The following is a 1,107,491-nucleotide window of genomic DNA, read 5'->3' as shown; positions in this document are numbered from 1 at the left end:
TTGGTCACATCTCTAGAGATGCTCTCCTGTGTTCCTGTTAAAGACTTGCTTGGCTGACAATCCTTCTGGCTCCAGATCCTGCTTGGTGTTCTACTACGCTCATCTCTGACTCCCTGATTCATGGTTTCTGACAGTATGCGAAGGCCATGAATTCAGAAGATGCATTCAATACACTTGTTGGTAATATTTTTTCCAGATTGGATAAACAGGATCACCGCATTGGATCAGTTTGCCATGGCATTACAAACGCTCTTGAGTCGCACGGCTTACCTGGAATCTCCCACTGTGGCTGCTCTGGTACAACCTGTGTTGCAGGCCGTACCTGCTGCTGCACCAGTCTCTGTGCAGGCACCCGCCTTGAGCATTACCTCTGTAGCACTAACCCCCGAAGGAGCTGCTGGTTATTTTTGGGCTTACCGTTACCCTCCGTTCTCCTTGTTGCACGTCTAGGGGATGTCCGGTGGTAGATGGCCCAGTAGCTTGAGACTGACAATAGATCCACTTGAATGGATTTTATTTGCTAACTGATACAATTGAACAGTCTTTCAACTTGGGATCAGAGGGTTGGAAAAGGAAGTTTAGGTACTCTTAATGTCAAAGTCCAGAAACGTTAATGAAAATGCTTACTTTGACTGCATCCAGAGAATAGCCATTCTCAGCCGGATGATCACTCAAGTTGGACAGTCCCTCTCTCACTAGGCCTAACAGCCAACAAGGTGCTTACTCTGGAACAAAGTCTTTGTCACAGACGTTGTTGCAGAACATGTAGGGAAACTAAACTTGAAACACTTGTAGGATACCTGGATCTTTCAGCTTGCTTGGCGATATCCACAAGACCGGATTCTCTCGGTTACTTCAGCCCTTCCAGGCTCTTGTTAAGAAAACCAATCCGAACATGGTGTTCTTCTAAAGAGTCCTCCCCTGGAATGCTTGAAGTACACTGGGTCTCTCCCAAACCGGAGACGGCACCCAACCACCTCAGAATCCTCCTTCAGTTTCCTTGCCTCGGGCTAGCCAGCCCCGAGGCATTAAAGTCGGGTGGATCTGCACCCCAGGCCATAGCCTTCCTGGGGGCTGGCCAGGAGGACCAGGACCATGTAATCAGCAAATCATACTGGACCGGAACCCCGAACCACGTGACATCCGCATCTTAAATATCCTCTCCCAGAGGGCACAGTGAGAGGGCCACTCCCACTGACCCGGCTCCAAAAGAGAGTAACTTAAGCACCTAACCAGACCATAGTTCCACGCCTGCCACCAGAGACAGTGCCCCCTGTGGCCAGGCTGAACATCTCACAGTCCAGTCAGACTGATGCAGAGGTCCAATTTAGACAAATCTACCCAAACCAAACTGCAGTTTAGGCAAAGTTTAACTTTGAAAAACGCATTGCGCGTGCTCTTCAGGAGCCACTGCTAAACCTCTATAAGAGGTATGTCTATTTTGCTCCGCTTCCCCAGCGATTTGGGGGTGATCCAGTCCAATGCAGAGGGTTGCTCAACCAGGTTGAGATATACTTTGAGATGCTGCCCCTGGCGTTTCCCATGGACAGAAGCAAAGTAAGTTTCATGATATCTTTTCTTTCTGAGAGAGCCTTGGCCTGGGCAAACCCTCTATGGGAGATGCAAAAACCTGTTGTCTTGAGTTACCCTGAGTTTGTGGCTTCCTTTAAAAGGGTATTTGACATTCCCATATGCTCCCCTTCTGCTGTCAAGCGCCTCATGTCCATCAAAAAGAGTACGAGAACTGTTGCCGATTACACCATTGAATTACGCACTCTGGCAGCAGAGGTTGCTTGGAACAATGAGGCCCTTGTGGCTGCTTTTTATCATGGTCTCTCGGATACCATCAAAGATGAGATAGCAGCCCGAGATATACCCACTGAGCTGGAGAAGTTGATAACGTTTGCCATCTTCATTGACTCCAGACTCAGAGAAAGACTCTCTTTTAAGGAGTGCTTGCAGGAGCCTCCTGTATACTTGTCTCCGTGCTTTGCTGTCCCACCCATGCCTCCTGGTACCGAGTCGGTCAATAAAAATGAACCCATGAACTTGGGCTTCACGCGTCTCTCTGTGGCTGAGAGAACCCTGTTAGCAGGGGGGAGAGATTGTGCTTTTATTGTGGCCAGGCAGGTCACTTTTTAAAGTCTTGTCCTACCCGTCCAGGGAATGCCCGAACCTTGAGGTCCTGTCACGGACAGACCTTAGGTGGTGTTGTTTCGTCCCCTGTTATCCAGAAGGATAAGCCCCTGAATTTGGCTGTGTAAATAAGGGGAGATCAATGCACAAACCAACAGGAGAAAGATCAACAGGCAGCTGCCAACATCAGGGTGTTCTCACGCCAAATAACAAACTGATAATAATGGTTATGAATGTGGCGCTTACCAATTGGTAAGCACCACATTCATACCCATTATTATCACCCTGATTTTGGTTACCCTTTCTTGGGCTGAGTCGTCCATCGAGATACGGGCTCTAATAGACTCTGGGGCTGGAGACCTGTTCATGGATCCTGTATCGAAGAACTCAATTCCGCTGCAGCTGCATGACACTCTGCTTGCCATTGAGGCCCTTGATGGGAGACCTCTACAGCCTGCCCATGTGACCCATGAGATTGTTCCGTTGTCCATGGCTGTAAGGGCTCTTCGCCATGAGATAATCCAATTTGAAGTTATTTCCTCACCTAAGTTTCCGCTGGCTATTGGCTATCCTTGGCTACAGAGGCACAACCCCTCTTTTGATTGGCTCTGTGCTGAGATTCTCTCCTGGTCACCACAATGCAGTAAGACATGTTTCCACAAGGTAGCCAAGGTCCTGTGCACTTCTTCCCTCTCCTCCTTGCCGGTGGAGTACTGCGATTTTAGCGATGTCTTTGACAAAGTTCAAGCTGGTAGTTTGCCTCCACACCGGTCCTATGATTGCGCGGTTTACCCTTTGTCAGTCTTGGACGATAAGGCCATGGAGGAGTATGTTGCAGATGCACTTTCTCGAGGTTTCATCCACAAATCCTCATCTCCTGCTGGTGTTGTTTTCTTTTTTGTGAAGAAGAGTGGTGAACTGAGACCTTGTATTGAATATAGGGGTCTCAATTGTTTCACGATTAACAATGCCTATCCGATTCTGTTGATTCCGTTGATTATGGAGTTATTTGACTGCCTCAAGAGAGCAACGGTTTTCACAAAGCTTGATTTGAGAAGGGCATACAATCTCATGAGGATTAAGGAGGGCGACGAGTGGAAACCTTATTATGGAATTTATTAACGATGTTCTCAGAGATTTGTTGCAGTTATGCGTGGTGGTTTATCTCGACGATATCCTCATATTTTCCAAGTCCCTGGAGAGCCACCACAGAGATATCTGTCGTGTGCTTCAGAAACTAAGAGAGAACAATCTCTATTGTAAATTGGAGAAGTGTGAATTCCATCGTGATCAGGTTATATACCTGGATTATGTCATTTCCACTGCTGGTTTTTCGATAGACACAGAGAAACTTTCAGCAGTCCTACAGTGGCCTCGACCTATGGGTTTACGTCCTATGCAGCATTTTCTTGGCTTTGCCAACTATTATCGGAAGTTTATTTGCAACTTCTTGTCTTTGGTCAGGCCCCTGACTGACATGACCAGAAAGAACGGTAACCCAGAGTGTTGATCCCCGGAGTCCATTAAGGCCTTTGAGAGTCTCAAGGCTGCCTTTGTTTATGCTCCTGTGTTGGCACATCCTGATCCTACGTTAACTTTTATCCTTGAGATTGATGCTTCTGAAACTGGAGTTGGCGCCCTTCTGTCTCAAGATCCTACCTCTGAGAGCGCTATGCTATGAAAAGCAAGCAAAAATCTTCCTGTGACCATACTGGGGCTGTTTCAAGTGGGGCGGCTGTGGAAGCAGCTGAAGTTTTGGCAAAGGAACAAGCTAAGAAGTGAAGGTACAGCACATTAAAACTTCCCCTGGAGAGCTCATGTTTAGCTGAGTGTGCTGAGGCTGACACTAAAGCATCCAAAGGAACTGTTGGAGGTGCTGATGTTTTTCTTGGGAGACAGCGGAGGAAACTGAGGTATAGGAAACAGATTGATAGGTTGCATTGATAGGTGGCACTGGTGGGCACTGTGGGCACTGGCAGGTGGCAATAACAGGTGGCACTGGCAGGGGCTACTGATTGGCACAGATGAGGTGCCTGTGTTCCTTCCTCTTCGGGACCAATGTCCCTTTAACATAAGCCGGCGACCGGATTTTTTTTCTCCTCATGCTGTCAGTGTGAGGAGGAAAAAAAATGATTACTTAGCTTTTGTTTACATCATGTGATCAGCTGTAATTGGCTGACAGCTGATCACATGGTAAGGGGCCGGGACCGGCCCCTTACTTGGATCGGTAATCACCCGAGTCTCAGTGACTCGGTGATCACAGCGTGCTCCCCAGGGAGCATGCACAGGGGAGGACATCCTATGACAGCCCCCCGGAAATTGAGGTCCACGCTGTAGCCGTCATCTGGCTATGGCCTGGACTTCAAGTGGTTAACCACTTCAGCTCCGGACCAATAAACACCTTAAGGACCAGAGGTCTTTTTGCAATTTCGCACTGCGCTGCTTTAACTGGTAATTGCGCGGTCATGCAATATTGCACCCAAACGAAATTTGCGTCCTTTTCTTCCCACAAATAGAGCTTTCTTTTGATGGTATTTGATTGCCTCTGCGATTTTTTTTTTTTGCGATATAAATGGAAAAAGAGCGAAAATTTTGAAAAAAAAAGATATTTTCTTCTTTTTGTTATAAGAAAAATCGAATAAACTAAATTTTAGTCATACATTGAGGGCAAAATTTATTCAGCCACATGTCTTTAGTAAAAAAAATGTCAATAAGCGTATATTTTTTGGTTTGCGCAAAAGTTATAGCGTCTACAAACTAGAGTACATTTTCTGGAATTTACACAGCTTTTAATTTATGACTGCCGATCTCATTTCTTGAGGTGCTAAAATGGCAGGGCAGTACAAATCCCCCCCAAATGACCCCATTTTGGAAAGTAGACACCCCAAGGAAATTGCTGATGGGTATGTTGAGCCCATTGAATATTTATTTTTTTTGTCCTAAGGGATTGAATAATGACAAAAAAAAAAAAAAAAATTTTTTTTACAAAAAGTTGTCACTAAATGATATATTGCTCACACATGCCATGGTTATATGTGGAATTGCACCCCAAAATATATTCCGCTACTTCTCCCGAGTATGGCGATACCACGTGTGTGGGACTTTTTGGGAGTCTAGTCGCGCACGGCACCCCGAAAACCAATCACCACCTTCAGGATTTCTAAGGGTGCAAATTTTTGATTTAACTCCTCACTACCTATCACAGTTTCGAAGGCCATAAAATGCCAAAATAGCACAAAACCCCCCAAAATGACCCCATTTTGGAAAGTAGACACCCCAAGCTATTTACTGAGAGGCATGTTGAGTCCATGGAATATTTTATATTTTGCCACAAGTTGCGGGAATATTACAAACTTTTTTTTTTTTGCACCAAGTTGTCACTAAATGATATATTGCTCACACATGCTATGGGCATATGTGAAATGACACCCCAAAATACATTCTGCTGCTTCTCCCGAGTACGGGGATACCACATGTGTGGGACTTTTTGGGAGTCTAGTCGCGCACGGCACCCCGAAAACCAATCACCACCTTCAGGATTTCTAAGGGTGCAAATTTTTGATTTAACTCCTCACTACCTATCACAGTTTCGAAGGCCATAAAATGCCAAAATAGCACAAAACCCCCCCAAATGACCCCATTTTGGAAAGTAGACACCCGAAGCTATTTACTGAGAGGCATGTTGAGTCCATGGAATATTTTATATTTTGCCAAAAGTTGCGGGAATATTACAAACTTTTTTTTTTTTTGCACAAAGTTGTCACTAAATGATATATTGCTCACACATGCTATGGGCAGAAGTCAAATTACACCCCAAAATAAATTCTGCTGCTTCTCCCGAGTACGGGGATACCACATGTGGGGGACTTTTTGGGAGCCTAGCCACGTACGGGACCCCGAAAACCAAGCACTGCCTTCCGGATTTGAATATAAAATGCTATAAAAAACAAACTAACCAGAGTCACCCGTAACACTTATACGGTGATCAGTGGTGAAAGGGTTAACTAGGGGCAATCAGGGGGTTCAAATTTTTATTAGGTAGTATATGGGGGTCCCTGGCGCTATATAAAAACCTGACGGGGAACCTAAATAACTAACTGGCTAACCAGCGTCACCAGTGACACTTATACTGTGATCGCTGGTGAAAGGGGGTGAAAGGGTTAACTAGCAGCAATCAGGGGGTTAAATTTATTGGGTAGTATATCGGGGTACCTAGCGCTATAAAAACCTGGCGGTGAACCTAAAAAAATAACTAGCTACCTAGCGACACTAGCGACACTGATGCAGCGTTCAGAAAAATTATCGCTTAGTGACACTGGCAAAAGGGGGTGAAAGGGTTAACTAGCGGAAATCAGGGGGTTAAAACCATTATTGGGTAGTATATCGGGGTACCTAGCGATATAAAAACCTGGCGGTGAACCTAAAAAAATAACTAGCTACCTAGCGACACATGCAGCGATCAGAAAAATGATCGCTTAGTGACACTGGCAAAAGGGGGTGAAAGGGTTAACTAGCGGCAATCAGGGGGTTAAAAACATTATTGGGTAGTATATCGGGGTACCTAGCGCTATAAAAACCTGGCGGTGAACCTAAAAAAATAACTAGCTACCTAGCGACTGTAGCGACACTAATGCAGCGATCAGAAAAACGATCGCTTAGTGACACTGGCAAAAGGGGGTGAAAGGGTTAACTAGCGGCAATCAGGGGGTTAAAAACATTATTGGGTAGTATATCGGGGTACCTAGCGATATAAAAACCTGGCGGTGAACCTAAAAAAATAACTAGCTACCTAGCGACACTAGCGACACATGCAGCGATCAGAAAAATGATCGCTTAGTGACACTGGCAAAAGGGGGTGAAAGGGTTAACTCTAGGGGCAATCAGGGGGTTAAATCTTTATTGGGGGGTGATAGGGGGCTACCCTGGACCTAACACTAACTGTCCTGACAGTTTTTACTGTCACAACTGACACTGAATGCATTGATCAGTAAAGAAATGATCAATGCAATCAGTGACACTGTGACTGGGGGGGGAGGGGGGGCGGGGGGGGGATCGGGGGGCGATCGGGGGGGGATCGGGGGGGGTTTGTGTGCCTGTGTGTACCTACATGTCAGTGTAGTGTTGGTGCACACTTACTTTTACTCTTCTCCTCGTAGTCCGGTCAAAAACCGCCCCGAGGAGAATGACATCACTTCCTCCTTCCTGTGTAAACAATACACAGGGGAGGAAGCTTCTCATTGGCCAGGAGCGATCCAGAGGGGGTGGCCGAAAACCAACGGCCATCCCCTCATCACGGAGCGCTCCTGGACCGAATCGGACCGCCGTAAACAGCGGGAGGGGGTCCGATCGGACCCCCCACCCGCTGGAAGGCAATCACGTAGATGTACGTGATTGTGCCTGCCTGTGCCATTGTGCTGACGTACAATGGCAATACGGCGGTCCTCAAGTGGTTAAACAAGATGGATGAACTCAGGCTGCGGTTTATTACACACAAATTAAATAGCTGTGTGACTGTACTCACAGAGATCTGGCTGGATGGTTCTATACCTGATGAGGCCATTGAGCTGGCAGGGTGCTCTGTCTATTGAGTGGATAGGACTGCGGACTCTGGAAAGACTAAAAGAGGTGGTCTGTGTGTATATGTTAACAATAAATGGAGTACAACTATCAATATTGTTGGGACACACTGTTCACCTGATTTGGAATATCTTATGCTAAAATATAGACCTTTTTTTTATACCAAGAGAATTTACTAATGTTATAATTGTGGCTGTGTACATACCTCCACAGGTTAATTCTAAACAGGCTCTGGAGAAATTATACAATGTTATTAACACTCAGCTGAATGCACATCCAGAGGGGGTTGGGATTGTGGCTGGCTATTTCAACCATGTGGAGCTAGAAATGATTCTTCCTAAATTTTATAAGAATGTGTACGTTCTAACAAGGAAGAACAATATTTTAGATATATAGGTACAGTGGTGTGAAAAAGTGTTTGCCCCCTTCCTCATTTCCTGTTCCTTAAGTGTTTCGGAACATCAAACCAATTTAAACAATAGTCAAGGACAACACAAGTAAACACAAAATGCAATTTGTAAATGAAGGTGTTTATTATTAAAGGTGAAAAAAAATCCAAACCATCATGGCCCTGTGTGAAAAAGTGATTGCCCCCCTTGTTAAAACATACTATAACTGTGGTTGTCCACACCTGAGTTCAATTTCTCTAGCCACACCCAGGCCTGATTATTGCCACACCTGTTCACAATCAAGGCATCACTTAAATAGGAGCTGCTTGACACAGTAAGGTCCACCAGAAGATCCTTAAAAGCTACACTTCATTCCGAGACCCAAAGAAATTCAGGAACAATTGAGAAAGAAAGTAATTGAGATCTATCAGTCTGGAAAGGGTTATAAAGCCATTTCCAAAGCTTTGGGAATCCAGCGAACCACAGTGAGAGCCATTATCCACAAATGGCGAAGACATGGAACAGTGGTGAACCTTCCCAGGAGTGGCCGGCCGCCCAAAATTACCCCAAGAGCGCAGCGACGACTCATCCAAGAGGTCACAAAAGACCCCACAACAACGTCCAAGAAACTGCAGGCCTCACTTGCCTCAGTTAAGGTCAGCGTTCATGCCTCCACCATCAGGAAAAGACTGGGCAAAAATGGCCTGCATGGCAGAGTTCCAAGGAGAAAACCACTGCTGAGCAAAAAGAACATCAAAGCTCGTCTCAATTTCTCCACAACACATCTTGATGATCCCCAAGACTTTTGGGACAACATTCTGTGGACCGATGAGACAAAAGTGGAACTCTTTGGAAGGTGTGTGTCCAAGTATATCTGGCGTAGAAGGAACACTGCATTTCATAAAAAGAACATTATACCAACAGTAAAATATGGTGGTGGTAGTGTGATGGTCTGGGGCTGTTTTGCTGCTTCAGGACCTGGAAGACTTGCCGTGATAAAAGGAACTATGAATTCTGCTGTCTACCAAGAGATCCTGAAGGAGAATGTCCGACCATCTGTTCGTGTACTCAAGCTGAAACGAACTTGGGTTCTGCAGCAGGACAATGATCCTAAACACACCAGCAAGTCCACCACCGAATGGCTGAAGAAAAACAAAATGAAGACTTTGGAGTGGCCTAGCCAAAGTCCTGACCTGAACCCTATTGAGATGTTGTGGTATGACCTTAAAAAGGCCGTTCATGCTCGAAAACCCTCTAATGTAACTGAATTAGGACAATTCTGCAAAGATGAGTGGGACAAAATTCCTCCAGGACGCTGTAAAAGCCTCATTGCACGTTATCGCAAATGCTTGGTTGCAGTTGTTGCTGCTAAGGGTGGCCCAACCAGTTATTAGGTTTAGGGGGCAATCACTTTTTCACACAGGGCCATGATGGTTTGGATTTTTTTTCACCTTTAATAATAAACACCTTCATTTACAAATTGCATTTTGTGTTTACTTGTGTTGTCCTTGATTATTGTTTAAATTGATTTGATGTTCCGAAACACTTAAGTGTGACAAACATGCAAAGGAACAGGAAATGAGGAAGGGGGCAAACACTTTTTCACACCACTGTATATACAAATGTTTCCAGTGCATATAAAGCTACTTTGGTCTATCAGGTCAAACCTTTTTAATGATGATCCCATGTTATAAACCTCTTGTTTGCAGAACAAAACCTGATATTAAAACTATACAGGTTTGGAGCGAGGAGTCAAATTCACTCCTGCAAGAGTGCTGTGAATCAACTGATTGGAATATATTTGCACAGGATGCAAATTTAGAGGAATATGCTTCATCTGTTGTAGCTTATATTCGCTTTTGTATGGAGATGTTCCTAGTTGCAAAAACTATTAAGGTATTCCCAAACCAAAAGCCTTGGTTGGATGGTAAAGTAAGGGCTCAGCTTGAGCAAGGGATGTGGCCTTTAGATCGGGCAACCCTATGGCTTATAGGAAAGCTCGGAATGAATTAAAGAAAGGCATTAAGGAGGCTAAGCGTAGATATAAACGGCACATGGAATCTTATTTTGAAAATAAAAATTCTTGCAGCATGTGGAAGGGGATTAAAACAATGGTAGATTTTAAATCTAGGAATATACAGGTTTGTAAAGTGTTCCCTGAAAACTTAAACCAATTGTTTGCTTGCTTTGAGGGTCAAAATATGAGACGTGAAGCCCTTAGTAAAGAACTAGTGGAGGATGACCATTTACTGGTATTAAAAATACATGAGGTCAGGTCAAATTTGAGGAAGATTGACATCAGAAAGGCAGCAGGACCAGACGGGTGTCAGGCCGTATACTGAGGGGATGTGCAGACTAGTTAGCAGGTGTTTTTACTGATATGTTTAATTTGTCATTGAAGCAGGCTGTAGCACCTTCTTGTTTTAAATCTACTACTATTGTCCCAATACATAAAAAATCAGCGGGATCATGCTTAAATGATTATCGCCCAGTTGCCCTAACTCCTATCAGCATGAAATGTTTTGAGAGGCTTGTATTATCACATCTTAAGGCAAGCATTGCTGTTGATCTGGATAAGTATCAGTTTGCCTATTGTGCAAATAGATGCACAGATGATGCAATTGCTATTGCATTGCATGCTGCCTTGACACATCTTGAGCACTCAAACACATATGTTAGGATGTTATTAATTGATTTTAGCTCTGCATTTAACACAGTAGTCCCTGACAAATTAGTGAAAAAATTAAAAGCTGTGCGCCTATGTCCATGGATTATGGATTTTCTAACAAACAGGCCACAAATGGTGAGAATAGGAGATCAGGTGTCTAACACTATTATTTTGAATAGAGAAAATTATTTAATACTCAATATGGCAAAAACTAAAGAAATAATAGTGGATTACAGGAGATCAAGAAAGATCAATCATTGCCCGGTTTATGTAGGTGGTGAGGAGGTGGAAAGGGTGGATGCTATTAAATTTTTGGGAGTGCATAATTACAAGGGAGTTGTCATGGTCTCAAAATACTTTTCTTTTTTTTTTGTGTGAAAAAAGCGCAGCAGAGACTGTTTGTTTTTCCTTTTGGAGACTGAAGCAGGCTGGATTGCCCTTAAGGCTTCTGGTCAATTTCTATCATTGTACCATTGAGAGTATTCTTCTCCAATGCGCTGTAGTGTGGTATGCCAGCTGCAGGGCTGAAGATAAGAAGTGCCTGTCTCGTGTCGTGAAAACAGCACAGCGGATCATAGGAACAGAGCTACCGAATTTGGACACAGCATATGCCAGCCGATTAAAAAAATGGGCAAAAGCTATTAGTATTGATCCAACCCAGCCAGGTTACAGTGTGCTTGTACCATTGCCATCTGGGAAAAGATATAGGACACTTAAAACGCACACTAATCGCTTAAAGCATAGTTTTTTCCCTAGGGCCGTATTGTTCATAATCTCATCAGGTATAGTGTTTTAGGAATATTATGTGGAATTATAATATTCTTTTATTTATTTATTTTGATATATTTAAATAGATATGTGGGCATGTGCTGGGAGTATGTATGTGTGGTTTTGTTGAGAAGTGTTTTATTGCTGATGTAAAGAGTACCCAGAAAAAAATGTGATGTATGTATACGATATATGACAATAAAGTATATTTATCTTTGTAGCTTCTTTTCCAAGAAATTGTCACCTGCGGAGTACAATTACAAGCTTTGTGACAGAGAGATGTTAGGGATCATTTTAGCCCTGAAAGAATGGAGGCATCACCTCAAAAGTACCACTGTGCCGGTTCTCATTCTTACTGACCATAAGAATCTCACATTCTTTTCTGAGGCTAAACACCTCTCTTCTAGAAGGGTGCGATGGGCTCTTTTCTTGTCTAGTTTCAGTTACATTGTCTCATTCTTACCCGGTACTAAGAATGTAAGGGCTGGCACTTTGTCATGACAATTTTCCTCCACTTTCAAGATGGAGTCAGTTCCAGTTCCTGTGATTCCTCCTGATCGTATTCTGGCTACGGTTCACATCAGTCTCACTTCTCCTTTGGGCGACAAAGTTCTTGCTGCTCAGGTTCATGCTCCTCCTGAGAAACCTTGTGACTGCTGCTTTGTCAAAGAGAGTCTGCGTACTGCCGTGCTCCAGACTTACCATTCTCCCAAGGCTGCTGGCCACCCTGGGAAGAAATAACATTTGGGTAATTTGCCAACAATTATGGTGCCCTAGTCTACGTGCCTGTTCCGTGTGTGTTCAGAGTAAGACTCCATGACACTTTCCAGTGGGCTTCCTATAACCAATACCCAATGGAGAGAGGCCCTGGACCCATCTGTCTATGGATTTCATTGTGGAGTTACCCAACTCCCATGGCAACACAGTTATCCTTATGGTGGGTGACCGGTTCTCAAAAATGTCTCATTATATTCCACTTAAGAAGTTTCCCCTTCTAAGGAATTGGCTTCCATTTTTGCTCGGGAAATCTTTTGCTTACATGGGCTACCCAAGGTGATTGTCTTGGACAGGGGTAGTCACTTTATGTCCCAGTTCTGGCAAGCCTTTTGTGCCCAGTTGAGAATTCAGCTTGCTTTCTCCTCTGTGTATCACCCGCAGTCTAATGGGGCCCCAGAACGAGACAATCAGTCCTTGGAGCAATTCCTACGTTGCTATATTTCTGACCATCATAACAACTAGTCAGACCTCTTACCGTGGACGGAGTTCGCTCCCAATAGTGCCTTGAATTCTGCTTCCATATTTTCTCTGTTTAAGGCGAACTATGGTTTCCAACCTTCCATGTTGTCTGACTTATTTGTTCCGCAGAGTATTCCTGCATTAGAGGAGCATCTCCATAGTCTTCGTTCCACTTGGGCACAAGTCTAGGAGGCTTTGCGACATGCTAATGATAGGTACAGATTCCATGCTGACCGCAGACGCCTGCCTGCACCTTCCTACCAGGTTGGGGACAGGGTCTGGCTGTCACCTCGCAACTTCCGACTTTGTGTTCCCTCTCTGAATTTAGCACCTCGGTTTATTGGGCCTTTCCGTATTCTTCGCAGGATTACCCCAGTGGCTTACACATGAGACCTTCCTTCTGATATGTGTATTTCAAATGTATTTCATGTCTCCTTATTAAAACCTTTGCTCTGCAACTGCCTTACCACCTTGGGGCCTCGTCCTCACCCTGTACAGGTTGAGAACCATGAGGAGTATGAAATACAGTCCATAGTTTCCATGGGTGCATACAGTACATGGTGCATTGGAAAGGGTATGGTCCGGAGGAAAACTCTTTGGTCTCATCCTCAGATGTAGATGTACATGCCCCTGTCTTCGTCCGTGATTTCCATAGATGTTTTCCCCTCAAGCCTGGTGGTCCTCCGGGGGGGAGGGGTCATTGAGGAGGGGGTACTGTCAGGGCTGGGCTCAGCACTTCCTTCTCTGAGCTGGCCACTCAGCTGTCGGCTAATTGCCAGCTCCTATCTCTCCACAGTGACTCACCTGTTGATGATATCCTGCTCATCAGTCCTGCCTACTTAAGCCGTCCAGTCCAGATGATCTCTGCCTTTGCCTTGGTCACATCTCTAGATATGCTCTCCTGTTAAAGACTTGGGGCAGCAGTCACGGATCGATTTGTGAGGTGTATTAGTCTAGCAGTAGAATTCTTAATAGACGGGGGGGGGGCTGGGCTGCGCCATTAAGGAGAGAGTTGCAGTAGTCAAGGTGGGAAATAATCAAGGAGTGAATAAGTTGCTTTGTGGTGTCATTAGTCTGGAAGGAGCGAAATCTGGAGATGTTGTGGAGGTTAAGGCAGCAGGATTTAGCCAGTGGTTGCATGTGTGGAGTGACCAATGGTTGTGCTGTTGATCTTAATGGTAAAGTCATGGGGGGGAGGGGGGGAGGGAAGGAGGAAATATAACAAGCTTAGTTTTAGAAAGACTGAGTTTGAGAAAGTGGTGTGACATCCATACTGATTTGTCATTGAGTAAGTTTGAGATCCGTGAGGAGATCGAGGGGGTGAGTTGAGGAGTGGAGAGATAGATCTGGGTGTTATCGGTGTAGAGGTGGTATTGGAAGCCATGGGAGGTTATCAACTGGCCCAGGGAAGAGGTATAGAGTGAGATTAGGAGGGGCCCAAGGACAGACTTGTGATATTGCGGCAGACAGTCGGACAATAACAGACACTTTTGACAGTTTCTGGGAACCAGTGACACTAATACAGTGATCAGTGCTAAAAAATATGGACTGTTGCTGTACTATTGACACTGGCTGGGAAGGGATTAACATCAGGGGCGATCAAAGAGTTAACTGTGTGCCTAGCCAGTGTTTGTGTACTGTGGGGGAGGTGCTTTTACTAGGGGAAGGCCTGCCTTGCACGTCCACAGGTACCATGCCTTCCTTCCAGACAGAACAGCGATCTGCCTTGTTTACATAGGCAGACCGCCATTCTGCCTCTGTACATCAAGTCTACGGTACCTGCCAATTGATCCCCGCTGTGTATAATCATAGTGGAAGCGGGTGGCCAGCGGCGTAGTTGCTCGCCCACAACCAGGAAGTGTCAGACGACGTAATACAATAGGTACACAATCAGACGAAGCAGTACCACCTTGCTGCCGTATAAGCAAGTTATATGGGCGGCAAGTGGTTAAGTTGGCCATAGACGGGTCAGTGTTTTTTGTTCAACCAGCGGGTTGAATGAAAAAACTGACCCGATTCCCCTATCCACACATTTTATGTGGATGTGGGAATCACTCCCACTGAGCTATTGCGTTCTGACGGTGGGAAACTTCCAAGCCCTGCTTGTTGAGCGCCATTTATCTGACATGTTGGTTGTACAGACGTTGATCGGTAAATTGACTTCTGTATAACCAGGGTGCCCATACATGGAGATAAATTCATCCGGTCCCTGCTGAACTGGTGGAATTTTGATTCTCGTATGGCTAGCTTTAGCGATGAATAGATCTTAAAGGGGTTGTAGACCCTCGTGTTTTTTTACCTTAAAAAACTTGTAAAAACGTCTGACACTGACCAGCTTTTACTCACCTGAGCCCATTGTTTCCCCCGCCAGAGACACGCTCTACCTCTCTGGTCGGGGTTCTTGGCTCTTGATTGAATAGATTGATAGCAGCACAGCCATTGGCTACCACTGTCAACAGGGCCACTGATAAGCCAGTACAACTGGCCCTGTAGTACCGGGCCTGGCCAGCAGGGGGGGGGGGGGGGCGGCAATATACTGTAAAATGGGAATGAAAGAATGCAAAGTAAAAAAGTGTTTCCCTCCCCTTTTCCAGCCCGCTCACATTTCACTCTAAACAGTGCTGGAGTGGGGCTGAATGTGAGAGCGAGGAGGGAGACATACGAGGTATGACAACAGCAATACTAGTTCTGCAAGGACACATTGCTGTGGCTGAATGGAAACAGGATAGTTGGGACCACAGTAACATGAAGCTAGTCTGCTGCAGTGTCTTCCAGATATCTGTGCCAGTGAACAGGACTATCAGCCTCCCCTTCCTCTTGTCTTGCTGGTTACTTTTTTTTCTTTTATCTGCCTAACCTGAACTGCACATTGTCTGATCACACTGATATGATCTCTGGAAGACTCTGCAGCAGCTGTTAACCATTTCAGTTTATAATCAGCTATTTAGCCAGAGCTCTGTGTGTGCTGCACAGATTTTTTTTTTTTTTTTTGAGGATTTACTGCTGGTTTAGGCTAGAAGCTTCACAGCCCCATTAACTGGCTACTGCCCCCCACTAATCCTGAGCAGTTCACTGTTTGTAAGAAAATTTGTATTTTGGAAATTGTATGTGAAGCTGTCTTCTGTCACTTGGTTGTACTTTCTAAGGAAAATCACTGACTTGATTTTGCAGAGCTGGTTTAAATAGAGTGGATCAACCCTGTGATACTATATACTTGTACACTGGGTTCAGCCATAAACACAGTCTCTGACCATCTCCCGAATCAATCATGTCTGCAATCCCTAACCGTCTCCTGTACTATGTCTGCAGTCTCTGATCATCTCCTGTACTAGGTCTGCAGTCTCTGACCATCTCCTGTACTATGTCTGCAGTCTCTGACCATCTCCTGTACTATGTCTGCAGTCTCTGACCATCTCCTGTACTATGTCTGCAGTCTCTGACCATCTCCTGTATTATGTCTGCAGCCTCTGACCATCTCCTGTACTATGTCTGCAGCCTCTGACCATCTCCTGTACTATGTCTGCAGCCTCTGACCATCTCCTGTACTATGTCTGCAGTCTCTGACCTATCTTTTGTGCCATGTCTGCAGTCTCTGACTTATCTCCGGTGCCATGTCTGCAGTCTCTGACCTATCTCCTGTGCCATGTCTGCAGTCTCTGACCTATCTCCTGTGCCATGTCTGCAGTCTCTGACCTATCTCCTCTGCCATGTCTGCAGTCTCTGACCTATCTCCTCTGCCATGTCTGCAGTCTCTGACCTATCTCCTCTGCCATGTCAGCAGTCTCTGATCTATCTCCTGTGCCATGTCTGCAGTCACTGACCTATCTCCTGTGCCATGTCTGCAGTCTCTGACCTATCTCCTGTGCCATGTCTGCAGTCTCTGACCTATCTCCTGTGCCATGTCTGCAGTCTCTGACCATCTCCTGTGCTATGTCTGCAGTCTATGATCATCTCCTGTACTATGTCTGCAGTCTCTGACCATCTCCAATGGTATGGCTGCAGTCTGACCATCTCCTGTATCATATCTGCAGTCTCTGATCATCTCCTGCTGTACTATGTCTGCAGTCTCTGACCATCTGGGGCAGGTCCTGGGTGGGGCTGAAGGAGGGGCCAGGGGCGGGACCAGGGTGGGGCTGAAGGAGGCCCTGTCAGATCGGCTGTACGGGGCCCCGTGATTTCTATCAGTGGCCCTGGCTGTCAATCAAATCCAATGACGTGGGCGCTAGAGGGTGGGGCCAAGTCCGGCATTCTGTGTCTATAGATGGAAATGCTGGACTGGGTATCGTGCCCGCAAGGTAACCCCTAAGGAGAGTGCTTCTCCTAAGGGGTTTACCGATGCGAGGAGGAGCCGCGAGCACCGTTGGGGGACCCCAGAAGAGGAGGAACAGGGCCCCACTGTGCAAACCGAACTGCACAGTTGAGGTAAGTATGATATGTTTGTTATTTAAAGAAACAAAACTAAAAAAAATGAGGGTTTACATCCCCTTTAACCACTTAATGACTGCCCACCACAGATATATGCAGATCTATGCTCTGTGCTAGATCGCGTACCCAGTACGTGATCTGAAAATTTAGGGTCTGGGGCGAACGCGTGCGCCACTGGCTACCCGCTCCATGATTATACTTTTGGGCAAACCAATCAATATACGCTTATTGAATTTTTTTTACCAAAAATAAGTAGCAGAATACATACTGGTCTAAATTAATAAAGTAACTTGATTTTTAAAAAAAAAAATTATTGGGAATGTATTATAGCAGAAAGTAAAAAAAAAAAAAATGTTATTACAAAATTGTCAGTCTTTTTTTTTGTTTATAGCGCAGAAAATAAAAACCACAAAGGTGATCAAAAGAAAGCTCTATTTGTGGAAAAAAAGGATAAGAATTTTATTTGGGCAACATATCGCACGACCGCACAATTGTCAGTTAAAGTAACGCAGCGCCGTATCGCAAAAAATGACCTGGTCATGAAAGGGGGTAAACCGTCTGGAGGTCAAGTAGAGTGGTTAATGAAAACCTCGGCATATACATTCTTATATACTACAGACATTGCTGAACTTGTTTATAATTTATTTTGGCCGTTTTATATGGCATTAACCACTAGGCGTTCGCGCTATAGCCAAAAGACGGCTGCAGCACGGACGCCAATTGCTGGGAGGGCATCCCTGGACGTCCTCCTGTTTACTTCCGCGTTGCGGGCTCCCGGAAGCTCCCGGGGAAGTTCTGTGTTGGCTGTGTCCAGGGGACACAGCCAGTTACAGATTGTTGTAAACGGCCAATTACAGCGGGAATTTACAGCGCGATTGGCTTGCCCAATGAGAGATGATCTCATATGTAAACTTATGAGATCATCTCACATCGCCAGCTTTCCCTCCTCACACAGACAGCATGTGAGGAGAGAGAGATTAGCGGCTTCAGCGACCGTAAGTAGTTAAAAAAAATAAAAATAAAAGGTCCCACAATGTCACTGCAATCTGTCCCCAGTGTGCCACCTGTCAGTGCCATCTGTCCCCAGTGCCACCTGTCAGTGCCATCTGTCCCCAGTGCCACCTGTCCCCAGTGCCAGCTGTCAGTGCCATTTGCCCCAGTGCCACCTGTCAGTGCTATCTGTCCCCAGTGCCACGTATAAGTGCCATCTGTCATCAGTGCCACGTATAATGCCATCTGTCATCAGTGCCACATCAGTGGCACGTGTCATCAGTGCCACATAGTGCCACATAGTGCCATCTGTCATCAGTGCCATATCAGTGTCACGTGTCATCAGTGCCACATATTAGTGCCATCTACCATCAGTGCCACGTATCAGTGCCATCTGTCATCAGTGCCACCTGTCAGTGTCACGTGCCATCTGTTATCAGTGTCCCATGTCCTCAATACCACATATCAGTGCCACCTGTCATCAGCGTCGCGTGTCAGTGCCACGTATTAGTGCCATCTGTCATCAGTGCCACGTATTAGTGCCATCTGTCATCAGTGCCACGTATTAGTGCCATCTATCAGTGCCACGTGTCATCAGTGCCACGTATAAGTGCATCTGTCACCAGTGCCACATATTAGTGCCATCTGTCATCAGTGTCACGTGTCATCAGTGCCACGTATTAGTGGCATATGTCATCAGTGCCACATCAGTGTCATGTGTCATCAGTGCCATCTGTCATCAGTGCCACGTCAGTGTCACTGTCCTGGTGCTCCAGGGCCTTCAAAAGTGTAATAGTTAGTCAAGAAGTTAGATGTGTAATTTATGCTCCTAAAACATGTGGTGGCGCTCCCTGCATGTTGGGCCTCTCTGAGTGGCTAGGCTGTGGAAAAGTCCCACACATGTGGTATCATAATACTCAGGAGGAGTAGCAGAATTTATTTTGGGGCATCATCTGTGGTATACACATGCCAAGTGAGAGAAATAACCTATTACAATGACAATTTTGTGAAAAAAAAAAAAAATCTTAATTTTGCAAAGAATTGTGGGAAAAAATGACAACACCAAAAAGCCCACTATGCCTCTTACTGAATACCTTGGAATGTCTACTTTCAAAAAAGGGGTCATTTGGGGGGTATTTGTACTTTCCTGGCTTGTTAGGGTGGCAAGAAATGAGATAGGCCACCAGTACATCAGATGTGATCAATTTTGTATGATTTGCACCACAGCTTGTAGACTCTCTAACTTTCACAAAGACCAAATAATATCCACTAATTTGGGTTATTTTTACCAAAGATATGTAGCAGTAATTGTGGACAAAATTTATGAAGACAAATTAATAATTTGCTAATTTTTTTTTAGAGAAACAAAGAAAAATGTGTTTTTTTTCAAAATTTTTGGTCTTTTTTCATTTATAGCGCAAAAAATAAAAACCCAGAGATGATCAAATACCACCAAAAGAAAGCTCTATTTGTGGGGAAAAAAAAGGACAAAAAATTAATTTGGGTACAGTGTTACCTGACTGAGTAATTGTCATTCTAACTGTGACAGCACTGAAAACTGAAAATTGGTCTGGTCACGAGGGGGGTTTAAGTGCCCAGTTGTCAAGTGGTTACATTGCTTCCATAATATGTTTGCAAGTATGGGTGGTACTTCCTTCTTACGTGTAGTCTATATGACACCTGTGTTCAGGGCTCTTTGTTTACCTGCATGAATGGGTCACAGTATTTCTATGGAAACCATTTAGAACACATGCAAGAGATACTACATCATGTTCAGTATGTGCTGAGTTAATCCCAGGAACATATAATTTATCTGCTATTATCTCTGTCCCCTGACAAACAAGACATTAACATTGCTGATGCGGGTTCAGGTGTTTCTGTTGCTGGAAGGGAAAGAAACAAACAAGTAGTGACAAGTACATCTATCAGCATAAATGGTCCTGGCATAATAAAATGTCACACAAAGAAATATGCTACTGAAAAAAAGAAAAAAAAACAAAAAATTTTAAACATACGGTATTTTGCCACACTTAATCTAGAAATAGATTTACAATGGTGGTCATTTAAAAAAAAAAAGAAAAAAAAGAAAAAGAGACTTCCTAAAGATATTTATCCAAATCCACAGTTGTAAGAGTAAACATAAATGTGCATCTAACTACAGATACTGAGACTAGACATGCTATAGTAGATGGTCAGCAGGCATGCCACAGCAGATGGTTAGGAACTATGAACATGCTACAGGCACATAGCTCCCAACTGTCCCTGATTTTGAGGGACTGTCCCCGATTTGGAGCAATGTCTCCCTGTCCCTCATTCCTCCTCATTTGTCCCTCATTTTGGTCTGATCTATATAGTTGTATATAAAAATGTACTTTTTATCTATAAAAAAGTGTTTTCCAGCTCTAAACCTTTCATCTGATTTCTAAATTGCTGCATTTGTAAATTTCAAAACCAATATAAAGGAATAGTAGTGGTAAAAAAAAAGCATTTGTGGTTTTAACCAATCTTGTTTTTTTGTACAATTCTCCTTTAAGTGGGCGGGGCAAGGGGTGTGTACTTTTTGCTGGCGTTCTCATTCAGATCTCAAAAAGTTGGGAGGTATGCAGGCATAGTTGCAAACTGGGAACATACAGGATATGTTACATGGAGAGATGGCTTCAGGTTCCCTGCCACCATGGGTTCACGCACTATCCATCAAGAAAAGCCCAGCGCTGTATGAGTTAACAATGAAGTAAGCAGAGGGCTGCCATGACTGTGTTAACAGTGCAGTCATTGGTTTTTGTTAGCTAGGGTAGGATTGGCCAAGGAGGCAGCGGAGAGAGGTTCAGACATAATGTAGGGGGCGGACCCGGCCCCCCTCGGCAGTAGAGCGCCAAGGAAAGTTCCCGCCCACCCTCCCTAAATTCATGGTTTACAGATGTGTTTTTGTTTGTTTTTTCTTTTCTTGCAGGACAAGAACAGTTGGATGTCGTGGCAGTGGCTTGTGTTGGTCTTTACGGGTGAAGGAAGATATTTCGGAATGAAGAGTTCAGGATCTGTTGGTGGTGTGGGTCCTGAGGGTGGTATCTCAGTTAATGGAGTTTATCTGGAAATTTGTTATGGGGGCACAACGGTAAGTGGGTGTCTCTGAGCCAGCCTGACGGCTTGAGGCCTAATAACACACTTCAGAGGGACCACAGTGTCGTATTTTGGATACAGATGAGTTGTTATTGGTGGACCTGCAAAGACCAACACTAGGAGGAGCTGATGTTTTTGTTCATAACAGATGTTTGTTAATGTTTATGTTAATTTAAATATATATTTATATCTATATATTGGTTTAATAAATTAAGGCTGATGCGGCCTATTTTACTCCAGAAGTTGTTTGGTTTTTATTAATAAGATGGGTAAGATTGGAGTATAAGGTTGGTAGCATGAAATGCACAAATGTTATACAATAGTCATGTTTTACATTTTCAGTCCAGGCTAATTAATGTGGACGTTTGCCAGACCAAATACTTTGTAACCATAATGTACTGCCTGGCCTTTGAATTCATTGGCTAAGAAGAGCCAATATTGAATTGTGGATTGCAGTGTGTTAAGACTGCCAAAGCACCACAATAGACCAAAAGTCAGCATGTACTAAGTTTGGTGAATGTAGGGCACCACCACATTGCACAGTAGTGCATTACCACATATTGCAGTGTGGTTCAATTCAGTTGTGTTGGGAAGGTGTGTTGGGGTGCCATTTGCAATGAATGGCACTGCAGTGAACCAACACACATAATGTGCATTACAGCAAAGCCTTAGTGTGAACGGGTCCTCCCTGACCACCAATGTCTGAAAGCGGGCTGTGAAGTTAATCCACTGACTCCCACTGAAGCAGATGCCGGGAGGTGGGGGATAATTCCTTTCACTGACCATCTAGGCCTTTGCGCTTTTTCCTCCCACTGTCAGCTGGCACCATGATAGTTTTGCCTCCTACTGTCCAGGTAGCAGTAGGTCTGACCTGACTCCTGACCTTACTACTGATTTCTGCACTGTATAAACTGTGATTTATTTTATGTAGTCCTGACTGCTGCTCTGTGTAATCTGTGCTGTCCATTGTGCTGACTGTGATGTTTATTGTCTCAACAGCTGCTGGTTGCTATGAAGTCCCAAACTATTTTAATGAAATTCTTCTTTGACTGCTGTCAGACCACCCCGCGTACATTTACTGTGGCAGGGCGAGCCGGCTTTGCAAAATCCAGTACCTGTATGTGATTTCGTGCACACAGTTTAGTGGGCGCGCCAATCAGTGGGTCTGGCGACTGTGATGGCCGCCACGACCTGCTGATCGTTCACAGGAGAGACGAATCAGCCATCTGCCTGTGTAAACAAGGCAAACGGCAGATCTGTCAGGAAGGGAAAGAGAGATCTTGCGATTCAGCTAAGCTGAATTATGGATCTCTCTTTTCCTTCAGTGCGACTCTGCCCCAGCATCTCCCTAGGAAACATTTAACCCTTTGATCACCCCTAGTGTTAACTCCTTTCCTGCCAGTGCCATTTATACAGTAATCAGTGCATTTTTATAGTGCTGATCACTGTATTGGTGTCACTGATCCCTAAAAAGTGTCCCTCTGTGTCAGATTTGTGCGCCGCAATGTTGCAGTCCCGCTAAAGATCTCAGATCGCCACCATCACCAGTAAAAAAATAAAAATAAAAATAAAAGTCCTAAGCCCTAAATCTATGCCATAGCATGTAGATGCTATAACTTTTGCACAACCCAATTGGGATTTTTTTAACCAAAAATATGCAGAAGAATACACATTGGCCTAAATTGATAAAGAAATGTTTTTTTTTTACAATTTTTTTTTGGATATGTATTATACCAGAAAGTAAAAAATATTGTTTTTTATTTTCAAAATTGGCAGTCTTTTTTTGTTTATAGCACAAAATTAAAAAGCGCAGAGGCGATCAAATACCACAAAAAGAAAGTTCAATTTGTGGGATTTTATTTGGGTACAGCGTCGCACGACCGACGATAGGTTAAAGCGACACAGTGCCGTATTGCGAAAAATGGCCTGGTCAGGAAGTGGGTAGAACCTTCCAGAGCTGTCTTCTTCTGTCTTGTGTGTGAAGAGATAGTGTTTTATAAAAAATGATCCCTATTCCGAGGGATATGTACTATATGTCTGTAAGATTTTAATTTGTCCCACTATACCTATGGAGTATTTTGTGAATACAAGGAATGTGGCATATATGTTGTCTATATGCTGTTTGCCTGCCGAGCGCCCCACAATGCACTGCACAGTGCATTCTAGGGCCCTAACTGAATAAAGCAATGAACCTAACCGCTGGTCAGGTGCAAGGCTTTGCCCGTTTGGGGCACAGCGCACAGTCAGAGCCATGACTGGTCATGATGACTTTGCCTAACCATGGCTCAGTGCTCATAGTCCCACCCCACACTATAAAAGGTTCCTTCCCACCGGAAATCTTTTGCAGCATGTTGTTGGAGTGGAGATAGGTAGAGCAGGGCTCTGTTTGCTACTAGCAAATTAGTGTGTTATTGTCACTCTGAGTGTAGTGTGTCAGTATAGGGTTAGTGTAGTCTGAGTATAGTGTAGTGTGTCAGTGTAGTGTGAGTACAGTGCGTGGATAGTGTAGTATCAGACTAGTGTGAGTGTAGTGTTAGTGTAGTGCAGTGCTTAACACAGTATTACATAACATTTAGTGCTGTATACAGTGTTGTATACCCCCTTTTGTTTGGGTTGATGTGTTTTTTTGTTTTTTTTTTGTCCCATGCCTGTCCCCTTTTTTAAATTGTCAACCGCAGTTTTTCTGAATGTGACGCTGTTGTTCCCTCTTTTTTATTTTTTATAATTTTGACATTTCTGTCAGCGGCAGTCCTTAATTCAAAGTGCACCAAACACCACTTTTCATTGAATAAAGTGCATCCAATTACACATTTCCCAGTATCTATGAAATTTAGGTAATACACCCCACCTCCCATCATGTCTGGGAGGCCACTTGCTTCTTGATGATGCACAGGCATTACCATAGCTGCCAACATTGTAAAAAAATGTATAGGGGCACTTTTTATTCTGTAGAGTCTTATTATATGTAGGGGGTGGGGCATTCGTTTTTAGGCATGACGTAGTGGTGGGGAATGTGGCGTGCAATGTGAAAAATGGGTGGGGTTTAAACTAAATATTGGGCTTGCCTTAATGGGGGTGTGGCTCCAAAGGGGTGTGGCTAGAGTCTGAGATGAGCGAGGCATGGAGGGAGAGAGAGCGAGGGTTGTCGGAAAATCCGATCGTGATGACGTCCATTCGTTATGACGGGACTACATTCAGGCTAGTAGCCAATAGCTTTGGTCTTGTAATTTGATCTGAGCATGCGTGGCACTTTGTCCAATCGGAATTCTCTAAAAACGATCGGACAAAGTCCAATCGGATTTTGTTATCGGAAAGTTTGAGATCCTGCTGAGATCCTGACGAAAAAAGTCAGATAGAGCCCACACACGATTGGATTTTCCGACAATATAATCCGATCTGACCTTTTCCAACGGAATTTCCGACCGTGTGTACAGGGCATTAGAAAAAGAAATAGGGTGGGAAGGAGAGAAAAGGAAGGAAAGAAAGAGGGATGGAGAGACAGCAGGCCCAGATCCTACACCAAAATAGCAATATGTGTATTCCAGAAAGTTTAACATACTTCAAACACCTGGTGTTAGTGCTTCAATCATCACGACACCATGGTTGGTATGGTGTCAGGATGATTGAAGCGCATTATTTCTATTATTACATTGTAATATTAAGACCCCTTTCACACCAGGGCGTTTTGCAGGCGCTATAGCGTTAGAAATAGCGCCTGCAATCCGCCCTAAAGAAGCTGCACCATTGCGGTGCGGTGCGCTGGCAGGACTTCAGGAAAAAGTCCTGCCAGCAGCTTCTTTGGAGCGGTGAAGGAGCGGTGAAGGAGCGGTGTGTTTACCGCTCCTCCACCACTGCTCCCCATTGAAATAAATGGGGCAGCGCTGTAATAGCACCGGCAAAACGCCGCTATTGTGGCGTATTGCCGGCGGTTTTAACCCTTTCTCGGCGGCTAGTGGGGGGTAAAAGTGCCCCGCTAGTGGCCGAAATGTGCCGCTAAAAATAGCGGCGTTTTACCGCCCACGCTATGGGCGGTGTGGTGTGAAAGGGGTCTAAATGAAATACTGTGTTTCCCCCAAAATAAGCCAGGGTCTTATATTAATTTTTTGCAACCAAAAACACTGTAGGACTTATTTTCAGGGTAGGGCTTGCTATCTTCTCTCCCCCTCTCCCTCCCTGAATCCCCAGTGTGAACAGAGTAAAAGTGAGTGTAAAATGCTGGAATCCTCTATATTACAGGATTGTGTAATGTGGAGGGTGTGTGTTTCTGTAATATAATTATGAATGTACCTTCTTATAGCACCGCTTGGTGCTTCCATGGCCTGCCTGAGCTGTCTTCCACCACTCCCTCCAAGCACTTCAGAGGGGGGGCGAGATTCCCCACTGACACCCAGGAGACTAGTAGAGCAGGGGAGTTGAGCGCCTGCAGAGGGAGGGGGGGCCAAGATCCCCCACTGACAGCCAGGAGAAGAGATCAGCTGAGCGCCACTGAACCAATGGTATGTGATACCATTGTATTGCAGAGGCACACACCTTTTGAATTGTGTACTACTGTAGCACAGTGAATTCTACCTTTTTTCCAACCGCTTTCAACTAGGGCTTATTTTCAGGGTAGGGCTTATATTGCAGCTCTTCCCAAAAATCTAGGTAGGTCTTATTATCGGGGTAGGTCTTATTTTTGGGGAAACACGGTAGTTCAACTCACCATAATGCAGAATCAGTGGAAGCCCTGAGCGTGTCATTTGCCACGTCATTTGCCACGTCATCTGTCACTAGATGCCATCAGGTGTCCCCAGCAGAGTCCCTCCTTACACCAGGTGTCCCCAGAAGAGTTCATCCTTACATCAGGTGTCCCCAGCAGAGTTCCTTCTTACAACAGGTGTCCCCAGTAGGGTCCATCCTTACATCCGGTGCCCCCAGCAGAGTCCTTCCTTACATCTGGTGCCCCCAGCAGAGTCCTTCCTTACATCCGGTGCCCCCAGCAGAGTCCTTCCTTACATCCGGTGCCCCCAGCAGAGTCCATTCTTACATCAGGTGCCCCCAGCAGAGTCCTTCCTTACATCAGGTGCCCCCAGCAGAGTTCCTCCATACATCAGGTGGCCCCCATCAGAATCCCTCCTTACATCAGGTGCCCCCAGCATGGTCCCTCCGTACATCAGGTGCCCCCAGAAGAGTCCCTCCTTACATGGTGTCCCCAGTAGACTTCCTCCTTACATCAGTTTCCCATAGCAGAGTCCTTCCTTACATCACTGGTGACCCCAGTAGAGTCCCTCCTTAAATCACAGGTGCCCCCAGTAGAGTCCAGGCAGTACCTGGGCCCCCATACCCTTTTTATGGCCAATAACTTGCATATAAGCCTTCAAAATGGTCACTTTTGATTTTTCAAGTTCATGTCCTATAGACTTTAGTAGGGTTTACGGTTCCGGTCTGAAATTTTGCGATGTTCGAGAGTTCTGGCACGAACCGAACAGCTCACTTTTTTCCTTCCATGAGATGTCCCTCTCAAGTTCTAAAGTTGGGAGGTATGCAACTACTCTCTTAAAAATATTAGCACCATGTTTGCTTTCTCTGCTTCGTAGCCACTTGAGATTGGCAACCAGCCATCCCAGAGCAGGAGGTCATGGGCCACATCAGAGGGCCCCCGGGCCATTGGTTGGGCCCCCCTAATGTAAGTGTTATACTTATTTTGATAAAGTGTTTTTTTATTTGATACTGACCTCAGTGCCCCGCTTTTTGTTTTCTTCTACATTGAGGTGATGCTACCCAGATCTTCTGCGGAAGCTGTAGAGGTTCCATTCTCTGTCCCTTCTCCTGTTCAGCCATCCACCCTGTTGATGTTCTACAGATACAGATGAACGTTTCAATGGACCAAGGGACTTTGCACTTCTCCTAGGAGCGCTGTATGTGCTGTGGACTTGTACACTCTTTGGATTAATGTCAAAATACCCCTACACAATTTAAAATCAGCGCTTTGACTAGAGTCGAGTAGAGTAGAGTCCAGAACCCTCTATTTCTTCTTTTTCAGCCATTCTTTGGTGAATTTGCTACTGTGTTTCAGATCATTATCATGAAGTAAGGCTAAATATTTAAATAAGTGAAGAAAAGTCGATTTATTTTTTTCGCAAACTGTCTAAGTAGCTTAGTAGGGGGGGCCTGAGAGTGACCTAATTCCTCCACTTATTCTCATTCTAAAAATATACTGTCATCTACCTATCATTACCACTTTTGCAGAACAGCTCTAAAAAAACATACTAAAAATAAGTAAGGTTACAGTTAAATGTAACTCAATGTTGGAGTAGTGTTTGAATGGATCTGGGCTGTCTTACCATATTAAAATAATTTTTTTATTTACTGTGGTAGCGTAAGGCCGCGTACACACGCGGGGACTGTTCGCCCAACTTTGTCCGCTGAACAGTGTTTCGGCGGACAGTCCGCTCGTGTGTGGGCTTTCAGCGGACAGTTTCAGCGAACAGTCCGCTGAACAAGGTTTTTCGGAATTTCCGAAAAACTGTCCGCTGAAACTTTGTTTCAGCGAACAGACCCCTCGTGTGTAGGCTTGTTCGTCAAACTAAGTTCCGCGCATGCTCAGAAAGGATTTACACGCCGAAAGTTATAATGCAGTGTATAGGACGTCGTATTTTTCGTCCCGTCGTACGTGCCGTTCACGTCATCGCGCACGGTTTCAGCAAACTGTTAGTTCGTCGTGTGTGGCCATGTCCGTCCATGCTAATTTTGAGCGGACTGTTTGCTGAAACTGTTTGACGGACAAAGTTGGGCGAACAGTCCCCGCGTGTGTACGCGGCCTAAAAGTTATTTATTAGATACTTATGGTGGAAATCATATGAACTGTTTTAGATACATAGATTTTGCATCTGTCTGTATGCAATACATGCACACAAATTGTGCCGTTCACACAGAAAACTGCACTGTTCCTGAGCAATGGAAATATAAAAACATTGGGATTGATTTACTAAAGACTAAAATGAGGTAAAGGTCTGCTGACTTCCATCATCTAATCATGTGCCAGCAAAATGCTATATTTTTTTTTTATGCATATGACTGGGTATTCTTTGCAAACATCACCACATCCACTAAGGTCTGGGCAAAATCCCTTGCAAAGTGCAACTACCCTTGCAAAGTGAACAGCCTATTTGTATATAGTAAATCAGGCACACTGTAGATAAGATGAGGGAGAACACACAGTCAAGAACGGTCAAATATATGTTCAGTCACAGATACACCTTTGCACAAAGTTCACACACATGCACACACTTTTTAAAAATAAAATAATAAAACTTCCCCAGTTCTGGTAGATCATAAGCTTAATAATAGCATGCAATGCCAAGCTGCAGTTTTTAAAATCCTTTCATATATTAAGAGAGATATGAATTCTAGAGAGAAATATAATTTTGTCCCTGTACAAATCATTAGTAAGACCTCATCTAGAATATGCAGTTCAGTTTTGGGCACCAGTTCTCAAAGGCTGGATTCACACCTATGCATTTTTAGTGCTTTTTGCATTTTGCGGATTTACACAACAGAACGTGTTCCATAGGAAATCATGTGAAATGGACTGTAGAGTAAATTGGCAAAATGCTAAAAGCACTAATACTGCATAGGTGTGAATCCAGCCAAAAAGGATATCGGGAACTGAAAAAAGTGCCGAAAATGGCAATAAAACTGATAAGAGGCATGGAGGAGCTCAGCTATGAGGAAAGATTAGAGGAACTGAATATATTACCTCTTGAGAAGAGGAGATTAAGGCTGGATTCACATTTATGCATTTTTAGTGCTTTTTGCATTTTGCAGATTTGCACTACAGAACGTGTTCCATAGGAAACCATGTGAAATGGACTGTAGTGCAAATCTGCAAAATGCAAAAAGCACTAAAACTGCATAGATGTGAATCAGGCCTAAGGGGGATATGATCAACATGTACAAATACATAAGGGGCCCATATAGTGAACTTGGTGGTGAGTTTTTCAGTTTAAGGTCACCACAGAGGATGTCTGGAGGAAAACAAATTTCCAGACTCCAAATACGGAAAGGCTTCTTCACAGTAAGAGCTGTGAAAATGTGGAATAGACTCCGTCAAGAGCTAACTCTGGCCAGCACAGTAGATTGTTTTAAAGAAAGGCCTGGATTCTTTCCTAGATACACATAATATAGCTGGATACTAATATTTATGGGTAAATTTGATTGAGGGAACACAGAGGGAACATCGAGGGAACAAAAAAGACAAAAGTCCATCCAGATCAGCCAATAGAAGGGGAAAAAAAAGAAAAAAAAAAAAAAAAAATATATATATATATATATATATATATATATATATATATATATATATATATATATATATATATACAATCCTATAATCAAAGTTGATGCAGAGGAAAGCCATGCTTGGATCATGCTTTGCTGTTTTTTTTTTTTGCCTTCCTCTGGATCAACTTTGATTATAGGATTGTCTATATATATATATATATATATATATATATATATATATATATATATATATTTTTTTTTTTTTTTTTTTTCCCTTCTATTGGCTGATCTGGATGGACTTTTGTCTTTTTTTCAACCAAACTAACTGTGTAACTATGTACTTTCATGCAAAAAATGTAACCTTAAAATGATCAGTCTGATTAAAGAAAAATAATATTACTTTGTATCATAAAAAGGTTATAATTAAAAATACGTTTGCATTTAATACCAACTTTTTCAAGACTAGAGATAAATACTGAGAAGCAGATATAAAACATTATTTCTATTGTGGAATATACAGTATATATTCTAGGAGCTGTAGAGGAAACTACAAGTCTCAGCATCAAGTACAGCAAGCTGGATCATATATCTTTAAGCTGCAGGTTAACTGATTGCCTAAGATTTCCTTTTAATTTCTTGTGCATGAACCACCTCCACTCATGACAGCAGTAGAGTTCCCTAGGGATACTAGCAGGTCTATTTAATATTATTACAGGTAAGGTAGCAGATTCACTAGTTGCTGACAGCAAAGCTTCCCTTACCTGACTGACAAATGCACCATGTTATGTGTGATTCAGCATCTGCCAACCTCCCCTGGATTATCCTACGCCTTCACAGGTCAATAACTGAAAACAAGCCTCTATTACTAGGCTAGCTACTGGACCTAATTTGATCATCTCTGACATTGGCTCTATTTGTGCTTGTCATCACCACAACCAACAAAATGTTCATTCTAAAGGACAGCAAGATGTTCTGTTTACTTTTCGCCTTGACCATCTGCCTACAGGACCAATTTGTAGACCATGTGCAGGCTCAGGAGTGCAGATTGATAGGGAAGTTTGATCTACATGGATTTGTAGAATCTACAAACCATGAGCTGATCATTGGAGGACTGTTTCCTTTTCACCAAAGGACCATACTGACCAATGACACCGATATGGAGGAACCCAAGTCTCCAAAGTGTGAGGGGTGAGTCTATTTTTTTCTGATCTCGATGAAAGAAGAAATAAGAAAGTTATAGCTATAATCTTTTTTAAGCGATTAATAAGTAGCACAAATTTAACTCGATTAGTATTGCATTTTGGTATTGTATATGCCTTTACAGTATTGTATTTGGGGGTATACATCTTTAGCGTGAAAATTACATTATCTTCAATCACTGTAGAATTAGAATATCATAAGTGAAATATCTTAGCCAGGTTTGGTATCTCTTGTGTACCAGTAGGCTTATTTTGTAAGGCTGTGTAGAGAACAGAGAGCACATACTGTATAATCATGTGTTTTGTGGTTTAATCAGTTTGGCCTGCTGAATTGCTATGGATAAGTGAACTTCTTACTTCATCATTGCTCCTTGCTCCACCTTGGATGAGTAGTTTTCAACTATCTCTACATCATACTTTTGGGTTTTTATGATTTCCCTTTTAACGAGAAACCATATTTTTACTTTTTAGCACATCAGATCTTTTGTACCAATAATATACAATGTATCATGCTATATACTGTTTGCTACTGTCACATAAAAAGCATAGATAAGCAGTTATAAGAGTAATGCCACTACTCCATTAATGCCAATGACTGTGTAACTCTACTATCAAACCCAATATCAAAGCGGGGCGATACACTATGTCACTATAATAATTTCTTGGTTACTATAGCATTTGGCTCATACCTTTTAGATAAAAATAATAGGTTTGTTGTCCAGGCATTACATAAGAAAGTAATATCGTGTAGGGTTTCTCATTGTGGAAGGCACGGTTCTTTGAAGAACTGATCCTGTGCCTACTTCAAATAACTGAATATTTGCAGAGAAGATCTTGTTTTTTAAAGCACCCCAATCCAATCCTTGAAGTAAGCACATGCTTACTTCTTTTCCCTAATCTCCGTTTTATTAAATCTAGATTTTTCTATAGGGTCCTATTATGTATATGTAATTGACTGTCATGTTGTTTTATAATTAAAATGATTGACTAGACCTGTTTTACATACCTATATCTACAGTATACTCTGAAACTTGACCAACTGTATCTTAAAAGGAAATTTCCAAAGTTTCAAACAAGAATTACTGAGCCGACAGGGTCTACTGTGATTAGTCTTTGCTGAGGCATTGCAAAGAGCAGGTTCTTGAAGTCAACTGGTAAAAGTGACTGAAAATGAGGCTTTGAGAAGCTGAGATTAATGTACTTGTCACAACTGCATTGCCAAAATGTATAGCTTAGTTGTAGGACGCTGAGTCGTTTGTTGAGAAAGATATTGAGCCTGATCCACAAAATGAAATGAACAAGAACAAAGATAACTCATAGTTGTACTACACCTGCATTGAAGGTCACATGAGAATGTATGTGCACATTGCAAATGTGATCCCTGAATAAGTCCTACACTGATACTCAATGTTTATGGTAAAGGTCACAATTTGAATTGTAGTGTGTGTTGAACATACAAATAATGATTCTTTTGTGTTTTCTATTCTTGGAAGCTGCAAAAACATTTGTTGCAATGTGCTACTGCCCATCACAGTTTTTTTTGCATTGTTTATTAAAGGAAGCCCTATTATTCCCATTTAGCAAATGTGGATAATATAATAGGTATTTTAATCTTTATGTGTGCACCTTACTGGAATTTAAAGATCATCAAGTTACAATAACTTTAGGGTAAATGTCATCATATTATTTTATTTCATCTACATTGACATACAGAGTTTCGGCAGCTGTGATATTCAGTTGAGATTTAGGCCTGCTAGCTGCAATTTATAATTAAGGTGTGCAACCCTCAATTACAGTGAGATGAGCTACTTCCCTCATCCTTGTTTATAAGAATCCCTCTGTATCATCTTAGCCTAACAGCTGTGCTTGAACTGTACAACATTCATATTAATCTTTTAATAAAACAATCAAATTGTAACATATACCTTCATTTTTTACTTAGACTACATGCTGATGGCACATTTGCCCATACATTGTAAAAATACTGCAGTTGATTTACTTAAATAGGAAAGTGCAAAATCTGGTGCAGCTCTGCATAGAAACCGATCAGCTTCCAGGTTTTCTTGTCAAAGCTTAATTGAACAAGCTGAAGTTAGCACCTGATTAATTACCATGCACGGCTGGAGCAGATTTTGTTCTCCAGTTTTAGTAAATCAACCCCTAATGCCGCATACACACGACCGGACTTTCCGGCAGACTAGGTCTGACAGGATCAGTCCGTCAGACAATACAATCGTGTGTGGGCTAGTCTGACTGTTTTTTGGGGAAAAACTCAGACGAACCTAAAAATAAAACATTTTTCAAATCCTTCCGACAGGCTCGAGTCCAGTTGAAAAATCCGTCTGAAGGAGTGTGCTAGTCCGCCGGACCAAATACGACGATAGGGCAGCTATTGGCTACTGCCTTTCGAACTTCCTTGTTTAGTCCCATTTACATCATCACGTTCAAAATGGAAAAAAGTCGGACCTCCGCTGAAAGTCCGTCGGACCTAGTCTGTCGAAAAGTCATGTGTACGCGGCATAAGTGTATTTCAGTTGCTCATAGTCAAGAATGGGTGAAGGAGGCTTTACACAGCTATTTGCGAAACTTAGTGCATGAGATCAAAGGTAATGCACTAACTGCACTTAAAGTGCATTTGGTACATTATGTGTGGGTGGCGTCCACCATTTTACGCAAATAGCTGCATGCAGCCGCTTTCATTCATTCATGCCTATGGGCAACTGTACGTAGCTGTTCGATACCTGGGACAAGAGAAATACGCTGTGTCTATATTGTGCATGGGCAAATGTTCTCATGTGCATGTAGCCATACTCTGTAGAAGTTGTAAAACTGTATATTTACAGTCAGTATATTTAATTAGAATGCATTAGTGTTGGATTTTTGCAATGGTTTTGTTCTCCGGGTTAAAACACGCTCCAGGTTATAGACTAAGTTACAATGTAGACAAAGCAACAGTGATAATGGAATTAAAGCTCAACTATGGGCAAAAAAAACTTTGCACTTTTTATACACATTGTTAGAATACACCAAATGACCTTGGAAGCCCAGATATTACCTTGTAAAAATAGCAATCCCATCATCACCATGCTAACATAGCCTGTGCAGAGAGCAGATCTGTGCTAAGGATCCATAGCTCCCAACTGTCCCTGATTTGGAGAGACTGTCCCTGATTTGGAACAATGTCCCTCTGTCCCTCTTTCCTCCTCATTTGTCCCTCAGTTTGGTCTGATCTATATAATTGTATATGTAGAACTAAGCCCCGAAGGAGCTGCTGGTTATTTTTGGGCTTACCATTACCTTCCGCTTCTCCTTGTTGCACATCTAGGGGATGTCCTGTGGTAGGTGACCCAGTAACTTGAGACTGACAATAGATCCAATTGATTGGATTTTTTTGCAAACTTCAACCATTGAACAGTCTTTTAACTTGGGATCAGAGGGTTGAGAAGAAATTCAGGTACTCTCAATGTCAAAGTCTATAAACGTTAAGGAACTTGCTTACTTTGACTGCGTCCAGAGAATAGCCATTCGCAGCTGGATGAACACTCAGGTTGGACAGTCCCTCTCTCACAAGGCCTAGCAGCCAACAAGGTGCTTACTCAGGAACAAAGTCTTTATCACCGACTTTGTTGCAGAACTCATAGGAAACTAAGCTGTAGAACACTTGTAGGATACCTGGATCTTTCAGCCTACTTGGTGATATCCACAAGACCGGATTCTCTTGGTTACTTCAGCCCTTCCAGGCTCTTGTTAAGAAAACCAAACTCACACGTGGTGTTCTTCTAAAAGGTCCTCCCCTGGAATGCTCGAAGTCTAATAGGTCTCTCCCGGACCGGAGACAGCACCCATCCACCTCCGAATTCTCCTCTAGTTTCCATGCCTTGGGCTAGCCTGCCCCGAGGCATCAAAGGCGGGTGGAACCGCACCCCAGGCCATAGCCTTCCTGGCGGCTGGTCAGCAGGACCAGGACCAAGTAATCTAATCAGCACTTCATACTGGACCGGAACGTCCGTATCTTAAATACCCTCTCCCAGAGGGCACAGCGAGAGGGCCACTCCCACGGACCTGGCTACGAAAGAGAGTAACTTAAGCGCCTGACCAGACCATAGTTCCACGCCTGCCACCAGAGAAAGTGCCCCCTGTGGCCAGGCTGAACATCTCACAGTCCAGTCAGACTGACACAGAAGTCAAATAGACCCAAACCAAACTGTATTTTGGGTAAAGTTTTAACTTTGAAAAACATAGCACGTGCTCTTCAGGATCCCGGCGCTACATTTATAAAATGCACTTTTTATCTTTCGAAAAGTGTTTCCCAGTACTAAACCTTTCATCCAATTTCTAAAATATAATATATAATTAATAATAATAATATTATAATAATAATATAATGTATAATTCTCATTTAAGGGGGCATGGCAGGGGGTGTTTCCTATGCATTCATACTTTTGCTTATAGGTGTTCCTTGTTCCCATCTCAGAAAGTTGGGAGGTATGAGGATCTATCAGGCCCATCCACTACAGAATGTCTGCAGAAAAGTATAGAGGAAGGAGCATATAAAACCAGTCATCCTGCACTTTGGCAAAGGTCCATGCTGGAATACTGCACAAATCTGGATATGTCCTGCTGTGGGATTGGCAAGTTTGGCTGGGGAAGCAGAGGCAAGAGAGGTAGACTTGGATTGGATGCTTAGGCAGCCACAAAGTGACCTCTTGCACTGGACCCGACAAGGATGGGGGAGGAAATTCAAAGCTGGGGGGAATAGCTGGGAATTCTTGGGAGAGAGCCAGGAGGGCTGCTGCTGCTACATAGAGCTGATGGAAAAGGACTGAGCAGTGTGATGAGATGTAGAGTTGGGAATGTGCAAAACAGAGAGCTTCAGAGAGAGACTTGCAGGCTGTTGGTCTGCAGGGGAATGCTGTGTGAGTTGCAGGGAGCTGTACAGTAAAATGGCCAGATTAGATCCTGGGGCACCCTACTGATCATGCCCACTTTTATTGGGGTGAATCAGGGATGGAGCAGGGGTGAGGATAATAGTGGCATGCAAATTGCCCCATACCAAATGTTGCATGTGGCCAAATTATGCTAACAGCGGGAGGGCTTAAAGGGGTATGGTTTCATAACACATGAATCTACTTTACTCTGGGTTCAAGAGTGCAGGCCCAGGTGTTCACTGCAGTTCACCATCACAAGCAAGGACAAGACAGAAAATAATCCATGTTCTTGCCTAACCGCAATAAAGTCTGTACAAGCCGATGGAGGAATTACTGGTAAGACCACGTAATATCAGCATGTGACTTCATCAATAATCTTGGACACTGCCGGGAGCAGACATACCCATTCTGGATTACTTGAAGCTTTCCAGGCTGGGGATGTTATTAGCAAGGTAGACTGGAATTCGGGGACACATTCTTTTACTCAAGGGTAAAGGAACATTTGTTTTCCCCCTAGATCATGAACTGTCCCAGAAACCAGGGATGTCTGGTTACCCTACTATACAGGAACCATGTTGTGCTGCTGCTGTACTGTGTAGGGAGAGTAAGCACTACATGCTATTGCTGTGCTGAGGATCAAGCTGCTGCTGGAGCTGTGCAGAGCCAAGTTCTGTTTCTTCCAGGGACTAAGCTGTGCCAAGCGGCTGTACTGAGTGTTATTGAGCAGGGACCAGAGAGACAGCAGCCTTATATCCCCACCTGCATGAAAGAGACTGAGCTACTAGTTGAATCAGTGGTGCTGGTCAGGAACTGTTGCTGTGTGATCAGTACATGAACCATACTGCTTTGAGCGTAGAGCTGTGGATGACAGAGAACTGTGTGGTGCTACTGAGCTGTGGGACCCCGAGCAAGAAACTGACTGCCAAGAGCTACAATGGCAGAAAAATATAGGGCAGAGCAACAAAACAATGGCATTCAGAGCTCTTGAAAGGAAAAAAATCCTTTAATTCAACAATCCTGGCTTGAAATGGGAGTGCTGTGAAAGTGGTGTGATCTCTCTCCTGGCATTTAAGGGACCACTTGAGACCAAGGAGTGTAACTGTAGTGAAAGGCCTATTGGCCTGAATTTACTGCACTTTGTTTTGCTTTGATCTAGGACCTCATTGCCAGAACACTGTTTGTAGCCCCAATGGCTAGTGGCTTAGGAAGGACTCTTTATATCTAGATAGGCCATATGGTTGACTTGTAATACCTGTCTACAATTTTTCTAATCCTTATTTGTTACAGAATGTAAAAAAACAGTTTTCATAGTTTGTTATAAAATTTAGCAAACAGGTAATTTTTCTTCTTCATTGATATGCGCTGATGAGGCTGCACTGATGGGCTGCACTGATGGGCACTGATAGGCTGCACTGATAAGACTGCACTGATGGGCCCTTATGGGTGGCATTCATGGGTGGCACAGATGGATACTAATGAGCAGCACTGATAGGTAGCACTGATAGATGGCACTGATGGGCACTGGTAGGTAACACTGATGGGCAACACAGGTGATGAGGCACTGATGGGTGGCATTGATAGGTGACACTGTGGGCACTGATAGGTGGCACCAGTGGCTGGCACTGTTGTGCACTGATAGGTGGCACTGTCAGGTGGCACAGGTGGGCACAGATGAGGAGAAAAAATTGCTGATTAACGTCTCTGTTTACGTTACATGATCAGCTGTCATTGGCTTACAGCTGATCACGTGGTAAGAGGTCGGGATTGACTCCTTACTCTGATCTGTGATCAGCCAAGACTCATTGACTCGCTGATCACAGATCGTGTCACGCGTGCCCTGCAGGGGGTGCGCAGGCCACTTGAGCACGGGAGGATGTCATATGAAGGCCTCCCAGCAAAGTAGGACGGGAAGTGGTTAAATACTTCAACACGACTGTTACACCACCTGCCTGTAAACAAATTGCTTTCTATAGTCTCAATAACAATGCTTAAAAGAAGTTTCTCTGTGCCAGTAGTGGATCATCTAGTGATGATTCACCCAATCACCCGTGATACGCCACCACCTTCCAAAATTTACACTCACCAAATCACGGTATAATAAGAGCATGATCAATACATGGATCTTTCAAATCTCTGTATGGGTTATTCTGAAGATACCCCAGCTGATACAGCGATATTCCTCCTCTCATGTACTCATGCAAAATAAATGCCCATCATTGCGAAATATTCCAAAAATGTATTAGACTTTAAAACATAAAATATGTATGCACTCACATTTAGGGGTGCCATTAGGCCGGCACTAAGTCTATCCAACAATCCAGCACTTAGTCTACATTTGCCGCTCCGTACTAGGAAGCCGGTGTGCGGTTCAAGCTCGATTGTGGCGCAAGTCAGGGGCAGGATGTGATGTCAGCTTTGCGCCACAAGCCTCAACGAGTTTTGCATATAATATGCATAACCAGGAAGCGTTATATCAGATCAAGCTCTCTGAAAACTGTACCAGAAATGCAGCCTTACCATTAGCTATATCCTTCTGGCCACATCATTTCCACTCCTGATGCCTTCTGTTAGGACCCATTAGATGCCTATTGCAGTGAAGAAGCTATATTTACTGGAAAATAAATTAATAAAACAGACTTCACGCAAAAGGTTTAAGAAAGAGCCTAAGCACCCTGTCAGCAGAATGGACACACTATCCTATTACATTGTGTCTTCCAGCATTCTGAGAAATCCAATACTGCCTTTGGTCAGGGCCTACCATCAAGATTGATATCTTCCTGTTTCAATTTATACAGGAGTGATCCTAGCCTTTTTGCTGCCTGAGGTTAACATTGTTAGCTCCAGAAAAACAGCTTAATTTCATTATCATTTACTTTTACGCTGCATTCACACCTGAGCATTTTCAGGTCATAAAACGCTCTTAAAACACCAGAAAAAACGTCTGAAAAACACCCAACAAGCAAAATCCCATTCATTTCAATGGCACCTGTTCAGTGTTTTATCACCTGACGCAAAATGCCTGAAAAATGCCTTAAGCTCAAAAAACACAAACTTCTTTGGGCCAGATTACAGGGCTTTTTCTGCTCTTACATTGGTGTTCTGTACAAAAACGCTGCAAAATCGTGGTAAAAACTTGTGACTTTGAAACATTCAGGTGTGAATGCAGCTTTAATCATATGACTCAATGAGGAATCCTAAGACTTTTGCCCCAGATGGCACCTTATTCAGTCACATGGGGGGGGGGGGGGTGGACGCCCGAACATGCTGTGCAGAATGCCTACCTGCAGCCCCCTTCATTAGTAAAAACCAGGGCTTTTTTTCAGCAGGAACGTGGGGGAACACAGTTCTGGCCTCCAGCACTGATTGTATTCTATGGCAAAGTGTGCTGGAGAGTAAGGACGAGCTCAGGCGTGTTCGCATACACCACGTGTAGAGCCCGCCAGGAAGTCGGTGCATGGCTGCGCTAATCACAGGCAGTGAGACATTGCCCAATCTCTGCAGCCACTCATCGGGGCAATGTCTCACTGCCTGTGATTAGTGCAGTGCTGCGCCGACTTCCTGGCGGGCTCTGCACATGGAGCATGCGAACACACCTGAGCTCATCCTTACTGGGGTGGTATTTTGTTGCGGGGGTATCCATTATTGCTGGGGGGAAGTATGTCGTTGTGTGTGTGTGTGGGGGGGGGGGGGATCTACTGTTGCTGTGGTGGGGTCTGTTGCTGCTTGGGTGGGGTCTATCAAATTCCAAATAAAGCAGATTAAACAGCCAAGTGCTTGTGCTATGTAATCTGCCCCTCTCTAAACTTTAAAAAAAACCTGGTTGATCCTGCCACTTCCTGTATCCACCCTCTGCTCTGATCACTATAATCAGGGCTGCTGATCCCTGACCACTGTGGTTAGCGTATGTCCCTTCTTCATCCACAGCACTGTTTTGCTCTCTTCTCTCCTCCTCACCCCCTCTTTCCCTGCCTGTCAGCTCCATGTTCTGTGTCTCTATCTCCGCCCCAACCGGGCCGCTATTAGTAAAAATAAAAAAATATAAATGGACACTGCCAGCCCCTTTATTATAGTCAGGCATACCCTACTGTATTAGTCTTTTATAAAAACCAGGGCATGTAAATGCTCTTTTTGCTTTGATCATTTGGAAATCTAAAATGTATCACTTGTTAAGGGCCATGCAATACAAGGAAATCTCTCAGACGTTTGTTCATATCCATCCATATACCTGCATCCCATTGCAGTGAAACATTAAGTTCCACATTGGACTCTGAATCTGGGATTGCCCAATAAAGACACATCTGGTTCTTTTATGAGCTTCTACCACCACATCATTTGCTAACATTAAATTTGTCTTTAGCAGCAATTCTATGACATCTCTTGTGTTTTTTTCAGATAAATGAAAAAAACTGAGTGTGGTGCTGAACTAGTATATTGAGGTTTCATTGGACCAGTAGGAGAAATACTTGCTGACATCATGAGCTAGTGTGTTCACACGTGTCTGTGCATCAGGTACACACTGTGTGCTAGGTGATTTGCTTTGTTCGGCTGGCGTTAATTTCAGAATTGCTTTTTTTTCTGTGTAGGGATCAGCTGTTCTCTACTGTCTGTAATTGTAAATGCTTGGCTGCTGGTATATATTATGTATTCACTTCCTGTTTCTGGGTTGTTGATTTGAAAACCCCAGAAATAGGAAGTAGAGAGAGAGAGAATGTCTGAGACCACATGTCTTGCTTATGAAAAAGCTGCTGCTGAATTCAGGCCAGATGGGATGAATAGGCAAGTGCTCATCCAATTTCTAAATGGCTGCTTTTGTAATCTTTTAAAAGGCAGTACAGTATAAAGGAATAGTAGTGGTAAAAAAAACACTTTTGGGTTTAACTCATTTTTTGTTGTTGCATTCTCCTTTAAGGGGATGTGGTGGGGGTGTTCTATGCCTACATATTTTGCTAATAGGTATTCCTCGTTCCCATCTAAAAAAGTTTGGAGTTATCACAGAAGTACATCTGTCTCCTTGTTGTTATCTTATATGCACAGTGCAAGATAGCTAGATAGCTAGGTCTGTGTATGTGTGTAGTGGTCACCTTTAAGTATGTTAGTAGGTGAACCTGTTCATTGGAATATAATTTTTACACAGCTATTGTTATTTTAGTTAACCCTGTCCCTTCTGGTCTGAGATTCTATAGCTAGTTTTAGTTTAGGGCTCAATAACCAGCATAGGCTAGGGCCAGGTGAGGCATCCTGAAGCCTAATTCTGATAGTTAGCGGGTTGGTTGCATGACAGATTAGAAAATACTAAGCCCACGTACACACGGTCGGAGATTTTGGCAACCAAATCCGTCGGATTTTGTCTGTCAGATTTAGTCTGACGGATTGTGTCCGAAACTGTTGCATACACACGGTCGGACTAAGTTGTCGAAAAATCCGATCTTTCAAAACGTGATGACGTAATTTCGTTACGATGGGACTACATTCAGACTAGTAGCCAATAGCTTTGATGTAGGAATTTGATCTGAGCATGCGTGGCACTTGGTTCGATCAAAATTCTCTACACATGATCGGATTACGTCCGACCGGCCCAGTTGGTCGGGAAATATTTCTAACATGTTGGAAAATTGGGACGGAATCAGTCCGATGCATACCACACACAGTCAGATTATCTGACGACACGGTCCGATAAGACGCATTCCGATGGATTCTCCGACCGTGTGTACGCGGCATAAGAACTAAGAAACAGGATAGAAAGGTAACTCTAAGGTCCAGTGCCACCCCATAGTTTCTGCTAGTGAGCAGCTGTGTTCTGGGCTGGTTGGACAATGGTTGGAGGATCTCCCCATCACCGCTGATCTTGAATTCTTGTCTCTGACACAAAGAAGGATGCCATGTTATGATCATCCTCAGGGGTTCCTGCTACTGAACTTTGCTGCAACATTCATTTGGAGGAATCTTTATTAATAACTATATATACATTGGATGCACAAACTATTCTTAATCTTTTCTTATATAAAGCTTGTATTATTTCCATACCGGTGCTCATCTACAGTATATACTTATGGTTAATGTTACTTTCAGTAGCTCTTCTGCTCCCAATTATTTGATTAGATTACTGGTTGATTTTCCAGGAAGAGAATCCTCTCTGTTCACAAAGGCCCTGTCCTGGGTAAAGGCACTATCAACTTTATTATCAAACACTCTCTTCCACTTAGCAAAGGTTCTGGCTCTCTTATCTACCTACAGATGTACTGCAATATCCTGTTTGGGGAGGGCCATTTCTTATAAGCCCCTTTAAAAGGGCTGCATCTGTTTCTTTATATTATGCTGCTGGGAGATGCTTCCTTTCATCAGATGTTCTTCTGAGACTATGAAAACTTCTCAACCTATACGTTGATGTAAAGAAATGAATCAACACTTGCCTAATGTATAGCTAATAGAAAAGTAAAAAAGGAGATACATAAAAAAGAAATTACCTCTGAGCATCTTGTAGAAGTTAGACTGGTAGTCTGTGCCTGGTTGGTACAGAAAGAGGGTCAATTTTCAGCACACAAGAATCACTTTAAATAGGATTTTGGGCTACATACGTACTGGCCTGGCCATACATTATATTGTACTATATAGGCAACTAAATCCTCCAAACATCAAATGGTTTTAATAAATATTTAACTGTGAACTAGATGTGAGAAGGCATAAATACAAAGGCAATATCAAATACATGTAGCGGTACCCTCATAGGGGCTGCTGAGTGGTCCGTCTGACACCCTGCCCAGCAAGGCACACAATTTCAAGCATCCAGAGACATGAAACAGTCCTTGCACTTGTTTTTTTGTATTTCATTAAGGGCAATTTAACTAGGATAGGGATAGGAAATCTACGAGATACCCAGATAATTGACAGTCCATGTTGGGACCAACTATATACATTCACAGTATATACAATCTCTTCTCTCTCTCTCCAGTACTTCACTTGCTTGCAGACTATCTCTCCTCAACAGCTCAAGCACATCACTTGCTTGCACTTCCCGAGCTAGCTAGTACTGATTGGTAGGCCTGACACTGGCTCAACCAGGCCTAAAGCAGATGCCCTTTGCAGGCAGGGACCATGGGCCCCTATAGTGTAGCAAAAATATAGAAAGTCCCAGTGCTAGCTGTCCTTGTGGCTACTGCTCCCAGTACCACCTCTTCAGGCACTGCAGCTGCCCCTTTCCACTGCCCATGCCACCACAATTCTCCAGACTGGCTCTGCACCCATCATAGACTGCTCCATCTCCCAGTCTTCCCGACTGTGTGAACACTCACAAGCCCTCTTGGCTGCCTCTGTGGAACTCCTGGAGACTTGCCCAGCAGTGTTCTCCCACTGTCCTCTCTTGCTCCTCCTGTGCCTCCTGGTCAGGACACCTCTGTTGGTTGTAAGAGGGTCCCCTCCACACCCGAGCCCAGGCCCAAGGTCACCCCCTGTCAGAAACCATGAATCAGACTGAGACAGAAGTACAGTTAAATCACACTTGTTTAATAATAATAAAAAAAGGTACACAGAGTAAACATAGTCAAAACATAACCAGAGTTCAGGAACCGGAACAGATAGTCAGACAAGCCAAAACATCAGGGAGCCAGAGATGAGCGTAGTAGAACAGCAAGTAGGATCTGGAGCAAGAAGGAACATCAGCCAAGCAAGTCTTTAACAGGAACACTGAAGAGCGTCTTTAGAGATGTGACCAGGGCGAAGGCAGAGATCATCTGGACTGGAAAGCTTAAGTAGGCAGGACTGACAGCAGGATATCATAAACAGGTGAGTCACTGTGGAGAGATAGGAGCTGGCAGTTAGCTGACAGCTGAGTGGCCAGCTTTGAGAAGGAAGTGCTAAGCCCAGCCCTGACAGTACCCCCTCCTCAATGACCCCTCCCCCTCGGAGGACCACCAGGCTTGAGGGAAATATGTCTATGGAAATCACGGAGGAGGACAGGGGCATGTACGTCCGAGGACAAGACCCAAGAGCATTCCTCCAGACCATACCCCTTCCAATGCACCAGGTACTGTATGTGCTAAAGGAACCTATGGGAGTCAACAATGGACTGTACTTCATACGCCTCATGATTCTCAACCTGTACAGGGTGAGGACGAGGCACCGAGGTGGTAAAGCTGTTCCAGGCCAAAGGTTTTAATAAGGAGACATGAAATACATTTGAGATATGCATATTAGAAGGAAGGTCTAATGTGTAAGCCACTGGGTTAATCCTGCAAAGAATATGGAAAGGCCCAATAAACTGAGGTGTGAACTTCAGAGAGGGAACACGAAGTCGGCGATTGTGAGATGACAGCCAGGCCATGCTGACCAGGCAGGCGTCTGTGGTCAGCATGGAGTCTGTACCTATCATTAGCATGTCGCAAAGCCTCCTGGACTTGTGCCCAAGTGGAACGAAGACCACTGAGATGCTCCTCTAATGCAGGAATACTCCGGGAACAAATGAGTTAGGCTACATGGAAGGTCACTGGAAAAGAACACACTGCCACGAAGGGCTTGGAGAGTGCTGCTCACCCCACACGAATGAAAAAATGGAACAAGTTCCCCCACAATCAGGGTTTTTAGGCAGCAAAAAACAATAATAAATGCATATCAGGATAATATGAAAAATATTTTAATATTTATTACCATGAAAAAATAGCAACATGGCACAGAGGTAAAAACATGAGCTCCACCTGAACAGTTAAAAAAGGACTCCTGTGTAAAGAGTACAATAATAACAATGGATGTGCACAAACAGACACAGCTATAAATGACACTGTATAATATAACAACAGTAGAAGTATAGTACTAACGCGTTTCAACCCACTCAGGGGGTCTTCTTCAGAGAAATGGTCTGTTATAAAACAAAGATGCAATGAATAAATACATCGAATGTTAATTATACTGGGAATACCTTATATTTTTTAGTATAATTTACCCAATAATGCACGTCCAAGGAAATAAAATAAATTAAAGTGCTTTTAGTGGAGTTCCCCCACAAGGTGGTGCCTCAATTTCCTTCACATATCAAGAATGTTACCAAATCCAAAGATGTCACCAAATGCCAGGGGGGAAAGGTCAAAGGTCCAAAGGCGTGGCTCACGAGAGGTCACACAAATACCTCACCACCCATGGATATAGGGAGTGGGTGCGGACGTAGGCAGCCGGACAATATGGTGAGTCGCACCTATGATAGAATCCCAATATATAAATAAAGTTAAGAACATATATTTTTAATGTATGAATACAGGGTGTATATATGGCATGAAACTATTGTCATACCTATAATCTATATATATATAGAGGATAACCACACCTAGATGTTTAGGTATATATATAAGATAATTTGAGAAGGAAGAAAAGGAGAAGAGAAAACAGCGCTCACAGACTCAGTTTCTGATAAAAAAAAGGGGGGGGGGGAAAGCCCCAAAACTGTGCACTTAAAAAGAAAAAAGAAAAGGAAAAAAGTAAAAAAACGAAAAACCAATTGAAAAATAATAAATAAATAAAAACATGAATCAATAAAAGAAAACAACAAAAATAAAAACAGCAAAGAATAAGTGAAAGAAAGAAACACTAAGTGGAAAAAGTGCCAGTGAGGAGGCGACTAATGTGTGTGTGAAACAACAAAGCTGTATGTATACTAAGGTGAATGAATGTGAAAAATATGTAAAGTGATGTGAGAAATGAATAGTGACAAAGTACCTAAAGAGAACCAGGTGTGTGTGGGTGAATGTGATACTGACTTATGCGTGAAAAATTACATAAGAGGGAGAAAGGTGCTGGAGAGGTGAAAAAATAAATAAATGAATAAAACAAGAAACAACAGAAACCAAAGTGGACATGCTAACCTGATTAGGTGAACAAACTCCATAGTAAGGCCGCGTACACACGCGGGGACTGTTTGCTCAACTTTGTCCGTCAAACAGTTTCAGCGGACAGTCCGCTCAAAATTAGCATGGACGGACTTGCCCACACATGACGAACGAACAGTCCGCTGAAACCGTGCGCGATGACGTGAACGGCACGTACGACGGGACTAGAAAACGACGTCCTATACACTGCAATGCAACCTTCAGCGTGTAAATTCTTTCTGAGCATGCGCGAGACTTAGTTTGACGAACAAGCCTACACACGGGCGGACTGTCCGCTCAAACCAAGTTTCAGCGGACAGTTTTTCGGAATTTCCGAAAAACCTTGTTCGTCAGACTGTCCGCTGAAACTGTCCGCTGAAAGCCCACACACGAGCGGACTGTCCGCCGAAACACTGTTCAGCGGACAAAGTTGAGCGAACAGTCCCCGCGTGTGTACGCGGCCTCAGAATCAAGGCTATTACCTGAATTAATAAGATTGGTAAAAAAGTTCCCAAATGGGGAAGGGGGGACTGTGACCAGAAACCTAGCCCAGGAAAGGTGACAGACGCAGTCGCTGACTCGAATTGTATGGAGTCACCCAATCTATAATTTGATAAATAAATCAAAATATTATTCTACAGGAATTTCAAAATGTTACTTAAATATAGTAAATAGATAAATGCAGGTCAAGAAGGAAAATAGCCAAGCATACCGTCCGAGAGATAGAGGTTCCTGAGTCCTTTCTCATGTGATAGTAGACAATGTGTGTTCACTTCCTATAGGGAGGGATACTTATATTGAACCCTGGGATTCCTCACAGGTGTAGACCACCTGTCTAATGGCCGGTACTTGCCTAACTCCACATGGCCGCCTAATCAGGCTGGCCGCGTGTGGCCACCCCGGCGTTCCGGAAGGCCGCGAACGGCCCCGAAATGACGTCACTTCCGTCGCAACTGCGTGACGTCAGTACGTCGCGTGCGTCCGCTAAAGTGCGGGAGCGCGTGAGGTACACGTCCGGAAGTGTCCAAGGATGCCGCCGGCAAGGGAATAAGTGTCCCTCATGACTGGATGGGACCAGCCCACCCATAAGACAAAGGGAGACATACGGAGGGGCTCGTGTAAGTAACCAAAGCCCCTCCTACCCTTGCCGGGGAGTCACGACAGAGCACCTACCTCCCCCAAAGCAACTGGCGGCTGGACCATGATAGTGGGAAGTGGCATTCACCCAAGGAGGAAAGAACATGTGGTGCCAGTGCTGAGGTACACCGCGTCAGCCCAAACCCCCACCGCGCCTCAAAGGGTTGAATAGGGCGGGGGGTGTGGGAATGAAAGGGATAGGAAGAGAAAAAAAAGGACAAAAAAGGGGGGAGAGGGCATGGGGGGGGGACAGAAACGGTAAATCAAAGCATAACACCACATTAACGCACATTTGTTTCACCGGTCATATTGTATAATTTCAAATTGATTCACATATATATCATGCATTTACTGGCATGCAAATGCATGCATTACTTAGAGCACGACCACAATGAATATGCAACCACAATGAGTATATAACAGCAAAATAAATAATGTTTCTAGAAAGTTAACCATATAAGGTGCAATCTTTGAGAATTGGCCATATAGGGTACAATATTTAGGACCCAAATGTAATAACAATGGCTGAGATGTTTCTAACAATTTAAAGAGACATAGCCGGGAAGTATCACTAAGGAATTACTTGAGAAGTGAGAGGGAAGAAGGAACCAAATGGGAAAGGGCTCAACAGGTGGTCTCTACTGTGTCCTTCCAGAGGTAAACCCCTTTAAAAAAGGAGCAAAAGAAGACCGACTCGTTGAGTCCTGGAAAAGAGGTGGCATTCAATTTATGTATCCACCTCTGTTCGTGTTGGAGTAGAGTCTTATTCCAATCACCCCCCCGAGCTGGTATATGTATTCGATCTAGGGCAGTGAATGTAATCTTGGGCATTCTATAGTTGTGTACTGTTACAGCATGTCGTCCTATTGGCAAATAATGATTGCCAATTTCCATGCTGTAAACATGTTTGGACATTCGACGATGGAATTCTTGTTTGGTTTTACCAACATAGTATGCCCCACATTCACACTCCATGAGATATACCACACCCCGTGTTTGGCAATTTACAAAATGGATAGGTCGAAAAGTAGCACCGTTCGGTAAGCGAAAAATCTTATCACGTCTGATGTATTTTCAGCAAGAGCAGTGATTGCAAGGAAAAGAGCCGACAACCGAGCAGTGTTTAGATCTTTTAGTTTCATTTTTATATTCGCTCTGCACCAACCTATCATATGACAAAGAGATTTTATAAGAAATGAGACGGCATGCAGGGACAAGGCATCCAATTTTATGATCATCCTTTAAAATGGGCCAGTATTTCTGAATAATATTGCGAATAATATTATGTTGTTTAGAGAAACGCATAGTGATCCTGGGTGGATCCAGAGTAGGGTCGCCATGTGCCTTTTTGGAAAACAGGAGATCCCTGCGAGGCATTACCACCACTTTGTTATAAGCCCTGCGCAGGCATGAACGGCTATAACCTCGTGCAAGGAATCTAGTCTGTAACTTGTAAGCCTCTTCTTTGAAAAGACTATCATTTGAACAATTCCTACGGAGACGCAGGTATTGTCCATAAGGTATGGACCACTTTAAGGGAATGGGGTGGAAACTATCCGCGTGCAGTACCGTGTTGCCCGCGGTGCTTTTACGGTACAACGAAGTTTTAATTGTTCAGGTGGAGCTCATGTTTTTACCTCTGTGCCATGTTGCTATTTTTTCATGGTAATAAATATTAAAATATTTTTCATATTATCCTGATATGCATTTATTATTGTTTTTTGCTGCCTAAAAACCCCGATTGTGGGGGAACTTGTTCCATTTTTTGGCTACATGGTAGGTTGGAAACCATAGTTCCCCAAAACAGGGACAATCGGGAAGCAGAATTCAAGGCATACGATAAGAGGTCTGACCAGTTGTTATGATGGGCAGAAATATAACATCGTAGGAATTGTTCCAAGGACTGATTGGCTTGTTCTGCAGCCCCATTAGACTGCGGGTGATACGCAGAGGAGAAAGCAAGTTGGATTCCCAACTGTGCACAAAAGGCTCGCCAGAGTCAGGACACAAACTGACTAGTTCCTTAGAAGTGGGCAACTTCTTAAGTGGAATACAATGGGACCTTTTCAAGAACCGGTCAACCACCATAAGGATAACTGTGTTGCCCTGGGAGTTGGGTAGTTGTGAATGTGGGGGCCAGTCTGTGGATGTCGGGGGCCAGTCTGTGAATGTGGGGGCCAGTCTGTGAATGTGGGGGCCAGTGGTATGTCGGGGGCCAGTCTGTGGATGTGGGGGCCAGTCTGTGAATGTGGGGGCCAGTCTGTGGATGTCGGGGGCCAGTCTGTGGATGTCGGGGGCCAGTCTGTGAATGTGGGGGCCAGTCTGTGGATGTCGGGGGCCAGTCTGTGAATGTGGGGGCCAGTCTGTGAATGTGGGTGCCAGTCTGTGGATGTCGGGGGCCAATCTGTGGATTTGGGGGCCAGTCTGTGGATGTCGGGGGCCAGTATGTGAATGTGGGGGCCAGTCTGTGGATGTCGGGGGCCAGTCTGTGGATGTCTGGGGCCAGTCTGTGAATGTGGGGGCCAGTCTGCGGATGTCGGGGGCCAGTCTGTGAATGTAAGGGCCGGTCTGTGGATGTCGGGGGCCAGTCTGTGAATGTGGGGGCCAGTCTGTGGATGTCGGGGGCCAGTCTGTGGATGAGGGGGCTAGTCTGTGGATGTGGGGGCTAGTCTGTGGATGTCGGGGCCAGTGGTATGTCAGGGGCCAGTGGTATGTCGGGGGCCAGTCTGTGGATGTGGGGGGCCAGTCTGTGGATGTGGGGGGCCAGTCTGTGGATGTCGGGGGTCAGTTGTATGTCGGGGCCAGTCTGTGGATGTTGGGGGCCAGTTCTATGTCGGGGGCCAGTCTGGAGATGTGGGGGCCGGTCTGTGGAGTATGTGGGGGCAGGTCTGTGCAGGATGTGGGGGGGGCGGTCTGTGGATGGGGGGGCGGTCTGTGGATGTCAGAGGGGCACCAGATGTAAGTAGGGGCTCCGCTGATGGACACAGATGTGAGGAAGGTACCTCTGATGGGGCACCTGATGTAAGGACAGACTCCACTTGGGACACCTGATGGCATCTGGTGGCAGGCAACGTGGCTAGTGACGCGCTCATGGCTCCCACTGATTCTGCATTATGGTGAGTTGAATGATTTCATTTTATATTACAATGTAATAATAGAAATAATGCGCTTCAATCATCCTGACACCATAAGAATCATGGCGCTGGGATGATTGAAGCACCAACACCAGGTATTTGGAGTATCTTTATCTGCTGATTGTCAAACTCTGGAAAACACATATTGCTATTGTGGTGTAGGATCGGGGGGCTGCTGTCCATCCTTTCCCTCCCCCCTCCTTTCCCTCTCTCCATCCCCCTCCTTTCTCTCTCCATCCCGCATTCATCTCAGACTCTAACCACACCCCTTTGAGCCACGCCATTTTTACCTTTTCCTATGCCACACCTATGAATGCAATCCCCACCCCCTAATTATACCACGACTCCGCCTACTGCCAAAAAAGTGTCCCGATTTTTTTTTTTACAATGTTGGCAACTATGCAAATGTGAGCAGGCGACTGCAAATTTTGAGGGCTGCAGTAATTATCAGTCAAACTACCACAACACTGAAAGCGGAAAAATGGTCGGGTAATAAAGAGAATGTAACATGCTGATATAGAGCTGGTTGTAAAAAACAATAAGTACTCAAAATAAAGGAAAATCTGGTATATCAACACAAGTCAAGAATATTCTGTTTTGTATGTTCACATGAGAGGGGAAAAAAGGACTTAAGCTTCATACACACTATCAGATTTTCTGCTGATTTTTGTCTTCAGATTTAACAAAACCATGTAGTGCATTTGCCTGCCTGATTGCTTACACATGGAAACTCCTAAGGTTTGACCTCATATTGTATGGTTTTGGTAAATCTAAAGGAAAAAAATCAGCAGAAAATCTGATAGTGTGCATGGGGCTTTACACTATCTGGTAGGGTAGTATGGCAAACAAGTTTTGGCTTTAAACAACTGATACATGTAAAGCTATTCGTAGACATGCGTCAATACCCTGTGTATATGCAACATTTATTCAGCCTCAATACCTTGCCTTCAATGCCTGCCACAAATATTACAATTGCACCACACATTGCTGTTTACACGAAAGTGGTAGTGTTGTGTTGTGTTAAGTTGGGATGGGCTGAATGGACCCTTGTTCAGTTCGCACCAGAACTTTTGGACACTGTGAAAGATCGGACCCAAATAATGAACCCCATTAAAGTCAATGGGACCCGAACGTCAAAAATCAAAAGTGCCCATTTTGAAGGCTTATATGTAAGTAATTGGGCATACAATGGTTATAGAGGTCCAGGTCCTGCCCTGGGGGACATGTATCAATTAAAAAAAGTTTGTTAAAAAACATAAATTTTTAAATTAGCAGTGTTTTTTTTTATTTTTATAGTGAAAGCATACAAATAAAAAAATCCTTCCAATATAGTGCATTGGGGGTCCCCTTAGTCTACCTGTAAAGTGGCAGATCTGTATCATGTCTAGAATCTGCTGCAGAAATAATTGCATTTATAAAGCCAAAAACTTTTTCCCTGCAAGCTGCCTTTTTTTTTGCTCAGCAACAGCTGGGGAGCCAGTGTGTATGATAAGGCCACAATGTACAGTGCCTTGCAAAAGTATTCACCCCCTTGGCTTTTTTTACCTATTTTGTTGTATTACAGCCTTTAGTTCAGTGTTTTTTAATCTGAATTATATGTGATAGATCAGAACACAATAGTCTATGTTGGTGAAGTAAAATTAGAACAATCTATACATAAAACTATTTTTCAGAAATTAAAAACTGATAATTGCCATGTGCGTGTGTATTCACCACCTTTTTAATGCGGCACATAAAAAGCTCTGGTGCAACCAATTACCTTCAGAAGTCACATAATTAGTGAAATGATGTCCACCTGTGTGCAATCTAAGTGTCACATGATCTGTCGTTACATATACACACTGTTTTGAAAGGCCCCAGAGGCTGCAACACCTAAGCAAGAGGCCCCACTAACCAAACACCACCATGAAGACCAATGAACTCTCCAAAAAAGGAAGGGACAATGTTGTTGAGAAGTTCAAGTTAGGGTTAGGTTTTAAAAAAATATCCAAATCTTTGATGATTCCTAGGAGCACCATCAAATCTATCATAACCAAATGGAAAGAACATGGCACAACAGCAAACCTGCCAAGAGACGGTCACACACCAAAACTCACAGACCAGGCAAGGGGGGCAATAATCAGAGAGGCAGCACAGAGACCTAATGTAACCCTGGAGGAGCTGCAGAGTTCCACATCAGAGACTGGAGTATCTGTACATAGGACGGAAATAAGCCGTATGATCCACAAAGTTGGGCTTTATGGCAGAGTGGCCAGAAGAAAGCCATTACTTTCAGCAAAAAACAAAATGGCACATTTTTAGTTTGCAAAAAGGCATGTGGGAGACTCCCAAAATGTATGGAGGATGGTGCTGTGGTCTGATGAGACTAAAATGTACTTTTTGCCCGTTAAAGAAAACGCTATGTCTGGCGCATAATCAACACATCACATCACCCAAAGAACACCATCCCCACAGTGAAACATGGTGGTAACAGCATCATGCTGTGGGGATGTTTTTCAGCAGTCGGGATTGGGAAACTGGTCAGAGTTGAGGGAAAGATGGATGGTGCTAAATACAGGGATATTCTTGAGCAAAACCTGTACCACTCTGCGTGATTTAAGGCTAGGATGAACGTTCACCTTCCAGCAGGACAATGACCCCAAACACACTGCCAAAGCAACACTTGAGTGGTTTAAGGGGAAACATGTAAATGTGTTGGAATGGCCTAATCAAAGCCCAGACCTCAATCCAATAGAAAATCTGTGGTCAAACTTAAAGATTGCTGTTCAGAAGCACACACCATCCAACTTGAAGCAGCTGGAGCGGTTTTGCAAGGAAGAATGGGCAAAAATCCCAGTGGTAAGATGTGGCAATCTCATAGAGACTTATTCAAAGCGACTTGGAGCTGTGATAGCTACAAAAGGTGGCTCTACAAAGTATTGACTTCAGGGGGGTGAATAGTTATGCACATTGACATTTTCTGTTATTTTGTCCTATTTGTTGTTTGCTTCACAATAAAAAAAACAACATATTCAAAGTTGTGGGCATGTTCTGTAAATTTAAATGATGCAAATCCTCAAACAATCCATGTTAATTCCAGGTTGTGAGGAAACAAAACACGAAAAATGCCAAGGGAGGTGAATACTTTTGCAAGGCACTGTAGTGCACTGGGAACAAGATTAGAAATTTTTTGGATAGATTCTGGTGTTACTTTGACTTTGGATAGAAGTGACGGGTGCCTAAAAATTGGTCTTTGGGTGTCGTGGCACCTTCCCACTGTAACCCTATAAAGTTACTTTTGATGAAAGCAAGAATTGGCCTTGCTGTAAAAAAAATGCAATGATATGCACTTGTCAAACAGGTGCTGAAAAATTGGTCTTTGGGTGTTAATGAATGAATGACTAATTTGTATAGCGCACAATGCGAACTGAATCGCCTCAAGGCGCTGTGAAGAACTTTGTTGTCCAGCTTCTAGAAGAGGAAGGTCTTGAGTTTTTACCTGAAGACCTGGTGGTTTTCTTCCAAGCGGATGTTGGTCGGTAGAGCGTTCCATAGTCGTGGTCCTTGGACAGCGAATCTCCGTTCCCCCTTTGATTTGTACAGAGATTTGAGAACGAGGAGGAGGTTTTGGTTAGATGATCAAAGACTGCGGTTGGGAGTGTAGTGTTTTATTTTCTTGAGTAGGTATTGAGGAGCGTCTCAATGCATGTTAATGGTGCCCATAAAACCTATACCAAAACATTCTTCCAGATTAAATAATTGAACACCCGCAAAGCTAGGAAGTCCTGCAGAGATTCCACATCCCAAAAAGACTTAATAAGTGACATCGGCATCAGGGGCTTCATAGCTGGTAATCCAGGACTGATTAATTTTTATAAAAGTCAAACGGTCCATGGAGTCTGTGGACAGACACGTTCTATGATCAGTAGCAAAACCTCCTGCAGCACCGAATGCCCGTTATGAAAGCACACTGGATGCAGGGCAGCCCAACAACTCATAGCCTACTGGCCAAGTTCTGTCCAGTGATCTAGTCTCATGACCCAGTAAGTCAGTGGATTGTCAGCTGGAAAGCTCTCCATCTCTGTTTTGGCCCCGAGGTAATCATCCACCATGTGATGCAGATGCTGCCAATGGAATGTGGAAGCTGACAGCCCTGGGTGGCGAGGACTAAAAAAAAAATCCAAAATGCCTCACTTAGGTGGATGCCTTCTCCAAAGCTCCTTTCTTGCCCAACAGAAGACGCAAAACGATGTTTTCCACAACACTGTAACCTACTGGAGTCAGGAGAAACATTCAATAGAATTCTCTTTAATGTGTCCTCAAGAGATTTTATCTTCTGCACTCTCTGAGGGGACGGGATGAGTCTGAGACCTTCTCCTTATAATGGTGGTCACGAAGGGTTGCTAACTAGTAATCGTCCTTCTCCTTTATGCGTATTCTTGGGTCCTTCTGCAGGCTTTGAAGCATGAGGTTGCCCATGTGCCTCAAACTTGTCGATGGTTGAGAGGCAGACTCCTCAGGGTCACTCAGAACTTCCTCCTCCCAGCCACGTACTACCCCAAAGGGTCCTGGGGTTAGAAAGCCATCGCTTATAGATTGACGCATGTCTTCCTCTTATTCGAAGCCTATGAAAGTGCCAGAATCCTTCTCCTCCTCCCCTCTCTCCTCCTGCGTGTTCTGTGACATAAGAATAATGGTGTCTGGATAAAGTGGGCCTTGAGAGGAAATTAAGTCCTCCTTTTCCTTCTGCTGCTCTGCCTCCAGTGCCCTGTCCATAATGCCATGCAGAGTCTGCTCCAGCAGGAACACAACAGGGATTGTGTCACGGATGCATGCACTGTCACTGCTCACCATTGTTGTGGCCTCCTCAAATGGTACAGTGCACATATCCTTAATGATCAGCCATTGATGTGGGGAAAAAAGCAGAGGCAACCTGAACCTGTTGTCATGTTATACTGGCACGGGTACTGGTTGACGTCCCTCTGTTGCATGCATAGCCACTGCAGCATTCTCAAATTTGAGTCACACCTGGTGGGCATGTCACAAATCAGGCGGTTTACTGTCTAAGGGCGGACAGGTTGTTTGAGCCATTATCGGACACCACCATTCCTGGCTCCAGCTGGCTTGGTCTGAACCACCTCTGGGCCTGTCCCTGCAGAGCTGCAAGAATCTCTGCTTCAATGTGGTTCCGGTCCCCTAAGCAGACCAGCTTAAGCACTGCATGGAACCTTTTAGCCTGACTCTGGGAATAGCCCTTTGAACGCTTAGGGGGTACTTGATGTTCATAGGACAATTCTACAGAGGAGAGCATGGAGGTGGCGGAGGAGGAGGGGGTAGAGCTCACAGGTCTGGCATCATCACCACCAGCTGTATGGAGATGTGGGGGCACAACAAGCTGCAGCACCAAGCTCTTTCCTGCATCCTTTTGAGTTGCAAGCAGCGTTACCCAGTGTGCTATGAATAAAATATATCGTTCCTGCCCATGCTTGCTGGACCACGTGTCAGCAGTAAGGTGGATTTTACGACTGACTGTCTTGCCCAGCAATGCCAGAACATTCCCTTCCACGTTATGATGGAGAGATGGAACCGCCTTACGTGAAAAGTAGTAGCGACTGGGAACCTGCCATCGTGGTACAGCACATTGTGTGAATTCATGGCTTTAACAAGCTTGCATTCAGATACTGGGCATGTGGGTGGCAGGGACTGTATTTTTTTCTCCACTGCAGCAGATGGGGTAGAGAAATTTGCCAGCTAAAATCTACAGCTGGTGGTGTGCTGCTGCCAGATGTGCTGCCAGGACCTGGGACACCCTGTGCTATACCATCATCCCTGTCAGTGGAGGCTGCTGAGAGGTAATGACTTGATATTGCAGGGGCAGGCTGAAGTAGGCAAGGAGGAGGGACAGATTTGTGCCCTTTTTGGTGGCTTTTAGATGCTCTTGCCAACGGCTGAGTGGCCCTTGTTAAGCATGTGTTTTTATCACCTTTGATGTGCCTGAGACACAGTTTGCAGATAGCAACAGTGCGATCTGCTGCAGATGTGCTGAAAAAGGCCCAGGCAACTGAGCTTTGGGGAGTAGACCAGGAGATAATAGCTGCAGAATGTGATGGAGGGTGGCTACTCTCTACTCTTTCTTGATGTCGCCCTCCTTGGGGTCATGCAGCCTCACCTTTAGTTTCCTCCTCTGCTCTATCTGGCACCCAAGTTGCATCAGTGACCTCATCATCCTCATCATCATCATCATCTCCACCATCTTCATCATTACCACTGGAGACAACTTGGCAATACACTATGGCTTTGGGAACATGTCTATCAGTGTTCCTCCTTCTCTCTAAAAATGTATATCTTGTAGTGAAGTAGCGCTAATATATCACGTCACCAAAAAAAACAACAAAAAAAAAAACAAAAAAAAAAAAACAAGGAATTTCTCAGATGCTCATGGCAAATATAAACTCATATAAAAGTGTTCAAAGTCCTAAAAGGTGTATCCCATAATATATATCTGAGCAATAATGCAATGAAATCCAGTAAAGTGTATCACATAATACTAAACTAAAAGTAAATTGTTTCCCAGGCGTAATCAGCATCCAAATAAATCAGATGACTCAGAGAGGTGATCAGTTCCAAAGTGAAAAATATAAATCAGAGTAGATAACCGAAGAGATGAGGGGGATAAGGACAGGTGAAAGAGTCCAAATTAAAGATGTAAGATGGTAAACATGTCTTTCTGCAATCCTCTCCCAGTAGTGCTAACCTCTCACCTTATAGATAGACCCCAACGGGTCTAATGGGGCAACAGTGAACGGTCAGCCTGTTGTTGAAGCTTTCCTCACAGTTTTCAAGGGATCACTGCAACTTTTGTCCAGTCTCCACAGTCTTTTCCTAGAAGAACGTTTTCTCTCAATCCTACAGGTGGGGCAACAGTAAACGACCAGCCTGTTGTTGAAGCTTTCCTCACAAGGTCCAAGGGATCTCTGTAACTTTTTCTCTGTTCTCCACAGTCCTTTCCTAGAAAAAAGTTTCTCCCAATCCGCAAGATAGAAAATAAAAAAGAAGACTCTCCATGGTGTAGTAGGTTTAAAGGTTCAAAAGTAATTTTGTTAAAAAAAAAATCTAAAAACTTCTTTACAACAAAAATGGCAACAGCAGGCCAGGCAGCAAAAAAACGTGTCAAACAAATGAAAAGACTTCCGGTCACGGCCGTAACCGGAAGTGACGTCACCAAGCTCCTCCCAACTAGTTGCGTCACAACACATGTGACTTCATCAAGGGTCCCTCTCTCTAGGCTCATGTTCCTGTCATCCTCAACCTCAGAACCAACATCTGAATCCAGTAATGGCTGGGCATCATCAGGGTGCAAGGGGCTGATGCTGTGGTTAAATGACTCAGCTGACTCCTCAATGGCTGATGGGGCTATGGCAGGAATAGATGTGGACAAAGAGGCAGGTTTATCTACTCTGGCAACTGCAAGGGATTGCACACTTGTCTCTGTTTGCGTGACAGAGGATTAGGAGGATGAGGAAGGTTTAGTAAGCCAGTCCACCACCTCCTCTGCATGCTGTGGCTGGATAGCACAGGCAAACTCCCTAAGCAGAGGAAATTAGGAAATGTCTGCCTCTCCTTGTTGTCCTCCCAGACATTATTGGGAGGGGATGGTGCTTATAAGCTAATGGAGGTGGCTGGCAAGTGTTGATGTCTCATGAAAGCGACATGCTGCTTAACACTAGGGATGGGCAAACAGTTCGGCCCGAGCATAAGTTCAGGCCAAACTTTCATTGTTCAATCATTCGGCGAACAGCCAAATGGGTCCTTCGACCATTTGTTCGGCCCCTCGAACCGACCACAATGCATTGCGGCTCTGACTAGTGCATTGCAAGCCCCGATTGGCTGAAGCAGTGAAAGCTTCAGCCAATCAGGGCACAGAGCACTGTCAGAGTCATGATTTGACACTGTCATCATGCGATTGTCATTTAAAGTGTGACAGCGCTGAAAGCTGAAAATTGGCCTGGGCAGGAAGGGGTTGAAAGTGCCCAGTAGGCAAGTGGTTAACTACTTGCCCACTGGGCCAATTCTGACTTTTCTCTCATACATGTAAAAAATTGCATATTTTGCTCTAAAATTACCCCTTAACGTGGTATTTGCGCAACTGTTTTTCAAATCCAAATTTTAAAAAAAAGTACACTTTGTGAATTTTAGTGTACACAAAAACAATATAATACCCAAGTTTCTGGTAAAATATAAAATATTATATTGTGCCGAGTAAATAAATACCAAACATGTCATGCATTAAAATTGCGCACGCCAAACGACGGTACATTGAATTATCCATAGGACATGCTTTAAAAGCCTGTACAGGTTATCAGTTTAGAGTTACACAGAAGATCTAGAGCTAGAATTATTTCTCTTGCTTTGATGTCTGTGGTGATAACTCAAATATGTGCTACGATCACAGTTTACATATAAGTGCGGGACTGATGTGCGCGTTCACATTTTGCACGTGAGCACGGAAGATCGGGGGCATTTAATTATTTTTATTTTATTATGTATTTTATTTAAATGTACTTTTTTAACACTACTTTTATTTATTTACAAATTTTTATCAACTTCTTATGCTATTACAAGGGAAGAAGTGCATCCCTTGTGAAAGCAAGGGCCATGACAGGTCCTCTTTTTGGAAAGATCAGGGATCTGTCAGCCTCCATATCTCTCCTCTTGCCTCCAAAGCATCTTATCAAACCGAACCACAAAAACAGACGAACCTAATGCCTTTAACCTTGATATCACATTATGCACATGTGTATTCTCCAAAGCATTCAGGTCATTGTGGGAATTTGGGCTCACACTGCAAGTCATCCACTGTTATCAATCTGTACTCAATCTAAACATGAAATAGTAGACTAAACTCCTGCAAACACCTATAGTGTGCACGGACACATATGCTAACATGGAGGGGAGTTTACAGGCAGAGAAAAAAAAAGCTCAAATGCTGGAAGAAGCAGCTTATTTGAGCTGCAGTGTGCATGAGGTGCTAGGAGTCACTGATTTTAAATTATTAGATAACCCTTATGCTGCGTACACACGACCAGACTTTCTGGCAGACTAGGTCTGACGGAATCAGTCCGCTGGACAATCCGATCATGTGTGGGCTAATCCGATTATTTTTCGTTATTAAAATCCGATGGACCTAGAACATGTTTCAAATCTGTCCGACGGACTCAATACCTATCAGGAAAACCGTTTGTCTGTATGCTGGTCCGACGGACTAAATATGACGCAAGGGAAACTATTGGCTATTGGCTATTGAACTTCCTTTTTTAGTCCCATCTTACGTCATCACATTCAAAACAAACAGACTTTCAAACGGACTTAGTCCGTTCGTCTGTGGCCAAGTCCGTTCATTCAGAAAGTCAGTTGGAACTCCGTCGAAAGTCCATCGAGAAGACCGTCGGACCTAGTCTGCGGGAAAGTCTGGTCATGTGTACGTTGCATTAATGTCGCAAATTGTTTGCTAGAATCAAAAAAGGAAAAAACACATTTTTTTCTATTTACTAAGGTCAAATAAGTTAAAAAATATGATGCAATGTTAATTCAATAGCAAATGAGTGTCTACCTAAATCTGTGCAGGTATAAATATGTTAATATCCTACCAAAAATATAGAAAAACATCTACAATAAAGTATAATCCATAAAACATCTATAAGGTCATGATTAAACACCCAAAATGCAAATGAAGATCTTCCTGCCACCATTGTGCTGATAAAGTGGAAATCAAAATCACCCAGTGATTAATCCCATATGAGAGGAGCTCACTCTCAGAATCAACCCCCAAGATTAAATTGATTGTAAGGGTTCGTTTAAAAAAAAGAAAATAACAAACATATTATACTTACCCCCACTGTGCAGCTCATTTTGCACAGAGTGGCCCCGAACCTGCTCTTCTGGGGTCCCTCGGCGGCTCTCACGGCTCCTCCCCACATAAGATAACCACCTAGGAGAAGTGCTCTCCCAGGGAGTTACCTTGCAGGTGTGCTCCCGAGTCCTGAAATTCGGCGTCCATAGAGGCCGAATGCAGAATGGCGCCTGCGCCATTGGATTTGATTGACAGCAGCTGGAGCCAATGGCTGCTCTGCTATCAATCTATCCAATCAAGAGTCAAGAACCCTGGGCAAAGAGACAACGGGTCCCCGTGGGTCAAGTTCTAGAGCTCAGGTAAGTAAAACGGGGTGCCAGTCACTGCCAGGTATTTTTTCACCTTAATGCATAGGATGCATTAAGGTGAAAAAACACACAGGTTTACAACCCCTTTAATTAAAGGTCTGAAAGTGCTTTTTTAGAATCCATTCCAGACATTCTGTCCTCATATGTGAATCCTGAACACAGTACCATACATCAAAATGAAAATCCTATATGCATAGAAAAAGAGGCTAACAATAGTGAACTGCTACTTAAAAGTTTTTTATTAAAAAAATAAGAGGTTACACACACATAGGAAGAAAAAGTGTTGGCATGTCAAAACTCCAAATGAAAATAACCCATCACTCCAGGTGTAACTGATACGCCAACTGAAACACACACCTGAGTGCTAGCCCAGACTCGCCTCTGTGGTAAATTGTCAAAATAAGAAACGGCTGCACCTCATGTGGGCTCCAAGAAAAGTTTATTATAAAATATCCAAAATGACACCAGAGGACACAGGCAATGGTCAAGGTAGACGCGTTTCACACAACAGAAATGTGCTTAATCATCACCAATGTCAAAATTCCCACAAAACACAATGGATTCACGCTCAGGTGGCACAAACCAGGCACTCCCATAGTGCAAACATGTCCAAGCGTGACGACAACCCTACATGTACTGTATGAGTTTCATCTGAATGAATTCCCTGAGGAAGCACTTTCTGACTTTCCATTATACTTGGGGGTTAATTGATTTAACATTGTTATTGATTTAACATTACATGTATATAATTTATGAGGTGACTTCCAGTTTATTACTTTTTATTAGATTTTGTATATTTATTACTTGGGCACAGCACAATAATTTTGTGTTTATTTGTCTAAAACCTCATACAGTTTGCTAAATTCAATTAGCTGATAACTTGTATGTTGCTATAGGTCAGGGATCTGCAATTAGCGGACCTCCAGCTGTTGCAAAACTACAAGTCCCATCAAACCTCTGCCTTTGGGTTTATGCTTTTGGCTGTCAGAGTCTTGCTATGTCTCATGGGATTTGTAGTTCTGCAACAGCTGGAGGTCCGCTAATTGCATATCCCTGCTATAGGTGTTACATATGACCTCTGCTCTTTGTAATTCTGTACTGATTACACCTGAAGTGAACTTTTTTCTTTTCTTTGGCAGCTTCAACTTCCGGGCTCTGCGATGGACTCGAGCCATGATGTTTGCGATCAATGAAATTAATAAGCGCAAGGACATCCTACCAAAAATAACCCTGGGGTACCAGATATTTGACACATGTTTTACTATATCCAAATCAGTGGAAGCAACTTTAACATTCCTAACTGGGCAGAATGAAACCCATCCAAACTTTAGGTGCAGTGCCGGAGCTCCCTTGGCTGCTGTGATTGGAGCAGGAGGGTCTGCGTTATCCATTGCTACAGCCAGAATACTGGGGTTGTACTATTTCCCACAGGTAACATGGTTATTGTCTTTATGATCTAATGCTGGTAGCTATGCAGATATGTGTTTGCCTGTAAAATTCTAATACAGAAGTGATCATTTTTAGCTGACACTTTTTTTTGCCTCCGTAAAGCACCGAGAGACAAAAACAGGACACTTGAAGTCTGGAGTTAGTTTTTCTTTCAGAAGTAGACTGGTTGAGGCTGAGCAGCTGATGGAAAATCTGCTTGGTCACAAAAACCTGCTACCTGCTAAAATTACCAAATAGGACTAACGCTAGGTTCACACCTGTGCATTTGCTGCAGCTCACATTTGCACAGGTACAGCAGCCTATTTAATTGAAAAGGCTGCTGTACCTTTGGGAAACACAAGATAAAGGTTCCTGCAATTTTCTAAATGCAACTGCAGGGAATCCACATGCCTGTTTTGCACCTGTGATTTCCTGCACTCGAAAACATGCTGTGTTTTCAGATGCATGGGGGTGCCATTAAGAATGAATGGTAGACCCACGCGTAAAGCATTTTGGCCACGGGTGATTGAGGGTGTGGGAATAGGTGCGATTTACATGCTGTCCCGCACCCACAATCCCCACAACAGTGTGAACAGGGCTCAAGACCTGCGGGAACTTTTTCCACAACAGGAACTCAGTTCCCATTAGCAGCCGTGTCCTGCAAGACTTTGAAGTATGTGAGCTGTGTGGCAGGTGCTACACCAGCAGCTGCCGACACAGCTCGCAATAGTAAGTGCCGCACACCTGACCATTCAGGCATTGCCAGTAGGGGGCCCCATGACATTTTCCCTTCGATCTACCTGTCAATCACAGCTAGCTGAGGGATAGATCAGGTCTCTGCTGCTAAGAGATTGTATTTAGTCAGACCTCTCATGATGCGCTCCTCCCCGCTCATCACATATACACTCTATATACAAAATAACATTCCCCAATAAAGATCAGAACATGATGTTCATATTTGCATGGAAGCACAATTGAATGAATGCTGATTATTCAGAGAATTACCATATTTATGTTTATTGAGGGTTTTTGTTTTTTTTATGTACTAACAGTTAAGCTTCATACACACAATAGGAAAATTGGATGAAAAATACCACTTTTGAAGCGTTCGTGAATTTATTTTTGGTGGGGGAGTGGATCTTGGGTGGAAGTTCCCACACTTTTTCCCCAGGACTTGACCCCTGAGTGTGAACCTAGCCTAAGCAAGTGTAATCCATGGCTGTGTGGGCCCCCAGATTAATATTATTATTGTTTTTATACAGTATTTATAAAGTGCCAAGAAATAGATTTTTAACTCCTACAATTCTCTGACTCAGAGCAGCTGCTACAACACAGCTATTATACACTGCTCAAAAAAATTAAAGCGTAATTCCACTTTTGTTGAGAAAAAAAGATACCCCTCTTGGCAGGGGCGGATCCAGGGAGGGGCAATGGGGCAATTGCCCCCTTGAGAAATTAGTGATGGGCCAGTGGGTAAGCAGGCAGGCCAGTCAGTGGATGAGTGACTGGGCGGGCAAGTGTGCAGGCAGATTAACGAGCGAGCGGCCGATCAGCGGGGGTCAGCAGCTGAGTGAGCACCTGAGCGGCCAGGTCAGCGGGTGAGTGAGGGGGGGTCGGCAGGTGAGCGGGCGGGCAGGGCAGTCATTGGGTGACTGAGTGGGCAGGCTGGTCGGCAAGTGAGCGGAGGTGCTGGCCAGTCAGCAAGCCTGAGGGCGGGGAGCAGAGAGATGACATCATCTCTCACAGCCCACCCTGCATCACTGCAGTTCTGCCCTCACAGTGCAACAGAGAGATTACATCATCTCTCTGCTGCCTGTATTCACTCTGGCAAGTGACAATCTACACCTTAGCAGGCCAATGACAATCAGCAACGTGTGGCAGGTGACATGGCAAGTGACAATCAGCAACATGTGGCAGGTGACGTGGCAAGTGACAATCAGCAACATCTGGCAGGTGATGTGGCAAATGACAATCTGCAGCATGTGGCAGGTAACATGGCAAGTGACAATCAGCAAACTGTGGAAGGTGAAGTGGCAAGTTACAATCCGCAACATTTGGCAGGTGATGTAGCAAGTGACAATCAGCAATGTGTGACAGGTGACGTGCCATTTGACAATCCGCAACATGTTGCAGGTGACGTGGCAAGTGACAATTATCAATGTGTGGCAGGTGACGTGGCAAGTTACAATCCACAACGTGTGGCAGGTGACATAGCAAGTGACAATCAGCAACATGTAAAATAAATGATGCAGCAGGAAGTTAATTTTGCTGAAATTTCAAAATGGTACTCAGTAGTTTGTATGGCCCTCACATGCTTGTTTGCATGCCTGACAATGTTCCTAATGAGACGACGGATGGTGTCCTGGGGTATATCTTCTATATCTGGACCAGGGCATCACCAAGCTCCTGAAAAGACTGAGGTGCAACTTGGCGGCATTGGATGGACCAAAACAAAATGTCCCAGAGGTGTTCTATTGGATTTAGGTCAGGCGAGTGTGGGGACTATTCAATGGTATAAATTCCTTCATCCTCCAGGAACTGGCTGCATACTCTCGCCACATGAGGCCAGGCATTCTCGTGCACCAGGAGGAACCCATGATCCACTGCATCAGCATAGGGTCTGACAATGGGTCCAAGGATTTCATCCCATTAAATAATGTCAGTCAGGGTGCCATTGTCTAGTCTGTAGAGGTCTGTGCGTCCCTCCATGGATATGCCTCCCTAGACCCAGGGCCGGTGTTACCACTAGGCAAACAAGCAGCCGCCTAGGACACACTGCTGTCTAGGGCGCCCGGCCACTGGTGTTTCTCTCTTCTCTCTGCAGCAAGCAAATTAGTCTCAGCATCAGCAAGCAGCCGCCGCTCTGTTCACACATAGTGTCAGAGGCACAGCAGCGGCGGAGGACTGTGTCTGTGTCCTGACTGCTGAATGAATGGAAGAAAGTAAACGTGATGGGCACTGGTAGGCTTCATTTGATGGGCACTGGTAGGCTGCATTTGATGGGCGCTGGTGAGGCTGCATTGATGGGCACTGGTGAGGCTGCATTGATGGGCGCTGGTGAGGCTGCATTTGATGGGCACTTCATTAAAAAGGTGGGGTATACATGGGCAGGGCAAAGGGGGTGAAGCCAAGGGTTCAGCAAAATTAGGTTTTGCCTAGGGTGTAAAAAATCCTTGCACCAGCCCTGCCTAGACCCACCAGCAAACTGGTCATGCTGAATGATGGTACAGGCAGCATAATGTTCTACACAGCTTCTCCAGACCATCTGTCACATATGGTCAGGGTGAACTTGCTCTCATCTATGAAAAACACATGGTGCCAGTGACAGACCTGCCAATTCTGGTGTTCAATGGAAAAATGCCAATCGAAGCTCCATGGTGCTGGGAAGTGAGCACAGGGCCCACTAGAAGTCTGTTTCTGATTGTTTGGTCAGAGTCATTCACACCAGTGGCCTGCTGGAGGTCATTTTGTAGAGCTCTGGTAGTGCTTATCCTGCACAAAGGAGCAGATACCAGTCCTGCTGATGGGTTAACCTTCTACAGCCATGTCTAGCTCTCCTAACTGCCTGTCTCCTGAAATCTCCTCCATGCTCTTGAGACTGTGCTGGGAGACAGAGAAAACCTTCTGGCAATGGCACGTATTGATGTGCCATCCTGGAGGAGTTGGACTGCCTGTGCAACCTCTATAGGGTCCAGGTATCACCTCATGCTACCAGTACTGACATTGACCCTAGCCAAATGCAAAACTAGAAAAGACAGAAAAGGCTAGTAGGGGAAAAAAAATTCAGTGGCCTCCACCTGTAAAATCATTACTGTTTTGGAGGTCATCTCATTGTTGCCCATCTAGTCGACCTGTTGTTCATTTCATTAACACCAAAGCAGCTGAAGCTGATTAACAAACCCTTCTGCTACTTAACTGACTGGATCAATATCCTAGGAGTTTAATTTACTTGATGCTATACTCATTAAAAAGTGCTCCTTTATATTTTTTGAGCAGCGTATTATTATTACCACTATAAAGGATTTATATAACACCAACAGTTTGCACAGCACTTTACAGAACAAAGGATAACACTACAGTTACAATACAATTTGATAAGAAAGGATTAGGAGGGCCAGAGGCGGCTCTAGGCTTTGTGAGGCCTTAGGCAAAACTTAAACATGAGACCCCCCCTCATGCCCATAATAGGACAAATAATTCAAGCACTAAAAATTAACTGTATAAGGAGGGTACAGAGGGAGGGTAAGTGGATACAGTACAGGGGGCAGGAGGGTACAGTACAGGGGAGGGTAAGTGGACACAGTACAGGGGGCAGGAGGGAACAGTACAGGGGGAGGGTAAGTGGACAAAGTACAGGGGGCAGGAGGGTACAGTACAGGGGGAGGGTAAGTGGACACAGTACAGGCGGTAGGAGGGTACAGTACAGGGGGAGGGTAAGTGGACACAGTACAGGGGGCAGGAGGGAACAGTACAGGGGGGAGGGTAAGTGGACAAAGTACAGGGGGCAGGAGGGTACAGTACAGGAGGGAAGGGCAAGTGGACACCCTACAGGGGGCAGGAGGGTACAGTACAGGGGGAGGGTAAGTGTACACAGTACAGGGGGCAGGAGGGTACAGTACAGGGGGAGGGTAAGTGTACACAGTACAGGGGGCAGGAGGGTACAGTACAGGGGGAGGGTAAGTGTACACAGTACAGGGGGCAGGAGTGACAGTACAGGGGGAGGGTAAGTGTGCACAGTACAGGGGGCAGGAGAGTACAGTACAAGGGGAGGGTAAGGGGGCACAGTACAGGGGGCAGGAGAGTATGGTATAGGGACAGTAATGTATAATACAGAGCTGCTCTCACAGATCCTAGCTATTCTGACAAGCTGTCACTGGGGAAAGAAAGAAAAGAACATCCATCATAAAAGTGTGTACCACAGTAAAATGTTATATAGTGTGATAGAGATATCAAGAATAAGTAATATATGTACATTCCGAAGTGCTGGTACAATAAATAATAAGCATAAAACATACATGTCACACAAAAAAATCCAACAAAACTGTGCTGTGATAAACGTGTACAGACCCACTGCAAACTATTTGCTCGGACTTCAGTGTACCATCACCAAAACAAAGCATATACCATTTGCTTACCAAAAAAATTTGACTCCTTAAACTTATTAGGTCACATGCACTTGTCATCAGCTGGATATTTACAACCACTTCACTCAAAAAACAGCACTGCAGGCATAGTATCTTGGTCCGGTACCAACCACAGGGAACCCCCGTAAATGCAAAGAATAAAGCAACACCAGGACAAGTAAACAATTTGTTGCTTTATCCCAGAAAATTTGCTGTAAGTACATTACTTTAATAAAGCAGATAATAAACGTCCTGATAATGCATACAATATGTTATTATTCTTTGCATACACGGGGTTGCTGTGGTTGGTACCTAACCAGGCAGAGTGGTGAAAGGACGCTCCTGGGAGAAAGTTATTATAACTGCCTTGTCACTTTTTGAGTGAAGTGGCTGTAAATATCCCGCAGATGACAAGTGCATGTAACTTAAAAAATTTAAGGAATCACATTTTTTGGTAAGCAAATGGTATGTGCTTTGTTTTGGTGATGGCACACCGAAGTCTGTACAAACAGCTTGCAGTGGATATGCACAAGATTGTGACAGAACAATTGGAGTATGTGTGTGCGTCTGTATATATATAATTCTTGACATCTATCACATTGCACTTTAGGCACTTTCACATGAAGGATCCAATCGGGTCCACCTGTAATTTTTTCAGGCAGACCTGATCGGACCCTCCATTCTCTTCTATGGAGCGGTGGATGTAAATGGACTTTTGCCACTTACACCCACCTACCTTCAATCCGACCCAACAAAAACAAACTGAAGGGGGATCCATTACCCTCTGTCTGGGCTGATCAGGATGAATGTCAGTTGGGTATAAACAGACAGTCTGACTGCACATAGAGCAGTATGGGCTGTGTCTGTGTCCGCTTGGCATAAGTGGAGCAAATACAGACCTGTTAACCTCTTGCTCTGCTCGGAGGGTAGTCAGCAGACAGACTCCCTGCTGAGCAAAGCAGAGTCTGTCCCACGTGAAAGGGGCCTCATTGATGTCTTGTTTTGTCCCATCACCTTTGCTCTGTCTGCCCCCATGTATTCTCTAACTGTCATCATCTCTCTTATTCCCTTGCTCTATCCTTATATCCCCTTCTCTGCCCAATCTATCCCTCCTCTATCTCTAGATGGTCCCTATTATGTACATGCAGCAGGCTGTGTAATCAGTACAGTCCGACATGATACAGCACCTTACCTCTACCCTCCTCTTAGGATCCATGCCATTCCTCCTACTGTGTCTGCTGGCCCCTCCCCCGGTCTCACTCGGCCCCTCCCCCCTCCTCTCACTTACTTCCAGTTCACCAACCAGTTTGCTGGAATGGAGGCAGTTCTGGTACCGCCCACGTGGGAGGAGATTCTCTTGGATAGAAGCAGCAACTGATCGATGTGCTGAAATGAAAGGCCATCATCTGCCTTTCATGTGGGAGGAGGAGGGGCCGCGGAAGCTCATGAAAGTTAGTGTGGAAGCTGAAGCTTGCAGTGCCCGGCGCTGCATGTTACCGGTCTGATGTCTGCTTTGCTGAGCAGGGCGGTGCGGGCATAAGCACTTGAAGGACCATCAGCTTCAGTGCCCCCCCTCTCCTGCCCCCCTAAGGTGGCCTTATACTAACGCCAGCGGCCAGCCCTGCTGAGTGTCTCTCTCTGTGATCCGGAGCTGTCAGCCTCAGAGGTGGCTCTCTAATTAGACAGATCAGGCAGCCGCGAGGCCCCTCCCAGTGCGGGGCCTAAGGCGACCGCCTAATATGCCTAATTAGAGAGCCGCCTCTGAGGAGGGCCCTGCTCGTTAGAGCTTCCAATCTAAGATATTTCCATATTTGTATTGCTCACTGTGTTGGAGTTTATTGATGACAGGGCATTCAACATGTATGACTAAAGGGTCAGCTAAATTATAAACAGAGAGGCTCTACCTGTTATTTAGCCTTGATTCACCCTAATGCGGCTTTGAAGTCGCAATACTTCAGCACGATTATAAATCCGCCCGATGAGTGGGATTTTGGATCTCACTGGTGTGAACCAGGGTTTAGGGGATTAAAATTACTTAAAGCCTTAAGCCTAGTACACATGGGCCAAATGTCAGGCGGAATTCAGCCTGTGTGTACTGGAGTTGGTCTGACAGAATGCGGCCATTCATCCGGCTTCTATCGAAGGGATATGACCTGAGAGCGCTGACTGGAGTGTTCTAGTGCGGGGGTTGTTCCCTGTCAGAACACAATAGAACAGCAGGGGATATTGCTGTACTAACATTGGATAGTTAGTATAGTGGCTCCTCCTGAACTGTCCATTTTTTTCCGTTCAGCCCTGCTGGGTTGAACGAAGAACTACTAGTGTGTACGAGGCTTAAAGTGGTTGTGAAGGTAGAAGGTTTTTTATTTTAATGCATTCTTTACATTAAGATTAAAAAAAACTTCTGTGTGCAGCAGCCTCCCTTAGCCCCCCTAATATTTACCTGAGATCCCTCTCGATTCAGCGATGTTGCATGGGAGCCACGAATCCTGGGGACTCTCCCTCTTGATTGGCTGAGACAGGGCAGTGCCATTGGCTTCCGTTGCTGTCAATCAAAGTGTCAGGGAACTCACCATACGTATACCCGTCCCCGTATAGCAGCAGTTCCCGTTCGTTCCAGGCGCCATGCGCGGTGTCTCCGTCAGAGGCGTACGAATTCCAGGACGAACGGACGTATGCTAAACTGAACACGTGGATGTACGCCAATCCGAACACGCGAAAACACCCGCGCAAACTGAACGGATGTACGTCTTCACGCACGGACGGCCACTTCCACCAATCCTGGCTCACTTCCCTCTATATAAACAGGGTCCTGGCCTGACACCAGTGCTGGATCGTCTTCAGCTGTTCCTGCAAGACCTGATCGTTGCTCCTGTGACCTTGCTTCTGAGACCTTGCTCCTGTGACCTTGCTCCTGTGATCTTGCTCCTGTGATCCTTGTTCCTGTGACCCGTTCCTGATACCCACTCTTGGATTCCCCGTGTTGCTATCTCCTGGACTACCTCTGACCCCGGCTTGAACTTTCGACTTTGGCTTGTCTCCTGATTCTGTACCTCGTTTGCTTGCACGTTACCAGACCCCTTGCTTGTTCCTGATTACGCACCTGTCTCTTGTTATTGTACCGCATTGCCTGCCAGTTGCCGATCCTGCCTGTTCCAGACACGTAGTGCTTCCTGCACCCCTGCTGACCTTCCGGTGCCTACCTACGTAACCAGTCTACACCTCTTCTACCGTGAGGACCCAGCATCTCCAAGGCCTTCTACTTCCATCTGCAGGCACCTGCACCCTTTCGTGTCCTCACGCTCCCTGTTCCCATCTTCAGGGGCGTGGTGACCGGAACCGTGCGAGAGGCCACCCTCAGCAGTCTGACTCCGCTGTAAGGTACGTGACAGTACGATCCAGCCACACATGGAGTCAGACAGGGGGGCCTCACCTCTGGAAACTTTGTGCCAACAGATCTCTGCCCTTACCCAAGCAGTTCAAGGCCTGCAAGACGGTTACCATCAACTCGAGCAGAGGGTGGAGTCATTAACTCCAAACACTACCGCCTCCCAAGGGGCTACAGCATCTCGGTCCGCCGGTCCGGCAACTCCAGCATCCATGCCTGCAATAGTGGTGCCATCCCCGGAGCCTCGAGTTCCTACCCCAGAGCGGTTTTCCGGAGATCGCAGCAAATTCCGTGCTTTTCGTAATGCATGTCAATTATACTTCCTGCTACAGCCTCGCACCTTCTCCTTGGAAAGTACAAAAGTTGGGTTCATCGTCTCCTTGCTTCTGGGGGAACCTCAGACCTGGGCCCATCGCCTCTTGGAACAGGCCAGCTCTCTACTTGACACTACGGACTCTTTTCTGAATGAGATGGCTAAATTATACGACGATCCTCAGCATACCACCACTGCTGAGGCCAGTCTCCATGCTCTGCGACAGGGTCGCAGACCTGTAGAGGATTACGTGACGGACTTTAGGCGGTGGAGTTCTGACACTCAATGGAACGACGCCGCCCTACGTTACCAATTCCGCATTGGACTGTCCGAACCATTAAAGGACGAATTAGCCCGCATCGAAGTCCCCAGTTCTTTGGAAGACCTCATACAGGTGTCAATCCAAATTGACCGCCGTCTTAGGGAACGGAGAGCCGAAAGAGTTTGTCAGTTTCGCCCCACTTGGATGTTACCCAAGGTTCCTAATTATCCTCCTACCTCCACACCTGCTCCCATCTCCGAAGCTCCAGAGCCAATGCAACTAGGATTACTTCGCTCACCATTGTCTTCTGAGGAGAAGCTATGCCGACGCCAGAACAACCTTTGCCTCTACTGTGGGGAAGCTGGTCACTATGCGAATACATGTCCAAATAAAATTCATAAGTTCAAAGACTCACCTCTTGTATCCAATGCATTACCTCTGACGAAATCAATTCATATAGCTGTTCCCTTTTCCTTACAGCTTCCAGGAGGAACACTCCAGGTCCAAGCTATAATTGATTCGGGCGCCTGTAGTTGCTTCATTGACCATACTCTCGTTCTACAACACAACATTCCATTGGCACTCAAGCAACGCCAAATTTCTATACGGTTAGCAGATGGATCCAACATCAGATCAGGTCCCATTACCCATGAGACTCAACCACTGCTCGCCAACATTCTATCCGGTCACCAAGAATTAATCTGCTTGGATGTCATTTCTTCACCACTCTTCCCAATCAATTTGGGAATGCCATGGTTACAAGCCCATAATCCCCAAATAAACTGGATAACCGGTGAGGTAGTGTTTTGATCCACTTATTGCCTCCAAAATTGTGTCAGGACCTCAAACCACCTGGTTCCGGTCATTGCCTGTTCGGGTCCTACATCTGAGCTCCAGGGGTTGGTCCCAACCACATACCACAAATTTCTGGACGTGTTTGACAAAAGAAAGGCGGACACGCTACCTCCTCATCGGGTCTACGATTGCCCAATCGAGTTATTGCCTGGAGCCGAAATTCCATTCGGGAGGATATTCCCTCTATCGGAACCTGAACTCCTGGTCCTCAAAGAATACATCGATGAGAACCTCAAGAAAGGATTTATCCGACATTCATCTTCTCCAGCCGGTGCTGGAATATTTTTAGTTGAAAAAAAGGACCATTCGCTCCGCCCATGTGTGGATTACAGGGATTTAAATAAAGTGACAATTAAAAATCGCTACCCCCTTCCATTAATTCCAGAATTATTCCAGAGACTTCGATCAGCCAAAATATTTACAAAGCTGGATTTACGAGGGGCCTATAACCTAATCAGAATCCGTAAGGGGGACGAATGGAAAACGGCTTTTCGGACACGTTTTGGCCACTTTGAGTATCTGGTCATGTCATTTGGACTCTGCAACGCCCCAGCCACTTTTCAACATTTTGTTAATGACATTTTCAGGGACTTTTTGGATTTATTTGTAATTGTTTATTTGGATGATATTTTGGTATTTTCAGACTCTCTAGAAACCCATCGTGACCATGTGAAACAAGTTCTCCTGAGATTAAGGCAACATGGGCTCTACGCCAAGGCCGAGAAGTGCGAATTCGAACGGCAGACCATTCACTTCCTGGGTCTGGTAATATCAACAGAGGGAATAGAGATGGATCCTCAAAAGGTTTCAGCCATTTTATCCTGGCCACCTCCCACTGATAAAAAAGGGGTACAGCGCTTCATTGGATTCTCTAATTTTTACAGGAAGTTTATCAAAAACTTTTCCAGTGTTATAGCCCCCATCACGCAACTCACCAGCAAACAAAACCGTTTTCGATGGTCCACCGAGGCCCAAGCTGCGTTCGATAAACTAAAAGGATTATTCACATCGGCCCCAATACTCAAACACCCTGATCCTGCTCTACCTTACACTCTGGAAGTGGACGCCTCAGAGAGCGCTGTAGGCGCCATTCTGTCCCAACGCCAAGGGCCTAAATCATTAATGCATCCTGTAGCGTTCTTTTCCAAAAAACTAAATACATCAGAAAGGAACTACGATGTGGGAGATCGGGAACTTCTAGCAATCAAACTGGCTTTAGAAGAATGGCGGTACCTTCTTGAGGGGGCAACACATCCAGTATTGATTTTTACAGATCATAAAAATTTGGAATATCTCAGAACAGCTAAGCGTCTCAGGCCCCGGCAGGCAAGATGGGCTCTCTTCTTCTCCCGTTTTAATTTTCACATAACCTACAGACCAGGATCCAAGAACAGTAAACCCGACGCATTATCCCGCATGTTCTCTGAAACTGAAGCCTCATCCCCTCCAGACACTATTTTACAAGCTGGAAACTTCCTATTAACACAAACCAGTTTTCTATCACAGGTTCGGCAGTCGTCTCGAGGTGCATCAGTCCCTCCAGATATGAACCTTCAAGAAAAAGACGGTCTTTTCTGGCGAGGAAGCAAATTATTCATCCCTCAAAACCTTCGCACCTCCGTTCTACAGGTTTGTCATGACTATCCCCTGGCGGGTCACTTCGGGGGTCACAAAACGACAAATTTAGTTCAAAGGCATTTCTGGTGGCCAAACCTCGCGAAAGACTGCAGGAACTATGTTAGCTCTTGTTCAACCTGCCTCCGGAATAAAAACAGCAAAAATAAAGCCTGGGGATTATTGAGGCCATTACCTATCCCTGAAAAACCATGGGATAAGATCGCAATGGACTTTATTGTTGAGCTTCCCCCCTCTGAAGGATTTTCCTCTATTTTCGTGGTGGTGGATCGCTTTTCCAAAATGGCACACTTTATTCCCATGAAGGGAACTCCATCTGCAACCGAGACAGCCAGAGTATTCATTAGAGAAATTGTCAGACTCCATGGAATTCCCGGTGATATTGTCTCTGATCGTGGAGTCCAATTCACGTCAAAATTTTGGAAATCATTGTGTGAAACTCTGGGTATCAAGTTAAATTTCTCTTCAGCTTACCATCCCCAAACAAACGGGCAGACCGAACGCACTAATCAAACCTTGGAACAATATTTACGTTGTTTCACTTCTTTCTCTCAGGAGGATTGGGCTTCGTTACTACCCTTAGCAGAATTTGCATTTAATAACTCTACTCATTCTGCCACAAACCAGTCACCATTTTATTCTAACTATGGTTTCCATCCCTCCTTCTTGCCAACATCCTTACCGGATTCTCCTGTACCAGCTGTCCAGGATAGGCTGAATTTCTTTGCTATCAACAATCAGGTACTTAAAGAAACCCTTTCTAAGGCTCAGGAGGACGATAAAAAATGTTTTGACAAGAAGAGAAGGGGAGAATTGGATTTAAAAATCGGTGATCGTGTATGGCTGTCAACCGCAAACCTGAAACTGGCGTGTCCCTCTAAAAAATTGGGACCCAGATATTTGGGGCCTTTTCCAGTTAAGAAGAAAATTAATTCGGTAGCCTATGAACTTGAACTTCCCGGCTCATTTAAAATCCATCCTGTATTTCACACTTCTCTACTTAAACCTGATGTACCCAATTCCTTTCCAGCCTGGGAGTTATGCTCTCCAGAAGCTATATTGATAGATGGGGAGGAGGAGTTTGAGATCGAAGCCATTCTGGATTACAGGAAGCGCCAAGGACAAAACCAATACTTGATTAAGTGGAAAGGCTTTGGCCCCGAAGAAAATTCCTGGGAACCCGAAGCGAATCTTCATGCCCAGAGGCTTATACGGGCTTTTCATCGCTCTCAAAGGTCGGTTCAAAGGGGCACCCGGAGGCTGCCCTTAAGGGGGGGGCACTGTCAGGGAACTCACCATACGTATGCCCGTCCCCGTATAGCAGCAGTTCCCGTTCGTTCCAGGCGCCATGCGCGGTGTCTCCGTCAGAGGCATACGAATTCCAGGACGAACGGACGTATGCTAAACCGAACACGTGGATGTACGCCAATCCGAACACGCGAAAACACCCGCACAAACTGAACGGATGTACGTCTTCACGCACGGACGGCCACTTCCACCAATCCTGGCTCACTTCCCTCTATATAAACAGGGTCCTGGCCTGACACCAGTGCTGGATCGTCTTCAGCTGTTCCTGCAAGACCTGATCATTGCTCCTGTGACCTTGCTTCTGAGACCTTGCTCCTGTGACCTTGCTCCTGTGATCTTGCTCCTGTGATCCTTGTTCCTGTGACCCGTTCCTGATACCCACTCTTGGATTCCCCGTGTTGCTATCTCCTGGACTACCTCTGACCCCGGCTTGAACTTTCGACTTTGGCTTGTCTCCTGATTCTGTACCTCGTTTGCTTGCACGTTACCAGACCCCTTGCTTGTTCCTGATTACGCACCTGTCTCTTGTTATTGTACCGCATTGCCTGCCAGTTGCCGATCCTGCCTGTTCCAGACACGTAGTGCTTCCTGCACCCCTGCTGACCTTCCGGTGCCTACCTACGTAACCAGTCTACACCTCTTCTACCGTGAGGACCCAGCATCTCCAAGGCCTTCTACTTCCATCTGCAGGCACCTGCACCCTTTCGTGTCCTCACGCTCCCTGTTCCCATCTTCAGGGGCGTGGTGACCGGAACCATGCGAGAGGCCACCCTCAGCAGTCTGACTCCGCTGTAAGGTACGTGACACAAAGTCTGTGAGCCAATAAGGAGAGGGGAGGGGGGCCGCATCTATTTGTCTGAATGGACACACAGAGCAGTGGATTGGCTCGGGTGCCCCCAAAGTAAGCTGCTTGCTGTAAGAGCACTTGGCAGGAGGGAGAGCCCAGGAGCACCGGCAGGGGACCCGAGAGAAGGAGGAGGATATGGGCTGCTCTTTGAAAAACCACCATACAGAGCAGGTAAGTATAACAAGTTTATTATTTTCATAGAAAAAAACAAAACAAAAAACAAGACTTTAGTATAACTTTAAGTTTATCTAAAATAAAAAGATAAAAAAACAGCACAAGGGTCATTACTTACCTTCAGTGAGATGTGTCTCTTGTGCTGCTGTGTCCCCATTTTGCCAAAACCTTCCTCCTCCAATCATCCCCCATTCATAGAATCTGTAGTAATGTCTTCTATGATTGGTGGAGTGGGGCAGAAATGGCAGGCCTAGTCTGTAGATACAGGATAGAGAGTGATTCGATTTTACTGTATTAAAATAACTGGTTCTACAGACAGTTATTTACAGATATAGCAGAGATTTAAACACACGTAGCAAAAAAAACTGAAAACACACATAAGTACAGCTGTATAATTATAACGTTTGCTCCAATGAAAAACAACCATATAGAAAGGTAGTGTAAATCAAGGGCCAATGGCATGTACGGAATCAATACACAGACTACCCAACCTGTAAAAACGAATTTAAAGCCTGCTTTTAACTGTTAAATCAGCTCATAATAAAAGTTGTAAGAAGGAACAGTTATCATTGATCCAGTGTTGAAAGAATACAAAATGAAAATGTTCAATACAAGATAATATCCACAGCCTTTCTCCAGGCTAGGGAACCCTTGGGCAATACTAAAAAACAAATAGAAAGTGCATTGTCATTGTGTATGTAGCACTGCCCCCGTAGGAGTTGTTGAAGTTAGGGTTCTCCACTGCTGCACAGCCAGTCACACAGAATTTCCTTCACTCAATGCAGAAAACAGTCCTTGGCTTGTTTTTTGTTGTTTTATCTGGGGTGATAACTTGGATGGGGTAGAGGAATATGGGATGCCCAACTTTAAAAACATCCAAAACACAGCACAAAGTAAAAACCTCCTCCCTATTTTCAAATATCCTTTTCTTCCTTCCTTCTGCACAAACATAGTTCACTATATGTAGCAACTGCTGATCATTCCTGGTGAAACTAACTGTCAATTTGTTAATTCAGAAACAGACAATTGCAGACTAGGAACTTTCCATCCCTTTTGTGGATAGTTTAGCACATCCCTTCCTTGTAGACACTAAGCCCAATTCTACTGTGGTGGGATTCTTCCAAGCCAGCCTCCCAAGCTCCAGACCCCCCCCCCCACCCAGTAAGGGGTCCCTCAAGGGCCACCGACATCATCCCTCTGCACTTCTTCTCCATCTTCCACCCAACCTTTCCTACTCATATTGGCCCATGTCTATTTATAGGTTTTCTCAGTCCCCTGCCAGGCCCACTCCTAGGGATTGGCTGAAGGCCCATAAATATTCATGGCATGACTCCTAGCCTGCACCCACTAGTTACAGAACATTCTCCAATGTTCTAGAAACAGGGGGAGGCAGCAGAGAGCTGCCAAGCTATATCATCCAGCCCTGGCCTCTAGTAACCCTGACCTAGATTTAATGACTAACCCAGAGCCAGCTATGTTTTTCCTACTCTCACCACTAGTAGCACACACTAGAGGGTGCTATGAGTAAAATCCTTAATAAACTTTAAGTAAATAGTGTAGTTACAAAAGTGCTTGGCAAAAGTGAGTGTAACATTAAATCTGTTCACGCTGAGGCTTGCTCAAACCACTGGACACTGGACACAGTTGAACCTGTACAATAGCATGTAATTGGTGCCTCAAATGTGCATAGAGGCTTACGTGTTTGAAGGGCGCACCCTATTCTTCAGAGCTACCTGAATTGCACTAAGGGTGCACTTGCAAATGCACCCTGCTTCTGATTATAATTGAGAAGCCCAGCGGGGATTCCCAGCGATTAGCTGTGAGAGGCTGCCCCATTGAAAACAATGGGAGGCTGCTGGCTCCCTCAACTAATCATGCCCACTCACATACAGTATCTCACAAATGTGAGTACACCCCTCACGTTTTATGTAAATATGTTATTATACCTTTCAACAACATTGAAGAAATTACACTTTGTTACAATGTAAAGTAATGAATGTAGAGCTTGTATAAAGTAAATTTGTTGTCCCCTCAAAATAACTCAACACACAGCCATTAATGTCTAAACTGCTGGCAACAAAAGTGAGTACACCCCTAAGTGAAAATGTCCAAATTGGGCCCAAAGTGTCAATATTTTGTGTGGCCACCATTATTTTCCAGCACTGCCTTAGCCCTCTTGGGCATGGAGTTCACCAGAGCTTCACAGGTTGCCACTGGAGTCCTCTTCCACTCCTCTATGATGACATCACAGAGCTGGTGGATGTTAGAGACCTTGCACTCCTCCACCTTCCATTTGAGGATGCCCCACAGATGCTTAATAGGGTTTAGGTCTGTAGACATGCTTGACCAGTCCATCACCTTTACCCTCAGCTTCTTTAGCATGGCAGTGGTAGTCTTGGAGGTGTGTTTGGGGTCGTTATCATGTTGGAATACTGCCCTACGGCCCAGTCTCTGAAGGGAGGGGATCATGCTCTGCTTCTGTATGTCACAGTACATGTTGGCATTCATAGTTCCCTCAATAAACTGTAGCTCCCCAGTGCCAGCAGCACTCATGCAGCCCCAGATCCTGACACTCCCACCACCATGCTTGACTGTAGGCAAGATACACTTGTCTTTGTACTCCTCACCTGGTTGCCAGAACACAAGCTTGACACCATCTGAACCAAATACGTTTATTTGGTCTCATCAGACCACAGGACATGGTTCCAGTAATCCATGTCCTTAGTCTGCTTGTCTTCATCAAACTGTTTGTGAGCTTTCTTGTGCATCGTCTTTAGTAGAAGCTTCCTTCTGGGATGACAGCCATGCAGGCCAATTTGATGCAGTGTGCGGCGTATGGTCTGAGCACTGACAGGCTGACCCCCCACCCCTTCAACCTCTGCAGCAATGCCAGCAGCACTCATACGTCTATTTCCCAAAGACAACCTCTGGATATGAAGCTGAGCACATGCACTCAACTTCTTTGGTCGACCATGGCAAGGCCTGTTCTGAGTGAAACCTGTGCTGTTAAACCGCTGTATGGTCTTGGCCACCGTGCTGCAGCTCAGTTTCAGGGTCTTGGAAATCTTCTTATAGCCTAGGCCATCTTTATGTAGAGCAACAATTCTTTTTTTCAGATCCCCAGAGAGTTCTTTGCCATGGGGTGCCATGTTGAACTTCAATGGACCAGTATGAGTGAGTGAGAGCGATAAACCAAATTTAACACCTGCTCCCCATTGACACCTGAGACCTTGTAACACTAACGAGTCACATGGCACCAAGGAGGGAAAATGGCTAATTGGGAAAATTTGGATATTTTCCCTTAGAAGTATACTCACTTTTGTTGCCAGGGGTTTAGACATTAACCACTTAAGGAACAGAAAATTTTCCCCCTTAATGACCAGGCCATTTTTTGCGATATGGGACTGCATGGCTTTAACTGACAATTGCGCTGTCGTGCAACGATGCACCCAAACAAAAAATGTTTTCCCCCTCAATTAGAGCTTTCTTTTTTGTGGTATTTGATGACTTCTGCAGATTTTATTTTTTGCTCTATAAACAAAAATAACAGCAACACTTTTGAAAAAAGCCCAATATTTTTTACTTTTTAGTATTATAAATATCAATTTAAAATAAAACAGTATTCAGCGGAGATAAATAAAACACAAATAGAAACACCAGAATTGCAAGCTGACACTTAAGGTAAATTCAAAAATAATCCCTCATATGAACAGTAAAAATAAGATAGTGCAGTGCAATAAAATTAAACTAATAGTCCATAATTATAGTAGTACTGATATTCAATAAAAATCAGCCAAGAATGTTAATTCAAGCACATGGATGAATCAAAATACAGCTTCCCCAAGTGAATCTGGCAGACAGAACAACGTAGTGGTGATTGAGGTCCCTCCACCACAGATATTCAAGCCTCTCACCTCATACATTCGACCTGAAACAGGTCACAGAGACTTATACCCACTTCTGGGGTGATGATCGTAGATCGCTACAGCTGTTGAACTTTCACAATGTGCAATCATAAAAGAGAGGAAGAGGACAATCTAGTGCTCTCTGTATAACCTAGTTTATTTTCAAATTGAAATAATTACAAATATACTCACAATGATTGCACTCATAAACGAGTGCTCGTTAAAACAGCGTGTAAGGTTGTTTTAAACCTAAAAGATAGCTGCGTGTGACGTCAGACATGACTCCTCCCCCATACGCGGTACGTCCTGTAGCCGGGGACTTCTTCAGCGTGGGGTTGGACCGTCACCAGTCACCTGTGGGACCATTGACATTTATACAGCGATCAGAGCTAAAAATAGCCACTGATTACTGTATAAATGTCACTGGCAGGGAAGCGGTTAACACTAGGGGGCAATTAAGGGGTTAAGTGTGTCCTAGGGACATGTTTCTATCTGTGGGGGCAGTGTACTAATGGGAGTAGAGAAAGATTGCTGTTCCTGATCACTTGGAACAACAGATCTCTTTCTACTTCCCTGTCAGAATGGGCATCTGTCTGCTTACATACACAGATCCCCAATCTGGCTCTCTGAGGAGCGATCGTGGGTTGCTGGCAGTCATTGCGGCCGCCGGCCATGCGTATCGGCTCCTATACCCCTTGAAGCGCCCACCATACAGCTATGGCGATTCGCGCAGGGGAGCCAACCTGCCATCATATAACGATGGCGGCTGGTCGGCAAGAAGTTAATGGTTTTGTGTTATGTTATTTTGAGGGGACAACAAATGTACACTATTATACAAGCTGTACACTCACTACTTTACATTGTAGCATAGTATCATTTTTTCTGTGTTGTCACATGAAAAGGTATTATAATATATTTACAAAAATGTGAAGGGTATACTCACTTTTGTGAGATACTGTATAATCATTCATGCAGCCATCACATGGGAGTTTTTGACCCTGGACACACACTGCCTGGGTCCAGGGCTGATCCCTCGAATGTGATCATTGTTTGAGAGATTACATGCTAGTGGGTGAGATTAGCTGCGAGAGCCTACAATTTCTCATTGTTTTTAATGGAACTGCCTTTCACAGCTAATTGCGGGAACCCTCGCAGGTACTCGCATATAATTGGAGACAGGGTGCATGCACCCGAAGTCTGCCTTTTAGGGATGGACTTTTTAAAGGCAAACTTTTTCCAATGCAATTAGCTCTGCAGAAGAGGGTTCACCCTTGAAACGTGTTGAGCTGCACTAGTAAATATTTTGGAAATGGATTCATGTGTTGCTGGCTTGCTTATTACACTAAAGAGAAGGTATGCACAGCCTCGCTCTAGGAAAGGTTTTAGAGGTTAAATTGACAATTTCCTTTTCTTTTAATCATTGTTTCAAAATATCAAATATAAAATGGCAGTTTTACTTTTTCCTTTGTTTTTTGCCATTACTGTTGTTTTGAGCCCTCTTTTTTGTCCTGTGCATGCTCCCTATTCTCCACTGATGCTGTTCGCTGCTACTAGAGCAAGCAGTGCCGTTATTTCTGGTCACATGCTCCGCTACTACAATTCCCATTGAACTGAATATGTCTGCAAGTAGATGTGTAGTCCCATCTTGTGAGCAGAAAAGGGTCGCTATGTTCACATACACAAGGCGGGCATGGAGAACAAATATAACCACCCTAGAACAGGTAGTCTGAAACAGCAGAAAAAAAGCTTACATTTAAAAGATAGAGATGAAACAAAGGAAAAGAGAGAGGTACATTTTACCTATATTTAGACATATTGCATTCATTTAAAAAAAAATGTTTAGTGTCAGCAAAGTTGTTTGTACAAAATGTCATTGCCATTGGCTCTCAGCTGTCTTTACCCATTTAGTAAGGAGTGCTATAAAACCATTGGTGCACTACAAGCATTCATACACACATGCATGTCTGCATCCAGCTCCCATGTGTACTAAGCATGCTTAGGGCAGCATAATACAAAACTAAAAATTCTCATTTTTTTTTACAGGTGGGATACGCTTCCTCCTGCTCTGTGCTCAGTGATAAATTTCAATTTCCATCCTTTCTGCGCACTATACCCAGTGATTTAGCCCAGTCCAAAGGCTTTGCTGATCTAGTAACATATTTTGGATGGACATGGGTGGGTACAATAGCAGCAGATGATGACTATGGCAAATATGGAATCAAAGTTTTCAAAGAAGAGGTAGAAAAAAATGGTGTGTGTATTGCTTTTTCTGAAACACTTCCACGGATCTACAGCAAAGAAACAATAGATGTTATTGTTAAAACAATACGTCTATCATCAGCCAATGTCATCGTCATCTTTTCTTCCGATATTGATCTTAGTCCATTAATGGAAGCCCTAGCAGAAACTAATATCACTGGAAAAACATATATCGCAAGTGAGGCCTGGACTACATCAGCTCTGATAGCTAAGCCACAGTATTTATCTTTCCTTGGAGGAACAATTGGCTTTGCAATTCGTAAAGCACATATACCAGGTTTTGAAGATTTCCTCTTGGACATACATCCAGAGCATGGCCCCGGCACTGATGACCTAGTCTATGAGTTCTGGGAAGAGGCCTTTAACTGTACTTGGCCCACCCAGAGAGCAGCCTTTTATACCAACATCACTATAGAAGCAATTGTTGCAGGTCGAAAAAGAAATATTTCTCCACAGCTCTGCACTGGAAAAGAGAAACTTTCTGATCTTAATAACACATACAAGGATGTGTCAGAGCTTCGGATCACATACAGTGTCTATAAAGCTGTGTACACCATTGCTAATGCTCTCCATGATTTAGATGTATGTGTTAAAGGGTCAGGGCCCTTTCCTGGTAATGAATGTGCAAATTTGCTTAATTTTGAGCCTTGGCAGGTAAGAGTTCAGTAGATTTGATTTTTTTGGGGAATGAAGTCAGAGCAGTGTAACATTTTTCTTCTAGCCATTTTTGAAGACATCAGTTGGCTGTCACGGCGGTCACATGATCAGAAAATTCCCGATTGCAAGGAGCGATCAGGAGGTACTGTGCCAGGAGCGCACATGGCACATGCTTTAGGCACAGCTCTATTGGTGCTATTGCACACAACTATGCAGCCACTTGGCGCCAAGGCCTGGCTGCCAAGAGGCCGCATATCTGCATGCGCTAGACGCCAACAGATTAATATATGCTTTAACTATGCTCTGATATTATAATTTATGAATATTTAAGGCCAGCCAGCAGAATTACTCATTATTGTTTTATCTCTTTAAAAAGTAACTAGATATCTAAAGTTCGACACATCTGCACAGATTCATCAGCCATAATATTTCACTTAAATAGAAGTCATATTGCAGATTAATAAAGCTGTGCTTGGAAAAAAAAAATGCAGTAATCAATAATAACTAATTTAAACCCTCTTTTCAGTAAATCTAAATTTAATAGGTTGCCTGGGGTTACTGCACTTGTACAGTACTTAAGCTTTGCTCTACTAATAACGTTGCTAGCACATGGCTGTATTTTGCAGCTTGTGAGCCAGAGAAGCCCCCCTGTGTAGTTCCCCAGTTATCTTCATTACAATATTCTCTCCACCTTCCCTATTCTTCCCCCCTTCCCGCTACCTACCTGTGGACCAGTGATCATTATGGGTTGGTTCAGTGTTGGTCATGTGATGACTAAGATAATCACTGTAAAAGATACAGTGGCCCTTTTTGGGGAAGCCATCATCTCAGTTCGATGTAGAATTTTCTTCAGAAATTTAGGGATTCTGCATGGGTGTTTCTTGAGGGAAAAGCTTTGAGTTGGGATGTGTACAGAGTTTGTTTGCAGACTCCAGCCAACTGCCATTTTGAAAAAGGTTGCATTTTCAGTGAGGGTACAGGGCTTTTCTCAGAATAGGGTGATTTTGGTCATACTTGGAGGTCCTAAAGGAAAAAAAATGTTCAGCTTAAGACCAGAGCCTAGATGGCATCCTAGAAATTAAGGGGCAGAGTGACAGTGAAAAAAGTGAAAAGGTAGAGTACCAATGCACTATCTAGAAAGTGCTTGACAATCAATAAACTAAACTATACCGTATAAAAAATGTGGAAAAATTGTGATATAAAGTGCTTGGTATAAAGTGGAAAGCAGCTAGACTTCTATAGTGTTACCGGCATCAATAAATCTGTGTATAAATAATGAAGTAGCGCTAACAACTAAAACTAAACAACTAAAAAAAGAAATTAAAAAAAGTGCAAATGTGCTTTGAAATACACTGATTCCTCCTAAAATTGTGTCTTGGCACAAACAATTATTAACAAACAATTATAGCGATAAATAAAATGTTCAAGATACTAATAAATCTGATCCTGTGAATAAAGTGCAATAAAGTGTATAAAGTGCATCACATCTTCTTATTGTTATTCAATTAATTTGATTAAAAATAACCATATTTCAATATTTAAAGTGCATCAATAATCAATCTAAAAAAATTTCCCATCAAAAAGTGCATCAAAAAATAGTTTGATAATTCAAGGAAATGTTCAGTCTCCTAATTCTATGTAAGCAAGCAGAGATGAAGGGGACAGGGACTGATAAGGGAGTCCAATCTAGAATACTACTATGAATATATTCAGAATCCTCTTCCAGTTGTACCAGCCTCTCACCTTCAAGGAAGACACCCACGGGTCAAATGGTGCGTCAATGGACAACAGTGCGATCACTTTCTCCTCCTTGATGGCTCCGGGGCAAGGGATCCAGAATCCAAATTATCACTCCAATCTACCTTTAGTCTTGGCGACCCTTTGTCCTGAAAATGAAGCCCTTCTGCAGCACGCTGTCACTCCATGCTGCAGAAGGGCTTCATTTTCAGGATAAAGGGTCGCCGAGTTTGTTTAGTTTAGTTGTTTAGTTTTAATTGTGAGCGCTACTTCATTATTTATTCACAGTAAAAAAGTGAAAGATGATGATAGATGATTTTATATTGCTAAAAATGTTTAAAGAGGAGAAAGATGCTGGCAACTGGAATCTATTTTACTTCCTTTGTGTGAGGTTTACCATAGTGCTTTAATTGGGTGTTGTACATATTGTCCTTAACCTTACTGAATAAGCCTGCATACATGACTAGCAGTTTCTGAGGCATGCTTGGTACATACTACACAATTCCAACACTGTATAAAAGGATCCCCAGTGTGAATTTAAATATTTTTACCTTAAGATTTACACCAGAAAAGTTGGTTTAACTGAGGGAAAAACAACTATTTTCATTTTTTCCTCTCCATAGGGCGTACTTTCATTTTTTCTGCTTTTTTTACAGCTTATGTACTATTTGAAGAACACCAAATTTACAGTCTTTACAAATGAATCCCTCAAGTTTGATGAATCAGGAGATGTCGATGGCTATTACGATATTTTAAATTGGCAGTGGCGCGATAATAATACTCTGTCATTTGTTAAAATAGGACATTATAAATTCGCAGCTTCTGGAGGATCTAATGAACTCAGAATAGATAACAGCTCAATATTTTGGAATACACCAAATGGCCAGGTAGGTGTTATCAATATTAAAAATAATATATTGCAAAAGAAACATATTTTAGTCTGCTTTTTCTATATATAGTACATCATCACTAAAAGTTCATCGAAACTGCTAATATTTTAGTCATATTTTCATATAGCATAAAAAGGAAATCGCCCTCCAAAATGTTCAACTTGCATTGTTGAAAGCCTTTTTTTTTTAGAAAGCTGAATAGCTCAAACTGCTATTTACACATGCAACTTAATGTGTTAGAGGAGTGACTCAAACCCCCTACTTTCCACCACTTTCCACCATCTCTGTTCAGGTAACCAAAGAGTCCAATTAAAGGTATAACGTGACTCTTTAATGAAAGATAACTCAGTCAGACATGCTGAATAATATGTAAAAAATCTATATACAGAACTCACTTTTAAATACCCACCATATGACACATGCAGTATATATAAAAAATAATTGTATTACATTTTTGTAAGATTAAAATACATATAAGCAAATCTCAGCAAAGTGCGCCAAAGTGAGATAAGGGCCCGCTGTTAATTAATAGTAATAAACCACTCTGTAATACTATAAATAGGAGTCTGCACCCAAATTAAAGAAGAATGTTAATAACTAAAAATTACACCATTTCTTCTGAATTGCATTCATTTTCATCCTTCTGGTAATTTTTATTGTTGCTCTGATGGTAGAATTTATATTGCTGATGGTATAATAGCCTCAAACTAAACGTGAAAAGTCAGGGGAGTTGTGTGTTTATCAGCTAATTTACTATAATAATAATATTATTAATAATAATAATAATAATAATAAACTTTATTTTATATAGCTCCTTTAAAGGTAGCTTCTCAAAGCGCTATGCAAAGACAAGAGAAACAAAAACACAAGAAATACACAGGATAAAACAAAAGAAAATAGGGACAATTACGTGAAAAATTGTCTAAAGAGAAAAGTTTTTAGATTTGATTTGAGTTTAAAGAAGATGATTCTCTGATGCTCTTTGGAAGTAAATTCCAGAGTTTTAGGGCATAGCAGGAGAAGGTTATGTCTCACATTTAGTGTAGGTGAGTAGGGGGGACACACAGAAGACCAGAATTTGAGGAGCAAAGGTTACGATGGGGGGGGTGTACATTGATAAAAGTTCAGACAGATAATGGGGTGCCAAGCCATGAAGAGCCTTATAGGTGAGCAAGAGGATCTTAAAGTCTATGCAAAGGTTTATGGGAAGCCAGTGAAAGGACTCCGGGATAAGGGTAATACGGTCACTTGTACCAGACCTAGTCAGGATTCTGGGTGCCAAATTTTGTACATATTTTAGTTGATTAATAGTGGATTAAGGTAAACCAGCGAGTACAGCATTGCAGTAGTCAAGTTGGGAGAACACAATGTTTCTCAAGTGGAAAAAAAGTGTTCTGGCAACATTTTGTACATGTGGATCAAATGTTAAACTAGCATCAAATATCACCCCTAGATTTTTCAATTTAGACTGAAGCCAAGTACAGTGCCTAGTAGATAGACTATCAGGACTGGCCTTACATAATTGATGGGGGGTGCCAATAAGCATGACTTCAGTCTTGTTACAGTTTAATTGAAGGAATTTGTGTCTCATCCAAGTTTTTATATCACAAATACAGTTAGATAGGAGAGAAGTAGACAAAGTAGAATCCAGTTTAGTGTGGATGAATATCTGGGTGTCCTCAGCATTGAAGTGATAATTGAGCCCATGTAATCTAAGCAATAGGCCAAGTGGAAACATGTAAATACTAAAAAGTAAGGGACCCAAGATTGAGCCCTGAGGAACATCTAAATTGAATTGACCAACTTCAGACTGGAATCCCCCAAGAGAAACAAAGTGACAGTGATCAGTAAGATATGATTTAAACCATTTAGAGCTCATTCTGAGACTCCAAATTTTTTTTCAAGATGAGAGAGTAAAAGATTGCGGTCTACAGTATCAAAGGCAGAACTAAGATCCAGTAGAGAAAGAACAGTTAGTGAGCCAGAAACTAACAGAAGGCCGTTAGTGACTTTGACCAAGTGATTTCTGTGATGTGCAGTTGCCAAAAACCAGCCTGGAGGGGTCTGGCAGTGATGTCAGGTAATTTCTTCCGGGTTACCATAGCCGTGAGCCGATCAAAGCTGATCTTGGCTTTGTTCTGCTCTCCAACCAGCCGGCGGACGTGCCGGCTGGTCGGTATAACCACGGAGGCAGACAAGAAAATGACATTTCAAGTTTTTAATGGGTCAAAGGTGTCAAGGGAAGATGAAAGCGCATAATTAAGGACATATGTTTTGTCAACAAGGGTTGACAGAGAAGGAGATGCAGGATAAGGAGGAAGTAATGGAATTTTCAAATTTGGGCTGAATAATAGAAGCCCAATTGTGATCATTTACAGATGGAGACAGGTGTTAGAAACAGCTAATTCCAGATTGAAAACAATAGCTAGGTGATCAGCCAGTCCTAAATCAAGGGAAGAGGAGTCAGGGACAAAAGAGCCATTAGCAATGATAAGGTCCACGGTGTGTCCTTTAATATGCTTGGGGGTGTAAACAAATTAAGTTAGGTAAAAGCGTCCCAGCGCAGCCAGAAAATCTTTAGCTAAACTGGAAGAATTAGATATAGTGTGTATATTAAAATCCCCAAGGATAAGCATTCTCTTAAAACTAAGGCACAAAAATAAAAGAAAATCAGCAAACCCATCTAAGAAAGCTCTACAAAACTTGGGTGGTCGATAAACAGTACCAATAACAGATGAGTGGGGAACACAGACCTCGAATAGGGCATTCAAAAGAAGAGAAAGACATTACATTAACAGGGGATAAACTGTGGAGCAAGCTGTAAATAACAATTATACCTCCACCTTTGCCAGAGAGACGTGGGAGGTCATGTAATCCGCACCTGGAAGGGTGAGTTGGTTGAAAATGAAGCTATTATCGTGTTTGTGCCAGGACTCAGTTAAGCACAGAAGGTCCAACTTATCATCTGCAATAAAGTCCAATATAAATAAAGCTTTGTTTTTAGTGGAGCAAGTGTTCAGGAGCTGATCTGGCCTTTCTTGGAGGATCCATGGGAATCAGAGTCGAGTCAGGGCATGTCAGTGAAAGTAGGCTTTTGAGGTTGGCGCCAGTGCAAGATGGTCTTGCAACCTTTTGCTGACAAGCAGGGATCAAGTTAGCACAGGTACTTGAAGGGCGGAGACGTCATCCTGTGACATGATGCATGTATCTCTTTAGTCATAAAATTGCCTTTATCCAAGAAATAGTTTTGTTTTAGCTGTAGGAGTTGCAGTGCAGTGTAAGTGAGCAGCATGACTGAGAGATCCAGGTACAATAGAGGAAAAAATGTCCAGTTATTCACAGTGCAGTGCAAGAAAAGAGTTCTAGTGCAAGTTAAGGAAAAAGGTCCAGTAATCCAGGAAAGATTCACAGGTGAGTCAGCAGCATGCTGGGGCAAACTGTGAAACAGTCACTTATAGAAAAACAATGCCAGAGAACCAATAAATCAGAGAACTCATTCCTAGTAGTCAGAGTTTCAGAGTTTGAAGTCAGAATTTAAGAAAAAGTGAAAAAATTTGAACTAAAATAAAAAAATTGTAAGATTGTAACTGGTGTGAGGATCGGCAGCCAAATATTCCAGCATTCCCTCCCCAACCAGGGGGAGAGCTAGCAGAGCTTCTTCCATCTGAGAAGTCAAAGGCAAAGTCTTTACTACCCTCTCAGGGACCATTGCACTCTTGCTAAAAATGCAAACAGGAAAATCAGCACAAGGGACAGAACTTACAGGTAGTATGATTTGTCTTTTATGTTGATTCTTCTTATTTTAGGAGAAAACTTGCCCCCCCACCAAAAACAGCTGGTGTGTTGTAGGTTAATGGTTAATGCAGCAAAAGGGCTGTCAGAAGCCTGTCATCAAGAGAGCTTGACTATGTCTGCCCTTTCCTGCCCGATCTGCCATTCATTCTTTGAATGATACAGCTTCTGAAAATTACACAAAATCTCTGAATGGAGGGGGCAGAGCTGTCAATCATCCACCCATCCCCATTCTGAGATCCTATGTCATTTATGAGAGCTGTAGTATAGAAAGAAAAAGATTTCTTCTAAAACAAGAAGAAACAATACAAGGAGCACATCAGGCTAACTGTAATTTTTGGCCTATGTTCAGATTTTGTTGTTTGCATTTTTAGCTACAATTAGAAGAAAATACAGATGAATGATACATATACAACAAACATCAGTGATGTTAATTATGCACATTTCTCTAGTCTCCCCAGTCTGTTTGTAGCATCAGCTGTATCCCGGGATCAAGGAAAGGCATTAGACAAGGAGAGCCGGTGTGCTGCTTTGACTGCATTCCATGTGCGGATGGAGAAATTACTAATGAAACAGGTAACAAAGTTTTTCCATTATTATGATAAAAATTCGAGGGATGCAATCAGGTTTGCTATTCCGAAAAATGTATCCCAGTCCTTTTTGTTTGGAAATTAGCATTTCAAACAATGATTTTTAAAGCCCAACTCTGGGCAGATTTAAAATGATCACTTGCACTGGGGCTGTGCCTGCACTACAGAGGTTAATTGCTCATTTTGTCCAGGGGAAAGGAGAAACAGTTTTACATACCTGATCCCGGCTCTCCCGGCAAGCAGAATTCTTCCACGATCCAACGGTGGACTGTCCTTCCACATCCTTATGTCTTAATGACACCTGGACCCTAGACTGGTGGATTGTGGGAATATGGATACCGTGGGAGCAGGTTTAGTTAAGAGGAAGAGTGGAAGAATGAGTGTAAATCTTTTTCTGGTTCTCCTAGACAAAAACTAGCAATTAACACTTGAAGTGTGGGTACTGCCCCACTGTATAGTATAGGTATAGAATAGGTAAGTGTTACTATTTCTGTTTTGACCCTTCCACTAAAACGGTTTGTCTGTGTCCATGACAGAGATGTCATTAAAAACTTGACAGAGGCTCCAAACGTTCCTTACTTTAATCAAAAGAGAATAAAACTTTTTTGTCTGGAGTTGGGTTTTAAAGAGCATATACATATCCAGTAATTTTAGCTGGAACTGTTTACCAAGTTTGAGCTGGCATATTTACCATTTATTGTACCCATAGATATTAGATGTGGATCAGTGCACAAAGGCGCTTAACCTGTATTCTCAGGGAACTAAAAGACTGGACTGGTTTAAAAGCTTTGCCCCAGTACTACTCTTTTCTAGGGCACCAAGTCTGTCTGTTCCTCCTCCCTTGTCCATTGCTCCTCCTCTATTTTTCCCTTGTTCAATACCCTAAACATGAGAGCTTGTAAAATAGTATGATCCTGTGTAGGATTGAAACTGGTCCAGATGACATATAGCTTGTGCATGGACGTTCTACTGCAACAAACAGCTAAGAACATGCATGTTAGCTGCATACTTTAACTTAAAAAACACCAAGATTTGGGGTCCTATTCCATCTAGAGTTTAAAATGTAGGTTCCCCTTTCACAAAAACTAAAAGATGAACTAACACACATCACATTTTCCACCTTCTGGTCCCTACTGCATTTACCTCCTTGAATAATTAGTTTCCACTGTCCTAGCGCAGTGGTCTGGGGATTTGAAAGCAATGGTCTTTTTCTCTTCTTTCCTTAGGGATGTTGGGATGGATCAGAACAATTCTGATTGGCCAGTGACAAACCTGAATTGTTCTGATCTGTCCTAGCATCTCTAAGAAAAAAAGAGGAAGAAGACTGAGGCTTATAAATCTCCAGACTACTGCACTGGCTGCATGGGCACTGAAAGTTGTAGCTGTTAGTCCACCTTTTCATTTTTTGTGAAAAGGTAAAATTACACTTTAAGCTCTGATGAAGGGGGTGCTACTGAGTCCCCAAAATGCACTGGATAGACACTATATTGCCAAAGTATTGGAACGCCTGTCTTTACAAGCACATGAAATTTAATGGCATCCCAGTCTTAGACTGCAGGGTTCAATATTGAGCTGGCCCACCCTTTGCAGCTATAACAGCTTCAAATCTTCTGGGAAGGCTGTCCACAAGGTTTAGGAGTGTGTCTATGGGAATGTTTGACTATTCTTCCAGAAGCGCATTTGTGAGGTTGGCCTGGCTCGAGGTCTCCACTCGAATTCATCCCAAAGGTGTTTTATCGAGTTAAGGTCAGGGCTCTGTGCAAGCCAGTCAACTTCCTCCACTCCAAACTCGCTCATCCACACTATATTGCCAACAGTATTTGGCTACCCCTCTAAATCATTTAGGTGGAGGGGGATTATTGTGTGGGGTTGTTTTTTCGGGATTGGTCTTGGCCCCTTAGTTCCAGTGAAGGTAACGGATAAGGCATCAGCATACCAAGACATTTTGAACAATTTCATGCTCCCAACTTTGTGGGAACAATTTGGGGCTAGCCCCTTCCTTTTCCATAATGACAGCGCAGCAGTGCATAAAGCCAGGCCCATAAAGATATGGGTGAGCAAATTTGGGGTGGAGGAACTTGACCGGCCTGCACAGAGTCCAGACCTCAACCCAATAGAACACCTTTGGGATGAATTAGAATGGAGACTGCGGCCATGCCTTCTCAGCCAACATCAGTGCCTGACCTCACAAATGCGCTTCTGGATTTTTTCTTTACAAAGATGTTGTCATTTTCTCCAGCCAATCTTGTGATTTACCTGCCTTTGCCACACTGCGCCTCCAGGATGATCACACTACTATTAACTTATCCAGGTTTAATACTTTCCGAATTACTTCTCTGCTAACTGGACAATGTTGATTTTGCTTACTGGTAGTAGACTGGAGGCAGATATTGTATACGAGGCAGTGTTGCTAAATTGAGGAACATGTGTGTTACTTCTTCTGTCTTTGTAATGTGGCAGACGTGTGTAAATAACAAGATTAACTTGATAGAATTACACATTATTTGGCAAATAAAACATTGGTAACAAATATACATTGTGTATTGAATGCTGTGTATTTAACTGTGTGCCTGGAGTTCTACTTTAAGAATGACCATAGACATTAGAGCACTGGTTCTCAACCTTTCTAGTGCCATAATCCCTTGATAAAATTCCCCAAGTTGCGGGGATGCCTAACAGTAAAATATTTTTTGTAGCGCGGGTTGTGAGCCCCATGGCAAAACAAGTAATTTTTTTTGCCCCAACCCACAGATATTTAGCGCTCCCTGAGTCCCTTCCACTCATACACTATTAAAACCCCTTATGATACATTTTAGGATGTACCACTCCCTTCTTTTTCTTCTCCTTTCTTTCCCTTTTATCTCTCTCTCTATGCTAATTTCTTGTTTTTTTCCCCCCATTCCTCTCTCTAGCCGTCTTTCTTTCTTATTCTTATATCTTATTTTTTCTCTCCCTTTTTCTTTGTTCCTCCCCCTCTTTTTCTCTCCCTTTGTTCCCCCCTCTCTATTTTTATTCCTTCTCTTACTCCTTAGTGGGGGGAATGGGATGTGCAGCAGTGCTGGGGGGAGTTCTGATCAGCCAACTTAGGTACTCTTGATCAAGGTCTTCTGCTGATCTGAGTACTGTAGTGGGGACCTTTAATGGCAACTATAATCACAAGTTGTGTTACTCACTGTGTCCCCAACTTTGTGGTATATCGTAGCAGTGACATCTATGCCAAAATCAGTTGATAGGGTCTCCTCCAGCCCCTCCCACTTCACATTCCTCGCCAGTCAGCTGACCTCTAGTCTCTGCCCCCCAGCCATGCCATGAACTGAATGGGTGGCTGCAAAGAGGCAGAGGGGGCTCCGGGAACAGCCCAGTGGGGCGGCCACAGGCTCCATGGACTGCCCTGCTGAGCGGCCGTGGGCTCCAGGGACAGCCCTGATGGGCGGCCCCGAAAAGGCTGGGAGAGCGGTACAGGCTTCGGGACCCCTGGCAAATCGTCCTTCAACCCCTAGGTTGAGAACCACTGCATTAGAGGGTGGTGGGACATTCAGGCAATAATAATGGGCAAAATTATCCAAGATGGAGGGTTGCTATTTGACAGTCCCTAGATGGTCAGCTCTCAGTGTGAGGTATTGCAAATATATAGAGATGAGTATTAACACCCAATTTGATATAACAATTGTGAAAATAGAGAAATGGAAGCAACCTTTATAACATTTGACCTTTCAAAGGAGGATATTTCTAAAGAGCTTTCCAAAAGGTTTATCCATTAGTCTCTTATGTAGGGCAAAGTCAAAGGTTCGCTTAACCGCCTTTCTCCCCAGACCCAGCTTCACATACTTTCCCTCTTCTCAATGCTCCACTTCTCTGTTCAGCTGCCAAAATTGAAGAGATATCCAGTACTTCACGTTATGGGGAACATGTGTCTTACTTCCCATATTACAACACTGGGTCTTGGCCATTCAAAGGGCAGATATGGAGTCCTAAGACCTGTGTAAGCTTCAGTCATGAAATGCATGGCTTCCTCTCTTTGCAGTCATCCAAATGGAAGGTATGTAAAGTTTTTCTTTGTGCTCACACAACCACATAGCACAGGCTTGTGTGTCTGTCTGTGAAGGGCCAACAAGGCTACAGTAATCCAAGTGCTATGACAGGATCCCATTGGCTTCCATGAGTTGGGAGAGTGTTCCCACCCAGCATCTGCACAGGCGCACACTCTCGCCAGAGATTTGTGTTCAAGTAACTGCATAAAAAAACTATAAAAAAGGTATTCACTGTGTGATTTGCTAGAAAAAGTGCATATTGAATATAAAAACAATGGGGATGCAATATTTAAAAATGCATTCATGTTTAGCCTTCACTTCTACTTTATGTAAATCTGTTGGTTTGTCCTCCACAGGGAAAGCAACAGGTTCACTTCAAAACTGAACTCCAGTCAAACAACTAAATACATATATTGAAACTGTTTTACCTGCCAGTTGGTTTTGTATTTCTGCCCATCTAGTCCTGTCCCCTCCCCAGCCTGTGACTGGACAATAAAAGCAGAATCAGCATGCTGATGTGCTCATCTCTTTGTGATTTTGCTCTCTCCTCCTATCAGCATGTTCAGCTGACTGGCTCCTTGTGCTGCTTCTTCCACTCTCATTCTGAGCATGGGCACATAGGAGATTGCAAAAGACAGACTCTAAGTCAAATCCAACTATAGTTAGCTATTCTAACTTAGAGAACTCTTACTAATACATATTACTGAGTACTTATACTTTTATCATATAAAAATAGAAATATTACCTAGCTCAACTGATTAAAATAGCTACATCAAATGCTTTCAGTAATTCAATTTTCATTACTGTTTTTTCATAGATGCAAGAGAATGCATAGCATGTCTTCCAGACTTCTGGTCTAACACACCAAAGAATGAGTGTGTTTTGAAGGAAGTGGAGTTCCTGAACACAGATGAAGCTTTGGGGATCACACTGATATTCTTGGCTGTGTTTGGTGCTTCCTTGGTTATTGCTTTTACTATTATCTATACAATATATAGGGATACGGCATTAGTCAAGGCTAATGACCGCACTTTGAGTTTTCTAATTCAATTCTCACTGGTATGTACGTTTATGACATCTATCCTTTTTGTAGGCAAACCAGTGGCATGGTCATGTATGGCCCGACAAACTACTCTGGCTATTGGATTTTCATTATGCCTCTCAAGTATACTTGGAAAGACTATTGTTCTGATGTTAGCCAAGCGAGCTGCTAAAGCTAAGAAGGGCAAAAAAGGCGGTAAGGGCGAAAAGGGCGATAAGGGTGATAAGGTTGACAAAGGTGATAAGGGTGATAAGGGTGATAAGATTGATAAGAGCTTTCAGATAGTCATGAAACCACTGTATCAAAGAATAGTTGCAGTAACTGGTTTAATTATCGAAGTTGGGATATGTACGGCTTATTTGATCCTGAAGCCACCTTGGGTTTATAAAAATATGGAATCCCAAAACATTAAGATAATCCTTGAGTGTAACGAAGGTTCCATTGAATTCCTGTGCTCTATGTTTGGGTTTGATGTTTTTCTTGCTATCCTTTGCTTTATAACTTCCTTTGTAGCTCGAAAACTTCCAGACAATTTTAACGAAGCTAAATTTATCACATTTGGAATGCTAGTGTTCTTTATTGTTTGGATCTCTTTTGTTCCAGCTTACCTTAGCACACGAGGGAAATTCAAAGTAGCTGTTGAAATCTTTGCCATTTTAGCATCTAGTTTTGGTTTGCTTGGTTGTATTTATGTCCCCAAAGGGTATATAATTCTCATTAAACCAGAAAGAAACACAGAAGAAATTGTTGGTGGTAAAGGCCCTACCAATGATAAGAGTGCACCAGCAACTTCAGCTTCCATTACTAGCGAGATCAACAGTACAACAGTATCCACAGTTGTGCTTGATGATTAAATTGATGATTAAAGGCATGTGCACGTGTATTTGATACGGTTACCTAAATGGTACCAGGCATACATAATAACAATGAAAACAGTGGTAACATACAGTAATCCACAGAGACCATGTATCAGGGACGTGAAGGTATAGTGTTTTTTACACATTTTCTTTTTTTGCTTATTATGGCCAGGGCTAAAAAATGTTTTAAATAATGTTTTCCTTATTGGTCACATAAACATGAATATTAAGTTATAATTACGTAGTCTGTCCAGCCAGAACCTGGAACTCTGGCCTCTTTTCACAACATAAAGGGCCGTACACATGGGTCAAATATCAGGCGGCATCAGTAGGCAACAGCCTGCTGGGTTGAACGAAAAAAAAAATTATAGTGTGTACCATGATTACCTTTCAGCTGTGCTGATAATAGCCCCTTGTTTACAGAACTCAAATGAGTTGTCAGAGTAGAAATTCCTCTTTACCTCCATAATCAGAAGGATAAGTCTGAGATTTCAGTCAGACAAACAGAATTGCAAAGCACGTATGCCCTGCTGTATGTAAATTTAACAAAAACAAAAATATAATTGATCCAAAACCATTATAGTTTACCTTTAGGCTGTTAAATGTTGCTGAAGTAATGAGAGCTGATTTCTTATTGGCTGTCGTGACTTACTGAAAATTATTTCCTTGCCATTTTATTACACATATTTCTATCCATTGAAGATACAGAAGTAATGAAATTTAAGAGTTTTTGTAACATAAGAACAACTTTTTTTTCTGAAATATTTACTTATATTCAGGTCTGATTTTGGAAATAAAAATGAAAGCATAAAAAATATATTTTACAAAAAAATAAGGGGAAATTAAATTTTAAATAAAAAGTAGTAGCAGTGCACACCTAGCACTAATCTTTTTTAAATGTCACTGTGTGCGTTATTGAGATCAGTAAGGTATAAGCATGAGCAAGCAAATACAGTATATGGAATCTTCCCTTTTATTGGATTGCTTTTTAATACAATTTATTGGATTCTTTTTTCTTTTTTTTGGGATTTTGTTTTCTTTTTAATACAATTTTATTGGATTCCTTTTTAATACAATTTAAAAGAAGGCATGTTCTACATGTGGTTGTGCTATTATTGAAGTATAGAAATGTTTTGAGGCTTCGTTTTCGATTTGTTCCCCTTCAGAATCAAGCAGGGAGGTGTTTGATAAAGTATAATTGTAGTGTAAGTGTATTTATCCCATTTAGAAGCAACCTGCACTATATTGCTGACATCTCTTTCTAAAAATGCTGCAATGCTGACACTTTGGCTTCAATAATTTGAGGCACTGGCTTGGAAAAAGTATACAGATCAGAAGTTTTGACTTTTTAATCCATATGGTTGTTTCAGGTCAATAAGTGTAAAAGTACTGAAGACAAGCAGGCAACTGGTTTTCTTAGGAATTCATCAGTGACAGCACTGCATTTCTCAGAACAGGTTAAATGCACATTTATTTTTCATTCTTAGCCCTTGTACACACGGTCGGAGATTCTGACTGTGTGGGGTCTGCATTGAACTATTTCCGTCGGAATATCCGATGGACCAAGTTTTCCAACTTGCCGGTAAAATTTTCCGACAAAATGCTCCTATCAGACATACTCCGATCATGTGTAGCCTGCTCCAACGGACAAAGTGCCACGCATGCTCAGATCAAATTCCTAGACCAAAGCTATTGGCTACTAGCCTGAACGTAGTCCCGTCTAACGAAATAACGTCATCACGTTATGTACAATCGGATTTTCCGACAACTTAGTCCGACGGATTTGGTAGTCAGAATCTATAACCGTGTGTACAAGGGCTTAGGATTTGTATCAGATTAGATCCAAATAAATTTTTGATGTAATTAACTATAACATCCAATACTTTATTTTTGTGGATAGTCAGCAATTTGGTTAGGTAACAAAAATAAGTATACGTCTTTTTATATTTTAGGCTTTAGTTAGAAAGAAAGAAGAATTGAAATCAAATGATTTTCAACATTTTAGAACCAGTGTTGATGACGCACTGGGGGAGATTTACTAAAACTGTAGTACGCAGAATCTGGTCCAACTGTGCAGGGTAGCCAACCAGCTTTTAACTTCCGTTGTTCAATTAAGCTTTGACAATAAAACCTGGAAGCTGATTGGTTTCTATGCACAGCTGCATCAGATTTTTTACTCCCTAGTTTTAGTAAATCAACCCTACTGCCATTTGTATCATTCGTCAAATTTCTTTCTCAGAGATAAAACTATGTATATGAATGTTCATTATATGAAAATAACACTATAAGACCCCTCTCACACTTGGGTGGTGGGTCCGTTAGCGGTAAAGGTAAAAGTAAATCTAGCGTGGATTTTACATAGTTTTAGCTGCGCTTTTTGGCCACTAGCGGGGTGCTTTTAACCCCCGCTAGCAGCCAAAGAAATGGTTAAAAGTGCCCACGTTCTGGTGCTTCCAAAATGCTTTTCAGGCACTTCGGAAGTGCTGCCCATTCATTTCAATGAGCAGGGGCAATATAGGAGCATTGTATACAGCGCTCCCCCCTCCCCCAAGACGCTGCTTGCAGGACTTTTTTTTCCCGCCCCACATGCGCACCGCCTCAGTGTCAAAGCACTGGGGCTTTCACACTGGGGAGGCATGAGAGGCATTTTTCAGGCACTTTGCAGGCGCTATTTTTAGTGATAAAATGCCTGAAAAGCGCCACAGTGTGAAAGGGTTCTAATATATGTTATGACACATATCAATCAGTGATCAGTTGAAGTTGATTTGGGACAAATTCTGTATATGTACAGATTCTACTGATCATTATACAGCAATATCTATGAAGGTTGGGTGTGTGTTGTACATTTTTATAATGGAAAAAATGACTCCAAGACACCATGCCCTCAATAGTCTACCAAAAATCTGTTGCGCTAAAGTGAACATGACCCAGTTTAAAACATTTCTAAGGTAACAAATGTTTTGAAGTGCTGTGTTGCTTTGAATCACCTTGGACAGAAATCTAGAACCTATGTACAGGTTTGACCTATAATCCAAGGTGCATCGAAAAACAACACAGGGATCACTTTGAAGACAAAAGATACCACAAAATAGCCACTGTTAAAGTGTAAGTCCATGCAAAATCTAAAACCCCTGCATCTAAAGACACCAGGTATCTAACACTAACCTCTCTATCCCTGTAAAGAAAATATGAATATACATTGGAAGCCGATCTGACCCATTCCGACCCAATCTTCAGCACCGAAAGCTCTGCAGAGGACACGAACGACAATGGCTGTGAAATGAATGGGAAGTGACGTCACCCATAGAAGTACTATGGGGCTTCCATTGTCCTTTGTCTCCTCGGCACCTGCCAGAGAAGCCACGGCTGACAGCTCAGCGTGGGATCCGGTCGGAGTGGGTCAGATCAACTTCCAAGAAGGTATGTATACTCTATTTTTTTTACAGGGTTAGATAGGTTAGTGTTAGATCCCTGGTGTCTATAGATGCAGGGATTTTCGATCTTGCATGGACTTCCACTATAAGGTTTGTTTTAACCAGTTACAGCTGAACTCCAAGGAAAGTAAAAATCCTCCCTTACAGTTGGACTAAATAGTAAATGCTTGCTTAGGTCTAGGAAGCTGCAAAAAGCAGTTAGACCAGTGCCTGCAGCCTCTTCCTCCCATGCTTTGGCCTTTTCAGTTCCTCTGACGTTATCACATCCGGTGCAGAGCTCATAACCTTGCACTGGATGTAAATAAGCCAAGGGACTGTGAACTGCCAGAGCATAGGGGAGTAGAGGAGAGGAGTGCTAGCTGCCAGGAGGTCAGAAGATTGGGCAAGTAAACTATTAAACACTTGCCGAAGAGACCACAAAAATTATCACAGAGCTTTGTAGTAAATCAATACTTTATTCAAAAATATCAAAAATGTGAAAAAAGCCACACAATAACTCATTAGCGTTTGATTCTAGTCTTCTTTAATGTTATTGCATTTAAATTTGAAATACAGCCAAAGCTTGTTTGGCTTTACTTCTTCTATGGTTCACAAGAGTGCAGTTTGCTCCTGTGACCCATTTTCAGCAGACAGCTAGCTGAAGCCTGCTGTCGACTGACATCACAAAGTCCAGGCTCAGGCAAGATTGCGACAATGAAGTTGGGATCCACCAACATGCCTGGACCGACACCCAGCTCAGTCTCTCAGTGAGCCGCTGAGGGACTGAGCCGGCAACTCCCGCCCCTTCCACAGCCCAGCACTCCAGTAAGCACTGGAGGGGTAGAACAAAGCTGTACGAACTGAGCGAACGTTGGTGTTCCATTGCTCGGTTCTCAGTGTTAGAGGTGCCTGGGGACAGATGCTGCATCCACCTAGGTAAGTATGATTTTAAAAAAACAAACAAAACCTACTTCTATTTTAATATAAACCAGGGTTTTCTTTTGGGGGTGGCAAACAACCACCCCCGGCGGCCGGCAGCACCTAAACCCCCCAGCCCCCCCGCTCACCCCACCTTGCATTGAAATCCATGCTCCCAGCATCCTGAAAGGGGGTGGACGTATGGTTAGGGGGCGGCCATTGATAGGATGGGTGGTGCCCGTGATCCCTTAATGGATGAGCCGCCCTTGATCTAAACATAGAACTTCCCATACCAACAACAGCACAGATACTGCCAGTATGGCCACGTTTGCTCCTTATAAATTCCTCTTATCTTAAGTAGGCCCCATACAAGGATCATTCAGGTTGGACACTACCACCTTTGGACCACAATGTTTAATCTGCTTATTTCAAGAAACTGTATACTGTAAAGATGTCTAAAATTTTAGGTTTTGCGAGACAGAATTCAGCAGCTCTGTTAGGACTTACAAAAATTTTATTGCTGATTAAGATTCTTAAATAGGACTGGTTGGATATTAATATAATATGTAATTATATTTATTTTTTTAATTAAAGGATATTTAGGATCACATTGATTGTATAATGCAGGCTTACAATCCAGGCTTAATTAGTAGCATATTTTTGAACCCTTGTCTTGGTAGCTGTAAAAACGCCATATCCTAGCAGTGGTCACAGAAAGCCCTCCTTCATTATATATGTGTAGGCTGTATAAGGTGCAGCCTAAAATCCCAGTTCTTATTAAGCCCTAGTGGCCATTGAGTGATAACCACTCCTAAGCTTGGCCATGGTATGTCACAGTTCTGAATGAGGATGAATCAAGAAAACTCTCAGTAATGCATGATGCACAGGATGCATGTTCGGGTACAAGATGTAATCTGGTTCTTCCATCACACATAATGTTATAATTGTTTCTCATTACACTATTGTATATTATTTTAACAAATTATGTTTTTGGATGGGTTTTGAGTTGAATAAAGTCTCTATAAACAATAATTTTGTCTGTGTTTATGATGAAATGGATAAAATAAAGTTTCCAAATTTGTCAAATAATTTCTGTTTCCTTGAGTTGTTTGCAGGAATACAGTATAAACTATAGGGATTAAATGTCGCTAGTACAGTACAAGTTAACGTTTCCAGATTTTCAAAATTAAATCCTTACTTAACACCTAATTTAAACTGTGTCCTCATTTGTAGCCATACACAAGAAAAGGAATGAAGAGTGTCGCCACATTGTGGTAACAAAATCATACTTGGGGGGCACACCCTAAAATGCGTTTACATTCAAGATGGTGCTGCTATAAGACCAACAAACAGTACAAAATAGATTACAGAGCACACATACAAAAATGAAATTTAAAGTGGTTGTAAACCCTTTACAACCACATTTTACTAAAGACAAGTCTATAATTAGGCTTACCTTTAGCTACACTGGATATCTCCTAAACCTACACTGTTTAGGAGATATCCCCTGTATTTGCATGTGCCGACGTTATCGGCACATGCGCACTGAAGCAATGGCAGTATGTGTCATTGCTTCAGTTAGACTGTGCTGTTACTGGCGGCTCCTGCGCACATGCATGGGAGGGGAGTGCTGTGAACGGGCATCGCAGCAGGGGCTTCGATCTCAGGTAAGTAATTCATAATGAGCTAGTATGCTATGCATACTAACTCGTTACGCTTTTGTCTTGCAGATTTTTTATTCTAGGGCTTACAACCACTTTAAAGCCTGCAAGGCTATTTAAAAACACCTGAACATATTCAAAAAATATGGGGATTTGGTCAGACTATATGATCATACAGTGTTAAACCCACTTACTGCGTCAAAATACCCCATTATCAGTGAAAAAAAGACTGTCATTCAAGTCTTTATTAATATTCAAACCAAACTCGCCGATCCATCGATCTGCCCATGCTTTATTTTGCTGACAAATTACTTTGAAAAACACTCCCTAGCATTTCTGGTTGTGGCCATCTTAAGTAAGGGCAAAAGATTAATGTAGCATTTACTTCCTGAAATCCATCTGCTCTTAGTTCAGGCATATAGGCAGGAGAGTGTGCTTAACTGAGAAAACCCCTCCTCCCCTACAGAGGACTACTGGGATGTATGACATCATTTTCCTAGGCAAGAAACCAGAAAGTAAATGAAGAAATTTAAAAATATGGTTTACTACAAGTAAATATAATATACCTTCTTATATATTTACTAATGCTAGCAGCATAAGGATTAAAAATAGTCAATGTTTTTTTTTTGATTGAGAAAGTGAAGTTCCACTTTAATGTAGCTCGATTGCAGAATAATGCAAGAATTCTTTGATCCTGAGAACAAGACCTTACCTTAGCCCTTTCTATATTTCTTATAAAGTGTCAGAGACTCCCTGGTATACAGACAGAGACAGATAAACCAGTAAAACACAGGAAGGAGTTTACCAGCTAACCTCATTAGCACACCTTCACCCATCAACTAAGTTTTCACAACATCCCTGGCATTTATCCATGCGTGCATTTGCCTGACATCCCCAGTATTCCTTCAGATGGGCTCAGACTGCATGCTAAACTCCCAGGGGCTGCATGCAGCCCACAGGACACCCCTGGTGTAGTGCAAGGGCCTGCCTGATTGGATACAGAGTGATTGGTTATATGGTGTGTCCTCCTGTTATTCAGTTTTGGTAAATCTAAGGGAGACGGCACAAAGTTTGTACAATCAGATTGTATAGTGTATGGCCACATTTATGCCCCTAAACTTTCCTAGTTGTGCTTTCAGTGTCATTAATTACTAGCGGCACATGAAACCCAGAAGCAAGCATACATTTTGCCACATGAAAAAGCAGGTGACAAACACAGTAGAAAACGTGCAACTCGCAGCATGCCAAAATGTCTCATGAGCTACTTTGCCTTGTGTAGTGCAGCTCATTGGAATCAATGGGCTGCCCTATGTGTGTCACCGGAAAAGGAGCCAAAAAACATGCTCTCCCACTACTCTAGGTGTAAATGGGGCCTGAAAGTGAAATTTGTGTGTATACACAAGAACAATAAGGCTCCATTCACATCTGTGCATTTCCAGATGCATGGCAAACTGCACAGAAAATGTACGCTTCGCCATGAGTTTCAGAAATGCTGCAAATGTGCATCATGCTTGTGTTGTCATGTTAAAGGCACCCCAAGTGTGGCAAACGCACCAAAAACTGTGGTAACACATTAAGATAAAAAGCCTTCTGTGTACAGCAGCCCCACTTACCTGATGTCCCTCTCTGTCCAGTGATGTCCATGAGTGTTTCGGCCATCCAAAATTCTCCATCCTGATTGGCTGAGCAATTGGCTGCCCCTGCTGTCAATCACAGTCAGCTAGCCAATCAGAAGAGAGAGGGGGCTGGGCTAGGTTATGGCTCCATGTCTGAATGGACACAGGGAGCTGTGACTCAGCTCGGGTGTCCCCATAGGAAGCTGCTTGCTGTGGGGGCATTCAATAGGAGGGGCTAGGATCACAGAAGAGGGACCTGAGAAGAGGAGGATATTGGCTGCTCTGTGCAAATCTACTGCAACAGAGCAGGTAAGAATAACATGTTTGTTATTTTTATAGGGAAAAAAACAAGACTTTACAATTACTTTAATGCTTGCACAGTGTGATCTGCAATGGCTACTATACAATGCCAGCTCCCAGGTATGAATTTGGGGAGGACTATTTCCCAGGGACAGACCTCTCACAACAGAGACTGTCCCAGAGAAACGAGGACATATGGTAACCTTATTGATGTATTGCTACCATATATGCAATCCAAAGAATTTGTCAATCTAAATTTAAAGTGGTATTGAACCCAAAACCAAAAATCTGTTTTCACCTGGTGATGTGGCCAGTAAAATAGCTACTGTATTACTGTGCCCCACTCTGGATGAAAGCATTTAGAATATTGATGCTCTTTCAATAGTCCCTGTCTGTTTTCCAAAGACTTGGCAGATGATCAGGGCAGACACGTGCTTATCGCAGTTCTGTTAGAGGACTAGTTTATTCCAATTTCGGGCTGTAGTATATACAGGGCCAGTGAATATGTAACCAATAGTGACACTATGGTAACACAAGCAACATATGGACCAACAAAAATATGTTTTGTTTGTGAAACACTGATTCACATTGCAAGAGAGCAGTACAAAGCAGTGGAATCTCAATGTTTAATCTATGGCTACCATATTTTCTCGAACAATGGTATGGAGTTTGATTTCGTTGGAATTATTTTGGATATCATAACAAAGGTAATGCAGTTCTGTGTTGACTCTAGCAAGTGGGTTGGAGATTTCTGCATGGTTGCAATATTTTTTTTGACAGCCATGGCCTTGGCCAAGTGTTGGGTTAATTAAAGGCAGATATTTCCTACTATATATATATACTGGTAGGCATTTATCTGCTAGTAGAAGGACCACTGGGATTTTAGGAAAATTACATTGAAAGATTCTGGATAGTAATTTAATCATCTGGGTCTAAAGATTGATAGAACTGATGAATAATCACCTGAATGATCATACAGTTAGGGGTTGATTTACTATAGGAAAATAGGCTTTTCACTTTGCAAGGGAACTTTCCGCAAAGCTTATTGAATGTGGTGAATTTAATCTGTGAAAAGAATACCCAATGACGTGCAATAAATAAAATAGTGCGGTATATTTAAAACTCCACTATTATTATTCAAATCTTTAATACATTGTAGTCACATTTTCTTGTGCTCATAAAAGTGCCAATGTGACCCTCCACAGTGCTCATTCCCCCATATGCCAACATACCTTACCCAGCAACCCCTATAACACAGGGTTGGGTGATTTCACTTTCACAAAGCTGCTCCACTTCCACTTGTTTCACTGGCATACAAATCCTCAAATCCTCTTAAGTAAATTGCAGGAAAGGCATAGGATGAAGGAGGAGACTACTAGTGCAGAAAATCAAACTAAAATCACATTTATTATATTGAAAATGCTCACATTGACAGGCTATGGGGTCGCTTTACTAAAGGCAAATACACTGCAAGATCAGTTTCTCCAGAGCTTAGTAAATGTGCAAGCAAACATGCTGTTTTTTTTTAAATTTTCCTTGCATGAGATTGGGTACTCTTTGCAAAGGGAATCGTTACTTCATTTACCAAGTCCTGGAGCAACTGCGCTCGCAGAGTGCAACTACACTTTGCAAAGTGCACAGCCTATTTCCCTTTAGTAAATCAACCCCTATAAATAATTTCCAGTAACCAAGATGGCATCGCAGACACTTCTGGTTCCTACTGAAGTCACTTTCTAACATGTTTTGTCTAAATTACTTTCTCAAAGGATCAAACTAATTGAAATTCCTCCTCAGTTTTTGGGAAGTAGGACTGAGAGTAAACTCCATATAAGAGCTTTCCGGGCACATAGTTAAAATCAATAGGATTGTTAGAGAGAGCCCTAAACCCCATCAGCACAGATCCCCATTCCATGCCCCTTCTCAGTACAAACCACCCCCCCCCCCCTCAGTAAAGACCCCACACAGCACATACCCCCTCCCAGACCCTTTTCAGTACATCCCCCTACAGTCTAGACCCCCACCATCTTCAGCAGTATAAACCCCCCTACAGTGCAGATCCCCTTCCTCCCCACCTTTTACAGACAACCTATCCAGTACAGATCCTCCTTCCTTGCCATGAGTACAACCCTTCCCCTTCCTTTTAGTACAGACTCCCACCCTCCCTAATGGTACAGAACTCACCTCCTGTACATACCGCAGCCCCACCAGTACAGACCTCTTCCCTTCCCACCAGCAGCAGGAAGTCCTTCCCTCTGCTGTGCATTGTGTTACTGGAGCTGAGGAGGAGCTTCCCTTACTTTCCCTGTGAGTGAGCAGGGGACTTCTGTTGAATTTCTCAGTCTCTTTTATTATTTGCTTTAGGTAATAAACTGATCCTTAAGCAGAGCGTTTCTCTCCCTTAGAAAGGATTCAAGCTCAGATAAAACAAATTGTGGTCCTTTTTATTGCATTTACATCACCGTGCATCTTTTAAACACATTCTTTGCAATGTGTTGAGCCATAAAAACAAAATATTTATACCGTGCTGTCTCTTTAAGTTGTTAGATAGCAGCCAGCACAGCAAAGGATCAATTGCAACATGAAAAAATGATAAATAAGTGCAGCGCTGATATACTGTCTTAGAATAAACCAAGACTGAATATTTGTGCAAGGTGTAAACTATATGTGAACCCCTTATATGGTAAAAAAAAAACTCGGAATGAAATAAATGTGTTTGCATACAAATTAAATGTACACAGTATATAAGGCTAATTGGTGAGAACAAATCTTAAAGGGACATGGCACTCAATGTAATACTAAAGCCGCGTACACACGGGCGGACTGTCTGGCCAACTAAGTCCGTCAGACAATCCGACGGACAGTCCGTCCTACTTTTGAATGAACGGACTTGACCACACACGATGAACAGACAGTCTGTTGAAAGCTTGCGCGATGACGTTACAGCACGTACGACGGGACTAGAAATAGGACGTCCAATACTCAGCAATGCAACCTTCCGCCGTGTAAATCCTTTCTGAGCATGCGCCATACTTAGTCCGTCCAACTAGCCTACTCACGAGCGGACTGTCCGCTGAAACCAAAGTTGGACGGACAATATTACGGAAATTCCGAAAGACTTAGTCCGCCAGACTGTCCGCTGAAAAAGTCCGCTGAAGCCCACACACGAGCGGACTGTCCGCTGAAATGTGTTTCAGCGGACTAAGTTGGACAGACAGTCCGCCCGTGTGTACGCGGCTTTAGAGTGACATATCTCTAATCTATACATGGTCAAGTGAATAAAATAAAATAAATGAACAATGCGGTTCAAGCCTCATTTTGAAATTAATGACTTTGGACAGCAACGGAAATGATGTCACCTCGTGTACTAGAGTCATCGTACGCCACTTGAGGTTATGTCTGACCAAGCCTCACAATCTGCCGGAAAGGGAAATCAAGCCTCATTTTCGAAAAACTAGCTTGACGGAAGCAGTAAATAAACCTCCCCTATACATGCTCAGAGTCTGCAATGGGCCATAATAGCACCGCCCACCCCATAGCTCTAGATTGGACATAGGACCCAATAAGAAACCATGACTGCAAACACAGAGTCGGCAACAACATAATGTGCAAAACGAAATACTGTGTAAAAATCAATAATAATCGAACTATAAATGAGTTTTTCGCTATAATTTGATATACACTGCAGAGCTGACCTTCAATCAGGGGTCAACATTATACAGTGAGAATATAGATAAATTGAACAGTATTATAATGAAATATAAATTAATACAACTGTTGTGTTATATGGAATTTGTGAGAGCATAGTACATAGAAACAACAAACATAAATAATACTCCCAGAATTCCAAAAAAAATCTGAAAAAAAATTCAAAAAATTCAAAACACCTTCCATTAAGCTTGTTTTTCGAAAATGAGGATTGATTTCCCTTTCCAGCACTTGATTGTGAGGCTTGGCCAGACAAAACCTCGGGCAGTGTACGATGACTTTAGTGCACGTAGTGATGTAATTTCCACTGCTGTAGCTGCAGGCATCATTCAGATATCCCCACTCAAAGTCCAGGATCTCATATGAGGTACCTTGGGCAGGAAGTAGTTAAGAAACAGCTTTACTAACATTATTAAGAAGAGGCGAGAAGCGGGACTTTATAACTTTATATGAAGCACACGGGAGCAGATAAATGAGTTGGATATATAGAAAAATAAATGTATTGTATTTTTGCACATTATTTTATATTAATAATCTTTACATTCCATTCAAAATTAATATTACATAATGATTGACAGTCCAAAAAAAATTCATATATTCACAAACACATGGGGTAGTTGATACATATATACATACATACACACATTGCAGTTAATACTTTAGTGGAGGCTGCCCTGTCTGTAGAATCCATCCATCCAAAACCTTTTTTCACATTGGACTTTTAATATTGTAGTGGCTTTATGCCCTATTACCAATGGACTCCATTCCGTGGTTTCTTTTCTTATGTTTATTGTCTTATTGACAGTTGCGCCTTTAATTGTATACAGTTAATACTTTTGCAGCCTGTTGACCTAATTATATTTCTATTAATAGAGATAAAAAAAAAGATGGCATATAATAGAAAAATGTATATAAAAAATAAAATTAATATAATCATATATTAAATCACAAAGAAGTCTTATCAGCCCATAATTAGTCCTGGATACGGTAGTTGTTAGCCCAATGCGTTTCGTGGCCTTATAGTCACTCATCAGGAGCAGAACCGTAGTAATTATCTATAAATAAAAAAGACAATCATGTCTAAATGGTCTAGCAAAATCAGAAAAATTAAAAGGCACTCAAAAAGTTGTAAACATATTGTAATATATATAGGGTAGGAAAACCCCCTTTTTTGCATAAAACTTACAGACTCATCTGCATATTGGTGGTGTGGTATTGAGGATCGCAAACCACCAGAAGACATAATTTCCTGGAGCTGAGGCAGCATGCAGGGAGACAACAACCAACACAAACAACATCCAAAGGGGGTCAAAGTGTATGAAGTGACCCTGGTGTATGCTCAAAATGGTGACCCCAAAAAGGGACCTGTCAGCGAAGGTTTCACCTGCTGGTGGCACTATCAGATCTATGGGCCGTAGTACTGGTGTCCACCAGTGGGTGTCTCCAGGCAGTTTGGAGCTGACATCATCTCATGCAATCAGGTATCACCTGATACTGATTGCAGGAGGTGTATATATACCCGGCAGATGCTGCACACATTTGCCTTGATATTGTTCCTTGAACCCTGACCTGTGTTCGCTAGCCTGTCATCCTGTATCCTGATCCTGTATCCTGTTCTTCTGAGACCCTGTATCCGTTCCTGGACCCCTGCCCTGCAGCCTGATCCCTTCTGCCTGTTCCCCCTGTCACCTGTTACCCTCTCCCTGTCCTGTTTTGTTCCCAGCCCTATCTGCTTTATCTCCCATGTATGACCCTGGCTTGTTTACGATTACGATTGCATCTCACTCCTGTATATACTTTTGGTTTAGGCAGTTATTTATTGTGTGTCACTGCGGTTATTGTCTGGTTAGTCACTGTTTGTCATATTGAAGGTGCGTTTACTTTTGTTTATTTACTTTTCTATTATATTATTTTCACTTTACACGTGTTTGGTTCACTCTGCTGCAGTCCACACAGTTCTGGTTGCACCAGTCCATGACAGGACCTCTGTGAAAAAAATGTATAACAGGAAAAATGTGTAAAAATATGAGCAGTGTAAATGAAGTGTATGGGCCTCACCCCTAGCTGGGTCACACACACAGGACAAGTAATTTTCTTTCTCACCCTAGTACGCTATGCACTATTGGATCATCGCTCCCATTAATTCAGTAACAGGTATCAATTTACCCCTACCATTCACCTTTAGTTTAGTCTTTCCTCACTTTTTGCTCTTTGTAGCCTTTCACCTTTTTTTGGTGATAACATTTTCTGACTCTTTCATTATTCTTTATTTCCTTCCTTGCTTCTTTTCCTTTCTTTCATGTTTTCTCTTTATTTATTTTAGTCATCTCTTTCTCTTTTCTTTCTTTCTTTCCTTTTTCTGCAGTTAACATTTCACTCTTGAGCCCCGCACACACGATTGGATTTTCTGATGGGAAATGTTGGATGTCAGGCTGTTGGCGGAAAATCCGAACATGTGTATGCTCCATTGGACAATTGTTGAACTTTCTGCCAGCAAATGTTGGCTACCATGTCTTCGGATTTTCCAATCGTGTGTATACAAGTCCATCAGACAAAAGTCCAAAATAAATCTTGGTCTTGTAAATTAGCGTTTGTAATGGAGAATTAACATTCGTGACGTGGCAAATTATGAAATCTCCAAATGCAGTACACAATTCTCTTCTTCTTTAATGAGATAATAATGAAGCTGCTTTGCTGGTGATGCTGATGGAGTTATTGCAAATTAATTTTCAAAGGCTTTTTTTTTGTAGTGATATCAAGAATAATATTATTATGTTTTTTTTTTTATTATTTGTGCAAGTTACCACAACACCATTATCCCATAGCTTTTAAGAACAAAGACACAACTATGTTAGTGTTCTTTGTTAATTTTAATGTGCCTGCCTACTCCCAAACTGTCATTTGAAGTAAAACACATAGCCAAGTATTATTCTCCACAATTTTTTTATTGTGCATTAAAAAAAAAAATTAGACATGCTATCCGCCAATAGAACTTAACCAAAAAGTACATTCTATGCATCCAAAAATATAGAAAATATACCAAATCAAATCATTATTCAACCAAAAAAATAATGTCAAAGCAATAACTCCAAGGCCAATAATAAATAATACGTTATCTCCTCCAATTCCGCAACATGTCTGGTTGACGAACGGCCATTAAGAAATGAACTAAAAAGCACGAAATGAAAAGTGATAAATGAAAAACACGAAAAGAAAAGCGCGAATCAACACTCACCAAACTTCTACTAACATGAAATTAGCAGAAGGAGCCGTTTAGTATGTCACTACGTTTGTAATTGTTGGCCAATATTTGTGTGACTGTGTGTATGCAAAACAAGTTTGAGCCAACACCCTTTGGACAAAATTTTTGTTGGCAGAAAGTCTGATGGTGTTATAGACTTTTTTTCTCAGAGGTCCCTTTTTGGGATCGATCACCATTTTAAGTATACACCAGGGTCACTTCATATACTTTTACCGCTTTGGATGTTGTTTGTGTTGGTTGTTGTCACCCTGCACGCAGCCTCAGCTCCCGGAAATTTTGTCTTCGGGTGGTTTGCGATCCTCAATACCACACCACCAATACGCAGATGAGTCTGTAAGTTTTATGCAACAAAGGGGGTTTTCTTACCCTATATATATTACAATATTTTTACCCATTTTCATTTTTCTGATTTTGCTAGATCATTTAGACATGACTGTCTTTTTTATTTATAGATAATTACTATGGTTCTGCTCCTGATGAGTGGCTATAAGGCTGCGAAAAGCATTGAACTAACAACTACCATATCCAGTACTAATTATGGGGCAATAAAACTTCTTTATGATTAAATTTTTGCAATATTTGTTTTATGGATGTTTTTCTATTATATTCCATCTTTTTTTTATCTCTATTAATAGAAATCTAATTAGGTCAACAGGCTGCAAAGGTATTAACTGCAATGTGTGTATTTATGTATATATCTATCAACTACCCCATGTGCTTGTGAATATATGAAGCTTTATTGGACTGCCAATCATTATGTAATATTAATTTCGAAAGGAATGTAAAGATTATTAATATAAAATAATGTGCAAATCTTTATTATCAGATGACTTCTAGCAAGGGTGATAATTTCGTTAGTGATCCTGTTTTCATTTAATGGTTCTAAGAAGTTACTGAAGAGGTTAAAGATATGAGCATATCATAATGCATACATTATATAGCCAGTTTGTCAGAAGTAGGATCAGATGTTAATTCATAATCGTTGTCCCTGCAGAGATTCATTCATGAAAAACAGCCCCTAGGTATGATTGCCCAAGAGAGCTACACGTGAACCTCTGGTATTGGATGATTGAATATATGCAGTATATATTTTTTCCATTAAATGACAAGTAGGGTGTGAAATGGGAGCACTGGGAAAGTACAATCTACATGGCAGCTTGCAATTGGCCAGCTAATTGCTGTTCATTTAAAGTTTAAATCACCTGAGGAGGAAGCAAACAAGCAAATTATATACATTAAAATGCTCCGTTATGTTCAACTATATATATATATATATATATATATATATATATATATATATATATATATATATATATATATAAAATAGATATTTACGTATTATTTACGCAGACACAAAAAGGCCATTTGCAATATTTTTCTTGCCAATACCAAGTAATCTTGTGGAGCACTTAAGGGACATACATGATTATATTGGAGTGCACTCTTCTAATAAGGACAGAATCATGATAAGGTTTTTAATTAAAGTAGATATACTGTATAACCTTTATAGATATTTTTTAAATGTACATGTTACCCCTCTGGAATGCCATTGGTTCTTCATTCATCCAGCTGGAACCCATGCCAACATATTTCCCATCTGGTCAGCCATGGTCTTCTTATATATGTCACTGCCATCTGTTATCCAAAATATGGAACTTCATGAAATAGTGTTGTAGTCATGCCTGGGATGCTACCAGATGCTAAGCTTGCATTCTGCTCAAAAAAACGTGTCTTGCTTCTGTTTGGTCTCAATCTGTAATTCTTATTCTGCTATCCTGGTTATGATTTTGGCATGTCCTCTGCTTCCAGGTATATGCTAATTGATTTCCCCTCCTATAGTAGTTGAACACACTATGTCTGCTGCCAGTCTTTATATTTCTAATTTCTCAGCCTGAATGGTGCCTTACCTAATTTCTATCTGATACCCTATTGCACTGTGTACTACATTACTGTTTACATCTGCACCGTGTATTGCGCAGCGATTCCAAGCATCATGGATGATAGAAATTAAGCAGCACCCCGTATGCAGACCTAATATAGACCGCATCACCACAGGAGGGTATTGTATGCTTGACTACCATGTTCTAAATCACCTGTGACGCTGCGCATCACAGAGGGGACCGCTGTTTATAGACGCTTAAGATCTCCATGCGTCTATAGCATACACCGGTACATATAGCTATTATTGAGGATACACCTATTGCTAAAGCACACTAGGAAGTGTTTGTATCCATTAAGTGTTCATAACCCTCAACTACCAGGTGCATTACGGTCTGGTCCCAACCTTATTCCCTTGGCCACTACAGGAGTGTCATCCCCACCACCTTTACACAGGGCTTTTTTTAGTGTAACCATTTTGTTTTTCAGCCAAATCTTTTTCATCATCAGCAGACATTGACACTACTGGGGTTCCCCTTTATCTTAGTCAGTTTACTCTTGAGGCTCAGTGATCTTTTCCTCCCCTTCCCTTCCTCTTTCCCTTCTTCCCTTTCTTTCCCATTCATTTCATGGGCTTGAGCCTTCCAGGGACCCCTATATGGATGTCCATGCCTTATTATTCACATTACTTGTGTTCCATCTCATACGACATTGCTGTGGCATGCTCATCCATATATAGATCCTTGGCGTCCGGACTGTTTTATATTTGTATTTTATTGTTGTGTGTTTTGTCCATGTCCTGTGCTATTTGTAGTCACACCCAGAGATGACCTGATGCTGGCATCCTGGGTTGTTTGGCAAGTTTTCAGTATCCCCATTATGATCTCTCATTGAGGAGTGCCTCATTGAGGAGTTTTATAGTGATTTCTATTTATTAATAAATTACTCATTATTTTCTACTTTCTTATACATAGTATGCTGTGTCGCTCATTTGGTCCTTCAGTTCATTTCAGTCTTGATTAGGACAACTTTGTTTTTTGGTATATGCTGTATTGCACTGTGCTCGTTCATGATGATTCATTACTCCATTCTTTTACCTGTTAGAACATTAAAGTGATTGTAAACGATCACCTCATAAAAACAACCCATTTAGTTTAAAATAGAAATGAAAGGCAAAACATTTGTGTATAGATATGACAAATAAAAAACATTATAAATACCTTTTTTCTCCTTTTTAATGATCACATTCCCTCTGTTCTCAGCTGCATAAGAGCTGGGGGAGGAGAAGCAGCAGCACAGTGACATTCCCAGGGAAAGGCTGTGTGTATGCGGGAAAGGAGTGTCAGGATAAGTCTGATTGATGAAGGAGAGCAGGCTGTGTTCCCAGTATAGCTAGAGAACTGACCATGGTGTGTTCTCTTGCTTAGTGTGGTCAGTTTTAATAGGAGAGCAGACAGACTGGCGGGACCACCAGGGATTTCACACAAAGGAAGCAATACAAAGAGAACAGGATACATTTAATACAAGTGCATAGGACAGCAGGCACATATCAGGAATATTAAATATTGGGATAGCAAACACTTAAACTGCTGACGGTACAAAAAAAAAAAAAACAGTGAGCTGGGTTGTGGAAGCTTCCTGCAGTAAAACCCAAATTTAATTGCAGGTATCCATGGTGATGACTGGGCACCCCCTGCTCTCCAGGCACTTGTGAACCCAAAGGTACCCCTTGTGACCCAAAGAACCAATTAAAGTCTGCAACGACAACCACATTTGCTAATTATGAGGCTGATGTACTAACGCCCTGTGTTGCAGAGCTTTGATTTTGTGTCAATGGCATCAGTATAACATTCTTTGACAGATACGTTTACCTCCTTCTGACCTCCATTTGAGGTGCTTCAGCAGGTTTTGCACTCCTATAGTCTTGTCTAGGAAAACAAACCTTATCTGAAGTAAACAAAAGCCTGTTGACACAAGCCCTAAAGCCACTGAGAAACTTCACAAAAGAAAAACTGTATTCACTTTAATTATCCAATCATGTGAAAAGCAAATTTCTGTTTATTTCTTTTGCACATCATAGTTAAAGTGAATAATACATTTTCAGTGAATAGTCTCAACTATTTTAATAAATCAGTCTCTTTACATGCAGGGCATGCTTTCTGCTTAACAAGACCTCAAAAAGTAATTTATGTTGCTGTATTTATCAGATACAGTAAGTTAAAGAGGAAGTAAACCCTGGTGGATTTTACTTCTCTTTTATTTCCTTGGAAAGTGTCTAGGACATTAGAAAGGTGCCCTGGTAAGATAACACTGATCCTTTATAGCAGGGGTCTCCAAACTTTCTAAATAAAGGGTCAGTTTACTGTCCTTTAGACTTGAGGGGGGCCAGACTTTGGGCATTGGGACTACAAAATGTCCAGATGTCAGTGAGAATAAACAACGCCCCATTGTTGTGTCAATGGAAGGAATTATGCCCTATTGTTGGTGTTATTGGGCCCCATTGTTGGTGTCATTGGGAGGAATTATGCTCTTTTATTGTTTTCATTGTGGTGGTTGGGGGGAGGAATTATTACCCATTGTTGGTATTAGTGGATGAAAATAATGCCCCAAGGGCCAGATAGAGGCAAGCAAAGGGCAACATCTGGCCCTTGGGCCACAGTTTGGAGACCACTTCTTTAGTGGCTCCTTCTAATCCAGGGGTTGGAAACCTACAGCTCGGCAACCCATGGCCTGCGGGCCGCACCAAGCCCATCACTGCTAAATGTCCGGTCCTTCAGTGCACGTGATGAATTCACGTCCACCCAGCCCGTGGACATTATAAGTAAGAGCAGAGCAAGGCGCAGAAAGCTGAATGAGAACACAGAAGAGACACACAGCGGCACTGATAAGACAGTGTGAGCTTCCTGGGTTATTTTACAGGCGATTGGTTGCTAGATTGTCCTAGCAACCAATCATTAGCTTGTTAATATGAAAAATTAACCCCGGATGCTCCCGTCTTATCAGTTCTGCTCTGTGTGTCTCTCCCATGTTCTCATTCAGTTTCCTGCTCCCTGCTCCACTCAGCTCTGTCTCCCTCTCTGCATGGGGCAAGGTAGGAAAGGGCTGTGTAATATGCAGGGGGTGTGTGTAGGGGGGCTGTGTAATATGCGAGGGGTCTGTGTAAAATGCAGGGGGGGGGGGCTGTCTAATATGCAGGGGGGGCTGGGTAGGGGGGATGTGTGATGTAATGTAAAGGAGTCCAGATGTACAGAGGCTGTGTAATGTAACGGGAACTAGAGGTGCGGGGCTGTGTAATGTAAAGGGAACTAGAGGTGCGGGGCTGTGTAATTCACATACATTGAATCTGGCCCTTAAGTGGAAAAAGGTTGCTGACCTCTGTTCTAATCCTTTGTGTTCCCATTAAGAAATGTTTCACTCACTTTTTCTTCTAGTTCTGGATGAGCACCAGGACATGAAGTGAGGGGAAATCTTGCCAGTGGAGAAACAGAAAGCAACTAAACTTGAGAGAAGGTCCAGTTTCCTAAATCATATAATATTCAACCAATTATTTTGGCTGAATTGAAGTCCCAACTCCACTCAAAACGTGTTTTATTCCAAAAGAGTTTTTATACATATTGAAAGCTGCCTGAAAAAAGTGGGTTTAATCATGAAGACTCAATGTCTCAATTATTAACCCCTTGCATTGGAAATGGTGGGTGACAGGCAGGATATCACTCTGTGTACTTATGCCATTGGAATATATTGCTTTTAACTTTCTGTGATGCCACCAATGTGTGTCCCATTTATTCATGTGACAGTTTCTTGTAGAGTAAGGACACACTCTTGGGTGGACACCCACTAACAGCTGGAAAAACAAGGAGCAGAGAGCGTTCTTGGAGCAGGGTGGATCATTGCTGGTATTGCTGATGATGTGGGTTAGTTACTCCTCCTGCCAAATTGTGTATTTAATATTCAGTGCTCTTGTTAAGGCCAGCTGAGAGTACTTGAAATTACCGAATTTCGGGCCAGCATCTGCTGACCTCCTGTCCTTTGTCCTGCTGACCCTTGTCCTCTGCTCTGCTGGTCCCCAGTCCTCTGCCCTTCTGACCCCCTGTCCTGCTATTCACTGGTTCGCTGCCCGCTCCTTAACAACCATGTTGTTTACTGAAGTGGAAAATAAAAAACAGCTGGGCCCCAGCCCCTAGCAGCTCTTAGCAGTGTTTAGGAGTCTATAGGTGCATTCAGCGTCTTTTTTCTGCCGGAAAACTGCCCATAAAGGCACAAACCAGAAGGATTTTTTTCTGTCCCTAAACGCTGAGCTTGAATGCCTCTACTAAACTACAAAATGTACATGGACACATAGAATAACATTAGTTTCTGCTGAAGGCATAAAAACTTCGCTAGAAACAGAGTTCCTAGGGCTCCGTGTACACAAGCTTTTGGGGTTTTTTTTTTTGCCAAAGCTCCTTAACTCAACTCCATATAAGCCTATGTGTCAAAGAGAAGGTTCAACCTTCCTCAATCTCCCTCTCCTTCCCAAAGGGGAAGGTTCAACCTTTCCTCGATCTCCCTCTCCTGAACGTGGAGGAATCATGTTCAGGATAGGCACAAAATTCCCAAAATTGCAGCTAATAGGAAGCTCAAAGAATGGTTGTTGAGCATTTTTGAGCTCTCATTTTTTTCTACTCGGAAACTCCCCCCAATTTAAGCCAATGTGCCCATGCACACTGTGGCTTGTTCAGGAGTTTACAGGCATATTCTCTTACAGGCAGAAACAATCCCCCACTTGTGTTTTTGAGAGGAGCTTTCGAGCAGAAAAGACGCCTAAGTGCCCCAAAACGTGCAAAGGAGCATGAAACAGCATGAAAAAGCTCAAAGAAGCTCTAAAACACAAAAAAAAAAATAGTAAACATGAGCTGAGGGAGGGTTTGTGGAAAAAAAACACTTATGCCACGTACACACGACCGGACTTTTTGACAGCAAAGATCAGACGGAACGAGTCCGTTGGACAATTCGATCGTGTGTGGGCTGCATCGGACCTTTGCTTGCCAAAAATCCGGCGGACTTTAGAAATAGAACATGTTTTAAATTTTTCCACCGTAACTCCGCCGGACCGAGAAATCCGTTGGTGTGTATGCTAGTCCGATGGACAAAAACCGACGCTAGGGCAGCAATTGGCTACTGGCTATGAACTTCCTTATTCTAGTCCGGTTGTACGTCTTCACGTTCGAATCCATCGGACTTTGGTGTGATTGTGTGTGGCCAAGTCTGTTCATTCGGAAAGTCTGTCAGAACTCCGCCGAAAGTCCGTCGGAAAGACCGTCGGACCTAGTCCCTCGAAAAGTCTGGTCGTGTGTACGCGGAATTATGCTCAAAAAAGCTCAAAGAAGCTCAATAAAAATGTGCAAAAGAGCCCAAAATAGTACAAGCTTTGTCAAGCTGAAATAAGAGCTCAAATGTCTGTAAAAGCAGCTTTTTTTGAGCTACATTGTGCATGAGCTTGTTTGCCATGATTTTGCCGCTTTTTGCGTTTTCCTGCGGCCGTGGTCCAGGTAGTTCAAGTGTACATGAAGCCTAAGGCAGAGATACACAAATTATTCAAGAGCCTTTACCTGCTTTCTTTGAACTAATAGCTTGAAAATCAAAATGACTAACTGCAGAGGAAAAGCGTATCTACAGTACCTGCAGAGTGTGCTATACACAATTAAAATGTCTAAAAGATCATGGGAAGAAAAAAAACACGAGTAATACATCAGTTTTATGTTGCCATCTTTTGGTCACAATCAGTACTTCACCAGCTAATCTATTTTAGAGTAATGTTAGGCCCCACACACACTATTAGATTTTCTGCACATTTTTGTCTTCAGATTTACCAAAACCATGTAGTGCAAGGGCCTGCCTGATTGCATACAAATTGAAACTAAGGTTTGACTTCATATTATGTGGTTTTGGTAAATCCGAAGACAAACATCTGCAGAAAATCTGATGTGTATGTATTCTTCTATGCCAGCAACAGCATGTATTTCATCTTGTGTATTCATTTGCTTGTCTGAAGTATCGCTTCTAAAGTGTAAATTAGCATTTCAACCAGCTATTTAATTATAGGAATAATACAATAAAACAAAATCTATACCCAAAAATATTAAGTATAGAAATAAAGTACCCACAGGTGCAAAAACAAGTTGCATTGGATATATAGTTTTACATTTGGAAAGATCACTAATGAGCTCTCAATAGCACAAGACGACACAGGAAACTTTTATTCCATTTTATCCTGAAGGAATGTTTGTTTCCATCTAAAGACAACTTTTATATAAGTGAATTTAGAGAATAACATCATTTATAACTCTTTCTATCCACATTGAATTATTTCTGTTTATGGAATAACATGTTTTCTTTTATTGTGTCCAGTTGGAACTATTGTTTGGATGTTCAAACAATGTTAATTCCTAACTTAACTGTATTCACTGTTGAATTTCAGTATGTTTCAATTATATTTATCTTAAATAACACATATAGAAATAAACTTAAAAAGAATAAAACACAAAGGCTTTGTTTTTACATAGATTCATAAAAAAGGTCCAACCATATTTTACTGTAACATTCCTTGCATTTGCCTTTCCCCATATGGTGTGTCACATGGTAAAGTGGGACTAAACCGTATCTGAGCACCACGAACTGAAAATACTATTTAATACATTTTTTAAAGGGTACATTTAGTACAATTTTAATATTTAAAGCAAACTCACCTATCCACCCATGTCTCTGTGCTTAGCTGCGATTGGGAGATTTTGATTAGGCACTGTGCACGCTCTCAGCACAGCTCATATGCCACAGATATGCCACAGCAATTCCCACAGGGAGTTGCATGCAGCCGGCGCCAACAGAATACATAACAGTGATTGATTCATCAACACCAAATGTTTGGCAAAAATTGTATTTTTATAATAGCTTACGTGTAAAATGCTTTTCTTGGAAATACATCACGGGACTGTTCTTGGCTAACACTCACCAATTGAGACTCTGGCGCCCCCTTGGAGTCAAGCACATCGGGCAATCCAAATCCTGGCTTTTCCTGCTCCAAACAGATAGAATACTGTTTTGTAGTAGCCTTGAATGGAATTGGGCATAGAAAACTGCCTCGAATGATGCTACCATATTCCCTAACAACATCATGCAAAGGCAAACGGAAGGACTCTACCTTGTCCTGACCGTGTGAACCAGTTCTCTTATAGCACAAACGTTTGCCTTAGTTAAAACACTCTCTTGTGGGCTGTGTCTATAACTAGACCCAAGTACTCCAGCCTTTTTACTGTCCATAAGGATGATTTTCTAGGTTTAGAATCCAACCTAAATGCTCCAGATATTTGACCGTGCTTTCCACATTCTAATCTAGCCCTGCTATGGACTGATCTATCAGCAGCAGGTCATCTAGCTATACCACTACTGTTGCCCTGGGCTCTTAATCTCGCCTAAAACGGAGCCAGGACCTTTGTAAATACCTGAGGTGCGGTGGCCAACCCGAAGGGCAAGGCCACAAACTGAAAATGTCACTGTTCTACTGTGAATTGCAAAAATTTCTGATGAGCGAGGAATATTGGAACATGGAGATATGCATCCTTGATGGCTAGGAGTTCTCCTCTCCGAAGAGTGGACACCACTGAGCGAATTGATTCCATGCGAAATTAGCGAATGTTTAGGAACTGGTTCAGACCCTTGAGATCTAAAATGGGTCTGACATGTCCATTTGGTTTTGGCATTGAGAAGACGTTTGAATACAACCCCAACCCCTTTTCTCTTAAGGGAGTCTCTTTGTTCACCCCTTGAGACAGAAGCCGGTCTAGTGCCTGGAATAAAGACCTTCTTTTCATTAGGTCCTTGAGAACGCTCGATCTTAGGAAGCGAGGCGGTGGAAACTCCTGAAACTCTAGTTTGTATCCCAGAGACACTGTGGAGGTGACCCATCTGTCCTGGATTTCCTCCTGTCAGGCTCCTTAAAACTGTTGAATCCTTCCTCCCACTTGATTGAGCAGGGGCACCCCTTCATAAGGAGGCTTTGGGACTCCGCTTTGCAGATTTCTGCCCCCAGGGCTTCGTCTAGCCCTGCGTTTGGTTCTGAGGCCTTCCTCTTGGAGTTGACGGTGGAGGCCGTCGTAATTGCCTGGAGGCTGTTGTCCCCAGGGACAGAGAAGCAGAACGTTTGAAAGAGGGATGCCTACTCTTTCTTTTCACTGGAAGAAGAGTACTTTTTCCACCCAAGATTTTCTGGATGTATTTATCCAAGTCATTCCCAAACAATCATTCCCCATGAAAGGGAAAACCAGTCAGCAGCTTCTTACAAGGCAATTCTGCTGACCAATGCTTAACCTCCCTGCCGGTATTCCCAAATCTTGCTCGGGGTGGAATTTCAGAACCAAAAGCAGTAACCCCGAGCCAGACTCGGGATCGCATCACACGATCCAGGAAGAGCTTACTTACCTTGTCCCCTGGCTCGTCCTCCGCTCGATTCATCATGGAGCCGGGCTCCATCCCCTGGGAGCGTTGCGAGGCACAGGGACGGGGAACGGCGCCAAATTCAAAAAGTGAAACACACACAATACATACAGTACACAGTAATCTTACAGATTACATTGCTGTATGAAATTATTTCACAGCCCCTTTGTCCCTAGTGGTTTGTCCAGTGCCTTGCATGTAGTTTTATATTATAAATACTGTTCTTTCTGCCTGGAATCTGGAGATTGTCCATAGCAACTAAAACTGTCTCTTTACATCAAAAGTGGTTTTAGACCAGCTAGAAAACAGCGATAATAAATTAGAATCACTTGCAGAATTGAGAGATAGTGATTTGTGGGGAGATCCATCATCAAACACTGAAAGTAACGACAGGGACAATTCTGCAACTGAGCAAATTTCAGTGTTTTTGATTTGATTACATTATTGAATAAGGTTTATTATTATTATATTATTATTTGGTATAATTATTTATAGTTATTTATTATATTATAATTCATGATTTCATTTTCAAACTTTATCATACCCGGGATGTCTGCTAGACTCTGGTTTGGACAGATTTAAGTTATGTTAAGTTAAGTTACTAATGATGAAATAAAAAGTTGATTGTTTCTTGCTTTGTTTGACTTTTGCAGACTCAAAATACATATTTTATAAGAGCAAACAATTCACACCCCTTCAAATCTGTATTAAATCTAGTTGCATACAAAAGTATTTGGTTGTGCAAGTCCTTGAGTAGAAAGTGTAATGGGGGAGGGAGAAGAAAAGCCACAAAACAACCCTACTCCAAAGCTGAAATGCAGGAATTAGGATTGAGCAGACATTTGGATGTTCGGGTTCAACGGGTTCAGCCGAACTTCGCAAAAAAGTTCGAGTTCAGGACCCGAACTTGACCCCGAACCCAAACCCAATTGAAGTCAATGGGGACCCGAACTTTTGAGGACTAAAATGGCTCTAAAAAAGTAGGGCTAGAGGGCTGCAAATGGCAGCAAAATGTTGTTAAGAGCATGGCAAGTGAATAGGGAAATAACTTAAAATAACATAAAATACATAAAAATTTAAAATAATATTCTGGAAGACCCCTTCTCAGAAGAAGAGGTACAGGAAGTCATTAAGAACCTCAAATCAGGTTCTGCTCCAGGCCCCGATGGTCTCCCTAACCCCTATTACAAGACATTTACCACCACCCTGACTCCACATTTGACACAATTTTTTAACGCAAAGACACAGAGAACCCCACTTGATCCTCACCTAAACACAGCCTACATTGCAGTAATACCGAAACCGGATAAAAACCCGGAAGAAGTCAGTAATTATAGACCCATCTCCCTCATCAATAGAGACTTAAAAATCATCTAGCTTCCTTCATTAACCGGTATGTTCCTAAGGATCAAGTGGGGTTCATCCCAGGCAGACAGGGCCCTGATCAGATCAGAAGAGCCATAGACATAGTCTCCATCCTCCAGACAAACTGGCCAGGAGGTCCAAAACAATCAGGCATGCTTTTATCACTGGACCTTCAAAAGGCCTTCGATTCGGTCTCCTGGCCATACATCTTTACAATTCTAGGAACGTTGGGGCTTTGGTGACAAGTTTATGGGCCTGATCTGAGCTCTTTATTCAAATCCTAAAGCCTGTATTAGGCTTCAAGGCCACGACTCCAAACCAATACATATAGCCAAAGGCACCAGATAGCTTTTTTCTTTATCTCCACTAATCTTTGCAATAGCAATTGAGACACTTGCCATCTCCATTCGCCGGGACCCCAACATACAAGACGTTCAATGTGTCTCTCAGGTTCACAAATGTGGCCTGTTTGCAGATGACAAACACTGATGCCTGGTCACGGATTCCTATCTTAGGGAAAAAGACACATGGTCATTTCCGTCCCTCTCCTTACTTTCACACCTAGGGGTCGTGGTTAAGTTCCCCCTCTCGGCACAGCTAGCTCCCATTAGGGGTGTCCAGGGAGGAGGTACACCTCCGACCATTAAAAGGAATACCAACCCTTCACTCTAACACTACCATGTCTGTCTACAATTATTTTACATTTTATATCTCTGACATGTTACACTCAATTCATCTTGTTGCGCTGCCTGTAACCTTTCTGTTTTGACTGAATCGATATTCTGAATGTCACTTTCAGATGTATTATTCTTGTTGTGATACAAAATAAAATACTTTGAAATGAAAAAAAATAAAAATAATAATCTTGACCTAGGAGGACGAGGTCCATATGGAGTAGGAGGTTGAGATGGATGTGGCGGTGTAGGTGAAGCGGCGTTGGAGGAGGACGAGGTAGCCAACACTGGTTTTTGTTTTTAATTTTTTTTAATTAGGGTACACCCCAAAAGAGTGAGAAAGAAAAAAAAATACAACAATGGCTGGGTAAGATGTCTATTCTGCACAAGGTACGGACAAGTCCTGTGGGATCCATGCCTGGTTAATTTTAATGAACGTGAGCTTGTCCACATTTGCTCTGGACAGGCGGCTGCTCTTGTCTGTGATAACGCCCCCTGCTTGCTAAATACATGCTCAGATAATACACTGGCTGCAGGGCCGGCCAGCACCTACAAGGCGTAAAGGGCAAGCTCAGGGCATGTGCCCAATTTGGAGGCCCAGAAGTTGAAGGGGGCAGACCCATCATTCAGTAAGTGTAGGTGTGTGCACACATACTGTTCCACCATGTTGGTGAAATGCTGCCCCCTGCTAACACATTCCATATCAGCTGATGGTGCTGGTGTTTTTAGAATAGCAGAATAGAGAAACAGTAGCTAAACGGTGTATCTCACATGTACAGATATGAGGTAACTGCTATTCAAAAAAAATATTTTTGCCCTAAATTATTTTTTGGGGAATAGCAGAATAAAACAACAGTATCTAAAGTGTGTATCTCACACATACAAATATGCAGGAAACACTGCAACATATCTGTTTTTGCCCTAAATGGGTGTTTTTTAGAATAGCAGAATAGAGCAACAGTATCTAAACGGTGTATCTCACATGTACAGATATGCAGAAAACGCACCAAAAAAATAATCATTTTGCCCTAAATTATTTTTTTTGGAATAGCAGAATAGAAGAACAGTATCTAAAGTGTGTATCTCACATGTACAGATATGCAAGAAACACTGCAAAATATCAGTTTTTTCCCTAAATGGGTGTTTTTAGAATAGCAGAATAGAGCAACAGTATCTAAACGGTGTATCTCACACGTGATATGCAGAAAACGCACCAAAAAACATTTTTTTGTCCTAATTTTTTTTTTTAAATAGTAGAATAGAAGAACAATATCTAAAGTGTGTATCTCACACATACAGATATGCAGGAAACACTGCAAAATATCAGTTTTTGCCCTAAATGGGTGTTTTTAGAATGGCAGAATAGAGCAACAGTATCTAAACGGTGTATCTCACACATACAGATATGAAGAAAATGCTATTAAAAAAAATAATTTTGCCCTAAATTAGTTTTTTTGGAATAGCAGAATAGAAGAACAGTATCTAAAGTGTGTATCTCACACGTACAGATATGCAAGAAACACTGCAAAATATCTGTTTTTGCCCTAAATGGGTGCTTTTAGAATAGCAGACTAGAGCAACAGTAGCTAAATGGTTTAGCTCACACATAGAGATATGCAGGAAACGCACCAAAAAAAAGAATTTTGCCCTAAATTATTATTTTTTGGAATAGCAGAATAGAACAACAGTATCTAAAGTGTGTATCTCACACGTACAGATATGAAGAAAATGCTATACAAAAAAATGTTTTGCCCTAAATTATTATTTTTTTAATAGCAGAATAGAAGAACAGTATCTAAAGTGTGTATCTCACAAGTGCAGATATGCAGGAAACACTGCAAAATATTTGTTTTTGCCCTAAATGGATGTTTTTAGAATAGTAAAATAGAGCAACAGTAGCTAAACGGTGTATCTCACATGTACAGATATGAAGTAAATGATATTCAAAAAATAATTTTTGCCCTAAATTATTATTTTTGGAATAGCAGAATAGAAGAACAGTATCTAAAGTGTGTATCTCACACATACAGATATGCAGGAAACACTGCAAAATATCTGTTTTTGCCCTAAATGGGTTTTTTAGAATAGCAGAATAGCGCAGCAGTATCTAAACGGTGTATATCACATGTACAGATATAAGGTAAATGGTATTAAAAAAATAATTTTTGCCCTAAATTATTATTTTTGGAATAGCAGAATAGAAGAACAGTACCTAAAGTGTGTATCTCACACGTACAGATATGCAAGTAACACTGCAAAATATCTGTTTTTGCCCTAAATGGGTGTTTTTAGAATAGCAGAATAGCGCAGCAGTATCTAAACGGTGTATATCACACGTAAAGATATGCAGAAAACACACCAAAAAAATTATTTTGCCCTAAATTATTTTTTTGGGGAATAGCAGAATAGAAGAACAGTATCTAAAGTGTGTATCTCACATGTACAAATATGCAGGAAGCACTGCAAAATATCTGTTTTTGCCCTAAATGGGTGTTTTTAGAATAGCAGAATAGAGCAACAGTATCTAAACAGTGTATCTCACAAGTACAGATATGAAGAAAATGCTATTCCCCAAAAAAAAATTTCCCTAAATTATTCTTTTTTTTTGAATAGCAAAGTACAAGAACAGTATCTCACACGTACAGATATGCAGGAAACACTGTAAAAACTTTTTTTGCCCTAAATGTTTTTTTTAGAATAGCAGAATAGAGCAACAGTATTTAAAAGGTTTATCTCACAGTAAAATATGCAGTGCTGGTGCACTGAGCTTGCATAAAATGCCTGCCGACGCCAACCTAACTAACAGACGGATAAAAGTTATATTTTCTCTGGCACTGTGCTCAGAGCAGTGTAAAAAGATTGTGCACTGCACCCACACAACTAAATCAAGGTAGATCGCTGAGTAATTTGATTTCTTAAGCAGGACTCCTATCTAATTATCTCCCTCAAAACAGCAGCAGCAACCTTTCCCTACACTATCTATCTTTTCTCTGGCACTGGGCTCAGGGCAGTGTAAAAAGATTGTGCACTGCACCCACACAAGAAAATCAAGGTAGATTGCTGAGTAATTTGATTTCTGAAGCAGGACTCCTATCTAATTCTCTCCCTCAAAGCAGCAGCAGCAACCTTTCTATACACATCTAAAGCAGAGTGACATGCTGTGCTGTGTGCCTCTAGCTTATATAGAGGCTGGGTCACATGCTGCACTGGCCAATCACAGCCATGCCATTAGTAGGCATGGCTGGGATGGCTTCTAAGGGCACACAAGTTAAATGAATGTTAATTGGCTGCCCTGCACCTGTTAAAAAAGCGTCATTACATTACCGAACACCGAACCCGAACATACAGTAAATTGTTCGGGTTCGGGCCTGGGAACCAAAAAACCTTTACAGTTCGGGTTTGCTCAACTAGCAGGGATCTACTAATTATTTTGTGGACTTGGTAAGCCATGAAATATGTCAACTAAATGTGAATTCTCTATAAGCACCAAATTAAGCAAAAAATACTCCAAAAAATGTTGTTTAAAAAAAATTGGTGTGGGGTTCTGCTTAAGATCCATACCAGGCCCTTTGGGGCTGGCATGGATTTTTAGGTAAACTCCATGCACAATTGAAAAAAAAATTGGCATGGGGTCCACCCAAAATCCATACCAGGCACTTTGGGTCTGGTATGGATTTTAAGGGTAACTCCATGCCAAATGAAAAAAAAAATTGGCATAGGGTCCCCCCAAAATCCATACCAATCCCTTATCCAAGCAAGCAGCTTGGCAGGCCAGGAAAGGAGGGAGTAGCGAGGCCCCTCCAAAGCATCTTGTCTTCTTGTCCCCATGTTGATGGGGACAAGGGCCTCTTCCTGACAACCCTGGCAGGTGGTTGTTAGGATCTGCATGTGGGGGGCTTATCAGAATCTGGAAGCCCCCTTTAACAAGGGGGCCCCCAGATCCTGTCCCCCCTATGTGAATAGGTATCGGGTATATTGTACCTCTACCCATTCACCAAAAAAAGCAGTGAATTTTTTTTTTTAAATAGCCGGTTTTTGACAAGTCCTTTATTGTAAAATAGCTCAGAGCCATCTTCTTCCCGAGCCGTCTCTCTCTCTGCCATCTTCTCCTGCCATTGTCCTCTCCATCAGCCCTCTCTCCTGCCGCTGTCTACTCCTGCTGCTGTCTTCTCCATCCACCGCCTTCTCCCCAAGCCGTCTCTGCTGCCGCCGTCGTCTTCTCTCGCTGCTGTGTTCTCCTCCGGTTACTCACTAATAAAAAAAAGCTGCTCTTCTTCTGTGGCTGTCTTCCTCCACTGGTAGACGTCATCAGATGTGGGGGACCCCAAAGCACCCTCCCCATCTTATGGGCTTGTGGCCTGATGTGGTTCTGGGGAGGAGCTTGCTCCTCTCCCACCCTGATCCTGACCTCCAGGCTGCATGCTCAGATAAGGGTCTGGTATGGATTTTGGGGGGACCCCATGCCAATTTTTTTTTTACATTGTGGTGTGGAGTTCCCCTTAAAATCTGTACCAGACCCAGAGGGCCATTTTGTTTTTAAATGTTGGTGTGTGGGGGGTCCCCGACCAAATCCATACTACTTTTGTTTCTTTTACATTCATGCTGATGACAATTATCGATTGTTAAGGACACAGCAGTCGGCTTTCCGGCCCCTTGCTTAGCAACCAGCTATATACTGTATAAAATAAAAACCGCAAAGCTTACATCTTAATGAGCAGCATATGCTGATAATAGGCAAAGGCCACATGAGCATGGTTGGAACCAAAATATTAAAGCCTCAAATGTAAAACATTTTTGTATAGAATGAAAATAATCAAACATTAGTGATTGTATTTTCTATGTATGATTGTGCTCAGCTCTGTAGTGTAGTGGTATGCCCTGCTACCTTCATGGGTTTGAATCCCACTGATGGTATCACCTCCTGAAAACATGCATTGTACTCAGCAGCATAATTAGCCAATGCACATCAGTTAGGTTTATTAAATTATAATTATTAATTATTTAATTTTAACTATTCAAATGCATGCAATGGTGTGTAATTATTCAATAATATTATGGTGTGGAACTCCAAAATTCTGGCTATTCAAAATAACGTAGGGTTCCCCCCCAGGTACATACCAGGCTCTTCGGGTCTGGTATGGACTTTAAGGGGAACCCCACGACAAAATAAAAAGAAAATGTATGTGCCCCCCCCCCAAATCCATACAAGACCCTTATCTGAGCATGCAGCCTGGAGGTCAGGAAAGGAGGGGAACGAGCGAGCCCCCCCCTCCTGAACCATACCAGGTCGCATGCCCTCAACATGGGGAGGGTGCTTTGGGGTCTCGCAACCCTGGCCATGGGTTGTTGGGGTCTGTGGGCGGGGGGCTTAACAGAATCTGGAAAAGGGACCCCCAGATCCTGGCCCATTCACCAAAAAAGTAGTGTATTACAATGTACCCCATACTCATTCACATAGGGGAGCCGGGATCTGGGGGTCCCCTTGTTAAAGGGGCTTCCAGATTCGGATAAGCCCCTGGCCATAGACCCCGACAACCAATGGACAGAGTTGTTGGAAAAAGGCTCTTGTATGACCCCATACCCATTCACATAGGGGGGCGGGGTCTGGGTGCCTCCTTGTTAAAGGGGGCTACCAGATTCTGATAAGCCCCTGATAACCACCAGGCATGGGTTGTCGGGAAGAGGCTCTTGTGCCCATCGCACCCTAAACTCCAGACCCCAAAGCACCCTCCCTATGTTGGGGGCATGTGGCCTGGTATGGTTCGGGGGGGGGGGGGGCGGGCGCTTGCTCGTCCCCTCCCAGCCTGTACTCCAGGCTGCATACTCGGATAAGGGTATGGATTTTGGGGGGTCCCTATATCAATTTTTTTAACTTTTGGCGTGGGGTTCCCCTTAAAGTCTATAACAAACCCGAAGGGTCTGGTATTGACTAGGGGGACCCCACACCATTTTTTTTATTGATTTTTATCTATAATGCTGGGAGCCAGCAATACATTACAGCCGTGAGCAGTTTTAAATTGCATTTTTCCTTTAGAAATGTCATTTTGCTGCAGCATTGTTATACACATCAGCCAGATGCGGCACTTTACAGGCAGACTAAGGGGACACCCCTGCACGATATTTAAAGGGATTTTTCATTTTTATTGTTTCACTTTAAGCATTATTAAAATCACTGCTCCTGAAAAAACAGTCATTTTAAAAATATTTTTTTCCATTGATACATGTCCCATGGGGCAGTACCTGGGTCCCCATACACTTTTTTTGGTGAATAACATTCATACAAGCCTTCAGTGAGAACTTTGGATTTTGCAGTTTCGAGCCCCATCGACTTCAACTATTCCTGCATATGTGATTTGACAGGCATGTTCGCTGGCAATAGTGCAATTTCCATTTGCATGTCCGTCCAGTTTCTGAGAGTTGAAGTGCTAATTGGCTTTAATTGGGTGCTATTTTCATTGGCGCTATAGTAAATTACCCCCATACAGTACTGTTTTTTGTAATCAAAAATAGTTCACTGCAATGCTGCCGTATGGAAACATTGATCTTTCCAAATGTTGTAAAAATTCTTCTTCCTGATTTTTTTCATAAACATGACAACCTTTTAGACAATTTTAGAACAGAATGTTTAGTCCTGGTTCTGTACTCTCATTACACATGCACCATCTGTTATTTAATTCCTTTCGTCTCTGAGATATTTGCATGATTTAACTTGTTTTCCTTTCCTTATATAACACCATGCTAAATACATTTCTGGTTTGCCCACTACTCCACTTTATGACTACAATAGCAAATTGTCATCTGCTAGACAATTAACATTAAAAACATTCTCCAATAAGATAGGATTTTAATAGCACACTTGCATATAACATCTGAGCTGATCTGCACCGTTTATTTGTTTCCTAAGAGAGACACATGAATGTTGCTTCCCATTTTGAAAATGCTAGTTGCCTTGCTATTGTTTTAATCCTCTGGGTTTAATAATATTTAAGCTAGAAAGGGGGGTTTTGGGACATTAAATGAGACGTATGAAATACGCCTCCATCCCTATATCTGTAAAAATAAAAAGGAGGGCTGGGACACTAAATGAGGCATGTGGGGCATAGCTAGCAAATAAGACAATTGTTGAAAAAAGGGACTGTATTTATTCACATAAAACCATGCATATCATAACATAGCATAAAAATACATACATGAAATGAAAAACCATAACAATAGCAGGTTTACAAACCATAAATGCATATAAATAATAAATAATAACATGGCGTGTTACATTTTAAATGTGGGAGACAATTCCCCTTTATTACTAAATAGCTTAAAAAGTTAAATAGTGGAACATGTACTGAACAATATAAGGGCAAGTAAAGCAGTCTAATAGACATAGTGCATCTCTAAAAAAAGGGCCAATGCATTTCTGTGGATAACTTCCACTTCATCAGGAGCGGATGCATCACTCATCTACAAGAATAAAACATAATTGTGTCAATGCAATCCATGAGGTAGTGGTTGTAGACTCCAAATGTCTAAATATGAACAGATGGTACATATCAGTGAATCTGCAGGAGTATTGGATTAATGGAGATTGCGAGAACCCATAACCAAGTGTGCTGGACAAGCATGAGTAATGAAAGTAAGGGACTTAAGCCCCATGCACACTGTCAGATTTTCTGATTTGCTGATTTTTTCCTTCAGATTTACCCATATAATATGAGGTCAAACCTTAGGAGTTTCAATTTGCAATGAGACCAGGCCCTTGCACTACATGGTTTTGGTAAATCTGAAGGAAAAAATCAGCAGAAAATCTGATAGTGTGTATGGGGCTTAACTATACACAAAGAGTGACCAAATAGAAGAAGCGGAAAGACAGATGATCGGGGAGACCATTCTCCATTATTACTACATAGCTTAAAAAGTTAAATAGTGGAACATGTACTGAACAAGGGCAAGTAAAGTGGTCTAATAGACATAGTGCAGCTCTATAAGGCCCAACGCATTCCTGTGGATAACTTCCACTTCATCAGGGGCGGATGCGTCACTCATCTACAGGAATAAAACATAATTGTGTCAGTGCAATCCATGAATACGACCCCTTATTATTTTGCGGCACCACTTCTGGTTTCCCAGCTCACTGCTGTGTTCTCTGGGTAGTAGAGGTCGGTACCGGGGAAGGTGGGAGGTGGTCAGGCTGAGGCTCGGTGCGGTGCTGTTCTGTTGATGCTCTGCCCCCTTGCCATACCCCAAGGGGTCTGGGCTCTGGGTGGTGACAATCGGGGGGCTGGGCTGGTGGCGGATTGGGTGGAGAAGATACCGAGACCCCCCAGCCAGAGCCCCATGTGACTGGGGAGGTGTCTGGCTGGCTGGCCAGGGAATGAGCGAGGCGGCCTCTGCTGCTCAAATGGTGTGAGAGGATCTGCTGTGAGGCTGCACTGAGGAGGATCGGCAGGGATGGCATGGTCCTGAAGGTAAGAAATATCCACAAATACATTTGATGGACACAGTGACAGCATTTGATGGCACAGTGGTGGCATTTAATGGACACAGTGGCGGCCTTTGATGGGCACAGTGGCTGCATTTGATGGCACAGTGGTTGCATTTGATGGCACAGTGACTGCATTTAATGGGCACAGTGGCTGAAATTGATGGGCACAGTGACAGTATTTGATGGGCACAGTGGCTGCATTTGATGGGCACAGTGGCTGCATTTGATGGGCACAGTGGCAGCATTTGATGGGCACAGTGGCTGCATTTGATGGCACAGTGGCTGCAATTAGGGCACAGTGGCTGCAATTGATGGGCACAGTGGCTGCATTTGATGGCACAGTGGCTGCATTTGATGGGCACAGTGGCGGCATTTGATGGGCACAGCGGCGGCATTTCATGGGCACAGCAGCTGCATTTGATGGCACAGTGGCTGCAACTGATTTCACACTGGCTACATTTGATGGCACACTGGCTGCATTTGATGGCACAGTGGCTGCAATTGATGGCACAGTGGCTGCAATTGATGGCACAGTGGCTGCAAGTAGCCTCCCTGGTGGTATTCCCAAGTCTGGCTCGGGGTTAGATTTCATTACCATAAGCTGTATTCCCGAGCTTGGGATCCCATCGCAGGATCCATGTAGGGGGGAACTTACCTTGTCCCCTGGTTCCAGCGATGTCTCCCTGCTGTGATCAGCGAGCCGCCATGTCTTGCTCGATCTGTGCCGACAGTGCCGAGCTCCGTTCCCTGCGAGCGCTGCGACGCACGGGGATTGAGTTTGGCGCCAAAAAAGTAAAAAACACAGTATAGATACAGTATAATGTAATCTTACAGATTACAGTACTGTATCAAATAATTACACATACCCTTTGTCCCATTCAGTTTATATTATAAATACTGTTCTTTATGCCAGGAAACTGGAGATTGTCCATAGCAACCAAAAAATGTCAGTTTACATCAAAAGTGGTTATAGACCAGCTAGAAAACAGTGATAATAAATTAGAATCACTTGCAGAATTGAGCGATAGTAATTTGTGGGGAAATTTAACTGAAGGTAGTGACAGCAACAATTCTGCAACGCAGCATATTTCAGTGTTTTTGATTTGATTACATTATTGAATTGATAAATTTTTATTATTATTATATTATTTGTTATAATTATTTATAGTTATTTATTATAATATATATATATATATATATATATATATATATATATATATATATATATATATATTATATTATATTATATTATATTATATTATAATTTATGATTTCATATTTCAAATTTTATCATACCCGGAATGTCTATTAGACTCTTGTTTGGACAGATTTAAGTGAATTATTTCTAAGAATTACAGGCCTACAATATAAAACTCTAAATTTCCATGCAAAATAATGGTACCACTTTCAGCACCTAATATCTGAAATAATCATACCGCTGGGGAGGTTAAGGGCACAGTGGCTGTAATTGATGGGCATAGTGGCTGCATTTGATGGCACAGTGGCTACAATTGATGGACACTGTGAGGCTGCAATTGATGTTTTTTTTCAGTTTCCGAATTTTTCAGTTTGTTTGCGTCCCCCCAAAAATTTTGAGCACCAGCCGCCACTGCTGCAGACAACCAAGTAGACCTGTTTAACAGTATGCCTTAAGAGCAGGGGTTTAGTCTGCACACATTTGCAAATGTATGCATAAGCCACAGAGCCTCGTCAAGGCACCTTGGTATCTGTGGTACCTAACACTAACTTATAAGTGTCCCCACAGTGGAGGCACATGCATTCTGATTGATAGGTGAGGGCAGGTGGGAGCCACCCCTTCTTAGAGGTACAGAGGCACACTGAACACCCAGCATATAGCACAATGGCAAAGGTGTCAGTGCATTGCCTGACCATAAAACACAACAGTGACACAAAAAGGGTACGCCACTTTCCCCCCGTCTATAGCTGGCTATCATGGTAAGAAACATTGGAAGGCTAACAACAGTTATAAACAAGGCCAAGGACAAATCCAAGGAAAAAAACAAGCTTAACTTAGCGACCAGTTCGCAAACAACCAAGCCAGCTATAGACGGGGGCAAGTGGCGTGCCCTTTTTGCTTCACTCACCTTTATTGCTGTCATTATGGTTGTTTCTATGGTACAGCACATATTCATCTGATCATTCTGTCTTTCCTCTTCTTCTATATGGTCACTCATAGTCCCTTTCCTTACTCACACCATTTGAAATCTTGTTAATGGTCCCTAAACTGCAGTATAGCTGTATCATCACCCTACTCTTGAGGAAGCAAAATATGAGAAACATGTTAAGTGAGGCCATATGCTATTTGCACCAAGTGATCTGTAACTAAGTTATGTTGATTCCAGACATACCAATCCAGAGATATGATTTAACCACCATGATGCTTTTGACACACTGGCCATTAGTATAGTCTCTTTATGGGTGTTTTGTCTTTATGCACTACTAAAAAGATAATGGTTTTAATGTCTCTGCTGATCTCCATCATACAATCAAATCCTTGCCCCTGATTGAGTATTCTTTACAAAGTAAAGCTTGACCACATTTACTAAGAGGAAAATGAGTTTAGCTGCACTTGTAGAGTGAAAGTGCACGTGCAAAGTACACTGTCTATTTGCCTTTAATAAATCTACCCAGTGTCTCTTTAAATTTAATCTCATGGACAGTTTGGGGTTGATTTACTAAAGGCAAATGGTGCACTTTGCAAGTGCATTTGCACTCTGCAAGGGAATTTGCACCAGAGCTTAGTAAATGAGGTGAAGCTTTACTTTGCAAAGAAGACTCAATCACATTCACATGCAAGCAAAATAAAATAACAGCATTTTTGCCTGCACCTGATTGGAAGTCATCAGAGTTGCCCCTCCTTTACTAAGCTATGGAGCAAATTCCCTTGCAGACTGCAACATTATTTGCAAACTGCACAGTCTATTGGTCTTTAGTAAATCAACCCCATTGGGTTTAGCTATATCTACAGTCCTTTGCTCAACAATCCTTGGCTGCAGATTCCTGCTTTATTAACCTCCCTGGCGGTAATCCCAAGTCTGGCTCGGGTTAGGATTTTACTATCATAAGTGGTAACCCCCGAGCCAGACTCGGGATCGCATCGCTGGATACAGGGAGAGGTTACTTACCTTGTCCCCTGGATCCAGCGATGTCCTCCGCGCTGTGTGATCGAGCTGTCCTCTGCTCGATTCACACAGTGCCCGAATGCCGCGGATCTCCGTTCCCTGCGACGTTACAGCGCACGGGAGCGGAGATCGGCGCCAAATTCAAAAAAGTTAAAATACACAAAACACACACAGTACTGTAATCTTACAGATTACAGTACTGTATAAAAAAATTACACCCCCTTTGTCCCTAGTGGTCTGTCCAGTGCCCTGCATATGCACTTTTATATTATAAATACTGTGTTTTCTGCCTGGAATTTGGAGATTGTCCATAGCAACCAAAATGTGTCCCTTTATGTCAAAAGTGATTTTAGACCAACTAGAAAACAGCGATAATAAATTAGAATCACTTGCAGAATTGAGCGATTTGTGGGGAAATTCGTCATCAAACACTAAATCTAATGACAGCGACAATTCTGCAAATGAGCAAATTTCAGTGTTTTTGGATTTGATTACATTATTGAATAATTTTTATTATTATTTATTATATTATAAACTTTATCATACCCGGGATGTCTGCTAGACTCTGGTTTGAACAGATTTAAGAGAGTTATTCCTAAAAATTACAGGACTACAGTATAAAACGTCAAATTTCCATACAAAATAATAGTACCGTTTTCAGCACCTAAAACCAGAATGAATCATACCGCCAGGGAGGTTAAGGGCATTTTGATCTGGCAAAGGGCAGGACAAGGTTCCTCCCTATGGAGGAGGTTAGTGATAAGATGCATACAACCATCATTGAAAAGACTGGAGGAGGGAATGTTCAAAAAACATATCATTGTTTTATAGATCAATAAATAGAACAAAGCAACATGGCCATCCCTATACATTCAGGGTGTCTATTAGGGATGAGCCGAACACCCCCGTTCGGTTCGCACCAAAACCTGCGAACAGACCTAAACTTCGTGTGAACTTTAGAACCCTATTAAAGTCTATGGGACTCGAACGTTCACAATCTAAAGTGTTAATTTTAAAGGGTAATATGCAGGTTACTGTCCTAAAAAGTGTTTGGGGACCCGGGTCCTGCCCCAGGGGACATGGATCAAAGCAAAAAAAAGTTTTAAAAACGGCCGTTTTTTCAGGAGCAGTGATTTTAATAATGATTAAAGTGAAACAATAAAAGTGTAATATTCCTTTAAATTTCGTAGCTGGGGGGTATCTATAGTATGCCTGTGAAGGGGCGCATGTTTCTGCTGCTTAGAACTGTCCCTGCACAAAGTGTCATTTGTGCAGGAAAAAAAGTCTTTTAAAATCACTTGCGGCTATTGTCGGGTCCCGTAATACAGAGAACACTCAATGAGTGTTCTCTGCATTAGCCGACAATTCATTCATTCATTGATAAAAAAAAAAAAAAGCGTGGGGGTTCCCCTAAATTCAATTACCAGGCCCTTCAGGTCTGACATGGATATTAAGGGGAACCCCGTGTCAAATTAAAAAAAAAATTGACGTGGGGGTCCCCCTAAATATCCATAACCAGACCCTTCAGGTCTGATATGGATATTAAGGGGAACCCCGCATCAAATTAAAAAAAAATTGACGTGGGGTCCCCCTAAAAATCCATATCAGACCCTTTATCCGAGCACGCAACCTGGCAGGCCGCAGGAAAAGAGGGGGGGACGAGAGAGCGGCCCCCCCTCCCTCCTGAACCGTACCAGGCCACATACCCTCAACATTGGGAGGATGCTTTGGGGGTCTGTGACCCCTCAAAGCACCTTGTCCCCATGTTGATGAAGACAAGGGCCTCATCCTCACAACCCTGGCCGTTGGTTGTGAGGGTCTGCGGGCAGGGGGCTTATCAGAATCTGGAAGCCCCCTTTAACAAGGGGACCCCCAGATCCCGGCCCCCCCCTGTTTGAAATGGTAAGGGGGTACAAAAGTACCCCTACCATTTCACAAAGAAAGTGTCAAAATGGTTAAATAAGACAAACACACTTTTGAAAAATTCCTTTATTAAAAATAAAAAAAAAAATAAAAAAATTCCAGCGGTGCTAATCCACTCTTGCTATCCAGCGACGGATCTCCGGGGTCCAGCGATGGATGATCATATCCAGCGACGGGGGATCTCTCAGTCCAGCGCTGTCCATTGAGTGTTCTCTGTATTACGGGACCCGACAATAGCCGCAAGTGATTTTAAAAGACTTTTTTTGTGTCAAAGTGTCATTTGTGCAGGGACAGTTCTAAGCAGCAGAAACATGCGCCCCTTCACAGGCATACTATAGATACCCCCCAGCTACGAAATTTAAAGGAATATTACACTTTTATCGTTTCACTTTAATCATTATTAAAATCACTGCTCCTGAAAAAACGGCCGTTTTTAAAACTTTTTTTTGCATTGATCCATGTCCCCTGGGGCAGGACCCGGGTCCCCAAACACTTTTTAGGACAGTAACCTGCATATTACCCTTTAAAATTAGCACTTTAGATTTCTCCCATAGACTTGTATAGGATGCTTTTCGAATTTGCTGCGAACAGCCCAAATTGTTCACTGTTCACTGAACAGGCGAACAGGCAATGTTCGAGTAGAACATGAGTTCGACTCGAACTCGAAGCTCATCCCTAGTGTCTATATAAAGAGCCTTCTTCAGTGATTATCATTAGCAGCAAGGCATCTTCTACATGGTTCATACAGTGACATATTTCTTCTATACTAACCACAAGCTTTTCATGTATATTGGATAGGAGGGTAGAATATCAAACACCTGAACGACCACAACATACAGGGATATACAATGCAATACTGGGGGATATGCAATGTAATACAATGTAATCGCACACATAGGTTAGACTTGATGGACTTGTGTCTTTTTTCAGCCTCACCTACTGTGTAACATTACTCTCAGTTTTCATATGCACAATACGCTCTACAAGGAATCAATAACATTTTCAAAACCTAAGCCAGAATACATCATTCAAAAAAAATGTGCAATTCCATAAACAATCTGTTGTTTATTCCTATTGATTTTGGACTGCATTGCAAAGTTTCGTATATGCATTAGCAATAGCTAAGGGTTGGCTTCAGATTTGCAGGAACTAAAACTACCAATTTAAAATGATCTGTTGAGCTTATTCTTTAAAGGAGAAGTACAGCCAAAGCTTGTTTGGATGTACGTCTCCTGAGTATCACAGGAGTACAGTTCATTCTGTACTCCTGTGACTCAGTTTCAGCTGACAACGGGCTGAAGTCCGCTGTCGGCTGATGTTACAGAGCTGGACCAGTCTCAGGCAAGATTTCGACAATGAGTTTGGGATCTGCGCACCTGCCTGGACCTGCACCTGGCTCAGCCTCTCAGTGAGCTGCTGAGAGCCTGAGCCAGCTGCTCCCGCTCCCGCCCCCTCCACAGCCCAGCGCTCCAGTGAGGGAGGAGGGACAGAGCAGAGAGATGCTGACTGACAGTCACCAGCTCTCTGCCTAGGGAGCCCTGAGAACTGAGCGATCAGTGGTGTTTGATCGCTTGGTTCTCAGTGTTAGAGCCGGCAGGGGTCAGATGCAGCATCGGACTGAAACTGCATCCACCTCGGTACGTGTGATGCTGAAGTGCGATGCTGACGTGCTTGATGCAGTAACCATTATCAACCAATCCAATTTCATCTTATTGAAGTCAGACCACTGATAGAAGAATTGTGATTATGGTTTTCGAATACCCTGGACTTACTGAGCAGCCATTGCTGTAAATTTTGTCATTTCTCTTGATTGCCATTGATAAAATTTCTTATGTAACTACTACAGATTTTTAAGATATACTTTACAGCGCATCCATAAAATATTCAAATCCCCTTCACCTTTTTCAGTTTTGTTATGTTGTAGCCTAATCTACACTTAGTACCCTATAATAACAAAGTGAAAACAGAAAAGTGAAAAAAAAAATAAAAAAATGTAAGCACTGCCCCAATGCTTAATACGTGTGATTATATCACCCAAAATGAATAATACACGTTGTACATTTAAATTGCAAAATGTAATGCTAAATTAATGTGATTCCACCATATACTGTATGATGTTTAAAACTGATATTGCACACATTCTATATAACACCAATGTGTACGCAATAGCGTCCTTTGTGGATCTACTTCTTCCACTTTGCTGCTATTTCAACAGTTTGCGATCAATCATATGTGCTGTGCTTCGTACCTTCACAGTGATGTTGTGCCTTCACAGATATTATGTGGAAACACAGTTCACACATGCACAGTGCCCCTCAACCTCACTGTAAAAGCACAAAGCAAAAAAAATCTGCTACCCTTCGCATTTATGAACCTTTAGCAACACTTTTGCACTTTATGTTATATATTTTGCACAATATACATGATACAGTTGTGTTTGTTATTGTTGCACATTCCTATACAGAGTCGGTATACTCCCTGGGTATAAAGGAAGAGTCGGTGTCACTTCAAAATAAGAAAACACTTAAAACAATACAACATTACAATACAACAATACAATACTGTAGCTGCAGCCCCGTCGCAGTATTTATACTGCGGTGGATCGGCAAATGATTAAATTGTTCACTTTTACAGAAAATCTGTAAGGTGAAACTCCACTGAACACCCTTCCTATCCCCTCCCCCCTGGTTCCACTAACCTGGAGTCCAGCGATCCTCCACACTGACAGCTTGTATTGCCGCTGTACCGGTCCGGGGATTTGAAATCACTGCGGCTTTCTCACCTTCGCCTGTGGTGACAGTACAGGCTACGCAGGTTCTGATTGGTCAATTAGAATGCTCCTAATGCCCCGTACACGCGGTTGGATTTTCCGACGGAAAATGTTCGATGGGAGACTTTTGTCGGAAATTCCGACCATGTGTAGGCTCCATCAGACTCAAAAATGTCCTTTATAGAGATGGTGGACATCTTGGCTAGGGCCGACTATGACGGGAAGCATGGGCCTTACCAAACCCAAATGTGAGAAAGCCCAAGATCATGACTAAAGTTGTGAAGAGTCTGCACAGGAATTTGGGGTACGATGATCCAAGGATCAACTGAGGAAACGACTGTCAGACCTCAAATTGAGGGAGCAGGATCAGTACAGAACGATCAGGAAACCGCTTCTAAAAAGTAAGTACTTGTCATGTGTTCCTATTATTATTATTACTTGCATGCTGCTCCATGTACTTTTCTTTACTGTTGTACAATTTAAAATGGCAACTTTCATGTTCATGGGCACAGTAATCGGTCGTAGGAAACATTGTTCGTTGGCCCGCTTATAAGATGTTTTTGGCAGATGCAGGTTAACTACATTTGTTCAGGCCTATTTGTATTAAAATAAGTTTGTTGTCTAGATTGGTTTGTAAATAGAATGAAATGCAAACTTGATTAAGTGTAAGGAAAGGAGCCACATTTTGAAGATGCACACAGTGTGTCAACATGTGCTATCTGCCATTATGGGATATCAATGTACGCGTTTTGTGGGTGCAACCACTTCCTCACAACTCAATGAGATGAGAAGAAGGGGTTGCACCTCCAAAACACGTCCATTGATTGCCCATGATGAGAGCTAGCACATGTTGACATTAGGCATGGGATCAGGAGGGAAATCCCCAGTTTGAATCCCAATTTGTGTGCATCTTCAAAATTTTGCTTTTACAGGGGTGACATCACCCCATCTGATTAAGGCAATATCAACACAGTTTGGACATACTAATGTCTGATATTGCCTTCAATTTATCAAAGTTGAACTTTGTAAGTTCCTGAGTTGTGTAATTTATGCTTTAAAACATGCCTGTTTAACCAAAAATATCTTTACAATGTGAAAAAAAAGTTATACACCAAAGATGTTGGTTTGTTCAAAAACCTTTTTTCTAATGCACATGTGAACGTGCTTTGCGTAAAATGTTTTCTACTCAACAACGTGTGGCTTCTTCTTTCAATGCTCAATAGCAATTTTTGTAGTAAGTTGGTTTTTACAGTGGCAATATTGGCAATAGTGGCAAAAATATTTACGAAAGGCAAATCAACTTTGCACTACAAGTGCAGTTTCAGTGCAGTGCACTTGGAGTGCAAAGTGGAATATCCTTCAGTAAATAACACCCACAGTGCTTTATAATTTGCCACAATCACGTCATTTTCATGATTCCACAAAATTCATTCATGGTGCTGAAAATTATGAATATTTTTCTCAGTAATGCATTGCATATATTAAGAACAAAAACAAGGTATTAGCTGAAGAAGACATTGCCACCACATGTATCAAATAAATTACATTTGCACTATTGAAGAAAAGGGCCAAAAAGAAAGGCCCATTGGAGAACCTAGGAGACAGCTAAAAGAAACCCAGGCAGTAGATCAAAGGAAATCTTCTTTCAGTTTAAGTTAAAAAATTGTTGATAAAATGTTTCTTAAACATTTTCTGGAATATCAATGGCCCCCCTACCTTCAAAGTACTCGACATACTTCTGTCTTACTATGCGGGCACTTTGGGGGGGCAAGCCAGGATGGCCAGCTTCAAGTGCCATCAGGATTTCTTTTTGAAGTCCGACCTCAGACCCAGCTGAGGCCACATAGTTCATTGAATTTCTCCTTAAAAAGTTGTGTAGAATGCAGCATGCCAGGATTATATGGTTAAGTTTATATTCCGCCATGTTGATTGGCATAAGAAATAGGCGGAACCAGCTGGCCATTATCCCAAAAGCGTTCTACACCACTCTTCTGGCTCTGACTAGAAGGTAGTTATAAACCCTCTGGTCTGGGGTGAGGGTCCTCATGGCTTCAAAACGGTTGGCTGGTCAGAACAAACTAACAGAAAGCACTGAAAACAGAAAGGCCAGATCTGAAAATCAGAAACAACAACAGAAAAGAATGCACTGAGAATCAAATATGTAATATAAAAACAAACCCACAAGCACAAACTGAAGAGCAGTAACGATTGGAAAAGTAAGAGGCTGAAAAGCACGAATCTTCTGTCACCAAACTTCTACTAACACAAGATTAGCATAAAGAGTCCAAAGGGTCGCACACTTGGTATTGAACTGCCCTTTTCTAGTGCCGTTGTACGTCACGCGTTCTTGACATTCGCAAATTCCGAACAACTTTGTGTGACCATGTGTATTCAAGACAAGTTTGAGCCAACATCCGTCGAGGTACGTTTTGGAGATTAAGCTTCAGGGATTTCTAAGCCTCAGACTGGTGAGGCGGCAACCTGATGTGTCACGGCAGATGATCGCCATGCTACAGGTCAGCGGGATTGTGGGGGGGGGGGTGAGGAGGGCGTCCTGTGTAAGTTCACCTTACAGTTTTTTCTGTAATGGGGACCTTACCCTTTAATTATCAATGGTGTTTGTAATATTCAGCATGAGGGGGTTCATGTATTTACACTGATCACTAATTAATGACTAGCGTCAGTTAATTAACTCCTTTGTGCTGCATTAGTGGCAGTGGTGTCAGTGTTATGCTGCAGCATGAAGGGGTTAATAAAAACTGATACTGGTGCCACTAATGCAGCACAAAGGGGTTAATTAACTGACTCTGGTCATTAATGCATTAGTAGCCAGTGGCAATACATGAACCCCCTCATGCTACATATTACAAATACCATTGGAAAATTATTAATCTCACCACTCCCACCACCAAAGTTAGCTGATTCATTGATAGATGCCAATTTGCTTACTTTTTTTTACTTACTGCCTGGTTGGTTCCTCCTCTCGCACTCTGCCTGGAAGCTCTCTATGATCCTCTCTCCTCCTGCCTCCCGGCTGGTGATGTCACACCTCACCGGGATTTGGAAGTGCGTATTAAGAAAGCTTTCAGAAACAGAAGCATTAATAGTTAATTTTTTATCAATTAACAAAACAGGCAAAAAAAGTAAATGAACATAAGAGAAATCCAAATCAAATCAATATTTGTTATGATGCCACTTTGCCTTCAAAACAATATCAATTCTTCTAGGTACACTTGCACACTAGTTTTTGAAGGAAATTGGCAAGTTGGTTGTTCCAAACATCCTGGAAAACTAACCACAGATCTTCTGTGAATGTAGGCTGCCTCAAATCCTTCTCTCATCATATAATTTGATGATGTTGAGAACAGGGCTCTTTGGGGGCCAAATCATTGCTTCCAGGACTCCTCGTTCTTCTTTAAACTGAAGATAGTTTTTAATGGCATTGGCTGTATATTTGGGGTCGTTGTCTGACTGTAGAATACATTTGGGGCCAATCAAACGTCTCCCTGATGGTATGGCATTATGGATCAGTATCTGCCTGTATTTCTCAGCATTGAGGACACCATTGATCCTGACCAAATCTCCAACTTCATTTGCAGAAATGAAGCCTTAAGTTTGCAAGGAACCTCCATCATGCTTCACTGTTGCCAGCAGACGCATATTATTGTACTGCTCTCCAGTCCTTCAGTAACAAGCTGCCTCCTGTTACAGCCAAATATTTAACAATTCGACTCATCAGTCCAGAGCACCTGCTGACATTTTTCTGCCCCCCAGTTCCTATGTTTTTGTGCATTCTGGCCAGACTTCTCCAAGCAGTAGATGGGTGTACCTGGGTCCCACTGGTTTTTGCCAGCTCTTTGCTGATGGCACTGCTGGACATCCTCCATTGTTGAAGAGAAGTAAGCATGGTGTGTCTTTCATCTGCAGCATTAAGTTTCTTTGGCTGTCCTCAACATTGCCCATTTCTTTGTGCTTCTTCAAAAAAGCTTGAATAACACATCTTAAAACCCCAGTCTGTTTTGAAATCTTTGCCTAGGAGACACCTTGCGGATTCAGTCCAAATACCTTGTGTGCTCAGTCTTGCCATGGTGTAAGGACCCGTGACATGATACTGTCTTCCACAACTTCACCCTAGTAGCAGAGTTTGGCTGTTCCTCACCCAGTTTTAGGCTTCCTTTACAGCTGTTTCTGTTTCCGTTAATGACAATCTCAGGGCTGTCCTTAATATTGATTGGGCCCTGGGCAAATCTTTTCCTAGGGCCCCCCTCCCTCCATGCATTTTCACTCTCCACCTTCTCTGAGACATACAATAAATAGCAGCTAGACTTAAAATCAGTTTACTGTATCAGATCAGGCAGCAATTGAGATTAGTTGCCAGAGGTTACAGCATATCATTACTGCTTACTGACTGGTTGCTAGAGGTTACAGCACTCCTTAAGGCTCACTGATTAGTTGCTAGAGGTTACAGCACATGATTTCTGCTTGTTGATTGGCTGCTAGAGATTACTGTACATCATCTCCTCACTGCAGGGGGGCATGATATGCATATGAATGATGCCTTATTTACATATCAATGCCATTGGCCTCAGCTAATTACATATGCATGTCACTGCTATTTACATATGAATGCCGGTTGTTTACATGTAAACACAGGTCTGCAGGTGAGTCATCTGTACACAACAATAGGTCAGAGCTGGGCAACAGCTATCAGGACACAGTACAGGACTAAAACCTCAAGGGACAAGGGAATGTAAACTGGGATAGTTGGCAAGTATAAGGCAGCTGCTTTGGGCCCCACAACAATGACAGGGCCCAGGGCAGCTCTCCCTTTTGCCCTGCCTTAAAGACGGCCCTGGACAATCTACATATGAAATTGATGATCATTAGCACCTGCTTGGTATAATTGGTTAATCATGCAACTGACTGTAATCCTACAAAATTCCTGACTTTGTACAAGTGTGCAAAGTGTGCCAGTGTAAGAACTGATGCTGAGTTGCTGACTTGAAGCCAAAATATACCAAAATATTGATTTGATTTAGATTTTTCTGTTGGCTCACTTTGCATTTTGTAAATTGCTAAAAATAAAAAATTATAATAAATATTTTTTAAAACATTCTTACTTTACAGCATTTCTTCACACCTGCCTAAAACATTTGCACAGTACTATATAATAATGACCCGGAACTGTATTTCCAATACATCAATTGAAATAGAAGACAGCAGGTTGATAAGCATGGTACATGAAATCCTGACTTTGGGGTTGATTTACTTAAAGCAAATAGACTGTGGCCTTTGCAAATTTCAGTTGCTCCAAAGTTTAGTAAATTAGGTAAGGCTTTACTTGGCAAAGAATACCCATTCACGTGCAAGGAAATAAAAAATAAAACAGCATTTTTGCTTGCACATAATTGAATGATGGAAGTCAGCAGAGCTTTTGTTCATTTAATAACTTCTGGAACAACTGCTATTGCAGAGTGCAACTGCACTTTGCAAAGTGCACAGTCAGGGGTGGACTGACAACTCATGGGGCCCCCGGGCAATAGGAGATTATGGGGCCCCCGGGAAATAGTAGAATATTATGGGGCCCCCCGGCAATAGATTACAGGGCCACACAGTATACACACATACAGTATACACACACAGACACACAATTTACACACACCGTATACACACACAGAATACACAAACACACACTGAAAGATACTGGAGAGGTGGGGCAGCTATAATCTTGGGATTTTTTTGAAAAAAACACAGATTTTTACATACTGTCCCTGGTTTTATTGAGGCTGGCAACCCTGATGGGGCCCCTTGGTGGCATGGGGCCCTCGGGCAGTGCCCGAGTGCTCGAATGGTCAGTCCGCCCCTGTGCACAGTCTATTTGAATTTAGTAAATCAACCCCATTGCATTTTTTTGAATATTCATATGAAGATGAAAACCCCCCCATATATCAGACATTCTTTCCCTAGAAGGTAACCTGCCAAAAGTATAGAGAATTGTGAATTCCAACTGTATATTAGAGATGTCAACTGTGTCCCAGAAGGCATGACATCCAGTGTACTCTATCTTTAAGACCAGTATTATATCACATCATCATGAAACTGAGAGTGCTAGGGAAACATTGATTATACTGAAGGGGTGAAGCTCCATTCCTTTGTAAGCAATGCAAACTTGCATATCTCTCTAAAAAGACAAAGGACTATGCATAAAGCACACAATACAGCAACTCACATTTTTTTTTCCAAAAAAAAAAAAATTGCTGACTAATGATAGGAAAAATCTTTAATTGACCTAATATGATGTTATACATTTTTTTGTTAAGTTTATACAAAACTGATGTGTGCAATTTCATTGAACCCATTGTGTGCCTTTTAATTCACAACCTGGTTCAAGCTAGCCAACAGGATATTGTTTCCAGTGTCTGTGCGTTTTTTATCTTAATCCATGCACAAAACAGAACATAACAGGCACAATATAGCGTGGGATTAAACATCTGGGTTTTCATCCTTCCTGACAGACTTTTTTTTTTTAAAGATAAATCTCCCAGGCTTGCATGGGATTGAAGTCAAGCTTGTAAATCTGCTCTGAGAAGCCTATTCGTGTTGCAGAAAGATCCCGCACACAAAGAATGGGTGAAGACCTTGGCTAGTGCACAGGTGGGAATGGGCTAGTCTTCAGTGAAATAAAGACAGTTTAGGTCAAAACACTACGATATGGAAGCTGGATCATGAATCTTTTAGCAGATCTTGGTTTTCTAGGAAGAAAACTATCTGTCCAGCTTGTACATTTTTCATAGGCCTGCTGATGTTACTTGGTTGGGATCATAAAAAATGATCATCACTCTTGTACAGTATTGTAGACTGCTTGCAAGAGGGACTGCACAAATGGAATATATATATATATATATATATATATATATATATATATATATATATATATATATATATATATATATATATAAATATATAGCTATATTCCCACACTGGGAGTTAGATATCCAGGAGTGGGAAACTGCTAGAACCAGGATCAGTCACACAGCCAGGGCTTGTGTAAACAGTAAACCTATAGTAACTGAATTATTTATGGTAGACAAGACCTTATGTCTTACTTGAAAACAGTACTAAATCAAGATGCCTGGTGAGATCTTAGCCTGTTCTGTAATTATCCTGTGTAAAATGAGAACTACAGAGATATTTCCTGTATCTTCTGATCTTTTAATAATCTTTTCATTTCAGTTAATTTAAGGGTTTTGACAGCATAAGTAAAAACTAAAAGCAGAACTCCGGAAAAGCAAATATTGTCGAAATATCGGAGTCATCTGTGTTCTTACAGTAACCATTTCCTGCCTGTATGACATCATATGATGTCCTCAGGTGCAGGCATCATCCTTGTATCAACATTTTAAGCTGGCGATTCCCTCTTCAGCAGAAATGATTTGAGTGGCTGGACAGCCACTCAATCACTTCTGTGGGTGGCAGAATGGGGACCCACCACTGCCTTTTCCAAGCTCTGCTGTCCAATCACTCTGCTGTTGGTGATGGTGGCACTAAACGGGGTAAAAGGAACTGATATTGTTCTTCCCAACCGGGAAGTGCATTTTCAGAGCTTTGTGGCCCACTTTTATTTAAAAATAAAACAAAGTTCCTTACAGCAGGATTTTCCACGTAGGGGTTTCCACCATGACTGTAAACATAAAAATAAATGATGCTCATCCTCCTGGCTTACTCCTGCAGTGCCAATGCTTAAGCCTCAGACTCAGATCTCTAGTACGATTCCACAGCCCTTTTGCACAGTCCTTCTCTGTTCATGTGCCTCTCCCCCAGCTTTCTGGGCACTCTCAGTCCTCTAGACTCTCTCAGCTATCTTTACTCTCTGTTATGCCCTGTAAACACGATCCGAAACATGCTAGTCGTATATCCAACCTGAAGAGTTTACTAAAGTTACTAAAGTTCTCTTACGACAGAATAAAAAATCGGAAGTGATGTCATGTGTTGTTGTGTATTTGTATTGTATTTTCAGAGGACAACTGTGCCGATTAAACAAAATCTGGTATTGTATGAGAAAATTTTTGATGTTTGTCCAATCGGATAATATCGGATGAAGTGTCATGATCACATTGAAAGAGGTATTTTTGTCCAATTTTTGGATCGTGTGTATGGTCCATTAGTCTTTTAGACACAGAACCTCCTGATTCCAGCATGGAGTACAGTCTCCTGGGTAAAGCACACAGGGCTGGTGGTGATTATAAGGGTGATTATAAGGGCTGTGCTCACTTGCTCACATACCCTACTGGACTCCAGCAAGACCTAGACAGCAGATTAAAAGCTCCATCTCATACATGATTCTTTGAATCCTTTAGATTCTGGATCCAAATCCTGGAATTACAAAATCTGGAGAAAACTGAAAAGCCAGTCTTCTAAAGGTCAAAATCGATGTTTGGGAGCCCCGTACTGTGCATTCGTATGAACCCTGTGTCACTTTTGCCTACTTTTACACAATGGCAAGGCCTTGCACTTTGTGTGTGTATATATATGTACTGTATATACTGTGTGTTTGTATATATATATATATATATATATATATATATATATATATATATATATAGATACAGTATCTCACAAAAGTGAGTACACCCCTCACATTTTTGTAAATATTTTATTATATCTTTGCATGTGACAATGCTAATGAAATAACACTTTGCTACAATGTAAAGTAGTGAGTGTAAAGCTTGTATAACAATGTAAATTTGCTGTCCCCTCAAAATAACTCAACACACAGCTATTAATGTCTAAACCGCTGGCAACAAAAGTGAGTATACCCCTAAGTGAAAATTTCCAAATTGGGCACAAAGTCCCAAAGCGTCATTATTTTGTGTGGCCATCAGTCCACCACTGCCTTAACCCTCTTGGGCATGGAGTTCACCAGAGGTCCACAGGTTGCCACTGGAGTCCTTTTCCACTCCTCCATGACAACATCACAGAGCTGGTGGATATTAGAGACCTTGCGCTCCTCCACCTTCCATTTGAGGATGCCCCACAGATGCTCAATAGGGTTTAGGTCTGAAGACATGCTTGTCCAGTCCATCACCTTTACCCTCAGCTTCTTTAGCAAGGGAGGTGTGTTTTGGTTTATTATCATTTTGTAATACTACCCTGTGGCCCAATCGCCAAAGGGAGGGGATCATGCTCTGCTTCAGTATGTCAAAGTACATTTTGGCATTCATGGTTCCCTCAATGAACGGTAGCCCCAGTGCAGGCAGCACTCATGCAGGCCCAGACCATGACACTCCCACCACCATGCTTGACTGTAGGCAAGACACACTTGTCTTTGTACTCCTCATCTGGTTGCCGTCACCCATACTTGACACCATTTGAACCAAAAAAGTTTATCTTGGTCTCATCAGACCACAGGACATGGTTCCAGTAATCCATGTCCTTAGTCTGCTTTTCTTCAGCAAAATGTTTGTGGGCTTTCTTGTTGCATCTTTAAAAGAGGCTTCCTTCTGGAACACCAGCCACGCAGACCAATTTGATGCAGCGTGTGGCGTAGGGTCTGAGCACTGACAGGCTGACCCCCCCACCCCTTCAACCTCTGAAGCAATGCTGGCAGCACTCAAACATCTATTTGCCAAAGACAACCTCTGGATATGACACTGACCATGTGCACTCATCTTCTTTGGTCAACCATGGCAAGGCCTGTTCTGAGTGGAACCTGTCCTGTTAAACCCCTGCATGGTCTTGGCCATTGTGCTGCAGCTCCGTTTCAGGATCTTGGCAAACTTCTTATAACCTAGGCCAGTGATGGCGAACCTTGGCACTCCAGGTGTTTTGGAACTACATTTCCCATGATGCTCATGCACTCTGCAGTGTTGTTGAGCATCATGGGAAATGTAGTTCCAAAACATCTGGGGTGCCAAGGTTCGCCATCACTGGCCTAGGCCATCTTTATGTAGAGCAACAACTCTTTTTTTCAGATCCTCAGAGAGTTTTTTTTACCATGAGGTGCCATGTTGAATTTCCAGTGACCAGTATGAGAGAGTGAGAGCGATGACACCAAATTGAACACACCTGCTCCCCATTCACACCTGAGACCTTGTAACGCTAACGAGTCACATGACACCGATGAGGGAAAATGGCTAATTTTGCCCATTTTGGACATTTTCACTTAGGGGTGAACTCACTTTTGTTGCCAGCGGTTTATACATTAATGGCTGTGTGTTGAGTTATTTTGAAGGGACAGCAAATTTACAGCTTGTTGTGCAAGCTGTACACTCACTAATTTACATTGTAGCAAAGTGAAATTTATTCAGTGTGACATGAAAAGATAGAATAAAATATTTACAAAAATGTGAGGGGTGTATTCACTTTTGTGAGATACTGTGTGTGTGTGTGTGTGTATATATATATATATATATATATATATATATATATATATATATATATATATATATATATATATACACACAGTGTACATATATATATATATATATATATATATATATATATATATGTATATATATTGGCGTTGACCAAACCAGTGTTGTTTTATGTATTTGACTGTGTTCAATTTCAATAACGTTCATTTTATGAAGAGTCCACAATACAGAGGATGTAGCTACGGATCAGGCTTTTTTTTTATATCACTGTTGATTTAAGTCTGGTTAATCCCACTCTAGCGTACACTCATGATTACAAACTAAAGACAGCTCTTCCTCTATCACAATAAAAAGCAAAGGCACAATAGTCACAGCACAGCAGTGCTATAACAATCCCCAGATTAAAGGGTCTTAGATGCCAGTGTTATTATTTTTATTTTTTTTAAGCTTTGTAAAACTCTCCTCCACACAAGGAACAAAAGCATTATATGAATGACAGCCTATTCTGCAGCTTCCTTCTGATTTGTGCAGGTTACCTGTCCCTGGTACAGTGCACGTGCGAGAAATTTAAGTTGGAAGAAACCTCCAGTTTTTCATTTCTCATTAACCCCTACGCTGCTGAAGGGGCCTGCAGCGCATCTGCTTTGCAATGCGTTGCTGGCCCCTTCAGGACTGAAGGGGTTAAACTGAATCTAGAAGGATCTTGTTACCTTTGCATGGCCAGCGTAAGACTGTAAGGGAGGACCAAGCAGCGAGAAAAAAAAATATATCCACACTATCTCTGATGACAGTGACATAGTGTAAGGCTAGTAATAGTGCACAATGCTGGCAGCACGTACTGGGACAGTGGGGGGAAAGATTGTGGATGAAAGCACCAAATTGAGGAAGTACTCTGTGGTCTCTTTGGGAAACAAGGCTCCAAAAAGTGTGGCAGAGAATGGGAAAGGCAAACGCCACAGCGCCGCGGGGCAAGTCCAACCAAGAAGTGGCAAGACCTCTCTCCTGTATGAGCTGGAGATGAACTGGTACCTAAGAGTATGTGACTTGTCCTATGAAAACACTGTTGCCTGCAGAACTGGGATGCTCTACAGGTAAGCAGATGACTCTGCTGTAAAGCAGGTTTCAACTTTTCAAAGTTATGAATGAGACTTACCTTCAGTAAAAATGTTTAACAAGTACTTACTGAGCTGTACCATTAACTAGCCTGCTGGGTTTTACAGGATGCGTATGTTGAATATGAATAACATTTAATTATATGTAGAAATATTATTTATTGTTCACGATAAATGGCAATGATGATAAACAGCTAGTTAATGTTGTTTTTTTTTGTGTTTATTGGTAATATGGGTAAAACTGTACTTATTGGATTAAGGTGCTTTTGTAAAGATGCATTAGTGTTGGCACAGTTGTCTTATGCAGTAGTGTACTTTAAAGTTTTGTGTCAAATAAAATATTTATTTTAATGCATTGTTGAATTTAGTGTATAATAGAGTGTTGGATAAGACAGATGACATTTCTAGTGATACTTCTGGTTATTTTTTAGTTTTGCAAGTTAGCATAAAGCGTATCTGAAAGGAGACAACTATACATGCTGCCATTGCTAATCTATCTAACAGAAAAAAAAAAAAACAGTTGCCTGACTTTCATGCTGATGCTTTGCCTTCAGTACTGTTGGTGTCATTGTCCTGCAACAAGAATAAAGCTGAGGACATCTGACTTTTTGCTGATTTTTATTTCAGGCATGCTTGTTTTGAGTCTATGACTTAGAATTGTTGAGGCCAGGCACATCCAGGGAACTAACATTTTTCAAAATAGTTCAGTAATAGCAGCCCCCAATTTTTTCTCAGCACAGGTGTACTTAAAGTGACTTTGTCATGAGAGAAGGATAGGGGCTGCCATTGGTGGGTTACTTTTGAAAATGTGCGTTGTCTGGATGTGTCTGGCTCCAATACATTAGGTCAAAGATTTGAAATTAGGGTCCGAAGTGTCGGAAAAGTGTCAGAATTCCTTATCTCTATATTTGTTTCAGGTCAGAGAATTAGAAAACATTGAAACCAAAGCATCAGCTTGAAAACCCCAGGAAGTAACGTTCTCAAAGGAGAGATCAGCAATAGCAGCCCCATACTTTTCTCATGACAGAGTTGCTTTAAAAGTAAATGTGTTACATGTGAAGAATGATCAGTGTGTTGTAAAACAGACTAAAGTAATTTTATATTTTACACCGTGCTGCCAGTAATCAGCAGTTTTTGTGTAGCAGAAAGGTACAAAGTGATGGCATTGTGCTGGGCTTGGGCATCACTGAAAATTGTTCGAAATTGCCAATGTCAAAATGAATTTCGTGTTATATTGTAGCATTCTTCGAGATACGGACTGACCCAGATGTTTTGTTGATCTAATTAGTGAACTGCTGTTAGTCCAAGTATTCTTTTCATAGGCCCCCATATGTAAATTAACATTAGACAATATGGAGTCATACTCACCATTTCTTCCAGTTGTATTTAATGGTTAGAGATTAGTGATCCTCTGTATCTCACGTTAATTGAGGTTGGAGGTCTAATTTTTGGATTTATTGTATTTGCCCAGTATCAGTATTTGTATCTAGTTTCTTTAAAGATTATTTAAGGCTTTGGGGTTCATTAACATATCAGTTCTACCCCTAAATACATGCAAAACAGATGTACTGTTTCACTATACCCAATGATAAAGTTCAGATATTGGTGGGCACTTGGTGGGAGAGCACACAATTTCCTGCATGCAGCTCATTAGAGGTGATTCACATAAAGTGCTATTTTGGGTGCCCTACCAGGAGAAAGAGAGTTTACCACTGCATTTAAACTGCCCTTTGGAGAATTTGGCCTGTGGTTTTCAGCAAAGATGTGCCCAGACAGAAATAGGCAGTAGAATAACGTCCTTACAGGATGTCTCCAACTTTCAAGCAGACCTCAATGCACTGTTTAATTGGACAAATTAAATGTAAAGGTATGCACTAGGCTAAAAACATGAGAGGTTTATACTCAAGTGAGAGGCATCATTTGCCTCAGTATAAATCATTAGTAAGAACTCCTCTGGAAAATGCAGCTCAGTTTTGGGCCACCAGTTCATAAAAAGAATATCGGCAAACTGGAGAAAGTGCAGAAAAGGCCAACCATAATGATAAGAGAAATGGAGGAGCTCAGCTCTGAGGAAAGATTAGAGGAACTGGATTTATTCTCTCTTGAGAAGAGGAGATTAAGAGGGGAAATCATAACCATGATTAAATACATAAGTGGTCTATACAGTAAACTTGGTGTAGAGTTATTCACTTTGAGGTCATCACAAAAAAAAGGGGGCACGCTTTACGTCTAAATGAAAAGAGATTTAGCCTTCAAATAAGCATAGGCTTTCTCGCAGTAAGGGCTGTGAAAATGTGGAATAGGTACCCTCAGGAGCTGGTTCTGTCCAGCTCAGTAGATTTAAATAAAGCCAGGATTCTTTCCTAAATGCACAAAATACAACTAATACTTGAATTTCTAGGTATTGGCACTGATTTGGGGAATATCTACTTGCCTCCCTGGGAAACAGTAAGGATTTTTTTTTCCCCATGGGAGCGACTTGAATCATGTTTTATTGGGTTTTGAAAATGGAGGTTTTCTATTTGTTTGTGAATGTGTTTTTTGCTAATGGTTGAACTAGATGGACCTGTGTCTTTTTTTCAAGCAGGCTTTGACCTCCTTCACACCAGAACATAATGCAGAGTTTGTAATCTACTGTGGTTGTCAGTATAATCCTAGTGACACCCCAAACGCAGATTGCAAACACAGTGAGTATGCGTGCACCGGATTTCATGGTAGCATAAAACCATGTGATCTAGTGCAGTGTGTTTTTAAAAAGTAGTCTATGCACTACTTTTAGTGTGATTCAGTGCTATTTCAGACCATTTAAATGAAACGCAGACCACGTTCCTGTGCGTTTTTTGGTGTGAACGTGAATATTTATACAGTGTGACTCTTTATGTCTTGAATATGTTATATAAATATCCCACATAAGAGATGCGGCTTGGGTTATTGTGTTTATACATTTCATAATTGATGATTTTGTTTTAATGTTATTAAGGGCAGTTTTTTTCTTCTCCTATGGTAGCATAATACCATGTGATCTAGTGCAGTGTTTTTAAAAAGTAGTACATGCACTACTTTTGGTGCGATCCAGTGCCATTTCAGACCATTTAAATAAAACACAGACAGTGTTCCTGTGCGTTTCAGGTGTGAACCGGCCCTAAATATGTAACTTTATAGCTTGTTAGGTGTGCAAAACGCTCATGATGCAAGACCATGGAATATGGAGTGTTTGTCAAGTAAGAAGTGACAGTACACACTGGGGGTTATTTAGGAAAGGCAAATCCACTTGGCACTGCAAGTGCACTTGAAAGTGCAGTCGCTCTAAATCTAAGGGGTAGATCTGAAATGAGGGGAAGCTCTTCTGATTTTATCATCCAATCATGTGCAAGCTAAAATGCTGTTTTTTTTATTTTCCTTGCATGTCCCCCTCGGATCTACAGTGACTTTACTTCCAAGTGCCCTTGCAGTGCAAACTGGGTTTTCCTTTAGGCTTCGTTCACACAGGGGGCGACGCGAGGCGACACGACTTGCCGTGCCGCGACCTGACAAGTCGCCCCCGTTCTGTACTACGGAACCGTTCTAAGAGGAGCGACTCGAGTCGCTCCGACTTAGAAAAAAGGTTCCTGTACTACTTTTGGGCGACCTCGGGCAACTTGCATTGACTTCTATACAGAAGTCATTTGCAGGTCGCGGCAGGTCGCGGCGCGGCAAGTCGTGTCGCCTCGCATCGCCCCCCTGTGTGAACCGAGCCTTAGTAAATAACCCCCATTGTGTTTACATTTATTTTAGTTTTGAAATCCAGATTATTTATAGAAAGAACATTCTTGCCTTCTGCCTGCATCAGAATGAGATCTAGTAAGCGTATTTAATAAGACAATGCAAAGGGCAATTCTGAAGTATAACTGCAACAAATTCATCACGTTTCACTCCAGAGGACAGAGTTTACTGCAGGATGAATTCTGCATCTGCCTGGATGTCGACAGATTTTTATAGCATAAACGTGCACTAAGCACACAGTCAACATCAAATCCAATTAAATGCAGCTCAGAGAGTCGCTGTTTAGTCAGTGCAGTACAGCACATGGCAGAATATCACACTTGCCTTGTGTATGTATTGCAATTTATCCTTTGATATGCAGAACAAAGAAGTAACTCTGCTCCTGCTTGTGTCTCTGCATTTCCTTGATTTTATTAATTTTTGGCATAAACACAAATACAAACGTTCAAAAGCTTTTTAATGTACCAAACTAAAATGAAAAGAAAATGAAAAGAAAAGGGCAAAATGTAGTCCTCTCAATATATTATTGCCATATGGCAGGGTGCCTTTGGCCAATCATGGTTCAGGGGGACTAAGTCCACATCCTACACTATATAAGGCTGCTTATAGAGCCCCCCTGTGTAGTGTTGTTGGCGTGACTTACATTTACGGTGATCGGGCACTGTTTGGAGTTCATGCATGCACACTTTTGACGTAAAGGGACACTTTTTAGTTTCTAAGGACAATCTTAAAGTGGAGCTCCACCCGATTTTAAGACATTAGACCAATACAATCAACTCTATCTCCTAATGTAAAAACTGAAGTTTTTTTTTTTGTCTCTGTAACTTACTTGTCATTGTAATCCTCTGTATTTCCTGATGCTCCTGTGTGCGGATAGAGGCATGGCTAGTGCGGCTATTTCGTAATTTCCTGATAGCCGCACTGTCTCCTGGGAGCTTGTGTCATTGTTCCCAGGAGTCAGTGAGGCAGCCTGGTGTGAGTTATCGCAGGATTTCAGCTACGTTGCCATCACAACAGGGCGGGACTTCCGATGGCGCCGCCTGTTGCAATGGCAACCTGAGCTGTTGATGGCGCTACAAATTCAACTTACTGCGCATGCGCGAGATCGGGGATAAAATGCGCAGTGCATGCTGGTCGATCAGCAGCACTGTATCCCAGAAGAGGATGCTTGTGGGCTTCACATGCCCACAGGCAAGATGAGAACGGCCAAAAAGAAGATTTAAAAGTTATTTTTTAAACAGAAAACTGACATCTTAACGACATAAAAACTGAAGTGAGTTTTAATTCCAAATAACGTAATCTGTGTCATTGTAGCATAAAAAAAAAAAAAACTATTTAGGCAGTGGAACCCCGCTTTAAGTTTCCAGGCAGAAACAACAGCATATATAATATAAAAATGCTTGCAGGGTATAGGACAAAGCACTAGGGACAAAAGGAATGTGACATTATTTCATACAGTAATGCAATCTGTAAGATTACATTATACTGTATGTGTTATGAATTTTCAATTTTTGGAACTTGCCACCGGGCTCCGCCCCCGTGCAATCCTCAGTGTGGCTCGGGGTTACCGCTAATGGTACTGAAATTCAACCCCAAGCCACACTCGGGAAAACCACCAGGGTGGTTAAACAGAACTGTGGGAAAGAGGATTTAGGGCAAGGACACCCTTTAGTACTTGCAATGTTAATTAGTAGACTCTAAGAATTGGTTAACCTGAGGATTCAAATATAACCACTAACAGCGCTGATACCACATCTCCATATACAACAAACAATTTGTCTATGTTAAGCATGCAGTACTTTTTAAAAAAACCAGCAAGTCTTTTATCAAAATTGGTGTCCAAACACCAAGTATTAAAGAACCAGCAAGACTTTTGTCAGGAATTAATGTCCATACACCAAGAGATCACACTCTATTCCTCATCAATGAGTGCAGTCCTTCATATTCATATTCATACAATCTTCTCAGATATCTGGGTGTGTATGGGTATGGTCCTACACCTTCACCATGTGCTGTTCCACCTCCGTGAATATGTATATAGATGGCTGCTTACCAGATTCCAATCACTTTAGAGCTAAATTCGCTCCCAACATAGCGAATCTTTTCATGAGCCAATGGGAGGACAACTGGATATACCCCAATAGACGTAAGGAATTGACCTTTTACAGTCGATACATTGATGATGTTTTCCTCATTTGGGAGGGTACGGAGGCATCCCTAAAAAGTTTTATGGAACATCTAAACAGTAATAAGAGTAACATCAAACTTGAATATAATTGGAATACAACCCAAATACAGTACTTGGATGTAGAAGTCATTAGGGAAGGGAATAGTCTCCGCACCAAAGCATACTTTAAAGACACAGACAGAAATAGCTATATACCAGTGCGCAGTGGTCACCACCCAAGGTGGTTGTCCAATATCCTGAAAGGTCAGTTCACCAGAATTAGACGCAACTGCTGAAGTATCCCAATTTTCACCGTCCACGGTTGGTGAGAATACTGTTTTGGTACTTGCTTCAGCTACTCACAGTGGTCCCTGGTAGCAAGGTAGATGGTCCCTTAGTGGCGACAGCTTCCCCTCTACCTCTGACCATGACAGGTTCTCTGGCCAGCAGAACTGTCACTTTATCACTGGTTGGACTGTAACACTCTGACAGCCTAGTAGCCAGATGTCCCTGCCTGGGCTAGCAGAGCCTGAGGTCTGTATATGTATATATATATATATATATATATATATATATATATATATATATATATATATATATATACTGTATATCGCTATATCCCTATCTATCTATCTATCTATCTATCTATCTATCTATCTATCTATCTATCTATCTATCTATCTATCTATCTATCTATCTATCTATCTATCTAGCGTTTCATAGTGAAGCACAATGCTGATATGTTTAGTATGGTTTTATGATAGGAAATCCATTCAATCCATTCAAGCATAAAAATACATTTTTGTGGACGTTTGAGTCTCAATCGTTTTTTTCTTCAATTAGTTTTTTTTAGCTAATAGAAAGCTAGTTATTTAGGAGAAAAAAGTGTGATACACATGTTTTTTCAGGCCCTTCTATCAAAATCTACATTGAAATCTTTTTTATGATGTGGCTTTTGTGTAATTGCACTCCAGACTGCTCGAAATCTCCTTCCCAGGCAGCAGGTTGAATAGTAACACACCCCTGCACAGTACAACTACACCCCTCTAATCAGCAAATCTGACAAGGTAGTATGATATAATGCTGACTGAAGAGAAGATGCTGTGACTAGGTAAAGGGTGTATCAGTCCACTGTTCCCATACAGATTGCTGTGATCTTATTATCCTCGTGGCAGAGATGGGGATTGTGAAGTGAAATAGAAGATAAAAAAGTACAAAAGATGACGATGGACCTTTACTACTGCACTCTGCAATCCACATACAGTAAAGCATTTTTCTGGCATTAGGTCCCTTTAAAACTACCTTTGCCTAATTGAGACAACCATTTGCATCTGTAAGAGCCGGTTCACACTGCGGGCGATGCGAGGCGACACGACTCGCCTCGCCGCGCTCTCGCAAGTCGCCCCCGTTCTGTACAATGGAACTGTTCTGAGAGGAGCGACTCGAGTCGCTCCGACTCAGAAAAAAGGTTCCTGTACTACTTCTGGGCGACCTGGGGGCGACTTGCATTGACTTCTATACAGAAGTCATCTGCAAGTTGCCGCTGAGGTCGCGGCAGGTCGCGGCGAGGCAAGTCGGTGTCGCCTCGCATCGCCTGCAGTGTGAACCGGCCCTAACAGAACCGATAAGTGTGACAAATGTAAGTAGTTCTTACTACTTGCCAGTTTAAGAACCTGTTTTTATGGCTGTGACAGATTCTTAAAGTTGTTCCTCTCCTATCTTCTGGAAATCACTTCCCCAATCTGACCGGTTATCTCCCACTTTGTCCACTTTTAGACAATCCCTGAAAACTCATCTCTTCAGGGAGGACCATCCTGCCTTCAGCTAACAACTGAATCTTTTACTTCCCTCACAGTTTCTACTTTTTGTTTCACCTATTAGATTGTAAGCTTGCAGGAGCAGTGCCCTCCTAACCCTCTTTTATTGAATTGTATTGTTGCTGTATTGTCTCCCTTTAGATTGTAAAGTGCTGTGCAAACTGTTGTCGCTATATAAATCCTGTATTATAATAATATAGGCTGAAGCTTTTTTATCTTTTATAAAAAACCTTCTGTGTGCAGCGACCCAAGCCCCCCGGTCCCCCCAATGATTACCTGAGCCCCCTCCGATCCAGCTATGTTTCACGATAGCCATGGCTGTCCCGGGAATCTTCCTCCACATTGGTAGAGACAACAGCAGGAGCCCATTGGCTCCAATTGCTGTCAATCACAGCCAGTGAGCCAATGAGTGGAGAGCGGGGGGGGGGGGATGAGGTCGAGCCACGGATCTGTGTGTCTTATGGATGCATAGAGCAGGGGTTCAGGAGCAAACACGCAGCAGTGTCGCCAGGGCAAGCAGCTTTCTCTGGGGGCACTGCTCCAGGGGGAGGAGCGCAGGCAGGGGACCCGGAAAGAAGAGGATCAGAGCTGCTCGGTGGAAAACCACTGCACAGAGCAGGTAAGTATAACATGTTTGTAATTTAAAAAAACAAATGAGAAGGCCGGCCTGAGTTTGTAAGAGGAGTCAGGGGGTATTTAAACCCACCCTCCTCCTCCTTACTCCTGTCGGCCTGGTGTTTGTAGTATGATGTCGTCATTTCTGGTCATGGCTCCACGAGGTCCCGGCTACCTTCGGCTGGTTCCACAGTCTGCAGGGTGAGGGGTCTTGTTCCTCACATATTGCTGCAGGCAGGGGGAAAAGGGGGGGCTGGTGTTTCCTGACAAGGGTGCTGCAGGTGCATCAGTACGGTTTTTCATTATATTCCCTGCAGGCACCACTTGGTCATGTACGTTTTCACGCACAGTCTGCATATTGTCAATTGTTTTTTTTGTTTTTGTTTTTACCTTGTAACATGTCATTGCTCTGCAGGTTTAATATATACATCTGTTAATTTTTTTCATTTTAGGATGTTGGTTAAAGTTTAAGTTTTGCCAAAATCTGTCCTTCCGTTTCAGTAAGTGTCAGGTGTTTGGACACCCGGCGTCTGGGGTGCGAGTTTTACTCCTGGGAGCACTCAGGTTTCCCTTGGTGTCGGATGCACGAGGGGGGTTAGTTTGGGTGGGACAAGGTTTTGCCCGTACAGGTATTATCATTTCTCAGGCCAAGGGATGTTGGGAGGGTTGTCACACCACTGCGGGATCACCCACCACATCTGTGGGTGTCATACGGTTTGAGATGTTTCGTTTTTAATTGTCTTGTGCAGTGGCAAGTCTCCTCAGCCGTTTTAGTCACATCATGTCACAATCATGCATCATATGGTTAACTCTCATTCATTACCTGACCCGCTTTCAGGTCTCGTAGGTAGGGTTACGTAGTATCATCTGCTCTGCTTCAGATGCTCAGTTTGTTTCAAATGTCTGTCATGTTTTCAGTCCTGTTCGTAAATTTTATTTTACGGTGGGCATCGGGTGCCAGATGCAAGCCTTGTTCAGTTAAGGTTTAAGAGTTTCTCAAAGGTAAGTCAGGTTGCTGGTGTTTCATTCTCTTTATTTCTCGTTTCCTCACATTATTGGGTGATTCACCACTGCACCACTTTTACCTATCTCTGTTTAGGTATTAGCGGGTTGAGAGGTTCGTTTTTAATTGGCTTGGACAGTGGCAAGTCTCCTTACCCATTTTTCAATTCTTCTCACGTTAGGGTTGTTTTGTCTTTCGTCAGGTTTTGATATGCTTTAGTCAGGAGGAACCTGTCACATTTTCAGGTTCGAGAGGCCTGAGTGTTCGTTTTTTTGTTCTCAGGTTTTCTCTGCCTCCTTTAAGTTGGGTGGTGTATGCTTTCTTGGGTCACGTTCAGGTGGGTCCCTTAGGCTTGGGAGGTGGCTGGAGGGGGGGTCGCGCATTGGGTGGGGGGGGGGGGGCGGTCGGTGCTAGTTGGTTTTTGTTATCATGCTTACGTTCTGTTTTGATCATTTAGGGCATATCTCAGGCTGCGGACATCGATGACTTTGCCTCCATTTCCCCTTCCCCAGCCAGGGGTTAGGATCAGGGCAGCTCACCTTCTATGAGGACCTGGACTATCCCAAGATTAATGGCAGAATTGTGTCTCAGGGGTATCTCATTCTCTGCGTCAGCCCGCAAGGCAGAACTTTTCAGACTGTTGTTTCCCACCTCTTCAGGTTTCGGTGTGGAGAAGGCCACCCTGTGTACAGTTACTACATCCCTTTCGCAGATCCAGGCTACCCTAAGCTCTCTGGCGGGTTATTTTCAAGAGTTACGGGCCAGGGTGGAGGTTCTGGAAACCAATCCTAGTCCGCCCCAGTGGATCTGGTAGCTTCTGGGGTTGCAGCAGGGTCTGAGGTCCCCATGGTGTCAAGGCCTTTACAGTTGGCTCCAGGTACTATCTCTGGTGTCCCTTTGGTCACCCCGGCCCATTTCATCCCAGGGAATCTCAGGGAGGATATTTTGGAGGGCAAGGATGTTAACCTGGCATCTTTGTTGATTGCTGCCCATGATGTGGCTGACAACAAGTCCTATGCTTGTGGCGATGTGTCAGTAATCATCAAGTCCAGGGACCACAGGCTGAACCGCAAGCTCTCTATCCCTGAGTTTGTGCTGGCTTTCAGCATGTTCAGGGATATTGTATGCTCGGTGAGTCCCCAGAGGATGGAGGAGCTGGACCATTACCTATATGCGGTGGTAGAGTTGGGTCATAAATTCGGAGGCATGGCATTCTATGATTATCACCGATCATTCTCTGTCTAAGCCGCGGCCATGCTTTCTCAACATCAAGTGGTCACAGTCTGAAGTAGTGTGGACACTGAACGTTTTTACTGTCATTTCGCCAGATTGAGGTCACCAGTCTGCGCCACATGCCAGTCATCATCACACACTGCATACTGGTGCCCCAACACTGAGTTCCCCGTTCTCCCGGGCACTTCCAGGGGTTTCCCCAGTTCTCTGCCAGCTTCGGCTAGGGCTGCCACTGTTGATAAGTTGGGTTGGCCTGTCCAGTACCTGGGGAAGTCGCAGATTTGCGACAATTTTAACTACGGTGTTTGTAATTATAGTTAGTGCCGTCTGCTGCACATTTGCTCTGGCTGTTTTAGGGCCCATCCGAAATCAGCTTGCTCACTCAGGCAGGGCAAGAACAGCTGACTGAGCCGCATAAATGTAGTTCTTTTGCAAGATTGTTTGGTCTCACACCCTCCGTGCTTTTCTGGTGGATGGGTTCACAAGGGGCTTCCACACAGGTTTTGTTACATTGCCTACTGGTACGTTTGAGAGTCCCAATCTCAGGTCCTCTTTGGTAGTGTTGGGGGCGGTGGACATATTACTCCAGTCTAAGCTGGACAAAGGGTTCATTATTGGTCCTATTTCTGTATCTCCATTCCAGATTTGGAGGGTCAATCCTCTGGGGTTGGTCAAGGGAAAGTTTTCTAATAAATTAAGCTTAATTTATGATTTGTCTGCCCCTCATTGCTCCGCGGTACCTAGTTTGAATTCCTTAATCCCATCTGAGGAATTTTCTTTAAAGTATGCATCAGTGGATCAGGCTATCCAGCGGATTATCAGGGTTGGGAAGGGTGCTTGGCTGTCTAAAGCAGACATAGCTGATGCATTCAAACTCCTTCCGATCATGCCGTCACTCTGGCAGTGGCATGGGGTGAAGTGGAGAGGGCTGTACTATTTTGCCACCAAGCTCACCTTTGGTTCCAAAAGCAGCCCTTGGCTGTTTGATGCGTTTGCACAAGCACTCAAGTGGATTCTCGTTCATGTGGAGGGTTGTCACGAGGTCATCCACTACCTTTATGACTTCCTCCTCATTGAGAGTCCCAGGCAAGCCCCTGTAGATTTGCAGTAGTTTTTGCCAGTTTTTACGGCTCTCAATGTCCCACTTGCAGTCAAGAAGTTAGAAGGCCCGGCGACAGCACCTACCTTTTTAGGGATCATTTTGGATACCAAGGCCATGCCGGCCGGCCTCCTGGCCGACAAGCTCAACAGGATAAGAGAGTGTATCCATACCTTTCGATCTCGCAGGCTTGTTCCAGGGTGGATTTGTTATCTTTGTTGGGCATGTTGAACTTTGCGATGAGAATTTTTCCACAGGGTAGGTCTTTTATATCCAGGTTGTTAGCTTTATTGCCTCCAGCCCCGGACACAGACTCTCGAGTCAAGCTGGATACTGCTGCACTAGCTGACTTGCGCATGTGGGTCGAAATTCCTCCGGCATTGGAATGGGATTATCATGTTCATTCTGGCAGAGTCCATATCCTCTCCTCAGGTGGGGTCGGATGCGGCGGCCATGGTAGGTTATGCTGCCATTTTTGGCACCCACTGGTTGGCTGGGCCATGGCCGGAGGAAATCTTGGCCATCCCATGCTTCACGGATTCTTCTGCATTGTTTGAGATCTTCCCCATAGTGTCAGCAACTGAGGTGTGGGGTAGGTCATGGTCAGGCCAGAGAGTGTTTTTCTCTACTGACAATTTGGCGGCCGTGGAGATTATCAACAAAGGTAGATCCAGGTCATCATGTCCTTCATGCGCAGGTTAATTTGGTTGTCCCAATAGTTTCATTTTCATATTTATTGTAAATTCATCAGTGGAGTGGAGAATGTTGCTGCACTATCACGGCTCAATTTCCCGTTATTTTTCCAACAGGTCCCAGATGCAGACGCTTATGCCATGCCATCCCCCCAGCCATCACTTCTGATGATGGACTAAATTCCCATTTGCTTGATGCAGCAGCTTTAATCAACAAATCATTATCAACCAACACTAGGAAGGCTTACGCCCCGGCCTGGAATACCTTCCAGGTTTTCCAGTCTCGGTACCCGTCTTTTGATGGGTATGATGTTCATTATCTGCTGGCTTTTTTGGCGTTTTTCAACTCGCAACTGAAGTTATCACACGGCACTATCAAGACATATCTTGCAGGGGTTCATCACCATCTGTCCCTTCAGGATCCGAATAGACCTTCCATCTTCCCTGCCCATGCTGTTAAGGCCATTCTGATGGGCATCCTGAGGAGTTGTCCTCCTTCTTCTGTCAGTAGACTTCCGGTCACGGGGCCCATCTTCCGGGTTATGTCAAAGTTGCTGGACAGGCTGCCTTTCAGGCTGCCTTTCAGGAGGCTCCTCAATTTTTTTGGATTCCTCAGGCCAGGCAGATTAGCCCCTACTGGCTTGGGTTCACGGGTGCTCACGGTCAGTCAGTTGGTTAGATATCCGGACCATTTCTGACTGCATCTGACTGCATGTAAGACGCAGCAGTTTGGTGCTGGTATGGATGTCTCAAGCTAACCTAGGGACAGCCCCTTATTACCCTTCCCTCACTCTCCCCTCACGATGGCACAGTTCACCAGGCATTGCCGGATGTTATGGTCCAACCTATGTTTGAACCCGACAGGACTTTCTGGTCACTCATTTAGAATAGGGGCGGCTTCTGCAGCTTCTCACCAGGGAATCCCGACTCATGTTATAAAAAAATTGGGGAGATGGAACTCTGCATGTTTTGCTAGATATATCCCGGATCCTCATGTTGAGATGGCTCGGGCTTTCAGACTTTTGACTGACTGATGTCATGTTATGTTCAATAAATTTGTTACTGAGTTACCCTATTGTCTTAATTTTTCCCCCTTTAGATATACTGACCACATGACCTTTGGCACACCCCAGGTCTTTTCCATGCATTCCTTCATCATGTACTCACTCGATCTCTCATTGAGACTTCGAGTACAAATGAGAAGGCAGGCTACAGGCTGGCCTGAGATTGTAGAAGGAGTCGGGGGGTATTTAAACCCACCCCCCTCCTCCTTACTCCTGTCAGCCTGGTATTTGTATCCCACCCTGCCGACCCCTTTTTCTCTTACCTTTTCCTTCCCATTTCATATTTGGGTATGCCCCCTTTAGGTATACTGACCACATGACCTTTGGCACACCCCAGGTATTTTCCACGTGTTCCTTCATCACGTACTCACTCGATCTCTCGTTGAGACTCAGAGTACAAAAACAAAGCTTTAATATCACTTTAAAGAATTAATGCCAGTTTGCAGATTAGTATGCCAACTCTGAACTGATGTATAGAAGGATATGGTTTCTAGGATGCCAGAGGTTGCTGGCTTCCCACCATTCAATAACTAATCCCTGTCCCCATTCTGCTGCTGGCCAGGAGATCCCGCTTTTGAAAGAGGATAGTAAACAAAGGAGTGGGGATGCTGAAGGACATACATTTTTAAATGTGGCAATGCCCATAACTGGGCAATGATTAACCACGAGAGGTGAACCTGATGGGGATCTCAAAGACTCCACCCAATTCCACGCCTGCCAACTGCCATGTGCTATCAATCACAGGCAAGGCAAACCTGATGGGGAATGTCTCTCTGTTCCCCATTATGCCTCACCCCACTACAAAACTTCTTAGCCATGCACTTATCTGGGGGGAGCTTAGTATTACTGAGCTGCACTGAGGATGGAGTGTCCGGTATGCGCACTTCTGCCACAGTGCTGCCACCTTCTAAGGCAAATTCATGCTCTAACAGGTACATGAATCTGTCGCAATTAATTTTTTGCCAGATGTGTGAGGGAATTCTAAAGAGTGTCTACCGCAGATTATGACATTAAATAGGACTCCTTATGCCACGTACACACGACCAGACTTTTAGACGGACTAGGTCCGACGGTCTTCTCGATGGACTTTCGGCGGAGGTCCGACAGGCTTTCAGAACGAACGGATTTGGTGACACATGACCAGACTAAGTCCGTTCGAAAGTCCATTTGTTTTGAACATGATGACTTAAACGGGACTAAACAAGGAAGTTCAATATCCAGTAGCCAATAGCTGCCCTTGCGTCGTATTTGGTTCATCGGGCTAGCACATAGACGAACGGTCTTCCTGATTTTTAGTCCATCGGACTTGAGTCCATCAGATAGATTTGAAACATGTTTTATTTCTAGGTCCGTCTGACTTTTGGGGAAAAAAAGTCCACTGGAGCCCACACACGATCGAATTGTCAGACGGATTGCGGTTCGCCGGACCAAGTCTGACGGAAAGTCCGATCGTGTGTATGCGGCATTATTGTTCCATTGCTGTGTATTTCTAACCCATTTTAAATAAAGGCATAACTGAATACTTCATGCGCATGCATTTTTGCATGCCTATTTTCTGAACATTTCTGCACATTTTCACACTACGTGCATAGAGCAGCTCATTGAAATGCTCCAAAGAAGTTCATGTACCTTTTTTGGGCTTTGAAGTTCACCCGTTTTTTAACTGTGTATTTTGACTTTTTGTGCGACTGCTTGCTGCGTTAGGGTTCCATTACCCAATGAATGGTAACGCTAGTGCAATGTATGGAGCTCTTAGATGTGAATGCAGCCTAATGCAGTGCATAATAACATTTGAAGTGTAAAAACATTAACGAGCTTACAGTAATGCACAGCACTGAGCTGGGCAGATGTAACGAGATCCTGAGACCTTTAAGCCCCCGTACACACGGTCGGAGACTCCGGGAACCAAATCCGTCGGATTAATTCCGACGGATTAATTCCGGAAGAGGTCCGGAAGTGATGTTGCATACACACGGTCGGACTCAGTTGTCGGAAAATCCGATTGTACATAACGTGATGGCGTTATTTCGTTACGACGGGACTACGTTCAGGCTAGTAGCCAATAGCTTTGGTCTAGGAATTTGATCTGAGCATGCATGGCACTTTGTCCATCGGAGTAGGCTACACATGATCAGAGTATGTCCGATCGGAGCATTTTGTCGGAAAATTTTACCGGCAAGTTGGAAAAGTTGGTCCGTCGGATATTCAGGCGGAAACAGTCCGATGCAGACCACAGTCGGAATATCCGACAAAATGGTCCGATAGAAAACATTCCGTCGGAAACTCCGACCGAGTGTACAAGGGCTAACACATCTAATGCAATTCAGGAAGATATCTGCGCTTGGACAAAAAAAATCGATAAATATACAAGCAGCCAGCACCAATAAGTTGATTACAAACCATAATATACAAAATATAAAAAGAGGAGTTTAGTGCTGGAAAGCATGTAAATGAATTCATAAAAGTTCAAATATATCATCTATATTTATAGCATAGAATCCCCACACCAGCTTCCGTGAGATAGATGCGCATGCACACTCAACACCACCGTGAAGAGCCAAGCCTGCTTACCAAAGACGGTAGACCCTCAGGTTATAGAAAGGTCTAAATAGGCATTGTTGTAGATAATAACCAGATCAACCTTCAGGCTTCAGCCGATTCCCAGACAACGTCCATCAATACAAGCCTCCTTTTTATGGGAGAATCATAAGCCAATTTCAAAAAGATCAGCACTTCCAGCGATAACAAAACCCCCAGTCTTTACTTCAGGGAAATAAAAGTGCCAGTGCAATATGTCGTATAATAATAAAAACGCTCTTTAATAATAAGAATTAAATGCACATGTAGTACAGATAAAAATAGCACAGCAAACCAAAATCTAAGATGGCAGCGGCATATGGTGTGCTTATGTCATGCGTTCCAAGACCCAGCTTACGTGTTTCGTCATATTCTGCCATCATCAGATGATGTTAGACCTCTCTATAACCTGAGGGTCTACTGTCTTTGGTAAGCAGGTTTGCCACGTCTTCACCATGGTGTTGAGTGTGAATGAAGAATGTAGAGAAAGAAGTGCCACCTGAGTGTAGTATTAGAGACAGATTTTAATGGCACAGATAAAATCTGTAGAGGCCAAAAGAAGGAGCAGTAGCTCCGAGCGCGTAGCCTGCCTATCCAACCCATCTCACTCTGTAGACTCCTCCCCCAGAAGTGTTCCCAGAAGTGATCCCGTGACCCCTGACCTCAGCCCCAGCTTCTTCCTGATGGCCACAGGATCCTGCTCCAGGCTGAGCAGCAACAACGACTGCAGCTTCCCATCTCTGCATAGAAAAACAGACCCAGATCTGAGGCTTCCCTGTGGACCACTGACACACAGATGAGCCTTTGTATTTCCTGTTTCCTGTAAGTGTGATTTTATCTGTGCCATTAAAAGCTGTCTCTAATACTACACTCAGGTGGCGCTTCCTTCTCTACCTTCTTCTTGCCTAAACACAGAGCCAGCTCTCTGAGGACAGCAGCCGCAATTGATCTGCCACGATTAACCCTTGAACTATTTATGAACTTATTGCTTATTTAGCAAAACATTTCAGCCAGTGTGTGCACTTATATACTTGCGCTTACAGTTACTACCACCTTGTTTTTGTTGAGTGTGCATGCACATCTATCTCACAGAAGCTGGTGCCAGGATCCTACGCTACAAATATAGATGATATATTTGGACTTTTATGAATTTATTTACATATCTAATGCCCCCTCAGTTTGTGTGATGTATTTACTATGAAACCACAACTAGGCTTTACTGGGTAACATTTTTACTCTCTCTCTATTACACTGTTTTACACAAGTATTTGCTTAGTTTGGCTAATAGTACCGTGAAGAGGAATTCTCTAGCGAAATATCAAACAAGATATTTCCCAAAAATTAAAACTGAAATTAAGGATTGTGTATATGTGTCCATCGGACTTTACAAACATTCATGCTCAGAACCAATGCAAAAGATCAGACAATAATATAGAAGTTGACCAAAGGTGGCGGACTTTGTACAAACCTTCCCGTGGATTTCTGTACAAAGGGCATTGCCCGTGAACTTGTTAAGCATACACACGATCAGACTTTTTCAGCCAACATTCACCAAATCACATGTTTTTTCTGCTCTTTACCACCACCTTTGGTCAACTTCTGTATTGTTGTCTAATCTTTTTCATTGGTTCTGAGCATGCTTGTTTGTAAAATCCGATGGCTTTCTGTACACACGATCAGACTTTGCTCCATCGCACTTATGTTGTCGAAAAGTTTGTCTGTTCGCACAGCCAACATTTGTCCGATGAAAACCGAAAAAGTTTGTCCGATGGAGCGTACACACAGTCCGATGTTGCCTTAAAACAGCTAATTTGCATGCTTGTAGTCAAAAAGTCAGATCGTGTGTACGGGCCTTTAGGGTGGCAATGCTCACTCACCATATTGCGGATCTGTGGAAGAGCATTGTCCCTCATAGAAAATTGCTACATAATACCTCCCCTTCTTCTCAATGGCATAGCATAAAAGGGAAGTGTTCCGATTACCCTGCTTAGGAGACAGTATTATCAGTTCACTACACAAGGTTAAGCGATCACAAGATTTCTGAAAGGATCAATAGATTTTTATATTTATCGGCGTATAACACGCACCGGCGTATAACATGCTCCCCAAGTTTAGAAGGGAAATTTAGGGAAAAAACCTTACATTTAAATGCCCATCAATGCAGCCTTATCAGTGTCCACCTGAAGCCTCGTCAGTGTCATTTGCAGCCTTGTCATGCAGCCTGTCCATCATTGCAGCCTTGTCATGCAGCCTGTCCATCATTGCAGCCTTGTCATGCAGCCTGTCCGTCATTGCAGCCTTGTCATGCAGCCTGTCCATCATTGCAGCCTTGTCATTCAGCCTGTCCATCATGCAGCCTGTCCATCATTGCAGCCTTGTCATGCAGCCTGTCCGTCATTGCAGCCTTGTCATGCAGCCTGTCCATCATTGCAGCCTTGTCATGCAGCCTGTCCGTCATGCAACCTGTCCATCATTGCAGCCTTGTGCATCGTTGTCAGCTTTTATTTTTAAAAATGGCGCCGCCGAGATGTCCTGTGTATCTCGGCGGCGCCCGGTAGTTCTCGGCTGCCTTCGGATGTACTGGGCGGCTTTCGCCCATCTTCAGCCGTACTGGGTGGCTTTCAGCCGCTCTCGGCCCTTCTCGACGGTTTTCAACCGCCGAGAAGGGCCGAAGGCAGCTTAAGGCCGCCCAGAGCCCAAAAAATCGCACAGAAATCGCGGAGGATCGGCGTATAACACGCACCTGCGATTTTTCCCTGATTTTAAGGGGAAAAAAGTGCGTGTTATACGCCGATAAATACTGTATTTATTTTTGTAGGTACCTGACTGTTATAACAAAATGATTTCAATGGTATTTTTACCAGACCAATGGATGCAGGTAAGAGAAGTTCATTGGTAGGGTTGACATACACTTTAAATTGTTACTGGATCTCCAATTATTAATTGCTAAATATATTTTTATGCTTGCAGAACAAATGATTAATCTATTTATTTGCTTTAGCACTATGTATGAAGAATGGCAATCATGACAGACGTCTTTGTCAGTTTACAAACAAGTTTTTAATGGATTCATTCTCTGTACAAATAATAGAACAGCTGTGTATACTGCTCACCTGGAAAACAGCCTTTAGCATCTATTTAGGGAAATATTTTCCTGACACTCCTGATTGTTCAGGAAAATCAGAACAGCCATCGATAGGAGCAATATATCACTGGATAATGTCATGGAAATCTAACCATAACCAAAGCACCGTAGTCACTATGCAAAGCATGCAAATAGATGTACTACAGGAGGTATAATTGGCACCACCACATACCTTTTCTGTGTAGCCACATAATATATATAAAGTTTTATAACAGACATTTTTTGTTACTTATACTTTAATCTACACACAATAAATATAAAATTCTGCACAATAGATATTTCTTTTGCAGCCTCTTTTTGTGATCTGCAGAGGTGCCTGAACTTTAGGTTTGAGGGACAGTTCACATCGCAAAAACGCACTCCAGATCCGTCCCGGATGCGTTTCTGCATGCACATTTTAATGCGTTTTTGGTGCGTTCTAGTGCATTTTTGATGCATTTCTGAATGCATTCCAGATGCTTCTTTTTTCATGTTTTTTTTTTTTCACTGTACTGGGGTCTGGTGTGTTTTTGATGCATTGCAGTGCATTTCAGTGTTTTTATTATGCATAATACTGCTCTCCAGTACAGTCCAGTGCAGTAAAAATGCAACATATTTTACTTTTTTTCTGGAACGTCCTGGAACTGACCGCACTGGTGTGAACTCTGCCATTGGTAACCATTGAACTTCTTTCCATGCATTTATGATGCAGACAAAAAATGCACTGGACTGCATGTGGAATGAACTGGCCCTAAAAACAGTTTCTTGTAGATGTTCAAATATTTGTAAACACTGAGCATACCTAGTTGTTTCCCCAAAATACTGACAGGGTGGTCCCGCAGGCTTGTTTGCTATAGGTGCTAACAGAATAAGATAGCTAATTGTGTAGCATACTGTACATTGAATTTTGTGTTATGTCTTGATTTATAACAACATTTTGTTTGTGTAAATCTTCTAAATATGTAACCAGGGAAACCAGAAACCAGTTTTGCAGTTTGCAAAGCCAGCAAAATAATGCATGGATTCACCATAGTAACTATAATGCACTGCCTAGCCTTTGAACTTAGGCAGCTGGAAGATCCAATAATGGGACCTTTGGATAAGCCAGCTCCCTAACTATGAAAGGGTGGGTTTCAATCAGACATATTGACAATGTTCTATATCTTCGATAGGGAAAGTATAGGGAGTGTTGTTGATAGAGTGCACAGAGAGGGATTAGTGTAGAACTTGTAGGTGCTGAAAATTCTCTTAATGTGGATCGAAATCTTTACTGAATGTCTTGTAGGCAGCAAAATGTTGTGTATCTTGGAGAATTTGCGGGTTGAAGGAAGAAAAGGTTTTTACAATTTTTCATCCTGTTACATCTAATTCTGCTGATGTGCTGCAGACACTTTACATCCTGTAGCTGTGTGCATGTACTACAGTGATAGCAGGCTGCATTCAATTTTCACTGGGCACTAGGCTAATGGGCACTAGGCTAATTGTTGCTGGCTGCAATTTTTTTTTCACAGGCATTTTACAGAGGAAACCCCCCACCTCCTAATGTCAAATTGCAATTTAAAAATAAGACTGTTCCGCAATGCCACCAAATCATGTATCTATCTTACCTGGAAAAGCATCCAGCCACCATCCATTGGACTTTGGCTTAAAAAGGTAGAGGAATTGAACCTTCTTGAGGATCTGATGCTCTCTTTATAACATAAATGAGAAGTGTACTCGAAAAACTTGGACTGTGTGGAACATATTTATATTTTCTGAGGAGGGCAAGGCCCTCTTTGATGTAAGCTGCACTGGATCTTAGAGGAACATTACACCTTCCCCTGGGTCATACCAACATTATTTTCTCTCACCCTTCATACCATACCTCCCACAAAACACTATCAACCCCCTCCTTTTTTTTTTTCTTTCTCCCTCCCTCTTCGCCCCTTTTCTTTCTCTGCTTTTCTACTCTATTTTCTTTCTCTCTCTCTCTTTATATATAACATTTTGTTGGTTCCCTCCTTAGTCATAGGTCTACATAGAAAAACAAACAAACACAAGAGGTTGCCTCCATCTAGGTGTGGCGATTTAATTAAAAAGGCATAAAAAAATGAATGAAATACACTCACTAGATAAAAGTAGATCAAGGCTTGTCATAGACCCATATAGACCTTCATAGGCTCACCGTGAGGCTGCAGAACTCAGCAGGCATGTGGCTTGTTGAAGCAGAGTTCTTTAAGGAAGTGCAGTTGTCAGTCTTCAGGCTGGAACATAATTTTGCCAGAAGTCAAAAAATGGCTGCGGCTCCAAAACCGCACCTCTCCTTGACAAGCCTTGATCTACTTTTATCTAGTGAGTGCATTTTAATAGTTTTTTATGCCTTTTTTATTAAATCACTACTCCTAGCGCCCTCTTGTGTTTTTTTTTAATATGTGCATTAGGATCTCAATACCTAATTTGAGAGGAGCTGCATCTATCTACCTGGTGTTCCCTACCACTTTCTTGGCCCTTTTATGTGTCCCGTTCAATGACGGTTGGGTTCCAGTCAGCGCAATAGCTTTTTCTTTTTTCCATAGGTCTGCATATATCCAATCTTTTTCATAATATCCCCATCCTTGGGCTTGTGACACAAGGTATGACACCATTATTTGACCACCTGCTTTATTTATTGACTATTCATTGCTTCTTCAAGTTATTGAATTCTATGTATGTTATGCCTATCACATACTGGAAGATGTACTTTGTACCCATCCTTTTTTGTTAAATAAAAAATAAGGCTGTTAAAGAAAAAGAAAAAAAGTGTGTAGCAGAGGCAGAGGTGTGGGCTCGCTCCCAAGCTGGGTTATGTCTGTCCATTGACACACAAAGCACGGCTTGACTTTGCCTCCTGTGCTCTTCTCCCAGAATTTGATTGGCAGCAGCAGGAGCCAATGGATTCTGCTGCTGCCTCTCTGTTCTACAAAAGCAGGGAAAGAAAAGAGAGCCCCTATAGACAGGCACCACACTGGATCAAGTGAGGACTTGATTAAGCAAGGGCGGGCAAGATTCGATAGTACACTAATTTTTATTGCAACATAAAACCTTGTTTTTCTCTTTCTATTCCTACCTATTCAAGTGCCTCTGTACTGTCCTGTACTAGCCAGTTTCTTCAAGACACACACCTGGAGTGAAAATATTGAATATTTGGGGAATAATCCGGGATATGAGGATGGGAGGAGGTTCATGGAATGAAAGGTTGTGGCTTTGAAGGCTTTTGTTCAATCTGCTTTGATATTTTATTAAAACTTTAAGACAATCCAGTGAGGTACTGCAAAAAAAGCCCACAAACTCTACCAGTGATGGTGAACCTTGGCACCGCAGATGTTTTGGAACTACATTTCCCATGATGCTCATGCACTCTGCAGTGTAGTTGGGCATCATGGGAAATGTAGTTCCAAAACATCTGGGGTGCCAAGGTTTGCCGTCACTGAACTATACTATTAAACTGTTTTGACACTGCTCAATTTGTATAAAGTTAAAGAGGTTATAAAGTCTTTTTTTCTTCCTAAAATAACCAACATGTTATATTTACTTCTGTGCAATTCCATTGAAAGTGGGCCCATGCCTTCTCTTCTGGGGTGCCCCTGCCAGTGCCCTCAGTTCCTCCTCTTCTTTATCTGCCACTATGCTATGGAGGCAAAGGTGTGCTATGTCCATCCATCGACACACACAGCAAAGTTTAGCCCCGCTTCCAGCTGTCTGCTCACAGGATTCGATTGACAGCAGCAGGAGCCAATGGCTCCTGCTTCCGTCTCTCTGTCATGTGAATGCAGGGAGAGAGCAGAGAGCTGTTATAAACAGGCACAGCACTGGATCGTGTGAGGACTTGATTGACTTCAGTACAACAAGCCTATCTGATTTTTTTTAAAGCAATCACTGTTATTGGCTATAGCGGCCAGCAGTGATTATTGTGTTTTGCTGGCTGGGAAGGCTCCCTGCCAGCAGAACACAATAGCGTTTCAGGAAGCATTCCCCTATTATCACTGACTGTGTTGATGGGGGGAATTAAGCAATTTTCTTTCCTTCCACATATGGTGGAAGGCTCTATGGCAGTGATGGTGAACCTTGGCACTCCAGATGTTTTGGAACTACATTTCTCATGATGGTCATACACTCTGCATTGTAGTTGAGCATCATGGGAAATGTAGTTCCAAAACATCTGGGGTGCCAAGGTTCACCATCACTGCTCTGTGGGCTGCTTAACCTCCCTGGCGGTATGATTATTTCAGATTTAGGTGCTAAAAGTGGTACAATTATTTTGCATGAAAATTTGGCATTTTATATTGTAGTCCTGTAATTCTTAGCAATAACTCTCTTAAATCTGTCCAAACCAGAGTCTAGCAGACATCCCGGGTATGATAAAGTTTGAAAAATGAAATCATAAATTATAATATAATAAATAATTATAAATAATTGTACCAAATAATAATATAACAATAATAAAATTATTCAATAATGTAATAAAATCACAAAACACTGAAATTTGCTCAGTTGCAGAATTGTCACTGTCATTACTTTTCAGTATTTGATGACGGATCTCCCCACAAATCGCTATCGCTCAATTCTGCAAGTGATTACAATTTATTATAAAAAACCCTAATGATCACTGCTTGTAGATATCTCCTTACTTGCTTAGTATTGTTGTAATCCTTTTTGTTCTTTAGAATGAAGTCACTGAGCATGGCCAGATCTCCCCTGATTTACAGCATACTCTCTATGTCTTATCTATCTGTTATCAGGACTTCCTACGGCACAACACTAAACTCCCAGGAGACTTCTGACTCATTCAGAGCTTCCTCCTACACACCATGTGACCATGTGACATGACATACAATGTAAACCTGGCCATTACTGCAGTCTTATCAGCTGAAGCTGATAAGACCAACAAAGGGAAACATTAGACATCGGCACAAGTAAATATTATGAAATAAAACAAGTCAGCTATGAACAGGGAAGCAGGGTTGCCATAGAAACGTTGGATTGAGAAGGAGGCTTGGTTAACAGTACAGGAAGTGCTCAATGTAAGGGCGGAAATACACTCCACTGTGGACTCAGAAAACAATACTTAAGATGGCACTGCCTAACCCCTGGAAACAATTTTTTTAAAGTTTCTTTAAACAGTAAGTAATATGCGATTTGGGCTGGATTACAGTGAATATAGTCTGATAATTACTTATTATAATGGACTAAATGAAGAGAAGCATCAGAGTGGGAGAGTTTACTTCCTCTTTAAGCTCATGATTTTGTGGATTTCAGGGCTGCTGAAGCTCATGATTTTGTGGATTTCAGGCATGATTCAACTAATCCCTCCTTCTTTGCTACAAACCCAGGCCGATTTACTCATCCCTAGTGGTAACAAGAAAAGGTGCTGATCACACATGGTCTATTCATAATATCCAGGGAAATGCAATGTGTATAGGGCATCTTGAGAGAAATGAATAAACCAACCAATGCGGCTAACATATGAAAGAGAGATGACAATATTTATAACATCTATAAGAGCATTCACACTCTCTCCATAAAGTTTGTATCACTTTCTCAGGTTTGCTTAGTCCTTTCCAAGCATTGTGATGTGTTGGCGCTCTTTGATGTGAGAGACATAAATTTGTCATCATCAGTGCAGAATTCTGTTCAGCTGTTGGCTAACCTTTATCTTGCGAACACTATTGTTACTCAGTCATGGCTAAACATGTCCAATTGTTATTGTAAATGGTAGCATTAAAGAATCATATTCACTGTACATGTTTCATGGTATTACATGGTAGCAGAGGCATAGCATATCTTAAATTTAAGTTACAATTGTATAGTGTCAACTTTATTTCTTTTAAGTTTTGAAATTGATGGTTTATATCTTTTTTACTAGCTATACATTATTTGTTTTACAAATAAACACCCCATCTCTCAATATATATAGGGCAACCTATGGGGAAAGAAGGCATAGCCAAGGGTCTTTAGGCACAGACAATTTTCATTTCCGCCTGACTAGCATTTCTGCACAAGTATCAGTACAGTTTAACACAGTACAGTTTAACTAAGGTGGAAACAAATAAGCCTCTGCACACAATGTTCTCCTTTTCATACATACTGCAGGCGAACCTGTATTTCTCTATCCAGCTCACTCCTTCCAATTTGCTTTCTACATACCGTATATATATATATATATATATATATATATATATATATATATACGGTATGTAGCACTATCCCCATAGGAGCTGCTGATATATGTTGTATCCTGCACCCTGCCTATCAACCCCAAGAACAGTCTCGACCCCTATGGCACACCTGTATGGCAATATTAGTGTAAGTGGTAAAGAGAAACACAGTAATGATACACTACACAGTATATTTACCGTAACCTTGGAACCTGTCACTTCACCAGCTGTAATAAAAGATGGAGTCTCACACAAGTTGTCAATTAACCACTTAAGAATTTTACTGATAAAACACTTAGCACAATAAACACTGTGGTAACTTAGGTATAAGGAATGGCAATAAATAACAGTCAAGGTGTACATGGAACTCAAAATGCAATGACCACCATAGGGACGTATATGCAGACAGGCGCACAGTAAGACAGACACTCAATATCCTCAAACAATTATATTAAGCGCCTTCCCACTGACCTCAGAGCATACACACCAAATTTGCAATAACTGTTAAGAAAATGCAGTAATACAACACAATAAGTATATATTGTACTCAAGCGCTCCTACCCTAGGTTGTAATGCAATGTCCCAATATGCAGAGTGAACTATAGTACTTTATATAAGATGATAGAAGTCCATTGTCTTCTTGATCTTCAGCTAGCTCATGTATTAGACTGCAGTATTTGTAAATTCAAACAGGGGAAACAAGTAGACAGCAGATTGTGGAACAAGTACCACCCTGATGACTGTGTACTGGCAAGCAGAAGAGCACTTATAATACTTTCTCCTTATCAGTGGATGTGATGCAGCATCAACTTATAGCACAGAGAAGACCATCCTGAAGTGAGATTCTACTGTGGGACTACAAGTCTCAATGGCAGTCTATAGCTGATACACTTAGTCAATAGTACACTATATTGATCAGGGCAAGTTCCCACTCACCACAACAGGCCCAGATGCTTGAAAGGCTCCTTTCCTGATATCTCTGTCCATTCCAAGCTGGCGCTGTCACACCGCACCGCTCCTTCTGATGGCTGATGACTGTAATGCAAGAAACCTTTAGAAACCTTGGCTCTGTGACCTGGGGTCACCGAGAGGGTAGATAGCGGAAGTCCTACCCCACCACTGGTCAATTTGGGGATCCTACGACCTATGGTTCTGGAGCTACGGGGCTCCTTGTGCAACCTGTCAGAAGCAGAGGCATTTTGGCAGAGGCATTCCTTCATAAAAACATGGATGTCCTATTTGGGTAGGCCATTGAAGGCCTACCCAAAGTGAATGGCAGGAGTTCACATCCAGAAAATGCCAAAAGTGGATTGCCTGAGGGCATTGAAATAAGGGTGCTGTGGGCTGAAAGGAAGCAGAAAAAAGATGATAAATTGCCAGGAAGAAAATGTTATTCCCCACTAGGCGGGCCCCATGCCTAATAAAAGAATGCTTATTTCAAGTAAGCATTTTTTATTAGGCATGGGGCCCACCTAGGGGGAATAACAATCTAGACTGACCCCTTTTCCCATGGAATTGAGACTAATTTTCTTCCTGGGGATTTATCATACCTTTTTCTGCTTCCTTTCAGCCCTTTCAGTAGAATTTGGCCTCAAACTTCCCCTAACATGTTAAATCTACTACTTCTAATATACTATGGGGGTTATTTACAAAAGGTAAATCCACTTTGTACTGCAAGTGCACTTGGAAGTGCAGTCGCTCGAAATCTAAGGGGTAGATCTGAAATGAGTGGAAGCTCTGCTGATTTTATCATCCAATCATGTGCAAGCTAAAATGCTGTTTTTTATTTTACTCGCATGTCCCCCTCAGATCTACAGCGACTTTACTTCCTAGTGCACTTGCAGTGCAAAGTGGATTTGCCTTTAGTAAATAACCCCCTATGTCTCACACTTAAAACCCTACATAACAATTGTTCACAAATTAGTGTAATAAGAATGTTAAGTTTTATGTATGCTTGTAAAAAAAGGTACATTTGGGAGTTGGCTGGTCTTCTACAATATTGGGATATTGGAATTTGCTAGTGCCATCATTAATTACAGCTTAACCTGCCTGGAGGTATTCCCGAGTCTGGCTTGGGGTGGAATTTCAGTACCACGAGCGGTAACCCCGAGTCAGAATCGGGATCGCATTGCAGGATACAGGGAGACTTACTTACCTTGGCGCCTGGATCCAGCGATGTCCTCCAAGTTGTGTGTGCGAGCCGTCCACCACTCGATTCACACAGTGCCCGAGTGCCGCCGAGCTACGTTCCCTGCAACGTTACGACACACGGGAGTGGAGATCGGCGCCAAATTCAAAAAAGTAAAAACACACAATACACATACAGTACTGTAATCTTACAGATTACAGTACTGTATAAAAGAAAATACACATCCCCTTTGTCCCTAGTGGTCTGTCCAGTGCCCTGCATGCACTTTTATATTATAAATACTGTTTTTTTCTGCCTGGAGTTTGGAGATTGTCCATAGCAACCAAAAAGTGTCCCTTTATGTCAAAACAGTGATAATAAATTAGAATCACTTGCAGAATTGATCAATTTGTGGGGAGATCCATCATCAAACACTAAATCTAATGACAACGACAATTCTACAAATGAGAAAATTTCAGTGTTTTTGGATTTGATTACATTATTGAATAATTTTTATTATTATTTGTTATCATTATTTATAGTTATTTATTATATTATAAACTTTATCATACCCGGGATGTCTACTAGACTCTGGTTTGAACAGATTTAAGAAAGTTATTCCTAAGAATTGCAGGCCTACAATATAAAACGCCAAATTTCCATGCAAAATAATTGTACCGCTTTCAGGACCTAAAATCAGAAATAATCATACCGCCAGGGAGGTTAAAGCAGTATTAAACCTGAAGCCAAAAATATATTATATTGCAGATTACCGTATTTGCCGGCATATAAGACGACCTTTTACACCCGAATTACACAGCCAAAAACCGGGGGTCGTCTTATACGCCGGGTGCAGAGGCTGCAAGGCATGTGTACCTGCTCCGTTAATGGGGTAGAGGCCACCAGAGTGAAGTATAAACAGTCCGGTTTTCGGGACCGGGTGATAAGGCCACCGGGTGCGCTGTATCCATACACTGTGCGCCGCTGAGCCAATCCTGGCGGGCGATGCACTGTTTTGCTGATGCAGAGCCTGTTAAGCCTGCTCAGATTGGCAGGGGGTTTCTCCAATCCGAGCAGGCATGAGTCGGAGCGGCGAGGGCTGATGATGTCACAGCCTCTGCCAATCCGAGCAGGCTTTGCATCCATCCAAGAGATAGTAAAATGCATTGCCTGCCGCGATTGGCTCAGTATTCACACTGTATTCGGATATACAAAATAATACCGGTATACTGTATGGTATACTTCTTCCTGTGATTTAAAAGCCCTATCAGTAACCTAACCTTTTACCAGTGAGGAAGTGACAACTTGGCAAGCTTGCAGTAACCATCATAATACTGTACCTACTAACAAAGCATCATATACAGTATACGATACTGTACCTACTAACAAAGCATCAAATATACCATACTGCACCTACTAACAAAGCAACAAAGCATCATATATACCGTACCGTACCTACTAACAAGGCAACAAAGCATCATATATACTGTACCATACTGTACCTACTAACAAAGCAACAAGCATCATATATACCGTACCGTACTGTACCTAAAACCAACAAAGCATCATATATACCGTACCATACTGTACCTACTAACAAAGCAACAAAGCATCATATATACCATACCCTACTTACCTACTAACAAAGCATTATATACCGTACTGTACCTAGCAACAAAGCATCATATACTGTGTCTTCCTGGCGCTACTGTTACGGTATATTACAAAGCATTACCATATATACTGTGAGTACCTGGCTCTACTGTACATATCGTAACAAAGCATCATATACGGTACTTTGTGTACTGGTAGCCAATATCCTGTACTGCACATCCAGCTCCAGATCTCCCCTTCATATAAAATACTGGTATGATTTATGGTGCTTTGGAGGAGAGGAGTCATTGTTGCTACCTACCGGTACGTTACCAATTGTGGGATCTCTGGGACTTGCAGTTCACCAGTTTCCATTTTGATTACATAAAAGTGATAGCGTAATACCTGACAGATTACAATACCTGACAGATTTTAGATTTCCTGTAGTGGGAAATGGCTGATAGACAGGGCCCCAGCATGGCTCCAGCAAGGAAAAGGAAACATGAAGCCAGTTTCAAGCTCAAAGTTGTAAACTTTGCCAAGGAAAATAATAACTGCGCTGCTGCAAGACAATATGGAGTAACGGAAAAGATGGTCCGAGACTGGAAAGCAAAGGAAGATGCATTAAAGAGTATGCCAAGGGCTAAGTGTGCATTAAGAAGAGGCACCCCACATTGGCCAGAACTCGAGAAGCATGTAGCAGCCATGGTGCATGAGCATCATCACAATGGTTTTGTAGTGACACGAAGCAGCATACGGATCTTTGCACTTCAGTGGGCCAAATCTAACCCAGATCACAGCAAAGGATTTAAGGCCACTATATCCTGGTGTTCTAGGTTCTTGGAAAGGCATGATTTGGTACTGAGGCAAAAGACCAAAATTGCACAAAAATTACCTGCAGATCTCGATGGCAAAGTAAGCAATTTCCATCGATATGTAATAGAGCAGCGCAAGAAACATGGCTATGCGTTAAGTCAGATTGGAAATATAGATGAAACTCCTATGAATTTCAATATGGTTGGAAAAAAAACGTCAATTCAAAAGGTGCCAAAACTGTGTTAATTAAAACAACAGGACATGAGAAGTCCAGTTTTACTGTGGTACTAGCATGTACAGCTGATGGTGCCAAACTAAGACCCATGATTATTTTCAAAAGAAAAACAATGCCGAAAATAAAGTTCCCCGTTGGAGTATTTGTACATGTAAATGAAATAGGCTGGATGGATGAAGAAGGGGTAAAGCTATGGCTTGAAAATGTATGGAGTAGACGACCAGGTGGACTTCGTCGAGAACGTAGCCTACTGGTGTGGGATATGTTCAGGGCTCATTTAACTTCCAGCACAAAGGAAAGGCTGAAAAGAATAAACACAGATGCAGCGGTTATTCCTGGAGGATTGACATCGTTGGTACAGCCACTGGATGTGTGCCTAAACAAGCCATTTAAAGATCGAATTCGAGAACAGTGGAATGAGTGGATGGTTAGCGGCGAAATGTCATTCACAAAAGGAGGAAACATGCGTGCTCCACAGTTGGATGTTTTGTGCACCTTTGTCATAAAAGCCTGGAATGATATTGATGCAGAAAAAGTCATCAAGTCTTTTAAGAAGTGTGGCATATCAAATTCATTGGATGATATGGAGGACGATGACTTGTGGCAAGATGAAGAGGAAGCCGAAGCTGAAGCCACACCATCTGATGTGGAATTGGATCCATATGATGATTGTCTTACGAATGTACCACAAGATGTCATTGATGAACTTATGATGTCAGAGGATGAACATGAAGAGGATTTTGAAGGATTTTAAGTACCAGAAAGTCAACCATTTTCATTAAAATTACCGAGTTTAAATCAAATCTGATGTTAAGTCTGATGTTTTTTTTTTGATGTTTCTGATGGTTCATTAAAATGACCGTGTTTAAATCAAATCTGATGTTAAGTCTGAATTTTTTTTTTATGGTGTTGCCTCGGAAGGGGGTAGTCTTATACGGCGAGTATAGCCCAAAACCTAAGTTTTCACTGGAAAAATAGGGAGTCGTCTTATACGCCCAGTCGTCTTATACACCGGCAAATACGGTACAATCATTGGATGTGGTGGCTGCATCAGTTTTCCTTTCTTTCTTTGTTCCCTCTGTTTTCAGCTGGCTATCTGCCCAATAACACACCTTCTGTGTATTGGTTAGGATGTTGCTCATGCTCTGTGGGGGGTGATATGAAGGGTTCAGCGTCTGCTGCGGAAGTGTCGGCGGGGGGGGATGGAGCTCTTCCCAGCTCCTATAGTCACTGAAGGAAAGGAAGAAAGGGTCCCTTATGCTGCAGCACATCCACAGAGTTGTGTAAAGGTGATAAGAGAGACAACCTCAGCCTGGGATCCAGCCAGCCCACACCCCAGTGTATTTTGCTCCGCCCCCTGGAGCTTAGTCATAGGAAACACCTTCCATATTGGTGAGACACAAGGGGGAATGAGCATAGGGGGCACAACAGACAGTCGGGGGGGGGGGGGGGGTAGTGTTGAATGTATAAACAGATTTAGAACCACTCATAAATTTAAGCAAAACTCCAGGAATAAATTAAATCTGATCATTGAAAGCACCCTGCCAGTGTAAAGTGGTTTATCCCATCCATGTAAACTGATGCATTCTACTGCACAGCTTGTGAAAAACAACAGACTTGCTGGCTGGATTACCAGATAAAATAGAAGAAAGGAAACTAGTGCAGCCATCACATGTAAGCTTTAATATAATAAATGTTAGCCTGCGGGAGTGCCGAAGCTCGTGACCCATGGCCACGCGTGAGCACGAGAGGCAGGACAGGGACATGTGTATGTAAACACACAAATCCTTGTTCTGTGAGGAGAAGAGATGCAGATCGTGAGTTCCTAATAGCTAGGAACCACGATCTGTCATCTCCTATAGTCAATCCCCTCCCCCCACAGTTAGAACACACATTAGAGAACACAGTTAACCCCTTATTCGCCCCCTAGTGTTAACCCATTCCCTGCCAGTGACATTTATACAGTAATCGGTGCATTTTTATAGCACTGATTGCTGTATAATTGGGAATAGTCCCAAAAATGTCTCAAAAGTGTCCGATGTGTCCGCCATAATGTCACAGTCTCGATAAAATTCATAGCTCGCCGCCATTACTAGTAAAAAAAATAATAATAATAAAAATGCCATAAATCTATCTTCTATAACTTTTGCGCAAACCAATCAATATATGCTTATTGCGATTTTTATTACCAAACATATGTAGAAGAGTACATATCGGCCTAAACTGAGAAAAAAAAATTCTTTTTTTTTTAAATCAGGGATATTTATTATTGCAAAAAGTACAAAATATTGTGCTTTTTACAAATTGTCGCTTTTTTTTGTTTATAGCGCAAAAAATAAAAAACACAGAGATGATCAAATACCCCCAAAAGAAAGCTCTATTTGTGGGAAAAAAGGACGTAAATTGTGTTTGTGTACAGCGTCGCACAACGGCCTGGTCTTTGAGCAGCCAAATCTTCTGGGGCTGAAGTGGTTAATACTGATTTAAGCCGTTATTTAGGTTTTAGCAAATAAGACTTTTTAATCGTGTATGTGCTTGGTGCACTTGTGATCTGGGCAAGTCAGGTTGTATTTTGGGTCACCTAGAGAGCAAAAATAAGAACTGGCATCTAACCTTTCAGAAAATCTCCTGGATAAGCATATGCCAATTCATTTCTTTGTGTAGATAAAGACGTTTTTCCCATGAATTTGCCACACCAACCTGCTGCATTAGGTATAGAGCATTCGTGTTGGGCACAATACCATGGCTGGTTACATCTCACAGCACAGAAGATGGGCAGATGTCAAAGCAACAGTGCATCGTATTGCTAACCTTGGTCACTGTGGTTTTTTGTTGATTACACTGCCTACTGTATAGCTTGCTCATTATCGGTGCAAAGCCGAGAACAATGATAAAATGATGGGGCATTATCAGTCTTGTACGGAAGGACTTGGTTTGTCCACCCCCTTTGAAATACAGTAAACTGCCTGTCTTAAAATAAAGTTGTCACGACTACCTTCAAAAGAAAGAAATCAAGAGAGACTAATAGAAGTCCTGCTTCTACATGCTAATCTGTGATGTATATTAATCATCTGCTTCCTGGGGATTTAGTAAAGCCCAGCATTTTGCTTTTAGCGTACTCCGAGAACAGCAATCCCCATCAGTAAGTGGGACATGTAAAATATTCTCCAAAAGCTTTTCTTGATTGATTCTGACCTTTGCAAAGAGAACTTTCAGCAACTTGAATGTGCAGATGCAAATACAAAATTTGAGGACTAAGCCTCTTTTTTTTTTATTCTTATTCTCTTGGTCATTCTCTTAGCAATCTACATTCACAAATCCACCAGTGCACCAGTTCTAATACAGCACACATACCATCCATCCCTATAATAACTGGGCTGAAATACTTGCTTCTTATATTACAGGATTTCATTAGGACTACAATGCCAAGTTATAACAACATGTGGATCTTAATGAGAGGCACATGGATGATTAGAAACTATTTGTGTCTGACCCAAGGTAGCATTTCATCTGGAATGCATCTAATCCATATTTTAGGACCAGCATGATAATAAAAATTTCACTAGACAGCAATAATAATAGTAGTAGTAGTAGCAGTAGAAGTCATAACAATAGTGTTAAAATGTAATAAAAACATAAATATCAAAACAGTTGGACAGTTTATAACATTGCAAAAGTATACCTATTTTAGATATACCGCAAAGTAACGTAGCGCTATACCCCTGCAGGACCCGCTGGTGAATGTTGGTTATCTCCCGCCCTGCACAGCAAGGCACATGAATTTCTCAATCACTCCTGAGACAAGAAGCAGTCCTGCAGCTTTGTTTTTGTTTTTTTATTGAGGGGAGTTGAATTTGGATGGGGAATGGTTGTTATAGGATGCCCATTTGATCAGTAGAAACTCTTCTGGGACACAAACTATATACACCTTCTATATACAGACTCCTCTTCTTCTACCTCCAGCACAGACTTTCTTGAAGAACTACATCTCCCAGGACCAGCTAGCACTGATTGTTTGTTCCAACAAAATCTCCTTTAGATGAATGCCCTTTGCAGGCAGGGACCGCGGGCCCATTTGGTAGCGCAGCAAAAATAGAGGTCTTTGGTGCTAGCTGTCCTCTCCTGTGGCTACTTCTCCCAGTACCACCTCTTCAGGCACTGACAGCCCACCTGGCTGCAGCTCCACCTTTCATTAGCCCTCCTAGCTACTTCTCCACAGCCCTCCCAGACGGACTCTGCATCCATCCCAGACTGCATGCACCCAGTCCCTTCAACCATGCCTCTCAGTTCCCTGACTGTAACACTCACCAGCCCCCCCCCCCCCCCGGCCTTTTTCCTCCCTGGAGATTAGCCCGGCAGTGTCCTTCTGCTGTCCTCTCCTTGCTTCCTTGCCTCCTGGTCAGGATTCCGCTGTGTGTCATGAAGAGGGCCCCTTCCACACCTGAGCCCAGACCTGAGTTCACTTCGCCCCAGACTAGGGAGCTACTCTTAAAGGCCCCGACAGCCAAACACTCCATCTCCATCTTCCAACCGAACTCCACACTGCCCCTGCTGGGCTGACTCTGAGTATTTGAGGGTGCCTGCCCCCTGTCAACCCTCTGTTGGGGATTGGTCAGGACCCTCATAACACTCCAGCTAGCTCCTCCTAGACCCCCCCCCCCCAACTGCTTTTAAAATCTTCTCCAAGTTTCCAGATAGCAGTGGTAGTCAACAGAGAAGCTGATGATGAGTCAACCACCCAACCCAGATTAACACAGGCTTGGCTGCCTGAAAATTTACCTACACTAACACAAACACATCCTACTTTAGCACTCTAGCAACGCTAGGAGGTGCTACAGTAATATATTTACATGTTGCTAATGTGAATTAGACATTATGCAGTTTGTTTGACTGTAGGCTTTTGTGTGTAACACATTTACCTGCTTTGTCTAAAGGTGGCTTTTTGGTCAGTTTATTTTGTGGGAAATGCATGTAGACTGAATGACTCCAGTGCTTATGCTGTGAAATTTGAGGATGAAATGCTTCTTAGTGCCTGACGCTACAGAGGTCAGATAGGGCTTACTTTGAAGCTCATTTGCTTGTTAAAAATATGCAAAACTTTAAATAATATAGGTATGATTTGCAAAATAAATGGTTGTAGACATGCCACAGTTTTCCTTTGAATAGAAGGTTGACTGAGTCAAGTAAATTAACCACTTTCTCTGACATTATTATACCATAGGAGAGTGCTACACAAGGACTTCGTGTGCAAACTTTGCACAATGTGAGTGTTTTTGCATGAAATTACCAAAAAGGAAAACAGTAACTTTTGGATATCAAGTGATAAGATACACAATTGCTACTGTAACATTCTTACAATTTTCTCATATAAACTCTTCTTCTATTTGTCAAAATATATATTGTAGATAACTTTTGTTTAGAAGGATGAGGCATTAGGAAGAAATCACAGCTAAATTTGGTCTGTACCAGGGAGGGGCTGGTATGAGGTCAGTTTAGGAAAATGTTTTGAGAATTATGTCACTGGATAGACTTTTGTAGCCAAATGCCTTTCTTTCAGAGCTCCATTTATCTATTTAAACCTAAGTCCAACCAAAATGCTTACTTGTGGATGGAGAAGAGATCGGTTAGAACCCCTACCGGGATTTGTATTGTTGTCTGCGTCCATGCTGGTGAAATTTCTCCATGATTCCTGTCTCTTTTTTGGATCGAGAATTTCTAAACAGACATGTAAACAGCAATAAAAACTCTCATTATTATTTTAACCTCCCTGGCGGTATGATTAGTTCTGGTTTTAGGTGCTGAAAGCGGTACAATTATTTTGCATGGAAATTTGGCGTTTTATATTGTAGTCCTGTTATTCTTAGGAATAACTCTCTTAAATCTGTTCAAACCAGTTCAAACCAGAGTCTAGCAGACATCCCGGGTATGATAAAGTTTATAATATAATAAATAATAATAAAAATTATTCAATAATGTAATCAAATCCAAAAACACTGAAATTTGCTCATTTGCAGAATTGTCGCTGTCATTAGATTTAGTGTTTGATGACGAATTTCCCCACAAATCGCTATCGCTCAATTTTGCAAGTGATTATAATTTATTATCGCTGTTTTCTAGTTGGTCTAAAATCACTTTTGACATAAAGGGACACTTTTTTGTTGCTATGGACAATCTCCAAATTCCAGGCAGAAAAAAAAAACAGTATTTATAATATAAAAGTGCATGCAGGGCACTGCACAGACCACTAGGGACAAAGGGGGTGTGTAATTTTTTTTATACAGTACTGTAATCTGTAAGATTACAGTACTGTGTGTGTTTTTACTTTTTTGAATTTGGCGCCGATCTCCGCTCCCGTGCGCCGTAACGTCGCAGGGAGCGGAGCTCGGCGGCATTCGGGCACTGTGTGAATCGAGCGGAGGACAGCTCGATCACACTGCGCTAAGTATATCGCTGAATCCAGGGGACAAGGTAAGTAACTTCTCCCTGTGTCCTCCCTGTATCCAGCGATGCGATCCCGAGTCTGGCTCGGGGTTACCGCTTATGTTGCTAAAATCAGAACCCGAGCCAGACTCGGGATTACCGCTAGGGAGGTTAAGCATGTTCCATTAGATAACTTAGCTTTATGTACATTTTGAAGGGATGAAAGAGATTCTAAGCCATTGAATGATGAGACATGATGGGGCATGATAATGGATTTTGTTATTTTGAAACATTTGAAAGTAATTTTTTTATTACTGATAAACATACTTGGGTTTATTTACTAAGGACGTTAGAGTGAAAAATCTGGTGCAGTGCGTGGTAGCCAATCAGCTTCTAACTTCAGCTTGTTCAGCTAAGCTTTGAAAAAAAAAAAACCTGGAAGCTGATTGGTTTCTATGCAGAGCTGCACCAGATTTTGCACTCTGCAGTTTTAGTAAATCAAACCACTGTCTTCATCTTCACTGTTTTGGATGCACACAATCTTCATGATCTCTGTATTTTTATTTTTGTGATCTTAAATAAAACAGTTAATAAAAAATATCCTCTTTAGTAGAGTGGGGTAGGATTAGAACTTCTATCATGTGTTTAAAGTGGTTGTAAAGGTTCAGCTTTTTTCTCTTTAAAAAATAAATATTTTATACTTACCTGCTCTACGCAATAGTTTCTTGCAGAGTGGCCTGAACCTCCTCTTCTCCTTGATCTTAGCTCCTCCTCTTCTGAGAATGACGCCATAGCAAGCACTTGCTATGGTGCAGACATGCAGGCTTGCGCAAATAATGAAATTAACTCTACCCAGTGGAGAAAATTCAATGAACAGCCAGTTCACCTAAAAATATAACGGTGTAACGGTGTAAGATATGACCTGACACATAAAACAAAAAATACCCTGGGACAGACCCCAGGACAAAAAAGAGGTTTATCCCTCCCCAAGTTGCTTAAACCAGCTAACAATTAAACAGAAAAAAAACCTCAGGGGCGTTAATGTACAAATGGGTTTTTATTAATGAAAAAATGGTATACTTTTATTACAAAAATCCCAAAAATCTATACCACAACTTTTAGCCCAATGTTAAAAATAAGACAACGCTGTCGCTCATAAGACAGGCTGTGTGTGTTCATTGAAACACACTGTGGCTCGGCCCTGCTCCCCGCTCCATGCTTGCATAGTTTAATTGACAGCAGTAGGAGCCAATGGCTCCCACTGCTACTTCCCTGCCATGCTGTTCTCTGGCACATTTCTGGATCGAAAGAGGAGCCAGGTAAGTATTGCGGGAGGGGACTGGGTGGAGCTGATAGGATTTTCACCTTAATGCATAGAATGCATTACGATTAAAAACCTTATGAATTTAGAACCACTTTAACCTCCTTCTGCCCACTGTATAGGGAAATGACACCTGTGGGGTGGTTCTATTGTTCTGGGACGACATCATATGACTTCGTCCCTCTCGCTACGCTTGCGATCAGCGGCACACTATGCTCCTGGGACACGCTTCACCCCCCGATCTTGGTAATGAGCCGATGATGCGGCTATTTACCCATGTGATCATCTGTGTCCAATCACAGCTGATCCTATATAAATAAGGAAATGCCGGTTATCGGCTTTCCTCATGCTGGCAGCTTGTAAGATGAGGAGAGCTGTGGAATTTCCTCACTGGGGAGACCTGCACAGATCATCAGTGCCCTGAAGATTAGTGCAGCCACAACAGTGCCCATCAGTGATGCCAGTCAGTGACCATCAGTGAAGCCAATCAGTGCTGCCTTTCAGTGCCCATCAGTACTTGCTCATTAGTGCCCATCAGTGCTGCCAATCTGCGCCCATCAGTGCTGCCTGTCTGTGTCTCCTATCAGTGCCATAAGTGCTGCCTATCAGTGCCCAACAGCGCTGCCTATCAGTGCTGCATATCAGTGCTGCCTATCAGTGTTTATCAGTGCTGCATATCAGTGCCACCTATCAGTGCCCACTAGTGCTGCATATTAGTGCCCCCTTATCATTGCCACCTCATCAGTGCCCATTAGTACCACCTCATCAGTGCCCATCAGTGCAGCCTATCAGTGCCCATCAATGCAGCCTCATTAGCACACACCAGTGAAGGAGAAAAATACATATTTAAAACAAAAAAAATGTCCTAAATTTTTGGTCTTTTTTCATTTTTTTGGTAAAAAGTAAAAAAACTGTGGTGATTGAATACCAGATGAAAGCTGTAAATTGGCCTGGGCAGGAAGGGGGTAAAAGTACCCAGTATTTAAGCAGGTAATGTTCTGTTTACACTGGGGACATTTCCCCTAATTTCCTCTTTCAATTAAACACTTTTTTTGGGTGTGACAACTGACAAGGTGTCACTTGGGCAAACAGTGACATTTCCCCAATGGGGAGTTAAAATAGTTCGTAAAAATATGGAATAAGTTAGAAAAAAGCCTAATAGGGGCTCTAAATATTCCATATTTCATCCAAAACAAAGTTTTGCCTGCAGATCAGCTTTATTTACAATTCCATTGCATACTTATTGGATTTACATTTTGGTTAGTGATTAACAACTCAAGCATGTGCCATGTCAGATGGTAATGTTTTCATTTTAATAGAAAAAAAAAAAAACAGTGGTTCCATCCATAGCAGCACAGAAAGAGCACAGTGTTTTTATCTGGAAAAATGTATAATTTTCCCAGAAACGTGATTTGCTATATGGCCACGTTAGTTTGTAAACCAAAAGTTTTCATATGTCTGTGTTATGTAGGCATAGCTGTTCAAATTCATTTAAATGATCAAAAGCATCCCGCTAGACCTGGATCAATGGCAGAACATCTATCAGCAAAGACTAATGACAAGCTTTCCGGTACAGCTCGTGGTTTTAAACAGGCTTTGCTGCCCTGGATTTCCAGGCTGTATATATAAATCAAAATATAAGCATCTGCTAACGTATTATGCACTGCTGATAAGAGTGTTTCAATTGGAAAATGATTAAAGTGACAGCTGAATTAGCAAGTTAAATTCCTTGCCCAGTGAAACAAACTGCCCTGTCTGCTGTTAAACTAATCTGCTGGCAAGTAAATATTTTACATAACATGTTAGAAAGTTGGATTGTATCATAAATAAAAAAAAGAAACATTCCAAATTCAACGTTCTATGTATCAGGATATATAATAAAATAATAAATAATAATAATAATAATAATAATAATAAAATAATAAAAATATATGCAGACATCTGTAGAATTGGTCTAGAAAGGAGTGCTTTATAATTAAAAATAAATTAAATTAAACTAATAGAGAGATATGGGGGTTTATTTACTAAAGGAAAATCCACTTTGCACTGCAAGTGCACTTGGAAGTGCAGTCGCTGTAGATCCAAGGGAGACATGGAAGGAAAATAAAAAACAGCATTTTAGCTTGTACATGATTGGATGATAAAATCAGCAGAGCTTCCCCTCACTTCAGATCTACCCCTTAGATTTAGAGTGACTGCACTTTCAAGTGCACTTACAGTGCAAAGTAGATTTTCCTTTAGTAAATAAACCCCATGGTGTATATGATCTCTCGCTTTATCTGTAATGATACATATAACCGCTGTTGCACTTGTGGCCACTATGTCGAGCTGTATTTAAACATCATGGTGCCCTGGGCACTCTCTTTTTGCAAAAATGAAAAGAGTTGCCCTACAAAAAAGAAAAATATAAATTAATAGTGTTTCCGTTTTAGCAAAAGAAGTCAGCCGACCCACATCCCTAAATTATGATAAATCACTAAAAATTGGTTTCCTCTGGTTGGGACTTTAAAGGGGACGCTGCTTCTGTAAAGTCAGGCAATATTATACTCCAAAAAGTCTTAAAATGCCACAAAAAATGCTTAAAATGCCATAATGTGGCGAATCTCTATGCAATGTGCAGGGTTAGTGTTTTGTTTAAATTTTGAATGCAGCACTAGCAAATTATTTAATCATTGCTGTTATCATTTCTTACTTTCAAAATTTTTTTATTAATGCAAGGTACATACAGCTCAGAGAAGTTTACAATTCGTCTTGCACAACGTTAAGAGAAAATAATAAAAGATAGTACCTAAATTTGCATCAAATTGTAACAGTGGTGACATAAAAGTCATGTAAAATAAAGTATAGCTTCTTGAGAACAAGTATTCTCATGGTCCGACCTTTACAGTGTGTAATAAACGTGAACATCTCAAACAAAGGCCAGGATGCTAAAAATCAAAAGGAAAGCAGAATATCTAATTTCGTGTTTACAAACAAATACAACACATACAAATCATAACTGGTTATACCCAGGAACACCACTAGGGTGAACCTTTATCACAGTTGGGTACTTCCTTAAGACAGAAATCAAAGTGCAAGGCGAAAAGAGTAGATGAAGAAAGGGGGAAATGAGAGAAAGAAGGAAAATAGAAGGGAAGAGGTGAGAGAAGAAAAGTGGAAGAGGGGGAGAGAGATGGCAGAATGGGATCATAGAGGAAATGAAAAAAGAGGGATCAGAAGAGTGGGTAAGATGGCCGGCCGGTTCCTAAACAGCTACCAAGGACCAGGAAAAGGTTGTCATTCAGGGGGGGCTGGGATTTATGGTGCTAATAACCGATGGTCAAAATGTGGGGGTAAGTAGTGATCGACCCACGGTTGCCATATCTTGGTATGTCTGGGGACAGTATCTTTAACAGTGGCTTCAATTTTACTGTGTATCATTGCTTGTGTAACTCTATTCTTAACTTCAGCCAAACGAAGAGTAGATGTCTTCCATGCTTTAGCTATTGTTTGTTTAGCAGCGGTGGTGACCTGCAGAGCAAGGCGTATCTGGGCCCTAGTGAAAGAATCTGGGTAAAAATTGAGAAGGGCTAGTGCTGGGTCAGGATCTAATGAACTGGTGAACAGAGTGGATAGAACCAAAAATATTTCAGTCCAGAAGCACTGTGCAACTGGACAGGTCCACCAAATATGCAAGTGCGTGCCTCTCTCGCTACAGCCACAGAAACAGTTTGGAGAATATGAAGGTAAAAACTTTGCAATTCTATCTGGTACTAGGTACCAACGCATGAGAACCTTGTAGCTCGCCTCTAGAGCCACAATGTTCGATGATGATAGTTTAGTGTGTAGCCATACATCAGACCAGTCGTTTTCCTCCAGATTTAAGTTCAGGTCCCTGGACCAAGACTGCGCATATGTCGGGAGTGTTGATGGCTGGGAGGTAAAGTGTGAGTATAACTGTGATATTTGTCCCGGGGCATGTGGATCCGTATTGCATAATTTTTCAAATAACGTATATGTGTTCGTATCCCTAGTCAAGCCAATAGTCTGTTGTACAAAGTGCGATATTTGGAGATAGCGAAAATATTCATTATTTGGCAATTGTGATTGAGCTTGCAGGGAAGGAAACGATTTGACCGTATCCCTGGCCACTAGGTCACATATACGCGTTAGGTTTGCACATTCCCAAGCTTGGAATGAGGAAGGGGAGGTGTAGGCTGGATAGAACTTAGGGTGACCGATATAGGACAACAAAGGGGAGTGCGGGGAGATCAAATGAAACGGTTTACGAAGTTTATCCCAGAGTTTGACAAAGGTAGTGGTTATGGGGTTGGATATTGGGCCTCGGGAAGCAGGGGGGAGCCAGAGAAGATTAGTTAGGGATATAGGGTGAAGATCTACTGCTTCAAGGCTCACCCAGATGGGGATTTCCACTTTAGCATGATAAAGCGTGGCTTGAGCAAGTTGGGCCGCGTGGTAATAATGTTGGAAATTGGGTATGCCCAGCCCACCGGCCCTATGATGGCGAAGCAAAGTGGGTCTAGATATTCGTGGCTTCACTGGGCCCCATATGTAATTAAATACCCGGCCTTGGATTATGCGATGAAAATAAGGGGGAACCGAGATGGGAAGGACTCTGTATAAATAAAGAAGTTTAGGGAGTAGGGACATTTTGACCGCGGCAATACGTCCCATCCAGGATATGGAGAGGGGCCGCCACTCCTGGAGTAAGGAGGAGAGATGCCTCAACATTGGGAGGTAATTTGCTCGGAAGAGGTCCGCAGGATCTTCGGTTAGTTTAATACCCAGATATGGGATAGCCGAATCAGACCATTGAAATGGGAAATTAGTCTTAAGAAGCGCCAAGGTGTCATCTGACAGTGACACATTAAGGGCTTTGGATTTTTTCTGATTGACTTCTAAGCCAGAGATTTTAGAGAATTTATCAAGGAGATTTATTAAATTAGGGATGGATGTGTGTGGAGAGGTGACAAACAATAGTGCGTCATCAGCGAATAAGCATAGTTTATGAGTGACAGAAGCAACCTCCAGTCCCCTAATATCTGGGTGTGCTCTAATCAAAGCAGCTAGGGGTTCTATTGCTAAAGCAAAGAGTTGTGGCGACAGGGGGCATCCCTGCCGAGTCCCTCTTCGTATAGGAAAACTTTGGGAGTTAAACCCAGCGTATGTCACCAAAGCTTGCGGGTCAGCATACAAAGACGTGATCCACTGTAGGAAGTGGGGGCCAAAACCCCAACGTTTCAGAATGAAGTGGAGATAGGACCACGAGACTGTATCAAACGCTTTTCTGATGTCTAAGGATAGGAGGTGCATGGGGATGGAGCGCGTTCTTGCTAGGTGTTGTAACAGGACTACTCGGCGAATGTTATCACTAGCTTGCCTACGGGGGATAAAACCTACTTGGTCTTTGTGGACCAGATTTCCTATAATCAGATTGAGACGCAATGCTAAGATTTTAGATAGAATTTTTATGTCTACATTTAGCAGGGAAATTGGTCGATAATTGGACCATTGGGTGTCATCTGAGTTGGGTTTAGGGATCATAACTATCTTGGCCAATAGAGAGTCTCTACCAAGGGGTTGTTATTTCAACAGGGCATTAAACGAATTTGCCAATAGGGGAGCCAGGATATCTGAGAATTTCTTATAATAACTGCCAGGTAAACCGTCCGGGCCTGGACGTTTGTGTGGCTTGAGCAATTTTATAGCTTCCAGTACTTCATCTGTAGTGATTAAAGCATCAATAGAGTTTCTCGCTGTGTGGGATAGTTCAGGTAAAGTCAGGTTCTGAAGTAGGGATTCGGCATGCTGAGGAGAGAACTGAGTTTTATCTGAGTAAAGGTCAGCCAACTTCTCACGAAATTCGGCTAGAACTTTGATGGGGTTGCTTGTGTGGGAGTTCTTAGCAGTTTTAAGTCTAATCGGCTTACGGATTTTATCTGGTTGTCTGAGACGTAGGGCCATAAAGGTATCCGGTTTATTAGCTTTGGTGTATATCGTGTGACTAGACTTACGAAGAACCTTGTCCGCTGATTCAGCTAACAAAAGATCCAATTCCAATTTAGTTTTTTCAAGGATAAGCTTATGGGACTCTGTCGGTGAACTTTGGAACTGGAGGAAATGTGAGTGATATTCTTCTTCTAATTTTTGCTGTCTGATCTGTCGGTCTTTCTTAATATGTGTGGCTAGGGATATGCAGCTGCCTCGAATTACTGGTTTATGAGCTTCCCAGAGTAGTACCGGGGAAATATCTGGGTTAGAATTATGTTGCAGGTAGTCAGTGAGAGCAAAACGAATATCAAAGCAGTAGCTGTTATCATTTCAATGTTATGATTATGTTTTTTTACACTTATGTTTTTTCCATTATAGACGTATTATCGTCTTGATGCAACCATTTACCCCTGAAGAAGAGAACTATTACGATTTGAAACGCGTTGAGTTATCTCTCTTGTTACAGTTGTTTTCAATTGAGTCTTGGTTACATGCATTGTAATTCTTACCTCTGTATCTGCCCTTCTGCACCCTACATTTTCATGTCTTGCACAATGGTGAAGTCCCAACCAACCAATTTTTAGTGTTTTACATAAAAGAAAAAGGAGAGGTTGATGGATGCCTCAGTTATATAGTCTTGCGTATCCTCCTACATTATACCCTACATTTTTTTTTTTGCTGAATTTGCTCAGAAGTGGCCAGACAAAAAATAAAAAATTAAAATAAAGAATTATTAAACACGTGACTAAATTAAAAAGAAAATGAATGCACAACTTACAATTTTGCATATACAACCATTCTGCCCTAGTCACCAACATATGAGACCCTAGATGACAGAGAAAGAGAGAGATAGAGAAAAAAATAGTGTATGACATTCTTAGCTATCAACAAGTTGACTCTCCAGAGACAGGAAGCTATTTGCAAATTTTAAGAATGCCCGTAAGCCTGTAAGCCTTTCTTCCCCCTTAAGCCTCACTCCACTGGTTTGGATGCTCAGAAGATAAATGTAAGATTCTGCATCATTCAAAAAGTACAGCAAACTGTATGTAGCTTAAACTTCCAAGAAAGATATGTGGGATTTATTTTTTTGCTTTACTAGAGCAGCATTTTTTTGTGGCTTTTCTTACCTATCTAAACATAAATTACCCTGAGGCTTCCTTACAGGAAATCTCAACTTCCATAAAAAAATAAATAAATATATATATTATTATAGCATATAAAAGCATTTTTGTAATTTCCTGTTATTCAAAATGTCTCCATTTTAATCTGCAGTCATTGTAATTTTAGAAAACTGCCAAAAAATTCTGTGTTAAAGGGCAACCTAGAGGTGTTCTGTACATCATCATTGATGTACAGATTGCCTCCTGAAATGTAATTTCCTGCTTCAGTAGTTGGTGCACAGATTTTCTTAGTGACTAATTAAAGACACCCCCTGCAAAAGGAATTTCATATTTGTGATGTGCTCTCTAAGGCTTGTCCACTAACGGGATGCAGACGCTGCAGCTTTTCTCTTTAGAACACTGATGTTTGCTCAGATGTTTATAATGAATACAGACTCCCCTATGCAGGAATCAATATGGAAAGGAGAACTTTTTTTTCATCAGAACAGAAAAGGTAGGAATCTGCAACGAAATTTGATAAAATCTTTGTTTAGCCAGGCTCTTGGCTAGTGAGAGGGAGCGATTTAAGACACTGTGCTGATATGGCTTAATGAGTTTTATCACTGCAGATTTTAAAGTGGAAGTAAAGCCATCGATTTAAACAGTTAAAAAAAAAAGGCATGCCGGGAATGCTAACTGCACACTGGCTGTGCTCTCAGCCAAACTGTCAAACCATCCAATGGCTGGTGGCATAACGAACCACATGTGCAGCACCATAGCAGTTGAAGATTAAACAAAGGAAAAGATGGCAGCTTCCTTGGCTGAAAACGATAGGGGAGTTTACTTCCACTTTAAAGGGACTGTACTCACATGCATCACCTTAAAGCAGTAGTAAACCATGTAAAAAAAAAAAATAATTGATCCCCCTGCAAGCCCATGTTATAATGTGAATAAATGAATGAAATCATTTGTATAGCGCACAACGCGAACTGAATCGCCTCAAGGCATACTAGCACATTATGACAGAGTTACCTAAAAAAAAACCCCCAGTAGCGTGCTGTCACTGCTGACAGAGATTCCATCTTCACTCGTTCTTCCTTTAAGGTTCACGGGCTCTGGCCGTTTGAGTGGCCAAGTGCATTGAATCATGTTTGAGAGCGCAGTGCGTATGCACCGGTGACAACACAGGCTGCTACACATGTAAATATCTCCTAAACGGTGCAGGTTTAGGTGATATTTACTGTATTTTCAGGTATGCCTTATTATAAGTTACTTGTATACACAGGATAAAATGTGGGCCCCACCGCCAGCTGGCTAAAGGTTTAGAGCTAGGAACTTCCTACCAACTAGCTGCTTAACAGGGACTTAACCCTTAATCACCCATTGGCAGAGGTACCTCTTAAGGCAGGGGAAGGCAACCTTAGAGGGGTGGAGATCTACCTGAACAATACAGGAGAAGTCAAAGATCACCGGGCACAGTGTCACCTCCTCACGCCTGATTTAAACCCCTAATTGTTGTACTACCGTGTCACAAATGCATGCATTGCACAGCAATCATGGGTTTAAATCAGGTGGTGAGAAGGAAATATATTGCCTTCTCACCACCCATAAACAAGCACTCGGATTGCTTTTCAGAGGAGCAGTACTTGTGAATGAGCCCTTAGTTGCATTCAGTAGCAGCACCCTTAGGGCTCATTCTCACGAAAAATTGGGGGTGGTAAAACAGGATATAACAGAAGTCTATGGCTAAATGCAGCAAACCTGCAGTAAAGCTGCTGGTACACTGCACCTGCGGTGTGGATAAACCATAGCACATCAGTGTGAAAGATGCCCTGTATTATTATGCCCAGTGTATTGCTTCACACCGACCTGAAGATCTCTTCTTTCCTGCTGCACCAGTCTGGAGACCGCTAGCCGGGATAAGAGGTGGAGTGCAGTTGGTAACACTCTACATGGGACAGGAGCCAGCACTACAGAGGAGGCATCGACTCTTGCTCGCTACTACAGCTCCAACTTTACAATTAGTCCCTCTGCATTGCACTCTGTTTGATGCTCTGGAATAGCGGGTCAGACTGCGATCTACCATTTACCTGTCTGCAATCTGCTAGTAGATCTCGATCTACAGGTTGCTGACCTCCGTCTTAAGGGAAATACATAAATATACAGGTCCTTCTCAAAAAATTAGCATATTGTGATAAAGTTCATTATTTTCTGTAATGTACTGATAAACATTAGACTTTCATATATTTTAGATTCATTACACACAACTGAAGTAGTTCAAGCCTTTTCTTGTTTTAATATTGATGATTTTGGCATACAGCTCCTGAAAACCCAAAAATCCAATCTAAAACAATTAGCATATTTCATCCGACCAATAAAAGAAAAGTGTTTTTAATACAAAAAAAGTCAACCTTCAAATAATTATGTTCAGTTATGCACTCAATACTTGGTCGGGAATCCTTTTGCAGAAATGACTGCTTCAATGTGGCGTGGCATGGAGGCAACCAGCCTGTGGCACTGCTGAGGTGTTATGGAGGCCCAGGATGCTTCGATAGCGGCCTTAAGCTCATCCAGAGTGTTGGGTCTTGCGTCTCTCAACTTTCTCTTCCCAATATCCCACAGATTCTCTATGGGGTTCAGGTCAGGAGAGTTGGCAGGCCAATTGAGCACAGTAATACCATGGTCAGTAAACCATTTACCAGTGGTTTTGGCACTGTGAGCAGGTGCCAGGTCGTGCTGAAAAATGAAATCTTCATCTCCATAAAGCTTTTCAGCAGATGGAAGCATGAAGTGCTCCAAAATCTCCTGATAGCTAGCTGCATTGACCCTGCCCTTGATAAAACACAGAGGACCAACACCAGCAGCTGACATGGCACCCCAGACCATCACTGACTGTGGGTACTTGACACTGGACCTCAGGCATTTTGGCATTTCCCTCTCCCCAGTCTTCCTCCAGACTCTGGCACCTTGATTTCCGAATGACATGCAAAATTTGCTTTCATCCGAAAAAAGTACTTTGGACCACTGAGCAACAGTCCAGTGCTGCTTCTCTGTAGCCCAGGTGAGGCGCTTCTGCCGCTGTTTCTGGTTCAAAAGTGGCTTGACCTGGGGAATGCGGCACCTGTAGCCCATTTCCTGCACACGCCTGTTCACGGTGGCTCTGGATGTTTCTACTCCAGACTCAGTCCACTGCTTCCGCAGGTCCTCCAAGGTCTGGAATCGGTCCTTCTCCACAATCTTCTTCAGGGTCCGGTCACCTCTTCTCGTTGTGCAGCGTTTTCTGCCACACTTTTTCCTTCCCACAGACTTCCCACTGAGGTGCCTTGATACAGCACTCTGGGAACAGCCTATTCGTTCAGAAATTTCTTTCTGTGTCTTACCCTCTTGCATGAGGGTGTCAATGATGGCCTTCTGGACAGCAGTCAGGTCGGCAGTCTTACCCATGATTGCGGTTTTGAGTAATGAACCAGGCTGGGAGTTTTTAAAAGCCTCAGGAATCTTTTGCAGGTGTTTAGAGTTAATTAGTTGATTCAGATGATTAGGTTAATAGCTTGTTTAGAGAACCTTTTCATGATATGCTAATTTTTTGAGATAGGAATTTTGGGTTTTCATGAGCTGTATGCCAAAATCATCAATATTAAAACAAGAAAAGGCTTGAACTACTTCAGTTGTGTGTAATGAATCTAAAATATATGAAAGTCTAATGTTTATCAGTACATTACAGAAAATAATGAACTTTATCACAATATGCTAATTTTTTGAGAAGGACCTGTACAGTCATTCAGTTAGAGTGCACTGTAAAGTGGTTATGGTTGCAGAAGAGTTACTGTGGGTTAGTTATTTTTGTTAATACTGTTTGCTACAGTGTCAGTGCTGACAGTGTTTTTTTCTTTTTAGAAGCTTTTTATTTTAGTTTATTGCTGGGTTAACTTTGCTTATTTGGTACAGTGTCTTATTTTAACCTGCTATAATCTAGTGATTGCATTGTTAAGCTTACCTTTATTTCCAGTGGACCAGTCTGGTGTTTATTCTCTGATGCTATAGTTTAGTCTTATGCAGGGTGTTCATATTTTTGCTCCTAAAAGCTATTGTGATCATTTTCATTCAAGCAGGTGTGTCAGGTGAGTTGAGGCCAAAGAACAGGGAGCCCAACATACCAAGTAGCTCCTGCGGGGGGGAGCGTTACATTTGCAATGTACATGGATCACTCTGAGATAACTGTTTTAGTTAAAGTGATACTAATGATTCCTTTTTTTTTTAAAAATAACAATCATGTCATACTTACCTCCACCGTGCAGCTCATTTTTCACAGAGTGGCCACGAACCTGCTCTTCTGGAGTCCTCCTCATGTTAGATAACCCCCTGGGAGAAGGGGGGGTTTACCTTGTGGGGCACGCTCCTGAGTCCAGTATTTGACGTCCATGGACGCCGAATGCAGGACTCAGCCCCCCCCCCCCCATGTCATTGTATTTGATTGACAGCAGTGGGAGCCAATGGCTGTGCTGCTAACAATCTATCCAATCAACAGCCGAGAACCCCCTAACCGAGAGACGGCGCTTCCCCGTCGGTCAAGTTCGAGGGTTCAGGTAAGTAAAACAGGGGGGGTGCTGGGGGCCGGTCACTGACAGGTGTTTTTTCACCTTACTGCATAGGATGCAGTAAGGTGAAAAAACACTTACCGTTTATGAAGCAGCATTATTCTTATCTTTGACTATTTAGTGCACTACAATAAATAGAAGCCATGGTAGGGAAACACAGCTGTTCTGGGTCATGGATTCTCCAAGTAATAAAGGAGAAGGTCCCAGATCATGCACCTTCAAAAAGAGGCTAATACTTAAGCCTGCTCCCTCCCCTATACCAATTATCCTGTAAAAGATGTGTATACTCACCTAATCTAAGGCCGGGTTCACACATATGCAAATTGGATGTGGGCTTCCCCACATCAAATTCGCATGACAGGTGGGCGTGACTGGTTTTCCATTTAGCCAGTTCACACAGCTCCGGGTCTGCCATGGTCCGCATTTAAAAATGGTCCTGTGCATCTTTTGTTCCAATTCAGGTGTGAATTCAGGCAAAAATGTGGACCTGATTCGCACCTGAATTGGTGAACAGGGACGCATCGGACCCCATGCTGTGAACCGCACCGCGGCATTTGTGAACCCAATCCTAGGGTGCTCTGGCGCAGTCACATGATCTTTCCCCGGCTTCCGGCTTCACGGGAGATGAGAGAGCAGTGACAACAGCTGCAATGCCTTGGCGGTGATGGCATCCATTGTCCACTGTCCTTCCTCTCCCCTGAAGCTGCTGTTCATCTGACTGAAGTGCCCTTACATTAGGTGGGTATACGCATCTTTCGTTTACAGTAGGGATATGCAATTTGCGGACCTGCAGCTGTTCCAGAACTACAAGTCCCATGAGGCATAGCAAGACTCTGACAGCCACAAGCATGACATCCAGAGGCAGAGGCATGATGGGACTTGTAGTTTTGCAACAGCTGGAGGTCCGCTAATTGCACATCCCTGGTTTACAGAATAGTTAGTATCGGGGTTAGAATGGGCATGGAAGAAGGTTTAACCACTTGCCGACCGCCGCACGACGATGTACGTCGACAGAATGGCACGGGCAGGCATATTGGCGTACATGTACGTCCCTGCCTTCCCGCGGGTCGGGGGCCCGATCGGGCCCCCGCCCGGTGCCCGCGGCGGTCGGTATTCGTTCGGGACCGATCCCGGACGAGGGGATGGCCATTCATTCATGGCCACCCCCTCGCGATCGCTCCCGACGAATGAAAATGCTCCGTGACATCACTTCCTCTCCTGTAATGTAAACACAGGAGAGGAAGTGATGTAATCTCTCCTCCGTGTCGGTATTTTTCGTTCCGACACCGAGGAGAGAGGATCGGTGAGTTGCACCAACACGACACTACACAGTAGAACATGCCAGGCACACTCACACCCCCCCGATCACCCCCCCAATTACCCCTGCCCCCCAGTCACAGTGACACCAATGTCATTTTTTTTTTTTTTGCATTGGTGTCATTTGTGACTGTAATAACTGTTAGGGCAGTTAGCCCCCTTTAGTTCTAATGTACCCCCCTAACCCCCCCAATAAAGGTTTAACCCCGTGATCACCCCCCGTCGCCAGTGTCACTAAGGCTGGGTTCACATTGCAGCGGTTTATGAGAACGAATGTGATTCGCACCGCACTGCAGTGCAAATCACATCCGATCTCTGTGCGATTCGAGTTCAGCCATTCGCCGCACCCGCCGCACCCGCCGCACCCGCCGCAAATTCGCACGGGACCCTTTTTTTGGTCCGCAGCAGAATCGGATCGCATGGGTGTTCACACCATGCGATCCGAGTTTGCAGATCGCACTGCGATATGCGAACTGATCTGGGGGTGTCATTAACATTTCACTGACACTCCCAGCAGTTCGCATAGGGCAGTGTGAACTGCCGCCGGGAGGCATGCGATGCGGGAACCCGCCGCGGATTTGTGGCGTTCCCGCATCGCTCCAGTGTGAACCCAGCCTAATAAGCGATCGTTTTTCTGATCGCTGTATTAGTGTCACAGGTGACGCTAGTTAGGCAGGTAGGTATTTAGGTTCGCCGTAGCTTTTTATAGCGCCAGGGACCCCCATATACTACCGCATAAAGCCCCCTGATTGCCCCCTAGTTAACCCTTTCACCAGTGATCACCATATAACTGTTACAGGTGACGCTGGTTGGTTAGTTATTTTTTTATAGTTTCAGGGCACCCGCCATTTATTACCTAATAAAGGTTTAACCCCCTGATCACCCAGCGGGTGTCATTGGTGACTGTAATAACTGTTAGGGCAGTTAGGGTTAGCCCCCTTTAGTTCTAAGGTACCCCCCTAACCCCCCCAATAAAGGTTTAACCCCGTGATCACCCCCCGTCGCCAGTGTCACTAAGGCTGGGTTCACATTGCAGCGGTTTATGAGAACGGATGTGATTCGCACCGCACTGCAGTGCAAATCACATCCGATCTCTGTGCGATTCGAGTTCAGCCATACAGATAGTATGGCTGAATTCGTGTCGCACCCGCCGCAAACTCGCACGGGACCCTTTTTTTGGTCCGCAGCAGAATCGGATCGCATGGGTGTTCACACCATGCGATCCGAGTTTGCAGATCGCACTGCGATATGCGAACTGATCTGGGGGTGTCATTAACATTTCACTGACACTCCCAGCAGTTCGCATTGGGCAGTGTGAACTGCCGCCGGGAGGCATGCGATGCGGGAACCCGCCGCGCATTCGTGGCGTTCCCACATCGCTCCAGTGTGAACCCAGCCTAATAAGCGATCATTTTTCTGATCGCTGTATTAGTGTCACAGGTGACGCTAGTTAGGCAGGTAGGTATTTAGGTTCGCCACAGCTTTTTATAGCGCCAGGGACCCCCATATACTACCGCATAAAGCCCCCTGATTGCCCCCTAGTTAACCCTTTCACCAGTGATCACCATATAACTGTTACAGGTGACGCTGGTTGGTTAGTTATTTTTTTATAGTTTCAGGGCACCCGCCATTTATTACCTAGTCTCACTAGTGTACCCCTAAATTTAGGGGTGTCTACTTTCCAAAATGGGGTCATTTGGGGGGGGTTTGTGCCATCTTGGCATTTTATGGCCTTCAAAACTGTAACGCCCTTAGAAAGCCTGAAGGCGGTGCTTGGTTTTCGGGGCCCCGTACGCGGCTAGGCTCCCAAAAAGTCCCACATATGTGGTATCCCCGTACTCAGGAGAAGCAGCAGAATTTATTTTGGGGTGTCATTTCACATATGCCCATGGCATGCGTGAGCAATATATCATTTAGTGACAACTTTGTGAAAAAAAAAAAAAAAAAAAAAGTTTGTAATTTTCCCGCAACTTGTGGCAAAATATAAAATATTCCATGGACTCAACATGCCTCTCAGCACATAGCTTGGGGTGTCTACTTTCTAAAATGGGGTCATTTGTGGGGGTTTTGTGCCATCTTGGCATTTTATGGCCTTCAAAACTGTAATAGGTAGTGAGGAGTGAAGTCAAATATTTACGCCCTTAGAAAACCTGAAGGCGGTTCTTGGTTTTCGGGGCCCCGTACGCGGCTAGGCTCCCAAAAAATCCCACACATGTGGTATCCCCGTACTCAGGAGAAGCAGCAGAATTTATTTTGGGGTGTCATTTCCCATATGCCCATAGCATGTGTGAGCAATATATCATTTAGTGACAACTTTGTGAAAAAAAAATAAAAAAAAATTAAAGTTTGTAATATTTCCGCAACTTGTGGCAAAATATAAAATATTCCATGGACTCAACATGCCTCTCAGCAAATAGCTTGGGGTGTCTACTTTCTAAAATGGGGTCATTTGTGGGGGTTTTGTGCCATCTTGGCATTTTATGGCCTTCAAAACTGTAATAGGTAGTGAGAAGTGAAATCAAAAATTTACGCCCTTAGAAAGCCTGAAGGCGGTGCTTGGTTTTCGGGGCCCCGTACGCGGCTAGGCTCCCAAAAAGTCCCACATATGTGGTATCCCCGTACTCAGGAGAAGCAGCAGAATTTATTTTGGGGTGTCATTTCACATATGCCCATGGCATGCGTGAGCAATATATCATTTAGTGACAACTTTGTGTAAAAAAAAAAAAATATATATTTTTTTGTCATTATTCAGTCGCTTGAGGCAAAAAAATAAAATATTCAATGGGCTCAACATGCCACTTATCAATTTCCTTAGGGGGTCTACTTTCCAAAATGGGGTCATTTGGGGGGGTTTTGTACTTCCCTGCCATTTTAGCACCTCAAGAAATGAGATAGGCAGTCGTAAACTAAAAGCTGCGTAAATTCCAGAAAACGTACCTTAGTTTGTAGATGTGACAACTTTTGCGCAAACCAATAAATATACAATTATTGACTTTTTTTTTACCAAAGACATGTGGCTGAATACATTTTGGCCTAAATGTATGACTAAAATTGAGTTTATTGGATTTTTCTAATAACAAAAAGTAGAAAATATCATTTTTTTTCGAAATTTGCGGTCTTTTTACGTTTATATCGCAAAAAATAAAAATCGCAGAGGCAATCAAATACCATCAAAAGAAAGCTCTATTTGTGGGAAGAAAAGGACGCAAATTTTGTTTGGGTACAACATTGCATGACCGCGCAATTACCAGTTAAAGCAGCGCAGTGCCAAATTGTAAAAAGACCTCTGGTCATTTACCAGCAAAATGGTCCGGTCTGAAAGTGGTTAAGCTAAGATTGTATTAGCCCAAACTTCTTCTTTAAATTAATATCAAAAAATCTTGAAAAAAGTCTTGTAAAAGTCATGCAAAAAGTTGTACATTATGACAAATATACCTCCGCTTTTGCTACCTTTGCTGAAATGACTCTCCTGCCGGCTTCTTTCTTTGGCATAAAGGTGGCCAGCGATGATGCAACTCCTATACATGTGCAATGATTCTGTCACTTGGCTCCGCTACTTAGCATCTGGCAGATGTTGGTAGTGTATAGTGTATAGCACATGTGATTTAGGCAGTGTTAGGATACAAATTGTTAGCAAAATAGGAAAAGAATATTTTGGCAGAAGAGACATAAAAAGTTTCTTCTACTAAAAAAGTGATCATGCTTGCATATTATTTTTCAGATTACATGTCTGTTTTAATAAGAGAAATGTGTAAAGTGCAGTAGCCTATAGTAACCAATGAAAGGTATTTCCTGCCCAACTCTATCTCAAGACCATCTTATATTCATTAACTTTCCATCTGTAAAGTAAGTAACCTTTTGTGAAATAAAATACTACTAGGCAAGGATAGCGTGTTTTTCCATCTGCCCTTGTTAGAGTTATCTGCCCTTTTACCAGTCTGTTTGAGTCAGAGCCTTAAATAGACACCATGAGAACAAGTATTTGGACTGGATCCTGCAAAAATATTTTTGCTTTACCTAAATATAAGGACATGGGAAAAGCAGTATGTCCCAAGGGCATCGACTTTATCCCCATTGTCAAATCTAGACTAAGGATAATCTGAACATAGAAAATAAATTCTTGCTGGCAGGGGTCCACGACATGATGGCTTAAAAAAAAAATGTATCAGTGACAACCATTTCCACTGGGAGCGAAAGGTAGCAGCAAATTCCCATGATGTTTATTATATCCATTTTGCTTCCCTACATTTAGATCTGTTAAGGGATAACAAAGCACAAATCTTCCATGAGAGCTTGGAGACACATGGAGTTTTATTAAACAGAAGCAACTGTGCGCTGCCTCTGCCCAAGGAATATGCATCTTTACAAGCCAAGCTATACAGATATTCCGAACCCTAAACTTGGGGGGCAGAAGACTAGTGATTCTGCTGCCAGGATTAAAAAGACAAATTCTGCCCCCAAAACTTGTCTGCCGCTTCGTTGTTGGGCTATGACACTTAACTCAAGCATGGAGCAGAAATGCCTAGAGAGATTTGTGTATGTTCATGGGCTGTCCCTGAAGGATACAGTTAAGGCTGAAACAGGAATGATCTACAGGTAGACTTTATGAACTATTTTATATAGTAGTTTGTTGTGGCAAGATTATGCACATGGCTGCCAGTTAACATCCAAAGTCATATACTATAAATTGTTTGTATATCCAAATAGAAATACTAATATTTTAACGGGGCTTCAAAATCCAATCCGAGTTAACATGGTCATAAAGTGAATTTTTAATCCAATGGGAAAGGTGTCATAACAGTTACATATATTACTTGCTTTAAAAATGTAATTTATATTAATAGAATTATTTAATTAATACCACAAACCTTTGCAGAAATCCAAAGAATCGCTCACGATTTTTAGTTTCTTGTTTTCAGCTTGGTGAGAGAATGGTAGTTGCTGATTGGCTGCTGTACAATGCAATTCAATGATTTAAAAAATGCCTTTTTACTTATAATGTAGCGCTAAGAGCGGCGACAATCTATAAACTTCTGTATTGTAGAACACCTAACAAAAACTCTGATTGTGGCAAGATGATTCTAAATAGTTGCTATGGGTTATTGCTGTTCAAATTGTACAGGGCAATATGGAAATATATTGCTTTGAGTAACTTTACATGCACATTTTTGAAAACTATTAGTGTTTATGCGCAAAGATTTTTTTTTTATGTTTGTATACTCATACATGGATACTGTCAAAAGAGATCTAGGTCTGGGTACAGCAGGAATTGGGAAGACTAACACGATTTGGTGTCTGAGTTTTTGGAGGGCAGTACAGGTACTTGTTAAAAAACAAAGCGTGTTCACAATGGGGATGGAGAGTGCAAAATCTGGTGCAGCTGTGCACAGAAATCAATCAGCTTCCAGGTTTTTTTAATCAAAGCTTAACTGAACAAGCTGAAGTTAGAAGCTGATTGGCTACCATGCACAGGTGCACCAGATTTTGCACTTTCCAGTTTTACTAAGGCCCCTTTCACACTGGGGCGGGAGTGACGTTGGCGGTAAAATGGCACAATTTTTAGCGCCGCTTTACCGTCATTTTAGCAGAGGTATTCAGCCGCTAGCGACCAAAGAAGGGTTAAAACCAACGCAAAGTGCTGCTCTTTCACTGCTCCAAAGATGCTGCTAGCGGGACTTGTTTTTTACCGCCCTGCTAGTGCACCACTCCAGTGTGAAAGCCCTGGAGCAGTGGCTGTTTCAGGTCGGTTTTCAGGCACTATTTTTAGCGCAATAGCGCCTGCAAAACGACCCAGTGTCATTGGTATGCATATTATTGAGGGACAGGTACAACAGTGTCTGGATGGGATTGGAGAGATGTTGGCTACTGATGTACCTACCAGGTATAGCAAATGTAAGGGCAATTCATAAAAGAAAATACTTGTTAGGAAAAGGAATAAACCAGATTTTTTTGGAAAGCATGTAATACACCATGGTATTGTTCTCTAACTATAAATACTTTTAATTACCGTTAATGTGGATGTAAACTCGATTCATGAAATCTGACCTGGGCACATCTATCTGTAGTGTTTATTTATCTCTCTTCAAAGCAGTCCTGTGTCTTTCTGCTGCTTTGTTCCTCTGTTATCAGCATTATAACTTCTGACAAGTTCTCCGACATGGGACATTAAAGCAGCTGTAAATTTGTGTTGCTATAAATAATTAGCAGAGAGCTGGTCTATTCACAGCACAGCTCTGCATGTTTCTTTCTTCCCCTGTCTATGTGGAGGGGGGTGTGTGACTTTCCTCCAATCAGCTGTGACACAGTCCATGTCAAGACTCCCCTCCCACTGATGACAGAGGAAGTAAAAATTCTAACACAATCTTCATTTTCTAAAGAATATATAAAGCTGATGACAGCAGATATACATGTGAAACGTATGCAGGAAAATGTGGGTTTATTACCTCTTTAAACCTTGGTGATGCCTCCTTGCACTGTGGCCTATCATGGTATCTACAGCCATGAACACCTATAGCATTATTGAATAAAACTGCACTCTACGTTCCATGTTTCATCCAGCAGGACTTGTGTTGCAGCAGCAACCAACTTTACAAAATTTCAGCAAACTGCAGGCTTTCTTGTGCATCATCTTTAGAAAAGGCTTACTTCTGGGATGACAGCCATGCAGACCAATGTGATGCAGTGTGTGGCGTATGGTCTGAGCACTGACAGTCTAACCCCCCACCCCTTCAACCTCTGTAGCAATGCTGGAAGCACTCATACGTCTATTTCCCATAGACAATGTCTGGATATGACGCTGAGCATGTGCACTCAACTTCTTTGATCGACCATGACGAGGCCTGTTCTGAGTGGAACCTGTCCTGTTAAAGCGCTGTATGGTCACTCAGTTTCAGGGTCTTGGCAATCTTCTTATAACCCAGGCCATCTTTATGTAATGCAACAATTCTTTTTTTCAGATCCTCAGAGAGTTCTTTGCCATGAGGTCCCATATTGAACTTCCAGTAACCAGTATGAGAGAGTGAGAGCAATAACACCAAATTTAATACATACCACCAGCTGGATACTGGTTCAAGTCACAATGAAGATATTTGCCAGCACACCATGGAACGACATAAATAGCGTCAAAATGCATAACTTATTGCATGATCACAACACAAGGAGAGGGCTATCTTCACATTAACACCAAATTTAACACACCTGCTCCAAATTCACACCTGAAACCTTGTAACACTAATGAGTCACATGACACCGGGGAGGGAAAATGGTTAATTGGGCCCAATCTGGACTTTTTTACTTAAGCACTAACCACTTCCATACCGGGCCTATTCTGGCACTCCTCTCCTACATGTAAAAATCATATTTTTTTTGCTAGAAAATTACTCAGAACCCCAAAACATTATATATTTTTTTATCAGACACCCTAGAGTATAAAATGGCTGTTGTTGCAACTTTTTATGTCAGACAGTATTTGCGCAACAATTTTTCAAACGCTTTTTTTGGAAAAAAAAACAAAACAGTTTTATGAATTAAAAAATAAACAAACAGTAAAGTTAGCCCAATTTTTATAATGTGAAAGATGATGTTACGCCGAGTAAATAGATACCCAACATGTTACACTTTAAAATTGTGCACACTTGTGAAATGGCACCAAACTTTGGTACTCTCCATAGGCGACACTTTACATTTTTTTTACAGGTTTACAGCTACAGAGGCGGTCTAGTGCTAGAATTGTTGTTCTCATTCTAACACACACAGCGATACCTCATGTGTGATTTGAATGGCATTTACATGCGGCCACGACTTACGTGTGCTTGAGCATACGGGGTCGGGGGTACTTTACATTTTAATTTTTTTAATTGTTTATTTTACATAATATTTTTATTTTTACACTTTCTCTCTAAATTAGTTTTTTTTTTTTATCACTTTTATTCCCATTACAAGGAATGTGAACATCCCTTGTAATAGGAATGGTGCGTGACAGGTCATCTTTATGGAGAGATGTGGGGTTTATAAGACCTCCAGGCTTGAAAGATTGAGATTAAAAAAATGACCAATCTCTTTCTTTCCAACCAAGAGTAGTGCTTTGTTTACTTTCGCCGGCCGGACATGACATCATAACGTCGTGTCCGGGCCTCTGACAGTCATAGAGATGACTGGGGAACATTTGGTCATTGAAAATCTCTATGATAATTGTATGGCAGTGGCGGATTCCTTCTCCGGGTCGCGGATCGCACGGGCGAGTCTGGTGCCCTTTCCCGATGCCTGTAAGAATGATCAAGCGCTATGATTGTTCTTACGGTGCACAGAATCGTCGGCTCTAAGAGATGATATCTGAATGATGCCTGAGCTGCAGATATCATTCAGATAGCCCCTCTGAAATTCAAAGACAATATATGAGGTCCTTGGGCTGGAAGTGGTTAACAAAAATGTGAGGGGTGTACTCACTGTGAACTACTGTATCAATTTTACCCAATCCTTTAAAAAATATCAGAACTGTCCAGGAGTATCTTATATTTTTGGTTATCTGTGAAACACAGTAGTGGGCTTTTGACTGTATTTTTTATTTAAATGTATAGTTATTGTTTGAGAGAGTTAAAGTCTCCAGTTTGGGAAGAGGGAAATGGAATGTAATTGAATACCATTGCCATATGCAAATAGCACAAGTCTTTTTGCATCTTTTTACCAATGCCTCATCAAAAAATAATGCATAGGGAAAGCAGTCTGCATGACTTCACAGTTACATTGTCTGAATAAAGGTTTAACATCTTAGTACACCACCTGTGTTTTTGTCTGTGTTTTTTTCATTAAAAAATTAATTTGGACGTACCTTTCTTTTCCTGTTGACTCTTGAATCAATGTGTCTGTATATGCTTCAATACCTAATAAACTTCATTATTAAAAAAAAAAGAATGATAATAACTCTAGATATATGCTTGTAGGAGGTGTGGATGCTATGCTAGGCCCCTGAAACAGGGTAATTTGCCTGGCACAGAGGGTACCTTTGCTCGTGCCAAGCAACGCGTACACTTTAACAAATAACTGGACTTCATACACGTGATTAGCCATTTTCCCTCCCCGGTGTCATGTGACTCATTTGTGTTACAAGGTCTCAGGTGTGAATGGAGCAGGTGTGCTAAATTTGGTGTTAGTGCTCTCACGCTCTCATAGTGGTCAGTGGAAGTTCAACATGGCACCTCATGACAAAGAACTCTCTGAGGATCTGAAAAAAATAATTGTTGCTCTACATAAAGATGGCCTAGGCCAGTGATGGCGAACCTTGGCACCCCAGATGTTTTGGAACTACATTTCCCATGATGCTCATGCACTCTGCAGTATAGTGGAGCATCATGGGAAATGTAGTTCCAAAACATCTGGGGTGCCAAGGTTCGCCATCACTGGCCTAGGCTATAAGGAGATTGCCAAGACCCTGAAACTGCAGCACAGTAGCCAAGACCATACAGCAGTTTACCAGGACAGGTACCACTCAGAATAGGCCTTGCCATGGTCGACTAAAGAAGTTGAGTGCACGTGCTCAGCATCATATCCAGAGGTTGTCTTTGGGAAATAGACGTATGAGTGCTGCCAGCATTTCTGCAGAGGTTGAAGTGGTGGGGGGTCAGCCTGTCAGTGCTCAGACCATACGCCACACACTACATCAAATTGGTCTGCATGGCTGTCATCCCAGAAGGAAGCCTCTTCTAAAGATGATGCCCAAGAAAGCCCACAAACAGTTTGCTGAATACAAGCAGACTAAAGACATGGATTACTGGAACCATGTCCTGTGGTATGATGAGACTAAGATAAACTTATTTGGTTCAGATGTTGTTAAGCATGTGTGGCGGCAACCAGGTGAGGAGTACAAAGACAAGTGTGTCTTGCCTACAGTCAAGCATGGTGGTGGGAGTGTCATGGTCTGGGGTTGCATGAGTGCTGCCAGCACTGGGGAGCTACAGTTTATTGATGGAACCATGAATGCCAACATATATTGTGACATACTGAAGCAGAGCATGATGCTCTTCCTTCGGAGACTGGGCCTCAGGGCAGTATTCCAACATGATAACGACCCCAAACACACCTTCAAGACAACCACTGCCTTGCTAAAGAACCTGCAGGTAAAGGGGATGGACTGGCCAAGCACGTCTCCAGATAAGGAGTGGAAGAGCACTCCAGCGGCAACCTATGAAGCTCTGGTGAACTCCATGCCCAAGAGGGTTAAGGCAGTGCTGGAAAATAATGGTGGCCACACAAAATATTGACACTTTGGTCCCAATTTGGACATTTTCACTTAGAGGTGTACTCACTTTTGTTGCCAGCGGTTTAGACATTAATGGCTGTGTGTTGAGTTATTTTGAGGGGACAGCAAATTTACACTGTTATACAAGCTGTACCTCACTAATTTACATTTTAGCAAAGTGTCATTTCGTCAGTGTTGTAACATGAAAAGATATAATAAAATATTTACAAAAAATGTGAGGGGTGTACTCACTTTTGTGAGATACTGTATATCTGTAGTCTTTACTTACAGTGTGGAAAATAATTATTTGATCTCCTGCAGATTTTTTAAGTTTGCCCACTTACAAAGAAATGGAGGGTCTATAACGTTCATAATAGGTGTATTTTAAATGATAGAGACAAAATATCCACCAAAAATCCTGAAAAAACACAATACATATGTTATAAATTGAGTTGCAGTTCAGTGAGTAAAATAATTATTTGATCCCCAAGCAAAATATGACTGTGTACTTGGTAGAGAAACCCTTGTTGGCAAGCACAGAGGTAGGACGTTTCCTGTAATTGATTACCAGGTTTGCACACATCTCAGGATTTTCTTCTTTACAGATTTTCTAAAATCCTTAAGGTTTCTTGGCTGTCGCTTGGCAACTTGAAGTTTCAGCTCCCTCCATAAATTTTCTATAGGATAAAGGTCTGGAGAATGGCTAGGCCACTCCATGACCTTAATGTGCTTCTTCATGAGCCACTCCTTTTTTCCTTGGCGGTATGTTTTGGGTCATTGTCATGCTGAACGACACATCCACGGCCCATCTTCAGTGTTCTGGCTGCGGGAAGAAAGTTCTCATCCAATGCGGCAAATTCGGTCTGTACCTTAAAGTGGAACTTAAGTCAAAAAATTAAGTCCTGCTAGATCACTTCAGGCTGGCCCATTTTGCAAGTATAGCTTCATAAAACATTCAAAATAAGTGTCTATACTGTTTAAAATCCAGTAATACAGTGTTTCACCCTACTCTGCACATGCTCAGTTGCTCTCCCATTTTAGGCACTTTTAGGCACTGCAGAATTAAACCATCTTATCCTTTAGGCCTCTTGCACGTGATACTCCTGTTTGAGCAGATATTTTTTCAGCCATTTTTATGGTATGCCCTTGCGCATATTTTCATGTATATGCGCTCACGCAATTTTGTGCGCATGCACACAAACGTATTCTTGCATTCGCAAAAAGTTCATGGACAAATGTGCATTTGTATGCATGTGGCGTAAATTACTGAACAAAAATGCTGATTTTTCCATCTTTTATTTCTGAAGAATATATTGTTTACGTGTCTGTGTGCATAGGCACATAGGCACATTATATAACCAAACTGTTTAAACTGCAACTGCCATGGTGATGCACATGTGAGCAGTTATGACATCAGCCATTTGATGGTTTGACAGTTTGGTTGAGGACACAAACAAATGTGACAGTTAGCAGTTCCGGCATTCCAGGAATGTAAGATTTTTTTTAAGCCGTTAAATGGATGGGTTTAGTTCCACTTTATGATTTACTGCTGTTTGGGGGCTCTGGGCTTCAGCAAAATGACAGCCTCCAGCAAGAAGCAAGTTGTTATGAGTAAAGTTCCACTTTAACCACTTGCTGACCAGCGCACGACGATGTACGTCGACAGAATGGCACGGGCAGGCAAATGGGCGTACATGTACGTCCCTTTAAATTTGCCGCCCTGCCATCGGGAGCGCGCCGCCGGCGGCGCGCTCCCGCGCTGGTCGGGACCCCCGTGAGTCCGGTCCCGGGACTTGCAGACTCGATCGCCGCAGGCATCCCCGCAATCGTCTCACGGAGCGCCCGAATGGAGAAGTGCCGTTGTAAACAACATTTCTCCATTCTGCCTAGCAACTAGTGACGCTGATCTCTGCTCCATGTGATTGGAGCAGAGATCAGTGTTCACTAAATGAAAGCCCAACCCCCCCACAGTTAGTAACACACCCCTAGGAACACTTAACCCCTACACTGCCACCCACTGGTTAACCCCTTCACTGCCAGTGTCATTTACACAGGAATCACTGCATTTATATAGCAGTGATTACTGTATAAATGACAATGGTCCCAAAAATGTGTCAAAAATGTCCGATGGGTCCCCCACAATGTCGCAGTCACAATAAAAATCGCTGATAACCGCCATTACTAGTAAAAAAAAATAATAAAAAATTATTAATAAAAATGCTATAAAACTATCCCTATTTTCTAAACGCTATAACTTTTGCGCAAACCAATCAATAATCGCTTATTGCGATTTTTTTTACCAAAAATATGTAGAAGAATACGTATCGGCCTAAACTGAGGGAAAAAAATGTTTTTTTATATATTTTTGGGGGATATTTATTATAACAAAAAGTAAAAAATAATGCGTTTTTTTCAAAATTGTCGCTCTATTTTTGTTTATAGCGCAAAAAATAAAAACCGCAGGGGTGATCAAATACCACCAAAAGAAAGCTCTATTTGTGGGAAAAAAAGGACGTCAATTTTGTTTGGGAGCCACGTCGCACGACCGTGCAATTGTCAGTTAAAGCGACGCAGTGCCGAATCGCAAAAAGTGGTCTGGTCTTTGACCAGCAAATTGGTCCGGTCTGAAAGTGGTTAAGCAGATAAACAGCCCCAAAGCATAATGTTTCCACCTCTGTGCTTGACTGTATGGATGGTTTTCTTAGGGTCTTAGTCAGCATTTTTCTTCCTCCAAACACGGCGTCCCCCTCCTCAATAAGGCACATGTACAGTCCTTCCAATGAACATCTAAATGATTCAGAGAAGGATTTGGAGAAAGTGCTGTGGTCAGATGAGACGAAAATTGAGCTATTTGGCATTAACTCGACTCACCTCCTATAGAAAATTTATGGAGGGAGCTGAAACTTCAAGTTGCCAAGTGACAGCCAAGAAACATGAGGATTTAGAGAAGCTCTGTAAAGAAGAGTGCACCAAAATCCCTCCTGAGATGTGTGCAAACCTGGTCACCAACTACAAGAAACGTCTTACTTCTGTGCTTGCCAACAAGGTTTTCTCCAAGTACTAAGTCATGTTTTGCTTGGGGATCAAATACTTATTTTACTCACTGAACTGCAACTCAATTTATAACATGTGTTTTTTCTGGATTTTTGGTTGATAGTCTATCTCTATCATTTAAAATACACCTATGATAAAAATGATAGACCCTTTATTTCTTTGTAAGTGGGCAAACTTACAAAATCTGCAGGGTATGAAATAATTATTTTCCTCACTGTATCTCTTGCCAAAGCTCTAAGTGTTGTTTCTCTCCTCTCCTCTGCTTCATTCCTCTGTTTCAGCATGAGTCACTTCTGAGAAGTTTTTCTGATACATGAGATAAAATTTGTGTCGGGAGGGAGGGGGAGGGAGAGCTCAGCACGCAGCATGTCTGTTCACAACACAGTTCTGCTGTTTGGAGGGGGGCGTGCTCCTTTCCTCCACTCAGCTCTCACACACTGTAACTGCAGCCTCTCTGCCCCCTCCTCTGTGCTCCTGACAGATGAAGAAGAATTTAACATGATTATGCACTTTTGAAGGGGTGCAGGGAAGAGAGGGCTGCAGGTAAACAAGTAAAACTTATGTAGGAAGATTTCTTTCATCTCTGTGTATCATCTGAGGCTGTTCACTTGACTGGGTATATGTGTATTATTTGCTCCTGATTCCAGCACATTGTACATTACTTAATCCTGACCCCTACACTCTCTTGACCCATAGCGGCATAGGCTTAGGTTTTATTTAACCATACCTTTTTAAGCCATGCCCACAGCAATTTAACCACATCCTCAAATTGCACATGCCGCATCATTGCCCTTCTCATAGCACCCAAGTTATTTTGGGGTTTATTTACTAAAAGCAAATAGTTTATTTTGTGTAGGAAATTGCGCCTTGCAAAGATATTTTCCCCAGAGCTTAGTGAATGAGTTGAAGCTCTGTTAACCTCCATCATCTATTCACATGCAAGCAAAAATGCTCTTTTGTTTTTTACTTTCTGTGCAATTTCTCTTGCAATGTGAACAGCCAGCTTTTAGTAAATAAGCCCCTTTGTCTAAAAACCTTCAATGTCTGCCTCTTAATCCAAATGTTTGTGATCTATTGTTTCAGGACGTTTTAAAAATAGAAGCATGAATTTGTGGGTGTCACTACGAATGAGGTTGACTTTTTTTGTGGCTGTGGTTTAAAAGTGGGTGTGGTTAGTAAGTGTCCCCAGATTACAGTTTGAAAATCTGGTAATCTTAGTCAAGACCTTAAACTATCCAACCTACAGTTTCTCTAGTAATAGAGATTCATACTTAAATTGCTGAATGCATGGCTAATGTTCACATTTGCTGCTTTTGAAGCAATGAAACCCATGTCATCAGATTTTACATGTGAAGATATAACATTGCTGAGTTTAGGGCTCATTTACACCAGAATGTGGTGTGGGAAACCTGTGTTCTGTGTGCGTTTCCTGCACTGTCCTAAAAATTCACTGGGTGTGCGATCTGCTGTGGGTGTCATTGTATTCCTAGCGACACCCCAAATGCAGATTGCAAACGCAATGCATTTGCCTGCACTGGATTGCATGGTACCTCAGTACCATGCGATTTGGTTGCAGTGCATTTTTAAAAGTAGGTCATGCACTCATTTTTGTACGATCCAGTTTGATTGCAGCCCATTGAAGTGAATAGGCTGAAAATTGCACTGCACTCAATTGCATGGTAACACGCTCCATGTTCCTGTGTGATTTTAGTGCGAATCAACCCTTGAAGCGGAACCAAATTCTCCTATCCTTTAAAGCCAAGGAAGCTTCCATCTTAGCCTCTGTTTGATTTGCAGTTACCATGGTGTTGCATATATGATCCGCTATGACATCAGCCATTGGATGATTTGAGAGTTTGGTAACAACATAGGAAAAATGTGAAAATTATCATTTATGGCAACCCCTGATTTTAACTGGAAACTGTTAAATTTATGAATTTAGTTCTACTTTAAGCATCGGAATTTTGGCAAATTTTACACAGGTGTTTAAAAAAATATAAAAATGTAATAGTCCTGTCTGTGATGTAAAGTGTATAGCAGTGGAGGCTGGTGTTTTTTTTTTTTGGGGGGGGGAGGGGTGGCAAACAACCCACGCCCTCCCCGGTAGGACGGTAGATCGGTCGGCAGCAACCCCCCGGGAGGACAGCCAGGACATCTTCCTTCCTCCTTTTGTGGATCATGGCGGCTTCCGCCATGCATGTCTCGTCTCCTCCTCCTAGGATCCATGCTAGGAGGATTGTCTGTCCTTTCAGCCAATCGGGAAATGGGTATCAGATGGAGAAGAGGCAATTCAGTGTTAGAATAATTAAACTTCATTCACTATTCTAACACACCTGGGTAGGCTCTGAGCGCAATGTTTTGCGTCCAGAGCACACTCTATTTTGAAGCCTATTAGAGCCTCTGGCTCTAATCAGGTACTTAAAAAAATCCTGCCACTGATCCGTGGCATTGCGATCTATGCAACCAATGTTTGTTTTCATCTATGTAATGTAAGGCCTCATTCACAGGAGGCAGACTCCTTTCAGCGGAATCCACCAGCTCAGCAGGAGATCTCTCTGTTGATCTCCGCTGAACTGGTGGATGACAGGGAGGAGCCTGTCAGAGTGAGGCTGATTCCTTTGGAGGGATCAGATGAAAACGGACAGCTTGTCCATTCTCATCAGATCTTATCCGATCCGCCCAGATGGATGGCAAACGTATCACCATATGTCTGAATTTAGCGGATTGGATGGCAGATGGGTGTCATCGGACACATCACCTCTGACATCCATCTCCCATAGGAGTCAATGGGTGGCCCGCTCAGATCTGCCTGAATAATGGACAGGTGGCTCTGAGCAGGCTTGCCATGTGAAGGGGCCTAAGTATTTGATTGAGAGGATGCATTGCGAGTCGAGCATCTGAGATCTCTAGTGTCTTGGCAATCCAGTGAGGCTATTGAAGCAAGCCCTTCTTCCTACAGCCTGAGCTCTTCTTGTAGTGATTGGAGTGTGAGTCGATTTACATGCCTGTTACCATCTTCCTTCTGGTAAGGAGATTTGTTAGTCACTGTAGTGTGGAGTGCTGTCTGTACACAATGAAGCTGGTGATGAGATTCATGCTTTCTTTTACCCAAGGACTGTGTTTTAACATGTATTTTAGCACCGCATGTGGACTTTTGATGCTGTAGTTCATGCACCCAGCATCCTGAAAGGGGCCGGATGCATGAATAGGGGGTGGCAGCGGCGATTGAAAGGAGAGGCGGTGCCTGTGCATCCTTAACGGACAGGCCGCCCCTGGTGTATAGTATAGTGTGATGTCATTATTGAGAATTAAGGCATTTACAAGAAACTGATAATCTAGGATTATCCTTAGGCCACAAATGAGCTGCCAATAATGTGAACAGGTTTCACATACTTTAATTCCCATCATATTTCATGCATTTTTTAGCTTTTTGCAAATCATGCAACATTCATGTACAATAAAATTGTCCTTTCCCAGAGTTTACTCTCACTTATGCATTGAGACAAGTCATGGATTCTGCGTTTTTTCATATGTAGTCCTGTGTGGTCTTATTCAAGATAAAGAGACCCTATCAGCCTCTAAAGAAAATTGTAATGCAAGTTTCCTGCAATAGAAAGCTCATACAATGGATACAAAAAGTCTACACACCCCTGTTAGAATGTCAAAACGACAAAGATAAATCATTTCAGAACTTTTTCCACCTTTAATGTGACCTATAATCTGTACAACTCATTTGACAAACCTTTGAAATCCTTTTGGGGGAAAGTAAAAATAAAAAAAAATTAAATAATGTGGTTGCATTAGCGTGCACACCCTCTTATAACTGGGGATGTAGCTGTGTTCAGAATTAAGCAATCACATTCAAACTTATGTTAAATAGGAGTCCTTACACACCCGACATTATTTAAAGTGCCTCTGATTAAGCCCAAATAAAGTTCAGCTGTTCTAGTAGGTATTTCCTGACATTTTCTTAGTTGCACCCTACAGCAAAAGCCATGGTCTGCAGAGAGCTTCCAAAGCATCAGAGGAATCTCATTGTTAAAAGGTATCAGTCAGGAGAAGGGTACAAAATAATTCCCAAGGCATTAGATATATCATGGAACACAGTGAAGACAGTCCTCATCAAGTGGAGAAAATATGGCACAACAGTGACATTACCAAGAACTGGACGTCCCTCCAAAATTGATGAAAATTTGGGAAGAAAACTGGTCAGGGAGGCTGCCAAGAGACCTACAGCAACATCAAAGGAGCTGCAGGAATATCTGGCAATTACTGGCTTTGTGTTACATGTGACAACAATCTCCCGTATTCTTCATATGTCTGGGCTATGGGGTAGAGTGGCAAGACGGAAGCCTTTTCTTACAAAGAAAAACATCCAAGCTAAACACACCTGAAGTTTCCCAAAAGTATGTGGGAAAATGTGTTATGGTCTGATGAAACCAAGGTTGAACTTTTTGGGCATAATTCCAAAAGATATGTTTGGTGCAAAAACAACAATGCACATCACCAAAAGAGCACCATACCCACCATGAAACATGGTGGTGGCAGCATCATTTTTTGGGGCTGTTTTTTTTTCTGCTGGAACAGGGGCCTTAATCAAGGTAGAGGGTATTATGAAAAAGTCCAAATACCAGTCAATATTGAGACAAAACTTTCAGGCCTCTGCTAGAAAGCTGAACATGAAGAGGAACTTCATCTTTCAGCATGACAACGAGTCAAAACATACAGCCAAGTCAACAAAGGAATGGCTTCACCAGAAGATTAAAGCTTTGGAATGGCCCATCCAGAGCACAGTCCTGAATCCGATTGAAAATCTGTGGGGTGATCTGAAGAGGGCTGTGCACAGGAGATGCCCTCACAATCTGACAGATTTGGAGTGTGTTTGTAAAGAAGAGTGGGCAAATATTGCCAAGTCAAGATGTGCCATGCTGATAGACTCGTACCAAAAAAGACTGAGTGCTGTAATAGAATCAAAAGGTACTTCAACTAAGTATTAGTTTAAGGGTATGCACACTTATGCAACCATATTTTTTTATTTTTACTTCCCTCTACCTAAAGGATTTCAGTATGTTGTTCAACCGAGTTGTACAGCTTATAGGTCACATTAAAGGTGGAAAAAGTTCTGATTTATTTTATCTTTGTCTCATTTGTTTACAGCACCGAAACCTGACACATTTTAACAGAGGTGTTTAGACTTTTTATATCCACTGTATACTCACCTCTCCAGTGGCCTGGGTCCACTGATCTCCATTCCAAAACTTACATTTCTGTAAAACTCTTTAGCATTTGATCCTGTTGGGAGAGTTGGATGCCTGTTTCTTCCAGAGGGGGCTGGAGGATGGAACCTACATATTTTAAGTAATTTACAGGATTACTTTAAGTGGACTTGAACACGCATTGAAACTCATGACTCATTGAAAGCCATGTTTGTGATTGTGTGATTGATACCTAAAAAGAAATGTCATTAATACAGTTTATTCAGTGCAGATTGCAAGTGATCACCTCAATACAGTCACGTTTTTAACAAGATAAATCAAGAATACTTATGCACTACCAATGAGATTCCAATCCTTAAATATAATACAGCTACTGCATACACCCCAGTGTTGCTTTACCACCAAACTATCAAAAAAAAATCTGTGTTGCGCGGCTGTGTATGAGAAACCTCTAAAACCGTAACTGTGTATATATAAAATAAAGTTACTGCATGCATGTATAAAAAATATATACTGGAGAAAAACCGTGTGCCTACAATCTGAGAAACAATATTAATAATCGTGCTGATGCAATCCACAACTCCCTGCTGGGATGTGGCACTCACAACTCAGTGCTGTCAGTATGTCAATATTGCACTAATCAGTGAAATAGTCCTAGTGCTAAATTCAAGTAGGGATTGATTTACTAAAGTTGGAGAGTGCAAAATCTGGTGCAGCTGTACAGCCAATCAGCTTCTAACTTCAGCTTTTTCAATTAAGCTTTGACAATAAAACCTGGAAGGTGATTGGTTTCTACGCAGAGCTGCACCAGATTTTGCACTCCAGTTTTAGTAAATCAAACCCATAGTGACATATCTGCATATAAATAATTAAATGTGAAAAACAAATCCTACGCAAATAAATTATGTCCACACTTTAGCAAGTAGTCTATGCAGCTATATTTGTGTTGTTGCAGTTCGCCACTCCCTACTGGGAAGTGACAACCATAGGGAATGGCGAACTACAGTAGCAGTCTCGTTTTTGCCCAACTTAAGGCTCCATTCACACCTGGGCGAATTGTAAAATTATTTGAAGTTTCACCAAAAGAGCTTTAATACTCGACAACAGGATTGTCATTATATTATACCCAATCATACAGTACATGTTCACACCTGAATGTAATATTGCATGAATATTGAAGCTTGCTGCTAAAAAAACTACACTTCTTTTTAGGACTGAGTCGCGTGTTTTGGCCCCAATATACTTCATTGGGACTGCATAAAAAAATCCCTGCCTAGAAACTAGCTTTTCATTGGCTAAAAATAATTAAACATGCTCAAATAATTACTAAACCCACAACAGTAAAATAATTCTGTGTAGGCAGTAAAGCATGCTTATTATACTCACTGTGGAAGGGGGTTAATCGTCTACATTGTGTCAAAAAGTCTGTTTGATTCTGTTTTCTCTTAACCTTCCCTTCTACTACTATCCCCAATCTATCTGCAGATAGACCAGAGCCTTGGGAGGCAAGCTGCACATGCTCAGTTTGGTGTGTATTGCTAGAGAGTTTTTTTTTCCTGGAAGAGTGCATGTGATCAGCTCAGGGCCAATCAGCACTGTCCAGACAGAGGGTCAGGGTTCCTGCAGCCTCATAGGACACTCAGGGGAGCTCCTCCTACAAGCTTTAACCAGATACTGGTATAAGTCACAAGACTGCTATATACTGCTGATGAAAAAAGATATTTAGCAGATATTTAGCATATTTAGCATATTTATTAAAATAACTGCATTTCCATGTTCTGTGTACTGTGGGAGACCAGATACAGTGAATGCAGAATCCTGGGTTTAGTAACACTTTAATTACATGCCCAAAAATGCCTGTACAAATGCTCAAAAAAATCTGAAAAATTACCAAAGATGCTCAGTTCAAATGTGAATGGGACCTTAGCGTGAGCTCTTATCAGTTGTATTACAATCACTTTTCAAGACCTCTTATTAATACTGTAAATAACTATTTGCACTAACAAACACAGCAATCATAAATCTCTTACTACAACTATTTTATACAGATGATAAAATCTGATTGTTATGTAAAACTGGACAAAACTGCCCTTTTTGCTAACTTATTCAAAAGTTTAATTTAGAATGGTTAATATAAGATTGTTCCTTGACGTTCCCAAGAGTCTTGTTTTTTCCTGAGTGAGTTTTTCTCACCCTTTGATGAATGCACACTGTAGTTTGGGTTTCTAATCTGTAGTATACAACAGGGATGTGGTATTGTGTTCAGCGGCATCACTATGGATGCCGCATTCTGATGTAACTAAATTCTGCCTATTGCTATTGTTAGCATGACATGAGTTTACTTGTATACCTGAATAAATCATTACAACAAACATGTAATCCTTGCCCATTGTGGAGCAGCAGTGCATCATGGGACTCCTGGCAGCCTGCTGATTAACCTCTAAGCCTAGTTGAAGCCTTTATTGCTCCAGCTTTGTTTTATTGTGGAATCTTTCCTGCCTATAATTGGCTAGTAAACAGCTGTAACTAATATGAATCCCATTTTTCATTTCTCACTGACAGTACGGGCTACAAATACACCTTATGAATAGTATGCGGAAAATATATCATAAATTGGCACTGTGTCATATGGAAGCTATGCCCATGATATACTAATTATATTGTAGCACTCTGATGTTTAGACAGGGTTGGTATCAAATTTGGTTGCCAGACGATAGTTGCCTTGGCCAATTGTTAGGAGATCAATTGACTCTTCTCGAAATTTGGACTTGTTGCACCCTTTTCTCTTGTCACTATGCTAGTGACATTAGATAAGACAGGGGCTTTGCAAGCTCAGACATGAATGGATGGGGTGTCTCAGCCAATGGGCAGGGATTTTATTTGGCCCCTTGGCCTGCTGGGAGAGCCTATTTATTTGGGCTGCCTGATGGCCTTTCCAGGAGTGGGAGAGCAGTGTAGGGTTGGGACTACTTGCTTGTAGTCCAACCAGGAGTAGCGGTTCAGCCAGATGGGGGACCAGCTGTGGTCGGAGGTAGAAGGGGAAGCTGTCGCCACTTAGGGGCCATCCACCCTGTTACTGGAGACCACTGTGAGTAAGCTAAAGCCAGTACCAGAGCAGTCTTCTCACCAGCTGGGGATAGTGAAGAAGTGGGAAAACTTTAGCGAATGCCAAGCCAAGGACCCAGCGGGACAGCAGAGGTGACGCTTGTGGAGCATCAGTGGGTGCCAAGCCAGGGACCTAGAGGGTCAGTAGGGGTTACGCTTGAAGAGTATCTGTGAGTGGCAAGCCAGGGACCCAGTTGGGAAGGGGGAGTGACGCTTGAGGAAGATACTGAGTGCTAAAATGACAGAGCTCAGGGGATCCAGTGGCTATTGGATCCGAAGTCTAGTGAAAGACTTGCGGCTTCACTGCCCGTTTCTTACTGCACATGCGCGAGTAACGCAGCGCTTTGTGAATGGGGCACGCTGTGTTCTGGGGCACACACAGTTCCCACAACGCTTTTTTAACTGTTTACTTGCTGTCTTAGTAAATATTTGCTAATACCAGGACTCTGTTCTATCTGTTATTGTAAAAATGTTGCAATAGGTTTTATTATTATGCTCATGATATACTCTAAAACAAATAAACTTTCCAGTGCTATCAGCCTAAACTCCTAGACAACCTCCTTCCCTGATCTTCATATACACTGCAAACACAATGCATCTCCATTAGGGAACATTTCTCATGTAGGAAAAGCTCCCAGGTGACATTGTCATCTAAATGCACTTCAGGAACAAGTCAAACAAGGTAGAGGTTGAGCTTAATTAAACCTTTCTAGGCTGTTCTAATGATGTTTGCCACAAGAAGATCTATAGCGCAGTCCACAGGTGACACGGCAACATTGATTTAATAACAAACTATGCACATCCTAACTGAGTGATAATTATACAAGCAGTATACAATCAATAAATATAATTTACAAGAGTAAAAAAAATCATCAAACTCTCTGGAGAGAAATGTTTCTTTAGAAGCTTTCTTATATTAAATTATATTATGTTACATATTCCATTTTAAATAGTATTACATTTATTTACAGTACCTTAAGTAGGTATGTAAAAAATATTTTACATTGCTTTTGGTTAAATTAGAAATAGAGAGACGGAGTGTTTTTTAGGGTAATAATTATAAGTATTCTCAGGCTAAATGGGTTAAAGCAGGTGGAGAGTTGATGATGAATGATGATGATGATGATGAATCTGCCTGAAATATATATTATATATCATTTTTTTTCTCAGAAAATAGGTGCAGGAACTCAACCATGACCCCCCCCCCCCAAAAAAAACCTGCCGCCCACACACACCCCCAAACAGCATCAAATAATGGGTGTGGTCATATTTCACTAACAGTGGGAGGGTCCTAAAGGGACATTAAATACCAGGAGTGCATTATGTACAGAGTGCAGAGTTCAGGGGTGCACTACACACAGATTGCAGCATTCTGCCTTCTTTCACAGCTGTTTACCTCTGCATCCCCCATCCACATCTCACTTTCACCCCTCTTCCCAGCCTGCTCTAGGACCTCTCCGCACACTGTAAATGGCTCCGCCTCTCTCACTTGCAGGGAGATCATCCAATAGGGTGTCAGCATCTGCACTGCACCCCAGGCAGCCAAATCTCCCTTGTCCCCACTCAGCACTCAGTGGGAGCCACTCAGGAGACCAGATTTGTGGAAGCTGCTGAGAGACAAGCTGTCACTTGTAAAGACAACCCTTCCCTTCTTCACTCTGCTACTGATGGACTTTATGACAAAATCGCACCCCTGTCCTGCCCAGACCTAACCACTTCCATCTACAACAACACGCTGTCATCCTCCTTAGGTGTACTTGCTCCTCTTTCTACACGCAGAACCAAGCCCCATCTGCCACAACCCTGGCAAACAGACAACACCAGAAGTCTCAAGAGACACAGCTGTGCTCTTGAGTGAGCATGGCTTAAATCTGAGTCCCTGCAAAACTTTACCCTCTACAAACCTGCCCTTCTCAAATACAACTCCTGCCTCCACACTGCTAAACAAACCTATTACAACACTCTCATCAAAACCCTCTCATCCAAACCTCGTCAACTCTTTTCTATCCTTAATTCCTTACTTCACCTCCCACTGCCCCCACCCACCAATTTGCTTACCGCGCAACAGATTGCCAACAATTTCGATAGAAAAATTGACACAATTCGCAAAGGAGAATTCCAGCATTTAACTACCTCTCCTACCCAACACAACAGGTCCAACACCACAAACAATACTCTCCTCTTTTTGCCCAGTTACCACAGAAGTTGATAAACTCCTCTCCATGGCCCACCTCACTACCTGTTCCCTGGACCCTGTCCCCTCACAATCACTGCGACCACCTTCCCACTCTATGCTCAACTCCCTAACCCACATCTTCAACCTCTCCTCCAGCACTTTTCCTTCCCAACTCAAACATTCACTGGTTACCCCCATACTCAAAAAACCCTCACTAGAACCTACCTGTTTGAATAACTTAAGACCCATCTCCCTGCTCCCGTTTGCCTCTAAACTCATCGAATGCCTTGTCCATGACCAAATGAGTTGCTACCTCATGGACAACAACCTTCTTGACTCCCTACAGTCTGGTTTCCGCGCATAACATTCTACTGAAACTGCCCTACTAAAACTCACCAATGACCTACTAACTGCTAAAACCAACGGCCACTACTCCATACTCATACTTTTAGACCTCTCTGCTGCCTTTGACACAGTTGACCACCTGCTCCTCCTCAGAAAACTATAGTCCCTTGGCATCCGTGATTCTGCTTTATCCTGGTTCTCCTCTTACCTATCTCAATGCACTTTCAGTGCCACTTACAACTCCATCTCCTCCGCTTCCCTTCCTCTTTCTGTTGGGGTACCCCAAAGTTCTGTCCTTGGGCCCCTCCTATTCTCGCTCTATACCTCTTCCCTGGGCCAGTTGATAACCTTCCATGGTTTCCAATGCCATTTCTATGCCAACGACCCCCAGATCTATCTCTCCACTACACAACTCACCCCCTAGATCTCCTCACGAATCTCAAACTTACTGAATGACATATCAGTATGGATGTCATACCACTTCCTCAAACTCAATCTTTCTAAAACTGAGCTTGTTATATTTCCTCCTTCACAACCCCCCCCCCCCCGTATCAACAACACAACCATTGGTCCCTCCACACATGCCAGGGCCCTGGGTGCAATCCTTGACTCTGACCTCTCCTTCAGCCCCGATATCCAATCAATGGCTAAATTCTGCCGCCTTCACCTCCACAATATCTCCAGAATTCGACCCTTCCTGACTAATGACACCACAAAGCAACTCTTTCACTCCTTGATTATTTCCCGCCTTGACTACTGCAACTCTCTCCTTAATGGCCTACCCTTAAGCAAGCTATCCCCCCTTCAGTCTATTATGAATGCTGCTGCTAGACCAGTGTTTATCAACTCCAGTCCTCAAGGCGCCCCAACAGGTCATGTTTTCAGGATTTTCCTCAGATGAAATGGCTGTGGTAATTACTAAGACAGTGAAACTGATCAAATCACCTGTGCAAATCAATGGAAATCCTGAAAACATGACCTGTTGGGGTGCTATGAGGACTGGAGTTGAGAAACACTGTGCTAGACTAATACACCTCACTAATCGATCCGTGACTGCTGCCCCTCTCTGCCAATCCCTTCACTGGCTTCCCCTACCCCACCGTGTAAAATTCAAAATGCTAACCATAACATACAAAGCCATCCACAACATCGCAGCCATCTACATCACCAACATCATCTGTAGATATCACCCAAATCGTCCTCTCCGCTCCTCCCAGGAATTCCTTCTCTCAAGCTCCCTTGTTACCTCCTCCCATGCTCGCCTTCGGACTTCTCCAGAGCCTCTCCCATCCTCTGGAACTCCCTGCCCCAGTCTGTCCGATCAGCCCCTACCCTGTCCACCTTTAGGAGATCCCTGAAAATGAATTTATTCAGGGAAGCTTATCCCACACCCACCTAACTGTCCCCGAGCCACCCCCATCAAATCATTCTCTGTAGCTATTACCTTTTGTACCACCACCCCCTCCCTTTAGAATGTATGCTGTATGAGCAGGGCCCTCCTGTACCTTTTGTATTGAACTGTACTGTAATTGTGTGGTTTCCCCCGTCCCCACCCCATACATTGTAAAGCGCTGCGTAAGCTGTTAGCACTATATAAATCGTGTATAATAATAATAATAATAAAGACAGATGTCGGACTTCTGTGTTTACAAGTGATAGTGCTGAGCAGTAAGCAAAGGGCCTGAGCCAGAGGTGGTGGAACTGAGTTCCACCAAGTACCATCTGAAAAAAAGCCCTGTATATAATATATATATATTATTATAACTTTTGATCAAGTTACACAAAGGACTAAAAAAATCAAGAACTGAACAGGCACCAGATGAGCTGCATCAGTTCTGGTTTAAACATCTAACTAGCTTGCTTGGAAACAACATTAAGACCAATGATAACATCACATGCCATTAAAATACATCTAGAAATGAACCGTATGTGTATATGTATCAGAGAGGAAAATATACTGTCTCAATACTATATGGAGGAAGAATGATGTGATAATCTCAAAGACATGTAAATGAACCAGATGCGCATGTTGCTTAGATTGATTGCAGGAAAACCTGACTGTAATAAATAAAACCTGACTATAATCAATTGTTCCTGAAGAAGGCAATGCGACTGTTGAGAACAGAACTAGTAGAGGTTTAAGTTAAAATCCAGAGGCATCTTCCAGGGCAGTCAGTGAGCAGTATGTAGGGTGGTCAGTAAGCAGTATGTAGTGGCAGTCTAGGGCAGTATGTAGAGGCAAAGCAGTCAGTGGGCAGTACATAGTGGTAGGGCAGTAAACAGTATGTGTTAATTAGGGGTGGGGCATTCATTTAAATGGGGTTTGGTTTTGCAAGAGGCAAATCATTACCTTATTGTCATAATTTAAATAATCATATATTAAAGAGCTGTAGTTATGTGGCTAAAGAAATACAAAAGTAAACAGCTATTGAGTGTAATGTATATAGCAGCAGGGCAGTCAGTTAGCAGTATGTAATGACAGGGCAGTCAGTGATCAGTATGTAGTGGTAGTGAAGTTATTGAGCAATATGTAGTGGCAGGGTGGTCAGTGAGCAGTATGTAGTGGCAGAGCTATCTATGTGCAGCATGTAGTGTCAGGGTGGTCAGCGAGCAGTATGTAATGACTGGGCAGTTGATGAGCAGTATGTAATGACAGGGCAGTCAGAGAGCAATATATAGTGGCAGGGTGGTCAGTGAATAGCATGTAGTGGTAGGGCTGTGAGCAGTGTTAGTAGCAGGAAAATCCGTGACCTGTATGTAGTGACAGGGCAGTCAGTAAGTAGTATGTAGTGGCAGGGCAGTCAGTGAGCAGTATATAGTAGAGCTGCACGATTAATTATTAAAGATATCGTGATTAAACCCCCCTCATGCATTTCCTTGATTCAGTGCGGAGCAATTCTCTGCTCAAGGCAACAGCTGTCAAAAAAAGGCAGCCTGCCAAGTTTATCACAACATCCTCAGGCGAGATAAAGAGAAACATTGTAATGCTTAGTTCTTTTAGATCAAAGGAATGAACTTGTGTCTGTAAATGAGGGCAGTTTAACCACTTAAAGACTAAACCTTTTTCTGACACTTGTTGCTTACAAGTTAAAACCAGTATTTTCTGCTAGAAATGTACTTAGAACCCCCAAATATTAGAGAGAGAGAGAGAGAGAGAGAGAGAGAGAAATTTTTTTGTTTAGCAGGGACCCTAGAGAATAAAATGGTGGCTGTTGCAATATGTTATGTCACACTGTTTTGCTCAGCAGTCTTTGCATTTGCTCAGCAGTCTTTCAAACACAATATTTTTGGAAAAAGTACACTTTAATGAATTAAAAATAAACAGTAAAGTGCTGTAGTATGTTGACTACATCACTACATAAAGTCAGCCCAATTTTTTTGTATAATGTGAAAAATTATGTTACACCATAAGAATCGTGATCTTTATTCTAAGCAAAAAAATTGTGATTCTCATTTTAGCCAGAATCGTGCAGCTCTAGTATATAGTGTCAGGGCAGTCAGTGAGCAGTATGAAGTGTTAAGCTAGGGCAGAATAGTGTCAAGGTCCTCAGTCACTTACCACAGTGCTGAGGAGATGGAAGACTTTCCAGGCTGCCTGATTCTTGTCCCTCCTCTTTGCTCATGTTCAGCTGAGGAATTACCCAGAATGAAGCAGCCACTGTGTGAAGAGTGCAGGAGGCAGCTACACCCCTGGCCCCACGACCAACTCTGGTTACTTGGGGAGATTTTCAAGCTAGCTAAGAGGATCTCCCCCTGCTCTCATGCTGACTGGATCAAGGCCTCAGGATATTTAGCTTCAATGACAGGGACACTTCACTGCAGCAGTCCCTGTGGCTGGGATCCCACGACAAAGCAGTCATGGGACAGCTGTCTAAAAAGCATCACTATCCCAGTAAATAGCTATGCTTCTATTATCAGTAATTGTAAGGAAAGTAACACCAAAAGTGTCCACCCTATAAAAAAATCAAAAAATATTTTCCTTCTTATTGTTGTTCCCCCCCCCCCCTTTTGTATGTTTGCATGACCCCCCCCTTTCCCCCTTTTCTCTCCTCCAGGGAGCCCACTAGTCTGGAGCAGCCTTTTTCAACCAGGGTGCCCAGGATTTTTCTGGGGTGCCTTGGCAAAATGCCTAAAAATGTATCAAAAATTGTATACAATACCCCGGGCTAGGGACAATACCCTTATAATGTTCACCTTCATGGAACATTCCCAGAAGTGCCACATTCCAGCATGCCGGCTTTCGGTTGATGCTGAAAAGGTATTTGACGGGGTTTACTGGTCCTTCTTACAAAAAATGCTTCAACAGATTGGCATGGGCCCTAAATTCCTGTCTAAAATAATGGCTTTATATATGTGCCCCTCAGCGAGGATCCGCTCCAACGGCCTCCTTTCAGATCCTATTTGGATCCGCAATGGCACAGGGCAGGGGTGTCCTCTCGTCAATGCTTTACAGTAGGCCACCACCAGTAGAAACTCTCCCTATATGCAGATGACCTCCTGTTATATATCACCAACCCCCTTATCTCTATTCCATCTCTGATTCGAATGGTTGAGGAATTTGGAACAATGAGTCATTTTAAGGTGAACTATGACAAGATGGAGGCATTGAATATCTCTCTATCCCGATTGTCTGATTGTCTGTATCTCGCTTCCAACGAAATTTTGCTTTAAATGGCAACCTATAGCTATCAAATATCTTGGTATTAAAATGTCATCTGTCTTGCTCAATATGGCAGACCTTAATTATACACCCCTTCTTTAAATGTCTTATGTACATGTCATAAGCCGCACATTTCATGGTTGGGTCACATGAATACCATTAAGATGGCAATTTTACCAAAATTACTATATACCTTTCAGGCCATTCCTACTCCTCCACCTCCGGGTTTTTTTATACCTCTAAATAAGGCTATTCGTACCTTCCTATTCTGACATAAAAAGCCCAGAATTTTGCAAACTATCCTTTCCTTACCTAAGTGTAGGGGCAGTGTCCACTTACTTTTATGTTCTCATGCTACTTCTTTACTCGGAGTGGTTGACTGGTGTCATGGCCATTCCACCAAATTGTGAACTTGGCTAGAGAATGATCTTCTACCCAACAACTCCTCCCCAGTTGGGATGACCCTGGGTATTTAAGGACAATCCAAGTTGGGGATTGGTCAAGACTCCTAAGAATACCCCAGACAGCTCCTCCTCTCTTTCCAGAACCTTCTGGAAAAAAGAGGGAGGTCTTGGTGATGCTGCCTGTGAGTCGCCAGCTGCTACCGTGAGCCACTCCCAGCCCAGAATGAAACTAAACAAACAGGCCTAACTGCCAGCCAGGCCTGCCTAAATTTACCTGTCCACAAAAATCCTACCTCTAGCACCTACCTACCTAGAGGGTGCCACAGGTGTAAATATCAAACAAACATGTGGGGTTTGGGTTACGTAAATGCAAGGCCTTTTTCACATGGGATGTAGTACAGCACATGCCCATGCAAGGATTGTGTTTACATGCACAAGCATGAGCAGTTGTTCCATACAGCCCTACATCCCTAATGCAGGCAGTGCCATTGATGTCAATTGGAGCTCAGTGGCTGCATGGACACAGCCACTGCTCCCAATTCGACATATATGTGGGTGTGAGTATGTGGCCCCAAATAGCCACACACTCTGTCCCAAGTTAACAAGAAATAACACCATTAGCAGAGGGAATGGAATATTAAACATAGGAATGTATTGTACATGCATGGAGTGTGGCAATATAAAAACACAGATTTTATCAGATTAAAACTCAGGTTTTTATTGCTGTCGGTTTCCCTACTAGGGAGATTCTTCCTCTCTTCTTGTTTTGGTGACTACTGTTTCTGGTACAGAAAGTGATAAGGGCAGAAACAGAAGATGAAGGGGATCATTTTTCAATGATGATACCTCTTTTGGTGGTAACTAAGAGGGCCAATCCCCTTGTTTTGGAGAGATTTTATCTTACTTCCGGCTGTTCTTTGGAACAGAAAGCAAAAGGAAAACTATGTCTTGGCTTTACAAACACTATAGGGGGGCTAATTTGGAGGATAGATATTGATATCATGTACCCTAAAAAAATCAAGCTTGCGTAAGTGAATGCATGAACAATTAATATATTTAGAGAATGGAAAAGATTTAAGACTTAATGGTATGTCACAGCAGATCTCATTAATATTTACATATTAGATAAATATATACTTTATTTGAAAATATCAATTTTTAATAGTAACTGATTTAGAAATGAAAATTATTATTATTAATAATAATTAATATTATTATTTAGTGTTTCTCAGTCATACAGTATTTACATTTTTAAGAACTGCTGTTAATTTTTTAAAGCTGTCAGCAGAGGGAGCTCTAAATTTACATATTACCAGTGTTTGTATTGCCTTACATGAACTTGTGCTGTAATACTGAAAGTTTAATTTATCCTTGTTTTAACTCTTTCTCGCTTCAAAAGTAATTGTCACTGTGTAAAAATAATAATATCTGTGAAAATATTGGAATTGTTTGTATTACAATACTGTGCCTACAATAATAAGCAATGCGATGAAGTATGTCATATTTTTCTTACAGCAATAAACATGTACATTTTGGAGTTGGTGCATGCTGCTGTTTGTCTTTAGTTGGCTTCCTCTTTTTATTTTTTCTTATTAAATAAAATAAATATCAGAATATTTTAATAAAAAAGCTAGCCCCACACTTGGGAATGGGTTGGCACTGTGGCTTTGTCTGCCCTAGTCTACTATGGGCTCACTTTTATGGTTAATGTAATATCCTACTTCCAATTGTCCCTGATTTGGAATTTCTGTTACTATATTGGAACCAAATCCACCTGTCTTTTCTTACTCCTAACATGTCCCTCTTCTTGGTCTGATTTATAGACCTCAACAGAAAAATATACTATAGGGGTATATTCATGAACAATTTTCAGAGCTATTCCTCTTTCAAAACTGCATGTAAATTCATTCTGTGTGAATTTGGACAAAATTGAATGTAAAATTTAATTGTTAGCACAACCATGCCTTTTTAGATGTCCCTCTTTGTCATCCCAGAAAGTCAGGCTGTATGGTAATATACTCATTACTTTCTTAGCAATGTTGTATAGCAAATTAAAAGTAAAGGTAGACTGTAGATGTATTGTACACATATTGCAAAAGATGTTAGTCTCACATATGTTGGGCAAATACTTGTATCCTTTCCTGTCCTATGCTACATTTGGGCAATTTTGAAAAACGTAATTTGTAGTCTTGTCACACCAGAACAATTAAAAAAAATATTAACTGATTCCTTGACATTAGCCGCTACCAGTGGCGGAAGTATAGGGGTCGCTGAGGTCGCCATGGCGACCGTGCCCCATGCTGCAAGAGGAGCGGCAAGGGCGACTGAGATTGAGCTCCCCGATCCTCAGCCAAACTGTAATCGGCACTGTGCAGGGAGCTCGTCACACTGATTACACCTAAAGAGAAAGCACAGTGTGTGCTGTGCTCTTTATCTCCCCCTACAGTGCAGTATCCGGGAAGGAAGAGGTAACGTAAAGGACTGCCAATTTTTAAAAGGCTTTCTGTATGTATGTGTGTTTATATGTGTGTGTGTACGTATGTGTGCATGTGTATGTATGTATGTATTTATGTGTGTGTGAGCATGTGCATGTATGTATGTGTGTGTGCATGTGTTTATATGTGTGTGCATGTGTGTATTTATATATATATATATATATATATATATATATATATATATATATATATATATATATATATATATATATATATATGTGTGTGTGTGTGTATTTATATATGTGTGTGTTTGCATGTATGTTTGCACATTTTATGTATGCGCGTTTAATCCTGACCCCCTATATGTGTACAATCAGAACTGATTTTTTTTCTTGCTTGTTCATAATACCAGCAAAAAAATGCTGTTCCTCTGAAAAAGCAATTCATGCTCAGATTGCTTTTCAGAGGCATTTGAAAACTGGTAAAGAGGCAGTATGTTGGCTCCTGACTGCCTATTTTAACCCCTTAAATGCATCATCGCTATACTGCAACTGCATGCAGTGCAGCCCCATTCACCTAGGGGTGTACTTCAAGGATGCCCTGACTGCAAAAAGATTGAGGAACACTGGCATAGAGGAACCGCCGCGATCTCTCAATTTTCCTCCCACAGCCGCTGAATGCCTGCAGGAGGGAGAGGAGGAGAAGCGGGGGGGGGGGGGGGGGGGGGGGGGGTGGAGAAATTGGTTCCTTTATATACAGCCACCCATTTGCAACTGGGCCCTGTTGTTCCGCCACTGGGCTCGGAGGAAAGGGCCCTGTCCAGGGGGTCCTTCATGGTTTCTTGCATGGGGCCCTGAAGGTTTTAGTTACAGCACTGGCTGCCACACTTTGTATATTGACTTCAAATCTCCATTTTCCCTTTGGCTCGGTTCACTCAGGGGGCGACACGGGGGCGACACGACTTGCCGCGCTGCGACCTGACAAGTCGCCCCCGTTCTGTACTACGGAACCGACTCGAGTCGCTCCGACTTAGAAAAAAGGTTCCTGTACTACTTTTGGGCGACCTCGGGCGACTTGCATTGACTTCTATACAGAAGTCGTTTGCAAGTCGCCGCTGAGGTCGCGGCAGGTCGCGGCGCGGCAAGTCGTGTCGCCCCCTGTGTGAACCGAGCCTTACACATTATCCTTGTGTTTTTTTTTTTTATTAAACAAAAGTAAACATGTGGGTGTTATAATAACATAATATTTCATTTTCATATAAGAGAACAAAACTTACAGCAGTACAATGCAGCAGTACTAGTAGACAATGCAGCTCCTATTAAAGGTAATAACATTATCACTAGAAGAAGACAAGAGGGTATTACATCATACCCTCAGTTTAACCCAATGTGTCTTCTCACAATCAACAAACATAAAATGTATCCTTACAGACTCTCAAAGTTTAGCAAGGCACGCAAAATAGGGATAAATCAACGTATGAGCAATTAATCAAATGCAGTTGATCTATCGTTTATATTGAACCTCCCACACCTTCTCAAATTTGACTGGTACACCTCTATTTGTATAAGTAGCCTTATGCAAGGGTATTGCTTTATTTACTAAAGCCTCCCATACAGCAGGGGCCACCATTTTTTCCACGATAAAATAATTACCTTTCCTGCATAATAAAACAATTAATTAAGGAGCGTGTGGATTACCTTAGTGGGTGCTAACTGATCCATCAGGCCCAACAAACACACTTCAACTGAGGAAATAATGTTAGTCCTTGTGACCGATCTGACACAGCCCGCAACCTCTGCCCAGAACTTTTGAATGGCTGGGCAATGCCAAAAGATATGCATGAAGTCCGCCCCAGGGATGGCACATTTCCAGAAATTGGAGGATTGTCTGGGAAAAATGCTCGCCAGTTTAGCAGGGGTATAGCAAATTCTATGGAGAGTTTATATTGTATGAGGGGATCACGTGTTGATACTAATCTGGAAAAGGTGTGCCCCCATATGTCATCCCAGTCATTTGCATCCAATTGCGAGAAGTCAGATAACCATACATTACAACAAGAGAGCAAAACCTTTGGGCTATCTATGAATAACTGTTGCTAAATAGTGGATAAGGCTTTATTGAGGTCCCCGTTACCTAAGTAGGGGTTTTAGGTCACTAACCTTTATTCATAAAGCAGAAGTGCCGAATTGAGCACCAAATGTGTGTCTGAGCTGGAGATATCGAAATAGATGAGAGTTAGGAAGCTTATAGTGATATTTTAGTGCATCAAAGGAGAGAAGTGCTCCACTCCCAACCACCAAGCCCACCATCTTCTTAATCGTGTACCTTGTCCACGTGATAGGGTTGGGGTAGGAATAAAAATACAATAACTGGTGGTTTTTCCATAATGGCATATAAGGGGACACTACTTCTTATATGAGTGTTTTAAATGAAATACATACATAAAAAATTGAATTATTGTGATTATATGCATATTGCTTTAAACATAAGTGGTACATGTTAAAGGACATTTTTGAGAAGAAAGACAGAAATCTGTAAAGTAAGGGAAGGGAGGTAAATGATATGTAAATGATACCTCAGACTTTAGAGGGTGGTCAAACCTAGGCTATAAATGTTACAAAAGCTGCAAAGTGCTCTATATACTTACTAGGTTGGGTCTACTCACCTAGTAAGGTTATGTCACTGCAGAAGGTCAGGGGGAAGAGGTAATTAGAGCAGGCTGATGCTGGTAAAGCCACTTATCTAAATGGAGAACAGTAGCAATTTGGTAAAGTTTTACCATTTGCCCATTCAGTGTAACTCTGAAAAGAGGTCAGCAGGTGTTCACCTTCAGTCATAGACGTGAGAATACCAAGAATCTTTTTCCAATTAGTGGTTTAACTAACAAAAAAGGCAGACTGGTTAATATCTGAGTTGTGGGGTCAACAACACTCACATGGGGACTTATAGCTAAAGATTCTGCCATAAGAAACAGGTAGAACTATAGGAAAAACTTTTTTTTCCCTCATTTTGGATCGCGTAAGGGAGGGTTATAACCCCGGTCAGATTTTTTTATCAGCATCTGGGTCCCATTTCAGAGTTTTCCCTTCACTTCCTGTCCCATAGCCAAACAGGAAGTAAGATAAAATTCCCTGCTAATTAAGGGGATTTCTTGGGGACCCACAAGTTACCAGAAATAGTGTTCCCATTGGAAGATTTTCCCTCTATTACCTTTCTGGGGACAACCCAAAATTTGGGATTTTCTTTTACTTTCACTTTCAATGATAACGGTACACAGGGCAAATGGAGAGGGGGAATCTCCCTAACGGGAGCATAGACAGCAATAAAAACCTGACAGGTGTTCTAATCCATATCCACTATATCCAAAACAAAAAAAAAAAAAAAAAAGTTTTGCCTTTAGTTTGCCTTTAGTTATACTTTAAGCAACATTTGGTGGCAGCTTGCATATGAGCAGCATATATATTAAAACAATAAACAGATTTTCTCCTCTCCAAAGCAATATAGAAATAACATTTGTACTGGAGGCTCCAGATCCTTTTAACATAATGACAGCGATCAGTAAACATCCAGTACGTGGGTAGCAAAATAGAAAACTTTAAATGCTGCAACACTTTGAAGAATACAGATTTCAGATAAAAGGGGAAGGGAAGATATTTTACACACATGATTTGTAAGGACTTATGGGTTTGATGTGGAAATAAGAATATACTTAAGATTCCCAGAATGGTAATCAACTGTGGAATTGTAGTTCTTTCATGTTGGTATCTCTAGTCAGAAGTGGAAATTGAATTAGAATCATACAAAGTTAGAAAATATTCTTTAGCTGGGGATCTTAGCAATAATATATAGACCATTTGTTTAGAAGTCCAGTTACAGTATGCCAGGTTATCAGTGGTCTAAATGTTAGCCATACTAGTGATACAGTGTATATCTGTTGTATACAGTATACTGTGTAGTTTTGACTGACTCTAGGACCCTGTGCAAACAAGCTATATATTTCCATTAAAACTGACACATAATCACTACAGCTGTCAACAGCTGAGCTATAAATCTATGACTGTAGCAAATGTTCTACACATCTAATATAGCCCAGCATTTGGCCTATAAAACTAACATTCCTATTGGTAGTTAATACTCAGTACTAGGGGTCTTTGTGTCATATATAATGTCACGCAGGACCTCCAACATCCACGTATTATACACTTTCATTATAACTTCTGGCTATGATATCTCTGGGATATACTGTCGCTAGGGCTGACACTGCTCAGCCTACCTACACTACATCTGAGCACATCAAAACCAAAAATGCTATTTAATTCATTTTTAATATTCAAAGCACAATTCCCCCATCTATGTCCCCATGTTTTATTTTGCTGAAAAATCACTTTGAAAAACAACCCCTTGCATTTCTGTCTGTGGCCATGTTGAGTAAGGGTGAATGATTCATGTAGCATTTACTTCCTGAAACCTATCTGCCCTTAGCTCAGGCAGGAGGCTGTGCTTAGCTGAGAAAATCCCTCCTCCCCTCCTGGGATGTATGACATAATTAATTTGCCTAGGCCTGTAAACCAGGAAGTGTTGTCATATATATGAGTGATGACTAATAATTATTATTGTAAAACAAATCTCCGCAGTAGCGAGGTTATTTACCGGAGAGATTCAAATTTATTAGATTCCCAAAAGAGAACAGGGGTACAGACAAGCCAGATGACAGGGTACTTCATGACCGGGTATGTTCATGCAATGATCAGACACCTTCAGAGAATCCAATTTCCCTGTCATAACTCAAAATAACCTTTCCTAATATATACATTCTCCCCATTCACTTAAATGTCAGTTTTAGTAGCCCTTTTGATCTTCTGGGCAACAGGTAATGCCTCTTGGGCCTTGGACGGCTGCAGTCATAAATTCTAATAAAAGTTGTCCAAGTATTTCATTACTGTCTAAAGCTAAATTGCATTCTTTTACTATAGGTTATTGTAGTGCACTTGAGACAGAAACAACTGAGTACTGCAAAGTCATCTTCATTTGTAGTCCATTTTTTGTATCCACTAATAGAGATGGGCCTAACACCTGCCTGTTCTTTTCCCAACAGAACTCCCGGACAGGGGAAATGGGCCCCAAACCACAAACTTAATTGAAGTCTGTGGGAGCCAAACATGAGAAATGAAAAGTCCCCATTTTAAAGGCTTATATGCAAGTAATTGGCCATAAAAAGGGTATAGGGGTCCAGGTACTGCCCTGGGGAACATGTATCGATGCAAAAAATGTTTTTAAAAACAATCATTTTGAAAGGAGCAGTGATTTTAATGATTCTTAAATTGAAACAATAAAAATGAAAAATTCCTTTAAATATAGTGCCTGAGAGCTTCCCTTAGTATGCCTGTAAAGTGGTGTATCTGTAGCATGTAAAGAAGCTGCAGCAAAAAAAAAAGTCCAATCCCATTTAAATTGACTCGCGGTTGCAATTGCCCGCACACGACTATTTAAAAAAATTAAAATGAAGAAAAAAAGAGGGATTGGGGTTCTTTGAAGTCCATATGAGGTCCTTCAGGTCTGGTATGAATTTTAAGGGGAACTCCACGCCAATTTTTTTAACATTAATGGCGTGGCCCTCCCCCGAAATCCATACTGGATCCTTATCCGAGTATGCAGTCTGGCAGGCCAGATAAGGGGAAGGACGAGCGAGCACCCCCCCCCCGAACCACACCAGGCCACATAGCTTCAACATGGGAGGGGTTGATGCTGTGGGGCGGGGGACTCTGCCCCCCACCCCAAAGCACCTTGCCCCCATGTTGATGGGGACAAAGGTCTCTTCCCAACAACCTTGGGCTCTGGTTGTGGGAGTCTCCGGGCCGGGGCTTTTTTGAAATCTGGAAGGCCCCTTTAACAAGGGGGCCCCCAGATCCCGCCCCCCCATGTGAATGAGTATGGGGTACTCATTCACCTAAATTCTTTAGTTGACAAAAGCAGATGGTCTTCTCTCCGTTAGAAGATTGATCCAGAGTGTGTTTTTTCAGTAAGTTGTTTGGCATAATCTAATTTCTCTTGTTATTCTGGTCTAATTTATATTAATTCTGTCAAATAGGCATCATATAGATCTTGTTTGTTTGCCTTTTCATATGTGTTATTTCATATTTACCTAATTATAAAAAATAAAATGTTTATTTCAATTTAGTACTTCATATATCAATGTAACATAAAATTATTGTATTATAATATTCAAAAGGCGGTATTGTGTACATTTCCTTTAACATTATTGGTCGTCTTATGTGTAAAGTGGAGGAAAGGAAACATAAAAGTACAATCTTTACCTGTAACCTGCTTTTGAAAAATGTATGTGTGTGTTTATATCCTCTCTTCAACATTCATTTGGGCATGACAATAGTCTTTAACCACTTGCCAACTGTCCTATAGCAGTTTTACTGCTTCCGAGGCGGTCGCTGTGGGTAGGATCATGTATATAAACGTGATCCTGCACTTCTAGGAAATCGGCAGGGATCGTGGACTTGATGTCCACCAGCACCTGCCAATTATCCTGAAGAGAGACAGAATGGCAGTCTGCTTATGTAAATAAGGCAGATTGCCGTTCTCACAGGAGGGAAGGCATGGAGCCTGTGTCCCAGACATGGATCCATGTCTTCCCCTAGTAAAAGAATCTCCCACACTGTAATAAAACACAGTCTAGGCACACAGTTAACCCTTTGATTGACCCTGATGTTAACCCCTTCCCAGCCAGTGTCATTAGTACAGTGACTGTGCATATTTTTAGCACTGATCACTGTATTAGTGTCACTGGTCCCTAAGAAAATGTCAAAAGCGTCAGTTAGTGTCTAATTTTCCACCTCAATATCACAGTCCCATTATAAGTCACTGATCAGTGGAAGGGAAGAGAAAAACACCGCTCAGGTGAGTGGATCCAGGTAAATGGAATGGAGGGCTTCTCCCAAGGGTGCAAGCCACAGCTAGCCCACCATACAGGATACAAGGAAAAAGCAATGGCTGCACACCAAGTTAGCAAAGGAAGTCCTTTAATCTTGTTCCATAAAAGCAAACGTTACACACCACAGGACAGTAGCATCAATGTGCATCAAGGTAGACGTGTTTCACACAGTTGCATGTGCTTATTCATGCCGATTGCCGCCATTATTAGTAAAAAATAAAGAAATATAAATTCCATAAATATATCCCATCATTTGTAGACGTTATACCTTTTGCTCAAACCAATTAACATATGCTTAGAATACATATTGGCCTAAATTGATGAAAAATTTTGATTTTTAAATGTTTTTATTGGATGTGTTTTATAGCAGAAAGTAAATATATATATATATATATATTTTTTTTCAAAATTGTCAGTCTTTTTTTGTTTAAAGCGCAAAAAATAAAATCGCAGAGGTGATCAAATACTACCAAAAGAAAGCTCTATTTGTGGGAAAAAAAGGACATAATTGCTCATTTCCGTTTTGAATAGCCTCACCCATTTCTGGATGGAGAAATGATGACAATTTCACACCTTCAAGACTGCAGAGTGATAAGGTCTTGTAAATATACCATTTATTTTCTTGTGAAAAAAAAAATATACCATTTATATGTAGCACTGACCCCCAAAGGAGCTTCTGAATTTGTTTGGGCCTGTACTCTGCTAATGAACCCCCACTGACTAGGCTCAGTCCCCAAGACACAGCTGTGGTGCGATATTGGTGTAGAGCTAACGGTGAAAGAAAACCTCAAAATACACAATATAATAACAGTATACCTTGTTATTACCTGAATGTCCTGCGTCTCCACCTGCTGTTGAAAACAAGGAACAACACTCCACACCAGTTCACTTAGCCAAAAATAACGTATTTTTACTCTAATAGTGAAGAAGTAATACAATCACAGAAACTACAATGCCTCACCAACGTAGTGCAACAATGCAGTGATTAACCACAATAATAAGTGTAAATAAACTTGTAGTTGTATATACGTTGAAGGTGTGTCCTAAAAGGGAACCAATGCCCAGAGTACATAGGCTTGACTCTGGACAACTCTCCCAGTTCCAAGCACACTCCAAGGGCTTAAGTGATATAAAAATTGACAATTGCAGTGTATATATATACCACTAGGGAGCTCCCCCTACTTTAGTCAAAATACCAGGCCTTGTAATGCAGAATATAGTCCTCAATCTTCTTTCTTCTGCTAGCTTTGATGTTTGCAACAATTTGTAATCCAAAAATGAGAGGGCAAATATAACTGTAAATGAGTGTTGTACTTGTTCCTGTAGTGGAAACACCTGAGGTTGCTAGATGATAACACAGGATTAAGGACACTGTGCAAAATAGGCTTGAGGCCTTTTTAACTTCAGTCTTTAGCAAAACCTTCTCTAAAGGACTACAGGTCCCAGCAGTGCTGTGTTGACTGCCTAAGTGTGTACAAGTGTGTAATAAACAATGGGCAACAGCCCTCTCACCCACTGGATACTGAAAAGTGTGACAGCTTTGCTCCGGTGTACTATGTCTTGCTTCTGGTTGGCCGGCTCCGTCGCACAGCTCCGCAAGTTGAACTGGATCCTCAACCGATCCGGTCACTGTGTATTGCTTCTGCACTCAGAGGGATGGCAACGTCTGTAAATGTTCCGCAGTGGCTGTAGGCCTCGCTCTCCGGAGACCTCCTCAGCAGTCCTCACAGGTAGGGAATGCTTTCCGAAGAGAGCTAAGATGGCCGCACGGGGTCCTTTTAAAGCTTACCCAGCATCCATTTCAGTACAGGGTGATCATGGGTAGGTCACCTAGTATTCTGGGTAGATAGGTCAAATATCAAAAAGTAAACACATTTCTCCCTGTTATATTTCCAACATTACAAAAAGGAAAATCATCCAAGTATATTTCTTGTTTTGGTCACTAGATGGCGCCAAATACTAAGGAATAATATTGTCCATAGGTTTACATGTTAGAGCATTAGAAGACAAAAATATGGGCGCTACATATAATATGCTCACATAGGCATGGTTATGTAAACATCGTAAACACTGCATATTTCCACTCTAATTGGAAAGGGAGAATTGTATTCCTAGGGCCTTATTTAAACAAATAAGCCTACAAAAAGGTATACATTTCTCACATGTTCAAGCGAATGCAGGAGAGGCTCCATTCACCCCCACTGTGAACCAAGCTGCAATACACACATACAGGTCTTTGAGAGGTACACATCAAGGTATGCTCCTCTGTACAGGTTCGACCTGCTGCCTAATGTATATGAATGGATACTTATTTCATCCATCCTAGCTATTGTTATTGAATTCAGACGTAGTATTATTGCTCTTCCTGGTTAATTAATATGTATAGTTTTGGACTAGAACAAGTTAATTTGTTTTATTCAGCTCTTGAAAGAATTTATTCTCAGAGTCTGTGATTTTCTTATAAAAAACTATTGAATTTTGCCTAATAGATACCTTGCTGCCTATGCAGAAAAAGTCTTGATCTATGGCCCTATCCATGTGTATTATTGGCACTAGAGCACCATTAATTGTCTGGGCCCTTTGTTTTCCACATGTCGGAGTTAATGCCAATACTCTGCTAACACATTAATCTCGTCTCTTATCAGTTAAGCACTTCCCCTGTGAAAGGGAATTAAGCACAATATATGGGTTGGATAAAGTCACCTAAAAAGATAAAAGCTACTTGTAAATTCCTGTGATAAATTGGATCAGTGGTTTGTCATCTCACTGTTTTACAAGAGTCATTAGGAGAGTTTCTTTATGTGAGTATATACATTAAACCCTACATATCAGTACTGGTTCTCAATGAGATTACCATATTATTCTTTTTCTTTAGACATGCTGCCTCTATCTTCATCCTTTTGTACAATAACATCTACTAGCCGCTGCTGATTGGTTCAGTAGATTGCGCAGGAATAATAGGATTTTTGACTTGCCAAAAAATCCTTTTCTTGGAGTACATTAATTGGTACATAGGGTTATGCTGCTGCCTTTAGGAGATTGGACACTGGCATAAGAAAGCTGTAAGGATAGCTTAGTATAACCCCTTCCACTCACATCGTGCGGTTTTGTAGCTATGCAATAGTAGAAGTAGATTAAAAGAACAGAGTGGATGGACCCCAGGCCCTTAATGTGCTTCAAAAAATAGGATTCTACAGAAAAGCCAGTTAAACACTGATTAAATTTGAAGTCCAATCTCTATTAAGCACTAGAAAGGATTCTAGTGGAGGACAAGGCCACCAACTCAGAAATTTGCCCCGCCAAAGTGATGGCAACAAGAAAGGCAACCTTGTGAGTGAGAGAGTAATAGTGGACAGGGGAATGTACTCTGGTTTCTGGAGAACTGACAGAACTAGGCTCAGATCCCACAGAGCTTCTCTGCTCCCAATTACCTTGATTAGATTACTGGTTCATTTGCCAGAAAGGGAATCCCCTTTGTTTGCAGAGGCCCTGTCCTGGGTGGAGGCACTACCAACTTTATTATCAAACCCACTCTTTCATTTAGGTTCTCTTTTTTACTTACAGGTTTTGCACCATATCCTCTTTGGAGGGGTCATTTGTCATAACCTCCCCAAAAGAGCAAGTGCAAAAAATGTCTGTTGATCTTGTCAGAAATCTGGAGCAGTCCTGTGTCCTGTGCACACTTCACGTGTTATCTCAAAGAGTTTTATTAGCTCCCCAAGTTCTTTGAACTACAGCAATTGTATCTAAATTGTGGGCCGTGGACTGCAGGCCACATGCAGCCCTTTACTACCCTTTTTTGCCCCTTGGAGCACTATTCTTCCCACTGATATCATGGATGGGGCATAATACCTCCTATATATGGTAAGTGTACAGCGCTTTAAATCCCAAAAGGACAATCCAGGAACAAAAGTTTAATAGTAGTTCAATCTGTGATAGACAAGGAATAGGGAGACCCATCACCAGCACGCAACAATACCGCCGCTTACCCAATGTGGTGGACCCTCTTCGCAAAGGTCACATCAGCTTATGTAAAGTAAACTCAGGTAAGAAGGAAGCCCATCAATCTTCATACACTTATGCCGCGTACACACAACCGGACTTTCTGACAGAAAAGGTCAGACGGAATCATTTCATCGGTTATTCCGATCGTGTGTGGGCTTCAGCTGACTTTAAAAAAAAAAAATTCTGATGAACCTAGAAATAGAACATGTTTTAAATCTTTCCGACAGAATGAATGCCTATCGGGAAAACCATTGTATGCTATTGTATGCTATTCTGATGGAAAGATGACCGCCGTGTCCCGGCATGCAGTAACATCAAGTTGCCGACTCCTCCTTTTGGGTGCTGGAGACGGATCTCCCTATTCCCTGTCTATCGCAGATTGAACTTCTATTGAACTTTTGTTCCTGGATTGTCCTTTTGGGATTTAAAGTGCTTCACACTTACCATATATATATCTTGTTATTGACTTCCATCAATATTCTGCTGGCTGCTGATATCTTATTGAACCAACTGATACTAAAGAGCTATAGGACAACAAATTCATATAATTTTTTTATAATACCTGCTATATACACCAACAGTGGGGCATTATTCTACCCAGTGATGCGGCCCCTAGGACGTGCGTGAGGCACGCAAGCTGGAGGACGCCATATGACGTCCATCCAGGATAACGGAACTCCTCCGTATTATTATAATAGGCCAGAAAGGAGATGGTTTAAGAGTTAGAACATTGGAAAATGTGCAAGAAAGATATATTGCATATGCTTTTTTTTCTACGTTGCCTGACTGTTGCACCACTTACGCTAGGCTGCACGGGGCAATGCGGTCTCAAAGCATAGAAAAGGCAATTTTCCTTGCATCCCATGAGTTTAGTTAATTCTCCATTGCACTGAAAATAGTAGGAGATGCACTAATTTTTTTCAGTGCAGCATGTTGCTACGCAGTACACTGCATCACAACCTGCATCACAGCACACACCAGCGGCCCCCTAAAGTAATCTTGAGGGGATGGGAATGACATGGGAAAGCAAAGTGTTGTTCTTTTAACAAGATGGTAGTCACTAATGTAGAGATACAGTCATAATGTTGTTCCTGTGAAAAAGGTCAGCTGCAGGGAGCCTATATTGGTGACTATTCCTTGACCTTCTCTACTCAGGGCCGCTGATAAGGCAGTACAGCCTGCCTTCCTGTACCAGGCCTGGGTCCCATCAGTTCAAACAGAGGGCCCAGCAGAGCCAGCAGTACTGTTTTATTGCAGACACCAATCTTCTTCTGCCTCCCCCTACTGTGCTGCCAGCTTCTCCTTCTCCCCCTCCCTCCGGCTGCACTGCAGGGAGATTGGTTTTAGCACATGCGCTCCTTTTATCACACTCCCCTGTGTGCCTCTTGGAGGAAAAGGCCAGTAAATATGTAATTTACTGGCCCCTTCTTTTCCTGAATGAACATAGTAAGCCATTAGTGCTAATCATTCCTGTGTCCTCGCCGAATTCATCGCCGAAGCATAGTAAACCGTGTTTACTATGCTTCCGTTTGTGAATGAGCAAGAAGTCTCACAGTGCTTCCTATTTATTCATCTCTGTAGCTGATGCTAGCAGAGAAAGGGATGGATAAATCAATGTCCTCAGTCAGTTTTCAGCCAGGGAAAGGCAGCCCTGTCCGGTAGGCTATATGGGGCCCCATGATATCTAACAGGTTCCCTGTCTCTACTCCACTTTTTGTGTATATTTTTCACCATACAGGTCTTCTATTATAATAGCACAGTCTTTTATTATCATAGAAACCTAACACAAGACACGTTAAAAATAGAATGACAGTATCTACATTAAAAGTTTGCAAACACATAGTATGCAATACTTTGCTGAAGCACTGAGTCAGTGCACTAGGCCAGATTTAAACCTAGTGCTTTATTAAGGCCAGAGATGGGCTGCAGAATAGCCACACATCAACACTGAATATCTGCTAGCATATGGCACTGGTATGTTTCTAAACATGCTTGCTAGACCTAGGAAAAAGGTTGAAATAGGACAAGGTAGAGAGTCATCCACATCCATTCTCTGGGATTTAAGCAATCATCAGTCGATTGTTACTAGGATTTTAACCTTCCGGTTTCCATACATGATATAAAGTGTATGTAACATGTAAATCCATGTTCAGATTGTTGCATTTGAAAATGGGACTGGCCCAGTGTTTTGACTACATTTGCAGTGATGGTATCTACATTCATGTGAATTGAAGTGTGCAAGAGGTAATATGTCACCTTATTATGAAAGCCTTGCCACCTGCTGTCCCAAAAGAATAGATCTCTAGCTTCTATTGATTTATGCACTTCCCTGATGTAGACTTCGATGAATTATGCCAAGATTTTAAGTACCTTTTTATTCCTAGCCTGCAGAACTCTGAATTTCTTTTGTCATGAACCCAGCTTTGCAGATTTCATTTCTATTAGAGCCAAAGCTCTGTTAATCAAAACCTAGGCTCTGGATTCATGCAGGTTACATCAATACATGTTGATCTTTGTAGTGTTGATACATGATTCACATATTTTATTCCATGTTAAGCAGATTTGGATTTAAGATGAAAATATTAAGATAAAACAAGGATTAAAAAGTGATTTCCTGTGCATAGCAAGCTCATGCAATTATTTGATTAGTAAAAAAAGGTTTTCAAGATTCAGGTAATGTGATTTTATTTCTTCATAGTGCAGCTACATTCATTTTTAGCAGGAACATTAAAGGTTAACCACCTCAATACCGGGCACTTAAACACCTTCCTGCCCAGACCAATTTTGAGCTTTCAGGGCTGTCGCACTTTGAGTGACAATTGCGCGGTCATGCTACGCTGTACCCAAAAGAAATTTTTATCATTTTTTCCCACAAATAGAGCTTTCTTTTGGTGGTATTTGATCACCTCTGCGGTTTTTATTTTTTGCTAAACAAATAAAAATACTGAAAATTTTGAAAAAAATATGTTTTTTTTTTGTTTCAGTTTCAAAACTTTGTAAATAGGTATGTTTTCTTCTTCACTGATGCGCACTGATGGGGCTGCACTGACGAGCACTGATAAGGCGGTACTGATGGGCACTGATGAGGTGGCACCAATGAAGTGGCACTGATGAGGTGGCACTGATAGATGGCACTGATGGGCAACACGGATGGACACTGATAGGTGGCACAAATTGGCACTGATAGCTGGCATGGATTGGCATCGATAGGCGGCATGGATGGGCATGGATAGGCGGCACAGATGGGCATGGATAGGTGGCACAGATGGGCATGGATTGGCACTGATAGGCGGCATGGATGGGCACTGATAGGTGGCACGGATGGGCACTGATAGGTGGCACGGATGGGCACTAATAGGCAGCATTGTATTGTATTGTTTTGTACTGATGGATGCCAATCAGTGCCAAACAATAATGCATGCCAATCAGTGATGCCCATTGTGGGCACTGATTGGCATCCATTGTGGGCACTGACTGGCTTTCCTGGTGGTCTAGGGTGGCATACCCGGTGCTGGGCATCCCTGGTGATCTGGTGGCGTCCCTGGTAGTCCAGTGTGGGCATCCTTGGGGGGTCTGTGCTGATCGATTATCAGCATCAGAGGAGTAGCCGTTTGGCTCTCCTCTACTCGCATCTGACAGACGCGAGTGAGGAAAAGCCGATCAACGGCTCTTCCTATTTACACTGTGATCAGCCATGATTGAACACGGCTGATCACATGGTAAAGAGTCTCCGTCTGAGACTCTTTACCGAGATCGTAGTTTCGGGGTGTCAGACTGACACCCCGCAACAACGATCGCTGCGATGCGCGCCCCCGGGGGCACGCAGCGGCTCAAAATCCTGAGGACATCATATGACGCCCAGTCAGGATTTTGAAACCACTTTGCAGTCATCATTTGCCTATAGGGCAGGCGGCAAGTGGTTAAAGCAGAACTTCACCCAAAAGGGTAAGTTCCACTCTAAACACCCCCCTCCCTCCTCTTGAAGTTTTTGCCACTTTGCTTTTTTTGGGGGGAGCAGGTACCTGGTTTTGACAGGTACCCACACCCAGTTCTGCTTGGATCACTGCAATGAATCGAGCTGAAGTTTGACTCCTCTCCTTCCCCCACAGCCTTCTATGACACTTCACAGATTCCAGAAAGCTGCGGGACCATTCACAAGGCGCAGCAAGGCTTGAACATGTCAAAGTGTGGGAAGCCGGGTTTGAAGCTGCAAGCAGTCACAGTTGGCTTCCCAAAGTACGCCAGCACCTGAACCCAAAAGTGGCTGAAGAACCGGCTTGGGTGAAGACAGCGCTACGTCCCTGGACAATTAAGGGTCCTAATTTAAAATGTCGGCAGTTATGGTATTTGTAGCTGCTGGCTTTTGATTTTTTTTTAAAGAACTGCTAAAGAACTGCTATAAGGAATGATTCTCAAAACATAGCTTCAGCTTCCTTTTGTATTTTTCATTGGACTTTCACAGCAGCGTTTGGGCTATAAAATATTTTGCTTAAACACCTTCTGCACTATACATAGAAGTTCAGCATAGTGCTAATTCTAATTAAACAGTAAAAGTTAAAGTGGCTGTAAACCCACTCTCATTCTTTCTAAACTACTGCAATATTGGTTATCTAGAAGGATATACATGCCTCCTGCATGTATACTTATCTGTCAAATGTCTCCCCTCTGTCTGTTATGAGACCCGAAAAACTGCAGATTTTGTGGCTGGGTCTGTTTTCCAGGGCTCAGAGGGTGGAGTCGTGATGTCAGTAGACTCCCCGCCCACCTCTACACTCCCCTTATCAACATGCATTTTCTCCTGTGTATTTCTTACACTGAACTTCTGCTATGATTACTAACATCCAGTGAAAACCCATAAAAGTCCCCACATGACTCCAGCATGCCCAATCATGCTGAGGTGTGAAACAGCCAATCCTTGCAGAGCAGCAGAAGAAAGGAATGGGAGGGAATTAAAAAATAATGCAAGTCTCCTAGGCTAATGCATCAGATTTCTAAATCACCTGTTGCTCACAGCAAGGGGGAGGATTTGAAAACCTTTTTCTATGTCAAGATTTTTTTTCACTGAACAATAAAAGAGGATTACTCAGAGATGCAATAACTCTTTGTGGCAAGACTGGGCTCAAATGATAGGAAATTGTATACTCTATATTATGACATTAAAGACGAAGTAAAGGCAGTTGAAAAAATAAAACAAAAAAAGGAACTTGCAAGGCAAAGGCATAATGAGCTAGTATGCATAGCATACTAGCTCATTATGAATAACTTACCTGAGAACGAAGCCCCCGAAGCGATCCTCCGTCTTCATGTCCGCAGCTGCCATGGATCCCGGAGTGACTTCCGGAGCAGCGATGATGTCACTCCCACGCATGCACACGGGAGCCGACACTTGCGGCATATCGCCGCGATCTGCGGCCTGCCCAGTGCTCCTGCACGCCGCTGTCTACGGCGCATGCGCCGTAGACAGCAGTGGCTGTCTTTTTGTAAATATCTCCTAAACCGTATAGGTTTAGGAGATATTTATTGGACCTACAGGTAAGCCTTAATTTAGTTTGTGGTGTTCAAAAGTTTTAGTGCGAACCGAACAGGGTTTGCTGCACACTTTCAAGTGTATACCCTGAATAAACATGCACCACCTCCTTCTCTGCTATCCTTCTCAGTAATCCCCTATACTACCCCACTCTGCTCTCTTCCTCACATCTCTTTGTCATTGAATATGACTATGGATTCTACTTCACTCTAATCTGGCGCTCAGTTTATGACGTTTTTAATACTTACGGATGTACTTTAGGCAGCCTACAGACATGAGATGGAGGTTCTAAGATCCAGACAATTTTACCTTTGAATGTGTAAAGATCTAATGTTTATAATGGCTGACACATACCCACAGGCTGACAGTTCTTAGGGGGAACATCAATCAGACAAGTAATAAAACACATCCAGTTTACAAACATTGCCCCCTGAGATAAGGGATATTGGCAGTTTTATATTTACACTGCCCCCTCATGTATTGACAAAAACACATGAGGTGGAACTTGTAGTCTTGGCCATAATTTTGGGTTTTATTTGGACCACCTATTCTACATTTTAACATAGCACAGATGGTAAAATGGAACTGATAATGACAATTTGAGCTACAGATTTTTGGTTTAATAAAGGATTATCAACCCTTTCTTAGGAGCAGTAGTGTATTTTGGTTTTATGCTGCCCTAGGCAAGACTAAAATCTGCCCCCCATCTAATATTGTCCCACCCCCTCCTTCTCAAGTGGCTATTCAGGGCACCTGGTGTCTGTGCGGGGCCTCTGGTGGCTGTGTGGGGCTTCTCGTGGTTGTACGGGGTCCCTGGTGGTTTTGTTGGGTCCCTGGTGGCTGTGCAGGGTCCCTGTTGGTTGTGCTGGGTCCCTGGTGACTGAGCGGGGCCCCTGATGGCTGAGCGGGGTTGCTGGTGGTTGTGCAGGGTCCCTGGTGGCTGAGCTGGGTTTGGGTTGGAGAAGTAAGTACATAGGTGTGTGGAGGGGGTTGGTGGGGCACACCACACCCACAGGTAGGTGACACACTCTGCATGGGGCAGGCACAGATGACAGTTAACTGTTCAAGTGAGGGGAGGTGTAGTGGAGAGCCCAGTCTGAGGAGGAGGGTGACAATGATGTTGGGTGTCTGTGCACAGGGTGTTGGCTTTGTCCACAGATCACTTGCCTCTCTCCTAGGACATGGTGTCTCCACTGACAAACATACGAGCAGCAGAAACAGGAGAATGGAGGGAGGACAGAGCACGCACTCTTCACTCAGTGTCCCTGATTAGAGCCACTCTCTCTTCTGTGATAATTCTCCTTCACATCCATCCATACCTTTCTTTCCCCATGGCCATTATCCTCTGCTTCCATCATACTTACTCCATCCCACTGTGACAGTTCTCCTTCACCTCCATCCATACCTTTCTTTCCCTGTGGCCATTAACTTCTGCTTCCATCATACTTACTCCATTCCTCTGTGATAATTCTCCTTCACCTCCATCCATACCTTTTTTTCCCTGTGACCATTATCCTCTGCTTCCATCATACTTACGCTATCCCACTGTGATAGTTCTCCTTCACCTCCATCCATACCTTTCTTTCCCTGTGGCCATTAACCTCTGCTTCCATCATACTTACTTCATCCCTCTGTGATAATTCTTCTTCTCTTCCATCTGCTTTCCCCTCTGGTCCTTATCTCTGCTTCCATCCTTGCTTGCTCTCCTTCCCTTTGTGATCATTCGGCATCTCTATTCTGGACAGTTTGATTAAACAATAAGAACATTTACAAATCATTACATTAAACATGAAAAAAATCGACTGACAATAAATCAGATCTCCTGTATCTTAGTTTGTAGCTATTCTAGTTGAGAAACTGGATGGCGGTTGGCCCACATACACATGCTCTTGACACTGAACAACCATTCTTAAGGCAATATTAATTGGTCTATCTATAGAGAAGGAAGGAATGCTTCTGAACATGACCCATTATTGGAGAAAACAAAGGTACTTAGCCAGGACAATTCTTTCTTTGCCCAATAGCACTTAGCCAATAGATACTGGGAGATGTTATCAAGGGTAGACTGGAGATTGTTGTAGACTGTACCCCGCACATTCAGATGAATATTCTCCTATGTCTGTGCGTACATTTTATTAAAATCGGTATTTATTGAAAGAGATAAGGTACAATTGCTGATCCAAGTCATATCATTTGACAAGAATAGTCTGTGGGTACATTTTAAGTGTCAAGGTTACAATCTTACAAGTTTGTTGCATATTTCAGTGTAACCACTTCCCGTTCACGCTACATTGTCGAAAGCTACAGTGTAGGCTTATATTGCCTTGAGGGTGTCCATGGATATCCTCCCGTGATCGCGCTGCATGGGTGTGGGCAGCACACTCTGTGACTGCTTAGGACACAGATTATCACCGATTGGGGTAAAGGGACAATAATGCCCCATACACACGATGAGATTATCGGACGAATGAACGTCCGTTTTTTATTGCATGCTAATCTCAGATCGAATCTGATGAGTTTACTAAAGTCACGAAAATTCCCGCACGACATAAAAAAAATTCGTACGTGATGTCATGTGTTGTAATGCATTTGTATTGCATTTTCGAACGATAGCTGTACTGATTACACGAAAATCGTACGATCTAGCATCGTACGAAAAAAAATTTCCGTGCACGTCCGATAGAATAATATCGGATGTACTGTTCGAATCGGCTCTCGAAAGCTCTGTACTAACGATCCGATTATCGTACGATCGCATCGAAAGGGGTATTTTCCGTACGATTTTCGTATCGTGTGTACGGGGCATAACAGCAACCCTTTACCATGTTATCAGCTGTGTCCAATTACAGCTGATCTTGATGTAAACATAAGCCAGTTATCGGCATTCCTTTCCTCACACTGACAACATATGGTGAGGGGAGATGATAACTGGTTTGTGTGAAAGGGACATCTACACTGATAATCACAATGTCCTGATTATCAGTGTAGCCCCATCAGTGCCCACCAGTGCTGCCAATCAGTGCCCACCAGTGCTGCCAATCAGTGACCATCAGTGCCTTCTTATCAGTGTCACCTATCATTGCTGCCTCTCAATGCCGCCTACCAGTGCCCATCAGTGTTGCCTATCAGTGCCACCTATCAGTGCAGCCTCATCCGTGCCTCTTCATCAGTGCCGCCTCCTCAGTGCACATCAATGCAGCCTATCACTGTAGCCTCGTCAGCGCACATCAGTGAAGGAGAAAAGTTACCTGTTTGCAAAATTTTTAAACAAACTCAAATTTTCATTTTTTTTATTAGTTTGTTAAACAAAAAACAGTGGTGAATCAATTAATAAATACCATCAAAAGAAAGCTCTATTTGTGTGAAAAAATGATAAAGTTCATATACAGTGTAGCATGACCGTGCAAATGTTATTCAAAGTTTGACAGCACTGAAAGTTGAAAATTGTCCTGGGCAGGAAGGGGGGAAAGTGCCCAGTAGGCAAGTGGTTAAGAAGAACCCATAACGTTTTGACAGTTTTCTTTCTGTATGTTTGCCATTTGCTAATACGATAAGACAATTCAAATATTATTTTGAACAAGGACATCATTTCCAATGTATAAATATTATACAACACAGTATTATCTTAAATAAAAATTACCTTTGCCACTTTCATTTAAGCTGTAATATGTTTTTTAACACAATGGAAGACTGTAAATATACTTTGACACCAAATGCAGAGGTTTTGCAATGCTTGCTTGTTTGATAATGTCCAAAGAGCTTGTGTTAGATTTTTAGCTCTACAATACCCTCAAGCACATTTCTCATTCTGGGAAATCTGCTGACTGCATCATAGCTGCACTAGAAGAAAAATAGAATTACTCTTCTAAGTAAGTCTTGTACAGCTAGATTTACAAATCCTCTATACATATTTTAGGCAAGTAGTTAATCTTTAAAAAGGAGTATAAACTTAAAGTGCCCTTTAGGGTTATATTAACCAGGGAGTCAAATTGGGCAAGTGCTTAGAAGATAATAAATTATTATGCTGGGTTCAGATTAGAAGGTGTTTGTGTGAACCATGATAAACCATGATAAATGTATTGATTGCTGTATCTATAACTCCAACTACTAAATATAATAGACAATTGGGAGCTAAGTAAAATAGAGTATGCATTTGGAGTTTCCAGTTTCCTGATTTAAAGTCCAACTCCAGGCTCAATGCACTAATTACACTGAAGTCAATCCATTGACTTCAGTACAGCCAACCTGTCTGTTTTTTTCATGTGATCACTGCCGGCGGCTATAGCTGCTGACAGTGATCATTGTATTCTGATGGCTGGGAAACTTCACACTGTCAGAATACAATAGCACAGCAGGAGGAATTCCCCTTAATGTGTTGATTGGGCAAAATCTAGAAATTTTCTTTCCTTTAACCTGCAGTTGAAGGAAAGAAAATTGTATAACGTATGGCTTGCTTAAGATTTGTTTCTAATACACATTATATAATCACTACTCAGTTTAGATGATCATGATCAGATTACCAAACAATAGTATGATTAGGCCTCAGGCTGACCACCCGCTAACAAAGAATCAGTTATCAGGATTGGATTATTCCCCAAGATGAGATAGGTGTCATAAATGCCTGCTCAGCTCACAAACATGCAAGCTTAAAGTTGTTGTAAACCCTCCCCCACAACTTTGTCCCATGTAAATCAGCATAAAAAACCCTAATGAACACTGCTTGTAGATATCTCCTTACTTGCTTGGTATTGTTGTAATGCTTTTTGTTCTTTAGAATGAAGTCACTGAGCATGCCCAGATCTCTCCTAATTTATGGCACACTCTCTATGTCTTATCTATCTGTTATCAGGACTTCCTACGGCACAACACTTAACTCCCAGGAGACTTCAGACTCATTCAAAGCTTCCTCCTACACACCATGTGACCATGTGACATGACATACAATGTAAACCTGGCCATTACTGCAGTCTTATCAGCTGAAGCTGATAAGACCAACAAAGGGAAACATTAGACATTGGCACAAGTAAATACTATGAAATAAAACAAGTCAGCTATAAACAGGGAAGCAGGGTTGCCATAGAAACGTTGGATTGAGAAGAAGGCTTGGTTAACAGTACAGGAAGTGCTCAATGTAAGGGCGGAAATACACTCCACTGTGGACTCAGAAAACAATACTTAAGATGCCGCTGCCTAACCCCTGGAAACAAGATTTTTAAAGTTTCTTTAAACAGTAAGTAATATGCGATTTGGGCTGGATTACAGTGGCTGTAGTCTGATAATTACTTATTATAATGGACTAAATGAAGAAAAGCATCAGAGTGGGAGAGTTTACTTCCTCTTTAAAGAGAAGCTTCAGGCTCCTTTAGAAAAAAATAAAAGTGAGCAGCTACAAATACTGTAGCTGTTGACTTTTAATGTTAGGGCACTTACCTGTCCAGGCATACAGCGGTATCCTCACCCGAGCCGATTATTCAATGGGCTCTCAGATGCTGGCACCACCGTCTTGACTAAGGGAAACCAGCAGTGAAGCCTCGCGGCTTCACTGCTGGTTTCCTATTGTGCATGTGCTTTGTGAATGGGCCACAGTCTTCTGGGACCTGGAAGGAGAGGGGCCAAACTGAACTGAGCTGGAACTGGGAGTTCGTTCCTGCCAAAACCAGGTACCTGCTCCCCTCCACCACCCAAAAGGTGCCAAATGTGGCAGCGGAGGGGAGGGAGGAGGCAGACAAATGAAGCTTTTCCTTTTGGGTGGAGCTCCGTTTTAACTGATGGAAGGTGTACCAGCTGTAATGCAAACTTGCCCGCACAGTCAATTAAGTGTGGCAAGAATTAGTTTCATAATAGGAAGTATGAAGCTTGAATGGACACATTTTGTTCTACTAACCAAAGATGACAGTCCTGTAGTTATAAATGCACACCTAGATATGAGTGTTCAGAAAATCTTACCTTTGAAAGACAGTTTTCTTTTAATCATTGTGGCATATTTAATGATCCTTTTTACCTGAACTGAGAAAATCTATTCTGGTTGAACTGCATGAGTTAAACAGAGGGGTTTTGCAATGGTTAGATTTATTGGAAAACAGTCATCTGATAATTATGGGTACATTAACCACTTGCTTACTGGGCACTTAAAACCCCCTCCTGCCCAGACCAATTTTCAGCTTTCAGCGCTGACACACTCTGAATGACAATTACATACAACAATACAACACTGTACCCAAATGAAATTTTTATATATTTTTTTCACACAAATAGAGCTTTCTTTTGGTGGTATTTAATCACAGCTGGCATTTTTATTTTTTGCTAAACAAACAAAAAAAAAGATGAAAAATTTTGAAAAAAAAATCACGTTTCATAGTTTGTTATAAAATTTAGCATTTTTGGTCATTTTTCTCCCTCATTGATATGCGCTGATAAGGCGGCACTGCTGGGCACTGATAGGCTGCACTGGTGGGCACTGATAGGCTGCACTGATGGGCACTGATTGGCACAGTTAAGGCGACACTGATAGGCACAGATAAGGCAGCACTGATGGGGACAGATAAGGCGGTACTGACGGTCACAGATAAGGCGGCACTGATGGCCACTGATAAGAGGACCCTGATGCACTGATAGGGAAGGGCATTGATAGGTGGCACTGATAGGTGGCTCTGATGGGCACTGGTAGGTGGCACTGATGTGCAGCACTGTTGATGAGGCACTGATTGTGGGCAATGATAGATGGTACTGTGGGCACTGATAGGCGGCACTGTTGTCTACTGCTAGGTGGCACTGGCAGGTGGCACAGGTGGGCACTGGGGAGCTGACGGAAGCTCTCCATGAGCGGGACTGATGTTACTCTCACAGCCACACATTGTCAGCGCGAGGGGAAAAAAAAAGATTATCGGCTCTGTTTACATCACATGATCAGCTGTCATTGGCTGACAGCTGATCACGTGGTAAGGGGTCGGGATCGACCCCTTACTCCGATCTGTGATCCAGCGAGTCTCATCGACTCACTGATCACAGAGCGTGCCATGCGCACCCTGCAGGAGGCACGCAGGCGCTCTATTGACGTCCTCCCGGCAAAACAGGTCCGCGCTGTAGTGGTCATTTGGCTATAGCGCGCAATCTGAAGAAGTTAACAAATGTTCAACATCATTAACTGTGATGAAAGGCTCAGTCTTGCCTCAAAAGTAACCAAATTATAAAATAAATATATGATCAAAATCAGATAATATATGAGCGAAACTCATTTCATTCACCATACCTTTGTCTTAGGAAGTAAAACTAAAGTCACTTTCAGGGTACAATTTAATACCAGTATCTACTCAATAGTGTTTTCACCGCACATGATTGTTCTGCAGTGCTTCTCAATCCACCCAAACAGAATTTATGTGATTGAGCAGTCAGATTATTCATAAATATGTAGGGTAAGTTAACTTGTAATAGCTGATATTAATGTATTTTTCCCTAGTCCATTAGTAATACATGTATAGTTGCTCTTCATATCACTCTGGGCACTTATTGCCTTCCTGCAACTCAAGCAGTTATTTTACTTACTGATAATGTAGTGATACCCCAGAAGTAGCTGCTGGTTAAGATGGGTCCTCTGTTTTCTGCGGCATACTCACAGGGGCCTCAGCCCTTCTGACACACCAGGTTAACAGAGAAAAAGAACAAATAAATTCCTTACATTTAGTACTAAGACTTTGAGTGAGGCACCAAGGCTATGGATAAAATTAAACTTTTATATTATTATTTCAAAATGTCTGTTATGTAGGTGCAGTATAATGTGGCAGGCAGTAAACGGCCTCAATTTGCAAAGAATGATGTATTAAAACAGCAGGTCAACAGCACAAATAGGCCTGGCGGGGAGGCTCACTCATTCAGTGACACTTACAATTATGCAGTAGATTGACAGCGAACAGAAGACTAAAGCCACGTACACACGTGGCGGACTGTCTGGCCAACTTAGTCCGTCAGACAATCCGACGGACAGTCCGTCATATTTTCGAATGAACGGACTTGCCCACACACGGCACTTTTTGAGCGGACTAATACGGCGGACTAAGTCCGCCATACTATCCGCCCTACTTTTGAAATGAACGGACTCGCCCACACACGCGGAGGAAAGTCCGCTCATTTCGAGCACGTCTCCAGGTAGGCGGGGCCCGCGAAGGAGACGTTGCTGACCCCGCCGCCTGGTATGGACTTAAAGGGGAACCCCAACGCCGAAAAAAATCGGCGTGGGGGTCCCCCCCAAGTCCACAACAGACCCTTGTCCGAGCACGCTACCCGGCCGGCCAGGAAAGGGGGCGAGCGAGCGCCCCCCCCTCCTGAGCCGTACCAGCCCGCATGCCCTCAACATGGGGGGGTGCCTTGGGGAAGGGGGGGCCGCGCGGCCCCCCACCCCAAAGCACCTGGTCCCCATGTTGATGAGGACAAGGGCCTCTTCCCGACAACCCTGGCCGTTGGTTGTCGGGGTCTGCGGGCGGGGGGCTTATCGGAATCCGGGAGCCCCCTTTAATAAGGGGGCCCCCGGAAACCGGCCCCCCACCCTATGTGAATGAGTATGGGGTACAATGTACCCCTACCCATTCACCTGTGAAAAAAAGTACAAAAAAAACACAACACAGGGTTAAAATATTTTATTGCACAGCTCCGGGGGTCTTCCGTCTTCGGGGGTCTTCTCGCCGGACTCCTCCGCTATCTTCTTGTAGCTCTTTTGCTAGCGGAGGAGTCCGGCTTTCTTCCGACTTCGGGGGTCTTGTCCCCCTCTTCGGTTCTTCTGCCGGGCCACCGCGCCTTCTTATAGCTTTTACAGGCAGTGGCCCGGTCTTCTGTCGCCGCCGTCGCCGCCGCTTTCCGTTCTTCTTCTTCTTCTTCTTCTTCTTCTCCAGGAGATGTTGCCTCGACGATCTCTCCGGCCGGAATGCCAGGGACGCGCTCCGCTGCCACTTATATAGGGACAATGGGGCGGTGTCACATGGCTTTATGTCACATGGGTTGGTCACATGGTGACCCCGCCCCCTTACGATGTCATAGTCCCCATGTGACATCAACCCATGTGACCAACCCATGTGACATAAAGCCATGTGACACTGCCCCATTGTCCCTATATAAGTGGCAGCAGAGCGCGTCCCTGGCATTCCGGCCGGAGAGATCGTCGAGGCAACATCTCCTGGAGAAGAAGAAGAAGAAGAAGAAGAAGAACGGAAGGCGGCGGCGACGGCGGCGACAGAAGACCGGGCCACCGCCTGTAAAAGAGCTATAAGAAGGCGCGGTGGCCCGGCAGAAGAACCGAAGAGGGGGACAAGACCCCCGAAGTCGGGAGAAGAGGCCGGCGGCGAGGAAGAAAGCCGGACTCCTCCGCTAGCAAAAGAGCTACAAGAAGATAGCGGAGGAGTCCGGCGAGAAGACCCCCGAAGACGGAAGACCCCCGGAGCTGTGCAATAAAATATTTTAACCCTGTGTTGTGTTTTTTTTTTGTACTTTTTTTCACAGGTGAATGTGTAGGGGTACATTGTACCCCATACTCATTCACATAGGGTGGGGGGCCGGTATCCGGGGGCCCCCTTATTAAAGGGGGCTCCCGGATTCCGATAAGCCCCCCGCCCGCAGACCCCGACAACCAACGGCCAGGGTTGTCGGGAAGAGGCCCTTGTCCTCATCAACATGGGGACCAGGTGCTTTGGGGTGGGGGGCCGCGCGGCCCCCCCTTCCCCAAGGCACCCCCCCATGTTGAGGGCATGCGGCCTGGTACGGCTCAGGAGGGGGGGCGCTCGCTCGCCCCCCTTTCCTGGCCGGCCGGGTAGCGTGCTCGGACAAGGGTCTGTTGTGGACTTGGGGGGGACCCCCGTGCCGATTTTTTTCGGCGTTGGGGTTCCCCTTTAAGTCCATACCAGGCGGCGGGGCCAGCGACGTCTCCGTCGCGGGCCACGCCTACCTGGATACCCGCTCGAAATGAGCAGACTTTTCTCCGGGCGGGAGTACGGCGGACTGGCACACACACGGGCGGATTGTCCGCCGAAATGCGAGTCCAGCGGACAGTATTTCCAACATTCCGAAATACTTAGTCCGCCAGACTGCACGCTGAAAAAGTCCGCTGAAGCCCACACACGAGCGGACTGTCCGCTGAAATGTGTTTCGGCGGACTAAGTAGGCCAGACAGTCCGCCCGTGTGTACGCGGGTTAAGAAATGCCAACAGCATCTGCTTTGAAAAGCTGGTCCATCTCAAAAGGGGAGCTTCCAAAAAAAGTTGGTATCAGTGGTATTAGCACAAAGTGCACCAACGCCAGGCGCCAGGGTCTTTAATAGACTTTGCTTGACCTAAGATGGCTACCAGGGTCACATAGGTCATGTGCATCCAATTGGATCACTGCACGGGTGACCAAGGAAATCATAGAGAAACCCATCTTCTCTAAACTTTTCTCTTAACCTGCTGTGGCCTACACCTCCCCCTTTTCAGATGCCGTCCTCTACATCAAACAGGACAAGAACAATACAGCAATAACACAATACAGTCATAACAGAAAAACTTCAAACAAACTGTAATCAGAATACTTTGCAGGGAGTTGTCCGCGTTTAGACTGCAATAGACGGTGGACCCCACCATCTTCTGTGGGGTCAACATCATAGTCCTTATCTCTCCCATGGGACTTTGAAGCCTCAGACTGCTTGGGTACAATAGTATCAGCAATAACCCCTTCACCTGAGCTGGGAGCTAAATCTTTGGAAAAGCAAGTCAGCAGGGCCCTCAGCCTCTTGTGGCAGGTCTTCTGGACAGTCCACAAGCACTGTGATTGGGCTTTCTTCTTCAAGATCTGTAGGGGCCTGAGGCTCTAGTACGAGAGGAGTTAGGTACCATTCAAAAGGGACTTTTACTGTACTGGTGCAACATCCATAGAGTCATGTTCTTCTCTATCTCCAGCAGGCTTGGTAGGACAATTGCCAATCAGCATGCAGGGTCTCAGCAGATTGTGGTGGAGTCATCTTTTGGGGCCCTCTGAGCCCACATCTTACACTGGGGTTGAAGGAAAAGGCTGCTTCTCCACCCAATGGGAGGTGTGCTTCCATTTACATTCCAGCTTGCTGCCTCTTTCGCCTTTAATGTTCTTCACCAACACCCAGTCCAGATGTTAGATATGGTCCTCAAATGATTTGGAGAAAAGGATGATATCATAAGGGTAGACTAACACAGTCTCAAAATGTAAATCTCCCAAACGCCTTTCCATCAAACACTGAAATGTACTGAGGGCATTGCTCAGTCTGAAGGGCATATTATTAAATTCGAATAGCCCTAGGATTGTGATAAAGGCAGTCTTTACTTGGCTTTGTTCCCTTACTGGGACTTGCCAGTAACCACTCACCAGCTTGAGCATAAAGAAAAACATAGCTTGGCCAAGCAACATGAGCGACTTTTCCACCCGGGGGGTAGGCATCCTGGTGGGTGCAGGTGTTTAGCTTGCAATAGTTCATACAGAACCGCAGGCTCCCATTCTTTTTCCGTACCAAGATAACAGGTACATCTCTTGGACTGTGGCTCTCCCAAACTACCCCACTCTGTAGCATGTTAGGATCAAGTCCTTGACCTCCTGGCACAGGACTGGGGGAACATGACGGTACTGTTCCTGGAGGGGTGTAGCGTCCCCCGTATGAATTGGGTGGTCTATTGCCTCTGTGTGGCCATAGTCCTCAGAGCTGGTTGCAAAGACAAGTATCTGACTAGTAACTTCTCCAGTAGCTGGTGAAGAAGTTGCTGCTGTGGTAGAGGATAGTCTCGGAAAGAAATAGCCAACTGCTCCAGCAGCAATTTGTATTATATTTAGGGAGGTCATGCGTGCCTGTAATGGGGCACAGATGGCTTCCACTCCTGGCTCTGACTTGGAGATGCAATGACCAGGCACCACATAGAGGTCTGTGATTGTGGTGTGGTTAGGGAGTGGGATCAGGGAGGTCCCCAGATTGATAAACTGGACTAGCACCTTCCCTTTGTGGACTTTGAATGAGGTTCAGGTGACCAGTCACTCCCTCGATACCCCTAGGTCTTTGCAAGGTTCCACCATTACCGTGGGCCCTTGCAGTCAGAGCAGACTACCTCTTAGAGAGGTGCCAGGAGTAACTTTGGCTTGGGGGAACTACAAACAACCTGTCTTTCGCCTGGCTGCCCGCTGCTAGGCCTCAAAGGCTCCAATTACATTAAGCCAGACAGCTTGCAGACCACACCAGCCTGAATGCTCGAACTTAACTAGAGCGTTACTTAACGCTCTAGTGAATGAACAAGGAACCTCTTGTTGAATGACTAGAGTGTTAATTACTGGACTTGGTGTGACCATGGCCTCTGGTCTGATGGGACCTTGTGTTGATGGTCCTGGGGTCGTCCCTGAGTCCCGGGAGCCCTAGTTTAATGGCAGCCTATGGAGAAACTCGAAATCAGTTTCTCTGATTGGACAAAGTTGAGAAGATGGGCGGCAATGGCACAATCTCTTGCTTATCCAGTCAGAGAATGTGACCTTTCATTTCATTCATTAAAAACATACAAGGTATTCTGTGAGAGGCAGTAGTACCAAGCACATGACCCCCTGTCGTCAATGTGCAGAAGGGAAGCCGCTCGGCACAGACCCAGAAGATCATGGCTATCACTGTAGTAGTCAAAGAAAATACATTTTCTGCACACCATTGCCAATCCAACAGATTTATTGAACCTGAGGTTTTGAAGAAGTACAATGTCAGTGTGATACACGTCACCTTCCTCCTCATCTGTGTCACTGTCCTGGTGGCAGTTCATTACATGTTCAATAAATCTGTTGGATTGGCAATGGCGCAGCCAATTCCATGCTTAAGGATGCGAGCCGTGGCTAGTGCCCAGTCCATATAGCCTTTTGAATTACAATACTCACCTTGAGCAGCAGCTTGTTTTTTGTTTCCTATCACTGCAGTAATGCATAACTGGTCCCTCAGTTATGGTAATATGTGTACTTACAAGCTGGACCAATGTAAATATGCAAAAAGGATCATACCTAGAGTTCGCCTTTATGAGAAATCTGTTGCTAAAAAGCCTGCCTGCAGTTTATTTTAAAATGTCAAAGATAGGTTCCCAGTTAAAAAGTTAGGAGCATTTTAAACAATCTTTCATTCAGAGACATGAGACATGCATCCATTGAACCAGTGACAGCACTTGGGTTGTTTATAATTATTATCAAGATTTATGCAACCAAAAACTGCAATTTTAAAATCCATTGCTTGGCCACAGTCACGTATGACACATTGCTTACAGTATTCCCCACCCCATTAACAATATAGAGGCAAGAAATGATAGTGTAACCTTTAGAAATCTCTAACAATTGCTTGATATTTCACTAAAAGCTATAATTTCCTCCTCCTCGCTCATTCTGTGTAGGAGGAGAATCTAAACTGAGTAATATTAGAAGTTTTAATTACATTTTAGAGGCAAAAGTTCTACACGTCTTGTCACTTATTTAATACGTTAAACTTTGAAGACTTTTGCCTCAAAGAACATTTTGAAAGTCTCTTTATTTCCTTTGACAATCCCTCTTGTGACTGACTATAATTAAGGGCTGACTTGCTCCCCAAGAATTGATGGAAACAGGAGGCGTATCTAGAGCCTATAGAGGCTTCTAAAGAAAACAGTATTGGTTGTTACAAAGATGAAATTAAGCAATTAGCCCAAAAAAATAAAAAATCAAGAATTGCTGTAAAACAGTAAATCCTGGGGTGAAGCTGTAGATCTGTGTACTGATCTAACATTGGCTCTAGGAAAGCATGCATGTATGTCTTTTTTGGTGATTCTATCAATCATATGCTACTAGAAATAGCTATTTTGATACCCACATCTACAACAAAATCGTCACCTGCATGACAAGGATGCAAAGCAAATTCAGGATGACCACCATCTACTTGCCTTGCTGTCTTTGTTCCTACTGGTAAGAGACAGGACCAAAAAAATCTGTGTGAGTGTCAATGGCAGAGAAAGACATACAAAGAAATAAAAACCAGGAACAGGTGTTCTAACCTCTCCCTGCTATTTTAAATACATGTATTTTTGGTTCTGAATATCCTGTCATTGGGACAGGAATTTAGGGGTACCCAAAGGGGACACAGACAGAAATACAACTATGCCAGAAGTTCTAACCCATCTATCTTTGCAAAAAATAAAAAACTTGGCTGGACATGGGGTTTTTCCACATTACCCTTTGTCTAATACGTGTGATCTTTTTGTACAGTAAAGAAATCAATGTCATATATCAAAAGGGAGTAATGACCAACTGCTGCATCAGGACAAAAGGGCTACCAGTTTTCCTGTTCAACCTGCAGTGCTTAATCTGTGATTAAGTAGTTATATATTTATATATAATTATTATTTATTTTCAAATGAAATTGTCAAAAATAGTAAACTTTCTCTTCTTTAAAAAGACAAGCCAAAGGGAAAAAGACTGGTATCCACATGTCTGAAGACCCATGGTTCTGGCACAATACAATGAATATTAGCCTGCTATGAAATTCTTCATGAGTTAATTCTTTATAGGGAAGGGGTTAAAATGGGAGGTGTTACAGAGGGATTGTTCAGAAAAAAATATAGGAGCAAAACTCATCCTGGTGTGTATCCTGGTGAATACACAGAGCATTCTGGTTATAAATGGGATAAACAAAGTGTGCCACAGCCATTTGTGGCAAAACCAAAATGTGACTGTGGTTAACCAGCTGTATATATTTCATCTACAATTTCATCTATAATTTGGCTGGTATATAGGGGCTTTAACAAATCTCTGAGGGCTTCACAGAACAGCTGTATTTATACTGAGATTAAATTACACACAGGTGGACTCTATTTACTAATTAGATGACTTCTGAAGGCAGTTGGCTCCACGAGAGTTAGGGGTGTCAGAGTAAATGGGGGTTGAATATAAATGCATGCCACGCTTGTCAGATATTTATTTGTAAAAAAAAAAAATTGAAAATTGTTATCATTTTCCTTCCACTTCACAATTATATGCCACTTTGTGTTGGTCTATCACATAAAATCCCAATAATTATACATTTACATTTTTGGTTGTAACATGACAAAATGTGGAAAATGTCAAGGGGCATGAATACTTTTTCAAGGCACTGTATATATATATATATATATATATATATATATATATATATATATATATATATATATATATATAAAACAAAGTAGTAGGTGAGATGCACACACGGTCAGTGAAACAGATGTGTCAGCAATCGAGTCTGTCCCAAAGACTCAATATAAAAAAACAGAAGAGGGATTGCTGCACAAACAAAAGCAAATTTATTGATAAAATTTACATCACATCAGGTATAATTCAGGTATTTAGGTGACATTTCGGGCTAAGCATGATATCGCCCTTCCTCATGACCACATACCTGCAATAAAAATTGTAACCAACTTCACATATAAAGGCTTATAGCTCACGTCTATCATTAATCAATTAATTACATTCAGCTAAAATCAATCTCCACAAACCACCCCTTGTATCTCTCATACATCATTTTTATATCTATGGGTATATCTGAACAATAGCTAAAAAACGGGACAAAAGGACGCCTTCCCTTGATGAGAGTATGCGGAATCATGTAGTTCATCCAAAAGAATACAAAGAAAACATAATCAACGAATCATCAAAATTAATCTGTATATTCACATGCCATGAAAAAACTAAACAACAAACAAAGAAATCTCATAATGTGGGATCGTATCGGCCAATATCTGGCAGATCGGTCAACACATATAGAGACTTATACCATCCTATAATCATAAAAATAAATAAAGATCAAAATCTGTATTTAACCCTTTAGGATATAAAGAGTCTAAGCGATTTATCCAGTAAACTTCTCTTTTTCTCAATTCCAATTCTCTATTCCCCCCACGTCTATTAGTTAGAATACCATCGATTACCATATATCTCAATTGAGAAACCGAATGGTTCATTTCTAAAAAATGTCTAGAGAAAGGTAATTTATAATTTTTATCCCTAACAGAATATTTATGTCTGGCTATTCTGTCTTTGACTTTCTGTGTAGTTTCACCTATGTAGATCAAACCACACAGACATTTAAAGATGTATATGACATATGTAGATTGACATGTGAAATTATCTTTTATAGGGATATTGTAACCTTGAGTCGGATGATTAAAGGACTTCCCCTTAATCATGCTAGAACATTGAATACATGACAAGCGAGGAAATGAACCATAATTAGGAGGTCCCAAAAAAGTAACCCGTGAAGTGGGTGCCCTATACTGGTCAGATCTTACCAATCGATTGTATATGGTCCTACCTTTACGGTATGAAGGTAAAGGGGAGAAACGAAACTCAGGGACAGAAGGATAATTTTTGGACCAGTGTTTTTTAATAATATTATTAACTTTATTAGAGAAGGGATGAAAACTAAGAGATGAAGGGGAGCCTAGGACAGGATTTTTTTTCTTTTTTTGTTTCTAAATTAGTACGTTCAAAATGTACTGTATTACTAGGATTACCCCGCTGTCATAGTCTCGCCTCCATCTCACTCAGTCTGTCCTCCTTAAAGCTAGATTTATCAGTGATCCTAGCAACTCTTTTTAACTGACTTCTTGGAATGGATTTAAATACACCTGGAGGGTGAAAACTAGAATAGTGTAGTAATTGATTGCAGTCTGTGGGTTTGCGATAAATATCGCTAACAATCCTCCCTTCCTGAACAGATAATAAAGTGTCCAGAAAAGGAACATTTTCACTTGCAACCGACATGTTAAATTTCAAACCAGGAACCGTTGAGATATTCATTGAATAACCATAGCGATTCACTGTCGCCCACCCATATGCCAAAGGCATCATCAATAAATCTAAAATATGCCAGACAATTATCTTCAAACAGTTTAAAATGATAAACAAATGCATTTTCCAGCATATCCATAACTGCATTGGCATATGGGGGGGGGGGGGGGGCGACATTAGAACCCATCGCCGTTCCTGTCAATTGTAAATAGTATGTATCCTTGAACAGACAAAAATTCTCTTCCAATACAAGCCGCAATAGTTTTAAAATAAATTCTATTTGAGCAGAACTGTAAAGTCTTGATTGTTTTAGAAGGCATTTGCTTGCTTCAATTCCTAGCTCATGTGGAATAGCTGTGTACAAATTGGCTACATCCCAGGTGACTAATACAGCCCCTGGGTGTATATTAAACTTCTCTACCTTTTCTAAAAAATCCATAGTATCACAAATATAAGAGCGGGTATTGGAGACCAGAGGAGATAAACACTTGTCTACATATTTAGCTAATGGTGTGGTAATAGAGTTTATACTAGAGACGATGGGACGTCCAGGAGGATTTTTCAAATCCTTATGGATTTTAGGCAGTACATAAAATATGGGAATCATAGGAAATTCTAAAACGAGAAATGTCTGCGTATTTTTATCTATGATACCTGTCTGTACTGCATGTTTTACTACCTTTTTTATTTTATTATAAATCTGTAAAGTTGGATTACTGTCCAATCGTCTATAAGTTCTAACATCATTAAGTTGTCTAAAAATCTCCTTTTCATACTGAGAAGTATCCATTACCACTATTGATCTGCCTTTGTCGGCCGGTTTTATTACAATCTTCTTCCTATTTGAAAGCATAGACAATGCATCAATCTCCTCTCGAATTTTGAGTATATCAAAATTACAAGGCACCATACTTATTTCAAAAATCCTCTCGATTGAGTTTGGATTGTATATGGTCTCTCTTAGTGTGATCATTCAAAAACAATTTGATATCAGACTCTACCCTATTGATGAACAGTTCTGCGGCCGCACATGAAGTAGGAGGTACAAATGTACTTTGATTTTTTAAACCTAAATTGCAAATAGAAATGGCTGAAGAACCGCTACTGTTCATCATAGGGCAAGACTAATAATAAGCTTTTAACCGTATATTCCTGTAAAAGCGATACAAATCCTGTTTTAATCTAAATGAATCAATCCTTTCCTTAGGGCAGAAATTCAGGCCCTTATTTAAGACCCAAGTCTCAGCAACATTTAAAGCAAAAGAGGAAATATTATGTACCATATTTACATTCAAGTCCTCTGTCCGTTCTGGGTCCTGGTAGCAATTTATATCGGTAGCAATTATATATATCCCTCCGAGGGGTTGGTGGCATTATTTGTGATTAGATGCAATATACCAAAAATTATTAAACATGACTATAGGGATGGAATTATTTATACAGCGATCCATGTTAAAATATTAAAGATATAGAAAATATTAAGGTGCTTCCTAAAAAAATTTGTACCCATTTTAATTATTGCTATCTTACTCTTGAGAATGTGTAGATTATGAAATACATATTTCTTATCACAATGATTACAGGGAAAACATATTCTCAGTAATTGTATCCTAATCATGATTACATTTCTTTGAAAATGATGCTGTCTGAAGGCCTTGTAAATATAGAACAGTTTTATTTAACTTTCACAAATTCAAATGTCTGAAACCATTTCAATGTACCTAGGATTATTCCTTTTTCGGGGAGTAACAAGTTGGGGTTTCTTAGGTGGGGTTTTTTTTTCACAATCTTTTCAAAAGTGGCCCAAAATTATCAACTGTTTTGTTTTATAAAATATTGAAAACGTTAAATTAATTTCTCCTTTATACAAATGTATGTGTGCGCCAAAGCATCATACTGTGAAACATCCATGTTGTGGCACCATCCCAAAAATTGTATAGAATAACAGGGGAAGGAGGGTGTGTAACCCGACACAACAAAGGGAGGGGACAACAGCGACTCTCCTCTCTCCCACCATTTAAAGACTTTAAATGTGCCAAGACAATGGGGAGACAAAAAAGCGAAAAAAAAAAAAAAACTTAATAAAAAACGTATTTTATTATTCCTTAAAAGCATCAGAACATCATTAAACATCAGCAGGATAAACTGATAACATCAAATTGGTAGCATTAGTGAAACACCAAGCACTGTACAAGTAAGCATATCGAACCAAAACCTTAAATTTTTCCTATAATTCTAAGCCACTCCAGGAGGAACAATAGGACTTCTTGTCATTAAAGTGACCGTTTTTGTGTTTATTATGTTGATTAAAAGTCAGCAGCTACAAAAAAGTGTAACTTCTGACTTTTAATAAACAAACACTCATGTGTCCCAAGATTCAGTGATGTGGTCACCGAATACCGTCACTTCTCTCCCTCTCCTCTCCCCGACCTCGCATATGAACTGTGTGACAGCTTGCGGCTCCACAGCTGGGGTCTGCCAGTCTTCTGGAACCTGTGACGTGTCCCAGAAGAGTGCAGGGAAAGAGGGAGAGAGAAAAACTTCCAATCGGATTGCCTAGGCAATCCGAGCTGACGTGGGAGCGGGTGCCTGTCAAAACTAGGTACCCACTCCACACAAAAAAATTGCATGCCAAATGTGGCAGGGGTGGGGTGGAGGAGTGCTTATAGCAGAACTTCCCCTTTTCGGTGGAGCTCCGCTTTAAAACGAGTACACAAGAATGTTGATTTTAGACACCTGAGTGCACAGAAGGTATCATCTTCATAATAGTAAACTTGTGAGCTCCGAAGACCTTGTAAACATGAGTTTTATTTTCACATGTTCAAATGGCTGAAACCATTTCAGTGTACCCAGGATTATTCCCTTTTCAGGGTGTGACAAGTTGGGGTTTCTTAGCTCAATAGTAGGGTCAAAACAGTGAATTTACTCCATGCCAGAAGTATTTTCAGGGCTTTCCTGTCCACTTTTACTTAAAGAAACATCAAAAGTCCATACAGGTATATCTTCCCTCATGGGGGATTCTTACCATCAATATGAACAAACATAACATTCATCCTCCTGGTTTTCTTGTGGCAGCTTTACCTAACTATCGCTTGATCCTCCTAAAACTTAGTACCTTTTGGTCCTCCTGACCATCAAACACATCCCAGTGTTCATGCACAAACACTACCTTAGCACTACCTTAGCTCGGTATCTTCCTTGCAGCTTCCCAGCTCCTCTATCCCTCATGGACTCTCTCAGACTCAGGCCTCTGGCTTGGGGCACCTCTGACCACAGGTGATACATTGTCTCTTAGCTTCTTTGCCTGTCCTGTCCTGGATAGTCTCTTGTCCCCCTTACATACCCTGACCCCCTTTGGAGGGTGGGACCCTGAGCTCTAACTCTCATATGAAGCCAGCACACACCTGTGCCATTAGTGCGCTTGCTACTTACAAAACCTGGCGTAAACCCCGATATTAAACAGTGGCACGGGCTCGTCCTGCCACAAGGGTTATTTACGTAGTTAAACTCAACTAGTTGTTTTGGGATATTCATACTCTGCAGTATATCCTTGTTTTGACAAACAATTCCTCAATATACTTTTATCTCTACAACTGGGAAACATTCATGTGACACTGAATCTTGGTATATTTGAAATCTCCTAGTTCTATTCACAAACCCTGTTTTATAGTTCAAAATGAGAGCAATCATATATGTTATCATTTTTTAATTCAGAGAGGCTCTGACACAGCAGACAGTCTCTCCCTGTCCCAAGACAGGTCTTTAGTGGCCACCCTCCTAAGTCCTTAAAAGAGTTTGTGGCTGAGCAGGCCCTCTCAGAGATTCTGATAAGCAGACAGGACCTTCAGCAATACAGCAAGGAAGGCAGACAGCTCTCCCTGGCTGGGAAATATTCCTCCTAGACAAGAACACTGGGCTTTGGACTTCAGGCTATTTATAAACTCTCCAGCCACCATCTGGACACACCTCTCCGGGGATTCACTGGGGTTGCATACATATTTAGGTTGCCCATCTAGCCCTTCCACCCTCTATGTTATGAAAGCTCCAGAAAACAGGGGGAGGGAGCCAGACTAGCAGTCTTCAGAGCTCAGAGCAGTTTAAAGCAATCACACAACAAACAACTCTACTGGTAACAGGAAAGCAAAACTAAATTTGCTTAACCCAAAAATCTAGCAGCCTAGCAGGAGGGTGCTACAAAGGCTGGTAAAAGCAGTAAAGAATGCTCTGGGGGTTTATTTGAAGAAACTCTGCACCACATTTTATTTTATGAATTTATACAATCCACTCAGAACAACAGTCACTAAATTCTCTTAGTAACAAGAGATGAATGCACTGACAGAAGATGAGTTGCCTAGCAATCCATCACACCCACAATAGTTTCCTCTTTCTTAAACCAACAGGCTCAATGAACTCCTAGTGAGTCACATGCGAGTAAAACAAAAATTAATGAATAGTGATGATTGAATCAAGATTAAATCTCAATAAAATTATTAATTTGCTTGAATATTTGCAAGCAGAACCAAGTAATCTTTGGAAAATTTAGCATCTTAGGTATAAAAACCCTTGTACAGTATCTCACAAAAGTACCCCACTCACATTTCTGTAAATATTTTATTCTATCTTTTCATGTGACAACACTGAAGAAATGACACTTTGCTACAATGTAAAGTAGTGAGTGTACAGCTTGTATAACAGTGTAAATTTTCTGTACCCTCAAAATAACTCAACACACAGGCATTAATGTCTAAACCGCTGGCAACAAAAGTGAGTACACCCCTAAGTGAAAATGTCCAAACTGGGCCCAATTAGCCATTTTTCCTCCTCGGCATCATGTGACTCGTTCGTGTCACAAGGTCTCAGGTGTGAATAGGGAGCAGGTGTGTTAAATTTGGTGTTATCGCTCTCACTCTCGCATACTGGAAGTTCAACATGGCACCTCATGACAAAGAACTCTCTGAGGATCTGAAAAAAAGAATTGTTGCTCTACATAAAGAAGATTGCCAAGACCCTGAAACGGAGCTGCAGCATGGTGGCCAAGACCATACAGCAGTTTAACATGACATGTTCTACTCAGAACAGGCCTCGCCATGGTTGACCATAGAAGTTGAGTGCACTTGCTCAGTGTCATATCCAGAGGTTGTCTTTGGGAAATAGACGTATGCGTGCTGCCAGCATTGCTGCAGAGATTGAAGGGGTGGGGGTCAGACCGTCAGTGCTCAGACCATATGCTGTACACTGCATCAAATTGGTCTGCATGGCTCTCATCCCAGAAGGAAGCCTCTTCTGAAGATGATGCACAATAAAGTCTGCAAACAGTTTGCTGAAGACAAGCAAACTAAGGACATGGATTACTGGAACCATGTTCTGTGGTCTGATGAGACCAAGATAAACGAGATATGGCTCAGATGGTGTCAAGCGTGTGCTGTGGCAATCAGGTGAGGAGTACAAAGAGAAGTGTGCCTTGCCTACAGTAAAGCATGGTGGTGGGAGTTTCATGGCCTGGGGCTGCATGAGTGCTGCTGGAACTGGGGAGCTACAGTTCATTGAGGGAACCATGAATGCCAACATGTACTGTGACATAATGAAGCAGAGCCTGGGCCGCAGGGCAGTATTCCAACATAACAACTCCAAACACACCTCCAAGACAACCACTGCCTTGCTAAAGAAGCTGAGGGTAAAGGTGATGGACTGGACAAAGCATGTATCCAGACATAAACCTTATTGAGCCTCAGTGGGGCATTCTCAAACAAAAGGTGGAAGAGTGCAGGGTCTCTAACATCCACCAGCTCTGTGATGTCGCCATAGAGTGGAATAGGACTCCAGTGGCAACCTGTGAAGCTCTGGTGAACTCCATGCCCAAGAGTGTTAAGGTAGTGCTGGGAAATAATGGTGGCCACACAAAATATTGACACTTTGGGCCCAATTTGTAAATTTTCACTTAGAGGTGTACTTACTCACTTTTGTTACCAGTGGTTTAGACGTTAATGGCTGTGTGTTGAGTTATTTTGAGGGGAAAGAAAATGTACACTTTTATACAAGCTGTACACTCATGCATATATTCAAGTGAATGAAAATGTGCAATGTGCTGATTTTGCCTTGCTTGTACATCAATTTGTTAATCGCATATCCTTATTTCAGTGCATCTGTCAGTAATTGGACTTGAAGACACATGCAGTACAAGTATTCTTTGATCAAACGTATATCATGACTACAGTGTATACCAGAGAAAACTTAACTCAAATCCATATAAGCCTATTAAAATTGACCTAAGGGTATTGCCTTGGGCTGCAGTCATCATTTTCTATTGCTTTAGTTTGTCTTGGCTAGAAAGCTGCTGATATTTTCAGATTAGAACAACAATCTGTGTCACTTTTTCACATACACATTTTTTTTTTTCTGAAGGGTAAAACCTGTGTACTTATAAATATACCTGTTTAGCATGGACTCAAGAAAACCCAATGGTTGTTGCTAAGAAACCAACGCTGTGTAGAAATAGATAGGAGGATATTTGTATAGTATATAATTTTGAAGCTTGGTAATTTACCTTGCTCTTTTCAGTGTACTAAGCATTATTTAGAAAAAGTATGACAAATAAAGTAATATCTATGGGGGTATAAAATAATGCTCCCCAATATAACTTTAGGCGGACTTGGAAGAATGGTCATTGCCCTTGTTTCGTAGGCTTATCAAATTGTAATTCCCACAACAGCCTTTGATTCAGAGCTTTCTCTTTATATTCTAATGTGTATTCTCTCCTGCCACAGCCACTGAGCTTATCATAGGCAGCAGGAGAGAGTACATACTGCATATGTGTGCCTCAAAAGAACAGGATAACCAGCCTCCTATGGTACTAGAGGGTGCTGGTCCCAACGACTGCTCCATCCTTGCAATAACTTGGGACGGAGCCATGGAGCTAGTTTCAGAGGTATTTAAGAAGCTTCTTCTAATTTCTAATACAAACTTAAAGAGGAAGTAAACTCTCCCACTCTGATGCTTCTCTTCATTCAGTCCATTATAATAAGTAATTATCAGACTATAGCCACTGTAATCCAGCCCAAATCACATATAACTTACTGTTTAAAGAAACTTGTTTCCAGGGGTTAGGCAGCACCATCTTAAGTATTGTTTTCTGAGTCCACAGTGGAGTGGTTTTTCACCCTTACATTAAGCACTTCCTGTACTGTTAACCAAGCCTCCTTCTCAATCCAACGTTTCTATGGCAACCCTGCTTCCCTGTTCATAGCTGACTTGTTTTATTTCCTAGTATTTACTTGTGCCCATGTCTAATGTTTCCCTTTGTCAGTCTTATCAGCTTCAGCTGATAAGACTGCAGTAATGGCCAGGTTTACATTGCATGTCATGTCACATGGTCACATGGTGTGTAGGAGGAAGCTCTGAATGAGTCTGAAGTCTCCTGGAAGTTTAGTGTTTTGCCGTAGGAAGTCCTGATAACAGATAGATAAGACATAGAGTGTGTGCCGTAAATCAGGGGAGATCTGGGCATTATCAGTGACTTCATTCTAAAGAACAAAAAGGATTACAACAATACTAAGCAAGTAAGGAGATATCTACAAGCAGTGTTCATTAGGGTTTTTTATGCTGATTTACATGGGACAAAGTTGTGGGGGAGGGTTTACAACCACTTTAACTGTTTAACCACTTGACCTCCAGAAGATGTACCCCCCTTCTTGACCATGCCACTTTTTGCGATACGGCACTGTGTTACTTTAACTGAGAATTGCGCGACACTGCAACACTGTACCAAATAACATTTATGTCATTTTTTTACCACAAATAGAGCTTTCATTTGGGGGTATTTGGTCACCTCTTCATTTCTTTCATTTTTTGCGCTATAAAAGACCAACAATTTTGGGGAAAAAAAACAATAGTTTTTACTTTCTTCTATAAACATATCCAATTAAAAAAAATTTAATTGCTTTATAAATTTAGGCAAATATGGATTCTGCTGCATGTTTTTGTTAAAAAAAATCCCAATAAGCATATATTGATTGGTTTTACACAAACATGTTTACAAACTACTGGATATATTTATGGAATTTCTTTTTTCATACTAGTAATGGCGGCAATCAGTGACTTATAGCAAGACTGTTCACTGTGTTTTATTAATGATTAGCAAGTGGTGGAGGTCATCAAGTCCCCAGGACTTGTAGATGAGCTTCTTCTGTGAATTATCACAGCAGAAGCGACTCACCGGTGGCGCAAGTACAGAATCACACATACATATATATATATATATATATATATATATATATATATATATATATATACACACAGGGGCATAACTATAGGGGGTGCAGCAGTTGCGACCGCAACCGGGCCCTGTGATGCAGGGGGCCCATGCAGCTCCCTCTACATATGGCCGGCAGCAGCATAGGCAGCTAGGGGTACCAGTGCACCATGCACACGGGTGGCTGGAGGTGGAGGGTGACTAGCAGAGCTCCGAGCTCGACTATCGCACTGGCTGCTCTTTAGTTGTGCATTCCCCGCATGACCTGTGTCCTCGGCCGGCTCCTCAGAGTACCCCTCTCCTGCTCCATGCATTGCCGCTCAGTCCGATGTCTGTTCTCCCCAGCCAGAGTCCCGCCCCCCCTGAGTCCGGCCCACACTGCACTGCATACTTCTCCCGGGTAAACAAACTTTAAGCACACAGATGCAGTGCAGCCCTTTGAGAGCCGGCTCCCGGAGGACACTGCAGGCTTGTCTGCCAGCCCCCCTCCTCCCCCGTCATACACAGATGATGAAGGGTCTTTCTGGGAGATATGCTGATCACCCGTCCAGAACACTGGATGGGGCCCAGGCCAACATGGATTAGTGCGTGGCCTACAGCTTGGTCATGGTGAGTGAGAGGACCCCATTAGTGATGGACGAACTTCCGACGGGACGTTTCGCGAACGCGAAACGCGAACGGGCACAAACGTTCGCGAAAACGACCGTTCGCCGCGGGCTCCATTGACTTCAATGGGAGGCGAATTTCGCAAACCTTTAGGTCGAATTTGCGGCCACGGGGTAATTATTAGGGGGTAGCACGTAGTCCCACCACCTGGACAATAGCATAATACATGTATGAGGTGAATTTGGGATCGATAACTACAAGCATTTTTTTTTTATTTGGGAAATTGTTCTGACAATTCAGGACTATGGAGCTAATGAAGGCAATGGAGGAGAGGGAAGGTCAGGGACCAGGGTAGGCAAACAAGAGGGTGCAGGAGATACAGAGCACTGACAGCAGCACCGTAATACAGAGCACTGACATCAGCACCGTGACATACAGCGCTGACAGCAGCTCCGTGACATACAGCGCTGACAGCAGCTCCGTGACATACAGCGCTGACAGCAGCTCCGTGACATACAGCGCTGACAGCAGCTCCGTGACATACAGCGCTGACAGCAGCTCCGTGACATACAGCGCTGACAGCAGCACCGTGACATACAGCGCTGACAGCAGCTCCGTGACATACAGCGCTGACAGCAGCTCCGTGACATACAGCGCTGACAGCAGCTCCGTGACATACAGCACTGACAGCAGCTCCGTGACATACAGCGCTGACAGCAGCTCCGTGACATACAGCGCTGACAGCAGCACCGTGACATACAGCGCTGACAGCAGCTCCGTGACATACAGCGCTGACAGCAGCTCCGTGACATACAGCGCTGACAGCAGCTCCGTGACATACAGCACTGACAGCAGCTCCGTGACATACAGCGCTGACAGCAGCTCCGTGACATACAGCGCTGACAGCAGCACCGTGACATACAGCGCTGACAGCAGCTCCGTGACATACAGCGCTGACAGCAGCTCCGTGACATACAGCACTGACAGCAGCTCCGTGACATACAGCGCTGACAGCAGCTCCGTGACATACAGCGCTGACAGCAGCACCGTAAGCAGCCCCAGGAGGAAGTCAGCACAGCACAGGGATGGTGTGATCCCCTCATAATAAGAACCCCCAGGAGGAAGTCAGCACAGCACAGGGATGGTGGGAGCCCCTCATAATAAGAACCCCCAGGAGGAAGTCAGCACAGCACAGGGATGGTGGGAGCCCCTCATAATAAGAACACCCAGGAGGAAGTCAGCACAGCACAGGGATGGTGGGAACCCCTCATAATAAGCAGCCCCAGTAGAAATATGACACCGCTCAACCTCTTCAAAGAGGAGGGTAGGGGCATATAGTACGGTGTGCTTTTTTGGGTCAGGGAAGTGAGCCAAATGAATTAAGAAGGTCTGTGTGCTTGATTCCAAAAATTGTTTATAGACATATACATGGTCTACTGATCACATGTGTTGAATTCCTCCGAGATCCATGCCTCATTCATTTTTAGAAATGTGAGGTAGTTAACACTGTCGTGAGCTAGGCGAGTACGCTTATCGGTCACAATCCCCCCTGCTGCGCTGAACGTCCTTTCGGACAGGACACTGGATGAGGGGCAAGCCAACAGTTCGATTGCAAATTGGGCAAGCTCTGGCCAGAGGTCAAGCCTGCCCACCCAGTAGTCTAGGGGTTCATCACTCCTCAGAGCGTCCACATCGGCCGTTAACCCAATGTAGTCGGACACCTGACGGTCTAGGCGTTCCCTGATGCTGGATCCGGATGACACCTGTCGATGGGTCGGCTGAAAGAATGACCTCATATCCGAAGTCACCAACACATCTTCAAACCGGCCTCTTCTTGCAGGCGCTGTTGGATTGGTACCCGCAAATCCTTCTCTGGGAGTGGGAATTGCTCCTCTGCCAGCGCACGCAAAAGCAGAATGCAGCATTTCTCGAAGCAAGGCCTGGAAGTGCTGCATTCTGACAGCCCTCTGCGACGGCGGTAACATTTCCGCCATTTTGTGTTTGTACCGGGGATCTAAGTACGTTGCCACCCAGTACTGGTCCTTGACCCTCATGCTTTTTATACGGGGGTCCCTATTAAAACACTGGAGCATGAAGGCCCCCATTTGCACTCAAGCGGAAGGTATGTGGTGGTGGTGGTGTTGTTGGTGGTAGTGTCTTTGGGGGTGCACATAGCAGAGAGTGAAGAAGAGGGTGCAGATCGAGAGGATGAGGAGGGTGCAGAAGAATAAGGCTGAGTGAGCCACTCAACCAAGTCTGGTGCGTCCTTTAAAGTAATTGAACGCACCTTCTGCAACTTCCCACTTTGGCTCAAGGCTGTTGCTCCTGCCCTACCCCTACCACCCCTGCGGAAGGGCCTGCCTCTTCCTCTGCCTGTCATTTTTTAAATCACCCTGTGACAAAACTCTTAGTCCCTATACCGCTGAAGGACTGCTGCAGTATAGGGCAGCGGTCAGCAGTAGTGCACGTCAACCCTATGTATTGTGGACCGATAGCGGTCCTTACAGAACAGCAGACTGTACTGCACTCAGGCCTATGTACCGTAGCACCCTATACCAAGTTACCAGTCCTTATAAGAACTTTTGTGGACCAAGCAGGTTGTGTGTTAGTGATTAGCAGACTGTACGTCAGTCCCTATACCAATGAAGGACTGCTGCAGTATAGGGCAGCGGTCAGCAGTAGTGCACGTCAACCCTATGTATTGTGGACCGATAGCGGTCCTTACAGAACAGCAGACTGTACTGCACTCAGGCCTATGTACCGTAGCACCCTATACCAAGTTACCAGTCCTTATAAAAACTTTTGTGGACCAAGCAGGTTGTGTGTTAGTGATTAGCAGACTGTACGTCAGTCCCTATACCAATGAAGGACTGCTGCAGTATAGGGCAGCGGTCAGCAGTAGTGCACGGCAACCCTATGTATTGTGGACCGATAGCGGTCCTTACAGAACAGCAGACTGTAACGCACTCAGGCCTATGTACCGTAGCACCCTATACCAAGTTACCAGTCCTTATAAGAACTTTTGTGGACCAAGCAGGTTGTGTGTTAGTGATTAGCAGACTGTACGTCAGTCCCTATACCAATGAAGGACTGCTGCAATATAGGGCAGCGGTCAGCAGTAGTGCACGGCAACCCTATGTATTGTGGACCGATAGCGGTCCTTACAGAACAGCAGACTGTACTGCACTCAGGCCTATGTACCGTAGCACCCTATACCAAGTTACCAGTCCTTATAAGAACTTTTGTGGACCAAGCAGGTTGTGTGTTAGTGTTTAGCAGACTGTGCGTCAGTCCCTATACCGCTGAAGGACTGCTGCAGTATAGGGCAGCGGTCAGCAGTAGTGCACGGCAACCCTATGTATTGTGGACCGATAGCGGTCCTTACAGAACAGCAGACTGTAACGCACTCAGGCCTATGTACCGTAGCACCCTATACCAAGTTACCAGTCCTTATAAGAACTTTTGTGGACCAAGCAGGTTGTGTGTTAGTGATTAGCAGACTGTACGTCAGTCCCTATACCAATGAAGGACTGCTGCAGTATAGGGCAGCGGTCAGCAGTAGTGCACGGCAACCCTATGTATTGTGGACCGATAGCGGTCCTTACAGAACAGCAGACTGTAACGCACTCAGGCCTATGTACCGTAGCACCCTATACCAAGTTACCAGTCCTTATAAGAACTTTTGTGGACCAAGCAGGTTGTGTGTTAGTGATTAGCAGACTGTACGTCAGTCCCTATACCAATGAAGGACTGCTGCAGTATAGGGCAGCGGTCAGCAGTAGTGCACGGCAACCCTATGTATTGTGGACCGATAGCGGTCCTTACAGAACAGCAGACTGTAACGCACTCAGGCCTATGTACCGTAGCACCCTATACCAAGTTACCAGTCCTTATAAGAACTTTTGTGGACCAAGCAGGTTGTGTGTTAGTGTTTAGCAGACTGTGCGTCAGTCCCTATACCGCTGAAGGACTGCTGCAGTATAGGGCAGCGGTCAGCAGTAGTGCACGGCAACCCTATGTATTGTGGACCGATAGCGGTCCTTACAGAACAGCAGACTGTACTGCACTCAGGCCTATGTACCGTAGCACCCTATACCAAGTTACCAGTCCTTATAAGAACTTTTGTGGACCAAGCAGGTTGTGTGTTAGTGTTTAGCAGACTGTGCGTCAGTCCCTATACCGCTGAAGGACTGCTGCAGTATAGGGCAGCGGTCAGCAGTAGTGCACGGCAACCCTATGTATTGTGGACCGATAGCGGTCCTTACAGAACAGCAGACTGTAACGCACTCAGGCCTATGTACCGTAGCACCCTATACCAAGTTACCAGTCCTTATAAGAACTTTTGTGGACCAAGCAGGTTGTGTGTTAGTGATTAGCAGACTGTACGTCAGTCCCTATACCAATGAAGGACTGCTGCAGTATAGGGCAGCGGTCAGCAGTAGTGCACGGCAACCCTATGTATTGTGGACCGATAGCGGTCCTTACAGAACAGCAGACTGTAACGCACTCAGGCCTATGTACCGTAGCACCCTATACCAAGTTACCAGTCCTTATAAGAACTTTTGTGGACCAAGCAGGTTGTGTGTTAGTGTTTAGCAGACTGTGCGTCAGTCCCTATACCGCTGAAGGACTGCTGCAGTATAGGGCAGCGGTCAGCAGTAGTGCACGGCAACCCTATGTATTGTGGACCGATAGCGGTCCTTACAGAACAGCAGACTGTAACGCACTCAGGCCTATGTACCGTAGCACCCTATACCAAGTTACCAGTCCTTATAAGAACTTTTGTGGACCAAGCAGGTTGTGTGTTAGTGATTAGCAGACTGTACGTCAGTCCCTATACCAATGAAGGACTGCTGCAGTATAGGGCAGCGGTCAGCAGTAGTGCACGGCAACCCTATGTATTGTGGACCGATAGCGGTCCTTACAGAACAGCAGACTGTAACGCACTCAGGCCTATGTACCGTAGCACCCTATACCAAGTTACCAGTCCTTATAAGAACTTTTGTGGACCAAGCAGGTTGTGTGTTAGTGATTAGCAGACTGTACGTCAGTCCCTATACCAATGAAGGACTGCTGCAGTATAGGGCAGCGGTCAGCAGTAGTGCACGGCAACCCTATGTATTGTGGACCGATAGCGGTCCTTACAGAACAGCAGACTGTAACGCACTCAGGCCTATGTACCGTAGCACCCTATACCAAGTTACCAGTCCTTATAAGAACTTTTGTGGACCAAGCAGGTTGTGTGTTAGTGATTAGCAGACTGTACGTCAGTCCCTATACCAATGAAGGACTGCTGCAGTATAGGGCAGCGGTCAGCAGTAGTGCACGGCAACCCTATGTATTGTGGACCGATAGCGGTCCTTACAGAACAGCAGACTGTAACGCACTCAGGCCTATGTACCGTAGCACCCTATACCAAGTTACCAGTCCTTATAAGAACTTTTGTGGACCAAGCAGGTTGTGTGTTAGTGATTAGCAGACTGTACGTCAGTCCCTATACCAATGAAGGACTGCTGCAGTATAGGGCAGCGGTCAGCAGTAGTGCACGGCAACCCTATGTATTGTGGACCGATAGCGGTCCTTACAGAACAGCAGACTGTAACGCACTCAGGCCTATGTACCGTAGCACCCTATACCAAGTTACCAGTCCTTATAAGAACTTTTGTGGACCAAGCAGGTTGTGTATTAGTGTTTAGCAGACTGTGCGTCAGTCCCTATACCGCTGAAGGACTGCTGCAGTATAGGGCAGCGGTCAGCAGTAGTGCACGTCAACCCTATGTATTGTGGACCGATAGCGGTCCTTACAGAACAGCAGACTGTAACGCACTCAGGCCTATGTACCGTAGCACCCTATACCAAGTTACCAGTCCTTATAAGAACTTTTGTGGACCAAGCAGGTTGTGTATTAGTGTTTAGCAGACTGTGCGTCAGTCCCTATACCGCTGAAGGACTGCTGCAGTATAGGGCAGCGGTCAGCAGTAGTGCACGGCAACCCTATCTATTGTGGACCGATAGCGGTCCTTACAGAACAGCAGACTGTACCGCACCCAAGCCTATGTACCGTAGCACCCTAGACAGACCAAGTTACCAGTCCTTATAAGAACTTTTGTGGAACAAGTGAGTTGTGAATGATTAGCAGACTGCAGCAGAAGGGCAGCAGTCAAGTATAATATTCTTTCTATATTTGGAAGAAAGAATATTATACGTGTACAAGCCTATTACCGTACCACTGATACCAGTCCTGAAAAGAACCTTTGTGGAACTAATAGTAACAGCAAGTCTTTAAAATTATCCTCACTGCCTGACACACTGCTTCCTGCCTGTCCCTATACAAATTGGCAAAAAAGAGTAGGCTGGAACGATTAGCTGGAACAGCTCTTTTGTGGACCTGATAGTAACAGCTAATGATGATGATGATGATGATGATGAAGAAAGACTAATCTGGCTGAGCTGTCCCTAAAATAGCAGCATACAGCGCTCTGTCCCTTTATCTAAACTGACAAAAGAAACTCAGGCTGCTGACCTAACACCTATACCAGTCCTGAAAAGAACTTTTGTGTACCAAATAGCTAGCGTTTTCTCTGTCCCTACTCCACACAGGATCCTTTCCCTACAGTGACAGAAGAAAGAATGTAAAATGGCCACCGGATCGGGTGTATTTATAGGTTAGGGGGAATGTCCAAGTGTCCATGAGCTGTCATGTCTCAATTGGTTGTCCTGTAACACATGATAAACGTGTCACGAAAGGTTAAAGTTCTTGTATACATTAAACACGTAAGTCCGCCGGGGCGAACGACGGAAAAAGGCGTTCGAACCCGCGGACGGCGAAAGTCGGAAATTCGCCGCGAAACGACCGCCGGGCGAACCGTTCGGCCATCACTAGACCCCATCCCCCACACACCATTACATACCCCCTCTATCTCCCCCTGGGGACAGGGACCCCTTCTCACATGGGGACAGGGACCCCCACCTCCCCTGGGGACAGGGACCCCTTCTCACCTGGGGGCAGTAACTTCATCTGCCCTGGAGAAAAGGACCTCGTCTCTTCTGGGGACAGGGACCCCATCCTGCCTAGGGACAGTCCCAATGGGCCACCTAAAAATAAAAAAATAAAAAAAAACTACTGATACCAGTGGTGGAACTACAGGGCTCACAATGGTCATACCTGTGACCACACCCTGGAGTTCCACCGCCGGACTCGGAGGGAAGGGCCCTGGCTGAGGTTCAGGGGGGCCCTTCATGGTTTCTTGCATCGGGGCCCTGAAGGTTCTAGTTACGCCACTGTATACACACACACACACACACGATTCTGTATACAGCTGCTGCCCTGTAGCAGTAAAAGTGCCATAGTGCAGCCAGCAAGTGGTTACAGAAAGGGAGACCTAACTGGTAAGAAGGTTTAGCACACTATGCTGCTATACCTATATGGGATAACATATTGTGCTTTTCTTTTTTTTGAAAAACTGAACTCACACTTTAAAGAGATGCCATAATTTGGGCCTTCTATATCTGCCTGGACTTCCGCTTTAACCTGAGAACCAACTGACCAGGATAAAACACATAATGTTTATGTAAAATACCCCTATCATATAGTCAGTAGGGAATGTGATATCCTAAAGAGAAGGTAACAGCATTGTAGTCCAGTTATAATTATAATGCAGCAGGTTTGAAGTGAAGATTTCCTTTAACCACTAGAGATCCGCGCTATAGCCGAATGACGGCTACAGCGCGGACCTGCTTTGCCGGGACTACGTCTATTGACGTCATCTCGTGCACGAGCGGCCTGCGTGCCCCTGAGTGGCGCGCGCGGCGTGCTCTGTTATCGGCGAGTCTATGAGATCCTGATTACGGATCCAAGCAAGGAGTCGATCCCGACCCTTACCACGTGATCAGCTGTCATTGGCTATCATGTGACAAAACAGAGCCGGCAATCGGCTATTTTTCCTCCTCGCGCTGACAGCGCGAGGAGAGAAAAAAGAAGCAGATCACTGGCACCGACTGATGTCCCGATCACGGCCAACTTATCAGTGCCCACCTGCCCCCTGCCAGTTATTAATAAAAGTGCCACCCAGCAGTGCCACCCATCAGTGCCCATAGTGCCATACATCAGTGCCCACAGTGCCATACATCAGTACCCACAGTGCCACCTATCAGTGCCCACAGTGCCACCTATCAGTGCCCACAATCTGCCTCAACAACAGTGCTGCACCTCAGTGCCACATATCCGTGCCCATCAGCGTCATCTACCAGTGCCCATCAGTGCCCATCAGTGCCGCCCATCAGTGCCCAGCAGTGCCACCTATCAGAGCCACCTATCAGTGCCACCTATCAGTGCCCATCAGTCCCATCTATCAGTGGTACCTATCAGTGCCCCTTAGTGCCACCCATCCGTGCCACCCATCCGTGCCACCCATCAGTGCCACCCATCAGTGCCATCTTATCTGTGCCCATCTTTGCCCATCAGTGCCGCCTTATCTGTGCCCATCAGTACTGCCTTATCTGTGCCTATCGTTGCCACCTTATCTGTGCCTATTGGTGTCGCCTTAACTGTGCCTATCAGTGCCCACCAGTGCCGCCTCATCAGCGCATTTCAATGAAGGAGAAAAATGACCTGTTTGCAAAATTTTATATCAAACTATTAAAGCGGGAGTCCGCCGTTTTTGCCAATTGTGGCGCTGGAGGGGGGGAGGGTTCCAATGAGCGGAAGCTCCACTTTAGGGTGGAGCTCCGCTTTAAGCATGATTTTTTTTATTTTTTTTATTTTGCATCTTTTTTTGTTTGTTTAGCAAAAAATAAAACTCCCAGCTGTAATTAAATGCCACCAAAAGAAAGCTCTATTTGTGGGAAAAAAATTATAATAATTTCATTTGGGTACAGTGTTGTATGGCCGTGCAATTGTCATTCAAAGTGCATCAGCGCTGAAGGCTGAAAATTGGTCTGGGCAGGAGGGGGGTTTAAGTGCCCAGTAAGCAAGTGGTTAAGCAATAAAACAAAGTAAATTAAACACATTTGGAATTAGGCCACCCATAAATTAGTTCAACCGGTGGCAATCCTTCCCACTGAGCTATTGTATTCTGACAGCGGGTGGAATTCCTTGCTGTCGGAATACACTGATCAGCACTATAGCCTGCAGCGCTGATCGTTTTGACAGGACGGTTGTACAAAAGTTAATTGGTAGATTGACTTATGCACAACTTCCTTGCTCATAAATTTATAGAAATTCAGCCAGTCCCTGACCCAGAATTTCAATCCATGTATGGCTGGATTTATTATTTCATTATTTAACTTGTCTACCTGGGCAGTTTTAACACATGTTGAAATCTGAATATTTGCTGGAAATTAACCTAAACCCCCAAACAATTATATTTTTTTCTAAAAGCAGAGGCCCTGAAAAATAAAAGCAAGGTAGTTTGTTTTATGTTGAGTAATATTTGTGCGGGTTATTAAACTCATATTATTAGGAGAAAATACAGCAAAGATCCCTAGGATATGTAGTCCAGGCACATAATCATGCAAAGCAATTATCGGATGGAAGAACTACTCATCCCACAATCCCTTTCGCTTGGCACACAATTATGATGTCACCTTATACACTGATCACTAGAGGGACAGGCGATGCTTTAAAACACTGGATGGCACAGTACTTTTCGATTGTAGTCCATATTGCTACACAAATAATCTGTCTTTGTAAATTTAGGCCAAAATGTAGTCTGCTACATTTCTTTGGTAAAAATAACCCAAATCAGTGTATATTATTTAGTCTGTGTGAAGAGTCTACAAACTATGGTATATTAGATAGTAAGCTGTATTGAGCAGGGCTCTCTAATGCCTACTGTATTAAATTGTATTGTAATTGTAATGTTGACCTTCATGTTGTAAAGCGCTGTGTAAACTGTTGGCGCTATATAAATCCTGTATAATAATAATAACATATTTCAAAATTGAGCAATCCTAATGTACTGACTACTTATCTCATTTAAAAAGGAAATTGTACTATTTCTATGCCACATCCCTAAACTTGGATGCATCAAAACTATATTTCTAGTATAAATGCGGGACTTTTGAGGCACAGCATCATGACAAAATATAGCATTTGTGAAAAAGCAATTGAACCTCAACTGCGCAAACTCCGCGCCATGTGAATGAAAAAAATATAAAAATATATTAAAGACCAATATAACAAAGAAAAAAACGTAAAAAAGGGCTGCACCCTATACAAGTGAAGTGAAAGAGAAAACACCTTACTGAATAGTGACAATAATTTTAGGGGCGCTCTGAAAATGTAAATAATTTAAAACATATCAATACTCAACATCTGTAATAGAAAATTACATCAATAGTACATCTTCCAATCGTGACCTCATCACCATCAAAAAAATGATACTGTATAAATAACATCAAGACTAATTTAACATTCAAAAAAAGTCCCAATAAAAGTGTTTGCAAATTCGCTAATGAGAATACTCAGATGACCCAAGTGCAAATAAAAGAAATATAGACTGTGGTATAACAGCAGATCCAAAGGGCTTGCGACTCCCTCCACCGAAAAAGCAGCACCACACCACTCGTGAAGATAACAAGTCCAAACTGCTTATCAGATTTGTTTGACCACTTTAATTAAAAAGTAAGTCAAACAACGCCTGTGCAGGTAAATGTCTGCTCAAATAGATGCTGGTGGAAATAACACAGGATCGAACGTCTCCCTTCACAGACTCAGGCGGTGTATATATGAAAAGAGCACAGAAACATCCATAGCGTAATACTGATTTTAATAAAAAATATATAAAAAACTGACAGCCAAATGGCTCCTTACATCATCGTGTGCCTGACCTGGCACTGGGGCTGCTCGCCTTGAGACCACTCTCCGATCGATCGGTGTATCCCTTCCGCAATAGCGGGTATGGCGTGCGTTCCAAGCGGTCAGACCGACAACCAGAAAGCCGGAAGTGGCGTCAGCAACGTGACCAAGGTACCGCTCCGACGTACGTTTCGTTTTTAACGTCTTCAGGAAGCGTACCTGGTCACTCAAAATCTAAGCTTATATCGAATCTTAACACTGATTCAGCCAATAGAGGGGGCAGGTGATGCGCAGCCTCAGTGCCGCTCAGACGGCAAAAAACAAGGAAATACACTCACTGGAAATTCTTTAAATAATACAGAAAATTAACAAATGTATTCTTACAAATTAATATAAAATATAAAATTCATAAAAGAATACAAATAAATAAATAAAAAACAGAACAACAGAGTTCCAGCAACCAACATTTGATGACGATGGAATTCCAATAGATATCAATTTCTAAATAAAACATCATACATAAATGAGCTAGAAATACTCAAGAAAATAATGAATAAAAAACCTCTCATTCAATTAATTGCATTGACCAACCATTGAATTCTATAAATACTATATACCCCATACCTCTTAGTAAAAAAAACAAGTGGTCAGAAAGAAGACAAAAAAGGGGGAAAATTTAACAGTATCCCATCCCTAACGACCATCAGGCAAAAAAACTGAAAAAAAAAAAATATATATATAGACCTCCATAAAGGAGCTATATATAAAAGATATATATATATATATATATCAAGAAGGAAAAAACTGGATAGTTCACCAGCAACTACTCCAGATCAATCCCTCTCGACAAACACATAAAAAACCTTCTTTCAAAATAAAACAATATATAAAGAGGAGAAAGAGCATAAGGAGCTATGCATATATAAAGCACAAATAATTCCTCTTTTCACAAGAGGAAGGGTGGAGGGGGAGACAAACCTCCATCCATAAACCTCAAGAGAAAAAAGAGAGAGATAGGGAAGAAATCTATACCATCTCCATTCCATTAGTCATTGGACAGAAAACAGTTTAGATCAAGTTAAATATTCATTCCCAATGGTTGTAACGTTTGTAATTTGTAAATCCATTTTGTTTCGTTCTTTGAAATTTCTCTTCTCATATGTGTCCCTCTCCAGTGTCTCGTGACTTTGTCAATACCATAAAACCTACACAATAGAGGATCACTATTATGGCATTTCTTAAAATGTCTCGACACACTATGGTTAGGGAAACCTTTCTTTATATTTGCCAAATGTTCATTAATTATCATTTTTAATTGTCTAGTTGTACGGCCTACATATTGCAAGGAACACGGACATTCCAATACATATGTCACATGGTCTGAATTACAGGTAATGAGAGGTTTAATCTTGAATTCATCCCCTGTCACACATGACACAAAATTGGATACTTTTTTCGGTGTCCCAGGTCCCATAGTGACTCTGCAAGCACGGCATCTGGTACAGAAGTGAAAACCAGATCCAGCCAAAAAAGTTGCCAGATTCCTCGGGGATCTGGCACGTTCCGAGCTATCTGATTTCTCAGGCCTGGAGCCCTCCTATAAATAAATCTGGGTTTAGATGGAATTGTAGATGCAAGATCTTTATCTTTCAATAGGATGGGCCAATGTTTTCTAAAAATGGTTTCTAATTGTCTGAATTGTCTATTAAACCCTGTTACAAAGGCTAATTCACCCTTAAACGTGGATTTGGGCTTGGGAACTAATAAAGATTGCCTTTCTATCTTGACCACTTTATTTAGATCTCTGTTTAGGGTCTCATAACTATACCCTTTTTCTAAAAATCTCTCTGTCAAGATTCCTGCCTGTGTATAGAAATCATCTTCGTTCGCACAATTTCGCTTGAGTCTCATATATTGTCCCTTAGGGATCGCTCCAATCCACTGAGGGTGATGGCAACTGTGAGTAGGCACATAGCCATTCCTGTCAGTGGCCTTAAAGAAAGTTTTTGTTTGGAACCCCCCATCTTTTTTGGTGATGGTGAGATCCAAATAATTTACCTCTTCCATACTTAATTCTGCTGTAAATTTTAAACCATATTTATTCCTATTCATTGTTCCCAAGAATGAAGCAAAGCTGATTTCATTGCCTTGCCAAAACAGAGTTACATGATCGATGTATCTTTTATAGAACACCAAAGACTCACTCCTGTTAAGGAAAATATTCTCAGATTCCCATTTATTAAGTACAATGTTTGCTACACTCGGGGCATAGCGTTCCCCCATGGCTACTCCCCTTATCTGGTTATAGAAATCATTATTTGCCCAGAAAAAGTTATTATTCATAGCTAACTTTAGCCCTTTTAATAAAAAAATAATTTGCACTTTTTTTTTTATTTCAACTCTTTGTTTAATCTAAGTGCATCCAGTGCATCATTATGTTGTATATTTGTGTACATGGATTCAATATCCACTGTAATCATGATATCCTCTGCAGCAATCAATCCTTGTAGAGAGATAATCAAATCTAGCATTTATTGATTACAATTAGACAAAATTTGTCCATACAACTACAAACTTATATTAAAAAACAATAATAAAACAATCAATCTCAAATACTGCAGTAATTGCACATATCAGTCTTTAAGCTCAACGCGTTTCTTGGACATGGTCCTCTTCATCAGGTGCTATCAATACAGACTTTTAATTTGTGCCATCTAGATGAGATAACAAACTTTTAGTAATTATATACAAAATACATACAGCAGAATTTCACATTCCCCAGAGATTGCAAAGATACGGGCCTGGACATAGTGCTCATAAACCTGCCCACATATTTTCGGGGGCCCCCCAGCAGGCCCTCTCCCCTTTCCTCTCCTCCTCCAACCTCCACCTTCCAAGTAGGTTTGTTTATTTAATTCTCTTTTAACTGTTTTTCATATATTACAAAGGTTACCTTGTGGTTTAATGTCATGACTCTATTTGGATCAAGAACAAATGGAAAGCTGTTTGCTTTTATCCTAGGATAGAGGAAGTTTATTAAAGACTAATGTCAAACTATATCCTAATTCCAATAGTGTTAAGACAAAAATATGTATGAATAAATAGAATTAATTAATGATCATAACCTGGCAGCTTTTTAAGAGGTAATATAGTCTTATATAAAGATTGTTGATAGTTATTATTTAAATTTTTTATTTTTATTATTTAGAATAAAGCCATACCATGGCATATGTAGTATATACTCATATCCTATGCTGCAAATAAAACCATTATATGGCTATAACGTATACCATTTACCTTCTATATTGCAGCTTGTAGTGCGTAATAAGGCATTTACATCTCCATTGTTAGTGTAATGTAGGACATCCGTAGGGCGGATTGATAAACCCTCTTTGTAAGTTTAATCGGGTTCCTCAATTGAACTGTATAAAGTAATAGTAATGATGGTAATAATGGTAATATTAATATTATTTTATATTCATTTATAATTTAATCCATTTAAACAAGAAATACTATTGATTATTTAATCAGAATACATTTCCTGTACTGGATTCAAGACCTACCGCAAAACAGAGGAAAGATAGTGTCAATTACAGATCTTTAAATTCAGCACACTTCAAAGACAGCAAAATCCAATTGAAGTAGTATTCTGCCCCATTCAAGCACAAACTGTCAGTCTGCAAATAAATAGAAGGATATACTAGCCATAAAAATACTTAAATAGCCTTCCTTGTTAAAAGAAGGAAAAGAAGGTTATCTATGAATTTATATAAAGAGGTAAACCTCTCATGAGAATGTTTTGTACCTGCAAAAGTTTGATCCTGCCAGGAACCAATCAGCCAGCCTGTTTTCAGGCTGTGAGAGAGGAAGAGAAGGGTCCTGGGACTCCCCAGACATTATATGCGGCCATGATTACTACCAAATGATCCCAGCTGTGATCCCACCCAGGGGCGTAACTAGAAATCACAGGGCCCCATAGCAAAATGTTGTATGGTCCCCCCCCCACAAAAAATGGCGGGGCTTAAATTAAATAGTGGGCGTGGTTTAAAATGCGTGGCTCAAAGGGAGTGTGGTTCGAGTCTGAGATGAATGAGGAAGGAAGGAAGGAAGCAAAGAAAAGGGATGGAGGGACAACAGGCCCAGATCCTACACCACAATAGCAATATACGTATTCCAGAAAGTTTAACAATCAACAGATAAAGATACTCCAAACAGCTGGTGTTAGCGCTTCAATAATCCTCACCTGTACCCAATGTGGCCTGCCTGTTCCCAATGCAGCGTGGCCTGCCCGTGCCCAATACTGCCTCACCTGTGCCCACTTGTGCCCAATGCAGCGTGTCCAGTGCCCAATACAGCCTCACCTGTGCTCAATGCAGTGTGGCTTGTGCCCAATGCAGCATCACCTGTGCCCATTGTAACGTGACCTGTGCCCAATGCAGCCTCACCTGTGCCCAATGTGATCTCACCTGTGCCCAATGCAGCATGGCCTGCCCGTGCCCAATACAGCCTCACCTGTGCCCACCTGTGCCCAATGCATCGTGATCCATGCCCAATACAGCCTCACCTGTGCCCATTGCAGCCTCACCTGTGCCCAATGCAGTCTCACTTGTGCCCACCTGTGCCCAATGCAGCCTCACCTGTGCCCAATGCAGCGTGACCGGTGCACAATGCAGCCTCACCTGTGCAGAGGAAGAGGCAAGCCAGTGGCGGAACTACCGGGGAGGATGAGGAATGCATACTGGAGCCCTCAAATGGCTGCTGGCAAGCGTGGGACTGCCTCAGAGTGGGGGGCTCTGGCTCTACATCCAACTTCTGGCAGGTCTCTTCCGGAGCTTTCCACTGTGATTTCCACTCACCGATACCTGGCCTGGATCCCTCCTGAATGAATTTACTCAGGACGTGCTGACCAGCTGTCCTTTCTGACTCCTGTTCCCAGACACCTCTCCATAACCGTGTAAGGAGAGGCTCCCTACCAGCCCCGAGCACCCTGCCTGAGGTACACCCCCCCCCAAGAAAGGGGGTTCCCTCAGACACAACAGTCTAACACTCCATCATCCAGTTTATCCAGCCGACAACTCCTCCCACAGCAGGTTGACCATGGGTATATGAAGGAGTCCTAGTTGGGGATTGGTTGGAGCTCCCACATGCACCTCATGGCACTCCAGCTCTCTGCCATGCTCCTTTTCCAGAACCTTCTCCCTGGAAATAGAGGAGGCACCCAAGAACTGAGGCACATATCAGTCACCTGCTGCTATACTAAACCCCTCCCCTGCCCCCAGATCAAAACAAACAGACCTAGCTCACAGCATAGGCCTTCTTAAATTTACCTGTGCTGGCAGCTTACACAAAACCTACACCTAGCACGTGCCTACCTAAGGTTGAGGGTGCTACACTATAATATTAATAAAGGAATTACTAAACCGTAGCCTAGCACAGGGTTTATCAACTAGGTTTTCTCCAGAGGTTGCTATGGGTTCCTTGATTAATTTCTGTCTCAGATAAGTTCCCACTGACACCATTGATCTTTTTAGCTATCTGTAAGGTGGGAATTCTTCCCAATGACCACAAGTGTAAGGAGCATTCTTACCACTGACCATCATACTAATATATGTCACAAATACTACACACATGAAATACCGCCACCTAGTGTGTCAACACTGCGCCAGCACCCAACCTCCCCCCCAGCTGCCACTTAAATAAATATCAATCAAATAATTGGAAGGTGAATATAACCTCACACCTACACCGTGTTCAATCACTATCACCTTGTGGCGCTAAAGTGGGTAAGATCACTCTCTCCGTAGTACCTACAAAACTATATAATGGAGGTGTACAGAGTAGGCTATCCCACCCTTATTAACTACACCTCAAAATAGAGGGTGTAAGAAAAAAATCAACAAATCAGGTGTATAAATGCAGTATCGAGTGACCTGATTCATTCGATCAATCTAAGTGCAAAAAATGAACAAATAATTACATATCCTTTTAAAATATGTGCATATCCCTCAGAAAAGCAATATATTGAAAAAGAAAAAAATATTATAAATGTGTGCGCCACAAGGTGATAGTGATTGAACACGGTGTAGGTGTGAGGTTATATTCACCTTCCAATTATTTGAATCATACTAATATATCATGAGTTGTAGATATAGTCCTTTTTTAGCAGGGGTTCTCTGAAACTGAAAAGTTATTTGAGGGGTTCCTTTGTTGAAAAGGCTGAGAAAGGCTGGCTTAGCATAAGCACTTTTGAGAGTAAACATTCTCTACTCATTTAGTAAATCAGCCCCATTGCATTTGGCAGAGGTTTATACCTTTACTTGGATAGAATAAAAGTGAGATTTTTCATTATAGGGTTGAATCTACCAACTGTCCCTTTTCAACCAATCAACCTAGCGATTTTTTTTCTTTCCCTCATTTTCATTCTAAGTGAAAAATTAGAGCGGAGCTCCACCCTAAAGTGGAGCTTCCGCTCATTGGAACCCTCCCCCCCCTCCGGCGCCACAATTGGCACCTTTCAGGGGGGAGGGGGGGTGCAGGTACCTGTACAGTACAGGTATCTGCACCCACTTCCGGCATAGATATCTGCAGAAGCTACGCCCCTTTCCACAGGTCTCCCGCTGTCTGCTGGGAAACACACGGATCACAGAGACAGCGGGGACCATCCCTATTGCGCAGCACGACTCGCGCATGCGCAGTAGGGAACTGGGAAATGAAGCCGCAAGGCTCCACTTCTTGATTCCCATACACAAGATGGCGGCGGCAGCACCCAAGAGGCGATCGAGGGATCGGCTTCGGGTGCCGACATCGCGGGCACGCTGGGCGGGTAAGTGTCATTATTTTAAAAGTCAGCAGCTGCAGTATTTGTAGCTGCTGGCTTTTAAAAAAAAAAAAAACGGCGGACTCCCGCTTTAAGTTATCGCTTAAAAACGCAAAAACTAATACTGCTACCTTTATAGCTGTAAAAAAAAAAAATCAGAAATATGTAGTGAAGATAATTCCTACATGCAAAAATGCACTATACATTACATGTTCTTTAGACATAACATTTTTTTCAAACATTGGTTTCTTTGCCAATTCAAAAAATTACCATATAGCACGAATTAAAAGATCAGCATTTGTAAAGGTCTAAATGATCTGGTAATTTTCCTTTATGTAACCAATGACTAATGTTAGAATTTAACAACTAGAGAAATGCTGAATGAATGTGCAGTCACAATGCAGCCTCACCTGTGCAGAGGAAGAGGCGAGCCAGTGGCGGAACTACCGGGGAGGATGAGGAATGCATACTGGAGCCCTCAAATGGCTGCTGGCAAGCGTGGGACTGCCTCAGAGTGGGGTGGGGGGCGAGCACCGCCCGCACGGTCCCCCAGCCAGGGGAAGCGAGGAGAAGAAGAGGCAAGCTGTCTGTACGAGCAGAGAGCTGTAATAGCTTTCATTTGAATGTCCTGTGTTCCCGGGGCTCACCGCCACATAGCCCCACCTCTTGGCCCGGAGCCTTTGATGACGTCACATGTCCCGCATTGGACCAGTGTTCTGTCTATCAAAGGCACCGGGCCAAGAGGTGGGGCTATGTGACGGTGAGCCCTGGGAACACAGGACATTCAAATGAAAGCTATTACAGCTCTCTGCTCGTACAGACAGTTTGCCTCTTCCTCTCCTCACTTCCACTGTCTGGGGGACCGTGCGGGCGGTGCTCGCCCCCCCCCCCCCCCACAGTATGCATTCCTCATCCTTCCCACGGGCCCCTCTCAGCTGCAGCGTGTGTCGCTATGGCGGTAGTTCCGCCACTGATCCCACCATAGTTCCTAAAGCAAAATGGCCGTGGGAGCTTCTGCCGTAAACGGCGCCTGCGTGCCGCATGACATATCCCGCGAGAGGAGAGACTTGGGTCTGCCTCCCCCACACAACCATAGCGCAGTGTAATGAGATATCCCAGGCATGACCTAGGGTTGTCACATTTTCTTCATTACAAACCCAAACACTTTAGCGGCACAGGGCACATTTTTTTCGTAGTATACACTATAGGATTATAAAATACCTGATAAACCTTTGGGTGCCCCAAGGATAGTGATAATGCAGCACGCTGTGGAAAACATTGGATGTGGCCAAACTGCTCTTGCTGACATCATCGCACCCTCCCCCCCCAGTGCCCTATTGATGCCAAAATTGCCCCCAGACAGCAGCCCGCAGCTCCCGGATGGTAACAGATTTTTGTGTGACTCAGTTACTTGGGGAGCCACAGCCCAGTCTAAATAATGTGTCCGGGTTTCAGAGATACTGAAATCTGGACATATTATTCCAAACCCGGACTGTCCGGGTGAATCTCGGACAGGTGGCAACCCTATCGTGAACATGCATAGGAAGGAAGGAAGTGGGGTGCATTGAATAAATGCACACATCTCCATTCTCAGACACACCACGCTAGAAGAGGGCAGATGCCCATATCCAGAGCTCAAGTGTACAAAGTCAATCCTGGGGGGAAAAAAAACACCACACATGCGATTTAATAGAACATTTAAAGTTAAATACAGCCTTTTGATTGCTGAATAATGTTACGATTTAATAGTTAAGGTGAACCCACACCATCCCATTCATTACTCATTGTTTACTATTGTGATGCTGCAATTGGGCCACATCTATCACTTGATGTGATCATTGGTGACCAATCCCAGATTACACACAGTTGTAAACAATGATGTCATAAATAGATTCCATTCATGACTATTGTTTACTTTTTGACATGTGATTGCACAGCGATCACGTGTTATCTGGGCCACTCACATCGGCCCGATATCAAGCATCGCAATTCGCTGTGTTTAGTGGACACAGCAGCTGCTGATCGAGTCACTGCACACCCCAGTGGAGGCTTTTCTTTTTCATTATTTTTATTCTCTTTATTACAATTTATTAACTTTAAAAAAAAAAAAAATATCAAAATTTATTTCATCCTCGACTAAGTAATATTTGATGTGCTTTTCCATTTTTACATGCTTTCTCTTCAAAATGTGTTTGTTATACTAATTTTAGAAATTTGTAGTATAGGAAATTTGTAGTATATCAACTAAATTGGGAGTGTATTGTTCTTTATGTATTAGCAGACTTGCATTGAGAGAAGAAGTTATAAAGAATAGCTACTGGGTTAGCACCGCTAAGCAGGAAACAGACCTGCTTGTGTAGTTGCCAAATATGGCTTCCCCTTTACATATGTAATTACAAATTATGTGTAAAAACCGTCCCTTTAAACATGAACACATTTATATTCATATTAAACCATTAAAAACTATATTAAAATATTAAAAAACTGCAGCAAAGGCTATACATTCCCTTTAAGGGTAGGTGAAGAAGACCTAATGAACAATAGCTAGCTATCACACAATAAAACAGTTGTAATATTTTCTAGTGAAATTCAAAGCTAGATCTAACTAATCTTAAAACTGCCTCATCCCCCCTTCAAACTCTTACACTAACTACCCTGTAGAAGGAAGATGCTTGTACTTACCTATTCTCATGGTGCTTCAGTTCGATTACATGATCTCCCCAATGTCTGGCTTTAGAGAAGAGAGAGTGCCGACAATGGCTAGAATGCCTGAGTGGTGACATCACCTACAGGCTTACTATGGGGCATCCATTATGGGCTGTGCCTCCTCTCCACTGAAGCTGACCGCTGAGAGCTGATCATGTGGCTGGACAAGAGCACCTTGAGAATAGGTAAGTATTAGAGCTGCACAATTAATCGTTAAAAAAAAATTGTAAACTCGATTCAATCCCCCTGACGATCTCTATTGCAGAGTTTGCCGATTTTTTCATATAAGAAGTGGAGAGACTTATCTGCTCACTCAGCTGTCAAAAGAAAACATCCAGGCAGTCTGCCAAGTTTTCAACATGCAACATTGTAACTAACCCTTCCTTCTTAGATCAAAGGGATAAAATTCTGTGTGTAAAGAAAAAATCCAGGCAGTCTGCCAAGTTTTTAACAACGTGTAAATGTAGAAAGTTTAACCACTTGAAATCTAAATCTTTTTCTGACACTTGTTTCTTAAGTTAAATTCAATATTTTTTGCTAGAAAATTACTTGGAACCCCAAACATTATATATATTTTAGCAGAAACCATAGGGAATGAAATGCCAATTGCTGCAATATTTTATGTCACACTGTATTTGCCCAGCGGTCTTTCAAACGCAATTTTTGAGGAAAAAATACACTTCAATGAATAAAAAAAAAAAAAAACAGTAAAGTTAGCCCAATTTTTTGGGTTTTAAGGTGAAAGATGATGTTATACCGCGAGAATCATGAAAGAATCGTGATCTATCTTCTAAGCAAAAAAATTGTGATTCTCATTTTAGCCAGAACTGTGCAGCTCTACTAAGTATAAGCATCTTCCTTCTACAGTGTAGTTAGAATAGGAGTTAGCAGGGGGGTGGGAGCAGCTTTAAGCTCTGCTAGTTGTAGCCTGGACTTCCACACTTCCACATCAGTTATATTCTGTGTAATTCTATAAGAAACGATCTCACAGAGAAAAAAACATATACTCTATAAAAATTAGGTGATTTACAGTATCTCACAAAAGTTTTTGTAAATATTTTATTATATCTTTTCATGTGACAACACTAAATAAATGACACTTTGCTACAATGTAAAGTAGTGAGTGTACAGCTTGTATAACACTGTAAATTTGCTGTCCTCCCAAAATAACTCAACACTAGGGAAGAGCTGAACACCCCCCCCCCCCTTTTTCTGTCGCACCAGAACATGTGAACAGGCAAAAAATTTGTGCGAACATGTGAACACCGTTAAATTTATGGGACACGAAAATGAAAAATCAAAAGTGCTAATTTAAAGTGCTTATATGCAAGTTATTGACATAAATATATATGGGGACCCGGGTACTGCCCCAGGGGACATGTATCAATGCAAAAAAGTTTAAAAAAAAAAGTTTTTTTCAGGAGCAGGGATTTTAATAATGTGAAACAATAAAAATATTCCTTTAAATATCGTGCCTGTTCCCTTAGTCTGCCTGTAAAGTAGCATATCTTTCCAATGTTTATTACAGTACCGCAGCAAAATTACATTTCTAAAGGAAAAAGTGTCACTTATGCCGCGTACACACGTAGCGGTCTATCCGACGGACTTAGTCTGGCGGATTTCCCGCCAGACTGTCCGTCCGACTTTCCGAACGGGCTACTTGCCCACACACGGCATTTTTTCAGCGGACTAATACTGCATACTAAGTCCGCCGTACTATCCGCCCTACTTTTGAAATGAACAGACTCGCCCACACACGCGGAGGAAAGTCTGCTCATTTCGAGCGGGTCTCCAGGTAGGCGGGGCCCATGAAGGAGACTTCGCTGGCCCCGCCACCTGGTATAGACTTAAAGGGGAACCCCAACGCCGAAAAAATCGCAAACTGCGGGCTCATTCCTACTCAACACACCACCATTAATGTCTAAACCGCTGGCAACAAACGTGAGTACATCTCTAAGTGAAAATGTCCAAACTGGGCCCAAAGTGTCAATATATTGCGTGGCCACCATTATTTTCCAGCACTGCCTTAACCATATTGGCATGGAGTTCACCAGAGCTTCACAGGTTGCTACTAGAGTCCTCTTCCACTCCTTCATGATGAGATCACGGAGCTGGTGGATGTTAAATACCTTGCGTTTGAGGATGCCCCACAGATGTTCAATAGGGTTTTGGTCTGGAGACATGTTTGGCCAGTCCATCACCTTTACCCTCAGCTTCTTTAGCAAGGCTTTGGTCGTCTTGGCGGTGTGTTTGGGGCCATTATCATGTTGGAATACTGCCCTGTGGCCCAGTCTCCAAAGGGAGGGAATCATGCTCTGCTTCAGTATGTCATGGTACATTTTGGCATTCATGGTTCCCTCAATGAACTGTAGCTCCCCAGTGGGGGCAGCATTCATGCAGCCCCAGACCATGACACTCCCACCACCATGCTTTTGACAGTAGGCAAGACACACTTGTCTTTGCACTCCTCACCTGGTTGCTGCCACACATGCTTGACACCATCTGAACCAAATAAGTTTATCTTGGTCTCATCAGACCACAGGACATGATTCCAGTAATCCAAGTCCTTAGTCTGCTTGTCTTTAGAAAACTGTTTGCGGGCTTCTTGTGCATCATCTTTAGAAGAGGCTTCCTCCTGGGATGACAGCCATGCAGACCACTTTGATGCAGTGTGTGGCGCATTGGTCTAAGCACTGACAGGCTGACCCCCCACCCCTTCAACCTCTGCAGCAATGCTGGCAGAACTCATAAGTCTATTTCCCAAATTAATTAGTGGCTGTGTGTTGAGTTATTTTGAGGAGACAGCACATTTACACTGTTATACAAGCTGTACACTCACTACTTTACATTGTAGCAAAGTGTCATTTCTTCAGTGTTGTCACATAAAAAGATATAATAAAATATTTACAAAAATGTGAGATGCTGTATATGGTTTTTTATATATATATATATATATATATATATATATATATATATATATATATACAGTATTTATATATATATATATACTTTATTTCTAATTGACAACATGGTACACTATTATTTTTGTTAGTAAAGAAAATACAGTCTGGTCTTCCATAACCTGATACTTTCTGAAACAATATGAGTGACATTTCTACTAAGTTCATAGAATACTGGAACTTATTCTTAAAGCATATGAATAGATAGAAGCCAATTGGTGCATAACATGTAAGTGCAAACATTTTACATTTAATATCTTCCTAGGGATTTATGTACTTGGGGGGGGGGGGGGGGGGGGGGGGCAGGCAAGCTTACATGTATCCTGTAGGCACTTAGAGAACTAATCTACAAGGAATGGTCACATCTTTAAAATTCTAATTCCTTCACCATGCTTCATAGACAATGAATAAAAGCATTTTATTCATGCTATATGGGCCTTTGTCAAAGAGCATTTCATAGACGGAGAAAACTGTTACATTTAGACCATTTTCCCATGTTTTTTATATGCTGTAAGGAACAACAATTAGCTATACCCTGCTTCGCTTGCAGACAAATGTCATTTGAATGTGTATTCCATGTACCATTAAAATTAATGTCAGATATGATTAATCATGGTTACAAGTATTTTGAAAGAAATTTAATGTGCCGTTAGGTAAAATAAAAATGTAACATGAAGCATACAGTGGAAAAAAAAAAAAAAAGAAAATAGACTTTTGTATGACAGGTACGTTAAAAAGTCATTAAATTTCAGCAATGTTATATATTCTGAACAGACTCCCATTAGTTCTCTAATTATAACACACTTAATTAGTTTATCTATTTAATGGTTGTGTCATACCTAAAGAGATAGTGTCTACAAAGAAGTTTCACGAAAACATGAAGAATAAAATGACTCCTGGACCGAGCTGTATGCGTTTAGTTTTTCAAACATTAGAGATTTTCTTCTTGACGTTTGTTTTTATTATGTTTTATAGTTTAAATTAGAGCTGTAAATATAAGAATAAATTGAAGCTAAAAATGTTTACTTGCTGTCTCGGCTTTATTATGCATTATGCTTGTAAATGTGTATAGAATATTTATTTTTAACAGAGATTGTATTAATTATGGTGTTGTGTATTCAGTAGAATTTGCTGATTTTTTTGCTATTATAAAGTATATAAAAACATGCCAATTATGCTGAAAGCGAAGTAGAGTGAAATATGATCTAACTTTCTAACAGGAGAATTGGTTGCCTACAAATATTCCATTGGCTGTTTTTTCACTTGCAAATTTGAATTTGGTGTTGTAACTGCTGTTGTTGAGGGAAGTAATAAATATGTGGCCAGTAGTGAGGTTAGGATGGTCTAGGATAGCAGGACCACTGGAGATGGCACCAAGTAAAATAAACAAATCTGTTTTTTATGATTACTATCCCTTTAACATTTATATTTAGTAAGCAAGCCACATTGAAAGTTCTCTGATACATCCAACACTGGAGGTCTAAGGTGGTAGTAGACTGCTAAGCAAGCGCCATTTGTGAGTGGGTGACTTGGGTTCTATTTGAGACCAGACAGGCTGTTACGTACTTGGTGAAGGAGCCTAATTTGATGAGAAAGGCCTCTCATACACTTCTAGACCAGGGACCCTGACAGAGTGGACAAGTGGCAAAAAGAGCACAGAGTGGAACGGGTGCCTGTTGATCTTGCTATCAGTAAAGCCAAGCAGGGTGTTCAGGCTGGAGCAGAATGAAGCCAACAGTGGACCATAGCAAAATGGACTGGCTGGGCAACAGAAGGTATGTAGCAGGCTAGAACAGACAGTACTGGCTGGCAGCAGACAGGTGGTGAGCAGGCACTGGCTGGTAGGCAAGTGATGAGCAGGTGCTGGCTGGTAGCAGGTAGGTGCTTGGAGCAAATTAATAGGCAACGTGTGAAGGAACAGCCAAGTTAGACTTGCAGAGACTGGTAATCGGTTCAGATACAAGTGTAGCACCCTCTACTTTTAGGTAGGTGCTAAGTGGTGTTTTTTTGACAATATAGGAGTTAGAGATAGGTAAATTTAGCCAGGGTCCTACGCTTTACTAGGCCTGGTTGTTTATTTGGGGATGGGAGTGTTAGAGTAGAGGGGGGTGTGGCCGTCTACACTTGGGCTCAGGGATGCCTCCTCTGTTTGACAGTGGATTCTGCTGGAAAGAGAAGATGGGCTGAGACCTGAGTTGCAGCAAACCCATTTGAGAGAATTGACCAATGGTTAATTTCTATGGTCAATGGGAGGTCTCTCATAAAAAGGGGGGTCACATGCTCCGGAAAAAAGCCCAGTGGGAGTTGGAGTTGGAAGTTCAGAAATCCCAGAGCCGGATAGCCAGAGGTGAGTCCAGGGAGGCCGAAGTCTGGCCCCTGGAGGAGAAGTCAGCATGTGGCACTGGAGGAAGACCAGGTGTCCCATGCGGGGATGTACCGGACAGTATGAAGGAGGAAGTAGGACTAAGCGGAAGGGGGAAACTGGGAATCGACTTTCTGTGAGTAGAACATGGATTGTTGATTGGGAGAGAGCAACGGGAGTGCAACCCAGTAGAACTACTCAGTAACTTCTAACTGTGTATCCAAGGACCACAATATCAAGTACTTTCCAGGATTGAGGGAAGTTTGACGACACAAGTCAAGGAAATAGGCAGTGTGGCCTGTGACTTTGGGGTTAACATCCACAGCATTATTCAGAATGGTGCTTGTCTGTCCATATTGGAAGTGCAACATAAGAGAGAATTGGAACCAGGAAAGGATCGCTTTAAGGGACTTAACTAACAAAAGCTACTGCTACAGATTAGTACCCTTTTTTTTCCTAAAACTGGGGTCAGATGGGGCATCTCATATACCCTATTGAACAGCCCACTGATTTATACCCAGAATAAAGCATTATAAAATCCAGAGTTCTGACTGTTTGGTGTCATGTGGGGGATCGGAAACACTGACTAGGAGACACTGAGCGGTGTGTCTTACCTCACCAGTGACATCGGTCCTATCATGGCTACAGGATGGCACTCTCCTCCTCTTAACTCGCTGAGCTTGGTTACCGTTCCATGTTGTCAGACACTTCCCTATCCTGGGCTGTTCTCACCCCGTTCCCCTCTCCATTCAGGAAATGGCTCACAGCTTCTTCCCAGCCAATGAGAACATAGGGGTGTGGACTGTGGAAGGCAAAGTGGATGCCCAGTACTGGAGCATGGCTGTGGGGCCCTAAGGTAGATTGGAGCTGAACTTTGTTGATGATATAATAATATAACAGGGAGGCTGCAGGGGCCACCTGGAGCTGGGGGGGGGTTGCGATTGTGACCCCTGCAACCCCTTAAGCTACGCCCATAGCTCACAATATATATAGGGCCGGCACTCGTTTTCCTGTTTGCAATTTTATTTATGTGATGGTAAACAGAAACACTTAGTTAAAGTTGTGGTCTTGCCCTATTTTTCACTTGAAAAAATTTGAGGGTGTTTGCCAAGATCTGAATTAGGACAAATATATAATAGTCATCAGCAGATCCTGGAAAAAAAAGCTAACAAAAAAGATGAAGCAAAGTTAGTTGTAAGTCATAATTTTGTTACAAGGAGTGCTAAGCAGAGATCACTGAACCTTATGTAAAACAAATTATGCATCCTCACTGACTTTTTAGAAAAGAAATAATGGATCATGAATACTTCATGTTGAATTTTTGGCACTTGTGATGTTAGTCAACAATATCATTTTGAAGACTCCAAGCAGTGTTGTATCACAATTACTTACACAGTGTCTGCAGGTGCAGACCAACTTCCAGCGGGAAACTCTTCTTGTGTGGCACAGGTGCACAGTGAATAAAAGGATATTAAGACATCTGGAGCATCTCATCCTAACTTAATTCTGCTGCTTACAGCTTGTTGGTTTTTTAAGTGTTATGAAAGCTAAGAATTTAAACTATTCAATATGCTTCACTGATGTGAGAAACAGGCATCAACGACAACTTAAAGCTAAATTACACTTTGATTTTGTGACCACTTGATTATCATGTTATATGCTCTGTACACACGGTCGGAGTTTCCAACGGAAAATGTGTGATCAGATCTTGTTGTCGGAAATTCCGATCGTGTGTGGGTTCCATCTGACTTTTTCTGTCTGAATTTCTGACATACAAAGTTTGAGAGCAGGATATAAACTTTTCCGACAACAAAATCCGATCGTTTAAATTCCGATCGTGTGTAGACAATTATGACGTACAAAGTCCCACGCATGCTCAGAATAAATTACGAGAGGAAAGCTATTGGCTACTGCCCTCTTTATAGTCCTGTCATATGCATTTTACGTCACCGCGTTCTGAAGGATTGGATTTTCCAACAACTTTGTGCAACCGTGTGTATGCAAGACAAGTTCGGGCCAAAATCCGTCGGAAAAAATACGAATTTTTTGTTTTTTGTCATCGGAATGTCCGACCGTGTGTACAGGGCAACACAGGGATTGTGTCTTTACATTATTGTGTTAGATTTTTGTTGATAGTTGATTGTTATCCATCACCTTTTGTTCTCTCTTTGCCTCTATCCCTCTTGATTGTAAGCTTGTAACCTTGTAAAGCCAGGGTTCTCTCTGACAATGTTTTTAGCTGTGTTTTTATTTCTTATAAACTGAATGTACTTGTCTTTGGAACATTTTCTAAATTGTAATAACTGCCCTTGTTATTTATATTACTGTACTTTGTACAACACCAGGGGAAATGATGGTACTGTATAAATCAATAAAAGTAACTGCTGCGCTGTGGAAGCAACAAATATATGAAAAATATCAATAATTATGAGGATACGCAGTTGGCCTGTATAAGCTTACATAGGAAAATGATCTCCTGCAATTTAGGCAGCTATGCAACCAAATTACAGCTGTGAATGATCATTCTCTTTACATAGCAATCAAACTTCAGGGCGCTATGTCTGACATCAATCAGTTTGTTTCTGTAAATACTACATCCTCTGTAACTATCTGATCTTATTTTCTCCTTACCAATCAAATCTGTATTACAAGTTTTTATCCTCAGTAAAATGTATCCATCTATTAGACACAAACATTTTGCCTCTAAACTCACCCTGGAGGCTCAGTCCACCTGTAAAATGAGACCAATCTTTACTCTGGCTTTAAAGAGGAAGTAAAGGGAAAAAAAAAAACACACCCTGCAAGGCAAAGGCATAATGAGCTAGTATGCATAGCATACTAGCTCATTATGAATAACTTACCTGAGAACGAAGCCCCCGAAGTGGTCCTCCGTCTTCCTCTTCGCCGCTGCCATGAATCTTCCGGGTCTCGTGGCCCTGGCGCTGTGATTCGCCGAAGCCGCGATTACGTCACTCCGGCGCATGCGCATGGGAGCCCACACTCGTGGCATATCGCCGTGATCTGCGGCCTGCCCAGTGCGCCTGCGTGCCACTGTCTACAGTGCATGCGCTGTAGAGAGCAGTGGCTGTCTTCGGGTAAATATCTCCTAAACCGTTCTGTTCTTAAAATAGAACTTTTTGGCCGGAATGAGCAAAGGTACGTTTGGAGAAGAAAGGGCACAGAATTTAATGAAAAGAACCTCTGTCCAACTGTTAAGCATGGGGGTGGATCAATCATGCTTTGGGGTTATATTGCAGCCAGTGGCATAGGGAACATTTCACGAGTAGAAGGAAAAATGGATTCAATAAAATTTCAGCAAATTTTGGATGGTAACTTGATGCCATCTGTGAAAAAGCTGAAGTTAAAGAGAGGATGGCTTCTACAAATGGATAATGATCTTAAACACACCTCAAAATCCACGGGGGATTACATCAAGAGATGTAAACTGAAGGTTTTGCCATGGCCTTCACAATCTCTTGACCTGAACATTATTGAAAATCTATGGATAGACCTTAAAAGAGCAGTGCGTGACAGACAGCCCAGACATCTCAAAGAACTGGAACACTTTTGTAAGGAAGAATGGGCAAAGATACCTCAAACAAGAATTGAAAGACTCTTGGCTGGCTACATAAAGCGTTTACAAGCTGTGATACTTGCCAAAGGGGGCAGTACAAGATATTAACTTTGCAGGGTGCCCAAACTTTTGCAAATGCCATTTTTTTGTTTTCTGTAATTTTGAAAGTGTAAATTATGGAAATAAAATCTACCTTTTTTTGACATATTATAAGAATGTCTAATCTGTAATTTGATGCCATTTGGAGATTTTTCCATCTTTCCTTGGCTTGGTTATGCACATTAATACACATTTTTACCTGGGGTGCCCAAACTTTCAATCCCCACTTTATCTTTCATTTTTGAGATCCGTGCTAGGACATCACGTGTGTCCTTCACATAGGATTTAAGGCTTGTAGCATAGAGTCGAGGTATCTGCCTGTTTTTTCCAGTGGCCCTTTGACTGCCGACACGATGGGTCTCCCTGGTGGATTCTCCAGGGACTTGTGTACCTTAGGGATGATGTAAAATGTTGGTATATTAAACTCATTAACACTAAGGTACTCAAACTCACGTTTGCTAAGGAGACCTTCCTTCCTCGCAAACTTGAGTTTCATATTTAGGTCCATCACTAGTTTTGGAAAGGGGTCTGTTGCTAATTTTCTATACGTTCTTTCGTCACCCAGAAGTCGATTGACTTCTCTTTCATATTTTGTCTCATCCATCAGGATGACATTCCCGCCCTTGTCACTTCTTTTAATGACAAGTTGTTTTCGCTTCAGTCAATTCCTTGATGGCACGTCCTTCCTCTGACAACAGGTTATCATGGCCTCTTGTTGCCCAGTCTCTAGTACTCTATTTAGGTCCAACTGTACTTTCTGAATGTACCATCCAGCAAGGAAGTGTATGTTTTCCAGGCCCCAGACTCAGGCCTACTCTTTACTGTATCCTCCCAAGGCAGTAGGCCTGAGCGGCAGAGTCACCCAACACAGCCTCCACCCCAGGCTACAGCTCAAAAAACGAAGACCTTCCTGGAATATCACTCCAAATATTTATATCTCCCCCAGTATGCACCACTAGAAAAAAACATCCTGGTGGTTGGCCTGAGAGACATGAATATCCATAACTCATTGGTGTGATATGATGTGTTGGGTTTGCGCCAGACATAGCATTTTCTTTGATGGCCAAAAAGTTTAATTTTAGTCTCATCAGGCCAGCGCACCTTCCTCCATACATTTTGGGAGTCTCCCACATGTCTTTTCACAAACTCAAAACATGCCATTTTGTTTTTTGCTAAAAGTAATGGCTTTCTTCGGGCCACTCTGCCATAAAGCCCAACTCTATGGAGCGTACGGCTTATTGTCGTCCTATGTACAGATACTCCAGTCTCTGCTGTGGAACTCTGCAGCTCCTCCGGGTTACCTCAGGTCCAGTGGCGGCTGGTGAAGTTTTTGGATGGCGGGGCGCCAGACCCCGCCCACCATGACCCCGCCCACCATTTTGGCCCCTCCCACTTCTCATAAAACACGCCCCTTATGTAATCGGAAAAAAAAATTGACGTGGGTTCCCCCTCCGAGAGCATACCAGGCCCTTAGGTCTGGTATGGATTCCAAGGGGAACCCCCTACGCCGAAAAAACGGCGTGGGGGTCCCCCCCAGATCCACACCAGACCCTTATCCGAGCACGCTACCCGGCCGGCCAGGAAAGGGGGTGGGGACGAGCGGGCGGCCCCCCCCTCCTGAGCCGCACCAGGCCGCGTGCCCTCAACATGGGGGGGTGCCTTGGGGGAGGGGGGGCGTGCGGCCCCCCACCCCAAAGCACCTTGTCCCCATGTTGATGAGGACAAGGGCCTCTTCCCGACAACCCTGGCCGTTGGTTGTCGGGGTCTGCGGGCGGGGGGCTTATCGGAATCCGGGAGCCCCCTTTAATAAGGGGGCCCCGGATACCGGCCCCCCACCCTATGTGAATGAGTATGGGGTACAATGTACCCCTACCCATTCACCTGTGAATAAAAGTACAAAAAAAAACACAACACAGGGTTAAAATATTTTATTGCACAGCTCCGGGGGTCTTCCGTCTTCGGGGGTCTTCTCGCCGGACCCCTCCGCTATCTTCTTGTAGCTCTTTTGCTAGCGGAGGAGTCCGGCTTTCTTCCTCGCCGCCGGCCTCTTCTCCCGACTTCGGGGGTCTTGTCCCCCTCTTCGGTTCTTCTGCCGGGCCACCGCGCCTTCTTATAGCTCTTTTAGAGGCGGTGGCCCGGTCTTCTGCTGCCGCCGCCGCCACCGCCGCCGCCCGTTCTTCTTCTTCTTCTTCTTCTCCTTCTTCTCCAAGAGATGTTGCCTCGACGATCTCCCTGGCCGGAATGCCAGGGACGCGCTGCGCTGCCACTTTTATAGAAGAACAATGGGGCGGTGTCACATGGGTTGATGTCACATGGGTTGGTCACATGGGTTGATGTCACATGGCGACTGTGACATCAACCCATGTGACCAACCCATGTGACATCAACCCATGTGACACCGCCCCATTGTCCCTATATAAGTAGCAGCGCAGCGCGTCCCTGGCATTCCGGCCAGGGAGATCGTTGAGGCAACATCTTTTTACACCAAATTTTTTTTTTACACCTAGGGAGAGGGGGGGGCGGCGCCCGGGCGCCCCCTATGGGCGGGCCGCCACTGCTCAGGTCTCTGTGCTGCCTCTCTGATTAATTCCCTCCTTGCCCGGTCCATGAGTTTTGGTGTGCGGCCGTCTCTTGGCAGGTTTGCTTTTGTGCCACGTTCTTTCTATTTGGTTATGATAGATTTGATGGTGCTCCTAGGGATCATCAAATATTTGAATATTTTTTTATAACCTAACCCTGACTTGTAATTCTTAACAACATTGTCCCTTACTTGTTTGCAGAGTTCCTCGGTCTTCATGGCAGTGTTTGGTTAGTGGTGAATCTTGTTTAGGTGCTGCAGCCTCTGGGGCCTTTCAAAAAGGTATGTATATGTAATAACAGATCATGTGACAATTAGATTGCACACAGGTGGACATCATTTCACCAATTATGTGACTTTTGAAGGTAATTGGTTGCACCGGAGCTTTTTATGGGCTTCATAACAAAGGGGGGAATACATACACACATGGCAATCCTTATTCTTTTTATTTCTGAAAAATAGTTTTATGTATATATTTTTCTAATTTTACTTCACCAACTTAGTGTTCTGATCATCACATATAATTCAGATTAAAACATTTGAACTAAAGGCTGTAATGTAACAAAATAGGTAAAAAGTCAAGGGGGTGAATACTTTTGCAAGGCACTGTAGGTTAGTGTGTGTCAGGTAGGTCAGTGTGTGTCAGGTAGATCAGTGTGGGTCAGTCAGTGTTATGGTCAGTGTGCGTCAAGTAGGTCAATGTGGGTCAGTTAGTGTAATGGTCAGTGTGCGTCAGGTAGGTCAGTGTAATGGTCGGGTAGGTCAGTGTGGGTCAGTGGGTGTCAGGTAGGTCAGTGTGGGTCAGTGTAATGGTCAGGTAGGTCATTGTGTCAGTGTGTGTCAGGTAGATCAGTGTGTGTCAGTCAGTGTTATGGTCAGTGTGCGTCAGGTAGGTCAGTGTAATGGTCGGGTAGGTCAGTGTGGGTCAGTGTGTGTCAGGTAGATCAGTGTGGGTCAGTCAGTGTTATGGTCAGTGTGCGTCAAGTAGGTCAGTGTGGGTCAGTTAGTTTAATGGTCAGTGTGCGTCAGGTAGGTCAGTGTAATGGTCGGGTAGGTCAGTGTGGGTCAGTGGGTGCCAGGTAGGTCAGTGTGGGTCAGTGTAATGGTCAGGTAGGTCATTGTGTCAGTGTGTGTCAGGTAGATCAGTGTGTGTCAGTTAGTGTAATGGTCAGTGTGCGTCAGGTAGGTCAGTGTAATGGTCGGGTAGGTCAGTGTGGGTCAGTGTGGGTAAGGTAGGTCAGTGTGGGTCAGTGTAATGATCAATGTGTGTCAGTGAAATGATCAGTGTAGATCAGTGGGGGTCAGGTAGGTCAGTGTAATGGTCAGTGTGCATCAGGTACATCTGTGGGGGTCAGGTAGGTCAGTGTAATGGTCAGTGTGTGTCAGGTAGGTCAGGGTGGGTCATGTAGGTCAGTGTAATGGTCAGGTAGGTCAGTTTTTAGTGGTCAGCATTGATGGGCACTGGTAAGCCAGGCTGCAACCAGCAGGTGAGCTTTACCACTTCCCCCCCTTGTCAGGCTCGGACTTCGGGCTGAAGCCCCTGGTCTTTTTCCCACATAGCACCTAGCAAGGCCCCTGTCTGAACTGATGTTTAGAAACCCAGCAGCAAAATGTCCTCCACCTTCACAACAGATGTGATTGGATGAGCTTGGATTTTCAGTGGCCAACTTTTTATTAGTGGTTGGAGTGTATTACCTATAAAGTAAATCCTTACGTTTAATCAACCAAAGGGCACAAAACATTGAATGTTTTATCACTCCTACCTGCCAACAGAGATATTTATTTCGTATATCTGCTAGTCACAACTGAATTGAAAACCAAGCTTAGTCAGTGAATTCTGTGCTGAGTGTAGAGGTGATCACAACACCAGGGTCTCCCTGGGGGAATCACACCAAAAATTAATTAGAGTGTCTCTTAAAGTGTATCTAAACCTAAAACAAAAAATTAAATATAGTGCAGCCTTTTTGTCTAATGCCGCATACACACGTAGCCGACTATCCGACGGACTTAGACTGGCGGACTTCCCGCCAGACTGTCCGTCGGACTTTCCGAACGGGCTACTTGCCCACACACTTTTTCAGCGGACTAATACGGCGTACTAAGTCCGCCGTACTATCCGCCCTACTTTTGAAATGAACGGACTCGCCCACACATGCAGAGGAAAGTCCGCTCATTTTGAGCGCGTCTCCAGGTAGGCGGGGCCCGCGAAGGAGACGCCGCTGGCCCCGCCACCTGGTTTGGACTTAAAGGGGAACCCCAACGCCGAAAAAAATCGGCATGGGGGAGCCCCCCAAGTCCACAACAGACCCTTGTCCGAGCACGCTACCGGGCCGGCCAGGAAAGGAGGGGCGAGCGAGCGCCCCCCCCCTCCTGAGCCGTACCAGGCCGCGTGCCCTCAACATGGGGGGGTGCCTTGGGGAAGGGGAGGCCGCGCGGCCCCCCCACCCCAAAGCACCTTGTCCCCATGTTGATGAGGACAAGGACCTCTTCCCGACAACCCTGGCCGTTGGTTGTCGGGGTCTGCGGGCGAGGGGCTTATCGGAATCCGGGAGCCCCCTTTAATAAGGGGGCCCCCGGATACCGGCCCCCCACCCTATGTGAATGAGTATGGGGTACAATGTACCCCTACCCATTCACCTGTAAAATAAAGTACAAAAAAAAAACACAACACACAAGATAAAATAATTTATTGCACAGCTCCGGGGGTCTTCCGTCTTCGGGGGTCTTCTTGCCGGACTCCTCCGCTATCTTCTTGTAGCTCTTTTGCTAGCGGAGGAGCCCGGCATTCTTCTTCGTCGCCGCGGCCTCTTCTTCCGACTTGTCCCCCTCTTCGGTTCTTCTGCCGGGCCACCGCGCCTTCTTATAGCTCTTTTACACGCGGTGGCCCAGTCTTCTGTCGCCGCCGCCTTCGCCACCGCCGCCTTCCGTTCTTCTTCTTCTCCTCCTTCTTCTCCTGGAGATGTTGACTCGAAGCTCTCTCCAGCCGCAATGCCAGGGACGCGCCGCGCAGTGACTTATATAGGGACAAGGGGCGGGGTCATCGGTTGATGTCACATGGGTTGATGTCACATGGCGACAGTCCCAGCATCCTCCGGGACTGTGACATTGTAAGGGGGCGGGGTCACCATGTGACATCAACCCATGTGACATCAACCGATGACCCAGCCCCTTGTCCCTATATAAGTCACTGCGCAGCGCGTCCCTGGCATTGCGGACGGAGAGAGCTTCGAGTCAACATCTCCAGGAGAAGAAGAACGGAAGGCGGCGGCGGCGGCGACAGAAGACCGGGCGACCGCCTGTAAAAGAGCTATAAGAAGGCGCGGTGGCCCGGCACAAGAACCGAAGAGGGGGACAAGACCCCCGAAGTCGGAAGAAGAGGCCGCGGCGACGAAGAAGATTGTCGGGCTCCTCCGCTAGCAAAAGAGCTACAAGAAGATAGCGGAGGAGTCCGGTGAGAAGACCCCCGAAGACGGAAGACCCCTGGAGCTGTGCAATAAATTATTTTATCTTGTGTGTTTTTTTTTTTTTTGTACATTATTTTACAGGTGAATGGGTAGGGGTACATTGTACCCCATACTCATTCACATAGGGTGGGGGGCCGGTATCCGGGGGCCCCCTTATTAGAGGGGGCTCCCGGATTCCGATAAGCCCCTCGCCCGCAGACCCCGACAACCAACAGCCAGGGTTGTCAGGAAGAGGCCCTTGTCCTCATCAACATGGGGACAAGGTGCTCGCCCCTCCTTTCCTGGCCGGCCCGGTAGCGTGCTCGGTCTGTTGTGGACTTGGGGGGGACCCCCACGCCGATTTTTTTCGGCGTTGGGCTTCCCCTTTAAGTCCATACCAGGTGGTGGGGCCAGCGACGTCTCCTTCGTGGGCCCCGCCTACCAGGAGACCCGCTCGAAATGAGCGGACTTTTCTCCGGGCGGGAAAAGTCCGTTCATCTCAAAAGTACGGCGGACTGGCACACATACGGCCGGATTGTCCGCTGAAATGCGAGTCCGGCGGGAAGATTGGAGTGCAAAACTACTTTCTAAGTCGTACTTTCGGGTCAAAAAAGTAGGCTACACACGGTGGGATTGTCTGGCGGACTTCAGTTTGCCGGACTTTTCCACCCGCTTGTTTGATCGTGTGTACGCGGCATTAGGTGTATTTGTTTTCTTTTTTCAGGCTTATTTTGCTTTATTTTCATCCGGTAATCCTGTAAAGAACACACTCACCATCCTTGGTTGGCTACATCATTCCTCCACCGTAGGCTGCTCTCCTGATATTGACTATTAGGGATGAGCTTCGTGTTCGAGTCTAACCCATGTTCAACTTGAACATCAGCTGTTTGCCCGCTTGGTGAATTCCGAACGTTATGGGCCGTTCGCGCCAAATTCGAGTGGTGCTCGCGGCCCATAATTCACGGCAGCATCGCAGTGCATTGCTGGCTGATGATTGGCCAAGCATGCACTATGGCCCGCATGCTTGGCCAATCAAAGCGCCATCTGTAAAGTGAGCTGTAATTGGCCAAAGCCAGGATGGCCTCTTCCTGTGCTTTGTCCTCGGAACCAGCAGTGCTCCATACGCATTCAAGGGGCTACGCAAGTACACAGGAAAAAAGATGCCATGCCGTGCTTGCGCTGGTGTGCTTGGGGGACAGGAGCCACACTGGAGCAGATATTCTGTCATCTCTGCAGGGGCAGGCTGAGAGGTGGTTGATGCCACGCCAGCTTAAGCCAGGAATGGAGGTTTGCGACAATGGCACCAACCTCTTCTCCACCTTCCAACAGGGACAACTGACCCATGCCCTGTGTGGCTCACGTCCTTAACTTGGTGGTGCAGCAGTTCTTGGGCAGGTACCTGAGCTTACAGGAAGTCCTGTGGCAGGCCAGGAAAGTCTGTGTGCATTTCTGCTGGTCATATAATGCCAGTGCTCGGCTGGCTGACCTCCAAAAGGAATTGAACCTGCCCAAGAACCGCCTAATCTGTGACATGCCCACCAGGTGGAATGTGCGCCTGTCCACCGGCTCGGTTGATTGACTGACCTTCATAAAAATGAATCAGTCTTGGATCACCACCAACTACCAAGCACCTGAAGCTGATGTAACCGAATAATTTTTTTTTAAATGTCAGATCCCCTCAAGACTGCCTATGCTGATGCTGAGTGACTATTCTCTTCCTCCTCAATGATCCTGCTGATAGCTTGCAAGAACATTTTTGGTTCTAGGCGCCGCCACCAGTGGCTAAGGCCCAATTTTTCAGCCCCTTTTTAACAGGGGCGTGTAATTACAATTTTTGAAGCAATAATTTGCAGCAGGGCTCATTCCTGCGCTCCAACTAGAGTATCTGTGAGGGGTTGCAGTGTCGTGGCACCAGAACCAGTGGCTAAGGCACAATTTTTTAGCCCCTGTTTAACAGCGGCGTGTAATTACAATTTTTGATGCAATACTTTGCAGCAGGGCTCATTCCTGCATTCCATCTACAGTATCTGTGAGGGGTTGTAGTGTCGTGGCACCAGCACCAGTGGCTAAGGCCCAATTTTTCAGCCCCTGTTTAACAGGGAAGTGTAATTACAATTTTTGATCCAATACTTTGCAGCAGGGCTCATTCCTACACTCCAACTAGAGTATCTGTGAGGGGTTGCGGCGGCCCAATTTTTCTGCACCTGTTCAACGGGTGCATGTAATTACAATTCTTGATATAATATTTCACAGCAGGGCCCGTTCCCACGCCCACCAAGAGTAACTGTGAGGACTTACATTGTTATGGCACCAGCACCACCACCACCAAAGGCCCAATTTTTATACCACTGTTCAACAATGGCATGTAATTACAATTCTTGATATAATAGTTCACAGCAGGGCATTCCAGCGCCCACCAAGAGTCACTTTGAGGGCTTACAGTGTTGTGACAACACCATAGGCCCAAATTTAGGCAGAGCATATAGGGCAGGCATATAGGGCAGGCCCCTACTTTCAAACATCCAACTTACAAATGTCTTCTACTTGCAAACGGAAGGTGACAACAGGAAGTGAGATGAAATCTACACCTAGGAAGTGAAATTCTCTCCTGTAAGTGTTGATATGGCAAAAACATGTTTTCCTCTCCACTGATGCTTTTTCCCAATCCTTGTTTTACTAAAAACCCCAAAGTTTCAAAAAACATTGGTCATTGGGACAGAAAGTGAGGTGAAATCTTCTGAAGAGGTGCCCAGATGGGAAAAACAATGTTACAGGGGTGATAACCCTTCCCTATGTTTTCCAAAATGCTTAAAAATAAAGCTACACTTTAAAAATGTACCAGTTCAAAATTACAAACAGATTCTACTTAACAACAGACCTACACAGTCCCTGTCTTGTTTGCACCGCCTGTATACTGCTGTTCTGAGTATATAGGGCCTGGGGGCCCCACGCCTTTCCTTTTTTAAATTTGGGTACGGAGTTCCCCTTAATATCCGTACAAGACCCAAAGGGGCTGGTAATGGGCAGGGGGGGCTACCCATGCCATTTTTCTCAATGATTTTCATCCATATTGCCGGGACCAGACATTACATTAAAACCGCAAGCAGTTTTAAATGACTTTTTTTTTGTTAGAAATGTCATTTTGTGCAGGGACCGTTCTAAAGACAGGAAACACGTGCCACTTCACAGGCATACTATAGACACCCCCCAGGCACGATATTTAAAAGAATATTTAACTTTTTTTTTCTTTTGAAGCGTCATTAAAATCAGTGCTCCCGAAAAAATGGCAATTTATAAAACTTTTTTTTGCATTGACCCATGACCCATGTTCCCTGGGGCAAACCCTTTTTAGGACAATAACTTGCATATTAGCCTTTAAAACTAGCACTTTTTATTTTGAACGTTCGAGTCCCATAGACTTTAATATGGTTCTAAAGTTTGCACAAACCGGGGGGGGGGGGGGGGGGGTGTGTTCGGCTCATCCTTATTGACTATATACATATTCATGTTTCTTAATCTCCATTAGATGCCACATGTACATTAGATGCACATTTGTTTGTTTGTTTTTTGAATTAATGAAGTGTCCTCGCCACACTGAAGAATGCTTTCTTTTGTAATCTACCAAAGCATTCTTCCGTGCAGCGCACAAGAAGTGACGAGGACACTGCATTTCTGGCAATATGAACAGGTATTTTATGTATTCCTTGAATTTTTTCTTAGCTTGAAAAACAAAAAAACAAAAAACAAAAGAAAAACAAATGTGGTCACATAATTTAAGGACTGTAAGCTGAAATATATTGCATTTTTATTCATTGGTTTAGTTATCCTTTAATTAGCATCCAGTTCTTCCAGGATCAATAGCAATATTACTCTATAACAAACAAAATAGAACTCAGAGGTTGCTTTATTTTTCCATCACATTTGCTAATTCTAACCAGTTCATCAAATTGATGATGAGAACCTTTCTTCAACAATTTTCTTTATCCAACCCCCACATTTTCCATAAAAAGAAAACACCGCAGGCATACACTTGAGTCTAATTACCCAAAAACCTGGTATCTGTTGACAGCTTTCCTTCCTCTCTGAAATTTCTTTCCACTGTGTTTTAATAATATTTCTTGTACACTATGGAGCATTTGTCTGAAATGGTATTCCACTTGACGTTAAAAATATAGATCATCCACTTACCTCCAAGGTATGTTTCTGTGAGATAATATTTTTGTTTGTTGCAGCACATCAGCATAAAGGGTATGTATTATCAGGAGGAAATAGTGGTTTTCATTGAACTATATAGAGCTTGGTGAATGCAGAATTAAAGTTGAACTCTAATGCCGCGTACACACGATCGGAATTTTGGTCGGAAAAAGCTCTGATGGTTTTCCCACCAGAATTCTTGCATACACACGGTCAAACTAAATTCCAACCGTCAAGAACACGGTGATGTGCAACACGTACAATGGGACTAGAAAAAGGAAGTTCAATACCCAGTAGTGAATAGCTTCCATCTCCTAGTTGAATCTGAGCATGCGTGAGTTTTTGCGTGTCGGAATTGCGTACACATGATTGGAATTTCCAATACAAAGTTTTTCCATCAGAAAAATTGAGAACATGCTCTCAAATTTTTGCTGGCGAGAATTCGGCCAGATAAATTCCGTTGGAGCATACATACGGTCGCATTTTCCGATGAAAAGCTCTCATCAGTCTTTTTCTGGCCGAAATTCCGATCGTGTGTACGCGGCATAAGAAAACAGCTAAATACATAGGTGAATTACTTGTAGTTCTGTGTAGCTACTCTTAAGATCCATGCACCAAAGCCATGCCGAACAGCTAAATTGGTGGCCTCGCTTTTCTTCACCAACTTTAATGTTAAACTCCACGAAAGAGCTGAATACACAAGTACATACATGTCAGAGCGATTTTACCTGCCTCCCACCAAAAGATTTGTAAATACAGTATATAAACATAATAATTTCTGAGATTTATGCAGCTCTGTCCAGCATCACAGCCAACTTGGAGACCAGCGCAGTTAAAGGGTTTGTTCACCCTTGTAAAATAAAAATGCCTATGCATTTAACGGGCACCTGTAAACAAAAACAAACTATGCTGCTATGAACAATTTCGAATGATATACCTGCCATTGCTATAACCAGCCTGAAAACTCTCATAGCTGGCATTCCTCAACCTTAACCTTTTGCTAGGACAATAATATAATGTTTCATCCAATGCTCCAGCTGATGATGCTTGCCTCCACATAACAAGAGCTCTCTCTCTTTCAAATTTCCATCTCCATGCATGTCTCTCTCCCATCCGTCACAGTTGCTCTGAGCTGAGTGTTGTGTAGGTGTGATAGAAAGCACGCTACATGGTGTTTGGATCCAGTAGAGAGCTTGTGGTGGTGGAGCTGAGCATCTACAACTGGAGTTTTGGCTGAATCATCATAACACTGTCCTAGCATCAGGGTAGGATGGGGAAAGCCTAAAGCCACCTATGATAATTTTTTCAGAGAGACATCTGGAGTGGTGAAAATAGCTTACAACAATAGCAGATACTTTATTTAGCATTATTCATAGCAGCACAGAGTTCTTTTTATCTACTGGTTCCCCTAAATGCATAGGCATTTTTTGCATAGGTAAACTAACCCTTTAGGTCAGGGGTAAGCAACCTTTCAGAGGTTGAGATCTACCTGGGCAACATGTAGGAAATCAAAGATCCCCAGTGGAAGGGGGGTTGGGTGGGGCATTCTCCCATTGTAGAGTCCTCTGCAATCCCCCTCCACTGTAGTGCCCTCTGCACTACCTCCCTACACACACACACACACACACACACACACACACACATTAGTGTCTTCTGCCCCCCTCTGTAGTGTCCCCCACAGCAGTGTCCTCTGCAACCCCCCTCACACAGTAGTGTCCTCTCCTCTGCCCACCCTGCATACCACTATCCTCTGTTTCTATCCCCCCAGTAGTGTTCTCTGCCCCTCTATAATTGTTTCCCCTGTTGTTCCCTACACACAGCTGTAGGTAGCTCTCTCCTACCTTACAGCTCTGTACATCACAGAGGAGTTGAGAGGCAGCACGGTGCTGAATGGAGGCCGGGAACGGAGCTGCTTTAGTTAACTTTTTATGTTAACAAGCTGATGATTGGTTTCTAGGACAGCCTAGCAACCAATCATCTGCTAGTTAACTTGCAAAGGTAACTAAAGCAGCTCCAGACCCCACCCTCCATCCAGCATGGCTTTGCCTCTCCCTCCTCTCTGCTACTGAAGGGAGAATAACGCTGGCAGAAACAGGGGGAAGCATGGGCAGACAGCCCTGATTGGGATCTACCAGCTTCCCGCGATTGACAGGTAGCTCACGATCGACGGTTGCCGAACTAGGCTTTAGGTAATGCAACTAAAGCAAGGTATACACATTCAGCAGAAACTGGCTAAATTTTAGACCAGCTTTTGTTGAACGGTCCTGCTGGAAAACCAGAATTTGATTAGCGCATGCAGCCAATGGCTGTAGCGTTGATCTGTGTATTCTGAGTCCCTGCTGCCAGAATACAGTAGCACAGTGGGCGAGAGTTTGGATGCTTGTGTGGATGCAGGAATTTATCAGTTACTTTTCATCCATCTGCTAGTTAAATGAAGAAAAACAAAAAAACAACTCATTGTGTATACCTAGTTTGTGTCTCCTTCCTGCCCTCCACCGACCGGGGACTAGGGTGAGGTTTGAAATTCTCTGCAATGTGGTAGGACTTTTGTCTTGTGTTATGGACCTTTCTTCTTCCAGTCCAGTAGTGGAGAAGTTATGGGAAGCTCATATAAACATAAATTCAAGTGCTTATGCTAGCTGTAATAAAAATACAATGGGGTCATTTATTATTCCCTCACACAGAAAGGCAATGCTAGGCAGGAGCACAGAGACAGATTTAAGACATTTATAACGAAAATTTTGCATGTAAAGGGTAATTAATATCACACCAAATCTGTATTAAATCACATGAACAAATATTGTGTATATAACATTAATTGTCATTGAAATATCAAGTGCTTATAGAATATAAAAAGTCCCAGTGCTGTAGCAATATTTATACGCTTAATGCAAAACAAAAAACATTGCGAGTATCCATAAATCTTCACACAATAAGGATATAGAAATAACTAAGTTCCAGTGCTGTTAACCAAAGTTTCTTGCTAGATATTGTGACCCAGGGGTCAAGTCCTGGAGAAAAAAGTGTGGGAACTCCCACCCAAGATCCACTCCCCCACCAAAAAAAAAAAAAAATGATACGCTCATATGCACAAACGCTTCAAAAGTGGTATTTTTCATCCAATTTTCGTATTGCGTGTATGAAGCTTAACTATTAGTACATAAAAAAAAAACAATCCTCAATAAACATAAATACGGTAATTCTCTGAATAATCAGCATTCATTCAATTGTGCTTCCATGCAAATGTGAACATCATGCTCTGAACCTTATTGGGGAATGTTATTTTGTATATAGAGTGTTTATGTGGTGAGTTTACACTTTTCATTGAACAGAGTTTGGATAACACAGGGCTAAACGGAAAGGTCATAAATTAACTGCACATTATCTGGACAGAATGCTTGGGGAGATAGTGATGTGTTCCTGCTTAGGAGATGTATGTTAGCTAAGGGGGGGGGGGGGGGTGGCTGCAAACTCTGCAGGGCTCCAACACACTGTCGCTGCTATTCCAACCCTTCACATATTTCCACATAAACTTCCCTCCTGGCATTAAACTTTGCCAGGTATTGTGCTCAGCTTACCACCCCAAGCTGATGTTCCTCCCTCAGCTCACCTCTCTCCCTGCATGTCCTGTGAGCAGAATAGCTGTGCTCCTCCTCTGGGTTCTCTCATCTTATGGCACTAAAGATAGAGGAGGGGGGATTCAGCGGGACACACAGAGCAAGTATGCAGGAGACTGGGGGGGGGGGAGATGAGGAGACAGAAAATCAGGAGGGGCCGGCGGGGAGAAGCAGGGACCTTATCTACCCATCAGCTAGCTGTGATTGACAGGTGGATCGAAGAGGAAGCTGTCATGGGGCCCCTTACTGGCAATGCCTGAATGGTCCGTCCACCCCTGGTGTGCGGCACTTACTATTGCGAGCTGTGTCGGCGGCTGCTGGAGTAGCACCTGCCACACAGCTCGCATACTTCAAAGTCTTACAGGACGCGGCTGCTAACGGGAACTGAGTTCCTGTTGTGGAAAAAGTACAGGAACTCCGTTCCCATGTGTTCCCGCAGGACTTGAGCCCTATTGTGACCGCAACCTGCAAAAGTGCAAATCCTTGAAACAAAACCCAGTGCTGTAAAACTCTTCCACTTTTTTGTCACCATTGTGGTTGTGCCCTCACTTTGAGGATAAGACCAATAAATTAATATACGTCTCACATCACTTTTCAGTGTCCCCGAATACTGTGTCTTCAATTCTTATTGTAACACATTCTGGCACTAAAATACTCAGAATCAAGAAGTGCAGTAAAATATATAACCACTCCTTTAATCAATATGAAATGCAATGTATTCACTGGCACAAAGTAAATCCCCATCAGCTGACAGCTCTCTGATCCCGCTCATTACTCCGAAATGCAGTGCTGATGTCACCCTGGCTATCCCTCATGGGTTACACCACTGATCACATGGCTTCATCAGAGGATTGTGTAACACGTGAGGGATAGCTGGGGTGACATCAGCGCCGCATTCGGGAGTTACTAAAAATGAGGGGTTAACTCAGGCATGTTCAAATCATAGTCTGAACTCACCTCAGCCATCCCTCTAGGAAGCTGTCACTGTCCAAGGCCAATAAGTGGCCGAGGTATTCCTCGTAGCCGCATGTATACATGCCCCTTGAATACAGCTGCAGAGTGAGGAATGCCTTGGCAGTGTATGATTGGCCCGGTACAGATGACAGCTATTTGGCGGATTGCTCAGGTAGGTTCAGACCAGGATCTGAACACACCTGAGCACATCGATACTAAAAATAATTTATATTAACCAAGTCCCCCATCCCCCCAAAAAAAGGCACTGGGAGTTTTATGAAAATTCTCAGCTGCAGAATAGTCTGTATGAACAGAAAAATGCCAAACAGATTTAGCAAGTGGCTTAAATTTAGATTCTGTTTCCTTTCACAAGGGTGACATTATTAATGTATTGTTTAAGCTACACGCTGTTCTCTTGCCATTTCCTCATCAGCAAGATGTAAGTTTTATCATAGTGTTGGGAAATGTATTCATTCGGATGCTTGAGCAAGCACACAAAAACTATTTGTTCCTGCATTTTGTCCCATAGGAGAAGCAGATGAGTTTGGATTCTAAATGATTACTGTGCTATGGTTAGCAAAATAGCCCTATTGACATTCTTCTGTGTCAGACATATGGCTAGTGCTAAAAATATGTTTTGTATTCCCACATTGAAAGTGACTGCATTAACAGAAAAAGTTCTGCAAGTTCAACCACATTCTTTACATGTTAAGAGTATTCAGCTGAAATCTTTTTTTCCCCCCCAAAATTTTTTTGCTACTTCGGTACTAGTAAAGGGCAATTGAGACTTTAAAGTTTGATATAATCCAAAGGAAAAGATGCACAACGACGATGTCTTCACATGCAAAACTTTAATCAGCTGACAAGCTTCAGCACATGGTCTTCTCCTAAGCCCTGGTATACACAGTCGGACATTCCAACAACAAAATCCGACTGATTTTTTCCGATGGATTTTGTCCGAAACTAGTGTTGCATACACATGGTCGGACAAAGTTGTCGGAAAATCCGATCGTTCGGAGCGTGATGACATTTGTACGTTACAACGGAACAATGTTCAGGCTAGTAGCCAATAGCTTTGGTCTCATAATTTGATCTGAACATGCGTGGCACTTTGTCCAATTGGAATTCTCTACAAACGATCGGACAAAGTCCTATCGGATCATGTTGTTGGAAAATTTTATATCCAGCTCTCAAACTTTGTTGGTCGGTTGGTCGGACATTCCGACGGAAAAAGTCAGATGGAGCCCACACACGGTTGGATTATCCGACAACACGGTCCGATCGGACATTTTCCGTCGGAATTTCCGACCGTGTGTACAAGGGCAAAGACCACTCTTCTAGTATGTTTCACCCGATAGGCCTCATCATAGAAGATCTGTTAAAACTTTTCAGATTAATGTTATACCTGTGAAGATATCCTCTGTGTGCAGTTTTTCCTTTGGATTATACCAAGCTATATGTGGAGGAGTGATGGACTCCAAGCCAACACCTGACTCCAACATATGAGGAGAGAGCTTGGAGGTTAGCAGTGGTGCATTTTCTTTGACTTTAAAGACTGAGTAAGTGACTTCAGACAATTTTTAAAATTTTGAGAGATTATGATCTCTGTGAGCTTTTTTATAAGGTGCTTGTGTTGGAGACAGTCACAGTAATATGAAGTGTTGGGAACTTCCTCTAACAGGAAGACAACAACAATAACATTTTTCATTAGGAGAGTTGGGAAAGGGTTAGAACTTGCAGAAGTTTTTTGTTGTCTGTAGCTGTATTGGAGATTTACCTATACTTCCTGTCTCCTTTACAGCATTCTCATCTGGACAGGAATGAGGCCTAATCTCCCTAACTGGGTCACAAACAGCAATAAAACCTTAAATAGGTTCAAACCCTTCTGTGAAAAGAGAAGAACATGTTTTAGCTGACTGTTAAAATATATTAAACATGTAAATAATTGATGCAGCACCCTGATGTCTAGGCAGAGTTGCTTCAAAATGACGCTAGATGGCCAGGTATCTGGTGATATTAGATAAGACAAGGGCATGGCAAGGACAGATTAGGAATGGATAGGGTATCTCAGCCAATGGGAAGGGATTTTCTTCGGTCCCTTGACCTGCTGGGAGAGCCTATTTACTTGGGTGAGGTCAGGTGATTGGGGTTTTGTGCCACCAGGACGGCTGTTTGGGTGGACATGTGTTGTGCCGTCCGGGCTTTTTTGACTGGAGTTTGGGCCTATCCCTAGCACATCTGGCTGCTAGGCTGTCTGAGGGCCTATCCAGAAGCAGGAGAGTAGCATAGGGTTGGGATTACGGCTTGCAGTTCAACTAGAAGTGACAGTTCTGCCAGCCGGAGAACCTGTTGTGGTCGGAGATTGAGGGGAAGCTATCGGCACTAAGGGACCAACCACCTTGTTACCAGGGACCACAGTGAGTAGCGGAAGCAAGTGCCAGAGCAGTATTCTCACCAACCGGGGACAGTGAAGAATTGGGAAACTTCAGCAGGTGCCAAGCCATGGACCCAGCCAGTGGGGTGATGCTTGAGGAGTATCTGGAGTGCCAAGCCAGGGACCCAGCAGGGAAGCGGGGTGGAGCTTGAGGAAGAGACTAAATTAAGAAGATTAGAAGAGCTCATAGGATGCAGTGGCAGTGAATCAGCAAGTCTAGTGAGAGAGACTGGGAGCTCAGTGGGCTGAGAGTCTATAAGAAGTGACTGAATAAAAGTAAAGGAGTTTGTTACAATTTGTGTTAGGAACTGTTCTAAGACTGTTGCCAAAGGAGACAGCGCACCTAAACATGCAGATGTGGTGTCTTGCTGGATGCCTTTCCCTACATTGGCTGTCTACCTGTAGAAGTCTCTGAGTCTGCTAATTGACAATGCAACTACCTAAGGGTGTCCTGGTCCTAAACCATCTCTCCCACTGTTCTGTTTAAGAGAAAATAAATCTCTTTGCATTCAAGAAGTGTCTGGTGCCTATAAATCTACCTTACATTACACCCACTATACCTTGCAACCCACTCTATATAGAAGGATGCAAGCTGTCCCTTGCTCTGGAGGTTCTCATTAGACTAAAGGGGACTTGGGATCTTGCTACATTAAATTACTCACATTGTAGCATTTTTCTAATACCATTGGCTTCACAATTACCTGACACCTCTGACAGCTGCCCACTATGTTCTTACACCCAATGCCTTTACATATAATTATTTCAATACAGTTAATACCTGTTTTTAAAGTGGAAGTAAACCCATGGATTTAAACAGTTAAAAAAAAAAGGCATGCCGGGAATGCTAACTGCACATTGGCTGTGCCCTCAGCCAAACTATCAAACCATCCAATAACTGGTGTCATAATGAATCACATGTGCAGCACCATAGCAGTTGAAGATTAAACAGAGGCAAAGATGGCAGCTTCCTTGGCTGAAAACGATAGGGGAGTTTACTTCCACTTTAAATATGTTAAATCTTTCTTTTGTAAACAATTGGATTAGGAGGCTGCAAAATGTAACACATTTTGTGCTCAGCTTCATCAGGAAGACTGAAGATATATGCTGCAGGCCAAACCTGTAAAAGGAGCACTTGACACAACTACTAAGCCAAGTCCTCTTTACATCCACCGGGAGAGGAGCTGCAGGAGGAGAACAATAGGAGAGTCAAACAACAGCCACTGGGACTTATATCTGTTATTAACTACTATGTCTAAAGTTGCATACAGTATATTGGGATTGATCCTGCAGCTTTATAGAAAAATTAGTAAGGGATTCCTACCCTAACACACTCCAAATCACTATATTGTCTCTGCTACCCAGCTCTTATAAACAGATAAAAAAAAGGCTTAATCAGACATTTTCTTATGGCAGCTAGGTCAGTGATAGCAAGGCACTGGCACAGGACTGATCCTCCCTTCCTAGCTGAGTGGGCATGCGAGCTGGAAAATATCAGTAATATGGAATGAATGATCGCATGGGACGAACATACCCTCCCCATCTCTATCGAAAAACTAAAAAAGAAGTTTGAACTATACATACACTTAGAAAGATAAAAGGTTGAAAAAATTATACTGTTACTGCATATTGTTACATGCTAGGAAATTATTATTGCAGACTTGTAAAGTTACTGAGAGGTCCACTTTAACTATCCAGAGTCTACCAAAAAAAAAAAAAAATAATTGTTAGTCTTGGGCGGGCTGACCCTTTTGATGTTATTCCTAACAGGCTGAATTTGTTTAGAAATCACATATCTGCAATATTCTTGTTTTACAAAAAGCTCATATGCATCACATTGCAAAATACCTCTAATTATCCCTTCTTTGTAACAGCTTGGGGGAAGCATCCCACGTTAAAGATATACCAGGTACCAGACAGATGATAAAATGCTATGTAATTACACTCCGCAGAAAGTACCTTCCCATTTTACAAATCTATGCCTGAAAACAAAATCTTTGAAACTTGGGCATTCACTAAACAATTATTTTTAGTTAGAAAAAAAAGAAATCTTGCACTATGGTTACCATGGAAATGTTTTTAAAGTAAACATAATGGTTTTGCTTAGCAGCAATTTGTTGCTAGCCATCTATAGACATGTGAAAATGGCTTTTTGTTTGCATTTTGCTATCAAGATGAAGGCAAATTACATCTTTTTTTATTGGTTCTATTTTTCAGTTAATGATGTCTATCTATCTATCTATCTATCTATCTATCTATCTATCTATCTATCTATCTATCTATCTATCTATCTATCATTCCTTGATATTGATTTTATTTAACTCTAATGCTGACACCTGTTCAGCTCCATTCACTTTGTGTTGAGCAGAGCTAAAAGCAAAGTAACATGAAAAAGAGGGAGTTGGAAACTTGGTGGACAGCTGAAGTTAAGCCTAAAAGCAGCTGGATGATAAAACAGTGGCAATAAAGATAAGACAATGGCAATGACTATGGCACCACATGGAAGTTTCTGAAGAGTCTAAAATCCAGAGCCACATGGAACTAGCTGTGTGGTCCAATCCCAGATTTTTCCCACTGGTGATGGTGGTGATGGTGGTGATGGTGGTGATGGGGGTGGTTACAGGTAGAGGACGCAGAAACAGATCAGGAACCTGGTAAGAGTAGGTGAGAGATTCATTGCAGACAAGAATGCAGCCCCTTCGCTCCCTCCTTTCTGGCTGTGATTGACAGCAACGGGAGCCCATGGATAATAAACCTTCAGCCTTTAGAACCACTTTAATGCCCCATACACACTATTCGATTTTCTGCAGATTTTTGTCTTCAGATTTACCAAAACCATATAGCGCAAGGGCCTGCCTGATTGCATACAAAGTGAAACTCCTGCAAATACACTCAGAACTGCGTGAGATCATTTTATGCACTGCGCAAACGGCATTTGCGCCCGTTACATTTAGTTACAGTTTGTAAGGTTGAATAAAGAAACCAGTCCATCCAGTTCAACCTGAGTGAGTGTCTACAATTGTCCCTATCCCTGTACATTGCACACTCACATCAGTCCCTACCCTCAAGGAGCCCACAATCCAAGGTCCCCATTCATATACTAGGGCCAATTTGGGACAGAAGCCAATTAACCTTCCTGCATGTCTTTGGAGTGTGGGAGGAAACCCACGCAGGCACAGGGAGAACATGCAAACTCCAGGCAGGTAGTGTCGTGGTTGGGATTCAAACCAGCGACCCTTTTTACTGCTAGGTGAGAGTGCTAACCACTACACCACTGTGCTGCCCATTAAAGTGCTCTGGTTCACTGTGCCGGCAAAATCTACACAGTTTTTTACATAATTTACATAAGTTGAACAGGCGCACCTCTCAACCTGACTTTTTTTCTTTGCGCTGGTTCACTTCTATGGTTTTTTTTTAAGGCTATTTGCACACAGGTCATGTTAGCATTAAGAAAATAAAAAAATGAAGAAAAAAAATGCTTGGGGGTCCCCCTCAACATCCACACCAGATCCTTCAGGTCTGGCATGGATATTAAGGGGAACCCCACGCCCCCAAAAAAATGGCATGGGGTTCCCCCTCAAAATCCATACCAGACCCTTATCCGAGCACGCAATCTGGCGCCCCCCCAAAGCACCTTGTCCCCATGTTGATGAGGACAAGGGCCTCATCCCCACAACCATGGCCGGTGGTTGTGGGGGTCTGTATGTGGGGGGCTTATTGGAATCTGGAAGCCACCTTTAACAAGGGGACACCCAGATCCCGGCCTCCCCTCCTGTGTGAAATGGTAAGGGGGTACAAAAGTACCCCTACCATTTCACCAAATTAGTGACAAAAGTGTTAAAAATTACAGGAGACGGTCTTTGACAAGTCCTTTATTAAAGTCTTCCTCCATCTTCTTCTTACTCCGATCCGCTTCTTCTTGCTCCAGTTTTCTCGTCCGGCATCTTGCTCCACGGCGTCTCTTCTTCGTTCTCGGACCGCTCCGCGCAATAGGAGGCTCCCGCTGTGTGACGCTTCTCTTCTTCTGACAGTTCTTATATAACGTAGAGCGGGGCCATGGGCCAGGGTTGTGGGGATGAGGCCCTTGTCCTCATCAACATGGGGACAAGGTGCTTTGGGGGGGCTGCTACCCCAAAGCACTGTCCCAATGTTGAGGGCATGTGGCCTGGTACAGTTCAGGAGGGGGGCGCTCTCTTGTCCCCCCCTCTTTTCCTACGGCCTGCCAGGTTGCGTGCTCAGATAAGGGTCTGGTATGGATTTTGAGGGGGACCCCCATGCCATTTTTTCTTGGCGCGGGGTTCCCCTTAAAATCCATGCCAGACCTGAAGGGTCTGGTATGGATTTTGAGGAGGACCCCCACGCCATTTTTTTTTTTTTTTTTGGCGTGGGGTTCCCCTTAATATCCATACCAAAACTGAAAGGCCTGGTATGCTCTTGGAGGGGAACCCATGCCGTTTTTTTTTTTAAATTAAAGTTGCCTGGCCTGGGGCAACTTAAAGTCGTGTTGTAAGTCGCCGCAAGTCACGCTGTGATTCACACTCAAGTCATGTTCAAGTTGTCTGCCAAAGTGGCACTGGAAGTCGTGTTGCCCCTGTGTGAATGCAGTGTTAATGATACGGTGCTCGCTACTATGAATTGAGCTGGCATATTATGTATTGCGCTTATGTGTGCGCCGGTTCATACGCTCACTTGAAAATTTACCTGGCGCACAAATGGAGGTATGAACCGGCGCAGTGCATTCATCTTAGTAAATCAGCCCCAAAGTGTCAAATAATAAAAATAAATTTGTGGAGCTGACTCAAATATGTGTATACACTTAAATATTACTATTAGACATGTGCTAAAGCTAAAAATAACTCCTTAAGGCCGGGTTCACACTGCTGCGGGGGGAGATCCGGATGTGATTCGCACCGCACTGCAGTGCAAATCACATCTGATCTCCGTAGCGATGCGAGTTCAGCCATACAGATAGTATGGCTGAATTCGCATCGCTCCCGCAGCAAACTCGCACGGGACCCTTTTTTTGGTCCGCAGCAGAATCGGATCGCATGGGTGTTCACACCATGCGATCCGATTCCTGTGCGAGTCTGCAGATCGCACTGCGATATGCGGACGGATCTGGGGGTGTCATTAACATTTCATTGACACTCCCAGCCGTTCGCATAGGGCAGTGTGAACTGCCGGCGGGAGTCATGCGATGCGGGAAAACGCTGCGCATCCGCGGCGTTCCCGCATCGCTGTGGTGTGAACCCAGCCTAAGTGTAAACAATTTTCAGCATAATATGCGATAATAATCATACATTTAAAACATTGAATAAAGTGCAAACAGATCCTCCAAAAGTGCAATAGAAGTCCAAAAAAAGGCAAGTAAAAACTCCAAAGTGACAGTTCATATAGGAGAAAAAAGTGCATGTGCAAAGCAACTGAACAAAATCCACTTCATTTAATTGTTATCACCATCCACGGTGCGCCACTCATTTGCCTCAGCCTCTCACCTCACACAAGGGCCCCCATGGGTCAAATCAAGCCTTTGTATGGGTAAACAATGGATCCTCAGCAATCGATCGACTCCCAAAGATATCATCAGCGCTACTGGTACCAGGGTATATTCCAGGCTCATCAGATTTAATAAGTCACGCAACAAAGAGAAGGGGCTCCATAGTGTAATAGTTCAATTCTGTTTATTAAAAAAAGTAGTAACTTATGTCGCATACACATGACCGGACTTTTCATCAGCAAAGGTCCGACAGAATGAATCCGTCGGACAATTCGATCCTGTGTGGGCTCCATCGGACCTTTGCTTTCCAAAAATCTGACGGACTTTAGAAATAGAACATGTTTCTAATTTTTCAGCAGGAACACCGCCGGACCCAGTTCCTATCGAGAAATCAGTTTGTGTGTATGCTAGTCTGACGAACAAAAACCGACGCTAGGTCAGCTATTAGCTACTGGCTATGAACTTCCTTATTATAATCTGGTCATACGTCATCCATCAGACTTTGGTGTGATTGTGTGTGTCCACAGTCCGTTCATTCGGAAAGTCCAACGGAACTCCGCTGAAAGTCCGTCGGGAAGACCGCCTCCCTACAAATATCCAAGCATATCTGCTGTCTTCAACTTTCTAGACTGTTTAGAAAGTGCACATCGTGTTACAATTTTCTCTTCCTGTTACACCACTGGGTGTGGATTCTTGGCATGCACTTTGTGACAGCTGATTGGAGGAAAGGCACACATAGACAGAGGAAGGAAGGAATGTGCAGCGCTATGCTGTGAATAGACTAGCTCTCTGCTAATCTATTCTATGCACCATCCCCAACACAAATTTCAGACTGGGTTTTATCTCGGTCGTCGGAGAGCTTGTCAGAAGTTGTCATGCTGATAACAGAAGAACCGAGCAGCAGAAAAACACAATACCTAGGGCTTTGGAGAGAGATACGTAAACACTACAGATATACAGTATGTGTCCGGGTCATATTTGATGACTGGAGTTTACATCCACTTTAAAGCTTATGTTTAACCACTTGCCTACTAGGCACAGACACCCCCTTCCTGCCCAAACCATTTTTCAGCTTTCAGCGCTGTCGCATTTTGAATGACAATTGTGCGGTCATGCTACACTGTACCCAAACAAATGTTTTATCATTTTCTTCACACAAATAGAGCTTTCGTTTGGTGGTATTTTATCACGGCTGGATTTATTTTATTTTTTACAAAAAAAAGACCAAAAATTTTGGAAAAAATATTTTTTAACTTTTTTTGTCAGTAGATTCTGTAACTAAGTAATTTTTCGTCTTCGTAGTTAAGAAATGGTGTTGCGCTCCGACTAAATAAATCTAATTAAACTAACATGTACTCAAGTGATAACCAAAACAGAAATAGAATAAAGTGTGAAACTGTATGTTTAAATAAGCTCAGACAATGTGCATAAATACTAAAGTGCAATACACCAGGTCAAATTGTGCGCTTGACCAAGAAAACTTGATATGAGAAATCTTCTATAGATAACAGTGAGATAATATTAAGTATACTCAAATATATAGATAATATGACACAAAAAAAAAAAAAAAAAACTGAGTGTCGTTATAAAAGTGCAATACAAATCAAAAATTACACAAAATGCTAATAGCCCATGTGTAGTGTGTCACGTATATGAACACAAATACTAATAGTCCATAAGCAGTGAGATATGTGTTTGAGCAAAGGTTCCAAAAACGAAAATGAGGTGAACTATAGTTATATAAAAAGCATATCCATTTAGTGGTAAAATGCGTCCATTTGGTGATCAACAAAGCAGTATCCTGCGTGCTTCAAAACAGGGGGTAAATTCCACCAGTGCTCCTATGCGTATAATATCCTCACACTAGATGCAGTAATTACCTTACCTTACTGCTGTAAGGTAAACAGCATTTCCAAAGTAACGCTTGTTGTCCAATAATGTAGGTTCAGTAGGTGATGTGATCCTGGACTCTCATTCACCATGGGCACGTTATAGCATGCAGAGAAAGCAAGGGGAACACTCCAATTTTTCGTCTTCGCTGATGTGCGCTGATGAGGCGGCACCGATGGGCACTGATAGGCTGAACTGATGGGCATTGATGGGGTGGCACTTATGAGCACTGATGAGGCGGCACTTATGGGCACTGATAGGTGGCACTGATATGTGGCACTGATGAGCACTGATAGGCGGCATTTATGGGCAATGTTAGGTAGCACTGATGGGCGAGTGTTTTTCTTGTCTTTGAAAGGTCAGGCATAGTCAGCACTTGTGACAGGTCCAGCATCTTGTATTAACCCCCACACCCCTGGAAAATATAGCTGTGTGGGTATTTGCAGGGAGTGTGGAATGGGCAAGGGAATGAAGATTTCACTGAATACACCAGTCACCAGCACAAGAGACACTCCTCCTTCAATGGAAGCACAGACCCTTGCTTATTAAAAAAACAAAAAACAAAAACACCTCTAAGCTTTTTGCAGTATCTTTTTGGTACTTATTATTTTCTTAATAATTAATAATAATGAATAATAATAATTGAATGTAAAGAAATTATATCTAATAAACAGCACAATAGGTAAACCCTCTTAGAAGAATATTCTGAATAGATTGTATTAGCTTCAAATAATTCCACTGTTTTAGACATTTTTCTTAGCTGACTGTATTGAAAGCTTTTAAATCAATACCAATGTGCTTTCTGCCCCCCAAATCATTGTGCTGTCCATATCGGTAGAGCTATTGCTACTGTACTGCATTATATCTAAAAAAAAAAAAAAAAAAATAACTGTAACATCGAGTTCTTAATATGATCTTAGAAAAATAGACACATTTTCTACATTGGTTTAAAATTTCTGACAACTGCCTATTACTATTTAATCAACTTCTGCACAAGATTACAGATAATCAGGGCATGCAGAACCTTTGATTTGTGTAGGACTCTTTAACTACTTGGCCTCCAGAAGATTTACCCCCCCTTCATGACCAGGCCACTTTTTGCGCTACGGCACTGTGTTACTTTAGCTGACAAATGCGTGGTCATGCAACGCTGTACCCCAAAAAAATGTAATGTATGTAATTTTTTTTCCCCCAGAAATAGAACTTTCTTTTGGTGGTATTTGATCAGCTCTATGTTTTGTATTATTTGTGCTTTAAACAAAAATAGAACAACAATTTTGAAAACAAAACAATATGTTTTACTTTCTGCTATAAAACACATCCAATAAAAAAATACTGAAAAAAAATCGAATTTCTTCATAAATTTATACCAATATGTATTCTGCTACATGTTTTTGGTAAAAAAAAATGCCAATAAGCATATTGGTCCACGCGAACGTTACAGCATCTACAAAGGATGGGATATATAAGGGAATTTTTAGTTATTTATTTACTAGTAATGGTGGTGATCGGTGACTTATAGTGGGATTGATATTATGGTGGATAATTGGACACTAACTGACACTTTTGCCACTATTTGGGAACCAGTGACACTAATGCAGTGATCAGTCCTAAAAATATGCACTGTCGCTGTACTAATGACACTGGCCGGAAAGGGTTTAAACATCTAGGGTGAAATGTGTGCCTAGCCAGCATTTTGGTGTACACTGTGTGCTGTTTTTACTAGGGGAAGAAATGGATTCTAGTCCCTGCTTTGCAGATCGCCGTTCTGTGTTCTTTACTGATGGTCGGTGGGTGCCGGAGGACATCAAGTACCCAGCACCCGCAGATCGGCTTCTGCTGTGAATATGCACAGCAGAAGTGGCGTGCAGAGTGGCATGTGCGCGCCCTCTACAGGCGGTAATGCCACATCATATATATAACCATTATCCGGCGCACAGCTGCCGCCATGTAGCAGTAAATCTGCTGTAGGGCAGTCAGCAAGTAGTTAAACACTTACCACCCACCATATAGCAATATGACATTGGCCAATTGGCTATGTTATCCTGACCGGACGTCATATGACGTGATCAGGACAACAAGCTGGTGAGCGCCGGGGGCGAAGCACGGCGATCAGAGGTGTTGTGTGTCACTCTGACACACCACATCTCCAATCATGGTAAGGAGCTTCTTACAACCTGATCAGCTCATCGCATGAACCAGGAAGTGCCGGTAAACAGGTTTTCTCGGTTCTTGCTGACGGGGAGAGCTGATCGACAGCTCTCCCTGTCAGAGGGGGGTCTGCGCTGATAATCAGCACATTGATTATCAGTGCAGCCCCCATCAGAGGTGCCCATCAGCTGCCAATGACTGCCAATCAGCTGCCAGCTTTTGTCCCATAAAGAACGCCTGTCAGTTCCCATCAAAGTGCCAATCAGTGCACATAAATGTGCCAATCAGTGCCCCATCAGTAATGCCTGTCAATGCCCTTCAGATGCCACTTAGTAATGCCTGTCAATAGCTCCTCATCAGTGCTGCCTATCCAGTGCCCTCTATCAGTGCCCACAAGTGCCACCTATCAGTGACTATCAGTGCCACCTATTAGTGCCCATCAGTGCCATATAGCACTCAGAAATGTTTGTCTTTTTTAGTTTGATTAGCAAAAAATAAAAACCCCAGTGGTGCGCAAATATCACCAAAACTAAGCTCTATTTGTGGGAAGAAAATGATAAAAAAAAATGTTGTGTACAGTGTTGCATGATTGCGCAATTGTCATTGAAAGTGCGACAACGCTGAAAGCTGAAAATTGTCCTGAGCAGGAAGGGGGAAAGTGCCCATTATTAAAGTGGTTAAAGCGGGAGTCCGCCGGGAGTTCCGCCGTTTTTTTTTTAAAAAGCCAGCAGCTACAAATACTGCAGCTGCTGACTTTTAAAATAAGGACACTTACCCGCCCAGCGCGCCCGTGATGTCGGCACCCGAAGCCGATCTCTCGATCGTCTCTCGGGTGCTGCCGCCGCCATCTTGGGTATGGGAATCAGGAAGTGGAGCCTTTCGGCTTCATTTCCCGGTTCCCTACGCTGCGCAATAAGGATGGACCCGCTGCCTCTGGGATCTGTGTGTTTCCCAGCAGGCAGCGGGGGACTTTCGGAAAGGGGCGTAATCTACGCCCCTTTCCGCAGAGCTCTATCCAGGAAGTGGGTGCAGATACCTGTACTGTACAGGTACCTGCACCCCCCTCCCCCTGAAAGGTGCCAATTGTGGCGCCGGAGGGGGGGAGGATTCCAATGAGCGGAAGGTCCACTTTAGGGTGGACCTCCGCTTTAAAGAACTCCCTCAAACATTCACAAGAGTGATCCAATAAGTTGAATACTCTGTAAAGCCAACATCAGATTTACAATAAGGGGTACAAGATAGGATAAGAGGGATAGGTCACATCATTGTCAGGTCAGTCCAAACTGTAAAACTTCACCTTTTCCCAAACATTCTTGGTGTTTCCACACAGAAATAGGTGTAACTAACTGGACATGTCTGCTCATGACAATTTTTATGTTTTTTTTTTTGGGGGGGGGGGGCTTTTATGTTCTTTAATGGGCCTGCCAGTATCATAACCATCAGAGGTTTTATCAGTTCACAGCTAAACTATCAATTCATCAAAGTACTACATAGTATGATGCTATCATGTCTTCTGCAATATTGTTATTGCATTGTACATGGTGATATTGTGCTTGACAAGCCCAACATCAAGGTTTCATCTTGACTCCCTCAAGAATTGCTACAGGCTCTGTCTGTTGAAATTAGTTTTAGGACGTGATTTACTTGTTCACGCTTGAATCCTAGCACAATTGTATTACCTATATGACAGATCTTGTGTTTCTATCCCTTGCTGTAACCCTGTATTGTGTACTTGTCTGTTAAAAAAAAATCAATAAAACACTTGTAAAATAAATTAGAGACTAAACAGGATATTACCAGCAACTTCACTTTAGAGGCTGAGTGCCTTTTCATGACAAATCCCTTAATCCAGCCTTTTCTGCTATCCCCATTTTATTCGGGAGCAGTACAGATTTCAGATGGAGCTCACTAAAGCTTCTCATTTCCAAGTGTTTGCTTACTTGGGCTCTCCAGCTCAGTACAGCATTGTAGCCTTCATCATTTTCACCTTCATTTGCAGCTTGGTGCATAAACCCAGGATGACCTTTATTCTCTAAACCTTGGCATATTTGCAACTATTTCAGCGTACACTGAAGGTCTACATTGATAAAGTCAATGGGGGTTGGGGCTAAGATTATGGGATTTAAGATGGACGTGCACTTAGCACTTAATACGAACTGGAGATGGAAGTAGATTCAAGTGTGTAAATGAAATACACATATTTTATCTAAGAGTCACAGCTTGCTTCCCAGGCCAGTAAAGCCGCAGGTGCACACATTTGTAGATCAGAAAAAAAAATAAGATATCTTCTCACGTGTTAACATGATCTGTTACATGACCAAGTGAACTGGAGACATATTCACATGTTTAAATACTTGATTTAACAGTGAGTTTTACCAATGAAACTAGCTGTGTATAGCTAGCATTGAAGGAAATCTGTGCCCAGACTCTAAATATTAACTTCTTCAGCCCCAGAAGAATTTACCCCCTTCCTGTCCAGAGCTCTTTTTGCAATACGGCACTGCGTCGTTTTAACTGATAATTGCGCGGTCGTGCGACGTTGCACCCAAACAAAATTTATGTCCTTTTTTTTCCCACAAATAGAGCTTTCTTTTGGTAGTATTTGATCACTCTGCAGTTTTAATTTTTTGCGCTATAAATAAAAAAAGAGCGACAATTTTGTAAAAAAAACAATATTTTTTACTTTTTGCTATAATAATAAATATCCCCATAAAATACAAAAAAAAAACTAATTTCTTTCTCAGTTTAGGCCGATATGTATTCTTCTACATATTTTTGGTAAAAAAAAAAAATCACAATAAGCGTATATTGATTGGTTTGCACAAAAGTTATATCGTCTACAAAATAGGGGATAGATTTATGGCATTTTTATTATTATAATTTTTTTTATTAGTAATGGTGGCGATCATTGAGGCAGACACTTTTTTGGGACCAGTGACATTTATACAGCGATCAGTGCTATCAAATGATTACTGTGTAAATGACACTGGCCAGGAACGGAGTAAACACTAGGGGGTGATAAAGGGGTTAAGTGTGTCCTAGGGAGTGATTCTGACTGTAAGGGGGATGGGCTCACTACAACATGACAGAGATCACTGCTCCCAATGACTGGGAGCAGTAGATCCCTGTCATGTTGCTAGGCATAGCAGGGAAATGCCTTGTTTACAGGCATCTCTCTGTTCTCCTGCTCCGTGTCATGATCGTGGGGCCCCGGCAGACATCGAGTCTGTGGGAGCCACGGCGCGCTCACGGAGTGCCAGCGAAACGTGCCCACAATGCCGTGTCTTACAGGTGCGGCCATTTGCGCAGGTGTGTCATTCTGCCAACGTACATCGTCGTGTGCTGGTTAACAAGTGGTTAAAGTATGTAAATATTTTTGACCAAACAGTAAAAATACTTTAAAACAAATCCTCATTTACCTCTGTAGCTATAGACATTGTGGAGAAATTCATCTTCAAAGTTCATAACAGGGTCACTATAATCTAAGCTAGTTTTACCTATTTTCAGCATCTTGGCAGCATGCCAGCACTTTATTGTTAATACGCAGCAGGTGTTTCTAAGCTGTTAAAGGGGTTGTAAAGACAGAAGGTTTTTTATTTTAATTGATTCTATGCATTAAGATAAAAAGCATTTTATGTGCAGCAGCACCCCCTAATACTTACCTGAGGTTCCTCTAGCGCCAGCAATGTTGTAGGAATGTCTCGGCCGTCCTGGACTCCCCTCCTCATTGGCTGAGACAGCAGCGCCAATGGCTCCCGCTGCTGTCAATCAAAGTCAGCCAGCCAATGAGAAGAGAAAGGGGGAGGGGGTGGGGCCGACGTCATCTGCACATGCGCACTGAAGCAAACTGAATCCAGGGTAGCTACAAGTAAGCCTTATTATAGGCTTACCTGTAGCAAAAAGTGTGTTGTAAAGGTTTACAACCACTTTAAAGCAGAACTAAATTGTACCTGAGCACCACAAACTGAACATGGTATTTTATTCATGTTTAATATTCACAGCAAACTCACCCATCCATATCTCCATGCTTTATTTTGTTGAAAAATCACTTTGAAAAACACCCTTGTAGCATTACTAGCCACAGCCATCATGAGTACGGGTAGATGATTCATGTAGCATTTACTTCCTGGAATCCATCTGCCTTTAGCTCTGGTATGCAGGCAGGGGTGTGTTTAGTTGAAAAAAAGCCCCTCTTCCCTTCCTTTAGATGAAAGAAATAAAATGCCCATGAAGATCCCAGGGATGTATGAGATCATTTTGGCCTAGTGTCAGAAACCATGAAATCAGACCGAGACAGAAGTACAGTTAAATCACACTTGTTTAATAATAAAAGTAAATAGAACAAACATAGTCAAAACATAGCCAGAGTTCAGGAACCAGAACGGATAGTCAGACAAGCCAAATGTCAGGGAGCCGGAGATGAGCATAGTAAAACAGCAAGCAGTATCTGGAGCCAGAAGGGATGTCAGCCAAGCAAGTCTTTTAATAGGAATGCAGGAGAGTGTCTCTGTGATGTTGACTAAGGTGAAGGCAGAGATCCTCTGGGCTGGACGACTTAAGTAGGCAGGACTGATGAGCAGGATATCATCAACAGCTGAGTAGCTGTGGAGAGATAGGAGCTGGCAATTAGCCGACAGCTGAGCGGCCAGCTCAGAGAAGAAAGGGCTGAGCCCAGTCCTGACACCTAGACCAGAAACCAGGAAACAACTGAAGAATGTTAAAAACAAGTTTAAAACAAGTAGATATAATATACTGTACCTTCCTAGGTATTTACAAAGGCTAGCAGCAGTAAAATTTACAAAATTGTAAATGTTGATTAGGAAAGTACAGCTTTGCTTTAATGCATTTAATGTGTTACTAAACCCACAGTAGTAAAATCAGTCTGTATATGCAGTAAAGCATGCTTGTTATACTGTAGAACCTAAGGGGTTAATCTTCCACATTGTGTAAAAAAAAGGCTGTTTGATCCTCTCTTCTCTAAATCTCCCAACTGTCCCCAATCCATCTCCTTATAGTAAAGAGCCTTTGGAGTCACTCTGCACATGCTCAGTTTGTATGTATATGGTGTGTATTGCTAGAGAGTTTTTTTTGTTTGTTTTTTAATGGGGGGGGTGCATGTGATCAACACAGGGCCAATCAGCACTGTTCAGACAGAGGGTCAGGGGTGCTGCAGCCCCATAGGACAGTCAGAGAATAATGAAAACTCCTCCTACAAGTTTTAACTTTCACTGATAGAAGTCACAAGACTGCCATATACTGTTGATGAGCAAAGGTATTTAGAAGTTTATATTTACTAAAGGAATTGCATTTCTATGTTCTGTGTGCTGTGTGAGACCAGATATAGTGAATGCAGGGTCCTGGGTTTTGTACAACTTTAAGCTTTTGTGAACAATTGTATCTTACAGATTGTACAATTTGATTATATCGTCAATTTGATTGTGTTTTCATGACAGGGTTACCTAGGACTCCTTAACATTAAACTTTATTATTATTATTCATTATTATTATTCAGGATTTATATAGCGCCAGCAATTTACGCAGCGCTTTACAATATAAAAAGGAGACAATGCAGTTACAATACAATAACATACACGAGGATTAAGAGGGCCCTGCTCAGAAGAGCTTACAATCTAATAGGGTGGGGCAGGTTGTACAAAAGGTTATAACTGTCGGGAATGAGTTGATGGAAGTGGTAGGAGATTAGTTGGAGACGTGATAGGCTTCCCTGAATAGATGAGTTTTCAGGGATCGCCTGAAGGTAGCAAGAGTAGGGGATAGCCGGACCAGTGGAGGTAGCGAGTTCCAGAGGATTGGAGAGGCTCTGGAGAAATCCTAAGATTAAGCCATATGAACATTTGTCACATTTGTCACTTTTTTTTTATGTTTTTGCTTATTTGTGTAAAATAATTATTCATTTGTGAAATATTTCCTGTAACCAAATTTAATTAAGTTAATTGAAATCAAATTTCAATTAACTAAAGCTAAAAACTCTTCTGTTTTTGAGCAAAGATCATTTGAAATGATCAAATCTATACTCAAAAGACTTCCTGAACAACATATTTGCTTTTTCTCATTACAAAACAATTATAAGCAACTTTGAGAATAAGTTATATTTACAGATTGTCAATGTTTAATCCTTTTAAACATTCTCCTGTTTTTCTGTTAGACCAGAGCAGAATGCTCACACGCGCGCTTAGATGTCCATGAACATCCTGCTCCATCTATAGTATTTGCTTTATATATACTGTGGATAACTGAAAGAGCTGCATGCAGATCTAAACGATGGCACAATTTATGTGCACCCACATTATTCTACTGACTAAAACTGAACTTTTCTGGCAGCTCTATAGGAGATTGATAGACTCTGACAGCCACCATAGAGACAGATAGAGCTTGACAGGCTCATTTCATTGTTTGCTGAAAAAAGACAGAGCGGAACATTCTTAGCGTTTATTAGTAACGTCAAGAGGCAAAGAAGAATAAGATAAGAAGCAAGTGCTGAAACTTTTATTCAGCTAAATTTTCTGGTTGTTCTGCAAAAAGTTGCTGGGGAAAAAACATTTTGATAAAGAAGATGTTCAGAGGTAGTGCAAAGTCCCTCCTCTGGTGCATTTATTGATCACAGTATGTGGATTTTCTGTCTCTTCCTGCCAAAGGGTATGATTCCTCATACTGCAGCAGAAGGAGTCTGAGTTTTTCTTTTTAAACCTCTCTAATATTACATTTATAAAAATGCATTCAGTAAACGGAGTGTGATTCCTGCATAATGGTTACAATACATTGGCACATCTGTGGACCTTAATGAAGACCTCTTGCCCCTAGAACCCTTGAAAGCTATGATGAGTTACTGGGAGATTCAAGCTGTTAGCATCTAACCCAAACTGTGACTGATCTGTTGATCCTTATATAGCCATGTAATAATATGTCAAGGCATCATTCATCCGTTAATGGTTTAACAATATCCCATGGGGTCTATTTATCAATGCTTTTACAAAAAATTCACACAACTTTCACTCTGTATTCACACATTTTTCTAATTAGATTGTAGGTGAAACTTTTGAATCTTGAGTAACAGCGGTATGAATCTAAGGCCAGTCAAAGACAGTTTGAAGCTTGGCCGGTTCAGCGGGAACTGGGTGTAGGCAGGCTGAATGTACAAGGTTGATAGATCGATCAACGTGGGTACAACCAGCCTACCGGATTCACTTGTGATTATCACTAGGGGCTACTATAGCCACTAGCAATAATTTGTTTCTTCTCCCAGTGGGGGTGGCTTCCTCTGCCCGCCCCCACCCTCCCGCCAGGAGCAGACAATTGCTCAGGAGGAGGGTTCCCCCTTTCAGGACTGTCTGTGTTGATGGGGAAATCGTACACATTTCTTTCCTGCAACCTATGGTCTGTCTTAGGTGAAAACATTGATAAATAAACCCCATAGTTTTCAAAGACCTTCAAATGTTTTTGACAACATTAGACAATGTCACTATTTCTCCTGCTACACCAATGCACACACTTTGGTGTGGACAGTAGCCCTTAACATGTTTTAAAGGCAACTTTCTTTGTAAACATTTTCTTTATTAGGTCAAGTTTAAAAAAAAATAATAATTAAAAAGTCAAAACATTTTTTTTCTTTTTTTAATATCACATATGCATATTCAGCCCGCAGGTGAAGCTGTAGCCTTCTTTTCACATGCTCATTAGATTCTTGTTACTGTGTCATTGAAAAAAAGCTTGTTTACAGAGAACAATAGCTGTAGTTGAAATTTAAACATATAGATGAATGACTCAGAGGAGTGACTCCCCAAATTAGAGGACTCTATGTATGAATGTAATTATGCGGGTATATATACAGTATAAATCTATATATCCAGCCCAGAGATGATTTCTGCCTCATAACACAGCCCTGTCTTTCAAGGCAGGAGACTTAATTTTTTTCTCTGATGCACTCTAAGGCCTCTTTCACACGGGACGGATCCATGATGATCCGCCCCATGGACATCTGCTTGCTCCGTCAATCCTCGCTGAGCAGGAAGATGACAGGTCTGTCTCTGCACACTGTGCAGGGACAGACCTGTCAGAGGGCCGCTTTCCCCTATGGGAGATCGGATGACGACGGACAGCAGAGTCCGTCGTCACCCGATCCGATACACAGAAAGATGGAAAAGTAGGTTTTTCCTCCATCACACTTTTTTGGATTGGAGCGGGTCGGATGTCAGTGGACATGCCGCTGACATCTGACGCTCCATAGAGGTCTATGGAGCATCTGTTCAGGTCTGCCTAAAAAACTGACAGGCGGACCTGAATGGATCGTTCATGTGAAAGAGGCCTAACACTTACAGATTTTTTCTAGGGTTCATGAAACCCAGCATGAAATCCAAAACAAAACCAACCTTGTTAAAGTGCCATTAGCAAGGCAAGGGATTAAAAAAAAAAAAAAAGACAAGGACACTGGCAAGGGGGACATGTACAATGAAAAAAAATATAGCGGAAAAAAGGGAGGGGATACTTCTTTACTGTGGCTTTGAGGTTGACATGGGTGTCTATACATACAACAATACATTTCCAGTCCAATCACCATAGGAATCATCCTATCCACTAACCGCTTGCCTGGTACATGGTTTTACATGGTATTGGCTTACAGGGAAAAGATAACACAATTATCAAGTTTATTTATAGTAGTAAACTATAACATCAATTAAAGGCAGTAAATGCACACCCACTTTGTATTTTACTGTTAAAATATGCATGGTTCATTTCAGAGTTAGAGAATGGTACAAGTTTACTTTAAGCCATGTGAACTATAAACAAAACTATCCACAGAAGCGACTTGATCGAATTGGTCTTCATTTGTCTATGGCAAACCATCCCACCTACTTCACTTAATTGAGGGATGTAGGTTCAAAAATGGTCCATGATCTGCTAACATCAAAGGTAAACAATCAAGGATGGAGCCGCTCAACTTCAAAAAGACCAAAGAACATTTATTGGTATTATCTGATACAAGAAACGTCCTGTATTTCCTTGTATTGGACGATACCATTAAAGATACTTTGAACTTTTTAAAGTTGAGCAACTCCATTCATTTTGTCTGCCTTTTATATTTTTCTGTTGACACATAGGTCAAAGACTGAAGCACTATTGTCTGGTTGTGAACCTAGCTTCAGGTCCCTACTCCGGCTTGCACAGCCCAGTCGGATGGATTTCATCCAGTGTGCTGACCAGATAAAGAGTCCATCTAAACTGCTTACACTATCAGGTTGTTAACCACAAACTGCACACCAAACAATCCTGTGCATCATATGGTGGTAGCAACCTAAGTCTATCTCCATCCAAGCAACACTGCTGATGCAATTCGTCCTGCCCAAGGGGCTTCGTCAGGGAGGACTATTTTCTGGCTGGTTAGATTCTTTTTTACATGTATTGCCAGTTTTAGGACCATCATTGCAATAAAAATAAAAATGTTCATTGCAATGTAAGTTGTTCTATTTGTTTTCTGCAGATGCAATGTTCTCTAACGTTAGACCATGTTAACAGCTCTGATAATACAGGATAGCAAAGTATTTGACCCCAGTCAATCCACCAAACTTACATTAGATGACATTGATATTCAGATATATTAGCTAACCACCCTAGATGACTGGAACCACACTTACATCCACTGAATTTTGAATGCGTGGTATACATTATATTATGAAGGATGTCTGACAGCAGCTCTAGACTAGTGTTTTTGGAAAGGGGGGAGGAGTGTGTCGGTAAAGAGTGATGCTGGTAACCAGCCGAGTCCCTGCTGTCACAGATATGACTGCAGTAACTCCTGTTTCTCTCCCAGTGATCCTGATTACTCTGGATCATCCTTGTTAAGCATCATAGAGAACTTATCAAGGATGTTCCAAAGATAAAATAAGAGATTGTAGACTCTATAACTTTCACATAGACTAAATAATATACATTATTTATATTATCATTTTCATGAAATGTAGCAGAACACCTTTTGGTCTAAATTCATGAAGAAAGGATATTTACTTGCAATTTTTTTTAACAGAAACCAAGAAAAAAATAAAAATTAAATACCACCAAAAGAAAGCTCTGTCTCAAAAAAAATGATAAGAATTTCATTTGGGTGCAGTGTTACATGACTGAACTCAAAAATGGCCTGGACAGGAAGGGGGTGAAAGTGTCCGGTATTGAGGAAATATGGACTGCACTTTCTACTCTTCTGCAGAAAATGCACATGACCATTTTTTAATATAGCGCACTCATGCCCCGTACACACGAGCGGATTTTCTGTCGGAAAAATCATAGATTTTTTTTCCGACAGAATTCCGCTCGAGCTTGGCTTGCATACACACGGTCACACAAAAGTTCGCTGCACTTTCGACCATCAAGAACGCGGTGACGTACAACGCTATGATGAGCCAAGAAAATCAAGTTCAATGCTTGCGAGCATGCATCAAATTGTTTCTGAGCATGCGTAGGAATTTTGCGTGTCGGAATTTGTACAGACAATTGGAATTTCTGATCGGAACTTTTTCTGACCGAATACTTGAGAACCTGCTCTCAATCTTTTGCTGGCCAAAATTCCACCAGCAAAAGTGCGATGGAGCATACACACGATCACATTTTCCAATCAAAAGCTGTCATCGGACTTTTGCTGGCAAAATTTCTGCTCGTGTGTACGGGGCATCAAACTCATGGTATGTGCATTGCAGTGCACTTTAGCATGGCTGTGTTGCCCAATACTCCCACTGTTCATTAGGATTAAGGATGAGCCGAACACCCCCCGGTTCGGTTTGCATCAGAACCTGCGAACAGACCTAAACTTTGTGTGAACTTTAGAACCCTATTAAAGTCTATCTATGGGACTCGAATCCTGCCCCAGGGACCCATGTATCAATGCAAAAAAAGTTTTAAAAACATCAGTTTTTTCGGGAGCAGTGATTTTAATAATGATAAAGGTGAAACAATAAAAGTGTAATATTCCTTTAAATTTCGCATCTGGGGGGTGTGTATAGTATGCCTGTGAAGAATGTTTAGAACTGTCCCTGCACAAATTTCTGCAGGAAAAAAGTCATTTAAAATTACTCGCGGCTATAATGAATTGTCGGCTCCCATAATACAGAGAACACTCATTGAAAGTCATTGATAATTTCTTTTTTTTTTAAAGCGTGGGGTTCCCCCAAATTCAATTACCAAGCCCTTCAGGTCTGGTATGAATATTAAGGGGAACCCCGCGTCAAAAAAAAAATGATGTGGAGTTCCCCCTAAATAAAAAAAAAAATGATGTGGAGTTCCCCCTAAATATTCATACCAGACCCTTCCGGTCTGGTATGGATATTAAGGGGAACCCCGTGTCAATTTTTAAAAAAAAATGTACGTGGGGTTCCCCCTAAAAATCCATACCAGACCCTTTATCCGAGCACGCAACCTGGCAGGCCACAGGAAAAGAGGGGGGCCAGAGAGCGCCCCCCCTCCTGAACCGCACCCAGGCCACATGCCCTCAACATTGGGAGGATGCTTTGGGTTCCCCCCCAAAACACCATGTCCCCATGTTGATGAGGACAAGGGCCTCATCCCCACAACCCTGGCCAGTGGTTGTAGGGGTCTGCAGGCAGGGGGCTTATCAGAATCTGGAAGCCCCCTTTAACAAGGGGACCCCCAGATCCCGGCCCCCCTGTTTTAAATGGTAAGGGGGTACAAAAGTACCCCTACCATTTCACAAATAAAGTGTAAAAAATAGTTAAATGAAAAAAACACACTTTTGAAAAAGTCCTTTATTAAAAAATATAAAAAAATATTCCCCCCCTCCTCATATAAGAAACATCAGGCTGCCGGGATCCCGCAGTGTCTCCGCCAGTGGAGACAGAGGAAGGATGGATGGACTGCGCTGCGCTGGACTGAGAGATCACCCGTCGCTGGATCAGATCAGCCATCGCTGGACCCCGGAGAGATGATCATCCGTTGCTGGATAGCAAAAGTGGATTACCACCGCTGGAATCTTCTTTTTTATTTTTTTAATTTTAATAAAGGACTTTTTCAAAAGTGTGTTTGTCTTATTTAACTATTTTTTACACTTTCTTTGTGAAATGGTAGGGGTAATTTTGTACCCCCTTACCATTTCAAACAGGGGGAGCCGGGATCTGGGGGTCCCCTTGTTAAAGGGGGCTTCCAGATTCTGATAAGCCCCCCGCCCGCAGACCCCCACAACCACCGGCCAGGGTTGTGGGGATGAGGCCCTTGTCCTCATCAACATGGGGACATGGTGCTTTCGGGGGGACCCCAAAGCATCCTCCCAATGTTGAGGGCATGTGGCCTGGTACGGTTCAGGAGGGGGGTGCTCTCTCGTCCTCCCCTCTTTTCCTGCGGCCTGCCAGGTTGCGTGCTCGGATAAAGGGTCTGGTATGGATTTTTAGGGGGAACCCCACGTACATTTTTTTTTATTTGACGCGGGGTTCCCCTTAATATCCATACCAGACCTGAAGGGCCTGGTAATTGAATTTGGGGAAAGACCACGCTTTTTTTTTTTTTTTTTTTTATCAATGACTTTCAATGAGTGTTCTCTGTATTACGGGAGCCGACAATTCATTATAGCCGCGAGTGATTTTAAATTATTCCCTGCAGAAATGACACTTTGTGCAGGGACAGTTCTAAGCATGGGAAACATGCGCCCCTTCACAGGCATACTATACACACCCCCAGGTACGAAATTTAAAGGAATATTACACTTTTATTGTTTCACTTTAATCATTATTAAAATCACTGCTCCCGAAAAAACGGCCGTTTTTAAAACTTTTTTTTGCATTGATACATGTCCCCTGGCGCATGACCCAGGTCACCAAACACTTCTTTGGACAGTAACTTGCATATTAGCCTTTAAAAATTGGAACTTTAGATTTCTCCCATAGACTTGTACAGGGTCTTCTGCGGCTTTTTGAATTTGCCGCGAACACCGCAAATTGTTCACTGTTTGCTGAATAGGCGAACAGTCAATGTTCGAGTCGAACATGAGTTCGACTCGAACTTGAAGCTCATCCCTAATTAGGATGCTATTCTTAATGAATAGCACTGCAACATAAAATACTAAATGGGTTCTTAAAATTGCTTACAGACCTTTGGTCACCGGCTGTATATTCCTGATCCAGCATTACACTTTTATTCTTATGAACTAATGAACAAACATGCATTAAATGAGCTTCTATATTTACTCTTATGGAGTGAGGAGAGGGGAAATTCTGTTAGAGCCAGCTGATCAATTGGTTATCCAAGTAGGATTTTGTGAGACATTGGAGGAAGCCTACATAAATAAGGGAACATTAGCCTGATTTATCCTTTTATGGCCAGATTATACAAACATCTACATACAGTATGGCTTCATATAGATAGGTATGGAGGGGATATGGAGGTTTGAACTCCCGCCAGAACGACTATGATGCTGAAACTATTGCTAACGCTGGTTGCACAATGACTGTCAGGCTGACAGTTGTTGCACACCCGAAGTTCTGCTGCTGCCGCCTGTTAAAACTCAAGGACAGACATTGACAGTTTATAGCAAGGAAAGCTCCTCCTAGCTCCTTCTCAGTTCTGGTCACATGAGGAACTTAATTAAGCTTGATCGGAACTGCCTTGTTTGGTTAATGAAGTCATGAAGAGGTGAGAGCACTGGAGGAAGGGAGAAGATTTGAACTGGGGAGATTTGTACTTAGGAGGGGATTTTGGCTTAGGGAGGGAGGTCATTTTTTTTTTGTACTTTGTCTACTGACATGTGGATTACACTCTCCTGACGCCTACACCCTGTGCATTAACATACACTGGCCCCAACTCTGTGCAATATATCCTGACCCCTGCAGTTTGTGTGTTACATTCACCTCACCCCTGTGCTCTGTGTCTTTTGCATTCCTGATCCCTGCACTCTGGGTCGTTACATACTCCTGGCCTTTGCACTGCATTAAGCTGTGTATTTACTCCTGACCTCTACACTTTTTATATTGTAATGCCGAGTACACACAACCGTTTTTTCCATCATAATAAACACTAACTTTTTTCCGATGGAGTTCCGACGGAGTACCGCTGAAACTGACTTGCCTGCCAACAACGATCACACTAAAGTCCGATTGTTTAGAATGTGGTGACGTACAACACGTTCGATGGGACTAGAAAAGGGAAGTTCAATAGCCAGTAGCCAATAGCTGCCCTTGCGTTGTTTTTGGTCCGACGGAACAGCATACAGATGAACGGTTTTCCCAATAGAAATTGATTCCGTCAGAAAGATTTAAAACATGTTCTATTTCTAGGTCTGTCAGAATTTTCGAAAAAAAAGGTCCGCTGAAGCCCACACATGATCGGAATATCCGATGAAATTATTCTGTCTTACTTTTTCTGCCGGAAAGTCTGACTGTGTGTACACAGCATTAGTATATAGCAGCGACATATGTCTTCAGAATCCAAGAAGATTTTTCATTGTTAAAAAACATAGTGGATCCCAATGCTAATGCATTTCCACTTAGAACGGCCCTCATCATAGCTATGATTAAGACACATTCTGGGTAGAAACACGTTAGCATTGGGATCCAGTTTGTTTTTAGCTGTGACAAATAAAGCTCTTGTTGGATTCTGAAGATGTGTGCCACTGTTATATACTAACTTACTGTGGATAGCCAGCAGGAGCTGTCAGCGAGCACTATGTCTGTAGTCTTTTGAGGACGCTGGAGGCCTGAGCAGCGGTGTGAGTTTATTTGTTTTTTTTACTTTTCATATTGTACAATAGTTTCTGATTGCTAAGTAGTCATTGACTATGTCTATAAAGCTTTTCTACAAGGTAAGCTGTAGGCAGAAAATATGTAATGGACAAGTTTAATTTTACCAATAATTGTACTGAGGTTTATGCATGTCTTTTTGACTCTTACTTGGCACAGTAATTGAAGCATATTTTTTGGGTACAAGGACTATGACATATTTTCCATCTACACAGTAAGTAGGCTCAGGTTTTATGCCTCTCCCACTGTGCAATTTTTCACATACCCACAATCCGCCATGGCCCACTGTGTGCTCCATTTAATTATTCACTTCGGAATGCCCAGAACTGAAATTTCCCATAGGGGAAAATATTTATATATATATATATATATATGGCCCTGTATGCTTGCCGACACCTTCAGGCCAATGTAAAAATAGCACATTTATTGTAGAGATTTTTAATAACTACAAAATCACTCTCTATAACATTTGTGAAGCACTAGGGAAAGATCTGTATTGCTGCAATTCCAACTGTTTGTAGTTCATCATTCAGCCATTGACTTTTTGCAGTGCTTAGAGATGGCTACAAAATTTCCAGGCTTAGTAGCTGTTCATGTCATCCAATGTTACTGGTGATGAATTTGACACAGCGGCAATTTCTAGATGCATAAATACATACTGTATCTATTCATTTTAGCAACTTTGATGCTTGTAGTAAACCTCAAGAGAAAATAACTCCTACAATTTTCTATCAAAGAGCAGCTGGTATAACATTTTGGCCATACACATGCAAAATTACCAGTAATATCAGGGCAATCGTCCCCCAATGTCTCTGATACTTTTAAATGGTTTAAATTGAAAACATTAGTGGTAGCTTGTCTTAATCTGTTTGGTAATTTATCAGCAGACGTCAGTGGTTAAATCTGTCTTGTGTATTGCCAACATTAGAATCAGAAGATATGTTCAATACACGTTAAGTTGGCATTTTGTCCATGTAGTTAGCAGAAACCTGATTAGGATATAACCTTACCCTTTCACAAGCCAAGATCCACCTCAGACAAATATAACGGTAAACTTCAACCAAGTGGGACTACAAAACAAATCAACAACTGTTTTACTATGGTCTAATTTCTAACACCACTGGGAGCACTATTATTTCCTAAAGTAATGAATAGGTTTTTTCTCTTTCTTTAAATGTCAGATCATTATTACTGGATACAGAAAAATAATGAGGAGTAATTCACTGCAGAGCTCTAACTAGGCCCTGAAGATTTAACCTTTTACATTTCAACAGCTGTAGGTTCAACAAGTTCACATGTGAACTGATGACTTTCTAGGAGGCTACTCTTGAAACAAGTCCAGGTTAAATTGATTCTAACATCTTCCAGCTTAACTGAGCTGCAGTGAGAATAAACTAACAGTTTTAAAGAAACACTAAGCTCTTGTACACACAGTCAGAAATTCCAACAGAAAATGTCCGATCAGACAGTGTTGTCGGATAATCCAACCGTGTGTGGGCTCCATCAGACATTTTCCCTCGGACTGTCCGACCAACACAGTTTGAGAGCTGGATATAAAATTTTCCGCCAACATGATCCGATCTGACTTTTTCCGATCGTTTGTAGAGAATTCCGATCTGACAAACTGTCACGCATGCTCAGATCAAATTACGAGACCAAAGCTATTGGCTACTAGCCTGAATGTAGTCCCGTCGTAACGAATGAACGTCATCACATTCCGAACGATCGTATTTTCCGACAACTTTGTCCGACCGTGTGTATGCAACACAAGTTTCGAACAAAATCCCTCTGAAAAAATCAGGCGGATTTTGTTGTCAGAATGTCCGACCATGTGTACAAGGGCTAACACATGCTATTGACAATAAAAATAAGTATGTACTGGAGATGGAACTGTTAAATTTTAGCTCTACACCCAGATTAGCCTCTTCGTCAGTAATTTTAAAAGGGCCCCTATAGTATCTTATATAGCGCTTACTCCCAAAGGGACCACTGATAATGACACAGATTTCCCTTACATGTTCAGAAGCTGCCAGACACCAGATTCAAGCACTCTGACAAACACAGGCTCAGTTTAAAGAATTTATTTTTGTATTGCAGTGCCTCAAATAGGAGACAAGGATAAGTGCGTACGATATTTCAAAACTCAAAACAGATATAGGAGGACAGATTATTGAGCAAATCTTCCCCCAAAGCACATATACACCTGGAGTCCTAAGCCAAAGTCCAAGGACTGTTGTCGTCCACCCAGCTTCCTTGCAACACTCTTCAGTGAGAGAAAAGGTATTCACCAGCTCAACTTCTACAAGTGATGCCCTCTAGTAAATATCTTTCAGTCCAAGCTCTTCCAGGCCCTCAAACAAGCAAATCCAGTGGCCTAACAACAACTCTTCAGTACACTGACTGCCTCTCAGGGACAGCAGCCCCAAGAGAATCCATTTCTGAACAAGCTCGGCTAAAAATTATCTTCTCCCCAGCCACCTTCTGATGCCCCCTTCCAGGGATTGGCTGAGGTCAGATAAATATTCATAAGGAGCAATCAACCACCAAGCTTAGGGAAACCTGGCCAGACTTATGAAATAGATTGCTACTCCGCTAAGTACAGCGGAGCCAAAAATGTAATTTAGCTAGAGTAAGGCAGGGTTTTACACTTGTATTATACATGTTCGTTTTTTGGTAATGCAGTACGCCAACTTTATTTTTTGATCCGTGGTCAGAGAGTGAGTAACTCTGTTGAGATTCCCTATGTTTATGAATGACAATGTGGAAAATCCTCAGAGATTCCTGTGCTGTCTTTCATAATTATGTAAATTACCCAATAGAAAATATTGCATTTATAAATGAGAGCATGGGGATTCCCTGTACTATAATGTGTAACCATACTTTAATAGTTTGCTTAAATTGTGATCATGGTCATTTTTTTTTTTTTACTTTTATTAGTTCAATTTGCAGTGGGACCGGTTTTATGTTTATTTATACAAAATGATGTTCTGTTTGCCTGGCTTATTAGAAAAGATTTGCAAAATATTTGTTATCTACAAATCTGCCTGAACCTGAATGAATTTTGCTGTGAATCAATAATGCAATGATCTCCAACCAATGTCTTTGCATCAGAGGCGTATCTGTGACTTTGCAACCCTCAACAGAAGTACAGAAAAAAGACCAACCCTTCAGTGCTCGTAAATGCGGTAACCCATAGCAACCAATCAGTATTTATCAAACATTGGTCTAACCTTAGGAAATTAAATTATAATTGATTAAACCTCTAAGGACAAAAACTTTCTAATGAACAACTCTTTGTTAAATAAGGTTTACAATTACCATAATACATAGTAAAATACTAATAGCTAAAGTAGTTATCACAAAGCCAATTTAGTCATTGTCATGATGGACATCTTTTCATAATATATGGCTAGGGACACTTTGGACTTGGAAACCTTAAAGTGGTTGTAAACCTCAGTCATGAAATATTACACATATATCTGTAGTGTTTAGTTATCTCTCACCAAAGCTCTAAGTGTCGTTTCTCTCTGGTGCTTCCTTCCTATGTTATCAGCATGAGTCACTTCTGAGAAGTTTTCCTGACACATCAGATACATTTGTGTCAGGTGTCAGGACTAAGGATGAGCCAAACACCCCCCTGTTCGGTTCGCACCAGAACCTGCGAACAGACCTGAACTTCGTGTGAACTTTAGAACCCTATTAAAGTCTATGGGACTCGAACGTTCAAAATCTAAAGTACTAATTTTAAAGGCTAATATGCAAGTTACTGTCCTAAAAAGTGTTTGGGGACCCGGGTCCTGCCCCAGGGGACATGGATCAATGCAAAAAAAGTTTTAAAAACTGCAGTTTTTTCAGGAGCAGTGATTTTAATAATGATTAAAGTGAAACAATAAAAGTGTAATATTCCTTTAAATTTCATACCCGGGGGTGTCTATAGTATGCCTGTGAGGGGGCGCATGTTTCCCGTGCTTAGAACTGTCCCTGCACAAAGTGTCATTTCTGCAGGAAAAAAAGTCTTTTAAAATCACTTGCGGCTATATGAATTGTCGACTCCCATAATACAGCCTTAATGCTGTAATACTGCCGTTTTTAAAACTTTTTTTTGCATTGATCCATGTCCCCTGGGGCAGGACCCAGGTCTCCAAATACTTTTTAGGACAGTAACTTGCATATTAGCCTTTAAAATTAGCACTTTAGATTTCTTCCATAGACTTGTACAGGGTTGTTCCGGCTTTTCGAATTTGCTGCGAACAGCCCAAATTGTTCACTGTTCGATGAATATGTAAACAGGCAATGTTCGAGTCGAACATGAGTTTGACTCAAACTCGAAGCTCATCCCTAGTCAGGACAGGAGAGAGAGGGGGAAGGGAAAGCTCAGCAGACTGCTTGTCTATTCACAACACAGTTCTTCTGCTGTGTGTAGGGGTGTGTTCCTTTAGTCCAATCAGCTCTCACACACTGTAACTGCAACCTCTCTGCCCCCTCCTCTGTGAGACTAACAGATGGAGAAAGATTTTAACACAAAACTGCCCTTTTGAAGGGGTGTAGGGAAGAGAGGGCTGCAGATAAGCAATTAAAACTTATGTAGGAAGATTTGTTTTATCTCTGTGTGTCATCTGAGGCTGTTCACTTCACTGGGTATATGAGAGGGGTTACAACCATTTTAACCACCTCTTATCATGTCTAGCGGTCTCCAGACTGGTGCAGCAGGAAAGAAGAGATCTTAAGGTCAGTGTGAAGCAATACACTGGGCAGAATAATATAGGGCTTCTTTCACACTGAACCGCAACATCAGGGTTTTACTCACCTCCCAACTTTACATGTGAACAAGCCCTAAGGGTGCCACTGCTGAATGCAACTAAGGCCCCTTTCACATGGGGCTGTCCGCATTGAGCCCGTTGATCCCTGCTGAGCCAGCGGATGACAAGTCTGCCTCTGCATTCTGTACAGGGACGGACCTGTCAGAGACCCGCTCTCCCCTATGGGGGATCGGATGATTACGGATCGTCTGTCCATTTCATCCGATCCACCAGACAGATGAAAAATAGGGTTTGCATCCATCTGGTTTTAGCGGAGAGGATTGGATCAGGGCTGATTGGATGTCAGCGGACATGTCTCCGCTGATATCCGACGCTCCATAGAGGTAGATGGAGCTCCCATTCAGATCCGCCTGAAAAACTGACAAGCAGATCTGAACGGTCCGCAGGTTTGAAAGGGGCCTAAAGGCACTGCTGCTCCTCTATAAAAAGTGATTTGAGTGTACTTGACAGGTGCGGAGGAGGTGATATGTTGCCTCCTCACCACCTGCTTTAAACCCATGATTGCTGTGCAATGCACGAGATTGCTACACAGTAGTACACCAATTAGACATTTAAATCAGGTGTGAGGAGGTGACACTGTACCCGGTGATCTTTGACTTCTCCCATATTCAGGTGGATCTCCACCTCTTTAAGGTTGCCTACCCCCTGATCTACAGTATGTACTATGTATTGGGTTATATGTTAACGCTGTATAAATATGAGAAATAAAAATATATATTTAAGGCCTGCAATGGAATGGAAAGGCCATACTTTAGCCTTTGCCTACTCCTTAAAATACCATGTGTAACTTTATCCTAATACTACCACTGTACATGTATTCCTATTTTTATTCAGATCCTTAAAAGAAAGTGTCAGAACCCCATGCCATAGTAATAATTATAGGTTAATATGAACATTTATCAATAAGGCACAAGAACTAGTCTTGTTCAGGGTTCCTGTTTTTCACACCGTGACATACTGCATAAATTACCGCCTTGTAGATAAAGGCACTTTTCAATTAGAACAAATTGCTTTGACCTCTTTGAAATCCCATCTGAGACATTCTGAATATTTAGAAAATTTGCTCTACACAGGAAACATATCTGACATTCTATTTTTCTTGAAAGGTAATTTATGTCAAGTGTATGATTAACATGAAAAATATCCATGCTAACTTTTGTTTAAAAGTTAAAGTAGACAAAGTCAAAAATTCCAGACTTCACAAACACACACACACAATAGAATTTTCCTTTAAGGTATTTGTATATGAAAGGTTGTCCTATCTCAGCCCCTCTTTCCTGTGCTCGAGCTGGACTTTGATTGTCAATGGAAAAACTCTCTGAACGGTCGGGTAATCAAGACACCATACACAGGGTGTGGATGATCAAGAATACAAAAATGTATTCCGGCTTCACAGAATAATATGCAATAAACAAAAAAGGGGTCGTATAGGGTGAAGGACCCATGCACAACCAATCATATTCAAGCATTATGTTAATAAAATATACAATTAATATTAACCTAAAAGATATTCATATTAATTCTGCCTAGAGACAGACTCAACGTCACAATGTTTGACCTTATCACCTTGGCTTGAGACCAATATTCTCAACACACAATATATGTTCTTAACATCCAGCAACTAACCGCAGATGCATCCTGCTTCACACTTCGCCTTAGCACTTCTAGTAATTTTAGTACAAGCTTAGCATAAGATGAAAACATTTTCTAAAACATCTTCTAAAACAGACCTAAGGAGTAACTCTACCTTTCCTTACAATATCTAAAGAGTAACTCTACATTTCCTTACAGTATAGGCAGTACCCAAATTCACCCACAAACTTTCTTCTCACTTTCTGGATCTTGTCTCAGCATACATTTTCCTTTTTACTTGATTCAATAGTGAGCTGTTATTACTCCCTCTGATGTCATTAACAGGCCTGTAAGGGTCCTGCAGGGGCAGGTACTGGGATGTAATTTCCTATGGACATAGACACGTCAACCAGAACAACATCTCCCAAAAGCCTGTTCCCTACTTGCAGGTTTTTAGAAGTCAAGGCAACAGCATTGCTTTGCTGGACAGAATTGAATGTACAGTAAGTTAGGAGCACACTTAATGTCTGGCATATCAACAGGTATTTTTCTAGTAAGTATTTCAGAGATTTACTGAATATATCTTTTTTAGTTTGCACTGACACTTGAAAACCTATTTTTTAAGCCCCTTTTCAACCAAAACAATTATTTTTACTATAGGTAAAAATGGGTTGAAGTTTAATCAAGGTTAAAAATGCTTTAGTGATGCACAGATCATTCCTCGGAGTATGCAGAATACATTCAAATCCAAAGCATGTTTTGGACCAAAGATCCTTCATCTAATCAGTTGACAAAAGACTGAAATATATTGTGGAAGTAGGACATTTTCCCTTTATCTCAAGTTTGCTTCATGCTTCTGCGTTTTTTTTACCTTTAACCACTTCAATACCAGGCACTTACCCCCCCCTCCCCCTTCCTGCCCAAGCCAATTTTCAGCTTTCTGCGCTGTCGCTGTTTGAATGGCAATTGCACAGTCATGCTACACTGTACCCAACCAGAATTTTTATCATTTTGTTCCCACAAATAGAGCTTTCTTTTGGTGGTATTTGATCACCTCTGCGGTTTTTATTTTTTTCTAAACAAATAAAAAAAGACTGAAAACTTTGAAAAAAACAAAAGTTTTGCTTTTGTTTTTGTTAATAAATTTTGTAAATAAGTATGTTTTCTCCTTCACTGATGGGACTGATAAGGCGGCACCGATGAGGTGGCACCAATGAGCAGGCACTGATGGACACCAACTATGGGCACTGATGGGCACTGGTAGGCGTCACTGATGGGTGGCACTGATATGCAACACTGATGGGCATTGATAGGCGGCACTGATGTGCACTCATGGGTGGCACTGGTGGGTACTGATGGGCACTGATAGGTGACACTGATGGGCACTGAAAGGCTGCAATGATGGGCACTTATGGGTGGTACTGATAGGCGGCACTGCTGGGCACTGATGGGTACTGAAAGGCTGCAATGATGGGCACTGATGGGCACTGATACGCGGCACTGATATGTGGCACTGATAGGCATCCCTGGGGGCACTGGCAGTGGTAGGCATTGTGAGTGGGCACTGATTGGCAGCTGTCTGGACACTGATTGGCAGCTGCCTTGGCACAGATTTGCATTTCCCTGGTGGTCTAGGGGGGCATAACTGGTGGTCCAGTGTGGATGGCTATCCTTGTGGTCCTGGGTGGCATGATGGCCCCCAGATCCTGACCCCCCTATGTAAATGAGCAGAGGTACCCCTATCCATTCATCAAAAAAGTGTTGAAAAGTAATGAAAACACAGAGACCATTTTAGACAATTCCTTTTTTTTTAAATAAGAAAAAAACAGTGCCCCCCCCCCCCCCATGTAAATCCATCATCAATTGTGCCACCCTGAAAAAGAAAAAAGCTCCCGTCATCCATGAAGGCTCTGCCGTATTACAGTTCTTACATAGGTAAGGGGCAGGGCCACCTGGCAACATCACCTTGTGATGTCTTGGACCAGTACATGCTGTTTCTTATTATGGTGTTTTTTTTCATTGTTTTTAAGTGTCTGAATTTTTTTTTTTTACGGGGAACCTGCTGACATCTGATCATGACTCATCCGTTGCTAAGGTCACAGTGGCTGGCTTCCTGTCCTGCTCCTTAGCAACCAGCTCAATGTGGTAAATTACTGCATTAAATAATGCGGTAATTACTGCTAAACTGAAATATTGCATTCAGTATTTAACGCAAAATTCTTAGTGAATTGAACTTTCACAACTGATTTATCGTATGTGTTATTTTACCTTAGTGAATTGACTCCTATGTCATTAAAACATAGTGTGCATAATGCAGAGGTCAGGAGTGCATAAAGCACAGTGCGCAGGATCAGAAGTGCATATCCCACAGATTGCAGAGGTCAGCAGTAGGTGATACACAGAGTGCAGGGGTCCGGAGCAGTTAATACACAAGAAGTGCAGAAGTAAGGTTTTTATGACACACAAAGTGACAGGGGTCATGGTGTATACTGTACATAAGGCAGCCACCATATGTAACATACAACACAGAGTACAGCAGCCAGGAATATGTAACATACAGATCATACAGAGTATGGTGATCAGGAGTATGTAACATACACTGTCAATTACATATTCCTGACTGCTGAACTTTGAGGTTTCACAGGTGGTGTGGAGTTGGGAACAAATGCTGGCTGGTCACTGCCTTGGGACATGGGGGCACCCAGCAAGAGGTGTGGGGAACGTGCCCTGAGTGATACTAGCATTACCTATGACTGGATTTTCTATACATTTTTAGAACCTTGTGGCTCATTCTGTCTGCAATGACAATAGCTGAACAAAACTAAACTTGTATATGGGACTAAACCTTCCAAATATTGTGTTGTGTTTACTGCTTTTGTTGTAGTGCAGATCTAGAGTTGCAATGTATATTGTGCTCATTTACATAGTGCTCACATATTCCAAATATCTATCTTATAGTTTACACATGTCTCTGCCTGTTATTTAACAATATAATCTAGGGAAGACATATAAGATGTAGATTGCAGAGGATCCCAGTACAATGAAACAAATTGTTCCACATACAGACCTAAGCTAATTATTGTTATTTTTAATATTGTTAATAATATTTAATTGCAGTTGTTCTGATATAGTGCTTCTACAACTTTATATTAGTGTTTATTGTAATTTGCGCATTCTAATGAAAGGTAACAGCGGTAGGAAAAGATCACATAGAAAATAACTGCCGCAGTGTAGAATCGGTAGCTTGGCATAAACTGCAGGAAAAAAAGGAAAATAAAAAGATTATTAAAATTTGAATTGCAGTCCAGTCTTGACAAAATTTCTATAAATATAAATAAAACTCACTGATGGTTATAGCTCAGCTAGAAGTACATTACTTGCAATACATGCACAGAGGAAGGTGGATGGTGCTGACATTACTAATCTATTTATCAGCATGGGAACAACAATATCAATATTCACATTTCAGACTTCAAACTCCAAATAAAAGAGAAGCACAGCCTGGTGTATCTTCACAAGTATAAATGCCACATACAGTACCTCACAAAAGTGAGTACACTCATCCCATTTTTGTAAATATTTTATTATATCTTTTCATGTGACAACACTGAAGAAATAACACTTTGCTACAAGGTAAAGTAGTGAGTGTACAGCTTGTATAACAGTGTCAATTTGTTGTCGCCTCAAAATAACTCAACACACAGCCATTAATGTCTAAACTGCTGGCAACAAAAATGAGTACACCTCTAAGTGAAAATGTCCAAATTGGGCCCAAAGTGTCAATATTTTGTGTGGCCACCACTATTTGCCTTTAGCCCTCTTGAGCATGGAGTTCACCCGAGCTTCACAGGTTGCCACTGGAGTCCTCTTCCACTCCTCCATAAAGATATCACAGAGCTGGTGGATGTTAGAGACCTTGCACTCCTCCACCTTATGTTTGAGGATGCCCCACAGATGCTCAATAGGGTTTAGGTCTGTCCACATGCTTGGCCTGTCCATCACCTTTACCCTGAGCTTCTTTAGCAAAGCAGTGGTCGTCTTGGAGGTGTGTTTGGGGTTATGTTGGAATACTGCCCTGCTGTCCAGTCTCCAAAGGCAGGGGATCATTCTCTGCTTCAGTATGTCACAATACATGTTGACATTCATGTTTCCCTCAATGAACTGTAGCTCCCCAGTTCCGGCAGCACTCATGCAGCCCCAGATCATGATACTCCCACCACCATGCTTGACTGTAGGCAAGACTCACTTGTCTTTGTACTCCTCACCTGGTTGCCGCCCGTCACACACGCTTAACACCATCTGAAACAAATAAGTTTATCTTGGTCTCAGCAGACCACAGGACATGGTTCCAGTAATCCATGTCCTTAGTCTGCTTATCTTATTCTTCCAACACTGGGCTCTGCTGCGGGATTCAACCCAGATTTGTGGGACACCGGGATTTACTTTAAATCTCGGGATTATCCCAGCAAATTGGGGGTGGTTGGGAGGTATGTGTGCAATGGCAGACTGCAGTGGCGGAACTACCAGGGTTACAGAGGTCACACTTGTGACCGGGTCCTGGAGTTCCAACACTGTGGGGGGCCCAAAAGACCCAACTGTAGCACTACAGCAGGGTTGCTGGTTGCAATTGTAAGCAGAGAGTGTTTACACTCTCTCGTACATTTCCCAGACCCAGCACTGACACCCCCCCCCCTCTGCAAGGGGAGAAGAGAGAGAAAAAGCTTGACTTACTCCTCCTCCTCCTGCCCCTCTCCTTTTATGTGTGCCTTCAGCCCCGCCCACACTCCAATTCCCAACAGCACTGTGCTAAAAATGGGGATGAGTGGAAAGCCCAGTAGCCAGCAACTACTGTACATGGTGGAGGAAATATGTAGCATGGAGACTGCCTGAGCCTCCTTCCTAAGATGAGTGAGCTCACCTTCCATGGGGACTAAAGTGTCCCCCCTCCCTTCCTAAGATGTAAGGGGATGTAAGGGGTAATCAGTGGGGGCTTTGATGAGCAGAGCCCCCCTTACATAAGAGTTCCCCTTTACACTAGAGTCTACAGCTTTTCCCCTTACATCAGAGCCCCCCTTGGGGGGGGGCTCTGGGAACCCTGATTTAAGGGGGTGCTCTTATGTAAGGGGGAACACTGTGGGCTCTGGTGTAAAGGGGAACTCTAGTTTAAAGAGGGGCTTTGGGAACCCTGAATAAGGGGGAACAATGGAAAATATGATGTAAGTGGAGGCTTTGGTTACCAGAGACCCCCATATATCAGAGTTACCCATTACACCAGAGTCTGCAGTGTTACCCCTTATATCAGAGTCCCCTCCTTACATCAGAGTTCGCAGTGTTCCTTCTTAAATCAGAGTCTCTAGAGTTCTCCCTTACATCAGAGTCTGCAGGGTTCCCCCTTACAGTGTAAGGGAACTCTGCGAGTTCAGATGTAAAGGGAAACTCTACAAGTTCAGATCTAAAGGGAAACTGTACAAGTTCATATGTAAAGGGGAACTCTGCAAATTAAGATTAGGCTGAACGCTGCGGATTTAACAGTAAAGGGGAACTCTGCAGATTTACAGTAGATGTAATGGGGAACGCTGTGGATTTAGATGTAAAGAGGAACTCTGCGGATTTAGACGTAAGGGGAACTCTGCAGATTCAGATGTAAGGGAAACTCTGCGGATTCAAATGTAAAGGGAACTCGGCAGATTCGGGTGTAAAGGGGAGGATTCAGGTGTAAAGGGGAAACTCTGTGGACTCTGATGTAAAGGGGACTCATGTGAATAAATCTATATGATTAGAAATGTTTTTTTTAATCACAAAATATATGTATAGTGTATACTTTTACTACAAAAAAAATAAAAAAATTATCGTGAGGCCAAAAAGAACATTTTTAGTTGTCAAACAGTTCAACATGTTTTTCAAAGTACTATATTGGGTCTCTATGTCTTTAAAGTTGACCTGTCATTTTCAACAATATGCTGAATGGTTAGAGACTAGAAACGATTCTGGCCAGATGTTTCAATTACTATATTTTTGTTCAAGAGGACCTAAGCTTTAAAAGCCGTGCCAAAAAATGATTACTCATCGGTCTTGCTTATAGGCTCTTTTTCTCATTACTGGCTTACTATGCCTTTATTTCTGTACTGTGTCTTTGTGTAGAGGTGGCCATCTTGGTAAAGACATTACTTGGCTTCCTCTCCAGCAAGGACAACAGTAAGCAACACAGAAGTGATATCATTTAATCTTACTCCAAATCTCATGAGACTAGCAGTCAGAGGCACAGTGTCTGAGAATAACTCTGCACTTACTGTATATAACTAAATGGCTGTAGGCGCAGGATTGCCTGGGCACACTCACATCCCTGGAAGTGCACTAGGTGCTTAAGCACAAATAACATTCCTAAATGTTCATGTTTTACGTTCCATTTTTTTTTAAGCCCTAATTTTTGTGCTTTTAAAGCAGAACTTCAATCTAAAGGGGAAAAAACATTTTATGCCCTCTCCTCCCCTTCTACTTTTGCCACTTTTTTTGGGGGGGCGGGTGTGCCTGGTTTTGACGGGTACCCACTTTCATTTCCACTTGGATCACCGCAACCTACTGGTGTGGCTGCAGGGGCATTCACAAAGCGCAGCGGGGATCACACAAGCACAGTGGAAAGCTGGCTGTGAAGCTGCAAATTCGACTTTCCACACTAGACATCCCAGCATCGGGGAGCCAAAGACTGGTAAAGAACTGGCCTGGGTGAGGAAGGCATTGGATGTCTGGACAGGTGAGTGTCCTTTTATTAAAAGTCAGCAGCTTACTTTTAATTTTTCTTATACTGAAGCTCCACTTTTAACCTAACCACCTGTAGATGCTAAAATAAATACTTCAGAGGTGGTTTGAGGAATGCCTTCAAATAAAAGGTGTAAGTCACTTGGGAGCTACATAACTCCCCCCCCCCCCCCCCCCTCCTCCAATGGCATTTCCTAGACCCCCTTATGATGATAGCTGATGTTGGAATATATTTTTCTAAGATATACGCTAGATTGTCAAAAGTATTGGGACACTTGCCTTTGCACACATATGAACTTTAATGGCACCCTAGTCTTAGTCTGTAGGCTTCAGTATTAAGTTTGCCCACCCTTTGCAGCTTTAACAGCTTCAACTTTTGTGGGAAGGCTGTTCACAAGGTTTAGGAGTGTGCCCATGGGAATGTTTGACCACTCTTACAGAAGCACATTTGTGAGGTCAGACATCGATGAGGACAAGAAGGCCTGACTCTTAGTCTCCATTCTAATTCATCCCAAAGGTGTTCTATCAGGTTAAGGCCTGTACTCTGTGTCAGCATACCAAGGCCTGGACTCTGTGCAGGCCAGTCAAGTTCCTTCACCCCAAACATGCTCATCCATGTCTTTATGGACCTTCCTTTGTGCACTGGTGTGCAGTCATGTTGGAACAGGAAGGGGCCATCCCCAAACTGTTCCTACAAAGTTGAGAGCATGAAATTGTCTGAAATGTCTTGGTATGCTGACACCTTAAGGATTTCCTTCAGTGGAACTAAGGGACCAAGCCTAACCCTTGAAAAATAACCCCACACCATAATTTCCCCTCCACCAAATAATTTGCACCAGTGCACAAAGCAAGGTTCATAAAGAGATGAATGAGTGAGTTTGGGATGGAGGAACTTGACTGGCTTGCACAATCCTGACCATATTGACAATATAGTGTATCTCAAAAATAATTGACCCACAAATGTCTTAATGTGTTTACCTCAGGGTTTTTTCTTTCCACAGTTAGTTTCAAGTTAATATAACAATGAAAATTCTCCCATTTCACACTTGGGCGACCTGTCAGGTGACTTAGCCGCCTGACAAGTCGCGCTCCATTCAGTGCAATGGAACCATCCTAATTGAAGCGACTCAAGTCTCTCCGACTTAGAAAACATTCCTGTACAGTACTACTTGGAGTGGCTTACATTGACTTCTATTTCAGAAGTCATTTGCAACCCACACTGAAGTCTTGCTGGCTTCAGAGTCGGACAACTTTAAAGCCACCCCAGTGTGAACCGAGCCATTGCAACTGTTGTGGAAAAATGTTTGGAGAAGAACATTATTTATTTAAATACATTGTATCTCTTTTTCTTGCTGATACTTACCGGTATTCTCATGCCTGTGAATCAAATGTCAAAAATGTCAAAAATATTACTGTATGTAAGATGTATGCCTCTTGTACATCATGTGCTTACTTACACATTTTTACTTTATATATACTGCAATGTACTGTCATTTCTACATTGTCTTCAAACAAAAAAATGAATATGGATAAAAAAATAAATGTGTCACTTTTGCTGCAGCAATAAAATATAGTGCCCCTACATAGTTTTAAATGTCTACTGTATCTCTTTCATGTATGAATTTTGACAGTTCCCTGCAGTATCAAAGGCTGAACTGTCTCCTCCTGGATTATTCTTATTGGCTCATAATGGCCTTACTGGTCAAAAGGATAGTACATGAGAAGGTTGGCTAACTTTCCACACTGAACAAGAAATCCCCCCAACCCTCGGGATTCATATCTCTTGGAGTATTTGACATGACCTCTGAATTCTATTTCTGAGGCCAGTCAACATTAGCAAAAGTGACAAGCTTATTTAATTTAAAGATCATGTGCAGAAATTTTTGCAAGAAAACCCCCCAGCCCCCTCCCTAGCCCAAAATACATTAGCTTGAACCATGCCCACAAAGGTGGTTCTTACTTGCTACAACTTCCCTGTTGTCTATATCCTGGCTATTAAAAATCTGGTGTTCCCTGCACTTGTGTGCACTAACATTCCATAGACTTGAATGTGAGGGTGCTCCTACAATATAGGTATTTCCCATTTAGATACTGAACTTGACTTTTAATATATACATGTCAAGCTAAAAATGTAGTATCTTCTATTGCTGATCCCTAATCTATCCTTCAATACTTAAAGTGGAAGTAAACCCATTGATTTAAACAGTTAAAAAAAAAAGGCATGCCGGGAATGCTAACTGCACATTGGCTGTGCTCTCAGCCAAACTATCAAACCATCCAATGGCTGGTGTCATGTGCAGCACCATAGCAGTTGAAGATTAAACAGAGGCAAAGATGGCAGCTTCCTTGGCTGAAAACGATAGGGGAGTTACTTACACTTTAACCACTTAAGGACCAGGCCTCTTTTTCAGACTTGGTGTTACATGTTTAAAACTGTTTTTTTTGCTAGAAAATTACTTAGAACCCCCAAACATTTTATATTGTTTTTTTTCTAATACCCTAGAGAATAAAATGGCGGTCATTGAAATACTTTTTTTCACACCGTATTTGCGCAGCGGTCTTACAAGCGCACTTTTTTTGGAAAAAATTCACTTTTTTGAATAAAAAAATAAGACAACAGTAAAATTAGCCCAATTTTTTTTTATATTGTGAAAGATAATGGTACGCCGAGTAAATTGATACCCAACATGTCACGCTTCAAAATTGCGCCCGCTCGTGGAATGGCGTCAAACTTTTAGCCTCAAAAATCTCCATAAGCGACATTTAAAAAATTCTACAGGTTGCATTTTTTGCGTTACAGAGGAGGTCTAGGGCTAGAATTATTACATTATTACATTATTACAGAATTATTACATGTGTAGTTTGACCACCGTTTTCATATGCGGGCGCTACTCACGTATGTGCTCGCTTCTGTGCGCAAGCTCGTCGTGACGGGGTGTTTTTAAAAAAAAAAAATTTCTTATTTATTTTAATTGATTTTATTTATTTTTACACTGTTTTAAAAAAAAAAATGGATCACTTTTATTCCTATTACAAGGAATGTAAACATCCCTTGTAATAGAAAAAAGCATGACAGGTCCTCTTAAATATGAGATCTGGGGTCAAAAAGTCCTCAGATCTCATATTTGGGCTAAAATGCAAAAAAAAAAGAAAATCTGACATTTAAAAAAAATATACCTTTAAGAGGTATGGGCGGAAGTGACGTTTTGACGTCGCTTCCGCCCTCCTATGGTATAGAGACGAGTGGGGGCCATCTTAGCCTCACTTGTCGCTATGCCCAGCAGATGAAAGGACCCGATCGCCTCCGCCGCTACCGACGGCTCCGGTAAGCGGCGGAAGGTGCGGGAGGGCAGCGGGAGGGGGGTGGCACCTCTCCCGCCGCCGATACCGGTGATCTCGCGACGAATCCGCTGCGGAGACCACCGTTATCGTACAGCCGACCGCCTCCTGAAGAGATGGATATCTCGGTTGTGGCAGCAGCTGCTGCCATTACCGAGATATCCCTCTTCAAAAATAGGACGTACATCGTTGTGCGGTGGTTGGCAAGTGGTTAACACATGAATATTTTAACCACTTACAGACCGGACCATTTTGCTGGTCAAAGACCAGACCACTTTTTGCGATTCGGCACTGCGTCGCTTTAACTGACAATTGCGCGGTCGTGCGATGTGGCTCCCAAACAAAATTGACGTCCTTTTTTTCCCACAAATAGAGCTTTCTTTTGGTGGTATTTGACTACCCCTGCGTTTTTTATTTTTTGCGCTATAAACAAAAATAGAGCGACAATTTTGAAAAAAACACATTATTTTTTACTTTTTGTTATAATAAATATCCCCCAAAAATATATAAAAAAACATTTTTTTCCCTCAGTTTAGGCCGATACGTATTCTTCTACATATTTTTGGTAAAAAAAATCGCAATAAGTGATTATTGATTGGTTTGCGCAAAAGTTATAGCGTTTACAAAATAGGGATAGTTTTATAGCATTTTTATTAATAATTTTTTATTATTTTTTTTTTTTACTAGTAATAGCAGCAATCAGCGATTTTTATTGTGACTGCGACATTGTGGGGGACCCATCGGACATTTTTGACACATTTTTGGGACCATTGTCATTTATACAGTAATCACTGCTATATAAATGCAGTGATTCCTGTGTAAATGACACTGGCAGTAAAGGGGTTAACCAGTGGGTGGCAGTGTAGGGGTTAAGTGTTCCTAGGGGTGTGTTACTAACTGTGGGGGGTTGGGCTTTCATTTAGTGAACACTGATCTCTGCTTCAATCACATGGAGCAGAGATCAGCGTCACTAGTTGCTAGGCAGAATGGAGAAATGCTGTTTACACAGCATTTCCTCCATTCAGCCGTCCCGTGAGACGATCGTGATCGAGTCCGCGGGTCCCACGACCGGACTCACGGGGGTCCCGACCAGCGTGGGAGTTCTCCGCCGGCGGCGCGCTCCCGATGGCAGGGCGGCATTGAATATTGGACGTACCTGTACGCCAATATGCCTGCCTGTGCCATTCTGTCGACGTACATCGTCGTGCGCTGGTCGGGAACTGGTTAATTTAAATAAAAGTAATCTACAACAACAACCACTTTTAGGTCCTATAGGTTTTCTACTGACGACAAACTAGTTCTGGTTCACCATACCTAATGGCACGTACACATGAACTGAAAATCGGATGAAAAATAACGCTTTCGACGCAATCGTAAGATAATCAGATCATTGGTAAAGAGCTTTCAAGAGCCGATCACGACAATTCATCTGAAATTATTCAATTGGACAAGCACGAAAATTTTGTTTAGTCATTATAGTTGTCGTCCGAAAAAACAATACAAGTACATTACAACACATGACATCACTTCTGATTTTTTTTTTTCTGTCATACGAGAATTTTTGTGACTTTAGTAACCTATTCAATTTCTACTTGCCACTATTAAGCGAAAAAAGTTGTACGATCTGTTGTACGATATTCGCATTGTGTGCACGGGTCATTACAGACAAGATTTTGACCTTGAAAGTCTGGGGACCTTATACGTTAATCAAATTGGGACTGTCTGTGCTGCCCAAAAGCAGCCATTTGGATTCGGACAGTGACTCCTGTACTGTAGTTTTCAGATGCAGACTGAAATCTGATTGGATATTATGTAGGAATACAAAATTGATAAATAATATTACCATGTGCTGTGAAATGCTGACCTATCTCCGATAAGAATAACCATACATCAAAACTCTCTGAAAGAAAAGGTTGCCCACAGCATACAATTTCGATTCCTTTCATCTGATAACTTGTACTGGAAAAATGACAGCTAGAATTAGATCACTTGCTATGGGCAATAAAAGCCACTTCTTTTGAGAAACTTTTGATGCACAAAGCAAAATTATCCAGCCCCACTAAATTTCTCAGCAGGTAGGTGTCTCAGAGAATGTAATATGTATGTTTATTTTATTTATTTTACCTAATCGGTTTAATCTTGTCACAGCAAATCCATTAAAGCAAGTTCCCACTTTAAGCAGTTATTGAATAATGCAATCGTATCGACCATTAAATGAAGGTTGTATTATTTGCAGTAGTATAGGATTTGTCAATTTAATATCAGCACACCAAAGATTGATGTCAGTTATAAACAAGCACCCTATCCTTCTTTTCTCAGAGTATTCTATGCTGTAATTCAAGATCAAATTATGTATTTTAGGACTGTGTTTTAAACTAAAGTTATGACATAGGAAGGTCAAGTTAAGCAATAATCAGCTCTTCCTAACTCAGCGTTGCTATTAGATTGTTGCAATACCCCAAAAACTAATTTTCCTATGCAATTAGCATATGGCCTACTAGCATAAAATGATCAAGGCTAAGAGCTGCTAACAGCAACTGTTATCTTATTTCAGTACCTTGGAGAGCTTGTGTTCCATTTACCAGGGATAAGCATTAGCGGATTAACATCTTCACTGCTAGAGCAAGAGTATACTTTGGCAATGATCTTATGTCCCCCATGGCATTTAAGGATTTAAGTAGAACCCTTCAAAGCATTGGCACACTACCAGCTTCCCCAAAGCATGTTCTACGTTAACAATTGCATTCTCAAATTCATTGACTAAGTGAATTGTTGGCTGCTGTGTCTGTATACTCAAGCATTTATATGTAGAGAGCAATTTTCAATTTGTTTCATAATTTAAGATACGCTTAGCTGCATTGTAAAAATGGATCGTAAAAGCTTTCCTGCCCATGCATTATATTGAGAAGTAACCATCTGGGAACTTAAATGTCAGTCTAATAAATTCACCACACTTTACTTGGAGGTCCAATCGTGTTTATCTACTTTTGGTCTGACAAAACATAGCCTATTCACCCTAATTTCTTAAGAAAATTCTAAAAGAAAAGGCCTGTTGTGCTTTCTCTACCCTGTGGCTCTGTATCTAACAGACTTAACCACTTGACCAAGGTCATACAAGGTACACACTGCCGGACTTCAGCTAGGCCCAAAAGGCATATCTAGATGTCCTACAGTAGACAAGGACTACCAACAGTGCCTTCTTGCTTAAATGATCACTGTAACAGCAAGCAACCATGACAATTGACAGATACATTGTAACTATTTGATTACATTAATTTATTTTAAAAATTTCATTTATTTGCTGCAAAAGTCATTTTAGAATTTAATATTTTCTAACGCTTTTAAAATAATTCTATTGTAATTTTCTTGCAATATGGCAATCTAAATCTTTTGTTTGTGTACCCCGAGTAAATTTATTTTCTGCTTCAGGTTTGTACTTTACGTTGTTTTCCCCATACACAAAGTGTGTGTAAAATAGCTAATAACTGTGAAAAAAAGCGCCCAAAGCAAAAAAAAATTAAAATCACATATTAATATAAAGCATGGTATCAGATGGCATAGGTTCACATGCTAGAGTGTACATATTTTAGCAAAATTGATATGTTAGTGAATTTGTCATATGTGCACTAAATCTGCACATTTGGCAAAAACATACTAAATGCTGTGAAAAAAAATCTGGTTGTTCGACCCTCTCCACATATGACTATGGGCAAGTGTCAGCACATATACATTGGTAATTGGGGCCATTATTGTTAAAAAGAAACCAGACTATTAATTTACATATTCTGAATAAGCAGTAAAATCATTTTAACACCACTTCGCATCCAGGCCAATTCTGACACTTCGCTCCTAGATGTAAAAATCATATTTTTTTGCTATAAAATTACATAGAACCCCCAAACATTATATATGTTTTTTTTTTAGCAGACACGCTGGAAAATACAATGGCGGTCATTGAAATTTTTTATCTTGCACAGTATTTGTGCAGTAATTTTTCAATAACGTTTAAAAAAAAAAAAACAGTTTCATGCTTTAAAAAAATAAAAAAAACAGTAAAGTTAGACCAATCTTTTTGCATAATGTGAAAGATGATTTTACGCTGAGTAAATAGATACCTAGTATGTCACACTTCAAAATTGTACATGCTTATGGAATGGGTCCAAACTTTGGTACTTAAAAATCCCCATAAGCGACGTTTTAAATTTTTTTACTGGTTACATGTTTTGAGATACAGAGGAGGTCTAGGGTTAGAATTATTGCTCTTGCTCTAACGGGGACAGGGCACTTTAAAAAAACTTTTTTTATTGTTAATTTTACTTAATAGTTTTTATTTTGACACTTTAAAAAAAATTGATTACTGTTATTCCTATTACAAGGAATATAAACATCCCTTGTAATAGGAATATGACATGACGGGACCTCTTTACAGTGAGATATGGGATCAATAAGACCCCATATCTCACCTCTAGGCTGGGAAGCCTAAAATAAAAACAAAAACAAACTATCCTGGCTTCCCAGCCGAAGCAGCGCCGTTTATTTGAATGCAGAGTCCGGGCGTGACGTCATAACATCGCGCCCGACCTCCGATGATCATAGAGACTCCGGCGACCATCTGGTCCACCGGATATCTCTATGGTGGACATCTGGGGCCGGTGAATCCTGTCTCTGACTCACCGATCACTGTGGTGAGTCGGAAGAAGCACCAAACGGCAGCGGGGGGGGGGGACATCCCTTTTCGCCACCCGTAAGAACGATCAAGTGGTGGAACAGCCACTATGATCATTCTTATGGTGTAGGGAATCACCGGCTGAAAATGCCAATATCTGAATGATGTCTGTAGCCTCTGGGTTGGCTGCTCAGCTGTCAGCTAATTGCCAGCTCTCATCTCTCTCCACAGTTACCCAGCTGTTCCTGATCATGCTCATCTGACCTGCCTACTTAAAGCTGTCCAGCTCACTTCATCTCTGCCTTCGCCTTGGTCACATCACAAGAAACCATCTCCTGTGTTCCTGTTTAAAAACTGGCTTGTTGACATCCCTTCTGGCTCCTTATCCTGCTTGCTGTTCCTCTACTTAAATCCCTGACTTCTAAACTGGCTGATTATCCGATTTGGTTACTGAACTCTGGCCTGGCTGACTACTCGATCTGGTTACTGGACTCTGGCTATGCTTTGACTATGCTTACTCTATTAACCTTTTTTTTTTTTATTAATAAACAAGTGTGATTTAATTGTACTTCTGTCTTGGTCTGATTCATGGTTTCTGACACAGGCATCATTCAGATATACCACTCTAAAGTCAAGGCTGCCTTATGACGGCCTGTCGACGGCAAGTAGTTAAACCAAATCCCTCAATCACCTCTGTAGCTATAGGCATTGTGAGAAATTAATCTTCAAAGTTCCCAATAGAGGTGCCAAAATCATATATTATTTCCCCCCTTTACTTTTTAAGAAGACACAAAGCAGGTGTTCCTAAGCTTTTAGGCCCCATTCACACCTGAGCCTTTTGGAGCTTGAAGCAGAAATCTATAACGTTCTCACCAAACAGAATCCTTTGTAGTTAAGAGGAGGGCATTCCCATATGAGCACTCAGATGCTTTTAGTTCAACACCTGATGTTTCAAAAAGCTACACAAGCTACTTCAAAGGTAAATTTAGGCAATATTGGCCATATAGACTTAAGTGAGAATGCATGTAAACACTCAAATTAAGTTTTTTTTTCAAGCATTTGTCTGGCATTTTTTAGCCTGTAAGGAAGATGCCTCCCTTAAACAAAAATTTCTGAAGCTTGAATATGCATGTAAAGCACTCGAAATACACATTTAGAATAATAATAGCTGATAATTGCTCTGCTGAGAGCCTAGAAACTGGCTAAAACCAGACTTAAAGACTCTGTTGTGATCTTGGAGGATCTTTGAAGATGAATTATTTCACAGTGCAAGCAGTTACATAGGTCAAAAATTGCTTTGAAGTGATATTATTTTTTTTTGTTTATAAATAATGAACATGTCATACTTACCTGCTCTGTGCAGTGGATTTGCACAGAGCAACACAGATTTGCCTTTTCTCGGGTCCCTCAACAGTGCTCCTGGCCCCTCCCTCCTGCTGAGTGCCCCCACAGCAAGCAGCTTGCTATGGGAGCCCCTGAGTCGAGCCGCTGCTCTGTGTGTCCATTCAGACATGGAGCCATGGCTCAGCCCCACCCCCTCTCTCTTCTCCTCAGCTCATTGACTTTGATTGATGGCAGCAGAAGACAATAGCGCACGCTGCTGTCTCAGAAAATGAGGAGGGAGAGTCCCAGACAGCCGAGGCTCTTGTGCAACATTGTTGGATCGAGATTGGGGCTAAGGCAATAAGTATTAGGGGGTGCTGCTGCACACACAAGGCTTTTTATCTTAATTCATAGAATGCATAGAATGCATTAAGATAAAAAAAAACCTGCCTTTAGAACCACTTTAAGCTCTTTTATTGCTTACAACAAAACTGGTCCAAAAAGATCCATACACCCACTCTTCAAATACCACCACTGCGCCAAAAGTAACCTACATGTGCAACAACTGCTACTTTAACCACTAGCCTACAACCCGCCCTCATTTGACGGCTGCAGAATGGCTCCCCTGTGCAAACTGAAGTAGCTGTACTGCGCTGCCCCCTAAGGGGTATAGGAGGTCGCGCCCCTGAGGAGCCGATGCGTGTGCCCAGCGGCCAAGATGTCTGTGGGGCACCCGCGATCGCTTGTGATAGACCAGGAACGGGGATCTGTGTATGTAAACACACAAATCCATGTCCTGCCAGGGGAGAAAAGACAGATTGTGTGTTCCTAGTATAGGAACACTGATCGGTCTCCTCCCCTAGTCAGTCCCATCCCCTCCATAGTTAGAACACACACTTAGGGAACACATTAAACCCCTTGATCGCCCCCTAGTGTTAACCCCTTCCCTGCCAGCGACATTTACACAGGGAAACCCATGAGTAAGTTGTTATGACGAAATGTCTGGCTGTACGGCAACCAGTTTTTCACGCTTGACGATATACCGGAAGTGACACTCAGGGAATCACAATCTCTCACTGGTGAGATTCAGTTCACCTATGCTGTGTCCGCTGAGACCACATTACACTAGTACTTGCTGCTGCAAGTGGATGCCTCTAGGCTTCATTGATTTGAGCTTATATGAGTGCAATGTTTGAAGCTGTTTTAATAGAATAAGCTTTTTACAACAATACTGCACTATTGGAGCACTTTGTTTCATTATATATGGAGAGTCCATGAAATCGGGTGTCACGTCTGGATATCGGTGGATATCTAACCCTGTAAGGGTTGATGCTGTTTTGCCAAGCTTGAGAGTGCAAGGCATCGCCATTTGGTGAATTTTTAACCAAAGGGGAGTGGAAACACAGAGTGCACGTGGTGTCGTGAAAGTTTTGAAGATCTCAGATCAGGATATATTCAGCTTTCCTTGTTTGAGACAATTCAGTCTCATTTATGGACTATTTCTGCACAAATGTTATTATTAGTTGTTTATTAATGTTAGTGTTGATCCCTATCACCTGTCACTGGGTTTATTTATTTATACTGTTTAGCGCTACTATTTACTTTAGTTTACACTGTAAATGCTTATTTATATCTCTTTTATTGCTTGTTTTGTTGCTTGTTAAAAATGTGTAGATATTTTAATGTCAAAAGTTTGAACACAGGAGCACTTTTTTTAAAGTGGCTGCTTCTAATAACCACAAACATGTCTACTTTTTACCTTTACAAGCTACAAATGTTGAGAAAAGACAACATACAAGAAAACACTGAAAAGATAAAATATAGAATGGATTTTTTTTTTGGACAGCCTCATTAATCTACACTAAACCAAAGTATATTTCTGCTGTTTAGGCACAAAACCTTTTAAGATCACAACTGGCATATGAATAAATAACACTTATTTTTATGCTCTACTTTCCTGTTATCTAAACAGTCATCTATGCTTGGTAATAATAATCAAATGGTAGTGTTAAAGTAGAACTCCAGGTAGCCTTTGAAAATTGGAGTTTTTTCAAATTTAAGTATCTGCCTTTTAAAGTTTTAAAGGTTTACAAATGAGAATGGGTTGTAGGTTCTTCTCTAAAGTCTGTGATTTTTAGAGCAATTTGTAGCAGTTTATTGAAAGAGAGACATGGTGGAGAGTTTGATCACTAAACAAATGAAACATGTACAGATTTCCACAATATTACTGCTCTTTACAGACAATATGCTAATCGTTCTCAATGGTCCAAGTCAGCACACTAACTTCAGTGATTAGATCCACCCAAAGAATCAGAGAATTCCTGCACTGCATACTTGCTCTGGTTTACAAACTATACGCAGTATTGGAGTAATATGACAAAGGAGAACGTGCATGTTCAGAAAGAATTAATCAATAGCAGCCTATGAATTCTCTTAGCCCTTGTACACACGGTCGGAGATTCCGACGGAATGTGTCCGATCGGACCGTTTTGTCGGATATTCCGACTGTGTGTGGTCTTCATCGGACTGTTTCTGTCGGAGTATCCGACGGAAAGTTTTCCAACTTGTTGGTAAAATTTTCCAACAAAATGCTCCGATCGGACATACTCCGATCATGTGCAGAGAATTCCGATCGGACAAAGTGCCACGCATCCTCAGATCAAATTTCTACACCAAAGCTATTGGCTACTTGCCTGAACGTAGTCCCGTCGTAACGAAATAACGTTATCACGTCGGATTTTCCAACAACTTTGTCCGACCGTGTGTATGCAACAGTTTCGGACAAAATCCATCGGACAAAATCCGACAGACAAAATCCGACGGATTTGGTTGTCGGAATCTCCGACCGTGTGTACAAGGGCTTAGTGCAGGTCTCCTTTATATTGGACATAGTCCTTCAAACTCTTGATTTGAAATTCCCAGGTATTGGCTCAGACTTAGGCCTGGTTAACACCTGCATGGTTTTACGTGCATTTTGCAGCGCATAAAATTCATGTGTCACAAAAACACATTGAGTTTGTTCTGGAACACTTATTGTGTATCCATCACTCTACATATACGGCGGCAAGGCGGCTCTGCTACGCAGGATCACGTACCTAGTACGTGATCCTGCTCTTCCTGGTCTGGGGCACTGTGATTATACACAGCAGAAGCTGATCTGCGGGGACCCAGTTCTCGATGTCCACTGGCACTGGCCAATCATTAGGCAGAGAGCCAGAAGACAAGGCAGACCACCATTCTGTCAGTAGGGACGGCATTGATCCTGTGTTCCTGCAAAGCAGGAACAGGGATCAATGCCTTCCCCTAGTAAAAGCACCTCCCACACAGTACACAAGCATAGGCTAGATACGCAGTTAACCCTTTGATCGTTAACCTCTTCCCAGCCATTAGTCATTAATACAGTGACAGTGCATATTTTTTTAGCACTGATCACTATATTAGTGTCACTGGTCCCCAAAAAGTGTCAAAAGTGTCAGCTAGGTGTCTGATTTATTTGGCACAATATCGCAGTATAATATATAAGTCGCTGACCACTGCCATTACTAGTAAAAATAAATAAATAAAAATTCCATAAACATATCCCATAGTTGTAGATGCTATACCTTTTGTGCAAACCAATCAATATACGCTAATTGGGATTTTTCTTTACCAAAAATATGTAGCAGAATACATATTGGCCTAAATTGATGAAGAACATTTGATTTTTTACATTTTTTTTATTGCATATGTTTTATAGCAGAAAGTAAAAAATATAGTTTTTTTTCCAAAAGTGTCGCTCCTTTTTTTGTTTATAGTACAACAAATAATCAAACCAGAGATGATGAAATGCCACCAAAAGAAAGCTCGATTTGTGGGGGGAAAAGGACATACATTTTTTTTTGGGTGCAGCATCGCATGACATCGCAATTGTCAGTTAAAATGACGCAGTGCAGTATCCCAAAAAATGGCCTCATCATGGGGGGGGGGGGGGGGGGTAAATCTTCCGGAGGGTAAGTAGTTAAACTTGGTCATGTACTGTATAATATCTTTGTACTGACACCTAGTGGTAATCTAATATAATTACAATCTGCAATGTAATGTCTGTAAAATGGTACAGTCCAGTTATCTGTGATCTAGATCAGTGGTCAACAACCCTGTGCTCAGGGCCCACCAACAGGCCAGGCTTGAAAGATAACTGAAATACATCACAGGTGATATAATTTGCTGCTCAGTGATTGCAGTATTCTAGTCTGCATCTCCCCAAGGTAATACATAAAACCTGGTCTGTTAGTGGGCCCTGAGGACAGGGTTGATGACCACTGATCTAGATTAGTTTAGTCCTGGGCTAGACCCCTCCCTTCTTCTCCATGTTCTTCAGTTATTCCTTTGTGGTGGACAGGGTTGTCCATTTACACTTATGTAGGGCCGCTGAACATCCATGTATTACATTTTACATGTAAAACTATGTTGGATTAAATTGTTGTGTCTTATTGGAGAGTTAACCTGTCTGTGGAGGAGTACTGATCCAACAGATGATCACACTGGCCGCATAGAACAAGGTTTATGAGACATATGCCATTGTATAAGGTGGTGCTTTGAAACATTTTTATGATCAACCAACAATTATCTATGAAGAGCAGAGATTAATAAGGTCATTCACATCTGTGCAGTTAAAAATGAGGCATGTCTATATTTTACATGCATTTATCTGCGTTTTCTGGCCCCTTAAAGTCTTTGGAAGCACATAAAAATCAATGCATTTTTTTTTTCAATTCCCTTTTTATGCATTTTTAACTTGTTGTGGGTGAGCACCTGGCAGCTTTTCCTACCATGGTTACAAGCACTTCCCCTGGATACCTTCCATGTGCTCAGCCACAATTCTGGAAAGATGGCTGAAGCTAAGTCTCTCGACAGTGAGGCACAAATCAGGATGAACACTGCAACATTTGCCGCAGACATAGAAAACCAGGAAGCACATTCCCTCACGATGTTGCTACAGAAAAAACATCCTCATTGGCAAAAACAAAAATGCATGAACATGCATGTAAAACACATGCAAACACACTTCAACACATGCTAACGAACATAAACCAAATGCAAGGAAAAATGCTTGATAGCAAAAACTGATAATTGAGAACTGGGGTTCAGGCTTAGAATGGGTAATGGGGCTGTATGCAGAACTTATACTCAAATAAACATAACATTAAATGAATAAAAAACCAACAATTTTTATAATGGATTTGAAATTGCTGTGGCCCTTTATTATTACTGTCACATGACCCAGATCTTTCCCAAGCTGTCTGCAGGGAAACAGTGGGAGGAGGAGCTTCTAGCCCTCTGCGTCTGGTCAAAGGTTCAAAATAAAAAATCAGGCTTTGGAATACACTGTACAACTAAATAAATAGGATAAATAAATATTTTTAAATTGTCATTCAAATATATATTTGAAATCAATTGTGGTGTAGGCGAATTTCTGCCAGTGACCAGCTGTGTCACGCCCCTCCAGCCAGTGTCTTAGAATAACAACCTCCATCAATCTACATGTAATATCCCACCCACATTGTGTTTAGCTGGTTAGTGGGTATGGAGGAGGAGGGTGAGAGTGAGCTGTCATTCATTTCTGTGTATACGCCCACATGTTTGATTCTATAGTCACAGGGGCTGCTCAGATGTGATAGGGAGGAAATGATGGACAGAAGGTGACAGAAGGTGGAGACATAGAACAGCATAATCAACCAGGTTTTTGCAGAATATAGCAAATGGATATTATCATGACTGGGTGAGTATGAACAGCATGTAATACACCATTTATTGATAGTTTTTAGTAACATAGTGGGTTTTACTTCCTCTTTATTTCCCTGCAAAGGTAAAGCATCGCATGTATGTAGTGTAATGGTTAAAAACTACAATCTAGTTCAAGGTTATATGCTGCTGTTCCTAGTTACAAAGTGTGAATGTGCATGCACGCTGGAAGCAAACACACTGTTCAGCTTGGTTACTTCCACACATCTGGTTTATTGCAGGGTGGTGCTAATGTTTTATACAGAGAGAATAATAGATTATACATCATTGCTATGTCAGTCTAATAGGTACATCTCATTGGCTGAAATATAGAAAGAATGCAGAAACTTTATGCTGAGGCTTGGTTGTTGCTGGCTCCCTCTTCACTTCCTCATTCTTCCAATGAGGGGGAGTGGGAGTTCAACGCCATCTTCAGTTCCAGAAGCAGCGCTAATCTGTATACTATATAATAAGTAAGGAGTTGCATAGAAACATGTATACACATAAGAAAATAGGCATTTTCTGCTTATTATTATCTACATTACATTCTTTCACAAAAGTAGCCCATTATGTGCCACTTACCTGAAACCGAAGCCCGCGATGTCTCCGTTGCCCTCGCTAGCAGGGAGCATCCATCTTCGTCCCTCTTCCTTCCAGGGGCCGCGAACTCCAGCTCTGTGACTGGCCGGTGTCATGTGATGTCACTCCCGTGCATGTGCGCGGGAGCCGCCAGTCACGGCATGACCCCTATTAGAAACAGCACAATGTGCCCTTTCTATAGTGCGCATGCGCCGTTGACATCAGTGCTCGGCTTTTTAGTAAATACCTCCTAAACATTGGAGGTTTAGGAGATGTTTCAAGCACCTACAGGTGAGCTTTAATATAGGCTTACCTGTAGGTAAAAGTGGTTGTACAAGGTGTAGAACCACTTTAAGGACAAGGGCAAGACACAAGAACGAAAAAGGAATAAAAAGTAAGGAAATGTAAGGGGGACACAAGCACTCCTTAGGAGAAGGACGGTGTGCCAGCCTCCAACAGCAGTTATTACACCAGATTGCAGAGAACAACCAAGGGAATGTCCATAATACCTGGAAAGGAAGGATATGGTTGGCTTTTACCCCCCCCCCCCCTCTTCAGCAGGACATACCCACCCTTGATTTGCTCCCCCCACTTTACTGCATGAAATGTATGTGATAGCACTGTTAATCACCAGCAATGTCACATGTGGAGAGTCCATAACACTGTGTAAGCTATAACTTGAACAATGCATGGCTTAAATAAGGAGGCTTCTACTGCTCTCAGCAGCCTAATGGACTAGCAGAGGAGTAAAAGAAAGGTGTGTATGTGTTGCTGGGGAGGAGGGTGCAGCGAACCTATGCATGGGCAAAAAAAAATAAAAAATTTACTTTATGATCAATTAACAATTATCTTATGTTCATTTTGCTGATATGGTTTAATGCACTTACACATTTATTTTTATTTTTAAACATATGGCCACATTCACATGGCCATAAAAAAACACATTGCACATTACAAAACCAATTTACTTACTGATCATTACATAGGAACTTTTGTTCCTTGTCTTAATGATCAGTAAATTTTTTATGGCTGTGTTATAGCCATGTGAATGAGGCTTAAAGTAGCATATATATCAATATATATGGCCTTTGTAAATATATACCCAGGGAGCACACAATTCTAATGATTCATAGCTCCATCATTTAGAAAGGAATTAATCAGATCCCTTGGCCCTAGCTGCAGTATCTAGGATACAGAGAGTGCACAGAGGTATAATTCTAGAGTAGAAAGGTTGCACAGTAGAGGGTTACCGGTGGCTACAGTACTAACATTGAGAACATCTCAAAAATTCACTCTACCAGTGTTTTTTCACAGTGTGGAAGTTGTCATTCACTTAAGAGAGTGGATGTTCAGAATTTGCCTCGGATAGTAAACTAGAAAAGAGATCAATTGGAACTCCTATCAGTTAATTTAGAGAGCCCATCCACTAACTCCTTGTCCCTTTACTGTGGACCTCTGATATTTCTTCATTATGGTTAGGACATCACAAAGGCATAGAATACTTTGCCATAAAACCCTGTATTCGCTTCTTATATTATACATAAGACCCTCATAGCAGGGGCGTAACTATAGGGGGTGCAGCAGTTGCGACCGCAACCGGGCCCTGTGATGCAGGGGGCCCATGCAGCCCCCTCTACATATGGCCGGCAGCAGCATAGGCAGCTGGGGGTACCAGTGCACCATGCACACGGGTGGCTGGAGGTGGAGGGTGACTAGCAGAGCTCCATGCTCGACTATCGCACTGGCTGCTCTTTAGTTGTGCATTCCCCGCATGACCTGTGTCCTCGGCCGGCTCCTCAGAGTACCCCTCTCCTGCTCCATGCATTGCCGCTCAGTCCGATGTCTGTTCTCCCCAGCCAGAGTCCCGCCCCCCCCCCCCCCGAGTCCGGCCCACACTGCACTACATACTTCTCCTGGGTAAACAAACTTTAAGCACACAGATGCAGTGCAGCCCTATGAGAGCTCCCCGGAGGACACTACAGGCTTGTCTGGAGTTCCACCGCCGGACTCGGAGGGAAGGGCCCTGGTTGGGGTTCAGGGGGGCCCTTCATGGTTTCTTGCATCGGGGCCCTGAAGGTTCTAGTTACGCCACTGCCTCATAGGGTGCCCTTCATACCCATTTCTATAAGAAGATCAGCGATGGCAGCCCCCTTAGTCCCCAATGGAAGGTTTACCTTAAAAGAGAGGTTTTTTTTTTCCAGAATCATACTTACCTAGGTGGATGCTGCTCTGTCTCCCACTGCCTCTGCACTGAGAACCAATCGATCAAACACCGCTGATGGCTAAGTTCTCACAGCTCAGGGCCCCCCTTCCCCAAAACACCCACCCCCCTATGTTGAGGGCATGCGGCCTGGTAGGGGTCAGGCTCGCTCCTCCCCACCCCCTTTACTGACCTGCCAGGCTGTGTGCTTGGATAAGGCTCTGGTATGGATTTTGGGGGGGCCCAAATGCTGTTTTCTCAGTGTGGGGATTCCCCTGAAAATCCATACCAGACCGAAGGGCCTGGTATGCTCTTGGAGGGGGAACCCATGCTGTTTTTTTTTTTAATTTGGCGTGGAGTTTCCCTTCAAGATCCTCAGAGCACAAGTTGCATGCTAAAGTCGGGTCAGTTAAGATGGCGATCCGACTTTCACTGATAATGAATGGGCTGAAGTAGGATCAAAGTCGGACCAAAGTAGTGCAGGGAGCATTTTCAAAGTCGTACCAACTTGAGTTGGACCAGCTAAGATGGCTCCCATAGGGAAACATTGACTTTCACATGTCATGTGACATGAGTGCCAAATGTCGGAGCGTTTGTCTTACCAGTGTAAACACGGCCTCAGGCTGAAAACAGAACAACTGATCTGCGTATCTGTTGTAAGTCAGAGACTCACAAAGTATTGAAGACACTGGATCAGAATGAACACCAGATACCTAGCATTTTCAGAAGCAGAGCTTAATAATAGTAACCTTATTTTCTAAGGACACGTCTCCTTAGATTTAGCCTGGGGACTGTGTTTCCTGGGGATATTAGCAGACCAATGATTTTCCTTGCTGCATAATCAGCTATGGTCTGGAGCTGCTTTATAGCCTGATCCTGGCAGCATGTGCTTTATATGCTGTATACAGCATACATTATGTTGTCTGGGGATTACATTTCAACATAGAGCCTATGAACCTGAAATAACACGTGCTCCCGAGTACCAAAAAAAAATACAGAATGTTAAATGAACAAATGTCATGTAAATAATACAAGAGGTATTTGCATATTTCCCCATCTGTAGCAGTCAGCTTTCTAATTAGCAGTGGATGTAGCTGCTTCTTAAAGGGATGAACACTTTAATTTCTGATCAATTCAGTTACCTTCAATCAGACATATGTGTCCCTATGGAGGTCCCCAAAGTTGATTGTTCTAAATGATATATACTATACACAAATGTATTGACTTTATCAATTCCCTCATGTCTGTATTACCACAGTACCATGGTTAGAGCAATAATCGTGTGGCGGTGGCCATACACACTTTGATTTCATTATCCAATCAATGTCAAATTTGATCAAAATAATTAAATTGCCCTTCCGAGCGATTTAGACTCCAATGGAATTGATCATCCAGGGTGAAAAATTATCATTGAACAGCAGCACTAAGATGCTTTAGTCATGAATTGGAATTTATTTTGATCAATCAGATTATGAGATTGCATTGTGAAAACAGAGATATGTTGAACAGTTGGGATGTATATCAAACATTTTTTCACTAACCCAATTAGAATTCTAGTAATAGTCATCTTTTTTTCCTTGGACAGGTAACCTGAGCGGTTGCTGAACAATTAAGGATCTTGTATACCCAGATTATAAATCTGCAGATCTTTTCTATATGTGGGCTGCCTTGTGACTGCATGCTTACCAAGCAGTTGACATTCCCTCTATTCCCTTCTTAAAGGATAAGTTCACTTTTGGGCACAAGTTACATGTTCCACCTGTTTTTTAGGATGGTACATGTAACATATTTCCAATGCTGCTGCCACAGGCCATTCCCCCCTCTCCCTGTGACAGCAGTATGGGGAGAATTTCCCTGTATTAGCTGTCAGTTTTTTAAATCGGCGCAGCTATGCAGGGCTCCGCCAACAGGGCTGCGTCATTCATCCACAAAGCTCTGTGTGTGAACAAACTTCAAGCCCCAACATCCTTTGCTGTTGTCAGCTTGTAGTTCTCAATGAAGGTAATTGATTCTTCCTGTCAGTGTATCTGCATTCCCATATGGGATGTACAGGCACACAGATACACTGACAGATCTGCAGGAGACCTGCATGGCACCATCGATCTGCTGATCGCCGGTCCAACGCTTTACAGGCTCAAAAGGGAAAAAAAGCCAATTTTTTTACCTGCAAAAAAATGTGCATTTATTTATTTTTTCAAAGTGCACTTCTCCTTTAAAGCATTAATAAACCCAAAAGCAAACATTTATTATATTGCAGCTTAACAATTCTTAGTTGAGATGGCTGCATTCGTTTTTTTTTTTTTTTAAGGCTTTATTTCCTTTATTTTCACCTGGTGATCCTGCCAGTAACTCGGTTGTTTTTAAACAGAAAAAGCTGTTTTGCAGATGTAGCTGTTAGAGAGTTAAGACAAACCATTTACCGCTGACAGGGGAGCTTATAATGATCTATTTTTATTTATTTGCGTAAAACTTTTACACCCCCCCCCAGTAACTGCCTAAAAAGTGTTAGCTGGCTGGAGCTTTGCTTCAAGTTGTTAGTGTATTTAAATCTGCTAGCGCACACTCCTCTCCCCCTAGAATGACAATGCTGATGTCCAAAGGCATCTCTGTTGCTCCTATTTAGAATGTAGGCACTCTAACGCTGGGATCACACTTATCCGAATTGGATGCGAGTTTCATGACAGGAGACTGTGACTGGCTCTCAATGGAGCCGGTTCACACAGTTCTGGGGCGGCCGCAGTCTGCACTGGAAAAGGATCCTGTGTGTCTTTTGCTCTGTTTCAGGTCCAAATTCAAAATTTTAGATCTGATTCACCCCTGAAACAAAAAACAGGGCACACCAGACCCCTTGCTGCGAGCCGCGGCCCCAGTTAATGTGAACCCAGCCTAATACAGGAGGTGTGTTAAGATGGCTATAGATGGATCAGATCTCGGCCGGTTCAGCAGGCCATCGATGGACTTGGGTACAACCAGCCTGTCGGATTTTTCACATGCAATTACTGCCAGCAGCTTTAGCCGCTAGCAGCAATCATTGTGTTTTGTCGGCAGACAGAACACAATAGTGCTGTGGGAGGGGTTCCTCCATTAACACTAACTGTGTTGACGCAGGTATAAAGTGATTGCCTTTCCTTTCACCAGTGGTAGAAGGAAAGAAAATGAAATCATTTATGGCTTGCCTTACAGACACCAGGTGAAAACAGAGGGGAAAAAAGCCCACAAAATAGAAAACAAATGCAGCCACCACATCTAATGATAGGTAAACTACAATATATTATATTTTTGAAGAGAAGAATGGGTGCTGCTCACCAATCCAGTGCATTAGTATGTAGATCAACCATTATTAGCCTAGGGTTCCTCCAGGAGTTGCCAGGGGTTCCTTGAGCTGTACCTAACTTACTTCCTACCTGATGGGCGGGGTGGGGGGTGCATTCTTCCCAATTACTACCACCAATGTAAGGTTCACTTTCCCAATGGCCCTTGACTAATTTTACCAGGGGTTTCCCAAGACCTGCAAATTATTTCAATGCTTCTTCTTAGCCAAAAAGGTTGAGAAAGGCTGCTGTACATGAATGTGGCCTCAGCCAGTGTCGCTCCAGTCACGTCCCCTACAATTACCTTTAGATTTCATTTTTGATTTTGGGTTTGTTACAATTTTAAAAGATAAGTTCACCTTTTGTAACATGTTACAACCATATTCAGGGTGTAGCATGTTATGAATGGACCAGCCCCTGCCCCCCCTGATCCCTGCTGTGACAGCTATTGGGGTTCTTCCCTCTATCCCCCCCCCATCACAATTAAAAAAAATGTGTCTGAGCTGGGCTTCGCCTGGCCGGCCACATCAGTGATCAGCAGGGCTCTGTGCATGGAAAACTACAAGGTCTGGTATCCTTTGCAGCTGTCAGCTTGTAGTTTTTACTGAACTACCACTGCGCTGTGAAGCGCTGCCACCATGGTAGTTCATCATGCTTCCTGCCAGATTGTATCTGCTTACCCGTACGGGATGTACAGACACACAGATGCATGGACAGATCTGCTAGAGACCCAGAAAGGCACTAGATCTGCTGATCGCTGCTGCAATGCTATACAGGCCCCTGCAAAAGAAGTGCATTTATTCTTTTTTTCCAAAAGTGAACTTAGGCGTTCCGATCTGCCTGTCAGTTTTTTCAGGCAGACCTGAACGGTCGCTCCATACATCTCTATGGAGCGATGGATGTCAGCGGTGACATGTCCGCTGACATCCGATCCACCCCGATCCGCTAAATCCAGAGGGATGGAAACCCAATTTTCCATAGTTTTGGATGAAAACGGACAGGCAGTCCTTTTTCATCCGGTCCCCCCATAGAGGAGAGCGACGATCTGACAGGTCCGTCCTTGCACAGTGTGCTGAGACGGACTTGTCATCCGCCAGGTCAGTGGGGAACAACGGAGCGAACCCTACTGATCAAGCAGATGTCTGCATACGGATCCGCACATGTAAAAGGGGCCCTTTAAATAAAAAATCTATGATGAAATATGAAAAAAAAAAAGAGATGGAAACGTTCATTTCCAATCGTATCGTCCAACTACCCATTGAAATCAATTTCCCTGTTTGTGGCAAATCGATGGACTGGGTTGTCGACTTTGGATTATTATTATTATCATTAACGATTTATATAGCGCCAACAGTTTATGCATCGCTTTACAATGTATGGGGGGGGGGGGGGGCAACACAATTACAGTACTATACAAAAGTCCACCATTCCTTTTAGGAGGGACTGATCGGAAGAGAAATCGATCATTTATCAAAGTGTGGACAATTATCTGCATTTCAATGGGAGACTCGTCCAATAAATGTTCTCCAAGTGAGGGCTAATGATTGGAATTAGGAGTGTGTAGGAGTTGTTGCTGCAGTGCTGCATGGAGGATGATGTAGAGATGTGAAATGTAGCAGCACTAGGTCCTGGCTGAAGGTGTAGAAGGTGCGGTGCCCGTGTGTGTGGTGCCCCTCTGTGTAATTAGCTTGCCCGCTGGCAAGTCCTGACTCATAATCCGGTGCATAGATGTGTGGGGTTTTTTTTTGGCATCATGCAATGGGATGTGCTGAGATTGTGCAGTGTCACATCATCGGATTGTAAAGGAAAGAGCCGACACAGTTGCTCGGTGTGTGACAATGGGCAGATGATCCTCTGCTTCTTATCACCTCGTCCTGATGGCTTCTGCTTGTTAACCCCATGGCTGCCGGTGGCTGCATTGTTTGTGACACCCACTTGTTCAGTATGAGTCACTGAAGCAATAATGTGACATGGGGGCATGTGCTAACTTGTGGGGCTGGAGCAATGAAGTTGATCTGTAGGTCCCTTTAATAAGCAGGCTTGCTGCAGATGGTGTGTGCTCGGATCTCCAGCGTGCTGTGTGTGGTTAAAGAAGCCCTCTCCTCCCCATGTGATCGCTGTCACAGCAGCTGCAAGCTGGAACGCTCCGCTCTCTCTGTACGCTCGGCTGTCACACTTGTCAACTAGAAGATCTCCTGTCATCAGCGATCCTGCCCATAGCACAATTACCGGAGGCATCACTTTGCTGGACCGTCTGCGATGACTGCACTCATCACAAGGACCATCTCCTCTCCTGTTTGTGGAATCAGGACTGCCTGCCCTGACTGAAGGAACTTATTTTGGAGGTTGATAAAACCTAAAAGCTCGGACTTCTCACCATCTCCTGTGACAACAGGGCTCCTGAGACATCTCCTAGGACATCAGGGCTCCTGGGGCAACAGGGCTCCTGAGACATCTCCTGGGGCATCAGGGCTCCTGGGGCAACAGGGCTCCTGAGACATCTCCTGGGACATCAGGGCTCCTGGGGCAACAGGGCTCCTGAGACATCTCCTGGGACATCAGAGCTCCTGGGGCAACAGGGCTCCTGAGACATCTCCTGGGATATCAGGGCTCCTGGGGCAACAGGGCTCCTGAGACATCTCCTGGGACATCAGGGCTCCTGGGACATCAGGGCTCTTGGCCAACCTCCTCTGAACTCTAACCCTAGTCCCTGGTACTCATTGATCTTCCCACAAAAGCCTGGGCAGCCTCCAGCACAAGAAGATCTTTTTTTTTTGTTGCTCCATGAGCCTCTGAGTGTTCCACCACTGAGCTAAGGAGCCAGTGTTCCACCACTGAGCTAAGGAGCCCAGAAGAAGGCATGCAAGTGTCCATAGCCTGCACTGAACACAACTTGAAGGGCCGGAATGGAGATGACAGGCACAGCAAGCAGAACTCTAGTGGCCCTAATGTGGTCAATGCGGCCAGGGCCAGGTTCCGTACTGTGGCCATTATTGCAAGAAGCCTGGGGACCTTCACCCCTCAGCATCACATCTCTCTGAAGGAATCCACAGCAAAGCAGACTGGCATGAAATATAGGTAAGAACTGTATGTGTATTTCATGTAGATGGGACCATTACCTAAGTATATAAGATGTGTACTCCTATAATTGTATGCATGTTATTAGAAATATGTACAGGTACATCTTACAGGAGTACATACTAGTATGTTATGCCTGTTTATAGAATTTGTGAAAGCACGCTGCTAATATTCCTAGTCTTACTAAACCTACTGGAAGTTCAGCCTTTCTCTACCTTTATACTTATTTTAATAGTTTTCAGGGAACAATGAATTCCTTGGGGGTCAGTGGGAAGAATGCCCTTACATTGGTGGTTAGTGGGAAAAATGTCTCTTACATTGGTGGTTAGTGGGAAGAATGCCCCTTACATTGGTGGTTAGTGGGAAAAATGTCTCTTACATTGGTGGTTAGTGGGAAGAATGCCCCTTACATTGGTGGTTAGTGGGAAAAATGTCTCTTACATTGGTGGTTAGTGGGAAGAATGCCCCTTACATTGGTGGTTAGTGGGAAAAATGTCTCTTACATTGGTGGGTAGTGGGAAGAATGCCCCTTACATTGGTGGTTAGTGGGAAAAATGTCTCTTACATTGGTGGTTAGTGGGAAGAATGCCCCTTACATTGGTGGTTAGTGGGCAAAATGTCTCTTACATTGGTGGTTAGTGGGAAAAATGCCTCTTCCATTGGTGGTCAATTGGAAGAATGCCCCCTACATTGGTGGTTCATGGAAGGAATGCCCTTTACATTGGTGGTCAGTAGGAAAACGGCCTCTTGCATTGGTGATCAGTGGGAAGAATGTCCCTTACATTGATGGAGAGTGAGAAGAATGCTCTGTACATTGGTGGTCACTGGGAAGAATGTCCCATACATTGGTGGACAGTGGAAAGATTGTTCTGTACATTGGTGGTCAGTGGGGAGAATGCCTCTTACATTGGTGGACAGTGGGAAGAATGCTCTGTACATTGGTGGACAGTGGGAAGAATGCTCTGTACATTGGTGGTCAGTGGGAAGAATGTCTCTTACATTAGTAGACAGTGGGAAGAATGCTCTGTACATTGGTGGTCACTGGGAAGAATGTCCCTTACATTGGCGGACAGTGAAGAATGCTCCGTACATTTGTTAGTGGGAAGGATGTCCTTTACATTAGTGGTTAGTGGGAAAAATGCATCTTACATTTGTGATCAGTGGGAAGAATGTCCCTTACATTATTGGGCAGTGAGAAGAATGATCTGTATGTTGGTGGTCACTTGGTAGAATGCCCCTTAAATTGGTGGACAGTGGGAAGAATACTCCGTAGATTGGTGGTCAGTGGAAAGAATGCCCCTTACATTGGTGGTCAGTGCGGAGAATTCACTTTAAATTGGTGATCAGTGGGAACAGTGCCTCTTACATTGGTGGTCAGTGGGAAGAATGTCCCTTACATTGGTGACCAGTGGGAAGATGGTCCCTTACATTGGTGGTTAGTGGGAAGAATGTCCCTTACGTTGGTGATCACTGGGAAGATGGTCCCTTACATTGGTGGGTAATGGGAAGAATGTCCCTTACGTTGGTGGTCAGAGGGAAGAATGCCCCTTAGAACAACCCTTGAAATAGTTTTCAGGTCTCAGGTAACTCAGACTAAAATTAATTCCTTAGGGGTCAGTGGGAAGAATGCCCCTTACATTGGTGGTCAGTGGGAGGAATGTCCCTTACATTGGTGGACAGTGGAAAGAATTCTCCATATATTGGTGGTCAGTGGGAAGAATGCCCCTTACATTGGTGGTCACTGGGAAGAATGCCCCTTAAATTAATGGACACTGTGAAATAATGCTCCGTACATTGGTGGTCAGTGGAAAGAATGCACCTTACATTGGTGGTCAGTGGAAATAATGCACCTTACATTGGTGGTTAGTGGGAATAATGCCTCTTACATTGGTGATCAGTGGAATGTCCCTTATATTGCTGATCACTGGGAAGATGGTCCCTTACATTGGTGGTTAATGGGAAGAATGTCCCTTACGTTGGTGGTCAGAGGACAGAATGCCCCTTAGAACAACCCTTGAAATAGTTTTCCGGTCTCAGGTAACTCAGGCTAAAATGAATTCCTTTTGGGTCAGTGGGAAGAATGCCCCTTACATTGGTGGACAGTGGAAAGAATGCTCCATATATTGGTGGTCACTGGAAAGAATGTCCCTTACATTGGTGGTTGCTGGGAAGAATGCCCTTTACATTGGTGGTCACTGGGAAGAATGCCCTTTACATTGGTGGTCAGTGGGAAGAATTACATTAGTGGTCAGTGGGAGGAATGCCTCTTACACTGGGGGTCAGTGAGAAGAATGCTTTTTACGTTGGTGGTCAGTGGGAAGAATGTCCCTTGGATTGGTGAGTGGTCAGTGGGAAGAATGCCCCTTACATTGGCTATCAATGGGAAGAATGCCTCTTATATTGGTGGTCAATAGCAAGAATGCGGGACGTGTCAAGGCAGATGCCGATTATCCAGAAACATGACAGGAGTTGTGAAAGTTTGTGAAACCATCCCTAATTACATTACCCAACTCCAAGGTGCCAGGGAGTCTATGACATGCGTTAATTGTTCCAGTTACATGGTTGAAGGTATAGATTGGCTTTGAATAAGTAAAACAAAAGCCTGGATCCACATCCATGGTAATTTAGTTCAATTTGGAGCTTATCACTACTTTGTCTTTTATATGAGTATATAAAATCACTGAATAAACCAGCAAAGTGCTCACAAAGCAGATAGGTGTGTATCAGAAAGCTGGCATACAATTATCCACTTGATAGCAATTGTACTTGATATTATTATATCCTTTCATTATTGTTGTTTTATATTATATAGTATTGTATGTATATGAATAGTTAGCAGGGATCCAAAACTTTTAATATTATCCATTATTAAAAGTTTAGAGCTCCTCTAGCTCCAGCTATTCCTCTGACTCTCATTTACATGGATAGAAAACAATTCTTACATTTTTCTATTAGGGGAAACTGTCTCCGGGGTTGCAGGTGGTTCATAGCAACTAGATAAGTGCTATGTTTCTTGGAGGGGGCTGGATTGTCAGGCGTGAATAAATATAATGATGAAGATAAAGACTCCGATGTGAGTTTTATTGCAGCTTGGTGGAGTTAGAGATTCCAATACGTCTACAAATGACCGCATGCTGTTTGTAAATGTATTCCTCACTGTGCCTCTATTCAGACTAGATTGTTGAGCTCCTGAAAAGCTCAGGATTTGTTTGAAAGAAAATGTTCAGGAGGACGTGGAGCCGAAGGACCATGAAGATGATGGATAATAATTGAAAGAAGAAAAATGAAGTTACAGGGTTGGAAATAAATCAGAGCGTATAGTTAATGATTACTGGAAGGTGAATCCCATAAATAAGTTTTCTACTTGCATACCTACTGTACTAGGCAACGTTAATCATTTATCATGCACGGCTCAGTGGAGCAGAAAGTGATCGAGCATTAATGTTGGTGATCTGCAGGAAAGTGAGTAATATACTGTAACTGCTACAGTGCACACTCATTGCTTCCTCACTTATGGAGGAGAATAGCGATTGTACAATTCTGAGCACACAGGGATGAATATTCATAGGCTCTCATGATTGCTACATAATTCACACACCCCCATAATTGCTACAAGCCAATAAACCAATGGTGATTATTATATGTTACACATAATGTGACAACCAGTTATGCAATGAAACAGGAGGGGGATGAGACATCCATTTAAAGCACAAAAAATTGTACATATGGAGGGACACAGGCATGCACCTGCATCCTGTAATGACGTTGGGAGTATTAGGATTATTTGGGGAATTTAAACACAGGACTGATGTGGGCTAGTGTTTGTGAGCTGATCTCAGTTTCTCCCTTCTTAGTAATAAATCACTGTACTGAAGGTACACACACATTTGTGTAGTATACAGTAGTCCATTTGTAACATCTAATGCCCCGTACACACGATCATATTTTCCAACAACAAATGTTGGATGTGAGCTTCTTGAAGGAAAGTCTGACCGCATGTACGCTCCATTGAACATTTGTTGTCGGACTTTCCACCAACAAATGTTGGATAGCAGGTTCTAAAATTTTCCACCAACAAATGTTTGTTGTCAGACATTCCGATCATGTGTATACAAGTCTGTCGGACAAAAGTGCTCGGAATCAAGTATGAGCCGGAAACGCTCGGTATTGTAAAACTAGCGTTCGTAATGGAGATATCACGTTAGCTGGAACTACGTTCGTAATTGTTGGCCAACATTTGTGTGACCGTGTGTATGCAAGACAAGTTGGAGCCAACATCCTTCGAACAAAAATCCACGGTTTTGTTGTCGGAAAGTTCGATCGTGTGTACGAGGCATAAGACCTGCATGCGGTAGAAAAGAGAAAGGAAACAATCGCTTCCACTGACAACTGTGTCGGTAAAACTTTGGCATTGGGTGTAATTGTTCAGGCACATTGACTATCTGGCTTCTGAAAAAAATGTAGCCAAAACCAAAATCTTTAAGTGGTCAGACTTTGGTTAGGAAAACAAATGTGAACTTGTATGCAGTTTTCTAGACCTTTCAATTCTCCTCTTAGGCTCCATGCACACTGGGCTTAAAAAAAACCCTGTTCTCTTGGAAGTTAAAAAAAAGCTCATATGGAAAAATTTTTGTACAAAGTTTAGACAAGTTTAGGTGAGTTTTACATTTTTTCTGACAGTAAGTTCCAAATAGAAACACGAACCAGAAGGGTTTTTTGTTTCCCCTGCTTCTAAACGTTGAGCTCAAAATATGCCTAATGTACATGGGCACATAGGATAACACTGAGCTGCTTCTACAGGCAGAACACAAAACTGCTGTAGAAGCAGCGTTTTTTAAGCCAGTGTGCATGGAGCCTAAAGCCACATATACACGTTAGGACTTTCCGATGGGAAATGTTCAATGACAGGCTGTTGGGGGAAAATCCAACTGTGTGTATGCTCCATCGGACAATTGTTGTCGGACTTTCCACAGACAAATGTTGTCTAGCAGGTTTTAAAATTTTCTGCGGACAAATTTGTGTTGTCGGATTCTCTGAGCCTGTGTACATCAGTCCGTCGGACAAAAGTCCAAAGTACAAACACGCATGTTCGGAAGCAAGGACAAGCTAGATGCGGTCAGTCTTGTAAACTAGCGTTTGTAATGGAGAATTAACATTCCTGACGTGGCAAATTATGAACTCTCCAAATGCAGCGCACATTCTCTTCTTCTTTAATGGGATATTAATAAAGATGCTTTGCTGGTGATACTGATGGAGTTATTTCAAACTAATTTTCAAAGTTTTTTTTTTCTAGTGATATCAAGAATAATATTATTATTATTATTTTTATTTTTATTTGGGCAAGTTACCACAACACCATTATCCCGTAGATTTTAAGATCAAACATACAACTATGTTGGTCTCCCTTGTTAATTTTACATTGTATTTTTTGTAACTGCCTACTCTCAAAATGTCATTTGAATTGAAACACATAGCCAAGTATTATTCTATAGATTTTCTTTATTGTGCATTAACCTTGTACATCTAGGGGAAACCCTAACCAAAACCCTAACCCCTAACCCCTACAATTTCGGCCATGACTATATATATATATATATATATATATATATATATATATATATATACTGTATGCAGAAATATATATAGTATAGCTAGCATTTGGTATTGCTGTTTGAGAAATATACCACAAACACAGCAGACATTCGTTTTTGAAATTTAGAGTACGCTGGGTGAAATTGTAGATGTAATAAGAATACAGTTAATTTTTTTTAGCAAAGTGTTTTAAGACTTTGGCTCTGGAGGACACTAATTGCAAAGCCAGAAAATTTGTAGCGAGTTATGATGATCTAATTAAAAATACTGCATCATACTGGATTTTTTCATCTTTGTTTCCCTGTGTTTTACAAAAGAAAAACTTTAAACGCATGCATCTACTGTATGTGTCAGCTGAACTGTCAGTCGAACTTTCATATTCTCATTGCCTGCCAGTTCACTATAAGATCACTTAGCTGACAGCCTTCTCGTTGTTTGAAGCTACTGCAGTTCACTGCAAAAAAGCAATCCCCAGTTCTGCCCCTAAGTAGTTTATTTTTGCTTTGCTAGTGAACATGATAGGATCATGTTTTCTTATCAATTTCATATTTATATTCAGTATTTTTCCAAGCCTGTTTCTTTTATAAATATGCATTGCTGAAATGTTATTTACAAAATGTTTTATGCATGCAGCATGTTTCCGTAGAATGGGTATACTCTTACTTCATAAGAGGAGAACTCAGTAAAAGTGACTTCTGAAGTCAGTTAAATTGTGAGTCTTTGACAGCTTGAGCTCTAAGTACACGCAATGCTCAGGTGAATGAAGACACAGTAGATGGATACTGGGAAGAATAAGGGCTGAGATTAGGAATTAAAGAAGAAAGAGATTGGGGGACAAGACCTAAAGGGTTGGCAACTTCAGCTTAGGGTAACAAAAGGGTAACAAAATTTGTTTAAAAGCTTCCTTTTCCTTTAGCTGGCCACACAAATTACATTATTTCTAGAGTTGAAAATTCGGAACACAAACATACAGAGCTATTAAATTTAAACATAATTATTACATATAATTATAGTGACAAAATCTATGTGCATGGACCACAAATAGCTATAGATGACAAACAAATTAGTGCATGAATAAATGAGAAACGTTCAGAAATGAACTGAATACATATATGTGTGAAAAAGTGGAATACACCAAAAACAATATGGTTAGATGTTATTCGTAGGAAAAAAAATGTCTTTATACAAGTTTCAGCAGAAATAGTTCAGGTCCATCCATAAATCTCAGATAGAAAAGCATGTCACCCTGTGCAACAGTGGGGGGCCACGAGTGTATCATGCATACCAAGATGGCCACGACTGTATCATGCATGCGTAGTACAACATACATGCTAGCTCCACCCTATGCATTTCATAATATATGACGTCATTAGGGGCTATAGCTATTTGTGATTCATGCACATAAATTTAGTCACTTTATGTGTAATATTTATGCTTAAAGCGGTAGTAAACCCGCACATTTTTATTTTTTTTTAAACCTGCAAAGCAAAAGGCATAATGAGCTAGTATGCACCGCATACTAGCTCATTATGAAATACTTACCTTAGAACGAGGCCCCGACATCTGGCCCGATCCACGCCGAGGGAGCTGACATGCTCCCTCTGCGTTTCTTCCGGGTATCGCGGCTCCGGCGCTGTGAGTGGCCGGAGCCGCGATATCGTCACTCCCGCGCATGCGCGCGGGAGATTTCAGTCCTGCCGGATTTTGACGGCGAGAAACCCCTTGTGCGCATGCGCCGCTGCAGTCAGCGGCGCATACCGAGGGGAATATCTCCTAAACCGTACAGGTTTAGGAGATTTTTTTTTACCTACAGGTAAGCCTTATTATAGGCTTTCCTGTAGGTAAAAGTTAAAAATGTGGGTATACAACCCCTTTAAAGTTAGTAGTGCTGCACGTTTATGTTCCCTATACGCTTATACTTTGTACCTAATTATTGTATTGCTGCTTCATTTATTCATCTACTACTCCTTCTCTGTGTAAATTCATTCTCTTTACATTATAGAGCTTAGAATTGGATAGAAATTGTAACCTGTGCATTTGTATGAATCAGCAATTGGATACAATAGAAATTTTTTTAATCCGATTGTAGAGTTGGTCAGGAATCAGTTTTTAATTCAATTTGTCTTGTATTGTAATTGTTATGCCGCGTACGCACGATCAGAATTTTGGTCGGAAAAAGTTCTGATGGTTTTCCTGACGGAATTCCGACAGGATTTCGCTCAAGCTGTCTTGCATACACACGGTCACACCAAATTCTGACTGTCAAGAACACGGTGACGTATGAGGGGACTATAAAAAGAAAAAGGAAGTTCAATACCCAGTAGCCAATAGATCCCATCTCGTAGTTGAATCTGAGCATGCGTGAGTTTTTGCGCGTCGGAATTGCATACACACGGACGCATTTTTGGATAGGAACTTTTTCCGACCGAAAAATTTAGAACATGCTCTCAATCTTTTGCTGGCCGAAATTCCGCCAGCAAAAGTCCGATGGAGCATACACATGATCGCATTTTCCGACTAAAAGCTCTCATCTGTCTTTTGCTGGCCGAAATTCCAATCATGTGTACGGGGCATTAGGCTACATATAGGTGGGCAGATGTCTCGAAAAGAATAGCAGGTGGCAAACATGCCTGCACTTTGTACTGCCAGGACAGGTCACTGTTTCCTGAATGGCTTACCTTACAGAGAGATGCACATTCGGCTCAGTGCTTTACTCCATCTTCTCTTTAAAGAGACCCTGTCACCAGCTTATAAAATGCAGTTAAAATCACAGACAAATGGAGGCATGGCTAGCCAGCGGAGCGGATGGTCGCATGCTAGAGCGGCTCCGCTTCATCCCAGGCTTCAGCGGTAAAAAACACCGACTGTAACCCTCGTTTCCACCCTCAAGCTGCCGGATTACCTGCGGGCAACCCCTGAGATGCCATCCCGGAAAAGAAAAGAATCCACCAGACCGGGCAAGATGTTAAACTTTTTCGGCCACCAGCGTCCGCCCTCCATCCAAGATGGCGCCGGCGGCAGTGTCGGCCGCGCACGAGATCCGCAGGGCCAGCGGGAGAGATCAGAGAGACAAGTCCGCGGGGTGAGTACCCCGTCATTACAGCCCTCACCCTGCCCATCACCACCCTCAGCATCGTCGAGCCTTGCGAAAAGCAGGCTGAAAACGGCGGCTGCAGCAGCTGACATGGGGGAGGTGAGTGATCTTAACTCCTCACTAGATGACACCAGGGAACTACAGGACTCCATTACTGAATTCCCAACGCTGAATCAACCTGTATTGGACACTACACTCAAGGACATGTTAGTGTCCCTCCCCTCCACGTTACATGCGGACATTATATCAATGACACAGCAATTTAAAACCGAGGTGACCGCAGTAGCCAGCAGGGTTTCACACATAGAAGTGAAAATGGGGGAGTTTGCTAATACATTCAACGACTTAGTAGACGCCCATAATGACAGAGACGATGAGATCGCAAATATTAAGGCAAAACTGGCGGACCTCAAAGACAGGTCGAGACGTAATAACGTAAAAATCCGTGGGATCCCTAAAACGATTAAACCGCAGGAGTTGAGAGACTATTTTATTAACATAATGCGGGTGGCACTCCCAGATACACCGGTGGAGGACTTGGTGGTGGACCATATCCACAGACTGCCGAGGCCTAAAAACATCCCGCCCCACTTGCCCAGAGATACTATAGTCCGGGTGCATTTCTACCACGTAAAGGAGCGATTTGTGATGGCGACTAGGCAGCGGGAGAATTTGCCTACTGATCTTAAGGACCTGTCATTCTTTGCAGACCTCTCGGCCTACACTATGCAGCAACGCAGACAGTTGGCTACCATCACCAAACCGTTGAACAACCACCGTATCCCCTATAGATGGCTGCACCCAGCTAAACTACTGATAACCCAAGATGGGGAGTCGCACCTGGTGACAAATGTTGAGGACGGCATTCGCCTCCTGGAAGCTTGGCAGTTTCTTCATCCGCTACACGCAGCTTAAGGAAAGACAGGGCCACCCCTGCCCACACGCCCTTAGTAGCTGAAACAGGGTGAATCTACTTCACATAAATGTGATTTAACCGCCTGCATGCTTGGAAAGAAGGCTTACAGAAATTAGTTCAAGTTCTTGTTTTTCAATTTTCAGAATTGACCGCTTCTACCCCCCGAGAGTTATCGGTTTTACACCAGCACAGATTCCGTTGGGAATCACAATTTTTTTTATCTTTGTTCTTTCTATTCAGTTCATTTTTGTTTGACTTTCACTATTTGACTTTCCCCGCACCTATCTTCCCCCTGCCCCCCTATTACAGATACCAGTACAGCCATTTTTGGAAAGAGAGGTTGGCTCATCAGGAAGTGCCTGATCCAGACCGAAGCACCTACCGTATCGCAACAAGTGGAGCGTCTCCTTTCAGGTCTTGAAAGGTCAGGTACTAATACAGTGTAGCGCATCATGGCTTTTACTATTTCATCGTTAAATGTTAAGGGCCTCAACAGCCCCCAGAAATGCCAGTTAGCCTGGAGAGAAGCGGTTAAGCTGCGCTGCAACATTATTTGCTTCCAAGAGACACACTTTATGACGAGCAAACACCCTTCCTTCTCAAATCGCAAATTCCCACATGTGTTTCTTGCATCTGGCCCCAAGAAAAAAGCAGGTGTAGCAATTGCTATTAAGGACTCTATTTCCTTCTCCCATGTAGACACTTACCTGGACCCATCTGGTAGGTTCATAATCCTTCTTTGTGAGATTGCCCAACAGAAATATACCCTTGTAAATGTGTACCTGCCGAACGTTCACCAAATCAGATTTATGCGGAAAATTTGGAAGAAAGTTTCTGAGATGAGACAGGGCCATATTCTTATTTGCGGTGACTTTAATGCTGTCCCCAATGGAGAAATGGATGTATCTAACTACCATTGGAGGAAGTCTAACAGACCCACTCTTACAAACTTTCTTTCCACCTCTGGCCTCCATGATGCCTGGCGTTGTCAGCACGCCTCTGAAAGGGACTTTACTTTTTTTCCAACGTCCACCATACTTACTCGCGTATAGATTTCTTTTTGGTAGACAAATTTCTGCTACAAAAAATTGTAAGATCTGACATACATATTATTACTTGGTCGGATCATGCTCCGGTGTCCCTGGGGGTGGGGGGTCGCGGTGCCAAAACGAGAGCAAACAGGTGGAGGAATGATGTCTCTGTCATTTCCCAGCCTGCTAATCTAAAATATTTAAGGGACAAACTGACTGAATTCTTCGAGATTAATGCTCCCTCGGTATCGGACCCCTTCACCCTCTGGAACACCCACAAGGTCTACATGAGAGGCCTATTGATCCAATTAGGAGTGAAAGTTAAACGGCAGCTAGGGTAAATTCAAACTTTAGAAACGTCCAATAAACAGCTGTCCACGCAAAAGACAAGAGATGCTTTGTTTTCTGCGCGGCAAGAGCTACGGGCATTCCTGGTCTCTCAACAGGAGAACCATTTTCGTATCCTGAAAGCTAATAACTATCGATATAGTAATAAAGCAGGGAAGCTACTGGCAAGCCAACTTAAAGAACAATTTATTCATCAGAAAATTGGCAGTGTGATCAACCCCAAAACTAAACAAACGGTATACAACCCAAAAGAAATCGCTGATGCTTTCAGTGATTACTACGAGGCCTTATATAATCCCAGCGATGATCCTGACACTCACCAACCCTCAGAACTAATAATTACAGAGTTTTTGAGGGCAATTGACCTACCCAGAGTCTCCCAGAGCGAATTAGAACAGTTAAACTCCCCTTTCACAGTCCCCGAAATTCAATCAGTTGTTAAGAGCATGCCCCATAATAAGGCGCCAGGTCCAGACGGTTACTCGTCAGAATATTATCAGCTGTTTAAAGCTGAACTATCCCCTTATCTAAAGCAGATTTTTGATGCCACGATGTCCACTGCCGCCTTTCCTAGAGATATGCTGACGGCTTTGATCATTACTATACCCAAACCGGGTAAAGATACCTCTCTTCCTCAGAGTTATAGACCGATATCTTTATTGAATATCGATGTTAAAGTGTATGCAAAATTGGTGGCTAATAGGCTTGCAGGGCTTTTGCCAATACATAAGATCTCACTCTTCGCGGATGATGTCATTTTTATATTGTCTAATCCCTACCAATCCATGACGGCAGCGCAGGAGGTGTTATCAAAATTTTGTAAAGTGGCCTTCTACAAGATTAATTCAAATAAATCGTGCGTTTTGGGGATAGGAATTGATAATCATCTAAAAGCAAAAATACAAAAGGATTTCCCATATCCCTGGTCCTCAGATTCTATTCAGTATCTGGCAACCCAAATAACTCCGTCCACAACAAAGTTGTTTCAAGCGAATTTTCCCCCAATGTTAGATGCTCTCCAAGGTGAAATACTTAAACTCCAGAAGCATTATATTTCCTGGCATGGTCGCCCGGCAGCCTACAAAATGCTACTACTCCCTAAACTAACGTACCTTTTCAGGGCATTACTGATAGCTATTCCCCCCTCTTTTTTTTAAATCCTTCAAAGGCAAATGCTAAACTTTATTTGGGCAGGGAAAACAGCGAGATTCCCATCTGGCATGCAAAGTAAAGGTAAACAAGTGGGGGGTATAGGGATTCCAGTTCTTCAAGATTATGCAACAGCAGCAGTGTTGGATCAGCTACGAGGCTGGATCTCCCCACTAGAACCCAAGCCCTGGTGTCAACTAGAGCAGACGTGGGTGCACCCTAGATCATTAAGTTCTCTTTTAATAGCCTTTAGCGTTGAACAATTCAATGTCGGCATAGATCATCCCACGATACAGGCCTCTTTACAAGCGCGGAGCAGGCTCTTGTTATCATCCCATCATGGTGAACGATTAACAGCAGTTTCCATTCCCTTAAACTCACTCCAGTGGTTGATCCCTAATATCTCTTTGAATGTGTGCCAATGCAAGGGGATCGAACTAGTCCAAGAGCTCACAGAAGGGGATCGTGTCCTGTCCTTCGAGGAAAGTCGAAATAAGTTTAACATCCCCCCATCTGAATTCTTAACATACTCTCAGATTGTGTCCTGGTACCGCCAATTGAGGGCCTCCAATTCATTAATCCCCTCTAGGGCATGGGAGTGTTTGACTTCGTCCAACCCTAAACCTAAAGGGATCTCTATATTGTACAATCTTTTAGATGCAAAATCCTTCTTCTTTAGATTTAGTCACTTGGTGAGATGGGAAACTGACCTTGGGAAACAGTTTACGGATAAACAGTGGCTGTTAGCGATTAAGGATAATATCCGCTTTTCGAGATGCTCGAACTACGGGGAACTAGCGATCAAAATTATAGCTAGATGGCACTTCACCCCCTATATAATAGCAACATTTTCAGAGGATAAATCCAACCTGTGTTGGAGAGGATGCGGCCAAGTGGGTACGCTAGTCCATATGTGGTGGTCGTGTCCACATCTGCGGAGCTTCTGGAATGAAGTATTCAAACTGATAGCGAGAATCACAGGTGTCCCCCCAAAAAAGCATTGCTGAGCATAGGTATGTCTGTCTACCCCTTACCATTGAGAGCCACAGCTATGAACATTATACTTGCAGCGAGGTCTTTGATAGTGCAGAGTTGGAAATCAAGGGATATTTCCACGATACGAGAACTGATCATGAAGGTCAACATCATCTCAGAATACGAAAAAATTCTGGCTTATAGAGACGGTACAGGTGCAAGGTACAGGGCTAACTGGTCTGCCTGGAACTGTTGGTTCTGGGACAAAGGGTAATCCCCACAAGTACTGGTCGTAGCACTCATAGCTTTACAGAGGTCGCCTCCTCTTTTGTTACTTCCCGACCCCATTCTCCTCCCCCCCTTCCTTTTTTCCTTCTTTTTTATGTTTAAGAAGTGTTGACTTATTACGTTACTCGAGTCACGGTGCTATAAGTGCGTGCTTGACTAGATGGACCTTTATGCTGCCGCACAACTTAGGGTGCTCTAGTTGATAAGGTCCCCACTAAGTGTCGATGTTCTTATGTATTTATGTCACCAGGGTAAACTATGCAAATAATGGTGGTGATTTCCTTGTTTTCAGTTTAGCAACCTTTGTATACCATTGCAACTTTAAGTTTTTGTATCCTGGTGCTTGTTATGTTCATGTACTATTCCTCTTTTCAATAAAAATGTATCTGTGTAAAATCACAGAAAAATAAAGTAATTTAAATGCTTACTTGCAAAGTTTTCCTTTCCATGAATGGTTATTTAGGCACTTTTATTACCTTTGTTTTAAATATTGTTTATTTTGTTTTCCACATTTACAAAAAAACAGTAAAAAATATTCCTTATACATACTATTAGAAATCACTTTGTTTAACATTCATGTTATTTCAGTATTTTCAACATTCACATAAAAGCAGACAGTAAAAAATAGTACACATTGGGTGCCCGACCGGATTGAATATCCCGAAGAAGGGAAGAAAAAAAAAAAAAAAAAAACCCCTCCTCCTCTCCTCGTGTGTTCAAAATTATCCTTTTGTGATTTTATCTTGCCCTTATTGTTACCCCTCCCACGTGACGCTTTTTCTTAATTCCAATTTGTGATTTGTGTAAGGTGGGGATTCCTCTCCTTCCATCCTTCCAAAAAAAAAAAAAAACCCCTAAAGGACCCTAAAACAAGGGGTCCCCCCATCTCCTCCCCCCACAAAAATAAATAAATAAATAAATAAATGAATAAGTAAAAAAATATTTTTTTTTCTTTTTTTTCCTTCCCCTTTTCTTTCCCTTTCTTTCCCCCTTTTCTTCTCCTTCTTTCCCTTCTTTCCTCCCCTCTTTCTTCTTCCTTCCTTTATAAAAAAAAATAAAAATTTATAAGGGGTTATGAAGTATATGCATCCAACCTCCCTCCCCTAGACGCCCACTCCATCCCCCATAATTCCAAGATATATTGAGGATTTTCTAAATTCCATCCAGTTCCTCCAAGTCGCCTGGAATCTCATTTCGGCTCCCCTTTGAAGGTATATTAATTCTTCCATAATCCTCATTCTGTCTATTTCCCTAAACCAATCTCTTATCCCTGGTGTTTCCTTTACTTTCCAGTATCTTGGGATCAGTACTTTCGCTGCGTTCAGCAAAAATGGAGTTAATGCTCTTCTATATTTTTCCCTGGGGCCCTCGGTCGCGTGAAACAGACATTTCCAGGGATCCAGTTCTATTTCCTTCCCATCGATCTCTTTAATTAAGCCCACCACTTTTTCCCAATATAACTGGATTGCACTGCATTGCCACCATATATGGGCGTGAGTTCCCTCCCTCCCACATTCTCTCCAGCAAAGGGGTGATAAGTCTTGGTTAATCTTATGCATTTTCGATGGAACATAATACCATCTAACCAATAATTTATAATTCATTTCTTGGATCTTTGTATCTATTGAAGTGGAGTGGGTATAGTCTATAACTTTCCCTTTCAGTTTTTCTGGGATTGATTGATTCAATTCCCCTTCCCATCTCCCAAAAGCAGGCATCGCCTCATCCTCCATTAAAGATATTAAGGTCCTATATATTTTAGAGATCCCCTGTCTGCCCGCTCCTCCTCGGTCAATCAATTTCTCCCAAGGATTTAAATTGTCACCAGAGCGGAGAAGTTTTGGAAGGGACTCAACAAAATGTTGGAGTTGTCTGTATCTCCATCCATCCCATGGTGTTCTACCGTATTTCTCTCGTATCTCCACTAATGAGCATAAGCTATTTACTTTTATCACATCCCTTAATCTTAATATGTCCCTATGAGTCCACTTCAGGAACATTTTATTTTCTTTCCCCGGGGGAAAATAGTTATTTCCTGACAGGGGCATTAAAGGGCTATTATTATTTTGTCCTTCTGTACCTTTAAGTACCCCATCCCATGTTCTTAATGTTTCCATTGTAATCTGGGATATTCCTCTAGGGAGACCCCTAAACTTCATTGGAATCCAAATGATCTGACTCAGGGCAACATTACTCATATTATCTTCCAGTGGTACCCACTTTTTATATGAGGCATTGTAAACCCAATCCAGAATCCTCCTCATTACCGCTGCTGAATGGTATTTTTGAAAATCTGGGAGAGATACCCCTCCCTTATCCTTAGGTCTATTCATTATCTTATAAGAGACACGACTTCCTCTTTTGTTCCATATAAATTTCTGAATCAGGGATTTAATAATTTTAAAGTAGGCCCCTGGGATATTTATCGGGAGGCTCTGAAAGATATATAGAGCCTTTGGAAGAATCATCATTTTAATTACGCTTATCCTGCCAAACCATGACAGTCTATGTGCAGGGTATCCTTTAAGATCTTGTTTAATTTTATTTAAAAGAGGGAGATAGTTATCTTGATATAAATCTGTAACTGATGTCGATAAGTATACTCCTAAGTATTTCAGGCCCCTCTCTTTCCACACAAAGGGGAAAAGAGCTCTAAGTTCTCTTCTCTCCTTTGGGGAAGTATAGACATTTAATATCTCAGTTTTCTCTCTATTGATCTTAAAGTTCGAGACATTCCCGTATTCCTCCAGCTCCTGCAGAATCCTAGGAAGGGACTGTTTGGGGTTCGTTATATAGAGCATAATATCATCTGCAAATGCAGATATCTTATGCTCATTCTCTGAGACCTTTATTCCCTCAATGCCATGGCTCGCTCTTATAGATGCCAAAAGAGGTTCTAGAGAGAATACAAAAAGTAAGGGAGATAGTGGACATCCCTGACGTGTACCATTATAAAGCCCAAAAGAGTTTGATAGGGTCCCATTCACCTGAATCTGAGCTGTAGGGTTAGAGTATAAAGCCTCTATCCACCTCAGCATTCTTGGGCCTAAACCAAATTTATATAATGTCTGCAACATATATTCCCATTCTAACCTATCAAAGGCCTTTTCCGCATCGACCGATAGAAAAAGGGAAGACTGCTTCCTCTTCTTAACTTCCTGCATTAAGAGGGTTGTCCTCAGTATATTATCCCTCGCCTCCCTTCCAGGTACAAAACCTGCCTGATCTCCTTCTATACAATCTGGCATATGCTGTTTCAGCCTCTCGGCTAAAATCCTTGCATAAATTTTTACATCCTCATTAATCAGAGAAATAGGTCTAAAGCTAGAGCATAATGTTGGATCTTTCCCTTCCTTTGCTAATATAGTTATAAAGGCCCCCAGAGCTTCCTTCCGTATCTCCCTTCCTTCCCCAATTGAATTCATATACTGATGGAAATAAGGTATCAATGGTCCCAGAAACTTTTTAAAGTATAATGACGTGTATCCATCGGGCCCTGGGCTCTTCCCATTCTTACTATCTTTAATTGCTCTCTCTATTTCCTCCTTAGAGATATCCCTATCGAGCATATCAGCATCCTCCTCTGCTATCCTCGGTAGATCTACCTTTCGGAGATATTGTTCAATTTTTTCCCTTCTCTTTTGTTTATCCTTGGGGTCCTGGTTGCCATTTACTTTATACAATAGTTGGTAATATTCTGAGAAGATGTTACTGATGTCTCTTGTTGCATATTTCATTACTCCCTTCTTATCTTTAATTTTTGCTATATAATTAAAATTTCTTCTAGGTTTAATTACCCCTGCCATTACCTTTGAACTGCCTAGAAAATTAGGCTACATCAGGAAGTGCTGGCCCCTGCCTCCTTGTTTGCCATAACCCTCTCCTCTTCTGGGACTGTCTAATTACTCTTTGTGCTGACCAAGCTCCCTGCATAACTTTTTTTGTAGCAGCCAAGAGAGAAATACTATATATTTTAGCAAAGTACAACAACCTGAACACACCCCCAGTTACAAACACCAAAAAAGTATCAGTTAAACCCAAACTGTGCTTCTTTTCAACAATTCTTTCCTCTATACTGGGTTAAAAAAATAAACACAATAAATGCAATATTAGAGATGTTGGGTAAAAGCTTAGTGTAGCATTACACTTTTGCCAACTCCGGGCTGGAAGAAAAAGAAAAAAAAACCCTTATAGTGTCCCCTGTACGGCAAGGGTTTGAATGCTCATTATGTTCTGGAGGGAGATTAAGAAGGCGGCATTACTTACTTTATCCCTGCTCCAGTTGGCTCTGGGTTTCTCCTCTTTTTCCCTCTGGGGCTCTAAACTCTGAGCGGTCCTTCAGCGTCATCACATACAATGAAAGGTTATTAATTCTGCATTTTGGAGGAAGAAAACGTGCAACTGTGGTTGAAGCACATTAGAGCAGATGCTTAAGAGGATCCCTGCTGGAGCAAGGATTAAGGTATATATTAGAGATTATTCCTCTACTTCTAAGGAAAAAAAGATGAAGGTGGAGGTAAGAGAGACACATGGATTTTTGAGTTGAAAATATCTTTATTATTTTATAATATAAGAAAAAATACAGGAAACAAGAATCAAGAATCATGGCCACTGCTAAATACAGGTCATATGTATAGTGCGCAATCATAGTGAGCAAATTATACTATTAAAGATGACCAAAGAAAGGGTATATATATAGAAAAAAATGACTGATAAGGACAAATGATGCACATGTGGAATAACAGGTGTAAAAAAACAGTGTGGCCTAAATTGCCTGAATCTATAGTAATAAGAATATGGACATGGCCTAGTAAATTATGATGGAGAGCAAAAGGGGTAAAAAGGGGAGAAAAGACCAAAGGTGGTTGAGAAGAGAAACAGAGATAAAGACAGAGAGAAGAAAGACAAGGAGGAGGCGAGTCTTTGGGACCAAAAAGGCAACAGGTAAAATGATAATAAAGATAGGGAGATAAAAGTGCTATAGGCCAAAGGGATGTACTGAGGTCAATCATCGTGGGAAGTATCATAGGGTTACTGAGCTGTCCTATGTGAGGACTATGAAGATACAGTCACTGAACTACCAGTAGTTGATATTATCTCCTTAAAGCAGTTGTATACCCCACTTTTTGAATTTTACCTACAGGTAAGTCTATATTAAGACTTACCTATAGATAAAATGAATATGTCCTAAACTAATATAGTTTAGGGCAGTGGTCATCAACCCTGTCCTCAGGGCCCACTAACAGGCAAGGTTTTATGTAATACCTTGGGGAGATGCAGACTAGAATACTGCAACCACAGAGCAGCAAATTATATCACCTGTGATGTATTTCAGTTATCTTGCAAACCTGGCCTGTTAGTGGGCCCTGAGGACAGGGTTGATGACCAATGGTTTAGGGGATATTCACCTTGCATGCAGCCGCTGATGTCAGCAGTGCATACGCTCTGAAGGTCCAGCATATCATGCTAGAACTTCAAAGCTTCTTGCCGGAATCAAGGGCTCCCGCGCACATGCGCGAGAATGACGTTATCACAACTCCAGCCACTTACAGTGCTGGAGCCGCTGGAAGAAATGCCGGAGGAACATGTCAGTCCCGTCACCGGTGACCGGGTGCCGCTGCGGGAGCTTCGTTCTAAGGTACGTGTTTCATAATGTGCTCGTATGTGACGCAGCACATTATGCCATTGTCTTGCAGGTTTTTTTTTTTTTTCGGTTTTTTTTCCAGCAGTTTACTACCGGTTTAAGAACATCAGATGAGGAGGACTGGATCCAGATATACCACAATACTTTATATTTTTCAAAGGCATCATTATCCAGCACTAACATTTCTTCCATGCACATGCTATCGTTTACAGTGGCGAGATAGGGATTTAAATCCAAAAGAAGGACAGTCCCTTCAACTGAGAGAAAGCTGGGGGATATGAGTTACATACTAAAGGAGTACATTTTTCCACTTAGGTCAGCGAAACTATAAAAAGAAGTATAAAAAGAGTGGATATTTGATGAGAACTTTAATTATCAAAAAGAAGAAAACCTACGTTTTGCTAATCAACTGCATTATATAAACATAAATATGCTTAATATTTTTTGTCTGTTTTAAAAGAGTATCTCAACATTGGTTATCTCTTCTATGAGTGATCAGGAAAGAGGCACGAATGGATAAACATTTGAACTGTATGTTAAATATACTATAAATCTAGGTAATGCTAACCATATTACATGCTAATAAACATCCTATAGTCTGAGTAAATAAAGCAAACTGACTTATGTATAGGTACAATGCAAAACCTAAATAAAAATGAATGTGGAATAGAGATTCATGAATAAGTACCGTACTTTCATTGAAAACAGGTCCATCTGGTGCAAGGCTCATCTGAATTGTGATGTAACCCCTTCCCGTGTAAATACAGATGGCAAATCTTGTAGCTCGGCTTGATTAATCAGAAAAAAAAAAATAATCCTCTTCATTGTTATTCAGTGATATCATGTACAGTATATCTGTGTGTCTGAAGCTTTCATGAAAAACTGACTACAGACATTAAAGTACAACAGTGTAATATTAGTGAGATTCTCCAGCAGCAAATAAAGTGCAATTGCCATTTAAATTGGTGGTATAAGGAATTTTGCAAAATATTTCTAAAATATGCTGCATGCAGACTTTTGATATCAGTGTTGTAAATGACAAAGAAATTCACAAAGAATACCTGTAGAAATTTGTTTCATACAGTATATCTCATCCTGAAAGGTTGAACCCGAGAATAGTTTAATTATATGATAATGATGATAATTATTATTATTAATATTATTATATTTTCATCCGTGGAGCCTTATGTTGATAAGCAGAAACAATTCTGTAGAAAGCAGATACCTTTTTATAGCAAACTATATATACTTAAACAAGGTGTTCTAGGTATAATTGCTCTGCTTTTTATGTCATACATGATGTTCTGGTCTTTTCTTTATTGTGATTTTACAAATATATTTGAAGTTAGTGCTTTTCTGGAACAGTCTGAAAGTATGAGTTTACTAAATGAGTAGATTGACTATTTAATAAGGTCACATCTGTGTTCACTTTAAGTACCCAGTCATGTACAAAAGAAAAAAACAATCTAGATTTTTGCAAACACATGATTTGATTAAAGTGAACATAAGCTTTACCTTATTCGTATATAGTATAAGGTAAGGGGACATTCACATTGCAAAGTTAACATGCCCAGTCTCTTCCTTTAATAAATGATTCCTTATAAATATCTCATGTAGAGGTAGAGACTTGCTCAACATAAAGTAACTTTGCTCCAGCCTGCTGTCATTCTGAGATCAGTTCTGTATACAATACATTAACTGCTTCACTACCTCTGTACATCTTTAAACGGCATGGTGGTCAACAGTTATTGACCTTCTATAAACAGCACTGGATAAAGCACCATCAGATATGAGCGGCTACTGTACTCACTAATATATGTGAACCGAGCTGTCCTCGGGTGACTCTGTTCACATACACTGTATATAGAGCTGATCCAAGCGGCTCTGTACCTTAAGATAGCTGTGGTCATGGAGAGACCAGTCACGTCCATTTTGTATCACATGTATGACAACCTTGCTTCTTTCTCTGCCTCCATGGTAATTATAGTGGGAGATTTCAATGCCATCTTAGATAGGGATTTGGACACTTCTAATCCCACCAGGTTGCCGGATGCATATTTCTCACATTGGGCCTCTGCCCTATAGCTAACGGAGATTTTGAGGTGGAGAAACCTGCATGCCACATAATTCTTGCACCTCTAAGCGGCTCTACGCTCGGGCTCCAGGATAGACTTCAATTTCTGTTCGCCAACTACCTTACCTCTTATTGCTGCGGGCTGTTGGAGATTAGCCACACGTTGCCTTAACAATGAAAAGGTTGAAGAGAACATGCAAGGGAAAATTGCTCAATATTGGGAATTTAATGAGTGCAGGATAGCTCCACTGGTTACCTGGGATGCCTTTAAGGCTACTATTCGTGGTGACTATGTCCCTGCCATTAAGTCTGTCAGGTGGAGTATGGCTCGGAACTAGCAGATCTGGAATCTAAAGTGAGTGAGGCGAGCCCAAAGCGGTATTTGCCTCTGATCCTTCTTCCTGCATGTTACTGGCGCAACTACTACTGAAACTAACATATTGAAAGCAAGATTAAAAAAAAGTAGTTTAGTGTTAAAAAATACAGTAGACAGTTTCTGACAAGTCTTTTATTAAAAATCTTCTTCTTCTCCGTTTCTTCCTCCATCTTCTCCCGCATCTTCATCCTCCGGTCTTTTCCTCCTGCTTCTTCTTCCTCTCTTCTTCTGTGCAGTGTTCTTCTTCCTCTGCCGTAGACCCAAGGGCATGGTATTGGCCTGGGGGGGACCCCACGCTGTTTCTTTTACAATTTTTTTTTTACATGGAGCGTGAAGTCAGCTGACAGCTGATGACTCATCGGTTGTTAAGGACGCAGAGGCTGGCTTCCCGGCCCCCTCCTTAGCAAACAGCTATATACAGTGTAAACATTTTTTTTTAAAACAATTGTGGCAAAATTGCGGTAAAAACGCAGTACTTGCCTTTTGGATGCAGGTCCATTGAATGATATTACATGCAAACAGGGGCGTACCTAGAGCATTCGGCACCCGGGGCAACTCCTATATCTGGCACCCCCCCACACTTTAAAATGTAAAAACACTGCACTGTGTCCCCTGCATACCTCTGCATCCCCCAATATCTCTTTGTCACTACTTTGTACCCCCTCTCCACAACTGGACTCCTTTACATTGCACAGCCCCCCGCAGCTCTGGATCCCTTTACATTACACACCTCTGGACCCCTTTACATTACAAAACCGGTGAACCTCTAGACCCCTTTACATTACACAACCCCCTGTACCTCTAGACCTCTTTACATTGCATAACCCCCTGAACCTCAGGGCCCCTTTACTTTACACAGCATCCTGCACCTCTAGACCCCTTTACATTACACAACACCCTGCACCTCAGGACACCTTTACATTACAAAACAGTCTGCACCTCTGGACCCCTTTACATTACATAGCACCCTGCACCTCAGGACACCTTTACATTACAAAACAGTCTGCACCTCTGGACCCCTTTACATTACATAGCACCCTGCACCTCAGGACACCTTTACATTACAAAACAGTCTGCACCTCTGGACCCCTTTACATTACATAGCACCCTGCACCTCAGGATACCTTTACATTACAAAACCCTCTGCACCTTTGGACCCCTTTCAATTACACAGCATCCTGCACCTCTGGACCCATTTACATTACACAACCCCCTGAACCTCAGGGCCCCTTTACATTACATAGCACCCTGCACCTCAGGACACCTTTACATTACAAACCCTCTGCACCTCTGGACCCCTTTACATTACACAACCCCCTGCACCTCTGGACCCCTTTACATCACACAACCCCCTGCACCTGTGGACCCCTTTACATTACACAGCCCCCTCTGGACCCTTTTACATTACACAGCACTGTGCACCTCAGGACACCTTTACATTACAAAACCCTATGCACCTTTGGACCCCTTTACATTACACAGCACCCTGCACCTCTGGACCCATTTACATTACACAACCCCCTGAACCTCAGGGCCCCTTTACATTACACAGCACCCTGCACCTCGAGACCCCTTTACATTACACAACACCCTGCACCTCAGGACACCTTTACATTACAAAACCCTCTGCACCTCCTGGACCCCTTTACATTACACAGCACCCTGCACCTCTGGACCCATTTACATTACACAACCCCCTGAACCTCAGGGCCCCTTTACATTGCACAGCACCTTGCACCTCTAGACCCCTTTACATTACACAACACCCTGCACCTCAGGACACCTTTACATTACAAAACCCTCTGCACCTCTGGACCCCTTTGCATTACACAACCCCCTGCACCTGTGGACCCCTTTACATTACACAGCCCCCTGCACCTCTGGACCCCTTTACATTGCACAGCACTGTGCACCTCAGGACACCTTTACATTACAAAACCCTATGCACCTTTGGACCCCTTTACATTACACAGCACCCTGCACCTCTGGACCCATTTACATTACACAACCCCCTGAACCTCAGGGCCCCTTTACATTACACAGCACCCTGCACCTCTAGACCCCTTTACATTACATAGCACCCTGCACCTCAGGACACCTTTACATTACAAAACCCTCTTCACCTCTGGACCCCTTTACATTACACAACCCCCTGAACCTCAGGGCCCCTTTACATTACACAGCACCCTGCACCTCTAGACCCCTTTACATTACACAACACCCTGCACCTCAGGACACCTTTACATTACAAAACCCTCTGCACCTCCTGGACCCCTTTACATTACACAGCACCCTGCACCTCTGGACCCATTTACATTACACAACCCCCTGAACCTCAGGGCCCCTTTACATTGCACAGCACCTTGCACCTCTAGACCCCTTTACATTACACAACACCCTGCACCTCAGGACACCTTTACATTACAAAACCCTCTGCACCTCTGGACCCCTTTGCATTACCCAACCCCCTGCACCTGTGGACCCCTTTACATTACACAGCCCCCTGCACCTCTGGACCCCTTTACATTGCACAGCACTGTGCACCTCAGGACACCTTTACATTACAAAACCCTATGCACCTTTGGACCCCTTTACATTACACAGCACCCTGCACCTCTGGACCCATTTACATTACACAACCCCCTGAACCTCAGGGCCCCTTTACATTACACAGCACCCTGCACTTCTAGACCTCTTTACATTACACAGCACCCTGCACCTCTAGACCCCTTTACATTACACAGCACTGTGCACCTCAGGACACCTTTACATTACAAAACCCTCTGCACCTCCTGGACCCCTTTACATTACACAGCACCCTGCACCTCTGGAACCATTTACATTACACAACCCCCTGAACCTCAGGGCCCCTTTACATTACATAGCACCCTGCACCTCAGGACACCTTTACATTACAAAACCCTCTGCACCTCCTGGACCCCTTTACATTACACAGCACCCTGCACCTCAGGACCCCTTTACATTACACACCCCCCCTGCACCTCAGGACCCCTTTACATTACATAGCACCCTGCACCTCAGGACCCCTTTACATTACACAACCCCCTGCACTTCAGGACCCCTTTACATTACACAACCCCCTGCACTTCAGGACCCCTTTACATTACACAACCACCTGCACTTCAGGACCCCTTTACATTACACAACCACCTGCACTTCAGGACCCCTTTACATTACACAACCCCCTGCACTTCAGGACCCCTTTACATTACACAACCTTCTGCACTTCAGGACCCCTTTACATTACACAACCCCCTGCACTTCAGGACCCCTTTACATTACACAGCACCCTGAAGCCTTTGGGTTCACACTGGTGTCTTGGAGTTTGTCGCAGTGTTGGGGTATATGCAGTTTTTCTGCATATAATCCTCATTTTTAGCTGCAGTCCCACAGACGTCTATTAGCTTGTGTAATTTTACTGTGTTTTCTGAAAGATTCAGTATAGAGGACATTTGGTGCGCTTTCAGAAAATGGTGCAAAAATGTGTAACCTAATAGAAGTCTGTGGGACTGTAGTGAAAATTGAGGCAACTGAACCACAGCACATCAGTGTGAACCCACCTGAGTCATGGTTCACATATATGTGATGCGATGCAGGAATTGGTGAGATTCCAGTGCAGATTCCTGCATTGCATGTTACTTGTTGGCTGTTCACACTGCCCTTTGCAAGCTGCTACGGGTGTCAATGTAAAATTAATGACATCCCCAGATCAGTTTGCAAATCGCAGTGAGAACTGTGAAATGGTGCAAGAATCGGATTGCATAGGTGTGAACACCCATCCAATCCAATTCCAGTGCAGACCAAAAAAAGGGTCCCTCACCATTTTGGTGCAAATGTGATTTCAGCCATACAGTTTGTATGACTGAATTTGCATCGCACAGACATTGCATGTGATTTGCACAGCAATTCAGTGTGAATCACATGCAATGTCTATGAACACAGTAGTGTAAACCCTGGTAAAGGAACATGATGGGGAGCAGGGACAGTGCTGATAACTTACTTGGATGTTCTTCCTCACACTGTTTAAATGTTCCCTCCCCCACATTCCTTTCAGAGCAGCTCAGCACACAGGCTGCACGGAGCATGGATGGGACACGCAGGAGAGAGAGGGGGCAGAGCTAAGGCAGACTCTTCCATCTCTGTGGAGGGGAGGGGGGGGAATTGTACTCACTCACTGGGCTGTTATAATTAAACAGAGAGTGAGAGCATTGTGACAATGGGTCAGTCTGCCTGAGGTCTCCCTGCTCAGCATGTCACATCGGCTGCACTACCAAGCCTGTCCCACTCTCACTGTTTCATACAGGGGAGCTGCCTGACACCCCTTTAATGTGTGGCACCTGGGGCGGACCGCACCCCCCGCCCCCTAGTTAGTACGCCACTGCATGCAAAGCGCTGAATTTTGCGAGAAAAAAGTCCCTGACCCTTTCCAAAAATGCAGAGGCACTAAAATGCTTTGATGTGAACATGTTCCATAGGAACCCATGTTAAATAATTTCCCTGCATTTATGTAAAATGCAAAATGCATCAAAAAACGCATTAGTGTGAATTGAGCCTTATGCAGCGGAGAACAGAGGAAATAAAAAAGGGAAAAAAAGTTATTTATATTGTTTTTTTTTTCATATCTATACACAAATGTTTTTCCTTTCATTTATATTTTTAACAGAGTGGGTTGCTTTACAAGGTGAGGGTTTACAATCACTTTAAATTTAAAGTCCTTATCACTATTAGCACAATTTTGTCACAGCCGCAGGTCACCTAATAACACTCTATTGGGTGCCCAAGAGGGGGCCCAGCCAGATAGGCTGTATGGGGCCGCATGATTGCCAACAGCAGCTCTAACACCAGATAGCTGTATTTGATCTAACTGGGGCTCAGTTTTCTTATAATCAAGTCACTGTTACCTGACCTAAACAGATTTGAATAAGTAAATTGCAATCCCTGTTTTACCCATTGCTACCGTATATACTCGAGTATAAGCCGAGATTTTCAGCCTCTTTTTTGAGGCTGAAAGTGCCCCCCTCGGCTTATACTCGAGTCATCGCTGTCTGCCCGCTCGATCAGCGTGTCGAGCAGACAGACAGCGGCCATTCTATTCAAAAGCCGCGCCTCCGGCTCCGCCTTCGCCTGTGATAGGCGGAACACTGAATTTCCCAGCAGCCTGTGTTCCGCCTATCACGGACGTCGTATCATCCTCGTACTACGGACGAGGATGATACGACGTCTGTGATAGGCGGAACACAGGCTGCTGGGAAATTCAGTGTTCCGCCTATCACAGGCGAAGGCGGCGGCGCAGCTTTTGAACTTTACAATGGCCGCCGACGAAGAGGGCACGGGACGGCACGGCACGGGACGGGACGGGACGGGGGCAAGGCAAGGCACGACACGGGACGGATGCAAGGAGGCAAGGCACGGCACGGGACGGAGGCAAGGAGGCAAGGCACGGGACGGAGGCTCGGGACAAAGGTAGGCTGGACACACACACACACACACACACACACACACACACACACACACACACACACACACACACACACACATGGATGGAGACACACACAGGGATGGATGGATGGATGGATGGAGACACACACACACAGGGATGGATGGATGGAGACACACACACACAGGGATGGATGGATGGATGGATGGAGACACACACACACAGGGATGGATGGATGGATGGACACACACACACACAGGGATGGATGGACGGACACACAGGGATGGACGGACACACAGGGATGGACGGACACACAGGGATGGACGGACACACAGGGATGGACGGACACACACACAGGGATGGACAGGCATGTCTCACCCTCGGCTTATACACGAGTCAATAAGTTTGCCAGTTTTTTTGGGGGTAAATTGGGGGCCTCGGCTTATATTCGGGTCGGCCTATACTCGAGTATATACGGTATACATAATAACACCCCTCTGGACATCAAGGAACTAATCTGAGCATCTTGCTATAATAGACTGGTCATAGAGGCTTTGCTTAGCAAAGTACATAAATGCTTAGAAATGTCTGAGACCAAACTAGAACTTTTTATAGACCTCTAATGCCGCGTACACACGACCGTACTTTCTGGCAGAAAAGATCAGACAGAATCATTTCATCGGATATTCTGATCATGTGTGGACTTCGTTGGATGTTTTTACGAACCTAGAAATATAACACGTTTTAAATCTTTCCGACAGAATCAATTCCTATCGAGAAAAACGTTCGTCTGTATGCTATTCCGACGGACCAAATAAGACACAAGGGCAGCTATTGGCTACTGGCTATTGAACTTCCTTTTTTAGTCCCATCATACGTCATCGCGTTCGAAACGAACGGACTTTGGTGTGATTATGTGTAGGCAAGTTCGTTCAGTCGGAACTCTGTTGGAACTCCTTTGGAAAGAACTCTGACGGAAAGTCTGGACGTGTGTACGCGGCATTACAGATTCATAGAAGAGGCTGTACTCACAAAGAAATCTCTGCTGTGTAAAGACCATTACCCCTCAGACTAATTATCACAAATAACTTTCATATTGAAGTCAGAATGTCAAGGTTAAAAAGAAAAATAGACAGGGCTCAAACATAATTAAAAATTTCAGGACTCCAGAGATCTCGGTTGTAATGGGGAGTAGAAGTACGTCTGTGCCTGTCATTCCTGGAAAATGTCTGATAATATGATCTGCAGCTAGTATATTTTAACCGTTTGTATTCTCTTACCTAAATCAAACTTCTACGCCAAAGCATGTGTTGCAATTATTCTGCTATATATCAATGGATTATAAAAATACCTGATATGAAGAAATATGGGGATATTTTACATTAAATCCAAGCACATTCATGTGTTTGAAATATGGTGATTTTTTTTTTTTGCAACCTAGATCACCTCAGGTGCAAAAAAAGTAAAGAAAGTGTTGTGATAAGAGGACAAAAGGACAGCAAACTAATAGGAATAACCGTCAAAAGGAATGTGCAACACTTTTTAAAATTACCCAGTAATTATTGATATAAAACTGGTAACTGTAAGGCTCGGTTCACACAGGGGCGACTCCGATCCGACTTCAGGTCGCCCCTAGTCGTCTCAGGTCGGACAACATTTAAAAATCAATGTAAGTGAATGAGAGCCGTCTTAATGCACGCTACTGAAGTCGCTCTGACTTCAAAAGAAGTTCCTGTACTACTTCAATCCGACTTGTAGGCGACTTGTACCCATTGATTTCAATGGAGGCGACTTTGACAGAATTATTAGCTCTAAAGGGGGATGTCCACGCCAAATTTCTGAAAAAAATTTGGCGTGGGTTCCCCCTCCGAGAGCATACCAGGCCTTTAGGTCTGGTATGGATTCCAAGGGGAACCCCCTACGCCGAAAAAACGGCGTGGGGGTCCCCCCAGATCCATACCAGACCCTTATCCGAGCACGCTACCCGGCCGGCCAGGAAAGGGGGTGGGAACGAGCGGGCGGCCCTCCCTCCTGAGCCATACCAGGCCACGTGCCCTCAACATTGGGGGTGCCTTGGGGAAGGGGGGGCGTGCGGCCCCCCCACCCCAAAGCACCTTGTCCCCATGTTGATGAGGACAAGGGCCTCTTCCCGACAACCCTGGCCGTTGGTTGTCGGGGTCTGCGGGCGGGGGGCTTATCGGAATCCAAGAGCCCCCTTTAATAAGGGGGCTCCCGGATACCGGCCCCCCACCCTATGTGAATGAGTAAAATGTAAAATAAAGTACAAAAAAAACACAACACACAAGATAAAATAGTTTATTGCACAGCTCCGGGGGTCTTCCGTCTTCGGGGGTCTTCTCGCCGGACTCCTCCGCTATCTTCTTCTAGCTCTTTTGCTAGCGGAGGAGCCCGGCTTTCTTCCTCGCCGCCACCCTCTTCTTCCGACTTCGGGGGTCTTGTCCCCCTCTTCGGTTCTTCTGCCGGGCCACGGCGCCTTCTTATAGCTCTTTTACAGGCGGTGGCCCGGTCTTCTGTCGCCGTTGCCGCCGCCTTCTGTTCTTCTTCTTCTTCTTCTCCTGGAGATGTTGACTCAACGCTCTCTCCGGCCGCAATGCCAGGGACGCGCTGCGCGGCGACTTATATAAGGACTAGGGGCGGGGTCATCGGTTGATGTCACATGGGTTGATGTCACATGGGTTGATGTCACATGGCGACAGTCCCAGCATCCTCCGGGACTGTGACATCGTAAGGGGGCGGGGTCACATTGTGACATCAACCCAAGTGACATCAACCGATGACCCCGCCCCTTCTCCCTATATAAGTCGCCGCACAGCGCGTCCCTGGCATTGCGGCCGGAGAGAGTGTCGAGTCAACATCTCCAGGAGAAGAAGAAGAAGAACGGAAGGCGACGGCGACAGAAGACCGGGCCACCGCCTGTAAAAGAGCTATAAGAAGGAGCGGTGGCCCGGCAGAAGAACCGAAGAGGGGGACAAGACCCCCAAAGTCGGAAGAAGAGGGCGGCGGCGAGGAAGAAAGCCAGGCTCCTCCGCTAACAAAAAAGCTAGAAGAAGATAGCTGAGGAGTCCGGCGAGAAGACCCCCGAAGACGGAAGACCCCCGGAGCTGTGCAATAAACTTTTTTATCTTGTGTGTTGTGTTTTTTTTTTGTACTTTATTTTACAGGTGAATGGGTAGGGGTACATTGTACCCCATACTCATTCACATAGGGTGGGGGCCGGTATCCGGGGGCCCCCTTATTAAAGGGGGCTCCCGGATTCCGATAAGCCCCCCGCCCGCAGACCCTGACAACCAATGGCCAGGGTTGTCGGGAAGAGGCCCTTGTCCTCATCAACATGGGGACAAGGTGCTTTGGGGTGGGGGGGCCGCACGACCCCCCTCCCCCAAGGCACCCCCCGTGTCGAGGGCACGCGGCCTGGTACGGCTCAGGAGGGGGGCCGCCCGCTCGTCCCCACCCCCTTTCCTGGCCGGCCGGGTAGCGTGCTCGGATAAGGGTCTGGTATGAATCTGGGGGGACCCCCACGCCGTTTTTTCGGTGTAGGGGGTTCCCCTTGGAATCCATACCAGACCTAAGGGCCTGGTATGCTCTCGGAGGGGGAACCCACGCCAACTTTTTTTTCATAAATTTGCCGTGGAGTTCCCCCTTCAGAGCTCATTCTCTGATTGGCCACGGCAAAAGTCGCCTGGCCTGGGGCGACTTGTAAGTCGCCCCAGGTCGTGTCTAAAAGTCGTGTTCAAGTCGTCTCCAAGTTGCCTCACAAAGTCGTCCTGAAGTCGTGTCGCCCCTGTGTGAACCGAGCCTAAACTGACCAGAATTTCTTTGCTCCCTACTCCCCATTCCTGCAGGTTACGGCACTCTCCTCTTCTCCCCAAAGATCTAGTCTGTCAATGGTCAGCCAGTATCATCAAGTACAATGCAGGACTGTTAACCTGGCATTGTATACAGAGGGGGCGTGCATGCGACTGCAGCCATGAGCAGCTTAGAGAGGAGATAACCCTGAACTGGACACATGAATAGAGGGAGCCTGCTGGAGCATACAACATTCCAGCACCCCTAGATATAATAAGCATTTAACCCTAGCAGTGCGGGGGGCTCCACTGCAAGGATATTTATTGCTCCAGCGTGGATTCAAGTGTAGGATGGGATGACAAGTTATTTTTAATCACAGCTGTGTTTCAGGGAACCCACAGTGCAAGGAAACAATGCATCTAGCTGTTAAATGATAGGATATTTTGCCGATAAACACATACGTATATGCTCTATAATTACATTTAGAGGTGACAAATATTAACAGATAAAGCATAAGTGAAGCTACAGATCGGCTGATGTTTCAACAGAAATGACAGGTGGTGGGAAAGCTGCCAAGAATGACAACAGCTTTGCACCTCTAGAACTCTGGTTCTACAAATGCATGGATGCAGGTCATGATCAGTACTGTGTTTCCTTTTCTTCATGTAAAAGGATAATACTTTGGTAGTAAGGGTTGTTTCTTTCAGTTTTGCCACAGTTACGGGGAGTGGAGCCCTGATAGGTTCGCACAGTGAGCAGAGACGGACCTGTCATCCCCCATCTCAGCGGGGATCAGCGGATCAATGACCACTGAGCAAGCGGAGTCCATCAAAAATAGACATTGTTTGTGAAAAAGCCCTTATGCCCCATACACACGGTCGGACATTCTGACCACAAAATCTGTCTGATTTTTTCAGATGGATTTTGGCCGAAACTTGTGTTGCATACACACGGTCGCACAAAGTTGTCAGAGAACCCGATCGTTCAGAATGAGGTGACGTACAAAACACACGATGGGACTACGTAGAAGCCAGTAGCCAATAGCTTTCGTCTCCAAATTTTTTCTGAGCATGCGTGGCACTTTGTGCATCAGAATTCTCTACACACGATTGGAAATTCCGACGGAAAATGTCCGATCAGACTTTTTCCATCGGAATTTCCAACCGTGTGTATGTGCCCGCAGTTCCTGGCATATTTATGTAGCGTTTACAACGATGTAATAATTTATTGTGACTAATTGCCCTCTTAGGATTGTACACTGGACAACATCTGTTGTAACGTGACAGCTAGTAACCATCCTTAAAAACTGCAGTTTTGCCACTTTTACATGCCACGTTTAGGGGCCTCAATTTGCGTTAATGATCATTTTCGCTTAGAAGCGTTTTCAAGGGAGAATCATTTCTGACCATTTGCAATGGGAAAATATAGACTTTTCAGAACCGTTGTATATATTTTCTCTCTCTCTCCCCATTAAAAATGTCTGTACACGAAAACACTTATAATTGCATGTTACTGTGTTTAGACGCATTTACTCGCTGTTACAAGCATTTGGGCATTTCAAATGCCTCTGAACATCCATCCTGAACGCATTTTATTTGCTTTAACCACTTGCTTACTGGGCACTTAAACCCCCCTCAGTCCCAGACCAATTTTCAGCTTTCAGCGCTGATGCACTTTGAATGACAATTGCGCGGGCATACAACACTGTACCCAAATGACATTTTTATCATTTTTTTCCCACAAATAGAGCTTTCTTTTGGTGGTATTTAATCACAGCTCGGAGTTTTATTTTTTGCTAAACAAACAAAAAAAGATGCAAAAAAAAAAAAATCATGTTTAATAGTTTGTTATAAAATTTTGCAAACAGGTCATTTTTCTCCTTCATCGAAGTGCGCTGATGAGGCGGCACTGATAGGCTGCACTGGTGGGCACTGATAGGCTGCATTGGTGGGCACTGATAGGCTGCACTGGTGGGCAATGATAGGCATAGTTAAGGCGGCACTAATAGGCACAGATAAGGCGGCACCGATGGGCACAGATAAGGCGGCACTGATGGGCAAAGACGGGCACAGATAAGATTGCACGGATGGGTGGCACGGATGGGTGGCACTAAGGGGCACTGATAGGTACCACTGATAGATGGGACTGATGGGCACTGATAGGTGGCACTGATAGGTGGCTCTGATAGGTGGCACTGCTGGGCACTGATGGGCGGCACTGCTGGGCACTGATGGGCGGCACTGCTGGGCACGGATATGTGGCACTGGGGTGCAGCACCTTTGTTGAGGCAGACTGTGGGCATTGCTGGGTGGCACTGTGGGCACTGCTGGGTGGCACTGTGGGCACTGCTGGGTGGCACTATGGGCACTGCTGGATGGCACTGACAGGGGGGACACATTTTTCATTTAGGCAGGCAAAGCAGGGGGCAGGTGGGCACTGGCAGGGCTGGCCGTGATCAGGACTGATGTCCCGATCACGGCCGCCGGTGATCGGCTTTTCGCGAGGAGGAATAATAGCCGATTACCGGCTCCGTTATATCACATGATCAGCTGTCATTGGCTGACAGCTGATCACGTGATAAGGGGTCGGGATCGACCCCTTGCACGGATCGGTGATCAGGCAAGTCTCGTAGACTCGCCGATCACAGAGCGCGCCGCGCGTGCCCCTCAGGGGGCGCGCAGGGCGCTCGTACACGGGACTACGTCAATAGACGTAGTCCCGGAAAAGGAGATCCGCGCTGTAGCCATCATTCGGCTTGAAGTAACTGATCAATTCACTCTATTCTTATTATTATCAGTTATGTATTCCTTTGTCTAGTCCCTATAGTTCAGCTAAGCCTCAAATACGCCAAGCACATGTTATCGTTAATATCACAATACTACCACCATTGGCTATGAAATCAACACACGGTCTAAGGTCAATTAAATCTCATTTATTTCCCAAGGAAATAAGAAAACGTGCATCAAGTATCAGTAGAAGTTACAATAATACATAGCATACAATCAAAGTGCAATATAAGCCTTATACTTATCGATCCTCGTGACTGGGTCTCCTGATGGAATAAAGAGAGACAGAGGGAGACCTCATGGTTGCAAACCTTTTTGTTAAACATACCTCAGCCATACCACACCCCATAGCCCATCCTACTCTTTCCCGTAGACCAATCAGCGTCTCTGGGGCGTCTCCTCCCCCAGGCTAACAGTCCTGCCATACTTGGCCTCTGGGGGGCAGTGTTTGCCCATGAATTGCAACTGCTCCGACTGGATTGCAATCTTGTGGCTTGATCTCGGACGCCCCACCAGCTGTCCTTTGTTCTTGCAGACAAGTCGGCGCCATACTATCTTTGAAGTCAGTACATTCCAGGTGGGCTGAATAGAACTCATTCTGCTATTCAAATTGTGTCACATTCCTTGCTTTTAAACATGTGAAACTGCCTGGCATCAATATGGCTGAGTTCGGCCGTACAAACAGCTGTGTAGATGTATAATAATAATTCCTGTCTGATTCCAACATAATCCGCTTTGCGCCTAAAAGGCGCATACCACCCTTCTTCAGACACGGCTCCTTTTGAACAGTCCATAACTGTCTTAACGTGTGTGGTTCCCCAACATGTGCTTCCGAACCAGTACCTGGGGCACAATCCTTAGCTTGTGTAACGCGTGGTTGTTTCCAACGAGCGCTTCAGAGACATCTCTTATGGAACAGTACACAAGTGTCTTACCATGCTATGTTTTCAACGTGTGCAGAAACAGGTCCTATGGAGCAGTCCATAATTGTTTTACCATGTGATGTTTCCCAACACGTGCCGCTTTGCCACTGAGTGACACAACTCCACCATTCTTCAGCGACAGCTTCCATGTCACCATTCTGCATCTTGGGTATCTTCAGGACGGCAGTACAGGCAAGGGGTGCCCATTCATTCACCATTCACCAGCACCCATTCAGAGCAACATATCACCCAGCTTTCAGACCCAGAGTCTTGAGGAGGGCCTTTCTTGCCCATATTACTAGCCTACAATACCCATAGGTCACACTCTACCACAAACATAAATCAACTTATTACCATAATATATATACATATATATGTATTACGCACCCTGCTCCCAACCTCCTATAACCTTTTACTGTAAATACGGGTCGGGATTAGGCAGGCTTGCTCGCAGCGGCGTTGCAGGGCTCTGACTTGGCAGCAACGTCTCCAATTTGTACACAGAGAGCTCACCGTCAAATCGTCCCTCAACTTGCATAGATAAATATCGCTTAACTACACATATAAGTTTACAACAATTACCAAACCCACACAATTCCACCCCTGTGCCTGGATTTCAGAGATCATGCCCATGTGTACCATGCACCTCTACCTACGGTTAGGTTCAAGGAACCCTTTAGTTCCATGACTAACTCTACACTGGTATTCTTTAGGACAAAGAAACAAACTCGCCTATGTCCTAAATAATACCCGGGTGCCTTCTTCCCAGCAATGATCTCTCCATCCAGAATACAGAGAGAAATAACTTCCCAACATTACTCGTTCATCCCCACGTATTGATCTGGCATACAACGGACATCGTGGTCATGCTTCCAACAAAGGGAAATATCAACCTGCCTCCAGCGTTTATCTTCTCTGATCACATGTGTGATATAGCCTTAAATGCAACAAGATAGAGTCCCCAGTCAGTAAGCCCATTGATGCCACCAAATATACAGACCAAGTCTGCACTTCTGTATATGAGAACATACAGCATAACACCTTTCACAATCCAACTTAGTACCACCCATACAGGCATTCGACCACTACTTTGGATTAGTGTAAGCAACGTGTTTTGGCAAAATCTTACTGAGCGGTGATGCTAACTCATCAGGCCACTGCCCCTCATACAGAGACAGTACAATCAGCTTGATGTTGGCTGATATTTCCACCTGCCACAGAGTGCGCGCCAGAGCCAATGACAGGTTTCTGTCCTCCCTACCAACCTCTCAACATGGTTGACAAAATCCGGAGCCACTCTAACCTGAGTGTTTCTGTGACTTCATTGAATGTTATCAAGGATACCACCAATCTCCCGGGGTAACAAAGTCACGCTCCTTCTCTGAAGCTATGGCTGTGAGTTTGTTCCTCAGGAGGCTGATATCCACTCCATTAACAACACCCATCCCAGCTATTGTTCCCCCCCAATATAGTGCTGAATACATCCCTCCTCTTTCGGGTTACTCCTCAGAACTAAGCATCCTGCATGGACTTCATTCTCATCTCTGGGAGTAAGTCACTGGTACAATAACCGCACCTGATTCAGTGTATACTCAGCACATATAGGGTGATAGGTTTTTGTCAACCACCATGAGATGTTGCAGCACCATGTGGTGAAGTCCTACTGTACCCTGGTAGCCAGCGTTTGTTCCCTTTATTTTAACGGAGCATGCTCCTGTGTGTATTTACTGGCATTATCTGTGCAGGGTTTCAACCTCTCAGGTGAGACACCAACCGGGCGTATCTTCCTCCTGTCTAGTTCTGGTGTCCCGCATGTCCTGTAACCGAAAGCTTCTCTTTAGGACCGCTAGGATTGAGACACCACCCCTACGAGGATGTTTTCACCCCATTGATGTGTCACCTGGCACCCTTTAGTCTGACCAACAGCTACCTTATTATGCATAAGCGCCAGTCTGCCTCCTGGGTACCTGCACCATATTGTCTCCGTTACATCAATACATGTAATACATTAAAACCTTTCTTCTTTCAATTCCTCCTTCCAACAAAAAAACACATATTTTACATTTTCATGTTTTGACGGATTGGATGTGTCATAATTCTTCCCCAACCTCCAACCCATTGCACATGTATAAATAACATGTTTGCATTCATCAGGAGAGACTTCAGCAAAAATATTTCACAAGTTCTCTTGCTAGGCACAGTCTTTCAGATTCAGCATTATCACCAAATTGTCCATAAGAAAAAAACAAGTATAATCTGAATCTTTCAAGTTTTTCCTTTTTTCCTCTCCTGATGTTTATCAGAACAAATTTGCGGCGTGGTGTGGCACAGACAAACTGCCAACCAGATGATCATCTGTCATCCATGTTCCAGAAGCCTCTCCAATTCTCGCCCCACTTGGATTCTGGAAGTGAAAAACAAGAGCAGTATCAAATTCTTATCCATAATATCTGCTCGCTTACCATGTTTACTTATAGTTCCCTCCTTGGAGCCCAGGACCTCAGTATTCCTGGCCTCTGCAACTCTGACCAAACTATCCAAACAACCATGACCTCTTTAGGCTGAACCCACTGTAAAATGGATCCCCATGGTATGATCAAAAAATGTTTAAAACTGAACGTCAGTGTTGCTTCTCAAAAACTTCAAATTTTACAAACTAAAAAATTAGTTTTACAAACTAAAAAAAAAACAATGCATCTATCTGTATCTTTACGATGTATGCACTACCCCTTTTCAGGTGACTGGTTCTAACTGAGGGCATTGTCAATTCCCCCCCTTTCAGGTGGATTAGACCTACAAAAAAAAAAAAAAAATTTAAAAACTTAAAAATCTGGCCATGATCACACAAATAACATGACAAGACAACCATCATACGACAAGACAACCATCATACAACAATGACAAACACTCAACTTTTAGTTGACAACATCCATGGACTTTTCTCCTGCAAAGAGTGCTTATTCCAATCTGAAATACAATTAGTTAATGGGGAAAACGAAAAACAAAACAAAGCATATGTATCATCACAACATTTTAGCTTCATTTGTAACTCTTTTTAGTACTATTTATTTTTCATTGTTTGCAAACAATTACTAACTAATGAGCTCATGGTACCATGTGATAATCGATTATGCATTTACAATAACCTAACCCCTGTTCTGTTATATTTTTCCCACTGTTCTCACTTTGAGAGACCTGCAAACAAATGCAAATGTCCGTATACGAACCAGTTTAACTTCTTCCTGGTCTCTGGAAAAAGGAACACACAAGTGATTACACACAATTCTTATGTTAATCAGCAGTATTGGATATTACTCAGGAAAAGTTTACAAAGACTGACAATAAGAGAAGAGTAAAGAAACACAAGATTAAAAAAAACTCATAACAGAAACATCTTTTAACCACACAAAAGAAAAACCACAATACCAATTCAGGGGTTTATCCCTAAAAGTACAAAACAAAAAAAATGTATATCTATATCCAGGTCCTCTATCATATTCTGAACTTGAAACTTGCATCAAACCTTTTTCATAGCCGGGAAACATTGACCAGAATATTCTTACCATGCTTGCAGCTCACTAAGTTCTGCTAACATTGTTTCCCCCAGTGCTATATTTGAGTAACCATGCGTCTATCTCCATTTTGACTCTAAGCAACTGTCCTACATATTGCTTTTTAGTTTCTAGACGCGTTTTACACGGGAACTGGGTTTGATTACTATGGGTTCCGTGCTGTGGATGGCTACCCCACCTGGCTGAATAACACACATGAAGCCTTGGGGTCGTTTTCGGATATAATTTCCTTTCGATATCATTATTCGCCGCCCGACAATATTTTGAAGTGTGACCCCCCCTTTTACACAAAAAACATTTTAGTTCTGGTTTCCCTGCATAGGCCATTTTTTTAGCATATGGCGCTGGAAACCCACATTGCTGGATAATATTACTGCGATTGGAATGCACAGACTTTACACTTTCGTTGTCTGAGGAGTCATCCGAAGTGTCAACTCCTGAGTCAATTTCAAGTGCAGTTATCCCACCTTTATTTGCTTCTTCCACATCGATTCCCATCACAGTACTATCATTTGCAGTGATAATAGCATATGGGTTTTCTTCATATTTCACTTCTAGCTTTCCTATACACTGAGCATGTGTGGAGGGTACCTCCACTATTGCACACTTGGAGGATAACTCCATTATGGCTGCTTGTGCCTTAAGCCTTGTGATAACCTGCAAATTCTCAGCCTCCCTTTGATTCAAAGAGGCAATGCAACTTTCTCTTAATTTGCACGTTTGTTCTAATTCATCTAATCTCTGTTGCAATACACATTTCTCAGGCACTAATTGTTTAATCCGACTACTAGTATCTGCATCAGCCTTTTCAATCCTCATTGCTACATCACTTACCTGTTCCATCACTTTTTCTCTATCAGCAAACCATTCTAATTCTTTTTGTTCCGCAATTTCTTTCATTCTCAGCAACATGCATACAGAATTGGCTATTCTCTTTTTCTTGCCCTTTTTTGAAGATTTTTTATACTTTATGGCATCATTATGAGTATTGCATTGTTTCAATAGATCATTGAATTGGTGTGTTAAAGCATCCTTTCTTATACTGTTGAATTGAATACAAGCATTTTTCCCAAGAAACTCTTCAAGGATATCCATTGACATGCTAATTAGCCTATCCACACTACAGTTGCTTAGACAATAGACAAACAACTATATAACCCCCACAAAGACAGATTCCTACCAACAAACGAACAAAAACAAAAAAAAAAAAATAGATACGAACCGTTTAAATTTCCAGTGACTTGTGGTTCTACCGCATACAAGACACAAGGCACACTCTTAATCAATGCCTTGGTTTTATTGGACCAGAGCTATTTCACTCTCACGTGTGTAGAAATAAAAACCTATATTTCCCCCACTTTTTCCTCAAAGATGTATGGTAATTCCTGCCACTCTCTAACCAACACTGTGCATTAGCAATACACTAAACAAAGAGATACCAAAACACAAAGACACAGAGGAAGCTGTTTAGAAGCTAGCTTTGACCTGTAGTCCCACTCCAAATACAGACAAAAAAAAAAAAACAGCGGGGAAAAAAATAAAAAAATGCAAAAAGCCAAAAAAAAACAAAAAAAATACAAATCCGTTTACTCACCAATTTCTTTAGGAGAACACACTCTTATTCAATGCCCTCCTATCCGATAGCAGGTCATAGGGAATTTCTTTTTGGGACAGAAAGCTTTTTCACAATCACGTGGATATTTCCACTTTTCCCTCAAAATTGTATGATTTATCCTGTCAATCTGCGGTTATATCACATAACCAGGGATGATCAGTCCCTTATCTCGCCAGTGCGCCAATTTGCCCTCTGGTTACAGTTTCTGCAGCAAACACAACAATAATGTACATATATATATATATATCAGTCACAATTCTCACCAGGTTTCACGCGTCCGTTTCTACCAGTGGAATATCTCACAGAATCCTCCTGCTCATCCAAGCGTGGTTTCAGAATTCGCGATCCAGCGCCAATCTTGTCCACACTAGAGATGACTTTCAGTTCTGGGTGTCTTTGAGGATCGTCGTGACTTACAGGGACTCAGAAACAAAAATACATTCGATTTTCATGGATTCTGTGTAAAAATACGTTTTACACGCCTTCTGGGGTGCCAAATGAAGTAACTGATCAATTCACTCTATTCTTATTATTATCAGTTATGTATTCCTTTGTCTAGTCCCTATAGTTCAGCTAAGCCTCAAATACGCCAAGCACATGTTATCGTTAATATCACAATACTACCACCATTGGCTATGAAATCAACACACGGTCTAAGGTCAATTAAATCTCATTTATTTCCCAAGGAAATAAGAAAACGTGCATCAAGTATCAGTAGAAGTTACAATAATACATAGCATACAATCAAAGTGCAATATAAGCCTTATACTTATCGATCCTCGTGACTGGGTCTCCTGATGGAATAAAGAGAGACAGAGGGAGACCTCATGGTTGCAAACCTTTTTGTTAAACATACCTCAGCCATACCACACCCCATAGCCCATCCTACTCTTTCCCGTAGACCAATCAGCGTCTCTGGGGCGTCTCCTCCCCCAGGCTAACAGTCCTGCCATACTTGGCCTCTGGGGGGCAGTGTTTGCCCATGAATTGCAACTGCTCCGACTGGATTGCAATCTTGTGGCTTGATCTCGGACGCCCCACCAGCTGTCCTTTGTTCTTGCAGACAAGCCGGCGCCATACTATCTTTGAAGTCAGTACATTCCAGGTGGGCTGAATAGAACTCATTCTGCTATTCAAATTGTGTCACATTCCTTGCTTTTAAACATGTGAAACTGCCTGGCATCAATATGGCTGAGTTCGGCCGTACAAACAGCTGTGTAGATGTATAATAATAATTCCTGTCTGATTCCAACACGGCTATAGCGCGGATCTCAAGTGGTTAAAGAAAAAGCTTCTAAACTCAACTGCCTAGAAAAAATTATAAACTACCCTGTGTTATGGCCCCCCCCCCCCCCATCTTATTCTGGAGGGATACAGTCTGAGATTACAAATTTTTTCTTTATTTTGCTTTGAACATTTAAAGAATGCTTACTTTGTTTATGTACGCTTGTACCAGGGCTCTGGTTGTTGAAATAATTAATGTATGATTTTTTCCCTGTCTCCATTAAAATTTCAAATAAAAATCATTGAAAGTAAAAGGGTAATATTAACTATCATTTTCATAGACATTTTTCGAAAATTTGCAAATTACAATAGTTTCCAAAGTGCTCATGGCACTACTTCTATATGGTCTGATTAAGCAATGTTTAACCATTTGCATTCCTTACAATAAGCTGTGCACAGTGGGCTTGAATAGCTTCTTATACATATGAATAGCTCAGTCACTAATAATTCACATTCCTGTTGAATTCCCATGGAAACTGCTTGCATCTTGAAAATATTAACATTATTAACTAAAACAGTTAAAAAGCAAGCACCCACTAGAGCCTACAGACCTAATATTCTTTCCTGAGATATAATTGTAAGGTTTCATGCAGAGACCATTATCTTTTAAGTTATACGAGTTCAACAGATTACCCATAGATACACCATGGTAGGCAATGCTAATTCATTTTCTTTAGTTGCCATAACTTACTGATTTGCTAAGTGGGATATTGTCAGCACCATACCGGGCAAGCTGTTCAATAAAAAGCAAGTAAAAAGATTTCATAGAACACTAGGAATTATCACGTTTAAGCTCCCTGATGTATTAACCAGCTGTCAGATACCTGACTGTGGAGCATGAGATGTCATAGTTACATAGTTTCATAGTTGGAAAGGTTGAATAAAGACAACAGTCCATCAAGTTTAACCTGTGTAGGTGTACGCGTGAAAAATAAAAATTTATATATAAAACACCACACTCATTTCCCAATTCCCTTTATACTGTTTTTGCTAAGATGCCCATCCAAGAGTCTTTTAAAACTATCCATGCTTCCTGCCGACACCACCAATTGTGGAAGGGAGTTCCACATCTGTACCCCCCTGACAGTGAAAAACCCCTTACGCATCTTAAGGTTAAACCGCTTCCCTTCCAGTCTCATCATGTGGCCTTGTGTCCTCTTACACTCCCTGGGACAGAAAAGTTGCATACTTACTTTGGGATCACCGTTGAGATATTTGTAAATCGCTATCATATCTCCTCTCAAGCGTCTCTTCTCCAGGGAGAATAAATTTAGCGCTTGCAGTCGTTCCTCATAATTAAGGTCCTCCAGCCCCCATATTATTTAATTGACCTTCTCTGTACTCTCTCTAGCTCCAACACAGTCCTTCTGAGGATTGGTGACCAGAACTGGATGGAAAATTCCAGATGCGGCTGAACCAGAGTCTTATAAAGTGGCAGGATTATAGTTTTATCTCTGGAGTAAATTCCCTTTTAATACATGCTAATATTCTGCTGGCTTTGGAAGCTGCAGCTGGACACTGCATGCTATTGCTCAGTCTGTCTTCAACTAGGACCCCTAGATCTTTTAAATCCTGGAAACCCCTGGGGTCCTCCCCCCCAATGAGTAACTTGCATTTATATTTTTAGCCCCCAAATGTATTACCTTACATTTTTCAATGTTAATCTTCATTTGCCATGCATTAGCCCACTCTATTCATTTATTCAGGATCTTTTGTAAAGCTTCTATATCCTGCTGTGTTGTTATTGCCCTACATATTTTTGTGTCATCAGCAAACACTGAGATTGAGCTATTTATCCCACCCTCTATATCATTTATAAATACATTAAATAGAATTGATCCCAGAACAGAGCCTTGGGGAACCCCACTAACCACTCTAGACCATTCTGAATACATGATATTTATCACAACCCTTTGGACACACCCCGTAGCCAGTTTTCTATCCATGAACAAACCTTAAGTTTGTTCTTCCTCACAGACCTCAGCTTGTAGATTAAGCATTTGTGGGGGAAAGTGATGAAAGTGAATGATGAAAGTGACCTTTTGCGCAATTCCCATCAAAGCACCCCTGGTAGTGGAGACAGGGACTACTAGGGAAGTGGAAGGGCAAATCTGCCAGGAAGCTGTAGCAGTGAGCTGTAGCTTGGAGACACAGGAGTCCTGCCAGTGGGGGTATGGAGTCTGGTCACAAGCCTTTTTCAGCGGCAGCCAGGCAGACAGGAGGAGGGTCAGAATCAGGTTGAAGGTCAGGAACAGTCAGAAGTCGGTAATGTGCTGGCAGTGGGGTACCGAATCAGGAAGTGGAGACATAGTCATAAATCCAAGCTGAGGTCGGTAACATAAACGAGCAGCAAACATAACAGGCAGGGGTAATCCAAGAGAGGTGTCAGACGTAGCCGGGTCAGGAACAAGGTTAGCAGACTTTCTAATATCACAAACACATGAACCAGAGCTGAATACAATCCAGCAATGAGGCTAGACAGACTCTAGATTTAGACTGCTGGGCGCCAGAATCTGTGGATGCATGTGCATGCCTATGCGTATGTGTACGTGCCCACATTTGTGCGCTCATTCTAGTCCTTGCTCATCTTAGGCTTCTATGCTCACAACTCTACACATAAGAATGAACCCCTGCTCCATGGGAATGAGCAGATTAGATAAAATCACAAAAAGACAGATCTCAGAGCCAAAACAAAATATTATGTATAGTGCAACCCTGGAATAAAGTATGGAATCACTCTTGGAAAATGTTCATGCAATTGTTTGTCTAGCTTTAAGAAACACTGTAGTCAATTGCAATTGTTTTTGCAGATCAAGCAGAAGAAAAAAATATGAAATCACTCAATTCTGAAGAATATATAATAGAACCACCATGTACTTTGCAGTTCCAACAAGGTTACAATGGGCTAAAGAAATGCAATCCGGACTGTGGATGACTGGATGAAAGTGATATTCAATGATGAATCACAAATCTGCATTGGGCAGGGTGATGATGCTGGAACTTTTGTTTGGTGCCATTCCAATGAAGTGTATGAAGATTACTGCCTGAAGAAAACATGCAAATTTCCACAATCATTGATGATATGGGGTTGCATGTCAGGTAAAGGTACGGGGGAGATGACAGTCATTAAGTCTTCAATAAGTGCACAAGTTTATATTGAGATTTTGAACACTTTTCTTATTCCATCATTTGAAAGGATGTTTGGTGATGATGACATCATTTTTCAGGATGTAATCTGATGCAGATGTTTGTTTGAGAGCTGCAAAGTACATGGTGATTCCATAATATTTTCCTCAGAGTTGAGTGATTCCAAATTTTTCCCTGCTTGATCTGCAAAAACAGTTGCAATTTACTACAATGTTCTCCCTTTTTTTCTTTTTTTTTAAAGTGTTAATTAAAGCTAGAAATTGAGAATGTTAAATGAAAATAGTTTTGAGGCATGTCTGTGATTAGTTTTTTTCTACACAATTAAATGAACATACTTTTTTCCAGGGGCTGTATATAAATTACCTTAAACAATTAAATTAGATGTGTTTGAATCGTCAGAACTGAGATTGCATAATTTTTGGACTCCAAGAACCTGCCACTAATACTCTTCAGGTGCTTGGAGTTTTCAGCATAAATACAGTGAAAATGAAAGCTTTCCCCCATATGACCAGTAACCAAAACACTTACTGGGACCCAAACACCTAACTCCATATCTGGACTCCAAAAATAAACCTAACCCCTAAAATATCGTCTTAAAGAAAATATGTCAAAAAATCAAAAACTGTGGAAAGCATAAAGTACTGAAGCATAAACTGCAGGTACCTAAAGGTGCCTATTCACACAACCAGTGGGTTCCCAAACTCCCATCACAGACGAATACCAGACTGTTCTGACTCATGATAATGCAGAAGCTTGCCTGCCCCTTATAACACCCGCACATTCCTTTTGACCAGTGAGAATGTCCATCATAGTGATGGGCTACTAGGAATGTGCGGGGCAGAGCTTAGTTGGCAAGCTCCAACTCTACCCAGAAGCATTAATCCTTTGCCTGACAGAATCAACCAGGTTTTGGTCATAACAGGAGGAATTTAGAGGCTTCTACAGATATGTACAGGCACCTCTAGATCAAAAAGTATAATAAATACTATATGAAGGAGGAATTAGGAGCACATACTGCCATTTGGGGAAGGCATTACCAAAGACTTCAGTTCTGACTTTGGGTGATTTCTTGGCCTTGTTCAGTCAAAATACACATGACGCTGATCCTAACATGCCTTAAATTCTTCAGTGTATTCATACATGACTGTGGTAAGGATATTCAAGTGTATATAAACCTAAAACATAAATATTATATGTTGGAATTTACCAATTCTTAGGTGAGGTGGCTGCATGTTTCTTGTTAAGGCTTTTCCCCTTTTTTACCTGGTAATCCTGCCAGTAGCAAATTTCTTGTCCTTGGGTGCTCAAGAGTAGCCATTTCACCATAGGCTGCGCTCCTCATTTGGACTTCAACCGCCCCCCACCCTCTCTATCTTCATTACATAGGGATGAGGGGTTGTCCAGTTCACAAGATATTCTCAAGATAGCTGGAAAGACTAGTATTATTGACTGAGATTTCAGAGATTGAGGTTGAGAGTTCAGTACACGGGAAGCTACAAAGATACTGGAATTTTTATTAAGATCAATATGTATTTTTTTGTACTTCAATAAATTAAACTAATGCAGCCACCACATCTAGGCTCAAAATAATGCAATATATTACATTTTTGTTCTGGGTTTGGATATACTTTAGGGTTAAGCCTATGTGGAACAAAGGCAACCTACTGCACAAAATATACAGAATACTGGGATATGCATTTCAGAACAAAAAAATTATTTTAACACTTTCCAATAGAGAGATTTCTGACTGGTTATATCATTTGTTAGCCCAAGTCTGGGAGCCTCTCATGGAAATGGCTGTGATCATATTAATCACCTATGTCATCAATGTCCCTACACAATTGTGTGGAACAAGGCCATTGTGAAAAAAAAAACAATCATTGCATTGCAAGTTGTTATAGCTGCCTGTGCAGACCTTCAAACCATTTTTATTACGTTCAGCTATTGTATATATTCTGAGATATGGTGACACCTAAATGGTCTCGTGTGCGTTCTGTGAAGCTGCCTATACTACACAATGTTTATTACACCACCAAATAGAAAGTACAATATTCAGCAGAACGCAATTGCACATTTGTGATAGTTTAGAATAAGACGGCTTTCACACTGCCACGCTCATAGCGTCGGCGGTAAAACGCCGCTATTTTTAGCAGCATTTTACTGTCGTATTTGCGCCACATTTTACGCTTTTACTCCCTGCTAGCGGCCGAGAAAGGGTTAAAACCCCCCGCAATACGCCGCAATAGCGGCATTTTGCCGGCAGTAATACAGCACTGCCCCATTGATTTCAATGGGGAGCGGCGGTGGAGGAGCGGTGAGTTCACTGCTCCTTCACCGCTCCAAAGAAGACTTTTCCTGACGCCCTGCCAGCGCACCGCTCCGGTGTGAAAGCCCTTGGGCTTTCACACTGGAGTGAATGGAGCAGCAGTTTAAGGGCGGATTGCAGGCGCTATTTCTAACGCTATTGCGCCTGCAAAACGCCCTCGGTGTGAAAGGGGTCTTATAAACATAATGCGGTGTTTGTCCATGAAACTGCTTTAGTAAAACAAATGCATTTTTAGACTACATTTTTGATCATGTACAGCAGCAGAAAGTGAAAACTCTTCCTGGCTGACAAAAAAATAACATTTTAATGATAAGCTTAAATGACTAATCATGAAGAAGTGACATTCGGGTTGACAAGCTGAAATTAGAAGCTGATTGGCTACCATGCACAGCTGCACCAGATTTTGCACTCTCCAGTTTTAGTAAATCAGCCCAGTTGTCTTTTTTAATTGTTACTTGTTTCAGATGTCCTCTTTTAAGGTTAATACGTGAAAAGCTCAAGGTTTTTATGTATGTATTTTTTGAAAAAGTTAAATACAAGGTTTTATTCTTGTTTTTAATTCTCATTTGAATGAATTTGCATAAACTGTAATTTACTTACCGGTATATTCCGCCAAGTTGAAAGTGGAGAATCAGGTGCAGTGGACAAAGCGCTTCCACATATGCAGGGGGCACTGGGAGTCTGTTGAAATCCCACACAGTCCCATGAAACCTGGGACTGTTGGGGGAGAGGGGCATATTTTCTTAATATAAATACAATACACTATGGTACTAAATACACATTGCTCCATCTCACAATAGATGTCTGGGAGGTGAGCTAGCTTATTTGAAAGAATGCACACCAAAGTGAAATCTCTACATTTCATGTAATAACATAAATATGGAAGACAAGCATGTAAAGATGTGAAAGTCACATTAAACATTACTTTAAGGTATACACTGCAATATTAACTCAAAATACTGCACTTGTTTACCAAAAGTACACTTTATTCTCCATGTAATCAAATGTCTAGTTTAATTCCATTGCTACACACGCAATTTAATCCCGAGATGTCAACCTGGCAGGTTATAGGGTGATAAGGGTGAGATGCATGCAAAAACTGAGTGTGGCTATATGTTTAAGGGACAGGGCTTAAAGTGATTGTAAAACCTTGTAAAACAGCCCATTCAGTTCAAAATAGAAAATAAAGGCGATCCATTTCTGTATAGATATAAAAAAAACATGGTGTGTTCTTCTGCTTAGTGTGGTCGGTTTTTAATAGGAAAGGAGAGGGGCTGGCAGGAACATCAGGGATTTTACATAAAGGAAGCAATACAAAGGGAACAGGATAATTTTTCATACAAGTACATGGTACAGCAGGCATATATTAGGAATATGTGTGCTAACGAAACCCCTATTTTTAACGCAAACTGTTAGGATAATTAATTTGGTAGCAGATTAGCTGTTGAGCTGGGAATTTTTCTTTGTTTTGGATTTTCATGTGTTGCCTTTCCATGTGCTCCTTTCTGTGAAGGCCAATTATAGGTGGGGGCAGTGGCCATTTGTTTGTTACTAATGTAAGATTGGTGAGGGGGCACACTAGACACCTCTGCTGCCATTGTGCTATGTGTTGGGTGTCCAGTGTACCCCTGTGCCTTTAAGGAGGGGTGGGCTACCTCCAGGCTCACCTGACCTCTTTTTATCCATTGCATGTGCATTGAATGCATGTGCTTCTACTATGGAGGCTCTCATAGATTTACAAGACTTAGGACTTCAGAAACATTGGGGTGCCTTGGAGCAGCTCTGCAGCTTACGCATGTACAGTATTTGCAAATGTGTGCTAACCAGACGCAAACTATTAAACAGAATAATTTGGTTGGTAGCAGATTGGCTGGTGAGTTGAGCTGGGAATTTTCTTTGGTTTTGTTTTACATATCAAGAATATGAAATGTTGGGTTTACATACTCTTTAAAGCAGAGTTCTACCCAAAAGTGGAAGCCCTGCTTATCTGCCTCCTCCCCCACATCAGGTGCCACATTTTGGCACCTTTTGGAGGGGAGTGGATTCCTGTTTTTGACAGGTATCCGTCCCCACTTTTGAGAGATCTCACCGTGGCGAGATCACTTGGAAGTTTGGCGCCCCTCCTCCTTCCCCCGCCATCAGGTCATTCAGAAAGCACAGCATGCTTCGCGCATTTGCAATAGGTAACTGGCTGTGAAGCTGCAAGGCTTCCCTTTCGGTTTTCCTTACAGACAATGACGGCCGCAGCACCCAAAAGCCGATGGAAACATCGGGTGGGGTGCTAACATTCCAGGACAGGTAAGTGTTCTAATATTAAAAGTCAGCAGATACAGTATGTGTAGCTGCTGACTTTTTTTTTGAGGGGGGGGGACTCCACTTTAATACACACCGCAAAAAAGGTAAGCTGATATAGAATGTTTTACAATGAACATAGTAAGAAAAGATACTATACATTTACTGCATTTTACACATATAAACATATCAAGGATGCAAAATACCAGACACCTGGCAGCTATGCAAAAAAGGGCCAGGACAGTTTTCCAATAAATTAATGTAATCCAGGGACATTTGTGCATCCCTACAGGGTGAGAGGGGTTAAAAACGGGGTGACTCCCTTGGTTCTAGAGATAGTTTACATGGCTGTAAATCTCCTTGCTGCTCTGAGATTTAGCCACTTGCTAGCAGTCACCTCTGTAGCACAATAAAACCAACGCACTGCAACAAGTGGTTCCATATCTTAGAAGCAAAGAAATGAAAGCAGATCTAACCCATCCTATCCTTTACAGCCATGGAATCTGCCATCCTAGTCTTCATTGGATCTGCAGGTGCTGTGGCGTTGGAGTTGTCATTCACAGCATGCCTGGAAGGTAACTGTTTTGTGAAACAATGAAATTGATGGGTTTACGGTAGATCCACTTAAATTGTCCTTGTAGCACTTTCATACTTTCTTGCATTTTGCCACCTTGGAAAGAGTACAAATAAAGTGACAATTTATATTAAATGTGTGAGCTGGGTCCCAGACCACATCAAGCTAACTCTTTAACAACATATTAAAATATGAAATCAGGGAATGTAATTTTCATCTCTTGGGATCTGCAGGTACTTTACCATTACGGGTAGCCAAACTTGGCTCAAATCCCATTAATTCCACAAAAAGGGAGACAGTAAGGACAGAAAAGGTTTAGGTCTTTCATAGGGTGACAATGAATACTTCTTGTCAGTATTGTTTGTTATCACATTGATTCCCTGTTTGCCAATATATATTTGTTGGCAGATCTGTGGCTGACATGTTGAAGGTTCCCTTCCTCACTAAAGAAAAAGTGAAGGAAATCCTTATCCAAGCAAGCATTACTTACATTCATTAGATTAATTGCAAACTATTTCCCCTGATATAACTTGCTTTCAAATCCATGTGTTGACATATGTGGCCATGCATTTTTCAGGATCGCTGATTAATTGAATTGATGGGAAATTACAAGTCAGCTCACCCAAGATTGCAACATACAGGATTTGTTATTGCAAAAGTAGCACATTAGTTATAATAAGTACTGTTTATTACATTTAATTGAATATGTTTGTACATTTTTTCTGTGCTAAAAATGCAGAAGAATGCATATTATTGTTCCTGGTGAGACCATTCCCTTTGACTGTAAACTACCAATTTATTGACATTGTTAATTATTTGTTTATGCATGCTGTTTGCAAAATAACTGAGAATGTTAATAACTGTGAATGTATACTGCTTATTCCGTTTAAATGACGACTAATCCAAATTAGGCAAATCGACTCTAAATTAACAGCTCTGAGAAAATACCTACGTACTGCTATAGTGCTTGACCACAGAGTCCTGCTGTTTAGCTAACTGCCAACATACCCTGTGATATACAGTAAAACCTTGGATTGTGCTTGTGTTTTGTAAGACAAGCAAGATTTTTTTATACATTTTGACTTGATATACAAGCGATGTCTTGATATACAAGTAGTATCATGTCACAACTCAATATAAAAGAGAAGAGAGGCGCCTCTAAGTGTAGAAATATGGTTGCATTTAATGAAGGTACAACATTTAGCAACTCACATGATTAATGATTAAAACACATCTAAGTATGCAGGCATCCGGGGTAAAGCTGTCCACATAGACCATCTTCCGCAATGCTTTCGATGTCATCCCTTACTCGCTGCACTCCACAAACGCTTCAAGCCTTGCTTTCAGATCGCTGTACTGCAGGGTAGTCTTTCCGGTCATGATTGCCGACTGACATCGGTGAGAGGCGGTGGTGCGGAGGACGGTCTATGTGGACAGCTTTACCCCGGATGCCTGCATACTTAGTTGTTCCTCTTTTAATCATCAACCATGTAAATTGCTAAATGTTTTACCTTCATCAAATGTAACCATATTGCTACACTTGGGGGTGCCTCTCTTCTCTTTTATACTCTGTAGCTCCTGCTGGATTTTGCTTCTAATCCCCTTGTGGAGGCTACCATTTGTGAATGGACATTTTATGGTTACACCACCACAATCACATTGCTATAATCTTTTTATATGGATTATAAACTGAAAGACTTATGAATAAATTGTTGTGGAACAAATCATCCATTATTTCTTATGGGAAAATGTGCTTTTATATATGAGTGCTTTGGATGTTTCCGGAAGGAACTATGCTCGCAATCCAAGGTTTTACTGTATATGTAAAAAGAGAATATTCTGGGCAAATGGCCTGATATCTGCTGATGCACAGCCCCCAGAATGACAGGATCATTATCAGACATATTTCTGTCATTATCAGATGGAGCTAACAAGCACCAATGGCAGTGCAAGTGGTCCTGCTTGTGTGCCTAAGACCTGAATGGCTGCAGCTAATTCCATTTGGCTACTCAATAATTTAATTAATTTAATTAGCTGTTCAAGCACTTATATAGCTGTATTTTTAAAGCAGAATGGGACAACGGGGAGAATTTCTGTTCCATAGAAAGCCTTCTCTGATGTCATACTGCAGCATTGTAGCAATACTCTGGTGCTTTGAAGTGTGAAACTATTACTGCAGTTCTGCAGGACCTTATATAAAGTACACTGCAGCTCAGTGATCTCTGCAACCTGCTTGGCTTTAAATACCATAATAGACGTTTCAGATTTTCAGTTTTAATATAGATTTTCCTTGTTTTGAGAGAAGGAATAGAGCATTTCTCCAACAGGCTGGAACATACAGTAAAAGATATTTAAAGGATTGGCATACCCAAAGTTGATAATTCAGTTTTATACAGGTATGGGCTGGTTGAAACCCCCAAATGAGCTTTATATTTCCCAAGGACCTTGTATGAGCTTTTTAAACCTGCTTGTTAAGGCTAGATTCACACCTTTGCATTTTTAGTGCTTTTTACAGATTTGCACTACAGTCCATTTATCATGGATTTCTATAGAACACGTTCTGTAGTGCAAATCTGCAAAAATTCAAAAAGCACAAAAAATGCATAGGTGTGAATCCAGCCTTACTGCCTCCAGCCATTACTGAAAGGCTAGGCTTATTTCAACAATACATATAATGTAGCAGGAGAAGGCAGAGTCATAAGAAAGAGTTGGTACTGTATGTCTAGGAAAAAGATACTGAACTCATTCGCCCTAACTAATATATCTATTTCTGGGGAAATGATTCTATAGCCAGCCCATAGCCAGGTGAAGTAAGGAAAGGGAGATCTTTTGTTTTCTGCTTGTTTGCAGCCAGCTCCTCTGTCACGCATAGTGCTGATTTACCTTGTCGTGCCTTCATCTCCATTTGAGCGCAGACCCCGCAAAATGATTAAAACGCCATTATATTTCTATATGCAGTGGTATATTTTAGTCTAAATCTAAAAAAAATTAAAATAAAAAAAATCATGGGACACATTGAAACTGTAGTTATTGATGTCCTTGCCATTGACACATAATATTAAGTAGCCAATGGTAAGTAATTAAAGGGAAGGATTGTCAAGAGACATTCCATGTGAAGTATGTTCTCCTTATTGTCTATCATTATAATACAGGAAAAAGACAGGCAATTTGTCAAACATCAGAGTATAGTGGAATCCTTGCCAAAATGAGCCCAGAGAGTCAGTTGTCTGTGTTCACTCTATATATCTGCAACCCCATATATAAAGTTGAGGGGTCTTTTCATCCAATTATCCATCCAACCTGATCTGTTTTGCAGTGGAAAAGATTAAACCATAATTTGCAACATTTCCTACTTTGGGTTATTATAATAAGAGCAGAAGAAAAAATATCCCCTATCTAGTGTGTACAAAAGTCTTCAATTTTGGGGGGGTTGTACTGTGGATGTAAGGCTATTGTGGCGATGCAATATTTTTTATTTATTTTTTTTATTATTATTGAGGTTCAAAGCCTAAGTGCAGCCGGAGATTTTTTTTTGTTGGTTTCAGATAGAGTGAGAAAAATCAGCATTTTGGTCAGTTTTCTTCTTTTATATTTTGGTCAGTTTTTTATGTATGTATTTTTGTTTATTTGTAGCCCACTAACCAGATTTTTTTTACACCTTTACACCTGTTTTGACTTCCCCACACTTCCTGTGCCTGTAATGTCCCCACAAGAACTAGGGGGTACAGTTTCACAGGGGTCAGAAGGCACAGACAGCAATAAAAAAAACTTCTTACACTACCATACCCAGTTAAAAATGCAAAAGCAGGGTTATGCTTTAAATCAGAAAGGCAATTAGCTAAACAAACATATATATATATATATATATATATACATATGAACTACTGTATCTACCAAATGATTTGTAACTTGCGTTCAGCCGGTCTTATGATTCACGCAGGTCACACTATTCAGACCGGCAAATGCCAACCTGTACTCCTACTTCAGGCTTGCAGCTTTCTCAGTCACATCGTCTGCTCATAGGGCAATAAATCAGCATTGTTACCTCTGTCCAATGAGAAGCCAGGTGACCCAGTAAGTATTAAAGCTGGACCAAGCTTATCCAGTGTGGCAGGCATGTGTGAATAATAAGATTGACTTAACATAATTTTAAAATAAATCCTACAGCAGGGAAGCAGCTCACACAGATGAAGTAGGACTGTGCATTTGGCTGCTTTCCTGGGGTTCTTCTTTAAGCCTCAGTGGTCCTTAAATTGATTGTAAATGATCACCTTCTAAAACAATCAATTCAGTTTAAAATAGAAATGAAAGGCAAAACATTTGTGTATAGCTTATAAATATCTTTTTTTAATAAATTATCACACTCCCTCTGTTCTCTGCTGCACAAGAGCTAGGGGGAGGGGAATCATCAGCACTGTGCTTCCCAGTGAATGGCTGTGCGGGGAGGGGGGGGGGGGCGTGTCAGGGCAAGTCTGATCATTAGAGGAGAGTGCACTGCATAGCTAGGGAACTGACCACAATGTGCTCCCCTGCTTAGTGTAGTCAGTTTGTAATAGGAATGCAAGGGGACTAGCAGGAACACCAGGGATTTCACATGAAGGCAGCAATGCAAAGAGAATTTTCTCATACAAGTGCATAGTACAGCAGGCACAAGGAATATGAAGTGTTGCAGTAACAAACGCTTTAACACTTTAGATGAAAGGCTGGCTTTTGGAATAAAAAGTGTTAGGAAGTGCAGGTACTCTGTCACTTATGAAAATCACCAGCTGCTTTTGAAGGATGTCTTCTGTGTAGAAGTCTTGCCTTTTTTGTTATCAATTTTTAACAAAAAAATTATGATAAAAAGCTGCAATTGAATTTTACTTTCTACTAATCAATCACAATCTGAAAACCAAAACAATTAAAGAAATGAAACAAAGAGAACAATGTGCATAATTTGGGCAAATGCAGATTGCTTTCAGGTGCATTCGGCTTGCATTTGACATCTGTTGGTTGACAGGTGCCTTTCACCCACAATTAACCACCTTCTGCCTTTCATTACACTTTATTCTAAGCTTCATCATGTCAACCATTGACATGTATGGGGGGAAAAAAAAGCATTTGAGACATGAATAGCCAGTAAACACAGATCAGTACTTACATTATTTTCACAGAATCTTGTGTATACACTTCAGCCTTTTCCTTGTCAACTTGATAGCCACTTTTTGCCAACAGATGTCTTAAAGCGGAGGTCCGCTCACTGCTGCACAAAATTAAAAGCCAGCAGCTACACATACTGCAGCTGCTGGCTTTTAATAATAGGACACTTACCTGTCCTGGAGTCCAGCGATGTTGGCATTGAAGCTAATGTTTCCAACAGCTGTCGAATGCTGCCGCCGCCATTGTGGGTAAGGGGACCGGGCAGTGTAGCCTTATGGCTTCATGCCGGGAACCCTACTGCGCATTCCTCTCTCCTACTGGCCCGGTGACAGGGGGAGCAGGATGGAGCCTCGCAGTGACATTAATATCCATGGCTGTGGCTCCCAGAAGTGGGAACGGATACATATCAAAGACAGGTATCCTGTCCCTCCTCCCCCGAAAGGTCCCAATTGTGGCAGCGGAGGCGGGAGGAAACAAATGAGCAAAAGTTCCAAAGGTAAACAGTAAATTAAATATTCTTAAGTAAGATGGACCTATGAATACTTTCCTGTATGCTTTTTATAGCACCTTCTTAGCGTAGGATGCTAGGTAAATTTTGTTGTTGGCTTCTTCTGTAATCAAGGAAACAGTGATTGTTTAGTCTGGTCTATTCAGGGTTTCACAGGCTGGGAGTTTGATTGTTTCCCCCTGCCTCTAGCAGAAGTTTCTAGAGCTTATGGAGAGAGAATTCAAATACCAGCCTGAATTTTGATCAGGGCCTGGCCAATCCATGGGAAGGTTTATCTAGATGGTGGCTGGCAAGCTGATAAGCTCTGGAGAGATTGTATTTCCCAGGGAGAAGAGTCCCCAGCCACTATTACTATTATGGGGGGCACTCATGCTTGTTTCCAAGCCCTGCTCTTTGTGTCCATAAGCTCCCACCCCCACTTCCTCACTTGCTGTAATTGACAGCAGAAAGAGCCAATGGTTCCCTCTGCTGTCTCTCACCCAATGAGGAGGCAGAGACCCGGGAGAGTAGCCGCTCTTGTGAACATCGCTCGATTGTGATTGGGCTCAGATCAATATTAGGGGGAGCTGAGAAGGGAGCTGCACACTGAAGGTTTTTTACCTTCATGCATAGAAGGAATTGGGGGGGGGGGGGGCGCACAATGAGAGCCCACCATCATGGGCTTGCGGCTGCGGCTCTGATATAAATTTCACCCCCCCCAGTCAGATGCATGCTAATTGGGACAGGTGTGGGGCCATTACCCTTTTAATTGTAGCAGTTTACCTGTACAGGTGTTATTGATTTCTCCCCTCATCACAGGCCATTCTGGAAGTTTCCTTGTCTGGGGGAAGGTTATATAAGCAGCCTTCCCTGGAGAGCGGGCCTTTTCTGACAACCTCAGGACAACAAGCACCCACCCACCCTTATCGCTGGCACTGTTATGTGGTTTGTCACTCTTAAATCAAGGGGGACTTGTATTTGAAAGAATTTGTTGTTATCTGGCTTGAGTCCATTGACTAAGCCTATGTAGAATACTCTATTTGAATTTGTTATCATTTTAATTAAATCTGTTGGATATGTATTTTATTTTGTAACCAATAAAGTGCCGTGGCAAATTTTCTGTCATTTTCTGGTCTGTGTGTGTTTTCTTTAATGGTATTTGTGATATTGTGAGCATGCAGCCTGCAATCCCGTGAATGAAGGTTAAAAACCATCAGCCATTAGAACCCCTTTAATATTATGGATGAGCTGAATATACCTGGCTCAATTTGAGATGGATTTGAAGAACACGACTTACGTTTGGGTGCTTAACCCAAACCTTATTGAAGTTGATTAGAAGTGAATGTTAAAAAAACATTAATAGCTTTTTCTAGGAAAATAGCGACCAAAGCAAAAAATCTCTTTGGCATGGAGCAGTAAAGCTTTAAGGTCCAAGTTAAAAATGCAAAATGCCGTTAAATAATATGACTGGGGCCTTTCCTTGCTCTGTCTGTGAAGTGGCACATCTGACATGGTGTATAAATCTACTACAGCAAGATGAGAGTCTATGGTGGATATCAAGAGGGACCTCATGCAAAAAAAAAAAAAAAAAGACGTGAGGTCCTCACTAAGTTCTATGCCAGACTTTAAGAGTCTGATATGAATTTTATCCAAGCAAGCAGCCTGACAGGCCAGGAAACTGGGAACCAGTGTGCACCCTTCCCCCTCCTGAATCATACCAGACTAAATGGAGAGTACCTTTGGTTCATGTTGATGAGTACAAGAGCCTCTTTCCTAAAACCCTGGCCCAGTCTGGAGTCTGTGGGTGGGCCCTTCAGAAGTTGAAAGCCCCCTTTTGCAATAAATGGTCATCCAGATACTGCCCCCCCCCCCAATGTGAGTAAATAAGAGGTACCAAGTACCCCTGCTCACTGACACATAAAAGTAAAATAGTGTGACCAGATTTTGGTCCATAATGTCATGGTATACGCACACCTTTGTTTACACAGCTGGGTGTTCCTGGCCAGTAAATGAAAGGGCCAGGTAAATGCAATGATTGCTAAGGACGTTGCCAGTGCCAGCACCTACTGCTTCTTTACCAACCAATGACAGACAGGAAGCTGTCATATATAGTAGTGGTAGAAATACTGTTACTATATATGACAGGCTAAACGTCTATTGTTCAGACAAACTCCAGAACAGCCAAAGTTCAGTCCTAACTTGTATTGGGATTGAACCTTGCACTCATCCCTATGAACGTTCTACCTTAATCATGAATCTATATTTTACAGTGCAAACCAATCCCTGAGGCTCCGTTCACATCGATGCATTTCTATTTTACAGGCGTTTTTCATGTGTTTTTTCCGGGTTTTTTGGGGGTATTTTTTGGGGCATTTTTGTACAGGCGTTTTAAAGTTCAAAAGGTCACCAATGTAAAAGCATTAAAATGCCGGTAATCTGCCAAAAAATACATTTTTTTATTTTTTTTTAGCGACTGGCGTTTTGCTTTAGGCGACCGAATGCTCGGGAGCCATTGAAACGCCCAAAAACGCCTAGGTGTAAATGGAGCCTGAGAGCTCTTACTACCCCTGGCTAAACCCGCACATACTGTATGATCTCATTATCGGCTTCCTTCTCTAAACTGTGTCATTAATGGCTCCAATATTATCGAAGTAACACTTAGATGTGAAAGACTGTCACATTCATTCTCTAACTACAGCCTCGCCGTTGCTCTACTAGTCAAATGCATACAGTATAACTCATATAAAGTGTTGTTAACCCAAACAATGTTCAGGCAAAAACTACGTTTGGTAACATTATTTGTGCATGCAGGAACTGCTTTGAAAAAACATGTAAAACATTTCTTGATTTATCCCTTTTCTTGGAAGCCTGAACAAATGCAAATTAGAACAAAGAGGAGCAAATGGCAACCATACTACATTTCACTTTGTGGAGGAATAAACAAGAATTCTGGTCTCTATGGGCTATTATTATGCCCATTTTCTTTTTTTGGGGTTCTAATAAATAAATCCTATTCTAGAGAAGGTGTGATCAAGGCTTTTAAAACACTGTCTGTGCATAAAGTGTTTTTATCTAGCAGAAGTATTCCCTTTTATCTCAATTTCCTTGAGGAAATATGAGGTCAAGAAAATGAGCAGTACACAGACCCAAGGCGGCTCTAAAGCCTGCCTGCTGAATTGGCTAAACCTTAAGCTGTGAGTGGCTCTGCAAAAACCACATAACTAAAAAAATAAAAATAAAAATAAAATTGACTGAGCTAGGTTGAAAATAATCAGTCGAACAACGACTGCAACCTATCAGAAGCTGTCACTGTTCGGAAGTGTCAGTGTATTCAGGCATCCATGATTGCAGGCAAGTATTTAAGATATCTATGTGGGCTTTTAACATATTTTATGAAAGGATGGATATTTGGTGCACAATAAAGGGAATACTATGTATATGTCACATTGGGCTACAACAATGTAACACAATGAGTGAGAAAAGTCCATAAAATCCAAATGATGTGAGCACCTGAAGGCAGCCGGTTCCAATATGGACTAGAAGGGACTCTGAAATGAACAAAGAGGAAGGGAAACAGTGCCTCTAAGTGCAGTAAGATTAAAACACTTTAAAAAAAATAAAAAATATGCAACTCACAAAAGTAGGAGAAACAGCGCTTGTAAACATATAAGTCCCACTGTGCAATTCCGGAGTACTGGTGCTGTGTGGAGACAGTCTGCCTGTCAGTTTTACACACAATCCTGGTGGTTTAAAAGGCAATGCTAGCCAAAGCTTTTTTTGGCCATACTTCTCTTCTGGGTCACAGGAGTGCACTTTCTTTTGCACACCTGTGACCTAGAATCAGTCATCTGATATCACAGAGCGTGTCCAGGCTCTTAAAGGATCCCGGCAGTAAAGTTGAGATTCACTCAGATGCCTGATTCGTAACTGGCTCAGCCTCTTAGGGCTCTGATGAGAACCTGAGCCAGCTGCTCCCACCCCCCTCCACAGTGAGCACTGGAGGAGCAGAGTAGAGAGCAGCGACTGACACTCACCAGTCTCTTCTGCTCCGAGTGGACCGAGAACTGAGCGATCAGTGGTCGTGTGATTGCTCAGTTCTCGAACTTAGAGCTGGCAGGGACAGCTGCAGTATTGGACCAATGCTGCAGCATAAAGGTGAGTATGAATTTTTATTTATTTACAATCCCGCACTTTTCTTGTGGAACTAAGAACTATGGTCACTGATAACATTTATCAACTACATATACTGTAGCTGCTGACCTTTAATAAACAAACACCAGCCCAGGAGTCCAGAGCTGTGCCGGTACTTTGCTGGTTTTTGAATTCCCAGTGCCGCCAAGTGCAGACTTTTGGAAAAATCAATGAGACAATAACACATAATAAACATTTTCAGGGAATTTTGTACACCGATTGTTTACAGAATGCTACTAGGTGACCATTACAAGGAAGTGCAATTTTAGATTAGATTTGGTGTACAACAGAGAGGTCACTTATTACAACACAAAATAATAAACTGTATAGCAGCTCATTGTATTATATTATATTCAATATTTAGAAAAAGTGGCATTTTCCTTTAAATGGTAAGCTGTATTGCGGCAGATGTTATTATAAAATGTAACACGTTATGTCTGACTATAATGAATACATGCACTGTGCAGCACAAAGGCAGGAGCTGTAAGCAGACCCAGACCATTCATATCTAAAATCAATGGTACAATTACAGTTTAATGAAAAAAGACTTATAGCTGAATTCAGCAAAGATTAGCAGTGTATTAATGCTGTCTTAGCAGGCTACTAACATTGAGTGCTTGTATATAGGCTTATGGAGGCTGGACAAATACCCATAGCTGTTAGCAGGAATCACTAGGCAGGACCGTCTTAATAGCATCATGGGCCCCTGGGCAAAGTAATGCACTGTGCCTCCTACCAGCCTTCCCCAATCTATGCACCTACTCTCAGGAATTAAAGTATAAATAGTTGATAGAATTAAACATACATTTATTAGTACTTTCCATTAATTTGATTTAAAAAAAATAAGAAAACCTGTCATAAATCAAAGACTAATCAACACAAAGGTCACAGTATGGGAGTTGGGGGCAGAATGGCACAGTACAGAGGAGTCAGGAGGGCACAATACTGGAATCAGGAGGGCACAGTACAGCTTCAGAGATGCTGCCCAAGAAACAGCCATCCCGGAACAGCTTAGTAAAAAACTAGACTGTCCCAGCAAGACTGGGACAGTTGGCAAGTATGATAAAATGCAAGATTATCATGGGTCCCCCATGCATCCGGAGCCCCTGGCCAATGCCCAGAAGTGTCCATGCATTAAGACAGCCTTGTCAGTAAGCAATAGCAAGATCAATTAACCACTGTGCCACTGCTTATAATAGCTTAAAGCATAACTGTAGTGACAGGACAGGATTGAGGGGAAATTTCCTCCAACAAGACCACCACAATGAAAACCTCAGACAGATTCTATTTTTTTCAGATCCTAACCCTTTCTTGTTCTATCAAAATGTTAAAACATGCCTGGGTTTCCAATTTAAAGCTGAACTCTGGGATATATATTGTCTAACTGCAAGAGGCATGTGTATTCTTACATAAATCTTGATGTCCTTTGTGTAATTCTTCCAGATCTGTTCAGTAATCCAGTGTAAATTGTTGCCTCTACACAGCAGCTTCCTGTAATAAAGACCAATCACTGCTACACTCCCTACTTGTGCAGGGTGACTGATCTGGTCTCCTGCTGTAGTTTTCTGCAGGCAACCTGTAGAGGGAAGGCCTAATGGATACCTCCCACAGCTTTGCTCTCGCACAGGCTATGTGCAGCACAGTGATGTTGTCACTGCTACTTTTATAAGATAAAAGGTATCTGGGTTGGTGAACATGAAGCAGATTTATATTTGTTGTGGCTATTGAGCCACTGAATATGTTGATGGAGGAATTGACCAATTGTCTTTCCTTCAACTCATGGCTGAAAGAAAAGAAAATTGCTTAATGTACAGCCAGCCTTAATGCTCCATAAACATTTCTCAGAACAGAAGCCTTGTTTGCCAAGGGAAGTGATAATGAGTCAATGTTTTTGGACATCCTGATTGTGTCACCATTGTCTGTGACCTCAGACTGTCCTAGCTCTGAATGTTCTGGATGATCACATAGGTTGGACTTGATGGACTTGTGTCTTTTTTTGACCTCACCTACTATGTAACCAAAGCAATGTAACAAGTTAAAGGGGTTAAGCACTATTGGTGCAACTCAAGTCTTCAAATTGCTACATTTCCATGAAGGTGCTGGGGCCTTCAAATTATTATCTATTATAGGTATTTATATAGTCAATTTACGCAGCGCTTTACATATATATTGTTCCTGCCCTTGAGCTTACAATCTAAAGTTCCTTACATTCATACATACACATACTAGGGCCAGTTTAGACAGTAGCCAATTAATCTACCAGTATTTCTTGGGAGGAAACCTGAGTACCCAGAGGAAACCCATGCAGGCACAGGGAGAACATGCAAACTCCAGGCAGGTAGTGCCATGGTTGGGATTCAAACCACTCAAATAAAACTAAGGAATTTCCAAGCACAACTTAACAGCCAGTCTGTGACCAATGCAAGTTGGTGGTAAGTTGAGCTTGGAAATTATTTGGTTCTATTTGACATGCATTTGCCTTTCCAGTGCTCCTTGTTGTGAAGACCAGTTATAGGTGGAGGCAGTGACCTTTTTCTTTGTATAAATCAGTAATTACCTGGCTGATGGGAAAAAAAGTGGATCAACTGGAGGATCTACTACTATTTTAATAATAGTTGCAAATTTAAACATATTTGAAAACAACTTTTGAATGACATTACCATGTTAAAGATTATACCGTATGAGATTTTAGTGATTGGGTTTATATACATTTAAGTGGACTTGGAAATTTGAGTGTGGCCACAGCTGCTCTGTGTTGGAACACTGTTTTTATTTTAATCCAGTACTTGTATTTTTACAGAGACACAGAGCCTGTAAAATAAATGGAGCCTGTTGTTTAATCCCCTTGACTCTGCTCTAAACAGCAGGGAACTAATAGCAGGGCATGTGATTCAGTGCCAACTCCTCCACACACTCCCTATTGTGAGCCGATAAGACAAGGGAATTAGAAAATACACCAATTTTATTTCTATGCGCTTCAAAACTCTTGCATTTCTCCTTGCTGTAGAACAAATTGTAATCTTATTTATGGAGTGAAGTCGATGATTATCTTTGCTTAGCTATTTTACTACCTGACTCACAAAATGTCTCGCATGGTTTTAGTTTTCCCCGATAGCAAACTAGGTGACTTAATTGTAATTTAATGGAAGCCACTTGTAGGTTTTGGCAGCTTGAGTTAGCAGTAGCGGGATCATTTCAAGGGTCGTTACCAGACAGTGGTAGTCTGTGTCTGGAGTAAATTGAGTGCAAGATGTCTTGTAATAACATCTATTTCAGTTATTGGCACATAAATTGGATGAGTAGTAGAATGCAGGTAAAACAGAAAACTGGAAAGAAACTAATCATCATCAATTTAAAAATGTAGAGCAACCAATCTCACATTAACTTTCCATTTTCTGTGGAGGAATAGGTAGAAGCATGGGTGGAAATAAGTGTTCACAGGAGAGGTAAAGTATAGATGTTAAATCAAGGTATCTCTAGTGCACTGTGATATCATGTTCTGCTTGACACCTTGTTACACCTATGTTCAATTGAAAGCTGCATGTGTGTTCCTTTTTGTGGAAATCTCCTATTTTATATTATGGGTAATATGTGTTTTCCCATCCCAGAGGGATTTGATGTAACGTCCTGGCACAGAGAGCAGTTATACCCCCTTAGCCAGTGGGAAAGGCCGATAGCAGCATAATCTTCAGGTCACCTTCATGCCCATCAGCTAGAAAGCATTGCAAGCTCTAGCTACTTTAGAACTCTGGATTGGTATGTGTTAGGTAGCACCCATTGTAACATGTTTGCTATTGGTGATGCTTGTGTCCAGGGCTGACTTTATACATTCTGCCACAGAGACTACCCTCTTTCGTGCCAGTTGTCTGGCTTTATATATATTATTACATACTGTATTCATCTTGCTAGATTTAGTATTGAACTAATAAGAAAATAAGAACCAGAGCCTCTAAGATACACAGACACTAAAGTTGGCAATACATACATTGCATTTTGACTAATTCCTGCTGGGTCAACCATAATGTGTTCCATTGGTGGCCCTGTTGGAACCACCTGCCTGACTTATGTCAATTTTTGGCCAAACAGTGCTGTGCCTGGATCCAATCCACAACTATCAGAAAACAATAGGTGGCACTGCAGATTTGTCCATCCACCATGTTTAGCGTTGATGGGGGAACCCAATGATTTCTCGTGGGGCTGAATGAGTTAAATCTTAATATGCTTAAAGCAGAACTAAAGTCTCCATATATACTTTTCCAACAGTCCGACACTGACATCTTCTTCCATCCTGTCTTTGGGCCTCTTCATTGGCTAGCAGGGGATGGCATTACTCCTGTGAATATGCAGAAGCCCGCCATCTTGGTAATTGGAGACTGGCCCAGTACTGTAAGCTGAGCTGTACATGTGCAGTTCAGTTTACAGTGCCATCTTGTTAAGAATCCCTATAGCAACTGCATGGGCTGAGGTGCTCAAAGCTCCATCTACTACAATAAAGCAACCAGCATTACAACATGGTTTACAGAATAGTCATTGCATTAATAATGTTATTTCATTTCTTCAATAAATATTAATGTAATAGATAATATAAAGTTTACCTGGCAAGCAGATAAAAATATTTTGCAGCCAGTCAGTTAGAAATGAAAAACCAATAACCTGCAGAGCTGTAATTAAAGATCAAGCTGATTTTGGCTCAAATGAAAAATACAGAATTTCATAAAGCTATTTAAAAATGTAAAACCTGTTGCACTTCTGGAAGCAACATACAATTTGCTTTTCATACAAAGCTACCCTTGGACTGTACAGCTCATCAATCAAGAGTCTATATGAATGTAGAATTGAATACATGTTGCTGAGTTACGGTTATGTAATGTTTATTGAACAGGGATCTTAATATAAGGTGCTTGCTGAGTTGAGGGTTTCCAGTATCCTAGAACACCTGCATTTGCGTAAAGTTTGTAATGCTTGGAAGTGTCTATTATACCACTAATATTAACTCTCCTATGGTCCCACACCTAATGCCATGCTACAATCTGCTGCTTCATTTGCAAATAATTAGGCCAGCTATGGCCACACTAGACCCTAAATAGATTTGTATGGTATTTCTAAGCCTTTATCCCAAAACTAGGCAGAGTATTTAGATTGTTTACCAGCGGTAACAAATTATCTCAAGACATGAATTTAGCCAGCCATAGACAGTTTGAATCTCGACCAATTCAGTAGAGACTGGCTGAGATTCTAAAACATCTATGGGCATACTGAACACAATAGTTTTGCTGGAGGGATTCCCCCATCAACACTGACTATGTTGATAGGGGTATTAAGTTGTTTTTTGTTTCCTGCAAACTGTGGTTGCAGAAAAGGAAATTATTGTACCATCTATATATCCTAAGATGTAGACAGCTATAGCTGCTGGCAATAATCCACTGAGTTATCTCTCAGCAGGGATTTCTCCCCATGCCCCCCTGCCAGGAGAACACAATAGCTCCACATGAGGGATTCCCCCATTAACACCGACTGGGAGAATCGAAAATCACACCATCTATGGCCAGCTTGACCAGTAAGAACCTACTGTACAAACACACTACTTTCCCATGGTTGCAGTCTTGCAGAAAATGGAAGTGGACACACACTACTTTGTATATGGGTTGCCAGGACTAACAATTAACTGCAAACAGCTGCTATCCTGCAAAATCATTCAACAGTATATCACCCCACAGTTCATGGGCAGATCACCTTTGTTTACAATTGCTGAATGTGATTTACAATTGCTGAAAATCCCACAACCTTGATAGAGTGGCAGCAGTTTTTGTTGGTGCTGCATTGTGAGCTCATATGGTATATACAGTAAGCTGGGAATATGTGTGTGGGCAGCAAACAATCATGATCTTTCGTGGGCTGGATTGTTTGCAAAGAAAAAACAAAATATCATTGTGTTTAATGAGCTGAACTACCGACATGTGTCAAACATTTTATAGCTAAATAAATTAAAAACCTAATGATTGGCATTTTGTTTTGTATATTTTATAAATTAGATATAAATCAAATCTTTTGACTAAGGGTTACAATGACATTTTAATCTTTTTTTTTGTCTCTTCAGTGTTTTGGTTTGATGTCATGCAGAAACATTATTCTGCAAACTTTGATTCCACTTTTCCCTGATGGATTAGCTGTAAGCTATCAGCCCCAGACTGCTTAGCTAAAAATAAGGACCCAGCTATGTACACCTTAGTCTGTATCTGCTATATGTCATAGAGAATAAAGGAAAACATTTTTATTGCATAGAGATGGTTCCTCTTTAACACATCTGTTCCAGTAGTATAAACCTCTAACTTCCAACTTCCAATTGAAGGCACAGAGATACATATTCGGTCAAACAAATGTACTAATAAATTTAAGTTTCTTAGTATTAGCTTCACTTTTCTGTTATAGTAGTTTTGAAAGGTATCTAAATATGACTATTCAGTACAACAGCACCAGATGTAGGCCTAGTGTTCTCAATAATCACCACTCACTATTAGACCTGATCTGACATGCCCCTTTATTTTCTACAATAGTGTTCGAGGACACTTGTGCTGAGGGGTGAGGCTTTTTTTTACTCACCTCTTTCAGAGAACACTTTGGCTGAATGTGAGGAAACAGCATTTAAAGGGTATATCAAGCCATTTTCAAAAAAAATTTGTCACAAATCATAGTGCATGGGTGTTACGTACCTGCCAGATGAGCCTGACGTGCAATGGAAAGGCTTTCTCATACAACCCCGGCTCAAGGGCCATCAGTGTTGCAACAGTGGCCGCAAGAGCCTGGCAGTGTATGGGTGCCTGGTTCGTCTTTGGTGTAGCAGGTGTGTCACCAGGATGAGCCAGCATGTTCAATAGTAGAATAGTAGGTGTTGTCAGTTCACCTGGTACAGCAGGAAACAGAAGCATGAAGCAGGCTGGTAGGTGCAGAGCTGAGGAGACACTGAATGCATAGTCAGACAAGCCGGGTTTGGAAACAGATGATCAGATGTAGGTATAGACGACAGGCAGAGAATGGTCAGGATACAGGCAGAGTTCGGCAATAGGATATCAAGCAGTAGAAAGGCAATCGTAGTCAACAAGGTAAGCCGGGGTCAGGGTAACAGAGAGCAACGTAGTCAGAGTGAGCCGGGTCAAACACAGGAATCAGAATCAGGATCTCAGGAACAGGCTACAGAGGTAAAAGCTGCAGATCAGACAGAAAAGTCTCTGTGCAGTTGAGGTGTTTATATAAGGCAGTGATTGACGCCAATCACTGAAATTACTCTGTCCTATTTGTTAACGCTTGGGTGACCCCTGCCCTGGGTGGCAAATCCATGACAGTGGGTGTACAGTATTATAAAGAGATAAAAAGATGTCAAGCTAAAGCTGGGCTTTAAAAAATGTATATGACTGTTGGATGGAGACTATGGGGTTGATTTGCTTAATACAAGCAGACTGTTCATTTTGCAAGAGAAATTACACTTACATCACGTGCAAGCAAAAACACAGCTTCCTTCCACGTGATTGGGTATTCTTTGCAAAGCGAAATTTCATCACATTCAATAAGTTCTGGGAAAATTCCCATGCAAAGTGCAACTTCCCTTGCAAAAGTGAACAGCGTGTTTGTTTTTAGTAAATCAACCCCCATATTAGATGGAAACTAAAGTGGTCTATTTATATCATGAAAATTGAAAAAGTTACTGTTACCAGATTTTTATTTTTATTTTCCTTGGAATAAAACATAAAATGTGGTGTTTGTTGGGAGGACAACAGCATGTAATGTAATGTTGTTAATAAACTGACAATACTGTATGCATTATACCTATCTATGCAGCAGGTGGCACTGTAGTATCATAGTATATAGTTCATGTTTTCTATGATATAACAGGATATATTGTCTATCTCAGTGCATGTAGTTGTATGCTCCTGCTTCCTGTTTCTGTCTACATGATGTAAAAGGGGAAGGAACCATAAGTTGGTCTAGCAAGAAACTATCGCTCTAGCTTTTACTGAAGCAGAGTACATTGCAGCAGCACACGCATGTCAAGAAGTGGTATGGATTTGTCAACTTTTTGTGGAAATTGGGATAGACATGTCAATACCAATTCTCATTTTTGAGGACAACCAGGGATGTATAAATAACTTACGCAATCAGAAAGGGTCAATCCAAGGACCAAACACAACAATGTCAAGTATCACCTACTGAGGGACAATCAAGAGCAAGGTGTTATTGACATTAAATTTTGCAGATGCACTCATCAAACCTTTATTGAAGGAACCTCAAAGTTATTTCCAGAAGAATCTGAATACAATTTGACAAAGCACATGCTGTTGAGAAGGGGTGTTGGAAGGACAACAGCATGTAATGTAAAGTTAATAATAAACTGACAATACTGTATATATTATACCTATCTATGCAGCCAGTGGCGCTGTAGTATTATCGTGTATAGTTCATGTTTTCTATGATATAACAGAATGTATTTTCTATCTCAGTGCATGTAGTTGTATGCTCCTGCTTCCTGTTTCTGTCTACAATCATGTAAAGCCATGATAAAGATATCCTCAATGAAAGTAAAGGTGTTCTGCTGTATACAAGAAGCTTCCAGCCCATGATTTCAATATACTCTGAACAATAGTTTTCACTATAGGCAAAGCCCCCACTGTTTTCTTATTTCATTTTCTGCAGTTGTATAATGAGGCCATTATATAGAAATAACCAGCAGACAATGGAGCATTGTGGCACTCTTTATAGCCTCAAGGGATTAACAATATTATTTCTCCTGTGTAAGATCACTTTACATATTTTTCTGTAGAGGTGAACTCACACTTTAAAAAAAGAGAAAAACAACATACTAACACCTTGGCAACAACCTATACCATATTTACAAATGAAAAATGACTATACAGTAATACCTCGGATTGCGAGTAATACGTTTCGCAATACGGACTATTATTTTAATAAAATCCTTTATTAAAATCGTTTGCGAGCATTGTCTCGCAAAATGAGCAAGATTCAAGCCCCTGGGGTGTGCAATACTGCAATTGACCAGGGGTGCAGGGGCGCCGGTGACACACTGAGCCGCTCGGAAATGCTCAGAGACACTCCATTCCCGAGTGTCTCTGAGCCTCTCCGAGTGTCTCCAAGTGCTATCAAGTGTTTTGTGAGTGATTCCGAGTGTCTCCAGCGCCCCCCCCCACCTCTGGCCACATGCGATACTGGAACAAATCATCTGAGTTTCCATTGTTTCCTATGGGGAAACTCGCTTTGATATACGAGTGCTTTGGGTTACAAGCATTCTTGTGGAACAAATTACGCTTGTAATCCAAGGTATCTCTGTATTAAACTTCCATAAAACAGTATATAGCCCTCCATTAAATCCATATAAATAATATTGCTAACACATCAAATATGCTAGCGATGTGCAAATAATGGCAAAATAGGTGTAGGTAGGTATAGGAGATTGCAGGATGGTTTCCTAGTCCCCTGGGGACAACATACTTAAAAATCCTGTGCTATACTTGTTCTATTTCCTTATTATATTGCCCTAATAAGCAAGTATAGTCATATCTTAAAACTCAATTCCAGCCAAAACTTTGTTTGTTTTGTTTTTAGTTTAGGAGAGATTAAAGATCAGTAAATACACATTTTTATTGCAGTCTATTTTCCTGTTGGGGAAGTTTCACCTCACTTCCTTTCTTTCTGACAGTCTCTGACAGCTAGACAAGGAATCAGCAGAGTTTTGTCCCCGGGAGACATTAAGAGCCAGATAGAAGTTCTAACCCTTCTTTATTTCAGTGCCAAATATGTTTTTGTTGCATTCTGTGCCCAACCGTTCATTGCCCACTACCCATAAATTGTTGTTTATAGACTGAGTTACCTTTTAGATCTCAGGGCTCAAACAATGATTAATACAATGCAGACACTAACTATCCAGCAGTAATGGTAAAGTCATAGGGGTTTATTTACTAAAGGCAAATCCACTTTGCTCTACAAGTGCACTGCAAGTACATTTGAAAGTACACTTGTAAGTGCAGTCGCTGTAGATCTGAGGGGAAGCTCTTAAATAAGGTGAAGCTCTGCTGATTTTATCATCCAATCATGTACAAGCAAGTGGTCTTGTATGTTTTTCCTGGTGCTAATTCACACCTAAGTTAAATGTATCTATACTCGTGCTTGCAGTAACTTACCAAGTGTGTTAGTAGGACTGAGGGTGTTCTTGGAGTCGAGGCACAGAACAGAGAATCCAAATTACCAAGCAGCTCCTGCAGGGGTAGCGCTACAATAAAATAAAATTGAAAGCAAATTCTTCCATATATCCAAATAGTAAATATATGTTTTTTTCTTCTTTTTCTTTTTTCTTTTTTTGTTTATTTTGATCTGTTGAGTAGCTTGAACTATCATAATAACATAGTTGTAACATGATGTAATGGAATGTTGTTTATAACAGTGGATGGAGTTAGCATTAACTAGTGTAAATGGTCAGAGACAGGTATCTGGTGTCTGCAGTACATCCTGGAACTAGCTAGAAACAGCAAATTTCTGCCTTAATGAAATAAGTGCAGGAATATTTCTTTAACAAATTCCTAAAAAATTACTTTACTTTCAATACATATATACCCTGAATATACCCTGAGTAACCAAAGAGGTTACAAAATATAATTTAACCATTTGATCATAAGCCCATCTTAACATATCTCCTGCAGATGGGCAGCACATATGTAATTGAGTTTAATAATTCTGTCCATTATTCCATAAAATATTCATAATAAAGTTTTATGTTAAGTGGCTCCTAGTTAACTTATCCATTTCCATTACACTTAATCGCTACATTATAGCTCAGTACAGTACATTTTGATCTTCAAATAACTGGAGGGCATTGATTTATACCTATATAGCCTTGATGTTAAGGCTCTTGCAGTAATGCTTACCTTTACGGAACTAAAACAACAAAAGCCTCCGAGTTTATTATTTATATAAAGTTTATTATTTATATAGTTTATTATTATATAGTTTATCATTTTTATTATTTATACATGAGAGTTCTTTCAAAAAGTTTTCGTACTTTTTTAACCTCTATTAAATACAAAAAGGTGTGGAAACCCATATATATATATATATATATATATATATATATATATATATATATATATATATATATATATATATATATATATATATATATATATATATATATATATAAACGCAAAACACTTTTGTGCTTGCCCCTATTTATCAAGAGCTGAAATTCATGGTCAATTGGGTTGAGATCAGGTGATTGCCATTGCAGAACATTCCACTTATTTTCCTACAAAAGCTCCTGGGTCACTTTTGCAGTGTGTTTTGGATCATTGTCCATCTGTACTGTTTAGCTCCATCCAATCAACTTTACTGCATTTGGCTGAAACTGGGCTGACAGTATATCTTTAAACACTGCAGAATTCGTCTGGTTGCTTCTGTCTTCTGTCACATCATCAATAAACACCAATGACCCAGTGCCACTGGAAGCAAGTTATGCCCATGCCATCACACTGCCTCCACCATGTGACCACAGATGACATTGTGTGCTTTGGATCATGAGCAGTTCCAAGCCTTCTCTATATTTTTTTCTTCCTGTCATACTGGTGCAGATTAATCATAGTTTCATCCGTCCAGCAAAGTCTAATCTGGCTTTTCTATTCTCCAGGTTTATGAATGGTTTGCACCTTGTAGGAAACCCTCTGCATTTCCTCTTGTGAAGTCTTCTCTTGATTGTAGACTTTGACATTGATACACCCACCTCCTGGAGAGCGTCCTTCACTTGTCTGGATGTTGTGAATGGGTTTTTCTTTGCCATAGAGAGGATCTTTCGATCATCCACCACTGTTATCTTCTGTGGATGTCTGGGCCTTTTTATGTTGCTGAGCTAACCAGTGCATTCTTCTTTCCTCAGAATGTATCAAACTGTTGATTTTTTGAAACATTGCAATGGCCTGCTTCGCTTGCATGGACTGCTACTGTGAACGAATAATGTAGGTTCACAGCAATAGATTCCAAATGCAAATACTACACTTAGAATCAACTCCACACCTTTCACCTGCTTAATTGATGAAGAAATAATGATGGAGTAGACCACACTTGGCCATAACACAGCATTTGATTCAATTGTCAAATTACTTTTGGTCCCTTGAAAAAGGGGGGGGGTTGGCTGTCCTTAAGAGCTGTAATTCCTAAACCCTTTCTCCTATTTGGACGTACATACCCTCAAATATAACCGGAACTGGGCACTTTCAGCCCATATCCATTATATAACTATAGTTTGAATATGTCTTGGTAAATACATGAAAAAAAAAAAATAGTTTCTGTGTCCAAATATATATGAACCTAACTGTATATTGGAAATCTGTTTGGAAATCTGTCTCGTATTCAGCCCTCTTGAAATGTTCTCTAGACCCTAAGTCTACTTGGATAATAGAAAATGAAGAAATCCTTTTCATTGCTACACTTCATCCTTTTGTAAATTAACACTGAAGGCAAAACTTTTTTTTTACTTTTTGTATACAGTAATGGAGGGTTATTTTTTTGTGTCCCATTGGAGAGATCTGAGTGGCATGTGAGCGCTAAGGCCGCCCTCCTTGCCACATGTGTTTTGTAGTCAGCAAGAGGTTAAGGCTTTATTTTGTTGCATTATATTTATGTAATTGTGACTGTGCTGTTTTATTTGCAAAACCAACGTGGCTCTAAAGCCTCATACACATGATCAGACTTTGTACAAACTTTCCTGTGGATTTTTGTACAAAGGGCGTCGGCCCGACATCTTGTATTGCATACACATGGCATGACTTTTTCAGCCAACTTTCATCAAATCATGTGGTTTTTCTGCTCTTTACCGCCACCTTTGGTCAACTTCTGTATTGTTGTCTGATCTTTTGCATTGGTTCTGAGCACGTGTGTTTGTACTTTGTACAAAAGTCCTATGGTTTTCTGTACACATGATCAGACTTTGCTCCATCGGACTTTTGTTGCCAGAAAGTTTGTCCGTTCGCACAGCCAACAAAAGTCAGATGAAAACCGAAAATGTTTGTCCGATGGAGCGTACACACATTGCTCCAAAATAGCTAATTTGCATGTTTGTTGTTGAAAAGTCTGATCATGTGTACGGGCCTTAAGAGTGACACTAGCATTAATACATATGCCATGTGTCATATGGAGGGCTCAACAAGATCACTAGCAAGCCGCTTGTTAAAGTAATAATCTTTAATGGTGTTCTGCCTGTATAATCTAAGCACAAAAAAGTGATCTCTATAACTGATCCAGTTTTGGCAACAGAGCTGTAACTTACAGTCTCAGTAGATTTAGCAGACAATGACTTTAATATAAATGACATCTTGCAGATCGTAGAAAGCTTTAATCTAAGATGTGTGCAGATCTTCACAGATAAACATCAGATAAGTATAAAATTATAGTATGTCTAGCTCCAGAAATGATATGTGCTCAGGACAGAAACTAAAGGCACACTGAAAAGAGGGTGGGACTAGTTATACAGAGCATCCCCTAGCTAAGAACAGAGGAAGTGACAATTTTTATTTAAAGGCAAACAAACAACAATGCATGTGTGACACAAATATTGGTCTTTTAAAACAGACAAACACAAAAGGTTTCTTCAGCAAAAGTTAAGCAAACAGTTTGTACTCCTGATATCAAGAAAACCATACAACAGGCTCCTCACCAGATTCCCAGGCCCACACTGGAGTTTAGGGTTCCAATGGTTTCAGGGTGCCGCAACAAGTGTCTCAGTTGCCAGAGAGTTCACACTAGCTCACAACTTTTGAACCACTCCAATCGGCCTTACAGACACAGGTGCTGATTCCTTGCTGCTGTCTTTCAAGACTTCCCTGCAGGTGGCTTCAGAGTTTTGAGTTCCTTTCCCACCCCAAAAGTCTCTTTGAACCTCCAACTTCAATCTCAAGAGTATTTAAAATAAGACCTTTCCTCTCCAACCAGATTGCCTCATAACCCCTCATCCTACAAATCCTTTGACAGGTCCCTTATCTGTACTACATTTGTGTATGAAGTTGTTGGTCTGATGATCAGCTTTAAAATAAATAAAACCTATTTTTTGGCCCCTGAGCATACAAAGAAAAATAATATATACATACATGCTACATATTTTCTTTACTGCAAGCTTTCATAGGACATCTGCAGAATGGGATTTCAAAGTATCTATATGTTTTTTTTTCTAATGCAGCGCAGACAAAGAGGTAAAATTAGAATCTGGTTCAAATTAGAAACATTAAATGCTTATTTGGCAGATTCATTTCAAACAACCCCCTGCTCTAGCTTCTGCTTCCATGTCCCTCTTGGTAGTTTGTGATGTATCTGTTATAAATAGGGTTTCTTCCAACAACAGATTAATTGTCTGCAATTTTCCCTAACAACTGTAATTTATCACAGCAAGGCAGTTCATACACACATTTACGCTTTTTAGCTATTAAATTTGGTTAATTTTCCTAACTTAAAAAAAAAATTGCCAGTGACTTTACTAGCCAAATACTTTTATAGGCCACTTTAAAAAGTACACAGGCTCAGTAAATGCAAGGTTGTAACTGAGGTCCTAAGCATCTTTATTGTAAGCAACAAGCAAGCATAAGTCTAGCCTAGGAAATAGTCAGAAAAGTCACCGATCTAATCCAATGGATCCAATGAGCCCATGTATTCAGACTGAAGAATAATTATTTTATCATAGAGTTTTATCTTTGTAAGTTTTATTTTGGGACAGTGAAAACCTTTTCAAATTTGTGTGGGGTACTGCTTCTTCTGTTTCAGTTTTTGAAAGACTTCCAAGAATGTTAGCTAGAGAGACAAGGTGGTGGAGATATTCTACCTGGTGCATCAGCCCATTGACCAGAGCAAGCTTTATGCTGTGTTCAAAATCAAGATTTTGGGATTACCAAAGTTTTCTATCTAGTCTCCTCAGACTAGCATTTTAATTATTTGGCTGTTTAAATCAATCGCTTACTCTACAAACCCAGAGATGTTTACTCTGAGGGCTTACTCAGGGTCTTCTGTGTATGAAAGGGCTAGAAGACCTCCATGGTGAAGGGAAATCTCTTAACCAGTCATAGGGGTTGATATACTAAAGCCAAATTCATAGTTCCCTACTGTCCGTGATTTTGAGGGTCTGTCCCTGATTTGGAACAATGTCCCTCTTTCCTCCTCATTTGTCCCTCATTTTGGTCTGATCTATATAATTGCATATAAAATCACTATTTAACTTTCAAAAAGTGTTTACAGCGCTAAACCTTTGATCCAATTTCTAAATTGCTGCGTGTGTAAATTTCAAAAGCTAGTAAAAAGCAATAGTAGTGGTAAAAAAAAGGCACAAATATTTTTTTTTTTATAATTCTTTAAGGTGGTGTGGCAGGGGTGTGTATCCTATACCTACATGCTTTTGCTAATAGGTGTCCCTAGATCCCATTTCAAAAAGCTGGCAGGTATGCAAACAAACTGTGTACTCTGCAAGGGCATTTGCCTAAGAGCTCAGGAAATGAAGGTAGGTTCTGCTGACCTCCATCATCCAATCAAGCAAAAATGTCCAAGCAAAAATGCAGTTTTTTTTTTTCCTTGCATGTGATTTGGTATTTTTTGCAAAGTGAAGCTTCCCTTTTTTACTAAGCTCTGAAACAAATGCCCTTTTAGATTGCAACTGCATTTGAAAAGGGCACAGGGGTTGAATTACTAAAACTGTAAAATGCTAAATCTGGTGCAGCTGTACATTGTAGCCAATCAGCTCTGGTTCACATCTGCAGCTTAAAAGTTGTGCAACTTCCACGCAGCATTGAAGCTGAATCCAAGTGTGACTTCTTTAACAGCACAATGCAAGTCGTACCAAGGTCGAACCTTTTTCCAAGTCAGAGAGTCTCAAGTCGCATCAATTAGAATGGTTCAATTGCACTGAATGGGGTGACTTCTCTGCTCCAAAGTCAGAGCGCTTGTCACATCAGTGTGAACTGGGCCTAAATCCAGCTTGTTTAATTAAAACCTGGAAGCTGATGCTGAGGTTTCTATGCAGATCTGCACTAGATTTTGCACTCACCAGTTTTAGTAAATCAACCCCACAGTCTTTTAGTAAAGCAACTCCTATGTGTACTACTGCAACATTCCAGGGTAAATTCTCTTTAGGAATGAATTACTAAAGGCATGTATAAGTAAATGGTGCTATTTCACGCTGTTGGAATGCGTAATAAGATGCATGCTATTCAGGAGACTAGATAGCAGCAACCACAAGGATTTGCACTGTTATACAGAATCTAGGGGGAGGGGGGGGTGACAACTAAAGGCAACAGGTGGTCTCTGTTCCGTGTGTTTTTTGGATGTATGCTCCTTATCCCATATAGGGATACAAACAGCAATAAAACCTGACAGAAGCAATAACATTTCCCCATGCTATATGAAAATGAATACTGTTTTTCCCAAAGTTAAATTTTCAGTAAACAATTGTTTTTTTCTAATTCATTTTTAGAACAAGTATTTTGTTTTTTCTAATTCAGGTAAAACTGAAATATGCTAAATGTCCGAAAAAAAAAATCTGAATACATAGAAAATACATTTTTTCATGTGGTACGAGAAATCCATTGTTTAAATAGTTGGCCATAATCATGAAATGAAATAGTACACTTACAAGCAATATAATTCTTCCAATGCACTCTTTTTCCATAATTGATTTGACTCTTAACTTTGATTTGCCCAGAGATAGGTTTTTTGAAATTGTGTGTCCCTTTGCCAGAATCTACATTTGACAAGGATATACTTTTGCACAATTTTACTGGACAAATGGCTAGCAGCAACAGCCAGTGATCAAGTCTTGCATGCAAGTGCATTATATAAGTGGGGCTAAAATCACCCATGCTCATTGGTTATGCTATGACCTTTATTCGGGGCAAATGTTGTAATATCTTCTGGGCATATTTTCAGGAATATGTTATGTTTAATAAATTATTTTATTGTTTAACACTGTAATCTACAAGGGTTTATTATAGTGGTTCATACCAGTAAGATTTTTTAATGGGTTTAGAGGGGACTGGAAATTGTATTGTAAAAGTTTAGCCTTATAAAAAAAAATCACATCTAACCTTTTTTAGTTATTTAAAACAATCCTTCCTAAAAAATTTATTTTTAATTACACCTGAAGGCTTCCTGTGCCTAAACACTTTTCTACCTTCAGTCTCATAGCTTTATGTCTGCAGTGTGAAATTTTAAGGCACTGCTGCCTCGGAGTGCTGGTCTTGAGAAATTTGTGATGTGATTTTGTGACATCATTACTATGCATCTTACTATTCTCCTTGCTGGAGAGAAAGCTGCAATGCAAGTAATTCCCTGCTCTTGTTCATTCGTTGGATCTGCGCTCTTTGAACTACCCTTGCTGCCTATTTATTCCTCCACCAGTCTGCAGATCACCAACCATTGGGGGGTGAGGCATCTCTGAAAGAAGGAAACCCCTGCCTCTACAAAGATGATCACCATCACCACACACAGGGGACAGAAAATGATCAACACAATTAGACCTAAATCAAGCTATTGAGAAAATCCTACTGTGTATTCGCCCCATGTCTGTAATCCTGGCCAGCTAACTGTGACAGGTTTGCAAAGGTCATATTTATCAGTGTAAATGAGAGAATTTTTTGACAAACAGACATGCAATTAAGAAGTGGTCTGGGGCTGCTTTCATTCTGTCAGAATACTTCTTTAGAGCAGTAGAATTTATGAATCAAGATGTAATTATATAAACTGTTCTTTCTGCCTGGAAAATTGAGAATGTCTATGGCAACCAAAAAGCCTTTCTTTACGTCAAAAGTAGTTTTAGACCAGCTAGAAAACAATAGTAAATTAAAATGACTTGCAGAATTGAGCGATAGTGATTCATGGGGAAATTTATCATCAGACACTGAAAGTTATGACAGTGACAACTCTGCAACTGAGCAAATTTCAGTGTATTTGATTTGATTACATTATTGCATAAAATGTATTATTATTATATTATTATTTGTTATAATTATTTACAGTTATTTATTATATTATAATTTATGATTCTGTGTTTCAAACTTTATCATACCCGGGATGTCTACTAGACTCTTGTTTGGACAGATTTAAGTGTGTTATTACTAAGAATTACAGGCCTGTAGCGCTTTGAGATGAAAAAATCTGACATTATCATTAGACCATCAGGGAGGTTAATAAAAGAATTGTCTGTTGTGGTTTTTACTTTTTGACAATTTTTTGGGGAGAATGGGTATTGGGTACAATGTACCCAATACCCATTCACAAAGCTGAGGGTAAAGGTGATGGACTAGCCAAGCATGTCTCCAGACCTAAACCCTATTGAGCATCTGCGAGGCATCCTCAAATGGAAGGTGGAGGAGCGCAAGGTCATTAACATCCACCAGCTCTGTGATGTGATCATGGAGGAGTGGAAGAGGACTCCAGTGGCAACCTGTGAAGCTCTGGTGAACTCCATGCCCAAGGGGGTTAAGGCAGTGTTGGAAAATAATGATAACCACACAAAATATTTACACTTTGGGTCCAATTTGGACATTTTCACTTTCATTTTCAGGGGTGTGTTCGCTTTTGTTGTCAGTGGTTTAGACATTAATGGGTATGTGTTGAGTTATTTGATGAGACAGCAAATTTACAGTTATACAAGTTGTACACTCACTACTTTACATTGTAGCAAAGTGCAATTTCTTCAGTGTTGTCACATATAAAGATAGAATAAATTATTTACAAAAATGTGAGGGGTGTACTCACTTTTGTGAGATACTGTATATACTAAACTGCCTGCACGCCACTAACTAACCTGCCTAATCTAGCTCAGGTTCTCTCAATCTGTCCACATTATCACACTACATAAGGCCGCCGTGTAAGCAGCCTTATATAGTGTGGGGGGTGGACTTAGACCTCTGATCCATGATTGGCCAAAAGCAGATCTAGCTGTGATTGGCCAAATCTGGCAGGTCAGGTGCATGCTTTGTAAAAATCAGCAGCCGTGAATGCACTGCAATCTCACAGTGCATTATGGGGCGCTCCACAGTGTTTGAATTTGCTGCAAATGCCCCATATGTTAGTTTTGTTTGCGGACAAACGAACACCCAATGTTCAAGTCGAACATTTGATTAGAACATTGGGACCATCCCTATTAAATATTTGAGTGACTTCCTGCTCTCTCTCTCTTTCCCTCCAGGGACTTTCCCTGAGAGGATGTCTGTGTGATCCACTTATCTAGGCCTCAGGCAGTAGGGCCTAGAGGTAAGGAGTGTTTAAGGATCTCCTGTCATGGGAGGTGTCCCTAAGCTGTTGGTTGAGGTGAAGTGCTACTGGCAGTTGGGGAACCAAAGCTGTGGTTGTCCTACCACAGGGATGGTAAGTGACCAACCGAGCTGGGAAGCACAACATGAACCTTCCCACTGTTGTCCTGCCTTGTACCCTAAGATGAGAATACACAGGAACCTCAGTTGACAAGGAGCCATTATTATGAGATGTATTCCATCCAACAGAGTCCTGTGACAGAAAAAATGATATTAGTGAGAAGACCTGGTATTGGACCAGAGACTGTGTATTGTTAAAGGAACCCTCAGGTATCCTGTGTGCCCTCCACCTCCTTCCCACTCTTCATGCATTAATAAAACATCTAAAATGTATTAAAAGTGACTGGTGCCCTTAATTAATCCACCACCCAGGAAAAAATACTTTCACCCTGAGAAGGAGCGTGCCTGGGACATTTATCACCAAGTAATTGGGTCTGGGACATTCACTAATACTCTCTGGATATTCTGTGTTGGATTTCTGTGATTCCTAATTGAGCAATTTAAAACGCCTGTTGAGCCTGGTGCGAGAGTGCTAGGCAATCCGTCTGGTGAGTGCTCCATCCATAGGGGGTCACTGGTGGTGTGGTGAAGGAGTCTTTTCATCGATTGGGGACACTGATAAGAACGCACACATGAGAAGGATGTGCTGATTTTTTATTTTTTCACTACTTGATGTTCTGCTTTAGGACATTTTTATTTGAGGACGTTTTTTCTTTTGTTTATGTGCTAAGAAATTGTTTTGTTTTACTTAAAAAATGACCTGTTTTTTCTGGATGTTATAAACACATGTGGAGTGGGTATACACTTTTTGCACACATTCATAGTATTTTTCTTTTTCTTTTTCTTTTTCAATATATTGTATTTTTGAGGGATATGCACATATTTTAAATGGATATGTAATTATTTGTTCATTTTTGCACTTAGAATGATCGAATGAATCAGGTCATTCGATACTGCATTTATACACCTGATTTGTTGATTTTCTACTTACACTCTCTATTTGAGGTGTATTTAACAAGGGTGGGAGAGTCTACTCTGTACACCTCCATTATATAGTTTTGTAGGTACTACGGAGAGAGTGATCTTACCCACTTTAGCGCCACAAGGTGATAGTGATTTAACACGGTGTAGGTGTGAGGTTATATTCACCTTCCAATTATTTAACTCACAAAACCTGCAATATCTTGTCAGGCTTTGAACATGTGGTGATGTGAATACATTAAAAGCAACTGACATTTTGAAATTGTTAGGGCACACCATACATACATAATATACATACTTTCAAGAACTGTTAGTGTCTAATTTTTTCCTGTAAGTATAATTTTATGTAAACTAGCTTGCCTCAAAAAGCATTTGTAATTATGTTCATCTAACTTTCTGATTCAAACAACCCTGACAAAAAGTACAGTCACGTAAGTGACTATAGATAAGCAGTACCATTTTATCAACTGCCACACCACCAGTTTGCTAACTGGACTATAAAGAAGCAACAGCACACATTACTCTGTTCTATCCTGTAGATTAAGTTTGCAATATTGGTTTGACAACGCTGCACACTGCAATGCAATAGGACAAGGCTCTCAAACTTTCTAAACAATGGGGCCAATTTACCAGTTTACTGTCCTTTGGACTTTTGGGGTGCCGGACTATGGCCAGTGGAAAAAAAAAACATAATTGGTGTCAGTGGGAGGAATAGTGCCTCATCGTTGATGTCATTGGGAAGAGTTGCGCCCCATTGTTTATGTTATTGGCAGGAAATGTGCCCCATCATTGGTGTCATAAGGAGGAATTGTGGCCTATCGTTGGTGTTAGTGGGAGGAATTGTGCCCTATCGTTGATGTCTTTGAGAGGAAATGTGGCCCATCATTGGGGTCATGGGGGGGGGGGGGTGATTATGCCCATTGTTGGTATCAGTGGATGAAATAATGCCCCAAGGGCCAGATAAAAACAGCCAAAAGGCCCAATCTGGACCCTGGGAAGCAGTTTGGAGACCACTGCTATAAAACAATGTTGACTCAATGAGGATTATTTGAATCTTATATGAACAGATTCTAGCCAATGTACTAGCTGTATAAAAACATATTTGTATTTAATACATACCCAAATTTAAGGCTGGCTTTTTATATTTCCTTGAAGTCCAGGTTTATATCTTCTGTGCTATCAATAAATAGTTTTATTAACTCAATTTTCTGCCTTTATAAGTGAACAATGCAATATATTTTCATGGTCAGACTTACAGAGACCTTCACAAAAAGACATAGAGGAGAAAAAGAGTCAGGTTAAAAATTGAATAACATATTCAGCTATGGGGTCAGTTTAATAAAATGTAGAAGTTAATTTAACTTCATTTGGCATTTTATCCATCAGTGATTTTCTTATTAAATTCGCCAGTTTAAAAGCATTTTTACAAGAAATTTTTATTTTACCCATTTAAAAGCTATTTAACCGCTGAAACCTTTCCCTATTCTCATTTTAACACACAATCATTGCCAACCTAAAGCTAGTAGTATTGAAAAGAGCTGCCCAAAGCTAAAAGCTGTCCATAGATGGGTCATGTTTCCCATTAGCGAGAGGGCTGATGGCATAAAAAGGAATGGATTCCCCCAAGTACACAAGTGCGGTGGATGGAGGAAACCTCCCTGATGTGTTACAGCATTCTGAGAGCAGGTACTCCTCAGCCTTCAGAATAAACTGCTCAGGGCTGATGTTGTTGATTGAATGAAAATTTTCCAACTGTTCGTTAAATATGACTTTGAGTGGAAATGGTCACAGATGGATCCAAATTCAAGCCAGTTCCTGGACGGGACAAATTTCAATCCATCTATGGTCAGATTAACGCTAAACAACATTTTTTAAAAGCTTTTGACACAGTGGCAAAAAGTTAAGATTTCCATCAGTATTTTATCTCTGTCTATAACACCAATGAGGAGATTCCCCTCACATCCCATCCTTGTAACAAATACATAAATGTTGAATGTGCCCGTAAACAGCACATAAAGACACAGATCAGATGTTGATAAAACATTATCTGTAGATTAAAAATTCCCTTAGTCTATAAAAAAAAAGTAATATTCTTTTTTAACTGTGTCTTTGAAAAATTATTTTCCCAACACTCTCTTGGGAACATTCCTGGGAACAGGAAGTACCACAAATGTCACTAATATGTACACAGAGGGCCAAAAAATGATAGAGGCTTTAATCCAGTGTTTCTTAACCCTTTTTTCATTCACGGCACCCTTTAAAACTATGCAAAATTCCCAAGGCAACTCCAACACATCAGAACCCCCCCCCCCCCTTCACATTGGAGTTCTAACCCCCCCCCCCCCCATTTCCCTTCAGAGTCCTCTGTTTTTCACATCAAAGTCCTCATTCCCCTCTTTCATATCAGAATCCTAAGTCCCCCCTTCATATCAGAGTACTCAGTTCCTCCTCCCTTTCGCATTAAAGTCCTTAGTCCCCTCTCTCCTTTCACATCAAAGTCCTCAGTCCCCTGCTTGAACACCAGAGTCCTCAGAAAACCCCTTCACATCAGAGTCATTATTTCCCCCTGTAATGGAAATTTGTAGGTTCTGTATATAATTGTATTCTATTTTATATGTATTGCACAATGCCCTCACTGTGCACACGGCACTAACAATGTTTTCAGTACATGTTTTGCATTCTTTCGAGTTCTGATTAGAATAAGCCTGCCTATGTAACGCCCCTTGTTACCATAAACGTACAATTGTAATATTAATGTGATACCTACGTAATCATGTGTATAAAAGCCTTCAAATGCGTCATAATAAAGGAGAACGGTTATTTGGAAAGATGCTGAGCGTATCTTTTGTGTCTGTTCCCTACTGCAGTAGTTATTAATTTGGAACCACTAATCAATATGAGGATAGGAGTTGCCTATCATCAAAATATCCATTTCAGGTGGCGAAGCCAGCCCAGCAGGGGTTATCAGGTGACCCTGAGTATCCGAAACGAGGAGCTTGAGACGATCCGGGAATTTCTGATAATCAGCCGGCTGAGGTAAGCCTTTTGCTTACATTTGAGTTATCAGACTTCCTTGATCGGTAAGGCATTTTCGGGACAAAGGGAACCTATTTTACTCCCCTTAATCGAACTGTATTGATTAGTGGTTATATGTTATGTTGTCACTGTCTACTGTCCATCAGAGTGTTATAGAGAAAGAGAAGAATAGTGCTGTTCACAGAATATAATGTAGTACATCTGCTAGATAAAGTAGTTTAGAGGCAAGAGGGTATAGGCACACGTAGAGAAGACTGGCCAGTCATTATGGGCATTAAATTAAGTAAGGGAATGATGGGTAAGAGACCCTCAAAAATGCCCAGCGCAAGAGGAGCGCTATATATGAACCAAAGGTGCGGTTCCGCCTATACTGAGCCCCTAGATTAATGGTTAAAGTGGACAGGGATCCACAAAGGGTAACTGGGTTACCACCAAAGTCCATAGGGACAAAGAATCATGCAGAGTATACAGCTAGAGAAACAGCTATTTATGTGAGCAGGATGGATCAAGAATGACATTAACACTAGACAGAAAGGGACTTTTTGATGTTAAGTTGTGGGCTGAATTTGGGGTCAGGCATTAAAACTAGTAAAGTCAAGAAACAGTAATGAGAGTTAAAACAGAATGATTTATATGTTGTCAGAGAGGGAAGATAGGATGAGCACTATGGCTGCCCGTCTGATCATAGAAGGTACAGTATGTGAAGTATGGAATTACAATACATTGGATGCAAAGGATATCAGAACAAAATAAAGAAAGCAGAAATTTAAGCAAGGAAGTATTAAAAAGCGTTAAAAGAAAGTGAGAGAATGATATGCATGTGTTGTGTACAAATGGGAATAATGTAAGCAATTTTAGAGATATATTTGAGTATGTTTGTGAATGCTGGAACCTTTAGTTCGCTCGCTTGTGTCATGTACGCAGATGTGACCCCCACCTTTGTGCTCTCCTCAAAGAATGTAGCTGGGATGACAGTTGGTGATAAGCTGGGAGGACACCATGCCAATTTCAGTTTTTTAGACAAAACATTTATAACAAAATGTGCCGGGTTAACGAATCTAATGATAAACAATGTGATCACAATTATTTTTGAATCTGTTTTCCAAACATGGTAAATTGAAGGTTACAAATTAACCATGTCTTACACTAATTGAATATCCTGTGATAGTGGAAACAGTGTTTTAAAAAAAAAAAGAGAGAAATTGAGTAAAATTAAGTAATATGTCCCCCTTTAAGGACATTTATCTGTGCATATATATTAGTGTGTGATATTGAAATTATCATATGAGTTATAATTTCTAATATGAGTTTAACAATTTTATTAATAAATATAGATATATTGAAACTGGTTTAGACAACCTTTAGTTGGAAATGAAATCCAGGTTAATGGGGAAATTGGTAAAAATGGAATTAGTTTAGATTAAGATAACAATTTTGTAATTTTACATTTATTGAGTGGAAAGGAAAAAAAGATTAAGATGAGGTTGTTAATTTGAATACAGCTGCAATAATGTTTAACAAAGCCAAGATGGATGGGATACATATGGAAGTTTTTCTACAGAAATTAAATCTTAAAGTCTGATAATAACTTGATGTGCGGTCCATGATGTGAGAGTAATAATAACATTTAAATACAACAGACCCATCACATCAAGTCCACACATCCTGTTAGGATAGCTGCTGCCTGCAGCCAGTTGGTTTATATATAAGGATGGCTAAGTGCTTTCTGGTCCTTCATACATATTGTTGGTCCTTTTGTTTTTATGTATTTTTATTTTTGAAATCCAAAGCAGAATGTGTGGATTGTGAAATGATGTGCCCCTTTTACTTGTAAGTGCAGTGGGTATAAGTAGAAGAATATTTAGGATTTATGGACATCTCTGCATGACTGCAGGGTATTCTTATCATTTATTATAATATTGCCAGGAAAAAGTTGTCTTTTTGAAACATGAAACTGGAGTTCTTTCACAAACAGCATGATAGAAAACAAGCCATTGTTATATTTATGCAAGCTGGACCCAGTAACGAAGGGTTCACCCCGATAGATCAGAGCTGTAGCTTTATGCAAAGTTGCTATTAGACAAAGTTACAGATATTATTTTGGTTGAATATTTCATTTTTAACGGTCCGATATTCTGTACAGCAAATATATAGCTAACTAAATGTTTGTCTAATGAAAGGTTCAAAATATGAATTTGTTTTGTGTGTTTATGTACAAATCTAACAATGAAAAAATTTGTACATTTGAATCCAGCCACCTTATTGCCTCTATTGGAGGAGGCTGGAGACAAAGAAAAAACACATGTGTTAAATTGATGACATAGGAATCATCTGCTGTGAGCCCAATGCAGGACACACTCCCAGAAGACCCGAGTATTTACTTTTTTGTAGTGTTATTCCTGGTTTTATACCGAGGATGAAGTTTATCACCCAGAAGGATACCCTGTATTCAGAGTCATTGGATCCTTTTTCCCCAGCTCAAGAAGCAGAGCTCCATGTTTTAGAAAAGCCTGTGAGCTATAAAAAGAGTATATATTTATATAGATAGATGAGATATAGAGAGCTTTTGGTTCCATTTGAAGGGCCAGAAGTTTGTTTTTACTTCGGCAGGTAAACCAATCAAGCATTCCAAGTTAATTTGATCGGCTGTTTTCAGCCTTCCAGGTTCTTGCTGAGGTAGCCATACTAACAGTAAAACTCACATATGGAAGCAGACCAGGTGACTCTAAGGATGCTACATTTACAGCCCCGGACACTTGCTGGGTCTGTGCAACTCACAGATTCCACCCTAGTTCTGGCCCAGTATAGCTGGGATTAATAATTCAACTTTAAGGACCCCAGAACGAGAAGCACAAGTGGTCCACAGAGGGCAACTTCTTACGAAACAAGACTTTGGAAAAGGTGATCATTTATGTCTGCCAGACACTCTTTTCCCTCCAGCTTGACACATGGACCGTGTCCTCAGTCACAAGTAGTTATGGCTGCCTTAGTAAATAAGCGTGGGATAGAGCCAGGGTTCTCCACAGTTGTTTTTATAACATACCACTTCTTGTTTTACCTGTTACCAAAGGTGTTACCAAAAGCTGAACATCCCTTCCAGAGATAACAAAAAGATATATCCAGATGCCCAAGTCAGGATCTTATGAGAATGTATTTTGTTTGTATGGACATGTTTTCTGGATGTCCAGTGGCAAATGCTACTGCAAAGGCCACAGTAAAAAGTGTTATCAGAAGTAGTTTGTAAGTACAGAGTGCAGAATCTACAGAGAGTAACAGAGGAAATCATTTTTATAGGAGAGTCCTTACTAGAAGTTTTGAGGTTTTATTTTTACACCCCCTACTGTCTACAATGTAGCGGACAAAGTAGAGTAAGAAACTAGAAAACTTTTTCCTGAATGCTTTATTATATTTTATCAAGCCCGTAAGGGGATGTTGGACTCTCTCCCTATGGGATTTGGTTTGGGAGTGTGTTACTCACTTTCTTACATTTTGTCTCAGCAGCTGAAGTCCTCCATTCGGATCTCACAGAGAATGTTGCTGATTTTTTAAGGTTTTTGACAAATTTATTTATGTGTTTTCTCCCCAATTCCAGATCCTAAAAGTTTGGAAGGATCTAAAACTAAAGCCAGGTGACATGTGGATTGTTAAGAGACATTTATATATAAGGAGATGTTTGGAGACTCAATACAGCATCTATTTCATGTACAGTTTTGCAAAACTTGAAGGAAAAGTGACCTGGATCTACACCAGACACTGCAAAAATGACTAAATGAAAGAAATCTCTGTGTTTGATTTGTTTCCTTCTTGCGATCACAGTCTAGGGCAATTTTTGATTCAATTACTTTAATTGTAAGGGATATATATATTTGAAAAGTAGTTTAGCCATGTTGAAGTCATTTTTGTCTTTTATACCTCTTCCATTTTATGTACAATTGTCTGTGTTTACATATGCTGATAAGTCAGCATACCAGCAATTAAGCTAGAAGGCCATTCTGGCCACAGGAGTGTACAGCCAGTACTCTGTAAATATGTCTTTGTTTTTCACAGTGAAAAGTCATTTTGTAATGAAAAAAGCTGCTCAGCTATTATTTTCTCCACAATGGAGTTTTTGCCTCTTTGGCCAGGATTACCTCCACCTAAGCGTGTGGAGGTTCCAGGTTAAAGGTGATAGCAGGTATGGTTAGTGATCAAAATATTGATCAAAAGAGAGGAGACTGTAATGGAAATTTGTAGGTTCTGTATATAATTGTATTCTATTTTATATGTATTGCACAATGCCCTCACTGTGCACACGGCACTAACAATGTTTTCAGTACATGTTTTGCATTCTTTCGAGTTCTGATTAGAATAAGCCTGCCTATGTAACGCCCCTTGTTACCATAAACGTACAATTGTAATATTAATGTGATACCTACGTAATCATGTGTATAAAAGCCTTCAAATGCGTCATAATAAAGGAGAACGGTTATTTGGAAAGATGCTGAGCGTATCTTTTGTGTCTGTTCCCTACTGCAGTAGTTATTAATTTGGAACCACTAATCAATATGAGGATAGGAGTTGCCTATCATCAAAATATCCATTTCACCCCCTTCACATTAGAGCTCTCACCCCACCCTTTTACATCAGAGTCCTCAATCCCCCCCCCCCCCCACCCTTCACAGCAAAGTGCCTTTTCACATAAGAGCTCTCAGTCCCCTCCTTTAACGCCAAAGTCCTTAGTCCCCTCTCCCCTTTCACATCAGAGCTCTCAGTCCCCTCCTTTAACACCAGAGTCCTTAGTCCCCTCTCCCCTTTCACATCAGAGTTTTCAGTCCCCTCCTTTAACATCAAAGTCCTCAACCCCCCACTTTTCACATCAGAGTCCTTAGCCCCCCCCTTTCACATCAGAGTCCCCAGTACCACCTATCCCTTTTCACATCAGAGTCCCCCCCCCCCCACCTCCTCACACACTTATCCTTTCACACAGCCTCCTTAGTCCCTCTCCCACCTCTTTTCACAAGTCCTACCTCTCAATCTTCACCATGACCTGCCAGTGGTGCATGGCAGTTGGCAGAAGGAGGAGCAGGATAAACAGAGGTGGACTTTAGCTTTCAGCTGCACAATGGAAACAGATGACACTATGCAAAAAATAATTGGGTGTAGTGCGGCACCCATGACGAGCTGAGACAGCACCTTGGTGGAGAAACACTGTTCCAACCCTTCCACTCTTTTAAAAAATAATAATGGGGGCTGCCCCTGTTGACCTCCACCTGTGAGACTTGTCATGCGACTTTGGACACATAAAGTTGCAGCTCATTGATTTCAGTGAAAACCCCTTCAAATCTATGCAACTTGAATTCAACGAGACTCTAAAAAGGTTCCTGCACTATTGATGCAACTTTTATGCAACTTGTGTGCCAGAGAGTGTAAAAGTCGCATGAAAGACACATCAAAGTCACACTCAAAATTGCATGACTTTGGAGATGCACTAGTGTGGACAGAATCTAAATGCTAATTTCTTGACTGTTATTGTGATCCTGATAGATTACATCTTGACTGATTAGTTTTGCTTTTCAAGGAACTGGAATTGTTTTTCTGTGTGGAGAGTCTGTTCAATTTCTTTAGATCAGAGTGCTGGCCTCTAACCAATAAAGTTATAACTTAAAGTAATAAAGAAAGTTTTGTGTCAATCTGAAAACCTGACAGCCTTGTCATGGGGATTTTAAAAATACTGCACTGATGATGAACACAAATTCTTTTTCTTTCCCAGTTTGTGATGTTCTCTTTGCAGTATGTTTCAAAAATGTTTACAGGGGGGCAGAAACAGGAGATACAGAGTAGGCACATATGAAATGATGACTTGTGATGTATACCTCTGCATGTACTAAACAAGGTATACTGCAGACCACCTGCCCTTTGATGTGGTGGCTGCCTTAGTTTCCTATTTTAAACTTGAATACGTGTTCTGCAGATACAGAAAATGATCTGTTGTTCCCGATAGAAATTGAAAAATGTGCACACAAACTACTGTGCAAAAAACAGTGCTTGCCCTTCTCCCAATGAATAGGTAATATAGGTAGATGTAAAAGAGCTTCTTATGACATCATGATATATGACGAAACGCATAAGACTGGAACGCACGTTGCGCTACTTCACGTTTTGGTGGAGCGCACGCTGACTATGTTGTGGGTTTTTCCAGCTTCCATCTCCTCCAGGCTGTGTCATTGTGGTTGCTTGCAATTAGGAGGATACAATGTTTTATTTTTTGTTTTTATTGGCAAGGTTTGTAGCCACTGAGTTTTAAATAAACCACCCTACGGTATTATACCACAAGGAGTCCGTCCTCTCTCATTTCCTTTCCCTGCACTGTTGGTGACACCCTGATTGGGGCCACATCCCATCTTGAGGTGAAGGGTACCGGAGGATCTGTCGAAAGACCTCAGGAGTTCGGGTAGACTCCACAAGCCTTTATGATCCTTTCTGCCATAAGGTAGGAGAATCTACATCATCTGGTGAGTGGACATCTATGCTATATTCATTTGAATGACCCATGGGGGGATACTTTCATCTGAACCACACAACATTCGATGACCTTTATATACTGCCACATTAATACATTTTTTGTATAATACTGTTGTTATTCTATCCAGTATATACCACTAGATTTTTCAATTATTCACTTGCTTATCATGGCAATGAGATTTTATTTCTTTCATTGTATGTTTTATTCATTTAATTGATTCATCACATTTATATACAGTTTGCTCAAAAGTCAACACTTGTTTTCTTCAGTATATAATAATGTAGCAAGGGCCCCAACCTCTAGAGGCCTAATGGCGATCTCCAGAGTTAGGGAGAGCTGACGTTCTTCTTTGTAGAGTGGGTTACTACGCATAGTGGGTGTAATGCAAGATAGAATGATTGGGCGCCAGTCACTTTTTGAATGCGAACAAAAGAGATTTATTGTCTCTTAACAGAAACGGGGGGAGAGAGGGTTAGGGCCTGAACACCCTTAGGCAGATGCAATAACAATTGGCAGACTCAGAGACAAAAAAGGCAGACAGCTATACAGGTTCAGGGCCTTTAAGCTGGTTGCAGCACTGTATTTGTAGAACTGCTGTCTCCTATGGCAACTGAACTTGTAGGTTGACTTTAACACTGATCTCTACACATACTAGACTTGGTATCCCCATTGCATAGGACCTGGCCTCCATCTCACAGCATCCCTCTGGAGCTACCAGTCTTCTCACCAGACCTTCAGATCCCAGCCGCCCGCTGGATCCCCTGTGCTCTTCCACAGCTAACTCGCTGTACACTCCAAGCGTCACCCACGCTACCTGCTGGGTCCCTGGCATGACTCTCAGCTAGCCCTCTGAATCCTCTTCAAGTGTCACCCACGCTCACCTGCGGAATCCCTGACTTGAACGCTGAAGCTTTCCCAACTTGTTCACTTCGCTAGTGAAAAGGCTGCTCTGGTACTTCTACAGACTTCACAAACCTGGCCTCTGATAACAGGAGTAGTTGTCCCTTACTGGTGATGGGTCTCCTTTATCGCTGACCTCTGGTTCTCACTTGCCTATGGTAACAGGAGTGGTGTCCCATGTGGCAACTGCTTCTCATTCACCCCGGCAACACTCAGTTCATCATTCGGCTGAACCTCTGCAATGATCAGGCTCCCCTCGTGCTGAGCCTCTACACACTTGAGGTTAGGCCTCAGGCTTAGGCCTAAACTTCAGCTGCTGCTTCACATACAGCCCCCAGGCCTTAGCCTGGGGCTAAAATAGCACTGATCACCGACTCATTCCCCTTAAATAGACTCTCCCAGCATGCTTAGCCACAAATATGATTGGCCGAGAAGTTATGTCTATTCACAACCTGAACTCACTATGGTCTTGTCATTCTAATGCCAAAGGCAGCAGTGCCACCTATTGACAGAACAGAGAAATGCACCAGGTTCAGGCTTTAGGGCAAAAAAACAGTAGACACAACTACCAATTAGCCAGGGTAATGACCACCTAGCATAATTAAATTTGTTAACCCTGCCTAATACCAGGGTGCTATATCAATTTCACCTAATTTTTACATCTACCTATATTAACTATTCATTGAGAGAACGGCTGGCGCTGTTTTTTGCACAATAGTTTTTGTGCAGATTTTTCAAATCTGTTCACTTATTATTTTGAACAGCAGCTGCCTTTATATATATTGTATGGTTTAATTGGTTCTTTGGCGTGGGTGATTAAAATTATACAGTTATTTCCTGATAGAAACCCTGTATCCTTGTAACTTCCTAGGGACTGAAAGAAAATCAAAAAAAAACAATGTTATCAGCTTTCTCATTTATTCTTTGTGGGCTACAGAGCAACACCCCTCTATGTAATTGAGATGAGGAGAGGGGGAAGCATTTGTGGTCAGAATCAGGAGAGCACCCTAGGATGACAACAGCTACACCATAGCTACAGTACAGTGAGTTGGGGTTGTCAACCTAGGACTGGAAGTGCATCACTGGCAGGTCACCAGGTGAAAATAAAGGGAACAAGCCTGAAAAAGAAAACAAAAGCAGCCATCACATCTAAAGATGTATAAGTTGTAATATGTGACTTTATTATGGTTTAGATATGCTTAAAAAAGCTACTTACACTTTCTTAGCCTAGTTTCATGCATATGGGTGTGTGGGACAATGTGTAAATAGCAGGCGTTCCCATACCTTCAAGCACCTGCAGCTAAAATGTGCTGCTCTTTTGCAAACGTGCAGAGGTACCATCAATGCTTAATGGCACTCCCACACATCAGAAAATGCAGCGGGCTATCCTGCGGGTGCGTTTTGGGAAAAGGGTTGGAGACTTTTTGCATGCATTTCCTGCAGGCACAGCAGCCCATTGAAATGCCTACACAAATGCACCCGCACAAAATGCGTTGGTGTGAATCTAGACTTTGATGTTAATGTGTAGAAATGTTTACCTGCTGTTCGTGCATAGTTGATTAGTAGTACTTCCACTAACAACAGCATAATCTGTCAGCATTTTTTTAATACATCTGCTCGGAGGAAGTGTTTTTATTATGCTAATGCATAATTAAATTTTCACATTAAAGTGGAAGATAAGTCTCTTTTTTTAACCACTTGCCTACCAGGCACTCCCCCCTCCCCATCCTGCCCAAGCCATTTTTCAGCTTTCAGCACAGTCACACTTTGAACGACAATTGCACAGTCGTACTACCCTGTACCCAAACTTTTTTTGGTGGTATTTAATCACTTCTGGGTTTGTTTGTTTTTACAAAAAAAAGACCAAAAATTTGGAAAAAATATGTTTTTACATTTTTCTGTCAGTAAATTTTGTAACTAGGTGATATTTCGCCATCACTGATGTGCGCTGATGAAGTGGTACTGATAGGCTGAACTGTGGGCATTGATGAGGTGGCACTTATGGGCACTGATGCGGCGGCACTTATGGGCACTAATTAGATGACACTGATGAGGAGGCACTAATATGTCACACTTATGGGCACTGATAGGTGGCATTGATATGTGGCACTGATGAGCACTGATAGGCAGCACTGATGGGCACTGTTAGGTGGCACTGGTGGGCATTAATAGGCAGCACTGTTGGGCACTAAAAGGCAGCACTGGTGGGCACTGATAGGCACAGGGGAGGGCTGGCAGCCTTAGGCCTGGGGGGCAAGTCCAGTTAAGTGGCCCATTGAACCACTGAATCGGCTCACCACCCATCTACACCACATTCCCCTTACAGAGAGAGAGAGGGAGACTGCTCCACATTGCCCCAAAGAGAGAGAGACTGCTTGACACTGCCTGCACAGAGAGAGAGACCACTTCACACTGCCTCCACAGAGAGAGACCCCGCTTCACACTGCCTCCACAGAGAGAGACCCCGCTTCACACTGCCTCCACAGAGAGAGACCCCGCTTCACACTGCCTCCACAGAGAGAGACCCCGCTTCACACTGCCTCCACAGAGAGAGACCCCGCTTCACACTGCCTGCACAGAGAGAGACCCCGCTTCACACTGCCTGCACAGAGAGAGACCCCGCTTCACACTGCCTGCACAGAGAGAGACCCCGCTTCACACTGCCTGCACAGAGAGAGACCCCGCTTCACACTGCCTGCACAGAGAGAGACCCCGCTTCACACTGCCTCCACAGAGAGAGACCCCGCTTCACACTGCCTGCACAGAGAGAGACCCCGCTTCACACTGCCTGCACAGAGAGAGACCCCGCTTCACACTGCCTCCACAGAGAGAGACCCCGCTTCATACTGCCTCCACAGAGAGAGACCCCGCTTCACACTGCCTCCACAGAGAGAGACCCCGCTTCACACTGCCTGCACAGAGAGAGACCCCGCTTCACACTGCCTGCACAGAGAGAGACACCGCTTCACACTGCCTCCACAGAGAGAGACCGCTTCACACTGCCTCCACAGAGAGAGACCCCGCTTCACACTGCCTCCACAGAGAGAGACCCCGCTTTACACTGCCTCCACAGAGAGAGACCCCGCTTTACACTGCCTCCACAGAGAGAGACCCCGCTTTACACTGCCTCCACAGAGAGAGACCCCGCTTTACACTGCCTCCACAGAGAGAGACCCCGCTTTACACTGCCTCCACAGAGAGAGACCCCGCTTCACACTGCCTGCACAGACCCCGCTTCACACTGCCTGCACAGAGAGAGCAGTCACTTTCTGTGCTGGCACTATGAAGCAGTCAGTCTCTGTACAGGCAGTGTGAAGTGGAGCAGTCTCTTAGAGAATGGAGCAGTCTCTCAGAAAGAGACTGCATGATTGCCCCCAGAGAGACTGAGAAAAAGAGCTTGCCCCTTCCCCACACCCAGTACACAGACCAATGAGACTGCAGGAAGATGAAGACTAAAGACTGTGCTGTCACTGGCACCACACTAAGCACTACCTGTGGAGTCCGGAGCTTCTCTGGTGAGTGAGCACCACACCACTGGGCAAGCCAAGCAAGCAGAGTAGCTGAGAGTCACAGTGAGCGCAGCAGGCTAAACACGCAAGTCCTGCTGTCTCCCCAGCATGAACACCAGATTCACCAGGGTGCAGGATCCTCCTGTCTCAATTGCGGATAGTAAGAAATGCACATGCAGGCGCATGCCGGAGCACCGGCCAGATTAAGGGCATTGTGGGCCTGGTGCTGCAGTGGAGCAAGTTTCGGAGTGGCAGGGATATGAGGTAAGTAATGTCATATCCCAGCTCTTGCCCAGACTTGGTCACAGCCCCACAGGGCTGTAATGTTAGGGAAGCCCAGAACCAGTGGCGGCCTGCCCATAGGGGGCGCCCGGGTGCCCCTCTGTCCCTGATCCATCCCTCTGTCCCTGATCCCATCCCACCCACCACTGATCCAACTTCCCACCCCACCTTCATCCCTCTGTCTCTGATCATCACCATCCCTCTGATCCCACCACCAAAGGCAAACATGTAAGATATTGCATTATTGCAGTCACTAAATGTGATGACTGTATTTGTTTTATTTTATTAGGCTTTCTTGTACTTCATTGTCTGCGGTGACCTCTGCCTATTGCTGTTTCCCGAGCACCTTTTTTGTGTTTCCTGTTTTTTTTTTCTCTGGTGTACGAGGAGTGTGGCTGGGCTGTCAGACATATTGATGTGTCATTATAACCTGGTGTATGAATGTAGAGCCTGGTATATGATGTACAGAGCCCTGTCTATAATGTAGAGCCTGGTATATGAAGTATAGAGCCCTGTGTATAATGTAGAGCCTTGTATATGATGTACTACAGGGGACGGAGTTGGTGGATTCTATAATGGGTGGGGCTTATGAGAAGTGGGATGGGTCAAAAGGGTGGGCGTGGTCTAGCACCCCCCCATCTTAAAACTTCACCAGCCGCCACTGCCCAGAACTTGAATTACCAAGCTTCCGTAAAAGCCGTGTGTCTGTGTGTGCTCTGAGGTGAAAGTTTCCAAGCCATCAGAATACAGTGATCACCACTGGCAGCTATAGCAGCCAGCACTGATCGCTAAAAAACATAAAGAAACGCTGGTTGTACTGTCAGTTGATGGAGTCAAATTCTGTACAACCAGTCTGCACAGAGATAGATTGAAATGTCTGCTGAACCGGCAGAATTTCAATCTGTCTATTGTGGCCTAAGTCCACCAGTCTCTGGGTTTAATAATATCCTCAAATCTTCTGAAAGGGGGGCTCCACTTAGGTGTAGAAATTCACTTTGAACTCCACCTTATTTCCAGAACTCTGTTTAGGGTCCTTTAACACTGAAGGCGCTGTACAGGCGTTTTAGTGCTAAAAAATAGCACCTGTAAAGCACTTCTTATGCCACCCTAGGTTTCCCACTGGGGCGGTGCGCTTGAAGGACATTCTGAAAAGTCCAGCAAGCAGCATTATTGGGGCAGTTTGGGAGAGGTGCCCAGCCCATTGAAATGAATGCAACATGGCCGTTTTTAACACTTTCTTTGGCCACTAGTGGGGGTTAAAAGTGCCCCGCTAGCGCCACTAAAACAATGATAAAGCGCCACTAAAACAAGCAGCGCTGTACCACTACCGCCCGCATCGCCCCAGTGTGAAAGTACCCGTATTAGATGTGCAAACAAAAAGGTGAGACCACATCTAATACCTACAGAGAGTAATGGAAATAAGGTAGAGTTCAAAGTGAACTGTGTCATTACCTGCAGGGATTGGCATTTAGGGGGGTTAAAGCAGGCAGGGATGAAATGTGATATCAACTATTCACTGCCTGTCAAATGCCTCTGAAAAGTGACCCGAGCATGGATCACTTTTCAGAGGAGTGGCAGTGGCTGCTGCAAGTGAATACAAGCATTTAGGCTCACACTGGTGGGCTGCAGTTTGGCTGCAGTGCGGGTGTACTGGCGGGTGTCACACCCCCTCAGACTTCTTTTAGGTTACTCATTGTTGCTGCATGTTCTGAAAGTGCACCCGTTTTGTGCACTTTCAGAACATGCAGTAAAAATGTGCATCCTCTATGTCCCAGGGGCAACATGCAGGATGACTGCCAGTACACCAGCACTGCAGCCAAACTGCAGCATGTCAGTGAGAGCCCACGTCATACCACCTAGCCCTGCTAGAAAAAAACTCTTTGGCTGCAGAGAGGAGGAGAGAGGAGGAGCTCACTTACTTGGATGGTCCCAGCCTCCCAGGAGCCTCACTGGATTCCAGCCAACTGCTCAGATTGAGCAGAGAGCAGGTCCAGCCTCTGCCAGCCAATGGTGTGGAGTAGGGAGGGGCTGGGCGGGGCTGTGCTGTCAGCCCTGACATGAAGACATCGCTGGCTCACAGTACTGGACTCGGCCAGCTCAAGAACTGTGCATGTTGCGGTTTTGAGCTGACGGCAGCCTTTGCCACCGCATATCAGAGCAGCCCAGGGGGCAATTGCATCCCTGCCCCCTGGCCCAGCCCTCCCCTGGATAGGCAGCATGTATAGGCGATACTGATGGGCATTTATGGGTGGCACTGATGGGCAACACTGATGGGTATTGATGGGCAGCACTGATAGGTGGCACTGATTGCCAGCACTGACTGGCATCGCTTATGGGCTCTGATTGGTGGCACTTGTGGGCAGTGGTTGGCACTGATTGCTGCCACTGGTGGGCACTGATAGTTGGCATTGGTGGACAATGGTGGGCACTGATTGGTGACACTTTTTTCTTTATTGTAATAAGGGCATTGATGATCAGTGCCCTGATTATATCCCTAGAAGTCCCCCTGTGAGGAGATGCCACTGATCAGCTCTCCTCTCCTCACACTATGTCAGTGTGAGGCGAGTTGAGGCGATTACCGGCAATTCCTTGTTTGCACGTGACTGTCTGTGATTGGACACAGACACAGATCACATGGTTAAAGACCTGTGGATGCGGCTCTTTACAGAGATTGGGGTCGCGCTGTGTCCTAGCAACACGGCGCAGCCATGATCGCTGCTCCCTCCCCCCACCGGGTGCACAAGAGCAGCTGTTCTGGGACACCGTCATACGACATCGTCCCCCCCATCATTTGACGGTGGGCGGGCAGCAAGCAGTTAAAGAAGCGCTGGCAGGCAGGCTTTTTATGACAGAAGAGACTATGTATGTGTCTTCTGTCATTGATTCTTGATGTCTGTCAGCACTTTTGTCAATTAGGCACCATTCACACATGTGCAACTTGTCATGCGAATTTGGACATCAAAGTTGCATGACACGTCATGCCCTGTGTTTTCATATATGTTGCTGTACACTGAGCCATGCATGTGCAGCTCAGTGTGTTGTCCTGGCATGGTTCTGTGCCAGGACAAAGTAGCTTCCATGCACATTCTTGGTAAGTGTGCCCTAATGTGCAAAAATACTGTGCATAATTGCACATTATAGAAAATATATCCTGATGGCCCAAAAATTTTAATTCAGTCAGGTGGTTTACTTTTGATTTAAAAAATATTTTTGAATGCTACTATATAAAAATTCCTTGAAGCCTGACGGTTGTCTTCAAAATTTTGCTGTGTCAGTCATGTCTCTGCAATCAATCAACAATCGGTCTTTGCTCACAAAGAAGTTAGTCAATTAATGATCATTAATCAATACATTGATCACAATGACAAAAAAGTGCAAGGCCTGGAAAAAAAAAAGAATGGCCCTAGCCCAATGTCATATTAAGACTCTTCAGATCTCTGTAACCGTTTGCTGAAATTAGTCTTAAATACAATTAGATATGCCAAGTCTCTCACCTCTAGTCACTTAAACTTTTATAGTAATAATGGCACTGGGTTCTAGAGAATGGTATGCTAAATATTGAATCAGCAAAAGATTAAGGAAGCATTAATGTCCCAGGAGAGGCGAATGAGAGCTGGTAGGATCCTATGTACCCCAGGCAAGACATATCTCTGCTATATCTTCCTGATGAGCACAAAGTCTAATTGCACAATTCTTTGCTATCTAGAAGTAGCTGTGCCTTTGACATCATCTAGCATTAAATGTACTTTTTTTTTCTCTGCTTGAACATCTCCAATCCACGTTTTTCTGGATCGGAGATGTTCAAAACTGGGGAACGCAGAATCTGGTACAACTCTGCATAGTAACCGATCAGCGTCTAGGTATTATTGTCAAAGCTTAAAGTGTAACTAAATACAAAACTTTGTATAAAGAGGACCTGTCAGGCTTTTATAGCCTTCTGTTCCCCCGTTAAGGAGATGTGCACACTCTATGGGGTTGATTTACTAAAGGCTGTGCACTTTGCAAAGTACAGTTGCACTCTGCAAGAGCGGTTGCGCCAGTGCTTAGTAAATGAGTAGCAGCTCTGCTGACTTCCATCATCCAATTGTGCGAGCACAAATGCTGTTTTTTGAATGTTCCTTGCACGTAATTGGGTATTCTTTGGAAAATGATGCTTTACCTCATTACAAAGCTCTGGAGCAACTGCACTTGCAGAGTTCAACTGCACTTTGCAAAGTACACAGCCTATTTGATTTAGTAAATCAACCCCTATGTGTCCTGTGTACCATTATCATTGAAAGTAAAAGAAAATCCCAAATTTGGGGTTTCTCCCCAGGAAAGTAAAATAGGGGAGATCTTCCAATGGAAACACTAATTCTGGTGAGCTGGGGGTTCCCAATTAATTCCCTTGATTTGTAGGGATTTCATCTAATTTCCTGTTTGGCTATGGGACTGGAAGTTAAGGGAAATGTCCACAATAGGATACAAATGGCTAAAAAAAAACTGATAGGGGTTATAACCCTCCCTTGCTATATCCAAAATGAAAAAAAAAAAAAAAGGTTTTCCTATAGTTCTACTTTATTTGAACAGGCTGAAGTCATAAGCTGATTGGCTACCATTCACAGTTGCACCAGGTTTTACACTCTACAGTTTTAGTAAATTAACAGTGTGTACCTATTGTGATACTTCACTTCCCTTTCATGCTTACATGTCAACTGTTGCCAGTGAGCTAAACCCAAGGGCTACACCATTTAAAGTGTTTGTTACCCTAAAAAAACACAGATCCTGTTTTCTTAAAGCATGTTATACAGCAGAATGCTTGTGCTATGTAATTTGGTCTCTTCTATCACCTAAAAAAACTGGCTGATCCTGCCTGACTATGCCGTTCACCCTGTAAACTGACCACAGTTTATCATGGCCGCTGAACCCTGACACTGTGGTCAGTTTATGTGCCTCCGTCATCCGCAGCTCTCCTCTGTCCTCCTCTCCCCCCCCCCCTGCCTGTCTGCCCTGTGTCAGTGCCCACCCCCTCTCCTGACGTTCATGTGACGCCTCAACTCTCTCCTCTTCCCTGGCTGACATCAGTGGGAGTGCTCGGCCCCTCCCCCTATAGCTGTCAGCTGGGCAGAGAAGAGAGCCAAAGAGTCATGTGAGCGTCAGGCGATGCTCTGATATAGGTACAGGTCGGCAGCTTTTTTATATAACACAGGCACAGGGACATATATCGTTATGATACAGAGGGGATGGGAGGATTTTATTGTACTGAGGTAACAACCACTTTAAGCTTTTTACAGCAAAGTCCATACCCCCTTAGGGTCTCCTGATAAAGACTGAAGAATCCTTAGAATTCTTACATTGGGGAACCCATGTTTACTACCGCTGGGTTGATTTACTAAAATTGGAGAGTGAAAAATCTGGTGCAGCTCTGCATCATAGCCAATCAATTTCTAACTTCAGCTTGTTGAATTAAGCTTTGACAAAAAAACCTGGAAACTGATTGGTTTCTATGAAGAGCTGCACTAGCTTTTGCACTCTCCAGTTTTAGTAAATCAGCCCCATAGGGTCCATGGTATACCCTTAATTAAAACAGGTGCCTCTACTTTGACTTGGTGATAAGTACACATTAGACAACAATAGAAATGTGATATTTGCTTGTTTTTGCAAGCTTTGTAGTCTGCACTATTTCGCCAATCATTAACTAGAAATAAACATGTTATTCTACTTTTTAGATGTTAATTTAGAACGATCACAGCTAGGGCAATAAGCCATATCACATATTTAAGGTAATATAAATTTGTTAATTAGATCCCAGCGGTCTGCTCTGTGTTTTTCTGTACACAAATAGGCCCTTGGGAAAGCCGTTCTTTGTAAATGTCACAATGTGCTCGGTGCAGAAACTAAAGCTTTCATTCTGGTACCTGCTGTGGGCTACAGGATATCTTTTTTCATTGTCTATGATGAAGGACAACGCATAAAATAGCACTATTATTGCTACTTAAGTGCTGATTTCATCATATCCTCAGTGTTCTCCATTTATGAAGTCAGCAGATCCCATCATAGCCCTAAGCTCCTTGCTGAATGACAACAGTTTTCTAGATATATAAATAAACTTCAGAGTTAAGGCGTTATTAAACACAAAACCATAAATGTAATATATTTCAGCTTACCAATCATTAGATGTGGTGGCTGCATCACTTTTCTTTTTAGACTTTATTCCCTCTGTTTTCAACTGGTGATTTAGCAGGTAACACACCTCCTGTATGAGTGCCTCCACTCTGGATGAAGGAGCACAGCGGGCAGAATTTGGCAGCAGTATTCTCACAGATCTGACAGATTTATAGTACTATCAGTACTATCGCTGTAGTTCTGGGAGCCCAGTGCTGTTCCTTTTGAGCTATGTATTTTGAACAGGAGAGTCACTGCAGCTGCTATGCCTGCTCCTCCCCTCCTCCTGACAATTTACAAAAGCCTTTGTATTATGTGAACACATTCACAAAAAATACAAAGGCTTCCGTGAATGGGCAGCAGAGGGGAAGGTTGAATTGTGCCTTTCTCCTCTCTCAGAGCCCTAAGTGTCTCAGGTGTAATTCCAGGCAGAATTTAACACACCTGCTTCCCATTCACACCTGAGATCTTCTAACACTAATGCATGTACACATGATCAGACTATCCGGCAGACTTGCTTCTCCGCCGGACAATCCACCCGTGTGTGGGCTCCGACAGACTTTTTGTTCCCAAAAGTCCGGCGGGCTTAGAAAGAAGTTATGACTCAAAATTGTCAACAATCTGGCCGTCTGTGCGCTAGTCCGCCAGACTTTTGAAATGAACGGACTTGCCCACACACGGACAAAAGTCTGTTAATTTTGAACGTGACTCCAGATAGACAGGACTAGTGAAGGAAGTCAATGTCGCCGCCTCCATCGGTGAGATTGACACGTCACTAGCCCCGTCACCTGGTATGGACTTAAAGGGGAAGCCCTATGCCGCAAAAACGGCATGAGGGCCCCCCCCAAGTCCATATCAGACCCTTATCCGACCACCGGAGCTGTCCAATTAATTATTTTAAAAACTTGTGTTGTGTTTTTTATTTACACTTTTTTCACCAGGTGAATGGGTAGGGGTACATGGTACCCCATACTCATTCACATAGGGTGGGGGCCATTATCTGGGGGCCCCTTTATTAAAGGGGGCTCCTGGATTCCAATAAGACCCCGCCCGCAGACCCCGACAACCAATGGCCAGAGTTGTCAGGAAGAGGCCCTTGTCCTCATCAACATGGGGACAAGGTGCAGGGCCCCCCCTTCCCCACAGCACCCCCATGTTGAGGGCACGCAGCCTGGTACGGCTCAGGAGGAGGACTTTGGGGGGGACCCCCACGCCATTTTTTCAGCGTAGGGCTTCCCCTTTAAGTCCATACCAGGCAATGGGGCTAGCGAGGTGTCAATCTCGCCGATGGAGGCGGCGACATTGACTTCCTGTGCTAGTCCTGTCTACCTGGAGCCGCGTTCAAAATGAACAGACTTTTCTCCATGTGTGGGCAAGTCCGTTCATTTCAAAAGTCCGGCGGACTCCCGCCATAGACCGGCAGACCTAGTCCACCCGAAAAGACCGGTCGTGTGTGGGCAAGTCCGCTCGTTTGGAAAGTCTAGCGGATCTCCGCTGCAAAGTCCAGCGGGTTGTCCGCTTGACTAAGTCCGCCGGATAGTCCGATCATGTGTACGTGGCATTATGTGTCACATGACACCAGGGAGTGAATATTTTCACTTAGGGGTGTACCCACATTTTTTGCCAGAGGTTTAGACATTAATAGCTGTGTGTTGAGTTATTTTGAGGGGACAGCAAATTTACACTGTTATAGAAGCTGTACACTCACTACTTTACATTGTAGCAAAGTGTAATTTCTTCAGTGTTGTCACATGAAAAGATTTAAAAAAAGAAAAAAAATGTAAGGGGTGTACTCACTTTTGTGAGATACTGTATTAACTTTTTTAACTCCTGTACAATCTCTATGTGCAAATGTAACCCTTTATTTTACTCCTTATACTTCATACAGGTTGCTGCACACATTGACGTGTTTCTAAACCTTAAGATAACATGAATCAATAATTAATGCTGTGCTAATGTACCTATCAGACTGATCTATGAAAATACTATAAGATGTTTAGTCTCACCTAAATGATATAGGATGCCCAGGTCTCAATAAAGCATAGGTATTGTGTTGTGGTCCAAGAGTAAATAGACGTATATGTATATGTAGAGCTATGATAATTGTTGCATGCATACAGTATATCCGTTGTTATGTTTTAAACTTTGCTTTTATGGACGTTTGTAATAAAATGTATACTTTCATACATTTTTTTCAACTGTGGCTGCCTTAAAAGTCCTATGTGCATGAATGACAATTTTCTATCTTTATATGGAGGATGTGGCATCACGGGCATACATAAAAAAAACTCTGACTGCATTTTCCGTTAGTTGGAACGAATGTTCTCAAAATTTGCCTGTCCAAGTAAACAATTGTTCAAAGCAACAGCAAAGCTAAGAGACCTCCCTCACCAATTGTGCTTCAGTAGTTTTTAGAATTAAGAGACGTTTACCAGGATTTTTAATGACTGAATCCTTTTGCCCCTACAGCTTGGCACTTTGCAATCTCTGCAAATCCATGTAACCTGCTGTTGTTTAATAAACTACCAAAGCACCATTTGGTGACTGTTTTCCTTCTACATCAGCAGTTAGCCAAGAAAAAGGAACATTCTTCATCCAAAGGATTTCTCTCATTACAAATAAACACAATAATAAAAATTGCAAATAAATCATAGAGGGTATAGTAATGAGGGAGGTGTGGTTCACAGAAGTAAAACACGCCTCATTTTGTGATGCAGTAAGGCAGTGCATGCTGAGATATGGCATTTCCTGCATTTGTCACGTGATGTTAAAGGACGTCAGGGCTCAGAAAGCTTTTTTTTTTTTAATTCTGGCCTCAAATATAAGGAGCATTCTTCTGACTGACAATCATGCCTAATGTAATGGGAGCTGTAGATATAGTAATTATTAGTAGGGGGTCTAGGGTTGACACTTTTTCTTGAAGCAAAACCCCAACACTTTAGCGGTGCACAGCAAACATTTTTTTTTTGCATACTCTAAAGGGATTGTAAAAGACCTGGGACACCTGAGCTACATTCCTTTCTAAATATTGTGTACGGGTTTCAGGTGGACTGAAACCCAGACACATGATTCAAAACCCAAACTGTCCGGGAGAATCCCAGACAGGTGGCAACCCTAAGGGGGTCTCCTGAGATCAGAAAATTATTTCAAGGGTTCTGCCGTGTTAAAAAGGTTGAGAAAGGTAGATTTAAAAATGTATAAGCCATGGATTCCCAGGCTTTGTTTCTGTCCTATAATACATTCAGTTCCTTTTCCACATTATCACAGCTGCTAAATGCTGTATTGTTCATAGAAAATTCACAAATATTACGTTAACATTCTAAATGCCAGGGCATAGATTTCCTCACACGTGTTTTTCTCAGAGGTCCAAAACCCTGGACTCTGCACTGGGTGTCTTTTTTCCCTGTCAATAAAAATCAACACAATTTTGCTCATCAATTGTTGTTCTGCAATGCAGTATTCAAGCAGCTGCAAGAAGGTAAAATATCTCAGTGTTACCTTTATTGTGATAGAAAAGTGTTATCCAACATCTGCTACGTATGCTGTTAAGACCAAAAGCTGTCACTGTTAGACGTTTAAATGCCAGTTATAAGGTTAAAATAAGCCTGCTGCAGACAATTATCATGGAGATGTGTTACTCAAATATATATAGCTTTAATTCAGAGGAAGTTATAAGTAAAAAAAAAAAGAAGCATGGCAAATACAGTGCGTATATAAAAGAATCATATTTTGTTGCTTTGCAGCCTGAAATGAAGATAGACACAGTTTTTGTTGTACTCAGCTGTATTTACTAGTGCAACTTATAACATCCAAGTGAAAAATATAACACCAACATGTCAGAATAAAAAAAAAAAAATTCAAAAACAGAATCACTGAGTTGGAAAAAGGATCACCCCCTTGTGTCAGTATTTTGTTGAGCCACAATTTGCTTTAATTACAGACTTTAGTTTGTTGGGATATGTCTCTAATAACTTTGCACATCTAGAATTTTCAATATTTGCCCTCTCTTCTTTTTTGTTCCCTTCGTGGAGATGTGCTCTTCCTCTTTGCCCATTATCTCGGCTCTTGATTGGATAGATTGAGAGCAGTTCAGTCATTGGCTCCAATGACGCGGGCATCGGGGGGGCAGAGCCAAGTTCCACTTTCTATGTGAATATACACAGAAGCAGAACTCAGAGCGCACCCCCACGGGTGTCCACCAAGGAGAGCTCTTCTCTAATGTGGACACCTGTTGCGGGGAGGAGCTACCAGCACCGCCGGGGACCCCAAAAGAGGACGATTGGGGCCACTGTGCAAAACGAACTGCACAGTGGAGGTAAGTATGACTATGTTTGTTTTTTATATTTATTTTTTAAACAAGGGTTTACAAACCCTTTACGTCTGGGTTTTGACTAGGCCATGCAATGACATTCACCCTTTTCTCCTTCAACCACTGTGTTCTTTGGGTCATTGTCATGTTGGAAGACAAACCTTCTTCCCATTGACAACTTTCTGGCAGAGGGCAGTAGATTTTCCTCAAGATACTGACAGTATTTTGCCCCCTCCATTTTTCCTTTTATCATTACAAGTGCTACAGTCCCTGCTGCAGAGTAACACCCCCATAATCAGGATATTACCACCTACATGCTTTCCTGTAGGAATGGTGTTATTTGGATGGTGAGCTGTATTGGATTTCTGCCAGACATATTGTTTGGTGTTGAGGCCAAATAATAAAATTTTAGTTTCATCTGACCATAACACCTTTTTCCATATGGCCTCAGAGAGTTCAAGGTGCGTGTTGGCAAAGCTCAGTTGTGAATGCATGTAGCCTTTCTTGAGGAGTGGCTTTTTTCTTGCAACCCTCCTACAGAAGCTACTTGTGGAGAATCTGTGATATTGTTGTCACATGCACGCAATGACCTCTCTTTGTCGTAAATTCCTGCAACTGCTTCATAGTTGTTGTAGGCCTCTCAGTGGCCTTTCTGACCAGTTTCCTCCTGGCTCTTTCATCCATTTTGGAGCGATGTTCTGAACCAGGGAGGGTCTGTGTTTTACTAAATACACTCCACTTCTTAATAATAGACTTCACTAGGCATTGATAAAGCCTTTTAAAAATGTTTACATCCATCTCCTGACTTGTGCCTGTTCACAACTTTATCCCAGAGATCCCGGTGACAGTGCCTTGGCAACCATAGTTTATTGTTTGCTTTAGTTGCACTAACAGGGACTGTACAGGGAAATGCTCCAGGAAAGCTCTTTTCATGCTGAGCTAATCAAAAAGACCACAGCTGATCACAGTTGGAAGTCAAATGGCTTTGTGTGCCATTGAGAAGGTCATTTGCTACACCTGATTAGGTTTACAAGTCATTTTTAGGAGGGGGGATCCTTTTTTCCAAACCTGTGATTCTGTTTTTGAGTGTTTTTTATTTTGTTATGACATGTTGGTGTGCTTTCTATACCCACTGTACATTTTTTTATGGTGGCCATGTGACTGCTATACCAGGCAAAGGCTTGGTACAGGAATACAGGCATGCTGTGCATCAGCATGGCGTCCTGTAGGTTCTAAGGAGGATGCAGGGATGTAAAATGAACACATAAGCAAGGATCCTCTTCTGTGGTTAGTATTATAAGCAACAAATAGGAAGGACTTCTTTATGAAGGGGACTGGAAGAATCACCAGATATTTACTGTGCTTTGGGTTTCGTAGATAAATAAAAGGAACAAATGTATTTAATGTGGGGAGCAAAAGAAAATGAGCCCTTAACTTATATAATTTAGGTTAAAATACACTAAGCTAAAAATCACTAAATACTCAGATGCACATATACACATATGAGAGCTGTATGGCCTGCCAAAAGTTTTGTATTTATGTCCATTCATTCCTTACACAGCCCTGCTAGACAGAACAGCCAGTCAGGTGAACTGACTTTACTTTACTGCAGTTCAAGTGGTTCTAAAGGCAGAAGGTTTATTACCTTATTTCATTCTATGCATTAAGGCAAAAACTTTTTGTATGTAGCCCCAGCCTTCTCCTTATACTTACCTGAACCCAATCTTGATCCAGCAATGTGCACAAGAGCTGAGACTCTCTGCTCTCTCCCTCCTCATTGGCTCAGAGACAGCAGTGGGAGCCATTGCCAGTGACGATGGAATGGGGGGCCGAGTCCCACTGTCTGTGTCAATAGACGCGGGGACCAAAACTGTACAAGCAAATGGCTTGTTATGGGGTATTTAGAAGGGGGGAATAGGGTGCCAGAAGGGGACCCTAGAAGACGAAGATCAGTGTACTCTGTGCAAAACCACTGCACAGAACAGGTAAGTATAACATGCGTATTATTTTAAAGAAAAAAATACATTTAATAAATCACTTTAAGTAATTTTGCTACATCTTGTCCCTGTCCCAGCCTACAACTGTGAACATTTATAGTTAAAATAATAAATGCACACCCTTTTTAGAACCTAGCCTGGCCTAGCTTTCACCTCAGGCTGTTTGCAAGCCAACAGGCACACATAAAGAGTCACTTCATTATATAATTTCATCATTAGGTAAATTTGAGGAAGGATGTCTTTAGTTTTTGACTAGAGTTCATCTACTGCCCCGAAGTTGCCAAAAGTAGTACAGGGACTACTTCTGGGAATCTGTGCGGTGCCAAAAAGTAGGCGTTGCACCAATTCGAATGTGCCATTGCTGACAACAACGTCACCTCCTGTATTAGAGTGCCTCAATTCTGGCAGTGGAGGAGAGAGGTCCCAGTTTTACTCCTGTGTGTGTGTGTGTGTGTGTGTGTGTGTGTTGGAAGCTGCCAGTCAGTCCTGGGATCAGTAGACAGATCAGTGTGTTACTGGCCAGATGAGAGTGGAGAAAAAGCCTGAAAAAACAAATCCAGCCACCACATGTAAGGATTGTCCCCCAGCTTCCAGCCCTTGTTGCGTCACGTGTCAGTGACATAACACGTCGGGAGGAGCCGGGTGATGTAATTTCCGGTCTACGGCCTTGACCAGAAGTTCTGAATTCTCTACACTGTTTTACTGCCTGACCTTTCGGTCACAGTTTTCTACATATGCTTCCACGATTTTACATGTAAGTGACTACATTGTTTTAATAAAATTAGTTTTAACATACTACACCATGTGCGAGTTGAATTTCATCTGCCATGAGATGATCTGCACCAGTTGATGACTGACTTATTGAAAGCACATTACTATCGATTATAAGGGGAGCAGCCACTGCACACAGTGGTGGGTTGTCGTGACTGAGCACTGTTTGAATCACCATTTGAGTTTGTTTGGATCACAATATATTGATAGAGACTTTTTCTTTGATTCACCAACATCTTTACACTGGATATTGGATTTATCAAGTTTTTTTTCTTTAATATTTTTTCCTATTTTTGGACTTTTATGCATCAGAAGTTGAATTTGTATATCATCTGATTATATACTGTATGTTTGCACATTTGTTTTATATATAGTGTTGATTTTCACTATTGATTACCTGTATATATTATATATATATGTTATTAGATTTCTCGCCATCCCATATTTCTATTTTTTACATGATAGATTATGTACAGTAGCATTTACTCTTAAAGTATAGACAGTGCGCAGTATTGTTTATTATGCTGTTTTAATTTTTTTTACTAAACTTGGCTGATTACATTAAATAATAGTGTTTACAACATCCATCCAAAGCTAATTTAACGCTCGGATACTAAAGCCCAGAAGACTTAAAGTACAGATCCATAAAATCAGCAAAGCTCTTTAAAATTCGGGAATTGTTGCATAATATGGGCACAATTAATGGTGCACAGTTGCAAGCAGTCTTTGAAGACGTCAATTGTGTGTCCCTGCCAGTTCCTCTTTCTCTGTGATTTATGGAGTCCCATGGAACTAGAGAGCAGCATTATTCACGAAATGAACAGTCTAATTCCCATAATGTGTGTTTTCACATGCCAATAAAAATTAAAGGAAAAAGCAGGCACTTGTCCAACTATCAGCTGTAAAACAGGAACATTTCCATTGTTAGATATCTGATGTTTTGGATGCGATGACTAAAGTTTGTGAAACATGAGCTTAGGCAGCCTGTAGATGAGTCAGCTTTTTAATTCAACCAGTGGGTTGAACAAAAAAAAAAACAGACTCAATTTCCCCATCTACGCACTCAAGGTGCATGGGGGAATCCTTTTGCTGAGCTATTGTATTCTGACAGTGGAGAGAGACTGATCAGCGGTGCAATTGAGCAGGGAAAATCCATCAAATATTGACTTCTGTATAACCACAGTGCCCATACATGGATCAGAATTTGGACTGTCCATGCCGAACCAGACAAATTTCGATCCATGCTTGGCCGGCTTTAGGCTTTGTTTCCCTGCAGCTGCATTTGCTCATGCACAGCAGCCTATTCATTTGAATGGGCTGCTATATCCATTGAAAACGTTGAGAAAAGGTCCCTTCACCTTTTTAGAAAACATAGCTGCAAGGAAACCACATTGCGGTTCCAAGTACGGTAAACCGCGCTGTGGTTTCCAGTGCGTAGGGGTGCCATAAGGATTAAGGATTACCCCCATGCCTCTCCTGAGCAGCAGCGCTTTTCTCTCTGTGGGTGTGGGAACAGGTGCAGACCCACAGCAGCAACCACACACAAAAATGTGAACCTACCATTAGACTAAGAAATTTTAATAAAAACTGATACTTTTTTTTCATGTTGCATGCACCAGTGTATACTTGTACCTTCTTCCACAGGTAAAGGGAATAATATTGCTTTTAAGCTTCATGCACACAGAGCTAAAAAACAAGAAACACACTGCTTATACAGGCATTCAGAATTTGTTTAATGCCTGTATAAGCACCTCTATGTTATCCTATGTGGTCATGCACATAAAAGCATTTATAGGTATATTTCAAGAGGAATGTTTACAGACAGAAAAAAATGCACAAAAGGCGCATTCTGAGAGGCAGTTTTGAGCATACTAAAGGTGCGTAAGCACATCTAAATGGTGCATATGCAGGTAAAATTATTCCATTGGCCAGTATAGAATAATAATCTGGACTATAGACAGTATTTATGCTCAAACGCCATACATATTGTAACATTAGAGGTGTTTTATTTTACAAATTCTAGCCGAAAAAGTGCTGCTTATTTTCATTAGCCCTTATGCAGGAGGCCTAAAAGTGAAGGGCTGTTGACATCATGTAATGCCTTAATAAAACTGTACATAATTGTAATTAATTAACAGTGTTACCTGTTTTTTTTTTTTTTTTGCAATGGGAGAAAAACTAATATGTAAATTTGTAGCTTAATCTAATGCAGGCTAAGAGGAGGGGACACATGTAGTGCAGGAACAGAGCAAGGATAGAACAGCTCATGCAGAACCAGACTTGGAAGAGCACTTTTAATGAAGGACCAGAGCAGGGAGAGTACTTCTACTGATGGTTAATTTCAGAAAAACACATCTCATGGAGAACAAAAGCAGGGATGGAATGCCTCATGCAGTAGCAAAACAATGTTGTCAAGAGATCACCACAGCTCCTTTTTTTCTGGTCCAGTTCACATGTAACATGCTGAAGAGTAGGACTCCCTACACAGGAAAAATATAAAAATTTCTACAAAGTCACATGGCAGTTATAGGCATAAGAATCACAAAAACACCATATTTTTTTCACAGAAAAGCTTGCAGACTTTTACAGTTATATGGCATTCACCTTTAAACACCCTATATCAATGAAAGGCACTTTGCTTCAGAGAAGAAACAATATGAGTGAGGCAGAAAGAAGGATGGGACCCAGCTTCAAAACTGTGATTTTAATCCCCCTCTTGCCTAGTTCCCCAACCTGAATATTGCCCTCATGCATAATTAAACCACTGTGTGACAGTTTACTGCACAAACATTTGTCTCTTACTATCATGTTACACATGCATTGCTTTATGTTTAGCTTTAAATAATTTTGTCTCTACCTCACTCCGTAGCTAAGGCATACTCTATGTAGTTATTGTGACCTTTCTTCTTCATTCTTTACTGGAGCTAGATAAACTATGATTTTTTTTATGTTTTTTTCTGATGTTCAAGTTTTCGTATAAAGCTTTTTACAATCTGCAAGATGTGATTTGGATTAACTATCTGCCAGTGCTGCTGAGATTGTAGGTTATAGCTATCTCACTATGACGGGATCAGTTATAGAGATCACACTTGCATTGCTTAGATTGGGGAAGCAGAACTCTTTCTCTTCTGGGTGTGGGGTAATAAACCTATTGGGCCTGCACTTATTGTCTGTATAGTTAAGAGCTCTACAAAACCATATCATAAACAGAAAAATAATATTCCTTCGGGGACACTGCAAATTGGGTCAAACAGCTGAGTTTACACTTAGCTTGACTCCTGGTTACATTAAAACCACTTTCACACTGAGGCGCTTTGTAGGCGCCATAGCGTTAAAAATAGCACCTGCAAAGCGCCTTGAAACAGCGGTTCCATTCACTCCAGTGTGAAAGTCATCAGAAAAAGTCCTGTCAGCAGCTTCTTTGGAGTGCATTAGGAGCGGTGAACTCACCTCTCCTAAAGCGCTCCTGCTCATTGAAATCAATGGGCAGCGCCGCCGAACCGCCAGGAAAGCGCCAGTGTAGCAGTGCTTTGCGGGTGGTTTTAACCCTTTTTCCATTGGTAGCGGCGGAATAGTGCTGCAAAAACGACGGTAAAGCGACCCTATATAGCGGTGTGAAAGGGCTCTAAAGCAGAACTAAAGGAAGGAATACTCACCTTTCCTTTAGCCGTCCCCGTAACTGACCAGCGCCGACATCTTTTTCTGTGTGCTGATTTATGGCAGAGCAAGATGAGGTCATTCCTGCACATGTGCAGGAGCTAGTCATCCTGGCAAATAGGGAATGGGACAGCCACTGTAAGCTGCAAAGAGCATGCACAGCTCAGTTTACATATTGGGGTTCGCTGTGAGCAGGCATTTAGGTGCAGAAGAGACATTGCAAGCCTGCCTGCTCACAGTTTAACCCAAAGGGGAGAGGTAAGAAGAAATATGCACCTAAACCCTTAGTGTGCCTACTGTTATACATGGGTTAAGGAAAGAAAATAAAAAAATTCTCCACCCATGCTGTTTGCTATTGCTGGCTATAGTAGTCATTAGGGATGAGCCGAACACCCCCCAGTTGGGTTTGCATCAGAACATGCGAACAGGCCAAAGATTTGTCCGAACACGTGAACACCGTTAAAGTCTATGGGACGTGAATGTGAAACATCAAAAGTGCTAGTTTTAAAGGTTTATATACAAGTTATTGCCATAAAACATGTTTGGGGACCCGAGACCTGCCCCAGAGGACATGTATCATTGCAAAAAAAAGTTTTAAAAACAGACGTTTTTACGGGAGCAGTGATACAGTGAAAACAATGTGAAACAATAGAAATTAAATATTCCTTTAAATATAGTGCCTGGGGGTGTCCTTAGTATGCCTGTAAAGTAGCACATCTTTCCCATGTTTATAACAGTGCCACAGAAAAATTTAATTTCTAAAGGAAAAAATGTAATTTAAAACTGCTCGCGGCTGTAATGTATTGTCGGATATAGATAAAAATATAGATAAAAATACCAAAAATATGGTGTGGATGTCCCCCCAAAATCCATACCAGGCCCTTCAGGTCTGGTATGGATATTAAGGGGAACCCTGCACCCAAATTTTTTAAAAAAATGGCGTGGGGGTTCCCCAGGCCTCCAGGCACTATATGCTCTGAACAGCAGTATATATACTATACGGGCGCAGGAAAGGGCCCTGCGTTGAAAATATATATAAAAAATTGTAAGTACATGCCCCTGTTAAACTGGTGCAGAAAAATTGGGCCTTGGGTGGTGGTGCTACAATATTGTAACCTCTCACAGATACTCTTGTTGGTCACAGGAACAGGCCCTGCATTGAAAAATTATATCAAAAAATTGCAACTACATGCCTCTGTTAAACAGGGGCAGAAAAATTGGGCCTTGGGTGGTGGCGGTGTTACAACACTGCAACCGCTCACAGATACTCTTGTTGGGTGCAGGAATGGGCCCTGCGTTGAAATATTATATCAGAAATTGTAAGTATATGCCTCTGTTAAACACAGGCAGAAAAATTGGACCTTCGGTAGTGGTACCGCAACACTGTAACTCCTTTACAGATACTCTTGTTGGAAACAAGAACGGGCCCTGCTGTGAAATATTAGATCAAAAATTGTAACATGCCCCTGTTAAACAGGGGCAGAAAAATTGGGCCTTGGGTGGTCGTGTCCTAAACCAAAAATATTGTTGGAAGCTAGTATCATCAAGATTGAGGAGGAATAGGATAGTCAGCGTAGGCAGTCTTCAAGGGATCCGATATCCATAGCAAATTCAATCAGCTACATCAGCATTAGGTGCTTGATAGCTGCTGATCCAAGACTGATTCATTTTTATGCATGTTAGCCTATCAACAGAGTCTATGGACAGGCACACTCTTTGATCCTATACAAACCCTCCAGCAGCACTGAATGTGCATTCAGAAAGCAGGAATGCTCTCTGGATAAAGAGGGCCTTGAGAGGAAAGGAAGTCCTCCTCTTCCTCCCGCTGTATTGCCTCAAGTGCCCTGTCCATGATTCCATGAAGTATGTGCTCCAGCAGGAAGACTAGAGGGACAATGTTACTGATGCATGCGTTGTCACTGCTCACCATCCTTGTGGCCTCCTCAAATGGTGACAGGCCAGTGCACGCATCCTTGATCAGTAGCCACTGGAGTGTCAAAAAGAAGCCAGGCTCCCCTGACCCTGTCCTGGTGCCATACTTGCACGGGTACTCATTGATAGCCCTCTACTGTGTGTGCAGCCATTGCAGCATTGCCAAGGTTGAGTTCCACTGGCGTTGTATGACTGGTGGAAATGACCGCAGACTTTTCTGGCTTGCCTCAGGAGATCCTTTAAGCCTGGATTCCTGCTCAAGAACCGCTGCACCACCAAATTCAGGACTGTGACAAACATTGAATATGGGCCAAGTGTCTCTGTCAGAGGGCAGAGAGAATGTTGGTGCCATTGTTGCATACAACCATTCCTGGCTGAAGCTGGCGTGGTGTCAACCACCTCTGAGCCTGCCCCTGCAGAGCTGACAGAATCTCTGCCCCAGTGTGGCCCCTGTCCCCTAGGCAGAACAACTTAAGCACCACATGGCATCTTTTAGCCTGACTGCTTGCATAGCCCCTTGAACACTTACGGAGCATCACTGGTTCATAGGACAAATCTGCAGAAGAGGCCGTAGAGGAAGAAGAAGAGGAGGGGGTGGAGGAGAGACCTGTTGCAGAATCACCACTAGCATTTTGGAGGTGCGGTGGCGGAACAAGCTCCAATAACACGGAACCCTGTCCTGCATCCTTCCCAGCTGCCAGCAGAGTTACACAGTGCGCAAGGAAGGAAAGGTAATGTCCCTGCCCATGCCTGCTGGACCATGAGTCAGCGGTAACATGAACCTTACTGCTGGAAACTGTACCATGGCTGCACTGTATTGTGTACTGTGTACACCACCAGAAGTGTAGTAGAAACTGCACACACTATATTAGATACTGTGTACACTGCCTGCACTGTATTAGAAACTGAACTTTAGCTGTATTGTATTGTGTACTGTGTACATCACCAGAAGTGTAGTAGAAACTGTACACACTCTATTAGATACTGTGTACACCGCCTGCACTGTATTAGAAACTGTACTACGGCTGCACTGTATTGTGTAGTGTGTACATCACCACAAGTGTAGTAGAAACTGTACACGCTGTGTTAGATACTGTGTACACCACCAGAAAAGTAGTAGAAACTGTACACACTGTATTAGATACTATGTACACCGCCTGCACTATATTAGAAACTGTAAAACAGATGCACTGTATTTTATACTGTGTCCACCACCAGAATTGTAGTAGAAACCGTACACACTGTATTAGATACTGTGCACACTGACTGCACTGTATTAGAAACTGTACTACGGCTGCACTGTATTGTGTACTGTGTACACCACCAGAAGTGTAGTAGAAACTGTAAACACTGTATTAGATACTGTGTACATCACCTGCACTGTATTAGAAACTGTACTATGGCTGCACTGTATTGTATACTGTGTGCACCACTGGAAGTGTAGTAGAAACTGTACACACTGTATTAGATACTGTGTACATCGCCTGAAGTGTATTAGAAACAGTACGCCACCGAATGCACTGTAGATATAGGCTACACTGTATGCAGAGTATGTGTGTGTGTGTGTGTATATATATATATATATATATATATGAGACTGTATATATACATTAATACACCGCCTGAAGTGTATTAGAAACAGTACACCACAGAATACACCTGTAGATATAGCCGGACTGTATATATATATATATATATATATATATATATATATATATATATATATTTTATTTTTATTTTTTTAATACACTGCCTGACTGACTGCGTAAACACTGAATGTATAGTGTATATATATATATATATATATATATATATATATATATATACTAGACTGACTGTATATATATATATATATATATATATATATATATATATATATATATATATATATATATATATATATATATATATATATATCTTAATTATTCATGATACATACATGATTCATACATCTCATATTGGTGCTGCAGCACAGTGCTCCTGAGAAACTTGGCTATATAAACACCCTACTGAGCATATGTGCTTGCAGTAACATCATTTAAATACTACCTGTAATTTTCACCTGCAGATATGAAATAAATAAAACATGGCATGCAAAACATTTGTGTACACATTATACAGCCTTAACTCATTATGGTTGTTGTAGAGTATGAGTGCGTTTAAATTACATTTTAAATGCTGCATCAGCTTTATCTATAAACTTTGTCTGTTGTACGAATCATGTGGTACAGTATATGAGCAAAGAATGTAGTTATCTCTTGACTTGACCAACAGGCGGAAGATTAGAACTTTGAGATTCACTGGACTAAATAGAGGATGACATCCGGGCAAAATTCTCACATTGCCTCATGGCAGGAACAGCCTCGGTCCTTGTGTCTTTTTGCTGATGACACAAAGATTTGAGGCTGGATGTCGCTGACGGTGTGACTGCAGTTCAGTGTTTCCAAATGTAAAATAATGCACCTAGGGAAAAATAATCCCTTGACAGAGTACAATATTAGGGGTACAGTGTTGGTCAACACTACAGAGGAAAAAAATGTGGGGGTACTTTCAGATGATTGCAAAATGAGCAAACAGTGTGACCAGGCAGTGGGAAAAATGAATAGGGTCATAGGATGTATTACTAGAGGGGTCATCTGCAGCAGAAAGGAGATCCCGATTCCCCTATATAGATCTTTAGTGAGACCTCATTTAGAATACTGTGTCCAGCTTTGGGGACCTCACTGACATGATATTGATAAGAGAAAAGTCAAAACAAAAATGGTGAAAGGTCTGACAAGTAAAAAAATATCAGAAGAGACTTCAGAAACTTAATATATACAGTCTGGAGGAAAGAATGGAAAGGGGAGACAGGACTGAAACCTTTGAATACATCAAGGAGGTGAATAAGTTCAGGACGGGAGTATTTTCATGATGAAGCCAAGATCAAGAACACGGGGACATGACCTCAAAGTAGCAGAAGGAAAGTTCAAACTAATCATAGAGAGTATTATTTTACTGAAAGAGTAGAATAGACTTCCAGCAGAGGTAGTGAGCCAGTCGTAAGTTGTAACAGTAAGTGGATTCAAACATGCTTGGGACAACCATAGATCTATATATATATATATATATATATATATATATATATATATATATATATATATATATATATATATATATATATATAAAAAAAAAGTAAAACAAAAATGTACAAATAAAACGAAAAACCAAAGGTGAACCCATTCTAGAGTGAAAATAATTGCTTTAGTACGTTAGCACCATACAGTGTACCAATGATGCTAGCTGCTTTTGAAAGAAAGATAACCAGTCAGACTGCAAAGGTCATCAGAAGTATGATAGTTGTTAACCTAGTTGTCCACCCAAAAACTGAAACACTGCTATCTGCTTTTCATGTTTGTCTTTAAAAATGCTGGTATGTGCTAACTGAACCATCTCCACCCAAAAACTGAAACACTGCTATCTGCTTTTCATGTTTGTCTTTAAAAATGCTGGTATGTGCTAACTGAACCATCTCCACCCAAAAACTCAAACACTGCTATCTGCTTTTCATGTTTGTCTTTAAAAATGCTGGTATGTTGTTTTTGCTCAACAGTCTGTAGCCCTGTCCACATTACAATGCTTTATTATCTTCCTTGTCTTACCCAAAATGATGGCCCCTCTAACTTTAGTGCCCTCTTGCTAGCCTGTTTCTGAAGTTAGAATTTAGCCCTGTTAACCATCCAAGCTTTATTACCTCCTGATTGATAATTGAAATCCACCCCCACCCCACCCCTATCAGTATAAAGCTAAGCTTCACTTTGGGGGAAGCTATTGCTGGGGGCACACTTGCAACTGGGGGTCTTTCGCCAAGTGGGGGGATTTCAATAAGTGAAAGCACTTCTGACTCTGCACTTCAGCGAATGCACAAAGCGAAGGTACACTAGAAAATACTTTGAAAAACACCACAAAGACAGCAGGTGACCTAGTTTTAACCCTTTAGCACTTTCTCCTTATAACATGCATTCTCTACTACTCCTTCTGACAGCTCTGTCCTCTATACTAAAATTATCTCAACTCTGCCCCACTTCTCCCCCCCACAGCATATATATATCACCCTCACTTCTGTCCTCTCCTTATTACTGCACCCACCAACTCCTCCTAATTCTAAATCCACACACACTAAAAATCTCAAAAACCCTGGGGCATGTCCCTTCATATAAATCCCACTCCCATATTACCTCCCTTACCCTCCTGCTTCTCCTAACCTCTGGAGATATATCCCCAAACCCTGGACCTCCATCATTAAACTGTACCCATCACCCTGCACCCTCTGGCAGCAGCCGCAATCAACACAATTTAGTTCCCATTTCAATTCTTCCCAAGACCAGACTCCCTTTCTCTTGTGCCCTTTGGAACTCCCGCTCTGTCTGCAACAAACTCACCTCTCTACATGACATCTTTATCACCAACTCATTTAACCTACTCGCCATCACCGAAACCTGGCTCCACGAATCAGACACTGCATCTTCTGCGGCCCTATCCCATGGTGGTCTTCTCTGGACTCACTCCCCCAGATCCAATGGACATAAAGGAGGAGGTGTTGGAATCCTTCTAGCCCCATATAGCACCTTCCAGGTACTTCAGCCACCTCCCTCTCTGTCACTCTCCTCTTTCGAAGCACACTGCATTCGTCTCTTCACTCCAATTTCTTTAAGAATAGCCGTGATCTACACGCCCCCTGGACCAGTATCAACATTTCTTGATGACTTCTCTGCCTGGCTACCCTACTTTCTTTCTTCTGAAATCCCCACAATCATTCTCGGGGACTTCAACATCCCTATTAATACTGACACTCCTGCCACTTTCAAACTTCTCAGCCTAACCTCCTCCTTTGACCTGAAACAGTGGATACATGATCCTACTCACTCCGAAGGCAATATCCTTGACCTCGTTTTCTCTCACCTTTGCACTCCATGCAACCTCTCTAACTATCCATTCCCTCTCTCTGATCACCACCTTATTAGTTTCACCCTCTCCCTCTCCTTCACCCCCTCTCCCTCCAACCGCATTAAAGTTACCCGCAGAAACCTACGTCATCTCAAGCCTTCTCTTCTCTACTCTGCTATTGACAACCTCTACGACAAAATCTCACCCCTATCCTGCACCAACCTAGCCACTTCTGTCTACAACACTTCACTTCTGGCCTCTCTGGACTCACTGGCCCCCCTCTCTACACACAGAATCAAGCCCCGACCCCTTCAACCTTGGCAAACAGATGCCACTAGAAGTCTGAAAAAACGTAGTCGTGCTCATGAGCGCCTGTGGCGCAAGACCAAGTCTCAGAGAGATTTCAACCAATACAAATCTGCCCTCCAAAATTACAATTCTAGCCTCCTCTCTGCCAAGCAGAACTATTTTATCACTCTCATCAGCAACCTATCATCCTGTCCCCGTCAACTCTTCTCTACTTTCAACTCTCTACTTCGTCCTCCACCGCCTCCACCCGCCAACTCACTCACTGCCCAGGAGATTGCTAACCACTTCAAACAGAAGATTGATACAATTCGGGTGGAGATTTCTACTGTTCTGATACCCTCCACGCTTTACACATCATGCCCACAGGCACAATCATTACTTCCCTCTTTCAACCCCACCACTATAGACGAAGTTGCTAAACTACTTGGTAATGTCCACCTTACCACCTGCCCTCTGGATCCTGTTCCCTCACAAATGCTGCGTTCACCCTCTGACTCTATGCTACACTCTCTAACTCACATCTTCAATCTCTCCCTCTCTTCTGGCATCTTCCCCAACTCTCTAAAACATGCACTTGTCAAACCCATACTTAAAAAACCCTCACTGGACCCATCCAATCCAAACAACCTACGCCCCATCTCCTTGCTCCCCTTTTTATCCAAACTACTCGAACGTCTGGTTTACAACCGACTGAGTGACCACCTTGCTGATAATAGCCTTCTTGATCCCCTTCAGTCTGGATTTCGTCCTCAACACTCCACAGAAACTGCTCTCCTAAAACTAACAAACGATCTACTAACGGCCAAAACCAAACGACATTATTCTGTACTCCTCCTCCTGGACCTCTCTGCTGCCTTTGATACGGTTGACCACCCCCTCCTTCTCAAAAAACTCCACACCTTTGGTCTCCGTGACCGCACTCTACGATGGTTCTCTTCCTACTTATCCAACCGCACCTTTAGCGTTTCTTACAACTCTACTTCCTCCTCCCCTCTTCCTTTCTCTGTTGGGGTCCCCCAAGGTTCTGTACTTGGACCACTCCTATTTTCAATCTATACCTCCTCCCTGGGTCAACTGATAGCCTCCCACGGCTTCCAATACCACCTCTATGCTGACGACACCCAAATCTATTTCTCTACCCCTCAGCTCACTCCCTCTGTCTCCTCACGTATCACTAATTTACTATCAGATATATCAGTCTGGATGTCACACCACTTCCTCAAAATCAATCTATCCAAAACCGAACTTATAATTTTTCCTCCCCCATATGCCCCTTCCCCTAATCTCACTGTCAAAATTGATGGCACAACCATAAGCCCATCCCCTCATGCCAAGGTTCTAGGTGTAGTCCTGGACTCTGAACTCTCCTTCAAGCAACACATCCAATCACTGTCCAAATCCTGCCGCCTCAACCTCCGCAACATCGCCAAAATACGCCCCTTTCTAACCAATGAGACAACAAAGCTCTTAATTCACTCGCTTGTCATCTCTCGCCTTGACTACTGCAACTCCCTTCTCATTGGCTTACCTCTACATAGTCTATCACCTCTTCAATCCATTATGAATGCCGCTGCCAGACTCATCCACCTTACCAATCGCTCGGTGTCTGCTACTCCTCTCTGTCAATCCCTCCACTGGCTTCCGCTCAACCAAAGAATTAAATTCAAAATACTAACAATTACATACAAAGCCATCCACAACTCTGCCCCCAGCTACATCACTAGCTTAGTCTCTAAATACCAACCTTCTCGTCCTCTTCGTTCCTCTCAAGACCTCCTGCTCTCTAGCTCCCTCATCACCTCCTCCCATACTCGCCTCCAGGACTTTTCCAAAGCCTCCCCAATCCTATGGAATGCCTTACCCCTATCTGTCCGCTTATCTCCTACTTTATTAGCTTTTAGACGATCCCTGAAAACACTTCTCTTCAGAGAAGCCTACCCCACCCACACCTAATTGTATTTTCATTTTCTCCATCAGCTCATCCCCCACAGTTATTACCTTTTGTTTCAACTTGACCCTCCCTTCTAGATTGTAAGCTCTAACGAGCAGGGCCCTCTGATCCCTCCTGTATTGATTTGTATTGTAAGTGTACTGTCTGCCCTCATATTGTAAAGCGCTGCGCAAACTGTTGGCGCTATATAAATCCTGAATAATAATAATAATAATAATAATAACCTGCTCCAGCTCCTGAAAGTCTTAAGAGTGACAAATAAGCTCCTTAAATAAAAATACAGGGCTGTCTTATCTGATAACTGCTATGCACATTCAGAAACTAGAGAACAATGTGTGACGTGACGAAGTTGACAGGGAAACACTTGGCTGATCTCAAGGTGAATATTCATATTCAAAGTGCCCATGCCTTTATAATTTTGTGCAATAGAGGATTCAGATTTTTGCATAAGCTCAGTTATGTAATGGCAAAAGAAATTTAGTACATGCTGAGACAATTACACTCTAACCATGTGAAGAGATTTTCCAGCTCACCAGGCAACAATCTAAGCATCAGCAGACTGAGAGCAATCATCACTGACAGCAGTTTAACTGAGCAGTCAACCCTTTACATACACGTGACAGCCACCACCACATGTTTTAATGGAAATGTGCACAATTCATGGCATCCATTGTTGCAATTCTGACCTTTAAAAATTGTCTATCCCCGACTGCCACTCCCAAGCAGGAATGTAACAGAGTTTGCAATATGGAAGCTTCTTTGAAAAGGCAAAGTTCCTTAATTTCTAGTTGGAGCACTCAGAGATTTAGCCTAATGATAACTGAACTAAGCGGTGTGTTTTGGAGCAGGAGATGTGGAATTAACCTGATGAGTAGATGTCATAAGAGGTCCTAAAAATGTAAGCTGCATTGCAAGCACTTTTTGCACAGTGGTGGTATACGTTGTGAAGAGGCATTGTTCACTGAGCAGTCCACTTTAGTGAAAAGTATTTTTTCTGTGGTGGAAATAGGGATGGCCTTTTTCTAAGAAATGTTGTATATTATTGGACTGAAATGGATTTATTTATGTCACATTGTCAATTTTATGTATGTTTCCCATGACTAAGCCCCGTGGGTGGGGCGAAACTTGTCGAGAGTGTGGCTTGGATAGAGTCTAGGCCGAGGCTCCTTCTACTCTTCACATGAGTGTTTTGCGTGATGTGCAGCTCCTGGGACTTCTCTTCTTTCCTCATTGACGTCTATGGAGCTGGGATGAGCTCTTTCCCTTCCTGCACTCTCAGTGAGTGAGAGTGAAGCAATGGACAATGATGTCAATAGGTTTACTGCTTTCAGGAGACTACACTACCAAAGTGCATTAAGGGAGACTATGCTAGGCCTAGGATAACTGGATGGAAGTACCATTTATAAAGTAGTAGGATAAAGAAAGTCGGGGCTTTGTAGAATGGCTTTATATTATTGTATTCTTCTGTATCCTTCTACCGACTATAGTTGGGACCCGTTAAGAAGCATTGGTGCACTTAACCATCTTGATAAACCAGCATGCAGTGTAGGGGCAGTATAGGTGCTATGTACAAAGTGTTCTGCTTCCAATAGTCTCTGCTATCAGTAAGCACACCTATGGGGAATATTCTTGGTAAGCTATACAGTAACTGCTCACTGTGGGAAATCTACTGTATACCTGGAAGTTACAGATTTTTCTTTATAATCACCATAGTTGCCATTATTATTCCTGTAAAGTGAATAATGTTAACTGGAAGATATGTGGATGACAAAGGGGTCTAGTTTAGAGTCATATCTGGAGCCCTGTTGATATACAGTATCATAAATCTTTGTAACAGTACAGAATTGACTTGGTTGCTGCTAATTACTGAGTACTTACGAGATATCTTTTCCTACATTGGGTCTTACCGGCAACATTCTAGTGAACAGCACAGGTTATATATATATATATATTCATATTACTTTAGTATCTTTGAACAGCTGAACCCGCCAGTATTAGTTAACTTACAGAGAGCTGATGTAGATAAGCTTTAGAAAAACATGCTGAACATATGTTGCTGAAAGCAACTGACCTAAAAGTTGCAAGCCAATCACCTTGCTTCGAGCACTCTTCATTGCTGAACTCTAAGCTATAAGTATGAAAGACTTGCAGGAGCCACAGGGCAATGCACATTAATGTGAATTCAAGGGGTTGTCGTTGCCAAGGATGCAGGGGGCTGAAATCCATCCCAAGAACTTGCCTCTGGAAAGTCATTGCCACTTTACATCTCTTGTGTAATTCTGTCAGGAAAAAAGCAGATATGAATTGGAATAGAAATTAATTTAAAGAGAAGAAGGATGGGAGTTTATGTTGGCTCTAAGCTCACATCTAATATCGTTTCCACCATCTCTACTTTTACTTCATTATGTCATAGAAAAACATCAATCAATATCCCTGGTTTACTCACTGATCTGACATAACCTCTGTCAGGTTCAATTATTTCTTTCTACAAAATGTCTCCATTCACAATTCACAGCGGAATAGGTTTGTTCTCTACTTTTCCCAATTTAAATTACATGTCTTTTTCTTTCCTTTCCTTTCATAATGGAAGAGTTTTCTGTGCAAGCTCTTTTGTCTCAGAAGTCTACTAGTAATAACATAGCAAGATATTTCTTTTTGTATTGTAATGGTATATTAGCGGGAGTGCTTTGCTTTGTGTGATATTCTTTTAACAGCATGATTAGCTCAGGCTTATAGCATGTTATTCTCAGTGCCAAAGCACATCTAATTTAAAATAAATAAACTGTAAACATTATTGGTCTCCTGTATGTAATTAATAAAGTAAAAGCATCACTTCAATTTCAATAGCAAACAAATATACTGGGACTCATGTAGATCTCAGCAAGCATGAAAAAATTACTTTTTTGGAGGTTCACATTATATTACATTTTGGCCTTACATCCAACAATCTCCATATTATTTCCACTTTTATTTATTTATTTATTTATTTTCACATTAAGGGATAAGTGTGAAATGTAAAGGCTGGGGAGGGGGTGGGAGTGGCTGGCTCCGATTTTCAGACCTATACTGAAAGGCATAGCAGGCTGTCAATCAGACGGCAGTGAGTATCTCAACAATATTGTCAGGATGACAATATTGGCTTCCAAATATGGAGCTGCTCCTTCCCATCAACTGTTAGTGGAAAATATCAGCTAAATCATTGGGTCTTAGGAAGGTGAAATAGTTGTACTCAGTCGACCAACAAAAGAGACGTATGGCCAAAAAAACTTTTCCCATACTTTTATTTAAAAGAAATTTAAAAAGATCACTTCACCACCACCCCTTATTGCTACAAGCCCACGTGATCCAATCATGTGGATAAAAGAGGGTAAGCGTGTGCTATGTTGTCATCAGGCTGTCTGAACTGTGTGTCTGTAGGCTGCTTTATTTTTTTAAAGAGCCAGTCCATTTAAATGGATTATGTTCTTTTATTTTAAATGTGTTTATTTTTACATATTAATTGAAAACATTATATACAAAACATAATACCATGAGAAGTACAGGCATGTGATAGCTGTCCAAATGGCTATGCAGAGCCTACATGGGTCAGCTGCCAATTGTATTATATTAAGGGCCGGTTCACACAGCGAGGCGCGGCGAGGCGTCTCCGACTTACCTCGCCGCGACCTGCGGGGAGCTCAGCGGCGACTTGCAGAGGACTTCTGTATAGAAGTCAATGCAAGTCGCCCCCGAAGTCGCCCTGAAGTAGTACAGGAACCTTTTTTCTGATTCGGAGCGACTCGAGTCGCTCCTCTCAGAACGGTTCCATTGTACAGAACGGGGGCGACTTGCGGGAGCGAGGCGAGGCGAGCCGTGTCGCCTCGCCTCGCCTCGCTGTGTGAACCGGCCCTTAGAGTAATCTGTGTTTACAGTATCCAAATGTGGTATTAAAACATAAAACAGACGAAAACAAAACACACACACACACAATCACACCTCCCTTTTTCTCTTCCCCCCCTAAGCAAGATACAGATTATCACTCATATAGATATGGTCATTAGCAAACAATTCTCATGCTGCGTACACAGGATCAAACTATCCGCCGGACAATCCGCCCGTGTGTGGGCTCTGGCTGACTTTTTCCCCTCAAAAGTCCGGCAGACTTAGAAAGTAGCGGACCATCCGGCCGTGTGAGTGCTAGTTGAAATTAACGGACATTCCCGCACATGGAGGAAAGTCCTTCATTTTGAACGCGGCCCCGTCACCTGGTATGGACTTAAAGGGGAAGTCCTATGCTGAAAAAACGGCATGGGGGTCCCCCCCAAGGCCAACATAAGACCCTTATCCGAGCACGCAGCCCTGCTGGTCAGGAAAGGGGGAGGGGAAGAGCGAGCGCCCCCCCTCCTGTCGGGGTCTGTGGGCGGGGGGCTTATCGGAATCCAGGAGCCCCCTTTAATAAGGGGGCCCCCGGATACCAGTCCCCACCCTATGTGAATGAGTATGGGGTACAATGTACCCCTACCCATTCACCTGGTGAAAATTTTTTTTTAAAAACAAACAAAACACAAGGGTTTAAAATAATTTATTGCACAGCTCCGGTGGTCTTTTTCCGTCTTGGGGGGTCTTCTTGCCGGATTCTTCCGCTATCTTCTGCTCTTTTACTACCTCTTTCACTAGTGGAGGAGCCCGGCTTTCTTCTTCGTCGTCGCCGCTGCCGTCCAGGGGTCTTCTTCCGACTTCGGGGGTCTTGTCCCTCTCTTCAGTTCTTCTTGCCGGGCCTCCGCTCCTTCTTCCAGCTCTTTTACTGGCGGTGGCCCGGTCTTCTGTGGCCGCTGTCTTCACCGCCTTCTCTTCTTTTTCCTTGAGATGTTGACTCGACGCTGTCTCTGGCCGTAATGACAGGGTTGTGTTGCGCAGTGATTTATATAGGGACAATGGGCGGGGTCACCGGGTGATGTCCCCGCCCATTATGATGTCACAGTCCCAGAGGACGGTTTGTCTGCCAGACTAAGTCCGCCGGATAGTCTGATCATGTGTATGCAGTATAAGTTACACCCCCAATAAGGCAGACCAACATAAGAGTTACAACATCAAGTAGCTTGGTGAGATATAGATAGGTCTTCAACCTGAGATACAGAAGCAACCAGCCATTGCTGCCATATTTAATTTTTTTTTTTTGGGCAAGCCCTGCCCGCAGGGCCATCTTAAAGCATGAGCACTGCCCTAGGTGTATGGGGGCCCCATGATGATCTTGAATTAGGCTCTGCCACTATAGGCTGAGAGGAGAAATAACAGCAGCATCACTTGCTACTTCTGTCAGCAGGGAGGAGGAGAAGCACTGCACCACTGCCTAGTCTTGAAAAGTGTGACCAGGCAGTCGAAGGCAGACACTATTTTTTTTTATAGTATTCCAGTACAGCCTTGAATTTAGGATAATCCCCTGCTAGCATTTATTTGTTGTTTCTAATCAGACTAAAAAGCCACGCCCAATATTTTGTATAATTTAGCCACACCCAGTTTTTGCTTCAGTACACTACGTGCACACCTCAGACTGCTATCTTACTGGTAGGGGCCCCGGTGCATTACTTTGCCCAGGGACCCATGGTGCTATTAAGACAGCCCTGCCTGCTTGCCTGCCTGTCTGCCTGCCTATGTAAATTAGCTTATATTAATTTAGGCAGAGCGGAGTTGACCAGATGGCAAACAGTGAACAGTGGGTGAGATCAACTTCTTACAGTACAATAAAATTGCTTTCCAGGTACCGTAGTAGTTTTTGACTTCTTATGCCCCGTACACACGAGCGGACTTTTCGACATCCAAACTCCGACGGACTGAGTCCGGCGGACTATCCGATCGTGTGTGGGCTGCAACGGACTTTAGCGAAGCTAAAGTCTGACGGACTTTAGAAATGAAGCATGCTTTAAATTTTCCCGACGGAACTCCGCCGGACCCGGTCCCCTTTGAAAAATCCGCTCGTGTGTGTGCTACTCCGACGGACTAAAACCGACGCTAGGGCAGCTATTGGCTACTGTCTAGGAACTTCCTACGTCGAATCCAGTCGTACGTCATCACGTTCGACTCCGTCGGAGTTTGGTGTGATGGTGTGTGGTCAAGTCCGTTCGGTCGAAAAGTCCGCCAGAACTCCGTCGGAACTCCGGCGGAACTCCGGCGGAACTCCTTTGGAGGTCTGTCAGACTTAATCCCTCTCGTGTGTACGGGGCATTATAGGTCTAGATGCTCCAGTAGTAAAATGTATATGCCATAAGAGGTGAATGTATGCCTGCACACCTGGGAGTTTTGGTGTTTCTGCCCACCTTTGTACATTTCAGCGGGAAGGCTTGCAGACCCAGGAAGCACAAATGTCTCACCAACAGCGTCTGAGACATATAAGAAACTGTTTCCAGAATATAACAACTAAATATCAGTTTTTGCTGGACTGACCCTTTAAAATATTAGGAACTTCATAGCTTACTAGAATGCAAAGCAGTTCAGATATATTGTTAATTATCTTTTTTGGCAAATGCTGGAGCTGCTAAATTAAAAGTCAGTGCCATAAAAGTATGTCATCTGGGCTATGATGCATATTCTGTACAACATTATCAGAAGACTGGAATTGTTAATGATCAAGGTGATTATGGTTTATGTGCTGAATGGGTAACATTTTTCTCTTGGTTTACCTGCAGGAATCTTGGAAAATCTGGACTCAGAGTGTCTTGCCTAGGACTCGGTAAGCCCTATTATATTAAGCATAATAATATTAATACAATGTGAAACAACACTTTACAGATATACTGCTGGAAAGTGTATAGTCATTTTCCGTTTGAATAAGCATTTGCTGTCCCTGATTAATATTCCACTTCTACTTACATCTTCCCATGCAGTAAAATTATCAATTCATTTTATGCACTTTGCCAAAGTTAAAACCTTCTATTTATATGATTAATTAGCACTGATTCCACTATCATTTACTACCTCAAATACTCATGTATTGCAAAGAGACGTTTCATTTTTATTTGACATCATAAAGGCAGCTCCTATGTATTTAACCACAATTGTGGTATTTAGTAAATCTAGATTATGGTATTTGGAATCATTTTCTAATTAGTTACAGTTGAATTCCATTACAAGAAACCATGCAGGTGAATTAGACAATGCAAATGAAACAATCTATTCAATTACATGAACAAAATCCTGTTTCAGCAAAGTATTCTAGAGACATTAGAGAAATGCTGATGCTGCTGGGTATTATGCCGCGTACACAAGACCGAATTTGTCACACATTTGGTTTTTTTCTAACCTTTTTGACAGAAACTTTAATAAGTGACAAACAATTGGCATGTATTAAAAAGGGGATTAACTCCAGAGATAAAACGATAATTCTCCCACTCTACAAGACTCTGGTCCGGCCGCATCTTGAGTACGCCATCCAGTTCTGGTCACCAGTCCTCAAGAAGGATGTGCTGGAACGGGCGAGAGTCCAGAGAAGGGCAACAAAGCTAATAAAGGGACTTGAAGATCTCAGCTATGGGGAAAGACTACAAGCATTGAACTTATTCTCTCTGGAAAGGAGATGCTTGAGAGGGGATATGATAGCGATATACAAATACCATAATATTGACCCTAGCATAGGGGGAAAAAAGTTTTCAGGGAAAGGAAGTTTAAAAAGACGGGTTGGCATTCACTGAAATTGGATGAGAAGTGGTTTAACCTTAAACTACTTAGGGGGTTCTTTACTGTCAGAACGGTAAGGATGTGGAGTTATCTTCTACAAGCAGCGGTATCAGTAGGGAGCATTGATAGTTTCAAAAAACAATTAGATGGACACCTTAACGATCACAACATAGAGGGATATACAATGTACTATTGACATAAACACAAGCACACACACACCACAGGTTGAACTGGATGGACTGGTGTCTTTTTTCAACCTTACCAACTATGTAACCATGTAATTCCTAGAGTACGATGGATTACCTAAGTAGACAGCAGGGCAGATGCTGCCTGCTTCGAGACTTCTTTGACTGAAATCTAGGAAAAGACATCTGATAAGGGATGGGTCACTGTAACGAATCACTGCTCTGAATCATTAACCTATGTGGCTGCGGATTATTAGGAAAATACAAAATAATAATATGCAATATTTTTTATCTACATGACCAGAATCAAAATATATATATTTTGAAATATTAAAGTGTCATGAAACCCTAAAATAGATCAGTAGAAAATGGTTATCTGGTGATCCTGACAGTGAAAATTGCGTCCTTATTCAGAATTTTATGTCGGCTAAACTTCAGTCACTTACGGCGCTCTTTGTGCATGCTCTATTTTTAGTGTTGCGAAGTCCTGTGCTTCCTGTTCCCTTAGTTGCCCCATATGACATTCCTGCATGTTATGCAGTGCGGCTCTAGCATTTCAGTTGGGAATAGAAAATTAAACACATTCTTTAAAGAGGAAGTAAACCCTGATGAGTTTACTTCCTCTTTCATTCCCTGCAAAGGCAAAGCATAATGGATCACTATGCATCGCATAGTAGCCCATTACGTGTCACTTACCTGACACAGGAGCCAGTGAAGTCACCGCTGTCCCCTGTAGTCTGGCGCATCCATCTTTTCGGTGGGGTCTCACAGCTCCCCGCTGTCATTAGGCGGAGCCGCGATGACGTCACTCCCGCGCATGCGCACGGTAGCCGACACGCGCGGCAGCTCCGTTGTTGGAAATGCCGCGCTCAGTGCGCCTGCCGCCGCTGTGTGCCTGGTGCCTGTCTTCGGGCAAATATCCCCTAAACTGTATAGGTTTAGGAGATATTTCTTCGACCTACAGGTAAGCCTTAATCTAGGCTTACCTGTAGGTCAAAGTGGTTTGTAAGGGTTTACAACCACTTTAAAGGAGAGCTTTGGGCTGTATAAAAACAAAATATACATTCATCTAGATTGTAAGTATGATTATAACCCTCTCTTACTCTATCCAAAATAAAAATAAAAGTTTTTCTTATAGTGCTACTTTGAAAATGAAAAACTGCTCCAGATTCTGTCTGCTCTGGTCTTAGTGAATTCAATTTTTTTTTTAATTATCAGCAATTAAAACACATGAAAATGTTACATGAATAGAGAAATTAGAACAGCTACCTTTACTGTTAGCACAGAAGGGTGCACCTGCATTCATTATTTCTAGTTGTTTTCCATAATAGAAGTCAACTATCGAAATTCTTAAACATCTTAATTATGGTGCGCCATTCATGTCCTACCATGCAGTCTATTGGAAATTTTGAAGCTATTTGCTTTAATACAGTGGATAACAATCATACTCACAATTCTTGCTTAATCTATATTAGGGTTGTTAAAGTATATTGTTGGAAATAAAAAAGACTTACTTGTTAATGAGGATTGAGCCTCAGTGAGATTTTTTATTATGCCAAAGCAGACCTAGCATCGGATACACTTCATGTTATTTGCATGAGCACGTAGCAATTTGTAACACTTACAGGTATTTGACTTTGAATAAGATTGCAGTAAACTGTAAACCTCCTGACAATGTTTTTTCCGTTGAAACACCATTTTTTCAAGCATCATTTCGGGTCAGCATCTATTTTTGGGTCTCAAATACTGGCACATAGATGACACAGTTATATTTATCCTAGTGTCTGTAAAGTGGCATGTATTTTCTTACTGCTACCATATGTTTCACACAGGCCAGTTACCAGCTGCTGTTTCTTTCTTTGTGCCCTGAAAGTTACAAGGTACTGTCAATGTAAGTGATGACTGGGGTAGAGGTCTTTCTTCAAAACTGCCTCTCTCACTCCTTGGCACAAAAAATTGGTGAAAAAGTATGCTGTTGCCATAGATTGGGGCATAGCGGGGTAAAAAGTCTGCCTAAAACTGGTCATACACTGTTAGTTTTTTATTTTATTTCAGCCAGTGGGTTGAAATAAAAAACTAAAAAAAAAACTGATTCCTCCCTTCCCATTGGGACAGAATACATTGATCAACGGCTATAGCCCCTGTTCGAAATGTGCCCAGTTTAGCAGGGGCCGGCCCAATTTCCATCAGTGTGTGTCAGTCCCTGCTTGACCGAAGTTGATTGAGGGACATGGAAAATGTTTCTTAATTGAGAAACACATCTTGATTGAGAAACCTTTTCCAACATGTCCCCCGATTGACTTCAGTCAAGCAGGGACTGCCACATACTGATGGAAATTTGTCCGGTCCCTGCTAAACTGGCCAATTTGGTGTATTGCCAGCTTCAATCTTTTGTAGATAAAAAAAAAGCTGGCAGCTCGATCTTCCCCAATTAATACATTTATTAATCCAGTTGTGGTACAGAATAATACAGGGCTTACGTATTTTGGCGTGTAGCCTTAGCCTTTACTAAGGCTGCACGCTGAAATGCATAAGCCCTGCATTATTCTGTACCACACCTGGATTAATAAATATATTCATTGTGGAAGATCACAATGCCGGCTTTCTTTTATCTGCATGTTTGCTTGAGTGCTAGGAAGACACTACAAGCAAGTGCACTGGCCGCTCACCACCTCGGTGAATTACTGCAGGTGTTTTCTACTATATTCAATCTTTTGTATCCTCAGGATAGGAATTAAAAAGAAATCTCTCTAACAGAGCATAGCAAAAATTACCAAAGTTTTACCTAATCGAATCTATTCAAAACTAAAAACTTTAAATTCTTTTTTACCTACCTCATTAGGTTCATTGTAAGGTATGAAAACTCACTGAACTTTTTTTTGGTAAGAAAATGCAAAGCAGTAACTATGTCAAGAAAATAGCCAATAAGAATTGATCCCTTACTGATCTGACATCACAGTAAAAAAAAAAACTCTAAAGCCCCCCACACACGCATCAGATTTTCTGCTGATTTTTTCCTTCAGATTTACCCAAACCATATAATATGAGGTAAAAACCTTAGGAGTTTCAGTTTGTATGCAATCAGGCAGGCCCTTGCACTACATGGTTTTGGTAAATCTGAAGACAAAAATCTGAAGAAAATCTCATAGTTTGTATGGGGCTTGACAGTGTACTTTCAGGTTGATTTGCTAAAGTCAAATAGACTGTTCACTTTGCAAGGGAAGTTGCACTTTTGTAAGGGGATTTGACGCAGAGCTTAGTGGCTTCCATCATCCAATCATGTGCAAGCACAAATATTTTCCTTGCAAGTAATTCTTTACAAAGTGAAACTTCAATCTGATACGAGTTATTTTCACTCGCTTAGGCAAAGGGTTTTTTTTTTTTTGTTTTTTTCCTACCTAGACCAGTTGATAGGTTATTTGCAGGCTTATGGTATTATTTTTTCTTTGTTTTTTTTTTGGGTCTGAACCTTCAGGTGTCCGACACAGTGTGATCCCATTTGGGGTGTCGGACATGAGTGGTCTTCCACTACTGTTTAGCTGTTAGTATTATGGATTCTTAATCCCAAGTGTTGCTATGTACCCCTGCAGATATCTCTCGTGATACTCTTTGTATACCAGTTTGTATGCCTACCTTAGTCATCTCAACTATACTAGACTTGATTTAGCAAACCTTATGCTTTGCTCTCTATCTATGTGAAACTCATTGTTGTCAGCTATCACTTTGAGCACAGATCTGCTGTTGTTATGTATTTCATTGTTATTTCAATAAAAACCTATTGAAAGCAAAGTGAAACTTCACAACATTTACTAAGTTTGGAGCTAAAGCTCTTGCAAAATGTAACTTCCCTTGCTAAATGAACGGAATATTAAATCAACTCCTTTATGTATAGCTGTTGCACTTTGCAATGTTTAGTTATATAAGAATTTTGCAGTACTGTTAATATTCCATAACAACCATAACATAACCAATTAGAGGCTCCGGCTTAAATAAGCAGGTCCCATGATCACACAATGGAACTGTACCGAAAGTTACTAAACTATACTTCTACACCCTCAGTCAGTTTATATCCAAGGTATATATTATGATCTTAATTGTCTAAATAGTGCAGCACTAATCCTTGATTTAGAAATGAGTTAATCTATTTTTTTTTACTAATCCAAGGATTAGCGCTGCTCTATTTAGACAATTGGTATTTATACACATTTCAAAAGGAGTGTGTTAGGATGCTGGCAGCTATTTGCCTGATATACATAGCAGCTCACAAGATTACAACACAAATAAATTAGCCTATATTGTGATCTTATACTTGCAGAAGATGCAGGTGTATGTTGATAAAAAAAATGTTTTTATAGTTATTTAACCCCATATTTAACCCCTAATCACCCTAGTTAATTCTAAATTGTCCAATAAGTTTCCTGCATTGACCTTAGATACATATAATCATGCTTAGTGTTGGATGATTTTGCTTGGCTGTATAGTACTGTTTTGAAAAGAATGACAAACTCGGATCATACATAAAAAATTTGAAATGAACATATTTATACTTATGACATGTAGTGTAGGAAAACCTCAAAAAGAACTGTCCCCATATGTTTAAAGATACACTATAATACCAAAAGTATTGGGGCGTATGCATTTACACGCACGTGAACTTTAATGACATCCCAGTCTTAGTCCGTAGGGTTCAATATTGAATTGGCCCACCCTCTGCAGTTATAACAGCTTCAAATTTTTTTTTATTTTTTTGCCATCTGTGCCCCACTGGGGAGATTTTCTTTAACTTCCTGTCCCATAGCCAAAACAGGAAGTGTGAGGAAATGCCTGCAAATTAATAGAATCCATTGGGGCCCTCCAGACCACCAGAACTAATGTCCCTATTGGAAGATTTCACCTTTATTTTGGGGACAGACTAAAATGTGGGATTTTTCTTTTATCTTCACTTTTGTTGGTAAGAGTGAACAGGACAACTAGAGGGTGAATCTCTCTAATGAGAGGAAGAGACAGCAACAAAAACACTCTATCAAAAAAAAAAAAAAAAAGGTTTTGCCCTTAGTTATATGTTAAATTACATGTGAAAAGGTACAATTGATCTGGTATATAATTGCACAATGTGGGGTTGATTTACTAAAACTGAAGAGTGCAGGTGCAGCTGTGCATGGTAGCCAAACAGCTTCCAGGTTTCTTTGAAAAAGCTAAAAGCTTAATTGAACAAACTGAAGTTAGAAGCTGATTGGCTACCATGCACATCTCTACCATATTTTGCAATCTCCAGTTCTAGTAAATCAACCACAGAGAGCATTTGTATTTGGTATGTGTGTAAGGTGTCTGTGTGCTAAAACATGTCAGTTCCAATTGGATTAGATACAACTCTTTACTATTATTTTCCATAAATCAGAAGACTGTCTTTATCAGAGAAAAAGCAAATCTGGAAATGTTTTATTTAGCAGACTGTGCTTATGCGGTACCATTGGTGCATAATGATATATAAGTGAACAGAGCTTTTCCTGTCCTTCGGGGGTTGAGGATATACAGATATACGTTAGAGCTTGACTGTAAACAGCAGATTTATATTTGTTTAGAAAGAAAAATATTCCACCCGAGGTAAGCTTGGTGACCTGTTGCTTTGCAGAACAATGATGTCTGAGAGTTGGATTGATGGTCATAATCTAAGGGAATAATCCACACATAGCGATGATAATATTTATAGAACCATTCAAATACCTAGGGACAGACTTCTAAAATACAAACAGCAGTCTAAAAAAGGAGCAGAGTCTTTGCTGTGCTTACATAGGCTCCAGAACTAGTGCCCTGAATAGCTATGGACATACAGTGAATTTGTTTCTTATGGACCAGGCCAATTCGATCCCAGGACAAGAAAAGATCAATCAGTGATGAGAAGGTTAGTATGGATTTGAATAATATCTTAGTTCGAGATTAAGGTTATAAATTATGTTAAAGTTAGGTATTGTACTAGGGGTTAATAGTTAAGCATTGGGTTTCACTACTTGGGGTGACAATGCTGCACCAAATAGACCACCTCCAGCAGTATCTCCCCAAAAAATCATCAGTACGATAGTGTTTTATGGAAGAAGACTCTCCAACAATATTTCTTGCAATCTTGGCATTGTAGTCCTTCATTGTAGCACCGTACACTGTCAGGGCCCTCAACCAACCCTACAAGATGGAATAAAAAATGTTTACTTACATGTGTACATGAGCATTGTCATTGCATAAGCTACCTAGCACTGAGATCTTGCCATTTAAAGCCAATATACCACACTTATGAACTTAACTCTGCAAGATTAGGCTATATTTTTTTATATAAAAGAAAAAAACTAAATTCCAATACCTTAAAATATAACTAAAGGCAAAATGTTTTGCCAGTTTAAGATAGAGTGTAGAGGAATTAGAACTGTCAATTTTGTATTACTGTCTGTGTCTACATTAGGGAGATTCAACCTCTCTCTCTGTCCTATTTACTGTTATTACCAGAAATGAAGGCGAAAGGAAAAAAAAGAATTGTGGGTTGTCATCAGAACAAAATGAGAGTGGAAATCCTCAAATCGGGGGAACCAGTTCTGGTGATCCTGGTGACAGATTTCCTCACTTTGCAGGGATTTTCTGTAATTTCCTGTGTTGGCTATGGGACAGGAAGTGAAGGGAACTCTCTCTAATGCCGCATACACACGATCGGAATTCCATCCAGAAAAGGACAGATGAGAGCTTTTCATCGGAAAATTCAACCATGTGTATGCTCCATCGGAATTTAGCTGTCCGAATTTCCGCCAGCCAAAAATTGATAGCATGTTCTCAATTTTCCCGACGGAAAAACTTTCTATCGGTAATTCCGATCGTGTGTATGCAATTCCGACACGCCAAAAATCACGCATGCTCAGATTCAACTACGAGACGGAAGCTATTGGCTACTGGCTATTGAACTTCCTTTTCATAGTGCCGTCGTACGTGTGGTATGTCACCGCGTTATAAACGATCGGAATTTGATGTGACTGTGTGTAGGCAAGACAGCTTCAGCCGAATTCCGTCGGAATTCCGTCTGAAAAACTATCAGAGTTTTTTCCGACGAGAATTCCGATCGAGTGTACGCGGCATAATAGGAAACAGATGGCAAAAAATGACAGGGCTTATAACTCTTTTGCTCCATAGACAATGAAAAGAAGGTTTTGCCTTTAGTTCTACTTTAAGGCAATAAAATATTCACTGGATCAATAATCTACAGTGTTATTTCTCATAAATAATAATAGTCATTAATTAATTTTGCATTCATCACAATTATCACAATGCAAAGTAGACCTAAAGTTACACACCGATAGCAATTTATTTCTATTAGTAATACCTGACCTGTTTTTTTCTACTTACCAATAATAGCAAGATACCTACATGAGATTGCCATATAAATTGTATTACCTAAAACTTGTACTAAGTGTGAATTTGCTTATTATAATTTCCCATTGATGTTGAAAATAAAAAAGAAAGACATCAAGTTTGTTTTGAAACAGTTTATTTTTTATTTTTCATGGTGATGGTAAAGAATAAAAAATGAAGAAAAATAAAAAATATCCAACCCGTTTTGAAGCAATCCACAGATTGGACTAGAATTAGCTTCTGTGGAAGTCTGTTTTACGTTTTCACAACTCCTATTATAAAGAAGCTTTTAATATACAGAGGTTAAATGTCTTTTGCTATAAGCACAACAATACCCCTTGTCATTTTCAATCATGTTATCTTAAAGTGAACTATTTTACATGAAGTTTACTATATGGAACATTTAGCTAGGGCCGTCTCAATGAGTGGGCACACCTGGGCACTGCGCAGCAGCCCCAGCTGCTTGGGGGGACCATGCACTTCCCCTGTCCCCTTGCAGATTTGTAAACATATACTGATTTCAAGTGGATCGTTCCAGCAGGAGCATCAGCGGTGCTGGGGAGGCTGCCTGTAACACTCCCCTCTCATTTGATCATGATAGACCGTCCCTCGGGGATCTTTAATGTATCCTGAGGCAATCCAAGTTGGTGTGCAGAGCCAGGGGTGTGGCTGCCTCCTCCACTCCTCTCAAACACTTGTTCATAAAGGCTGAGGAGGAGAGACTACAGCAGCCCGGGAGTGTCCGTATCCAGGAATGCAGTAAGTGACTGTGCACATGTCACTACATACAGCATTAAACTGCCACTATTTCACCTTATACTATCCAATCCTGCCACTATAGCTCCCTATACTATCCAATCCTGTCACTATACCTCCATATACTATCCAATCCTGTCACTATAGCACCCTATACTATCCAATCCTGTCACTATAGCTCCCTATTCTATCCAATCCTGTCACTATAGCTCCCTATACTACCCAATCCTGTCACTATAGCTCCCTATACTATCCAATCCTGTCACTATAGCACCATATACTATCTAATCCTGTCACTATAGCACCCTATACTATCCAATCCTGTCACTATAGCTCCCTATACTATCCAATCCTGTCACTTTACCTCCATATAAGATCCAATCCAGTCACTATAGCCCCCTATACTACCAAATCGTCTGGAACAATATCCTGTGGATTGATGAATCAATGATATAGTTGTTTAGCCAAAGTGACAGTGGACATGCTTGGCACAAACAGAAGATAGCATTTTAGGAGAAGAACCTCATACCAACTGTGAAGCAAAGTGATTGAAAATGTTATTGTTTTGGGTTGCTTTGCTACTTTTCGGTCTAGACAACTTGTAGTCAATGAGTCGACTACGAACTGTGCATCATATAAAAAAATGCTTGATGTGAAAGGGGGACATTTGTAAAAAAAAATGAATGAACTGGTCTATTCAAAGACCTGATTTTAATCCCATTGACATGTTGTGGGGGGTTTGACAAAGGCAGTTCATACAAGGAAACCAAAAAATTGAACTGTGTCAATGTCAGATAATGTTGTAGTTATGCAAAATGCCTCAAAGTGGTGTTTTTTTTTTTAAAGAGGGCAGCTTCTACAGCCAAGGGTGTACCTACTTATTTCACAGTAAATGACTAAAAAAGCACATTTTCTTGTGTTTTCATTCAAGTTTTTTACCTTTATCTGTAGGGAATGTTTGAATTTAAATCAAATGTTAGCATATGCAAGCTGCTATAGTAGGTCAAAAAGTTATAAGGCATACACATAATGTAATCATATCATCAGTGTGCTATAGTTTTCAGTGTCACCTCTGTGTTATAGGCAGTATATAGGTAAGGTAAACACTGGTATAATTTGTAACACCTAAAATATTCAGCACAATGCATATCATTGAATCTTACTGAAATATCTTTGAACCTGTTTTTCATAATGAAGCACTACCCCCATAGCCTCAACCGTCTCAAGAACCTTGGCCCCTCTGACAGACCAGTTTGAGTGTAAAAACATACAATATCACAGGAATTCACTGAAAGTAACACTTGGTACCCAATAGTAGTGCTATAGCAGACACCAAACCAGGTACAGTAGTAAAGGCCAGGTAGAAAAAAGACACCAAACCAGGTAGTAAAGGAAAACTTAATATATTGTCACCCAATATTGTTTAATAAAAATCATCTCTCCACTCCTCCTACTGCACAGTGCATGTTGGGATCTGTAGTGTAAGGAATTTATTTCTCTCATTATATATCTGCCATCTCAAACTGCAACTCTCAGGAGTCTGAGTACTCTGCATAGTAGTCTATGGGCTTGCTTGGCTACTTTAGCTCTCCCCTTGCTGGCAGGAGGAAAATGGTGCAGCATAACATCAGTATCTCAGTAGAATTGGGCGAACTGTTCAGGCCAAGCAAAAGTTCAGCCCGAACGTCACCTGTTCGCCCTTTTGGCTAACACCCAAATTTGCAGGGCATTCAACCGAATGCCCTGCAATGAATTGTGCACGGCACAGGGTGCAGTGAATAGCTAATTGTTAAGGAGCAGGGCCGGGAAGCCGGCCACCGTGTCCTTAACAACCGATGGGTCATCATCTGTCAATGGGTTCCCCGCTGGCAGCTGAATAATAATAAATACTTTACCGGCAATAAAAAAAGTGAAAAACAAATGGTGTGAGGCCCCCCCAATCTATACCAGGCCCCTGGTATAGAGTTTAAGGGAAACCCCATGCCACAATTTAAGAAAAAAATGCATGCAGCCTGGCAGGTCAGGAAGTGGGGGGGTAAGTGCCCCACCCTCGCCTGAACCATACCAGACCACATGTCCTCAACATGGGGGTTGCTTTGGGGCAGGGGGGGTTGTACCTTGTCTCCATGTTGATGAGAACAAGGGCCTCATCCCCACAACCCTGGCCGGTGGTTGTAGGGATCTGCAGGCAGGGGGCTTATTGGAATCTGGAAGCTTTCTTTAACAAGGAGGCCCACAGATCCCACCCCTCCATGTGAATGAGTATGGGCCTTACCCATTCACCAAAAAAGTGTAAAAATAAATAAAACAGGAGGCAGTTTTTGACAATTCCTTTATTAAAAATAAAAAAACAGTGCCCCCCAATGTAAATCCATCGCCAGTCATGATGCCAACGCCATTGTGACATCACTGACCAGTGCATGCTGGGTCGGTGATGTTACAAGAGCGCAGAGCCACCAGGTGATGTTGCCAGGTGGCCCCGTCCTTATCTATATAAGAACTGTGAAATGGCAAGTCAGGCATTCGGCAGTTTGTCTTAGTTGATGGTGGAGCATTTTTTTCTTTCTTTTTTGGGTCCGGTGGTGGCAGCGGCAGCCTGATTGATAACAGATTTACATCGGGGGGCACTGTTTTTTTTTTAAACAAAGGAAATGCCGAAAACTGCCCCTTATTTTTATTTATTTTTACACTAAATTACCCCATAATCATTCACATGGTGGGGGCGGGATCTAGGGGTTAGAGGGGGCTTCCAGATTCCAATAAGCCCCCTGACTTTGGAACCCCACAACCAACGACCAGGGTTGTGGGGATGATGGCCTTGTCCACATCCACATGGGGACAAGATGCCTTGGGGTGGAGGGGCATGTTGAGGGCATGTGGTCTGGTATGGTTCAGAAGATGGTTCAGACACTCACTCATTCCCCCCTTTCCTGACCTGCCAGACTGCATGCTCAGATAAGTGTCTGGTATGGATTTTGAGTGGGACCCCACTCCATTTTGTTTTGGCACAGGGTTCCCCTTAATATCCATACCAGACCTTTCGGGATACTTTTTTTTAAAGGAATTTTTATTTTTATTGTTAAACATCATTAAAACCACTGCTCCTGTAAAAACAATCTATTTAAAAAAATATTTTGCATTGATACATGCCCCCCAGGGCAGTCCCCGTACACCCCCCCCCCCCCCCGTATCCTTTTTATGGCCAACAACTTGCATATAAGCCTTCAAAATGGGGCTTTTGATTTCTCAAGTTTGGGTTCTATAGACTTTAATGGGGTTCTGGTGCAAACCGAACAGGGGGTGTTCAGCCCATCTCTATACAGTATCTCAGTAGAAGGAGAGATGAATAAACGGCATCGTCTCCTTCTCCATTTTGTTGTAGCCCAGCATCTGACTACAATACAAAAAGAGACATCTTCATTGAACATTGTCTGCAGTTGAAAAGCATTCTAAAATGTTCCATCTCATCTCTATACTAGCAATTAATAACACTGACAACAGGAGAAATTAGGATTACATGAGACGCGGTGCAAACTCTGCTGAACACATGTTTTTAAAAGCTGAAACTGCCGTTTAGAGACGCCCGTTTTGCTGACTTTGCATGCCACGTTTAGTTGTGTTTAACCGCATCTGGAAGCGTTTATATAAGATAACCTCATAAGTTAAGCTCATAAATTAAGCTGAAAAAACAGTATTATTTAACTATTTCAGCTATTTTGTGAGACCAGAGTGAGTAGCAGCAGCTGTGAGAGCAGCAGTGTACTTGTATTTAGCGTGTCACTTGCCATGTTACCTGCCACGTCACCTGCCACAAGTTGTGGACTGTCCACTTGCCACAAGTTGTGGATTGTCCACTTGCCAACGTCATTTCCCATGTCACCTGCCACAAGTTGTGGATTGTCCACTTGCCACGTCACTTGCCACGTCACCTGACACAAGTTGTGGATTGTCCACTTGCCACATCACTTGCCACGTCACCTGACACAAGTTGTGGATTTTCACTTGCCACATCACCTGCCACAAGTTGTGGATTGTCAAAAAAATAGGGCACCTTTAAAAACGCTTATAAACGCAAACGCGGCTAAACATGGTACCAGTGTTTAGCCACGTTTGGCGTCTAAAAAATGGAAAACTTTTGCGTCTGAACCCATTTTTTTACTTCTGGAAAACCATGGTTAAACGCAACTACATAAAAACGGCAAAAAACGAGACTGTGTACATGGACACATAGGATAACATTGAATGAGTTCAGGGGCAGTTGAAAAAAGTGTCCAACTGCCTCTGAACACACAGCGTCTCGTGTGCATGGGGCTTTAGGCCTCATGCACACGAGACGCAGGTGAAAACTCTGCTCAAAAAAAGCTGAAACGCGTGTTTAGAAACGCACGTTTTGCCGCGTTTGCATGCCGCGTTTAGACGCGTTTAGCCGTGTTTGCGTTTATAAGCGTTTATAAAGATAACATCATGTAGACCCTCCCCAAGCTCTCAAAGCATCTTTTTTTAACTATTTCTGCTATTTTGATCAGAGTGAGCAGCAGCAGCATAGAGAGTAGTTGTACACTTGCATTTGCCTCTCTTTCTGTGGTATATATTTTGAAATGGATCCCATATTGAATATATGTCAGGAAATGCTCCTGATGTTGCTCTTGATGAGACAGCAACGTCCAGAGGTCCAGAGTCAGAGCTCGTCGATATTGGACCCATCCGTTGATGGGACAGCGAATGTCTGTTGGATATGTGCAGCTGCGTACCTACCCCGACAAGTCGGGTTACAAAATGTCATTCTCTGATGCAGAAAAGTGCATGACATTTTGTGACCTGAATTTGGGGCCTCCTATCTAGGGGTCACTTTGTGATAGGAACCTCAAATTTGGATATGTTGTAGTGCTAGTTTCACCGTGTCTGCATACCGAATTTGGGGTTCCTGGCAATAAGTGGCCCCAAGATATGGGCCCTCAAATTTGGGTCGCAAAATGTCATTCTCAGATCATATATCTGAGTTTTTAGGTCCAAAAAATTGGGTTCCTTTAAAAACGCTTATAAACGCAAACGCAGCTAAACGCGGGTGCCGCGTTTTGCGTCTGAAACTTGGAAATGTTTGTGTCTGAACCCATTTTTTTGCTTCTGGAAAAACGAGGTTAAACGCAACTGCATAAAAACAGCAAAAAACGAGACTGTGTGCATGGACACATAGGATAACATTGAATGAGTTCAGGGGCAGTTGAAAAAAGTGTCCAACTGCATAACTGCGTCTCGTGTGCATGAGGCCTTAGGGTATATGTTTTTATGTCAAGCTCAATTGTGTAAAAACGTTTAATCACAAATTACATAATGATTATGTTTAGATAGACAGGCAGTTGTGTATGCCAAACAGGTGTTCATAAATATGATTACATGCAAGCAAAAATAGGAGGTAATAAGGGAATGAAATGTTGTCATGGTAGCAAAGATGCATAGTATCATTATCATTAATTGTGCTGTGTATAAAATGCAATGCTACAGCAAAACAGACTGCTTTCTGCAAATATTTGCTAAGAATGTAGATGGACACTGGCCAGCACATTCCTCACTTAGGGGCTTCACTCAGGTTTATTTAACAAGGTCATGAGAATTCCTCAAAATGCATAGAAACATAGAACATAGAAACATAGAAGAGTGATGGCAGAAAAAAGACCAAGTGGTCCATGCAGTCTGCCCCATTGTATACTGTATATATATATATATATATATATATATATATATATGTAGCGGCCATAACCCTTTGCAGGGCGGCCTTAACTTTTTAGGCTTACCGGTTACCTCCGCTTGGCTTGTCCTTCCACGTCTAGGGGTTTCCAGGGTTGATACCCAACAACTTAGGACACTGACACCAATAAAGTCCTTTTGGAAGGTTTTATTTTGCAGGGGTAACATCCAACAACACAGTCTCGTATGGGAACAGAGGGCAAGGGTGAAGAAACTCAGGCACCTTGAACTGCAGACATAACAAAGTCTCTAGTACCACCCAGAGAGTAGCCACTTGCAACTGGGCACTTCAAGGCTGAACAAATCTCTAGCCAGAGATTATGGCAGTCAGCACTTTAATTCAGAACTTGTAAAATCTCTGACCTTGAACAGGTTGTAACTGAAAGTACACAGGAACCTTTTTCCTCAGTACCTGGAACGTTCTCTGTCTCCTTGAGAGTACTGGAAAAAGGGTGGATTTGTCAATGTCCTTCCCAACTCATTAACCAGGCACTTCTCAGGATGCCAGCTTGTTGGCCCTCCTCCGAAGAGTCCTCCCCTGGTCACTTTCACAAGCTGTGGTGCCTCTCCAAGCCGAGAGCACACCTGGATGCCTCGAATCCTCCCTCGGTTATTGCGCCTCGGACCAGCCGGTTCCAAGACCCGAGAACAGACGGATCCCTACCCCAGACCAGGTGGGTCTATTGGGGGTAACCAGCAGAAGCATGTTGGGGAGTGTCGAACGCTCCGTGACCAGGACCCCTCGTGGGGCTACCCCGGTCCAGGAAACAGGAACAGACCGCTAGGGCCTCACGAAAGAACCACCCGTAACACGTGACCTCAACATCTTAAGTACCCCTCCCCAGACTCCTCAGTGGGGCCCGGCACACCCACTGATTGGCTCAGAGGAATTTGATACCCAAAACATCCAACCAGGCCTAGTTCTGGCCTGTCATGTGCACCTCACCGTACACATGACCAGGCAGAGCTCTAGCACAGCCCAGCCAAACTGATGTCAAAGTTAACCTACAAACTTTACACATGAATGACACTTTGTCCAAAATGTCATCCGCTACACATGTGTATGTATATATATATAAATATATATATATATATATATATATGTATATATATATATATATATATTATTTTTTTTTTTTTCAGAAATCTAGGTAAGTGGATTCTATTTACAATACATCCTTAGCTCTACTCTAATCTTTAAAGGTAACCACAGTTGATCATATCTATGCACAAAGCTAGGCAAGGCGATGGCTATCATTCCTAGGGAAATGCCCAGCATATGTGCAATATATCAAAGCCTTGCTGGAATACTACACAGTCCAGGCCTTGGCAAGGCACTCGGTGAGACCCTCATGATTTTATTGCATATATTAAAGAGATTGTAAAGTATACATTCTATTGCATTCTAACCCCCTCCCCCCCCCCCCCTCCCCTTTTTGTTCCTTACCTGAGCCCATTTGTTTCAGCGCCGTGCATGGGCCCATGGCAATTAAAGATATATAAAAATAAAAAAGAGATCATTTTTAATTATCAAGTGAGTGTGTTTTAAACCATTTTCACAGCTTTCATCACCAAGCAGCCAGCAAAAGTTTCTCTATAAAACCTGTTGTAATATTTTATTAAAATAAGAGTGCATATATTTACAGAAATATGCAACAATTCAGGTATTTTTGAAGTGATGACCTACTATTAATCTAAATGGTAGTAGTGTCCTAAGCTAGGAGACGACACAATTTGGACATATATTCAAATGTGTAAACTGAGAACACACTTTCCTAGTATCAGGCTAAGGGCAAAAAGATAGATTTTAGACATGTCTAAAATAATATTTCCCTTCCAGAATTTAACCACCTCAATACAGTGCAGTTACACCCCCTTCCTGACCAGACCAATTTTCAGCTTTCAGCGCTCTCACAGTTTGAATGACAATTACTCAGTCATGCAACACTGTACCCATATGAAACTTGCGGTCTTTTTTCCACACAAATAGAGCTTTCTTTTAGTGGTATTTAATCACTAGTGAGTTTTTTATTTTTTGTGCTATAAATAAAATAAAATGTAAATTTTGTGAAAAAAATGCCTTTTTCTTTGTTTCTGTCATAAATTTTTGCTAATTAGTAATTTTTCTTTATACATTTTGACCAAAATTTATACTGCTACATATCTTTGGTAAAAATAACCCACATTAGTGTATATTAGTTGGTCTTTGTGAAAGTTATAGAGTCTACAAACTATGGTGCCAATCACTGAAAATTTATCACTTCTGATCAGGCCTTCAGTACATCAGGTGTAGCTCATTTCTTGAGACTTGGGAAATGACCCCTTTTTACAAAGTAGACATTCCAAGGTATTAAGTAAGTAGCATGATGAGTTTTTTTAAGTTGTCATTTTTTCCCACAATTCTTTGCAAAATGAAGATTTTTTTTTTATTATTATTTTTTTTTACAAAATTGTCATATTATTAGGTTATTTCTCACACATGGCATATGCATACAACAAATTGCACCCCAAAATACATTCTGCTACTCTTCCTGAGTACGGCGATACCACATGTGTGAGACTTTTACACAGCCAGGCTACATACAGAGCACCAACGTTGAAGTAGTACCTTCAGACGTTCTACGAGCAAAAATTACGCATCTCATTTCTCAACCACCTATTACACTTTTGAAGGCCCTGGAGTACCAGGACAATGGAATTGCCGATAAAATTACCCCATTTTGGAAAGCAAACACCCCAACGTATAATCTGTGAGGCATAATGAGTCTTTTGAACGGTTAATCTTTTTCCAGAAGTTTTTGGAATATGTGGAAAAAAATTAAAACACATTTTTTTTTACACAAAATTGTCAATTTATAAGATATTTCTAACACATAGCATGTATATAGCAAAAATTACAACCCAAAACACATTCTGCTACTCCTCCCGAGTATGGCGATACCACATGTGTAGGACTTTTATACAGTCTGGTCACATAGAGAGGCCGAACATTGAAGTAGTACGTTCAGGCGTTCTAGGAGCATAAATGACACATCTCATTTCATTCCTACCTATCACATTTTTGAAGGTCCTGGAGCACCAGGACAGTCAAATTACCCACAAAATGATCCCGTTTTGGAAAGCAAACACCCCAACGTATATTCTATGAGACATGGGCTGCAAATAGGTACTTGGGTACTCTGATGGCCTGGTGACAGGTACTCTGGTACTCTGATGGCCTGGTGACAGGTACTCGGGTACTCTGATGGCCTGGTGACAGGTACTCGGGTACTCTGATGGCCTGGTGACAGGTACTCGGGTACTCTGATGGCCTGGTGACAGGTACTCTGATCGCTTGGTGACTGGTATTTGGGTACTCTGAAGGGCGGTGACAGGTACTCCGATGGACTGGGACAGGTACTCGGGTACTCAGATGAACTGTGACAGGTACTCAGGCACTCAGATGAACTGTGACAGGTACTTGGGTACTCAGATGAACTGTGATGGGTACTCGGGTACTCTGATGGGCTGTGACAGGTACTCGGGTACTCTGATGGGCTGTGACAGCTACTCGGGTACTTTGATGGGCTGTGACAGGTACTCGGGTACTTTGATGGGCTGTGACAGCTACTCGGGTACTTTGATGGGCTGTGACAGCTACTCGGGTACTTTGATGGGCTGTGACAGGTACTCGGGTACACTGTTGGACCGTGACAGATACTTGGGTACCATGATGGACTGTGACAGGTACTCGGGTACTCTGATGGACTGTGACAGGTACTCGGGTACCATGATGGACTGACAGGTACTAGGGTACCCTGATGTACTGTGACAGGTACTCGGGTACTCTGATGGACCGTGACAGGTACTCGGGTACCCTGATGTGCCGTGACAGGTACTCGGGTACCCTGATGTGCTGTGACAGGTACTCGGGTACTCTGATGTGCCGTGACAGGTACTCGGGTACTCTGATGGGCCGTGACAGGTACTCGGTACTCTGATGGGCTGTGACAGGTACTCGGGTACTCTGATGGGCCGGGACAGGTACTCGGGTACTCTGATGGGCCGTGACAGGTACTCGGGTACTCTGATGTGCCGTGACAGGTACTCGGGTACTCTGATGTGCCGTGACAGGTACTCGGGTACTCTGATGGGCCGGGACAGGTACTCGGGTACTCTGATGGGCTGGGACAGGTACTCGGGTACTCTGATGGGCTGGGACAGGTACTCGGGTACTCTGAGGGACTGGGACAGGTACTCGGGTACTCTGATGGACTGGGACAGGTACTCGGGTACTCAGATGGACTGGGACAGGTACTCGGGTACTCAGATGGACTGGGACAGGTACTCGGGTACTTTGATTGGCTGTGACAGGTACTCAAATACTCTGATGGACTGTGACAGGTACTCTGATGGACTGATTGACAGGTACTATGAGGGGTGGTGACAGGTCCTCTTTATTGGGGTGGGGGCAATCAGTGTGATTGGTGTACACTAGGCGGTAACAAGATGTTACCGCAATCTCCTCCTCACACACGATCGGTGTGTGAGGAGGAGAACAACCCGGTAACATCTCGTCACTGCGGTTTGTTTACATTTTAGTGATCGGCTGTGAAAGGATCACAGCCGATCACGTGGGTAAACAGCCGGCCAATGGTCGATCGCGCCCATTCTCTGTTTAATCGGGAGGCCGTCATATGACGGCCTCCCGCTGCAATAGGTGCGCCGCCTGGCCGTCATTGGATGGCCGGCGGTCAGGAACTAGTTAAAAGAGCAAATCCAACAAAAAATCTTGGCATTGTTTTCTTTGGATAAAATAGAGATAAGCTACTATTGTCCGATCATCTAACATGGACTGTGCTGAAAATTCAAGTGATTTATGTAAAAAGAAAAACTTTTATGAGAAAGCAGTTATAAAAACTTGCACATAACTAACTTTGCCTATATTCAGAAAATAGCATATATTACAACATTTCTTGAACGATAGATGATCAGTCATTTTAGCCAAGATAAATAATGGGTGTGATTGTTTTTGTTAAAGTATTTCTAAACTTAACAAAATTGTTTTATATATTGCTGCATACTCCTTAGATGTGGTGGCTTCATTCGTTTTCTTTTTTCAGGCTAAGAACATTTTCTGCTAGTACAGAAAATGACCTGCTAATCCAGAAATTGCTGGGTTTATATAAGCAGGCCATACATGGGTTGAATTCCGAAATGATTTTCTCCCAAAAATCATAAATTTTCTTTCAAATTTTGGACCATTAGTGGCTGCAGCAACAGCTGATTTTTGTGCGCCCATCAAATTTTTGTGATCAGGCATGTTGGAAATTTTTGAGAGAAAAAGCAAACACATTTCTAATCATTGATGGGAGAATCGTGCAAGAAATGTAATTGAAGAAGAAATGTGCATAAGTTATGACCTGGAAAGAAAAGAAGATTCCCTGCCTGCTGTAGCAACATTAGGTGAAATTGAAGGCTTGGTTGGTCGAATTTCAAAATCAATGCTGGCACCATCGGATCACAAAATGGATGAAATTTTGGATTTTCAAAAGAAAATTAGTTTGGAATTTGACCCTTGTATGACCGTCTTTACTAAACTGGAGAGTGCAAAATTTGGTGCAGCTGTGCATGGTAGCCAATCAGCTTCTAACTTCAGCATGTCCAATTAAGCTTTGACAAACAAACTGGACACTGATTGATTTCTATGCAGAGCTGCACCAGATTTTGCACTCTCCAGTTTTAGTAAATCAACCCCTATGTGTCCTTGTAGCTTTCTGTAGACTAAAGCCGCGTACACACGGGCGGACTGTATGGCCTACTTAGTCCGTCATACAATCCGATGGACAGTCCGTCATACTTTCGAATGAACGGACTTGACCACACACACCACTTTTTGAGCGGACTAATACGGCGTACTAAGTCCGCCATACTATCCGCCCTACTTTTGAAATGAACGGACTCGCCCACACACGCGGAGGAAAGTCCGCTCATTTCGAGCATGACTCCAGGTAGGCGGGGCCCGCGAAGGAGACGTCGCTGACCCCGCCGCCTGGTATGGACTTAAAGGGGAACCCCAACACCGAAAAAAATAGGCGTGGGGGTCCCCCCAAGTCCACAACAGACCCTTGTCCGAGCACGCTACCCGGCCGGCCAGGAAAGGGGGGCGAGCGAGCGCCCCCCCTCCTAAACCGTACCAGGCCGCGTGCCCTCAACATGGGGGGGTGCCTTGGGGAAGGGGGGGCCGCGCGGCCCCCCGACCCCAAAGCACCTTGTCCCCATGTTGATGAGGACAAGGGCCTCTTCCCGACAACCCTGGCCGTTGGTTGTCGGGGTCTGCGGGCGGGGGGCTTATCGGAATCCGGGAGCCCCCTTTAATAAGGGGGCCCCCGGATACCGGCCCCCCACCCTATGTGAATGAGTATGGGGTACAATGTACCCCTACCCATTCACCTGTAAAATAAAAGTACAAAAAAAAACACAACACACGAGATAAAATACTTTATTGCACAGCTCCGGGGGTCTTCCGTCTTCGGGGGTCTTCTCGCCGGACTCCTCCGCTATCTTCTTGTAGCTCTTTTGCTAGCGGAGGAGTCTGGCTTTCTTCCTCGCCGCCGGCCTCTTCTCCCGACTTCGGGGGTCTTGTCCCCCTCTTCGGTTCTTCTGCCGGGCCACCGCGCCTTCTTATAGCTCTTTTACAGACTTTACGGTCTTCTGTCGCCGCCGCCGCCTTCCGTTCTTCTTCTTCTTCTTCTCCAGGAGATGTTGCCTCGACGATCTCTCCGGCCGGAATGCCAGGGACGCACTGCGCGGCCACTTATATAGGGACAAGGGGCGGGGTCACATGGCTTTATGTCACATGGGTTGGTCACATGGGTTGATGTCACATGGGGACTATGACATCGTAAGGGGGCGGGGTCACCATGTGACACCAACCCATGTGACATAAAGCCATGTGACACCGCCCCTTGTCCCTATATAAGTGGCCGCGCAGTGCGTCCCTGGCATTACGGCCGGAGAGATCGTCGAGGCAACATCTCCTGGAGAAGAAGAAGAAGAAGAAGAACGGAAGGCGGCGGCGGCGGCGACAGAAGACCGGGCCACCGCCTGTAAAAGAGCTATAAGAAGGCGCGGTGGCCCGGCAGAAGAACCGAAGAGGGGGACAAGACCCCCGAAGTCGGGAGAAGAGGCCGGCGGCGAGGAAGAAAGCCGGACTCCTCCGATAGCAAAAGAGCTACAAGAAGATAGCGGAGGAGTCCGGCGAGAAGACCCCCGAAGACGGAAGACCCCCGGAGCTGTGCAATAAAGTATTTTATCTCGTGTGTTGTGTTTTTTTTTGTACTTTTATTTTACAGGTGAATGGGTAGGGGTACATTGTACCTCATACTCATTCACATAGGGTGGGGGGCCGGTATCTGGGGGCCCCCTTATTAAAGGGGGCTCCCGGATTCCGATAAGCTCCCGCCCGCAGACCCCGACAACCAACGGCCAGGGTTGTCGGGAAGAGGCCCTTGTCCTCATCAACATGGGGACAAGGTGCTTTGGGGTGGGGGGGCCGCGCGGCCCCCCCTTCCCCAAGGCACCCCCCCATGTTGAGGGCACGCGGCCTGGTACGGCTCAGGTAGCGTGCTCGGACAAGGGTCTGTTGTGGACTTGGGGGGGACACCACGCCGATTTTTTTCGGCGTTGGGGTTCCCCTTTAAGTCCATACCAGGCGGCGGGGCCAGCGACGTCTCCTTCGCGGGCCCCGCCTACCTGGATACCCGCTCAAAATGAGCGGACTTTTCTCCGGGCGGGAAAAGTCCGCTCATTTCAAAAGTACGGCGGACTGGCATACACACGGGCGGATTGTCCGCCGAAATGCAAGTACGACGGACAGTATTTCGAAAAATCCGAAATACTTAGTACGCCGGACTGCACGCTGAAAAAGTCCGCTGAAGCCCACACACGAGCGGACTGTCCGCTGAAATGTGTTTCGGCGGACTAAGTAGGCCATACAGTCCGCCCGTGTGTACGCGGCATAAGCTAATATTTCAGCCAATGTTATCAGCATTCCTTCTTTCTCCATGTTCTCTCTGTGTGCTCTCCGAATACTTCCCCCTATGTTATGGACATGAGAAAAGGAGTAGAAGTTTGAAATCCAAGTCAAAAAAGCATCCTAGATTGACAATGCTGCCCCTCCATGGATACAGTGCAGTGAATGAGTGTTGTCATACTAGTACAAGAAGTATTTTACTGTTCAGATCACCAAGTGAACTTAAAGTGAAAAAAGACCAAAAAAAAAATAACAAAATTAAAAATACAGAGACTTTATCTAATGACTGGTGAGCTGTAATATTTAACATTTTTGTTTTTGGGTTTATATAGGCTTTATGCTCAGTGGTAAAAGCCCAAAGAGCTATATAGTCATGAAAATAACAAAGCTTGTCATTTTATTGCCCACCTAAATATTAGTAAAGAGAGGATGGGGTGGGATTTGCAACTAAATGTATAACATGATTTTTAAATTAAAGACCTCAAACTGAATTCTAATGAAACTGTAAATACATCAAAGGGAAGCCCCAAGGATGGAGAATAAGGAAGAAAAACAAGAAAATTTCCATGATTTTTATGGTGTGGTAACTATGGTGACAGAAGATGTGGGTGTCTCACTCTCTGCTTATTAAAGAAACACTTTATACACGTATCACAAGTGCTTGCATAAAGAAACAGAAGGGCTATATTGTATGAAATATTTTCTTATGGCTCTCATCGCCTGCATAGCCCCTGCCATCCCATTCTGTCCAATATGAAGATAATAAACTCCAAAATTAAATATCCTCACTTATCTCAGATGTCTAGCCAACTGAGATGATTTTTTTTTTCACAGTAACGCAGCATCTGTTCTATAGAAGAGGCAGAGAGAGTCTGCACGTGTGTCTGTGTGTTGTCCTTATGTCTGTTTAAATTCCTTTGGATACACTGGTAGGTTAAATGCCATTCTCTCAAATTAGCCCTATTATATTTTAATGATAGGGTCTTTCGATTATAAGCTTCTTTTTGAGGCAAAAACTGATGTGAATGGGTCAATGTTCTCTCTAAAGCACTTTGGAATAAATAGGTATGTATAATGATGTACAGCAGAACTCCATGGATACATTTGAATGAATACACAGTTGAAACACAAATACAGTGCTTGGCATAAATATCCACCCCCTTGTGTTTTTCCAATACAAACTGTAATTAACATGGATTTCATTTATACGCACCATACTTAACATGTTTTCACTGGCTTGAGAACTCTTTCACCACCCTATGTGACAGCACTGAGGAACTTGTAGGCAGGTAGTTGTTAATGCTGCTCCAGCAGGGAAGGTGCAAGTTAATTGTGCTTTCCGGGTTTTTCTTTTTTTTTCTGGATAACCCCTGGTTCTGTGTACTATAAAAGACATGGAGGTCCAGGTCCTAGAGCAGGGGTGCCCAACCAGTGGCCAGTGGATTATGCTACATACAGAGAGCAGGGTTCAGAGGTGCTCTTCGTACAGAGTTCAGGGGTTCAGAGGTGCACTATGTACAGAGTGCAGGGGTTCAGAGGTGCGCTATGTGCAGGGGTTCAGAGGTGCGATACGTACAGAGTGCATGGGTTCAGAGGTGCGCTACGTACAGAGTGCAGGGGTTCAGAGGTGCGCTATATACAGAGTGCAGGGGTTCAGAGGTGCCCTACGTACAGAGTGCAGGGGTTCAGAGGTGCCCTACCTACAGAGTGCAGGGGTTCAGAAGTGCACTACGTACAGAATGCAGGGGTTCAGCGGTGCCCTACTTACAGAGTGCAGGGGTTCAGGGGTGTGCTACGTACAGAGTGCAGGGGTTCAGGGGTGGGCTATGTACAGAGTGCAGGGGTTCAGGGGTGCGCTGTAACATCTCATTTCAACCCCTCCTTCTGGGTTCTGATCTCTACAACCAGCACTTTGCCCCTATCACCCCACCTCTAAACACATCTTCCTACACACCTCCACAGCCCTCCTCCCCCCTTCCACCTTCCACAGCAAACCTCACATCTGTACTCTCTCCTACATGATGGCATTTGCAAGAAAGCTTTCATGGCAACTAAGTCCTCAAAAGCCTGATTCACGACATGGCCTGGCAGGCCGGATTCGATCCACGGGCCTTGTGTTTGCCACCTGTGCCCTAGATCCTAGAATGGTGTACCCAGGGTACAACCAAATGTTGGATCCAGTTAGAACAGGCCATGGCAGGGATTCCAGTACAGGGTCTACCTTGGTACAAAAGAATTCTCCCCAATCCATCTCTTCTAATTTTATAATCTCATCTAGACTGTCTTCCAAATGAAATATGGGCCTCTAAGGGACAGATGACTCACCCTCATTGCTGATTCCCATAATAGGTAACCTGCAGGTTCAACATGGGACGTTAAACCAGACTTCCAAATTTCTGCTGAATACAGGTAAGTTTCGCCTACAACACTTTCTTTCCTCTACAATGGTGAGATCGATATCTGAGATTCAGGTGATGGCTGACCCCCCTTTTCATTTCTGATGGACATTACAACTTAAATACTTCTGGAATAAATGCTAGAAGGGGAGACAAACCCCATCCCCTTTGATGGAGTGTGATAAACTATGCCTGTCTTCAGCCCCAGTTTGTCACAGGTATCCTACAAATTCACTCACCTACCATAATGTCAATCTCCTTATTATCTGATGAATTGGGAGGCAGACCTTGGAATGACCTTCACAGAGCAGCAGAAGGAGAGGATCCTGTGACTCATTCACTCTGTATTCATTTCAAGCAGAATCTTGTTCGTACACAGTCCCCCAAACGTTACATAAAATGTTTCCATAATCCTCTCCATTATGTTAAGGAGGCTGTCAACAGAAGGATTCCATATTGAATATGTTTTAGAGTTGCCCGGTACTGCAAGACTTTTGGAAGCAAGTGGGTGAAATATTATTTAAATTGACTGATGTTAATCTAAATAATGACCCGGCAGCCTTCCTCCTACACTCTTGACCAAACGTTATAGGAAAGCCATCTTCATGTATCCCTTTGTATTGGAAACAAACTACTGCTTGAGTAGCTAATGGAAGAAACCGTGACATTTGCCAATGGGAAGCAAGAACAGTGTAGCAAATCCTGGTTATTTTGATTTTACACCTGTCACCTGTGGGCACCTAGGTCCATTGGAGCAGCATACACAGTACTGTACTATATAAGTACTCTTCTGCTCTTGAGCCCTGTTCAGGGTTGGTGGCTCCCCTCAATGGCGTATCCTCTCTAACTTTCCGATTTACACATATGACCCCCCTTCTTTTTTTTTTTTTCGTCCTTCTCCTGCCAATTACTGTGATTGCAACCTCTTTTCTTGTGTCCAGTTAGCCTCTCCCATGTATCTTCCTCTGCAAGTGACTATGCAGGTCATTAATAATGTTGACATTTTAATATTTATCTTGGTAATGTCTTCCTCATATTTCGTATTGCTCTCATTCATTCTGCATGTATGGGATAGCTATATGACACATTCTCAGTGATACTGCAATATCACCACGTTTGTCTTATTACTTAATTAACCAGTTGGTAATTCTGGTAGATTTTTTAAAATATGTCTTAAAGTGGATGTAAACCCAATTTATTTATTTTTTATGTCATAATGTAGAGTATAAGATTTCCTATCGTTTGAGCCCAGTCTCGCCACAAAGAGTTAATCCATCTCTGAGCAATCATCTTTTATTGTTCAGTCAGATAAATCTTGACAAACAGAAAATCTTTGTCAAATCCTCCCCCTTGTTGTGAGTGACAGGGGATTTACATATATGTGCACTAGCCTAAGACATGCATTATTTTTTAATTCCCTCCCACTACTTTCTTCTGCTGCTCTGCCAGGATTGGATGTCCCACCCCTCAGCATGATTTGGCATGCTGAAGTCATGTGGTTACTTTCCTGTCTTTTCATTGGATGTTAGTGATCATAGCAGAAGTTCAGAGTAAGTTCACAGGAGAATATGCATATTGATAAGGGGAGTGTATGGGTGGGCGGGGAGTCTACTGACATCACGACTCCACCCACCGAGCTCCAGACAACAGACCCACCCACAGAATATTCAGTTTTCCGGGTATCATAGCAGACAGAGGGGAGACATTTGACAGGTAAAGATACATGCAGGAGGCATGTATATGCTTCTAGATAACCCCTATGGCAGTAGTTTAGAAAGGATGACATTGGGTTTACATCCACTTTAAGGTCATTTAATTGTGACAGTTTTGTAAGAGGCTATTGTCTTTCTGTATGCATATCCTATCTTGAATGACTGTGTTATCTTCTCAATTCCCTTGTAAAATGAAAATAAACAATTTATAAAAAAAAAAATAGACACTAGTGATTCAGAAAACATAGTTACGCTTTAAAGCGGGAGTCCACCGGGACTCCGCGTTTTTTTTTTTTTTTTAAAAGCCAGCAGCTACAAATACTGCAGCTGCTGACTTTTAAAATAGTGACACTTACCTGTCCAGAGCGCCCGCGATGTCGGCACCCGAAGCCGATCTCTAGGTCGTCTGTCGGGTCCTGCCGCCGCCATCTTGGGTATGGGAATCAGGAAATGGAGCCTTTCGGCTTCATTTCCCGGTTCCCTACTGCGCATGCGCGAATCGCGCTGCGCAATAAGGACGCTCCCCGCTGCCTCTGGGATCTGTGTGTTTCCCAGCAGGCAGCGGGGCACTTGCGGGAAGGGGTGGGCACTTGCGGAAAGGGGCGTAAGTTCCGCCCCGTTCCGCAGAGAGCTATCCCGGAAGTGGGTGCAGTTACCTGGATTATCCAGGTAACTGCACCCCCCTCACCCCCTGAAAGGTGCCGATTGTGGCACCGGAGGGGGGGAGGGTTCCGATGAGCGGAAGGTCCACTTTAGGGTGGACCTCCGCTTTAAGGATAGTTTGAATAAAATTGTTTACACATATACACAACTTTTGGACTTTTGGGCATTGCCACTAAACATGATACAATGTTCGTAGAACCCTGCATGCTAAAAAAAAACTAAGTGGGGAAACTGTGGGTGTTAACCACTTCCCACCCGGCCAATGCATATATATACGGCCGGGTGGGAGCCGTCTACTCCTGATAGGACGTTCAGGAACGTCCTTCAGAAGTAGCGGGATCGCGCGCGCGCGTGCCCGCGCAGCAGCGCGATCCCGATGTGCTCGTGTCACCCGGACACGGCACATCTCAGATCGGCAGGAGGGCTCTGTGATTGGCCCTCCTGATCACATGATGGCCGTGTCCAATCACGGCCATCATGTGATGTAAACAAACAGCCGGTTGCTAGGCAATCGGCTCTCCTCTCCTCACACGGAAGTCATCGCTGAGGAGAGGAGAGCAGAACGCTGCAGCCAGCTGATGATCAGTGAGTATGAGCTGTTTTTTACAGCTTTTTACTCACTGATCATCAGTCTAGTGTCAACACACAACACACCACACAGTACAAACACAGTCCCCACATATGTCCCCAAAACACACATGTCCCCAAATAATAAAAACACATTTCCCCAATAATAAAAACATGTCCCCCACATATGTCCCACTAAAATCACATGTCCCAATGATTATCTGCACACATATGTACGTGATCACCTGCACACATATGTACATGATCATTTGCGTACATATGTCCCTGATCACACAAACCAATTATTATACACTTAACTGATTTTTTTTTACCAAAAACATGTAGCAGAATACATTTTGGCTTAAATTTATGACAAAATTTGATTTTATTGGATTTCTTTTCAAATAGAAAAAAGAAAATATTGTTTTTTTTCCAAATTTCCGCTTTTTTTGCGCTTATATCGCAAAAAATAAAAAACGGAGTCGTGAATAAATAACACCAAAATAAAGCTCTATTTGTGCGAACAAAATGATAACCATTTCATTTGGGTACAGTGTAGCATGACCGCGCAATTGTCATTGAAATCGCTAGAGCGATGAAAGCTGAAAATTGGGCTGGGAAGGAAGGGGGTGAAAGTGCCCTGTATTGTAGTGGTTAATATGGTTACATGCCGTGGGATAATAAACTACTAAAACAGCATCTTTTGGACATTTCCATGAACCAGGCTATTGGTGGACTTTCAAATGGGGAACAATGGACCGTCTGCATTTTGTTTGAGAAGTGTGCGTATAAAGAGAGTGATCTGGTGAAACCTGAAATATTCCAGCTGGGAAGCCCTGCCCATGTTGGGTTGGGCAGGAATCGTCTTCTGGACAACCAGTGTATGATGTTGCGGAACCAATTGGATCTTGCAATTAGTTGCACTGAAACCTACTTAGCCCATGTGTGGTCAGTAATGACTCCTTCTCACCTTTTCCTGCCTTTGCACCTTCTGCCAGGAAGGACAGCATTGTGGATACTTTAACTGAGGAAGCCACAGAATGGTGTCTGCCTTCTCTTCCACCAATGGAGGACTTGACCCTCATTTGATAGGGATAACAGGGGATCAGTCTTCTGTTGCCAGATGGGACCAGCCCACAGAGGAACTTGTAGTCCAGGACATTCCTAATCTTCTTGAAGAGGATGAACAGTTCCAGGATGCTGAGCTTCGTCTGCCTAGGCCAGTCGCCAGAGGACTGATGCCAGTCAAGTACTCTGATTATGTTACTTGAGATGTTTAATGGTTAATCTGTGTTTATACCTTTTTCATTTTGGTTGTTCACCTGTCATGTTTACCATGTGATGTAATGCACCCCCCTATTCATTAAGGGGAGGGAGCTAATGTAGCAGGGTGTAAGACATGTATTTCTTATTTTTCACCACTAGATGCCCTCATCTGTCTTTAGTTGCTTTAATTAGTATTGTTTTGCAAGAGAAGTACTTCCCTTCTGTTTTCTAAGGGGAAGTCAAATATGGCACCAGAGTTTTTTTCTGTCATGGACTCTGGGCACTAATTGGGGGAGCCAGTGTCTGATTGGAATTCACCCCAGATTTAAGCAGCCATTTTAAGGTAGCCACACATGGATCGAATTTTGGTCCATGTGTGGCCACTGCAGTTGAATAGGCGTTGATCTACCAATCACATTCACTGTGTGTGACACCTTTAGACACAGGGAGGCTGGGTCAGTCTGAAAGAATGCAGCGTGGGAATAGTTAGAGAGAAGAGCATGTCTTGTCAGGGACAGTTAGGTTTAGTGGAAGGCTCCTGCTGTATAGGTATAGTTTAGTGGCCTTCTGAATCCTGCTCTATTATTCTTTTGCCAGGAAAGAAGCACCCCAGATCTGCTTTTCAGGTACTGGTCGGGTGCATCTCTGCACACCAGTAAAGTAAGAGAAAAGCTAAGATATCTCCCTCATCAGGGTCCTGGTCCATGACCACTAGGAATCCCACTTAAGGACAAAAGTTTCCGGCTGCCAGCTTATGTAAGCACTGAATAATTGTGGGATTCTGTATTGCTGAAGACATTTTCTGCTTGTGCCACTAAGTCAATATGTACTGCGGCACATAGTAGAGTAAAATATTCAGCAAAGTAAAACAGAAAATTTAAGAAAACTGTTGTGATCTGATTTCTTTCCATAGCCACATGAAAGCCCCGCCCACATTTATATCTGACTTACTATTTTTGGCATCCTAAAAAAATCATGCTGTAGTTCCAATAAATTAAGAAATATTCTTGGCAGAATCTCTGTGAATATTAAAAGACTATGAGACTGTGGTGTTTGGCATAGCCTACAGAATGCTGAAATCACTGTGTAGAGATGTGTATCAGTTTTTACTGATCTTAGACACAGCATCCAGTATTCTAAAAGCAACCTAACTGACACAGAAGATAAAAGAAATGATGTGAATTAATTGGGTAAAGCACTTTTAGCACACATACTTTCATCCAGTGCATGAAGAGCAAAATAGAAATGTAATAATTGTACACGCTGAGCAAATAGCTAAGAGTATTTTTGCAACTTTACAACTATCATAGGCAGTAAGGTAAAAAGCAAATGCTAGAGGGAACTGTTTCATATAGTATTTTTCCTTAGAAGAACATCATTACAAATTAGACCTGAGGGATCATCCTATGCAATTTGTGATTTGGTATAAAGTGTTTGGGCATTTGTTTTTAAAATGTATAGTATATATATTGTATTATGAGTATTTGTTTATTCTGTTTTATTAAGTCCTGTTGTCATTAGAAATAGGGATAAGCAAAATCTGCCCGAGGATGATTAATGGAGGGTTTGTTGAATCCTGCTTGGAAACCGCAAAGCCTATTAAAATCTATAGAGGACAAATCTTGATACTAAATTGTGGCCATTTTCAAAGCAAACAGGAAATTGCTGTCAAGAAAAACACGGGGAACTGGACACTGCCAAAAATACTTATAGTGGGGAGAAGGTTCTTTTATTCTGACTTTGAGGGCAACATGGGAAAAACATCAATCCCTTATGCTTGGAAGATTCTTTTATTTAGTGCTGCATGTGGTGTTACAGCACAGTGCAATTTTCAATAACAGCATTAGTGACAACGTATTCTAGCATCAAGTATTTTGGCAGTATAATTGATTTGTTTAATTTTCACATTTTAGCTTGATTAACAACAACAGGGCCCCAGTCTGATTCAATTCTACTTGAAAAGCTGTGACACTTGATTTTTAATCCAGAGGTATTCATATTTGGATACTTTAATCTCAGCACCTAGCATAGCTGTATTAGATTTATAGATTTAACTTGTAGCTAGCTAATACAAATTTAGTTACATTGATAATTTTGTTACAGATAGATACACTTTTTTTGATCCAATGACTATAGGGGTCTGGTTATATGATATGTTTCTGCATGGTCTGCAAAATATTACCCTTGTAATTACCCCCTTCTCAATAGAACTGGGGTAAAGTGAAGCCCAGTCTGATTATATAGGGACCATATCATCTCTACACAAGTACATTGACACATACTATACTTGGTGACAGTTTTAAATCACAGTGGGGTTGATATACTTCTCCATGCATTTCCGTTTAGTCTCCTTTTTGTTGATCTTGGTAATGTCTACAAGCAGTGATCACAAATAGTTTATGCAATATTGATTTTGTAAGAAATTTGCTTTACAAATCTGCACAATGAATACTACTGATTATGCATGGATTTTTATGTAAGGTATGTATCTTACTGGTTATTTTATATTATACACTGGTTACTAACACATAGAGTTATGGCGCAGCTAGTCTTTTACCATTTTTACTATTATAACATGAATGTGTTTTCAACAATATTGTAAAATTCTTACGTTTTATATATATATATATATATATATATATATATATATATATATATATACTATAACATGTTGAATATGACATGAGCAGGGAGGTGTACCAAATGTTTTATACTTTGTAATAAAAACACTTAATTTTATGAATATTTGTGGAAACAGTTGTTTGGTACCTCCAAAATGCCAACTACATGAATGAATCAACCGTTGTGTGGAACAAGAGCTGTCAAGAACCTTTCCCTTAAAAAGGTCAATATGGGGCAGTTGTGGCACTGGAATTTCAGTCACCTTCTGTGTTATCACAAAACCGTGTTCCAGAAGCCCCTGAGTTCAGGGCATTCCCCCCAAATGTGTAGCATGATACCTAGGGATTGACATCCCCTAAAACACAATGGTGAGGAGGTCGGAAATAGCAGGAACCATATACCATCTTGTGATAACCTTAATGCTCGCTTCCAACAAAGAGAAATTTAAAATCCCTTTAAAGGCAGAGTAGAAGGAAGTCTACCATTGTTCCAATTCTCTCTCAGAGACCAGATCTGAGTACTACGCTTGCATATAAGGTAATCTAACATTAGAGTCTAGCAGGAGCCGATAAATAATAGAAATCCCTCCTCTCTGTCCAGTGTCCAGTGTCCTGCACACACCAACTTTCATAAGGGGTCACTTTAGGGTCCTGACGTACCTTGACCAAAGGGGGCATTCAAGAAGAGGAGGAGCCAGGAGCATCAAGGGGGACCCCAGAAAAGGAGGTTTGGGGTCCCTCTGTGCGAAACCCTTGCACAGAGGAGGTAAGTATGACAATTTTGTTATTTAAAAAAAAACTAAGCTTTACAAACAGTTTAAGAACATCTATTGGAATCTTATGGAACATGACATGACATGAAGACCTTGCAGAAGAAATTCTATTGAAATCCATTCATGTCTTTATATTTCTTTTTACAATCAAAATAATAATTATTATTAAGATTATCTACATATTTGAGTAATAGAAAACGAATGCCGCGTACACACGACCGGGCTTTTCAACATCAAAGGTCCGACGGAACAATTCCGGCAAACTATTCGATCGTGTGTGGGCTGCAGCGGACTTTTGATTTGCAAAAGTCTGACAGACTTTAGAAATGGAACATGCTTCAAATTTTTCCGCCAGAACTCCGCCGGACCCAGTTCCTACCGAGAAATCCGCTCGTGTGTATGCTAGTCCGACGGACAAAAACTGACGCTAGGGCAGCTATCGGCTACTGGCTATGAACTTCCTTATTCTAGTCCGGTCGTACGTCATCACGTTCGAATCCGTCGGACTTTGGTGTGATTGTGTGTGGCCAAGTCTGTTCATTCGGAAAGTCCGTCAGAACTCTGTCAGAACTCCGTCAGAACTCCGTCGAAAGTCTGTCGGACCGAAGTCCAGTCGTGTGTACGCGGCATAAGAGTTGATAGTAGTAGAACAATGCCTTATAAAGAACAGCAACTTAATGGTAATCACTTGCAAATTAATTTAGTTCTGTGAAACATTCAAATAACGGCTTCAAATAAGAATGAGATGCTTTGGGTTTGTTCTATAAATAAAAAAAAAATCTTTTGTTTTAGGTTGGTTGTACCTTATAGTGAAAGTAAATACTTCACTATACTGCACATAGACATAGTTTACATGGCCCAAACCTATAATAAATACGTAGTTTCTGCTAACTGGCTCATTTCATTTGGAGTATTTCTATAAATAGATTACTGCGGAAAATGCAGTAGACCTGAAATTAATTTACATTTTAATCAGAGTTCTACTAAAAGAGTCAGACACTCTTTTTAGTCAATGTGGGATCATTTCTAATTTGTTTGTGTGAACACGTTTATAAGGTGAGAAGCTGTGCAGCAATTATAGATAGATATTTTTATATACTCCATTTGCTGTTATATATAGGCACGAGTTGAGGAAAGCAACTTCTGAGAAAGATGAGGCAGGAACAAATCCTGCAAAGTCCAATGTAACTCATAGTGTCTAGACTTTTCACTAATGAATGACTAAACCTAGCATGCATCCGGTGCCTCTACTATATACCTACTGTATATTTTATTAATAGTAAGGCAACATCCTTAAAATGAAAGCTTCCAAGATGATTTTTAAATTACTTCCTATAAAACCTGTCTCTGAATGATATGGCTTGTTAGGGTTTTCTGGCACCCTGAAGATTAAAGGGAACCTGTCAGAGGAGAAACTTGAGAGATACCTTTGCTGACTTGTTTCAAAAGGTGCACACTACAGAGCTGTTATTCTTATTGTTTGTAGTATAGGAATCTACTGCCCTGGATAGAAAGCCTTTGATCAGTCTGCTGCTACTATTTCACTGTCCACTCTTAAGCTTTGGGGGGGGGGGGGGGGGTGACCAAATTGTATTGATCAACTACAGTGGAGGCTGGTGCTCAAAATTATTTTTTGGGGGGGCTCAAACTGAAAAAACAAACAAACATCAATTGCAGCCTCACTGTGCCCATCAATTGCCACCACTATGCCCATCAAACACAGCCACTGCGCCCATCAAACGCAGCCTCTGTGCCATCAAATGCAGCCACTGTACCCATAAATTGCCACCACTGTGCCCATCAAATGCAGCCACAGTGCCATCAAACACAGCCACTGTACCCATAAATTGCCACCACTGTGCCATCAAGCGCAGCCACTGTAACCATCAATTGCCGCCAGTGTGCCCCATCAATTGCCGCCAGTTTTCCCCATCAATTCCGGCAAGTTTGCCCCATCAATTGCCACCAGTGTGCCCCATCAATTGACACAAGTTTGCCCCATCAATTGCATTGAACATTTTAGATAATCATGCTGGAATGTAAAATCAGTGGTGTAACAATTTAAGGTGAGATTCGTAATAGGTGCAAATTGTAGCTTTAAGGAGGATTCAACTTATGTTAAACCACCGAAACTCATAAAATGATTGTGAAAGTTACATTTCCTACAACCTTATAGAGTGCTTTTTTTCTTTATCTGTGGGAGCTGTAAACATACGTTTAAAATAGGAGACTCTTTTATTCAATTTTGATTTGTCTTGGATATGTGAGAGAACTTCCAATAGTATTGTGATATCAAGAGATAGAGATAGGTCATCAGTGAAGAACTCCAGGGCACATAGGAGAAGTGATAGTATGAGTGAATAGACCGAATGTAATTCCAGGAAGCAACCACTTTAAAGGTAAGATACAGTACTAGGATATCTGAGTAGGGAGGTTAGGCAGAATTGCCCCCGTTATGCACTTGAGTGGTTGACCAAGCATTGATGATTCAATATATGTACATTGTTTTTTTCTCGTCTGGGACCACCAGGATTTAAATTGGTCTAGGATCACTGTGTGGTGATATAGTATGAGGTTGGGTACTCCCATTCCTGTTGTACATTTGGATTTGTAGAGGATGTTATTTTTAAATAATGATATTTTCCTGCTCCAAATGTAGTGAGTTAGAGTAGAGTACAACTTTTGATTTGGAAATCAAAGAGATAGGAGGTTGTCAGAGGGATAGGACGAATTTGGAAGTATTATAGGGTGGTTGGTAATAATGTAATTTTTGTAACTGTGGTTCTACCTGCTTAGGTGACTTGGATTTTGGCAAGATCTTGAGTTTTTTGGAGTAAAGCTTGTAGGAGTGCTTCATAATTGATCCAGAATAAGGATGAACTTGGGGTAGATAGTTATTGCCCAAGTATCTAATAGTTATGTTTATGGCCCATGAAAAACCAGATGATGAAATTTGTCCAAAGTCTTGCAGAGGTTGTGTAACTGTTGGTAAGGAGACTATAGAGTTGGTCAAGTATAGTATGATATAACCCTATTTTATGTTCTACTGCCCTTATCTTAATATATGATATATTAGGCCTGAGTTAAAGATACTGATTTTTTTTTCCAATCAATATTAGTGATCTCCTGTGTCACTTATGTGAACTGTGTTGTCACCAATCTTGTATTCACTTATTGTTTGCTTGCTTTGTTTTAGAAATTCTACACTAGTATGCATGCAAATATGCTGTTTGTTTTTCAAGAGAACTTTCGCTTTGCAAGGGAATTTTTACTTTAGCTTAGTAAATGTATATATTGATGGAAGTCAGCAGAGATTCATCCTTTGCACTAAGCTAAGCTAAGAGAATAAGAACAATTCATTAAATAACATAAGTGAATAATAATAAAGTGACACTCTATTAATGCATCTAAACCCAAAAGTCCATAGATAAAACAAAACAACAAGTAAAGTTGTCAAGGAAAAGATCCGCTTGTGCAGTGTGCCTTCAATCGACAATAACAAGTGATGATGTGATTCCTTCACCAATAAGCAAGATGGACTCTCACCTCAAAACATGGACCCCTGATTTAACAGACAGGTCAGAAAACGCATGTTCCCATCATGGGTTAATCACAGCATTCAGTAGATGTAGCGGTAGTGCTCAAAGATTGAATCCTTTTCAGTATCCTCAAGTTAATATGATTCCATATAAAAACATAAAGAACAAAATCTAGTGCTCTCCGTTTAAACGAATTTATTTTAAAACAGAAATGAAAGAGATACACAGCGTCCATGCATGGATCAGTATAGCAGCTTGCGGATGACGTCACGGCTTAGGTCACATGGTCCGTCACGGCTTAGGTCACGTGGTCTGTGACGTCATCCGCAAGCTGCTATACTGATCCATGCATGGACGCTGTGCTACATTTGTTTTCATGCCCAGCACTCAGCACTGGAGATCAGTGCACCAGAATGTGAGTGTATCTCTTTCATTTCTGTTTTAAAATAAATTCGTTTAAACGGAGAGCACTAGATTTTGTTCTTTATGTTTTTATATGGAATCATATTAACTTGAGGATACTGAAAAGGATTCAATCTTTGAGCACTACCGCTACATCTACTGAATGCTGTGATTAACCCATGATGGGAACATGCGTTTTCTGACCTGTTTTTTAAATCAGGGGTCCATGTTTTGAGGTGAGAGTCCATCTTGCTTATTGGTGAAGGAATCACATCATCACTTGTTATTGTCGATTGAAGGCACACTGCACAAGCGGATCTTTTCCTTGACAACTTTACTTGTTGTTTTGTTGTATCTATGGACTTTTGGGTTTAGATGCATTAATAGAGTGTCACTTTATTATTATTCACTTATATTATTTATTTATGCGCTGTACTTTTACTTTTTTACTTTGTATTGTGGGATTTGGTATTTTGACCTATAGTATTCTAGCTGCATATTGTTTATCATTTTATTTATGTGTTCAGAGCTGGTTGATTTATCGTTATATAATTCATTAAATAAGGCCAATAATCTTAAAATTCTGGTTTCTTTTGTGCTTCCATTGACACATGACTGAGACATGGTGGTACTTTATTAGTAATCGTGTCCTGTACCACATACCTTATTACACCCTTGATATTTTTCATCTGTGTGAATATAAGGCATATGGAGACATTTTCATACCAAATGCTTCATAGGGATAATTTTTTTATTCATACAGTAGCTGATGAGACTAATGCTATGTACACACGATTGGACTATCCGGCGGACCAGAGTACGCCAGACAATTTGATCGTGTGTGGGCTCCAGCTGACTTTTTCTTCCCAAAGCGCTTCTTTTAGCGGATAATCCGTTCGTCTGTGTGCTAGTCTGGCAGACTAAAACCGATGTTATGGCAGCTATTGGCTACTGGCTATGAACTTCCTTATTCTACGTCATCATGTTCGAATCCACCGGACTTTTGGAGTGATCGAGTGTGGCCAAGTCCGTTCGCTTGAAAGTCTGGCGGACCTCAGCTGCAAAGTCTGTCGGATTGTCCGCCGGATAGTCCGATTGTGTATATGTAGCATAAGATAACTATTTTAACAGCACAGAATGAGATTAGAACTACATATTGCACATCTCACTATCTAGGCTTATTAGAAAAATACTTTTCTTTTTTCCCGTGTTGAATGTGACTACAAAAGTGATAACATATCATTTACAATTATATTTATTTTTATTTCAGGAACTTGGGTTACATTTGGAGGCCAAATTTCTGATGAGGTAAGTTATGGGTGTTACTCTTAAAACTTACATTTTTAAATAATACATGAGTTGCTTACAGAACAGAACAGAAGGAATATTTCATTAATTGTAAAGAATGCAAGGTATGTGCATCTTGATATTTTTTAGGGCAGTTATTGAATGGTACATGGTTTTGGACATTACCTCTAAGGGCACTTGCACTTAAGTGAATGCATACAGTATATTTGACAGAAATATCATGACAGTACTCAGGAACACTTTAGGAATTTCATAACAGCCTCATTTACTTCTCAGGCAGACCCATTCTAATGCGGTATAAGTAAGCACTACAAGACTGCACCTGTTATATTGTTTACTGTGCATGATTACTAGTGATTATTGAATCAGAAGAATGATGTATTCAACACATTTTTTGAAGCTGTAGATTTGTCTGATTAGTAAACAATTTATTTAGGAATCCAGACAATTCAGCTTCAAGAAATGTATTACACTCTGGAGCTTGCATAGATCAGTACAGTAAAGCTATACAGTACATTTTTGTTAAATACGTTTTTATTAGAAGGTGGTAAACATTTTACAATAAGCGTACAACTGAGAGGGGTACAATATCCCCACATGCCACAAATAATTATAGTACAACTTATCATAAGCCACAGGTCACATATGGAAAATGGTTTAACCGCTCTTTATGAGTAACATGGTTAAGGACCGATCATTACAACAGGTCTGTTTAAAATCTACAGCTTAGAAATAGAGTCATTATGTAGTAAAGTGTGACATCTGTGGGATCCACGCCTCCAGGTAACATATCTTCTTATAACCAACAAAAGCGAACTGTACCGCCTTATAAAGAGGCAAGCGAAGAGAAAGCAGGAAAGAAAAGGAGGAAATAAATAAATAAAGAGAAAGGTAAGTAGGGAGGGGGGGGGGGGAGTATGAGGGAAATTTCCCAGCCTCTACATGATTTGGCCCTAGGAACCTGCCTATTTTTCCCAACTATCCCTGTTGGGTCATAATTTCTGCATATGCAGCTGAAAACTTAAAGGCGAGCCAACAGCAACATATTTTATTAGCTAAATTGAATTTATTTCTCAATGTAAGTGTACTGTTTTCCGTATGGTAAATGCGATCCACCTCCACAAGCCATTGGCATAATGTGGGGGTCTTCTACTTCCAGAGTTTTGGAATAAGTGCCTTAGATGCATTTAGGAGGTGGGGCATGATAGATTTTTTTATATGATCCTATTGGCTCACCTGTACAATGAAACAGTATTATCAGCTATACAGTACATGTTCAACAGAATACAAAAAAATGGCAATCTACTGATTCTTCTCACTATTGCTATTCAATCCAATTTACCCAATATGTCTCACTTTCACGTAATGTTCATGCATGCTTTGACCTACTTTTGAAAGCCCGTTGAGAGAAAGAAGGCATCTGTGAAGATGTTGCCTTTTCCGATATTTATAGACTCCAGGTCTGCATGTTTTCCAGTGATCAATATATAGGGGTGCCTTCTTTACAAGACTTTAGTAACTGAAATACAAATCTTTTATTAGGGGAGGCGATGCACATATATAGTATATAGTTGGACGTATGTCTGGAGTTCAGCTTTACAGTAAATCTTTGGCCAGGCTATGGACATTTACCTATTTACATATTCTTAATAATTAGTAAATAAGCTTTTAAACAATGCAAAGGGGAGCAGGAGGAGTTAAGCCGCAGAGAGAATGGTTTTTATTACTTCAGTGCTTCATCTGAAAACTTTGAGAGTGAATTACCCCACACCTCCTTCAGAGGTTAGTGATTTTTTTGTTTTGTTTTAAGGATGATATACTATAAAATATACAAACTGTACTTTGGGCCAAGGAACTGTAACAAAACAAAAATCAACGTGACAGTGCAAAACCATGAAATATGATGGAAGTATGCTGTTGCAGGTTGCCAAAATTTGATACCTTAAACTCATAAATTTTAATCAATTGACATACGTAGAAACCGTGCTGCAATGTGTAGGTTATGAAATGCTGCAAATATTAAATATCAATTATGTCCATTTAATAATAAACTCCACTGATATACCCACTGTGAACAGCGTTAGTTTATTTTAAGGGCCAAGTGTATGGACTCACTATTCCTAGCTGGGTCACTACGTGCCTTTGGGGTATTCCCCTTGAATAAGTACCTCTGTCCACACTGGGGATAGCGTTTTCCTATGGTCAGACACATGGGGGGCTGTGATCTCTTAGTAATCACCTGCTACCAGCTAGGGCCCCGGCTGTGGCCCCTGGAGGAAAGCAGAGCAGAAAGCAGGACATGATGTGCACATAGTAACCCACCTAGGGATGGCAGGTCAATACCATCCGGTGGGTGCTTGCCCATGTGGGGATTTGGGGCAGTTTTGAAGTGAAGCAATTGAAAAAAGCACTTGACTTACCGTTATAAATAGCACGACTAATTGATGCTTAAAATAAACTAACATTGTTCACTGTGGGAATACCAGTGGACTTTATCATGACATAATTGTCATTTAATATTTGCAACATTTCATAACCTACACATTGCAGCATGGTTTCTATGTATATTAATTAAAGGATGATATACTGCTTCTTAAAAATAAATATGCTGGAATGTATCCTTAAAGAGGAAGTAAACTCTCCCACTCTGATGCTTCTTTTCATTTAGTCCATTATAATAAGTAATTGTCAAACTATAGCCACTGTAATCCAGCCCAAATTGCATATTACTTACTGTTTAAAGAAACTTTAAAAAACGTGTTTCCAGGGGTTAGGCAGCACCATCTTAAGTATTGTTTTCTGAGTCCACAGTGGAGTGTATTTCCGCCATTACATTGAGCACTTCCTGTACTGTTAACCAAGCCTCCTTCTCAATCAAATGTTTCTATGGCAACTCTGCTTCCCTGTTTATTTCATAGTATTTACTTGTGCCAATGTCTAATGTTTCCCTTTGTCAGACTTATCAGCTTCAGCTGATAAGACTGCAGTAATGGCCATGTTTAGACTGGATGCCATGTCACATGGTCACATGGTGTGTAGGAAGAAGATCTGAGTGATTAGCAGAGTTCAGTGTTGTGCCGTATGAAAGTCCTGATAACAGATAGATAAGACATAGAGAGTGTGCTTTAAATCAGGGGAGATCTGGGCATGCTCAGTGACTTCATTCTACAGAACAACAAGGATTACAACAATACTAAGCAAGTAAGGCGATATCTACAAGCAGTGTTCATTAGGGTTTTTTTATGCTGATTTACATGGGACAAAGTTGTGGGGGAGGGTTTACAACCACTTTAAATAATTATATATTGTGAGTATCAAGGTGGTAGTTATGGCGCTCTCCTATGACTGTGCAAAAAATCGCATACTAAAATAATTATCTCAAAGTGCTAGTATTGCATGTTCTAATATGTTGGATCACAATTCAAAATGCTAAAAATGTAAAGAAAACATTTGAGAATTAATAAAATTGATAAATGTGCAAAAAAGTGCAAAAAAGTGCTTGCGTGCTATAGTGCAAAGTACGTGCATCTAGAGCCTATACAGCTTTTTTCATCTTCCTGCCAACAACCATTAAAAAAAAAAAAAAAAAAATACTTTAGGAAAATATCTTTAAAAATCAAAAATGCAAAAACCAAAAAACACAAAACAAAACAAGACAGAAATCTTCAGAATAACTTTCATGCAAAAAAGAGTTTTTTCTAAAGAATTTTGCAAAAGTTCAATAAAGGTGACTTGTGTCCAGTGCCTGGTGTGTTCTGAATCTCAACCGGTGCGTTTTTCCATGCGTAAAGCAAATTGCCGCACTCACCAGCTCCCCTGCCCCTGCAGGGGTTAACTCGCATCCACAGTGTAAGCCCCTGTGCCGCTGTGTGGAGCTGGTCCGGTTGGTATTTAGTTTCTCGTTTCCTCGTTTTTATAAAAAGAGATATAGAACATCCATAGTACAGTACTGTTTTTTAAAATAGCGCCTTTATTGTATGCAAAAAATGGCTACTCACATAAACACAGATTAAAATCATTCATAAGCATCCCAAAACACCGCCGCCGCCTTGTGGGAGAGAGTGTGTACGTTAGGCCATGCCCTACGCGTTTCGTCATTGGACGTCGTCTGAAGCGGCCATCTTGGTACACCTCTCTCTTGATATAGGGTGTAATGCCTGCACTGCGCATGCGCGAGCGCAAAAGCGCCATATTAGTGTCTGGAATCGGACTTCAACCCAGAGTGTTTTGTATTACAGCATGCCAGCACTTAGCGCATTACATCCGCCCTTGATGTCTACTCTAAAACTATTTACACAGCGGCTTACTACACACATATATGCGCGCGCGGCGGTGAATAAAACAATACATTGTGTTTTACATATTATGTTACATCCATTGTATATTGTTCATATCTGGAATTCTATATGTTAATTTTAATTGACCATAACATAATAATTTCCCTACCAGAACATGACTAGGAATTTCATTCAACACTATTAGGTATGAGGTAAGGAAATAAGTGGATATAAAGTCCAGAGGGGGAAAACAAATGGAATAATGACATGAATGGAACAATAAAATGGGAGAATTAGGTTATAAAAATAAGATTAAATTAAATTAAAATTAAAATAAAATTAAAATGGATAAAAGGAACCTGAATTGTAGGAATCTGTATAAAATATATATGAAAGACAAAACATATATATAAAAAATAATAAAATAAAATGAAAGTTACATGTGATAAATGTGTACTACATTTTGGAGGGAATGTTTTAACAATCGCTATTAGTGCTTTAGTTGTTCAAAAAAGGCAAAGAGGAAAAAAAACCAAAAAATGCAAAAATCGCTAAAATCATGCCCCTTTGATGTAGTGGACAATGTAGATACACATGCATTACATTCAACCCAATGCAATACATTCAATCAAATATAGACAAGGTTTATAAATATGAACATTGGGGTTGGGGGAATATAAGAGTAGATAGGACAATTGGACTGAATTGGACCTGTCCTTACTATAATTCTCTAGAGTACTGGAAAGGGTATATATGTATCAAGATACTCTCTTGACTAGTTAGGGGGCCTCCTATTTCATATAGGTACTACTGTTACGTTGTAATAAACAATGGGGGTACGAATGCGTTACATCCAATTAAATTGGATGCACTACATTCGATCCCACATTTGTGTGGTATTTTAGATATGGAAACCCAATTTAGGAAATAAAAGTGAAATTTAGATGTTTGGGCTATAACAGGATGGTAATGATGCAAGTACTTCCTAAGGACATTATTTGATTGGGAGTGGGAACAGAGGAGAGAGAGGAGATATTATACTTAATAGTTGGTTAGGAAACAATTTAAGTCTAGATCTATATTTAAGCCTGCCGGTTGGAGTGTGTCTAGACAAAAAATCCACTTAGTTTCATTTTGTGATACTTTCACTCTTCTATCCTCTCCTCTCCAGTGTCCCTTTATTTTGTCGATTCCGTAAAAGGTCATGTGTCTAGAGTCTCGTCCGTTGTAATCCCTAAAGTGCCTGGAGACACTATGGTTGTTGTATCCTTTTTTGATGTTTTTAATATGTTCCCTAATAGTGATGGACGAACTTCCGACGGGACGTTTCGCGAACGCGAAATGCGAACGGACCCAAACGTTCGCGAAACAGAACGTTCGCCGCGGGCCCCATTGACTTCAATGGGAGGCGAACTTTGCAAACCTTCATGTCGAATTTGCGGCCACGTGGTAATTATTAGGGGGTAAAACGTAGTCCCACCATCTGGACAATGACATAATACATGTATGAGGTGAATTTGGGATCGATAACTACAAGCATTTTTATTTTATTTGGGAAATTGTTCTAACAATTCAGGACTATGGAGCTAATGAAGGCAATGGAGGAGAGGGAAGGTCAGGGACCAGGGTAGGCAAAGAAGAGGGTGCAGGAGATGATCACCAGCAGCGTGACATACCGGAATGACACATGCACCGTGATAGAGGCATCTGACAGCAGCACCGTAATACAGAGCACTGACAGCAGCACCGTGACATACAGCGCTGACAGCAGCACCGTGACATACAGCGCTGACAGCAGCACCGTGACATACAGCGCTGACAGCAGCACCGTGACATACAGCGCTGACAGCAGCACCGTGACATACAGCGCTGACAGCAGCACCGTGACATACAGCGCTGACAGCAGCACCGTGACATACAGCGCTGACAGCAGCACCGTGACATACAGCGCTGACAGCAGCACCGTGACATACAGCGCTGACAGCAGCACCGTGACATACAGCGCTGACAGCAGCACCGTGACATACAGCGCTGACAGCAGCACCGTGACATACAGCACTGACAGCAGCACCGTAAGCAGCCCCAGGAGGAAGTCAGCACAGCACAGGGATGGTGTGATCCCCTCATAATAAGAACCCCCAGGAGGAAGTCAGCACAGCACAGGGATAGTGTGATCCCTTCATAATAAGAACCCCCAGGAGGAAGTCAGCACAGCACAGGGATATCATAAGCAGCCCCAGTAGAAATATGACACCGCTCAACCTCTTCAAAGAGGAGGGTAGGGGCATATAGTACGGTGTGCTTTTTTGGGTCAAGGAAGTGAGCCAAATGAATTAAGAAGGTCTGTGTGCTTGATTAAAAAAATAGTTTATAGACATATACATGGTCTACTGGTCACATGTGTTGAATTCCTCCGAGATCCATGCCTCATTCATTTTTAGAAATGTGAGGTAGTTAACACTGTGGTGAGCTAGGCGAGTACGCTTATCGGTCACAATCCCCCCTGCTGCGCTGAACGTCCTTTCGGACAGGACACTGGATGAGGGGCAAGCCAACAGTTCGATTGCAAATTGGGCAAGCTCTGGCCAGAGGTCAAGCCTGCCCACCCAGTAGTCTAGGGGTTCATCACTCCTCAGAGCGTCCACATCGGCCGTTAACCCAATGTAGTCGGACACCTGACGGTCTAGGCGTTCCCTGATGCTGGATCCGGATGACACCTGTCGATGGGTCGGCTGAAAGAATGACCTCATATCCGAAGTCACCAACACATCTTCAAACCGGCCTCTTCTTGCAGGCGCTGTTGGATTGGTACCCGCAAATCCTTCTCTGGGAGTGGGAATTGCTCCTCTGCCAGCGCACGCAAAAGCAGAATGCAGCATTTCTCGAAGCAAGGCCTGGAAGTGCTGCATTCTGACAGCCCTCTGCGACGGCGGTAACATTTCCGCCATTTTGTGTTTGTACCGGGGGTCTAAGTACGTTGCCACCCAGTACTGGTCCTTGACCCTCATGCTTTTTATACGGGGGTCCCTATTAAAACACTGGAGCATGAAGGCCCCCATTTGCACTAAAGTGGAAGCGGTGTGGTGGCCTGGCTCCTGCTCATCATCCAGGATAATGTCGTCCTCTTCATTCTCCTCTCCCCATCCACGCACAACAGGGATCCCAGAAAGGTTTAAAGCATGCTCTTCTTGCTCCTGCTCATCCGCCCCGACACCATCCTCCTCTGACTCCTCATCAGACTCCTGTTGTTGACTTGTCTCAGATAGAGTAGCCCCCCCTGGGAATTCATCCAGCATTGCGACTTCCTCATCTTCCCGCTCCTGCTCCTCCACAGCCTGATCAATGACACGACGCAATGCACGCTCCAGAAAGAAGGCATAAGGTACCATGTCACTGATGGCGCCATGGCTGCGACTGACCAGTTTGGTGATCTCCTCAAATGGCCGCAGAAGTCTGCATGTGTCGCGCATGAGCAGCCACTGGCGCGGTGAAAAAAAACCCAGCTCCCCAGAACCGTTTCTTTCGCAGAGTTCATACAGGTAGACGTTAACTGCACGTTTCTGCTGGAGCAGCCTATCAAGCATATAGAAGGTTGAGTTCCATCGCGTCGGGCAATCGCAAATAAGACGTCTGACCGGCAGATGGTGTCGCCGCTGAATGTCAGCAAGGCGAGCCATGGCCGTGTAAGATCTTCTGAAATGGGCCGAGATTTTCCTTGCCTGCCGCAAGATGTCCTGGACCCCAGGGTATTTGACAAGGAATCGCTGCACGACCAAGTTTAAGACGTGTGCCATGCACGGCACGTGCGTGATTTTGCCCTGTTTAAATGCGCTAAGCAGATTGGCACCGTTGTCACACACCACTTTACCAACTGTCAAATTGAGCGGTGTTAGCCACTCATCTGCCTGTGAACGCAAAGCTGAAAGGAGTGCCGGGCCAGTGTGGCTCTTTGCTTCCAGGCACAACAGACGCAGCACGGCATGGCAACGTCTCACCTGGCATGTGGAATAGGTTCTGGGGAGCTTGGGCGGTGCAGTGGAAGAGACGCTAGCAGCGGAAAAGGAGGAGGCAGCTGAGGAGGAGAGGGAGGAGGATGGAGTAGGAGGAGGAGAAGAAGAGTCAGGCCTGCATGCAATCCGTGGCGGTAAAACCAAATCTACACGGGTGCCACGGGTTACATGCTTGACGGCCGTCAGAAGGTTCACCCAGTGGGCAGTAAAACTGATATACCTTCCCTGCCCGTGTTTGCTAGACCACGTGTCTGTGGTCAGATGTATCTTGGCACCGACACTGTGTGCCAGAGATACATTCACTTGCCGCTGAACATGGCCATATAGCTCTGGGATGCCCTTCTCTGAGAAATACTTCCTTCCTGGGACCTTCCATTGTGGTGTTCCAATGGCCACAAATTTGCGAAAGGCCTCCGAGTCCACCAGTTTATATGGCAGTAGTTGGCGGGCTATGAGTTCTGACAAGCCAGCCGCCAACCGTTGGGCAAGAGGGTTATCCGGCATCATCATTTTTTTACGCTCAAACATTAGGCCCACGGAAGCCTGCCTTTTTGCAGAAAAATGTGAGCTTGGCGTGATGGAAGGTGGAGTGGAGGACAATTGTGAGGAGAGAGGAGAAGGAGAAGTAGAAGACGAGGCTGGACGGTGAGAGCCTGCAGTGTGGCTTTGTGTGTTCCGTTGCTCCCACTGGGCTCGGTGATGGCTGCTCATGTGCCTTCTTAAGGCGGTCGTCCCTAGGTGAGTATTGGGCTTACCGCGACTAACGCGTTGACTGCAAAGATTGCAGATGGCAACGCTATTGTCAGCAGCGGACACGTTAAAAAAAGCCCACACTGCGGAGCCATGTGCCGGTGTCCTGGGAGCGCCAGATGTGACCGTACATGGTCGATGACTCGCTCCTGATACATTTGCAGTCTGCTTTGTCCCTGCTGTGCAATGTAAGTCATTGCTGCTTCTCCTCCCTATCTGCTGGTCCATATCTCCCTCTGAACTCCCCTCCTCTTCCTCTCTTGTGGGCACCCACGTGACATCACTAGACACGTCATCATCAACGTCACCTTCCCCACCGCTATAAGTAGAGATCTCGGAGTAGGCAGCAACACCGGGGACCAACCTCCTCCTTGGGCTGATCTGGGTACTGGCGTCAGACTGCTGAGTAGCGCTTGTTGCTACCTCCTCTTCCTGATCCAATACCAAGAGTGGCTGCGCATCAGAAATGTCCTCTTGATATGGATCGGAAAATAATTCCAGTGACTCAAGCGGAAGGTATGTGGTGGTGGTGGTGGTGGTCGTGTTGTTGGTGGTAGTGTCTTTGGGGGTGCACATAGCAGAGAGTGAAGAAGAGGGTGCAGATCGAGAGGATGAGGAGGGTGCAGAAGAGTAAGGCTGAGCGAGCCACTCAACCAAGTCTGGTGCATCCTTTAAAGTAATTGAACGCACCTTCTGCAACTTCCCACTTTGGCTCAAGCCTGTTGCTCCTGCCCTACCCCTACCACCCCTGCGGAAGGGCCTGCCTCTTCCTCTGCATGTCATTTTTTAAATGACCCTGTGACAAAACTCTTAGTCCCTATACCGCTGAAGGACTGCTGCAGTATAGGTGAGCGGTCAGCAGTGGTGCACGTCAACCCTATCTATTGTGGACCTATAGCGGTCCTTACAGAACAGCAGACTGTACCGCACTCAAGCCTATGTACCGTAGCACCCTATACCAAGTTACCAGTCCTTATAAGAACTTTTGTGGAACAAGCAGGTTGTGTGTTAGTGATTAGCAGACTGTACGTCAGTCCCTATACCGCTGAAGGACTGCTGCAGTATAGGGCAGCGGTCAGCAGTGGTGCACGTCAACCCTATCTATTGTGGACCGATAGCGGTCCTTACAGAACAGCAGACTGTACCGCACTCAAGCCTATGTACCGTAGCACCCTATACCAAGTTACCAGTCCTTATAAGAACTTTTGTGGAACAAGCAGGTTGTGTGTTAGTGATTAGCAGACTGTACGTCAGTCCCTATACCGCTGAAGGACTGCTGCAGTATAGGGCAGCGGTCAGCAGTGGTGCACGTCAACCCTATCTATTGTGGACCGATAGCGGTCCTTACAGAACAGCAGACTGTACCGCACTCAAGCCTATGTACCGTAGCACCCTATACCAAGTTACCAGTCCTTATAAGAACTTTTGTGGAACAAGCAGGTTGTGTGTTAGTGATTAGCAGACTGTACGTCAGTCCCTATACCGCTGAAGGACTGCTGCAGTATAGGTGAGCGGTCAGCAGTGGTGCACGTCAACCCTATCTATTGTGGACCTATAGCGGTCCTTACAGAACAGCAGACTGTACCGCACTCAAGCCTATGTACCGTAGCACCCTATACCAAGTTACCAGTCCTTATAAGAACTTTTGTGGACCAAGCAGGTTGTGTATTAGTGTTTAGCAGACTGTACGTCAGTCCCTATACCGCTGAAGGACTGCTGCAGTATAGGGCAGCGGTCAGCAGTGGTGCACGTCAACCCTATCTATTGTGGACCGATAGCGGTCCTTACAGAACAGCAGACTGTACCGCACTCAAGCCTATGTACCGTAGCACCCTATACCAAGTTACCAGTCCTTATAAGAACTTTTGTGGAACAAGCAGGTTGTGTGTTAGTGATTAGCAGACTGTACGTCAGTCCCTATACCGCTGAAGGACTGCTGCAGTATAGGTGAGCGGTCAGCAGTGGTGCACGTCAACCCTATCTATTGTGGACCTATAGCGGTCCTTACAGAACAGCAGACTGTACCGCACTCAAGCCTATGTACCGTAGCACCCTATACCAAGTTACCAGTCCTTATAAGAACTTTTGTGGACCAAGCAGGTTGTGTATTAGTGTTTAGCAGACTGTACGTCAGTCCCTATACCGCTGAAGGACTGCTGCAGTATAGGGCAGCGGTCAGCAGTGGTGCACGTCAACCCTATCTATTGTGGACCGATAGCGGTCCTTACAGAACAGCAGACTGTACCGCACTCAAGCCTATGTACCGTAGCACCCTATACCAAGTTACCAGTCCTTATAAGAACTTTTGTGGAACAAGCAGGTTGTGTGTTAGTGATTAGCAGACTGTACGTCAGTCCCTATACCGCTGAAGGACTGCTGCAGTATAGGGCAGCGGTCAGCAGTGGTGCACGTCAACCCTATCTATTGTGGACCGATAGCGGTCCTTACAGAACAGCAGACTGTACCGCACTCAAGCCTATGTACCGTAGCACCCTATACCAAGTTACCAGTCCTTATAAGAACTTTTGTGGAACAAGCAGGTTGTGTGTTAGTGATTAGCAGACTGTACGTCAGTCCCTATACCGCTGAAGGACTGCTGCAGTATAGGTGAGCGGTCAGCAGTGGTGCACGTCAACCCTATCTATTGTGGACCGATAGCGGTCCTTACAGAACAGCAGACTGTACCGCACTCAAGCCTATGTACCGTAGCACCCTATACCAAGTTACCAGTCCTTATAAGAACTTTTGTGGACCAAGCAGGTTGTGTATTAGTGTTTAGCAGACTGTACGTCAGTCCCTATACCGCTGAAGGACTGCTGCAGTATAGGGCAGCGGTCAGCAGTGGTGCACGTCAACCCTATCTATTGTGGACCGATAGCGGTCCTTACAGAACAGCAGACTGTACCGCACTCAAGCCTATGTACCGTAGCACCCTATACCAAGTTACCAGTCCTTATAAGAACTTTTGTGGACCAAGCAGGTTGTGTATTAGTGTTTAGCAGACTGTACGTCAGTCCCTATACCGCTGAAGGACTGCTGCAGTATAGGGCAGCGGTCAGCAGTGGTGCACGTCAACCCTATCTATTGTGGACCGATAGCGGTCCTTACAGAACAGCAGACTGTACCGCACTCAAGCCTATGTACCGTAGCACCCTATACCAAGTTACCAGTCCTTATAAGAACTTTTGTGGAACAAGCAGGTTGTGTGTTAGTGATTAGCAGACTGTACGTCAGTCCCTATACCGCTGAAGGACTGCTGCAGTATAGGGCAGCGGTCAGCAGTGGTGCACGTCAACCCTATCTATTGTGGACCGATAGCGGTCCTTACAGAACAGCAGACTGTACCGCACTCAAGCCTATGTACCGTAGCACCCTATACCAAGTTACCAGTCCTTATAAGAACTTTTGTGGAACAAGTGAGTTGTGAATGTTTAGCAGACTGCAGCAGAAGGGCAGCAGTCAAGTATAATATCCTTTCTATATTTGGAAGAAAGAATATTATACATGTACAAGCCTATTACTGTACCACTGATACCAGTCCTGAAAAGAACCTTTGTGGAACTAATAATAACAGCAAGTCTTTAAAATTACCCTCACTGCCTGACAACACTGCTTCCTTCCTGTCCCTATACAAATTGGCAAAAAAAGAGAACGATTAGTGGTTACTGGAACAGCTCTTTTGTGGACCTTGATAGTAACAGCTAATGATGATGATGATGATGATGATGATGAAAGACTAATCTGGCTGTCCCTGTAGCATACACCGTCCTTTCCCTTTCTCTAAACTAACAAAAGACACTCAGGCTGCTGCAAGAATCAGCAGCACAGCAAACCTATCAACACCTAACACCTATACCAGTCCTGAAAAGAACTTTTGTGTACCAAATAGCTAGTGGTTTATCTCTCCCTACTCCACACAGGAACCTGTCCCTATCGTAACAGAAGAAAGAATGTAAAATGGCCACCGGATCGGGTGTATTTATAGGTTAGGGGGAATGTACAAGTGTCCATGTGCTGTCATGTCTCAATTGGCTGTCCTGTATCACATGATAAACGTGTCACCAAAGGTTAAAGTTCTTGTATACATTAAACACGTAAGTCCGCCGCGGCGAACGACGGAAAAAGGCGTTCGAACGTGCGGACCGCGAATGTCGGAAATTCGCCGCGAAACGACCGCCGGGCGAACCGTTCGGCCATCACTATTCCCTAATCCTTATATGCAGCTGCCGTGTGATCCTCCCCACATATTGTTTCCGGGAGGGGCATTCAATCACATAGGTGACAAAAGTACTGTTACATGTGATAAGTTCGTTGATCTTGAATTCTTTTCCATTAGTAAAGGATATGAACTGGGTTTTCTTCTTACTGGTGTTCTTGGTACTAGTTCTGCAGGGGAGGTATTTTCCACACTTAAAAAAACCTTTCAGATTTTCAAAGATTTTTATTTGTTTAGGTGGATCAATCACATTTTTAGCTAATCTGTTTCTAAGAGTGGGTGCTCTCCTGTATATAAAGAGTGGCTTCTTTGATAGCACAGTTTTCAAGGTTTCATCTGATTGGAGGATGGGCCAATATTTTCTAAAGATGTGTTCTAGGGCCTTATATTGTCGGTTAAACCCTGTCAGGAACGCGCCTTCCATTCTTTTACTGTTCTTTCGTTGTTGTTTATTATGTGCTCCTTCTATTAGTCTGTTTCTTTCCATTTGGCTTACTTTCCTTTTTAAATCGTGTAGTTCTCTTGCTCTGTAACCTTTATCAACGAATCGTTGTATAATTTCATTGGCTTGTTTATCGAAATCTGCCAGGTTACTGCAGTTTCTGTATATTCGCATTAACTGCCCTTAAGGGATGTTATTTATCCATTTTGGATGGTGGCAGCTATTAGTTGGGATGTACCCAATTCTCCCATTTTATTGTTCCATTCATGTCATTATTCCATTTGTTTTCCCCCTCTGGACTTTATATCCACTTATTTCCTTACCTCATACCTAATAGTGTTGAATGAAATTCCTAGTCATGTTCTGGTAGGGAAATTATTATGTTATGGTCAATTAAAATTAACATATAGAATTCCAGATATGAACAATATACAATGGATGTAACATAATATGTAAAACACTATGTATTGTTTTATTCACCGCCTCACGCGCATATATGTGTGTAGTAAGCCGCTGTGTAAATAGTTTTAGAGTAGACATCAAGGGCGGATGTAATGTGCTAAGTGCTGGCATGCTGTAATGCAAAACACTCTGGGTTGAAGTCCGATTCCAGACACTAATATGGCGCTTTTGCGCTCGCGCATGCACAGTGCAGGCATTACACCCTATATCAAGAGAGAGGTGCACCAAGATGGCCGCTCCAGACGACGTCCAATGATGAAACGCGTAGGGCGTGGCCTAACGTACACACTCTCTCCCACAAGGCGACGGCAGTGTTTTGGGATGCTTATGAACGATTTTAATCTGTGTTTATGTGAGTAGCCATTTTTTGCATACAATAAAGGCGCTATTTTAAAAAACAGTACTGTACTATGGATGTTCTATATCTCTTTTTATAAAAACAAGGAAACAAGGAACTGAATACCAACCGGACCAGCTCCACACAGCGGCACAGGGGCTTACACTGTGGATGCAAGTTAACCCCTGCAGGGGCAGGGGAGCTGGTGAGTGCGGCAATTTGCTTTACGCATGGAAAAACGCACCGGTTGAGATTCAGAACACACCAGGCACTGGGCACAAGTCACCTTTATTGAACTTTTGCAAAATTCTTTAGAAAAAAATCTTTTTTGCACGAAATTTATTCTGAAGATTTCTGTCTTGTTTTGTTTTGTGTTTTTTGGTTTTTGCATTTTTGATTTTTAAAGATATTTTCCTAAAGTATTTTTTTTTTTTTTTAATGGTTGTTGGCAGGAAGATGAAAAAAGCTGTATAGGCTCTAGATGGACGTACTTTGCACTATAGCACGCAAGCACTTTTTACACTTTTTTGCACATTTATCAATTTTATTAATTCTCAAATATTTTCTTTACATTTTTAGTATTTTGAATTGTGATCCAACATATTAGAACATGCAATACTAGCACTTTGAGATAATTATTTTAGTATGCGATTTTTTGCACAGTCATAGGAGAGCGCCATAACTACCACCTTGATAGTCATAGTTTTCTCCAACCTTTTAGGTTGGGATCTTTTGGTAGTGGCAGCCTCTTACATGCGACTTAATTAATTTCAAGCGACTTTAAGCGATTTAAGTATTTTTTCCCAAAACCTTTTGTTTCCATAGCGCAAACCCTATCCCTCTTTCTCATAATTATATATTGTGTCCACTCTCAAATTTGATTCTAGGCTTTCATTTTGTTCCTAGGAGAGGGATATTAGGCATCATCACTATCCTTATAACTAGGGTTGCACTGATACCGTTATTTTACTGGCGAGTATGAGTACTGATACTTCCAGTCAAGTACTCGCTGATACCGATAACTGATACCTTTAAGCACATATAAAATGAATGGGCTCAAATTGCAATGCAAATAGTAGCATGTGATTTGGACAGGAATGTGGTGTGATTCCTGTCTAAATCGCATGCATCATTGCCCACACCGCTCCTGTATGAACCCAGGCTGAAGGCACTATGACAAGCCTGGGTTTTGTATGGGCTCAAATCGCACCACAAAGTTATTGGTTTCAAGTGATGGAGCATTTGCACACGTACGAGTACATGTACAAATACTCTATATCAACACTGATACTGGTATAGGTACAACTCTACTTATAACATGTCACTTTTTTTCAGTTTGGCACTTGTGCTAGATGCTCATTGTATGATTATATAGTCATTTACTTCAAATTACCAGCCAGATGTTTGGAATGCAATTTGCGTTAGAAAATTATTTTATTGTTTTAATTATCAGATTATATGCTTGTATGTCCCATTGTTTTCCCCTTATGTTATTGCAGTTTTCCATTGTGTTTATTATTCAATTCTGCAACTGAATTTATGGTATCTTTTATAAGATTATAACAATCAAGCAGATTGCACAGTCAATTAAAACAAATGATTGAATATCAAGGTGAACATCTGCAAATATCAGGGCTAGGTGACAAAATCATTTTAGGACTCCCTAGCTTTTCAATGTTTTTGATATCTCTATCTGCTATCCCTGTTACTATAGGTTAAATGAAGAAGTCCTTTGTTTAATTTTTTTCCCAATGTATGGTTACTTAAAATTGTAGAACTGAACTCATCCTTCTCTTCACCATGCCAGTATTAGTCACATTACATATTCACTGCCAAAGAGTGATGTGTAGGCAGAACAGGTCAGTCAGTTGCATCCCCGACTCCATTCAGCTACCAGTTGGGATATTCCCCATCTGATAGCTATATTTAAACAAAGGGCAGAAAGTGTTGGCTGATGTCCTTACCCAAATACAACAATGGCTATAATTGGTTCATGACAGGAATATCCCAGCCTGCAGTTGACTTGGGCTTTGGTCATTGGTTGCTAGGATGCTGTCAGCTGACAGTGTCCTAGCAACCATGGACCAGCCACTGTCTAACAGCAGCTGGTCGGCAAGTAGTTAATTGCCACCACAGGCTCCTTGATTTTACACATTTTGAAGTGAGCCTATATGCAGAAAGTGAAGATCTGCTATCTTTTAGAGCACGGGTCCCTAAACTTTCTAAAAAAGGAGCCAGGTTACTGTCCTGTCAGACTTTAGGGGGGCTGGACTGTGGCCATTGGGAGTAGAAAATATCCTGGTATCAGTGGGAGTAAAAAACGCCACATCTTTAGTGGGATGTCCCATCGTTGATGTCCATTGCAGGAATAGTGTCCCGTCATTAGTGTCAGTGGACGGAAGCGTGCCCATAATTGGTATCAGTGGGAGCAATAATGCTCCATTGTTGCTGTCAGTGGCAAGTATTATGCCCCCATTGTTGGTATGAATAAGAGGAATGGTGCTCCAAGGGCCAATTAAGAGAAAGGAAAGGTCTGCATCTGGCCCCTGGGCCACAGTTTGGAGACCACTGCTATAGAGAAATTGTACCTAGACACTCCTGTCCCGTAGCCTATTTATTTTATGCAGTGTCTGCAGTGTGAGATCATCTAAGCCCTTGTACACACGGTCGGAGAATCCGTCGGAATGTGTCCTATCGGACCGTATTGTCGGATAATCCGACTGTGTGTGGTATGCATCGGACTGATTCCGTCGGAATATCCGTCGGACCCAATTTTCCAACTTGTTGGAAATATTTTCCGACAAACTGATCCGATCGGACATACTCCGATCATGTGTAGAGAATTCCAATCGGACAAAGTGCCACGCATGCTCAGATCAAATTCCTACACCAAAGCTATTGGCTACTAGCGTGAACGTAGTCCCGTCGTAATGAAATAACGTCATCACGTTCTGAGTGATCGGATTTTCCGACAACTTGGTCCGACCGTGTGTATGCAACAGTTTCAGACAAGATCCGTCGGACAAAATCCGTCGGACAAAATCCAACAGGTTTGGTTGGCAGAATGTCCAACCGTGTGTACAGGGGCTAAGACACTGCTTCCTCTGACTGTCTACCGCTATGAGTTTTGGTGATGTCACTGTCTTGCTCACTGTTCTGTTCTGTTCACAGTTGAGAGCTTACAGGGGAGGAAGGGGAGATTTGCAGTGAAAACATGTCAATTACCCTACTTCTGTGGGTTTGTGCTTTCTGCATCCTGGTATTTCTTATATATATTTCCCCAGATCACTAGTCATCAGGGGGGTGGCTCTGACATAAGTGCATGAGCAAAGCTCTACCCTTATACCAAAATGACCACCTCCAAATATAGACACAATGCAGAATAGGGCATGGAAATTCAATAGAAGAAGAAGAGAAGATCAGCTACAGGAAGCCTGCAAGTAATGCTTTGTCCTCTGCTTACCTTTGACTTTGCACAGCTTCCACAGTACAGGTCCTCTTTAAGTATTCTCTTTTCTTGATAATGCTACATCTTGGAAAATATCCCATAGACACTATCTCTTATAAGGACAGTGGAAATAAATGTTTACTTCAGCATGACTGCTTGTTTCAGCAGCTAAAAAACAGTCCTTTGTGATCACAATTTCACAACCCGAAGTTGGCTCGAGGCAAACTTATCACATGATTCTCCCAAACAAGCTTCCAGATGTTGTTTATGTCAGTAGAATCTATAGAGGGATGTACTTTAATGGCTTGTCTTGTCAGGGTTTTGTTGCAAGCAGAAAGTGACAAGTGCTTTGCCAACCCTGGGAAGCAATCATATTTCCTTAGCATCAGTCATTCATCCTCTCATAAACATTTATTGCTTGTGCCAATCTCCAGGTCGCCACTCATTGCTCCCCAAAGACCATATGCACAGTTGGTTTAAAGATATGTCTATATTTAGATGGATGAGCAACAACATTTTCAAATGTTGTTTTACAAAATTCTATTTGATGGTAAATATATTCTTTATATAAGGGACCAATCAAAGATTTCCAGCATCTTTGACCTGTTAATTAACCTTCTTTTTATAGTAGGATTTTGTTTTGTCAAAATTTCTTTGCAAATATATCAACGACTCTATTTATTTGCAAGACCTTGATATATGAATTCTTCCTTCTACACATGTGAACAAGCGACAATGTGAAAGAATTAGTAATTGTAAAATGCAGAATAGTATTCACCAGGAGCTAGTTCTATCCAAAAAAGGTAATTGCTTCAAAAAAAGACCTGGGTCTGTTTCTAAATGCACAAAATATAAATGACTATTCATTTTTATAAAAAAAAATAACATTGTAAAATGTTTATCGAGAGAGCATCAGATGGGCTTGGGGAATCAGGAAGGAATGTTGTAGCAAATTAGATCACGCTTTATACACTATCTTGCCAAAAGTATTGGGACACCTGCCTTTACACACACATGAACTTTAATGGTGTCCTAGTCCTTAAAGGTCAATATTAAGTTGACCCACCCTTTGCAGCTATAAGACTCCTCTCACACGAGGCGATTTTCGGGCATTTTAGCGCTAAAAATAGCGTTTGTAAATCGCCTGAAAACTGCCTCTCATGCCTCCCCAGTGTGCTGATCCACAAAATTTCCTCCCCCGTCAGGTGCAGGTGCTGGCTCAGTGTGCAAGGGGCATACAAAGAAAAATTGAATCTGGTTGGCCGCACTCCAACGATAATATCTTTATTGGTAAAAATCCATACAGCAAACGATGAAGTAGATCGCTAACATGTTTCACACCGTAACTACTGATGCTTACTCATAGCTAAGTCTTTGAACAAATTACAATGGTTTATATATACATGCCAATACGTACAAAGTGGGCTTGATTGAAAGATAGATCTGTGATAGATCTACTGAGATAGATCTGCTGAAACCAAAGGTTTTCATGGATGTCATAGCGATTTCTTTTGTTGATGCAATTTAGACAAAAAAGCCCAGATTATTACTTAAATATGTACATTTCATGACGTTTGAAATTGCCGGTGAAAGAATATATACTTAGACATCTAAAAACATAAATGAGAAGTAAAACCACCTTTACTTCTCATTTATGTTTTTGGATGTCTAACTATATATTCTTTCACCGGCAATTCCAAACGTCATGAAATGTACATATTTAAGTAATAATCTGGGCTTTTTTGTCTAAATTGCATCAACAAAAGGAATTGTTATGACATCCATGAAGACCTTGGTTTCAGCAGATCTATCTCATTAGATCTATCACAATGTTAATCAGAGTCAAGTTGCAATTTGTAACAGTAGTCTGTTCAATTATTCAATCAAGCCCACTTTGTATGTATTGGTATGTATATATATATATATATATATAAAGCATTTTCATTGGTTCAAAGATTAGTTACATCGTAGTTACGATGTGAAACATGTTAGCGATCTACTTCATTGTTTGCTGTATGGATTTTTACCAATAAAGATATTATCGTTGGAATGTGGCCATCGAATTAAATTTTTCTTTGTATGCTTTCACACTGGGGTGGTGTGCTTGTAGGACTGGAAAAAAAGTCCTGCAAGCAGCATCTTTGGGGTGGTGTAGGAGCGCTGTATACAGCGCTCCTACACTGCCACACCCATTGGAATGAATGGGCAGCACTTCTAAGGCGCCTGTAAAGCGCTTCGGATACACTGCAACAATGGCCGTTTTAACCCTTTCTTTGGCTGCCAGCGGGGGTTAAAAGTTCCCCGCTAGTGGCCGAAAAAAGTGCCGCTAAAACCATGGTAAAGCGTTGCTAATCCTCAAACTGTTCCCACAAAGTTGGGAGCATGAAATTGCCTAAAATGTCTTGGTATGTTGATGCATTAAGAGTTCCCTTCACTGGAACTAAAGGGCCAAGCCCAACTCCTGAACAACAACCCCACACCATAATCACCCCTCCAATAATTGATTTGGACCAGTGCACAAAGCAAGGTGCGTGTAAAGGCAGGCATCCCAATACTTTTGGTAATATAGTGTAATTGTTCTTTGCATTCCTCTGGTGATCATCTGTGAATTTGGGGTTCTGAAAATGAGAATGATTTATTTTTTGAACTTGATGGGCTTGTGCCAACGTTATGCAGCTCTTTTTTTAAGAGAATATTAACAAAGGAGTTTGCTAGTCAAACCAATACACAGATGTTCTCTCTAGTACTAACCTGGTCATAAGATTTTAGGCACTCCTAGTTTTTCTGTAGTTAAATCTGGAAAACCCATAAAAGACAGTGGAAAAAAATCAGTCTTCATTTTAGTGTCTGCAACTTTCATACAAGGAGTTGTAGGACAGATATGCATAAACTGTATACAAGGGCCACAAATGAGCTCCCGCAATAAGTTTGACAACCTTGATTATTAGATATAGATTTATTTTTTATCATGAGCAATATATCTGATAACTTCCTCATGAGAAAGGCTGAGCTTTTCTGATCTAAATAGTAATGAGGTGTACTGTCAGGTAGAAGTTGGGAAATAATGGGGTGTAAGCTGAGGGCATATAAAAGGACATCACGAACACAATTTAGCATAGTTGCCCTCTACTTTTTCAATGAATAAATGCATTTTTCTTACATCCACAGGTGGCAGAGCAACTAATGACAATTGCATATGAAAATGGAGTAAACCTCTTTGATACAGCAGAGGTTTATGCAGCTGGAAAGTGAGTATGTTTCCTTCTATTCATATATTATGTACATTCATAAAAGTGAGACATAAATGTATCTGTTGTATTCTGTTTAAAGTTATACATACCAGGAGACTGATGAAAAAAACTACTGGTATGTAAAGATGAGCTAACTGACCCACAGCTTTTAGTCAATCATTAACTCTGTTGTAAAAATAACTGCATAAAAATATACAGTGTATAAATAAATTTAAAAAATAAATAAATATATATATACACACACAAACGTTATATTACCAAAAGTATTGGGACATCTGCCTTTGCACACACATGAACTTTAAGGGAATCCCAATCTTAGTTCGTAGGGTTCAGTATTGAGTTGGCCCACCCTGAGCAACTATAAAAGCTTCAACTCTTCTGGGAAGACTGTCCACAAGGTTTAGGCGTGTGTCTTTGGGAATGTTTGACAATTCTTCCATAAGCACATTTGTGAGGTCAGGCACTGATGTTGGGCAAGAAGACATAGCTCAAAGTTTCTGCTCTAATTCATCCCAAAGGTGTTCTATCAGGTTGAGGCCAGGACTCTGTGCAGGCCAGTTAAGTTCCTCCAACCCAATCTCGCTCATCCATGTCTTTATAGACCTTGCTTTGTGCACTGATCCAAATCAATTGGTGGAGGGGGGTTATGGCATTAGGTGGTTTTTCAGGGGTTGGGTTGGTCCCTTAGTTCCAGTGAAGGAAACTCTTAAGGCATCAGCATACCAAGGCAGTTTGGACAATTTCATGCTCCCAACTTTGTGGAAACCGTTTGGGAATGGCCCCTTCCTGTTCTAAGATAACTGTGCACAAACAATGTCCATAAAGACATGCATACCTTGGTTGTAACGAGTGATTATGTGAGTTAGTGGTGCCTTTCTATCATCTTGAATCAATCTGCCCATTCCCCCCTGACATCAAGGCATTTTTCTCAATATAATTACCGCTCACTGGATATTTTTTTTGGACCATTCTCAGCAAACCCTAGAAATGGTTGTGTGTGAAAATCCCAGTAGATCAGCAGTTTTTTAAATACTCAGACCAGCCCGTCTGGCACCAACAACCATGCCACGTTGAAAGCCACTTAAATACCTTTTATTCCCCATTTTGATGCTCGGTTTGAACTTCAGCAAGTCACCACGTCTACATGCCTTAATGTATTATGTTGCTGCCATGTGATTGGCTGATTATTAATTTGTGTTATCAAGCAATTGAACAGGTCTACCTAATAAAGTGGCCAATGAGTATATATATATATATATATATATATATATATATATATATATATATATATATATATATAATATTTACCTTCATTCTTCATTTTAGAAAGCTCTAGAACTTGTGCAGCTGAAAGTAATAATATTCCATTATCCAGCTGAGCCCATCTTTTGTGCTATATATTGTTTCCAGTTTAAAGCTATTCTATGCATTTGTTGGTCCCACTGGCTTGCAGTTTCCCCTGCTAGGAGAAATGCCATAATTATCTATGGGTCTGGCATGAACAGTGGGAACTGCAAACAGATGAGACTTAGAACTAACATTCGCTAGTTAAATCCATCTCACCACACATTCCATTGAACACAATGTAAAAGCGTCATCCTTTTATTAAAAAGTTATCAGTGATTTTATGACCTATGTAAAATGTTCATTTGTTTTAATTTAGTCCCCTATTCTGCTCACAAAATTCACATTTCGAAGGGACCTTTTTTTGGGTGTGTAGTCTGTGAAAAATGGCTGCAGTCGTCAATGAAAAACTCTTACCATATGCCTGTGTTAGCTCACTGGTGTCTGGAACATCTGTTCTGTTTCAGACATACATAAATAGAGGATGTTTAGCAGTATCTAACGCATATATATATATATATATATATATATATATATATATATATATATATATATATATATCAGTTGTGTAAACTTCTTGAAAAGAATGGGTATATCTGGATGGCTGTCTGACTGAAGGAGTATAGGTGTACATGGAAGATGATCTATCTATTTATCATCTATCTATCATCTTTCTATCCACCTGCCTGTTTTCTTTTTTATTTCTTTATCTAATTACTTTGTACACAGACATTGACTGGCGACGTGCCACCTCTAGCAGATGCTAGAAAGGCTGTTTATCTGAATGTACCTGTAGGACTGTGAGATCTCTGTCATAAGGACCTAATTCACACTTCTGCTCATCAAAAAAGACAGACAATTTTACGTGGGCTTACGTGTACTTTGTCATGTGCTGCTTTTTTTTTGTATGCCCATTCTTGTGTGCTTTTCCATATGTGTTTTCCTGAAGGGAGTGTACTTTCTACTTATAGTTTGTATCAGGTGCCACATTTTTATGAAAACATTTATTTATTTTAATTTGCAAACATTGCATCCAATATCAAAGACAGTACAAGGCAAAAGGTAATCAAATAAGTATTGTTTTCTCTGGTGATGTTCATCTTTAAGACCATTTCAAACTGGGGCTGCTCTGCCTTAGCGGTAAAGCGTCACTAGTTTTAGTGGCGATTTACCGTAGTTTTACGTCCACTAGGGGGGTGCTTTTAACCCCCGCTAGAGGCCAAAGAAAGGGTTAAAAGCGCCTGTGTTACGGCGATGCCAAAGCACTTTGCAGGCGCTTCGGCATCACTGCCCATTCTTTTCAATGGGCAGGGCATTTTGGGAATGATGTTTACACCGCTCTCAAACCGCCCCAAAGGTGCTGCTTGCAGGGCTTTTTTTCCTGTCCTGCAAGCGCACCGCCCCAGTGTGAAAGCATTTGGGCTTTCACACTGGGGAGGCATGAGAGGCGCTATTTTTATCACTAAAATGCCTGAAAAGTGCCTCAGTGTGAAAGGGGTCTAAAGGTAAAATCCAGTTTTTAGAATTTGAAGGATGCCAATGTCAAAAAATTTTGTTTGGCTGGCTTTTATGCTCATTTACTGGCTTTAAAACCCACATTTAAGAGGTTGTAACCCTAAAATAAAGAGATCCTGTTCCTTTATAGCCCCCCTTAGTGTGCTGACCACGGTAATCATAGGTGCTGATCCCTGATTACTGTGGTCTGGTTAAGTGCCTCCATCATCCACTGCTCTCTCCCCCTCTCCCCTCCCTCCCTGTGTGTGAGCTATCTCCTCTGCCCCCCCCCCCCCGCCACTATTAGTAGCTGCCTGTAAAGTTAAATAAAGATTATTGGCAGCCCCTCTGTTCTACTAAGCCATCCTACACTGTATACATATTTGTATAACATTGTGGCTATAGATACCTTATTTCAGATCATTTCTGGCCAGTCACATGACCTCCAGCCACTCTCCGCCCCCCAACTAATGGCTACAGTGGGAGGGGCTAAGTGGAAAGCACAGTGGTCGCGTGACCTCCTGGCTGACATCAGAGGGGGATCTTGGCCCCTCCCACTGTTTTCCTTAGATTGTGAGAGGAAAGCGGCCAGAAGTCATGTGACCCGCCAGAAACAATCTGAAATAAGATATTTGCAGGCACAATTTTATACAAACATGTACACAGTGTAGAGTGGCTTAGTAAAACAGAAGGGCTGGCAGTAATCTTTATTTGACTTCACAACCACTTTAACTTTCAGTTTAAATCAACTAAATACATTCCTGGCGCATCAACAAACAAACTCACCTCTCTCCATGACATCTTTCTCGCCAACTCATTTAACCTACTCACCATTACCGAAACCTGGCTCCACGAATCCGACACTGCGTCTTATGCTACACTATCCCATGGTGGTCTTCTTTGGACTCACTCCCCCAGATCCAGTGGACGTAAGGGAGGAGGTGTTGGAATCCTTCTAGCCCCATATAGCACCTTTCAGGTACTTCAGCAACCTCCCTCTCTATCACTCTCCTCTTTCGAAGAACACTGTATTCATCTTTTCACTCCAATTTCTCTAAAGATAGCAGTGATCTACAGGCCCCCTGGACCAGTATCAACATTACTTGATGACTTCTCTGCCTGGTTACCCTACTTTCTTTCTTCTGAAATCCCCACAATCATTCTCGGGGACTTCAACATCCATATTAATACTAACACTCCTGCCCCTTCCAAACTTCTCACCCTAACCTCCTCCTTTGACTTGAAGCAGTGGATACATGCTCCTACTCACTCCGAAGGCAATATCCTTGACCTTGTTTTCTCTCACATTTGCACTCCATGCAACCTCTCTAACTATCCATTCCCTCTCTCTGATCACCACCTTATTAGTTTCACTCTCTCCCTCTCCTTCACCTCCTCCCTCTCCTACCGCCTTAAATTTACCCGCAGAAACCTACGTCATCTCAACCCTTCTCTTCTCTACTCTGCTATCAACAACCTCTACGACAAAATCTCACCCCTATCCTGCACCAACCTAGCAACTTATGTCTACAATGCTTCACTTCTAGTCTCACTGGACTCACTGGCTCCCCTCACTACACACAGAATCAAGCCCCGAACCCCTTCAACCTTGGCAAACAGATGTTACTAGAAGTCTGAAAAAACAGTCATGCTCACGAGCGCCTGTTGCGAAAGACCAAGTCTCCGAGGGATTTCAATCAATATAAATCTGCCCTCCAAAAATACAATTCCAGCCTCCTCTCTGCCAAGCAGAACTATTTTATAACTCTCATCAGCAACCTATCATCCCATCCCCTTCAACTCTTCTCTACATTCAACTCTCTATTTCGTCCTCCACCGCCTCCACCTGCAAACTCACTCACTGCCCAGGAGATTGCCAATCACTTCAAACAGAAGATTGATACAATTTGTGTGGAGATCTCTACTGTTCTGATACCCTCCACGCTTTACACGTCATGCCCACAGGCACAATCATTACTTCCCTTTTTTTTTTTTTTTTAACATCAATAGCGTTTATTGAAAAAAGAATAGTGCAGTAACAGGAATTACAACAGCACATTTGAGTTCAGTGGTACATAGAAGCACTGTAGGATTCAATGAGGTCTTACCCTCGTGTCAGATCTATTTGTCAAAAAATATAAACCTGTACAATGCAAGCTACTCGGTTAACTAGAGTGTGCAGTGCATATAAACATATCTCCAACCTATAAACATAGCCTTGGAAATATCTGAGCCAGCTGTACCATGCATTCAAACAAACTGAATAGCCAGATGAGATCTGGAAATTTATGCAAAAAGGAAATAAGACAGGATTGAAAAAAAACAGCAAAGAAAGAAGATAGAAAGTAAAGGCAGGTAGTCTGCATGAGCAGAAGACATCTTAATTAACCTGATGAATATCAGCATATTTCCTGGAGTATCTGAACACTATCCAAGGTGTCCAGGTGTCATGGAACAGATCCACTGTCTCATGAGCCTGGGCCACTGTTTCTTCCATTGTATAGGTATCTGCTACCTTATTCAACCATTCTATCACTGTGGGGACTCTGGGTGAACGCCAACGCAATGGCACCAGCGCTTTAGCTGCATTCAAGAGATGCTTGAGTAACGAGTTTTTATAGCTCTTCCGCGGCGTATCAGTAATATGCAGGAGACAACAAGCCACGTCCAATGAAATAGAGGTATGTGTGAGTTGAGTGATTAATGATCTCACTTCGTCCCAAAAGGGTGTCAGCTTTGAGCAGCTCCACCAGATATGTGTAAGTGTCCCCACTTCACTTTGGCACCTCCAGCACAGCTCCAACACCTGAGGGAACCCTCTATGAAGCTTGTCAGGGGTGTGATACCATTTAGTCAGCAATTTGTAGCACAACTCTTGTGTGTTGGTACTAATTGAGCACCTGTGTGCCAACGCACAAGCGTCCCCCCACTGCGAGTCCGTAATATTTCTTCGAAGTTCGAGAGACCACTTACTCCTAAAGTTGTCCTCAGAGTGCCTAGTTAGGTTCTGCAGCAAGGAATATGCCATTGAGGTAGCCTTGATCTGTCGCTCGCCAGACGCACAGACTGCCTCAAAACCCATCAGAGGTCTTTTAAATGCTTCCCTATGTCTCGGGGAATTAGCAAAGCTCCTAATCTGAAAGTACGTCCAAAGGGGGAGCCTGGGTACCTCCCAATCTCTCCTAAGAGCAGTCAGATATTTCAGTCTGCCACGGGAGAAGCAGTCCTTCATTATTCTCGGGGTATCAGAAGTCGCATTATAGAAGATAACGTTGACCATCCCTGGGGTAAAGTCAGGATTGTCTCGTAGCGGAGTCAGGGGGCCATACGGGGTTGTCACCGCGAAATGCTTTGTCATCGTATGTAGTAACGTCAATGTAGTCTCAGTTAGGGGGTTTAGGTTGATCCCTTCTTTGAATCTGTTTAAAGGAATCCATGGAGAGAAGCGTAGTCTGTTCCCGGTCAGCATATCTTCCAAACTCACCCAGTCCTTGTCGTCCCTGTGGCAATGCCAATCAACTATCCTGGTCAGGTGTGCTGCTATCTGATATTTCTTGAAGTCCGGTAACCCCATCCCTCCCTTATCCTTGGGTTTCGTCAGTAACGCAAATCTAATCCTCGCCCTCTTTTTGTTCCACAATAATTTCCTTTCCTTATCCTTGGGTTTCGTCAGTAACGCAAATCTAATCCTCGCCCTCTTTTTGTTCCACAAGAATTTCAGCACCAGTGAATTTAATTTATGGAAGAAACTTCTCGGGATTTGGACTGGCAGTGCCCTGAATAGGTAAATCAGCCTAGGTAATATCGACATCTTCAGAATTGCCGCCCGTCCAAACCAGGAAAACCACCCCGCGCCCCACAAGCGCAGATCCTCCTCTATTATTTTCAGCAATGGGGGGAAGTTAAGGTCAAAAACTTTGCCAATGTCCGGGGCCACCCATACTACTTCCCTCTTTTAACCCCACCACCATAGACCAAGTTGCTAAACTACTTGGTAATGTCCACCTTACCACCTGCACTCTGGATCCTGTTCCGTCACAAATGTTACGTTCACCCTCTTGCTCTATGCTACACTCTCTAACCCACATCTTCAATCTCTCCCTCTCTTCTGGCATCTTCCCCAACTCTCTAAAACATGCACTTGTCAGACCCATACTTAAAAAACCCTCACTGGACCCATCCAATCCTAACAACCTATGCGCCATCTCCTTGCTCCCCTTCTTATCCAAACTCCTCGAACATCTGGTCTACAACCGACTAAGCGTCCACCTTGCTGATAATAGCCTTCTTGATCCTCTTCAGTCTGGATTTCGTCCTCAACACTCCACAGAAACTGCTCTCCTAAAACTAGCAAACGATCTACTAACGGCCAAAACCAATCGAAATTATTTTGTACTCAAAAAACTCCACACCTTTGGTCTCCGTGACTGTACTCTTCGATGGGTCTCTTCCTACTTATCCAACCGCACCTTTAGCGTTTCATACAACTCTAATTCCTCCTCTCCTCTTCCTTTCTCTGTTGGGGTCCCCCAAGGTTCTGTTCTTGGACCTCTCCTATTTTCAATCTACACCACCTCCCTGGGTCAACTGATAGCCTCCAATGGCTTCCAATACCACCTCTATGCTGACGACACCCAAATCTATTTCTCTACCCCTCAGCTCACTCCCTCTGTCTCCTCACGTATCACTAATTTACTATCAGATATATCAGTCTGGATGTCACACCACTTCCTCAAACTCAATCTATCCAAAACCGAACTTATAATTTTTCCTCCCCATATGCCCCTTCCCCTGATCTCACTGTCAAAATTGATGGCACAACCATAAGCCCATCCCCACACGCCAAGGTTCTAGGTGGACTCTGAACTCTCCTTCAAGCAACACATCCAATCACTGTCCAAATCCTGCCGCCTCAACCTCCGCAACATCTCCAAAATACGCCCCTTTCTAACCAATGACACAACAAAGCTCTTAACTCACTCGCTGGTCATCTCCCGCCTCGACTACTGCAACTCCCTTCTCATTGGCTTACCTCTACATAGTCTATCACCTCTTCAATCCATCATGAATGCTGCTGCCAGACTCATCCACCTTACCAATCACTCTGTGTCTGCTACTCCTCTCTGTCAATCCCTCCACTGGCTTCCACTTAGCCAAAGAATGAAATTCAAAATACTAACAACTACGTACAAAGCCATCCACAACTCTGCCCCCAGCTACATCACTAGCTTAGTCTCTAAATACCAACCTACTCATTCTCTTCGTTCCTCTCAAGACCTCCTGCTCTCTAGCTCCCTCATCACCTCCTCCCATGCTCGCCTCCAAAGCCGCTCCAATCCTATGGAATGCCCTACCCCAATCTGCCCACCTATCTCCTACTTTATTAGCTTTTAGACGATCGCTGAAAACCCTTCTCTTCAGAGAAGCCTACCCTACCCACACCTAACAACTGTATTTTCATTTTCTCCATTAGCTCATCCCCCACAGTTATCACCTTTTGTTTCAACTTGACCTTCCCTTCTAGATTGTAAGCTCTAACAAGCAGGGTCCTCTGATCCCTCCTGTATTGATTTGTATTGTAATTGTACTGTCTGCTCTCATATTGTAAATCGCTGTGCAAACTGTTGGCGATATATAAATCCTGCATAATAATAATAATAATCAACACAGAAGGTGTTTTTTTTTTCTTTAGCACGCAGCCACATCCTGGGTAGAAAATCTGTCTCCTGCCAGTATGCTGAAAAGAAGGACCCTAGCTCTCTGTAAGGAAGCAGAGGTCCAACATGACTCCCAACTTAGTCAAAGCTAAAAATCTCCAATCACTACTCTCTAAACAGCATGAGATCCGCAGATTGCAGAGCTATAGATCTGACTCAACAAGGTGCAAAACTGCTGCTTCCACACAGAGAGGGCAAGAGTCCCTCTCTGAAACATGCTAGCATGGGATGGGCTTTTCTACCCAGGCTAGGTCGCATGCCAAAGAAAATGAACTGTATGGCTTTGTACACTTTTCATTTTAATGCACCTGGAATGTATTCAGATCTTTCAGTTGGGGTATAGTACTAGTACATACCTCACAACTTTTTGAGATGGAAACGAGGGACACCTGTTAGCAAAAAGTAGGTAGGCATAGGACAGACCCCTGTCATAACCCCTGTTATTATAGTTATTATGCATAAAAATAGTTAAACCCACAAGTGCTTTTTTTTAACACTACTATTCCTTTATTTTTGTTTTTTCGAAATTTACAAATGCAGCAATTTAGAAATTGGGTGAACGTTTTAGCACTAGGAAACACTTTTTGAAAGATTAAGTGCATTTTATATACAACTATATAGATCAGACAAAAATGGGGGGCAAATGAGGAGGAAAGAGGGGCCAAGGGACTTAGTTCCAAATCAGGGACAATCCCTCCAAATCAGGGACAGTTGGGAGTTATGCTAGTATGCAGATCAGGAGTTCTGACTTCAGTCAATTCTACATCCTTTTTCAGGTCACTGAAAGTATGGCTTGATTACCAACCAGTCTCTCATTTTACTACATGGTTGCACCAATTGTGATTCTAGAGATTATGATTGTATTCCTCTTAACTCATCCTAGCTTTTGAGAACAAACCGATGTCCCTGTGGCAAAGTTCCTTTCCCTGCCATCCTTCCCACATCCCACTGTCTTTTCTTTCCTCGCTTTAGGGGTCTCTTCCCCATTTTCATCCTCTCGATTTTTCCTTACTGCATTTCCAAGTCACCTGGCCCTCTGTCTACAGTACATGATTGTTAGCTAATCTGCTAGGCCTATTTACCAACATCTATTGCATGTGATCTTAAGCCTCGTACACAGGGGCAGAGTGTTGGGAAACAAAAAATACCAGCCGACGTTCTGCCAGTGTGTATGTCAGATGGGCGTGCTGGAAAACCAGCAGCCAACCAACTCCTGATCAGTGCTCTCAGCCAATAGCAGGGAGAGCTGATCAGAGTGTTCTGGAGGGGGGACCATCCTTGTGTCAGAACACAACAGTTCAGTGGTGGAGATCGATGAACAAACCTCACATAGTTAGTGCAGTGGCTCTCCCGACCAGAGCTGTCAGTTTTTTTATCATGCAACCCGCGGAGTTGCATGGAAAGAACTGTAGTGTGTACCAGGCTTTAGGCTGATCATACTGGTTTTGTTGTAGGTTTCCCTGCACCTCATGGCAGACTCACTTTCTCTGTTGCTCAGGTCCCACCTGTGTTTTATATTTATTTAAGTTGCATTACAACAGTTTTTGTATGTTCTTACCAACCCCTATGTGGGTGTGTTCTATTTATTTCTAAGCTGTCCCATGACTTAATGGGTATGATATGTGTTTGATCCTATCCATGTATGTGACGCATTGCTTTCTTTTCAATAAAATCTTTGCTAAAAGAAAGTATTGAAGCTATAGAAAGCCAGGCAACTAGCAGTTTTAGGAGATAAACCTGGCTGCCCATATGTAAGTACTGCTTTCTATTAACCACTTGAAGCCTGCTTCATTACGGATGTTTAGTTTGCAGTCATACTCTGAGCACTTTTTGTAAAACAGCTGCTTGTGTCTTCCAGGGCAGAAGTCATCTTGGGAAATATCATCAAGAAGAAATGCTGGAGGTGAGTCTACCTCGGTTTCCCCTTCCCTAGTCTCTATGGTAGGTTACTTTGAGCATAGATATTGCACAGAAAGGTCGCCTGTGGAGATTTACTTTCCATGAAAATTGCACAGATCTTTTTGCAAGCTCTGTGTTATCAGCTTCAAGATTTGCTTTTTAATTAACAAGTCTCCTCAGACACGGGGAAGCTGCAGGTTATATCCCACATGCTCAAGACTACACATGAAAGAAAAATATTGCCAGGATTCTAATCCAGAGTTTAGATTAGACTCAGTAAACAGTTATTATTGTCACAGGAATTTCACAGTTAATATTGTAATTAACAGTCTATATTATTATAGAGCACAAAGGCTTAGTGTATAGCACATCTGTCTTGCAGCACTGAGGTCCCTGCTTTGAATCCCCATCGGGATACTATCTGCATGCAGTTTGCATGTTCATTCTCTGCTTACATAAATTTCCTCATATACTCTAAAGACCTTCTGGGAAATTAATTGATTCCTTTCTAATTTGGCCCTGGTACCTTAAGGCTGGGTTTCCCCGCATCCAGTTTACATGTCAGGAGATTGTGACCAGCTCTCATTGGAACCGGCTCACACATCTCCGGAGGGGCTCCGGTGCAAATTGCACAGGAGCCCTGTGCATCTTCTGGTCTGTTTCAGGTCCAGATTCAGCCAAACATTCGGGCAGAAATTGGACCTGAAGCAGTGAACAGGAACACACCGGACCCCTGCTGTGAGCAGCTCCATGCGGCAGTGTGAACCCTGCCTAAAGGATCACCTTTGGAGCATGTTACATGTTCCACCTGTTTTTAGGGTGGAACATGTAACATGTTCAAGCATCTGCACTTTGAACACCCGATCCCCCCTCCCTGTTGGGAATCTTCTCCCAGTCAGAACTTGAAAACAGCATGGCCGTGTAGGGCTCCGCCCACATGGCCGCGTCATTCATTCCCAGTTTCCTGTGAATGGATAGATTATAATTACCATCAGTCATTGCGGCTGACAACTTGTAGTTCTCCATGAACCACAATGGGGGCTGGTGGGCACTCTCAGAAATCCATTAATCTTCATGCATTCAGGTATCTGCCTGCCCATATGATGCACAAGCAGATAGCTATCCTGAGAGTCTGCAGGAGCTTGAGATTGCAACTGCAATGTGCTGATCGCGGGTGCAATGCTCTGCAGGCTCCTTAGAAAAAAATAATTAATGCACATTTTTTTACCTGCAAAAAAATTACATTTATTATTTATTTTATTTTATTTTTTTATTCAAAAGGTGACCTTGGCCTTTAAATTGTAAGCTCATTGATGGTAGAGACTGAGAAGAATGCAAAGTGCTGTGTAAATTGCTGGTGATAGGTTAAAACCTGTAATAATAATAATAATAATGTGGAGGATAAGCAGGTAAAATGTAGCAATGATATTAATATAATCCAAACATCCAAACATGCAGCACCGTTCCAAACCCATGCATCATAAAATATCCATGGTTGTCTCCACTTGCCATTTGAAAGCATAAGTGAATAGAAGCCGTACACCAAATAGCTCTCTTTTCTAAATGTCCTTTGCTGAATCATCAGTAGTATAGATGCTTTCATGATGTCTTTGCCCAAGAATCACCTTTTCTTGGCTCGTTTCAGCAAAACTACTTGTGATCAAGCCATTTTGGTGAAATGTGTCAAGGAAAGGTGACACAGGGACATCATGAAAGCAGCTAAACTATTGGTGATTCAATAAAGGACATTTAGAAAGAAGAGATATTTGGTGTGCGATCGCTATTCATCTATGCTTACAGTGATATTTAGGCCCCTTTCACACTTGTGCAACTTTTCCTGCGGCTTTGGAGTCACATGACAAGTCGTACCTCATGATTCCCAATGATCACCATTCATATCTGTGTGACTTCAAATCGCACCAACTTCAAAGTAGTCCCTGCACTACTTTGGTCAAACTTTGATGCGAGATGAGGTACATAGACCTCAAGTTTACACAGGCCTTCCCTGAAATTGTGGCAAAATTGTGGCTGCGAAATCACACATCTTTAAAGTTTTGGCAGTGTTAAAGGGTTCTTATATGTTATCATTTGCATCATTTTATTTATAAACAGCTGAGTCTGAATATATTTACAGTATGTTTTATCTACATTAAATTCACAAAAGTAATCTTTCAGGATAGAGATGTGGGAGCTGCCATTACCACTTTGTTTTTTAAGGTGCTTACTTCAAGTCTGTAAAGACACCTAAAATGGTCAGGTTAATGACGCAACTAAGTAGTTGAAGTGGGGCACCACTCAAAAGTAGAAGTTCTACTTTAAGCACTCCTCTCCCCTCCCCTGCTACATTTGGCATATCATTTTCAATCTGAGCAGAAGTTCTTCTCTCCCCCGCCCTCCCTGCAGTCTTCTGGGACACGTCACAGGTCCCAGAAGATTGCCAGACCATTCAGGAGGTGCAGCACGACTCGTGCATGCACGGTACTCACCTGGTGCCCACAGTTGAAATAATGGGGGAAGGAGAAGGAAAGAAGCAATGGGGTGACCACTTCGCTGGATCCTGGGACAGGTGAGTGTGTGTTTAATAAAAGTCAGCAGCTACATAAAAATGACAGAAGCTCCACTTTAAGCAAGGATAAGGATAGAGACAAACAGAATGCACTTTTTAAAAAATGTCAGCAGGGGCAGTTCCCATATTGGACAAGTTTCTTTTAAAGCATCTCTCTCCAAAACTCCAAAGTCCCATGTTTTTCTGCTGTATCGTTGCTCTGTTAGCATGATAACTTCTGACAAGTTCTCCATCAATCAAGATAAAACCAGCCTGAGATTTGTGTTGGGGAGTTTGCTATAAATAGATTAGCAAAAAACTTGTCACAGCACAGCTCTGCACATTCCTCTCTTCCCCTATGTGGAGGAGGGGGTGTGTACCTTTCCTCCAATCAGCTGTCACACAGTGTAAGCCAAGAATCTACACCTACTACTGAATGAGGAAGTAAAAATTCAAACCCAATGTTAGAATTCTAAAGCTGAAAACAGCAGATATACATGATGTAAAACTTATGTAGGGAGATTTGTTTCATCTCCGTGTATCATCTACAGGCTTTTCACTTCACTGGGTATATGTGAGGGTTTACATCCAATTTAAGGTCTTCAGGCCAATAAAATGTTAATACTAACGATTGAGTATGAATTTGTTGCATTTGCCCATCCTCAAACTTTCTCATGGATGGTTGTACAATGGGGCAATTATTGAGGTCAGATTTTGATTTTTTTAGGCTCTGGGCATATTTTCACTCTGCTCCAGCAATCCATGGCACAGGTACACTGCTTTCCCACACAGCGAGGGGATCACTTTATAGCTGCAATATGGACAGAAAGGATCTGAAGTTTTGGGCTCCACCAATTCACAATTTTAGGGGAACCTGTGTCTCGTTGAGATGGCGTGCATTCCTTGGTTCGCACATACCCCTGCAGTAAGATAAGGAGTACAAATGACCACTTCATCAATTCAATCCAATGAGGAGCCAAACCTTTGGTAGCCATCAGGCCAGTGTCTACCTGTGCCTAATGGGAAACCCAAGTTTGCTAATTGACTATAATCAAACAAGCAATGCAACCCTCAATCATCAGTTGTAAAGCAGGCAGTGGGGAGGTTTATGCAAAACTGAACACATTGACTATGCAGTGTGCCTAAAGCCAAAACCTTTATTGCAGTTTTGAATAGAGTGGGGAAGGGTAAGGATCATTTTTTTATTGCTGTCACCCTCTATTTGTTTGGCGCTTAAACAGTGAAGGTAAACCCATTCAAAAACATTTGGAAACAATAACATCATTGCACACCTGTTTTCTTCTGATTGTCCTCAGTACTTTATTATTAACCGTTATAATGTTGGGTCACTGGAAAAGAGAAGACCGTACTTCACAAATCCTTTTTTTTTTTCTTCCAGGAGATCAAGTCTGGTCATCACAACCAAATTATACTGGGGAGGAAAGTGAGTATTAATAATATGATTGCTGTATCATAGCCTTCTTGGTACATGTTCTTTTTGCCATAATCTGGGTTACTGATTTGGAAGAGCTATGATGGCCAGTCATTTCTTTGAGCATCACTATAACTGGATATTTTTTAATAGATGATGTATAATAAGCAATGGAAAGCTTTCATGTGACCATGACCTTACTATGCCAATAAACACAAGATGACAGCCAGGGGATCCAAAAATATATATGATAATCAATATATGAAAAAAGATGTGTAAATAAGTAAATCAATAAATAAATCATTAATTTACTTATTGAAACATTTTTTCATATATTGAGTATAATATATATATTTTTATGCTTTATTGGTATCATTATATCATCCATCTGTGCTTGTCTGTCCTTCCGTTGCTTCGCTGGACTATGTGGGTCCATTTCCCACAGCTCTCAGAACAGGCGCCCTTGGTGGTTACCATCCAAAAAGTGCTTTAGTTTATAATTTCTTTTTGAAGCTAATTTGTAAGGGCATAGTTTTATAATCTGTAATTTAGCAGATGAAATTATGATTGTATCAATATTATAGAATTCTTACTTTTTATTTTTCATTTTATAGGGGTAGCATCTACTCCTGATTAAGGATGAGCCGAAACACCCCCCCGGTTCGGTTCGCACCAGAACCTGCAAACAGACCTAAACTTCGTGTGAACTTTAGAACCCTATTAAAGTCTATGGGACTCGAACGTTCAAAATCTAAAGTGCTAATTTTAAAGGCTAATATGCAAGTTACTGTCCTAAAAAGTGTTTGGGGACCTGGGTCCTGCCCCAGGGGACATGGATCAATGCAAAAAAAAGTTTTAAAAAGGGCAGTTTTTTTGGGAGCAGTGATTTTAATAATGATTACAGTGAAACAATAAAAGTGTATCATTTAAATTTCGTCCCAGGGGGGTGTCTATAGTATGCCTGTGAAGGGGCACATGTTTCCTGTGCTTAGAACTGTCCCTGCACAAAGTGTCATTTCTGCAGGAAAAAAAGTCATTTAAAATCACTCACGGCTATAATGAATTGTCGGCTCCCATAATACATAGAACACTCATTGAAAGTCATTGATAAAAAAAAAAAAAAAGCGTGGGGTTCCCCCAAATTCAATTACCAGGCCATTCAGGTCTGGTATGGATAATAAGGGGAACCCCGCGTCAATTTTTTAAAAAAAATTGACGCGGGGTTCCCCCTAAAAATCCATACCAGACCCTTTATCCGAGCACGTAACCTGTCAGGCCGCAGAAAAAGGGGGGGCGAGAGAACGCCCCCCCCCTCCTGAACCGTACCAGGCCACATGCCCTCAACATTGGGAGGATGCTTTGGGGTCCCCCCCAAAGCACCATGTCCCCATGTTGATGGGGACAAGGGCTTCATCCCCACAACCCTGGCCGGTGGTTGTGGGGGTCTGCGGGCAGGGGGCTTATCAGAATCTGGAAGCCCCCTTTAACAAGGGGACCCCCAGATCCCGGCCCCCCCTGTTTGAAATGGTAATGGGGTACAAAAGTACCCCTACCATTTCACAAAGAAAGTGTAAAAAATTGTTAAATAAGACAAACACACTTTTGAAAAAGTCCTTGCATGTATTTGGTGCTTCGGACCAGCACACAAACAAACGGTTTTCATGATTTTAGTCCATAGGAATTGAGTCAGTCAGATAGATTTCAAACATGGTCTATTTCTAGGTCTGTCTGATTTATTTTTTGAAAAACGATCAGGCTAGCCCACACACGAATGGATTGTCCGATGGACTAATCCCTTCGGACCTAGTCTGCTGGAAAGTCCGGCCATGTGTACGCGGCATTACACGCACTAAATAATGGTTCTCAATTTCTCTTGATGAGAGCTCCCGACAACCCTTTAGTTGTATTAAGCCCTGCCACACCCGAAGATCATGGCAGCAGCGTGGCGTGGTAGGACGGAGGAAGATTTCTCCTAAAAGAAGAAGAATGAGCAAAAGGGACACATCATACTAACTGTCCCTTGTGCTGATATTTATGTTTTTGATTTGTGCTAAACTAAAGCTTAGTACACACGGGGCTGAATGTCGAGTGCCATCGGCCAGTTCAAATTCCTACATCAAACCTATTGGCTACTAGCCTGAATGTAGTCCCATCGTAACGAAATTACGTCATTACGTTCTGAAAGATCTGATTTTTTCGCCAACTTTGTCCGACCGTGTGTATGCAACAGTTTCGGACAAGATCCGACGGACAAAATCCAACGGGCAAAATCCGACGGATTTGGTTGTGGAAATCTCCGACCGTGTGTACAGGGGCTTAGAACATCTCTATCTGATCACTTAGGCCGCGTACACACGCGGAGACTGTTCGCCCAACTTTGTTCGTCAAACAGTTTGAGCGGACAGTCCGCTCAAAATTAGCATGATTGGCCACACACGACGAACGAACAGTCCGCTGAAACTTGCGCGATGACGTGAACGGCACGTACGACGGGACTAGAAATACGACGTCCTATACACTGCAATGCAACCTTCGCCGTGTAAATCCTTTCTGAGCATGCGCGGAACTTAGTTTGATGAACAAGCCTACACACGGGCGGACTGTCCGCTCAAACCAAGTTTCAGTGGACAGTTTTACGGAATTTCCGAAAAACTTTGTTCGTCAGACTGTCCGCTGAAACTGTCCGCTGAAGCCCACACACGAGCGGACTGTCCGCCGAAACACTGTTCAGCGGACAAAGTTGAGCGAACAGTCCCCGCGTGTGTACGCGGCCTTAGAGTTCTTATATATAAAGCGGATGTAGCTCCAATTTAAGGCTTTCAGAGAAACAATGGGGCTGTTTTACCAGGAGTAGAAGTTGATTACTTAAGAAATTAAAACAGAAGATAAATTGTGTTCATGTGCTGGCATGACTGGTTATTTATGAATATTCAGTTTGCTTGTGAACAGCCCTAACCTTGTAGTAAATCAATCCCGCTGTCTGAAAAATTACTCATATGACCTTATCCTAACTAAGGGGAAAGTAAAGGTGCCGCTCTAATTCCAGTTACCGTAACACATTCTAAGTGATTGCTATTAGAATGAATGTGCAGGGAGCAGGGGCAGAATTTAATGCCATAGTGGGTTAGATTGGCACACATGCCTTTTAAATCTCAAATAACTCTTCACACTAGCAGATAACAACAAGCTCATGAACACAGCTGTTTTTATTGTTGTTTTTATTGATGTATATGTTTTTATTTTTTGTTTGTTGAACAGTTTGTAAGTAACCTGTTAGCTAATTGTTTGAGCAAGAACTCCCTCTTCTAATTTTTCCTGCAGGCATTATGAGAATACAATTAAAAAGTAATGTTCTAGAGGAGAAAACCAATAAAATGGAATCATAGCACTAATCAAAGATAATAAGGAAGTCTTGCTTGCTGCATTATCCATTATTCCCCTGAGAAGGTGGCGACTTAGTGAGGCCATTACAAAGCATATATAGCAAGTGTATGACTTGGTTCACATATTTGTATTTAGTTTAAAACATTAATGACAATATCATTGAGTAGTTTGTTATTGTTGACTATGTGGCATCAATCAGTTATAAGATTATTTTCTCATTGATCTGTATGTATTTTTCTAGAGCGGAAACAGAACGAGGCCTGTCAAGGAAGCACATCATTGAAGGTAATTTTCTTTTATATGGATGTTGTCTTCGTTATAGTTAAATTAATGTGCTCTAGCTAATCTATAGTATCCCTAGAACTAATAGTGAACCCACCTAACTATATATACATACTATATCGTACCCAATGCATGTGCCCAAAAGCAAACATTTTTTTTTAATCTCATGTAGGTAGATGCAGTCTACTTTCTCCACTGCGGGTGGCACTCTTTTGCAGCAGCACTGTTGTTGAAGAGGGAGTTAAGAGGAACAAGGTTTCTCTATGGTTTTTTAGGTCACTGAGGAAGCTATCCTATTGGATGCTGCCACCTCATGTGACTTGAGCAGCCATCTTGGGTCAGACAGAGCCTACTTAAGACCCTGGCTCCCAGGTTTGGCACACATTTTGCGAGTTGGTAGACTAGGGACAGGTACCCCACCTGTTAGGGACAGTACTAGCAGTATAGGAAAGGTTCCTGACAAGGAGTCGCAACTTCTTGAACACAATCCCACTTGTCCACTAGACTGCCAGGCCGCACTCTGACCTCTTTACAGACAATGCCAATTCGGCTGATACCTTCTCTCTTCACGATACTGGAAACCACAAGTGCACCCGCTTGGACAGCTTTCCCACTGGTATGTTGTGAACTGTTGCTGTGCTATTTCAATAAAAATTATTCATGGCACCTGACTGTGTGAATTATTGCTGCTGCACCACACTGTACCCTACCTACATGCCACTTATAAACTTTTAGATGTGATGGATGTATTGGTCATCTGGTGATGCAGCCCACAAATCTGTTGTGTATGAATGTATCAGTTTACATGGATGAGACAAACTACTTGGTACTGGCAGGGGTGATTAAAATCCCAAAAGGAAAAAAATAACTGTTTACTGTAACTGATTATAAAATGTGAGCTTGAGTTTGGCATTAATTTGCCAGTGTATCTAAATCTGCTAGACTGACAATGCTGCTGTCTACTGTGCCTCCTTTGCTAATTTCTCTATAGTGGTGTCTCACTAATACAGACAGTGTGTTACTGGCCAGATCATTAGGTGAAAACACAGAGAAAAAGCCAAAACTGATACAGCCACTACATCTAATGATTGATAAGCTGCAATATATGACATTTTTGGGTTTGGGTTTTATACTGCTTTAACCACATGCCGACCGCTGCATGCCGATATACGTCGGCACAATAGCAGCAGTGGGCAAATGGGCGCACCTGTACATCCCCTTTAATTGGCGGGGCTAGCGGGCGCGCGCCTACCACGTACAGATGTCTGCCGGTGTCCCGGCAGTTGTGTCACGGAACTGCAGAATGGTAGTGCCTATGTGAACAAGGCATTTCCCCATTCTGCCTTGTGACATGACAGTGATCACTGCTCCCTGTCATCGGGAGCAGTGATCGCTGTCATGTGAGTGGATGCCCATCCCCCCACAGTTAGAATCATTCCCTAGGACACACTTAACCCCCTCATCGCCCCCTAGTGTTTAACCCCTTCCCTGCCGGTGTCATTTACACAGTAATCAGTGCATTTTTATAGCACTGATTGCTCTATAAATGACAATGGTCCCAAAATAGTGTCAAAAGTGTTCGATATGTCCAATGTCGCAGTCACGATAAAAATCTCAGATCGCTGCGGTTACTACTAAAAAAAAATTATTAATAAAAATGCCATAAAACTATCCCCTATTTTGTAGACGCTGTAACTTTTGCGCAAACCAATCAATATATGCTTATTGCGGGGTTTTTTACCAAAAATATGTAGAAAAATACATATTGGCCTAAACTGAGTAAAAAATTCGTTTTTTTATATATTTTTGGGGGATATTCATTATAGCAAAAAGTAAAAAATATTGCATGTTTTTTTCAAAAGTAAAATCTACCAGGGCTGAAGCGGTTAAAGTATACCTCCCAACTTTCTGACATGGGAACAAGGCACTCCCTTTAGCTCAAAGTGTGTAGGCAAAGGACACACACCCTGCTATCCCAGTTAAGTGGCATATGAGTGGTTTTTTTTCACCAGATTTCCTTTAGGCTGGGTTCACACTGCTGCGGTGACAAGAATCGGATGTGATTCGCCCCGCCCTGCAGTGCAAATCACATCCGATCTCTGTGCGATGCGAGTTCAGCCATACAGATAGTATGGCTGAATTCGCATCGCATTCGGCCCAAACTCGCACAGGACCCTTTTTTTGGTTCGCAGCAGAATCGGATCACATGGGTGTTCACACCATGCGATCCGATTCCTGTCCGAGTTTGCAGATTGCACTGCGATATGCGAACTGATCTGGGGGTGTCATTAACGTTTCACTGACACTCCCAGCAGTTCGCATAGGGCAGTGTGAACTGCTGCCGGGAGGCATGCGATGCAGGAACCCACAGCGGATTCGCAGTGTTCCTGCATCGCTGCAACGTGAACCCAGCCTTATACTGGCTTTTAAAAGAATAATGTCTAAATAAAAAGGTCTGTGTGATAGGTTTAGTGTAGCATAACACTTTTGGTAGTTAAGAATTGCATTTGTTTAGAGGCCTACACCTCAGTCCAAAATGAGGAACAACTGAGAAGCAATAGGGAACAATGATTTGGTGCATTTCAAAGGAGGGACAGTCCCTCCAAATGAGTGACAGTTGGGAGGTGTGCTTGAAGTGAACCCGTGCCTAGATCATGCACACTTAAAGTGGCTGTAAACCCTCACATATACCCGGTGAAGTGAACAGCCTACGTAAGTTTTACATGTATATCTGCTGTCTTCAGCTTTATATACTGTTTAGAAAGTGCACATCCTGTTAGAATTTTCACTTCTTCATCCAGCCCCCCACCCTACGTGAATGAGTATGGGGGTACATCGTACCCATTCACCTTGGGAAAAAAGTGTCAATAAAAAAACACACTAGACAGGTTTTTAAAGTAATTTATTAGACAGCTCCAGGGGTCTTCTTCCGACTTTGGGGGTCTTCTTCCGACTCTTTTGTGCTCTCCGGTTCTTCCCCCCGTTCTCTGGCCTCTTCTCCCACTCTCCAGATCTTCTGCCGACTCCTCCGCTATCGTCTTCCAGTTCTTTTGCTAGCAGTGGCCCGGTCTTCTGCGTCCTTCTTCTCTTCTTCCGATGTTGACATGACGCTCTCTCCCACGGTAATGCCGTGTGCGAGGTGCGCGACCACTAATATAGGCATGGGGCATGGTCACCCCCCGGAGAGCGGGAGAAGAGGCCGGAGAGCGCGGAGAAGAACCGGAGAGCGCGAAGGAAGAAGACCCCCGAAGTCTGAAGAAGACCTCTGGAGCTGTCTAATAAAATACTTTGAAAACATGTCTAGTGTATTTTTTTATTGACACTTTTTTCCCCAGGTGAATGGGTAGGGGTACAATGTACTCATACTCATTCACATAGGGTGGGGGGGCAGGATCTGGGGGTCCCCTTATTAAAGGGGGCTCCCGGGTTGCGACAAGCCCCCCGCCTGCAGATCCCGACAACCAACAGCCAGGGTTGTCGGGAAGAGGCCCTTGTCCTCATCAACATAGGGACAAGGTGCTTTGGGGTGGGGGCGCCCCTCTTCCCCAAAGCACCCACCCCCCATGTTGAGGGCATGCAGCCTGGTACAGTTCAGGAGGGGGGGCGCTCGCTCGTCCCCACCCCCTTTCCTGACTGGTAAGGATTAAGGGTCTGGTATGGATTTTGGGGGGACCCCCACACCGTTTTTTTGGCGTAGGGGGTTCACCTTAAAATCTATACCAGACAAGGGCCTGATATGCCCCTGGAGGGGACCCATGCCTGGTTTTATTAGAGAGGCAACATTGTCGCTTCTTTCTCACACATTTTCCTATTGCAGCCAGCGCGAGGTGTACAGTACCCTGTCACCGAGAACCAGCGCGATGGGATTACATCCATTTTAAGTATTTACATATTCTGAACAAGCAGTAAACGCATTTTAAAACAAGCCTGCATCTCATCTCTGTATCTGTAAGCATTGACCCCAGATAGACTCCAGATAAAGAGGACCTGTCACGGCCCATGCTATCAGTTGTTCATCCCTTGTGATGGCAATAAAGTTGATCCAAAAATAAATAAAGTGACAGTGTAAAAAAAAATTTTTTTACAGTGCCTTGAAAAAGTATTCATACCCCTTGAAATTTTCCACATTTTGTCATGTTACAACCAAAAATGTAAATGTATTTTATTGAAATTTTTTTCTTATAGACCAACACAAAGTGGCACATAATTGTGAAGTGAAAGGAAAATGATAAATGGTTTTCAAAATTTGTTACAGATAAATATGTGAAAAGTGTGATGTGCATTTGTATTCAGCCCCCCTGAGTCAATACTTTGTAGAACCACCTTTCGCTGCAATTACAGCTGCAAGTCTTTTTGGGTATATCTCTACCTACTTTGCACATCTAGAGAATTCATTTTTTTCCCATTCTTCTTTGTAAAATAGCTCAAGCTCTGTCAGATTGGGTGGGGAGCATCTGTGAACAGCAATTTTCAAGTCTTGTCACAGATTCTCAATTCGATTTAGGTCTGGACTTTGACTGGGCCGTTCTAACACATGAATATGCTTTGATCTAAACCATTCTATTGTAGCTCTGGCTGTATGTTTAGAGTGGTTGTCCTGCTGGAAAGTGAACCTCTGTGCCAGCCTCAAGTCTTTTGCAGATTCTAACAGGTTTTCTTGTAAGATTGGCCTGTATTTGGCTCCATTCATCCTCCCATGAACCCTGACCAGCTTTCCTATTGCTGCTGAAGAAAAACATCCCCACAACATGATGCTGTCACCACCATGTTTCACGATGGGGATGGTGTGTTCAGGGTGATGTTCAGTGCTAGCTTTCTGCCACACAGCATTTTTGTTTTTAGGTCAAAAAGTAAAATTTTGGTCTCATCTGACCAGAGCACCTTCTTCCACATATTTGCTGTGTCTCCCGCAAACTGCAAATGGGACATCTTATGGCTTTCTTTCAACAATTGCTTTCTTCTTGCCACTCTTCCATAAAGACCAGGTTTGTGGAATGCACAACTAATAGTTGTCCTGTGGACAGATTCTGCCACCTGAGCTGTGGATCTCTGCAGCTCCTCCAGAGTTACCATGGGCCTCTTTGCTGATTCTCTGATTAATGCTCTCCTTGCCTGGCCTGTCAGTTTAGGTGGACAGCCATGTCTTGGTAGATTTGCAGTTGTGCCATAACCTTTGCATTTTTGGATGATGAATTGAACAGTGCTCTGTGAGATGTTCAAAGCTTGGGATATTTTTTTTATAACCTAACTCTGCTTTAAACTTCTCCACAACTTTATCCCTGACTTATCTGGTGTGTTCCTTGGCCTTCACGATGCTGTTTATTCACTAAGGTTCTCAAACAAACCTCTGAGGGCTTCACAGAACAGCTGTATTTATATTGAGATTAAGTTACACACAGGTGGATAATATTCACTAATTCACTAATCAGATGACTTCTGAAGACTAATACCCCTAACTAGATTTTAATTAGGGGTATTAGAGTAAAGGGGGCTGAATACACATGCCACACTTTTCAGATATTTATTTGTAAAATATTTTGAAAACCATTTATCATTTTCCTTCCACTTCACAATTATGTGCCACTGTGTGTTGGTCTATCACATAAGATACCAATAAAACATTACGTTTTTGGTTGTAAGGGGTTTGAATACTGCAAGGGGTATGAATACTTTGCAAGGGGTATGAATTGCAAGGGGTATGAATACTTTTTCAAATAACAATAACATTTTAAAAAGCCCCCATGCTCACAGGCAGATGTGAATGCATACGTAAGTCCTGCATGAATATGTAAACGGTGATCGCATCACACATGTGAGGTATCACTGCGTCAGAGCGAGAGCAATAATTCCAGCTCCAAACCTCCTCTGTAAGGCTGGATTTACACCTATGCATTTTTTGTGCTTTTTGCATTTTGCAGATTTGCACTACAGGGTGTGTTCCATAGGAAATCATGTTAAGTGGACTGCAGTGCAAATCTGCAAAATACAAAAAGCACCAAAAAATGCGTAGGTGTGAATCCAGCCTTACGCTAAACTGGCAACCTGTAGAGGCTAGGTTCACATTTATTCCCAGGCTACGTTCACATTTATTCCCAGGCTAGGTTCACATTTATTCTCAGGCTAGGTTCACATTTATTCTCAGGCTAGGTTCACATGTATTCAGAGGCTAGGTTCACATTTATTCCCAGGCTAGGTTCACATTTATTCCCAGGCTAGGTTTGCATTTATTCTCGGGCTAGGTTCACACTTATTCTCAGGCTAGGTTCACATTTATTCTCAGGCTAGGTTCACATTTATTCTCAGGCTAGGTTCACATTTATTCCCAGGCTAGGTTCACATTTATTCCCAGGCTAGGTTCACATTTATTCTCAGGCTAGGTTCACATTTATTCCCAGGCTAGGTTCCCATTTATTCTCAGGCTAGGTTCACATTTATTCTCAGGCTAGGTTCACATGTATTCAGAGGCTAGGTTCACATTTATTCCCAGGCTAGGTTCACATTTATTCCCAGGCTAGGTTCGCATTTATTCTTGGGCTAGGTTTACACTTATTCTCAGGCTAGGTTCACATTTATTCTCAGGCTAGGTTCACATTTATTCTCAGGCTAGGTTCACATTTATTCTCATTCTAGGTTCACATTTATTCCCAGGCTAGGTTCACATTTATTCCTGGGCTAGGTTCACATTTATTCTCAGGCTAGGTTCACATTTATTCCTGGGCTAGGTTCACATTTATTCTCAGGCTAGGTTCACGTTTATTCTCAGGCTAGGTTCACATTTATTCCCAGGCTAGGTTCACATTTATTCCCGGGCTAGGTTCACATTTATTCTCAGGCTAGGTTCACATTTATTCTCAGGCTAGGTTCACATTTATTCTCAGGCTAGGTTCACATGTATTCAGAGGCTAGGTTCACATTTATTCTCAGTCTAGGTTCACATTTATTCCCAGGCTAGGTTCACATTTATTCCCAGGCTAGGATCACATTTATTCCCAGGCTAGGTTCACATTTATTCCCAGGCTAGGTTCACATTTATTCCCAGGCTAGGTTCATATTTATTCTCAGGCTAGGTTCACATGTATTCAGAGGCTAGGTTCACATTTATTCCCAGGCTAGGTTGACATTTATTCCTGGGCTAGGTTCACATTTATTCTCAGGCTAGGTTCACATTTATTCACAGGCTAGGTTCACGTTTATTCTCAGGCTAGGTTCACATTTATTCACAGGCTAGGTTCACGTTTATTCTCAGGCTAGGTTCACATTTATTCCCAGGCTAGGATCACATTTATTCCCAGGCTAGGTTCACATTTATTCCCAGGCTAGGTTCACATTTATTCCCAGGCTAGGTTCACATTTATTCCCAGGCTAGGTTCACATTTATTCTCAGGCTAGGTTCACATTTATTCTCAGACTAGGTTCATATTTATTCTCAGGCTAGGTTCACATGTATTCAGAGGCTAGGTTCACATTTATTCCCAGGCTAGGTTGACATTTATTCCTGGGCTAGGTTCACATTTATTCTCAGGCTAGGTTCACATTTATTCTCGGGCTAGGTTCACATTTATTCTCAGACTAGGTTCATATTTATTCTCAGGCTAGGTTCACATGTATTCAGAGGCTAGGTTCACATTTATTCCCAGGCTAGGTTGACATTTATTCTTGGGCTAGGTTCACATTTATTCTCAGGCTAGGTTCACATTTATTCTCGGGCTAGGTTCACGTTTATTCTCAGGCTAGGTTCACATTTATTCCCAGGCTAGGTTCACATTTATTCCTGGGCTAGGTTCACATTTATTCCCAGGCTAGTTTCACATTTATTCTCGGGCTAGTTTCACATTTATTCTCGGGCTAGGTTCACATTTATTCTCGGGCTAGGTTCACATTTATTCTCAGGCTAGGTTCACATTTATTCTCAGGCTAGGTTCACATGTAGTGATGGACGAACTTCCGACGGGACGTTTCGCGAACGCGAAATGCGAACGGACCCAAACGTTCGCGAAACCGACCGTTCGCCGCGGGCCCCATTGACTTCAATGGGAGGCGAACTTTGCAAACCTTCATGTCGAATTTGCGGCCACGTGGTAATTATTAGGGGGTAAAACGTAGTCCCACCATCTGGACAATGACATAATACATGTATGAGGTGAATTTGGGATCGATAACTACAAGCATTTTTATTTTATTTGGGAAATTGTTCTAACAATTCAGGACTATGGAGCTAATGAAGGCAATGGAGGAGAGGGAAGGTCAGGGACCAGGGTAGGCAAAGAAGAGGGTGCAGGAGATGATCACCAGCAGCGTGACATACCGGAATGACACATGCACCGTGATAGAGGCATCTGACAGCAGCACCGTAATACAGAGCACTGACAGCAGCACCGTGACATACAGCGCTGACAGCAGCACCGTGACATACAGCGCTGACAGCAGCACCGTGACATACAGCGCTGACAGCAGCACCGTGACATACAGCGCTGACAGCAGCACCGTGACATACAGCGCTGACAGCAGCACCGTGACATACAGCGCTGACAGCAGCACCGTGACATACAGCGCTGACAGCAGCACCGTGACATACAGCGCTGACAGCAGCACCGTGACATACAGCGCTGACAGCAGCACCGTGACATACAGCGCTGACAGCAGCACCGTGACATACAGCGCTGACAGCAGCACCGTGACATACAGCACTGACAGCAGCACCGTAAGCAGCCCCAGGAGGAAGTCAGCACAGCACAGGGATGGTGTGATCCCCTCATAATAAGAACCCCCAGGAGGAAGTCAGCACAGCACAGGGATAGTGTGATCCCTTCATAATAAGAACCCCCAGGAGGAAGTCAGCACAGCACAGGGATATCATAAGCAGCCCCAGTAGAAATATGACACCGCTCAACCTCTTCAAAGAGGAGGGTAGGGGCATATAGTACGGTGTGCTTTTTTGGGTCAAGGAAGTGAGCCAAATGAATTAAGAAGGTCTGTGTGCTTGATTAAAAAAATAGTTTATAGACATATACATGGTCTACTGGTCACATGTGTTGAATTCCTCCGAGATCCATGCCTCATTCATTTTTAGAAATGTGAGGTAGTTAACACTGTGGTGAGCTAGGCGAGTACGCTTATCGGTCACAATCCCCCCTGCTGCGCTGAACGTCCTTTCGGACAGGACACTGGATGAGGGGCAAGCCAACAGTTCGATTGCAAATTGGGCAAGCTCTGGCCAGAGGTCAAGCCTGCCCACCCAGTAGTCTAGGGGTTCATCACTCCTCAGAGCGTCCACATCGGCCGTTAACCCAATGTAGTCGGACACCTGACGGTCTAGGCGTTCCCTGATGCTGGATCCGGATGACACCTGTCGATGGGTCGGCTGAAAGAATGACCTCATATCCGAAGTCACCAACACATCTTCAAACCGGCCTCTTCTTGCAGGCGCTGTTGGATTGGTACCCGCAAATCCTTCTCTGGGAGTGGGAATTGCTCCTCTGCCAGCGCACGCAAAAGCAGAATGCAGCATTTCTCGAAGCAAGGCCTGGAAGTGCTGCATTCTGACAGCCCTCTGCGACGGCGGTAACATTTCCGCCATTTTGTGTTTGTACCGGGGGTCTAAGTACGTTGCCACCCAGTACTGGTCCTTGACCCTCATGCTTTTTATACGGGGGTCCCTATTAAAACACTGGAGCATGAAGGCCCCCATTTGCACTAAAGTGGAAGCGGTGTGGTGGCCTGGCTCCTGCTCATCATCCAGGATAATGTCGTCCTCTTCATTCTCCTCTCCCCATCCTCGCACAACAGGGATCCCAGAAAGGTTTAAAGCATGCTCTTCTTGCTCCTGCTCATCCGCCCCGGCACCATCCTCCTCTGACTCCTCATCAGACTCCTGTTGTTGACTTGTCTCAGATAGAGTAGCCCCCCCTGGGAATTCATCCAGCATTGCGACTTCCTCATCTTCCCGCTCCTGCTCCTCCACAGCCTGATCAATGACACGACGCAATGCACGCTCCAGAAAGAAGGCATAAGGTACCATGTCACTGATGGCGCCATGGCTGCGACTGACCAGTTTGGTGATCTCCTCAAATGGCCGCAGAAGTCTGCATGTGTCGCGCATGAGCAGCCACTGGCGCGGTGAAAAAAAACCCAGCTCCCCAGAACCGTTTCTTTCGCAGAGTTCATACAGGTAGACGTTAACTGCACGTTTCTGCTGGAGCAGCCTATCAAGCATATAGAAGGTTGAGTTCCATCGCGTCGGGCAATCGCAAATAAGACGTCTGACCGGCAGATGGTGTCGCCGCTGAATGTCAGCAAGGCGAGCCATGGCCGTGTAAGATCTTCTGAAATGGGCCGAGATTTTCCTTGCCTGCCGCAAGATGTCCTGGACCCCAGGGTATTTGACAAGGAATCGCTGCACGACCAAGTTTAAGACGTGTGCCATGCACGGCACGTGCGTGATTTTGCCCTGTTTCAATGCGCTAAGCAGATTGGCACCGTTGTCACACACCACTTTACCAACTGTCAAATTGAGCGGTGTTAGCCACTCATCTGCCTGTGAACGCAAAGCTGAAAGGAGTGCCGGGCCAGTGTGGCTCTTTGCTTCCAGGCACAACAGACGCAGCACGGCATGGCAACGTCTCACCTGGCATGTGGAATAGGTTCTGGGGAGCTTGGGCGGTGCAGTGGAAGAGACGCTAGCAGCGGAAAAGGAGGAGGCAGCTGAGGAGGAGAGGGAGGAGGATGGAGTAGGAGGAGGAGAAGAAGAGTCAGGCCTGCATGCAATCCGTGGCGGTAAAACCAAATCTACACGGGTGCCACGGGTTACATGCTTGACGGCCGTCAGAAGGTTCACCCAGTGGGCAGTAAAACTGATATACCTTCCCTGCCCGTGTTTGCTAGACCACGTGTCTGTGGTCAGATGTATCTTGGCACCGACACTGTGTGCCAGAGATACATTCACTTGCCGCTGAACATGGCCATATAGCTCTGGGATGCCCTTCTCTGAGAAATACTTCCTTCCTGGGACCTTCCATTGTGGTGTTCCAATGGCCACAAATTTGCGAAAGGCCTCCGAGTCCACCAGTTTATATGGCAGTAGTTGGCGGGCTATGAGTTCTGACAAGCCAGCCGCCAACCGTTGGGCAAGAGGGTTATCCGGCATCATCATTTTTTTACGCTCAAACATTAGGCCCACGGAAGCCTGCCTTTTTGCAGAAAAATGTGAGCTTGGCGTGATGGAAGGTGGAGTGGAGGACAATTGTGAGGAGAGAGGAGAAGGAGAAGTAGAAGACGAGGCTGGACGGTGAGAGCCTGCAGTGTGGCTTTGTGTGTTCCGTTGCTCCCACTGGGCTCGGTGATGGCTGCTCATGTGCCTTCTTAAGGCGGTCGTCCCTAGGTGAGTATTGGGCTTACCGCGACTAACGCGTTGACTGCAAAGATTGCAGATGGCAACGCTATTGTCAGCAGCGGACACGTTAAAAAAAGCCCACACTGCGGAGCCATGTGCCGGTGTCCTGGGAGCGCCAGATGTGACCGTACATGGTCGATGACTCGCTCCTGATACATTTGCAGTCTGCTTTGTCCCTGCTGTGCAATGTAAGTCATTGCTGCTTCTCCTCCCTATCTGCTGGTCCATATCTCCCTCTGAACTCCCCTCCTCTTCCTCTCTTGTGGGCACCCACGTGACATCACTAGACACGTCATCATCAACGTCACCTTCCCCACCGCTATAAGTAGAGATCTCGGAGTAGGCAGCAACACCGGGGACCAACCTCCTCCTTGGGCTGATCTGGGTACTGGCGTCAGACTGCTGAGTAGCGCTTGTTGCTACCTCCTCTTCCTGATCCAATACCAAGAGTGGCTGCGCATCAGAAATGTCCTCTTGATATGGATCGGAAAATAATTCCAGTGACTCAAGCGGAAGGTATGTGGTGGTGGTGGTGGTGGTCGTGTTGTTGGTGGTAGTGTCTTTGGGGGTGCACATAGCAGAGAGTGAAGAAGAGGGTGCAGATCGAGAGGATGAGGAGGGTGCAGAAGAGTAAGGCTGAGCGAGCCACTCAACCAAGTCTGGTGCATCCTTTAAAGTAATTGAACGCACCTTCTGCAACTTCCCACTTTGGCTCAAGCCTGTTGCTCCTGCCCTACCCCTACCACCCCTGCGGAAGGGCCTGCCTCTTCCTCTGCATGTCATTTTTTAAATGACCCTGTGACAAAACTCTTAGTCCCTATACCGCTGAAGGACTGCTGCAGTATAGGTGAGCGGTCAGCAGTGGTGCACGTCAACCCTATCTATTGTGGACCTATAGCGGTCCTTACAGAACAGCAGACTGTACCGCACTCAAGCCTATGTACCGTAGCACCCTATACCAAGTTACCAGTCCTTATAAGAACTTTTGTGGACCAAGCAGGTTGTGTATTAGTGTTTAGCAGACTGTACGTCAGTCCCTATACCGCTGAAGGACTGCTGCAGTATAGGGCAGCGGTCAGCAGTGGTGCACGTCAACCCTATCTATTGTGGACCGATAGCGGTCCTTACAGAACAGCAGACTGTACCGCACTCAAGCCTATGTACCGTAGCACCCTATACCAAGTTACCAGTCCTTATAAGAACTTTTGTGGACCAAGCAGGTTGTGTATTAGTGTTTAGCAGACTGTACGTCAGTCCCTATACCGCTGAAGGACTGCTGCAGTATAGGGCAGCGGTCAGCAGTGGTGCACGTCAACCCTATCTATTGTGGACCGATAGCGGTCCTTACAGAACAGCAGACTGTACCGCACTCAAGCCTATGTACCGTAGCACCCTATACCAAGTTACCAGTCCTTATAAGAACTTTTGTGGACCAAGCAGGTTGTGTATTAGTGTTTAGCAGACTGTACGTCAGTCCCTATACCGCTGAAGGACTGCTGCAGTATAGGGCAGCGGTCAGCAGTGGTGCACGTCAACCCTATCTATTGTGGACCGATAGCGGTCCTTACAGAACAGCAGACTGTACCGCACTCAAGCCTATGTACCGTAGCACCCTATACCAAGTTACCAGTCCTTATAAGAACTTTTGTGGAACAAGCAGGTTGTGTGTTAGTGATTAGCAGACTGTACGTCAGTCCCTATACCGCTGAAGGACTGCTGCAGTATAGGTGAGCGGTCAGCAGTGGTGCACGTCAACCCTATCTATTGTGGACCGATAGCGGTCCTTACAGAACAGCAGACTGTACCGCACTCAAGCCTATGTACCGTAGCACCCTATACCAAGTTACCAGTCCTTATAAGAACTTTTGTGGACCAAGCAGGTTGTGTATTAGTGTTTAGCAGACTGTACGTCAGTCCCTATACCGCTGAAGGACTGCTGCAGTATAGGGCAGCGGTCAGCAGTGGTGCACGTCAACCCTATCTATTGTGGACCGATAGCGGTCCTTACAGAACAGCAGACTGTACCGCACTCAAGCCTATGTACCGTAGCACCCTATACCAAGTTACCAGTCCTTATAAGAACTTTTGTGGAACAAGCAGGTTGTGTATTAGTGTTTAGCAGACTGTACGTCAGTCCCTATACCGCTGAAGGACTGCTGCAGTATAGGTGAGCGGTCAGCAGTGGTGCACGTCAACCCTATCTATTGTGGACCGATAGCGGTCCTTACAGAACAGCAGACTGTACCGCACTCAAGCCTATGTACCGTAGCACCCTATACCAAGTTACCAGTCCTTATAAGAACTTTTGTGGAACAAGCAGGTTGTGTGTTAGTGATTAGCAGACTGTACGTCAGTCCCTATACCGCTGAAGGACTGCTGCAGTATAGGTGAGCGGTCAGCAGTGGTGCACGTCAACCCTATCTATTGTGGACCGATAGCGGTCCTTACAGAACAGCAGACTGTACCGCACTCAAGCCTATGTACCGTAGCACCCTATACCAAGTTACCAGTCCTTATAAGAACTTTTGTGGAACAAGCAGGTTGTGTATTAGTGTTTAGCAGACTGTACGTCAGTCCCTATACCGCTGAAGGACTGCTGCAGTATAGGTGAGCGGTCAGCAGTGGTGCACGTCAACCCTATCTATTGTGGACCGATAGCGGTCCTTACAGAACAGCAGACTGTACCGCACTCAAGCCTATGTACCGTAGCACCCTATACCAAGTTACCAGTCCTTATAAGAACTTTTGTGGACCAAGCAGGTTGTGTATTAGTTTTTAGCAGACTGTACGTCAGTCCCTATACCGCTGAAGGACTGCTGCAGTATAGGGCAGCGGTCAGCAGTGGTGCACGTCAACCCTATCTATTGTGGACCGATAGCGGTCCTTACAGAACAGCAGACTGTACCGCACTCAAGCCTATGTACCGTAGCACCCTATACCAAGTTACCAGTCCTTATAAGAACTTTTGTGGAACAAGCAGGTTGTGTGTTAGTGATTAGCAGACTGTACGTCAGTCCCTATACCGCTGAAGGACTGCTGCAGTATAGGGCAGCGGTCAGCAGTGGTGCACGTCAACCCTATCTATTGTGGACCGATAGCGGTCCTTACAGAACAGCAGACTGTACCGCACTCAAGCCTATGTACCGTAGCACCCTATACCAAGTTACCAGTCCTTATAAGAACTTTTGTGGAACAAGTGAGTTGTGAATGTTTAGCAGACTGCAGCAGAAGGGCAGCAGTCAAGTATAATATCCTTTCTATATTTGGAAGAAAGAATATTATACATGTACAAGCCTATTACTGTACCACTGATACCAGTCCTGAAAAGAACCTTTGTGGAACTAATAATAACAGCAAGTCTTTAAAATTACCCTCACTGCCTGACAACACTGCTTCCTTCCTGTCCCTATACAAATTGGCAAAAAAAGAGAACGATTAGTGGTTACTGGAACAGCTCTTTTGTGGACCTTGATAGTAACAGCTAATGATGATGATGATGATGATGATGATGAAAGACTAATCTGGCTGTCCCTGTAGCATACACCGTCCTTTCCCTTTCTCTAAACTAACAAAAGACACTCAGGCTGCTGCAAGAATCAGCAGCACAGCAAACCTATCAACACCTAACACCTATACCAGTCCTGAAAAGAACTTTTGTGTACCAAATAGCTAGTGGTTTATCTCTCCCTACTCCACACAGGAACCTGTCCCTATCTTAACAGAAGAAAGAATGTAAAATGGCCACCGGATCGGGTGTATTTATAGGTTAGGGGGAATGTACAAGTGTCCATGTGCTGTCATGTCTCAATTGGCTGTCCTGTATCACATGATAAACGTGTCACCAAAGGTTAAAGTTCTTGTATACATTAAACACGTAAGTCCGCCGCGGCGAACGACGGAAAAAGGCGTTCGAACGTGCGGACCGCGAATGTCGGAAATTCGCCGCGAAACGACCGCCGGGCGAACCGTTCGGCCATCACTATTCACATGTATTCAGAGGCTAGGTTCACATTTATTCTCGGGCTAGGTTCACATTTATTCTCAGGCTAGGTTCACATTTATTCCCAGGCTAGGTTCACATTTATTCCCAGGCTAGGTTCACATTTATTCTCAGGCTAGGTTCACATTTATTCCCAGGCTAGGTTCATATTTATTTTCGGGCTAGGTTCACATGTATTCCCAGGCTAGGTTCACATTTATTCTCGGGCTAGGTTCACATTTATTCTCAGGCTAGGTTCACGTTTATTCTCAGGCTAGGTTCACATTTATTCTCGTGCTAGGTTCACATTTATTCCCAGGCTAGGTTCACATTTATTTTCGGGCTAGGTTCACATTTATTTTCGGGCTAGGTTCACATTTATTCCCAGGCTAGGTTCACATTTATTCCCAGGCTAGGTTCACATTTATTCCCAGGCTAGGTTCACATTTATTCTCGGGCTAGGTTCACATTTATTCCCAGGCTAGGTTCACATTTATTCCCAGGCTAGGTTCACTCAGGCTAGGTTCACATTTATTCCCAGGCTAGGTTCATATTTATTCTCGGGCTAGGTTCACATGTATTCGGAGGCTAGGTTCACAATTATTCCCAGGCTAGGTTCACATTTATTCCCAGGCTAGGATCACATTTATTCCCAGGCTAGGTTCACATTTATTCTCAGGCTAGGTTCACATTTATTCTCAGGCTATGATCACATGTATTCAGAGGCTAGGTTCACATTTATTCTCGGGCTAGGTTCACATTTATTCCCAGGCTAGGTTCACATTTATTCAAAGGCTAGGTTCACATTTATTCTCAGGCTATGATCACATGTATTCAGAGGCTAGGTTCACATTTATTCTCAGGCTAGGTTCACATTTATTCTCAGGCTAGGTTCACATTTATTCTCAGGTTAGGGTCACATTTATTCCTGGGCTAGGTTCACATTTATTCCCAGGCTAGGTTCACATTTATTCTCAGGATAGGTTCACATTTATTCTCAGGCTAGGTTCACATTTATTCTCAGGATAGGTTCACATTTATTCTCAGGCTAGGTTCACATTTATTCTCAGGATAGGTTCACATTTATTCTCAGGCTAGGTTCACATGTATTCAGAGGCTAGGTTCACATTTATTCCCAGGCTAGGTTCACATTTATTCCCAGGCTAGGTTCGCATTTATTCTTGGGCTAGGTTTACACTTATTCTCAGGCTAGGTTCACATTTATTCTCAGGCTAGGTTCACATTTATTCTCAGGCTAGGTTCACATTTATTCTCATTCTAGGTTCACATTTATTCCTAGGCTAGGTTCACATTTATTCCTGGGCTAGGTTCACATTTATTCTCAGGCTAGGTTCACATTTATTCCTGAGCTAGGTTCACATTTATTCTCAGGCTAGGTTCACGTTTATTCTCAGGCTAGGTTCACATTTATTCCCAGGCTAGGTTCACATTTATTCCCGGGCTAGGTTCACATTTATTGTCAGGCTAGGTTCACATTTATTCTCAGGCTAGGTTCACATTTATTCTCAGGCTAGGTTCACATGTATTCAGAGGCTAGGTTCACATTTATTCTCAGTCTAGGTTCACATTTATTCCCAGGCTAGGTTCACATTTATTCCCAGGCTAGGATCACATTTATTCCCAGGCTAGGTTCACATTTATTCCCAGGCTAGGTTCACATTTATTCCCAGGCTAGGTTCATATTTATTCTCAGGCTAGGTTCACATGTATTCAGAGGCTAGGTTGACATTTATTCCCAGGCTAGGTTGACATTTATTCCTGGGCTAGGTTCACATTTATTCTCAGGCTAGGTTCACATTTATTCACAGGCTAGGTTCACGTTTATTCTCAGGCTAGGTTAACATTTATTCACAGGCTAGGTTCACGTTTATTCTCAGGCTAGGTTCACATTTATTCCCAGGCTAGGATCACATTTATTCACAGGCTAGGTTCACATTTATTCCCAGGCTAGGATCACATTTATTCCCAGGCTAGGTTCACATTTATTCCCAGGCTAGGTTCACATTTATTCCCAGGCTAGGTTCACATTTATTCCCAGGCTAGGTTCACATTTATTCTCAGGCTAGGTTCACATTTATTCTCAGACTAGGTTCATATTTATTCTCAGGCTAGGTTCACATGTATTCAGAGGCTAGGTTCACATTTATTCCCAGGCTAGGTTAACATTTATTCCTGGGCTAGGTTCACATTTATTCTCAGGCTAGGTTCACATTTATTCTCGGGCTAGGTTCACATTTATTCTCAGACTAGGTTCATATTTATTCTCAGGCTAGGTTCACATGTATTCAGAGGCTAGGTTCACATTTATTCCCAGGCTAGGTTCACATTTATTCCTGGGCTAGGTTCAAATTTATTCTCAGGCTAGGTTCACATTTATTCTCGGGCTAGGTTCCCGTTTATTCTCAGGCTAGGTTCACATTTATTCCCAGGCTAGGTTCACATTTATTCTCGGGCTAGGTTCACATTTATTCCCAGGCTAGGTTCATATTTATTTTCGGGCTAGGTTCACATGTATTCCCAGGCTAGGTTCACATTTATTCTCGGGCTAGGTTCACATTTATTCTCAGGCTAGGTTCACGTTTATTCTCAGGCTAGGTTCACATTTATTCTCGTGCTAGGTTCACATTTATTCCCAGGCTAGGTTCACATTTATTTTCGGGCTAGGTTCACATTTATTTTCGGGCTAGGTTCACATTTATTCCCAGGCTAGGTTCACATTTATTCCCAGGCTAGGTTCACATTTATTCTCGGGCTAGGTTCACATTTATTCCCAGGCTAGGTTCACATTTATTCCCAGGCTAGGTTCACTCAGGCTAGGTTCACATTTATTCCCAGGCTAGGTTCATATTTATTCTCGGGCTAGGTTCACGTGTATTCGGAGGCTAGGTTCACAATTATTCCCAGGCTAGGTTCACATTTATTCCCAGGCTAGGATCACATTTATTCCCAGGCTAGGTTCACATTTATTCTCAGGCTAGGTTCACATTTATTCTCAGGCTAGGATCACATGTATTCAGAGGCTAGGTTCACATTTATTCTCGGGCTAGGTTCACATTTATTCCCAGGCTAGGTTCACATTTATTCTCAGGCTATGATCACATGTATTCAGAGGCTAGGTTCACATTTATTCTCAGGCTAGGTTCACATTTATTCTCAGGTTAGGGTCACATTTATTCTCAGGCTAGGTTCACATTTATTCTCAGGTTAGGGTCACATTTATTCTCAAGCTAGGTTCACATTTATTCTCAGGTTAGGTTCACATTTATTCTCAGGTTAGGGTCACATTTATTCTCAGGCTAGGTTCACATTTATTCTCAGACTAGGTTCATATTTATTCTCAGGCTAGGTTCACATGTATTCAGAGGCTAGGTTCACATTTATTCCCAGGCTAGGTTAACATTTATTCCTGGGCTAGGTTCACATTTATTCTCAGGCTAGGTTCACATTTATTCTCGGGCTAGGTTCACATTTATTCTCAGACTAGGTTCATATTTATTCTCAGGCTAGGTTCACATGTATTCAGAGGCTAGGTTCACATTTATTCCCAGGCTAGGTTCACATTTATTCCTGGGCTAGGTTCAAATTTATTCTCAGGCTAGGTTCACATTTATTCTCGGGCTAGGTTCACATTTATTCCCAGGCTAGGTTCACATTTATTCCTGGGCTAGGTTCACATTTATTCCCAGGCTAGTTTCACATTTATTCTCGGGCTAGGTTCACATTTATTCCCAGGCTAGGTTCATATTTATTTTCGGGCTAGGTTCACATGTATTCCCAGGCTAGGTTCACATTTATTCTCGGGCTAGGTTCACATTTATTCTCAGGCTAGGTTCACGTTTATTCTCAGGCTAGGTTCACATTTATTCTCGTGCTAGGTTCACATTTATTCCCAGGCTAGGTTCACATTTATTTTCGGGCTAGGTTCACATTTATTTTCGGGCTAGGTTCACATTTATTCCCAGGCTAGGTTCACATTTATTCTCGGGCTAGGTTCACATTTATTCCCAGGCTAGGTTCACATTTATTCCCAGGCTAGGTTCACTCAGGCTAGGTTCACATTTATTCCCAGGCTAGGTTCATATTTATTCTCGGGCTAGGTTCACATGTATTCGGAGGCTAGGTTCACAATTATTCCCAGGCTAGGTTCACATTTATTCCCAGGCTAGGATCACATTTATTCCCAGGCTAGGTTCACATTTATTCTCAGGCTAGGTTCACATTTATTCTCAGGCTAGGATCACATGTATTCAGAGGCTAGGTTCACATTTATTCTCGGGCTAGGTTCACATTTATTCCCAGGCTAGGTTCACATTTATTCCCAGGCTAGGTTCACATTTATTCTCGGGCTAGGTTCACATTTATTCCCAGGCTAGGTTCACATTTATTCCCAGGCTAGGTTCACTCAGGCTAGGTTCACATTTATTCCCAGGCTAGGTTCATATTTATTCTGGGGCTAGGTTCACATGTATTCGGAGGCTAGGTTCACAATTATTCCCAGGCTAGGTTCACATTTATTCCCAGGCTAGGATCACATTTATTCCCAGGCTAGGTTCACATTTATTCTCAGGCTAGGTTCACATTTATTCTCAGGCTAGGATCACATGTATTCAGAGGCTAGGTTCACATTTATTCTCGGGCTAGGTTCACATTTATTCCCAGGCTAGGTTCACATTTATTCTCAGGCTAGGTTCACATTTATTCTCAGGTTAGGGTCACATTTATTCTCAGGCTAGGTTCACATTTATTCTCAGGTTAGGGTCACATTTATTCTCAGGCTAGGTTCACATTTATTCTCAGGCTAGGTTCACATTTATTCTCAGGTTAGGGTCACATTTATTCTCAGGCTAGGTTCACATTTATTCTCAGGTTAGGTTCACATTTATTCTCAGGTTAGGTTCACATTTATTCTCAGGTTAGGTTCACATTTATTCTCAGGTTAGGTTCACATTTATTCTCAGGTTAGGTTCACATTTATTCTCAGGTTAGGGTCACATGTATTCAGAGTCTAGATTCACATTTATTGAATGGACTGCCAATGTACCTAATCCTGGTAAAAAATGCACCCTTTTTCAAGAATACAGGGCATAGCAACACACTACCATGCCTTGCCATGCATGCACCCTGCAGCACAAATGCATTTCCATAATGTGTTGGGGTGCCAATGACCTGTAGGGCATTAGGACACGATGTAGTATGGTACGTGTTACTGTAGCTCAATAGTTTCAACTGACCCTTAAGGTATATCTTATTTCCAGTATCAGCGGACTGTTTTTCTGGCACTCAACAGAAGGGCTGATGTCTCTAAGAGCTTTAGCTTTCCTGAGTTGTACATCCTTTGCTGCACAGCCAGTGAAAATACTAGCTCTGCACACATCAGCAGTTCTAGTGAATAAGCACCACTGCAACATACCCAGTGAATGGTAGATATTTTCTTTTTTGCTGACAAGAATATGATGCATACTTTGCCTGGCTCTTATTATTTTCCCGGGCTACTAAAAGGTCTTAGTCAGCAGCCGTAATAACTATTATTGTCAGGACATGCATGCCTATTGCTTCTAAAGGCACAGCAGGATGGTTGGATGTTAAAAAGAAACATGTCAGAGAAATGTGTCTACTTTGTTGGATTTATGTCAGAGTAACAGTGCACAGCAGTGAGACGCTGAAGAAAAATACAGCATAACATTTAAGATTAATAGGAAAAAGGAACAAAACTAGCAAATCATTTTACAGTGGCTCTGTAACGCTTTGCTGTTTACACCAATACTAAATACTGTTAATCTGAGTAAATTGTGTTTATATATGCATAGACACAAATTTACTCAGATTAACAATACTTAGTATTGGTGTAAACAGTAAAACTTTACAGAGCCACTGTAAAATGATTTGCTAGTTTTGTTCCTTTTTGCATGTATTTTCTTTATTCAGATAAATATGAAATAATTATATGGGGGTATTTCATACTTACCATCTGCAGCCAGCAGGTGGCACATGCAAGCCATTTAGCACCAGATTTATGTACCGTACTATGTCCTGAATAGTGTTGTTTATTCATTTTTATTCATTAGGGTGCGTACGACAAGAAGGGATCTAGTGCTGGAAGTGGGTGGGCTACACCTACTTGGGGGGTGGGAATGTTGTGATACATCAGAACCGCAATCAGGCTCAGATTAGATGCCCCTGCGGCTCCCAATTATGAAGTGTAGATGTACGTGCAGATCGGGAGTTATCACACTGACGTCTGCTCAGTTCAATTACTTCCTCATCTCTGTTTATTGCAGGATTGTGCCCAACGTTTTATACACAAGGAACAATAGAGTACAAGAAAATAGGCATGTTCTGATTATCATTATGTTCATTACATTCCTTCACAGTCCCCTATAAAATGGCTATTTTTCTTCTTTCCCTCATACTAAAGGTCCTACTCACCTGGCCCATTCTCCTCAGCAACTCTTTTAGGCTGTATATAGAGATGGGCAGCAACTAGTTCACTACCCCCCCTTGATACAGCCAGAGAAGGGCAGTCAGGCTCTACCTATCCCTATAGATTGTGAGATTATGGACAGGGAGTGACTGTAAAGGGGTGAAGGGTTTATCTTCTTCCATCATAAGGGGATCCTCCTCTTCTTGGTGAAGAAGTGTAGGTGTGCTGTTGTCTACAGCCTTGCTCATTCACTTCTTTACAAATGGTAGAATACAACATACAGTCAGGGCTAAAAGAACTAGGATTATTAATACTGTTACCCCTATCTGGGTGAGCGCCCTTTGCCACCCACTCATCCAGCTAATATATATATATATATATATATATATATATATATATATATATATATATATATTGGGGTCTGTGATACCTGAGTTCTTCTTCAACTCCAATGACAGATCTTCTAATTTGTATGTCTAAGGCCATCCGGTTCTGGAATGTCATGTAGGTAGTGGGGACTAACTGGTCAGCAATTCCCTGAAGGGCATCCCTAGTGTAATTCACAAATCTCTGTTGGTTATAGTATATGTAGTAAATGCAATCTACATTCTTGTTAACAGTTATTATGGGGATCAAAGACTCAAAACCAGATTTTACCTGGTACCTGGCTTTGAATTCATCAGGGACCTACCTTGGGACCCCTATGGCATCTATGTACACATGTTGGTCAAATGGACAAGGTACTATGTCACAGTAATCAAAGGTAAAGGTGGCCACATGTGTGCATGAAGAGTTATACCAAAATGTAATTATGCTATCATTTTTTGAGATGGTGGGTAGATGCCTGGTCTTCAGCCACATTAGTTTGAAGCAGTCGTGGGGTGGCAAGTCAGAACTCGCCTCCTCCTCCATTCCCCCCTCGAGAAGTGGAAGGAGGGTGGAAGGGTTTAGTGTTCGACTACATAAGAGAGTAATGTTGTCCGGTAGAAGGAGGGAGCATTGGAGTCTCAAGTGTCTGGCAATGGACAGATGTTTCGGCTGGATCTGGTTTAGTATGGCAGCAATGTCATGGGGAGCAAGCAGAATGAGGAAGTGTCCAAGGACCAAGTCCGAAGTTTTGTCAAGCAAGGCTTGTGCAGCAAAGACAGCTCGTAGACACGATGAGCCTCCTCTTGCTACCGCATCCAGCCGACAGGAATAATATCCTATGGGGCGTAGGCAGTTGCCGTGTGATTGGGGGAATACACTTGCAGCATGTCCCAGATGTTCGGATACAAAGAGCTTGAAAGTTTTGTCTTTGTCTGGTAGCCCTAGTGCCAGGGCAGAAGAGATTGCGCTTAAGGGCCTCAAAGTTTGATATTGCTTTGAGAGACATCTGGAAGGGGGTCTGATTTCAGAGCATCATACAAGGGTTGCATCAGGAGGGAGGCTTCTGGAATCCATGCTCTGCAGTAGGAAATTAGTCCAGGGAGGGCATGAAGGGGCTTCTGGTCTTGTAGCCTTGATGTGCCAGGTAGCACAGTAGAATTTCTGAAGTGGTTTCCGTGACAGGGGAGCTCCAAGTTTCAACTGCACCATGACTGGTGGCAACTTTAAGTATCCTACATCCTCAGCTTCTATGGACCATAGACAATCTGGATTCTTCTATGCACATTAGCAGAGGGATGGAACACAGTGCAGAAGTGTCCTTAATACCCAGTGGAGAAGAGACAGTAACAGATCCATCTTTAGAGAAGACAATGGAAACTTGAAGTCTAGACAGTACATCTGCTCCCAAGAGATTAAGTGGATAGGTGGAAGAGACATCTTGGATACTAGTGGCTTGGTCGGCCCTCACTCAAGCTCTCTCACTCATTCTGTTCCTTCACCGCAGAATCGGAGGATGGATCCATGGGGGAGTATGGGCAACTAATGGGTTAATAGCCCTCCTCCACTGCTCCGTCCTACACAGGAACCCAAAGGGTGGGGCTGATAGAGCTGCATACACTGTGCATGCAGAGTTAGGACATGACATTACCCCTGTCGCCCCTTGCACCAAGAAGCCTTAACAGCTGAGCTAACCCTCAGGGGTCTCTCACACCGTCAACCCCGAGCCACACTTGTTGCACGGTCGGACAAAGTTGTCGGAAAATCTGATCGTTCGGAACGTGATGACGTTCATTCATTACGACGGGACTACGTTCAGGCTAGTAGCCAATAGCTTTGGTCTCAAAGTCCGATCGGATCATGTTGTCAGAAAATTTTATATCCAGCTCTCAAACTTTGTTGGTCTGACATTCCAATGGAAAAAGTCCGATGGAGCCCACACACGGTCGGATTATCCGACAACACGGTTCGATCGGACATTTTCCGTTGGAATTTCCGACCGTGTGTACAAGGGCTTCAAGACATCTTAGTGGCTGGAATACAGGAATAATGAAGGAACTTGATGCTTGAAGCTTGGTTGTCGCTTGTTCTCTCTTACTTCTTCACAGCTTCAGGGCGTAGTCGGTAGGATGCAGAAGCAACTATACTATATAATTAAGTAAGGAGTTGCATAGAATAATGTGTACACGTAAGAAAATAGGCATTTTTCTAATTATAAGCATATATAAAAATTGTAACTTAAATAAAAAGTCCACTTTTCATATATAGCAGCGCGTGCACACTTTTCCCAAAAAGTGAGTTAATCAAAGTTCTGTTCAGTGTCCAGAAAAGAAGGTGCTTGGTCTATCCGTTCCTATTGTGATTTAGGTACAGCTTCCACCATGTAGTTCACCACTTGTGGAATACAAACGATCCCCCTTTTGGGAACGAGCCTCGTTCTTCTTCCTGTACTGGTCAGTTCTGTTTGCAGTATCGGGTTCACTGCGCTTTGCAGCCAGCTGAAGACACTGGGACTTTCGGAGACATCTAAATCATTGACAATGCCATAATGGATCTCACCTCACAGAGGAACAGTGATGTCTGCAGGAGGGTAAAAGTCTTGACTTGGTCTTTGTTATGAAATACTGCAGGTGATGTATGGCCAATGCAGATGAGAAAACCGAATTCCAATAAGGGAGACATCTAGTGGCCAAAGATGGATGGTGTAAAGGCAGTGTAAAGGCTTATGATTTCAAGTGTTCGGTGAGTGCATACCCAAAGGGGGATCGTTTGTATTCCACATGTCTTTTGGTGAATGCTGATACCGCTCACTTACAATTCTAAGGGCAAATAATATGAGAACACATTAAAAACCTGGTGCAGTCAATACTGGTTAACCAAATGTGATGCCAGAGGGGTCCTTACCCCTCTTCACTGGCCAGAAAATTGAGCCGAGCCAAGTGTTTGCATTCATGTGACAGCCATACATGCTGGTGTTTGATAACAGTCTAAAGGTCTGATTCTCATCCAATATCTATAAAAAATTTAAAACTATCATGCAACACTTTCTGTACTGACTTATTGCTAAATTGTGAGAGATCTCTTCAAGGGAACATTTTTATTGCTTATACAGGGATAGCTGCCCATCTAGCACTCGGAACCACACTTTTTCTCAGGTACGAAGGCTTGATCTTGCACACAGGCCCACTGCTTTCAGAAAATGCCCCTGACCTGAGCTCATCATCACATACAAGCACATGGGCTGAATGCAAAAGGTGGATCAGTGGGAATGAGTGTGCCAGGACAGGTAGATGTGTCTCATCTCTGCTTCCTTGCACCACTCTGCATATCCCGCATATCATAGATGAGAAGAGGGCACAGCAGTGGCACAGATGAGTAGGAGGGTACAGTGGTGGGGCAGATCAGCAGGGGAGTTTAGCGTTGGGACAGAAGAGCAGGAGGGTACGATGGTGAGGCAGATGTGCAGGGGGTACAGTGGTGAAAAAGATAAGAAGGTGCAGGAATTGGGGCTGATCTGAGGACTGGAGGTACAGGACTTGGGGCTGATCTAAGGCATGAGAGTGCAGGATTTTAGTCACTATTACTCAAGTAGTTTACATTAGCATTTACTTTATAAAAAATCCTTTTCGTGATTGAGAGTGTGAAGTTAACATTTGTTGGTAGGTGTTAATGGACACTTGTCTGTTTACATTGGAAGCTCCATAGATGGCAATGGACAGCGCTGTGTCTTGGCCTAGGCTGATAAGGTCCAGGCCTAGGGTGGCACTTTGCGGGGGGTGGCAAAACAGCCCCCCCTTTCCCGAGTCCTTGCTCCCACAAAAAAAATTAGCCCTGTGGCCGGCGGCTTGCTGTAGCGCCACTGTTATTATGGGGCATCCTGGGCAGGGACTGGCGCCAGTTATGGGGCGTACTTGGCCAAAGGGAGCAGGGACTGGCAACCCCCATGAAGTGGCCGATGACTGACCAAATCCAGTCGCATTTAATGTGACTGCCTGAGCCGGGCCCTCTTGTTCCGCCCACCCTCCTCCGCAGCATCGTTACATATTATAACTTTCTTCCAGCCCAGAGGTGGATGAGGGGAACCCGCAGGCCAGCCAGGTAAGATTAAAATGTAATTGTAGACCCTTATTGGGGCAGTATCTAACAGGAAAGTATAGTTCTTCCCTATTAGATTTATTACATCAGAAAAGATGGGGAGCATTGCTATTTTCAGGGTCAAATTCTTCTGAATTTAAAATGAAACATTTGTCCATATTATTGGCAGCAGAGCCATAACAGTCCTACAATTTCCTACTGAAAATGTTCAATGTTTGGAATCCATCCATCCACAGTCCATTTAAATATTAACCACTTCAATACAGGGCATTTATACACCCTTATTGCCAATTTTTAGCTTTCAGCGCTCCTACACTTTGAATGCCAATTACTCAGTCATGCAACACTGTACCCAAATAAAGTTTTTATCCTTTTTTCAATACAAATAGAGCTTTCTTTTGGTGGTATTTAATCACCACTGGGTTTTGCAAATAAGTAATTTTTGTTGATAAATTTGGGCCAAAATTTATACTGCTACATGTCTTTGGTAAAAATAACCCAAATTAGTGGATATTATGTAGTCTCTGTGAAAGTTAGAGTCTACAAGCTGTGGTGCAAATCATTGAAAATTGATCACACCTGATGCACTGACGTGAGGCTCTGAATGACCCCTTTTTGAAAAGTAGACAATCAATGGTATTTAATAAGGGGCATGATGAGTTTTTTGAAGTTGTAATTTAAAAAAAAAAAAGTAAACGACTACAAGTTCCAGCATGAACTGTGCTCTGATATCCAAGGATGTGTCCTCCTCCCATGCCACCGAGGGTGTCAGTGTCCTCCCTTCTGCCAGCATATCTGCCGATTCCAAACTGTCCTCTCAGCAGTCACGATCTTTCGGCATCCATGCTGCTGGAGAACATACAGGGATTAGATGGGTGGAGCTAACTACTGGGCGCGAGAAGGAGGAAGTTAAATCCTTTCTTTTATAACCTAACCATTGCTTTAAACTGCTCCACAACTTCATCCCTGACCTGTCTGGTGTGTTCCTTGGCCTTCATGATGCTGTTTGTTCACTAAGGTTCTCCAATAAACCTCTGAGGGCTTCACAAAACAGCTGTATTTATACTGAGATTAAATTACACACAGATGGACTCTATTTACTAATTAGGTGACTTCTGAAGGCAATTGGTTGCACTAGATTTTAGTTAGGGATATCAGAGTAAAGGGGGCTAAATACAAATGCATGCCACACTTTTCAAATATTAATTTCTAAATAATTTTGAAAAGCATTTATCATTTTTCTTCCACTTCACAATTATGTGCCACTTTGTGTTGGTCTATCACATAAAATCCCAATAAAATACATTTACGTGTTTGGTTGTAACATGACAAAATGTGAAAAATTTCAAGGGGTGTGAATACTTTTTCAAGGCACTGTACATTACTTATATTGTAACATAATGAAAGCAGGATGTTCCCACAAACGATGGGCCACCAATTTGATACTGCCAAAATGGTGGACACATTTTGGCAGTATCCAATTGGTGATCCTTAGTTTCTGGATCTTTTGTGACTTACTGCATCAGCTCGTGTTGCCGCTACAGTCCCATCCTTGAGGGTTGTCTTATTTTCATATTTACTGTAGAGATGTTGGCAAGCATGAACTACTGCTGAGAACACTTTAGTATACAGTTAAAGCGGGAGTCCACCGGGACTCCACGTTTTTTTTTTTTTTTAAAAGCCAGCAGCTACAAATACTGCAGCTGCTGACTTTTAAAATAGTGACACTTACCTGTCCAGCGCGCCCGCGATGTCGGCACCCGAAGCCGATCTCTAGGTCGTCTGTCGGGTCCTGCCGCCGCCATCTTGGGTATGGGAATCAGGAAATGGAGCCTTTCGGCTTCATTTCCCGGTTCCCTACTGCGCATGCGCGAATCGCGCTGCGCAATAAGGACGCTCCCCGCTGCCTCTGGGATCTGTGTGTTTCCCAGCAGGCAGCGGGGCACTTGCGGGAAGGGGCGGGCACTTGCGGAAAGGGGCGTAAGTTACGCCCCTTTCCGCAGAGAGCTATCCCGGAAGTGGGTGCAGTTACCTGGATTATCCAGGTAACTGCACCCCCCTCCCCCCTGAAAGGTGCCGATTGTGGCACCGGAGGGGGGGAGGGTTCCGATGAGCGGAAGGTCCACTTTAGGGTGGACCTCCGCTTTAATGAGTTAGTCACTCTGAAACTACTACATCAATATGAAAGCTAGGCAATCAGCATCACCATAAGAAAAGGCAATGGCAGCCTGCATGTACAGTATGTGTGCTCATTGATGGAAATTCTACAATGAACAATCAACTTAATTCTCTGTAAATGATTAGAATCTGTACTTTTAAAGTTGTCATTGCAAGCCCAGGAGCCCGGAAGCTTTGTTTATGTTCAGACTGACTGCAGACAATATAGGGAGCAACATTTTTGCAGACCAGGACTAAAAACAAGGCAATGAGGATCCCAACCAAAGGCTCTCTTCTTTCCATATTTGACTGTTTGGAATCCTATGGGAAGGGAGAATGGACAAGGACATAGCCAGACATATGCAGACACGTCTTCATACAGTTTGTGGTCTGTTTCCCTAGTGATAGTATGGGTGCAGTACTTAGTACAAACTATCAGTCATGTGCACTGATAGTGCAGCAAAACGTAGAGGTAAAGGTTCATATTTGCACAGATGTTTGCTGCTCCTTGATACATATTAAAGGATACATTAAAGGACATATTTAATTTTAAAAGTACAGTTATCTAGACCAGACTTTATCTTCAAATGTTTACTTGACAGGTGTGCTTTAGGTGCCCTTGAGAGAGCATTTCAGAACAGATGAAGTGATTTTTTAAGATGTCTGGTAAATATCTCCTTTAAGCTCTTCTCTCACCGTATGTTTTAATTTTTGTGCTGCTTGTAGGATTAAAGGGCTCTCTGCAGAGGATGCAGCTGGAGTATGTGGATGTGGTGTTTGCAAACCGACCAGACAATAATACCCCAATGGAAGGTTAGTATGAGATGATTGATTCTGCTTTACAGACTTCTATCATCGGAATCAAGAAAATTAAATTCTGTTTATGAAGAATATGACGAATATAGGTCAGGCAGCTTGCCATAGATAAACCGTAAGACCACAATGCCTTTCTCATTATCAAATTTATTGAATGTAATAACAGCAAAATGATATCCATACTAGAAAGAGAGAAAAAGATATCAAGAGATCACTGCTCTATTTTCATTTGGTGACAGTGGAATTTATTTGTATGCGACCTCTGCAGAATGTTATTATCTCCGCTAGTACATATCGTATACTAGCTTTAATGAGGAAGAGTTATCTACTGTATGATCTTAGAATCTCTGCTACAACTTCAGCCATATCAGTATGAAATTATTTACAGAAATCATCTTTTTCATTACAAATAATTTTTAGGATTCATGTGCATGGACTTGTACTGGGTAAAAAACAGGCGTATTTTGGCACCTAGAAGTCCCCAGCCAGCCGCCTGTCAAATTCAATGACAGGCTAAAATATGCATCCACTGTATGCACATCCAAGTAGTCCTCATGTACAGGGCCGTATGCATACAGGGATGTGTCTGTGTTTTTTGGTTCAGAAAATGTGTCCCTGAACGCATATAGCCATGTAAGTACAAGGCTGCATATTTGTTTTGCTTTCATCTATCTAGCAAGGTTACTTTGTGGTATAAGCAAGGAAGTTGAGACCTCTGCAGTGTGTAAATGTGCTTTTACTATACAAAAATGTTGTATATTATTTTTTTATTATTATACAGGATTTATATAATGCCAACAGTTTAGGTTGCACTTTACAACTTGAGGGTAGACCGTACAAATACAATACACTTTAGTACAGTAGGAACCAGAGGGCCCTGCTCCTTAGAGCTTACAATCGAATGCCCTGTACACACGGTCGGAAATTCCAACGGAAAATGTCCGATCCGATTATATTGTCGGAAAATCCGATTGTGTGTGAGCTTTTTGCGCCAGAAATTCAGATGGAAAAAATTTGAGAGCAGGATCTCAAATTTTCCGACCAAAAAATCCTATCTGACTTTTTCCAATAGTTTGTAGAGAATTCCGATCGGACAAAGTGCCACGCATGCTCAGATAAAATTACGAGACCAAAGCTATTGGCTACTAGCCTCAATGTAGTCCCATCGTAACGAACGAACATCATCACGTTCTGAACAATCGAATTTTCCGATAACTTTGTCCGACCATGTGTATGCAACACCAGTTTAGAACTAAATCCGTCGGAAACAATCTGACGGATTTTGTGGTCGGAACGTCCGACCGTGTGTACAAGGCATAAGAGGGAAGGTCAAGAGATACAAGAGGTAATAACTGTGGGTGTTGTGCTGATTGAGAAGATAAATGTACAGTGGTTAGGTGGGGGCCAGATAGGCTTCTCTGAAGAGATGAGTTTTCAGGGATCGTCTGAAAGTGGATTAAGTAGGAGAAAATTGGACAGATTGGGGTAGAGCATTCCAGAGGATGGGAGAGGCTCTGGAGAAGTCCTGAAGGCGAGCATGCGGTGAGGTGACAAGGGAGTTTGAGAGCAGGAGGTCTTGGAAGGACCGAAGAGAACAATTAGGTTAGTATATTGAGACTGGGTTAATGATGCAGCTGGGGGCCAGGTTGTGGGTGGCTTTGTAAGTTATAGTTAGTATCTTGAATTTAATTTGGTAGCCGAGTGGCAGCCAATGGAGGGATTGGCAGAGGGGTATAGCAGATGCTGAGTGGTTTGTGAGGTGGATGAGCCTGGCAGCAGCATTCATGATGGACTGGAGTGGGGATAGCTTATTTAGAGGTAAGCCAATGAGGGGGGATTTGCAATATTTGAGGTGGGAGATGATCAGGGAGTGGATTAGAAGCTTTGTGGTGACATTGGTTAGAAAGGGGCACATCTTGGAGATGTTGTGGAGGTTGAGGCGGCAAATTTTGGATAGCGATAGGAAGTGGGGCTGAAAGATTCATTCAGAGTCCAGGATTATACCTAGAACCTTGGCGTGGGGGGACAAGTTGATAGTTGAGCCATTGATATTGACAGAAAAATCAGGAGAAGTGGCACCTGAGGGAGGAAATATCATGAGCTCGGTTTTGGATAGGTTGAGTTTGAGGAAGTCATGTCACATCCATGCTGATTTATCTGCTAGTAAGTTGGTAATGCGTGAGGAGACACATGGAGAGATCTGGGGGTTGGAGAGATAGATTTGGGTGTCATCAGCGTAGAGATTATATTTAAAGCCGTGGGGGGCAATCAACTGACCCAGGGAGGTGGTGTAGATTTAGAAAAGGAGAGGTCCAACAACAGAACCTTGGGTGGTGGGATAGGTAGGATGAGAACCAGCGAAGCGTACAGTCACGGAGACGAAAGGAGTGGAGTTTATTGAGGAGGAGCGGGTGGTCCACTGTGTCAAAGGCAGCAGAGAGATCCAGGAGAAGTAGTACAGAATAGTGTCCACTGGTTTTAGCCATTTGTAGATCATTTGAGAGTTTAAAGAGAGCAGTTTACGTGGAGTGTTGAGGGTGAAATCTGGACTTAAGGGGATCAAGAAGTTTATTCATGGTCAGATGGTCTTGCAAGAAGTTTGGAGGGGAAGACGAGTAAGGAGATGGAAGGTAGGTTGTTAAGATTGGTGGGGTCCAGTGAGGGCTTTTTAAGTATGGGGGTGACTAGCGCATGTTTTAGAGAGTTTGGGAAGATGCCACAAGACGGAGAGGTTGAAAATGTGAGTTAGAGAGTGTAGAATTGAGTCAGAGGGTAAGTGTAGCATTTGCAAGGGAGCAAGATCCAGGGGGCAGGTGGTTAGATGAGTGTTAGATAAAAGTTTAGCAACGTCATTAATAGTAGCAGAATTGAATGAGGGACGTAATGATTGTATCTGTGGACATGGGGTGTTGCATGGGGGAGGTTTTTGTGCAGCATTGGAGATCTCCTCATGAATTGTGTCAATCTTAGTTTTGAAGTGATTGGCGATCTCCTGGGCAGTGAGTGAGTTAGAGGGTGGAGGCAGTGGAGGACAGAGTAGAGTGTTTAAGGTAGAGAAGAGTTTATGTGGGCTGGATGGGAAGGTGTTAATGAGTGTGATAAAGTAGGTCTGTTTGGCAGTGTGGAGGCAGCAATAGTATTTTAGGAGGGAAGATTTATATTATGTGAAGTCTCCCTGGAACTCCTCCTATTCAGGTTACAGGTGGCCACACTTACGTTCTCTCTGATCCGGCTGCATCAGGCTCCTCTCCCCTTCGTGGTCACGCCCCCCCCCCCCCCCCCGGCTCCAAAGGCTAAGCTTCCCCTTTCATGTTTTAGTCCCCCTGGTGCCGATGGCTGAGCCTGAGCTGAACTGCCAGCCGGCCGGCAGTGGAAAGGTGAGGGCACTGGTGCGGGCTTAAAGAGCAGCCTGCCTTGGCCTCGCAAGCAAGGACATGCAGCCTGGTGGCCCCGGCCCACTGGGAAAATGCCTGGTTTTCCCTATGGCCAGTCCAGGCCTGACGGAGAGCACAGATAGGAGAAGACAAGGTCAAGGGTGTTGCCGTTGGAGTGAGTAGGAGCCTGTATCCATTGCTTCAGGTCAATCAATGAGGTTAGACTGAGAAGGTTAGAAGTAATAGCAGTGTTAATGTTAACAGGGATGTTGAAGTCACCGAGAATAATTGTGGGGAGAGAAAGTAGGGTAGCCAGCCAGAGAAGTCATCAAGGAAAGCGGATACTGTATGATGAAAAGGGGGGTATGAAGGGGGTATGTCTCAGAGTACTGGAGGTTTTATCAGTATATGAATGTAGAATGAGCAAGAGTTGAGCAAGAGTTGGTAGGAGCAGTAGTAGGAAGAGGACAGAAGGCAGGGTGATATGTATAAGCAGGGGGTTGGAGAAGAGGGGTGAAGGTAAGAAAGTTTGAGGAGAGAGGACACAAGTGTCAGAAGGAGTGCTAGAGAGCGCATGTTACAGAGTGGAAGGAGAGCTTAATAGAGAGACAGGGTCACCTGCAGTCTGTTAGGTGCTTTCCAGTGCAGTTTGCTATTAATGTTTGCTTTGTGCAATTGCTGAAATGCAGAGATTGAAGTGCATATCACTATTAGAAAGAATCACTTTGAGAAAGAAGCCTTAAGAATAGAAGCCCCTGCACCCCCTTAAAGAGGAAGTAAACCCTTCCAAACAACTTGGACCTATAGGTAAGCCTAGATTAAGGCTTACCTGTAGGTCCAAGCAATATCTCCTAAACCTATATGGTTTAGGAGATATTTGCCCGAAAATGGGCACCGCTGTCTACGGCGCATGCGCCGTAGACAGCGGCGCGCAGGCGCACTAAATGCGGCAAATCCAAGAATGGATTTGCCTAATTTGTCGACTTCCGTGCGCATGCGCGGGAGTGACGTCATTGCGGCTTCGCCGTATGGCAGCGGCGGAGCTGCGAGGCGCGACTCCCGTGCGCATGCGCGGGAGTGACGTCATCGCGGCTGCGCCGCTGTGATTCGTCGGAGCTGCGAGACGCCACCAGCAACATGGATGCGGCGGACTACAGGGGACAGCGGCGACTTCGCTGGCTCCTGTGTCAGGTAAGTGACACATAATGAGCTACTATGCGATGCATAGTAGTCCATTATGCTTTACCTTTGCAGGGAAAAAAAGAGGAAGTAAACCCATCAGGGTTTACTTCCTCTTTAAGGATGCTCAAATGTATACTGTTATAAGGGTGGGGTGGAAGTTCATTAATTAATCATGAGTGTATATAAGAATTCAAAAGTCCTGAATAGGTGTCCACTGCAGTACAACAATATCTCAGTCCATTGTTTCCCCAGGGCAGGGAACTGATGAAGTCAATCTGCCAGATCTCTGCAGGCCTCTCTCCCCTCCTAATTGACCCAGTGGACTACTTTTGCAATGGCCATTGTTGCACTTCCCCACACACTGAAAAGTTCCCTATTATGCCGCGTACACACGACTATCCGATCGTGTGTGGGCTGCAACGGACTTTTGATTCACCAAAGTCTGACGGACTTTAGAATATGGAACATGCTTCAAATTTTCCCGAAGGAACTCCGCCGGACCCGGTCCCCTTCGAAAACTCAGCTCGTGTGTATGCTACTCCGACGGACTAAAACCGATGCTAGGGCAGCTATTGGCTACTGGCTATGAACTTCCTTATTCGAGTCGGGTCGTACGTCATCACGTTCGAATCCGTCGGAGTTTAGTGTGATTGTGTGTGGCCAAGTCCGTTCAGCCGAAAAGTCTGTCAGAACTCCGTCGGAATTCCAGCAGAACTCCGACGGAACTCCTTTGGAAGTCTGTCGGACTTAAGTCCTCTCGTGTGTACGGGGCATTACAGTCTTTATAATCATCCATTCATTGGACTTCCACGTGGGCATTCAAGTCGTCAGTCCTTTAAAGACCGCCCAGCTGTCAGTGTAGATATTGACATGGTAAGAAGGATCCTCCATAGGAGTCATCACTACAGCTTTCAACTCTACATACTGACTGGACCCTCCAATTTTGGTCTCCTGCAAGACTGTGTCTGTACTTGGGTTATAGGTAGCTGCTGCCCATTTACGCCCAGGTGAGGAGACTATGGCTGAACCATCAGTAAACCACGCTGACTCTTTCTTGTCTTCTGACAGAGGCTCAAAGAGTGGAGCCTCTTCGATGACTGCAGCACAGGAATTTATTCTTCTGGCTGAGTGCTGGTAAAAGTAACAAGCCCTGCCAACTGTTTTGAAATGTCTCCCAGCTGCAATACACCCTCTTTCTTGAAGGTACCACTTCCATTTCATCAGTGTCTGGTTCTGGGCTACACCTGTCCTGGTGGTCAATCCATTATCTCTCACCCATCCTGCTATTGGTAATGCAGTATGTATGGTGACTGTGCCATTTCCTGTAATGGTTTCTGCATGTTGAAGTGCTGTGTAGGCCCCAAACAAAGAGTACTTCTCTAGGGACGTTTATCTCTTCTGTGCCCCTGTCGGTTGTTTGGACCAAAATCCAATGGGTACTGCTCTCAGTCCTTTCTTTTCATTTGGCTGCCACAGACTCCAGGATATGGTACCATCCTGCTCCACTACATCAAGCTGAAATGGTACTCCATTTCTCATGGGTCCCAATCCCTGATGCTGCAAAATGGCTTCTTTAGGAGCAAGGAAATTGGTCCGGTGCTCTGAACCGCATGAGAACTCAGTATTTCTCCTTGTGACATTGTATATAGGCCTCAAAATCAATCCAAGATGTGGGATTAATGATCTCCAGATTCCCACAGCTCCAATGAACTTCTGTGCCTCCTCTTTGGTAGTAGGAAGCAACATCACCTGGATAGTTTGCAAATCTGTCTCTGGAATTCTCCTCTTTGGCACAGTCCACATCACTCCTAAGAATTTTACCTCTGTGGCGGGTTTGTGGACTTTGTCTCTGTTGATAGAACCCCCTCTGTTCTCTGTGTGCTGTATCAGCTGGTGCAGTGCTTCAGTTACATCTTCTTTCATCCCAGTGATGTAATCAATTTAGTGAAACACAGCAACTTTCAAATTCAGGGTACTTAAATCTTGGGTAATCAGTCCATGACAAATCATTGAAGAATGAACCTAGTCTCCAGGAAGCACAGTGAAGGTGTACTGACAGCCATACCACACCATAGCAAACTGGTCTTGACACTCTGGGTCTATCAAAATCAAAAGGAAAGCATTAGCCAGGTCTATCACAGCATGATATTCCCCTGCCTCCTTAGCAATTTTCTCCACAATTGAGATCATATCAGGTACAGCTGACTTCAATGGAGGAGCCACTTTGTTTAGACCTCTGTAATCCACAGTCGTTCTATATGTCCCATCAGGTTTCTTTACTGGGAACACCGGAGACAAGAAAGGACTTACAGCAGATCTAAGAATCCCTATTCTTAACAGTTCTTGAATAGTCTCCCCAATTTCTTTGTGACCTCCAGGAAGCCTGTACTGCTTTAGACAGACTGGCTTCTATGGTGGAGGAATGTAGACAGAGGTCCATTTCGCATGACCTCTGACCACAGCCTTCACCGCCCTAACCAGATATGCTTTATTAGGATACCTGAATGTGAATGTACCCCATTCAGTCTAAATAGACTGATCTTGAAGTACATCCATCCCAAGATTATTTTTGGGTAACTTTGATACCAAAACATTTGTCCAAATTCCTGGTCCCTTGCCAATAGCCAATTTTACTTGTGTCCTAACTGCTGGTGTGGTTTGCCCTCCCAAACCTTCTACATAAATCAATTCTCCTTTGTGATGGGAAGGATTTCCCTGCAAAAGTGTAACTTCAGGAACCGGTGCATATGGGCGTCGATCTCCTGCTGTCAATGCCCTCACTGCTATTAGAGGAGACCCACCTTCCCTTTATAAAGGACAAGGAACCTCCCAATCACCTTTTCTGAGTCTCTTTAACTCCTCCCCAGGATAAAGAGATTTATGGGTTTGGGTTCATGTGCAGTATTGGGAATTGGTTTGGGGATAACAGGAGGGTCTGCTCTGTTTTCTTTAAATATAGGCTGATGTTATCTTCACCAGGAGTAGTGTTTCTAACCCTGACAGTTTTCCCCACTAAATGTTTCCACCTCTTCAACATTTCTGCAGTAGAAATCCCATCTACGTATCTTATCTTCAGTTACTCCTGCTTTTAATAGGTTCACCCACATTTCTTTCCTAGAAATAACTAGCCTGGTTTTCTCTCCACTCCCTGTCTTCTCATCCCTATTCCCTTTCTTCTATGTTCTTTTCTGCTTGTATTCTTCCTGTCTGGCCTTGACCTTATCTACTGGCCTGGCAGGTTTTGTTTTAAGACCAAGAAATCTTGAGAGCTGCACAAAATCTGTAAATATGTAACAACTCCCATCAGGACAGCTGCTAGCACTGATCACGTCCTATACAACCGTGCAAATGCAATATTTATAGAGGAAGTACTGCGCTATCTGGATGTTAGCATGAGTGCCTTGATGCAATGACATGACACTAAATAAAAAATGTGTTGACGTGCAAATATAGTTTTTTTTACCATGGAGCGTGTGATCATAGCTTCACAAACCTTATATTTCACATATGTGTTTAAATGTATAAAGTGCCTCCGAGCTGGTAAAATAAATAATATGTAAAAAGTATTTTTGTGCAAACTCCAAAAAGTTCATACAAAATAAAATAAAAAACTTCATGTATCAAATATAGTGATCGCAATATATGCAAAAAAAATATTTAAAGTGATTCAGTGATCAAAAGTACTATGTGCACACACAATAAGTCTCAAAATGTTATAAATAGATAGTAACACCATTAAATATTGCAGTCTATTCCAAGATTAATCACAGCTTGTACTGGTGATAAAACGTGTGATCACTCAGGTGCTCCCCCCTTATGTGTGTACGCTCACCTTAGAGCGTATGACCTCACAATTACGTTCAGTCAGAACACGCTTGCGAACCACCCCTGGGTTCAGTGTCAGTAATGGACTCCAGTTCTGCTGCTTCCACACTAATGCAAAACATAAAGGGACTTGATAGTGTGATACTGTTTTATAAAATAATTTTATTAATAAACCATAACCCCTCTGACAGGGTACTAACGTTTTCTGGGTGCTTCAGTGCACCACTTTATAGAAAGCCAAACAAAATGCAAAAAAAGCCGAAATAGTGTGTCTATCCTTTCTGAGACAGATCAGCTGTCTCCTGCTCTGTCCTTTCTCCTCCCCAACATGTGTCGATACAGGGATGAATTGTATCTTCCTCAGGGGGTTCGTATCTATACCCCTGAGGAAGATACAATTCATCCCTCTATCGACAGGCACCTAATACATTTCAACACATATAAGGATTATAAGGTTTGTGATGCTGTTCTCACACGCTCTATGGTAAAAAAAAACGTTGTTTGCACATAATCACATTTTTTTATTTAGTGTCATTACATCAAGGTTTTGTTTTAGTCTCCTCTAGCTCTCCCAACTGGCTTCCATTCCACAAGCGTAGGAGCCAACTCCATAGGGGCTCCCGGACCTTTGTTTGTATTGTTTTGACAGCTCGTGGAGTTCAGTTTGGGTAAACTCCCATACTTCTTCAAATTCCACATCTCTGGGGTTGCAATAATGCACTTCAACCATCTGCTATATCCTCTCTATCATATTGCTTTTTCCTGTGTTTTGTAATGAGAGGTCTGCCACGCTTTTTCTTTCCCATTGGGTAATCATCAGCAGAAACATCAAACTCTATCTCCTCGTCCTCACTATCGTTTGAGGAGAGCACATCCCCACAATCCCAGTTCCAAGATTAATCACAGCTTGTACTGGTGATAAAACGTGTGATCACTCAGGTGCTCCCCCCTTATGTGTGTACGCTCACCTTAGAGCGTATGACCTCACAATTACGTTCAGTCAGAACACGCTTGCGAACCACCCCTGGGTTCAGTGTCAGTAATGGACTCCAGTTCTGCTGCTTCCACACTAATGCAAAACATAAAGGGACTTGATAGTGTGATACTGTTTTATAAAATAATTTTATTAATAAACCATAACCCCTCTGACAGGGTACTAACGTTTTCTGGGTGCTTCAGTGCACCACTTTATAGAAAGCCAAACAAAATGCAAAAAAAGCCGAAATAGTGTGTCTATCCTTTCTGAGACAGATCAGCTGTCTCCTGCTCTGTCCTTTCTCCTCCCCAACATGTGTCGATACAGGGATGAATTGTATCTTCCTCAGGGGGTTCGTATCTATACCCCTGAGGAAGATACAATTCATCCCTCTATCGACAGGCACCTAATACATTTCAACACATATAAGGATTATAAGGTTTGTGATGCTGTTCTCACACGCTCTATGGTAAAAAAAAACGTTGTTTGCACATAATCACATTTTTTTATTTAGTGTCATTACATCAAGGTTTTGTTTTAGTCTCCTCTAGCTCTCCCAACTGGCTTCCATTCCACAAGCGTAGGAGCCAACTCCATAGGGGCTCCCGGACCTTTGTTTGTATTGTTTTGACAGCTCGTGGAGTTCAGTTTGGGTAAACTCCCATACTTCTTCAAATTCCACATCTCTGGGGTTGCAATAATGCACTTCAACCATCTGCTATATCCTCTCTATCATATTGCTTTTTCCTGTGTTTTGTAATGAGAGGTCTGCCACGCTTTTTCTTTCCCATTGGGTAATCATCAGCAGAAACATCAAACTCTATCTCCTCGTCCTCACTATCGTTTGAGGAGAGCACATGCCCACAATCCCAGTTTTGGGATGTGACAATGGCACGTACCCTGGCTTTACTAACAGGTTTATGGCCCTTCCTTTTTCTTAAGGCATTCATTGATTTGGTCATGAGGGCTGCACACAGCTCTTGAAAATCATCAGCCCAACTAGCGGTTGAACTAACACACTTTGAAGCAGCTGCTAGCTGGTCTTTTAATACCTTAACTTCTGCCTCTGCCTTCTCCTTTCCATGTGATTCAGAATAAATAGCATGAAGAAAGTACCAACTCACTGTGGACACTGTCCTCTTCTCTTTTTTACTTAAATCCAGCCCCTTAAGGCTAAAATCTACAAAATGATCTGAGATTTTATCATCCCAAATCATATTCAAGAGAGAAGCATACTTTACAAATTCTTTAGCAAAAAGCTCGCTCTCATTGTCTCTGACATAGATAAGGTAAGGTAGGTAAGCTGCACACTTCCTTCTGGCCACCAGAACCTTCTGCATCCTTGCTTTTCCTAAACAGCTTACGCAACATTTTTACCTAGCACAAGCTACACAACACACCCCAGAAAAACAGGTCTGCTTCAGTTGAACTTTAGCACTATCCTGGCACGAGCCCCCAAATGTTTTGCTTGAGTCTATCTAGCAACGTTACCTTGTGGTATAAGCAAGGAAGCTGAGACCTCTGTGGTGTGTAAATGTGCTTTTACTATACAAAAATGCTGTATATACAAAATGACATATTACATTACAATATTACATATTACAATATTAGTAATACAATACAAGACTGACAGATATCTACAGCAAGATGCCTAGCAAATAAGCAGAAACTATGGTCCATACACAGTAAAAGTATGCTTAAAAGTTACTTAACTCTGGTTACTCTGTGATCATAATCTCTGTTGCTTCTGGAGATCAGGCACCTTCTTGGCTGGAACAGATTCGAGTGTCCTTGGTTCTAATGCATGATCAGTGGCCCCCACTATCAGTCTCTACTGCTAATTTCATTTGGGGTTTTGTTTACCAGTTACTGACAATGGTTACAAACTTGTTTACCTTAACAACCAAACTGTCAACTGTCAGCAATTCCCATTGTTACCAAGGCATTAGTTTGAGAAACATCCTCAGACAAACCTGATCTTTGTTAAAAACTAATCTGATTGCTATTCTATCACAGTCTTATAAAAAATCGTATATTTTATATCAAATGTAACACAATGTTTCAGCCTATCGTTGATTTTGACAGGCTGCTGGCACAGGTTGTTTGCACTGTGTATACAAAATAAACCCTTTTTTGTATGGTCTATGGACAAATCCGTTCATTATTACGAGGGGCTTTGAAAAGTTTCCACGCTTTTATACGTTAGTTGGAAATGGTGAGGGCAGGAGGAGTAGTAATTGGTCATGTCTGAGAGTTGGTACAAAGCTGGGAAAAATGCATCGCAAAGGAAGGTAATTATGTACAAAAGTGATGTAATTTGTTTTTGAAATTTTTAATAAAGAAAGTAAAAAAAAAGTATAGAATTTTTTTTGAAGAACCCTTATATTATTTATTACAGGCCACTTATACAAGCTATTAACTTGGCTAAGGCATTTGCACAAACGGATGTTGATCCATACTCCTTGTGGCTATTAAATAACACTGAATATTTAAAGTCATTCTAAAGGCAAAAGGTTTTTTACCTTTATCAAATACTGCAGAGCCCATCATCCTAGGTCCCTACATGTCAATAACTAATAAACAAAGTTCAATTTGAGATTTAGAAATTATGTAGAACTTTAGGCTGCATTCACAAATGATCACGGCGGACTTGCCGTGATTTCGCCCCATGATTTAAAAGGGCTGCAAAACGCGGGACACGATCATGTGTAAATGCAGCCTTAGATTTGGTTGTTCTGGCTTATACTTAAGATGAAAAAGGACAGTAAAAACACACATTGCTGACCACGGAGAAGGCAGTCGCATTCAGGGCAGTGAGAGTTCCTGCAGAGTGGAATAAAGCAGTTCAAAAACTCCTGATGGTCATGGTTTTGGGGTCATGGGTCTGGTAAGACATGTAATTCTGAGAAGATGTTTGGGCCGAGGAAAGCCCTACTGTGAAATCTTCTTAGATGACAAAGGATAGTAGCGTGCATGTTAGTACAATAGAATGCTTTCAAGCACTGTATTGTATGCTGGAAGGGTTTTTATCTCTCCTTGTAATTTCGATTTGTTTTTTTTTTGCACCTGCTATACCATCTGCTCTGTCATATCTGATACATAGATGTGAAATCTTGAAGAAGCCACACGAGTCATACTACGGCTTTCCTTGCTAGGGGCCAGAATGTAGTTTGAAGTCTTTCTTCTTCTGCAAATGCTTTGTTCACGTACAAACCTAACAGTAATTCTGTAGTTGAAATGAAAAAAAAAAAAATAACAGCTTGTGCAACTTGTTTATTCTATCTTGCAAGAAATAGACTAATAGTTTCAATATCCATCACATGTATATTTGTCTTAATTTTTATTTAAATTGCATTGAAGTATAAGTATGGCTAGTGGCAGTACTATGGTTGTTGGTTCCGTTCCCAACTACGGCACTACCTGCTTGGAGTTTGCATGTTCTCCCTGTGCCTGTGTGGATTTCCTCTGGGTACTCAGGTTTCCTCCCACACTCGCAATTGGGGACAACATGGACAGCCACTCTTCAGTAATGAATGTAGGGGTAATTCTGCCTGCTGGTGACTAGTTTCTATATAGGCTCAATTTACAAAGCTTAAAAAAAAATAGGATATTTTTTTTTTTAACAACGTGGCAGTTATTTTCAATACTGATTGGAATACACTAAAAATAACTGTCACTTCCTTGAAAACAAAGATTCTTACCCTGATGTGTTAGCATTGTTAAATGTTTTACACAGTATTGTGTGGAAATGTGCCATTCATCTTAATGGCATCCCAACACACCCTGCCAATGCAAATGCATTAATACACAGCAAAATTATGAGTCCAGCATAAAACTATCTGCATCCTTAAGTCTTTCACTGAGAAGTAAAGGAAATTCCATCCCCACAATGATTTTAAGGATCCCCGGGAAGCTTTTTGCTTGAGGACACACTGTTACCCCACTGTGTGAAATGCCATATCAGCTATAATTACAGTTTAAAAAAGACCAGTCAATTAGGACCAAATAAGAACTATGTGAAAAACACAGCAGAAAAATTGATGCATGTTAACAAGGTGGGATACAGTAAAATTTAAAACTTCCCTAAACCAAAGTGTGTTACCAAATCCCAGATAACTAGGCTCCAGTTCTAGGTATTTAAAGAACAGCACTTCTCGTAATACAACCAGTCTGCCTTCCCACAGCTGTATTTGGGCAACAGCTCAAACTTCCTCCAATCATCAGAGCTTAAAGTGACACTAAACAAGTCATTATATGGCGACAGGTCGGCTCGCTCCCGCATGTGTGGCGGGGGACCCGATGTGTGCGGCCAGTGGCCGCAATGTGCGCCGGCCATCCACGATTGCGGGCTAGAGAGCTGGAACGCTGATCTGTGTATGTGAACACACAAATCCCCGTTCTGACAGGGAAGGATAGACAGATCTGCATTCCTAGTAATTAGGAATAGCAATCTATCTCCTCCTCCATTCAGTCCTATCCCCCCACAGTTAGAAACACACATGAGGGAACACAATTAACCCCTTGATCGCCCCTAGTGTCAACCTCTTTCCCGCCAGTGACATTTAAACAGTAATCAGTGCATTTTTATAGTACTGATCTCTGTATAAATGTCATTGGTCCCAAAAAAGTGTCAAAAGTGTCCGATCTGTCCCCCGCAATGTCACAGTCCTGCTAAAAATCCCAGATTGCCACCATTACTAGTAATAGTAATTTTTTTAGTAAACTAGTAATAGTAATTAAAATGCCATACATCTTTCCCCTATTTTGTAGACGCTATAACTTTTGCACAAACCAATCAATATAGGTTTATTGCAAAAAATGTTTACCAAAAATATATAGAAAAATAAATATTGGCCTAAACGGATGAAGAAATTATTATTTTTTTTTTATATTTTGTTTGGGTACAGCATCGCACGATCGCGCAATTGTCAGTTTATGTGACGCAGTGCCGTATCCCAAAAAATGGCCTGGTCATTAGGGGGCAAATTCTTCTGGTCCTTAAGTGGTTAAACTGCGGTGTTAAAACTGCGACATTTGTAAAAGAGACACTCAGGAAAGAGTTAAGAATACATACCTGAATAGAGCTTTTTTTAACCTGCGTTTAGTGTCACTTTAACTCTTTTTTTGAAAATTCCTTTTAGAGGACCACTAATACCATAACACAGTATGAATCCGGGCCATTTAGTTGGTGAAAGTGACTCATGGCCCAGAATACTTCATGCATTGTGAATGTTATCTTGCGGTTAAACACTCATAATTCATGTAACCTTTGTTGAGTGTGAAATCCTAGGTAATGGCAGCTGTATTGCTTTAAATATGTTTAGACATGCCATCTACAAACTGGTATCATGTAACTGAAGATTAGCCAATTTTCTATTTTAAACAGACCTAGCCCTCTGTGGTAAATAACATGAGAAAAGACACAAAAAAAAAAAAATCCCAACATAATTGAGGCTTGTGTACATGGACAAATACAGCATTTTGTAATTTGAGATGTTTCTGCGATCCTTAAAGTAGTTGTAAACCTTCACATACTGTATACCCAGTGAAGTGACTGGCCTTAAGTAATACACAGAGATTTAAAAAAATTCTCCCACATAAATTGTACCTGTTGATCTGCAGCCTTCTCTTCTCTACAGCCATTCAAAGTGCAGCATTTATTCAGCTTGTCTGAGCTTCCAGAAAAAAGGGGGCAGAGAGCTGACATTGCACACTCCAGAGCTCAGTAAAGAGAGCTCTGAGAAAGATTGGCGGGAAGGGACACGCCCCCTTCACACAGCACACAGGAATACAGTGCCTTAAAAAGGTGCTCATACCCCTTTAAATTTTACAGATTTTGTCATGTTACAACCAAAAACATAAATGTATTTTATAGGGATAGACCAACACAAAGCAGCACATAATTGTGAAGCGTAAGGAAAATGTTTTTCCCAAATTTTTTACTAATAAATCTGTGAAAAGTGTGGTGTGCATTTGTATTCAGCCCCCTTAGTTCAATCTTATTTTATTGAGTTACCAAGGGTAGTTAACATAATACATAACACATTATTACATTATTATCAAATAGAGAAACATATAACCAATAAATCCATTGGGTACGATTTGGCCGTTTTTCAATAACGTTACCATCATGAGGCACATCAGTGAGAAAAATACAAACTTAGGAAAACATATTGCAGGAAGGCCACATTATTGTAGACAGTACTGGGTCATAATATTGATTGATATAACAATATGCTACCTAAAGAAAACCATCTCTTGCAGATAGTTTATGCCTTATGGGTCATATGGTGTTCCGTAGAAAAGGGAAGTGTTACTTGTCTACAGCTTTACAAGCAGATGCGCTTGAGCGGAACATAGAAGGGTAAGGAAAAGGGGTAAGGAAAAAATAATGCAGATTGAGAAGAAAGAGGAGAGGACACTCCATCTAGGCTAAGGTGTGGTGGCATCTTGTTCGCCCTCCGCCCATGGGACAAACTCTGTGGAGTACCAGGAAAATGGATCAATAAGTCCACATAACGGAAAACTGTTCCTCTTTATCACTGAGCGAACAACCATTTTAGATCTCTAATACGATCTACTTCAATAGCCCAGTCACCAAGGGAAGGCATGTCAGTCGATCTCCAGTGTTGGGGAATCACTGTCTGTGCCGCAGCAAGGAAGTAGCGCAGCACATCTTTTTTAACTGATTTTAGAGGGCCCAGGATTATAGATAGGAGAGCTACCTCTGCTGAGGGTTGGAGAGTTGTCACCATCGGTTTGCAATACAGATCCTTTTTTTTTTTGTCAAAATAACGGTACAGAAGGGCAGTCCCACCAGATGTGAAGTAGGATGCCTCTAGATAGGCATCTCCAACAATCATCTGAGGAAGATGGGTTGAAATGTTTCATAGTTGCCGGGCATCTGTACCATTTGGTTACAAACTTAAACCTTTTTTCTTGGGATTTGGTTTCCAAGGAGAGCTTATATGTCAGAATGAAGGATTTTTGACATTTGGCAGTTCTGATTGCCAAGTCTGCGTGTACGGCAGGAGATCAGGAGAGGAAACGTGAAGTAGTAGCGACTACAGTTGGGAAACTACATGGGTTGGCCTGTAGGAGCATATCTTCATATCCCGATGGTTCAGATAAGATATCCGATAAGGAGGGAAAACTACGGATATAGGATAGATCTTGTCTCCTCTGAAGCCATTGCATCAGAGAGTGAGAGAGTGATCAGGAAGGGGACTCTGTCATTACCGATGGATCTGTACGGAGGACTTGGGCCAGTCTCCTAAATTCCTCCTTATGCCAAAGTCCAAACGCCAACTTACTCATGGCCTGTGGGAAAGCAGGGGTCCCAAAGAATGGAGTCATGAGGCCTAACTGTTTACTGTACAACTGGAGATCAGTTGATCCCATATTTGAAGTGTCTGGCAAGTAAGATCAGCCAAAGGAGACTTATCTTTACGACTAACTGCAGGAGTACACAGTAGAGCACAGAGCTCAATCGGGTTTAAGTGACCTTCTAGTTGCACCGATAGTTTGGTTGTAGTATGGTGGAACCAGTTCACCAGACGTGTGTGTACTGTCACTTTGTGGTATAGAGAAGCGTCCGGGATGCCAGGTCCCTCCCCCTCAGCTTTTGGAAGAGATAAGGTATCATATTTTATGCTGGGATGAGCCGTCCCCCAAATAAATTTAGAAAACAATTGACAAAGATTCCTAAAGTATGAGGTCATATGTAGATGGGGATTGTTTGGAATAAATAGAGAAACCAGGGGGAGGACATCCTTTGTCAGTGCACTGATCCTGCCCAACAAATAGAGCCATGCATCTGTTGTAATGTTGATTTCCAGGTAGCGGATAGAAGTGGAGTTGGTCTTAAAAGGGAATGAGGACAAAATTGTTTTAAGGCCATCCCCCCCACCCCCTGACAATGAGATATTGAGGATTGCTGACTTGCTGTGGTTTACCTTAGAGTTGCTCGTTGTTCCAAATTCCTTGCATTTTTGAATGATGCAGGGCAGTGATAAATTGGGCTGGGTCACAAACAGCATCTGTGAAGAGTGCAAGTTTGATGTGCACAGGTCTTGTCATAATACCTCTAATATTATGGTTGTTTCACAGGGCTATGGCTAAATGTTCCTTAGTAAGGCCATAGAGGAGGGGACCGGCAGTTGGAGAGGAATAGAGGGGCATCAAAGAAATTGCCAGTCTACTCTGTGAAATGCTTTTTTAGCATCAACCATCAAGGGACAAAGGGGAATATTATGTAAACAGGAGTAGTCAGCTAGGAGAAGGGTTTTCAAGGTATTCTCCCTGGCTTCATGTCTACTCACAAACCCAACCTGGTCTAAGTGTATCAAGCTGGGCAATAGGGGCTGCAGTGCAGTCTATTAGCCAGCACCTTGGCAAATGCTTTCAGATAAACTCCTATCAGGGAAATAGGCCTATAATTTGAACACAATGTTAGGTCTTTATCTGGCTTTGGGATGAGAGAGATATGAGCTTCTAGTGTTTGTGGGGGGAAAACTGAGCCGACGGACAAAGAATGAAACACTTTAATTAAAAAGGGAGTGAGGAGGAGCCCGAAAAGTTTATAGAATTTATGGGTAAAGTCACCCAGGCCCGAACTCTTGCAGGACGGGGTGGCAGCAATGGCTAAGGCGACTTCATCCTCAGTGATGGGCCCTTCCAGATGAGTGATAGTATCACCATTCAGGGTAGGCAATGTAGTCTTCGAAACATAGGACACCTTACTTTCTTCTGACTTGGGAGAAGGTCCGGAGGATGTAGCAACAGGGATATTGAACAAGGCTTGGTAAAGTCTGTAAACGTCCGGGCTACCTGAGAGGACGGGGAAACAGAGTTTCCAGACTTATACCGAATGTGAGATATGAATGTACATGGCGTTTTTGGATGCAAAAAATGGGCCAGTGGTCTACCACATTTGTCCTGCAGTTTATATCGATGAAGAGCAATTTTATCTGCGTACGTGCGTGCTGGCACCTCGTATAAGTCCCTGAGCTGCGACCGAGCCGCAGAAACCTCAGTGAGAGTTTCTACAATAGGGGAGCATTTGTGAGTGGTTTCCAAATTCCTAAGTTTTTGAACTGCAGCCACTATGGCAGCTGAGCGCTCCTTTTTCAGATGAGCCCCAAATTGAAAAAAATTGCCTCGTAAGACAGCCTTTAATGCCTCCCACTGGATGGGTAGGAGGGTGACGTCTGTAGTATGGTGCCTAAAAAAAATGGGATATGGTGCCCGAGACCCGCGTGATGCAGTCCCAATTCGCGTACTCAAGTAATGAGTCATTTAGATGCCATGTCCATTCCCTTACTGGAGTGAAGGGGATCAAAAAAAGGCAGGTAGATGGGAGAGTGATTAGACCAGACTATAGAGTCAATTTCACATTTGGGAGACCACTCTAAACAGCTATAATCAGTCAGAAAGTAGTCTATGCGACTGTAGGACTGATGTGCATGAGAGAAGTGAGTATAATTGTGTGACGTAGGGTACAATAACCTCCACACATCAATCAGATGAAGATTATAGATAGCACGTTTTAGAGCCCGAAATTTCGGGAAAGATATTGAAGATCGTGAGGTTGAGGATTTCAGTGGGTCCAATGGGGTATTGAAGTCCCCACTGAAGATGATTGTGCATTGTGCACAATGCTTCTCAGCAACATGTCAGCTTTGTTAAAACGAGCTGGGACCATGTAGGAAGATCTTCTTTACAAGTGGCCATTGAATTATTACTGAGGATATGTCTGTTGGAGTGTGGTGGAGTTAAAATCTATATATGTACCATCTGATGATATGTTCTGGATTGGATTGCTGAGTCAGGATAAGGAAGAGACCAGGGGATCTGATTGTCCAGGAACGTGCTTTATGTGCATTGCTAAATTGCACTGATGGTAAGAGTCAGTGTTTTTGGGTGCTGGTGATGGTCCCTTTTCTCTTTACCTCTCTGGACTAACACAGATGGATTTTTCTTCTTTTGGAGTTTGAACCATACAAACAATTTATATGAATTTTGCTTCTGTTTTATCTTCTAACAAATATAACTTTATTAAACTCCAAGCAAGGGAAGACAGTCCCCAGGGTACAATACAAGCAGGTAAATACAGAACGTCAAACAGATACATCAGTCTTATCAAGACTATACAGAAGATACCCATCAGATTTTCCCCCTTTTAAAAAAATATCCATAAAAAGGAAAAAGGAAGGAAAAAAAGAAACAAAGCCAAGATCCAGGGTCTCCCTAGTACCGAACCCCCCTAACCCAACCCCTCTCCGGGGGTGGGGGGGAAACCATCTCTCCCATTTTCACTCTTTTCTACAGGGATAAAAAATATTAACAAAAGAAAAAAAAAAGAAGAAAAAAAAAAAAAAAAAGAGAAAAAAAATAAAAGAAAAAAAAAAATAAATAAAAGAAAAGGGGGGGCTATAAGTACACTAGGTCGAAACGTGTACTACAGACAAAGTAACTGCTTTTACTTGTGTTTCTCCTGCCGCACTCTTAAAGTCCCATGCGGCAAAGTGGAACTTGGCAGAGCCGAACAGGGCGCAATGGCAAGTGATAGCGCATAGACCTGACCAAGAGGACTACCAATCCCTAAGACACCTGAAGGCTACGTCCTTCCAGCGAGAGTAAGAAGACATTCCATGGATCCCATGTCTGTTTGAAGGTTTCTTGTTTATTCTGAGCTGTCAGGATCAGATCTTCCATTTTCTTTATATCCTCTATTTTCCTGATCCACTGGGCAATAGAGGGAGGGGCACTCTGTTTCCAGTAAAGGGGGATGCAGGACTTCGCTGCATTCAATAGATGTCGCATAATAGATTTTTTATACTGCTTAATGGGAATCTGGGAATGGTGAAGAAGAAAGAAACCAGCCTCTTCTGGAATGGAGAAATCTGTAAACATTTGGGTTATACGGTGGATTTCCTTCCAGAAATACAACAGTCTAGGGCATGACCAAAAAATGTGGAGCAAAGTACCCTCGTTTTCGCCACATCTCCAGCACCTGTCTGAAGCAGATGGAAAGCATTTACGTATTTTCGACGGAGTTAAGTACCACCTAGTGAGTATTTTAAAGTTCGTCTCTTGTATCTTAGTACACAACGAGGTTTTAAAGGTCAAAGTGATAATACGTTGTTTCTGTATTGGTGAGAAAACACACCCAAGATCTCTCTCCCATCTCGCTAAACAAGACAGGTGGAGGTGGTCCTCTGGCTTATTCAAGAGAGCGTAAATCTGGGAGAGGCTATGAGCCAAGGGACCTTCACTCCTACATAATATCTCAAATCTTGTTGGGGGGCTAGTGAAGGCTGGGGGATTAGGAATGGAGTGTAAAAAGTGGTGTAGTTGCACCGCCTTCCAAAATGTTAAGCGATATAACCCCAACGGGTCAATTAGGGAGGGCATAGATGGCCACTGCCCATTAATAACGAATAACGATGCATGATCTAGTGCTGAATCCCTGAGGCTTTTGTACTCTTGGGGATAATTCCCCGGCTCAAAATGTGGGTGTCCTAATATAGGGTACAGAGGAGATGTCAGGGAAGTAAGCTTATTCTGGGAAGCAATTAAGTGGCCAATTTTCAATGTCGCCCCAATAGTAGGGTGTGATTTTATCTCTACCGGTAGTGCTTGATAGCACCAAATGGCGCTTCTCAAGGGGAACCCTGATTGGGATTGCTCTAGTCGAACTCAATGCTTAGTATGGCTGTTACGATTCCAGTCTAAAATGCGCTCTAAGTGGGAAGACAAGTAATAACGTCGTAGGTCAGGTAGGGCCAACCCCCCCTGCTGTTTGGATAAAGTTAATTGGGAGCACTTAAGTCTGGGTTTTTTATGTGCCCATATAAATTGAGTGATCAGAGTTTGTTTGAGAAAGGAAACCGGGATCCGAATCGGAAGAGCTCGGAAAAGGTATATAAACTTAGGAAGTATACTCATTTTAATTAAGTTGCATCTCCCGAACCAGGAGTGAAGGCCCGAGTGCCACTTATGCAACAGGCTGCGAGTTTCAACCAAAAGACTGGGGAAGTTCAACTTAAATGTATGCCCAATATCTGCTGGGATGTGAGTGCCTAAGTATTTGAGCGCTGAGTCAGTCCACTTAAGATGGAAACCTGATTGCAAGTCCTGTAGTGCATTCGGAGAGATAGCTATCCCCATAGCCTCAGATTTAAAAAAAATTATTTTCAAGTGTGAGAGCTTCCCGTACAACTTAAATTCCCGGAATAAGTTTGGCAAGGAGATTCTGGGGTTTGTGAGTGAAAACAGCATATCATCTGCAAAAGCAGATATTTTACATTCAGTGGTGCCCATATGGAGCCCCATAATGTCCGGGTTCCGACGAATAGAAGCTAGTAAAGGTTCCAGGGACAATACAAATAAGAGGGGGGACAACGGGCAACCTTGTCTAGTCCCGTTCCTTATGTATATCGGAGATGTAAGCACTCCATTCACCTTAGCTTGGGCTGAGGGTCGTGAGTATATCTTCCTAATCCATGTCAACATCCGGTCTCCCAGTCCTATATACTGAAGGACTGAAAACATAAAATTCCAATTAACTCTATCGACGGCTTTCTCAGCATCCGTATTTACAAGGACACATGGGGTCTTTGTAGATTTTGCTTTATATACCAAATCAAGCACCTTAATAGTATTATCCCTAGCTTCTCTGGTGGGGATAAACCCCACCTGATCAGCATGGATGAGGGATTGCATATGTTGAGCCATTCGGGTTGCCAAGATTTTAGAAAATAATTTCAAATCTAGATTAAGTAGGGAGATAGGCCTATAACTCCCACAGAGCCCTGGATCTTTTTCTTCCTTTGGGATCAATGCGATATGGGCTTTAAGGGTATCTAGTGGGAAATCCACATTCGAGCTCATGGCATTAAATAAATTCACTAATTGCGGGCCAAGGATAGGAAGGAAGGTCTTATAATATTGCGCCGTATATCCATCTGGGCCCGGCGCTTTCCCCAACTTCAGCGAACTCACTACGGTTTGGACTTCTTCTAATGTGATCGGGTTTTCCAAAGATTCCTTTGACTCTGATGAAAGGGTCTTTAAGCCAGCACTAGCTACATAGCTATCTATATCGGTTTGCCTTATATCTGAGTCTGGTAAATTGTAAAGATTAGTGTAGAATTTCCCGAAGACTTCCGCTATTTGTGTTGGGGTTGAAACCCTTTGGCCCTTGTCCATCATCATCTGTGGTATAAAAGAAGCCAATTTCAGTTCCTCAACTGATTTTGCCAACAATTTCCCACACTTATCTCCTGACTCATAGGTCAGTTTGCGACAAAATTGGAGTGCTGCCTTTGCTTTGTAGTGAAGTAAGTCTATAATCTGGGTGCGGAGTATCCCCAGTTCAGTCTCCGATCCTCGTGACGGGGCATGTTTATGTTGTGCCTCTACGTGAGCCAGGTCATGGTAGAGTTTGGTCAGTTGTTCGTTACGTAATCTCTTAATACGTGCCCCGTGTTTAATAAGTATTCCCCGGAGCACCGCTTTGTGGGCCTCCCAAATTATCCCTTGGTCACAATCCTTTGTATCATTTTCCTGGAAGTAGAGGCCCAGTTCTTTTGTTACATCCGCCATAACTTCTGGCGTCTGTAGAAGGCTCTCATTTAGGCGCCAAAAAGTAGATCTAGGCGAGAACTGCCTAGAAAGCACGTATGTAATACTTACCGGAGCGTGATCAGACCATGTAATATGACCAATGGAAGATGCACTCACTAAATGCAGCTGATCATGCGGTATCAAGAAAAAATCTATCCTCGAATATGATCTATGGGGGGGAGAGTAAAAAGAGTAGTCCCGTTCCCCTGAGTGCTGTAAGCGCCAAACGTCCATTAGTTGATCCGCCAATAAACATTTAGATATCCGTTTCCTTACCGCCACGGGGATCGAGGAACAAGAGGTGGAGGTATCAAATGATGGCGAGAGGGGGACATTAAAGTCCCCTCCCAGTATCATCTGGCCATCACGAAAATCCCGTAGTTTATGTAGAATCGTATTAAGAAACACGTCCTGGCGTTCATTAGGGGCATACACTGTAGCAAAGGTAAAAACAAGTTCTCCCATTCTACCTTTAACAAACAGAAAGCGCCCCTCAGGGTCGTCCAGTAAATCCTGCGTGACCCAAGGGAGGCCACTAGAAATCATAATGGAAACCCCTTTAGTTTTAGACGTTAAATTGGTAGAGTGGTAAACATGGGTGAAAGCTTGCGAGTGTAATATCGGGAGGTTGGTAGTTTTGAAATGGGTTTCTTGGAGGAATGCTACATCTATATGAGATGTCTTCAACTCCCGCTGGAGCACTCGCCTTTTTTCAGGGGAATTCAGACCCTTAACATTCAAGGAGATTACTTTAAAGGAACCTGCCATCACGTCCCTGGCAAGGACCAGGACTACAGTACAGGAGAAGGAAGAAGAGAAAAAAAAAAAAAAAAGGGGAGAGGGGGGACGAAAAAAAATCAATTAAAAAAAAAAAAAAAAAAAAGAAAAAGAAACAAAAACCTATCCTGGATTTACTAATCCAGAGATAATATACTAGAATAGCACAAATATGCTGAGGCACTTACCAGCCTTTTGCTGGATTTAAAGCGCCGTCCTAAATGGGTAAGAGGATAAGCCTTCCGGAGAGAGAGCCCCCGGATCTCGAGCCCCGCAACTCGGCATAATGAAACAAAAATATAATGTATCAACACACAATCTGCGTGTATAAATAAACTTTAGACAACGTATTTGTACCTCCTATCATGAAACTTTATAGCTTGACAGTATCCATCTCTCTACTTAATAAGACCTAGAGGGGGTCCCCGGGCGTACCCAATAGCCGGGAGCGCACAGAGGAACCCAGCAGATACACACTAGTCCTGGTAGGGGAGACGACCGAACAAAACAAAAAAATAAATAAATAAAAAAATTTAAAAAAATAAAAAAATTTAAAAGAAGAAATTCCCCCCCCCCTTCCATTCCCCCCTCCTAGCGCCACATACGCGCATATGGTATACATATAGGTCTGAGGGGAAACATCATTTTCCTGAATTATTTATATATTCTCTGCCCCTAATTTATCCCCTAAGTTTTATAATTGCTCCCAGAGACCAAAAACATTAAACAATAAGCAGAGAAGGGGAACGGGGGGTGGGAGGGAAAGAAAAAGAGAAGAGAGAAAAAAAAAAAAAAAGGGGGGGGGGGAAAGAAAAGGAGGGGGTAAAGAAAGGTTTGGACATGGGCGAGGGCGGGAGGGAGGTCACAGGACAGGGGGGGGGGGTCGTGATAGGGACACAGCAAAAAAAAAAAAGGGGGGAGGGGGGAAAGGGGGGGCAGAGCATATACATATACATATCACATACCCAAAAATATCTCTACTTTCCCTCACCTCCCAGTCTCCTCTAATTACCGCGTCACCTCTACCCATCCCCTCTCCCCTTCAATCCAATATCCAATATCCCGTATCTAAGCCCATTCAAAAAAAAGAAAAAGAAAAAGGGGAAAGGTAAACCCCCATATATATCCTTATTACCAAGTCCCCTTTCTCGTACCCCCAGCACATCATCCCACTAAGTCCTCAGGGGCAATCAGAAATCAAAAAGGAAATAGAAGCATTTAAGCTTATTAGAATTTATGTTCCTCCAAAGAATGCTATATAAGGTTTAAATACATTCATGGGTACGTCTCATGAACCCCCCGTCCCCACATGCAAAAAAAAAAAAAAGGAAAATATAATCAATAGGCCCCACGAGGGGGGACAGTAGAAGTCCAAGCGGGGTAAGCAGGGTAAGCAGGTGAGGCCAGGAACCCAAAAAAGCAAGTCTCTCACAGTCTCTCCCATAGTCACCCGTAGTCTCTCCTATGCATCTTACCCCTGTACATCTTAGCCCTTAGCCCCACAGCCTACCCCGCCTCTCCCCCACGCTCTCCCCAAAATCCTCTCCCCCAAGCTAGTGAAGAATAACCATTACCCCCATACTAAGATGCCTACCTATCTTCCATCGGGGATATCTACCTCTCTAGTGTCCCATACAAGTAACCATCATGGAAAAGGGGGCCATCGTGAAAGGAGGGTTCACCTAGTGGTCCACATACGGGACCTTCCATGACCTGTCCCTAGTTTATTCAGGTGGTGGTAGTGGTGGTGTTGGTGGTTCACCTAGGTCACCTGGTACAGAACGTCGTCGTCTTCCTGGTTGCTGGTGGCGACTAGATGTTGACCCATGTTGTAGGGGAGCCCCCTGTCCACTTAAATTGCGAGGGATTAGTTGTTGCCAATCAGGTATCGGGATTGGTTCCTCGCCTAAGAAGCTAAACAGGGCCGGGAGATCTGTTGGAGCCCGGAGTGTGAATGTGGACGACTCCTTCTTAAACGTCACTGCCAAAGGGTATCCCCAGCGATAAGAGTAACCGCGCTGTTTAGCAAGGTCTAGTAAGGGACGAAGCAGGGCTCTGCGTTTCAGCGTGGCCCTAGAAAGATCTGGCAACAGGATCACCTGGGCTCCTTCCAGCTCTACTGCTCCATGTTCCCATGCGCGGCGTAGCACTAGCTCCTTCTGAGTATAGCTATGGAACCGGCAGATCACATCCCTTGGTCTCGACGGATCGGTTGAGGTAGGTCCCGGTATTCTATGAACCCGGTCTAACTCAAAGGTCATGTTTAAGTCAGCGACTACTGTACGGAGCACCCCCAGTACCACCTCACCCAAATCTCCTGTCCCTATGGATTCAGGAACACCTCTGAATCGCACGTTAGATCGGCGACTGCGATCCTCAACTTCCTCCACTTGCAACTGCATAGCAGCGGTCGCCTCTCGTTGCTGGGATCTCTCCTGCTCCAATACCAGCACCCTATTCTCTAATGAGATGACTGCAGCTTCTCTTGTAGCCATCCGTTCCGCTAGGCTACCCACCTCCCCCCGTACCTCTAGTAGATCCCGGCGGTGAGTCTCTTCAAGTCGTAGAATCATAGCCTCCATATCCGCCCGTGTTGGTAGTGCCTGGAGTGCCTGGAGGAGGGTCCTGGTTCATTACTGCAGGTTCTGCCAGGTCTCCGGGCGCCATCTCCTGTGGAGGTGCCCTGTTCTCCCCTCTATTACCGCTGTTACCAGGCTGCAGAGTAGAGCTGTCGGGGTTGTCGGGGTTGAGAGGGTTGAGAGGGACGGGAGGGGGGTAGCGAGGCGGATCGAGGGATTCCAGAGGTTCAAGGGGAGGTCCAAGGGGAGGAGGAGAGGAAGAGGAGCCCGCGAGATCCATCGTGCCGGGTGGTTCCAGCCCTTCGCTACATGACGCTGGAGCTAGGGCTTCTTCCGTGGAGGAAGCGTCGGATCTCCGACGGGTTCTTAGGAATTGCAGTCCCCCGGGCAGCGATACGGCTTCGGTGCCTTTTAGGTAGCATACCGTAGTCAGATAGCAGTCAGATAGCCAACAGATAGCCAACAGATAGCCCGCGTGATAGCCGAGTGGGGTCACGGAGCCGGGAGCCGGGAGCTCATTCAGCAGAGTGCTCTACTCCGACATGCTTAGCCCCTGTTTTATCTTCTATCTAAGCGCTACACTGTAACTTTTAAACATTTACATGTTTCTCCTTAAACCACTCAAGTGTTGCTTTAGCAATGTGTTTGGGGTCATTGTCCTGCTGGAAGGTGAACCTCTGTTCTAGCCTTAAATCACACACAGAGTGGTACAGGTTTTGCTCAGAATATCCCTGTATTTAGCACCATCCATCTTTCCTTCAACTCTGACTAGTTTCCCAGTCCCGACTCCTGAAAAACATCCCCACAGCATGATGCTGCCACCACCATGTTTCATTGTGGGGATGGTGTTCTTTGGGTGATGTGATGTGTTGGGTTTTTGCCCGACATAACATTTTCTTTGATGGCCAAAAAGTTTAATTTTAGTCTCATCAGACCAGAGTACCTTCCTCCATACATTTTGGGAGTCTCCCAGATGCCTTTTCACAAACTCAAAATGTGCCATTTTGTTTTTTGCTGAAAGTAATGTCTTTCTTCTGACTGCTCTGCCATAAAGCCCAACTCTATGGAGCGTATGGCTTATTGTCGTCCTATGTACAGATACTCCAGTCTCTGCTGTGGAACTGCAGCTCCTCCAGGGTTACCTTAGGTCTCTGTGCTGCCTCTTTGATTATTGTCCTCCTTGCCTGATCTGTGAGTTTTGGTGTGACGTCATAAGGGGCGGGGTCACCGGGTGACATCACCCGGTGACCCTGCCCCATGCCTATATAAGTCGTAGCGCACAGCATTGCAGCGGGAGAGAGCGGCGTGTCAACATCGGAAGAAGACTGGAGGGAAGAAGACAATGGAAAACACCGGGAAAAAGAGCGACAAAAGAGCAGAATAAAGTGGAGGAGTCTGGGAGAAGAATCAGAGAGTGGGAGAAGAATCGAAGAGCGGGAGAAGAGGCCGGAGAGAGGGAGAAGAGAGCGGAGGAGTCGGAAGAGACCCAGAAGAAGGAAGAGACCCCTGGAGCTGCTAATAAACGACTTTAAAAACCTGTCTAGTATGTTTATTTATTGACATTTTTTTTCCCCAGGTGAATGGGTAGGGGTACGATATACCCCATACTTATTCACATACAGTGGGGGGCCGGGATCTGGGATCTCCCAGATTCCGATAATCCCCCCACCCGCAGACCCTGACAACCAACGGGTTTCCTGCTAGCAACTGGGTCCGGCGGAGTTCCAGCGAGAAGATTTAAAACATGTTCTATTTCTAAAGTCCGTCAGATTTCTGGACAGCAAAGGTCCAATGAAGCCCACACATGATCGAATTGTCCGATGGATTTGTTCCGTCGGACCTTTGCTGTCAAAAAGTCTGGTCGTGTATACGTGGCATAAGTAACGCCCTCACTACCCATGTAACTAAAGTAAATCAAGGATTGTTTGAATTCCAACCAACTCTTCCAGGTCCTATAGAATCTTACTTCAGAGTCATTTTGTAAGCATAATAATTCTTCCATTAGCCTAGTTTTATCTACTTCCCTAAACCAATCCTTTATCGTCTGTATTTTCTTTGATTTCCATAGCTTCGGGATTAATAACTTTGCTGCATTTAACAGAAATGTGGTGATTGCTGCTCTATAGTTTTTCCTTGAGTCACCCATCGCATGGAGCACACATTGCCAAGAGTCTTGCCCAATTTCAGCTCTGCTGATCTAAGAAGATAAGTATAATACTTCCTCCCAATATGGCTGGATCAAAAGGCATTGCCACCATATATGAGCATGGGTTCCCACCTCCCCACATTCCCTCTAACATAGAGGTGAAATATCATGATTGATTTTATGCAATTTTAATGGAACATAATACCACTTAATAATTTATAATTAATTTATTTTGTCGTTGCATCCATTGAAGGGGAATGTATGTAATCAATAACTTTACATTTGGTGTTTCTGGAAATGGCTGATTCAATTCCATTTCCCAAATCTCCAAAAGACACATGGACCCAGAATCTGGGGGGGGGGGGGGGTCTATCAACATCTTATATATACTAGAAATCCCCTGTCTATTTATTCCCCCTTGGTCAACAAGTATTTCCTATGGGTTTAACCTGCTGACCAGGCAGAGGGGTTTTGGGAGAGGCGCCACAAAATGTTTCCTTTGTCTGTATCTCCAAACATACCATGATGTTGTGCCATATCTTTCTCGCAATTCCAGTAATGAACAAAGAACATTTCAATTCAGAACATCTTTTAGTCTCAGACAGTCCAAGAGGGTCCATTTTAAGTACAGCTTGTTCTCTTTCCCTTGCGGGAAGTAGTTTGTATTTGAGAGAGGTATCAAAGGACTGTTATGTTGCTATGATATACTTTTAAATAGTTTATCCCATAATCTTTGTTTCTATTGTAATTTGGGTAATTTCTCTAGAGAGATCTCTATATTGCCGCATTGCCGAGATAATCTGGCCCAAAACTAATTTACTTATATTTTGCTCCAGTGACACCCATTTTTTATCGGAGGTGCTATGAACCCAGTCTATTATTCTTCGCAGTACCGCTGCCTCATGGTACTTCTCAAAGTCTGGAAGGAATACCCCCCCCCCTTTTTATTTTGGTCTATTCATTATTTTATATGCAATACGTTTGCCTGTATTTTTCCATATGAATATCTGCAGTAAGAGTCTAAGGGTTTTAAAGTATGTCCCCCCATGTTAATCTGGAGGCTTTGAAAGATATACAGGGCTTTCGGGAGAATCATAATTTTAATTACACTTATCCTGCCAAACCAGGACAATCTGTGGGCAGGGTAACCTTTCAGATCTTGTTTAATTTTATTCAATAAAGTTAGGTAATTGTCTTGATACAAATCTGTTGTTGATACTGACAGAAATACCCCCAGATGCTTTAATCCTTTTTGCTTCCACATAAAAGGATAGAGAGTTCTAGGGTCCCTACTTTCTATTAAGGAAACCAAAATATTTAATATCTCTGTTTTCCCCATATTGATCTTGAAATTTGAAATAACCCCATATTTACTCAATTCTACCAACATTTTTGGGAGTGTTTGTGTGGGATTTGTTATGCATAACATAATGTCATCCACAAAAGCAGATATCTTATGTTCTTTTCCAGCCACCTTTATTCCTTCAATTTCACGATTTGCTCTTATAGTTGCTAGAAGAGGTTCTAAACAAAGTATGCAAAGTAGGGGGGACAGTGGGCAACCCTGATGTGTACCATTATAGAGAATAAAAGGTTCTGACATGGTCTCATTTACCTGGATTTGGGAGTAGGATTAGAGAACAGTGCCTCTATCCATCTCAACATGCGTGGGCCTATTCCAAATTTATGCAGTGTCCGTAATGCCGCGTACACACGGTCGAACTGTTTGACGTACTTAGTCCATCATACAATCCGGCGTACTTTCCACTGAACGGACTTGACCACACACGGATACACAAACAGTCCGACGAAAGCTTGCGCGATGACGTACAGCACGTACGACGGGACTAGAAATAGGAAGTCCAAGACACAGCAAAGCCCTGTAAATCCTTTCTGGGCATGCGCCATTCTTAGTCCGTCGGACTAGCATACTGACGACCGTATTGTCCACTGAAACCAAAGTACGACGGAAAGATTTTTGGAAAAACCGAAATTCTTAGTACTCCGGACTGCACGCTGAAAAAGTCCGCTGAAGCCCACACACGAGCGGATTGTCCGCTGAAATGTGTTTCAACGGACTAAGTACGTCAAACAGTTCGACCGTGTGTACGCGGCATAACATATACTCCCAATCTAATCTATCAAAGGCCTTTTCGGCATCAACTGTGAGAAGGGGAACAAAACTCAGTGCATAGTTCTTAATATGTTGTCCCTTGCTTCCCTTCCGGGGACAAAACCTGCTTGGTCTTTCTCTATACATTTTGGCACATAAGGTTTCAATCTTTCGGCTAATAGCCTTGCATACATTTTTATGGCTTCATTAATCGGGGATATTGGCCTAAAGCTCGAACACAGGGGTTGATTTACTAAAGGTAAATACACTATAAGTGCAGTCGCTGTAGATTTGAGGGGGACATGCAAGGAAAATAATAAGCATTTTTGCTTGTACATCATTGAATGATAAAATCAACAGAGCTTCCACTTATTTCAGATCTTCCCCTCAGATCTGCAGTCACTGCACTTCCAAGTGCACTTGCAGTGAACTTGTAGTGCAAAGTGGATTTGCCTTTAGTAAATCAATCCCACAATGTTGGATCCTTCACTTCCTTTACAAAGAGTGATATATATAGGCCCCCAGGGCTTCCTTATGTATCCTCAGGCCTCCCTCAATGGAGTTCATGTATATCTGAAAATAGGGAGTCAGGGTTCCTAAAAACTTTTTAAAATATAGGGGCGTATACCCATCTGGACCTGGGCTTTTACCGACCACAAATAGTCTAATACTTACATTTAGTGTTTTTAATTGCCTGTTCTATTTCTTCCACTATCTAGCTTATTTGAGTCCTCTTCTGATATACCGGTAGTTGGAAGCTTTAGCTTCCATTGATACTGCTCTATTTTATTTCTTCTATTTAATGTATCATAGCAATTTTGGGTATCATTTATATTATATAATTGATAATATTCCAAAAAAAGTTTTACTAATATCCCTAGTGGAATATTTCATCTCCCCTTTCTTATCTTTCATTTTCGCTATATAATTTGGGTTCCTTCTAGGTTTAATTACCCCTGCCAACAGTCTCCCTGATTTATTTCCAAATGCATAATGCCTTTTAGCTGATCTAATGAAAGCCTGTTTAGTATCCCGCTCCATCAAGTCCCTTAATGTCTCCCGCTTTCCTGTTAATGCGACCATCAACTTATTATCATTTAACCCTTTATGTATCTGTTCCAACTCCTGAATTTCCTGTATAAGAGATTGTTTTTGAGATAACCAAATTTTCTTCCTCTTGGCCCCTTCTGCTATTAATCTCCCTTTCATAAACACTTTATGGGTTTCCCAAAGTACAGTTGATGCAATATTCTCTTTTTTTTCTTTTAAACAAAGTCTTTTATTGAACATAAAAGAAGGAAAAGTACATACAATAGGCTTTTTGACACATGACAAGCATAATAAGCAGTATTACTATTGACGTCTCTAATTATCGTATGAATTTGTACGAGACATTGTTGCTAGTACCATTTACAGTTGGTCTTATCCATGTAGTATACAAGTTATGTCGTGATAAGCACACCCTTCAGTAATCATACACATCTTGAGGGGTCATCAAAAATAAAAGTGTTAAACAAGAAGAGGTAACAAAAAGAGGCTTATAAGGTTGGAGAACATGGTATATCTAATTTCAATCGGATACAAATTTCGGAGGCTTTAAGCCATCCGTCCCATATTTTATCATATTTGGACGGACAACCTCTATGAGAATAGATACGTTTTTTGTAAGGTAGAGCGTTATTAACTTCCACTATCGAATGTGAGAGCTCCGGTGGGTTGGGTCTCATCCAGGCTTTGGCTATGACCTTTCGTGCTAAAAAGAGTGCTTCATGCAGGAATATTTTGGTGAATTTGTTGAACCCGGGATCTGAAAAGATTCCCAGGAGGCACGGTTTTGGTTGAAGCCTTATCGGTGAGCCCATTGTGTCATGCAGAAACCGCACCACTAGTGCCCAGAACGCCTGGATTTTTGTGCATTGCCACCGTAAGTGGAAAAACTTGCCCAGATCTGAGTCACACATTGGACAGGTGGCCGATTGGCTGTTTTTATACCAAGAGATTCTGAGTGGTGTGAGGTAAGCCCTGTGTATTATTAAAATTTGGACTTTAAAGCGTATGCTGACGTGGTCACCTGTGGCATTGTTAGCATGGTGTAGAACTGAGAGATCAGTTTCTTAGGGTCTGGGTATTTAATAGCTGCCATTAAGGGTTTGTCATTTAAGCAGAGATCGTCTAAAGGGAACTGTGTACGAAAGGCATGGTGGAGTTGTATATATCTGAATAGCATGTGGTTTGGTAGTGCAAATTCAGTTTTTAGGCTATAGAAGGACTTCAGTTTCCCATTACAAGTGATGTGTGACAAATAGTATACTCCCCTAGAGCTCCACACCCCACTATCCTGAATGAGGCCAAACTCCGGTAGGGATCTATTGTGCCAAAGAGAGGTATAACTATGTGGTGGTGTGATGTGCAGTTTATCTGATGCCATACTCCATATCTTCCTATATTGGTGCAATAGAGACTGGTTGTCGGCTAGTCGTCCCTCGCCCTCCACTCCTCCCACTATTGCCACTAGAGAGTCTAGAGTTGCCTGTATCCATCTTGGGCATAGACAGCACAAAAACCTGATTTTGTCAACTTTGTCAATATGGAAGATTTGTGACAGTTGGGCCGCAAGGTAATATGCATTAAAGTCGGGAAGTGCCATTCCGGCAAGGTCAGTCGGGTGTTTTAACTTATGCAATGCAAGTTTGTGCCTATTGTTGCCCCAGATAAACGGTTTAAGAATAGTTTACATTATTTTGAAATGCCTGAGCACCAAGTACACCGGCAAGTGCCAGATCAGGTATAACATTTTTGGCAGCAGAACCATCTTCACAAAGTTTATGCGACCCATAACCCCAAGGGGGAGACAAGCCCATACCTGAGTCTTCTGCTTAAGCATTTCATATATTAGTGATATTTTGAGCGGGATGTAATCCGCAAAAGGAGCAAGGCTCTGTCTCTACGTGGTGGGAAGCTATTGAGTTGGAGTATCTGGGATTTGTCCCAATTGATCCGAAGGCCGGAGAAAATGCCAAAGCACTCTATCAATGCTAAGGCAAGTGGCAGGGAATTTTCTGAGTCATCTAGGTACAATAAGGTATCGTCCGCATAAGTGCTGATTGTTTCTGTGACCTCTCCCCTCTGCAGGCCCACTATTCCTTGGTGTGTGCGTATAGCTATGGCGAGTGGCTCTACTGCCAATGCATACAGTAATGGCGACAGAGGGCACCCCTGCCTTGTGCTCCTAGAGAGGGGGAATTGTTCTAAAGGCCATCCGTTAGCTAAAACCCTCGCCACTGGGTTTTGGTACAGAAGCTGAACCCATTTTAGAAATGTGGGGCCTAAACCAAACCTCTCCAGGCAGGTCCATAGGTACCTCCATTCCACGGAGAGTCGAATGCCTTGGCAGTATCCAAGGCTACAATCACCCTGGATCCTGGATTGTCATGTAATGCCCAGAGATTGATAAACAGTCTCCTCAAGTTAAAGGATGTGTTCCTGCCTGGAATAAAACCAGCTCTATCTTTATGTATTAGTGTCAAAATAACAGTATTAAGGCGAGTGGCAAGTATCTTTGCAAGTACCTTAACATCTACTTGGAGCAGAGATATAGGACGGTAGGATTCTGGGAGGTGTGGGTCTTTACCCAGTTTGGGAATTAATACTATGGTAGCTTCCCTCATTGAAGCATGGAGTTCAGAGTTATTGAATAGGGAGTTATATAGTGCGAGTAATCTGGGAACTAGCGATTCCACGTATGCAGAGTAAAACTCCACTGGGAGACCATCTGAGCCGGTGCTTTGGACCTGGGGAATTCAGCTATCGCCCTGGTGATTTCATCTATCATCAGTGGTGCCTCAAGTTCCTCAGTCTGTTCCCTGGTTAATCTAGGGATTGGCAGGTCAGCAAGGAATGAGTCCATCAAGGTGATATCACCGGGACCTGTGGTGGTATATAAGTTGGCATAGAAGTCCCTGAACATTGACGTTACCCGGGCAGGCTCTGTCACTAGTACATTACCAGGGGAGACGAGTGAAATCACCACCGGGGGTCTTTCCTCGCAGTGTACCATGTATGCCAGCAACTTCCCAGCCCTCTCCCCATGCTCAAACGACCTTTGTTTATGGAAGAAGAGCTTACGCTTTGACTTTTCATAGTGTAATTGATCTATTGTCCTAGAACACAACTTGAAACTACCCACCCTATCTGAAGTCGGATCATCTAGAAATGCCCTCTCTGCAGTGAGAAGGTGTTCTGTGGCTTTTTCTATAGCTACTTCAGACGCTTGTTACAGTTTGTTAATACGCGTAGTAAGTAAGTATTAGACTATTTGTGGTGATGCAGAGTCTGTGTTTGTCTCAAAATATTGCCCCCAGTCGATAGCAAGATCGTCGTCTTCTGGGAACAAGGTTAACCAGAAGGGATTCAAACGCTATGTAGGCAGTGGGCGGACATGTGGCAAGGAGAGTTCGGCCCAGTAGGGGCAGTGATCCGATAGGGATCTAGGTGAGAATCCCACATTTTTTAATCTAGGGAGGAGTTTTCTGGATAGGAGCATGAGGTCTGTGTGGGACTAAGCCCTTGTACACACGGTCTGAGATTCCAACAACCAAATCCGACGGATCTTGTCCGAAACTGTTGCATACACACGGTCGGACAAAGTTGTCGGAAAATCCGATCTTTCAGAACGTGATGACGTAATTTCGTTACGATGGGACTACGTTCAGGCTAGTAGCCAATAGCTTTGATGTAGGAATTTGATCTGAGCATTTGTCCGATTGGAATTCTCTACACATGATTGGAGTATGTCCGATCGGAGCATTTTGTCGGAAAATATTCCTGGCAAGTTGGAAAATTTGGTCCGACGGATATTCTGACGGAAACAGTCCGATGCAGACCACACACAGTCGGAATATCCGACAAAACGCTCCGATCGGACACATTCCGTCAGAATCTCCGACCGTGTGTACAAGGGCATAGAGTGATGGGATGTGTAAAATCAAGAGTATACTCGGGATGTAGGGTTCCTAAACCTCCATGTGTCTACTAGGTTGAAGTCGGTTAGGAGTCTCGCAAATCTCATTGGGCAGTGTGTTGCGGAAGGGGATGGGGACCCAGTCATTCTATCCAATGCCGGATCTAGTACATTGTTGAAGTCGCCTAACCATATCACTGGGACATTAGGATGTAGAGCCATATAATTAAACCCGTCTGAAAGAATAGTGTATTGAAACGGTGGTGGTACAGAGAAAGCTAATAACAATACCATTTCTCCATGTATCTTAGCTTTTACAAAAACATATCTACCATTAGGGTCTATCTCCGAATCCTGGAGCTCAAAGTGCGTAGTCTTAGCAATTAGCAGCGAGACACCTCTGGAGTGTGTGGCATGGATCGAGTGACAGGCCCATCCCATCCATGGACGCTTGAGTGCCTTCTGTACTGGGCCTTCGGCGTGTGTCCCAACCAGGACCACGATGTCTGCTCCCTGCTTTTTAAGCAGCGCGAAGACAGCTGATCTTTTGATGGGATCCCTCACCCCGCGGACATTCCACGTGAGGAATTTCAATGTGGCCATGGGTTGATATGGGCATAATATGAGACTCCAGGATTCAGATCACCCCCAGTGTCTATCATGGATATATATAACGTCCTAAACTGAGAAGCTATCAGCAACATAACAGAGTTAGCATAGTACCAGAAGAAATAACCTTGCACAAAAGAGAACATTCCGTCTCTTGATAGTATAGAGCGTAAAAAAAAAAAAAACACCCTGCACTGTCCCCAACCTGTGCAGGCGTTTACCCTTAACTGCCAACATGGCATAAACAGTGTCCACCCTGCAAGAGAAATGGTAAGGATTAAAGGAGTATATAAGAGGACCACTAGGGCCAATGCAGATAATACTCCGGCAGTAGTGAAGAATACCAGCAGCACAACAGTGGCTGATGCGATCCATCTCAGGTTGCAGTTCATAGTGGGTGGGGCGAAACTTCGCTGTGTAACGTAACACATTACAGGACTGTGTACACTTTCTGCAATGACATTTTTTGCAGAGTGCCTCCCTCCGCCAGAAAGGAGAAATAGAAAAAATAAAAAATTTGAAAAAGAAAAAGAAAAAATTCAAAATACATAGTTATTTTGCATGTAGATAGTTTGCGTATGTGGACCCTAAAGTAATTGTAGGTGTCCGAATATCATTTGAAGGAGATAGTTGGTGGAAAGTGTATTGGGCTTGCGATTCCAGTGACTGCTGGGAGAGGGTCTAAGCTCTGATGGGTCTCCTCAGCCCCCCCAGATGCAGTCGGTGTAGAAATAAAAAATAAAAAATTAAAGATATGGAGAGGGGGAAGAAAAGGCAGACCCTCCTCCACCATTCCCCCCACTCATCCTCCTCCCCACATCGTACACTAATTTAGGGGCAGCAGTGGTAGAGAGCAATGTCCTTAATGCAGACTGCAGCCCCATAGCTCAGTAAAGAGATAGTTAGGGATGAAGCTCAGTGTGAATGAAAGGAGGTTTAAGAGGGAGAGAAGGAAATATAGTATACTGGGTCACTTATCTGTGCTCTTCTCTGTGTTCAAGCCACGCAATGACTGCCTCCAGGTCGTCAAAGAAGTGTGCACGATACCCTTCCTCCACACATAGACGAGCTGGGAAGAGCATGGCGTATTTCACATGTTTGATGCGGAGGCGCCTTTTAGCTTCCATGAAGGTTTTGCTTTTGCGCTCTACTTCTGCTGAGAAGTCTGGTAAAACAGCCACCAACTTATTACCAAAAGGAATATTGCCCTTCTCCCTGCTGAGGCGTAATATAGCATCCCTATCTCTGAAATTGAGGAATTTTGTGATAAATGCACGAGGGGGTGCTCCGGCTTCTTTACCATAGGTGTCACACAGCAATGTCTCCAAAAATGTGCGGGTCCCACCCCTAGGTCCATATCAGACCCTTATCCAAGCACGCTACCCGGCCCGTCAGGAAAGGGGGTGGGGACGAGCAAGCGCCCCCCCCCCCCAGCCTTACAGTCCACGTGCCCTCAACACGGGGGGGTGCTTTGGGGAAGGGGGGGCCGCACAGCCCCCCACCCAAAGCACCTTGTCCCCATGTTTATGAGGACAAGGGCCTCTTCCCAACAACCCTGGCCGTTGGTTGTCGGGGTCTTCTGTTGGGGGGCTTATCGGAATCCAGGAGCCCCCTTTAATAAGGGGGCCCCCAGATACCAGCCCCCCACCCTATGTGAGTGAGTATGGGGTACAATGTACCCCTACCCATTCACCTGTGAAAAAAATTTAAATAAAACACAACACACAAGGGTTTAAAATAATTTATTGCACAGCTCCGGGGGTGCATGCGTCCAGTATGCCGGACCTTTGGATCTTCATGCCGGAACTGAGGGCTCCCGCGCGCATGTGCAGGAGTGACGTCAGTATGGATCTGGCCACTCACATCGCCGGAGCTAATGAACCCGGAAGAAAGTCCGGGGGAAGATGTCAGCCTCTCAGCGGTGACAGTGTGCCACTGGAAAGGCTTTGTTCTAAGGTATTTGATAATGTGCTATTATGCAATGTATGCAATGCATTCATTGATAACTCATGACCTAGACAATTTCTGTATACTTGTTGTGAGACCTCACTGACAGTTTCGGATGGCTGAATAATTTGCAATTATTTTTTAATATTTTCTGTTCGGTTTTCATTATATGTATATTTTTTCATTAGCTATAAAAGGATTGTCTATTATATTTTCTGTACATATTTTTATTTTATTTTATTTATTTATTATCTTTATTTCCTTCATTATTTTTATTTTTTTTATTTTATTTTATTATTATTGTTATTTTCATGTTTATATTTATTTTTATTATTCATTTTTATTTTATTTTATTTATTTATTTTTATTATTTGATATTTGTTTTTCTAATAGTTCACATTGGCCTTTCATTTAGGGCTTTATGTGTGCTTGCCATTATGCTGGCCTTTTTTATTGGAATATATGTGGTTTAATTCTTTTTCTCCACTAGATGACGGAGTGAGAATCATACCCATTTTGGTAAATACTGTTTCCGTCTGTAGGTTTATGACGCTATTGATATAGCTATAAAATGTTATTCAAAATTTGATGCACCGAATGGGTTTTTTGGTGCCGAAAATGAAAAATACACTAGGCCGAAAACCGATACGAAACAGCACCGATACCGAAAATGACTGTTTTTAAAAAATATTTTTATACAGGAGATGGTCAGAGACTGTGGACATGGTACAGGAGGTGGTCAGAGACTGGCGGCATGGTACAGGAGGTGGTCAGAGACTGGCGGAATGGTACAGGAGGTGGTCAGAGACTGGCGGCATGGTACAGGAGGTGGTCAGAGACTGGCGGCATGGTACAGGAGGTGGTCAGAGACTGGCGGCATGGTACAGGAGAGGGTCAGAGATTGGCGGCATTGGTACAGGAGGTGGTCAGAGACTGGCGACATGATAAAATAGATAAGTGTGTTGTCCCCTGTGCAGCCAGTGTGTTGTCACCTGTGCAGCCAGTGTGTTGTCCCTGTGCAGCCAGTGTGTTGTCCCCTGTGCAGCCAGTGTGTTGTCCCTGTGCAGCCAGTGTGTTGTCCCCTGTGCAGCCAGTGTGTTGTCCCTGTGCAGCCAGCATGTTGTCCCCTGTGCAGCCAGTGTGTTGTCCCCTGTGCAGCCAGTGTGTTGTCCCCTGTGCAGCCAGTGTGTTGTCCCCTGTGCAGCCAGTGTGTTGTCCCCTGTGCAGCCAGTGTGTTGTCCCCTGTGCAGCCAGTGTGTTGTCCCCTGTGCAGCCAGTGTGTTGTCCCCGTGCAGCCAGTGTGTTGTCCCCGTGCAGCCAGTGTTGTCCCCATGCAGCCAGTGATGCAGCGAAGAGAGAGGAGAGCTGCCTCTGCCGTCTGGTTCAATAGAGCGCCGGGAACATCACAGCTTTAATTTCAATAGCTGTGTTCCCCCGTTGCGCGCCGTCGCTTACAGCCCCTCCCCCTTGTCCGGGGAACTGTGATAGACAGATCACCCGTCCAATCTGGAAGGGTAATCTGTCTATCACAGTTCCCCGGACAAGGGGGGAGGGGCTGTATGCGACGGCGCGCGACGGGGGAACACACAGCTATTGAAATTAAAGCTGTGATGTTCCCGGCGCTCTACTGAGCCAGACGGCAGAGGCGGCTCTCCTGCATTATAGATCTCCCATGATGGGCGGCACCAGGCCCCGCCCATTTTCGGCTCAATTATCGGCCTTTTTCCTTTCGGCAAATTGCCAAAAAGGGCATTTTCGGCCGATATGTTTTGACGGCCGAAATTTCGGTGCATCCCTAAAAAATTGTTATTATTCAGTTACATATCCCTTATATTGCTCCTGTCCTGTCCATATACATTAATTATTTTAACTGTTTTTCATAATGTTAGCATAGAATGAGATAATGGGTTTTCCGCCACTGAGGACTCACAACGAGGCGTGGTTACTCCTGTATGTATTTAATGGCAATGAGTCAGTGCGTCGCTGGTTCCCCAGACAACGTCAGTTGTAGATGAAACGTGCGTAGGGAGGTTGACGCGCTGACGTCCTCACGACCGGTTTTTGTGAACGGGTGTATGCTATCCGGCCGCCGAAAAGATTTTTAACACATGTAAGTGCAATTTTATTACTTATTAAATGTTATCCTATAGACACTATGGTTAGCCTCTTTTTCATCTATGAACCTTCATTTATGAACCTATAACTGCTGTGTGTTCTGTGCAGCTGCTGCTGTCCCTGGTTGATGCTTGGTCAAGGAGAGGTGACGCTAGTGATTTGATACCCGGAAGGTCTCTTGCTACACAGGCTATACCAAGGTGGTCCGCGGAGGTGCCGTTGCTGGGTTGATACCTGGATAGGTATTTACTATACAGGCTTTAACAAAGCTTGCCTTCTGGTAAGCGTGACATCTATGTGGTGGTGGATCACGCGTTGGGGGTGTTTGTGCACTCGTAATTTCCATTCACTCCTTACTCATTTGGACTTCATTGGACTTTATTTTTATTATCTATTAATATATATTATACATTGTCTTTTTATTAATTTATACATGACTAATAGGGGTTATATATAATATCACTTATACATATAATTTAGCGCAGATTTTTTCCATTGCTATATTCTGTTTTGTGTATATCTCTCAATTTAGAGCTGCTGCTGGGAGGGGGTTATTTTGTATTGTTAATCTTATTTTAATTCATTTTTCGAGCTGTATTTTTTGCCTTTTTTTTTTTTTTTACATTATACCATTGTCTGATGCCGCGTACACAGGACCAGACTTTTCGAGGGACTAAGTCTGACAGACTTTCGACGGAGTTCTGACGAAGTTCTGACGGACTTTCCGAATGAACGGACTTGGCCACACACAATCACACCAAAGTCCGACGGATTTGAACGTGATGACGTACGACTGGACTAGAATAAGGAAGTTCATAGCCAGTAGCCAATAGCTGCCCTAGCGTCGGTTTTTGTCCTGTCGGACTAGCACACACACGAGCGGATTTCTCAGTAGGAACTGGGTCCGGCAGAGTTCTGTCGGAAAAATTTGAAACATGTTCCATTTCTAAAGTCTGTCAGACTTTTGCAAATCAAAAGTCCGCTGCAGCCCACACACGTTCGAATAGTCTGCCAGAATCATTCCGTCAGACTTTTGATGTTGAAAAGTCTGGAAGTCTGGTCGTGTGTACGGGGCATTACATGCGTTTTTTTTTGTTTTTTTTCATTCTACAGTGGTCTACTCAGCAGGCCATACATAATTTTCATTTAAGGAATACTCACTGGATTTTCTATATTGTTACTGTAGACCAGTGATTCTCAACCAGGGTTCCTCCAGAGATTGCTAGGGGTTCCTTCAGCATTGGGCAATTTCTGCCTCTTAGATAAGTTCCCACTGACACCATTGATCTTTTTAGCTATCTGTAAGGAGGTAATTCTTCCCAATGACCACAAGTGTAAGGACCGTTCTTACCACTGACCATCACACTAATGTATCATGAGTTATAGATTTCTAATTTTTAGCAGGGGTTCCCTGATACCGGAGAACTATTTCAAGAGTTCCTCTTCGTTGAAAAGGTTGAGAAAGACTTGGAAGGAGCAGGTTGGAAATTTGTTTCTCAAACGAACACATTTAAAACAGCAAATTTATTTTTTGTTTGGGAAAATCCATTTATTCTACAATTGAATGTTAAAGATAAATGTTTTTTTAATTAAATAAAATCAGAACTTTCATACGAATGTTGGAAGCAGTAGCAATGGGGGGATCTCATGTTTAAAGGTTTGTTTATTGTATGCCTTGTAAAAATACAAATGTACACCTCCCTGATTTTTAAACCACAGTGCCATTACTCATGAGACAATCTTTTAAGCAGAACTATTCATCTTTTAGAAAGAAATTCATGAAACGCATATTAATATTATTCTTCCATCCAATTATTTCATACAAATTCACCTACTCAGCCTGAAAACTCCTGAAGTCAGCAGCTAGGTTCATTTAATTTAAAAATGACAAAACTGGTTTGCAATTTAGTGATTACACTCATTACAGCTATGAATTTGAGTAAGATTGAGGTTTTCTATGCTGCCTGTTAAAGCAATTTCTGCATTACAGAAATAGCCCATACAGGCCTGATTTATACAGATACAATACCACGTATTGCATACTAATAGTGCTAAGCACAGCACAGAACCTACCACCTACTTATTCTTTTAAACTGATATTTTCTTAAAATGAGCGGTAACCATATTTGATGGTTCATTGTCATACAAGAAAAAGATTTGCAAGTAAATAATTGCATCATTTGATGATAAGTTGCTGGGAAACTGCTGCGGATATGGCTCTTGCCAATCAAGGTAGTGCTGGACACATGTCTGAGCATTCCTTGTTTTATTGGAAACAACAGGAAAACAGAGACAGGAAATGACATAACCATGCAGCTCCACCAGTAAGATGCCTGCATTGTTCCCACATTAAATATAATACTACCACATTGTGGCAGAACAACTGATCACAATATAATACAGTATATGACAATGATTGTTGCACCTATGTCTGTATAAACAGCATGCTAACAAATAATAACATTGAATGAATTCTGCAAAAAAAATCACAGAACACTGTGCTTTATTTATTTTTTTTACTTTTTTTTGGATAACCTTATAAATAAGACAATATCCTTTTGGGAGATGCAAAGCAACATAAAGTGAGATTAAATTCTGCCAAAATGTTTTGTTACACAGCTGTCATTGGAAGAGATTTTCCCTTTGAAAGATTTAGAGAGCTAGTGGTCACCAGGACAAGTAGAGAGGGTAAATGTTACCAGTGGGGGTATAGACAGCAACAAACACCTGTATATAGGAGGTAATATCTCTGTACCTGGGATGATATCTGCCTTTACCATACAAAATGTATAGATCATAAAAAGATACCCTCCTTTAAAGTGGCAATAAACTCTTATGCCGTGTACACACAGTCAAACTTTCCGGCTGAAAAAGTCTGATGGAATCATTTCATCGGATATTCCAATCGTGTATGGGCTTCATCTGACTTTTTTTGTAAAAAATTCTGACGGACCTGGAAATAGAACATATTTTAAATCTTTCCGACGGAATCAATTCCTATTGGGAAAACCGTTCGTCTGTATGCTATTTCGACGGACCAAAAATGACGCAAGGGCAGCTATTGGCTACTGGCTATTGAACTTCCTTTTTCTAGTTACGTCGTGTTGTACGTCACCGTGTTCTAAACGATCGGACTTTGGTGTGATGCCACGTACACACGATCGGAATTCCGGCCAGAAAAAGACAGATGAGAGCTTTTCATCAGAAAATGCAACCGTGTGTATGCTCCATCGGAATTTAGCTACCCGAATTTCCGCCAGCCAAAAATTGATAGCATGTTCTCAATTTTCCCGACGGAAAAAATTTCTATCGGAAATTCCGATCGTGTGTATGCAATTCCGATATGCCAAACATCACGCATGCTCAGATTCAACTGCGAGACAGAAGCTATTGGCTACTGAACTTCCTTTTTCTAGTCACGTCATACGTGTTGTACGTCACCGCGTTATAAATTATCAGAATTTGATGTGACCGTGTGTAGGCAAGACAGCTTGAGCCGAATTCCGTCGGGAAAACCATCAGATCTTTTTCCGACGAGAATTCCGATCGCGTGTACGCGGCATTAGAGTTTATTCTGATGGAAAAACCGGTCATGTGTACGCGGCATTAGCGTGGTGAACACTAGCACATTATGCCTCTGCCTTGCAGAGGGGAAACTTTTTTTTTTTTTTTTAAGAGTTTACTACTGCTTTAAAGGAGGGTATCTTTTTATGATCTATACATTTTGTATGGTAAAGGCAGACATCATCCCAGGTACAGAGATTTAACATCCTATATACAGGTGTTTGTTGCTGTCTGACTTACCTTAAAACAAAGCCCTCCAGCGGCACACTGTCACCATTGCAGAGGCTTCCATCTTCACTCTCCCTTCCGTGTTCACGGGCTGCGGCCGATTATTTGGACGAGCCGTGATGACGTCACTCCCATGCATGAGCATTGGGGGTCTCGGCCACGTCACATAGTTCTGAAGGAGCACCACGAGTATGGCGTTCATTCAGAGTGCATGCGCCAGTGATGTCACTGGCTGCTCCCTAGAATATCTCCTAAACAGTGCACATGTACGAGATATTAATTTTACCTACAGGTAAGCCTTATAATAAGCATAACTCTAGGTAAAGATAAAATATGAGACCAATACCAATTTAAAAACATAATACTATCATAAAAAACAACAGAAGATTGATTTGGATATCAACTCGCTATTATTTAGGGCCTATTCGCACCCGAGTGTGCACGTGTACGTGCAAGCAAAAATTCTGTTGTTTTTTTTTTTCCTTGTATGTGATTGGATATTCTTTGTTAAGTGAATCTTCATCTAATTCACTAAGCTCCAGAGCAACTGCACTTGAACAGGGCCAGATTAATATAGGGGCTATTGGAGATGAAAATATGGTCATTAGAAAAAAATATACATATATAAAAAAAAAAAAGTTTGACTTCGAGGGTTGTGGCTCAGCAACCAGGGGTCACATAGACCCCAAATTTAGGGGTAGGTAGCTGAAGGTCTACTGGTCAAAATTTGCGCTCCTATCACCTATGGTCCTGGAGCTTCATGGCTCCATGCATAGCCTGTCAGAAGCTACATACAGAGTGGCTAGATTAAATACAAGCTGGCACACTCTGTTTGCAGCAGGCTGATAGGATGAGCTCACAGTGCCTCTCACTTCTTGTCAGAGGCACTGAGCTCAGTGGACAGCTTGGAGCCTGCAAAGTTTGACAGGCAGCAACGCTTGTCAAACTCGCTCGCAGTAGCAGCATAGTCCAACAATGTAAAACTGCCATTCAGCAATGTAAAAAAAAAAAAAAGGAGGCAGCAGTAGCACCTTATGAACACCTGTCAGCTGCTGCTATACCACTCGTTGAAAAGCAATACACCACAGATCACTTTTCAGAGGGCAGTAAGCATTACTGCAAATGTGAAAGAAACGTGAAAAACATCATCCATTTCACACTCCCCACCAAACAGGTCACTCCCCAGCCACTTCCCATGTTAGCCACTTCCCATGTTAGCCACCTCCTTTCAACTTATACAGTGCCTTGCAAAAGTATTCGGCCCCCTTGAACTTTTCAACCTTTCGCCACATTTCAGGCTTCAAACATAAAGATATAACATTTTTATTTTTTGTGAAGAATCACCAACAAGTGGGACACAATTGTGAAGTGGAATGAAATCTATTGGATTTTTGAAACTTTTTTAACTAATAAAAAAATGAAAAGTGGGGCGTGCAAAATTATTGGATGGAGAGCATTTGTGAACAGCAGTTTTCAGCTCTTTCCACAGATTGGATTCAGGTCTGGACTTTGACTTGGCCGTTCTAACACCTGGATATGTTTATTTGTGAACCTTTGTAGATTTTGCTGTATGTTTGGGATCATTGTCTTGTTGGAAGATAAATCTCCGTCCCAGTTTCAGGTCTTTTGCAGACTCCAACAGGTTTTCATCCCGAATGGTCCTGTATTTGGCTGCATCCATCTTCCCCTCAATTTTAACCATCTTCCCTGTCCCTGCTGAAGAAAAGCAGGCCCAAACCATGATGCTGCCACCACAATGTTTGACAGTGGGGATGGTGTGTTGAGGGTGATGAGCTGTGTTGCTTTTTACGCCAAACATATCGTTTTGCATTGTGGGCAAAAAGTTCGATTTTGGTTTCATCTGACCAGAGCACCTTCTTCCACATGTTTGGTGTGTCTCCCAGGGGGCTTGTGGCAAACTTTAGACAAGACTTTTTATGGATATCTTTGAGAAATGGCTTTCTTCTTGCCACTCTTCCATAAAGGCCAGATTTGTGCAGTATACGACTGATTGTTGTCCTATGGACAGACTCTCCCACCTCAGCTGTAGTTCTCTGCAGTTCATCCAGAGTGATCATGGGCCTCTTGGCTGCATCTCTGATCAGTCTTCTCCTTGTCTGAGCTGAAAGTTTAGAGGGACGGCCAGGTCTTGGTAGATTTGCAGTGGTCTGATACTCCTTCCATTTCAAAATGATCGCTTGCACAGTGCTCCTTGGGATGTTTAAAGCTTGGGAAATCTTTTTGTATCCAAATCCGGCTTTAAACTTCTCCACAACAGTATTACGGACCTGCCTGGTGTGTTCCTTGGTCTTCATGATGCTCTCTGCGCTTTCAACAGAACCCTGAGACTATCACAGAGCAGGTGCATTTATACAGAGACTTGATTACACACAGGTGGATTCTATTTATCACCATCAGTCATTTAGGACAACATTGGATCATTCAGAGATCCTCGCTGAACTTCTGAAGTGAGTTTGCTGCACTGAAAGTAAAGGGGCCGAATAATTTTGCACGCACCACTTTTCAGTTTTTTATTTGCTAAAAAAGTTTAAAATATCCAATAGATTTTGTTCCACTTCACAATTGTGTCCCACTTGTTGGTGATTCTTCACAAAAAATTAAAATTTTATATCTTTATGTTTGAAGCCTGAAATGTGGCAAAAGGTTGAAAAGTTCAAGGGGGCCGAATACTTTCGCAAGGCACTGTATCACAGATGACCATTTCCCAACCTGCAGATGACAAACCCTACTCCAAAAGATATCACTCCCAGTTACTCCCCCCACCCGCTGATTGTTATCCCTCTATGGCCACTCCCCCCACTGACAGACCTCTCTCCCCAGCCTGTCCCCACACACCTTCTCACCTGCTGACCTGTGGCTAGAGGATTTACTCCCACAGTGTTATTGTGTTCTGCCAGTGAGGAACCTTCCCAACCCACACAATACAATGATCAGGGTTGCTAACTATAGCTGGCAGCACTGACAACTAGCCCATATATAGATCAACTACAGTTGGTCTCTACTTAATTGGCTTAATTTCAATTCATATATGGCCTGCTTAACCACTCATAGTGTACAAAAGCACTGAAAGCCCTAAAAAGCAAGTTTCTGCAAGGTTAGGAATCTTCATAACTTAAAGTAGGGTTTACGTTAAAATTACAAAGTATACACAAATGATTTGTATAAACAGACAGACCATTTTTTAATCTTGTCAAAACTTTAAACAACTTGCACAGTTTGTGCCAATATATCCTTGGCAGGGAATTCAGATTCCTGATGTTATCTGCTGAACGTTAAGGCATTTTGAATTAATAAGTACAAACAGTAATGATTGATGGGGTAGGTAAGCAGCAAAGTGAAGATAAAGGAACTCTAAATGCAAGTAAACATCCGTCATACATATTGTGTGAATGATGTGCAACAGAAATAATACTAAATATACAAATAGAGCTTTTTACATATTCAAACTTGATGTTTAATTAAAGCCTGATACAATATAACTTATTTACATCTCACCCAGCGCTGTTTCCACTCCATATTGGGATGGAATAGATCATCAGTATACTTAAAGTAAAAGTAAGGCAAAACTTTGTTTTCATTTTGGATAGACTACGGGAGGGTTGTCAGCCCTGTCATTTATTATTATTTTTTGCAATCTGTGTCCATTTGGGGAGATTTCCTTCACTTCCTGTACCATAACAAAAACAGGAAATGAAAGGAAATCTCTCTAAATAATCCCTGTTTGCCACCAGGGTCGCCAGAACCAGTGTCCACATTGGAAGATTTACAGTCTATTCCTGTTCTGGGGACAACCCAAAATATGGCAATTCTTTTTTTTTTACCTTCACTTCTGATAATGATGGTAAACATTACAAAGAGGGTGAATCTCCCTAATGGAGGCACAGACAGCAATATAAACCTGACAGGTGTTCTAATCCTCCACTTTAGAAAATTCAAAAAAGCTTTGCCTTTAGTTATACTTTAAAATCTTTATGCCAATTTCCCAGTATGTGTAGTAGCAAACTTACGTTATCTAGAAGGCGATGATCGAAATCCCCCAGTTTCCAAACGTGTTAAAATTTAGGCATAATGCCCTGTACTTTAGCCATAGGCTTCTCAATAATAATTTCCCATTGTATCTGGGCTGTAACCTCTGATATAGATAAGGCAACAGTTAACCAAGCTTTCAATATCGTCTGTTTCGTGACAGTGAAGGCATGGGTTTACAAGGGTACATTGTTGCTTAGTGATCTGGTTGGATTTCTGATTACCTGTGGTATCATTAGTAAGGATTTCTGTTCAAGAGTTCCCAAGAGAGAATATACCTGTGACTATAGGTTGTTTACCAATGGACAGGACCACCAAATAGGGAGGAGCGTGCCAAGGTCTGAACAGTCACAGAAGCAGGTCGGCTGGGCACCGTTGTTAACATGAGCTAACCTGACAGACACCATGTTCCTCCTAAGTAATACTTTATGACTGGTATCGACTGCTTCTTTGTCCCATGAGCCAGTTCTACCTCTTGAGCTTTCCTGCTGGTGAACAAAGACAGCCATCATAAAATTGAAAAAACAATAGAGAGGCTCATGACGTGAAAAAGATTATGGTCAGCCCTATAGAGAAATTAAGACTTTCATATAGCTTCAGCAACCTTAATCCAGATAGTGTCAGAAAGCTTTCAAACTTTGAATCAGAGAAAATTGAGTACTGTCCGTGATATTTTTTTATTTGCACTAACATACAATTTTTCAGGACAAGCTTTCGGGGTATGTCCCCTTCTTCAAGGTCCAAGCAGTACTGATTTACAAATTTTTAAGCAGAATGTAAAAATGCCACTGATTTGTATGTGTTTTTTTTTTTGTTGTTTTTTTTTTCTCTTTTTTTTTCTCTTCTTTCCCTCAGAGGTATTTTTTTTTTTTCCTTACATTCTGCTTAAAAATTTGTAAATCAGTACTGCTTGCACCTTGAAGAAGGGGACATACCCCGAAAGCTTGTCCTGAAAAATTGTATGTTAGTGCAAATAAAAAAAGTATCACGGACAGTACTCAATTTTCTCTGTCACAATTGCACTAATACGGCTACAATCACATTAAGTATGATGTAAACTTTGAAACCAATCTTTGAAACATTTAAGATTTCTTTGTAGATTAATTCTATCCCGACCTTCAAAATTGGATTTGTCCTCAATTTTTCTTTGTGATGTACAGTATTCAGGGCTGCTGATAGAAATCATGGGGCCCCGTACAGCCTACCTGATGGGGCCCCCTTTAGCCACATCCCTGGCCCCGCCCCTATACCGAGAGGCTAGGGTATACAGGCAGCACTCCCCACCAATTTAGCACAACTAGAGGATGATCAAATGAAATGGAATCAGTATACAGAGGTTAACTTTTTCTGAGAGATATTAAAGGAACACTCTAACCACAATGACCACTTCAGTGATTTGAAGTGATCAAAGGTGGTAGGAGTCAGTATGTGGGATGGCATATGAATATACCAAGGTGGTATAATGATTGGCTTCTAACACGGAGGGCTACACATAGATCAAAATTTGTCCGATTACTGCTAAACTGAATTTTGATGTGTGTGTACCCAGCTTTACCCAATTTCTTGCTTTAGCTGGCTTCTTCCAGCGCCCTTGGAGGAGTGAAGCGATCTACAAACGCTTCTAACACTGGAGAACGGCCCCTAATACTGCAATCCAGTGGCGTAACTAGAACCTTCAGGGCCCCAATGCAAGAAACCATGAAGGGCCCCCCTGAACCCCAGCCAGGGCCCTTCCCTCCGAGTCCGGCGGTGGAACTCCAGGGCGTGGTCACAGGTATGACCTTTGTGAGCCCTGTAGTTCCACCACTGGTATCAGTATTTTTATTTATTTTTAGGTGCCCCATTGGGGGACTGTCCCTAGGCAGGATGGGGTCCCCGTCCCCAGAAGAGATGAGGTCCTTTTCTCCAGGGCAGATGAAGTTACTGCCCCCAGGTGAGAAGGGGTCCCTGTCCCCAGGGGAAGTGGGGGTCCCTGTCCCCACGTGAGAAGGGGTCCCTGTCCCCAGGGGGAGATGGAGGGGGTATGTAATGGTGTGTGGGGGATGGGGTCCTCTCACTCACCATGACCAAGCTGTAGGCCATGCACTCATCCATGTTGGCCTGGGCTCCATCCAGTGTGCTGCACGGGCGATCAGCATATCTCCCAGAAAGACCTTTCATCATCTGTGTATGACGGGGAGGAGGGGGGGCTGGCAGACAAGCCTGCAGTGTCCTCCGGGGAGCCAGCTCTCATAGGGCTGCACTGCATCTGTGTGCTTAAAATTTGTTTACCCGGGAAAAGTTTGCAGTGCAGAGTGGGCCGGACTCGGGGTGGGCGGGACTCTGGCTGGGGAGAACAGACATCGGACTGAGTGGCAATGCATGGAGCAGGAGAGGGGTACTCTGAGGAGCCGGCTGAGGACACAGGTCATGCGGGGAATGCACAACTAAAGAGCAGCCATATGTAGAGGGGGCTGCATGGGCCCCCTGCATCACAGGGCCCGGTTGCGGTCGCAACTGCTGCACCCCCTATAGTTACGCCCCTGCTGCAATCTCGTGAGACTTTACAAGATTACAGTACGAGAAATTCACCAATACACAGAGATGTCAATTTATTAAGCAGTGATAAATTATCACAGCTCAATACACTGACACACGGTGTGATTAATGTTAGTAAAATAAAGAGTCCCCCTACATAATATATACATGTATACACACACAGACATTATATATACATGTATATACACAAACATTATATATATATATATACACATTATATATAAATATGACAGGGGGACATGATTACAGTGTTGGGGGGTCTGAACGAGGCATAAGGAAGTTAATCATCTTCCTCTTTCCTCCTCAGATCCCCCCAGATTCTGTCTTCACTCCCCGATTCTCCACCTCTGAGTTGGTGAATCGGGGAGTGTGAATTCTGACACAGATCGCCCAGTGAAGCGCTCAGATCGCAGCTTCATAAACTGGCCGTTACTGTGTCATTCAATGAGTATTCTCAGTGTGTGGAGATAATCGGCGGGAGAACATATTCAAACACTTCTCCCCTGATTATCTCTGGTTCATAAACTGTTTATGGGCTGTGATCAGCGGCGATCCTCTGGATCACCGCTGATCACTGCTTCACAAAAAGACACCTAAGCCCAGTTGCTCACACTTCAGCCCCCCTGCGATGTGATGAGGTTTGGTGGAGGAAGAGGGCTCTGCAGCTGGCTGGAGCATGGAAACAGGTAAGTGAAAGAGTCTATCCCCCCCCCACACACACACACTGCAAGGTTGGACTTTATTTCATTTCCTGGAGATGGGCTGTATTATATATATATGTATACACTTTCTTTGCTGTTAATACTCAACTTTATGAATATGTTAGGAATATACTGGGACTTTTCAGGTGCTATATAAATATATTCAACATACAACTATATTTAAAGAATGATTTTGTGAAATGCATCTGTGTGTAGTCCCTGAAAAGTCCCATTATTTTCCTAACATATTCATGAATTTAGCTTTCACTTCCACCAGACCTGTCCTGCTGAGGTACAGGGCAAGTTTACAGCACAGATTTGTAGAGGCAGAACTGGGATCACAGGAGAAGAATGCAATCTGTCACCTGTTATCTTGCCTTGAGGAGAGCTCCGGTGTTCTGTCCTTCCCGAGGAGGGGGGGGGAGGCTCGGGTGCTGATAGGAATACACGTCCCCTCTTCTCTTATCCATAGACCCCTGTGTTATCTGAGATCCAGGCTCCTGGGGTGATGCTCTCCTCCTCCCTCGGTCAGCACTGTGCAGTCAGACTTTTTTCTTTTTTTTTTATTATTCTAAATGCTGTTAAGATTGCTCGGGCCCCCCCTACTGGCTGGGCCCGGTACAACAGGGTCAGCTGTACTGGCTTATCAGCGGCCCTGACAGTATTTATAGATAGATTTTGATAGATGAACATCCTTTTACTTATGAATAGGCAATTGATAAAAAAGGGAACAAATACAAAATTCCAGATCAGCTGGGATTTTTTGGTGTTATCTTTAGATTGTTAGTGTCAGAAGACGTCAGAGGCATACCTAGGGTCTCCAGCGCCCTTGGCGAGAATCTGTATCAGCCCCCCCACTTTCATTAAAGAGTTAGATTTTCAGTTGTTTGTTTTTTTACATCAGTTTCCTTTAATTTTTAATTGTCTGCATATCCATTAAAGATAATGTTTAGGCTATATAGTCCCTTTTCAATTGCGCAGGGTTCAGAGGGTGCTACGTACGGAGTGCAGGGTTCAGAGGGTGCTACGTACAGAGTGCAGGGTTCAGAGGGTGCTACGTACAGAGTGCAGGGTTCAGAGGGTGCTACGTACAGAGTGCAGGGTTCAGAGGGTGCTACGTACAGAGTGCAGGGTTCAGAGGGTGCTACGTACAGAGTACAGGGTTCATGTAGGGTGCAGAGTTCAGGAGTCCCATTTTTCAACTGAAATAAAGCCCTGAGTAGTATACAATACAAGCACTGTCTGCAGCCATGAATAATACAGCCAAATCACCTGTGATCATCATTATCATGCTAATGATTACACTGTACAGCCTGTGTCTTACTGTAGTGTATACAGGCTGTACATTGTAATCATCAGCATGATAATGATGATGGCCAAAAAATAATGAAGTATAGCCTCTCATATAATAACTATTCGAATAGAAAGTACCATCATCCAGTAATAATTCAAGGGGAAAGGAGGTAGATTGAAAATTGTGAAGGTAGGGGAGATGTGATAAAGAGCTCCCTATACCAATTCCAAATTCAATCATACCAAAAGCATGTTGGACTATACCGGTACTTAAAGCGGGAGTCCACCGGGACTCCGCATTTTTTTTTTTTTTTTTAAAAGCCAGCAGCTACAAATACTGCAGCTGCTGACTTTTAAATAGTGACACTTACCTGTCCAGCGCGCCCGCGATGTCGGCACCCGAAGCCGATCGCTCGCTCGTCTGACGGGTCCTGCCGCCATCTTGGGTATGGGAATCAGGAAATGGAGCCTTTCGGCTTCATTTCCCGGTTCCCTACTGCGCATGCGCGAGCCGCGCTGGCGCAATCCGGACGGTCCCCGCTGCCTCTGGGAGCTGTGTGTTTCCCAGCAGGCAGCGGGGCACTTGCTGAAGGGGGCGGGCGCTTGCGGAAAGGGGCGTAACGTACGCCCCTTTCCGCAGAGAGCTAGCCCGGAAGTGGGTGCAGTTACCTGGATTATCCAGGTAACTGCACCCCCCTCCCCCCTGAAAGGTGCCGATCGTGGCACCGGAGGGGGGGGGGATTCCGATGAGCGGAGGTCCATTTTAGGGTGGACCTCCGCTTTAATTCAATACATAAAACTCAGAAAATATATAATAAAATAGTACAAATTTTAATACAAGGAAAGAATTTTTTCACAAACAAAAAACAATATATTGATACAGCGAAACATATTATATTTAAAAAGCTAGTGTATCCCAGATTTCTTGTGTACAGTTACTGAGGAGTAGCAAAATTCCAATCCACCATATAGAGTGCAGACCCAGGGATGGTGGATTGGAATTTTGCTACTCCTCAGTTTCACTCAGGACATCTGCAAACCAGGAATATTTTGCCTGCCTTTGAACTGCTGAAACTGAGGAGCATTCATCCCCACTGACCAACTTTGCACAGTTGGGGAATATATTAGTCTCTATATCCTGCAATTACAGATAACATAAATCCTCAAGATGGCGATCCACACACTGCCAATTCCTGGATTGAGACATTTTCCTTGTCAGACTACCTCCAGATGAAGCGGATAAATTCCGCGAAACTAGTCGAGGAATTTCCAAAATGTACTCCTAGAACGGAACTCGATTATGAGTAACTGTACACAAGAAATCTGGGATACACTAGCTTTTTAAATATAATATGTTTCGCTGTATCAATATATTGTTTTTTGTTTGTGAAAAAATTCTTTCCTTGTATTAAAATTTGTACTATTTTATTATATATTTTCTGAGTTTTATGTATTGAATTAAGTACCGGTATAGTCCAACATGCTTTTGGTATGATTGAATTTGGAATTTGTATAGGGAGCTCTTTCTCACATCTCCCCTACCTTTACAATTTTCAATCTACCTCCTTTCCCCATGATAATGATGATCACAGGTGCTGTGTCTGTATTATTCATGGCTGCAGACAGTGTTTGCACTGTATACTTGTACTACTCCCTAAAGGACTTCAAGGAATGTACTAGGCTGCAGAACAGTTGGAATACATAAAAAGTAAGCCTGGGTGGAAGTGCAGATTTATGTGAGTGGAGAGCAAAAGCAGGAGCAAGTGAAGTGGAAAGGGGAGGAATGATGAGGATCATGGGAGTGCGTTATTACTACATGGTCTCTTCAGGAAGATAAAGACATTTAGTACATGGAGGGAAGTGCAGCTGGGGGTGAAAGGTGCCCATGAATAAGGAGAACTTCTCAGGAGGAAGGGCTGAGTGACTGAAGGAGAGGGTGTTGATGGGAGTGGAGAGAGTTCAGTGAAGGAGGAGAGCGACATTGCAGTGCAGTCAGTAGCAGATCACTCACCTCAGATCACTGCAGGACTTTCACTCATTGCATGCAGCTCTTGTTCAGGCTTCTTGCCGCATGGGCACTGCTTCTTCCAGAGCCCACTAACACAGGAAGCCCATGGGACGAATTTGAAGGGAAGGACAATGCTCTTTGTGTACCCATTGGCCGAGGAAGCAGCTGCACCGCCCCCTGCTGCCTCCTCAGCCAATGGGTAGCTGAAGCTCATCGTAAAAATGCCTCCCTTCTTCCCTCCTAACATCATATGGCCCTCCCAAGTACAGAACTATTGTTCTATGCAGGCAGGCTGGGAACAAATGGATTTTGATTAGGGGCAATTCCGTGCACTGCGGGTGTCAGAGGCAGAGGGGAGAGATGTGGCTGCCATGCAAGTGTAGCTTGCGGCGTGCGGGAACCATGGCAATCCGCACACGCCGCTGCATTCCAAGATTCAGCCTTGATTCGCGGGATTCCGGAAGTGGAACTAATTTGTATGGAAGAGCAGTAGAACACTGCCAATTTGCACCCACCCCCCTCCGCCTGCGCCCATGGAGGGCACCGGTCTCGCCAACCTGTTGGTACGCCCCTGGAAGACGTATTAGAATAGTGTGTACCACATGAAACACTATATAGAAGAATATTAATACAGCATAGACAGATTGATGCAGTGTAAAGAAATCCTCAAACTCTTATGCCTTGTACACACGGTCGGACATTACGACCACAAAATACGTCGGATATTTTACGACAGATTTTGTCCGAAACTGGTGTTGCATACACACAGTCGGACAAAGTTGTCGGAAAATCCGATCGTTCGGAACGTGGTGACGTTCGTTGCGTATGACAGGGACTACGTAGAGGCTAGTAGCCAATAGCTTTGGTCTCGTAATTTGATCTAAGCATGCGTGGCAGTTTGTCCGTCGGAATTCTCTACAAACGATCGGAAAAAGTCAGATCGGATTTTTTTTTTCGGAAAATTTTAGATCCTGCTCTCAAATTTTTTCTGTTGTTGAATTTCTGACGGAAAAAGTCAGATTGAGCCCACACAATCAGATTTTCCGACAACATAATCCGATTGGACCTTTTCCATCGGAATTTCCGACCGTGTGTACAGGACATTAATATAACAATAGTCAATCCACTTAAAGTCTGCAGTGCAGTCAAATCCTGCAGTATATGTTGGTTTGTAATATCAAATCAATACTTTAAAATATACATTATATATCAGGTAATAGGCAATTCCTGAACAATTCCATTATCAATACATCGGGAGGCTTCTTACGATGAGAGGGAAATGATCTTGCTTGCTCCTGCCAATGCTTTAAAGGAGTAATGAAGATCTGTATATTGGATGGATATCAAAATAAACAGAGTGTAGGGCTGCTCTGGTTAAAGCTGTTTCAGCTTCTTCTCTATGCAGTATTATGTGGATTGGTGCTCAGCTACCGGAGTTGCTTTATTTCACATAATCCATAACAACCCAGGCACTCAGCTGTCAGACAGAACTCGCAAAGCGAGAAAACGCCAAGAGATGAGCAGCATTCCAAGCCTTTTTTGTGCATGTGTGCTGAAGGGGACAAATTGAAACTGATAACTTGTGTCATCCTCCCCAAATGCTTACTCTTTAATCTTTTGGCTGAAAGGATGACGGATGATTGCATTAGTTTTCTGAAATGCTGCAGGACCATGTTGCCAGAGGATGCTAAATGAGGACTTTCCTTTTCTGTTTCTTTAGGAACAAATACATAAAATTATCATGACATGGACTCTCAGATTTAAACTTTGATTTGAGAGCTGCAATTACAAATGGGAAGTTCTAATGCTGTTCTATTCATATGACTGTTTATTGCAGGAAAAGACTGCAGTAGACGCCAAGAGGTCTATATCAAATATAGCAACAAAAGAGCAGGGATAATGTACAATGTATTAATCATCAGAATCCATCTCCTATATGATTTGTCTAGAGGGAACTGAAATTTGATTGGCTGCTAGGGGCTACAGTACGGCACTGTTTGAGTCTGCAGACGTGTTTTTTGTTTTATTTTCTTGTATTAGTACAACACTTGGGGCCCTTTCACACTGAGGAGTTTTTCAAGTGCTTTTGCGTTAAACAAAGTGCCTGAAAATCTCAAGAAAATGCTTCCCATTAAAAGCAATGAATACTTTCACACTGGGGTGGTGCGCTGGTGGTGCGGTGAAAAAAGCCATCTTTAAAAAGCTAAAAAAAAGCACCCCGAAAACGGCCCTCTCTGTTGAAATGCATGGGAGGTGCCTCAAAAGCGTTGGAAAAGTGCACCAAAATACCTCAAGAGCGCATCAAAAGCACCTTAGAAACGTCCCACAGAGTTTTTGGTGCAGTTTTTGAGTCACGTGTCACTTAACAACGGCACCGCAAACACCTCAAAAGCACCTTAAAAGCTCCTGAAAAGTGCTTAGTGTTTTACTGGCAGTTTTGAAGCAAACCAGTGTGAAAGGGCTCTTAAGCCCCATACACACTATCAAATTTTCTGCTGTTTTTTTCCTTCAGATTTACCAAAACCATATAATATGAGGTCAAACCTTAGGAGTTTCAATTTGTATGCAATCAGGCAGGCCCTTGCACTACATGGTTTTGGTAAATCGGAAGACAGAGATCAGCAGAAAATCTGATAGTGGGTATGGGGATTTACAGTATGTATTTCTGCAGACATGTTACCGGTTGTGTCTTTATGATATCGAATGGCGGAGATTTACTAAAACTGGAGAGTGCAAAATTTGGTGCAGTTCTACATAGAAACCAATCAGCTTCCAGGTTTTATTGTCAAAGCTTAACTGAACAAGCTAAAGTTAGAAGCTGATTGGTTACTATGCACAGCTGCACCAGATTCTGAGTGCTCCAGTTTTAGCAAATCTCCCCCAATGTGTCTGTGGACATGTTTCTGGTTGTGTCATTATAGTACAGCAGGGGTAGGCAACCTAGGGTCCTCCAGCTGTTGCAGAACTACAAGTCCCATCATGCCTCTGGGAGTAATTGTAACTGCCAGCCTTGTAATGCCTCATGGGAAATGTAGTTCCACAACAGCTGGAGGGCTACTGGTTGCCTGCCCCTGTAGTACAGATTGTGTCAGTCAACTGAATTCAACACCTATCTGACCTGTCTGGAGGGAACTGAGTTTTGATTGGCTGCTGGGAGGCTACAGTATGGTGCTGATTGTGTCTGGAAATGTTTTTGGTTGTATCAGTACAATACTTATCTATTTCTGCACACACGTTTCTGGCTGTGTCAGTGCAGTTTGTGTCTCTGCAGACATGTTTCTGGTTCTTTCAGTTCTGTACACGTTGCTGTCTGTGTTACCATGATAGTAATTGTGTCTCTGCAGACATGTGTCTGGTTCTTTCAGTTCTGTACACGTTGCTGTCTGTGTTACCATGATAGTAATTGTGTCTCTGCAGACATGTGTCTGGTTCTTTCAGTTCTGTACACGTTGCTGTCTGTGTTACCATGATAGTGATTGTGTCTCTGCAGACATGTTTCTGGTTCTTTCAGTTGTGTACACGTTGCTGTCTGTGTTACCATGATACTGATTGTGTCTCTGCAGACATGTGTCTGGTTCTTTCAGTTCAGTACACGTTGCTGTCTGTGTTACCATGATAGTGATTGTGTCTCTCCAGACATGTGTCTGGTTCTTTCAGTTGTGTACACGTTGCTGTCTGTGTTACCATGATACTGATTGTGTCTCTGCAGACATGTTTCTGGTTCTTTCAGTTCTGTACACGTTGCTGTCTGTGTTACCATGATACCGATTGTGTTTCTGCACACATGTTTCTGGTTCTTTCAGTTGTGTACACGTTGCTGTCTGTGTTACCATGATACCGATTGTGTCTCTGCAGACATGTTTCTGGTTCTTTCAGTTCTGTACACGTTGCTGTCTGTGTTACCATGATACTGATTGTGTCTCTGCAGACATGTGTCTGGTTCTTTCAGTTCTGTACACGTTGCTGTCTGTGTTACCATGATACTGATTGTGTCTCTGCAGACATGTGTCTGGTTCTTTCAGTTCAGTACACGTTGCTGTCTGTGTTACCATGATACTGATTGTGTCTCTGCAGACATGTGTCTGGTTCTTTCAGTTCAGTACACGTTGCTGTCTGTGTTACCATGATAGTGATTGTGTCTCTCCAGACATGTGTCTGGTTCTTTCAGTTGTGTACACGTTGCTGTCTGTGTTACCATGATAGTGATTGTGTCTCTGCAGACATGTTTCTGGTTCTTTCAGTTCTGTACACGTTGCTGTCTGTGTTACCATGATACCGATTGTGTTTCTGCACACATGTTTCACATGATACCGATTGATATCAATCGGTATCATGCATCGTGTACTGAACCAGTGTACTGAACCAGTATCATGTGTATCACACGTGTTCATGTGTATCACACGTGCACACGTGTTACCATGATACCGATTGTGTTTCTGTACACGTTGCTGTCTGTGTTACCATGATACTGATTGTGTCTCTGCAGACATGTGTCTGGTTCTTTCAGTTCTGTACACGTTGCTGTCTGTGTTACCATGATACTGATTGTGTCTCTGCAGACATGTTTCTGGTTCTTTCAGTTCTGTACACGTTGCTGTCTGTGTTACCATGATACCGATTGTGTTTCTGCACACATGTTTCTGGTTCTTTCAGTTGTGTACACGTTGCTGTCTGTGTTACCATGATACCGATTGTGTCTCTGCAGACATGTTTCTGGTTCTTTCAGTTCTGTACACGTTGCTGTCTGTGTTACCATGATACCGATTGTGTATAGAGGGCACAGCGTAGCTGGCCTAGGGGAGAATATGTAAAAAATCAGACCTATGTTTATCATACTTTCACACCAGTGTTGCTTTTTGTATTGCCCTATCTAAACCCAAAAGCAAAAATTTTTATTGCAGTTTACCAATCCTTGGAGGAGTTCACAGCATACAGTTTCATTTTATAACATCACCATTGTAATAACAAGACAAACAATAGTTATTTTTCACAATCCAATATAAGCTTAATTGAAACATCTTTCATCTGCTGGCCACCTTTTTTCACAACTTCTTGGATTTCCTACATGCTTTGCAGCTTCCTCTCTGCTCTTTATGTTCAATTTCTAAAGACTACATATCCCATGGTACCTTGCTGCCTGCAAGCAGTGATTCCTGTACTGACTACCCCTCGCAGCACTTCTGTAGTTCAGAAGGTTTGCTCTGTGCAAAGTGTGACATGGCAGTGCCTACTCACAGGGCATAATGAATGTGTCACAGAATTCAAGGAATGAAATGTGTGGAGATTTTCCAAAAAAATAAACAAACAAAATCATTCAGATTAACCACTTCAGTACCAGACATGTTCACCCCCTCCCTGCCCAAGCCAATTTTCTGATTTCAACAGTGTCACACTTTGAATGGAAATTACTCAATTAAGCAACACTGTTCCCATATGACATTTTTATGATTTTTTGAGACACATAGAGCTTTATTTTGGTGGTATTTAAGGTGGAACTTCAGTAATTTTTTCATCTTCCATCTATTAAATCTTCTGCCCTTGTTGTTTTAAGATAGTAAAACATTTTTTTTTTCCTGCCAGTAAATACATTATACAGCCCACTTCCTGTTTCTTTTCTGATTAAAAAGCCTAGGCTTATGACATCATGCACATCTCTCTCATTCTTGTGAGAGTCTGCCAGGAAGGGAGGGAGGTGAGTCATAATTGGGCAAATAAGAGCTGCAGAGCTGGAGGTGTGCCTCTGTGTGTTTGTGTATAACAGGAAGTGAACAGGCAGCAGCTTCAGATACCCACACTTAAAATAGATGCAGCCAGACTCAGTGGAGGGAGATTTCTGCAGCATATTTGGCAAGTATTAAATCACGGTATATATAAAATAATGTGCAAAGTGGTTGAAGGGAAGCTTCAGAATGGCAAAAATGTTTTTTTATTATGAATTATGTGAGCAGACTGCATAAACAAAAAAAAGAAGAAAAATGTTGACAAAAAACAACAACATTTTCTTAGTTTCTGTTAAAAAAAAATTAAATAGGTGATTTTTTCTTCTTCACTGATGGGCACTGATGAGGCTGCACTGCTGTGCATTGATGAGGCTGCACTGGTGTACATTGATTAGGCTTCACTGATGTACATTGATAAGGCTGCACTGCTGTGCATTGATGAGGCTGCACTGATGTACATTGATACAGCGACACTGATGGGCACTAATGAGGTTGCACTGATGGGGCTGCACTGATAATCAGGGCACAGATGAGGCTGCATTGATGATCAGGGCACTGTGTAGCACTGCAAAATACTGTACTCGCTGTTCCACTCACAGATCTGGCTCTCTTTCCCTCACACACAGTCTATGGGTGAGGGAAATAGAGCTATTAACAGGCAAAGACCTGTGTTTACATGTGATTGGACACAGTGATCATGTGGTAAAAGACCGCTGTGATTGTCCCTTTACCCCAATCTGTGATGAGTGGTCACAAAGATCTCCCAATGCACCCACATGGAAGGATGTCCAGGGACACCGTCACAGAACTAGAGAATGGCTGTGACGCCGTATGTTCAACATACGGGCAGGAAGTGGTTAATAGGGGAGGATAGAAATAATTGCAATACAGTGTGGAATTGAATATATGATTTTACATTTTGTCCATTGGTACGCTGTAAATGAGGTGGTTGTAATCATTTAACGCTAACAGGAATGCTTTCGATGGATGTTTACTTGCCCCTCCATAGAGTGCCTGCCCAAGCCACTCTAATTCCTTGTACACACGGTCGGGCATTCCGACAACAAAATACATCAGATTTTTTCCGACGGATTCCGACGGTGTTGCATACACACGGTCAGACAAAGTTGTCGGAAAATCCGATCGTTTGGAACGTGATGACGTTTGTTCGTTACGACGGAACTACGTTGAGGCTAGTAGCCAATAGCTTTGGTCTCGTACTTTGATCTGAGCATGCGTGGCACTTTGTCCGATTGGAATTCTCTACAAACGATCGGAAAAAGTCCGATCAGATTTTTTTTGTCGAAAATTTGATAGTCCGCACATGATTGGATTTTCGCAACAATATAATCCGATCGGACATTTTCCGTCGGAATTTCCGACCGTGTGTACAAGGCATTTGACAGGAAGTGTGTTTTTGGTTGGGTCACGAGGTGATGTGGTGGGTGTGCACTTTGTCCTCGGTGTCCTCAGAGATAAGTGAATTGATCAGCAAAGTTTCAGACTTTGGAGCAGGCTGGTCAGTATTTGTAAGAATCTAATTATCTAGTGTCTGATATGCCAGCCAGACCAAATACCTTGAAAGTGTTTTGTTTTGTTTTAACTAAAATTGATTTGATTATCCCTCAAACTCGACTCAACTTGAAAAATTGATAAAAGCTCATTGTAGACATAATCAGTAAAAGCTCCTTTTCAGCTAAGTCCTCTTTTTGGGATTTTTCTAATATGCTCAAAATAGCTCAAGGTTACACATTTACAGCTTTAATCTTTTTCACAATAGTATGCTTGCATAACTTTTTAATATAGCTTACATAATATGTACCTGGCTTTCAGTTATAGGTATTTGGAATATTGATGGTGTATATGTGTCACCTAGGATTCTCGCATACACATGGTGACGGGTTCCAAGGTTGATGATTAAAACTTTTTTGTTTTCCTATAACCTTAAAATGGTATTAAAACCTAAACATGCAGTAAACCCTGAATGAAGGACCACAGAGAAGGAGTGTGTTAGACAAACTTGCAGATTTAGATACACTAACAAATTAAAGCCAACTCCAGCTCATACTTTATAAGCAGTTACTGCAAACAGTTTAATATATAAATGTTTTTCATAAAAAAAAAAATAAAAAAAAAAAGATAATTTAGGCACCCCTGTCAGTGTTTAATGGGTTGTCTCAACTGCTACATCTGCAAGAGAGCTTGCTCATTTGAGAAACGACAGACTTAATAGCTATATCACCAGGTGAAAAAAAAAAGCCTAAAAAAGAAAACTATCACAGCCATCACATCTTTGTTTTTGGGTTTAATACCGTTGTAAATTATAATTAAAGGCAAAACTTTTTTTTAGCTTTGGATAGAGAATTCTGTCATATTTATTAATGCTGTCTGTTCCCCCGTTAGGAAAATTCACCCTCTCTATTTGTCCTGTTATTATCACCAAAAATGAAAGCGACAGAAAGTCCCACATTTCGGGTTGTCACCAGAAAAGGAATATTGGGGAAGTTTTCCACTACTTCTGGTGACAACACACTTTGGAGCGATTTCCTCTCACTTCTTGTTTTGGCTATTGGACAGGAAGTGATGGGAAATCCCCGCCAATGGGACACAGATGGTCGAAAATTACTAACCGGGGGTTACAACCCCCTTTTAAAAAAAAAATAAAAAATCGATTTTCTCAAATCGCCTTTCAGGACAACCCCGGAGAGAGTGTAGCTCCACCTTGTCATTAGGAAACACATGCCCACTTTAAAAACACCTCCTCTTCCTCCATGGCTTCAGTTATTGTGTTTCCTCCTTGGAGGAAGCATGTGCCTGAACCAGGGGAGAGCTACACTCTCTGCAGGGGAGTAAGGCTTACCTTTCGTTACAGGTTGTTTCTTCTTTTGACCCCCAGCAGCATCTCCAGTGGGGGAGGACTCCTGGAGCTCCTGGTCCCGCCGTCTCACGGGAGTAAGGACCCTCGGAGTGCCGGCGTCGGGTGCCCGGTGTCCGCTGATTTAGCACAGGGAGGGCTCTGTCACTGGCGGAGGTCGCTGCAGGTCAGCGGCGTGGCTCCATTTTCGGCGCCGGGTCCCGGGCGGCGACAGCGTCGTTTACGGTGACGCGCAGGCGCTCTGAGGGGGCGTGGCGCCGTGGTTCAAGCGCCTGGAACGCAGGGATCATGGGGCGGGTCAGGTGACCGTGTGCTTCCGCTTCCGGCCGGCCCTGATGACGCGGCGGCCGGGAAAATTTTAAAAAATGACGGAGCTGTTTGTGATAGCTGCCTTACTCAAGCGATGGAGGAGTGTAAGCCAGCTATGGCGGAGACAGGCGCCCCTAGCACCGGTCCAGCCCAGGTACGTAAGGTGCACTGGCACCCTCTGCTTCACTGTTGGGCTATGTCTTTGTCTGTTCCCCCCTCTTGGGGGCCTGTCGCTGCAGGTCAGAGGTGACTTCACTCGGACCTTTCGCAGCCTGGTTCTGGGGTCTCACTAGTGGTCTGTTTGGTGGTGGGTCTCTGCACTGGCTTGGTGTTAAGCAACTGGTTGTTGTGAGCTTTTAGTGAGTTAAACCTGCATGTCGTTTCAGGAAAAATCACTAGGAAAAGCTAGACCAGGTCAGAGAAAATGTCCTTCTTGCAAGACCCCCCTCAGAGATTCATGGCAGAAGGCAATGTGCAGAAATTGTATCAGAGAATTGGTGGAAGAGGAAACATCCCAGCAATATAAGGATTTGTTTTCTTCGGTTAAAGCGCTGACAAACTCCTTGAGTTCAGTCAGGTCCATCCTGATACAAAACCCTCCCGCACAGACCGAGCCTCAGAACTTACCGCCCAGCCCCAGGGCGTCGTCGTCCAGACAGGTGGATACCGAGGATTCTGGAGACGAAGGGGGTAGTACTCTCATCTCCTTCAGGGATTCTGAGGAGGAGGAAGAGGAAGAAGATAGCAGGGGCTCCAAATACAAGCTATCACTAGAGGAAGTAGATGACATTCTTAAAGCAATCTACACTACTCTAGAAATTCAAGAAGAAAAAGTACAACTGTCAATTCATGACAAAATGTACCAGGGGTTGGACGAAACAAAACGGAGAGTTTTTCCAGTCCACAGGGTCCTCTCAGATTCGGTGAGAAAAGAGTGGAAGGACCCAGAAAAAGCCCCTTTCTTCTCTAAAGCTCTCAAAAGAAGGTTTCCCTTCGAAGATAAAGACTCAGAGGTTTGGAACAAAAATCCCAGAGTCGATGCAGCTTTCTCGCAGGTATCCAGACGAACGGATCTAGCCTTTGAGGATATGGGGATCCTTAAAGACCCAATGGACAAAAAAGCTGACTCCATCCTTAAAAAGGCTTGGGATGCTGCGTCAGTCAGTCTAAAACCAGCTATGGCAGCTACGGTTGTGGCCAGGAATCTGGAATGTTGGGTAGAGAAGCTGAAGAGCCATATTGAAGCGGGGACACCCCGCAAGGATCTCTTAGAGTCCTTTCCACTGATCCTGAATGCAGTCAAATATATGGCGGATGCATCAGCAGAATCGGTTAAACTGGCCACTAGGTCTTCGGCTCTTGTAAATTCAGCCAGGAGAGCAGTTTGGCTGAAAACATGGTCTGGGGACACTGCTTCTAAGGTCAAACTGTGTGGTCTACCCTTCTCGGGTGACTTGCTCTTTGGACCCGATTTAGAGTCTGTGCTGGATAGGACAGCCGATAAAAAGAAGGCTTTTCCAGCTAAGAAAAAGCAGGTTGCCAAAAAGAATTTTCGTGCTTTTCAGCAATCCCATAAAAAAGACCAGGATCGCAAGAGCAGATGGGGTTCACAGAAGGGCAAAGGCAAGGGTGGAGTCCTCTTTAGATCTCCCCCAGAGCAGTCCCCTATGAGCAAGTGACAATATCTCCCCAGTGGGGGGGAGACTGTCAGCTTTTCGCGAACAATGGGACAGGCTGTCTCCAAATCTGTTCGTGAAGAATATTGTCGATCAGGGGTACAGGTTGGAATTTTCAGAACTACCCCCGAGCAGGTTTTATGTGACAACATTGCCAAGGGATCAGGAGAAGGCCTCTGCAATGAAGCTTTTGTTACAGGAGCTGATACAGCAAGAGGTTCTGATTCAAGTCCCAGTAAACCAGCAGGGCAGGGGTTTTTACTCACATATTTTTCTGGTGAAAAAACCCTCAGGGAAGTACCGTTTAATCCTGAATCTGAAAGTTCTGAACAGGTTCATTCGGTACAAACATTTCAGGATGGATACAATTTTCTCCATCACAAAGTTGTTGACCCCAGAATGCTTCATGGCATCCCTGGATCTAAGGGATGCCTACCTTCATATACCCATTCATCAGGCATCGTAGCAGTTCCTGCGCCTGGCATTGAAGGTGGGGAGTTCGGTATGGCACCTCCAATTCAGGGCTCTGCCATTCGGACTCTCGTCATCTCCCAGGGTCTTTACGAAGATTATGGCAGAGGCTTTGGAGCCCCTGAAGTTGAAGGGGATTCCAGTCGTCCCTTATCTGGACGACCTTTTGTTTTTTGCAGACTCCAGGGAGCAGGTCCTAGTCAATCTCCAGAGGGCCCAGTCTCACCTCGAGGGCCTGGGATGGCTTCTAAATCTAGAGAAGTCAATCCTGACCCCCTCACAGGAAATGAAATTTCTGGGGTATACGTTAAATTCGATTCTCCAGAAAGTTTTCCTGCCGCTGGAAAAACAGGCAAAGTTGCAGCTAGCTGTACAGCGGATACAGAGCAACCAGACAGTCTCAGTCAGGACGGCTATGGCAGTTCTGGGCCTGCTTACGGCAGCAATCCCGGCTGTTCAGTGGGCCAGGTTCCATTCCAGACCCCTTCAGAGGGAGGTTCTGTCAAGCTGGTCCCATCAGGATCCTTTGGAAAAACAGCTAAGAATTTCGTCAAGGACGAAAAGGGCTCTTTGGTGGTGGAGAGACCAGGCAAACCTCTCAAGGGGCCTGGTGTGGACCTTTCCTGTGGACAAGCGCCTTACTACAGACGCAAGTGCCTGGGGCTGGGGAGCCCAGCTGGATGGTCAGACATCTCAGGGGGTCTGGTCCAAACAGGAAGCTCAAAGATCATCCAACTGGAGGGAGTTGAAGGCGATCTTTCTGGGATTAGTGGCCTTTCAGCAGAGTTTGAGAGGCCACCATGTCCAGGTGTTGTCAGACAACACAACAGCGGTTACATACATTATGAAGCAAGGGGGAACCAGAAGCAGGAGCTTGATGGAGCTGGCCAATCTGTTGTTAGCCTGGGCAGAGCAGAACACAGCCTCACTATCGGCAGTGCATCTGAAGGGCTCTCAGAATTTGTTTGCGGACCTCCTAAGCAGGCGCAAATTGCTAGAGGCAGAATGGAGTCTGAATCAGGAAGTGTTCCTGATGATCTCCGAGGCCTGGGGGGTTCCACAGGTAGACCTTTTTGCCAGCCAGCAGAACTCAAAGGTGGACAGATTCTTTTCTCTTCACCGAGGGGATGCAGCAATAGGGTTAGATGCATTTGCTCACCCCTGGCATTACCAGCTGTGCTACGCCTTTCCCCCCTTTCCTCTAATTCCACTAGTACTGAGGAAATTCAGGGAAGAAGGGACAGACTTAATACTAGTCACTCCTTTTTGGCCAAAAAGGCCTTGGTTCGCGGGTCTTCGGAACCTAGCCTCGAAGCCCTCATGGAGGTTACCACTCAGAAAAGATTTGTTATCCCAGGGGACAGTAAATCATCCAGAGGTGGAACTTCTACAGCTAACCGCCTGGTTTCTGAGGAGGACCTATTAAAAGCCAAAGATCTTTCAGATAAAGTAGTAAAGACCCTGCTGTCTAGCAGGAAGGCAGTTACACAGGCAATTTACATGAAAGTCTGGAAAAAGTTCAACTCCTGGTGTAGTTCTAGAGAACTCAAGGTCAAGAGCACGGTGTCCGTATTGGAGTTTCTCCATGAGGGAATGGAGAAGGGTCTCGCAGCCAGTACCCTGAAGACTCAGGTGGCTGCCTTATCAGTTTTCTTTGAAAAGACTTTATCTAAAGAAACTTTAATTTCTAGATTTTTTTAGGGCTCTTGCTCGAAGTAGACCAGTAGCCCTTAAAGACTTTCCCAGTTGGGATTTGTCTACAGTTTTACAGGGTCTCTCGGGAGCACCGTTTGAACCCTTACAAGAAGCTTCTTTACAGAAGGTGGTTTTAAAAACAATCTTTTTGGTGGCCATCACCTCGGCCAGGAGAGTCAGCGAGCTCCAAGCTCTAGCTATTACAGAACCCTTCCTTAGAGTTTATCAGGACAGGGTGGTACTGAGGACGGATCCAGCGAAAGTATCCTCAGCTTTCCATCGATCGCAGGAAATAGTGTTACCTACATTCTCTGCAACCCCAGCGAATGCAGGAGAGGAAGTTTTTCACACATTGGATGTGAGAAGGTGTCTATTACAGTTTCTGAAAATTACTAAAGATTTTAGAAAATCAAACGCCCTTTTTGTGATATTTTCTGGATCACGCAAGGGGGAGAAAGCTTCTAAAAGTACACTGGGTAGGTGGCTTAAGTTGGCTATAACAGAAGCCTATAAAGCAAAAGGAGAAATACCTCCCTCAGGTATTGCTGCCCACTCTACTAGATCCACGGCAGTTTCCTGGGCTGAAAGGGCCGGTGCAACGCCTGAACAAATCTGCAAGGCTGCCACTTGGTCCAGTTATTCGACATTTCTCCGGCACTACCGGTTAGATCTACTGTCTGCAGCAGATCAGGCCTTCGGCAGGAAGGTACTGCAGGCAGTAGTCCCGCCCTAGGGTAAGTTTCTCGGTTATCCTCTCCGGGGTTGTCCTGAAAGGCGATTTGAGAAAGACTAAGTTAGACTTACCGGTGACGGTATTTCTAAGAGCCTTTCAGGACAACCGTTACTTCCCTCCCTAGGTTATGCTTAGTAAATGTATTAAGTTCTACCATGGTGTTGTGCTTTCTGTGCTTTGTTTTCCAGTGTCGGAAGGCCACAATAACTGAAGCCATGGAGGAAGAGGAGGTGTTTTTAAAGTGGGCATGTGTTTCCTAATGACAAGGTGGAGCTACACTCTCTCCGGGGTTGTCCTGAAAGGCTCTTAGAAATACCGTCACCGGTAAGTCTAACTTAGTCTTTCCTTTCTGTCCACTTTAGTAAGTCCTGTCCTGGGTGTTGGAGACCGGAGGCTTTGTAGAGCTTGGAGGAAAAATCCTCCATTTCCAGGTCCACATCTTACCTGGTAGCCAGATCTCTGTATTAGTCTCAGCTGTGCACAGGTCTTTACATTTGTGAGCTGACTAATCTAATGCTCAGGGCTCTCTCTCTCTCGCTCTGTCTTTTGGAAGAGTTGCTGATGTGAAAATGTTGAGTGCTGACAGAACACTAAGGCTGGGTTTACATATGAGTCACAACAGGGGTCTGGTGCGTCCTGGTTCATTTTGGCCTGAATTAAGACCTGAAACAGACCAAAAGACGCACAGCGTTTTTGTGCAAAACGCACTGGACCTGCTGCAGAGATATGTGAACTGGCTCCATAGAGAGCCGGTCAAAATCTCCTGCTTTTGTGAATTGGATGTGGGGAGCCCAACCTAAGGCTACTTTCCCACTGGGGCGGTGCCGGCCTTAGTGGTTTTAGTGGCGCTTTAGCGGCGCCTGTGTTGCAGCGCTGCCGATTCGCTTTGTATGTACTTTGGCAGTGCTGCCCATTCATTTCAATGGGCAGGGCATTTTGGGAACGGTGTATACACCGCTCCCCCACCTCTCCAAAGATGCTGCTTGCAGGACTTTTTTTCCCATCCTGCAAGCACACCGCCCCACTGTGAAAGCACTCAGGTTTTCACACTGGGGAGGCATGAGAGGCACTTTTCAGGCCCTTTAGAGGCACTATTTTTAGTGCTAAAAACACCTGAAAAGTGCCCCAGTGTGAAAGGGGTCTAAAAAGTTACTAGTCACTCATGAGCTTCCATGGCCCATCTGTCTCCCCTGTGGCAAATGCTTGCTGACACAGGGGAGCCAGTGCTGCTGGGTCACGTGACTGGACCGGACAGGATTAAAAAAGGTATTTACACAGCTCTTTTTTTATATAGGGTATGCAGGAGAGTTAAAAGGGGGGGTTATACTTACCTGCTCTTAGCAAAGATATCGCACAGAATGGTCCCTTACCTCCTCTATGGTGGAAGTCTGCCACTGGCACTGTCCGCTTTTCCTTGCTCCAGGTGTCTCCTAATGCCGCGTACACACGACCAGACTTTTCGAGGGACTAGGTCCGACGGACTTTTGGCGGAGTTCTGACGGACTTTCCGAATGAACAGACTTGGCCACACACAATCACACCAAAGTCTGACGGATTCGAACGTGATAACGTACGACCGGACTAGAATAAGGAAGTTCATAGCCAGTAAATAGCTGCCCTTGCGTCGGTTTTGTCCGGACTAGCATACACACGAGCAGATTTCTCGGTAGGAACTGGGTCCGGCAGAGTTCCGATGGAAAAATTTAAAACATGTTCTATTTCTAAAGTTCGCCAGATTTTTGGCAAGCAAAGGTCCGATGGAGCCCACACAAGATCGAATTGTCCAATGGACTCGTTCCGTCGGACCTTTGCTGTCAAAAAGTCCAGTCGTGTGTACGTGGCATTAGAAAGCCTGGTGCTAAAGTGACAGGGTGCTTACATTAGTTCAGTCTGTTACTCTCAACCCTAATAACAGCTTCAGCCCCCTATGGCACACCTGGCAATAGTGTAAGTGCAATGTCCAATGCGAAACACATACGTTATGATAAAACACAGAAATTGTCTTTACTGCAATATTTCTGTGGAAGGATAACAGACAGTAAGAATATATAATGATATAAAACACATCCACATGTGGCACTAAATGAGAAGTAAATCCAACAGGGGAAAGTTGATAAACACCAGCTTCAATGTGTATAAGAAAGCACACCGCACCACGTGAAAATCCAATCTGCTTACCAGACAGCTGTAAAAAGCAGGCATGTAATAGACAAATACCCAGGCCAGGCCAGGATTACGGCTAATCGTCAGACATCCTCATACAGAAAAACTTCTTTGAGCTTTCATATGGGATATAATAACATTCACCCAGACGACCAGTGATACCCAATAAAAAGATAATGCAGCCAATTGTGAAGTAATATAAAAATTGTATTCATAGTAACTTACAGTTTAATACAGGAACAAGTATATCATGATGTTCAAATGGCTCTCAGAGTGCTAGTGTCAGCCCGCCTGACATGTTTCATCCAAAAGGATTTCGTCAGGATTTCGCCTCTGACAAAATCCTTTTGGATGATACATGTCAGGCGGGCTGACACTAGCCCTCTGAAAGCCGTGGTATCAACGGTATCAAACTATATATATAAATTTCCTTTTTGGGAGTTTATAATGCCCATTGGGAGGAGAGTGGAGAAGATTTTTCAGAAAGAACACAAGTCTACGGGAAAAGATGTTTATTGGAACTGTGTGGAAGGCTGACTTTTATCATTTAGAGGGTAAGGGTAAACGCATTTTCATGGAGATGTCTTTTGATTAAAGTAGAACTATAGGCAAAACTTTTTTTTTTTGGATAGAGTAAGGGAGGGTTGTACCTGTCAGATTTTTTTTTTCCATCTGTGTGCCATTGTGGGGATTTCCCTTCACTTCCTGTCCCATAGCCAAACAGGAAGTGAGAGAAAATCCCTACAAATCAAGGGAATTTCTTGGGGACCTCCAAGTCACCAGAACTAGTGCCCCCATTGGAAGATTTTTTTTTTTACTTTCAATGATAATGGTAAACAGGAGAAACAGAGAGTAGATCGCCCTAATGGTAGCACAGGCAGCAATAAAAACTAACAGGTGTTCTAATTCCCTCTCCATTCTATCCAAAACCAAGCAAAAGTTTTGCCTTTAGTTACACTTTAATTTTAAAATGTAAGCACATTATAACAATACAGTTTATGCACATATGGAGTTCAAACAAACTACACTTTATAGAGCTTTTTTCTTTTCAAGGTTTTCCTTTTTACTGGTTTATCAAGTGGATTACCATTAAAGATCCAGGATCAGTGAAGACGGTGTGGATTATATGTTTTAAAAAATGTTGAAGATCCTTGGAAGTACATTTTGTGGACTGGGTTGTGCGGTCCTGCTGATAGGTTATGGACCTTCTAAGGCCCTGTCCAGCTCTCCTAGCTTGACTAGCTCTGATTTTATAATTGCGTATAAATGTATGATAGAATACATTTTGTATGTTGGTTCTAGACATGAGCTTGGTGTCCTCCAAACTCATCTCTAACCCGAACTCCAAATGTCTTATTTTTTGTACTCCAATGAGCTATAGACTCACAGAAGCTGGCAGGGTTGGAAATTACCTGGTTTGCAGCTCACTGGAGTACAAAAAAGTGGTATTACAAAATTTCAGTTGGAGATAAGTTATGTAGACACCCAAGCTACTCTGTAGTTGGTTCCTTTCGTGACATCTGATCACCAAATGTTTTCCTTAAAGGTATAAAGAAGATTGAAAGTGTAGAAATAGCAAAGTCAAATTGGGATCTTTTGCGAAATTCCAGAACATATTGAATATAAATATGCATAAATAGGGAAAATCTTTATATAATTACTATTACCACTACAGCCTCTATTACCCTGGTTGTTGCTTGGTAAATGGAACATTAGACCACAAATGGTAATCACGTGATGACTTGCGTCAGTCAAGTACAAAGCACATATGACTTTCTCTCATCTCTGTGTCACGTAGAATCATTTTGATCAGCGTGTGTTGTAGAAGTGCTGAACTGTGCTTTATCAGTACAGTTATGGATGGCTGGAGATCTCTGCGAATGAGCGTTCACAGCAAGCTGTAATGTGATAATATGAACAGACATGATAACAGGAATGGCCAGAACAATCAATTGGCTAAAGCTCCAGCACAGGATTTATTACGCTGTGCAGTGTCTCAGCTCACAGCTCCTAGCAATGCATGAGTGACAGGTACATAAACTGGCTCCCGCAAGGACATCTTAACTCCTCTCCTGTGCACGCCAAACCTGTAACAGCTCCTTTGGTATTCTATCTAATATCTGCAGGAAGTGCCCAGAGATCAGGAAATAGGAACAGTGGGAAATGATACAATATCTTATGGTAACGAGTCTGATTTTAACAAGGGTCACTTGAGGACCCTTACATATGTCCATGGTTGTACTACATGCTGGAACAGGATACAGTTATGTAAAATGTTTGTTTAATCTTCATTATTTGCCGATCTGAGCAGAATAGTTTACATGAGATGTAATGCATTTTATATAGAAGTGCTATTTTTATTAGTAATTATTCGTAATGCTAAGTCTTTCTCTCTCGGTATTCATATTCATTTCAAAATTGATTTCATTTTTGTACAAGCAAATTATTTATTTAAAAAACTACAGTATACTTTATGTTCTTCATTTTTAAACAGCCTACTGTTCTCTATGGGGTGGTCGGTTGGAAATGGACCACCTGTCTATTTTAATCCGACTGTCATCCCATCTGATCTGCCAGATGGATGGGAAATGGACCCCCATCTGTCTATTTTTAGGGGACAGCATCCGATCGGATGTTGGCGGGTGTCAATCCGCTACTCCATAGAGGGCAATTGATGGTCCAATTGGGTCAGCCTTTAAAACGGACATGTAAATGAGAAGAAAACTGGTCACACACCAGAATTGTAATCCAATAAAACGTTCTGTATTCTTCAAGCATGACACAATAGCGGAGGATAGGTTACAGGTGACATGTTTCACACGTAGGAATGCTTAATCATAACCCAAAAATGGACAGGCGGACCCGATCAGTCCATGAGTGTGAAAGGGGCTTAAAGCTAACACTTTTTAAACAGAAAGTATATTACTGAACAGAACACCAGGTGAAAACAGATGGAAAAAAGCCTACAAAAAGAAAACAAATGCAGCCACCACATCTAATGATTGGTAAGCTGCAACATTTCTGGTTTTGGCTTTCATTATTTTTACAGGTAGGTTCCAGTTTGTATTGCAGGAGTGCTCCTCCTGTATATACAAACCCTACAAACAAAGTTTTCTATTCTTGACAAAGAATAGATTGTAACAATATTATTGTTACAGTGTATTTTTTAAAGTGGTTCTTTTGTGTGCATATCAGAGGAGTTTTTTTTTTTTAAAGGCACGTAATGTCCATTAAAGCAGCCTAGCAAGTGAAAACATTTTTTTATTTTATTAAGAAAATTGCATCCCTTTAACGCCTTTTAACTCTGAATTAAAGTATAACTAAAAGCAAAATAGTTTTTTTTTAGTTTGGAATGGCATGCAGAGAGATTAGAACCCCTGTCAGTTTTTATTGCTGTCTTCGTTAGGGAGATTAACCCTCACATTGTCCTGTTTACCATTATCACTGAAAGTGAAAGTAAAATCCCCAAATTCTGGGCTGTCCCCACAAAAGTAATAGAGGGGAAATCTTCCAATGGGGACACTAGTTCTGGTAACCTGGGGGTCCCCAAGATATTCCCTTAATTTTCAGGGATTACCTCTCACTTCCTGTTTGGCTATGGGACAGGAAGTGAAGAGAAATCTCAGCAAAGGGACACACAGATGGTGAAAAAAATACTCTATCCAAAATGAAAAAAAAAGTTTTGCTCATAGTTCTACTTTAACCCTGAGAAGCCCTAAATAATTATTCCTGTCTTCCTACCCTATTATTTTCAGCCCTAGTTTACCTCAATTCCTCACTGTTCATACAAGGATCCCATCCAAATGTATGAACTGCAACAATACATGCATTGACGTGCGTCTCCACAATGCATGAAAACCCTCCTGCTCCTCGTAAATGGCACCCCAGCGTATTGTACAGTAGAATACAATGCACAGCAGCATACATCTATGCATTTATACCATGCATGGTGCTCCGTGTTGCTGAATAAGGGACATGTACAGTATGTTTTTGATCCAAAGTGGTGTGTTGCAGTTCATTGTGCTCTGCTGTATAATGCACTGGTATGAGTGGACTTAGCCTAGGATCACACTAGAATGCGGTCCAGGAACCCCAGAATGATTTAAGCACCACAACAGGGGGCTTGACTTTGGGTGTAGCTTATTTATGGGTGACATATTCTCTGTTTCTGTGAATGTAAGTGATGCCAAGGTTATACCCTAACAGGGTATACAGTGTACAGTGGTCTTATACCTGTCTGTCTTGTTTAGAAAGGTTCACTTTACACCTGGAGTTACACCATTAGCTAGTGTAAGTACTCTTCTTGCTAAACTACAACTATTATCTTTTGGGCAGGTTATTATTTATATTTGTTTTTTACATACTAACTGTAAAAAGCTAAGTGAAAAAGATCTGTTCTTTGTCCTTTGGAGATAGGTATTTAAAGAAGGGGCATAAAAATAAACACTGCCATTTACTATGAATTAAATAATGTGTCCCTTGGAAGAGTCCTGGGATCTGCTTGTTGTAATTATGAAATGATGTAATTATGAATACAAACCACAAGTTCATGGCAATAGTAGCACCAGTCATACATTTACCCCTTTGATGTCAGTAATTAGAAAATCATAAGAATGGTTACTGCACATTTAACGGTTTAACATAAAATGAATTCCTTTGTGTTCCATCCATTTATAGATAACCAGTGACAGGATAACGGAAATCTGAGAGTCTAATACCCTGGGCAGTGTTAAAGGAAGATTTTGTAATCACGTCCAATGCATACTGTGACGTTTTCAGCTCATGGGGTTTTATATTTTCAGTAAGCTTTTAATTTAAAGCAGAAAATTCCTGTTCTAATACTACTGCTGTAAAAATGGTTCTATACCTTAAAGCTGGGATAGGCAACCTTCAAGAGATGGAGATCTACTTGAACAATAGACATGTGCATTAGTTTTCGTCCAAATGCATTTTTGTCCGAATTTCGGGTTTTTGTTATCGTTTTAACAAACGATAACGAAGGTGCAGAATCCGAAAACCGAAAGATCCGACATAAACAAATGCTTTATTTTCGTTTTCATTGTAACAGTTCAATATAGATAAGAGATTCGACATGACGCTGACAATAGTGATCTGTGTCCATCGAACCTGTGGTCGAATGTGCCTAACCTTAGCTCTATTAGTCCAAGATTATTCTACATAGAGAGAAAAGATTCAACATTATAGAGACAATAGCAAAAAAGGTTGAATGCGCTTAACCTAACTCTATTAGTCCAAGATTATTCAACATAGAGAGAAAAGATTCGACATGAAGATTCGACGAAGCAGTCGCAGCGAGCAGACATTTATGGTTAAATGCTCAGCCCATAGGCTATAGAAGAATTTTAATGTTGGTTGACTAGTAGTAATAATTAATAAATATAATTATTACTGGTGTCATACAACATTAGAATTCTACTATAGATTGTAGACGGAACATTCGAACGGAAATGTATGATTGCGGCATCGTACAGTTTACCTGCTCCGTCGAATCTTCTTAGAACATTCGACAGACACCATAAGCCTTCAATGACAGATTTGACCTTAATTATTTCAGATTTTCGGACGAATGCATTTGTAAACGAAACAAAATAAATAAAAACAAATTTCGGGAGTAACGAAATAAATGTATTTTTTGGACGAAAACGAAATTCCAAAACAAAAAATTTCAGTGTGCACATGTCTATTGAACAACACTGATGAAGTCATAGATCACTGGGCACAGTGTCCTGTTGTTAGGGTCAGTTCACACCAGAATGTGGTGCCAAAAAGGCATGTTCCATGAGTGTTTCCTGCACCAAGTTCAAAAGGCTCTGCCTTTGTGATCTACTAGATCGCAAGCACAGTGTGTTTGTGGACACAAGATCGCATGGTACTGCAGTATCATGCAATTTGGCTCAGTGCATTTTTGAAAGAAGTGCGTGCAGTACTTTTTGTGCAGTCTGATGCTATTTGCAGGCAGGGCTGGATTTACATCTCAGAAGCCTATAGGCACGATATTTTTTGCTTTCTGTGTTCCATCAGGGAGATTTCTCTTTAATTCCTGTTGCAGAAATGCAGTAGGAACATAGAGGAAACCTCTACAAATCAAGGTGACTTCTGCTCTTAGAAAGATGACACCAGAACAGATTTACCCTCACCTCTTGTTCTTAGGATAACGCTAACATTTTGGATTTTTCTTAGGTTGGTGGTAAAAACCAAACAGGAGCTGTAACCCTTCCACATGCTATTCAATAGTAAAAAAAAAAAAAAAAAAAAAAAAAAAAGTTGTGGTTGTACATACACTTTTAAGCTGACCTTGCAGTGCAAGGTCCGCTTATAATGTTTAGACACCCTTTCCCAGCAAAAGTCACTAGCTCATACTATGTGGCTGATTTACTAAAGGCAAGCAGACTGTTCATTTTGCAAGAGATTTTGCACTTTGCAAGAGAATTTTCCCCAGAGCTTAGTGAATGGGGTAAAACTTTGCTTACTTGCATCAACCAATCGCGTGCAAGCAGAAATGCTGTTTTTTTTTTTTTCCTTGCATGCGATTGGGTATTCTTTGCAGGTGCAATTTTGCCAATTTCACTAAATTCTGGGAAAAATTTGCTTGCAAAGAGAACAAACTCTATGTTCAAAAGGTACCTGGCGCCAGCTGCCCCAGTGTGAGATTGATGTCATGCTTCTTTCAGCTAGATCCCGTGGAATACAGAGCAACCCATATATCAAGAGAAGGGCTTAGCAATGGCAGTTTCTCCCATGATAGGTTTCCTTTGAACAACAATCTGCAATATGCATTATGCTTGTCATTTTATATTCTTACTTTAATCAAAATAGATAGAAACAAATGTGTGCTTAAATAAAAATAAATATGCCGCCGTTATACCGTCTATCTTCTGGCGTAATACGAATCACTGAATAGCTGTGTTTGAAACAACACTGCCCCCTTGAGTTCCATATGTCAACTACTGATGTTCTAAGCTGCAAATGAATATTTCATTCTTTATACAGCCCTGTGGGTGCAAATCAGCAAATAAATGGGGCCAAGAACATAATAGATTTTTCAAAAATCATCATTATATATAAATATATATAAAATCATAAATATAGGCAAACTGCACCAGGAATTTACTCTTCACTATTGTTTTTTAATTAATATAACTAATGCCTTGCTTGTATCTGGAGATATAAAATAAGCTTAATGTGTAACCTCAATTTTGTGGAAAAAAAATTATAATTTTATTTGGTGTAATACAGGTATGTATGTGGAAAAGATGCAAGAAAATGTGCAAATGCTATGGAAGTAAGAAACTAATATAAAGCTGTAAGATATATATTCTATTTCCTTACAAATTGGTTCCTGAGCACATTCCCTGCCTTGTTTCCTATAGTATTGTGATAATATTTTAACTAACAAATGCCACTACAACAGACAGCATGCAAACTTTTCTTTTGACATTTTTATTGGACCCAAGGTCAATGCAACAAGATATCTTTAACAAGCTGGAGATAACCAGCTATCTGCAGACTAGCTTACAGCTTGGCATACAGTGTCATATTGGATTAATCTCTTAAAAATTGTTGTGTTGAATATATTTAGTTTTACATTTGTGTTTTTTTCTAGAAATTGTCAGGGCAATGTCCCATGTAATTAATCAAGGGATGGCAATGTACTGGGGGACATCACGCTGGAGTGCAATGGAAATAATGGTAAAGTATGCCTAGATATTACCTAATACTAAGTAAATAATATTTTTTTATTTTCTAGTACAGTGAATGATTATATTTTATTTTATAGTGTATTACATTTTTCATACGCATAAATAATTAAAATAAGAAACAATTTAAAATAAAAGCTACAATCAGATCCAGCATGCAGCATGTAATCCCTTGCACACTCTTGCTATAAATGTATAGATTACATTAGATAAACAGATACAATATTTAAATACCTATAAAGTGTTTAAACCTATTTTGCTTGCCTATAGACTAGTTATATTGTTCAGACAGTCTTCTGATTTACTTGCATTTTAACACTGAATAGCCAAGCCAGATTTTTTTTTTTATTGGATCAGCAATGCAGTTTCCATACTCATCTCCATACTCATCTCCCTGTATCCTGTCTACATTTTTTGGACAATGAATTGCCATAATCACCTCTGAATTATTAGCAAGGAGTTGATGAAGAGAGCATTAAAGTTAAACTAGTTAGGCTACATTCGCATGGGCAATTTGTCCCAGTGCGAATGAGAGTAATCGGCTGATTTTGGCTGCTGTTTTTGCCACCTGTGTGCGGCTAGCTGAAGTCACCAAGCCTGTACACATTAATGACAGTTTGGCAGTGGCAGCAGCTATTCATTGCTGTTCACACAGCCAGCATTTACCTGCAGTGATCACTGGCTGTGCGAACAGCCATGGATAGCTGAGGCCACTGACGACCTGTCATTAAAGTGCGCAAACTCAGTGGCCACAGCTAGCAACCCAAAGGTGGCAAAAACAACATCAGGAATCAGCAGATTACTGCCGTTGTTATTCACACTGGGCCAATTTCCCCACGCAAATGTAGCCCAAGTATAATATAGTGATCTTCCTGGCTGTTCAGTGTGGCAGAAATATGTATAGATGTAAAATCTTTTCTAAAGTTAAATAGTAAATATACATTTATTTCAAATGTGTATTTAGCTGGTTGCCTGGGATTCTACTTTAAGATAGATATATAGATAGATAGATAGCTAGATAGATATTGCGTACTTACTGTATACAGTAATAATCTAATTGCTTGCGTCTAGGAAGCATATTCAGTAGCCAGACAGTTCAACCTTATACCACCAGTTTGTGAACAAGCAGAATATCATCTCTTTCAAAGAGAGAAGGTGGAAATCCAACTACCTGAGTTGTATCACAAAATAGGTAAGTCTACAATTGCACGTAAGTCTACAAGTGCATGATTGCCCTTCATTGATTGCCGGCGTTTGCTACATGTAGTGGACAATGGTGTGTATCATGTAGTAGCCAATAATGCTAGTAGCACAGTGCTCCATGTTTGTTAAATTCATCTTAACTACATGCATGCATAGCAGTCACTATTTATTACTTGGGGGCATAAACAGACAACAAGTGCTATTGCAAAAAATATGCACCCAAAGCCTGCTTATATAGAAAAAACAGGATATAGAAGATATTTTCCAAAGGTATAAAAGATAATAAAAAACATTATTAATGCCTAGAAAAAAAAAAACAAGATAAAATATTTTAATATTTCCCTTTTTTTTATTATTTTTACATTTTTCCTTCTAAAAGGATAATTGTTGGATATGCATAGATAATAAATTATCTTTGCAAAACGCCATGTTACATTACAAAGTCTGTCACTTGAAACAAATTGTCAGTGATAGAATCTCCACACAGCTTACCTACATCGCTTGCTTGCAGGCTGGACCAACCAGATATCACTCCATGACTTCTTCCTTGCTATTGATTTAGATTCTTTAGCATTCTTGCTAATAAGGGAGCGATGTTCTCAGAGTAAAGTAGAGTAGTACTTTAAAATCGGCAGTGTGATGTCAGGTGAACACATTCAATACATATTTTGGAATAGCAACAACGTAGAGTGCATGTTTTTAGTTGAACATTCTATCCTGACCAGAGCAGTGGCAGAGGTACAATATCTGCAATTTTCATAATTTATTGTACACTTCATAATGTGCTCTTTATCACAGGATCAGTTTCCTCTAAAATCTGAAGCTGATTATTTACCAGAGAAATCTAAAATGGTTCTGTTTTACAGGTGTCGGTGCAATGACATGGTCACCCCTTGCCTGTGGCATTATCTCTGGAAAATATGAGAATGGGGTTCCTGAAAGTACGCGCGCATCACTAAAGGTATTGTTGTGTATCTCAGGGCAAAATAATAATAAAAAAAAAAAAAGAAAATCTCTGAAATACATGCAGATTACCAAATTTTCTATTCATTTAAAAACCCTGCAAATACAGAAAAAAACCTGTTGATCTGCCAGAAATGGTCAGCCTTGCCCAGTTATTTTTTGATAAACTACCCAGATCAACACCTTATGCACAACATAGACTCTAAAGCAGGCCATAGACAATTCCAAACACTCAGAGATTCGAATCATGTCTGGGCAGGCTGATTGTACCCAAGTTGATTGATCGATCAACTTGGGTACAACCAGCCTGTCGGATTTTACACTTGATTATTGTTAGTGGCTATTGTAGCCAGTAGCAGTAATCACTGTGTTCTTCCAGCGTGGACGGCTTCCCCTGTCCTGCTGGGAGAACAAAATGGCTCCACAGGAGGGATTCCCCTAACACTGATTGGGGAATACAGCGATTTTATATAGAATAAACCTCAAAAATTGGATTTTATGGGCAATTGAAAAAACATATACAACTTCACATATAGAAAAATTAAATTTATTGTAGAAAAATTGTATTAAAAAAATCTCATATTGGTAATACAATACATTGTGTAAATGATGTTATCAACATTGCACATTTTGGCTGATAGCCATGAAGTGGTAATCCCCATCTACTTGCTGTTCCCTTGGGTCATTGATTGTGATAAGGAATACGGCAGAGGGGGATAACCAACGCATTTCAAAAATGTAATGTTATAAAGTTTCTTCAGGGAATAATACCACTTCTGAAAAAACTACTTAAATTAGTAAAACATCGGTACAGAATTGTATAAAAATATGCATATAAATTGTCATCCACTTGCACTTACACAAAACATGTATGTTTAGCAGAAGCACTCCAAAAAGTATGGATACCATATATCGCCCAGTGAAGCCCTATCCCAAGCGGATACCAAATGTCCACATCCAAAGGCTTGCTGGATGACCACTGGTTTCCCTACTCTCTGCCGGGAGGAGGGCAGCAACGGCAACTTGCCTGTTCCGGGAGCTTTTCCATAGTCCGGGGTGTGGGAGGAAGGTTTTCGGCCTCCATTCCTCCTTCTCTGTCCTCTTCTGGACATCGCACCAGCTGGCTCTCCCCCAACACCAGCTCCTTCTTCACCATGGTCAGGGAGATCCGGTATACAGTTTTCCTCTGGGGTATATGTGCAGGGTCCAGCAGATACATTTCTGGGCAAGGGGGAAGGGGGCATAGTGCAAGTTTTGTCTCAGAAGGAGGTGTACTGTGTGGGGGGCTTCATCCCCTCTCTCCGCATCTCGGCACTCCGAGCTGCTGGCTGTACTCCGAGAACCGAGCCAGGGACGGCTCAAATGGGAAGGGCATGATGACCCAGGAGAGCAGTGAGCAGAACCCACAGGAGACTGTGGAAAGAGAGACAGACACCTGAAGACTGAGACTCAGACTTTCCAGGTCACAGAGCTCTGTACCCCCCCGTACTTTGCCCCCCTGTACTGTGCCCCCCCTGTACTCTGCCCTCCTGTATTGAGCCCCTCTCCCCCCACCCTGTGTGTTAAACATTTGCACATAGCACATAGCAGGTAAGTATAACATGTTTGTTATTTTTAACTAAAAAAACAAGACTTTACCATCACGTTAATTATTCCGAAGCCCAAGATAACAAATAAGAAGGCTAATTAGTCTCATTGGGATAACATAGGAAGTGTGCACAAGACATGGGAAAGCCCTGAATTTCTGACATGACAACAGGTCTTTTTTATTTATTTATTGAACAGATATAACAAAATGCTTTAATGGTATATTTAACAGACCAAAAGGGAGCAAATAAGAGAAGCTCATTGTTAGGGTTTACATAAACTTTATCAAAGTACCTCCTATGTCCAGTCAAACTACTGTAGAATAGGGTAAATCTTTGCTGTAGAAGATGGTTACTTTGAATCCTCTGAAAATGTTTTCATAGTTCTTCTAAATGAAAAGAATCACCCATTAGTCTGTGATCATAACATTACTTCAATTACCATGCAATACATAGCAGCAGCTGCGGAAAATAGAGCAAACGTCTACAGACATTTTTATGTAACCTCATAAAGCAAAATGTTAATTTAACATTCTCGATGAATCTGCCTGTCCATATGTACTCCGTAAACAGAGAATCAGCTGGGAACACATGCATTTTAGATGTCTGATGAAACAAGTGTTCTCTGTAAGACAAAAGGCCTTACTATCACTGGGAGCTCTGTGAGTCACATTCTGAAGGGTACAGCTGTTTAATGTAAGACAGGCTGAAGTGTGCCTTATTAAAATTCTGGTTTTCTTGCTATAAATGTTTTAGTCATTTTTGTTTATTTAATTTACCTCTCTGAAGGCATCAGAATCACTAGGCTTGGCACATGGACGCCCTTCTCATATTAAAAGAAGGGGCTGAAAAAAAAAACACGGTGCCTATCTCCAAACACTAGACAAATGCTGAAGGTTTACCAGGCTGTTTTGCAGCTATGGTACTCCAAGAGGAAATATGGGATTCCTGGAGTAGTCGGTATAGCTACAACTTACCTATTCCCAGTCAGGGGGAAACATTAAGTGAAAAAACTGTTCAAAATGCAACATTCTCTCTTTTTATCGGACAATATAATGAAAAAGAACTAATTACAGAGGTGTTCTGGCAAAGTTGTAATTATGTTTTTTAGTAAAAAAAAAAAAAGTGAGTTTGAAAACAGAATTGAAGTGAGTGAAGCTGGCTGGGATGTTTTCAGTGCTCCAACTGGTCAATGACATTGGTCAGTCCTTGTTACAATACAGGATGGCATTAGTACAGTGGGGAACCATAAACCCTCCTCCTGAAAGCCTTTATACTTTGTATAGTGACTGTATGTTACAGGGGATTTGCATATTTTTATTTAATAAAAGGTTAAAAACATACATTTAAAATAAGAGCACACCATGTTTAATAGATTGACCATATCTTGTACATATTAGCTTTATGTAACTTGGCCAAATCCAAATATGACCTGAACTTGGCCAAATTAGTTCACTCATCCCTACTAGTTATGTAACTTTTTCTACATTCTTTTCATCACATTTTGATTTCTATTTCTGTCATGTACCAGTGCTACCAGTGGTTGAAGGACAAAATACTGAGTGAGGATGGTCGGAAACAACAATCCAAGCTGAAAGACTTGGTACCAATAGCAGAGCGACTTGGGTGCACTTTGCCACAACTTGCAGTAGGTAAGATGATATGTGGTCAGGCATTAAATTAAAATGGATCTGAAGTCTAATCATTCTATGCATTAAGGTAGAAAAAAAACCCCACTACCTGTTCCTCATCCCCATCCCTGAACACATACCTGACTCACTGATCCAGCGCTGTTCCAGTGTCAGGGAATTAGTAGACCAGACTGTGCGGACTGCACAGAGGAAACCAAAAACACGTGTTAGTGAATAATAATGGTGTTTATTAAAATAGGTGACAAGTAAGTGAATACAAACAGTGCACAACCAACCACAAGACCCACAAACAACAAATAGTATATACAGTAAATGGGAGATACCGGAAACAAAAGCCAGGCCGGGGTCATACACAGGGAAATCAGCAGATGGGTAAGGACGGGAAACCAACAGGACAGGGAGAGGATGGTTGGATAGGCTACAGGGCAGGGATCCAAGGTAATCAGATAACAGGAGGGACAGGTCCAGGATGGGCTCAGGATAGGGATTGGATGAGATGAGATCAGGTCAGGTCAGATGCAGGCTCAAGGTCAGGATTACAGGCAGCAAGGTCAGGGCGCAGGCAGAGAGATATTAAGGCAAGCATGTGAGGGCTTTCCTGGAATATTTATGAGACTGCAGTAATTGTCCTCACATGAGCACAGGAAGTGTTGTCTGCTCCATACTGCCAGGATCCATCCGCTAGTGGACGCCAGTACTGCGGCCCAACGATGACTTAACACCAGCAGGGAAAGGCTCCCCTGACAGTTCCAAACTGGCAGGAGACACCTGCTGGTGGACCTCAGTACTGCACGCCGAATGATAGATCTTACCAGACGGAGGGACCCTTTCCTGACATCCAGCTACAACACTGCTCCTTCTCTTCCAGGTCTCACAGGAGAAACAAGCAGGAGCCATAGGCTCCTGCTGCCTTCAGTCAAACTCCTGTGAGGAGGGAGCAGGCGTGTGGCTTACTGGCACTATATGTGTGTCTATGGACACCCACAGCACAGCTCGGGAGCACACCTGTATGTGTGCCCCCTCAGCACAACACTTGCTGAGGAGGCACCTGGTTGAAGGAGGGGTGGAGAGCACCAGCAGTGGTAAGTAATACCATCATTGCACAAAGCAGGTAAGTATAACATCTTTTTTATTTCAAATATAAAAATATTCTTTACAATCACTTTAAGTGCAAAGATGTCTATATAAAAAAAAAAAAAAAACCTTATTAAAACTATAATTTGAAGAATGCTGGGAGCAGCCAATGCTTGAATATCCAGAAATATGATATTCCTTCCGTCATCTATTGCACACATCTCTAAGAGAGTCAGTGCCTTACCTCCTTTATCCCCCAGCTCATGCTTGGTGGTCCTAATAATGCAATGAAAATAAAAAAAACAATCTGCAATGATACAAAGGGGTTACTTTACTAAAGGCAACTAGACTGTGCACTTTGCAAAGTTTAGTTGAACTCTGCAAGTGCAGTTGCTCCAGAGCTTAGTAAATGAGGTAAGGCTTCACTTTTCAAAGAATACCCAATCACATGCAAGGAAAAAAAAAACAGCATACTTGCTTGCGCATGATTGGATGATGAAAGTTGGCAGAGCGTCTGCTCATTTACTAAGCTCTGGAGCAACTTCTCTTGCAGAGTGTAAATGCATTTTGCAAAGTGCACAGTCAATTTGTCTTTAGTAAATCAACCTCAAAGTATACAATCACAGATAAGCCAACTAATCGATTGCTGTGAATTCAAGAAAGTGGTGCATTAGGATTTGGCATGATAGAAAGTGCCCTTGAATATTGTATGTGGAGCCAAAAAAAGCAAATGCAACTTACAAAATAATAGCATAAAAATGATGACACGTCCTAGAAAAGTTAAGTAGATAGGTAACCAAAAATGTATTTAATTCTTTCAGCTGCTATTAAATATTACCAAACAGATCTTTTGTTATTATAATTTATGACTACAGTTGAAAATGTGATGTCTTTACTTTGCAGCTTGGTGCCTGCGGAATGAAGGAGTCAGTTCTGTCCTGTTAGGTTCTTCCAATCCAGAACAACTCGTAGAAAATCTGGGAGCTATTCAGGTAGGAGAAGTTATGAATGTTCTAGTGTGAGCTCAATGACTGAACGTATAATGATAATAGATCACACGAAGTTTTGGAACCTTAGGGAAAGTGAAGAAAGCTATTCAAGAAGCTGTCTGGGACCTGTCAGCACTCAATGCACAGAGTTACCTTGCACATAAGCACATTGGGCCATATTTATTACACAAAAATGCCCACCTAGCCTTAACAAAATTCCTTCTACACAGAAGTTACAGGCACCTTGGTGTTGCAGCTCTATTCTAAACATAGCCAAGCACTGATAAGCTATGCTATCAATGCAAATCGGTATACTGTCCTTATCCACTGTGCAGTCCTACTAGCCCATAAAAGCAGCCAGGCTGGAACATGGCTATACATTGGGCAGCAGTTCCAAAATCAGGGAATCAGCAGTCATTATTACTATTACAGACTTCGTCAACTTCTATTTATGTATTTATTATATATACAGGTACACTATATATTATAGGATCAGTAGACCCAAAAATGATATTTCATTAGCAGAAAATGTTTGATAATCTGAGTCAGCCACCGGCTTCTTTTATTTTGTGGTGCCTTTACTACATGTTCTCTCTTCATTGCCAAAGTTCTAACTCTATTTCCACCCACCTTGGAGTTAATCTTCAAAGTGTGTTCTTTATTGTGTGTTCTTTATTGTGCCAGCATGTGTGTAAACCTAGGTATTAAACCATAGAGCGCACACCACTAGTCTCAGATATTAGAAACCATTAGTCTGTTTAAAGGAAATCTTTTTGTTGCTTTTAAACAATTTGACTGACTCTTTAGGCGACTCTTTTGAGTCACCTAATAACTGAAGCTCGGGCTTGTATCCAAACTCCTTAAAAGCACACCATTAAGAAACAGTACTCCAGCAACAACAATATCATGGTAATGGAGCATTATAATGTCTTCTTTGAGGGATCATTGATGAATTTCAAAGGACAATGTTCTAATGGAGGGAATTCATTAGCTCCCCAGAGTAGCCTCATATTTGCAGATTTTCATAGGATGAAGTGCTTATATAACTCAGTATTCCCAACTGCCACCTCTAAGGAATCAATTAGACACTTATTTTAACGTTACTTCTGAAAATGGCAGGTTGCCTTGATTAAAGTTCCTCCCCGGTTCCCCTTACCTGCACACTTCTGATTTTTATTTTTATTTTTCCTGCTCTTCTAAAACAATGTTTGCATATATACTGAATACATTTCGTGTTGTCCTGTTTGATTGTATAAAACACTTCTACTGTTTTTTTAATCATTTCATGTTTCTTTTTATATTCTCTTAGTTGATGCCTAAAAAACAACCATTAGTTTGCTTATTTTCATAAAATATACCAAACTGAAATATCTATTTTATATGGATTGTCCCTTTAAATCTTTAAATTGCTTCATACACTTCTAAGCCCCTGTACACACGGTTGAAGATTCTGCCAACCAAATCCGTCGGATTTTGCCCGTCAGATTTAGTCTGACGGATTGTGTCCGAAACTGTTGCATACACACGGTCGGACTAAGTTGTCGAAAAATCCGATCTTTCAGAACGTGATGACGTCATTTCGTTACGATGGGACTACATTCAGGCTAGTAGCCAATAGCTTTGATGTAGGAATTTGATCTGAGCATGCGTGGCACTTGGTCCGATCAAAATTCTCTACACATGATCGGATTACGTCCGACCGGCCCAGTTGGTCGGGAAATATTTCCAACATGTTGGAAAATTGGGTCCGACGGAGATTCGGACGGAATCAGTCCGATGCATACCACACACAGTCGGATTATCTGACGACACGGTCCGATAAGACGCATTCTGACGGATTCTCCGACCGTGTGTACGCGGCATTAGTGTTTTATGTACGTTGGATAGAACAATGATATGCAGGCAGGCTTTTCCACCAAGTGATTGCAAGCTAATTAGTTTGCTTTGGTGCCTAAAGTATAACATCTGCAAAGAGGTTTAGCTGTTATTTTCTGTATTTATTTTACACAATTCTATATCATGTATAAAGAGTCACACACATTAATACCTTCTGCAAGCTCACAATCTAATGATACTACATACTCACACTTGTTTGGGTACCCATAGCAAAAGGAAAGATTTTGTATAACTTCAAAGAAATTCAAACATTGCCTTGCTGGTTGTCCACAGTCAAGAGAGCTAGTGGCAGACATCTGATAATCTATCAATCGTTTGAATGATGGAAGAGAAGCACTGTGGAGATAAGCATAAGAATAATGCATTTAAGTAATTTAAAGTGATATTAAAGTAAAATATTTTTGCTTAAAATTCAAATAAGGTTAAACTTACAGTGCCTTGAAAAAGTATCCATACCCCTTGACATGTTGTCATGTTACAACCAAAAATGTAAATGCATTTTATTGGGATTCTACGTGATAGACACAAAGTGGCACATAATTCTGAAGTGGAAGGAAAATGATAAACGATTTTTACAACGTTTTACAAATAAATATCTGAAAAGCGTAGCATGCATTTGTATTCCGTCCCTTTTATTCTGAAAACCCTTACAAAATCTAGTGGAACCAATGCCTTCAGAAGTCTCCTAATTTGTAAATAAAGTCTACCTATGTGTAATTTATTCTCAGTATAAATACAACTGTTCTGTGAAACCCTCAGAGGTTTGATAGAGAACCTTAGTGAACAACCAGCATCATAAGGGCCAAGGAACACAGCAGGTCAGGGATGAAACAGTGGAGAGGTTTAAAGCAGGATTAGGTTATAGAAAAACATCCCAAGCTTTCAACATCTCATTGAGCACTGTTCAATACATTATCCGAAGAGGGAAAGAGTATGGCACAACTGCAAACCTACCAAGACATTGCCGTCCACCTAAACTGGCAGGCCAGGCAGGGAGAGCATTACTTAGAGAAGTAGCCAAGAGGCCAATGGTAACTCTGGAGGAGCTGCAGAGATCCACATCTCAGATGGGAGAATCTGTTCAGAGGACAACTATTAGTCGTGCACTCCACAAAGCTGGCCTTTATGGAACAGTGGCAAGAAGAAAGCCATTGTTGAAAAAAAGCCATAACAAGTCTAATTTGCAGTTTCCGAGAAGCCATGTGGAGGACACAGCAAACATGTGGAAGAAGGTGCTCTGGTCAGATGAGACCAAAATTTAACTTTTTGGCCTAAAAACAAAATGCTGTGTGGCGGAAAACTAACACTGCACATCACCCTGAACACACCATCCCCACCGTAAAACATGGTGATGGCAGCATCATGTTGTGGGGATGCTTTTCTTCAGCAGGGACAGGGAAGCTGGTCAGAGTTAATGGGAAGATGGTCAGAGCCAAATACAGGGCAATCTTAAAAAAAAAAGTGTTAGCCCCCGTGCACACGGTCGGACATTCCGACAACAAAATCCGTCTGTTTTCTTCCGACTAATTTTGTCCGAAACTGGTTGGACAAAGGTTGAAAGAGGACAAAATGTGTAAAATTTCAAGAGGTATGAATACTTTTTCAAGGCACTATACCGGCTTTGTGCAATGATATTGCACAGAACGGTCCCTTGCTTCCTCCGCTGGAGTTCCCCACTGGACATCTCCTCTCTCTCTTGCATGTGCCCCCAAGTCATGTGCTATGGGGACACATGTGTGGGCACGCTCCCGAGCTGGACTATGTGCATCCATAGACACACTCAGCATGATTGGGGTGGGGAGCACAAAGAGTGGTGAAGCATTTTTTAAAGCAGGCAATACATTTTAGAACCACAAAGTTTTTATTCCAAAACAGCATTTCTGTATCATCCATTGAGGGACATGGCTTTAATAACAAGCAACCAGGAGTTATACTGCCCCCTACAGGAGAAATGGACATTAGACACATAGCAAATAAAGACCATCCCCTTAGAAGCTATATCCCCTCCCACCTGCTCAGTTTAACTTAGTGTCCTAAGGAGAAAGCATTTCCTCCTCTTTGCTATATTTTTCACTTTAATTGGATTTTTCTAGTAGCTACTGGTAGAGTCATGCAATATATGAAAATCCTGGAATTTTCTTCAAGCTCAGAATATGTTTGGCGACTTTAATGTTGGTATCGATCTTCTCGATGGAGCTGCATCTGACTGCAGGGATTGATGCTATCCAACTTCGAAGCAGATCCCTTTGGCTAATTTCACTCCAGAATTTTTGATAGACAGGTCCAGTCTATCTCTGGACAAAATTATACAGTTACATCCTTAAACAAATGTGCTTCTGTCAATGTGGCTTCTGTCCCCAGCACTGTAAAAGATGAGGTTGCTTTGACTAAATAGATGGCCAACATGGCAAGCCTTAACATTTTGTGTGCCCCTGAAATGGCAACAAGCTTTGTTACCTAAACTTTTCCATAGGTGATGATTTAAAAGCTCTTCCAAATCATTTGTTTAGAGTTAAGCATGAATAATGACCTTAGAATTATTTCGCTCACTTTGGTGTGCACGGTGATATGTAACGTGTAGCGCAATCAATGTTTCCTTGCGTGGGCACCCTCAATGTGTGTTTACATTCATATGCATGCATGTACATATGTGTGGGGCTGAAAAATTTTTTGGAGGGGAGTTTAAGTACTTGGGTGTTACTACCAGGGGTCTGTACAGTCGCCCAATTGCTTGCACCTAACTTGTCAGATTTGCACATACTTTTGGCAGCTGTAGCAGCCAAAAGTGTGTAAAATCGCGGCATGCTGCTGCTTATGTATAATATATGTCTGTAGCAGCAAAAAGGTTAAGGGCCACTCTACTAGAGCGGAAAGTACTTCTTAGGGTTTTTGTTATTATTGTCTTCTGTGTCTCAGATCTGTAAGGCTACAACCTGGTCTTTTGTTTACACATTACCTATATTTTACGAGATCGATCCATCTACTTCTGCAGATGCCAGTTTTGGCTGAAATATTCTACAAGTGGCTTTTTATTGCCCTTGTTTTCCCCTTGTTGTGTTTTTTTTTTCCTGGCATGCCTGCCTCTTGTTTTTGTACTGCTTTTGGACATCCCTTGGTATCCATAAAGCTCTGTCCCTCAATAGAGTAAAAAAGAAAATAGGATTTTTGTATTCACAGTAAAATCCTTTTCTCTGAGCCCATTGAGGGACACAGCTTTTTCCTCTTTGGACTGCTTGTTACTACTAAGCGCGAGGGAGGTCAGAGGAGTTTTAGCCTCCGGGGTCTTCTGTGCCTAGTGTTCATTTCTCCTGTAGGAGTCAATCTAGCATATGGTTGCATATTATCCATAAATCTGTCTCCCTCAATGGGTCCTGAGAGTACATAGAAATCCTATTTTTCAACTACTCTGGCCCTATAATGGAAGTCCCCAGAAAAATATGTATTTGCTGCACCTTGTCAGCCTATTATGTGTACTGTATATGTGCTTCTGTCAAAGCTGCTTAAAAAAACATGATAAATGTGCAACTTTATGCTTTGTTCCTTCTTTCTTCCTGTTTTCCATTCATTAGACAACGGACATACGCTTGCATACAAACATTCCCTTTGTTGTACCTTATATGATGCTGCTGTTCACCAGCTGGGCTTAACAAGGTTTTCATTCCAGCCCTTTATTCTCAGATGAAGTCTGCCACTGAAAACTTGTTAAATAAATCCTGAAATGAGAGCAAGCTACATCGTCAGAACCAGATCGCCTTGTGTAAACTGACTGTTCCATGACTCCCCTTCTACTGTAGATACAGTTACTCTGTGCAATCATTATGCCTCATTATCAATGTAACAAACGTGTGGGGGGGGGGAAAACAGTCAGAAATAATTTATTGCTCACAAATAGATCAGGGAAATGAAACCGTAATACCTACATAATATTTATAGATGATTTTAATCAACAGTGGAAAACCATTAAATACCATGCTGTATGATGAATAAATCATTTTTTTTATTACTCAGTTTATCCAGATGAAAAACAATAACTAGTATGCCTTATGTTTGTAACAATACTTAGTTATTATCATAGGCATTGAACTACAAACACATTTTATGATCTTTAAGGAAAAGCTATTGCTGGCCTTTATCATTTGGACAGTCAGTTGTTCCTGTAGCCTGATGATATCTCACTGTAATAGTTTTGCCAAACGTGATTTGAGTCAGATTTTCCAAACAGGTTTGATTGGGGTCAGATCAGGTGACCTTGGGTGCCTGGCCATTGTGCGTTATATCTAGCGGTGTCTGCACCATGAAGTTAATTATTAGCATGGTGCTGAAGCATATTACACCCTAAATATGAGGGTAACAGGCTCCCAAAGGTGAACTTATCCTTTTAGGATCAGCATCAAATAGCGTCTAAAAGACTTAAACTGGTCATACAGTGTGCAAGTTTCAGCAGGTGCCTGATGAAGTGGTCCTGTCAGCTCCCTCCCGCCCCCAACTGCCTTTGATTAAAAATTGAAAGAGCCAAGCAGGAAATTGTTGAGATATTCTGACAGCAGGCTGTCAGAATTAATATGCTCAGGAAGGGGATTCATCTATCTGTGCTATATAGCATGATCGAAGGAATCATTTTTCTTTTTTTCTTTTTAACCTGCAAGCTAAACAAAAAATATCTAATAGTGCATGGCAACTTTTAGTCCATGGAGGAGAGTACATTTTAGGGCAAGTTTTAGATGTACTGCAGCCCTTGCTGCCCGTCAGAATAGTGATCCATGATGGATTGCTTTGAGAGGCGCTATGTCACCTCCCCACCACCTGTTTTATCTCTGTCATTGCTATGCCACAACCACATGCATGGTAGTTGCAGTGCAGCCTCGTTCACTTGAATAGGTTGAAGCAATTCCAATTGTATAGCCCGGATCTAACGCTTAAACTGTCAAACAGCATTTGTTCATGTAAATAATTTGTTATACCTCAACCATTCATCACATAGGCAATGCATACCTGGTGCAGGCCACATGACCAAGCCATGCACAAACAAAAGGATGAAAGCTCACCAAAAAGGTAATTTAAGTACCACACCACGGTTGATTAAAAATATATTTTATTGTAGAAAAAGTGCACCATAGAAATCATAAAAGAGCAAAAAATTCAGTGAATGACTATCCAGAAATATGTTGTCATAGCAAAGAGATCACAGCTGCGCATGCACCCATCCGTTCAGTCAAACACACACATTGCTTATTGGTCTTGTAATCAAGGATTGTAGGTCTTATAATCAAAGATTGTAGGAGATTAAACTTGATTGTCATAAAATGACATACCACAATTTACATTGCAGTCCAAAGTAAAGATAAGATTGTAAGATTGCAGGTGCTGGCTTGCAGTTAGGAAGTCTATCGGAGCAGCCCAGTAAAAGAATATTCAGTAACAATAAGTTAGTTATTTTCCGTCTGTGATGGGCCAAATGCTCAATGGAGTATGGTGTTAACTGGCTAATACAGACTGAATAATGGCAGGATCAGCCTAGGAGAGCTCCCCCACCAGGAGCTAGGCTGCTGGAAAATAGGAATTCAAATGTACAGGAGAAGATAGAGAGGGAGCTATGGGAACAGGGAAGAAAGAGCAGCTCCACGTATGCAGCGCTGACAACTTCTACTGGTATCACATCAGAGCATTCAGCAGGTCTCACCACCTCTGCTGTCTCCATTGTGCTTCCATCTCTCATTTATGTCTCCGCTCAGTTTTTTTCACATTAGAAAAAGGGCACATAATAAAAGTATGGTTTTGACTTTTTGATGGTACCACTCCCCCTCCTTAACCCCGTTGTTTGAAACAAGATAGGGGGCAGCCAGGTAGACTCAATGGTATTTTTAATCTGTTTACTCTCAGTGACCTCCAGTTTTTAGAAGAGGATATTGCATCCTTTATATTGATATTTAAGTCAGTCACAAAGGACTCCTCCTTGCTCTGAAGAAGTTAGCTGTGATTGGCTAATGAAGCGTGTCAGCGTGACATCAGCATGCACGTGACGTCAGTGGGTTCGCAGCCCATGACAAGTGCATTCTGAATGGTGGTGGCTAAGTGACCCCAGGAGACTAATCTGGAGCCAGTGATACCGCTGTTTACAGTGGCATACAGGATACTACATCTGGAGATTTACTGAGTGGAGGTGGTGAGACCTGCTGAATGCTCTGATGTGGTGCCAGTGGAAGTTGTCAGTGCTGCACGCATGTATCGGCTCTTTCTTTCCTGTTCCTCTACCCCCCTCCTCCTGTACAGATGAATTTCTATTTACCAGCAGCCTAGCCCCGGATGGGGGAGCTTTCCTAGACTGATCCTGCCATTATTCAGTCTGTATTAGCCAGTTAACACCATACTCCAGTAAGCATTTGGCCCATCACAGTCGGAAATTAACTAACCTATTGTGACTGAATATTCTTTACTGGGCTGCTCCAATAGCCTTCCTAACTGTAAGCCAGCACCCGCAATCTTACAAGTGTATTGCATGCACACCTTTTCCCCTTTTTGGCTCTAAGTAATCTTTGGACTGCAATTGCAATTGTGGTATGTCATTTTATAACAATAAAGTTTAATCTTCTAAAATCTTTGATTATAAAACCTACAATCCTTGATTAGAAGACCAATAAGCAATGTGTGTTATATGTGTGATCTTATCACTATGACAACGTTGTCTTTTTAAGATTTTTGAATGGTCCGTCACTGAAATTTTTGTTCTTTTATGATTTCTATGGTGTGCTTTTTCTACAATAAAATATATTTTAATCAACCGTGGTGTGCTACTTAAATGACCTTCTTAGTAGGCTTTCCTCCTTTTGTTTACACTTGAATAGGTTGCATTTGGCAGGCAGTACCAAGGATGGTGGGGGATCATTTTTGCCATGGTTGCGGCATATGTTAAACTCCATCCAGCTGCCTTTGAAGCTTAAAGTAAAAGTGTGGCTCGACCACCTGTTTTTACTGCCCTACCCCTGCAAGGGGAAATGCAGGTGTAAGCGTCCTGCCTATGTTTATTCATAACTAAAGCAGAAAATTAAAAGGTTTGCCCTCACAGGGGTTTGTTTTAGGCACATAGCAATTTTCAGCCTCCTGGCTATTTGGCCAGCTATCTTGGTCAACACAAGCTCTCCGCTTGCTTAACAGTCTTACTGACTAGACAGTGACCCACTGCCATTTATAGCAGATGTTGGTTTCGTTAGGTTACTTATGTAGATACAGGACATCAGAAGAGACCTATTCAGTATAAATACAATCAACAATATTTTTTTTTAATTACTTCGCCAAGCATGCGTAACATCAATAAATTAAAAACCAATACATTTTGTATTCATTAAAATGGAACTTCACTCTCCAAATTAATATTGATTATTTTAAAACCTCATGCTGCTAGCATTAGTAAATAAATAGGAAAGTATATCATATTTACTTGTTTTAAACTTAGACTTTAGTTACTTCCTGGTTTCTTGCCTAGGCAAATGATGTCATACATCTAAGAAGTCTTCAGGGAGAGATGAGAAGAGGAGGGGTTTTGCAGCTAAGCACACTCTCCTGCATGAATGTGTGAGCCAAGGGCAGATGGATTCCAGGAAGTAAATGCTGCATTAATCATTTGCCCTTACTCAAGATGGCCACGGCCAGAAATGCTAAGGCAGTGTTTTTCAAAGTGATTTCTCAACAAAATAAAGCATAGAGACATGGATGGATGTGAGAGTTTGCTTTGAATATTAACCACTTGCCGACTGTGTCATGCAAATATACTGCGGCACAATGGCTCTCCTGGGCGAAATCTCATACGGGTACGTCCTACCCATTTTCGACCACCAGAGGGTATGCATGCGTGGGCCGGCTGCACGGCAGGGGGACCTGATGCGTGTGGCCGGCGGGCACGATCATTGCCGGCCACGCACGAGCGCTAGCACGAGGATTTGTGTATGTAAACACACAAATCCTTGTGCTGTCAGAGGAGTGGAGCCATATCATTTGTTCATACGAAGTAGGAAAAACCATAACCATATGGCTCCTCTCCTAGTCACTACCATCCCCACACAATTAGCACATGCTGAGGGAACACACATTTAACCCCATGCCAGTGACATTTACACAGTAATCAGTGCATTTTTATAGCACTGATTGCTGTATAAATGCCAGTGTTCCCAAAAAAGTGTCAATAGTCCGATGCTATAACTTTTACGCAAACCAATCAATATGCGCCTATTGCGATTTTTTTTAACCAAAAATATGTAGAATATATATTGGCCTAAACTGATGAAGAATTATTTTTTTTGTTTATAGCACAAAGGTGCCGCAGAGGTGATCAAATACCACCAAAAGTAATATAACTATTGGATCCCCAAACAAAAAATAATTTTAGCTCCCACAGACTGACTACAGTATGCGCTCATGCGGTACACAGATTAGTCCTGTCCATTTAAGAAGGCACGCCAGCTACAGCTCGTTATGTGTATAAAAGACACCTGTCCACTGAATCTCTTTCTTTTTCTTACATCATGGGACACAGAGTCAGGCTAATATTCAATACCTATTGGGTTATACTTCATCCCAGAGATTTTGAGACTGACAATAGATGGGCCATAGACGCTTCAACGTCACCTCGATCTACTGTCTCAAGGTCCTATATTCCACCCCAATTTACAGTCTCTAAATTTGAAGGCATGGCTATTGAAGCCAGGGTGTTAAAGGACTGTGGCATCTAGGGATCAGTGGTGTCTACTCTAGTGAATGCTAGAAAATCTGTCACTAGGAAGATTTATCATAAGGTCTGGAAGACTTATATTGCTTGGTGTGAAGCCAGAAAATGGCATCCTCGGAAATATGTGATTGGGAGAATTCTCTCTTTTCTACAGTCAGCTGTGGAAATCAAATTGGCTTTGAGTACAATCAGAGGTCCAGTTTCGGTCCTGTTCGTGTCGTGTTTCGACCTGTTCCATCCTTTTTGCCAAAAGTGGTGTTGGCCTTTCAATTAAATCAGGACATTATTTTGCCTTCTTTTTTTCTCTCAGCCTCATTTGGCAGAAGAGGTGACTGCATTCTTTGTACGTTGTCTGGGCAGTCAATATATATTTGTCTAGATCTGCAGAGATCCAAGAATCAGACTTTTTTTGTTTTACCAAAAGGACCCAAGAAGGGGCAGGCAGCTTCCAAAGCTTCCATTGCCAATTGGTTCCATCAATTGGTCATTCAGACCTACAGCCTGAAACATAAAGCTCCTCCCTTTAGGGTGAGCGCTCATTCTACCAGGGTTGTAGGAACCTCCTGGGCTTTTCGCCATCAGGTATCTGTGGCTCAGATTTGTAAGGCTGCTACCTGGTCTACAGTGCATACGTTCACAAAATTTTATCAAGTGGATGTTCGAGCAGCTGAGGATTCGGCTTTCGGGCACAGTGTACTGCAGGCTGCTATATAAGTTCTGATGGCTATTGTTTGGCAGGGTGTCACTCTTCCCTCAAAGCTATTGCTCTGGGACTGTCCCAGCAGGTGATGAATATTAGCCTGACTCTGTGTCCCATGACGTACTCAAAGAAAAGGATTTTACAGATAAAGTATGAAGAAAAAATCCTATTTTCTTCCATTCATCATGGACAAGACCAAAGCGTTCTCAAAAGACATCAGAGACAAGATTATAGACCTGCACAAGGCTGGAATGGGCTACAAGACCATTAGAAGAAGGAGCTTTGTGAGAAGGAGCTAACTGTTGTAGCAATTATTCGCAAATGCAAGAAATACAAAATAAGCATCAATTGACCTTGGCCTGGAGCTCCATGCAAGATTTTGCGTCGTGGTAAGGATGATCATGAGAAAAGTGAGGGATCAGCCCAGAACTACGCAGAAGGAGTTTGTGAATGAACTCAAGGCAGTTAGGACGACAGTCACCAAACAAACCATTGGTAACACAATACGCCGCCATGGATTGAAATCCTGTAAAAACCCGTAAGGTCCCTCTCCTCAAGAAGGCTCATGTACAGGCCCATGTGGAGTTTGCCAATGAACATTTAAATGATTCAGAGAAGGATTGGGAGAAAGTGCTGTGGTCAGATGAGACCAAAATTGAGCTCTTTGGCATTAACTCAACTCGCCATGTTTGAAGGAAGAAAGATGCTGACTATGACCCAAAGAATACCATCCCTACAGTCAAGCATGGAGGTGGAAACATTATGCTTTGGGGCTGTTTCTCTGCTAAAGGTACAGACCGACTTTGCCGCATTGAGGGGCCAATGGACGGGGCTATGTATTGTAAAATCTTGGATAAGAACCTTCTTCCATCAGCCAGAACACATAAGATGGGTCGTAGATGGGTCTTCTACCATGACAATGACCCCAAAAATACTGCTAAGGAAACAAAGGAGTGGCTCAAGAGGAAGTACAGTAACCCTTTAAAGTCCACATTTTTCAATGAGTTAGCGTGACTCAAAATGTGCTCTACCAAACCGTAGAACAGAACGTTAAAGTCATCCTATAGAAAATGTATGGTGGGAGCGGAAACTTTGAGTTGTCAAGCAACAGCCAAGAAATCTTAAAGATTTAGAGAAGATCTGTAAAGAGTGGACCAAAATCCCTCCTGAGATGTGTGCAAACCTAGTAACCAACTACATGAAATGTCTTACCTCTGTGCTTGCCAACAAGGGTTTCTCCACCAAGTACTAAGTCATGTTTTGCCTGGGGATCAAATACTTATTTTATTCATTGAACTGTAACTCATTTTATAACATTTGTATTATGTGTTTTTTATGGATTTTTGGTTGAAATTCTGTCATTCTATCATTTAAAATACACCTATGATAAAAATTATAGACCCTTTATTTCTTTGTAAATAGGAAAACTTACAAAATCTGCAGGGGATCAAATAATTATTTTCCCCACTGTATATGTATTTATTTTTTAAACCTGACCTATTATCAGCCTCTTACAATCCACTGTACATGGCTCAGGCTAGGATAGAAACAAGCATATGCGGAGAGGCGGAGGAAACAGAGTGACAGAGAGATAATCTCATCACAGTGCTGTTTCTCCTTTAACTGTCCAATCATGGACTAGAAACAGTCTTTGATAGCCTGGGCTCAAAGGAAGTGAGCGGCCATTTAACCCGGAGGACAGAAAAGAACATGATACCTAAAGTCTAGAAGTTGTTTTAGTTTCCATAATATTTTATTAAGGATGTTTAAAACAACAATACAGAAAAAAGAAAAACATAGAAAACCAGAAGTTACATGGGCCGGCCGGCCTAAAGATATACCACAACTATAACAGTGATTTATCTAAAGCAAACATAATGACAAAAAGTTGTATAGCAACACTTTAGTATGCTAAAAATATAGAGGAGTAGCAGAGGTTATAAGGTGTGTTGTATTTCAGAGGCCAGGAAGGCACAATTTTTTGAAAAGTCAAGTCAATGTTGGAATTGACTATGGTGTGGATAGAGCTGGCTTCTTGAGACAAGAGAGGTTGGTTAGGGATATACCTGTGAAGTAATGGAGGGTTCAGGGTAGCAAATAATATAGGGTAGTAATTACAAACTTCTAAGGAGATTTTCAAGGTTGTCAGTCCTACTGGCAGCCTTGGTTAGATATATTAGTTGGGTTGGGATAATAATGGTGTGGGATAGAGGGGGAGGAAAGAGGGACGAGGAGAGGATGGAGAGAGGAGTAAGAAATGCTGAGAAGCACAGAAGCAGGGGTGGAAGGGGATAAGAGGGAAGTAGACCGAAACAGGGGGGAGCGAGTGCCTCCTACCTGACCTAGAAGTGGTTTTAGTTAGATGTCTATTTCAGTTAAAGCCATAAACCTGCAAAGTGTGTTGGCTTTACATAACTTGTCTGATGCTTTTCTCCCTGTACACCAGCAATAAAAAAAAAATGGACAGCGGTTCTAATGCTTATCTACTGTACATAAGAAAATGAAAAAAAAGTTTTTTTCTTTAGTTATACTTTAATTCATCCAACTTATTCTACAGTATTTGTATAGTGTCATCTTATTAATAGTACCTGTTAAATAAAAACTGTGTGGCATATCATAAACTATTAGTACATCTTTGTTATGTTTCATTGTCTTTAGGTTCTTCCAAAGATGACATCACATATTGTGAATGAAGTTGACAACATTTTGGGAAACAAGCCATACAGCAAAAAGGACTACAGATCATAACCCACTGCATGAAGTACGAACTGCATGGTTAAACTAGTGCCCTGTAAATAGTACTGGAAGTCTATGTTTAATGGATTCCCTTGCTCCAGTACTTGTCATGTCGGGAGATTGCTACCACTTGACTCCTAAAATTAGAAGCACATATGAGAAACTCTAAAGTTTGACTATTCTTTGTTCCTGTTTCTTAACATTTACCTTCATGCATACTGCTTATGCAGGGATATTAAGAACGCCTTTTTAACATGGCAGGAAAGGTTCTGGGACTTTTAGAATGGAAAAGTTTTATAGAAGACGGTTGTAATATGCAATATGTTTTATTACTAGATTGTTGTCCTTCGAGGTCAGTGGGGGAAATACATTAAGTATTATAGCAGGAAATAGTTTTACAAAACTATGCATCAGCCTCAGATGTGGTTATTATGACTTATTCTTTTCATTTGGAAAAAAAAAAAAGTCTTTCTGAATTACTAACACATGAAATGTGATAGTTCTGGTATATTTTTAGTTACTGTCATTTGTCACATTTACCTATGAATGGCACAGATACAGAGGAATACTGACCGTGTTACATATCTAAAATAGTTTACCCAGCCTAAAAGGACAACTGTACCTTTGTACAAATTGACATTTGAAGGATGCAGCCCTCCAGAGGCAATCTGGCCTTGTTTCTAAAAACCTCTTTGCTAGGTTCATTTCAGCTGCATGTGCACCTCAGCTACATTCATTCTTATGTTGAGCGTTACTTGTGCAACTTCCAGTGGTACTGCAGAGTACAGCTTTCTCTATTTAAATATATGGAGCCATGAAGTGCAGGCCGAGGAGGACATGGTGAGGATGTTTTTAGAAGCAGCTCCCAGCAGGGCTGCACAGTGAAGAACATAGGATTAAGAACATGGGAGAGTAAGCAAGAACTTTTTTTTTGTTTTGGATAGTGAAGAGGGATTAGAACACCTGTGAGGTTTTATTGCTATCTGTGGCCTTGCTAGGGCTATTCAACCAACATCTCTATTTATCCTTATTACCGTTAACATCCAAAGTAAAAGAAAATCGCAAATTTTAGGTTGACATCAGCACAGTAATAGAGGGGGAAATCTTCCAATGAGGACACTAGTTCTGGTGAAACCACAGGGATTCCCTAATTTTTAATGGATTTCCTTTCACTTCCTGTTTTGAATTTGAGATAGTAAGTGAACAGAAATATCCCCAATGGGGCACATATGGCAAAAAACTGACAGGGGTTAGAACCCTTCCTTACTCTATCCAAAATAAAAATTTTAAAAAAGTTTTACCTTCAGTTACGCTTTAAAGGACAGCTTGTACCAAAGGTACAGTTGTCCTTCATTTCTTAGATGAACTTCTTTAGATATATAAAATGGTCAGCAAGCTGGTCAAAATTTTTCTTCTATATTGGTGCCAAGGGTACAATTGATTTATTTTTAAATGCATTTTCTAGTATAATTGGCATCATATATCACTGTATACTTTTCTTAGGGGAATAATTTGTTGTGCTTTGTATTGAAAAGTTTCTAACGTGGAGATTCTGCCAATAACAACACTACCTCTTGCAGGCAGACAACGCTATGTTGCTGCCTCTCAGTTATCAGCAGTGTTGTCAGCCAGTCTTGTGCTATAGTTGGCTGCTGGGCTGCTTACCAGGTTTAACAGGCAGGCCAAAAACCTAGTGAAGCTTGCACAGTGGGCTGCTGCTAATTCAGGGCGGTGATTTACTGTTGTCAGCGACCAACAGGAAGTGCTGTTTTTGCAATAGTGCTGAGTTAACTTTGCAATAGAGTTACAAAAAATGGATTAAGGAAACTATACAGTAAGGTATAATGGCAAACATACTGAAAATGAGATGTAGGGTTTATATATACAATACATTAAGAAAAGAAACTTATATATTTAATATTGTAACTATATTTAAAGGATTGTCGGATTCCGATAAAATTTTAGAATCAGGTAGTTTTATAGTGTAATCAGGGAAGAATGCTCTTAAAGTGGTTCTACAGCCCTAAGGTTTTTGACCTTAAGGGATTCTATGGATTAAGGTCAAAAACCTTCTGTGCTGCAGGATCCCCCAAGCACCCCCTTTTCTTACCTGAGCCCAAACTCATCCAGTGATGTGCACGAGAGCAGCAGCTCCGCCGCTGTCTGCCTCCTCATTGGGCAGATTGATAGCACTTAATCAATTGCTGTGACGAGTGAGCGAGGCCAAGCCAATCGCCCGCTATGTGTCAAAAATGCAGACAGGGTTTCTAAGGAGCTAGCACGCATAGGTGCTCCCCTGGAAAACGGCTTTACACTGGAGCACTGGGTGGGCATGTGGGGGGAGCCTTGAGCACTCAGAGGAGGTAAGTATAGCATGTTTTTTTTTTTACTTAAAAAAAAATAAAGCTTTAATGTCACTTTAAATCAAACAACTGAATTGATTTGCAATGAATTCAAGTCAATACAAGTTTTTATATACAACTTTTAGCTGAACTCTGGGAAGAAAATTGTATTTTATATACTGTACTAATGAAGTAAGACAGTCTTAATGCTATGTATACTGTGAGTTCGTGGCTGCTGCAAAGTAAAATATTCAGAATTCAACAAGTGTTAGGACTATCTTACATAGTTAGTACACTATATAAAGAAAAAATTCTTGGAGTTCAAAAAAAAACAAAAAACGATATAACATAAACTATCCTTAATCCTGTAAAAAAATGCATTGGATAGAACTCTTAACCTATAACTGTATTTTACTTTAAGATCATAAAGGGACCTGAAACCTTTTATTACAAATGCAAATTTCCCATCTGTGACCAGTGTAACCCATTCCATCTTTTAAAACGTATTGATCTGAGGTTTTTAAGGCACGGCCAAAGATTTGTTATAAAGACATTTAACACTTAAAAACTACTTGAGAAACAACTTATCGTACACCAGGCTCAGTGAGCTTTGTGAGAAACAATAGGACCCCACATATACCTTGCATGGTTTTCCCAGCTAACACATACATGGCTTGCTACTTGGATAGCTTTGATTTAATTCATATCTATCAGAAGATATATTGTCTTTCTGCATTTTTTGTCTTTTACCCGTATTAAAGAAAACCTATAATAAGCATTAACTAAATTCAAACATTATAAGGCTAATCTCCAGTTATCAAACTGGAAGACCGCAACCCTTAAGATAGCAGCCAACACATAGTAACGCTAACACTAGTATGTACTTTGAAGACATTGCATGTGATAATTCTATTGATAAATTAAAGGGTTATTCCACCTAAAGCATGTATTTGTTAAACCTCCTAACAGTGTAGCAGTCTTTGCCCTTGAATATCCAGGCCTGAATACCTGCCACTCACACTTGGATTTTGAATGTATTTCACATTATGGTGAATGCACCAGGAGCAGTTGGAACAGGTAAGAACATGACCTTCAAGTGGAATGACCAGTTAACCTTACTTCTACATAAAAAATAAACTTTACATAGCCAAGTAGAATCAAACTAAAGGGCCAGTCCACCCAATACTGATATTCCATTTTTTTTTAAGCGTTGAACCACTTCACAATGTCTTAAATGCTTTAGGAACTCTATCGATGAGAAATCTGTGCTTCTCATTAATCTGTTCTTGGGTATGAACACCTGTGGCATTATTCAGGGTGCAAGTACAATCAAAGGTGTGTGGGAACACTCTTAGCTCTTATATGAACAAGAATAAAGTTGGAAATTATGGCAGGGAGATCTTGCTGTTGGGATATCCAAGACATCTAGGTGGACAAGGGCTGACTTAGCTCACCAGGCTATGACTACATTTAAAACATAGTATTTGAGTGGACTGTCACTTTAATGCATGAATTTAAAAAATATGCCTTTATAGACACTAATGTTTATGGATGTGCACTATAGCTACATTAGAACTTATAAAAAAATGTTCTGCTTAGTCTCAATTGACATCTTATTTTTGGTTCTAATTACTTTCCTTTTCCTGATATTTAAATTTTCCTGTCATTTTCATTCATCATTGTAATGTGACCCGGGAAAACATAAGGTTTTCTTTGGTGTACCTCGCTGAAAGCACAGTACTATCCTCCTCTATGGTTTGAAGATGAGGGTAAGAGTAGAACCAGACAGCATTTGTTTGTTTTTTTTGGATGGAGGAAGCACTTGGCTGGGTCAACATATGGCTCAGGGCACACACTGTTGTTCTTCGGTGTCCCTGTGTCATCCAAGAGCAGAACAGGCCTGACTTAGTATGAATAGGTTTCAGCAAGTCTTGAAAGGAGTGCAGCACTAGTGTATATGTAAGTCAGTTAATAGAACACGTCTGTTGTGTCCAGAGCCGGGCACCCATCTATAGCTGAACTTAGTCTACCAAACTGAAACTGCCAAGGTCAGGTGGCACCTAAGGGCAGCACAATAACAAATTCCTGTGTACACAAAACCTAAGAGGTAGCTGTAACAACAGGTTATGTGTTATCCAAATGAATATCATTGCTTACCATCACCCATCAATGATTTCTTTTTTCTTTTAATTATGCTAAATGGCAGAATTGTTGCATACAACTGCTGGTTTTATGAAGATACTAGAACTTCACTTTTGATATATTTTGTTTTTTCTTAAATGTACCTAATCTGTAAAATGTAAAATACAAGCACATTTGGATGTACTGACCAATGTAAAGAATACAGTATGGTATTTTTGATCATGTATATTTTATAAGAGAAGGAAGTTGGTGTAATTTCTAAGTAAAACATGTTTGCTGCAAAGATCACGGGTATTTTTTATTTATTTCATATTACTGTGCTGTATGTTAAGCTTTTATGTTGTACAGTACACAATTAAATGCAGACCAATATATGTCAAACCATTAAAAAGAGCAGTAAACCTAAAATACATGCTACTATTTGTAAAATTATTTATGTGAAACTTGACGAGTCATCTACTTTCCTAATTCAACACTGGCAGCAAAGAGTAGGCACTCCCAGGTGTTTGAATATCAGTTTCTTCCACACTGCTATAAAATACACTTACTTCCTGAGCTAATGGGTTGGGAGTTAGGCTCACCTCTTCTCATTTTCTAAGCCTTGCTACTCGTCCATTACTGTAATGGGCAATCCTCATTGAACGATAATGAGAAATGGGATAATGGCATTAAAGGGTAACAGGGTGCTTACACTGAAGAAGGAACAGACATTTGGGTACCTGGAGGTGCTGACAACATTGGATTAGGCAAGTATGTGGCAACTGAAGTTTTATTCTTTGGTGGACTGACCCTTTCAAAGCACGAACCCACCAAAGTATTATATTTCATTTACAGATGGCAAATAATGGAATGCGATGTCCCTCTAGCAAATGATTTCAAAATTTCCCTGCCATGATTAACATGTTAGTTACCAGCCACTGGGGCACTGTCCAGCTACGGCATTCCCAAATCTCTTAACATGTTGCGTAAAAAACAAAAATTCCAAAAGGGAGGAATCCCTTGTTATGGCTCCAACAGATGTGCAAATTAAATAGCAAACCCCTCCACTGGAATGGGAGCAGTCCACAAGTATGGATCGAAGCTGATTGTCCTACAGGTCTTGTGGATTCAAGTTGCATACCATGTGAGGAAATAACAAAAGTAGGGGGCCACAGAGTATCAGCTGAATAAATGCTTATCGTATTTTTTTGTTGTTGCAGGAAACACAAACCAGTTTACCATGGTAATGGCACTTCTAACATGTAGGCAAATTAGGACATCCTTGGCGGAAAGCCGCAGTACACTGGATTTTATTCCCACAAAGAATCAGATGAGCCTGTTACTCTAAGCCCTTGTACACACAGTTGGATATTCTGATGGAAAATGTCCGATCGGTCAGTGTTCTCGGATAATCCGACCGTGTGTGAGTTCCATTGGACTGTTTCCGTCGGAATATCCGACGGACCAAGTTTGAGAGCTGGCTATAACATTTTCCCACAACGTGATCCTATGCGTGTCAGTTCTGATCGTGTGTAGTCTAGTCCGACAGACACGGTGCCACGCATGCTCAGAATAAATTCTTAGACAGAAGCGATCAGTCAGGTAAAACTACCGTTCGGAATTGATATAGCACATTCGTCACGCTGCAATGTTAAAAAATGCAGCGCATTCTCTTTTTCTTTAGAATGCTACAAGAATGAAGTTGTTTTGGCTGCTCATATTCACACACACTTCTCCAAAATGTATTTCTTTATTCTTTTTCCTCATTTCATGAATACAATATTTTAATTCGTCACATCTCCGCACTCATTTTTTTTGTTTTAAATTTTGTGCTTGGTTTTTTTAATTAAGATCTCCTTTTTTGACGGTTTGCTCATCTTCGGAATTTTTTTGGTGTGTTTTGTGTGTTAACTTACCACAACACCATTATTATCTTTTTATTTTATTGTTTTCTTTTTTAATCTCTAGGATGTTGTTTGGTGTCTGCAGGGAAACATAAGCAGGAGAAGCTTCAAGTCCTCTGTTTCTGGTCCCATGTTCAAAAAAACAAAAAAAATAAAAGCAGCTTTGGAATACAGAGTAAAAATAAATAATAATTTGAATAAACTGTTTTAAAGTGGTACACAAATATATATTTGAAATTAAATCTTTATTTTGTGGAAATAACATGATGTGGGTGGATTTCTGCAAGTTACAGCTTGTGTCTTAAGCCTCATACACACTATCAGATTTTCTGCTGATTTTTGTCTTTACCAAAACCATATAATATGAGGTCAAACCTTAGGAATTTCAATTTGTATGCAATCAGGCAGGCCCTTGCACTACATGGTTTTGGTAAATTCACTGAAAACTGAGCATGTGCAGAGTTGTCACCACAGCTGCGAAATCCCTAGCTTAAGTGGAGACATGAACAGAAGGTGGAGAGAGAGAGCAGAAGGATCAACCAGGATTTTTGCAGAATACAGAAAATTAATCTCATAGTGATTGAGTGAGTATGAACAGCATGTAATACAACATTTATTGATAGCTTCTTATGATGTGGGTTTAGTGACACGTTAATCTTTTTTAAAAACCTTGCAAGTACAAAAAGGTACCGGTTGATCTGCTGGAAATGTACTCACCTCCAAAGTCTTGTTGTGAGCTGACAACACACATCATTTTTATAGACTGAGTGGTGACAGCACTGCCCAGTTGTCTTTGCTAAACTACTCAGCCACTCCTACTCTCAGATCAGATCAATAAAATATAAAGGCCAATCATTATGTAGTCTAAGAAAAGAACTAGGAGGGCTATTTGAGATAACATAATGAGTGTGGGGAGGACACAGGACAGCTCTGAATGTATGAGAAGATCAATTATTTATTTCTGCACTTATGAAACCCATACCAAAATGCTTGTATATAAGACAAGTTCATTGCTAGGGTTTATGTACACTGGACATGATCAGATAAAACTGACTGTACTATTTAGGTCCAATTAAGTAATTTAAAGAAAAACAAATCATTTATGAAAACTACATTAGCAGGTTCCAATACTTTTATTCATGTTTACTACAATCTTATTTGCTGTCAATCACGAAAACACCTACTGTTTAAATTTACATTTACTGTTTAAATCAAAGCAATATATTTCTGTTTAGTGAAGTTACCATCTGTCATCTGTGAATTAAGCACAGACCCAATTTTAATAATGCTGTTTTATGCTAAGTAGAGACTATAAATTCATTTTCTGTCTTCTATTCTGCACACCACTGAAAATGCCAATAAATGCTAGGGGGGAAGAAAATTACTGACTTGTTTTACTGCATGAATCAGACTACTGCAAAGGAAAATTACCAGAACAGAGTTATTAAGCCGGCAGCTATGTGCATCAAATTCTAAACTAGCAGCACCCTTTACACCCCAATCTGCCTCAAAACTACTTTCAGCATGAGGAAATGTACTTTATATATGAATAGTACAAATTAAAAAAAAAAAGTCATAATGTTCTAGATTTAATTTTCTGAAGGAACCACCGGTGAAACCACCACCTCAACTGTACGTATGCACATTTTACTAGGACACAAATATGTTGTACTGCATTTTTCAAAATAAAAAAAGTACACTACGCCTAGAGTAGAAGCTCACAGACATAAACCAATTAAAAGAAATCTACGCTTGTAGAATTGCATGCTGTCATTGCTGACCTCTCTTTCTAAAAATGCCAGCTTCCTGGGCTACATGCTCAGAGTCTTCAGTCTTTGACCTGGCAGAAAATCAGCCTGATAGCCAAGCAACTAATATTACAGGAGACTAGAATTTCTCCAATATTCTAGGATGAAACTATTTTAGAGGGATTATTAATATTATTATTATTATTGTAGATGATAGGATGTAGCCGAAATGTTAAAGAAGAATGCAATTGTAAGGTTAAAACTTCTTCTACTCCGGCCTCTACTTGGACCCCCTAAAGAGGTGGAGGAATCTGCTACTGCACCAAAGCAGTTAATGTAACTGTAGTCTGTATAGCATTTTCCTTCATATATTCCCAGCTAAAGCAAGCATTTCTTGTGGCAGTTTCCAGAATATAGCATGGATAATGCTTCAATATGAGGAAACATGTATGCGCCTGGCATGGGCGGCCCGGTACCTAGTTTTGACAGGTACCTGCTCCCACTTCCACTCGAGCCACTTGGCAACTCGAGTAGAAGTTCTCTCCTCCTCCCTCCCTGCAATCTCCTGGGACACGTCACAGGTCCCAGAAGTTTGCCTGACCATTGAGGAAGCACTGCGTGACTTGCACATGAGTAATGCACACCCGGCTGTGAAGCCGCAAGCTCTCACAGCTGGGTGCCCACAGTTGTAATGCCAATGCCATGGAGAGGCGTGGGAGAGAAGCATTTGTGAAAATGCAGGCAGAAACACGTAGCCTTAGAGAGTGGTGACAAACGCTAAAATAAGTGATGTCACCGCTTCTGAGATACCTCCTTCTGGAGTCTCAGGACTGAGGAAGGGGGTGGGTAGATGATGTTACAGATTTTTAAAACTGAGTTTTACACATCATTTTTAATCAAAACCATAGTATTGATTAATCAACTACACAGAACTATTGTACATATTTAATTTAATCAGATTAATCAGTTTATCAAAGTTTAGCTTAAAGCCAGAAAATTTTGCTGCACTTAAGGTTTAACTCTACCATATAACAAATGTATTTATAGCATCTGAAAGTGAGTGGGCTATATTTACTGCATGTAAATATGTTGTCCCCAAAATGAATGTGTTCAAAGCAGAAAAAAATGGGCAAGCATAGGGATTTGTGTAATGACTAGACGACTGGGTCAGAGCAACTCTAAAACTGCAGCTCTTGTCAGATGTTCCCAGTCCACAGTGGTCAAGACATATAAAGGAAGGAAAACTGGTGAACCTGCAACAGGGTCATGGGAGGCAAAGGCTAGCCAGTGTAGTCTGAGCCAATTGAAAAAACACTCTAGCTCAAAATTACCAAAAAAGGTAATGCTGGTTCAGATAGGTGTCAGAACACACAGTGCATCATAGTTTATTGTGTATGAGGCTGTGTAGTCACAGAGCAGTGAGGATGCTTATGCTGACTCGTGTCCACAGCCAAAAGCACCTTTAATGGGCATGTGAGTATCAGATCTGAGCCACAGAGCAATAGAAGAAGGTGGCCTGGTCTGATAAATTCAAGAATAGTCTGAGGAACACAAAAACGAGTTTGAGGTGTTGACCTGGCTTCCAAAGTCTACACATTTCAATCCAATCGAGCATCTTTGGGATGTGCTGGAAAAACAAGTCTGATCCATTGAGGTCCTACCTTGCAACTTACTAGACTTAAAGAGACTGCTACTGAGAGCTTGGTGGCAGATACTACAGCATACCTTCAGGAGGTCTAGTGGAGTCCATGTCTCTGTGAATTATTGTGGGTGGTCATAATGCTATGGCTGACTGGTGTGTGTGTGTGTGTGTGTATATATATATATATATATATATATATATATATAAAACCATAACTTTATGACCAACCTAATACTGAGTAAGCCCCTTTTGTTGCCAAAAAAAGCCCTGACCTATTAAGGCATGAACACCACTAGCCCTCTGAAGGTATGCTGGTACCAAACCCTCCATAGCAGATCCTTTAAGTCCTGTAAGTTGCAAGGTGGGGGGCTCCATGGATCTGGCTCGTTTTTCCAGTACATCCCACAGATACTCGATTGAACTGAGATCTGGAGAATTTTATGGCCAATTCAACACCTCAAGCCATTCTTGAATCATTTTTGCAGTGTGGCATAATCCGTCTGAAAGAAGTCACTGCCATCAGGGAATACTGTTTCTATGAAGAGTTGCTCTGGGTCAGCAATAATGTTTAGGGAGGTGGTACGTGCCAAGTAACGTAAACATGAATGTCGGGACCAAGAATACCCAGCAGAAAACTGCCCAAAGCATCACGTGCTTCCGCTGACTTGCCTTCTTCCCATACTGCATCCTGGCGCCATCTTTTCACCAGGTAAGAAATGGACACACATCTGGCCATCCACATGATGTAAAAGAAAATGTGAATCACCAGCCAATATGCTTGCCTGCTTCCTAAAGTATCCGATCAACCTTCAGGTGCCATTGTAACAAGACAATCAGCGTTTTTGCACTTTACCCTTTAAGTGGTCATAAAGTTATGGCTGATCGGTGCATACATATATACACAGTGCCTTAAAAAAAATATTCATACCCCTTGAAATTTTCCACATATTGTCATGTTACAACCAAAAACAGAAATGTATTTTGTTTGGAGTTTATGTAAATAGACCAACACAAACTGGCACATAATTGTGAGGTGGTAGGAAAATAAAAATGATTTTTTAACATTTTTTTTAAAAATAAATATATGAAAAGTGTGGCGTGCATTTGTATTCAGCCCCCTTTACTCTAATACCCCTAACTAAAATCTAGTGGAACCAAATGCCTTCAGAAGTCATCTAATTAGTAAATCCACATGTGTGTAATTTAATCCCACTATAAATACAGCTGTTCTGTGAAGCCCTCAGGAGGTCCGTTTGAGAACCTTCATGAACAAACAGCACCATGAAGGCCAAGGAACACACCAAAGCAGGGTTAGGTTATAAAAAAAAAATATATCCCAAGCTTTGAACATCTCATGAAGCACTGTTCAATCCATCATATGAAAATGGAAAGAGTATGGCACAACTGCAAACCTACCAAGACATGGCCGTCCACCTAAACTGACAGGCTGGGCAAGGAGAGCATTAAATCAGAGAAGCAGCCATGAGGCCAATGGTAACTCTGGAGAAGCTGCAGAGATCCACAGCTCAGGTGGGAGAATCTGTCCACAGGACAACTATTATTCGTGTACTCCACAAATCTAATCTTTATGGAAGAGTAACAAGAAGAAAGCCATAAGAAGTCCCATTTGCAGTTTGCGAGAAACCATGTGGGGGACACAGAACACAGCAAACATGTGGTCAGATGAGACCAAAATTGAACTTTTTGGCCTAAGCAAAACGCTGTGTGGCAGAAAACTAAACACTCCACATCACCCTGAAGGTGGCAACATCATGTTGTGGGGATTCTGATTTTCAGCAGGGACAGGGAAGCTGATCAGAGTGCATGGGAAGATGGATGCCAAATACAGGGCAATCTTAGAAGAAAACCTGTTAGAATCTGCAAAAGACTTGAAACTGGGGCATAGGTTCACCTTCCAGCAGGACAACAACCCTAAATTTCCAGCTAGAGCTACAATGGAATAGTTTAGATCAAAGCATATTCATGTGTTAGAATGGTCCAAAGTCCAGACCTAAATCCAATTGAGAATCTGTGGCAAAACTTGAAAATTTCTGTTCACAGACACTCTCCATCCAATCTGACAGAGCTTGTGCTATTTTTCAAAGAAGAATGGGCAAAAATGTCACTCTCTAGACATGCAAAGCTGATAGAGACATCCCAAAAAGACTTGCAGCTGTAATTGCAGGGAAAGGTAATTCTACAAAGTATTGGCTCAGGAGAGCTTAATACAAATACAGGCCTCCCTTTTCAGATATCCATTTGTAAAAAAATTTGAAAACCATTTATCATTTTCCTTCCACTTTACAATTATGCGCCACTATCACATACAATCCCAATAAAATACATTTATGTATTGTGGTTGTAACATGACAAAATGTGGAAAATTTCAAGGCACTAATTATATATATATATATATATATATATATATATATATATATATATATATATATATATTATATATATAAAATAATCATATAATCCCAATTCCAAAAAAGTTTGGGGCGCTGTGCAAAATCTACATAAAAACAGAATTCAGTGATTTGCAAATTTCACAAGCCCATATTTTAATCAGATTCAAAAATATAAAACATATAACATGTTTAAACTTGTTTCATTTTAATAGAAAAAAAAAGGTAATTTTGAAATTAAAGGCAGCTACACAACTCAAGAAAGTTGAGACAGGGCCCTGTTCACCACAGTGTAGAATCCCCTCTTCTTTTAACACTACTCTGTAATTATCTGGGAACAGAGACAGTTGCTGGAGATTTTGGAGAGGAATGTTGTCGCATTCTTGCTGTATATATGATTCAAATTAACAGTTCTGGGTATTCTTTGTCATATTTGCCGTTTCAAGATGGGTGAAAGGTCTGGACTGCAGGAAGACCAGTTAGACTCTTCTATTATGAAGCTATGCTGTTGTCATAGATGCAGTACACGGTTTAGTAATGTCCTGCTGAGATATGCAAGGCCTTCCCCGAAAAAAAGATTTTGTCTGGATGGTTCTTTCAACATTGATGGTGACTTTCCAGATGTGCAAGCTCCACACACTACTTTTACACTTTGCAATAGACACAGGGGAAAAAGACAAAGGGGTTTTTCACGTCAGATATAGCGTCTTTGCCTGCTAGAGCTTTACCTTACATTTTTGGATGGCACAGCTTACTGTGTTCAGACAGTGATTTTGGAAAGTATTCCTGAGCCCATGCAGTGATGGCAATCACACATTCAAGTCATGTTGGAGACTGTGTTTATTTTATTTTTACAATTTAACCTTTTAAATATTAAAATTCTTTTTTTTTTTCTTAAATCAGCCCTATTGAGGTGCTTTGGCAAGATATCAGGGGTCTTAACAGACCACTGACATCTCTCTTTGAGACAGGGAAAGGGACTAAGGACAGAGATTCTCTAGTCCCTTTCTCTGCAGCCTCAGCTGCACTGGAGATGAATGGACAGGAGACAGCGGCTCCTCTCCATTCATAAACTGAAGCATTGTAAAACACAGTTTACGATGCTCAGTTATGAATGGACAGAGTCCCTGATTCTGTTCATTCGTAAAAGGAAGGAGCCGGTAAATGACAGATTTACCGGCTCCTTCCACCGCTCTTCATCCAAACAGATCCAGGACAAAGGGGGAGAGAAGGAGCAGAGCATGGAGGGGAACACAGGGACAATCGAGGGTTATCGTGCGATGGGGGGGGGGGAGAGGAGAAGCAGCTGTCAGCTGCTACTATATTGACATCTATACCGGGAGGAAAAAAAAACCCCAAAAAATGGTGCTTATAGCTCCCTGCACCGATCACCCCTGACTGCCCAAGTATCAGGTCAAGCATCTGAGCATTTGCTCGAGTACAAGTACTCACGCAAATGCTCGCTAACCCAGTGAGGAGTACAAAAACCAGCGTGTCTTGCCCACTGTCAGGCAAGGTGGTGGGAGTGTCATGACCTGGGGATGCATGAGTGCTGCCAGCACTGGGGAGCTACAGTTTTTGGAGGGAACCACGAATGCCAACATTTACTGTGACATACTGAAGCAGAGCATGATCCCCTCCCTTTGGAGACTGGGCCACAGGGCAGTATTCCAACATGATAACCCCAAACACACCTCCAAGACAACCACTGCCTTGCTAAAGAAGCTGAAAAGGTAAAAAGGTGATGGACTGGCCAAGCATTTCTTCTGCCTTAAACTCTATTGAGCATCTGTGGGGCATCCTCAAACGGAAGGTGGATGAGCGCAAGGTCTCTAACATGCACCAGCACCATGATGTCATCATGGAGATGTAGAAGAGGACTCCAGTGGCAACCTGTGAAGCTCTGGTGAACTCCATGCCCACGAGGGTTAAGACAGTGCTGGAAAATAATATTGGCCACACAAAATATTGACACTTTGGGCCCAATTTGGACGTTTTCAGTTAGGGGTGTACTTAACCACTTCAATACAGGGCACTTATACACCTTCCTGCCCAGACCAATTTTCAGCTTTCAGCGCTGTCGCACTTTAAATGACAATTGCATGGTCATGCTATACTGTACCCAAACAACATTTTTATCATTTTGTTCCCACAAATAGAGATTTCTTTTGGTGGTATTTGATCGCCTCTGGGATTTTTATTTGCTGCTAAACAAATGAAAAAAAAAAAAAAAAACTGAAAATTTAGAAAAAAAAAAAAAAAAGTTTTTTTTTGTTTTAGTTACAAAACATGGTAAATAAGTAAGTTTTCTCCTTCACTGATGGGGCTGCACTGATGAGGTGGCACCAATGAAGTGGCACTGATAGGCGACACGGCTGGGCACTGATAGGTGGCATTGTAGTGTAAAGTATTGTACTGATGGATGCCAGTGCCAAACAATGCATGCCAATCAGCGATGCCCATTATGGGCACTGATTGATATCAATTGTGGGCACTGACTGGCATCTCTGGTGGTCCAGTGTGGGCATCATTGGGGAGGGGGGACTGTGCTGATAATCGATCAGCACAGACACCCCCCGTTCAGAGGAGCAGCCAATTGGCTCTCCTCTACTCGTGTCTGACAGACGCGAGTGAGGAAAAGCCGATCGCCGTCTCTTCCTATTTACACTGCGATCAGCCGTGATTGGACATGGCTGATCCCGTGGTAAAGAGTCTCCGTCAGACTCTTTACCGAGATTGTAGTTGCGGTGTGTCAGACTGACACGCCCAGTCAGGATATTGAAACCACTTTGCCGCCGTAATTCTGCTATATGGCGGGCGGCAAGTGGTTAATTTTGTTGCCAGTGGTTTAAACATTAATGGCTGTGTGTTGAGTTATTTTGAGGGGACAGCAAGTTTACACTGTTATACAAGCTGTACACTCACCATTTTCCATTGTAGCAAAGTGTAATTTCTTCAGTGTTATCACATGAAAAGATAATAAAATGAGGGGTGTACTCCGTAAACACTTAAACACTTATTGCAATATATATATATATATATATATATATATATATATATATATATATATATATATATATATATATATATATATATATATATATATATATATATATTTTTTTTACCAAGAATATGTAGAATAATACGGCCTACACTGAGGGGGGGGGGGGGGGGGTGTTTTTTTTATATTTTTGGGGGATATTTATTATAGCAAAATGTAAAAAAAGTGTTTTTTTTTTTCAAAATTGTCACTCTTTTTTGTTTATAGTGCAAAAAATAAAGACTGCAGGGGTGATCAAATACCACCAAAAGAAAGCTCTATTTGTAGGGAAAAAAAAAAAAGACGGACGTCAACTTTGTATGACCGCGCAATTGTCAGTTAAAGCGACGCAGTGACGAATCGCAAAAAGTGCTCTGGTCTTTAGCCTGCAAAATAGTCCGGGGCTTAAGTGGATAGCAGAGCTTGGCGGAAAGGATGGGCATTGTCAGAAACTTTTAGGCTGGGTTCACACATGTGCGGTGCGAATTGAAGCTCAGGTTTCCCAGAGAAGAGAAAACCCAGTTGTTCAGCGTTTCATGTCAGTTTTTGATCAGTATCAGCTAACGATCACTTCAGTATCAGCTCAGGATTGCATCAGTATTTTATCCTGTTCACAACAGAATACATCGGCGAATCAGATGCATGGCTGTAGAAGATAATGGGCCTGAATTTGCACCCGAACTGAACCGCACTACCTAGAAAACGCACACATTTTTTGTGCAATGCGGAGTGCAAATGCACTGCAGATATGTGAACCAGCCTCATTAAAATGAATGTATTTTGAAAGGTCATGCGAACTGGATGCGGTGTAAGCAGTATCTAATTCACATAGGCGAAGGCCTTAATAAGCCAGCAACAGCTTAGTTCTATTAACCTCTGCTGAACCAGAAGATTACAGCGGAGGGTTGAATGGCCAAAAAATTATTTCTCCTAATAGAAAAGGCATTAGCACAAGGACACATAATACATCTAGGGGGAGAGGAGAAGCAGGTTTAATTGCAAAAAAATAAATAAAATAAAAAATCTTGCGAGCCTTAAAAAGCTCCTTCCTAACTATATACCACTATCAAGCTGCAAGCGTTAAACATGTCTCATACATACGTGCATAATCAAATTAAAATAACATACGCTGTGCTAGATAGGTCCTATACCTAATAATCCGTGCCTTGATCTATAATTATAGATGCACAGGTGAGTAATAAAGTGCATAAATAATAAACACACAGCTGGTATAAAGTGCAATCTGTGGCAAGCAAATAATGCACACACAACTGGGAGAAGAAAAAAAAAAAAAAAGAAAAAAAAAAAAAGAAGGTGCAAGTGCATACATCATGACTGTCCCTATATAAAGATTAAACAGTCTTTTGTAGCAGCCCTTTTTGGCTGTGATGAGAAACAAAGTACTGATGGTGGCGAGATAGATGCAAAACAATGTCATCTCCAGTGATCAAATTAACATGCTTCTACATCAAACCGCGATTCTGAATTATGCATAGGTGAAATCACGAGACGCCTTATGGTAATAAGCTCACCTTGGAGCATGTGACTAGGTTTTACACCAAGTCAAATCGTGCATATGAACCACTATGGGGTTTTCAGCTGTTTCCCTGGATCAGAGGTTTCCTCAATGCAGTATTCAAAAGTGCATGAAAAAAAAAAAAATATATATATATATATATATATATCTATCTCTCAAATTTGTATGGTATGCATTAAGCACTTTGTTTTAATTTTAAAATGTGTTATATGTATATGGTGGCACCACGGTTAGGTTTATATATTTTGATCAAATTTATTGAGTGTGGTCCTGGCACTATTTGCACTACCCCCCAGTTGTGTGTTTATATTTGTGTGTGTATTATTTGCTTGCCACAGATTGCACTTGCACTTTATACCAGCTGTGTGTTTATTATTATTTATGCAGCACTATTACTCACCTGTGAATCTATAATTATAGATCAAGGCAGGGATTATTATTAGGTATAGCGCAGCGTATGTTTTTTTTTTTTTTTTTTTAGGTTAGTTACTTGATGCCCATGGGCAGGGGACACTCCCACACAATCCAGTATCCCTGCTCTGGTCTTGATTACCAGAGTGGTGGAGCATTGGGGTGCAGATGCTGGGGAGAGGATGATTGGGCCAGTATATTCCCCCCCTACAAATAAAACGAGCAATTAATCCTTCCAGGACAGACAAAGCCCCACTGCAAGAGGAGATCATTTTTTACTTACTTGGAGTTGGGCTTTAAAATATTTCTTGCATAAATGATTAAAGCCTACAATCACTAAAATTTCAAGCTTTTAACGTTGATGTAATTTCAAAAGTAATTAACATTTTTAAAGCTGCAACTTATTAAAATATCTAAGCAATTCCTTCCCGTTATAGGGTGACAACCCAGTCACACAAGCTTACTTCTTATAAAAGGAGCACATTATGCATTTTTTTTTTTTTTTTTTTTTTTTTTTAGTCCCCTTTCACACTGAGGCGATTTACAGGAGCTACAGCGCTAGAAATAGCACCTGTAAAGAGCCTCTCCCATCTCACCAGTGTGAAAGCCAAGGGCTTTCACATTGGAGCAGAGGGCTGGCCAGACGAAAAAATAAATAAGTAAATAAATAAAAGTCCTGCTAGCAGCATCTTTGGAGCAGTGTATACACCACTCCTGCCCAATGAACTGAACGGGCGCCGCTGCAGCAGCGCTTTGTGGGTTGTTTCAACCCTTACGGCTACTACCAGTTAAAAGAGCCCCACTAGCGGCCGAAAACCCCTGCAAAAATGGCGGTAAAGAGCCGCTAAAAATAGCGGCGCTTTACCGGTCGACACCCCAGTGTGAAAGGGGCCTAATGATTGTGGTTTATGATACAAAGTATAAAACAAAATGGAATTATCAGTTACACAAAAACATTGAAGAGATGAGATGAGATATACAAAAAGGCAATAAGAGTAGAAATCCAAAACTGATGTTTATTGTACATGTGACAAACTTAAAAAAAAAAAAAAAAAAAAAAATTTACATAAAAAGGTTTGTTGCACCAGTCAGTCAGTCAGAGACTTTACTTTGATCCTGTAGAAAGCAGAGCAATAAGACCCGAAGAAACACTCATTGACAAAATGTAATTTCTGAGAGGGGGAAATTTAAGGAAACTAATTCAACAACAAATGAAAAGCAAAAATGGAGAGAAAAAAAAAAACCCCACCCACACAAAACACACACTGCTATTACACAGCTGTCAAAAAAGGCAAATCTACAATTAATTTGCATATGTGCAATATTTTATAATTTAATACATATTTTTTATATTTCAAAAATAAAAGAATGGACCTGCCAGCCAGCAAAATAAAAAAGTGCATGTGGCACTCAGTCCCATTTAGATCTGTACGGTCATTTGGAAGTTGGTTGGCACGTTGGTCAGTAGCTCCACCCCTGGCTGAAGCTCAAAATATGGGCATTTCCATAGGGGAAGTAAAGCCTTGGAGCCCCATCACCCATGCCTCTGCCTGCTTCTATTGCAGAGTAATGTGCCTATGGATTACATGACTGGATGCCCAAACATCAGGTCAACATACAAGACTAGCAGTGCAAATTGGTTCACTGTACTGTACACTCAAACACAGACCGAGTCTGCTCCCGCTGTCAGTGTGCAGCCTCACTTGAGTTCCAACGCAGTCCTCTTCTTCATTCCCCTCCCAGCCGCACATCTCTCTTCTGCTCTCCCCAGCAGCTGTACACTTGGGCAAGAGCCTGCACCCAGCTCTAAAACATTTAGGCCCCATTCACATCTTGTATAGAAGAAACGCATGTTCCAGCTCTTTAATGCACATTGTTTGTGCATTACACAGTGCAGCTCATTTACTTTAGGCCCCATTCATATTTTGTGTAGTGTGAAAGCTAATCCTGTTAGGGGTGCATGTTTCCTGTGCATTCTTATTCACGTGACAAATGCGCCAAAGAAGTTAAAGAACCTTTTCTGATTTTTGATGTGCGCCTGCTAACAGTGTTTGGCTGTGCCATTAACAATGAATGGCTTCGCAAGTTGCAATCGCGCATTCAGAAAAGTCAAGTGTGATTGCGGCCTAGCTATGCTTTATCTGACAGCCACAGCAGCTACATGAGTGAATGAGCAGTGCAGCGAGGAACTACAAGTTACCAGTGCTGTTTACTCACTTTTCTTAGGCACATACTGGCCCCCTTTCCCTTGCTATGATGAGTGACAGAGCTGATCTCCAGTGGCTCCTGCTGGAATAGATAAGAGATGAGAGCTGTCACTCACATGTCCACCTCCTTTGATCCATGTAGATGGGGCTGGTGGGTTAACTGTCAGTTTGCTGCTCAAAGACAGCATGGATTTGAATGGGATTAAGTGAGCTGTGCACTCGATCCCCCGGGGTTAAAATGATTTTTAATACTTCAATATATTTTTTTCTATTAAACTTACTATGCTTATATTTCTAGTATAGATTTAAAAAACCTCACTCCTAAAAGAGCAGGGGGAAAAAAAAAAAAAAAAAAAAAAAAAACAGAGTAAAATTTAGACATTCATCATATAAATGTAGTAAGCCAAGCAAATATGTTCTGGCAAAAGATTCAACCATGGATAGCCTCAGATTAAAAACCATGTCAAAATCTCAGTGGGATATTGGTGTACTCAGTTTACCTCTCTACTACTCAGCTCATACATCACTAATTTACTATCCATACCAAGCATATCAACCTGGGCATCACACTATTTCCTCAAACTCAATCTATCCAAAGCAGAGCTCATAAATATATTCCTCCACTACATGCCCCTTCCACTGACTTATATCAATGGCACAACCATCAACCTAATGCCAAATGCCAGGGTGCTAGGTGTAATACTGGACTCTCCTTTCGGCCCCACATCCAATCAGTGTTCAAAGCTTTCCGCCTCAACCTTCGCATCATGTCCAAAACACACCCCTTAGCTTCCAATCCTCTCCCTGGTCATCTCTCTCTCTCTCTCTCATCGGCTTTACCTTTACATAGGCGATCCCCTTCAGTCCATCATAAATGCAGCTGCCAGGTTCATCCATCTTACCAACAGCTCAGTGTCTGTTGGAGAGGCTACTCTGTCAATACCACCACTCACACAATAGCCCAGCTTGCTTGCTGGGCATTATATATATATATATATATATATATATATATAAAAAAAGTTACGCAGGGGCGTACCTAGAGCATTTGGCACCCTGGACGGATCCAATATCTGGCACCCCCCACGTTAATAAAATGTAAAAACACCCCACTGTGCCCCTTGCATACCTCTGCATCCTTCAATACCTCTTTGTTACTGTGTAGCCCCTCTCCACAACTGCACCCCTTTTAAATTAAACAGCACCCTGCACCTCTGGACCCCTTTACATTATACAGCCTCCCTACATGTTACAGAACCTCGCCTTCAGTGCAGTGCAAACACCCCCTCAGGGCAGCCTCTCCCCAATCAGTACCTTAGATCAGCGCGACGGCACATGCACAGAAGGTCCCCTCCCTCACTGTCCAGATTAACAGAGAGAAGGAGGCGGCGGCTTCACTCGCTGTGCCTGTGTGACAGTGGCGTTAGGTGATTAGTAATGACTAACCCACTTTTTATATGAAGCGTCGATAAAAAGGATTATTGGAAGTGCAGCTGTACGCAATTTTTGCTACATTTTTTTATACATCACTAACCTAGTCTCAAAAAAATAAAATCCACAACCAAATCATTCTCTTAATTCTACGCATGCTCGCCCCCAGGACTTCTCCCAAGGCGTCCCGTCCTCTGGAACATTTGTATCCTCTCCATCAGCTCATCCCCCAGTTATCATTTGTATCACTTGGCCCTCCCTTTCAGATTGTAGGCTGTAACAAGCAGGGCCCTCCAATTCCTCCACATTGAACTGTATCGTCTGCCCTCATGTTGTGGGCAAACTGCTGGCGCTATTTAAATCCTGAGAACAAACAAACAAACAAACACACACACACTTATATGTGGACAATCCCTTTCTTTTTTCCCCCAAAAAAGGATACACTGTAGGATTTAGGTTTTTCAGTATAAAGAAGGAAGCAACAAGGACCACGACCAGGAAGAGAGCGTTGTTGTAGAAGATGGAGAAGGTGGTGGCTTCATAGTCAGCAACTTCATTTTTCTTCCAAAGAATCCTGAATCAAATAAAACAATTTCTTAAAAAAGCTTGTCCACATTTGATAGTATCATAAGTGATTACTACATGGTAGACATTTTTTGTATGTGGTAATATTGCGCACCCCCCCCCCCATCCATGCAGCACTGCCGGGCCCCTCCTCCTCACCTCTCCTGCAGGGGAAGTGTACCAATTACTGACTGTTCATTCACAACTGAAGCATACTAAACAGGACGCTGCCAGGCACAGAGCACTGTCCAGTGCAGTGGGAGCTGCAGAAAAAAGGGACTGTGGAATCTCTGTCCCAAACATGAGACATCTGGGATCTGGTTAGACCCCTGATATTTCACCCAAGCTCCCCAATGGGGCAAGACCGTATAATAAAAACATTTACACGCAAATAAACTATGGATACCCTCCGCTGCCCTACTGACGGACAATGTCCGCTTTTAAGGCAGGTCAAAGTTTATATTTTTACAGTGGCATTTGTTTTATTTTACGTTTTCCTTGATATTTAGTTAGGCCAGGCGTGCTCAACCTGTGTTCTTTACAAAAGTTAAGGAACTACTAATCCCATGAGGCATTACAACAAGCATGCCGGGACTTGTAGTTTCGCAACAGCTGGAAGGCCACAGGTAAAGCACATATGAGGTAGGCCACGATACATACATACACACTCCAATTCTCTGACCCAATTGTCCTGTTGTATACCCTACATATTGTAACCCAAATGGGCACACCAGTAGAAAAATTTACATGGCTGGTACCACAGTAATCAAACAGTTACATTTTAGGTTTTCCATTACTACTCATAATCCCTTTCTTTACTGGTGGGTCTGTGACACCAGTTTTGTTTGGTTCTTAAAAGATGTAGCCTTTCTATAGATAAACCAGATCCCATTACCTTATGCTTCAGTAAAGCTGAATATAAAAAGAATGTTAGCTGATGTTCTCTTTACCTCTCATCCTTTTCCTTACGGGACATCTTCCTATTGTCAGCCTCAGACAGCTTGCGTGTCACCTCTCTGGAGACAGCATCCTCTCGTTTCTGTGCCACCCTGTGCCAAAAGAAATTCAAAGCAAATTTAAAAACAAAAATCAAATTACATGTCTTGTAAAACAGTACAATGGAACTAGACTCTGATTTAGTGAAAGTAATCAGATCAGTGTGTACAGTTTAAAAATCTTGTTTGTTTTGTAGTTTGTGAATGCATACTTTATGTGCATGAGGGCAACCATATTTGCTCATTATATGTGCAGGCTCTATTTCCTGCAATTTCATTGCTTTACAGTCTGCTCTAGTTCCTGGGAAAAAAAAAATGCATGTGGCTGTTAGTTCAGTTGATAGAGAAGGAATTTGAGTGTTTGCAGTACTCTGGATATGGAAGCTACAAAGTGTGAGCATTAATATGATGTAACCCTGTGCCCTCCCCCTTTCAAAGAGAAGTCACTACCAATTGGTAGCCACAACGTGTTTAACAATAGTGAAACAGCTAGATCAGCAAGGCTGACAAATGCCAATTTTTTGAACATTTTACAATGGCAGGATACACGTTTGCGATGCATAGTAGTCCACTATGCTTTACCTTTGCAGGGAATGAAAGAGGATTTATTTCCTCTTTAATTTCCACCTATGCAGGAAATCTAGGAGGGGTGTTGGTGGATCTTTAAAAAAAACGAATAAAAAAAAAATACTTACTTGTGTTTGAGAACAAATTTCACATTCTTATAGGCAAAGGCCACAAGGTATGTGCTGACGAGGGTCATGACACTGTACAGTACAGCTGATTGTACCAGATCCATGTGCCAAATTCTCCAGTACAACCCTGTAATAGAAAAATAAAGAGAACATTGCTCAGGCAGACATTACACACAATATCAAACCATCACCAGAACTATAAGCTATAGAAAAATCTGTGACAGTTTATGAGTATGTGTTCCTAAAGACAACGCAGTGGTGCCCAGAAGGCTGGACATAACCTAACAAGCCTTATTTCTCAACACACAGAATTGGTCAGTGAAGGGTCTGATTTATAGCTTGCTGTACTGCCTATGAATGGCCGCCCCTAGGTAAAGTGCAGACAGCTCAAAGGACTCCTAGGGAAACCTCACAAGGGTAACAACCAGATAAGGAACCTTATTTTTAGCAATTCAGTTTGAAGTTGGGGGACAATTAAGATTCTTAACCCTGTGTAAATGCTTTGTGAATTGGAGGCATTTATTAACTCTGAAACAGCTGTGCATATCATTATTCAGTAAGGCCCCATTCACATGGTGCGGATTTCTGCTCTGAGCAGTAGTGGATCAACTGACAGATCCCCTGCTGGAGTGGGCAAATGACACTTCAGATTCTGCATTGCAGCCACGGACAGGGCCCACTCAGCTCTATGGGCAGCTGGGAGAAAATGGACTTGGTCAGTTTACACCTACCTGTCCAAAGGAATGCATGAACCTTCCGATCAGGTCCACCCGAAAAACTGACAGGCGGACCTGATCAGATCACCAGTGTGAAAGGAGCCTTGAAATGGAACTAAACCTGAGTTTTTGACAACTGAGAAGGCAGCTTCTCATTGAAGTAGACATGCTGGGTCTCTTCTGCAATAATACAAAACTAGCTTGCAGTTTTCTACTGAGCATACACTGCGATGTACATGTGCAGCTTACAGTGCATTCCTGGCATAACTGACATCATCCCCTGCTGGCCAATCAAGAGGTCAGAAAACTCAGAAATGCAATATGACAGCAGCCAGCAAGGAAAGCAATGCTGGAATGTAGAGAGGAGTATACTGCTTTTAGGCTGGATTCACACCTATGCCTTTTTAGTGCTTTCTGCATTTTGCAGATTTGTACTACAGTCCATTTACCATGGTTTCCTATGGAACACGTTCTGTAGTGCAAATCTGCAAAAAGCACTAAAAATGCATAGGTGTGACTCCAGCCTTAGGCTCCATACACAGTTTCACACCTAGGGGTTCTGGGATTGATGCGATTCTGCCCACGATCTCAAAATACAGGTTTAGATGCCAATGTTAAGTTGCACATAAAACATGGCATTGCTGTGATTTATTGTGTGGTAAATTGCATTCTGTGAAGCTCGTCTGTCAAAAAGGAGCAGGGGGTTCTTCTGGGCGCCAAGCTTCACGCGATGCAATTTGGCTCAACAATCGCAGCAAAACACCACATTTTAGGTGCCATTGAAAATGATGGCATCTGACCCTGGATTTTGCAATCGTAGTGCGTTTTGAGATTGCAGTCAGAAGTTCTGCTGCGATTCCCAAAATGACCAAGAGGTGAAAGGAGCCAAAGGCCCCTTTCACGCTGGGGCGGGAACGGCGTTGGCGGTAAAAATGGCGCTATTTTTAGCGACGCTTTACCATTGATTTAGAGCGCAATTTGGCTGCCCGAGGGCGGTTTTAACCCCCCGCTAGCAGGCAAAAAAGGGGTTAAAACTGCCTGCAAAGCACCACTGCAGCAGCACTATGCCAGCGGTATAGCTGCGCTGCCCCATTGATTGCAATGGGCAGGAGTGGTTTAGGAGCAGAGTATACACCACCACTCCAAAGATGCTGCTAGCAGGACTTTTTATGGCATCCTGCCAGCATACCGCTCCAATGTGAAAGCCCTCTGGGCTTTCACATTGGAGAGACAGCAGTGGCTGTTTCAGGGCGCTTTGCATGCGCTATTTTTAGCGCTGATGCACCCCAGTGTGAGAGGGGCCTAAAAGACAGGTTCACCTTTTATAACATGTTACAACCATATTCAGGGTATAACATGTAACACGTTATAGATGGACCAGCCACTGCACCCCTCCTCTAGTCAACAGAGTCTCTCCCCACATTTCAACTTGACGCAGTACCGCAAAGTCTGTGTCGCACTGATTTCAACATGGCCACTGCCAACAATAGGGTGCAACTTGTCATGTGATTTGAGCGGTCAAATCACATAATGCAATGTAAACGAGGGCTAAATGCCTGAAATCCGGTAAAAAGCCTAAATTATCAGAGCTGCAGCTGTTATACATTGATTTCTTTCTATGTTTTGGATGGAGGGGTAAGGCTCAGACCTTATGCCATGTTTTTTGTGCCCATCTGTGTCCCCATTGGGCAGTGTCACTCACTGTCCTGGTGGTCATTGTCACAGAGACTACTAGTGATGGGCACATCCAATATTTTGTGTTGTCACCAGAACAGGAATAGAGGGAAAATCCCCCAATGGGGACACTATGGAGAGATTTCCACTTCCTTCCCATTGTGTCTTTGTGACAGGAAGGGAAGGTAAATCTCCCCAAGAAGAAGAAAACATAATCTATCCCCTAACACTACCCATGGCTTTAGATGCATGTCAGCGGTGACATTTCTCCTACAATCAGCCCAAACACAGAGGGAAGGCGATGACAGAAGGAGGGCACACATACAGAGGGGCGCAGTGCGCCCCTCCGCCACGTCTGCAGGATGAATGGGCTGTGAGGGAGGCCGGGCAAACACTTACAGATAGGGATGGCGGACACGATAAAGGCGTTCCCATAGAAGAGTGCGGAGGATTTGGCGGACAGGTTGCGGCTGAAATCCTGCAGTAGTAGGTCCTCCTCGGACTGCTGCTTGTTGCTGCCTTTGGGAGCCATGGCCGGAGAGAAAGGAGGTACAGAGAGGAAAGCGACACGTCTTACACTGAATGACCCTCCTCGGCTGCCGTCAGCAAATACCTTCTACTGATTCGTCAGCATTAAGACACCGGAACCGGAAGTCCCACAACAAGGGCGGAGGGAAACATTACTACGTATGCCAACCACAGCCATTTACTTCCGTACACCTGGGCCGGTGCTGGGGGCGTGGTTTGTGCTTGGTCTTCACATTGGCCAGCTCTAGTCATTCGTAGCATCAGATAGGAGAGGACATTGGTGCTCGGTGGCATTACAATGTGTCAAGCGGCCGAAAGGTTACCAGATATTTACAATGAAATAAGGGGGCGACCTCCTGGCCGTGCCAACCTTTCATTATAACCAGTTAAGGACTGGAAGATTTTTCTTCTTAATGACCAGGTTATTTTTTGCGATTCTGCACTGCGACGCTTTGACAATTGCGCGGTCGTGCAATGTTTTACCCAAACAAAATTGGCATCCTTTTTCTCCCACAAATAGAGCTTTCTTTTGGTGGTATTTGGTCACCTCTGCAGGTTTTTATTTTTTTTCACTATATACAAAATAAAGACAATAATAATATATATGTTTTACTTTTTGCTATAATAAATAGCCCCCCCCCCCCCAAAAAAAAAAAATTTCTTCATCAGTTTAGGCCAATATAGGTGTATATTGATTGGTTTGCACAAAAGTTCTAGAGTCTACAAAATAGGGGATAGGTTTATGGTATTTTTATTTTTTTTACTAATAATGGCGTTGATCAGCGATTTTTACTTGGACTGCGACATTGCAGCAGACAGATCGGACACTTTTGACATTTTTTTGGGGACCAGAGACATTTATACAGCAATCAGTGCTATAAAAATGCACTGATTACTGTATACTGTAAGGCCCCTATCAGATGGGGCTGTCTGTATTTAGCATCCGCTTGCTCAGCAGGGATCGCAGGGACAGACCTGTCAGAGAGTCCACTCTACTCTATGGGGGGATAGGATGATTACGGACCGCCTGTCCGTTTTCATCCGATCCGCCAGACAGATGGAAAATAGGGTTTCCATCCGTCTGGATTTTGTGGGACAGATCGGATGTCAGCAGACATGTCACTGCTGACATCCGTCGCTCCATAGAGCTGTATGGAGCGAACGTTCAGATCGCCTAAAAAACTGACATGTGGATCTGAACCGTCCACACATGTGAAAGGGGCCTTAATGTCACTGGCAGGGAAGGGGTTAATACTAGGGGTGATCAAGGGGTTAAATGTGTTCCCTTGGAGGTGTTTCTAACTGTGGGACCGACTAGAGGAGGAGACAGATCGCTGTTCTCAATCACTAGGAACAGACAATCACTCTCTACTCCCCTAACAGAACAAGAATCTGTTTACATTGACAGATCCCCACTCTGCCTCTCTGTGGAGTGATTGCGCATGGCCAGCGGACATTGTGGACACTGGCCACGCACATCAGTGCCCCACCTTGCAGCGGGTACGTGTGTGCATGCTATAGCTGTTTAAAGGGCCGACGTATAGCTATGGCGATTTCTGGGAATGAGCCAACCTGCCACAGTATAATGATGGCGGCTGGTCGGCAAGTGGTTAACACAGCTTGAAATATGTGGTCACAGACTTTTCGAACACCAGACAAGACATAAAAGGCAAAGCCTTGGCCATTACCAGCACAGGAATGATGTGGGTGCAATACACGTGCCTGGGCGAATTGTGGGTGTGATCAGATTGTAGTGGGAGGGGCCATAATAAACTATTCTCTACACTGACAGTGCACCTGCAGGGTGTACTGTATTAAGGTGGAGTTCCACCCAAAAGTGGAATTTCCACTTATCTGTTCCCCCCCCCCCCCCCGTGCCACTTTTGGCACCTTTCCGGGGGGGGGGGGGGGAGTAAGTACCTGCTTCTGACAGGTCCCTGTCCCCACTTCCGTCAGACTTGGCGAGGTACGTCAGGAGTCCGGCCCCCTCCTCCAACCCGTAATGTCAGGCCATTAGGAGAGCGCAGCCCACTTCACACATGAGCAGTAGGGACCCGGCCCTGAAGCCAAAATGGCAATGACGGCAGCAGCCCCTGACAGCCGATGGACACATCAGCTGCGGTGCCGACATTTTTCCGTATTCATCCGATCCAATCCACCAGCCGGATGAAAAATAGGGTTTTCATCCGTCTGGTTTTAGCAGAGATCGGGGCTGATCGGATGTCAGCGGACATGCCTCCGCTGACATCCCTCACTCCATAGAGGTACATGAAGATCCCGTTCAGATCTGCCTGAAAAACTGACAGGCAGATCTGAACGGTCCGCTGGTGTGAAAGGGGCCTAAGCTGATTCAAATGACAGCTGAAAATTGCATGGTTCTGAGTCGCATAGAAATCACATAGGAATGCAGACCACATTACTGTGCAACTCAGGTGGGAACCGGTGTTCTGTCTAAATAGCTAATTAATCGAGATCTCCAATCACGTCACTTCTGGTTTCTGTAAATCATCAGTAATTGGAGATTTAGACGAGTTGCTGTTTTGACACAACACCGGCAAGTGTGTGCACTCCGGTACATGAAGAGTTTGCTGTTTTAACAGAACAGTGGCTATGGAGGAAAAAGTTGTCACCATCTTGTTTTTAGTTAGTATGGGGCAGACTATCAATGTCCACTCATAATATCGTGTACCGGAGTGTACACGCTTGTCGGTGTTGTGGAAAAACAGCAACTTGTCTAAGCCCCTGTACACACGGTCGGAGATTTCGACAACCAAATGCGTCGGATTTTGTCCGTCGGATCTTGTCCGAAACTGTTGCATACACACGGTCGGACTAAGTTGTCGAAAAATCCGATCTTTCAGAACATGATGACGTAATTTCGTTACGATGGGACTACATTCAGGCTAGTAGCCAATAGCTTTGATGTAGGAATTTGAATGTGAGCATGCGTGGCATTTGGTCCGATCAAAATTCTCTACACATGATCGGAGTGTGTCCGATCGGCCCAGTTGGTCGGGAAATTTTTCCAGCAAGTTGGAAAATTGGGTCCGACGGATATTCCGACGGAATCAGTCCGATGCATACCACACACAGTCGGATTATCCGCCAACACGGCCTCATGTACACTGCTGCTGATAAATGGACGTTTAGGAGCAGTTGGGCGTTTTTTTCAGCTGCCCCTGAACAGGGCCGTCTTTAATTTTGATTGGGCCCTGGGCAAACATTTTTTTGGGCCCCCCCCCCCCCTCCATTCTGAGACATACAAAAAATAGCAAGTAAACTCAAAATCAGTTTACTGCAGCAGATCACGCAGTGATTGCAATTGTTTGCCAGAGGTTACAGCCTATCCTTACTGCTCGCTGGGTGGTTGCTAGAGGTTACAACACATAATTTCTGCTTGCCGATTGGTTGCTAAAGGTTAATGCACATCATTACCACTTACTGATTGGCTGCTAGAGATTAAAGCAGATCACTACTGTTCGCTGATTGGTTGCTACAGGCTAATACACATCATTACCTCTCACTGAGCAGTGGAGCAATCCTAAATAATTGAGCAAGTAAAGGGGCACATTAATACACATACTACAGGAGAGTGTCAGAGAGTGCAGACATACTACAGGAGAGGTTCAGAGACTGCAGACATACTACAGGAGACAATCAGAGACTGCGGACATACTGTATAAGACAATAAGAGACTGCGGACATACTGCAGGAGACAATCAGAGACTGCGGACATACTGCAGGAGACAATAAGAGACTGCGTACATACTGCAGGAGACAATCAGAGACTGCGGACATACTGCAGGAGACAATCAGAGACTGTGGACATACTGCAGGAGACAATCAGAGACTGCGGACATACTGCAGGAGACAATAAGAGACTGCGGACATACTGCAGGGGACCATAAGAGACTGCGGACATACTGCAGGGGACAATCAGAGACTGCGGACATACTGCAGGGGACAATCAGAGACTGCGGACATACTTCAGGAGACCATCAAAGACTGCGGACATACTGCAGGAGACAATCAAAGACTGCGGACATACTGCAGGAGACAATCAAAGACTGCGGACATACTGCAGGAGACAATCAAAGACTGCGGACATACTGCAGGAGACAATCAGAGACTGCGGACATACTGCAGGAGACAATCGAGGTGATGGTCAGATAACTTTTAGCAACGCACAGCTTGACAGTTGAATAACACAGCTCAGGGTTTAAGCAGTCAGGCATTTTATGGGTGCAAGGACATACCTGAGCAGCCAAACACACTACATACATTTAGAGGTGTGTGGGCGGGGCTTCCATTTTCTGATCTCACTACAACAGCCGGGAGATCCACTGATGCTTTGTAGGGGGGCCCTGTTACCCGTGAATTGGGGCCCCAAATGAAGGTTTTGCAGAGTGCACAGAGGACACGGGAGGCTATATTCCTGCGCTAGCCAGCTGAGAGGGGGCAGGGGCGGGAGCTCCACTGACGCACTGACCCCGCCCCTGTGCAGCCTGTATGCTCGGAACAGAGCGGCTGTAGTGAGAGCCAGTGATCGGAGTGGGAGCGTCAGTGGAGCTCCCGGCCCCGCCCCCTCTATACTGGCTGGGGAATACAGAGGTCCGGGGGCGGGGCCAGGAGCTCCACTGATGCTCCCACTCCGATCACTGGCTCTCACTACAGCCGCTCTGTTCTGAGCATACAGGCTGTACGGGGGCGGGGTCAGAGCGTCAGTGGAGCTCCCGACCCCGCCCCCTCTCAGCTGGCTAGCACGGGAATACAGCCTCCCGTCCCGTGTCCTCTGCGCTCTCTGCAAAACCTTCATTAGGGCCCCAATTTCGCGGGTAGCAGTGCGGGCCCCCCTACAAACATTGGGCCCAGGGCAAGTGCCCCGTTTGCCCTGCGCTAAAGATGGCCCTGCCCCTGAACTCTCCTCTGTTACCATATGAGTACATGTACACAGGGTCGTTTGTAGTTGTTTCTAGGCAGTTGAAGCAGTTTTTGGAACACACTAGCGGGGCAGCTTTAACCCCCACTAGCGTTAAAACTGCCTGCAAAGCGGCGCTTTGCAGGTGGGTTTGCAGCGCTGCCCCATCGTTTTCAATGGGAAGGGGCGTTTTAGGAGCGGTAAATACACCGCTCCTACAGCGCTCCAAAGATGCGGCTTGCAAGACTTTTTTGACCACCCTGCAAGCGCACCGCCCCACACTGCACCGAGACATAGCAGCAGCTGTTTCAGGGCGCTTTGCAGGTGCTATTTTTAGCACTTTTTCGGCTGTAAAGCGCCTCAGTGTGAAAGCAGCCTAAAGCCTCATACACACTATCAGATTTTCTGCTGATTTTTATCTTCAGATTTACCAAAACCATATAATATGAGGTCAAACCTTAGGAGTTTCAATGTGTATCCAGTCAGGCAGGCCTTTGCACTACATGGTTTTGGTAAATCTGAAGACAAAAATCAGCAGAAAATCTGATAGTGTGTATGGGGCTTAACTGTTGGTTTGCAAACTTGTTTTCTTTTTTCATTTATTTAGTTTGTGTGCCATTATTTTTGAAAAAAAAAAAGATGCAGAATTCAAATAAAAAAACTAAAATGTAATAGCCTCTATATTTTTCTCATTACGTTTCTTTTAAGGGGTCTTCAAGCTATATATAAACATCACTCTTTCTCTGTGCAATAACTATGTATTTATGTGCAGTTCAACTGACATCTGGTGGCCAAAGAGTATGTGCACAGTGACTGCAGCTGGCTATTTTGTGAATAATAGCTACATTAATTAAAACAAATACCTGGAAATCCAGAGCACAACGAGACTTGTGATTCTAATGCCCTGTACACCTGATAGGATTTGCCGATGGAAATTGTTCCATGGGAGCTTGTTGTTGGAAATTCCGACCGTGTGTGGGCTCCATCAGACATTTTCCATCAGAATTTCCGACACACAAAGTTTGAGATCTGGATCTGAAATTTTCCGACAACAAAATCCGTTCTTGTAAACTCTGATCGTGTGTACACAATTCCACGCATGCTCGGAATCAAGCAGAAGAGCAGCACTGGCTATTGAACTTAATTTTTCTCGTCTTGTTGTACGTGTTTTACGTGATCGCATTCTTTACGTTCTGAATTTCCGACAAGATTTGTGTGACCGTGTGTATGCAAGACAAGTTTGAACCAACATCCGTCGGGAAAAAAAAACATGGATTTTGTTGTCGGAAAAATTCTATCGCGTGTACAGGGCATTAGGCATATTTTGGGAACTTAATGCCTAGGGTTGGCTTCTCTATCCTCTATGATAGGCATGTCAAACTAGCATCTTTTGGGCAAAGTGCAGCTCTTGTATTCCTGTGCAGCCCTTAGCTGGTTATGCATTTTGAACTGAACAAAGCCCTGACTGTCCTCCATTTGATGAAGGTAAAGTTTCTTTCCTTCCATTTTCATCTATATCATAGATCCCAGCTGTCCCTGATTTCGAGGGACTGTCCCTGATTTAGAACAATGTTCCTCTGTCCCTCTTTCCTCCTCATTTTGGTCTGATTTATATAGTTGTATATAAAATGCACTATTCATCCTTCTAAAAGTGTTTCCAAGTGCTAAACCTTTCATCCAGTTTTTTTTAATTGCTGCATTTGTAAATTTCAAATTACTTGTGGGTTTAACTATTTTTTGTATAATTCATTCTCCTTTAAGAGGGTGTTGCAGGGGTTGTGTCCTATGCCTACATACTTTTGCTAATAGGTGTCCCTTAGGCTAATAGGTGTCCCTCACTCCCATCTAAAAAAGTTGGGAGGTATGGGCATGTTTACTGGCCAGGTATAAAATGTTCTACATTACAAAGACTACCATAATCACTTGAGCTCTGAAGATTTACCCCCCTTTATGACCAGACCATTTTTTTGCTATTTTTTGCTACTTATATAGGGACAAGGGGCGGGGTCACCAGGTGATGCCACATGGTGACTCCGCCCCTTATGATGTCACAGTCCCAGCATCCTCCGGGACTGGACTGTGACATCATAAGGGGATAGGGTCACCATGTGAAATCACCCGGTGACCCTTGTCCTTGTCCCTATATAAGTCGGCGCACAACGCGTCCCTGTCATTGCGGCCAGAGAGAGCGTTGAGTCAACATCTCAAGGAAGAAGAAGAGAAAGCGGCAGTGACAGAAGACTAGGCCAATGCTAGTAAAAGAGCTGGAAGAAGAAAGCAGGGGCCCGGCAAGAAGAACCGAAGAGGGGGACAAGACCCCCGAAGTCGGAAGAAGAGAAGGCGGCGACAGAAGACTGGGCCACCGCTAGTAAAAGAGCTATAAGAAGATAGTGGAGGCCCATCAAGAAGAACTGAAGAGGGGGACAAGACCCTCGAAGAGGGGGACAAGACCCCCGAAGTTGGAAGAAGACCCCCTGTCAGCGGCAGCGACGAAGAAGAAAGCTAGCAAAAGAGCATAAGTCCGGCGAGAAGACCCCCCAAGACGGAAGACCACCGAAGCTGTCCAATAAATGATTTTAAAAAACATGTGTTGTGTTTTTTTATTTACACTTTTTTTAACCAGGTGAATGGGTAGGGGTACATGGTACCCCAATACTCATTCATATAGGGTGGGGGGGCCGGTATCATCAACATGGGGACAAGGTGCTTTGGAGTGGAGGGGCTGCAGGGCCCCCCTTCCCCAAAGCCCCTCGCTTGTCCCCATCCCCTTTCCTGACTGGCCAGGCTACGTGCTCAGATAAGGGTTTGATATGGACTTTGGGGGGACCCCCACTGCGTTTTTTCAGCATAGGGCTTCCCCTTTAAGTCCATACCAGGTGACAGGGTCAGCGAGGTGTCAATCTTGCCGATGAAGGCGGCGACATTGACTTTCTTCGCTAGTCCCGGCTACCTGGAGTCACATTCAAAATGAACTGACTTTTCTCTGTGTGTGGTGTGTGGGCAAGTCTGTTCATTTCAAAAGTCCAGCAGACTAGCACACAGACTGGCGGATCGTCTGCCGAACTGCCAAGTCTGGTGGACAATTTTGAGGCAAAACTTCTTCCTAAGTCCGCCAGACTTTTGGGAACAAAAAGTCAGCCGGAGCCCACACACGGGGGGATTGTCCGATCGTGTGTACGCGGCATAACACTCTCTTTCCCGCAGACTGACTGTGTGTAATAAAGGTAAAAAGCCTCAAAAAAGAAAATAAATGCAGCCACCATATATAATAATTGGTAAGCTGCAATGTATTCCATTTTTGTTTTTGGGTTTAGCCACTTGACATCCGCGCTATAGCTGAATGACGGCCACAGCACGGACCTGAAGTGCCTCCCCTGTGCACTCTCCCTGCGTGCACCCAGGGCGCGCTGTGATCACTGAGTCACTGAGACTCGGGTGATCACTGATCCCGGCCCCTTACCATGTGATCAGCTATCAGCCAATGACAACTGATCACATGATGCAAACAAAAGCTCGGTAATTGTTTTTTTTCTCCTCACGCTGACAGCGTGAGGAAAAAAAAAAGCCAAGCCATGGCGTCTGCAGAACTTTTTTCGGGGGGGGGGCATCATTTTAGAGTCACCCATGCACCGCCCCTTTTCAACAATGTCATTATCACATTATTATGGTCAGAGACTGCAGACGTAGTACAGTCCCTAGGATAAGTAATGGATAATGGCCAACAGGCAGGGGTCAAGTCCTGGGGAAAAAAGTGTGGGAACTCCTACCCAAGATCCATTCCCCCACCAAAAAATAAAATAAAAAATGATACGCTCATATGCACGAACGCTTCAAAAGTGATATTTTTCATCCAATTTTCGTATTATGTTTATGAAGCTTAACTGTGTTAGTACATAAAGAAAAAATCCTCAATAAACATAAATACGGTAATTCTCTGAATAATCAGCACTCATTCAATTGTGCTTCCATGCAAATGTGAACATCATGCTCTGATCTTTATTGGGGAATGTTATTTTGTATATAGAGTGTTTATGTGGTGAGTTTACACTTTTCATTGAACAGAGTTTGGATAGCACAGGGTTAAACAGAAAGGTCATAAATAAACAGCACCTTATCTGGACAGAATGCTTGGGGAGATAATGATGTGTTCCTGCTTGGGGGGGCTGCAAACTCTGCAGGGCTCCAACACACACTGGTGGCTATTCCAACCCTTCACATATTTCCACATAAACTTCCCTCCTGGCATTAAACTTTGCCAGGTATTGTGCTCAGCTTACCACCCCAAACTCGTGTTCCTCCCTCAGCTCACCTCTCTCCCTGCATGTCCTGTGAGCAGAATAGCTGATCTACCCGTCAGCTAGATCTAGACCTGATCTACCCGTCAGATAGCTGTGATTGACAGGTAGATTGAAGTGGAAGCTGTCATGGGGCCCCCTACTGGCAATGCCTGAATGGTCAGGTGTGCGGCACTTACTATTGCGAGCTGTGTCGGCAGCTGCTGGTGTAGCACCTGCCACACAGCTTGCATACTTCAAAGTCTTGCAGGACACGGCTTCTAGCGGGAACTGAGTTCCTGTTGTGGAAAAAGTACAGGAACTCCGTTCCCATGCGTTCCCACAGGACTTGAGCCCTGCCAACAGGCCCTCTTAACAGACCCAGCAAAACTACAGCAGTGATCACTCTGGCTGGACGATCGTTCACTCTGGGTTCCCCGGGGGCGACACTGTTCAGTAGTGTATCATGTCTGTACCCTGGTAGTGGCTCAGTCTCTCTCTCTCTGGTGGTGTTGGGCAGCGTGACTATCTCTGGTGGCGCTGGACAGAGTGGCTCTCTCGTGACTCCTCGTTCTTCGTCCTGTAGAACTCTCTCCCTCAGCTTTTTTCCAGGCTGCAGTCTTTCAATCTCTCTCTTGATCGAGCTGTAGCCTCCTCCCTGTGGAAAATGGGCTGCCGATCTTTTTGGGACTACATGTCCCATGAAGCTTGCCTCTCCTAGTTGCCTTTCATTGGCCCTCAGTTATGGCCAATAGGGAAGGAACGGAGCGGGCAGGAAGCTGGGCAGGGAACCTGGTGACTCTTCTCCCTGACAGGGGAATGGGTGGGGCGAGTGGGGGAAACCTCAGATAACCCGCAGATTACCTTTCTCCCATCACAGCACTGCCGAGTTCTCTGCTGGACTGAGCAGGGAAAATAGCCCAAAGTCACACTACACTGATGGGGGGGGGGGGGCTTGACAGCATCTTAATGTTGTCACCCCACTGGCGTGTGGCACCGGGTGCAGCACCAAGATAGAGACACAACTGTGCTGAATTTAAGATCTGATCCCTGATTCCAGGGGGTGGCACTTGACCCCCCTTGACCCTACCTGCAGACGCCCATGTCACCGGCTCATCTGCAAGGGGCATTGGTCCCAAAGAGGAAGAGGCGATTTTGCCTCATCTGTGCACACTAGTACCCCTTGCCATTGCCACCTGCCAGTGCCCACCAGTGCCACCTATCAATGCCCACAAGTGCCACCTATCAGTGCCCACCAGTGGTGCCAATCAGTGCCATCTAGCAGTGCTGCCTATCAGTGTAACTGATCAGTGCCCATTGTTGCCACCCATCAGTGCCCATCACTGCCACCCACTGCCACCCATCAGTGCCCATCACTGCCACCTATCGGTGCCCATCAGTGCTGCCTCATCAGCGTACATCAATGAAGGAGAAAAATTACCTGTTTCAAAATATAAAAATATATATATATATATAATTTTTTATTTTTATTTTATTTGGTCTTTTGACATTTTTTTAACAAAAAATGAAAATTGCAGAGGTGATCAAATACCACCAAAAGAAAGCTCTATTTGTGGGAAAAGAATGATAAAAAAGTAATTTGACCGCTAAAAATTGGTCTGGACGGGGGGGCCGGGGGTTTAAGTGCCCAGTAAGCAAGTGGTTAATCCTGCTTTAAGCTGAATGTTCATCTAAGTAAGATTGTTAGTACAAAAAGTCTTTTGGAACTGTGGAACTGTTTGACCATATTAGTTGTATAAAAGATCTATTCTCATGTTTGTTTTTCTATCTCATTTGAATAGAATGCAGGCATATGAAAAATAGAACTGTTCATAGGAGTCAGCTTCTATTCGATAACATTGGCTAAACGAAACGCAGATTTTGATTACTAAGGACAACAGCCCCCGTATTCTTTGTTCTGTTTTCACAGTTAGGAACACATCTGTCTGTACAGACAAGGATGGCTCAGCAAAAGCTGAAAGGACAGTTAACCTCATGTATAAAAGAACTGTCTTTCCCCTTTAGCAGTTGGCTTTTCACTTTACTTTAGTTGATACGGATTAGCAAAAAAAAAAAAGGGAGCAGCTGATTGGTTGGTAGGGTAAACACCATTTTAGATACTCCTTATAGGAGATCCAGTGAGCCAAATGTATTGAAGTGCAATGTGAGCTGAAGTGAACCTATGTTCCCTTCAAACACCCAGCTATATAAATAGGAAAGTCATCTTATGTTCATGTTTACATGAAATTGATGGGGCTGTGAATACAGGTCCACTTCAGAACCCCTTTCACATTAGTAAATTAGGTCCATTGTTTCTGACATCTTTTATACTTTACTTCTCCTGAGCACTGTGCAAGTTCCCATTCCCGAAAGCTGGCAGGTAAACCCATGTTTCTTTGCAGAAGCTGAATACAGTCACACTTGTGCTATTCAGTCTAATCATTAAATGTTTTTTTCTAACACCCTAGAGCAGTGATGGCGAACCTTGGCACCCCAGATGTTTTGGAACTACATTTCCCATGATGCCCTGGCACTCTGCATTGTAGTGGAGCATCATGGGAAATGTAGTTCTAAAACATCTGGGGTGCCAAGGTTCGCCATCACTGCCCTAGAGAATGGCGGTCATTGCAATACTTTTTGTCACACCGTATTTGCGCAGTGGTCTTACGAGCGCACTTTTTTTGGAAAAAATTCACTTTTTTTGGAAATATTCACTTTTTTGAATAAAAAAATAAGACAAAAGCAAAGGTAGCCCAATTGTTATATTGTGAAAGATAATTTTACGCCAAGTAAATTGATACCCAACATGTCACGCTTCAAAATTGCACCTGCTCTTGAAATGGCGTCAAACTTTAACCCTTAAAAGTCTCCATAGGTGCTGTTTAAAAAAATCTACAGGTTGCATGTTTTAAGTTAAAGAGGAGGTCTAGGGCTAGAATTATTTCTCTCGCTCTAATGATTGCAGCAATACCTCACATGTGTGGTTTGACCACCGTTCACATATGCGGGTGCTACTGACATATGCATTCGCTTCTGCGTGCGAGCTCGTCGGGACGGGGCGCTTTAAAATAATTATTTTTTCTCATTTATTTTACTTGATTTTATTTATTTTTTCACAGTTAAAAAAAAAAAAAAAAGAATTGGTTCGCTTTTATTCCTATTACAAGGAATGTAAACATCCCTTGTAATAGAAAAAAAGCATGACAGGTCCTCTTAAATATGATATCTGGGGTCAAAAAGTCCTCAGATCTCATATTTGGACTTAAATGCAAAAAAAAAAAAAAAATGTTGTCATTTGAAAAAATGACAACAAAAAAATGGCCCTTTAAAACGTATGGGCAGAAGTGACGTTATGATGTCACTTCCGCCCTGCTATGGTATGGAGATGGGTGGGCCATCTTCCCCTCACTCGTCTCCATACCCAGCCACTGACAGGTCCCGATCGCCTCCACCGCTGCGGACGAATACCCAGTAAGCTTCGGAGGGCGCGGGAGAGTGGCGAGAGGGAGGGGTGGCCCCTCTCCCGCCGCCGGTAACAGTGATCTTGCGGCGAGTCCACCACAGAGACCACCCTTATCGTAAACAGGATCGCTCGCTCAAAAAATAGATACCTTGGTTGTGGCCGCAGCTGCTGCCATTAACAAGATATCCATCTTTAAACTACTGATGTACAGTGGTGTGAAAAAGTGTTTGCCCCCTTCCTCATTTCCTGTTCCTTTGCATGTTTGTCACACTTAAGTGTTTCGGAACATCAAACCAATTTAAACAATAGTCAAGGACAACACAAGTAAACACAAAATGCAATTTGTAAATGAAGGTGTTTATTATTAAAGGTGAAAAAAAATCCAAACCATCATGGCCCTGTGTGAAAAAGTGATTGCCCCCCTTGTTAAAACATACTATAACTGTGGTTGTCCACACCTGAGTTCAATTTCTCTAGCCACACCCAGGCCTGATTATTGCCACACCTGTTCACAATCAAGGCATCACTTAAATAGGAGCTGCTTGACACAGTAAGGTCCACCAGAAGATCCTTAAAAGCTACACATCATGCCGAGCGCCCAAAGAAATTCAGGAACAATTGAGAAAGAAAGTAATTGAGATCTATCAGTCTGGAAAGGGTTATAAAGCAATTTCCAAAGCTTTGGGAATCCAGCGAACCACAGTGAGAGCCATTATCCACAAATGGCGAAGACATGGAACAGTGGTGAACCTTCCCAGGAGTGGCCGGCCGCCCAAAATTACCCCAAGAGCGCAGCGACGACTCATCCAAGAGGTCACAAAAGACCCCACAACAACGTCCAAGGAACTGCAGGCCTCACTTGCCTCAGTTAAGGTCAGCGTTCATGCCTCCACCATCAGGAAAAGACGGGGCAAAAATGGCCTGCATGGCAGAGTTCCAAGGAGAAAACCACTGCTGAGCAAAAAGAACATCAAAGCTCGTCTCAATTTCTCCACAACACATCTTGATGATCCCCAAGACTTTTGGGACAACATTCTGTGGACCGATGAGACAAAAGTGGAACACTTTGGAAGGTGTGTGTCCAAGTATATCTGGCGTAGAAGGAACACTGCATTTCATAAAAAGAACATTATACCAACAGTAAAATATGGTGGTGGTAGTGTGATGGTCTGGGGCTGTTTTGCTGCTTCAGGACCTGGAAGACTTGCCGTGATAAAAGGAACTATGAATTCTGCTGTCTACCAAGAGATCCTGAAGGAGAATGTCCGACCATCTGTTCGTGTACTCAAGCTGAAACGAACTTGGGTTCTGCAGCAGGACAATGATCCTAAACACACCAGCAAGTCCACCACCGAATGGCTGAAGAAAAACAAAATGAAGACTTTGGAGTGGCCTAGCCAAAGTTCTGACCTGAATCCTATTGAGATGTTGTGGTATGACCTTAAAAAGGCCGTTCATGCTCGAAAACCCTCTAATGTAACTGAATTAGGACAATTCTGCAAAGATGAGTGGGCCAAAATTCCTCCAGGACGCTGTAAAAGCCTCATTGCACGTTATCGCAAACGCTTGGTTGCAGTTGTTGCTGCTAAGGGTGGCCCAACCAGTTATTAGGTTTAGGGGGCAATCACTTTTTCACACAGGGCCATGATGGTTTGGATTTTTTTTCACCTTTAATAATAAACACCTTCATTTACAAATTGCATTTTGTGTTTACTTGTGTTGTCCTTGACTATTGTTTAAATTGGTTTGATGTTCCGAAACACTTAAGTGTGACAAACATGCAAAGGAACAGGAAATGAGGAAGGGGGCAAACACTTTTTCACACCACTGTATATGTACAGGAGGCGGTCGGCAAGAGGTTTTAAAGGAGTTGTAAAGGCAGAGGTTTTTTTTTCTTAATACATTCTATGTATTAAGATAAGGTAACCAGATTTTTAAAATGACATCTGGGGACATTTATTTTTTTACTAGTAATGGCCGCAATCAGCGACTCATAGCGTGACTGCGATATTGCGGTGGACAAATCAGACACTAAGTGACACTTTTGACACTTTGTGGAAACCAGTGACATTAATACAGTGATCATTGCTAAAAATATATACTGTCAGTGTACTAATGACACTGTCTGGGAAGGGGATAACATCTAGGGCAATCAATGGGTTAAATGTGTGCCTAACAAGTGTTTCCTTACTGTGGGGCAGGTGCTTTTACTAAGGGAAGACAGGGATCCCTGTACCTGATTTGCAGGAGCACAGGATCAATGTCTTCCACACTGACAGAATGGCAAACTGCCTTGTTTACATAGGCAGACCACTAGGCGAGTCCGCCGGATCTGCTTATTGGCTGTGACACCCAGAAATGCAGGATCATGTATATAATTGATCCTGCGCAGCGTGACCACCCTGTAGCAGTAAATCTGCTATCAGGTGATCGGAAACTGGTTAAGATAATCAGCATTATGATAACTCACAACAGGCACTCTATCATGGCTCTGGCTGGCTCTGTCAAAGTGTGTCACATAACATGGCTGCTGGGTGCTGATTTTGTTAACTTCTGACCAATAAGTGCCTGCTGCCTGTGAGTTCTGATACCATCCATTATGCCAGAGAGACAGACACAGTGCAATGTAGTCTATTCACAGACACCCCCAAAGCACACCTGTGTTGAAGCCTTGAAGTCACTGGCAGCCCCACGATTGGATCTGCTTCCCCTCTATTCCTGTTGCTGGACATCGACAGCTGAGCTCAGCTGCCTCTCTCTGCCCGTCGCCTCCACCGGCCTCACAGCCTCTCAGGTCTCACTCTCCGGGTCCCGGCTACTACTGGAGTGGAGGAAAATTACTCTGCCAGAGGAAGGCAAGGAGATAATCAGGCAGACGACTGGCCGGGATTTGAGCCAAGGCAGAAGAACATGTGAGCGGAGCTGAATGGGCATGTGCCGGAAACTGAAGAAATAGTCCATCCACTCCGACCAGCACATCATCATCAGAAAGGGTCACAAATAGGGATGAGCCGAACACCCCCCGGTTCGGTTCGCACCAGAACTTGCGAACGACCCCCGCGTTCGGTACGAACGTTAGAACCCCATTGAAGTCTATGGGACTCGAACGTTCGAATTGGAAAGTGCTAATTTTAACGGCTAATATGCAAGATAGTGTCCTAAAAAGGGTTTGGGGACCTGCCTCCTGCCTCAGGGGACATGGGTCACTGCAAAAAAAGTTTTAAAAACTGCCGTTTTGGCGGGAGCACTGATTTTAATGACGATTAAAGTGAAAAAAAAAAAGTGAAATATTCCTTTAAATATGGTGCCTGGGGGGTGTCTATAGTATGCCTGTGAAGTGCCACGTGTTTCCCGTGTTTAGAACAGTCCCTGCACAAAATGACATTAAACGGAAATAACACCATTTAAAACTGCTTGCGGTTTTAATGGTATATCTGGTTCCTGCAATATGGTTGAAAATCATTGAGAAACATGGCATGGGTAGCCCTCCCTGCCCATTACCAGCCTATTTGGGTCTTGTACGCATATTAAGGGGAACCCCGTACCCATATTAAAAAAAGGAAATGCGTGTGGCCCCCAGGCCCTATATACTCAGAACAGTAGTATACAGGCGGTGCAAACAAGACAGGGACTGTGTAGGTTTGTTGTGTTAAGTTGAATCTGTTTGTCATTTTCAACCGGTACATTTTTAAAGTGTAGCTCCAGTCAAAAAAACTATCTTTAAGCTTTTTGGAAAACATAGGGAAGGGTTATCACCCCTGTATAATTTGTTTTGTCGTCCATCTTTTTTCATCTCACTTGCTGCTGTCTCCTTGCGTTTGCAAGTAGGAGATGTTTGTAAGTTGGATGTTTGAAAGTAGGGGCCTGCCCTATATTATAGCGGTATGTACTGGGTACAGAGCACGCAGACAGCACGCACTATCTCCTAACACTACTGACTGCAAGCTCTATTATTAACCACTTGTTAGCCCAATGTTTGCATAAAGTGAAAGATGAAATTATGCTGAGTAAATAGATATCAAAGATGTCACTCTTCAAAATTGCACATGCCCGTGGAATGGCGCCAAACGTCGCTACTTAAAAAATCCCCAAAGGCGACGCTTTAATTTTTTTTTTTTACTGGTTACATGTTTTGAGTTGCAGAGGAGGTCTAGGACTAGAATTATTGCTCTCGCTCTAACATTCTCGGCGATACCTCACATGTGTGGCACATGCGAGCACATGGGGACATGGGCGCTTTAATTTTTATTTTATTTTTTTATTGTTCATTTTACTTTATTTATTTTAGTTTGACATTTTTTTCCCCAAAAATATATTTTTGATCACTTTTATTCCTATTACAAGAAATGTAAACATCCCTTGTAATAGGAATATGGGGTGACAGGTCCTCTTTACAGTGAAATCTGGGGGGTCAATATGACCCCACATCTCACCTCTAGGCTGGGAAGCCTGAAATAAAAAATAAAAAAAAGATTCTGGCTTTGATCGTACTGGCGAGTTGGTAGAAGCACCGGAGGGCGGTGAGGGGTGGGGGGCGTCTATGGCTGGGTATTTCAGGGTATCACCGAGTATGGCTGGGTATCTCTGAGTATGGCTGGGTATGGCAATTTATGGCAGGGTATTACAGAGTATTGGCGGGGTATTGGCGGGGTACTACAGAGTAATAGCAGGGTACTGCAGAGTATTGGGGGGTACTACAGAGTAATGGCAGGGTACTGCAGAGTATTGGGGGTACTGCAGAGTAATGGCGGGTACTGCAGAGTATTGGGGGGTACTGCAGAGTAATGGGGGTTACTGCAGAGTAATGGGGGGTACTGCAGAGTAATGGCAGGGTACTGCACTGCAGAGTAATGGCAGGGTACTGCAGAGTATTGGGGGTACTGCAGAGTAATGGCGGGTACTGCAGAGTAATGGCGGGTACTGCAGAGTATTGGGGGGTACTGCAGAGTAATGGGGGTTACTGCAGAGTAATGGGGGGTACTGCAGAGTAATGGCAGGGTACTGCACTGCAGAGTAATGGCAGGGTACTGCACTGCAGAGTAATGGCGGGGTACTGCAGAGTAATGGCAGGGTACTGCAGAGTATGCACTTGTATTGCAGAGTATTGGCAGGGAATTGAGGGGTTAAATTCGGTGAGCAGCGATGTGGGCACTGCAGATGCAGCCCACATCGCTGCTGACACCGATCTCTTTCCCCTCCGCTGTACCGATCGGTACAGAGAGGGGAGGGAGGAACAGGCGTCATAACATGACGCCGGTTTGTTTCCAAGTGATCACTCTGTCATTTGACGGAGCAATCACGTGGTAAACGGGCGCTATGAGCGGGCGTTTACCGTGATCCGTGATGCGACCCGGCGGTCACGGATGCTCTCGAGTGCGCACACCTCGGGGCACGCGAGAGCAGAATTCTGGGAGGCCGTTAATTAACGGCCTCTCAGAGTTAAACAACCCCCCTGAAGCCGTTAATCGGCAATGGGCAGTTGTTAAGTGGTTAAAGCTAGATCACTAGCTATATAGGTGAGGTGAATATAGTGGTGTATACTGCAGTCAGGGCACAGACAATAACCACTACACAGCAGCAAGATAGGAAATCAGCCAAAAACGATTGGTGTGTACTGTGTTGAAGGTACACAGAACACCCACTGCTTCAGATGCTAAAGGCGGCCTTATATAGTGTGGGGCGTGCACTACACAGCCTGAGCTATGATTGGCCACAGGCAGGATGCCTGTGGCCAATCATGGCTCTCCTCGCTGCCGGCGCTGCGATTGGCCAAGCATGCGGGGTCACAGTGCATGCTTGGCCAATCATGGGGCAGCAATGCACTGCGCCACCGCAGTGCATTGTGGTCCGCGCGCGCGTCACTCGAATTTTGACGCGAACGGCCCAAACGTTCGGAATTCGCCAAACGGCCGAACAGCCAATGTTCGAGTCGAACGTACGAAGCTCATCCCTAGTCACAAATAATGGAAAAATACACCCCATAAACTAGTAGGAGTAGAGGTGTGTAATTCAGAATTCAATTTTTTTATAATGCATTGACTGTCTTTGAAAATTGCCCCAGCTCCTGTTGAAGTCAAATCCTGGGACAGTGTCCTCAATCCGGGGACTGTCCCCTGAAACCGTGGACATCTGGTCACCCAATATTAAGATAAAAAAAAATTCTGTGTGCAGCAGTCTCTCTCAGCCCCCCATAATACTTAACTGAGGTCCCTCTCTGTCCAGCAATGTCCACAAGTATCTCAGCTGTCCAAGATTCTCCTTCCCAATTGGCTGAGAGGTACCATTGGCTCCTGCTGCTGTTAATCAAAGTCAGCTAGCCAATCAGGGGAAAGAGGGGGCAGGGCTGGGTCAGGGCTCCGTGTCTGAATGGACACTGGGAGCTGTGATTTGCTAAGGGGGCTGAACAGGAGGAAGGGGCCAGGAGTACAGAAGAGGGACCAGAGAAGAGGAGGATCAGGGTTTCTCTGTGCAAATCCACTGCAACAGAGCAGGTAAGTATAACATGTTTGTTATTTTTGTAGGCAAAAAACGAGACTTTACAATCACTGTAACTAAGAAAAACCAGCAGTGAAGCTTGGCAGCTTTACAGCCAGTTTCCCACTGTGCATATACGAGTCTCCACTTTTTGAATAGTCCCTCTGTCTTCTGAAACCTGTGATGTGTCCCGAATGTTGTGGGGTAAGGAGGGGGGCAAATTTCTGCTCAGATTGCTGCAGTAGGGGGGTACCCCCGCCCCCCAACCCCCCAAAAAAGGTGGCAATTAGTAAAGGGGGATTCAAACAATGATGAAGCAAGGAAGGAAGGAACAAGAGAAGGGATGGTAACTTTAAAGCAGAACTTCACCCAAAAAGGGGAAGTTACGCTTTAAATGTACTATCCATTCCCTGGTTCCTTCCTTCATCAACATAGCAAGGAAATGTTGAAACAAAACCTGTTTTCATTATATATCTTATTTTTAAACCAGTGATGTCATCACTGGGAATCTGTCCTTCTCTATGTAATGCGGGCAGATCATGGCTGGTGTGAAAGGCCAGCAGCTTTCTAAACACATCACAGCACCCTGCCTCAGTATTCCTCTCAAAAGCCCACAGCTCTGGTGCAAGCAGTAGACTCATCACTGAGAAAGGTTATGTAATTATTGAAACGCCTCAATAGGTGGATGTCAGCCTAGAGGAGTGGGCATTCCTACGTAGACCTTATTTGCACTTACACTGCCCTGAATAACACCCACACGTTATACTGAGCCTTCATTTTTAAAGGAACTGGAATCCAATGGATGAAATTTCAGGACAGAAGAGCCTGTAGAGCCTACAGAAGACTGAAGGAAACTATGCAAGACTGAAGGTGGGGCTGCCTGGAGCTCAGCTTAAAGAGGAGTACCAGTCACAAAAAAAGTTTTATTTTAAAGTCAGCGGCAAGTAATATAGCTGCTGACTTTTAATAAGGACACTTACCTGTCCAGGGAGCCTACGATTTCAGCCCCCCCGAGGCCGATTTGTCCACCGGCTTGGGGGCAGGTGCCACTATTACAACTAAGGGAAACAGGCATTGGAGCCTTCAGGCTTCACAGCCAGTTTCCTACTGTGAATGCCGGAGTTGCGCGACATTTTCTGAATGGCCACCTCGTCTTCTGGGACACACACAGGCCTCAGAAGGCAGCGGGGGAGAAGGAGGAGGGCTCGCCACAGAAGAGGACATGACATACTTTGCCACAGCCGGGCTAGGATGGAAGTACAATTTGTACTTCTAAAAAGGTAGGAAAAAAATAGATATCCAAAAACGAGGGGTGGAGGGGTGGTCTTTAGTTTAAGACCACCTTGTAAAAGTGTGTGGAACTCTGCTTTAACAGCTTGCCAACCAGCCGCCATACTTATACTGTGGCAGGTTGGCTCTCCTGCACGAAATAACGTACTCGTAATTCGGTCCATGCATGTGAGATTGCAGGTGCGCGCCCGCCGCCTGCCACTTTAGCTTGCCGTGGATCTGGTGGACTCGATGTCCGCCGGCCACCCGCGATCGCTGTATACAGAGGCAGAACTGGGATTTGCTATTGTAAACAAGGCGGATACTAGAGCTGCACAATTAATCGTTAAAAAATCGTGATCTCGAGTCAACCCCCCTGACGATCTCTATTGCAGAGTTTGCAGATTCTTTCATATAAGGGGAGAGACTATCTGCTCAAGTTTTTAACATGAAACATTGTAACTAACTCTTCCTTCTTAGATCAAAGGGATAAACTTCTGTGTGCAAAGAAAAAATCCAGGCAGTCTGCCAAGTTTTTAACAGTGTAAATGCAGGAAATGTAACCACTTAAAGTCTAAAAAAAAATTCTGACACTTATTTCTTAAGTTAAAAATCTATATTTTTTGCTAGAAAATTACTTGGTACCCCCAAACATTATATATATCTTAGCAGAGACCCTATGGAATAAAACGTCAATTGCTGCAATGTTTTATGTCACACTGTATTTGCACAGTGGTCTTTCAAATGCAATTTTTTGGGAAAAAATACACTTCAATTAATAAAAAAAAAAACGAAACAGTAAAGTTAGCCCAATTTTTTTATTTTAATGTGAAAGATGATGTTACTCCTCGAGAATCGTGAGAGAATCATGATCTATCGTCTAAGCAAAAAAATCGTCATTCTCATTTTAGCCAGAATCGTACAGCTCTAGCGGATTCCTGTTCTGACAGAGGACATCTCAGAGATCTTCTGTCTCCTGTGATCAGGAACAGTGATCTCTGTCATGTACCAAGCAGTCCATCCCCCCTACAGTTAGAACATGCTGAGGGAACACATGTAACCCCTTGATCGCCCCCTAGTGTTAACCTCTTCCCTTCCAGTGTCATGTATACATTAATCAGTGCATTTTTATAGCACTGATCAATGTAATAATATCACTGGTCCCCAAAAAAGTGTCATTTGGGGTCAGATTTGTCGCAGCCCTGCTAAAAATCGCAGAACGCTGCCATTACCAGTAAAAACATAAAAAAAATTAAAAATAAAAGTCCCTAAATCTATCCCATAGTTTGTAGATGCTATAACATTTTTGCGCAAACTAATCAATATACGCTTATTACAAATTTGTTTATAGCGCAAAAAATAAAACCGCAGAGGTGATCAAATACCACCAAAAGGAAGGACGTGAATTTTGTTTGGGTACAATGTCGTCCCGGCCGCTTAATTGTCAGTTAAATAGACGCAGAAATGAATGTACATTTTGACTCAATACATAAGGTTCTGCAGAGAAGCCTTTGAATTGTGTTGCACAGGGAATACATATGATAGCCCTGGTTTGTATTGATTCTACAGTCCATGCCACTGGTTTATGTGGTCTGCATTTTATGTAAGGGAAAAATTGTCCTTTTTTGAAAGTGTGTTGATTGTGTATCATCATGTATCATTTGTGTTTATAAAACTGTATACCGTCAAATGATCTTGTGCTAGAAAATATTTTGCACTTGGCATTTTTTTTTAAAGCAGCGAATGCAACATTCACAAAACATTCACTGCAGGCGACTCAATCTCTGTAATTTAAAACACATGGACAAGAAAAATAAACCTGCGTTTACTATGTCTGGTCTCCCACAGTACACATAGCTCCCAACTATCCCCGATCTGGAGGGACTGTCCCTGATTTGGAGCAATGTCTCTCTGTCCCTCTTTCCTCCTCATTTGTCCCTCATTTTGATCTGACCTATATAGTTGTATATAAAATGAACTTTTTGTCTATCAAAAAGTGTTTTCCCGTGCTAAACCTTTCATCTGATTTCTAAATTGCTACATTTGTAAATTCCAAAAGCCAATATAAAGGAATATTAGTGGTAAAAAAAAAGCATTTGTGGGTTTAACCAATCTTGTTTTTTATACAATTCTCCTTTAAGGGGGCGTGGCAAGGGGTGTGCCCTATGCCTGCATACTTTTGCTGATAGGTGTCCCTCATTCCCATCTCAAAAAAATGTTGGGCGGTATGCAGTACACAGAACATGGAAATGACATTATTTTAGTAAGTCTTGTGACTCCAATGAGTGTTTGGTTAACCACTTGCCCACTGGGCACTTAAACCCCCTTCCTAACCAGACTAATTTTCAGCTTCTAGCCTAGGTTCATACTGCTGCGATGCAGGAACCAGTGTGATTACAGCGCTGGTTCACACATCGCATCTCTCCTGCATGCAGTTCACACTGCCCTCTGCGAACCACTGCGGGTGTCATTACATTGTTGTTAATGACACCCCCAGATCGATTTACAGATCACAGTGCAAACTATGAACTCGCACAGGAATCTAGTGCTGGGGAAAAAACAAGTCCCTGCAATTTTTTTTATTTTAATATTTTTTTTGCAAATCTAATGCAAGTTCAGCCATACATCTGTATGGCTGAACTCGCATTTTAAAAGACATCACGTGATCGGCACCGCAGGTGTGAACCTAGGCTAAGTGCTCTCACATTTTGAATGACAATTACTCAGTCATGCAACACTGTGCCCATATGAATTTTTTGCCTTTTTTCACACAGATTTCTTTTGGTAGTATTTAATCACAACTGGGTTTTATATTTTTTTGCGCATAAATAAAAAAAAAAGACCGGAAATTTTGCAAATAAATAGAAGCATTTTATTTTGTTTCTGTTATAAAATTTAGAAAATTTAGTAATTTTTCTTCTTAGTAAATTTTGCCTAAATTGTATACTGTCTAATCTGGCAGAGGTATGCACTCAAAACAATTGATATGCTCACCTCTACTCCCAGCGCTCAAAGGGTGCAGTCAACTTACTCCCACCTGGGGATGGTTCTTAATACTTAGCTGCCATTATAAAATAAAACTTATCATGCATAAAAAACAAAAGAATTGGTTAACCTGAGGATTCAAATATAACCACTAACAGCGCTGATACCACATCTCCATATACAACAAACAATTTGTCTATGTTAAGCATGTAGTACTTTTTAAAAAAAACAGCAAGTCTTTTATCAAAATTGGTGTCCAAACACCAAGTATTAAAGAACCAGCAAGACTTTTGTCAGGAATTAATGTCCATACACCAAGAGATCACACTCTATTCCTCATCAATGAGTGCAGTCCTTCATATTCATATTCATACAATCTTCTCAGATATCTGGGTGTGTATGGGTATGGTCCTACACCTTCACCATGTGCTGTTCCACCTCCGTGAATATGTATATAGATGGCTGCTTACCAGATTCCAATCACTTTAGAGCCTGTCTCCACTATGTGGAACTCCTCTGTCTGGTTCTGTGTGTCCCGCTGATTGCTCTCACATTGGTAGTAGACATGCAAAAGATTCAAGGGGTCTCATATAGTGTGATACCTTTTATTTAGGATTGAAAAAATTCCTTTCCCCCCTTCCATAATATGCTTACATTTAAAACAACTTAAAACCAGCGTATAACATATGTGGTGTAAGTGCTGCCGCACGATCGTCTCACCGGTAGGCTGCAGATCTCATCCAACAGAGTCTCCGTGTGTGGACCCGGGTCCTTGTCGGCTAACACTCACCCTCTTGCTCGTGTGATCACCGCCCTGACGCGTTTCGTGTTTTCACGTCTTCAGAGAGCGTGGATGTTAAATAAATTGTATACTGCTACATATCTTTGGTAAAAATAACCCAAATTAGTGGATATTATGTGGTCTTTGTGAAAGTTATAGAGTCTACAAGCCAAGGTGCCAATCAATGAAAATTGATCACTTCTGATGTACTGACAGCCTCTCAATTCTTGAGACCCTAACAAGCCAGGAAAGTACAAATACCCCCCAAATGACACTTTTTTAGAAAGTAGACATTCCAATCTATTTAGTAAGAGGCATAGTGATTTTTTCCCACAATTCTTTGCAAAATTAAGATTTTTTTTTTTACAAAATTGACAAATTATTTCTCTCACATGGCATGTGCATACCACAAATGACACCCCAAAATACCCCAAAATACATTCTGCTACTCCTCCTGAGTATGGCAATACCACATGTGTGAGACTTTTACACAGCTTGGCCACATTCAGAGGCCCAACATGCAGGGAGCAACTTCAGGCCTTCTAGGGACATAAAAGACACATTTAATTTCTAGACTACCTCTTACACTTATGAAGGTCCTGGCGCACCAAGACAATGCAAACGCCCAAAAAATGACCCCATTTTGGAAAGTGAACACCCCAACGTATATTCTCTGAGGCATAATGAGTCTTGATTTTTTTTCCACAAGTTTTTCGAAAATGTGGAAATAAAATGAAAACGCATTTTTTTTATACACAAAGTTGTCCATTTATAAGATATTTCCAACATATAGCATGTACATAGCAAAAAATGCACCCCAAAATACATTCGTCCCGAGTATGGTGATACCACATGTGTGAGACTTTTCCACAGCCTGGCCACATAGAGAAGCCCAACATGCAGTGAGCACTGTCAGGTGTTCTAAGGGCAAAAAATATAATGTGACTACCTATTACACTTTTGTGAGGCACTGATGGGCACTGTAGTGGCATGGATGAGCACTGATGTGGCATGGATGTGACACAGAGGGGAACTGATGTGGCATGGATGTGACAAAGATGGGAACTGATGTGACATGAATGAGCACTGATGTGGCACAGATGTAGAATGGATGTGGCACGGATTAGAACTGATGTGGTACGGATGAGTACTGATGTGGCATGCATGTGGCATGAATGGGCATGGATGTGGCACAAATGAACACTGATGTGGCATGGATGTGTCACAAATGAGCACTGATATGACATGGATATGGCACAGATGAGCACTGATGTGGCATGGAGGGGCACTGATGTGCATGAATGTGGCATGGATGAGAACTGATGTGGCACGGATGAGTACAGATGTGGCACGGATGAGCACTGACGTGGCATGGGTGTGGCACAGATGAGTACTGATGTGGCACAAGTGAGCACTGATGTGGCATGGATAAGCACTGATGTGGCATGGTTGTAGCACAGATGAGAACTGATGTGGCATGGATGTGGCATGGATGAGAACTGATGTGGCATGGATGAGCACTTATGTGGCCCGGATGAGCATTGATGTGGCACGGATGAGCACTGATGTGGCATGGTTGTGGCACGGATGAGAACTGATGTGGCACAGATGATCACTGATGTGGCACAGATGGTCACTAATGTGGCATGCATGAGCCATGGATGGGGATGGGTGAGCATGAATGAGCCATGGATGGGGATGGATGAGCCATGAATGTGGATGGATGAGCCATGAATGGAGCATGGATGAGTCATGGATGGAGCACAGATGAGCCACGGATGGATGGATGAGCCATGGATGGATGAGCCATTAATGGAGATGGATGAGCCATGAATATGGATGGATGAGCCATGAATGGAGCATGGATGAGCCATGGATGGAGCACGGATGAGCCACGGATGGATGGAGGAGCCATACATGATGCATGGATGAGCCATGTATGGATGGAGCATAGATGAGACATGGATGGAGCATGGATGAGCTATGGATGGAGCATGGATGAGCCATGGATTAACCATGGATGGATGGATAAACCATGGGTGGAGCATGGATGAGCCATGGATGGATGAGCCAGGGATGGAGCATTGATGAATGGATGAGACATGTATGAGCACAGATCACTTCTGTTGGAACTTCAGATACACCTCACAGCACTGCTGCACTCCCCCCTTCCTCACACGCTGTACCGATCGCCGTGAGAGGAGCCAAACCGGGCATGCTCCGCTTAGGTTAAAAGTGATCATGCTGTCATTGGACGGCGTTATCATGTGGTAAAGAGCCGCTGTCATTGACCCTTTACTCCCATGCATGACACAAAGGGTCTGGGAGACCCAACGGTCATGGATATTCCCAGGTGTGTGCCCCAGAGGGAGTGCAGGAGCGCAATTCTGGGAGGACGTCATAGTGTGCCCTTCCAGAGATATATGATCGTGCTGCAGCTGTCATTCCACTATGGCTCAGGTCAGCAAGTGGTTAAAGCTTGTAGGAGGAGTTTTCATTCTCCCACAATTGGCCTATGAGGCTGCAGGACCCCTGACCTTGTCTGGACAGTGCTGATTGGCCCTGTGTTGATCACATGCACTCTCCCAAGAAAAAAAATAACTCTCTAGCAATACACACTGAGCATATGCAGCTTGTCCCCTGGCTCTGTAATTATCAGGATATAGATTGAGGACAGTCTTTTTACACAATGCAGATGATTAACCCCTTGGGTTCCAGAGTGAGTATAACAAGCATGCTTTACTGCATTTACAAACTGATTCTACTGTTGTGGGTCTAGTAACACTTTGAATAAATATACCATTGTTTACCACTAGATGGAACTCCTGAACCATCATTTCTAAATGCGGTTGAAAAAGGAGGTAGCTCCGTCACTGACCAATAAATTGGGTTGAAACATGTTGTTCGGCTGTGACAGAATAAGGGTGGGATATCTGGGTTACACTGGTCATGGTTTATGTTATCTTTCAGTTGCATTTCCTTGGTAACATTCTTTTTCTAAAGCATCTTGGACTTGATTGATTTGAAGCCAAAATCTGGGGGAAAAGTTTTTGTATGTTTGCAATGTAAAAATGAATTACTCTTAAAGCGATTGTAAAGCTTCAAGTTTTTTTTTAAATTTAAAATAACAAACATGTCATACTGTGCGGTTCGTTTTGCACAGAGTGGCCCTGATCATCCTCTTCTGGGGTCCCCCGGCGGCGCTGGTAGCTCCTCCCCTCATCATATAACCCCCTAGGAGAAGCACTCTCCCGGGGGGTTATCTTGCGGGTGCGCTTCCAAGTCTAGCATTCGGCGTCCATAGATGCAGAATTCCGGACTAGACCCTGCCCCCCGGCGCCGCGTCATTGGATTTGATTGACAACAGCGGGAGCCAATGGCTGTGCTGCTATCAATCTATCCAATCAAGAACTGAGAACCCCCGGGCAGAGGAGGGGCATGTCTCCGCCATGGGTAATTCCAGGCCTCAGGTAAGTAAAATTGGGGGCTGGGGGCCCGTCACTGCTAGGTGTTATTTCACCTTAATGCACAGGAAGCATTATGGTGATAAAAAGCGAGGGTTTAAAGCCCCTTTAATGGTGTGTTATCTGTTTGGTGGATGCTGCTGCTGCCTTAGGAAAATATTCTAATTTTCATTCATTCTGACACCACTGTAATAACAGAACCTCCGTCTCTGAAAATCACACCCTCGGCTCTCAGCAAGCATTCCCTGTATGCACTGTACAAGATCCAGGAGTGTCATTTTCAAAGCCAGAAGGTTGGTGCTTACAGCAGTGTCCGAATTAATGAACGTTCTTTACCTAATGCAATGGCATCCACCAATAGGATACACATTAGGGGTAATACATTTTTACATAGTAAACATGCAATCATTTTTTCTCCTAAGGTTCAGCTTTAAAGTGGTTGTAAACCTCAGACATGAAATATGAACAAAACATATCCCTCTGTAGCAGCCTTTTTCAACCAGGGTGCCTTGAGGTTCCTTTGGGGGTGTCTTGGCAAAATGCCTAAAAATGTATCAAACATTGTATACAAGCTAGCAGGTGAATCAAGCCTACCTTTTAATTACACAAAGCCACAGGTTTTCATTATGCACCATTATGAGTTTCTAGACACTGGCATCCTAACAACCAATGACGTCATCAGTCGATAAGGAGGATGCCTGTCGCCTACACAACATCCTTGTTTGACCCTCCTCTGCGCCTCTCCATCGGCACTGGGGTGACATTAGCTGACTGATGGAGAGAAAATGAAGGAGAATAGAAACATTGGTATACTAGTCAGTACCAGTGTGCAAAAGAAAAAAATTGCTTTGGTAGAAAAAAAATCACCTCTAACATTGGGTGTCCTACATGTATGGATGTTGCTGCATTATGTAAAACTATTAGAACAGTTGTTTTTTTTACATTTTGGAATAGGGTGCCTCAAGACTGTCCATAATTTAAAGGGTGCCTTGAGATTGTCTATAATTTTAAAGGGTGCCTTGACTTAAAAAAGGTTGAGAAACAGTGCTCTATAGTGTGTGCTTGTCTCAATCCAGAGCACCAAGTGTAATTTCTGTCTGCTGCTTCATTCCTCTGCTATCAGCACAAGTCACTTCTGACAAGTTGTCCTGACACAAAAAGATAAAAGGGGAGGGATTTTCAACAGATTGACAGCCTCAGCTCTGTTCCTGTGTGCTGTGTAAAGGGGTGTGTCCCTTCCTTCCAATCAGCTCTCAGAGTTCTCCTCACTGAGCTCTGTAGAGTGTGACTCCAGCTCCCTTTTTTTCTGACAGCTCAGACAAGCTTTGTATATTCTGCACTTTGAACAGATTTAGAGCGGAGAAGACTGCAGTTAAACAACTTATGTAGGAGAATCTGCTTAATCTCTGTGTATCACCTGAGGCAATTCACATCACTGGGTATATGTCAGATTTTACAACCACTTTCAGTTAACCCTCGCAAAGTAGAAAGACTATTGGGCAACTAAGTACATTTGCCATTCTCGTTCACAATTTATCAATATCAAGTGCATATTGATGTGTACAATGGATTCTGGCCCAAATATGGCCACGTGTGTTTTTAACAAGGCTATGTCTTTTTAGAGTTTTGTAATAAAAAGTGGTTTTATATATAAATGGTTATGCATTTTCTTTTTTTTGGTTGCCTTCAAAATCCCATAAGAGGATATTTTTCCCATTTCAAGTAAATAAATAGGTATTATTATTATTATTATAATAATAAAGGATTTATATAATGCCAACAGTTTGTGCATCGCTTTACAACATCGGGGAAGACAGTACAATTACAATACAATTTAATACAGGAGGGAACAGAGGGCCCTGCTCGTTAGAGCTTACAATCTAGAAGGGAGGGTCAAGTAGCTGTGGGGGATGATCAGAAAGACAAAATTAAAATACAGTTGTTAGATGTGGGAAGGATAGGATTCTCTCAAGAGGAGGGTTTTCAGGGATCATCTAAAAGCTAATAGAGTAGGAGACGGACAGATTGGGGTAAGGAGTTCCATAGGATTGGAGAGGCTCTGGAAAAGTCCTGGAGATGAGCATGGGAGGAGGGGGATGAGTGAGCTAGAGAGTAGGAGGTCTTGAGAAGAACAAAGAGAATGACTAGGTTAGTATTTCGAGACTAGGTCAGTGATGTAGCTGGGGGCAGAGTTGTGGATTGCTCTGTAGGTAGTTGTTAGTATTTTGAATTTAATTTGATGGGTGAGCGGAAGCCAGTGGAGAGATTGACAGAGAGGAGTAGCAGAGACAGAGCGGTTGGTAAGGTGGATGAGTCCGATAGCAGCATTTATGATGGACTGAAGGGGGGATAGAGTATGCAAAGGTAGGCCAATGAGGAGGGAGTTGAAGTAATCGAGGCGAGGATGGTGGCAACCGCTTCCCAGAACAGAATAAACATACATTAGAAACAATTCTTTACATATTTGTTAACTTTTTGAGGAGTAATAATTGAATATTAACAATAGTGCTTATTATGTTGATGGATTTTCAAACTAGTGCTTTACCTCTGTAAGGACAAGCCTTCCACGATGCCATTTGTATGTCAGGTGACGGTGCTTCTCTCCATAAACATAAAGCTGGCTGTAATTGTTATTTCAGCTGCGGTCTTAACAAGATAGTGTGAGTGAAAGCGATCTACGAACATACTTTCCAGCGCCAGTCCAGAAATGTTATGTCATTTGTAACCTGATCTTGACACATGACAGTAATATAAATTCTGCCTTGTCCAATTGGGTGCATTAGGAAATGTTAGCATTTACAACTATGATGTAAGTGCCATAGCATGATCTGTTAGCAACAGGACAGCCACATAAACATTTTACCGGCCATTTGTTTAGTCTTTCCCCGCTATGGTACCAAATCTAATCACACACTGTGGTCTCCATAATAAACATAAACAGACTTCTCTCATATATCAATAGAGCTAGCAACTAGTCCTCCTGCTTATATCTGTGCATGAAACATGATTTTGTGGGGTCAGGCTAACAAGCACCATACTGGTTTTACCTTCTAAGGAAGACTACAAGAGCTAGAGAACTTTTCAAGAAGTAATACACATCAACAATTATATTTACCTGGTTCTAAAACAGAGTTATATACAGAGAGTAGATATACATACCATTTACTTTATTCTGGAATGCACGATACATGAGACTGCTACACAGTACAAGACCGATTTTAGAGAAGAATGCATGATGATGCTACATATACATATACATATGTATGTCATGTTAGGGACAAAGAATGCTTTCAACTTTAAGGGGATTGCTACGGGCAACAGCAACCATGCAATGCCACTATGAGCAGCACAAGTAAAGCTTCCCAATGCACTCTGCATGTTACAGCACTTGCGGGATAATGCGCCGTGGGAATGGTGGTAAAAAACAAATGAATGCAATGCATGGCAGCACATGTACCATGGTGCAATGCAGTAGAAATCATTTTGAATTGCACCCCAATGCACTAATACAACACACCACCAAAGCATGATAACACACACAGCATGCAGCAAGTTGGACTGGACAGGGAAAAATGGTGCATTTCCAATTTTAGTTGTCCGATTATCTCCTGCTCTATTAGCTTTTAGACAATCCCTGAAAACCCTCCTCTTCAGAGAAGCCTATCCTACCCACACCTGACAACTGTATTTTCATTTTCTCCATCAGCTCACCCCCTACAGCTATTACCTTTTGTATCACTTGACCCACCCAACTAGATTGTAAGCTCTAATGAGCAGGGCCCACTAATTCCACTTGTATTGAATTGTATTGTAGTTGTACGTCTGCCCTCATGTTGTAAAGTGCTGCACAAACTGGCGCTATATAAATCTTGTATAATAATAATAATCACAATTTAATTTGCTGCCTCAACCCAATGCAAGTTAATGCACAAGACAATTTGTGCACTATAGTGCAATGAAAAAATAGGGAATAGACCCTAAGGATCTGTAAAGCATTCTGGATCTAATACCACAGTCCTGCAGAATGTCTGTATATCTGTCTGACCATACCTCCGATACAGCCAGGCAGTTACACTGTGACAGGAAGCATGAATGAACTACCACAGCGTTCAACTGTGGTAGGTCATTGAGAACTACAAGCCATCAGCCACAAAGGCTGCCAGAGAGGGGTGTTGCGGGCGCGGTGGAGTGGTGCAGGGTTTTTTGGTTGGGCGGTGGGGTTGTGTGACCTACCTAACACACACTGACCTATATACACTGACCTATATACACTGACATACATGTCAGTGTATTATGTCAGTGACTCAGTGTATGTCAGTGTGTGTATGTCAGGTAGGTCAGGGTATGTATATATCAGTACATACATACATACATACATACACTGACCTACTTGACATACATACACTGACACACACACACTGAGTCACTGACATACATACACTGACATGCATACACTGAGTCACTGACATACATACACTGACATGCATACACTGAGCCACTGACATACATACACTGACATACACACACTGAGTCACTGACATATGCACACTGACATACATACTCCGAGTCACTGACATACATACACTGACATACACACACTGGCTTACATACACTGTAACACTGACCTAACTGACCAGGAGACAGACTTCATGTGTCCTGCAGCTCAGCTCAGCCATGGTGTTTGGTGTGTAGTGCACCCACCTTCATCATGGGCTTCACAGCAGGCACTGGCATCCAGAGGAGGAGAGAAGAGTTGCCCACCTGAGTGCTGAGCAGGGATTTCATACTGATGTGATTTGGCAGCATTGTAATTCCTGCCTTCTGGAGCTCTGCGGTGCCTATGATGGACGTCACACGTCCTGCGGTCCCGGAACTGGACCAGTGGGATGTCCATCATGTTACTCAGCCAAAAGCGGCAACGCTCGGGCTAACAATGCAACGGTTGTGTCAGAAACCATGAATCAGACCGAGACAGAAGTACAATTAAATCACACTTGTTTATTAAATAAAAATAAAAAGGTAAATAGAAAAAGCATAGTCAAAGCATAGCCAGGGTCCAGTAACCGGATAGTGTAGTCAGCCAGGCCAGAGTTCAATAACCAGATCTGGTAATCAGCCAGGCCAGAGTCAGGGATCCAAGTAGAGCAACAGCAAGCAGGATAAGGAGCCAGAAAGGATGTCAGAAAGCCAGTCTTTAAACAGAACCGCAGGAGATGGTTTCTTGTGATGTGACCAAGGCGAAAGCAGTGGTGAAGTGAGCTTGACAGCTTTAAGTAGGCAGGTCAGACGAGCGTGATCAGGAACAGCTGGTAACTGTGGAGAGAGAGGAGATTTGGCAATTAGCCGACAGCAGAGCAGCCAGCTCAGAGAAGGAAGGGCTAAGCCAGCCCTGACAGTACCCTCTCCTCAATGACCCCTCTCCCTCAGAGGGCCACCAGGCTTGAGGGGAAACCGTCTATGGAACTCGCGGAGGAGGACAGGGACATGTACGCGCGATGATGAAACCCAGGAACGTTCCTCCGGACCGTACCCCTTCCAATGCACCAGGTACTGTATGCGCCCACGGAACCTACGTAAGTCAACAATTGATTGTACCTCATACTCCTCATGGTTCTCAACCTGAATAGGGTGAGGACGTGGCACCGAGGTGGTATATCGGTTACAGACCAACAGTTTCAATAAGGAGACATGAAACACATTTGAGATGCGCATACTAGGAGGAAAGTCCAATGCGTAAGCCACTGGATTAGTCCTGCGAAGGATACGGAAACGCTCAATAAACTGAGGTGCAAACTTTAGTGAGGGAACACAAAGCCGGAGGTTGCGAGATGACAGCTAGACCCTGTCCCCAACCTGGTAGGAAGGCACAGGCCGGCATCTGCGGTCAGCATGGAGTCTGTACTTATCATTAGCATGACACAAAGCCTCCTGGACTTGTACCCAAGTGGAATGAAAACCACGGAGATGCTCCTCTAATGCAGAAATACTCTGTGGAACAAATGAGTCAGGCAACATGGAAGGTTAGAAACCATAATTCGCCATAAATGGAGACAATCGGGAGGCAGAATTCAAGGCACTGTTGTGAGCAAACTCTGCCCATGGTAATAGGTCTGACCAGTTGTTATGGTGGTCAGAAATATAGCAGCGTAGGAATTTCTCCAAGTACTGATTGGCTCGCTCTGTGGCCCAATTAGACTGCGGGTGCTACACAGAATAGAACGCAAGCTGGATTCCCAACTATGCACAAAAGGCTCACCAGAACCGGGAGACAAACTGACTGCCCCTGTCCGAGACAATCACCTTGGGTAGCCCATGTAAGCGAAAGATCTCCCGAGCAAAAATGGAAGCCAGTTCCTTAGAGGTAGGCAACTTCTTAAGTGGAAAACAATGACACATCTTTGAGAACCGGTCAACCACCATAAGGATAACAGTGTTGCCTTTGGAGTTGGGCAACTCCACAATGAAATCCATTGACAGGTGAGTCCAGGGCCTCTCTCCATTGGGTATGGGTTGTAGGAGGCCCACTGGAAGGTGTCGTGGAGTCTTACTCTGAGCACACACGGGACAGGCAGCTATGAAGGCAGTAACATCAGCCCGTAGACTAGGCCACCAGAATTGTTGGGAAATGGCCCAAATGAGTTGATTCTTCCCATGATGGCCAGCTGCCTTGGGAGAATGGTAAGTCTGGTAGACAGCAGTACGGAGACTCTCTTGGACAAAGCAGCGGTCACAAGGTTTCTCAGGAGGAGCATGGACCTGAGCAGCAAGAATTTTGTCACCCAAAGGAGAAGTAAGACTGGTGTGAACCGTAGCCAAGATACGATCAGGAGGAATCATAGGAACCGGAACTGACTCCGACTTGGAAGTGGAGGAAAATTGTTGTGACAAGGCATCAGCCCTTACATTCTTAGTACCGGGCAAGAATGAGACAATGTAATTAAAGCTCAACAAGAAAAGAGCCCATCACGCCCTTCTGGGAGAGAGTCATCTAGCCTCAGACAAGAATGCAAGATTCTTATGGTCAGTAAAAATAAGAACAGGCACAGTGGTACCTTCAAGGAGATGTCTCCATTCTTTCAGGGCTAAAATGATCGCCAACAGCTCTCTGTCACCAATCTCATAATTGCACTCAGCAGGTGACAATTTCTTGGAAAAGTAGCCACATGGATGCATAGCGCTCTCAGAGTTAGGACGTTGAGACAGAAGGGCGCCAACTCCAGTCTCAGAAGCATCAACTTCTAGGATAAAAGGCAACGTAGGATCAGGATGTGCCAACACAGGAGCAGAAACAAAGGCAGCCTTGAGAGTCTCAAAGGCTTTAATGGACTCCTGGAGACCAACTCTGTGGGTTACCGTCCTTTCTGGTCATATCAGTCAGGGGCTTGGCCAAAGACAAGAAGTTACGAATAAACTTCCAATAGTAGTTGGCAAAATCCAGGAAATGCTGCAAAGGATGTAAACCCACGGGTCGAGGCTACTGTAGGACTGCCGAAAGTTTCTCCCTGGTCCATCGAAAAACCAGCAGTGGAAACGACATAGCCCAGGAATGTAACATGTTCACGATGGAACTCGTACTTCTCCAGTTTACAGTAGAGATTGTTTCTGAAGCACACGACAGGCATCTCTGTGGTGGCTCTCCAGGGACTTGGAAAATATGAGGATATCATCGAGATAAACCACCACACATAACTGCAACAAATCTTGGAGGACATTGTTAATAAATTCCTGGAAAACTCCCAGGGTGTTACAAAGGCCAAAAGGCATTACCAGGTATTCATAATGGCCTGTTCTGGTATTAAATGCAGTTTTCCACTCGTCGCCCTCCTTAATGCGCACAAGATTGTATGCCCCTCTCAAGTCAAGCTTTGTGAAAACCGTTGCTCCCTTGAGGCGGTCAAATAACTCTGTAATCAATGGAATTGGGTAGGCATTCTTAATCGTGACACGATTGAGACCCCTATAATCTATACAAGGTGTCAGTTCACCGCTCTTCTTCACAAAGAAGAAACCAGCACCGGCAGGAGACGAGGATTTGCGGATGAAACCTCGAGAAAGTGCGTCAGCAACATACTCCTCCATGGCCTTATCCTCCAAGACCGACAAAGGGTAAACCCTGCCAAGAGGAGGTATGGCACCAGGTTGAAGGTCAATTGTGCAATCATAAGACTGGTGTGGAGGCAAACTGCCGGCTTGACCTTTATCAAAGACATCGCTAAAATCGCGGTACTTCTCCGGCAGGGAGGGGAGTGAAGAGGTGCACCGGACCTTGGATACCTTCAGGAAGCATGTCTCACTGAATTTTGTTGACCAGGAGAGAACCTCAGCACGGAGCCAATCAAAAGAGGGGTTGTGCCTCTGTAACTAGTGATGGATGAACGTCTGACGTGACATTTCACAAACGCGATCCGCGAACATGCCCTTTCACTTTAATGGGAGGCGAACCTTAAAAACCTCCAGGTCATATTTTCAGCCACAAAATACTTACTAGCTGTGCACACATAGTCCCACAACATGGACACTGACATACCAGAAGTATTAAGTGAATCTGGGATCGGCAACGACAAGCATTCTTTTTTTATCTGTGAAATTTTGTCAATTTAGGAACGCATGAAGGCCATGGAGGAGAGGCAAGGTCAGGCCAGGCTATGAAGGGGGTGCAGGAGATGATTAGTGCCACAGTCAGGGCAGCGCAGTTCTGTGCCAGTGTCCCAGTGTGCCAACCTGTGCTTGAGCCCCTGACCCCTCCCTCTGCCCGGCCCTTACCCCCACTTATGCAGGGCTCCACTGCGGTGGTCCGGAGGTGCCAGTCCAGTGCTGATCCTCAGCCATGGTGCTGGCACTGCCTGCTGATTGGCTTCTCCGCTGCTATCGCCCTCACTGACACCAGCACCGAGATAGAGAGCACTGACACCAGCACCGAGATAGAGAGCACTGACACCAGCACCAAGATAGAGAGCACTGACACCAGCACCGTGATAGAGAGCACTGACACCAGCATCAAGATGGAGAGCACTGACACCAGCACCGTAATAGAGAGCACTGACACCAGCACCGTGATAGAGAGCACTGACACCAGCACTGATATAGAGAGCACTGACACTAGCACCGAGATAGAGAGCACTTCTGCAATTTCCCACTTCGGCTCAAGCCTGTTGCTCCTGCCCTACCCCTACCACCCCTGCGGAAGGGCCTGCCTCTTCCTCTGCCTGTAATTTTTTAAATGACCCTGTGACAAAAGTCTCTAGAGAAGTGCAGTATATGTGGAAGAAGGTATATAACAGCCCGCTTCAATCTGTCATTGTGGGGGGCCACTGGTCTATCACACCAGTTATAATACTTTTTTCTATTTGCGTTTGTCACTCTTTGTAGTATCGCTGCAGAACCGCTCAGCAGTCACAATGCTGCACAGTGGAAATGCACTATACTATGCTTTCTATATTTGAAAGTATTTTATACGTGTATTACACCCCTATATACTGCACACCTATACCAGTCCTTAAAAGGACCTTTGTGGACCTAATAGTAGCTAGCTAGTAGCTAGTGAATTGCAGACTGTCCCTGCTCCAAACACCAAACTGTCCCTACACTGAGAAACGACAGCTGCAGAATCGGTCAGCAGCACTGCAGTGCACTATAAAATGCTTTCTATATTTGAAAGAAAGTATATTATAAGTGTATTACAACCCTATATACTGTACACCTATACCAGTCCTTAAAAGGACCTTTGTGGACCTAATAGTAGCTAGCTAGTAGCTAGTGAATTGCAGACTGCCCCTGCTCCAAACACCAAACTGTCCCTCCCTACACTGAGAAAAGACAGCTGCAGAATCGTTCAGCACTGCAGTGCACTATAATATGCTTTCTATATTTGAAAGAAAGTATATTATAAGTGTATTACAACCCTATATACTGTACACCTATACCAGTCCTTAAAAGGACTTTTGTGGACCTAATAGTAACAGACTGACTGTCCCTGCTCCACACAGCGTCCTTTCCCTACACTGACAAAAGACAGAATGTAAAATGGCCGCCAGATCAGGTCTATTTAAAAGGTAGGGGGTATGTCCATGTGCGGAAATGTCTCAATTGGCTGTCCTGTACCCCATGATGGATGTGTCATGGGTCAAAGTTCTTCACAATGTAAACGAATATGTCCACAGCGAACAGCGCTAAAAGTCCACTGGTTTGGCGAAACGCGAACGAGCAAATTTCGCCGCGAACCGACCGCCGGGTGAACCGCAAGGCCATCTCTATCTGTAACCAAGGATAACCAATAACCAGGGGAAACCTGGGTGAGGAAATAACTTGGAATTGGATTATCTCATGGTGAAGAACCCCTACGGCCATGGACAACGGAACCGTCTCATGAGTCACATGGGCAGGCTGTAAAGGTCTCCCGTCAAGAGCCTCAATGGCAAGTGGAGTGTCCCGCAGCTGCAGCGGAATTGAGTGCTGCAAAACAAATGCAGCATCAACGAACAGGCCTGCAGCCCCAGAGTCAATTAGAGCCTGTATCTCGATGGATGACTCAGCCCAAGAAAGGATGACCGAAACCAGGGGCTTATCCTTCTGAATAACTGGGGACGAAATAACGCCACCTAAGGTCTGTCCATGACAGGACCTCAAGGTTCGGGCTTTCCCTGGACGGGTAGGACAAGACTTCAAAAAGTGACCTGCCTGGCCACAATAAAGGCACAATCTCTCCCTCCTCCTAAAGGCTCTCTCATGCGCAGAGAGACGGGTGAAGCCCAGGTGCATGGGTTAATCTTCACTGACCGACTCGGTACCAGGAGGCGTGGGAGGTGAGGGAGGCATGGATGGGACTACAAAGCTTGGAGGCAAATATACAGGAGGCTTCTGCAAGCGCTCCTTAAGAGAAAGTCTTTCTCTGAGTCTGGAGTTAATGAAGACCCTGCGAATGAATACCCTTTTAAAGGAGGCCACAAACTGAGGGTAACTCAAGACAACAGGTTTTTGTGTCTGCCATAGAGGGTTAGCCCAGGCTAAGGCTCTCTCAGAAAGCAAAGATATCACGAAACCTACTTTGCTTCTGTCCGTGGGAAATGCCTGGGGCAGCATCTCGAAGTATATCTCAACCTGATTGAGAAACCATCTGCATTGAACTGGATCACCCCCAAATCGCTGGGGAAGTGGAGCGGAACCAGACATACCTCTTATAGAGTTAATACTCAAGGTGGGTGCCTGCACAGAGACTTGCGCAGCAGCAGGGACGGCCTGCAACTCAGGTTGTACCGGAGCAGCCACCGTGGGGGATTCCAGGTGAGCCATGCGACTCAGGACCATTTGTAATGCCATGGCAAACTGATCCATGCGGTGATCTTGCTCATCCAATCTGGAAAACATATTACCAACAAGTGGATTGCCTGTATCTTCTGAACTCATGGCCTTCGCCTACTGTCAGAAACCATGAATCAGACCGAGACAGAAGTACAATTAAATCACACTTGTTTATTAAATAAAAATAAAAAGGTAAATAGAAAAAGCGTAGTCAAAGCGTAGCCAGGGTCCAGTAACCAGATAGAGTAGTCAGCCAGGCCAGAGTTCAATAACCAGATCTGGTAATCAGCCAGGCCAGAGTCAGGGATCCAAGAAGAGCAACAGCAAGCAAGATAAGAAGCCAGAAGGGATGTCAGCAAGCCTGTCTTTAAACAGAACCGCAGGAGATGGTTTCTTGTGATGTGACCAAGGCGAAGGCAGAGATGAAGTGAGCTGAACAGCTTTAAGTAGGCAGGTCAGGCGAGCATGATCAGGAACAGCTGGTAACTGTGGAGAGAGATGAGAGCTGGCAATTAGCCAACAGCTGAGCAGCCAGCCCAGAGAAGGAAGGGCTAAGCCAGCCCTGACAGGTCGTTGCCTGACACCTGGGGCTTTTCGGCGACCCATTCGGGGCTCCAGCTCCCCCCCAGCCCCCCCTCCTGATGCCCCTGCTGCCAGATCTCGTAGTTTTTCCATTCACAGAACACCATGTTTGACACCTAGCTAGCTGGGAGAGGTCAGACCAGCGGTTCGGGGGCCAGTGTATTTGTATCATGTTACACCCTGAATATGGGTGTAACATATTAAAGGTAAACTTACCCTTTAAAGAGTAATTCCATTACATTACAAGGATTTTGACAAACTTTTTTGCAGATTCCTACCTTTTGTTATTCTGAAAAACCCCTGTGTGTTTGTCTGTGCACCTGTCTAATGGGAGTGCTTTCTTAAAGTGTTTGTTAACCCAAAAAAATACAGATCCTGGTCCCTTAACCACTTGCCCACTGGGCACCTAAACCCCCTTCCTAACCAGACCAATTTTCAGCTTTCGGTGCTCTCACATTTGAATGACAATTACTCCATCGTGCAACAATGTACCCATATAAAATTTGTGTCCTTTTTTCACACAAATAGAGCTTTCTTTTGGTGGTATTTAATTACTACTGGGTTTTTTATTTTTTGCGCTATAAAAGAAAAAAGACTGAAAATTCTGTAAAAAAAAAAAAAAAAAAAATTCTTAGTTTCTGTTATAAAATTTTGCAAATCAGTAGTTTTTCTTCATAAATTCCACAAGCTATGGTGCCAATCTCTGAAAATGTATCACACCTAAAGTACTGAAAGCCTATCTCATTTCTTGAGACTCTAACAAGGCAGGAAAGTACAAATAGCCCCCAAATTACCATTTTTTTGGAAAGTAGACATTCCAATGTATTTAGTAAGAGGCATGATGAGTTTTTTGAAGTTGTAATTTTTTCCCGTAATTCTTTGCAAAAACAAGATTTTTTTTCTTTTCCACAAAATTGTCATATTAGCAGGTTATTTCTCACACATAGCTTATGCATACCACAAATTATACCCCACAAACATTCAGCTACTCCTCTTGAGTATGGTGATACCACATGTGTGAGACTTTTACACAGCATGGCCACATACAGAGGCCCAACATGCAGAGAGCACCATCAGGCGTTCTACGAGCATAAATTACACATCTAATTTCCTGAATACCTCTTTCACTTTTGAAGGCCCTGGAGCACCAGAATAATGGAAACACCCCAAAAATTAACCCATTTTGGAAAGAAAACACCCCAACGTATAATCTATGAGGAATAATGAGTCTCTTGAACATGTCATTTTTTTCTACAAGTTTTTGGAAAATGTGGAAAGAAAATGAAAATGCATTTTTTTTACACAAAGTTGTCAATTTATACAATATTTCTAACACACAGCATGTACATTCCAAAAATTACACCCCAAAATAGATTCTCCTATTCCTCCTGAATATAGCAATCCCACATAACAATCCAGGAAAGTAAAATACCCCCCAAATGGCACCTTTTTAGAAAGTAGACATTCCGATGGATTTAGTAAGAGGCATGGTGAGTTTTTTGAAGATGTGATTTTTTCCCCACAATTATTTGCAAAATTAAGATTTTTTTTCTTTTTTCTTTTCTTTTTTTTCAAAAGTGCTTGTGCTGTGTAATCTGCCCCCTCTAAACTGTAAAAAAAAAAAACCCTGAACCACCACTTCCTGTATGCCCTCTCTATACTGACCACAAAAATCAGGTCAGAGTACGTCACTCTGTCATACGCTGCTGTCCCCTCTGATATCCTCTCTCCCACTCAGAGCTGTAAAGGGGTTGCAAGTCACATGACCAGCCTGAAGACAGCTCAAAATCGATATTTACAACACTCATTTTTTAAAATGACTTACATAGACTCTAATAGAGGGGCTGGCATAGACTTAAAAAAATGGCTTAACAAACACTTTAATTATGAATCAGCTGCTGCACCTGCAAAGCTCTAATGTGGAAAACTACAGGGCCTGAATCCCTTTAGATGTGTTCCTATTGGGAGTATCATCACCAAAAATGACATTTTTGTTTCAAATGTCTGAAAGCTGACTTGTATCTTGGTGCAAACTTCTGGGAAAATCTGTGAGCCAATCACACAAGCAGTAAATTACATATCTGGGGGGGGGGGGCGTTCTGTACATATTCTGTGTACGGAACACCTCCAGGTAGCCATATTGCAATGCATTTCACAGAAAATTACAGCGGCTGCAGATTGAAAAGGAAAGGTCATTTTTAATAACATTCAATTACAATATGACTTGTGTCACAGTTGTATACACTATATTATTTTTTTTTATTTATTTGCTATTTGTTTTTCCCCACAAAAGTGGAATTACCCTTTAAGGCTTAGTACACAGAGGCTTCAGCTTTTACATTCCAGTCTGAAGTATGTAAAGCAATAATTTGCAAAGTTTTTTGCCAGTTTCAAGTAGTTTCCATTGAAGAGGGACTAAACTCTCTCAACTAGAGGTCGACCGATATATCGGCCGATATTTGCCGTTTTTTAAATAATCGGCATCGGCCGATTGTGCTGATAAAAAGCCGATTCTACAGCGGGACTTTGAAATGACTTCTGTAAGAAGTCAGTGTGAGTTGCCTGAGTCGTCATAGCAACACATTCCTCCTCTCTGGGCAGACTGCCAAGAAAAGAACTAAATGATACAATGTTTACACTTTGAATGAATGAAGTCATCTCTGTGTAGAAGTTCTCAGTTTAACCATTTAAAGACTAAATCTTTTCTGACACTTGTTGCTTACAAGTAAAAATCCTGTATTTTCTGCCAGAAAATCACTTAGACCCCCCAAAAATTATATATATATTTTTAGCAGAGATCCTAGGGAATAAAATAGCGGTTGTTGCAATATTTTATGTCACACGACATTTGCACAGAGGTCTTTCAAATGCATTTTTTTGGGAAAAAAATACCCCATTTAAAAAATAAAAATAAAATAAAAACAGTAAAGTTAGCCCATTTTTTTTTTTTTGTCCAAAAGTTTTGACTACCCGTTTTTATTTAATATATAGGTTTTTTTTTTTTTTTAATCTAGATCATACATACAAGTAAACTGATTGAGGTTTGTTTTGTTTAATAAATGTTTAAGTGTAAGAAATTTTCTGTATCACTTATGAAGGCTGCTTTCACACTGGAGCGGGCAGGCGTTGATGGTAAAACGCAAGTTTTAGCGGCTCTTTACCATCATTTTAGTGGTGCTATTTGGCTGCTAGTGGGGCACATATAACCCAGCTAGCGGCCAAGGAAGAGGTTAAATGCCCCCATGAAGCACCGCTGCCAAATCGCATGGCATGCGCTTCGGCAGTGGTGCCCATTCATATCAATGGGCAGGAGTGGTGGAGGAGCGGTGTACACCACTCCAAACGTGCTGCTTGCAGGACTTTTTTTTTAAGATCCTGCCAGCGCATCGCCTCAGTGTGAAAGCACACTGTCTTTCACACAGACTGCAGGGGAGCCATTTTGCAGGCACTTTACAGGCGCTATTTTTAGCCCAAAAGCGCCTTAAAAATCGCCCCAGTGGGAAAGGTATGTTAGATCAAGGGGGATTAAAAATAAATAAATAAAATAAAATCGGCCTAACATATCGGCCCAAAAAAATCGGCTATCGGCCGCCATGATTTCTAAATATCGGCATCGGCATCGGCCAGAGAAAAACCCATATCGGTCGACCTCTACTCTCAACCATCATTAACTATTTTTAATCCTTGGGCTACTAGCATTAGTAATTACAGTACATGGGAAGGTATATTTTATTTACTAATTTTAAACTTTTTTTTATATAATTTCTTCAGTTGATTTCTGACCTGGGCCAAAATTATGTCATATATGCCATGAGTCTTCTTGGCCATTTTTTCTTTCACCTGAAAGAGGAGAGGAGGGGCATTCTCAGCTAAGTACACCCTCCTGCCTGCATGCCCAAGCTAAGGGCAGATGGATTCCAGGAAGTAAAATCTGAATCATCTGCCCTTACTCAAGTTGGCCGTGTTTTCTCAGTAAAATAAAGCATGGAGACATGGATGGATGGGTGAGTTTGCTTGAATATTAACCACTTCAGCCCCGGACCAATTGTCAGCCTAAGGACCAGAGGTCTTTTTACAATTTCACACTGCACTGCTTTAACTGGTAATTGCGCGGTCATGCAATGTTGTACCCAAACGAAATTTGCGTCCTTTTCTTCCCACAAATAGAGCTTTCTTTTGATGGTATTTGATTGCCTCTGCGATTTTTATTTTTTGCGATATAAATGGAAAAAGACCGAACATTTCGAGAAAAAAATATATTTTCTACTTTTTGTTATAAGAAAAATCGAATAAACTCAATTTTAGTCATACATTTGGGCAAAATTTATTCAGCCACATGTCTTTAATAAAAAAAATGTCAATAAGCGTATATTTATTGGTTTGCGCAAAAGTTATAGTGTCTACAAACTAGAGTACATTTTCTGGAATTTACACAGCTTTTAATTTATGACTGCCTATCTCATTTCTTGAGGTGCTAAAATGGCAGGGCAGTACAAACCCCCCCCCCCCCCCCCAAATGACCCCATTTTGGAAAGTAGACACCCCAAGGAAATTGCTGAGGGGCATGTTGAGCCCATTGAAAAAAAAGAGTTTACAAAAAGTTGTCACTAAATGATATATTGCTCACACATGTTATAGTTATATGTGGAATTGCACCACAAAATATATTCTGCTGCTTCTCCTGAGTACGGGGATACCACATATGTGGGACTTTTTGGGAGTCTAGCCACGTACGGCACCCCGAAAACCAATCACTGCCTTCAGGATTTCCAAGGGTGCAAATTTTTGATTTCACTCCTCACTACCTATCACATTTTCGAAGGCCATAAAATGCCAAAATAACACAAACCCCCCCCCCCAAAATGATCCCATTTTGGAAAGTAGACACCCCAAGGAAATTGCTGAGGGGCATGTTGAGCCCATTGAATATATTTTTTTTGTCCTAAGTGATTGAATAATGACAAAAAAAAAAAAGTTTACAAAAAGTTGTCACTAAATGATATATTGCTCACACATGCCATAGTTATATGTGGAATTGCACCCCAAAATATATTCTGCTGCTTCTCCTGAGTACGAGGATACCACATATGTGGGACTTTTTGGGAGTCTAGCCGCGTACGGCACCCCAAAAACCAATCACTGCCTTCAGGATTTCTAAGGGTGCAAATTTTTGATTTCACTCCTCACTACCTATCACAGTTTCGAAGGCCATAAAATGCCAAAATAGCACAACCCCCTCCCCCAAATGACCCCATTTCAGAAAGTAGACACCCCAAGCTATTTACTGAGAGGCATGTTGAGTCCATGAAATATTTTATATTTTGCCACAAGTTGCAGGAATATTAAAAAAAAATTTTTTTTGCACAAAGTTGTCACTAAATGATATATTGCTCACACATGCTATGGGCATAAGTGAAATTGCACCCCAAAATAAATTCTGCTGCTTCTCCCGAGTACGGGGATACCACATGTGGGGGACTTTTTGGGAGCCTAGCCACGTACAGGACCCCGAAAACCAAGCACTGCCTTCCGGATTTAAATATAAAACGCTACCAAAAAAAAACTGTTAGCGATCGCAGGGATCAGGCCTGACTCTGCGAACGCTGCAGTTATGTGTTTAGTGTTTTGTAAGTGACAGTAATCGATCGATACTGCACTTGGGTGGGCTGGGCGGAGGGGCAAAACGCAGGTGCTAGCAGGTATCTGGGCTGATCCTGCTAACAATGCGTTTTTTTGGAACCCTAAACTGCTGGGGACGCTAGTATAGATCTGATCAGTCAGATATTGATCTGTTTAGATTCTATACCACTACGGGAGGTTTATGCTTTGCGCGTGGGTGTTAGCGGTACTGGCACTAAACTAGCGCTGCCTGGGGCGACGCAGACCCTGACCCTAAAACCTAATTGATATCACCCGCCGGGTGATCAGGGGGTTAAACCTTTATTGGGTAGTATATGGGGGTCCCTGGCGCTATATAAAAAATAACTAGCTACTTAGCGGCACCAGTGACACTAATGCAGCAATCAGAAAAACGATTGTTTAGTGATACTGGCAAAAGGGGGTGAAAGGGTTAACTAGGAGCAATCAGGGGGCTAAAACCATTAATGGGTAGTATATCGGGGTACCTAGTGCTATAAAAACCTGGCGGTGAACCTAAAAAAATAACTAGCTACCTAGCGACACTAGTGACACTAATGCAGCGATCAGAAAAATGATCGCTTAGTGACACTGGCAAAAGGGGGTGAAAGGGTTAACTAGGGGCAATCAGGGGGTTAAAACCATTATTGGGTAGTATATCGGGGTACCTAGCGCTATAAAAACCTGGCGGTGAACCTAAAAAAATAACTAGCTACCTAACGGCACCAGTGACACTAATGCAGCGATCAGAAAAACGATCGCTTAGTGATACTGGCAAAAGGGGGTGAAAGGGTTAACTAGGGGCAATCAGGGGGTTAAAACCATTATTGGGTAGTATATCGGGGTACCTAGTGCTATAAAAACCTGGCGGTGAATCTAAAAAAATAACTAGCTACCTAGCGACACTAGTGACACTAATGCAGCGATCAGAAAAATGATCGCTTAGTGACTCTGGCAAAAGGGGGTGAAAGGGTTAACTAGGGGCAATCAGGGGGTTAAAACCATTATTGGGTAGTATATCGGGGTACCTAGCGCTATAAAAACCTGGCGGTGAACCTAAAAAAATAACTAGCTACTTAGCGGCACCAGTGACACTAATGCAGCAATCAGAAAAACGATCATTTAGTGATACTGGCAAAAGGGGGTGAAAGGGTTAACTAGGAGCAATCAGGGGGCTAAAACCATTATTGGGTAGTATATCGGGGTACCTAGTGCTATAAAAACCTGGCGGTGAACCTAAAAAAATAACTAGCTACCTAGCGACACTAGTGACACTAATGCAGCGATCAGAAAAATGATCGCTTAGTGACTCTGGAAAAAGGGGGTGAAAGGGTTAACTAGGGGCAATCAGGGGTTAAAACCATTATTGGGTAGTATATCGGGGTACCTAGCGCTATAAAAACCTGGCGGTGAACCTAAAAAAATAACTAGCTACCTAACGGCACCAGTGACACTAATGCAGCGATCAGAAAAACGATCGCTTAGTGATACTGGCAAAAGGGGGTGAAAGGGTTAACTAGGGCAATCAGGGGGTTAAAGCCGTTATTGGGTAGTATATCGGGGTACCTAGCGCTATAAAAACCTGGCGGTGAACCTAAAAAAATAACTAGCTACTTAGCGGCACCAGTAACACTAATGCAGCAATCAGAAAAACGATCGATTAGTGACACTGGTAAAAGGGGGTGAAAGGGCTAACTCTATGGGGCAATCAGGGGGTTAAAACCATTATTGGGGGGGTAGGGGGCTACCCTGGACCTAACACTAACTGCCCTGACAGTTTTTACTGTCACAACTGACACTAAATGCAGTGATCAGTAAATAAATGATCACTGCAATCAGTGACACTGTGACTGGGAGGGGGAGGGGGGTGCGATCGGGGGGGTGATCGGGGGGGGGGGATTTGTGTGCCTATGTGTGCCTACATGTCAGTGTAGTGATTGGTGCACTTACTTTCAGTGTTCTCCTCGTAGTCCGGTCAAAAAGACCGCCCCAAGGAGAACGACATCACTTCCTCCCTGCCTGTGTTTACTATACACAGCTGGGGAAGCTTCTCATTCGCCAGGAGCGATCGAGAGGGGATGGCCAGAAACCAACGGCCATTCCCTCATCCCGGATAGCTCCTGCAGTGAAACGGACTGCAGCATCCAGCAGGAGGGGGTCCAATCGCACCCCCCACCCGCTGGAAGGCGAGCACGTACATGTACGTGCTTGTGCCTGTCGGTGCCATTCCACCGACGTACATTGCCATGCGGCGGTCCTTAAGTGGTTAAAAATGAATTAAATAGTATTTTCAGTTTGTGGTGCTCAGATACAGTTTAGTTCTGCTTTAAGGAAATCTTCAGTTTTAGTTTGAGGATGTTAAACACAGGTCTTAATGGAAAAGCTGTCACTTTTAACAGGTTACTAACAGACTTCCAGAATGTAAAAGCTAGCTATACTTATGGCCCTTTTGACTGGAATTTTCAAGCTGAAGCCTGTGTGTACTTGGTCCTGTGCTGTACTGAAACTTGATCAAGTGTACAAGACATCTCATTTATCCCACAAACTTCACTGGCTACAGGAGTCAGGAATACGGTTCCAAGTGACCGATGAGCAAAATCTTTACACCATAGAGGGAGCAGCAGCAAGGGCTTGGTACAGGTGGTGATTCCTGCATAGGTTACTAGTCAAAGAAGGGAGCTTTGAAAATCTTCTCTGCTGAGTGTAACAGTGGAGTCTGCAAAAATGCATGTTACACTCATTTTGGGATGGTCTTCAACCACTGTCCAAAGATGAAAGCTCGTAGATTATTTTAAAGGTTAAGTACACAAAGGCACTAAATGCTAAACTTACCTCCAAAAGGGGAAATTAAACTAATAAAAAATGTATTATCAACCCTCACCCAACCTGCACTCTGCACCTATCTTATTAGCACTTAACATTTTGCTCAGTGCTTAGTCAGTGCTTAGTCAGTCAGATGACTGACAAGAGGGAGGGGGCAGAGCTGAGCCCTTCCTGCACCGAGGGGAACTGATGTCAAGAGCCCAGGCACTAAAGGAGGCAGACTACGAGGGACCCCCTAGCAACAGCCATTTAGAGGTGAGTAAAAAAAATAAAAAAAATTCCAAGTGTTTTTTTTGTTTTGTTTTTTTAGGCACATTCATGCATTTTTCTTCTTTGGGTGGAACACCATTTTAAAGTGATTCTAAAGGAAAGAATATAAAAAAAATAACAAACATGGTATACTTACCTGCTCAGCAATGGTTTTGCACAGAGCAATCCCAATCCTCCACACAGGCACAGGGAGAACATGCAAACTCCAGGCAGGTAGTGTTGCAGTTGGGATTTGAACCAGCGACCCTTTTTACTGCTAGCCAAGAGTGCTAACTACTACACCACTGTGCCACCACAGAGATGACATAGATATTACAGTGGGGGGAGATGTGGACATTACAGTGGGGGGAGATGTGGGCATTACAGTGGGGAGAGATGTGGACATTACAGTGGGGGAGATGTGGACATTACAGTGGGGGAGATGTGGATATTACAGTGGGGGAGACGTGTATATTACAGTGGGCAGATGACGTGGATATTACAGTGGGGGAGACGTGGATATTACAGTGGGGGAGACGTGGATATTACAGTGGGGAGATGACGTGGATATTACAGTAGGGGAGATGACGTGGATATTACAGTGGGGGGAGATGTGGACATTAAAGTGGGGGGAGATGACGTGGATATTACAGTGGGGGAGATGTGGATATTACAGTGGTGGAGACGTGGATATTACAGTGGGGATATGACGTGGATATTACAGTGGGAGAGATGACGTGGATATTACAGTGGGGGAGATGACGTGGATATTACAGTGGGGGGAGATGTGGATATTACAGTGGGAGAGATGTGGATATTACAGTGGGGAGATGACGTGGATATTACAGTGGGAGAGATGATATGGATATTACAGTTGGGGAAATGACGTGCATATTACAGTTGGGGAAATGACGTGCATATTACAGTGGGGGGAGATGTGGATATTACAGTGGGGAGATGACGTGGATATTACAGTGGGGAGATGACGTGGATATTACAGTGGGGAGATGACATGGATATTACAGTGGGAGAGATGACATGGATATTACAGTGGGGGAGATGACGTGGATATTACAGTGGGGGAGACGTGGATATTACAGTGGGAGAGATGTGGATATTACAGTGGGGGAGATGACATGGATATTACAGTGGGGGAGATGTGGATATTACAGTGGGGGAGATGTGGATATTACAGTGGGGGAGACGTGGATATTACAGTGGGGAGATGACATGAATATTACAGTGGGGGAGATGACGTGGATATTACAGTGGGGAGATAACGTGGAAATTACAGTGGGAGAGGTGACGTGGATATTACAGTGGGGGAGATGACTTGGATATTACAGTGGGGGGAGATGTGGATATTACAGTGGGAGAGATGTGGATATTACAGTGGGGAGATGACGTGGATATTACAGTGGGAGAGATGACGTGGATATTACAGTGGGAGAGATGACGTGGATATTATAGTGAGGGACATGACGTGCATATTACAGTGGGGGGAGATGTGGATATTACAGTGGGAGAGATGTGGATATTACAGTGGGGAGATGACGTGGATATTACAGTGGGAGAGATGACGTGGATATTACAGTGGGGGAGATGACATGGATATTACAGTGGGGGGAGATGTGGATATTACAGTGGGAGAGATGTGGATATTACAGTGGGGAGATGACGTGGATATTACAGTGGGGGAGATGTGGATATTACAGTGGGGGAGACGTGGATATTACAGTGGGGAGATGACATGGATATTACAGTGGGGGAGATGACGTGGATATTACAATGGGGGAGATGAGGTGGACATTACAGTGGGGGGGGATGTGGATATTACAGTGGGGGGATGTGGATATTACAGTGGGGGAGATGATGTGGATATTACAGTGGGAGAGATGACGTGGATATTACAGTGGGAGAGATGACGTGGATATTACAGTGAGGGAGATGACGTGCATATTACAGTGGGGGGAGATGTGGATATTACAGTGGGAGAGATGTGGATATTACAGTGGGGAGATGACGTGGATATTACAGTGGGAGAGATGACGTGGATATTACAGTGGGGGAGATGACATGGATATTACAGTGGGGGGAGATGTGGATATCACAGTGGGAGAGATGTGGATATTACAGTGGGGAGATGACGTGGATATTACAGTGGGGGAGATGTGGATATTACAGTGGGGGAGACGTGGATATTACAGTGGGGAGATGACATGGATATTACAGTGGGGGAGATGACGTGGATATTACAGTGGGGAGATAACGTGGAAATTACAGTGGGGGGAGATGTGGATATTACAGTGGGGGAGATGATGTGGATATTACAGTGGGGGAGATGACGTGGATATTACAATGGGGGAGATGAGGTGGACATTACAGTGGGGGGGGATGTGGATATTACAGTGGGGGGATGTGGATATTACAGTGGGGGAGATGATGTGGATATTACAGTGGGGGAGATGATGTGGAAATTACCATGGGGGAAGATGTGGATATTACAGTGGGGGAGATGACGTGGATATTACAGTGGGGGAGATGACATGGATATTACAGTGGGGGGAGATGTGGATATTACAGTGGGAGAGATGTGGATATTACAGTGGGGAGATGACGTGGATATTACAGTGGGGGAGATGTGGATATTACAGTGGGGGAGACGTGGATATTACAGTGGGGAGATGACATGGATATTACAGTGGGGGAGATGACGTGGATATTACAGTGGGGAGATAACGTGGAAATTACAGTGGGGGGAGATGTGGATATTACAGTGGGGGAGATGATGTGGATATTACAGTGGGGGAGATGACGTGGATATTACAATGGGGGAGATGAGGTGGACATTACAGTGGGGGGGGATGTGGATATTACAGTGGGGGGATGTGGATATTACAGTGGGGGAGATGATGTGGATATTACAGTGGGGGAGATGACGTGGAAATTACCATGGGGGAAGATGTGGATATTACAGTGGGGGAGATGACGTGGATATTACAGTGGGGGAGATGACATGGATATTACAGTGGGGGGAGATGTGGATATTACAGTGGGAGAGATGTGGATATTACAGTGGGGAGATGACGTGGATATTACAGTGGGGGAGATGTGGATATTACAGTGGGGGAGACGTGGATATTACAGTGGAGGAGATGACGTGGATATTACAGTGGGGGAGATGACGTGGATATTACAGTGGGGGGGAGATGTGGATATTACAGTGGGGGAGATGATGTGGATATTACAGTGGAGGAGATGACGTGGATATTACAGTGGGGGAGATGACGTGGATATTACAGTGGGGGGAGATGTGGATATTACAGTAGGGGAGATGACATGGAAATTACAGTGGGGGGAGATGTGGATATTACAGTGGGGGAGATTACGTGGATATTAAAGTGGGGGGAGATGTGGATATTACAGTGGGGGAGATTACGTGGATATTACAGTGGGGGGAGATGTGGATATTACAGTGGGGGATATGACGTGGATATTACAGTGGGGGGAGATGTGGATATTACAGTGGGGGATATGACGTGGATATTACAGTGGGGGGAGATGTGGATATTACAGTGGGGGATATGACGTGGATATTACAGTGGGGGAGATGACAACATTACAGTTATAATTAGTCGAAATTAGTTGATTAATCGAATAAAAAAGAGAACATTAACACCAACCTACGATCACGTTTAATGGATGGAAGTCTCAACGCCTGCATGAAGCTTAACCTCATCATGTATCAACCAGACTACAAAGCCATCAGCAAAACCATGCAGCACCAGAAGTCGCATTAACGGTAAGAAGTACTTTATTCATCATTGGTTAGCAACAGCATAACAACGTTATTAAAAAGAATTCAGAGGTCATGTTTGGCAACTTTTCAGTATTTCTTTGTTCTCTGATTTATCTCTTAATAAAGAACACCTGATTGTTTAATTCAGAGACTTATTGTACTTTAAAAGTGTTGGTCTTACATAAAATGCACACATTTACTTGTATTTAGTTTTAAACACATTGTATGGCTCTCACAAAATTACATTTTAAAATATGTGGCATTCATGGCTCTCTCAGCCAAAAAGGTTCCCTACCCAGTGGCGGCTGGTGAAGTTTTTGGATGGGGGGGCGCCAGACCCCGCCCATCATGACCCCGCCCACCATTTTGGCCCCTCCCACTTCTCATAAAACACGCCCCTTATGTAATCGGAAAAAAAAATTGACGTGGGTTCCCCCTCCGAGAGCATACCAGGCCCTTAGGTCTGGTATGGATTCCAAGGGGAACCCCCTACGCCGAAAAAACGGCGTGGGGGTCCCCCCCAGATCCACACCAGACCCTTATCCGAGCACGCTACCCGGCCGGCCAGGAAAGGGGGTGGGGACGAGCGGGCGCCCCCCCCTCCTGAGCCGTACCAGGCCGCGTGCCCTCAACATGGGGGGGTGCCTTGGGGGAGGGGGGGCGTGCGGCCCCCCCACCCCAAAGCACCTTGTCCCCATGTTGATGAGGACAAGGGCCTCTTCCCGACAACCCTGGCCGTTGGTTGTCGGGGTCTGCGGGCGGGGGGATTATCGGAATCCGGGAGCCCCCTTTAATAAGGGGGCCCCGGATACCGGCCCCCCACCCTATGTGAATGAGTATGGGGTACAATGTACCCCTACCCATTCACCTGTGAAAAAAAGTACAAAAAAAAAACACAACACAGGGTTAAAATATTTTATTGCACAGCTCCGGGGGTCTTCCGTCTTCGGGGGTCTTCTCGCCGGACTCCTCCGCTATCTTCTTGTAGCTCTTTTGCTAGCGGAGGAGTCCGGCTTTCTTCCTCGCCGCCGGCCTCTTCTCCCGACTTCGGGGGTCTTGTCCCCCTCTTCGGTTCTTCTGCCGGGCCACCGCGCCTTCTTATAGCTCTTTTACAGGCGGTGGCCCGGTCTTCTGCTGCTTTTTTTTTTTTTTTTTTTAACTTTTTTTTTTTTTTTACACCTAGGGAGAGGGGGGGCGGCGCCCGGGCGCCCCCTATGGGCGGGCCGCCACTGTCCCTACCCCTGCTTTAGAACCACTTTAAACCTTTAGAATTCTTGGGTTCGGTAAACTTCGCCTGCACTTGGTGTTGAAGTATGCCGAGTGCTTTTTATTAGCATTCATTTGGTACTTTACTTTTGTTTCTTCAGATTAAAACTGCCAATTTCCCTACTCATTTCCCCTCCCATATAGCCTACACTCCATCGACTCATCTTTATATTTTTTTTGTATTCTTGTTTACATGAGAAATAACATTAAATACAGTACTGGTGATGCTCACCATGGATAATACTTAGATAAAATTTCGTATTTTATAGAAGATCATCTACAAGTCACATGAGAGGTTATTCTATCAAATTAGATGCAGGGATGGTCAGTTGAAAATGTGCATGGATAATATGTAGCTTATGACATCTCACATATCACAAAGAAGCTTTACTTGTGTTCTAATGCATTGCTTTGGAAACAGCACAATTTCCTAGCAGACCCCATATACTACAATAGGGCTAAAGGGCAACTCTGGGCAAGAAGTGAAACCAGTCAGCCAATCGCTGAGGTTATTCAGAAGACATTTTAAATGTTCTAAGTTAGAAAGTCATTCAGTTAGCCATTAATCAGAGCTGTGTGTAGAGTCATATGCAAAAGTAAGGGCATCCCTGGTCAAATGGCATGCGAGTCAAAATAAGTAATCACAAATTCACAGGGAGCAAATATACATGTTATTTTCACACATTCTGTTATCAGGAAAATTGAGGGTAAAGGGCTCTGAAAGTGCTAGCATGTAGACCAATGCAGGGCAGAGATTAAAGTGAACCTGTCAACCATTACAAACTGACAGTAATGCCACGTACACACGACCAGACTTTCCGGCAGACTAGATCCGAAGGGATTAGTCCGTCGGATAATCCGATCGTGTGTGGGCTAGTCCAATAGTTTTTCGAAATAAAAATGAGATGGACCTAGAAATAGAACATGTTTCAAATCTATCTAACGGACTCAATTCCGATGGACTAAAATCAGAAAACCGTTCGTCTGTGTGCTGGTCTGATGGACCAAATAAGACGCAAGGGAAGCTATTGGCTACTGGCTATTGAACTTTCTTGTTTATTCCCGTTTACATTATCACATTCAAAACTAAAGGACTTCCGAATGGACTTTGTCCGTTCGTGTGTGGCCAAGTCCGTATTTTTGGAAAGTCCGTCGGAACTCCGCAGAAAGTCCGTCGGAAGACCGTTGGACCTAGTCTGCCCGAAAAAGTCCAGTCGTGTGTACATGGCATAAGAGTTCTGCCCAGGAACTGGCATTACAGGACACCTGCTGTTACTTTTAGTAATTGAAAAATCTTCTTCTGTGCCCCTGTATGATGTGGCTTCCCTTTGTTACTGCATCTTGACTTCCTCTGACATTTGCCAGGTTTGCATTCAGTTCATGCTAATGCTAGAAATTTATTGCAAAACACATTGTGACATAGGAATAAACAGGCTAACAGATCTGCTTGGTAATGGAAGTTGTCAGGTAAGTTACCAAAAAACTACTGGGAACTAAAGTATCTAGCTGTAGCCAGTGCATTGCATCCCAGTGACTTAGAAATCAGCAAATTAGTGCCCAAAACATTTCTGGTTCTGATTGCTCCTCCCTGTGCTCCTGTGATGAGAAGAACCTTCACCATTCCATTCTAGACTGAGATCACAGAGTGAAACATTCAGCAACCTCTATGATCAGAACCTCTACATGTCAGGCTGCCCATCTGACATAATCTTTGTCAGTGGCAAGGGCAAAAAATGCTTATATTTCATCTCTGGCCCTGTTTTAGAGACCTGAGAGTTAAATATTCTATTCCAGAAGCAATATACACGCACCTGCCACTTTATTAGGCACACCTTGCTAGTACTGGGTTGGACCCCCTATTTGCCTTCAGAACTGCCTTAATTCTTTGTGACATAGATTCAACAAAGTGTTGGAAACATTTCTCAGCGATTTTGGTCCATATTGACATTATAGCATCACGCAATTGCTGCATATTTGTCAGCTGCACATCCATGATGCAAATCTCCCGCATCCCAAAGGTGCTCTACTGGATTGAGATCTGGTGACTGTGGAGGCCATTGGAGTACAGTGAACTCATTGTCATGTGTAAGAAACCAGTTTGAGATGATTTGAGCTTTGTGACATGGTGCATTATCCTGCTGGAAGTAGCCATCAGAAGATGGGTACACTGTAGTCATAAAGGAATGGACATGGTCAGCAACAATACTCAGGTAGGCTGTGGCATTTAAACAATGTTCATAAGGGCCCCAAAGTGTGGCAAGAAAATATCCCTCACACCATTACACCACCAGCCTGAACCATTGATACAAGGCAGCATGGATCCATGCTTTCATGTTGTTTACGCCTGATTTTGACCCTACCATCTGAATGTCGCAGCTGAAATCAAGACACATCAGACCAGGCAAAGTTTTCCCAATCTTCTGTCCAGTTTTGGCGAGCCTGTGCAAATTGTCGCCTCAGTTTCCTGGTCTTAGCTGACAGGGGTGGCACCTGGTGTGGTATTCTGCTGCTATAGCCCATCTGCTTCAAGGTTCGATGTGTTTTGGTTCCAGGGATGAAATTTTGCATACCTTGGTTGTAACGAGTGGCTATTTGAGTTAATGTTGCCTTTCTATCATCTCGAACCAGTCTGCCCGTTCTCCTCTGACCTCTGACATCAACAAGACATTTTCGTCCACACAACTTCCACTCAGTGGATATTTTCTCTTTTTTGGACCATTCTCTGTAAACCCTAGAGATGGTCATGCATGAAAATCCTAGTAGAGCAGCAGTTTTTAAATACTCAGACCAGCCCGTCTGGCACCAACAACCATGTCACTTAAGTCTGGCACCAACAGCCATGTCAATTAAGTGACAATTAAAGTCGCTTAATTCCCCTACATCACCATTCTGATGCTCGGTTTGATGTTCAGCAAGTCGTCTTCAACATTTAAATGCATTGAGTTGCTGCCATGTGATTGGCTGATTAGTAATTTTTGTTACCAAGCAATTGAACAGGTGTACCCAATAAAGTGGCCGGTGAGTGTATATTTTTTATGTCCCCCATTGTTATGCAAAATTTGTAACCTATACTTTCATTATATGAATTTATTTACTAAAAACAACTACCGGTATTTAGATCTGCTGATTAAACCCAGTTCTGAAGGCAAAACTAGAAACTATTTTGCTGTATTTTGTAATGAATATTAAAGCATACATATAATATATGCTTATTTCCACAACACCTCCCAACTAGGGATGAGCTTCGTGTTCGAGTCGAACGTACGTTCGACTCGAACATTGGCTGTTCGGCCGTTCGGCGAACTCCGAACGTTTGGGCCGTTCGCGTCAAAATTCGAGTGACGCGCGCGCGGACCACAATGCACTGCGGTGGCGCAGTGCATTGCTGCCCCATGATTGGCCAAGCATGCACTGTGACCCCGCATGCTTGGCCAATCGCAGCGCCGGCAGCGGGGAGAGCCATGATTGGCCACAGGCATCCTGCCTGTGGCCAATCATAGCTCAGGCTGTGTAGTGCACGCCCCACACTATATAAGGCCGCCTTTGAGGCGGCCTCGTGTAGTGTGTTACTTAGCATCTGAAGCAGTGGGTGTTCTGTGTACCTTCAACACAGTACACACCAATCGTTTTTGGCTGATTTCCTATCTTGCTGCTGTGTAGTGGTTGTTGTCTATGCCCTGACTGCAGTATACACCACTATATTCACCTCACCTATATAGCTAGTGATCTAGCTTTAACCACTTAACAACTGCCCATTGCCGATTAACGGCTTCAGGGCGGTTGTTTAACTCTGAGAGGCCGTTAATTAACGGCCTCCCAGAATTCTGCTCTCGCGTGCCCCGAGGTGTGCGTACTCGAGAGCATCCGTGACTGCCGGGTCGCATCACGGATCACGGTAAACGGCCGCTCATAGCGACCGTTTACCACGTGATTGCTCCGTCAAATGACGGAGTGATCACTTGGAAACAAACCGGCGTCATGTTATGACGCCTGTTCCTCCCTCCCCTCTCTGTACCGATCGGTACAGCGGAGGGGAAAGAGATCGGTGTCAGCAGCGATGTGGGCTGCATCTGCAGTGCCCACATCGCTGCTCACCGAATTTAACCCCTCAATTCCCTGCCAATACTCTGCAATACCAGTGAATACTCTGCAGTACCCTGCCATTACTCTGCAGTACCCCGCCATTACTCTGCAGTGCAGTACCCTGCCATTACTCTGCAGTGCAGTACCCTGCCATTACTCTGCAGTACCCCCCATTACTCTGCAGTAACCCCCAATACTCTGCAGTACCCCCCAATACTCTGCAGTACCCGCCATTACTCTGCAGTACCCGCCATTACTCTGCAGTACCCCCAATACTCTGCAGTACCCTGCCATTACTCTGCAGTGCAGTACCCTGCCATTACTCTGCAGTACCCCCCATTACTCTGCAGTAACCCCCATTACTCTGCAGTACCCCCCAATACTCTGCAGTACCCGCCATTACTCTGCAGTACCCGCCATTACTCTGCAGTACCCCCAATACTCTGCAGTACCCTGCCATTACTCTGTAGTACCCCCCAATACTCTGCAGTACCCTGCTATTACTCTGTAGTACCCCGCCAATACCCCGCCAATACTCTGTAATACCCTGCCATAAATTGCCATACCCAGCCATACTCAGAGATACCCAGCCATACTCGGTGATACCCTGAAATACCCAGCCATAGACGCCCCCCACCCCTCACCGCCCTCCGGTGCTTCTACCAACTCGCCAGTACGATCAAAGCCAGAATCTTTTTTTTATTTTTTATTTCAGGCTTCCCAGCCTAGAGGTGAGATGTGGGGTCATATTGACCCCCCAGATTTCACTGTAAAGAGGACCTGTCACCCCATATTCCTATTACAAGGGATGTTTACATTTCTTGTAATAGGAATAAAAGTGATCAAAAATATATTTTTGGGGAAAAAAATGTCAAACTAAAATAAATAAAGTAAAATGAACAATAAAAAAATAAAATAAAAATTAAAGCGCCCATGTCCCCATGTGCTCGCATGTGCCACACATGTGAGGTATCGCCGAGAATCTTAGAGCGAGAGCAATAATTCTAGTCCTAGACCTCCTCTGCAACTCAAAACATGTAACCAGTAAAAAAAAATTAAAGCGTCGCCTATGGGGATTTTTTAAGTAGCGACGTTTGGCGCCATTCCACGGGCATGTGCAATTTTGAAGAGTGACATGTTTGATATCTATTTACTCAGCATAACTTCATCTTTCACTTTATGCAAACATTGGGCTAACAAGTGGTTAATAATAGAGCTTGCAGTCAGTAGTGTTAGGAGATAGTGCGTGCTGTCTGCGTGCTCTGTACCCAGTACATACCGCTATAATATAGGGCAGGCCCCTACTTTCAAACATCCAACTTACAAACATCTCCTACTTGCAAACGCAAGGAGACAGCAGCAAGTGAGATGAAAAAAGATGGACGACAAAACAAATTATACAGGGGTGGTAACCCTTCCCTATGTTTTCCAAAAAGCTTAAAGATAGTTTTTTTGACTGGAGCTACACTTTAAAAATGTACCGGTTGAAAATGACAAACAGATTCAACTTAACACAACAAACCGACACAGTCCCTGTCTTGTTTGCACCGCCTGTATACTGCTGTTCTGAGTATATAGGGCCTGGGGGCCACACGCATTTCCTTTTTTTTAATATGGGTACGGGGTTCCCCTTAATATGCGTACAAGACCCAAATAGGCTGGTAATGGGCAGGGAGGGCTACCCATGCCATTTTTCTCCCATATTGCAGGAACCAGATATAACATTAAAACCGCAAGCAGTTTTAAATGGTGTTATTTCCGTTTAATGTCATTTTGTGCAGGGACTGTTCTAAACACGGGAAACACGTGGCACTTCACAGGCATACTACAGACACCCCCCAGGCACCATATTTAAAGGAATATTTCACTTTTTTTTTTTCACTTTAATCGTCATTAAAATCAGTGCTCCCGCCAAAACGGCAGTTTTTAAAACTTTTTTTTGCAGTGACCCATGTCCCCTGAGGCAGGAGGCAGGTCCCCAAACCCTTTTTAGGACACTATCTTGCATATTAGCCGTTAAAATTAGCACTTTCCAATTCGAACGTTCGAGTCCCATAGACTTCAATGGGGTTCTAACGTTCGTACCGAACGCGGGGGTCGTTCGCAAGTTCTGGTGCGAACCGAACCGGGGGGTGTTCGGCTCATCCCTACTCCCAACTAAATAGTTCTGCACTAAGTGGACAAAAAGGAGTGGAAACAGAACCTTTACTTTCTAGATATGATTTCTGAAACTTGGCAAGCAAATCTCAACATTTCCCATTTTACTAAATGTTCTAAAAGTAGAGAACACAACTCTTACGTTTCTCGCTTGCATGTGGTTTTGTAAAGGAACCATAATGTTTTAGAACAGAGTGTGCCATTTTTAAGTGTGCATATATATTGTAAATGGGAAAATGTCCAAATAGGAGTGGCAATAGTAAATCATGCACAAGACAGGAACAGTCCAAGCAGGTTTGTCCTGCACTTGATTTTCAGCAAGGCAGGAAACAAACATATTTTCAGTGAAAGGCTTTATATAGGAAATCAATACCATAAAACAAACAAGCCACTAACTAAACTCAGTTCAGCTCCTGACTAACAGGGTGTCCCCTGGTGCGTTTCCAAAAAAGAAATAGGTAGCACTTGTAGCCTCTTTAGTATCATCAGTCGGCCTTTTCATACAGCAAAAGAACAGGTGGAGCAAGAGAGAGAGAGAGAGACGTGAGCATCAGTCAGCTGACATATATAAAGGACTGTGGAGGGCTGAGATTTATAATGATGTATAGCTCCCAGGTAAGATGTGGACCTAGGAATGGAGGCTTTATCCCTCCCAAAGCTCTATAAAGACTCTGGGCTCCATGACCCAGCATACAACCTAATAATATATAGGGAGGTCCCAGGGCCCCTGGGGTCTAATGGTGACCTCCAGAGTTAGGGACAGCTGACACTCTTCTGTTAGAATATTATTGCAAATTCATAATTCGGCACTTATAGATGTTATATTATGTTCATGGCAAGCTCTAGTTAGCCATGATAGCCATATAGATTAGTCATAATATATACAGTATGTGTGAATGACCTTGCTCAAACGTTCAGTAAAAATAGATCTTCATCTGGAGCTAAGTCAGTAATATGCTAGAAGTTTCTGGTGTAGCTAGTTTGAAAATGACATATAAGGTATCTGGTATAGAATGTCAAGGGACGTCCAGAATAGAGCATGAATTTTGGTTGGACTGCAACCCACAGTCACAACCCTGCGCTGCTTTCTTGGTTCTGGATAGGCTCTAAGACAGCCTAGCAGCCAGATGTCCCCAGGATAGGCCTCAGGCTCTGACATAGCAACCTGGGGAAGCACAACACATGTCCACCCAGACAGCCATCCAGGTGGCACAGAACCCCAATCACCTGACTTCACCCAAATAAATAGCCTCTCCCAGCAGGCCAAGGGACACAAGAAGATCCCTGCCCATTGGCTGAGATACTCCATCTATTCCTAATCTGTCCTTGCAATGCCATTGTCTTATCTAGTGCCACCAGATACCCAGCCATCTAGGGACATTAGAGAGAAGTGCAACAATTTCAGAATTAGGGTGGAATCAATTGATCTCCTATCAATTGGCCAAGGTAACTATACCTGGCAGGGACATTTACTAGCAACACTGCCTAAACATCAGGGTGCTACAATATATATTATATATTATAATTATACATGGTTGGAGCCTCTCATCATGTGTACACGAGAAACCTAGGTGGCACATACTGTATACTAAGGTTACCAGATATTCAAAATGAAATCCAGGGACACCCTATTGACCATTCTATTTATAGCCACACCCACAAAATTACGTCCCTATTTGGAGCTACAACTATGAAATTATGCCCTCATTTTAACACACTCCTAACACAGACTTTTGAAGCAAGAGACAAACATCTAAGGTATAATGACAAAACAAACAGAAACATCAAGATATATATATGTCGTTTGGAGAGACACCTTGAAATGCAGTGCTGCTTTCCAGAGGCATGGCCAAAGAAGTAGGTTTTGCTTATCTTGTACTAGGGAGGTATAAAAAGCTCCAGCATTGGTGTCCTTGGCAATAATAGTAACTTTCAGCTTTAATGCCATTGACAGCAAAACTAACTCGCAATGGCAGCCTCATGTTTCTTTCAGCAAACATTTACTTTAATCAGCAGACACCTATGGATTATACAGTGAGGGTAAAAAATATATATATATATAATTTTAATGGTAGGTTTATTTTTACAATGAGAGAGACAAAATAACAACAAACATATCCAGAAAATGCCCTTTAAAAAAGTTATAAATTGATTTGCATTTTAATAAGTGAAATAAGTATTTGATCCCCTTTCAATCAGCAAGATTTCTGTCTCCCATGTGTTTTCTATACAGGTAACAATCTGAGATTAGGAGATTATCTTAAAGAGAGTGCTCCTAATTTGAGTTTGTTTCCTGTATAAAAGACACTTGTCCACATAACCAATCAAACTGATTCTAATCTTTTCACCATGGCCAAGACCAAAGAGCTGTTAAAAGGATATGAGGGACAAGATTGTAGACCCACACAAGCCTGGGATGGGCTACAAGACCATTGCCAAGCAGTTTGGTGAGAGGGTGACAACAGATGGTTTGATTATTCATAAATGAAAGAAACACAAAATAACCATCAATCTCCCTTGGTCTGGGGCTCCATGCAAGATCTCACCTTGTGGAGTTTCAGCGATCATGAGAACAGTGAGGAATCAGCCCAGAACAACACAGGAAAATCTTGCCAATGATCTCAAGGCAGCTGGAACCATAGTCACCAAGAAAACAGTTACTAACACACTACGCCATGAAGGACTAAAATCCTGCAGTGCCCGCAAGGTCCCCCGGCTCAAGAAAGCATATGTACAGGCCCATTTGAAGTTTGCTAATGAACATCTGAATGATTCAGAGGAGAACTGGGTGAAAGTGTTGTGGTCAGAGGAGACCAAAGTCAAGCTCTAAGAATACCTTCCTCACTGTCATACATGGAGGTGGAATCATTATGCTTTGAGAGTGTTTTTCTGCTAAGGGGACAGGACAACTTCACTGCATCAAAGTGACGATGGATGGGCCATGCACCGTCAAATCTTGAGTGAGAACCTCCTTCCCTCAGCTAGGGCATTGGGAATGGATCCCCGATGGGTATTCCAGCGTGACAAAGACCCAAAACACATGGCCAAAGCAACAAAGGCGTGGCTCAAGAAGAAGCACATTAAGGTCCTGGAGTGGCCTAGCCAGTCTCCAGACCTTAGTCCCATAGAAAATATATTGAGGGAGCTGAACGTTCGAGTTACCAAACATCAGCCTCGAAACCTTAATGACTTGGAGAGGATCTGCAAAAAGGAGTGGGACAAAATCCCTCCTGAGATGTGTGCAAACCAGGTGGCCAAGTACAAAAAACATCTGACCTCTGTGTTTGCGAACAAGGGTTTGCCACCAAGTACTAAGCCATGTTTTGCAAAGTGGTCAAATGCTTATTTCACTCATTAAAATGCAATTCAATTTATATCTTTTTTGTATGGAAGAGCCCTGGGGCCATCAAAAAAATAAATAAATTCAGAATTCTGAGTTTGAAAGTCATAATTCTGACTTTGAATCTCAGAATTCTGACTTTAAAACTCAGAATTCTGAGTTTGAAAGTCAGAATTCTGAGATTCAAAGTCAGAATTCTGAGTTTGAAAGTCAGAATTCTGAGATTCAAAGTCAGAATTCTGAGATTAAAAGTCAGAATTCTGAGATTCAAAGTCAGAATTCTGACTTTAAAACTCAGAATTCTGAGTTTGAAAGTCAGAATTCTGAGATTAAAAGTGAGAATTCTGAGATTAAAAGTCAGAATTCTGAGATTCAAAGTCAGAATTCTGAGTTTGAAAGTCAGAATTCTGAGATTAAAAGTCAGAATTCTGAGTTTGAAAGTCAGAATTCTGAGTTTGAAAGTCAGAATTCTGACTTTGAATCTCAGAATTCTGAGATTCAAAGTCAGAATTCTGAGTTTCAAAGTCAGAATTCTGAGATTCAAAGTCAGAATTCTGAGTTTATAAATATAGTAGTCTCTATTAAGAAGATTTTAGGACCAATGAGCAATAATGTAGTAACACCCACAGACCATCATTCTGCAGACATACATGTCTGCTCTGTACATGGATATGTAAACCTATCTTAGGTTATAGCACACAGTATAGGGAAGCAGTGCTGGGTTCTCTGGTTCTTCTACTGTATAAATAGTTTGCTGTCTTATCATTCCTCTCTGTCTTCTGCTCCAACAAGAAGAGCCATGCTGAAAACGTGTGTATTGTGTGTGTGGGGGGGGGGGGGGGGACACAGCTTCTATACATAACAGAAAACAATGGCCAGCACAGCTCTGCACCCCAACTTGTAGGAAACATTGCACTATTGTCCCTAAATTGAGGCAATTGTGAATGGCTAGAAGGCAGCAGGACAATGTGTTTTATGGCCCTAACGGATTGATCATGGCAATTACTTATCTGAACTAACAGTTGTTTCACAAACAATTAACCTCATATTAAACAAAAAAGACAACAAATGTAAGTAATGAGAGTTAGTATAGTGGTTAGCGCAGCAAGCTTTTGTAGGTGAGGTCAAGGGTTCTAATCCAGATGACAATATATTTTTTATATATATATTTTTTTTTTAAATATGAGATAGTGAGGGCTTAAATTGTATTTTATCAATATATCCAAATTGATTTCAAGGTATATTAAGACACACTGATATATTGAGCACACAAAGTTGTAGTATATGCTGGCTACTATAAATTAGAGAGTAGAGATTTAGAAGAAAAAAATGTATATATATTAGGGTGATCAGATGAGAGCATTAAGGTGTCATCTTCAGTTTCCCTGGGGGCGGTTCACAATTTCAGGAGACTGGTCATAACAGATCGATCATATCAATTACTTGTCTGGACTAGTACAATGGTTTCACTGAGAATTAATCTCATATTAAACTTAAAAATCATTCATTAAAAGTCTTTAAGTGATAGCATAATGGTTAGAGCAACAGGCTTATATTGTTGAAGTTGTTGGTTCTAGTCCAGGTCAGAACTTGTTATATATATATATATTGATTTTATATTAAACTTATTTTAAAGTATGAGTTAGTGAGGGCTTAAATTGTATTTTATTCTTTAAGTGATAGCATAATGGTTAGAGTGACAGGCTTATATTGTTGAAGTTGTTGGTTCTAGTCCAGGTCAGAACTTGTTATATATATATATATATATATATATTGATTTTATATTAAACTTATTTTAAAGTATGAGTTAGTGAGGGCTTAAATTGTATTTTATTGATATATCTAAATTGATTTCAAGGTATATTAACAAAGACATATTGATAAAATTGTTCTATATGCTGACTACTTTAAGACCCCTTTCACACTGGGGCGCTTTGCAGGCGCTACAGCGCTAAAAATAGTGCCTGCAAAGCGCCCTGAAAGAGCCGCTGCTGTGTCTCCAATGTGAAAGCCCCGAGGGCTTTCACACTGGAGTGGTGCGCTGGCAGGCCACTACAAAAAGTCCTGCTAGCAGCATCTTTGGAACGGTGAAGGAGTGGTGAAGCTTTGTGGTGGTTTTAACCCTTTCTCAGCCTCTAGTGGGGGCAAAAGCTCCACGTTAATGACCGAATAGCGCCACAAAATTGGCAGTAAAGCACCGCTAAAAATAGCGGTGTTTTACCACCAACACACCCACCGCCCCAGTGTGAAAGGGGCTTAAATTAGAGTAGGGATTTTTTTACAAATCTGTGTATATATTAGGATGATTTTGGTAACATGGGGCCAGTTCTCAATTTCAGAAGACTGTCCCTGGAAGCTGCATGAATACCACCATGTCTCACGACTCAGCCCTGGGCTCTGTACTATAAGGTAATCTGTGCGTGTGTACTACAATGCACATGCACACGCCGATATCTCCCCTTCACTGATTGGCTGTAGTTTATTCCCACTGACACTGAGGCAGCGCCATTTTCCTCTTAGCTACAATGTTGACACAGGGAATTTTTTTTACAGATAATGACACCACCGATGCAGGGTCATTTTTTCCATCCAGTGGCACCCCCAATGCAGGTTCTTTTTTTCCATCCAGTGACACCACAAATGCAGGGTTATTTTTCTTCTTTACTACTGTTAGCCCCTTATGTGTGCGCCAGTTTTAAACTCTTACATATTGCAAATATACTGTATATGCATATACAGGTACAGTATTTTGCTCTGTATGCCACTATTTTCTCAAAATCCCTACCTGGGGGGGGGGGGGGGGGAGCAGGCACAGTTGGGTACTGGATGACCTTGTCCTATCTCAGCTGGGGAGACTGAGGTGACAGTAGGCTATAGTCATCCTCACGGATACATTTTTGGGACTCAGTGCCATTACAATGATCAATGCTAGAGTCACTGAGAACTATAGTCATTGCTAGAGACAGAGCTGTCTTTCAAAATCATAGGGTCCTAACAACCCCCCTTCCCCGCTCAGTGTTATTGTTGGTGCTAATGTGTGTGCTAAGCAGCCATGATATGTAGTCTCCATGCAGAATAGTATGCAGAGATTGTGCAACTGGGGAGGCAATTAGTGACATGCAGTAAGTTTTAGTAGTAAAGATGTACAGGGCCATGCACAGTAACTAGTGTATGTAGTGGCCAGGGCCGTCTTTAGTGCAGGGCAAACAGGGCAGCTGCCCTGGGCCCATTTGCTGCAGGGGGGCCCAAAGTAGCTGCACTGAAACCCACGCTCCTGCCCGCTAGGTCTTTTTTTAAGCCAGAGTTCCACAACCTGCGCTGGTCATTTGCTGTCTGCTCTGCTTTGTTAGCGGCCGTTCAGAATCCTCTCTGCTCTCTACATCTCTACATGAGAGCAGACGAGGGAGAGGGGCAAAGAATCTACACGATCCTCGTGAAGCCAGCAACCTGCATGGACGTTCTGTGTAAGTTATGCTTTTTGTCACAACAGAATCGTGTGACTTCCTTTCCAGTCAGATCCTGCTGCTTTCCGCGACTGCATGTGGGTGGGATCGGCATGGGGGGGGGGGGGGCAATGATGCCATTCTAACTGCACCTGCTAGTGCCCGGGAGAAAAGAAATTCCACATGCTGCTTAAGTACTGTGTGTAAATATGGATGGGGGAGTGATTGTGCACACTGTGACAGCCTGATCTGGGTAGGGGGGTTAGATTGTATTTATGCACACTGTGATCGTCCAGTATGTCCTATAATATAACCCCCCCAAGTCAGTCTGTCCTCTAGTACAGTCCTCCCATTTCCCAGGTCAATCTGTCCCCCAGTGTAATCCCCCCACGTCGGTATATACCCCAGTATGATGGATGGGAGAGGAGAGAGCTGATATGCTCCTTTCCCTCTTGCCCCGCTCCACCTTTGTGCACCGTGGGAATTGTGAAGCCCAGCAGCTGAATTTGATCATTCCCACTTCCCAGGGTGCACACAGAGGGAGAGGGGCAGATCCGCTTAGTTCTCTCCAATCCATGCAAGTGAGGAGGCAGGGGGAACTGTCATTGCAGGCTCTGGGCTCTATGAGAGAGATGCTCTCAGCTCAGAGTTGGCACTGATAGGTGGCATCCATGAGCACTGATAGGCAGCATTGAGAAGCACCGATAGGTGGCACTGATAGATGGTATTGATGAGCACTGAAAGGCGGCACAGGTGGGCACTTATAGGCAGAATTGATAAGCACTGATAGGCTGCACTGGGCATTGATAAGCCCTGACAGGTGGCACTGATAGGCGGCATTGAGGAACACTGATAGGTGGCATTGATGAGCACTGATAAGTGTCACTGATGGGCACTGATAAGGGGCGTTGATGAGCACTGATAGGCAGAATTGATGAGTACCGATAGGTGGCACTGATAGGCGGCATTGAGGAGCACTGATAGGTGGCATTGATGAGCAGTGAAAGGTGGCACTGATAGGCTGCACTGATGGACACTCACGTGCGGCATTGATGGGAACTGATAGGCAGCATTGATGGGCACTGATAGGGGGAATTGAGGAGCACTGATAGGCAGCACTGATGGGCACTAATGGTGATGCACTGATAATCAGGGCATTGATGATCAGTGCCCTGATTTTTTGTGTAAATAAGGTACTGACATTCTTGCCACTTAACGGCTCTCCTTTCCTCACACACAGACACAGCATGGAAGGAAAGTACTGCCAATAACCAGCAAGTCTGTTTATATGTGATCAGCTGATCACCTGGTAAAGGGCCGCTGTGATTGGCCCATTACCGTGATCTGTGATCAGCTGTGTCTGAAGGACACAGCAGCTACAGAGTGCACTGGTTGTGTGCCCCAGGGGGAACACAGGAGGCAGGGCTCTGGGAGTTTGTCCATGAATGCCCTCCCAGAACTGGAAGCCCCTTGGCTTTGGTGCAAAGGGGGGGTCAGGGGGGCCCTTCATGGTTTCTTTCTCCAGGGCCCTAATGTTTCTAGTTACGCCTCTGCCCTCAATCCTGCACTCTGCCCATAGAGGACCCTTCAACCCTGCACATAGAGAACCCCTCAACCCTGCACTCTTCACATAGCGCACCCCTTAAACCTGCACTCTGTACTAAAGGAATCCTCAACCCTGCACTTTGCATATAGTGCACCCCTCAACTCTGCATATAGTGCACTCCTCAACTCTGCACTCTGTACGTAGCACACTCCTCAACCCTGCACTCTGTATATAGTGCACTCCTAAAATCTTGGTATGTAACAATGCCTCACTGTTTAGTGCAGTTTAACCACACCCACAAGTTGATGCAGAGATAATGATGTGCAGTAACCTCTAGCAACCAATCAGTGAACAGCCATATGACAAGTGTAACCACGCCTGAAGTCTTAGGAAGGCAGTCGGATCCTCCGTCGGCTATAGTAGCAGTGAGCGGTAGGAGACGTTGTATCTATCTGGTTCTTCTGACATATTGTGAACAACACTATGACATTATCCTTTGTTTGTGAGTGTACACTGTGAAGTTATATAAATAGCATTAAAGATGTTTTAAATTAGATTACGCTATGTCCGCTGTTCTTCTCTTTCACTGAATTTTGAGGGGGATGAGCGCAGAGGTGGATAAGAAAACGAAGATTGCTGCCACTTTTTGATTGTATATGTATACGCCAGATTGAACCTTTTTTCTGGTAAGGGTTGTATCAAGGGTGGTCTCTTCCACACGCCCCCTGTTTTAACCTGTGCACGTGTTGAAGGTGGTGTTTGTCGGTGTCAGCATTCTGCATTCATTCCGCTTTATGAATCTGCAATAGAATTTTTTATACAGCGTCTGATAGTGATTTCCATGATCTGATATATGGACTATATGTTTAGCTACACAGAGCATGGATTACAAAAAAAGGACTGATGTTAAAATAATTGCTTTATTGTGGCAGTTATTTGTAATTAGCGCTGCTTGAATCAGTTTTTTATAGATTTGTGTTAATTTAGTAATGAACTGCTGTAATCTCTAGAAACCCATCAGTGAGCAATAATGATGTGCAGTAACCTCTAGCAACCAATCAGTGAGTGTTAAGGATGTGCAGTAACCTCTAGCAACCACTCAGCAAGCAGAAATGATGTGCAGTAACCTCTAGCAACCATTTAATCAATGGCAATGATGTGCTGCAACCTCTGGCAACCAATCACAATCGCTACCTGATCTGCTGCAGTAAACTGATTCTTGAGTCTAGCTGCTATCTGTTGTATTTCTTAGGTGGGGAGGGGGGGCCCAAGAAAATGTTTGCCTAGAGTCCAATGAGTAGTAGAGACAGCCCTGGTAGTGGCAGTGCAGAGGAGGCCATGAGCTGTATGTACTGGCAGTGTCAGGGCAGTCATTAAACACAATGTAGTGACAGGGTAGTGAGCAGTGTGTAATAGCATTTCTGCTCAATCAGCATTATATGATGGCAATGCAGACATCCCAAGTCTCCCGCATTTGACGACGGGCTGACGGACACCCGTGAGTGTGGCATGATCTCCAGACTGTCAACCGCAGCAGCCCGAGCCACCCCCTCCTCCAGGCCAGGGGTGCCAGCGGCATCGCTATGGGGATTGATTGTACGAAAGCAGGTGCAGCACGGTGATTTCCCATGTGTCCCAGACTGTTACTCTGCCCTCCTCTCGTAACCCCCCCAGCTCCCTCAATCACGAAGTGCCCGCCCTCTGCCAGTCCAGCTCAGAGAAAGTTAGGAAGCCAGGGCAGCCAATGGAAGGTGAGCAGCAGCTGTCTGAAAATAACCCTGCATCGGTGGTGTCACTGGATAGAAAAAATAACCCTGCAACGTTGGTGTCACTGGATGGAAAAAATGACCCTGCATCAGTGGTGTCATTGTATGGAAAACAATTACCCTGCATCAGTGGTATCATTGGATGTAAAAAAATGACCCTGCATCAGTGGTGTCATTGGATGGAAAAAAAATGACCCTGCATCGGTGGTGTCACTGGATGGAAAAAATTACCCTGTATTGGTGATGTCATTAGCTGGGAAAAAAATTCCCAGTGTCAACGGTGTAGCTAAGAGGAAAATGGCGCTGCCTCAGTGGGGATAAACTACAGCCAATCAGTGAAGGGGAGATATCGGCGGGTGCATGTGCATTGTAGTACACACACACAGATTACCTTATAGTACAGAGCCCAGGGCTGAGTCGTGAGACATGGTGGTTATCATGAAGCTTCCAGGGACAGTCTTCTGAAATTGAGAACTGGCCCCATGTTACCAAAATCATCCTAATATATACACAGATTTGTAAAAAAAATCCCTACTCTAATTTAAGCCCCTTTCACACTGGGGCGGTGGGTGTGTTGGCGGTAAAACACCGCTATTTTTAGCGGTGCTTTACTGCCAATTTTGTGGCGCTATTCGGTCATTAGCGTGGAGCTTTTGCCCCCACTAGAGGCTGAGAAAGGGTTAAAACCACCACAAAGCTTCACCACTCCTTCACTGTTCCAAAGATGCTGCTAGCAGGACTTTTTGTAGTGGCCTGCCAGCGCACCACTCCAGTGTGAAAGCCCTCGGGGCTTTCACATTGGAGACACAGCAGCGGCTCTTTCAGGGCGCTTTGCAGGCACTATTTTTAGCGCTGTAGCGCCTGCAAAGCGCCCCAGTGTGAAAGGGGTCTTATAGTAGTCAGCATATAGAACAATTTTATCAATATGTCTTTGTTAATATACCTTGAAATCAATTTAGATATATCAATAAAATACAATTTAAGCCCTCACTAACTCATACTTTAAAATGAGTTTAATATAAAATCAATATATATATATATCAATAAATATATATATATATATATAACAAGTTCTGACCTGGACTAGAACCAACAACTTCAACAATATAAGCCTGTCACTCTAACCATTATGCTATCACTTAAAGAATAAAATACAATTTAAGCCCTCACTAACTCATACTTTAAAATAAGTTTAATATAAAATCAATATATATATATATATATATAACAAGTTCTGACCTGGACTAGAACCAACAACTTCAACAATATAAGCCTGTCACTCTAACCATTATGCTATCACTTAAAGACTTTTAATGAATGATTTTTAAGTTTAATATGAGATTAATTCTCAGTGAAACCATTGTACTAGTCCAGACAAGTAATTGATATGATCGATCTGTTATGACCAGTCTCCTGAAATTGTGAACCGCCCCCAGGGAAACTGAAGATGACACCTTAATGCTCTCATCTGATCACCCTAATATATATACATTTTTTTCTTCTAAATCTCTACTCTCTAATTTATAGTAGCCAGCATATACTACAACTTTGTGTGCTCAATATATCAGTGTGTCTTAATATACCTTGAAATCAATTTGGATATATTGATAAAATACAATTTAAGCCCTCACTATCTCATATTTAAAAAAAAAATATATATATAAAAAATATATTGTCATCTGGATTAGAACCCTTGACCTCACCTACAAAAGCTTGCTGCGCTAACCACTATACTAACTCTCATTACTTACATTTGTTGTCTTTTTTGTTTAATATGAGGTTAATTGTTTGTGAAACAACTGTTAGTTCAGATAAGTAATTGCCATGATCAATCCGTTAGGGCCATAAAACACATTGTCCTGCTGCCTTCTAGCCATTCACAATTGCCTCAATTTAGGGACAATAGTGCAATGTTTCCTACAAGTTGGGGTGCAGAGCTGTGCTGGCCATTGTTTTCTGTTATGTATAGAAGCTGTGTCCCCCCCCCCCCCCCCCCACACACACAATACACACGTTTTCAGCATGGCTCTTCTTGTTGGAGCAGAAGACAGAGAGGAATGATAAGACAGCAAACTATTTATACAGTAGAAGAACCAGAGAACCCAGCACTGCTTCCCTATACTGTGTGCTATAACCTAAGATAGGTTTACATATCCATGTACAGAGCAGACATGTATGTCTGCAGAATGATGGTCTGTGGGTGTTACTACATTATTGCTCATTGGTCCTAAAATCTTCTTAATAGAGACTACTATATTTATAAACTCAGAATTCTGACTTTTAATCTCAGAATTCTGACTTTCAAACTCAGAATTCTGACTTTGAATCTCAGAATTCTGTAAAAAAAAAAAAAATTTAAATTTACAATTCTGACTTTGAAAGTCAGAATTCTGAGATTAAAAGTCAGAATTCTGAGATTCAAAGTCAGAATTCTGAGTTTTAAAGTCAGAATTCTGAGATTCAAAGTCAGAATTCTGACTTTCAAACTCAGAATTCTGAAAAAAATTAATTTTGATGGCCCCAGGGCTCTTCCATATTTTTGAAATGTGTTTTTCTGTATGTTTTTGTTGTTATTCTCTGTCTCACTGTTAAAATAAACCTACCATTAAAATTATAGCCTGATCATTTCTTTGTCAGGAGATCAAATACATTTTTCCCTCACTGTATGAAGAACAGAGCCGAACTGATTTTACTGGACAATCCTGTACAGGTTAACTTGGCTGGACTTAATTTTGTCATGTCCTTCATTTTCTCTTTGCAATAAGATAAAGACTAAAGTGTATTAATATACAACAACCATCCAAAATTAAAATCTGATTGATTGCCCTAGATAATTGCAACACACAAGTCATCGTTGCTTATTGTACACTATATGATTGCAGAAAGAAGACAAGGCCATATTCTAATCTACAAGCTCTGCAAGTTCTTAGAATAAATACGGAAAATTATTATGTTCTGATATAATTCATGTGCAATTTAACAGGCTTGTTGGCTATGTGTTCAGTGTTACCTTAAAGGCAAAACTTTCTTTTACTTTTGGAGGGAAGATGGATTAGGACACCTGTCAGTTTTTATTGCTATCTGTGCTCCTGTTATGGAGATTCACCCTCTCTATTTTTCTTGTTTACCATGATCATTGAAAGTGAATGTAAAAGAAAATCTCAAATGTTGGGTTGTCCCCAGAAAAGTAATAGAGGGGAAATCTTCCAGTGGGGACACTAGTTCTGGTGACTAGGGGGTCCCCAAGGAATTCCCTTAATTTGCAGGAGTTTCCTGTCACTTCCTGTTTAGCTATGGGACAGGAAGTGAAGGTAAATCTCCGCAATGGGACACAGATGGCAAAAGTAAAATTTGATAGGGGTTATATCCTTCCTTGATCTGTCCAAAATGGAAAAAAAAAACAGAAAATTGTTTCATGCTGTGTAATAATGTGACCTGACACAACCTAATCATAGCAGTGGCAAACCTCCATCCCTAATATATGTTTAACCACTTAATAACCGCCCTATAGCCGAATGACGGCTTTAGGGCGGTTTCTTAACTGTGGGAGGCCGTCATATGACGTCCTCCCAGAATTCCGCTCTCGCGCGCCCCCTGGGGCACGCACTCGAGAGCATCCGTGACCGCCGGGTCCACAGGACCCGGCGCATCACGGATCACGGTAAACGGCCGCTCGTCGCGGCCGTTTACCACGTGATCGCTCCGTCAAATGACGGAGTGATCACTTGTAAACAAACCAGCGTCATGTTATGACGCCGGTTCCTCCCTCCCCCTCTCTGTACCGATCGGAACAGCGGAGGGGGAGGAGATCGGTGTCAGCAGCGATGTGGGCTGCATCTGCAGTGCCCACATCGCTGCTCACCGAAAATTAACCCCTCAATTCCCTGCAAAAACTCTGCAATACCCTGCCATTACTCTGCATTACTCTGCAATACCCTGCATTACTCTGCATTACCCTGCATTACCCTGCATTACCCTGCCTTACCCTGCCTTACCCTGCATTACTCTGCATTACTCTGCATTACTCTGCATTACCCTGCATTACCCTGCATTACTCTGCATTACTCTGCAATACTCTGCAATAGTCTGCATTACACTGCAATACTCTGCAATACCCTGCCATTACTCTGCAATACCCTGCAACACTCTTCAATGCTCTGCAACACTCTGCAATGCTCTGCAACACTCTGCAATACCCTGCAACACTCTGCAATACCCTGCAACACTCTGCAATGCTCTGCAACACTCTGCAATGCTCTGCAACACCCACCAATACCCTGCAACACTCTGCAATGCTCTGCAACACCCGCCAATACCGTGCAACACTCTGCAATGCTCTGCAACACCCTCCAATATCCTGCAATGCTCTGCAACGCTCTGCAACACCCGCCAATACCCTGCAACACTCTGCAATGCTCTGCAACACCCACCAATACCCTGCAATGCTCTGCAACACCCACCAATACCCTGCAATGCTCTGCAACACCCGCCAATACCGTGCAACACTCTGCAATGCTCTGCAACACCCTCCAATATCCTGCAATGCTCTGCAACGCAATACTCTGCAACGCCATACTCTGAGATACCCAGCCATACTCTGATATACCCAGCCATACCCAGCCATAGTCGGTGATACCCTGCAATACCCAGCCATAGACACCCCCCCCCTCCCGCCGCCCTCCGGTGCTTCTACCGACTCGCCAATACTATCAAATCCAGAATCTTTTTTTTTTTTCAGGCTTCCCAGCTTAGAGGTGAGATGCGGGGTCTTATTGACCCCACATCTCACTGTAAAGAGGACCTGTCATGCCATATTCCTATTACAAGGGATGTTTACATTCCTTGTAATAGGAATAAAAGTGATCAAAAAATTTATTTTTGGGGAAAAAAATGTCAAACTAAAATAAATAAAGTAAAATGAACAATAAAAATTTTTTATTTTTTTTTAAAGCGCCCCTGTCCCCATGTGCTCGCATGCAGAAGCGAACGCATACGTAAGTCCCGCCCACATATGAAAACGGTGTTCAAACCACACATGTGAGGTATCGCTGCGTACGTTGGAGCGAGAGCAATAATTCTAGCCCTAGACCTCCTCTGTAACTCAAAACATATAACCAGTAAAAAAAAAATTAAATCGTCGCCTATGGGGATTTTTAAGTAGCGACGTTTGGCGCCATTCCACGAGCCTGTGCAATTTTGAAGAGTGACATGTTAGGTATCGGTTTACTCGGTGTAACCTCATCTTTCACATTATGCAAAAATTGGGCTAACTTTACTGTGTTTTTTTTTTTTTTAAGCACAAAACAGTTTTTTTTCCAAAAAAAAGCATTCGAAAAATTGCTGCGCAAATACCGTGCGAGATAAAAAGTTGCAACGACCACCATTGTATTCTCCAGGGTGTTTGCTAAAAAAACATATATAATGTTTTGGGATTCGATGTAATTTTCTAGCAAATAAATGATGATTTTTACATGTAGGAGAGAAATGTCAGAATTGTCCTGGGTGCTCCAGAACGCCTGATGGAGCTCTCTGCATGTTGGGCCTCTGTATGTGGCCACACTGTGTAAAAGTCTCACACATGTGGTATCGCCGTACTCGGGAGTAATAGCAGAATGTGTTTTGGGGTGTAATTTGTGGTATGCATATGCTGTGTGAGAAATAAACTGATAATATGACAATTTTGTGAAGAAAAAAAAAAAGTAAAAAAAATCTTGATTTTGCAAAGAATTGTGGGAAAAAATGACAACTTCAAAAAACTCACCATGCCTCTTACTAAATACCTTGGAATGTCTTCTTTCCAAAAAGGGGTCATTTGGGGGGTATTTGTACTTTTCTGGCATGTTAGGGTCTCAAGAATTGAAATAGGCCGTCAGTACTTCAGGTGTGATCAATTTTCAGATATTGGCACCATAGCTTGTGGACTCTATAACTTTCACAAAGACCAAATAATATCCACCAATTTGTACTTATTTTTACCAAAGATATGTAGTGGTATAAATTTTGGCCAAAATTTATGAAGAAAAAATTACTAATCTGCTAAATTTTATGAAAAATGAAATGAAGGAAAATTCATTTTTTTACAGAATTTTCTGTATTTTTTCTTTTATAGCACAAAAAATAAAAAACCCAGCGGTGATTAAATACCACCAAAAGAAAGCTCCATTTGTGTGAAAAAAAGGACAAAAATTTCATATAGGTCCAGTGTTGCATGACTGAGTAATTGTCATTCAAAATGTGAGAGCACCGAAAGCTGAAAATTGGTCTGGTTATTAAGGGTGTTTAAGTGCCCAGTAGTCAAGTGGTTAAACAAAAAAGGAAGAGAAAAGAATGGAACTTTATATGAGGCATGTCACTGAATAAATGTCTAGTTTATATTGATCATTAAATTGTTTATTAATTCCAATCAAGTTAAAAAGTATCAATAATCTTTGGTAAAAGACATGATATACCATAAATAACAGTTCACTTGTAAAACACATACAATTATTATACAAAGTAAAATACAACATGATTAGCAGTACAATTTCATAGATCATTCATCCATTAATAATAAACATAAGCAATTGCTCTTATAAAACTTGTCTGGGCATCAGTTCAAAGTGTACTTGAAGCACGTTTCATGGCTCACACCACTCATCAGGAGTAAAGTGCTCTGAAATTAAATCAATAACATATCTATAAATATAGATATGTTTTAAAGGGTAGCCTATATTTATAGATATGTTATTGTTTAATTAAATTTAAATTGTTTCATGCTTACTGTAATTTTCTTTTCCTTGTTGCCTATCCATGGCAGCATACATGTGACAAGCTCCTCCTTGGCTTCTCCCTCAGGACCAGTGAATATTATAAAAGAAAAGGATTAGTGCACTCTCAGCATTCTACATAATATAGCATACCAAGGGTTGGATTGTATGCTGCCATGGATAGGCACCAAGAAAGGAAAATTACGGTAAGTATGAAACAAATTTCTACTTTCCTGGTGCCTCCATGGCAGCATACTTGTGACAAATAACTAGCAGAAATGAGTGGGATGATGCATAGTAAAAGATTTATTTGAAAAATGATTTAAAATAGGCAAATGCCGGCCTGATAGCCTGTCTGCCAGTTTCTACATATGAGAAAGCTGCCGGGTCTATTCTGTAACGTCTCGTAAACACTTCTTGGGATGAACATGATGCTACCCCTTAGATTGTTTTAATGGATATGACTGCTCTGGCTGTCCAAGAAGCAGAAAACAACCGGGTGGCATACAGCCCAACTGAAGAGGGGGTTCTAGACCCCTAGCCCTGTACGCTTTCTTAACCAATTTGATTATCCATCAAACTATTGTACTAGAGCAGGGATCTGCAAACTATGGCTCACCAGCTGCCACAGAACCACATGTCCCATGAGGTATTTTTAAAGCTCTGATATTCACCGACATGACTAGGCATGATGGATACTGCATTCCAGAATGGCAAGATGGCCACATTCTGGAGGCCTCCACCCCAGATGATGCTTCTTTGCCCCGTTTTTTTTTTTGGGGGGGGTATTACAAATAGGTTAGGTGAAAGTCTGAAGGAAGTGTCTGAAGGGGCTGAAGGGGCTTGAAGATAGTGTCTGAAGGGAAAGTCTGAAGGGGCTTGAAGATAGTGTCTTAGTACCAAAGTAATATTGTCTTCAGGTCAAAATTGGATCTGAAAAGATCGGCAGGGCCCAAGGCTCAGAGATAGTAGAGGAAGAGGAGAACTTGGGGATGAATCCATGTACCATTCTAAGTTCCATTCTTTTTGAATCCAAGTGAGATTCCACAAGGATGCTGAATCATATGGGGCAAAAGTCTGTTTGGATTAGGGCTCCAGAGCGATAGAGAGATCCCAAGTGGGAAAGATTTGTTTTAATGGGTGGGCTTATCTTCTTGACTGTCTTGAAGAATTTGATTATTAAAGGATCTTCGGCCCATCTCTTGTGGTCACAGCAGAGATTGCCACCAGCTGTACCTTTAAATTGATTAAGCATAATTCTAAATCAGGTCTGTTTTCAGGAAGTCAAGGAGTTGGGAGGAAGAGGGTACATCAGGATTGAATTTTGCATTTAGCGAAAGATATAAACTTATTCCAAACCTTGTCATGCGTATTGCTCATTGAAGACTCTTGTGTTTTGAGCAGAGTTGAAACAGCTCTGGAGGAACATCCTAATGATTAAAGCCTCTGTGTTTTAACTTTCTAATGTGAAGGTTCAATCTGTGAGGATTCTGATAAGTGTGCTTCCTCCAGCCAGAAGAAAGGGCATTTGGGGAATATTTACCGGAGGCTGGACACTAAGATATATTGCCCTAGGGAATCATGGGTCTCCCTGCAAATATGGCAAGACTGTTATCACAGTTATTGTTGATATAGCAAGTCTTTAGAGAATTTTTGAGGTAGGAGGCCAGAGGAGGCCTAAATTAGATTGCATGCCCAAGGACTTGACAGGGCATCTATTGTTTCTGCCCAAGGGTGAGGTAGATGTAAAACAAACACCCGCAGCTTGGTATTGCTTGCTATAGCAAAAGGATGCAGATCAGGAAAGGTTCACTGGCTCACAATCCAACTGAATAACTTTGGTTGTAGGGACCATTTTTTGGGATCCAGGAATCCTTGGAATAGGTGATTGGCGTTTGTGTTTAAGTGGGATGGAAGATAGACTACTCCTAGGTCCTTCAGATTCCCCTCTGCCCAAATGAAATTGGATTCCACTTTCTTTACTAATGAACTGTTGTGGGTTCTGCCTTGGTGATGTACCGTATATACTCGAGTATAGGCCGACCCGAATATAAGCCGAGGCCCCCAATTTACCCCCAAAAAAACTGGCAAACTTATTGACTCGTGTATAAGCCGAGGGTAAGACATGCCTGTCCATCCCTGTGTGTGTGTCTGTCCATCCCTGTGTGTCCGTCCATCCCTGTGTGTCCGTCCATCCCTGTGTGTCCGTCCATCCATCCCTGTGTGTGTGTGTGTCCATCCATCCATCCATCCCTGTGTGTGTGTGTCTCCATCCATCCATCCCTGTGTGTGTGTGTCTCCATCCATCCATCCATCCCTGTGTGTGTGTGTGTCCATCCATCCATCCATCCCTGTGTGTGTCTCCATCCATCCATCCATCCATCCCTGTGTGTGTGTGTCTCCATCCATCCATCCATCCCTGTGTGTGTGTGTATCCATCCGTGTGTGTGTGTGTGTGTGTGTGTGTGTGTGTGTGTGTGTGTGTGTGTGTGTGTGTGTGTGTGTGTCCAGCCTACCTGTGTCCCGAGCCTTTGTCCCGAGCCTCCGTCCCGTGCCGAGCCTCCTTGCCTCCGTGCCTCGCCGCCGTGCCTTGCCTCCGTTCCGTCCCGTCCCGTCCCGTGCCGTGCCTTGCCTTGCCTCCGTCCCGTGCCCTCTTCGTTCGTCGGCGCCTCGGCGGCCATTGTAAAATTCAAAATCTGCGCCGCCGCCTTCGCCTGTGATAGGCGGAACACTGAATTTCCCAGCAGCCTGTGTTCCGCCTATCACGTACATCGTATCATCCTCGTCCGTAGTACGAGGATGATACGATGTCCGTGATAGGCGGAACACAGGCTGCTGGGAAATTCAGTGTTCCGCCTATCACAGGCGAAGGCGGAGCCGGAGGCGCGGCTTTTGAACTATAGAATGGCCGCTGTCTGTCTGCTCGACACGCTGATCGAGCGGGCAGACAGCGATGACTCGAGTATAAGCCGAGGGGGGCACTTTCAGCCTCAAAAAAGAGGCTGAAAATCTCGGCTTATACTCGAGTATATACGGTATGTATGATATTGCAGCTCTATTGTCTATCCAAATCAGAACGTGTTTGTCCTTGATCTGAGAGAGCAAATGTTGTTGTTGATGCAAGATAAGCAACCTAGATTTCCAGGATATTTGCAATGATGTCTGCCCCATTGAATGGCCATCTCTCTGGAACCAGCATCTGGTTGCAATGTGCCTCCTAGCCTATTGCATTGGTGTCTGTGGTAACTGTGGTCCAGAAGACATGCCTTAATGGACGTAGTTTACAGGCATCTTCCTCTTTGCCCACTAGTGCAGACCCCTGTGCATCAAACTTGTTTGATATATGGACTAGTATAGACGGTTTGCTCCATTGCTTCAGGAATTCTAGATAAAAGGTGCCTGAGGTATCCATGTGTCCATGGGACCATCTGGATACAAATAGACAAAAATCCCTATTAAATTGAGTTAGCTCGAGGCTGTTATGTAGGACCATGTCCTCACTCTCCTTACTTTCTGAATGATCGCCCACACTTTCTGAGATGGCAGGGAAACTGTCTCTTTTGCGGTGCTGAATAAGGCGCCTAAACTGGACAAAAGATGACTCGTTTGATGATTTATCATCCAATAGTATCTTGATAGTGTAGGCCACAGCATCCAAATGTGTTCCACTAGCTGTGCTTGATCTTTTAATAAAAGGAGGATATTGTCTCGTTAGTGATAAGAACTGAGACCCAGTTCTCGTAAAGAAGCTTGGATAGTGATCTAAGCCCTCATGAGGGCTCTGAGGGAAGTGCAGGGTCCAAAGGGGAGAATCTGCAATTGTAGATGGACCTGGTCGACCGAAAATCTCAGATACTTCTGTAACAGTTGTAGTTTGGGTGCGTGCAAGTGAGCATCCCTGAATCCCCAGGTACGTCCATTTCTGCTGTTCTGGGGAATCAAGGCTAACTTTCCTTCTGTGACACATGAATGGTATTTATACAAATTTTGTTTTGACTCACTGTCAGCTGCCCGTAATTCTGACCACAATACCCATATGGCTATCACAAGTAATGACACTGATCTTGCGAAGTATTGAATTGTATCCATCGCCATCTCACCCATGAAGCCTACTGAGAGCCATAAATCGTCCAAAGCCTTGACTATATTTTCCCTAGGGACATTTTTGATGAATCACTGTTTCCATGTTTTCGGTCCATTCCTGCAAGGCTTTGGATACAGGCAGGGCCATCTTTAATATTGATTGGACCCTGGGCAAACATTTACTTTGGGCTCCCCCAATGCAATTTTGCTCTCCACCTGCTTTGAAACATACAGTAAATAGCAGCTAAACTCCAAATCAGTTTAGTGCAGCAGATCAGGCAGCAATTGTGATTTATTTGCCAGAAGGTAAAGCATAATATTACTGCTCACTGATTAGTTGCTAGAGGTTACAGCACATAATTTCTTGCTTGCTGATTGGTTTTGGTTGCTAGAGGTTACCACACATCATTACCGCTCACCCATTGGTTTCTGGGGCTTGGAGGGTGCGGGCAGTAGTGGTGGTGAGGGGTGGATAAGTATCAGTGGCATTGGGGGGTTGGAGGGTGTGATCAGTGTGGGGGGTTAGAGAGAGAGAGAGAGAAAGAGAGGGTGAACTAGGGTGGTGAGAGAGATAAGTGGGTGAAAGAGAGAGGGGTGAGAGAGGGGGGCAAAAGAGAGGAGGTGAGAGAGAAGGGGGTGGGTGAAAGAGAGGGAGTGAGAGAGAGTGTGGTGGGAGAGAGGAGGTGAGAGAGATAGGGAGGGGTGTGGGAGCGAAAGATGGAAGAGTTAAGGGTTGCTGAGTTGACTTGGGGATTTTCTCTGGTTTTGTCTTTCAGAGAGAGGGGGTGAATGAAAGAGAGGGGGTGAGAGAGAGAGAGAGGGGGTGGGTAAAATAGAGAGGGGTGAGAGGGGGGATTGGGGATGAGAGAGAGGGGGGGTGAGTGAGAAAGAGGGTGGATTGGGGACGAGAGAGGGGGAATTGGGTATGAGAGAGAGGGGGGATTGGGGATGAGAGAGAGGGGATGAGAGGGGGGGGTGAGAGAGGGGTGATTGAGGATGAGAGAGATAAGGGGATTGGGGATTAGAGAGGGGGGTTGGGGATGAGATTGAGAGGGGATTGGGGATAAGAGAGATAAGGGTTGGAGATGAGAGAGGGGGATTGGGGACAAGAGAGGGGGGGTTGTGGATGAGAGAGAGGGGATTGGGGATGAGAGAGAGGGGGGGGGGGTTGGTCATGAGGGAGGGGGGATTGGGGATGAGAGAGAGAAAGAGAGGGTATTGGGGATAGGAGAGAGAGGGGGGTTGTGGATGTGAGAGAGGGGATTGGGGATGAGAGAGAGAGAGGGGGGATTGGGGATGAGAAAGAGGAGATTGGGGATGAGAGGGGGTTGGGAATGAGAGAGAGGGGATTGGGGATGAGAGAGAGAAAGAGAGGGTATTGGGGATAGGAGAGAGAGGGGGGTTGGGGATGAGAGAGAGAGGGGGGGTTGGGGATGTGAGAGAGGGGATTGGGGATGAGAGAGAGAGAGGGGGGATTGGGGATGAGAAAGAGGAGATTGGGGATGAGAGAGAGAGGGGGGATTGAAAATGAGAGAGGGGTGAGAGGGGAGGATGAGAGAGAGGGGGCTGTAGCGTTCTCACACTTGCTAGTGGTGACAGTGACACCCGTGGCCAAGCAGAACTCAGTGCAATCCAGCTAGACTGGTACTGAAATTAGTATAATTAACCCTAAAACCCAACTGTGGCTTTAGGAATTTTAAATTGAAAAAAACACATAGCACATGCTCTTCAGGAGCGCAAAAAATAAAAAAACACAGAGATGATCAAATACCACCAAAAGAAAGCTCAATTTCTGGGAAAAAAAGAAAGTCAATTTTGTTTGGGTGCAGCGTCACACGACCGGGCAATTGTCAGTTAAAGCGACGCAGTGCCGTATCGCAAAAAATGGCCTGGTCATTGAGCAGCCAAATCTTCCGGGGCTGAAGTGGCTAACCTTTACTAAATCTGAGTTATTACCTTGAAACAAATAACAGTTCAGAGGTTATTATTTTCCTCTCCTTTGAAATATTCGATTAATTATGCCATTAAACAAGATTCTTTGTTCAGCTATTTAGAATTTTTTTATGAGTCTTCGTCTATGTTTCATTAAAACAAACAAGTATTGATTACACTAAATATAACATTTTTCATAATCTTCCCTTCATCTTTAGTTATTTCCGTTTACTCCCAGTTTGTTCTTTTTGTGACTTGTCCTTCTCTTTAGTATCCTCACCCATTTCTTCTTTCTGTTCCTTACCATATGTACCATATTTATCAGTGTATAACACGCACCGGCGTATAACACACACCCCAAGTTTAGGAGGGAATTTAAAAGAAAAAAACTTTTAGGAGGGAAGTTTATGGAAAAAAACTTACATTTAACTGCCCATCAATGCAGCCTTGTCAGTCAATTGCAGTCTTCCATTGCAGCCTTGTCAGTCATTTGCAGCCTTCTATTGCAGCCTTGTCAGTCATTTGCAGCCTTCTATTGCAGCCTTGCCAGTCATTTGCAGCCTTCTATTGCAGCCTTGCCAGTCATTTGCAGCCTTGTCAGTTATTTGCAACCTTGTCAGTTATTTGCAGCCTTCTATTGCAGCCTTGCCAGTCATTTGCAGCCTCATTAGTGTGTTTGTCATTTAAAAATGGCACCGCCGAGATACAGAGCGGATGTCCTGTGTATCTCGGCGGCGCTCGGTAGTTCTCGGCCGTTTTCGGCAGCCTTCGGGTATTTTCGGCCGCAATCGGCCGTTCTCGGCTATTTTCGGCCACACTCGGCCCTTCTCGGAGGCTTTCGGCTTTCCGAAAATAGCCGAGAATGGCCAAAAATAGCAGAGAATGGCCGAAGATAGCCGAGAACGGCTAAAGATAGCCGAAAATACCCGGAAGCCGCAGAGAGCGGCAGAAGGGTATAGAGACAGCGGGGGATCGGCGTATAACATGCACCCCTGATTTCCCCCTGATTTCAGGGGGAAAAAAGTGCGTGTTATACGCCGATAAATGCGGTATATGACTGTTATATGCCTTATTAGTTACCCACATTGAAATTTAACCAGTGCATTGTGTTTTGGAAATCAAAGCATGCCTATCCACACATACAGTATACGGGTTGGTTGACTATATCGTTATTATGTTGATTGAATTTCTTAATTTCAAAGAGGATCTTGCTTTATAATTGGCGTATTTTTTTTTTATTTTTTATTTTAACGATACATATCAGAGATGCTTATGCTACAGCCTGGCTCATGGACATATTCACGATGGCTTGTAATTGATATATCGGTAAGATGGCATATCTAAGCATCCTTTTTTCAAGTCTTGCAATATTTTAAATAGAGGAAGCTTGTGTGCACTCCCTGTGAGAACTCTGTGTGCTCAAGTAAAAAAATAATGCTGATATCACATGACCAGCTTACTGGGGACATTGCAGGGTTGCTTTCCTGACATACTTATGCCCCATACACATGATCAGACTTTTTGTCGGAAAAAGCTCTGATGGTTTTCCTGACAGAATTCCGACGGGATTTCGCTCAAGCTGTCTTGCATACATGCGGTCACACCAAATTCCGACCATCAAGAACACGGTGACGTACAACACGTAGGACAGGACTAGAAAAAGGAAGTTCATTAGCCAGTAGCCAATAGCTTCCGTCTCATAGTTGAATCTGAGCATGCGTGAGTTTTTGCGTGTTGGAATTGCATACACACGATCGGAATTTCCGATAGAAACTTTTTCCGTCGGAAAAATTGAGAACCTGCTCTCAGTCTTTTGCTGGCGGAAATTCGGCCAGCAAAATTCTGATGGAGCATACACACAGTCGCATTTTCCGACGTAAAGCTCTCATCTGTCTTTTGCTGGCCGAAATTCTGACCATGTGTAAGCAGCATTCGAGAAATCGAAATATGGTTGAGGTTGGGCTTGCTACACTAGCAACATAATGGCCTTTGTCAATCAGCTTTTGTTTGCTACAAACAGGTTTTGCATTGCCATACAAGTCTAAAGCCTTGTACACGCGATCAGATTTTCGGCAAAGCATTACACTTTTGTCTGAAGGGCGTGTGCCTGGATTTTGCCTTGCATACTAAAGGTACACAATTGTCTAGCAACAAACACGAACGTAGTGACGTACTACGAGGAATTTCAGCTCTTGAGCGTCACTCTTTGGGCAGCTTGTGCTAATGTCGTGTTTGGTGAGCATTGATTCCCAGCATGCGTATTTGTACTTTGGACTTTTGTGTGACGGACTTGTGTACACACAATAGGAAAATCTGACAACAGACCGTTGTCCGTCGAAAAATTACTGGTCTGCCATCCAACATTTGTTGGCAGAAAGTGGGCCAACAAATGTCTGCTGGAGCATACTAATGGTCCAAACAGTCTGTCATCACACAATTCCCTGCCAAAAATATGAACAACTCATTAGCAGCAGATCAAATGCAGCCTGGAGGAAGGAATCTCCAGGTCAAATGTACCTATCAATAAATTCTGCATGATCTCAGAAGCATCCCAAATTGATGTCAAAGCCCAATGACATGAGCCCTTTACACAGGGATGCTTTTTATAGGTTTTAGCTCTTACTTTCCAGTGTGCAAAACAAATAAAAAAAAATATCAAATTGGATTTAAAAAAATATTGCTGGAAATCTCAACCGTTGTCCAGCATGAAATGATAGATAGCATAATATATTTATCTCCCATGATGATAAGCCCCATGATGATAAGCCTCATCATGGGGCTTATCATCATTAAAGATAATTATATTACATAGAATACATCAAGTTATGGAAAGGTTCGTAAGAGCTGGACAGAAGTGTGTGACATTCAATCAGCAAACTTTTTATACATAGACCCCATAGTTATACCACAAATGTAATATCAGTTGTATGAATGTAAACATGTGTATATCTCACATACTGTATGATCTTGTGTTTTCATACCTTTGTTTGGGCCATCAGTTACATACAGGCAAATACTGTAGTGTAATTGAACATACTCCCACACCATATGTATATTATGGGATTTCTCAGTAACCTAACATGCAATTCAAATTAGATATGAGTAGGCCGAACTGCATCAAAGTTTTTAATTAGTATAAAGATGTGTTAATGCTCGTGATTACCAGCACTCTAAAAAGATTAGCTTCTCACACTGGGGCCAATTAAGAAGTTCCCCATTATCGCAGTGTTCTGAGAAGTGTTATTAATACATTCATTCCAATATACAAATGTGTGGTTCAAGACTGGTTCATGACTCCTAGAGGTAATTTATGACAGCAAGTGTGTGGGCAGCAGGAAGTCTGTCAGAATGCTTTCATCTACACGAAAGTGTGTTTGCGATTTTGGCTTTTATCATAGAAACATCTTCATTTCTACTTCACTATGGTTACCAGTGAGAAAACTTGACTCTGTCCCATGCTGAATTTCAACTACCAATGACTTCCGATCAGGAAAATAGTGTTGAAGAAACACACGTTACATGGATAATGCCCACCCCCCAGCATCTGAGGGTTTTTGGGGTGGGGTGAGGGGGATCATTAGGGGTTGGACCCCAAACATGCTGCTACCTATTATAGGAAGGTTGAGCCAGCTTGCTTGTGTGTGTGTGTGTGTGTGTGTGTGTGTGTGTGTGTGTGTGTGTGTGTGTGTGTGTGTGTGTGTATCGGTATGAGGACCTAAGGTTGCCCAAACACCAACTTGTAAAGGAAATAAGTTAGTAAAATAAACAAGACAGAAAACATTAGCAATTATTAGGTTGATCTAAAACAGCATATAGACAATCGGACCACTTCCTACAGAATCAAGCGCTTATGGGATAGGTGAAAAAAACATATATTCCCTTAATGGGTGAAATCTGTAGCCGATTAGGGCTGAAGCTGCTACCACATACAATTGCTGATGGCAAGCTAATTAAACATAAAAAAAACACATCAAGGAAGAGCTACATAATAAGACACATTCCCATTACTCTAGGTGTGCTATCATAAATAGTGCATGTAGATTAAAGTCCAAATACCAGCTGCAAACATAAAATGTATTCACTCCACATTAAATGTGTTGATTAAAGTCCACAGACTGTGTTTGATCCCCACACTGGATAAAGTGTCACCACCACCACAGGTGAAAAACAGGGGATAAAAGAGTTCCCCTATGTATCAGACTTACCAGAATATAATGGATAACAGGAAAAAACACCAGGTCTTTGTTTGAATACTCTCTCTGGATGATTATCCATAGATCCTGTTGCAGCCGGGAGGAAGGGTCAAACACCAATGGGCTCATTCCAAAAGAAGAAAAAACTCCATAGCGTAATCCCGTTAAAGATCATTTATTATTTTAAACTCCCCTCTTTTAGGACTTGCATTTACAAAAGTTAAAATTCAAACCGGTATGTAAATTATAGTGATAAACCAACGGGGATCGTATTAGCGGTGTCCCTGAATGGCGTGCGCACGCCACTGCTGGTCGTCATATAGCCCCACCAATACAGCGTGCTCAACAAGTGGACCTGTAAATAGTTTATTTGGGCCAAATTGCTCAAAACAAACCATTTAAAGGGACCTTAAACATGAAGTTAGACTTTAGGATAAATAACGAATTTCCAAAAGCTCAGTCACAAAGATTCAAGCTCTCCATAACCAGTGTGTTAATGTAGTTACCACAGTGTCCACCCACAAAAGCAGCCGACAATACCCCCAGAAATAGATAGCCGGAACAAAAGGAGGGAGGGTCAGACAGCTCATCTTGATTGAGGATCCAACTGCTGACAGGAACCTCAGAAGAAAAATATTTAAAGGTAGGTCCAATCCACGATTGGTTTCCAGGTTTTCCACCAAAAGGTCCAGGGCCAACCCTTAATGAAAATAGAATGACAGTTCTACCTGGTGGGGTGACTTCCTGTGTAGTGATAGCTGGTGAAGGTGACCTGAACAAGAAAACAAGGAGAGCCAGAAACTTCCAAGTACAAGAAACCCCCTAGCAACAATCTAAAATTTTTAACTTAGACTTAAACTGAAGGGCACAGGGGTTTCAAAAGCCCATGGGGCCACTTCACACGTTTTTGCGGCCCTACCATTTTAGGGTCTTGCCTAAGGATTAGCCGAACACCCCCGGTTCGGTTCCCACCAGAACCTGCGAACAGACCTAAACTTTGTACGAACTTTAGAACCCTATTAAAGTCTATGAGACTCGAACGTTCAAAATCAAAAGTGCTAATTTTAAAGGCTAATATGCAAGTTGTTGTCCTAAAAAGTGTTTGGGGACCTGGGTCTTGCCCCAGGGGACATGTATCAATGCAAAAAAAAGTTTTAAAAACAGAGCAGTGATTTTAATAATCCTTAAAGTGAAACAATAAAAGTGTAATATTCCTTTAAATTTCATACCTGGGGGCTGTCTATAGTATGCCTGTAAAGGGGTGCATGTTTCCTGTGCTTAGAACTGTCCCTGCACAAAGTGTTATTTCTGCAGGAAAAAAAGTCATTTAAAAGCACTTGCGGCTATAATGAATTGTCGGCTCCCCGTAATACAGAGAACAGTCATTGAAAGTCATTGATAAAAAAAAAAAGCGTGTTCCCCCAAATTCAATTACCAGGCCCTTCAGGTCTGGTAGGGATACTAAGGGGAACCCCGTGTCAAATAAAAAAAAAATGAAGTGGGTTCCCCCCAAATATCCATACCAGACCCTTCAGTATGCAGTTTGGGAACCAGTACCTCCCCATTGGGAGACATACCGTCCTAACACATACAGTATCTCACAGAAGTGAGTACACCCCTTACATTTTTGTAAATATTTGATTATATCTATTCATATGACAACACTGAAGAAATGGCACTTTGCTACAATGTGAAGCAGTGAGTGTACAGCTTGTATAACAGTGTAAACTTGCTGCCCCCTCAAATAACTCACCACACAGCCATTAATGTTTAAACCACTGGCAACAAAAGTGAGTACACCCCTAATTGAAAATGTGCAAATTGAGCCCAAGGTGTCAATATTTTTTGTGGCCAAAATTACTTTCCAGCACTGCCTTAACCCTCTTGAGCAAGGAGTTCGCCAGAGCTTCACAGGTTGCCACAGGAGTCCTCTTCCACTCCTCCATGATGACATCATGGAGCTGCTGGATGTTAGAGACCTTGAGCTCCTCCACTTTCCATTTGAGGATGCCCCACAGATGCTCAATAGGGTTTAGGTCTGGAGACATGCTTGGCCAGTCCATCACCTTTACCCTCAGCTTCTTTAGCAAGGCAGTGGTCGTCTTGGAGGTGTGTTTGGGGTCATTATCATGTTGGAATACTGCCCTGTGGCCCAGTCTCCAAGGGGTGTTGATCATGCTCTGCTTCAGTATGTCACAGTAAATGTTGGCATTCATGGTTCCCCCAATGTACTGTAGCTACCCAGTGTCGGCAACACGCATGCAGCCCCAGACCATGACACTCCCACCACCATGCTTGACTGTAGGCAAGATGCACTTGTCGTTGTGCTCCTCGCCTGGTTGCAGCCGCACACGCTTGACACCATCTGAACCAAATAAGTTTATCTTGGTCTCATCAGACCACAGGACATGGTTCCAGTAATCCATGTCCCTAGTCTGCTTGCCTTCAGCAAACTGTTTGCAGGCTTTCTTGTGCATCATCTTTAGAAAAGGCTTCCTTCTGGGAAGACAGCCATGTAGACCAATTTGATGCAGTGTGCAGCGTATGGTCTGAACACTGACACATTGAACCCCACATCCCTTCAACCTCTGGCAGCACTCATACATCTTTTTCCCAAAGACAACCTCTGGATTTGACACTGAGTACATGCACTCAACTTCTTTGGTCAACCACGGCGAGGCCTGTTCTGAGTGGAGCTGTCCTGTTAAACCACTGTATGGTCTTGGCCACCGTGCTTCAGCTCAGTTTCAGGGTCTTGGCAATCTTCTTATAGCCTAGGCCAGTGATGGCGAACCTTGGCACCCCAGATGTTTTGGAACTACATTTCCCATGATGCTCAACCACACTGAAGAGTGTATCAGCATCATGGGAAATGTAGTTTGAAAACATCTGGGGTGCCAAGGTTCGCCATCTCTGGCCTAGGCCATCATTATGTAGAGCAACAATTATTTTTTTCAGATCCTCAGAGAGTTCTTTGCCATGAGGTTCCATGTTGAACTTCCAGTGATCAGTATGAGAGAGTGAGAGGGATAACACCAAATTTAACACTCCTGCTCCCCATTCACACCTGAGACCTTGTAACACTAACAAGTCACATGACACCGGGGAGAAATAAATGGCTAACTGTGCCCAATTTGGACATTTTCACCTAGGGGTGTACTTACTTTTGTTGCCAGCGGTTTAGACATTAATGACTGTGTGTTGAGTTATTTTGAGGGGACAGCAAATTTACACTGTTATACAAGCTGTACACTCACTAATTTACATTGTAGCAAAGTGTCATTTCTTCAGTTTTGTCACATGAAAAGATATAATAAAATATTTACAAAAATGTGAGGGGTGTACTCACTTTTGTGAGATACTGTAACTATAGAATACCCAGGGCTCAAGTCCTGCGGGAATGCATGGAAACGGAGTTCCTGTACTTTTTCCACAACAAGAACTCAGTTCCCATTAGCAGCCATGTCCTGCAAGACTTTGAAGTATGCTAGCTGTGTGGCAGGTGCTACACCAGAAGCTGCTGACACAGCTCGCAATAGTAAGTGCCGCACACCTGACCATTCAGGCATTGCCAGTAGGGGGCCCCATGACAGCTTCCGCTTCGATCTACCTGTCAATCACACCTAGCTGACGGGTAGATCAGGTCCCTGCTGCTAAGAGATTGTATTTAGTCAGACCTCTCGTGATGGGCTCCTCCCAGCCGGCCCCTCCTGATTTTCTGTCTCCTCATCTCACCCCCCCAGTCTCCTGCATACTTGCTCTGTGTGTCCCACTGAATCCCCCCCCTCCTCTATCTTCAGTGCCATAAGATGAGAGAACTCAGAGGAGGAGTACAGCTATTCTGCTCACAGGACATGCAGGGAGAGAGGTGAGCTGAGGGAGGAACATCAGTTTGGGGTGGTAAGCTGAGCACAATACCTGGAAAAGTTTAATGCCAGGAGGGAAGTTTATGTGGAAATATGTGAAGGGTTGGAATAGCAGCGAGTGTGTGTTGGAGCCCTGCAGAGTTTGCAGCCCCCCCAAGCTAACATACATCTCCTAAGCAGGAACACATCACTATCTCCCCAAGCATTCTGTCCAGATAATGTGCAGTTCATTTATGATCTTTCCGTTTAACCCTGTGTTATCCAAACTCTGTTCAATGAAAAGTGTAAACTGACCACATAAACACTCTATATACAAAATAAATTTCCCCAATAAAGATCAGAACATGATGTTCACATTTGCATGGAAGCAACATTTAATGAATGCTGATTATTCAGAGAATTACTGTATTTATGTTTATTGAGGATTGTTTTTTTTTTATGCACTAACAGTTAAGCTTCATACACACAATACGAAAATTGGATGAAAAATACCACTTTTAAAGCATTCGTACATATGAGCATATCATTATTTTTTTTTGGTGGTGGAGTGGATCTTGGATGGGAGTTCCCACACTTTTTTCCCCAGGACTTGACCCCTGAAAGTACCCAAAGTCACATTCACCACCCTCAATCAGGTACATATCCCCGATCAAGGTGAAGACTGGAACAAAATTCTAATTCATTGTGAACAGAGTTTGATTTTCCGATTACAGACCACAGTTTATCCTGGCCTCAACAAATCCATATTTTGTGCTCCCTTCATAAAAGGAAAAAAACGCATTGATAATTACCTTAGAGAGAGGGGGACAACTGAAATTTAAGATATTGTCACGTCCCTATTTTTGTATTAGTTATGATAAATTGCAGACAAAACTATGTGCATAGCTCTATATAGATCAAAATATAATTATGCAAACATAAATTAATTGAAATGATTCAATGAAGTATGTTATTGATTTACTTTTTGTGCTTTGTGTTTTTTGTCTTTTGTCTTTCCAGATTCAACTTGGGACCTTCTGCCTCCTTCCTGCTGTGGCATCCTGGTGTTTCTGACTTCCCAGTACGGTGGGGAGGTGTGGGGTATTCACTCCCCATCTCTACCTGGTCTTGCCAAACTTTGTGGGCCCAGGTATATCATCCTGAGGCCGCTAGGTAGAGCTTTCCTGTTCTGGTTCCATTTCCGGGCGAAGATCGCTCGTGTGTACGCTTGTGACATTACTGGTTGGCGCCACACAGGGGCACAACATCATCACACCATGAAAGTTGCTGCGGAAGTGGTGGCAGTGGCCGGAGGTTGCACTTTCTGGAATGTCGGAGGGAACCACCACAGCAGTGGTCATGTTGTGCTTACTTGGGTGAGATGGGAGGACACACCTGGGACCAATTCCTGTTCATGATTCTGCAATCAGAATCTAGGAGGGGCCATAAAACCCCTTTCACTTTGGGCTTGTGTTAAACCATCACAGGCAGGTGCCCACAGGCGTCTTAGATGCAAATTGGCAGTCAGTGTAAGTAGACACCCATCCCCCCTTCTTCTTTCTTTTGGGCTCTTTTTTGGCTTGAGGACTTGGGCTTTCTGTGACTTGTTTATTCTTATGGAAATGGGCATGTATTGCTCCTTTTGGGAGCACCACTTGAACAGATTTGTTGATTTTTGTTTCTCTTCCATAGTGGGTGCACGTATGGCCCCCTGAGGACCAGTTTACCCCCTTTGATTACATTATAACAAAGCACTTTCCAATTAACTTCACATCTTCTGGCTACATGTGCTATCACAAGTGATTCATCTGTTTAAGGTAATGTTGGTGCTGTAGTCTGCAGATAATCTCTCCCCATTGTTGCTTATATTTACCAATTCACCCATTCTTTCACAAGCTCATATTCATCCATGCTCGCACATTGTTATTTTCCTTGTTCACCTACTGATTCATTCACCAGCTGTTACAATTAAGCTCCATGGGAGGTGGTATTAGCACCTATAAAAGGACGATTGTGCCCACTTCCTAGTATATATACATGGGACTTACATACTGCTTAATACAATCATAGTGTGGGACAATAATATAGGAATATAGCTTTGCATTTTTTATTTGTTTTTAAATATTTCTTCCCTTTTTGATCAACTCTTTGTGCCTGATGAACTATCCTATGTATACACACATTTCTATATTGTCCCTTATTATCACATGTTGGAACATGATGACATTGATAGGCTTGACATGTTTTGTGGCCAGGTGCCACTCATCAGGAGCAAAAGCATAGCATATGTATAAATTGTTCCAAATAAGCAGTGTTACAAGTCAGAGTCTGCGAGGCAAGTCTCTCCCGGGAGCTGAGGCAATAAACCCAAGGAAGAAGCGAGCACACCAACACACCCTAGAAGCACCTTCCAAATGCAATAGGCAAAGGTGAAAAAATTCCAAATATGTCTGGTGACATTGCACAGAGCTGTGCTCTTACACATGATGTGAATGTGTGAGGAGAAAAGCAGAGGGAAGGATCGTTTACTATAAAATTTTCCATGAGTATATTGTCTATTGCCTGCCTATTTTGTATGTTATTGTAGCACCCTGATGTTTAGGCAGGGCTGCTATCAAATATAGTTGCCAGACGATAGTTGCCTAGGCCTATTGTTACGAGATGTATTGATTTCCCCCTAATCCTATAATTGCTGCACTTCTTTCTTCTGTCACTAGGTGGCATTATAGCTGGTGACATTGGGTAAGACAAGAGCAAAGTAAGGACAGATTAGGAATGAATGGGGTGTCTCAGCCAATGGGCAGGGATTTTCTTTGGTCCCTTGGTCTGCTGGGAGCAGCTATTTATTTGGGTGGAGTCAGGTGATTGGGGTTCTGTGCCACTTGGACAGCTGGTCTGGGTGGACATGTGTTGTATTGCCCTGGGCTGCTAGGCCAGAAACCTAAGGCCTATCCTGGGGACATCTGGCTGTCTGAGGGCCTATCCAGAAGCAGGAGAAGCAGGGCAGGGTTGGGACTGTGGGCTTGTAGTCCAACCAGAAGTAACGTTCAGCCGGCCAGGGAGCCAGTTGTGGTGGGAGGTAGAGGGGAAGCTGTCGCAACTAAGGGACCATCCACCTTGCTACCAGAGACCACTGTGAGTAAGCTGAGGCCAGTACCTGGGCAGACTTCTTGCCAGCCGGGGACGGTGAAGAAGTGGGGAAACTTCATAAGGAGTTTTCTAAAGTGGCCAGCTCTGCCCACCAGCCAGGTGTGAAGCCTCCTGGAATATGTGACTTGAACACACCTCATTCTTACCAAGGCAAGAATGGTGGTGGGGACAAGGCAAGAATAAAAAAGTAAACAAACAGAAAAATCTTGCCTTAATCTGCTAAAACCTGTTTATTGTGTGCCTCCCTTCATCAGCATGTTCATTTAATTTTTAAACTATGTAGACCCAATGATGTCATCACTAGGTGTCTGTGCATATCTATGCAATGCAATGGGATCATAGCTGGTGATAGGGGTTCCACATAGCCAGGGCCGGACTGGGAATAAAAACCAGCCGTGGAAAACATTTCATACCAGCCCCACAGCCTTATTATACCAACACAACAGCATAACTTCACTATTTTCTTGTTCATGAAAGGGAAAACCATACATTTTAAAAGCACATTTGATGAAGAGTGTATTATATATAGATAAGAAATCACATAGGGCTATATATATATATATATATATATATATATATATATATATATATATATATATATATATATATATATATGCAAATTCCAGTTAAAAGGGGTAAGCGGTCAATCATGAAGGGGGACCCCAGGAACTCAGAACGTGGGGGGGGGGCACCTTCCGTAGAAAGAATACACTAAGGTAAGGGGGGTGGGTTACTAATATAAGGGGGAAACCCTTTATATCAGTGCCCCCTTACATTATCATATTCACTCCCCCCTTACATCAGTGACCCCCCCCTTCAGACTGGTCTAGCGGCGCTTCACTGACCTCCTCTCAGGTGCACTGTGCAGGGCTCAGTCAGTCGGCTCCAGCTTGGTAGCTCTGGTTTTATCCTATAGTCCCCTTCCACAGTCCACACATTTCTGACACCTCCCATGACCCCCATCCTGGTGGCACTCACACTCTTGACTCCTCTCCAGACTCCCTCAGAGACTGCAGACATGATACAGGAGATGGTGAGAGACTGCAGACTTGATGCAAGAGCTCAATTCAGCCTCACCAGTGCCCATCAAATGCAGCCTCACTGTCCCCCATCAATGCAGCCTCACTGTGCCCACCAATTCAGCCTCACTGTGCCCACCAAATGCAGCTTTACTCTGCCCGTGAATGCAGTCTCACTGTGCCCACAAATGCGGCCTCACCATGCCCACCATTGCAGCCTCACTGTGCCCATGAATGCAGCCTCACTGTGCCCATCAAATGCAGCTTTACTGTGCCATGAATGAAGTTTCACTGTGCCCACGAATGCAGCCTCACTGTGCCCATCATTGCAGCCCCTCCTGTGCTCCATGTCCCAGTCTGCAGTCCCTGTCTGTGGGAGGATGTGTTGTTGATGCTCGGTACGGTACCTTGCATGCCAGCAGGATATTCGTGATGGCCAGCAGCAGGCAGGGTCTGTTCTCATTTTGGATGGGGACGGTGCTCCTTCCAGAGGATCTGTTTGCTGTGAGATGGAGTGGACCCTGGCCACCTGCATCTTCAGCCATCCTCATTTTCTGGCCCCAGTCAGCCTGTCCTCTGGTCCTTTGGAAGTGGAGAGCACTGGGTGGGAGCTGGAGAGAAGGGGGAGCAGAGAGTACTGGCGGGGTTGGAGAACACATGGGTGGGGGCAAAGAGCAAGGGGGAGTGGAGATCACAGGGGAGAGCACTGGGGGAGGAACTTGAGAGCAGTGGTGGGGGCCAAAAAGAACAGGGGTGGAGAGCATGGCAGGTTGAGAGCACTGGGGGGGCTAAGCCCTTGTACACACGTTCGGAAATTCCGACCACAAAATCCGACTGATTTTTTCCGATGGATTTTGTCCAAAACTGGTGTTGCATACACGCAGTTGGACAAAGTTGTCGGAAAATCCAATCGTTCGGAATTACGTTCGGGCTAGTAGCCAATAGCTTTGGTCTCCTAATTTGATCTGAGCATGCGGGGCACTTTGTCCGATCAGAATTCTCTACAAACAATCGGATCATGTTGTCGGAAAATTTTATATCCAGCTCTCAAACTTTGTTGGTCGGACATTCCGACTGGAAAAGTCTGATGGAGCCCACACATGGTCGGATTATCCGACAACATGGTCCAATCAGACATTTTCCGCCGACCGTGTGTACGGGGCTAAGAGTGTGAGGTGGTGAAGAGCACTGGGTGGGGGGGGGGCAGAAAAACAGGGGTGGAGAGCACGGGGCTGGAGAGTACTGGGGAGCTACAAAGAACAGGAGGGAGTGAAGAGCAATGGGGGGGAGCTTGAGAGCACCAGTGGGGGCCAGAAAGAACAGGGGTGGAAAGCACGGGGGACTGGAGAGCACTATGGGGGGTGGAGAGCACTGGCGGGGTTGGAGAGCACATGGGTGGATGCAAAATGCAGGGGGGAGTGGAGAGTACAGGGGTGGGGAGTAGCCAAAAAGAATAGGGGTGGAGAGCATGGGGGGTAGAGAGCACTGGGAGGGGCTGGAGAGTGATGGGTGGGGCTTGAGAGCACCAGGGGTGTAGAAAGAACAGGGGTGGGGAGAGTGGAGGGCTGGAGAGCACTGGGGTGGGGCTGGAGAGTGATGGGGAGAGCTGGAGAGCACTGGTGGGAGAAAGAACAAGGGGGGAGAGCCCCGGGAGAGAAAGAACAGGGGGGGAGAGCACTGGGGGAGAGAATGAACAGGGGGGAGAGCACTGGGGGGAGAAAGAACGGGGGGAGAGCACTGGGAGGGAGAAAGAACAGGGGTGGAGAGAACTGTGGGGGGGGGGTGGCTGGAGAGTGTGGTGGGGAGGAGAGCACTGGGGGGCAGGGAGCACAAGGTGAACTGGGAGGCAGATAAAAGAGGTTGGATAGGAGGATCGGCAGGGGGTTGCATATAGAGGAAATTAGCTTTCTATATTGCTCTATGCAGCCACTAAATGCTTGACAAGCATTCAGCGGCTGAATGGAGGAATATAGAAAGCTCATCTTCTCTATATGCGACCCCCCTGCCGATCCTCCTATCCAGGCACACAGTGCAGGCTGTACAGGTGGGCACCTCCTCCTATAGATCACAGAGCTGGCGGGGTCTGTGTTCGCGGCCGTGCTGTAACACCGTCCCGCCCCCCCCCCAGACTGGCTCGTGTGATAAGCGGGGCGTTGATTCTATCTACTATCACACAAGCTGGTCTGGGGGAGGTGGGACCGTGTTACAGTGCGGCCACGGAACACAGAGCCAGCCAGCTCTGTGTGATCCATAGGAGAGAGGGGAGCAATGCAGCTGCAACTAAAAGTGGCCCCAGGGCAGGTGCCCTACTGGGAAATCTCCCGGTATCCTGATAGGCCAGTCCGGCCCTGCACATAGCTTTCTGAAACATCAGACTGTCCTAGGTAATATCCAAATGTGACACCAAACTTCCATTATTGACAGAACTGACATCCAAGGAATAAAAGCAGCGGGCCAGGGACAGTTCAGCTGGATAACCTTAAGCCAGGAAATAAGTCAGTCTCCACCTGGATTGCTGCAACTTCTAATGCACACTGTGGTAAGCTCACTGTGTGCAGTGAAATGAGAGAAATACATTTCAATACAGGAGAGGAGCCTGTACACTTGTGCAAGACTGAAGGTATCAAAAGAGGTCAACTTTACTCTTTACCCACTTGCCGACCGGTCCATGGTGGCTACAGCTTGGTCGGCTAATTCTGGAAGGGCGTACAATGACGCTTCACCGCGCGCTCCCTGGGGTGCACACAAGGAAGTGTCGCCGAGTCCTCCGCTCACAATAACAGGGGCACGCGGCGACTTATATAGGGACAAGGGGCGGGGTCTTCGGTGGATGTCACATGGGTTCATGTCACATGGTGACCCCGCCCCCTTACGATGTCACAGTCCCGGAGGATGCTGGGACTGTCGCCATGTGACATCAACCCATGTGACATGAACCCATGTGACATCCACCGAAGACCCCGCCCCTTGTCCCTATATAAGTCCCCGCGTGCCCGGTCCCTGTCATTGTGAGCGGAGGACTCGGCAAGGCAACATCTGAAGAAGAAGAAGAGAAGAACAGAAGAACAGAAGGCCGCGGCGGCGGCGGCGACGGCGACAGAAGAACCGAAGAGGGGGACAAGACCCCCGAAGTCGGAAGAAGAGGCCGGCGGCGAGGAAGAATGCCGGGCTCCTCCGCTAGCAAAAGAGCTACAAGAAGATAGCGGAGGAGTCCGGCGAGAAGACCCCCGAAGACGGAAGACCCCCGGAGCTGTGCAATAAACTATTTTATCTCGTGTGTTGTGTTTTTTTTGTACTTTTATTTTACAGGTGAATGGGTAGGGGTACATTGTACCCCATACTCATTCACATAGGGTGGGGGGGGCGGTATCCGGGGATCCCCCTTATTAAAGGGGGCTCCCGGATTCCGATAAGCCCCCCGCCAGCAGACCCCGACAACCAATGGCCAGGGTTGTCGGGAAGAGGCCCTTGTCCTCATCAACATGGGGACAAGGTGCTTTGGGGTGGGGGGGCCGCGCGGCCCCCCTTCCCCAAGGCACCCCCCATGTTGAGGGCACGCGGCCTGGTACGGCTCAGGGGGGGGGGGCGCTCGCTCGCCCCTCCTTTCCTGGCCGGCCGGGTAGCGTGCTCGGACAAGGGTCTGTTGTGGATTTGGGGGCACCCCCACGCCGATTTTTTTCGGCGTTGGGGTTCCCCTTTAAGTCCATACCAGGTGGCGGGGCCAGCGACGTATCCTTCGCGGGCCCCGCCTACCTGGAGACGCGCTCGAAATGAGCGGACTTTTCTCCGCGTGTGTTGGCGAGTCCGTTCATTTCAAAAGTAGGGTGGATAGTACGGCGGACTTAGTACGCCGTATTAGTCCGCTGAAAAAGTGCCGTGTGTGGGCAAGTAGCCCGTTCGGAAAGTCTGACGGACAGTCTGGCGGGAGTCCGCCAGACTAAGTACGTCGGACAGACGGCTACGTTTGTACGCGGCTTTAGTGTCTCAAGAAATGAGAGTCCGTCAGTATATCAGGTGTGATCAATTTTCAATGATTGCCACCATAGCTTGTAGACGCTATAACTTTTACAAAGACCAAATAATATATACTTATTTGTTTTTGTTTTTTTACCAAAGATATGTAGCAGTATAACTTTTAGCAAAAATGTATAAAGAAAAATTACTAATTTGCAAACTTTAATTACCGAAACAAACAAAAATGCATTTTTTACTAAATTTTCTGTCTTTTTTCATTTATAACGCAAAAAATAAAAAACCCAGTGGTGATTAAATACCACCAAAAGAAAGCTCTATTTGTGTGAAAAAAAAGACACAAATTTCATATGGGTACAGCGTTGCATGACTGAGTAATTGTTATTCAAAATGTGAGAATGGCCTGGTTAGGAAAGGGGTTTAAGTGCCCAGCGGGCAAGTGATTACAGAAATTTTGTACTTTATTCATAGAATCTTTTGACTCACGGGTATGTATTGGTTAGTTTACTTTCTGTCGGTGTAGAGCACAATTTATTCACTTTCCCCACATCCATCTTTCTTCATGTACTATAACACATCAGGATGAAGGTTGAGCCTTTGTGATCATGAAAGTTCATGGGGGAACATGTGTGAAAGTGATGTATTTATCTTCAAAGCGTAGTAGTGTGCATTCCATCTGGGTGCAGCACAAAGACTTCACTGCATCATCTCAGTCACATAAAAGCCCACTTTACCAGTTATTTAATATCTGTCAGAAGGGAGATAGTGTAACATGTCCATCTCATAGATGTATACCTATAAAGTGATGTAATGTCTGTGATCCCATATGTGTAGTGTGTGTGATTTGTTGCCTATGTGGCATGTTAAATATTGTTCAGATGATTACACTGGTAGAGGACACAAGGCTATTATAAGGTTGGGATAAACTGAATTTCTTCTTCTGGCAGACTGGTGAACCAGATGTGGTCAGATGACCAATGGGGCGCCTATCTATGTTGGGGCAGGGACTAATGTGTATATGACCCAATAATGAGTTAACCTGGATGAAAAAGAAACTTCCTAATAGACACCAAAACACAAGAAAATAACTACAAATTATTGACTAGGTGGTATTGTGTGCAGATGGCTCTGGCCCGGTTATACCCTTCTGTTAGTGATCTCTGCTGGGGAGGCTGCAGCCTGAGAGGTACGCTCTTGCCTATATGTTGAGAATATCCCCAGATTAGACTCTTCTGGGAGGATGTCCCGGATCGCATCGCTGAGATCCTGATTGACCTTCCCATCTAACCGGCCCACTTCTTGCTCCATGTTCCCACTGTCCCTCTAGTATGCTATAACAAAACGCTCCAATCCATTGGAAGAACGCCCATGTTCCTAGCCATGAGTACTGGATCAAGCAGGTAACCAAGGTTATGGAGACCGAGGAGTGGATTGCTACATGTAGGAGAAAACAAGGTGGTTTTGATTCCATTTAGGCACCCTGGAAGCGATATACATCCGGGTCAAATATGGTCTCCTCTAGTTTGGATGTTGCTTTATTAGCCTTAGCTGACCCCTCATTTCTGCAACTTGTCCAAGTGAACCAAGGAATCTAATCATATGAACCCTTCCTTTATCTTTTTTTGGAAGAGGCCTCTGATTCCATCGTTCTAGACATGGATGAGGTGGAGGCATATGCAACATTCAATCATACAAGCGTCCCCTTTTTCACCTTTTTTTTCTTGCACCCCCTGTGTTTTTTGAGGAGGGGTTTATTTTCCTTTATTTTCCCTTTTGCATGTTGTCTGTCTTTTGGTGTGTTTCCATTCTTATCTATTTAGCAGCTTTCCCCCTGCTGTGACTTAATTGGTACATTTTGATGGCCAGTCACCGTGGGGAGGTACCTGAAGCTCTGCTGCCCTACTCACAGAAATGGCAGTAGTGTGAAGGTTGTACAGACCATGCACAGTTTGATACCACTCATATTAGACTGCCTAGGTAGGGTTATCTATTTTTGTTGTGGAATGTCAATGGACTTACATTTGTGTTACCTTTAGGAATTATTTTGTTTCTTTTTATATACATTCCTGGCACATGGAGTATAGCACTTTTTGTTTATATACATTGAGACTGTGAACCTTTTAGTTACTGTAATGAGCATTTCTTCTTACCATACTACGATAACACTGTTTTTTATGTGCCTTTTCTCTTTTGTAATGTAAATCTAAAAATAAATTATATATAAAAAATAAATTAAAAAAATATCCTTAAGTAAGCATTTAAAAGAACAAGAGTATAGATACCTTCAACTTGGCTGTGAATTAGCATCGGGAAATAGACACGTGATCGCTTAGTGGTAAATTAACTCAATGAATTGGTTAGGGTTCGAATAAATGGTGGTTTGAGAATAAATGAACACACATTAAAATAGTTTATGTTGATTAAGAGAATGAAGTTCTACTTTAATCTTTATATAAAAGGGCTTTCTAGTATGCGTGCACAAAAAAAAACGACTTTTACTGTGCCAGAATCAAAAAACTGAAGCCTCATGTGACATCACACCTGTGAACAGGTTTTCCCTTTGTGACAGTTCTCAAGTTTAAGAATTCCATTATTCTCAATAGGATCACACCTGAGTATTGTGATGTTCAGGAAAAGTATGTGAGCTTCTTGGGGCAGAATCATGTGTTTTTGGCCCCCTAGACTTTAGTGGGAGAACCTGAAAAGCATCTGTTTCAATGCGTTTTCAGGTGCTCCCATTTAAAAATCTATGGGTTCAAAACACACAATTCTGTTTCTTTACTACAAGTCATGTGTAAAAACGTGATATGCAGAAAAGAGTTGTAAGCATAATGTCATTGTGGCAAAGTTTTGGGGTCCTAGATTTTGCCCCGTGCACAGATAGGGTACCACACAAGGGTGAGCATTCTCACCTTGCCTCATGACAATTATGCTCCTGTTCATGGGACACATACTCAAGGCGAGTATATCAAAACAAGTTTGCATATATCTTCAATTTCCTGTATCTCTGAATCTACAGATCCAGGAACTAATCAGATCTTTATTTTCGTTTTTTTATCTACTGTAAAGAATATGAAAGTATAATTCTGATTGGCTTCCATGGACCAAATGTACAGTAAAGTATTCATTTTTCCAACACTCCCACTTAATAACTCATCTAGCAACAGATTTTTTTTTTTTCGTGGTTTCTTTTTATAGCACATGTTCTGTAGCCCACACAGTTTAGGATCTTAAATAAGCGACACAATGGACCTTGAGTAAACTTTCTATCGTGTGTTAAAAATAGCATAAAGGACAGACAGAGCTGGTGTCAAGGCTCTGTTGTACAGCTGGCCTCCAGTGATCCAGTGATGAATATGAAACACAGCTCTCAACATTGTAAGAATTCTCCATCTGCACTATTACAACGGCCTCCCTGTTCTACATTGAGAAAAAAGTCAAAGATGAAAGGTTGTATGCACAAACGACTTATTGTTTTAGGAAAAATAAAATGTATTATACAGACAATATAACTTAAATCGTTGTTGTTCTATATAAATTAAAGGGCCCTTTTGGCGTTTGCATACCAATTCCAACTCCAACTGAGAATTATGCTGGACATACAGGGCTTGAATTTCCAGCCACTAAAAAAAATTGAAAATATATTTTCCAAAAGGGCAGCGTAACAATCTTAGTCCCCTCACAATAAAATTATAACTACATATACAACAAATACAGCATCCACCTGGTGCAAGAGATATATGATATTAAAGTCCACTTGATATAAAAGTCCACAAATTAGTGTCCCCAATGTCCATTTTTCTTCTCTAATAGTTCATAATATTCCATTAATCATCCAAAAATCTCACCACGCGCAAGCATGCATTCCACTCCCCACAACTCACAGGCTCACCAAAATAATTTGCATCTCATACTACTGATCGGCAAAGCACTTTTAGAAGTACTCCTTTTGTTGTTTCCAAGATGTACCACCACTTTAATACTTCTTCCATTGTAATCCTCCCCATTCAGGGTTTCATTAGGAATCAAAGATAGAGAGAACTCCCATAACATGATACTGTATAACCACCACTTAACCACTTCAGCCCCAGAAGGATTTACCCCCTTTCTGACCAGAGCACTTTTTGCGATACGGCACTGCATCACTTTAACTGACAAGTGCAGGTCATGCGATTTTGCACCCAAACAAAATTGACGTCCTTTTTTTTCCCCACAAGCTTTTTTATCACCTCAGCGTTTTTTGTCTTTTTTACTCTATAATCAAAAAAAAGAGCGACAGTTTTGAAAAAAAAGCAATATTTTTTCCTGTTTCTATAATAAATATTCCCAAAAAATATATAAAAAAACTATTTTTTTCTCAGTTTAGGCCGATATATAATCTTCTACATATTTTTGGTAAAATAAATTGCAATAAGTGTACATTGATTGGTTTTTGCAAAAGTTATAGCGTCTACAAAATAGGGGATAGGTTTCTAGCATTTTTATTATTTTTTTTTTATTAGTGTAGCGCTACCCCCTGAGAAGCCACTTAAATATATTATCATTGGTGTTTCTGCCCATCCAGTCCTGAGATTTACATTCTTCTTTTTGGTTATAACATTTTGCAAGTAATTTTTCTTCATAAATCTTGGCCAAAATTTATACTGCTACATATCTTTGGTAAAAAAGAATCCAAATCATTGTATATTAGTTGGTCTTTTTGAAGGTTATAGGGCAGTGATGTTGAACCTTGGCACCCCCAGATGTTTTGGAACTACATTTCCCATGATACTCAACTACACTGAAGAGTGCACGAGCATCATGGGAAATGTAGTTCCAAAACATCTGGGGTGCCAAGGTTTGCCAATCACTGTTATACAGTCTACAAGCTATGGTACCAATCATTGCGAATCGATCACACTTGATGTACTGATGGCTGATCTCATCTCTTGAGGCCCTAACAAGCCAGGAAAGTACAAATACCCCCCAAATGACCCCTTTTGGAAACTAGACAGTCCAAGGTATTAAGAGACATGGAGAGTTTCCCCCCCCCCCCCCACCGTACATTCTATGAGGCATAATGAGACTTTTGAACGGTTCATTTTTTGACACAATTCTTTGCAAGATTATTATTATTTTTTTAATTCACAAAATTGTCATATTAACAGGTTATTTCTCTCACATGGCCTGTGCATACCACAAATTAAACCCCAAAATATATTCTGCTACTCCTCCTGAGTATGGTGATACCCCATGTGTGAGACCTTTACACATCCTGGCCACATACAGAGACCTAACATGCAGGGAGCACCGTCAGGTGTTCTAGGGACCTAAATTACACATGTAATTTACTGACAGCCTATCACACTTTTGAAGGCCCTGGAGCTTCAGCACAATGGAAACGCCCACAAAATGACCCCATTTAGGAAAGAAACCCCAACGTATATTCTATGAAGCATAATGAGTTGTTTGAACATGTTATTTTTTCCCACAAGTTTTTGGAAAATGTGGAAAGAAAATTAAAACACTTTTTTTTACACATTTCTACAGCACTGATGGGCGCTGATGAGGATCCACTGATAGGGTGGCACTGATGAGCACTTACTGATGGGCACTGAATTGGCATTAATGGACACATTAGTGGTACTAATGGGGCACTGTAGAGCACAGATGTGGCACTGTAGGGCACTGCTGGACACAGACGTGGCACTGTTGGGTACTAAGGAGACACTGATGGGGCACTGCTGGGTGCTGATGTGACACTGCTGGGGCACTGTAGGGCACTGCTGGGCACAAATGTGGCACAGCTGGGTACTGATGTGGCACTGCTGGGGAACAGATGTGCACTGCTGGGGCACTGTAGACCGCTGTTGGGCACAAATGTGGCACAGCAGGATCCCACTGCTGCGGCTATGTCTGGTCTTGTCACAGTGGCAACATATAGCAGCTTACCAATTGCTCTGTGATACGCATCATTGTTGAGTAGCAAGTTCTCTCCTTCATTGCTCTTTTGATAGCCTGGTTCCATAGATGTTTTCACTTCCTTTGCACATTGCATATAGAATTGTTGCAAGATTTTCTGAGGAGATCATTTCCATCTTTTTCTCTCTCTATTTGGATACCCAGATAGTAGCTAATGTTCCCAAGTTCTTTGATTTTAAAATTTTCTTTCATCTTGTGAACTATCTGATTGTAATCCCCTTCTTGTTCAAAACAGGTTATAATGTCATTAACATAGATAAGGATATATATCCGTCTTCTTGATTCCTGGAGTAGAGATGGGGGTCTGCTTTACTTCTTGAGAATCCCTCTTTAATAAGTACTTTGTTCACTTTCGAATTCCACATCCTTGCAGATTGTTTAAGACCATAGATGCTCTTCTGATGTTTACACACAAGGTTGTCCCCTTGCTCAAACACTGGTAGTTGCTCCATGTAGAGATCTTCCTTAATGTCTCCATATAAGAAAGCAGTTTTAACGTCTACGTATTTCACTTGCATGCCCTTTCTGGCTGCAACGCTAATGCCCCATACACACTATCAGATTTTCTGATGTTTTTTTCCTTCAGGTTTACCAAAACCATGTAGTGTAAGGACCTGCCTGATTGCATACAAATTGAAACTCCTAAGGTTTGACCTCATATTATATGGTTTTGGTAAATCTGAAGGAAAAACTCAGCAGAAAAACTGATAGTGTGTATGGGGCTTTAGAAGCACTCTGATGGTGGAGTGAAAGTTTCATCGTAATCTACACCAAATTTCTAAGAGTAGCCCTTGGCAACTAGTCTGGCTTTGTATTTGTGGATATTCCCTTCTACGTCTGACTTTACTTTGAGAGTCCACTTACTTACGACAGTTTTGCAGTTGGGAGGGAGTTCTGTGAATGTCCAGGTTTTATTTTCTTGAATTGACTTTAATTCTTCTGGGATCATAGATAGAACTATTAACAATTAAATAAATAATACTCAAAACTCAATACCTGTGGGTTGAATAGGTCATGCCCTTTATTATAGGTATAATAATTCATAAATTAATCATTAAGATATTACATTTTAATAATCAATGCTTATATCATAAAATTATTATATAGCATACTCATAGCTCAGCTTTATAAGCTTGAGCTAATACTTTAAAAACAACTTAAAATTCCCTGATCAATCAAGGGGCAGCAAACAGAAACATAGGAATGCTCACAGCAATGAAACATACACCTCATAAATAGGGCCATGACAGGGAGGGGAAGGGTGGGACAAGCTTCTTTTTGCTGTCTTTTTTCTTCTGTCATTGTGATGACGCATCCTCTTTCTTTTATAGGTACCTGCTCATGCCAGAGGACCGTTTATTGGATAACTGCTATTTTTTTTAACCAATCTCAGGTAAGTATTATAATATTTTTTTTTTTTTTTTTTTTTTTTTTTAAACTTTAAACATTAGTCTTTCATGATCCCATATGTGGTGGGGACGGGGACATGTTATGCCCCATCCCTCACTGTTATGGGATCATAGATAGAACTATTAACGATTAAATAAATAATACTCAAAACTGAATACCTGTGGGTTGAATAGGCTGTGCCCTTTATTATAGGTATAATAATTCATAAATTAATCATTAAGATATTACATTTTAATAATCAATAGTTATATTATATCATACAATTATTATATAGCATACTCATAGCTCAGCTATATAAGCTCGAGCTAATACTTTAAAAACAACTTAAAATTCCCCTATACGCCAGGCTCAAATTAAGGAAACTGCCACACCCCCCGAGCCACAGCCAACTCCACACAGGTTTGAATGTCCATATTAAATATATCCAAAGCTATGTCCGACAAATGAACCTTATCAGGTCTATACAAACCCTGTAAGCCTCCTTCAAGTTCTAAATGTCGGAAAGAAAATCCCCCAATTGTAGGCATAAATTTCATTATCAAAGAAACCACGTTCAGGAGATATTAACCAAAGTAATCGAGGAACAACTTCATAAAAACAGTATTAGGTAACATTGCATGAGAACAGGACAAATCTAACTTCATTTGAGCTAACAAACCCAAGGTATTATAACGACCAACATCATTACCAGAAAGATGTAAAAAGACAATACGTGGAACCAGCCATTGTTTGCAGATAAACGACAAAGTGTCACATAACTCTTTCCACTGCATACCTCGTTTCCCGAACCAATGCATGGCATACTGATTAGAAAGTAAACCCAGATTGGAACCATATACTCTTCTTTCAGTGTGTTTCTTAGCCCAAAATATAAATGAATGGCCGACAATCCATACATTACATAATCCATCTGAAATTAAAAGGAAAAATTAGGCCGCACATAAGACCTAAAACAATTAGACTTCCATCTACCAATGTTTTTAATAACAGTTCCATTAAAATCAATCATGTCCGCTTCCGTGGCTGTTCCAATCCTGAAGGAGTGTTGTGTAATTTTAAAATTTTCCATGTTTAAGCGGATCAAACACCGAAAACTGGTACACCGTCACAGGTTTCCCATCCATATGAATGAGAAAATGTTGTGAAAAAGATGGCCTGAAAAGTCAAATAATTTTGTAGAAGAGTAAATACACAAAATTGAGAACCCAAATTTTTTCTTAAAGTGATCCACTTGCCATGACCGAATGGATCGTTATTACTCTTGCGCAACAATATTTGAACACAATCCAACTTCAACACAACATCATTAAACAAAATACCTGAACCGTCTCCTTGTTTAAGTGGAAGCAACTCAGAAACGCACCAAAAAAACAAAGGTAAAAAGCAACTCTAAATAATAATGCCTCATAGGGTGAAAAACAGACCTCTTTAGTAGTGTCTCCAATAGAAGCCAATAATTCACCAGAAATAGGCAACCTGGAGTCAAGCACCCTCAGACGCTTGCAGTAGCCCTTCAAGGCACTTTTCACAGTAAAGAACTGCAGACAAGAACCAAAATCAGATAAATGCATGAAAAAAGAAACTCTTGCCAAAATTTTCACAATATAAGAGTAAAGAAGCCTGTTTTAAACTGGATGACATCAAAAAGGAACACCATAATGACCACGCTGCTGTGTAGGACGCCCATGTGGTAGGAGCTACAAAGTTCCTAATAGCTTGAAATAGAGGATCTACTCAAGTCCCATAAGTGTTGCGGGCAAGAAGTGGAATGTAGATCCGCGTCCGGTACCAACTCTGAATTCGGAAATCTGAAAAAAGGACAAACAATCAGCAATGATATTCTCAATACCAGGTACATAATGTGCTTTAAGCCATACATTCAATGATAAACATTTAAAAACAATTTGTCGTAAGATGGTAATAACTGGTAAAGATTTTGATGATAGGCAGTTAATAGCAAATACTACACCCTTGTTATCCAAGTGAAGTAAAATCCGCCTATTTACAAAATGGGCTCCCCATAGATCCAATGCAACTAAAACAGGAAAGAGTTCCAAAAGAACAATATTAGATGTCAAACCAGAAACTATCCACCTATCAGGCCAAACTTCAGCCGACCAATGACCTCTCCAAAAACCTGCATAGCCGCAAGAACCAGCTGCGACAGTATATAAATCAAGCGTAGATGCGGAGATTGCCAAAGGGAACAACCATTAAAATTGCATAAATACTTATACCAGAAAATCAAATCATCTTTGATGTCTTTTGTAATTCCTAACAAAATGAAAAGGAGAAGACAAACCCGAAATAGCTCTATAAAGACGTTTGGAAAAAACTCTACCCATGGGCAACACCCTAGAAGCAAAAGCTAGCAAACCCAATAATGATTGCAGAATCTTCTACCTAACTTTATCTTTAGATAATACAAAATCCAACAATTTCAGCATGCGCACAATTTTATCCAATGGCAAACGGAATTCCATTGAAACAGTGTCAATCTGTATCCCTAAAAATTCAAGACATGACGTCAGATAAACAGACTTTTCCGGAGCCAAAGGAATTCCAAATTCCCAACACACAATCTTAAATATGGTAAAAAGATGTAAACAATCTGCGGAGTCCGCCTTTCCAACAAACAAAAAATCGTCAAGATAATGAATTCAATTGTCAGAACAAGCACGATGACTAACAACTCATTCGACAAAAGATGAAAAAAAAACTGAAAATAATGGCAAGAAAGGGAGCATCCCATAGGAAGACATCGATCGAAATAGAATTCGTTCTGAAAGTGAAAACCTAAAGAATTAAACGCAGCCACAATTATTGGCAGCAATCAAAAAGCAGATTTGATGTCCGCTTTTGCAAGCAAAGCAGACTTACCAACCTTACTAATCTTCAACAAAGCATCATCAAAAGACGCATACTGAACAGAACAAAGGACTGGATCGATTTCGTTATTTAAAGATAATCCCTTCGGATAGGATAGGTGGTGTATTTACCTAAACGCATTTGGTTCTTTCTTCTGAATAATACCTAAAGGAGAAATCCTAAAATTAGAGAACGGAGGAGCCACAAAAGGACCTGCAACTCTACCATCAGCAATTTCTTTATCAATTTTTTTTCTAACTTTAGCCTCATGTAAAGAAATAGAGGGCAAGTTATCAACAACAGTACAACCAGAACCAGTAAATGATGGTAGCACAAAACCGTGCAGAAAACCATCATGTAAAATGAGTGCTTTCTGACGATCTGGATACTGCTGGAGCCATGGTATCATGTTTTGAAGAATCACCGGAGTGGTTGCTTTTGAGAAAAAGCTCGTTTGAAACACTTGCTGAACCCATGGGCAATTTTTTAAAACAGCGAGATGCTGGGTGTGGACCCGCACAAAAATTGCATTCATGTTTAAACTTACATGAATTGGGGCATTTACATTGTCCATCATTAAAATGAAAACAAGCACCCTTTCTATAAACATTAGTAGGAGTCGTAGTTTGTTTTACAAATTGTTTTTGCAGCAACAAAAGATTCAGCCATAATCTGATATCCATAACACCCCATTTCATGGACTTATGCACCGATAATTTTTGCTGAAATGATTTGTCGTACGTGAACCAAGAAAGTCCAGGGAAATTCTTGTAGGCCTTAAGAATAATTTCAACATGCTGAAATAAACTACAGCACAAGTCCGGTCTCTTTTCCCCCAAAACGCTAGCTTAAACACAGAATGCTTGAAGCCAGTTATTAAAAGACCACGGTGCATGTTTGCGTTTGTCATCTTTAAATTCTTCCATGTCTTTCCTATCATTTCTATATTCTTTAGTCGAAGTGAGCAAAGAGAGAAGGTCAACATAATCGCCCTTCCAAATTTTTTCTTTAATAGAATTATTTAAGTGAAAACCTAAAGGCGACAATTCGCATGTAATTACCTCCTTCAAACAAATTTCAAAGACATGCAATAAAGAACTGTCAACAGAAGGAGCATCAGTAACATTGGTAGCCATGGCAACCGAGGTACAAACAGGAGTACCCATAGCTGTTGGAGCAAGCCAAAGAGGGGCAACACTCTGATTTAATGGTGGTAAATCGACATTTTGAAAATTAGAGGAAAATTAAGACATCAAATCCGACATAGAAGAAAAAAATTGTTTAAATTGTATCAATTCATTTGACTCACCCTGGGCAGTCATTACAACAGGGACGGATGCATTATTAGCGTCAGCAGGCTGATCTTGCAATGCCATCCTATCCGTTTCTTTCAAACGACAGGCGTCATCTGTAACAAGAGCAACCTTAGAGTGATTAACATCAGCTTTAAACAGCATAGAGCGATTTTCACAAGAATAATCTGTTAAATTTGAAACAATATCATCCTCAGCATTACAATGTATTGGTTCTTCAGGCATATGTAACCCAGCTTGATTGAGCCTTTTTTTAAGCACTTTACCTCTTTTTTTAGGCACTCTCCGGACAGGACAGTCCCAGCATCCTCTGGGACTGTGACATCATAATAGGCGGGGACATCATCCGGTGATGTCCCTATATAAGTCGCTGCGTGCCGCGTCCGTGCCATTGTGAGCGGAGGATGCGACGAGGCAACATCTGAAGAGAAGAAGAGAAGAACAGAAGACGGCGAAAGCGGCGACAGCAGCGACAGAAGACCGGCCTGTAAAAGAGCTAGAAGAAGGCGCAGTGGCCCGGCAAGAAGAACCGAAGAGAAAGCCGGGCTCCTCCACTAGCAAAAGAGCTTGCAGAAGATAGCGGAGGAGTCCGGCGAGAAGACCCCCGAAGACGGAAGACTCGCGTAGCTGTGCAATAAACTATTTTAACCATTGTGTGTTGTGTTTTTTTTTTACTTTTTTCCACAGGTGAATGGGTAGGGGTACATTGTACCCCATACTCATTCACATAGGGTGGGGGGCCAGTATCCGGGGGCCCCTTATGAAAGGGGGCTCCCGGATTCCGCAGACCCCGACAACCAACGACCAGGGTTGTCGGGAAGAGGCCCTTGTCCTCATCAACATGGGGACAAGGTGCTTTGGGGTGGGTGGGCCGCGTTGAGGGCACGCGGCCTGGTACGGCTCGGGGGGGCGCTCGCTCGTCCCCCCCCTTTCCTGGCCGGCCGGGTAGCGTGCTCAAATAAGGGTCTGATGTGGACCTAGGGGGGGACCCCCACGCCGATTTTTCGGCATAGGGATTCCCCTTTAAGTCCATACCAGGTGACGAGGCCAGCGACGCCTCCTTCGCTGGCCCCGGCTACCTGGAGATGTGCTCAAAATGAGCGGACTTTTCTCCGGGCGGGAAAAGTCAGTTCATTTCAAAAGTACGGCGGACTGGCACATGCACGGCCGGATTGCCCGCCGAAATGCGAGTCCGCGGTAATATTGGAGTACAAAACTACTTTCTAAGTCCGCCGTACCTTTGGGTAAAAAAAAGTCCGCCAGAGGCTACACACGGGCGGATTGTCCGGCGGACTTGAGTTTGCCAGACTTTTCCACCGGATTGTTTGATCGTGTGTACGCGGCATAAGAATGACGTCCATGAGTTTTTGCTGCGTCATTTGTCTCTGCGCTGGGAGCCAAGGGCTGAACGGGATACAAAGCTGGAGGCGGGACCATAGGAGGAAATGAACAATGGCGAGAAGAGCCGGAACTTCCAGGAGCAGCCCGGGGGAACAGGAGGGGGTGAGACCTGGCACCAGCAGGAGACAAACTAGCCACAGTATCAGACACCGGGATCCCGGAGAAATGTGGGGAAATGATCCGAGACACCGAAGCATCAGAAGGGGAAGACAAAGCCAGGCAGCAGCACATCCATTCGTCCCCATCCTCCGCAGAAGCACGCTCCATCATCATACGCAGTAAGCCCTCCATAGCGATGCAAATCACAAGCTTCTTTTTGTTATCTTGTTTCTTCTGCCATTGTGGTGGTGCATCCTCTTTGTTTTATAGGTACCTGCTCGTGCCAGGGGACCGTTTATTAACCAATCTCAGGTAAGTATTATATTTTTTTCTTTTTAATTAATTTATTTATTTTTTTAAACTTTACTTTAAACATTAGTCTTTCATGATCCCATATGTGGTGGGGACGGGGAAATGTTATGCCCCATCCCTCACTGTTATTCTCCTACTTTTCTCCATTTATTGGCTTCATGTTTTGTCAGTTTTTCTATATCTTCCCAGGATGTTGGTTTAAGTATGCTGTGTGTTTTGACAGAAGCCGACTTACCACCAGCTTGCAGACAACCAAATTAACCTGTCTAACAGTGCGTTAAAAACAGGGGTTTAGTCTAAGCGCATTTGCAAACGCATGCAAAAGCCACAGAGCCTTGTCACGCCACCCTGATATCTGTGGTTCTACCACTAAAATATGAGTGTTCCCACAGTGGAGGCACATGCATTCTAACGGATTAATGAGGGAAGGTGGATTGAAGTGGAGCCACCCCTTCTTAAAGGTACAGGAGCACACCAAGCACCCAGCAAGTAGCACAATGGCTGCAAAGGTGTTGGTGAGCTGCTGGACCAACACAAACATCAACGTGATAACAAAAAAACTTGCCACCGCCGCGGACTAAACCCCTGTTTTTAATGCACTGTTAGGTTAATTCACTTGTCTGTGAGTTGGTGGTAAGTAGGCTTGGGTTTTTTCCTGGGCATTCCCCAGTTTATTGTAGAAATAGCTTCAGATAATGGAATAAAAATTAGACCTCACCTGACACCAACATTATAGTGTGAACAGTGCACATAGAAATCAATTGTTTTCTTTATGTCCCTGCAGAGACCTGCGTTAGGACAAGCTCAAAATATTTTAACCACTTGAGCATTGGGCAAACCCGCTTCCTAACCAGACCAATTTTCAGTGCTATCACATTCTGAATGACAATTACTCAGTCATGCAACACTGTACCTATATGACATTTTGTCCTTTTTTTCAAATAAATAGAGCTTTCTCTTGGTGGTATTTAATCACCGCTGGGTATTTTATTTTTTGCGCTGTAAATCAAAAGAGACTGAAAATTATTTGTTTCTCTTAAAATTTATTGGCAGAGTATTGGCAGAGTATTGGTGAGTACTGGCGAGTATTTGCAGAATATTTCAGTGTTGCAGAGTATTGCAGTGTTGCAGAGTATTGCACAGTGTTGCAGAGTATTGGCAGAGTATTGCACAGTGTTGCAGAGTATTGGCAGAGTATTGCACAGTGTTGCAGAGTATTAGAAGACTATTGCACAGTATGGGCAGAGTACTGCAGATTATTGTCACTGAGCAGCGCTGTGGGCACTACACATCCAGCCCACAGCGCTTCTGCCATCTCTACCCCTCTCCCCTCGCAATGTACCAATCGGTACAGAGAGGGGAGGGGGGAACCGGCGTCGTAACGTGACGCCGGTTTATTTAAAAGTGATCACTCCATCATTTGACAGAGCGAACACGTGGTAAACAGCCGATACCAGTGGGCGTTTACTGCGATCCGTAATGTGCCGAGTCTTCAAGACCCTGCGGCCACGGATGTTCAGGGGTAAACGCCCGATACCAGAGGGCGTTTATCATGATCCGTGATGTGCCGGGTCTTCCGGCCCTGGCGATCACGGATGTTCAGGGGGCACGTGAGAGCAAGATTCTGGGAGGACGTCCATGAACGTCCACCCAGAAAAACACGATCTCGCTGTAGCCGTCTTTCGGCTATGGCCCAGTCAGCAATTGGTTAAGCAAGTCAAATTTGCACATATTTTGCATTTTTTGCACATATTCTATGAACGAGGCCTTACTGAACTTGAACAAAACTCCCAAATATTGTGTTTAATAAAAAGCATAGCAGACTACGCGAACAGTTGGGACTTGTTCACAACATTCATGCATAAGAATTGATGGAAGATGGTGCAGATTTGACCCACATAGAATACTTTGGTCTTGTCCAGATCGTGCAGACATACATTTTCCTAACTTAGGTCTCTGCTAGGACATAAAGAAAAAAAATGATTTATATGTGCCCTGTTCATACCACAATGTTGGTATCATTTGAGTATTTTTCTCTGCAGAAAATTGCATACATGTTGCATATTTCTGTGCAGAAAAAATATGCACATGATACCAATGTTGATTTCAATGTGCACTGACAGTGAGTACTGTCAATGTGCATTGATACCTGGTGCCTCCTCTATAGTTCTAGCTCCTCTGAAGGGTGGTACCAGGAGGAGTGCTGACAGTAGGAGCGCATGGCTGAATATTGCAGGAGGAGAGATCCTGTGTATGGTAGTGACTGAATGCAGACTGCAGGGGCCTGTGGCTGGATGAGACTGAATCATAAAAACCCAAAGCCTGCAATCAGTGCTGTTATACACAGGATCTCATCTCCTGTTCTCTGCTCTCCCCCCCCCCCCCCACGCACCCCCCCAGCAGTCTGCATTCACCCCTGATGTACATAGTAACTCAGCTTCTAATCTGTGCACTACTGCTACCATTGAGACAGATCTCACCTTCTGATCTGTTGTCCCTGCCTCCAGTCTTCATTCTGGGCTCCCCGTTCTCCATCCTCAGCTCCCCGCTCTCCATGCTCAGCTCTCCAGTCTCAGCTCCCCGCTCTCCATGCTCGTCTCTCCAGTCTCAGCTCCCCATTCTCCATATTCGGCTCTCCAGTCTCAGCTCCCCAATCTCCATACTCGGCTCTCCAGTCTCAGCTCCCCGTTCTCCATATTCGGCTCTCCAGTCTCAGCTCCCCGTCCTCCATACTCGGCTCTCCAGTCTCAGATTCCCATTCTCCTACTCGGCTCTCCAGTCTCAGCTCCCCGTTCCCCATATCCAGTCTCAGCACCCCGCTCTCCATGCTTGGCTCTCCAGTCTCAGCTCCCCATTCTCCATACTCGGTTCTCCAGTCTCAGCTCCCCATTCTCCATACTCAGCTCTCTAGTCTTAGCTCCCCACTCTCCATACTCGGCTCTCCAGTCTCAGCTCCCCACTCTCCATGCTCGGCTCTCCAGTCTCAGCTCCCCGCTGAATTTACAACTCCTGCTCTCTGCCTTTCTCCTGACTCTGCCCTCTGAGTTCTCTAAGCATTGGGAATACTAAAAACAACATTGGGCAGTTATACATCCGTCACAATGTTGAATCGCGGTGGAACCCCTGTGGACTTCTCACAGAACTCCGGTTGAGAAACACGAGGATAGAGATAGGGATAGAGGGAAGAGGGTAGAGATATAAATAGAGGATAGGGATAGAGATAGAGGATAGAGATAGAGGATAGAGATAGAGGATAGTGATAGAGGATAGAGATAGAGGATAGAGAATAGAGATTGAGGATAGAGGATAGAGGATAGAGGATAGAGGATAGAGGATAGAGGATAGAGGATAGAGGATAGAGGATAGAGGATAGAGGATAGAGGATAGAGGATAGAGGATAGAGGATAGAGGATAGAGATAGAGGATAGAGGATAGAGGATAGAGATAGAGGATAGAGATAGAGGATAGAGATAGAGGATAGAGATAGAGGATAGAGATAGAGGATAGAGAATAGAGATTGAGGATAGAGATTGAGGATAGAGATTGAGGATAGAGATAGAGGATAGAGATAGAGGATAGAGATAGAGGATAGAGATAGAGGATAGAGAATAGAGATTGAGGATAGAGATTGAGGATAGAGATTGAGGATAGAGATAGAGGATAGAGATAGAGGATAGAGATAGAGGATAGAGATTGAGGATAGAGATTGAGGATAGAGATTGAGGATAGAGATTGAGGATAGAGATTGAGGATAGAGATTGAGGATAGAGATTGAGGATAGAGGATAGGGATAGAGGATAGAGATAGAGGATAGAGATAGAGGATAGAGATAGAGGATAGAGATAGAGGATAGAGATAGAGGATAGAGATAGAGGATAGAGATTGAGGATAGAGATAGAGGATAGAGATAGAGGATAGAGATAGAGGATAGAGAATAGAGGATAGAGAATAGAGGATAGAGAATAGAGATTGAGGATAGAGATTGAGGATAGAGATAGAGGTTAGAGATAGAGGATAGAGATAGAGGATAGAGATAGAGGATAGAGATAGAGGATAGAGATAGAGGATAGAGATTGAAGGTAGAGATAGAGGATAGAGATAGAGGATAGAGATAGAGGATAGAGATAGAGGATAGAGATTGAAGGTAGAGATAGAGGATAGAGATAGAGGATAGAGATTGAAGGTAGAGATAGAGGATAGAGATAGAGGGTAGAGATAGAGGATAGAGATAGAGGGTAGAGATAGAGGATAGAGATAGAGGATAGAGATAGAGGATAGAGATAGAGAATAGAGATAGAGGATAGAGATAGAGGATAGAGATAGAGATAGAGGATAGAGATAGAGGATAGAGATAGAGGATAGAGATAGAGGATAGAGATAGAGGATAGAGATAGAGGATAGAGATAGAGGATAGAGATAGAGGATAGAGATAGAGGATAGAGATAGAGGATAGAGATTGAAGGTAGAGATAGAGGATAGAGATAGAGGATAGAGATAGAGGATAGAGGATAGAGATAGAGGATAGAGATAGAGGATAGAGATAGAGGATAGAGATAGAGGATAGAGATAGAGGATAGAGATAGAGATAGAGGATAGAGATAGATAGAGAGTAGAGATAGATGGAGGGTAGAGATAGAGGATAGAGGGTAGAGGATAGAGGGTAGAGATTGAGGATAGAGATAAAGGGTAGAAGATAGAGGGTAGAGATAGAGACAGAGGGTAGAAGATAGAGGGTAGGAGATAGAGGGTAGAGATAGAGAGGATAGAGGGTAGAGGATAGATACGGGTAGCCAATGGGATGACACATTTCACAACTCCGTTGTTTCTTTAGATCCAGCTACCAAAGGCAAAGGACGTGACTTAAAAGGGCTAAGGGGGAGGGGATACTAAACAGCCCCAGTTAACCCTATACTGTGAAGTACTGATTGATAGGGATTATTTAGCAGATAAAGAAAATGAAATGAATAAGGAAATAAATAAAAAATAAATAATAAATAAAATGGTAAAAACATGACCCTGGACATTCTCCCAGTACGTGCATATATACACATATACATAACTATTAGTATTTATTATTATTATTTTTTTTTTTATTTCCTTATTCATTAAATTTTCTTGGCTACCCATATCACGTGACTTCCGGTCCTTCGATGTTTGCGTCCCAGGCTGGAACGCACGCCCTGTTCCGGTTTTCGGTCCCCGAATAAAGCATAGGACGCTAGTATACTGTATCCTGGGCATTCCGGAAGTCCCCAGTGGATACTATAAGGACACCATAGTAGCACCAACAGCGATTTTGCTAGCACCCCTGGACCATCCTTGCACCCAGCCTGGTCGTATACCTACAGGACAGCAACTTGGACCGCAGAAGCACTGTGTCACTCTGGAAAAATTGACATTCCTTTATTCATACCATTTTTGTGAGTAGCCATTTGGCTTTGATTTTTAATGATTAAATAGTGTGTTTTTTAAATGCTGCACTTAGTGTAGCGCACCTGTTCTTTCTGCTGCTTTTATACAGTGAGGGTCTACAGCCGCACCACAGAGACTAATGAGAAGGATCACCATTCACACACTGATAGTGGGGACTGACTTGCTGAAAGCAGGATACTTAAAGCAGAGTTCCACTCACTTTTGAGAGGTGGTCTTAAAAGAAAGACCACCTCTCCACCCCTAATTTTTTGATATTACATTTTTTTTCTTCTAACATACCTTTTTATGAAGTATAGCCTGTACTTCCAATCCATCCAGTCCTTGGCACAGGACGTCATATCCTTTTTGAGCGGCGAGCCCCCCCCCCCCCCCCGTCTTCTGGGACCTGTGTGTATCCCAGAAGACAGCTGGCCATTCACAAAGCATCACACGACTCACGCATGAGCAGTAGGAAATGGGCAATGAAGCTGCAAGGCTCCACTGGCAGTTTCCCTTAGTTAAAATGGTGGCACTTGCACCCAATCTGATGGACGGACCGGCCTCGGGGGGCCGACATCGTGGGCTCCCTGGACAGGTCCTTATTAAAAGTCAATAGCTACAGTGTTTGTAGCTGGTGACTTAAAAAGAAAAACAATTGCGGGTGGAACACTGCTTTGATATATAATATCTACACTGCATGCTGATTTATCAAGACAAGTTAAAAAGCACACCAATGCTGTTAATGGGCCGCAACTATAGTCATTCAAGAGGTTGAGGCAGAGAACAGAGAACACATCCTATCCATCGGCTCTGGTAGTTCTTAGTGTTCTTAGTGTGCCCAATTTCACATGCAGCCTTCAGGGGTCCTCTGATTGGGGGTCCTAAGGCGTCAAACCCCTCAAGGGGATATTTTCCATCTGCATGATGAACCAGTATTCACCCTTCAATCTCCAGACCCACTCGGAGAGGTCATATCCTCCATTAGTAGTCCAGTCCCTTCCAACTTCTGTAACCACATTGCAGCACCCAGAGACAGGAAGATGCATCCATCTTTCTTGGTGACAGATATGTGTATCTGTCAACACACAAAAACCTCAGACTGCTCACACAGGCACCAAGTGCTCAAGTTCTTTGCTGATAATATATTAACTGGATATACACACTTGTCTGGACACAATGAAGATTTTGTTAGAACTCTTGTAAGAAATCAACATAGCAGGACTAGGTTCTCAGGCTTGACACAAACAACAGATACTCTTAAAGAATATGTAAACCCAACATTTCATTTTCCTGATATGTGCCTGCTGTACTATGTACTTGTATGAAAATGTATCCTGTTCTCTGTGTATTGCTTCCTTTGTGTAAAATACCTGGTGTTCTTGTCAGTCTGTCTGCTTTGATATAAAAAACTGACCACACTAAACAGGAGAGCACACACGATCAGTTCTCTAGCTATTCCTGTTTTCTTCTAATGATCAGACTTGTCCTGACACACACACCCTTAAAAGCCATTCACTGGAAAGATTGGTGTGCTGCTGCTTCTCCTCCCCCAGCTTTGCAGCTGAGAACAAAGGTTATGTGATCAGTTATAAAAAAGGGGAAATGGTATTTTTAATGCTTTTTCATATCTATACACAAATGTTTTGCCTTTCATTTCTATTTTAAAATGAATGGGTTATTTTACAAGGTGAGGGTTTACAATCACTTTAAGGTAAAAAAACGTCCAGTCTTCACAGCCACTTTAACTGTATGTTGACTATGCAGCAATAATGTGGCAGCTACCATAGTCAGACTGTTACATCAATGTGAAAGACTTACAGAACTTGGCAGACACATCCAGTGTATGGTAGTGGGTGGATTCAAAACTACCGCATTTGACAGTAGCTGTCAATCAAAAGTAAAGCAGAGCTGATGGACAGCATCTGTCAATGTGAGGGCAGCAGTGGCTAGGGGTAAGTGCATTGAGGTAGGAGTGTCCAGTATGGGCATTATGACTTCGCTACCAGGCTCTGACCAATTAATTTACCTGTCTCTCTGACAAGTACATGAATCAGGTGTGGGCACCAACTTTTTCAGTGCGGCAGCCCAACAAAAATTCTAGGCTATGTTGGTCCCACCCCCTAGTGTGTTTTTAGTGAGTGCATATTTTGAACTATTGTACATACCATACATAAGGTTGTAAATTCTTCCACTAGTGGCTGTCTGTTCTTCAGGCAGTGCAGTCAGCACCCTTGCAAAACCCAAGCACAAATGTATTACATATACAAGTCACGTAATGTTGTTTAGTGAACCATTATGGGTATGAGCTGCTCTAATCTACACTGAGATTAGAGGACCACTAAAGCACAATAACTGCACTGCACTGCAATACTGAGCAGATAGCATAATATGCACTGTATATGTGTAGAACCCCCTATTGTTATTTCAGTGCTAGAGTTTTTGTGTTAGTGTAGGTAAATTTTCAGGCTTGGCTGGCAGCCAAGCCTGTGTGTTCTTCCTAGGTTGGGCAGAGATCCAGGGAGAGCTGGATGGCTCACAGGCAGCATCACTGAGACCTCCCCCTACTTCCAGAATCTACTGGAACCTTCTAGAGGAATGGGAGGGGAAATAAGGTGGTGCTGCCTGGAGTATTCTAAAGGCCCTGACAAATCCCCAACAGAATGGTTGGCAGGGGGCAGGTCTGCTGCAATAATATGGGTCAGCCCTGCTGGGGCAGTATGGAGTTCGGTTGGAAGATGGAGATGGAGTGTTTGACTGTTGGTGGCCTTTGAGAATAGCTCCCAAGTCTGGGGGGGGGTGAACTCAGGCCTAGGCTCGGGTGTGGAAAGGACCCCTCTTCATGACACACAGGGGGATCCTGACCAGGAGGCACGGGAGAAAGGAGAGGACAGCAGGAGAACACTGCCAGGCAAATCTCCAGAGAGGAAGACAGCCACGTGGGTTGGTGAGTGATACTGTCAGAGGACTGAGAGGTATGTCTGAAGGGACTGGGTGTAAGCAGTCTGGGATGGATGCAGAGTAAGCCTGGGAAGACTGTGGAGAAGTAACCAGGAGGACTAGTGAAAAGGACAGCTGCAGCCAGGGGGGCTGGCAGTGCCTGAAGAGGTGGTACTGGGAGCAGTAGCCACATAGAAGGACAGCTAGCACCAAAGACCTAATTTTTGCTACACCAAAGAGGCCCCTGGTCCCTGCCTACAAAGGGCATTTTCTATGGTCTGAATAAGTTCTTGTCAGACCATCCACAAAGTGCTAATTGACCCTGGGAGTAGTAGTTCTACAAGCAAGTTTGTGCCGGAGGTAGAAGAAAGGAATGTGTATATATCGAATGTGTATAAGTTGAGCCCCTGAAGTGTTCTGCTGATCGGGTGGGCATCCCATATTACCCCTTCCCCATCCAAGTTCAAATCCCCCTAATAAAAAAAACAACAAAGCTGCAAGGACTGCTTTTTCACTCCAGAGTGTATGAAAAATTCATGTGCCTGGCTGTGCATGGTGGGAGATAACCAATATTCACCAGCGGCTCCTACGGGGGTAGCTCTACACATGTAATCAGCAACTTTGGAGTCCCCCATGGACACATACTATACAGAAACAAGATTTTTAAAACACTAAAGCCTGCACTACCTATGAGATTTTTAATCATTCAGTAGCTTTACATTGACCCCTTGCTGTGCCAAGTTGCCAACCACCTAATTTGCAAAGGCATTGCTGCTGACTGCTCTCTGATGTCTATGACCAGTTAAAGGAAAAAGATAACATGATTGCTGCTAAGTATATAAGCACTTATTTCAACAAATTGCATTGAACTCAAGTGTACCTCATAATGTACCCACTGAAGCAAATGAACACATAGATAGGATTAAAGCAGACTACAGTCCAGCTGATAATTATAACTTCTAATAGCATTTCACACACTGCACGCTCATCCTTTGATCCCCTAAGGCTTGAAATCATTACTTTATTTTCAAAATACTGTCAGATCATTTTTCCCTTATACACAATGTACTCATTACTGGAGAAAACTCGCACGAAAGAGCCAACTGTGGACAATTTCTAATGATTACATAATATAAATCTACCATTTTAGACATGCAACATTTGTTAAAGGAAAAAGGAATACTGTATCTTTCAAATGACCTTCTGAATTGATGAGGTACTGTAATGTAGTATGGAATATTTACTTTTTGACCCAATCATAAAAATGTAAGGTACATGAAAAGACATGGACTCAAATTTAAGACTTGTTCGTCATCTATAGCCTTTATGTGCAAAGTTCAATAAAAGTAACAAATCAAAAGAAGCTTTCGGGTGATTTGATTACAATAAAGTGAAATTATATTAATTACTGCATATGCTCTTTGCATTGCTTTTCTGAAAAAGCCAAACAATATAACACATACAGTTAAAAATAGTGGCAGAAAAGAAAAAGGTCACAACGTCCAATCCTTGGTTTGTATACCATACTCAAGGATGCATAGGTCTGTAATTAAATCTAAAATGCTTTTTCTGCTGAACCACATTCTCATCTTTTTTAGCACTTAAGCCCTCCAGACTCCATAAAAAGGTAGAAGGAGGGAAGGGGCTTTTTAGATAAAATGAATAACTTGTACTTTATAAAAATAACTTGTACTTTCCACCCCTCCCCCCTTCCTGTTGTATGAAATCTGCTGTAAATATAAAAGGATGGCGATTAGAAATCAGTGAGTAATGAAAGATTTACTTTGTGCGTGATGCAGAGGCGGCTCTAGACTTTCTGAGGCCTTAGGCAAAACTTAGACATGAGGCCCCACTCACGCCCATAATGGGAAAAATATTATAAAAATGATAAAAATTAACTGTATGAATGCATATATTAACTTAATTCCTATGAACTATGAATTCACCGTTTCTATAAATTTCTCTAGCCAATTATTCTTTAATCAAATATCATTAAACATAGGGTGGGTGGGTATATATGTTACACGCACACAGATATAGATCAAATTGTGCAGCTGCCTACTCATTATCCTTTGTGCTGTCTCATAAATGTGAAATTAATTTGTCAACAAAGTATAAAACAAAAAAAAAAGTAATTTTACAACATATTCTAAAACATAACCTGTTTAATGCAACAAGTCCAATCCAGCTAAGGAGCAGTCCCAGCTGAGGGATATAGTCATAGTCCAACCCAGCTGATAGACATAGTCCGACCCATCCAATCCAGCTAAGGGACAGTCCCAGATAAGAGACAGCCCAGCTAAGAGACAGTCCAATCCAGCTAAAGGACAGTCACCGACCTCACATCCATGATACAAGAGATGGTCAGAGACTGTGTACGGGCAATAATACAGGAGATGGTCAGAGACTGTGTGTGGACAATGATACAGGAGATGGTCAGAGACTGTGTGTGGACAATGATACAGGAGATGGTCAGAGACTGTGTGTGGACAATGATACAGGAGATGGTCAGAGTCTATGCAGACAATTATACAGGAGACGGTCAGAGACTGTGCAGACAATGATACAGGCAAGGGTCAGAGACTGTGGACAATGATACAGGAGATGGTTTTATTATGGTAATGACAAGCAAACTCTTACCTGGCTAACATGGTATCAAACGTTGGAGCCACTGACAGGGTGCTGACAGACAATCATGCAGGAGATGGTCATAGACTGCGGAAAATTATACAGGAGATGGTCAGAGACTGTGTGTGGACAATGAATCAGGAGATGGTCAGAGACTGTGTGTGGACAATGAATCAGGAGATGGTCAGAGACTGTGTGTGGACAATGAATAAGGAGATGGCCAGAGACTGTGTGTGGACAATGATACAGGAGACGGTCAGAGACTGTGTGTGGACAATGATACAGGAGACGGTCAGAGACTGTGTGTGGACAATGATACAGGAGACGGTCAGAGACTGTGTGTGGACAATGATACAGGAGACGGTCAGAGACTGTGTGTGGACAAGGATACAGGAGACGGTCAGAGACTGTGTGTGGACAAGGATACAGGAGACGGTCAGAGACTTGCAGAGACAATGATACAGGAGACGGTTTTATTATGGTAATAACAAGCAAACTCTTACCTGGCTAACACGGTATGAAAAGTTGGAGCCACTGACAGGGTGCTGACAGACAATCATGTCACAAAGATGCAGGAGATGGTCAGATACTGTGCGCAGATAATGATACAGGAAATGGTCAGAGACTGTGGGCGGACAATGATACAGGAGCCACTGTGCCATCAAAAGCAGCCACCGTGCCAGTAATCGCAGCCACTGTGTCATCAAACACAGCCACTGTGTCATCAAACGCAGCCACTGTGCCCTCAAACGCAGCCACTGTGCCAAAACGCAGCCACTGTGCCCATCAATTGCAGCCACTGTGCCCATCAAACTCAGCCACTGTGCCCATCAAATGCAGCCACTGCGCCATCAAACGCAGCCACTGTGCCATCAAACGCAACCACTGTGCCATCAAACGCAGCCACTGTGCCCTCAAACGCAGCCACTGTGCCCTCAAACGCAGCCACTGTGCCCTCAAACGCAGCCACTGTGCTCATCAATTGCAGCCACTGTGCCCATCAAATGCAGCCACTGCGCCATCAAACACAGCCACTGTGCCATCAAACGCATCCACTGTGCCATCAAACGCAGCCACTGTGCCCATCAAACGCAGCCACTGCGACATCAAACGCAGCCACCGTGCCAACAAAAGCAGCCACCGTGCCATCAAACACAGCCACTGTGCCCATCAATTGCAGCCACTGTGCCATCAAACTCAGCCACTGTGCCCATCAAATGCAGCCACTGCACCATCAATTGCAACCACCATGCCATCAAACTCAGCCACTGTGCCCATCAAATGCAGCCACTGCGCCATCAAACGCAGCCACTGTGCCATCAAATGCAGCCACTGTGCCCTCAAACGCAGCCACTGTGCCCTCAAACGCAGCCACTGTGCCCTCAAACGCAGCCACTGTGCCCATCAATTGCAGCCACTGCGCCATCAAACACAGCCACTGTGCCATCAAACGCAGCCACTGTGCCCATCAAACGCAGCCACTGTGCCCATCAAACGCAGCCACTGCGACATCAAACGCAGCCACCGTGCCAACAAAAGCAGCCACCGTGCCATCAAACACAGCCACTGTGCCCATCAATTGCAGCCACTGTGCCATCAAACTCAGCCACTGTGCCCATCAAATGCAGCCACCGTGCCCATCAAATGCAGCCACTGCGCCATCAATTGCAGCCACCGTGCCATCAAACTCAGCCACTGTGCCCATCAAATGCAGTCACTGCGCCATCAAACGTAGCCACTGTGCCCATCAAACGCAGCCACTGTGCCATCAAATGCAGCCACTGTGCCATCAAACGCAGCCACTGTGCCATCAAACGCAGCCACTGTGCCATCAAACACAGCCACCGTGCCCATCAAATGCAGCCACTGTGCCCATCAATTGCAGCCACCGTGCCCATCAATTGCAGCCACCGTGCCATCAAACTCAGCCACTGTGCCCATCAATTGCAGCCACCGTGCCATCAAACTCAGCCACTGTGCCCATCAATTGCAGCCACCGTGCCATCAAACTCAGCCACTGTACCCATCAAATGCAGTCATTGCGCCATCAAACGCAGCCACTGTGCCATCAAACGCCGCCACTGTGCCATCAAACGCAGCCACTGTGCCCATCAATTGCAGCCACTGTGCCATCAAACACAGCCACCGTGCCCATCAAATGCAGCCACCGTGTCATCAAACTCAGCCACTGTGCCCATCAAATGCAGCCACTGTGCCATCAATTGCAGCCACCGTGCCATCAAACTCAGCCACTGTGCCCATCAAATGCAGTCACTGCGCCATCAAATGCAGCCACTGTGCCAGCAAACGCAGCCACTGTGCCCATCAAACGCAGCCACTGTGCCATCAAACGCAGCCACTGTGCCCATCAAACTCAGCCACTGTGCCATCAAACGCAGCCACTGTGCCATCAAACACAGCCACCGTGCCCATCAAATGCAGCCACTGTGCCATCAAACGCAGCCACTGTGCTCAATAATTGCAGCCACTGTGCCATTAAACCCAGCCACTGTGCCATCAATTGCAGCCACCATGCCATCAAACACAGCCACTGTAAAGCATCCTCAGTAAAGCAGATGAAAAGTTATTTTTAGAATGTGTGAAAATAAAACTGTCTTGTCAATGCAGAGTTAATATGGCCTTTGGACTCTTAGATTTGGTGGGGGTGCATTGTTGTTAGGTTTTTCATATATATATATATATATATATATATATATATATATATATATATATATATATATATATATATATGAAAAACCTATATATAAACTGTACCTGATGATCCTGCTCCTCGCCTTGGTGACAAATTGGTAAAGGCAGCAGGACTCAGTTGGAGAAGCAACACATGATGTTCTAGCTCTGCCCTGCAGTGCAATCTGGGAGTTGTAGTCTCTGCAGAGCACAGGCACCAGACGGCCATGTTAAAGTCTATGTGCCTGTGCTCTGTGGGAGAACTACAATTCCCGGCATGCAATGGGGCCGCCGTTAGGGGAAGGAAGGGCTAGGACTCGGAGGACAGCGCTGCTGCTATTGGACACACAGGCAGCCTAAGCCATGCATATTAGACAGTCGGACATACTCTTATCACCCCCCTCATCCACCGCCGCGGAGCTCACTCTGTCTGCAGCTGTGTGCAGCGCGCCCGCCGCTCGCTCACCCCGCCGTTTGAGAGACACTCCACACAGCAGCAGACAGTGCAGCACAACACCTCAGAGACAAATTAGGCAATCGCTCGATGGCGAGGCCCTTCCTGTGGGCGAGGCCTAAGGCAATCGCCTAATTTGCCTAATTAAAGAGCCGCCTCTGGCGTGATGAAATAGCAATAAAGGATTGGAAAAGGCAGGATCTTAAATAAAGCAGATTTATTAATAAAAGCTTGGAACAGGCAAAAGCATGTTCAAAGACATAGTGGCTTGCAGGCCTTTTTTATAACAAATGTTACAATAGAATTACATTGGCTACAATATGATTGATTGCTAAGGCCCATGTCACTGCCATAACTAACCATAATGTTGACGCCTGCTGTACAATCAGACAAAGTTATTCATTCTCAGGATTCCCATATATTTAATAAAAATTATATATAACTATGTAAAAATTGCCATACCTAGAATTCAGCTTTAATTATCACAAGAACCGTTCCCAGTTTTGAGCAATACTGATTTATGAGCCATTTCTGAACTGCTAGGAGCAAAGGTGGATTTAGGTAAAATAGAACCCTAGGCAGGGTAGTAGCTTTCTCTCCTTTACCTCTTGAGCTGACATAGAAAAGTATTGCAACAGACACACAGAAGCCACATAATTTGCATTATCTATACTAGTGTGGTATCATTAGATGTCAACTGCTTGAAAGAGCCGCCTAGTCTACTTCAGGTGCATGAAGGCTGTATCTGGCTCCCTGGACATCCACTGGGCTGTAGGCTACTGCCTATGTTGTCTTGTGGATGATTTGGCTCTGGTTCAGGAATAATAATGACTACCTAAAACAGTTATCCAGCTTATTGGAAAATCTCTGTGTACAAGGCATCAATATGTGCTTCACTTTCAGTGGTATGGGGAGGATCATGAAGTGTCTCAGCACTGGAGTGATTCATCATAGGACAGATATAAATCTACTGGATCTGGGGGATCCTCATCCCCACTGGGAGATTGACTGTATAAAGCTTGCCTTATATAGTATATAACACACTTCTCGATATTAAACTGAAACTTGATTTACTGGCGAGAGAAAGTATGCAACCAAAGGTCAGAAAACTGATGCTTCCATTTGAAGATCTCTGATAGGTATTAAACCACTTTCCTACCACACTATAGCCAATATACAGCTACAGTGCAGCTCTCCAGTTCAGGGAGGAAGTCCCTGGACGTCTTCACACATGCTTGCCTCCAGCGCAATCCCTGGGGTGCGCTCTGTGACTGCTGTGTGCCTTGGGCACAGAGGATCACAGATTGAGGTAAAGGGCCAATGACAGTGGCCGTTACCACGTGATCAGCTGTGTCCAATCACAGCTGTCAAAATTTAAACAGCCTTGATGGTTATCGGCTCTCCTTTCCTCACACAGAGACAACATGTGAGGGAAAATAATCTGTGAGTACATTTATACAATTATAATCAGTGCCTTGATCATCATGGCCCTGATTATCAGGGCAGCCCCATCAGTGCCGCTTATCAGTGCCCATCAGTTCTGCCTTATTAGTGTAGCCTCGTCAGTGCAGCCTCATCAGTGCCCATCAGTGCAGCCTTATCAGTGCACATCATTGCCTATCAGTGCAGCCTCAGCAGCGCACATCAGGGAAGAAGAAAAATTACCTATTTTCAAAACTTTATAACAGAAAGTAATGCCCCATACACGCAATCAGAGATTCCGTCAGAAAAAACTTGGATGGTTTTTCCGATGGAATTCCGCTCAAGCTTGCCTTGCATACACACGGTCATACAAAAGTTCTCGTCAAAAATGCGGTGACGTACAACACTACGATGAGCCAAGAAAATGAAGTTCAATGCTTCCCAGCATGCGTCGAATTGTTTCTGAGCATGCGTGATTTTTTTGCGTGTCCGAATTGCAAACAGACAAACGCTTTTTTGGATAGGAAATTTTTCCGACCGAAAAATATAGAACCTGCTCTCAATCTTTTGCTGGCTGGAATTCTGCCAGCAAAAGTTTGATGGAGCATACGCATGGTCGGAATTTCTGACCAAAATCTCACATCCGACTTTTGCTGGCAGAATTTCTGATCGTGTGTTTTGGGCATTAGAAAAAAATCTTCCTTTTCAAAAAAAAAATGTACGCTTATTTAGCAAAAAATAAAAAACCCAGTGGCGATGAAATACCACCAAAAGGAATCTCTATCTGCCTAAAAAAAAAAAAAAAAAATTTCATATGGGTACAGTGGTGCATAAATGAGTAACTGTCATTCAAATTGTGCCTGGGCAGGAAGGGGTGAAATTGCCCAGTGTTGAAGTGGTTAAAGTAATTGTAAAGCCATATACTGTATTAAGCCCACCTTGTAAGGGCCACCAGTGATAAATGTTTAAAAAATAATGTTATAAATGCCCTATTTCAAATGTTATTTCTGCAGTCACATGACAACGTTTACTCTTTAGGCTGGGTTCACACTGCTGCGGGGGGAGATCCGGATGTGATTCGCACCGCAAATCACATCCAATCTCCGTAGCGATGCGAGTACAGCCATACAGATAGTATGGCTGAATTCGCATCGCTCCCGCAGCAAACTCGCACGGGACCCTTTTTTTGGTCCGCAACAGAATCGGATCGCATGGGGGTTCACACCATGCGATCCGATTCCTGTGCGAGTCGGCAGATCGCACTGCGATATGCGGACGGATCTGGGGGTGTCATTAACATATCATTGACACTCCCAGCCGTCCGCATAGGGCAGTGTGAACTGCCGGCGGGAGTAATGCGATGCGGGAAAACGCCACGGATTTGCGGCGTTCCCGCATCGCAGCGGTGTGAACCCGGCCTTATAGCTGACCTTGTCCCAGGCCAGGGCTGGGCTAAACCTAAGCATGTCACATGTTCTAGTGATGATGCTTCGGTTTTTTCACACCCCCCTCCCCTTCCACAATGTGCAGAGTGGGTTTCACCGCCATGTATCTGACCTGCCCCACGGCTATGCGCAAGGGAGTGTGCTGTGATTCAAGCATCTGATCTGCCTCGAAGGGTGGATCAGATCCGTGACTGGCAGCACCCTCTGCTGCACCTGGCTGGGGGGACATGAAGCAATATCACTAGGACATGTGACATACTGAAGGTTAGCCCATGCCTTGGCCTAGGATATGATCTGCAAAGAAGAAACATAGCTTATACATTATACTACAAAAAATGGAGCATGCACACTGTGGGGGACAACACCTGAAACACTTTATAAGCCTGCAGATCATTACCATCAAGAAGAAAGAACTACCACTGAATGACAGGATCAGCAGGAAAGCTTAAAGTGGTATTAAACCCAAATGCAAACATTTATTATATTGCAGCTTACCAATTCTTAGATGTGATGGCTGCATTGGTTTTCTTTATTAGGTGTTCCTTCCTTTATGTTCACCTGGTGATCTGGCCAGTATGTCTGTTGTGTTTGTCAGCGAAATTTGGCTGTACACAGAGCACACAGCCAAATCTCCTGTTTCTAATAATAATAACATTTCGTCTCATGATATAATGTATCTTACCTAAAAACCCAGTCATCCAAGTAAACAGACACGACCATCCTTAAGCTCTCAGTTCCGTCAGCATCCCCGACTTACACTAGCCAGCATGGACTTTTACTATCACAAAAGCTTTCACAAACAGGAAGTGCTGGTTTCAGCCAATCACTTCATACATGGAAAGTGACATCACAGGAAATGACAAACAGTAAAGGGGAGGGCACACAAAGGAAGCGAAAGGGGAGGGGACATGCACACACCCCCTCTTAGTTAGCATGCAGCCCAGCCAATACTGTTCAAAGTAAACAGTATCTAGTAAGCTCATTCTACTGGTTCTTACAGGCTTGAGACAATCTGTGGCGACATTGTTACTGGTGTCAATATACGGTACGAGTACACTGACAAGGCAGATACCAATGTCCTCTTATTAACCACTTGCCGACCGCCGCACGACGATGTACGTCGACAGAATGGCACGGGCAGGCATATGGGCGTACATGTACGTCCCTGCCTTCCCGCGGGTGGGGGGCCCGATCGGCCCCTCCCGGTGCCAGCGGCGGTCTGTATCCGTTCAGGAGCGATCCGGGATGAGGGGGCGGCCATTCGTTTATGGCCACCCCCTCGCGATCGCTCCTGACGAATGGAAGTGAAGCGTGACATACCCTTCCTCTCCTGTAATGTAAACACAGGCAGAGGAAGTGATGTAATCTCTCCTCCGTGTCGGTATTTTTCATTCCGGCACCGAGGAGAGAGGATCGGTGAGTTGCACCAACACTACACAATACAGTAGAACATGCCAGGCACACTCTCACCCCCCCTTCACCCCCCGATCACCCCCCCAATCACCCCTGCACCCCCAGTCACAGTGACACCAATTGCATTTTTTTTTTTTTTTGCATTGGTGTCATTTGTGACTGTAATAACTGTTAGGGCAGTTAGGGTTAGCCCCCTTTAGTTCTAGGGTACCCCCCTAACCCCCCCAATAAAGGTTTAACCCCGTGATCACCCCCCGTCGCCAGTGTCACTAATGCGGGTTCACATTGCAGCGGTTTATGAGAACGGATGTGATTTTGCACCGCACTGCAGTGCAAATCACATCCCATCTCTGTGTGATTCGAGTTCAGCCATACAGATAGTATGGCTGAATTCGCATCGCACCCGCCACACCCGCCGCAAACTCGCACGGGACCCTTTTTTTGGTCCGCAGCAGAATCGGATCTCATGGGTGTTCACACCATGTGATCCGATTCCTGTCCGAGTTTGCAGATCGCACTGCGATATGCGAACTGATCTGGGGGTGTCATTAACATTTCACTGACACTCCCAGCAGTTCGCATAGGGCAGTGTGATGCGGGAACCCGCCGTGGATTCGTGGCGTTCCCGCATCGCTCCAGTGTGAACCCAGCCTAATAAGCGATCGTTTATCTGATCGCTGTATTAGTGTCACAGGTGACGCTAGTTAGGCAGGTAGGTATTTAGGTTCGCCGCAGGTTTTTATAGCGCCAGGGACCCCCATATACTACCGCATAAAGCCCCCTGATTGCCCCCTAGTTAACCCTTTCACCAGTGATCACCATATAACTGTTACAGGTGACGCTGGTTGGTTAGTTATTTTTTTTATAGTTTCAGGGCACCCGCCATTTATTACCTAATAAAGGTTTAACCCCCTGATCACCCGGCGGGTGATATAAGTTTGAGGGTCAGATAAGGTCTGCGTCGCCCCAGGCAGCGTCAGGTTAGTGCCAGTACCGCTAACACCCACACGCAAAGCATACACCTCCCTTAGTAATATAGTATCTGATCAGATCTATATTAGCGTCGCCAGCAGTTTAGGTTTCCCAAAACGCATTGTTAGCGGGATCAGCCCAGATACCTGCTAGCACCTGCGTTTAGCCCCTCCGTCAAGCCCAGCCCAGCCCACCCAAGTGCAGTATCGATCGATCGATCGATCACTGTCACTTACAAAACACAACACACATAACTGCAGCGTTCGCAGAGTCAGGCCTGATCCCTGCGATCGCTAACAGTTTTTTTTATAGCGTTTTGATACAGTCGCTGACAGCCTAGGCGCTTTTTTACCTGTGAGTCTCACTAGTGTACCCCTAAATTTAGGGGTGTCTACTTTCCAAAATGGGGTCATTTGGGGGGGGGGGGGGGGGGGTTGTGCCATCTTGGCATTTTATGGCCTTCAAAACTGTAATAGGTAGTGAGGAGTGAAGTCAAAAATTTACGCCCTTAGAAAGCCTGAAGGCGGTGCTTGGTTTTCGGGGCCCCGTACGCGGCTAGGCTCCCAAAAAGTCCCACATATGTGGTATCCCCGTACTCAGGAGAAGCAGCAGAATTTATTTTGGGGTGTCATTTCACATATGCCCATAGCATGTGTGAGCAATATATCATTTAGTGACAACTTTGGGAAAAAATAAATAAAATAAATAAAAGTTTGTAATTTTCCCGCAACTTGTGACAAAATATAAAATATTCCATGGACTTAACATGCCTCTCAGCAAATAGCTTGGGGTGTCTACTTTCTAAAATGGGGTCATTTGTGGGGGTTTTGTGCCATCTTGGCATTTTATGGCCTTCAAAACTGTAATAGGTAGTGAGAAGTGAAATCAAAAATGTACGCCCTTAGAAAGCCTGAAGGCGGTGCTTGGTTTTCGGGGCCCCGTACGCGGCTAGGCTCCCAAAAAGTCCCACACATGTGGTATCCCCGTACTCAGGAGAAGCAGCAGAATTTATTTTGGGGAGTCATTTCACATATGCCTATAGCATGTGTGAGCAATATATCATTTAGTGACAACTTTGTGAAAAAAAATAAAAAATAAATGAAAGTTTGTAATTTTCCCGCAACTTGTGGCAAAATATAAAATATTCCATGGACTCAACATGCCTCTCAGCAAATAGCTTGGGGTGTCTACTTTCTAAAATGAGGTAATTTGTGGGTGTTTTGTGCCATCTTGGCATTTTATGGCCTTCAAAACTGTGATAGGTAGTGAGGAGTGAAATTACAAATGTATGCCCTTAGAAATCCTGAAGGCGGTGCTTAGTTTTCGGGGCCCCGTACGCGGATGGCTTCCAAAAAGTCGACCACATGTGGTATCCCCGTACTCAGGAAAAGCAGCAGAATGTATTTTGGGGTACAATTCCACATATAACCATGGCATGTGTGAGCAATATATCATTTAGTGACAACTTTGTGTAAAAAAAAAAAAAAAAAAATTTTTTTGTCATTATTCAATCGCTTGAGGCAAAAAAATAAAATATTCAATGGACTCAACATGCCTCTTATCAATTTCCTTAGGGTGTCTACTTTCCAAAATGGGGTCATTTGGGGGGGGGGGTTTGTACTGCCCTGCCATTTTAGCACCTCAAGAAATGAGATAGGCAGTCATAAACTAAAAGCTGCGTAAATTCCAGAAAACGTACCTTAGTTTGTAGATGTGACAACTTTTGCGCAAACCAATAAATATACAGTTATTGACTTTTTTTTACCAAAGACATGTGGCTGAATACATTTTGGCCTAAATGTATGACTAAAATTGAGTTTATTGGATTTTTCTAATAACAAAAAGTAGAAAATATCATTTTTTTTTCAAAATTTGCGGTCTTTTTACGTTTATATCGCAAAAAATAAAAATCGTAGAGTCAGTCAAATACCTTTAAAAGAAAGCTCTATTTGTGGGAAAAAAAGGACGCAAATTTTGTTTGGGTACAACATTGCATGACCGCGCAATTACCAGTTAAAGCAGCGCAGTGCCAAATTGTAAAAAGACCTCTGGTCATTGACCAGCAAAATGGTCCGGTCTGAAAGTGGTTAAAGCAGATATGTATCCAAAAGGGATAGCGTAGCCACACAGAGATCAAATAATATGTTTCTCTCGTTATGCAGACTTTGCTTCTCTAATGCGCATAGTCATTTGAAGGCAAGAAGCCCAGCGCATTACGCTTGGTACCTACAAACCGACAAACATCCACAGACACAGAGAACACGTCTCAAATCCCATGAGAAGGTTTTCATACTGACCGTTTTTACCACTGGTCTCGATTCAACCCAAGTGCGCTCTGCTAGAACACTCCTCGATTAGATCAGACACAGGGGGACAGATGACAATCTATAAAACACACATGTTTATGTTCACATAAATTTTATACAATAACAATTTTAACAGAACAAGCTCTCCTGTAAATGTATCTGTTATAGTGTTGAGGCAAACCATTTACCACTGACAGGTGTGCCTCAGTATTCAGCTTGAATTAAATAATTATTAATGTAAAATCTTTATCCCAAAAGGAACAAAACTGTTGCTGTAACTGAAGTGTGAGCTGGAGTTTGACTTTAATTTGTTATTGTATCTAAATCTGCTAGTCCATCTAATAATCCCCTCCCCTCAGATTAACAATGCTGCTTCCAAAGGTGCCCCCTGCGCTCCTTCATCCAGAGTGGAGGCACTCTAATATAGGAGGTGTGTTTCTGGCGTGTGTTTCTGGTGTGTTTCTGGCCAGATCACTAGGTGAAAACAGAGGGGAAAAGCCTAAATAAAAACACAAATGCAGTCAACAAAACTAAGGGCTAGTAGGCTGCAATATATGACATTTTCATTTTTAGGTATACCACTTTGAATAAAAAATCACGGGCAAAGGTAGATCAAAAAAAAATAGAAAGGTTTTAGTGTTTTTTGGGGATTACAACTACTTGAAAGCAGTATTAAACTGAAAACCAAAAATTTAATATATGAATGGATGAGCACAGGGGCACAGCAGACAGCATCATTGTAAATTGTAAAGGGAGGGGGGTGGTAAATATTCTAGCAGATTTGAATACATTAACAAATTGAAGCCAAACTCCAGCTAACACTTTATGGGTTCATGCACACTAAGTAGCTGAAAAAATGCCAGGACCTCAGGCAGAAAAAGCTGCATAAAAAACATTCAATGTGGCTTGTTTTGCCCAAGAGTTTATGTACATTTATGGGCATTTGCTTTTCTAAGCTTTTTTTCACTATAATCAATGTACTTGAAAATGCAGAATGCTCCTAAATGCTGCATTAAGCTTAGGTTCACACTGAATGCGGGTTTGAAATCGATTTCAAACCGGCATTTCAGTCTGACTTGGGGGGGCGATTTGAAAGACATCTGTGTGGGTTCATGCACAGATGTCTATTGAAATCACTCCCAAAGTCACCAAAAGTAGTGCAGAAACTATTTTTGGGAATCAGTACGGTGCCACAAAGTCGGCATCGCACTGATTCGGATGGTGCCGTTGCCAGCAATATGCTCTGATGTGGCATGCGATTTGACATGTCAAATCACATGTCAAATCGGCGCAGTGTGAACGAGGGCTCAAGTGTGTTTATGTTTATCACACATTTTTTCTGCCCAAAAGCTCCTCTCAAAATGTATTTGTGATAGGTTTTTTTTCAGCTGGAAAAGAAACTTCTGCAAATGTCTGTAAACACCCAAATGTGCATGGACGTAGTGCTAACGTAGACTTGCTTATACAGGCTGAAGTCAGGTGTGAAAATGCTGTAAATTAAGAATGCTTTCAGAAATAGAGGTGTAATAGTTTTTTTTTTTATCATTGAAAAGAGAAATCCAAAACAACATCAATTCTTCTGGGTACACTTGCAAAGTTTTTGAGGGAACTCAGCAGGTAGGTTGTTTCAAACATCTTGGAGAACTAACCACAGATCTTCTGTAGATGTTGGCGCACAGGTGGAACGCAAATGGCGTGCCTACATGTTTTGAATTGGGCAAATACCGTAGCTTTTATCATGTTTAAAGTCGATGCCTCGTATGGAATAAAAGGAGTTTTTTACATGCTACACAATGAGGAGCCCCTTCTTCTTGTTTCTTAATATATGATGAATTTGTTGGCATTAATCGTGTTGAGGACCAGTCTCTCCCTAGAAGATACACTTCCATTGGTATCAGCACCTGGTTTGACTACCTGTAATGGGTCTCAAATTCCTCTGGTGAGTAGATTGTTTGCCTGGTGGTGGTGGTGGAAGATGCTATATATCTCGCCCAGTTTGCAAGGTTTCTCCTCACCCACGTTGATAGAAGATTTTGGTGGTGGTCTATGGACATTTCATTTTTATTTAATTTTCTTTGGAAATCGCTTATGTTGGACATTTTTCATTATTATTGCCTCAGCACATATGCTTATGAATTCACTTCGGAATTAGAATTTAGAGTGCAATATGAAATTTATTTGATTTCTTTAACACTTTTGTAGATGTCGGCTGCCTCAAATCCTTCTGCCTCTTCATGTAATCCCAGACAGACTTGATGATGTTGAGCTCTGTGGGGTCAAACCATCACTTCCAGGACTCCTTGTTCTTCTTTACGCTGAAGACAGTACTTAAAGTAGAGGTCCACCCACCCCACAAAAAATTAAAAGTCAGCAGCTACAAATACTGCAACTGCTGACTTTTAATATTAGGAAACTTACCTGTCCAGGGAGCCCACAATGTCAGCACCACAGCTGTTATTTGGATCAGCTGTCGGGTGCAGCCGCCACCATTGCCGATAAGGGAACCTACATGAAGTGCAATGTGCTTTCTAATTGGCCCAGCGGCAGAGGAAGGAGGAGGGAGCCGAACTTCCGAGAGACGGCACCATGGTCCCCTCTCCTGAAACTGTGAAAGTGGACCTGTCAAAAACAGGTCCCCGTTCCCCCCTTCCCCCTGAAAGGTGCCAAATGTGGCACAGGAGGGAGGGAGGAGATGAACAAGCGGAAGATCAACTTTTGGGTGGAACTCCACTTTAATGACAATGGCTGTATGTTTGGGGCTCATGTCAAAAGTATAGTGTAAGCGCTCAACTTATATATATTTCTTATAGTGCTACAAAATGATATGTGCTCAAATGTGTCAAAATATATATAAAATTTCCCCGAAGAAGGGGGGATAATACTCTATTATAGAAAATGAGAAAAATATATAAAAATATACAAGGTGACTTATACATATATATATAAACCAAAAATAGGTGACTGTATAAATATTTTATCCCAAAGGAGAAAACAGTGACTATAAATTTATGTAAAAATAATCACAGTGATAAAGTCCATAAATGGATATATAGTCCAAAAAACGTGCAAGGTGTCAATCTGAACGTGTTGTAATAACAGCCAGGATTCTGTGATGTTATGACCGAAGAAGACAATATTTCACCCTGTGACGATCCCACCACCGTATAGGGTACAGGCTTACCGGATCTATATGACCCTAGCAGACATACGCCTCAGGGGTCAATCAAAGCTTGTGATCCCAGCCAAAATGGTCTCAAGGATTAGATGTATCAGTCATGGCATATACGGTCCCAACAAACGACTAGATGTAGTCACTATTCCTCATGTGTATATACAAATCCGACAACGACTCAGGCATGGAAGATGAAGAAACAAGGCCAACATGGCATAATAACGTTTTTTAAAAAAAAAACTTTAATAAAAATTTTTTGCTAAAACTCACATTTCCAAGATGGACAATAAAGCATGTCAGAGAGAAAGAAGTGGCAGTAGCGGAGTCAAAAAATTTTTATTAAAGTTTTTTTTTTAAAAAACGTTATTATGCCATGTTGGCCTTGTTTCTTCATCTTCCATGCCTGAGTCGTTGTCGGATTTGTATATGCACATGAGGAATAGTGACTACATCTAGTCGTTTGTTGGGACCGTATATGCCATGACTGATACATCTAATCCTTGAGACCATTTTGGCTGGGATCACAAGCTTTGATTGACCCCTGAGGCGTATGTCTGCTAGGGTCATATAGATCCGGTAAGCCTGTACCCTATACGGTGGTGGGATCGTCACAGGGTGAAATATTGTCTTCTTCGGTCATAACATCACAGAATCCTGGCTGTTATTACAACACGTTCAGATTGACACCTTGCACGTTTTTTGGACTATATATCCATTTATGGACTTTATCACTGTGATTATTTTTACATAAATTTATAGTCACTGTTTTCTCATTTGGGATAAAATATTTATACAGTCACCTATTTTTGGTTTATATATATATGTATAAGTCACCTTGTATATTTTTATATATTTTTCTCATTTTCTATAATAGAGTATTATCCCCCCTTCTTCGGGGTAATTTTATATATATTTTGACACATTTGAGCACATATCATTTTGTAGCACTATAAGAAATATATATAAGTTGAGCGCTTACACTATACTTTTGACATGTTCTCCAGCTAAAAAATCCCTAATTTTAGCGTGTTAGCAGCTCATTACTTATATATTTCTACATTTTTTGATTTTTCTTTAATTTTTCGTTTGCGCAATATTGTTGGTGTATAACTTTGTATGTTTGGGGCTGTTGTCCCGCTGCAGAATACATTTGGGGCCAGTCACATTACCTTGATGGTATGGCATGATGGATAAGTATCTTCCTGTATTTCTCAGCATTGAGAACACCGCCGATCCTGACCAAATCTCCAACTTCATTTGTAGAAATGCAGCCCCAGACTTGCAAGCAACCTCCACCATGCTTCACCATTGCCTGCAAACACTCATTATTGTACCACTCTCCAGCTCCAGACCTTCTTAACTCACCTGCTGCCATTTTGCTGCACCTCAGTTCCTATGTTTTCATGTATAGTTGAGTCGAATAGCCTTGTTTCCACATCAGAGGTATGGTTTTTGGCCACAATTCTTCCATGAAGACCACTTCTCCGGTCAGTAGATGAGTGTACCTGGATCCTACTGGTTTCTGCCAGCTGTATGCTGATGGTATTTCTGGACATCTTCTGATGTTGAAGGGAAGAAAGCATGGTGTATCTTTCATCTGTCGCATTAGGTTTCCTTGGCCGACCACTGCATCTATGGTCCTCAACATTGCTGGTTTCTTTGTGTTACTTCAAAGGAGCACATCTTGAAACTCCAGTCTGCTTTGAAATCTTTGCCTGGGAGAGACCTTGCTGATGCAGTATAAATACCTTGTGTGCCATGTCTTGCCATGGTGTAATGACCTATGACATGAAACTGTCTTACCCTATTAGCTGAGTTTGGCGGGTGTTCCTCACCCAGTTTTACCCCTTTCTCCACAGTTGTTAATGTTTCAGTTAATGACTGTGTTTCAACCTACATATGAAATTGATGGTCATTAGCTCTTGCTTGGTATAATTAATTAATCATACACATAACTCTAATCCTACAAAATCCCTGGCTTTGTGCAAGTGTACAAAGTGTGCAAGTGTAAGAATTGATAGTTTGAAGCCAATGGGCAGTCACACCAAATATTGATTTGTTTTAGATTTTTCTCGCTCACTTTGAATTTTGGAAGTTGATAAAAAAAAAAAAAAAAAAAAAATATATATATATATATATATATATATATATATATATAGTATATATTTGCCTGTATTGCTGTTGGGGAATTTCCCTTACTTCCTATCTGGTTAAACATTGTCAGCAGTGCAGGCAGTGGTGGCTGGTGAACTTTTTGGATGGGAGGGCACCAGACTCCGCCCATCATGTTGGCCCCTCCCACTTCACATAAACCATGCCCCTTATATAATCCACCCAATCCATCCCCTGTATTCCCCTTCCTTCCACCCATAGTGTTAGGAGACGGCGCAGTACTCACGTATGCGTTCGCTTCTGCATGCGAGCTTGTCGGGACTGGGTGCTTAAAAAAAAACATTTTTTCTTATTTATTATATTTATTTTTTCACAGTTTAAAAAAAAAATGGTGTCACTTTTATTCCTATTACAAGGAATGTAAACATCCCTTGTAATAGAAAAAAGCATGACAGGTCCTCTTAAATATGAGATCTGGGGTCAAAAAGTCCTCAGATCTCATATTTACAATAAAATGCACAAAAAGGTTTGTAAAAATGTCTTTGCCAGCAAATTACTGTGAGTAACAAGCAGCAAAGCAGACCATTTACTTTGTTTGCACTTTGCTGAATAAGAATACCGCATGGCATGTACATTATCTCCTCCTGCAACTGCAAGCATTATGTTATTTTTCTGTTCAATTTTATATTCTTTTAAAAATGGCTCACATTCCTGCACAGTGTGACTAGTACTACTACAGACTCTTTCTTTGTAAAGGCCGGGTGCATTTAAATAGATTTGGCATAAAAATCTTTTTTTTCCTTACAGAGAGAGAACATTCAGGACCACCTCACCTCACTGCAGCTCCGCTCGGGCTGAGGAACGGTGAACGCTGACGTCACTTCCGGCTTGCGGCTGCTTCACGAAACCCGGAAGAGACCTGTCTGTGTTGGAACGACAATGCTCCCGCCCGTAGAATCACAGTGATTTTACGGGCGGAAGCTAGTTGGCTAGTAGGCGGGTTAAATACCCGCAAATGAAGCGCCATGGATGCAATCTTGTGATTGCATCGACGTGGCGCTTCCCATAGTGCACTGTAAACGGCGCCACAGTGTACTATGTTAAATTACTTTTTTTTTATGTCTTAAAGGGCCTGATTTTTTTTTTTACTTTTTTTTTTAATTTTTTTTTTTTCTGAGACTACAGCAGGGGTGGCAGCGCCCGGGTGCCCCCTATGGACGGGCCACAACTAAGTGCAGGGTTTGAGAGAAAATGTCTTTACCTGCTTCCTGCCCGCTGTATTGTACAATGATGGTCGGGCGAAACCACTCTTGTTCTAGGAGGACATCATATGACATCCTCACATTCCTGTTGCAAATGTGCATCCGCAGGGGCACGCAGTGCTAGCTATCAGTGGTGAACTGTGTTCCTCAGACACAATGCATCATCGATCGTGGTAAAGAGCCAATAACATAGGCGCTTTACCATGTGATCAACTGTGTTCAATCACAGCTGATCACATGTAAACAAATGCCGATTATCAGCATTTCCTTTCATCGGTGCTGAAAGATGAAAATTGGCCTGGGCAGGAAGAGGTGAAAGAATTAAAGTGGTTAATTAATTCTGAGGAGCTACACAGATTAATCTAGCTGGAGCCCACAGCTCCAAGTTCCCATAGTGCACTGCGAACGGCGCCACAGTGCACTATGTTAAATTACTTTTTATTTTTTTACTTTTATTTTTTTTCTGAGACTATAGGAGGGGGGGGGGGGGTGGTGCCCAGGCGCCCCCTATGGACGGTCTGCCACTGAGTGCAGGGATTCAGAGAAAATGTCTTTACCTGCTTCCTGCCCGTTATATCGTACAATGATGGTTGGGCGGGACCACTCTTGTTCTAGGAGGACGTCATATGAAATCCTCACATTCTTGTTGCACACGTGCATCCCCAGGGGCGCGCAGTGCTGGCTATCAGTGGTGAACTGTGTTCCTCAGACACAATGCACCACCGATCGTGGTAAAGAGCCAATGACATAGGCGCTTTACCATGTGATCAACTGTGTTCAATCACAGCTGATCACATGTAAACAAATGCCGATTATCAGCATTTCCTTTCATCAGTGCTGAAAGATGAAAATTGGCCTGGGCAGGAAGAGGTGAAAGAATTGAAGTGGTTAATTATGGTCTATGAGGAGCTACACAGATTAATCTAGCTGGAGCCCACAGCTCCAAGATACAGATACATATGGATTTGGGGAGGATGATGGGTAGGGGTTAGTTTAGAACTGATAGAGGAGTTTAAAAGAAATAAGCGCACTTTGTTTGAAAGTGCACTTATGCTTTTAATAACATTCCTGAGCCAGCTTTGTTTTTTTGTTTATTTCTCTCTTTTTGCAGAAATACGTATATTTCAGAAAACATTAAGTAAAAAGCATAAAGCATGTGGTGTATTCTGTTAAAAGCCATACATGCTGAGATAATCACCAGGTATTTCCCCCAAAATCCCCCCCCCCCCCCCCGAATTTTATAACACTGAACAATTGAACATAAGATGTCAGGCAAGGGAAATCATGTATAATATACACTATACTTCCATAGGTTTAAAATATGGTGTTTTGAATTATAGAAACTCGCCTGTTCTGAAATGCCAGTATCCCAAATGTAATAGTTCTGTAAATGTTTATTGATTTTTGGCTTTTATATGTATTAATTTCTCTCTGATATCTTTAACTATGCCTATTATTATAATTGACATAAACATTATTGTCTTTCAATCCACCTTTGACAGTATGCAATTGACTGTTCCAGATACAAATGTAAAGCTTGGAAACCAAATACTTTATTTGACCATTTGAAATCGGCCATTGCATGCATTGTTTGGCGGAGATACTTAAGCCTGATTGCATTTAGCTCATTGTATTAGAGAGCAATGAATGTGGACATTTTTCAGCGTCTGCTCTTCTGCTGTCAGGCACATCATCTCAGCAAGGGGTTGCCTGCCCTGGAGACACTACCATACACAAGGATTACCGTTTTCTGCCAGAAAACCATTGCTATTAATCCTTTAAAGCATGCCTGACCCTGGTAAAATTAAAATATTAAAATATAATAACCTAATATATTATACATAGTTAATATGGCAACACATTTTATCAATCTAAGTGAGTATTTGTATTGTTTATTTTATTGTATTTATTTTATTTATTTATGATTTCCCATTGTTCCCCTTTTGTAAACACATTTACCAAAGGTTTCCTGTAGGGTTATGTTAAACCCTTCATCATTTTCATGTATAGGACCAACAAAGTTCTTATGAATTCTGTTGTGTATATAATATATAATGTATAGCTATGTACCATTATGTACAAAAAAATATTCTTAATTGAGGGTGTCCAGTCCCCTTATTAGTTTGTTGCCTTTCTTTAGACTCTCTCCAGTTCCAGCACATCCCTTCTGAGAACTGGTGAACAGAACTGGACAGAGTACTCCAAATGAGGCCTAACCAGAGTTTTTTTTTAAAGTGTCAGGATTATCGTTTTATGCCTGGAGTATATCCCTTTTTTTATGCATGCTAATATTCTGCTGGCTTTTTGTAGTTGCAGCTTGACATTGCATGCTATTGCTCAATATGTCATCTACTAGGACCCCCAGATCTTTCTCCATCCTTGATTCCCCCAGCGGTTCTCCAGCTAGTGAGTAGTTTGCCTTTATGTTTTTGGCCCCAAAGTGCAAGCCCCCAAGCCACTCAGTTGGGATGCTGAGAGGCTAGTTCCCTATTAGGTCCACCTGATGATTGATTGACAGCACACAGCAGTGGGCGGATCAATAGCTGCTATTCAGGCTAATAGGCTTTCACATCAGCTCAGAGCCATGTGCTGTCAATCAACAGCAAGGCAGACCTGATTGGGAACTAGTTTCTGCTCCCCAGTCACACAGGTCATTTCACAAATATGGGCATTGCCATATTCGGGTAATGACATCACTAACCCTGGCCCTTTGTTTTCATTTAGATTTTGACCTAGGAATCTCCCAGCCGATGAATGGGGCCAGAGATGTGTCGGAAACTGTCACATACATGACAACTTCCCAGCACATTTATGCCCCACTCTAGTTACTGCTGTACCTCTGTATGCCAGCTCAGCAGCTCATCCTAATTACCAATTACTGTGCGAACTGACTATAATTCTTAAAGCTGGTCATACACCAGTAAATGTTTTAACAAATGTTCGTATGAATATTTGTATGAACATTTGCACTAAAATTCTCAGTATATTCGATGACTTGACAAAAGTCAGTCAAAAGTATTCCAAAACTTTCAATTGTTTTCAACTTTTGATTCTGAAATGAAATGTATTTTTCTGAAAGAAAACCACATACCCTGTTAGTAAATTGTTTATGCAAAAAAAAATTCCAACCCGCTCCTTCAGTTTTTGTTATTGCTGCTGTTTGACCCTAAGAATTCTAACCATTAGAACACTAACACTAAATTTACGAAAACTAAAATTTCTTATTTATTTATTTTCCAAAACGGACATATTTCTACTAGTGTATGGTCAGCTTTAGGAATCTGTCAATGCAATAGCAACATGTTCTTAATATGGCAGCAATAAGAACAAATAACTAAACTTAAAATAAGAATTTGCCACCAATGTCGGCAATGATACCACAAACTTACATAAATTAGGTGCCAGTAATTCTAAAGGAAACTATTGCCAGAAGAGTGCAATTCAGGCTTTATTGAATTCCCTTGACATTTTATTCTTTTGCAGCCACTTCCTACTCTGTCTGTTTGATTTTTGCTTTATTTTATATTATTACAAATGCATCAGATGCAGTGGAAACACCCACAAGTGGTTAATACCACAAAAAAAGCCAAGGAGGGTGCAAAGATATCCAGGAACTATAGTGAGAAAGTCTCATCACTAGGGTCCTCATAAGATGTAAGACACAAATGAGTGATTCTGCCCAAGAAATGTAATCTATATCTGAAATACTTCTCTTGGTTGCACTGACCCTTTAGGGGTGAAAAATAGACTGAGCCACATGGAAAATGATCAAGAGGACAGTCACTGCATCTTATCAGGGGCTGTCAGAATAAGTTAGGAGAGGAGATTCTTCCATACATGCTGAAAGCCATTAGCACCTGCTGCTGTCAATCACAATTGCATGCTTTGATATCAATTTTATTAGGGATAAACAAAATTGAGAATTTTTTTATTACTCTGAAATCTCATTGACAATCTGGAGATTTCGTTTGAAATTTCCCCATGTTGGCAAAATGTATTGGAGTTCATGGGGAGGGTAACATTAAGGTGATTTTTAAAGATGCAATAAGCTTTAACATAACACAAATTGATATACTTTTTCTTACTGTGTTTGTCTGCCTCCCTTTAATATCCTCTGTGAGCTACCAAACCTCTCCTTTGCTCCATCACTGTTTGCTTGAAGCAAACAGTGCATGTTAGTTGCGGTCATGTGCACTGCTCTATGCACATTACACATCCCATAGTTCCATAGTCCCTAGTCCATGGAGAATGAACGAACATAGCCATCTCAAAATAGATAATTGGATCACAGCGGCAATAAAAAGTGTACTGGAAAATTTGAAGACTGAGAGCAACAGAAGATACCTTTTTTTTAAGCTAGGAATTCCTATTTAAATAGAGTTTAAGTTTTTACGTTTAGTGTCACGTTAAGGGTACAGAAGCTTTTTTCAACTACCTTGGACCAAAGGGAGTCCCCCTATCATCATTTTAAAATGTAGTTTATGAAAATAAAATAAAAATCAAACAGTAAAAAAGAAAGAAAAATAAATTTTGAAAGCACCATATATAATGTATAATAATCTAATACATACAAAAATGGAAAAACGCAACTGCAAAGGTTGCTTAGCTGTCTGTGCCATCAAAACTGCATGTAAATTTGCTCAGTGAAAAAGACATACATTACATGTTTTCAGGCTGTATTCTCTGCAGATCAAATATCCCTCTATGAAAACAAAAACAGTGTGAATGGAGAAAATACCCCATTATGGTCACTAGATGATCCTGAGCATCATAGGACATTAATATGCTCCTCAACTCTATCTAGTAGTCTTAATGTGGTATTTTTCCAGTTTACACAATGTTTTCCATTAATTCCATTCCAACTTCTGAGAATATAGCTTAATAACATTCTATTTTACCCAACTGGCACAGAATGAATTTACATGCAGTTTTGATGGACAAACAGCTATGAAAAAAATTGTACTCCTGAATGAACTAAATTCTCAATGCACCAAAAAAAAACAAGTAGATTTTTTTTTTTCAAGCAAAGTTAGCAAAATTAGGTTTCCAGTTGTGCAAAAAATCACTTCACTAAGGCCGCGTACACACGGGCGGATTGTCTGTCCAACTTAGTCCGCTGAACCGTGTTTCAGCGGACAATCCGCTCGTGTGTGGGCTTCAGCGGACTGTCTGACGAACAAAGTCTTACGGAATTTCCGAAATTTTATCCGTTCAAACTTGGTTTTGTCCGTCCAAACTTGGTTTCAGCGGACAGTCCGCTCGTGTGTAGGCAAGTTGGACGAACTAAGTATGACGCATGCTCAGAAAGGATTTACATGGCCGAAGGTTGCATTGCAGTGTATAGGACGTCGTTTTTCTAGTCCCGTCGTACGTGCTGTACACGTCATCGCGCACGCTTTCAGCGGACTGTCTGCTCATCGTGTGTGGTCAAGTCCGTTCATGCAAATTTTGAACGGACTGTCTGTCGGATTGTCTGACGAACTTAGTTGGCCAGACAATCCGCCCGTGTGTACGCGGCCTTATTCTCTTCAGAACAAAGATTAAAACTTGGTAAACGTTGCTCTAGTATGAAGTACAAGTGCCATTTGTTGAGCTCACAGTGCTGTGCATGTGACTATTTGTTATTACTATGTTGTATTATTATTGCCAGCAAAGGTGTGCTTGTTTCGAAACACTGTGCAGCAAAGCTGATGGTTACAGAGGAGTGGGTGGTAGAGGTGGAAGTTCTGTGAGTGTAGGGTGAGATGGGTGGGAAGGTCTTTAAAGTAGGAGTCACAGAGGGTGGTAGAGACACGTTGTCAGCCAGGAACAGGGTTGGTGGGAGGTCCCGTGACCAGGGGGTGTTGTGGCTTCATTGCTGCATCTTTTGTAGTGGCTAGTTGGGGTCATGGTTTCTATGGAACAAATGTCTTCCTGTTTCATTCAAACCATCCAACAATGGATATAGCTGAGCAGCTTTTTATTTATTTTCTATAGTTAGAATTTAGGCCTGAGAACGTTGCATATACAAATATAAATTACAGATTTCATACAAGAAATTATAGCATAATTATGGGGAGGCTTCTGAATGCATTATGTCATTGTCTGCTAATTAACCACAGGGCAGATAAACCTATTTTTTAGACTATGCAGGAAATCTTCCATGTCTAATCTCACTCCTGCACGCATTCTTTGCCCTCACAGAACACACAGAATCTTCTGTGTATTCAACTGCCTGGAACACATTCTTTGCAAAAAACATACAATATTGCCAAAAGCAAAGCAATGCCCATAGGTTGAATATTAATGCATGGGCACGCATACATTATGACACAGTGTTCTGTTCTGATACTGGGTGTCCTGTACACTAGCAAGAGAAAGCAAGTGACTAATTTTATTTAAACAAAATAGTTTTAATGCTTCAGAACATAAATCAAACCAATGTAATTGCTCACAGGAAAGGACAAGATTAGTAAAGGACAAATGGCACTTTACCGGAAATAAATGCTATAGAGAGTATCACGTCTGAAGATGGCAGCGTAAGAGGCAGCTTTTCTCTGTATATTTATTACCTGCGCGTTTTCCTAAAATTGGCAGAAATACAGTCTTGTCATACACTATAAGGTTATTAACACATTGGGGTTGATTTACAAAAGTCAAATTTACTGTGCACTTTTGAAAGTGCAGTTACACTCTGCAAGTGCAGGTGCTCCACAGCTTAGTAAAGGAGGGAAGGCTCTGCTGTCTTCCATCATTCAATCATGTGCAATCAAAAATGCTGTTTTTTTTATTTTCCTTGCATGTGATTGGTTGTTCTTTGTAAAGTGAAGCTTTACCTCATTTACTAAGCTCTAGAGCAACTGCACTTGCAGCGTGCAACTGCACTTTCAAAAGTGCACAGTCTATTTGCCTATAGTAAATCAACCTCATTGTCACAATATACTAGTGAGTCAGGTTAGGACCAGTAAAGCACATCAACCGCCAAGGTATAAGAGAAAGATAGGCTCACAGGGGTAAGTGACAGTCCGATGCTTGCCACAGATGCAGACAACACAGTGCCAGGTGGAAGACTGCTTTAACTATTAGGTGACATAACAGTACTCAGCAGGGCTCAAGTCCTATGGAACACATAGGAACGGTGCTCCTGTACCTCTTGCACAACAGGAACGCCATTTCCGTTATCAGCAGGGCCTGGTAGGCTGTCTGTCCTGGGGCCGCTTTGCACTGTGGCTGCAGCGACGCCCAGGGTCGATCCTGGGAGGCTCAGGTGCAGAGTCCTTCCCTCCCTCCTTCCTTCCTCTTGAGTACCTCACTGCAATGTTCGGCGGCCGGCCACTGTAACAAAATCCCGCCTCCTGGACTGGCTTCTGTGATAGGTGAAACATTGATTCAATTTCCCTGCATCACAGGAGCCGCCGCTGGTCTAGGAGGCAGGATTTTGTTACAGTGGCCAGCCGCCAAACATTCAGATCCAAGCTCCGTGACACAGCAGGAGATCCACGCTGTGTATAATCCAGGCACAGGTGAGGCTGCAATGATGTGCATAGGTGAGGCTGCACTGATGGGCACAGTGAGGCTGCACTTATGGGCACAGTGAGGCTGCAATGATGGGCACAGATGAGGCTGCATTGATGGGCACAGTGAGGCTTCATTAATGGGCACAGTGAGGCTGCATTGATTGGTGCAGTGAGGCTGCATTGATGGGCACAGTGAAGATGCATTGATGGGCACAGTGAGGCTGCATTGATGGGCACAGTGAGGCTGAGTTGATGGGCACAGTGAGGCTGCGTTGATGGGCACAGATGAGGCTGCATTGATGGGCACAGTTAAGCTGTATTGATGGGCACAGTTAAGCTGTATTGATGAGCACAATGAGGCTGTATTGATTAGCACAGTGGGTTTGCAATGATGGGCACAGTGAGGCTGCAATGATGGGCACAGTGAATCTGCAAAGATAGGCACAGTAAGGCTACAACGATGGGCAATGACAGTGAGTCTGCATTGAAAAATTATCACAAAATGTGGTGTTTTGTTTTGTCAGTATAGCCTACAGGTTACATTATCTTGCTGTTACATCTGTTCTATATCTATTTGTTTAATGCATGTGAATTTTGGAGATGTCCTTGTAAACTGGCACTTTACAATAAATGTTAAATAATACTTAACACTTAAAGTTAAACACGGCATAAGCAAATAACAGTTTTTTTAATGTTCATTCTAACTTGAACCTCTGTCTGATTTGTATATTTCTTCCAGATCTGTGCAGTAATCTAGTGTAAATCTTTGTGTAGGAGCTTGTAATAAAGACTGGTGACTGCTGCTCTCTCTCCCTGTGCAGGATGACTGGTCTTGTATCTGCCCACTGTAGTTTTCTGCAGGCAATCTGTAGTGGGTGGAGCCTCCTGGGTCCCTCCTACAGCTCTACTCTCTGCACGGACTATGTACAGCACAGTGCTGATGTCACCACTACTTTTAGAAGATTTGTAAAGGCGCACAAAATGGATTTAACTTTTTTTATGCTCGGAGTTTAGCTTTAACTACTACCCTCCCCAATAGCACATACTTTTCCTTTGCTCTCTGCTATTCTGCTCAGCTCCCAGAGAATACCTGGTACTTTTGAGTATGGCAAGCATCCCCTTAGTGTACATGACAGCACTGGCAATGGTGATTTGTAGCTGCCCAGTAATGTTACATGGGGGCGAGGAGAGTCCTCAGTCTTGTGTGACCTTTAATTTGTAAATCTGAGCTTACACGGGGCTTCCTTTCATTACTCTGGTGACATAACAGTAGGGGGTGCTCGTTCATCCAGGTACATCTTCCACGGGGTTGAGAGGGATAGACTTTACTTCATTAAACAATATATATGCTCCCATTTACTGATGATGGGGCTGAGCTGAAAGGTAGTATCAGGACACAGCTGAAACCCATCAAGGGATAAGAAGCAAACTGTGAGTACATATATTTATTGTTCTGCACAAAATAAATATTCTGAGGAAGTGAACTGCCAGCAACAGAAATGTTGTACAGTTTACTTCTCCACTTCCTTCTATTTAAAACTGTTTCTATATTTGTACTAGCACTATACTGGGCAAATCCATTTAAAGGAAACCTGCACTGAGAGAAATCCAGAGGCGACCGTGGCTGATGTCCTTCTGAAAATGTTCCTTCCTTTGTTGTCTCTAGGTTTAAAGCAGTTTTAAACCCAAAAGCAAACATTTATTATATTGCAGCTTACCAACTCTTATGCATCGTACAAATGATCAGACTTTCTGACAACAAAACCATGGAATTTTGTCCGGGAGTTGGCTCAAACTTGTCTTGCATACACACGGTCACACACATGTTGGCCAACAATTGTGAACGTAGTGATGTACTAGACGTACTAAGTGGTTTTTCAGCTCTTTAGCGCCACCCTTTGTGCTCCTGCTAATTTCGTGTTAGTAGAAGTTTGGTGAGCGTTGATTCGTGCATTTCTTTTTGCGTTTTTCATTTAGCGTTTTTCAGTCCCGCTTTCCAGTTAGTTTCTGAATGGCTGTTCATCAACCAGACATGTTGCGCAATCGGAGGCATTATTGGTATTTTTGGGTATATTTTGGTATATTTTCTATATTTTTGGATGCATAGAATGCACTTTTTGGTTAAGTTCTATTGGCAGATAGCATGTCTAATTGTATTTGTTTTTCTTTTTTTAATGCACAATAAAAAAAATTGTGTAGAAATACTTGGCTATGTGTTTTACTTCAAATGACATTTTGGGAGTAGGCAGTTACAAAAAATACAATGTAAAATTAACAAGGGACACCAACATAGTTGTATCTTTGTTCTATTGGCAGATAGCATGTCTAATTTTATTTATTTTTAATGCACAATAAAACATTTTGTGTAGGATAATACTTGGCTATGTGTTTTACTTCAAATGACAGTTTGGGAGTAGACGGTTACATTTTAAAAAATGCAATGTAAAATTTACAAGGCACACCAACATAGTTGTATCTTTGATTATAAAACTAGGGGATACTGGTGTTGTGGTAACTTGCCCAAATAAAAAAAAAAAAAGCATAATAATATTATTCTTGATATTACTAGAAAAAAAAAAGCCTTTGAAAATTTGTTTGCAAAAACTCCATCAGTATCACCAGCAAAGCAGCTTCATTATTATGCCATTAAAGAAGAAGAGAATTGTGCGCTTCATTTGGAGATTTCATAATTTGCCACATCATAAATGTTAATTCTCTATTACAAACATTAGCTTGCAAGACCGACCGCTCCTGTACACACGATCAGAAAATTCGACAACACACATTTGTTGGCGGAAAATTTGAAGACATGCTAGCCAATATTTGTTGGCGCAAAGTCCGAAATCAATTGTCCGATGGAGCATACACACAGTCGGATTTTCCACCAACAGCCTGACATCCAACATTTCCCATCGGAAAATCCGATCGTGTGTACGAGGCTTTAGATGTGATGGCTGTATTAGTTTCCTTTCTTCTGGTGATCCAGTAAGTCTGTTGTTTTTCAAAAGAAAAGCTATCTTATACTTACAGGGTTAAGACAAATCATTTAACACTGGCTGGGATGCTTAAAATGATCAGCTTTTATTTCTTTATGTAAAAAAATTATCCCAAAAGGAAAAACACTGTTTGCTGTAACTGATTATAAAGTATGGACTGAAGGTCAGCTTCAATTTGTTACTGTATCTAAGTCTGCTAGTTCTTTTTATACTCCCCTTCCCCCAGACTGATAATGCTGCTATCCAAATGTGCCCACTGTGCTCCATCATCCAGAATGGGTTTAGGTCTGCAGACATGCTTGGCCAGTCCGTCACCTTTAACCTCAGCTTCTTTAGCAAGGCAGTGGTCATCTTGGAGGTGTGTTTCGGGTCATTATCATTTTGGAGTACTGCCCTGCGGCCCAGTCTCTGAAGGGAGGGGATCATGCTCTGCTTCAGTATGTCACAGTACATGTTGGTAATTATATATATACGAGGGTGGGTGGTTCTGCCTGTCAGCTGGAGAGTGACCTCCAGTGAAGACTAACCACTGGCCACATAAAAGTGCAAGTGCTAGTTAAACCAAAGTGTAATGTGCACGTGATATATTAATAATAGAATCACCCTATTCCACTATAGCATATCAGATGTATGATACAGTAGCTATCCACGTATGAAAGTGTTGATGGGTCCCTGTGTATGCATCCAAAAAAGTGATTGTATAGTGATTGTATAAAACAGAAATACAAACATTAAATGAGAAAATCTCATATGTGAAGTGACAGATGTGTGCCAAAGCAAAAAGGTAAATGAGTGTACACCTGTGTGTAGGGTGTGCTAGATCCTTATACATACATCCAGAAGTGCACACTTAGATATACTTGAGTGGATATAATATATATAAAATCAATTACTGTCAGGGTCTAAGCAGTTTGAATGAGAAACAGGAGGTGGTATATGGGTAAGGGGGCAGCCCTTAAGTTGTTTCTTCTGTCGGCTATCATTGTGGCCCCTTAAGCGTTGGTGCACTTTAAGACTGTTTGAAGGCCTACATCCAGTTGAAATGCACAAGGGGAGTTGTATAGTCTTGGACTCTAAGGTAAGATGGTTGATGGAACAGGGATGGAATAGTCAAACCGAGTACAAGACCAGTTCAGTGAAGCAATGTTATCTTAAACATGAACATGCTATATTGTCCTACAGCATACTGTATGAAGCAGATCAAAAGGTGGCTGAAAGAGATTTAGCATTCAGCCTCACCTTAGTGGCTCAGTTCCTGCCAATAGTGTACATACTGGGCAGATAGCCCTTTCACCAGTCCTGCTTCCCAGCTATGGTGGTGGAGATAGGAGGGGCTCCCTGTCTCTGGTATCTTCCAAAGATCTGCTGAACAGCAATGTGTATGGTGATGAGTAGTCACATGCTCTCTGACCGTTCTGCAGTTGTGGTGTAGCTGGTGTAGCTGTAAACTGTTTCTGAGTAGTGATGACTTTGGGTACAGGCTGGGATCCCAAATGGCTAGATGCAGTGCCACAGAGCTACATACTCTCCCTCGTCCCATGAGCTTTCCTGGGCAGTCTGGTATGAATCCTTCTGCCACTCCCCTCCGAGTCCTGTGGCTCCCGGGGAACTGTAGTCACCTTCCTGCTTCATACAATACAGCCACTCCTCCCCCAGAACTACACGTCCCAGAATACCACTCATGTTTGTGTCTTTCCTTTGGTTGCCCTTTGATTTAACAGCAACTGGACGAAAGAGAAAAAAAAGTGGGAGGAAAGGAGCAGAGAAAGTAAGCAGACATGAGTAAGACCCGCAGCTCTCTGTGGTTGAGCCACACAAAAGATTGCGTAAAAAAAAAAGCTGCCAGCACCTGGCTACATACTCCCCCCCCTACTAAAACTCTTTGGTCCCCAAAGATGATATTAAGACTTCACAGAACACAGTACTGCAAACAAATAGAAAACTGGAATAGCAACCAAAAAGAAAATTAATTAAGTACACAGGCTTAGATAATTCTCATAAACACCTGAATTTTACAGAGGAACCTTCAGTCAATCATAAAACAGAGTGAAGTTTTTCTTTTTATGGGTTATCAATTTAGGTATAGCCTATTGGGGTGTGTCAGAGGGAGGGTACAGGCAGTATACTGGTCTGATATAGTCCTTCTGTTGAGTGTCTGATAGTCAATGCAGAAATTCAAAGACCCATTCTTCCGCACCCACTACTATGGGAGAGGCATAAGGACTTTACAACTTTCTAATGATTTTTACCCTTTTCAGTTCTGCCAGTTGTTTACGAAGGTCCTCGAGGTTGCTTAGTGGGATTTTCCAAGCTCTCTCCCTGAATGTTTTTTCCTCCTGGAGTAAAAATGTATTGCTGAGCGCTCTTAGCACACCCCACGTCATAATCATTTTTAGGGAGTATCTCCTGCCAATTAAGGAGCCATCTCTTGACCCTTTCTTTCCACTCAGGTGGTAACAAGGAATCGTGGAGGTAGAGCCTGTCTTCACCCAGGGCATGACTGCCCTCACCTGTCCCAACAGTATCAGAAGCTTCAGTTTGACTGGGGGGCCGTTATTATTATGGGCACTGACAGAAACCTTCCCATGACTTCGCTGTAAGGCCTTGGATGATATAATTTCCAGGATCAGCTCTATCCCAGTGTCTCCTCCTCATAATCAGAATTAAGGGCAACTTAGGGCCCGGGCTGATCCCATGTTAACTTGGCAGAGGTGTGCAAGCAAACCATTTCTCCAGGTTGTAGCCCTCTCTCTTGAGCACCAAGTCGCCAGCATTTTCCCATACCAACTGTCTGGGCTTTCTGCTCTTGCATGGCTTATTGGTAGGCCTGATGTAGGTAGGGGTGAATATCCTTAGTGGTAGAATCGTCTTTTACAGCTTTGGGGGTAGACCGTGGAGAGGAGCAGAGAGAGCGAGCAGGCATAACTGAGACCCACAGCTCTCTGTCGTTGGGCCGCTCCAAACATTGAGTAAGAGCAAATTTGCCAGCACCTGGCTATCCATCAATAATATATTTTTCAATCTGTTAATACTTTACCTAATATTTGTCTGGTATGATGTTTTACTTATCTCCAACTATTTATGGCCAAAATATTTAAGTTTTCAACCCATATCAAGAGTTCTAATTTCTGGTGAGTACCTACACTGTTCTTATTTAGCACAACAGAAAATCCATGTGTTCTCAAAGCAAAAATAAATTGCTTTGAGAATGTGGCAGCAATCGTGCAAAAGTCACAAATAATACCTTTAATGTTTGCAGCATGTATGTAATGTCAACTCCTATTTGTTGCCTTCTCACGTATGCAGATGTGCCGTAAGGCTTTGGGATCTGGCAGCTAGTGATGGACGAACTTCCGACAGGACGTTTCGCGAACCGCGAACGCGGCCAAAAGTTTGCGAACCACAAAGTTTGCGGTGGACCCCATTGACTTTAATGGCAGGTGAATCTTAAAAACCTCCAGGTCATACTTTCAGCCACAAAATACTTACTAGCTGTGCACACATAGTCCCACAACATGGACACTGACATAACAAAAGTATTAAGTGAATCTGGGATCGACAACAACAAGCATTCTTTTATTATCTGTGAAATTTTGACAATTCAGGAGCGCATGAAGGCCATGGAGGAGAGGCAAGGTCAGGCCAGGCTATGAAGGGGGTGCAGGAGATGATCAGTGCCACAGTCAGGGCAGCACAGTCCTGTGCCAGTGTCTCAGTGTGCCAACCTGTGCTTGAGTCCCTCCCTCTGCCCGGCCCTTACCCCCACCTATGCAGGGCTCCACTGCAGTGGTCCGGAGGTGCCAGTCCAGTGCTGATTCTCAGCCATGGTGCTGGCACTGCCTGCTGGTTGGCTTCTCCGCTACTATCTCCCTCACTGCCTGAAACCAGCACCGCAATAGAGACTGAGCACTGACACCAGCACCGTGATAGGGAGCACTGACACCAGCACCGTCATAGAGAGCACTGACACCAGCACCGAGATAGAGAGCACTGACAGCAGCACCGAGATAGAGAGCATTGACACCAGCACCGAGATAGAGAGCACTGACACCAGCACCGTGATAGAGAGCACTGACACCACACCAGCACCAAGATAGAGAGCACTGACACCACACCAGCACCGAGATAGAGAGCACTGACACCAACACCGTGATAGAGAGCACTGACACCAGCACCATGATAGAGAGCACTGACACCAGCCCCATGATAGAGAGCACTGACACCAGCATCGAGATACAAAGCACTGACACCAGCACCGAGATACAGAGCACTGACACCAACACCGTGATAGAGAGCACTGACACCAGCACCGAGATAGAGAGCACTGATACCACACCAGCACCGTGATAGAGAGCACTGACACCAGCACCGTGATAGAGAGCACTGACACCAGCACCGTGATAGAGAGCACTGAGAACACACCAGCACCGAGATAGAGAGCACTGAGACCACACCAGCACCGCGATAGAGAGCACTTACACCACACCAGCACCTTGATAGGGAGCACTGACTGACACCAGCACCGAGATAGAGAGCACTGAGACCACACCAGCACCGAGATAGAGAGCACTAACACCACACCAGCATTGTTATAGAGAGCACTGACCCCAGCACCGAGATAGAGAGAGGGCACTGACACCAGCACCAAGATAGAGAGCACTGACAGCAGCACGGATACCAGCAACTCGCTGTGGGACCCAAAAATATGACACCGCTCAACCTCTTCAAACAGGAGGGTACGGGCATATAGTACGGTGTGCTTTTTTTGTACAAGGAAGTGAGCCAAAGGTAGAAAAAAGGTCAGTGTGCTTGATTAAATAAATCGTTTAGAGAGTTATGCATATACATGGTCTACTGGTCACATGTGTTGAATTTCTCCAAGATCCATGCCTCATTCATTTTTATAAATGTCAGGTAGTCAACACTGTCGTGAGCTAGGCGAGTGCGCTTATCGGTCACAATCCCCCCTGCTGCGCTGAATGTCCTTTTGGACAGGACACTGGACGAGGGGCAAGGCAACAGTTCCATTGCAAATTGGGCAAGCTCTGGCCAGAGGTCAAGCCTGCCCATCCAGTAGTCCAGGGGTTCATCACTCCTCAGAGCGTCCACATCAGCCGTTAACCCAATGTAGTCGGTCTAGGCGTTCCCTGATGCTGGATCCGGAGGAAACCTGTCGATGGGTCGGCTGAAAGAATGACCTCATTTTAGAAGTCACCAACACATCTTTAAACCGCCCTCTTCATGCAGGTGCTGTTGGATTGGTACCCGCAACTTTTTCTCTAATAGTGGGAATTCCTCCTCTGCCAGCGCACGCAAAAGCAGAATGCATAATTTCTCGAAGCAAGGCCTGGAAGTGCTCCATTCTGACAGCCCTCTGTGACGGTGGTAACATTTCCGCCATTTTGTGTTTGTACCGGGGGTCTAAGTACGTTGCCACCCAGTACTGGTCCTTGACCCTTATGCTTTTTATATGGGGGTCCCTGTTAAAACACTGGAGCATCAAGGCCCCCATTTGCACTAAACTGGAAGCGGTGTGGTGGCCTGGCTCCTACTCATCATCCAGGATAATGTTGTCCTCCTCGTTCTCCTCTCCCCATCCACGCACAACAACAGGGATCCCAGAAAGGTTTAAAGCATGCTCTTCTTGCTCCTCCTCATCCGCCCCGGAACCATCCTCCTCTGACTCCTCTTCAGACTCCTGTTGTTGACTTGTCTCAGATAGAGCAGCCCCCCCTGGGAATTCATCCAGCATTGCAACTTCCTCATCTTCCTGCTCCTGCTCCTCCATGGCTTGATCAATGATACGATGCAATGCACACTCCATACAGAAGGCATAAGGTATGATGTCACTGATGGCGCCATGGCTGCGACTGACCAGTTTGGTGATCTCATCAAATGTCCGCAGAAGTCTGCATGCATCACGCATGAGCAGCCACTGGCGCGGTGGAAAAAAACCAAGCTCCCCAGAACCTGTTTTCATACAGGTAGTCGTTAACTGCACATTTCTGCTGGAGCAGCCTATCAAGCATATAAAAGGTTGAGTTCCATCATGTGGGGCAATCACAAATAAGGCGTCTGACCGGCAGATTGTGTCGCCACTGAATGTCAGAAAGGCGAGCCATGGCCGTGTAAGATCTTCTGAAATGGGCCGAGATTTTCTTGCCTGCCACAAGATGTCCTGGACCCCAGGGTATTGGACAACGAATTGCTGCACGACCACGTTGTTAGTCACTGATCTGCCTGTGAACGCAAAACTGAAAGGAGTGTCGGGCCAGTGTGGCTCTTGGCTTCCAGGCACAACAGACGCAGCACAGCATGGCAACGTCTCACCTGGCATGTCGAATAGGTTCTGGGGAGCTTGGGCGGTGCAGCGGAAGAGACGTTAGCAGCGGAAAAGGAGGAGTCAGCCGAGGAGGAGAGGGAGGAGGATGGAGTAGGAAGAGGAGAAGAAGAGGCAGGCCTGCATGCAATCCGTAGTGGTAAAACCAAATCTACACGGGTGCCACGGGTTACATGCTTGACGGCCGTCAGAAGGTTCACCCAGTGGGCAGTAAAAGTTATATACCTTCCCTGCCTGGGTTTGCTAGACCACATGTCTGTGGTCAGATGTATCTTAGCACCGACACTGTATGCCAGAGATACATTCACTTGCCGCTGAACATGGCCATATAGCTCTGGGGTGCCCTTCTGTGAGAAATACTTCCTTCCTGGGACCTTCCATTGTGGTGTTCCAATGGCCACAAATTTTCAAAAGGTCTCCGAGTCCACCAGTTTATATGGCAGTAGTTGGCGGGCTATCAGTTCTGACAAGCCAGCCATCAACCGTTGGGCAAGAGGGTTATCCGGCGTCATCATTTTTTTACGCTTGAACATTTGGCCCACGAAAGCCTGCCTTTTTGCAGAAAAACGTGAGGACAGCATGATGGAAGGTGGAGTGGAGGACAATTGTGAGGAGAGAGGAGAAGGAGAAGTAGAAGACGAGGCAGGATGGTGAGAGCCTGGAGTGTGGCTTTGTGGGTTCCGTTGCTCCCACAGGGCTCGGTGATGGCAGCTCATGTGCCTTCTTAAGGCGGTCGTCCCTAGGTGAGGGTTAGGCTTACCGCAACTTATGAGTTGACTGCAAAGATTTCAGATGGCAACACTATTGTCAGCAGCGGACACATAAAAAAAAGCCCACACTGCGGAGCCATGTGACGGCGTCCTGGGAGCACCAGATGTGACCATACATGGTTGATGCCTCACTCCTGATACATTAGCAGTCTGCTTTGTCCCTCCTGTGCAATCTAAGTTCCGCCTGCTTCTCCTCCCTATCTACTGGTCCATATCTCCTTCTGAACTCCCCTCCTCTTGCTCTCTTGTGGGCACCCACGTGACATCACTAGACACGTCATCATCGACGTCACCTTCCCCACCGCTATAATTAGAGATCTCGGAGTAGGCAGCAACAGCGTGGACCAACCTCCTCCTTGGGCTGATCTGGGTACTGTCGTCAGACTGCTGAGTGGCGGTTGTTGCTTTCTCCTCTTCCTGATCCAATGCCTAGAATGGTTACGCATCGGAAATGTCTTGTGATGGATCAGAAAATAATTCCTGTGACTCAAGCGGAAGGTATATGGTGGTGGTGGTGTTGGTGGTAGTGTCTTTGGGGGTGCACACAGCAGAGAGTGAAGAAGAGGGTGCAGATCGAGAGGATGAGGAGGGTGCAATAGAGTAAGGCTGAGTGAGCCACTCAACCAAGTCTGGTGCGTCCTTTGACGTAATCGCACGGACCTTCTGCAATTTGCCACTTTGGCTCAAGTCTGTTGCTCCTGCCCTACCCCCCCCCTGAGGAAGGGCCTGCCTCTTCCTCTGCCTGTCATTTTTTAAATGACCCTGTGACAAAAGTCTCTCGAGAAGTGCAGTATGTATGTGGAAGAAGGTATATAACACCCCACTTCAATCTGTCGTTTTTGGGGGCCACTGGTCTATCACACCAGTTATAATACTTTTTTTTTAATTGCGTTTGTCACTCTTTGTAGTATCGCTGCAGAACCGCTCAGCAGTCACAATGCTGCACAGTGGAAATGCACTATACTATGCTTTCTATAAGTGCAATTATTTTAGACGTGTATTACCCTATATCAGTGATGGCACACCTCGGCACCCCAGATGTTTTGGAACTACATTTCCCATGATGCTCCACTACTCTGAAGAGTGCAGGAGCATCATGGGAAATGTAGTTCCACAACATCTGGGGTGCCGAGGTTCGCCATCACTGCCCTATATGCTGCACACCAAAGAGTACACCTACACCAGTCCTTAAAAGGACCTTTGTGGACCTAGTAGCTAGTGATTTGCAGACTGTCCCTCAGTCCCTACACTGATAAAAGACAGCTGCAGAATTGGTCAGCAGTCAAGTATAAAATGCTTTCTATATTTGAAAGAAAGTATATTATACGTGTAGAACCCTATATACTGTACACCTATACCAGTCCTTAAACCTGTCCCTGCTCCACACAGCAACTTCTCCCTACACTGACAAAAGACTATTGATAAGGTAGGGGGAATGTCCAATTGTCCATGTGCTGAAATGTCTCAATTGGCTGTCCTGTACCCCATGATGGATGTGTCATCATGGGTCAAAGTTCTTTCACAATGTAAACGCATATGATTCGCCGGTTTGGCGAATCTCGAACACGCTAAATTTGCCGCAAACCGCAAGGCCATCCCTACTGGCCGAGACCCAGCAGAGGCCTACAGCACATCTGTCCATGTGCCAAATTTTCAAAGATTGCAGTGCTGAAATTCCTCACAGCTGAGTAGAGCATATTCCTGTTATAGGAATCTGCTGTCCTCTACTGTTTGTATTCGTAATATGCTGTGCTGTTTATCACAGAATGAATTATGTATAGCATTTCTTGTCTCTGGGTTGTTGTCCAAGGAGGAGGAAGTAAAGAGAAAGAAAGTCTGAGACATATGTCTTGTCCATGGAAGAACTGTTGCTAATTCTGGACCAGAAGCAGGCATTATTAGGTAAGTGCTCCTATGTTTAATAGTTTATCATTGTTGCCCATAGCATCTGGGTGCATATATGTACTGTATTTATATATATATATATATATATATATATATATATATATATATATATATATACTGTAAATATCTAAAGACTGGTGACAGAAGTATATCTGTCCCCTTGTTGTTATCTTGCACACACCAAAACTCAGTACACACTGCAAGATTTTTTCTTTCAACCCAGCAGTGATTTTGGTGCATCAATCTCCCCTGCTGTGCTATTGTATTTTTTCAAGGGGGCTCCTTCTCTCCAGAATGTACTAATCAGCTCTCACAGCCATTGGCTGCAAGGAATCATCGAGTGCTGGCTTTCCTTCAACAAAAGCCGATCATTAGACAAGATTCTGTCAGACACACTGCTGTACACACTGATTAAAAGTTGGCCTCTTCAGCAGGAAACTGCTTTTTGGACAATGTGTACCCAGCTTAAAGCAGATAACTAAGTCTGTGATACAAACTGCTTGTGTAGTGGTCACTTTGCTGTATGTTAGTAGGTAAATCTGTTTGTTAAAATAGAGTTTATATCTAGCTTTTGTTATCTTAGTTAACTCTGCCCCTTCTGGTCTGGGATTCTATAGCTAGTTTTGGCTCTGGGCTCAATAACCAGCATAGGCTAGAGCAGGGCTGCGGAGCCCTCTGATGTGGCCCGCGACCTCTTGCCCTGGGATGGCAGGTTGGCAAGCCCAGATTGCAGGTTGCTGACCCACCTTCCCAGAGCATCAGTGTTGTGAATGAAGCCAATGGCAGAGGAAGCAAGCACCTGCAGAGCAGAGCCGCATAAGCCAAGCTTCCTGTATAGCGCCGACTCATGTCATAGGCAGAGAGATACCAAATGCGCTCTGCCTGGGACAGCAGCAGCTGGCGATAACTGAATGGAACTCGCTAATATCACAGTGTATGTAAGGGAATATCTGTTCTGCAGTGGTTACTGAGCTGCTTTCAAACTGATCCACAGGTGCACCTGCAGGTTACCTGCACTGAGCCAAAGACTTCTGGTTTTAACTGCGGGTTGGGGAGCTTTCAGAAAGTGCACCAAACCCACAGGTTATAACAGAATTGTATGGCAAAGTGCAGCTTACCTACAGGTAAACCACAGGTGAACTGTGCTGCACCTGCGGCGTGGGTAGACCACAAACCATCAGTGTAAAAGTGGCCTTAGGCCCCTTTTACATGATTGGTCCAACCAAATCGGACGTTCTATTCACCTATATGGAGCAGCAGATGAAAACAGACTTGTGTCAGTTTACACCCGCCTAGCTCAGATCCGATCTGCTAAAAAATCAAAAAACAAAAATCTGATCAGATCAGAGGGCCCATAGAGTAGAGTGAGCTGTGTCTGTGCACACTCTGCATCTGCAGAGTGGACACGGACCTGTCACCCGCCTGCTCCGCTCATTGTGGCCTGCGACTGGTTACTAACTCGCTTTTCAAAAGGTTGGGCACCCCTGGGCTAGAGCCAGGTTAGGCATCTGATGGCCACTTGGAAGTTAGACATCCGGGTGCATGACAGATTAGAACTTTACTAGGGACTAAGACACAAGGTAAATAGGCTGATTCTGAGTTCTAGCGATGCAACATGATTTCTGCTGGTGAAAAGCTGCATTCCAGGCTGGTTTGACACCTTACTAATAACTATATACACCTGGATATATGTTCACAATTTTACCAGGACTTTTATCAGCCCTTTGCTGACATTACCTGTTTGTACATTAAATGTATGCATTATTATTATTTTTTTTCTTATTTAAAGCTTGTGTTATTTCCGTACTGATCTGCATCTATACTTATGGTTAATGTTACATGCTGGTTACAGTAGTTCTTCTGTGCCCCATTACTTTGAACAGATTACTGGTTAATTTCCCAGGAAGGGAATCCACTCTGTTTATAGAGGCCCTGCTAACTTTAATTCCACTTCTTTTTATTACTTACATATTTAGCACAATATCCTGTTTATGGGAGGGTACTTTCTCATAATCCCCCTCCCCATCCCAAAAAATGTTGTAGCTTTTAATTTTTTTCAGGTGTTTTACGAGTATTTTTGCACCAGTATCAAGCTTTGGGCATTTGTTTCCTGGGCTGGGCAAGGGTAAGAGAGCAGTTCTATAAGAGGAGAGGAGTTCTTCAGGTGTAGTGTGTAAACCATAGGGCACCTAAGCGTACAAGTGTGAACAGGGACAATTTGAAAGTATAGGATTCTGCATGTTAAGTGTAGTCAGGCATAGGGAAACAAGCAAAATAAACAGGTGTGTATGGGGGTTCAAAGTATAACTAAAAATAAAACTTTTTTTTTTGATATAATGGAGAGGCAGTAGAACACCTGTCAGGTTTGTATTGCTGTTAGTGCCCCCATTAGTTAGATTCATCCTCTCTTTTTGTCCTGTTTACTGTTATCACTGAGAATGAAAGTGTTAAAAAAAATGTTTCACTAAAATAACAATAGAGGGGACTCTGGTGAAAACCAGGAATTCCCTCACATTCAACAGATTTCCTTTCACTTCCTGCTGTGGCTATGGGACAGGAAATGAAGGAAAATCTCCCTAATGGAATACAGAAGGCAATAAAAAACAATAGGGGTTATAACCATAACGTTTTAGTTTTACTTTATTCTTCTGTACAGATACTCATTAAGCTCCAGTAATGTTCCTGATGATGTTTTACGCTCTTCTTATAATGTCAGCCCTCTTAAGATTATTTAAAATGCTGTAACCATTAGATGGAGCCAAATAACTCCTACTGACTATCACAACCTCTACAAGTTCCTCCATAGCCTCTAACGTGTTATCTCAAGTGATTTATTAGGATAAGCTATATTACTGCTGTATGAATAGCGCACAGGTCAAAACTAATATTACTGCTAATATTACTGCTAGAGCTTGGCTGAACTGTAGTTGTCACTTTGGCTCAGAACACGAGGGATATTACCATGTTGCTACAGCTTCATAAAACTGATTATTTCAGCTATGATGCTAATCCAGCTTGAGATCTGCTTGGGTTGTAGGCAGTGTTTTAGTATCTAGATAAAATGTTTGTTTTTGTGTCAAACAGATATCATTAGAGTACGGAGTATGTAAGTAATGGAGCATTTTGTCATAACAGAAGAGAGAACTTGTCATAACAGAAGAGAGAACTTGTCATGTGAAGCAGTATCACAGTTGTTACAGAGCAAATTGAAACAATGTAGAAATCAAATTTGATTTTGCTTCAATTCAGATTGCCCTTGTCAAATTTTCTAAATGGAAAATCAGTGGTTTGTTTATATATATTTTTTTTCTATTTAGTATTTCTGACAACTTGTAGCTGTAGATAATCAGAAATTACTTCAGCCTTAATGCACAAATCATGAAACGTGTTTATTTAATGAACAGGAAATAGTTTTAGGTTCAAAGCTGCCATGGGCTAGTGGGAAATGCTTTATGTTCATGGATCTGGTAAATTAATGGGCCATAGTTAACCATAATGCACAGCCTGGCCTTTAAACTTAGATCAGCCTGCTTAAGAGGGCCAGTAGAGAGCTTTTGGATAAGCCAGCTCCCTTACTATAAAAGGTTGAGTTTCCAGGATGTAGGCAGGTGCAGTTAGTCTTCCCACCTGTAGGTGGCCTAGAGTTATTACTATATGGGAAGGGAAAACTCACAAGAGAATGGTCCCTCAGATTCCGTACAGTGCCTTGAAAGATGCAAGTAGTCTGATTGGACACCGGGAGACTTTAGCGGCCATCTTGGGTGAGGAAATCTTTTAAATAAAGAATCCTATGACATGTTTGCACATTTCTGGTATGTGTGTGGTAGAGAGAAGAACCCACTTGTATGGATCAGTGTGTAGCACGGGGTCAGGTTCTAGTTGAGGAGGGATAGCTCACTTTAAACACTCCAGTAAGCAGTGCAGAGGCGTGGAGCCAGTGCAGAGATCTCTGTCTATTTGAAGTAGGGGCATTACTCCAGGTAACATGTAATGTTACTACTGAGATTGTATATTATCTGGATTGCTTATATTAGTACATAGTTGCATAGTTAGTAAGGTTGAATAAAGACACCAGTCCATCCAGTTCAACCTGAGTGTCTACAGTTGTCCCTATCCCTGTACATTGCACACTCACATCAGTCCCTACCCTTAGGGAGCCCATGATCCAAGGTCCCCATTCATATGCTAGGGTCAATTTTGGACAGAAGCCAATTAACCTACTTGCATGTCTTTGGAGTGTGGGAGGAAACCAGAGTACCCAGAGGAAACCCACGCAGGCACAGGGAGAACATGCAAGCTCCAGGCAGGTAGTGTCATGGTTGGGATTTGAACCAGCGACCCTTCTTACTGCTAGGCGAGAGAGCAAACCACTACACCACTGTGCCGCCATACTGAAGAGCAGTTTATGTGTTGCTGCAACCAAATTGTTCAAGATTTATATAAAAGACATCATCACACTACAAACTGTGTGTGAGTATTTCCGCTCAATACAAAGTATCTAACAAGCCCCACCTACAAGCAACCATTTTGGCAATGCACTATAGCTTTGATAGGGAAAGCATGGGGTGTACTGCTGATAAAGTGCAAAGGGATCGATCAGTGTAGCACCAACAGGTCTCTTAAAGTAGATGTAAACCCTTAACCCAGGTACACATGGGCCGAATGCTGGGAGATGTCGGGTGGTTAAAAAAAAAGTCCCAAATTCGGCCCGTGTGTATGTCGGTCTGTCTGACTTGTTTGGCCAACTTATGTCGGACGAGCATGCTGGAAAATCAGCAGCCGCCCCTCTCCTGATCATCGGTTGGGCAGAGAGCACTGATCGGAGTGTTCTGGTGGGGGGCCGTCCCCCTGTCAGAACACAACAGCTCAGCAGGGGAGATCGCTGTACTTACTTTGCATAGTGAGTACAGCGACTCCAACAGAGCTGACAGGTTTTTTTTTCGTTCAACCCACTGGGTTGGACAGAAAGAAACTAATAGTGTGTACCAGGCTTTACTGAATGTCCCTTAGGTAGCAAAATGCTGTGCATCTTGGAGATTTGGGATTTGGGAAAGGGAGGGATTATTTTTTCACAAGGCTTATTTCCTAATTGTTGGTGGCTGCAATTGTTTTTTTTATAGGCCTTTTATTTTAAACAGACACTAAATTATATCTTTATGTACAGTGCCCTGAAAAAATATTTATACCCCTTGAAATTTTCACATTTTGTCATGTTACAACCAAAATGTAAATGTAATTTATTGGGATTATATGTGATAGACCAACACAAAGTGGCACATAATTGTGAAGTGGAAAAAAAATTATAAATGGTTTTCAGTTTTTTTTACAAATAAATATGTGCATTTTGTGGCGTGCATTTGTATTCAGCCCCCCTGAATCAATACTTTGTAGAGCCACCCTTCGCTGCAATTACACCTGCAAGTCTTTTTGGAGATGTCTCTACCAGCTTTGCACATCTAGAGAGTGACATTTTTGCCAATTTTCCTTTGCAAAATGGCTCAAGCTCTGTCAGATTGGATGGAGAGCATCTGTGAGCAGCAATTTTCAAGTCTTGCCACAGAGTCTCAATTGGATTTAGGTCTGGACTTTGACTGGGCCATTCTAACACATGATTATGCTTTGATCTAAACTATTCCATTGTAACTCTGGCTGTATGTTTAGGGTTGTTGTCCTGCTGGAAGGTGAAACTCCACCCCAGTCTCAAGTCTTTTGCAGACTCTAACAGGTTTTTGCTCTGTATTTGGCTCCCTTCATCTTCCCATCCAGTCCGACCAGCTTCCTTGTCCCTGCCGAAGAAAAGCATCTCCACCACGTGATGCTGCCACCACCATATTTCATGGTGTGGATGGTGTGTTTAGGGTGATGTGCAGTGTTAGTTTTCTGCCACACATAGTGTTTTGCTTTGAGGCCAAAATGTTCAATTTTGGTCTCATCTGACCAGAGCACCTTCTTCCACATGTTTGCTGTGTCCCCCACATGGCTTCTCGTAAACTGCAAACGAGACTTCTTATCTTTCTTTCAACAATGGCTTTCTTCTTGCCACTCTTCCATAAAGGCCAGATTTGTGGAGTGTACCACTAAAAGTTGTCCTGTGGACAGATTCTCCCATCTGAGCTCATCCAGTGTTACCATGGGCATCTTGGCTGCTTCCCTGATGAATTCTCTCCTTGCCTGGCCTGTCAGTTTACGTGGATGGCCATGTCTTGGTAGATTTGCATTTGTGCTATATTCTTTCCATTTTTGGGTGATGGATTGAACAGTGCTCCGTGAGATGTTCAAAGCTTGGGATATTTTATTATAACCTAATCCTGCTTTAAACTTCTCCACAACTTTATTCCTGACCAACCTGGTGTGTTCTTTGGCCTTCATGATGCTGTTTGTTCACTAAGGTTCTCTAACGAACCTCTAAGGCAGGGGTAGGGAACCTCGGCTCTCCAGCTGTTTTGAAACTACAAGTTCCATGAGACATTGCAAGACCCTAACAATCACAGGCATGACTCCTAGAGGCAGAGGCATGATGGGATTTGTAGTTTCAAAACAGTTGGAGAGCCGAGGTTCCCTACTCTTGCTCTAAGGGCTTCACAGAACCGCTGTATTTATACTAAGATGAAATTACACACAGGTGTACTCTATTTACTAATTAGGTGACTTCTGAAGGCAACTGATTTTAATTAGGGGTATCAGAGTAAAGAGGGCTGAATACAGATATTTATTTGTAAACAAATTTGTAAAACCATTTATAATTTCCTTCCCACTTCACAATTATGTGCCACTTTGTGTTGGTCTATTACATAAAATCCCAATAAAATACATTTACATTTTTTGGTTGTAACATGACAAAATGCGGAAAATTTCAAGGGGTATGAATAATTTTTTAAGGCACCGTATATCTTTTCTGAGGTCCCTCACGGCGCTCTTGGCTCCTCTCTCCTGCCGAGTGTCCCCAGAGCAAGCAGTTGTTAATGGAAGCACCCAAGCAGGCTTGTTCATGCGTCTATTCACACACAGAGCCCATTCACACACACAAATCAGCCCTGCCCTCTCTCTCTCTCTCTCTCTCTCATTGGCTCACTGGCTGTGATTAGCCATTGGCTTCTGCTGCTGTCTCAGCCAATGAGGAGGGAGAGTCCCCAGAGAACCGAGGCCCTCGTGCACATAGTTGGAGGAAGATCGGGCTCAGGTAAGTATTAGGGGGGCTGCTGCACAGAGGAGGTTTTTTTCTATGCTTGAAGGTAAAAAACCTTCAGCCTGTACAACCACTTTAAGAAGAACTTGAATAGAATATATTTTTAATAGGCGTTGTGTCACTTCAATCACCTGCAGAGGTAATTAAAAAAACGTTTTGGTTAAAAAAAAGAAAACAAAATAATAATAATTAAAAATAAATCGTTACCTAGACACAGCTGCCATCACCTTACCTCATGGATGCCTTTTGGAAGAGCTGTGAGGTCAAAATCCCATGAAAATATACCTCTGTAAGGGGCTTGGAAGGAGTAAAAAAAGTTAGAGGAGGAGTAGTAGAAGAAGAAGAAGGGGGAGGAATGTTACATTAGCAAGATTCACCGCCTACTACCTCCATGTGGAAGCACCTATACCTCTATGCCTCCTTTTAGTCTTTCCTTTTGTATTCAGTCTATGCCTATGGCTGTAGGATTCTACAGTTCATTTTTTGTTGCTGCCTGCGCTTTCCCCTAGCCATAGGATTTTCCTACGGCCGTCAGTTTTCCCCCTGTACTTTTGCTCCAGTGCAAAGCATAAGAACTGTAAGCTTGGCTGTCCTCTGCTTTGTGCAGCTCAACCACCCCATCAACACCAAAGAAAAAAATAACTAAGAAAAAATAAAAATACATGTCAAAATAAAAAGTTAAAAATAAATAAATAAATAACATAAGTAAAAACAAAAAGATATTGTGGAACTCTGGGGCAACCCAGGATAGTAAATTTCCACAATTTTATAAAAGGAAGGGGCTGCAGCTTGGACAGTGGGACTTAGACCATCAAACTTGGAGCTGAAGTCTTCTGCCATCTGCAGCTTCACTGTCCATGAATTGTACAATGTGGATAGCTGTCTCTCAAATTTCACTCTAATTTCTATTTTAAGATGAAATCTGTACAATTTCTACCTCTTATAATTCGGCCTAACCAAGCTGTTTACATACTGTCCAGCCACTGAACAATATTGTTTCTCAGATAATACACTCAATAAAAATACATTATTGCAAGATAAAACCTGCCTTGTCTTGTTCAATTTGTTGTCTAATCAGGTACTTGCTTATTGTTGTGATGCTAGTGTAGTTCACTTCCTTAGGACCTGTTAATTCAATAATTTTTCTGTAACTAAAATTTTTAAATAGTGGGGTATCTCAACCACTCTCACACACCCTTAAAGGAGAAGTATATATATATATTTTTTCCTAATCATACTTACCTAGGTGGATGCAGCATCAGTCTGATGCTGCATCTGTCCCCCGGTGTCTCTGCACTGAGAACTGAGCCACGAACACTGCCTATGGCTCAGTTCTCTCGGCTCCCTGAGAGGAAAGCTGCTGACTGTCATTTAGCAGCTCTTCTGCTCTGCTCCTCCATGCTCATTGAAGCCCTGAGCTGTGGAGGAGCAGGGAGTGGCTCGGGAAGGGAGCGGCTCGCTGAGAGGCTGAGACTGCCATCAGTCCGGGCACCTGGCAGATCCAGAATTTCGAAGTCAGGATGACGCGGTGCCTGGACTGAACTTGGTGACGTCAGCAGAGAGCGGACTTCAGATCGCTCTCTGCTGAAACCGTGTCACAGGAGTGCAAAAACTCCTGTGACCCAGAGGAGAAGCCTAGCCAAACGAGCAATGGCTGGACTTCTCCTTTAAGACAAATAAACCACACAAATTTAAATTGTCATTAAATATACTGTACAATGTTTTGGACATTAAATTGTAAAAGTATACAATATTTATATTTCTTAACCCACAATACACTAAAACAAGACATAGGTCTGGGCCCAGATATACAAGAAATGCAATGTAAAATAAACCTATAACAAAACCACCAAGAGCATTACAAAGAAACTTTACTTTAACTTTATAATAAAGTTAAAATAAATAGCTGAATTTCAACCTTTCAGAAGTAACTTCATGAGAATTATCTCACTAGAGAGAACAAATATAAATTCTGAACTGATGTAATATGAATTAAGCTAAAGAAGGGATTAATATACAGTAGATTAGATGATATAATAGTGTGTTAGAAATGTAGTATATGGTCAATTATTTCTCACAGCTTGACCAAAAGCTTCAGCAGTAGAAAAGCTTTTTTATTTATTTTTTTTATTTTTTTTAAAGTGTTACAACTTAAATTCTGATATATCATAATTTCATTTTTTAATGACACAAACTGCAGATTATTATAATGTCTACTAAACTCACTTTGGGAATTTATCAAATCTGATGAAGAGCTGATGTCTAAAAGTGGATGACTGACATCTTGTCTATAGAAGCCAGCTGTAAGCTTGTCTGAAGTATTCAGCTATTGATTCACCTGGTTTTATCAGCTGACAACTTGCCTATAGAACTCAATAGAATGGCTTTCCTGAGGTAGCTGCCTGTCTGATATCTCACATGAGATAAGTGGCTCATCACTTGACTATGGTAACTAGTGAAGAGTGTCTCTGAGGTAACTTGCTATCATGTACCTGGTAGCAGAGCCTGAAAAGATGAGGAAGGCTTTTCTTACACCCCTGATGGAGAAAATGGCGGGAAAAGGGAGGGAAAAAGGGAGGGGGGGGGAGAGGGGAGAGGGAAATCGGGACTTTAACTGAAACTTGTGGGAACAAGGTAAATAATTATAATGAATTGAGTAAAATTCATATTTAATAGTTCATAGCCGGGGTATATGATGGTAATAATAGTAAAACCCAATTCGATTCATACATGGTAATGATACAAAATCAAACAATATGCATGATTGAACATATAAAAATACAATATAGACAATATAATCCGGGGCCTCTCTTAATCCCCAACATTAATGATACACAAGATTATACAATAGGGCAATACAGGGTCCAACGGATCACATAGAGTACATACACACACACACACACAAAATAATGTCCTATTGTGGGGCCTTATAGATCCCTATCATAGATACTAGTTAAAACTAGTTAACTAGTATCTATGATAGGGATCTATGAGGCCCCACAATAGGGCATTATTGTGTGTGCATGCCGTATTGTATAATCTTGTGTGTTATCGATGACACTGAATTTCAAAAGAGCCAACTTCCCTAACCTATGAACCTTGCTAGAACATATAAATTGGGATAAAAGCTTAGGAACAAAGAACACGGAGAAGAGATGGGTTCGCTTTAAGAGCATATTAAATATGGGCATCCCGTTGGGTAATAAATTTAAAAGAGCGAACAAAAGTCCTGGATGGCTTAACGCCAATGTAAAAATGCATATAAAAGCAAAAGAGAAGGCCTTCAGAAAATACAAGGCTGAGGGATCATCATCAGCATTCAAACTTTATAAAGAATGCAACAAGAAATGTAAGGGTGCAATTAGGGCGGCTAAGATAGAACACGAAAAGACACATAGGGGAGGAGAGCAAAAAAATCCCAAGAAATACTTTAAGTATTTAAACAGTAAAAAAGGAGGACAGACCATATTAGCCCCATAAAAAATGAGGAAGGACATCTGGTTACAAAGGATGGGGAGATGGCGAAGGTATTGAATTTATTCTTTTCCTCAATCTTCACGAGGGAATCAGGGGGCTTCAGTAACCATAACTGCAGTGTTCATCCTTGTTACACATCACAGGAAGCACCCTCATGGCTAACAGAGGACAGAATTAGAATTAGACTTGGGAAACTTAACATTAATAAATCACTGGGACCAGATGGCTTTCACCCGAGGGTACTTAGGAAACTCAGTCAAGTAATTGCCAGACCATTGTTCCTAATTTTTACTGACAGTCTACTGATTGGAACGGTACCAGCAGATTGGAGAAAAGCCAATGTAGCACCAATATTTAAAAAGGGCCCAAAATACATCCCTTGGAATTGCAGACCAGTTAGCCTAACATCAATAGTATGCAAGCTCTTGGAGGGGATGAAATACAAGATTTTAGTAATGAAAACGGTATCATTAGCATTAATCAACATGTATTCATGAAGAATCGTTCTTGCCAAATCTATTAACCTTCTATAAGGAGGTAAGTTGCCATCTAGATAACGGAAGTCCCGTAGATGTGGTGTATCTGGATTTTGCAAAAGCATTTGCCAAAGTTCCCCATAAACGTTTACTGTACAAAATAAGGTACGTTGGCATGGATCATAGGGTGAGTACATGGATTGAAAACTGACTACAAGGACGAGTTCAGAGGGTCGTGATAACTGGGGAATACTCGGAATGGTCAGGGGTGGGTAGTGGGGTCCCACAGGGTTCTGTGCTGGGACCAATCCTATTATTTATTCATAAATGACCTGGAGGATGGAGTAAACAGTTCAATCTCTGTATTTGCGAACAATACTAAGCTAAGCAGGGTAATAACTTCTCCACAGGATGCGGAAACCTTTCAAGAAGATGTGAACAAATTAATGAGGTGGGCAACTACATGGCAAATGAGGTTTAATGTAGAAAAATGTAAAATATGACATTTGGGTGGTATACACTAGGGGGAGAACCTCTGGGGGAAACTAGGATGGAAAGGACCTGGGGGTCCAAGTAGATGATAGGCTCAGCAATGTCATGCAATGCCAAGCTGCCGCTAACAAAGCAAACAGAATATTGACATGCATTAAAAAAGGGATTAACTCCAGGGATAAAGTGATAATTCTCCTACTCTACAAAACTCTGGTCCAGGCTGCACCTAGAGTATGCTGTCCAGTTCTGGGCACCAGTCCTCAGGATGGATGTACTGTAAATTGAGTGAGTACAAAGAAGGGCAACAAAGCTAATAAAGGGTCTGGAGGATATCAGTTATGAAGAAAGGTTTTGAGCACTGAATTTATTCTCTCTGGAGAAGAGACGCTTGAGAGGGTATAAGATTTCAATTTACAAATACCATACTGGTGACCCCACAATAGGGATAAATCCTTTTAGTGGAAGGGAGTTTAACAAGACATGTGGCCACTCATTATAATTATGCCGCGTACACACGAGCGGACTGTATGGTGTACTTAGTCCGTCATACAATCCGACGGACAGTCCGTCATACTTTCGACTGAACGGACTTGACCACACACGGATGCACAAACAGTCCGTCGAAAGCTTGCGCGATGACGTGTACAGCACGTACGACGGGGCTAGAAATAGGAAGTCCAATACACAGCAAAGCACCCTTCCGCCGTGTAAATCCTTTCTGGGCATGCGCCATTCTTAGTCCGTCCAACTAGCCTACTGACGAGCGGATTGTCCGCTGAAACCAAAGTACGACGGACAGAATTTTGAAAAATCCGAAATACTTAGTACGCCAGACTGCACGCTGAAAAAGTCCGCTGAAGCCCACACACGAGCGGACTGTCCGCTGAAATGTGTTTCGACGGACTAAATACGCCATACAGTCCGCCCGTGTGTACGTGGCATTAGAAGAAAAGGGCGGTTGATGGAAGGCGCAGAGTTATTAGTGTGCGAATCATTCACATTCCCAACAGCCATTGGAGGGAGTTTACTAAAACTGGAGCAGACATATTGTCTCGCAATTCCAATATAGTAACCATGTCCCTTCTGGAATATCTACAGTATGAAGAAGAAGGCCTATTAGTTTTTGGTTGGCCCAGCTCTTAGAACACTATGCTATAATGTCTGGTCATTTGGCACTGGGACTAAACAAATGGGGCAAGGAAGGACACCTGAAAAGATGTTTAACCTTACACTACATAGAGGGTTCTTTACTGTAAGAGCGGCAAGGATGTGGAATTCCCTTCCACAGGCGGTGCTCTCAGTGGTGTGTGTGATTATATGTCAATATTACATTGTATATCCCTGTATGTCGTGGTCGTTTAGGTGCTTATCTAATAGTTTAAAAAAAGTTAGATAAGCACCTGAATGACCGCAACATACAGGGATATACAATGTAATACTGACATATAATCACACACATAGGTTGGACTTGATGGGCTTGTGTTTTTTTTTCAACCTCACCTACTATGTAACTATGTAACAAAGTTGAGGGCTTAATCTTTTTTTTAAGAGTTTTATGAGTCAACTGGAGACCATTAGATAAAAAAAATTAAGCATCACTACTAAAAAAAGCCTTTTTTTCAAGCCAAATGATTTAGATTAGATGCCTCTATTGTATTTCAGCTAAGCCAAACATAAAAATGTAAAAAAACAATAACTCATCCCAAATTTGTGATGATATGTCTGACACTGTCCATGAAAGTCTAACTGTTCTGTAATACCACATACAACTTTAAGGCACCTCTCAAGCCTGTAAATTAAAGTATTGTTTTTTTTCCTATGTCGCCCTCAAAGTCACATTAAAAGGACCCTCTTTCTGATGTATGGTACTGTTTTTGCTTAGCTTTGGTACCCCAGTCAGTACCTGCTCCCCATCCTCTTTTTTTTTTTTCATACAATAGCTTGCCTGTGAGCCTTAAACATGGACATAGCTTAGAATGAATATTCACCCTACTTAAAAGTGAGGTTTCAGCTAGATATAGATATAGATATAGCTATAGATATATATATTTTGCAGATTTTTAGCAGGATTCAACAAACCCCCTCTGAATTTAACCAAGGGGGGTGATTCACTCATCCCTATTAGTGAACTGTTGTATGCCTAGGCTAGTTATTCTTTCTTGAAGAACTTATGATCCAATCTATCAATAAATTAAATCGTATATGTCGTGAGAAAAATTGGCTGCCGTGGCTGCCCAGTGTTGGCTTTGATGTTGTTGTACCAGTGTTAGTGTTGATGTTGTAGCACCAGTGTTATGCTGGCCATACATCATACGAAAAATCGTCCAAATCCATTTTAGAAAAACTAACATTCGGCTATAAGAGCAAACAATAGTGCCATCATGTAATGACCGAAAAATTGTTCAGTGAACACAAATTAATCAATTTTTTGTTAGTTTTTTTACATATACCTAGTGCAAACAGTTCCAACGGGAAACACATTAACCTTTCAATTTATCGTTCGTTCGGCAGAAAATTTCCAAACTTGTGCTTCATTTTTTCGGCTCAAAAACGTCACAAAAATTATCGATTTTGTGCCCATTAACTGGCCGAAAAATGAACGAACTGGGCAAATGACGAAATTTCGGACGATTTTTCGTACAGTGTATGGCCAGCATAAGCCTTGATGTTGTAGTACCAGTGTTGGCTTTGATGTGGTTGTAGTATGCCTAATATAATGAACAATTTGTTTTCTAGCCATTGATTTTAGATCATCCACAAAAGTTGAGTGTGTGTGTGTGTTTTCATTTCAAACAGTGCTAAATCAGCACAATCAAAGCAGTATTATCAATATGAGTCTTCATTTGATGCATGCCATTAAAATTTCGTTGTATTCTTCCTGGCCTGTTCTATTTATGTATACTACATGACTAAATGAGCTTTACCACATTTGCAGATGTGATCTCATAATATTAAAAGACAGGCTTGAGCATGGTTATTCATATCCCTTACTGCAGAGTCTGCAATATATATCCTTGGATATCCATGTCTTATTGCAATACACTCAACAACCACAAAGTCTTTCCTGCTTAACAATTTCATTTCTAAATATAGCTAGCTCTTACAATGCCAAATAAGGAATGAGTAACAAAAAAAAGTGATTAAATCTTCCATCTTTCAAACGTATAAATTGTTCTGTACGGATGGATTGCACATTGGTAGTAGGCATAGAGGCATAGGGCTGGGTCTTTTTTGCTCCCCGCCCCTTTTTTTTACCCCCATTCCTTGCTGCCTCCGACATCTACATGTACTTATTAATACAGTGTGTGCCAAGTAGAGGGGTACCAGTGAAGTCATAAAGAGCAGTGCTGTGCAGGGTGGTATTGGAATGGCTTATAGTGCAGGGATATTTTCATATGTCCCCTGCACCTATGCATGAGACATCACAACATCAACCAAAATTTTGCTACAACCTTCTCTTTAGATATAAGATACAGGGGATATGACTAAAATGCATATAAAAGGATCTATATCGAAAGAGAACCGCTTTCACACTTGTATGCTTGTGGTGGCACCTTTATATATCACTGTGACTTGGTTTCCAAATCTATACTTTATGGTTTTCCTCCTGCAAAGTTATGAGAAATAGCGCCAAGCAAACAAATGACATATTCAAATCCCAGCACTGGGGAATCTGGCACATCAAGGCTCCTCCAGTTGCCATACCCTCACTAGTCTACGTCAATGCCAGACTTATTACTAAAGCTAGAAATATGCACTGGATCTGTCTGCTATACAATTTTATCATCTTTCCTCCTGCCCCTAAAAATCATTCTCAAAAGTTGAGTGCTGAGTTTTCAGATGAAGATAGATAAATGGCAGGCTTGTTCTGCACTGCGTGTCCCCTGGCACTATGTTCCTGTGATCTTGTTAGAACAGCCTGGACTCAGGGTTTCAGGCTAAAACTGACCGATATTGTTTGTTTATCATGCACAGGGCTCAAAAGACCTGTGTACTGCAGCAAATGATAGCAAAAATAACAAGCTTTGAAATATGCATCTGTGGTCTGTTGTAGAACTATAAGTAGCTTTAAATTGCAACATATATCATGATAGGTCTTCTAGCTCTACAATATGACTGGACAAAGGTTACTGAGACGATTTTGAGAACACGCGTCGCATGACAAGTTGCTCCTCATTAAGTGCAATGTGGCGACTTGAGTCGCTCTGGTTTAGAAAAAGGTTCCTGTACTACTTTTGGTGCGACTTCAGCACGACATGCATTGACTTTTGTGCTGAAGTCGCGCTGGGATATCGGCTTTAAAGTTGCGTGAATGTGGCACGACTTTGTAATTGCAGCAGTGTGAATCGGGCCTTAACACTGTGCACAATATGACATTGTGACAAACAGCTGAATACCTAGGTCAGGGACTTTAACTGGCGATAGATTCTTTTGCCTTTAGCAGCCTGTTTGCTTAAGGCAAGAAGGCCTATTAGTACTTGGTTGGCCCAGCTCTTAGAACACTATGCTATAATGTCTGGTCATTTGGCACTGGGACTAAACAAATGGGGCAAGGAAGGACACCTGAAATTTCAAGGCTGATCTCTGACAGAACACAGCATCTGATTTGGGACAGTCAAATTCAGATGGCAGTTCAAATAATTGATCTGGGTACAAGGCAGGGGTTAGCAATAGGGAATCCAACTAAGAAGCAACACAGCAGGCAGGGCATGATGAAAAGGGAGCAAGGCAGCAGATGCTATCACAAGCATAGAGCCCTTGTGATCCTTTAATCTGGCATTAAAAAAGCACAGCCAATCAGAACAGTGCAGCCAGGGGCAGGGGTAAGTGGCTGCTGGCCAATCTGGCAGAGGAGCAAGGCTAGGCAGATGGAGCAGCCTGCTGCCTAACACTGAGGAAGCCCAGATCAGGCTTGCCACCTCCAGGCAAACAAAGCGGAGTGGGTGCTCTCCCCTTTGATTGGCAATAAGGATACGAGCGCCGCTAAGGGCGGTTGATGGAAGTGGCAGAGGTATTAGTGTGTGAATCATTCACATTCCCAACAGCCATTGGAGGGAGTTTACTAAAACTGGAGCAGACATATTGTCTCGCAATTCCAATATAGTAACCATGTCCCCTATGGAATATCTACAGTATGTCAAGAGTTCGATAAAATTTGAGAGCACATTTCATAGATCTATACTATCTTGACTAATACTTCTGTTGAGTTATATAGAAAAATGGGAGCTGGACCTCCAGTGTGAGGTCTTATTTTACTTTCTCCTTCCTAACCCCCCCCCCCCCCCCTTTTCCTTTTCCCTTATCTGTCTTTGCTACTACATCTCCTAGGTCTACTCGCCTATTTCTATTAAATTTAGAGAAGATACTGCTAACTCAAGGCGAAGGCTTGTTTTTGCGGTGTGATGAGTGATGCGGCTTCCCTCCAGTGCAAGGTATAGGCCCCCCTTCTACGAATGCGTACAGTTTATACCAGACGTAACTCCAAGCTATTGCGGCCTACGTACTGACCTCAAAGTGGTTGTAAAGGTTCGCATTATTAAAATAAAAATAACAAACATGTTATACTTACCTGCTCTATGCAAGGATTTTGCACAGGGCATCCCCGATCCTCCTATTCTGGGGTGCCCTGTTGGTGCTCCTGGCTCCTTCTCTTCATCGAGTTCCCACACGGAGAGCCGCTTTCCTCCTCATCGGGTGCCGCCAAGGACAGTAGCTTCCAGGTCCCGCTGCTGCATCCATTGACACAGACAGCCGGACTTGGCCCCACCCCCACTCTCGTTTCACTGGATTTAATTGACAGCAGCAGGAGCCAATGGCTCCCACTGCTATCAATCTATTCAGTGAGGACAGAGACAGCGGCCGGAGCCGCTGGGTTTGTGCACATCACTGGAACGGATGGGTTTAGGTAAGAAAAAGGGGGGCTCTGGGAGAAGCTGCAGCAAAGGTTTTTCACCTTAATGCATAGAATGCATTAAGGTGAAAAAACATGAGACTTTACAACCCCTTTTACTTTGAAAGTGTCATTTGTAGTTGCTTTGTCTACTTAGTTTTTCTGGGCTATGGTCCTTATTGTACAGAAGGTCTGAAGTGTTCTATGTTAATGTACCACTTTGTGTTTTGAATAAGGTTTGAGGATCCCCCCCCCCCCCCAACAACGAATTTTATACTGTTTCTGAAGCTTTTTGGAATAACGCCTTTTCTATCATTTTCTATTTTAAACATTTTTGGATTATAACATATTCTCTATGTATTTTACATTGTGGAAAATCAGCATCTATTGTCATATCTTTTGTATTCTCTTTTGTGAAAATAGTTAAATAAAAACATTAAAACAGAAAACTGGATCAGAAAGAATGTGTAGCAGCTGTGCATAGTAACCAATCAGCTTCTAACTTCAGCTTGTTCACTTAAAGGGGAGGGCCAGCTGAATTTTTTAAATTTTTTTTTAGTCAGCAGCTACAAACACTGTAGCTGATGACTTTTAATAAGCGCATTTACCTGTCCAGGGTGCCCGCAATGTCGGCCGCCCGAGGCCGACCCGTCCCTTTGCTCTCGGGTCCGGCGCCACCATTCTGTCTAAGGGAAACAGGCAGTGGAGCCTTGCGACTTCACTGCCCATTTCCTACTGCGCATGAGCATGAAGACCGAAAGACCAGCGAAGATCACCGTGGAGTAGGAAGAGGCAGATTAGGATGATCTGCCTAGCAACAGGCATTTCGGGTAAGTTTTAAAAAAAACATTTTTTCATTATTTTTTTTTTTTCATATTTTTTGGAACATATTAATGTAGTTTTGTTTTTTAGGGTGGCTCTCCACTAGTGATGGACGAACTTCCGACGGGACGTTTCGCGAACGCGAAACGCGAACGGACACAAACGTTCGCGAAAACGACCGTTCGCCGCGGGCTCCATTGACTTCAATGGGAGGCGAATTTCGCAAACCTTTAGGTCGAATTTGCGGCCACGGGGTAATTATTAGGGGGTAGCACGTAGTCCCACCACCTGGACAATAGCATAATACATGTATGAGGTGAATTTGGGATCGATAACTACAAGCATTTTTTTTTTATTTGGGAAATTGTTCTGACAATTCAGGACTATGGAGCTAATGAAGGCAATGGAGGAGAGGGAAGGTCAGGGACCAGGGTAGGCAAACAAGAGGGTGCAGGAGATACAGAGCACTGACAGCAGCACCGTAATACAGAGCACTGACATCAGCACCGTGACATACAGCGCTGACAGCAGCTCCGTGACATACAGCGCTGACAGCAGCTCCGTGACATACAGCGCTGACAGCAGCTCCGTGACATACAGCGCTGACAGCAGCTCCGTGACATACAGCGCTGACAGCAGCTCCGTGACATACAGCGCTGACAGCAGCACCGTGACATACAGCGCTGACAGCAGCTCCGTGACATACAGCGCTGACAGCAGCTCCGTGACATACAGCGCTGACAGCAGCTCCGTGACATACAGCACTGACAGCAGCTCCGTGACATACAGCGCTGACAGCAGCTCCGTGACATACAGCGCTGACAGCAGCACCGTGACATACAGCGCTGACAGCAGCTCCGTGACATACAGCGCTGACAGCAGCTCCGTGACATACAGCGCTGACAGCAGCTCCGTGACATACAGCGCTGACAGCAGCTCCGTGACATACAGCGCTGACAGCAGCTCCGTGACATACAGCGCTGACAGCAGCTCCGTGACATACAGCGCTGACAGCAGCTCCGTGACATACAGCGCTGACAGCAGCTCCGTGACATACAGCGCTGACAGCAGCTCCGTGACATACAGCGCTGACAGCAGCTCCGTGACATACAGCGCTGACAGCAGCTCCGTGACATACAGCGCTGACAGCAGCACCGTAAGCAGCCCCAGGAGGAAGTCAGCACAGCACAGGGATGGTGTGATCCCCTCATAATAAGAACCCCCAGGAGGAAGTCAGCACAGCACAGGGATGGTGGGAGCCCCTCATAATAAGAACACCCAGGAGGAAGTCAGCACAGCACAGGGATGGTGGGAACCCCTCATAATAAGCAGCCCCAGTAGAAATATGACACCGCTCAACCTCTTCAAAGAGGAGGGTAGGGGCATATAGTACGGTGTGCTTTTTTGGGTCAGGGAAGTGAGCCAAATGAATTAAGAAGGTCTGTGTGCTTGATTCCAAAAATTGTTTATAGACATATACATGGTCTACTGATCACATGTGTTGAATTCCTCCGAGATCCATGCCTCATTCATTTTTAGAAATGTGAGGTAGTTAACACTGTGGTGAGCTAGGCGAGTACGCTTATCGGTCACAATCCCCCCTGCTGCGCTGAACGTCCTTTCGGACAGGACACTGGATGAGGGGCAAGCCAACAGTTCGATTGCAAATTGGGCAAGCTCTGGCCAGAGGTCAAGCCTGCCCACCCAGTAGTCTAGGGGTTCATCACTCCTCAGAGCGTCCACATCGGCCGTTAACCCAATGTAGTCGGACACCTGACGGTCTAGGCGTTCCCTGATGCTGGATCCGGATGACACCTGTCGATGGGTCGGCTGAAAGAATGACCTCATATCCGAAGTCACCAACACATCTTCAAACCGGCCTCTTCTTGCAGGCGCTGTTGGATTGGTACCCGCAAATCCTTCTCTGGGAGTGGGAATTGCTCCTCTGCCAGCGCACGCAAAAGCAGAATGCAGCATTTCTCGAAGCAAGGCCTGGAAGTGCTGCATTCTGACAGCCCTCTGCGACGGCGGTAACATTTCCGCCATTTTGTGTTTGTACCGGGGGTCTAAGTACGTTGCCACCCAGTACTGGTCCTTGACCCTCATGCTTTTTATACGGGGGTCCCTATTAAAACACTGGAGCATGAAGGCCCCCATTTGCACTAAAGTGGAAGCGGTGTGGTGGCCTGGCTCCTGCTCATCATCCAGGATAATGTCGTCCTCTTCATTCTCCTCTCCCCATCCTCGCACAACAGGGATCCCAGAAAGGTTTAAAGCATGCTCTTCTTGCTCCTGCTCATCCGCCCCGGCACCATCCTCCTCTGACTCCTCATCAGACTCCTGTTGTTGACTTGTCTCAGATAGAGTAGCCCCCCCTGGGAATTCATCCAGCATTGCGACTTCCTCATCTTCCCGCTCCTGCTCCTCCACAGCCTGATCAATGACACGACGCAATGCACGCTCCAGAAAGAAGGCATAAGGTACCATGTCACTGATGGCGCCATGGCTGCGACTGACCAGTTTGGTGATCTCCTCAAATGGCCGCAGAAGTCTGCATGTGTCGCGCATGAGCAGCCACTGGCGCGGTGAAAAAAAACCCAGCTCCCCAGAACCGTTTCTTTCGCAGAGTTCATACAGGTAGACGTTAACTGCACGTTTCTGCTGGAGCAGCCTATCAAGCATATAGAAGGTTGAGTTCCATCGCGTCGGGCAATCGCAAATAAGACGTCTGACCGGCAGATGGTGTCGCCGCTGAATGTCAGCAAGGCGAGCCATGGCCGTGTAAGATCTTCTGAAATGGGCCGAGATTTTCCTTGCCTGCCGCAAGATGTCCTGGACCCCAGGGTATTTGACAAGGAATCGCTGCACGACCAAGTTTAAGACGTGTGCCATGCACGGCACGTGCGTGATTTTGCCCTGTTTCAATGCGCTAAGCAGATTGGCACCGTTGTCACACACCACTTTACCAACTGTCAAATTGAGCGGTGTTAGCCACTCATCTGCCTGTGAACGCAAAGCTGAAAGGAGTGCCGGGCCAGTGTGGCTCTTTGCTTCCAGGCACAACAGACGCAGCACGGCATGGCAACGTCTCACCTGGCATGTGGAATAGGTTCTGGGGAGCTTGGGCGGTGCAGTGGAAGAGACGCTAGCAGCGGAAAAGGAGGAGGCAGCTGAGGAGGAGAGGGAGGAGGATGGAGTAGGAGGAGGAGAAGAAGAGTCAGGCCTGCATGCAATCCGTGGCGGTAAAACCAAATCTACACGGGTGCCACGGGTTACATGCTTGACGGCCGTCAGAAGGTTCACCCAGTGGGCAGTAAAACTGATATACCTTCCCTGCCCGTGTTTGCTAGACCACGTGTCTGTGGTCAGATGTATCTTGGCACCGACACTGTGTGCCAGAGATACATTCACTTGCCGCTGAACATGGCCATATAGCTCTGGGATGCCCTTCTCTGAGAAATACTTCCTTCCTGGGACCTTCCATTGTGGTGTTCCAATGGCCACAAATTTGCGAAAGGCCTCCGAGTCCACCAGTTTATATGGCAGTAGTTGGCGGGCTATGAGTTCTGACAAGCCAGCCGCCAACCGTTGGGCAAGAGGGTTATCCGGCGTCATCATTTTTTTACGCTCAAACATTAGGCCCACGGAAGCCTGCCTTTTTGCAGAAAAATGTGAGCTTGGCGTGATGGAAGGTGGAGTGGAGGACAATTGTGAGGAGAGAGGAGAAGGAGAAGTAGAAGACGAGGCTGGACGGTGAGAGCCTGCAGTGTGGCTTTGTGTGTTCCGTTGCTCCCACTGGGCTCGGTGATGGCTGCTCATGTGCCTTCTTAAGGCGGTCGTCCCTAGGTGAGTATTGGGCTTACCGCGACTAACGCGTTGACTGCAAAGATTGCAGATGGCAACGCTATTGTCAGCAGCGGACACGTTAAAAAAAGCCCACACTGCGGAGCCATGTGCCGGTGTCCTGGGAGCGCCAGATGTGACCGTACATGGTCGATGACTCGCTCCTGATACATTTGCAGTCTGCTTTGTCCCTGCTGTGCAATGTAAGTCATTGCTGCTTCTCCTCCCTATCTGCTGGTCCATATCTCCCTCTGAACTCCCCTCCTCTTCCTCTCTTGTGGGCACCCACGTGACATCACTAGACACGTCATCATCAACGTCACCTTCCCCACCGCTATAAGTAGAGTAGGCAGCAACACCGGGGACCAACCTCCTCCTTGGGCTGATCTGGGTACTGGCGTCAGACTGCTGAGTAGCGCTTGTTGCTACCTCCTCTTCCTGATCCAATACCAAGAGTGGCTGCGCATCAGAAATGTCCTCTTGATATGGATCGGAAAATAATTCCAGTGACTCAAGCGGAAGGTATGTGGTGGTGGTGGTGGTGGTCGTGTTGTTGGTGGTAGTGTCTTTGGGGGTGCACATAGCAGAGAGTGAAGAAGAGGGTGCAGATCGAGAGGATGAGGAGGGTGCAGAAGAGTAAGGCTGAGCGAGCCACTCAACCAAGTCTGGTGCATCCTTTAAAGTAATTGAACGCACCTTCTGCAACTTCCCACTTTGGCTCAAGCCTGTTGCTCCTGCCCTACCCCTACCACCCCTGCGGAAGGGCCTGCCTCTTCCTCTGCATGTCATTTTTTAAATGACCCTGTGACAAAACTCTTAGTCCCTATACCGCTGAAGGACTGCTGCAGTATAGGTGAGCGGTCAGCAGTGGTGCACGTCAACCCTATCTATTGTGGACCTATAGCGGTCCTTACAGAACAGCAGACTGTACCGCACTCAAGCCTATGTACCGTAGCACCCTATACCAAGTTACCAGTCCTTATAAGAACTTTTGTGGACCAAGCAGGTTGTGTATTAGTGTTTAGCAGACTGTACGTCAGTCCCTATACCGCTGAAGGACTGCTGCAGTATAGGGCAGCGGTCAGCAGTGGTGCACGTCAACCCTATCTATTGTGGACCGATAGCGGTCCTTACAGAACAGCAGACTGTACCGCACTCAAGCCTATGTACCGTAGCACCCTATACCAAGTTACCAGTCCTTATAAGAACTTTTGTGGACCAAGCAGGTTGTGTATTAGTGTTTAGCAGACTGTACGTCAGTCCCTATACCGCTGAAGGACTGCTGCAGTATAGGGCAGCGGTCAGCAGTGGTGCACGTCAACCCTATCTATTGTGGACCGATAGCGGTCCTTACAGAACAGCAGACTGTACCGCACTCAAGCCTATGTACCGTAGCACCCTATACCAAGTTACCAGTCCTTATAAGAACTTTTGTGGAACAAGCAGGTTGTGTGTTAGTGATTAGCAGACTGTACGTCAGTCCCTATACCGCTGAAGGACTGCTGCAGTATAGGTGAGCGGTCAGCAGTGGTGCACGTCAACCCTATCTATTGTGGACCGATAGCGGTCCTTACAGAACAGCAGACTGTACCGCACTCAAGCCTATGTACCGTAGCACCCTATACCAAGTTACCAGTCCTTATAAGAACTTTTGTGGACCAAGCAGGTTGTGTATTAGTGTTTAGCAGACTGTACGTCAGTCCCTATACCGCTGAAGGACTGCTGCAGTATAGGGCAGCGGTCAGCAGTGGTGCACGTCAACCCTATCTATTGTGGACCGATAGCGGTCCTTACAGAACAGCAGACTGTACCGCACTCAAGCCTATGTACCGTAGCACCCTATACCAAGTTACCAGTCCTTATAAGAACTTTTGTGGACCAAGCAGGTTGTGTATTAGTGTTTAGCAGACTGTACGTCAGTCCCTATACCGCTGAAGGACTGCTGCAGTATAGGGCAGCGGTCAGCAGTGGTGCACGTCAACCCTATCTATTGTGGACCGATAGCGGTCCTTACAGAACAGCAGACTGTACCGCACTCAAGCCTATGTACCGTAGCACCCTATACCAAGTTACCAGTCCTTATAAGAACTTTTGTGGAACAAGCAGGTTGTGTGTTAGTGATTAGCAGACTGTACGTCAGTCCCTATACCGCTGAAGGACTGCTGCAGTATAGGTGAGCGGTCAGCAGTGGTGCACGTCAACCCTATCTATTGTGGACCGATAGCGGTCCTTACAGAACAGCAGACTGTACCGCACTCAAGCCTATGTACCGTAGCACCCTATACCAAGTTACCAGTCCTTATAAGAACTTTTGTGGACCAAGCAGGTTGTGTATTAGTGTTTAGCAGACTGTACGTCAGTCCCTATACCGCTGAAGGACTGCTGCAGTATAGGGCAGCGGTCAGCAGTGGTGCACGTCAACCCTATCTATTGTGGACCGATAGCGGTCCTTACAGAACAGCAGACTGTACCGCACTCAAGCCTATGTACCGTAGCACCCTATACCAAGTTACCAGTCCTTATAAGAACTTTTGTGGACCAAGCAGGTTGTGTATTAGTGTTTAGCAGACTGTACGTCAGTCCCTATACCGCTGAAGGACTGCTGCAGTATAGGGCAGCGGTCAGCAGTGGTGCACGTCAACCCTATCTATTGTGGACCGATAGCGGTCCTTACAGAACAGCAGACTGTACCGCACTCAAGCCTATGTACCGTAGCACCCTATACCAAGTTACCAGTCCTTATAAGAACTTTTGTGGACCAAGCAGGTTGTGTGTTAGTGTTTAGCAGACTGTACGTCAGTCCCTATACCGCTGAAGGACTGCTGCAGTATAGGGCAGCGGTCAGCAGTGGTGCACGTCAACCCTATCTATTGTGGACCGATAGCGGTCCTTACAGAACAGCAGACTGTACCGCACTCAAGCCTATGTACCGTAGCACCCTATACCAAGTTACCAGTCCTTATAAGAACTTTTGTGGAACAAGCAGGTTGTGTGTTAGTGATTAGCAGACTGTACGTCAGTCCCTATACCGCTGAAGGACTGCTGCAGTATAGGGCAGCGGTCAGCAGTGGTGCACGTCAACCCTATCTATTGTGGACCGATAGCGGTCCTTACAGAACAGCAGACTGTACCGCACTCAAGCCTATGTACCGTAGCACCCTATACCAAGTTACCAGTCCTTATAAGAACTTTTGTGGAACAAGTGAGTTGTGAATGTTTAGCAGACTGCAGCAGAAGGGCAGCAGTCAAGTATAATATCCTTTCTATATTTGGAAGAAAGAATATTATACATGTACAAGCCTATTACTGTACCACTGATACCAGTCCTGAAAAGAACCTTTGTGGAACTAATAATAACAGCAAGTCTTTAAAATTACCCTCACTGCCTGACAACACTGCTTCCTTCCTGTCCCTATACAAATTGGCAAAAAAAGAGAACGATTAGTGGTTACTGGAACAGCTCTTTTGTGGACCTTGATAGTAACAGCTAATGATGATGATGATGATGATGATGATGAAAGACTAATCTGGCTGTCCCTGTAGCATACACCGTCCTTTCCCTTTCTCTAAACTAACAAAAGACACTCAGGCTGCTGCAAGAATCAGCAGCACAGCAAACCTATCAACACCTAACACCTATACCAGTCCTGAAAAGAACTTTTGTGTACCAAATAGCTAGTGGTTTATCTCTCCCTACTCCACACAGGAACCTGTCCCTATCTTAACAGAAGAAAGAATGTAAAATGGCCACCGGATCGGGTGTATTTATAGGTTAGGGGGAATGTACAAGTGTCCATGTGCTGTCATGTCTCAATTGGCTGTCCTGTATCACATGATAAACGTGTCACCAAAGGTTAAAGTTCTTGTATACATTAAACACGTAAGTCCGCCGCGGCGAACGACGGAAAAAGGCGTTCGAACGTGCGGACCGCGAATGTCGGAAATTCGCCGCGAAACGACCGCCGGGCGAACCGTTCGGCCATCACTACTCTCCACTTTTAACTTTTAAAATGAAAGCTAAATGCTGATTGCCATGCACATCTGCATCCATTTCTGTCTGTTCCAATCCTTAGTAAATGACCCTCATTGTGATTACTACTCACAAATCCACTACTTTTGTCTTCTGACTGAGTCTGACATTTGAGAAGTTCATACATGTATGCAGAACTGCTTCTGCAGTAGAGACAGGATCCAAGGCCTACAGGTCCAAGGGCCTACCAGTGCCACAATATTTAGTTTTTTAGTTTATGGACTAAAGCCACCCCCCACTCACCCTGCCAGATTATTTGTTAGTGGTTGACATTGGCATGGAACCACACTTGCTAATTTTCCTAGTCTCATAGTCACTGAGTACTGCCTGGTGCCTCTTAGTCACTGATTACTGACAGGCTGTGCTTTGCCATCTTAGTTTCTACAGGAAGTTTATTTGTCTGTTGAATAGGACAGAAACTCAAAGCTTGTGATACTAAGGTTGCACAGAGAACATATGATTATGCATGTTTTCAGCAGACTATTAGATAAGATGTAAACCCAACATTTCACATTCCCGATATGTGACTGCTATGCCAAGTACTTGTACATAAAAATATCCTGTTCTCTTTGCATTGCTTCCTTTGAGGGAAATATCCAGTGATCCTGCCAGTCATTCTGCTTACCTATTAAAAAGTGACCACACTAGGTATGAAAGCACAGCGTGGTCAGTTTCCTGGCTGTGCTGGGAGCTCAGTCTGCTCTCCTCCTATGATCAGACTTCTGCTGACATGCCCCTCTGCATAGCCATTCACTGGGAAGAGCAGTGTACTGCTGTTTCTCATCCTTGAGCTCCTTATGCAGATGAGAATAGAGGGTATGTGAACACTTATAAAAAGGGGGAAAATGTTTTTATGTTTTTTGTATGTATAAATAAATATTTGCCTTTCATTTATATTTTAAACTGAATGGATTGTTTTACAAGGTGGGGATTTACATACAGTATGTGCCAATATCTCAGCCATGCCCACAATTCACTGGCTCACATACTACCATTTGTTTTTCAGATAGCAAACCCCAGGTTTCTCAAGATTCACATATAATAGGTAAATCATGCAAAATGCTTTTGAGCACTCTGTTTTGACAATTTATCAAACTTTTAGGACAATGCAGTGTGGTACCGGAAAAAGCTCATAAACTATACTATGAAACTGTTTTGTCACTGGCCAACTTGTATGAAGTTGAGGGCTTAGTCGTTGTGGTTTTTAGCTGTCAACTTTCCCGTAGCTTTTAGATCTGTTGTGGCTGCTACATCCACTGTTCAATCCAGGTCTAATACCACTGGAAAAAAATCAGATGTCACAGCCAAACCTACTGTTTAAAGCCTTTTTTTTCCAAGTAAAAATGATTCAAATTGATTGCTGCTGTTGTATTTCAACTAAATCAAATGTAAAAGTTAGAAAATCAATTACTCATACAAAATATGTGATGCAAGAGTTTCTCTGACATATGTTGCCCATATGTGATTAAAGAAACCGTAAACTTTCATTCACAAAGATAAAAACTTTTATGAGATTTTTGACATTTACTAGAAGTCAAATGTTCATCTGTGAATAATATACAAAAAAAAACTCTATTTCAACTTCCTTCTCATAGGCCTACCTTTACGCAGACTATTCCCTTTTCAGTCTATCATGAATGCTGCCTCCTGACCCCTAATCCCTTCACTGGCTTCAGATTGCCCAGCAAATTAAATTCGAAATACTAACAACAACATACAAAACCATCTCTGCCCTAAATTACCTCACCAAACCTGTCTCAAAATATCACCCAAACTGTCCTCTCCACTCCTCCCAAGACCTCCTGCTATTTGACTCTGTTGTCTCCTTCTCCCATGCTTGTGTTCTGGACTCGTACAGAGCCTCGCCCATCTTCTGGAGCTATTTACATCAATCTGTCCAGCTACTGTATCTCCTTCTCTGGTCACGTTTAGGTGATCCCTTAAACCTCATCTTTGCAGGGAAGCCTATTCAACCTCTCGCCTATCCCACCTCCACCTAACAACTGAACTTTTAATTCTACCATCGGCTCATCCCTCACAGATATTAACCTTTGTACCACTTGGCCTACCCTATTAGATTACAATGCTCCTGCAGACTCCTGGGACTGCTTAGGCCTGGAAACCAGGAAATAACTGAAGAAATGTAAAGTTTTAAAAGAGTAAATATAATAAACCTTCCAATATATTTACTAATGCTAGCTACATAAGGATTACAAATAGTCACTATTGATTGGGTGAGTCAAGTTTTAATAAAGACACAGTGAATCCTCAAATAGAATTGGATGACTTTAAGGCCTCTGTTAGGGGGCAATACTATTCTACAAACAAATGATAACCACCCCAACCTATAACTGGCCTTTGCAGTAAGGAGCACATGGAAGGGCAATGCTCGGCAAAAAACAACACAGAAAAATTTCCAGCTCACTTACCCGCCAGCCTGCAACAAACTGAATTGTCCTGTCTAAGCCCTTGTACACGCGGAAAATGTCCGATTGGTGTGGGCTCCACCGGACTGTTTCGGTCAGAATATCCGACCGACAAAGTTTTAGAGCTGGGCTATAAAATTTTCCGACAACATGATCCGATCGGACGAAGTCCCATAGTTTGTAGAGAATTCCGATCGGACAAAGTGCCATGCATGCTCAGATCAAATTCCTAGACCAAAGCTATTGGCTACTAGCCTGAACGTAGTCCCGTCGTAACGAAATAACGTCATCCCGTTACGAACGATTGGATTTTCCAACAACTTTGTCTGACCGTGTGTATGCAACACCAGTTTAGGACAAAATCCGATGGATTTTGTTTGTCGGAATGTCCGACCGTGTGTACAAGGGCTAATAGTTCAAGCTGATCACTATTCTGTGATCAGACATCTTAGAAACCACTCCAATGATGCTCCACGGAAGCTGGAGAGCTCCCTATAGATGGATGAACAATTTTTCGCACTGGGTCCCACTCCTGAGAACCCTTCTGAGAATAATCAAATACATCAGCTCATACTGTTGCATAGAATGGATCTTGTTCACTGCACTTTCTTGAAGCTCCGTGAGTTGTTATTTGAAGGTGAAGATAAAAATGGAAGGTTGCTTGTGCATTTTATGGCAGAGATGTGCACAGATGTTCCATGCATTAGAGACTTGTTTGGGGGGATACACACTGCCCCTGAGAAGGTGCCTGCAGTTTTTTTTATTATAAACAGTTGTACCCACCTATCCCACCATGCGATCACTCAGTAATGCAAGCTAGTTTGCAACAACTATTACTGTATGCTCTCGGTCCAAGATTCAGACTGATTGGATGCCCCTATTAACTTGGAAGAGGTACAGAATGCTATATTATCCTTCTTTAATGCAAAACTCCCTGGTCCTGACGGTATACAAGCAAATGTACAGGTATGTACAAGAGCTCTACCCAACCCTTTGAGATGTTTATGCACAATTTCGTAATACCTATGTATCAGGTGCATATAGTCCTTGTCCAAAAACCAGGAAATGATCCTTTGTGCTGTGGTTAATTTGGACCAATCTCGTTCCCTTATACAGGTCCTTCTCAAAAAATTAGCATATTGTGATAAAGTTCATTATTTTCTGTAATGTACTGATAAACATTAGACTTTCATATATTTTAGATTCATTACACACAACTGAAGTAGTTCAAGCCTTTTCTTGTTTTAATATTGATGATTTTGGCATACAGCTCCTGAAAACCCAAAAATCCTATCTCAAAAAATGAGCATATTTCATCCGACCAATAAAAGAAAAATGTTTTTAATACAAAAAAAGTCAACCTTCAAATAATTATGTTCAGTTATGCACTCAATACTTGGTCGGGAATCCTTTTGCAGAAATGACTGCTTCAATGCGACGTGGCATGGAGGCAACCAGCCTGTGGCACTGCTGAGGTGTTATGGAGGCCCAGGATGCTTTGATAGCGGCCTTAAGCTCATCCAGAGTGTTGGGTCTTGCGTCTCTCAACTTTCTCTTCCCAATATCCCACAGATTCTCTATGGGGTTCAGGTCAGGAGAGTTGGCAGGCCAATTGAGCACAGTAATACCATGGTCAGTAAACCATTTACCAGTGGTTTTGGCACTGTGAGCAGGTGCCAGGTCGTGCTGAAAAATGAAATCTTCATCTCCATAAAGCTTTTCAGCAGATGGAAGCATGAAGTGCTCCAAAATCTCCTGATAGCTAGCTGCATTGACCCTGCCCTTGATAAAACACAGAGGACCAACACCAGCAGCTGACATGGCACCCCAGACCATCACTGACTGTGGGTACTTGACACTGGACCTCAGGCATTTTGGCATTTCCCTCTCCCCAGTCTTCCTCCAGACTCTGGCACCTTGATTTCCGAATGACATGCAAAATTAGCTTTCATCCGAAAAAAGTACTTTGGACCACTGAGCAACAGTCCAGTGCTGCTTCTCTGTAGCCCAGGTCAGGCGCTTCTGCCACTGTTTTTGGTTCAAAAGTGGCTTGACCTGGGGAATGCGGCACCTGTAGACCATTTCCTGCACACGCCTGTTCACGGTGGCTCTGGATGTTTCTACTCCAGACTCAGTCCACTGCTTCCGCAGGTCCTCCAAGGTCTGGAATCGGTCCTTCTCCACAATCTTCTTCAGGGTCCGGTCACCTCTTCTCGTTGTGCAGCGTTTTCTGCCACACTTTTTCCTTCCCACTGAGGTGCCTTGATACAGCACTCTGGGAACAGCCTATTCGTTCAGAAATTTCTTTCTGTGTCTTACCCTCTTGCTTGAGGGTGTCAATGATGGCCTTCTGGACAGCAGTCAGGTCGGCAGTCTTACCCATGATTGCGGTTTTGAGTAATGAACCAGGCTGGGAGTTTTTAAAAGCCTCAGGAATCTTTTGCAGGTGTTTAGAGTTAATTAGTTGATTCAGATGATTAGGTTAATAGCTTGTTTAGAGAACCTTTTCATGATATGCTAATTTTTTGAGATAGGAATTTTGGGTTTTCATGAGCTGTATGCCAAAATCATCAATATTAAAACAAGAAAAGGCTTGAACTACTTCAGTTGTGTGTAATGAATCTAAAATATATGAAAGTCTAATGTTTATCAGTACATTACAGAAAATAATGAACTTTATCACAATATGCTAATTTTTTGAGAAGGACCTGTATGGATTAAAGTTTTCGCCACTCGTCTGTCTAGGGTTATTAACACTTTGGTGGATTCTTCATTCCTCAGAAATCCATTGATATGCGTAATAACTCCTAGGAGAGAGGTCTCATGCTCCTTAGACTTGAAGAAAAAGTGGCATTGTACCCTGGGGACATGCTTCTGTTTTTGCAGGACCCTGTCCTCTTTGAAAACTGCAGTGACCACGTTAACGAGTTTTCCATTTTCTCAGAGTTGAAAATAAACTGGGGTAAATCACAGATATTCCCAATAGATCCTATACCACTTATGGCCCAGGATGACCCAAAACAAATATCTTGATATGCAGGTGACTAAGTCTTGCAGACTTTGTCCCTTCCCCCCCCCCCCCCACACACACACATACACTTAATGAAATCCAGATTTGACTTAGGGAAATCCATGCCTTTGTCTCGCATTGCCAAAATAAAAATAAACTAAATAGTACATTTCAAGATGCATTTACTCCTATTTATGTACTTAGGAATTCTCATACCTAGATCCCCATCTCTCTTTAACCCTGTTTTACCACCTTCCATTATAGGTTTTCAGCGTTGTCAAATTTTGAATGACTATTACACAGGCATGAAACATTGTACCCAAATAAATTTTATATAATTTTTTGAGACAGATGGAGCTTTCTTTTGGTGGTATAAAAAAACAGAAACTTTGAATAATTTTTTTTTCTTGGTTTCTGTTATAAAACTTTTCAAATAAAAAAATTCTCTTTTATTCTTCATAAATTTGGGGCAAAATGTATTCTGCTACATATCTTTGGTGGAAAAAAAAGCAAATAGGTGTATCTTATTTAGACTGTTTGAAAGTTATAGAGTCCACAAACTATGGTACATATGCAGTCATTTTAAAATCAATCAATCCTGATGTACTGACAGCCTCATTTCTTGAGGCCCTAAAATGCCAAGACTGTACAAATACCCTGCATATTAACCCTTTTTGGAAAGTAGATGTACACGGTATTTAGTAGGAGCTATGGTGAGTTTTTAAAGTTTTTTGTTACTATTTTTTGGAAAGTTAATCATTTTTCACAAAGTTGGCATTTTGACAAGTTATTTTTCACACATAGCATAGGCAACCATCCAATTACACCCCAAAACACATTATACTATTCCTCCAGAGTATGGGGATATCACATGGGTGACACAGCCTTATAACCCAAAATCCAAGGAGCACCTCTGGGCTTTCCAGGAGCATAAACTACACATTTAATTTCCTGACTACGTAACACATTTTTGGAGGCCCTGAAAGATCAGTACATTGGAATTACCTACAAAATATGCATAGTTTGGAAAGCACTCGCCCCAAGAATTAAACCCCAAAACACATTCTGCTATTTCTCCTGAGTATAGCCATACCACACATGTGAGATGTTTTCACAGTCTAGCCACATAGAGGGACCCAAACTCCAAGCAGCACCTTCAGGCATTCAAGGGGCATAAATTCCGCATCTCATTTCCTGACTACCTGTTACATTTTGGAGGCCCTGGAGCACCAGGAAAGTGGAAATACCCCCAAAATAACCACAATTTAGAGACCGACACCCAGTGGCGGCCGGTGAATTTTTAGGATGGGGGGCGCCAGACCCCATCCTTTCTTGTTGACCCCTCCCACTTCCCATAAGCCCCACCCCTTATAGAATCCACCCACTACATCCTCTGTATTCCAATTGCTTTGCCATAGTGTCAGGTGTATATAGCTCAGCCTCACAGATCAGGGTATACAGCTCAGCATTACATATCAGGGTATATAGCTCAGCATTACAGATCAAGGTTATAGCGCAGCCTCACAGATCAGGGTATGCAGGTATACATCATCTGTCTGGTATACAGCTAGCTATATACACCCACCTTCCTTCCTGTATATAGAGACCTTCTGCCATCATCACTGACTGCAGATATACATCATATGTCCTGTATACAGCTATATATATATACAGTAACAGGACAAAGGATGTACATCTGCAGTAGGTGATGATGGAGGAAGGTCTCTATATACAGGAAGGAAGAATGTGGGTGTATATAGCTGAATACACTACAGGACAGATGTACTCACAATTTGGGACTATTATGTAGTGTAACGTAGTTGGTACATGGCATGGCAGAAGTCCCCAAAATGATGTATTGCAAAGCAGCCAGTGAGACATGTGACACCAGTGAGTGGCACACTCATTGACACTGTCTGACACCCTGATGCTCCAGTCATTGTATAATACATCCATCATCATTAGACCCATATTATACACCCATCATCACTATCCTCATCTCCATCTAATACACCCTCATCGTCATCATCATCCTCATCATTGTGTAAAACACCCGTCATCGCTATCCATATCATTGTATAATACACCCATCATCATCATCATCCTCATCATTATATAATACACCTGTCATCATCCTCATCATTGTATAATACACCCATCATCACTATATTTCAAAAGGCAATACGTCAGGGCAGTTGGCAGACAGATGTAATGGCGGTATGAGGCAGAACATCAAAGCAGGAGACAGGGTAGGCAGCAGACAGGTGGATGCAGGCAGGCATAGTGGAGGTATCATACAGATGGTTGGGGTAGGTGGAGAGTATCAGGAAGATTGTTAAGCAGCAAGCAGATAAGGTGGAGGTATGAGGCAGAAGGCTAAGGGAAAATGTCAGATGGATGATAGAATGCAGGATCTAAGTGAATGGATACAAGAGAAACTGGAATGGAGCAAATATCAGAAGACAAAACAAAAATAAACCAGGAGCAAGAGTCCAGTTGTGAGAACCAAAACCAGAAGAAATATTCCTAACCAGATTAACAAGAACACTCTGCACAAGGTGACTCCCCCAAGCACTGACAAGGAATAACAGACACCACCACTCAGGCTTTGTGACATTAGCATGGCTAAGTACAGTACATTGTGTGCTAGCTAGGTGGAGAGAGAGACTGAGCCTGAGGTCCGTGGCACCGTTAGCTTTACATACGATTAGGAGCCGTGCCGCTCAGCTCAGGACTTCACCCCACATTGGCCGCACTCCGTCTCAGTGCATTTCATAGCACAGTAAGTCGGGAAACCGGAAGTGATGCCGCAGTGCCTCAAAAAGTACTGCCCACCATCCTCCAGCCCCCACCAATAACAAAAATGACAGAGGAGCCAGAGACAAATGATTGTAGAGTGGGAGTGTTTGCGGGTGCATTGATTGTGCCCCGAATACTCCCTGAACACAGGAAAATCAGTTTCCCAGCTGATTGCAAGCTGGAAAGCTTCCCATAGACCGATGTGTGTCCCGCACATGGACACTCTTAAAGTGACTTTTTTTGTAAATAGCTTGGGGAGGGTGCAGCGTACGTCCCGTTATGAATGGGCCGCCATTGCCACAAGTTTTTGGAAAATGCAGAAAGAAAATGAAAATTATTATATTTTTTACATAAAGTTGTCAATTTAATAAGATATTTTTCACACACTACATGAGCATACTTAGAATTACAACTTAAAACACATTCTGCTACTCCTCCTGAGTATGGCAATACCACAAATGTGAGACTTTTTCACAGTTTGAACTGATTATATATCAGGCATTGTATCTTATGTATCACACAAATTAATTAATTGTATCAAAACCTATGTACTGTAATGGTCACCTCTGTATGAGGGAATATAGCATAGTGTGACGTCACCTATAGCAGTTCCCATTCTTTTAAGTTATGCATGCCTAGTCTACTGGTACGTGGCTGTCCCACAGGAATGCCAGGTTAACTGGCCAGGAAGTACAAGAGGCTGAACAAAGGAAGAACAAAGGTAGAACAAAAGAGTTCCCGGTGCTCCAGTCATATATAGATGTAGAGGCGGGCTCCTGGAGAGCACACGCTATAGGTATTTCAAAGTTAAACTTTACCCAAACTACAGTTTGGTTTGGGTCTATTTGCCTAAATTGAATTTCTGTGTCAGTCCGACGGGGCTGTGAGATGTTCAGCCTAGCCACAGGGGGCACTGTCTCTTGTGGCGAGCGTGGAACTATGGTCTGGTCAGGCGCTTAAGTTACTCTCTTTCGGAGCAAGGTCAGTGTGAGTGGCCCTCTCGCTGTGCCCTCTGGGAGAGGGTATTTAAGATAAGGACATCACGTGGTTCGGGGGTTCCGGTCTAGTATGATGTGCTGACTACTTGGTCCTGGTCCTCCTGACCAGCCCCCAGAAAGGCTATGGCCTGGGGAGCGGATCCACCCGACTTTGATGCCTCGGGGCTGGCTAGCCCAAGGCAAGGAAACTAAAGGAGGATCCTGAGGTGGATGGGTGCCGTCTCCGGTTCGGGAGAGACCCATTGTACTTCAAGCATTCCAGGGGAGGACTCTTTAGAAGAACACCACGTACGGGTTGGTTTTCTTAACAAGAGCCTGGAAGGTCTGAAGTTACTGAAAGAATCCGGTCTTGTGGATATCGCCAAGCAGGCTGAAAGATCCAGGTATCCTACAAGTGTTCTACAGCTTAGTTTCCCTACGTGTTCTGCAACAACGTCTGTGACAAAGACTTTGTTCCTCAGTAAGCACCTTGTTGGCTGCTAGGCCTTGTGAGAGAGGGACTGTCCAACCTGAGTGTTCATCCAGCTGCGAATGGCCATTCTCTGGATGCAGTCAAAGTAAGCAAGTTCTTTAATGTTTTCTGGAGTTTGACATTGAGAGTACCTGAACTACCTGTCAGATGGATCAATGAAAAAATGTAGAAAATACAGTTTGGGGTCCCAACCCCCAAACCATACCAGGCCCTTTCAGGTATGGATTTCAAGGGGAACCCCATGACAAAATCAACGAAACAAAATTAGTAACGTAAAAATGTATCTGAAAAAATAATAATTCTTCCGTTCTACACAGTTATAGATTCGTTCACAATAGTGTCATTTCAGATGCAATTTGAGTCGCTCAGAAGCACATGACAATGGAAATCTCTTTATTTTCATTTGTTTTTATTAATTTCCAAAGCTCACAGCAGACACAGTGCAATGTTCAAAGTACAATACGTTGTGGGGAGTGCACCCACAGCAAGTTTGCATCAAGTTTGCATATCATACAAGTTTCAAGTAATAACAACACAAAGCTGAAGAAACTAGGTCTTGGCATATACAGTAGATTCATATTGTCAAGGGCTCAAAGCCCAAAATGGAAGTAGTAGTATATACAGAATGTGAAAATTAATAATAATGAGCAACAGAGGTGGAATCAAACGATAAAGGCAAAAATGCAGAATGAGAAGGATAGGAAATAAAAAGAAGGGAAGGTAGCATAGAAGGGGAGGTCTACCACGGGCACCCAGTGGGGGGTGGAAAAATAAGTGATAGCAGAGTAGCACAATTCAGGGTTCTAAGAGAACAATCTCTCTAAGGCTGGGTTCACACCGGAGCGATGCGGGAACGCCGCAAATCCGCAGCGTTTTCCCGCATCGCATGCCTCCCGCCGGCAGTTCACACTGCCCTATGCGGACTGCTGGGAGTGTCAGTGAAATGTTAATGACACCCCCAGATCAGTCCGCATATCGCAGTGCGATCTGCAAACTCGGACAGGAATCGAATCGCATGGTGTGAACCCCCAATGCGATCCGTTTCTGCTGCGGACCAAAAAAAGGGTCCCGTGCGAGTTTGCGGCGGGTGCGATGCGAATTCAGCCATACTGACTGTATGGCTGAACTCGCATCGCACAGAGATCGGATGTGATTTGCACTGCAGTGCGGTGCGAATCACATCCGGTTCTCGCTGCCGCAGCGGTGTGAACCCAGCCTAAGAGAAGAAAAATGACATTGTTTTCAATTGTGCCCCTTCACATCAATGCAATTCAGTTTCCTGTACTACTTTAGTGCAATTCTAGCAAAACTTTGGACCCACAGAATTTGTAAACAACTTCAAGTAGCATCCAAGTTGCATCCAAATTGCACTACATAATCACACTGAACGTTAGATTAAAATCGTATCAAAGCAGTGGGAACCTAGACTCAATGTAAAAGCAGAACTCCGGCAATAGCAGCCTCCCTTACAGGATTTCATGAAGTTTGTATGTTGCAAAGAATCTGGTTCAACTGCGTAACCATAATTTCACATTGTTACACATGCTAAGCACCCAATCAAGCCTCAAGCTCTATGTCAGGTTTTGCAGTAAAGATCAATAAATGGTCAGCAACTTATCCCACATCCTCTGTTCCATGTACTGGCCAATTTAGAAGAGACTAACAGCATAATATAACATATACTTGCTTCCTCACCTATCCTACATATTTTATTTTGATGTATTTATAAAGTGCTGACATGTTCCATTGTGCTTTATTAAGAACTCACAATCACACCCCTTCTAAAATTACCATGGTCTGATTCAAACAAAAAGAAATAACCAAGCTACATGTTTTGGAAACATGAGGAAATGGAGTGGGTAGAAGATAGTGAGAAGAGTCAAAACCTCAGCTTTTATTGTTCTTTGCATCCAGAAAAGAACTTGTCTTGTATCCAGTGCAGCCACAAAGACAGAACTTTAAGCAAAATATCTCAAACATGGGCATGGGTGGCAATGAAGACCTGAGAAAGGTTCAAACTGTTTTCCACTCTATCTAGTTTTAAAAAACAACCTTTACATTTAGGTTTCCTTCAGGTATCTTTTAGTGAACAACTTGTTTTTCTTACTTATAAATAGGTTTTCCTGTTGGTTACTTTGTGGTGTGTCAGTGGTTTCAAGATGTTCGTCAAGACGTTGTATGAGTGTCGCTGGCTGTGCATTGCTTACAGTCAATAATGTCCCAGTGACCAACAGTGGTCAGAGTAACAAGACGTATAGAAGAACTTCTCCAATTTTAGTTTATAAAAACCCTGCATTGCAAAATATCAACATGAAAAAGACTAAACATAAAGCAGAAGTTATAATAATAAGTTATAATAATAACTAATAATAAGAGGCTGTTTAAGGTTTCAGTACTAGTAGTTTACCCCCCCCAATGCTGGCCCCAAATTCATTCATTTCAAGTACTCTCAGCTGGCCTTAACAAGAGCACTGAATATTAAATACACAATTTGGGAGGAGGAGTAACTAACCCACATCATCAGCAATACCAGCAATGATCCACCCTGCTCCAAGAACGCTCTCTGCTCCTTGTTTTTCCAGCTGTTAGTGGGTGTCCACCCAAGAGTGTGTCCCTACTCTACAAGAAACTGTCACAGAAATAAATGGGACGCACATTGGGGGCATCACAGAAAGTTAAAAGCAATATATTCCAATGGCATAAGTACACAGAGGGACATTCTGCCTGTCACCCACCAGCTCCAACGCATTTCGCCCAATAAAGGGCTTAATAATTTAGACATTGAGTCTTCATGATTAAACCCACTTTTTTCAGGCAGCTTTCAATATGGTTAAAAACTCTTTTGGAATAAAAAAAGTTTTGAGTGGAGTTGGGACTTCAATTCAGCCAAAATAATTGGTTAAAAATGATGATTTAGAAAACTGGAACCTCTCTCAAGTTTAGTTGCTTTCTGTTTCTTCACTGGCAAGATTTCCCCTCACTTCATGTCCTGGTGCTCATCCAGAACTAGAACAAGAAGTGAGTGAAACATTTCTTAATGGGAACACAAAGGATTAGAACAGAGGTCAGCAACCTTTTTCCACTTAAAGGCCAGATTCAATGTATGTGAATGCTTGGAGGGCCTGCATTCACCTGCTAATAAATGAAGATAATAATAATCCTAACATAGTAATAATAATAATACAGGCTTACCTCACTTTAGGTGCTTCACTAATACAAAAGCAGTTCACCCCCTTTACATTACACAGCCCCGCACCTCTAGTTCCCTTTACATTACAAAGCCCCCTGCACCTCTGGACCCCTTTACATTACACAGCCCCCTGCACCTCTGGACTCCTTTATATTACACAGCCCCCCTGCATATTACACAGCCCCCTGCATATTACACAGCCCTTTCCTACCTTGCCCCATGCAGTGAGGGAGACAGAGCTGAGTGGAGCAGGGAGCAGGAAGCTGAATGAGAACATGGGAGAGATACACAGAGCAGAACTGATAAGACTGATAATTCATCACGTGCACTGATGGGCCGGACATTTAGCAGCGGTGGGCCGGGTGTGGCCCACGGGCCATAGGTTGCCGGCCCTTGGATTAGAAGGAGCCACTGTTGCCATAAAGCAGTGGTCTTCAAACTGTGGCCATTTGCTTGCTTCTATCTGGTCTTTGGGGCATTATTTTCATCCATTAATACCAACAATGGGGAATAATCCCCCCCCACCACCACCACCACCACCACCACAAGGACACCAATAAAGGGGCATAATTCCTCCTAATGACACCAACAATGGGGCCCAATAACACCAACGATGGGGCATTGTTTATTCCCACTTTCCCACTGACATCAGGATCTTTTCTAGCCCCAACGCCCAAAGTCTGCCCCCTCTCAAGTCTGAAAGACAGTAAAATTACCCTTTATTTGGAAAGTTTGTAGACCCCTGCTATAAAAGATCAGTGTTATCTCACCAGGACACCTTTCTAATGTGCTAGACAATCTGAAGAAAATAGTATATGATATCTTTCTATTAACGGGGAGAAAGAAAAGGATTTTTTTTTTGTGATAACCCTTTCATGTCTAAGCCTATTTCTGACAGTTGTTGCTTATAAGTTCAAATCTGTATTTTTTGCTACAAAAGTACTTAGAACCCCCAAACATTATATACAGTATCTCATAAAAGTGAGTACACCCCTCACATTTTAGTAAATATTTTATTATAACTTTTTATATGACAACACTGAAGAAATGACATTTTGCTACAATGTAAAGTAGTGAGTGTACAGCTTGTAACAGTGTCAATTTGCTGTCCCCTCAAAATAACTCAACACACAGCCATTAATGTCTAAACCGCTGGCAACAAAAGTGAGCACACCCCTAAGTGAAAATGTCCAAAATGGGCCCAATTAGCCATTTTCCCTCCCCAGTGTCATGTGACTCGTTACTGTTACAAGATCATAAGGTGTTACAAGGTATAAACGGGGATCAGGTGTGTAAAAATTGGTATTATCGCTATCACAATCTCATACTGGTCACTGTAAGTTTAACATGACATCTCATGGCAAAGAACTCTCTGAGGATCAGAAAAAAGTATTGTTGCGCTACATAAAAATGGCCTAGGCTATAAGAATATTGCCAAGACCCTGAAACTGAGCTGCAGCACAGTGGCCAAGACCATACAGCGGTTTAACAGGACAGGTTCCACTCAAAACAGTCCTTGCCATGGTCGACCAAAGAAGTTGAGTGTACGTGCTCAGCGTCATATCCAGAGGTTGTCTTTGGGAAATAGATGTATGAGTGCTGCCAGCATTGCTGCAGAGGTTGAAGGGGTGTGGGGGGGGGGGGGGGTCAGTCTGTCAGTGCTCAGACCATACACCGCACACTGCATCAAATTGGTCTGCATGTCGTCCCAGAAGGAAGCCTCTTCTAAAGATGATGCACAAAAAATCCAACAAACTGTTTGCTGACGACAAGCAGACAAAGGACATGGATTACTGGAACCATGTTCTGTGGTCTGCTGAGATCAAGATAAACTTATTTGGTTCAGATGGTGTCAAACATGTGTGGTGGCAACCAGGTGAGGATTACAAAGACAAGAGTGTCTTGCCTACAGTCAAGCATGGTGGTGGAAGTGTCATGGTCTGGGGCTGCATGAGTGCTGCCGGTACTGGTGAGCTACAGTTCATTGAGGGAACCATGACTGCTAGCATGTACTGTGACATACTGAAGCAGAGCATGACCCCCTCCCTTTCGGGGACTGGGCCGCAGGGCAGTATTCCAACATGATAACAACCCCAAACACACCTCCAAAATGACCACTGCCTTGCTAAAGAAGCTGAGGTGATGGACTGGCCAAGCATGTCTCCAGACCTAAACCCCATTGAGCATCTGTGGGGCATCCTCAAACAGAAGGTGGAGGAGCTCAATGTCTCTAACATCCACCAGCTCCATGATGTCATCATGGCGGAGTGGAGGAGGACACCAGTGGCAACCTGTGAAGCTCTGGTGAACTCCATGCCCAAGAGGGTTAAGGCGGTGCTGGACAATAATGGTGGCCACACAAAATATTGGCACTTCGGGTCGAATTAGAACATTTTCACTTAAGGGTGTACTGATTTTTGTTGCCAACCGTTTAGACATTGATGGCTGTGTGTGAAGTGTCAGCAAATTGACACTGTTATCCAAGCTGTACACTCACTACTTTACATTGTAGCAATGTGTCATTTCTTCAGTGTTGTCACATAAAAAGATATAATAAAATATTTACAAAAATGTGAGGGCTGTATTCACTTTGTGAGATACTGTATATTTTATAGCAGAGACCCTAGAGAATAAAATGGTGCTCGTTGCAATATTGTCACATGGGATTTGCACAATGGTCTTTCAAAGGCACCTTTTTGGGAAAAAAAGGCACTTTCACGAATAAAAAAGAAAAGAAACAGTCAAGTTAACCCAATTTCTTTTTTTTATAATGTGAAAGATGATGTTACGCTGAGTAAATAGATACCTAACATGTCATGCTTTGAAGTTGCGCTGCTCGTGTAATGGCGACAAACTATGGTATTTAAAAATCTCCATAGGCGACGCTTTAAAACAATTTAAGGGTTACCAGGTTAGAGTTACAGAGGAGGTCTTTTGGTAGAATTATTGTTCTCACTCTAACGAACAGAGCAATACCTCACATGTGTGATTTGAACACCGTTTACATATGCGGGCATGACTTACGTATGCGTTTTCTTTACTGCGCAAGCTCTCAGGGATTTTTTTTTTCTTATCTATTTGATTTTTTTCTTTACATTTTCACTTTAACCGCTTCAGCCACAAAAGATTTTACCCTCTTCCTGACCAGAGCACTTTTTGCGATTCGTGCGACGTGGCTCCCAAACAAAATTGACCTCCTTTTTTTCCCACAAATAGAGCTTTCTTATGGTGGTATTTGATCACCCTTGTGGTTTTTATTTTTTGCGCTATAAACAAAAAAAGCGTCAATTTTGAAAAAAACGCATTATTTTTTACATTTTGCTATAAGAACTATCCCCAAAAATATATAAAAGAAAATTTTTTCCCTCAATTTAGGCCGATACGTATTCTTCTACATATTTTTGGTAAAAAAAAATTGCAATAAGCGTTTATTGATTGATTTGCGCAAAAGTTGTAGCGTTTTCAAAATAGGGGATAGCTTTATGGCATTTTTATTAATATTTTTTTTTTTTACTAGTAATGGCGGCGATCTTTTTATTGTGACTGCGACATTATGGCGGACACATCGGACATTTTTGACACATTTTTGGGACCAATGTCATTTACACAGCAATCAGTGCTATACAAATGCTATGCAAATGCACTGATTCCTGTGTAAATGACACTGGCAGTCACTAGGGTGCAGGGTAAGGGTTAAGTGTGTCCTGGGGCGTGTTTCTAACTTTGGGGCATGGCTACATGTGACACGTCACTGATCTCTGCTCCCAATCACAGGGAGCAGAGATCAGTGACTTTGTCACTAGGCAGAACTGGGGAGATGCTTGTTTACATTAACATCTTCCCGTTCTTCCTCCCCGTGAGACGATCACCGGTATCCCCACGGTGATCGAGTCTGTGGGACCTGCGATCCGACTCACGGAGGTCCTGGCTGGCGGCACACACGCGATGGCAAGGCGGCAAATTTAAAGGGACTTGCCTGTCCGTGCCATTCTGCTGACATGCATCAGCGTGCGCTGGTCGGGAACTGGTTAAAAAAAAATTGAATCACTTTTATTGCTGTCACAAGGAAAGTAACCATCCCTTGTGACAGTAATAGGTGGTGACAGGTACACTTTATGGAGGGACCGGGGGTCTAAATGACCCCAAAATCCCTCCTTTGCACTTCAAAGTATTCAAAATCAGCGCCATTGGCAGCCGAATAAACTGGAAGTGACGTTACATAGTTACATAGTAGGTGAGGTCGAAAAAAGACAAGTTCATCAAGTCCAACCTATGTGTGTGATTATATGTCAGTTTTACATTGTATATCCCTGTATGTTGCGGTCGTTCAGGTGCTTATATAATAGATTCTTGAAACTATCAATGCGCCCCTGCTGAAACCACCGCCTGTGGAAGGGAATTCCACATCCTTGCTGCTCTTACAATAAAGAACCCTGTTGTGATGTTGCTTCCGTGTGTTTATATAGAAGACTGTAACAAAGTCGTTTCTGGCTTTGTTTCAGTCTTACTCTAGCCGGCAAAAGTGCCGGATCGCAGATCGGATCTCCTGGTGGGATGGGGGGCCCAGAGAGAGCAGTGGAAAGCAGCAGGGGGGGGGGGGACGTCCCCTCCCGTTTGTTTGGGATAACAACCAAGCAGCTTTTAGCCGCATCGGTTGTTACCTCTAAAGAGCCGACCGCCCACGCTAAACAATGGTACAACTGCATGCATCATCCTGGTATAACCCCTGAAAGCTGAGGATGCAAATGTGTGTACGGTCGGTACTAAGGTGTATTAAACCCTCAGTGTTTTTATTTAGTATAACACAATGAGCACCAAAAAAATTAACACCTTCCAACAAAGTATTTATTAAAATTCTTGCAGTTTGCAACTTTCAGTGTTGCTGGCTTCTGCTCTCTCAGTGCTGTAAACATTAGACAGTGCAGCCTGAAGTCAGACTGTTAGTTTGAAGAAGGGGGGGGGGTGGAAGAAGGAGCAGGGGAGCGCCTTGCCACTCAAAGCTACAGGGCTGTGTGTTTCTATTGATGCACACAGTGTAGAGAGACACAATGCTAGTCCGTGCATGCAAGAGGGACTCCGCAGGAGAAAGAAGCCACCCAAAACAGAAAATTTGGAGCAGCAGTCATGGCACCAGCTTAAACAGGAGCATAGGGAAGGAACATAAGAAACTGCTTTCTCAGCTAGTAATGATAACAGCTGCTGAAAGTGCTTTAAAAATTGAGGATTTAATATCAGTTTAATGAATTAACATGTAATTATAATGCATTTGCACATTTAGTAGATGCTGATTAAAAGTTATGTGCTTTGTCCCATAGTGAAAATGCTTCTGAAATATGTTTTAATAACCTAGTGGACCACATGATTGCTTTACTTGTCTTTGAGTTGAGTCTTGTTATGAAGGAATAGCATGAATAACATGCATATACATAAATCACAAAATGTAGCAGTGGAAGCAACATCTGTTAAATGAGAAGAGAAAATGTGTTGAAATTAAGAGGCAGACCCCTTGGTGTATCCTTGGAATATTGTCTCATTCAGTATAATCACCTTCCGGGGTTCTCAATATAAAAGCCTCCTATATAATTGCAATTTGCAATAATAACATAACAAATCCCAGGGCAGGCAGCTGTCTTCTCTCCAGCGCTGTTGGTTTACACTTATGTTCACTTTATTACCTTTTGCAACTCCATCCTTCAGAGATGTTTTGACAGTGACCTATAAAAATCATGAAATGTTTTATAAGCCATGTTCTGGTAAGGGCTCTGGGTATAAAATGTCAGTTTGAACCGGCTAAAAGAGCAGATTTGACCTGAAACCAAAAGAATGCATTGTAAAACACAGCCAAGGGACCGCTTTCATTTGACAAGGCTTTAACCCTTCCAGCACAGCATTACAATGGCACATTTCTGTGCAATGAATGTCTTCACAAGGGCTTTGTATACATAAAGCAGAAACTACTATTTGTTTCATTTTATTCTTCTTTTATATTGACTACCAACGATCTTGTTTGTTGACCCACAGACATCTGAAAGGCCATTCAAAAAATGGTTTTAAAGTAAAATCAGCAATTCTGTCCTAAAATATGTGTGGCAAAAAAATGTCATACATAACTGCATACCGCAAATAATCTGTGGGAGATGCACGCCCGTTGTCAGGATGATCCACAGGCAGAAGTCCTTTTCCATCATGCAGCAACTAATGCCTGGCATCAGGGCCAGATTAAGAACATCATGGGCCTGGTGCTGAGGATTTTGGTGGGGCCTTTTATAAACAATAAATAAATAAAAATGCAAACTATTTTTTGTGATAACAAATTAAATTAAAGAGAGAGAGGGAGGATGAGGCGATTCAGTTCGCATTGTGCGCTATATAAGTATTTCATTCATTCATTCATGAGAGAGAGAGAGAAAGAGAGAGAGAGAAAGGGGGTGAAAGAGGGGTAAGGGAGGGAGGATGTGAGAGAAAGGGGGGGTGAGAGAGAGAGGATGGGAATGACATCAACGCAGCCTGGCCAAGGCAAGTGACCGAAGGCACAGAACCCAGAAGGAAGACCGGGTGAAGATGGAAGTGCCCGGGGCCCCGCCGGTTGATCACAGCACAGCACTGGAGGGCTCAGTCTGACAATTTAAGTGTACCCTAATGTGCTAATATGCTGTGCATACTTGTACATTATGGCATAACCTACCCCAGGGCCTCTAAAAAGTCGTAATGTTAGAAAAGTTTACTACCGCTTTAATATCACAAGCCTCTCATGGGGCCCCCTACTGACCCTGTGGCCCTTGGGCAGTGCCTAAGTGCATAGTTGTCAACATTTAAAAAATATTTTCAGGGACGCTTTTCTTTACAAGTGCTATATTTATAGTAGCTGACATCCCCCGTGTTCCTCTATACATCACAATAGTAATTACAAAATGAAATAAGTACTAATAATGGGGCGGAACAAATATGAGGACTGTGAGGTTTCCTTTAGTTGAACTGACAAAAGTGCCCATTCTAGAGCTGGTAACATTGAGGATATTCAGTATAATTTTAAAGAACAGTTTTTGTGGGTAAGAGGCATAGGGGAGGAGTATGGATGGTATACAAGTGGGAAGTATGTGCAGGTGAGGGAGAGGAATGTGGAGGGTCTAACAGTGGGCACTATGTACACGAGAGGAGTGCAGAGGGTATGGCAGCAGGCACTTTGTACAGGAGAGGAGTGTGAAGGGTATGACAGTGGGCAGTATGCACAGCAGAGGAGTGTAGAGGGTATGACATTGGGCACTATGTATAAGAGAAGAGTTTGGAGGGTATGACAGTGAACAATATATATAGGAGTGTGGAGGGCATGACAGTGGGCACTATGTACAGGAGAGAAGTGTGGAGAGTAGGACAGTAAGCAGTAATTACAGGAGAAGATTGTGGAGGGAGGGTATGACGTGGGCACTATGTATAGGAGAGGAGTATGGAGGGTATGACAGTGAGTAGTATGTACAGGAGAGGAGTGTGGAGAGTATGACAGTGGGTGCTATGTATAGGAGAGAAGTGTTGGAGGTATGACAGTGGGCACTATGTATAGGAGAAAAGTATGGAGGGTATGACAGTGAGTAGTATGTACAGGAGAGGAGTGCGGAGGGTATGGCAGTGAGTAGTATGTACAGGAGAGGAGTGCGGAGGGTATGACAGTGGGTAGTATGTACAGGAGAGGAGTGCGGAGGGTATGACAGTGGGTGCTATGCATAGGAGAGAAGTGTTGGAGGTATGACAGTGGGCACTATGTATAGGAGAGGAGTATGGAGGGTATGACAGTGAGTAGTATGTATAGGAGAGGAGTATGGAGGGTATGACAGTGGGCAATATGTACAGGAGAGAAGTGTATGACAGTGGGCACTATTTACAAGAGACAATTCTCGAAGTCAATCTTTTTTTTTGGCAAATGGGCCTATCTTGAGAAAGGGGCCTGGAGCTGCAGCTCCAATAGCCCCTATGTTAATCTGGCCCTGCCTGGCATACTGTGGAGCAGGTGCATGTTCCTCTCATGATAAAGCATACGCCAATTCACTTTATGGCCAGGATATAGCTTTTCACTTTGCAGTGATTCCTGCACTGTAGACCAACCTCCAGGTGGGCTGTTTCTGGCCCTAGTAGCCTCTGCTGGCTCGCACCCTGGCACTTGGATCTGGGCTCTTCTTTGGCCTTGATGGGTACCCAGAAACAATTTTTTTATAAATAAAAATAAATAGCATACCCTTGAAAAAGTCACGTGTGGTGTGACACAAGGCGTCGGTGGGAGCTGGGTGACGTCACTTCCGGTTTACGGCCGTGATCGGAAGTCCCTGTGCTGTTGCCCTTTTTTGCTATTTGCTGTGCTATGTTACCTTATACTTTTACCTTATACTTTTAAATAAGCAAAACCAATTTTTAGCTACTACGCTATGGAGGCTCTTCTCTTCTATCCTGTGGTCTTGGAGACAATATCTTAGAGGAGCTGGTCGTGGAACCTGGATTATTTGGAGAAACAGTCTTGATACTGCAGTGATCATTTGTTCAGGATAGATCCACAGTGGAGGAAAAGATCATATCGGTGTTATACATTTGTTGATGCACGACTAGACCCATTTGGGATCTATCTTTAAGGTGAGAGGCTAGCACACACTGGGTGTGGATTGGAGAAGGATATATACAGGCTATCATATTTCATCTATAACTGGACTCCCTTTCCTCTCCCTTTCCCCCTGTTTTACCCTTTTGCACATACTTTTTGCATTTATACACTCAAAGAGACTATTTTTCTATAACTTTTTTTTTAATGATATTGTATTGCATGGTTTACACATTGGGATGTGAGATATATATTAGCACTTTATATTTAGGTATTGCTTTAGAGTATTGAGCGCTGCTTCACTATATCCTATATACATTCATTGGTGCTGGCAACACTATAGAAGTTTAGCAGCTGTATACACCTTTTGCATTAAGCACTTTATTACTCCAATCGTTTTCCACTTCTAGTAGCGCATTAGTATTTCACATATATATTTTTTTTATATTGATGTGGCTCCGGTGATGTAAAATTGGCATTTTGTTTTGAATTACCTACTGCAATCCCATTTATGGATAAGCCCCTGAAGAAAAAAAGAGATTGAAATGCATCGGGTGTTTGTTCCATTATATCATTTCCAAATTGCTTGTATTCGCAACATATGGATGCCATATGTTATCTTAGTTGTATACACCTGTTTTGCCGCAAGATATATACAGATCTGATTGCTTTTGAACTAAACATGTTTTACTATTGTCCTAAATACAACTACAAATATTTTAAACTTTACCTTTAGTTGTCACCTTTAAAGTCCCAAGGGGGTAACTCTCACTGTAATCTCCAGCATAGCAAATGGGCGGGGGGGGGGGGGGGCGACAAACATGGGACTTTATATGAGGCGTGTATCCACTAATAAATAACGCACATATATATATCTTTTTATATATATGATCGTATCTTATATATATTCCAGCCCAAAAATTATACAGAATTAAAAACACAGGTCAGATAATTGCATACAGCAGCATCACAAGAGAATCATGGCATTCATAAAATGTGTACCAGTGAAAACTAAACAGACACAAAATACCAAAATCAGGGTAACTGTTAAACATATTAGAATTGATGACCAATAATGGTTGGTAGTTGGATAATTCCATAATAAAAACGGTCAGGATTGGATCCCAGATAGCAAGCAATTGAGCTGCAAGTTTGACTTGCTAAGCTATTGCTAGACTTGCCAGGCTTCACAAGTTTGTTGCACTATTGCAGCAAGTCCACTTTGAATGACTCCAGATCAACTTTCTTTGCAAATGTTCAGCAAGTCTGCTGCAAGTTCTGGTTCAGTTATGTTGTGCAATAGTCATCCCACCACAGGGGGCCACTGATTTTTCATGCTGTAGACTTGCAGATCTCTTGCTGTAGACTCACCACTGCAACTTTGCAGTTGCTAGAGACTTTCCATGTAAATTTGCTACAAATCGGAAAAGTGTCAACTAGAACTTGTGCTTCAGGTGCTCTACAAGTTTACAACTTGCCAGTGAAAATGTGCAGTTAGTTAACAGACTGACAAATTCAACACTGCCACACATTTGTGACAAGTTATCCTTGCTATCTGGGATCATAATGCTCTATGCGTTATGTGAAAAAATGTACTTCCTTAGGAGCAGGTACAAGCCGTATATTGATTAGTTAAAACCGTACACATATAGTATGAATAGCCAGGGGTGGACTATGAATATCCCGCCTGGAGATATATCCATGTGGATCAGATGGTAGACAGCAGGCTGCAATTGGAGTATGAGTCTCCAATGGGGGGTCCTAGATGGCCCATAAAAGGTTCTTGTATACTTGGCAGTAATCATGGTCTGTAGTATTAAACAGCCGTCAGGAGACTAGCAAGTATTGTATTGCATATAGGGATGGAGGCATACTACCATATTGCCTCATATAAAGTCCCAATCTTTCTTTTCCCCCTCATTGCTCATCTCCAGCATAGCAGCTAAACACAAAGGTGAAGTGTGTACTGTATAACAAGGATATGCAATTAGCGGACCTCCAGCTGTTGCAAACCTACAAGTCCCATCATGCCTCTGCCTCTGGGTGTCCTGCTTGTGGCTGTCAGAGTCTTGCTATGCCTCATGGGAGTTGTAGTTCTGCAACAGCTGGAGGTCTGATAATTGCATATCCCTGCTGTATAAGAACTGTTTTACCTGGTCAAAAATGTATAAAATAACGCAGCCCGTCCCAACTGTGCTTTGGAGCCATAGTATTATGATGGCGACAATATTTTTCACCATCAGCATTATTGTTTATGGCTCTCAATGGTGCTGGTTCACACAGGTCCAGGGCGGCCGCAGTGTGAATTTCCAAAAGGGTCCTTCGAGTTTTTGGGTCTGGTTCAGGTGCGAATTCAGGCAAAATTTAAGACCTGAATCTCCCCTGAGCTGGTGAACAGAAATGCACTGGATTCCATGCTGGGAACCCAGCCTTAAAAAAAGAGCTGGATGCACTCCTACATGCACATAATATAACTGGATACTAATATTTATAGGTAATAATACCAGAGATTGCTGATCCACAAATTATTTGAGGGCCTTCAGGGGATCAGAAAGGAACTTTTTCCAACGCTAAAGAAAATTGGACCATGCTTCATTGTTTTTTTTAACCTTCCACTGGGTCAACTATGGGTTAAGGGTTTTGTATATGGAGGTCTTATCTTTTTTCAACCTGACCAACTATGTAACTATGTAGCATTTCTTCAGAATGCATTAGGCCTCTTTCACATGGGGCAGATCAGTGCTGATCTGCCCTGTGGATATCCGCTTGCTCAGTGGGGATCGCCGGAGCGATCTCCGCTGAGCAGGCAGAGGACAGGTCCATCTCTGCACACTGCGCAGGGATGGACCTGTCACAGTGCCGCTCTCCCCTATGGGAGATCGGGTGACGATGGACCACAGAGTCTGTCGTCACACCCGATCCGATGATGGATGGAAAAATAGTTTTTTCCTCCGTCACACTTTATCGGATCGGAGGGGGTCGGATGTCAGCGGACATGTCACCGCTGACATCCGATGCTCCATAGACCTCTATGGAGCATCCAGTCAGGTCCGATAGAAAAAATGACAGGCGGACCTGAACGGATCATCCGTGTGAAAGGGGCCTTAGTGTTCTACCTAATTAGGTTATTGAAGTGATATTAAACCCGAAACCAAAAAATGTAATATATTGCAGGTTACCAATCATAAGGTTGTGGCTGTATTAGTTGTTTTTTAGGCTTTTTTCCTCTCTGTTTTCACCTGGTGATCTGGCCCAAAAAAAAACACCCCCCTGTATTAGAGTGCCTACACTCAGGATAAAAGAGCAACAGAAACACCTTTAGACAGCAGTGTTGCCAGTCTTGAGGGAGGGAATTTTCGGATTTACTAGCAGATTTGGTTACGCTAAAAAATTAAAGCCAAACTCCAGCACTTTTTAGGCAGTTACAGCACAGTTTTCTTTTGGCATAAAAGTTTTACTTAAGTGAATAAAAGCTAGCCATTGAAAGCACCCCGTCAGTGTTAAATGTTTTGTCTCAAACCTCTAACAGGGTTGAGACAACCCTCTTGAAGGACAGCTTGTTCTGTTAAAAAAAAAAAAAAAAAGACTTTCTTGCTTTATTGCTAGGTGAAAATAAAGAAAATAATGACTAAAAAAAGAAAACAAATGCAGCCATCACATCTAAAAATTGGTCATCAACAATATAATAAATGTTTGCTTTCGAGTTTAGTACTGCGTTAATGAACATCACCACAATGGTGAGTTAAAAACAGGCATTGCATGTATCCAGCATTTAAAAAAAAAACATTGGAAATAGTAGCAATAGGGTGATTGGGATTATAGCAGTGCCAAGGAGAAAATTTACAAAGGTGTTCTTTTTTAAATATTACATTTTATTACATAGAACATAAAAACACATAGACGGTTCAATAAAATATGTGAGCAGAGTATTGTACAAAATATTGTTTACTGGTCATTAGTATCCATATACATAAGGTGGTCAATATTGGATGTCATATTCCAACATGTTTTGCCAACTTTGGCTTCCTCAGGGGACTTTCATGGGCCACCAATTTCTCTGTTGTAACTCTGGTAACAATAAAGATAATCAGTCACATATAAATTGACAATCAGAGTTACACGTAACCACCAATTTCCATGTAACTCTGGTAACAATAAAGATAATCAGACACATATAAATTGACAATCAGAGTTACATGGAAATTGGTGGTCCATAAAAGTCCCCTGAGGAAGCCAAAGTATATGGCTTCTAATGACCAGTAGACAATATTTTGTACAATACTCTGCTCACATATTTTATTGAACCGTTTATGTGTTTTGCTGTTCTATCTAATAAAATTTAATATTTTTTTTTTAAATATCTTTGTAAACTTTTTCCTTCACCACTATAATTCCAATCACCCTATTGCTACTATTTCCAATTAATTGGGATGAGGTGCCGGATATACTAGGGTCACTCAATCTATTTTCCAAGCACTTAAAAAAAATGTTATTCTTCTAGATGATTTGATCAAATGTCTCCTGGATCTTCCAACTATGACATGTTTAACCCCCCAAAAAATGGGCTTAATTGTAGAGACGTCATTGTGTGGGAGGTCTGTCCAAACGATCTTCAAGAGTAGCATATTTAAAATACGTTGATGCACAACTGCACATTTTTGGGATCGACAAACCATTTAAGGATTGGAAATGAGCCCTCGATGTTCCTCCAGTATCCATTTATTGGTGGAGTTAGCCAAGAGGCTTTTGTAGCAGTATCAGGTGTAACTCCTCCACACTAGTGAAACCCACCTTGGTGTCAACTTTTGACTGCAGTGTGGCAAGTCAATACAGATTTCAATATAACTAGCTATTATAAAAGTGAGCTCATAGCCTGATATATTAAAATATAACTAAGGCAAACCTTCTTTTCTTTAGTTTTGGATAGAGTGGAAAGGTATTAAAACACTTATCAGTTTTTATTGCTACCTGTGCCCCCGCTAAGGAGATTCACCCTCTTTATTTATCCTATTTACCATTATCATTGAACGTGAAAGGAAAGGAAAATCCCAAATTTTGGGTTATTCCCAGAAAAGTAATAGAGGGGAAATCTTCCAATGGATACACTAGTTCGGGTGACCTGGGGGTCCCCAAGGAATTCCCTTGATTTACAGGATTTCCTCTCACTTCCTGTTTGGGTATGGGACAGGAAGCGATGGGAAATCTCTGAAATGGGACACAGATGATGGGGAAAAAAAACTAAAAAGCCAAAATAAAAAAAAAATAAAAAAGGTTTTGTCAATAGTTCTGCTTTAACAAAAACTAAAAAAATATATATATTTTACACAGAGCTGGATCTCACTTCTGCCTTACTGCCTGAAGCATGGCTCGGTATTTACTCAACGGGAGATGTCACAGAATTAACAGGCGGGGTGTACGGCAGCCTGAGCTATAGCCTTGGTAACTGCACCCACTGAATTATCATGGTTGACTACATCTACTGTATATTTCTGCTATAGTATCCATACATTACTTACATAAATGTAAATACCAACAATTTTAGAACTATGCTACCCCCCAAGACGGAAGAAGATCCCCGGAGCTGTGCAATAAATTATTTTAAACCCTTGTGTGTTGTGTTTTATTTACATTATTTCACAGGTGAATGGGTAGGGGTACATTGTACCCCATACTTATTCACATAAGGTGGGGAGCCGGGATCTTGGGGCCCCTTATTAAAGGGGGCTCCCGGATTCTGATAAGCCCCCCTCCCGCAGACCCCGACAACCAACGGCCAGGGTTGTCGGGAAGAGGCCCTTGTCCTCATCAACATGGGGGCAAGGTTCTTTGGGGTAGTACGGCTCAGGGGGGGGGGGGGGGCGCTCGCTCGTCCCCACCCCCTTTCCTGACCGGCTGGGTAGCATGCTCGGATAAGGGTCTGATATGGACCTTGGGAGGGACCCCCACGCTGTTTTTTTGGTGTAGGGCTTCCCCTTTAAGTCCATACTAGGTGACGGCGGCCAGCGCTGTGTCAATCTCGCTGCCTAAGGCGGCGACATTGACTTCCTTCGCTAGTCCCGGCTACCTGGAGCCGCGTTCAAAATGAACGGACTTTTCTCTGTGCAGGAAAGTCTGTTAATTTCAAAAGTATGGCGGAATAGCACACACACGACCGTACAGTTTTTGAGTCAAAACTACTCCGCCAGACTTTTGGGTAAAAAAAGTCCGGAGCCCACACACGGGCGGTTTGTGTGGCGGACTCTGGTCCACTGGACTTCTCCGCCGGATAGTTTGATCGTGTGTACGCTGCGTAAGTGTGCTTTCACACTGAGGTGTTGGGGGCGTCAGGCTAAAGCGCCACTATTTTTAGTGTAATTTTACCATCGTTTTAGTGGCGCTGTTCGGCCGAAAAAGGGTTAAAACAGCCTGCTAGCTGCACTTTATTACACGCACCCGATTAGGGCTGCAACTAACGATTATTTTCATAATCGATTAGTTGGCTGATTATTGTTTCGATTAATCGGTTAATAACCTTTAAAAAAAAAAAAAGTGTGATGTATAATTTAGTTAATATGTAACGTTAAAAAAAAAGCCATTTATTCATAAATATCTCTATGCAGTGGTAAATATAAATAACCAACTATATGGTTAGAGAGCAAAATCTCGAATCCACTCTGAGAACAACAGACAGAAGATATATACTGTATATACTATTAGAGGAGATCTTCCCTCAAAAAAAAATTTCATTTTAAAAAGTTTGTTCGATTTTCTAATCATTAGTGGGGGTCAAATCGATGTTCATTTTCAACCACAGTGACGGGAAAATTTGGAAATAGAAAACTGCTTGGTGAAAGGAATTTGCAGACAGTATATGTGGTTTTCGTTCATAAATTACATTCATTTTAAAAACAGAATGTTAAAAACAAGTGAAAATTTCAAAACAACATTCTTTCATTCAGGGAATGTACAAAGATTTTTTGTCTGAAAATTGATCCGTATGGCCAGCATAAGGCTCAGTATGTAGTTTGCTTTTGATCTGTTTCTGCAGTGCTTTTTGCTGTGCATTTTGAATTTTGCGCATGTGATTTTGCTGTGATTTGAGAGTTTTTTTGGCCAATTTGTTGTTGGGCAGATTAAAAAACACAAATTGCTGCAAAACCCATTACATGTTTTTCTGCAGCTTCTCCATTGATGTATATTATTGAACCAAAAAAGCCCTCTTTTGCGTGAAAAAAGTCCCTGACCCTTTCCAAATACACAGCGGCTGAAAAAAGCATAGATGTGAACATGTCCCATAGGAAACCATGTAAATGAACTGTAGTGCGTTTCTGCAAAAAACACCAAAAAAAAAACACAGAGGTGTGAACCAGGTCTAAGACGTTTAGTAACATAATGGAGTTACAAAAAAACCTAAAAGTAGCCCATTATACTACAACAAAAAGCAGATAATCACTACTGTAAGGGGTTCATTTTTTTTAACTGTAGAACTGTGAAAGTGGTATTTACAGTAGCGATCTGCTATTTTTGTACTATAAAGGGCTCATTTTAGTTTTTTTTTAACCCCATTATGTTACTGGCCGATTAATCGATTATGAAAATAGTAATCGATTAATTTCATAATCGATTAGTTGTCGATTAATCGATTAGTTGTTTCAGCCCTACACCCGATACTATTTCATTATTAGAAATTTTTCAGTAAAGGAGTGCATAACTTTCAAATGTTTAAAATGTTCACAAAGAAGAAAAAGCTCACATGAAAAACCCTGAAGGCTTTCAAAGTTCAGACTGTCACATACACATATCTCATAGCATGTGCGGACATACTACGTAAGCTGCTGCCAATCAGGAGCTACAGAAGAAGCAAAATAGAAGCTAGGTGATCCACATGGGCCCACGATCCTTGTAATGTCACAGGAAATGTTACCATTTGGGCTTGTGACACCTTTAGGCCTCTTTCACACATGCTGGCTATTCGTTTCATCAGTTCAGTGAAGTTTTTTCCCCCCACAAAAAACAGATGAAGCTTACATCAGTTTTTCATCAGTTTGTCATCAATTTGTCATTTTTACATCCGTTTTTCATCAGTTTTTTACATCTGCCAGCTAGAGTCCTTAACCATTTTCATACAAAAAGGACCGTTTGTCCATTTACATCCGTTTTTCATCTGATCCATTTTTTTAAAGAAAAGAAAATAGGGTTTTGATCCAAAAAAAAACGGATGCTGACGGAAGCCGATGTAAACTGATGTAAATGATGCTCATCCATCTACATCCATTATACCATAGAGATGCATGAAAAAGGGACAAACGATCCCCATGTGTGAAAGGGCAAAGCAGGAACAGAAGGTGTACCAGTCAGTAAGACAAAGAATATGGGCAAAATTAGCCACTGTTTTGAATAAATAGAGTAAGCACACCACATAGACAAACTGTTTTAGCAATAAGTTTGTATTAGGCATATACATACAGTACATTTATACAACAGGTACAGATAACCAAGTATGTCATCTAACATCAAGCATTATAGAACAAAGATTCAAAGGTTGAATCATATCAACAAACATGCATGCATATGGGTGTAATGAGCCACGCTCTTTTTTCCCCTGCTTTCCCCTGCAGTAAAGTAAAAGCATAATGGGCTAGTATTCATTGCATACTAGCCCATTATGTGGCACTTACCTGCAAGCAAAGCCTGCTGTGTCCCCACTGGTGGCCGTATCCATCTCCGTCCCTCTTCCTTCCAGGGCCTCAGACTCTGGCTCTGTGACTAGCCAGAGTCGCGTCACGTCACTCCCACGCATGCACACGGAAGCTGTCAGTCACGGCACTTGCTAGTGAAGAAACGGCATGGCGGTCCATTACTTCACAGCGCATGCGCCAATGGTGTTGGCACAAGCGTATATATGGTAAATATCTCCTAAACCATGCAGGCTTGGAGATATTTACAGTACTTACAGGTAAGCCTTATTATAGACTTACCTGTAGGCACAAGTGGTGTAACTAGGTTTACAACCACTTTAAAAGGTATAAGAGCTGATGTTCAGAAATACATACAGGAATTCAGTACCCTTGATAGTGTATTGAAAAGCAAAGCTGAGCTAGATTCTGCTGAAAAGAGAGAAAAGGAGGAAAAAACAATGTTTTGGGTACATAAGAACCACGGAGGTTCTTGAGAAAAGAGGAGGGGGGTTCTTGAGAAAGGGGGGTTCTTACATCCCTGAAACATTGGTTTTAAATTCTTTCTCTTTTTACCAGGGTCTGACTCAGCTTTCCTTTTCATTACATCATTAAAGGTACTGACAGGGGCGGACTGACAACTAATGGGGCCCCCGGGCAATAGAAGATCATGGGGCCCCCTGCGTCCCAAGCCACACCTGCGCAGGGGGACATGGGGGGCGGGAGCACAGCACAGAGGGGGACACTGTGGGTGGGAGAGCACACAATGGGACACTGGGGAGGGGGAAAGCACACAGGGGGACACTGGGGGGAGCACACAGGGGGACACTGTGGCGGGTGGGGAGCACACAGGAAGACACTGTGGCGGGTGGGGAGCACACAGGAAGACACTGTGGTGGGTGGGGAGCACACAGGAAGACACTGTGGGGGGTGGGGAGCACACAGGGGGACACTGTGGGGGGTGTGGAGCACAAAGGGGGACACTGTGGTGGGTGAGGGCAGAAAGCACACAGGGGGACACTGGGGGGGGGGGGCACACAGGGAGACCCTGGGAGGGGGAAGCATACAGGGGGACACTGTGGCGGGTGTGGAGCACACAGGGGGACACTGTGGGGGGTGTGGAGCACACAGGGGGACACTGTGGGGGGGTGGAGCACACAGGGGGACACTGTGGGGGGGGGGGGTGGAGCACACAGGGGGACACTGTGCGGGGGGTGGAGCACACAGGGGGACACTGGGGGGAGCACACAGGAAGACACTGTGGGGGTGGGGAGCACACAGGGGGACACTGTGGGGAGTGGAGAGCACACAGGGGGGGACACTGTGGGGGGTGGGGAGCACACAGGGGGGGACACTGTGGGGGGTGGGGAGCACACAGGGGGACACTGTGGGGGGGTAGGGAGCACACAAGGAGACCCTGGGAGGGAGGGAGGGCACAGGGGGACACTGGGGGGGAACACACAGGAGAACACTGTGGGGGGGACACAGGGGTACACTGGGGGGGAGCACACAGAGGGACACTGTGGGGGGGGGAGAGCACACAGGGGAACACTGGGGGGAAGAACACAGTGAGACACTGTGGGGGGGGGGAGAGCACACAGGGGGACGGAGCACACAGGGGGACACTGGAGGGGGGCACGGGGGGGAGAACACACAGGGGAACATGCAGGGGAACACTGGGGGGGGAACACTGGGGGGGAGCACACAGGGGAACACACAGGGGAGCACACAGGGGAACACACAGGGGAACACGGGGGGGCGGGAACACAGTGAGACACACGGGGGGAAGAGCACACAGGGGGACACACAGGGGAACACTGGGGGGACACCCACAGGGGAATGCTGAGGAGGGGACACACAGGGGGGGCACACAGGGGGACACTGGGGAGGGGACACACAGGGGGACGCACAGGGGAACACTGGGGGGGACACACAGGGGAACACGGGGGGGACACACAGGGGAACACTGGGGGGACACACAGGGGAACCCTGGGGGACACACACAAGGGAACCCTGGGGGGGACACACACTGGGGACACACACAGGGGAACACACAGGCAGGGGAACACACAGGCAGGGGAACACTGGGGGACACACACACTGGGGGGGCACACAGGGGAACACTGGGAGAGCAAACAGGGGGGGTAGTGTGGGGAGGGGGGAGAGCTCACTGAAGTCTGGCCCAGGCCCCATTGCAGTGCCCCCTCCCTCCGATGGCGGCCCTCCAGTAAAAAAAATTAAGTTTCACTAACCATGGTCACCCGATGCCTGTAAGAATGCCGCTAACGGCGCGCTGCTCCTCGCCGGCCCCTCCTCTCTTCTTGTCTGTCCTAGGTGATGTAGTGTACAGTGCATGCACCTGCGACGGACGGGAGGGAAGGAGGGGCCGGCGGGAAGCAGTGCGCTGTTAGCGGTATTATTACAGACGCTTTAAGGGGCTTCTCGTTGGGCCGGCCACGGACCCCTAATGGGTCCAGGCCCTCGGACGGCGACCGAATGACCGATGGGTCAGTCCGCCCCTGGGTACTGAATTCCTGTATGCATTTCTGAACATCAGCTCTTATACGTTTTAAGTGTAGCTCATTGCACCCATATGCATGCATGTTTTTTCTATGATTCAACCTTGGAGTGTATGTCTTTGTTGTATTATGCTTGATGTTAGATGACATACTTAGTTATATGGACCTGTTGTATAATGGTATGTACTATATATGCCTAGTACAAACGTATTGCTAAAGCAGTTTGGCTATGTTGGGCACTTATTCTATATATTCAAAATTATTGTACTAACAGATTGATACCCTGTAGAAAGGATTAAGCACCCTAACTAATAGTATATTGTTGGTTGCTGAATTACATTTTTTTTTTTTTTAAAAGCCCATGGCGTGTGAAACACACCCAGAAACTCCACCCGGGGCCAAAAAAAGTGCACACACATAAAGAGGTGACACAAAACGAACAACGGGTGTTACACTGGTCCTCCCTAGGAAGGACCTTACCCTGATCCTCCAGGGTGTTAGGCTCCAGACGGGGACTGAGGTACTTCACTTGGGTCCATCTGGCTGAAACCAGATGGACCCCTTTTCTCTGGAAGGTCTGCCGAGACAGACCCACCCAAGTAATTGGTGGGCTCCCCTGAAGGGAGACCCCGTGAGAGAGGGTGAACCAAGCCAAAAAGCCTATGTCCACCCCCATCCGAAGATGTTCAGGGTAGGCCCGAGGACCCATACCCTACTAATCACAGTGACAAACATGTTACACATCCAACAAAAAAATACAAAAAAGTGACGAACACAGGGGTAAAATAAATAGGCAAGTGGGGAAAAGGAAGTGGGATAAGTGAAAGAGTGACCATTGTGCAATACAATGGCCAGGCCTTTTGGCCAGGAATAAAAATTTCCTCTGGTCCTAGCCAAAAGGCTCAGCCCTAGAGGCAGGTGTGAAAAACGTGTGTTAGTGAAGTGACCATGGTGCCATAAACCCATGTGACCATCACTAACAGTGATTGTCTGGCACCCCTGAACTGCCACTTCAGGGGCACATTTACCACAGGCCTTTCATCACAACCCTGACCAACAACCCAGACCAGTGTAGCCCCCACTCCAGCCAGGAAGGCCTGAAGTTCTGGAAGCTTGGGGAGAGCCCCTACCCAAAAGACTCAACCTTTGTTCCCATCAGTCCTACCTAATTACATTCGGAAAATACTAACCGCTCCCCCCGGTGCCACAGGGGAGCAAGCGTTCTTTCCCAAAAAACTGACTGGAAATAGAACCACACCAAACTAGGCCAGAAGGCCATGGACCTGACCCTCTGGCCAGACCCAATGCAGCACCCATCCTCACCAGGAGCACCCTTCCAGACGGCTCAGACGCAACCAGTGGTCGGCCCCCAGTAATCTGTCGGGCAACTCAACATAATCCCTGCTGAAACCGCCCTTCCAGGCACAATTACACCATTGGATTTGCCAGCCCTCCCCTATGGGAGCAGCACAGCGCCTCCTCTGGAAACTGATAAGAACAGATACTACACTTGATCTTAGCCATAAGGCCGCTGAATAGTGTAGTTAAGAGCGGTGTGCAGACCTGTATTGCTAATTAAAAATGCGGCACTGTGCCCAGCAGTGACTGCTGTAGGTGCCATGTGATTTTGTCATGGGGAACAAACAATGGCTGTGTGGTCTCACTGTTAATTATTTTTTGTAAAGCAAAGTTGCCAAGCATCCAAGATGGGTCCAAACTTTTCCTTTGCACAGTGCGTTCTTCAGTCTACATCAACCCCTGGTTCACCGTGATCCATTTTGCACTGTAATACAAGAAAGGCCCCTCATCTTAGAAAATTTCCATGATGTGTTGCAAAGCCCATGGGAGATAATCCTGCTATGATTTAAGCACAGAATGTCCTCATGTGACCAGCGAAAGGATACATTACATATCAGTTTCTCTACATACGCCCAGATATTTTTTTTTTTTTCAACCTGGCTTTAAACGACTCTAATACAGAAAGTAAATAATTCAGACACAAGAGACATAATATAATGTTCAAAAAGCCCTTCCCTGACAGAACCTGAATCAAAGAATGTTTTATTGCCTACGTGGAGCAAGCATTTCCTTTGTTCAGCGAGCTCAGCAAACCTAATATTATTACAAATGAGAACAAAGAGAATGCTCAGTATCATATTTATTTATTTTATGCATTAATGTGTTCCACAGAGCTCTATGGTGAATGTTGAACTATTCCCAGCCATTCCTGTCCCTAAAATGTTTTTAACATCCCTGGGACAGTCATGCAGATACACAGATTCTCAGTGGAAACCAAGACCTGTGTACATACTTGTAAAAGAACAAAACAGCACCTGACCCGACAAACAAATCTATGTACAATGTCTCATATGGGAATGACTGAACAGAGAATGTAAGTGTCATAGCTCTAACTAGTGAGTCATGTTTCTGCCTCTGGTTAAGCTTAACCATTTCAGCCCCGGACCATTTGGCTGCCCAAAGACCAGAGCGTTTTTTTGCGATTCGGCACTGTGTCACTTTAACTGATAATTGCGCAGTCTTCTCAAACAAAATTGACGTCCTTTTTTCCCCACAAATAAAGCTTTCTTTTGATGGTATTTGATCACCTCTGCGGTTTTTATTTTTTGCGCTATAAACAAAAAAAAGCATTGATTTTGGAAAAAAAAACGCAATTTTTTCACTTTTTGCTATAATAAATATCCCCAAAAAATATATAAAAAAAACATTTTTTTCCCTTAATTTTGGCCAATACGTATTCTTCTACATATTTTTGGTATAAAAAAAATCACAATAAGCGCTTATTGATTGGTTTGCGCAAAAGTTATAGCGTGTACAAAATAGGGGATAGTTTTATGGCATTTTTATTAATAATTTTTTTTATTAGTAATGGTGGCGATCTGCAATTTTTATTCTGACTGCGACATTATGACAGACACATCGGACACTTTTGGCTCTATTTTGGGACCATTCACACAGCGATCAGTACAATTAAAAATGCACTGATTACTGTGTAAATGTGACTGGCAGTGAAGGGGTTAACCACTAGGGGGAGCTGCAGGGGTTAAGTGTGTCCTAGGGAGTGATTCCAACTGCGGGGGGAGGGGCTATGTGTGAAACGACACTGATCACCGCTCCCGATCACAGGGAGCGGTGATCAGTGTCAGTGTCACTAGGCCGAACAGGGAAAATGCTTGTTCACATCAGCATTTCCCCATTCTTCCTCTCTGTGAGACGATCACGGGTATACCCACGAACATCGAGTCCTCGAGACCCGCGATCACACTCATGGAGCTTGCGGCAGGCAAGTTTAAAGAGACGTACCTGTACGCCCATTTCCCTGTCCGTGCCATTCTGCCGACGTAAATGTTTGTGCGGTGGTCGGCAAGCGATTAAAGTGCTTCTGTTACACGTAAACAAAAGATTCCACAATTTAAAGATGAATTCCAGCCTTACCTTCCATCTTGCACAGTTTAGGGGCTCCTCTCCTATGCTGAAATTGCTTACTTTGATTTCACTGCTCACACTGAGCTTCTCAAAGTGTGAAATAGAAGCTGCAGCATGTCAGATATAGCCTGTAGGCAGGTTGACCTCACTACATGGGTGGTGCTGTTGTTGTGTCCGCCTTGCAGGCAGAGTGGGGAAAAAAGAGAAATATCTATTCCGCTTAAGGCTCCTCATGATCATTGGGTGGGCTGCTGTCCAATTGGATGCTGCCACCAGGGTGACCCCTCCAGCCATCTTCGTTGAGGGCAGAGCAAAAAGCCCTGGACCACTGTGGTTGGCATGCTTGCTGTATGTGGTTAAGTGAAGGACAGGACCCCACTTGGCAGGGAGAGTGAACGTAGCTTAGGGAAGGGTTCCAAAGGAGGAGGGACAGCATAGGGATTGCCACAGAGCTCAGTGGATGCTTGCTTCATATGCCCTCCTTCCACTCCCTGCCCCAGGTGTTGCCAACCTCGGTGTACCACTCTCCCACTGGGAGTTCTATATACTGCCATGAATGTTGCTGCTCGGTTTGTATTGTTGATAAGACTCTGTTGAATCTGAAGCACTTTAACATTACACTACACATTCCCAACCACTGTTTGTGCCATGCCTTCCCTTCAGATGCCTATAGTCTTCCCCTGCCTGCAAGCCTTCCCTACCTACAAGCCCACCTCATTTCCTGGCTGGAGGGCCTTCAGCATCATCTAGCATTGTCCCCTTTCATATACTGGATTTCAGTTGTTTCAATCATGGGGCCTCAGCATCACATGTGAATTTTACCTAGGGTGGTCTGCATTCAAATCCTCCCAAGAGCTAGCAGTTTGTATCAGGGATGGGGGCTCTTGAGAGTACAGTGATGTCTTCAGGAAGCTATGTACAGCACCCTGTTGGCCCTTCCTTCAGCCATGATTTGTCTGCAAAGAGTAGCACATTGATGGCACCACTGGATCTAAAATAAGGTATGTCGTGAAAATGGAAAATTTTAAATGTCATTAGCATTATGATGGAGGAGTGGTGACCAGGGAGGTCAAAATATAAGCAGATTAAACTTTATCTTTAAGAACTGGTTCAGTATTACAGAGATTGCAGCTTAGCCAGAATTACATTATGTTTCCTGCCCTTCCTAAGTCCACTTGTATCTTGTGTTGTTCCCTCAACGTGCCTTGTGCTTTGGTATCACACAATAAGATTAGATGGCATACCTACATATGGTACACATAGCTGGGACCTTGCTGTAATGAGACGGCAATACCAGAATTTCAAAATACATTTGCCGGGTCATTGCTGTAACTGTCAAAATGCTAATACACCTGCAATGTTTGCAAACATTCATTACTGACATCATTACAAATGCAGGGTCGGGTGGGCCTAGAGGAAAAGAGGTGGCTGCAGCGCACACTGATTCTGGGCTGAGCTGAGGTGGTATAGTACTTACTGAAATGTTTAACTAATCAGAGATATTGTTACTAAAGCCCCCCGTACACACAATCAGAATATCGTACACAAAATACCGCTTTCGAATCATCTGATCATTAGTACACAGCTTTCATCCAAAGTTTTCCAAAGGGACAAACATGAAGATTTTTCTCGTACGATACCAGATTGTATGAGTTTAATTTCATTAGTACAGTTTTCGTCCGAAAATACAATACAAAAACAATACATCACTTCCGAATTTTTATTCTGTCGTATGAGAATTTTTGTACTTTAGTAAATTAGTTGTTTTCGATATGGAGACTAGCATGCAAATAAAAAAATAATAATAATATCATTGTGTGTACTAAGCTTAACTGTCATGTGACTTTTGTCAATTGGCTGCCGTTTCAGAAGTCTAATTGGTTACACATTATAATAAATGAGTACATTCTCTGTTCTGTGGGACAATAGCTATACACAGGTAATATTAAAATGGGGGAGGGGTGATATATGGATGAACTGTAAAATAAAAGAGCAGTAGGGGTGATATATGGAGGGACTTGTACATGATAAGTGTGGGGGGGGGGGGGTAAGATTTGGGGGATCTGTACATTATAAGAGGAAAGGTTATATATGTGAGATCTGTACTGTATTATTGGTTCATTACTTTAGACCTATCCTTTAAAACCACACACACTGACTATCAGCCACAGGATGTGTAAGTGTAAGCCCTTGTACACATGGTCGGACATTCCATCAACACAATCCGTCGGATTTTGTCTGACGGATTTTGTACGAAACTGGTGTTGCATACACACGGTCGGACAAAGTTGTCGGAAAATCCGATCATTCGTAATGTGATGACGTAATTTAGTTACGACGGGACTACGTTCAGGCTAGTAGCCAATAGCTTTGGTCTAGGAATTTGATCTGAGCATGTGTGGCACTTTGTCCGATCGGAATTCTCTACAAACGATCGGACAAAGTCCGATCGGATCATGTTGTTGGAAAATTGTATAGCCCAGCTCTAAAACTTTGTCGGACGGATATTCCGACGGAAATAGTCCAATGGAGCCCACACACGGTCGGATTATCCGACAACGCGGTCCAATCAGACATTTTCCGTCGGCATGTCCGACCGTGTGTACAAGGGCTAAGAGTGCCATAATCATAATGGGCCAAAAATTGTGTTGAAACAGCACTGCATTAATGGGATACATGAAAACCTATGGGCTCTGCTCCTTACTGACCCAGCGCATACTGATTTCATCCAGCCTGTCCCTTGACTCAGAAATCACTCTGTCAGCTAATTTATCTCCAGTGCTTTGCACTGACCTTTTTATGTCTTGGTTATAGGGAATTATTTTCATATATAACTACAAAGAAAAACTCCCTTTGTAATTTACGACAAAGCAGAAGGGGCAGAAACAGCCACATTTGATACATAAAACTCAGCAAATAACACCATGCTTCTGAAGATTTAATACTATAATTAGTCAAGCCCCAGTGCTAGTCAAGGGCAAGTTGTATGTGACTCTATATATACATTATGTGCTGAGCTATACATTTATTAGCGATGTCCCCCGTGTTATTGTGTACAAAGTTCACTTTATCACTGATGACTGAAAAGGCAGTACATAAGCAGTAAAAAGTGTATATATATACAGTGGGAAAAATAATTATTTGATCCCCTGAAAATTTTGTAGATTTACCCACTTACAATTTTTTTTTTCTCATAGATGTATTTTAAATGAGACAGAATACTAGCCAAAAATCCAGAAAAAAAACACACGATACAAATTTTATAAATTAAAGTGGTTGTAAAGAGAATTATTTTTTTTTTTTACATAACAAACATGTTATACTTACCTCCACTGTGCAGCTCATTTTGCACAGAGTGGCCTCGAACCTGGTGTTCTGGGGTCCCTCGGCGGCTGTCTCTGCTTACCCCTGCAAGTACTTCTCACGTTCATGTGAGCTCCCTCGCATGGTGAGAAGTACTTGCGGGCGCGCTCCCGTGATACAGCCAGTGGCTATAGCCGCTCACTGTATCACTCAACCCTGCCCCCCCCCCCAGCGCGCTGCGTCATTGGATGTGATTGACAGCACCGAGAGCCAATGGCTGCGCTGCTTTCAATCCATCCACTCCAGCCAATCAACGGCCAGGTTGAGCGGCGAAGAGGATTTCGGAGGTGAGCGCGGGACTTTCGCTGGGTCAGGTAAGTAAAACAGGGGGGCTGAGGGGGCTGGCACTGTCAGATGTTTTTTCACCTTAATGCATAGAATGCATTAAGGTAAAAAAATGTTTACCTTTATAACCCCTTTAAGTTGCTGTTCAGTGAGTAAAATAAGTATTTGATCCCCAAGAAAAACATGACTTAGTACTTGGTGGATAAACCCTTGTTTCCAAACACAGAGGTAAGATGTTTCTTGTAGTTTCTTGTTACCAGTTTTGCACACATCTCAGGAGGGATTTAGGTCAACTCTTCTTTACAGATATTCTCTAAATCCTTATGCCTCGTACACACGATCGGACTTTCCGACAACAAAACCGTGGATTTTTGTTCGAAGGATGTTGGCTCCAACTTGTCTTGCATACACACAGTCACACAAATATTGGCCAAGAATTACGAACGTGGGAATGGGGTAGCGTACGACGAGCTGAGAAAAAGGAAGGTCAATAGCCAGTGTGGCTCCTTCTGCTTGATTCAGAGCATGCGTGAACTTTTGTGCATCGGACTTGTGTACACACGATCGGAAATTCTGACAACAAAGTTTTGTTGGAGCATACACACGGTCCAACAGCTGTACTTACAGCCAGCAAGCTCACATCCAACATTCGTTGTTGGAAAATCTGATCGTGTGTACGGGGCATTAGTGTTTCTTGACTGTCGCTTGGAAACTCAAAGTTTCAGCTCCCTCCATAAATTTTCTATAGGATTAAGGTCTGGAGACTGGCTAGGCCACCCCATGACCTTAATGTGCTTCTTCTTGAGCCACTCCTTTGTTGTCTTGGCAATATGTTTTGGGTCATTGTCATGCTGGAAAATACATCCATGATGCGTCTTTCAGTGTTCTGGCTGGGGGGGAGAAGGTTCTCATCCAAGATTTTACAATACATGGACCCATCTATTGGCCCCTCAACTCTACCTTTAGCAGAGAAACAGCCCCAAAAAATAATGTTTCCACCTCTGTGCTTGACTGTAGGGATGGTGTTCTTAGGGTCATAGTCAGCATTTTTCTTGCTCCAAACACAGCAAGTTGAAATAATGCTAAAGAACTCCATTTTGGTCTCATCTGACCACAACACTTTCTCTCAGTCCTTCTCTGATTCATTTAGATGCTCATTGGAAAACTTCAGATGGGCCTGTACATGTGCCTTCTTGCGGAAAGGGATCTTTGCGGGTGCTGCAGGATTTAAATCCATGGCGGCGTTTTGTGTTACCAATGGTTCTTGTGGTCCCAACTGCTTGAGATCATTCACAAGCTCCTCCCATGTAGTTCTGGGCTGATCCCTCACTTCTCATGATCATCTTTACCCCATGAGTTGAAATCTTGCATGGAGCGCCAGACCGAGGGCGACGATGGTCTTAATAAAGTTCATAAAATACAAAAACGATGAAAAACTGGACACCAGTCTGCATGCTAAAAATCTCTGGCCCATGTGAATGTGCCCTAAAGCTGGCCATACACTAATAAAATTTTATCAAAAAATATATATTTTTTTTGTTTTAAGGGCATTTGTTCGATTTTTTTAATCAATAGGCATCATGCACACTGGAAGTTTTTGGAAGTTTCTACAGCAGCTGTTTTTGGCTTCAGACGTTTTTCTCTACAGTCAATAAACTCCCCATCATGTTATCCTATGTGTCCATGCACACATAGGCTGTTATCAGCAGTTTTTGGCTTGGAGGGGGGTGGTTGGCTTTAAAAAAAATAAAAAATAGTGGGTTCTGAAAGAAGTTTTTCAGCTGTAAAACCGCTCTAACATTGAAAAATGCTGATAAACGATAAGGCGGAAAAACGCTAAAAAATGCTAATAAACACTAAAAAACGCTATTGCAAAATGTTAAAAGCATTGAAAAACTCACTGCAAAGCTACTGGCGTTTTTATAACATTATTTTAACATCCAGTGTGCATGAGGCCTTATTGGGGTTAAATCCACTTTCGTGGCGAGAAAATTTGTTGCAGGATGGACATTTTTTCTTGAACAAACACATTTATTATAGTATATGTGATTTTCATTCAGGAAAGTTTATTCACTCAAAAATTTAATGGTAAAAGCAAATTACATTTTTAAGTACTTTCAAACAACATTCACGAAGTCATTGAATGTATTGATCATTTTTGTACAAATGTTTGTACAAAAATTATTTTGAAATTCTTCTAATGTATGTTCAGCTTAAAGAGGAAGTAAACTTCCTCTGCTGACATTTACTTACCTATAATAAGGCGCACTTATAGGTAGTGAAAATATCTCCTAAGACACCTTGCACACTGGAGCATTTTGCAGGCGCTATAGCGTTAAAAATAGCACCTGCAAAACGCCCTAAATCAGCTGCTCCATTCACTCCAGTGGGCTTTCACGCTGGAGCGGTGCACTGGCAGACATCAGAAAAAGTCCTGCCAGCAGCTTCTTTGGAGCGGTGAAGGAGAGGTGAACTCACCGCTCCTCCACCGCTGCTCCCCATTGAAATCAATGGGGAAGCGCATACAAAACCTCCAGCGTTTTGTGGGCAGATTTAAGCCCTTTTCGACCACTAGTAGGGGGTTACAACCACCCTGCTAGCGACCAAATAGCACCAAAAATAGAGCCGATTTACCGCTGACGCTGGTGGCGGCTCAGTGTGAAAGGGGTCTAAATGTGTATGGTTGAGGAGATATTTACAATACATGCAGCCAGTGACATCACTGTTGCATGCGCTTGTGCCATGGATGGTGGCTCCCACACGCATGCGCGGGAGGGACATCATTGCAGCTCCAGCCAATCACAGCACCAGAACCCGTGAACCTGGAAGAAACGCTAGGAAACTGTCAGCCGTCTCAGCGGTGTGTGAGCGCCGCTGGAACAGCTTCATTCTAAGGTAAGTATTTCCTAATGAGCTAATATGTGATGCATACTAGCTCATTATGCCTTTGTCTTACCTGGGTTCTTTTTTTTTTTCAGAGTTTACAACCTCTTAAAGTGGTTGTAAACCCTTACAAACCACTTTGACCTACAGGTAAGCCTAGATTAAGGCTTACCTGTAGGTCCAAGAAATATCTCCTAAACCTTTACGGTTTAGGAGATATTTACCCGAAGACAGGCCTCGCTGTTTGTGGTGCATGTGCCATAGACAGCGGCGCGCAGGCGCACTGGGCAGGCCACAGATCGCGGCGATATGCCGCGAGTGTCGGCTCCCATGCGGGATCCATGGCAGCGGCGAAGAGGAAGACGGAGGACCACTTCGGGGGCTTTGTTCTCAGGTAAGTTATTCATAATGAGCTAGTATTCTATGCATATTAGCTCACTATGCTTTTGCCTTGCAGGGTGTGTTTTTTATTTTTTATTTTTTTTTCCTTTACTTCCTCTTTAAACTGGTCTCATTATTTTGCAAGACTAAAAACATAAAAACATACTGCTCTGAGCACTTGTGTGCAGATAGCCATAACAACCATTGGTTGGTAAATGTTGTGATAAGCCTAAAAATATTACATAAATCTAGAATAGTACACTGATAATGAAGAAACAAATATTTTTGTATATATTTTCCAATCCTCCAAATTGCTACATACCTTTAGCATTCCATTTATTTTTATTTTTTTTACATTGTAGCCTGAGCAGCACCCGAGCAGTTGTCAGAGGCTCAAATTTTCCGAATGTTTCAAGCTCAACCCTCCGATCAAGCTGAAATTAGATATCTGCAAAAATATCTTCTTTATTGTCTAAATGTATTTGGAAGCTTGAAGAAGATCTTCCCCGCAGATGATCTAGTTGCCAGGATTCATGTAAATTGGAAAGAGCTGACCCTTGTGACAGTGTGTCAGCCCTGCAGCTGAGTGTTAATCAGTGACCTTGCACAGCACAGAAGAGCTGCTCAGACAAGTTGGATAGAGAAGGATGAGACTCCAACAGTTCTCACACAAAGTACTAACCACTGCAGGAAAACATCAGCACTGCGCAGTTCCCACTGTCAGTACATGCTTTGCCCAATGCCAGCATTCCTCTGAGTCACTGTGATTATCATTGATTTCAGAGATATGAACAACGGAGCTGCTATTTCAAGGGTACGCAATACATGATTATACACTAAGACCGAGGCCAACTGCACCATGCCAACCGGCATGCAAACAGCTGCAGCTATCCTTACATTGTAAATGGCCCATTACTTTTCCCATATGTATGTTAGACACACCCCAGACAGATTGTGTGACCTAGAAATTCAAATTACCATGTGCAAACAGATGCTTCCTCCTTATTTGCTCCCATGCAGTGTGTTTAATACCTCTACAATGTAAAGCCGTGTATGTACTGTATACGTGAGCAGTGCACGCAACATTGCAGTCTGGACTGTTTGCTGTTAACCAATAGTTGTCTAAGAATGGCCAACCAATTGTTGTCTATAAATGGCCACCCACAGGCACTCATGTTCATAAAGTGGTGAGAAGTAGTTGTACTCACACACTACCTGTTCTTAGGAGATCAAAAGACAAGGGGGGGGGGGGGGGGGTATTTACAAAAGGCAAATCCACTTTGCACTACAAGTGCATTTGAAATTGCACTGAAAGTGCACTTGGAAGTGCAGTCGCTGTAAATCTAAGGGGTAGATCTGAAATGAGGGGAAGCTCTGCTGATTTTATTATCCAATCATGTGCAAGCTAAAATGCTGTTTTTTTATTGTCCTTGCATGCCCCCCCTTGGATCTACAGCGGCTGCACTTCAAAGTGCACTTGTAGTTTGCACGTGTAGTGCAAAGTGGAGTTGCCTTTAGTAAATAACCCCCACTGATTTTCTTTTGTGAGCACAAACAGACTTATTTTTCTAAAGCCAGGCCTAGCCTTGATGGCTTCCTTCACATCTGTTATTCATTCTGTTAACCACTTGCCGACCAGCCACCGTCATTTTACTGCGGCAGATCGGCGCGATCCCGTGAACCGGCATAGCTATAGGTCGGCTCGCGGGATCGGGATAGCAGGCGCACGTGTGCCTGCTGCACCGCGATCATGAGCAAGAGACACAGAACAGGGACGAGTGTATGTAAACACGCACTTCCCTGTTCTGAGAGGAGTGACAGATCATGGGTTCCTATTAGCTAGGAACCACGATCCGTCACTTCCTCTAGTCAGCCCCTTCCCCTTTCAGTTAGAATCACCTCCAAGGGAACCCTTTGATCGCCCCCTAGTGTTAACCCCTTCACTGCCAGTGACAGCTTTACAGTAATCAATACATTTTTATAGCATTGATCACTGTATAAATGCCAATGGTCCCAAAAATGTGTCAAAATTGTCTGACGTGTCTGGCATAATGTTGCAGTCATGATAAAAATCGCAGATCACCGCCATTACTAGTAACAAAAATAATAATAATAAAAATGCTATAACTCTATCCCCTATTTTGTAGACGCTATAACTTTTGCGCAAACCAATCAATATACGCTTACTGCGTTTTTTTTTTACCAAAAATATGTAGAAGAATATGTATCAGCCTAAACTGAGAAAAAATTTCCTTTTTAAAAAAAATTAAATGGGGATTTTTATTATAGCAAAAAAGTACAAAATATTGTGTTTTTTTTCAACATTGTAACTTTTTTTTGTTTATAGAGCAAAAAATAAAAACCGCAGAGGCAATCAAATACCACCAAAAGAAAACTATTTGTGAGGAAAAAAAAGAACGTCAATTTTGTTTATGTGTAGTGTCACACGACCGCGCAATTGTCAGTTAAAGCGACGCAGTGCCGAATCGTAAAAAATGGCCCGGTCATTCAGCAGCCAAATCTTTCAGGGCTGAAGTGGTTAAAGCGGGGTTCCAACCTAAAGTGGAACTTCCGCTGATCGGAACCCTCCCCCCCTCCGGTGTCACAATTGGCACCTTACAGGGGGGAGGGGGGTGGAGATACCTGTCAAAGACAGGTATTTACACCCACTTCCAGGCATAGACTACCATGGGAGTCTATGTCATTTCCTGTCCTGCCGCGCTGTCTGCTGGGACACACACGGGTCCCAGTGACAGCGCGGACAATTCCTATTGCGCTGCGCGACTCGCGCATGCGCAGTAGGGAACCGGGAAGTGAAGCCGATTCGCTTCACTTCCTGATTCCCTCACCTAGAATGGTGACGGCAGCAGCCGAGAGCCGAGCGATTGATCGGCCTCGGCTGCCGGCATCGCTGGAACCCGGGACAGGTGAGTGTCCATTTATTAAAAGTCAGCAGCTGTAGTATTTATAGCTGCTGGCTTTTAATATTTTTTTTTTTTAGGTGGAATCCCTCTTTAAGGAGAGGTACGTTTCATCAAAACTTGACCTTTAGTTACTACGCTTATCACTGATTGATAATATCAGATGACAAATAAAAATGACTGCAATGAAGTGGGCACCAACCCATCAGGGATGACAACATTTTAAGATATAATGAGTGGTCATTTGCTTGGGTCTGCAATAAAAAAAGAATAATATATATATATATATATATATATATATATATGGAAAGATGTGGAACACTGTAGTGTGGTGGCTTGGAAAGTAAAATCTGGGATAGAGAGCTATAGGATATCATTGTATTCAAACATGGATTGGGACTTTTAAAAGGTACCAAACAAACATATAAATGTTTTTGATATAAAAATATAATGCTCTTATTATTAGTTAACAATTAAACATTAAAATTGTGATGTAGTTTAAAAGATTGCAATCAATTACATCAAGGTTTTTATATAGCACATATACATTCAATCATATGCAAATATCTTTAGTAATAGTCTGTACCAACACCTCAACACGCAGAGCCTTCACCAGGAGGTAAAATATATATTACAGAACCCATTGATGCATACACAGGATAGAAAGCATGTAAATCCAAGGAAGGCCCAAGAAAAGGGCATGTTTGATGCAATGCAGGGGATGCTGAACCCAGAAAAATGCCTGATGTAAACCCTTGTACACACGGTTGGACAATCCAACGGAAAATGTCCGATCGGACCGTGTTGTCGGATAATCCGACCGTGTGTGGGCTTCATCTGACTTTTTCTGTCGGAATGTCCGAAAAAACAAAGTTTGAGAACTGGATATAAAATTTTCCGACATGATCCGTATCGTTTGTAGAGAATTCCGATCGGACAAAGTGCCACGCATGCTCAGATCAAATTCCTAGACCAAAGCTATTGGCTACTAGTCTGAACATAGTCCCGTCATAACTAAATAACGTCATCATCGGATTTGTCCAACCGTGTGTATGCAACACCATTTTCGGACAAAATCCGTCTGAAAAAATCAGATGGATTTTGTTGTCGGAATGTCTGACCGTGTGCACGGGGGCTAAGACATAAAAGGAGAAGGCCTTGGATGGTAGGGCTGGTGAGGAAATAACCCTCTAATTTAGATTAAAAGAGACGTTCCAAAGGACGAATGGGAAACCATGCAGTGGTCCTACTTGTCCTTTGGAACTTCTCTTTTCACCTGGCGTTGGGAGATTGGGTAAATTAATTTGGTGTTTACAGATTGGAGATGAAAGTGACATAAATTGGTGTTAGGGGTTTGCATAAGAAGAACATTCATCTGGTGTTTGGAGGATTGGAGAAAGGGATAAATTCACTGGATGTTTGAGAATTGAAGCAAAAGATAATTTTACTTGTTGTTGGGGAATTGGAGAAGTAGGCAATTTAGGAGCTAAAGACTCCTACGTAAAATTAAAAGTCAGCAGCTCCAAAAACTGTAGCTGCTGTCTTTTAAGAAACAGCCACTTGGAGAAAAGGGTAACTTCACCAGATGTTTGAGGATTGAAGAAGATAATTGTACTTGTTTTTAGGGAATTGGTGTTTTGGGAATTGTTAATGAGCGCTTTTATTTGGTGTTTGAGGTATTGGAAAAGAGAGTAACATCATTTGGTGTTGGGTGAGTGGAGAAATGGGTTACTTCATCTGACAACAGAAATAAAATAAAAGGTCTGCGGTCTCCAGTGATGCACCTCCATCCCTATATACATATACAAAAAAAGGAGAGTCGCCCTGGGACTTTAAATGAGGTGGTCACAGTTAGCCACTGAGTAACAAGAGCAATAGTAGTATAAATGTTTATTAAAATTAATGTACATACATGGGTAATATAGCATATTAGCTCAGCCAATGGATTTGCACATAGTAAAGAGAATAAAGTTGATACAAACATTATACAATGCAGTATATACAAATGCATGCATCAGAAAACCCGACGCGCGTTTCGTGAGATCATTTCTCGCTCCTCAGGGGTGGATGCGGATGAGATGTATAGACAAAAAGATGTGTCACAGTGGTAAATGTAAGAACAATGACAGAATGGGCCAGAACAAAACGGCCCAATACTTACCAATGAACGAAACCAGAGTTTCTATTGCTGAACCCCCAAAAAGACGGCAGCAGCCAGAGTATGGCATGGGGCTGAGGGGGAGAAGACGAACACGGGTACCCCCAAGGGGGATGCCAGGCGGCAGACATGGCATAGGTGAAGGTGAATGGTCCTAATTGTCTCAGTGTGTAACTTGATAGATATCAGCTGTAAACATAGATATGTATGTCTTAATGATTTGCCAAATTTAGTAAGATGAAAAACAAGTTATATATATAATGTTGTAATATTTTGTATGAGAGAATGTATACTCCAGCATAAGTATATATGTCAAGCCTTACTAAATAAGCAGAGTAGACAAAAGTTGTACAATTATTTGTATAGCAACATATGTGAACTAACCTGATCTTCATCTGGCAAGTGGAGAAGAAGTTAAATTCACTGGGTGTAATGGGAAATAAAGCTGAAGGTAACTTTATCTTGTGATTTGGAAATTGGAGAAGAGGGTAACTTAATTTGGTGTTTGGAGTGTCTTGAGAACAGGGTAACTCCATCCGGAAAACTAGAGAAAAGTAGAATAGAGTAAATGTTCACTTTCTTGATGTTTTATTTGAATACTAAACATTAATAGACTGTATTTTCTTTTGCAGAATTTTTTTTCCAAGTTACAGGCTTCCAAGTGCTATATTTACTATGCTGAATCCTAACAATATCTTTAACATATAAATGTGGCGTATCAGACTAAGGCCTCATGTACACTGCTGCTGGTAAACGGATGTTTAGGAGCAGTTGAGCATTTTTTTTCAACTGCTCCTGAACTCTCCTCTGTTATCTTATCAGTACATGTACACGGGATCGTTTATAGTCGTTTGTTTCTAGGCAGTTGCGTTTAGAGGCTTTTTTTGGAATGCAAAAAATGGGTTCAGAAGCTGAGTTTAGAGGCATTTCAAGCGCCAACCCCTCGCATTTAGCCACATTCCATTTACAGGCATTTTTTATTTTTAGTTATTTAAAAAAGCTAAAAAATTAATACATTAAACAAAAACAAAAAAATTCTAAACGCAAACGCGGCAAAACGCTGCATGTAAACGTGGCAAACGGACATTTTAAATGTGGGTTACTATCTGTCAAGTTAAATCGTTCAGGAGAGGTTGTAAAAATGTCCCGTGTACATGAAGCCTAAATAATAGTTCTACAATGACCAAAGTTATCAAAAAAAAGTCCTTCACTTTTTTTTCATTTCACCCTTTACAAATATCAATAAACCATTTATAGCTGCAGCTGTTTCATATGTTAGGAAGGCAGTGTGCAATCTAATTTTATGATGTACACTGTGTACTGGTCAGTGACTTCAAATATTGACTTCAACAATATTTTCTTTCGATCTGATCATTAGCTGCAAATGAATGACTCAATATGGCACAGTAGAAATGTGGTATAGTATTTGTATCTAAAAGGTGGTATAGTACTTGTATGTGTCAGGATAATATTTATATTGTTCATTTTACATGTGGGATATAAACAACAAATCTATGTATGCAGATTACGATTGTTTGGATCATGTGATATTTTTATTGCATCACAAATGTACATTTATAATTTTTTTTTTAATCTGTAGGACTATCTTTGTACTGCAGACACATTACATTTACCGTATATACTCGAGTATAAGCCGAGATTTTCAGCCTCTTTTTTGAGGCTGAAAGTGCCCCCCTCGGCTTATACTCGAGTCATCGCTGTCTGCCCGCTCGATCAGCGTGTCGAGCAGACAGACAGCGGCCATTCTGATTCAAAAGCCGCGCCTCCGGCTCCCCCTTCGCCTGTGATAGGCGGAACACTGAATTTCCCAGCAGCCTGTGTTCCGCCTATCACGGACTTCGTATCATCCTCGTACTACGGACGAGGATGATACGATGTACGTGATAGGTGGAACACAGGCTGCTGGGAAATTCAGTGTTCCGCCTATCACAGGCGAAGGCGGCGGCGCAGCTTTTGAATTTTACAATGGCCGCCGAGGCGCCGACGAACGAAGAGGGCACGGGACGGAGGCAAGGCACAGGACGGCACGGCACGGGACGGGACCGGAGGCAAGGCATGGCATGGCGGCGAGGCACGGCGGCGAGGCACGGAGGCAAGGAGGCTCGGCACGGGACGGAGGCTCGGGACAAAGGCTCAGGACACAGGTAGGCTGGACACACACACACACACACACACACACACACACACACACACACACACACACACACACACACACACACACACACACACACACACACAGGGATGGATGGACGGACACACAGGGATGGACGGACACACAGGGATGGACGGACACACAGGGATGGACGGACACACACACAGGGATGGACAGGCATGTCTTACCCTCGGCTTATACACGAGTCAATAAGTTTGCCAGTTTTTTTGGGGGTAAATTGGGGGCCTCGGCTTATATTCGGGTCGGCCTATACTCGAGTATATACGGTATTATTGCGGTGTATCTATATCCATAGCAGTGCATCCAGTTACATTAAGTCCTTTGCAATGTTATTCTTTGTACTGTTTTGTTTTCACACCCTGCTAATGACATCTCTGTACTGAAGTTTTTGGATGTTCACATCAGCTGTGGCCAATATAAAGGGTTCCCACTCTCCCGCTTGGATTTTTATTTATTTTGTACCCAAATCTCCCAGGCTGACAAGAAAAGAGTTAAGCCTCGTACACACAATCGGATTTTCTACAGACAAAACCTCTGACTTTTGTCCAAAGGGTGTTGGCCAGAAACTTGTCTTGCATACAAACAGCAAGGAATTGACTGCCATCAAACACAAATGTAGTGATGTACTACCGTATATACTCGAGTATAAGCCGAGATTTTCAGCCCCTTTTTTTAGGCTGAAAGTGCCCCCCTCGGCTTATACTCGAGTCACCGCCGTCTGCCTACCCGATCAGCGTGTCGTGCAGACAGACGGCGGCCATTCCACTGTTCAAAAGCCACGCCTCCCTGTCTGTAATAGGCGGAACACTCAATTTCCCAGCAGTCAGTGGTCCGCCTATCACGGACATCCGCTCATCCTCATACTACGGACGAGGATGAGAGGATGTCCGTGATAGGCGGAACATTGACTGCTGGGAAATTGAGTGTTCCGCCTATCACAGACGGAGGCGCGGCTTTTGAACAGTGGAATGGCCGCCGTCTGTCACAGACGAGGAGGAGAGGTGCAGCGATCCTGGCATGGCCACCGTATGTTGTATCGGTGCAAAATGGCACACAGAGGCTGCAGAAGGACACAGAGGCTGCAGAAGGACAAAGAGGCTGCAGATTGGCACACGGAGGCATGCACAGGACACAGGTAGGCTGCAATGGACACAGGGATGGACACAGGGATGGACACAGGGATGGTCACAGGGATGGACACAGGGATGGACACAGGGATGGACACAGTGATGGACACAGTGCTAAAAGCGGTACCATTATTTTGCATGAAAATTTGGCGTTTTATATTGTAGTCCTGCAATTCTTAGGAATAACTCACTTAAATCTGTCCAAACCAGAGTCTAGCAGACATCCCGGGTATAATAAAGTTTGAAAAATGAAATCATAAATTATAATATAATAAATAATTATAAATAATTGTACCAAATAATAATATAACAATAATAAAAATTATTCAATAATGTAATCAAATCAAAAACACTGAAATTTGCTCAGTTGCAGAATTCTCACTGTCATTACTTTTCAGTATTTGATGACAGATCTCCCCACAAATCGCTATCGCTCAATTCTGCGAGTGATTCCAATTTATTATCGCTGTTTTCTAGCTGGTCTAAAACCATTTTTGATGTAAAGGGACAGTTTTGGTTGCTATGGACAATCTCCAGTTTCCAGGCATAAAGAACAATTTTTATTACATAAAACTGCATGCAGGACACTGGGCAGACCACTAGGGACAACGGGGATGTGAAATATTTACATACAGCAATGTAATCTGTAAGATTACATTATACTGTATGTTTACTGTTTGTTTCACTTTTTGAATTTGGCGCCGATCTCCGTCCCCGTGTGTCGCAACGCTCGCAGGGCACGGAGATCGGCGATGTGATGCATCGAGCGAGACACGGCTCGCTCGTACAGCGGGGAGACAACGCTGGATCCGAGGGAGAAGGTGAGTAAACGTCCTCCTGGATCCAGCGATGCGGTCCCGAGTCTGGCTTGGGGATACCGCTTTTGGTATGAAAATTCCACCCCGAGCCAGACTCGGGAATACCGCCAGGGGGGTTAAAGAAGAAGAGAATGTGCGCTGCATTTCGAGATTTCATAATTTGCCACGTCACAAATGTTAATTCTCCATTACGAATGTTAGTTTACAAGACTGACTGCTTCTGGCTCATCCTTGCTTCCGAGCATGCGTGTTTGTACTTTGGACTTTTGTCTGACTGACTTGTGTACACACGCTCAGAAAATCTAACAAAAGACATTTGTCTGTGGAAAATTTTAAAGCCTGCCATCCAACATTTGTCCGCGGAAAAGCTGACAACAATTGTCCGATGGCGCGTACAAACAGACTGTCATCACACAATTCCTGTTCGAAAATCCGATTGTGTGTACGAGGCTTAAGGAATAATAGCATGGAGACTTCAATGATGCAGAATTAAAAGCATATAACGCCTTATTCAAACAGACATACAGTACTTAAGCATACACCTGTGTGAGGGCCATATTTTGCCCACACGAAATGCACAGGTGTTCAGGCAGTCCTATTCATGTTCAAAATCTCTTGATTCCCCAATTACCACACTCAGTGATTATGGGGGAATCGCTCCAGCAGAGCTATCCCTCCAGTGAAGCTCCCCAGCTAGGAGAACACACAGTGATTATTACTAATGGCTATAGCCACTGCCACTAATTGCATAAAAAATTTAAAATGCTTGTTGTACCCAAGTTGAGTGATCCCTGCGGAACCGGCTGAGATCGAACCGTCTATGGCTGGTTTTACTCAGCTCCACGGGCTCCACCTGCAACTCTAATATCACTTATGAGTGGTCTGATCTTTTAAACATTCTTTGAAGGCAGGCCATAGATGGTGCAAATTTATTTCCTGCAACCACGGGTTGCAGAAAAGAAATTAGCTTAATTCCTCCATCAACACAGACAGTGCTGACAGGGGAATCCCTCCTGCAGAGCAAGTGTCTACTCCCGGCAGGCAGGCGGAGGAAGCCATCCTCAGCAGAAGAAGACAGTGATTGTTGCTTGCAAATATAGCAGCCAATAGCGACAATCGCAAGTTAATCCGACAGGTGGGTTGTACTCAAGTTGAGCGATTGATCAACTTGGTACATTTAACCTGCCCACACACGGTTCAAATATCGTCCAGTTCCTGCTGGACTGTCTATAGCCAGCTTAAGTCCCCAAACATATTTAACACAAATACATGTGCTTTGTTTTGCTATAGAAAGCCTATGTGCACACACTCCCACAACCTGTCTGCTGGCATTGCAGGTAGCCATTTATTTTTTATTTTTTGACAGGCTTGTGGTTCATACACTCTCATCATGCACAACTAGCATACAGGCAAAAGTGAACCACATCATATTTTATACAATATACGTATAAACTTTTTTTCTTGCAAAAACATAAGTAACGAGCCATGTTTTTAGAATTTGGTAAAAGTTTTATTTCACACACAATATATTCAGATTTTGAGGTGTGACAAAGGGAGGCTCTATCACTGTAAGAATATAGGAAAAGGTGACACAGGATTTGCATTAGGGGTTAATGCAAGGTTGAGAACTATCATGTCTGAGTGGAGAAAGCTGTGTTTTTTTGGCTTTCTCCAGATTCTGTAGTTCTGCAATCCTGTGTCTGGGTTTTGTTAGACGCCTGCAACCTAGCTGACTACACAGGTGTGCAGAGTCATTAATATACTCAGGTCTGATGATAGCTCAGAGCTCCCAGTTTGGAGACTGCTTCCAGTGTCTGAGACGGAAGGTGTCACCCGGGGTCAGGGGGCCCCAGCCAGAAGCCAAGAGACAGCGGTCTCATCGAGGGGTAAGAGAACCTAGCCAGAGGCCAAGAGACAGAGGTCTCATAGAGAGGTCAGAGAGCCCAGCCAGAAGACAAAAAACAGAGGTCTTATCGAGGGGACAGAGAGCCCAGCCAGAAGGCAAGAGACAGAGGGCCTCATCAAGGGGTAAGAGAACCCAGCCAGAAGGCAAGGGACAGAGGGCCTCATCGAGGGGTAAGAGTACCCAGCCAGAAGCCAAGAGACAGCAGATCTTGGTTCCAGGAGTCAGATCGGCTCCTATCAGGGGTGTCAGGAGAACCCCATTCCTTAGGCCAGAGGCGGGCCATGCAGCGGAGTTCTGTGACTGAAGGCTAGACAGTCAAGTGTTCCAGGAGAGCTGGACAACAAGATCAATGGGACTGGCAAGAGAAGCAGCAGTGTCAACAAATGAGCCAGGTGGCTTGGTATTTTCCTTTATGCATATTATGTGGAAGAAACCCCTGCGTGGGCAATTGATGTACATATGAACTCTCCGTTTATTAAATAAAAATTGGCTGCCATGCCCTAAAATACAATTTTGGACTGGGGCATCTATCACTTGAGTTTATTCACCCAATCTCACAGGGGGTAAACCTTTGTACTGAAAATTCATAGCAATAAATTATTGTTTTAACATGTGTTCTTTGACTATTAACTAGATTATCCATAACTCAGACACACATTTTTTGCCAATGTGATCATGATCTTGTATGTACCAAGGTCCCATGCCTCCTTTGATCTAATGAGAACCTCCCAGGGCCAGGGATAGCTGACATCCTTCTGTATGTAGTGGGTTGTGAGGCACGGTGGGTGCAGAGTAGTTAAAGTTATTGGGCGCTAGACACTTCTTGAATGCAAAAGAGTTTATTTCTCTTAACAAACTTTTTGGGGGAGAGAGGATTAGGGCCAGGACACTCTTAGGTAATTGCAAGATTAATTGTCAGACTCCGACTTCAATAGGAGGACAGCCATGCAGGGAAAGGCATCTAGCAAGATGCCACATCTGCATGTTCAGGAATGCTGTCTCCTATGGCAACAGTCTTTAATAGTTCCTAACACAAAGCTGAACAGTTCATTTCTATTCAAATTACAATCACTCCTAGTAGTTCTTCAGCACACTGAGCTCCTGGTCTCTCACTAGACCTGTTGATTTACTGCCACTGAATCCCTTGAGCTCCTCCAATCTTCACGGTGGTATCTTCCTCAAGTGTCACCCCCACTTCTCTGCTGGGTCCCTAGTTTGCCACTCTAGATAGCTCTCAAGCTTCACCCCCGCTGGCCCACTCGGTCTCTGGCTTGACACACAAGGCTGCTCTGCAAACGTCACCTCTGCTGGCTGGGTCCCTGTCTTGATAGCCACTGACGTTTCCCAATTCTTCACCGTTCCCAGTTAGTGAGAATGCTGCTCTGGTACTTGCTACAGTTACTCACTGTGGTCCCTGGTAATTAGGCAGATGGTCCCTTACTGGCAACAGCTTCCCCTCTAATTCTGACCACGACAGGTTCTCCGGCTGGCAGAACCGTCACTTTGATTGGACTGCAAGCCACAATCCCAACCCTGGGCTGCTCTCTTGCTTCTGGATAGGCCCTCAGACAGCCTAGCAGCCAGATGTGCCCGGGATAGGCCCAATCTCCAGCCTAGAAGCCTGGGCAATACAACACATGTCCACCCAGAAGCCAAAACATTGAAATGACACAGAACATTGATCACCTGACTCCACCCGAATATATAGGCTCTCCCAGCAGGCCAATGGATTCAAGAAAACCCCTGCCCATTGGCTGAGATACCCCACATACCCATAACCTGACATTGCATTGCCCTTCTCATATCTAGTACCACCAAGAACCCGGCCACCTAGTGAAGTAGAAGCGAAAAGTGCAACAAGGCCAAACTTAGGGAGAAATCAATAGATCTCTAACAATCAACCAGGATAATTATTCCTGGGAAGTAAATTTATGTGGAGCAACCCTGCCTAAACTCCAGGATGCTACGTGTATACAAATGGAAACATAAGCAAGGCAAATAGTATACAGCTCAGCCCTGCCAAGAAAGCAAGCTTGCCCTTGGAAAATCAAGCCTCAGTGGTTCAGCAGAGTATTAAGTAGAAAAAAAACTACTGGGAGAGATGCTCATGACATTTGTTTCTGGCCTAAAAAAAGATTTCCGGCCTTATTCCACAAATCATTTTTACTCTTAAATGCTAATACTCGTGACTGTATCCAATCAGAATTCATTCTGTTGTAATCACATCAGTATAAGATGATCACTTCAGGTTAATTAACGTAAAGGGCAACTGAAATTATGTTCCACTCTGGTTTAACCTACTGGCTCCATTATTGGAGAGGGAAGCTTTGGGTCACAGTTTGTTAAATTTTCAGTACCACTTAAGCGTAAGAACTTTTTGGTGAATAAAGCTTTCTGTGCATTCATTTTATGCCTCCTTTATCTTTGTCAGCGTTCCAGCAGTAATTCTGCGTCATCTCAAGGTGCAGATTTTTTTTTTTTTCGTGTATTCACAAAAGCTACAATGAAACATTATTAACAAGCATTCGGCCTACCTGCTATAGGTTTTGTAAAGGTCAATTTTGATGCATATGTTCGTCTTAAAATCTAATTCTGCATTTACTGTATTACACCTACTGTAGATGAGTGATATTAGTACAAGCATACAAGCAAACCTGGTAAATTTATTCTTTGATGAATAATAATGTATTTGGGCTTGTTCATACTAGGTGAGGGAACACATGCAAAATTGTGCAGTTTTCTACACCACAAAACAAAGCTGCCTTCTGCAGTACCATGAGGTTTGGTGTTGCGTCATTTGAAAAATCACGGCAGCACTATTTTTGCACATTCCACACATAATTGCCCCATATTACATTTAAATTGTAGGCTGTCCTAAGCGGTAAAGCGCAAAAAGAAAAAAACAGTGAATGAGCCCTCAATGCTGTTTAATGCAAACGCATCTGGAAAAAGGCTAAAAACGCTTGATATTAAACTTAGACTGTGTTGTTACATGGAAATGTAGCTTCAGTGATGACTGGACTATAGTAGGGAAGAATGAGTAATTGAAAAGTTTGTAGAAAAAAAATACACTTCTGAAAATGATCAGCTGTGTGCAATACAACAACAAACCCTCAGTCTGTCCTAAAAAATAAAACACAAAAGTGGTGACAGGAAAATAATTGTAGCTTGATTTACTAAAGGAGAAGGGGCTGTTTACTTGGCAAATGATAGTTTAAATTTGCAGAGAATGTTCACTTTGTAAATGTTATTAAATAAGGTGAACACATATTCATTTTAAATATCCAATCGTGTCCAAGGAAAACTGACAAAAAAATTATTTAAGTGATCACAGGATCCTTCTATTTAGCAAGCTCAGGGAAACATCTCTTTGCAAATGAACATTGACTTTTTTGAGGCAACTGCCTTTGCTTCTATAGTAAATCGTTACCTAAATAGCTAATTTAGACTGCCCATTTTTATTTTTTTTCATTTTGCTTTGTTTTTTACCTGTAGGACCCTCCAAGTTAAGCTGCTAGGTAAATTAGATTTTTGCCTCTTTTTGTAGTCATGGGAGCAGTGTTTGTTTGATAATGTCTGTTTAGTGCTTCACAGGCTGGGAGTTTGACTGCCTCCACTTATCTCTAGAAGAAGTTTCTGGAGCTTAGAGAAGGAGAATTCAAATTACCAGCCTGACTATTGAGCTGAGCCTAGCCAATCACTGGGGAGGAGTGCCCAGATGGTGTGTGGGATGCTGTTAAGTAGTCTGGAGCCCTGAGGAGATCTTATTTTTACTCCCTGCTGGGGGAAATAAAGCTGTGAGCAGAGGCAGAGGGGTTGCCTGCCCCTGTAGTCTCTTTTGCTGGATGCTGAACTACTATACAAGAGGCTGCACCTATGGACCTATCCTGTTGCAGGATTGAGTAGAGCATCATTTGCACAAACTTACTTCATGGTCCCCATTTTAAATCAGCACCAGGGGCAGTACTTACAGTAAATTAAAAGTATCCCTTGTGCTGGTGGCTGCTGTGTTAATTTAAATCTCCATTCCTCTGCCCCTATACCCCTGCAGCTGTGATCTTCTGGTTTTGCAAACCTTGCATATCAGTAAAAAACCTGACTACCCATTCTATCCAATGAAAAATGTATCTCTTGCAGTGGGGCTGCATTTTGTATATGGGAGAGGAGGAACCATTTTATTTAGCTCATTCTACTCTGGATGGTATTACCACATGCGTCGGTGGTGGAATGTTCCTTGGCATCATCACGTGCATTGCAGGGCTACAAACCCTGCTTTGGTCTTGAGGACATCAGAATCGCAGACCACTAGATCACACGGGGGGTTAGGAAAAGCTGTGGGAACTGGTCTAGCTGTGGGGAAGAGTGGATGACCAGTTAAGTATATTTTTTTGTTCGCCTGGGCCTAAACAATTAACCATTGCCATGTGAGCAAAGTCCCACTGCAATGGGGCTCAGATCCTCAGTTAGTTATTTGCCATAAGGTGCCATATTGAACTTCCAGTGACCAGTAAGTGATGTCACTTTGTGTTGGTCTATCACATAAAATCCAAATAAAATAAATTTACATTTTTGGTTGAAACATGATAAAATGTGAAAAATGTCAAGGGGTATGAATACTTTTTCAAGGCACTGTAACTTTATCTGCCTATATCTCTAGATCTTCTGATGATTCCAATGAAGGTGTCATCTGCTTTGGAATTTTTAACATATACTCAGTCTAAATGATCACATTCTCAACAGGTTCACTTCAATTCTAACAGTAACACCGACCCTAAAGCTGGCCATAAATGGATCGATTTTCTTTCCTGCAATTGCTCGATTCCCCCATCAACACAGTCAGTGTGATGTGGGGAATCGTCCCCCCCCCCCTTTCCGTGAAGCCATTGTGTTCTCCAAGCGTCGCAGCGTGAGGAGCCATTCCTGCTGAGAGAACACAGTGATATAATAGCCGCCAGCAATAACCGCATGTAAAATCTAGCAAGCTAGCTGTACCCAAGTTGGGTAAATTCATAGTTACATAGTTTAGTAAGGTTGAATAAAGACACTAGTCCATCCAGTTCAACCTAAGTGAGTGTGGGTGCGTGTCTACAATTATCCCTATTTGTTTAAGGTACCCATATATCGCTGTCAATTTATGCAGCGCTCCACACATATATTGCACACTCACATCAGTCCCTGCCCTCAAGAAGCCCATGATCCAAGGTCCCCAGCTCACATTCTTATGCTAGGGCCAATATTTGGACAGAGGCCAATTAGCCTACCAGCCTGTCTATGGAGTGTAGGGGGAGGGCGGTGTACCCGGAGGAGGCCCATGCAGGCACAGGGAGAGCATGCAAGTTCCAGGCAGGTGGTGGCGTGGTTGGAATTGAAATCAGCGACCCTTTTTCCTGCTAGGCTAGAGTGCTACCCACTACACCAATGTGCTGCCATAGGCTGTCCATACATGGTTCAGCAGGAACCGGCCGTGATTTGAACTGTCTATGGCTGGCTAAAAGACTACATTTAAACAGTAAATCCTTACGTTGACCATGCAAGTTCCCCATTTGTTTCAGTTCTATTACATTCTGTGCCAAGATGACATCTCTGCTCACTGTATAGCTGAGTGTGGTCTGCAGAGGAATTGCAGGAAGGGAATGCTACAGGTCCCAGACACCTAGGTTGGACTTTATGGACTTGTGTCTTTTTTTGACCTCACCTACTATGTAACCTAAATCATGCATGGATCACACCCTTCAGTAATCTGTCATTGAGCTTCATTCAGATTAATCTATAATAAAGGTAGACATTTAGATGAGAGTACTGGTTACTGAACATAATTAGACAGTGCTTCCTTTTTCCGTTCTGTGCCTACTTTAAGCATGACCAGGCATAAATTAAATGTAGACCAATGACATGTGCCAGAAGACTCAGCACATGACTGCTACCCTCACAGGACCCGAAGACGGAATTTTAGGACACAAAGGGGCAGAAGACATAGGACAACCTAGCTTTCTGCCTCATTTGTTTGCTTGGCTCTATACCACTTAGGGATCATCTCTAATTTCCTCAACATAGAAGCCTGGCCATTTGCGACATTCTGAACTTTTTTTGCATAATTTATAATTCTCGGTATAGCCTGAACTAGTGTTCACGTTGTTAAAAGTTCAAATTCAGGTTACATTAATTACACAAAAAATACGATACAACACATTTTTTGCTTCAGGCTTGAAATACCAAGTGTCATTTTTTAGTGAGTCCTCACAGGTGAACTGTCTTCAACATATCTCAGCACTTTTTCCCATTCTAACAGTAATCGCTGAAGAATTTGCCCCCAGCTGCTGCTTGTTGTTGTCATGAGACAGGTTAACCACGGATCACGATAGGGTTTGTTGTGCAGCAAACTCTCAGTGGATGTTCCTATCATCTCTGATTACATGTAATTATATATAAATATAATATTATACTGGAAACAATATCAAGATATTGCTTTCAGAGGCTGCATGCTGAATAACATCAGATGGCTGGCATGGAAAGTTCTTAAGAAATATTCAGTGACACAGTCATATTACAAGGCACGTTAGAACGTGTTTTGCTGAGCTAGACTTCCAAGTAGCAGAATGCTTTGTCACTTGTTAAATCTACACTGGGTAATAACATAGGACCATGGCCTTTACTTACAGTGGAGTGGACATAGTATAGGGATCAAGAAGCATTTGTTTTGTCTGAAAATTTTAAATGAAGTTTACATTTTAGTTTTCTAAGAGCACTATGGATTTACAGGATGCTGCTTAATATTTAATGTGGGAATCTACATACAATACAGCTGGGATTGTGAATGTCATGTGTTTGTTAGATAATCTGGCTGTGTACACACAATGGTTTCCTACCAGTCATTGTACAGTAACGGCTAACAACCAGATGGAGCTCATGTGATTACCTTGCGTATACTAGATACTGTATTGTTTTACTTCTTGCAAAACATATTTATGCTGACATTATGTGATCACACCACGTATATAATGTTGAGACCATAAAAGATAAAAGTTCTGTAGTATTGTATGTATTTCCAAGAGCCAAACTGTACTGGACTAAGAAAAGCCAAGCAGATCAGAGTTTAGCCTCAAACCCATGGAAAACTGGTAGGATGTGAACTTAATTCCATATTTAGTGGCGTCCGCAAGGAGTGTCAATATTTAAAAAAACTTTCAGATGTGCACCTTAGCAAACATAGTATACAGGGATATAGAAATTGGCAATGACATAATCACACACACACACACACACACACACACACACACACACACACACACACACACACACACACTGACACAGGTTGAACTGGTGTCTTTATTGAACTTTACCAACTATGTAACCATTAATGATAGCAGGCTGCCTGACCAATTAGCTACACGTACCAAAGGGATGCTGGTGATATCATTTAACTAAAATGGTAAGTTGCCATTTTTGGTCAATGGCTTCCTCAAATATGGCCATGTGGCCATAATAATTCAAGGATGTCACCAGCATCCCCGCCCCTTTTTTACATGCAGAATTTCATGGCCCCAGCTGATTAGTATGACAGCACGCTGTCATGTGATGGTTTCTGTCGCTCCTTGTCCCTAACTCTAACTGGCAATTCATGAATATCAAAATGATTAGCGAGAAGTTGCTGTTTAAGCAGCTGTTGCAGTTTCTGAAGTAAAAAAAAAACAGACCATCTTATACAGTGTTTATAACACTTTTCAAAAGTAATAGCGCATACACACGATCAGACTATCCGGCGGACTTGGTCCGGCGGACCAGAGTCCGCCGGACAATCCGCCCGTCTGTGGGCTCCGGCTGACTTTTTTTCCCCAAAAGTCAGACGGACTTAGAAAGTCGTTTTGACCCAAAAATTGTCCGTACTTTTGAAATGAACGGACTTTCCAGCACACGGAGGAAAGTTCGTTCATTTTGAACGTGGCGCCAGGTAACCGGGACTAGCAAAGGAAGTCAATGTCGCCGCCTATGGTGGCGAGATTGACACGTCGCTGGCCCCGTCACCTGGTAAGTACTTAAAGGAGAAGCCCTACGCCGAAAAAACGGCATGGGGTCCCCCCAAAGTCCATATAAGGCCCTTATCCGAGCACGCAGCCCAGCCGGTCAGGAAAGGGGGTGGGGACGTGGCACCACGTGGGGACGTACCAGGCCGTGTGCCCTCAACATGGGGGGTGCTTTTGGGAAGGGGGGCAACGCGGCGGACAAGGGCCTCTTCCCAACAACACTGGCCGTTGGTTGTCGGGGTCTGCGGGAGGGGGGCTTATCGGAATCCGGGAGCCCCCTTTAATAAGGGGGCCCCCAGATACCGGCCCCCCACCCTTTTTTACCACCCTTTTTTACCACCTGTAAAAAAATATATAACTAAAACACAACACACAAGGGTTTAAAATAATTTATTGCACAGCTCCAGGGGTCTTCTTCCGTCTTGGGGGTCTTGTCCCCCTCTTCGGGGGTCTTGTCCCCCTCTTCGGTTCTTCTTGCCGGGCCTCCGCTTTCTTCCTTTAACTCTTTTACTAGCGGTGGCCCTGTCTTCTGCCGCCGCTGCCGCCTCTTCTTCCGACTTCGGGGGTTTTGTCCCCCTCTTCGGTTCTTCTTGCCGGGCCACAGCGCCTTCTTCCAGCTCTTTTACAAGCGGTGGCCCGGTCTTCTATCGCCGCTGCCGCCTGCTCTTCTTCTTGTCCTTCTTGCTCTTCTTCTTCTTTGAGATGTTGACTCGACGCGCTCTCTGGCCGCAATGACAGGGACGCCGTGTGCGGCGACTTATATAGGGACATCGCCGGGTGATGTCCCTGCCCATTGTGATGTCACAGTCCCAGCATCCTCTATCCTATATTTATATATATTTATTAAAATTAAAGTCTCCACCCTAATGGCCCGTACACACGATCCGAATATCATACGACAGATCGTACAACCTTTTTCGCTTAATAGTCGCAAGTAGAAATTGAATAGGTAAATAAAGTCACGAAAATTCTCATACGACAGAAAAAAAAGTCGGAAGTGATGTCTTGTGTTGTAATGTATTTGTATTGTATTTTCAGACGACAACTATACTGACTAAACAGAAATCGTACGATTTGGAATCGTATGAGGAACATTTTCGTGCATGTCTGCTTTAATAATATCTGATAAACTGTCATGATCGGCTGTTGAAAGTAGTGTACACACGATCCGAAAAACGTACAATTCTTCCTCGGATGACAGTTTTCGTATGATATTCGGATTGTGTGTACGGGTCATAAGGCCCCTTTCACACTGATGGACCATCCGGGTCTGCCTGTCAGTTTTTCAGGTGTGCCCAATTGAACCATCCATTACTCTCCATGGAGCGTCGGATGCCAGCAGACATGTGTCCACTGACACCTGCCAACATCCAATTCTATCCACTAAAAACATACAGATAGGGACCCGTTCCCCATCTGTCTGGTGGATCGAATTGGATGACAATCGTGTGGAAAGGGAAAGGCAGTTACATTCATAGAGAGAATATTCTCCTATGCATGCACTCTACCATCCAGCTATTGGTATCTAATCTTCTGGGAATACATGAAGCGACTATCACACAATATACCACATATTTTTCCAATGGATGGGGTTGGCTATAATTATAACTAATGCATTTCACAGATAAATGGGAATAATTATATAAAGCACATTCATGGTATCACTTTATGAGCAAAACCAGATCCCCATGGGACAGCAAGGGATCAAATGGACCAGAACATGTAGAAACCCCAAGGAACCCACCTCTTTATTTCTCTCCATTTTTCTCTAACATGGGATTCTCAATCCCCTGTGATCCAACCTGTAGTTATTAATAATCTCTTGTCTACTGTAGCTCTGCTGTAGAGATAATTCGTTTTTTGGGGTAAAGATCCTCTTTGACAAACATTGACAGAGGAAGCTGTCATACATAGGAAATTGTCAGATATATTTAGGTTGCCAAACAAGCTAAAGTCCAGGGTTTGCTGAACACCTGAACGAGCAAAGTTCTGTCCAGAGCTCAACTCTACTCTGCACCAACAACAAGCAGACGTGCCAAATGTACAGTATGTGGTACCAAGATCCGACCTAGCACCAGATAAACCACTTTGCTTTATTATTATAAAAATCAAAATAAAGTCAATAGTATTGGTTAGGGGTCTTTTTAAATTCCTATGTAAACCCTGGAATATCTTTCTAGAATTTTTAAAGCCTTTTTAAAACCTAAGCAAACTCTTAATACCTTAGCAAGCCACATTTGACCATTATTACCCTACCTGCAATAATGTTTTCTCACTGTAATTGCCATGCAGCATGTTCAGAGCACATTTCTCTTGTACTCAAGACAATATGTGCTTGCTATTCTCAGTGAAAGCTGTTAAATTCCATTAGCTTAGTTGTCATGGTAGCAAATGTTTTATTTTCTAGTGGCCAAGATAAAGTGAGTCCATTAATTAGAAACTTGTCTCCTCTTGCTGTGTAGTTCTGGTTTCACAGCAATGAAAGTTATCATTTCATCTCTTTATAATATAAATATAATTCTTACCATCTGACACAGATTTTAAAAAGCCTAACAATTTGTCAGTTTCAAGAAACTAGAGGACTTAAAAAAAAAAAATCAGTAGATGTTTACTATAGGTGGGTATAAACTAGAATGTATTATACAGTACTTGTGCATAGAATATTGGCAGAATAGAATTTCAGCAGAAATGTTACAGCGGCGGCAGTGTGAATACTGAAGAACGGCACTCATGGTGCAGTGTGGCATAAAAGAGGCTAAAACACAAACATCAGAAGGAAATGTATGGCTTGGAATTGCTATCTGGGCACAGAGTCAGCTTTTCTGGATAATAATGGTAATAGCGGGCAATCTTTTCTGCTTGCTTTTAGGTAGGACTTAAACTTTTAATATTTTAAAATGGATTACAGGTTCGCTTTATGTATAAACTACCTATAGAGTCACATTGATAAAAATAATATTTATAACAAGTGTTAGCTCCTTAACATTGAATAGTTTTCTATGTAGTACCCAATGGTGTGGTGGCAACCTGCTAAGACAATGTTCTGGCCACACAAAATGGTTAAAGTGACTCTGTTGCAAAAAATTTAATTTTAAATAACGGATGTAAATAATGCAGTAAATACTAAGCTCTCACAATGCCCTCGCCACTGAGCGCCTCTTTGATAAAGAGAATTCTTCCTCTTTCTTCATTGATTTCTCCTGATGACCCCCCATGTAGTTACAGGATGCAATATACTTGTAGGGATTGACAGGAGGAAGAATCTCCACGTAGTGGGGACACAGGAAATCCACAATTTCAGAAGTGTTGGTTGATAAAGAAGCTTCAGAAGACATTTCCTCTTCTTAATAGCTGTTTGGTGTCATGGGCAACTAAAGAGTTAAGTATTCTCTTCTTTATGTGTATATCAGATATCTAAAGTTTTTTATCTTTGTGAGAGAGTCACTTTAAGTGCAAACAAATATCATTAGAAATATGTATGTATGTAATACACTAAGCAAAATTATAAACGCAACACTTTACGTTATTGAAAAAAGGGGCACATTATGGGTCCACTTTCTTGAGATTGTGGACTCCCCAACCCCCTCCCCCTGTCAGCTATTATAGGTTAGTGCAGCTAGCAGGACAGCAAAGATTAGGATATCTGGGTGAGGCCCCATTAAGAAGGTGAAAGCAAGGGATTAGGGAAGGACCAATCAGGTTTAAGGGAATTTGCTGGAAGCTTTCCTGAGGCTATATAAGGTTAACAGGTAAGGGGGTTTTCCTCTTTGCCTGTGGACCACCAAGAAGATTGGAGCTCTCCTCATAATAGAATCCCTATTGCGTCAGCTCCTGGAGAAGGCGGGTGGTGCAGGAGGAGAGGAATGGCTTCGCCGCTGTCTAGAGTTTGACTCTGCCGAACAGCTGGAGGAAGATGGAGGCGGAGACTCAGCAGTGGGCGGCGAGCAGGCTGGTCTTAATGGCGAAGGGAGGAGTGAGCAAGAGCCAGCACTTCGCGGAAGAACGAGGAGAAGTGTTCCTCCCGAACGTTTGCGGCAGGCTGTGGAGGCAGACGAAGAGGAGAACGGACCTCGCGAACGGTCGGAAGATTCGGTCGGTGTGTCAAGGGGCCATCGTGGCTCGAAGAAGCGGCGGACATGCTCCCAGCCACCAGCGGACAGAAACGGTCGGTGGAGTCAGGTAAAGCAGCCAGCAGCAGAGCCAAGGGGAAGAAAGCCAGCACGGCACCTCTCAAGGCAGCCTGCAGCTGAAATGACACAGCAAGGCACTCGGCGAGCTGAGGTGCCTCAGCAGTCCCAGGTTGGGCATCCTGGCAACCCCCAGACCCAGCAGCGCTGCTGGAGGTGGAAAGTCAGCAATGTGTGGGGCAGCCTCCAGCAGCTGGTGAGTTAAACCAATTGCATATTCTTTAGGATCTTTGTCTTCTCTGGTTCAATCTCTTTTTCAGGTGTCTGTACCTCCCTCTTCTTCTGTGGCATCATTGCCTGTTAACTCTTCTGTTGCTGTGCTCTCTCCTGCTCCTACTAGTTTAACAATTCACAATAGGAATGTTAATAAGGGATTGCAGAATGACATTACAGGCCCTGAGTCATTACATACAGCTGCACCTGCTAATATACTGAATGTACCTGAAACATGCATGAAAGGGGTTATGCCGTATGAGATGTCATCATTAGGATGTCATTTAAATGCATCAGTAAAAGATAAAACATGGAAGGAGGAATATGTATACATACTTTCACTCCTCCCCTCCTACAAGGAATTTATGATTAGATCAGACAAGAAGGGGGAAGAGAAAGGCGAGGAAGATAGGCGTAGGCCGGTCTCCAGGTCTTTAATAATTGGCTACAGGCCTTCTGTATTTATGCTGGCATACTAGCAGAGAAGCATCCGGAGCTGTGTGGGGGTCTTTTTAAGCATTTAGACCATATATTAGAGGCTTATAGGAGCTTTGGGGGCCTGGGCTGGTTTTACTATGACGAGTCTATTCGTCAGAAACTGTCCATACACCCAGCATTAAAATGGGGAATGAAGGATGTTGGCTTGTGGCTCAATTTGATACTCCCTCAGAAGATGGTGTCACCCAGGCCAACTACGTTTACCGCTGCAAATCCGGCTTTTAGAAAAGGCTGTTGTTTTGTTTTCAATGAGAGTCAGTGTCGTTGGAGCTTGGCTTGTAAATACAGGCATGAATGTTCAATTTGCGCACCCAGCAGCGAAATGTTTAAAAAAAAAAAAAAATTTGAATGTCAGTCTTGGTCCTGCGCAAGCAATATTTTTCCAAAAAGCCTGCACTCCTGCGAGGCTGGAAAAAATGCACCCATGGCCGGACAGCTACCCAGACAAGGAGAAGGCATGTTTCCTCATTGAGGGTTTTTCTCAGATTTCCCCATTGGGAGTAGTTCCTAAGCGTGAGCCTAATGCCTTCCGCATTATCCATCATTTGTCGTTCCCGATAGGAGATTCATTGAATAATGATATTGATGAAAACCTATGCTCCGTTTCGTATGCGACATTTAAGGGCGCAACCAATATAATTAGGAAGTGCGGCACTGGGGCTTTGTTGCCAAAGGCTGATAAGAATCGGCTTTTTGTCCCCTGCCTATTTCCCCAGAGGCTTTCAATTTCCTAGGTTTTTCTTTGAGAAGCAATATTTCTTTGACAAGTGTCTCCATATGGGGTTTTCACTCTCATGCGCCTATTTTGATTTTTTTTTTTTTCCACATTTCTTCATTGGGTGTTGGGTGTGAGATCTGGTTTGGATAGTGTAATACACTATTTGGATGATTTTGTTTGTAGGACCATCAGACGCTACGCGTTGCGCTGAATTGTGGTGTTATTTCAAGCCGTTGCGTTGGAATTCGGTGTTCCACTGGCTGAAGAAAAGACATGCTTGCCTGGTACAGTATTGGAATTTTTAGGCATTGAAAATGATACAAGCAGGATGGAGTTTCGTTTGCCAGAGGCGAAACTTAGCAAATTGAAAGGGTTGATTGCAAAAGTACTGCAAAAGAAGAGAATTAGGTTGAAGGACATGCAATCGCTCCTTGGTATATTGGCTTTTGCCTGTAGAATTATGCCAGTGGGCAGAATTTTTCAAGTCACCTTTACCTGACATTTCAGGTATGAAATCCCCTATGGCTCACGTTCGCATGACTGTCCCTATTAACCTCCCTAGCGGTAATCCCGAGTCTGGCTCGGGTTGGGATTTTCATTACAATAGCGGTAACCCTGAGCCAGACTCGGGTTTGCACCGCTCGATGCAGGGGAGGACACAGGGATCGTTACTTACCTTGTCCCCTGGATCCAGCGATGTCCGCCGCGCTGTGTGATCGAGCTGTCCTCCGCTCGATTCACAGTGCCGAATGCCGCCGAGCTCCGTTCCCTGCGACATTACGACGCACGGGAGCGGAGAACGGTGGCAAATTAAAAAAAGTAAAAACACACAAAACACACACAGCACTGTAATCTTACAGATTACAGTGCTGTAGTAAAAAATACACACCCCCTTTGTCCCTAGTGGTCTGTGCAATGCCCTGCATGCACTTTTATATTATAAATACTGTTTTTTACTGCTTGGAATTTGGAGATTGTCCATAGCAACCAAAACATGTCCCTTTTTCAGTTTTTTTTGGATTTGATTACATTATTGAATAATTTTTATTATTCTTTATTATATTATAAACTTTATCATACCCGGGATGTCCGCTAGACTCTGGTTTGAAGAGATTTCAGAGCGTTATTCCTAAGAATTACAGGACTACAAAATAAAAGCCAGATTTCCATGCAAAATAATTGTACCGCTTTCAGCACCTTATTCCAGACTGAATCATACCGCCAGGGAGGTTAAGGAGGATTTATTGGTGTGGTTTAGGTTCTTAGATGGTTACAATGGCCGGTCTTTCTTTCAGTCTGAGTTTATTTTTGCCCCAGATTTCCGACTGTTCACAGATGCAACTGGCTCAAAAGGATTCAGTGCGATCTGGCAGAATCATTGGTGCTGTGCGAACTGTCCTGATTCATGGGCGCAGCGGGGCACTACTGAGAATGTGGTTCTGCTAGAATTATTTCCAATCTTGGTGGCTCTGGAATTGTGGGGTTCAAATTTTTCAAATAGGCGTATACTGGTGGAGACAGATAATAAAGTCGTGCTGTATGCAGTGCACTGTTGTCATCTAGTTCGGAATTAGTGATCAAAGTTATGCGGCAGGTGGTCTTTAGGTGCCTTAAATTCAATATTTGGCTGAAGGCTAAGTATACCCCGGGGATTTTGAATAACATAGCCGATTCTCTATCTTGCTTTTAGATGGACCGTTTTCGGTTTGCTCCCAGAAGCATACAGAGATGGCATTCCATGCCCAGATTATCTGTGGGGAGTGATATGAAGGAAGTATCGGAAGCCATTCAAAGGTATTTAGCGCCCAAGACGTGGGCGGAATACTCAGCAGCTTGGAGAAGTTAGCTGTCCTTTGCCAGTGCGCAAGGTTTTCATTTTAACAAACCATCCGAAGACACGTTTTTAGCCTTCTTGGCCGGTTTAATGCAGCAAAGCTACTCGTATAGTTATCTAACAAAAGTGTTGGCTGGTATTTCTTTTTCTTTAAGTTGAGGGGTCTGCAACCTTGTTCTTCCTATTTTTCTTTGAAACAGGTACTAAAGGGATACAGGAGGTTAACCTTCGTGGCGGATGCCAGGAGACCGATCTCTCTTGACATCCTTGGTGACCTTTGTAGGATGACTGAGGTCATATGTTTCTCGGCCTATGAGGTTTTACTGTTCAAGACAGCATTTACACTTGCTTTTTTCGGAGCGTTCCGCATTTCCGAATTGGTGCCTGCAAATAGGCTGGGATTTTCAGGTATTAGGAACGAAAGGGGGGTGGTGGACAGCTATGGGGTACACGTTTGGTTACAATATTCCAAGACGGATCAATGTGGCAAGGGCAGGTGGGTTCACTTGCAGGACTATGGGGATATATTCGTGTGCCCAGTAGCAGCCGTTAAACAATTCTTGGCTATTAGTCCACTGGGAATGGGGCATTTCCTGATTCATGCAAATTTGTGGCCTCTGACAAAATATAAATTTGATGCAGTACTCAAAAGATGTCTAGAACGTCTGGGTTTGAGTGGCTTTGAGTTCTCATCACACTCATTTAGGATAGGTGCAGCCTCTGAAGCGGTTCGGTTAGGGTTCCCGGATGCTGATATTAAGGAAATGGGGAGGTTGAAGTCCCAATGTTTACGGTTATATGTGCGACGTAATCTCTTTGTTTAATTTCTAGGTACACAACACACGGTGTGGATATTGGGACATTCGTTTATATATTGGGCGCAAAAAAGAGCGGCTCAATGCAGTTATTCAACTAATCTGTCGCTACAACCAGAATCTTTTCAGTTACTTTGGAAGGGCATTAGAGGACTTCAGTGGTATCAACTCTATTTTCAGTTAAATAGGTTATATCAAATATGGCCCTCGCCCTCTATATTGGTAATTCATTTAGGCGGTAATGATTTGGGGAGCCTTAGAACTTTAGACTTGCTTTTTATGATCAAGCGGGACCTCCTTCGTTTTAGTACTATTTTCCTGGGCACAATTTTAGTTTTCTCAGAGATAGTCCCTCGTCTTTCTTGGCTCTCCTCTGATCAGAGGAGGGTTATGGAAAAGATGAGGAAAAGAGTTAATAGGGCGCTGGAGAAATTCATGCCGCAGCTTGGTGGATTATCTTATCGCCATGTGGACTTAGAAGGTGGCTATCTGGGACTGTATAGACCCGATGGAGTGCACTTATCAGAGGTGGGATTAGATATATTCAATTTAGGCCTGCAATATAGTATAGAGGAGGCTGTGGCCGCGGCGGTTGGGGTGGGCCATCCTTGATGCTCAAGGTCGGCTTGTGGGGACTGTTATTTATATTTAAAATTGTGCTAATGCTCGAGTTCTGAGAACTGAGCAGATAGAATTCTGTTTGGTTGAATTTATGGTTACGTGATTTAATAAATGGTGATGATAAATACACTGTTGAAAACCAATAAAGGTGCCGCAGCCAAGTTTTGTCAAAATTAAAAGATGGTCTCGTTGTTTTATTTAGTTAAGGTATTCTAAGGTTGTGGGTTTTGGGGGAGGTGTGTCCTACAATCTCATGAAAAAAGGGGACACATTATGGGTCCACTTTATTGAGATTGTGGACTCCCCAACCCCCTCCCCCTGTCAGCTATTATAGATTAGTGTAGCTAGCAGGACAGCAAAGATTAGGATATCTGGGTGAGACCCCTTTAAGAAGGTAAAAGCAAGGGATTAGGGAAGGACCAATCAGGTTTAAGGGATTTTGCTGGAAGCTTTCCTGAGGCTATATGAGGTTAACAGGTAAGGGGGTTTTCCTCTTTGCCTGTGGACCACCAAGAAGATTGGAGCTTCCTCCCTCCCGCCCTAGTCGCGAGCACCTATATGTGGTAGGGTCACCCCGGATTCTGGGGGGGACTGTTATTTATATTTAAAATTGTGCTAATGCTCGAGTTCTGAGAACTGAGCAGATAGAATTCTGTTTGGTTGAATTTATGGTTACGTGATTTAATAAATGGTGATGATAAATACACTGTTGAAAACCAATAAAGGTGCAGCAGCCAAGTTTTGCCAAAATTAAAAGATGGTCTCGTTGTTTTATTTAGTTAAGGTATTCTAAGATTGTGGTTTTTGGGGGAGGTGTGTCCTACAATCTCAATCAGATATCTAAAGTTTTTTATCTTTGTGAGAGAGTCACTTTAAGTGCAAACAAATATCATTAGAAATACTAATACAAATTGCGTGTGTATGTATGTATGTAATACACTAAGCAAAATTATAAACGCAACACTTTTGTGTTTGCCCCTATTTATCATGAGCTGAACGTAAAGCTCTACAACTTTTTCTATGCACAAAAAAGGCCTATTTCTCTCAAATATTGTTCACAAATATGTCTAAATCTATGTTAGTGAGCACTACTCCTTTGCCGAGATAATCCATCCACCTCACAGGTGTGGCATATCAAGAAGCTGATTAGACAGCATGATTATTGCACAGGTGTTCCTTAGGCTGGCCACAATAAAGGCCACTCTAAAATGTGCAGTTTTACTGTATTGGGGGGGGGGGGGGGGTCCAAAAAACAGTCAGTATCTGGTGTGACCACCATTTGCACATCTCCTTCACGTACAGTTGATCAGGTTGTTGATTGTGGCCTGTGGAATGTTGGTCCATTCCTCTTCAATGGCTGTGCAAAGTTGCTGGATATTGGCAGGAACTGGAACACGCTGCCGTATACGCCAATCCAGAGCATCCCAAACATTCTCAATGGGTGACATGTCCAGTGAATATGCTGGCCATGCAAGAACTGGGATGTTGTTTTCAGCTTCCAGGAATTTTGTACAGATCCTTGCAACATGGGGCCATGCATAATCATGCTGCAACATGAGGTGATGGTCATGGATGAATGGCACAACAATGGGCCTAAGGATCTCGTCACGGTATCTCTGTGCATTGAAAATGCCAACAATAAAATGCACCTGTGTTCACTGTCCATAGCATACGCCTGCCCATACCGTAACCCCACCGGCACCATGGGCCACTCGATCCACAACGTTGACATCACAAAACCGCTCACCCATACAATGCCATACATGCTGTCTGCCATCTGCCCTGTACAGTGAAAACCAGGATTCATCCTTGAAGAGAACACCCGGTGACCCCGCCCCTTAAGACGGCACAGTTCCAGCATGCCCCGAGATCCCGTCCCTTATGACGTCACCGCCCAGGGCATGCGGGGTCACCGGGTGACATCATCCGTCGGACCTAGTCTGCTGGAAAATCCGGTTGTGTGTACATGGCATAAGGCTCACCTGTGCAATAATCATGCTGTCTAATCAGCATCTTGATATGCCACACCTGTGAAGTTGATGGATTATCTGTGCAAAGAAGAAGTGCTCACTAACACAGATTTGTGAGAAATAGTCCTTTTGTGTACATAAAAAAGTTCAGCTGTATATATGCATGTATGTGTGTGTATGTATATATATATATATATATATATATATATATATATATATATAATATACACACACACTTTTTTATGTTTATTTTAGTTTGTGAGATGTCTGTAAAAAGTTTGTGCTGACTGTAATTTTTAGGACTGCTGCTCGCAAAAATAAAAATAAATATAGCCTGCCAACCTTGTAAGGTGGCCACCCAATTCTCACTTGGAACAGGGCCCTTTACTGCGGCCATTATCTGTCTACTGCTGCCAGTACCCCACTGCTCGTAATATAGCCTCTTAAAGAGGAAGTAAACCCTCATGAGTTTACTTCCTCTTTCATTCCCTGCAAAGGCAAAGCATAATGGACTACTATGCATCGCATAGTAGCCCATTATGTGTCACTTACCTGACACAGGAGCCAGCGAAGTCGTCGCTGTCCCCTGTAGCCTGCCGCATCCATCTTGTTGGTGGGGTCTCGCAGCTTCGCCGCTGTCATTCAGCGAAGCCGCGATGACGTCACTCCCGCGCATGCGCACGGGAGTCGACACGCGCAGCAGCTCCATTCTTGGAAATGCCGCGCTCAGTGCGCCTGCGCGCCTCTGTCTACGGCGCATGCGCCATAGACAGCGGTGCCCGCTTTCGGGCAAATATCTCCTAAACCATATAGGTTTAGGAGATATTGCTTGGACCTACAGGTAAGCTTTAATCTAGGCTTACCTGTAGGTCAAAGCGGTTTGTAAGGGTTTACAACCACTTTAAAGATCTATTTCAACGTGCAGGGGCATATTTTACTTGCACAACAATATGTGTTTTATCCTGCCAAATGCAAGAATACAGTACACCAGGCCACTTTGATTTTTTAACATTCATTTCTTGTTGGAAACCTAGTACTCTATAAGCAAACAAGTCTCAATCCTGTAGTCCAGCTGACTGTACTGATTACAAAAATGTTTAGGTTAGAGGATTGCCCCATAAGTGGGGAGTGAGCACACTGTTTTGAACTGGAATGATCAAAATCAAACCTTACTGTTTAAATTTATGTTATTAAGACTGAACTGATTACTCTGATTATCTTCAGTGAAACTATTCACAGTGGCCCAAACCCCGAGACAAAGCTAAACTATTTGTACACAGCCCACCATAACTACCTAAACACGAAACTGATAAGAAAAATTGCCTGTCAAAATTACCTGTGGAAGCCCCAGGCTCTCTTTAGTTGCTGATTCTGAATCACAGCTACCTTTTTTTTTAAGTAGACAGTTTAGGTTTATTTTACAACTTTAAAGTCAGCCTAATTAGCATAGCAAAAAGAGGGCCATGCGGGCGTGCATGACCATCAAAAATCTGCATTAAAACTTCCCAAGAGCCTCAGCTACTGCATACAGCCACCCATTTACAATTGAAATGAAAATAAATATTATGCACTAAGTGTATCAAAATTCTGAAAAAATGGCTACACATGATACAACTTTCTTGTACAAATTTCCTTTAGATTTACTAAAACCATATAATATGAGGTCAAACCTAAATATTTTCAAGTTGTAAGCAATCAGGCAGGCCATTGCACTACATAGTTGAAGGTAATTCTAAAGGAAATTGAACCAAGAAAAAGAAGTATAATGTGTAGCAAGCTTAAAAAAATTCTTCAATGTATGAATGATCACAATTCAAAAGACAGCTTCACTTATTTTATCTCACATAACAATACAAAAACAAGTATCAAAAAGGTGCATGTTAAGCTATCCAAAAAGGTGTATGAACAATTCATAACACAATTCATAAGCTGATGAAATACATAATTAGTGAGGCCCGGGACGGAAAAGAAAGAAAAGAAAAGTAGTGCAGGGCCAGGCATGACAGTTTGTTAAGGGTAGACAACGTATGGGTTAATATGAAGAGCTAAGAGGGGAGGGGACAGTGAGTAAAGTCCAAAGGGAAGTGGTACTATTTAAGGAGGGGGAGGGACTGGGTTAAGGAACAGAAAGTTGTGAAGGAAGAATGGAGGAGGCAGTTTTCCCACCCGTCCTCCCTATATTTTGTCTGTGTTTGTTGGTTTATGTGTTTTTCTTTCTTTCAGGAGCATGGCAGATGGCCGTCATGGCAGCTGTGGATTGGCGGTGTTTTGTTGGTCTTTGACGGTGGCAGTAAACATATGTGATGGAAAGGGGTTGGGGGCTCATTGGAAGTATGTGCCCCTCCGGTGTATTCCAGCGAAAGGTTAGCTGGAATACTGTAATGGTTGCACTGCAGGAAGGGGGTTGTCTCCGAGCTGATTATATGGTTGGAGACCTATCATGTGGAAAAAGGTCCCGCAGTGTATTGGTGGAATATGTGTTGGAGTTCGGGGGTGCCGTCAAAGACCAACAGACTGGAGTTAAACAAGTTGTTACGGATGTTATATTTTAGTATATATTTTATATTAGAGTTATTTATATGGTGTAAATAATAAATAGGCTGCTATGGCCATTTATACTCCAAATTAAGGTACGGTCTCATAATTTTAGAAGGGTAAGAAATGGGGAGGTTGGAGTACAAGTGGTATAGCAGTAAGAGGAAGGTTGGGTACCTCTGAACTACACTGGTCAAGTAAATTAATAAACTTATACAAGCTATATAGATCATTGATTCATAAAATTCATGAAATAGTAAAAAAAATCAGTCCCAATGAAAGTGATTACAAAAATAAAGTGTAATGAATTGTTCATACACCTTATTGGATAGTGCAACACACACCTTTTTTATACCCATTTACAATTACAAGATGCAGCGGTATTCACTGTCACTTGTGTAAAGCACAGGCATGCACACAGATGTATGCCTTGGCCTGAATGCACACATGCATGTCAATGGGCGCTGAAGCTGTGGATCCTGGGAAAGTTTTTATGGTAATTTTATATGCCCAGGCATATGTAGGGATGAGCCCTACAAGGTGTTAATTTCACAGCACAGAATGAGTGGCAAGAGGCTGTAGTTCTGTTCACAGGCCTTCTGCAGTCCCAGATCCTTTTGGCAATGATACAATTATATAAATTTGCAGTTTCAATATTTGCTGGATAGCATATTTAGATTAGGTAATCATTTTACATAATGCCTAAAGATTCTTTTTCAGGTGATTAAAACAAGACAAAAATATTCACTTGATCTCCTAAGGCCTTAAAATGTGTGCTTTAGCTACAAGTTGATATTGCAAAGTCATAAGGTATACCACTAGTTCACTAAGAGCAAATCCAAGCAAAGGGTGAAACCAGTGAACTGTTATTGTTATTCAGCGTAAACTGTACCTGTGCCAAAATATACTTAATTTCCAGTTGTCTGAGTTCTCTGGAATCTGTTGTAGCCAGATTTTACACAGCTCATTACATGTGCGGTGGGGCAGATGCTTTCATATGCATGTGTTGAGTGAAATATTTTCTCTGTAGTGCAGCAGAAGTTAAGAGATGGGCCACTGGAAAGGTCAATATACATCTGCTTTAGTTTAGAGCAGTGATTCTCAACCAGGGTTCCTCCAGAAGTTGCTAGGGGTTCCTTCAGCATTGGGCAATTTCTGCCTCTCAGATAAGTTCCCACCGACACCATTGATCTTTTTAGCTATCTGTAAGGAGGCAATTCTTCCCAATGACCACAAGTGTAAGGACCATTCCTCTCACTGACCATCACACTAATGTATCATGAGTTGTAGATTCCTAATTTTTAGCAGGGGTTCCTCGAGACCGGAGAACTATTTCAAGGGTTCCTCCATGTTGAAAAGGTTGAGAAAGGCTGGTTTAGAGTGTGACTGATTGGATAGCATATTGACGACAGGGTCTCCTTATGGGGCAATCTACTAAAGTGAAGCGAACCGTATTTGCTTCAAATATTCCATCATGTACAGGCTCACTTCAAGCCCAATTTCAGCTCTTTTTTTGTAGCGGCGTGTTGCCACTAGTTACTAACATCCACCGTATCACCCATGCTTCCAGACCTCCATATATTGCTTCTGAGACAATGAACAGTCATTTTCTTTGTTTTGTTTTTGTCTATTGGGGGATATAACTTGGTTGGGGAAAAGGAAATATGGGATGCCCATAGAACAATTATTTTGCCATCGTATTTATAAATTAGAACTTCGTTTGAGTCATGAAGAAATGATGCACATGTATAACATCTACAGTCTCTTTCCTGCATCACCATGCAGATTAATGCTCCTCCTCTGCCTAAATCCTGAAGACTATTGCTCCCAGGAATCTTTCCCTCCTGCGCAAACTTATTCTGTAGCAAATAATGTTTGTTGTCACATCCTCTTCTATATGCAAAACAACCTACCTGCTCTGAATAGTCTCTAATGCTGACTCTGATTAGTTGCTGCTGCTAGGCCAGAGGTCTGCAGTACCTCTCCCTAGAGGCCTAGAAGTTTAGTTGCATGTGCTGAACAGTGGACTACTGTTCCCAGCTAGTCCGCCCCTGGACGACGTAAATTATTACGAAACGCGTAGGGCGGTGCGAACGTGTCGACGTCACCCCAGTCGTGTTCGTTTTTGTGGACCAGGAAGGACGGGTTGGTCTCTGCGTTGGCGTGTATCCGGCCGGTGCACGTCTTTGTTTTGAACCTGCTTTTAAAGTCTTTTATGTAAGTGTTTACGTTCGCTTTTAAAAAATTAAAGTCATTTGGTTTTACACTATCTGGAGCCTATGTTTTTCCTTATGTGATACCACGTCGAGTTGGGAGTGAGTGACAGCCATAACCCTATCGCGTGGAAGATTCGTGATCACCTGAGGAGGAAGTGTTATCCGGATACCCTTTGACTGCTGCTGCTTGTGGTGACCCTCTGTAACGGGGGGTCGCTTGGATCTGGTAAGGAGCCAATTCATTCATTCGGTGATGGGATAAGCACACCACATCTTTGGAGAAGATTTTTAATTCATGCATCTGTAATTCAGCTGTTTGGAACTTTTCTTCACTGCCGTACCTCATTTGAATTTTTGCTTCACTGGTGTTTGTTTACTATACGGACATTCTATTATTATTAATTTTGACACATGACTATATGGACATTATATAGAGTGTCTCTAAACACAAATATATATTCTTTTGATAGCCCATTTATGCTTAATAGCAAATATTTTTTTCGTATTCTCATTTTTATGGTTTAGGGGTTCATACACAGAGTTTGATATACTTATACTGTGTTTGGGGAATTCACATTATTTGACACGTATTTATGGTTTGTTTTTGTATTCAACTGCATTTATCTGTATATGGTTTACACTATACTTTGGAGGTGGTCTTAGAGACATCAGATACTAAGACCCACAGTGTGGGTCTGGCACTTCTATATACCCTAATCGTATTGGGTATTTGTGGTTAGCGCAGTTCTTTTTTCTTTCTATTTCTGTTTGGTGTATTTTTGGTGTACATTTGAATTGCAGCTTCCGTTCAATATTATTGGTTTTCCCGTAGCGCAGTTTTATCCTCTTTTTTCCTTTTGTTCCCAGCTAGTCCAGCCTGCAAATCCTGTGCCCTCGGGCCGCATCGATTTGACACTATTCCCCACAGTCCCTCCTCTGTTCCAAGACTCCTCATCAATGACCGTGTAAGGATGAAGTTTCCTCCCAGACTTCCTGGCATGTCTCCACATCCAGCACTCCACTGTGGTACACTCACTGACCTTTCTCTGCCTGATTCTATAATGGAGAACTTAACTGAATTGTACAGCTTCTTTTGCCCCTCTGCTCTAGGAACTCCTCATCAATGACCGTGTAAAGATGAGAACATCACCCATGACCGTGTAAGGGTGAAGCTCCCTCACAGCTCTCCCAGGCTTCCCCTCCCGATCGGCGCACCCCCCTCCCAGATGGGGGTGCCCTCTTGCTGCTGTCTAGTACTCCATTCTCCACTTCTCCTGGCCGATAACCCCCCCCCCCCCCCCGGCCTGTTACTTCAGCTTACATGGGAGGCCCGCCCACTGTCAATTCCAGTTTTTTTTATTAAACTTTTTTTTTTAAATACAATAACAAATATAAATCATTGTAGGGGAAACCCCAAAGGATACATTCACTTACATAAATGAAATCAAATTAAACTAAACAAAATCCATAACAAACAAACACAGCACCTCTCAGACCCAATAAATGATGTAAAATCATATACCTAGAGTAATCGAAATATGAACATACACAAGACAGAGCATAAACATATATTATAGATCAACATTATCAACTTTGGTTAATAGGAACTTTACAATGCCTGCCTATCCCTCTGATGATATACCTCCCTCCAGCCCATCCGCTCCTATTTCTTGTACAGGCCACACAAGGACCAGAAGTGAAGGGAAATCTCCCCAATGGGGACACAGATTAAAGCAAAAAAAAAAATGAAGATAAATTTGAACTTCCCCATTCTATGTAAAGCTAAAAAAGAGTGGATGTAAGCTTTTACATAGTAAATCAGGTTGTTAAGCGGACCATGCACAATACAATCTGATTATCTAACCTTCATACAATTATTCTTTAGATAAAACAAAACTATATGAAATATAACTTGTACATGGTTGGAATGTTGGTAGATCCAAAGGAGATTTTACAGTCGAACTGGAACATGTATGACCAGCTTTAAAATGGGTGGATTACAAGCCGTAAAAGAAGCATTAGTGCCAGGAGTGATTACAATTGCTCTACAGTGTGCCCAGTCATCATGTTAACTATACAGCGGGCTGTGAATGGGCGACTTTAGTGAATTTATAGACCGCATTTTATGCATAAATCTGTCCAGACCATAAACCAGCTGCTTAAGCTGTATGTAGCAAATGTAATTTATAGCAAAAGGCTCCTTTAGTTCTTACTGCAGTCTGTTAGCCTTCAGACATTTTGTCATTGACTAGGAATAATAAATAATCCATTTTTTGTATACACATTGCAGCTCTGGCAGCTTATCAATTTCTAGTCAAAGGAACACAATAAACAAATAGAATTGCTGCTGCTGTTGTTGTCAGGCAGCAGGATGAAACAATCTACAACACAGAACAATGCACAGATCAAGAAGATGGAAACTTGTACCTACCATAGGGGTCACAACTTATGGCAAGTGTGCCCAATCAGGCACACAGTCTTTTCCAGTGGCACCTGAAAGCACCAATGCCATATACTGTCAATTGCAAAGCCTGGACGGCCCTCCTGGTCCTGTGGCCATCCTACATCCCTGGCTCTCAGGAGTTTGTTCTCCAAGTACTAGTGTAGGTTGACCAGTGGCTGCAAACGGCAGTATACAACATGAACAAGCCCTCTCACCTACTTTGGGGCTGATCTGAGGTGCGAAGCTGCATAAATTGGGTCTGATCTGAATGAATGAATGAATGATTTGTATAGCGCTACAAATGCAAACTGAATTGCCTCAAGGCGCTTGATCCGTCCTGTGCTTCATGCTCTTTAGAAGAGGTAGGTCTTTAGATCTGAGGTGCAAAGCTGCATAAATTGGGTCTGATCTGTGGTGTGAAGCTGTATGAATTGGGTCTGCTCTGAGGTGTAAAAGTGCATGAATTGGAGCTGTTATGAAGTGTGAAGGTGTATTAATTGGGCCTGATCTGAGGTATGAAGTTGCAGAAACTGGGGTTTACCTGAGGTCTGATAATGTTCTTATTCATGCTGATTTGAGGCCTAATAATGCAAGATCTGAGGTCTGTAGACGCTGAACTGGGGCTGATCTAAGGTCTGAAGTTGCAATAACTGGAGTTGATTTCACATGTAAAGGTGTATGAATTGGGGCTTTTCTGAGGATAGAAGGTGCAGAAATTGGGGCTGATCTCAGATGCAGGGTTGGATTCACCATTGGGCTTGACTGGGCTTGATGTTTATGTTTTAAATACCATATCTTCTTTACATTTTAAACACTAGGTGTCCGCGCTATAGCTGAAAGACGGCTGCAGTGCGGACCCCAGTTGCCGGGAGGACGTCCCTGGATGTCCTCCTGTTTAATTCCCCAATGCGCGCCGCCATGGGTGCGCATCAGGGAAGTTCTGTGTTGGTCGTGTCCCTTGGACACAGCCAATCACAGATTGTGCAAAATGGCCAATCACAGCGGCCATTTAGCACTCGATCGCAGTGTCCAATGGGAGATGATCTCATATGTAAACATATGAGATCATCTCTCATCCGTGGCTCTCCCTCCTCACACAGAGACAGCATGTGAGGTGGGAGAACAAATGGCTGACGCGTCAAGGTAAAAAAAAAAGGGGGGGAATAAAGTGCTCACAGTGCCATCTGTCCCCAGTGCCACCTGTCCCCATTGCCACCTGTCAGTGTCATCTGTCCCCAGTGCCATGTATAAGTTCCATCTGTCATCAGTGCCATGTATAAGTGCCATCTGTCATCAATGTCACGTGTCATCAGTGCCACCTATTAGTGCCATCTGTCAGTGTCACGTATTAGTGCCATCTGTCATCAGTGCCACATATTAGTGTCATCTGTCATCAGTGTCAAGTATTAGTGCCATCTGTCATCAGTGCCATGTATTAGTGCCACGTGTCATCAGTGCCACGTGTCAGTGCCACATATTAGTGCCATCTGTCATCAGTGTCACGTGTCATCAGTTCCACATATTAGTGCCATCTGTCATCAGTGCCACATCATTTTTATTCTCAGTTTATCCTGAATTGTGTAGCTCTAATACATAGCTTGTGTATGTATCATTTGTTCTATTCATAGTAATGTATAGAAGGTAGGGCCTGAAAGTGACTCAAGCCCAGGGGCCCCCAGCACCCTAAGTCCTGCCCTGCTCAGGTGTGAAAGTGCATGAACTGGGGCTGGTCTGAGGTCTTAATGTTCTTGAATTGGGGCTTATTTGAAGTCTGAAGGTGCATGAATTGGGGCTGATCTGATGTCTGAAGTTGCAGGAACTCGGGCTGAACTGAGGTGTGCAGGTGCATGGAATTTGGCTGATCTGAGGTCTGAAGTTGCAGGAACTTGGGCTGATCTGAGGTGTGAAGGTGCATGGAATGGGGCTGATCTGAGGTCTGAAGGTGCAGGGACTGGGGCTGATCTGAGGTCTAAGATTGCAGGAACTGGGGCTGATCTGAGGTGTGAAGTTGCATGAATTAGGGCTGACCTAAAGTCTGAAGGTGCATGAGTTGGAGCTGATCTGAGGTCTGAGGGTGCATAAATTGGGGCTGGTTTGAGGTTGCAGGAACTTGGGCTGATCTGAAGTGTGAAGGAACAGTACATTAATTGGGGCTGATCTAAGTTTGAAGGTGCAGGAACTGGCGCTCCTCTGATGTGTAATGGTGCATGAATTAGGGCTGATCTGAGGTCTAAAAGTGCATAAATTGGGGCTGATTTAAAGTCTGAAGGTACAGGTACTGGGGCTGATGGGAATGAGTTCAAGATGGCATTAGTAGCACAAGTATGAGTGCAAAAATTGAAAACAAACTATACATCTCTGGTGCGCTATTATTCCTTGCGTGCTGTCTAATGGTTGTAAATTGACATTGTGGAAAAGCTAGCTGACCTCAGGTGTACCATCTAGCAGCAAAACACACTTCTTTTCCTGTCATAAAATGTTATCAGATGTTCTTACTGTGAGTGGCAATAAGTGACCAGTTGCAGTAATGTATAGATCCAGGCAGACAGAGGCTGTTACAACCAGCTTACAAGAGCCAGTAGTTCTCAGAAAGTGTGTTAAGAATTATTGCACAATGACCACAATGAGGGCACTGATCCATCATGTATTGTCATTAATCTGGTAAACAGGCTGTGGGCACCGGAGTCATTACAATACTAAGCTACCATTCATTACAATGGTGACAGTGTTCAGCAATCCCCTTAAAGGCAGAGGCTTTCTGCTAAAACTAGAGTCGTTTTTATTTATAAATTACTTTATTTATGAAATCCCTAATAAGTCATGAAAACTTTTGTTTAAAATAAGTGTTAACCCAGTTCCTAAAATCTCTTAAAATTTTTTACCTTGTTAACGTAATTTTAAGTTTTAAATTTTTTTTTTCAACTAATTTCATTTAAATAATACCTGGTGATCTTGCCATGAAGGTCCTTGTTTTAGGGTTGCAAACGTCTCCCCATTGTACTCCTGTATTGTCATTTTGTAATAGGCACCTCTGGTTGAGTCTACAAGTTGCTGAGCTGACACATTATGCAGGCATATTCCACTGTTGTCACTAGCAGGATGGTGGTCTGGAGAAATGCTGCACAATGGAATCTTGAGGCAGTGTTTGTAGACAGGATGTGGCTAAAAGGGCATGGAAAAGATTAGCAGCAAATAGACTGAACATTTAAAAAAATAGGTGTATCGGTGGGCTCCGGAAGAGCATGCACTATGTTTTTCAAAGTTAAAACTTTACCCAAACTAAAGTTTGGTTTGCGTATATTTGCCTAAATTTCACTTCTGTGTCAGTCTGACTGGGCCGTGAGATGTTCAGCCTGGCCACAGGGGGGTGCTGTCTCTGGTTGCAGGCATGGAACTATGGTCTGGTCAGGAGCTTAAGTTACTCACTTTCAGAGTCAGGTCAGTGGGAGTGGCCTTCTCGCTGTGCCCTCTGGGAGAGGGTATTTAAGATGCGGACGTCACGTGGTTCTGGGTTCCGGTCCAGTATGATGTGCTGATTACATGGTCCTGGTCCTCCTGACCAGCCCCCAGGAAGGCTATGGCCTGGGGTGCAGTTTCACCCGATTTGAATGCCTTGGGGCATGGCTAGCCTGAGGCATGGAAACTAGAGGAAGATTCTGAGGTGGATGGGTCCTGTCTCCTTTCCGGGAGAGACCCATTAGACTTTGAGCATTCCAGGGGAGGACTCTTTAGAAGAACACCATGTGTGAGTTTGGTTTTCTTAACAAGAGCCTGGAAGGACTGAAGTATCCGAGAGAATCTGGTCTTGTGGATATCGCCAAGCAGGCTGAAACATCCAGGTATCCTACAAGTGTTCTACAGCTTAGTTTCCTGCGTGTTCTGTAACAACGTCTGTGACAAAGACTTTGTTCCTGAATAAGCACCTTGTTGGCTGCTAGGCCTTGTGAGAAAGGGACTGTCCAACCTGAGTGTTCATCCAGCTGCGAATGGCTATTCTCTGGATGCAGTCAAAGTAAGTTCTTTAACGTTTATAGACTTTGACATTGAGAGTACCTGAATTCCTTCCTAACCCTCTGATCCCAAGTTGAAAGACTGTTCAATGGTTGAAGTTTGCAAATAAAATCCATTCAACTGGATCTATTGTCAGTCTCAAGTTACTGGGTCATCTACCACAGGACATCGCCTAGATGTGCAACAAGGAGAAGCGGAAGGTAACGGTAAACCCAAAAATAACCAGCAGCTTCTTTGGGGGTTAGTGCTACATAGGTAATTTATTTTTTTAAATGGTAATGATTTAGAAAATACAGTGCTTTAGAAAATCAATAGTCACGCTGTTAGAGTTTACATTAATTGTCCATTACGAAAGACACAGATTAATGCAACTCTGGATACATTAATAACCTTAAACATGATTTCCACGTTTAGTATGAGGAAACCCCGAAAGTCCGATGAAAACCGAAAAAGTTTGTCCAATGGAGCATACACACGGTCGAATGTTGCCTCAAAACAGCTAATTTACATCTTTGTTGTCAAAAAGTCTGATCGTGTGTACGGGCCTTTAGATGTTTCTTAGGAAAAGGTGTCATGGCAGTCTGCAAGGTTTCTTGATTAACTGCTTGCTGTCCAGCGCACGACGATCTATACGTCGGCACGGCTGTGAAAATGGGCATACCTGTACGTCCCCTTTAAATAGCAGGCTAGTGAGTATGCATGCCGCGTGAGTGTTCTCGCGGACTCGATGTCCACCAGTGGCCCGCGATCGTGACATGGAGAGGCAGAACTGGGAGATGCCTATGTAAACAAGGCATTTCCCTGTTCTGCCTAGCAACATGACACTGCTCCCTGTCATCATGAGCAGTGATCTCTGTCATGTTCTAGTGAGCCCACCCCCCCTGCAGTAAAAACACACTGAGGGAACACAGTTAACCCCTTGATCGCCCCCATGTTTAACCCCTGCCCTGCTTGTGTCAGTTACACAGTAATCAGTGCATGTTTATAGTACTGATCGCTGTATAAATGTCACTGGTCCCAAAATAGTGTCAAAAGTGTCCGAAGTGTCCGCTGCAATGTCGCAGATAGCCGCCATTACTAATAACATTTTTTTTTATAAAAATGGCATAAATCTTTCCCCTATTTTGTAGACACTATAACTTTTGCACAAACCAATCAATATACGCTTACTGCGAATATATATATATATATATATATATATATATATTTTTTTTTTTTTTTTTTTTTTTTTTTTTACCAAAAATATGTAGAAGAAGGTCTAAACTGAGGAAGAAATTCGTTTTTTTTTTAGATTTTTTTGGAGATTTTTATTATAGCAAAAAGTAAAAAATATAGCTTTTTTTAAAATTGTCACTTTTTGTTTACAGTGCAAAAAATAAAAAAGGACCTCAATTTTGTTTGGGTGCAATGTTGCACGGCCGCGCAATTGTCAGTTAAAGAGACGCATTGCTGTATCGTAAAAAAATGCTCTGGTCAGGAAGGAGGCATATCCTTTCGGGGCTGAATTGGTTAAAGTTAAGCCTAGTATACACGATGAGATTATCGGACGAATGATCATCTGGTTTTTTTTTTTGGTTTTTTTTGGATGCTAATCTCCATATCGAAAATGAATAGGTTAAGTACGAAAATTCTCATATGACATAATAAAAATTCGGAAGTGATGTAATGTTGTTTTAGTGTATTTGTATTGTATTTTTGGACAAACTGTACTGATTAAACTAAAATCGTACAATCTGGTATCGTATATGAAAAATTTTCATGTTTGTCCCCGACAGCTGTGCACTAACGATCAGATTATTGTACGATCGCTTCATATTTTTTGTACGATATTTTGTGTACAGGGCTTTTAGAGGGAATCTGTCTTAAGCTTGTCCTTATTAACATAGAATGAAAGACGCTTAGGCTCTAAACGTTTAACACTTTGTTAAGACAGAAAATGTTCAAATATACATATAACTGATAATGAAGATCTGCCTGCACAGTCTACACGGGTTTAACCTCTTGGTGCAGAGAGTACAAATATGTGGCCTCTTGGTGGGAGGGCCTTGATACTGAGAGGCCACATATTTGCATACCTAAATGTAAACCTGTGCAAAGAGTTAGCACCCTGTGCATTTCCACCACATTTACCGGCACCTACTTGCGATTAGGAGCTTTTCAATCATGTGACCTACGTGACAGTCAATCATATTGCTTCCATGATCATAAACCCCGCCCTGCCGGCATCAAAAACGCCTTAAAGGGACAGGAGGCGCCGGTATTAAGTGGTTAATTATGGTAAAAAGCGACCCAGCCCGCTAATAAGCAATGAAAACTGTGTACAATGTTTCTTTACAGGAACGTCCAGAAGAGAGCATGTAAAAAATAAGCTGCAATTTCATTTTTATTTTTTTAAGTTATGCTATGTGAATGGGGGAATGTAAAAAATATAAATTAGGTGTAATCCCAATTTGGTTATAAAGTGGAAATAGATGACGAGGATGGCATTAACCTCCCTGGCGGTACGATTATTTCAGATTTTAGGTGCTGAAAGCGATACAATTATTTTGCTTGAAAATTTGGCGTTTTATATTGTAGTCCTGTAATTCTTAGGAATAACTCACTTAAATCTGTCAAAATCAGAGTCTAGTAAACATCCCGGGTATGATAAAGTTTGAAAAATGAAATCATAAATTATAATATAATAAATAACTATAAATAATTATACCAAATAATAATATAACAATAATAAAAAAATATTTAATAATGTAATCAAATCAAAAATACTGAAATGTGCTCAGTTGCAGAATTGTCACTGTCATTACTTTTCAGTATTTGATGACGGATCTCCCCACAAATCGCTATCGCTCTATTCTGCGAGTGATTACAATTTATTATCGCTGTTTTCTAGCTGGTCTAAAACCATTTTTGATGTAAAGGGACAGTTTTGGTTGCTATGGACAATCTCCATTTTCCAGGCATAAAGAACAGTTTTTATAATATAAAACTACATGCAGAGCACTGGGCAGACCACTAGGGACAAAGAGGATGTGAAATAATTACATACAGCAATGTAATCTGTAAAATTACATTATACTGTATGCAATGTGTGTGCTTTACTTTTTGAATTTGGTGCCGTTCTCCATCCCAGTGCATCGCACCGCTCGCAGGGAACAGATCCCGGCGATGTGATAGATCGAGCGGAGGATGGCTAGCTTGTACAGCTGGGGGACATCGCTGGATCCAGCGTCCAGCGATGCGATTCCGAGTCTGGCTCGGGGTTACCGCAAATGGTACTAAATTTTCACCCCGAGCCAGACTCGGGAATACCGCTAGGGGGGTTAAAGTGAACCTGTTGCTTTGCCTGGGAAGGACCAAGTCCTGAGTTAGCTAGAAAGTTGTTGCTAACTAAGTAGGTGTCAGGGCTGGGCTCAGCCCTTCCTTCTTTAAACTGGCCTCTCAGCTGTCGGTTAATTGCCAGCTCCCATCCCTCGCCACAGTTACTCAGCTGTTGATGAACCTGCTCGTCAGTCCTGCCTACTTAAGCCATCCAGTCCAGAGGAGCTCTGCCTTCGTCTTGGTCACATCACAAGAAACTATCTCCTGCATTCCCGTTTAAAGACTGGATTTGCTGACATCCCTTCTGGCTCCAGATTCTGCTTGCTGTTCCACCACTTTGATCCCTGACTTCTGGCTTGGTTGACTATCCATTCTGTTACTGAACTTTGTTTTGACTACATTTGTTCTTTTTACTTTTATTATTAAACAAGTGTGATTTAACTGTACTTCTGTCTCAGTCTGATTTCATGGTTTCTGACAGTAGGCTAAACTGTGGGATAGGTGGAAAAGGTTTGGGGAGGTGTTTGGAAGCTGGAAGGGTGAAAAGGTGTAGGCATCTGCATAAACTGGAACAGTGTTGGCCTTTTTTTCAGATAGCCCTGTCTGTTTTAGAGCTCGTTCACACTTGCTGTTTTGGGGGGTAGGGGAGAAAGCAGTTTAAACACATTTTTTACCCCCCCAACTGACTCTACTCAAGGTGTAAAGGCAGATAAACAGCGGTGTACACATGCCTAGGATGCAATCAGCAAGTAGCACCTCCAGAAAAAAAGGGTTAAAACAGGCAGTGAAGAAAAAACATATTACCTCCTCACTGCACGTGAAACACTTCTGGGTGATCCACTGCGGATACATTTTCAGGGGGGTGGCAAGCACTGCCACAAGTGTAAACCTAGCCTTAAGGGATACCTAAGGAGAGTAGGCTCTTTTATTATTTTTGGCAGATACTAACGATCATAGAAGATAGTATTTTGGGGTGTCTGGAAGTGGAGTATGATTTTGCAGAGCAGTAGGCACTGTACAGTAATTATGGATACAAATTTTATATACCTAATAAACTATATGCTGTTGCTAGCGAAGCAAGGGTTAATACAGAGAAAGCTGCAGCTGGACACTCCTAAGTAGCAGCCCTCTAGGTGTTTGTGAAAAAATAAAGCTGAACTCCAGGCACACAATGAAAAATCAATTTCCATGAAGGTTTATTTAGGCCGCATTCATACATTTGCATTTGCATTGTTGTATGTGTTTATATACGCTATAATACATATTAGCATGCAGTACAGAAATGTGTGTAGCACCCTGGCCCTAAACAGGGCTGTTCAAAATTTAGTTTGCTAGGTGGTAACTAGCTGTTGTTTGGGTGATCCACTGACTTTTGCCCTAAACCTGAATTTGGTGCAACTCTCTCTTCTGCCACTAGTTGACATTGCCGCCTGTGGTATTAGAATGACAAGGGCATAGTGAATTTGGGTTAGGAGTGGATAGGTTGTCCCAGCCTGTTGGTAGAAGTCTCTTTGGCCCCATGGCCTTCTTGAAGAGCCTATTTATTTGGGAGGAGTCAGGTGATCAGGATTCTGTGCCACCTGGATGCCTGTCTGAGTGGAATTGTGTTGTATTGAATGAATGAATGAATGAATGAATGAAATACTTATATAGCGCACAATGCGAACTGAATCGCCTCTAGGCGCTGTGGCGAGCTTTGATCATCTGCTAAAAGAGGAAGGTCTTGAGTTTTTTCCTAAAAGCCAGGTGATTTTCTTCCAGGCGGATGTTGATTGGTAGAGCATTCCATAGCCGAGGCTTATTGTCAGGCCAGAAGCCTGAGGCCTATCACCTGGCTGCTAGGCTGTCTGAGGCCTATCCAAGACTGAGAAGCAAAGTGGGGTTGGGGCTTCAGGTCAGGAGTCTAACCAAGTTGCAGAGGTTCAGCCAGATGGGGAACCGAATGTTGCCAGAGGTAATGCAGAAGCAGTTGTCATAAGGGACGACCACTCCTGTTACCAGAGGCAAGTGAGGATCAAGGTCAGAGGTAAAGGGGAAGCAGCGGCCAGCAAGGGACAACCTCTCCTGTTATCAGAGGCCAGTGCATGAAGTCTGAAGAAGTACCAGAGCAGCCCTTTTCACTAGCTGGGGATGGTGAAGAAGTGGGAAAGCTTTAGCAGAGTCAAGTCAGAAACCTAGTGGGTAGAGTGGGTGAAGCTTGAGGAGTATACAGCAGGTTAGCTGTGAAAGAGCTCAGGGGATCCAGCAGCGGCTAGGATCTTGGAAGTTTAGTGAGAGACTGGGAGCTTAGTATGAAGATCTACAGTGGGATACTGTGAGATGTGAGAGAAGATCTACAACGGGATACTGTGCAGATCTATATTGACTATATTGAATGTTCAGTTGCTTTAGGAGACAGCAGTTCTACAAATACAGTACTGCATCCAGCTTAAAGGCCCTCTACCTGTATCACTGTCTGACTATTACTATTTTTGGTCTGCAGAGTCTGACAATTGCTTTTGCATCTGCCTAAGGGTGTCCTGGCCCTAAACCCTCTCTCCCCCAGTTCTTGTTAAGAGACCATAAAATCTAATTTGTTGCATTCAAAAAGTGACCAGTGCCCATGTTTCCAACTTGCATTATACCCATCATGCCCAGTGACCTGCACCCTGAGGAGGAATGTCAGCTGCCCCTGACTCTGGAGGTCATCTTCAGGCCTCTGGAGAGCGGGGGCACATTACATGTGTACACAGTATTTATCTTGCAATGCATTTGCCATTCATTTTTAATGGTACCCCAATGCGCACACGTTGGCAGAACAAATGTGTCTGCTCCACAGCACACTATTTCATGCAACAAAGAGCACATCTGTTGCTATGCAATGCGCTGAAGAAAAAAATAAGGCATGTGCATCTTTGGGTTGATGTCAACTGACCTGTGAAAAAAGCTTTACATCTTAAATCTGGAGATCTTCACTGTGCTGTCTTGTCTGGCGCCGCACAGCCATATGCCTATGGATGGCTGGGGCCACCATGATTATCGCGCCAGTTATAACTAGGTGCTGGGCTTCAGCAATATGGAGAAGGCGATATTGGGGTATTTTTACTAAAACTGGTGCACTCAGAATCTAGTGCAGCTGTGCATAGTAGCCAATCGGCTTCAATAACTTCAGCTTGGTCAATTAAGCTTTGGCAACAAAACCTGGAAGCTGACTGGTTTCTGTGCAGAGTTGCACCAGATTTTACAGTCTCTAGTCTTAGTAAATAACCCCTATTGCCTTTTATTCTTCTCTCCCTCTACTGAGATACTGATGTTATGCCATTCTCCTCTAGCCAGCAGGAGGAGAGCTAAAGCCAAGCAAGCCCATAGAATTCTATGCAGAGTGCTGAGATTCATGAGAGTTGCAGTTTGAGACTGTTAGCGAGAACATCTGGAGGCAGCACAGCACCGCCCACATCTCAGCACCAGGAAGACTGGAGCGTCCACTCACCCCATGCTTCTCACCGCTGATCACCAGAGGCTTTCAGGATGAGATTGAGGGGACTACAGGAGACTACAGCGAGAGGTCCCCACAACATCCTGAGGACTGGTGAGAGGGTTATGCATAAATTGTTGATACTACAAGGGATCGAGCCACTGTGAGCAGGACACCAAGTGTACCCAATCCATACTGCACCCATATTGCAGTCTTTACAGCACTTATTCCAAACCTAGACCGCACCTATACCAACCCTATACCATATTATACCGAATCTTTGCCCTATCTGAACCACATCTACCTGCACCTGCGCCAAGACTATACCATACTTATTCTGTACCTATACCGCATGTAGGTTAACTGGGACTAATGTTAAGTCCATAAGGGCGCACGGGCACCGCCCCCTCTCTCCAGCCAACCCCTCTATGACCAATGGATAGATTCATGCATTGCATGAATTTATCCACGGCTGCCGCTGCCATCCCATATTCGGGCCCCGGCCCATTTTTGGGCGCTGGGTGCCTGAATTACAGCGGCGGGGGTGTTTTTGAAGCACCTGATTAGAGCCATAGGCTCTAATAGGCATCAAAAAAAGGTGACCTGTGAGCACCATGCTTGGTGCTCACAGTTCACCTAGGTGTGTAAGAACAGCAAATTAACCCTTTCATGACTAAGCCTATTTTTGGAATTTGGTGTTTACAAGTTAAAATCCATATTTTTTGCTAGAAAATTACTTGGAACCCCCAAACATTATATATATATTTTTAGCAGAGGCTCTAGAGAATAAAACGGCGATTGTTGCAATATTTTATGTCACACGGTATTTGCGCAGTGGTGTTTTAAACACAACTTTTTGGGAAAAGGGACACTTTCATGAATAAAAAAAAAACAAAACAGTAAAATTAGCCCAATTTTTTTGCGAAATGTGAAAGATAATGTTACGCCGAGTAAATAGATACCAAACATGTCACACTTTATAATTGCGCGCACTTGTAGATTGACGACAAAGTACGGTACCTAAAAATCTCAATAGGCGACGCTTTAAAAAATTTTTACGGTTACCAGGTTAGCGTTACAGAGGAGGTCTACTGCTAGAATTATTGCTCTCGCTCTGACGATCGCGGCGATACCTCACATGTGTGATTTGAACACCGTTAACATACGCGGGCGCGACTTCCGTATGCGTTTTCTTTGCTTCGCGAGCTCGCGGGGACGGCGGGCGCTTTGAAAATTTTTTTTTTATTTTTTTATTTATTTTATTTTTTTTTAAATGACTAAATTGTTTAAAAAAAAAAAAAAAAATTTGATCACTTTTATTGCTGTCACAAGGAATGTAAACATCCCTTGTGACAGTAATAGGTAGTGACAGGTACTCTTTATGGAGGGATCGGGGGTCTAAAAGACCCCCCACCCCTCCTTTACACTTCAATGTATTCAGATCGCCGAAAACGGCGATTCTGAATACCGGATATTTTTTTAAAACCGGCGCCATTGGCAGCCGAGTAAACGGGAAGTGACGTCATGACGTCGCTTCCGTGTTTACGATGAGGAGACTGGAACGAAGCCGATTACGGCTTCGTTCCAGTTCCTCCCCAGCAGCCAGAGCCGACGGATCTCTAATCGGTGCTCCCGATCGAGCGGGAGCACCGGTAACAGCGGCGAGAGGCGGCGGGAGGGGGGGACGTCCCCTCCCGCTCCTCCGGCATAACAGCCGAGCGGCTTTTAGCCACATCGGTTGTTATGCCTGGATAGCCAATCGCCTGCTGTAAAAAACGGTACCGGGATGATGCCTGCAGGTGCGGGCATCATCCCGGTATAACCCCCGGAAGCCGAGTACGCAGATGTGCGTACGCTCGGCGGGAAGGGGTTAATATTCACTGTCCTAACACTAAACTGCCTCTCCACCAATCAGGTGCTCGGGTCTGTTACCTGTCACCTGATTGACTGAAACAACAGGGTCTGTGATTGGACATCTGACAGGAGGAGAAGATGGGAGGAGACACATGGAGGACACCGCTCGGAGGACACCGCTCAGACGGCAAGCAGGCCGGGGGTCACAGTGGCAGCATTCAATGGGCACAGCAGTGGCAGCATTCGATGGGCACAGTGGAAGTGTTTGATGGGTACAGTGGCAGTGTTTGATGGCACTCCACTGTCCAATCTGTGTTATACGGTCTCAGTAGTAGCAGGCTGGGAGGTGTACAGGAGTGTCTGATGGCCAGCCAGATGACTCAGAGAGGCTCAATCCTTGTGTTCCACCACCATGAGACTGGGAAAACTTGACCAGCGAGAAGTGGAGCAGTTTAGTTAAAAGCACCACCCTATGTCCTCCAGGGCTCCACCAATCACAAAGAATAATTGTACAGTAGGAATGTTGGGGTGCAGGGCTCAACACCCCGAGGAAATGCTAAAAGAATCCAATAAGCTTTCCAGTCACAGTACCAATCACATGATTGCAGAAATGTCATGCTTCCCATAGACACCTGTGTGTATGGTGCCCGCATGCACTTAACCACTTGCTTACTGGGCACTTAAACCCCCCTCCTGCCCAGACCAATTTTCAGCTTTCAGCGCTGATGCACTTTGAATGACAATTGCGCGGTCATACAACACCGTACCCAAATGAAATTTTTATAATTTTTTTCCCACAAATAGAGCTTTCTTTTGGTGGTATTTAATTACAGCTGGGAGTTTTATTTTTTGCTAAACAAACAAAAAAAAATGCAAAAAAAAAAAAATCATGTTTAATAGTTTGTTATAAAATTTTGCAAACAGGTCATTTTTCTCCTTCATTGAAGTGTGCGGATGAGGCGCACTGATAGGCTGCACTGGTGGGCACTGATAGGCTGCACTGGTGGGCACTGATAGGCATAGTTAAGGCGGCACTAATAGGCACAGATAAGGTGGCACCGATAGGCACAGATAAGGCAGTACTGATGGGCATAGATAAGGCAGCACTGATGGGCAAAGATGGGCACAGATAAGATGGCACGGATGGGTGGCACGGATGGGTGGCACTAAGGGGCACTGATAGGTACCACTGATAGATGGGACTGATGGGCACTGATAGGTGGCACTGATAGGTGGCACTGCTGGGCACTGATGGGCGGCACTGATGGGCACTGATGGGTACTGGTAGATGACACTGATGGGCACGGATATGTGGCACAGGGGTGCAGCACCGTTGTTGAGGCGGATTGTGGGTGGCACTGTGGGCACTGCTGGGTGGCACTGTGGGCACTGCTGGGTGGCACTTACGGTGGGCACTTATTTATTCCTGAGGGGGGCAGGTGGGTACTAGTAAGCTGGCCGTGATCGGGACTGATGTCCCGATCACGGCCGCCGGTGATCGGCTCTTTTTTTTTCTCCTCGCGCTGTCAGCGTGAGGAGGAATAATAGCCGATTACCGGCTCCGTTTTATCACATGATCAGCTGTCATTGGCTGACAGCTGATCACGTGGTAAGGGGTCGGGATCGACCCCTTGCTCGGATCCGTGATCAGGCGAGTCTCATAGACTCGCCGATCACAGAGCGCGCCGCGTGCGCCCCTCAGGGGGCGCGCATGCCGCTCGTGCACGGGACGACCTTAATAGACGTAGTCCCGGCAAAGGAGGTCCGCGCTGTAGCCGTCATTCGGCTATAGCGCGGGTCTCAAGTGGTTAAAGGAACTTTTTGTAATTTGTTTTTATATATTTATATATATATATATATATATATATATATATATATATATGTGTGCTTTTATTTATTTTTTGTATAAGAATTATTCTGATATGTGACAAAGTTGTCTCAGTTTAGCGTGTGCTAGATACATTTTGATGTCTAGTTAAAGTGGTTGTAAACCCTTACAACACACTTTGACCTACAGGTAAGCCTAGATTAAGGCTTACCTGTAGGTCCAAGAAGTATCTCCTAAACCTACACGGTTTGGGAGATATTTAACGAAAGACAGGCACCGCTGTCTACAGCGCATGCAACAAAAGTGAGTACACCCCTAAGTGAAAATGTCCAAAATAGGCCTTTATTATAATAATAGGCCCTTTCTTATAATAATATTGTTTTTGTTACATGACATCAGTGATAATATTTGTAGCACTGACCCCCGAAGGAGCTGCTGATGTTTGATTGGGCCTGCACTCTGCTACTATACCCCAAATGACTTGGCTCAATCCTCTTGACACAGCTGTGGTGCAATGTTGATGTGAAGCTAACAATAAAGGATAACCCCACAATATATGCTGAAGCTCTGGTATGCATTCCTAGGGTTTGTGGGGTTTGCCTTGTTGCACTTTGCCACAAAGTTCCAAAAAGGCTGTGAAGAGCTCTGGTTCAATTGTGGTCAGATGTGACCAGGAGGGAACTTTTGCCTTGGCTGATTTTACTTGTGTAGAGCTGGTAGGGCTTTCACTTGGCCTCTCCGTGTGTGTTAGGCAAAATTTGGTTCTGTCAGACAGCTTCACACTGGTATCTTGGAAGTTTTCAGGGACACCTCTCCTCCACTCTAGTAGTGCATAAATGCGAGAGGTCCCATAGTTTGGTCTCGTAGCGACCACCCAGTCCTTCCTATTTGGGGACAATGCCTGTACAACTTCTTTAACATGTTTTTCTTTCCAGTCCTCCCCTGGGAGTTCAATTGCCACGCTCACTTCTGAGCGTGCGCCTTCCGCTTCGCACCACTGGACCACTGTGATGGGGTCCATACTGACGCCAAGAGGGTGGGTTTGCTTGCAACGTGACGGGCTCCCGGACGAGCCCCCACGTGTAGCACTCAATCCCCTTGACACAGCTGTGGTGCAATGTTGGTGTGAAGCTATCAATATCAAGGATAACCCCACAATATAACAATAGTATACCTTTGTTATTACCTGGGTATCCGATGCTCCACCTGCTGGAAAATGAACAACACTTCACACTAATTGTATTTAACCAGAAACGTGTTTTTAATGGAACTGGTATAAAAGAGAAATTACAGTATTAGCACTGTCACATAAACGTAATGCAACAGCACAATGGGTATTCACAACAATCTGTACATATAAAGTTATCTTGGATGACCCCTTAGAATGTATCTCCAAATGGGACTAGCACTCAGAGTGATAACGCTTTAACTCTGGGCACCTTCCCACTTCCAGCACACCTAGGTAACCACAGGAGTATAAAGTTATTGATACAGTACAACACAATCACTAGGGAGCACCCCCTACTTTATGATGCAGTCCCTCTTAATATTAATAAGATGCAAGGCCTTGCATTAAGAGATGCAGTCTTTAGTCTTGGGTCTTCTGATTAGCTATATGTGTAGAAATTGTAATCCAAACAGTTGAACAAAACAAGGATTATTGTATTGTGAGTGTTAGAACTGTTCTTGCAATACAGCACACTTACTTGGTGTAATTGGTTCTGAACTGCACAGTGTCAGCAATCAATGGAATGCAGGCTTGAGGCCTACTTAAACTCAGTCCTTTAGATAAGATCTCCTCTGTGGGACTACAGGTTCCAGCGACACTGTGCTCAGAGTCTAAGTGTGAAAAAGTGCGTTAATAACTATGGGCGGCTGCCCTCTTACCCAATCCGGCCTGAAGAGTAAACAGCTCCGCTCCAGTTGTTTCAGTCTTGCTTCACGCCAGCCAGCGCCGCCACACCAATCCGTTCTGCAAGATGACCCTCCGATGCCTCTGACCCATGTCTCTGGATCCTTCCCGATCCGATTACACAGTCTTTCCAGCACACACGTGTAAAGTAGAGTCGCTGGCTGTTCCACTCCTCAGTTGGTGTAGGCCGCGCTCTCTGGAGACCTCCTCGCAGGTCCTTGTAGACAGGCCACGTGTCCAGAAGAGACTGAAAATGGCCGCATGTGTCCTTTTATATGATACCCAGCATGCAATTCAGCTCTGTGTTTTCCTTGGTAGGCCACTCGGCATTCTGGGTAGGTAGGTCATGGTAAAGTGTACAAACAGTCACTTCCTGTAATATTTCTCCATGTTCATGAAAAGAAAATAATTGAAGTCCATTTCCAGTATCGGCCACTTGTTGGTGCCAAATACCAAGTTATAACACTATAATAGTTTAACACTGCATAACACTAGCAGGCAAAAATACCAGCGCTGCATATTTAAAGTAGAACCAAAGGCAAAACTTGTTTTCATTTTAGATAGCGTAAGAGAGGGTTATAACCCATCTGTTTTTTTTTTCACCATCTGTGCCCACATTCATTGATAATGGTAAACAGAACAAACAGAGGGAGAATCTCCCTAATGGGGTCACAGACAGCAATAAAAACTGACAGGTTTTCTAACCCATCTCCATTCTATCCAAAACTTAAAAAAAAAAGTTTTGCCTTTAGTTATATATTAACTAAGAAGGTTACTGGAAGCTTATGGTAATTACTGAGACAAACTTTATGAGAACAGTTTTGTTTGCTATGACAATGGTGTCCGTTACATCGTGTTAGGATATGTGTTTGATCCTTCGCTAATGGAGATTAAATCTATGAAATGACTCACAATCCCCACCCCATGTGCACCTGGTAAGACATGGTTGTGTATATCTGTATATCTTGAGTACATAATAAAAAGATATGGTTTAAATACAACCTAGAATCTATAAAAAATAAAAAAAAAGATTTGAAAATGGCAGATGATCCACCTGCCAGAGCATAAGATCTTTGCGATTACAAAACAAAGCTGCAATACAGGTCAACATAAGGAAATGTATTTTTAATGCTGAGATATTGTATGATAAGGAGACTTGTACAGCATTGTTAAAGGATTAACAGAAACTGCTCACCAAAAGGTTGAGCATGTGGTGGAATGTGGCTGTTTTGCTTAAGTATTTGCAAGTAAAAAAAAGATTTTTCAAGAATAAAGAATTTTCCCTCTTTTGAAGCTAAAGATAATGAGTGAATAGTGCAGGTCAGTTCTTCTCACTAGGAAACAACACTGCAGTTACACTTAAGCCCGTACACATGTTCGAACTTTTTGGTGGGAAATGTTCGATGGCAGGCTGTTGTCGGGAAAAATCTGACCATGTGTGCGCTCCATCTGACAATTGTTGTCAGGCTTTCCGCCAGCAAATGTTAGCTAGCAGGTTTTCTAATTTTCCGCGGACAAATGTGTGTTGTCGGATATTCCGAGCATGTGTACACATGTCCGTCAGACAAAAATCCAAAGTACAAACACACATGCTTGGAAGCAAGGAAGAGCCAGAAGTGGTCGGTCTTGTAAACTAGCATTCGTAATGGAGAATTAACATTTGTGATGTGGCAAATTATGAACTCTCCAAATGTAGCGCACATTCTTTTCTTCTTTAATGGGATAATAATGAAGCCGCTTTGCTGGTGATACTGATGGAGTTATTGCAAACAAATTTTCAAAGGCTTTTTCTTTCTAGTGATATCAAGAATAATATTATTATACTTTTTTTTATTTTTTTTTATTTTGGGCAAGTTACCACAACACCATTATCCCGTAGTTTTTAAGAACAAAGATACAACTATGTTGGTGTCCCTTGTTAATTTTACCTTGTGTTTTTTGTAACTGCCTACTCCCAAAATGTCATTTGAAGTAAAACAAATAACCAAGTATTATTCTACACATTTTTTTTTTATTGTGCATTAAAAAAAGAAACAAATAAAATTAGACATACTATCTGCCAATAGAACTTAACCAAAATGTGCATTCTATGCATCCAAAAATATAGAAAATATACCAAATCAAATCATTATTCAACCAAAAAAATAATGTCAAAGCAATAACACCAAGGCTGCAACATGTCTGGTTGATGAACGGCCGTTTAGAAACAAACTGAAAAGCGCAAACTGAAAAAAGCAAAATGAAAAGTACAAAATGAAAAGTGCGAGTCGACACTCACCAAACTTCTACTAACACGAAATTAGCAGAAGGAGCCCAAAGGGTGGCGCTAAAGAGCTGAAAAACAACTTAGTATGTCACTACATTCATAATTGTTGGCCAACAATTGTTTGGCCGTGTGTATGCAAGACAAGTTTGGGCCAACACCCTTCGGACAAAATTCCACGGTTTTCTTGTCGGAAAGTTCGATCATGTGTATGGGCCTTTACACTTAGAACGCAGAACTGCTTTCTAAGTGTACTAACAATCAGCGAAAGTGGTATTTTTCGTACAATTTTCTGATAGTGGGTATGGGCTTTTAGGGGGGAGTTAGGGATGGGGTGTAGGGAAAGTTCGGGAGTAACCAGGATGACCAGACAATTCCCAAATCAAATATTAAATTTGATTTTTACAATTTTAAATAATTCTAAATCCAGAAAGTTCAGCTCTTCTGGAATTTATGTTCTAAGTTCATTGAAGTGCTGACAGTTTTTCAGAAACATAGCTTGGAATATTCTCTGCTTGACTTCTGAGTATAGTAAAATAGGGTTGGAGTATTCCTGACTTTAGTAGCTATAAAGTAATTAAATCAAGTCCGGATCTGCACAATCACAATCAACAATGCTCATTCTTCCTATGCTGTGTTGGTCAGGGGGTGGGTTGGACAGTTGGGGATCTGTACTGCTGCTCTCTGTGTGAGCAGTGGCCTGGATCTCCGGCATGCCCTCAGCACAACAGAGTTTCACATAGGCTGCTGCACTAGAACTTTAGAGCTAAACTCCATCTTTTGGTAGTCCTTATATAGTTTATTTGGGCCAGCTTGGCCCAAAACAAACTATGCCCCTCACTAACATGTGAGGCCTCTGGATGTGTAGTATAAACTGTATGTAGCTGTGGCTACACACAGCATACCGCGCTGTGTTCTGGGTTTTCAAGTCAAAACTTCCTGTTTCCTACCCGGAATTCACAGAAAGCTGTGTATTCTATCAATGAATACAAAGCTTCCTCTGATTCGCAGAGTCAGAGAGGCAGGCTGATGAGGTCACAACCTCTGACTCAGCCAATCAGAGGAAGCTTTGTATTCCTTGATTGAATACACCGCTTTCTGTGAATGGCTGATCGCCGCTGTGATAGACTCTACTGTGTTCCGGGTAGGACACGGAAAGTCTCGGCTCAAACCCATAGCACAGCACGGTATGCTGTATGTAGCCTCAGCTACATACAGCTTATACTACACATCCAGTGGTCTCACATGTTAGTGAAAGACATAGTTTGTTTGGGCCAAGCTGGCCCAAATGAACTATGTAAAGTAACAAAAGCTGGAGTTTAGCTTTAAAACAAAACAAAACAAAAACACATGTCTGACCTATATATAGTAGAACTATAGGAAAAACTTTTTTTATTTTTTATTTTGGATAGAGTAAGGGAAGGCTATAATCCTTGCCAGATTTTTTTTTTCACATTCTGTATCTCATTGCGGAGATTTCACTCAACTTCCTGTCCCATAGCCAAATCAGGAAGTGAGAGGAAATCCCTGCAAATTAAGGGAATTCCTTGGGGACCTCAAGTTCACCAGAGCTAGTGTCCCCATTGGAAAATTCCCCTCTATTATTTTTTGGGGGACACTTTCAATGATAATGGTAAACAGGACAAATAGAGAGGATGAATCTCCCTAGCAGGGGCACAGACAGCAATAAAAGCTGATTGTGTTGCACTGATACCACTTTTTTAAGACCGAGTACAAGTACTGATACTTTTTTCAAGTACTCGTTGATTACTGATACTTTTTTTTTTAATGTCATGTGACAGTGTTCAGAGCACAATTTTGTAAATAATTTTTCTCCCTCACTGATAATTTTCTTTTGCTCACTTGCGAACAATAGTAGCTCCTTTATACACATGTGCTGTGTGCATTGCATTCTTCTCAGATTTGCAATAAAGCGGAGTTAGAAGACTATTCCACTTTCGGCCAAAATATGAAATATGCCTTTAATTAGCAGGCGGTGGTCATTCCTGTGGTCACCCCTTCATCTTTTCTGTACAATTATGAACGCAGCTCTTTTGTGGCTCAGCAGCTGGTTGCTAACTGCTATTTAGAGTGGAAAGGTGTTGGCGCTCCCCAGTTCTGGGCTAGGAATTGCCAACCAACCAAGTTTGTTTTTGATATTTTAACTAAAATCCAGTACCCCTTTATATGGCCAGCTAAAACTAAGTCTTATTATCCAGATGTACTGACAAGAGTGACCCCCAGCAGGCACTGTAATACACTGGCTCCCTTCATGTTGCATCAACTCCTCTTACACGTGAGATCTCAATTTACACCTGTGGCCCTACATGTCCCTTCCACTAGACCAGCATTTCTGTACACAGTGACAGTCATGCGCTCCAGCCCCTGAACACCTCCATGTGTTCCAGTCGTAGGATTCTTCCAAGGATTAGTGACTCAATTGTAAGCAGAGACACTGTGGGGCACAAATAATTATTATTAATACTATGACAAATTACACAGATTGCGATTATGGTGCTGGAAAGATTGCTGCACTGTGGTCTCTGTACAGTGGTGAAGACATCTTTGATATGTGTAATGTATAGCGATACATATCATCAATACTTTGATATATTTACTGTAAATCACCTTGTGTAGGTGTCTGAGATCAGTCATATGGGCAGACTGTCGTTCTTAAAGGGTAAGTCTTTGGAGGAGGCTCCTCCCCAATTTTAGGAGGAGGCGCCTGCCATAAATTTTGGTTGCATTAGGATTATTTAAACAGCAAAAGGTCAGCAGACAAATCAGCTCTGAGGAAGTAGGTATACCCTTCGAAAACGCATCAGTTCTTGCACCTGCTGTTGAGTGTTGCCTAGGTTTCTACATTAATATTGCTACTAAACTGAAAACAAACATATTGTACCGTCATCCAATCTACTTGAAAATTGAGGCAGAAGATACCACAAAGAGTCCATAGTTGCCTCAAACCCTAGGTTCCCTACATTGGACATCCATTTCCCTGACTTGAGATGTGACTGTGGTTCTGCCTACACTAAACACTTAAAGATATTTGGTCTTGATGAGTATATTTGTATGCTTTTAATTAAAACATTGTTCTTTCTCCTTACACAGGATGTTTCCAACCATGCCAGCCACTTGTTGGAGATGTAGCTCAGCGGAGGGTAATTATTTACATATCTGGTGGAAGTGTAGTGGGATCTGACCCATTTTCTCCCAAGTTTTCACTGTTTATACTAAGATAAACAATAAGTCCTTGACACCTACTTTGGAGATTGCGCTCCTGTTAATGCTTCCGGGCATGGTGGCATCTGAAAAACTGAGCCTATTGCACTTTTTTCTCTCTGCAGCTCGACGACTAATCCCATTGTTTTGGAAAACAGATAGTACCCCTTTTTTTATCCTCGTAGGTCTCCACGGTAAATGATATCATGCGTATGAAAGAAATGCTAGCGCTATAATGTAATGATACATTTTCTCCACTTCTGATGCCCTAAAAGACATGTTATCACCAGATGGTAATTCTGAGACGGCACCGCTATAGGACGTCTACTGTTTGATCCTAAGGTTTCGCTCAAGTTCTCACTCTCCCTTCCTATCTAGGCCGTCTTGGACCTACCCCTCTTTCTCTTCCCCTCTTCTTTTCTTAATACTCTTTCTTTTTCTTCCCCTTTATGCCACCTTATACCTTAACCTTCTATGTTCACCCAGTATGTTATGATACTTACGTACAGGATACTTGCCCTTGACAATATAACAAATGCAATACCGTTGTATTCTCTAGCAACGATCTGTTTTTCTTACTAAATGATAATTGATGTGAGGGTAATCGTCTATTGTTTTCCTTTGTTGTAAACAATAAAGATATATTTGTCTCTAAAACATTGTTCGTAAGATAATACACACCGCTGTTGCACCCCTTTTGCACCCCTTTTGCTATTTTGTTGTTTAGAACCAAAGATTTCCTGCAATGGAAGAGGGTAGAACAGCCTAATACCACAGTAATGATTCTGACCATCAAGGCCTTTGCGTTTAGGACTGCCTCTTCTTTCACACAACTTTAAAGCTGATGTAGTGTTTCTGTTCAATGTCTCCACATGTTCACTTTGTCTTGCTGATCTTCCCTAATCTTGATCACTTTCAGTGCCCCTGTCCTCCTCCTGGACCTATTGTTCACTAGATTAATCTACATGTGAGAAAGAGGGGTGGATGTTACAGTGTTAGAAATATACCTAAATACTTCTCTTTATAATGGTTGTACAAATGCATGGGGATATACTGCATATAGTATATAATATATAATACTATATATAGTATTACTGGATTAGGAGTATAAATGGTTCTTTGTATATGTAGCAATGCAAATCAACTTTTTAACTTCAGATCCTTAAAGTGTTACTAAACCCAGGACCTTGCATTGACTATATTTGGTCTCCCACAGTACACAGAACACGGAAATGCAATAGTTTTAGTAAATATAAGCTGATAAATACCTTTTCTTATCAGCAGTTAGAGCAGTCTTGTGACATGCATCACTGTCTACTTAAAGCTTGTAGGAGGAGTTTTCTGGGGAGTCTTCATTTCCCAAGAAAAAAAAAAAACTCTCTAGCAATACAGATAAAACTGAGCATGTGCAGCCTGTCCCCTAATGCTCTGTTCTATTAGGAAATGGTCTGGAGTCAGTGGAAGAAGGGGAGGATCACGGAAGATAGGATCAAACAGCCTTTTCTCACAATGCAGAGGATTAACTTAATGTTTCTTAGGTTCCACAGTGAGTATAACAAGCATGCTTTACTGCATATACAGACTGATTTTACTGCTGTGGGTTTAGTAACACTTTAATTATATCCCATAGGTGCACTACAGAGCTCAGGAGGATGCACAAGCTGGCTTCAGACAGCAAGTATTTTTAAAACTTGCACGCAACCAGCTTTATTTTTGTTAAAAGTTTGCAAAATAGTACAACAAAGCAAAATTACTAAAAAATAAATCCTTGCCAGGCACTAACTGAACATGCAGGAACCTCTCTATCAGTCGGTACACTGAACCCAACCGACTCCAAAAAAAAAGCACACATTTTCAGCAAATTTAGTTGCTTGCAGCTCGTACAGGTTCGTGTCCTGTATCCCCAGGCCGAAGCTCTATCTTTTCTGCAGAACCTCCTTGCAGCATTATAATAAGAGACCTGAGGGAATGAACACCAGGACGGGATCACTCAGGCCATACTGTACCATACCTAATACTGTATATACATAAATATATATTGTGTGTGTATATATATATATATATATATATCTCACAAAAGTGAGTACACTCCTCACATTTTTGTAAATATTTTATTCTATCTTTTCATGTGACAACACTGAAGAAATTACACATTGCTACAATGTAAAGTAGTGAGTGTACAGCTTGTATAACTATGTACATTTGCTGTCCCCTCAAAATAATTCAACACACAGCCATTAATGTCTAAACCACTGGCAACAAAAGTGAGTAGACCCCTAAGTGAAAATGTCCAAATTGGGCCCAAAGTGTCAATATTTTGTGGGGCCACCATTATTTTCCAGCACTGCCTTAACCCTCTTTGGCATGAAGTTCAACAGAGCTTCACAGTTGCCAGTGGAGGCCTTTTCCACTCCTCCATCACGGAGCTGGTGCATGTTATGCCACGTACACACGATCGGAATTCTCGTCGGAAAAAGCTCTGATGGTTTTCCCGACGGAATTCCGACAGAATTCGGCTCAAGCTGTCTTGCCTACGCACGGTCACATCAAATTCCGATCATTTATAACACGGTGACGTACAACACGTACGACGTGACTAGAAAAGGGAAGTTCAATAGCCAGTAGCCATTAGCTTCTGTCTCGTAGTTGAATCTGAGCATGAGTGATTTTTGGCATGTCAGAATTGCATAGACAGTGACACGATCAGAATTACAGATAGAAAGTTTTTCCGTCGGGAAAATTGAGAACATGCTATCAATTTTTGGCTGGCGGAAATTCGGACAGCTAAATTCCGATGGAGCATACACACGGTCGCCTTTTCCGATGAAAAGCTCTCATCTGCCTTTTTCTGTCCGGAATTCCGATCGTGTGTACGGGGCATAAGAGACCTTGCGCTCCTCCACCTTCCATTTCAGGATGCCCCACAGATGCTCAATAGGGTTTAGGTATGGAGACATGCTTGGCTAATCCATCACTTTTACCCTCAGCTTCTTTAGCAAGGCAGTGGTGGTCATCTTGGAGGTGTGTTTGGGGTCGTTATCATGTTGGAATACTGCCCTGAGGCCCAGTCTCTGAAGGGAGGGGATCATGCTCTGCTTCAGTATGCCACAGTACATGTTGGTATTCATGGTTCCCTCAGTGAACTGTAGCTTCCCAGTGCCGGTACAGCAGCACTCATGCAGCCCCAGACCATGACACTCCCACCACCATGCTTGACTATAAGCAAGGTACTTGTCTTTGTACTCCTCACCTGGTTGCCGCCACACACGCTTGACACCATCTGAACCGAATAAGTTTATCTTGGACTCATCAGACCACAGAACATGGTTCCAGTAATTCATGTCCTTAGACTGCTTGTCTTCAGCAAACTGTTTGCCAGCTTTCTTGTGCATCATCTTTAGAAGAGGATTCCTTCTGGGATGACAGCCATGCCGAATGATTTTATGCAGTATGCAGAGTATGGTCTGAGCACTGACCAGCTAACCCCCCACCCCTTCAACCTCTGCAGCAATGCTGTCAACACTCATACATCTATTTCCCAAAGACAACCTCTGGATATGATGCTGAGCACGTATACTCAACTTCTTTGGTTGACCATGACGAGACCTGTTCTGAGTGGAACCTGTCCTGTTAAACCGCTGTATGGTCTTGGGCACCGTGCTGCAGCTCAGTTTCAAGGTCTTGGCAAACTTATTATAGCCTAGGCCACTTTTATGTAGAGCAACAATTCTTTCTTTCAGATCCTCAGAGAGTTATTGCCATGAGGTGCCATGTTGAACTTTCAGTGACCAGTATGAGAGAGTGACATGACACTGAGGAGAGAAAATGGCTAACTGGGCCCAATTTGGACATTTTCACTTAGGGATGTACTCCCTTTTGTTGTCACCGGTTTAGACATTAATGGCTGTGTGTTGAGTTATTTTGAGGGGACAGCAAATTTACACTGTTATACAAGCTGTACACTCACTACTTTACATTGTAACAAAATGTAATTTCTTCAGTGTTGTCACATAAAAAAATATAATAGAATATTTACAAAAATGTGAGGGGTGTACTCACTTTTGTGAGATACTGGAGATAATTTACTAAAAAGGCAAATCCACTCTGCACTGCAAGGGCACTTGAAAGTGCACTGAAGGTGCACTTGGAAGTGCAGACGATCTAAATCTAAAGGGGTAGATCTGAAATGAATGGAAGCTCTGCTGATTTTACCATCCAATCATTTGCAAGTTAAAATGTTGTTTTTTGTTTTCCTTGCATGTCCCCCTCGGATCTACAGCGACTTTACTTCTAAGTGCACTTACATTACAAAGTGGATTTTCCGTTAGTAAATAACCCCCACTGTGTATATATATATATATATATATATATATATATATATATACACACACACACACGAGGGTCGTTCAAGTCAAACGGGGACTTTTGAGTTTATATAATAAAAGAATACATTTCAAGGAGTGAAAGCTGCATTTATTTTGTGACATACTCCCCTGCTGCATTTATCCCAGTGTTTAACTCTTGCCAGGAAATCTTTCGGATAGAAAGATTTGTCATCACGCTTGAACCATCCTAGGACAGCTGGCTTCACTTCACCATTAGCACTGCAATGATGATCGCCAAGGAATTATTTTAGGGGTCCAAACAGATGGAAATCACTTGGAATGAGGTCCGGGGTGTAAGGGGGATGTAGCAATACCTCGGCTGAATTGGTGTAATGTGCAGTGAGTAGTATAAACTTGTACTTTGCTCTGGAGAAACAGGACGCCCTTAGTGTTCAAACCAGGCCATTTTTTCCAGAGACACTCTTCTGTGCTGGTCAATAGTGGAATGCTGTCTTGGCACCCAGCGTGCGGTAGCTTTTCAAGAATGCATATGTTCGTGAATGATTGTGTTCACCGGTCCCACAGAAAGATTAGTCTCTTGTACAATTTCACTACAGATTATACGTTGATTATCCAGGATCAGGTGTTCCACTCGCTTAACCACTTGCTTACTGGGCACTTAAACACCCTTCCTGCCCAGACCAATTTTCAGCTTTCGGTGCTCTCACACTTTGAATGACAATTACTCAGTCATGCAACACTGTACCCAAATGAATTTTGTGTCCTTTTTTTCCCACAAATAGAGCTTTCTTTTGGTGGTATTTGATCACCTCTGGGGTTTTTATTTTTTGCGCTATAAATGAAAAAAGACCGAAAATTTTGAAAAAAAACGCATATTTCTTTGTTTCTGTGACAGAATTATGCAAATTATTAATTTTTCTTCATAAATTTTGGCCACAATTTATACTGCTACATATCTTTGGTAAAAATAACCCAAATTAGTGGATATTATTTGGTCTTTGTGAAAGTTAGAGAGTCTACAAGCTGTGGTGCGAATCGCACAAAATTGATCACATCTGATGTACTGGTGGCCTATCTCGCTTCTTGTGACCCAAACAAGTCAGGAAAGTACAAATACCCCCCAAATGACCCCTTTTTGGAAAGTAGACATTCCAAGGTATTTAGTAAGAGGCATGGTGAGCTTTTTGATGTTGTCATTTTTTTCCCACAATTCTTTGCAAAATGAAGATTTTTCATTTTCTTTATTTTTCTCCACAAAATTGTCATTGTAATAGGTTATTTCTCTCACGTGGCATGTGTATACCACAAATGACACCCCCCAAAAAATTCTGCTACTCCTCCTGAGTATTACAATACCACATGTGTGGGACTTTTTCGCAGCCTGGCCACATAGAGAGGCCCAACATGCAGGGAGCGCCATCACGTGTTCTAGGAGCATAAATTACACATCTAACTTGTTGACTACTTATTACACTTTTGAAATACCAGGACAATGACACGTGACACTGATGACAGATGGCACTGATACGTGGCAATGATGACACTTATACGTGGCACTGATGACACGTGGCACTGATGACAGATGACACTAATATGTGGCACTGATGACACGTGGCACTAATACGTGGCACTGATGACACGTGGCACTAATACGTGGCACTGATGACACGTGGCACTAATATGTGGCACTGATGACACGTGGCACTAATACGTGGCACTGATGACATGTGGCACTAATACGTGGCACTAATACGTGCCACCGGTGACAGATGGCACTAATACGTGGCACCAATGACACGTGACACTGATGACAGATGGCACTGATAAGTGGCATTGATGACACGTGACACTGACAACAGATGGCACGTGACACTGACAGGTGGCACTGATGACAAATGGCACTGATACGTGGCACTGATGACAGATGGCACTAATACGTGGCACTGATGACAGATGGCACTATGTGGCACTAATAACACGTGGCACTGATGACAGATGCCACTTATACGTGGCACTGATGACAGATGGCACTGGGGACAAATGGCACTGACAACAGGTGGCACTGGGGACAGATAGCACTGCGGGCAGGTGGCACTGGGGTGGGGTGGATTGCACTGGGGTGGATGGCACTGGGGCGGATGGCACTGGGGCGGATGGCACTGGGGCAGGATGGCACTGGGGCGGATGGCACTGGGGCGGATGGCACTGGGGCAGGATGGCACTGGGGCAGGATGGCACTGGGGGGGGGGGCATGGCACTGGGGGGGGGTGGCACTGGGGGAGGATGGCTCTGGGGGAGGATGGCACTTTTTATTAAACTTTTTTTTTACTTTTTTTTTTTTTTTTTTTCTTTTTTACACTGACGGCTGCTGCAGCCGTTCTTCTCTCCCCTCTCACACGCTGTCTGTGTGAGGAGGGAGAGCGGCGCTGAGAGATGATCTCATATGTTTACATATGAGATCATCTCCCATTGGACACGCCGATCACGCTGTAAACGGCCGCTGTGATTGGCCGTTTACAGCGATCTGTGTTTGCCTGTCCCCGGGGGACACGGCAAACACAGAACTTCCGCGATGCGCGCCCGCGGCGGCGCGCATTGCGGAAGTAAACACCAGGCCGTCCAGGGACGGCCAGGCACGGGAAGCCGCCCGCCCTAAGGCCGGCATTCGGCTATAGGGCGGGCAGGAAGCGGTTAATGTTCACAGGAATGACTGTTGTGGGGTGGGAACCACCATGGCCGAGATTGTCACTGAAAGACGTACGGATATCTTTGAAACGTTTACAATATTCAAATGTCTTAGGCCGCGTACACACGGGCGGACTGTTCGCCCAACTTTGTCCGCTGAACAGTGTTTGGGCGGACAGTCCGCTCGTGTGTGGGCTTTCAGCGGACAGTTTCAGCGGACAGTTTGACGAACAAGGTTTTTCGGAAATTCCGTAAAACTGTCCGCTGAAACCTTGTTTGAGCGAACAGTCCGCCCGTGTGTAGGCTTGTTCGTCAAACTAAGTTCCGCGCATGCTCAGAAAGGATTTACACGCCGAAAGTTATAATGCAGTGTATAGGACGTCGTATTTTTCGTCCCGTCGTACGTGCCGTTCACGTCATCGCGCACGGTTTCAGCAAACTGTTCGTTCGTCGTGTGTGGCCATGTCCGTCCATGCTAATTTGGAGCGGACTGTTTGCCGAAACTGTTTGACGGACAAAGTTGGGCGAACAGTCCGCCCGTGTGTACGCGGCCTTACTGTGGCTAAACGTCTCATCACCGTACTCATCACCACACACTGTTCCATGAATGCACTAACACTGTTGTCTACCATCTTGATTAACGGTCTCTGGACTGGCCCACAAAATATGTGTTGCCTCTCAGTAATAGGACATATAGAGCTGCCACACTAGCATCCTTTTTATACCTGTAAAATTTAAATTCCCTGTTTGACTTGAGTTCCCCTTGAACGTGTAGGTCTGAATGTATGTATATGTGTGTGTGTGCGTGTATATGTATGTGTATATATATATATATATATATATGTGTGTGTGGGTGTTCAGCTTTTTGACCTTCCTGGGCAATATTGGAAGAAGAGGGATTGTCTTGGGCCACACATAAAATTCACTAACCATAAGGATAAATGATCAGTAGAAAGTCGGGCCGATCACAAGTTAGCGGTCAATAATATAGATAATGTATCTATCTGAGTAAAAAACCTCCATATTTTTTTTGTAATATTTTTTATTATAAATGTAAAAGAGGGCAACATAAAACTAGTGCAAAATTTTACACTGTTTTTGGTAAACGAATGCATCAATATCTGGTTCAATGGATGTAGTATCAAATCTCAATGAATTCTAAAGGTACTAATCAGATCTTTTGGTTCCAATTTTTCCCTTTGTGTGCTTCATGAATAAGGCGTGATTGTGAAGAGTGGGAGATTTTTCTATTGGAAGATAACATTTACAAAAGTTCAGTAAAGAGACATTGGGGGTTATTTACGAAAGGCAAATCCGCTGTGCACTGCAAGTGCACCTGAAAGTGGACTTGGAAGTGCAGTCGCTCTAAATCTGAGGGATAGATCTGAAATGAGTGGAAGCTCTGCTGACTTTATCATTCAATCATGTGCAAGCTAAAATGCTGTTTTTTATTTTCATTTTATGTTCCCCTCGGATCTACAGCAACTTTACTTCCAAGTGCACTTTTAGTGCAAAGTGAATTTTCCTTTAGTAAATAACCCCCACTGTCAAATTGCTGCATGTGTCTACTAAGTGTAAACGCATTTTTACAAAAAATCCCCCCCCCAAAAAATCTAAATTTTTAAGTATGTTTACAATTTTGTCCTGGGCCTCATTCATGGCCATCTTGGACCGCATACGCCCCATGGGCTGCAGGTTGGAGACCACTAGACTAGAAGATTTAGGTGGATTTACAGAGGTGATTAAAGCCTAACTCCCGCCAACACTTTAACTCATTACAGAAACAGCTTTTTTCTCCTTTTGGGATAAAGTTTTTACATAAAATAATAAGAGCTGACCATTGTAAGCACCACAGTCAGTGTTAAATGCTTTGTCTCAATCCTCTAACTGTAGCTGGGGCTACATATAGCTTATACAGTACACACAGCGGGCACATCTTATAATGAAGGTAATAGTGTGTTTGGACCAGCTTGGTCCAATAAACTATTTAAACTTCACTAAAACATGAGGATCAGCTTTATGCTGGCCAATCCCATAGCAATTATTAAACAATTCCTCTTTTTATAGAAAAATTACCAAACTGATCAATACAAGCTATTATTAGCAGTCTCTAACAAAATTGTAGGCCCTTGCTGATACATGGTATGAAACATTGTAGATTGCAGGGATGGAGTAAGTTGAGATGTCAATGAGGGAAAGAATAGTAGACAAGCAAGAATGGGAGGATAGTGTATCTAAGCCATTTTATAAATAAAACCATTAGAAGTCTGGGCATATTGATAAGAATTCAATGCCAAGAGTTTTGAAGTGTTTGTTGTGATTGTAAGAGACTTTTGTGACCACTGACCAATTTAAACCTGCTCTATGGAACTTATAGTAATCTTAACCCAATCACTAAAATTTTCACATAAGCTTTTACCCTTTCACCTCCAGAGCATTTTTTTCTTGAACATGTTTTAAAAGATAATTTTAGGCTATAAGATTGCATAAAAACCTCAAAAGATTTAATAATTTCTGAAAGCAGAAACCCTGGAGAATAAAACGGTGGCATTTCCAAATTGTTATGTCATCCAATATTAGTGCAAGGGTTTATCAAGAGCAAAATTTCAGTTAAAAAAAAAAATACACTAAAGTTAATTGTAGAGTATTCAAACCTAATATGTTATCACATTTTTTGACACATTATTAAAGATGAAGTTGCGTAGAGTAAATAAATACCCAACAAACGTTTTTTTTGGGGAGAGGGGGATTAGGTGCTTGGGTGTAACTATTTATTTAAACGTTTTTTCACTTAGGCTCCTTTCACACTGGGGCGGGAGGTGTGTCGGCGGAAAGCGCCTCTATTTTTAGCGTTGCTTTACCGTCGGATTTGCAATGCTATTCGGCCACTTGCGGGGCAGTTTTACCCCCCACTAGTGGCCGAGAAAGGGTTAAAAACCACCGCAAAGTGCCTACGCAGAGGCGCTTTGCTGGCAATATAGCTGCACTGCCCCACTGATTTCAGTGGGCAGGAGCAGTGGAGGAGCGGTATACACACTGCTCCTTCACTGCTCCAAAGATGCTGCTAGCAGGACTTTTTTTACCGTCCTGCTAGCACACTACTCCAGTGTGAAAGGCCTTGGGGCTTTCGCATTGGAGACAATGCAGTGGCTGTTTCAGGGCACTTTGCAGGTGCTATTTTTAGCACTGTAGCGCCTGCAAAGTGCCCCAGTGTGAAAGAGGTCTTAACCCCCCTGACGGTATTCCCGAGTCTGACTCGGGGTGGATTTTTTATACCAAAAGCGGTATCCCCGAGCCAGACTCGGGACAGCGTCGCTGGATCCAGGAGGAGGTTTCCTTACCTTCTCCTTCGAATCCAGCGTTGTCTCCCCGCTGTACGAGCGAGCCGTGTCTCGCTCGATCTATCACATCGGCGATCTCCGTGCCCTACGAGCGTTGCGACGCACGGGCACGGAGATCGGCGCCAAATTCAAAAAGTGAAATAAACAGTAAACATACAGTATAATGTAATCTTACAGATTACATTGCTGTATGTAAATATTTCACATCCCCGTTGTCCCTAGTGGTCTGCCCAGTGTCCTGCATGCAGTTTTATATTGTAAAAACTGTTCTTTATGCCTGGAAACTGGAGATTGCCCATAGCAACCAAAACTGTCACTGTACATCAAAAATGATTTTAGACCAGCTAGAAAACAGCGATAATAAATTAGAATGACTCGCAGAATTGAGCGATAGCGATTTGTGGGGAGATCCGTCATCAAATAGTGAAAAGTAATGACAGTGACAATTCTGCAACTCAGCAAATTTCAGTGTTTTTGATTAGATTACATTATTGAATAATTTTTATTATTGTTATATTATTATTTGGTACAATTATTTATAATTATTTATTATATTATAATTTATGATTTAATTTTTCAAACTTTATCATACCCGGGATGTCTGCTAGACTCTGGTTTGGACAGATTTAAGAGAGTTATTCCTAAGAATTGCAGGACTACAATATAAAACGCCAAATTTTCATGCAAAATAATGGTACCGCTTTTAGCACCTAAAATCCGAAATAATGGTACCGCCAGGGAGGTTAAAGTAGAAGACCAGTGAAATATTAACTAAGCTTACATCTGCTCCCATCCCCATTCTACGTCATATACTAATTTCCCTGTAGAGGAAAGATGCATATACTTACCTATTTCCTGAGAGGGAGGAAGAGAGAGAGAAAGAGAAAATGAGGGATGGAGGGAGAGAGAGAGAGAGGGATGGAGATAAAAAGAAAGAGAAAATGAGGGAGGGAGAAAGAAAGAAAGAAAGAGAAAGAAAGAAAGAAAGAAAGAAAGAGAGAAAGAGAGAAAGAGGGAGGAAGAGAAAAAGAGAGAGGGATGGAGAGAGAGAGAGAAATAAAGAAAGAAAGAAATAAAGAAAGAGAGAAAGAAAGAAAGAAAGAGAGAAAGAAAGAAAGAAAGAAAGAGAGAAAGAAAGCGAGAAAGAGGGATAGAATTAAAAAGAAAGAGAAAAGGAGGGAGGGAAGGAGAAAGAAAGAAAGAAAGAAAGAAAGAAAGAAAGAAAGAAAGAAAGAAAGAGGGAGGAAGAGAAAAAGAAAGAGAAAAAGAGGGATGTAGGGAGAAAGAGAAAGAGGGAGGAAGATAAAAAGAAAAAGAGGGATGGAGGGAGGGAGAGAGAGAAAAAGAAGAATGGGTGGAGGGGGGATGGAGAGAGAAAGAAAGAGAAAGAGGAAGGAAGAGAAAAGAAAGAGAAAAAGAGGGATGGAGAGAGAAAGAAAGAAAGAAAGAAAGAGGGAGGAAGAGGAAAAGAAAGAGAGAATGGGGGAGAGAGAGAGAGAGAGAGAAAGAGAAAGGAGAGAAAAGAAAGAGACAAAGAGAAGGGAAAGAGAAAGAAAGAAAGAAAGAAAGAAAGAAAGAAAGAAAGAAAGAAAGAAAGAAAGAAAGAAAGAAAGAGAAAAAGAAAGAGAAAAAGAGGGATGGAGGGAGAAAGAGAAAGAGGGAGGAAGATAAAAAGAAAGAGAGAATGGGGAGGGAGAAAGAGAGAGAAAGAGAAGGGAGAGAAAAGAAAGAGACAAAGAGAAGGGAAAGGGAAAGAAAGAAAGAGAGTGAGAAGGAAAATAAAGGGAAGGAAAGATTTTTAGCAGTTTTCAATTACTGTTGGGGCATAACACTTTCTCCTTCCTCACCTAGATCACTAATGCAGTTTTTTTGCAGAGCAGCTCCATGCCAGTACCAGTATGTAAAGCAGGGGCAGCCCGTCCATTAGGGGAGCCTGGACGCCATCCCCTATCCTTGCCACCCCCTATATGCAATAGATAGCTTCATGCATAGCATGAATCTATCCACTGCCACCACTTCCACCCCCTATACATTTGTTCGGCCCCTTTCAGGGCACAAGGCGTATGAATTAGAGCGACCAGGTTTTTTTTGAAGCACTGATTAGAGCCATATGCTCTAATAGGCTTCAAAATAGGGTGGACTCGGGATGCAGAGCATTGTGTCTGGAACCCATCCAGGTATGTTGCAACAGTGAATGAAAATTTGCTGTTGCAACAATGATCCTCCTCCGGGCCAATTGGGAAGCAGGTATGAAACCTGTTTCCAGATTGGCCAAAACATCTGGCGATCCTACTGGATGCCTAGCGCTGGGATGAGGAGAGAGGAGACACCACAGAAGTTGCTCCACGAGAAGACTCTGGAGCAGCTTTCCCCAAGCCCACCACGCTCTCACCGCCCGCATCCAAGGTAAGGACAATGGGTGGTGGTGGGGGAGTGTGTTAGTGCCGGGGGGGGTGTTCCCCCCCAAAAAAACACCAGCCGTCACTAATACATCCTGCGTGTGGAGTGGACCTTATGGTACCCGGGCTCATGCAGGGGGAGCAGTAGATCTGACCATGGGCACGTTGCACATGGCAGAGCGTTGTGGCCTCTTTATGGTGGATAAGACCTGCCTTGGGGGTGGGGCAACCCCCTCTCCCCCCAGTCCTGCCCTGCTTTCTATGCATGTATAATTTACTTATCCCAATTACATGCAATAAACAGATTTTGAATTTGTACACATTGATTTGTGTTGTGATTTCTGTGTATGAATTTGAAGCCCCTTTCCAAAGTGTAATGCAGGAGGTGACAACTGTACATTCAGGGGTTGATTTACTCACACTAGAGAGTGCAAAGCCTGCTCCAGCTCAGCATGGTAGCCAATCAGCTTCTAACTTTAGCTTGAAGTTCTAAATAAAGCTTTAACAAAACAAAACAAAAAAATCTGGAAGCTGACAGCTGCTCTCTCCCACCAGCAGATGGCGCTTGTCGCCTCCCCACTGTCCCCAGCCCTCCTTTTATTATTACTGTACTCTGGTTAGGAGAAATGAATGTGCAGGCCCCTCCCACTCAGCGCTTTAGTGCTCATGTGGGCGTGTTAAGGGAAGCGATATTTAAAAGCAGCTAATGTAGCATGTGAGGAGTGTGTGTGTGCGGAGTGTACGGGGAGGAATGGGCCGCCGGTCACGTACGGAGCAGCAGGCGAGAGTTGGATAGGAAGCCCTCCTCCTCCTCCTCCTCCTCCTCCTAGAGACAGAGGCTCCTCCAGGGGACTACAAGCTGCAGAGCTGGGGTTCTCCGGACCTCTCACTCTTCATCCTCAGGCAGGTAAGTCACCCTGCCATGGGACTATGTGCTGGACAGCGAAGCTGGATGTATGGGGAACAACTTTCCTAGGAGGAGTATGTTCTACACTGCGGGACAGAACAAAGGATTCCTTCTTGTACTATAGAGAGGCTCTGCATACCTACCTACTCCTCGGGTACACACCTACCTACCCCAGGACAGGGGGGGAGCCCACATTGCACACCTACCTACTCCAGGACGGGAGGAAGCTCACGCTGTACCCCGATCTCTGAGCACCTACCTACCCCAGGACTGGGGGAGCTCACACTGCACCCCGATCTCTGAGCACCTACCAACCCCAGGACTGGGGGGAGCTCACACTGCACCCCGATCTCTGAGCACCTACCAACCCCAGGACTGGGGGGAGCTCACACTGCACCCCGATCTCTGAGCACCTACCAACCCCAGGACTGGTGGGAGCTCACACTGCATCCCGATCTCTGAGCACCTACCTACCCCAGGACTGGGGGGAGCTCACACTGCATCCCGATCTCTGAGCACCTACCTAACCCAGGACTGGGGGAGCTCACACTGCACCCCGATCTCTGAGCACCTACCAACCCCAGGACTGGGGGGAGCTCACACTGCACCCCGATCTCTGAGCACCTACCAACCCCAGGACTGGTGGGAGCTCACACTGCATCCCGATCTCTGAGCACCTACCAACCCCAGGACTGGGGGGAGCTCACACTGCATCCCGATCTCTGAGCACCTACCTAACCCAGGACTGGGGGAGCTCACACTGCATCCCGATCTCTGAGCACCTACCTAACCCAGGACTGGGGGAGCTCACACTGCACCCCGATATGAGCACCTACCTACCCCAGGACTGGGGGGAGCTCACACTGCATCCCGATCTCTGAGCACCTACCTAACCCAGGACTGGGGGAGCTCACACTGCATCCCGATCTCTGAGCACCTACCTAACCCAGGACTGGGGGAGCTCACACTGCACCCCGATATGAGCACCTACCTACCCCAGGACTGGGGGGAGCTCACACTGCACCCTGATCTAAGCACATACCTACCCCAGGACTGGGGGGAAGCTCACTGTGTCACTCTGAGCCGGCTGATCGATGACTTGTTATGTTATTGATGAGGAGGAGAGGGGGCTCAGAATCTGACAGTTCTGGGGGCCCCAGACATCTATGGGGCCTCATTATAGTCCTCCTAGCACTGTACAGTGTAATGGGGACACTGCAGGGACTGATCCGATCTACACCTATTCTCCTCTTATACTGAGAGACAACTTTCTATATGGACACCATTCTTCTCAGCACTGACACTGTACAGTGTGATCGGACATTGCAGGGACTAGTGATGGACGAACTTCCGACGGGACGTTTCGCGAACGCGAAACGCGAACGGACACAAACGTTCGCGAAAACGACCGTTCGCCGCGGGCTCCATTGACTTCAATGGGAGGCGAATTTCGCAAACCTTTAGGTCGAATTTGCGGCCACGGGGTAATTATTAGGGGGTAGCACGTAGTCCCACCACCTGGACAATAGCATAATACATGTATGAGGTGAATTTGGGATCGATAACTACAAGCATTTTTTTTTTATTTGGGAAATTGTTCTGACAATTCAGGACTATGGAGCTAATGAAGGCAATGGAGGAGAGGGAAGGTCAGGGACCAGGGTAGGCAAACAAGAGGGTGCAGGAGATACAGAGCACTGACAGCAGCACCGTAATACAGAGCACTGACATCAGCACCGTGACATACAGCGCTGACAGCAGCTCCGTGACATACAGCGCTGACAGCAGCTCCGTGACATACAGCGCTGACAGCATCTCCGTGACATACAGCGCTGACAGCAGCTCCGTGACATACAGCGCTGACAGCAGCTCCGTGACATACAGCGCTGACAGCAGCACCGTGACATACAGCGCTGACAGCAGCTCCGTGACATACAGCGCTGACAGCAGCTCCGTGACATACAGCGCTGACAGCAGCTCCGTGACATACAGCACTGACAGCAGCTCCGTGACATACAGCGCTGACAGCAGCTCCGTGACATACAGCGCTGACAGCAGCACCGTGACATACAGCGCTGACAGCAGCTCCGTGACATACAGCGCTGACAGCAGCTCCGTGACATACAGCGCTGACAGCAGCTCCGTGACATACAGCGCTGACAGCAGCTCCGTGACATACAGCGCTGACAGCAGCTCCGTGACATACAGCGCTGACAGCAGCACCGTGACATACAGCGCTGACAGCAGCTCCGTGACATACAGCGCTGACAGCAGCTCCGTGACATACAGCGCTGACAGCAGCTCCGTGACATACAGCACTGACAGCAGCTCCGTGACATACAGCGCTGACAGCAGCTCCGTGACATACAGCGCTGACAGCAGCACCGTGACATACAGCGCTGACAGCAGCTCCGTGACATACAGCGCTGACAGCAGCTCCGTGACATACAGCGCTGACAGCAGCTCCGTGACATACAGCGCTGACAGCAGCTCCGTGACATACAGCGCTGACAGCAGCTCCGTGACATACAGCGCTGACAGCAGCTCCGTGACATACAGCGCTGACAGCAGCTCCGTGACATACAGCGCTGACAGCAGCACCGTGACATACAGCGCTGACAGCAGCTCCGTGACATACAGCGCTGACAGCAGCTCCGTGACATACAGCGCTGACAGCAGCACCGTGACATACAGCGCTGACAGCAGCTCCGTGACATACAGCGCTGACAGCAGCTCCGTGACATACAGCGCTGACAGCAGCTCCGTGACATACAGCGCTGACAGCAGCTCCGTGACATACAGCGCTGACAGCAGCTCCGTGACATACAGCGCTGACAGCAGCTCCGTGACATACAGCGCTGACAGCAGCTCCGTGACATACAGCGCTGACAGCAGCTCCGTGACATACAGCGCTGACAGCAGCTCCGTGACATACAGCGCTGACAGCAGCTCCGTGACATACAGCGCTGACAGCAGCTCCGTGACATACAGCGCTGACAGCAGCTCCGTGACATACAGCGCTGACAGCAGCTCCGTGACATACAGCGCTGACAGCAGCTCCGTGACATACAGCGCTGACAGCAGCACCGTAAGCAGCCCCAGGAGGAAGTCAGCACAGCACAGGGATGGTGTGATCCCCTCATAATAAGAACCCCCAGGAGGAAGTCAGCACAGCACAGGGATGGTGGGAGCCCCTCATAATAAGAACACCCAGGAGGAAGTCAGCACAGCACAGGGATGGTGGGAACCCCTCATAATAAGCAGCCCCAGTAGAAATATGACACCGCTCAACCTCTTCAAAGAGGAGGGTAGGGGCATATAGTACGGTGTGCTTTTTTGGGTCAGGGAAGTGAGCCAAATGAATTAAGAAGGTCTGTGTGCTTGATTCCAAAAATTGTTTATAGACATATACATGGTCTACTGATCACATGTGTTGAATTCCTCCGAGATCCATGCCTCATTCATTTTTAGAAATGTGAGGTAGTTAACACTGTGGTGAGCTAGGCGAGTACGCTTATCGGTCACAATCCCCCCTGCTGCGCTGAACGTCCTTTCGGACAGGACACTGGATGAGGGGCAAGCCAACAGTTCGATTGCAAATTGGGCAAGCTCTGGCCAGAGGTCAAGCCTGCCCACCCAGTAGTCTAGGGGTTCATCACTCCTCAGAGCGTCCACATCGGCCGTTAACCCAATGTAGTCGGACACCTGACGGTCTAGGCGTTCCCTGATGCTGGATCCGGATGACACCTGTCGATGGGTCGGCTGAAAGAATGACCTCATATCCGAAGTCACCAACACATCTTCAAACCGGCCTCTTCTTGCAGGCGCTGTTGGATTGGTACCCGCAAATCCTTCTCTGGGAGTGGGAATTGCTCCTCTGCCAGCGCACGCAAAAGCAGAATGCAGCATTTCTCGAAGCAAGGCCTGGAAGTGCTGCATTCTGACAGCCCTCTGCGACGGCGGTAACATTTCCGCCATTTTGTGTTTGTACCGGGGGTCTAAGTACGTTGCCACCCAGTACTGGTCCTTGACCCTCATGCTTTTTATACGGGGGTCCCTATTAAAACACTGGAGCATGAAGGCCCCCATTTGCACTAAAGTGGAAGCGGTGTGGTGGCCTGGCTCCTGCTCATCATCCAGGATAATGTCGTCCTCTTCATTCTCCTCTCCCCATCCTCGCACAACAGGGATCCCAGAAAGGTTTAAAGCATGCTCTTCTTGCTCCTGCTCATCCGCCCCGGCACCATCCTCCTCTGACTCCTCATCAGACTCCTGTTGTTGACTTGTCTCAGATAGAGTAGCCCCCCCTGGGAATTCATCCAGCATTGCGACTTCCTCATCTTCCCGCTCCTGCTCCTCCACAGCCTGATCAATGACACGACGCAATGCACGCTCCAGAAAGAAGGCATAAGGTACCATGTCACTGATGGCGCCATGGCTGCGACTGACCAGTTTGGTGATCTCCTCAAATGGCCGCAGAAGTCTGCATGTGTCGCGCATGAGCAGCCACTGGCGCGGTGAAAAAAAACCCAGCTCCCCAGAACCGTTTCTTTCGCAGAGTTCATACAGGTAGACGTTAACTGCACGTTTCTGCTGGAGCAGCCTATCAAGCATATAGAAGGTTGAGTTCCATCGCGTCGGGCAATCGCAAATAAGACGTCTGACCGGCAGATGGTGTCGCCGCTGAATGTCAGCAAGGCGAGCCATGGCCGTGTAAGATCTTCTGAAATGGGCCGAGATTTTCCTTGCCTGCCGCAAGATGTCCTGGACCCCAGGGTATTTGACAAGGAATCGCTGCACGACCAAGTTTAAGACGTGTGCCATGCACGGCACGTGCGTGATTTTGCCCTGTTTCAATGCGCTAAGCAGATTGGCACCGTTGTCACACACCACTTTACCAACTGTCAAATTGAGCGGTGTTAGCCACTCATCTGCCTGTGAACGCAAAGCTGAAAGGAGTGCCGGGCCAGTGTGGCTCTTTGCTTCCAGGCACAACAGACGCAGCACGGCATGGCAACGTCTCACCTGGCATGTGGAATAGGTTCTGGGGAGCTTGGGCGGTGCAGTGGAAGAGACGCTAGCAGCGGAAAAGGAGGAGGCAGCTGAGGAGGAGAGGGAGGAGGATGGAGTAGGAGGAGGAGAAGAAGAGTCAGGCCTGCATGCAATCCGTGGCGGTAAAACCAAATCTACACGGGTGCCACGGGTTACATGCTTGACGGCCGTCAGAAGGTTCACCCAGTGGGCAGTAAAACTGATATACCTTCCCTGCCCGTGTTTGCTAGACCACGTGTCTGTGGTCAGATGTATCTTGGCACCGACACTGTGTGCCAGAGATACATTCACTTGCCGCTGAACATGGCCATATAGCTCTGGGATGCCCTTCTCTGAGAAATACTTCCTTCCTGGGACCTTCCATTGTGGTGTTCCAATGGCCACAAATTTGCGAAAGGCCTCCGAGTCCACCAGTTTATATGGCAGTAGTTGGCGGGCTATGAGTTCTGACAAGCCAGCCGCCAACCGTTGGGCAAGAGGGTTATCCGGCGTCATCATTTTTTTACGCTCAAACATTAGGCCCACGGAAGCCTGCCTTTTTGCAGAAAAATGTGAGCTTGGCGTGATGGAAGGTGGAGTGGAGGACAATTGTGAGGAGAGAGGAGAAGGAGAAGTAGAAGACGAGGCTGGACGGTGAGAGCCTGCAGTGTGGCTTTGTGTGTTCCGTTGCTCCCACTGGGCTCGGTGATGGCTGCTCATGTGCCTTCTTAAGGCGGTCGTCCCTAGGTGAGTATTGGGCTTACCGCGACTAACGCGTTGACTGCAAAGATTGCAGATGGCAACGCTATTGTCAGCAGCGGACACGTTAAAAAAAGCCCACACTGCGGAGCCATGTGCCGGTGTCCTGGGAGCGCCAGATGTGACCGTACATGGTCGATGACTCGCTCCTGATACATTTGCAGTCTGCTTTGTCCCTGCTGTGCAATGTAAGTCATTGCTGCTTCTCCTCCCTATCTGCTGGTCCATATCTCCCTCTGAACTCCCCTCCTCTTCCTCTCTTGTGGGCACCCACGTGACATCACTAGACACGTCATCATCAACGTCACCTTCCCCACCGCTATAAGTAGAGTAGGCAGCAACACCGGGGACCAACCTCCTCCTTGGGCTGATCTGGGTACTGGCGTCAGACTGCTGAGTAGCGCTTGTTGCTACCTCCTCTTCCTGATCCAATACCAAGAGTGGCTGCGCATCAGAAATGTCCTCTTGATATGGATCGGAAAATAATTCCAGTGACTCAAGCGGAAGGTATGTGGTGGTGGTGGTGGTGGTCGTGTTGTTGGTGGTAGTGTCTTTGGGGGTGCACATAGCAGAGAGTGAAGAAGAGGGTGCAGATCGAGAGGATGAGGAGGGTGCAGAAGAGTAAGGCTGAGCGAGCCACTCAACCAAGTCTGGTGCATCCTTTAAAGTAATTGAACGCACCTTCTGCAACTTCCCACTTTGGCTCAAGCCTGTTGCTCCTGCCCTACCCCTACCACCCCTGCGGAAGGGCCTGCCTCTTCCTCTGCATGTCATTTTTTAAATGACCCTGTGACAAAACTCTTAGTCCCTATACCGCTGAAGGACTGCTGCAGTATAGGTGAGCGGTCAGCAGTGGTGCACGTCAACCCTATCTATTGTGGACCTATAGCGGTCCTTACAGAACAGCAGACTGTACCGCACTCAAGCCTATGTACCGTAGCACCCTATACCAAGTTACCAGTCCTTATAAGAACTTTTGTGGACCAAGCAGGTTGTGTATTAGTGTTTAGCAGACTGTACGTCAGTCCCTATACCGCTGAAGGACTGCTGCAGTATAGGGCAGCGGTCAGCAGTGGTGCACGTCAACCCTATCTATTGTGGACCGATAGCGGTCCTTACAGAACAGCAGACTGTACCGCACTCAAGCCTATGTACCGTAGCACCCTATACCAAGTTACCAGTCCTTATAAGAACTTTTGTGGACCAAGCAGGTTGTGTATTAGTGTTTAGCAGACTGTACGTCAGTCCCTATACCGCTGAAGGACTGCTGCAGTATAGGGCAGCGGTCAGCAGTGGTGCACGTCAACCCTATCTATTGTGGACCGATAGCGGTCCTTACAGAACAGCAGACTGTACCGCACTCAAGCCTATGTACCGTAGCACCCTATACCAAGTTACCAGTCCTTATAAGAACTTTTGTGGAACAAGCAGGTTGTGTGTTAGTGATTAGCAGACTGTACGTCAGTCCCTATACCAATGAAGGACTGCTGCAGTATAGGGCAGCGGTCAGCAGTAGTGCACGGCAACCCTATGTATTGTGGACCGATAGCGGTCCTTACAGAACAGCAGACTGTACCGCACTCAAGCCTATGTACCGTAGCACCCTATACCAAGTTACCAGTCCTTATAAGAACTTTTGTGGACCAAGCAGGTTGTGTATTAGTGTTTAGCAGACTGTACGTCAGTCCCTATACCGCTGAAGGACTGCTGCAGTATAGGGCAGCGGTCAGCAGTGGTGCACGTCAACCCTATGTATTGTGGACCGATAGCGGTCCTTACAGAACAGCAGACTGTAACGCACTCAGGCCTATGTACCGTAGCACCCTATACCAAGTTACCAGTCCTTATAAGAACTTTTGTGGACCAAGCAGGTTGTGTGTTAGTGATTAGCAGACTGTACGTCAGTCCCTATACCAATGAAGGACTGCTGCAGTATAGGGCAGCGGTCAGCAGTAGTGCACGGCAACCCTATGTATTGTGGACCGATAGCGGTCCTTACAGAACAGCAGACTGTAACGCACTCAGGCCTATGTACCGTAGCACCCTATACCAAGTTACCAGTCCTTATAAAAACTTTTGTGGACCAAGCAGGTTGTGTGTTAGTGTTTAGCAGACTGTGCGTCAGTCCCTATACCGCTGAAGGACTGCTGCAGTATAGGTGAGCGGTCAGCAGTGGTGCACGTCAACCCTATCTATTGTGGACCTATAGCGGTCCTTACAGAACAGCAGACTGTACCGCACTCAAGCCTATGTACCGTAGCACCCTATACCAAGTTACCAGTCCTTATAAGAACTTTTGTGGACCAAGCAGGTTGTGTATTAGTGTTTAGCAGACTGTACGTCAGTCCCTATACCGCTGAAGGACTGCTGCAGTATAGGGCAGCGGTCAGCAGTGGTGCACGTCAACCCTATCTATTGTGGACCGATAGCGGTCCTTACAGAACAGCAGACTGTACCGCACTCAAGCCTATGTACCGTAGCACCCTATACCAAGTTACCAGTCCTTATAAGAACTTTTGTGGACCAAGCAGGTTGTGTATTAGTGTTTAGCAGACTGTACGTCAGTCCCTATACCGCTGAAGGACTGCTGCAGTATAGGGCAGCGGTCAGCAGTGGTGCACGTCAACCCTATCTATTGTGGACCGATAGCGGTCCTTACAGAACAGCAGACTGTACCGCACTCAAGCCTATGTACCGTAGCACCCTATACCAAGTTACCAGTCCTTATAAGAACTTTTGTGGAACAAGCAGGTTGTGTGTTAGTGATTAGCAGACTGTACGTCAGTCCCTATACCAATGAAGGACTGCTGCAGTATAGGGCAGCGGTCAGCAGTAGTGCACGGCAACCCTATGTATTGTGGACCGATAGCGGTCCTTACAGAACAGCAGACTGTACCGCACTCAAGCCTATGTACCGTAGCACCCTATACCAAGTTACCAGTCCTTATAAGAACTTTTGTGGACCAAGCAGGTTGTGTATTAGTGTTTAGCAGACTGTACGTCAGTCCCTATACCGCTGAAGGACTGCTGCAGTATAGGGCAGCGGTCAGCAGTGGTGCACGTCAACCCTATGTATTGTGGACCGATAGCGGTCCTTACAGAACAGCAGACTGTAACGCACTCAGGCCTATGTACCGTAGCACCCTATACCAAGTTACCAGTCCTTATAAGAACTTTTGTGGACCAAGCAGGTTGTGTGTTAGTGATTAGCAGACTGTACGTCAGTCCCTATACCAATGAAGGACTGCTGCAGTATAGGGCAGCGGTCAGCAGTAGTGCACGGCAACCCTATGTATTGTGGACCGATAGCGGTCCTTACAGAACAGCAGACTGTACTGCACTCAGGCCTATGTACCGTAGCACCCTATACCAAGTTACCAGTCCTTATAAAAACTTTTGTGGACCAAGCAGGTTGTGTGTTAGTGTTTAGCAGACTGTGCGTCAGTCCCTATACCGCTGAAGGACTGCTGCAGTATAGGGCAGCGGTCAGCAGTAGTGCACGGCAACCCTATGTATTGTGGACCGATAGCGGTCCTTACAGAACAGCAGACTGTAACGCACTCAGGCCTATGTACCGTAGCACCCTATACCAAGTTACCAGTCCTTATAAGAACTTTTGTGGACCAAGCAGGTTGTGTGTTAGTGATTAGCAGACTGTACGTCAGTCCCTATACCAATGAAGGACTGCTGCAGTATAGGGCAGCGGTCAGCAGTAGTGCACGGCAACCCTATGTATTGTGGACCGATAGCGGTCCTTACAGAACAGCAGACTGTACCGCACCCAAGCCTATGTACCGTAGCACCCTAGACAGACCAAGTTACCAGTCCTGATAAAGAGCTTTGTGGAACAAGTGAGTTGTGAATGATTAGCAGACTGCAGCAGAAGGGCAGCAGTCAAGTATAATATTCTTTCTATATTTGGAAGAAAGAATATTATACGTGTACAAGCCTATTACCGTACCACTGATACCAGTCCTGAAAAGAACCTTTGTGGAACTAATAGTAACAGCAAGTCTTTAAAATTATCCTCACTGCCTGACACACTGCTTCCTGCCTGTCCCTATACAAATTGGCAAAAAAGAGTAGGCTGGAACGATTAGCTGGAACAGCTCTTTTGTGGACCTGATAGTAACAGCTAATGATGATGATGATGATGATGATGAAGAAAGACTAATCTGGCTGAGCTGTCCCTAAAATAGCAGCATACAGCGCTCTGTCCCTTTATCTAAACTGACAAAAGAAACTCAGGCTGCTGACCTAACACCTATACCAGTCCTGAAAAGAACTTTTGTGTACCAAATAGCTAGCGTTTTCTCTGTCCCTACTCCACACAGGATCCTTTCCCTACAGTGACAGAAGAAAGAATGTAAAATGGCCACCGGATCGGGTGTATTTATAGGTTAGGGGGAATGTCCAAGTGTCCATGAGCTGTCATGTCTCAATTGGTTGTCCTGTAACACATGATAAACGTGTCACGAAAGGTTAAAGTTCTTGTATACATTAAACACGTAAGTCCGCCGGGGCGAACGACGGAAAAAGGCGTTCGAACCCGCGGACGGCGAAAGTCGGAAATTCGCCGCGAAACGACCGCCGGGCGAACCGTTCGGCCATCACTAGCAGGGACTGACTGACGATCTATACTCATCTCATAGCACTGGGAAGTCTAATACTTATCAGGGACTGCAGAACTGATCTACATCTATATATACCAATTCTGATACTAGATAAAGAGACATTGCAGGGACTTCAGAACTGACCTGCTATAATATATATATTCTATACTCGTAAATTGATACTACTTTATATATGGACAGCAATGATCTCATAGCACTGTACAGTCTAATAAGACATTGCAAGGACTACATGACTGACGTGCTGTCAATCTATATAATAATATATCTATAATTATTGCAACTTTATATGTACACCATTGTTCACATATCACTATATAATGTGATGGGGAAATTGCAAGGACTTTAGAACTGACCTGCTGCAGCTCTTTAATATATATATATATATATATATATATATATATATATATATATATATATATATATATATATACAGATAGCAATGATCTCATAGCACTGGGCAGTCTAGTATGACATTTCAGGGACTACCTGATTGACCTGTTGTTGATCTATAATACCAATAATAAAAAAAAAAAAAATATATATATATATATATATATATATATATATATATATATATATATATATATATTTTATAACTAAAAATAAAAATATAAAAAATCTCTCTCTCTATATCTATATCTCTCTCTATATATATATTTATATATATATCGATCGATAGATAACATTGGTATACAACTTTATATGTACACCATTGTTCTCATATCACTATACAATGTGAAGGAACATTACAAGGACTTCAGGGCTGCGGTGCTATAAATCCATAGTCATCATAGACTGATACAAGTTTATATATGGATAGCAATGAGCTCATAGCACTGTGCAGTCTACTAAGACATTTCAGGGACTATATGGGCACCGTTGTTCTAATATCACTGTACAATGTGACTGGACATTACAAGGACTTCAGGACTGACCTGCTGTAGACCTGTAGTATGAATGTAGTGATACAACTTTCTAAGTACAGCAATGTTCTCTTAGCACTGTACAGTCTATGGCTGTCTAGTGTGTCTCAACATTTTTAACACAGAGGAAGCCTTCAAAGAACTTTGTGGTCTCAGGGTTCCCCCCTAATAATTCCTATATCTACAGCTCAATGATTATTAGTGTGATGGTCTGTGAGAAGAGAGCCCCCTTACTTTGGTGGTCAGTGAGAACAGAGCCCCTTACTTTGGTGGTCAGTCAGAGCTAAGCCCCCTTACAGTGAGAAAGAAAACCTAACAACCTCTGGAGGAACCCTAGTTGAGAAATACTGCTGTAAAATTACATTTCAGGGACTACAAATTTGAGCGGCTCTATACCTCTAGTAATCATATAGTGATACAACTTTGTATAGACAGCATTGTTTTCATAGAAACGACAGAACTGACCTCTAGTACTCATATAATAATAGCACTGTACATGGACCAGAGAACTGACCTCTAGTACACGTATAGTGATAGCACCATACAGGGACTACAGAACTGACCTCTAGTACACGTATAGTGATAGCACCGTACAGGGACTACAGAACTGACCTCTAGTACACGTATAGTGATAGCACTACAGAACTGACCTCTAGTACACGTATAGTGATAGCACCATACAGGGACTACAGAACTGACCTCTAGTACACGTATAGTGAGAGCACCATACAGGGACTACAGAACTGACCTCTAGTACACATATAATGATAGCACTGTACAAGGACTACAGAACTGACCTCAAGTACTCATATAATAATAGCACTGTACATGGACCAGAGAACTGACCTCTAGTACACGTATAGTGATAGCACCGTACAGGGACTACATAACTGACCTCTAGTACACGTGTAGTGATAGCACTACAGAACTGACCTCTAGTACACGTATAGTGATAGCACCGTACAGGGACTACAGAACTGACCTCTAGTACACATATAGTGATAGCACCGTACAGGGACTACAGAACTGACCTCTAGTACACGTATAGTGATAGCACTACAGAACTGACCTCTAGTACACGTATAGTGATAGCACCATACAGGGACTACAGAACTGACCTCTAGTACACGTATAGTGAGAGCACCATACAGGGACTACAGAACTGACCTCTAGTACACATATAATGATAGCACTGTACAAGGACTACAGAACTGACCTCAAGTACTCATATAGTGATATGACTTTAAAAGCATATCATTGTTCTCATAGCATTGTACAGTGTGAAGGAACATTTCAGGAACTACAAAGCTGTCCGGTTGTAAGAGTGATAGTATGATCCAATGATACGTGGATAGAATAGCTGCCATAGCACTGTACAGAGTAGGGGAACATTTCATGAACTACAAAGCTGACCTGCTGTATCCATATAATGGTATACATGGTTAGAATAGTCCTCATAGCACTAATCAGTGTGAAGTTTTGGGAGTAGAATATTGAATTCTGTACATTTACTAACAATCAATGTATACAAATACATTAGGTGTGACCAAGGTTAGCATCTAGTGTTTTGTAGTGTTGTTTTGTAATGTTTAATCTCATTTTGTAGTGTTTAATCTTTGGTTTGCAAACAGGCCTATGTATAGCTTGCAATGCATATACACCATGTAGTCTATAGAACATATACTCTATGGGCAATGAGCTGTAGCATGGGGCTTGTTTATTCACAAACCATGGACAACAATGTGGAATTGGTATAAAAAAAAAATCTCATCCAACATATACTACCTTATAATGGATCTGTTTTATATGTAGAGGTCATTTACTAAATGTTATTTAGACCTGCATTCTTTGTGAACTGAAAATCAGGTTATATAATGCATACTCAAGGGGAAAAAAGGGGGTGATTTATTTTTGATGCAGTATATTTTATAGGTAATTCAAGTAAGGGTGGCTGTTGATGTACAGTACTTACTCATCTTAATAAAATCCTTGCTAAGACAATGTAACCACCAACATGGACTATGGATTATAACCCAGATCCATTTTAATATGTAACTGGGCCCAGTCATCTATATAAATTCACTTTTTATCCCAGAGGAAGCATGTTCAAAGACACTCAGGAGAGTAGCAGTAATATATTAGAAAATAGGTTTAGGTTTCTGGAAATTAGAGAAGAGAGATCATCTTTTAGCTATAGCAGCACAGGGGAGTTTTAGTAGCTTAACTGCACTACCAGGATCACTAGCGTTGAATTAGAGCAAAAATCAGTCGCTATACATGTGGATCTAGCTAGCATATACTAGATGTATGTAGAAGCAATGATCATGTATGACTGCACAGTGCTCTGAGGCCTAGCTCTCACAGGCTTTAGCTGAAATAAGAACAGTGTGTACAGTGACCTTTTACAAGGCTTTCAGTAAGGTTTGTTGGAGCCTTTAAAGTGACCCTTTAGCTCCAGTTTGAAAATGGTTAACAGAGATCCTAAAGCCAATCTCCTGGGAAAACGTAAACCCCCATCCCACATTTAAGTCTGCTGTCCATATCCTACACCAGTGTGCAGGGGACCAGTAACCAGAGATGTAACCATGCCAGCAGGTCTCCTTGTGCTGACCTTATCACTCCAGTCTATTGTTTGTATCCTCAGACTGCACTGCTGGACAGCCAATAGGAAGTTGCATGCAACTGATTGCTACTTGTGTAGCTTAGAGCATATGGAGCCATTTGTTCCATTTGTTAGTGTTTAATAGTCGACACAAGCTTTGGAGAGTTTAAAACTTTGTTCACAATGTAACGTAGCCAAATTTCACACCTAATCTCATATGTTCAGGGCAATGACTGGCCTGTTTAGAGCTACACTAGGGGGTAAGGTGGAGAAGAGCACTTCCTGAAGTACTGACCAGTGTACACATTCCCAATCCCTGGGGTTAGGTGCAAAACAGTGGTGGCAAATCCTGGTGATACAATTCACATGAATTGGTCTTTCATCTGTTATTCTCGGAAAGACGTTGCTTGTTTATGGTGTTATGGATTTATTTGAGCCCAGAGCCTGCAGAAGTGGGGTCAGTTTAATGGCTTATGGCAACATGCATTGTTTTCCTGTGTTTAGATTGCACATCAAATACAGGTCAGCTAAATCCCATTGAGCAGTAAATATGGCAGTTCAGGAGCTCCATTTAACCTGCACTGCATTTCTTTGGAAAAAATACGTCCTGTTGAGGTGTGTTTGAACTTCAGGCAAAGACGGTCATACATAGCATTTTCTTGTCGATACTGTACTGCACTTGACAAGAACGCCTGTTAGCATGAGCCCTAAAAGTGGAGGAACTCTTCTATTAAAGGGGTTACTTACTATGTCTAAAGGCCTGAGATATGAGCTGTGGGAGAACAGTGGCTGTTAGGCCTCATATTGCACATTATTGAAACGCTTGTGCAGTAGATAGGGATTTCCTCATCATCTCTTTATATATTACTACGCTAGATAGATAACTTCTAGATTACAGATATCACTCACGTATTGAGACTGCTTTTCTCGCCAGGAAATCATTTTATTTGTGATATTCTAGCCATGGAGGGACATCTTTTGGATAACAACACTCTTGGAAGATGATGCACAATGTGCAGTCTCTGACATAATATAGGTTTCTGTCATTTGAGGGACTTTCAATGTTCCCATGGGCTCCTGTTGCAGTGTTTTAATGAACATTGCAATCTGGGGGATTCTGTTTGTCTTTGCTCAATGAATTCCCATAAGTCGTAGTAAAGAAAACAGAATTACATTGTGTTATAGCGTATGCCCACATTAGTAATACTTGGGCCATGTTCAGCTTTCTGTCTCATTGACTGAAAGGAATCAGTGTCCCAATTTAATTGGTGCTCCAGTATAGCATCAGGGAGTTCTGTCTTTTGGTTGATTGGCAGCATTAATTAATAGTATACCACTTGCAGATTTTTGTTCCCAACTTGGGCGGGTATAATAATTTCAGTATTCAGCTGGACACAAAACAAGAAGTCAGGCAGCTCATGGATTCATGTTTATCCTTTGTTGCTTGAGGTGAAAAAATTCAATGATTTCTTGTATGTTTAATTAGGACATCACGTACCAGATATAAAATCACTCAGTTGTCGTCAGAGCTCAGGGGGTGAAATGGCGCCTTTATTAAGGGGAATATTCGTCTTTGTTGCCAGTCAGTATAGTTACCAGATGGAAAAGATCTACTGGCTATCAAATCTTTACATCATGTTCAGTCACCTTTCTGAGATTTATGGCCAGATTTGTTAAAGTGACTGAACGTGTTTAAATAATATTATAAACCAAAAAAACCTGTGCTCTGTGTAACAGTCACAAATAAGACAATGTTTAGATAATAAACTTATATATAGCATTGTGGTGTGTGTGTGTGTGTGTGTTGTGTATGTGTGTGTAAAGCATGGCACGAGAACAAAGAAAATCATAGAAATCCATTCATTTTTTGGGTATTGTAATGTATACTTCTACCATAGGGATGTTTATTTAAAGTAAGATTCACAATTTTAGGAAGGATCACTTCATCATCTCATATTGGTTATTTAGTAAAATAAAGAGCTAAGGGTAGCCATACACATGAGGCGATCGTCATCTGGCCAATCAAACTGGGATACAATTGTAGGTCTGTGAACACGCTGTCATCTCTGCAGACATTCCTGCTTGACCAATCACAAGAGATAACGATAGAGCCACGATAAAGAGAGTTCCTAAAACAATTGCTATTGTTTCCGCAAGATAAGACAGGCGCCAGGTGTCTGCCCAGTGCATACAAGGGCATGTTCAATCAAAATAATGGTGAATCTTATGAAAAAATAGTCATCCTTTGGCAACGTGCACAAAACATAACCATCAGGTTTATATGCTGTTATTATTATATCCAAGTGTAGGTGCATTTATGGGCTTGTATAACCACTCGGTGAAAATAACCACAGCATGTAATTACCTCACAAAACTTTTCAGTACGCCAAAGTGGACTTGGGCTGATCTCTTGCTGTGAGTTCCTCATACCACTGCTCATTGCTCTCTGGTATTATATAACAAAAGCTTGTAACAGTGGCATTTGCAGTTTTAGTTATAGTTTTCCACCATTTTAAGGCTTCATGTACACTAGCCTACACTTATTGCCAAAGCTGCTAAACGCAACTCTATAAAGGTCTATGTATCAATCTACACAATGGGGGTTATTTACAGTCGCTGTAGATCTGAGGAAGACATGCAAGGAAAATAAAAAATAGAATTTTAGCTTGCACATGATTGGATGATAAAATCAGCAGAGCTTCCACTCATTTCAGATCTACCCCTTAGATTTACAGTGACTGCACTTCTAAGTGCACTTTCAGTGCAAAGTGGATTTGCCTCTCGTAAATAACCCCCATAGCAGAGTTTAGGAGCTGCCGTGTTTAGGTGAGCTTCAACCTCCTTCTCCTGAACGCAGAAGAATCGCATTCAGGATAGGAACGTTTTGACCAATGGCAGTGAGAAAACGCAAAGCGTTTTGTATTTTTCCATGGCTGTGGTAAATGTAGGCCAATGTACATGAAGCCTTAAAATGATTCATCTTCAGTACTTGAAGAGATAGGGCAAGTAGCGCATTCACTTTTTTCATGCGGTCCCTTGAATAGTAAAACATCTGTTGCTTTAGGCCTCTGGCACGCTGACACCTAAAAATGACACATTCTTAGGCATTCAGACATTTGTTTTTTACTGATCTAAATGCACCCTATTGTTTTTAATGTGCTTGTACACATAGAAGCGTAAACTTGCTCTGCATATAAATCAGTTAAATAAAAAGAAACACAAAAATCTGCATCGCTGGTCAGTACTTTTTTGTGCATATATACGCACATCTGCACATATGCCGCATTTTCTTGATAAATAGTTTTTTTTCTGCTAAGAATGTCTGATGTTCACACATGACTACAGTGTGCAAGTACCATTAAAGCTGACCTCCTGGCCCATGGCTGCTGCTGCTAAGGGCCTTTGAAAAGCCCTGAAGGCTAAGTTTTTCATTAACATAACAAAAAAAAGGTCACTGCCCCATCGTTCTCTTTTTACATAAGCTGACCCCTGCAGACAAGGGGCCCCAGTAGTTTAAAATGCACTCCTTGTGCTGACCTTATGTAAAATGTAAAAAATATTGTTATGCAAAAGCCATACCTGTAGGCCTTTTCTGTCATCCATGAAGCCTGGTAGAAGTACTACCAATGTTTACAATCCCAAGTCCTTACTTATTTCCAGGAGATAGCAGTTGTCATGGGCTCGCCCCCAGCATTGCAAGATCAAGCAAGCTTCCTGATTCAAAAGCCATGTAGTGCGCTCTCTCGTTCCCTGTCCCAGCAAGGCCAAGCTAAGTGCTGCTGGGATAAGGGGAGAGAGCACACTGTGCATGCACGGCTTTAGAATCAGTATTTGCGCTCACTTCTGTGTTGCTGGGGGCAAGCTTCCAATGTCTGCCGTGTCCTGGAAATAAGTCAGGATGTAGGACTGTAACATTAGGGGCTTTACGGATGACAGAAAAGGCCTAAAGATGAGAATTTTTTTTTTACAGATGCGCTGTGCACCCCTTGTCTGCATGGGCCGGATAACATAAAAGGTGAACCTAGCCTTGCAGGCTTAGTGATCTGCCTCACAGATGGGAAAGAGAAAATGGACATGTGAATGTGTCAGACTGGGTGTGTGTCAGAGCGCAAGATAGTGAGTGAGACAGGGTGTGTACACATGTGACATTAGACAGCCTTTTAGTCAGCCTGTGCCTGTCTGTTTCGCTAGACCTGTTTGCAATATACTGTGTGCTTTTTTTTCTTCTTCTTCATGTCTTCTGCTAATGTAAATAAAAGGTGAGACGTGTGCAAAGATCTGATGTTGTTATGTGCAAGTATCTGTGGCTTTGGATACTGAGAGGCGAACCACCCTAAGGTGCAACGTACATTCCTTTGTGGTTGATGTCTGTTAAGTGTGGGCAACTTATGTATCCACTCAACATTCTTTTGATTCATAGGTGCATTTGGCAAAGATAATTCTAAATATTTCTGTTAGGACTTCTGAATTTGCATTTTTATCCTATATTGCTTCTTTGAATTTTTACCCCATGCTGTCTTATGGTCGTGAGAATGGCTGCTAAATGTTGGTGATTCCACACATTATTATATGCTGAACAGTATTATGTTATCACAACCAACAATTCAATGTTCATCTGCATTCTTTTTCTGTGTAGGTTAGACTGGAAACTGTGGTCATCAACATGGAGGATGCTTTACAAGTAATGGAAGCTGGACCTGTGAGTGACTGCACATTAAAGGGATCGGAAGTGTCAAGCCGGGAGTTTTCTAGGCACACTGATAAAATTCCTTTGGTAAAACCTTGTTTTAAAAAGAAGCCAGCCCAGAAAATATTAGATGCAGAAACCCTACATGCTTTGCAACCACTCTTCACTAGTTTTTTAGGGTCTGGAACTCTTAATGGGTTATTTGTGTCTAATGATCAAGCTGGGACTGCTAGTAACCTATGTGTACCCCTTGTGAAAAAAGCACTAGGCTCTCAAAGTACTGCACTGATATCTGGGAGTTCAAGTCTTAGGCCAGTAACAGATCACCCTACATCTGTGCATGCCACACAAGAGCTGGCGGAAGAGCAGACACCTGTAATAGAGAGCACAGAACCCTCCTTTCCTTCAGAAAGCACTAGTGGAACTGTTCCTAACACTGCCAATGGCTCTTTCCAGGATCCTCTTTTACAAACAAATTCTAGCGATCCCACCAACCCAATCTGCCTGGACAAGATGCTAGAAAGTTATTCATCTGGGTTATTCCAGGACACAAGTCTTCTGGACCAATACAATGTGAGCCAAAATAATAATTCAAACGCTGGGATATTTGAGGACAAAACAGAGGAAGCATCTCTACTTCTTGTGTTTGAACTTTTGAATCAGCTTCAATATCATGTCCACCAGAAGGAGGGGATTGACATTTGTGTGGAATTCCTACAAGGGTTATGTTTTTATGGTAAAGATTGCCAAAAACATCATACAGTGTTGCCGTATCATTGGCAAGTTAGGAGACGTAGCACTGGCCTTTGGCAAAGCATAAATGACGATTCCCAGGAACATCTGGAAAGACTGTACTGTAGCCCGGATAGTGACAGAATCAAACTGCGATATCAGTAAGTATTTAAAATGGAAGTCTTTTGGTTAATCGTGTTAATAGCAGTGTACTATTTTTTAATAGACGTTTGAGGTCGAGTTTTTATTGACCTGCATGATATGACTTTGTTCATATTTTATTTGTGACATTCCGTCAACCCAGCTCCATATATGGTAGAAACGTCTCAAAATGAAATGATGAGAATGTCACTTGTGCTAGCTCCTCAGGGCTACTCTAACCTTTTTTTCCTACATGGCCTGCAAAACTTAACTTAGATGTAGCTTTTGTTAACTGTTTAATGTAACAAAAATAATGGTAACTTTAACAATAGTGTATTTTTATGTTTCTAGATAATTATTAGTATAGTGTTGGCCCAAAAATTGTAATTATTGGATGCTACCTATATTACATTTTATGATATGATGCTGTTGAAAGGCTTCTGGTTGGTGCTAATGTCTTTGCGTATAGTTTTATTTTTGTCAGTTGACCTAGTATGTGTATAATTCCTTTTTTCAGTCTATGAGTGAGTCTTGTGATGGGTACACTCTTCTGCCAGATGGGACCACCAGTTTAAATTAACATGATACCATTGTTGGTTGTGTTTACTTCATGTCTGTGTCTTTCTTTTATTATTGCAAAACTGTTGGAAATAGTTGAATGTCTGGATTACTATCACTCATGTTTTCTGTAAAGGTTCTCTGTTTCCCAATACATTTTTGTAGCTTTTTTTCAGTCACAGTATCATTTAAATGTATACAAAATCTTGGGACACCACAGTTCAAAATATGAAAAAAACATAAATGTTACTTACTATCAATGGGAAAACCTGAGCCTGGGATTAGCGCATCACCCCCTTGATGAAATTTACTTCTAATCAGAAGCCACCCTTTACATCAGAGGTCCCCCCTTCACATCAGAGCCCCACTTCAAATCAGAGTTCACCCTTATCATTAGAGTACACCCATCACATGAAAGACCCACTCATTACATCACAGGTCCCCCATCACATCAGAGCCCCCTCATCACATCAGAGATCCCCCCCCCCAATATTACAGAATCCTCTCATCACATCAGAAGCTCCATCAGAGTACCCTAATTACATCAGAATCCCTCCCCCCCAGATATGAGCCCCCATAAGAGTCCTCTCTTCCCATCAGAAGCCTTACATCTTGTGGCTCCATCAGCCATGGCAGAGGGTGGAGCAGATCTGGATGGAAGTGCACTTCTGTCTTCTGAATGCTTGCAGTTGACTCTCCATGCTGATCCAGGACAAACTACATCCCATGTTTGAGGAAACCCAGGGTGCCTGGCACCCTAGTTGAGAATGAGAGGTAAGGGGAGCATAATAGTGACCCCAACCTCTGGGACTGACCCAAATTTGCTGTTAAACAGTTAAATTAATTTAATTGGATACTTACCTGTCATGTGATTTTTTTTTTTTTAATCCTCTGGAATGTTCCACAGTTAGTCAGGTGACCCAGAGTACCTAAAAGAAGACTTTAGCCATTAGAGAGGCGGTGACAGTAGAAGAAGATGCATCCCTCCCTCCCATTGTAATGGTCCTTTATGGAGTCGCCTTGTCCCTTCTGCTGAAGGGGGCAGTTTGTTTTATTTGTTAACTGATTGATGGTTTGAGCTGTAACGGCTGAACTATTTATATGTTTAACAAGTACTTTGGTTATTCAGTGTAGTTAGTGTAACTATAAGTATTGTTATGAATAAATAATTATTACTGGTCAAGTTGTGCTGCAGCCATTTCATGCCATTATATCTGGTTTGATTCTGTTTTTATTCTGCCGTTTTTAGGTTAGATCTCCAGCCCCGTTGCTAACTTATTTAACCACTTCTTTATTTCTATTGATTGTCAGGAAAACACCCCAACATTTACAGATATATGATAATATTTTAACACTTATTATGCCTCCTGCACACTGAGTTTTTTTATTTTTTTCGTTCAATTCATTGGGTTGATTGGAAAAAAAAGAGGAGCTCGAAAGAAGCTGCTATACTAACTGCAAACGTTAGTAGAGTGATCTCCCAGCTGCGCTATTGCGTTCTGACAGGGGGACTGCTATTGGCTGCTAGCACTGATCGGATGCTGGTTTTCCAGCATGCGCGTTCAACAGAAGTCGCCTGTTTAGCCAGCTTCTGATGGACAGGCTGATGTACACATGGGCCGTTGTCAGCTGTTTTTTGTTAAACCCGCCATTACCGGCTGATATTTGGCCCCTGTGTACCAGGCTTTAGAACTGAGGAAGAAGCTTGGATATGAAATGTCTTCAACATTACAAAACAAGTCCAGTTGAATGTGACTAACTTCTGCTGGACACACCACTGCAAGTTGTTTCATTGCCCACGTAGAACTATATTGAGCCGTGTTTGTTTGTGGTTATGTCTTTTGTGTTCATTGTGTTTTAGAAACCTGTCTGCTTATTTTTAAGAACCAAATGAATCCATTGTGTAGTGTTTACCCCATCACAACTTGCTAAGCTTGGTCAGAGCGTCAGTACCCAGACAGAAAGTTTGATGCTTTCTGTGGTTGTAATCAAGCAGTAATTAACTCCCTGAAGTCAGCATGGGCCATTTAGTCTGAGAGATCAATAAAAAGTCTTCACGGCAACCTATGCTTCCCAGTATTTGAAGGCAGTGTTGTGTTTCCTGGCAACAGAGCAAAAATAATTGAGTGTTGAGCCATTCTAAGGAGTTCCCAAACAAGTCAGAGCTGCACAAGCATGGTTACCACAGTACATGGACAAAGCTGTTAATCTCTTGTGGTCAGATGGGCCCAGCAGGCCTATCAGCTCATCGTGGGCAAAACCAGGAAGTGCCTGCTTAGCATTTTACATAACCCAGAGAGGCCAAGTGGGGTAGCTGTTTGTTCCTGTTTTTAAACATTGTTTCCTTGGCATTGTAAGCAATTAATGCCCTGTCATCCATAACTCATCCCATTGTTTTTTGTTATAGAAACAGCCTTCTGTTTCTTCACTCGCCTGTTTACAATGATTCATAAATAGGTGAACATTACTCAGGTAGCCAAAGAACATGAACTGCGATAACTTCAACATTGTTCTAAATTGCAGGAATGTATGGCTTTCATTCAGCTGATTATCACTGAATAAATAATACATTGCTTGATCACAGTTGGTAGAGGCCAATAGACCCAACCAACATCTGTTTGAGCAGAACCTCTTACACTACACATGTTTGTTTCACAAGACCATTAACGTTTTAGTAATGGTCTGTCATTTATATATTTATCTTTACATGTTCTTGCACTTATCGGAATTATTCTATGGGGTTGTTTAACTAAAACTGGAGAGTGCAAAATCTTGTGGAGCTTGTGCATGATAGCCATGATCAGCTTCTAACTTCAGCTTGTTCAATTAGGCCTTGACAAAAAAAAACCTGGAAGCCGATTTGGTTTCTATGCAGAGCTGCACCAGATTTTGCACTCCCTAGTTTTAGTAAATCAGCCCCTAGCATTATTTACTAAGGCTGGAGAGTGCGAAATCTGGTACAGCTCTGCATATAATCCAATCAGCTTCCAGGTTTTATTGTCAAAGCTTAATTGAACAAGCTGAAGTTAGAAGCTGATTGGCTACCATGAATAGCTACGTCCGATTCTGAGTGCATTCGTTTTAGTAAATCGCCCCCCTATGAGTCACTAGGCCATTTCATGTTGTATAGATCTTCCAAAGATGGTGGGTTCTCATGAAGGCTTTCTGGTCAAAAAACAGCCTCTTGTGATGAGCCCGTCATGGAGCTTGTTAGCCATCGGGGTGAAACAGGAAGCGGGAAGATGGCGGCAAGGTATGCAGAGCCGCTGATCACATGGCATGTCTTCGGGTGATCCTACTACTAGTTCAAGGAAGTGCCAGGGCTCCTATATCCGACTATTGAAAAAGTGCATTGTATGATGGGTAGTGTGGCGTGATTGTGCCTTGAGTTTGTTGGACTTCCTAGAACTGACACAGACTTGGCTGTGGTTTATGTTACATAGTTAGTCAGGTTGAAAAAAAGACACAAGTCCATCCAGTTCAACCATACACAAAAATACAAAAAATTTAATAAAATTAAAAATATCATAAAATCCCATATACCCAATCCTATACCCACAGTTTATGTGTACTTATGAAGTAGGGAAATGGCCATAACAGAAACACAGACAGCAATAATAGCACTTTATCATGGAATCGGTGAAGGACCTAAACCTCTGACATGTTTTTATTGCAGTCTATATCCCCTTGAAGAGATTTGTCTTCACTTCACTTCCCCAGTGACTGGTTTAAATAAGAAAACTACAAATGACAAATCTTGGCACAAAAGTTCTAACCCTTCCCCATTCTATTCAAAACCAAAATATTGGCCAGACTAGTTTAAGTTACAACTAATTCCTAAATTGCAGCTATACGCCTTCATCCATCCCAACCTGTTTAGACTGCGACAGCTAAAATATGTTAACAAGCTGAGCCGAAAGCTGTTTATTGCCTTCAGCCAAAGCCTGTTAGTGAAGTTGTTATTCCTAATGGAAGGTATGCACATGTGTACATGTGACATGGGTACATGTGACCTCAGAACATTACCTAACATTCCTAATGATCTTAGATTATAGCTTCCTTTTTCATTTACTTTTTTTCCATTACAGACATTAGATATTGTTCACCAATTCCATGAGACGGGAAAGGTTTTGGAGATCTGGGTTTGCAGAAATGTGATAAAACACTAAACATTTTACCAACAATTTTTAAACAAACAAAAAATCTTTATTTTTTGCATTGGAGGCTGCAACGAATTGGAGCCAAAATGGCCATTCAGAAATTGATGTAGGGGAGCGCTCTGGATGTGGGGGATGCTGACACTAAATATGGGTTTAACATTAAGCCTGGGCAGTGTGTGTGTAGCTAGCATCACCTTTAAAAGCCCAAACTCTTTAAAGGAGAAGTATGAGCTATACTTCCACTGTGGATCACAGGAGGTCAGTTAGTTCTTCACTCCTGTGACCTGTTTCCAGCTGACAACAGGCTAAAATCCGCTGTCAGCTGATATCACAGCTTTGAAAAGATCCTGACCATATGGACCGGCAGCTGGCTCAGCCTCTCGCTGAGAGGCTGAGCCAGCCACTCCTGCCCCCTCCACAGCCCAGCACTCCAGTGAGTGCTGGAGGGGCAGAGCAGAGAGCTGGTGATTGACAGTCACCAGCTCTCTGCAGGCTGAGGACCAAGAGCTGAGCAATCAGCAGTGTTTAATCACTCAGTTCTTGGTCTTAGAGGTGGCAGGGGACAACTGCAGCTTGAATCAATGCTGCAGGCACCTAAGTGAGTATAGTTTTTTTTTTTCCCATATTCGCACACTTCTCTTTTAGAGAAGTTAAACAGAACTGCATTAAACGATATTAGGTGACTAGACTAGTCCATTGTTTTTTCCTTCCTTTTGACTTCAGCTTGAGTTCTATTTCTGGTTCTTGTTATTTACACTTTCTCTAGCAGATGACTCAGCAACAGATCTCAGTGTGTTGTACTGTTGCCCTTGGAGAAGCCGCAGTCTCTCAGTACACTGCAATTACCCCGTTACTCTGCAATTTTAGCCATAACACACATTTTCCTAGGTAATGTGTGTTGGCTATGTCTATTTTGGTAGTTCCTGTTTTGCAGTAATGTGCAGAGTATATCCAGAATTGGGGAATTTGAAGGATAAAGGTGGATTTCGTTCAGACATAGGTGATTTTTGTCTTTTTCCAAGCATTATTGTGCCATAGTGGAATGCTACATAGATATTTTCATTCTGCTTTTAGTTGTATACGTGCTGTTGTACATGATCAACAGAAACAGGATAGAATTACACTCGTCATCACAGTTGACACGTAGTAATATTGTCGTAATAATATGTTGCTGTTAGGCGTCCCAGAAGAATTCAACCCTGGGAACTTTTTAGTATTCGGCTTTAGACGGTGCCTATGTTGCATAGTGGTATGCACGTCACTGCCCCTTCTCCCTACCTCATTCAATCAGAGAATGCAGTATATTATATTCATGTCACTGGGTGTCCAGTAGGGTTTAGCACAGTCTGCCTGCAGTTTGTGATCTCACAGGGGTTGGCTGACAGTGATCAGGAAGTGACAGCCAATTCTTGAATCCAAGATGGCAGCCTGGGAAGAAAGAAAGCTGCAAAGACTTCAGGTGAAAGGAAGGTATCGCTCTTTTTTATGGGCTGGTAATTTTTTCTTTTTTAACACAGAACTTAACTGTATATGAGTGCCACAAACTGAAAACACTATAATTTAATTTTTAATATTCAAAACAAACTCACCCATCCATACCTCCATACTCCCCCCCCCTCCCCCCCAAAAAAAATAATTTGAAAACCCACCCTAGCATTTCTGACCGTAGCCATCTTGAGTAAGGGCAGACAATTCATGTACCATTTACTTCCTGGAATCCATGTGGCCTTATGCCGCGTACACACGGTCGAACTGTTTGACGTACTTAGTCCGTTGAAACACATTTCAGCGGACAATCCGCTCGTGTGTGGGCTTCAGCTGACTTTTTCAGCGTGCAGTCCGGAGTACTAAGAATTTTGGTTTTTCCAAAAACCTGTCCGTCGTACTTTGGTTTCAGCGGACAATACGGTCGTCAGTATGCTAGTTCGACGGACTAAGAATGGCGCATGCCCAGAAAGAATTTACACGGCGGAAGGGTGCTTTGCTGTGTCTTGGACTTCCTATTTCTAGTCCCGTCGTACGTGCTGTACACGTCATCGCGCAAGCTTTCGACGGACTGTTTGTGTATCCGTGTGTGGTCAAGTCCGTTCAGTGGAAACTACGACGGACTGTCCGTCGGATTGTATGACAGACTAAGTACACCATACAATCCGCTCGTGTGTACGCGGCATTAGAGACATGCAGGCAGGAGAGTGAGCTTATGTGATAAAGCCCCCCCACCCTCCTCCATATAAAAGAAAAAAATATGCATGAAGTTCCTAGGATGTATGATATAATTTTGGCCTAGGTCTGAAACCAGGAAGCGACTGAAGAAATGTAAACAAAATCAGTTTAGAACAAGTAAATACAATATACCTTCATATCTACTTATTAATGTACATGTATAGTTACATAGTAGGTGAGGTCGAAAAAAAGTCCAACCTATGTGTGTGATTATATGTCAGTATTACATTGTATATCTCTGTATGTTGTGGTCGTTCAGGTGCTTATCTAATAGTTTTTTTTAAACTATCGATGTTCCCCACTGAGACCACCGCGTGTGGATGGGAATTCCACATCCTTGTCACTCTTACAGTAAAGAACCCTCTACGTAGTTTAAGGTTAAACCTCTTTTTGTCTAATTTTAATGAGTGGCCACGAGTCTTGTTAAACTCCCTTCCACAAAAGTTTTATCTCTCTTGTGGGGTCACCAGTACGGTATTTATACATTGAAATCATATCCCCTCTCAAATGTCTCTTCTCCAGGGAGAATAAGTTCAGTGCTTGCAACCTTTCCTCATAACTAATATCCTCCAGACCCTTTATTAGCTTAGTTGCCCTTCTTTGTACTCGCTCCATTTCCAGTACATCCTTCCTGAGGACTGGTGCCCAGAACTGGACAGCATACTCCAGGTGAGGCCAGACCAGAGTGTAGAAAGGGAGAATTATCGTTTTATCTCTGGAGTTGATCCACTTTTTAATGCATGCCAATATTATGTTTGCTTTGTTTGAAGCAGCTTGGCATTGCATGCCATTGCTGAGCTTACCATCTACTAGGACCCCCAGGTCCTTTTCCATCCTAGATTTCCCCAGAGGTCCCCCCCCCCTCCAGTGTATAGATTACATTCATATTTTTCCCACCCAAATGCATTATATTAAATTTTTCTACATTAAATCTCATTTGCCATGTAGTTGCCCACCCCATTAATTTGTTCAGATCTTTTTGCAAGGTTTCCACATCCTGCGAAGAAGTTATTGCCCTGTAAGCAGCATAAGGATTACAAATGGGTAATGCTGATAGAGTGAAGTTCCACTTTAAAGGCAGCAGCTCAGTACTTGTGGGTGCTGACTTTTTTATTTTTTGATAGCCGGGTAAGATTCCTCTTTAAGATGGGGGTTCATTTAAAACTCTTGGCTTGATATTGAAATGTTTTCTATATCTGGAGAGAAACAAGACAAAAACAAACTCTGTGGACTATGTTGGAGTTTTTCTGTATAAATAATTTGAAACTCAGCAGGACTTGGCAACACAAATGACAAAGCGGCCATGTCCTTTAAGCGTCAGAGGGGTTTAAAATACATTCTTTGAGCAGTCTGGGTACTATCAGCTGCACGTTTTTCCTATTTCCATATGAAATCAAACTAATTGGTTTCTACTCGAGCGATCCAAGAAGCAGCAAGCCTTTTGAAATGTGGTCCTGGAGATTCTGCAATCACAAATGCATTCACTATTTGTTTCATTGAATAAACTGTTTAAAGTTTCGGCGAGCATCTGTCACCTGTGCGTCAGAGCATCCCTTTCATGCGCCAGCTTTGAAAACGATGAGTTTAACCACTTGGCTCTCTTCTTTTCCAGGAGGAATAATACTACATGATTGTTGCTGACTGCACAGCAACCTTTTCCTTTATTTCCCAAGGGAGCTATCCATTCATGAGCAAGTGCTTTCACTTCCTGAGTCTTGTGTAAATATGCCGTAGTACATTGTCCACAAGCATGGCTCATTGTTCTTATCCAATATTCTACACCGCTGGAAAATAACCTAAAGAGCAAGAGCAGGCAGCAAGAAAAATTCAGTAACCTGCTGGTTTAGAAATGTACCTTGTGTATTTTTTGTGTATATATGCATTCTATTGGAACCACGTTCCGTTTTTTCACAGTACGTCCACTACCACTGCAGCATTGCATCACAATGTCCTGTGCCGTTGCCATTGTTATTACCATACAGATGAAAATCCGGCCATATATGGATTGAAATCCAGCCGCTTCAGTAGGGATAAGCTGAATTATCGATCCATTCATTGTTGCTGCGGTTGAACAGAAGTAAGTCTACCAAACGACTTCCATTCAACCACCATATTGCGATTTTTTTATTTTTTTTTGCTTGATCAGTGCAGCAGCCTATAGACTGCAGCGCGTATCTGTGTATTCTGATGGTGGGGGAGTTCCCCCACTTTCAGAATACAATAGCACAGCGGGGAGGATTCCCCCCATCGACATTGAGTGCATGGATGGGGAAATTTTATTTCGTTCAACCTGCTTGTTGAGCAAAAAAAACAAAACTGACCCATGCAAGACCAACTTTATTCAGAGAAAGTCAGCTAAGATGGCCATACGCCAGTAGAATTTTACTGTTCTTACAAAAATTCTGAAAAATTGCTTGAGAGCTTTTGATCTTGCCTTCATTGAGTCAACTAATCTCATTCAAAAGCCCTTAAAACTAACCATTAGAAAGTTGAACGAGTGTTCAGGAAAGGAAAATACTTTATATGAACCAAAAATCTTTTTTTTTTTTTAAAAGAGCCAGCTGATTCAAGTTTGGCTAAGCAAGATTGGGCATAGTGCAAGTCATGCTGTGTCTGAGCCCAACCGAACTTTGATCAGCTGGCTCTAGATCTGCCCATGCACACTGCTTCTTGGCAGAGGGGATTCTTTTTAAAAGGTGCTTGTTCTGATCTATTAAAGTCCATGGAGTACTGGTGCAAGTAAAAGTCCCTGATTTTAAGTTTATGCTTTAGCCAGAAAACCTCGCCATTACATTTTATACATGGTATACAGATGTGTAAGGCTGCTGTGTTGGATGGTTAATCTTGACTGGTCCTCCAATGTTGTGCACTCATTGTACAGAGATGGACATGGAGTCACACATTTATGCTTGTCTAGTGTAAAAAATTATAAAGTGTTTAATTTGTCACATACAAACTTCCAGGAGCATTGCTGGCTTTAAAATATGTGACTGATCTTGAACATATTCATATAACTTATTGTACACACCTTGTAATATGTTGAAAGATTTTTATTATTTAACCATAAAAGCAGCTAGAAAATCGCTGGTTGGCTGCCGTAAGGCATGCCATAACCCTTTACTGCCCATAAAACACAAAAAATGAATTTTTAATTGTAGCAGTTAGTGTTGCAGAGGGGTGTGGGAATCATTTTGACATTCATCCCTCTTTACGTTGTGTAATTGCATCTGTGTGGATAACATTTATGCGCGCCTGTGCGGATAACGGGTGTGTACACCTGTATGGATAGCAGGTATATGCACCTGTGGGGATAATGGGGCATGCACGCCTGTGTGGATAAGGGGTACGCGCATCTGCGTGGATAAGGGGTACGTGCATCTGTGTGGATAAGGGGTATGCAGGCTATTCACGTCTGTGTGGATAAGGGGTATTTGCGTCTGTGTGGATAAGGGGTATTCGTGTCTGTGTGGATAATGGGCATGCGCGAATATACTGTCAATGGACATGCGCGCCTGTGTGGACAGTGTCAGTGTGGATAATGGGCATGTGAGCCTGTGTGGATGATGGGTATGCGTGCCTGTGTGGATAAGGGGTATGCACATCTGTGTGGATAAGGGGTATGCGCATCTGTGTGGATAAGGAGTATGCGCTCCTGTGTGGATAATGGACACCCGCTTCGGTGTGGATGATGGGTACGCGAGCCTATGTGGATGATGGGTACGCGGGCCTGTGTGAATGATGGGTACGCGGGCCTGTGTGGATGATGGGTACGCGGGCCTGTGTGGATGATGGGTACGCGGGCCTGTGTGGATGATTGGTACGCGGGCCTGTGTGGATGATGGGTGCACGGGCCTGTGTGGATGATGGGTACGCGGGCCTGTGTGGATGATTGGTACGCGGGCCTGTGTGGATGATGGGTACGCGTGCCTGTGTGGATGATGGGTACGCGGGCCTGTATGGATGATGGGTATGTGGGCCTGTGTGGATGATGGGTGCGCAGGCCTGTGTGGATGATGGGTGCGCAGGCCTGTGTGGATGATGGGTACGCGTGCCTGTGTGGATGATGGGTACGCGGGCCTGTGTGGATGATTGGTACGCGGGCCTGTGTGGATGATTGGTACGCGGGCCTGTGTGGATGATGGGTACGCGTGCCTGTGTGGATGATGGGTACGCGGGCCTTTATGGATGATGGGTATGTGGGCCTGTGTGGATGATGGGTGCGCAGGCCTGTGTGGATGATGGGTGCGCAGGCCTGTGTGGATGATGGGTACGCGTGCCTGTGTGGATGATGGGTACTTGGGCCTGTGTGGATGATGGGTGCACGGGCCTGTGTGGATGATGGGTACGCGGGCCTGTGTGGATGATGGGTACGCGGGCCTGTGTGGATGATGGGTATGTGGGCTTGTGTGGATGATGGCATGGGTGCGCACATGTGTGGATGATGGGTACGTGAGCCTGTGTGGATGATGACATGGGTGCGCGCCTGTGTGGATGAGGCTGTTTTGTGAATCTGCTGTTAATGTTCTCAGTTGTGTGTGAAATATTTGAATGGAATTGCCACCCTTGACCTACGCTGTTGTGTTTCATTTCACCTCTTACAAACTAGGGACCGCAGTGCGGCGTGTTTACTGAGGGTGGTACAAGATAACATTCCTACGTTCACGCTATCAGCACAATTTATAAGCATGTAAAAGCAGTTTAATCATTCATTTCACCACATTATAGAAGATGTGAGCAATCAGGCCAAATGATGTGACACGAGCACAACTCTTCTTATTTTGTCCAAGTATATGGTTACTGTAACCAAGATATTAAGGCTTGTGCATACAAGGGAGTGAGCCGAGGACTTGCATTTTCCCATAGCACAAGGGAAAATCATTCCTCCCAGATGGATTGAACAGCGTCGCTTTTCTGGCAGTTTCAGAAAGCCGTTCTTCTTCCCCGCCTATGAACACAAACCAGCTTTGCATTAAGAATATGCCGCTTAGCAGGCTGCACTTGCTGGGACAAGGTGCCCTTGCCTTCTGTTGCTGCACGGATAAAAAATGACTAGCTCGTGCTTCGGTAATGAATGGCTAGACTGGACCTGGGAGCAGTTCTGCTCACCTGACCCCATACTGCTAGCAGGAAATATGCTTGTTTCATTTATGTTCTTTCTTCCCCCACAGTGACGCTCTGATCTGCTCAGTGTTTTGCCACTGAGTCATAAAAGCTGTTTTTAGTTTGCGGATAGGGTTTTAAATAAAAATAAGTCATTGAAAGTAAAACCTGCAATGCATGGCTCAACGTTTGGCCTGTTCATGCTGAATTGGTCAAATTTCTAGCCATGGGTGATTCCATTGGCACTACTCAGCTTAATTAAAAAAATCAAGGGAGTCAGGTGGAAAATTGTCAGCTGAATAATGACTGTATCCAATCAGATGCTATTATTCAGGTATTCAGTCAGCTGAAGGTTTTGAACACCAAGTGATGAGATACCGGTTAGTTCTAGCAAAGCCGTATATTTGGCAAGTCCGTATTCTAAAACCCATTTCTAGTGACTCCACCCAGGTTGACACTGATGAGTCCACACTGGTTACTCAGTGTTAAAGTACATCTAAACCTAAAACCAAAAATGTTATATGTTGCATGATGGCTGCATTTGTTTTCTTTTTAAGGTTTTTTTTGTTTTATTATTATTTTTACCTGATGATCCCACCAGTACTACACTTCCTGTCTTAGAGTGATGACACTCATTCACTCTACAGTACCTATAGTGAAACAGGGTTGTCACCCTAGGTGGCTTTCCTTTCTTGGACTACAAACACCTCCTCCTCTTTAGTTTATGGGGAGGAGGGGTTTTGCAGTTCACAGAATATATCTGGGAGAGTTGATAACAATGTTTAAGATCAGATCAGGATGCCAAAAGCTACTGGGTTTCTATTAGAATCAACAAGTATATATCTGTAAATGCAGAAATATTGGCATACACATCAGGCATCAATATAGATACCATCATATGGGGTAGATTTACTAAAGGCAAATAGACTGTGCATGTTGCAAATGCAGTTGCATTCTGTAAAATGCAGTTGCGCCAGAGCTTAGTAAACGAGACATTGGGGTAATTTACTAAAAACAAATAGAGAGCTTATGGGCAGAAGCTCTGACTTCCATCGCCTAATCATATGCAGACAAAAATGCAGTTTCTATTTTCCTTGCATGTTAGGGAAGCTTTTCCTCATTTACTAAGCTCTGGAGCAACTGCACTCCCAGAGGGCAACTACACTTGTAAAGTGCACAGTCTACTTGCCTTTAGTAAATCAACCCCAAATCTTCACTTTGGAAGGAATATCCAATCACATGCAACACAAATAATAATAAAAAAAATAAACAAATAAAAAAACAGCATTTTAGCTTGCACGTGATTGGATGATGAAAGTCAGCAGAGCCTCCCCTCATTTACTAAGCTCTTGTCTAGAGCAACTGAACTTGCAAAGTACATATAATCTATTTTCCTTTAGTAATTCAACCCCTATGGATCTGTTTTCTTCATCTGCACCTTGGTAAACTTTTGCTGTAGTTTATTGTGATATACAGACATCCTGACAGTACAAGCCGATGCAGATGGGAGGGGGATTCGATTTATAGAATCCTTACTTTGGCCAAGAACTGTAGTTTATAGGGGGGAGAAAAGTAATAGATTTATAGGTACATACTTGCAAATTAAGGTTTAGTATCCACTGTGTTTTTTGTTCCGAAAGAGTGTCATATATCATCCAGGTAAAAATGTATATTACCTATCATAGTTACATAGTTGGCAAGGTTAAAAAAAAGACACACGTCCATTGAGTCCAACGTGTGTGTGTGTGTGTGTGTGTGTGTGTGTGTGCACTTTTATGTCAGTATATTATTGTATATCCCTGTATGTTTGTTTGTATGTTTGTCCCTGTATGTTGCTGTCGTTTTTCAAATGATCACTGCTTGTGGAAGAGAATTCTACATTCTTACCGCTCTTACCATAAAGAACCCTCTACGCAGTTTCCGGTTAAATCGCTTTTCCTCTAATTTTAGTGAATGGCCGCGAGTCTTAAATGGCTTTTTGCTGAATAGTTCTATCCCTATTGTGGGGTCACCAGTATGGTATTTGTACATTGAAATCTATCATTGTTCCTGAATTCCCTTGTGTGCTTCTAGTCTGGTTACTGGTTTTGCTGGTTAAGATGCAGCAAGTAAGGTTAGAGAACTAGTAAATAATGAGGCGCTTTGTGTTTCTGTCACACATTGTACTGGTGTTCTGGGACATCACTGATCTTCTCGGTCTTCCTGACTTGTGTCATGTCTGTCCACCATTTGTTGTTCCATGCAATCATTTTCCGGAGCACGGCGTGCTGCATTTTCCCATGTTACACCAGACATTGCTCAACATGCAGATTTGCGGATAAGAGGTTGATGGCTTTTCGGAGGGAGGGCCATGTAATGGAAACTAAAGACTGATTATTCCAATAGGTTTAGAGGCCATATCTGCAGTGTCCAGCACTTTATCTGCAGATGGCAGGGACTGGCACTGACCTGCCTTTTATATAACAGGCTTATTTTATGTAGGTTACTTCTCCAATCAAGTGCTAGATGTTGATCCTTCGCTTTTTATCTTTAAAGATAACATGGATCCTATCCAGAGTCCACCAGCACTAATGCAAGTGTTTTTTATGTGCCGTTCCTGTAATTGATGACTTTGCTCTTTGGCTGTTAAAGGTTTGTTTGCAGGGATAATCTTAGTTAATGGTTTCACTCTGAAAGACTTTTTATCAGCAATCCAGGATGTGCAGAACACAAAGCAAACCAACATGACCTGAACTACACAGTACAGCACAGTGCATTCTGGTCACCTTCTCCCTACAGACAAGGCGGCAATGGGGTGCAGTGACCCATACCAGCCAAGCTTTAGTAAATAACCCCCCCCCCCCCCCAAAAAAAAGAAAAAAAGTTTCTACAATAAATGTGTATCTTTATTTTATGAAAATATCAGTTGCTTCTCCCAGAGACTTCCTCTTGCTTGTTATAAATGGAAAAGGTCTATGGACTTGACTACCCTCTGCAGGGTTGCCAACGATTGTGTTTCTGCTTCAGGTGTGTATGGCTTACACACTTTTTTGAGCAGCAGGCTGAACGAAAAAAACTGAAGAGCTTGGGAAGAGATCCTGTACTAACAAGCCAATGTTGGTACATCAACCTCCCCACGCTGAGGTATTTTGTTCTGACTGGGGGGCGGCCCCTCTACCAGAACACTTCGCTTTCAGTGCCATTGGCTGAGAGTGCTGATCGGATGCCAATCGTCAGACCTTTTTCAATCATGCCCCTTTGAGAGAACCTGGACGTTGGGTGGGCTTCTGTCAGACTGGCTGCTGTACACAGGGGCTGAATGTCGGTTGGTTTCTATTGAAGTGGCGGATACCCCCCAATATCTGGTCCATGTGTACGGGGGGCATGTGAGAGTGGCTCCTTCTGTTCCAAATCCCGACCATCAACATTGTGGCTGACAGTGGCTCCTGAGCATTTTGTGTAGTCTCCGCCTCCAGTACCCCCGAGCAGTGGGAGGAAAAGGGGGCCAAGTGGTCCCTTGACTGCAAATGAAGGCCCTAATAAAAGGATTTTAATGCTGGAAAATAGGGGTAAATCTTTATTGATGGTGCCATGTGTTTACATTACCGGATTTGCATTTACAAACACTTTAAATATGCCTGAAGCCAAACATCAACAAAATGGGTAAATAAACAGCCGAAAAACAAATGACTATTTTGTTTAAAGTGAAAGGCAGAAGGTGTGTTATTTATTTATTTTTTCTTTTTTTTCTTTAAGGACTGCAAAACATACAAAAAAAATATATAAGTAACACAATAATATACAACTTTCCCCATTACCAGTCAGGATCTATTGCTTACAATACAATTATTCAAGAGCAATAATGTATATTTATTGAAAACCTCCTAATAGACATCGTACTACACGTGATCATAGTGGTCTACCATCACCTCTCTCACTACACCAGGTGAGAGGGCAAAGTTCCCTGGAGGGCTGGCATTGGCAATAACCAACGTGTAGGTTGCTCTCATCGGTAAGGGAACTGGGTGAATAAAGAAGTGCCAAGTTCAGCAGCCCAAAGGGGTTTTTGTTTTTTATATAACTGGCAGAAGGTTTTTTACCTTAATGCATTCTGTGCGTTAAGATAAAAACCTTCTGTGTGCAGTAGCCCTCCTAAAACTCTCCCTCCTGATTGGCTGAGACAGCAGCAGAGTGCCATTGGCTCCTGCTGCTGTCAATCAAAGTCAATATGCCAATGAGGAGAGAGGGGTGGGGCCAGGTTGCGGCTCCTTGTCTGAATGGACACACAAGGCTGCAGCTCCACTAGGGTGCCCTCATAGCAAGTTGTTTGCTGTGGGGGCACTCGGTAGGTGGGAGGGGCCAAAGAGGGACCCGAGAGGAGGATCGGGACTGCTCTGTACAAAACCACTGCACAGATCAGGTAAGTATAATATGTATGTTATTTTTAAATGAAAAATAAAACAAGGCTTTATTATCACTGGTGATCCAGACACCCTCTAACCAGCTTAGTAAGGTTGGTAACCCCCCCTTCTCTGTTGCAACTTGGTTATCAGCCTGTGATTGGTCCACGAAGGAAAAGCAGACACTGATGAGGTCATCACTGTGCGCTTGTCCAGACTGATGCCTGACAGTACTCCGCAATCCAGTAGAGTACTCATTGGCTCAGATATTTACATTATTTCTATTGATAATAATCCACAACAGGATTCCCTGATCATGTAATACTATCTACCTGGAGTTCAGCTATAAATTTGGCTTTGCTTACATTAGGAAGGAACATAATTAGCAGTCAGCATGTGTGCATTTGCAGTGTCCTAGACTGTTGTAGAGAAACCTTAGCAGTTCATTTAAGGCCTGTTACGCTCATTCATCTTTATTGCTAATGTCTTGATTGGATTTCCCCCCTGAGATAATGAATCCTGCATAAGCCAGTTACACTGCAGGGTATGGTATACAAATGCATGCACCCACTGTGATTTCTGTGTGATGATACTGCATTTGACTTGCAGCATGATAAGATGGTAATGTCTAATGAAGTACATCTCTGAGCTGCTCCATTACAGGAAGAATAAGCCGTAAGGCTGGAAACACTTACCTATCCATCTATAGAAGGCTTGGCTCTTCTGATTGAGCATTGCCCCGAAGAGATGCTGTGAGGTCAGAGAATAATAAACAATGCCAGTACCACAATGCCTAGAGATTCACAAAGGGCCGGATTGAAACTATCACCTCTGGAGGAGGAGGTTTCCATTCATTTATAACAATGGTTGGAAAATATCTTTGCAAATTTAGCAGTTTCATCCCTGTGATCAGGCAAAATAAATACTTTAAAGAGGAACTGCAGTCTGTTCACATAATAATTTGTAATGAAAACATCTTTGCCATTCTGAAGCTTCCCTCCAACCACTTTGCATATTTTATATATACTGTATTTTGTACTTGCCAATTATGCTGTAGAAATCTCCTTCCACTAAGTCTGGCTGCATCCATTTTAACTGTGGGCAGCTGAAGCTGCTGTCTGATCACTTCCTGGATTTACACAGTCACACAGAGGCACGCCTCCAGCTCTGCAGCTCTCATTGGCCCTCTTATGACTCTTCCCCCCTCCCTTCCTGGCACACTCTCATGAGAGTGAGTGAGAGAGCTGTGCATGATGTCATAATTCATTCCCACAACACTGAAATATATTCAAAGCCTTATTGCCGTCGTGTCAGTCAGAAACAACATTATTCATGGCAAGACCAACATAGATATATTTTTTTAAATCTGAAAATGCAGAGTCCACAGATTCCCCACAGATTTTACTGATAGGCACCCCTTGTGTACACGTAAATGACACCATTGCTGTATTACCGGTTTGGTGTCACCACTCCTTTAAATATAATACTTGACATATTCATATTACTGTCACTTGTTTCAGGAACAAAAATTTGATAAGTGACAGTAATCAGTTTTAGCAATGAACAAAGGGAAATTCTTACTGTCTGAATTTCTTGTTGTATGCAGTAAGAAAGGTAACCGCTCAGAAATAAAAACTGAATCCAGGAAGTGAAACTGACTGGTCTACAAACCAATACTGCGTATTCATGGAACTTCACCATATCACCTACATTTCATCCGCTACGCAGTGGATTTTACTCTCTTACTTGCCCGTACACACGATCCGAAAATCGGACAAAAAAATACCGCTTTCGACGCGATCATATGATAATCAGATCGTTAGTACAGAGCTTTCGAGAGCCAATCACGACAATTCGTCTGATTATTATTTGATCGGACAAGCACGAAAAATTCCTCGTACGATTCCAGATCGTATGATTTTCATTTAGTCAGTACAGTTGTCATCTGACAATACAATAGTTTCATAGTTAGTTAGGTTGAATAAAGACACCAGTCCATCCAGTTCAACCTGAGTGAGGTGTCTACAATTGTCCCTATCCCTGTACATTGTACACTCATGTCAGTCCCTGCCCTCAAGGAGCCCATCATCCAAGGTCCCCATTCATATACTAGGGACAATTTTGGACAGAAGCCAATTAACCTACCTGCATGTCTTTGGATTGTGGGAGGAAACTGGAGTACCCGGAGGAAACCAACGCAGACGCAGGGAGAACATGCAAACTCCAGGCAGGTAGTGTTGTGGTTCGGATTTGAACCAGCGGACCTTCTTACTGCTAGGTGAGAGTGCTACCTACTATACCACTGTGCTGCCCGATACAAATACATTACAACACATGACATCACTTCACTATATATATATATATATATATATATATAATTTTTTTTTTTGTCGTACGAGAATTTTCGTGACTTTGGTAACCTATTCAATTTCTACTTGCAACTCTTAAGCGAAAAAAGTCGGACGATCTGTCATCCGATTTTCGGATCATGTGTACGGGCTATTAATTCCATTACTGGGCTTGATGCTTTAAGGAAAACTGAACTATCGATGACATGGCATTCTGATGCTCCAAGTGTCCTCCAAACAGCATGCAGGTAGATGAAAGGATATGGCAACGCATACGTCCGTGGTGATCTCTTTCCTTCGCTAAGGCTACTTAGCGAAACGCATAAGCTGTTTTTACTGTCACTATCCTGTAGCTAAATAAAGATTTGACCACGGATGTATGAGTTGCCGACTCCTTTCATCTACCTACCACTGACCTGTAACATGCTGGATGAGAGGTCAGACTTCAGATTTCTCTGCTTAGTGACCCAGTAGGCAATACTCGGATGAAATGGTGTAGCACTATATATATTTTATACACCATTTCACCTATATTACTGTTTGGACTTTGTTTGTTTGGGTGTTAGCAGCTCTTTATACACATTAATATCATTGTACACAATTTATATTTGCTTATGTTTTTGGGTTTAGCGCAGTATTTTCTCTCACTTGCACAATAGTAGGATGAGAATGGAGATTTTTTTTTATATAAAAGACATTTCTGGACTCAAAGTGTTAAGTGACAGGCCCAGCGACACTAAAAAAGTTGAGAATTTGGTTGTTTGTTGCAGGCCGTATTTGTGCACACAGCACAGCAGCGTTCTGGCATCTGCTGTAAGTATGATCTGATCCTGGGAACACAAAGTTTACTTCCTGACAGGTCTTACCAGAACTGCAACAAACTCATAGTTCCGCATACTGCCAGGAAGAAACAAGCAGCCACTTTGCTGGTGATTTTAAACTAGACTCATTCAGAGCGCACAATTACAAGCTGTTCTGAGTAATCCCTTAATCAGGTCAATGTCTTCTTCAATTAGATACAGTGTAATTTGTTCTGTACACAGTACTCAGGGTAGTTACATTTATTGACTCTTCGAAACAAAACGCCATCTTTTATTCTATGCATCGAAGCGATGCTTAGATGTATTATAAGTGCCAATAAAAAGCTGTATGCTAACTAGAGTGTTGCTTGCTGCCCCCTGCAACCAATCCAGTGCCAGCAGCTCAAGTGTGAAGAAGATTGGGTGATGTGGGCAAACATTTTTTTTTTTTTTTTTTACCTTTGACAAAATTCATATATTTAGGGCCCATTCACACTGCTCCAATGCACTCACATTGCTGTGCTATAGCAAAGCACACCACAACTTGTATATCTTGCGTTGTGCTGTGTTCTACAAAGGGTCATTGCGCATTTTTCATCCATTGCATGTTGGCAGCCCACTATTCATGATAAATGGGCTGCCTTAATGCAGCACACGTTGACACATGCCAATGCCGCCACAACTGATCACTTTAGTGTGAATAGGCCCTCAGGAGTAAATGTACACCTGTCATGAGAAACATTATTTGTGCTATTGCTGACCTCCTTCAGGAAATGCTAGTGCCTTGTTTTATGCTGACTCCCGGGCCACTGATCAATAACACATATGCAGATCAGAAAAGTCAGAAGTCCTTATATACATGTCTGAGGTCAGTGACTCAAAGAACTGAAAGTGTCTGTAAACTGAAAACGTGAATATTAACAAATCAACATCTATAGTGTGTACTATTCTCAATTAAAAGCACAAAGTGTAATTTCTGTCTGCTGCTTCGTTCCTCTGCAATCAGCATGAGTCAATTCTGATAGGATTTCCTGACACCAAGAGAAAAAAGGTGACAGGGGAGGGACCTCCAGCTGATTGACACTCACCTCTACGCCTCTGTGCTGTGTGAAGAGGTGTGTCCTTTCCCTCCAGTCAGCTCTCAGAGCTCTCCTCACTGAGCCCTGCAGAGTGTAACTTCAGCTCTCTGCCCCCTTTTTTTTTTTGAAAGTTTGAATCTGTTAAAACTCAGAACTTAGAACGACTGTAGAGAAGAGAAGACTCCAGATGAACATGTACAATTTAGGAGGATTTGTTTTATCTGAGTATCACCTGGGGCCAATCACTTCACTGGGTATATGTGAGGGTTTACAACCACTTGAAGCATTTCAGGAGAGGTACACAATGGCAGCTTGCACATGCTCCTCATAACAGGTCCCATTTAAGTGGTTAGTACTGATGACACATACATGGACTTTGTATGTTCTCTCAGTGGAATGTGTGTTTGTTGGAATATATTATATAGAAATACTAAATGCCGCATTCATGGCTGTGTGAGAGCTCAATGGCAGTGTGTGAATAACGTACTGGCATCTCTGTCATTTTCCTGGAAACATGTAGAGTTTAGAAATAGCACAAGTCACGTCACCATCAATTAATCGTCAATCAGTGACCACACAGTACACACCCTCTGTGCCTTCCCTTCACTTTGTCTCCTTAGAATGCATCTGCCCTTTTCTAATGTCACGCAGAAGCCTGGGTAATTATGGGCTATGCACGAGAATCAGTGTGGGTGTTAGTTCACTGTGCCGTGATTGAAATATGCCTTTATAATATCAGATTAGCCAAGTCAACACTCCTGGAGGAGTATACCGGAGGAAGAAGGCAAATTAAGGGTGATGTCTCTCACTGCATACCCTCACCATTCTAATCTGAAGCCCCCAAAATCTTATGTCAACATCACTTTTTAAATGTTGGTATTTACATAGGGTATGGTTCCTCATCTCCTATGTGACATTGCTTTTGTATTTAGTTGGTGGCCGGGGGGGCATGTGGTCCCTGCACCCGAAAGTACCAGATTTTCCTCGGAAGTCCAATGGCAGATTTATTTACCTAGGGTTAGAAGTGGTTCCCCATCCTGATGTGACAGTGCTCTTGTATTAATTGGTGGAAGGTGGAATTTGTTTTCTATACCCGAAAGTACCAGATTTTCCTCTGAAGTCCAATGGCATATTTATTTACATAGGTATGGACATGATCCCCCCCCCCCCATTTCCCGAAGTGACAGTGCTTTTGTATTAGTTGAGGGAAGGGGGTAATTTGTTATCCGTACCCGAAATACCAGCTTTTCCTCTGAAGACCAATGGCAGATGTCTTTACATAGGGTTAGACATGGTTCCCCATCCCAGATGTGACAGTGCTTTTGTATTAATTGATGAAAGGGGGTAATATGTTATCTGTACCTGAAATATCAGCTTTTCCTCTGAAGACCAATGGCAGATTTCTCTACATAGGGTTAGACATGGTTCCCCATCCTAGATGTGACAGTGCTTTTGGATTAGTTGATGAAAGGATGGCATTTGTTCTCTATACCTAAAATACCAGATTTTCCTCTGAGGACTAAAGGCAGATTTATTTACATTTGGACATGGTCCCTTGTCCTTGATGTGTCAGTGCTCTTGTATTTAGCTTGTGGCAGGGGAGGATATGTTTTCTATACGAAAAAGTTCTATATTTTCCTCTGAAGACCAAAGGCAAATTTAAGAGTTGGTCATGGTCCCTCATAGGGTCGGTAGCAGTGCTCTTGTATATAGTTGGTAGCAGTGGGGTATGTTCTTGGCACCCTAAAGTTCCAGATTTTCATTTGGGTGCTGATGGCAGATTGGGCTGTTGGGGGACAGGGGTTATAAAGGGAAGAACAGCCATGTGAAGTCACAGTATAATATTGAGGTGTGCAGAGTGAGTTTTCCCCACTTTGGGATCTGTTGTAAGAGAACTGGTAAATAATATATTCTATGACTCCTTAAAATCAGAATATGTGTACAGATAATGCAATGTTTATGCAAAAGACTGTCACCAAAGTGTTTCTCAAGAAGGTGTTGAAAGATCACAATCGCATTAACAGTTTTGTGACCACACCATGGGAAACAAACCCCTCAAGCTTCCTGACGCTGAGATCTGGCTCCGATTGTGATTGCTTTCTGGCAGCTGACGATATTTCTATGGTCACGTATCATTCCAATTGTTTGCTGTTTTGCAACTGCGGTGAATAGCTGTGCAGCACATGTGTCCCGATAAGAAAAATAATCATCACCCTCAACTTCTTCTTTTTAATGAAGCGCTTGCTCACTAATATTTCTTCATTTCTTTGATAATTACACACTCTGTTTACCTGTAGATTGAAACTTCCTTGCAGTTTTCCTTAATCCTAAAATCACACTCCGTATTAGTGAAAACCTCTCCTACCATCTAATGATGACTATACACAGTAGGAGATTGTCCCACAATAAATATGATCCCGTGACACTCTAATCATTTATGTCATTTTACTATTTAAGTGCTAACAGTCATATCAGGAGGGGGGCATCTCATGCGCCCCAACAGCTTGGAACATTTTATGAGCTAAACTTTAGAAAATGAAGAAGTAAGAACTAAAGGCTCCTTTATAACAGCATAAAAAGTACCCAAATCCAGCTACTATGTGATACAAAACCTTGGAAAGTAAACAAACTTCCTTTACCTTCCCTACCTGAACCAAATCCTCTATATTTAAGTCTCACACATCCCCCTCTCAGGCACTGCAGCTCACAGTGGAAGAGTATCAGCAAAACAGGCAGTGCTGTCAATCCAGAGGGCTGGACTAGGTGTGGCCAGGTGCTGATTGACAAATCACAGCAGTGACAGTGATAGCCACGCCCCTGCAATGTTCTTTTTATTCCACTGTGGTGCAAGCAGGTACCGCCCATATATGTGTGGCAACTGCTCTTATTTCAGAAGCAGTGCAGCATTGTTACCACACCATCTGCATTAGGTGGACTTCACTGGCAAGCTTAAGTGGTATTTGTGGGACTTTGCAGGGGGACAAAAAGTGAACTGTGGTTGCAGATACTCACCCATAGACAATTATGCCAAACCTGGAATTGGAAATGTCAATGTCTGCTGAAAGGAAATCAAGCTTGAACGTAGTTTAAAACTCAAAATTTCTCTGGCAAGTGACTTGATGTGGTTCCCAACAATTAAAATTCACCACACACCACCTCATTCAAAGTGTATGTCCAGGATTTGCCAGATAATCCCCCTAAATTTAACAGTAGAATTTACCAGCAACATTCTCTTTTATCTTGTTCCTGTAGTGAGAAACTGGTTTGCTTACTTGCTGTGGTATCTACACTAGGCATTTGGTTCCTATTGAATAAAGAAGTAGGGGTGTTTATGTGTTTATATATATAATATATATATATATATATATATATATATATATATATATATATAAATGTGTATTTGTTATGTGCGTGTGTATACACATGCGTGTGTGTAAATCCTGTGCTTATGTTGTAAGTGGAAAAAATGTATGGTAGTGCTCTTTATATAATACACTTTATAACGTGGTCCCTATTGACATAAGCACACCCCCAGAACTACATCTCTCAATGGCCCTTTGCCTGTACACAGTGTGAGGGCAGCCTCTTTGGGGTCAAGGCAAGCCGCATTATTTTGCAGAGAAGGAAATCAGATGTAAGTATGTGGAGTGGGAGGGGTGAGGGATGGGTGGAGTTCTGTAGTCCAAAAGGCAAGGCTGACAGCACTGCTTGGGATTTTTAGTGCAGCAAGGGTACTGTGCTGTCACTCAAACGGGTAGGACTATGTTAAATTAATGGCAGATCAACAGGTATTTTTTTTTTGTATGTGATGTTAAAGGTACAGAATAAAACATACACTGGAGAGATGTACAAAGTACTGTATGTTGTGTCTGTTTTTTTTATTATTATTATTAGTTTTCCCCGACATACACTCTTAGCCCCTGTACACACGGTCAGAGATTTCCACAACCAAATCCGTCGGATTTTGCCCGTCGGATTTTGCCCGTCGGATTTTGTCCGTCGGATCTTGTCCGAAACTGTTGCATACACACGGTCGGACAAAGTTGCCGAAAAATCCGATCTTTCAGAACGTGATAATTTCGTTACGATGGGACTACATTCAGGCTAGTAGCCAATAGCTTTGATGTAGGAATTTGATCTGAGCATGCGTGGCACTTGGTCCGATCAAAATTCTCTACACAAGATCGGAGTATATCCGATCGGACCAGTTGGTCGGGAAATATTTCCAACATGTTGAAAAATTGGGTCCGACGGATATTCCGACGGAATCAGTCCGATGCATACCACACACAGTCAGATTATCCGACAAAACGGTCTGATAAGACACATTCCGACGGATTCTCCGACCGTGTGTACAAGGGCTAACACTTCAGTAAATCAGACAGTATTTTATGACTATTACAGATTGTGCACACTAAAACGAATAATAAAATTTTTCAACTAAGGCAGGGTAGCTTTGACCTTCACTTCAGATAATTGCAAAGCGACTGGTTAATGAACAATGTATAACAAGGGATTCAACAAAGTATTCCTGTACACCCCTGGATATTAAAAGGATGAGAAATTCTTCAGCTCCCTTTTTACTTAATGTCAGTTAAATCACTTCATTTTACTTCACATCCCACTTTAGTAAATCACGTTTCATAGAATTTATTCATTAAGACATACAATACAATTAAGAAATGTCTGTTGTTTGAGCCTAAAATTTCCTGAAAAGGGGAGAATACACAAGGAGGGTCTGGGAAAAATAAGCAAGGGATCTGGACAGCACTGGCCTGGGGGGGGGGATCTGGGAGACATTAGCCTAAAGGGGTTTGAGAGATACTGTCCTAGAGGGATCTGCTTGACGCTACCCTAGAGGAGCCTGTTTGACGCTAGCCTAGAGGGGTCTGTTTGACGCTAGTCTAGAGGAGTCTGACGCTAGCCTAGAGGGGTCTGTTTGACGCTAGCCTAGAGGGGTCTGTTTGACGCTAGCCTAGTGGGGTCTATTTGACGCTAGCCTAGAGGGGTCTGTTTGACGCTAGCCTAGAGGGGTCTGTTTGACGCTAGCCTAGAGGGGTCTTTTTGACGCTAGCCTAGAGGGGTCTTTTTGACGCTAGCCTAGAGGGGTCTTTTTAACGCTAGCCTAGTGGGGTCTGATGGACGCTAGCCTAGAGGGGTCTGTTTGATGCTGAACTAGAGAGATCTAGGACACACTAGCCTAGAGAGGTCTGTTTGATGCAGAACTAGAGGGATCTAGGAGACACTAGCCTAGAGGGGTCTGTTTGATACTGAACTAGAGAGATCTAGGAGACACTAGCCTAAAGGGGTTTGTTTGACGCTGAACTAGAGGGATCTAGGAGACACTAGCCTAGAAGGGTCTGTTTGATGCTGAAATAGAGGGATCTAGGAGACACTAGCCTAGAGGGATCTAGGAGACACTAGCCTAGAGGGATCTAGGAGACACTAGCCTAGAGGGATCTAGGAGACACTAGCCTAGAGGGGTCTGTTTGATGCTGAACTAGAGGGAGCTAGGAGACACTAGCCTAGAGGGATCTAGGAGACACTAGCCTAGAGGGGTCTGTTTGACGCTGAACTAGAGGGAGCTAGGAGACACTAGCCTAGAGGGATCTAGGAGACAATAGCCTCGAGGGATCTATGAGACACTAGCCTAGAGGGGTCTGTTTGACGCTGAACTAGAGGGATCTAGGAGACACTAGCCTAGAGGGGTCTGTTTGATGCTGAATTAGAGGGATCTAGGAGACACTAGCCTAGAGGGATCTAGGAGACACTAGCCTAGAGGGGTCTGTTTGACGCTGAACTAGAGGGAGCTAGGAGACACTAGCCCAGAGGGGTCTGTTTGACGCTAGCCTAAAAAGGTCTAGGAGACAATAACCTAGGGGGTCTGGGACACACTAGTTTTGTCTTCAGTTTATCCAATCTAGGCATGCCATGCCAGCTGACAGAAAGTGCAGTGCCAGGGGGAAGGCAGTACAGGGAAAGTATATATTTCATGTATGAAAATGGACACATAGGCTCTGTGTAATAAAACAAAGAGAGTCTAGAATGCAGTGACAAGTCAGTTTTACACAAACACTTTTTTCCAGGTCATGGTTAATGATACCTATTTTGAGCAGTCCATGTATTGCAAAATGGTTGGCTGTAGCAAGATAGCGTGAGAGAAACTGTTGCAGCCTCTGCCTTTCTCATGCAAATTATTATTTATAGTCGTGCTATGCACATGTTTAGATAGCCGTAGTCTGAGCAGTTACACTCAGACCAGGAATTCCTTCCCAGTGTGCACATAAAATAGATTCCCTGCCTTGTACAAATGTACTGTCTTCATGGGAATAAGAATAAATGTGACAATTCTAAACCTTATACAACATAAAGAAGATGAAGAACTCCCTGCCCTAGTTCAAGCATTCTAAATACAGTCTTACCTGAGATATTTCATTTCATATATACACATTACATTGTGAAACCTAGTAGAGAAAAAAGGAGAGCAGCCATTTGTTAGCTTTTGGTGCTTAACCCCCTGCCGCCCTAAAGACACAGTTCACATCTGATTAGTTGCAACAGATAATCAATAGCAACGGTTTAAAGAAATATACCATTAGAGAACATGATATCAAATGACACTTCTCCCACCTTCAGACACATGGATTTCTGTTCATAAATTAATGAATTATTGATTTGCTGATTTTTCACCACCAAACACCTGTCGGAACATTTATAAAGTACATTTTCCAGTACGTTATCCAGTTGAGCAACATTCACTACCCTTGGTTTTATTGTATGACTATCAAATTTTGGATAGTGATCAGGGGTTGGAAACATGTTTTTATTGCCCCCATTAGGGAGGTACAGTCTATCAGTCCTGGATGACCAATGTCAACAGGATTGGGGGATGTTTGTTCCAGTGACAGCTGTCCTACAGGGGATATCCCTCACATATATTCTTGTACTTCCTGTTGAGTCAACAGGACAGGAAGTCAAATCTCCCTGAGACACAGAAGGCAAAAAAAAACGAAGTGGTTTTAACCTTTTCCTACCCTATCCCCTCCCCCCAATAAAAAAAAAGACTTTAATGAATACTTTAATGATTCTACAATTCTTTGTGTCGTGACCTCCCACGTTCACTCCAGTTCCACTGTAATGCAAATTAAAATTTTGCCTTAAAATTTTATTTTACATACGCTGACATTGGCCCTGTTTACCTGCCACTGGAAAACTTTATAACTGTGAAACAAAGGTGACTGAGAGTGGATTAAGGCATATAGCATGCTGTTTTTATATATGCCTAGTAAAATATCCTGTAAATACCAGTGACGTTGCTTTTCTGTTTTTTTTTGGAACTGTTTATAGCCAAAAACCCAACCCAGCAATAACTATTTTTCCCAGGGAGGACTGACAAGGAGGTGCCCTCCTATCTGTTTCTGCTAATTGCTGGTTTAAATGATCATGGACTGCAGTGCTCTGCTTTCAGGGCACATTTACACCAGAATGTGGTACGAGAAACTAGCTTTCCGTGCGCGTTTCCTGCACTGCATTCAAAATGCACTGCACTTGTGATCTGCAGTAGGTGTCAATGCAATTGCAGACCTCAAACAAAGGTCGCAAACACAGTGCATTTGCCTGCACCGGATCACATGATACAGAAGTACTGTGCGATCTGGTACGTTCTTTAGGCTCAGTTCACACCGCGGCTCACAGCAAGGGGTCTGGTGCGTCCCTGTTCTCCGTTTCAGGGACAAATTAGGCCCAAATTTTTGCCTGAATTCGGACCTGAAACAGAGTCAAAGGCAAACAGGACCTCTGTGCAATCCGCTCCGCGAGCAGCCCGGAGATGTGTAAACTGGCTCCACTGAGAGCCGGTCACAATCTCCTGTCATGCAAATTGGATGTGGGGAAATCCGCATTAAATTTTTATAAGTGTGAACCCAGCCTCAAAGTAGTGCATGCCCTACTTTTGGTGTGGTGTGATTTTAACCCATTCTAATGAATGGGCTGCAAATGCATTGTATTTAAATTTCACAGGAATATGAGCGCAATTCCTGGTGTGAACTGGCCATAAGTTGTCTATGTTGTGCAGAGAGCCTGCATACTTAGTCAACAGCCAGTGGGAATTTTATATAACTGTATGAATAATAACTTTGTGTGGACTAATAGAAAAATATTGTGCAAGAAATATAAATCTTATAATGCCATTCTACCCATATTACATAATTTCATAAACCTGTTATGCAAAAGAGATTTTAACATGGAGCTGCACAATTCTGGCCAAAATGAGAATAACAATTTTTTTGCTTAGAATAAAGAAAAAAAGATTCCCGCGGCGTAAAATCTTTCACATTATACAAAAAAAAATTGGGCTAACTTTACTGGTTAGTTTTTTTTTTTTTTTTTATTCATTAAAGTGTAATTTTTTTAACAAAAAATTGCATTTGAACGACTACTGCGCAAATGCATTGTGACATAAAATATTGCAACAACCACCATTTTATTCTCTAGGGCAGTGATTCTCAACCAGGGTTCTGTGGAACCCTAGGGTTCCTCCAGAGATTGCTAGGGGTTCCTTCAGCATTGGGCAATTCCTGCCTCTCAGATAAGTTCCCACTCACACCATTGATATTTTTAACTATTTGTAAGGAGGTAATTCTTCCCAATGACCACAAGTTTAAGGACCGTTCTTACCACTGACCATCACACTAATGTATCATGAGTTGCAGATTTCAAATTTTTAGCAGGGGTTGCCTGAGACTGGAGAACTATTTCAAGGGTTCCTCTGTGTTGAAAAGATTGAGAAAGGCTACCAAAAATATATATATATATATATATATATATATATATATATATATATATATATATATATATATTGTTTATGGTTGTAAGTAATTTTCTAGCAAAAAAAAATAATGATTTTACCTTGAAACCAACAAATGTCATAAAAAGGTTTAAGTGGTTAAACTTCCCTCATTTACACACCAAAGTCTATTCCTTTTGATCTAACGGACAAATCGTTACAATGTTAATACTTAAGTTCCACTGCTAAAGAATGTTGTGATTCTTGGCAGATTGCCCGTTTTTTTTGTTTTGTTTTTTCTTTCCTTTCTTTTGATGTCTGTTGGCTTTAGCAGAGCAGAGAGAATTCTCTGCACAGAAAGAATCGGGAAATACTTTGTCAAGATAGCAAAGGGAAAAAAGTTGTCATAACGATTAATCGTGCAGCTCTAGTTTAAAAACAGCCTGTTCAAGTTGATTATTGGGATGGAAAGAATAATGCCAGGCATTGGTCTGTTATACATAGCTACATTGGCCCAAGTAATGTAACATACTGGTGCCGCTGGAAATCACTGAAGAAGATGCTTTACTCCGGTGAGCTCAACTTGGTTCCCGGGTCCCACTTTGATTGGCTGCTCCCCTGCATTGTGAACACAGGAGGTCAGCTATTCAGCACGGCACCCAATCATGTACTAGGAACATTTCTAAAAAATCTTTTTTTTTTGTTTTTTTGCACATGGTTGTATGTTTGAACACAGCTTTGTCTAGGGGAACGCTCATTTTTAAAGTGAACTCTCTTTTAACAAACCATCCCTGGCAAGTGGATGCTGTAGCTATATTCTGCAGACTCTTGGACACGTGCCAGTGATAATGCCATATGGGTGCGCCAGAAAGTCGTGAAATGGGACCACTTGACACGACTGAGGTTGTGACTCACAAATGTAATTGCTGTGGGTACTGTTAATCAGCTCTGTCCTATGGCAGAGAGATCTTTTCTGTGTATCAGTAATCATGTGTGCGGATCTCCCGGGGGTGTCAGCAGGACATATTGTCGCTTTCCTGATTGGGAATGATAATATGATTAGGGCTGCGGGTTGCCATGGTAACACATCTGAGGGTTAACAACAAGGGCCGTGTGTGTCAGACATGTAGCATTGGAGCACGGCACTTTCAGTTCTCAAAAGAGATTTGTGTTTAGGAATGCTGCCCAGTTTCGTTTTTCGTTCACGTTTCTGCTTACAGCTGTAGAACAGATGATCCATTTAAATCATGAACTCCTTCGTTTTAGTTCTCAGCAAGCCTTGCGAAACGGGTCATGCATGAAACACCGAAAACCCCACTCTGATTTATGGAACATTGTGAAAGTTGTCAAATGTTTTGAGGTTTTGAAGGTGGTCAGCATTAATAAGGTCTTAGGGGGTAACGCATGGAATTTTTGGGTGCTGCAAGTGCTTACTGGATCAAAGTAGATAGACCTCAACTACAAATTCAATTCCAGCTGTGGTTATTGTTGCTTCTAGGCAGACACATGGGGGTGATTTACTAAAGGCAAATAGACTGTGCACTCAACACACGTTCACTTTCACTCATTTTCCCCAGAGCTTAGTGAATGTGGTAAAGCTTTGCTGCTTTTCATCATCCAATCATGTACAAGCAAAAGTGTTTTTTTTATTTTTTTTCTTGCACCTGATTGGGTATTCTTTACAAAGTGAAGCTTTACCTTGTTGACATTTATTAAGAAAAAAGCGTGCAACTGCACCTGCAGAGTGAAGAGCCTATTTGCCTTTAGTAATTCAAGCCCATGACGGCTTAGCTTGGACCTATAAAAGAAATGCTGAACATTTTTTTTTTATCATGTCAGGTGAAGTTAAGTATTTGCTTTAGGGCTTGTGCACACCAGCTGGGATGCACTATGCTAGGTATAGCGTGCAAACGCTGCTTTGTGTTGTGTAGGTGCGTTGCTACAATACTGGTTAGCTCTTTTTAATAACTTTTTGAAATGTCACAAAATGACATTTCATTCATCTCTATGCAGTGCAGCAGTTGGGTAACATGCAGTAAGTTGCACTCTATAAAAATGCTATCTTTGGGCCCATGCACATGTCCGGCGGGGGCTGTACAATGTAACGTTTGGCCATATTTTCCAGGCCAGGAGCCATAGGTGCTGCATATAGAAAGCAGGAACTGTCACTTACATTTTGTCTTTAAGGGCCTCTTCACACCATATGCAGTGCAGTGCTTTTTATTTCTGCATCAAACCCATGAAAAGTAAGTAATCTGAGTTCCAATGGCAGAGTTCACACCAGTGTTGTGCGTTCCAGTAAAAGAAGTACAATGTGCTGTTTTTTTCCGGCACAGAACTGTAGTGGAATGTGGTAAAACATATCACAGAATGCATCAAAAACGCACCGGGCCTCACTACAGTGAAAAAAGAAGCAGGATCTGGAGTGCATACAGAAACTCATCAAAAATGTATTAAAAACACGCATGCAGAAATGCATCGGAAACAGATGTGGACAAGGTTTTTGTGGTGTGAACGAGCACTGAAAGTATAAGTTTATTTTTCTTTAAAATTGCTTGTTTTAATTGGTCAAAGTTTATACTGGTGGTTCACATTGGGTGCAACAAATCAGAAGCAATGTTTGTAATAAAGCTGTTTTAGTCCAATTTAATTTGAAGCCAGAATAAAGAAAACTGCAGCATTGCATTATTCAGATGTATCTTTGTATGCGTTTATGAAATCATTAGAAAGTATGTTATTGACAACTCGTATGCTTTATTTTTTCCTTAGGGGACATGATTTCTTAGTGAATTTGGACTGTATGACTATTTATGAATCTTCTGAATTTGAATTTGACCAAATCCGACGCTTGTCTACCCCTTCTACCTCTGGTCTTGGCTCCAATTACCACACGGTGTGGAAATACTTTTGCAGAGATCACTTTGGGTGGAGAGAGTACTCAGAGGTAAGTTGGCTCCTTACTTTCTGGTTCATAATATTCACTTGTCTTCATAAGAATGTCATCAGGAGCCCATTGCCTGTTCACAAACGTAGGCTGCCCATACACGGTCCAGATCTTGGCCAGCTCAGCAGGAACCAGCTGAGACTCGAACCGTTAGTGGTCAGGCTGAATGTACCAAGCCAATCGATCGTTTGGGTACAATCAGCCTGCCGTATTTGTTTCCGATCATCGCAAGCAGCTGCTAACGATAATCATTGTCTTCTCCCGGCAGGGACAGCTTCCTCAGCCCACCCCCACAGGGAGAAAACAATGGCTCAGCAGGAGGGATTCCCCTGTCAACACTGTGTTGATGGGAGAATCGTGTGAATTTGAAATCTGCACGGTGTATGGGTTGCAGCAAACTGTAGCTTCATTATCTCTGGATATCAGGCATTCTTCTATATATTGTGTGCAAGAATTAATAAACTGGACCCGTCCCACTTCATTACCCTTCTAATCACGTTAGCAAAAACGTTCTGTAGTGCAAATACCATTATCTGCCTTCCGTTATCTGCTCTGCTAAAACCAAGGTTCCAATATCCCAGAACTGCATCCTTCCCTGGCCTCCTTTTCCTATTGTACAGGAGCTCCTTGTATTGGTGGGATTGAAGCATTAAAGCAATGCAATAGAGAAAGTTGGGAAAAGATTGCATGAAAATTTTCTCTGTAACAACTGACACCTAGGTGAAAGACGCTGTATAAACCCATGTAAACCTTTATTGAAATAGACAGTTATTACATGACATTGTAAAACCTTTATTGCAACAAATAAGCCAACTGGTAACTGTATTTGTTTTGTCAAACAGCCTGTGGTGAAGCTGATAGAGGAAGCCAATTGCAGAGGGCTAAAAGAGGTCCGCTTTGTTACGTGGCACAACCAGTATATACTGAACATCAAAGATGGCTTCCAGCAGAATGCCTGCTTCAGGAAAGAAATCAAAAGGCGACCCTTCTTTAGATCCTCTGTGATGTTACTGCCACATCTACAGTAAGTTGACAGGTTCTATAAATGTGTTCTGTATAATGTCATCATAGAAGTATTCTCATTGCACTCCTTGCACTTATTGCAGCTATTGCAGAACTACAATTCCCATCATGCCTCTGCCTTTGGGAGTCATACTTGCAACTGTCAAACTTGCAATGCCTCATGGGACTTTTCCGCAACAGCTGGAGGGCCACATGTTGAGCACCCATGGTTAAGGTATTCAAGCATCTGTGGGTGCTACGGCTACTTAAATACCATAGCCATGACCTAAACACCCATGTCCTAAACAGTGACTACATCCAATTGGATGCAGCCACTCTTTGGCTGACAGTTTTCAACTAAGCTCCTTTGTTTTTTCAGTTGAGTTTTGTTGAGCCAACCGGGCCACCCACAGCTTGAATTTCTGCCAATTCAGCAGATATCAGATAAAATCCAAGCCATATGGTACTTTCTACTGCTTTAGCAGGGGGCTATTTGGTTTCCTTAGGTTCACTCACTGTTTGGTTATATTCTATAGTTGTACAGAGGGCCATAGCATTTTGAAACAATATGTACATACGTTTGTATGTGAGGCCAAGAGAGGAAGTAAGATCTTTTGGTAGATCATTTTCCATATCCTCACATCTGTTGGAATGTGTATTTAGTATTTGGAATCTCTGCCTATATAAATTGTATTGTATGATATAGAGCTGCACGATAAATGGTTAAAGAATTTATCTCAGTTCAACCCCCCTTGTGATCTTTACACAGCATTTCCTCAATTCAGAGCAGAGAGTTCTCTGTTCAAGACAGCTGTCAAAAAAACAGGCAGCCTGCCAAGTTTATCACAACATGCTCAGGGGAGATAAAGAGAAATGAAGAGATGAAGAGAAACATAACATTTTGGTTCTTTTAGATCAAATGAATGAACTTTGGTCTGTAGACGAGGGCAGTTTAACCACTTAAAGACTAAACTTTTTTCTGACACTTGTTGTTTACAAGTTAAAATCAGTATTTTTTACTAGAAAATTACTTGGAACCCCCAAACATATATATTTTTTATAGCAGAGACCTTAGAGAATAAAATGGCGGTTGTTGCAATATTTTATGTCACACTGTATTTGCGCAGTGGTCTTTCACATGCAATATTTTTTGGAAAAAATACACTTTAATAAAAAATAAAAAAATGGTAAAGTTAGTCCCATTTTTTTTGTATAATGTGAAAGATAGTCCAATCTCCACTGAGCAGGAAGATGACAGGTCTGTCTCTGCACACTGCGCAGGGACGGACCTGTCACAGCGTCACTCTCCCCTATGAGAGATTTGGTGACAACGGACCGCAGTGTCCGTCGTCACCCGATCTGATCCAATGACAGATGGAAAAATAGCTTTTTCCTCCGTCACACTTTTTCGGATCGCAGCGGCTCGGATGTCAGCGGACATGTCACCGCTGACATCCGATGCTCCATAGAGCTTTATGGAGCATCCATTCAGGTCCGCCTGAAAAACGGGCAGGCTAACCTGAACAGATCGTCCATGTGAAAGGGGCCTAAATGAATTTAAAAAAAAAATGAAACGGTAAAGTTAGCCCCATTTTTTGTATAATGTGAAAGATTATGCTACGCCGTGGGAATCGTGATCTTTATTCTAAGCAAAAAATCTTGATTCTCATTTTTAACCAGAATCATGCAGCTCTAGTATAATATTTCTACATGTGATGGACATAGGTGGAATTCCAATTAGCGCAGTCTCTAGTGATAGCCATTATTGGATGGTGACATGAACTGTCAGTCAGTATGTTATTATGCTCAGTATTTTATAAACCCTTACAACTTGTAGGTTCCATTCAGCGATGGCAATCCATCTTGTAAATGTGTAATGTAATGTGCCAATACGTAAAAAAATATTTATATAAAAAGTGCTTTCTATAAAAACGAGTGCACAGGACATACATTATATCACGGTGGGATTCATGATCAGAAAGAAAAGTGTTGTTTCAGCCCATAGCAACTATTCCCAGTGTGTTATTTACCATGGTAACATGAAAAGCTGGATCTGTTTGCTGTTGGGAGTAAGAAGAGTTCTTTCTTCTGACATTTGATCTGAGGCCCCTCTGCAGTTTTAGGAGTATAACCTTAGTAGTGATTAGATGATTCATTGTATGTGTAAGACACAGCTGGTCACATTGTCTGCATCCACTCCCAGAAAAGTATGTGTGGTAATGCATACCATCATCAGCGCTGTCTACATGTGTAACGTACAAGACGGAGACGCTGTTTCTGTTTTAGAGATAGGCAGGGGGGGGAGGGGCGCATTCTGTCCGGGAATCCCTAATCTGAACCACACTGGTAAATATTTCCATTAACATTGTGCGCTTTGAACAAAAAGTGCCCTCTGTCAGGACATTGCCGATTCGTCATGTTCCACAGCAGTGTTGGCTTGGGCAAGCCACGTTTATGAGGTGCTGCAGCTTAATCTGTTTTGATTTGAAGCTGTTTGTGGCATCTCATGCACAGCTGGAGGCAGGATTGCAAAGCCCAGTATTTAGGAACACGCTGTCCTCTTAGGATAAAGTAGGAAGCTGTTAGTCTGCCCGGAGGCTTGCCATGCAGAGTCTAGCAAGAGCGTACATGCTGCACGTTAAGGAAAGGGGCCCTGGGAGCAGCTAAGCATGTTATCATAGAATGCACACGTTCGCCATGAACTTTGAAGCATGCTGCACGTAGGAGGTGAATAAAAGACATAAAACGCGTAATGTTTTGTCTGCTATTTTTAGTACTCGGAGGTATATTTCGTAGTCAGGCGTGTTTAGGCTTGATCACCCCCAGCTACAATATCAGAGCAGCACTTGTGAAAGTACAAGACCCTCAGTCAGGGTTTGCAGTTCATTACAAGAATTTTAGGGCTCCGTGAAGCAGGATTGAGTCCAACGTAAAAGTTAAAAGGGTTGATTTAATAAAACTGGAGCTTGCAAAATCTGCTGCTGTTCTGCAAAGAAACCAACCAGTATCCAGTTTTTGTTTTGTTTTCTTTTGTCAAAGCTTAAAGGAGTTGTAAAGGCAAAAGTTTTTTTTATCTTAACGCATTCTATGCATTAGGTTAAAAAACCTGTGTGTAGCAGTGTCCCCAGCACCCCCCTAATTACCTACCTGAGCCCCATCTCTGTCCACGAGTCCCTCGGCTGTCCAAGACTCTCTCTTCTAACTGCCTGAGACACAGCAGCAGCGCCATTGACTCCCACAACTGTCAATTAAAGTCAGTTAGCAAATCAGGAGAGAGAGGGGCTGGACCGAACGTCGGCTCTGTGTCTGATTGGACACACGGAGCTTCAGCTTGGCTAGGGTGCCCCCATAGCAAGCTACTTGACGGGGGGGGGGGGGGGGCAGGAGCAGCGAAGAGAGAGGAGGATCTGGGCTCTTCTGTGCAAAACCAACTGCATACATGTTTGTATTTTTGTTTTTAAACAAGACTTTACAATCACTTTCATTTAACAAGCTTAAAGAGGAAGTAAACCCTGATGAGTTTACTTCCTCTTTCATTCCCTGCAAAGGCAAAGCATAATGGACTACTATGCATCGCATAGTAGCCCATTATGTGTCACTTACCTGACACAGGAGCCAGCGAAGTCACCGCTGTCCCCTGTAGTCCGCCACATCCATCTTCTCGGTGGGGTCTCGTAGCTCCGCCGCTGTCATTCGGCGAAGCCGCGATGACGTCACTCCTGCGCATGCGCACGGGAGCCGAGACGCACGGCATTGCGCGGCAAATATCTCCTAAACCGTATAGGTTTGGGAGATATTTCTTGGACCTACAGGTAAGCCTTAATCTAGGCTTACCTGTAGGTCAAAGTGGTTTGTAAGGGTTTACAACCACTTTAAGCTAGAAGGTAATTGGCTCCCTTACACAGCTGCACCATATTTAGCACTCTGGTTTGAGTAAGTTAAGCCCAATGTCTGCCCAAAACATTGTTTAACATAATCTTCTCCCCTTCTTTCTGGAAAAGCAAGGCATGTTTTTTTTTATACTAATTTTCACTTACCTCTTCTTTGCCCCTGTAGTCTTCTGTTTACAAGATGAGGGATCCAAGATGGTGCCCTGCATCCAGAAGCAGGACACCCGGTTGGATTATGTAGCCAGTTCTGGTTGGCAGTGAGAGAGCAGGGTCATCAGCAGATGCGTGGCATCGTAGCCAGGTGCAGCAGCTGGTGGTTACCACACTGCAGTGAATTGTCACCCTCCTGGTGGAAGGCTTGAGGACTGACATGATCACCAGGTTTTTTGTGTAATTTCGCACTTGTTTTATATTTTTTTAAGGAATATATTGGAGGTTTTTTTTTGGCATAGTTTTCTATTCATAGCTTACCTGATTAATACACCAAGGCTAAAAAAATAAAATAGAAAAGGCTAGTTTTGTAAAGGCTCTCATGCTTGACCCATCTATCCTTATTTATTATAGGTACTTGTATAGCGCCATCAATTTACGCAGCACTTTAAATATAAATTGTACATTCACATCAGTCCCTGCCCTCAAGCAGCTTACAATCTAAGGTCCCTAACTCACATTCATTCATACATATACTAGGGCCAATTTAGACAGGAGCCAATCAACCTACTTGCATGTCTTGGGAGTGTGGGAGGAAACCAGAGTACCCAAAGGAAACCCATACAATCATAGGGAGAACATGCAAACTCCAGGCAGGTAGTGCTGTGGTTGGGATACAAACGGACAACCCTAGTGCTGCTAGGCAGAAGTGCTAATCACTTGGCCACTGTCCTTTGTTTCTTTCTCTTCCTCTTTCTGCACAAAAACTGGAGAAAGGGATAGAATAGAAAATTATTGTGTGTCCTTTCCCTCTATGCAGAACTGAACTTTCTGCATGTATCTGGAAATTAGAGAATCACAGTGTTCTCTTCTATATGCAATATTCAGAGTGTGAATCTGATAGGTGACTGTTGACAAGTCACCACATTCCCTAGGAATAGTGTACTGATACATGGAACGTTTTGATCAGTATTTCTGTGATGTCTATCTTTGCTTGATGCAATCTGCAGTTTTTATGTTAGCAGATGCCTTTTGTTTTTGTTGTTTTGGTCTGATTTTGGAGAACAAAATAAAATGAAAGACAGACAGAGGAAAGAGTGCTCTGAGCTCTAATCAAGCCTCTGACAACATGGTAATGAAATGGTACAGCCAGATGCCTTCCCTGTGCCAGTCAATTATTTGCTTTGAGCTTTGCCCTCTGCTCTGGGAAGAGAATGAAGAATGTGCCCCAAGAGGTGAACAGAACTCAGTACTCAGTATTACCGGCACAGAGAGTTCTTCCCCAAATATTTTTTTAGTGCTAGAACATCGTTGAACGCAAGGTTCTGAGTTGTTGTTCCAGTTTTTTAAAGGTGTGACATAGTTATACAAGGACAGGTGGAAACCTCCCAGGTACACAGCTAGATGTTTTACTTCTGTTTATGGTGCTCAATGTCACGTTGTATCTTGTTTGTTCTGACAACTGTACTGCCTGGCACAAGCAGATGAGAACTAATTCTCATTGCTTTAAAGCTGAACTCCAGCCAGGAGCAACACAATCCTATAATCAAGGTACTTGCTTACCTTGTGCAAAAGTGCTCTCCATTTTTCTTTTGTAAAGTCCTTGTTTCCACTATTTCTTGTCCCCCAGTCATGTCCTTTGTGACTCTTGTTTGGTGTCTGTTTTTGGCTCTATGCCCAGGCAGTGGTGTTTTCTGCCTATGGAGAAATGGCTCCCAGTCAGCTTTCTTCCTCTATATAGTTTAGAACAAGGGTCAGTTTACTGTCCTTCAAACTTTAAGGGGGCCAGACTGTGGCCATCAGAAGTAGAAAATGGCCCAGCATCAATTGGAGTAATCAATGCCCCATCTTCGGTGTCAGTGAGAGGAATTGTGCCCCATTGTTGGTGTCAATGGGAGGAACTGTCCTTATCGTTGGTGACATTGGGAGAAATTTTGCCCCATCGTTGTCACTGGGAGGAATTGTGCGCCATCATTGGTGTTGTTGGGAGGAACTGTCCCCATTTTTGGTGTCATTGGTGGGGCTTGTGCTCCCTCATTGGTTTCAGTGAATGAAATAGTGCCCCAAGGACCAGTTAAAAGCAAGCAAAGGGATGTATCCCCAAGGCGCAGTTTGGAGACCAATGGCTTAGAAGAAGGTGCAGTGACGGTGATGTTATGCCTTCATTTGTATGCTTGTATGATTTTTTTTTTTTACTTCCATTGTGCACCAAGTCTACAGCATTCTTTACTCCCACTAGTGCCAGGGCATTTTTAACTGCCACTCTGCTACAGTCAGGCTCCCTAAAGTCTTAAAGGAAGTAAACTGGCCCTTTGTTTTGAAAGTTTGGAGACCCCTGCTCAAGTAGTACAACTCATGGTACCCCCACCAGTCAGGATTTTGGGTCTTCCCTGCTAAGTAGCTGCAAGGTATTTTTATTCAGCATCTCTTGGCCTTTTGTGGCATAACAGGGTTGACATCCCATTGAAAAAATATGCCTACTTTTCTCAATGAGGTGAATGGCTTGTTATAATGCCTAGTGTGTGTGTATATGTATGTGTGATCTATATATATATATATATATATATATATATATATATATACCCTGTTTCCCCTAAAATAAGACCTAGCGTGATTGTCGGTGTTGGCTGCAATATAAGCCCTACCACCCAAATAAGCCCTACTCTGTTTCCTCAAAAATAAGCCCTACCCTGAAAAGAAGACCTACAAGGACTTTAACTAGGGCTTATTTGGGGGGTAGGGCTTTTATTGCAGCTATCACTGACAATCACACTAGGTCTTATTTTAGGGGAAACAGGGTATATATATATATATATATATATATATATATATATATATATATATATATATATATATATATATATATACACACTCACACACACACATTAGCTAACAGCCCAACTGACTAAAGTTCTTTCTTCCTTCTGCCGCTCACAAACACACTTGTTTGGTCACAGGCCATAAATGTCAGAGAGCCACAGTGCCCGTCTGACCTCAGCATGGAATTGGATAGACTATTTCAAGCCAAACAAGTGGCTTTTCTTTACCTGGAATTCCTCTGATTTTGGTTGTTGTGCTGTAAAATATCCAATCGATAGCCTGAGCGTAACACATGGTACTGCATACGTCTAAACACTACAGAGATATTATATTAGGAATTCACATCTACAAACCTGGCTCCCCATCCAAACCTTAGTACCAATAATGCAGTAGTTTAACTTCTTTACAATGCTTGCTAGAGCCCTGAATGTAACCGTAAGGTACACATAATTGGTCTTGCCGACGGACCGGCTACATTGCCTGAGCATGGTATGAATAAAGGCCCTTTCAGCATGTAAATGTAATGAATGGACTGCATTAAAATGCATGCTGAGAAGTAGTTTGCATTGATACAATACTTCATAGTTTGGCTTTATGGCGTTAGAACGCTGCATAAATCTCAATGCCCAGTAGACACTGTTAGAATTGTAGCCCTTTTGTAATTATGCTGTAAAATGCTGGCTCAGCTTGGAATCTGTTCTCTACTAAATGTTTCCTTTTATACAGAATAATCTGCAATGCTATTGCTTTTATCACCCATTGATGGTTTTCATTTCTGTCTGATATCATTGTTTGTTTGATATTGGGCCACAGTTTAATGCCCCTAGCTTCATACTGAGAATCAATTCGTTTGTTCATTTTTAATAGCCACATTTACAAGAAAAACTGCTCTTATGATATTCATTTTATATGATGCATAAAGCTAGAAACTGCTGTAATTTTTTGGAAAAAGCAAGATAAAACATTGATCTGTAATGCAGTGATTAGGCCTCTAAAATCTGGGTAGTGAGGTAAAGTCGAGTTCCAGGCAGCTTTATATGTATATATAGGCTCCTCTCCTGTACTGAAACAGCTTACTCATTTCACTGTATTAGAAGCTGCAGCATGTCAAATAATGCCCATCTGATTTCTCAGCTAGATGATATCTAGCATCATCCAACCCTTTTCTCCCCAGCATGAACGGCCCCAGCCTACTTGATCTTAATTCTTTAATTTATGGAAGCTCTCATGTAAGTGTTGCCGGTGGCAGTCTGCAAGCAAATACAGCTTGCCTATAAATGCCTACTCCTCTAGGCTGACATTCACCCGTTAGTGAACACGCACCACTTGCATCAGGGTTGAGGGCCCTTTGGAGGAGTGCTGTGATGTTTTTGCATAGAGAAGCACAGGGATCAGAACCCAGTGATGACATAACTGAGTCTGAAAGACAGTATGTCATTAAAACAGAAAGGTTGTCAAAGGAAGTGGATTTAACGCCCGCTTTAGGTTTGAAAATGAATGGGGATGAGTTTACTCCACTTGATAACATTTTTTGCAGTGTTCATTGTAGAGATTTCCAATCATTTCCTGTCCTGATCTGTCCTGATGACACGACAAAAAGTGAGGAAATTTCAGTGAGAACACAGACAGCCAAAGTTTAGAGGACTCAGGTTGCAGTAAATACCTGACCAAGGTTCTAACTTTTTCCAATATAAACAAGCATTGCCTAAATATTCCATGAATGTGGATCCAGTATGTCTCTCCACGGTGTTTACTAGGCGGTACAGGTGCCACAATTTTGTATGTTATGCTTTATTGTTACAAAAAAAAAAAACTTTTTTTGCCAGTATCTATTTACTGATGGTACAGAATTCAGACATGAAGCTAATTGTACATTTGTCTTATCCTAGGACACTGAGTGGGGTATCGCCAGCAATTTCCCCGATGGCTGAATCTCTGCAGGTTTTATCGCCTGTCGCAATAACAACCCCAAACTTCTATCCTGAAACCTGGGTCACAATGGACTCGTCTCAGGAGTTTACCCAAGTGCCTATGCCAAAGGAAGACAAGAGTTACCGAACAGTTTACACCCTCTTCCACAAAACAGTGCCAGAGACCAAGTTCCGCATTTTGAAGATAATGCGAGTTCAGAACCTCTTCCTGTGGGAGAAATATAAAAGGTAATCTTTTTATAGCAGAACCAGGAGAATGTTAGTTTAAAAAAAGATTGGTGAAGTCACAGGACCAAAATGTACAGTAACCTATAATAATTATTGACCTTGTGAACATTCATTTTATTCTTCAAAAAGCCTGCCATTCATTATTACAAAATAACCTGAATTAGTTACAGATTCCATACACTACTTTGCTACATATATATGTGCATTTTATATAGATGTAGTTAAAAATATGTAATGATTGCTATCATTTTTAAGTGAAGTTATCTATATCGACCAATCAGAATTTCCCACTCATGGCAAAATGACCTTTTTGGTGCTCCCCTGCTGAGCCATTGCCATGTTGTGTTTTGTTGTCCTAACACTGTAACATCTGTCTGGGATAGTATCAGCACTTACACACTGGTTGAGATTTATTAAAACCGGTGCACTCAGAATCTGATGCAGCTCTGCATGGTAGCCAATCAACTTCTAACTTGAGCTTGTTCAATTAAGTTACGATAATAAAACCTGGAAGCTGATTGGTTTCTATGCAGAGCTGCATCATATTCTGAGTGCACCGGTGTTAGTAAATCTCCCCCACTGTTACCAACTTCCTCTTTCTGGTTAGATGAGAAAGCTCGGGCCTGGTCATTGACCACTCAGGGCCTATATACTGCATCCTGAGAAGAGGTCACATGCTCCTCTATTCCTGGAAGAACCAAGTATTTACCCATGGCTCCAACAGGAAACAGTATGGAAGAGATCAGCGAATAGGGGTTTTTTATTACAAGAGAATCTTTCACTTTGCGCTGAATGAGTAAATTGACAAATTTTCTTTAGGAAATAGGAAGTTATAGGTGGTTTAAAAATATTAACTACTAATATTAATGATTCCCCTTCTACCTAGTGCTTATTACCTAACTATAGATCACGCCCAAGGCCAACCCTCCCAGTTCAGTGTGCTGCCTACTTCTCTGAAGGCAACATCATGTTCATTAAAACATGTCCAAGTATTTATATATTTCATTTAACGTTGGCCTTTTTAAGGCTTCATTAATCATAATGATAAAACATTCATGATATTATTAAGGTGTAAAGAATTGTTTAGCTAGTGTTCTTTGCTCTCTATTTACCTTTTGCTTTTTTTCCTCACATTTTAGGAAGAAAGAATTCATGACCAGGAAAATGACAGGACTGGACAAGATTATGAACGAGAGACATCTGTTTCATGGAACTTCCCAGGATGTTGTTGATGGAATCTGCAAACATAACTTTGACCCCCGAGTCTGTGGGAAACATGCCACCATGTTTGGACAGGGCAGTTACTTTGCCAGGAAGGCAAGTTATTCCCACAATTTCTCCAAGCGGTCACCAAATGGAGTTCACTACATGTTCCTAGCAAAAGTATTAACGGGAAGATACGTAGTGGGGAATCACACCATGCGGAGGCCTCCGCCACTAAACCCTGGGGACGTTACCAGTGACCTGTATGACTCTTGTGTGGACAACTTCTTTGAGCCTCAGATTTTTGTTATATTTAACGATGACCAGAGCTACCCGTATTTTATTATCCAGTATGAAGAAGTTAGTAACACTGTTTCCATTTAAACCGAAAAATGCTGCTGACCTGAGCTCTAGGAGACATTTGTTCAGAAACAAGAAAGGACTCGGAGGAAAACCAGAAACTTCCAAGCTCTTTGATAAAGACCAACAGTGCACTTGTTCATAATTTATGTGCATATTGTAAATAGTTTTTCTTTGTTAACAGTTTGTGTGCCTTTTTGTTAATAAAACCTTTATTTATGTGAGTAAATATTCATGTGTTGAAATAAAAAAATGTGTTTTTCAAGGATGTTTTACGAATCATAATGCCAGTGCCTGGGTTTGCCTGGATTAAAGGCTCAATCCACCCAAAACCAATATTCCAGGTGGAGTACGGGTTGTAGAGCACCTATGGGTTTCTTATATGTCCTGCTCTGACACCTCCATGACTACTCTATTATATTCTTAGTTTTCAAGTCTCTTACTAGAGTAGACTATCCCCACTCCTACTGTTTTCTCTTGGTATATAAAATGATAAATCCATTGGGAGAGTAGGCCCCATTGGAATGACTGCAGCAAATCTGGAGACCAAAGAATCTGTTTTTACTTTCCTTCTGTTCCATCCTTGGCTTTGTATATTTCCCAATTGTCAGTTGTTTGGTAAAGTACACACAGACACCAGAAGGCTGTAGTCTGATTGTACGACTGCTTTGTAACATCTAGAGAAGCCAACCAAACAATAGCATGTTTATTGGTAAAGATCATGAAGAATCACAATGATATAGTTAAAAACTCCAGTTTTACTAAATTATATATCCCTACACAAACATTTTATTCTTTTATTAAAAATGGACTTTCCATTTGTGTAACCCACCATGATTTTCC

General features: G+C 42.8%; 4 protein-coding genes and 1 long non-coding RNA gene across 9 annotated transcripts; 3 read left to right on the top strand and 2 right to left on the bottom strand.

The window, feature by feature from the left end:
* The first annotated feature begins 30,279 nt into the window (after positions 1–30,279).
* Positions 30,280–100,464, top strand: LOC143988491 (vomeronasal type-2 receptor 1-like). The gene is made up of 6 exons (XM_077488108.1): positions 30,280–30,753; positions 61,148–61,439; positions 81,290–82,159; positions 84,556–84,786; positions 89,034–89,157; positions 94,020–100,464. The coding sequence occupies exons 1-6, from the start codon at positions 30,509–30,511 to the stop codon at positions 95,096–95,098; spliced, it is 2,841 nt and encodes a 946-aa protein (XP_077344234.1). The 5' UTR covers positions 30,280–30,508; the 3' UTR covers positions 95,099–100,464.
* A 49,036-nt stretch (positions 100,465–149,500) lies between these two features.
* On the top strand, positions 149,501–720,378 carry KCNAB1 (potassium voltage-gated channel subfamily A regulatory beta subunit 1). Of its 5 annotated transcripts, none has more exons than XM_077488103.1 (14): positions 149,506–150,141; positions 509,266–509,309; positions 547,549–547,586; positions 568,697–568,776; positions 579,193–579,237; positions 583,178–583,222; positions 586,836–586,879; positions 616,031–616,117; positions 693,998–694,083; positions 695,163–695,283; positions 696,161–696,255; positions 699,375–699,495; positions 701,473–701,561; positions 715,532–720,378. In XM_077488103.1, the coding sequence occupies exons 1-14, from the start codon at positions 149,873–149,875 to the stop codon at positions 715,619–715,621; spliced, it is 1,254 nt and encodes a 417-aa protein (XP_077344229.1). In that variant the 5' UTR covers positions 149,506–149,872; the 3' UTR covers positions 715,622–720,378. The 5 variants fall into 5 exon arrangements, with proteins under 5 accessions (XP_077344232.1, XP_077344229.1, XP_077344230.1 ...); XM_077488104.1 differs by lacking the exon at positions 149,506–150,141 and adding an exon at positions 205,337–205,603; XM_077488105.1 differs by lacking the exon at positions 149,506–150,141 and adding an exon at positions 381,473–382,972.
* LOC143988490 (uncharacterized) lies at positions 515,846–565,957 on the bottom strand. Its single transcript, XR_013276872.1, has 3 exons — positions 565,544–565,957; positions 548,976–549,105; positions 515,846–516,615 (listed from the first exon to the last, which is right to left on the bottom strand). It is a non-coding gene; the product is annotated as an uncharacterized LOC143988490 (long non-coding RNA).
* A 13,380-nt stretch (positions 720,379–733,758) lies between the features above and the next one.
* Positions 733,759–741,659, bottom strand: SSR3 (signal sequence receptor subunit 3). The gene is made up of 5 exons (XM_077488102.1): positions 741,441–741,659; positions 738,652–738,778; positions 737,912–738,010; positions 736,840–736,971; positions 733,759–733,934 (listed from the first exon to the last, which is right to left on the bottom strand). The coding sequence occupies exons 1-5, from the start codon at positions 741,571–741,573 to the stop codon at positions 733,868–733,870; spliced, it is 558 nt and encodes a 185-aa protein (XP_077344228.1). The 5' UTR covers positions 741,574–741,659; the 3' UTR covers positions 733,759–733,867.
* Positions 741,660–1,042,984: 301,325 nt separating this feature from the next.
* Positions 1,042,985–1,106,913, top strand: TIPARP (TCDD inducible poly(ADP-ribose) polymerase). Its single transcript, XM_077488101.1, has 6 exons — positions 1,042,985–1,043,179; positions 1,061,765–1,062,708; positions 1,094,890–1,095,064; positions 1,095,907–1,096,088; positions 1,104,816–1,105,085; positions 1,106,225–1,106,913. The coding sequence occupies exons 2-6, from the start codon at positions 1,061,792–1,061,794 to the stop codon at positions 1,106,670–1,106,672; spliced, it is 1,992 nt and encodes a 663-aa protein (XP_077344227.1). The 5' UTR covers positions 1,042,985–1,043,179; positions 1,061,765–1,061,791; the 3' UTR covers positions 1,106,673–1,106,913.
* Positions 1,106,914–1,107,491: the final 578 nt, after the last annotated feature.

Source organism: Lithobates pipiens, unplaced genomic scaffold, assembly GCF_037356315.1.
Source record: "Lithobates pipiens isolate NorthernLeopardFrog02 unplaced genomic scaffold, aLitPip1_a1.2 Scaffold_18, whole genome shotgun sequence".
Classification (NCBI taxonomy): domain Eukaryota; kingdom Metazoa; phylum Chordata; class Amphibia; order Anura; family Ranidae; genus Lithobates; species Lithobates pipiens.
Note: the sequence above shows the minus strand (reverse complement) of the source record. Positions and strands in the feature narration are given on the sequence as shown.

Coding starts and splice junctions, on each gene's coding strand:
- LOC143988491 (XM_077488108.1), top strand. CDS start 30,509: ATGTTCATTCTAAAGGACAGCAAGATGTTCTGTTTACTTTTCGCCTTG. Junction 30,754..61,147: donor AAGTCTCCAAAGTGTGAGGG/GTGAGTCTATTT, acceptor TTTCTTTGGCAG/CTTCAACTTCCGGGCTCTGC. Junction 84,787..89,033: donor GGAATACACCAAATGGCCAG/GTAGGTGTTATC, acceptor ACATTTCTCTAG/TCTCCCCAGTCTGTTTGTAG.
- KCNAB1 (XM_077488103.1), top strand. CDS start 149,873: ATGCTGGCAGCACGTACTGGGACAGTGGGGGGAAAGATTGTGGATGAA. Junction 579,238..583,177: donor ATCAAGAAGAAATGCTGGAG/GTGAGTCTACCT, acceptor TTTTTCTTCCAG/GAGATCAAGTCTGGTCATCA. Junction 583,223..586,835: donor AAATTATACTGGGGAGGAAA/GTGAGTATTAAT, acceptor GTATTTTTCTAG/AGCGGAAACAGAACGAGGCC.
- SSR3 (XM_077488102.1), bottom strand. CDS start 741,573: ATGGCTCCCAAAGGCAGCAACAAGCAGCAGTCCGAGGAGGACCTACTA. Junction 736,972..737,911: donor CGTAAGGAAAAGGATGAGAG/GTAAAGAGAACA, acceptor TATTTGATTCAG/GATTCTTTGGAAGAAAAATG. Junction 733,935..736,839: donor AAAAACCTAAATCCTACAGT/GTATCCTTTTTT, acceptor TCCCCCTCTCAG/AAATTACATTTTGTCAATGA.
- TIPARP (XM_077488101.1), top strand. CDS start 1,061,792: ATGGAGGATGCTTTACAAGTAATGGAAGCTGGACCTGTGAGTGACTGC. Junction 1,095,065..1,095,906: donor GGTGGAGAGAGTACTCAGAG/GTAAGTTGGCTC, acceptor TTTGTCAAACAG/CCTGTGGTGAAGCTGATAGA. Junction 1,105,086..1,106,224: donor CTGTGGGAGAAATATAAAAG/GTAATCTTTTTA, acceptor CTCACATTTTAG/GAAGAAAGAATTCATGACCA.